Source organism: Rattus norvegicus, chromosome 10 (genome assembly GCF_021556685.1).
Source record: "Rattus norvegicus strain SHRSP/BbbUtx chromosome 10, alternate assembly SHRSP_T2T, whole genome shotgun sequence".
Lineage (NCBI taxonomy): Eukaryota > Metazoa > Chordata > Mammalia > Rodentia > Muridae > Rattus > Rattus norvegicus.
The window spans coordinates 99,365,001-100,310,000 of NC_141543.1; the positions used below are offsets into that span (position 1 = coordinate 99,365,001).

At 44.0% G+C, this 945,000-nt stretch overlaps 4 protein-coding genes, 5 long non-coding RNA genes and 1 pseudogene across 26 annotated transcripts in view; 6 read left to right on the forward strand and 4 right to left on the reverse strand.

Moving 5' to 3' along the window:
* Positions 1–234,640, reverse strand: part of Prkca (protein kinase C, alpha) — a 397,680-nt gene extending 163,040 nt beyond the window's left edge. For both annotated transcript variants that reach the window (NM_001399299.2, NM_001429972.1), the window contains 3 exon segments: positions 82,214–82,296; positions 231,444–231,475; positions 234,240–234,640. In NM_001399299.2, coding sequence (NP_001386228.1) covers positions 82,214–82,296; positions 231,444–231,475; positions 234,240–234,412 — 288 coding nt within the window. In that variant the 5' untranslated portion in view covers positions 234,413–234,640.
* On the forward strand, positions 4,700–13,827 carry LOC148003149 (uncharacterized). Its single transcript, XR_015632204.1, has 4 exons — positions 4,700–4,763; positions 8,687–10,994; positions 12,124–12,204; positions 13,429–13,827. It is a non-coding gene; the product is annotated as an uncharacterized LOC148003149 (long non-coding RNA).
* LOC148003150 (uncharacterized) lies at positions 125,783–140,061 on the forward strand. 5 transcript variants are annotated; one of them, XR_015632200.1, is made up of 4 exons: positions 125,783–125,948; positions 133,049–133,506; positions 134,687–134,875; positions 135,973–136,196. It is a non-coding gene; the product is annotated as an uncharacterized LOC148003150 (long non-coding RNA). The 5 variants fall into 5 exon arrangements; XR_015632201.1 differs by having other exon boundaries at positions 125,839–125,995; XR_015632203.1 differs by lacking the exon at positions 125,783–125,948 and adding an exon at positions 130,864–131,083.
* Positions 234,641–289,316: 54,676 nt separating the features above from the next.
* Apoh (apolipoprotein H) lies at positions 289,317–303,232 on the forward strand. The gene is made up of 8 exons (NM_001009626.1): positions 289,317–289,388; positions 289,777–289,953; positions 291,388–291,484; positions 293,577–293,653; positions 296,816–297,004; positions 298,691–298,870; positions 301,721–301,918; positions 303,078–303,232. Exons 1-8 carry the CDS (start codon positions 289,325–289,327, stop codon positions 303,131–303,133), a joined length of 1,038 nt encoding a protein of 345 aa, NP_001009626.1. The 5' UTR covers positions 289,317–289,324; the 3' UTR covers positions 303,134–303,232.
* Positions 303,233–306,705: 3,473 nt separating this feature from the next.
* LOC148003151 (large ribosomal subunit protein eL8 pseudogene) lies at positions 306,706–311,615 on the forward strand (annotated as a pseudogene).
* Positions 311,616–313,033: 1,418 nt separating this feature from the next.
* Cep112 (centrosomal protein 112) lies at positions 313,034–780,044 on the forward strand. Of its 5 annotated transcripts, NM_001105849.1 has the most exons (27): positions 313,034–313,194; positions 321,526–321,639; positions 324,977–325,167; positions 328,662–328,834; positions 369,985–370,075; positions 371,713–371,790; positions 401,955–402,002; positions 402,255–402,332; positions 422,281–422,367; positions 433,282–433,381; positions 435,478–435,596; positions 437,084–437,227; positions 454,305–454,459; positions 454,724–454,853; positions 455,487–455,579; positions 457,145–457,204; positions 463,922–464,001; positions 496,815–496,950; positions 514,825–514,932; positions 537,375–537,557; positions 586,580–586,810; positions 678,762–678,824; positions 685,488–685,637; positions 732,457–732,546; positions 775,377–775,478; positions 778,778–778,842; positions 779,623–780,042. In NM_001105849.1, the coding sequence occupies exons 1-27, from the start codon at positions 313,047–313,049 to the stop codon at positions 779,624–779,626; spliced, it is 3,021 nt and encodes a 1,006-aa protein (NP_001099319.1). In that variant the 5' UTR covers positions 313,034–313,046; the 3' UTR covers positions 779,627–780,042. The 5 variants fall into 5 exon arrangements, with proteins under 5 accessions (NP_001099319.1, XP_087426983.1, XP_087426984.1 ...); XM_087570857.1 differs by lacking the exon at positions 514,825–514,932 and having other exon boundaries at positions 313,109–313,194; positions 779,623–780,044; XM_087570858.1 differs by lacking the exon at positions 437,084–437,227 and having other exon boundaries at positions 313,109–313,194; positions 779,623–780,044.
* On the reverse strand, positions 772,248–777,111 carry LOC120095198 (uncharacterized). Its single transcript, XR_015632205.1, has 3 exons — positions 776,885–777,111; positions 776,593–776,741; positions 772,248–772,424 (listed from the first exon to the last, which is right to left on the reverse strand). It is a non-coding gene; the product is annotated as an uncharacterized LOC120095198 (long non-coding RNA).
* Positions 780,045–815,238: 35,194 nt separating the features above from the next.
* Positions 815,239–833,307, reverse strand: LOC120095199 (uncharacterized). 2 transcript variants are annotated; one of them, XR_015632206.1, is made up of 2 exons: positions 832,968–833,307; positions 815,239–815,528 (listed from the first exon to the last, which is right to left on the reverse strand). It is a non-coding gene; the product is annotated as an uncharacterized LOC120095199 (long non-coding RNA). The 2 variants fall into 2 exon arrangements; XR_015632207.1 differs by lacking the exon at positions 832,968–833,307 and adding an exon at positions 824,856–825,009.
* Positions 833,308–843,325: 10,018 nt separating this feature from the next.
* Positions 843,326–873,947, forward strand: Axin2 (axin 2). 6 transcript variants are annotated; one of them, XM_087571053.1, is made up of 11 exons: positions 843,326–843,508; positions 846,098–847,047; positions 854,365–854,505; positions 862,481–862,583; positions 865,054–865,194; positions 865,347–865,846; positions 866,096–866,290; positions 866,564–866,794; positions 867,291–867,386; positions 868,945–869,112; positions 872,408–873,947. In XM_087571053.1, exons 2-11 carry the CDS (start codon positions 846,233–846,235, stop codon positions 872,532–872,534), a joined length of 2,517 nt encoding a protein of 838 aa, XP_087427179.1. In that variant the 5' UTR covers positions 843,326–843,508; positions 846,098–846,232; the 3' UTR covers positions 872,535–873,947.
* An 8,644-nt stretch (positions 873,948–882,591) lies between these two features.
* On the reverse strand, positions 882,592–885,287 carry LOC108352227 (uncharacterized). Of its 3 annotated transcripts, XR_015632406.1 has the most exons (4): positions 885,115–885,287; positions 884,676–884,770; positions 883,403–883,532; positions 882,723–883,188 (listed from the first exon to the last, which is right to left on the reverse strand). It is a non-coding gene; the product is annotated as an uncharacterized LOC108352227 (long non-coding RNA). The 3 variants fall into 3 exon arrangements; XR_015632407.1 differs by lacking the exon at positions 884,676–884,770 and having other exon boundaries at positions 882,592–882,970; positions 885,115–885,278; XR_015632405.1 differs by lacking the exon at positions 884,676–884,770 and having other exon boundaries at positions 882,721–883,188; positions 885,115–885,265.
* Positions 885,288–945,000: the final 59,713 nt, after the last annotated feature.

The following is a 945,000-nucleotide window of genomic DNA, read 5'->3' on the forward strand; positions in this document are numbered from 1 at the left end:
GGGATGAGCTCATTTTGAATTTAGGGTAGGTCTTGTATCCAACGACTGATGATCTTATAGCAGAAAGTAGAGTGGGATCAAAGCCACAGAGAGAGGCAAAGGGTAGAATAATCCACAACAAAGACCATGAAAGACAGCTGCAGAAACTAGGAGAGAGCAGGGAATGGTAAGGGCCTACTTGGCTGACACCCTGGCTTTGAACTTCTAGCCGCCAGACCAATTTCTGTTGTTTCCTGCCACTAACTTGCAGCTTGCCATGGCAGCCTTAGGAAAGAAAGCCCTTATCTCTGCAGTGAGAATCTTTACATAGTTTCTATTTTGGACCTTAGTGGAGGAATGTGGATCTGTGAGTCACCTGTGTTTCCTGACTCCACCTGGTCTTTGCAGCTGTGTAAGTATAGCAACTGCTGCATGAGACGTCCCAGAAGAGCCCGGCACCACTTCCATTCATAACTGCTTAATTTTCCCCAGGGAAAGAGGATGGTCCCCAAACATCCTCTTGTCTAAGCATTCGTGTGCCAAGATGACAACGCAGGCCTTGCCCAGTCATAGAGCTTTTCTGTGACTTCCTTGGGCATGCCATGTGATAACATACTAAGCAGTGCGTCTTTCCTGGAGGGTCTGATGTCACCCGTGATCGGAGTCACTCAGACCATTGCTGGGAGGGAATAGAGAGATTCTAGGACTGTTTTACTGAGCTAAAAATAAAGGAGCCACCTGGAAGAGCCATCTACGTCTTTGTTCATTTGGCTGAGCCTCCACAGGGACCTCTGAGAGCAGGTTAATGCAAGTTCAACCCCTCTGAAGCCAGCAGAGCACTCCACTCAAAATCCACGTGCCAGGATGTGGCACCAAGTGTGTAATGTGGTGATATGACCAAGTTTGGTGACTTCAGCTCATCTTCAAACCTTGCCTATGTCCAAGGGGGATACACCACAGGTGAGAAGAGACTCAGTTTGCTGTTGTACCCAACCCTGGGAAGTCACAATCTGGGGGCAGAGTCCCTTCCACACCAGCTATGTCCACCCAGACATCTGTCCTCCAAAATATTGATGGTATCCAGTCAGGCGGACTGAAGGCTGACACCATTCAAGAAGTAGGCTTTACTCTCCCCAGTCTGAGAGTGAGGGAATACAATAAAGAGAATCTTCAGCATGGCATGCTGGCTTGTACCTGTAATGTCTCAGCATCTGAGAGGCCAAAGCAGAGGACTGCCATCAGTTCGAGGCTAGCTTGGGACACACAGTGAGTTATAAGAGAGTTATAAGCTATAAGGAGACCCTCAAAAAAAAAAAGACAAACAAAACTTCCCTTTCTGATAAGGGACTTGGTGTCTCTCAGGAGGCGCTCTTTCCTTACAGGGATAACAAGGTCTCCTCTTCACAGCAGCCCCAAGTTTCTGCTGCCTGTCTGCTAGCTACTGAGGGACATGTGCCAGCCTTCTATGCAGTTAGACTCAGCTGTATTACTGGGTTTGAGCAAATAGGCTGTGAATAGGCGTGGGTGCTGCTCTTCTGACTTCAAATACAGAGAAGTGCACGGTCCTTCCCCATCCCTAAGTAGACATGGAGAAATCCTGTTTCAACCAGGCAAGCAGAGACAGCACCCTTGAAAGTGATGGTGCACCTGTAAGATACAGTTTAGGTTCCCAAATGCGTGCATGACGACGCATGTGACACGGGCTCACTATGAAGTAGCAAACCTCCCTCTCACCTTCCACTGCAAACCAAGGTTTCTTCAGTGCAGTAGCTAAGCCTTTACCCATATGAAACCTCAGGGCTAGACACTAGAACGCTAGACGAATACATCTTTATTAAACGAACAGAACTGGTGTCCTTTGGCGGTGCATAGTTTAGAAACCAAACCACACAACGCAACCACATGGTAGCCCGGATTCACAGCACGCAGGGACCGGAACTGCCATCAATCACTCAGGACTGGCAGCCTGTCAGGCTACCTTGCTCTAGCCCTGCCTGCTATGATCCATGATATGACTCGAAGCATCTCATTACATCTCCTTCCTAGTACATGGGTGGTGGTGGTAGGGGTGGGTGCTTTAGAAACACAAGAAGTGAGGAGAGACAAAATCTGCAAGATGTCTGTTCATTTTTCTACAGCGAATTAGTCCTCTGTAAACTTTGCTTAGGAAAGTTGGTCACCAAGTATCCCCCACAGGGCATTTTTACCAGGAAGGGGCTATTTAGGAAGTACACAGAAAGATGGCCAAACAACCCAGTCTATCATAAAACTAAAATGTGGCTTTGCAGTAGACCAAAGGGCTGATGGAATGCATTTTCCCCCAAAGCTGCTCACAACAACAATGACGGGAACAATGGTGATAATGAACAAGGGCTTAAGTGTTGCCCCTGTTAGTGCCCAGTGGTGGTCTGAGCACTTGGATGGCTTCATTCCTTTGACTTCCCACAAGGATTCCACGATCACCAAACGCACAGTGGTAGAAACTGCACCGCACTCGGAATGGCGCTCGCTCACGGGGATTTGAACCTGGGTCATGCGAGAGATGAGGGTGTGCTCTCCCCCACCACTGGCCTCCACTGAGGATGAATGCAGGGCAAGGGGGTGGGATCTGTGGTTAGCCACATTCCTGACTAGCGGGGGAAGTTTCAGTTTAGGAACAGCATCCTCTAATGTCCTCGGAGAGCGGTTACTCATCAGATGCCCTTGTGTGTGCCCCAGGACGGCACTGTCAAGTCTCTTTATGCTGCGCCGATGGAACCCTCTAGAGTCTCCAAGCCACTTTTCCATCTATGAGGAGACTTGAATCTCACATCTGTCAGGCAGATAAGGCCAGCGCCATTATTATTCCCGACTGGGAACCGATGAACAGGCAGTAAAGTGACTCACAGCACATCCAGTCAATGCAAGCCAGCGCTGCCGCTCCTGTAGCAAGCTCATGTGTGGGGAGGGGACCCCCGGGACTCATAGCAAGATAGTTTCTGAATTTTGTTATATACTTCTGCATCCTGGGGAACAGCCAACACTTTCAAGTGACAGTTCCCCTTAGATGCAGATTCCATTGTCTTCCTAGCTCAACTGCTTCTTTGGACCTCCCAGATGATGAGCCCCCAAGATCACAAAAGTCTTTCTGTGTCAACAAGTCACAAAAAAATGGTTGCATTTAACAGATGTTCAGAAAATGTCTCCCAAATGAGAGAATCATGGGATTACCCTGCTCTGGTCATAAACAACCACACAGGATTGTCCTTATTTGACTGCTATTGCTGTGATAAACACCATGCATGACCAAGAGCAACTCGGGGAGGAAAGGGTTAATTTGACTTACACTTCCAGGGCACACTCAGTCCTTGAGGGAAGTCAGGGTAGGAACCTTGGAAAAAGGTTGCTTACAGGCTCAGTCTCAGGTACATACCCAGCTAGCTGTTTTAGAGTCCAGACCTACCAGCCTAGGGATGGTGCCGCCAACAGTGGGCTAGGGACTGCCCCCCCCCAACAACCAACATCATGAATCATAACTTAAGACAATCTCTCATAGGTATTGTCACAGGCTAATTTGATCAAGAAATTCTTCAAGTAAGTTTCCTTCTTCCAATGTGTCTCAAATTGAGGATAAAAAGAACCCCTCATAAGAGCAAACCTGAGCAATGAGCCAGCTTTGATCTAGCAAGTCTCGTTCCTGGATATTTTATGAGACGTTCAGGACAGTCACAAACATCCATGCATAGGAATGTTCTCTTCGAGACTGTTTCTCACAGCACAGCAAAGCATAGAGAACCCTAACATATCTGATGCTAAAGAATCTTTGGGACTCTTCAAGATACAAAGGATTACTATGCAGCCTTCAAAAAAAAAAAAAAAAAACACTGTAGGAATATAGTTACTACCAAAGAAGGTTTTCTAAGTCCTTTAGTATGTAAAGCATAAATAATCTGAAACATTTACTGTTATTTTATTACATGGCTGTCACAGATGTGTTAGAAAAATCACAGTGGGGTATAGACCAGATATCAACAGCAACTGTATTTGGTAGGTGGAGTCACATCTGCACTGTGAAAGTTTATCTAGATATTGAGGTAGGGGATTAGCCATCCGTGTACTGGTGTGTGTCGGTAAACTTCTTAAATCCTTTATGGTTTAGAAGATCAGTTATACAATAACCAGAAGTGGTAAACTGTGTCTTCCTGTGGCTTTGGATTGGACAACTCCTGACCCAAACTCACAAATGAGTAAGTGAGTAGAGAACTGAGAACACAGGCCTGTCCTTACAGGCTGTGGTTAAAAAGGAAAAGCAAGACAAAAGCTAAGACAGCAAACTTCATTCCCATTCTGATGACCTCAGGCAGGATGGGAATGAGGTGTGTGTGTGTGTGTGTGTGTGTGTGTGTGTGTGTGTGTGTGTGTGTTTGGCGGGGGTGGACTCAGACAGGTCCCACACCACAGACTAGTCCCAGAGGCAGAGAAAATGGACCTTTGCAGGTTGACCTTAAAGGTCTGCTCTGTGTGCTCCTCCCTGGACCTCACTTTTCTTTCGTTTAAAACAAAAACAAAAACAAAAACAAACAAAAAAACCTAGGAAAATGTCACAGCCCAGAAGGGTACGTAACACCTTTCAAGGAGGGCAGCAGAAAAGAGCAGTAATAAAGGTAACAGATTTCTACCAGTTAGTAAGAAAAGGCCACCTCTCCCTGGTGGAGCAGGAGGGCATGCCAATGACATAAACAGTCCCAGAAATAGCAGCACTGAACATGGGAGGGGCTGCCTTGTCTTCAGGGCTTCCCAGGGAGGTAAGTGCCTGGGATTTCACAGAGGTCAGGTTGAAACCTTCGATTTGGTCAATCCGACCAAAGCTTTGACTGTGGGGATGTGAGCAAGCAAACATTCTCACACACAGCTGGTGGAGGGCAAATTGGTCCCTCCTGTATTGGGGCAAACATAGTAGGTGTATTAGCATAGCCAGGGTTCTCTAGAGTAGCAGGACTCTCTCTCTCTCTCTCTCTCTCTCTCTCTCTCTCTCTCTCTCTCTCTCTCTCACACACACACACACACACACACACACACACACACACACACACACACAAAGGGGAAGTCCAAGGATCTAGTAGTTTTTCTGTCTACAAAGCTGGATGTCTCAACTGGTGTTTAGCAGAAATTGGATTCCTGAGAAGTAGGCTCTAATGCCATGGAGGAATGGACGTGCAAGGCAAGGGCAAATGGGCAAAGGGCAGAAGCTTCCTTCTTCCACATCCTTATCCAGGCTTCTAGCAGGAGGTGTGGATCAAATTAAAGGTGTGTCTTCTTACCTCAAGATCCAGATTAGAAGTGGACCTTCCTACTTCAAATTACACAAATCAACAACAGCAGCAGCAGTACAGAAAACAAAACAAAAACCTTCATCGACATGCTCTCCATTTTTGAATCTCAGCTATTTCAGATGTAGTCAAGTTGACAAGGAAGAACAGGAATCACAGAAGGAAAAGATCTGCCCACCTTACACCTTATTATGACAGGCAACTCCTCTCCTAAATCTGTTCTGGATTTTGGTAAATTCTATTATGTGTTCAAGGTGCACAAAAGTCCAGTATTCCCTGTCGCTTGTTTAAAGAAGCAGAAATGTGGATGCCACGTAGCTACCCACCAACAGGGAAATGGATAAATGATTGTCACAGACCCTGGAAGGTGAATGAATAGATGGGAGCCAAAGCTGGATACAGTTTATATTCAAAATGTTGAGAGAAAAAAAAGCTGCCAGAGATTTTGTAGAATGTGATACAAGTAACACAAAGTGTAATTCAACACAGCAAGATGGTAACAAAAGGCTGGAAATCCCCCACGTGCGGGGAAGGCATCTGAGGATGCAGCAGAGTTCAGAACAGCGGTTATGCCAGCAGGAAGGTGAAGAATACAGGATGGGAGTGGGTAAGAAAGTCACCTACACACACATGCATGGATTTGCGGGAATATGGGAAGAAAGCAAACTCAGCATTGACAGGGATCCTGTCTATGACATTCTCTGACTTCAGTCCAAGGAGCTTGCTTCCTTGCTATCCCAGGCTGGCCCAGATCTACAGTTGCCTCAGTAGATGTCCACTGCTGACCAGGGCCACAAAAGCCGTTCTTAATGGCAACAAGAACAACAGGACGGGCATCCCTCACCTGGATCCGTTCGTGGGCCCAGGTTCTCTTGAGTTTCAGGCCCATAACTGCCTGGTGGGGGCAGTGTTTCCCATCCGTGTGTTGGTAGAGCCTGGTCTGCTATGGATTTCTGACCACTCTTTATTATTATAATGAGCAACTGACGGTTGCCATAGAGAAGGATCAAAGCACAACACAGCACTTTACCCGAGGGAAACCCCTGGCTTCAGACAGGAGCAAACCACGAATCCTCTGGCAAGCAAGCTGCTGAAGAACTTCATGAAAGTCTTTACCGCTCAAAAAGACTGTTCTGCCACTCAGCATCATTGTGACCTCTGTATCTGCCACTAGGGCCAACCTCTCACCAGCCGAGACCAGTGTAGCTTCTTTTAAACTGTGGAAGAGAACAGAATCTGACCTAAGAAAGGAAGGAGGGATCCCCTTCTGCACAATGCGCTCTGCTTGCTGCAGTGTGGCTGGCTGACCTTTACTCTCTTTGTAGCATTTGAAAAGATTTTAGGGCTGCTGGGGAGATAGTTCGGTTGGGAAAATGCTTTTTCCCCCCATGTATGAGAATGTGACTTTAATTCCTAGGCATGAGTAAAGTCTGGGCATGGTAGCATGTTCTTGTGGTCCTGGTTCTGGGAAGGAGGGTAAAGACAGATCCCTGGGGTATGGCCAGCCAACCTGACCTTGGTAACAGGTCAAGGAGAGACCCTGTTTTATATAACAAGGTCAATAATATTTGAGGAATGATACTCATGCCTCCACATGCATGTATAGACACCACCTACATGAACACACACACACACACACACACACACACACACACACACACACACACACACACTTTTGGGGCTGGCAAATCATGCTTATCCTGCTCATTACTTGAATATCCAGAATCTTATTTTTTTAAGTAAATCATATTTGTTTGAGTTGGGCTAGGTGATAGAATATAAATGGAAGTGGGGTAGCTACTGTCACAGCTGACCCCAGGCTAGGTTTAGAAGTCCTCTTAAGGTCTGACCTCTACTGGTCAGACAAACAAGATATAGCAGCAGTGGCCCACAGTGTCCCTCTGCTGAGCCAGGCACTGAGAAACTCTTTAAATTAAGTCACATGCGTTCAGTCAGCAAATGTCATCCAGAAAGGCCGACTCACATTAGTCTGGAGTCACCAAACAGATTTGCCAGTTATCAAATGCCATAGCTTCTGGGTAAGAAGCTTCATGCTGGGGTGGGGAGTGACCAGAACTCAGGTTGAGCAACATGTGATGAGGTCCTGCTGTGAGCTGGGCATCCTGCTCTCAGACTGCCCCACATTCTGTCCGTGACCCAGAGGGACAGACATTTTAGAGGAGCCACAGTGCGAGACTATAAAAGCCTCAGCGTCCCAGGCATCAGAGTGAGGGAGCTGCCTGCAAACTGGAGAAGCTTCCACACTGCAGCTCTTCCCTACCCAGACTGCCAGGACTCCAAGTTCGGGGAGGGTCTGCCAGTGGATAGCTGCTTGTGTCAGCTAAAACATTTGTGAAGCTGACTAATGCTGGCAAAACGTAGTCTCTGAAATAAAAGGCCAAGCCCTGGTGCTTGGTAGCTGGGTATGTAACCTGAGTTGGACAAAGGCCTTTGTAGACCTAACTTAATATCAATGTGAGACTGGCTTCAGGATCTAAGGCCAATGGCTGGTCCCCTGGAGGGGAGGGGAAGCCATCAGACAGGGACGATGTAGGGGAAGATGAAATGATGTTGTCATGAGGCTACCAGAGACTGGAAGAGTCCAGAAAGATCTTCCTCCAGAGATGTTAGCCCACTGACAGGCGGGCTCTGTATGCTGGCCTCAAAATTCTGAGGAAAGTGATTTCAGTCACAGGGATGACTCTGGATAAAAGTCCCTCAAGATGAGGATCCAGAACCATCATAAAAGCCAGGTAGGCACAGTGGCACCCTACAGTCCCAGCACTGGGAGGAACGGGAGGGGGTTTCTAGGGCAAGCTGGATTAGCTGGAGTCATCAAGCTCTGGGTTCATTGAGAGACTGCCTCAGTGAATATGGTGGACGGTGACATTTGTCATTTTGCCCCCAACCCACAATACACATATACACATGCATGTGCACCTACACACATGTGCCTACACAAGCATGCCCCTGAATTTATCGATGCCACACACATGTACATGTGAAAACAAACAGATTTCTTGCAACTACTAGATTGTAGTAGTTTGTTCTACTAGCCCTGGGAAACTAAGTGATGCCCACCAGCTCAGATTCCACTCACATCTCTGCTGACAGTCAAGCCAGCAGGGAATGGATGGCGGGGAGGATGCAGAGGGGAGGAGAGGTCATGTGATATCTGTTCCCTTCTGCTCATCCAATGGATTTCTGATTAGAACTCAGACCCAAACCAATCAAGGCAACCGGTAACACAAATACCAGCTGCTCCCTGTGCACACTGCCACGTCTCGGTGCCTCTTGTGGTGACCCCCAACCGCACAATCATTTGTTGCTAATTCACTACTGTAATTTTGCTTGTTATGAATTGTAATGCAAGCATGTTTGTTTTCCCACGGTCTTAGGTGTCCCCTGTGGAAGGGTCGTCTTTCCCCCTCCAAAGAGGTTGCAGCCCACAGGTAGAGAACCACTGCTTTTGGGCTGCATCTTGGAACTTCATGGCACGTGATTCTGCAACCTCAGCTTCACAACGAAGAGAATCTAAGTTGGCAAAGACATCACAATAGCTTAAGGTGTTCCCTCTCCACATGACCCCACCATCCTCGCTGAATTATTACTCAACTTAAAACACCACTTCTCCAAATAAATTTTCTCTGATCCTGATCAAGAAAAATGACACTTCTCAAAACTTTGGCTCACCCAGCTAAACATTAAACTAGGAGTTATTTGATTTCTATCCAAGACCTGAAGCCAGGACAGCGCTCCTTCAACAACGCCACCCGAGAGACAGCTAAGTATTAACTGTGACTTTGTACTTCTGACTCAGCCATCTTTAACCCCTGCATTGTAGAACCTTTGTGAGTTTATAGACACCAACTAGTCCAGGGTGAGCCGCCTGGAGCTATGACAGACAAAATAGTGAGGAAACGCAGACTAGCATCACTTCCAAAGTGCACCAAGGATGCGTAACTTCTCAGAATAACAGTTCTCTCCACACCCTCGAACCTCAAGCATCTTTACCAAGCCCCAGACCCCAGCAGCAATATGTTTACTGAGTGAAGAGAAAAAATATTAGCAGCAGACAATTGCAAGCACCTTTTCTCTGCTTGGACTGGGTGCAAGAGCCTAATGGATTAGTTTAAAACTCTCGGCAACCCTGCAAGAATTTCTTTCACCCCATGTTCTCAACTGTCTTCATTTTGTAAGACTCACATTCTTAAGAGCCCAGCCAAGGAACTGACGTGGGCTTCCCCTGTGCATCGAGGCTTGTTTTTTTTTCTTTTACATTTTTAAAGTTTATTTCTAAAGTGTATGAGTGACTTGCCTGCATGGACATCTATATACCACGTGTGTACCTGTGGAAGTCAGAAGGGTCCATAAGACCCCTTGGAACTAGAGTTACAGAAGGTTGTGGATACCATGGACGTGTTGGGGATTGAACCCAGGACCTTCTCAAGAACAGCTGGTGCTCTTAACAATGGAGCTATCTTTCTAGTCCTTGTATGGATAATTAATCAGTCAATCAACTAATTTGTGTCAGCTCAGGAATGCTGGTGGTGGAGCTGAGAGCTGATGTTAAGGCAGGCTAGATAAAGTTATAGCTCCTGACCAGGAGTCCATGAAGGCAATGGGATATTATTTGAATTTAGACAAATATAAATGTCTTGGCACCCTGAGGGACTTAATGTCGGAACAGAATCCCCGCTTTGGTTCAGAAAGCCTGAAGTCATTTCTGTAAGCAGAGGAGAAAGAAGAACTAGAAAATTGCTGGCAGGTGTTGGGGGCATAATGCAGCTCTGTAGAGGGGATACCACGATAAAGGGTCATCTCCAAAACCATTAATAAGTGACACGGCCCAAGAGCTGACCCGTTGTGATTTGCTATGACAGGCCAGATTAGAGGTTCCCTAGGAGCGCCCCAGAGCAGCTGTCCTGCAGTGACCATCTGAAGGTCCTTATCCCTACTCCACAGGACATGAAACAGATGCCCAGCCAAGAGGCAACTGGCCTGAGAGCACACAGCAAGTGGCCAGGTCTGGGTTTCAATGTTTAGTGAGACTGTGAGGCCCATGTTTCCTAAGAAAATGTTACCCGATCTCCCCGAGAATGTCAAGTGTTTTAAAACTTTTGAAAGATGTCTTCTCCAACATGATTGAAATGTTAAAAGTTAGAATGGCGTTTTGTGACAAGTGGAAGCCCTGTGGACTTCATGTTTTAGGTCCATAAATCCGGTTTCTGGACTACAGCCATACTCCCTCAGAACATACCGTCTGGGATTGGCTTTGCACCCGAGAGGGAGCGAAGCTGCTGCGACAGAGACCATATGGCCCGAGAAGCCAAAAATGTTTACTATGAGGCCTTTGCAGGAAACGCTCACAGGCCACTGATCTAGAAAAGTTACTCGGGAGAAAAGGAGAAACGCTCTTTCTCTGTCGAGAGAAGAATAAGCAAGGCAACAGCATGCTAATGCAGCAAATTACAAATGCCACCGTGAGGGCGGAAGTCTGAAATGTGGCTTGGTGCAAGCACATGCAGTTCTCCATGGACTGCTCTCTTCTGGTGAAGAGGCTTTCCATCCATCTCATTTCTGCTCTGTCTGGCAACATGTCATCAAGGGACTATGGGGAGGGCGAGGCTGAGAAGATGGATTTCACCTTAAGTGTAAATCGCTTTTGTGCATTGATGGCTTCACCGGTAGAAAGGCCCGAGCCAGGTAACGCTAACCCAGGCTATCCGGAATGATGATAGATGCTAACTCCACGTGACCGGGGCTGTGGCTCAGTGCAAAATGTGTCCAGCATGTGGGTTCGATTCCTAGCCTTACGGTGAAATGTATAACCTTCATGAGGTAGAACGGTCAACAAAGTCATGCCAAGAGGCCAGGCTGGTGTTTTGGTTTGTGCGTTGGGGGATGGAGATAGGCATGATATGGTGTATGTTTGTCATGCATGTGGAGAGAAGAGAACCATGGTGCCAGTCCTGATCTTCCACATTGTTTGACACAGGGCCTCTTTGTTGTTCCCTACTGTCTAAACCAGGCTATCTGTCCCACAAGCTCTTGGGGAATTCTCCTATCTCTGCCTCCCATCTATCCATATGAACACCAGGATGATAGATGTGTGCTACCATGCTCACCTTTATGTGTCTTCTGGGGATTTGAAGTCAGGTCCCCATGGTTGTATAGCAAGCACTTTCTCATTGATCCACCCCACAAGCCCTGTTCTGCGTTTTGAACCAAGTGTGTCCCTTCAGTTGGTGAGAACCCATCTGACAGCCCGCTTATGACACATACATTCTATGAAGTGCGCGTGTTTCAGCAACTGTGCAGAGTGCTAAGAAACGGGCACCTCTCTGAGATCTGGCCGTGTGGAAGCAAAGAGGCTTGTTCTTGGATGCCTGGGATGCTAAGAATGCTTGGAACTCTGGGACCTGAGCCAAAAACGCTGCTCTGTGTTCTCATGTTGGTCCATGAGGGTACTATAGGCCACGAGCACAGCCAGGAGAGGCAGCCATCCTCCATCTCGGGCAGGGCTCCGGCTTTTAGCAGCTGCAGACTCCCAGGGTATCTCTGGTGGGGTGGGAATGCTGTTGCCCCAGCTAGTGACCTCTTGACTCCTTAAGAATGTCTGGTTGGGGAATAATTTTGGTCACTCAGGAAATGAAGCAAATGGGAAGTTTAACAATAGACCCCTAGTACCATTTGAGCATCACTCTGTTTGAGATATCAGCCATAGGTAGCCTTCTCTGTGACAGTCACCTGACTAACATACCCAGTAAAGTGTCTAACTTCTTATCTTTGTAAATATTCCTCTCACGTTCCTATCGTCTATTGACTGGTCTAGATGGCGTCTCCCTGGATCCTGAGGAAACTTGGTGAAGAAGAGAGAGCCACAAACAGAACGCAATATGGTGCCAGGTGTAAGGTACACAGGAAGGGCTGGAAAAGGAAGGGGTGCAGTGGGGACCCAATGGCTGATGTCATATCTACTGTGTGTAACTTCTCTCTTTGTAGCTGCCCTTAAACTTACTGTCCTCCCAAGCAAACAGATGGGTCCCTTAAATGCAAATTAGATCATGGCCTTCCCTAAACTGCCAAGGTGGTCACCCTGGCCTGCCTTCTACCTTCTAGTCTCACATAACTGGCTCCCGCCACAAAGGACTTCACTGAGTTAAGGACTCAGCAGTGCTCCTAATGTGGTCTAGGGATCCATGTGACCTGGGTTCAGATCCCACCACCAGTTGGTGAGAATCCATCTGATGGTTCTCCTGATCTTGTCCCATCACCTAGCCTCTCCATATTGTGAAACACACATGTCCAGTGTGAGGACAGGGAGGTGATTATCCTGCAGGTGTAGGCTGGACCCACCACCTGCAGCAGATGCAGACTGGGCCCACCACCACCTGCAGCAGGTGCAGGCTGGGCCCACCTGTTCCTGCTACCATTGCTGTTTTCTACCTTTCTGCCCTTTTCTGTTTTGCTACCTGGCCATGGAAAGGTCTGTCCCTGAGCTCTTTCTCAGATTTCCCACTTAGGTTTCAGCTTAAATGTAACCACATGCAGTGCATGCAGGAAGGCCATCCTACCCAGGTCTGTGTCTCTCCAGGCACCACCCAGCTCTTGTCACAGGGCTTAATTAGGTGATTGTGGCTGTGATGATGTGTCATGTGCCTTCTCTCCCAATCTGCACATGCCACAAGGACAGAGCTACCCTCCTATGAAGACAGCCTCCTGGCATCACTGCAGGACGGACCCAACCACTTCCTATGGGCTGTGAACACTGTAACGCTGCAGCTAAGAGGTAGCAGCCTATACAGAATGAGCCTTGCCAGAGGCCAGAGCCCACGCCAGAAGCCTGATGGAGATGAGGGCCAGGCGTGGGGCTGCTGAGGGTGCCTATGGCTACTTCACAGGGCAGTCATCTCAGAAGCTACCCAGCAGGTCTGAAACAGAAGTATCAGACCTGAACATGATCCACAGTGTAGAGGAATGGGTTGTACGGACAGGCTCCGAGACAGGTGGCCAGCGAGGACAACACTGTAACAATCACCAATATGGATGAGAGGGATACCTGTTCCCATCGCAGGAGGCAGATGTGGCACTTGCTTGCCTGTCCACAGACACCTCACCTATTTCTACTCTTTTCTAGAAGTCTGTTCTCTCATGCCAAACGAACCTGGAAGAAACAACCTTTCAATTGTGAGTTATATCATAAGCCCGTCTTCCAGAATTTAGGGGCAATACTGACCACACCCTGCAGAATGCTTCAAACCCGACGGCTTGTTCTATCAACCCTTAACCCTCTGAATGAAGAACGCTGAAATGGGAGGACATTGCCTTCTTCCAGGAAGAAAACAGTTTTTGCGAGCCTTTGCAAGCCTTGTGCGAGCCTTTCATAGATGATGTCACAGAGGCTTTTTTTTCTCGGGAAACACAAGGAGGGGCATGGCCAGCCCTGTGGGTGTTCCCTGCCAAGGTCTGAATCTGATCATTTATCTGACCAGCTGAGCAATCAAATAAAATGCAATTTCAAGCCTGGTCAAGCTGTACAAAGGTGTCGAATTTCTCTTGTTTGGGAACAGCAGAAATGATGTTTCAGCACGGAAAGAAACCAGTAGGAAGCAAATTCAATGCCAGAGTGAGGAACCCTGGGATCTGAACTTCAAAAGTCAGTTATTGCAAATTGTAGACGGATCCTGAATAATGCAGTCCTTTCTTGATCTTGACGTAGCTACACAGTACAAGCTTATGGGTCTTGTGCCTGGACTGGTTTTGTGAGATCAGAACAAAGCTTCTCTGTCACCATCTGCCATAGATGCCACTGCCACCGAGGTGTCAGCATCTTCTTAGTCTAGCTCTGTAGAGATCTGCCTCCATCTAGCACGAATGTGCACTCAGTATCTGGTTGCTTCTATTGAACACAGTTTGTGACCAGCTGGTCCACACGAAGGCTCACGAAGGCTCACAGTCACCACTGGAACCCGCTGTGGGTATTTTGCCTTTCTTTTGATTACTGGCTGGTCACTGTTTCTAAATGCTATGTGCTAATGTTAGTATGAGTAGAAACACAAACAGGCAGTTTGCTTACTCTATCCAGACACTGACTGTCTCAGTCAGGGTTTTACCGCTGTGAGCAGACACCGTGACCGAGGCAACTCTTACAAGGTCAACACTTAATTAGGGCTGGCTTACAGGTTCAGAGGTTCAGTCCAGTATCACCATGGTGGGAGCATGGCAGTGTCTAGGCAGGCACAGCACAGGAGGAGCTGAGAGTTCTACATCTTCATCTGAAGGCCACCAGAAGACTGTCTCTTGTGTAGTCAGGAGGAGGGTCTCTTTGCCCACTCTCACAGTGACACTTCATCCAACAAGGCCACACCTAATCCAACAAGGCTACATCTCCTAAAAGTGCCACTCCCTGGGTCAAGCCTATCCAAACCACCACGCTGTCCTTCCTCACAGCCATGCCTGAGGTAGCAACAGACATATAAAGAGTATTTTTCCATAAACCAGACACTGTGATAAGTACAACAGGTATTAGAGCTTCGTTTTAATCTCCACAGGAAACACCATGAAGCAGGAGTCATTGTCATCCCTAGTTAAAAATATGGACACAAAGGCTTAGGGGCTGAGTGGCTTGCTCTGGTCACAGTTGGTAAACGTTGGGACTCTAGTAAGTCAGCTACAGCTTGTGCTACCGCTGACTCCTTGTGCTGCTTAAGCTCACTGTCACTATGACTGGACTGAGGGACACCTAGAACATCAGGAAAGCACATCTCTGGGTGTGTCTGCCAGAGCCTTTCCAGAGATGACTGGATCACGTGGGCTCTGATTTCATCAAGCAGTGGATTCAAAATTGTAACCAACTACTGGGATCAGGTAGATTCTACGGAGGATTATCCCAGGTTGGAGGAAGAGGGTGGGTGGGGCTGTGACTTTGAAGGGTATTTATGAAACTATGGCCTCTGCCTGCAAGTTCTTTCTGCTTCTTGGCTACTATGGGGTCAGTGATCACCTTGGCCATATGCCCTTACCTTACCAAAGCCAGAAACCACAGAGCCAGACACTCTAAAACAGTGAGTCAGAATAAACCTTCCATACTTGAATCCCTTCCTCTGGTATTTCATCACAGCGATGAGAAACTGGCTAACAGGCTGCTTCCCTGACAGGAGCAGTTCAAAACTAGCAGCTCTTAAAGACACACTGTTTCTTTAGGCAAATAGAATTAGAAAAGAAAAGGTGAAGGTTACAAACAGTAATGTTTACTGATAAATGTAACCAAATTTGTTTCCAGAAGTCCCACAGCAAAAGCAAGGCATAAGCAGGGACTAAGATTGGCATTTCTGGCTTCTTTACCAGGCTGGGTACTGCGATCCCACTGTTTAATAACTAGGACCTTGTTTCACTTTGTTTTCTTCATTGCCTCTGAGGCCATTTTCTTCCCCTGTTTCTATTTGTATTTCATCTTTTGAAAAGGTAGAATATTTTCGTGAGCTTAGGGCATCTTCTGGTAAGTGGGTAAGTATTACCACAGAAGTAATATTTGGGTAACAAGAGGTAGTTCCCTAAGAGTAACGGAAACATCAGATCTAGGAAAAGCATCAGGTTTTATTACATTCTGCAAACCACAGCCATGCAGTATACTCATTATGTTTTAATAAGCATATTTCAAACTCAAGCAGGGTTTGGGGATGGGATGGCTGTAAATCCTGCTTTTCTGCTTTTATCCTAAAGGAAATTAATGAGGGTGGGCTTTGGCCTTGGCAGAACCAGAGCTGATCAAGAGTTCATGGGGCGTCTTTCAAACTCAGGGGTTTCTAAGCTGCCCTGTATCTCTTTGCTGCTTGTGACACAGCCACACCACATGAGGCCAAACCATCCAAGGAAACAGCCTTTACCATCCTGTCTGTATAAGCTGTTCCCAGAGCTTGAGTTTGGCTGTAGTTGGCAGAGCCTCCTGTAGACCAATGACCTACAAACCCAGCCACATGAGCTATCTGCTTTGGTTTGCTCAGTCCATTTTCTTCTTCTCCAGAGTTATCTCGTTGGCTTGATCCTTGAACAGAGTTTCTCTAAAAGAGGTCCTAAAATGATAACCTTAAAAGGCTTCCTCTGCAGACAGAATGTAGCTCTGTCAGTCCCAGAAGCCTGTGTGCACTCTCACCAGCTCCAGGGCCAGCAGCTATGGAAGTGTCTTCAGAAAGGTAAAGGTGGAACCCACTTCTGAGGCTTGGCAGCAAGGTCTGCTCTAGTATCCTATTACTTGCTTCTGTGTTTTTTTTTTTTTTAAATTGAAATTTACTGGAAGAGGATAAAATGATGATCTCATAATCTCTATTGGAGGAGGAGGAGAGAGGGGAGGAAAAGGAGGAGGGAGAAGGGGGAGAGGAGGGGAGAAGGACAAGGAGGAGGAGGAAGAGGAAGAGGAAAACAAAAAGGCAAACAAGTAGAAAATTCCATAACATTTAAGAATATTTGAGCAAAAAAAGAAAAGTTTCAGGAAGGTTTCCATGGGTGAGGTCTTAAAGGCGGGCTAGCTGGATCTTATAACTGAAATATTTTGAGGAAGATGGTTCACTTCGGGTATTTTTTTCAGTTATTGATATAATTTTTCACAGCCTCTCGAAACACAGTATTCACTCAGGAAATCATAAAATGAACTGACCATCAATTTCAGAATCTTGGGGTGCTGGAGATTCGCTTACCTAGGATCGCAGCCTACTGAGGCCGCAGCCAAACCACCCATCCCACCTCTGTCAGGTCACTGAACCCAGTCTCAGAACAGAACGGGGCACAACTACACACAGAGAACGCATGTCCCCAGAGTGGGCCAACAGTGACTCTACCCCTTTATGGTCAACAGTCATAAGGTACTCAACCCTTGTCTATTGACTCCACAACCCACGTCTCCACCCCAAACAGCACAACTGGCCATCCTCAGATCTGCCCTACACATTTATGTTCACTGAAAGGTTTCATTTGCAAAAATATGTGTCTGCTGCTAAGTGGAAGTTTTGGAACCACTGGCTTGGATCGATAGTCTATTTTCTGAGAAAAACAATGTCTAAAGTATTCATTTGGAAGGTTGTTCAATTAAATTGGAGTTGATTAAAACATGGATTCCCCCTCCCTGTTAGATAGATTTCTCCTGACAAATTAATTTGGCTAAAAGGTTCCAAATTAGCCGCCTCTTCCATCACAGAGAGTCTTCTAAATGTTCGTGATGGCTAGACTTGAACTCATTTAGCATGATCAAACATTCTGAATCTGGCAGGTTGCGCGGTGTGGACAGGCGAATCATTAGATCTAAACGTATCTCTACGGACAGCTGAAGTGTGGATAAAGGACTGCGCTTCTCTCCTGAGCTGGCTCCTGTGTGTTCAGTGAGGTCAGGCACCAATCTGGACCTGCAGAAATGAATGCATGCAATTCCCCAGAGAACAGAGATTAGGGTGGAGAAAACTCAGCGTGTCCAGGTTCTTCCCTAACTCTTCTAATATGGTCATCCTTTATACTGCCCTGCTTTTACCACTTATGACTACAGACAGTGAGTGAGAAAACTTAAGGAGAGAGAACTGGGATGTGGATCAGTGGCAAAATGCTTGCCTGGTATATCTCCAGCAGAAGATGTGGGAGGAGGAGTAAAGGACGGGAAGGGGGAAGAGGATGGTGATGATAAGGAAGGAGGAGGAGGAAAAGGAGGAAGAAAAAGGAGGAGGAGGAGGGCAGGAGGAATAGAGGAGGAGGGAAGAAGGAGAACGAAGAGGAGGAGGGGGAAGAGGAAGAGGAAGAGGGGGAAGAGGAGGGCAGGAGGAAGAGGGGGAGGAGGAGGAAGGGGAGGAAGAAGAAGGAGAAGAAGAAGAAACAAGAGGAGAAGGAGGGAAGGAGGAGGAAAAAGAGGAGGAAGAAGAGGAGGGGGAGGAGGAGGAAGAGGATAAGGAAGGAATAGAAGAGGAGAAGGAGGGAAGGAGGAGGAAGAAGAGGAAGAGGAAGAGGAGAAGGAAGAAGAAAAGCCAGGAAGAAGAAACTCAGGAAGCCCATGTAAATATGACTGGTATTGGAAGGTAGGGTTTGCGTATAGATTTATTGCTCCATAAGTGTGCTCACAGGTATGATCTTGCTTACTCTTTACAGCCATCTTAAAGATGGGAGTGTGGTTTCCATAGCTGCACTGCTACTGTGTTGTGGGTGGGAAAGACACTGCAGAGTATGGCTAAATAGCTTGCTTTAGGTCAGGACTGGGAGGTGAACCTGGATCCCAGGGCTCTTGACTTCCAGCTCAGAATACACCTCGTTGGATTATGCTGAAGTTCCACTAATGGAAATTTAATCCCTACAATTCGGGTTAAGACATTTACTTAATGCTGCAGCTCCAGATGAACAGAGTAATGGCAACAGTAGTAACATCGAGGTGCTACACACAATTTTAATAGGAAAACTGCCAAAGCTGGTAAGGATAGCAGGGGATGCCCCCGCCCCCTTAGAGAACCAAACAGTGTTTCATACCACAGGCAAGTGGTGAGAAGTCTCTGTCTCACCGTCTTCTCCTCAGCAGCATTCTGCTCCTCTCTAACACTTCATGGCACCCTACACACAGTGCACAGCAGCCTGGTACTGGAGGACGTTCTAAAACGAGCTGTTGTCCTTCGTACGTCATCTCTCTTCCTGTGCACAGAACCACAGCGCAGAACAAAGCATTCTCACTGCATGACCTCAGCTGTGTTCCCCTGTCTGCTCAGATTGGGGCAGGATCCCAGGAGCCCCCTCTGCCTCCTCCACAGAACCTCCTTGAGGAGGTGCATGTGCCCCATGCAGCACAAGTGCCTCCACTTCCCTGTGTGCTGCACATCTGTGGAATGGTACAGAACAGGCAGCTTTTGCCTGGGTCCCTCACTTCCGTGTCATATCTGAGAGACCTGGTCCAGGTTACAGGTTCCTCATTCAGTGCTGAGTGCACTTCATGGCACAGTTATACTGGATGGCTTCCAAGTAAAGGCACTCAAGGAAAACACTGCTGTGGGTGTTTTACACATGGCTTTTGGCGTGGATGTGAGCATAGGCATAAGACCAGAAGCCCGTGTGTTCCAGGGTGGGTATTCAGCTTTAGAACAAACTCAGCCATTTTCTGAAGTGGTTATACCAACCCATGCCCCTCCAGCATGTCCCTGCCTACCCTATAGTGAGTGATGGTTATTCGTTCTCTTATGTCACGTGGGTCTCACTCAGCTTACCCTGCTGACTGAGGCTGAGAATTTCCTAAACATAAATCCTTCTGCACAGAGTGCAAATGCACCGGACATTTAAAAGACACTTTTAAGCGTATGTGAATGTGTACGTGTAGGTCCCTGAGAAGGCTAGAGGGGGAGTCAGATTCCCCTGGAGCTAGAGTTATAAGCAGCTCTGAGCTGCTAGGCATGGAGGTTTGGATCTTCTACCACAGCAGCAAGTGCTTTAACCACTGAGCGGTCTCTCCTGCCCCGGCTATCTGCTCTTCGCTGGACTACCTGATGATCTGTAGATGTGGCCTTACATTCTGGATACAAGTCTTTTCACAGTTATAGGTGTGGCTGATTCTAATTCCCAGCCTACCTGCAACTCTCTTAACGTTTTAGTTAACACACATCTTAAAACTATATTGAAATCTGAAATACTAATCTTTTCCTTTATCACCAGTCCTATTTAAGCCATTCCAATTTCATAAACATACTCCACCCCCAGATATTTCTCAGACATTCATTATTTTATGACAGGTTCACCATCTAACTGTAATCAGTTTTTGTGTATGGTTTTAATTGGGACTGAGGATTTCGGTGGCGATATCCTTCTGGCCTTTCCTTGTGTGCTCTGCTCTGTAATTGAAAGTGCAGCTTTACCATGAAATAGAAGGTCTTCAATAGACCCAGACAAACAATGCCAGAGACCTCAGGTTTCCAACTTTCTATTCCCCTAAATACCTGGATGCAACTTGAGCCTGAACATAGAAACACAAGTCTAAAGACAAAAGGCTTTGTTCTGAATTTCATCACTTGATCAAGACACACAAAATCATTCTTTTCCCTGACTGGTGAGCTATAGACATCAGACTGAGGAAACGGCTGTCAAATCATCTCAAAATGAAATGATTAAAATGTCATTTTACAGCACCAGGCACTGATCATGCTCTTCTCGAAGCCCAATTTTAAAATTTCATTTTAGAAACATCCCAACTTCATTAATTCTACATCAGCCATTCCAGAGCTGTCAGGGGCAACATGGGTTGGCGAAGTGAGTTAAAGGCAATCAGATCTTGCAGGGTTGGCCTTCGGGTCCTGATGGACGGCAGATACTCCTGAGGGAATGCTGAGTCCCCTGACTTAGCCTTTCCTTCTGACCAGGGTCTCCTTCCTTCTGACACCCACAGCAGTTCCAGAAAAAGCTGCTAACCAGCCTGTGGGGGGGAATGCAATCCTTTGACTCAAATGCTGGCTCTGCCTATATATCATAGCCCAGCATGTAATACTTTGCACTACGTCTAATGCTGTTTAAGATTTGTTTCCCTTCCTGGGAAGCACACTAATGCCATATGCCATCTCTTCATTCCCCATCCAATTGCTCCCGAGAACTCGGTCCTATCAGTTTGCAGGCATGAACCCAGACTTCCGGGTTTCCCTGCCACTGATTCATATCCTTAAGACAGGAATTTTCCAATACCTCCCAAATGAATACCTCATCTGTCTTTCACCAAACACAAATGACCCAGATATCAGATTTCTCCAGTGTCTAACTAGCCCAGAGGTGGGCCTGGGGTCCCAGCCTCTGTAATGGTGTGAAGGGTCTATTCTCTTCCTTCCACAAAAACCTTGAGCAAAGAGAAGGGAGGAGAGACAGAGCAGTGGAGTCCTGATAAGCATTGATGGTCAAGACTGAGACCAAGAACTGAGAGATGTCAGGTCTGTTCCTCTTCCCTCTGGAGACCGTGACAACACCACCAGGGGTTATAGGCACAGATGGAGGGACAGACCCAGGCAGGCTCTTTGGCAAGTTTGGAGTCCAGTATCATTAACACACACACTTGAGCCATTACCCACCAGCAGGGGTCAGTCTCAATCATCCCAAAGAACCAAGAGGCACTCTACATGGTCACACTGTGGAATACAGTTGTTGACTAACCATGAACAACCTTGTCCTATTCAGTCACCTCAGTGCTGGGTTGATATTCCAGTAGGGACTTGTCTAAGCTAAATCAATGACCACAGTGAGCCCAGCTTTCTTCTCCCTTGGTACTTAGCTATCACAGCAAAATGGTTGTCTTTCCCACCTTTTGGAAATGAAGTACAGAATGCATTCTCACTTGCAATGGGAACTGTGTAAATGCTACCTGGTCATTTTATTTTCTACTGTTCCCATCCAACTTTCAATTATCTATGTGATAAACACTTTACTTTCCAAAATATATCACATCCTTTTATTAACAGCCCCTCCCAGATATCCCCCTTTCAGAGCCTCTAGAAAGCTTCAAGAGGCTCCTGACTGGTAGACTTTGAGTTCTAGGACTCATTGTGAATGGTGCCCCAATGCTGAACAAGATCAATTCTGATGATCAGGTGAGTAGACACTCAATCAAAATAGAATGTTTGTCTAACAAAGGGCATTTCACATTGGTAGGGCACAGTTTTATTTATCTTAGTCACCTTTTCCTTTAGGAAAAAAAAAATCTCATGCCAGGGTGATGGCTCAGTTGATAAGGTGTTTGCCTTGTAAGTTTGAGGACCAACATTCACAAGTTCAATCCCCAGCACCTATGTAAGAGAAGAAGAGTCTGTTGTGGTCTTGAGTGCCTTTAATCCCGGTGCTGAGGATGCAAAAGCAGGCTTGCTGGGGGCTCACTGCCAGCCAGGCTAGCCAACTGCTGAACTCCAGGCTCAGTGAGAGACACTGTCTCGAAATAGAAGGTAGAAAGTGATAGAAGCATCTGACTCCCATACACACTTTGACAGACAGACAGACAGACAGACAGACAGACAGACACAGACACAGACACAGACACACACACACGCACGCACACACACCCTCTTCCACTAATCAGGTTTCATCCAATATAACATTCAGGAGGCAAACAAGTTCTCATTACCCAAAACTGAGGAAACTCACTTCTACAAACAAGATCTTTCTTTCATAGACCTTCCTTGTAAGTGGTCTGTTTCACTAGAAAGTCACGACATGCTGATCTAAATAGAAATTATATTCTTTGTGTCCTTCTACCACACACACATAGACATTTCCAAAGGAAATGGTATCTGACCCCTTTCTCGCCCCTGCACCAAACAAACCTCAGTGGAGAATAAAGTGAGGGAGCCTGGTCCCATCCATCCCTTAAGAGGGACGAGATCACTGTGAGGAAGGGATCCAGTCTGCCAGTAAATGTAAATGGAGGAGATGGGTGTAGGGATGCACCCTGCCAGGGTAGTCAGAAGTGGTCCAGAAGCCATGGCGCCCAAGAACCAGGACAGTCTGTCCCACCTGTTTGTTCTTTCACCCTCAGCTGCAAAGATGCATCTTCAGCATCAGCCGAGAGTGGCAGGTCAGGTGGCTCAGCTGAGGGCTCTTCTTCCAGCTCCTGTAACTTATCGCTCACTAGTGTGTTCCGTAAGCTGCTTCAGGGTGGGGGCTGTGCTACTCAAGGTTTAGTTTCCAGGGCAGTTTCAGAAAACATTAAAAATGCATACGCTTGGAGGATAGAAGAGTGGGTGATCAGTAAACCTGACTAGGAACAGAAAACAGGTTCCTGGAGGGTCTAAGTTCTACTGTGCTGAGAACCAAAGGAGGGGAGCAGAGAGTGTGGGAACGGAGATTCTAAGAGCTTTAACTTGTGTGTTTTATCAGCATGATCTCAGCGCATCCTCTCTCCTCTTTAACACGTGCAGTCATTAGAGACGCACGCAAGTATCAACCCCATGCAGAGAGAGGCCTCGGAGCTCGAAGGAGGCCCTGCTCACTCGTATCTCCCCCTCTCAGCTACAGCACGCGCTTCTAGACAGGAATTCCCACAATAAAATTGAGAAGCCACAATTGATATTTTGGTTTATGACTTGTACTGGAGTTGGTCGGAACACTGCAAGAGGAGAGGTGGGTACCCCAAGAAAGCATGCCTCCTGGACATGGCTGGGAAGAGACAGGCAGAGGTCAAGACTTGGAAATGAGACCATACAAGGTAGAGTGAACCCCAGCCCAAGTCCCTGTGCCCAGAGCCTTGTGTCCACAGATGTGGCTTGGAGACAGGCCCCTTAAAATGATGAGCAGTTTTATGGGATCTACAAGGATCTCTTCCTCTGTGCCAAGAGTACAAGCAACAAACACCATGAGAAGGGAGTTATTAACCCCCAGTCTACAGTCAGGACACTGAAGATGAAAGGTTAAGGGTGTGTCCAAAGCAGCATATCTGAGCAGTGCTGGGGTCACCTCCATAGCCTCTTTCCTCTGTATGGGAATACCAGTCTTCTTAGAGGACTGCGGGGTTCATGGGAAAACAAACCCTATGCTATAAAGTCCACCAAGTATTAAATCCCACAAGGCTCTTTCAGCCAGTGATCGTCTCTGATGCTTAGACAGTGCTCACATACAGCAGGTGGCCAATAAACATCAGTGCCCATAGTTAAAGGAACACTTGCCTTTGTTCTCTGGCAGCCTTGCCCTAGAGAACAATATTGGAGGTAGTTTTACATTTCCTAGTAGCCTCGTTTTAAAAAGTAAGAAGAAATCAACATAACTCATTTTAACACCACGTTTTATTTCAGCTACTAAATCTGAAATACCATCCCTTCCATACATAATCAATGCGATGTGTCACGAACAGCATCTCATGCTCTTTCAGTTCTGGGAACTCTTTCGATGGATACACACTCAAAACTATGCAGTGTGTATGTTTCACAGCCAGTTTGAACATCTGCGTTTGGTCCAGGCACCTGTGTACTGCTCAGTAGACTCAGGGGGCCCGTGACTTCTGTAATGGATAGTACAGCCCAAGAGTTTGTTTATTTTGAGACAGTTTCACTGGATAATCATGGCTGGCCTGGGAGTTGCTATGTAGACCAGGGTAGCCTCCAAGTCACACGATATGTGTGTGTGTGTGTGTGTGTGTGTGTGTGTGTGTGTGTGTGTGTGTGTGGAGAGAGAGAGAGAGAGAGAGAGAGAGAGAGAGAGAGAGAGAGAGAGAGAGAGATTATGGCTTTGTAGACCTAAGGAGGGAATCCCCTTGTGCTGGAGTTATGACTACTTCATATGGGTACTGAGAACAGGACTGACACAGTCACCTAGAGCAACACGTGCTCTTAACTGCTGTGCTGTCTGTCCAGCCCTGAAAACAGACATCTTAAAGGTGACTGAGCCTGGAGACAGCCAAAGTACCCATCGGTGAAGGAGTAGACCATTAATCAGGAGACAAAGAAGTGATGGGAGATCAGGATATGGAAGAGGATGGGAGAACCCTAAAAGCATGCTCCTCCATGACAGCAGGCTGTCTGAAAAGGCTACACACAGTTTGACATTGTGCCATAAGACGTTCCGGAAAGGGCAAAATGAACCCGGTAGTGAAAGGATCACAGCTTGGACAGAGGAAATGTTTTCCCGAGCAGTAGCAACAACTTATAATGATGTGTAAAATGGCTCTATGTCTTCACATACGTTTCAAAACCCATTGCATGCACAGTAATGGGTGTGAGCACAAGCTATAGATGTTTACTGACCATTTCTTAGCTGTAACAAATGTTCCACACTTAGCAACACAAGGTGTTCATAACAGGGTAGATGGTACAAGTTTGCGGACGTAGGTCAGGTATATGAGAAAGCTATGTATTTTCCTGTGACCCTAAATTAGCACCTCCAGAGAATAATTGTTTAAAATTGTTCATTGGATGGACTGGTTGCTATAATCATGGGTGCTTCCAGCAATCATGGAGAAGGGCCACTATTCCAATTTGATTTTAAATCATAAACTTGGGGGCTGAGAGATAGATGGCTTGTGGTTAAGAATGTTTGCTGTTCTTTCAGAGGACCTGGGTTTGGTTCCCAGGACCCATATCAGGTGGCTCAAAACCACCTGTAATTCTAGCCCCAGGGCATCAAATGTTCGCTTCTAGACTGTGTGGGCACCTGCACACACATGTATCCCTACATACACACAAGCATGCATATACATCATCCAGTTAGCAGTTAAAAGCATAGCTTATTTTATATGCAAATTTACCAGTCTAACTCTTAGACACTCCCTCTGCCCATGGAGAACGTAATGTATAAGATGATCATGTGTCTGCCAGCCACTGTGATTCCCAGATAGGAGGTGCCCTGTCTGGTCTGGTCTGGTCTGACAGCCTTTGACAACTGTCTTCTTCATCCTCAGTTGGGTTCTCTTTACTGTGGGATCCAAAGAATTCTTAAATTCCACTTTATAAGGCATTTCTCATAGGACATGGTATATAATCATCCACATCACATACACTGGCACTGAGGAACACCAGCTGGTAGGACAGACAGACAGCACAGGAGACATGGAAGCCAGGGAGACTCAGGGACTGACTGGGAAAGGGAGTAAAGGGTAAAAGGGCCACTCAATTTCCTTCCACCTTGTTATACTTGATGCTCAAGTTCAGGTCTTCTTCTCCAGGTTGCCCAGGATAGACCTCAGCAATTGCTACTCTTCCTACCTCCACTGAGCAAGGAGGAAACACTTGGTGCCATCTTGTCCAAAGAACTGAAGACCGGGTTGACAGGTGTCTGTCTGTAAGCAGAAGTCTTCTGAAGTGGGGCAAGGAAGACCTATGGGTACCTATATCCCATTTTACTTAGAACTTGCTTTATTCCTGTAAAGCGCACGTGACAGGAAACTTGGTATTTTAGTTGCATCTAAGTGCATAGTTCTGGGCCCCAGGCACATTCGCATTGTTCTACAGACACCACCACCATCCATTTCTGTCCCATTCCGTCTCCCCAAACAAATTCTGTACCATTGAGACGCTAACTTACTTATAACCCTTCGTTCTCCAGGGCCCTAGCAACTACTCTTAAGAACCTCACGATGAGAAAAACCACACACCATGTGTCCTTCTGTGACTTGGTTTTCCAAGTCACAGAACTAGAACGCTAGAGTTTCTAGCGTTTTCCCTCAAGGCTCATTCATCTTCATTTTTTTTTCTTTTCTTTTTTCCGGAGCTGGGGACCGAACCCAGGGCCTTGCGCTTCCTAGGCAAGCGCTCTACCACTGAGCCAAATCCCCAGCCCCTCATCTTGATTTTTGTCATTAGACTTTTGTGTTGGGGGGCATGGGCCTGTGGTATATGTGTGTAGTGTATGTACACACGTGTGTGCACATATATATGTATATGTGTGCAGTATATGTACACACATGTGTGCAGGTGCTCATGCTTGCATGCTTGTGTAGAGGCCAGAAAGAAAAGGATGTCAGGTGTCCTGCTCCATCACTCTCTGGGTTGTAAGTGCTTTCAGGTGGGTGCAGCAAGCACTCTAATCTACTGAGTCAACTTCCTCACTCCATGTGCCAGAATTAGTGCCTGGGTAAGACTTCTCTGCATGAACGGACCTCATTTTGTTTGCCCATTTACTTGTCTGTGGACACCTGGCTTGCTCCTACCTTTTAAGTCTGTCATCAATAACACTGCTGTCAACATGGGTGTCTCTTGGGTTTCTGCTTTCCCCTCTTCCAGACTTTTACCTGAAGGTGGGGTTTCACATTCTCTTTCTCCTTTTGTGCTGGAGATTACACAGCCCAGAGCTTTCTGTAACCCTGGAAAGCCTCCGACCACTGAGCTATGCCCCTCCTCCTGCATCTTCCCCTTAAAAGGCACTGTCTTTGAATACGGATTTGATACACACAGAATCACAAGGCAAAGACTTCCTGCGTAGACTAGAGGACAGTCATTTCTGGTGGCACCATTGAAATGTGGGGCTAGCGGTGCATCGTGGCTTGTCCCTGAAATGCCAGCACTGGAAGGCTGAGGCAGGAGGATCACAAGTTTGAATCCAGAGCAAGCCCCTGTCTCAAATGCACGCACACATACGAGAAGTGGGCTAGCCCAGCTTCAAGGGTCAAAAGCGACTCTGCCTGTTCACTTGCAATCTTTATAACTCAAAGCAGGCCCACCCTGCTGTCAGTTCCACATGTGGACACAGAGGACGACAGTTTGCATGCATTACTACACCCTGTGTGTCTGCTGAGTCCTGGACTTCAGCTCCTGTTCGGTTGCTAACCACAAGGTCTTGACTGAATTAAAATGAACGTCAAGATGCACATCCCTGAGCATCTACCACTCCACCAGATTAATCACATCAGTTTAACGTAACAGACTTAAAGATCGCGTAAAATGGTATGTTCTGTGAACAATACTTCCTCCAGTTCTCAGACAATCATTTGTTGGTGCTTCAAACCCCAGCAGGCTGCAGCTGAGTTGGCATTAAAACCTGGGAGGTGGGGTGGGGGTGAGACAGAAGTAAACAGAGAGGAAGGACACACAGACCGGAGCATGGCAGCTGACCTGGACCACCAGGTGATTTCCTGAAGGCACACGCCAGCCAGGTCACGGTGTTCTGGCTCCACAGAGCGCCCCCTACTGGTGAGGACTGATGTTGCAGCAAGGTTTGCCTAGCAAAAGGACAAGTGCTTTGCAAAACTCAGAATAATGAATGGAAAGTGTCATAGGAGAGGCCGGACGCCAGGTGACTTGAATGTGTAGCGTGGCCTTCAGATCTGGGAAGAAACGCATCTCTGAATGATGTGTCCGGCTTACAAACTGCTTTCTTTGTGCCTCGTCTCCTTTGATCCTCATATCAAGTCAGTATGAGGAGACTGCTATTGTTTCCAGTTAACAGGTAAGGAAACTGAGGCTCTGGGAGACTAGATGGCTTGCAGCCAACTCCAGACCACAGAGTCCTGGTCCAGTGCCGCTCCTGTCTAACCACTCTGCCTCTCAACTCAGCAAAGCTCGGCTGTAAGGGAACATCCCTTCTACCTGACAAGCTGGTGGAGGGCTTGAAAGAAACTCCTTGTGTTCCTCTGTGGGTTAGGCTCTCGGATCCTTCAGGATTGGCCTCTGTTTCAATTGCTATTTTCCATTTTAAACCACATTCTTCCTTGCTTGTTTTCCTGATCTCTGAGCTCAGCTGAGTCCTCCTGGACAATGTTTTTGCAGCCTTGTCTGGATCGTTTAACTCTCCCTGGCACATACAATGTCAAAACTTCTGTGGGTCAGAGAGAGAGGGAGAGAGGGAGGGAGAGAGGGAGAGAGGAAGAGGGGGGAAGGGAGGGAGGGAAGGGGAGAGAGAGAGCCAGAGAGAGAGAGAGAGAGAGAGAGAGAGAGAGAGAGAGAGAGAGAGAGAACGAACATGCATTCAGTTCTGCCAAGTGCACCCACCAATTTCTAAGGCTTGATCCAATGTTGGTATGGAGAAAGCATTGTTTCCGCGGAGAAGCCAGCATCCCACACTAGGCCTTCAACTGCACCCCGAATTGTTGGCTCAGACACCCCAGCTTGCTCATCTGTATGCTCAAGGCCCTGTGGGTTGCACAACAGCTCAGTGCTTATTAAAGAAAAGGTGCAAGTGACACTGGAAGATGCTATAAATAGAGAACTCCGAAATCTATCTGCCCTAGCGGCCAGGACTCATTAGATCTGAAACCGTTTGGCTTTTCACTTGAGAGACAGGAGCCCAATTACCACAGCGCACACACAAAGGAAATTATCTGGGCAACATTGAGATTCCACTTGTAAGTTGTTTACTTGAAATGCTCCTGGGGTTTTGATGGGCTTAATCCTTAAATAAATTGATTGTGAAAGGATTTTTAAAAATTGGACCCTACAGGACTTAATGAAGACCTACGAGATCACTCAAAACTCTGTAAAGAGTGGCCAGCTTCTCCCAAGCCCAGGTGCTCAGGTGTGCTGTGTGTCTTTGTTTGAGCCTGCAACTCTCTGAGTTGATGTTATTGTTGTTGTTGTTTTTATTTCAAGATAAGATGCTAGAGGGCTTCTATGGCTCAGCCTTGCTCTGACCATCCCTGAGTCACAGATTCCTCTACTCAAATCCCCCATGTTCCCTGGCAGAAGCTGAGACAGACACAAGTGTGTGAATCAAAAGGAATGTGGCCCTCAAACCCTGGAGGGCAGGGACTGCCCCTGTTCAAATGTCAAATATAGGGCACTGTCGGGGAGAGTCTTCAGTACAGAGTTCTTGGGGCTTTCTCGTCTCACCATCTCTGCTGCACCCTGCCCGCAGTGGACCCATATCTCCTGCCTTCACTACCTCAGTCTCAGACACTAGCTACAGAGCAGGATCATACCAAGGGTTGCTGTGCTGAGCTACCCAGGAGCTGAGGTGACTACTTGGGAAGTGAGGCTGCCCCTACCTGCAGACCTTCCTATCCCGCCGTGTTTGATGTTTCACACCACGTGTGGGCTCTGTCATCCTTAGCTCAAGTGATAGCACCCAGCTATGGCTGATCTCAGATTCTCTTGCCCACTGGAGGTTTTGTCCCCTCTTCCGACAGTTGGCTCCCCTCTACCATTCAGTCAAAATTTTTCTCTCAGCACTCATCAAACCCTCTCACCCTTCCCTGCTACCCAGCTTACCCTCCTGAACCTGCACCATGCCCTCTGTGCCTGCAATGGTCCTTTTCTTTGCACTGTTCTCTGTTCCTGTGTAGACTGAGTCTATACGCATCCTGTGAGTCTTGGAGTAACGTCTCCATCCTAGCAAAGTCATCCCTCAAGATCTAAAAGATGAGGGACCCTTCTCCTCTCTCCATTACTCTACCTGGGTATTTGCTTGTTTTGTTGTTATTTTTCCAACCTAGCATCCAGACTGACTTTAGATAAAAATGTTTGTGTTGGGCTGGGGGTGTAACTCAACTAATAGAATGCTTACCTAGCACAAAAGTGAGAGTCCGAGTTTGATTCCCAGCACTGTATAAAGCTGCGTGTACTCCTGGGAGTGTGATCCCAGCACTTTAGAGGTGGAAGCGGGAAGACTGGAAATTCAAGGTAATACTTGTCTATACAGCAACTTTGAAGACAACCTTGGCTACATAAGACCCGGTCTGGAAAAAACTAAGGTCATCATTTGGATATGTGTTCATTATCTGTCCCTTTAGTTAGACCAACCTCCGAGGACAGAAAGACCTCTAGTGTCCTGGTGCCTTTACAGTGCTCTCTATATAGTTGCCTCAATATACCTAGTGTATGAATGAGTCCATTAGCCTAGTTCCCAAAATTCTGCGCGCTCTCTCTCTCTCTCTCTCTCTCTCTCTCTCTCTCTCTCTCTCTCCTCCTCCTCCTCCTCCTCCTCCTCCTCCTCCTCCTCCTCCTCCTCCTCCTCTTCCTCCTCTTCTTTCTCCTTTGGACTGTTTTTTATTGGCTATTTTATTTATTTACATTTCAAATGTTATCTCATTTCCTGGTTCCCCCTCCGGAAATCCCCTCTCCCAGCACCCCCACCCTGCTTCTAATGAGAGTGCTCCCCCACCCACCCACTCCCACCTTTCCACCCTGGCATTCCCCTATACTGAAGCATTGAGCCTTCACAGGACCAAGGGCCTCTCCTGCCACTGATGCCTGACAAGGCCAGCCTCTGCTACATATGAAGCTGGAGCCATGGGTCCCTCCATATGGACTCTTTTGATGGTGGTTTAGTCCCTGGGAGCTCTATGGTGAGTTGATATTGTTCTTCCTATGGGGTTGCAAACCCCTTCAGCTCCTTCAGTCTTGTCTCTAACTTCTCCATTGGGGACCCCATGCTCAGTCCAATGGTCGGCTGCAAGCATCTACCTCTGTGTTTGTCAGACTCTGGCAGAGCCTCTCAGGAGACAGCTAAATCAGACTTCTGTCAGCAAGTACTTTTAGGTATTCACAATAGTGTCTGGGTTTGGTGTCTGTATATGGGATGAATCCCCAGGTGGATGGCCTTTCCTTCAGTCTCTGTTCCACATTTTATCTCTGTATTTCCTTTAGACAGGGACAATTCTGGGTTAAAATTTTGAGAAGGGCGGGTGGCGCCATCCCCCAAGCGGGGGCTTTGCCTAACCTCTGGATATGGTTTCTATAGGTTCTCCCTCCCCTTTGTTGGGCGTTTCAGCTAATGTCATTCCCGTTGGGTCCTGGGAGCCTCTGGGTTTTATTTAGGGACAGCAGCTCCATCATGAGGCACCCCAGGTGCCAGCACATCTGGACTGCTCAGTTATGCTATCCCGGACCTGCATGGCAGGTGGATTTGGGGGATGGGACTTGATCTGATGCTGTGTCTAGTGGTACCTCTACTACACCTGAGCTCCAAGAACCCTCTCTGGCTGACACTTTCTCCCAGGCCTGCAGAAAAACTGTCAAGGGGGGAACTCATACTCACTAAAAGGGAAATCAAAATGGAACCAGAAAAGGATCTGTGTGTTATCAAAGGGTGGGCAGAAGAGCTGTTACATTTGCTAAACGAAAATGTCTACAGCTTCAACTACAAAAGAGGTATTTGTGCTAAAATTGTTCTGAAAAGGCTCCACCCGTGTAGAACACGAACCATATTTTGGTTCCTATTCCAAGAGAAAGCAGTTGCATCAATGGGGATACTGAATACATCATTCGTAACTCCTAACGAGTAACCTTTTCCCAGGAAAATTAAGATTCACCTCACCCATTAGATGTCAGCCTACCCAGCCCCCAACCGGATTTAGCACCCATTCAAAGAGCGACTGTGGGCTGCGGGATCATGAGTGATCTGTCTAAGAACTGTCAGCAGCAGAGTCTTCTATTGTAAGTAGAGTGCATGAATAAAACAGATTACTAACAATTTTAGAATCGTAATTTGTATCAAGATGTCTGTCTTTAGGCAACTTGACGTCTCTGAATAATTCATTATGTCCTTCCCCAAATCCCTTTTAAAAAAAAGATCAGACGCTGTAGACAATCTTCAACTCTTTAAGTGAGAAATAACCAGGGAAGCTATCAAGCTAGATGGAGCTACAAGGTCACACCTACTGAAGACACTCCTGCCACAGGACAGGACAAGAAGGCCACCATGGGTCTCCAGTCTTTGCATCCCAGAGAAATCAGAACTTCATGAAATCCCCCCAGTTCAAGGATATTTGAAGACTTGGGTCAATGGCTCTACAGTGTTGACAGTTTTGTTCCCAGACTGACCCAAACTAACTTGCCCTTTTTTTTTAAATTTATTTATTAAATTTTAACCATGCTCCCCTCTTTCAACAGTAGGGATTGAACCTTGAGCTTTTCCCATGCTAGGCAAGTGCTCGACCACAGAGCTGCATCCCTGACTCCTGGTATGTATGTATGTATGTATGTATGTATGTATGTATGTATATTTTAATACGGTATCTCGCCAATTGTCTAAGCTAGCCTTAAGCTCACTGTGTAATCCACACGGCCTTGAGTTTATAAGCCTGAGTTCCTAAGCTGGGATCACAGGCCTGAGGCTCCACGTCTAGCTCCAACCTGGTTTCCTTCCTCCTTTCCCTGGTCCTACATGAGTTCCATTGAGAATCATGAAGTAACTGGCCCTCCTGCACCCAACTGCCCTTCAAAGGTCCGAACACAGCTTGTGGTTTTCGAGTTCTCTCCCCCTTTCTGCTAATTATTTCCTTTTCTTTTGCTTCAGGAATCAAACATCTTAATAATCTTTTCAATATCCTATGAACTATAAAAACGCTATCAGATAGATTTTTGCCACCTAGTGCTCAGGAAGACTATCCTCTTGACCAGAGAGCAAAAAAGACAAAAGAAAAGGAGAGATTAGTCTCTGAGCCCCGGAGGGGAGGTTAACTCATCTGCATAAGGCTCACCGCTCAGGGTGCAGATGCATATTTTAATAGATGTTTTCTGGTGATACCAGCGAAAGTCTGAATTTTTAAAGTGCCTTTCAGTAAAATATCCAAATGTGCCCGAGGAGGGAAGCACCAGGTGGTAGACACACAATGCCCATGGCTCTCTCTCAAGCTGGAAACTTTGGAAACAGGGTCATGGGCACTGGGGGTAGGGCTTCCTGAATGCCTCACCCTTCACAGCCCAGCTGGACTGTCTACCACAGAACACCTTTCTTAGGAAATACTTGTCAGCAAATGTTCACTGGACAAAATAAATCCCAAGGCTCTGTATTTAGCATTGGGGCCAAAGACGACAACAGCAGCGTCCAGCTCCACGGTGTGGCAAGCGGGAGTCTTTATGATGCTTTGGATTCTACACTCTTTCCATCACACAGCATCTGGATGGGAAGCTCTTACGTACAGTTAAGATCACCATGGAAAATGCTTGTCAGCCGCGGTAGCTCACAGCACATGTGCCAGACATAGTTTTTAAAAAATACTCAAAAGACTTTTCATCCCTGGGTGGAGTAGTTTCCTGGTAAACTAAGTTGTTCATTTTTTGGTTTGCAGAGAGGGAGAGAGAGAGAGAGAGAGAGAGAGAGAGAGAGAGAGATTGATTTTGGGTGTTTTGATGTGCCTACATGTGTGACTGTGTACCAGGTATGTGCCTGGTGCCCATGGAGGCCAAAGAGGCATTCGGTCCCCTGGGGCTGGAGTTACAGACCATTGTGAGCCACCATGTGAGTGCTGGGGACTCAACCCAGGTCCTCTGCAAGAACAGTCAGTGCTCTTACTGGCTGAGCTATCTCTCAAGCCACCATTAAGTGGTCCTTAAAGCACGTAAGTCATCTATAAGTCATCACATTGCCAAGAAATAACCAGGGTGAAGTTAGAAGGTAAAAATTGAGGATTTTTATCAGGTACCTCTTCAAAGAGGTATTTTTATAAGACATCTGTGAAACCAATCCATTGGTATGGTGTGGAAAGCAGGGACTTTGTGTGTGTGTGTGTGTGTGTGTGTGTGTGTGTGTGTGTATACACAATCTGTGAGCATTCAACAGCACTGACCATACAGGAGGATACACAAACATTGTCTTGGCGATGAGGGACCTGCCTGTGGGAACAGTGCAGTCCTTGTGGGTGGGTGAATGTGTCATGTCCCTGAGTACCTACATTTGTACTTGGGGATGCCAAGGGACCATAATAGAGGTAGTGCTGCTCCTCTGTTCACACTGGAGAGATCTCTTGTGTTTTGGCTGTTCTGACCTTGCCTTGACTGCAATGGAATGTCCGCGCATCCAGAAACTGGACAATTAGTACTGGTTGTCTCCAAGGGCCTATAACCAGGGACATTTTAGAGAAAGCCCCTGTGGGAGAATGTTGCATTTGAGTCAGATGGAAGATGGATGCCACTGACCGTCTTAGTCCTGGGAGCTCCGTTCCCATCCTGGCCGCGACTATTTAAAAAAGGAAACGTAAGCAGCACTCAGAACCTGTCAGAAAGGCATGTCTGTGTGCCCGTGAGATGCCAAGAAACACGTGGGACTCTTTAGCACACAGAGACCCTAAAAGTCAGAGGCATACAGGGAGTTTCAGAGGGACTTTCCAAATGGAGGAGGCTAATACTGGCTTCTACTTCATAAAACAGATTACGATTCTGGAGTTCATAATCCCCTCTTCTTTTTGTTTAGGTTCAGAAAGGAATTTTACCTATACTTTCCCCCGGAAGAAAGCACCCCGCCCACCTGCCTCAAGTGAAAAGAACTGTGAACAGCAACACACACACACACACACACACACACACACACACACACACACACACAGCTATTGCCTTACATTCTTACCAAATACTGCAAATACTGTGCTACAATCCCTATCAGAAGAGGTCCAAGTGGAACCCACAGAAATGCTGGCTTCTCAAACTCTGGGCTATGAGATTCAACTGCCTTCATGGTGCAGATCAACAGTGAGCAGGCAGAACAGTCCTGTGGCCTGGAGAGGCCTCGCCCTTCTCTATCTGAGATGTCAGTCTTTTGAGAGGAACCTGGACCTCCTGTGATTTTTGTGACTCCAAGGCAGACAGGAGCAACCTGCCGGACCGATTGAGACCCTGGCTACATCCCACCCAGCTGTTACCAGCCATGAAAACAAGTTAGTGATCCTCTACTGGGCAGAAGATGATTTACTACACATGGGGTCAAAGACTGACCAAAAGTGGCAGCCCCATTTATCCTAAGTTGGCAGCTGTGAGTAGGTGAACCACATCACCAAGACTCAGTTCCTACTTCTGTAAATGTAAGATTAACCTCACGCATCTGAGTCTCCACTGCACAAATGTGATGGCTTGGACACCAGACATTTATTCTCTTACTGTTCTGAAGGCCCAAGGCCCAAATCAGCACGCACCACCATGCTGAAAGCATACACCAGTGGTAGAGCTGTGCTGGCACCAGAAGCTATGTGGAGAGCCTGCTTCCAGCCCTGGCTGCTAGACTTCTAGTCCTGGCCTCTTGTTCTTCTGTATCTGTTCTTTTTAGAGCATGGCACTTGTGATGGTGCATAGCACCCAGCTGGATGACCTAGGATAACCTACTTATTTCAAAATCTATAATGTAATGATCTCACAGGCTCCTTTTACAAACAAGGCAACATTTACAGCTTCTAGAGAGTGACATGGGTAACTTTAGAGAGGGGCTATTTTCCAGCAGACAACAGCACCTTTCTTGATGAGCTCTTGTGAAGACAAAGTTGCAAAGTATCTACATGGTGCACTTACCTTGAGTTTGGCGGCCAGAGTGTGTAACTTGATGGAGCTGCCTTTTTACTCTACTCTGCTAGTGGTAGATCCCACAGTCTTTGCACGAGGCTCCCAGGAGGCAGGAATGAGGCATAGCACATTGTTGCCAAGGGAAGCAGGTGCCAAGCAGGAGCATCTTTGCACCACAGACCCTAGAAGCCCCACAGAGTCCCCTCCCCCATCTCAACACATTGTTTCAATTTTATTTTCATGGACAATAAGAAATGTAAGGAATTACTGTTTTTATTTTAGGATGTTCTTCCACTACAGAATATGAGAACTAGCAAAATGTTCCCTTGCTCTGTTGATCCACCATTATAGCTGTGCTTGGTTTGATTTCTCTAATCAGAAAAAAAATTAAGCCATGTGTAAAGAATGACTTGGGAATTGTGAGATATTTTAAGAAAAGAGAATTGTAACAAGATTTCGTTCAAGTTCTAACAAGATACAAGATGTCTGTAACAGTCTAGTGTTTTTAGTCGAAATTACCCCCACAGTGTCTTCTTCCTTTTCTTGTTTGAAGTGCTTTAATGTAGCAGAACAAAATACCATAAACAGATTTCTTTAATCACAAAAATTATTGTCCAGTCAAACTTTTGGTATTAATGGTTCCTTATTTTTAATACTTGTGTGGAAACACATGGAGAATACAACCACATCCATATTTTACTACTTGAAATGACCCAAACTAGTCTAGTAAAGTGCCTTAGAAAGTTATCACTGAAAAGACAGAGAACTTCCATAGGCTAGACAAGATTTATGACTGCACCTACTAAGGGACCATGGAGCCAGCAGTGCGTGACTCGTAGTGAATAGTAAGGGCTGATGCAATTGCCTCTCATGTCACCAATAGTTTCATGCAGTGGACGCTGAATGGATAGGGCTATGTTCCAAGACAATTGCAATGCCTCTTTAAAGGCCCCTATATCCTCCAGGGAAGGAGAGAATACACAGATTATCCAATGAAAAGGAAGGGGGTAGGGGTGGGGCTTGGGCAAGAGTGGGGCACAGAGGCCATATACACTCTACTGGAGATGCAAGAAAAGCAAGATTCTGTGGGGTGTCAAAGGGGAAATAATGATAAAGCAAGCAGGAAAACCTTGGAGACTTCTGTGAGCAAGAAATACAGATGTGTTTGTCACACAGACATGGAAACTAGAAGCAAATGACAGTAGCCCCTGATGTCTCAGTAAACTGATCAAACTTAGGCTCTTAGAAACAGAAGACAAGAAACAATAGAGACTCAGGAGCAATTCAGAACAGGAGACAGATGCAGGAGATGTTATGGAAGCTTAACATATAGTACTTAATGCTTGGCCAGGTCTGAGGGAAAATGTACACTTGCTGAGATGCTGACACTATAGAGAATGTGGTAGAAGGTTATTGACAGTAAACTGGGATTGGTTAGAGGTTTATACTATAAACCTTAGAGTAGTCATGAATATATGTGTGTGTATGTATGTATGTATGAATGTATGTATGAGTGTACGAATGTATAAATGTATATATGCCTGCATGTATGTATATATGTATGTATGTATGAGTGTGTGTGTGTGTGTGTGTGTGTGTGTGTGTATGGCTGAAGAGTGTTCTCCACAAAGCTTTTTCTCATTGGAGGTCTAACTGAATGTGGCCTTATTTGAAAATAGAGTCCTTACAGATCAGCTAAGATAAGATTACACAGGACTTGGTGGCCCCTCAATCCAGAGACTGCCATTTTTTACAAGGGAAGGTGGATTTGAAAACAACACCACACACACACACACACACACACACACACACACACACACACACACGGGAGAGTGTCACTGGGACAGATGTTGAAAGTGGGGTGATGAGCTATAAACCAAGAGACCCCAAGGACTTCTGGTAGTAGACAGAGACTAAGAAGATGTGTGACAAGTCCTTTATCTGGCCTGACTCTGCTGACACCTTCATTTTGGATGTCTTGGCTGCAGAACTGTCTTTAAGTAAATGTCTGTTGTTTTCAAACACACTGTGATAATTTGTTATAGGTAACTCTGGAAAGCAATGTAGCTACTAAACCAATCATGAAGATAAAATGGAGTAAAATTAAAGGTATTTAATTATCCTCAAAGGAGGCCAGAAAGAAAAACTGGGTGTGGATGTAAGTGTGACAGTGTACATTAAATACGAACCCAATTGCATGTAAATTAGTAGCAATCCCATTACATGTAAACAGTGTAAGGTCTCCAATGAGATTGGCAAAGATGTCACAGCAGAGAGGCTCAAACTCCTGGGTGCCACAGGGAAGCCCGTTTTAAATTTAAGCTCATGGATGCACTAAGTAAAAGGTTGGGAGATGCCATATTGATGCTAACCCAAAAGACATGGCTCCAAAAGTATAAATCAGAGCAAAATTATTATTTTGTGATTCTCCCCCAGTACCAGGTAAAGGATGAATATTAATTATTTTCCAACCACATTAGATATCCGTCTCTTCATATTCTACCAGGATTGGTGGAGTATCTGTTGTCTTTAGGACACGCTCTACTGTGAACAGACTCTATAGTGATCAGAGTTTTGAAATGTTCTCCTCTCTTTGGACCTGAGCTTATAACGTTGATTGACATCGTTCCTTGGGGGAGAAAAGGTATACACAGCCAGCAAGGGAACGCAAGTTGAGAGAGACGGCAGCTCTTCTTCTTTTCCCCTCATTAGATTTTCCTATGTTTTAGCTCTGGTTACCCAGAAACAGACAAAAACACTGGTCACCTGCACGAAGACATGTACAGCAAGATGCTGGGATTTAAAGACAAAGTAATGCAAAGATGGAAATGTTCTTTTGTGAATTTGAAGGCACATGGCATGCGGATGAATTCTCCACAACCCTTGGAACACTCACACGTAGCAGTAACATCTCTGAAATCCCAGAGAGGAACCGTCTTCCAGCATTGGATTATCACTAGAGAAAAGCTTGGCCATTGATACATATCAGATTGTCTGAAATTACGTAACCTTGGAGAGATTAGTTACTGTTTCCTCATCCGAAAGCAGAGAGAATAGTAGCAACTCATCGTGGGCCTTGGTGGTAATTTTCTTTAAAATGTATTGGAAATTATTTCTTTGAATAAAGGAGACAGAAAGTGTTGCAACAAAGCTTCAGGTACGCCATGCTGTCAGGGAACAGTGACTTTTTTAGATAATTGGGCATTTCCTTTTTATGTACTAAGGCTTATTTTTAGTTCCTTAAAAAAAAAAAAAAAACAACAGCTTGTGCGCCAATACTTATAAATGTACTGTAAGTGCCCTGTGTTCGTAAACAGACTAAACCATAATACTTTACAGTTCCTCCATGGTTACAATGACCCTGACTCAGTGCTTACGCTATTCTATTTCTATCCAATGGGTTTGCATAGGGCTCCTGTTCTTCACCTTAAACAGCCTCATTCTGTACCATCAGTGAGCCTGCTGAAGTTTTCTCCCATTTTCTGCAGACTTTTAAGCTAACAAACTAGGCTGCCTCAGGTGAGGCTTGCTTTGTTCTGGGCAGAGGGTGCACGGGCTTCTGGGCAGCTCTGGTGCTTGCCCGGTGCTGGTGCTCAACGTTTCTCCAGCCTGACTGGCAGCCTTGTTACCTCACCTAACCAGCAGTAGCTAAGTGGAAACTCCTAGGAACTTTCTTTGGTCTGTTTAAGTAACAAAGAGGATTTGGTCACCTCAGAAAGCTCTCCTGGGAGCATATGCTCTGGTATCTTGCAGTCTCCCATTACATACATAAGTAAACAAGTGGAGCCTTATTGAAAGACAGGAAAAATGAGCCACGTGGCATTCGAAGTGTGCCAGGAAGCCAGGAAACGCTGGCATTCTACTGAAGATTCAATTAGTAATCTTCCACTATGCTATAAGGAAACTCTCCCCAAATTACATTTTATATAAATACGTTAAGCTCTGTTTGCTACGATGGCAGCTGTCATCCTATGAAGGGAACAAGCAGATGACCATGCATTGGGCAAAACTTATAGTGTGTGGGGCTGTGACCCAGGCACACTGTATTTGACATTCCCTTGGCTACAAACTAACATGGGAATCACAGAAGCACATAGCTTTGGCAATTATGTATAAATTAGCAGCACAATTCCATAGTAGAGGCTTATCGATGAGGTGATCATTGATTCATTGTGAATATAGCAAGTTATTTGACAACACCTTGTAGATTATTAACTTCTACCCTGAAGGGATGTAGTTTAGCTGCTGAGAGTGCTTGCTTGTTTAGCATGCACAGAGCTCTGGGTTTGATCCCTTGGTACCACATAAAAATTAGCTGTGGTGGCCAACCCCTGTAATCCAGCACACAGAGGTAGATACAGAGGAGTTCAAGTTCACCCTCCGCACATGGGAGTGCAAGGCCACACTGACTATATAAGACCTGTCTCAAAAAAAAAATCAATCTTTAAAACGCACCCTGCAAAAGATCACACACATACAGTAGCAATGGCCTGTCAAACTCAGTGTACACTCAACCTAGTAAAGCAAAGCCTGTGCACTAATAACGCCACTACTTAGTCCATTACTTAATGATGATCGTTTTTCAAGGGAAACAAACACATTTAACGCTACATGACTCCACCCTGCAATCCATTCACCTGTGCAGCCTTTGACCCATCTACCACACCTCACCAATGGAATTCTAGACAACTATTGCAGTCTCACACTCTCCAGCCTGGGACCTCTACCCAGCAGGCACTGTGTGCCTCTCTTGGCCGTTAGTATCTCTTGATCCAAGTGTCTTGTAGCTGGGTCTTCCTCATTGCTGTGTGTTTTCCAGGATATCTTTGGACGAAAGCAACTCACCTCCACAGTAACCATGTGTGCTCTGAGAGATGCACCTTGGATGATTTCCTCCTTACACAGATACCACGGGACATACTTATATAAACCCACCCACTACATACCTTGGCTCTATGGTACAGCCTATTCCTCCTAATCCAGAATGAACAAGGCAGCACAAGATCAAATTTATAACAAGAATGTCTGCCTAGCAAATGCCCTAAATGTGAGGTGCATTTACACATAAACACGCTCATATAAGTCATTTACAGATATGAAAGCCTTACACTCTAAAATGATAAGTAAGTATAGTGAGTACAGAATGCAGTCCCAAGTCTGTCAGGATGCAATTTTAGATACGTGCTATACTTTACTTAATAGGACTGACGAAACACAGGTTTACACAGTATCATCCCAAACCAGTGACTGATATCCTGGCTTTAACCTTACTAGGTGAGAATTTTTCAGTCCTATTACCATCTCCTGGGTTGCGTCCACAGACACTGTTTGTCTTGGGCCGAAGCATCAACATAAACATGCAAAGGAGGGGCTGCTTTTGCTGCCTTCATATGTGACCTCTAGGTTCTGGCTATGGTCTTCCATCTGGCCATCTTTCTCCATGCCTAGGAACCTCCTTAGGCCACACGCTCCCACCGCACGCCCACAGAAGCCCACCCTAAGCTTGCACAGGGTGATGCTGTTTAAATATAACCCGAGGAAGTGACCTACAAACCACACTACGAAAATCCTAGGCATACAGAAAAAAAAAAAAACCGCCAGAAAAAAAAATCCTATTTTTAACATTGTTTTACACACAATACTTCCTTATGGCTATCTGTAATAATTTTGAGGTTAGGAGAAAATGTTTGGGCTTAGCCTGCTCCTTAAATGTTAGCTAGTAAGTTTTAAGAGCATGAAATAACGCCACCCCCCACCCCGTGGTTTTATATAGAACCATAATAATTGTAACTTGAGCTCAGTGCCTCTGTGAATGCCTGTCACCACCCCCCTGCTGTGGGATTCCACCCTGTGGCTAATTATCAGCCGTACACAGAACAAATGTGGTCAAGCTACCTCTGAAAATCTGCCCTGGGGGCCTAGGAGAATTCTAGGGGCTTAGCTACTCTTAGGACTCTGGTCTTTTAAGTGATGATTGAGAGGCAGGGTTGATGGACGATCTTAGTGGATTGTTATATTCCCAACGATGTCACTGTATATTTTTTAGAGAGCCTGTGACATTCTGCGACTTCCAGGACACTGTTCTGTACATGGAACACTGAGAAGCTGTGTTTTTATTTATTGATTTTTTTGGCACACCCAGTCACTTTAGAAGAACTTCAGAGGCTTTTCCTAGTGATGGCCACATAGATTTGGTGTTCTTCCCCAGTGCTGTGAGAAGTGGCTTGGGAACCCAGCTCTATGCTAGTTTAGTAACTCCTTCTCTTACCTAGAACAGTCATCTGCCGTCTCTGGGGCTGCCTCGGTTTGGAAGGTGGAAACTATTTCTTTTTCTCCCACATCCAGATCTAGAAGGAAAAATTAGCTCTGGGTCCCAGCCAACTGTTCTTTGTTTCAAAAATCGATATAAGCCTCGGAGGAAACATATTCATTCGTGAAGGGGCTGCACCCCCTGAAGCTATCGGTGCGGTAGATACTTTAAGACGGCTGGGGACGAGCCTATGGAAAGGGGCTGGAGGAGTACATTCTACAAACCTCCCTGCCTGCAATCCGCAACTGACTTTACTTATCTCATCAGTGAGAAGAAAACGGCATGCGGCAGATTAAAATCTGGCTCGAAAAGCCTCTCTCTGCACTGCTCTTTATCAAACTTCCTTGCTTGAATCACTGCAAAGATGACAGTCATTGCACAGTCTCTGCTAAACTCCTGCCATTCCCTGTAACTAGCTTTGCAATGACCAGTGAACTCAAGTGGGAACTAAATAACACACACGTCTTATGTTGGTAGGAGTCCCATAGACACCGGCACACACCTTGCCAGTGTGGTTACTCAACATATGAGTTGGCCTTTTCTTAACCAGGAAAAGAAGTTCAGGAAGGACAGAGAAATGACAATGCCCAAGAAGTATCAAGTCTAGAGGTCCAACCAGATGGGCATTGATGGCCTTCGACCACACACCTTCGTGCAAAGCACAGTCAATCAGCATGCCAAGAGAGGTTTGGGATCTCTCCAGTAGAGGAGGATGCAGAGGAGTACGGGACCCAAAGCTAGAGCAGCTGAGGGGTCCACACACAGTCCAAGACTCTAACCCCTGATCCATCTCCGTGTCCACCATCTGCAAACTCCTGACTCCTGCCTTCCAGGCCCACTAGCCTTGCACTACAGTGCTGCAGACAGCAGAGCACTTTGTCATCTGCCGCTAGACACTGAAGAAGGCCCGCTAACTTCTGCTAGCTAGCCAATCCACTGCCCGGGGCTATTATAACATGGTCCACTCTTCTGGGAGGACCTCCATCTTTGGCTGACTCATTCCTCCTCCACTGAGTAAAACTAGCAGCACGGCTGTCTCGTTCTATCCTTCCTTCCTGCACCCGGTCTAACCCGAACCGGGTTTTGCAGAAAGCTGCCTCCCTGTCCGCCTCCTCACCACTGCCAGGGCTCCTGACTGGGCTGAACAGCTCCTGGTGAATGTTACCCTTTGTCTCTGGAGCCCAGGGCTGGCTCTGATGGCTGGAAAGCCTGAACAACAATGATGAATCAGAGTATTTATTTTTGAGGTTTTTCTCCAAGCTGCCTCTTCATCAGGCCTTAAATAGCAGCATTCAAGCTGCCAGATACTTCCAAAAGTTTGCTGGCCTGGAATTCCCAGGAGGGAAGAACTTCTTCTTCCTGGCAACAAACTGGAGCTCAGTGATGACGGGACTAAAAGAGAGGCACAAGCTGGGTTTCTCAAAGAGATGGCAGGCTTACCTGTTTAAATTGATTATGCCATCTTCTAGACTGGTCCTGAACACCCTCCCTGCCCCCTGGCAGGAGAAATGGTGCATTTCTATTTCTAAGTGTGGTGGCCTTTTCAAAAACTATTTTATGCATCTCACTCTTTCTTAATTGGTGCCACCTAGAGCTGGGTCTGGTCTGCTCCACCCGGGGCCAGAGAACTGCAGCTTTCATGGGAAGAACGATCCACATCAGTGTGGTTCTCTGATGTAAAAAATCTTCATTTGAGAGTTAACAGCTCTTGTTAAGATAGGGCGCTCCGATGAAATTACGGAATAAGCAGCCTTTAGAAAAGAACTGCAAGAATCACTTGCTTTTCTTGTTACATTGTTTGACCCCCTTAGTCAAAACAGAAAGGTTCGACCCACCTGAAGCATGCCTTCACTGTCACCCATGAGCCAGCCAGGTAGGTGCTTTCAAGGAGGGAAGGGAGACTGAACAAACAAAACAAATGGGGGAATGAGAGTGGAGGGCTGTAAAACAGAAGAACCCCAACCACAGTGCAAGGAGGAAGATACGATGCAGAATCGCAGCGGTGGATAACACAGCCCTGGAAACACCATTCTAGTTCACCTGCTCTTGAACAGATGCATGCGGAAGAGGTCAGAAGGGAGTGGACTGTGCTTTTCACCACAGTTTGGATGATAAAAGGGTTTAACTGCTGCCATGATTATGTGTCGAGGAGGGCCTTGGTGCAGGCCCTGCAGAGAGCTTGGTCTCTGCAGAGGGGGCATGCTGGGCTTCCCTGGAAATGCCCTGAAGTCCATTACGGATGCCACACTGTCAGGTAATTTGCTCAGTGGAATGCTTCCCGGCTAGAGGCAGACTTCTCTTTCACGCTGGCACCCATTCCATTTAGCGAAGCAGCTTTGAAATCCTGTGTGTTCATAACTGCACACAGAGTGCAGGCTAGCCGCCAGCACACAAACACGTGAAGATGAAAATGGCCACCCCTTCCTATCATCTGATGCTTTTGGTTCACTCTTGTCTATCCATGAGCCCACCCAGGGATTAGCAAGCCTCTCATCTTGAGGACTATGAAACTAAGGGTCGGAGAGATCAAGCACATCCGAGAGATCCACAACTCTGTGTGAGCAATGGAACTGGTTCTTTTCCCTGGTTACACACCGCCCGCAGGGTCGGCTCTGGAATTTCACTGTTTGGTTGCATCAAGAGGATGCAGAGGAGGCAAGCAGGACTCAATGTCAGTACACACTACGAGCTTCTGAAGTAGGAAAGAGGGGACACTTTAGCTAGGCTGAGAGAAATGACCACACTATACTGCAGGAGCAAGGAGAAGAGAGGGTTTAAGTCTCTCTCTCTCTCTCTCTCTCTCTCTCTCTCTCTCTCTCTCTCACACACACAGACAGACACACACACAGACAGACACACACAGAGACAGAGACATGCACAGAGAGACACAGAGATACAAACATAAACACACAGAGACAGATTACAGACAGACAGACAAACCCATACACATATGAACACACATACACATCCAGATACAGATAAAGACACAAAGACACAGACAGACAAGACAGACAGACAGACAGACAGACACACACACACAGACCCCCCCACACAGAGACACACACAGAGAGACACACAGAGACAGAGACATGCACAGAGAGACACAGAGATACAAACATAAACACACAGAGACAGATACAGACAGACAGTCAGACCCATACACATATGAACACACATACACATCCAGATACAGATAAAGACACAAAGACACAGACAGAAAAGACAGACAGACAGACAAACACACACATGCACACACACACAGATACACATATATACCCAGATGTGCAGATACAGATACAGGCACAAACACAGAGATAGATAAAATATATACACCAAGCCACTCAGAGACGGACAGAGACAGACACAAACAGACACACAGGTGCATAGTTCTCGCTCTCCCTCTCTCTCTCTCTTTCTCTCTCCCTCTCTCTCTCCTCTCTCTCTCTATCTCTCTCTTACACACACACACACACACACACACACACACACACACACACACACACACACACACACACACAAAAAAATCGGGTGCTCCAAAGCTGGAGAGAGCAGAGATTGGCAGATCCCTGAACTCCCTGGCCAGCCAGTCTAGCTGAAATGTGGACTCCAGGTTCAGTGAGAAACTGTCTTAGGAGGTAAGGTAGGAAGGAGTTGAGGAAGAAACCTGATACTTACTTCTTGCCCCACATGTACATGGACATTCTTGTATAGGCACTGTACACGTATGCACATACATGAACATGTATACACAGGGAAAGGGATGTATATGGGATAAATTGAGCACACTGCAGCCTTTTGGCTCATTTGATCTTGGGAAAGCCAAAGTCCTCCATGCCTGTCTGCCTATTAAATTGCTACATAAACATCTCAGATGCAGAGGGGCCTTGCTAGACTGAATTCTTGAAATCTGCCCCTCAGAAATTGCTCAGTGAACTGCAAGGAGACTGTCGAAGCTCCATGTATCCAGTACTCAGCCCAGGGCCTCCTCCCCTAAGGGGGAACCAGTCTAATATACACAGGAGGCTGGAAGATCTGACAGGAATTGGGCAATCATAGTCTCTCCCTGAATCTGTCCCAGGCATCCACAGGAATCCCCCACAGGACCCTCTGCAGGAAACGGATTCCCATGGGGGAAGAGCAGATGGAGTGTGTCTTGTTAGCCCCGGCTACTAATAACAATGACAATAATAGCAATAACCACAAGTATTTATAGCTGCTACTGCTGTCACTGGTGGTGATGGGTGACATCAACAGCAGAAGCAACCCCATTCACAGCCCCAAGGGAAGATGCAAGAGGGCCATAGATGGAAGCCGGAAGTGGAGAAGCCAGGTTTCAAACCAGGGCTTCTGACTCGGAGGTTAACTGTGTTTACAGTGGGCTAATCATGTTTCAGATATTTTAATTAGCATTACTCTTCTTTTCTCTGGGTGCATAACCCAATATGTGTTAAAACTGCATGAAGCCCTTCCTTGTGAATTCTGCTTTCTGATTGTGTAGATGTTTCTCTGTGGATCCATGTTGAATGAGCCCTGCTTGGTCAGCAGAGGATTCATGTGGATGTTATGCCTGGACGTAGTCAGACCTGGGCAGAGCCCTATACAAATAGTTTGTGTTTCTTATATACCCTTTAAAGGGGCCTCTAATGCTAGTGCAGTACAGCGTTACCACCCAGTGCTGTGATTGGCAGGGGTCTGAGAAGATTGCAAGCATCACTAGGGTGGGAGAAGGGGGAACATTCAAAAAAGAGAGGCCATTATTCAAACCCACATAAGAAATAGAAATTACCAGTATGCAAATATCAGAGGGTAGAAGCCAACAGCCACAGGAAGTCCAGGCAAGCGATTAATTCAATTAATAACCAGGGGCTTAGTAAGGAAGGAAGGAAAAGAAATACTGGTTACAATGTGTTTTAGGCAAGACTGTTTTGATACAACCTTTCACCTTTATTTCACATAAAGGCATTTATTGTAACAAAAAGCAAGTCTGGGAGCTGCAGGTATGGCTTAGGTGAACAACTCCACAGCTGTGTGCCTTTGTCTCCAGAAGGAATGGAATGTTCATAGAAAGAAAAAAAAATCTATGATTTCAGTCAGTTTTTCTTGCTATTGAGAGAACAGATAGGACCAGGAGGCCCTGAGAGCCCAGTGAACTTCTGAAAGGAGAAATGGCACAAACAGAAACTGTGTAACAGCCACAGAGAAGGGGTCTCTGCAGCTCAGGTGTCTGGGAAATTACCCCAAGGGCCATGGCATCTGCTGCCTGCCCTAATGAAAGATAGAGTCTCAAAGAAACCGACCTGGTGCAGATCTGACCAGATCATACTACAGCAGAGATGCTCACGTCTGACTACAAGATGGGGTAGGGCTTGAGACTTGAGAAGCTGTGTCAGGGGCTGGAGAGGTGGCTCAAAGTTAAAAGCATGTGCGCTCTTCCTTCAGAGGACCTGAGCTGAGTTCCCAGCCCCACAGCAGGTAGCTTACAAACTCCTGTAACTTCAGTTTCAGTCCGTCCCACTTTTCCCTCTAATCTCCACAGGCACCTGCACATGCGTGATGCTAAACTCACGTAGGCACACATGCCTAAATCCAAAAGAGTGCTGCCTGCTAGGGTGTGTTTCACAACCATCATTAAAGACACCAATGTTTCCCTCTTCCTGCCCTGTGCCAGCCTGAGTTAAGAGCTCTAATGTGATGGACCACACAGATTAACAGATGGGCTATATACACTCAAGGATATTTGAAGTAGGGGCCTCATCCTTGGTGAGCTTTCCCCATCTGGCGAAATACAAGATGTGCACGGTGCAGTCGGGATGGATAGCCCAGAGCTTCTGGTAAAGGGCAGACCCCAAATCACAGGGCAAACCCTCAGATTCTGTCTGTCCCTTAGCAAACCCACACTCATTAGTCCCTTACTAGGAAAGCAGATGCGGATGGCACTGCAACCTCAGAGTGCAGGGATAATTAGAGACACCAATTCACATAATGTTCTGGGAAAGGCACTGGGTGTTTATCGTGCATGTGTTATCTTCATTACTTAGGCTTTGGTGTGGATAAATAAGGTCCTAGTCTCACCGAAACTAAAGTCTGTTCGGATCACAATTTTTTGGGGACCAATTCAAACAACACGGGGACACTAGACGTCTCAAGGGATCTAGTGGTCGACTGCAGGTCGTCAGGTCTGTGTGCAAATGCCTCTAGCTATTGAGCTATCTTATCAGCACATATAATTTTCTTTTTAAAATGTGCCTTTTTTCCTGACTCTTGTGTGTGTGTGTGTGTGTGTGTGTGTGTGTGTGTGTGTGTGTGTGTGTTCTGCCCATACACATGCTGAGACCAGAGAACATTGAAACCAGAGAGCAACCTTAGAGTGTCATCCTCAGAATCACAGTCTTTTGAGACAGGGCCTCCCACTGGCCTGGAGCTTACAAATTCAGCTAAGCTGTCTGGCCAGTCAACCTTAGGGCTCCTCCTGCCTCCCTTAGCCAGTGCTGGTGTCGCACATATGCTTCATTTGACTACAGGAGTGTTAGTATAGAACTCAGGGCCTTTGGCTTACAAGTCAAGCTCTTTAGCAGCCAAGCCATCCCCACCCCTGACTTTTTCTCTAAGCTTATGGAAATACCTCTGAATTTTACTGAAACAAAGAGCAAGAAAAAATAAGAACAAAGGGCATTATCTGAAGGATCTGCCACAAGGACAGCTGGTACTTGAAATTTCTTATCTAAAATTCACTTCTATAGGACTGAGGAGCACTGACCGCCTACATTTGCATCCTGTTCAAGACTTTTCCACCCTTGCGTTTACATGAGCCCAGTGGTGAGGTTACACACACCTGCCAATCACAGCACTCAAGAGGTGGAGTCCAAAGATCACAAGTTCAAAGCTATCACTGGCTACATTGTAAGTTCAAGACCAGCCTGGGTTTCATGAGACTATCATCTTAAGAAAAAGTAAACAAAAACATAAAATGGTGAGTCAATGGTCTTACCTAAAAGCTGACAGAGTTGCCTTATGAAAAGCAGCCACTCCAAAGATACTAAGTTACTGTGTAACTTTTCAAAGGCCCAGTGGCTCCATTCATCTCTCCTAAGCAGAGTTGGTAGAGAGACCTAAGAGACCAGAGGCTTTTACAAGAAGTGAGTCACTCTGGGAGGAAAACACATTCCCAGAGGCAAAGCCAAGTGCAGTTTTCCCTTGGAAATTCACCCTGATATGCTCAGATGTAGAACACGGTGCTCCAATAGGAAGCAGCTAGCAATTGCAGGAGGGAGTCCACGGAAGGCTCTGGGTGCTGGCTGCACGCACCGTGGCTGGGTTCTTGGTCCTAGATCCACTTACAGATAATCTCCAGGGAAATCAAACTCCTCACTAGAAGCATGGGATCCAGACTTCGAGGTCTGGGATAAGGAGTATGAAGACACTTTTGGGGATAAATCTGATTTTCTGAGACATGTTTGCTCCAAGGACTTATAGATACTCTGTTGCCTGGAATCTATCAGTTCTATGGAGTGCACCACATTGATGACAATATGGAGGTAAAAAGGCATGGACAGGTGGGAAATTCAGGCTTGGTTTGCAGATGTTTCCACAGATGTACAGAGGCAGCTGAGAATGATAGGAGGTCACTGTAAATCTACAAAATTACTGAGGACAGGTCTGAATACCTCAAACACCATAAACTAGTGCTAGAACCAGCAGCCAGCATGTCCTCCTGTTTTCTGATACCCACCATGACAAGAGACTTTGGCTCTACAAAGGTAAATGAAGACAGGTAAGGTTAACATGGGGACCCTCCACCCTGGTCACCAAAAATCTCTGACCTAGCATAGATCAAATGATCCCGCCATAGGATATGGACACAATTGAGGGGGACCCAGGACTGAGGCTTGTTTAAAACACTCCTTAGTTGAACATAAGGCTCAGTCATGGCTGAGACCTATTGCTCTAAAGAGAACCTCAAAGAGATGTCTTCCTGGCTTAGAACCTGAACTGAACACAGCTCTCTGGGCCTCACACCCAGCCTCCTCCTGTGCATACAACACGCAGGCTTCCTGCCTGGCTTCTTCATCATGTGAGTTTCCTGTACTGTAGGCTTTCTTGGGACCCCTTGCTAGCTTGTTTCCTGCAGGAAGGGAAGGTAGAAAACTCTCACTAGAGGCAAGAATGCTCCTGCAAAGACCCTTATTGTGAAGGTCTATATCAATTAAGGAATTGTCATCTGAACGCAGGAGGGCATAGAGGTAACAGCTTTTTCCATAGCTAAGGAATGGTGGATCATGGAGATTTTTTTTTTTAGCTCATCACCATTTGCCTCTATATTATCGATTCTGATGGGATGGAACATCAGTATTTCAAGGTCCACGGTGGCATAGAAACTGTAACAAAAATGCAAGAAAGAAATCCCCGGATTGTCTGGCCTCGATTGAACTAAGAATGTCATCAAGTGCATCAGGAGTCTTTTTCCCCTGTGCTTGAAAAACATGCAACTGACCTTCCCAACAGCAAGTGCACAGGGATCTGGAGCCTGTGCCTCCTTCTGCCTTTTAGGAGAAGTTGACAGGGAGAGGATGCTACAAAAACATCCATTTTCACCCTGGTGGAACCTGAGAGTCAAACCAAGAGCTGTGAAAGAGGCGGCAAGTTGCAAAGTCCCTGTTCTGCTTTTTATACCCAGCCAGACATGCAATAGAAAAACAAACCCCAACCACAGAACAAAGCAAAACAAAGTAACCAAAACAAAAACAGATGCTAGTTGACATTTCCCCACTGTCCAAATATTTTCAGTCCTCCTGTTTGGAGGGAGCTTCAAAAACTGCTGTTGTACCAGAATGTGAATGTATTCTGCCCTTCACATCTGCAAGTGTTTGCAAGACTTGTCCTTCTGGAATCTCTCAACTTAATTAAAAAAAGATTGGGCATCTCTAGTCTGCAAATCTTAAATGCTCCAAGCCTTTCATATTTCCGAGGGGGCATTAGGAACGATCAGATAATAAAGTATAAGAAAACACTGCAAAATGTGAGGCACTTACGGCCCTAAGCATATCAGATACGGGATAGTTTCGGCCAGTATATTTTTTGTTTGATTTCTCCTTCCATTGTTCGAATCAAATAATGGCCACAATAGAATATGTATGACTACATGTAAAGATATGCATATATATGAGTTATATATTTATGTCATTATATAAATATGTTAATAAATAAATATAATATGGTTATCTATAAGTATAATGTTATTACCATATTAATATATTAATAGATGTATAAATATACAAAATATAAATATACTATATATACATACATGTGCATATTTTATATATAATATATTAATAATTATTATATATAATATATAATAATGTTATATATGTATATATGTATGTATATCCAGATACAGTTAGTATTGGCCATCCATTGGCAGTACTTAGGATCATGCAGAAAACAAGTATCTGAGTATGCATGTAAGGGAGTGTGTAGATTGGGTTAGCTGAGGTGAAAGGACCTATCCTAAATATGGGTGGTATTATCCCATGGGTTGGGACTCTCGACTACCAGGGTTAAAAAGGAAGAGAGAGTTGAGCACCAGGATTCATCTCCCCCTGCTCCTGACTGTGGAGATGGACATAATACGACTAGTTGGCTTCAAGCCTTCCCGCCATGACGGACTGTGCATCCTTGAACTGTGAGCCAAGGCAAAGTTTCCTTCCTTCCTCGGCTTTTATCAGGCACTTTTCACTACAATGGGAAAAGCAGCTGACACGCATCTCCATTCTGATGGTTCAGAATCTTTCCTTGATGAACCCCAAGACAGTAAGGATTCCAGCCAGGATACATTATTCAGAAAGCAACCAAAGGAAACTGAACTTGGGACTGGAGCCAAACCAAATCATTGACTTTCCAAGAACTGTCAAAGGTGCATTAGAGACAACCCAAAGCCGAGACCGTGTGATTCATTATTTGGTCCACGGTGACGGAAGGCGTTCATGTCCTCCCTGACTCAGGTCACCTCCCCGAGTACAGCAGATCTGCAAGGGCAGATACAGATGGAAGGAGATGGGGGTGGGGAAGCGGATGTGAGTGAGTCAGCTGCAATATCAAGAGCATTTGATTAGCCTGCACATCAGGGCAGTGCAATCAGTGGCTTATTCTGAAGCTTGGGAAGTGGGTTTCGACTATGATTTAGACAGCTAAGCCAGGAACTGCGGTACATAGAGACCTGGCATGAGGACCTCAGCAATGAGCAGCATCCCTAGGGTCCTGCGATAAGGGCTTTCCACCATCTTTGTATTGAAAAAACAAACCAAACAAAGGGAACAAACCCTCCACTTGGGATAAGTAAAAGGAAAATGAAGATTTTCAAAGGCTCCTCTTACTTGTGAAGGGGAATAGAAGGACTGACTGTGCACTCTGGATTCCCACTCATGGGTGCTCCCAGCTCCCCACCATGTGACCGGAAAGAGTTCACTAAGTCATGGTGATTCTGCCCACACATACACAGAGCCTGGAAGACCAGGAGCCTGAGGTCTAGAACTGCCACAGCCCAGACTGTATCTCCACAGAGCACAGGAGTGTCGTTACACCCTTTAGTCCAGGAGGGATGCTTTGCAAGGTCACAGGGTCTTGAGAGGTGGGGCAAGACCAGGAAATGACTCACTTTCAAAGCTATGTAGTTTTCAGTGCTGCCTGCTTTTGTTATCATGGAGAGACCTTTATTCCTTGGCTGTTAGAAGTACCATCTGCTTCATCTTCAAACCGCAACATCCGAAGCCCTCTGCAGTTTTACCCGCTCTGATTTCAACCTTCCTGCCTCATTCTCAAAAGGACCCTTAAGATAACACAAGGCCCACCCCCAAAAAATCCCCAACCATCTTTCCTCTCAAGACTCTTAGCTCTGTAACACCTACAAATTACTTTCTGCCACATGGACAATCCCCACAAGTTCTAGAACACAGTTCTGAATGTTGGGTCTCGACTCCTTTGCGGGTAGAATTACCTTTTCACAGGGGTCACCTGAGACCATCAGAAAACACAGATATTTATATTACAATTCATAAAAGTAGCAAAATTACACTTAGGAAGTAGCAAAGAAAATGATTTTATGATGGGGGGTCGTCATGGCATGAACAACTGTATTAAGGGGTTGCAGCGTTAGGAAGGTTGAGAATCATTACTCTAGAAGCTAGGATGTGGATGTCTTAAGGGGCCATTGTTCTACTCTTGTAAACAAACACAGCTGTTACGTGTTTGCAACAGTGTACCTGCAGAAACTCTATGTTACATTTTTAAAGGGACAGTGGTATTAAAACATTTTCTACAGAGTAAACTAAAGTGATTGTTTTTAATCCCATGATGGTCTCCCATTTAATAAAACCATTGTACTTGTCAGCATCATGATAAGCAACACAGACTGGATAGTTTTGGTCTTTTAAAACTTTTTTGTAATATATTACAAGAAAGTCACTTATTCATTAAAGAGAATGAATACCCGTGTAGCTGATGTGAGGCCCTGGGTTTAAAAAAAAACAGCACCACCAAAATATATGTAATACACACATACACATGCATATATCATACATGTATACATAATACATACATAAACATACATACATTATACATGCATACATAAACACATACATACATGAATACACACACAGAGCAAGAAAGGAAACTAGGAAGCAGTCTGAATGTATACTAACACATTAGTTCTCGACAATCAGCCCTCTGCTCAGCCCCAAAGCTGACAGAAGGTGTTTTAGGCAGACAAAGGTCTGTGGCATTTCTCATTGGGATCAGGGAGAGTGGGTCTGCACCGTGTTCTATAAAAACACAATCAGACTGTCTTTCAGCAGAACAGAAACAATGGCCCTATTGTCTAACATCGTGAATGACCCTCGCAGCCACAAAACATTAATAGCAAAGCAAAATTAGCAGCTCCCTCCCTGTGCTCTGCATTCTGCAATCTGCCAAGACTCGTGAACTTTGAAGGATGGTAGCTTGCAGGTGTGATCTGTGTTGGCTGCGTGGAACAAAAGCCAGGCATCGGGATTATATTATCTCTTTATTTCAACTGTTTTATAAAAACACACAAGAATCAGAACGCAAAGCATTTATCAGAAAAGCCCTAAAAGGAACTGGGGCAGCCAGAGAGATGGAGCTACAGCTGAAATCGCTTCTGTGAAACCATTTAGTTGCATCGTGTAAAAGAGGAACACCAAGTCCTATCTGCAGAGAGACACATGGTAGGCACCTGCATTTTGCAGCCATACAACATCTATCTGAGGTTCTCAGACACACTGCTATCAACAGATACCTACACACGGCACAGGCAATGTGGGGACAGATGGGAATGGCACGTGTTTCAACAAACGATTTACAAAGCTAGGCCTTAAAAGGGTAGAGCCCAGTGAACTATAGCTTGCAACCCATGGTACAAGGATATGCAGATAATAATATCCCCTTCCCCCAAAGTTCTCTGCCCATCTCTGGCAAGCTTTATCGTTTGTTCATCCTCACAGCATCACTCAGATTTGATGACCAGCTCCAGTTCCTCACTCCTCACTCCGGACATCTCCTCCTTTGACACGTGTACCTTCACATGTCTCTAGACTTTAGGATTACTTAGTCTTGTGACTGACTTGCACCAAGATGACAAGAGGTGACAGGGTCCCCATTATAAGCTTAGAAGGAAGTGGTACATCTAGCTGTTGAATGCAGCCAGGCCAGCTGCTGCCTCCTCTAGGAGGGTAGGAGGCCCACGGAATACAATAGATACACAGCTTCCCAATGAGGAGCCCACAACATGTGGATTATGGGAGAGGGGTATGGTTGTTTAAAAGCCACAGAACTCTGTGGTGGTTTGTTAGGTGACCACAGCAAACTGGTACAAATTTATCACGAAGCAAACTACCTGTTTATTTTATTTCAGAGCCATCCAATCTCTCCACAGAAAATCATCTCTGAAACACACACCCACACACACACACACACACACACACACACACACACACACACACACACACACACACATTTTGACCACATATTTACTTTGAGACCTGTTTTATTAATTCCATCCACTAGTAAGTTTTCTCTTAGGCTAGGGCTGTAGCTTAGTGGCAGTGAGGCCCTAGGTTTAACTCTGCACACTATGAAAGGAAGAATTCATTTCACCAAGGTATGATGGTTACATGCCTGTTAACCCCGCACAACAGAGGCAGGAGGATACGGAGTTTACAGTTGAGCTCCAATATAAGTGAAGGTTTGTGGCTACTTTGCAATATGCCTCACACACCCAAGGGTCACATCTTTCATTGTCTCTGTGTACTACAGGGGTGGCATCATCTTCACGGTATGATCTCTTAGCAGAAGAATCCAGAGTGGGAGGAGATGACGCTGGTGAAGGAAGACACATGCAGAACAATGAAGTATGTTGTCTACGCAGCCAAGCAGAACCCAAACGCTCTTTATAGAAACCTCAATGGTACGCATTACATTTGGAAAGCAGCCTTCCACTGGGGATGGCCTTTTAGACAGTAGAAAGGATTAGAGACTACGCACATATAACAAGCATCTTGTAGAGCATTTTGTCAAGCGTGGATTATGACTGTTAGACACAGGAGCTAGGAGTTATTTCTTTCCCCGGCACAGCCTCCACCCTGCATCCTGTGTTCAGTGAAGGATAGAGCCGCATAGCTGGTCTAAGGTCACCCAGCTAGTAAGGAGTGGAGATGGCTCACGGACTTTGCAAAGCAGGCTCTGAGCTCAGAGTGCTTTCCACGCCCTTCAGCTGACAATTCCTTTTCGGCCCCGCTTACGGCATAAACAGGCTTTTGAATACAAGCAGCTATAAATAGCAATTAGTCAGAGTCTAGTATTAGAGATGTCGGCATCGTCAGAAAGCACTTGGGCTCATTGTGAGTCCCTCTGACGCCTGCTCTGAAATGCCTCTCAAGCCTCTACCCTCTTCAATTTTCTCCAGCACCACCCAGAACCCCTCCCGAAGGCAGGTTACACACACTTCGTGTAATGTGAACAGAGGGGTCTCTGTCCCAGAGCTCACTGGCTGCCCCTGTGCACTGGCTTTTCCGGCCATTTCAGTCAGATAATCGACAGGGCTGGACGTATGACTTTCGATCTTTTGCATTATTTCCACAGCGCTGAGCCAGCACCTGATGTGCGGGTTTTGGTTAAGAATGGAAATTAGTTAATATTTTCTAAAAGATTACTAGGATGCGAGCAACAAGCTTTTCATGCTTGGCATTTCACTAAAGTCATCCTTAAACTCCATGTCTTCTGGCCGCAGATGAGGAAGCTGGGGTAGGCAGGCTAAGTGACCTATTGAAGGTCACAGAACTAGAAAGTGTGTTTGGTGCTGAGACGGAGGCCAAGATTTCTCCTAGTTTTTCATCCTGGTCTTTCTGGGTTGAATATTGACCTAGGTGGAGTGATAGCAGTGAAACTTATTCTGGAAAGTAAACCCCAGGATTCAACTGGGCAGCTGGGGTTGGGGGTGGTCACTGACCCATATTTTGGGAATGTATGTTGATTGAATGAACCTGCTTCTGTTTCCTTGAAGCCACAATGGCAGTGTGAGCGCACTCAAGGCCAATCTTTGCCGGTGACGTGGCCTAAACACAGAGTTCATCTCCTCTGTTCCCGCTTTTCCTCGCATCTCCTACAGCAACTTCTGGACACTGTTGGAAACTGGAGAGGACAGAACATCGGCTCCAGAAGCTGTACCAGAGCTGGGGAAGAAATGGCACTGGAGGTCTCATCAAGACACAGCCCAGGACAGGAGCAGAGTCCAAGGTGCTGTGCAGTGGACACACAGTGGATACTGCTCCAGCCACTCATCCTTTGGAGCCTGCCCCACCCTCTCCTTTCTTCCCTTGCTTTGTTCCCTCCTCCTCCTCTTCTTCTTCTTCCTCTTCCTCTTTCTCCTCCTCCTCCTCTTCCTCCTCCTCCTCTTCCTCTTCCTCCTCTTCCTCTCCCTCTTCCTCTTCCTCTTCCTTTTCCTCTTTCTCCTCCTCCTCTTTCTCCTCCTCCTCCTCCTACTCCTGGCATAGCCTCTTTATTCAGTGCTGGCTGTCCGGTGACTTGCAATGTAGATCAGGCTGGCCTTGGACTCACAAAGATCCACCTGCCTTTGCCTCTGACTCTAGAGTGCTCAGATAAAAGCCATGTGCTACCCCTACCTGACATCACTTCGATTTTTAAATGAGCCACATGTATATATTATACACCAGCAAATGACAGACTCAACTGGATGGTCTGATATTACCTGCTTCTTAAACTTTAGAATAGCCATGGTGCTTACACTGTTTTTACACATGATCTCTTGTCTTGCATTGTCATCCCTCACCGGGCTTTCAGTTTGTTTTGAGTAGCTGGTCCCTATTCCCCCAAAGTACTTCTCCACTTGTAAGGGAAGAACTTGGCTACTTTATGATATTAGGTAATCAAACCCTGGACTGAGACCCTCTGAGAGAAAAAATAGTACACAAGAAGCTTCCAGCCCTGTCCCTAAATTTCACCTTGCCCTGTTGTGGGCTCGTCTGCCTCAATCCCCATTCTTCCATCTGGGAAATCTCTCATGCCTTTGGCCATAGGCAAGAACTCTTTTATTGTGCACCATAACAGAGCTTACAATGTCATAAAGACATTACTAGAGAACCAGAATGTAGCTCAGTGCCTACCTGGCATGCACAGAGCTCTGGGTTCAATTCGCAGCACCACATAGAAATGGACATAGTGTTATCTTCTAGTACTTAGGAGGTGGAAACAGGAAGGTCAAAGTTCAAGGTCTCCCACAGCTAAAGAGCTTTAATAAAATAGCACCAGGCAACAGAAATAACAAGCTTAAAAGCAAACTGAGCAGGCTTTATGAAGCTTCAGTTGTCCTGTCCTGACACAGCTGGCTTTTCACCTTTGCCTTGGACACCATAGACTACCCACAGGTATGAGTCCAATCTACCTGCACTTTACCCAGGAGCTTCATGCTGGAGAGGTCTGTGATCCAGATGAGGAGGAAACACTCCTCTCCATCATACAGAACAGAAGCCAGATTGTGATTGTGAAGAAATGGTAGGCGACAACAGAGAAGTCCCTGGAAGCTTGTGGCCAGCTAGCCTGGCATACGCAGCAGTGAATAAGAGCCTCTTCTAACAAGCTAGACGGTGAGGACAAACACCCCAGATTATCCTCTGGCTTCATACATGTGCACCCCCACTCGTGCAAACATTCACACAAACACACACACACACACACACACACACACACACACTACATATCTTATAGACAGACATACATTAAAAAGGGAGAGAGAATGCACATTAGCTGAGGTCTGCTACAGAGCTAAATATGAGTCTGCTTCTAAATTCTTTCTTCACACAAATATCTTATTCCTAAAGAACATCCAGCATTTTGAGGACTTGTCTAAAGCTAGAAACTGGGTCTCTCATCTCCTGAGCCAGCATTCTTGTCTTCCAAAGAGTAGAGGGACAGAACAATCACAGACCTCATTTTCTCTTCCTACACACATGGTACAAAACCTTAAGCCCAAGAAGTTAACTTTTCCCACCAGGAGACTCAATCTGTTTGTAGACTGTGTTTCTTCTCATAGACATTTTTCCCAAATTGGGCCCAGTTAGACTAGATTAATCCCTTCCTAACTGGATGATAACTTTTAATCATTCTAATTATCTTAAGGAAAGGAGGTCTTTTAGTCAGAATTCTCAGAGTATCAGAACTTACAGAATGAATCTCTGTCTATATGCATTACGTATATTATATATTACATATATATGCAAATGTCTCTTTTATATCCTCTTATGAAGGGATAAGATAAGAACTTTACCCAAGCTGTGCCAATTCACAGCTTGGGATAAGCCCAGAGTATTTCTTTCTCTGTTCTAATTATCCTTAGGCTTAAGCCTGGAAGCTTCTAGCCTCCATACAATCTGATCTTCTAAGCTGACTGACTCAATCTAGCTTCTCTCAGCTTCTGACTAAATTGCTCTGCCTGGCGCCTCATATTAACTTTGGCAATATGTTTTAATCTTCTGGCTCCTTATCATCTCTGGCTTTTGTCTTCACTTTTATCTAGCTTGTTCTCTCTGTAATCTGTCTCTGTAAAACTTACACACACACACACACACACACACACACACACACACACACACACCACCCCCCTTTTCTCTGTTGCTGGTCTTAAGTAGCCTCTTTTTCCTGTGTTTTCTGATAAGAGTTGGTCATATCCTATCTCTGACTCATTTTGTCAGATCGTTCTCTGATTTGTCACTTTGTCTGACCTTCAAATAAGCATCATTGTTTGGGATTAAAGGTATGCCCTAAAGATGTGTCTGTATTCCAGCCAGAGGGATTAAAGATGTGATGTGATGTGATATATATATATATATATATATATATATATATATATATATATATCCATCTGAATCACAAAGACCTAGGTCTTTGGATATGATTCCCTTGCCAGAGTAGTCATTTTGCTGGATTAAAATTCCTCTGTACACATATGCATAGACAGACAGGCAGACATACACACACACACACACACACACACACACACACACACACAGGGGAGGGGGCAGGAGATATATTGGAATTAATTACAGGCTGTAATCCAGCTAATCCAACAATGGCTGGATCTGAACTGAAAGAAAGCCCAAGAATCCAGTAGTTTCTCTGTTCACGAGGTCTGAGCTGGTGTCCAGCTGGTCTGGGATGATTCAGCAGACACTGGATTCCTGAAGAAAGTAGGCTCTAATGCTAGTGAAGGAATAGATGTGCTAGCAAGGCAAGAGCAAATGGGCAAAGGGCAAAAGCTCCCTTCTTCCACGCATGAACTTGTATAGGCTTCTAGCAGAAGGTGTGGCCCAAATTAAAAGTGTGTCTTTCCACCTCAAAGTCCTGATTAAAGGCAAAGTCCTGATTAAAGGCATGTCTTTGGACGGATTGAAGGTGTGTCTTCCTAACTGAAAGTTCAGGATTAGAAATCAATCCTCCTATTTCAAATTGAGCAAAAAGTCCCTCACAGGTATTCCCTCCAACTTTAGGGTTTAGTCCCAGATATAGTCAAGGTGACAATCAGGAATAGCCATCACAGTGAGGGGTGGAGGGATTAAATTTCAATTGTTCTTAGAAAAGAATTCAACCGGATCCAGTCATTTATGCCATATTCTTGGAGCCCAGAGACTGTTTTAGAAAAGCCCGGCGCCAAAATTATTTGAAGCTACAGCTTCGATGTTGTCAAGTGAGCAGATCCCCCCGAGAGCCTTTCAAAGACCACATGTCACACACGGTATCTGAAATGTCACAGAAATGAGGTTCCTCATCCCCCAATGCCACAAGACTTTAAAATCATCACAAGACTTGTTTTTTTTTTTTCCCTCTTTAAACTGGGCTTTTAAAATCAGTAACTTCAGTAATGGCAGGTCTACGTGAATTTCGTTGTCTCTCAAATAGCTGTGTTTGGGATTGGATTCTCTCTCTCTCTCTCTCATGTGGCAAGGCTAAGATAAACTGTTTGGTTTGCAAGGCCCAGAAACCAAGTCCCATAGGAATCAGAATGAATAATGTGAGACGTAGAAAAGAGCACGACTAATTACTTCTTCAGCCTGACCCTGAAAGTGTGAGCTGACTGTAGGGAATGCGTCTGGACACCCGGAATGTAGGGGTAAGCAATGGCTAGTTTTGAGAACCGGAGTTTACCCTGCTCTTGGATAGTAAGATAAATACACGCAGAGGTTCTCATTCTGTTCCTCCAACAACCCAAGAGCCCAACCTCATCCCATGCCTTCCTTGACCCATGGAGTGGATGAGCTCAATGCAGGGCTGGAGCCTTGACTGTCAGTAAGAACTACACTCAGTCACATCCAAAATAAATCTGTGCTCATGAGGGTACGCAGTTCAGTCACAGAGCAAGCACTTAGCATGTGCGAGCTGTGGGTTTGATCCCAACCGGACACACAGATACACAGACACACACACACCACCATCACCAAACTATCCCAACCACCACCACCACAACCAACGGCAATGACAATAGCAGCAATAGTGACAAACATTGCCAGGAAAGTGTCCCAGGCTAAAGCTTCCCAAGTACCGTGCCTCACAGCAAGAGTCTGGTGACCAGCCCCTCTGTGGGATCCTGAGGTGCAGGTCTGAGATGTTTTTTTAGGGCCCTCTGGCCTAAGAACACCGAAGGGACTGGGACTGGAGGGATTAGCATCTATCGAACACCAGACACTGCTCGTCTTCTATTCCTCTATTACGTTCTCAGGGTAACTCTGAAGAGCCACCCAAGGCGGGAATAACTGAGGCTGAGGACAATCTCGGGGCAGTGAGAGCCCACAGCACCTTCCAGTGTTGAGCAGCCCATCTCACTCTGATGACCCAAACCACAATGTCACAGTGTCCTGCTTTTATATCTGACTGGGTTATCTTACAACACGCAAACATGGAGATAAACCTTTCTAACTTCAGAGCTTGGAACATACCCAACACGACACTGTGCACAGCCAGTTTTTAATCCCAGGAGCCAATTGTACCTACACAAGACTGGGCAGTTTAAACAGAAATCCCCTTCATGTGAGGCCTTGTTCCTTTCCCATGGCACTTAAGACAAACATATACGCAAGCCTTCCTTTCTCAGTGTGCTGCCCTTACCTGGACATGCGGGGATAAGATCTGCCTTGAACAGGGACGGAATTCACTTATAAAAGAAGCACTACATGCTCATTTCGGGAAGCCCAGGGCTGACACCCTGATGTGTGTGTGCTTCATGCACAGATGTCAAAAGTGATGTGACATCAAAAACACAGTGTTCTTAGTTTTGTACAAAATGCATCATACGCAACTGTGTGTGGATGACAGAAACCTGTGGTTAATCTCCATATCAGGGAGTCCCTTACGCTGTATAACAAAGTGACTCCAAGATCTGTTTCCATGACAACAGCAGCATCACACAGGAAAGAGAATGGAGAGAGTACAAAAAGCCTCTTTAGAAATTGCTACCAAAATGCACACACAGCTTAGGAGGCTAAAAACAAATCTACGGGCACTGGATTTAGGGTTAAAAAAATCTTCTCTATCTTGAATATATTCTCTAATGTGTAACTATTTTTAAGTTTCTAATAGGAACTGATTCAGAACACTATAAATACCATCCATCTGCCAAATTTCAGGAGGTCTAAAATTAGGTTATCAGGTTCATCAATTCCCCTTAGAAGATTCAGGGAGAGAGAGAGAGAGAGAGAGAGAGAGAGAGAGAGAGAGAGAGAGAGAGAGAGAGAGAGAGAGAGAGAACAAGTTTTCTGAGAGCAGTAATAGTATGGTACTGAAAGTTCAAATACTACAGTAAATAAATGACATTCATTTAGAAGCTAAAACTATCATGAAAACACCAAAAATGGTTTTTCAAATAAAATTACGATGAGCACTACAAATAGGAATTTTGTAGAAGGTCCTTCAGGTTCTCTATACATCTCTGAGCTACACATGTTCAGAGCAAACCATCTGTCATTCACAGCATCAGAGGAGGAGAGGAAGTTCCACTCCCATCCCTATCCATGGGTTCTGCTCAGTTTCTACCTTTCTCTCCTTAATGAAACAGAAATTAAAAAGCAACACCAAACTGCCTGGGGTCTCTTCTCTTTGTCTTTGTCTTTATTTTTCTACCAGGATTCTTTTTTCTTTATTGACTATCAAAAAAGGAGGAGAAGCAGGAGCAGGAGGAAGAGGAAGGGGGAGGAGGAGGGAAAAGGAAGAGGAAGGGGGAGGAGGAGGAGAAGGAGGAGGAGGAGAAGGAGGAGGAGGAGGAGAAGGAGGAGGAAGAGGAGGAGAAGGAGGAGAAGAAAGAAAGAAAGAGAGAAAGAAAGAAAGAAAGAAAGAAGGAAGGAAGGAAGGAAGGAAAGAAAGAAAGAAAGAAAGAAAGAAAGAAAGAAAGAAAGAAAGAAAGAAAGAAAGAAAAGGTCCTCTTTCTAAAAATATCCTGGAACAACAGCTAGCGAGACCCATTTATTCTTGGCTAATGGGAGGTAAGGCTATTTCACCTACATGTGTACCAAGTTATTTTCAAAGCTTGTCCTGTTCTTCCCCAGTTTTCCTGTTTCAATAACAAAGGGAACGTGGGGCCCTTCTGGGATCACATCCATTCTCAGAATCCCAGCTGTTCAACAGTCCATACGGCCATCATCAACACAACAGAGAAGGGGTCTTTCACTCACAAACTGAAATGTATGAAGTGCTTTGCAGAGTGATCTTGTGAGTAATTTTCTTACCTTCTCAGGGGCATACAAGTTAGATGTTAAAATTTTATGTCACTTGCACAAAGAAATGTGTGTTACTCTTTGTTCTAAAAAAGCCAGCTGCCATGCTGAGAGGCTACTCTTAGCATGATTGACTCAGGAAAAGCTGATGGCACGGGTGTCAAGAAAGTCAAGTCAGAAATTCTCAGTGCCAAGGTTAAGTCAAAAAGAATCTCACTGGAGTCTCTTCGTTAACTAGGTTTACTAACTTGGTTTGTTTCTTTGCAAACTTGGTAAGTAATGAAAGCCACCTACAAGTCTGATTCCCAGTTAGCACTGAGGACACCAAGATAAAAGGATGGCATTACTCTCAAGGGGCTATGTGCCATACATGAATAGAGATGAAGACAATGACAGCACTGAGGTTTGCAAGTCTCAAAAGACTGCACAGAGAGGAAGACGAGAGACAACAGGATGCAGGTGGAGAAGGGGCTGGGGAATAACATCGACATTGAAGGGGTGGGGGTGTACTGGGAAATCTCCTGGAAGGACAGATGCTAAACCTAAATCTTAAAGGAAGAATAATAATTGGGTGGTGCAAGGGGACTCTGAAGAGGAAACCTGGCAGTCTTCCTGGGCCCCTCTGGAGCAACACAGCTCAAGACTGGCACATCTTATCTTGCCTCTCGGGACTCCATGTTCTGAATTCCTTCTAGTGTTAGAAATATTTATCTGTTGGAGCTTCTTCTTGGGGACTATGCTAAGCTCTGAGTCAGGGCCACCCTCTGGTGCTCCAAAGGCCAACACACCATTCCCCTTAGGAAGGCAGCTCTCATCGTCACTTACAGATTCTCTTGACCTGATGAACATTCCAGGCTTGTTTTTCTGCATCCTTTGTCATGACCCACAGTTGCTTTGGTTATATCAACTCTTTACTACCTAGAAACAGCCTTCAGATGCTTCTCTGGCTGCCCTTGGCCTGATGGAAACTGCCCCCTTAGCTTTGGAATGCTCTATTTCTTCTGAATGCTGCTAAGTTGTCTCCTGAACCGTGGATTCACTGTTCGTTCCAACTGACTGTTAATACCTACTCTTAGGAGTAACTACACGATAAAAAATCATGACTAAATGCACACACTTATTAAAGCTCAAAATATTTCATTACTAAAACAAAATATTCTTCCCAAACCAATCAATATAGATATATAATCACCAGACAGAAACAACCAACAAAGTCTTGGGGGAAAAGCAATCAGATAAACTCATGGTGCTGGCAAGGTAGTTCAGTGGTGAAGAGCGCTGGTAGCTCACGTAGCAGTCCAGACATTGGTGCCAAGCAGCTTCATCCCACACTGTGGAGTGAAGAAGACCTCTCAGATGGTCATATTTCATACAGGTGACATCCGAGAAACTGGTAGCAACTTGCTGCAGTCTCAAAGACTTGCCGGACTAGCATCAGAGCAAGGCATGAATGGCTCAGTGGGAATTTTAGAACCTTTCAAAAATCATATTGTACTGACAAGATTAAATGTAAAAATATCGCTAAATCAAATCACTTGAAACATCCAAGTATTAGCAGTTTTGATTCCTTAAATTCCCTTCTTGTCTGTGCTCCCTGAAAATAACATCTGCCACCGTCCTAATCTTAGTAGTCACTTTACATTGAGTTTAGGGACCTGGCAACGTATGAACATTTTCTGTGTCCTGCCTTATTGTTATAAACTTTACCGCTCTGCTCAACCAAAGTGGACTTAACAACGCCTCATAGTAATAAGAGTCAGAGAAACCAAAGACTCCCAAGGGAAATCCACAAAAGAGGACACTACCTGCTGGCCAAAATAGACGTTAAGATCCTGTTAGACAGAAAAAAAAATTAGTTTCGAGGCTTTAAATTCAACATTTATCTCCTGTGTCCAGAATGGTTGGCATTTAGAATCTGATGGTTAATTGGATACTCTGATTAAGTAACATTGACAAGATACATTGTGTCTTAAAATAGTTTTTAAAGGACACATAGTCTAACATTAACATTGTGAACAATAGTCTTTTTTGTTTTAGAAATAGTTCCCAATCAAAGGGCAAATCCCTGGCTTTGTTGCCTGGCTAGTTTATGACTATATGGTACAGCATTACAGTCGGGATATATATATATATATATATATATATATATATATATATATATATATAAAGAAAAATCTCCATGAGTCCTACAATATTTCCATTTATTGTTACTAGGAAGCAAACAAAACCTGGTAACATTTTTTCATCTCCCATATATACATATGATGTTATGGTTTGTATATGCTCTCCCCAGGGAGTGAAATGTGATGGTTTGTATGTGCTTAGCCCAGGGAGTGGCACTATTAGAAGGTTGGCCTTGTTGGAGTAGGTGTGTCACTGTGGGCATGGGATTAAGACCCTCACCCTAGGGGCTGGGGATTTAGCTCAGTGGTAGAGCGCTTACCTAGGAAGCGCAAGGCCCTGGGTTCAGTCCCCAGCTCCGAAAAAAAAAAAAAAAGAATCAAAAAAAAAAAAAAAAGACCCTCACCCTAGCTGCCTAGGAAGTCAGTCTTTCACTAGCAGCCTTCAGATGGAGATGTAGAACTCTCAGCTCCTCCTGCACCATGCCTGCCTGGATGCTGCCATGTTCCCACCTTGATGATAATAGACTGAACCTCTGAACCTGTAAGCCAGCCCAATGAAATGTTGTTTTTTATAAGACGTGCTTTGGTAATGGTGTCTGCTCACAGCAGTAAAACCCTAAGACAATATATAACCAACCAACCTGTAGCAAGCACCTACTACGTACCCGGTATTGTTTTAGATTAAATGGAAGTGTAAAATAAGGCCCTGCTCTTATGTTGTGTTCATGATAATGAAAAGACAGACAACATTAATCATGGAGTGCCAAGGTTTCAGACAGCAATGGAGGGTTTGAAAATCATAAAGGAATAGAACACCCTTTATAATGGAAGGTGACCTCACGTCCCCAAGAGCTCATCATCTAAACAGGGTACTAGAAGATGTCAACATACATGGGGAAGATCTGAGCTTGGTTAGCAAGTGGGCAAGAGCTGGGTCACCACTGTCACAGGTTTTGCCCTGCATGGTAGGAGCCACGATGTACTCCAACCAATAGCTGGGAAGTGGAATAATTCAGAAGCGATTGATCTGCTACGGTTGCAGAGTCCCACTCTGGCTGCTGTGCAGAAGAGTCAGATTGGAGAGCAAGCCATGAAGGAGCAGGGAGGTCCTCCAGCAAGCCTTAGACTGCTCCAGAGGCTTCTTTGATGGACGCCCCATTATCCGGTTATCAGATTCACAGGCATTTACTGTCCGGAAACCGGCCCCTAAGAACACAACTCCAAACTGACAGGAGTGTGTGGATGTAAAAAGTCTGTTTCTCTTATATCCGTAGCTCACTTCATTTTTTTCAACACACCTGCCATGTTTCTCCCTCCACTTCTGGCTCTGTACATGAAACTATTCTGACTTCCCAGACTTTAGTGGGAGGAAAGGGTTAAAGTGGATTACCTTAATCCTGGCACATCATTCGAACACAGCAAATGCTAAGAGAGCAGCCTTGGCTTTCTAATTTTAAGGACTTCTGTGCCCACTCCTCTTCTTTTTCAAGCCTCCCTGGTCTTTTTCGTGGTTAATTTTAGTAACTGGGAGAATGACTTGTTTAAGAACAAATGAGTCAGTACAGTTTAATATCTAGAAACCTAAAATCACCCTCCTCCACAGACAATACCATTTCCAAGTATGAAACGCTCATGTTTTAAACATTTATATTTCATGCTAACACAAGGAAGCTTCTTGCTTTATAGCAGGGATGGGGGGAGGGACAAGCCAGGGCCTAGAGGCTGCAGAGGAGGAGCCAAGAGCCAGCTGCCTTCCGAAGGGTGTGTGCCCTAAGTTTGATTTATGACCTATTAACATCTCACCCAGATAAAACAGTGAAAGCAGGTGTTTCAAAATGTCTATCAGATGAATTTCTGCTGAACAGGGGCAGCAGCCCGGTGACTGACATAGACTGATCCAAGCAGTTGGGTCTGGGTGGGATTGCATGCTGGATGAAAGGAGTGCTGGGATGTAGAGGGGAACCAAAGACTGCCCATTCCTAACCTCCTCCATCCTGAAACATACGAACCCCTCCAGATGGGCAGCTGTATAACCAGCTATAACAGCAAGGAATACCAATCCAGAAGCAGTAGTAAGGCTGAGGGTGTGCCTCAGTGCTGGGTCATTCTTTACATGTTCGAGGAGGTCTTGAGTGTCTCCCCCAGCATCCTTGCACCCCACACAGTTGACAGAACCGGAATTGCCTTCAGTAGGTCATTTTCCAAATTGGCATTAGAAAAATAAGTGGTGGGGGAGAGGTATACTAAATAGAAAAATTCCAGTCACCTAGTTTAGTGGGCATCTGGCATTACTTCGTGAGGGTTTGCATGTAAGCACTCAGAAGTACCTAACGCAAAAAGAAAACCTGCTTCTTCGAAAAGATAAAAAGCAAAACAAAAAGAAAGAGAGACTCGGTTCCTGAAGACCAGGCCTTACGATCCAGGAAGCCAGGAGCGGTTCTGAGACACCACTAAAAACATTTTATATATTCTCACTAGAAACTCAGGCAATTTTCCCAATTTACTTTTGGGACCAGAAACCTTAATCCTTTCTCTCTTTTATTTGAATTTTAAAAGTTTAAGTATTATTCTAAACTGTTTAGGATGGGATTTTTGTTGTTGTTATTGTTGTTTAAATTTTATTTTAGTTATTGGTAGCAAGCTCTTGTGAGTTTTACAAATAAGAGACACAATCCACCCTCAACTGAACCCTCGTGTACTTTAGTTTCCTTGGAGTGTACATATAACTCTGGTTTTAAGAATAATCCATCTGTCAATCCATGCAGGCTCGATGCACTTTAGGCTTGTGTCATAAAATTTCAATGAAATATATAGGAGCTTTGCCTCCTTTGTATCTGAGTCAGCCTAGGTAAATGTATATATCCATAGAGGAATTCATATATAGGAATAAAGTATGTGAAAGTCTAATGATACATATAAATAGTTAATAATATAAATGTCATATCCAGTTTTGTGTAGAATATGCCTTTGTAGTCTTATTTTTTTTTCCTTTATTTCTGAGAATTCCATACATGGGGAGTAGACATTTATATCTCATTCTGCACATACATGGAATTCTCACTCTTTACAACAAACAGTGGTCATCTATACTGGGAGGTTTGGGATGAATACGATTTGGAGAAAGAAAGCACGGTCTACAGAAAAGGTAAAGTCGTCTGTGATATGGCTCAGTGGTCGGCCCCCATGGCTCACCCTTTCCAGGGTGCACAGCCTGTGTATCTGTGATGATTGGTTTTAGGTCACCTTGACTGGGCCATTGGGTGGCCAGACATTTTGGTTACATCTCATTCTGGATGTTTCTCTGAGGGTGTTTGGGGATGAGAGCAAGTTAGGCTAAGGAAGGTAGGTTGTTATGACAGCTAGCTTCAACTGTCAAAAGCACCTGGGAAGGGTGTTTCAAGGAGGGATTATCTAGACTAGGCAGGCTTGTGGGCATGTCTGGCAGGGGTATCTTGATTATGTTAGTTGGGGTGGGAGGATTCATCCACTGTAGGTAGCACCAATCCTTGCCCTGGTTGAGAGAGCAAGCTGAGCTCTAACATGCAGGGGTCTATCAACTGTGGATGCACTGTGACTAGTGGCTTCCAGATCCTACAGTAGCAGGCTGTAACCGGCCACTGTGGGCCAAAAAAAAAATGTTTTTCTCCTGTAACTAAACCCCTTTGCACTTAAGTTGTTTCGCAAGGAGTTTCTGTGGCAGCGGCAGGAACTGAAACTAAGAAACTCCATACCTGTGTGAGCCCAACCTAATCCCTTAAACTCTGAATAGAAGGAAAGACTGACTAAAGGCTTTCAAAGTGGGCTTCTTTTTTTCCTGCTCCCGGATGCTCCCAGGATCCAAGCTTACCCGTGCTCATACCGGGACTGGCTTGACATCAGCTCTCCTGGGTCTCAGGACACAGACATAGAGCTGGAACAGAATAGGCAGTCCTCTGCCTTGAACCTCCGCTTGCCAAATCAACTTCGAGAATCTTGGGACTAATCCCCTAAATCCATGCATCTAATCCTTATAGAAAACCTCTTTATACCCACATAGGTAGATGCCCCCTGTTGAATCTGTTTCTCTGGAAAGTCCTGACCTGGACCCTTTGTAAGGACTCAGGCTTTGGGGCTGTGTTAAACCAGGAAACGCCAGCCTTTGTGTCCTCTGAGGCCTAGACTCTTGTAAAACTGACTCCACTACGTCAGCCACTCGTGTTACCCTCCTGGAGCTTCTAGGATGGCAAAGAACAAGGGTCCCACCTAACAGTCACAGCCCAGCCATTGGGCTCACACTTCACTGATCTGTCCCAACATTGGGAGGGGTGATTCGGGAGAGGCAGGGCCGGGCCCACACGTCTTGTTTCCTTTGAGAATTCTCTTCATTATCGCTTGTTCCTTTTGCAGGTCGGAGAGAGCATGTCATGGTCTGTGTGTGGAGGTCAGCAGGCAGCTAACTCTCAGCACTTGGTTCTCTCTTTCCTCTAGGCGGGTTCTAGAGTTCAAACTCATATTTTGAAGCTTGGCTGCCATTGTTTTTAACCTGCTGAGCCCTCAGCCCTCTTTTATTTATTTATTTTTTTAATAACTAACATGCCACTGGGTAGAAACAAGCAAGAGGGGAAAGAGGTCAGGGACCATGAGACCAACCTTTAGGGCTCACGACAATGGAGGAGGGGAAAGAGCAGACACAGCGAGAAGGGGACGAGGGCACGCAGAACACCAAGACAACCCTGGGGTATCTGACTCTGGAGGCGCTGCAGAGACACTGATGTATGGATAAGACGAGAGGAGCAAGCTCTGGGACAAAGAGTGGAGGGGACACAAGAACGAATCAGTAAGGATAGGGATGCGCATGTCAACATGCCATCCTAGACTTGAGGGTGGCGGCCTCCGACACGCTCCACATCGATGACATGTGGAAACCCGTCAGTAGTGATGTCAGAACTGTCTCAGGGCTGGTGGCAAAGCTCACAGGGACCATGACGCTCTTTTGGCTGTTTTCTGTTGTTACATTGTTCCTTAAACTAATGTTTAGGAGCAAGTCTGCATACGAAGATAGACTGAATGAGTAACAGAGAAAGCAATAGACCCTCCCACTGCCTCTCTCTTGTAGTCCACATGGAGTTAACTTCCGGTTCCATATATTATGGATGGCAGTAGAAGTTATGCCTCCTGCTGGCTGAGTCTCCCTGAGCCACTACTGAAAGCTGAAACAAACCTTTTGCAAGTGAGTTTATTTGATGGTTTAAGGTCTTCGATCCCACTCTAAGTAAGCCGGAGGCACTGTGGAGATGCTCATAGGTCCTCAGTAAGCCCCTCCATTTCCTAGATCCCAGTTCTATGTGTGCCTCTGTCCACGGAGTCTTCCTGGCTCTACTCATGGAAAATACACTAAGCCGTGAAAAGCAGAGCCAAGGTGAGGAAGGTATCAGCTAATTGAATGGAGTTGAGATCAGTTTATTTAAAAAGTAACTCACGAGAATCCAGGAACGAATCTTTGGCGTGAGCCACAAGCTCTGGGCTAGCTTTCAGACAGGGGTGAGGCCACATGAAACATCTTTCCAGAAACTCGGTGCCCTGAAAAACCCTCCTCCTTACTGTCTGAAGAGCCAGAGCAAGCCACTGCAGGTCCTCAACCAGCCCTGGTCCCCTACATGCCTGGTCTCAGAAGGGCACATTTCTGGTCTCCCTAATGGTCGAGTTTCCTGATAATTTCATTTCCAATATCTCTCGCCATTTTAAGGTTTCTCATAGTCGCACTGACCCGAGGCTTGGCCCCCAAGCAGGGACTGAAAACTGCCTGCCTCTCTGGTTGCCTTTGCTGTGCAGTCTAATAGCACAGGAAGAGAGGGCAGATTCTGAAAGCAGACATATTCAGCTCAGAGCTCAGAGCTCCGTGCACCACCACTCAACTCCAGAAAGGACTTCCTCACCCCTAGCCTTGGTTTTCATACCCTTACAGTAGGCAGAGACAGAAGCCGCTTGCAGCTGGGCGCTCTCCACCGAGGGGTAATAAAGAATCCACGTGCACGTGAATGACTTCACTAGGGCGATGCTGTTTGGAGACAAAGGCTATGTTTTTCGAACATCTGCATCCCATAACACCTGCCACATTTATGAATGTTTGAGAAGCATGTGATGATTATGTAACGTGAGCAAATGCAAAAAAAAAAGCATAATTACTGGAGGTGTTACATGTCAAGTGGTTCTATGAACATGCCAGCTTGTGTGCAGTGTGTCATCCAGCCCTGGGTCTTCAGCGGCTGCCTCCTCAGACGTTACCTCCACACGCAGAGCTCAGGCTGAGGCAGCCTCAGTGCATCATAAACTCCCTGGCACACTGTTCAGGAAACACTAAAAGGGATCTAGCACACCGACTTTTGAATCAAACCAGGCTGCTAAGGGCCACTCTTCTTTTTTTAAAAAACTACTCTGCACTAATTAAGAAAATGGTTTTCCATGGCTCCCCGTGAAAAGCAGGGAAGCCCGTCAAGTATGTCACACACCCAGCCTATCGTGACAGAGATGGAGCAGGTGAAATACTCATTCCCCAGCTCTGAGGCTCAGCATGAGTTTCACCTGCACTAAAAACACTCAGGTCATCAAGACCTGGCAAGTAAAACTGATATAAATCAGGACATGGGGACTTCACCGGCCACTGCTCTCAATGCCAGGCTATAGAGTGCAAAAAACTCTACTTTGGGAAAGAAAAAAACACAGTCTTTCCCTCAAAGAATTTACTTGTAAATGTAACCACTAACCAATTCCACTCTTTTATTTACTTACTGTATTTATTATTTATTTGGAAATGTTACTCTATTAGCTGAGGTGATGCTTGCTGTGAGGTACTGTGAACAGGGTGACCTTGGACTTGGACAGTTCTCCTGCCTCTCTCTCCAAATTCCTGAGATGACAGTGACCTAAAAAACACTGGGTTAAGTGAGAGAGCCCTGGGACAACTCCCTAGAAAACATGGCTTTAGGTAACTGGTTAAAAATTGAATGATATATTTCTAGTTACACTACACACTTCTTTTAATTAATCAACTATAAACCAAGGGACAGGCACACCATTTTTCCCTCTTCTTGCCGGGTTAGGGAGATAGATGCCTCCCCAAGACCCAACAGCTGCACCCTGCAGCTCATTGAGCCTGGGATGAAGAAGGCCAGCTTTTGAAGCTGTTTTCAAGTTGCAGCTAAATTAACAGAGGTGCTTCCCCATGGACAGACTTCTGTTGCTGTGAATCTGGCACAGAAGGTAATCCACCCACTGAGGAGCAGAATTAGTACCGGGGCTCTGGTGTTGGGTTTGTTTCCCTGACATAACTGCTTTCTCGGGTTTCCCACGCAGGCATCACGGTGAGTGGGGAGGGACCCCAGTGGGTGGGCACAGAGGGGGCTTCCTGAGAAGCTCATTGGGGACACCCCACTGGGGCACGCAGAACACGGGTTTCTCTTCCTGTGTTAATGGTAGGCCCTCTTGTAATGCATGTCACCCGAATTCTGGTTTGGCAAGTCCTTTTCCATTGGGCAAGAGATGTGTCCCAGTGTACGGAATATTGGAATATGTGGTTTTTGTAAGCAACGTTAGGAAAAACAAACCAAACAGTGTGTCTTCACATGTTGCCATCTCCATGAAGCCTCTGAATTGTCCCGATGACTGCCCATCACCTCCCACCCCTAATGCCATCGCCCTGTATTTGAACCACGCCCCCTCTGAGTCTGTCCTTGCAGCTGGAGGACAGCCCCACTGTGAGAGGCAGGGACTCTCCAACTCTGTATGCTTCGTACCACATGATAACGGAATGGTATTCAGGGACAAAACCAACCTCGAAGAAGCTTGAGCCCCAAGTTTATAAACAAGAAAACCAAGGAGGAGGAAGGGTCTCAATAGCATGGCCAGGCAGCAGTGCACTCTGGGAGATTTCACCCAACTCCATTGTGCCTGGATCTTACACACATATCACTTGTCTTTATCAGCCTTTCCCTGCCCCCAAAAGAAAGTGTTGGAGTAAAACCTGCTTTGTTCAAAAAAAAAAAAAAATCTATTTGTGTTCGCACTAAATGTAAAAGCACACTTGAGAGAAAATTATAAAATCTACTAATTCAATTTGTCTTCAGATTTATTTTAAATGCCTTTGTTTTTATCGTGGATGAATCTTTGAAGTGTGAAATTTTAACAACGTCAGCAGTCTTGTGTTCTTGCAATGGTTTCCAAGACATACGAATGAACACTCACGGTCACAGTGAGGCAAAGACAACTCCGACTCCTACACACGGCCAGCGTCAGCTGCTGTGGGACCCTGCTTCTGCTCTGCCGCAGTTTGCACCCTGGCTTCTGTGCTGAGTCTTGGTGTTGACAAGTATCATTGCTCTTAGACATTTGAGTGAGACAAACTTTATAAATTCTCAGACTTGGAGGTCTGCTCATTCTGGGCAAGTCATATGCACAAGTTAGTTAACTCCTGCCTTGGGTTTGCCCTTCCAGACATACTGGCAAACACCAGGCTTCTGATGCTGCCTGGAAGCATTTTAGCTGACTCATGTGAGGTACAGACGTGACCAGGAATTCACCTGAACCCTGTTCAGTGGTACTGGTTCAGACACAAAGTGCATAAGCTACACCGTGGACAGTCTCCCAATCGGAATATGCCACGGGCAAAGGCCCTTCCAAATAGCACAGCTAAGCGCATCAGATACCTGGCAAGCCTACGGATACTGGGGAGGCCTCTGAATCGGCATCATCCTGGTCAAAGGCACCTACATCCAATGTACAGAATGAACAATGCCGAGTCTGTAGACGCAGTAAGTACGGTGGTATTTTTGCACTTGTATTTTTTATAAATGGCATAGAAGACTATGTTTTTTTCACCCAGATCTGCAGCTTTAAAAGAAGGCTGTGCATGCCAGTGTTTAGGGAGGCATTAATTCTGTTAGGACACTTTGAAAAGGTTCCACTTAAGATAGAGAGACAAGCAGAAAGCAGAAAATGATTGAAAGTGATAATATATTAGTATATTATACATACACCAGTGTGTATATATATGTATACATATGTACATACATACATACATACATACATATTTTTCACATACATGTGCATCTATACTGACCGGCTGGAATGCTCCACTTCCCTTCTGGCAGGGCGAGCTTTGCGAACAGGCCTGACTGAAGATTAATAGAGACATTCTAAGAATAGGAAGGCCTGTGAGGTACACTAGCGGATACGATCTTAAGAAGTGAGAGGATCGGTCTTGAGATCAGCCGGCTATTGGATCCGTTGTCACCCTTCCTACCCACCTGACCTCCTCGTGGCCAGAACAAGGAAAAGAACCCTGTCGGAGAATGGGGTTCATGGCACTGAAGACAGAGCAACTCGTGTGGTTCCTCCACAGAGCAAAGCCACATTTACTGTCCCTCTGCGGCCAGTCCGGATTCCTGACCATCTCTAAGTTCAGTGGGGAAAGACGAAAGACTATTTTTATACAAGGACCAGTTTTTAAAATGTGTTAGGCTGCTGTCCCATAAAACTTTGGATGTTAGGATGGTGGGCAGGGCCCTAGCTGCCATCTCAGGCTGCAAGCCTAGCGCTCCAGTGGCTTTCAGCACTACCCAATTTCTGAGCCATGCACCCCAATATTGTTACTTTCCAGCTGCAGACTCTTAGCTCTGAAAATCCACAGCCCCAGTAACTAAGCCTGAGGTCTTTAGATGCCTTCTATGTTCTTTTTACCCTTCATTTGGAGGGTGCGGGGTTGCTCCCGGACTCTAGGAAATGCTTGCCTCTTTCCCCCACTGCGCTTTGAACAAGGGCTGGGCAATGGACCATTTTCCTTCAGAGCAGATGAGAGGCTAAGAAGTTCACCCGAGAATCTTCAAGGGTCCTTTCAGTGAAACACAAAGCCCTTTCCTTCTTCAGATACCCAAAATGAATGCAGACTTCCAACTGTGGTGGTTTCTTGAGCCCAAGGAGCACCTCCATCCAGAACTCAGAACACACTTCCACAGGCTGCTGCCCCCTAGGCACAGCTGGCTTTTTCGTCAGTGCTTTTCTGACCCCTTGTTCTTGAAGATGGCAGGGCAGGCCCAATACTTGTGGATTTTACAAGCTCTATGACTTCTCTGACTCCCTGGGGTAGGGCTCACTGGAGGCATCTCAGGAAACAGCAAAATAAACAACTCATTGTAACCCTTCCCCAGGCAATGAAGAAAGTCTCCATTCAATACTTTAACATTTTCTAAGGGGAAAGATGCTTGGAACAGCTTTTTCCCAAAATTCTACCTCATTTTCCCACCCACCCATTCTTGCAATGAGAATTTCCCTTTGGAGCTTTTGTGAGTATCTGATCCGAATTGACAATACAAGCTACCAACTTCTCCACTGACAGCACACATCACCCGTCCATTGGCCCCTCTTTCATTCCCTTCAGGGCTCACTCTTTGAAGGAGCCAACAACAAACCCATTAGATGCCCAACAAACAGCACACAATGGTACCCAGGTCATTTTCGACTTTCTCTAATATGCCTCAGTATCCTTACTACAAAACAAGGTTAGCCTAGACCAATATTCAATGCCCTTCCAGCTCCATAGTTCTATGATTTTGAAATGTATTCAAAAAAGCATGTGAGATGGAGAGGTGGCTTAGTGGGTAAAGTGTCAGCCTCACAAACTTGAGGACCTGAGTTTGGGTCCCCAGCACCCGTGTAAGGGGCACAGTGGCATGCACTGTAATCCCAGTGCTGAGGTAAGCTAGGGTGCAGCTGGATGTTAGCTACTCTATGGGCTCTTCTTTCTTTCATGCTTATTTTCTTTCACTCTTCTCCACCCCTTCTATCCTTTCAATCCCCTAACACTAGATAGGAGAGAAAAAAGGATAGATGAGAAAGGGGGCGACTTCTGTTGTTAGATTAGGGGAATTGAGTTCCTTTGGGGTAAGTCTGATCTTCGCCACCGGGATATCTAATTTCTTCTTGTTTCTCCTTTTGCACATGACTAGTTAACAAACCATGACCACCAACAAGCAATAGCGACCAACCACCAACCAGTCACACCCTGCCTCTCACGGCCCTAGCATTTATATATCCTCTGAAATGTTGCCGGAATGCCAAACATCACACAATCACAGAAAGTATCTGCAGCTGGCAAAATCACGCCCGTGCTGGGGCATGAGGTAAGTCATCATCAGCTTTTGTGCACAATCTGAAGCAGTTCCATATTCCATATCTGGGATTAAAATGAAAACATATTACTACAATATTTCTCTGTGTGTATGTGTTATTTTAAAGAAACCGAAATTCGAAGGATGTCACTAAACTAGAGGGCAGAGACATGTAGGTCCCTGCAAGTCACTGCAAGCCAGTCTAGCCAAACCAGCCGACTACCCAGGGCAGTTCTCTATCCTGAATGCTTTTCTAATACCTTGCTTGTGTGGCTCGGTGTGACAATCTTGTGGCTTTCTAAAACTTCTAGAGATTTGTACAATGACCACCAAGGATACAGAGGGATCACACGTCATGTGTCCTGGCTGAGGAAAGTCAAAAATCATGGGTCTCTGAGCTCCAAAGGAGAGACAGATGTTCTTGAAGCATCATACACTATCCTTTGTGAGTCAGACAGGCAGGGCTAGCTGAGTCCTTATCTTCTTATATCTCGCGAGCCTCTTTTCTTTCTTATATTGAAACAAGCCATCCCCCAGCATCACCTTTAAGGATGTGAAGCCCCATGCCTGCAGTAAATTGACACACACACTGCAGGTGGCATAGGGGTAGAACTTAGCTGGACATCAGACCACCTGTTCCCATGGCATTCTATGCTAAGCAGCCCTTCACAGAAGGTTCTCTGCCTGGTTCTCTGCCTCCAGGAGCAGGAATGACCATATGACGATCATCTAAACAGGAAAACATCCTGAGTATGGAGAGAGTGCTGAAAACTAGCGTGCGCCAATTGACCTGTGATCTAAGCCAAGACTTTCCCATGCAGACTGTGGGACACCGTGCACTGCAAAGTGTGGGAAACTGTGCATTGTAAACTGTGAGACACTGTGCATTGACACTGTGCACTGCAAAGTGTGGGAAACTGTGCATTGTAAACTGTGAGACACCGTGCACTGCAAACTGTGGGACACTGTGTATTGTAATCTGTGAGACACTGTGCATTGACACTGTGCACTGCAAACTGTGGGACACTGTGCATTGCAAACTGTGGGACACTGTGCATTGTAAACTGTGGGACACTGTGCACTGCAAACTGTGTCCCTGCAGGAAGTGATTAACACATACAATGCCCCCCTTCCTCCTCCTATATCTCTAGCTATTCCTTCTCCTCTTTCCTCCCTGGTCTTCTCTCACCAATGTGATAGAGTTCCTTAGAGCTCTGACCCAGGATCTAAACCCTTTTAATCTCTCTCTCTACATCCTCTTTCTAGGCCACAGGATGGATCCCTCAGTCTTAACAAAATCATGAAATTGGTATCTTCTGGACCCACCCACTTCTGACCTCCATTCACACTTGGTCCCCATACAACTGTCTTCTCAAGTTCAATGGACCCAAAGTGAACCCATGATCTGTTCCCACTATGCTCTCTCAAATACATGTTCTCTCTGCAGTGTCTGCATGACCCTATTCTGCCTCCATCCATCCATGTATTTGGGTCAGAAACCCGAGACTCATTCTCAGTACCCCCATCTCCCTGACCTCATAAAGACCAAAGGCTACTTATGTGGTTCTCAAATAATCCTTGAGTGTGTTCCCTCTGTCTGTCTCCACCAATGCTCACTCCAACAAACCACTGTCTTAGTACTCTAGAGAGTGGGAGCCTTTCCAGCCTTTGGTATCTCTTCCCATGTTCCAGCAGTACAGGGACTTCTGACCCAGGGCACCTCCTAAAAGGAGGCCAGATTAACCTTCAACAGATGCTCTGTGGCCCTGGGTTTCCATCACTTCTGAGATTGCCTTCCAAATCCTTAGCCAGACACCTGACACACAGCTTTCTCCCACCTTCACAGATTAAGCTCCTACCTACAGCTTGGCCTCCCTACCTGCTTTCCCTGTATCTGAAACAGTTCTTTTGATAGCCCTTTAAATCCCAGCATGTGTGTGTATACACACACACACACACACACACACACACACACACACACACACACACTCTCCCACTTGCCTGTTTTCTGCCCACTGTTAAAACTCAGTTTAAATTCAGTTTCATCAAGGAATTCTTCCACAGCCACTTAGAGTAGGTTATTTAAGGATACTATTCAGTACGCAGATGTCCCGTTTTAATCAGTGACTTTTAAATGTCCACTTCTGAGGGTAGTGGAGGAAATCTTGAGTGAACATGTGCATTGTTGACGTGAACATGGCACGTTAAGGACCTTAATGCCTCAGGCCCAGGGAAAGGGCAACACCTTCTCCGGGTGAGGCCCAGGAGTTTGGCAAAACCTTTCTCTGATCCACTTGTGAGTATGGACAAAAGATTGAACGGTGTACATGCAAATCCTAGCTGCCACAACTTCCTCCTCCAGGGCAAGCACGGCCCACCCAACACCAGCTTTTCTGTATGTGCATGGTGTGTGTGTGTGTATGTGTTGGTTTCTTCATTTCCAAGTTGCCCCAGTCAGGTTTTCAGGACCAAACCAAACAAAATGAGGCACACTCCCCGCCCCCAACAATACCCACAGCGGATGAAGCAGACGGCTAGGTGTGTGTTAATTGTTGTACCTCAAGATGCAAGACACATTTTTGTTCATTATAAATTTTCAGTAATTGATACTTGACTGAAAATGTAGGAGAAGAAAAGTAGATGCCAAGGACTGTCTGTGCTCCCATAACCTACCTGGAGCTTCTCCTTCTTGATGCAGTGGGAATAAGAGAAGAGAGTGTAGACCCAGGCGCAGAAAGACAAACACCACATGCTCTCTCTCCCGCATGAGTCCTAGCTTCCAATTCTTAGATATGTGTGTTCACGTGGGAGTGAATGTGTCTGGAGGCCAGGACACTAGAAAGGAGCCACAAGAGGAAGGGGAACAGAGGTGTGGAAGTTGGGGAGTAGAACCCCTTGTTGGGAAAATGAGGTCAGTATTAGGGTTAGAAAGCTTTAAGGAGTGATGGGTCAGGGAGATGGAGTGTGGATGAAGTGTCATCCCAAAATAAGGATGTATAAAAAAAGCCACAAAGGAATCTGACAATTTTGCAAGTTAATTAAGAGTTAAGAATTAGACTGTGGGGGTTGGGGATTTAGCTCAGTGGTAGAGCGCTTGCCTAGGAAGCGCAAGGCCCTGGGTTCGGTCCCCAGCTCCAAAAAAAAAAAAAGAAAAAAAAAAAGAATTAGACTGTGACCCACCCCAGGAGACAGATTAGTAAGTGGGACACCCTTCCTGTGAGTGCTTTATCAGGGAGGCCCTGAGGCCCCCCAAAACAATGCAAGCTCCGCCACTGCTCCTGGTCGCTCACCAGAATTAGATGGTAAGACCTGTCATAGAAGACGCCAGAGCTTTGACTGGAACTGTGCTGGAAGCTTCCTCCCCGAGAGAGAAAAGCCATCAAAGCCCATAGCCAACCGTGAACCTTGCATGGGACACTACTGACTTGCCAGGCCAGACGCACCCATTGGAACAATAGCTTCCATGGAGGTAACCAAGCACTTTATGACTTTCCTGACTGGATTTGAGGGCATTTCTTGCCTCAGAGGGATCTGATGCCTGGTATTATAAATATGGCAAAAAGTCTGTGACTGGAGTAGTCATAGAACCTCATGAGGAAACTGATGCTGTTACTCTGCTAAGCTGACACATCAAGTTGTATTCAAAGTATTTATGTCCACAGATCAGGGCGGCCCAAATCTTTGGTCAGAAAACTTTCAGTCAGAGAAGCAGTGGGAGTTAATTACTGTGGAGACTTTTAACTGGCTAATGATGCTTAGTCCCATGTGGGACTTCTACCAGGGAACACTGTAGAAGCAGGGAGAGCAAGAGGAAGGAAGGAGTGTTATGGACCATGGTCCTCAGGCAAGAGGTGCCCATTGTACTCGCAAACACACACTAGCTGTGATTGCCTCCACAAGACCTAAACAAGATTTAGCCCATCAACATTCCATTCAGAGATGGAAGAGGGACTCATGGGGCCACACCTGTCTCTGGGAGCCACCGACAGTTAATGGTTGCCAGGAGAAGAGAGACATTTTCTTTGGTGGTATAGCCACCTGAAAGGCGTCTACACTTCTGTAACAACCCCTCACCTATGTTTGCGTAAGTAACCTGGGTTGAACTCACTGGGTCACCTAACAAAACAAAACAAGACAAAGACACAAAAATGGAAGGTAGACTGGGAAGAGAAGAGGGATCGGGGGAGTAGGGGGAGTAGGAGGGTACAAGAGTGCATGAAAATGTGAAAATGAAACCCATTATTGCATATAATTAATTTTTGCTTAATTAAAGGAGGGGGGAAGTTGGTATATAACTTTTGTTCTTGTTTTATTTCTAAAATATCCTATATGGAGATACAGTTTAGAAAAAAGGAAATATGGAAAAGTGGGTTAAAAGAGGAAAGGACACTAGTTTTGGTTGCACAGAGGCAACACAGTCAAACTTTTCGCGGACTGGAGCTGCCCCATACACCAGGCGATAAAGCAGGGAGACTTGAGGTACTCTCTGTTCCATCTCGCTAAGCTAAGGGGTTCACCAAGGCTGATTCTGCCAACCCCTTAATCAAATCATCAAAGGTATATTACTTTACTACATGGGTTATACATCCCAACAAGGCACATCCGAATTCTTCTCAGCCCACTGTAAAAATGTCACCTTCTGAGAAACATCCTGTTCACTGAGAAGCCTCTTTGAAATCAGTTCTCTCACGGGAGTAGGTGCCATAGGTGGGAATTGTGGGAAGCCAAAATGTAAGGATAAGTAATCAGGCTGATTGAGGGTGAGTAATTCAGATGAGGACTGTACCCCCTTTTCAGTTAAAATGTTATTTTTCACATGCCACCAAGTGTCTTTCCACCCAGTACAGCTTAAACACCAGTCCTTCATTTTCTCCCAGCTCTCGGTGTCCTCTGCTGGTCTTGTAGTTTGGTAAGAAGAGATAAAACTGACATGCTCAATAGAAACAGGGAGAATGAGGGCATAAATAAGTGAAATAAAATTACTGGACATCTCGGGGACCATGGTTAGTGAAACAGCTGCCCACAGGATCCCTTCAATGCAGGCATTTATGACAGGTGGTGAAAATGTAGCATCAATCTCAGGGTGGGAGCTCCGGGCAGTTTGTTACAATGCTCAGGACAGACTGCTGACTATTGTAGCAATTACAAACTTTCACAGATAAACCCAAGGGTGGTCCACGCCCAGTGTACAATGTATCCATAGAGTTGCTACTGTAAATTTGGTGAAGTAGTCATCCTCAGGGGGAAAATACTAGCTAATGATTTTTCTCTGAGGATATCTCTGTGAATTAGTGAACAACTCAGAAGGATGATGGACGTATTCATTATTACAAGACAAAGTGAGAAAACTGAGAGGTCTCTTTATTAATAGCATGTTCCAGAACAACGGATGTAAAGGCAATAAAAAAAATAAATAGCCTCAGACATTCACATTAACATCAAAGGACAGTTTTCAGATTACTTACATCAGTGTCAGGTCCCTTATCCGCACCCGGACAAGAGAAAGTAACAAACTCATGGCACCTCTTGTGAACCACAAAACAGCAAACTGAGGAGAGAAAGGAAAATGAAAATCAGAAGGGTTTATATTTAATGTACCATATGGTGAGAAGTCATTTTAGTTTCGATACAGACAGAATCTCTCAGCAACGCTTAGGCACTTCGTTCAAAAATCAGCAACATTTTATTTTGATTAAGCTTGTAAATAATACCACAAAATGCTCAGGAAAATTAACTCATGACTTCTCCACTCTAAAGCTGGGGGAGAGGAGAGCCAAAGCATATGAGATACTTCCTCAGTGTATAACCCAGGATTATAAATTCAACATGTGTTTCAATTTCCTATATCTCTGCACATTTGTACAGACACACATGCACACATATGTACACATGTGCATATGGATACAAACATTATATACTCACTGCAGGTAAAATAAAAATAACTAGAAAAGAAATAACTGATGATAGGTAATCCAGAATTATCCTGAGTATGAGTTAGAAGACCCAAGTTTGATCCCCAGCACCCCTGGGTAAGCTCACAAACTACGACTCCAATTCCAGAGGATCTGAAAATCATTTTTAGCCTCCATGGACACTTATATACATGTGGTAACATAGAACATATGTGGAGGCAAAACACTGATACACAAAAAATAAAAATAAATATTTTTTTAAAAAAACATGCTAACTCAATCTATAGGAAATACCCCTTTGAAAATCAGTTGGGTGTGGTCTAACACTTTCTTGTCAGTATCTGTGATGGATCCAAGAACCTTTGCAAATCTAGCAAAAGTATTAAGAGACTTTTCTAAGCCCAGTGCCAATTTGATAACTAACCCTGAAGATGGATCAATAGAATAACTTAATTATTAGAAATGAATTATGTAATCCCCCAAGCAGTCTTTGTGGGTGGTGTAATGCGGAGAATGCAAAAGTCATCTTAGTCCTTTCTTCAGAGCCTAGAGCGGAGCTCACTAAGACCCCCTACTGTTGCTCTGTGTGGAATACGGAGAATGTGTTAAAGAGGCGATATGCTGGCCACCTCAAGTATTCAGGAAGTTACAAAGTCTTACTACATTTTACGGTTTGCATATATGTTCCCACCAAACCAAACACTGATAAAATCTGGCTGCCATTCTAGCGGTACATGGAGAAGGATCCCCAGAAAAGGGACTGGACGATAAAAATTTGTCCCCTGTAAGTAAGACTCACACCATTATAAAAGGGCAACTTCAAGACAGTCCTCTTACTTCCAAATGTGTACCGTGGAGTGTGTATGCATGAACACACACACACACACACACACACACACACACACACACACACACACAAAGTAAGCACAGTAAGAAGGGCGTGGTCCTGCCCTTTTATCTCTTAGACTCTTCACCCCTCCTGTGGATCATTGCTTTCCTTCCCTCTGGAGCCAATGGCTAAAAGGTGCTTGCCAAGCCAGCACCATGACCTTGGGTTTGCAGCACCCAGAACAGGGAGTTATGTATATACTATCCAGCATGGGGGAATTCTGTTACAGCAGCAGAAGGGGACTAAGACACAGTGCAAAGAAGGTTCGAGCACCCTGATTTCTTCCTCCTGCATTGCATTAGTCTCTGAAGGAGACGAGGAGGGGGCGTCACTCCAGCCGGTGACCAAGGACCGTCACCTGACAGTTACCCTGAAGTTTTGCTGAAATCTCCAGAGAATTCACATACCAAGCCAAGGGCTAAGGATTCTTAGAGAGTCAGGGGTGGCTGGGAAGAAATTCAGACTCCTTTCCTGTCCCTTAAACCGTTGAAAGGTCTCAAATAGAGAGAAACATGTATGACAGCAACGTGCCAGAGGCACAAGCATGGGCGTTGGAAAGAATCCAGCGTGAGAGATTGAGGGCTAAAGCTAGGTAGGAGCCTCTTACCTAGTCTAGGTATGAAAGCAACTGCCAATCATTATTCAGACTGCTAAGATAAAGAAGAATTGCAGAAGAGTGAATGGACCTGCTGAGTGACCACAGGGTACCATTTAAAGGCAGTGGGGTTGCGAGCGGGTAGTCCTGCCATCCCTTCCTGTGTGCTGTCATAGAGAGCCTCATACCACACTGTGCAGTATGCCTCAGTATCCTCGGTTCTAGAAGGAAAAACACTGTGTGGATGTATAGTCCGCTTCAAGCACACAACGAATATTTATGAATGGGAGAGAAAGGGAGGTGGGGAAAACCCCCAGGGGGGGACAAATGGAAAGAATGACAGACAAGAAAGGGCCTTGTCTAAGGTCACCCACCTACCATGTAGTGCAGCCAGGTTTCATGCTAAGTTTTGCTTAATGCCACAGCCTGTTTTACCCTCACAGTGTCCTGTCCACTGTCGGCATCAAGAGAAGGGAACCCAGGTCCTTGCTGCTCCCTGTAGCAGCCTAGAGAGTTGCTTCAGAGCTCGCAGCTCAGGTAAGTCAGCATTCTTGACTTTGCTCGGAAGAGAATATTAGGACGAACCAGGGCAAAGTTGGTGTTTGCTGAGATTTTTACAAGGATTTGGCCTCAAAAGTCGATAAAGAGGCAACTCTTAAGAAGAATGAGACAGCGTGGGTGTGGGCTTCTCAGGAGAGAGCTGAGTGCAGAGCTAAATGGACAGGCAATGCTAAATGTGCAATCAGAGGGCAACGCTGAGCTCCTGTGGGTCTGGAGAGCATGTGGGTCCCTTCCACAAGCCTCTGCCAAAGGCAACTTGGTTGGAAATTCTCCAACGATAGCTAATAAAGCAGCAATAGGGAAAGCCACAAGAAGCTGCTCACTCCTCCACACCCATCACAAAGGTATGTTTTATTTATTGAGATTATCAGAAGAATCACTTACGACAGGAAAAGGGTTTCAGGGCACTATCGCCTCATCATCATTTGTGATGAAGGTGAAGTTTTAGGGGTAAACAAGCATTTTGATTTCTTTCTTAATCTGTTCCAACGTTTGAATCTTCCACTTTCTTTGCTAACCATCTCCACGTCCGGATGAGCACTATTCACATGTAAGTATCTAGTCCCTTTGGAAGACAGTGTTCCTTTGCCATCTGTCATCTCTACCTACCGGGGCACTGCTAAAGTATCTCTATTACACGCTTCAAGAAAACTCTTACTTCAGATATTTTCCTAAGAATCAAGCTCTCACTGCTCTCTAAATTCTTCAGGGGCAGCGAGATCCTTACCTACTCCCAAATGACTTCCTCCTCCCAAGATTTCTCACATGTAACGTTTCCATTTCAACGAATGCCTCCAAGAGGAGGCAGACAGAGGACCCTATGTTTCTAGGATTCTCATGGACGTATAAATTACCTGGGGCATAGAGCCCCTTAAGCCTGCTTGCACTTTGAACATTCCGTTGGAAGCATGTTTAACTTAGCAGGCACAATACCCTAAGTTCAGCCCCATCACTGTATATACTGGGTACAGTGGCACTCACTTATAATCCCAGAATACAGGGGAGGGGGTGTAGAGGCAGGGAAGTCAGAAGTTCAGTGCCATCCTTGACTACACAGTGAATTGGAGGACAACAAGGGGCTGCAGGAGGCTCTGTCTTAAAAAAGAACGAGCAATATAGGTTCTCCCAAAACAGAGCAAACAGTATGCCCAGGCCTTAGTAAAGAGAGAAGCTGTGCTGTCCCCTCCCCTCGCCATTACCATCCTCTCTGGAAAGGGAATGAAAAGGGGAAGAGCGGTTGGGCTGACTGGCTGGACGCAACACTTGTCTGGGAAAAGCTGCCCTAGAAAATGTGCGCAGTGGTCAGACATTCCAAAACTACAGATGGCTGCCCCGGACCTGGCTTCCAAGCTGCAGACTGAATTGGTGAGATGGGTTTTGCAGGGCGATGTGATCTAAGTGTCAGAGATGCCACAGGACTGTTGCAGGGAGAAGAGGAGGAGGAGCAGGCCTAATAAACGCTCTGCGCTTCCCTGGAGGTGGCCAGTGGAGATTTCCTCTGGTCCAAAATTGAGAGCTACTGTGTTACTTTAAAGTCTAGAGGAATTCTAATGCCCATGTACTATGGGGTAAGGAGAACTGAGAGAAGGTGGACTCTGGGGTACCCGTCACATTCACATGGCACAATCCCAACAGCGGCCTGACTGTGGTCTCTTCAAGTTTGCCACGTTCAGCTTGAGGGAAGTGAAGGTACAACCGTGCTCAGTTTCATGCTGCAGAGATCTGCTTTGAAGAAGCACTAGTCATCCTGGCAGACTCATACATGGGCTAGGGTGTGTGTGTGTGTGTGTGTGTGTGTGTGTGTGTGTGTGTGTATCAGAGGTGACAAGCATGTATTTGGGGGTTACACAGGTGTATGTATGTGGAGGTCAGAGGTCATTGTCACCCTCTTTCACTCTCTGTCTTAGGGATTATTCAGACAAAGTCTCTTACTTACCCTGAAATGCATCAATTTGGCAAGACTAGCTGTTCTGTGAGCTCCAGGGCTCCCGCGGTCTTCCCGGATTACAGGAGCATACCCCCATGGTGCCTGACTTTTTTATGGGTGGGCTTGGGACCCAAGCTCAGACCCTCATGCCTCTTGGGCAAGCACTTTCCCTAAGGAACCATCTTCCTGGTCTCCAGGAGTCAACCTGCAGCCCAGTGAAGGTGATTCAGAGTAGATCTTCATTCTGTCCTCTCAATGCACCTCTCTGTAGGTGCTTGTGCTTCCCCACAGACACCGATGGCCCCTGAACTGAGCCCACCACACTGTGCAAATGATGCATTAGCACAGAAAGGAATTCGGTCCACAGGCCTGAAGAAGCGAGTCTCCTCTACAGGACCTGACTTTGCCCAGATCCCTGTCAATGGCTAACGTCACACAGTGTGAATAAGCGGAAATGAAGGAGGACGCTCCCCATCTGCCAAAAGTACAGAAACAGAACAAATAACACTGGCCTAATTTTTGGGTCAGAGACTCATTTTAAATGCTGCAGGAGTGTTGTGCTGATATTAAGGTGATGCTCAGTCACGTGAGTTTAGTCTGAGGAGATCCAAAACCAACAAAGGGCATACAGAAAGCCAGACAGAGTGAGAGAAACAGTCCCTTCCGACATTGCTCCTCTTATGAATCTGGTAAAAATTAACTTGACCGAGGAGTTTCGGTCCATTAGACACACACCAGGGCATGTGAACGCTCTGTGTCAAAACCATCTTCATGTGGATGGATGTCTCAGGCCTCCTGGTTGGGGAGAGTGCTTGCCAGACTCTGAGCAGAGGGCAAGTCGGAGGCTTGCCCCCATGCTCCACTAATCCAGAGATGTTTGCCTTAGAAAGAATATGGCGGGTTGATAGGACTGACACAGGAATGGGATGCTGCAGAGCCCGGCCTGGTCAACCCTGCATCCTCCTGAGGAGCCTCACAAACAGCCACACACAGCCCGCCGCCTGCAGCAATGCCCCTTGTGCCTAAGGGAACCTCTCAAACGAAAGCAATTGTCACCATCACTAGATAATCACTTGGAGGGACTAAAGAAACAGAGAGGGAGGGGAGGAGGGAGGGGAGGAGGGAGGGGAGGAGGGAGGGGAGGAGGGAGGGAATGAAGGGTCAGAATGGGACAAGAAAGAGGAAGAGGAAGAAGAGGAAAACTGGCAGGTGCTGACAAGAGCGCAGAGAAATGGGACCCATGTCCACTGCGGATGGAAATATAAAGTAATATAACTGCTCAGGAAAAAGTTTGGAGGCGCCCCAAAATTAAATGTAGAATTACCATATGACCCAGATATTCCATTCCTAGATATAGCCTCAAAATAACTGAAAGCCAGAAGTCACCAGCGTCCATTATTCCCTGACAAACGGTGGAAATGACCCAGATGCGTACCAGCAGATGTGTAACTGAGATGGAGTGGGTGCGGCCTGGCGCTCTGCAGTCCTAGGGAGGAACATACTTCAGACACACGCAACAGAATGTGAGTCCCCTCGTCGGAGACAGATGGAAAACAGAAAAGAGGTTATTGGGGCAGGGAGGGTGGTTCAGGGGCAAAGTGAGAACCAGAGTTATTAAACCTGGCAGGGTACTGCATACGTCCAACACCGGTGCATCTCTGGTCTCCCTACCCAGCCAGACTAGTCAAAGTGGGAAGCCCCAGCTTCCTTCTCAATATTATTAATAATATATTATATATTAAGTAGTCAATATATAATAGTATTACACTATAGTGTAGACACCTGATGTCAGCAAACAGCATGCACATGAACTCTCCTGGATGTGTGCACCTGCAAAAACACACACACACTTACATACACATGTGCACACACGTGCACACAAAATGCACACACATGTCCACATACTCAAAATACACACTTGCACAAATACAAAATGAATATGCATACAAATTATACACATACACACAGATATACAAAACACAAACATAAAAATCTTTCTCCCCCCCCCCCCACACACAATGGAGGTTACTATGGATTAGAGATGAAACAAATTGGGAATTGATGTGTAGTGAATGCAGAGCTCCTGTATAAAACATTTTTTTTATGTTCTGTAAATAGTTGGTGATGATGGTTCCAGAACATTGTAGATATATTTAGTGCCACTGAAGCACACACTCAAGACAGTTTAAATGGAAAAACTCATATAACATGCTTTATACAATAAGAAAGTATTTAACCAAGCGCAACATTTACAAAATTACAAATAATAACTACTATAAAATAAATGCTGTAGGAAGTCATAGACAGGAAGAGGTTTAGACTCATAGTCCCATTTACATGGATTTTTTTGTGATATGCACATTCATAATTCTTAGAATCAAGAAAAAAATTTCTCTTATTCTTTAAAATTTCCAATGAAATCAATGTCAAAATCGAGTGGGGCCCTGGGGACAGTCCAGTTTGACACATGACTGTGAGCTACCACACGTGTTTCCCCAACGTTTCCAGGGCACTCGTGCTCAGTGACAATGACAGGAATAAGTGCCTCCTAATTGTGGCTTGTGCTCTTTTACCAAACAGTCAACAACGTTTACCACTAGATCTATATGCGCAATGGGATATGTCTTACTCACACTCACACTCGATACAGATCGTCATGGGTGCAGATACATAATGCCACGGACAGTTTTGCATTTCTTCAAAAAAAAAAATAACTTCCTTTCCTTTCGGTCTCAAGTCCAAATCACTTCAAACGCAGACAATTCCTTCATGTAAAATTCCTTTATGTAAATGTTATGTAAGCATAACAATTTCTTATTATCTAAAATTAACAGTGTGGAAACGTGATGTAACGGACACTGGATTCCAACAGGAACCTGCTACCAGGAACCTGCTAACCGGAATAGGCCTGCTTCAGTCAGGACAACGGGCTTATAGCCGGACCTCCCCGCTTCCTGACCTCACTGCAGTACAGGGCCTTGCGTGTGCTAGGCGTGCACTCCCGTGCACAGCTCTACCCTCAGCCCTCATTTGCAGTCTATTTTTACATAATATGGGTGTTTACACCGCCATTAATGTGTGTGCCACATGCACGCAGGGCCTGCAGAGGCCAGAAGAGGGAAGAGGGTGTCAGATGTTCTGGAGATGAAGTTGCGGCTGCTTGCGAGCCTTCACGTGGGTGCTGGGAATTGAACCCAGGAGGAACAGCCAGTGTTCGTAACCACTGAGCCATCTCTGTACTGCCCACCTCTTTTTACTTCCTTTGATCCTTCTTCATTTTTTTTTTTTTTTTTAAATTTGGGATCAGGTCTCACAAAGTTGACCAGACCAGTCTCAAACAACGTGTTTTCAGCTTCGTGGGAAAAGTAAGGGAAAGCTGAACTTGTATCTGCATTTTAAAAGAAAACTATTGGTTTCATATTTGTAAGGGTGAAAACGGTCTTCGCCTAGGATACACGGTCAAGTTGTATGGCAACAAGTTCAACAGATGTTCCGTGCCACACAGAGTAAAGAATACGGCTCATCCGATGGCACGTCGGCTCTGCCCCCAAGCAGTCATGCGCACATGCCCAGATGCTTCCAAAGCTCCCGTACTTCCATGTCTGACCATGCATCCACCTCTTCCTCTCCTACAATGTCACTGGGCGTTCCTGAGAGCCCTCTCTTTACGCTTCCCCCTGGCGTGGATCCTGCAAACAGCTTCTTCAAAGTTACTGGCTCCAGCAACGTGGCAGATGGTGCAACCGTCTCACAGCCAAAGGGGTACCTTGGGCCAAGGCTGGGGCAAGAAGGGCTGAGGAGATCTAAGAAGTCAGACGTCAGGGTCTGCGGCCTTCAGTTTCACTCAGACTCTTGGTCGTGTCTAGCATTCAGCCCCGTCATCAGCAGAACGCCATCTGTTTCATTCATTCTATTAATCCCCATAGTTTAGGATCTTGGAGAGCAGGGCCACGTCGTGCCTGTTTCTATGGTTGCTGCCACTTTGAATTAGATTCTCTGTACTCGGAATGCTTCGTGGTAAAGGGATTGATTTCTGGGAGGTTGCGGAGTGTGGATACAGGAGATCAAACAGATGCCGAGAGCAGACTTGGAATCTGAGACTCAGCTGAGTGGGATACAGGGCTGAAGAAGAAAAGTCCTCTGTGTAGCTTAGGCCTGGGTTCTGCCCTAGACAGGCTGGGTGGGTTAAGCTTCATGACCACCCAGACAGACAATCGGGCTAGTCAATCCAGCACTGAAGTCAGAGGCGACTTTCCTAACAAGGCTTCTACACAGCAAAGAAGAATCCTAAGGAACCAGAGGAGAGCCAGGGACACTCACATGTGGTTAGTGGTGGAAAGGGTGGGGCAATCCAGGAGCTGGGAGAAGAGGACGGAGAAAGCCAGAGAAGAGACCTCGCTGAAGGTTGGGTGGTGGAGGTCTGGGGTCCCAGTTGCTTAGAAGAATCACAAGTTTAAGGCCTGAACTGTGTAAAGATCAAAAGGGTCAAGCAGAGCGACTTAGCCAGGACCTGTCTTGAAGTTTAAAAAAAAGGGGTGGGGGGTGTGCAGGACTAGAAAAATGTATAGCATTCAGAAGATCATTGGTTCAATTCCTAGCAGTGTGTGTGTGTGTGTGTGTGTGTGTGTGTGTGAGAGAGAGAGAGAGAGAGAGAGAGAGAGAGAGAGAGAGAGAGAGAGAACTCCCTGCTCCCTTTTAATCCCTGACTCCTTTAATGAGGTGCAGTGTTAAAAGCCAGATACATGTTTAAGGCTAACAGAAGCAGTTTAACCTTTCTCCCCCTTCACTGCCACTGAGATGAGACAGGGTAGTCTGCTGCTCTTCTCTGTCTTTAAAAATTATACAAGTAAAATAATATGGTATCTGTGATTCTCTCTAACTCTCCCAGCAGAGGGGGAAACACAAGACGCAGGAAGGATGACACGTGACTTGTAGAAGCCGTTGATGATTCCTGAAGCTGCAAGACAGTTGCACGATCTTTATAACATTACTGTCTACTCTTGTGGCTATCTAAAAATATAAGTAATTGAGAGCTGAAAATATAAATTTGGGGACTTGCAAACATGGCCAACTTTTATTTCTCTACAAAAAGACAGCATATGTGGGGTACACAGGGAGAAGTCCACGTGAAGATGGAGACTGTCTAGGGTGATGTATCTATAAGCCAAAGTATGCCACAAGTTGCCACCAGCTACCAGAAGCTAGGGGTGAGTCAAAGAATAGATTCGAAGAGGTCAACCTTCCCAACAGCCAGCCTTTAGAACCAAAGGGCAATTTCTGTTCTCTAAGCTAATTAGTACATGGAATTTGTTGTGGCAGCCCTAGAAAACTCATATACATGCCAGGAAAGTTTCTAGAAAGCGAAGGGCTCAAGAAGAAGAAGTGAAATCATTGAAATGAGAACCAGGGGCTGGGGACTCAACACGCTCCTCCCTAAAAGCTTCATGAGACGGCACATCTGTGTCTATCAAATTTACCTAAATCACCATCAAGGGCATTAAGTCCAAAGCTACAGTGAGTGATTGCTAGACAAATGAATTAGGGTTGCGTTAATATATCCATGGGGAAAGTATCCCAGGACTGCAGCTGATCGTAAGCAAAACAGGGAGATTCAAACCCAAACTACAGATAGAAAATGGAAACTGAACTTAAGATCTGGGGTGTTTCCTTAGACTCCCTTGTTCACGATTATGAATGGGTTTAATAAAGCTGGAGTTTCTAAAGGGTTTAGTGCCAATGCGTAATCACAAGTCCACATTAAAATCATTAGCTTTCTTCTACACAGTACACCAGCTGGGCTCTGCGGCCCTAACCACGCAGTGACCACATCTGGGAGAACGCTTACACCCTCAGCAGGACACAAGAACGTGACTCCCACACAGGTTTCCAGCCCAAAAAACACACTTGCAAGGTACACAGGACCCAAGGCCTAAGAGAGGGACCTGCAGCTTTTACCTCTGAAAAGGATTTTGCTGATCTAAAAGACATTAAGTGCCTGCAGCTAAGCTGGGAGTTGAAGTCAGGAGACTTAGAGAAGAATCCGCTTTCATGCTGGAACTGAAGAGGCCTTTGGGGGCCTAAGGGAGGGAAACTAGCTAAGGTGATGGTTCCACCTCCTCCGCCTCTATTCTCATTTGGCCCCTGGCTAGTTTTACGTTTAAGTCAAAATAGACTGAACTCTTCTGAAATCATTTTATCCATGTGTGTCGCCATGCCACTGCTTGGCTGTGGAGGTCAAAGGGCAACTTTGTGGTTCACTCCTCCCACCTGGGCTCTGGGGACTGACCTCAGATCATTAGGCTTGTAGGACAATACTCTTACCCACTGAGCCATCTTGCTAGCCCTTTAAGTCGGTTGCGATGGGATAGCAGTCTCCATTCATACTGTGCAGTAAGCAGTCCACTTGGCAACAGACTGAAGGTCAGGATGAGGCCAACCCCTCTATCTGTAATTTCTTTCTGCTATGTGTAACTCCATAAGCTCGTACCCGTGTCTGTCTGTTACTTAGCCAACGCCGAAGGCGGGGAAGCATAGCATAACACTTGCACTGCTTAGAAGAGAGGACGGAAATCCTGAGTGTGTTCTCTAGAAGGTGTAGGTGGAAAAGAGAATTCCCCAGGTGCCATGCTTGGGGAGTGAGAAAAATAATCAGCCAAGAGCAGAGAGGGACCCAAGGGGAAGGTGGCAAAGAGCCAGGGTCTCTCATCCCCAAGTCAGGGGCCAAGAGGTGCTAAGGCTGAGCAAAGACTGAAGACCTAGAGACTTCTTCCTCCCAGCTGGGAAGCCCAGTTGACAGAGTTTTGTGGTAGCACTTATGCAAAATGATGAAAAGAGACTTAAGCTGCCTCCTGCAAACTGTGGAGACAGGTAGTCAAAGGCGAACCCGGGATGACACGGGAAGGAACGTGCCTCCCATTCAGAGAAGACATTACTTTTCATTCTGGATCACAGAAGCAAATGACAAGGCTATCCCAGGCATTTTAGAAAACACTATTTTTATGAAATGTATCTACTACTCATTCATTCTTCATTCATTCATTCATTCATTCATTCATTCATTCATTCATTCACCAATTCATTTACTCATTTGCTACATCAGTACAGAGCTCCTGTGAGTTAGTTAGGAAGAGAATATTCTATAGCGTTCCGTATTTAGCTTTCTGGTTGGGCTCTGACCACAGTCAGCATTTCAAGGAGGGAAGGGACCCTCTGAGAACAGAAGGATGTCAGGGTGTAGCTTGAAAACCAGGGCATACTGAGAGCAACCAGGACGGGACATGACTTCTGAAATTAGAGGCCACCGCCAGCCGGTGGTGATTTTTAATTCTTAGAGATAAGTACATGCAAGAACTTTCCATAAATAAGTACTTTCATTTTCCCGGAGATTACACTGAGCTTCTGCGGCAAAGGCTGCTCCCGTTGTTATGCAAATTTTTACCCATGTAGCATATTCCCCTCTGCTTATCTTGGTGAACAATTCAAAAGAGAAGCCATAATACGCTAATTACCTCTCTTTTATCAAGAATGTTGGAAACTAAGAAAACATCAGGGACGAGGAACAGCGCATAATTACAAAGGAGGGGGCCAGAAGCCTCCAGCAAGGAAATCTGAAGGTATCCAAAGGGGCTCCAAAGCCACAGGTGACCGTGTTGAATAACCTGGAGGGGAACATTTTCTTTCACACAAATAAGGACGTTAAGGCATCCAGGGTGGCAGAAAAGCAAAAAGTAAATTAGCAAATGAAAAGGAAAAAAATAATCAACTTTACCAGACAAATACATCAAATGTATTGCATCCCTCAAAACACACATTGCCAAGAAGCACGGGGCCAAGCAAACGTTAAAATAAATACAGCAAGCCGTTACTCAGAATTTTACACTCAAAATGTTTGCGGGGGTGGGGGTGGGGTGGGGCTGGAGAGATGGCTCAGTGGTTAAGAGCACTGATTGCTCTTCCAGAGGTTCTGAGTTCAAATCCCAGCAACCACATGGTGGCTCACAACCATCTGTAATATACATTAGATAAATAAAAATTAAAAAAAAAAGTTTTGGGGTTGGGGATTTAGCTCAGCGGTAGAGCGCTTGCCTAGCATGCGCAAGGCCCTGGGTTCGGACCCCAGCTCCGAAAAAAAAAATGTTTGGGGGGGGGGAAGGTTGGTTTGTTCTCTTTATTTTCACTTTTTCCTTTCTTTTTTCAATGGGTATGGGTGTTTTGCCTGCACGCATGTCTGTGCGCCATATGTCGTGTCATACGAGAAAGGGCATTGGATCCCCTGGGACTGGGAGTTACAGGTGGTTGTGAGCAGCCGTGTGTGTGCTGGGGATTGAACCTGTGTCCTTAGAAAGAGCAGCCAGTGCTCCTAACTGCTGAGCCATCTTCCTACCACTGAAAATGCTGTTTAACCTATACTGTCACGTGATGCTTCAAAGACACTTGCAACTGTTTTCTGATGTGAAAATATGTCCCGGTTGTTTCTTCATGAGGGCAAATCTCTCGAGCACCTAAAACACTTTTTATGGGGGTTATCTCTAGGCTGGTGTTTTCTGTTCGCTCTGTTCCCCCCCTCCGACATTCATGAATTATTTGCAAAAATATCATACTTTAAATGATGCTCCCAGCAACACCAGGCACTGCAAGATCCCATAGTGCTTTGCAAACCATCAGAGTAGAGTGTCGTATACAGAGATATACTTGCTTTGGTGTGCAGGTCTGCCAGATGCTTATCTAACATAGGTCTCCACTTGGCCACAGAGTCTGCAGAGCAATTAGAAAACGCAACTCAGGAACTTCAGGATAGCTGGCCGCAACATGAACAACAGCCCAGAGGATAGGAGAAGGAAAACCTGGGTTCCCTCTAACCGCTTGTCAGAGCAACACTGTTGGGAGACCATGCTCCTCATTGCTCACAGGGCAATGAACTCAAAGTAAATGAAGACAGATTTGCATGAAGATCGGTGGCATGCAGGAAATTTATGAAAAGTCAGGAACTGAGTTCGGAAATTTGAGTTAGTGCCTATCTATTAGAAGAACTAAATTGTAGGTAAACATGTAGGGTGCACCATTACAAAGAGAGAGAGAGAGAGAGAGAGAGAGAGAGAGAGAGAGAGAGAGAGAGAGAGAGACTGACTGACTAGAGTAGACTGGGGTAGATTTTAAAATGACATATTGGCAATGCAAGCAAAATGCTAGCAGTAATTAGCTTGACTTTGAAAGGTGATAGTGTTACTATATAATTTTCAAACAAGTTCCAAATGAAAGGTTTGGAAGTATTCAATTCCTGAAGGAGGAACCTGGCTAAGTTGATAACACTGATTCAAGCAAGAATTGAAGTCCAATAAGAGCTGCACACTGAAAGGGGTCCGCTGAATGACAGCATGGAGCAGCTATAGGGGCTCCTCCATGGGAGGAAGGAGAGACTACAGGGTCTGGTGAACGAGGAGGAGGAGGAGGAGGAGCGACAGTTGAAGCACTTCCTTTGCAGGTGATGGTTGTACAACACCAAGGGCCGCCGAGCCCATCTATTTCACACGAGTGAACTACCCATTACGTGAACGTATTTCAAAATTGCTATGGTCGATAAACTAAAACCAGTGCTGGAGATGTACATCAGCAGTAGGGTAAAGGGCTTCTCTGCCATAAGGCAGGGCCTGGGTTCAATTCTCAGAACTGCCCCAAAATAAAGTAAACAGAGAGAGAAAGAGAGAGAGAGAGAGACAGAGACAGAGAGAGACAGAGACAGAGAGAGACAGAGAGAGACAGAGACAGAGACAGAGAGACAGAGAGAGAGACAGAGACAGAGAGACAGACAGACAGAGACAGAGAGACAGAGAGACAGAGAGAGACAGAGAGACAGAGAGAGACAGAGAGACAGAGAGAGACAGAGAGACAGAGAGAGAGAGAGAGAACCCAAAACAAGAGACATCCCTAAACAACAAAGCAATTATGAACAGGGTTGCTAGGTGTACTCCCCGTGATTGGAATGACTGGAGTCATTTTGTTTTTATCTCCATATTTTAGATACCTTTCATTACTATTAAAATGGCTAACCTTCCTGTTGTAATATAGGTCTCTGACATGGCTGTATTTCTGAGTACCAGGAATGTGGTCCCAGACAGCTTTGGATGTGCTGCCTGCTGGGCCCGGAGGCTATGGGGCCCTTGTCCCTATCTAATGGCCTGGCTTTGTGTATGCCAAGCTCAGAAACTTAGTCCTCTCAGCTCAGCCATGGAAACGAGACCCACCAAGCCTGCTGTGTCCAGCAGACCCATGTGGAATGATTAAATGCCAGCTTCTCTTGGGACACAGCAGGCATGCAAACAGGCCGAGTATCCTTCATCCGAAACACTGGAGACCGAGTGGTTTGGAATTCTGACTATATTTTTAATTTTAGAATATTTGCATAGCTGTAAGTTTTCTTGGGGACGGAACCCTATCTACGAAATTCAATTTCCATGTACACCTGATGCACATGTCTAAAGACAAGTTTATTCGGAATTTTGATACTTCCACACATCAAACAAATTTCATGGTGTGTGGTGTCCCATTTGTGGGACAGATCAATGTTAAAAAAAAAAAGTTTCAGATTTGGGAATTTTTTCAGGATTTTAATTTTCAGGTTAGAAAAGCAGCCTAGACTTCCTTCCCTCTTTCTTTTGTACCAAAGCAAGAGGGTTTTTACTTTTAAGTACAGATCCCTGCATGGGGCTCCCAAATAATTGATAACTAGGGGCTAGACCAAGGGGAAAGATATCCAAGGGCAGACCAGGCAGCATTCAAAGAATGCTGGACGGAACAAGGCTATTGCATATAGCCCACGTAGGCGGATGGAGAGGGATACTTCTCCTTACTCTCTTTCCTACACAGAGAGAAAATATACAATGGAATCCTATTGACACCTCTCCTGGACAGAGAGGCAAAGGGAGTGAGAAGTCCATCACCCCTTACCATCTCCTCTCCAGGTTCCCATTTGCCCAAGGCCAGCCATTAGGACACATCTCAGCTCTGTGTCCCACAGATGAGGTCACAGACGGCCTCTCCTTCCGTTCCACTGCTTCCCTATGAGCCCAGGTTTGCCCATACAGCAGGCAGGACAAGAGTCCAGTTCAGTCAGGACATGGGGTGGTGAGGACAGGCACACCTGGAAGCGACACACCTGAGGAGATTCAGCTTCTCTCTCCTCAGTGCCAACAGCACGGAGGCTCCCAGTGTGATTCGGGATATCAGCTAAGAAAAGGACCAAAGAAAATCCTGGTGTCATCTTGTCCTGGGAGGGTGGGGCATAGGCAATATCAAACAGGACGGGCTGCCATGGGAAGGCGTTTCCCCTGCATCCTTTCCGTCTTCCTTACGTCACTGATTCTACCCTCAGCCCAGGAACGTGCCACACCGCCGGATGCCACCAATGTGAACCAGGCCTCTGAGGTTTAATTAACTACCAGACGGGGTGGTCTGAAAAGCAAAAATCACATCCTTTCCAAGGGCAGGAGCTGAAGTTTAGGAGAGATGAAGTCTTCGTGGTTCGGTTTCCAGATGTCACGTTTCCCAAAACAGTAAGGCTTGTGACCAGATAAGAAGACAAAAGCAAGACCCAGAGCCGGACCAAGGTGATCACTACCAAGACACTAACTAAGTAATAGAGGTGATCCGCATGCTAACAACTGGCTGAAGGCACAGAAACGAGGTGGGAAGGGATGGGTGGATAGTGCCCAGGAAGACGAGGCATGGCATGAGCAATGTAGCATGGCCGCCTGGAGATCCAAGAGAAGAGGCCGTGCTGACACACACAGGTAGTACCTAAAAAGGGGGAAGCAAGAAAGAGGTTTTGGTTGAACCCTGAATTGGCCTAGAATTCACTACATAGTCGAACCTGACTTTAAATTTATAGTAATTCCCCTGCCTCATCTGCTGCCCCCCAAACGCTGGGATGATAAACCTGCATCGACCACATCACCTGGTTCTCCTGACTAAGATTTCTAAGGACCGGAGTGTGAGTCTCAGGACCACGTTCTCAAATGACAAGAAGACTGTCAGGGAAAGGGAAAGGCTTGGCTTGCAACTCACCGGTCCTTACGATACTTGAATGTCCAATATTTAAAGGACTCAGCCTTTTCTGTTTGTCCTTAATAGAGGGAGACCTTATAGAAAAGAAAGTTGCTGGATGTCAGCTCCCTGTTATAGAGGGCGGTAGAAGGTTTCTGTCAAAATGAAACTGTCCACAGGAATGAATCCTGGGGAGAGTGCTCATGTAGTTGATGATATCCTGTCTATCCACTGTAATTCCAAAACAGCCAAATTCTGCCAAACCAAGGAACAGAGCAGTTCTACTTAGAAATTCTCTAGCCATTGCTCATGTTCCTTTGGGTTGAAGGCGTGGGCTACAAGGATAATACAATGTATCTACAGGACTCTCAGAGAAAGAAGAAAGGAGGGAGACTCTTCTGTTCATGGCTACACTGATGTCTTATGATCATCTCTCAAGAGTATGGCTAAAGAGTGTATGTACTCTTCTAACTTGAGTAACAACCATGGCCTTGCAACTGGACTGATGCCTCCCTTCAGCAATCTATGCAGAGACCTCGATCCCTAAGTACCAGGCAGGAGGGCACACTGCAAACAGTTTGGGGTCTCCAACGCTTTTTTAAAAAGCTTTCAGGCATGCAGGCACATACACACAAGGAAACAGAGACAATGTCACTAGGGGGTTCTGACTATGTCAATTGCACTGCTGGTGTAATTTCTCCCCGACTTGGGCATGTTGCTGCAAGAGGCTCTTGAAATGACATTGTTTACTGTTGGATTGCTAGAACTTGATTGGGCACATGAGAAAATAGGAATCAATAATACAGTTGAACCTTCATAACACTGACTGTATTCACACTACTCTTCAAAGATTTTTTTTTTCCTAGCATGTGTGGTGTTTACATTCATACAGGGAGCTCTAACCAAGGAAGGCAGCCCTCCCTACTCTCCCCATGGTGTGAAGCAGCAGGCAAGGTGATGGGGGAAAAGTCTGTCACAGTCAGAGTCCTGACCCAGGGAGAAGAGGCAGGAACAGGCAACAGGGAGGGGCACTAGGCTTCATGAGCTGTGGTGGGTATGGTCTTCCTGGATGATCGGACATAAACGAGGCCGCAGTGAGTAAGAGACAGACCAGGTAGGGAAGAGAGATAGGTGGCTCCCGCACATCCTGTCTGCAGCTTTAACCACAGCGCCCTGGAGGCAGGGGCAGGTGGATCTCTTGAGATTCGCCTGGTCTACACAGTGAGTTTCAGGCTAGCCAGGGCTATGCAATGAGTCCCTGCCAAAATAAACAAATTAACCAAGAAAGAAGGGCGGCCATGCCTCAGGGCTTTCAACCTGGAAGAAAGCAAAGTCTGCCTCCTTCACCATCCCAGTTAGGCAAGTATAGACACACAGCTTAGATAGCGGAGGCTGCTGGTTTGGGGGTGGAAGTCAGGTGGAGGCGGCTGTGGCCTGTTATGATCTCAAAGGCAGTTTCTCTGGGAACTGATAAGACTTTTGGTCATTCCCCATGCAACCTTGACTATTCAACAGCTTTATGGTTGGAAACCTACAGAGACCCTCAAGACATCTCTTTCCCAGAAACTTCATTTGCCAGATGAAGATGGGCCTCTGCAGGCCAATGGCTCTGCCTGACAATGTCTTATCAATTCAGGGCTTTTTGTTTCCTGTGACTTAACACAAACCCTGCTGGTTCTTCTTTCCAACAGCTGAACGAAAGCCCAGGAAAGGAAATGCAAGGTCATTTTGTGGAAGTACTTAATAATGGATTTCTGTTTCCTCGACAAAAAAGAGAAAATTGGAGAAGTGCTAATAGGATTCACGGGCTGGCTGTCAATAGTGACTCAGATCATCTCTACCTTGTTACCGTCATGGAGCAAACCTGGGATGATGGCACAGGACTGAGCAGGCCGCAACACGCTCTGACATCTAATAGGTACTTCCTCCAACTTTGGTTTCCAGGGAGGTTGCCGTGTTGACTGTGAATAGTTCCTTATTGATCAACGGAAGTGACAGACAAAATTCAAACTCTCCTGCTCCGACATCCTTCTTCACTAACACATGTAAGCGGTTCACTATGGCCCTGAAGGTATGTCACTCTGATGCCAGAAACCAAGTCCAACTTTATCAATATGGCTCTTCCTGGAACCTGACAGGATGTAATGGAGAGTGAACCAGTATAAAATGTGCTCCCTGTGTGGGTACCATTGAGGCTGGGGAGATGGTTATACGGGTAAAGCACCTACGGTAAGAACCTGAGTTCAGATCCTCAGCACTCACACAAAGCCAGGGGGGTCAGAAGGGACAGTGAGGGGACCAAAAAAATCCTGGGAGCTTGCTGACTGGCCAGCCTAGGCAATGAGCTCCAGGATTACTGAGAGACATTATTAATATCCAATCTGGCCATCTCCATAGACCCTCAGAGATGAACAAGCTGTGAGGTAGAGTTATAATCTGTGGTGCCACCTGAGGACAGAGGTCAAAGGCTATTTGACACACCAGAGTACCTGGTCTTAATTAGCGATGTATTGATTGCTGACAATAACCCTCCCTCTAGGGAAAGGTATTGATGGAAACGTGATTTTGAAGAAATGAAGTATTTGCTCAGTGTGACAGTCACCTGTGGTTGTCATCTTGAGGGGATCTAGAGTCACACAGGAGACAAGTGCTGGGCAGGTCTGTTGAGGGATGATCTAGATTTGGCTGACAGGATTTACATTAACTGTGGTGTCAGCATTGCATAGAACGGGGCTCCTGGACTTAATGCAGAGGAGGAAGGAAACATTTGACAACTGACGTACAGTGACCAGCCCAACTTGAGCTCCTGCCAAAATGGCTTCTCCACCACAGTGGACTGCCAGTCCAAATAAACACTTCCTTATGCTGGGTTTTCAGGTGTTTGACCCTGGCAATGAGAGAAGTAACTAGTGCATAGTCCGCAAATGGAAACAGAATTAATCCTGTTTCAGGAAGTAGAGAATCTGCCCCGGATAAGGCCAACGGTCTTTATCTTATATATCCTTACATTCTAGGATTCATGGGAAGCTTTTAGAAATGAAATTAAAAGGCACACATCAGTCTCACATACACCTCAAAGGCAAGGAACAATTTGGAACGGGATGCCTTGTCCCCTGCCTCAAACATCCTACAGGTCCGTCTACACACTCACTTGGCTAGAGGTGCGGGTTGCCCATCCGTCTGCAAGGAGAAAGCTGACTTGAGGATTCCCTTTGGGGATTGATCACACTTGCTTCCTCTTCTACTCGAGAGGCTAAACATTTGCCTCAGAGTGGCATCTCCTTGCCTTTGCCTGTCTCTCCAATAATTAAACCCTAGAATGTCAGGTCCTTCAAGGCTGCTTCAAAAGGGCAATCCTTCGTATTGAAATGAGGGGGCTTCTGGTGCCCTTTAAGTCTGAGTTGTCTGACACCTGGGGAATTAATTACCAGGTTTACACGGAGCAGGTCCCCAAGGCCAGGCGAGGCCAGGGAGCTCCAACTGCTGCTGTGATTCTGCTCTGTAAAAATGCAAACTGCTTCAGTCTCATTAAGCAGCGGCCCAGAGATAGGTCTGGGGAGTTTCTCTGGTACCATGTGGCTGTGACGCAAGTTCCTATAGCCTCTTCCTGGTACCAGCACCCAGATCAAGCCATTTTCCAATTCTGCTAAAGGAAAGAAACACATGAACATGTGGAGCAGGTGTACGGATGGATGGACGGCTGTCTCTACCCAGAGCAGAAACAACTTCCAGTTCTGCAAACCTCTGAGTGTGTGTGATTCCTATGACTCTTTTATCCACACCATGTGCCCCAGGTACCTTGGACCTATTCTCCAAGTTTCTTTTCTCTTCCCTACAAAGCTCCAAATACCTGTCTGAGAAGCTGTAGACTTTACCCCAATGGTTTGTGCATTCACATCTCAGAAATAAAGTCCAAGGGACCCCACATCAAATACTCATCCTCAGAGCTGAAGGAGCTGCAGACAGTTCCTTGTCCCACTTCCAAACAACTCCTCAGTAGCACAAATGACAGAATTAGGCAGCCTGGGAGGCAACTAAATGTGAAAAGCCTCGCGAAGATTTTTGCAGCTAAATTATGCTAATTTCCAAGATCATATCATTAATACCAACTCATAAAATTAGATCGGCAGATCAGTTGCTTAGCAGATAAGTTGGAGAGGAATTTATTTTTCTGCACTTGTTTTGAGGTGTCTATGGCTCTGTTTGCTTACGTGTGTTTCTGGGTACACGTCCCTACAGTGCCCGTGGAGGCCAGAAGAGGGTGTTAGATCGCCTGGGACTGGAGTTAAAGTCAGTTGTGAGCTGTCATGTGGGCGCTGGGAATCAAGTTCATGTCCTCTGGGAGAGCAGATGGTGCTCTCAACTACCGAGCCTTGCTTTTTCTTTCCTTTTAAGACTCCTGTGATAAGGGGCCACAGAGAAGCTGTTATCTGATAAATGGATTGTGTTTGTTTTCATTATATTTTATTTTCTCTACTGAACATTAATCTCTTAATACTTCTCTCTCTCTCTCTCTCTCTCTCTCTCTCTCTCTCTCTCTCTCTCTCTCTTTAAAATAAATTTGATGTCCATCACATCTATTCCTACACTGAACAAATCACCACCCTGGGTATGGAGCAGCAAGAAAAGGATGGGAAGATGCCTTCCTAGCAAGCCCTGGTACCATAACAAGCTTTGTCTTCAGCAAATACGTTGGTCACAAGTAGATCCCCAGAACGCCATGGGGAGACTGACATATGACCAGATACAGAGTGGGAGGAGCAGACTTGGAGGGGAAGGGCAGAGTGGGAGGGGTCTTGAAAGTGGTGGCCACAGAAAAAGGAGGGACATCGTAACCATGGAGACTCTGGCATTTTGTGGGGTGACATTTTCTGCCCTCACAAGGCACCCCACCATAGTCTGTGGCCTTCTTGCTTGGAATGAGCCCAAGTTGAAAACTACAGCCCATGAGGGACCTGAGCTGAGCTATATTCCCTTCATGCTTCCTGAGGAGAGAAAGCGAAGCCTTGGAGAGATTTGGAAAACAGAGAAATGACCCCCTGGGAGATAGGAGGGAGCAGTGAGTGGAATGGCTGCTGGTCCCCACTCTTCTGTCTTGACTCGGGTAAGGGTTAACTCCACTGCCAGCTTCCTACGGCCCATCAGAGAACCACCTTAGGGCTCTTGGTCGAATGACACTGTAGGTACTTTGTCCAGTCACAACCTGGATTTGGATGCTTATAGGACATTGCTGCATCCACTCCCGGTCAGCGTGCAACTGAGAAGGTCAGGATGATGTTGGGACCAAACCAAGTAGAGGAAAGTGCTCTCGTTAAAGCCAGACATCAGCTGCTGCTCACAAGTGTTGGGCCCTGAGAGAAATGTGCACTCTGACTCGCCAAGAAGAAAAGTGCATCTTCAGAAGCAACTTGGTCGGCCGAGTGCAAGCCACTGTTCTCAGGTGACAAATGTGTTTGTGGCAGCCAGAGATGTAGCCTGCCCTACCAAAATGAGAACCTGGAATTCCTCAGCTTCAGAAACAGCCATGGAGCTGCAAGAAGTTTTGCTTTGACTTAGAGACAACAAAAAGTAGCTTGCTTGCTTTCTAGCTTACTTTTTTTTCATGTATGTTACCTTTCCTTGTAGTTAAAACTATGAGGCACAAACCCAGATAAAGCAGAAGCCCATTCTGTATAGTCATTTCTTAAGGCCAAATTAAACAGAAAATATTCATTTATTTGATTAACTTTATCATTCAAGAGACATCAGTCTTCAGCTTGCATTTTAGCTGAGCAGAAATATAAAAAAAGAAGCTGAGAGGGAATGGGGGACAGCAAGCTAGCATTCTCAAGACCAAAGGTGTCACAGTAGGGAGGAGAATGAATGGTGAGAGGAGGAACTTGGCATGTGCACTCTGCAGAGCAAAGAAAGCAACCTTTAATGTACAAACAAAAATCACTCTGCCTTCATTTGATGAATTCGTATTTGATTATTTTTGAGGCGCAAAGGACGAAACTACAGTCTCCTCAATGTGGGGCAACGATCGACCACTGAGGCCCCATCTCAGCCCCCTTCCTAATTTAAAAGTACCAGGATGGGCACCATTTCTGGTATTTTCTTGAGCTCAAGAAAAAGATGTTCCCCTAAGCATTTCTGCTCACTATAAAGTAAGACATCACTGAGTCTCTTTTTACAAATGAGGAAACTGGGTTTGTTTACCTTAAGCCAACCAGGAACAACATGTTATATTTTAATAACCGTTCCGAGTAGAATCTGCTGTTGTAGCATGCAGTGGGGAGACAGCAAGGGATCAATGCCTCATTCAAACTCCTTGGTGTCCATGAGCCTCAACTGTTCATGGTAATCGTTATGTCCAATGCTAGGGTCTCAGTTTGTAAGGTACTATGTAGGCTAAAATCTCCCCACACCATCTCTCGCCAGCAGGTGAGACGTGTGGCTAAACTTCTGCAAGCGGCTGAAAGCCGGAGAATGAGAAGACTTGCTACACAGAAAGCTGCCATTAGAACCCATGCCTTCAGAGAAGCTGAGGTGACAGCGCATGGCAAACCTTCTCTTGCAGTTTCTGCTTGGGCGCTAGTGTGGTTTTACTTTCAGTTCAAGCATGCCTTGCTACAGTGAAAAATGAATCACTCTCCGGTATCAAATGCCAGCTTCAAACTTCAACCTGAGGACATGAGCAATTTCCAGCCTCTTTTAGGAAGGAAGAAGGGTCACAGTTTGGATTCCCACTGAGGCTTTCCCTCCTTGACCCCTGTGGGAGAGAATGCCACAGGCAAAGCTTTTTCTAGTAGCATTGATCCAAGTCCCACTCTTGTCCCCTGCCCTGGAGAGACGTGGAAATAAGGTTGACTTTTATTTTAAAATCTCAAACATCTAAGTCTTTGTGCTTTACAGCAAAATGAGTGATGTCTGAATTTTAGTGGGAGACGTATCAGTTCTTGGCAGCATGGAGTCTAACTTTGATTTATTTATTTTTGCAACATCCAATGTGGCAAACTTACGGTGAATGATCATTTGCCAAGAAGTTCGTTCTGTGTTGTGATGAGTACAAAAAGGACCTGGAAGGGAGAGGCAGCTGCTTGCTGTTCACTTGGAAACTTTCCAGAATAACTCAGAGCCCCCTTAACTCCACACCAAGTGCCTAGAAGCCCAGAGAGGGCTTCTGGAGTTAGAGAGCTTGCCAGAAGCGCATGACGCATACACAGGCCCTTTGGCTCAGTTTCAAGCTCTCAGCCACTCCGCGAGGGACCCGTCCCCACCTCTCTGCTCGGCTGCCAGATGTTTCCTCCACCCACACATAAATTCTTTCCACATGTGCAGCTCGATTGCCAAAAAACATCTATCCATTGACTATAGAAAAAGGTACAGGCTTGCCCGGGAATCTTTACAAATGCTAGGGACGGCGCTCTGCACACAGCAGTGAGCGGTAGATGCGCTGTGTTTCCTCAAGTGACAGAATTGACGATAGTTTCCTAGCACTCAGTGGGGAAAGTATTTGCTGCACAAGCATGGGGACCTGAGTTTGAATCCCCAGATCCCACGAAAGAGCCACCAGGGTGGCAGAGAAGACAGACAGACAGATCCCCAGGACTTTCTAGATAGACCTCAGGTTTACTGAGAGAACCTGTCTCAAATAGTATGGTGGAGAATTATAAAGGAGGGCATCCAAAGAAGACCTTTAGCCTCTGCACACACGTGCATGTTGCCTGAGCGCCCACACAGGCAAACACTGACAGGATGGCTTCCCACTGGAGAACTGGGCGCCAAAGGCAGAAAAGCTGCTGGCTTCTTACTGAGGTCATTGTGGTGCCTGGTGTGCTCTGTCTGTGTGTCTGTGTGCTCTGTCTGTGTGCCTGTGTGCTCTGTCTGTGTGCCTGTGTGCTCTGTGTCTGTGTGTCTGTGTGCTCTGCATGTGCATCTGTGTGCTTTGTATCCACATCTGTGTGCTCTGTATCCACATCTGTGTGCTCTATGTGTCTGCGTGTCTGTGTCCTCTGTGTGTCTGTGTGTCTGTATGCTCTGTCTGTGAGTCTGTGTGCTCTGTCTGTGTGTCTGTGTGTTCTGTCTATGTGCTCTACATAATGATACATGTATCATAGAGTCACACAGTACCCCAAATACTTATAACTTTTATACTTCCATGCATCAGTTTGATATTAAATTTAGAGGCTGGCAAAATGGCTGTGCAGTTAAAAGCAGCTGCCACCAAGCCTGAAAACCTGGGTTCAATCCCTAGGACTTACACGGTAGGAGAAGACTGACTCTTACAAGTTGTCCCTGACTTCCACATGCACTGTGGCAATATGCACCCAGCGAGCTGGAGGGTTATGGAAAAAGAGGCCTTGTCTCAAAAATCAAACAAACAAAATTATTATTATAGTCATCTAGCCGAGGTCATGACCATGACTTCAGGCACAAGGGTTGTGAGTGCATCTGCGCTTATCTATGACGTCACGGTCAAGTCTACAGTCAACGACACAACTCATCACCCTGCATGGTCACTGAAGCCAAGCAAGCCCACGCCTTTAAACTTGCTCGGAAACAAAACAATACAACTCTTGGTATAGGAAATAAGCCCAAAGCAAGTGTGAATTTTTAAACAAATCAACTTTGCAAGACAGGCCTGAGCTGGAAGACCTGTACTCCTGAATGATTCATCCCCAGGATGAATGCGGATGGATGACTCAGGGTCCCCGGGCAGGTTCTTCCTGCACATGTGCTGTGTAACACTCACAGACTTTGGGGGAGTTGCATGGTTCTAGATGAGAGAATAAAACAGGCACAGAGCAAGACCTGGGTACTGAAAGAAAACTAGCATGCCCAAATAATTATTTGCTTAAAAACTCTCCCCAGAGAGGCAGATCGATAACTGCGCTAAAGGCAAACAGAGTCCCCGGAATACAGCTGGGTGTCCCTCCTTGCCTCTCTATGTGAACAGGGAAGAAATGGTCAGAGAGGGGGTGCTTAAAACTGACAAACCCTCATGAACTGAACACTAGAATAAGCTAACCAAGAAAAAAATTTTAAGAGAAAAAGAAACCTATTCCAAACCCACCAGTACTTTAAAATAGCTTTATTATTTATTTACTTATTTGGTGTGTGTGTGTGTGTGTGTGTGTGTGTGTGTGTTGCTGTGTAGCTCTGGCTGCCTAGAACTCACTGCATAGCCCAGGCTAGCCTTCAACTCATGGGTCTATCTGCCTCTGCCTCCCTAGCATTGGGATTAAAGGTGTTTATTACCATGGCTACCATTTTTAATCACTTGGGTGCTGGGGATCAGAACTCAGGTTCTAATGTTTTTATGCTAGGTGCCTCATGAACTAAGCCATCTCTGCAGCCTCTTAGGATCCAACCATTCGTATTTCCCAAGAGTTTTGCATGGCATACTTCTTCACTTCATTGACATGGGTGGATAACACCGGGTGACCTCTTGGTGAATATATTATACATATGGTGCTATGGTTTTACTGTAAAATTCCCCCCAACCACCATGGTTGAACATTTGGTCTCCAGCTGGTGGCGCTGTTCTGGAGATTTTGATACCTTTTATACATAGGGCCTGGCTAGCCAATCCAGAGCTATACAGGCAGGGCCTCCATGAGCCTATTCTGTGCCTTCCTGCCAATGGATCTAGGAGCTAAAATTAATCCTCCTTCCCCTATAATGCTGCTTGTCAGATATTTGATATTTGATCACAGTAGAGAAAAAGTATATATATTTAACTTTACACCCACACACACACACACACACACACACACACACACACACACACACACACACTGTATGGCCAGGACAACTAATGTAAGTGCGGAAACTCAGGAGAAAAGCCTAGGTTTAAATCCCAACTCCTTTGCAATTCATCTCACATCTCCAAGCCCCTATCCCTCTGTAAGTTGGGGGTGATATGAACATGTCAAAGGCTGGGCTCATGGTGAGCATTTAAAAGGTATCCCTTCGTTCCATTCTTGTCCTGTTCTTTGTTTACCTTTATATGACACAGGTACATCAACGCACAAGCTTGTAAAGACACAAGGGGGGGGGGGTGTCCTGAGCACATAGACTATTCTGCTAGGGGTTTGATAACAAGTTTCCAGTATTTAGTCTTTTCTAACTACAAGGTTAGGAGGTTGACTTCATGTCTACAATGCTTCAGATAGAACCTTCTTCCAACATCTTAAACACAAAGTAGATCCATTGCACACAGGGTCCTCAAGACCCTGACAAAGTGGGTGATGCCACTGCAGGCTTCTAAGAAGCTTTCCTTCCCTTCCCTTCCCTTCCCTTCCCTTCCCTTCCCTTCCCTTCCCTTCCCTTCCCTTCCCTTCCCTTCCCTTCCCTTCCCTTCCTTCCTTTCCCTTCCCTTCCCTTCTCTTCCCCTCCCTCCCTCCCTCCCTCCCTCCCTCCCTCCCTCCCTCCCTCTCTTCCTTCCTTCCTTCCTTTTTCATTTCAATACTGTCTCTTAACCTTCAAGTTTTAAAATGGTGTGTTCTCACCCACCAGGTAGTTTTGAATCCCAGTGATGACTTGTCTTAGAAACCACAACTGTCACAGCATGGTTTTGTGGAAGTTGTAAAACTGGTGTCAGGCTGCTTGCTCCAAACCATCTTGACAAGTGAGAGAGGGCAGAGGAGCTTATGTATAAAATAGACCCATGAAGGTATGTGTTAGGCCTCATCCCATCATCTCAGAGAGACAACTGATGTCCACAGGAGTTCAGCATACCCCAGCAGCTGCCCTGACTAGTCAACGGTCCTGGTCAGTAGTTACTGAGATTTCCTGGAGCTGGGTGCTTCTAGCTTTGGTGCAATCTAACAGCAGCAGCAACCGCGAGATGGTACCATTGACATCCTCTTTCTAGGGAAAGGCTCTCTAGGACTCAACAGATTGGAAGCAGGATGGGGCCATTGAGGTCTCCTAGGGTTCATGACCCTCCTTGCACACTAAGAAACTCTATATAAAAAGTCCAGAATCTCTACAGCAAAAATCTGAAATCCCAAGCGCCACCGTAACATCCAAGAAGTTCTGCATTTTGGAGTATCTCGATTACAGGTGCTGAAACCATAGAACCTAAGCAAAAATTTCAAACCCTAAAAGCTCCAAAACCTGAACCACTTCTCTCAATTGTGATCACTTCATGCTGGTTACCTAGAGCAGCTGTCAGTCAAGGCATACTGGGGAAGTCTTAGCTAGCATAAACCACCAGAACAACTCCAAGCCAGCTATCACCTCTCCCTTTTACCACAGGGAGCATTCATCCAGTGCTATGGTGTGACCATCGGCAAAGCAACAAGATAGGGGGGTGGACATATAGTGTAGCCCAGCCGTGCCGTGCTCAAGCCAGCTCCCTGCAACGGACACTGCAAGCCAGTGAGGGGGATTCTCTAGTTTCTGTCTTCTTTGGCTTTTCTTTCATTTACTTATTTCAAAGTCAGCCCTCAAACCATCTCGAACAGCAGCAAAGGGAGCACACAGCTAGCTTGCATACTCCCATACAGACGGTAGATGACAGTACTTGAGGCTCATCGCCATCTAGGAAGGGAGCACGGGGACTTCTGAGTACTATCGACTCTGGATTTGAGGACTCATCATGGCCTCCCACAGAACCTCCTTCAAAATGTCAATTGAAAATTGCCCTTACAGCTCTACACATAGGTCGAACACAGACACGGGCACACTTAGAATGGGCAACAGTGTATGTCTTATGTTGATCAAAAAGTACAGAGGATGAGGAGGTGCAAAGCAATGCTTAATTAATTCCCAAGGCTGAGCACCGATGGCTTTAGCCAGCAGGACGCTGTTCTCCAGTTCTGCGAAGAGAGAGACCTGGACTCCAAGTGTTGACTCAGTTGATTCCTTCTTAAAGCTCTGGAGAGGATCTTTTCTGTGTCTCCCTCCCAGTCTCTGGTGCTTCCTGGCATTCTTTGGTTTGCACATGCATTGTACCAACCTCTGCCATCTCCTCTCCATTCTGTGTGTTCTCAGGGCCACTGAGTCGAGAGCCAATGCCCACCTAAGGAGACCTCGCTGGAACCAACCATAGTACCTGACTATGGTACGGTCACATAGTGAGGTGACACAGGGACATGAACTTTGGAAGGATACTGCTGGAGTGGCTACAAAGAGAAACCAGGAGGGGAGCACGGGGAAGGTAAAGAGATGAGGACAGCCAACACAAAGGTTTCTATGAACGCTGTGCTCTGCAAGCCCGATCCGTTCACAACGGCACGAAGAGAGTGCAGCGTGCACACAGGTTTCTTCCAACCCCGAGGTCTTGGATACCGAGTGGAAGGAAATCTCCCACCCACACAGTAAGAACCCAGTTCATCCAAATGCCAGAGCGGGCCGTTTGCTGTAAGCCGGTGAGGATGACTGAGCTTGGCACAGTGGATCAACGCTTACACAATCAGAGGTACTAGGACAATCTTTCTTGGTCTATAAACTCACAAACGCTTCTGCATTTAACCATCGTTCTGGCAGCTCCACTTCAAACCCTCTTGGGGGCCTCTCTTTTCTCAGAGCACCCACCCCCAGCCAGACACACAGAACCATCTTAGAACCTGGAAGTCCAGGCAAGGGATGCTGTCTGTATGGTTATGAGAGGCAGATTTTTTTTTTTCTCTCCAGGCACACTTGTGAAGGGTGTGGAGAGCCAACTAAAATTAATGAACTTTTCCTGCCAAAAAGAGCTAGGCTCCAAATTCGGTCATGTGTTGCCAAATAGACAGTGTGAATGAAGTCAGCCTGTGAAGAAAATAAGAACATTCCAGAGGAGCAGGAGTTGGAGACAGGCTGTCCCTGACTTCAGCACACTGATCTAAAGATATCCCCCACCCCAGCAGAAGAAGCCCAGACCTGTAGCTGATTCAACCATAGAGTGTTCCTCTCCATGCCACCCATTTGCATTTTGCAGCCCCTTGCTAATTCCCACCTCCCCTCTGAGTCTCTTTGTGACCTGGTCTCATGCTCTGGCTCCTCTGAGCTGGGAGGAGGCCCTCCATCTTCCCTGACCCCAGCCGTGGTCAGTGATAACAGGACCCACAGCAATGAAGGAGGAAGCTTCCACCTATGTAATTCTTAACCCCTTCACCCTTTATGTCAGAGTCTGGTTTCCCCCTCTACCATAAGAAAAGAATCCAAAGTCAACAGCCCCATGGCACTCCTGGGTCCTTACCACTCTCATGCACTTGGCAAAAGAAAAGACTGTCAGCCCTGAATGACTTTCCCCAGGAAGCTGGCACAATGATGGGAGAGCCACAGGGCCTTAGCACCTGCCAAGACAGCCATGTGCGAGTGCCTGCCCCAGGGAGGACAATAGCCTGGCTCAGCTAGCACAAACTGTAATTGAAGCTGAATGCGATTAATTGTATAATTCTGAGTCATTTCAGATTAATTCTGCTAAAATTCGAATCCTAAAAGTAGGGCGCGAGAAAGAATCGGTTTCACAAAGAAATCAGACATAAATAAAGTCTACACTAGCCCTGGGTTTGTGCCCAACGCTGATAGCTAAGCACAATAACATTGCAGTTATCAATCAAAAATAAATTTAACCCAAATACAATGACATCACAACCCACAATTTTAAATGCTAAAAGCCTAAGCCTTCTTGTTATTTGGTCTGAGGAAAATGTTATGGTATTCTGATGCCTATGTCTGTCTACTCCCAGAGACTCACTTTTATGCCATTCAGTCTGAAGTGGATAATGAGGACCACAAGACAAACAAACAGACCAATCAGACCAGCCTTAGAAACTTCAAGGAGGCAGATGAGGGTGGCCTGTGGAGGGCCAGATGGCAGCGCTTAAACCACAGTTCTAACTCTCTCCTTGGGACCTCCTCAAGTTCCAATTCCTGCTTACCACAGAGCCTCCTGACTTCATGCGAGCCTTCTCTGTGGTACTGGACATGAATATCTCACGACCTATGGCCATATAGCCAGTGGAAAGTAAGAGTAGACTTCTGCATCTGGACTAGAGGCCTCTGGGGTGTGGAGGGCTCTCAGCTTGGGCCACCCAAATACTTCTAAACTTACAAAGATAGTGAAAGCTATCAGGGCAACAGGGAGAGGCTCCTTGCACAGCATGGGGCTTGGGTGAGTCCCTGTGGCTTTGGGAAATGCCAAAGATTCCAATGGGGTTCAGAAAGCTGGGGTAGAGCTCAGTGGGAGAGTCATGTTCAGATGTAGGAGGTCTTGGTTCTGTGACTGACCTGGGAGTGGGGTTGAGGAGAGTTAGTTCTAGAATCATCTCTGGGCTTTTGGAACCTAATTTTGGCTTGAAGTGTGCAAGCCTCTGTCCTTAAAAGCATCTGTGTCATGGAAACAAGCAGAGCCCATCCACATCTTGTGACAGAAATACTCCAAGAAGTTCTTAGAGACTAAAAGGTCTCAAGAGGAACCGGAAACCTCAACACCCATCCGGGCAGTTCCTTATTCCTGTCCCACACAGCTGTGTTGCCTGCTTCTTATCAGCAGATAGTTCCTTGTAAACCACCTCGAGAACAGACGGTCCTTTCCGTAAGTGCCCACCAAGAGGACTCTGGAAACACCTGTGTTGAACCAGGACTCAGGTCCCACTCCAGTCAGCTCTGGGACCTGGACCACTGTCAGACACCAAGTCATCTGTTCGGGACAGACAGGGGTCCTCCTGAGGTCACTTAGTGTCGAGCTGCATGAAAGCTGTGAGGACACAGACATTTCTCTGGACCAAATGAAGCCATTGGCAGTGTTTTCTAATAAGCCCAATCCTCTGGGCCCTGTGAATGGGAGGGTCACCCACTGCCTGTACTCACTCAGTTGGTTTAGAATTGTCCCTATGACACAGGGGTGTCGTAAACGACTCCATATAAATGAGAGAAGTGCTCGGTAGAATGAGAGGCCTGCTGGAGGCAGCAAGGGAGGAAGCTCTAATCTGATTTACTCCCCAGCGATGTCCTGCTTCCAATCCAATTTTCTGGACACTGAGAGGGAGACGGGATCAAAATGGTATTTGCCAGGAGCAGGAAGAAAGATATTTCTGTCCCCTGGCCTTTGTCTTTATTAGAGAACAGCCTGGAATGAGCCAAACTCTATAGGAAGCCCAGGGTTCATAATAGACTTTGTGCCAGAGACTCTGATTCATGGCCTTGGTGGGCAGGCAGGACTGCGGGCAGAAGACAGGACCTGAGTTCCTTCCCTGCTGTGCCCCTGACATTGTGGGGCTCTGTTGCCTGGGCACTTACAGGAAGGGTTCTCCGATGGTGGAAGCATAGCCTACTCATCCGTAACAGCTGTCCAGCCCTGGGCACTAAGAGAATGTGAACATTTCAATCCTTCCTCCTTCATAGAAGTCATCTAATTAGGAAAAAAAAAAGTTACTAGCATTCTGTGAAATAACAAAGTTTCAATCATGTGCGGCTTACATGCTATCAAAACAAAAGTCAAGGGGCTGGACAGATGGCTCAGCTGTTAAAAGCACTTGCTGCTCTTGCAGAGGACTGGGGTTCAGTTCCAAGGACATCAGCTTCTATCAGAGTCTGTCATTAGAATCTCTGCTCACAGTCAGGGGAAACAGCTCCCAGCGGGCACGGTAGAAGCATTTAAATGTCAATGGACTAACACTCGAAAGACAGATCACGGTAAGTTGCCAAGTTTAATCTTTTCTCATCTGTGTACCATTTAGTTCCTGAACAGGAAAATCAGAGAAAGGACAGAGAGAGATTTGGGATACATTGGCCTCCTGGTTCATCGGGAACCCAGCACCCCTTTCCATCCTCCCCATACACGGAGGCAACACTGCACGAGGGAGCCAGGGAGTGAGTTTCTGCCATCACCAGAGTCCCAAAGCGTCAGTCAGCAGGGAAGACACAGAGCAGTTTGGGGGAGCGTCCTGTTCGTCTGGTGTTACAGCTTCAAGAACAGGGTGATCTGCTTCCATCAACTCAGCAGCTTTCTAAATAATCAAGAGAGATCTACTTAGGGTAAACATAGCAGGGGGCAGGAGCTGCTTACTGGGCAGGTTAGATGCCAGATAGCGGCAGCCTGGACCTGCTTCTGCACTTGTTGCTTTATGCACAGGCTGAAGCATACACCACGCACAGCTCTGAGGTTTAACTTCTGCCTGGGTGAAAGGGCTCAGCCCAGGGATGGTGGACAGCACAATGGGTGTGGAGTTCCATTGAAAATAGCTCTATTTCTTTACATACCTTCTGAGAGTTCATACACTTTATTTTTTAAGTTCAGAGGTTTTCAAACATGGTATAACCTTCTGCAAAATACAATGGAAAACACACTGTCTGCAGTCTAAGCACTTGGGAGACTGAACCAGGAGGATCAAGAGTTTGAGGCTAGCCTGGACTACATAGTCAATCCCAAGCCAGCCAGGACTACCTGAAGTGTTTTCACAAAACAAGCAAAAGGGTGCTGGGGAGACGGCTCGGCTGTCATCTGCAAGAAATGGGAGGATCTGAGTTCACCTTGGATTTCCAGTGTGGAATCGAGGCACAGTGATGCGTGCCTGGGGCGAAACAGAGACAGATGGACCCCTAGAACTCACTGGCCTGCCAGCCTAGCCTAACTGCTGTGCACCAAGCCAGGGACAGAACCTGTCTCCTAAACCAAGGTGGGCAGCTCCCGGAGAATGATACCTGAGACTGTCCTCTGACCTCTACCTGCACACAGACACTTGTGCGTATGCACCGTTCACACAAGAACATACAGGAATACACACGCTGAGAGGGAAAACACACTTCACACACATACATCTGACGGACAAAAATCTCGTCACATTATTTTTATTTATTTTGTGTATGAGCGCGGGGCTGGGAGCATACGTACGCCATGGCCTACTCATTTGAGGTCAGAGCACAGCTTGAAAGGTTAAGTTTTCTCCTCCTGCCCCATGGGTCCATGTAGTTCAGGTTTACATGCCTGACAACAGCTGAGCTATCTTACCAGCACACAAAATAATCTTTACAATCTGCATCTGCCCCCGAGCATTGTTGTCCACATGAACTTGGTGGTGATGTTACATCAGCCTCCCGTCTCTCTCCCGTCTTCCTCCCGATGCACATTTTGGGGGTGGGAAAAAAACAAAACAAAACGCATGAATATCTCCTTAGGTCTTGTAAAGGGATCTAGGATTTATTTAGCTTTTTGGTTTGTTTGATTTTTTTTTCCTTTGCTTGTTTAACTTGATTGTAAATAAGTCACATTATGTCAAGATGCAGGGAAAGCCACAGTGAATTCCTTTGAAGCCACAGACATTTGCTGTAACCAGAGTGATCAATCTTCCCCACTGGATCCCATCGCTACATTTGGATTTTTGCACAGGCTTATTTTCAGAATAAAGGGTAGGCGCACACACACACAGGGTATCTCTAAAGATGAGCAGCATTTAGAGGCTCTTTCCTCACAATTTTCCATCCCTGTTCCACAGAGCGGTTTCGTGGCTCAGTGCCTAACTGGGCCCAGGGAGCACGACGCAGCTGCACCAGTCCGCTAATCTCTGCCAGGCATCCTGATTTTCCAAACCAACTTCAGCTGTTTTCTGGCACCAAAGCTGCAAAATCCACCCCTCCCTTGACCTGGATCTTTCCTTCCCCATCCCAGTACCACGTTCATGAGGACGGACTGCAATGTGACATACATGTCTAATGATCCTTGTCAGCCTAAAGTTCAGAGGCACTAAATACACCCCGGGAGACCAGCAGAACTAAGCCAGAGCCCGACTTCGGTTGCTCAGAAAGAGACACAACAATGGAACAGAGGACGATTGTGCTCAGAAGACCCTAAGCTTCCCAGTCGCTTTTCCTGGTTGCCTTATTCTCTGAGCTTCAGGTAGCTTATCAAGCACTAAATGTCCACCATCCTGCCTATGTGGGACAGTAACAAAATCCCCGTGGGTCACGGGGGCAGACACAAAGTGCTTTGAGAGGTTTGCACAGGAACAGTTCGTTCTGCTGGACACTGGTGGAGACTTGAATTTGGTCGTCAGCAAACCCTGTAGTTAATATCAGAAGGGAACCTGAGAGTTGAAGAGGAGAGCGGAGGGTTCCAAGCAAGGCTGGGTGGAGAGGACCAGGTATCCAAGCACAGAGGGGAAAGGGCACAAAGTCTGTCAGAAGCTTACAGGATCCTGGAAGCTGCACCCTGATGGAGGTGAGTGGGCACCCTCATCTGTCTGAGGCAGTGTTTGTGTATTGATCAGCAGAGTCTACACTTGGTCTAGGTCTCCATGAGAGCGTTTTTGCAGATCACTAATGGGGTCAGCCAAAAGCCCGGGACTCAAACATTCTTCCTTCACTCTTGACTCCTAAGTTAGAAGACAAACTGAACCGCAATGTGGGATAATTAAAACGCTGTACCAGGAGGGCTGGGAAGATGGTTCAGTTAGTAAAGCACCTGCTGTACAAGCTCCATCCTCAGAGCTGATGTAAGGAGCCTGGCACGGCGGCTCCCGTCTGTAATCCCAGCACTGAGAAAGCAAAACTGGGAAATCAGTGGAGCTCCATGACCAGGAAGCATCGCCAAGCTGGTGAGCTCCCAGTTCAGTGACAGACGTTGTCATGAAGAACCCGGTCGAGAGGGAAACTGAAGAAGATACCCCGTGTTGACTGCTGGCGTGCATGCACACTTGTACATGCACACACAGCACCCCCCCCACATACACACACAAGCAAACATACACACACATGGTGTTTGCACATGCACACACAAGGTGCTTGCACAGGCACACACAGGTGCTTGCACAGGCACACACACACACACACACACACACACACGGTGTTTGCACATGCACACATAGTGCTTGCACAGGCCCACACACATGCAAACACACACACACACACACGCATGTGCATGAACATTTGCACATGCACATACGGTTCATTCAGAGCACACCCACTCTGCCTCTTTCTTTAGGGTCATGGGGACACATGGATGCTATTCACACCTAGCATTGCTTTTGAAGCTGTTAAGGAAGGAATGTTGGGACAAACCTATGTGAGCACGGTCTCATGCTCCTGGCTATGTCCAAGGCAGAGCGTTATCTCTGCCTCACACGGAGTGGTTCTAACCTTTTGAGAAGCCAGCCTTAATTAGATCTTCTCCCAGAATGCTTTCAATTATGCTTGTGCCTGAATAATCTAATAATTGGGATTCCTCCTTATCACTCACTCCGTCAGGAAGTCTTCCATTTGAGGCAATTGGTAATTGTTCTCGATGGCCTCTTACCTTCAATACTTCACCTTCCTGTGTGTCAACAATAGCCTGGACCCACTGAACCCATCTGACCGTGAAAGCAAATGACCCATGCTCTTCTGCTGGGAGTAGAGCTTGAGTCTCCTCCCACTTTCTTGCATTCCTTTCTCAAACATTCCTAAGAACCCAAAGGGCAAGAATGGACATCCCAGGAAGTTCTGCTCGTGCTCTCTCGCTCTCTCTCTCTCTCTCTCTCTCTCTCTCTCTCTCTCTCTCTCTGCAGTGGCAAACAGCTGGTGAAGTGGACTTTGTTGAGAAGCCCCACGCTGGGCCCCTGCTGCAGACATGATGCTCAAGTGAGCCCATCAGGTGCACGTTGCTATGAACCCCAGTACCTGTGCATGCAGACATTCGAAGGTCCAACTAGATCACCTAGGTCAGCTGTGTGGTGTGGAACTGCATGTATGTGTGATCCGTGTGCTGTGTATTCTGAGTAGTGGAGAAAGATGTTCGAGGGCTCCAGAAATAGAGTAGGGTTTTCTAAAATGCTAAGAAAAGACGCAAGTATGGGAAGAAAAGTGTATTTTTCTCTTAGAAGCTTTATTGTCTCTGCCAGGTGCAAACAAGGGCTGCCGAGGTGGGAGTACCTCTCCACAAATAATTCACAATCCCAACCGCTAAAATTAAACTCCCACGTAAACAGACGACAAGGGGAAAAGCCTCCCTTTGATCCACATGCATCACAGTCCTCCACAGAAAACCAGAGATGTACAGCCTTATGGTCCAGGAAGAGAGGTGCTTGGAGTCTGCAGGCAGGGGACTGCGACCCTGAGGCCCTTCACCACTGACCATGCCTTAAAAAGGAGCCTCTCTAACATGTGACCTGACAGTGGGTGTCACTAAATCCGAGACACCAATCCACCACAGAATAAGCTGGCAAGAAATCAACAATTTCTTGCCAGTGAAGTGAGACACACTATCCGGCGGGATCCCTCCAGGTCCTAGAACACATTCGCCTTGAGTTGATAAGAGGATTACAGACTAGCTTCTCTCGGAAGCTGCCTCACCAAACTGTGTGCTGACCCCCCCTGTGTCAGGGGCTTCATATTCATACAGCCTCTGAGTCTTGCAATTATCCTGCTAGGCTTTATCCTTGTCTCTGTCTGTCTGTCTGTCTGTCTGTCTGTCTGTCTGTGTCTCTCTCTGTGCCTTTCTGTCTCTGTCGCTCTGTCTCTGTGTCTCTGTCTTTCTCTGTTACTATGTCTCTCAGTCTGTCTGTCTGTCACTCTGTCTCTGTCTGTCTGTCTGTCTGTCTGTCTGTCTCTCTCTCTCTCTCTCTCACACACACACACACACACACACACACACACATACACACACACACACCTTATAGATTTGGAAACTGAGACTCAGAAAAAAGACAACACTTTGCTAAGTAAGTAGAAGGCGTGATCCCAACCCCAGTTCGTTTTGTTTAAACCTTGCATCTTCTCCAGCCTGGGCATTCGGAGGAGCCTTGTCTTCCAGTGCAATAGGGCTCTATCCCTCCTCTGATTCATCGCAGGCCCTATTTACTGCCTCCAGACAGAATGAGAAGGCATCCCTTCTCGTTGGGCCATGGGAAGTCAAGGATTTAATAAATACCTAAACCTTTCCTCCCAAACCTGCCAGTCATCTACCTCGACCTTTGACCCTCATGTTACATGGGCCACACAAGTCACGACCTTGGCCAATGTATAGGAGGAACTCAGTGACTGACAGAGGACTTGGCCTCTTATTTCAGGGAAGGCTGCCCAACAGGCTTTGCATCAGCTGTTTCACATACCCCAGCAAGCCATACTGTGTTGCGTGTCATAACGGAGACATTCTCTTGCAGCTGAGGGAAAGTGTTTAACCCATTTAGTGAGTTATGTATCCAGTCAAGTTCATTGTTCCAGACTCTCATGGGGACCCTCCACAGCCAGAGTGACCAGGCTTTCTGTTTACAATGCAGTGACATCTGAGAACCCTGACTGGGTTTCCCTGTCTCCTGTGCCAGAAGTCACAGTGGCAACCGTGTCAATGCACTTTGCTCTACCGTCATCTCAAGTCATCAAGCAGTCAGCGAGGGCCTGCCTGTTCCTCACCATGGAAGAGCCTCACCACAGAAGCAGTCTAGAAAGGGTCACCTCATCAAACCAGAACCACAGCCTTGCAAACTTGCCACTTCCGCTGTTTTTCTAGGAAGTGAAATTTGTACTACAGCAGGGATCCATGACCTCCTATGAGGTGCTATGTGTTTCGTGGCCCTGCAAAAGGAGACCATGCACGTGAGCTGAGGACCAAACAGGCAGGGACAGGGACATGATCATTTTCACGTGCATATCCACAAGGGCGGTGCAGCTTATCTTTGGCAAAAATCTAAGGTCTGTTACTGGCTCTTAGGCAAATAGAGAGATCCAGGAACCCCTTGTGGCCACACAACTATGGCGCAGTTATCTCAAAAGGGAGAAGAGAAAGCACCCATGTGTGAGAGACAAAGTAAAAGTAAATAGGAGGAACGGACGTTTGAAGAGCATTTACTAAGCACTTAAATGTGCTGAGCGCCGGGGCGCAAGGTCAGGTTTTAGCCTCAGTGAAGCTTCAGTCCAATGGAAGAAGGAAAATGAATTATGAGGGGAAACATCTCTCCTGATCTAGGAAGAACCAAGGAACAGTCGTGTCAGCATGGATAGAACACTCTGTCTTCACCTCAATAGCATGTGGGATGCTCAAAACGTGAAAACCAGCTTCGTGTTGAAACCCAGTCCCAGCACTATCTAGTGGCTGCCTTGGGAAGGTGGCTCACAGATACCAATCCCCGATTCCACATCCAGGTCCCAAGGTGACCTTGAAATCACCCACGCAAGAATGGCATCTTCTCTGAGAGAGGGGCCTAGGGAGCCATATAAAAACAAGACATTTTTTTTAAAACACAGCATCAAACAGATGGGGCTGCGGTGAAAGAGAAGCTGGTCCACCCTCATGGACCAGAACACAGATAGGTAGAAAGGCAAATCCTAGGGAGCTGGGAACTGAACCACCCTGGTCCTCCAGGAATAGTGTCTAATGATGCCACACTGTCTGTTACCTCACCCTCCTAAGTCCCTCGCAGGCTCTCAATGGCCCCCACATAGTCATGGTTTAAATGTTGAAACCTCAAAAATGGCAAATCAGGGCCAGGTGTGACCCAACTAGATGTCTCTCTACTGCTCTGGGAAGCGTCACGCCACTCATAAATGTTAGGGCTGGCAACACTGGGGTATTCTCTGGCTATCCACCTGCAAACCTGTATGTTTTTCGAGAGCAACAGATAACTTTCATTTGAGCTTCATCCATTCCCACAGGAGCTGAGAAACTCAGAGCTTGAAGAGTATTTGCAAGCTGCCTAAGTATAACAAACCCAATTAACCAAGTAACCAAGCTGATAAAACATGAAAAATCTTAGAACTGGTATGTTTTAGACCAAACCTTTAAGCTTTGCAAGACCAGAGGTCCTTTTATAGCAATGCCCATAGAGGGCAATTCATCAAGCTCAGAGCCTGGGATAATTTCCAGCTATGTAACTCATGTCAGTGATTTGAGTTTATCACTTTGATATAGTCATAACCACTTAGATGTTAAAGACTTCTCTTTGGAATTTCAAGACTCAGTGCTTCTGGTATGTCGTACAAAAATATATAAATCTTCTTGGTACATCCTGTATGCCGCGGGTGGGGGAGGGGGGATCCAAGATGTTTGTCTGGATGGAATACACGTGCATACCACCCAAGAGCTCTCCTAGAGGGATTTAAAGAAGGCAGCAGCAGCAGCAGGAGGCAGATGTACTTATTATAGGATTTCCAGGGGACCAAAATAAATCTCTTATTTCCTTTTTAGAAAAACGATGGTGCTGGTTTTCTTCATAGGTTTTTAAGGTCAACTGCAGGGAAGGTTTCCTGGTCCAATAAGAAACGGGGCAGAGCCACTCTCTAATAAAATGAGCAGCAGCCAGAGAGTGTGCACACCTTGGCCTCCCAGAGCCTCTGACAAGAAAGAGATAAGCAAAGGTCCTAGACCTTCCACTGGATTTCTGCAAACCTCTGACACAAGGGAACTCACGCTGGTTAACAAAGGCATGATAAGAGAATGTGAGGCCCTGTAAAAACCTCATAGCTCTTCGTGGGTGGGCTTAGGTAAGTCAAGCAAGCAGGTGCTTCCTTCCCAGGTTCCTCTGTGGGCCACACATGTTACGTACTTGAGCACAGGCCTTTGCACTCAACTACTTTCCATCCCCCCTTCCCTAGAAGACACTTGAAACTGAGAGGAATTCAAAACTGCCTAACTTACCTCTTTCCTCACGTTTAGACGCATTAGGAATGGTAAACATATTTACTCGTAGAAACGATAACAGAAAGGTTCAGAAACCAAATTTCACGTAAGTTGGCTTTTCTGTTCTCTGTTTCAGGAGTGGGAGGGATGGCTAAGGCACTTACTGTGCGAGAGTATGAGTCAAAGTTCAGGTCCCCAGAACCCACATAAGCACTGGGTGAGCCTTATACATCTGCAGTCCCAGTACTGGGAGGATGGGGAGAGGGTGGGTAAGCAGATAAATTCATTGACGAGCTCCAGCTTCAGTAAGGAACCAGTCTTAAAGTCAAGGTGAAGAGCAATCATGGATGACGGTGGCCTCAGTCTCTGGCCTCCACACACACGTGTGCACCCAAATGAACACATACCATCAGGGAATCTGTTTGCTAGCCAATGCTTGCCTTGGTTTCCTCTGTAAGTTCACTCTACCAATCCCTATCCCCTCACTCTGCCCAAGAGGAATGTGTTAGTCTTGCTCTGTATTCAATCCACCACCACTGCCCACCCCACCACCCCTGGCTATTTGCTTCACATCTCCTTGTCCTCTTTAGATGTTACATTCTTTGGGTATGCCTTTAGAACTCAACTCTCTCATGGGGATGTTTCATTTGCTCTGCTTACTGTTCCTTAAATGACACCTCATCTTTTTCTTATCATCCCCATACCCCAATTTCTCATGGTTCTCAAACATCCTACAACTGGATTGTTCTGGTCTTTTAAATAATACCCAGGCCCCATTAGTGGTACGGTTCTTACCCTCAGTCCCCACTCAACTCTCAATGTATCTGCCGACTCTTTCCCTGGTTTCCATGACAACATATGCTCTTGATTTACCCCTAATTCTCTGGTTATTCGTTGTCTGTATCTTTCTTGGGTTCATTATCCTCTCAGCATCCACAGAGGTATTCCTTGTGGTGCTCTATTGATCTCTTTCCTTGACCCTCTGCCTATCAGCCTCGGCATCCGCTTCCTTGGGTGAATCTTTTTAATCTCTGGCTTTCATCAGCCATAGCTCTGTGATTTATTCTCAGCTTCTTATCCCCTCCTCTCTCTCTCTCTGCTGCCACACCTACCTTTCTGACTCTTGGTAGGATGACAGTTGATGATAATAAAGGATCTTGCATTCACCATGCACTTACTACAGACTAGAAGCTGTTTCAAGTTTTCACATGTGTTAACCATCCGGCTTGTGTAACTGCCTCATGAGGCAGAGCCTGCATCATCGCCATTGTATAAAAGAGGAAATTGAAACATAGAGAGAGGTAGACTTGGCTAAGGTTACACGGCTAGTAGCTGGTAAAACCAAGGTCTGAAGCAGAAGTTGGGAGTCCCAGCAGTGTTCCTGCTAAACCATTCCTTATCGGCTTTCAGCTGATCTTCACTAAACATCCATCCATCCCGCTCACCACGGAAGGATCCCATCACAGGTATACTCAGGAGCTCCAGTGGTCTTCTCTTGCTGCAGTGATAAGTTTACACCTCTTACCTTGCAACCCAGCCTTTGTGATTCTGGTCTTGCTACCAGGCTCTGCAAAGCACGGGTCGTTCATGATGGACACCTCAAACATGTACCTTCTACAATGTTAGCATCTTCTACAGTGTCAGCACTACCCCTGCACTGACATCACTCAAGTCACTCTAAGACTAACTTGAAGTCACCAACTTTCAAGACATCTTCACAGTTGGTCATGCCAACCACACCACAGGTTTTAGGCCTAGTGTCTTGTTTTGAATATATCTTTTCACATTTTTTATTACATACTATTTCTCTCCCTGTTGAAGTTGTACATTGCCCTTCTATATCCCAGCTAGTGCCCTACCCCTCTATTCAAAGGCCAGTGCTATATAAACAGCCTCGTTGCTAGCTCATGGGACGGGGCGAGTTTCCTAGGTGGCTCCCGTCATTCTCTGCCCATGTGCACACTCCACAGTCATTAGGAACATAGTCCACAGGCACTGCCACATGTGGCAACACACTACTTGCGAGAAGCCTTTCAGTGTCGGCGCGTAATGCTTTCTCTATAACAACATAAGCTACAAACGAAAAAGAATTCAGAGTGAGAAATGAAAAGCCTCAGCTTTCCCTGAGAGGTTTGTCTGTGAAACACAGTGCTGAGGCCATAAGTGGGTCTGCGAAGGAAGGACAGTTCTGGGAATATAAACGCTAACGCGCCTGTGCCCTGCTGGTAGCCAGCACGTGGTTTCCAGGCTGGGGACTCTGGATATAGCACTAGCCCCTCTGGACTTCCATGTTTTTCTGTCTTGTTCCGAATTCTAAATTCTAGAGCACTGGGCCCCTTTGAGGAAGCCTGGCATTTGAGTTCTTGCATTGCATGCATATGTTAGTCACGCTTTTCACAAGGATGACAAAATAACCCAGGAACAACTGAAGGGGAGGGGCATTTGGGTTTTGACTCATGGTTTCGGAGGTGTCGATCCATTGAGGCAAGGAGGGTTTAGAGGAGCAGACTGCTAACATTATGACATCTGGGGAGGGAGTGTGGGGACAAAGGGGAGAGGTCAACGCTAATGACATTTCTCTTCCAGATCATTTAGTATTCCATCCAGGCCCACAGTACAGGGAATGGTGCTGTTCACACGCAGGGAGGCTCTTTTCCCAAGGTAGCTAGCTGTCTCTGGAAATGCCTACCACTCACCTCATAGACATCTTCAGTCCAATCAAAATGACCCATCACCATTGACAAAATAACTAAAGATTACCTAGAAGCATAGGGACCCTAAAATCCAAATACATTTAGACACTAGAATTGGGGAAAATAGAGATTAAGACCGAAGGGTGACTTTGAGGGCCGAGAATAACATCCTAACTCAAGGTGGGATTCCCTGGTGGTGGTAGATTTGCTAACATTAACTGGATGGCTGACTGCTCTGTTCTAGGAAGGCTCTTAGCGCCCAACTAGTATTCCTGCGTTAATACTCACAGGAACACCATGAGAGAGGACACGGTGCTAATATGAGGGGCCATTAGCATGAATTATAAAAGCAGAAGTGCTTATAATTTTAGCCGAAGCACCGAGAATTTCAGCCACACAGCTTACAGGTGGACTGTAGCCATGGGCATCTGACTAAGGCGATGAGGACTTCCTAGGACAAAAGCCGTGGCTAGGGCTCTGGCTTTGGGCTTCCTGCTCACCCAGGGAAAGTGGAGACTGTCAGAATGACAAGGATGGTGACAGAAATAAAGAGCCTTGCAGGAACAACAGGTTTAGCTGCTGCTAAGATGGGGAGCCTTCCCCTCCTCCCGCTCTGCCGGCTTCCAGTCACAGGGTCGAGCCAGTGCATTATCTACCCTCAACAAAGCGCCATTTAAGTCCATTGATTGCCTTCTCTTCCAGGGGGCATCTGAAAATGGGAGGCCCAGGATGCCTTTGCTAGGCTGGTGTAAACCGCATTTGATAACTCTCACGGTAGAGTCCAGTGGAGAAGGGCCTCCCTCCATTCACACTTCCATCTCAACCCTTAATAGGAGAAGGGAGAGCCTGCCCTGGTGACAGGAAGTGGTTGTGGAGGAGCAGCCTTTATCTGCCCTCCAAGGAGGATAAGCCATTGCCCAGTCACCCCATCCTCCACCCCTAGCTTATGAGGGCTCTGGTGATCCCCGGGTGGCTGCAGGGTCTCCACGAGAGTTGGGCAAGAAACAAAGCAAGCTCCTTCTACAACCGGCAGCCTCTCTCCCTCAGCAGCTCAGGGAAAGGAGGAGCTTAGAACCTCTAGGTGAGGAAAAGGGCTGCTTGGGCTGTGCTATAGGAACTTCGGAGAAGGTAATCTCACAGATGCTCCAGGGCCCAGAGGGCACTCTGGGCTGTTCTCCGGCACTCACACTACTGGGAATGCATACTGCTGTAGTGTGGCCTCCGGAGAAGACACAGCCCCTCCCGGGGACATTAATCTTCACAATTCTCCTTGATGGAAGAAAAGGGGTGGGGGGACAGACAGAGGGTGGACATACGGACACACGTGAGCGCACACCCCTGCACATGCCAGAGCCTTGCTCAGAACACTCGCCTTTCATTTCTTCACCTTACACCTGCTCGCCTCCTCAAGCATCCCTCCCATCTAACTGAAGGTCCCTCCTAGGCTGACTGGGAAGCTGTAGGTAGAAGACTCTCTCAGAGCTGAGACTAAAGAGCGGCAAGTGTCTAACCGTCTCAGAAATACAGTAAATCTTGCCTTGTTCAGCACTCCCAGCATCCACTGCACAAAACTTATTTGCTGTGCACCCAGGAGACCACATGCGTGAGGGCCAGTCCCTGGAGTCAATGTGCTGAATATCTAGAGGCACCGCAAGGATGAGATTCTCAGCTGACCAAATTCAGGAACCAAGAGAAACCACTTGGCTTCCCTAGCCACCCGAAGTTAGACAAACAGAAATCAGTCAGACCCCAATAGGTGAAATATTAGCAGGAAGGAGACTGGATAACTAACCGCCAAGAAGACTCTCCCTGAGGGCTCTCCTGAAGCTTTGCCTGAGAAAACATCAGAAAGTGTGGTGGATGTGGAACATGACTTCAGGGGAAGAAGCGCTCAACTGATCCGTCGTCATGGCAACAAGAAACTACCATTCTCTTGAGTGACAGCTGGAAAGCAGCACCCAGGCTTCTGCAGGTCTGTGTCACCTAGTGACCTGCTCGGGAAATCAGTCGGCAACAAGCTCGACTAGTAATCTCACCAGTGCCACTCACTCCCACTCCCAGAGCCGGACCAGGCCTTAACTCCCGCTTCCTGAAACTAGACGATACAAGATCAGCTCTCAGCTCTGCTGAGAGAAGCTGCCGGCCACACTGAACTCACTCCCTTGCTTACATAAATAATAAATTCGCCATGTTGTTTCAAACGCTGACCAGTGGCCTTGTTCTTGGACACGAATCATGAAAGTGCTCTCGCCTGCCTTCTAGGGCACCATTCTGCCTAAGGTGTGAAGAAGGTACTGCCTGCCCTGTGGCACTCAGGAAATGCTGAGCCCAAACAAACAAAAACAAAAATCCAGATGAGAAACGTAAGGGACAGTATTTGTGGTTTCTATGGGACCGGTCAGGCTTACTGGGTACCAGTTTCAGACAAATGCTAATGTCTTTGATTATTGGCTTCCTAAAGAGTGAAAGCTGCAAACAATGTGAGTAGAGGGATGGAGCACGGGAGACCTCTAAAAGCTGAGCTACAAACTAATCCAGCTCGAAGCTCAGCTCCGTTACTGCTGTACTCTCAGCTCTGAAGGAGGGCGAGAACACACGGGCCAGGAAAGCCAGGACAGAGATGCTTCGGACGGACAGACACAGCCTTCTCTGCAAGACCTCTGAGGAGCTGGGCCTAAACTTCTGCAATGCTTCACATGGAATGAACTTTATTCTTTCCAGCTCAGACGAAAGGAAGCAACAGTGTTTCCTTGTAGGCAAAGGGCAATGTCAGGGCAACTTTCCTCAGGAACAACAACGAAGTCTGTTCCATTAGGAAAAAGTATGAAGGGATCTGAAGTAGCAAATAAAAGAAATAAAAGGGACAGAACGAGCCCATCCCTCTTGTCCAGCACAGCTGCACTGGACTCATTTCCATTGCTATTAAATGGCCCTAATAAATATGAACGTTGCATCTCATAACGCATATTAAAAATCCGAGTCTGAAATGTCTAGAAGCATCTGGAACAATAAAGCCAGTAGCACAAGGAGCAGGGGTGACTTCAAATGCATTGTTCTGCCCCCTCCCATCAGAAGTACAGCAAATTAGCAGACACCCATAAAAGGATCGGAGTGTTCTCAGAAGTGCCTCTTAGTAACACGCAGACAGGAATATATTTTCCAGTGTGAACAAGAATGTGTGGCTGGGAGTTCATTTCGAACCTGAGGCCTGAGCCAGGCTTCAGCGAAGCAGCTTCCTCTTAGGAACCATTTCTCCTGGGTCCTGTGATTTCCTTGGATAGCCTCTTGCCCATTGGCAGGTCAGGCTTTTCCTCTCTGCACGGGAAGGTAAGAGGTTACCAACAGAACAGAAGCCACCAGAGGTCAGGAAGCTATGTTGCTACAGGCTTGGCTACTGCACTGAGAAAAAACAGCCACTAAATGGCTCTGCGCTCCAACCTTCAGCCATCCCTTGTGCTCCCATAAGGCCTCCTGACAGCTACCCTCAGAATCTGCAAGGACAAGTTAATAACATGGTGGGGAGGTGAACAATAATCTCGATCCTTGTATGTTGTCCACACGATAAGCAAGTATCCAGTTCTTACTTAGCACAGGGCTCAGGATGATCCCCATGGCATGAGCCTCTCTGCCCTAGACTCCGGTATTAATACCTCAGAGAGATGCTACTGCTCCATGAACAAGGTAGGACATGGCAGACACTTCCCGGATACCAGAAACATACGCACTCCTGAAGATGCTGGATCTTCTAAACCCATTTCCTGGAGCCTGAGGTGTGATTCCCCCCAGGTCCTGGAATTTGTAGAGAGGAGGAACAGCTGCAAGGGCTGACAGAGCTATGCTGTTACCACACTCAGCCCCTGTGTCTGGTGTCACCCCCGAAGCCAAGAAGCTCGATGGCCTGGAATGTAGAAAACAGAGCAGAGAGGGTATTCTTTTTCCAGGCCCAATAACCAGAGGATTTCATCAAGGATGAAAGAAATCCTGACGATCAATGGGATGAAGGCTCTCAGTTGCCATTGGCAGGAGCCCATCAGGGGGTGTATGGACATGATAAGGATCGCCCATATAGAATCATCCAAAACACTGATGCCAGCCTACAAAGAAAGATGCTTGCTGGGACCAGCAGCTCAGACCAGAGATACACTTACACTCACAGCCCAAGATTGATAGAGCAAAAGTTTCACCAGCTGATGATGTTGCTGGGGTGAGTCTTTTGTTAGTAACCTAGCAATGGCCCTGAATGAATAACTTTCCTGCCCAGCCTGACCCCCTAAATTATAAGTGAATAGCTATCATACCTAGAAAAAAAAATGAGTGAGGTTTCTTTTGGGGTGGGAGGCATGGTATGAAGTGTTAAATCTAGAACCTTGCAAAGTCCCAACACAAGGAGAACATCTTAAAGCAATCAGAAAGACAACCAGACGCACCACCCTGACCTCTCCGGACCAGCTCGTTCCTGCCCAGTTCACGTCTGTTATCCAATGTGCACTCGTGTAAAATGGACGCCGCTATGTATACGCCTAAAACTTCCAGGGAGGCACAGGGGGGAGCTAGTTACAGGCCTCCTCAGAGACAAAGAAGGAATGGGACAGGTGGCAGCCTTCCTTCATAGGTACAGCCATCAGATGGAGCTCGAGTGAGGACATCGAGCTCAGTTTCTTCATCTAGAAAGCTGATGGTTCCCAAACACATGGCAACCTCTATGTGTAAAGTAGAAAACGCTCATTTCCATCAGCTGCAAGACATAAACTTGAGTCCTCTCCTGGAGACCCATTTTTACGTTAGCGTGCTAAAAATTCATCATGATAAAGTAAAATCCTGCATTCTACTTTTATTAAACCGAACAACATCAAATCTGACTCACAGCTTTTCATCTTGGAGGGAGTGTCGGCCACATTGAACTAGACTGTCAGAGGCGACGTACGGACATCTGTCCTCTAAAATCTGTGGCAAGACACATTAATGCAACATATATTCACAGGGCACTGTACGCCTAGACGTATGTCAAAGATTGGCTGAACATAAACAGTCCCTACTCAGGGAGCGTGGATCTTGCAGAAGAACCAGACGGTCATCACCATTGGGACTCTGACAGGGCCTTATGGCTTTATCTCTCCATCTTGGTTACTAGTTCAACGTGTGTGAAAAGCTCTTAAAGTCCTGGGTTGGTCAGTGATACAATTTAAGATGGTTCCTTTGTTGATTCTCTAACTCCTCATCCCACCCAGATGACGTACATGTTGCTAGCAGCTGCCTCCCCTTCTGAAACTTTCAACTTCGCTCTTCTGGAATAAGTCTCAACCTCTTTGAAACGCCTTGTGCATTTCTCCCCTGAATCCTGATGTGATGTCGACCGCTTTTCCTCCATAGAGTGAGGCGATAAATCACCCTTGGCTCGCTCTGTCTTCCTCTGACACCTCATCTCACCTGGCCATTAGCATTCTGAAGGCAGGGCAATGCTTTAGCTGACATCGTTTCATGCTAAAGTCTATGGATCCAGACTGTGTTCATGTGCCCCTCTCCCGCAACCCAGCCCACCTCAGGTTTCTGCATCCCTGCTCTGGAGCTTGGCCACGGGGGCCACAGGCTCACGGCAGCAGCAAGCACAGTAGAAACTGCTGGGGCCGGTAATATGCATGGGCTTTGCATAGGGGGTGGGTTGTTCACGATAAGAAAGATCATAAAAATAAGGCGTGAATAGTCAAACAGGCATAAAGGGAGGGTCTCGGTCCCATAGCATCAGGGGTCAGAAGCAGGTCTCGCAAAGGCTGTAAAACCAGATTACAATGGCAAGCAATTTTACTTAACTTCATCCTTATCTGGATCAAATAGGATTGAACATTAACTTTTATATCTAGGACCATTACGACACATCTTACATTCACAGCTGGAGTGCCTGGGCCTTTCTTCTAACTTATGGCTGTAAACTGATCTGCCCACTGGCTTTTTTTAATTAGATCCTTCTTTTTCATCACCTATTTGGCTCCTGGCCTTCCACATCATTTTAATACAAACATTAATGTACACTTGACATCGAAGACTCCCTGGGTCGCGTAGCTGTTTCCTCCAGATTGGAAAATTATCTCCTAGCAGAGCTTTTGCATAGGAAACCATAAGACTCCCAGGCCCTTCCCCTGAGTTATTACGGTAGTTGCTGGAGAAGGGGGGACTCTTCAAGAGAGCTGTCTGCAAACCGTCAGACCCATTAGTAAGGGGGTAAGTAACTTCACTGGCTCACCACTATAAACGTGGGTGGAACCTTCTTTCATGGGTGCCCTGTCTGAGGTAAATTCACATTTGTTCGCGTATCCAAGGAAAAGTCACAGAATATGACGACCATTCTTAGAAGTTCCTTCTTACCTAACTTCTGAGATATGCACTTGAATCCCAAGTGCCTATTGTTAGTCCTGTCTGCACAGCTGGCCTCTTGAACCTATGTCTACCCAGCAAACTGCAGCTATTATGCACTAAACACGGCTGGCATGTGAGAGACTTCGTAAATAAATAGGAAACCAGAGATCAGCAGGTAGATCTGTTGGGCTTCTGCAAGCCAGGTAGTCTCCTTCAGGACAGAAATTATGTGCCCATCCCAGAAGCATTCCCAGGATTGCCCTGAATCAAGCAGGCTTTATTCAAGTAACATGGACAAAGTTGGCCCCTTGAAAGAAAATGTCTGACCTAAGTGATATGATCTGCAATATTTTTTTACCATGCATTAAGAGATTTGTTTTATTATCCTTTTTTTGATAATTTCATACACGGAGTACCCCATTTACATCATTTCTACTGCTCCTTTTCCCCAACTACCTCCTCCTATCTCCCTGTCACTCTCGAATTCATGACATTATTGTTTCCTCTACACACACACACACACACACACACACACACACACACACACACACACATGCACGCACACACTCTACTGAGGCTGTATGCATGTGTTTAGGGAGGACCACTTGGGATTGGATAACCTATTACAGACTTGGCCCTTAAGAAAACTCATTCTTGGGGTTGGGGATTTAGCCCAGTGGTAGAGCGCTTGCCTAGCAAGCGCAAGGCCCTGGGTTCGGTCCCCAGCTCTGAAAAAAAAGAAAAGAAAAAAAAAAGAAAACTCATTCTTCCTCTCTCAGAATCCACTGACTGCCTTTCACTGTGCAGTAGAGCTTGTGGAATTTCCACCATCGAGGTTAGCACGCCCAGTAGTATAGTTCTTATTCGATGACCTACGATCTTGCTCTTGTGTACAACAGACACTGAAAAACCCTTCAAGGTCACCTATGCCAGGTGTCCTCAGAAGTGTTTTCAAAAAATTTAAAGAACCCTCCCTCGTAGGGATGAAAGCAACTGTTCAGTCTCCACCTGGTCTGGCAGAGGCTCTGACCTTCTGCTCGCTCGCCTTTCCTCCCCAGCCTGACTCTAGCCTCTCCTCCAGCTGGACTTGTCTGCCCACTGCTCCCTGAACATCAAATGGCTCATGCACACGTAGCCTCTTCCACTCCAACATTTTGCTTCTTTTCTTCCCTAAAATGTCCTCCCTCCTTTCCTTCTGACAACTTCATCATTCTCTCCTCCCCTAATTCTGTAGACATATAACAAGTCATTCATTGTACAATGGGCTTGGAAGAGCCAGGCTAGACTCCTGGCCAGCTCAGCCACATGTAATGGCTTGGCCACACTGGGATTTATGGGGCTCATCCACAAAGCCAGGATCATAAAGCCTGTTTCACAGAGCCACGGCAAGGACAAAGGACCCACAGTGACATTGTGCTGGCCTACAGCCATTTTCTTGCTCTTCCTGAACCTCATCAGCCCCTCAACCCATTTCTAGACTAGAGTGCAGCTCAATGGTAGAACTTAGCGAGGCCCTAGGTTCAACTCCTAGTACCACAAAAGGGGGAAAGGGCAGAACATTCATATTCCAACAAATTAACATCCCTTACACTTCAGCCGATCTACTGCAAAGCTTTCCAAGGGATAACTTACTTGCAAACAAATAACATGCATGTTGAAATGACTGGGTTTAAAAGAGGACACATGCCTTCTTTTCTAAGTTTCTTAAAACTGCTTTCTTCAAAATGCTGTTTTGTTTCCAACTCGGGGAAATGGATGATAGAAAGGCAACTCTATTTTTCTGTTCCTAGAAAGTGTTATGAGTATACCTTTAACTGTGCTCTTTGGCAGAACTGCTGGGGAGCCATCGCTGACGCTGACGAAGCTGACAGAGAAAATAAAAGAACCTCAAAGCACAGGCTGACACGGGAGTTGATAAATGTCCCCCTCACAAGCAGCAGCAAACAGCAGTTTTCTTCGCAGCACAGTGTGAACGCCTTGCTAGATGAGCAAGACAGAGAGCATGAGTGTCACTCGGAGAAGGGGGAGGGGCAGGTAGCCGGAGAACAGAGGAGGGCAAGCAGGGCTTCTTGATGGATGGGACTGCCCACAGTAGAAGGAGTTTGAGCCTGGACGCAGGAGCTTGCAGTGGCTCTACAAGTCTTGGCCACAGTAATGCACAAGCCAGTCACACTGCACTATTCAGTGAGGGACGTTTTAAAACTATTTACACATACAATACATTTTCCACACAAAGGCAGCATGGAACACACTGCAGCGCTCCGGAGGCCATGTATGGAAATGATAAGGCAAGCTCGAGTTATTTACAGATTTGTTGTAAATTGATCTGCTAGATTTTAGAGTCGTTTTTTTTTTTACCACCACTTAGCTAAAGTTGTAAATGTCTAAAAGGGGGTCTATATGATAAAAACACTACAGAAAGCACCAAGCCTGACAGCTAGGATATCTGCTGTTTCTTCTCTCTGGGAAGATACTCTAAGCTGAATGTGGTGCACACATGCAATCCTAGCACAGAAGCTGCCAATGAGACAGGAGTTAGCTTCTCACGGGAAGTGACAACAGGGGCCTGCGATAGATTAGAAGCTAGTCGAACTATTTTAGAATAGAAAAAGGAAGTGACCTGGTCAGTGGTTATGACTTGAGAGAAAGCAGATAAGGATGGCCATGATGCATGATGGGAGGAGCAATGCATGATGGGTTCACCTCTTCATTTGGGCTAGGAGGATACAAAAGGTGAAAAGGTGTGTGGGCTCCTTACTGGTTAAGCCTTTGATGCCTTCAAAAAAATGATCAATTACTAATAAAGATTATGTCAGCCTCTATCCACTTCCAAAAAGGACCCTCTGAAAGCTATTGGGTAGGGCGGTATGTAGCTCCCCTCTTTTGGGACAACTCCTCCTATTCGAGAGATTTTCTTAATAATTCTACTTCCTCCTGTTCACTCCTTGTCCATGTTTCTTATCCTTCATGGGCATGAGACAGTGAACCTGGAAGCCACTGCTCAAAAGGCCGTGGGAACTGTGATCTTCGGGTGTATCGGCTCCCCGCCTGGTATCATGATGTGTTTGAGGCCACGCTGGGGGGCACAGTGAGTTTCAGGCCAGCCTGGACTTTCTGAGGAGACCCTATCTTCAACAACAGGAAGGAGGGGGAAGAGACAGAGACAGAGAGACAGAGACAGAGAAAAGGAGAGAAAGAGATTAAGAGAGAAAGAGAGGGGGGGGAAGGGAAGAATAGCAAGTAGAAAGACACTCCAAAGTGCCATGAATAAAACAAGCAAACAAAACAACAACAACAAACAGACAGACAGGACATCCTCAGACAGACAGGACACTGTGGGGAAAGAGCAATTCTCCTTCTGGTAAGAGTTCAGGAGACTCTCCACTTCTGCTAAGGCAGCATTATCCTAATGCTACAAAGTGCCAGAGAGAATTGTTTCAATAAACAGGGGTTTTGTGCTCTTAAAAGGCTGAAGCACAAGCACTTGATTCCATCCGCTAAAGTACATGGGGCCTGAGGAGGATTCGCAGTGGAGCAGCAGGCTGCTGTTTCAAAATCTGACATCAGCGGCACTTGAACGACTGAAATCTTGAAACACATTCAAACCAGACAAGGGCTCCTGTGTAATTAGAGCCATCCACAGAAGATTCTAGAGTGGTAAGTGTGCTTTAAATTTTTCTTTTCCTGCATAATATTATTGTGTGTCTCAACTGGGGACGGGATGCTCCAATGAGCCGTAATTATAACGGCAGATTCCTGGGAAGAAACCAAGGACACAGTAAAAAGACTCCATTATGGTCTCTGTTAAAGCCTTCATACTGACCCTGGACCAGCAGGTGGGCTCTTAGGAGACTCTCTTCTGAGTCAAGTGAACAATTACCATATGCAAATGATGCTTCTGAAGACATCGGGAAGAAATCCAAGTCTCTCCGGATCATTTCTTTCCATATTATTCATCATGTTTGATAAATCTCTGGTTTATGAAGACTGAATCCAATCTCTTTGAATTATAAAAATTTCCAATCTGGAAATTCCCAATAACCTAAGGTTTCCAAATATGGGATCACAGAAATGTTAGACACAGCTATTTACAAAAGGAATTATCTGAGCCCAAAAAGAAAGGGCCTACTTGAAAAGTCCAGAGACAAGAGCCCCATGCTCTCCTGTGAGACAGCATCACCTTGGTACCCTGAGTAAAAAAAGATTCCAGCACTGTTGTTCAGCAGATGTAGGGTTTTAACAGCCTCTGTGGCTATGCTTTAGGTGAATAAGACGCAGCACTGTCCGACTGTCTAGTAAATAAATGGACTTAACAAGGCTGTAATTAGTCCAACCACCATTTTAAAAGTACAGTGTCCGGGCTGGAGGGGAGGCTCAGTGGGTAACAAGTCTAGTTTGCTAGCGTGAGGACTGGAGTTAAGTTCCCTGGCACCTGTGTACAGGTTAGGCGTGATGATTTGCACCTGTGATTCCAGAACTGGGGAGGCAGAAGCAGCACCAACCCCCTGGGCTCGCACTGGCTAGTCGGCCTCTGGACATCTGCAACTTTGTGGGTGTTTTCTTCTTCCGCCCTTCTCCGCCCCTCACACTAGATAGGAGAGAAGGAAGGACAGCAGAGGAAGGGGGTGACCTTATCATTAGACTGTGTCCTGCTGATAAGGGGCGTCGAGTTCCTTGGGGCGAGTTTGGTCTTCACCATCACGGTGTCTATTTCTTTTTTCTTCCTTTTTCTTTTTTGCACATGACTACCTAAGAAACCGCAACCAACCAACAGCCCACACATCGCCTTTTGGGGCCCTAGCATTCATATATCTTCTGAAGGGTCCCCAGACTTCCAAATGTCACACTCGTGGAAACTATCTGCAGCTGGCAAGACCACGCCCCTGCTAGAGCCCGAGTCAAACCGGCTGCTGTGGACAATCTGAAGCAGCCCCATGCCCCGCCCCTGGGATTAAAATGAAAACATGTTCTTATAAAAGTATTTCTTTGTTTTTTTAAAGAAACCCAAATTCTCGCTACAAGCCAGTCTAGCCAAAATGGTGAGGTTTAGGTACAGTGAGAGACTCTGCCCTCAAGTGAATAAACGGGAATTTGATAGAGAACAAAACCAAGCATCCTCCACAGTCATATGCACGGGCGTGCGTACACATGCTCATATACAGCCCCACATACACAATACATGCATGCGCATGAAACATATAAATAACAGATAAAAATGCAGTGTCTTCCCAAAGGACTTGACCAGTCTTTATACCCTACTCTATCCCATGATGCTGTAACCGAGGGCTGGATATAGAGTTTGTCCTAATGGGCTGCCTTCAGTGTGAGACTTTCCCACTTAGGATTATTGCTCCAAGCCTTAAAACCACCACCAGCACCACCACCACCAACAACAACAACAAACAACAACAAAATCATTCCTGCTCTCTCACCACTTAGAGCATTTTGAAACATGTCCTTCTGTCATGCCTTGAACTTTCATGTGCCTATGACACCCACCCAGCCAACGACGTTCCACAAATGTGTGCTGAGCTTCTCGACTCTGCACCAGCCTTGCAAGGAGAGCTTCACGAGTCCGACAGAACAAAGCCCTCCTTACTCCAGCTCTTGACCCATGGGATAATTATAAGATGTGACGTTCTGGGTTCTTGAAGCCCAGGGGATCTAGAACTAGAGTTGTGGTGAAAAGGTACAGTGGGGCATCCATCTTGAGTTGAACTGAGTCCCCTGGGACATCTGTGCTTTGATGCCTAACCTCCTGTCCTTAAGAAGGTGACCTCATTTGGAGATAGAGCCTTTTCTATCAAGAGGTAATCGGGATAAATGCGGTTAAATGAGGTCACGGACATGGACCCTAATCTGATAGAAAGAGATTAGGAGAAGCATGGCCAGAGCACAGGCAGAAGAAGGCCTTGGCCTCTGTCTGTAAAGCGCTGTGAAGTCAATCTGCTGACAATTCTGATCTCGGACTTCCAGGCTCTAGGACGTGAGGAGATAAATTGCTATCCTTGAAGACCTCAGTCTGTTCTGCATTACGATGATCCAAGCAAATGAACCCAGTGAGCAGAGTGGGGACAGAGGAAAGGGCATTTCACGAATAGGTTTCCCTGTAATATTGGAAGTAGCCCAAGGTAGCAAAAAGAGAGTGGTGGGTGGGGAGGGAGGGGAGGAGGGAGGAGAGAGGGAGGGATGGAGGGGGGACGGAAGGAAGACTATCATGGCCAAGTTTGGTGTTTTTAATGAATATGGTGTGTGTGTGTGTGTGTGTGTGTGTGTGTGTGTGTGTGTGTGTGTTCCTCTCTTTAGCCTGAAGCTCACACAGTACACTAGGATGGCTAGCCTTTGAGCCCCAGGTATTCTCCTGCCTCCACCCTCCCAGGACTGACTTGACGATTGTACTCTACCATACTTGACATTTTCACATGGGCAGGGGAGATCACATTGAGGCTCTCCTGTTTGCTCCACACGCACTATCCTCGCTGAGCTGTCTCTCCAGCTCCCACGGCTGAGTTGTGACATCTCGACAGCTGTGGCAGACAGAAAATAACAAAGGGAAAGAGCAGCCCCTTCCTTCTTCCTTCCAGGGTAGGGAGACTTGGCTCCTCTGCAGTACAGTAAGGGCCTGTGAGTGCCTGAGACCAACTCCCCCCACCCCAGATTCTCCTCAGCACTTCCCTCCCTCCCGATGACTCCACCAGAAACTTTCACTTCCGCTTCTCTTATCTCATGAGTAAAAATAGGAGAGGGTCATCCAAGGGACTAGGGTGAGGCATTCAACATACCAATCCCTGGGTGGCTAAGCTGGGTCACTAGACAGCCACCCACCAGAATGCAAGACTTCCACTGTGAATGTTGGCTACAAAGGTGATGTGTCACCAGCTCCAGTCAAGGTCACGATCCGCCTCGAAGGGTCAGTTTCTCCCATTAAAGAATATTTAGAAACCCCAAGAGAGGAAAGAAAAGACCACAAAGATGTCGCTGAATTCTCAAGCTTCAGACTGAGAGAGACCATTTAATTATCTTCTTGGTCCCGAATGGGTCTTCAAATGATAAAGCTTTGGGCAGGTGGGCCGGTTAGTGAACAGGATGGCCAGGGTGGCGCACACCCATAATCATAGGAAGTTCAGGGCCAGCCTCTGCTACGGGAGAGCGTGCTACCAGGTATAGGAGTGTACATGTTTAACATCCATACTGAAGGCAGCAGCAGGTGGATCTCCGGGAGCTCCAGGCCAGCCTGTTCTACATAGGAAGCTAGGACATCTGTGGCCACATTGTGAAACTGTTTCCAAGAGAAGAAATCCCTCAGGTGCTCTCTCTTCTTTAAGACTAATTATTTCTCACTCCCCACACCCCTCCTCCCCCAGAGCTTAGGAAACCCAGTGTCTCTCTCTTTACTCCTTCAGTAGAGCTGTTTTGGGTGCATTGCTTTAAGTGTTAGAAACAGGAGGGTATCAGCAGGTGACTGGAGCAGTAAACTAGACAGGCCATCTCTCCTGAGAATCCTGCCTGTCTCTGGGGCTTTATTAACCCAGACCCACTTGTGAATGGGCATTTTGCTTTCTGCGTTTTCACAGCTCCTTGAGCACCTGGAAATCTACAAGCCACCCCCATTCCCAACCAGGCAAGTTCTTTCCTTTGTCATCCTCCATCTTCCTTCCAAATGAGAGGATACAGATTCGGGGGACGGTAAAACTTCAGGTTCACTGACAATTCTCAGAAGCATGTGCTGAACCATCTGTGCTGTCTTCAAAGAGGACCGCATTATGACGCAGCTGATTAAAGGAACAGAAAGTGTGTGTCGTTTGTAAGGTTGTTTTGAATTTCTGGGAGTTAATTAAGATGAGAGTTAAGTAGCTAAAAGAAGGAGGCCCTCTAAGTCTCGATTGAGATAGGGGAGTCTACATAAAGAGCATTCTGAGATATCAATGGAGGGGTGTGTGTGTGTGTGTGTGTGTGTGTGTGTGTGTGTGTGTGTGTTTGTGTGTGTGCATGTGTGTGTTTGTGTGTGTGTCTGTGCACACTTGCGTGTGCATGTGTGCATGTGTGTACCAGGACGCAGCTGCCCTCACAGTGACTCGGAGAGAGGGTGGAACTCCTCGTTCAGAGTGAGCAATGAAGGAAAACTGAAGTAACACGGCCAGCACACTGGCTGAGTGCTTTCTCCACGGTAAACCTGAGCCCAGAGCAATTCCAGAAAGGGTCTGCGGTCTCCTCCAGAGGGCACACCTGAAGCATCCCTTGCAGCCCAAAGAGTGGCCAGGCACACAGGCAATGCACAACTCAAGACCATGGGACAACACACATCTCTGCAATGCTGGCTACGGGTTCTGCCGGCTCTTCAGACATCAGCGTTTCCCCTCACTGCCGTGCTGAGATGGCTACTTATCTGCCTTCACACTTAAGCCAAATGATACAACAAATTCCGGCAAACCTCAGTATGAACTTCGTGATGTTTAATTAACCTTTTTGTTGTCTTTGTAAAGAAAAGGGAGAGGGCTTGAGTTCTGGGAGGGAATTCAGTTGATTTGTGATGTGTGGATGGAGGGAAATCTCAAACACTAATCCCACAAGGAAATTCCTGGCTCTCAGAACAGCAGTCCACAGACTGGACTGTCCCTCCAGGAATGGGAGAGACAAGAGGTCGTGTAGACTTGAGGGTCAGCTGCTGGAGTCACAGCCTGACGTCTCCCTTTGCAGCACTGTGGTTCATTTGCTTCTCACATCGGCCTTCACATCCTCAAACGAAGAGAACAGCAGCGTCCACTCAAGACGGCTGGACAGACTTGGTGAATTAATTCCCCCCCCCCCAAAAATGCCTTGCCCATGATAAACAAGTATTAACCATGGTTATGATTCTGGTCAGTCCTTGAAATGTCTCAGAAGAAACCAGGCAGACCGCACTGGACTGCCGTGTTGTGCGGACAACTCTCCACCTGTCAATCCACAGCTAATCATGGCTGTTTCCCACTCCAACTTGACTCAGCTTCCTGTCACTCAAGCCATCCATCCTTCCCTGCCCTTTCCAGCCACGGGCACATGTATGCCGGTTCTTAGGCTCGGCTTTCTAGGTAGCTCATGCCCATCTTTTCTTTGATGAGTTCTTCCACATGATTGGTACTCTGGCTAGCCATACTCTAGGGGTCTAGACCGTGTGGCTGGAGCTGCCATGACCTATAGAGCCCAGTCTATGATCTACCCCAATATAATGATATGGTCAGGATGAGAGGCTGCAGAATCCTTTACAGACACGTGGGACTCCCACAGCCTCAGGAAGGCCTTCAACTATCACCAAGGAACTAACACGCAAAAGAACGCCCTGTGTGCCGGGTGTGTGTTCCAGAATTGCAGGACCACCAAGCGGATGTGAAGGCACATCTGGTTTGTCACTGACAACGTATAGACAAAGCCTCTGTCACTCAACCTTCCCGGAGAAAGGGGTATCCTGTCCCCTGGGTACTTAGACCTGGGTAGGGCTGGAAAGCTTCAGAGTGTTTCTTTTCTGTGGAGGATAAACTTTCTCTACATCTGTAACATCAACTTCACAAAATCTTTGATCTTGGTCAGGAACTTTCAGAAGTTGGCAGTGTGGTTTGAAGCCTCTGGCCTCTGCTACGGTGCTGGAGAATGAACCGCTCCCAGCTCTCTTGGGGCCACAGCTGCACCAAAAGTTAATTATTTACACGTCAGGGGCAGTACGTGGGTAAACGGACTCTTCGTGGTGAATTTCTAATCTCTTCCAGATCACTGTGGCTAATTAAGAAAGACATTCTTCAGCGCAGAACCTGCCCCTCCCCAGCCTTGATAAGACTGGTTTCTGAAGAACGCCTAGAAGATCCTTTGCTACTTTGTAATTTCCTGAATGGTTGTCTTCTTACTATTTAAACTTAGCGACAGCATCTGCTGCCTCAGTCATGTTAAATGCACAATACTGATAAATTCGAAGTCAGCAGAGACCATGGAGACTACATAAATACAAAACTGTCTTCTTTAAAAGGTTTGTATAAATGATGACTATTAAGGTGGCCATTTCAGGAAGCTGGGAGAACCTGGAAGAAGAGGGAAGCCTGCTGTGGCTGAACCAGGGCACCTGTGTCCACGTTGGGGCGCTTTCAGGTTTTTGTTCCTCCAGAACTATTCAAGCATATTTCCATCGTGTTCTTCCTGCTGTAGCTATAGACTTTCATAAGTTGCCATTTCTCATCTCAGTGACTACGCCAGTAATAGATCTTTACATTGTTTCTGATGTCTTCCTAAGAATCCTTGCACCAGGAACCGGGAAGTGTTAATACATCCTCTGGACTTTTTCTGCTTCCTTCCCTATCCTGCCTGTTGTCTGTGGACTCTAACATCTTCCTGATTTGCACAGTCAAACAGAAACAGAAACTGGTTAGGGCAAGCGCTGTTGCCAAGCTGGTTGTGCTACTTAAGACATTCAAATTTTCGAAAAATCCTACCCTTGCTCCATACATGTGCACAGAGCAGGCTGTGATGCCCAGAAGAAGAGAGATATAAAATCCCACCTTCATGCCATGCATATGTAGAAACCTGTGATCCTGCAAACAGAGGTATAACGGATGTCCGCTCCGTTTCTTGCACCTTTAAAGCCCAAGATATGACAAGAGTCTTCTGCTCTTATATTTGACCTTTGACTCCAATTCCTGGCATGAGACTCCTAAATCCTTTGGATTTTGTGGATGACAGAAACATCTTTTGCTCTAAAGAGGTGACCTCTGCAGGCTTCCTCTTTAGAACTTTGGAACAAGGCTATCAGAACAGAGACTGCTGGCCAAAGAGCCAAGCATTTGACTTAAGCTGAAAGTTTCAGCACCAACCTCTGTCCTCAGGGAGTAAAGAGAGGGAGCCGCAGGTCAGCTGATCACTGTTGGTCAGTGATGTAACACAACCTATCTATAAGATGAAGACTCATAAATCCCCCCAAAAGGCAAGGTTCAGAGCTTCCTGGTTATGAGCACATGCTGGTGCCAGGTAGATGGTGAACTCTTAGAAGGCACGGACTTCTGCCCGGGCCCTGCTTGCCCTTGGGAGTTGGAGGTGAGGTGGTGTGGAGTCAGACACAGACACCTGACGCAGGTGAGCACTGCTGCAAGCTCCTTTAATACCCTCCACCCCACTGGTCCCAAGAAGGCCTCTCCTCCAAACAGCAGTTCCTGATTGGCTGGCATTGTGTACAACAGCAATCCTTGGTCTCTAAGGCAGTTCTCAGTTAGGTCCTCCAGTAGGAGATGCCCCTGAGGCTCTGTGAGCCCCCTGCGTCTATGCAGAGGCAGCCTCTGTTACTGGATGAGCCATACCTCTCTGCATTTCTTCTGTCTGGCTGCTCCCCTGGGACCCTGTCACAGCCTTTGTAATGAATTAGTAACGCTAAGCATAAGCCTGAGTTCTTGGCTGACGCTGGTCTTTTCAGGTGTCTAAAAAAGACAATAAACAGCTAGCAATCATAGGAAATATTAACTCTACACGAGGTTTGGCTCAGTGAAAGGTGGAAGCAACCGGAAGTCAAAGTACGCCCTGAGCCCGCGTCTGAGGAAGTCATTGGGAAGTTCAAGGGTTCAGCTACTTCACAATGTCAGTCAACTAGAATGTCATCTACACAGCTGTGCTCGGGAACCAGGAGTGACAATTTATCTTTCCTTTTCGTAAGCTAAGCAATGACTTTCTTATACAAGACTGTATAAGAAATCCCCCCCCCCCCGCAAAAAATGCCTTGCCCATGATAAACAAGTATTAACCATGGTTATGATTCAAGGATACAAGACTGTTTCCTTGGTAGTTTTAGCAGCTGCAAACTGTCCCTTAAGGTGGAGTAACTGACCATGTAGTGCAAATTTCAGTGAGAAACAAGGAAGACCCCGTGGCTGAGCCTCCACCATGAAACCACTCATGAGTCAGTCAGTCCTACTGGATGTGCACTTCCCTGGCTCACGGGCATGATATGCAAATAGTCTTCATTCAAAGAGAATGATAATGGATATGCAAACGATTGTCAGCCATTTAAAAAGAGCACGCTGGTCATCCCCTATAAAATAAGAGGGATGGGGTTTGGCTTGGTGCTAACATGTGCAAAGCGGAGCTCCAAGCACATCACCATAAAAATAAAAAAAAAATAGATGAAAATTAAAGGTACCCAAGGCAGGAATCCATGAATACATTTGCCGTATGTTTCAGTGAAAAGGGCCAGTGAGATGCCAGTCGGTCCTTTAGGACTCACTCCCGCCTGACGTTGTACCTGGCACGTGGGAAGGCACCACGTGACAGGGACTGGGAGAATGAATGAGCTCAGGAACAAAGTGTATTAGCTACAACAGGTCAGTAGGGTCTGTTTATAGAGTCCAACCTTTTCAAGGACTTGAGGTTTAATCTATTCAAAATGGAGTACATAGCATACATCGATCTAGGTGCAAATCTCTTTGCAAGTACTGGTCTTACAATAATATTTCCAATAGCCGTGAGAGAACTGTTGGATATGCTAACAGAATATTGCCCAGAAATGCTGGGTATGCAGAAGCAAGCAAGGGAGAATCACTCTCCTAAGTGTTCTTTCCCCAGAGGGTGAAAAACCTTTACCGTCAATTATAACCCATCAGTGGAGCAGACCCCATAAGCAGGATCACAAGACAATAAGGGTGTCCCCTATATGAATAGCACAAAGTTCACCCAGCACCCCAGGACCAGCTGTCAACACCCAAGACTTTTCACTGACCCTCATCATGTCACCCCATCCCACTTTAGAGTGTCCCACGGACTCTCGTGAGGTTTTGAAGGCTCTCCCCACTCCTCCACTCATCACTTCTCTGCATTCAGTAAAAATGCTCACCCCCAAAATTAAGATTTTTTTTTAAGATGCCCGACGAACACTATTTCAACTAAAAGTGGCACATTTCCCACACACTAACCAACTAGCAAGCAGCAAAATTAATGGCTTTGCTTTTGACCTTCTTGGTCTCTGTTCTCATTGCTTGTCAAGGTAAAACGAAATGAATACTTGAACTGAAAATGGGTACCATAAGATGAGAGCCATCCTTTGTAAGACTGCATAAACGAGCAAATGCATGCTCTGTGATGGGCGTGGGCCTTCCCACTTGGGCCATCACAGGCTAACACACAGAGAGCTGTAATGCCCAAGCCAGATTTGCTTCGTCGCTGACAAAACAAAGAATATAGAGATTCCCAAAATTTTAAGCTGGACACAGTGGTGCAATCCTATAGTCCCAGCACTTGGGATGTAAAGACAGGAAAATAGAAACTCAGGGTCATCTTCAGCTAGCTAGTGAGCGCAAGGCCAGCCTAGGTCAAACAAAAATAACAAAAGCAAAAGCAGCCTAGATTCCCTCACCTTTATGAACCAGTTTTCGAACCTGAAGTTACAATATTACAATGTTTGACAACTTTCAGATTGAAATCATTTCCTAAAAATGCGCCGATTTGAATAAATTATATAATTACAAAGGTAATAATTAACTCACAATTGATGAAATAGTCAACACATTCCCACAGCTAGGTCTTTTTCTCTACACCGGATAATCAGATTCAAATTTCTTTTTTCCTCCAAATATTTTTTTTCTTGCATTGAGTTTATCTGCAAACGGAATGCCGCTGACCTCGGCTTGCCTCCAACAGTCTCCTTTGATTACTGAATGTTTTCCAGTGACTCTTTCTTAAGTTGTGTGTCATCCATCTCCACAAAAGAGACACAACAAGTGAATTAGTGTTGTGAATTAGTGTCAATACCAATTCTTATAATGTGTAATTGACCATAACCTTCTTGAAGGCATGGATAGTCCTAACAACAAATTACATAAATGCGAAAATCCCCATCCAAAGCATTTCAAAAAGATAAGTTACGACTGCTAAATGATGAATTTAAATTACTCTTCCATTATCTGTTTATAAGAAACACATGTAAAAAAAAAGTGCATATTTACATTAAAGACAGACTTTAAATGGTTCCTGTAGTGTTCAGTATGAACGCCATAATCCTTGCCAAGTGAAAATGTTGCAAAATTCTGCTAATGCATCATAAGATGTTGATATGCTAATTTAACCATAAGGAAAAAGAAATCTACATTTTTTTCCTCCCAAGAAATGCAAAATACTCTTCAGAGTGGCAGAATTACATAAATGCCTGACATGAACATATAAGGGTTTTGTTCATAAAGCAAGTAGCGAGACATGAGTTTGGATGTCCTGTGGCCACATAAAAGCCATCTGTGACCGGGTTCACCTATAATCATCACATTGGGGTATGGAGTAGAAACATAAGGATATTGGGGACTGGCCGGCCAGCCAGCCTCACCCAAATGGACAGCTCCAAGTTCAGTGAGAAAATTGTCTCAAAACTAAAACTAAAAATGACTGATAAAGAAAACAAACTATGACACTATGTCAACCTCTGACATGCCCACACACGCATACACACAAACAGATTTTTTTTTTTGTATGTGAATCTGTGGACTACGCTATATTAGGCCAGTGGACTTCTTAAGCTGCATACGCTCAGGTCCCAGTAAAGAAGAGACAGATGGGGATATAAAACACACTAAGGCCTGAAAAGACAAGTAGGGGTCAATTCATGCATTTAACTCGTATCTCAATGGGATGTTCACAGAACACATGCAAAGTTAATTTCTCCAGATCTCTGAAATCATGTGAAAGCATTAAGACACAATTTTGGCTGTCAAAGCAACGACTGATTTGATGTTACGTGGCCAAGAATTTCACAAATGCAATCATTTCCTTGAAATGAGGTTTCCTGGAAGTGAAGTGTCCTCCACAGAAGAAGACGCTGCCAAGAATTTGCAGTCCGTTCTAAACAGACAGGCTCTCTTACTTGAAGGGACAAAGCCCCACCTGGCTTCACTGTCCTCTCCTCTGGCAGGTGGTTGAGGGTCCAGCCATGGACTTAAGAGGATGAAAAGGGATGGACCCTCACCTTGACCTGCATGGAGTTAGGCTCCAAGAACCTTAAGTAATCAGCCCAAATGATTGAATTCCTTTTATTTGAATTTTAGGACCCAACCACTAGGTAGCATTGGCACAGTGTATTCATACACTCCTATGACATCCAGCCCAGGACAGTGAAGACCCAAGTGTACCTATGGATATGTGGACTTGGCAACATGTTGTCCTGGAAAGCCTGTTTTCCAGATATCACACAGAAAGTGATTTTCTAGCCACCTGGGAGCTGACTTGACTTGGGATTCGATAGCACCCTTTTTGCTGGGACAAGCCTCTCAATCACTGAAGGTTGTCCTATGCTGTCTCCACTGTTAGAGATATTTTTGCAAATACTTCTGAGACCATTAAGTATATATATGGAGATAGATAGATAGAGATACAGCTGCCAGGTCTTGTCACTCAACCCACTAACTCGCTTATGACAGAGCAAACTGGGGCAGGCATTCAAATCTGACAGCCGCTGGAGAGGAGGGAAGGAAGCCACGTTCTTTTTTATTTTTTAGGGAGGTGAGAATAATATAGTCCATTCTTCCACCACACTAACTATAATCACAGCCACAGGAAGCCCCCAAAGCCCGCTAATGGGAACACAGCCACAGGAAGCCTGGTAGCTTCTGGCCAAGTACATTCTCTGACCAGAATGCTTGACTTTTTCATTCCTAATGAAGAGCACAGAGACCCATCTGCCAAATATTTTCAACCGTCTTCATGCAGGCGTTAGAACCAACTGGGAAGGATTAATTCTACATGTAAAAGAACAGGGCTTGAATTGTTAGATTACAAACCCTTGGAGAAACCAGCTTCACCTACCAAGAACTTCTAATTTTAGACTTTAAAGCCAAAAAGAAAAAAAAAACTTTAAATGTCTGCTGTAGCTGAAAGGAGACTCAAGTGCAAATACATACAGGGCTACATTGTTGCTGTTTCTCTCTCAATTACTAATGAATACGAAGTAACAGTAAACTGATGCTGGATGGCCCAGTGGGGACACTAAATATAGGTAGATGTTTTCCATGTGAAGCAACAGCTGGCCCTGATCCAGAGAGCATCACAGGAGGGAGTGGACAGCTGGCGGGTAAACCCAGGGAAGCAGGGAAACCTGCTGGCTTGGGTCCTGGCTCAACATGACCATGTCTACCCAGAGGAGAGTGGCAATGGAACTTAGGGAACAATATTATACCCGAGGGAGGTCAGCTAGGAGATGCTCCAGGCTCCTCCGCCCCACATCTACTTCACCTGCAGTCCCTGGGGCAGGGGTGGGGTGGAGATTCTATGCTGCCGTGGCAAAGTAAGTAGGGATCGTCCTGGGGCAACAGCTATTCTCTCTTCCCTCTCCTCACTGGGGAGATGCATGGATAGAGAGCAAGCATGTTTCAGCGCCTCTTAACTGTGACTACTGCCGAGGACTTGGGGCAAGCTTGCAACTTACTTCATGAAGAAGTGTCCCACCAGAGATAGGTAGAAGCAAACAAGCAGAAACAAGCACACACTGAGGGCATCACGCAATCGCCCTTGGCACATGGGTTGGCAGAATGTATTATCGAAGGGAACTTGCTTGAGCTTCTGTTTGATGTTTGCTTGTTTGTCTTGTTTCCTGCTGGAGTCAAGACCAGGATGAGTTCTTGCCAGGGTTACTTGGGAGCTGACTGACATCCAGAGGACCATAGGCATTTGGTGAAGACACTCAACCAACACTTCCTGGGTCTCTCCGAGCGCAAGGTCCTGCATGGGCTATGGCTACTGTCTTCCCCGTCCTGTCCACTGCTTTACAGATGGGGCACGGACTGTGGAGCTGAAGCAAATGACCAAGGTGGGTAACGAGTCAGGCACTTGTCTACAGCCTTGATTTCCTCGTCTACAAATGAATAGCCAGAAGTCTGGGAAGTCTTGGTAAGGAGAGCACTTACTGTGCAAGCATGAGGAGTGGGAAGGTGCACCCCTCCCCAAGCCAGTTGGCTTCCAAACTTCTCTACAAATCGCAAAGTGTGCAATGACCGTAGGAAAAGCTGCACCACGCCGGGCTATAAACCACGTCTTATAGGCGAAGCACTCTTCCCCGCCAATAGTCTCCTTGCCTATCTGAATAATTGAAACACAACAGGAGCACAGGATAAAGTAAAGAGGGAATCTACTGGATCCACCAAAAAGTAACACTCACTTATTCAAATTTATAATGGCCCATTTCTCCACGAGCTTCATCCGAACCTCTGATTTCTCTTAAATAACAGCATTACTGAATGCTAGCATTCTGCAGCAAAGCTCCATGAGTTTGATTGTTCGTAAGTGGATTTGCGGCTGCTGTTGAGCTCCCTGAAGGGCTGTATTGTGTGCCTCCTCCCTCCACCTCCCCCAGAGCAGTCATAAAGGTATTCCCACATCTACATTTGCTCTCCTGCGGAAAGCTGGGTATTTATACCTGGAAAAAAAAAAACCCTGCACTTAAATTGCTTTAATGGGTTCTAAGTAAAACACTACTCCCACTGATTCGCTTTTTCATTTGATTGGCCATAGATTTGAATTAGAGCTCACGGGGTAAAATCATAAATAAATAGTGTCCGTGCCTTACTTGAGAGCTATAGTGGACTGGGGGTTCTCAGGGTTTTTTGCTCTCATTCCTAAGTACATAGTACATTGCAGGGCTGTGCCCAAATCTGTAAGTGTAAATCTCCTCATACAAGCACGGGCTTTATCTCTTCCACTAATTCAGGGTCAGGAAAAGCGTCTCTTCTGAGGGCTCAACTGGAATGCTGGTCTCAGTGGATAGGTTACGTTCCTTGGCTGAATAAGAAGCCATGTCACTATGAGTTCAGTGTGTTCCTCATAGGTGATGCTCAGTACAGCCCATGATAAAAAACAAACCATTCCTCATTGTATTTTCTAAGTTACTAGACTCTGTGTGGTCACCACCCTCCCTTTGGGCGGTACAGCGGCATATACAAAAGCATATATAAAATCTCAAATCGCAAAGCTTTAACTGTGGAGAAAACTTTTGATGTGGTTAAGAAACTTAAAGCCCCCTTCAGAACCCCACTGTGATGGCTGCCGTGATGAGACTGGAGGGGCAGGGCAGCAGACGTTGGTGAGGATACAAAACAACAGAAGTGGGGGGAACAGGGGTGGGGAGGCAGTGCTGTAAAGTTAGGCAGTGAAATGGGAGTTTCAGTGGAAGACAATATGGGGGCTCCCACAGCTTTGAAACGCAGTGCTACTCTCTCCACCACTCGCCTCGGGGTGGGGATTCTATCCAAAATAATTGAGAGCACAGCCATGTTTGTGGCAGGGCTACCCATCATGGTGATGTGGAAGACGCCGAAATCCCCCCCCCCCCGGGGAATGAATAAATAAACTCAGTATAGGCGAACAGAGGGCAGCGGTCAGTCTGAAGCCGCACAGCTGCAGCGGGGAGTGAGGCAGGGGGATGTCGGGGAAGTGAGACAAGTGGACCAGTCACTAAAAGACGCCTACTGTGTGGCCCTACTTTCAGGGACTTGAAGTAATCGTGTGATAGAAACAGAAAGCAAGAGGGTGGAGGCCAGGGGCTGGGGGCGAGGGAAAATAGGAAGTGGTTTAAAAGAGTTTCAGTTTTGCAAGATGAGGTGGTCTCAGATGTTTGTCACATGGGTGCTGTCTTCTCTGAAGAGGAGCCCCACAGTTGGCTACCTAATACCAAGAAGTAAGGCCTGAGATTGGACAACACAGATAACAGTATGCAGACTGAGTAGGCTGCATTTATAGAGGTGTGTGTGTGTGTGTGTGTGTGTGTGTATGTGTGTATGTGTGTGTATGTGTGTATGTGTGTGTGTGGTGTGTGTGTATATGTGTGTAGTGTGTGTATGTGTGTGTATGTGTGTGTATGTGTGTGTGGTGTGTGTGTATATGTGTGTATGTGTGTGTGTATGTGTGTGTATGTGTGTGTATGTGTGTGTGTGTAGTGTGTGTGTGTATATGTGTTTATGTGTGTGTATGTGTGTGTATGTGTGTGTGGTGTGTGTATGTGTGTGTATGTGTGTGTATGTGTGTGTGTATATGTGTTTATGTGTGTGTATGTGTGTGTATGTGTGTGTGGTGTGTGTATGTGTGTGTATGTGTGTGTATGTGTGTGTATGTGTGTGTATGTGTGTATGTGTATGTGTATGTGTGTGTGGTGTGTGTGTGTGTGTAGGGTGTGTGTGTATGTGTATGTGTGTATGTATGTGTGGTGTGTGTGTATGTGTGTGCATGTGTGTGTATATGTGTGTATGTATGTGTGGTGTGTGTGTATGTGTGTGCATGTGTGTGTATATGTGTGTATGTGTGTGGTGTGTGTGTATATGTGTGTGTATGTGTGTGTATGTGTGTGTATGTGTGTGTATGTGTGTGTATGTGTGTGTATGTGTGTATGTGTATGTGTGTGGTGTGTGTGTGTGTGTGTGTGTCGTGTGTGTGTGTGTGTAGGGTGTGTGAACATGGATGTGTGTGCATGTGTCTATGTGTCTCCATGCTTGTGTGTCTGCATTAACAATTAAATAAATAGAGTTCATGAGCTTGACAGAAAGCAAGGTAGGGTACGCAGGAAGAGTTGAAGGAGGAAAAAGAGGGGGTGCTGTAATTATATTTTAATTTCAGAGATTTAAATAAAATAAATGTATTATTAAATGGTTAAGTCGAGCTGGGCTTGGGAGAAACACACCTTTGATCACAGTACTTTGCTGGCAAAGGCAGGTGGATCTCTGCCAAGTTTGAAGCCAGTCTGGTCTACATGGCAAGTTCTAGGTCAGCCAGGGCTACTCAGGGAGACTCCATCTCAAAAGAGTTAAGATAGTAAGGTCTGTTACATGTCTTTTACCAAAATTCTAAAACTGTATCAATAGAATATTTTGGATTGTTAAAAGGAGCATCTTGTATTTCATCTACTGCTTTAAAGAAAATATGATTTGGGTGAGGGCTGTAACAACACTCTCGTCCTTATAAAACTCTACAGGTTCCACACAAAGACAGGCCTGAAAGGCCACCATCCTGGGCTTCCTACAGCCAAACAAGCCGTATATTCCTACAATTGGATCCTTATCTATGCAGAGCCAGTAAACACAAAAATTGAACATTAAATACAATTAAGTCTCTGGGAAGAGAACGAGTTTGATTTTTAAAGTAAACACCATAATTCTTTCTGCCTGGTGCACTAAACTCTCTGGAAGCTTTTATCAGCAGCAGGACCCTAATTGCACAACCATTCAATGAATGGGTGAAATTATGCTATAATTTTACTTATTAAAAGGACAGACAAGTAGGGTACAGCCACCCACCTCCCCATCATCCATTTACTTCCCCATTGGCTAATTGCTTATGGTCCCTATTCTCTTCCTGGTTACCCTGAATGCTAATACAGAGCCTCCGAATGGGGAACACTCCCTCTGTCCTGCCCACCGTTTGCCTGAGTGACTTCCAGCTTTGGCACATTCTTAGGCAATTTTCCCTGTTTTATGGCTCTCCCCACCGAACTTCCTCCTCATTGCAGTTGGCTCTCCATCCATGTGAGCTTGTCTCACCCAGCCGGCCTTCCAACTTAGTCCAAGGACAACTCTGATTTCTCTCTTCCAGCTGCTTGGAGGCTCAAGACACCATTCACTAGAAGGTGTGGTCAGAGTTCCAATTCACTTCATTGCTTCAGCCTCTCTCTCTCTCTCTCTCTCTCTCTCTCTCTCTCGGAGCAGATAGACTCTCTGGGCTGGAACAATACACTGGGCAGCCATGTTCATAGGGATGTATATACATATTCATGTGTAGGCAGGCACATGTGCACATACATGCACTTACATGTAGAGGCCAGAGGTCAACATCTGGTGTCTGCACAACTGTTCTCCACTTTGTCTGAATGAAACAGGAGCTTGCAGATGCCTGACAAGCCAGTCCCCAGGGATCCCCTCCCGTCTCCACCCCACTGAGAGCGAGGATTATAGGTATATACCACTACGCTCGGATATTTTTTTCTTGTATGGATGCTGGGAGATTGAAATCAAGTCTCCATGTTTACATACCAAAAGCTTGATTTTTTTGAGGAAACTAATTTATCACATATATTAGATTAAACTTAGTAAATATATTTCTTCCATTATACTGATGAGGAAACTGAGTCGTCAAACAATTGCTAATGAGATGGGTGCCTTCAATGGAGGCATTCGAGATGGCTTCAGAGTCCACCTGTTGTTTGTAATTATAATGTGAGGGTAAAGTGGGTCTTTTAGTTTATTTTATTTTAATTTTTACTTAGTCACTTTACATCCTGCTCACTGCCTGGTCACCCCTTTCCCCCTGCCCCTTTCCCCTTCTCCTGTGAGTGAGTGGGACCCCCCAGGCAGCTATACCACTCCTGGGCATATATCCAAACAATGCTGCAACATCCCAGAAAGGCACTTGCTTATCTGTGTTCACAGCAGCCTTATTCGTAATGCCCAGAAACTGAAAACAGCCCAGATGTCCCTCAACTGGAGAGTGGATAAAGGAAAATGTGCTACATCTACACGACGAAATACTATTCAGCTATTAAAAACAAAGACAGCATGAATTTTGCGGGCAAATGGATGGAACTTGAGAATATCATCCTGAATGAAGTAACCCAGACCCAAAAGGACATGTGTGATGTGTACTCGCTTATAAGTGGACATTAGCCATAGAGTACAGGGTACACATGACACTCTCCACGGACACGAAGAAGCTAAACAAGAAGGAAGGCCCAAGCGAAGAAGCTTAAAAATAGCAAAAGTTCTACTGACTGAACCATCTCCCCAGCTACTGAAAATAGTTAGGTATTACTTTAATAATTCTCATTTGTTTCCTTCCAGCCCCTAAAGATATGAGACTTAGGACATCTGAACATGTGTCCTGGAATCAGTCCAGTTTCCAGCACTGTCCGTTCCTAGCTATATCATCCCAAGGAAGTTATCTGAACATTTTAAGGTTTAGTTGTATCACCCATAAAATACAAACACTGATAGCATCTGCCCTATATACTGACACAAATATTAATGATAGAAAGAAAGCCCTGGGGATAAAGTAATGTATGTCAATGGTAGAGCAGCTGCCTATCGTGCCTGGGTTCAGTCCCTGGTGCCAAAAGAAATAAAGAAAAGAAAAAAGAAAGTCCCGAGATCCAAATCCTGGTATAGAGTTCAAAGCTGTCAGTGATGAGAGGTACTAGCTCTCTTGTTAGAGGAAATAGAAACACAGTGACTCTAATCCTTGGCATTTAGACGATGTCACAGGGAACTCCTGCACTGTGAAGACTCCTTAGAAGATGCGTAGAACACACCACTCAGACTGTAGTGATGTTGCCAGGAGGCAGGCGTTGTTTCTGAGTCATGAACATGGGTACTAAGGAGGAGAGCCTTCTTGAATGGGCCATCCTCCCTCCGTGACAAAGTACAGACCTGGGGACTTGAAGTTACAGCAAAGCTCTGGGGTTCACTAAGAGATTCAAGTCTTTAGCATAAAGAGCTTTCAGTCATAAACCTAACACCTACAGTAGCTCCAGTGAGGGAGGGAAGGAGTGGGAGGAAAAGGAGACACAGACGATAGACAATCCACCTGTGAGCCACTAAACCGGGCATTTCTCAGGAAAATATTTACTCTTAGCTAAGCAAGGACTTCAAGAGACTAAAGCAAGTCAAACTTCCATGCGTCATCCTGGCTTCCTCATCTTAAAAAAAAAAAATCCCAACAAAATGGTGTGTCTATCATCTATCAGATTAATAAGTGCCACCGAAAGCATAAACCCCAGCACGAGTTGGGCTGTGAGGAGAAAGGCACTCAGCAGGCCATGAGCAAGAATGTAAAACTGTGCTGTTTGGGGACAGTAACTTGGCAGCGTGTACCTAACACCCTAAGAAATGCTCTACGGCCGGACCCAGTAAGCAATTTCACTTTTAACAATTTCTCCTGTGAAAATTAGATATTTCTGTAGACATTTATGCCAAGACGTGGTCATCTCAGCCTCACGTGGGAAGAAGCAATGGGAAGCCTGCAATGGAGAGCTTCGTAAAGGGTTAAATAAATGACAGAAGGACACCAGGCATAGTGGCTCCTGTGTCTGTACCCCAGCTACTTCGACACAGAGGTGGGAGGGTCACTGTTCCCACAATTTCCAGATACACCTGGGCAACATGGCAAGATACACACCCCCACTAAGGAAAACAAAGAAAGAAAAGAAATGACAACAGCACATTTATCAAGTAAAAATATTATATACCCAACCCCTAATTTCTAGGAAAATCTTTAAGAAATGGAGGAAGTACTCGTAAGTAGAAAAAAGAGGGGTAACACTGCATAAAGTTTCATTATGAAATAGATGTATGGTGGTGCCCTAAAGAGAGAGTGAGATGCAAGGTTTTAAATGGCTTCTCCCCCTTTTAAACCTGCTCCAGAGAATATGTATTCATAGCATACGTCTACACATGGGGGCAGGAAGGTTGGCTTTAAGACTTTTGCTTTGTATTTGCTCTTGTCTTCTATCACACACTCCTTCCTAAATTCATTCTCCCACCTCTCCCACAAACACACACATACATACATGTACACACACACATAGGGTCACATGCATATCAGATATGTACACATATGTGCACAGGCTTACATATGCATATACATACACACACATGCAGATGTATATACACATCTATAAGCAGACATATGTGTATGTACACACACATACATGTACACGCATATACACACAGGTACACATAGGTACACATATATGAACATACACATGTGCAGATGTGCATATGCATATACACATGTGCATACACATGCAGATGTATACATACATCTATCAGCCGACATGTATATGTATACACACATACATGTACATGAACATGCATGGGTACACATGTACATACACATGTGCAGATGTGCATATGCATATACACATGTACACACACATGCAGATGTATAAACACATCTACAAGCAGACACATGTACACACACACACACACACACACACACACACACACACACTAGTATTTTTCAATTGACTCCCTTCCAAGCCACCGCTAGATTTAGGCTGCACCTGAAACTTTCAGATAGAAGGAACTTCCACTCCATTCAACAAGTAGCATTCCACCCCGCCAAAAGACTCCAAATGAGTGGGAGGACTGCTACACTCTGTAACCGTATCTTCACATCTTAAATTAATAGCTACCATATTCTATGAACTAACAGTTTAAACCTGAATTGAAATAATGCTAAAAATAGCCCCGCTCCCGGGCCAATTATTTTTCCCAGTGGGAGACGTGTGGCTGGCAGGGTTCCTTCCTGTAGTGACGGAGAGGGGCTGGGAGGCAGCGATCTATAATGCCAAGGCTCCTGGGTGGGAAATGAGGCCCCGATAAAATGGGGCTCCGGAAACCCCAAAACACTTCTCCACAGTTTATGCAACTATCGAGGCCTTTCCATGGTTAGCTCTTATAGCAGGGTTGGTGAAAGGGAAAAATAGAGAGAATCTGGAGGGGGTTGTGCTGTCATTATTTTTGTTTCTGCATTTTGGGGGCTAGCACCCTGAGTCCTGGGCACGCTAAGGACGTACTTCTGTACGTCCGGGTCTGAAGATTGTCCGCTGTAAACTGCTAAGCAACAGTAAAAATAACAATAACCCTGATTTATGGGTATACCAGCAATAAATAAAAGGCAAAATTCGTTAGCAGTAAGAACTGTTCCTTGTTTTCTGATGTTCACTGGAGCCAAAAGCTAACCCTTACCCTTCTGCCAGCTCCCTCCTGAGGCTGCACCACACCTGGCTTAGCAAACTCTGGGCTTCCTGATACTAAACAAGCACATCCCCGATGCCAGGATTTGAAAATTGCATCATATCTTAGTTCAACAACACTACTCCGGGCCATCAGATGGCTTGTTTTCTTTAGAACACTGTCTAAATGGCCCTGTGCTCCTCTGGGGTTCACTGGCTTACCACGTGACTTACCTCCACCCACAGAACAGAAGTCTCATGAGAACGGCGCTCTCCTGCCCCGTCCACTGCTAAACACTGCACTTAGAACCCAGAGGTGCCTGCTGCCATCCACTGACTGTGAGTGATGATTCAAAGACCAGCCAACATTAGTCACTTTCACCCCCGTGGGGACAGACTCTCTTCCGACCTAATAGTTTAGACATAAATCCTTCCTTGCAAAGTCATTCTGACCTCCCTAACTGCCCCCGTGTCCCCTTCAGGTCCCAGGGTAGGATCCTGCTGGATGTGGGATAAGCCCAGCCTCCCTCCAAACTCACTGCAGAATGACTAAGAACTTCTTAAAATGCTAAGACTCGGGGTTGGGGATTTAGCTCAGTGGTAGAGCGCTTGCCTAGCAATCGCAAGGCCCTGGGTTTGGTCCTCAGCTCCAAAAAAGAAAAAAATGCTAAGATGCCTTGTGGATGAGCAAAGGCCTCTTCTCCATGCCTGCCTCCTCAGGTATCACTGGAACTGAAAGCCCCACAGTGACCTCCGTGTCTTCTGTGGCTCTTCACAATCCTCTCGGCCCCTCTGCCTGCAGATGGCCAGCTAGCCCTGGAGTCTCCTCCTCCCCATAGGAGTCTCTTCTCCGAACAGGGGCTCACCAGCCCCTACCAGTTCTCTGGAAAGCTCGTGTGTGCGCGCTTAACCACACGCTCTGCAGCACGCTGGGGGGCTTCCTGTGAGAAACCATGCTTGCCCACACTCTGCAAAAACCCAGGCTTAAGCACTACTTCCAACTCAAAGCAGTGATGGCCCACTCCTGAGTAGCAAAGGCCAGCACCAGAGAACGCAGATGCAGTTAGTAACTAGAAGCAGGGCTGCACCAAGCTGCAGTCTGCCATTCCCTGCACCTCCCCACTCCGCAGACCTGCCAGTGCCTTTCCCCAGTGACAGCACCACCTGTCAGCATGATGAACAGACACAGAGTGGTTTTACAGAGCATAGACAGGGAGGACTTTAGAAGCCAAACACGGTGCCTGGGTTTGTCAGGGGTCACCCATCACTTCCGTAGCACCCTGAATCTTACAACATCATTGGTTTGTGTTCTGGATTACCTCAGTCTGAAGTGAGCTATTGTTATTTCCCTCTCACACCAGTATGTAATGTTTGTCTTACACAACTCCCCCACTGTTTAGCCAACAAAGTGCCTAATGGGCCTCCCCAAAGTGCCTGTCTCCTGCTGGTCTAGGGTGTGTATTTTTCACTTGAGCCACATATGCATGTAGATAGATCAGAAAGCATGCTGTCCCCGAAGTGCCTCGGTGGGGCCTTCTGGCATCTTTAAATTGAACAAAACCCTCCATTATATACACAGTAGAAAGAGCTGAAGATTTGGCTGTTTGGTGTGGCCCGTATTTCCTCTTATATGTGGATGTACAGAATTCCTAAGTATAATTACATTAAGCTGCAGCTATTAATATGCAAAAGTGTGCCTGTTTGCCATCCCAGGTCACTGAGCTCTTGTGAGGAGGCCCTGCTGACTAAACATTTCCCAGGTCCGCACAATCCCCTGCCTCTCTGCACATTAATAAACCTGCTAGTGAGTGCATGCAAAATTAAAGGCACTTTTCCAGTGACAGCCCCTGAGAGGCTAAGGTAGTGATAAATGAGGTTAGTTCAGAACCACAGAGGACTCACACAGGCCAAAGCCCCAAATATGGTAAAGCCGAGTGAGCACTCCACAAGACAAGTGGCTCTGTCGCAAGACAATACCTTTCCTGGTTGCTACAGGCGCAGACACTGCTAGCCGCTGCCTGTACACACAGATGCACTCTGGTGTCCCCTTCCCACAGAAGCCAATGCTAATTGCCCGGTCTGTTGAAAAGCACATTTTCTTGTTGTTTCCCATGACAACACTTGGGTTGCCTTCTCCATTCAACATCGGAAGAGTACCTGCTTACAGGCCATTCCACCAAAGAGGAAGATCAGAATGTAATAGAGGGGTGTGTGTGTGTGTGTGTGTGTGTGTGTGTGTGTGTGTGTGTGTGTGTGTGTGTATGTGAGCGAGCACGCACATGTGTGAGATGCGTGTTGCATGTGTGTATAATGTAGTATATATTTATGTGAGTGAGCATAGTGTGTGTGGGGGGGATGGGTGAGGTGTGTGGTGATATGTGGTGTGTATGTATTGTGGTATGTGTGTATGTGTTTAGTGTGTAATATGTATATGTGAACATATTTGTGTGTATGTGTGTGGTGTGTATTTGTGTGATATATGTCTGTGTGGTGTGTGTATATTGTGTATAGTGTCTAACATGTATGCATGTGTGTTTGTATATGTGTTGTATGTGGTGTCTAGTGTGTGTATGTATATGTATGAGTAGGTATATTTGTATATGTGTTGTGTGCGTAATATGTGTGTGTGGTGTCTAGTGTGTATGTGTATGTATATGTATGAGTAGGTGTGTGTGTATGTGTGTATATGTGTGTGTAAGTGTGTGTATATGTGTGATGTACCTGTGTGATGTGTGTATATGTGTGTATGGTATATAGTGTGTGTGTATTTGTGTGTATATGTGTGGTGTGTGTAATATGTGTGTGGTGTCTAGTGTGTATGTGTGTATGAGTAGTGTGTATATGTGTGTGTATGTGTGTGTAGAGTCAGTGTGGTGTGTGTGTGTATGTGTATGGTGTCTAGCATGTGCACAGGTGTATATGTGTTGTGTATGTAATATGTGTGTGTGCAGCGTCTAATGTATGTATGTATATGTGTATATGTGTGTGATATGTCTGTGTATATGTGTGTATTGTATATGGTGTACAGTATATGTGAATGTGCATGCAATGTGTATGGTGTCTAATGTGTGTGTATGTGTGTATATGAGTAGATGTGTATGTATGCATGTGTATGAGTGTGTGTGTATATGTATAAGGGGCTGTGGGTCTGGCTTTTCCTTCCAGCTGCTGCCGGGCACTGTGGTAGGCAGAGCCAAAGATACCATGAGCCTGCCCCACAGGTAATAATATCTGGGCCATCTGAGAGGAGCAGATGGGATGTATAAGGAGGAAAAACGAAGCTTTCTTCTGCTCTTGGAGGAGGAGGAGGAGGTCACCAAGGACCATCCAAGACACATGCCACACTCAACTGTTTACAAGACGGAAGAATGGACCACAGAGCCCGTGGAAGTGGCAGGGAGACTTGCACCCTTTGATCTCCACATGTGCGGGCTGGGTGAGCACCTTGGCTGGGTAAAAGCACGCAAGCAACCCCAATGGGAGGGATCATGTGGTCCTCCCCTCTCTGCTCTCAAAGCTCCTCCCAGGATGCACAGCATGAAAGCGACTGAAGAGAGCCATAAGCAGCCCCAGCCAGAACCCCAAGATGGGGAGTAAAGGCACCTGGAGGTCCCCATAAGTATCTTCAGTTCCTGACTGAACACAGACCCACCTAACCTGTCCGGTGGGAAATTCCTTTCCACCATAGACACGGCTTCCACTAAAGTCCATGGCAGGGGCTGCTTTCATGTCTGAGGATTTTGGGGTTGCCAGGTTCCCCCGTCCTCATATCTGGATCCCCAGCTCCACAGATCTTTGGGCTCCAGAACTGGCTTCTGCTTTCATCCAGGAGAAAGGGCAGGCAGACCACCTCTGGCTTCCTCCTTCCATAAGGGCATGGGAGGGGACTGCCTACTCCCCTGGCTTGACCACTTATATGGCCAGAGGGCAGGGATTATGAAGAGAGAGGCAGGGTCAACAGATGACAGAATCTATTTTTGGGGGGAAAAAACTGGAGGAGAGAAGCCTGTGGAAATCACGATGAAGCCTTTCGGGGCTCTCATGAAAGGGTCATCTGAGCAATAAGGGTTCATACCGAGGGTAGAAGGCATCGCCGAAAAGATGAACTTGGTAATCACGGGGAAATTCTGGAATCAAAACTCACAGGGCTCATCTCAGCCTTCTCAAGAGCACTCCCAACCCTGCCGGCAATGCAGAGAGGAAAAAAACACTTGAAGAAACAGTTTCATATATGTCTGTGTGGTGTGTGTATATTGTGTATAGTGTCTAACATGTATGCATGTGTGTTTGTATATGTGTTGTATGTGGTGTCTAGTGTGTGTATGTATATGTATGAGTAGGTATATTTGTATATGTGTTGTGTGCGTAATATGTGTGTGTGGTGTCTAGTGTGTATGTGTATGTATATGTATGAGTAGGTGTGTGTGTATGTGTGTATATGTGTGTGTAAGTGTGTGTATATGTGTGATGTACCTGTGTGATGTGTGTATATGTGTGTATGGTATATAGTGTGTGTGTATTTGTGTGTATATGTGTGGTGTGTGTAATATGTGTGTGGTGTCTAGTGTGTATGTGTGTATGAGTAGTGTGTATATGTGTGTGTATGTGTGTGTAGAGTCAGTGTGGTGTGTGTGTGTATGTGTATGGTGTCTAGCATGTGCACAGGTGTATATGTGTTGTGTATGTAATATGTGTGTGTGCAGCGTCTAATGTATGTATGTATATGTGTATATGTGTGTGATATGTCTGTGTATATGTGTGTATTGTATATGGTGTACAGTATATGTGAATGTGCATGCAATGTGTATGGTGTCTAATGTGTGTGTATGTGTGTATATGAGTAGATGTGTATGTATGCATGTGTATGAGTGTGTGTGTATATGTATAAGGGGCTGTGGGTCTGGCTTTTCCTTCCAGCTGCTGCCGGGCACTGTGGTAGGCAGAGCCAAAGATACCATGAGCCTGCCCCACAGGTAATAATATCTGGGCCATCTGAGAGGAGCAGATGGGATGTATAAGGAGGAAAAACGAAGCTTTCTTCTGCTCTTGGAGGAGGAGGAGGAGGTCACCAAGGACCATCCAAGACACATGCCACACTCAACTGTTTACAAGACGGAAGAATGGACCACAGAGCCCGTGGAAGTGGCAGGGAGACTTGCACCCTTTGATCTCCACATGTGCGGGCTGGGTGAGCACCTTGGCTGGGTAAAAGCACGCAAGCAACCCCAATGGGAGGGATCATGTGGTCCTCCCCTCTCTGCTCTCAAAGCTCCTCCCAGGATGCACAGCATGAAAGCGACTGAAGAGAGCCATAAGCAGCCCCAGCCAGAACCCCAAGATGGGGAGTAAAGGCACCTGGAGGTCCCCATAAGTATCTTCAGTTCCTGACTGAACACAGACCCACCTAACCTGTCCGGTGGGAAATTCCTTTCCACCATAGACACGGCTTCCACTAAAGTCCATGGCAGGGGCTGCTTTCATGTCTGAGGATTTTGGGGTTGCCAGGTTCCCCCGTCCTCATATCTGGATCCCCAGCTCCACAGATCTTTGGGCTCCAGAACTGGCTTCTGCTTTCATCCAGGAGAAAGGGCAGGCAGACCACCTCTGGCTTCCTCCTTCCATAAGGGCATGGGAGGGGACTGCCTACTCCCCTGGCTTGACCACTTATATGGCCAGAGGGCAGGGATTATGAAGAGAGAGGCAGGGTCAACAGATGACAGAATCTATTTTTGGGGGGAAAAAACTGGAGGAGAGAAGCCTGTGGAAATCACGATGAAGCCTTTCGGGGCTCTCATGAAAGGGTCATCTGAGCAATAAGGGTTCATACCGAGGGTAGAAGGCATTGCCGAAAAGATGAACTTGGTAATCACGGGGAAATTCTGGAATCAAAACTCACAGGGCTCATCTCAGCCTTCTCAAGAGCACTCCCAACCCTGCCGGCAATGCAGAGAGGAAAAAAACACTTGAAGAAACAGTTTCATCCCCAGAACACCCAGGTTGAGAGAGAGAGAGAGAGAAAGAGAGAGAGAGAGAGAGAGAGAGAGAGAGAGAGAGAGAGAGGGAGAGAGAGAGAGAGAGAGATGATGGTGTGTGCTGGAGAGGCAGGGACTCCCTGGCCAGTCTGGCTTAATCAGTGGACCCCAGACCAGTGAGAGACCTTTTCTCAAAAATAGCTCCTAGGTCATGCTCCACTGGAAACCCACCATGCCTGTGACCCTATAGGAAGGTCAAAATTAAAGGCCTCTTTTACTGAGCTGTCAGGCGTCTCCACAAGTCCAGTGCTCTCAAAGCTATCTACCAAGAGTACCTCTCACTCACTCACTCACTCACTCACTCACTCACTCCTCTTTCTCCTAGTTTTGCTTCTCATTGTGTGGATAGCCTAGGCCTGACCCTGTGGTGGGTCCTGTTGCACCAGGTCCCGTGTGCACAGACCTCAGTGTTACCGCCCACACAGTGGCCGAGCCATCATTCATCAGACACTAGAAACTCATCTAAGCAGAACTTAGCATTTCACTTGTGCCCAACCCCTAACCCCACTCAGAGAGGGGGAAAATTAATCTCACAGTGTTTTCCCATTTTACTACATGCAGGTGTCAATCACCCTGCTGGTTTTTGACACTATTCATCAAACAGGATGTACGTGCCTATATGCAAATGTCAGGCAACATTAGACATGTAGGAGGTAACCTTTATTCTCAGCCTATACTGAAACAAAGGGGAGGATTGTAACTGCGGAGTGAAGACCATTTAGAACTCGAGTGCTGTCACCGATTCTTCCGTGGGAGAGCTGCTGGCAGAGCTGCCCCAGGCTTGTTTTCGCACCAGCGTTTCTTAAGCTGCATCATTCTGTACTGAGGTCAAACGCATGATAAGTAGAAGGAAGTAAAGACCACACTTGTTTTCAGGGCCCTTGTACTTCAAGAGTAAAACTGCTTCCACAAGAAGAGTCACTCCGGATGACATGTGTGAAGAACTGCCAACACACTTCAAAATTAGCATCGCCCATGTCTTCGAGCTGAAATTACAGAAGTTCTGCATTTAGGAGTCACTCTGACTGACATGCTGTCTGTGTGCAGCAGTGGCATAAGCAGCTTAGAGGCATCGACAGAGGCGGATGGGAGAGCAAACCCTGTTCCAGGCACATCCCTAGGCATGAACTATTTCACTGCTCACACGCAACCCAGTGGAGTGGGGAGAAACCTACAGACAGACAGAGCCATGCATAAATCTAGAAGCATAAGGGGCAGGATTCCAACCCAGGAGGGTGAGGATGCTATCACTAAAGACAAAAATGCAAGCGAGTGGCTTTGATGCCTATCAGTAAGGACAGGATGAAACTACAGAGCTATTGGGCTTCTCTGCACCAGAATGAAGAAAGGTCTACCTTGCGGGTATGACAGAACGACTTGCAGAACCACAGGAAAAGCAGACTTAGGAGGTAGGCAACCAACAAAGAATGGGGCCAGGTGGGGAGAGGGGACAAAATACGCTGTGACATTTGCAAAATGGGCCTTCAGTAAGGGAAAGGAAGTTTAAGACAAAGAAAAAAAAAGATTATGACTTTCTACCTGTTTGAATTTTCGAAGAGCATGCATATATCTATGCACCTAAGATATGAATATGGTATCTAAGAAAGAGGAACATAACTTCAGGCTCCGTATGAAAACTGTATGTATGACTGGTGGAGGCAACATCTTACTGAGCAGCAGAACCAGCCATCGGATGCCAGCTTTACTTTTCCCAGTAAGCGCTCCATTCCCAGGAAGACAGCACAGAGCGGGCTTATTGGCATCAGGCAATTTAATCGCCAGATTTGCTCCTCCTTTATACTCGGCTCAATGACAGGCTGAAACAGGAAGGGGTGAGAAGCTCCAAAGTGTCACCAAGGGAGGTCAGAAAAGGCCTGTCCTAGATTCAGTGCCTCCTGGGGACAGTGATGGCCCTGCCTTGCCTGCATGGCTGCCAGACCTAGGCAGGCTTACCTAACCCTAGACCTAGACACAGGGAAGAAGTCCTAATCCGGGACACCATTGTGCAAGGGATTAGCAAGCTTTAAAAGTTAAGGACTCACGTGGTGGATGCCTCGAAGACTAGACTAGGCATCAATCTGCATACACCATTGCTAAGATAAGGGTAATTCCTTATAATGAAGTACAGAGAGAAGAATTTTCAACCACGACAAGTGATTTATAAGTGTGCAGGGGTTTGTCCTGAGGGACAAAGACCCTTAGGAAGCATAATATGAAATTATGGTATTTTAATATCAAAGAACCCAACCTTCAAAAATCAGAAGGATGCTTTTAAATCAATACCCACTGCAGTTGGGCATTACATGGACAGGTGTATGAGAAAAATGAGACCCCTGCTTCTAACAATGCTGAGCGTGCAAAGTCCTGCTCCCAACCACTATCCACTACAGTGAGCGCGCTCACCATTGAGAAGGGGACGCAAGGCCGTGCTTCTTCCTGACCATGTCTCCAGTGCCAAGCAAACTGCGACCCGGGCCAGTCATACCTCAAAAGGTGATAGCCAGCTATACCTCACTGCCATTATCACAACGGAGAATTATACTCCATGCCCATCACGTGGGCACGCATTTGTTTATTCATGTTGAATACACAGCCACTGACCACTCTGCATGCCAAACATAGACACTGAGTATGCAATGGTGAAGAGAGCCAAGGGCTCCAGAAATAACCAAAATCGGGCAAGTAAATGGAGCCCTGACCTGTCCCCGAGGTTGTTTTTCCTCGGAACCTGAGTGGTTTCATATATATATTCTTTCTTAGAATTTGACCAGATTTCCCATGATGCTTCGGATGACTCTGGTTCTCTTAGAAGCTCTTCTACAAAAATTGAGGCTGTAATTTAGTTTTCTTAATAAATTTCTTTGTAGCAAGGAGAGGCACCATTCTACGGATACAGAATTATTCTCCTAATAACCCCTGCTGAGTAGAAAGACGGGGGTTTCATAATGACTTCTGATGGGCCTCGTGAAAATTAAAAGGACATTGGCTCTCCCAACAGAGAAGCACTACTGATCAAAGAGGCAGCACATTTATTTGCCTGTTGAGTTGCCAAAATAAATAAATAAAAATGAATAAACCGGGTGCTTTTTTTTTTCCTCCCCAAAACATTTGTATTGTGCTCTGGCAAGTGCACAGAGAAACAGGAAGCTACTCATTGCTATTGACACTGTGAAAACAATTACATGCCAGCTGGAAATGTTTACAAAAAAAAAAAATACAATAACTTCACCCCTTCCTCAGAAGAAAATGTGAACACTTGTAAATCCCATCCCCCAAAAGTCACAGATTTAAGAAAGGGGCAAATGCACAATCATCGTGGGTCAGTCACGAAACAGCCAGCTAGAGTGTTCATAGCACAGGGAAAAACAAAAATTGCAAAGTTCTGAATAATGTACAGCAGTCTCTTTAATTGGAATATAAGGCCTAATGAATAGATCAAGACTTGATAGCCATGCACATAATTATGTGTAATACACAGGAAATGATGAAAGGCACCAACATGCTAACACAATTAGAAGTGGGGTCACCTGATCCCTGTAGGATTTCTGCAGACTGTGTCAACCTCGGCCCTGCCAGAACTCAGACCGAATGAATCGCTCTTGTATGGGGTCTGTGTACACAGAATCTAGACTCTTCCCTCTAACTGCCCAGCACCATCAAAATGTCACTGGAGTGGAGAGTAAAAGCACTCTGGCTGACAACCACTAGGTTTAAGTGGTTTAATCTTTCTTTCTCTAGTCTGTAATATGTGCTTCTGTTTTATTACATATTAAAGCAATCCGTCTTGAAAGAACAGATATAAATGGTAATCACTGAGGCCGACATTTAGTCATCACTCAGAGCTGAAACCCTTTCTTTTCTTTCGTGTATGGGATGCCCCCCCCCCCCCAATCAAGAACAGAGACGTGGATTTCTCTCTCTCTCTCTCTCTCTCTCTCTCTCGCCCAGCATTAGGACAGTCCTCTGGCCACCCTGAGAACATGTCTTGGAGGAAAGTCAGCTTTCTTCGCCAGAGCGACTCTCCCAGCAAACACCTCCTCGTCTTTCCTCTGCGAAGAACTGGGGGTGAGAAACACAAAACAGTCTCTCTCCTAACACCGGAGACCCTGTTCCCTGCCATGAGTTCAGAAGACTTTCTTCTCAGCTGGGAAAACAACACACGTCTCCTCGTGTTACCCGATTCCACATCTGATGGAGCTTCAGGTCCCTCCCTAGTAACTGCTCAGCTGGACACTCAGTGGTGGGGGTGCATGTCTGTAATCCCAGCACTCGGGAGGCAGAAGCAGGCAGATCTCTGAGTTCAAGGTCAGCCTGTCTACAGAGTGACAGACACACACACACACACACACACACACACACACACCTGTCTAAAAACAGAGAAGGAGGAGGAGGAGGAGGAAGAGGAGGAGGAGGAGGAGGAAGAGGAAGAAGAGGAGGAGGAAGAGGAAGAAGAGGAGAAGGAGGAGGAGGAGGAGGAGGAGGAGGAGGAGGAGGAGGAGGAGGAGGAGGAGGAGGAGGAATGGAATACTATTTTGACTGGTCACATACTGTTGCTCTGACAACAGCAGGCCAGAGAGAAAACACATAACAACTAGAAAGTAAAGGGAAAATAAATTAAATTATTCCTAAGACTCCAATAAGCAAAGTAGTGAGATTAAAAAACTAAAAGCACAGCAATGTCCTCATTTGATTTCAGCAATGTATATCAGCAAATCTGTAATTCTGTGGCTGTGTGCTAAGTAAGGACGTCTCCTGGCAGTTCTTCGGAATGCTTGTAGAGTGGTCAAGATGAGAGTGGCTGGGATGATGAACAAACTGGCCTCCAACTCCCTGACGAACCTACGGGCTGTAACCCTCAGTCGTGAGCTCCAGGGTTCCCATCCTCTCTCCCTGCTTCCCTGCACCAAGGATAGAGACAGAAACCCAAGATATATATTTAAAAAAAAAAAAAAAAAAAAAAAAAGGACACTAAAATGCCCCAGAGCCATTTCCGACAATGCCTCAGGAGCTAGTCTCAAATTGTTTTGAAATGTCCTGTCACTTGGTGGTTCCTTTGCTTTCTAGAAAGCAGAGCGGCTGGGTTGGCAATCCTTTCCTCCCCACCCTGTAAGAGATAACCAGGAAGTTCACACAAGGCTGCACTTCAACCCAAGTGGGAACGTACCCCTCTCACTTCTGACTATCATGAACGCCGATACCCAAGACCCAGCAGCAGCTCAGCCCTGTTCTGCTCTGAGATCCTTCAAGCCCACTTGGCCACTAGAGATACAATGGAGACTTGGAATCTAAGCTTTTATAACTAAAGGAGGAATGTAGTGTTATCCGATAGCTAGACATGGTGATGCGTACTTGACGTCCCAATAGTCAGGGTGCGGAAGCCGGGGAATCAAGAACAGCCCGGACTACACAGGAAGGCCTTACTGGAAAACAAACAGAAGCAAGCAGTAAACATACATCACAATCATTAAACTAATCATAAAACCTGCTATGCTTATGGCTGAAATGCATACAAGAAATATTAGGATAAATGAAGGCAATACTTAGTAATGAGTACTAAATAGGTTTTTGCTAAGGGCTGGACTCTAAACTTCCAGTACACACAGCAGCTCTCTAACCCTCCCATGGACGCTGTGAGGGGCATATTACTATTTCACTTGGTTCACGAAGGGGAGCTCCTGGGGAAGCTGGAAGGCCGAATTAGCTAGTCTCTGATTCAGATTGTAGAAACTTATTTAAACACGGGAATCCACGTAAGTGCAAGCAGACATCTAAGTCGTGTGCTTTCAAATGCTTCGATGACAGACTTGTTAAACAGTTCCCCAGGGGCAGCCCCAGAATGTTTGTTTCCTGTGTTTCCTGAATCGCTCACTGGGGGCCATGTCAGACATCTCCTGAAATGGGATGTCTGAGCAGTTAGCTCAATTTCAAAATAAAATTAATTTGAGATTGAACCTTTTACTTATTCTCACAGAAAACTAAGCCTATAATTTTGGGATCCTGTGACTAGTAATTTTAGCGACAAGACAGAGCTGAATATTATAATCCAGTTTAGAAAATGTAAAGCTGTTTTTGTCAGTGTTTACGCTTCCATAGCCCTGACAAAGATGACGTTAACCCTATTCTTTTATTTTTATTGCATTTCGTGTGCACACACATGTGCGTGCACGTGTACGTGTGGTCCTGCCTATACCTCGGTGTATATATGGAGGTTAGAGAGTGGAACCCTACCGCAAGGGTTCCCGGAAGTCAGACTTAGATCATTACCTCTTCGGCTGCCCCTCAAGTCCAAGATGACATTTAAGGATAAAAATTAAACATACCTCAACAGTTGATTCAAAATGAATCACAGACACGAGTATGTATGACTGACAGCGCTTTAAAAGTCCTGGAGGGAAATAGTCAGGCAAATCTCTGTGACCTTGGATTTGGTGGTGGCTGTTAGATAGGAAACCCGAAACGTGACCAAGAAAGTAGATGATTTAGGGTTCATCAAAGCATCACTTGAGAGTACTGGTTAAGTCAGGCATGGTGAGATCCCAGGAATCAGGAAGATCTCCGTGAATTCAAGGCCAGCCTGGTCTACATGGTGAGACATATCGCAATTCAAATAACCCAATTTTAAAAATGAGCACAGGTTTTTGAAGAGACTATTCTTTAAACACACACACACACACACACACACACACACACACAGAATAAAAGCTGACCAAGGAAGCGCTCGCTCTCTCTCTCCCTGTCTGCCCTGTCCTCTCAGCACTTCTGAGACTGCAGATGAGGTTTACGGTCTCCCTCTTAGATCACAAGCGCCTCCCTTACACTGTTCGCACCTTGAGGTGCCACTCTGTGGAGGTGAGGAAGAGTTAATGGGAGAAAGGATGCGCATGGCGGGTACCAGGCCCTTAGCAGCCATTCAGGAGAGTGGCAGTTGTAATTATGTCATTAGACCCTTCCCAATAGCTCCCCACAGAGCGGGAATCCTGTTGCCCTTTAACAGGGTCAACCTAGACCTGTTTGCTCACTTGCCTAATTGCCTGGGGGTGGGGGAGACAGTGAGGTACAGAAGGACTGCAGGATGAGGGAGGAAATCAGATAGTGAGTCTCCTCCAGGCTGGACTGGTGCCATGGTAACCAGTAAGCAGCCATGTGAGCACCAGAGACAAGACACCGAAAAACCCACCCTGCCTGGCTGATGCCAGCCCAGAGGCTAGAGCTAGCCCTAGATAAATGATCTTTTGGGAGGAAACCACCCAATCGCAGCTCCAAAGAGAGCCCAGAGTCATGCTGGCACTCGGAATTGCTCAGTGCCAACAAGAGCTGATAACAGGGGGGGAAGGGGAGTGGGACCAGAGCTAAAGATGTGAGTTCCCTTTCAACCGGCTTCTCACCTACATCCAAGCCTTCAGCCCTGTCTGTGTGGCCCACATTAGAGATGAATTCACTCAGGGATGGAAGATTGTGAAAGAAAGCAGGAGAGAGGGCCCCGACAGCATCTCCACTGCAGTAACCCCTCATTAGGATTCTTTGCCAGGTAATGAAGTAACAACTGGGGCTTAGGAGAAACTTCAGAACAACGAAACTCATCAAACTCCTTCCATGTGCATAGGTGCAGGGGCTGTTTTGGTGTATATCCTTATGGGTCTCTGAGAAAGTCACCGTGGTATGTATTCCTTTACTGGTCTCTGACAAAGTCAACGCATAGCTGACAACCCTGGAGGGGCACAGCATAGCAGTGAGAACACCTGACTGGGACGCTCAGAGGGCTCAGCAGGTAGAGGCACTGTCACCCAGCTGACAGCCCGAGTTCCATTCCCAGGTCTCACATGGTGGGAGGAGAGAAAAACTCCACCAGCCAGCCATCCTCTGATCTCCACATATGCCCTGTATAACATACCACACACCCAGAGACACATACACAGCCATATACATACACATTCACACACATACTCTCACACACATACACAAACATGTATACACTCTTACACGGAGAGATGCACACACATACATTCACACACAGAGATACACACATACATTCTCTCTCTCTCTCACACACACACACACACACACACTCACACAAAGATACACACTCTCTCACACAGAGAGATACACACAAACAACTCACACACTGAGAGATACACGCACACATACACACTCTCTCACACACAATATACACAATGCATACAAAAAAAAGTGGAAAAAAAGATCCTAAACCCTTGATGGTTTTTAGTCGAATGTAAAGGAGGATAAACGACATCTTTTTATCGTGTGCTAAGCTGGGGTGGGAGGCTGCCTTGCATCTGAAGAACCACTCTGAGGGGCTGGAGAGATGGCTTGGATGCTAGAAGCACTGGTTGCTCTTCAAAAGACCTGTTTCCATCCCCAACACCCACAGGGCAGCTCACAGCTGTCTTTAACTCTAGTTTCAGGGGACCAGACCTCCTTCTGACCTCTGAAGGGACCAGGCACACTCATGGTACATAGACGCACTTGTAAACAAAACGCTGATACACATAACATATATCTAAAAATATTTTTAAAAGAACTTTTACATTTTTTTTCACTCTTCTCTCATGCATTACATCTCAACCCTCCCCTCCTCACAGCCTCGCCCCGCCCCCACCCTGACCCAGGGCACATCTCCTCTCTCCCAGATCCACCCCTGCCCCCACAGAAGAGCAGAACACCAACAAGCAGAGCATAACGAGCTACAAAAAGACCAGGCCTGTCCCGTCACATCAAAGCTGTACAAGTCAACCCAGGAGGAAGAAGAGGGCTCCACAAGTGTGCAAAAGAGTGGGACAGCCCCCAACACACACACACACACACACACACACACACACACACACACATACCTGCCTGTCAACACCTTTTTGTCTTTCTCCTTTCTAGTTTTGTAGCCTACACATCCAGTTACCCCAACTTATCCACTTTTAAGGTGAAAAGTCTAGCAGCCCATTCTTTCTTATTAGCCATTACCAGGAGCTGGGCCATTGGACTGTTCTCTTGCTCTAATATATCACCTAGCGGCCTTTCAAGGGCAGTGAGCATGAAGCAGGTAAGACAGCTCTAGGGCTGCTCCAGGCAGGACCTATTCTAGGGACTTTGCACATAGTACTGGGTTTCATTCCTAGGACAACCAGTCATCACATAGCTGGGGCCATTAACACTCATGTCTTTGCAGATAGGAACTGGAACAGGCAGGGGGCGAATGACATGCCAAGGTCACAAGTTAAACGTGGCAGAGCTGTTCCAGGCAGCTCTGAGACTGTAGATTAAGACCCTGTCTCAAAAACAAAAACAAAAACAAAACAGCAGCAAAGTGTCTTTGCCGATCTGAACTTCTGGCTAGCCTGTGCAAAAGTCTGGCTGGACCTCATCAGAGACTGTGGGGTGAGGCAGACAGATGAAGGTCTGGCTCTCTACCGATGCTAATCTGAACTTTTCCTGGGTGTGAAAATGCAATCTTTCTAACAAAGATAAGGAAGCCTTCAAAGAATAACTACACAAATGAGTGAATCCATCACACAGGCACACATGCATACACATATGCACACGTGCACACACACAAGTGCACATGCACGCGATAATTTTTAAAAAATAGAGTCGCTAACTATGATGGTACACATCTGTAATTCTGGCATCCTGAAGCCTATGGTTTGAAGGATTGGGATTCTAGGCCAATCTGGAGTAATATCGAAAATAATGGCACATGGTCAAGCTCCTGTGAGGGCCACAGAATCGCTGAAGTGCCAAATTTGGTAGCTAGGAAGCACCAACCTCTCTAATTGTTCACCAGCATGCCTCAGGAAAGCCTAGCCAACTAATTGTTTAATCTATTCTTCCCCCAGTGAACTAGTTATGTCTATATCATCACAGAGGCCAAAGAGCTATCCCAGGGCAATCCTTACCGTCAGAAAGGCTGTGGTCAAGGACAGGTGACAAGTCTGTGCCTATTGTCCAGCTTTAATGACTAATGTTCTTCCCCGCTTCACTTGTAACAGTGTCCTAGTTTGTATTATGAACTGCGTGTCCTCTAACTACAAGGTGCCTGAGAAAACAACTGTGGTCTCTGACAGGATCTAACTGGTCCCTTCTTAGTGATGCCTCCAGGCTGAGGGAGTCCGCTGGGGATGGGGGTGCCAGAGAGCATTCATTTCTAAGAGGCTGTCTGGAAGCTTGGCTGGTACAGGGGAGGATGTTCAGAGAAGGGACAGAGAACTCAGACATGAAGGGGTAGTGGCTGTCGCTCCACTCATCCCCCCATTCTCCTGGAGAAGAACAGACAGAAAGCAATTTTATAAAGCTGACAGACTGTTTATGGCTGAAAGATTGCATAAATGAGCCCATGGATATTATGGAGTGGCTTGGGTCAATGTTTATAGATGAAATGAGGTCCTCCAGGCTCCACGTTAAAATGTTCCTTGCTTATTAATCCTTTATCCCAGCATCCATTTCCTTAATCTGATCAGCATCCAGCTGGAGTCGGTTTCGGGGAGTCAATTTAAATCACAAGAGGAGGGGAGGAGAAGGAAACACCTGCAGGGCTATGGGCTCCTCTCAGATCTCCTGCTCTTTCCCATCTCTCTAGCTGCTCTCTGATCAACCCTCCTATAGAAACACTATGGTGTCCTGCTCCCGGCTGCCTTTAGGTGGAGGTGGTCACTGCAGCTCAGACCTTAGAACTTTGCAGCTGCATCAGACTGACAGACCCACAACCCCGCACCTAATGGGTCTCACCTCAGCCTTGCTCAGTGGGACTTCAGATTAACTCACAATTCACACACACACACATGTGAATTATGGGTAACACAGCTTTCTGAATGAGCAGTCTTTCCTCAGTCACTCGGGAAGAACATGCCAGTTGAGAGTAAAATGAACCAGCTAGAACAGGATGTCTGGGAGGAAAGGGCTCAAGAGTCATGGAGTCAAAAGCGCTCATCTATCACACTGAGAAACTGAGTCTAGAGGTTCTAGGTATCTTTTCCTGGGGCAGATGTTTTGGGACAGGATAGAGAGCAAGACTCAGTCAGACCTCCACCTGTCTACATATTCTAAGGCCAACTAAACCAAGAAACTCAAAATGAATCCTCAAATTTTGCATTTATGCAAAATGGACTTATGAAAAGCTTAGCGTTTTCCACTGTGTGTTTACTCGTAGGCATCTCTCCTCATTTGAAGACGAACCCTTCCTACCTTTATACTGTGAGCAGGAAACATGGCCCCGAGGTTATGAAAAGAGTCAGCAACTGAGCCTAGTAGTTTGAAACATCCAAACGGGCTCCCGTAATTTAACTCAGAATGCACAGACTTCTGCAGGAAGCAAGAGTGGACAGTACTGGGGAGTTTCATCACCCTCAGCCTGTTCTGACAGAAGCCACCGGCCCAGTGTTAATGGTTGGATTTCTGAGTTTATTTTACGAGCCAACTGCCCACCATGTTGAGTCTCTTTCAGGCAGTGCCATTCTGCGTTCCGAGTCCTAAAGTGCCCTGCAAACACAGATGCTCCTTGCTGATGACTCCTTTAAGTGCTTGTTTAAGATATGCAGGGACAGAGGTTACTGAATACCTACTATATATAAGCTGGCTAGTTTTATGTCAACTTGGCACAGGAGATGGTTACCTGAGGGGAGGGAACCTCACTGTGATAGAGCTGCAGGGAAGACTATAGGGCATTTTCTTAATTAGTGATGTGGGAGGGCCCAGCCCATCGTGGGTGCTACCACCTCTAGGCTGGTTGTCCTGGGTGCTATAAAAATGTAGACCTAGCAAGTCACAGGACCACAAGCAGAACTCTTCCAGGGCCTCTGCATCAGCTCATGGCTCCAGGTCTTGCCCTGTTTTGAGTTCCTTCCCTAACTGTCTTCAATGATGAACTGAGGAATAGACGTCTGAGTTTGCTTGTGGTCATGGTCTTTCACCACAGCAATAGAAACTCTAACTGAGACAGGGCCTGTGTTAGCACCATAGGCTTGTGAGTTCTGTCGTGTAGTTTGCTCTGTCCCATAGTTAGCAAATGAAGCATCTTCTGAAGCTGAATGATGAAAATGTATTTGTGCTGTGCAGGACATAATCCAGATTTAAACGTGGTCTGAGACCAGGTCCTCGCTGTGCTGCCTACAGCCTGGCTATTTCCACCTAATCTAATCAGTCCCTCTCTCAGAAGGATAAAAGGAGGCAGAGAAGAAGCAGACCTTATGGAACTACTTTATCCCATTTTCTTACGGTGATGTCTTTTAGAATCTTACAGTAAATTCAGAGAAGGGTCGGGAGAGATGGTTCAGTTGGTAAACTGCTTGTTATGTAAGAACGGGGACCTAAATAGTACCCTCTCGCCCAATCTTAACCATTGAGCCATCTCTCCAGTCTCCCAGCACCCATGAAAAAAGGCCAATGCTGCAACGCACACTTGGAACCCTAGTGCTGGGGAGGTGGAGGCAGGGGGATTCCTGAGTCTTGCTGATCAGCTCACATAAAACTGGGCTGGAGAGATGGCTCAGTGCCCAAGAACACACTGGTTGCTCTTGCAAAGGACTCAGGTTCAAAATCCAGTGCGCGCGCGCGTGCTCGCGCACACACACACACACACACACACACACACACACACACACACACAAATGAGAAACAGGTGAGCCTCAGACTCCACGTTTTATAGCTTGCTGTAGCTTTCACCGGGTACCTGTCTCTCCCTCCTTTCTGCAGTTAACAGCCTCTGGCTTCCAGACCCTAGTTTTTCACCTGCCCTGGGAGCTTTTATTAAGTCTTTTATCCACCCTGTGCCCAGGGGCTTAGCCCAGGTTCCCAGTCAGGGAACTGTTGGCCAGTAGCCCAGGCTCTTCTGCAGAGGGACTGAACAGCAGGTTTCTTTCTTTCTTGTTCTCTTTTTGTTTCCTTCAAAGAAATCAGATTCTCTGAACCCAACATGGTCCTGTTAAAAACTTATCAAACTCCCAAACTGTTTGCAAATTGCAACCATTTATGAGTGCCCTGCTTCTGGCACCTTGAAAGCAATGTTTTCAAAGGGTTTTACTTTGGTCCTGACAACATAATTACCTGAACACCGGAGAGGAAGGGGAGAGGGTATTCTGAGCAGATCCCTCTGACAAGGAAATGATGGCTCCATAAAGACCAACCCGGGATAAAAACCCCCAATATACTTCTCAAATTATTTAGTGATTTGGGGGAATAATTTAAAATTTTGTTCTCGACAAAGTTCTATTCTAAAGACTGACTTCGTAATTGCTAAGTATCTTCTGTTTTCATATTAAATTATTGGAGTCAGTGACAATTGCTGCTGTCTACAAAGGACACAGGGAAGAGTCCATCCTCTCTAGTTAAGATAATGACCAACAGGGCAGGTTAACTCTGGCTAGTTCACTGTCCCACCCAAAGTACACTGGACCTGGGCGTGAGGCCACTGATTCTTCTTTAACCCCCCAACCCCATTTCTATCTTTCAGACTTTTGGACATTACTCAACTTTAAGTTTTTTCTATAATTCATACGTGTGCTCAATTCAGTGAAAGGGTCAATCTGACCCTCTTCTGAGTTCAGCATTTATCGGATCTACAGGACAGAAAACTGGAGCTGGGGCCAGTGCTAGAAGGCTTGCCTCCTGCTCACTAGGACCTAAGCCTGAGCCTCAGTACTACACAGAGAAAGGAATGGGGGGCTGAGAGCCAGGTGTAGAGGTGCACATCTGTAATCCCAGCACTTGGGAGGCAGAGGCAGGACGATCCCTTTAAGTTATAGGCTAGGCTAGTCTTCACAGCTAGTTCCAGGCCGATCGGGGCTACAGACTGGGCTCATGTCTCAAAATAACAGAGATAAGGGGAAGGAGAGGAGAAGCCAAACGGGTTCCAACTTCCAGTACCAGGGCCCGAAATACAAATCCAGACGCAAGTGTTGAGTTTTGTCTTGGTTAGTTTGGGCACGCTCTAGACAAGTATTTTACCATGTACAGTACATGGATTTGCAACCCTGGCCATTGATTTTTAGTGAGCTAGTCAGCTGCATATCCCTGTGAAAAGGATCGCTGATATAGTTCTGGGGATGCAGTCTACTGTGAGCAAGGAGAGAGGGGAAGTAAGAAAAGGAAACAAAGAGGGGTGTCTTCGTTCCTTTTAGATCAATGTGATGGGACACCATGATCAAGGTAACTTACAGAAAGAGTTTATTTAGGGTTACGGTTTCAGAGGATTAGAGTCCATGACCAACATGGTAGCCGGCAGGTAGGCATGACACTGGAGCAGCAGCTGAAGGCTTACGTCTTGAGACACAACCGTGGATTTTTTAAATTGAAAAACCTGGTGCAGGTGACACACCTCACCCACAAGGCTACACTCCTAACCCTTCCTTCCCAAAGGCTTCTACCAACTAGGGACCAAGCACATGTGAGCCTATGGGAGACGTTCTCATTCAAACCATCATGGAGGAGGGAGGAAAGAAGGGTGGGAACAGAGGAGGAAAGAGAGGAGGAAAGGGAGGGGAAAAGGAAGGGAGACTGGAAGGGAAGGGAGGAGGGAGGAAGGGAGGGAGGGGTAATTAAGTTTTCCTTTAAATACGCAGTCCCACCTGTAGCAAACTATGTTTGTATCTATTGAGGTGCTGATAAAACCTTTTGGCATCAGACGGAACTTTTTCCATTAAAAAGCTACATGCTCCATTATGAAAAACACACGTGAAAAGGCTGTCCACACAGACATCTGGAGGGTCATGAATATGAAAGCGACCTCAGGCCACAGACAGACAGACACAGGATTTTTCCACTGAGAAGACACCTGAGAACGTGGGTTCCGTGGCAGACTTGCAGTCACTAAAATCCTAAGAATAAAGCAGACTTCAAAAGCACGGGAATCTTGGTCATGACATGGACATGAAATTAATTACATAAAGATTTCCATTCCTATTTGTCTGGCCACTCAGGAAAGATGACAGTAACATCTACTTGGCAAACAATGAGAAGAAACTCAATGCTGTATTTCTTTCAACACTCAGTTCTCAATGACAATAAGAGCCACAGTTCAGGTAGCATTAAATGCTGAATAAATCATGTATGGAAGGCTTCGGGGTGCATTTTATACCTCTGCTTAAACGAGAAGTTATGACGAGCAGAGAGCATTAAACATTTATAAGCCTGTTTGATTGGTTCACATACATTGAATAAAACCAGTCATGTTATCAGGAGGGTCTTCCTTTCAGCACTTACAGTAATACAGAATTTGTTCCAGAAACCACAGCATGAGCAAAGAGCTAGTCGAGAGGCTGGGAAGATGGCTCAGTGCACAGAGTCACGTTGCACAAGCATAAGGATGTGAGTTCAGATCAACAACATCTGTGTGAAAAGCCAGGTGTGGTGACATGCAACCACGGAGCCAGAAGAAGTCAAAGACCAGCAGATCCTGGGCACCTGCTGGCTGTCCAATCCAGCCAAAATGTCGAGACGAGAGGTCAATATGCAATGAGAGACTGTCAAAAATATAAGGTGTACAGTGATTGAAGAAGGTATCCTAAAACTCAGCCTCCATGGGCATCCTCACAGGAGAGAACACACACACACACACACACACACACACACACACACACACACACACACACACTCGTGAAAGCATGCATACACCACACACACATAAAGAAGTAGATATGACCATTTACAAATAACCAGACTCTAAGGGCAGAGTTAAATCATCAGGAAAGAGAAACCGTATGCTAAGGGCACAGCATGTGAGCACATGAGAGAAGTTGTTTAAGATGCACATTCCTTGAATCGAATGCTAAAGGAACTTCCAGGCCTTGAGTCAGCCATTCACACCCTCTCCCTTTCCTGCTTTTTCTAAAGGAGCCCCTAGGAAGCCAACAAAACGTGTGCTTTTTCCTTTTTCCACCTCTGATCTCCTCAAGGCATACATAATGCCAAGTATTCTAAACTTCTTGCTCAAAAAAATAAAAAAAAAAAATGCTAAAACCTTTCTGCAATAGGATCTCCTGAAAAATCTGTGCTCTTAATTCTGGTTCACCTCCTTCCGAACTCTACCAAAAAGAAAAAAAAAAGAAAGAAAAGAAAAGAAAAAGAAAAAAAAATGCTCAAAGAATTCTATGTATAAAGAAGAATGTATTCTAGGAAAATCAAGATGTAAAGACAAATGCTACCTCTCTTCTCTTCTAATATTTGGGTTATATTGGTTTTCTTAACACACGCAACTAACACTGTTCAGAAGCCTGGTGTGATTGGATGTAAACTTCTTCAAGTACAGAATAATCCAAAACCGAAAATGTTATCTGAGAGCTGTTTGGGTCAAATTATTAGAAGCTTTGCAGAAGACACATGGTGGGATGCAGAGATGAGAGAGGTATCAAAGGTTTGTGTGCGCATGAGAGAGGCCAGCAGCCAGGGAGAACTAGACACCTACAAGTCAGGGGAGGGCAACCCTCTTTAAGTCCCACAGCAGGTGTCCAATAAACTTGCTCTGGGGAGGGCAAAGAGGAGACAGGAGACTTAAAATGCTACCGCTAAAAGGCAATGTTGAGCAGCACAACAAGGAAGACTGTGTGGTGCACACGCCTCTGGGGAGGGAAGAAAAGACCATGGCACAGATCTCTGAGAAGCAGCACAGGAATGAGCCAGCCCAGTGACTGAGGAAGCAGGACCAGGCAAGGCTCGATGCCAAATGGCATGTAGATGTTCCGTTTTGTTCATGACTACTGCCAGCTAACACGAGGACAGGACCACTCAGGCTCGATGGCCTTTGGGAACATTCTTTCTCTCTACAGTCCAGAACCAGAGAGGCACCATTTACAAGGGAAACAATTCAGTGAAACAAACATGGTCACAGATCACTGGGAGTCTTAAGCTCAATTCTTCCCTTCTTCCATTTCTGCTTTTAATCCTCATCCCAAATGAAATGGAAAGCTAAACAAAGAAACAGACAGGGACTGCCTTGGCACATGTGGTAATTCCAGACAGAAGCAGGAGGACAGGGAGCTTGAGGCTAGGCTGGCTACCTGGCATACTCTGTTTCAGGGAAGATGATGATTGTATCTTTAATTCCTTCGGTTGAGGAGAGAGGGAAATAGTAATGATAAAACCACCACTCCTCTAAACTCCTTAAATCTTCCTCTTCATGGGCCCTGTCCCTCCTAAGCTCCTCTGGAGTTGACCGTTCTCCAGATCAACTAGTAGGACACCCGGGTTTGACCTGGTCCTACAGAAGCCAAGAAGCTGTGTTATCCAGTGCACATGTGAGCTTGTAGACCTTTCTACTTCCCACAATATATGTGCAGGAAAGATATTGCAAGTACAGCCCACTCTGACCTTCCTCCTGCCTGCCTGCCTGCAGCTCCTCTCCAGTTTAAGTGGAGCACTCCCAGTCTCTGTGCCCCAACTCCCAGCCATCCCAAACAACCCAGAACATCTCATTGTCTGAGGGAGGATTTCTTCCAAGCCAAGACCCCCAGAAACTTCTGGTCAGGGCAAAAAACAAGGAGAGCATCCCAAAAGAGGGTCATACCTGTCATGTATACATGAGAGCATGCTGGGGTGATCCCTGCACTAATGGGCTGAGCACATAGCTACTGAGACCTGCAGACAGAAATTCCGCTCAAAGGTCCTTCTGTAGTCAGCCCCGAGAACTGGAAGGGGTCAGCCATTAAGTGACTTGCTTCTTGACATCATTTCCAAACCCACACTGAGACCTCACTCAGCCTGATAGATTCTCACGGATAGCTAAATAGTTCATCCAAGGTGGCTTTCCTCTCTGATTCCCAGTACTGCAAAGTTCACACGCTTAGGGGGGTTCTTAGTGATCAGGTCCGGTTGTACTGCTACCACACTGAAATAACGGTTTTCCTGCTGTTTGAAAGTGATATGCAAATTCCCCAACTACATATCACTCCAAATAGCTCCTCGGGATCTTATTATATTCAAAGATGCTCTCCCCATCACTGCTACTATTTTTTAATCCAGAATTAAATGTAATGGGTTTTTAAAAAGCAACTGAGCTGTAAGACATCTATACCGTGCACATGTCTTGGTTAGAGTTAAATGATCAGAAGAACAAGAAACAAGTATTTATGTCAGTTGTTTGAAGAATAACAGTAACGAGCTTGCTCAGAGTTCTTTGATTTTATGTGCGAGTTTGTGCCTACTATAAATATTTCTATAATTGTTTTCCATTCCCAACTATTCAAGCAAAGCCTTAAAAAAAATCCGAACTATTTCTGATGCTGTCCTAGAGTGAGATGTTTGCATTTGAGGACACAACTTTCTGAGCCGTGTGTCAGTAGCCTCCAACTCGCCCACCGTAGGTGTTCAACCGAATAGGATCACTGTACTTGACCATGAGCTCCTGAGTGTCAGACCCATGCAGCCAGACTAGAATCTTCTATAAAGAGGAGGCCTCAATCTGGTCAATTCCCCATCTCCTGAAAGGTTAGGCCATTATATGATATGATGGTTCCTAAGGAGCCAGAGGATACTCAGAGCTTTCTGAGTATCAAAGCCAGTGCTGGAGAATTGGGAGCTGTAATAACTTTTGGGTTTGTTTAACTTTGGACTCAGTTTGGTTCGTCAGTTTGATTCAGACAGTCTCACTGCGCAGTCCTGGTGGGTAATTCGCCACATGGGCCAGGCTGTCCTCAAACTGCACCAGTCCTCTAGCTTCCAAGTGCTGGGATGACAGACATGCGCTACCACACCCAGCAGTGACAGCATCTTGAAAAGGAACTTGCAACAGGGAGGCTTTCGAGCTCATTTAAAACCTTATCATTCTGAGGAATTAGGTCCTCAGAGAATTAAAGTAAAGCAAGCCGTGGGCTGTTCATGATGGAAGTTGCTGCCACTCAAGAACTTTCTGGAAATTCATTGTTGAGAACAATCTTAACGTGCTTCTCCTCTAAACTGGGACTGGTGAAATGGCTCCTCTGGGGAAGGTGTTTTACTGGCAAACCCGATGACCTGAGTTCAGTTCCCAGAGTGGATGAGGTAAAGAAGAACACCAGAGCTCACAAATTGTCCTCTGGTGTCCGCCCAGGCCAGTGCCATGCACAAGTGTACCATGCACATGCAAACTATATAAATGTTAAAAAATTAATTCAAGTAACCAAATTCACATTTTTAAATGTTTTGGCTCTGAAGAGGTTCATCTGGGAATGGTGAACTTTTAAAAGAATAAAATGCCTACACTGGATTTCCATTTGGGTTTTAAGGTGATTTGAGTAGGTCTGCCCCCCACAGACTCATGTGTTTGAGTGACACTATTAGGAGGTGTGGCCTTGTTGGAGGGGGTGTGGTCTTGTTGGAGGGGTGTGGCCTTGTTGAAGGAGGTGTGGCCTTGGAGGAGGTATGGCCTTGTTGAAGGAGGTATGGCCTTGGAGGAGGTATGGCCTTGTTGAAGGAGGTGTGGCCTTGGAGGAGGTATGGCCTTGGAGGAGGTACGGCCTTGTTGAAGGAGGTGTGGCCTTGTTGGAAGAAGTGCGCACTATGGGGGTTAGCTTTGAGGTTTCCATGCTCAAGCTCCACCCACTGTGGAAAAAGCCTCCTCCTGACTGCCTGAGAAGATTTATTCACCTTTCACCTGGCTGCCTTCTGATCACGATGTAGAACTCTCGGCTCCTCCATCACCAAGTCTGCCTGTATGCTGCCATATTTCCCACCACGATAACAGACTGAATCTCTGAAACTGTAAGCCAGCTCCAACTGAATGTTGTCTTTTATAAGAGTTCCCGTGGTCATGGTGTCTGTTCACAGCAATGGAAACCCTAACAAAGACAGGTGAGTTCAGCTAAGACGCAAATAAAAACCAACAGCCAGAGGAAAACAAGGACTGTGTTTATAAGACGTCCTAATGAACTCACAATACATTTTAGACTTATTTCCTCATACCCCCAGGTGCAACACTCCCTTCTCAGAATGTTTGTGTGTGAAACACTCAGCAATCATCTCCCTTCGTAGCCTATCAGATTGCTTTACAATTCCAAGATTGACACAGTGCAGTGAGCGCCTATGGAAAGAAAGCGGGAGAGTGTGCTGTCGGTGTGACGTGTGAGATGCTTTCTTTGTGGGTGGGGCTGCTGGGATTGTAATCACTGAATGCATAAACCATGAAGAGGCCATACCGGAGCAGGTACAGGATGCCAGCATCCTTCTGGACATAGAAATATTAAGTTTAAAAGATAGATAAAAGGGGACTGTTAGTAGTTTTTATGTTGATGACTAAACAAACAAACAAAAGCCATAGTACAATGAACTGTGTGGCAAAGAGTAAGAGAGCTCTGTGCGTGCGTATGTGTGTGTGTATGTGTGTATGTGTGTATGTGTGTGTGTGTATGTATCTGTATGTGTGTGCCTGTGTCTGTGTGTGTGTCTGTGTGTCTGTGTATCTGTGTGTATGTGTGCATGTTTGTGTGTCTGTGTGTGTCTGTGTGTCTGTGTCTCTGTGTGTGTGTCTTATGTGTGTGTGTTTGTATGTGTCTGTGTGTCTGTGTGTGTCTATGTGTGTGTCTGTGTGTGTCTGTGTCTGTGTGTGTCTTATGTGTGCATGTGTGTGCATGTGTGTGTATCTGTGTGTGTGTGCATCTGTGTCTGTGTGTGTGTCTTATGTGTGTGTGTTTGTATGTGTCTTATGTGTGTCTCTGTGTGTGTGTCTTGTGTGTGTGTGTTTGTATGTGTCTTATGTGTGTCTGTGTGTGTGTCTCTGTGTGTGTGTCTGTGTGTGTGTGTTATGTGTGTGTTTGTGTGTCTTATGTGTGTCTCTGTGTGTCTTGTGTATGTGTATATGTGTGTATGTGTGTGTTCTTAATATGACATCACCTTTAGTCTAGAATCTTCGAGAAAGGAATTATATAATTTGTATCCATTAATACAAATCATCAGTGAAAAAGGTAATTAAATCCAGCTAATAGCTAAAAATGACCTGGTTACTTCCATATGTGGTGAAGAGTTCCTTAGCCTCATTCCTCAAACCGTATTTTAAATATTTACTTCCTTGTTCAGGGAAAACCCCAATGCAACCCCACACTAAGGAACTTTCTAGCCTTAAACTCTGTGTGCACATCCACGAAAACAGACCCACGCCTAATACCAACAAATATATTTTCCTCAATTTCTTTCTTTCAGAATGCTCAAGAGATCCATTTCAAATTGTAAAGTATTAAATGAAGGAGACCAAAACAAAAGATAATTAGTTTAGAGCTCTGCGATTCTAATTAATGTCATTAGGCTCTGTAATGCCTGTTACTATTTTCTCTGCTTTGGGGTTCAGCAGAAAGAATGGCTTCCCAGGCGACTGGGCTCCTAGCACTCTGCTGTCCTCTCACAGGCTTAAGACAGAATTTCTCTTCCAAACTAGGACATGATATACTGAGGTCCATGGCAACGAGCCCATAGAGCTTTACATAAAACTGCTTCCTTTAACAGTCCGTCATGATAACCATCATCCACCAAGTCCGCACCACAACATGAAACAATCGAGAAGTCTTCATAGTCATCGGCTCTCATCCAATAACCACAAGCCACTGGGAGAACTACTCTTAGTTCTAGCATTCCCCATTTAGGGATGACAAAAGTTTGACCGATTTGCTGTTTGTGAACAGTAGAGGCAGTAGTCACTTCTGCTCTAGCTCCACAACCCACAATGATTGCACACCTCACCCATCTTTGTGTTTATAAGCCTAGCCCTCAACGGCTGAGCCTTCGCTCCACCCCTCCTGTACTGTCCTTAAGAGGTAACCTTAGCATTTGGGAGGCAGAGGCAGGATGATCATGAATCCAAGGTTACCTAACAAGTTCAAGTCCAGTTGGGGATACATGACATCCTTTCTCAGAAACAAACAAACAACAACAACAAACACAAAACAAAAGCAAAACCAAACAAACAAATGTAAAACATGAGAAAGAATTCGGACTCTACTTGTCAAAATAACATCTTTGTAAGTCCTTCAAAAGGAAATATAGAATTGAGTCATCCGTTGTTATCTCTTACAGTGTTTACATGACTTATTGCCTTTACTGTGGGGGTGGATTTGTTAAATATTCCAGGTTAGCTTTGTATCTACAGATATCTAAAAGATGACATGAGTGACTAAGACAGCAAGGACTGTCCGAGACCCAGTAACTTAGATCACTGTTGTTCTGAGCCCTTCTCCAACTTGCCTGAGCCCCTCCCAGAACCCTTCAGACCCCACACCCTACCATCAGTTTCTGCACTTCCTGTTTAGGGCTGACTCTTGAAAGCTGAGAACAGGAAGGAGAAGTATTAGTTGGAAAATGTATCACCTTTTAGCAATCCTGTTCCAAGAAAATCTTCACGAAATCCAGTGATTCTAAACCCAAAAGGTTGTATTTTTAAGCATAACTTTTTTTACTGTCACAGCAACCACTTTTAGCTTTCCAAGTCTCTGTCACTTTTAAATGTTCAACTATACGGTGTTGCTTATAAATAAAAATCCGATTCCTCTAAAAAAAATAATAAAAATGCTCGGCGGTGCAAATCCATGGGGTCTTTGTGAGACTCCACCATGGTGTTCCCTGACACTGGTCCAGAGATACAGAAGGTGACCACACAGCCCACCAACCCCATCTTCGGACACTCGCGAAATCAACCTCAGATTGCAGTGTGGCAGGTGAATATGTGGACAGAGGGTTAGATTATCGGTTTTGATGAACATACGAACCACACCTTAGATGATGCTGAAAAGACTCATTCTAAAACAAAGCCAAAAATCAACCGGGTCAGATCATGCTGAAAGGAGATATCACCGTACGATGACCGTGTTCCTACGTGAAAATGGCCAGGAAGGAGCCAGGAAGGCAATACGGCTTGTTTCTTTAAGGCGTCTTCTGCTGAGAGTATAGTTCTGAAGCACTCGCTCATATTGCTCTGACGACCTTTATGTTATTGCCAGGCAACAATGAATGCTGGGAGATCATTTTGCTTAAAAGACACATATTGAACAGTTCAGAAAATTAGAGAAAACAACAGAAATAAAACCCTCTTCCATCATTCCACTGCTTTCAGGTTCTTCCAGTGCATGAGGTATTTTTTTTTTTTATAGCTGTAATCATACCAGGAATGTAATTTACTCTCCTGAACGACAGGGCGCATTTTCATGGGCGTGTTTCCATATTCATCTGTTTGCCTCATCAGTGCACAGGGCTGGTTGTGCCTGAATGTTTTCGTCTGCAACCAGACATACAGAAGGCTTCTAGCATTTGGGCCTTTGCTTTTGAAGGTGAGCAACAGGTAGGTTTAACAAGCAATAACTCCTCTTCAGTTTTTAAGATGTGTGGGAGCTGCGAGCAGGGACATGGTGCTTCAGACACACAGCAGGTTCCAAGAGTAACAGATGCGCCTGCACACTAAGACAGGGCACCTAACAGCAGAGATTCAAAGCCAGCCACAAGAGTGGGGGGTGAAGGGAAGCCCCCTATAGCTGGACAGGCAGCTCCTAGGAGCCTAGGAAGTTCTGGTTAAATCTTCCTGACTGAGGAGGAGTCCCCTCCTCCTTTCCTTAGCACTTCCTTCCTGGGCCTTCATTAGCCCATACAGCAGGACATAAAAGAATCAGGACTGGCTGCCTGTCTGCTTCTAAGTGGATTGTGATGGGCTCAGACTTGGTGCAGGCCTTTCTGTGCCTGTAAACTACAGAGAAAGAAAAATCAATAAGAAAGTTTGACCTGCAGGAATCCAGACAAGGCTGTGGTGAGCAAATACCATGAAACACGTCCATCTCTCACGTTAATCTGGTTGTGTGTTTGGAAACTAGCACATACCAAAGGTGGCTTCATTTTTACTCTTTTCTCCCCTCCTGGCAACTAGGATCCATCATGTGCTGGCAAGATGCCAGCAGGCATAGGGAAGCAAGCCGCCTGAGGTTATGATGCTCAAAATCAGTAGGATGTAATCAGCAACAGCTACAATTTAAAAAAAAAAAAAAAAAAAAGCCTGTTCCTCTCCTGACTACACTACAAGACATGAAGAAATATCACAGAAAGATAAAAAGGTATAAATGAAAATTAAATTTCTTCTTAGTCATCCTTTTGCAGGGAAAAAGATGAGCATTATTTTGTGTGCAAGGTGATAGCATCTTTCAGTGGCTGCGGGACAAGGTTACTAGCATCCTGTTGCCTCTCAGCTGGGGAAATAGGATTAGTGGTCTTAGAGGGAAGGGCTTAAACTGATTAGGCAAGTAGGCAGTCCTGAGGGCATCCATGCCAGAGGGGAAAAGCAGCCCAGCCTCCTGTGAGCCACTGTGCTGGGGAGGAAGAGACCTGAGCCATCCATTCCGAGACCTGAGTTTGCAATCTGTAAGACAGCTCTCCATCTTCTGTGTTCAAAATCGACTCCAAATAGCAGCTGCCAGCCTCAGTGTGGCTAAAAACACATTTTGCACCCTACAAAGCCAGTTCAGAATAGGTACCGCCCATCTATCCATCCATGGACAAAAGCAACAACACTTATGAGGTACCTGCCTTATTAGGCAGTGTATAGATAGCAAGGGAGGACCTGGAGGTCTGTAGGAAGTTTAGCTTACAGGATTCAGTATTCCGTCCATGAGGTAGGTTTGTAACTTATAAGGAAAGACAAGCAAATTTCTCAACCTTGAGTCCTGATATGGGGATGGATGGATTGAATTAACAGACCAGTGCCCAGAAGAAAAGGAACTCCAGAGACACACTGAGTAACTTAGGCACAGAGCCTGAGAACAAGTGCTCATGCCCATAACCCTGACCAAGAACTCTCTAGAAAAACAGACGCTACAATTTCTTCCATACTGAGATAGAAGAATTGCTCAAGGTGGATTTCGCATGTTCAACGGTGAGCCTTCCTAGCTGGGTCACGAGGAACCCATCAGTACCGAACATCGTAGCTTCCTGATTCAGCATTAAAAAAAGCTGGAAAGAACCCAGATGCCCTTCAACAGAGGAATGGATACAGAAAATGTGGTACATCTACACAATGGAATATTACTCAGCTATCAAAAACAATGACTTTATGAAATTCGTAGGCAAATGGTCGGAACTGGAAAATATCATCCTGAGTGAGGTAACCCAATCACAGAAAAACACACATGGTATGCACTCATTGATAAGTGGCTATTAGCCCAAATGCTTGAATTACCCTAGATGCCTAGAACAAATGAAACTCAAGATGGATGATCAAAATGTGAATGCTTCACTCCTTCTTTAAAAGGGGAACAAGAATACCCTTGGCAGGGAATAGAGAGGCAAAGATTAAAACAGAGACAGAAGGAACACCCATTCAGAGCCTGCCCCACATGTGGCCCATACATATACAACCATCCAATTAGACAAGATGGATGAAGCAAAGAAGGGCAGGCTGACAGGAACCGGATGTAGATCTCTCCTGAGAGACACAGCCAGAATACAGCAAATACAGAGGTGAATGCCAGCAGCAAACCACTGAACTGAGAACAGGACCCCCATTGAAGGAATCAGAGAAAGAACTGGAAGAGCTTGAAGGGGCTCGAGACCCCATATGAACAACAATGCCAAGCAACCAGAGCTTCCAGGGACTAAGCCACTACCCAAAGACTATACATGGACCGACCCTGGACTCTGACCTCATAGGTAGCAATGAATATCCTAGTAAGAGCACCAGTGGAAGGGGAAGCCCTGGGTCCTGCTAAGACTGAACCCCCAGTGAACTAGATTGTTGGGGGGAGGGCGGCAATGGGGGGAGGATGGGGAGGGGAACATCCATAAAGAAGGGGAGGAGGAGGGATTAGGGGGATGTTTGCCCGGAAACCGGGAAAGGGAATAACACTCGAAATGTAAATAAGAAATATTCAAGTTAATTAAAAAAAAAAAGCCAATCACAGAAGGTGTGAAGGCCACATCAGTTTAGATAGACAGACAATACACAGAGAGGTTGCAGCAACTGAGGACAGTTAGAAGGCTGAAATGAGATGCTACCGTTTGCTTCAAGACTACAGATGAGGTCCACCAGTGACGCAAAACTTGGTGAACTGCAGACTAGACACCGTCTTAACCCCTTCATTTCCAAATACTTTCCTTGTTCCTTTTATGTCAAGGCTTCGACTGTCAACTTGATACAATCCAGAGTCTCCTAGGGAAAGGAAAATTCAACTGAGGGGTTGTCTAGCTGAGAGTGGCCTCGTCTGGGAGACATTTTCTTGATTGCTAATTGATGTAGGAGGCCCACCCTCCTATGGGTGGTGCCATCCCAAGGCAGGAGGTCCTGGGCTGTGTGAGAAGACAGGCTGGGCAAGCCATGGGGAACAATCTAGTAATAAGCGGCACTCCTCTATGGTTTCTGCTTCAGTTCTTACCTTGAGTTTCTCCCCTGACTTCCCTCAATGACGAAATCTAACCTGTGAAGTGAAACAAACCCTTCCCTCGCCAAACTGCTTTTGGACATGATGTCTATTATCATAACAGTAGAAAACAAACCAGACTGCTTTCTATAAGAGAATTCCTCAGCGTTTGCAGGATAAGGGTCAGGAAGGAATCAAGTGACCCCCCTCTGTAGGATTATGCTGGTTGGGTAATGGGCAAGACCTGCCGCTGAAGTTGGCAGTGGGCCTAAACGGAAGATCACGGGAGCGATCGGAAAAATTAAAACAGAAAGCACGATCAACAGCGAATCACCAAATGCTTAAGCCACAGTAAAAGGCGCAGAGAGAACTGCTGTACCAGACGCCATGTAGGGCATCCGCCTTGAACCAGGGGACTTAGCTAGTTCATGCGGTTAAAGCTCCCAACTGCTCTCTGCACTGCAAACAGGCAGGGGGCAATGATGAACAGCCATCTTTCACGGGCTAAAATATCTGAGAAGATACTAAGGACCCATCCCTGAAGGGCTTGGCATACATGAAGTATGAAGGGCTTGATAAAACTCTCATCTGTAAGAATAGCCTAGAGCACCCCTCATTGGCTCACTCGCTCCCTTTCCCTTCACCACAAAACCCTGACAACACAGCTGGAGGGAGAACATGAGCTAGATGCTCCTAGTTCTCCGTTTTGCTTGCTCTGGCCCTGTCCGTGGAAGTCCCGCTACTTTGGCCGACTTACTGTCTAGACACCCCGCAGCAGAGACCTCTTGGGCCATCTGCAGAGCCCACGCCTCACTAAAGAGTTTAGTTCATGCAAGCAGATGAGTCCCTTGAGATGAGCTTCAGGAAGACGCCCGGAGCTTCCCAGAAAGAAGCAGGAAGATGACGAGAACGAAGGTAGGTAGTGGAAGGATGTTCTGTTTGGGGCCATGCAGTCCTGGTAGGCGATCTCCAGACTCCTGAAACGGTTTCCACACTTCGGAATCCTACAGCAGCCCCCTGGGCTTCATTCAGTCCTCTGGCTCCCTCTGTGTGGGTTGCATTCATTGGATCCGGGTAGGAGTCTCATCCTTGAAGTCTCTCTCAGGAACCTGAACCGAGACCTGTGTCTGTTAGTACTAGAACTTGGCATCCAGCTACTCGAGAGCCGGTATTGTTGCTTTAGACCTTAAATAGAGGGGAAAAGCCTAGGGATGCCATAGAGAAGAGGCTGACAGAGAGGCGGAAGCCGGCAGGCCCCAGGCCAGCCGAGTTCTGTCTTCTCTCTGTGCCATGAGACACCCCCACAGTCTGGCACCAGGCCCTGCCCTTGTTCCCATAAACCACCCTGGGTATCCTTAAATGAATCCTGATTGTGCCTGCTTAAGTAGGCATTTATTACTTGTAATTAACAAGACATGGCCATAAGTTTAATCATTTAAAAGCTAGCTTCCAACGGTCTAGAACCCCAGTAGAACAGCGTCTAATGCACGTCTCTCCAGCATCCTATATTAAAATAAAGTACACGTATTGACAGTTTCAAAGTATGTGCTCTGGTCCCCACGGCCCCTTCTAAACCCAACCACATGCATGGGGTATGGAGTGCAGGGTACGGGGTGCGGGGTTGGGGAGGGGGACTCAGGGAGTGTCCATACTGTCTCCCTGCTCAGCGTTATGGTCTATAAAATCTAGCCTTGAGCAAAGGCTTTCACTTCTAATCCTCCCACTAAAGGGGCACCTTACAGGCTGGAAGTGCAGACGCATGGAACCAGTGTGCGGTAAGACAGTGCACGTTGCAGCTCAGAAGCAGGGCCAGTTGAACTCAGCTGGCATTTAGGTAATACATAGCTTCTAGTGACTGCCACCTCTACCCCGTTAGCTGGCACAGTCCCATCGTCTGGGGGCAGGGGAGGCAATAAAAATTAGAACAGCGCTGACACGCTGCACTTTCCTGGCCAGGAAACCCGGCTGTACTCATTCAATCAGCCAGCGCCTACCATGGACCAGCTTTCTCCCCACGTCACCAGGGTGGGGGAGTGGGGTTCTAGATGCTATGAAAGTTACACTCTAGCAATCGAGAAGAAATGGATACACCCACAGTGTCTAGAGCCTACAACCGGCTGGTTGAAAGGCTAGAGGGAAAGGACAATGTTGGCTCCACATGCTTGATAGAGAGCAAGCAGGAGAAGTCACAGGTCTAGGAGCTGATGCAGACTCGTTCAACTCTAATGATTATCAAACAGCTGGCCAGGATCCCAAGTGTTCAACATCCCCAAGATGAAAACCCAGAGACGTTAATGCTTCGAATAGGTTTCTGTGCCTCTTAGGAAACAAAGAACCACCTGCTGTCCTACCTTTCCATCTCCCTCACAACCCTCTCTTGAGAGAACACAGATCCCTGGCCTCAGTGGGTCCTGGGGTGGGCTGAACCGACTGGGCATGTCAACATGTGGTGGTAACCCTTGGAGCCCTTCCTCTTAGATCAGAAAGGATGGCCCTCACTGAGCATCCAGACTCATTCCCAAGCCTCCTGAACCATGGGACCAGAAGTCCCCAAAGGACAGAGGAAAGAAAGTAAATAAGTGGAGCTGTCACAATGTATCATGGCTGAGCTGTAAGGAGACTCCTGCCAGCACCTGAAAGGCCATAGCCCTGGGACACTGGCCCGAGCTTTAGTTACAATATCTTCTTTCACAGCCTACAGTGCACACCCCAAGCTCTGATCCCCGAACCCCTCGACCTGCCCACAGACAGGCCCCTGGGGTGGAGGTTTTAGTTGTTTTTTTTTTTAAACCTCTGTAACTAAAGAAGCTGATGGACCCACATGATAAGAGCACAGTGGCCTCAAAACCCCAAGTTTCCAATTCCAGCAGCTACAGCTCTGTTTTCATGTTTCACGCGTAGCAGACATTAACGAAGGCCCTAAAAATAAGAGGCCGGGGAGGCAGCCAAAGAGACATGTAATACTCAATCAGAGCCTCTGTGAGAGCAGAGGGCGGACTGCAGCAGGCCGGGGGAACCAGCCACATACTTTCCTGCAGGAGGTATGAGTTCAGCAACCCTGGAAATCAATAACCTAAAGAAACTGGACAAGCAGGAGGCTCCAGAAAAGGACTCTATCCTATCAGAGCTACCCACAGGAACAAAGGATTTGCAGCCAGGGGTTGGGGAGGGTTGGGGGAGAAGCTCTGGAAGGATGGCTGGCTACTCTCTCTTTGAAGCTGGAAGGATAATAAAATCCAGGAGATGGAAGCCAGGCTCTTGGCAAAGTGTTGTAACAAAACAGCTCTGTATCCCCAAGATGAGTTCCCCTGACAGGATCTGGATGAAGGCCGGCTACTTCTTCAGTCCTGCCGGCCGCAGGAGTGAATTCAGCCACACTGGGACAGGCAGAAACCAGCTGGAACTTGAACTTGTCTCCTCTTTTAAAATGGAGGTCTTGGCTGGATGTGGTGTCTCATGCCAGCGCTCCTACTATTTGGGAAGCCCAGGCAGGCAGGCAGGTAGGCAGGCATTCAAGACCATTCTGAGCAGCAGAGTGAGACTGTATCTCAAAGACAGACATGGCTAGGGAGGTGGCTCAACAGGTAAGGGGGCATTTAGAGTTTACTGTATAGCCTGGAGTAATTACAGAAGCCAGTGACATAGAGACCACTGTGGGGAGCTTAGAGGGCAGAATAGTAGAATATAGGTGCTATGACAGGGAAAAGGGAGGAAATGGAGTCGAGGAGGGAAACACAGAGGGAGACAAGGAGGGAAGAAGAGATAAGTGAGACCCAGTGTATTTGAAAAGGCCATAAGGAGACACATTATTTTATAAGATGACTTAAATGCATATGTGTGTTAAATATATATTACATGCTATATATTACATTATATATAATAGATTACATGCAATATAGTAAATATAATTATGTCACAAAGGGAGCCTGCTCTCTCCTCTCACAATGTGCGTCCCAGGATTGAACTCAGGTCACCACTTTGGTTCTTAGCTTATCCAGTCTTCACGTGAAAGGCAGAAATGTTTACAATGTGTCCACTGCCATAGACATGAGATACTTGTTAGAAGGCCATCTGCGCCAAGTCGGGGTGACTCTCGAATTATAGGAAGAAGGCAGTACGTATACTGTTCCCTGTGCACCAGGTGCTTTCTAGGGTGGCAACCTCAACACATCACGGTCCACTCAGTGCCTGATGAGTCTGTAACATTTTGTCAGGGAAATGGCCAAGCTCTAACTCAGGAATTGGTAGTCAGAACAGGCAAGCAAACCCAGGACACACTCTCAGTTAAGCGCCATGTTAAAAGTTCTCACCCACTGTCTATTGGAGGGGGGCCTAGAATTTTCAACAGTATGGTTCCTTGGCTAATGTGCTGACTACAGCCTGGCCATTTTACTGCTCCATTATTCATAGGCAGATGATTCATTCATTAGATGACCCTAACCTTAAGCTGCCTTCCTCTCTGTGGTTTAACCCACTTCCAGATAACATCCCCATGACTTCCGTTCCAGGATGGAGGGATGCAAGCCAGTGTGACTGCACAGCAGTGATGGGCAGTCCTGGAAGAGCTGGCCATGGTGTACTCTTCTGGGCAATTGCTACCCAATGGCTATGGTGATACTCCTAGTGCCTCGCCTAAGTGTGCTTCAAGGACTGAGCTCTCATTCATAAATAAGGAGTTAGCCTAGCATGCACAAGGCCCTCAATTCCATATTTGACTTCAGGACCTCAAAATATGTAAAAGTTTAGAAGGAAAAAAGTGTGTTTCTAAATCTGACCCACGGACCATTACAATTCCTCTTGAGCTGATTCTTAAGTGGGTCCTAGGATCAAAGTTAGGTCATCAGCCTTGGTTGTAAAGATTTGGCCATGCACACACCTTAGCGCTGAGCCATCTCACCAGCCCCCAGTAGATTCTTCTGGAGAATCTGGCTTTTCCTATCTGCACGCTAGCAGATAGGCTGCTGCAGAGGGCAATGGGGCTGGGACAGTAGGATCTTTGGCGGGAACCCAGGCACCAGCACCCTATTAACTGGGAGGCTCTACCTTTCCTGCCACGGATGCCTCGCTTGGTTTTATTTGTAATGCTAATGTCATGAAAGGTCTTTTTTTTTTAAGGTTTATTAATTTTTATTTTATATGTATGAGTAGTTAGCATGTATGTGTATGCACCACATACATGCCTAGTACCTGTCCGAGTAGCAGTAGATTTCTGGTTGTGGGGGGATACGAAATGATACACCTAATAAGCTTGGCTTCTGAAAATGAATGCTGTGGGCTGGGAATGTGGTTCAGTGAGAGGAATGCTTTGCCCCCGGAGCGGAGAGTGTGGAGAAGTATTGGACGTGGAATACACGTAGGCCGGGGAGAGAGCTCAATAGGCCAAGTCCCTGCCCCATAAACAGGAGGGCTAAGTTGGAGTGCAGCACCTGTGGAGAAAGCTGGCCGTGGTGGTGCATCTCAATAAATCCCAATCTGGTGTTAAAGATGTGGATCCCTAGAGAGCTTGCTGGCCGACCTGCCTCATCCACTCCAGGAGCCTCAGATCCTAGCTAATGCCAGTAAGATCAGCCACCCACCATGCTTCACTTCCCTCTTGGGCTTAAAAGCCCTGACACTAGTCTACAACGTAATCTGGTGTGTGGATTTGATATCCATGTTTCCTCCATGCTTCGGTTTTCTTGAAGTTAAAAAGATCTCTTCATCCTCAGCCTAGAGGCTATCGACCAATTAGTTACAATTATTTAATAAAAAGAATGAAAAGAACCTATGGTAAGGACTTTGCCTCTAGGGGATGGGGAGTAACAGTGTATAAAGCACTTCCGTGGGAGTGTGAAGACCCAAGTTCAACCCCAAAAACCACATGCAAACAAAGACGGACAGAACACTGGGTGGCACCGTGGCACGAACTACTCTCAGTGGGGGGAGGCAGAGCAAGGCAAATCCCTTGAGCCAAACGATCCAACTTAATCAACAACCTTGGAGACCACTGAACCTCTGTCTCAGAAAACAAGATGGCTGACCATCCTAAAGAACAATACCAGAGACTGAGCCTTTGCCTACTCCCTCTCTCTTCTCCTCTCTGTTTCTCTGTCTCTCTGTCTCTCTGTGTCTCTGTCTCTGTCTGTCTCTCTCTGTTTTCTCTGTGTCTGTCTCTCTCTGTCTCTCTGTCTGTCTCTCTGTGTCTGTCTCTCTCTGTCTCTCTGTCTGTCTCTCTCTGTCTCTCTGTCTCTCTCTCCCTCTCTCTTTTCCTCTCTCTCTGTCTCTCTGTCTCTGTTTCTCTCTCTCTGTCTCTCTCTCTCTGTCTCTCTCTCTCTCTCTCTCTCTCACACACACACACACACACACACACACACAAACACGAACACATACAAAGAGAGAAATCTACCAATAAACGGACAGTAAGCTGTTTTATTTCTAGTTCTTCCATGATTTACAAACAAACAAACAAAATAAAAAACAGAAACAAACAAAAAACAAAACAGTACTTCCCCCAGAAGTTCTGAGAGGGCTGACCTGTAGCATCAGAAGGGGACCTGAGACCACCCTCAGGAGGCTCCCGCTGTCAGGAGAACCTGAGATTGCATGGGCTTCCTTACAAAGTTCCTTAGGTGAGAGACTGCACACATTAACACTGGTCTGAAAATCATTACAGCAGACTCAAGAGGAAACGGAGATGACCGCCCATCGGTCACACAGGCCAGGCATGAATGACCACTTTCAGACCCGGCTGCCTAACAAGGGGTTCTAATTCTATTGCACAATTTACACACACACACACACACACACACACACACACACACACACACACAGCACAGCACACAGCACACAGCACACACATGCACACAGAGGAGATGGGAAGGATAGCAACCTCAAATCTGTGAACTGGGTTTGTTTAATCATTCTGGAATTCTGTGTAACTTTGTTACTTTCAAAGCAGGACAGGGCATAAGGGCTCCTAGGGAAGTCCATCCACTCAGAGACAGAAAGTCATTTAATTTACAGCATGACCTGAGAGACAAGAGGGGGAAGACAGAGCAGGGTTCTTAGCCAGGCATATGAGAGGCCCTTTCATACCATACGACAGACTTGTGCACACTGTAGTATTCCGCTGTTCTTTGTTTCTTCCTCACTTTCTTGGGGCTGGGGTGGGGGGAGGGGCCTCAAACTTACTACACAGCAGAGGACCTTGGACTTCTGATCCTCCACCTAGTGTCTCCCAAGCGCTGTTAGGATCCCAAGGGTGTGCCACTGTGCCTGATAGATAGTAAGAGAGAGGTGTGACTTGGGAGTTGAAGTTCCTGGAAGGAAGCCAGGCCTTTCCAAGGATGACTGGCTGGTGAGAACTTCCATGAAGAGAGTGCAATGATGCAGATCCACAGCCTAACTGCAATTTATCTTGGGCACCCTCTTCAGCCCCACGAATAGCTGTTGCCCAACTCTGTGCCTGACCTAACATCCTGGTGATTATCAGGTGAAACCTTTGGAATCTATTACCTTAGCAGACCACTGAACCTCTACCAACCAAAGGTTAATGAGAGTGCATCAGTTAAGGGCTGAGGCATGAAGTAGAGCGTCCCCATGGGGATGCACCCTACCTGCCCAACGTCCCCACTAATGTGTTTGAAAGGTCTTGATTTATGACTTTCTTCATTCTGTTACTAATAAAATGTCGTAAAATTTTATCAGGCTAACAGGGCGCTGGGGGTTCACACCTTTAATCCAAGCACTCAGGAGGCAGAGACGGGCGGATCTCTGTGAGCTTGAAGCCAGTCTGGTCTACAGAGTGAGTTTCAGGACAGCCAGGGAAACACAGGAAAAAAAAGAAAAAAAGAAAAAAAGAAAACCTGTCTAGAAAGAAACACAAAGTCAACCAAGCAAACAAACAAAAGTTACCAGGTTGGAACATGGAATTTCAACTAACCTAAGTCTGTGCTCCACTCGGAGCTTATTTGGGCCATGGCCACTCATATTTGGCTCCTATAAAGGGACAGCTCCATTGTTTGTTTGTTGGTTTTGTTTGTCTGACTTCTAAAGAAGGAACTCAGTCCCCTCCCAACCAGTAGAGCTATTCAGTCAGAACACTGGCTGCAGGACCAACTTCTGACACTTTGTAACTAGTACTTACCGAGCCTTGGTTCCCTCATGTGAAGGGGACACTAACACTGAGCAGGGGGTAAGTTAAAGGGTATGGCGACATACTAATACCATAACCATCTCTATCAGAAAGATTAAGCTTTGGGCCAGTGAAATGGCTCAGAAACCTGAAGACATTTGCCAACAAGCCTGATAGTCAGAGTTTGACCCCTGGAACCCTCATAGTAGGAAAACTGACTTCCATAACTTGTCCTCTGACTTACACACACACATGCTCACTCGCTCGCGCTCTCTCTCTCTCTCTCTCTCTCTCTCTCTCTCTCTCTCTCTCTCACACACACACACACACACACACACACACACACACTCACACACACACACACATGCACACACACACGCACATGCACACACACACACTAGTCAAATGAATGTTAAAAAATATTAAAAGCTAGTGTGTGTCTGATAATTGCTAGAGCGGCAAAGCCCCACAGAGGCTGCTTTGGGGGACGGGGAGTGACAGCCCAGAGAAACAGCACAAGGGAGAGGATCAAACTCTCTTTCCTGAGGCTGACTAGGAAATTTCCATCCATCAGCGTCGTTCCTCGGCAGTGTGAGGCCAAGACAAGTATTTATTGAGCGGTTTCTGCGAGGGAACATAATTAGTCAGTGGTTCTTAACCTTCCCTGAGTCATAGCACTCCCTAAGAAATACCAAAGGCACCTCTTCCCAGAAAATGCTGTTGAGAAATTAACAGAAAAAATAAATAAATAAAATCAGGGCAGTGGTAAGGCCCCAAGAAGCCCGCCCTTAAGCACCTGCTAAAGGCACTCTGTGTCGGACGTTACAATGCTATTGATTTTGAAATGAAACCCAAGGTCACCTGGTCAGGCATGATTCAGATGTGCAAACAGCAAGCTCTTGTTGTCCATCCCTTATCTCAGTGGGCAGCAATTCCATCCATCCTGCTGCTCAAGGAAGAAGCTAGGAGTCACCGTGGACACGCCCTCCCTCTCAGTGTCCCCCATATACAGCTTTTCACTGAGTCAGGTCCAGTCTTCAGGTCCAGCCTCTCACATGCACCTCCTCTGCTTAAGCTGCCCTCGTGCAGGCAAGAGTGATTTGTTAGCACCTGACTAGTGGACTCAGACACAGCAAGAGCCTCTAATGGGCTCTTGCACAAGAAGTGGCATAAGCCAGAAACTCCTTCCCCTCGGGCACTGCTTCAAAAGCAATACCAACAAGCAACTTTTCCTGCTAGAAGGAAGTCACAGCATTCTACCGTTGATAGCGAGGAGAGATGTGGTCCTGGAAGGCTGAGGAGATGCTGAGGACAAGCCTGGCAGAGAAGTGGTGAGAACTCAGCAAAGCACCTGCAGCCCCCTCTGCATCCGTCAGTCACCTCAGAAGCCAGGGCGGGTGTGTAACCAGTATTTAGGATGGCAAACAGAACATTCTCTCCCTTCCCTCCTCGCCTCTAATTTTAAAAAATTATTAAAAGTATGAAAAAATGAGATAGGGAGATAGCTCAGTGGGTAAAGAGATTTCCATGCAAGCGTGAAGACCTGAGTTTAGATCCCCAGCATACAAGTAAAAGCCCGGTACTATGTTTCAACCTCACTGCTGAGAGTCAGATGAGTGGATACTGAGGACTTGCTGATCAGCCAGTCAAGGCCACAGGATGAGCTCCAGGTTCTATAATAGACCCTGTTTCAAAAAAAAAGTGGAGAGCAACAGAGAAAGATGCCTGGCATTGATTTCTGACCTCCATAGGCATACACACATGCACATATATGTGCACAGCACACACAGACACACACACACACACAAAAAAAAAGATAGTAAAAATATCTTTGCTATTCCCAATAATCAAAATTATCTTTTGACATCGTCACATGTTTACATCATTAAAAATTAAAATATTTACAAGGAGTTTCAGCACAGAGCTGAAAGACAAGTGCAAAGAAAGAGAAAAAAGTCCCCTCTAATGACAGCACACAGAAAAATATCAGCATTGGGCAGGAGCCACTCTAGACATCATCCTGCAGTGTGCAGAGGTGGCTGGTTGCACAGGTGAACAGGGACACTTTTATGAAAACAGTAGCTCCCACGGTTTCATTTGCTAACATTTAATCTATTTACTATATTAACATATTTGATATATCAATGTATTGGACATAAATATTCTTGACTCCAGTGAATCAAAACTAATGAAATTTAAGATTGAGAATGTTCGTGTTCAACAAACCTGACACACTGGGCAAAAAAACAAAAAAATGTCCATTAGGTCTCAGCCTTACACAAAGAACCACAGACAGCCAAGTAAAGCTGAGAGCGGGAGAGGTGCCCCCCCCCAGGGGAGGGCACACCACTAATTGTCCAGAACCAAACAACCCTGACAAGTTACATTATATGCACACACCAGAATATAGTTAAAGCTACAGATATCTACAAACACATGCACGAAATAATATTTAATGTCAAGAGAGCCATGAACTTGAAGAAGAGGAGAGGTATATGGCAGTTTTTGGAAGGAGAGAGAAGGGGAAAGATGTGATTAAACTACGGTATCAAAACTAAACTACAACAATAAAAAGATTAAGAGGTGTTGGGCTAGGCGTGTAGCTCAATGGTAAAGGGCATAGTTCAACACCAAAGAAAGAAAAGGACAGGGGAAAGGAGGAAGGGAGGGAGGGAGGGAGGGAGGGAGGGAGGGAGGGAGGGAGGAAGGGAGGCAGTCAGGCAGCTGGTGGATTGATAGATTGGTTGATTGACTGACTGATTGACTGAAGGAAAACAAAAAGGCAGGAAGGTAAGCAGCTGGTTGGTTGATTGATTGAAGGAAGGAAGGCAAGCAGGCAGACAGGCAGCTGGTTGGTTGGTTGACTGACGGACGGACGGACGGACGGATGGATGAATGGATGGATTGACTGAGTGAACAGCTTGGAACAACACTCTTTAGTTTTAGCAGAGTGGATAGACCACTTTAGGAGGTGTGTCATGGACAATGGCGTCCTAACCTGTGTTCTCTTCCTACTTCTACACTTTTCTACATGGACACTATTTCTACATCATCTCAGCTCCTAACATCTACACTCCACCCTTCCCTTTAACGTCCAATGCCTGGCACCTCCACATGAGGAAGCTGCAATGCCCCCTCAGCTCCAATATTCTTACCATCCACATTCCTTACTTTGATCCAGCTTTAAATTGGACTGAGCTTAACTCTCTCAAAATGGGGAGCATGGCCGATTTAGTCACTGATTGCACCCTTAGTTCACCTTAGGGTGAACAGCAGGTGCTCCCAAGAGCTCGGCTGAATGGCTGAGTTTATCACCGCAAAACAGTGTCAAAATAGCTCGCGACCTTTGAAGCCATGTACAGCACATCTGTGGCCTATGTAAAATGACCATGTACAAAAGCTCTAAGGAAATAATTCTCTTGAAATCTTTATCGCAATTTTACAAGCTGCCTTCCTGTGTGATTATTTTTTCCTTGGTAAATTGCAGAGATCTGCAAGGTGGGCTTTTAAGGACAAATGTCTAGGTCAACACGCAATAAAAATGGATGTAGATACATAAGAGACAGGGAAACTCAACAGAGGATAACAGGTTCAAGTTCATTTTAAACCATAGTGGCTATCACCACGGGCTGGAACCTCATGGGCACGGTCAAGTTCCGAGTTAATTATTCATGACTGATGACCATTTATAACTCATCTCCTGAAGACAGCTCCTTGTATGTGACTATTGCTCATAAAGCGTACACTTGAGGTGGCTTATACAGTGATGTTCACACTTTAGCAAGCTTCCTTCAAGTGGGATAGTCTGACCCGGTAAACACTCACAGTGAACGGCCCACCTCTTCAGACCTGTGCACACATTGCAGAACATGGCTCACTTAATCATGTAGGTGAGGAGTGCTTCATAGCGAAAACAAGACATTAGACGTATTTTAATATGTAAGACTTTGTGCCTCAGATATTAAATGCAAGGCGGAAAATGTCACCTACGGGTTGACATAATGAGACTGAATTTGAAGAACTTAGTGAACATTTACTGTCTGTGAAGTTTGCTGGATCCCAAAACTTCTACATTAAAGAGCAGGAAAGTATCAGCTTTCTAGACAAAGACCTGTCACCAGCCAAAGCTTCAGTTTAGCATGGCATCAATCAAAACACACACACACATGCACGCACCCACACACAGGCTTACACACACATGCAAACACACAGACATGTACACACAGAGACACACACATGTGCACACTTATACACACAGATACACAAACACATGCACCCCCCCACACACACACAGGTTAAAAAGGCTTATTTTCATATCTCTGGTATTTATCCTGTCTGCAGGCGTAAGAAACATCAGGATCTCACTGGTCTGCACACTTCTGATTATCACAAGACTCCTCTGAGGCTTTCCCTGATTCCACACTTCCAGATGCTGTGCCACTTTCGATAAGAGCTCACTACTATCCACACACAGGCTCACTCCACCTTCTTTTGTTGCTTAGTTCTTGTCTGAGATGCAGTGCCATGCAGCTCAGGCTGGTCTTGAACTGCCTGTGTAGCTAAGGATGACCTTGAACTTCTAATCCCCCAGGCTCCACTTCTCAAGGGCTGGTACTGCAGGTCTACACCACCATGCCTGGTTTATGTGTTACTGGGGACAGAACCTAGGACTTCACGGGTGCTAGCGAGGTGTTCTACCAACTGAACTATACTCCTACCTTCTTAATTGCCAAATAATTTCAGCAGGATCATTGTTTCTGAGGCAAGAGGTGACTATAGCCATGGGAATAACTTCTGGATAGAGGATTTCTGAGGGTCCATATTGAGATGGGCTTAGAGACTTGAGAACTCCTTTCTATCATTTTAAATGTCTCTCTCCCCCACCTCTCTCTCTCTCAATCTCTCTCTCTCTCTCTCTCTCTCTCTCTCTCTCTCTCTCTCTCTCACACACACACACACACACACACACACACAGCAGCCATGAGCCATGGTCATGCTTGCACAAAATTACTATCCTAAAACAATACCCCGTCTACATGGCAGAATCACTAAATTCCTGATGACCCTGTCTACTGTGAGGCCTTCCTGGGCATTCAAGACCTAAGCCAAATGGAGGCCATGTTCTTAAAGCAAGCCGACTGCCCAGATACCACCATGCCCAAGCTGCTCCACCCACCCTAAACCCATCCCCCAAGGCCTCCCAAACTGTCTGCCATTACTGAGATTGTCACCCACCAAAAGTCCCCTGGACTTGGCGAAGCAATGTCTACGACAAAGCACAAGGCCCTGCCTGTCATATGACCACAGAATGGGCCACCATTCCTTCCAGCAGCACCAGGGCTGCCAACGTCCATCCACTAAAAGCCAGTTTCCTTCCCCAACATATACCGACCCATATTACAATGTATGTCTGAGGAGAGTGGTGTCAAGAGAAGCTAAAACTTGAGTTGAGGCTTCAATAATGAACCTTTTAGATGGATGGAGCTTGTCTGTATGGCTTAACTCTCTTTTGTTATCTCTTCCCCCAAGAGGCTAATGCAATGCATATGAGATGAAGCCATTTAGGACAGAATTAATCCACAGTGTGTTTTCACTGGGGGCGGGGGAGAATACCCCCCCCAAAAAAAGATCCTTCTGCAAAGTGCACGGCAGATGGTAGGGCTTACACATCGTAGCCCATGCAACAGGACAATGTAATTAAACCTTTCACGTCCACCTCGATTGTATAATTTTAGAGACAGCATTTTCAAAATCTGACTAAGGTGCTCTTACTATTAGGTTATTTTGTTGCCATTTCCATGAAACATTGAAGTCTTTCCTGGTGGCCTTCAGGAGCAAGCTGCCACTCTGCTCCACAACTGAAGACATCAGATAGGGTTTGGGATCAATGTGGCAAAAGGAAACAGCTTCTATTTAAAGGTCTTTGGGGATAGGGGGAGTGGGAGGGGGAGATCAACAGATTCTGGAGTTTCAGCCTCTAAATGTACTCCGGAACAGCTGTTTTGCTTCTTCGTAAGTTCCCTTCAAGTAGTAAGGCCAAAACAATATTAAGGGCTGAAGCTGAATCATAGCCCAAACCTCGTCTCCTTCATGGGAACACTTATCCAGAAAACAGCCGGAGTTGGGCATGAAAAACGAATGCTGTGCATGCTACGATTAAATAATAATTCTTGCAGTGGGTGGGAGGTTTCTGATCCCGGGGAGGCTGAAGAAGTTTGGTATCATATAAAAGAATTCTGCCTTTCGAGTGGTTTTCTTTTCAGACCGCCTCGTTTTAAAGGAGATGGAGGAGACACTGGAAACTGCAGAGACTGTAAGGAAAGAGCTCTGGCTGGGCAGGGCTGCCATCAGCACACAGCTCTGCTGCTGTGTGAGGCAGTAAGGGCTGCCAGCATCCAAATGCCCATCCACTCTGCAACCCGTCTCCTTCCCCAACACTTACCAACCACTCTTTCAGTAACTGGGGAGTGGCCCAAGAGAAGCTAGAACTGGAGTCAAAGCTTCGACGATGAACATTTTATAAAGAAAAAGCAAAACTGAAAATCTTAGAGCAGGCGATGACTGCGATTCCGTCTGCCCTGAGCTCAGGAAGTACCCTTCCAAGGGGGGATGATCCGACTTTCTGTTGAATCTTGTTACAGTCCACAGAAATTGCTTACCATAAATAGTTGTCAGTGTCCCAGAGAAACAGCTGTATGAAACTTCTGCCAGGAAGAGCCAATTAAAATGACAAAAGCGCCTTGTTTGTTAGTTACAATCCTGCGGCACAAATGTAACCTTTTCTCTCTCTTCCCACTGCAGCCCCACCTAATCACATCTGTCAAAGTACATGGGGAACCGCAGAATCTTGATGGTGTAGAGTGAGTCTGAAAGGCTGGAGAGGCAGTTCCCACAGGAGTGTGTTTGGCTGCTATGCACAGCACCCGAGGTTCAATACCCAGCACCACATAAAAATCGGGTGCGGTGGCACACAGCTGTAATGCCAGAACCCGGAGGCGGGGCAAAGGTCAGAATTCAAGGTCACCCTGGCTACTTGCAGAATTGAAGAGTAGCCCTGTGCTAGAGAATAATAACTTCCACCTCACAATTTTTTTCTTTGATCTAAAAAACAACATTGAACAGCAACCCAAAAGCTGCCTATGTTTAAAACTGTTGGGAGGGAATGTTGTGTCCACTCCGGTTGTTAGACGGCTGCATAAGGAAAAGAATCGAGACGTCAGAAAGACTAACAGGAGGACAGTAAATATCCAGCCCTTGCTTATCCTCAGCCCTGGCCTGGCTCATCCGTCTACTTGACGATCACCATTAGTGAAGCGGCAGTGTGTGCTTAGCTTAGGCCGATGTTCAGCGTGTGGCTCCCGGCCAGGATGTGCTTTCTGCACAGCAAGGCAAAAGCAGACAATTCTGGAAACTGGACTGAATTCTTCCTTCCAGAGCCAGGCTGTGAGAAGCTTGGTCAGCGACCAAAGAAAACCAATGTGTTCCGGTGATTGCAAGAGGACATGGCTGCTTCAGGAATCCTTTCAAAACCACTCCAGAAGAGAGGAAATATAAAGGGTGAAAGCTATGTTGGAAAGGGTAGCCAAGAGAATCTTCAAAATGCCCTTAGGAGGGGCCAGTGAGATAAAGGTTCTTGTCACCAAGCCTGACGATCTCTGGTCAACTCTCTAGACCCACACAGCAGAAGGAGAAAACCAGTTCTGATCTCCACACATGTGCCACTGCACATGCACACGAACCACAGGAAATTAAAGAAGAAACTGTCATCCCCAAAGGCGTAAAAGGGTTAACTATCTAGGCTAGCCTACCTAGGAATCAACCTCTTTCAACACTCAAAGTCAAAAGGTCAGCACCAATTTCTGATACTTTCTACAATAATAATAGTAATAATAATATAATGATGATGATGATGATGATGATGATGATGATAATGATAATAATGACAATTCTGAGGTTCATCAGAAAAAGATGGGATTGGCTCAACCAAGCTTAAATGTCCCATCCAGAACAAACAATGGGTACCTTTTTGAGATCTGGTAAGGTGGAGGAAGATTTTCTTTTACTGTTAAGGAGAGAGAGAAGATGATAAGCCGTTTGGTTACAGGGGGCAGATGTCAGTTTCTGTTCCTTTCCTGAAGTCCCTCAGCTGTCATCCTTTCTCTCAGGACACCGCCAGACTCCCGTGTGGCCTCCATGTTCACTTTCTTGCTACCTTCAGGAGTCTGAGTGTGACTCTGTGGAGGAAATGGAAACAGAAGCCTCTCTCTCACAAAACAGGAGCCGCTAGTCTGAGGATGGAGGTGAATGGCTGCTCCCATCGCTGGTCCCACTGAGGAAGCCACGGTGACTCTGATTCCTAGAGCACACAGCTGCTATGCAGACACGAGTCTGGTGCACTTGGGAAGTGGGGGGGGGAGGGAACTACCTTTGCCACAGAGCGGGGGGACTTTGGGTCTTTGGCTCATGAGCCCTGGCAAAACAGTGAGAGGGAAGTCTGATACAGGAGTGGCCTGCCCTCCAGACTTGCTGTAGTCTACAGGCGATGAGAAAGCCAGTGGGGCCACTCCCTTCTCTGCGGCCTTTAGATGCAGCGCGCTTCCTACGGTGGTAAAATACACACAGACATGGAAGCTGAGTGTTTGGTGCTGGGCTTTGGGGAAGCTCAGGGGATAAAGAGTAAATCAACCAGAAAAAGGTAAATATGACAAACATTAATACTGAAGGTTAATGATATACTGCATACGGCCTGCTTTAGTATTTATGATGGTTATGTAGCTGAGTTTGGAGAGAAACACTCACACACACACACACACACACACACACACACACACACACACACACACCGGTTTCAACCCAAGTACTGCGTAAACTAGGTTTGGTGATATATGACCTCAACACTCAGGAGGATCAAAAGTGCAAGGTCATCCTTCGGCTACCTAGTGAGTTCAAGGCTAGCCTGGATAAAACCCTGCTAAAAGAAAAGGCCTAGAAATGAATACACTAATAGGAAAGATGATGATGATGAGGATGAGGATGATGGTGATGATGATGATGGTGGTGGTGGTGGTGATGGTGATGATGATGATGATGATGGTGATGATGATGATTTTAAAAGGTGGTCCTGGAAGGATGGGTAGGTGGTTTAGAGCACTTGCTACTCTTGCAAAGGACCAGGATCAGCTCCCAGCCTCTACACGGAGATTCACAACCACATGTGACTGCAGTTCCAGAGACTCTGATATGCTCTTCTGGCTTTGAGGACATGACACATACCCGCAGTGTGCGGACATCCGTGAAGGAAACCCAGTCATATGCGCAAAATAAATGTAAAAATAAATTAAGATAGCAAAAGGTAACAGGTGGCGAAATTCTAGAAGAAGAAATAGGAATGGTTGACATCACGGTCCCTTTAGTTCCCAGGAAGCTCCCTTGTTCCCTCTGCACCCTCTCACTACCTGGAGGATCCCTGCGAGATGCCTCCATACCGTAAGTCTCGGCTCACAGACTGTGTCCGTGCAGAAGGCTCTGTATCCACGTGTTGGCTTAGGTTAGGTATTCCCAATGTTTGTCTCCGTGGCAGCAGGCTCATTCCTCATCTGCTATCTCTCTGCCCTTTATCTGACGCTGCCCCTAGACCAGTGGTTCTCAACCTGTGGGTCGCCATCCCTTTAGGGATCAAACGACTCTACTCTCTCATGGGAGTCACATATCAGATGCTTACACCGTGATTCATGACAGAAGCAAAAATTACAATGAAGTAGTAACAAAGTAACTGTATGGTTGGGGTCACCACGACATGGGGAACTGTACTGAAGGGTCACAGCATTAAGGAGGTAGAGAAGCACTGCCCTAGACCAGGAGTGTAACCAGGAAATATAATGTGCATCCATTTTGCTGGGTATAATGGTCTGTGTATCTAAAGGAGAGTATAGTATCTAGCAGACTTTCAGAAAATTCGTTTAACACAGCGAAAGCCCTGGTTGTATTTCAGGCATTATTAATGAAAACGAGGAAATATTTACCACTACCAGTGGGTGTTAGCTCGGTGGCTGAGTACCTCCTGAGCATGCTCAAAGCCCTGGTTACAACGTAAACATGCCAAACGATGATGATGATGGGGATGCTTCTGATACTAACTGGAGAGGACATGTGTGACTATTTCCACATCCGCTGCTGGGGAAGTGCTTGGCTGAGATGGAATTTAATAATCTGAAAGTATTGTGATAAGAAGGATCAGGAGCGGGGTTGGGGATTTAGCTCAGTGTTAGAGCGCTTGCCTAGCAAGCACAAGGCCCTGGGTTCGGACCCCAGCTCCGGGAAAAAAAAAAACAAGAAAAGAAAAGAAAAGAAAAGAAAAGAAAAGAAAAGAAAAGAAAAGAAAAGAAAAGAAGGATCAGGAGCCTTAAAACCAATGTAGCCCAGGAGTCTCACACCAAGGTGTCTCTCCTGAAGTTCTGTATGCCTGCCTACTGTCCCCCGTCTCCAGGACGTTCATCTTCCTGCATTAAAGCTACCGTTAGAGCACCAGTTTCTCATTTCTTCTTCCTCTCCCAGCCCCAGCACCACCATTCTACTTTGTCTCTATGCATCTGACAGCCTCAGTACCTTGTATGAACAGAATCACAGGGAAACCTTTTCATGAATGTCACGAGTGTCGTGCCTTACGGGCTCATTCATGTTGTGTATGTCAGAGTATCTTTCCTTTAAAGGCTGAATAGCACTTTACACCTTATGCATTTAAAGCATATCTCTCTTTGCCCACCCACTGTGGACTCTTGATATGCTCTGCCTGCTGGGTCCTGTGGATATCACCACGGCTATGGGAATACAGATATTCACGAAAGGCATGACTGCTGCACCACAGAGTGCGTCTGTTTAACTCTGTGGAGAGCCAGCATACTGTTTTCTACAGCTGCCATAGCACTTTACATTCCTTACCAACAGGAACAGGAGAACTCCGACCTGAACAGAGTCCTCAGCATTTGCTAATGGGGAGAGTGAGGTCCTAACTCCTGACTTTGCTGCTGTTGTTCTGGGCTTTCCCTTTGCTCTGATTTCTTTGCAAATGGTCATCCCAGTGAGTGCAAAGTGCTCCCTCCTGAGGTCTCCATTTCCATCTCCCTTTCTGAGAACCATGTGGGCATCTGGTCTTGTGTCCACTGTCTGTCGGTTTGGATACCTTCTTTGCAGAGATGGCTATTTAAGTCTTTCATCCAGTTTTTAATCAAATTGCATTATCATAACATATTCTTAACTAGTTAAAAACAGAATCTAAAATACATTTTAGCAAATATAAATATAAAATATTAATATATAAATATATTATATATAAAATGTTTTATATATATAAAAATAATACACACACACACACACACACACACACACACACACACACACCAGAAAAGAAGTGCAAATGATTGACAGATTGACAGAGCTGGCTTCTGGCAGGGAGTGCAGGTGTGACTTTGTTTCCTTCTTATGCTTCATTTGCAGTTTTTCTAAACTGAGCACACATGACTGCTTTAATCAGAGGGATAGGGGACATAAACAAATTTTTAAAACCTCAGCCCAACCACAAAGTGAAGGTTGCAACAGACTGAAGCCTTTTTTTTTCAATTAAGAACACCAACAGGAAGAAACATTTGATTGACCTCTGCTTGTCCTGGGCCAGGGCCAGAACAGGTGCACTCTGGCCAGATGACAATCCCAGGAGACTCCTACAACAAGGGAGCTCCACCCACTTCACTCACTCGCTGTCCCTCTCCCCACCATTTACATAATCCAGGCTCCTTGTCTCAGGCCAAAAACAGGAACAAAGCGCCAGGAGCAAGAAGTCTCCCTTCTCCTTGCAAAGCCTGAAAACTACCCCATGGGGATCAACCTGCCAAGTGACAGAGAATTATGTGGCAGATAACTGAGCAGCTGAACAAGGATGTGCCCGGCAAGGATAGTGGGTCCAATACTGGTGAGGCAAGCATAAAAAAGAAACAATGTGTTTAAAAGATGCTCAAAGAAACATATTTAAAATGCTAATGATAAGGGGAGTGGAGCATGGATGGCTGAGGGGTTAGGAGCACTTGCTAATCTTACAAAGGGCCCAGTTTCAGATCTCAGTACCCATGTCAGGCTCCTGACAGTAATCTGCGACTGCAGCTACAGAGGATCCAAATCTCTCTTCTGCCCTCCATAGGCACAAGGCATACATGAGGTGCACATACATGCAGGCAAAACACTGACAGAAATAAGATAAAAATAAATAAATACATCTTTAAAACACAAAAGATAACGGGGCATCACCAGAATTACCAGTCTCTTCTGAGAGATACTCTATTTCTATACCTTGATATAGATGAGATTGAGGAAACTTCTTTTCCCCTGATATATTGTGAATAAAAAGATAATTGTTTTGCTATCACTGAATTCAAAAGGGAAACACTGATCAAACCTTCAACTATAAGAAGAAAAATAAGCAATAAAAATAAGTGCTTTAACAAAACAGAGGTGATTGTGTGTCGAGCACATTGTGTTTGAGACAGTTTCCATTACAGAGAAGCAACAACCAAGCAGCTATGCAGGGAACACAGTTGTCAAAACAACAGAAATGATGGTGACACGGAGGTAGCATGGAGGAGAGCAGTCTCCTCAAATACCCCAGTGCTTCCCCGGGATCCAACCCTTGCTACCACACTACCCCTCAGAAGGTCTCATGGCTTGCCCCGCCTGTGAGTGACAGATGCACTCGAGAGCCCCAGAGCCTAAGTGCGACCCTCCACTCTCTCCTTCTCAGGCTCCTGAAAGATTCTGCCTCAATCTCCAGCCGTAAGATTCTTACATTTGTGTGGAGAAGCTGCCACCACAAATTCACAAAAGCACATGGGCAGCAAGATGGAAGGAACCACCTGGTGTGTTGAACCTCCGAGAATCGGGAGTGTGTGTTATCACGGCACACAGGACCTTGTCAGCCCCGAGAAACGGGACAGAAGCAAAAGCACATCCGACTCATTAAGCAGCATCAGTCACGTGCAAGGACACAGCAAGTGCACATCAGAGTCCCGAGAGGACAGATCCAGAAGGGTCCTGTTTATGCCTGATCGTGGAAACCAGGCCGAGGGAGAAAGTGCAGGAGCCTTGGATGCACAGGCTATCCATCCGAAACACTGAGAGCAGGTCATCAGAAGGCATGGCTAAGACAGTCACAAACCCAAGTTCCCTTTCCTGATAACTGGAGTCTGAGAAACAGGGAGTTGAAATTCCAAATTCTTGCTGACCACAGTGGCCCTACCTGGAACCCCAGCACTGGAGAAGCCCAAGTGGGAGGATCATACATTTAGGGGTAGCCTGGGCTACACTGCAAAGCCCTATCTTACCTTGCCCCTACCAAACACATATACAACACACACACAGACACACAGACACACAGACACACACACACACACAGACACACACACACACACACACACGGCTTCCAAATTATCCTAACAGCCATATCTACACATCACCACAAAGCACTAAATAAAACTTTTGTCCAGGGCCATCTTTGTAGACACAGCCACTTGTTAATTTATGATGCTTCTCCAGGGATTTGAAATATGGAGCAATTACTAACACAGACAAAATTCTTGCTGAGCAAAACCCCAAATGAATGGTCTGTCTGAGAGCAGAAAGAGGGGAAGTACCTTCTGCTTTGTTCCTACCCTGACACCCGAGTGGAAACCCACTAGGCTACACTCTCACCATCTCTGTAGACAGGCTGAGTCCCAAACAGTTTCCTGTTACTATTTCATGTTCACCTCAATTTATAAAATTCTATAATCTAGTTAATATCCAAGGACATGACCCCTCCAAATACATTCTCCTACAATCACCCAGAGGCCTTCTTAACCAAATACTTGAAAATGGGGCTGAGTCTCTAATGCAATATTCTAGCTTAACGAAATCTCTCAAATGCCGGCAAATGCTTACATGCCTCGCATTTTATCCAGCTGATCTCTCCTGATGGGATGGATAGATATTACAAGCGCATAACTAAAAAAAAAAAAAAAAGAAAAATAGTAATTAAAAAAAATCCCTTTATGGAAAGACACAAATGTCATAGCTGAACGAATAAAGGAAGAAGCCAATAGCTGATGGGTCGCTTCCTCAGTTGCATACAAAGGCCTGAGAAAATGGCCTGCCATGCTAGCTACTTCCTTCTGTGTTGATAGCTAAGACATGCAGAGAGAATGGTTCAGTGAAACTGAACTCAGCCTGGGTATGGAATGCATGCAAAGACGAGATCTCAATCTGACCTCTTTCTTTCTAAAGAGTAAGGACCAGGGTCCCACTCATCCTTTCCAAGGGGCCTGACGTTCCCGGGAGTCAAAGAATTCTGGTGAACACTGTTTAGCTGAGCCTTCCTCAGAAACTGAGTAGGGAACTATCACCCAGACAGTTCTCATCTCCACTGCTTTTTCTGCATCTGACCACAGTAAAGCCCCAGCCTCCACGGACTATGGGAACAGCTCCTGTCCCCCAAACCCATGCTACTATAGCCCCTCCTCCTTCCCTGCCTTCCTAACTTCACAGCCCTGAGTTTTAGTCCCGCCTCAGGGACCAAGCCCACACACCGGTGGCCACGCCCATTCACCTCAGTGGTCACGCCCATTCTCTCTTTTGCAGAATCATCTCCATCCACATCTCCCCTTTCCCTCCAGGTCTCGCCTAAGCACTCCGTCCTGGTACAAACATAAGTGCCCTTCTCAGCTCCAGAACCTAAATCTAGCAGCCTTCGGAGACCTCTGAAGCCCTCTCCTCCCACAACATGAAGGCCACTTCCTCTGTCATTCCACACTGCAATCCTGACCTTGGGCTCTGACCTCTCCTTCCCATAACCAATCCATCCTCATCTCCAACTGGTTCTACCTCTTAATAGAGGTTGGATTCGTTTCTCCATCACTGTCGTTCCAGCTTCATGAATCCAATGTCTCAAAGGAGCAAAAAGGCGGCCCCACAGTAGGTCACAACATCCACTCTTACCCACTTTAGTTTAGCTCTTCATACAGAAATGGTGTGTAGTCCTTTCCAGGGTAATTCTGACCATGCCATCTCATTGCTGAAAGCCCATTGGAGAATTCCCACAGCTCATGAGCTGAGGGACTGGAGCGCCTGTATGCAAGCTCTCCCACCTGTAAGGCTGGTGCTGCCAAACCCAGAGCCTTCCCTTACTCAGAGCATCCCTGGTACACAGAATTGCTTCCCAGCCTTCATTGGGGGCCTTTGCTGCTCTCCCTACAAGGCTCCTCCTTTCTTCTGCAGTGGTCACTCCTTGCCAATTTTTGAGGTTCACTCAGAGACTGTTCCCCTAAGTAAGGTTTTCCGGACCTCAGACTCAGACCCGCTTCCTTTGCTGTACTCCACCAACCCCATGCAAAGCCTTCAGCTCTTTGTCAGAGTAATTATTAAATTTATGGTTAGGTTCATCCCTAAAAGGATAACAGCAGAGCTCAGCTTTATCTCCTCCGTTTCCAGCATCAAACCCAAGGCCTTACTGATATGGTAATTTTGAAAACAGTCTTCTGGGAGTTTTTAGACTTCATTCTGTGAAACGAGGCCCCTGCAAATGTGTCATGTTGAAACTAAAATACAAGCTCGCCTAGTCAACTTCAAATTTGAGAAGAGGTGCTAGTGGGGGCATGGTCAAAACCGAAAGAATATGTTCAGAGAAGGAGCCTAAAGTGGCACAGACCAGAGAGATGGACAGAGGTTTACAAATGTTTGCTGTCTGAAGGTTACTCGAGGAGATGGTGACAGAAACATCCAGAACATTCTCAAGCTTGGGAAAAGACTATGGCAGCCAGACTATAAGTTCCACAAGTGTGGAGGACAGACAGACAACCACAGCAGAGAGCAGCTGTCTCGAGAACACACAGAACCCTCCAAACTCAAGCAGAAACAATAGACTCTCCTGAGTTAGACTTCAACTCAATACAAACTCTCCCCCACTCTCCCCGTGTGCCACTGAAGCCATCGGTCTAAGATCTGCCGGGCATGACTACACTCGCTGTACACTACACCCTATACGCCAGGACAGGAAATTAAAAAGCACATTCCTACAGAAGATCTCACACATTTTATTATGTGTGCTGGGTATGGAAAGATAACGAATAGACTCAAGCTGTCAGGATGGGGAATTTGCTTTAAAAAAAAAAAAAGCACAAATCCATGAGGAATTTATCTTTAAGGTGGCTTTTTAAGGAAATGTAGCAAAATCCTTATGACGAGAAGAACAAAATAAAATTCATGATCAAGAACTGTTTCAGATCAGCTGGCATGGTGGTGCTCACCCCTAGTCCCTGCATCTGCGAGGCAGAGGCCAAAGGATCTCTGTGAGTTTGAGGACAGCCTGGTCTACAAAGAAGTTCGAGGACAGCCAGGGCTATTATGCAGAGAAATTCTGACTTGGGGGTGGGGGTGGGGGTGGAGGTGTCCATTTCAGACCAGCATGTGATGTAATCCTGGAGTGTGAGGCAGGAAGATCTCAAGCTTAAGGCCAACATAGGATGCCCATCTCAAAACAAAACAGGTGTGAGGCAGGGAGAGGGGCTGAACACTCATGCCATGGCCTCCCTGCAGAGGTCGGAGGACAACTTCCTGGAGCTGTTTCTCTCCTCCCACGGTAGGGTCCTCGTGTTTGAACTCAGGCTATCAGGCTTGCACAACTACATCCTCTGCTCATTTAGCCATCTACGGGCAAACTCGGGCACACATTCCATCTCTCTGAGATACATCCATGAAATGACCGACCACAGTCTGGTTGTAAAATTAAATTAGGAAGAAAACATGTTAAGTGTTTAACACTGAGCCATATACAAGGGGGCTCTCAATAAATGTTAGGTACTATAATTACTCCCCATAGCATGGGTGATCCCTGGTGACTAACGTGCTAAATAATTGATAGGTATGTGGAGGGAGGATGGATAGTAGCCAGCCCCAGATGGTCTCGGGACCCCAACGTCACACAGAAGACCAAATATGTTGCGCAAAGGACTGGCTTTAGGGTAGGAGAAAGGAGACGGATGGGGAAAGCGAATGGTAATCATTTTAAAGGTCAAATTTGCACAAATAGGATTTGTGCATGCAAAAGCATGCCGTCCTATAAACTCAGAGTAATCCTCGGGCTCTCTTAGCTAGCTCAAAGGATTGTAAGCAGGCTTTCAATAAATCACAACTACCCACCTTTTAGGCACTTCACCCCCTCCCTGCACTCAGTCTTAGGAACACTGGCATCCAATGTCACACACACACATGCACATACGCACACACACACACTCACACACGTACACATACACACGCACACACGCGAGTGCACACACACGGATGGATCCCAGAGCTTTACACATGTTGAATAAACACCTGCCATGAGCTACACCCCAGTCCTTCCACATATTTGTAGAAAAAGCAATCTATGCTCCCACCATCCACCATGACCGGGAGTCCCTGCTGTAAGGACGCTATTACTTTATCCTCTCTTGTGTCCCTCTTAAAATCAGTCAGAAAAGTCTATCTATTGCTGGCATTTATTTTTATTATTAGTGGCCCAGATGTTTCAGGGACATCTAGAACGACTTCAGAGACAAAGGTCTGTAAAAGACTGAAAACCAGTACACAGCCCCAACGCCACACTTCAGCTGCAAGGGACTCACACAAACCTGAGTGATCAACGCTGGCTTAGACCCAACATGCGTTAGAAAAGCCTAACGTTTCACACGGCACGTGCGAACAAAGGTAACGTGCAGAAGCAAGCGGGCACTTTGTTCGGATTTTTGTGGTGGTTGGTTGGTTAGTTGGTTAGGTTGTTTGTGTGTTTGTTAGGATTTTCATCTGAAACTAATTCGGTTCTGGCTGAAGGCCAATATCCAACAGCAGCAGTCTGTTAAAATGGGAATTTCAGAATTTCAGTGATAACATGTGTAGGTGTCTGTGTGTATGTGTGTGTGTGTGCATATGTCTGCATGTGTATATGTGTGTGTATATGTGTATGTGTGTGTCTGTGTGTGTGTATTCAGTGCAGGTTCAGATGCACAAATGTATAAGTTCACGTGGTGGCCAAAGGACAACCTTGAGTGTCATTTCTCAGAATCCACGCACTGTTTTTAAGACGGACTCTCTCACTGCCCTGTCACTTAGTGACATAGGCTAGACAGGTTGGCCCGGAGCCTGAGACATCTGCCTGTGTCTGCTTCCCTAGTGCTGGGATTATAAGAATGCACCAATAACAGTGAGTCTATTGTTTTCAAATGTGGATTCGGAGGATCTCACTCAAAACAGTGTCCTCACACTTGCAGAGAACGCGCTTTCCAGCTGCGATGCCTCCCTAGCCCGAGTGATAATATTTTTAGGAAGAAAACATTCAATACCATCTATTTGTGTGTGAGAGAAGTTCTGCATTCCTACAAAGAACTGAGAAAAAAAATAGAGGAGAAGCAGGTAAGCTAGCAGCATGCCTGGGGATCTCTCCTGCCTTCAGAGGTGGTCACAGCCAGAGGGAACTTGGGAAGAATATACCAGGGAGGACAAAGTGTCCTCTCCTGCCAGTGCCTAGAACATGGCATTGAGAGGGGATCTGAAGTTGTTGTTGGAGCAGGAATGACTAATGAGCAAGATCTGCCCCAGGTGCAGGCAAGAGCAGCCCATATCTGTGCCCTAACGGAGACCAGATTCTCCGTTTGCGAATAATGTGAGGGAAGAAGCTTGAAACGAAGCCAAGACTGTTTTGTTCCCAGCGTAGACTTCACCTCTCACATTAGAAAAATGTCCATCACTTAATGGGTTAACACACGTTGGCGTTTCTTTATATTAAACGACAACAACCATAAACTAAAACAAACTCTAGTGCTCTGTGAAGTTCAGTCAAACTTACCTAGCCACACAGTAAACTCCTCATGAGAGGGCACAGGCAGCCTCTTAGACACCCCACTCCAACAGCTAACAGAGGGTCTTACACAGCAGCTCTAAGCCGCTAAGCCGCCAACCCAGGAGCAATCCACACTTCACCCTCCCGTGTTTGTTCCCTTTGCCTCCAGATGTCTCCTCACACAAAAATAACTCTAAAGTCCAATTTTGATCTTGTGCTGGAAATGAAAAGACAAGAACATTAAAGAAGACAGTGCACACAGTCACGTGGGTGTTGTTTAGACAAATAAATGGCTAGATAACAGTTCGATTAGAATTTCCCCACCGCCCCAACAGACAGACACACCCACACAGAGACACACCTCTTACCCGCAGACACACTAAGTTGCAGAGAAGTCAAATGAATGTATGTGTATGTATTTGGAAAGAACCCTGATCGTGTGTGTTCCCTCACACAGCACACAGTAGGTACACCATGTGTCATGTTATGTATGTACGGGCAGGCTTACCATAAACCACTTTAACTTTATGAACTGCCCTCAATTGGGTATGCTTCATGGGATGGAAAATGTCCTATTGATGCTCTTTCCACATTAATAATACACATATAACAAACAGGCAAGGGCGTTATAAAGGCATCTTTAAAACTGTATGACCCAGCTTGACCCGAGCCTGATCAATGGAACGTCTGGATCAGGTTGCGACTTGCAGAAAATACAGAGGAGTCTCACAAACCGGGAGGCAGAGGAGCATCGCCAGCTCTACCTGAGTGTGCAAAGGTAAAATTTGGACTGGAGGAAACTCTACTGGTCCCCACATCTAGCCGCACATTACTTCCAGTATTGCAGCGGAGAGGAGGGCGTTGTTGATTACAAGAGACCTGAGGACATTTCCCGTTATTTTTAAATGCATGAGATTAAAACGGCAGTGCAGGGATATGCGCTCAGGTGATAAAAGGAAACATAAGAAAATAGTGATCCTCCAAGCCTCAAGCCTCCAAGCCCCTCGAGCAGGATGGGTCAGACGTGAGTCCTCTATTCAACCTAGGCAGGGGTCACCAGAATGTCAACCTTATGATCCTTCTTTAAACTGGGCATTTGTTTTGTATGACTTTCTCCATCTGTGTTTTATTGTACAGTGAAAGGTTTAAATTGTGATCCAACGCTGCTCCCCAAGGAAACACTAAAGCTGAAAACTCCAATACACATGTAGCCATTTAACTTTAAATTTTAATGAATTAAAATTAAATAATAAAAAATTCAGTTCCTCATTTCAAGGGTTTACTAGCCAGATGGTATCTGTGGCTACCGCATCGTAATAATACACAATGTGGGTTTCCTGGTGGCACAAATCCTCTGGGGCAGTCAGTGGTCATCTAGGCAAAGGGGGCTTTGCAGATGGCCAGAGATCCAGGGATCCCTAAGCCATCTCTGCCGGCAAGTACGGCAATTCCTAGTGGTTGGTGGCTTGCATCCCTATTAATTCTTGCTTACAGAAAGGACTCTTGTCGATGACAACCAGTATAAACTCACAGTGACATCCACCCAGCAACCACATGGACAACAAGCTGACCTCACCCAGAGTAACTTTACTCTATGCAGCTAACAGTGAGGTGGGGACAGGACAAGTCTGCATTAACACCAAGGAAAACATCTGGCTCCTGCCCAGATGTGCCTCACCCATACAACACTGATGACAAACTGTGGCCTCTAAGACTAGGGGAAAATTGGCTAAGAGAGAGTCTAAGAAAAAAAAAAATGTGGGATTCAAAATGGGACTCTGGAACAGAAAACAGATATTTGTGGAAAATTTGAGAAAAATTAAAGGAAGGTTTATAACTTAGTGACGGGGCTGTGCTACCATTAATTTCCTGGGTTTGATCATTATACAGTGGCTAAGTCAGTGTTGGCACTGGGAAAGTACCAGGAGATGTAGAAACTCCCTGCCTTCTTTATAAAAAAAAAAAAGTGTGTGTGTGTGTGTGTGTGTGTGTGTGTGGTGTCTCGGGGGGAGAAAATTAAACTAATTTAGGGAAAGAATCCTATTTCTTCTAAAGTAAACAAAGAATTGGGAATGGTGGCCCACACCTGAAATTACAGAACTTTGAAGTTTAGACTCAGGAGGAACATGTTTTCGAGGCCAGCCTAGACAACAATGTGAGACCCAGTTCCCAAAAATTAATTAATTAATAATCCATGTAATTAAAACAGAGGCTGGCAGGAAAGAACTCCAGTTAGAACTAGACACGGCTGGACCACTCTGAGACAAGATGTGCTTGACGCAACCAGAGCTCATAGAACAAATAAAGGTAAGCGCCCTCTCACCAAGAAACACCCAAGGATTTCCCCCGCCAGAAAAAAGAGCTGCATTACTAGAAAGGGAAGTGTGCTGGGGGAGGAGGCTTCCATCCCAGAGGGACTATGGAGAATTAATGACAGTGAAAGTATCAAGTTTTCACAATTATTCCTACACACCTGATCTACAGTGATAATTTCAAACTGTCTTTAGAATATCTTCAACACAATCTTCCTCAGTTTCATCAGGTCTTGAACATGTTTCAAAGACTGTTGGAGTGATACAGGATGCCTAAGAGAACTCACCAATGAAAAAGAAAGAACTATCTTTTGGGAGTCATTTTTTAAATCATTTATGTTTTACTTAATTTAATGTGTGTGTGTGTGTGCACGCGCGCACATGTGCACAGTGGCACACATGTGAAGGTCAGAGGACAATCAGTGAAAGTGAAAGTCACTCCTTTTCATTCTACCAGGTAGATACTGGGGATTGAACTCAGGTTCTAAGACTTTGCAGCAAGCACCTGTCTATCCACTGAGCCATCTTGCCAACCCTGGGGCTAATTTTTAATGCAACTTATAAATAAATCTAGCACATAGGAAACATCTTTTCCTGAGGAATATTTACAAGACTTTAGTGTTGTACTCAGCTTCGGCCAGAAAATAAATATTGGGAGATGCGTGAATAAACATTGTTGTTTCATTTATCATTGGATCTGCCACTTTTGTTTATTTTGTGTGGTTATTAGCTGCGTCCACAGTTCTGAGGTCAGAACCTCAAATCTACCACACAGAAACTGTAGGAAACAAAGGCTTAACTCTGCATCTGGCTTGGACTGTTGTCTAGAAATAACTTCCATTCTCAGAGGGAGGCAACGTGGAATACTGCAAGCAAAGCGACCAAACATAAATGCTGCAGTCTGTGTCAGCCTGTGAGTCTGGCTCAGAGGATGACTAAAAATACGTGCATCCAACGATTAAGAGAACAAAACCAATTAATTAATAATTAATTAATTAAAATGCAAAATCACTTCTGGTGGAAGGTCAAGCCATGCTAAGAAACAAAGGTATATAATTCCAAAGGGAGTCTTTCCTTTGCCCATGAACTCTCAATGTAGCACAAATTCAAAGGTCTCAGTAATTTTAATGAGCTATTTTAAATAGGGCTTTATATATAATTGCCAGACTGTTTATCTATAAACTATCAAAGTTAAACATAAAATCCTAATTTACTTGGAACTGCTAGAGTTAAATGAAAGCTGCGATTCTGTTCCTAGAAGGAACTGTTACTTTCCCAAGAAAGCTAGAGGAACCTGGGGCCTGCTCCACAAGCATCGCTTGGGCTGCTGGATGAGGTAGAGATGTTGCTGGGTGGACACCCCCATTCCTAGGCAGCGGCCTTCCTGACTCAAGTCCACATCCACTGAGCACAATACAGAGATACATGAGTTGCTGGGAGGTAGGAGGACAACACAGTGGGTACCAGGAAAGGCGTGGTACCGAGACTGGACACTAAAGTGTCCACCCTGTGTGCTTAGGCTCACAGAAAGCTACTTACCTCACAGAGCCAACATCACAGCTGCAAGCATCTGGGCTAGAATCTTTTTCTTCTTGTTGCGGCTTTGCTTTGTTTTGATACAAAGTCTCATGTATTCATATGGTCCATGACCGCCTCTAACTCACTATGTAGCGAAGCAGAGCCTCGAGCCTTCCAGGTGGTGGGGTTATATAGACCTGCACCACCATAACTGGGCCATGGGGGAGGGGAACCAGACTCAGGGTTTTCTGCATGCAGAACCCATGCAGTCAAGCCATATCTCTAGCCCTACACTCCTGTCTTGATCTAAATTCTGTAAACTTGGCTCTCCCTGACCTCATGACTACCAGAATGGCCAAGGAGGTGAGGCGTGAACTTCTACGATGCATATGAGTACAGATAGCCAACCTATCCCACACAAGCATGATTTCGTGCCTTTGACTCTATCCTACCTTAAGCAATATGAAAAAGCCCATGGTTCATAAAAGAACCATCCAATTATTTCATAGTGAACAAAAGTCTAATCAAGCTGATATGAATATATTTGGGGGGAGGGGAGCACGTGTCTTTAATCCTAGTACTCGGGAGGCAGAGACAAGTGGATTTATATGATATCAAGATCAGCCTGGTCCACACAGCAAGTACCGGGCCAGCCAGGACTACATAATGATAACCTACTGGGGATGGGGCAGAGTTGAAAATCTAAGATAAAGTCACCATATGGCTTCAGAACAGTTCAACAAAATGTAATATAATTTGCCAATAAAAAAGAGAGACAGGTGGAAAATGCATAAAAAGCCCAAGTTCATGATGCATTTCCTGACACTGAGATAAAACAGAGGCCATCAAACAACTGTCACCAATGGTCAAGTCTGCCAAAAACATCTTGTGCACAAGGGAGGCAATCAAAATTAGTCTCATAAATATGTTATTCTTCCAGAGTCTACTTATATGTATATGTGTCTGTATGTGGTACATGCACATGTGTGTGCATACCCACTCAGGCATGCACATGTGAGGACAGAGGTGGCCACCAGTCTTTCTCCATCGTGCTTCATCTTTGTTGTTTTGGCCGTGTCTTTGAAGCAGCATCTCTCCCTGAACTACGCTTGCTGCTTCAGCGAGATGGCGGGCAGGCCAACGAGGCCAATCTGCACGTCTTCACCACTCAGCACCAAGGTAACAGGCAGGGGCCACCACACCAGCTTTTACATGGGTACTAAGTATCTGAAGTCAGGACTTCACCCTGAACAATCTCCCCAGACCCAGGGTTTACTTTAAATGAAAAAAAGAAAAGAAAAAGAAAGAAAAGAATAGAAAAGACATCAAAGCATTCACAAAAGCATTAGCAATATGTCTCCTTATCATATTAAATGCAAACTTGAAGCGAATGCCTCAGGGCTTCTGAGCTATGCAGCCTTGCATTCCATTCATTTAGTTTACCAAGCTGAAGCCTCAGCACATCCACTGCCCCTGCCGCAGTCCAAGAATTAATCTTCCTAAGTGATGATTTTGCAAGGTAAACCGCATGGCCTGGCCATTGGACAGCTCTGTTCTTCATCCCCATACTAACTGGGAAGGGTCCCGGGCTATACACTTAAGTCGAGTAAGAGCAGAACACATGGCAGCTTTAGGCAGTAAACTTCACTTCGATTCTAAAAAGCAAGTAAATAAATCGAATAAGATATGCATGTTTCTAAACTCTTTATAACTACTAACCATTTGATTTTTTTTTAAAACCACATGTAGTATAGAGAAATAAAATATGAAAGCCACACTTTAAAACGGAAACCAAATGTCTGTCCACTGAGTTGTCAGATGGATGCCACCAGTGCAAAACTGGAAGGACAGAACACATGGAAAACTAGATTTGTTCCAAAACAAGTTTAGGATTATTACTGGACGATGGCTCCCAACATGATCACTGTAGTTTGCACTCTGCCTATGGAATGCCAACTATGCTTTGTGGAATGGTTATGGCATAACAACGGAATTGAGAGGTACTTGAATTTAAGACAGAACAGGAAGCACTTTAAGGTCTGCTATATAGTATAGTTAGGAATCAATATTTACATTGTTTTCAATAGTAAAGCCCCATTTCTATTTCTAGACATTCTGCCTATCGGTCAGGTTAGCTCTGGCAGTTATAGGGTTATGGGAATCCACCCACCGGAGCCTCAAGTATTAACATAACATATGAAAAAGAATTTAAGCTGAGTTCTGGTATTTAACTTCATGGTAAATGGTTGAGGGATGAGACCCAGGACCCATGTTTGCCAGGCAAGTACTCCACCTCTAAGCCAGATGCCTGGCAGCAGAGGTTAGGTCTGGATGTGAACTAAGTAAAGCCTCCATGAGTGCGAGCCAAGCTTTCTCCAGTCCCTGAGCCTTTTGTGTCTATCGTCATAAACAGCATCACAAATCATACTTTGCTTAAAAACCTGAAGGAAACACAAATGCAGTGAGATGAGGAAACGGGATAGGCTATAGTCTGTGTGACTTCAGCTGCGAAGAAAACACTGCCCTAGAAACCCACACTGTCACTCAATCTGCCTGGTCTCAGGTCCCAGCTCCACCACTCCCTGCTGGCACGATGGAGGGTAAGCTGTTTAACTTCTCTCTGCTCCAGTGTCCCTGCTGCTGGGCAAGGGTGGCACTGCCAGCTCTCCACAGGAAGAGCACAATAGGCACACATTGTAAGCACACATGAGCTCAGGAGTGGTGTTGTGCAAACTGCCATTTCTCCCTTGGGAGCTCGGATAAAAGTCCAGGTGAAAACCCAGCTTATATTTCAACCTGGAGCCCCAGAGCTCAGCGGTATCTCTTGCAAAGTTCTCTAGTATGCTGAAAATGCATCAGACACTAAATAATAAAGCAATAGCCAATGATATTGAATGAGGAAATAAATCTAAATGAACAGCTAGTTTCTAAAGTAATGCTGCCAGTTTTGAATATGTAAATGTTCTAATTATATTTTCCCTCCCATATCTAGTATAACTGAGTGTACCATATCCAGACCTAATTTCCATGGATCAAGAGCCCTAGACTTCTAAAGTGACTCTGTAATCAGTCTCCCAGGCTTCTTTAGAGCCAGCAACAGTGTGAAGGCAGCAGCAAGGGCCTTTCCTACTTTGATACAATGTATCTTTCATAAGAAGCTACAATGCCTAATCTCTCCCACTATAACATTTTTCCGGAAACATAAACTAGATACAGTAAGAAGAAAAAAAAAGACACAAGAGGAAACGATGTATCCTTGCAAAACAGCCACTGTCCACTGAGTCAACAGGCACCAACAGCCCCATAAAGAGCTCTCTAATCTGCTCTAGGACTTGGCGGTTGGGACTGGTAACATCTTAAATATACAGCTCTCATCCTGGTGTGTTTTGCTATTAGAACACAAAAGTTACACTCGCCTACCACGCATCCTGCTACTATTTCCTAACCTTAGAATGTCTGCCCCGTCATCCCAAAGAAAGAAAATTCCACACACCCTCTAAACCCAAATCTAAAGCCATCATCTAGTATGTACAAACAGTATATGCTGCCTTCCCACATGCTTCCACAATTAATCCATCCAGACCAGAATGTAATATTATGTACACATTAGATGTAGAGTCGTGATTCGATGCTCTCATGGAGGACTTCTTGGGCTCCATGCTGAGTTCCTAGTACAAGCTTATCCGCTGTGCGCTGAACCGCTAGCATGGTACAGGGGCAAATGAGAGTCCATGCATCTAAGGCACATGAATAAAGAGTACATTGGCTTTTGATTCTTCAACAGCTCCACAAGCAAGTGTAGTCAGTGAGTGACAGAAACATCAATAAATGGGGACTTATGAGAGGCAGCACAACCTTAGCTTAGTAACACGGCATATAGACCTGGGTTTGAGTCCCAGCTCCACCACAGTCAACTGTAAATGTATATCAAAACCTTCTCCTCTGGCATATCTGTAAAACAGAGGCAATATAGCTTATCTCTTTGCAATTGTTGAGGCTAATTAATGTTCCAAGTAATTTAAGAAAAGTACATGGAACCGTGCCTAATGTTAAAACACTACATAGGGGGAGGGAGAGGGGTGGTTGTCATTGTGCATCAAGCACAGGAAAATGCCCCTCTGTGGACCATGGGCAGCTCGTACTACACAGGAGTGATGAGATACATCAGAAGAGTCATGGTTGGGACTGGGGGTGCAACTCGGTGGTTGAACATTTGCATACGGACCACACTGGAAAAGAGCAGTTTGCACAAGTCAGACCTAAACGGACCTCTAAGAGCCTATGCCCCGTATTCGCATCATTAGTGATTTCTCAATTCCTTATTAAAGTTACCCAGACAAGACAGATGGACTCTGCATTTCTTACGATACTGAAAATAGAAATGTGTAGATACGGGGTGCAGGGAGACAGCAGGAGAAGGCGGCATGAAAGATGGACTGTCCTTCAGCTGTCTTCCTTTGTGAACTTGCTCCTAAATAATTCCAGCTTTGTGCTGACGATTAATCAAGTCATTCTCCCTCTTCTCCATTCTTCACAGAAACCTATTTCCACAAGTCATTTCCCCCTTATATAATTTAATAGGGAGGGTTTTTTTTTTTTTAATTTGGTTTTAGCAATTTCAACTCACCCTAACTGTTAAGATTGTATCCCCTCCCCTGTGTTTATGGCTTAACTTCCCGTCTCCTAACAGTTTCACGGTTTGGTGGAAAACAAGAGTTAAAATGAAGGGTTTGCTGTGGAAAGTCTGAGAAGGGTGAGGACCGCAAAGACCAAGCCAGTCTAGTCCCAGGGAGGTGGCTCGGTGTTTCCCTTCATGGCATCATTCTTTCCTTGCCTACAAATCCAGGCTTCACAAGCACCAAAAAGAAATGGTTTCCAGTTGGCTGGGAGGAGTATTTCCTCAAAATGATTACAATGTGAACCCAGGCCCCTGCCCCAGGCTGGAGATGCTCCCAACTCTCTCCTTCTTCACAGGAGATTCTAAGGTACTTTTAGATAAAATCACCTAAAATGGGAAAGCCGTGATAGTGACTAGCACCTAACGATGTTAGCTTTTTCTTCTATTTGAATAAACCCTTTAAAGCTGTCGCAACCCAATTACTGACATTTCATACCACCATTCTCATCCTCTCTTTCTCACCTTGAGGCTTAAAAAGCCTTTCAAATTTAAAAATAGCAGGATCAATGTGGTTGGGCATGACAATGTGGGGTCAGCTATTAGCGATCTCAAAGTAAAACAGAACATTGAAGTGACGGGGCCAAAAGTGCCCTGAAGAGTGGCTTCGATTTCTCACCCTGGATTCAACACATCTTGCCTTCCTAATACAGCCCATAAGATGTCCTTGATTGTATTTGTGGCGGTAAGATGTATTCCTGGTACCTGCATATTTCTCATGAGAGGGAAGGAATGTATGCTTCACTCCCACTGTGCTAATTTATTAGGGCTAGCAGTACACACAACTCTTTAGAGATACAAACTGGATTTTTCTTTTTCTTTTTCTGTTTTTTTCTTTTTTTTCTTTTTTTTCGGAGCTGGGGACCGAACCCAGGGCCTTGCGGTTGCTAGGCAAGCGCTCTACCACTGAGCTAAATCCCCAACCCCCAAACTGGATTTTTCTGCTCTCTGTTTTGCCTAGCTACCGAGTCCTCTGAAGGCTGGTATACCTTTAGATAAGAAGCTAGCTTTAAAAATAAATAAATAAATAAATAAATAAATAAATAAATAAATAAACTCAGCCAAAAGTCGCTATCTTTCTGGTTATAAGCCTTTGTGTCATAACTTCTCTAATATTTATATAATCACACACCCAACAAATATTTACATAGTGTCTATAAAGTACCAGGCACTGCACTAACCACTGGGGACACACACAGAAAGAAGTCCCAATCCTGCACTCTGTCAGCAGAGGAAGAGTGAGGCAGAGGGGTGTAGTGACAAGCTCCCACGATGGGCATAAATCTCCAGAAGGGCTGGCAGTTTGGGACAGGCCTAAGCTACACTGCGGCTAAGACTTAAAGTCACAGATGTCACCTGGTCAACTGCAGCTTATGATGGCCAGAAGGACCAGAGGACGAAGCGTCCGTAAGTGAAGGAGGGAGACATCCATTGGAAAGTCTGAAGAGGCAGGGAACAGCCGAGTACACTGAAGAGCTGCTGAGGTCTGAACCGCACCCGGCCAGGGCAGCCCAGAGATCAATGTTGCTCTGAAACTGGTCTGACTCTGTAAAGAGACACAACCCAATGGCTGCTGCATCTGAAAACTTCAGTTTGGGTGAGAGTATCTGGGAGGGTGGAATTGCCATCAGAGGGCATGATGGACTCAAGAAACCATAAAATGAAAGGAAGGGAGCCTGGTTGTCAAACTCCTCTGCGAAAGTAAACATCTGTTAGGTCCCCGCTGCCTGTGAAGGGGGGAAGCACTCCACACACTACAGCTCTGGCTTCTGGTCGGGGAGGAAGCCTGTTCATCAAACAACAGAGCACTCTCACTCCCCAAGTAAAAGAGGGCCGCTCAGCCATTAATCAGAAATCTTTTAAGAGGGGGGCAAACAGCGGGAATATCTGGCACCAGCTCCAGCCTGGCACCCCTACTTATAACAAACAATATACATCTTTACTGGAGGGGGGAGGTAGCTGAGAAGGGCCTGGGCTGCACTTGCCCTCCCCCTAAGCCCTCACTCCCCAGCCCTGAAACTTTCAAGTGCAAGCCGTGTAGCCTCTGACATTGACTCTGTGCGTTGTTACAAACTCTTCGGAGTTCCAAGTTAACACCAAGAACTCACCTACAGGGGACTAAGGAGATGCCTCGGTAGGCAAAATGTTTGCCACACAACCATGAAGACCTGAGTTCAAATCCCCTGAGCCCATGTTAGAAAGTCTGAAGCAGTACAATACATAAATGTAATCCTAACACTTCCACAGGGAGATAGGAGGTAGAGACAGGGGAATCTCCAGTAGTTTGTAAGCCAACTGTCCTGACACAGCACAGTGGAAAAACCAGACTCTGTCTCAACAAGGTGAGAGACAGGAGCACCTCTGAATTCATTCTCCTATCTCTACATGCATGCTACAGTATGGGCACAGCTCCGTTCACAATCAAATGTGCACACACAGATGCACATGCACCCAGAGTTACACTTCTCACCAGGGATCCAGGACTATCAGAAAGGAGATGTCAAAGGGCAGGTCTCTGCTTGATAGGCAGACGATTACAGAAACCTCCAACACAAGTGCGAAGCCCATGGGCCGCTGGAGCTCACTCTAAGTTTTAGGTGGCTGAGTTTTTGTGCTACCTATAAGATGTGCTTCCTTCAAACCTTGTGCTGGGATTACCACTTAGTGGTCCTAGGTTTAATGCCAAGTACCACAAAACAAACAAAAACAAACAAACAGGCAGAGATTGCAGAGCATGAGAACAAATATTCTATTCAAGGTGGCCAAGCTCACGACTGTGCTCAGTTTGGCCCTCAGCCCTTGTCTATCTCCTGGCACCTGGTACCCACACTACTTGGCAGAGGAGGACAACTGGACGTCCCTTTCCTACAAGGTTGCCAATATGATCCCCACTGCCCCATTTCTGTTTAAAGGTCAGTCTCAGTCTGGGCAAATAGCTAAGCTGGTAGAGAGCCTGCCTCGTATTTAATTCCCAGCACATAAACAAAGAACAGTGTACACGCCTGTGATGCCAGCACCCGACAGACACAGAGAGGCAAGAAGATGGGAAGTTTGTAGGTCAGCTACATTGCAAGTTCAAGGCCAGCCTAGTGTATATGAGACACTGTCTCAAAAAGGGTCAGCCTCCATTAAGTGTCAGCGTGTCTGTCTGTCTGTCTGTCTGTCTGTCTGTCTCTCTCTCTCTCTCTCTTCCTTCAGCTTGTATTGCAGATAAGTATTCTTCCCCCCACCACCACCTCACCCCACAACTTTCACTTTCTTGAGGAAATGCAAAACCCATCCTGGTCAGATATGTTATCGGGGCTTTAAAATAAAATGCCACCAGAGCAGCAGAAGAAAAGCTGACTTTTATTACTGAAAAGTCGGAGCTTCAGAGGAGTCCCAAGTAAAGTACAGGCTATGATATGCGCGTCCCTAGCAAGAGACCTTCAAGATTCCTAACTGCTTTGCAGTAGAGAGATGCAGATTCATCCCTACAGTGCCCTGAGAACCCAGGGTTGGCCCTGCAGGGTCGTGGACCCTATAGTTACAAGTCCAGCTGATTTCCAATGCTCCCTCAGGGATAAAGTTCATTTAAATGTGAGATACTAAACGAAAGAGAGAGAATGGGAAAAGGAGGAAATTTTCAGAGGCCATGAGCTGAAGCCTGGCGCTTCAAACAAGCGGGTCATGCTTCCCTCTCAGAGCTGCTTTCACCACTGTAATTAGAGACTGGCAGGGCTGTTGCTAACTCTGAGAAGGGGAAAAAAATGACTTGGCTCAGTCCCGTTTCCAGTAGTGAAAGTAGCAGATAGCCCCAGAGGACCAGGCTCTGTAAGAGCAGCACCAAGGACCACTGTGTCCTAAACACATGATTTTGGAAGCAGCTGATGCAAGAGAGAATCTGCCTGGAGACAGACCTCCTCGCCCAGCAGACTCAAACTCAGTGCCACCAATGCCTGGGCCACACAAGTCTACTTCCCTTTCTCTGAGAAAAAGAAAAGAAAGAAAATGTGAGTGAGGACTGACTATCTGCTGAGGTTAGGGAGATAAAAAGAGCCCTAGAGTCACCAAGTAAAAAATACAGGAAATAGTAAGCAAAAGTTCAAAAGGCAGCTATGAGCCTCACCGCCAACCTTTAAGAGCTACAAACAGACAAGGTTGCCTTGCTCTCTGAAGACGGTAAGGAAGCTGTTTCATGGTGTCAGGGCCCACTGTGAACTTTTTTTTTCTTTCCTCTAGTATTTAAGGCTCTTGGTTCCATCTCCAAGACATCATCCAGAGAGTAGACTCTCATATGGGATCCTCCTGGTTATCAGGCCTGCTGATATCACTGTGTACCCACAATGCAATAAAACTAAGAATGGCACAACATCCACTTTGGGAGAGTGCAAATAACTCAACAAACACTTCTCTGGAAGTTTCCCGAGTCCATTTATGTTGAATCTTGGGCCAAAGAAATAAACATAAGTGTTCCATGTGTCAACTGAACTCTTTCCTAGTGACATAGGTTCAGCTTTTAGGGCTGAAATTAATTTATTAGTTTAGTATCATAATTCTTATTATTCACCAAGCAAAATTATGACAAAGATATATTACCTGTGACAAGGATATTTGACCCTTATTTACAACCTATGCAAAGAAAGAAGAGGAAGAGAGAGAGAGTAGAAAGACAGAGAAGAGAGGAAGGGAGGGGGAGAGGGAGAGAGAGGGACAGGAGAGGAGGAGTAGGGTACACCTGCTCCAATTACTGAACCTATGGAGCAAATCAATAAACTGTTTCTGTAGCTAGAAAATATTATCATAAGAACAGGTAAGAAAAACCTAATGTACCAAGAATATAAAAAGCTTCAGGGCTAGGCATGGTGACATATGCCTTTAATCCCAGCACTCAGGAGGCAGAAGCAGAAAGATCTCTAAGAGTTCAAGGCCAACCTAGGTTTACATGGTGAGACCCTTTCTCTAAAAATTTCTTCCCAAACTCAGGCTGCTATTTGGAAGAGAGGGCTATCCAGCAGTGTGGATGAGAATGAGTTAGTCTCCTGAATAGGAATAACTTTCTAATAACCAGAACCAAAGGAGAGAAAGTCGGGACATCAAGATAAAATGTATTCCAAAGTGGTCAGGTGCTCAGAGAAACACTGAATTTAAGGAGGCATTAAAAGCAAGGCAGGCAGGATAAGTACTGCTTGGGGAGTAAAAGCGCTGCCCTAGGCAGAGCATCTTTCTTAATTAAGTTACCACAATAAGATACAATATGGCCACAAGAAGTCAAGCACAGATGACGCACACTAAACAAGATATAGCAGCAGATAGCACTTCTAAATACAGTCATCCTTGAAAAGGTTACTGTGAATTAAAACGTGTGCTTGCACTAGGGGGATTCATTACTTAAAGCAATCAAAGGGTAAATTCCTTAAAACCAAGAACTGGACATAAAGCACTCTTCTCTAATTAGTGTGGTTTGTAAAGCCATTTATCCATGTTTTATTGTAAATCTAGTAAAGAAATTCACACAAGAAATACAAACGTCTACGGCACGTGGGGAGGGGACTTTGACCTCACTAATAGCCTGGGAGACAGAAGTTAAAAGTAAGGTCCTCTTCCCCTCTGACATTAGCAAAAGATAAAGCCAATTTCTATAGCAACCTCTCTACCCAGAGAGTGCTAGGAAGGGCAAGCAGGCTTTACATTCATGGTAAACCACGCATTGGAGTCCTTTTGGACAGCAACTCTATAGTTCCCATTAAAAGTTAAAATGCACACCTCCACACATCTGGGTATCCATTCTAGAAACACCTACACTGGTTCCCAGGGATGCTGTCTATAATGTGTCTGGGTGAACTTAGTAACCAACATCCCTAGTGGAGGAGACGAGAGTGAATAGCCACTGTGTAGAGTCAGACAGAGCCGAGGCTGGCTCACACAGCTACTTAGCATACATGGGGGAAAGCTATGCACCCTGCACAGATAACAGGAGAGTTCAAGCTCTTACAACTAAGTATGTGCAAACAGAGACTAAATGGGTGTTTTTAAAAGATATTATCCCTGGAGGCAGGTAGAAAGAGAAAGAGGTATACTATTTCACTTTTTAAACATTTTATGAGTATTTTTTTTTAAAAAGAAATCATATAAAAGCGAGTTGTGAAGACAAGAGGCTGTTCATCTGAGAATCCACTGGAAGCTCAGCACATACTATGTAGGGAATCTCACAGAACCGGTGACCTTGAACCATGGATATCCTGTGATTTTACCAACAGTACCTGCTCTGACCAATGAGCTAGCAGAGACCCAGTGACTCTAAAGATACAATTTTAAAACAACATAACTACTTTCTCCTGGACAAGTTGAGGAAATTCGGTAACTATTTTTCTTGTAAGTTTCCATAGGCTCTGACTCAAACTGAAGCCAAAATCAAAATAGTAACAGACTTAGATCTCATTTGCATGTTTGAACTACCTAAAATCACATTCAAACCTAGACCCAAGCCTAATCTACAAAATTTAGGCCCAGAACTTGGAGAACCGAGGTCTTTCTTTCATCTAATATAAAGGCTGACACAACACGCTTTCCTCTTTGTTTAAAATCAATATCCATTCATTTCCAAATGGAGCTCTCTAAACGACTCATTCAATCAGAGGTTTAAGCACATCATGGAATTAAGGAAGGTACAGTATTAATGATCATTATGCTATAAAATGTCCCCTCTCTAATACGGTGTATTAGAAACAAGGTCACCAAATTGGAAGTTTACAAAAAGATAATCAACTTAATAATACACTATCACCTGTAAAAATAGAAAATAGAAAAGCACACGCACACAGTGTCTTTCTCTAATGCACTTAATAAGAGACAGTCTTAGGACGATATTTTCCAGGCTAGAATGTACTTTCCACTTGCCCTAATAATAAACCTATGCCCAGATGGGAAATATAGCTCAAACTAAATAAACATGTTATAGACTATGAGCAGACAAGCCAGCAGGCGAGCTAGGGAACTTGAAACGCCTTCGATAGCTATAAAGGGCTTATTTATCCAACCCAACAGATAAGACAGAGAATATAAAAAGTTAGATATTTGGTGGCCGCACAGTAGTGGCAGTGCACAACGCAATTGTAGGTGAGGGAGGAAAACCATTGGAGCCTGCGCACAGGAGAGCATGCATGAAGTGTGTACTCAGGCTGGAGGGAAGGCACACTGCACACTGACACTAGAGCTGTCAGTCACCCTCACATCACTGACGTAATGTCAAAGTGTGCATACTTTGTTCATGGTGACAATGGGTGACCTACACAAGTTTCCTGGAATTACATATAGCCTAAAACAAGTTGCCTCGAGTATCTGCTGTAGTGTGTGTGTAGGGGGCGGGGGGAGTTAGGGAAAGAAAGGGAAAGAAGTACCACATGAATACAAAGTGATTCCTTTTTATTTTCCTAAACACCCACACAAAGACAGCAGTTTCTGACAGCAATGTTCTCGGCAAAAATAAAAAATGAAGGCTTTTGCTTTTTTTTTCAATGGAAAAAAAAAAGGCAGTCCTGTGTCCAGATTACTAGGTGATATTATGTTTTCTTTTCTTCAAAGGAACAAACTAACATCACTTGTGTTTTGAAAATATTATCTAAGTACCATGTCTTTCGGATCAAAAAGAAATGTTGAGCAGAAGTACAGTTCCTGTGTGCGGTGCTCACGCCTGGATGTTTGGAAATGAAGCCCATCGAGGCAGCTTACCTTGGCACTGGAAGCCTTGTTTTCCAAACCCCCTGGAAAACAGAAAATAAGAACAAATATCTTAGCCTCCTTTCCACCGAGAACAAGTATTCTACAGCGTCTAAAAGTCTATGCTTGAAACCCGAGAGTTCCATAAGAAAAAACAGCCCTAAGTATCTAACGAGATAACCATGTAAATCTGTCTGTAAAGGATTGCTGAACTGTTATCAAGCTTTTGTCTATCTAGTCTTTTCTGCTCTAGAATTGGTATCTTAAATTTCAAAACAAGAACAAGACTTCAAACTCAAAATTGTTGGCTACAGTACTCGGATGACACAAAGAAGCTTAAATTTTATGCTTTAAAATTGGGGATTGGAGGGGGGGACTTCCTTTTTTTTTTCTTTTTTTCAGAGCTAGGGACAGAACCCAGGTCTACCACTGAGCTAAATCCCCAACCCCAGGGGGACTTCCTTTTTAGTCCTGAAAACAAAGTAATTTTTTCTTCCTAAAGACAATCAAAAAGTAGCTTGTTAGAATTTTGTTTCAAATAGTATGTGTCTAAAAACTGTCAAAGAGTACCACTGTTTACATCTTATCTTGGCTGAAGGAATCCGATTAGAGGAAACATCTCTGCTATAGCGCATACTTGAGATTATCTGTGGTCTAATTTTCATGGAGAACCAAAGTCTATACTGAGGCCATTCTGTTCTTGTAAATCATTTTAGAGAATTGACTCTGTAAGCACAGAGCCCTGACGTGGATATTTGACTACAAACACTGTTCCAACAGAACGAACTGCATCAAAATGTTCTCCGAGGTAGCTCACAATCTCTTGCTTTGCATAGCATTTTAACCTTACAAAGCACTCTGCATTCCTTTATAATTATCTTAATGTCATCGCCCTACCAAAAAAAAATCTAAGTTCAAATATTTTCCTTTAAAATACAATAAATACTGAAATTAAATTGTAAACCAAAGACTCATAGGAGTCATAATGAAGGAAAACAGAGAAATTAAATCCACTGCAAGATGATCTTGGTGGGGGATTCCCAAGCCATCTAACTGGATGCTTTCAGATTAAGTGAAGCACTTGTGCTCCTGTGGACTACATCACAGGGAACCTGGTACCCAGAGTACCTCATCAGTTGGCGGGGGACTGATCCTCTGGACAGTGATAGTGGAGACTGATTAGTTAGCGTGGTAAAAATGTAAGTCCTTTTTCTAACGTATCTACTTCCTGTAGAAGTAATTATCACTCTAGCCCCTTTGAATACACTCTCGTGGTTAACATGGGAGGCTGCAAATCGCCCAACGCAATATCCTCCCTTTACCCGGATGCTAAAGTCATCTTAAGTAGCCTTATCTATGGTCACCCACTCCTTGAGCTGGATTGCTTCAGATGCTAACTACACTACAGAAACTGTCAAGTGGTTGCCTTGTTCACCAAGGTGCACTTCTGAATGATTTCTTAAAAGGAAGGAAAAATCAGGCATCTTATTGGCACCCTGATGGTGGGACTCCCCCTTTTAATTCTCTTCTCTGGGTGGATTCAGCGCCACTAGAGCCACTAGGATACCCAGTGTGTATAATGCTAGCCCGCTGACTGCTTGGTATCTAAGTGCACTTCACCCCTTATGGCTTCCCACCCAGGAAGGAGCTAAGGAGCCCCAGCCATAGCTCTTGCTTATAAGGAACTTTTTACTCCAAATCCACGGAGAAGAGTCAGAAAAAGCTGACACTTGATGTTCAAAGTCGTGGGGGGGGGGGCTGGGAGTTCCCTTAGTTCCAGATCTCTAAGCATTGGGATGGGAGGGGCGATATTGACATTTTGAAAATCTGATGAAAGCTATAATTCTCTAAAAAAGTAAAAACGTAAATCTGCATAAATACAATCTTACCTAATTTTGCAGGCTCCAGAGAGATAGATCCCTGAGCCCCTCCTTCTATCAAGCCCCTCAGTTACCAAGGCTTGGCATTCAGTGGAAATCACCTGAGCGCTGACACCTTTAGCCATTACAGTATTTTTCTTAAATAAGCCCTCTGTCCTCATCAACTGGATTGCAGGTCTAATCTCCTGTTGACAGGGTCTATTTTAAATGACTCCCTCTGCCCTCTGCCATTTGCCTGCTAGGTTAGCCCTCCTCCCCCACTGCAAGCTTTCAACAGTTTGCTGCCTTCCATCTCTCTCCCTCCCCACCCTCCCCCCTCTGGGCTCACCCAGAAAAGTCAAAGTCTCCGTGCCCAGTAGAAACAGCCTACAGTAGGCAGGGACCCAAGGTTCCAGCGGAGTCCCAGCCCGACGCGAGGCACAAACACTCCCCGGAACGCGCCCAGCCTGGCTCGCCAGCAAGTTGGAGCGGCTCGCAGCGGCTCCCCGCTACTCCGGGGCGTGTTTCTTGCGCGTCCCGGGGCCACTCTGCCACCAGCATTCTCTTTTCCCGGTCCCTTCGCTCCCACCGGGCTGCATTGGCCGCTCCGCTTGGCGACGGGAAAGACCCGTGAGCCTACCAGAAGCGAGGGGACCTTCTCCCTCATCCGAGTCACCCCATGCCGAGCCATGAGTCCCTTCAGGGCAGGGCATGTGTGGCAGCGCCGGGCCACTTCCCAGGGAGTGTCCCGCGTGGGTGCGCGCCTGTCACTCCTGGCGAGAGTTCGGACTCCGGCCGGTCACTCTAAGTTCTCGGAGGAGTCCTGGCCATAAGAGTGAGGACGCGCCGGGGCTCAGAGACGTCCCCGAGCCCAAGTCCCCGGGACAAGGAGACCTGAGCCCCGAGCAAAGGTGGCTCCCGGGTCCCCCGGGCTGCCGCGCGCACCTACCAGATGAAGTCGGTGCAGTGGCTGCAGAAGGTGGGTTGCTTGAAGAAGCGGGCGATGAATTTGTGGTCTTTCACCTCATGCACGTTCTTCTGCCTCAGCGCCCCTTTGCGGGCGAAGCGGTTGGCCACGTCCTGAGACGCCGTGGAGTCGTTGGCCGGGTAAACGTCAGCCATGGTCCCCCCCAACCACCTCTTGCCTCCGCCGGGGAGCAGCAGCCGGGGAGGGCCGGGGTGGGCGGGGGCGGCGGCCGAGGTGGCGGTGCTGAGGTGCGGTGGTGGCGGCGGTGGCCGGGGAGAGCCGGGCGGGCGCTGCGCTGCTTGGAGCTGGGAGCTGAGCCGCTCTCTCTGGCTCTCTCTGGCTCTCTCCGGCTCTCTCGCTCTCTGGCTGGCCCCACGCTCACTGACAGCCCGGCGCCTGGCGCTCGCGCTTCCTACTCGCGGCAGCAAGAGGCGGCCCGGAGCGGCGCCGCCCACTGCGCATGCCCGGAGAGCTAGCGTGTGTATGTGTGCACGCGCGCGCGCGGACTGGAGTAGGAGCGCGCGGGGCGGGGACGCGCGCGGGGCGAGCCTAGGGCCTCTGAGCTGCGCTGCTCTGCACCGAGCTGGACACGCGTACTGGGTGGGGGGCCCTTGTGAGCCGGGCCAACAGCGGAGGGCGGCGGTCAGGGAGAGGCCCTGGAGATGCCCAGCCCAGGAAGAAGCCGAGAGGGGCGGGTCCTTCTCCTCCACCGCCCGCTTCTTTTCCTCCCTTTTCCTCTGCTTCCTCCTCCCTCTTTTTTCTCCTCCTCTCCTTCCGCTCGTCGTGCCCGGCCTCCTCCTCTTCCCCACCTTCCTCCACCCACTCACGCTTTCCTGCTCTTGCTTTCCTCTTTCTGGGATGGAAGTTGTGCCCCGGAGGAACCAAGCACAGGGCACCACCCTGATGCCACCCCCCCCCCCTTAGCAGGTACAGAGGTAGCTTCTTGTCTAGCTACCTGGACCCACCGGCATTTCGGGGTTTGTTGGCGTTTTATCAGCCTCTTACCCATTTAACCTTGTACCTGACCAAAATGCCATTCTAATCGTTTATGCCACTAAAATGGCCAAACCCTAACCCTCGCTCAGTTTAGAGTCGGTAAAAGGGAGCGGTTTTGAATAACTGATCGCGGGCCCTCTTACCTACCTTCGATCTTTGACCTGCAGTTCACCTGCTTATTTTATAGATTTGTACGGCAGCCGTAATCGCCCTGGAAGATGCCAGAGAGTGCTTGCCCTGGTTCGTGATGTTATTCATTGACTGTCAGAGCTGTAGTGCCGATGATGATCCAGCTCTCTTGATTTTCCATGTCCAGAACCTTAATTTAGAAATCATTTTGCATCCTAAGCTAATTGCTGAGATACTGGCAGGTGTAGAGTTCAGCCAGAACATTTGTAAATTACCAAGTAAAACTGCTCGTGAAGGAGTCGCTGGAATGGATCTGTATGCAAAGGGCGCGCTTGGGGCTGGGCCACCAGAGCGCCTGATGAATATTTATTAGGTCTGCCTGGAGGATTCTAAACCTGGTACCTAAGCGATCACTTCCCAGCAAGAAGTTCAGTGTCCCAATCTGCCTAGGGTGGTCTCGAACTCGAGGTAACACTCCTGTCGCAGCTCCTGGGTGCTGGAATTACAGGGATGAGCCATCTCATCAGCTTCGTTTATCGTTGAGTACAAATCCATCAAGACAATGTGCACTTTTAACTTGGACACCAGCGAGTGGCCCCCAGAGGATCAGGAACTTAAGAGCTCAAGTAAAGATCTTAAAAGAAGAAAAATCGTCTGAGATACTAGCTCCCAGCATATCCCGTAAACCATGAAGGACTATTCTTTTTCGAGAGGCCCTAATGGCGACTCTTGATGAAAAGATAGCTTCTACATTTAAACAAGTGTAGGCGGCTGATTGGCCATCAGTAGAGCGGGCTCTTCTCTGACCCATTTACAATCTGGTGAGCAAGTGTCTTAGGGTCACTATTGCTGTGACGAAACACCATGACCAAAGGCAACTTGGATAGGAAAGGGTTTGTTTGGCTTACGTATGTATCCTGAATCACAGCTCACTGAGAGAAGCTAAGCCAGGAGAGAGCCTGAGGGCAGGAGCTGATGCAGAGGCCATGCGAGACTGCTGCTTACTAGTTTGCTCAACCAGAATCACCGGCCCAGGGATGGCACTACTCACAACGGGCTGGGCCCTCCTCCATCAATCACCAATTAAGAAAATATCCTATGGGGTTGGGGATTTAGCTCAGTGGTAGAGCGCTTGCCTAGCAAGCACAAGGCCCTGGGTTCGGTCCCCAGCTCCGGAAAAAAAAAAAAAAAAGAAAAAAAAAAAAAAAAAGAAAGAAAAGAAAATGCCCTACAAGCTTGCCTACAGCCCGATCTTATGGAGGGAATTATTTTCTCGATTGGTACCAGCTTGTGTCAAGTGGGTAGGGCTAGCCAGCACAGCCAGTACTGTTGGTGCTTGGTGCTATTCTATCTGGAAAGTAAATTTCAGCACTTCCAGGCCAAGGAGGCAAGGCGGGAAGGGTTGGGAGAAGAATGAAGAACACTAGGAAAATGGATGGAATTCTCAAAAACACAGAAACCAAAACCATCATGAGGGTCTCAAACCCTCCATGTTTAGTTGCTAATTGTAGTTGAAATGGGGCATGGTGGAACGAAGCCACAACCCCTCACCCAGCCATGTTTCATAAAGGCAAGCTTCTTTCTATTTCCCTGAAGCAGGGAGGGGGAGGTGCAGAGGAATGGAGGGTGGGGTTGCTTGGGCATTCTTGAACACAAATCAAAATCAGACAGGCTGGGCAGCAGCCTGGCATCTTCTGTGCACGCATTGAACTGTGCATCAATAGGAGGGAAGCCATGTCTCTTCCCTTTCGAGTTGTGGCTTTGCTCTCCTTGCTTCTGCCCTGTGGGTGTGAGGAGAAATGGCTAACTGAAAGCCCATTGCTTGCTAGCTGGGCTGAGTGTGATTGCATCAACTCCCTTGGCCCAGAGAGCTGTGCACCTGGAGTGGAGGACCGTCAGCTACTGAGCAATACAGCTGCATCGCGAGCATGGACTGATGGGAAGGGTTGGGTCACCATTCACCCATGCTGGCCACCCGACAAGATTCCTTCCACCTCGGGGTGGCTAAAATGGAGATGATTAAGGAAGTGGCCTCCTGGGCTCGGTGCTGGTGATTGTTTTTAATCTGTTGTTTCATGGAGAAGGTACCAGAAAAGAACTGAAGATGATGGGTGGGATGTGGCATCCATGCCCACCCTGATGTCAGTCCTCCTTGGAGAGGTGACAGCTACATCGTGGTGACGTAGCAGCTTGGTGCTGGGGTCAAAGCCGGGGTCTTGAATTAACAGTTTCAAACAAGAATGGTTTACTTCACATGGGTAGTCTTGACTTGGAGGATACGACTTGCTCTGGGAAACCGCACCCACTCTGCTTTCAACAGGGGCCATTTTCAAACCGGGCAGTAGGAACGGCTTAAGCACTGAAATAGCCTGTCGTAAAGATGAGCTCGTCACTTGGGCTTTTTCGACGTACTGCGTAGAAAGCTTGGGGAAAGGTAAGATGGCAGATTAGGATATATAACCCAGCAGATAGATCTACAGCGATTAGGAGGTCTGGAAATAAATAGACTGGGGTCTAAATGAGAAGAAGACTGGAAGAGCCAGGGGCCGTTGTCAGACAAGCGTCGAGAGCCAGTGAGTTAGAGGTCCCCACTAGAGATGAGTGCCAAGCCTTCCAGACACAGCAGAATGGGAAGCAACTAAAATCCAGGTCATATACTCCTCAACAAGGCACAGACCTCTGTCTTCTCAGGAGGAGTTCCAATATTCTTTTCTAACTCACAGAAAGATACCGTGGAGGTTAGTCGGGATCCCATTAACACTCTACTTGATTCCAGCTTTTGGCATTTGACCTGAAAGGACCTTCGGGTCTGGCCTTTAAAAGCAAGCTTTCATCTGAGACCTCTCTCAGCACCCTCAGTCTCACAGTGTCACTATCACCCTGTGGCTCAAACTGAAGGCCAAAGCGCCTTCCCACTCACCCCTTCAGCCTCCCCCCTCATCCAGTCTAAGAGGTGTCCTGTGTGCCCCTCATCCCGGACAGATCTTCTTGGCCCATTGACTGCAATATGGTATATGTCCAACATCAACTCTTTCCTGGACCTCTGCAGAACCACCGACCTGATCTTGCTTCTGGCCCCTTTTAAAGTTTAAGCTTCACAGGCAATTGTCCTTTCTCAAATGCCTCTGCTAATTCGTTTGTGTGTTTATGTGATTGTGCGTGTGGTACGTGTGCACATGTGCAGGGCACATGGATGAAAGCCAAAGGGAAGGTTAGGCATCCTGCTCCATCATTCTCCACCTCTTCAAGAGACAGGGTCTCTCACTGAACCTGGAGAGAGGCTGCCAGCCAGGAAGCCCCAGCAATCCTCCTGCCTCCACCCCACACAGTGCTGTCGTTACAGACGTGCCTGGCTTATTCGTAGGTTCCGCTATTCAAACTCAGGTCCTCGTGCTTGCACGGCAAGCACTCTTAGCTACTGAGCCATCTCCTCACCTACAGAATGTACCTGTTGAAAACTACTTATTTGTTTTGAATAAGTGTAAAGATGTCCTTTATTTATGGAGGAAGAGATAGAGATGCCGATTTCCCTTAAATTAAGCCATAAATAAACGTGGTCAAATGAAATAGGATGTTTTCCGAGGAAGTTGGCTCTGGTTTAAAAGTGATTTGTCCCTGAAGACTTTGTGTGCTGGAAGCTTGTATCTGAGCGTGGCATTGTTGGAAGGCATTGGGACTTTTGAAAGGTGGGGCTTAATGGAAGGCAGATAGTAAGTCACGAGCCCCACCCTGGAAGAGGATTAACAGAGTTCTTCTTGGATGGCATTAGTACTTGTCTGAGCAGGTTATTATAAACTTCAGCCACCACACGTGTGTGGTCCCTTTTACACACAGCTGTTTCTTTTTGTGTTTTTCCACCACATATTCAGCAGGCTTCTCACCAGATGAAGCCATCCAACCTGAACTGTCAGCCTTGAAGACTAAACTAGAAAAACTATCTTTCTTTATAATGTATTTGGCCTTGGGTGTTTTGTTACAGCTACATAGGGTAGACTTGAAAATAATGTGTGAGCTAACTCAAAAGTCCAAATAAAGAAACAAGTGAGAAATCATACCCTAGAGGTAAGTGTCTTGGCCAGAGAGTTCTCTAGCAAGATTTCAAGTATCTGGGATGATAGCTCAGTTAGGAGAGTACTTGTCTGACAAGGATGAGGTCATGAGTTCAATCCCCAGAATCCACAGAAGAAATGCTGGGTGTGGTAGCCTGTGCTTTTGTGATCCGGGAACTACAGATAGTGGGATCCCTGGACTTCACTGTCCAAGCAGCCTAGGCAAATTAGTGAATCTCAGGCCCATGAGAAGCCCTGTCTCAAAAACACTTCGTGTTGGACAATGTCTGAAAACCAACACTGAACTTGACCTCTAACCTCCAAACACATACATCTCTGTTCACTTTCAAATAGGAGGATTGCACACACAAAGACGCAAAGACGTGTGTGCGAGAAAATTTCCATTTCATAGTAAGATAAATGTAAATTAAGGTCATACTAAAGTCACACTGTGACTTAAGATTTGGACATAGTTTTAAAATATGAGGAAATCATTGATTCAATAAAGGGATGAGGTGACCAATTATATCATCTATCATTGGTAAGCCCCAAAACTGTTACAGAACCAACAACCCTTAGTTTTTGTTTTCTGTTGCTGTGGTCAAATACTCTGGCCAAAGCAACTCCAGGGAGGAAAAAAAACTTTATTCTGGTTCACACTTCCAGGGCATGGTCTACTGTGGAGGGAAAGTCCAGGCAACAGAAGCTTGAAGCAGCTACACACACCCCACCCAAACCCAGGAAGCAGAGAATCCGTGCACACGGGTGTGCGTGCATCCTGCTCACTTTCTCCGCTTATACAATCCAGGATCCCAGCCAGGAAGGATGCCATGCACACGGATCAATCTTCCCACCTTAATTAAGGAAATCAAGATAATCCCCACCGGCATGCCCAGAGGCTCATCTCCCAGGAGACTCTAAATCCTGTCAATCGGGCAATTAACCATCCGAGATCTGATAGAGAGAAATGTGGCAAGGACTACTGGAACCTGAACAACTCCGAATTCTTTGACCCAGCAACTCCACTTCTAAATGTGTGTCTGCATGGGCGAACAGACAGGCACACGGGGAGGCAGCATAGACATCAATATCAAGTTAGGAGACTAGTCAGATTGGCTATGATGAATTCATAAGCTGGCCATGAATTACAGCTATTTAAAAAGGATACACACAGATGCAGAAATAACTTCCAGATACACGAGTGGAGAGGCAGAACCAGAAGTGTGTATGCTGGCACTTTTTAGAGGATCTATCTAGGACTGGGGGTGTATTTCAGAGATTTCAGAGGCAGGGTTATACTTAACATATGCAAGGTACACACACACACACCACACACACCACACACACACACACACACACACACACACACACACAGGAGAATGATATGGAAAGGGAAGTGCATAAGCACATACATATATAAATATAATTTCAAGAATTTTAATGAGGCATTTCGGATTTAGAGAAATCAGCCTAGAAGTGACTGAGGGTGTTCTACCGTGCTAGCTAGCTTTCAAAATGCCAGAAGCTGCCCCTAGAACAGCCAGGGAAGAAAAGTCACCAAAAATCTCACCTAGCTCTGAGCCCCGTGAGGTACAGTAGCAACCGGCCAGCAAGATGAACCCACCGTTGCCATGGTGGCATGCTTATAATGGGGTAACCAATCGCTTTCCGGTTGGATTTGAGGCTCACCATAGAAATACATGCCTGGTGCTATAAACCTCATTAGAGGTCCATGGATGAGAAGGTCATGGGCTCCAGGGAAGAGCCTACTACCATTGTTTTGCCAGATGGATATGGTGTCAAACCACCTGCGAAGTATGTGTGTTTAGTCCTGTAAATTTGTTAGTGTTGCTCTCTCTGCTGGTCCCAGAGGCTTCTTCGGTTGTAGCTGATGGTTAATGCGGGTTAATACCTGCTCAGAGTTCTGAGAATGAGTGGCTGTTGAGTACTGAGCCTCAGACAGGTCATGTAGATCACTTCCTACCCATAAAGGTTCGGGAAACATTGGGCTGGAGAGTGGAGAGGAGTGCTGTTCAGTGCTGTTCAGTGCTGACTTTTGGACACGGCATCTCCATTGCACGACGGTTAGCTCCTTGAGACCTGCTCAAGATGGGCATGTGACATGTGGCAGTCATAGGACAGCTTTGTGGAGTCGGTTCTCTTTGTCCATCCTTATGTGGGTTCTGGGGAATTGAACTTAGATCATCAAAGTTGTAGGGCAGGCCCTTTACCTGCTGAACCATCATGCTGGTCCCACTAGTTCCTACTGACAGAGTTACTTTCTCTCACACCATTTACTCATTTGGGTGCAGAACATTGAGAAGTCTAGTTTAAAACATTGTCCCTACTTATCAATGAGTGCATACCATGTGTGTTTTTCTGTGATTGGGTTACCTCACTCAGGATGATATTTTCCAGTTCCCTCCATTTGCCTATGAACAACAATGCCAACCAACCAGAGCTTCCAGGGACTAAGCCACTACCCAAAGAATATACATGGACTGACCCTGGGCTCCAACCTCATAGGTAGCAATGAATAGCCTAGTAAGAGCACCAGTGGAAGGGGAAGCCCTTGGTCCTGCCAAGACTGAACCCCCAGTGAATGTGATTGATGGGGAGAGGGCGGTAATGGGGGGAGGATGGGGAGGGGAACATCCTTATGGGAGGGGAGGGGGAGAGGTTAAGGAGATGTTGGCCCGGAAACCAAAATGTACATAAGAAATTACAATCGAAATGTAAATAAGAAATACTCAAGATAATAATAAAAAAAAAAAAAACATTGTCCCTTTCCCATCTCCAACCCTAGAGTTTCTTGGTGGCAGTGACCTTAACTCCTTTCTTATAGGTTGTGAGGTGTGAGTTTCCTATCTTTCTTCTTGATCCTCCACACAGCCAGGCCACAGAAGTCAGTCAGAGAACCTGGACTCAAGTACCATCATCCTGTGCAGTTACTGGGTTTGGTAATCAATATCAATAATTTTCCCAGGCCTCTATTTCCCCATCTAAAAGCAGAGATATATGGGGTTGGGGATTTAGCTCAGTGGTAGAGCGCTTGCCTAAGAAGCGCAAGGCCCTGGGTTCGGTCCCCAGCTCCGAAAAAAAGAACCAAAATAATAAATAAATAAATAAATAAATAAATAAATAAATAAATAAATAAATAAAAGCAGAGATATCTTCTAGCCAGCCCAGGATATTTCTGATAGAAAGATAGCCAGGTGAGATGTGTGTGTGTGTGTGTGTGTGTGTGTGTGTGTGTGTGTGTGTGTGTGTGTGTGTTTATTAAGCACTCAGAAAATGTCATAGAAATTCAAGGTCAATCATCCCTAACCTGTCTGTGTTTAGGATTTAAGAAAGTTCAGAGCCCCCTCCCCACCACCCTTCACCCATCCTGCCTCTCAAGCTTCTTTCCTTCCATGACACTCCCAGTGACAACCAATTAAGAACAAGGAGAGGTCACATGGGTGGGATATTAAAAAGAATATCAGTTCCCATTATAAAGAGACCCGGCTCATCATCCCTCCCAAAGGACCCCAGTGATTTCCTCCAGTTTCTGTCCACTCATTTAACAGAATGGAAGCAGGTACTTAAGTTATCTATGGCGTATACCCAGGCTTCCTGGGGAGAAGTACCTGCCCTCGCATGATGCTTCAATCCTCTAGCCTGAGCCAGTAGCCTCTGTCTTCAAAGAAATTTGCATAATCAACAAATTCACATTGTACTTTGCTTGTTGATTTGTTTTGAGACAGGGGCTCAGGATATAACCAGAGTGGCCTTAAACTTGCTAGGTAGACTGGCCTTGAACTCCTGGCACTTTGACTGCCTCTGGCTTTCTGAACGGTGGGATCACACATGTGATGCCAGCTAACCATTTTTAATGATTTTTAAAGTAGATAGATAGATAGATAGATAGATAGATAGATAGATAGATAGATAGATAGATAGATGATAGATAGATGATAGACAGATAGATGATAGATAGATAGATAGATAGATAGATAGGTAGATAGATAGATGATAGATAGATAGCAAGCACTTGAAAGCCACAAACACTATCTGCTTGTGCTCCACCATCAACAATGACCAACTCATTATGAATCCTCAGAGTAGTCGCCACCTCATCCCTTCATCTCTACCTAATAAAGCCTGACACAAACAAAACATGCCAGCCTGAAGTGCTGGCAAGCACCTGTGATCCTAGCCCTAGGGAGTTGTAGGGTCAGGAGTTCAAAGTCATCTATGACAAATTTGAGGCCAGCCTGGGTATATGAGACTCTATCTCAAACAACAACAATAATTAAACAAACAAACAAAACCACGTGTTTTGAAGCCTGGTTTAGTTCAGATGTGTTGTGTTGGTGTGGTGGCTAATTTTTTTCCCATGTCAATTAGCCACAACTTAGAATTACTCAAGAAATGAGTCTTAATTGAGGAATTATCTAGATCAGATTGACCTATCAGCATCCAGGTGGGGAATTGTCTTGATTGTTAACTGATGTTGGAAGACCCTGTCCCATGTGGGTGGTACCATTCCCTAGGCAGGGGGCCTGAACTGTATATGACAGGAGAAATCTAGATGAGAGAACGTAGGCAGCCTGGGTGCCTTCATTTCTCTCTGCTGTGGATGTGATGTCACTATCTGCTTGAGTTCCTGCCTTGACTTTGCTCAGGGATGGACTGTAATCTGTGAGTACAAGCCAAGTAAACCTACTTCCTCTCTTAAGTTGCTATTGGTCAGAATGTTTATCACAGCAACAGAGAAAAAACTAGATTGTCGAGTACCGAAAGAGCAAATACAGAACAACTTCTACCAAGGAACACAAGACAGACTCAAATGAAACTTGGTGAAGTGGCTCACCAGGTGTGTTTGTCCAACATGGCTGACAGATAACTCAACAACACACAAGAACAGTCTTCCCTTGGGGCCATTTCATAGCAGTCAATGGGATAATCGCAGGTTTGTTCCTCTGACGGATGCGTGATCTTACTTGGCATACTGTCTAACTCACAGTCCCGTCTCTGGTTGGTATGACCTTCGATCTAGAATGATAACACCTACCAAAGCCTTGGAGTCTGTTCAAATGTTGCATTAAGTGTATGATCCTAACAAGGAGGAAGAACATGAATCGTTTGCAGAGACGCATCTATAAAAAGCGGTAACTGAGCGCTCGCTCTGCCCTCTGAGGCAATGCTAGATGCTGGACATGAAGAGTGATCAGAACTCTTTCAGGGCAGGGCTGTCCCAGGTTGCCAGGAGGAACTTTAAGGCAAGCTGAGGAAGTGGCTCCCTAGGTGCAGTGCCTGCCAAGGAAGCATGAAGATCTGGGTTCAAATCCCTAGTCTGGTGGAAAGCCCGATGCAGCGATGCGTATCCACAGCACCAGCCTTGGAGGGGTGGAGGGTGATGGCAACAGGCAGATCCCAGATCCGTGGGAGACTTTGTCTCAAAAAATAAGGGGGAGCACAAGAGAAGAGAACACAGGGCCTTGACCTCTGGCTGCCATGGGCACACATATTCAAAACATACACCTACGCCACACACACATACACACACATGCCAAAAAAACCTGAAGCTGACTGGGATATAGACAATGAGACCAAAGTAAAACTCTGTGTGTGTATATCTTTGTCTGTCTGCCTGTCCGTCTGTCTGTATCTGTGTGTGTATGTGTAACTATGTATATGTGTGTATGTCTGTGTATCTGTATATATCTGTTTGTCTATGTGTGTAACTATGTGTATGTATGTGTATGAGTGTGTGTCTGTATGTGTGTCTGTATGTGTGGGGAGTGGATAACTATGTGTATGCATATCTATGTGTGTATCTGTATGTCTGTATCTCTGTGTGTGTTTGTCTATGTGTTTGTGCCTGTATGTGTGAATAACTATGCATATGTGTGTATGTGTGTATATCTGTATATGTCTGTCCATCTCTGTATGTCTAGGTGTATGTATCTGTATCTGTATGTGTCTGTATCTCTGAGTGTCTGTCTATGTGTGTGGGTAACTATGTGTATATGTGTGTATCTGTGTGTGTATGTTTGAGTGTGTGTGTGTGTGTGTGTGTGTGTGAGTGTGTGTAGAGTCCTAGGAGACTCTAGACTGTGACAATCTGACAGTAAAAACTAGCCAGCACACAAGTTTTTTAAGCCTAATTAAAAGTTGGAGAGTTTACTTCAGTTCTAACTCTTCTAAGTTGTGAGGATTGCTCAGTGGTAGAGCACTTGCAAACTATGTGCAGAATTCTGGGTTCCATCCCCAGTAGTATACCAAAAAGACTTTAATTCTTTTGTATCTGATATACAAATATGCAATATGTAAAGAACACATGGATATATTATTAATCATTATTATGTGGATATAAGTGATTAAGCGTCGTAGAACTGTTTATGTGCATATTGATTTCCACATAGCCCTTAGCAGCTGTGTCTCTGACTGTAAGTTGGAAAATGGCAAGAATAGTACTGTCCAACTGCAGTTCACCCTGTGACTATGGTCTACCACAAAGAATCCTTTCTGGGGTCAGCAAAATGGCTTAGTGGACAAGGAAGCTTGCTGCCAAGTGAGTAACTTGAGTTCAGTCTCCAAGATCCACATGATGGAAGGAGAGAACCAACTCCCACAGGTTGTCCTCTGACTTCCATATGCACACTAAGGCATGTGTGCATATGACCACTCATATCCCCCCATATAAATATATACATGTATGTATATGTATGTATGTATATATGTATGTATGTATATATGTGTATGTATGTGTGTATATATATACATATATATTAAAATAACTTTATCGGGTTGTGGATTTTGCTCAGTTGGTAGAAGAGATGCTGGGTTTTATTCCTAGAGCCAAACAAACCACAAACCTGGAATAACTGAGCACACCTGAAGTCCCAGCCCTTGGGAGGTAGAAGCAGGAATATCTTTTCCTTCACCAGCTTTGGATATATGAAATACTGTGTCCAAAGAATCATTTTTTGGGCTAAGGGTATATATAGTAGTAGGTAGACAGGTTGAACCATTTGCTTAGTATGTGTGAGGTCCTAAATACAATTCCAATCACTGAAGAAAAAAAAAAAGAATAAAAATTATTTTAATTCAAATGCCCTTATCACTTCCCCTAGAAGCTTTAAAAATTATTTTTTTGTGTGTGTATAGTGTGTGCACACGTTCATGTGTGAGGATACACATGCGCTGTGGCATGTGTGTAGAAGTCAGAAGATAGCCTTGGGTGTCAGTCTGCACTTCCCCACAGCCCCTTGTGAGGCAGAGCCTCTCTTGTTCTGCTGCTGTTCCTACTGAAGACTCACTGGCCCAGGAGCTTCTGGGAGAATTCTCCTGACTCTCCCACCATCCAACAGTATGTGGTGGTCACCATTCCCAGTGCAGCCTCTCTGTTTCCTACGTGTGGATGGAGATGTGAGCCCTCGGCAGTTCCTGCCTCCAAGCCTCAGGTCCACCGTCATGGACTCTAGCCCTCTGAAACTGGAAGCCCAGTGGGGTCCTTTCTGTTTATAAGTTGCTGGAACGACAGGTGAAATCTGTAGCATGTGGCTTTTGTATGGTTCTGGGGCTCTGAACTCACGTCACCCGGCTTGTGTGGCGAGCTCCTTTGATTGCTGAACCATCTTCCCGGGCCCTCCACCATCTTGTCTTAAATGACCGTGCATCGACTATGCCTATTAATGGGTCTGATGTGTTTCAGCACAAGCTTGCAGCATACATGGATCAAGGCTGACTTCTCAGGTCTGGCCTTCTGCATCAAGTCCTTCCCAAACTTTTGCAACCACTATTTGATACCCAAATCGCGTGTCCTTTTAGCTTCTGCAGATGAGAGGGAACACGGGGTTCTTGTGTTTTCACGTCTGGTTTATTCTGCTTGATATCATACGCTCCAGTTCCATCCACCTTGCTTCAGATGACAGGACTTTATTCTGAATGAGGAGAACTTCGTTAGATAAAGAACGATGTTTTTACTGCTTGCCGTTATTTTTGCTCAAACATCTCTAGTGTAATTCGTGAAGAATAACTTGCAAGCTGAGCTTTAAAACTTACAAAGTGAAGACTTTTAAATTGCTTGCCTGTGCGTTTTTTGTTTGTTTGTTAGTTTGTGGACAGAGTTCTGGGTGTATGGTACCCAGTCTGGTCTTGAACTCACTGTAGACCTCAGGATAGCTTTTACCTCTCTGTTCTCTACCTCTATTTCTCAAGTACTGGGTAGTTGTAGGTGTTCTTTTGCAACCCCTTTGTGGCAAACCTCTGTCTCCGAAACTACTTCTATTACGATACGTAATAGTAGCAAATTATAGTTATAAAATAGCAATGAAAATAATTTTATGGCTAGGGAACTGCATTAAAGGGTTGCAGTGTTAGGAAGGTTGAGAACCACTGGGTTACAGTATGAGAATATGGGACAAAAACCAAGTTTGAGTTCTGGAGACGGGACTCCGGGGGTAGAGGGCCTGCTTGGCATGCGGAAAGCCCTCTAGCCTCACAAAAAACAGGCATAGTAACCCCAGCACGTGGGAGGTAGAGGCAGAAGAATCAAAAGGTTCAAGGCCAGCCTGGGCTAGCTAGTAAGTTTGAGGCTAGCCTGTCTCAAAAGACCCTAAACAAAAGGTTTGATTTCACTTTTATTAAAAGATAAAGTAATGAAAATCTAATATTTAAAAAAGAAAACCTGTCTCACCAAATTGCTCCATAGCCTTGAACAAAGTTAAAAAATGTATAACCTAGCCGGATGCAGGGCAAGCATAATATCTAATATGAACTCTTCTTATCCAGAACCAGTGGCAACCAGGGAGGCTGGTGGAAGCCAAGTCTGACTAAATTATCTCTTTGCCCTCTGGACCAGTAAAGCATAGCTACCCAATTTATAAATGCTGCCTTTGACAAATACCTTTAGCTGATGTCAGCTGCTTTAGCTCTCTATAGCTCACTTGACTAAATTAGTTTTAAAGAATAGCAAGGGAGAAACTGTGTAAGACAAGTTAACATGTATCTGATGCTTAACTATGTCCTGGAAAGAACGTCCCAGGAACTGTTCCTCCTCCTCATAAGCCTATTGGATTCAATCTACCAATCCCTGTTATGTGGTAGGTGAGAATACCCTGTCCCTTTTGACTGGTGAGAAAATTGGGGTACCATCAGGTCGCAGAGAATAGGCCAGCAGAACTGAGATCCAACCCCCACAACCATGCCACAAAACCACCCACTAAACTGGCTTGCCATCTTTGGCTGACGCCGTCACCATCATCTATGCAGAACCTCCATAGCTTGACAAGAGTTCTTTACCCAAGCGGGTCCTGTCAGAGCAGAATAGATCATTTCCCCTCTCCAAGTTCAGCAGATCATTCGGTTACGCGTGAAAGCCACTGCTGACAGGATGTAAATATTGAGAGAGTCGGAGAGAGGCTGAGCTTTCCATCTCCGTGCGAGGACGGCTCGTGGTGATTGACTGAGCAGCTCCGAGAAGGAACAAACGACACTTCCATGTGCCTTCTGAGTCACCCCCTACTTGTCAGCTCCTTCTTTGTTTGATACAGTGTGTAATTTACTTCAGAACAATTGGGCGAGGCAAAGACGATAAAAGCGAACAGAGACGCGGTAAGTCATCATTTGTTTTTCCACAATGTTTTAAACCCGGGGCTTCTGGAAGCAAAGAATCCTTAGTGAAGAAGAATATAATTTCTTGGGTTAGTCTGTGGTCTAGTGGTAGAGCAGTAGCCTGGCATCTGTGAGGATGTGGGCTCCATCCCCAGCCCCAGAAAGAGGACAGAGGAAGAAAGGGAGAAGAAGAGGATACTGTGAGCCTTTAGCATTGGTGGCAATTCTTGTGAGTGACAAGTATCCCTCTGCGCTGTCCTCTGTTGTCCTGCTGCTACCAGAAGGATCCTGCTTTTCCTTTTCATGGTTGGATTTACAGACAGATCATGGCAAAGATAGATGTTATTATGAAGAGTGTCAAAGCCCAAAGAGTGGGCTGAAGTGATGGCTGGTAGGTTAAGTGGATATACTACACTTGCGGAGGCCCTGAGTTCAATTCCCAGTACTCGTGACAAGCGGTTCCCAAATACCTGTAACCCTAGCTCCAGAAGATGGTGTCCTCCTTCATCCAGAATCAACAAGTATCTGTGTTTGTGTGTGTGTATGTGTGCGCGCGCGCGCGCGCGCGCCTGCGTGCCTGTGTACGTGTCTGTGCCTGTATGTGTGTCTGTTGTGTCTGTGTGTGTGTCCTTCTGGTTATGGTGTGTATATGTATGTCTTTGTGATATGTGTATGTGTGTGTGTGGTTGTCTATGTCCTTATGGTGTGTGTGTGTGTGTGTGTGTGTGTGTGTGTGTGTGTGTGCATGTTTGTGGTGTGTGTATCCTTCTGATTGTGGTGTGTATGTATATGTCTTTGGGGTATGTGTGTGTGTGTGTGTGTGTGTGTGTGTTTGTGTATGTCCTTGTGGTATGAGTATAATGTGTGTGTGTGTGTGTGTGTGTGTGTTTAAATGGTCAAATAACAAAAACAATGGCAAATTTGCTTTGAGGTTATTACTTTTCCTCTATCATTCTTGAACACAGATTAGCAAATTCACTAAAATGACTTAAACTTGACAGTTCATCTCAGGTACAAAGTGAACCTGTAGAGCCTTGGGCAGACAGACACACCTAGTTTGGTAGGATAGGTGTGGATAAAGTGTTGCCATGTGATCAGCCATTGTTTCTCCTGAGGAGTTAGGTGACAGGCCATCAGGACGAAGATGCCTCAGCCAGATGTTGCCATGTGTGAAATCGAGATACAAACAGACAGGCCTTGCTCACTCTGTGCACTGACTTGTTGGACGAGTTGCTCCATGTACTTTCTTCCCAGGCCAGCAGTAGAATCCTCTCTCCTATGGCTGGGACCAGGGGGAGCATGGTTAAAGGGTCTCTGGAATGAGTAGAATCAATAGGATGGGAAGCCAGCAAAACACAAGACTCCACCAAGGCTGGAGAACTGAGGCCTAACTGAGCCCTGAGCTGACAGAAATGGAAGCTTGAGGAGGAAGGAGTTTGCAGAATGGAAAGGAGGAGCTAGAAGAGGGGATGCTCTTCTGGATTGTGACGGACTGGTCTCTCAGAACCTGCCTGGGAAAGAGTAGATGAAGTCTATCCAAGCAAGATGTCCCTGGGTGACCTCAAACATAGAGCCTTCCAGCCTCTTCCCTTTCTAGTAGTTAATCATACCTGGTTGGTAAGATTTAGTAAAAATTCCATCCCTTGTGGGGTGGAGCTAGGGGAAGCTCCTTCCCGACTATAGAAGAGATGAAGAGGTTGGCAGGGTAGATGCCATGGTGGCAGTCAGAGAAAGCCTGATACTGCTCTTTTAGTTGGAAACTTCCACACGTAGACATTCCAGATATTCTTTTCTGATCACCAACATTAAGCAGAAGTTTTCTCTTGCTGGATCTTTCTCTACATCCCAACAACATTCCAAGTTGTCTGTGACATAATCTGGAAACTATCTTTTTATATTGAGTCTCACTGATGCAAGCTATATTAAAACCTTTATCTTTCCTACTTTTGCATATTTATATATTTGTGTTTTTGATGGGTGTGCATGTGTACAAGCATGTTTACGTGTGTGTGTGTGTGTGTGTGTGTGTGTGTGTGTGTATAATGGCATCTGGCATAATCCAGACCCATTCAATCCATGGCCAACAAATTTGCCTCGAATGCCTACTACATACCAGGCACTGGGGACATAATATTTACTAAAACGAATGTCCTTTCTTAGGAAACTTCCATTCTACTTGAGCTGAGCTAAAGTAAGCCATCAAAACCCCAAATAGAATCTTGTCCCAACCCTTGCTCCCTCCTTTGTTTGACCAAATTCACACACTACTTCAGTTCCCAAAGCCGATCTTAGATTTCATTTGCATTATAAATTCATTTTGGGCAGCCCTTAAACTATCAGTCTTTCTGGCTATCTTTATTGATTTCTTTAAAATTTATTTTGAAACAAGATTTTACTAGCCTAAGTTATCTTCAAACTTGGTCTGTAGCCCAGGCTGCCCTAAAATTCCATACCTCTGCTTCTTGGTGCTGGCATTCCATGTACGTGCCGGCGTGTGCCAGACTTCTTCCAGCTTTTTGCAAACCTCCCTAGCACCCACAGGAAAGTGGGGGAGCCCTGGGAGGGCAAAGTTGCCTGTTTGCCCTCTCATCCTTCTGGATTTAATGAGGGTCTTGGGGGCAAATCCCATTTTTGGTTCGTGTGAAATTGGAGGTTGTCAGCCGGGCTATTAATCAGTCTCTGTTTCTTTCCCACCCACATGTAGAGTCTCTTAAAATAAGTGTACCTATATCCACTGATGTCTCCTCCAGTAGCTGGAAAATGTTAGGTTAGATTGAAGTGTCAAACACCATTTTAAAACAACCCTTTGATAATATAAAATTACCTAACAGCCACCAGCGTGCCTCGTGTTGCTTCCTATGAGGAAGGCATAAATGTGTAATTTTAAGAAGGATTTGTAGAGTGTGGGGAAACCATCTCACACTCTCTCTGAATACTGCAGCCCCGTTGTCTGCAAGAATATGCAAAAATAGACTCCTATTTATTAGAAGATACTGTACTAGGACCTCAGATGTATCTAGTTGGGGCTGGAGTCCTTGTCTACTAAACATGGGCCCTGGGTTTTAAGTCCCTATATTGGAAGCAGCTCTGCTTTACAAACAGGGATGCTGGGGCCCGAACCTCTCAGACAAGAGCGCAGAATTAAAGTCTATGTGGCTTTCGCCCTAAACATCCAGCTATTCATTGGGGGGAGAAAGGTTTCTGTAAGTTATTTTAGGGCCATCACCTTATCATTTCTCTTCATCTTTCATGCATGCCTGTGGCACAGAGAGGTAAGCAGAGTAACTCATAAGTCATAAGCAAAGCCTGGAACTCCCTGACACCCCTTCCTACTTCACAGGTCCTAACGACTGGGGTGCACATGCATGTGGGAGCTAGAGGTCATTTTTGAGCATTATTTCACACTGTGTCTGTGTGTGTGTGTGTGTGTGTGTGTGTGTGTGAGAGAGAGAGAGAGAGAGAGAGAGAGAGAGAGGGAGAGGGAGAGGGGGAGGGAGAGGGAGAGGGAGAGAGAAGAGGGAGGGAGGCGGAGAGGGAGGGGAGAGAGAGACAGAGAGAGACAGAGAGAGACAGAGAGAGACAGAGAGACAGAGAGACAGAGAGAGACAGAGATCTCACTATGTAGCTTTGCCTTGGCTGACCTGAAACTCACTATGTAGATTAGACTGCTCTCAAACTTGTAAAAATTCCCCTGCCTCGGTATCCTGAGTGCTGAGTGCTGAGTGCTGAGTGCTGAATGCTGAGTGCTGAGTGCTGAGTGCTGAGTGCTGAGTGCTGAGTGCTGAGTGCTGAGTTTAGTTGTGTTGCTGCTGCTGCTGTTTCGTTTGCTTGCTTTTGAGATACAATCTCTCCCTGGGATATGAGGCTAACTGGGTAGGATAGGCCCATCTCCCCTTCCCCAGCACTGGGATTTTAAGTGCCCACCTTGATGCTTGGCCTTATATGGAGTTGAGGGTTCACACTTGATCCTCATACCGGAATGGGGAACACTTTACCAGCTGAGCCATGTCCCCAGCCTGAGGTTCCCCTTCTTTAAAGTACCATGTCCTCAGCAATGTCACACTAGGTGTCAAGCCTCCAACATACCAAGGACATTAAACAAGCACCCTCACTTACCTGTCCCTCCCACCTCCAGAGGTAACCTCTACATCGTTTTTCCGTTTAAAGAAAGGTATTTGTCCTACAAGATGAGGCGTTGATTCAAGTTTCTTTTAGAAGTGAAAGACAAAAGACTGTTAAGGGGAACCCTCATACACTATTGGTAGGAAAATAAAACACTTCCGCCATCATATAAAATAGCGTGGGGCCCCCCTTAAAGGCACCAGAACTGCCATGTAGCCCAGGAATCACACTCCATCATGGACAGCCAAAGTAATGGAAATAACCATGTTTTGGGAATAGTTGGTCTCACAGGCTGTTTGCAACACCGTCCACAATGTATGAGATACTCATCAATCCAGTGTCCATTGATGGATGAAATAGAATATCGTTCAGCTGTAAAAATCACAATTCTGTTATTTGCAGCAATATGAATGGACTTGGAAGACATCATGTCATGTAAAACCAATACTGCACGAGCTCAGGGGTTGGGGATTTAGCTCAGTGGTAGAGCGCTTGCCTAGGAAGCACAAGGCCCTGGGTTCGGTCCCCAGCTCCGAAAAAAAGAACCCCCCCCCAAAAAAAATACTGCACGAGCTCCGTCCTGTGTGGATGCTGAAGTTGACCTCACAGTTCCGAGACCCTGGTGGGTGGGTGGAGAGATGGAGAGAAGACAGTGAATGGGTACAAGGGTGTGATGGGGAGAATAAATTCCCATATTCTGTAGCATTGTGGGATAACTCTGGTTAAAAAATGTGTGTGCACATAATGGGTACACACGTACTTAAAGGTACACATGCTTATATGTGCATGAGGAGGACAGAGGTCAACTTGGGCCATCCACCTTGGTTTTGTTTTAAGAGTGTCTCTCACTGAACCTGAAACTTGGGGACCAGCCTTCGTAGCTGGCCAGTAAATCTGGGTATCCACACATCAATTCCCTCCCAGTGCTGGGATTACAAGTGGGCACTATGGTGTCCTAATGATTGTCAGGAAAGTACTTTACCAACAGAGCCATGTCCCCAGCCTCTATTGGATGATAATTAGCTGAATATTTAGCATAGCCAATAGAGAAGATTTGAATGTCCTCAATCCAGACATGACACATATCTGAGGCAAAGATGGACGCCAGGTCTGTTACCGTGGCTTAGTCATTACACATTATACATGTGCATTGAAATGTCTACCGGCCAACGGCCCTGTGTTGTCCCCTCAGAAGTTTGCTCCACCAGAGATTTTAAACGAAAGGGTCAATCCCAGCTTACGAACACTACTAATCATATATAACAATTCATTTTTCACATTTCCTCGGCCTCAAAATGACTAATAAATATTTGTAAACAAAATGGGTTGCGGTAAAAGGAGGTACCAAGAGCATCGGATATTTAAGGCCATCCTCTGCTACATAGTGAGTTTGAGGCCAACCTGGGCTATGTAAGACCCTGTCTAGAAATATGAAAAAAAAAGCTGATTCATCTCAGTAAGGGGTATCTCATGAGAAGATAATAAATAAGCATGTCAATGTAATTTTTGGCCTCTTCTGCTACATAAAATATAGTTCGTTGGGTGCTTTGTTGTAAAGACAGAATCACGTTACGTAGCCCTGGCTGGCCTGGAATTCACAGAGATCTGCTTGGCCTCTGCTTCCCAACACTTCAATACCAAGAGCTGGGACTGAAGGTACCGTCATCGTGCAAGACATAAAGTATATCATGAGAGAGCTCCACCATCAGTGGGAGAGCCTCACCGGATGTTAGACATTTAATCTTCCTGGACACACAGAGAGTTAACGACTATCTCCAAGATATCCCTAGAACGTCTCCAAGTATTCGTTCCATGTGGTCCCCCCCCCTTTTATTCCCACTAGTGCAACTGAGGGCCAAACCCACCATCACTTTTTTACAAGAATGATACATTCGTGCAATAGAGTGGGCAGGGTGATTCATGCCTACAGTCGATCCCTAGACCTGGAAAGCCAAGGCAGGAGGATTGCTATGGATTTGGGCTCAGCCTGGGATATATTGGAAATGCCAGGTGGGCTTGGACTAATAACAAGACACGGTTCTAAAGCAAAACAAAACAAAGCAAAACAAACAAACAAACAAAAACAAAAACAAAAACAGAAAACAAAGCAAAACAAGGAAAAAAACCAACCAAACATAACAGATTGAAAAAGCAAGAACAGAAAATATCCAAGACTATTAAAAACTCTCCCGGGGCTAGCCCTCACTTGCTGTGAAAGTTGCTACTCTGTCGTCTGCTGTCTGAGAGAGCCCACAAACAGAAGCATGTGGCATGGCTCCTGCTCGCCTTATTTTTGAAAAGTCACTTGGGTGTCCCTGGAGGCTCTGCCTGAGAAGCTGGAGGTTTGCCCACCTACCTGGCTTAAGCCCCCTGACAGCCTTCAAGCCTCGAAGGCCCTCCAGCTTGTCCTTCCGAGGATGCCTGCAGCCTGTGAGTAACACGCAAAAGAAAGGCCTGGACTTGAGTGACTTAGATGAGAAGAGGAATTCCCTGTCCGAATTCAGACTCCAGAAGCAATTGGCCTTTCTCCTCCACCCATCCATCTGCTTAATTTGAGTGTGTGTGTGTGTGTGTGTGTGTGTGTGCCCATGATATATATGTAATGTATGTGGGGCAAGCATCTTGTTGAAGAGGTCAGAAGTCAATGCAAAGTTCCTTGCTGTATTGCTTCCTGTTTCATTCTTTTATTTCATGTGTATGGGTTTTTGCCTATCCATATGTCTGTGCACCACACTCATGCCTGGTACAATCAAAGAACAGAAGAGGAGGTCAGATCCCCTAGAACTGTACTTACAGATGCTTGTGGGCTACCATGTGGGACTGGGAATCTAATCAGAGTCCTCTAGATGAGAAGCCAGTGCTTTTAACCTCTGAACTGTCTCCAGCGCTCTTTCCGCCTGATGTTTGAGATAGGACCTCCCTCTGAGAAACTCATCAGTCAGCTGGGGGCTGCAGGGATCCGCCTGTGTGTGTACTGCATCACACTCTGGAAAACAGGGACCTGGGGTTTGGAGAGAGGGCTCAGCAAGATTACAGATGTGCACTACCACAGCTGGCTCCTGTCCTGCTGGACCCGGGGCTGAGTGCAAGCGCTTTACCAACTGAGCTGTGTGGCCAGCTATCTTTCTTTCTTTCTTTTTCTTTTCTTTTTTCTTTTTTTTTGTTTTTTTTTTTTTGTTTTTGTTTTTGTTTTTTTATTACTATTTAACTTGTTAACCAGCAGTCTTTCTTCTGAAACACTTGCCTGGTTCTTGCAGCTTCTCTTCCTCAGCCCCTGTCAGCTGTCCTCTGCTCCAAACCAGCACTCTAGTGACTCCATCTTCCCAAAGGTCACAGCTCCCCCGTGACCCATAGATCACATGAGTTCTCACTTCAGCAGCACACATACACAGATCATGTGAATTTCTCCCCCTCCCACCCCCGTCTCCATTTTCTTTTTTCTTTTTAAATGTTATCCCCCTTTTCAGTTTCCCCTCTGCAAACCCTCCCATACCATCCCCCCTTACCCTGCTTCTGTGAGGGTGCTTCTCCACCCAGCCACCCACTCCTACATCACCTCCCTAGCATTCCACTACCCTGGGGCATCTAGTCTTCACAGGACCAAGCTCCTTCAGTCCTTCCCCTAACTCCCCCATTGGGGTCCCTGTGATCAGTCTGATGATTGGCTTCGAGCATCCACATCTGTATTGGTCAGGATCTGGCAGAGCCTCTCAGGAGACAGCTGTATCAGGCTCCTGTCAGCAAGCGCTTCTCGGCATCCACAATAGTGTCTGGATTTGGTGTCTGCACGTGGGATGGATCCCCAGGTAGGGCAGTCTCTGGATGGCCTTTCCTTCAGTCCCTGCTCCACTCTTTGCCCCTGTATTTCCTTTAGACAGGAGCGATTCTGGGTTAAAATTTTGGAGATTGCTGGCTGGCCCCATCCCTCAACCACGTGCTGGGGGCCATGCCTAACCTCTGGATATGGACTTGACAGGTTCTCCTTCCCACTTTTGGGGTATTTCAGCTAATGCTCATCCCCGTGCGGTCCTGGGAGGCTATTGCCTCTCTGGTATCTAGGACTTTCTGGTTGCTACTCCCAGTTCCCCATCCCCCATTGCTACACACCTCTGTTCACTTTCCTGACCCTCTGTACATCTCCCCCATCCCCTCCCATACCTGATTCTGCCCCTTTCCCCCTCCCCTTCCTCTCTTCCGAGTGACTTTCTAATCGTCTATGTCATGTTCCCATCTCTCACATCACAGTTCACTATTCCAGTAGCTTTCTAAAATACCAGTGCCACTATCTGCCACCCAGTTTCATCTGTCCCCTCCTATTTTCTTTAGGGAGCTGTCTCATCCAGGCTGAAACACTGCACTTCCAACTGTTTTGGTAGCCTGGAAGTGGCGGGTAAGCTCTAAGCAGAAGAAAAGAGAGCAGCCTAGAAACAAACCTACCAGTCAGGCTCTTTGGTGGCTTAAATTGAGCTTCAATTTCTAAAGTTCCTTTACCCCACCCAGCCACGCCTTTAGAGACTGGGGATCAGTGAGGACATTCTCCAGTAGAACTTGGAATTCTCCCATTTTGCCAACACGGGGATAGTGTAAGTGTGGAATAGATTGCTGTCTCTGTACATTTTCGGATTCCCCAGAAAGTGAAATGCGAAGATGCATTTGGGGAGACGAGGTTTTCTGAATAAAACATTGAGAACGGCTTTTCGTCGCCTTTTCTGGCACACGGGATGATGTATTCAGAGACTCCGAAGCTGAGGCGGGTAGGCAGAGGAGAGTCTGATCCGTCTTAGGAAGAACCACATTACTGGGGCTCCTCTTAGCTGAAGCAGGGTGGGAAGGCACAGGTTTCCACGTGGGCAAGATTCGGGGGAGAGCTGAGAGGCCCGCATGCTCTGTGGAGGTCCCTGGAAAAGCAGTAAGCCTGAATTCCCAGGCAGGGTTGAGACCAGACTCTGGGGGTGCGGGTGGGGCTTGAGCAAGTTCAGGGCCATGGAGTTGTTTGTTTAACAAAGTGAAGAGCCAAGGAGGAAAAGATCTGCCCTTGAAAGTTTCTGGGGAACGCCGCCAGTGGCACCCCTCTCTCCTCCCCCATTTCCTCCCACTCCTCCCCCACTCCCCTCCCCGCACCACCACTCTCCCCCCGCCCCCCCCCCCCCGCAAAGCTCCTGCCTCACCCCACCCCAGGGCTGGAACTTTGGGCTTCAACTACCCATTGTAGCACAGTGTATCTCTCCGCGGGGACTGATTGTTTAGTGACACATCTTCCTGATACCTTGTGGTCATTCAACTGGCTAGGCTGGAAGTGTGTGCCAGCTTACTGAGTCAGCTGCTTGGAAGGACTGTTTTAGACACGTAATCCTTCTAGAAGGCAGTGGGCAGAGGGGTAAGGAAGCTTGCAGCAGTCAAACAAATTCCTGAGACTTTGAATAATGTCTACTTCTCTTCTGAGCCTCTTCTGTTTTCTGGACAATAATTCAGGGGCAGTAAAACCTACCACCTTTGTGCTAAGGACCAACTGAGGTTGCATACTATCTATTAATTAATTAATTAATTAATTAATTAATTAAATTTCTTTCCTATTTTGAAACAGGGTCTTTTTTATTCCCCGATGACCTTGAATTCTCTTTGTAGCCAAGGGTGACCTTGAACTTCCAGCCCTCCTGCCTCTGCCCACTGAGTGCTGGGATTACGGGCCTGTGCTACCGTGACCCGGCTGCAAGATACTAGAGACCAAACTCAGAGCTTCATGTGCGCTAAGCAAACACATTACCAGCTCAATGACACCTCCAGCCCCGAGGCTCGTGTATTAAAGCAGCTGTCACACCTCAGCTACCAAAATCTCACCTCAGCACCTGTTAAATACGGGTTACAAGGTGCAACCTTCAGAGTTCCAGACTCGATGGGTCCAGGTGGGACTTGAGACTTGGCGTTTTTGTCTAAGTCTCTAGCTGGACTTGCCACACTGTTCACTGTGGAACCAGCTCTTGAGATGTAGCCCTTTAAAGCATCCGGGCCCTTCCTGGGATTTGCATGTGGTTTTAGTGAGCTCCTAGAGTCGTTTTATTCATGCGACAGAGTCTGTAAGTCAATGCTTTGATTTTTGTTTTATTTCCTTTTTTGCAAAGAGACTATTCACAACTATTCTGTCTTTCAGATATTAGCCCGCTCTTCCAGGAAATAGAAACATGTATTTTTGTAGAAACAGTAACGACAGACCTAACCTTTCTTAAAATTTAGGGGGTGGGGCAGTCAGGGGCATGTGCCAAGATACTTATTTGGAGGTCAACGGACAACTGTGTAGAGTCAGTTCCCTCCTTTCACCATTATATGAGTTCCATAATTTGCCTCAGGTCCCCAGACTTTGACAGCAAGCACCTTTACCCACTGAGCCACCTAATTCTCCCCTAACATTTATCGAAAGCTTTCGTAAGTATAATCTGATTCTATCTTCATCGAAACCTCATTCTGTGGTTCAGAGAAATCAATTACTTTAGTCAGATTCAAACAGCTAGAGAAAAAGACAGAACCTGGACTCACACTGGGTTTCCCACTCCGATCAGCTATTCTTCCCACCAAATCCTGGTGTCTTCATTTTTCTCCGTTGCTGGTATAGACTACTTTTTTTTCCCTGTTATCATATATCTCATGGGTCTTGAATGAAGCAATTGATTTCCAGCAGTTTGAAAGTTTTGCGGTTTTACGGTCAGCACCCTTGGAGCAGTGGAAGCAGCAGCAGGTGGAAGCTTCTGGTGTTTTGTTTTAGAGCCTTTGCCACTGAGGCACGTATACTGAATTCCAACCAGGAGATGGTGCCTTACTCGCCCACAGGGATGATCCTTGCCCTAGAGGACTGTGTAAGAGGCAGCACGTCAGTGCTGGCAAAAACAAGAAACAGAGGCACGTGTTCAATCGACGATTGCTGAAAAGCAATTGGAGATTGCATTCTATCCAGGGAAAACAAGGAAAGCCAGCTGCTCGCCAGGAATGGGAAATTTACAGGAGTAGAAGCAAAAGAAGAAAAAAAAAAAACCAGCATTGGCTTTCTTTGCGGTAGGGTGGAGAGCCAAGAAGATACTCTTACTCCATGCCATTAGGGAATTGCTGCCTTGCCGGGAGGGGCACTGTAAGGCAGGCTTGTGGGGGGGGGCAGGGTGTTAAGAGCACAGTTGCTGGAACGCAACAGACTTGTCTCCAGACTGGCCTGTTTGTCCTTCCCTTACTGGACAGCCTCAAGCAAGTCACCAACCTCTCTGACATCAGCCACATCTCTGTGACTGTTGTGGGAATCCATAGGCTAAAACGGATTCCTGATAGCATCGCATGCCATCGACAAGATGCTTCTCTTCTCTGCTCGTCCCAAAGACCCCCATCTGCCTTTACTGAAACTGGAGACACCACTTCTCTCTCTCTGACGCCTGAGAACAGGTATGTGAACAGATTTGGAAACCCACGGTTTTCTAGTTAATTTTAACTGTCAAGTTGACACAACCCAGAGTTACCTGAGACATGATTCTTGATTGGCCATATCAAACCGGCCAGGGGGAATGTCTGTGGAGGATTGATTTGATTGTTAATCATAGGAGGGCCTAGACCACTGTGGGTGGTACCATCCCCTGTGTAGGTGCTTCTGTATGAGAAAGCTGGCCAAGGACGGGTCTGAAAGTGAGCCAGCGAGCAGTATTTCTCCACAGCTTATTTCTTTTTTTTATTAGTTGAGAGTTTCATACATGTTTTGATTATATTCACTTCCCCCCAATATTTCCCAGATTCACCCCACTTCACTACCCACCCAACTTTGTGTCAAACAAAATAAACAAACAAAACCCGTCAAGACCAATTCATGCCAACCAAAATATTCTTGGATGTGTGGTCCTCCACTAGAGTACAGTTGACTTACAGGGAGAGGGGAGCTACACTCTAGGAGAAAATGGATCCTCCCTCCCCCAACGGTTTACGGCTGTCAGTCATTCCACAGCTAAGGGTGCCCGCTCTGCTCTCCATGCTGGGATTTGGTCTGGCTGTGGTTTACAGAGGTTAGATTCGTCCTATCATAACCGCCATGCATTCGTATGTGTGGCTGCTCTGTGGCGTCCAGATGACACACTCTCTCCACCGTCACCTCCCCCATGATCTCAGCTCCAAGTTCCTGCTTGAGTTCCTGCCATCACCTCCCTCAGGCACAGACTATAACCTGCGAGCTGCAACAAACCCTGTCCCCCTCTAGGCTGCCTTTGGCCAGAGTTTTTATCACAGCAACGGAACGAAGCTGGAACACGCAGAGTTTCATATCCTAATCATCATCCTATCTTGGATGGTCCAAAGAAAGAACCAGAGGGATGCATAGTGGGAGTTCTGCTTGGGACTGTTTCCTCAAAATAAAAGTGTGGAAACTCAGACGGGCAACAAGAAGCACAGAGTCTCGGAGCCGCTCACAGCCAGGCGGGTGCTGGGCTTCGTCTTGTTGGGGAATCGCATAAGACTGGTGCATAACGACTGTCATGGTGTCCCTTAAAAACAGACAGGGCAGTTCCCAGGAAAATGAAAATATACAGCTACATAAAAGCTTGTACATGATATATATATATATATATATATACACACACACACATATATATGTATATATATGTGTGTACATATATATGTATATATGTGTGCATATATATGTATATATATGTGTGTACATATATATGTATATATGTGTGTACATATATATGTATATATGTGTGTATATATATACATATATATATATATATATATATATATATATATATAAAAGCTCAAGCCATAAAGTGCCAAGTAATGAAAACACCTCAAAAGTCTTTCATCGGGTGAATGAGTAAATAAACTGTGGTATATCTATACAGAAGGAATACTAGTCATAAAACAGAATTGAGTGCCAATGCATGCTACAAACATAGGCGAACTGTAAAGTTATTAAGTTATATATAATATATATTATATAATATATACTCTAGGTAAATGTTGATAGATATAATGACATAACCCTGTCACTTTATGCTTACACTTATACTAGGTACCCTTTCCATTTCTGCCCATCAGTGTAGCCAGGCGTGACATTATCAAGTCAGATACAACAGTGTTTTCAATGCAGAAGCAACTCCCATAAGTGAACTCCATACAGCAAAGCTGTTATAGTACACGGTCTTGAACAGAGACAGCTCCTCTCTTTGTTCCCACTTGGCTATATTTCTGGAGAACGTCAATATTTTGGTTCCTGGTTTCAGAGATTTCAGTCCGTGGCTGGCTCATTTCGTTGGTTTTGGTTCTGAGGCAGAACGTCACGGCTTGGAGCTCATGGTAGAGCAAAAGCTGTTCCCAATGTGGTGTCTAGGACGTAGAATGAGAGAGGACTGGACTGAGAGCTCTTTATCTCCTCCAAGAGCACGAGCCTAGTGATCCAGCTTCCGCTCATTAAACCCAGCCTATTATGGGTGCTACCACCTCCCAACAGTAGAAGCATTTAAGTCCTGAATCATAACCATCATAGATCGTGTGAGTCAGATAATCACTGTGCATTTCCAAGAGGCAGTGGTCACCCTCACCTGGGTTCGCAGGACTGGAAAAATCTTCCCAACATTCCAACTAGGTCCCTGGCTAGGGAGTGAGCTCTCTCTGTGTCACGGGAGGGATCAGGTACAGGCTGAACAACAAGGCGCCAATGCTAATTCTGATAGAAAGTTTATTGAAAGAGCTCCCCCAGCAAGGACGTATCTTAGGAGAGCCCTTGGGGACCCAGGAATAGCTCTCTGTGTTTAGGAACCCTGAGATAAGATGGTAGCTGACCCCTAGGATCCTCAACCAATACCAGAGTTCTTTGATTCTGCAGCTGAAGACTTATTCTCAGCCAGAGAGGTAAGTGCCATATCGTTTTTTGCTCAACGTGCCTGAGAAGCAGCGGCAGTGGCAGGCAGTTTTGATCACGATTGGAGCACTGAAGAAAAACATCGCAATGGCAAGCACTCAGACCCATTAACACCAGGAGAGTTTGTCAGCCTGGAGAAGGAGAGACACAAGTCATTTCCAAGTTTGCAGAAGTAATGGGCCCCACCCATCCCACTCCTCTGTCTGGGACTCCCTGGTTCCCATCCACCCCAGCACTTCACTGGCAGGGTGTGGTCATGGATGTGAGTCGATGGAGAACAAGGTAAAAGCAGTAAGAAACATGCGCAAGGTACACTGATCTTGCTCTTCGATTACTAAGCACAGGAATCAAATGCTCCTCCAGTGTCGGGCGGGGAAGAGGGACTGGAGATGTGGCATCCCTTAAGCTCATTTTTGCTTAGGGTACAGGCCAATCATTCATGTCTATGGGCACAGTTTGATTGATATCTTGATGTGTGCCCACAGGGTTCGGTGGGCAAAATACAAGTGTGAGGATATGAGTTTGGGTCCCCGGAACCCATGTAAAACCAGGCACAGTAGCATCTGTCTATCATCTCTGAGGTCCTAAGGGAAGACGATGGGTAGAGACAGGAGACTCCACAGAAGCTTGCAGGCCAGGTAGCCTAGCATAGTCAGCAACAACCAAGTGTCTCAAACAAAGGGGAAGGCAAGATCCAACACCTCAGATTGTCCTCTGGCCTCTGGCCTGCACACAGAGACAGGCAGACCGGCAGACACACAGACACACACACACACAGACACACACAGAGACACACACACAGACACACACACACACACACACACACACACACAGAGGAAAAGAACCATCAAGTATAGGTAGTATAGGTATTTTGCACACAGGTCACTTCATCTATTGCGGTCATTAATATTTTTTCTCTTCTACTAAGCTAAAATATTCAACATGGTCAAGTTAACTGTAGTAACCTTCCGTTCACTAGAACACCAATCCTCCTTTCCGACTGTAACCATACCCGCTGACCAGTCTCTTCCTATAAACTTTCTCCCTCCACCCCACCCCCAGCCTCCGCTAACCACTCTCTACCCTTTGAAATTCTGCATTTTCTGCAAATGCCAGATGATAGAGGTTAGCCATGCCCACTGCCTGCCCTGGGGACCCCACTGTGAACAGCAACGGTGAGGGGGATCCGGAGAGTAGATTCTGGAGTCCAGGTGCCAGAGACTGAATCCCAGACCAGCCACATCACCTTGGGCAAGACGCTTGGTTTCCGGGTTCTCGGTGCTTTAGTCAGAGAGAAGGGAAACGAAGAGTGCTCACACTGCACAGTCTTGATAGCTGCCTGACATGAGGCCCGGAGGCACTGAGCACGGTATCTGGAGTACAGGACCAACCCGGCTGACATTGATAAGGAGATTGAAGATAGGGCTCGATAGTGATCTAGCGTCGGAAGGACTAGTGCTGAGCCTGGAGCTGATCAATGCTCTAGGGAGGAGGGAGAAGCGAGCGGAATAATCTCAATCTTGGCATCGTCCGAAGGAGCAGAACAACAAAGTGAGCGTAGTTTGGCAAGGAGATTCCGTTTTGCTTCGTTTTGGTTTTGTATAAAGGGTGCACCGAGACCCCCGCTGGACTGGCGAGCACGCTTGGCCACCGTGGTTCCCGTCTCTCATCTCTGATATAGGTGGTTGACTGTGGTTCATTCTGTTGGTGGGAGCTCAACTTCACAGCCCTGACACAGTGGGCGAATAAACACACAGGGGGTGAAGAAGGTCCAGAAAACGTGAATCCTTGATGGGCTAACAACCTTTGGTAGAAAAACGTAGACATTAACTAAATAGAATTTAAAAATAAAAACCAAGTAACTATCTTTGAGGAAAAAGATAGATACCACTTTCAATAGGAAGAAACAAACGTCTTTTCTCACAATAGGCTAGATCTTCTTCTCTCTCCCCATCTCCCTTCAAGCCAATCCTTACAGAAACTTCTGCTGCTTTGTGGTCTGCATCTTGAGGGGGGCGCTTGTTTGGGTGGCACTGGAAGGTCTGGGACCCTCAGTGCTAGTAGGAGCCACTTAAAGGGCTCCCTTGGATTTGCTGCCACTGTACCTGCTCAGCCGCCAACCTTCCAAGTGCTACCCTCATGCTTCAGTCCGTGTGGAGAGGCCAGCCATAAGCCCATCCTGATTCCAGAAGGAATGCTCTTTGCTTCCCAAGGTGAACTCTCACTGATCACTCAAGCAAGACCCAACAGGAGTCTGAAGACGTGGGATCCTGTGGTTTAGGGGTGCATGTGGCACAGAACCCTATCCTGGGCCAGCTGGCTCGTCTCTGTTGCCAGCCTCTTGAAGTATCTATGAGTCTCTGAGATGTCCAAGACTCTGAGAGTTGTCTAGCTCATGTTTTGTTTGTAATTATGGAAGCCTGGTACAATCCAGAAACAAGCCAACAAACGAAAATCCTGGCTAGTCATTGGCCTGCAGAGGAACACAGATCCAAATGGCACCCAGAGTACATCTTCCTCGGATCAAAATGGCAGTCGTTAAGAAAACAAATAACCCCAAACGCTGATGAGGATATGAGGAAAGAACTTGTACACACTGCTGGTGGGAATGTAAACCAGTCAGCAAGCACTAGGGAAGCCAGTACGGAGGTTCCTCAAACAACAGACAGGAGATCTTTCCTATGCCCCAGAGGTACCTACCACTCCCGGGTATTTACCCAAAGGACTCCAAGTGAACACATTATGGCAATAAAAAAACAGCCAACAGAGGAAAGGCTTAAGAAAATGTGGGACAGGTACATCCACAAAGCAGGAAATGTGTTAGCCATGAGAAAAGAATAAAATCATGTCATTTTTGAGAAGACGGATGATGCTGAAGATGACCCAATTACACGAATTAAGTCAGTCCCAGAAAGACAAACGCCATATGTTTCCTCTCACTTACGCTTCTTAGATTTTATGCAGGTGCATAAAATCATGTTTGAATGTACAGCATGAAACAAAGTAGAGGTAAAGCTCTGTGAGGGGGGCAGAGAGTTCTAAAGGTTTCGAGAGGAGGAGGGATAAGGGGCTACGGGTATACGCTCAACATATAAACATTCATAAAAATAAGTAAATTATTTAATAAATTAATTTTTAAGAAGTTTAAATCGTAATTGAAGGGGTTGGTGATTCGACTCAGTAGTAGAATGCTTGCCTAGCATGGTGGTTTGAATATGCTTGGACCACGGGAAGTGGCAGTTTTAGGAGGCATGGCCTTGTTGGAGTAGGTGTGGCCTTGTTGGAGTAGGTGTGGCCTTGTTGGAGGAAGTGTGTATGAAGGAAATATTGGCAGGCTTTGAGGACTCCTAGTGCTCAAGTTCTGCCCAGTGCAGAAGAAAGAGCCTCCTCCTGGCTACCTGCAGAAAACAGTCAGTTTCCTCCTGGTTGCCCTCAATCAAGGAGTAAAGCTCTGGACTCCTTCTCGAGCACCAAGTCTATCTGGACGCTGCCATGTTCCCTGCTGTGATGATAATGGACTGAGCCTCTGAACCTGTAAGCCAGCCCCAGTTAAATGTTTGCCTTTATAAGAGTTGCCTTGGTCATGGTGTCTCGTCATAGTAATAAAACCCCAACTAAGACACCTAGCAAGCACAAGACCCTGGGTTCGGTCCCCGATTCTGGAATATTACAAAAACACCCAGAGCCTCTGCTAAGTAGTTGAATCAATTGAGAGTAGCAAGAGTGGCACAGATGGTGTTTGAACTTCTTCCGCAGCAGACTGCACCACATGAAAATGCATCCTGCTGAAGAAGGAGATTTGGCTACTTAAATCTAAACTCCAGGCCCTTTTCATGGCGCTGGAACTGAGTCTGTACCTCAGAACTTCTGACCAGGCCTACAGGTAGCAGGAGGTCCTCAAATAGTAAAACTGAACCAGAAGAAACAATGTGTCCTAAAAGGTCCCTGGTATAACAGAAAGTCCTAAAAGGTCTAGTGCTATAACAGAAGCACTAGAACCTGGTGATTATAAAGGTCAGAAATGTATTTCTCACAGTCTGGAAGGCTGAGGAGTTCAATGCTCACCAGAGTCTGTATCTGGTGAGGACTTCCTCTCCTTTTCAAGATGGCTGCATCGTCACTTGGTGGCCAGGGTAAGTGTTGCAGGAAGACAAAAAGGGACCAAACTTTCTCTTGATCTCTTCTGTAAGAGCACTGATCCTATACTGGAAGTAAGGCCCTCATGGTTTAATTACCCCTCTAGGACCCCAGCTCTCACTACTATTGCGCTGGATACGAGAGTCCAACATGCATTTTCAGCAAACATTGGAACTATACCAGGATGGATCTAGAGTCTGAAGAACCCAAGGCCAACTTGGTTTGAGGCAATGATACTCCTGAGGAATATAAAAGAATTATAACTATCCCCAAAAGCCAACCTATTGCTTATTTAGCAATTTCCTTCTTCTTAACCTGTGTGTGTGTGTGTGTGCGCGCGTGCACGCCATATTGTGCTCATAGAAGTAAGAGAACAGCCTGGAGGTTCTGTCCTTGCCTTCCACTGTGTTCAAGACAGGGTCTCTTGTTATTCTGCTCTGTATACACCAGACTCTAGTCCATGAGCCTCTTGGATTTCTCTTGTCTCTGCTCTGTAGCAGATATGTGATTACAGATGCATTCCTGCATCTAGCTTTATGTGGGTCTAGACTCAGGTCCTGACACTTACATGGCAAATGCCCTTTGAGCCATTTCCCATCTTTTTCTTGTTACCTTTACTTTTTCCCTCCCTGCTACTCCTCCCATTTTATTCATTCATTCATTCATTTCATTTAATGTATGCAGGTACACTGTAGCTGTCTTCAGATGCACCAGAAGAGGGCATGAACCCCATTACAGAAGATGGTTGTGAGCCACCATGTGGTTGCTGGGAATTGAACTCAGGACCTCTGGAAGAGCAGTCAGTCCTCTTAACCACTGAGCCATCTCTCTAGCCACCTCCCTTCTTTTTTTCTTCATCAAAACTATTTTTTCTACTTTATAAATCAACAGTCTTCCTTTTTAAAGTTTCCAGATACAGTAAAATCTCAAAGTAAACAAAGAACTAATCTTGACTTTATAACGCTGAATAATAACTGTTCTTCTTTATTTACTATAAGTAAATGAGATCATCTTTATAAGATAGAACGCAAGAACCCTTCCAATTATTTGTGGTTAATTTCCCCTGGATTTAGTTACCTATAATAACTAAAATTATTAGATGCAAACTGCTCAAAGCAAACAACTTCCAGTTGTAAACTGCTGGCATTCTAAAGTTGCATGGTGACGTCGAATGACAGTATATGTCTTGCCTTTTTCTGCCCAGGATCTGAGCGTCCCCTTGTCCAGTGTCTATATCAGCTGCTCTTTAGTCCCTGAGGACCTGTCTTGGTTGTCACACTAAGTGTCCCACTGTCACTGTTCTGTTCAAGTCACCTATTCACTTAACAGTGTGCAAGGAGAGTGACTTTCGCCAGTTTAGTTAACCGAGCATTGATTGGGGTGTGGTAGCTCACCCTACAGTCCCAGCATCGAGGACGGTGAAGCAGGTAGGTTGCTGTGAGTCTGAGGCCTGCCTGGGCTTGACTGAGATCCTGTTTCAAGAAAGGGAAAAAAAACTGTAATTCTATCTCTGTTCTAGCTGTTCCTTCTATAGATTTTCCTGGAAATACTGCACACACTGTGGAGCACTCTATATACAGTGACTTTCACAGTCACCATAATCTCATACCCATTAAAGCCATGACAGATCCAAGAGCCATTGATGTTTATCCTTACAGGACGTAGCAGGAGACCTTCGGTCTCTTTTAAGTTAACCTCTATTGTTTGCTTTAATCAAAAAGCGATACAATCTTAAAATGTTTAACAACGTTGTTACCTTTTTACTAGCGTTTGCTGTCTCTTTCCAGTCTGGTTGCTTTTGTTACTTCTGCCTCTTTTCACTGAGCTTCTAGATGCCCCTCTTTCTGTTTCTCATTGCCCTCATTCATCTAGACTTAGGCTTCAAACCTGCATAATCCAGCTTATTATGGCCAGAGAGAATCCTCGGGATAGACACATGCTTAGCCAGCTCAGCGCTGATAATTCAGAGCTTTCTAGGAGTTCATGGAAGTTGGCAGTGAGGAGTCAGATACACTAAAGTATAAACTGCTTCTTACCGGTACAGAGAGTATCAACAAATGGCCCGGTTATCCTGTGTCCCTCTGTTTGATGTGAAAATAATAATAACAAATTCTATCCTTCAAGGCTGGGGAAATGCCTCAGTCAGGACGGCATCTGCCTTGCAAGCATGATGATTTGAATTTAGTCCCCAGAACTCATATTTAAAAAAAATTATGGACATACTGTATGCTTCTAATTCCAGTGCTGGACCATGGGGACAGGTGGATACCAACATCTTATTGGCTACCCAGTTGCACTGGCTGGTTTCTGTGTGACAACTTGACACAAGCTAGAGTCATTAGAGAGAAAGGAGCCTCAGTTGAGGAAATGTCTCCCTGAGACCCAGCTGTAAAGCATTTTCTCAATCAGTGATGAATGGGGAGGGCCCAGCCCATTGTAGATGGTGCCGTCCCCGGGCTGGTTGTCCTGGGTTCTATAAGAAAGCAAACTGAGCAAGCCAGGGGAAGCGAGCCAGTAAGTACTACCTCACCACCACCCGGTTCTCACGGCCTCTGCATCAGCTTCTGGCTCCAGATCCCATCCTTGCTTTTTCTGCTCTGACTTTCTTCAGTCTGATCTGGAAGTGTATTCCAAATAAACCCTTTCCTCCCCGACTTGCTTTTTGGTCATGATGTTTTACCACAGCAATAGAAACCCTGACTAGAACACCAATCTAACCTAATGGGCACATCTAAGGCTAATGAGAGATCCTGTCTTAAAAAACTAGGATACGCTACATGCAGAATGACATCTGAAGTTGTTCTCTGGCTTCCAGAGGCACATACAAGTGCATGCATGCATAATATATGTGCAAGAACACACACGCACATACACATACACACACATGTATACATACACACACATACACATACACACATACACATACACACACATACACATACACACACATACACACACATACACATACCCACACATACACATACACACACATACACACACATACTCATACACACACATACACATATACATACACACACATGTATACATACACACACATACACATACACACATACACATATACACACACACATACACATACACACACATACACACACATACACACACATACACATACACACATACACATACACACACATACACACACATACACACACATACACATACACACATACACATACACACACACATACACACACATACACATACACACACATACACATATACACACACACACACATACACACACACACATACACACACACATACACACACATACACACACATACACACACATACACACACATACACACACATACACACACATACACACACACATACACACACACATACACACACATACACATACACACACATACACATATACATACACACACATACACACACATACACACATACACATACACACACACATACACACACATACACATACACACATATACACATATACATACACACACATACACACACACACACACACACACACACACACCACGTCAGATTGCTTGAGCTTACACCAAAGTCTCTGATACAGTAGGACTAGGTTGGTGCCTGTGAATTTGCATTTCTAGGCAACCCTGATTTTGTCCCCGATGCTCACTTTGGGGTGGTGGGACTTCTGAGAACAGGACACAGGATAAGTTACCACACAAATCTCTGCTCATCCACTCAGAATTGTGCTACTTTGTGGACAACCATAGCTTCCTTCTCGGAGACATGCATAAAACATTTTTTTTATTTTTCTTTCTTTCTTGAGACAGAGTCTCACTGTTATAGCCCTGACTGGTCTGGAATGCTCTAGACCAGGCTGGACTTGAACTCAAGAGATTTCCCTGCCTCTGCCTCCCCAGGGCTGGGACTGAAAGTGTGTGTCACCATACCCTGCTACTTTTGTTGTAATAAATATTATATGAGGTGACAAGCGAAGACAGCCTAGCACTTAGTAGGTCTTCATGAAGCTTAGTTTACTGCTTTGCGGAAGGGCCTGAGTGAAGCGCATCTCCTCTTTGAGGCTCTATAAGACATCTGTCACTTTCTCAGGAATAGTATAAATATACTCTGTAGCTAGTGACTATTGATCCAGGTACTTCATTAACTTCTTACCTGTATACCGTTTAAGAAAATGATATGTTGATTAAAAATTACCCTCCTCAACTGGCAACTAAAAGGAGGTCTTACAAGTGAAAATATATATTGAGTATATATAGTGAACTTGTGTGTGTGTATGTGTGTGTGTGTGTGTGTGTGTGTGTGTGTGTGTGTGTGTGTGGTGTCTGTCTGTCTGTCTGTTCGTCCCTGGGTCCTTTCTCCATTAGTGATAGGTAGGATGTGGGTATCTATCTGTACTCACACCTTAAAGTCCATTCATGAGTTGCAAAGCAGGGATAACTCTAATTGTATCTCTTCTTGTTCTAATGGCACACTCTCCAGGGAGGGGGAAATCAACCATCTTTCTGCTGTGAAATTGGTTTGCTGGTTTCCTGCCAAATGGAAGCCTTGCCACAGTAAATACATCGACTTTAATTATTCATTTCTATTTGCTTGAAGAAATATCCTTACGTGACACACATATGTTCATGCATTTCCTCGTTGCAGCAACATGAATTAAATAAGCCGCTTTCGCACGTAGACCAACTCCAAGGGGTTGTTCGCGCTAACTTGTGTTCTCTATACTTTTCCCGCTCAGCTGAGGAAAAGGTAGTGCCTGGTAACAGGGAAGACGTCTGGAGCAAGACAGGAGGTGGATCTTTTCAGTGCTCCTTCAAGTAAATGAGAGAAACAGCACCACCAGGCATTAGAGTTCAAGTCCTTAGCCAGCTTCACGGACTGACTCTCTCGTAACCCAGAGGTTGTCTCTTCCTTCATTAGTTAAGGCGCCACAGTATACATATCAGGGGCTGTTCTGCCATCTGGTGTTCACGGAGGGAAACACACCCAAGCCATCACACGATAACTGCCCTGTATTTTTCTTATGTTAGTGGTAAGTGTAAAGTGGTCAGAGGCTCAGCTAAGGACAATCCCAGAATCTCTGCCAAATTCCAAGAGAAGGCAACGTGAGGTTATACACCAAAGTGAAAAATGTACGCACTGTTGGCTGTGATTCTGATTACGTGAATCAGTCTCCTGTATGTTTTTATGCAGGCATGTGTAGTTGGGTGGGGCTCAGAGGACAACCTCAGGTGTCATTCCTCAGGCACCATCTACCTCATTCTTTTTTTTGAAGACATGTCTCTCTGTGTCTTAGAACTACTAGGCTAGAGTGATTGACCAGGAAGCCTCAGGAATCCTGTCTCTGCCTCCCAGTGGTGGGATCAACTGTGTACCACCAAGCCTACCTTTTTTTTTTCTTTTTAATGAATGTGAGTTATAAAGATGAATCTCAGTTCCTCACATCATATAGCACACATTTTACTGACAGGGCCAACTCTCCAGCCCAAAACGTTGCAGACCGTGACTGACTTTCTGTTCACTGGAACTCTTCCTCCAAGTATCCAGAGGCTGAGACAACGCACCGCCTCTGTCTTGCAAGAACACTTGGCTTCTAGGATCATCGCTTGTAATTCCTGCATGATGAGTTTTGTAAATTCCAAGCCCATTGTGACTTGAAAGCTAGCAACACAGCCGCCATTTTGAAACCTCAGAACACATCACGAAGACTGCTTGAATCTGTGTTTGCCCAAATCTCAAAACTGATCGGCCTCCTAATGATTTGATTTTCATTGTCCTTGATGTGGATGATGTTATCAGTAACCAGCACCATGTGGCCAACATTTAAAATATGGAGATTTCACAATTTTTCTTTTCTCCTTTTGATTATTGCTCCTGAGAGGGGCTGTTAGGAAGGGATACGGAGAATGAAAGGGGCCGGCCCAGCCAATTGCCTTGCCTGGCATCATCAGAGACACACGAACACCAGCCCATCGGCACTCTGACCCGATATAAATGGTTACGTGACCAATGGTTAATGATATCCTTTACGCATGGAAAGGTCTCATGTCAGCAGTATCTTTGCATACATGCCAGCAGGTGCCGTCCATATCTGGGCAGGGACCTCCCTCATGCTGAGACCCCTTCAGTCTTGAAAGGGAGTCCTATTTTCCAACCGTAAAGAGCTGCCTAGAATCAAAAGATGGAAAGAAACTTGACACGTCTGAGGGCACGATGAAGGGGTGGGAGGAACAACCACCCCCTTAATGAGACCACACTGTGCAGTCATCTGTGCTGACTTAAGACTCGGAAAGTCCAATTCTCTCCTCCTCCTATCCCCCACCGCAGGAGCCTCTCCGATTCCAGGCATGCCTGCCTGCTCTCGCCTTCCCTGATTCTAATATTGTTCCATTCCCTTCTATGTCTATCTTAGTTAGGGTTTTACTGCTAACAGGGTTTAACAGACACCATGACCAAGGCAACTCTTATCAAGGACAACATTTAAATGGGGCTGGCTACAGGTTCAGAGGTACAGTCCATGATCATGGAGGTAGGAACATGGCAGCATCCAGGCAGGCTTAGCAGGAGGAGCTGAGAGTCCTACATCTCATTCCAAAGGCAAACGGGAGAAGACTGGCTTCCAGGGAGCTAGGATGAGGGTCTTAAAGCCCACTCCCACAGTGACACACTTCCTTCAACAAGGCCATACCTACTCCAACAAGTCTACGTCTCCTAATAGTGCCACTCCCTGGGCCAAGCATATACAAACCATCACAGTGATTTAAAAAATCATTTATCCATGAGACCAAGAATCTGTAAAGGGGACTCTCTGCCCTCTAGTGACACTCTTGTCAGTCTTAAACATATTGTTAAGGTTCAAATAATATAAAACAAGGGTGTGAGATTTTTATGCTTGTCAAAAAAAAAAAAAGAGAGAGAGAGAAACGTTATAAAAGCATCTCATGTTATCATCTCCGTGTGGAAGAAAGGAGAGTGTGGGATAGAGGAATTTCACCTTCCCTCGCTCACCCAGTGTGTGGAGCTCTTCTCTCTGCCTGCCCAGCCGAAGATGAGTCCTAAATATTGAACTATTTTGACTTGCTTAAAAAAAATCTGAGTTTGAAGAGATTAGAGCAGTTTACTGTGTGGTAATCCTGATCTTTTAACTCAGGCTTAGAACACAGAGATAGCCGGGGCCTTGAGGGACACGACCATGGAATTAGCATTGGTCATGTAGGGAAGGAAAAAAGAATTTTCTCTCTACCCTTTATCCATCCTAATTGGAGCTTTCTGGGTAGATCGACAAGGAAATGCGGAAGTGGATTAACATGTACATCTCATGAAGGCATGAAGGAAACTCAAAGAGGTTCATCTCTCTCCAGTGAATGAATCTCAAAAGGAAAGGGTAAAGCTCCCGGCTTAAGCACCCTTCCTCTTCTGAGACAAAGAATGGAGAATGTGGGAGAGAGGTGTGGGAGAGACAGATGTGTAAGACGGCCCCTATGAATCAAATGTCAGGGTTGCAAGGAAGACTTAGACCATGCCCGCTTCAGTGTCCGGTGTCTCTAGTGATGTAGGCACCCCTTCCTGGTACAGAAGAGAAGACACTAGAAAACAGACAGACCTTTATATTGTATATAAAAATCTCCTTAGTAAAGGTGATGCTGTGTCATAGTTTCCTAAAGTAACTACTTTACAATAATCCACTCTGGCTTGAATTCTTCCCTATAGTACTATTTGGGGTCCACTGTGTCTTGAATGTCTTCTCTGGGCTCACATGTTTGAACAGCTGGCGGGCCCCTGATGGTGATCTTTGGGAAAGTTCCAGAACCTTTTAGAAGGTGGACTCTTACAGTGGAAGGTTACTAGGGACCGGGCTTGAGGTTATTTAGCCCCCTCCCACCTCCTGCTCACAGCTTCATGACTGCAGATATGTGACCAGCTGCATCCTGTTCCAACACATGATCAAAAAGTGGAAGAGTTAAGATATCCATATTCAAGGATGGCCCCAAAGATACAGGCTCTTGCTCTGTAAACCTAGTGACCTGAGTTTCATCCCCAGATCTCCTAAGATTCATCTCCTGACATCGACATGTAAGCAGTGTGGCCACATTTCTACGCGCACTGATCATAATATATATTTTTAATTTAACAAGTTTCCATATCCAACGGCTGAAGCTGATTCTCACCGTCTCTCAGTGACAGAGAACAAGGCAAAGCTCTTTCCTTTCATCTTTTGTTCCTTTGGGCTGTCTAGTGACAAGTACCAGTTCCCCAGGCCTCATTAGAGCTGTTTGAGTGTGTGATCCGGGTAGGCATTTCAGGTATTTTTGTGTAAGACATCTGAGGTGTTTATATTAATAAGACTGTTAATGGGGGATACATTTGAGCAAGCACTGACTATGAGCCAGTTCCCTGAGGACTCGATATGCTTTCTGGTGAAAGGGAGCTTCAGAAATTAATGGTGCCTTATGTGGCAGCACACACCTTTAACCCCAGCACTCAGGAGGCAGAGACAGATGGGTCTCTGAGTTCAAGGCAATCAGAGTCTGCATGGTGGGCTCCAGGCCAGCCAGGGTTAGAGTAGTGAGACCCTGCCCCAAATTTTTTCTTTATTCTTGAGCATTTCACACACATATACAACAAAACATGATTGTAGTTACCGTCCCCTCTCCCCAACATCCTCCACTGTCAATGACAATTCTCTGGTTGGCTGATCAGAACTACAGTAATGTGAAAAGGTTAGAATTTTGCCAATTATCTTATCTGGGGTGGCTTAACCACCTGAACAGCTTTGCCTACCTCTGTGCCTAACATCCTGTGTCTAATAGATTTAAAAAAAACCCTTTGAAATCTATTAACTTAACAGACCACTAGCTTCCACCAAACCCCAGACTAAGAATGTCATAAAAACAATCCAAAGGCTAGAAAACAGCTTCCCCCAACTTGTAAGCACCTCTCTGATGTACCCACAACCCACAACGTGTTTGAAGCATGCCTTTGCTTCTGGCTTCAAATTCTGTAAAACTGTAGAAAAAAATTATGAACATGAAGTTTGAGGCAACCTAAATCTATGTCCCCAGACCATGGTCACTTAAAATGGCTCCAGAATAAACTATTCTTATTCCTTTTAAGGTAAGAGCTATTTTTGTTTGTTTCTTTCGAGTTGAGTTGACACCATATTGCCCCAATGACATGTCCCATTTCCAAATTTATATCTTTGTTGCTGTTTTCTTCTTATAACTTACTAAGGGAAATTTCCTGTGGAAATTTCCACAGGAGCATGGGAAGCTCACCAGTGCCACACCCTTAAAGATTCTTCTTTTCCCAGTAAATAACTTTTGCCAATAAATAACTCTTCAGAAATGGGTGGGGCCTGAAAAGCACCCCTCCCTTTTTATGTTGGAATTGCAGGATTGGTTGGCTGCAAGTCTTATGCCAGTAACCGAAGGTGCTGTGAACTTGTGATTACACTAACCATGCTGTCCGACAAGACTTTTCCTGGGGAAAAGCAACACATGTGTTTACTTATCCGAGATAGGGATCCCATGAGAGGCCAAAGTATGGATGCCGCCAAACTCTAACTTAGTGAACCAGTGAGGGGGTCACACACAGGAATGTACGTGTAGGGTTATTTATAGTTACAGAAATATCTCGAAAAGAGCTTACAATGCTGGAAAACTGGTTAACACTGCACAGCCTGCAGGCAGCTCAAGGGGTTGGAGTGTCCCTTCCAGGTGGCTCAGCTCCTCTTTGTTTGGCCCGTCTCTGCTTCCTCCAGGCTGCTAGGCTTGTTTGAGAGTCTTTGCAGCTTCTCTTGCCTGAAAAGGTCTTTCCTCAATAGTGTTTTTATATATTCTTGTGGAAGGAGGGGCCTAGTGAATCTTGTCAGTTTCAGGGACTTCCTGCGCTACTTTGAGTAGTTTTCTTTCTATCTTAATGAGCCTCCCTAGAGGATGAAGAGCTTCCATATAGAAGAAAACTGCTATACAACACAACATCATGTCCAGAAGAAGTATCGCCTCCCATTCTCTGGAGAAGTTTCCTTCTGCCTCTCTTCCTAAAATCCCTAAGCTTTGGTATGGAGGGGAATTGATATAGATATCCTATTTCCAGCTGAGGGCTCAAGATCTCATTCTCAACATTGACAAATTATATATCTCTCCATCGACTTTCGTCCACTGTAGAAAGATGCTTCTCTGATCAAGGTTGAGGGCACCTCGGGTCTATGGATACAAAGATAAAATCTATAGGAAAGGAAGAAGCAAAACCAACCCTTTTTGCAGATGATCTTGTGGTGGAAATTCCCCAGCTGTCACACGCTAAGACCAAGAAAGTTCCCCAGTGCTGTGAGTACTTTGGAAAGCAGACTAACCGAAAATCATAAGCTTACTTGGAACTTAATAAGATTTTCTTGGATTTGTGTGTGTGTGTGTGTGTGTGTGTGTGTGTGTGTGTGTGTGTGTGTGTGTTTCCATTGTGAACTTTGCAGCTGACTGTGTCATGCCAGTATCAGGTTGGATGCTCTTGCTAAAGAGTGGAGTAGGGGTTGGCGATTTGGCTCAGTGGTAGAGCGCTTGCCTAGCAAGTGCAAGGCCCTGGGTTCGGTCCCCAGCTCCGAAAAAAAAGAAAAGAAAAAAAAGGAGTGGAGTAGAAGATGACTTTACTTAGCGATGAATTTACTTAGTGACACGCTACAGTCTGTCTTATGATTTCCTTCTCTCCCTGCATTATCGTGTTCCTCTAATGAGTCCAGAACTCTGCTGTTGATCTTTTTTTCCAAAATATTTTATTTTCAAAATACAAACTTCACCTTGTACCCACCGCTTACTGACGTCAAGATGAGTACAAATTCATTCCCAAGAGCCTTTGATCTAGTTCCCCCCCCCCCCAGTCACACTCTCTCCTGTTTGTCACCTGAACTCTTCTGCACTAGTGACACCCAGCTGTTTGCAGCTGTTGGGGTGCCCCATGCTGTTTTCTGCTCCTTTGCTTTGGCATGGCAGAGGTACCTCCATTTTTATCATTAGATCCTTTCTTGTGAGGAAACACAAGTACCTTGCCTCGCCTTTGTTACTTCATCTACAACCTTGGCTCTCAGACTTAATAAACCACATTTTTTATAGTCATCGTGTCTTTTTTATTTTTATTATTTTTTTTTTTAATTTCAACAAGTCCAGTAAAGTATCAACCATAAAGTACAGCTCAGTAGCAGCTTAGGTAAGTGAAATTCAGGAAGTAATTAACAGGGAATCAGGGACTGAATTCCACAGAAAGGAGGGGTAGAAAGGAGCCTCCCTTTGGCAACAGAGGGATGTATATGATGAACTTGAGGACTTGTACACAGCATAGGTAAACACTGGCATGCTGGGACTGTAGGTCTTGACCCTCACAGAAAATGGGTTCTGTTTTTTAAAATCAGAAGCTATCTCAACTGTCCTAGACTAAGACCCCAGGCCTTGATGCTTTTTAAAAGCACTGAGAGACTAATGTACAACACAGGTTAAGAATGGTTGCCCTAGATACACAGAGATGGTTTAACACAGATATATTATATTTTTCCAAGGAAATGTATTTATGAATAGAGGATCCCAGTAAACACATGAAGCTGTTTCTGTCACGTGTGTGTGTTCATATGTGTGCAGGTGCTTATGTGCATGTGTGTTTGGAGGCCACTAGTGTTGTTTCTTGAACTCCCCAACCTTGTTTTTGACAGAAAGTCTGTTACTGACCCAGATCATACTGATGAGGCCAGGCCCCAGAGATTCTCTTGTCTCCAAATCAGCACCGCCATGATTACAAACCCTATCATCGCATGGGGATTTTTCCATGTATTTATGCCCACGAAGCCCTAGAACATGCTGCCTTATCCCTCTGCAAATTGCCTGCATAGCCACTGGTAGCTTTATTATACTAGGAGCAAAGGTACTCAGGTTTTTCCATTGAGGCCAGACATCATCAATGTGAAGAGACAGCAGTGAGAATAGTTTTGTTTTAAACTCTAAACTATGGCTAACTATGTAGTGATATGGTCAAAGTCTCTGCTTGTGAAGTAAATAAAGTTTTGAACACGTTAAGCAATTGGTTCAATGAGACTTTGGACTCTTGAGTCCAGGGCTTTATCGCTTGATGTACAAACGAGGACAGGCAAAGATATAAAGTTTCAGAGTTCCAAACACAATGTTTCCTGTAAAAACTAATGCTGCTATGTGTTCTTCAACAGAAATATATCTGTATATCTATGTAGGCCTACTTATGACTGGTTAAATGTAACATGAAAGATATAACACTAAGTCCAAAGGTTCAGCAGGTACAGACATTTGTTGAACAGGACGGGGGACCCAAGTTTGACCCCCAGAGCTTCTGTAAAGAGAGAAAAAGAAACTGACTTGTCAAGTTCGCCTCTGGTCTCCACATATGCGCCATGACACATGCATGCCCTTCCCTCCATCTCACATATGCACATACGTGCATGTGTGCATGTGCACGTGTGTGTGTGTGCGCGCACACACACACACACACACACACACACACACACACAAGAATAATAAATAAAATTAAGAATTTCCAGGTCTGGTGGCTCGTGCCTTTAATTCCAGCACCCAGGAGGTAGAGACAGTTAGACCTCTATGAGTTTGAGGCCAGCCTGATCTACATACTGAAATCTAGGACAGCCCAGGCTACATATTGAGACCCTGCCTCAAGTAAAACAATAGCAATTCAACAATTCAACACAAACAATTGTAAATCCCAACAATTCAAAACAAACTCCCCATTTCCCAAAGTAACTCAAGGATTTTTTTTTCTTTGTTTGTTTGTTTGGTTTTTGTTTGTTTTTGCTTTTTTTTTCCTGAATGGTTTTTTCCATTTGCCTTGCCAAATTAGACTTTGATGTTAAATCCCAACATGCCTTTAAAATGTTATTTAACATTTATTACCAGCCAGTTGATCAGCTAGCCTGGGCTAATGTTTGGAGTGTAAGCTAAAGTATATGGAGAGGAAGATGAACAATAGATGAATAGTTGTGTGTGTGTGTGTGTGTGTGTGTGTGTGTGTGTGTGTGTGTGAGAGAGAGAGAGAGAGAGAGAGAGAGAGAGAGAACACTGAGGCCATGCCTGTGCCATGTTGTATACCACATATATGTATACCACATATATATACCACATATGGATGCCAGAGGAGAACTAGGCAAGTCAGTTTCTCTTCTGAAGTTACACAGAACAATGCATCCCAAACTGGATAATAGAAAGCACTGAATGGTACCACCCCATACCTCTCCCCTCAAAGGCTTTTTCATCAGCCCACTAGTGTTTTTGGAAGAGCTCTGGGAACAGTTTGTAGCTCTCAGTCATATATTCAAGCTGTAAAGCGCTCAGGACTAAGAATCTTCATCATTTATTAATCGCCCAGTCAATCTCAGTGTTTAATTGTAGAAAGAGAGGATTATTTTTACCAGCCAGGAAATAAAAATAACCACAAACACACATGACACCCTGCCAGTCTGAGATTGGTCTAATTGTTTCTTCATTTCTCGATTTCTGTTATTTCATGTTGATGAGAACTGGAGGTAGGAACTGCCTAGGAGGTTTAGGATCCTGAAGAAAAGTGACCAGTTTTTTGTTTGTTTGTTTGTTTGTTTAGTTGGTTTTGTTTTTTTCTTATCCAAAAGCTGGTAATGCCCTTGGGACTTTCAGGAGCTGGACGCCAGAGATGCCTAAAGTGTTTAAGCCCAAATGTCTCTGGTTCCACTCGAGACCAATGTAGGAGAGACACCAGAAGTTGGGTCTGGTTTTTGTGTATCTCTATTCCCTCTAACAAGAGCCTCTTTCCTGTGAGTGGGGCTGGAAGACTACTGGTGTGGGAACTGGGCCAACCAGTTCACCCTCTGTTTCCCTTCCTCCAGCCAGGAAAGTCTTACTAACGCCAAGGCCATGAGGCTCAGCGGCACCATATTTCTTGGGACCCCCTGTGCTATAGAAGTTCTCTGTTCTCTCTTCCCAGTCCTCCTTTTCTTCTTAAGCATCCACCTATGGATCTGCAATGAACTTCTCTCTAAAACTTGTCTTCTGGCGTCCATGAATTTCATTTTCCCAACTCATAGGGCAAGAACCTCAAAGCCACCAGTGTGGGAAGGTTTTAGTGGTTTGAGTTCTGGGATGTTGTTAGCTCCCTGAGAAAGACTCCACCACTCTGGAATACACCCCCAATCATATCAACATCATTCCCCTAAGTTCAGTAGCTGGCGACAGGAACTGGGAATCAGTTGAGAAAATAGGAAGGCAGGCCAAACACAATTGAGAAAATTTTATTCACTGCACCATTTTAGGGATGGTACAAATAAAATTTGAGGCCTCATATCACCATATGACTTAAGCATAGTACCTTGAGGGACTAGAGAGTTGGCACAGTGGTTAAGAGCACTTGTTGCTCTTGCTGAAGAACCAGTTCCTAGCACCAACATGGTGGCTCACCACCATCCACATCTCTAGTTCAACACCTCAAGCACTGGACATGTGTGTGATGCACATACACACAAGTAGGCAAGACATTCACAGGCATAGAATAAAATAAACAAACCTAAAAGAAAACAAATTGAACAAAATCATAGCATGTAGCTTAGTGGTAGATGGATGCTTAGCATGCACAGAGCCCTGAGTTCCATTCCAGCACTCAACAACAACTAACCAACTAACCAACAACCAACCAACCAAAGAACCAACCAACCAACCAACCAGCCAGCCAGTCAGCCAGCCAGGCAGCCAATCAACCAACTAACCAACCAACCAACCAACCAACCAACCAACCAACCAACCAACCAACCAAAGAACCAACCAACCAATTAACCAACCAACCAGCCAGCCAGCCAGCCAGCCAACCAACCAACCAACCAACCAACCAGGTAGCCAACCCAGAATCTCTCAAACAGAATTCACTGAAGAATGTTTTTAATTGATTAAATGTAATCTTTGACAATTTCATGAATGTATATAATGCATTCTGACTGTTAGTCCACAACCCCTCTTATCTCCCGCCTCCTAAAAGTATTTTTTCCATGTCCACATCTTTTGTTTTCTTCCTGATCCAATGAATTTCACCAAGGCCATGCGTGTGACTCTGGCTTTGGAACTATCCACTGGAGCCTGAGGGCTCAGTGCTGGGTGCACGACTAAAGACAGTGACTGAACCCTCTCTAGAATCCAAAGGGTATTCAAGCAAACCACAAAAGGGCCATAACCTTTTGGTTCTTTTTGAAGTCCTTAAAATAAAATAATAAAGTTAAAACTTTTTAAATGATCTCTTAAGTACTTTATAGTACCTTTTACTTCAACCGTATAGGAAAGTTGCAGGAATAGGGCAAGAGGCTTCTATAGGCTCCAAGCCCAGAGATCTCCATTCAAATACCTCAAACACCCACTAAAGGCTTTTCTAGGAGAAGAGTCACACTGCATATACCTTATATCGCCCTCACCTCCTAACTTTTCTCTGCCCTTCCTAGTTCTCACCTATTCGAAGGGTTTGCAGGAACAGTGCTCCCCAAACACGGCTATGCACAAGGCTTCCTTATGGGCACAGTGTACTTTAAATATGACTGGCTGTGCACAAGGCTTTCTTGTGAAACGATCCAGATTTTTCTGGCTTAGCAGGACTATTGCAGAGCAGATAGAGTTTTCTCATGCAAAACACAATGGAAGCACATCATGACAATCAGTGCCATCGATGGTCACTTTAACGTCGATCACTTGTTTATGGTGGTACCCCCAGAGGAATCCCCCTTTCACCCCTTTGCAGTAATGGTATTTTTTTGAGAAACACTTTTGGAACCTTGTGGATGTTTCCATTCTCATTCCACTCTGCATCCCTTAGTTTCACCACCTAGGGACATTTCTTGGCAGAGTTAAATATTTTTATGACTTCAAAATCCTACTTTTCACATTTCTACTATATTGCTAGTTGGCATCCTGCTTTTAGACAAAACTCCCTATACATTTTTAAATTTCTTTTTAAGGTTTAGGTTTATGCATACATGGGTTTCCCCCATATGTATGCCTGGGTACTTTGTGTTTGCAGTACCCATGGATACCAGAAGACGGCATTAGATCCTCTGGAACTGGAGTTAGCTAGTTGGCAAGTCACTGTGTGGGAGTTGGGAATCCAACTCCAGGTCCCTAGCACAGCCAGTGCTCTTAACCTCTGACCCCTCTCTCTAGGCCCTCTCTCTGTGTTTTCTAGGAAGGAAGCATGCACTGGTTCAAGTAAAGGCATGGGTCTCAAATGTTTAGTTGGATGAGTTTGAGGATTGCATGTACCCCAAGTATAGCTACCCAAGTACTTCTACTCTTCTGGAATATGCTCTCTGCATTGAAACTCATCCATTACCCAACCTCAGTAAGCCCAGTCTACCCTCGCAGCATCTCTTAAGGCCAGGTCCTTCCCTTTACAGCTTCTGCAGCAAGACGTGCATCACAGCCTCAACCTTGTGCTGTCAAATCAGAACCCTGGTGCTATGCAGGCAGCAAGAATCCTCTTTAGAATAACAAGAGGAGAGAGGCCATCATTATTTTATGGCCATCATTATTTTATGTCATAGAACACGGTGTCCCTCAGAAGTTTGGTTTGAGGATCATTGCCTGACAGGAGCATTTCTGAAGTAATCTATCTCCAGGAAGTTTACTCTGTGTGTGTGTGTGTGTGTGTGTGTGTGTGTGTGTGTGTGTGTGTGTGTGTAGGACAGAACAAGATCACCCAACCAAGAAGAGCTTGCTGAAGTAGAAGAATCAGCTCATAACATTTGAGTTTTCAGGAGTAAAACAAAGTAAGACAGGGGAATGGAAAAATGTACTATAAAAGAGGGAAGAAATTTTGATTGGATGTTGGCATAGCATGTATGGAGGCAGGCTAGATTGATGTGGGGCATTTTTCATGATTGCTTAGGGTAGTGGTTCTCAACTTGATGCTGTGACCCTTTGATATAATTCCTCATGTTGTGGTAACCCCAACCACATACTTATCTTAACTGCTACTTCATAACTATAATTTTGCTACTGTTGTGAATTACATTGTAAATATCTGTGTTTTCTGACGGTCTTGGGCGGCCCCTGTGAGAGGGGTTGAACAACCCACAGGTCGAGGGTTAGGAGAACTTGGGCTTTCTCTTGTAGAACCAATTGCTGCAAAGATGTGCATTGTCTGGCTTCTTAAAAGGCTGGTTGCTACAGAGACTGTGGGTCATGGTTCTGTTGAGTACAACCCAGCCATTGTCCATAAGTGTACCCATGTCTCTTGGAGTGAATGGTGTGTTAGGGTGTGTGTTACAGTAAAAATAAAAAAGCAGCAGAACAGTACCTTGGCATCGTTAGTTCCGGCTCCAATGGGCCATTGGAACTAGTGCTAATTTATCTCAGATTAGTCTCTCTCCCGGTGGCTCTCTGCTAGGAGCGAACTCTCTGCTTCCAGCAACCAATAAAATCAGGGTTCTAGACGTCCAGCAGCAGTTGGCCTATAGCAGCTTCCTGCCACGGACTCTGCCCACACTCCCAGCAACAGCCCCTTGGTAGTATAAACCCCAACTACCGGGTAAAATCAAGACTCAACAACCTGTAACCCAACAATCAGATTTATATGTTAAATTCTCAATCCACAATACATCCACACAACAAATTCACTGCCAATTAATAAAGATAGAAACAGCCCACCTAGACAAAATAAAATTGACCCAGTCCACCTGGATCTCGATCATCCTGTTCTGCCGTCTCCATCTCGATTTCCCTGTGTCTCCTTCTCCTCTTTCCTCCTTCTTAGTCTTTTCCCCGTCTACCCTTCCTTCTCATCCAATTATAGGCTTTGCCTTATCCTGGACCTGCCTTGCTGCATGATGACATCATCCTACAGGTGTGTTAGAGAGCTATGGATGCAAGAATGCTCAAAGCTCTCCCAAGTATCATCAGCATCAGTGGTCTGTTCCTCTTCTCCTACTTAAGGGAGTTCTGATGTGATTTCATATCAACTTCCAGCCCCTAAAAAAAGAAACCCACCTAGATAGATATATGATGCAATATGTATGAATGAATGCTTTGGCATGAATGAATGAATGAATGAATGGATGGATGAATGAATGAATGCTTCTTTGATGAGAAAGAAGTTTGAGGGGTCAAGAACAGCTCCAAGGTCACAATCTGAGCTGCTAAGAAGACCTTGTTATGAAGAGCAACTAAAAAAGATCAATTTGGAAAAAAAATTAGCTCTTTTAAGACAGATGTTGAGTTCAGTTTGGGGTCCATTAAAGTGGAGGGTAACTTGAAGATATTCTTTAGACTCCCCTGTGTACAGACTGGAACACCATTTTACATATTTTAATTTTTATTTGTGTGTGTGTGTGTGTGTGTGTGTGTGCCTGTATGGGTTTATGTGTACCATGTGTGTACACCTTTGAGGACCACAAGCAGATGTATGACCCCACAGAACTGGAGTTACATGTGTTTGTGAGTCACTCGATGCAAGTGCTGGGAACAGTACCTGGGTCCTCTGTGAGCACAGCGAGTGCTCTTAATAGAGAAGCCACTCCCCGTGGCCCAGGGAATACCATTTTAGAGACATGGAAATTGAGGACAGAAGATTGTCCTGACTTCACATGTTGAGGACACCTAGTGAAATAGGAGCTTCCAATTTTTGGTGTTCCATCTATAACATACTAAAACTCAGAGCAATCTAAGGAGAGAGAGAGAGAGAGAGAGAGAGAGAGAGAGAGAGAGAGAGAGAGAGAGAGAGAGAGAGAGAGAGCAGAGACAGAGCAGAGACAGAGACAGAGACAGAGACAGAGACATAGTAGAGCCTGAGACAGAGAGACAGAGAACAAGAGGTCCAGACAGTGCCAGTAATCATAAGGATTCTTTTCCTTTATTAGATATTTTTTATTTACATTTCAAATGTTATCCCCTTTCCCAGTTTCCCTTCCATAAACCCCCTATCCCATCCCTCCTTTTATGAGGGTGTTTCCCCATCCACCCATCCACCCCTTCCTGCCTCCCTTCCCTGACATTCCCCAACACTGGGGGGTGGGGGGGAGGTCCAGCCTTGGCAGGACCAAGGGCTTTTCCTCCATTGGTGCCCAACAAGGCCATCCTCCGCTACATATGCAGCTGGAGCCATGGGTTAGTCCATGTGTAGTCTTTGGATGGTGGTTTAGTCCCTGGGAGCTCTGGTTGGTTGGTATTGTTGTTCTTATGGGGTTGCAACCCCTTCAGCTCCTTCAATCCTTTCTCTAACTCCTCCAATAAAAACCTCATTCTTAGTTCAGTGTTTGGCTGTGAGCATCCACCTCTCTATTTGTCACGCTCTGGCTGAGCCTCTCAGTAGACAGCTATATCAGGCTCCTGTCAGCATCCACTTCTTGGCATCAGCAACATTGTCTAGGTTTGGTGGCTGTATGTATATGGTCTGGATATGGGTGGGGCAATCTCTGGATGACCTTTCCTTCAGTCTGTGCTCCAAACTTTGTCTCTATATGAATAGTTTTGTTCCCCCTTCTGAGTAGGACTGAAGCATTCGCACTGTGGTCATCCTTCTTCTTGAGCTTCATGTAATTTGTGGATTGTATCTTCGGTAATCTGAGCTTTTGGGCTAATATCCACTTATCAGTGAGTGCATACTGTGTGTGTGTGTGTGTGTGTGTGTGTGTGTGTGTGAGAGAGAGAGAGAGAGAGAGAGAGACAGAGAGAGACAGAGAGAGACAGAGAGAGACAGAGAGAGACAGAGAGAGACAGAGACAGAGACACACACACACACACACAGAGAGAGAGAGAGAGAGAGAGAGAGAGAGAGAGAGAGAGAGAGAGAGAGAGATATTAGGTTATCTCACTCAGGATGATATTTTCTAGTTCCATCCATTTGCCTAAGAATTTTATGAGGTAATTGTTTTTAATACCTGAATAGTACTCCATTGTGTAGATGTACCATATTTTCTGTATCCACTCCTCTGTTGAAGGACAGCTGGGTTCTTTCCAGCTTCTGGTTGTTACAAATAAAGCTGCTATGAACATAGTGGAGCATGTGTCCTTGTTATATGTTGGGGCATCTTTTGGGTATATGCCCAGGAGTGGTGTAGCTGGGTCCTCAGGTAGAACTATGTCCAATTTTCTGAGGAACCTCCAGACTGATTTCGAGAATGGTTGTACCAGTTTGCAATCCCACCAACAATGGAGGAGTGTTCCTCTTTCTCCACATCCTCACCAGCATCTGCTGCCACCTGAGTTTTTGATCTTAGCCATTCTGACTGGTGTGAGGTGGAATCTCAGGGTTGTTTTGATTTGCCTTTCCCTGATGACTAAGGATGTTGAACATTTCTTTAGGTACTTCTCAGCCATTTGATATTCCTCAGTTGAGAATTCTTTGTTTAACTCTGTACCCCATTTTTAATAGAGTTATTTGATTTTCTGGAGTCTAAGTTCTTGAGTTCTTTGTATATATTGGATATTGGTCCTCTTTCAGATATAGGATTGGTAAAAAATCTTTTCCCAATCTATTGGTTGCCATTTTGTCCTAATGACAATGTCCTTTGCCTTACAAAAGCTTTGCAATTTTATGAAGTCCCATTTGTCGATTCTTGATCTTAAAGCATAAGCCATTGGTGTTCTGTTCAGGAAATTTTCCCCAGTGCCCTTGTGTTCAAGGCCCTTCCCCACTTTTTCCTCTATTAGTTTGAGTGTATCTGGTTTTATGTACAGGTCCTTGATCCACTTGGACTTAAGCTTTGTACAGGGTGATAAGAATAGATCAGTTTGCATTCTTCTACATGCTGACTTCCAGTTGAACCAGCACCATTTGTTGAAAATGCTGTCTTTTTTCCATTGGATGGATGGTTCCTTTGTCAGAGATCAAGTGACCATAGGTGTGTGGGTTCATTTCTGGGTCTTCAATTCTATTCCACTGATCTCTCTGCCCGTCTCTGAACCATACAGTTTTCATCACTATTGCTCTGTAACACAGCTTGAAGTAAGGGATGGTGATTCCTCCAGAAGTTCTTTTATTGTTGAGGATAGTTTTCGCTATTCTGGGTTTTTTGTTACTCCAAATGAATTTGCAACTTGCTCTTTCTAACTCTATGAAGAATTGAGTTGAAATTTTAATGGGGATTGCATTGAATCTGTAGCTTGCTTTTGGCAAGAAGGCCATTTTTACAATGACAGACACTACCTCAGAGTAAAGGGCTGGAAAACAATTTTCCAAGCAAGTGGTCCCAAGAAACAAGCTGGAGTAGCCATTCTAATATCAAATAAAATCAACTTTCAACCAAAAGTTATCAAAAAAGATAAGGGAGGATACTTTATATTAATCAAAGGAAATATCCACCAGGATGAACTCTCAATCCTGAATATCTATGCTCCAAATGCAAGGGCACCTACATTCATAAAAGAAACCTTACTAAAGCTCAAAGCACACATTGCACCTCACACAATAAAAGTAGATTTCAATACCCCACTCTCATCAATGGACAGATCATGGAAACAGAAACTAAACAGAGACAGAGAGAAACTAACAGAAGTTATGAACCAAGTGGATTTCACAGATATCTATAGAACATTTCATCCTAAATCAAGAAAACATACCTTCTTCTCAGAACCTCACAGTACCTTCTCCAAAGTTAATCATATAATCTGTCACAAAACAGGCCTCAACAGATACATGGAGATTGAAACAACCCCCTGCATGCTATCAGATCACCGCGGACTAAGGCTGTTCTTCAATAACAACAGTAATGACAGGAAGCCCACATACACATGGAAGTTGGACAACGCTCTACTCAATGATGACTTGATCAGGGAAGAAATAAAGAAATTAAAGACTTTTTAGAATTTAATGAAAATGAAGGCACAACATTCCCAAACGTATGGGACACAATGACAGCAGGTTTCTTTCAGAGGCAATTATGACCTATTTGTGCTATCAAGAAAAAAAAAATGTGCTATTCCAAGAAGCGCCCACCAAAGATTTCACAATGGACCCAGAGAAGTGGAGTAAATGATTGAAGAACGGAGTTCTCTCTGTCCTTTCCGAAGCACAGCAAGGTAGCTTCTGTTTACAGAAGTGAAGGTACACCCCGAAAGTGGTTTAATATTTAAGCACCTCTGTGTTTGTGTGTCTCTCTTCAGCAGAAGACACTGCTTTGGAGGAGCTAGTGGGAGCCATCTACAATGATTTCTCCGGCGCTCATCTTCTTTTCTGCCTTCCTCTGCCATGTTGCTATTGCGGGACGGAGTGAGTACTTCTTGCCTTGGAGAAAAATGATATCTCTGACCAATGAGTTTATGTTGGGGATCAATTATGACGGTTCTCAAGTCACAGTGGATGCTGGAGGAATAGCACCAAACTTACTTTATTCTCCAATATTGCCATTCTTAAAACTTGTTGGTAGGATACTCAGCCAAATTTAACCCCAGCACACTGACCCGTAACATGTTGATGACAGTAAGGTCTCCTTCGAATGGTCACTAAGGTCAGATGAGATCTTGCATGGGAAGTATTTGGTACAGAATTGGGTAGACCTACAATTTGTAAATGTCTTTCTCTTACATGCTAGCTGACCTTAAAACTGTGGATTGAGATTTTCTTTTTAACTATCTGGTTTGTGTCCTGCTGTGTTCAGCCTGTCCGAAGCCGGATGAACTACCGTTTGCTGTGGTTGTTCCCTTAAAAACATTCTATGACCCAGGGGAGCAGATTGTCTATTCCTGCAAGCCAGGCTATGTGTCCAGGGGAGGGATGAGACGGTTTACCTGTCCTCTCACAGGGATGTGGCCCATCAACACCCTGAAATGTATACGTAAGTCTGAAATAAATGCCTCTCCAGTTCTCTTCCCTTGTTTGGCTTCTGGGTATCTGGAGGGAAAACCCTACTTCATTCTGCCCAGGGTGCCCAGGGTGCCCAGGGCTGGGTGTAAGGTATCATACACACACACACACACATACACACACAAAATTGCATTTAGAGAAGCAGACAGCTAAAGAAAGTTAGGGAGAGAGGGAGGGAGGAAGGGAGGAAGGGAGAGAGGGAGAGAGGGAGAGAGGGAGAGGGAGAGAGGGAGAGAGAGAGAGAGAGAGAGAGAGAGAGAGAGAGAGAGAGAGAGAGAGAGAGAGAACAGGATTGATTGATGGAGGACACATAACACAAGTTAAAAACAAGTGGGGAAGTGTTGCCAAAGAGACTCATGGGTAAACAGATGGGGAACGATCATGTCTTTGAACTTTGCCTCAGAATTGAAGCAGACTTAGTATTTCCTGAACTGAGTATAAATCTATTTAAATTATGTATATGTTTACGATGAAATATAGACATGTTACAATTTGACAATATAAATTTTATGACACGTTATTTCATGGTAAAGGGTTGTCTTCATTTATTCCTTGGAACATGGCTTATGATCCTGTTAGCCATTTTTCTTAACACAGTGCCTTGTGCTTTAGTCTTCCGGGAACTTCCTAGGTAGCTGAGAATGGACCTGAACTCCCTACCTCTGAGAGCTGGGATCACAGATGTGAACCACTGCAGCCAGCCCTCAGCTTAATTTCTATTGTCAAATATTAAGCAATCAGCCAGATTATTTTGGCAATTATATATGGTAGCAAAAATAGTGAGATGACACAATCAGAGCTCTGATGATTTTGATTATAGAGATATGACCTATATCATATTTATACGTGATCTTGCAAGTGATTCTAGTTTGTTCTTTATTTTTTTAAAATCTAAGTTAGTTTTCTGGAAGCACCAGGGGTTAAATCTAGGGACCTGTGTAGGCTAAACATGTGTTCCACCTCCAAGCTACACTCCTACTCCTTAAGCCTTTTCCATTTTTAATGGAAAAGTCACTTTGAATCGGTCATAACTCTTATCACTAATAATGTAATTTCCAAATTATTTTTTCATAGGCTTTCGCATCACTGCAAAGAGTATATATAATTTTGTGTTTTTCCATTTTTAAATTTTTAAATTGACTGTCTCTATAACCTTTATAATCTGTGTCTATTGGCTACATAATAGTTCAGTTGGTGGTTTATTTTGCCTAATTAAAATAGTCCCGTAACAATGACCATTTAGACTGTCCAAATTCTGTTCTAAAGGCTATCTCAATACATCTATCATTCCTCCCTTCCTATTGCTGTCTTAGAACAGTTATTAGTAGTTACTGGGTCAAGAGATTGCAAGTTTACAAATCTATACTTCAACAGAGATTTACCAGCCTTTCTCTTTCAATTGCAGCCAGAGTGTGTCCTTTTGCCGGAATCTTAGAAAATGGAGTTGTACGCTACACGACTTTTGAATATCCCAACACCATTGGCTTTGCTTGTAACCCTGGGTAAGGATCGCAGCAAGATGAAGCATCTGGCACACAGCGAGCACACATCCGGGTCCTTCAGCCACACAGCACAATTGCTCTGTATTTTCTCTCTAGTCTGTGGGTTGGGCTTACCGGATACAAAATACATTTAAGTTCTGCTTTTACCAAACATTGTGGTGATGTTGAAGGTGGGGCAAGAAGTAGAAAACATATCATCAAATGCTATAGGAGACCAGCACTCCGCCTTCAGTGCCCCCTTGCTAATCACTTGTAGGAGGAGACAGAAGGAAGGGAGTGAACCTGGACCATAATTCTTTCTCATCTCTGGGGCAGCTCTTAGCATATGACTAAAATACAGTGGGAATGTGGCTGGGATTTTAGTTATAAGACCGACTGGCCAGTGTGGTAGGTAGTCTTTTGAAGGGATTCTGTGGAGAATATTGGAATATGGTGATACAGAAACTACTTCTCCTTTAAAGAGTTTTTTTCTTAACTACTGTTCTGTTGCTGTGAAGAGACACCATGACCATGGCAACTCTTACCAAAGAAAGCATATAATGGGGCTTGCTTACAGTTTCAGAGGCTTCCTACAGTATCAGGGTGGCAGCACGTGATAGACAAGGTGTTAGAGAGGTAGCTAAGTTTCTACATCTGGATCCAAAGGCAGCAGAAAGAAAGAACCACTGGGCCTGGCTTGTGCTTTTGAAACCTCAAAGCCTACCCACTGTGACACACTTCCTGCAACAAGGCCACACCTCCCGATCCTTTCACATAGTGCCACCCCCTGGTGACCAAGCATTCAAATATATGAGCCCATTGGACCGTTCATATTTAAACCACCACAGATCTATTTTATCAGTTTTAATTATGTTTCTGTGTTGGTGTCTGTGTGTGAATAGGTACACATGAGTGGATCTCCACAGGGGCCACTGCCTTTAGATACCAGTGTTATCTGAAGAGGTTTGGAGTTACAGGTGAGCTGTCCAACAGAGGTGCTAGAATTCAAACTCTGGCCATCTGCGAGAGCAGCATACTCTTGACCAGGGAGCTGTCTCTCCAGCCTGAACCTGGTTCTGTTGGTGCTCATTGAATGCAGTGTGTCACAGTCTCACATGTCACTTGTCATGCACTCCACCTGTGACACCCAAGTGACACCGTGGAGACTTGGAAACCCGTCTGTGAGGGAGAAAGCACGGGTCACTCCACAGACATGCCAAGCTGCTGGTGGGGCTGATCCCAAAGGCCCCTGGACAGGAGTAGGGTGCCGGTGGGGGCGGGGCTTCAGTGAGAGTGCTGAAGGTTCTTTGGCAATGATGGAAATGCACTCTTCACACATATTCCTGTCAGTGGAACTAGCGAGTATCACAGCTTGCTGCAGTCTGACATCCTGTCAAAGAGCTGGTTCTCAGCTTCTCTAGGGAGCTGACAACTCGGCCAACTGGCTGGAAATAAAGAATTTAGGGGTATCAGCCTCTACATTCCCCAACCACGAAACCTCCAGAGATTTCTTTTCTCTTCTTCTCCTTTCTCTTTTCTTTTTCTTTTTCTTTTTCTTTTTCTCCTTCTTTTTCTTTTTCTTTTTCTTCTTCTTTTTCTTTTCTCTTCTCTTCTCTTCTCTTCCCTTCCCTTCCCTTCCCTTCCCTTCCCTTCCCTTCCCTTCCCTTCCCTTCCCTTCCCTTCCCTTCTTCTCTTCTCTTCTCTTCTCTTCTCTTCTCTTCTCTTCTCTTCTCTTCTCTTCTCTTCTCTTCTCTTCTCTTCTCTTCTTTCCTTACCTGAAATCTTGACTAGGCCACCCCATGAGTCCTAAGGACGAAGGCCACTAGAAAAACAGCACCGTGAGACAGAAAAGAGGTCACGGTATTGGGGGGTATAATAGCACGTGACTATAGTGGCAGCCGCTGGGGAAACTAAGGCAGGAGGATCCCTTGAGTTTTCCTATTTGGCAACATGGTGAGTCCCTGATTCAAAACAAATTAATAGGGTTAAGGGTGGGGGGTGGTCTCAGTGGTAGAATTTCTGTCTTCTCCATATCAGTTCAGTCCCTAGCACATTTCTAATGCCAGTGAGGGGGTCACTTCACTGGTTGATACATTACATTTTCCTTTTCCAGGTATTATCTGAACGGGACTAGCTCTTCTAAGTGCACGGAGGAAGGAAAATGGAGTCCAGAACTTCCTGTTTGTGCTCGTGAGTCTGTGGGTTCCACTTGAGAGTTAAGGGACAAGTTGGTCTGTCCAGAAATTTCCTGGTCTTAGTACTGTCAACTCCACAACCCAGAAACTATTTGTTCCCAGAGAGACCCTCCCCTGCCCCACCACACACACACACACGCACGCACACACACACACACACACACACACACAGAGTCCTGATTCAGTGAGATAGATGATTGGTCTCTCATGGGGATGCTCGCCTTGATATCTCTGTACTCTAGACAATGCAGCACCCCACCCTCGAATGGCAGGCTAGAAGCATTTTACTTATGAACTCGTATGTGTCTGTTGCCTAGTGAGCCAGTACCTGCTGTGTTTGCAAACTACAAAGCTCCCTCACTGTTTTGGCAAAAGCAAGGTATGGCATGAATCCATCAGGGCCTGCCATAGTTTGGATAGGACTTGGGTGAGTTGGTTCTTCTTCTTTCTTCTTCTTCTTCTTCTTCTTCTTCTTCTTCTTCTTCTTCTTCTTCTTCTTCTTCTTCTTCTTCTTCTTCTCCTTCTCCTTCTCCTTCTCCTTCTCCTTCTCCTTCTCCTTCTCCTCCTCCTCCTCCTCCTCCTCCTCCTCCTTCCTCCTTCCTCCTCCTCCCCCTCCCCCTCCTCCTCCTCCTCTTCCTCCTCCTCTTCTTCTTCTTCTTCTTCTTCTTCTCCTTCTCCTTCTCCTTCTCCTTCTCCTTCCTCCTCCTCCTCCTCCTCCTCCTCCTCCTCCTCCTCCTCTTCTTCTTCTTCTTCTTCTTCTTCTTCTTCTTCTTCTTCTTCTTCTTCTTCTTCTTCTTCTTCTTCTTCTTCTTCTTCTTCTTCCTTCTTCTTCTTCTTCTTCTTCTTCTTCTTCTTCTTCTTCTTCTTCTTCTTCTTCTTCTTCTTCTTCTTCTTCTTCTTCTTCTTCTTCTTCTTCTTCTTCTTCTTCTTCTTCTTCTTCTTCTTCTTGTCATGTTGGGGAGCCAAGCCAGAGTCTTGCAAATGCCAGGCGTGGTGTTTTCTCTCTACCTTCTCATCTACACCACGGGTCCTGTCACAGAGGACTTCTGCCAGCAGCGACTTCAGACATCTTTTCCTGTTAGTGCGTTCTTCCTCATTTATTAATGAGATAACCGGTTCCCATCTTTACCAAACATGAACTGAGGCTCTGCATGCTGCATTTTGAGCTTATAAGGCAGTGGTTCTCAACCTTCCTAATGCTGCAACCCTTTAATATAGTCCCTCGTGTTGTGGTGACCCCCCGGCCATAAACTTAGTTCATTGCTACTTCAGAAGTGTAATTTTGCGGCTGCTATCTTACACCATGAATCTTAATGTAAGTATCTGACATGCGGGATATCTGATATTCAGCCCTCAAAGGGGGTTATAACCCACAAGTTGGGAACCTCTGCTGTGAGGCTCAAGGAGAGGATATCCCTGCCCCAAGTGAACAAATTTACGGATAGAGATAAGGACAGTCCTTCATAGCAAACTACCAAGTACCTGTATCATAAGAGCAAGGCCTTCATGACTTACTCATGACTTAAGCAGTCAGTGGAAACTCTGGGTCCATCTCCATAGAGACAGTCTTTTTCAGGTATCCTAGCTTGAGGTGTATATAACTCCAGTCTTTGACTAAGAGGCCCAGACCAGTCATGGATGTGGTCCTTTAACCTTTCAGGGACACTCGTCCCAGCAAAGTAGAAAACTTAAGTAATTCTAGATAGATCCTAACCAAATTGAAAGCAAACCACGAAAAGCATTTAAAGATGAATTGAGTTCTTTATCTACAGTAAGGCTCACCATGGCTCATGTAAATCTCTCCCTTTTAAGCATCTTTATGCCAATTATGTAAATTAGCTGTGTCTTTCAATTAGGAATAGAAAATCTACTTTAAACTCGAGCTAATCTGAATGGGCTAGTCTCGCGCTTACAAGTGCATAGCAGTCACCAGGATTGACATCTCGTAGGTGTTAACGTGTAGATGCCGACTCAGGTACCTGGTGTGGTTTGAGCTTTCAATAGGCTGCCAGGCCAGTCAATGACCGCTCTCTGAGAAACAATGACTGTGTATAGATCTTGTTAATCATGTTTTCATCAGCAGTGTCTTTATGTTAGTATAATAATAGTCCCTGATCTGTGGAAACCCTATTTACTGTCAAGGTGTGCTGATAAGCCACTGCCTGTTCTCTGGGTCCCTGCATGTCTTCATGTGTAGCCTCCAAGTCTTCATTCCCGACTCAGGAGGTGTTTGTAGGAGCAAACAAACTGTACTAGGGGCAGAACTCGGAGCCATAAGCAATACAGTACCAAGGATCTCAGGGTAGTATCCCAGCAGTGTCTTCTATACATTCTAGAAACATCTTTCAAGGTAGCCTTTATGTCAAAGACGTGCAGGACACTGGCTATAAAAGACAAATTAACTATGACAAGAAATATATTGCTGTGATTGCCACCTCCTCCTCCTCTTCCTCCTCTTCCCCTTCCTCTCCCTCCTTATTCTTCCAGTTGGCATAGTTTCTGACTGGTTGGCAATTTGATTTGACTTTTTCTTACTTGTCATCAATAATGGCTTGCTTTTACCCTGTGATCAAAGTTTTCACTTCTTCAAGTTCATTCTCATATTCTCTTTCATTCTGAAATGAGCGTATTTTAATTTTTAAATTATTTCCTTGGGGGCTGGAGAGATGGCTCAGTGGTTAAGAGCACTGACTGCTCTTCCAGAGGTCCTGAGTTCAATTCCCAGCAATCACATGGTGGCTCCCAACCATCTGTAATGGGATCTGATGCCCTCTTCTGGTGTGTCTGAAGACAGATACAGTGTAGTCACATACATAAAATAAATAATTGTTTAAAAAAGATCATTTCTTGGGGTATGTGTAGAGGGCCAAGGATTATCTGTGAGAGATGGATCTCTCTGCTACGTGTGTCCCATGAATTGAACTCTGGTCTGAGTGAGGCAGCAAATTATTTTTATGTACAAAGGTATCCTGCCAACCAACAGAGCCTATCTATCTATCTATCTATCTATCTATCTATCTATCTATCTATCTATCTATCTATCTACTATTTGAGACTATGTCAGGCTGGCATTGAACTCATATATACACACCTGCCTCTGAAGAGTGCATTTCAAAATCCCAGTTTCCATAGAGATGACAGTGATCTCTCTTTGCAGGGATCACCTGCCCGCCACCACCAATTCCTAAGTTTGCAGCCCTTAAGGAATACAAGACTTCAGTTGGGAACAGCTCTTTTTATCAGGACACAGTGGTCTTTAAATGCTTGCCACACTTTGCCATGTTTGGAAATGACACAGTTACGTGCACAGCCCATGGAAACTGGACCCAATTGCCAGAATGCCGGGGTAAGTGGCTAAGACAAAAATAAGACAAAACAACTGGAGTAGCATAGAAACACATCTGTGAATGTGTCGAAAGTGCCGACTGCCAGGAACATTCCAAATTCCCTCCCTCAACAAACTGAAAAGTTATTTTGATTTTTGCTTTCTTTCTTTTTTGGAGGGAGCAGGTCTTTTGAGAGAGGATTTCTCTGTATAGCCTTAGTTGTCCTGGAAGTTTCTCTGTAGATCAGGATGGCCTTGAACTCACAGAGATCTGCCTGCCTTTGCTTGCCAAGTGCCAGGATTAAAGGTGTGCCTGACCACTGCCCAGATGCTTTGTTCTGAAAAAGGGTCACTGGTGTCCCTTGTGTCACTTTTCCTAGGGAGACATGAATAATCAAAGGCCAAAGAAAGATACCGCCTGAGTCTAGCCTAGGGAATTAGGGGTTTATTGGTGTTATTACAGGAGAGTAGGCGAGGGGTTACATGCATACTCCATGACTGACTCAAAGGCAACGCCATTACTGAAAGCCCACTTCAGCATGTGTGGGTGATGATATAAAAAGGCTGCACCCCTGCCGCTTTCTGCCCAGTGTGCGCAGGCTGCACCACCAGCAGGAGAGTCTTCGCCAGCAATTGCCACTAGTGACGCAACCCTGGGTCGGGGCCGTGTAGTTCCCTTTGCTTCTTGAGTTATGTGAGCGCCTTTCCTCCTTTAAGGAGGGGAAATTTCAATCCTGAAGGAAGTTCTATACAGTAGCCTGGGCTCATCTTAAACTCCCGACGTAGCCTGAGATGGGCCTCTAACTCTTACCCTCCTGACCCCCAGTGCTGAGATTATAGGTGTAAGCCACACCACGCTGTGTCTATCGAGTGTCTACCATGCGCCAAACAGTGTGTATTGCACCCGGGATATCAGGAGAATGAGGTCAGCTTCTGACGTGCGGGGAATTAGTTATTTTGCAATTAACGGTCTGAAGCGGCATTTCCAGAGGTCAAGACCCTCGACGTGTGGGCTTTGGGTCATGAGTGGAAGTTAAAGGAAAGGTGTCACTTGCACATCACTTGCAAAGCCAGAGAGGCATGAACGGACTTGTGTCTAGTGACAGCTGGGTCACCGGTGAGGTGTCCCTGGAATTAAGGGATGCAGGTTTTAAAAACTGGGTTATGGTCAGATTGGTGGCTATGACTTTATAATCTACCTACATTTAAGAATCACTGCAGTGTTTTTTGTTTTTGTTTTTTTTTTTTTAATCTGATTTATTGGCTAGAAAAAAAAAAGAGACTTCTCTCCCTCTTCTCTCCTATCTACTTTTTACACTTGATCTTAGCCAAAAAGCCGAGAAGCAATTCCTATCTGCTTTTTAGATAGAAGTTTGTGATGGATGACACTTCAGGATGAAAACTCAAAGCCCAAAAGCTAAATTATTTATTTTTAATGTGTTTTTCCCTAACTATTCAGAGTTCTCTGAGTGTAAGAGAACAGGGATAGAATCAAGCACTGGGTACCTAGGAACTGCTTTTCACTCACAGGAGCTCTCAGCGGCTCTGTGCAGTAAGGGAAAGATGAATGTGGCCTTCTCTGCAACTATTAGAAAATGCTAGAGTTACTAACATTTTTTAAAACTTCTTTCTTTCTTTCTTTCTTTCTTTCTTTCTTTCTTTCTTTCTTTCTTTCCTTCTTTCTTCTTTACTGATTACGTTTTTCAGAAGTAAAATGTCCCTTCCCTTCAAGGCCAGACAATGGGTTTGTGAATTACCCTGCAAAGCCGGTGCTTTCTTATAAAGATAAAGCCGTATTTGGTTGCCATGAAACATACAAACTGGATGGCCCGGAAGAAGTGGAGTGTACCAAGACAGGAAATTGGTCGGCCCTGCCGAGCTGTAAAGGTATGGAAATGTGGGTGAGGTCTGTAAAGTACTGGAGTCGCCCAGTGAGTGGACCACACTCATTCGCCAGTTTCTTGTTCTAGTTGATCTCCATTTGTTGCTCAGACTCGTTTCATAGAATTGACATATAAATGCCCTAAGGATTCAAAGCCCACGGGGGATTGTAACGCTTAGGAAGGTTGCTTAGCACTCGGCTATAGGAAACAAGCGGGTTGTCTGTAAGCCTTGGTAAAACCGTGGAAGACCACGGTTTTTGCTTGTATTTTTTTTGAATTATTTATTTATTTATTTTATGTATATGAGTACACCGTTGCTGTCTTCAGACACACCAGAAGAGGGCATCAGATCCCATTACAGATGGTTGTGACCCACCATGTGGTTGCTGGGAATTGAACTCAGGACCTCTTGAAGAGCAGTCAGTGCTCTTAATCACTGAGCCATCTCTCCAGCCCGCTTGTATTTAAGTCTGCCCATGAGTACCCTTTTAAAAATATTTATCTTGGGGTTGGGGGTTTAGCTCAGTGGTAGAGCGCTTGCCTAGGAAGCGCAGGCCCTGGGTTCGGTCCCCAGCTCTGAAAAAAAGAACCAAAAAAAATTTATCTTACTATTTTTAAATTTGTGTGTGGGCAGGTATGAGCGCAGGTGCCTGCAGGGATCAGAGGTGTTAGGTTCCTTGAACTGGAGTTAGCAGCAGTTGTGAGCCACCTGATGTGGGTACTGGGAACAGAACTCTGGTCCTCTAGAAGAGCATCTCGTGCTCTGAACCACTGAGCCATCCGTCTCTGCAGCCCAAGCATCCCACTCACCCCCACCCCCGTGCCCCGACTTTGGCTCTTTCTTGTTAAGGCTTTCTTATTGCAAAGATCAATCACACCTCTAAGCTAGTTCAAGGAAACAGGCTTGTTATAATAACAAGAAAAATGCAAACAAGGACCTGAGATACAGCACTTCACCATCCTCTCCCATCTCTGTGTCCTCTTCTTTGTCTGAACTCCTTGACTCTACGGTAGATAAGGCATCCATCACCAGCTGGCTTCCCTTCCTTGAGATGTCAGTTTCTCTGGAGTTGGGCCTCTGTTCTTGATCCTGTCAGTGCCATGATTTGCATAATGCAACAGTTATGCAAAGAGCAAGCGTGGAGCGCTCTATCTCTGCCCACGGTGAACTGTTTAAACAGAAGAGGAAAGCAGGCAGGGATCCTAAATGATGAATGGCTGGTGCTATGGGCTGGAATATCTTAGAAGCAGAGTCTGGGCGAAGTGTTAAAGTGCAGTTGATTTATGAAGCCAGTGTCTCAGAAGAGAGCAGGACAGGGAAAGTAGGGTAGGTGTTGGCTCTCAGGCCAACATCAGAGTCCTGGCATGTGCGTGTGTGTACGTGTGTGTGTGTGCATGTGTCCGTGTGTGTGTGTGTGCATGTGTGTGTGTGTTTGTGCATGTTTGCTTGTGTGTGTATGCATGCACGCATGCATGCATGGGTGTATGCATGTGTGTGTGTTTGTGCATGTTTGCTTGTGTGTGTATGCATGTGTGTGTGCATGTGTGTGAATGTGCATGTACATACATGCATGTGTGCTTGTGTGAGTATGAATGCATGCGTGTATGGGTGTATGCATGATTGTGTGTGCATGTGTGTGTGTGCATGTGTGCTTGTGTGTGTATACATGCATGTGTGCATGGGTATATGCATGTGTGCATGTGTGTGAATGTACATGTGTGTGCACGCATGTGTGCTTGTGTGTGTATACGTGCACATATATATGTGTGTGTGTGTGTGTGTGTGTGTGTGTGTGTGTGTGTGTGTGTGAATGACATGGTGTCACTAGACAAAGAACCTTGGGAACTAGGTAGCATTGAAAGTGGCAGTAAGTCTTCCCCAGGGAAGAACCTTTTGTCCCCACCAGCTGGTTATCCAATATCATGTGGTCAGCACTGAAATTATATACATACAAGTAACATTGTATGGGCTGAGCAGGTTGTATTTATATATTGAGGAGTACATATGCACACACTTATATGTAAAGAAATTAAGAATGCCTTATTTTTATAGTGTGTGTGTTTGTGTGTGTATGTGGTGTGTGTATATGTGTCTCTATGTGTATCTGCATGTCTGCACATGCACCATGACCTACATGTGGAGTTCACATTACAACACATTAGAGTTGATTCTTTCCTTCTGCCATGTGGCCTGGGGAAGGACATTGCACTCAGACCATCGGGTTTGGTGGCAAGTATCTTTATCCACTGAGCTCTCGCTGGCCCTGAAACAAGCTTTTGGTCAGGAGACATTGTGAGCAGTTAGCAGATTCACCTCAGTGGTTGGCTGATGGGTTGCTGATCTGATCCATCACTGGGGCCTGAGTGCAGCTCAGTTCTGGTTTGCATCAAGGTCTCTTTCATAGAACCCAAGAATCTGCTGCTGTTCTGATCTTACACCGTCCCAGAAGGGCAGAAATGACAGAGAACCTCTCCCACCAATCACATTGGTATCACATATAACTCGTTTCTTGGAAGCCTCTTGTCTTGGCCTGTTTAGCTCAGTTGTGTTCCCCTACTAACCCAAAAGTTTGCATGCTTTTTTGCTAATTGTATCATGTATTTATTTTGTGTGCATGTGCGCATGTGTATGTGGGTTCACATGCATCACGGTGCCTCTGTAGAGGTCAGAGGACAACTTGATACAGTTTTCTTCCTCTACCACATGGGTCCTGGGGATTGATCTTTCAGGTCACGAGGCTTGGTGGCAGGTGCCTCGGCCCACTGAGCCAGCTCACTGGCTGGAAGTAATTAGATTATCTTTATCAAAGAATCCATGGGCCGTTGTCCTGACTGCAGGTGCTCTCTCTTTCAGCATCTTGCAAACTCTCTGTTAAGAAGGCCACCGTGTTGTACCAAGGGCAGAGGGTGAAGATCCAGGACCAGTTTAAGAATGGGATGATGCATGGTGACAAGGTTCACTTCTATTGTAAAAATAAGGAGAAGAAGTGCAGCTACACCGAGGAGGCTCAGTGCATAGACGGCACCATCGAGATCCCCAAATGCTTCAAGGGTAAGGCTGCCCTGGGCAGTTTAGCTGCCACTTCACTTGGCCCCGGCTATGGCCAGCATTTAGGTTATGAGTGACTTTGAGAAGCTAAGGCTAACTGGCTACTGGGTTTTTAAAAAGATGAGTGATAGGGAAAACTCAGATGAAGCAGAGAGCTAGGATGGTGGTCAGCAAGGCCCAGCGATCCTCCTGTTTCCAGCCCTCACAAAAATGGTGTCGCCATGCCTAGCATTTTACATGGGTGCTAGGATCTGAACTCTTATGCAGCAAGTACTCTTAACCACCGAGCCGTCGCCTCAACCCTGATTGATGGATATTTTGTGCGTGGCATAGGATAAGTGCTCAACCCATGGCATTATCACAACTACAGATAGTTAGAACCCTAATGAGTAAGTTCTCACTGCCCAAAAGATAGAAGAGCTTTGGCTGCGAGGATGGACTGGTTGCACAAGTATAAGGGCCTGGGGTTTGCATTCCAGAACCTATTAAAAACTGGCTGGGTACTAAGCTTATAACTCCATGGTTGGGGTAGAAGAGTTGGCAGAGAGCCTAGCCAGTCAATCAGCGAGCTCCAGGTTCAGTGAGAAACCCTGTCTCAGAAAATAACGTGGATAGATAGTGATAGAGGTAAACACCCAACTGAGGTCTAGCCTCCACCCTCTGCACGCACGCAAGTGAGCACTCACGCACACGAGCGTGCACACACACGCTGGAAGAACACTACTGAGACATTAATTATAAAATTGACAAAGTGTAATAGGCTTTACACAAATCAGTAGAGAAACTCCTAGAAGAGGTTAATCTAAAAGTCAGAATTTCATTGCTGTATTTTCTTCAGGCTGATTTTGCTTGTGGCCTTCAGAGAGAGGCAGTGCTCTGGATTCCGCAGGGAGTAAATAAAAGGCGGATATGATTTCTCCCCCTTTTAATCTTGCCTGTCAGAGTTATATAAAACCTTTCATTTTCTCTTCTTGGAAATAAATGGCTTATCCTTGCCCATTTTTTTTTCTGCTCCCATCGCTGAGACCTCATACTAAACGATTTTATTCCTAGAATTAAATTTATTCAACACATGTGTAAGATTTATTTGATTTGGATGAGCTGTTTAGGTGATTTAAGAAATGACTGTCTCTCTTGTTTGTCTTTTCCCCTCCTTCCACAGAGCACAGTTCTCTGGCTTTCTGGAAAACGGATGCATCAGATGTGACACCGTGCTGAAGACATTTTCAGAATCAAAATTGAATGTCTCATTTGTATCTCTGCTTGTCTGAGGAATCAACTGAAATAGCAGAATAAACTACCGAGTTGCCTCAGTCATTACAGTGTGACCCACATGACATCACGGTTTTAGCTATGCTAAGGGATCCACATACCCCAAGGATCTGTGGTGTCTGTCAGTGAAGTAGCAAGGTACCCACTAGCAGGGTAGCCCTGTTCCATTATAATACTTTTTACAGACCGGTTCATAGACCTCCAAGCCAGTACTATCTATCTACTCATTACAACGGCAACAAAAATGGTATGTTCCACAATTCCTGAGGATGGCCTGAGGAAGACATGGTTCCTAGATAATTCTTTGAGTTTGAGAATCGTGGCAATAAAGGAAAAAGCACGGCTTCCAGGTCTACAGAACTGGCCTGGAATACTTGATGCTGTGTTTACCTGAGGCAAAAGCAAGCAAACAAACACCCTTCCCTTACTCATTATCGTTCTAACATCTGGCTTTGGCATCCTTCTTCTGCCCTTCCCTTGTTCTGCTTTATCTGTTGGCTGAACTCACTCAAGACTCTCGCTCTTCCCCATGCCCGCTCCTACCATCACGAGGCTAGATCCCAGTTGAAATTCATGGATGCAGCAGACGTAGGCTCTCAAATTCTGTCCGACACTTCCACAATCTGTCTCTGGTTTGCTCACACCTCTGCTCTCTTCAGTGGCTATTTCTCTCCTGGGTCCTCCTGCTGTAATGTGACCAAGCAGAGGCTTCATACTCCTGCAGCTGTACACTTGCATCCATGGCCCAAGGGGGCTCGGCTACTCCTCAAGCTGGCAGCAGAACTCAATATCACACACCCGGCACTGGTTTTTCCTGTGTGTAGATCGCAAGAACTACAAGGAAGTGGAGCTTACATCAGGGTTCCAGAGAAAAGGAAACTGGGCCAGGCAATGTTTAGTAGAGTCATACTCTCTGAATATTGACCCTGAGGAGTCGCCGTGTGAAACTGTGAAGGCGAAAGCTAGGCTTTAGTCTCCCGGGATGTTGGAGATGCCAGGAACATAGGATGTCTGCAGAGGAAAGTGGCAAGCACCAAGTTGAGCCTGCCCCAGAGAAAAGGTACAGGCATTGCAAATGCTATGCCTACAGGGGAGGGATGCGCAAGTCTTTTGGAGCTCAAATAGTATTACTGCAGACTAATACCTGGTTGCTGGACACTGGTTTCAGAATTTACCCTTTATCCTGCTGAATGATGGTATTCCTTTGGGCCAATCTTTTATTATTCTTCCATTCCTTCCTACTAGAAGGAGAATATTTAGTTTGTATTGCCTGTTATTGTGTGCTTAACTTTCTTCTTGGTTTTAGAGCTCACAGTTCACTGATTTAAGTCTAGGAAGAATTTGCACTTGGAGCTTTGGGACAGTGTTGGGGACTTCTGAAGTTTAGTTTCATGCACTCAGTATTAGGAGAGAGTTGGCTTGAGACTTTGTGGGGGCCAGGAGTTTCAGAATGTTACCACTGGAATGTGAAACGTCCCCGAGTCTGTGTGTTTGAAAGCCCAGATCCCACTTCCTGGCATCGATTTGAAGGTTTCCAAACTCTGGCAGATGGGGCCTAGTTAGCAGGAGGAGGTCGCAGAGGGCAAATTTTGGAAGTTATGTTGCTTTGGCTTCTCCTGTTGCCATGTGGACAAGCAGAGGCCTCACGTGCCTGCTGCTGTGCACAGAGCCTTTTGTCTTTCCCACCTTGATGGACAGAGATTCCTTCGAAACCGTGAGTATGAACAAGCCCCCCCCCCCACCAGCCCCCCACGCATTGATTTTCCTGGGTATTTTGCTGCAGTAAGAAGAAAAGTAGCTAATACAGTGTTCCAGGGTAATTAGTCAGAGCCGACAATATACACCTGGCACTTTGTCACCATTGTATTTTCTGCAAGGAACATCCGAGAAACACAAATGTCTGTTGGTCATCGGATAAATGATTCCCCTTGCTTTTGCCATTTTACGCTTAAAAAAAAACCCCACCTACCTTTGCATTGTCTTCCAAGCTCACCCAATCCCATCTGCTATTGTTTGGTCATCTAAAGCTGAAAGTTCAAAGGAGAAAAATGGGCTGAAAGACATCCACAGAGTTTAAATTCAGAGTTGAGATGAAAAAAATTCATTTATGGAGAGCTGGTCCTGCCTCTCACAGGCTGCAGCAGTCGGAAGAGTAGGCCCACACCTCACCTGGGCAGCACAGCAGAGCAGGCCCTGGTGTGGGTGGGGTTATGAGCTGAGAGCTGGCCCTGTCCCTTGCTGGGTATAGCATCAGGAGACTGGGCCTGGCACCTTGACTGGCAGCATAGCAGAACTGGTTCTGGAGGTGTGGGTGAGGGCAAGTTGGCCCCAAAAGTCTAAACCCTCCCCCTTGCTGGCTCAAGCATTGGGTGAGCTGGGGCAGTGCTGGAGGTCACCCTGGATGTGTGGGAGAGCTGGCATTGTGACCAGTTCAGTTGCCACGAATGTCCAGATCCAGGACTTTGACTTCGCCACCCCAATCTCTTCCTCATCTGTGAACTGCTGGATTTCATGAAAGTCCTGAAGATCCAAAGCTTTAGGGTCTCCATGACAGAGGGTAACAAGATATCCAAGAGGAGTCTTGGTAAGGACCTGGTATTGATGGTGTAGCAGAAACCTGAGGCCTCAACCCAGACCAAGGTCTCATTGCAATGGATATTTGCAAGTAAAGGTGTGTAGATAAAAGGGTACACTGTGGGGTTTGGGATTTAGCTCAGTGGTAGAGCACTTGCCTAGCAACCGCAAGGCCCTGGGTTCAGTCCCCAGCTCCGAAAAAAAGAAAAAGAAAAAAAAAGGGTACACTGTGTGACAAACAGTGACACACTCCAGCTTCCACGAGGAAATGCTTTTTAATGTCTTGTTTATTTTGTGTTTTGTTTTCTTTTGCGAGAGAGGTTGCAAGGGCAGAGGATAGATAGGAAGGGGAGGGGAGATGAGTGGGATTGGGGTGCGTGATATAAAACTCACAAAGAATCAATATAAAGTTTCAAAGTTATTCAGATTCAATCTAGAGAAAACATTTGCAGAAATTTCTGGATTTTTCAACCAAGCAACACCCAAGATATTCATTAACCTGCCCTTAACCAGGGGCAACTTGTTCGTACATTTTCTTATGTTATGCAACTAAATACATAGCTTCAACAGAATCCATTTAGAATTAAGACATTCTACGTGCCGAGTACATCTCTCCTTCCTAAAACAAAAATATTGTAGTGACATTTTTTGTTTCATTTTTGTTGTGTGTCCCAGTTTTGTTTCTGATGTGATAAAAATACTCTGACAAGAAGCAGCCTAGGAGAGAAGGGTTTGTGTTATATCACACTCATCGTGCAAGGAAGTCACAGTTTCGGGACCTTGGTCACCTAACACAGGAGCGCCACAGTCAAGAGCAGAGAGAAATGAACACAGGCGTCTTTGCTTGTGCTCAATTCTTCTACTCTTACCCAGTTCAGGGACCCCTGCCTGGAGAACAGTGCCAACAACGATGGGCTGTCCTCCTGCATCAGTTAAACAAGACGATGCCCACAGACATAACCACAGGCCACACCAATGCAGACAGTGTGCCATGGGGACTCTCCCCATGTACTCTGGGAACTACGGGGTTAACAGTAAAAGCTGACTGCCCTGTGAGTGATCGGCAGAGGCATGGGAAGGAACACGTCCCCCAGTGGTCAGTTTGGAGCAGGGCACTCCGTAGCTCTATGTTTTCAGGCAACTTCTTTTTAAAGGCAGGATTTTCAGGTAAGTTTGCAGTTCCACAATGCAAAGTGCAGTCTCTCTTGTTTCGAGCTATTTAAAAAGTTTTTAAATTTGAACTTGATTTTTATTAAATAAATTTACGTATGTGTATATATCACTTAGTACCAGGCCTGACAACTGGAACACACACACACACACACACACACACACACACACACACACACACACACACAGAGAGAGAGAGAGAGAGAGAGAGAGAGAGAGAGAGGGAGAGAGGAAATTATGAACAAGTTTTTCTCTGTATTATTGCTGCCTCCTAGTGGCATTTATTGTGTGTATTAGAGTTGTCTGAAGAAACAGAATTGATAGACTGAATACACATACACATCTATACAAACCTCTCCTCAGTAGTGAGAAGATGGTGATGTTGGCGAAAATGGGATTCATTAGACTGGCCTACAGGCTGTCCTCTGGGGAGTCCAACAATGGCTGCCTTGTGATGCAAAGGCTGAGAATTTGATTGTTCAGTCCAGGGGGCTGGAAGTCTCAGTAGTCCTAGAAGATCCCTGGAGAGCTGCTGGTCGTCAGTCTACATTGGACTCCTGAAGAAGTTGGTCCTAATCCAGGCAAAGGAATGCCTCAGCAACTGGATAGATGAATTTTCCATGGAGAACAAGGGCAGACAGAGAAAATCTAGCTTTCTTCCAGATTTAGGGTGAGTGTCCTGCTTCAAATACTCGGTTTAGGAAAATTCCCACAGGCACGCCCACCAGCCTGGGTTTTGTGCCTACAGATACAGTAAAGTTAGCAGACAATATGAGCAGTCGCATTGGGTCTCAGTGTTCACAAAGACGTGGGGAAGAAATTGAAATGTCCTCGTGTCAGGTGCTGAGCAAAATTTTCCATATGCGCCATCCTTGTCAGTTGCTCCGTAAGGAAGCTAGAGAAGTCGTCTAACTTCTGCCTCACGTCGCGAAGGAGCCTCAGAACACAGACTTCAGAGCTTTGGTCTTTGACTGGAGGCTGTACATCCGGTTGAGGTCTGATTCCCCCCCCCCCCCCCCCACGTAGCTTGCTGGACGTAGCTGTGTTGGAAAGCGGGGGATTTTGCAGCCTAGTGTCCCCGGAGGGCAGGTAAGATCACTGTGCAGAGCAGACTGGAGTGTGCCTTGCTAACTGGTTGCTCTTTGTTCCAACACTGGCCGAGGGTGACATGGAGACCTCTGGAGGCCGGAAGTGGAACCAGGATTTTCTGTTAAGAACTCTTAGCATGAGTTTCTCCAAGACGTTGGGTTAAAAGGAATAGAATCGGGAATAATGCTTAGCTCTGGTTTAAATTAAGGAGCCCAGAGTACTGTACTAAAGGTAGTGACCTTTTCAATTGTTATTAATGAGGAACAGAAAAAATGCCTTTTCCTTTCTGTTCTCTTTAAACTTCACCCATTTGTGGTGAAATTTATACTTTTGTGGTCTCTAAATAGAAAGTTCTGAGTCATTTCCCATCCAATTTAAGGACTTTACTGGTTATGGGGCTGTTCTGATATGACTAAAATTTCATTGTATAAACTACCAGCTTTACATAAAAGGTGTACAGAGCCACTGATAGTTAAATTTTAAAACCGTGGAAGATCTTTGTTAATCTGTCTTTGTTACTGTTCTGCTGCTGTGAAGAGACACTGTGACCAAGGCAACTCCTATGAAAGAAAACATTTAATTTGGGACTTGTTTGCACACCATCATCATGCTGGGGAATATAGAGGCACTCATGGTGCTGGAGTAGCTGAGAGCTTTATGTGCTGATCCACAGGGAACAGGCTGAGAGACTGGGCCTGGCAGCCTGGGCTTTTGAAAGCTCAAGCTCCCCTGGCTCAAGTGACACACAGCCTCCAGCAAGGCCACACCTCCTCCAACAAGGCCACACCTCCTAATTCTTCCTGATAATCCTCCAACTGGGAACCACATATTCATATATATGAGCCTATGGGACCATTCTCATTCCAACCACCACATTATATCATGTCAAATTCCTCAAAGTGAACCAGGAGCAGAAGACATTCTACCAGACTCTAGAAGACTAAAAAGGGCTAATAGGAAACATTAGCATTTTCAAAGAGTAGCAAATGCTAATTAAAAAGTGATATATTTTTTAAAGATAAAATTTGTACAGATCCAAAAAGCTGTTAATGTGACTCTGACACTCTCTCTCAGACTGCTGCATGTCTTACAGATTTGCAAAATAATATTAATGAGTAATTTGGGAGGAAGGCTAGATTGCTTTTTTATGTCCATTGAAAATCTCTTACATGGGCTGGAATGATGACTTAGTCAATAAAGCAAGTTCTTGAAAGCACAGGGACCTACGTTTGATCCCCAGTGACCATATAAAAGCCAGGCACAGTGACTTATAACCCCAGGATGGGGTCAGTGGGGGAAGGCAGGAAGTAGACACAGCATCTTGGGCCATACAAGCCGCACGTTCTAGATGCAGTGAGGGGCTCTCTCAAAAAGATGGAAAGCAATGGAGAAAGGCACCTGCCGTTGACTTCTGACTGCCACACGGACACACATGCCTGCACAAACACAACACATACAAGTGCCTACATATATATGAAATAAATCTTTTTTGTGTTTGTTTTGAAGACAGCATTTCTCTGTGTTACAGCCCTGGCTGTCCTGGAGTTCACTTTGTAGACCAGGCTGGCCTTAAACTCACAGTGATCCTCCTGTCTCTGCCTCCCAAGTGCTGGGACTAAAGGTGTGCACTACCACAACCGGAGAAACAAATCTCTTATACACTGACAACTAAGACTACAACAAAGATTTTCTTACTGAAATATTCTAAGAACCGGAATTAGTAACTATAGGAGAAAATTAAATTGTTATATCCATGTGATAGGGCAATAAGGTTATGTTTAGAAATGATTGTAGAGGATTTGAACATATGTATAAATGTGTACATGCTGACCTTGGCTACTTTTTAATGGTAAAATTATGTCAATTTCCTTTTTTAAACATCCCAGCATTTTCCAGTTTACCTACAATAGCATGGACAGAGATCTGAAAACAGATGCAATTGAAAATTCATAGCTTAGTAAGTTAAAACTCCATCTGTTGGTAGCTAATTCTTGATTATTCCAAGAGTGGAAGTGATTGATGGTCCATTACAGTGAGTCAAAGTCTGTAACATTTAGTTTTGAGTCTTGTCTTTTCAGGGTGTTTATCACTCACACTGGACAAACTCACGTTCAAGGTTTTGAAACCTTGGCCTCAAAATACTGAAGAAAAGAAAAATGAGCCATCATAACTCTGATTTCCATTAATATTTTCCAAGAGTTATTTTTGGAGAGATTTGAGGGTAGATATTGAGGGAGTAAAATTCCTTCCCTCATTTCCTCTGCTATGAACTTGACTTAATTACATTTTTCCTTTGTTCCTCCCCCTCTGTGGAAAATATGTGATGTGACTGCACGTGTATATACACATTTGTAGGTGTGTGTGTGTGTGTATGTGCGCGCGCGCACGCGCGCGCGCTTAAGGGCTGATATTGGGAGTCTTTCTTGATCACTCTCTCCTTTATTCACATGAGGCGGGCTGTCTCATTTGAACCCAGAGCTTATCTGTAGAACTTGCTTCACTATCCATTTTGCTATGGGGTACTATCCATACCTTCTGAGTGCGGGAATTATGGGCGGGAACTATACCCACCTGGTGGGAGAACTGAGCCATGATCCTCACACCCAAACAAGCACTCAGTTACCCACTGGGCTGTCTCTGTGGCTGAGTTTTGTACGTGCATTTACTGGTACCACACGGTGTTTGAGATATACATGCATCGTGGACTGAGAAAACTCACATACACATCGCTTTATGTACTTACCTATTTTACAAGGAGAGCACTATAGCAATATACCCTGAGTTGAATTTTCAAGAATACAATATACAACTCTCTCCTCCTCAAAAGAGGTCAAGGGGAAGAAGATGGCCCTGGTCCCACCATCGTGAAGTAGGAGGTTTAAAAAAAAAAAGTGGCAAATCCTCTGAGAAAAGACTTAAGAAGCTCAGCATTGGAAAGATATCCAACCCAAGAGAAATCTGATCCCCTTTATCAAATGGCCCGATACATCCAGCTGCAACAGCAAAACAACCCCCCCCAAAAAAACCTCTATAAGCAACTCAAAGTACCTCCTGCTATTAACCTGTTGTCTGAGGCCCTGGACTGTGAAACAGCTACCCAGCTGCTTAAGGTTACCCACAAGTGTAGGGCAGAGAGGAAGCAGGAGAAGCAGCAGAGGCTGCCAGCCATGCTGAGAAGAAAGCTGTTGGCAAAGGGAAGTTCCCATTCAGAGACCCCTGCCTTTCCAGGAGGAGCTTTTAAGGTCACTAATTTGGCAGAGAATAAGAAAGCTCTGCTCTTGGTGATTGCACACAATGTAGATGCCAGTGGGCTGGTGCTCTTCCTGCCTGCCCTGTGTCACAAGATGGGGGTCTCCTACAGCATCATCAGAGAGAAGTCCAGGCTGGGTTGGCTGATCCACAGGAAGACAAGCACTACTGTTGTCTGCACACAGATTAACTCATAAGACAAATCACACTGGCTGAGCTGGTGGAAGCAATCAGGACCAATTACAATGACACATAACAAGGAGATCTGCCTCCACTGGGGTGACAATGTTCTCAGTCCAAAACCTATGGTTTGTATTTTCAGGCTGGAAAAGGCAGGGGCCAAAGAACTTGCCACTGAACTCGGCTAATTGTACACTGCTAAGTTTTCTGTACATAAATATAAAATTAAAATGGCCTTTCAAAAGGTTCAATATAGAGCTACGGCCCATAGTCGCCACACTGAATGGTGACTATAGTCCTCTTGAATTTCTTTCTTCTACTTGGAAATCCGCATCCTTTGATCAGAAAATGCCACCTCTTACGAGTGGTCTCTGACTAGTCTCGTTTCTGCATATGCAGGTTTTGCAATCTGATTCTTGGTACATATGGTCTGGATTGTGGGACATTCCTCATCTGCCAGTGTGTTCAAATATCCTTTGGGAAACCAAATATTCTTGAAAGCATTCTGCATTCTTTCTTCTGTAACAATGAACTGCCTCTGAAACAATGAGCAATTGCTGTCTCTTCCAGGGAGGTGGATTCCAAAGTGCACCTTGAAAGAATATGGTCTCCCTCTGGAGGCTGAAAACAACTAATTGCAAACCAGCAACTCCTCCACTTTCCTTAGGTAAACTTGAGAATATGCTTCAAACCGTGCTTCTGTGAGGCTTGGCACCACACTGAGTCAATCGCCAAGATTCTGTTGCAGAAGGAATTCTGTTGTGAACTTAGGTGAAGAGCAGCGGCAGGCACGCTGAATTTCATTTAAGGGGGTGTTCTTTACGATTTAAATTTTGTTTCTGTTGGTATTTTAAATCACCCAGTTCAGAGCTTCCAGAAACATACAAGATCAAAGAACACCACTACACAGCAATGTAGACAGCCCCGAGGTCCTCGAGACTTCCTGGGAAGCGCGGAAAATACATTCTTTCCCCCACTTGATGGTACTATTCTGAACAGAGTGGTAAACAGAAAGCTCTTTAATTTCAGTTCAGGATCTTGCAGGGTTAGTGTTTTCAGACTTATAATGGTTCTAAATAGCAAATAAAAATATACTGCTTCATGTCCTGAATAATTCACTTCTGTGTGAGCTATCAAGGGTAAATTCTGCCTGCTTCGGACTTACTCAACGGTGAAATGTCTGTCTGTTCAAAAGACAGGCTTTTCTTCCAATTATTGTCCAGTAGTTCCATCACTTTTGAGTTTTTCTTGTTCTTTCTTCTCAATCTTTAAAGTGTTCACAAACTACTGAGTAAGAAGCCGGGAAACTGCAGCGTCCGCTGTGTAGTCCAGGGATCACAGAAGATTAAGCCTGGAAACCAACCGTTACCCGCAGGGTAGGCTAAATCACGCGCTGGGCGCCTGCGCACTGGGCTAGACAGTTACCATAGCAACGGAGCTGCTTGCCCGGGCCATTTCCCGGAGGGTGGGGAATAGCGAGGGGGGAAGTCTCCGACCCTGGCATGCCAACTGCCGGAAGGGCGGAAATTCCCGCCCCCTCGGACTTGCGGGGCCGTGATAGACGTACCCCGGGGCGTCGCCATGGCAACAGAGTTGAATGCCAGCCGCAGCTCGAGGGGGCGGGACAGGCAAGCTTGATAGTTCCGCCCCTGGTTTGCTGGACGGCCCGCAAGGATTTGAAACCGTTCGGCTGTGGCGGCGGGGCGTCGGCGGCCGAGTGGACCGCTTGCTTGTTGTGGCGCCAGGTTCTCTCTCTCTCTTGTTCCTTCCATCAGTAATTCCCTCTCCCCTCCTACCGCCAGGTTCTGAGTGGAATTTTGCGCGGGATGGAGCCCCCTCGCGTGCGGGTTGGCCCGGGGAGGGGTGTCACCCGCAGGCCCGGGACCCGCGCTTGCGGCCTGTGTGGCGCGCGCCCCGGCGGGGTCAGCAGCCGAACGATGGCCAGGCAAAGTTCTCAGAAAAGTTTGGGCGGGCGGCATGGCAGAGCCCAGAGCCCTGAGGTAGGGGCTTGCGGTTGTGAGAAGAGATCTGTGTCCTGGAGCAGGTAGGAGAGCGGCCGGGGCCTGGGTGGGCCACGCCGGCGCCGCTCCCAGTGCCCACACCGGCGGAGGAAGTGACCTCCGGGAACCGGACCCTGCAGTTCTTAAGTCCCCTCAGACCAGTCAGAGGAGGAGAATCAGACTGCAGGCCGGCTCCGAGAAAGTCCTGATGAACAGTGAGCTTGCAAGGACCCAGCCCTGAGTCCTGGCCCTTTGGGGAGACATACAGTGTTTGTAGTGATCCAGAGAACAAGTCACTAGGACAGCTGACCTTTCTTTTGTGTTCGAGACAGGGTCTTACTGTGTAGACCTGACTGGCCTGGAATTCACAGAGATTCCCCTGCCTCTGCCTCCTGAGCACCCTGCCCCCCACACCTCCATCAGTGTGCTGATGTTTTTATGACTTGTCTTTACTATTTAAAGATAAATGAAGGTAAGATCGAAAAGGCAAGCAAAATGCCAGCGAACCCCATTACACAGTGACCACCTCCCCAGTGCCGAGCAAAGCAGAGAGGAGGATAATTTTTTCTGTGTTCAGGTCCAGCTGATTGCCTACCGGATTTGGGTCAGGTCCTTCACGCGGTTAAGTCCCAGCTTCAAGCCTGTTAAGGACAACGAAAATTGTTCCTATCAAGTTAGGTGCATTGGAGGGCTCGCCGGGATACGGCTATGACACCCATAGCTGCACCCGGTGTCTTCTGGGAAGGCTCCTGTCAAAAAAAACCAAACAACAACAACAACAACAACAACAAAACCAAATGTGTAACCCGCAAAAATAGTGCCTGGGTAACCCTTGTCGATTTGTGGACATTTCAAGGCTTCTGTATTACTCTGCACAATATACTTAAAATGTAATTTGTTGGAACAAAAAGCATTTTACAAAACTTCCAGGAATATATTGTGCTTGGCAAGGCGCATGCTATGCGGATGAACTGTGTTCTTGGCTTAGTTGGGTCTCATTTTGAAGGCTGTTAATATTGGTGGTTTGCTGGTGTTTTGCTGACTTCTGTGGCAGCTGAGCACCCTAAGAAGGTCTTAGCCCATTTCAGAGCTGTCCACAAAGAAACAGAGTTTTTTAAAAAGGCGAGACTGATGAGTTAAATACAGTATAAATACAGAATATATATACAAGAAGAGCCACCCAACTCTTTTATTCCTTCTGAGGAATTCCTTTTTATTTCTTTTGTATATATAGGAGTCACATTGTAGTTGATGTCAGTGAAAGGCATACTGTGAGTAATTTAATCCTAAACCAGAAATAGAGCTTTGCTTATTTTTCAGTTTTGTATTTTTTTTTTTAAAACTTTTTGAGACATGGTCTTTCTCCATAGCTCTGGCTATGCTGGAATTCACATAATGTAGACCAGGCTGGCCTTGAATTCACAGATATGCCTGCTTCTGCCTCCCAAGCGCTGGAATCAAAGGTATATGCCACAATGCCTGGACCTTATTTTTCCATTTTAATACCTTAAATTTAAAGTTCTGATGGATAGCATAAAAACCTTTTCAATAGCAAGACATAATTTATGTGCACATAATTTATGTAGCAGGAATTCCTTCAAAATTGAAATGTTAATTTATATTTTTTTGTTGTTGGAGAATGATTAGGGGCAAGGGAAAGCAGGTTTTTTTCTTCACCAGGTATCACTTCGGCCTTATTTTTGCGTGGGTATGGGCATGCACACAGATTTGAAGACCAGGGGTCAAACTTGACCTTAGATATTCTCAGGAACTGTCCCACTTTGGACCTGGGCTCCCCATTAGGCTTAGCAGGCTGGCCAGTGAGCTCTAGGGAGCCACCTGTCTGCCTCTCTGGTGCCTCACTAGGCCAAGCTTCCTAGGTGGTTACTAAAGAAGTTCATTCCTCCTTTAGTAAGCACTTTCCTGACTGAACTGTCTCTCCTCAGCTTTTGTTTTTCGTGATGTTCTTTGAGTACTTGATTTAATTATTACATATCCTGATAGCAATGCCAGTAGTCTGTCTGCTATTCAAATTACTTTTTTTTATGTTGGAGATATTGCTGATTTTCATGTAAATGGCTAAGTGGTCAGATATAATGGCCGTAAGAGCTAGGGATTTCCGAAGTTTAATCTGGGATTTGCGCAATTACGGTTTTGGGAGTCACTTAACTGCTGAATTTTAGTCTCCTCTTATATCAAACACTAACATTTCCACAAAGGTCAAAGGATTTATTGAGAATTAGTGATTATGAGCAATCTTTTTGCTTTGGCCACAGCAAACAACAGGCTTAGGCAGGAATTTGAGTACATGGACGTGGTGTAGAAGCTGGAGGCACATCTAGGGCAGAGCTGTGCTTAAAGCTTTGGATCTAGCAGTTTCCATTGGTTTACTTATCCATTTGAATAGTTGTTTTCAACTTTACTTTCTAATACCTAGTATGCTGGCGTACTGTGTTTTATATAATATTATACTGTACTTTTACCAAGTACATAACCAAATATATTGTAGGAATTTAAAATGAGACAAACCAAACACAATGCCTCCAAACCAGTCAACTAGTCATAAAATCTAAATCAAGTTACTTGATTTATTTAGTTTAAAAAAATTAGTTCATTAATTAATTTCATTATTTATGCAGTACTGAGAATTGAGACCAGGGTCTCATTTATGCGTAAGTACTCTGCCACAGAGCTGCCTCCCCTGAATAAAGTTTAGTTTTACCATATCCTTTTTTAAAAAAAGATCTATCTTTTGTGTATGAGTACACTGTAGCTGTCTTCAGACACACCGGAAGAGGGCATCAGATCTCTTTACAGATGGTTGTGAGCCACCATGTGGTTGCTGGGATTTGAACTCAGGACCTCTGGAAGAGCAGTCAGTGCTCTTAACCTCTGAGTCTTCTCTCCAGCCCTCTAGCCATGTCTTAAAATTGAAAAACATTCCTTCTTCTGATACACAGAAAGTAGGATGGCCATTTTTGGCAAGTGGGATTGGGAACATGTAATATTCCTGTAAGAACTATTGGGTGTTCGGAATGGAAGCATTAAAACCCAATCATTTGGGGCTGGGGAAATGACATCCTCTGCAAAGTGCCTGCTGTTCAAGCATGAGGACTTGAGTTTGGATCCCCAGCACTGGAGTAAAAGCCAGATGTGGTGGTGTGGATCTGTAATGCTGGTCACAGGTAGATTTCTGGTTCTCAATGGCCAGACAGCTTAGCTGAATTAATGATCTCCAGGTTTAGTGAGAGGCCCTGTCTCAAAAATTAATGTGGATTGTGATCAAGGATCACATGCAAGATTCCACATCACTGTGTACACCCACATAAACTTGTATGACCCCCAAACAATTTGTCAAAAAGGCAATTAGTCATAGGCAAGTTGAACATTGATCTGTTTATGCAGCAATCAATTCTTTGGCCCTAATGTACTTGATAACATTTGAGGTGCTTACTAAGGTGAAGTTACGACCCCTGCTTTCCAAGAGTCTCCCCCAGATGTAGAAAATATGTAAATGATGGACAGATTTATAGTAAATGTAGTGACACAAATGTATGCCTTTTACAGTAGAAGAGAGCAACAGCGTGCTGAGGTAAGTAGGACTAGTACACTCAGCAATGACATGGGAGCTGCATTTATCTGACGCAGGTCTGTAAAGACCCTCGCATCAGGAGCAGAACCAGGTCAGTGTTTGAAGAATGGGTAGAAAACGGTGGTGACACTGGGGAGTTAAAGTGTCCATTGGTGGGTTTGTTTAGACAGGCAGAGTGGTAAGAGGTAGGCTTAAGTGGGAAGACATCTGCACAGCTAACATAGAGCTTGGAAAATATCTTGTAGTAGGCAGTAGAGAGATTTTGAAATAGTTATGATAAGCTTCACTTTTTTCTGAGGTAGAGACAAGGCTCGTTGGAAGGCAGGTCATGGGGTCATTGTAGTGTACTAGTTAGTGGTGTTCAGGGTTTTCTGAGTATAATGAGAATAGAGAAGCTGGATCTCTGGGTGTTTTGTCCCTAAACTTAGTTGTTTTATGGAGAGTTTAGATAGTGGAAACCTTGACATGGAAGGAAGGAAGGTGAAATAGATGATACCACCAGGCATATGGGAAAATTGTAGAGTTTTCTTTGGGATTTACGACTTCATAGCAAACAGGACATTGTGGAATAGGTCCAGGAAGCTGTTGTAAATATGAGTTGGAATTTCAAGGAGAGAGTAGAGTTAGCAATACAATTTAAGGGTGAATGACCCAAGGAAACAACGTGTAGTTCTAGGACTGATTGTGATTGCCCATCGAGAAGGGGGAAAGTCAGAATAAAAGGAGACTGAGGAAAGGCCAAGGCAGAATCTGGACTTAGTGTTGCCTGGAGAAAGGAGCCATTGAGAAACAGCCAAGAAATGCAGTGCAGGAGGGAGGGAGCCATTGAAGTCAAAGATGCATTTCTAGGAGTGGTGAGTTCTAAGGAGGGCGAGGTGCTGCAGAAGTGTCTGACAGACAGAAGACAGCTGTTTGAGTGTAAGAGTAGTGGATCATGGGGAACCCTGAGAGCCTTCAGTACATGATAGAGCTGAAGGGAGGACGGAGCTGGAGCAGCACCAGCCGACTGGAAAGGGAGGCTAGGCTGGGAGGGCACCGAGGGAAGGAGCCGGTGAGGAAGGATGGGAACTAGGGAGAGGAGATAACTGCTGATAAATGGGAGGAGGAGGAGGTGTTGCAGCCTGGGCTGTGGGAATGGAGGCAAGGCACTTCGGTAAGGATGTGTCCTTTCAGAGAGGGCTGAGCTGAGAGGAGAACCGGTTTACTAGGGCTCTTACCATCTATTTTTTATTAACTAAGTTTTTTCCCCTTCAACTGAGAGAAGAGTTGCATTTCATTAATATGTATATTAAGTTTTAAAAGTTGCTTTGTGGACTGAGGAAAAGCAAACTCTTCAAAGTTCCCATTAGCGTGGATGAGAGCTACCTAACTCCAAGGCACTGCCATCCTTCTTTGGTTGCTCCTTGGATAGGGAGATACAGCTGGGGAATCAAGGGCTTGCAGTATGGCCAAGTGGGAAGAAGCGCTCCAAGGTGGAGGTGGGAGACTGAGGAACAGAAAGGAGGGAGGCGCAAGTGAGCACTTGGGGTGCTGATAGCAGATGGAGTGTTTGTAATGGGACTGGAAAGCAAGAGATGTAGCCAGGAGATCGGAGGTCCCAAAGAGGGTGACTTTGGGGGCTGAAGTTGGAGGAACACTAGTTGGGAGGTGGAGGCAGGGATCTCAGCCAGTGTTTTCCCTTCTAGGTAGTATTGGGTGGAGAAAATAAAACACATATGTATGTGCAGTAGTGAGACCATAGTTCCCACTCATGGCTGTGAAGGAAATGAGGTGAATCTGAAAGGCAGGACAGATGGTCCTTTTGTAGGGAATAGTTAAGCTGTGGAACAAGATGGCTTTTAAGGCAGAATAGACCCCCCCCAGCCTATAGTTTATAAATTAAATATGTGACAAATTGGTTGTTATATATTATGTAAATATAGCCTTGTTATATATTATGTAAATATAGCCTTTAAGTGGACATATTGATTATGGATGCATTTTTCTTTTTTTCCTTTTTCTTCAGTTTTGTGGTTTGAACTGATGCACATGAACATGTACATGCATGCATACACGCCTGCATGCGCGCACACACACATATACACACTTTAATTTTTTTTAGATTTTGTAGATTGAACCTAGGTTTCAGATATGCTAGACAAGTACTGTGTTCTCTATACCTTTTACCTGTTATCTGGAGACAAAAGTCTGTATAAAATTTCCAAGCTTGCCTTGAGGCCACACTGTAACCCAGGCAGGCATTGAGTATTCTGAGTTATGGCATTACATGCTTGTGTGGCAGGTAAGGGTTGGATGTGTGTGTGTGTGTGAGTGTGTGTGTCTGAGTGTGTGTGTGTCTGAGTGTGTCTGAGTCTGAGTGTGTGTGAGTGTGTCTGAGTGTGGGTGTGTGTAGACCATTTCATCCTCTTTTTACCGTATCTTTTGAGACAGAGACTTCCCTGAACCTGGTGCTCATCTGTTGGGTAGGTATACTGGGTGACCTGTGAGTTCCAGGAACCCACCAGGCTCTGCCTCCATTGCAGGAGGATTACAGGCACCTGTGACTGTGCCTGGAAACTTTATGTGAGTGATCCAGACTCAGGTCCCCATACTTATAGAGCAATAAGCTCTTTAGTAACTGAGCCATCTCGACATCTTCTGGACATATTTTAATATAAGATATTTTGTTTCTGCTGTTGTCAGTTTTACCTCAATTATATATTTAATATATACAAAGAATATTTTTAGAAGTTTAAGGGGAATTACAGAATTTTAAGATTTTGGTATATACAGTTCACTGAATTTTCGTAGTTCAGATTTCTCAGTCTCTTCTGCAATTCATATACAGAACTGTTGGTTAAGCACCCCTAGTGGGTTTTTTTCTTTCTGACACTTGTTTCTCTCTATTCAGACTGTCCTTCACTAATGACCTCTATGAACCATTGACTCTTCTCACTATTGAAGTTTTTTCCTTTCTAGGACTCCATAGCAGCGGACTTAGCACACAGCCGTTTCCTTCCCCTGGAGTCGTTTATTTATGTTGGTTCATTCTTGGTTGCCATGTTAGTATCCATGATTACACTACAATTTGTTGGCTATTTCCATGGTTGATTTTTCTAAAAAGCTACTCTAAGTACCACATCTGCATTCTTTGTGTCAATATAGATTTTGCATTTTACTTGAGATTTCTTTGGTTGTATGGTAAGTGCAGGACTAGCTTTGAAGGATACTGGCAAGTTATTCCAGAATGTCCCTGTCATTTCACTCTCTGGCCAGCAATACACAAGCGTTCTGTGTTCTCCATCCTCACCAGCACTTTGCATCGCTCGCCTGCATTCTGGCTGTCCTCCTGTGGTGTTGGGGTATTGCAGTATGGTTTTGGTTGAACATATTTTCATGTGCATAATTGTCATTGTTTATATTTCTCTGGTGAAGGGATCAATGTTGAAGAAATAACGTGAACTGACACCTAGAAGTTGGACATGCTTGGAGGGTTCAGTACTGTATTTGAAGTCGTGTATACAATCTGCAGTGACCCAGTAGTTGGTATAACCATCACTTCAGATTTATTGATTTCTCCCTCTTTACTCTCTTTTGAAATATACAACCGATTGTTGTCAGAGAGATGACCCTTGCAGCATTTTTATTGCATATTCTCATTCTTATGGCTAAATGGTGAGAGTTACTCAGTTTCCTTATTAGTTGGAATTTCGTTCTGTGCTGGGTGTTGAGCCCAGGACCTCACAGCACACAGCACTCACAGCTCTGCACACTCCTGCAGCCGCACATGTCCTCTGATTGAAGTTGTTTATGATTTCAGGACTTGCAAGCATTTCCCCCTGGTCTCTAGTTTATTTTCGCAGTATCTTAATAGAGTCTTCACAGATCAAAGTCTGCAGGACTTTTTTTTTTCCTTTTTGGTGTGTGGTGTGTGTGGTACGACGTCCAATATTGTGTTACAGTTTTTTATTTTGTAGATAATTCTATTTTTGCCTTAGTAACGTCACGGGGATTTTTTTTATTTTCATTTTTTACAGTTTACACTTAGGTCCACTATTAATTTGGAGTTAATTTACATATATAGTATAGCATTATTGTTATAGCATTGTTATAAAAATTGTCATTTCTCTTTGAGTATGCCTTTGTTTAAAATCAGAGGTCCAGATTTGTATTGGTTCACTTTGTGCTCCCTGTCCTGTTTTCCTGGTCTGTTTGGTCTTGAGTCTGCAGCACATTCTACAATAGGTGATCTGAACCCTCCAACTTTTCGCCTCTTCAAAATTGTTGCTGCTATGCTGATTCTATCACGTTTTCGTACATTTTAGAATTAGCATGTCTGTATTTATAGCCAATGTGCCTGAGTTTTGATTGGAATTCCCTGAGTATAGCAGTCAATTTAAGGAGGACTGGTGTTTAACTGACACGTTTTCTTTAATGTATTTTAATCACAGTTTCATGGCTTACCTCCCACAGATGCTTAATGCTTAATTTTAATTCTTTCACAGATAGGAGTATGGAAATGGGAAGTGAAGAAGAAAAATGGGAGAAGCTAGATGCAGAATTTGATCACTTCGTGGTAGATATGAAACCCTTTGTTCTAAAATTACCCCACAGGTCAGGTAAGATTGTTTTGTTTGAAATTTATTTGAAACTAGACTTTGACTTCTTTTTGAGATATTCTTGCTATGTAGCTCTGGCTGGACTGGTGTTCACTATGTAGCCCAGGATATTCTCCAATATATGGCAATCTAACTACCTCAACTTTCCTAGTGCTTGGATTATATGCATGGGCCAGCTTATCTAGCTGAAGTTAGATTCAAATTAAAAATAATATTATTTAATCTGACCTGTTATATTAGCTAATAATTATTTTATCTTTGCTATGACAAAATATCTGTCAGATGCAACTTAAGAAACTCGTGGCTCACAGTCTGAGAGTAGGGCTTGTCAGGGTAGGAGGGCATGGTGGCAGAGGCTTGAGTCAACTGGTCACACTGACTCCACAGGCAGGTGGAAGAGAGCAGTGGCTACCCCTTCAGCCTGCCTTCCCTTTTATCCTGTTAGGGTCCTCCAGCCCTTGGAGTAGTGCTGCCCTCCCATAGCACGGGTCTTCCTCAGTTATATCTTTCTGGAAACACCCTCATAAACTCATCCAGGAATGTGTTTCCATGGTGAATCTCAGTATCTCCAATCGAGATTAACTGTTACACAAGTGAGCTGTCAAAATGGAACTAAACTTGCCTGAATTCTAGTTTTTACCACGGCTGTAGGATTGTTTACTTTGAGCTGTCCCAGCATAAAGAAAACTTGAGTGCAGTGTCCTCTAAACGTTGGCTTTACTCTGTTGTGATGCAGCGCCATGTCTCCTGAGGTAAAGCACGGGATCGTAAAGTTAGGGACTTCTGTCTCTTCACTGTCTTCCTTCTCCTCCTCCCTTGTAATGTCACGCATTTCATGACGACACTGTTGACCTCTGATTAACCTGTACGATCAACTACAAATGATTTTTGTTGTGGTCCTACTTCTCATTTCTGTCCTATTATCTCTAGTTTTGGATGAGAATCCTTGTTACATAATAGTGATTCACAGATATTTAAAGCATCAACGGGTAGTTTAATAGAATTTAGGGGTTTAAGGTCATCTCTAAGCTGTGGGGTCATACTGACTGTGAGGGAAATTCAGGTTTGGTAGACATTGAGTAGGGAGTGTGGAGTGGGGCTAAGAAGCTATGGCTTCCAAGTTCTCATTTCCACGAGATCTCTAAGTAGACTTATATCCAAAGTGAGGTGCTAACTTAATACTATAGACAGCACAAGGGGCTGCATTGAGAGACAGTGTGACATAGAAATGATACAGTCTGCTCAGTCAGTGTTCTGGAGCCTGCAGCCTTCTCTGGCCTTCCCTTTAACTGCCTTCTGCTTCTTTTCCTCCCTTGCTGGTCCTTAGCCTTCCCTTTTTTCTGTTGTTCTCTCATATCACAGCTTCAAGTCCCTTCACATGGGCTGACCAAGATGACTTCAGATAGTGTGTAATGACACATCTGTGTTATATCCTCTTCTGATAGTCACTACCTTTTAAAAATTATCACATATCAGTTGTACAAAATAATGGTTTCATGATGACATTTTCGTACCTGTTATGAACACTGTATTTGCTCGGGCTGTTCCCTTTATTATTCTTTCTTGCCTCCCTCCCTACTAATGCTTTTCCTTATCCCTTCTCAGTTCCATGGCCTCTTCTTTTAAGTCTAGATTTTGTGTATGAGATAAAATATGTGATATTTGTCTTTCTGAATCTGGTTTGTTTTGCTTAACATAATAATCTGTAGTTCATTTCATTTTCCTATAGATACCATGATTTTTTTTATATCTGAGTAAAATCATACTGTATAAACATAACATTTTTTATTCATTTCCTCACAGATGGACATCTACTTTGATTCCATAACTTTATAATTACTACATTTTACTTCTTTTTGGTCTTGCATCTGCCAGTTAAGAAATTTTATACTAGAATTTCCTATTATAAATGTATCTCAAATCAAACCATTCTCATATTTTGTCTTCTTTTAAAAATAGATTTTAGGTATGTAGAATTGCTTAAATATATCCTTAGGTTCAAACACATCGTCTCTATGTAACATTCATGACCCTCTTTTACTACTTCATAATGAACATGTAGGAGTTCATATCCTTTTTGAGAACTAGAAATTTGTCCCAGTGCATCTCATCTTATAGCTAGATCTGACAGTGGGCCTGTCTTCCATTTTAATAGAGAGTCAAGCTCTCCATGAGTCAAGTCGTGCCGTAGTGTGTGCACCAAATATAATGAAGACGTCAGTTTGGTGTAAGACATGAAGAAAACACAGTTTTCAACTACTCGCTCAAGCTTATCAGTTCCAGTTCTGTATTTTCTTTTTGTATAAAGTACACTGGGTATTCATAAAGTTTGTTTGGTGGTCATATAATTTTCAAAGCAAAAATATATACTTTTAATAAAAGACCTACCTCTTATACCTGTGGTGAGATTACAAAGTGGTAAATCCAGCCTTAGTGGTTTTTCTTTTTAGACAAAATAATAAATGAACGTGACCTTTATAAGCCAAAAGATTAGTGATTTGTATAATATATGTAATCCACAAGTTGAGTTAGACTGACAAAAATATCAGAGTAGTGTTCATGAGACTTAACAAATCCTGTGTTACAGCAAGATAATACACTCCGTGGGTCATTATATGTGGATTAAACTGCTACAGTTTTAGGTAGATTTTTTTAAAAGGATAATTATTTCATGAAATTACACATAAATAGTACTCAATTATTTTAGAGATAGTAAAAGAAAGCCTTAAATCAGCCTCAAATCCCTTGAAATTATTGGCTTTAATAGATAAAATGTTTGGATTTAATTTTGGAGATGATGTGTACTGCTTAGCAGTCAGAGACTGTGCTTTATTTCTCTGTGTTTATATAGTTAGGAGGTAGGAATGGCTTTTTCACTGTGTCAAAAGTAATTTTATTGATATAAAATTACAACAAATTTTTACCTAAAAGCATGTTTGATAGTATTCAAAGATTTTTCTTAACTTTCAAAGATAGATTATAGGAGTCTTATTTTTATTAAAATATGTATCCACATTTGCGTTGCCTAACTGCAATAATAATGAAGGTAAACTCTAGACTGGCAGTATAGTCTGTTTTCCAGCCCACACCCATTTGTTGTTGTAAAGTTTTATTAAAATGTAGCCATTTGCTTGTACATGGTTTATTAATGCTTTCTTGGTAAGACGGCTAGAGTAAGCTAAGCTAGAAATCACATGGCCTTGAAAGGTTAAAGTTGGGCCCTTTACTGAAGTTGGCTGATCCTGCTCTAGATTACAGTAGGCGCTTATATATGCCTTTGTAATTTATGCATTATGACTGAAACATTGGGTTTCACATAGTTCTTATGTACTTACAGAACGGCAGAGGTGTGCTCTTTGGATCAGAAAGCTGTGTGAGCCCTCAGGAACAGGAGCAGGACTCATGGGCAGGAAGAATCGAAACCTGTATGCAAAGCTGCTACTGCATATGCTTAGGCGAGGGGTCCTTGAAGGCCCTTTCACACACCGCCCTGAGCCAGGGACACTGAAAGTCTTACCATCATACATGGTAGGCACCGTCGACAGTCGTTTTCATGTCTTTAAAAGTGGGTGTGATTTATTATCTCTTTGGGAATGGAAGTGATAGTGAGTTATGTGTGCTGCATCGTTTGTAAGTTAAGGCTTTTCTTCTCATTCATTTTTTCCCATTTTACTAGAAACATTCTTCTGTTATATTTTATTCATTTATATTCCATTATATAAAAACAAATTTTAAAGCTGGTCTTAATTACTTACTAATTTTCAAATTTGACTCAATAATTTAAATACTTCAGTAAATTATAGCTTATTAATTCTTTAATATGTTATTTAACATATTATCAGTTTAATAACTATTGGAAGTTCCTTCTAGTTTGTTGAAACAGTAAGTTAGAATTTAAAAGTGGTTTTCTGTATTGCTTTAATTATTATCTCCTTTGTTACAAGGCACTTATTTTATAGCTGGTTGATGAATTGACCCTGTCTTGCTCCTTGTAAACATAAATTTGCCTCTTTGTTTGTGTGCGTTTTGAGTATGATATCTGCCTAACTATAGTTGAATATATATACATACACGTATATAAAGTTCATATATATATATGTACGTATATATATGAACTTCAAAGTTATTATATAGAATTTGCCTACATTTTAGCAGTTTCCTAAAGAAAGTCTGGTAACATGGCATGCTGCAATCAGAGGATCATTCCTTTTGTTGATGGCCGAATGCAAAAACTTTTAATGCTGTTATCTCTTGTAAAAGGAGTCACATACATTTTGCTTATGCCAAGACTATCAGTAGTGGGGAAAATAGTGACTCTATGTATTTGATTAGACATTAGAATGAATACATGAGTCTCCCTGATATCCGTGAAGCTTTTACCCACCCTCTCAAGGTTCCCAAAACAGCAGATAGAATGGAATTATTTGTTCTGTACTGACATCTAAGACAGCTACTAAATGGCTATGAGTAGGTATTGCCTTAGTCAGGGTTTCTATTGCTGTGATAAAACATTATGCCTGTATGTAACTTGGGGGGGGTATTTTGCTTACTTTTTCACATCACAGCCTGCCATTGAATAATATCAGGGCAGGAACCTGGAGGGAGAGCTGATACAGAAGCAATGGAGGTGTGCTGCTTACTGGTCTGCTCCTTGTGACTTGTTCAGTCTGCTTTATTTGGATTTATTTTTATTTTTTATTTTATTTAATCTTTTTTTTTTACACTCCAGATTTTATCCTCCTCCTGGTCCACCCTCTGACTGTTTCACATCCCATACACCCCCCCCCCCCCGCGCACTTACCCCCCACCCCCATCTGCACAAGAATGTCCCCTTTACTTCCCACCCCACCAGACCTGCCCACACTCCCTGGGACCTCCAGTCTCTTGAGGGTTAGGTGCATCTTCTCTGACTGAACCCAGACCTGGAAGTCCTCTGCTGTGTATGTGTTGGAGGCCTCATCTCAGCTGTGTGTGCTGCCTGGTTGGTGATCCAGTATCGGAGATCTCGGGCGTCCAGGCTAATGGAGACTGCTGGTCCTCCTACAGGGGCATTCTCCTCCATAGCTTCTTCCAGCTTTTCCCTGTTTCAACCACAGGGGTCAGCAGCTTCTGTCCATTGGTTGGGTGCAGATATCTGCATCTGACTCAACTGCTTGTTGGGTGTTTCGGAGGGCAGTCACGATAGGTCCCCTTTTCTGGGCATACTCCATAGCTTCAGTAATAGTGTCAGGCCTTGGGACCTTCCCTTGAGCTGGTTCCCACTTTGGGCCTGTCACTGGACCTCCTTTTCCTCAGGCTCTTCTCCAGTTTTGTCCCTGCAGTTCTTTCAGACAGGAACAATTATGGGTCAGAGTTTTTGACTGTGGGATGGTAGCCCCATCCCTCACTTGATGCCCTGTCTTTATTTTTTATTTTACACATATGAGTACACTGTAGCTGTCATCAGACACACACATTACAGATGGTTGTGAGCCACCCTGTGTTTGCTGGGAATTGAACTCAGGACCTCTGGAAGGGCAGCCAGTGCTCTTAACCGCTGAGCCATCTCTCCAGCCCCCAGTCTGCTTTATTATAGTACCCAGGACCATAGGGGTGTATTTCCTACAGAGGGCTTGCACCTTCCACATCAATCACCCATCAAGAAAGAGTCCTTCAGGATTGCCGTGGGCCAGTATCAAAGTGAGTTCTCTCTTCCCACTTAACTCTAACCTGAATCAAGTCAGCACAGAACTAGCCAGCATAATAGTGTGTTTGTGCAAGTAGATGTTGCTGGAGGTAGTGGAGCAGGGTTTGTGAGAGTTTATTACCACTCACACTAGCACTCAGTTGAAAACTTACTTGTGCAAGTTCCCACTTACAGTTTCAGACCATGGTTTACTGTAGATAACCAATGGAAAGAGAAGCAGTGTGTAAGCAAGAAAACCATATTTCACTAAAGAAGAAACCATCCTCCATTCTATGTACAATAAGGGCCTGTGTTACTATTTTCTGAAGAGTAGCCCCTTGAAAATTTCTGTGTAGTTGGTTGTTATTCAAGCAGAGTTTTCTTCAGGAGCATATTATGCAGCCTGGTTCATTCAAATTAATGGGCTGTTATCCCTGTATCTAAAAATGGAATATTTTCCAAAGTATATCACATGGCAAGGTATGAGTATGTTGTATCATATTTTTCCATTCACCATCAATCCCATAGAGTTGTAGGCAAGGACTTTATTTTACAGATGAAAATAAGAAGGCCTGGAGCTTTGCCTTGGCTGCTCAGGGAGGGAGCAGTGTGGTCGGAACCAACTCCCATGCCTCTGATCTTGTAGTTCTCACCTCACTGAGGGATAATTGATTTTAATTTTAATTTCTAGCACATCTTAGTTTTGGCCACTCCAAATACTGATATTTTGTGTGTGTGTGTGTGTGTGTGTGTGTGTGTGTGTGTGTGTGTGCATGTGTGTGTTTATGTTCACATATTCAGATTAATTGATTGTTACAGGAGTAAAAAGAGTAAGATATAATTGTAAAAGTTTTCCATTTAACCATAAAGCAGTGGTACTCAACCTGTGGGTCATGACCCTTTTGATAAACTTGTTTCCAAAAATATTTACATTATGATTTATAACAGTAGAAAAATTATAGTTGTGAAATGACAACACAATAATTTCATGGTTGGGGTCATCACAACTTGAGGAACTGTTTTAAGGGGTCATAGCATCAGGAAGGTTGAGAACCACTGCTATAAATCTATTAACACTTCCTTAAAGAAATAATTATCCCAGATTTACCTGATGGTAATTTTTCTGTTCATTAGGTTTCTTCTATAGTAGAACATAACTGAAATATAATTATATTAACCATCTTATTTTAGTATTTCATAATTTATTATGTATTGAATGATAAATTTTATATATTTGTCATTTAATTTAATTGAATATTTGAAGAGCTTTTGTCAAACTTAAAAATTGATGGAAATTTTAAGTGTTTTCTTTACAGTACATTTTGTAAGAATGATTTCTCTGATGTTTAAAAACCAGTCCATCTATTTTGATGAGCCAAATTCAGCACAATCAAAAGATTCAAGCCCGGAGAAGCTGCCTGACTGGGTGATGGGTGAGCTGGAGCCGGGCGAGCGGAGATTGAGTGACTCATGGCAGCTTTCTTGTGGAGAAGAGAACGCACTGCTGCTGTCGGCAAGTGACGCCCACAGGTATGCCGAAACATCATGATTGCAGTCTTTAGAAGTTAATCTTCTTCTGCAGCTGGCGCATATACTAGAGCTTTTTTCTTTTTAATAATAAGTATTTGGTTTACTTAATATTTTCACTAAGGTTGAGTACATGTTTGGTAGGTAAGAATGACAGGCTTTAGACTTTAGTACACAGTTGCATTTGAAGCCATTTAATGAATATATTCTGTGTGTGTGTGTGTGTGTGTGTGTGTGTGTGTGTGTGTGTGTGTGTGTGTGTGTTTGTGTGTGTGTTTGTGTGTTTTGTTGCTTGGAAAGTGTGGCAGAGAATCCTAAGTAACTTAACTATCTTAGGGTTTTACTGCTGTGAGCAGACACCATGACCAAGGCAAGTCTTATAAAGACAACATTTAATAGAGGCTGGCTTATAGGTTCAGGGCTTCAGTCCATTATCATCAAGGCAGGGAACATGGCAGCATCCAGGCAGGTATGGTGCAGGAGGAGCTCAGAGTTCTACATCTTCATCTGAAGGCAAACAGGAGAAGACTGGCTTCCAGGTGGCTAGAGGGAGGGCCTCAAAGCCCACCCCGACATTGACACACTTCCTCCAACAAGACCACACCTCCTAATAGTGCCCCTCCCTGGGCCAAGCATATTCTAACCTCCACACAACTACATGTTTTCTTTAGGACAGCATTATCAAAAAAATGTAACATTCCGCACACATCCATGTTGCATCTTCTGAGAAGCACCTCTCCTTCCACACACCCCTGAGTGGTGCCACTGTTTTCATTTAATGAAATAAGAATATAAATGTGACCCATTCAGTTGCCTTTGTAGTAGAGTATTAAACCTATGTAGACTTTTCATACAAATAAAAATACACTTCTGTGTTATAAAAATGGACCAAAAGATTGTTATTATTGCAGTGTAATTTTTGGCCTTTAAGAAAGAAAGATGTAAATTTTTTTATTAAATTTTGATTTTTCCTGTTGACATTTGATTTTCTTGAAATGTTAAAAATATTGGACAATGTCAGTTGACATGTACCACACTTTATATTTCACTTCTGGTCATTCTCTTGGTAATTTTAATTTTATAGATTTGTTTCTGTTAACAAAGCAGACTTTCTTGTCCACTATAATTTTTTGGTCTATTTCTTATTAAATGTGGAAATGTTATTCATAATTAGAAGTGCATCCACTGTAGATGCTGTCTGCTTGTGTGTCTTTCAGACTTAAGATATTATGAAGGGGAAGAAGAGTTGAACACAAAGAACCCTTGAAATAATTTATTAGAAAAAGGAAACAATGAAGGAAGAGTAATGTCTTCAAGTTTTCTTTTTTTTTCTTTTTTGGATTTGTCAAAATTAGCAATCAGTTTTTTTTTATGCTCCTTCTAAAAGTCTAAAAACCTGGTAATCTTTTTGTAAGCTAGCCATGGGGTCATACAGTATAGATAAGTAGTTATAATTGCTTACTCTGTTAATGTAGTGTGCTATTTTTGAGTTTTACACTTTTGTATGTAATAGTGAGCATGAACCTTTTTCTTTAAATATACTTTAAGATAGTGTTTTCCTATTGATTCCAAAGTGCAGAGAATATTAATAGAGGGACCAGACGACTCAAGAAGGCAAGGGCTTCTATGTGTTTGCACAAGTGCTAGGTTTGGCAGCAGTGTCACTGGCCTGTGGCCTGCTGCAGTCCTGCGGCTGTGGCTGATGAGTTGTTTCAGATGTACAGGAGAAGTGCACACAGAGTTCTGTTGTACTAGTCATGTACCACTGTGCAAATGCGTGTGAAGATGGATATGTGTATCAAAGAAGGATTCAGGATAGGAAGGACTTAACAGGAGTCTAGGGGAATGGACATTTTCTTCTTTGGACCACAAGATAAATTTTGAGAAAAATACAGTGAAAATATTTTTTTAATTATTTTTATTTATTTGTTTGGTGTGTGTGTGTGTGTGTGTGTGTGTGTGGTGTCTTTGTTGAATGTATGACGTCTGTGGGGTGCCCAAGGAGCTGCCTAGAAGAGGGAAATGGAGTCCCTGAGCTGTAGTCATAGTCAGTTGTGAGCTTCCCAACTTGGGTGCAGGGATCCAAGTAGCGTCCTCTGAAAGAGCAGCATGAGCTCTAAACTGCTGAACTCTCTCCAGCCCCAGTGTCAATACCTGTGTATCACCCAGTCACTTGTTTGCAAAATGAAAACATAACAAAATCTACACTTTAAGAAGTAATCTGTCCTTTGGTCCATTGTATTGGCTACCTTTTTTACTGCTGGGACAAAATATTTGTTAAAAGCTACGTAAGGAGGGGAGGGGCTTGTTCTAGTTAAGCGTGAGGGGGTAGAGCTCGTCATGTTGGGGCAGGTGACTTAGCAGGAACATGAGGTGTTTGGTCACACTGCCTGTGACCAGTTTTCTACTTTTCTCCTTGTTACCCAGCCCGGCCCATGGGATACACTGGTAAATCTCCTCAGTTCAGCCTCTTTGGAAATCTTTTTACAGATATGCAATATCTGAGTATCTCCTGTGTGATTCCAAATCTCATCCACCTAACCATGATTTAGCTATCACTGGTATCTGTAACTTAAATGAATTTTAAGGAAAAATAGTTACTTGATTACAGGCATGTTATTGATTAAACGTTAAGCAAATGAAAAGCTGTCTGATGCTCTCGATCCTATCTGTCCTCCAGCCTCACAGCCTCACAAAAGTCTGGCATCCAAGCCTGTTCCAGTGATACTGTTACTTCTTCCTGTAGGCCCCATGACTCGCTTTTGCACTCCTCACATTTGTAAATATCTAATGTTGGAGTCCAACTTTTTTATTGGATATTTTTTATTTACATTTCAAATGTTATTCCCTCTCCCGATTTTCCGGCCATAAGCTCCCTATCTCATCCCCTCCCCCTTCTTCTATAAGGGTGTTCCCCCTCTCTAACCACCCCACCTTCCTGCCTCACCGCCCTGACATTCCCCTACACTGCGGGGGCGTCCAACCTTGGCAGGACCAAGGGTTCCTCCTCCTATTGGTGCCTAACATGGCCATCCTCTGCTACATATGCAGCTGGAGCCTTGGATCAGTCCATGTGTACTCTTTGGGTAGTGGTTTAGCCCCTGAGAGTTCTGGTTGGTTGGTATTGTTGTTCTTATGGGGTTGTAAGCCCCTTCAGCTCCTTCAATCCTTTCTTTAAGTTCAGTGGTTTACTGCTAGCATTTGCCTCTGTATTTGTCGTGCTCTGGCTGAGCCTCTAAGCAGACAGCTATATCAGGCTCCTGTCAGCATGCACTTCCTGGTTTCATCAGTATTGTCTAGGTTTGGTGGCTATATGTATATATGGGCTGGATCCCAAGGTGAGGCAGGCTCTGAATGACCATGCCTTCAGTCACTGCTCCAAACTTTGTCTCTGTATTTCCTCGCATGTATTTTTGTTCCCCCTTTTAAGAAGAACTGAAGCATCTGCACTTTGGTCGTCCTTCTTCTTGAGCTTCATGTGGTCTGTAGATTGTATCTTGGGTATTTCAAGCTTTTGGGCTAATATCCACTTATCAGTGAGTGTTTGCCATGTTTTGTTTTGTGTTTGTGTGTGTGTGTGTGTGTGTGTGTGTGTGTGTGAGAGAGAGAGAGAGAGAGAGAGAGAGAGAGAGAGAGAGACAGACAGACAGACAGACAGAGAGCAGAGAGAGATTGGGTTACCCCACCTAGGATGATATTTTCTAGTTCCATCCATTTGCCTGCAAATTTCACAAAGTCATTGATTTTGATAACTGAATAGTACTCCATTGTTTAAATATACCACATTTTCTGTATCCATTCCTCTGTGGAAGGGCATCTGGATTCTTTCCAGATTCTGGCTATTATAAATAAGGCTGCTATGAACATAGTAGAGCATGTGCCTTGTTATATGTTGGGGCATCTTTTGGGTATATGCCCAGGAGTGGTATAGTTGGGTCCTCAGGAAGTTCAATGTTCAATTTTCTGAGGAACCTCCAGACTGAGATTTCCAGAGTGGTTGTACCAGTCTGCAATCCCACCAACAATGGAGGAGTGTTCCTCTTTCTCCACATCCTTGCCAGCATCTGTTGTTACCTGAGTTTTTGATATTAGCCATTTTGACTGGTGTCAGGTGAAATCTCAGGGTTGTTTTGATTTGCATTTCCCTGATGACTAGGGATGTTGAACAATTTTTTAGGTGCTTCTCAGCCATTCGATATTCCTCAGCTGAGAATTCTTTGTTTAGCTCTGTACCCCATTTTTTAAAATAAGGTTATTTGGCTCTCTGGGGTCTAACTTCTTGAATTCTTTGTATAATATTGGATATTAGCCCTCTGTTGGATGTAGGATTGGTAAAGATCTTTTCCCAATCTGTTGGTTGCTGTTTTGTCCTAATGACAGTGTTCTTTACCTTACAGGACCTTTCCTTTTTTTGAGGTCCCGTTTGTCTATTCTTGATCTTAGAGCATAAGCCATTGGTGTTTTGTTCAGAAAAATTTCCCCAGTGGCCATGCGTTCGAAGCTCTTCCCCACTTTTTCTTCTATTAGTTTGAGTGTATCTAGTTTTATGTGGAGGTCCTTGATCCACTTGGATTTAAGCTTTGTACATGGCAGTAAGAATGGGTCGATTTGCATTCTTCTACATGCTAACCTCCAGTTGAACCAGCACCATTTGTTGAAAATGCTATTTTTCATTGCATGGTTTTAGCTCCTTTGTCAAAGATCAAGTGACCATAGGTGTGTGGGTTCATTTCTGGGTCTTCAATTCTATTCCACTGATCTACCTGCCTGTCTCTGTACCAAGACCATATAGTTTTTATCATTATTGCTCTGAAATACAACTTGAGGTCAGGGATGATTGCCCCAGAAGTTCTTTTATTGTTGAGGATAATTTTCGATATCCTGGGTTTTTGTTATTCCAAATGAATTTGCAAATTGCTCTTTCTAACTTTATGAAGAATTGAATTGGAATTTTGATGGGGATTGCATTGAATGTATAGATTGCTTTAGGCAAAATGGTCATTTTTACTATATTAATCCTACCAATCCATGAGCACGGGAGAGCTTTCCATCTTCTGATATCTTCTTCAATTTCTTTCTTCAGAGACTTGAAGTTCTTGTCATACAGATCTTTCACTTGCTTGGTTAGAGTCACACCGAGGTATTTTATGTTATTTGTGACTATTGTGAAGGGTGTCATTTCTCAAATTTCTTTCTCAGCCTGTTCATCTTTTGGGTAAAGGAAGGCTACTGATTTGTTTGAGTTAATTTTATACCCAGCCACTTTGCTGAAGTTGTTTATCAGGCTTAGTAGTTCTCTGGTGGAACTTTTGAGGTCATTTAATTATACTATATCATCAGCAAATAGTGATACTTTGACTTTTTCTTTTCCAATTTGTATCCCTTTGATCTCCTTTTGTTGTGTGACTGCTCTGGCTAGGACTTCAAGAATTATATTGAATAAGTAGGGAGAGAGTGGGCAGACTTATCTAGTCCCTGATTTTAGTGGGATTGCTTCAAGTTTCTCTCCATTTAGATTAATGTTGGCTACTGGTTTGCCGTATATTGCTTTTACTATGTTTAGGTATGGGCCTTGAATTCCAGATCTTTCCAGAACTTTTAACATGAAGGGGTGTTGAATTTGTCAAATGCTTTCTCAGCATTTAATGAAATGATCCTGTGGTTGTTTCTTTGAGTTTGGTTACACAGTGGATTGTGTTGATGGATTTCCATATATTGAACCATTCCTGCATCCCTAGGATGAAGCCTACTTGATCATGATGGATGATCATTTCGATGTGTTCTTGGATTCGGTTCGTGATAATTTTATTGAGTATTTTTGTGTCGATATTCATAAGGGAAATTGATCTGAAATTCTCTTTCTTTGTTGGGTCTTTGTGTGATTTAGGTATAAGAGTAATGGTAGCTTCATAGAAGGAATTTGGTAGTGCTCTTTCTGTTTCTATTTTGTGGAATAGTTTGAACAGTATTGGTATGAGGTCTTCTATGAAGGTCTGATAGAATTCTGCACTAAACCCATCTAGATGGTCCTGGGATTTTTTTGAGGGGGGTTGGGAGACTTTTAATAACTGCTTCTATTTCTTTAGGAGTTATGGGACTGTTTACATGATTTATCTGATACTGATTTAACTTTGGCACCTGGTACCTGTCTAGAAAACTGTCCATCTCATCCAGATTTTCCAGTTTTGTTGAATATAGTCTTTTGTAGTAGGATCTGATGATTTTTTTAAATTTTCTCAGATTCTGTTGTTATCTCTCCCTTTTCATTTCTGATATTGTTAATTTGAACACAATCTCTGTGCCCTCTGGTTAGTCTGGATAAGGGTTTATCTATCTTGTTGATTTTCTCAAAGAACCAGATCCTGGTTTTGTTGATTCTTTGTATAGTTCTTTTTGTTTGTACTTGGTTGATTTCAGCCCTGGATTTGATTATTTCCTGCCGTCTACGTCTCTTGGGTGTATTTGTTTCTTTTTTTTCTAGAGCTTTTAGGTATGCTGTCAAGCTGGTAATGTATGCTTTCTCCAGTTTCTTTTGGGGGGCACTCAGAGCTATGCATTTTCCTCTTAGCACTGCTTTCATTGTGTCCCATAAGTTTGGGTATGTTGTGCCTTCATTTTCAGTAAATTCTAAAAAGTCTTTAATTTCTTTGTTTTGTTGTTTTTGTTGTTATTGACAACTAACCTTAGTCCATTGTGATCTGATAGGATGCATGGGATTATTTTTTATATCTGTTGAGGCCTGTTTTGTGACTGATTATATGGTCAATTTTGGCGGCGTTACCATGAGGTGCTGAGTAGAAGGTATAATCTTTTGTTTTAGGATGAAATGTTCTATAAATATCTGTTAAATCTATTTGGTTCATAATTTCTGTTTGTTTCTCCATGTCTCTGTTTTGTTTTGTTTTGTTTTGTTTTTTGTTTTTGGGTTCTTTTTTTCGGGGCTGGGGACTGAACCCAGGGCCTTCCTAGGCAAGCGCTCTACCACTGAGCTAAATCCCCAACCCCTCCATGTCTCTGTTTAATTTCTGTTTCCAGATCTGTCCATTGATGAGAGTGGGGTGTTGAAGTCTCCCATTATTATTGTGTGAGGTGCAATGTCTGCTTTGAGCTTTAGTAAGGTTTCTTTTATGAATGTAAGTGCCCTTGCGTTTGGAGCATGGATATTGAGGATTGATAGTTCATCTTGGTGGATTTTTCCTTTGATGTATATGAAGTGTCCTTCCTTATATTTTGATTTTTGGCTGAAAGTGGATTTTATTTGATATTAGAATGGATTCTCCAGCTCATTTCTTGGGACCATTTACTTGGAAAATTGTTTTCCAACCTTTTACTCTGAGGTAGTGACTGTGTTTGTCTCTGAGGTGTGTTTCCTCTGTGCAGCAAAATGCTGGGTCTTCTTTACATATCCAGTCTCTTAGTCTATGTCTTTTTATTGGGTAATTGAGTCCATTGATGTTAAGAGATATTAAGGAATAGAGATTGTTGTTTCCTGTTATTTTTGTTGTTAGAGGTGGAATTATGGTTTTGTGGCTTTCTTCTTTTGGTTTAGTTGCCAAGAGGTTACTTTCCTGCTTTTTGTAGGGCGTAGTTTCTCTCCCTGTGTTGGAGTTTTCTATCTATTATTCTGTGTAGGGCTTCACTGCGGAAAGATATTGTATAAATTTTGTTTCCTCATGGAATATCTTGGTTTCTCCATCTGTGTTAATTCAGAGTTTTGCTGGATATGGTAGTCTGGGCTGGCATTTGTGTTCTCTTAGGGTCTGTATGACATCTGTCCAGGATCTTCTGGCTTTCATAGTCTCTGGTGAGAAGTCTGGTGTGATTCTTATAGGTCTGCCTTCATATGTTCCTTCACTTTGCCCACTCACTGCTTTGAATAATCTTTCTTTGTTTTGTGTGTTTGGTGTTTTGGCTATTATGTGGCAGGAACAATTTCTTTTCTAGTCCAATCTATTTGGAGTTCTGTGGGCTTCTTGTATGATTGTGGGCATCTCTTTCTTTAGGTTAGGGAAGTTTTCTTCTATGATTTTGTTGAAGATATTCACTGGCCCTTTCAGTTGGTAGTCTTTGCTCTCCTTATACCTATTATCCTTAGGTTTGATCTTCTCATTGTGTCCTGGATTTCCTGAATGTTTTGGGTTAGGAGCTTTTTGCGTTTTACATTATCTTTGTTGGCTGTGTCAGTGTTTCCTATGGTATCTTCTGCCCCTGAGATTCTCTCTTCTATTTCTTGTATTCTGTTGGTGATGCTTATGTCTATGTGTCCTGATCTCTTTTCTAGGTTCTCTATCTCCAGGGTTGTCTCTCTTTGTGATTTCTTTATTGTTTCTGTTTCCATTTGTAGATCCTCGGTGGTTCTGTCCAGTTCCTTCACCTGTTTGCTTGTGTTTTCCTGCACTTCTTTATGGGATTTTTTGTGTTTTCCCTTTAATGCTTCTACTTGTTTACTTGTATTGTCCTCTGTTTCTTTAAGAGAGTTCTTTATGTCCTTCTTAAACCCTCCATCATCATCATAAAATGTGATTTTAAATCCAAATCTTGCTTTTCCGGTGTGTTTGAATATCCAGTATTTGCTTTGATGGGAAAACTAGGCTCTGATGATGCCATGTAGTCTTGGTTTCTGTTGCTTGGGTTCCTGGGCTTGCCTCTCGCCATCAGGTTGTCTCTGGTGTTAGCTTGTCTTGCTGTCTCTGACAGTGGCTTGACCCTCCTGTAAGCCTGTATGTCAGCACTCCTGTTTTCAGCAGGATCTGGGGACAGAGAGCTGTGGGACTGGTTCAGCACTAGGTGCAGGCAGCAAGTTCCTGCTGCTGACTGTTCTAGGTTCCTGTATCCTGAGGGCACTAGGCGGGTTCTTCTCGGGCCAGGAATATGAGCAGAAGTGGTGGTCTCCCCTGAGCTCTCAGGATTCTTCTGAGATTCCAGCTCTCTCTCCCATGGGATTTGGGCACAGAGAGCTGTGTGGAGTCCAATTTCTTAAGGTAGGAATTGTGTGTCTCATATTTGTGATTTATTTTCGGTTTCTCATATCAAATGGAGGCATGTTAGAAATTTCCCAAGCCCTTATATTCAGTTGGGTTACTCATGTGCTTGAATGAAGGTTATTAGTCACGGCTACATATTTAATTCACTGTGCAGAGCGACCTAAGGTGCATGTATTGTAGCAGATATAATAGTTCAAAAGAATTACAAAATTGAACTTTTAGAAGATTTAGAGGGGAGGATAGACTTTACAAAATGGCAGAGGACACATAGCCATGAACTATAAAGATGTCAGTACACAGTGTGAGACACAGCACTGAAGGAGCCAGAGAAGACGTGCCAAAGGCCAGTGCCATAAGGCTGATGCTCACTGAGGGTCATAAGACACTTCTCAGTATTCTGAACTCCTTCAATACTCATGGCTTGACTTATTTTAACATTAAAATTTTATTTAAGCTTTAATCTACACAAATATTACTTAACAGGTATTTGTCATTTTATGTACATGGAGACATTTAACAACTAAAGCTAATATTTGTTTTGTCTGAAGTTACAAAGATAGGTTTGAAGGCTGCCTCAATGTGTGCTTCAGTTCACCATAGAACCGAGGCACCCTCCAGGCCCAGTTTTCACTTTCGCTCCTCCAATCGGGCTCCTTTTCTCTGAGTGGTCATACTGTGCTAACGAAGAAGTTGGTATCTGTTAATGTTGACCTACTACATCTAATAACTTCTGTAAGAAATTGTTTTAAAAAGTTTAAGAGGCTTATAATATTTGACACATGTATGTTTTTATAGTGAATAATTTATTGTTACTTAGAACTGAAGTTTAATGCTGCCTCATAAATTTTACAGCCACTTCAACTTGTCCTTTGAAAAACCTCTTTAATCTTAAAAGATTTTCCCCCTTAGTGTTTCTTTTTTGATCACTTTATAAAACCCTGCTTTACTTAGACCTTTTTGTATGTGAAGCATTTCTAATGGCATTTTAGATTATGCTGTTTGTGCCCTAGCCTTTTTATATTATTAAAGATGCAGAGTCCTTTTGAAGCCTTTTTGTTAGGATCCCTATTCAGGAGAGATGACACCTTCCTTTACCTTTATTCTTTTGTAGGCTTGTAGCAGCCTCGCTTCATACTCCCTAGAAGGATTATGAGGCCACATTCTAGCTCTTATTATCATGCTTCCTTTTTGTCCCCCCAAAATGTAGCATGCATTAGTATATTTAGCATTTTACACCAAATAGTAACGGTCACTCCTCAGGTTCTCCTTTGCTTGCTCTTTTTCCCTCCATATTTCTTGGTTTACATTCACATTATTACCCATGTTTTCTTTTAAGACCCACTGATATAAAAGGTATTATTATCGAAATTCTGCTATTACATTTTTGTGTTTAGCATCTGGCTTTTTTCTTGACAAAGAAATAGTGTAGTTATATTTGACTTCAGCTGGTTATGACTAAGATGTTTCTAAGGAGCTCATCACCTTGTTTTTATGATGAGTTGTCTTTAAGGTAGCCCTCAAAACTTGATTCCTGATATTCTTTGTCTAAGTCCCTCCTCATGGACATGGGCAGAGCCTGTGACTTGTTTCTGACCAATAGAATGTGGCAGTGGTGATGTCATTCCTGTGATTGCCTTGTGGGTCAACATGGTTTTCCTTCTGCAGCCTTTGTTGACTTTGAAGAAGTAGCCACAGGGAACTGAATGCCAAGCATCATGGGAACTGCGGGTCTTTCTGAAGTTGAGCCTCCAAATGAAAATACAGCTCTCAGCAAATCATGATTGAAGGCTTGTGAGGTCACAGCAGAGGGCCTACCCAGCTTCCTAGGCTTCCACAGAAGTATGAGAAAATGTATACATAGAACTTAACCCTCAGTCATTAGCAGTGCTGCGTAACCATACATGACACATGCAGACTTTATCTTACTGGAGGCCGCTGTGAAGGCTTGTGGAAGCCTCCATGTAAAGGATGAAGAATGAACAGCCAAGGTTTTTATGTTCTTTCTTTCCCACTTTCCTCATGAAAGGTAATACAGGATAATTTGGCACATGCTATTCTCTAATGGATACCTCATGTCTATGCTCATGGGAGTAAGAAGTTATGAAGTGTTAGGGTTGCTTTGTAACTTTCTCTTTTTTTCCACTTAGGTCTCAAAACCACTGATGCATAGTTTTAAAAAAGTATACTGCATTTCATTCTTTATAAAGATGCTTTGGTCACACCTTAATGCCTAGCTCATTGTATATCTTGGTTACAATATACCTGGGATTTGTTTTAATCAAGTATAAGGTAATGTGGAGACAGCCACTTTTGAAGAAGAGCTTGCCATTCAGATTCTAAGAGGAAGTACCTTGTCCTTCAGGGCTGTGTGGAGAGGCCAAGGTTTTGCTCAGGAGGCAGAAGGAGCAAAGGGGAATGAACACATAGGTATGAATTAAAGCACAGATGTTAGGGTAGTTGGGGTTTTTAATGTGATTTCCATGAGATATTATGGAGGTAAACAACTTTGGCTGTTATTTTGGCCCAGCTCTTACAGATACCAGTTCATCAGTTATAGCATCAAGAATAGATATACACACTTTCCTGTGTCTTACACTATAATGGATTCCTAGAAGATGCATTGCTCTATTGGTGGGATTATTCATTGATTTAATATCTTGTAGGATGATATAAAATGGTGTACATGGGCTATCTTGGGAAGATATTTAAGATATATAAAGTTCTAAAAAGTGCCTAGAGGTATAAAACACTTGTGTAAAGAAGTGTTTTAAAGAAATTGTGTGTGTATATGTGTGTGTGTGTAGACTTACTGGATGTCACTTTTAGTGAGTGGGACATACCTGGAGTTTAGAGATAGAAGCATTTTTGTATACATGTTACAGACGTATATATTGCATATGTATGTTACATACATACATATATACATATATACAGTCAAATTGCCTTCTATAACACTAACTTTTTAAGGTGTTTGGGCATACAAAATTTTAATATTGGTGCTGAAATTAATACATTTAAGCAGATAACAAACGTGTCTGTAGATGTAGCAGACCTGTATGTGAATTTAAACATAGGAATAGAAATTTCCTAAAGAGCAAGCATTCCACAAATTGTGAATTCCACTTGTGTTCTCATTTGTTAAAGCAGGAAAGCCGAGCGAGGCCATTTGTGCCATTTTTGGAGTGCCCAATCTATTGTAGGTACTGTTCTGGAGATGTCTTTTAATTATCTGGTTTGTTCATCTCTGTATGCATGGGAGGTTGACAGCATCGCTCCTTTGTATCTGTGGCTGTAGTAGCATCCTTGGGAGCTCTCAGGGCTTTCCCAGCAGAGTGTTGTCTAGTATTGGAATGGGTTGAGTTTCTAGGACACGCTTATCTATAAGTAGCTTAGGCAAAAACATAGAAATTGCATTTTTAAAAAAATTAGTATTCATGTAATATGTGTCTGGGTGTTTTGCTTGCATGCATTATCTTATGTGCAGTGTGCATGCAATACCTGTAGAGGCCAGAAGAGGTCCCCAGTTAGGTCCCTAGGGACTATAGTTATATGTGGTTAAGAGCTGCCATGTAAGTTCTGTGAATTGAACCTGTGTCCTTTGGAAGAGCAGCCTGTGCTCTTAACTACTAAGCCACATCTCCAGCCCTTTTGTCTGCATTTTACTCTCTGCCACCCCAGAAATCTAAACAAATTCCTTTGTCCTTTGTTGTTCCTAGGTTTGCCTTGACTCAAATCCTACTTCTGATAACTTGGCAGCCATCTGTCCTCAGACGAGTTCTCTAAACCCAAGTGTCATCATGTTGTAAGATGTGGTTGTCTGGAACTCAGTGTTAGGACAAAGTGAAACAATAATGGAGCCTTCAGCACAGGACTTACTGAGTATCAGCTGGGGCTGCTACACTGGTGGCATGGTGATTGCTGTTGTCACAGTTCATTCAAGGACTCACTTGTCATAGTTCGACTGTCCTTCTAAAGGAGTCTCAGCTCTACTAGTCATTGACTCTTTTCGGCTTTTAGAAGTCCGCTTGTATTCTTCAAAATAAGTTAATTGGTATCTGGGTGGGAAGGTTCTATTGCAACTGCACACTCTACAGAGGTTGTTGTGATGCTTCTTACTGTTTGTTTCTGAGACAGGAGCTCACGTGCCAAGGACTGGCCTTGAACTTGCCAAGCTGCAAAGAATGAGCTTGAGCTTCTTTCTGATCTCACTTCTGCCTCCTGGAGTTTCAGGTGTGTGCTTATGGACTTACGTGGTCCTGGGGACCAAACCCATGGCCTCCTGCAGCTAGACAAGCACCCCAGCCTGTTCTGTCTCCTCAGCCCCCTGACTGGGGAATTTAAGAGCTGATTTGTAGGCATGTTTACTCAAGGGAACTAGTCCCACTCTTTAGGACACAGTGTGGTGCGCTGTGCTGTACATACATTTGGCTGCTGTGCAGGTAATGTGTAGATACTACTCATGGCATTCCAGTACTCATGTTCTATCTCAGAGACAAAATATAAAGCTGACATGTTGCATTCTTACGATTCTATGGAGAAGATTTTGAAGCTTTAAAAAAGAGTATTATTGGGGCTGGGGATTTAGCTCAGTGGTAGAGCGCTTACCTAGGAAGCGCAAGGCCCTGGGTTCGGTCCCCAGCTCCGAAAAAAAGAACCAAAAAAAAAAAGAGTATTATTATTTTTATTGTTGTTGTTGTTGTAATTTTCCAGTGAAATATGTTATCTGATAGTTTGTCTCCAAGGCCTATGAAATATGGGATAGAACAAGATGGCAAAGAATACCTATTTAATACCACTTAATTTTTATTGAAGGGTTTAATTAAAAGTTTGGTGTTACCATTGCTGGCTTTCTGTGTGTGTGTGTGTGTGTGTGTGTGTGTGTGTGTGTGTGTGTGTGCATGTATATGTTTGTGCATGTGGAGGTCAGAGATGGATGCTGTGTCTTTCTCAATCCTTTTCTACTTTATTTTTTGAAACAGGGTTTCTCACTAAACTAGGGTCTCTTGCTGAGCCTGGAGCTCACTGCTTGGCTAGGCTGACCGGCTCGTAAGATTCCAAGATCTGTCTGCTAATGCTTCCAGAACACTGGGATTTCAGTGCTACCTCTTCAGTTTTTAATGTGGTGGTAGGGATACACAGTCAAACCATCATATTTGTACAACATGAAATTTACCCACTAAACCATCCCCCAGCCTTATTCTTTCTGCTTTTTTAGAATAAAATACTTATACCTGTATGTCATTTAAAGTTTTTAAATTAAAAACTGGAACAAAGGGGTTGGGAATTTAGCTCAGTGGTAGAGCGCTTGCCTAGTAAGCTCAAGGCCCTGGGTTTGGTCCTCAGCTCCGGAAAAAACAAACAAACAAACAAACAGACAGACAAACAAACTGGAACAAAAAGAGTTAGAGGATGCACTGGATAGATAGTTTCATATCAACTTGACACACGCTAAAGTCATCTGAAAGGAGAGCATCTCAATTGAGAAAATGCCTTTAGATTAGGACATTTTCTTAATTAATGATTGATGGGGGAGGGCCCAGCCCATGTGGGTGGTACCTTCCTGGGCTGGTACTCTTGGATCCTGTAAGAAAGCAGTCTGAGCAAGCTTGAGGAGCAAGCCAGTAAGCAGCACCCTCCATGGCTTCTGCATCAGCTCCTGCCTCCAGGTTCCTGCCCTGTGTGAGTTCCTGTCCTGACTTCCTTAATGATGAACAGTGATGTGGAGTATGAGCTGAATAGAATAAACCCTTTCCTCTGCACGCTTCTTTGGTTATGGTGCTGTGTTCATTACAGCCGTCGTAACCCTAAAACAGAGACTGAAGGGATTAAAGTTAGATAATCTCTGGCCTCTGATCACTGCTTCACAATGGAGGAGGCACACCACTTCTGCCTATTGTAGATGAGTTCAATTAATTGGTGGGAAATGTATTTTTTATCATTTTATATTTCATTTTTATCATTTTTATTTTAAGTCTAGATTATTTAAAAATTCTAGGTTTGTTGAAACATGATATGCATACATTTCAACATATCAAATTTAGGCTAATTTTATATCAATTGGAACTTATCTTTTAACTTTTATTGGGTCAGCTAAATTACACACACACACACACACACACACACACACACACACACACACACACGCTTATAAGTATAAGAAAGGACTTGGAGAGTAATTACCCTGCTTTAAGTGATTACAAGGGACTATAGTTTTTGCGTGTTTGCTTTCATGGGGGTTTTCCATGGCCTATTTGATGGTAGCTTTTAGTTTGGAATGAGGAATATAGTCATAGTCTGTCTTTATGGAAAATGTGCTTTGCTTTACAATGATCCTCTTCACATGTGGTTTTCAGGAATGTATTGTGGTGGAAAGCTGATATTCTCTGTGCCCTTTAAAAAGGTCTCCCAGTGTAGCTAGAATTTCCTTCGCACATGCAGCTTACGAGTACAGCCAGCAGAGGGTGGTGGAGTACAACGAAAACCTGTTCTGTTGCCTGATCTATTTGAACATTTTTGTTTGGGTTTGCTTTATTTGAAGATTATTAATTTGATTTTTTAGACTGTGTTACCACAAAATAGCAGTGGAATGTTTTACTTTATCAAACTTCATTCTATGTGTAGATGACACACTATAAATACCTTGTTTCCTGATTTGGGAGTAGGGACTTGTCAGGGAACTAGTCAGTACCTTTCTCCTTAGAGAATCTGACTGTTGGCAGAAGTGTGACCAGGATTCACATAGCGAAGGCTCTTAAGTATTAATAAAGAAATATTCATTTAAGAGTCTCTTCAGTGTTTGGATAAAGATACATTTGATTGTAGTTGTGGCCAATAGATGTTTTGTTTTGGTAACAGTGGTTAACTTTCTGTAGCTGTGTTTCCAATGCAGTGTGTGTTTCTCACTATGGCTGTTACGTGCTTGAAATGAGGCTGAGGAACCAAACTTTGCATTCTGTGCTTGATTTTGGCCAAAAGGCTGCAAACTATTAAATTATACATTCTAGTAGATTTCAGTGGCTGTTTGCGACTAGTGATCACTGTGATGGACACTGTAGTTTTAGACCTGGGTCTTTTGCTGAGCCATTGCAGAACTTGACCTGTATGGAGAACCGCTGCCGTGTCCTTTGTGCAGGTAGAAAGTGGGTGGTGGCCTAGAAACAGTTCTAGGATTGGGTTCTGTGATAAGAGCTGGCCAGGTGAGGGAAGACCTTTGTCTGCTTCTGTGCTGTTTCTGGACATCCCCTTGGTTGATGATCACCCGAGAGCAGTACCGAGTTGCCCTTCCCTGGTCAGTCTCTGCCTTCCAAGAACCTGTCCCTAACAAAAAAGCCCAGCCTTTCAGTAATTTATTTGGGAAAAACAACTAGTATTGAATAAATCTGAATACTTTGATATCTGACTATACCTTTGATAGTATCTTGTTTAGCTCTTGCTATAAGTGTGCTATGATAACAAGTAGTGAAATCTGTCCCTTAATCATAAAATTACATACTTCTCATTATTTCTCACTGTGAATGAGTTAAATGTCATTCTTAGGATATAGCAGTGCAGGCCAAGTGGCGACACTTGGTCCCCGAGATGATGGAACAACTGTGAAGTGGTACTCATGCACTAGTTTCCCCAACTAAGTCAGATTTTGTCATATTTTTCTTTTATAATGAGCAAAGCTTTATAACACCGTTTTTTTATAAACAAGCTTCTTTTATTAAGATATTGGTTATTTTGATTTTTTCTGTAATAACAGAAAAACCAACTGTACTTAACACATGTATTATAAACTTTAATTTTAAGGCAACTAGAATTGTAAGCCAGAGATATAGTAAAACATGCTAATTTAAAGGTGTGTCAAATATACTTTGTATTTTAAGCTGTTTTAACATAGGGAACAGGAAATATATTATGGAGTCATGTTCTGACTGTGCTGAGCACTTTTTTTGACAGTTTTATATTTGTAAAACTGAGTTTTAGTTTATTTTAACCTTTATTTCCTACCCCTTTTGATGAAATATATTTTGCCAACAGGATCTTCCTACCTTGGATCTTTTTTCCTTTTTGCCACTGTGATAGTTTGTATATGTTTGACCCAGGGAGTGGCACTATTAGGAGGTAGCCTTGTTGAAGTAAGTGTGTCACTGTGGGCCTGGGCTTTAAGAGTCTCATCCTAACTTCTTGGGTGCCAGTACTCTCCTAGCAACTTTCAGATTAATATGTAGAACTCTCAGTTCCTCCTGCACCATGTCTGCCTGGATGCTGCCATACCCTGCCTTGATGATAATGGACAGAACCTCTGGACGTGTAAACTAGCCCCAATTAAATATCCTTATAAGAGTTGCATTGGTCATGGTGTCTATTCACAGTAGTAAAACCCCAACTAAGAGAAATTAGTACCAGGAGTGGGATATTGCTGTGATAGGCCTAACCATGCTTCTGTTTGGAAGAATGTGGATTTGGGGACTGCCTTTGGGAAGCAGTGGAATCCTTTAAGTGGGGCTTAATGGTCTATCCTAGAAAGAATATGGGAGGCTTTGTTGCTGAGAGTGATTTGATCTGCATATCTGGCCCAAGAGATTTCGATGGAGAATTTCAATCTGGCATAGAGACTGTTTTTGAGATATTTTGGTGAAGAATGTGGCTAATTTTTGCCCTTGTATACTTGAGGCTAACTATGTTGAAGAGATTTAGATTTAGTCTCAAGATAGCCTGGTATAAATTTTGTTATGTGGTTATCATAGTTCACTTTTATGAAGAGTGTTTTAATGAAAAGGAGCAATCTGAGAAAGGAAAAATACAAAATATGTGGTTCAAGTATTAAAGGGGCCCCAGGAAGTAAAATGGAGCTGCATTCTGTGTTCTATGAAATAACAGATTAAGGGAGTTATAATGGTGGTATATACCATTGATACCAGGAGACAAAGCCAAGAAGATCTCTGAGTTCAAGGCCAGTTCTGGGTGAAAAAAAGCTTAAGTCTAGGTATGGTGGTACACACCTTTAATCCTCAGAAACAGGCATGTAGATCTCTGAGTTCAAGGTCAATCTACAGAGCAAGTTCCGAGACAGCCAATCTTAGGCAGTGAGGGAGTTGGAAAACAGAAAGCTGGTAAAAGGATAAGGGGGGCCATGTTCAGCCCCAGCAAGCAGCAGAACTCAGCAGCTTTGGCCACATTGCTCTGGCTTTGGAGTCCAGAATAGAAGGGACTACTCGGACAGTTGATACTGGTTAGCTAGAGCTAAGAAATTAGTGGTGATTAAGAAGAGACCAGAATCACTGAGGTGAATTCTGGGAAGTGTTTTCTGAGAGCACAAAGAGGTCATATTCCAGAGATAGCCAAGGTTGTACCTCGTGGTACAGCTGGACTTGGTAATATGTAAGGCTCACCCAGGTAGAACGGACTTTGAAGGTATGAAGGGATCATGGAGAACAGCTGAAACATGGCACTGTGAAAGGTCAGGGGAGGTCATTGGTGAAGGTGCAGCCTCAGTTGCAGTTGATGGCCCAGGACTGAAGCGGTCATGCAAAGGAGTTGAGGGTTGGTGCTGTGAAGGGAGCCTATGAGAGACTATTAGTAAAGCCTAGTTGCAGTGGAAGACACATGAGTATTAGAGATGCCAGTACCATGGAATGAAGACCAAGAACAGCAGCAGCAGTAGAGTGGATCAACCTGAGCTTAGAGTGCTACAGAGAACAGAGCTGGAGAAATGACGTAAGCCCTTTGGCAGATCCCAGAAGATCATGTGTGGATCTCAGACATTGGAACAAGAAGCTGTGAAGCTAAAGTTGACTTGAAGACCCAAAGATGTCAAAGATGGGATACCTGCAGAGGAAAGCTGCTCTCAGGGAGTGCAGTCCAGGAGAAAGAAGTTTGTTGCAGTCAACAAAGATGAAAAAGGAGCTGGAGATGTGAAGATGCTTTAATTCCAGACATGAAGATGCAGAGTTTGGAGTTTGCCCAGTTGGTTTCTTGTCTTGCTTTGGGAATTACAGTTAAGTGATTGGATGAGTCTCAGAAGAGACTTTGAATTTTGAACTTTTAGCATTTTTAAGACTGCTGTAGAATTTGGGGACTTTGGAAGTTGGACTAATATACTTATTCATTAAACTATGGTTAGATATGGCCCTCATAGACTCATGTGTTTGAACAAGTCCATGGGGGCCAGGGAGTGGAATGTGCTGGTTTACATATGCTTGACCCAGGGAATAGCACTATTGGGAGGTGTGGCCTTCTTGGAGTAGGTGTGTCACTGTGGGCGTGGGCTTTAAGACCCTCACCCTAGCTGCTTGGAAGCCAGTCTTCTCTTCAGGTGAAGACACAGAACTCTCATTCCTGCCTGGATAGCCACTGTCATGCTCCTACTTTGGTGGTAATGGACTGAACCTGTGAACCTGTAAGCCAGCCCCAATTAAATATCCTTATAAGAGTTGCCTTGGTCATGGTGTTTACTGTCTGCTGTTTACAGCAGTCCAACCCTTACTAAGACAGCCACCGAGTTTAGTCCTGGTTGCTTACTGCTGTGAGTGGGCTGTCACCCACTGGAACACTAGTAAGCTTTCTGACTACTATAAGGATAGTGACATCCCTCTCCTAGGATCTGTCACAGGTCATAGTCCTTCAGTGAGGAGTGAAGCATCTAACTTTTTAACTAGCTTTTCCTTTTTATTTCTAGTAACATTTTCTTGGAAAGTTAAAAATAAGCATGTTATGGCCATTGGTTACTTTTTATAAAAATGTTATTTGATGCTTTACTGGTATGAAAGATTGTTGCTGTTTATTTTGTAGTGTTTTGTTATTTTGCAGTATATTCAAGACTATTCTGCAGGTCGTGTATGATATTAAACTGCTGCTCAGATGAGTGAAATGACATGTATCTAAAGTCAGGACTCATTATAGCCGTGTGATCACTTGTAATTCAGGTTATTCTATGGCTTACAGCTGTGCCACATACGCAAGTCACAGTGTGTGCAAACCATATGCCCTGGAAGTTTGGAGAAGAATGACAGAGCTAACACTGCGCTGCTCTAAGCCCAGTGACCGCATGTTCTGACTCTAACCTGGTGCCCTTCCCAGCTGCTGCTGCTTTTCTCTCTTCCTGAGAGGGAGCAAAGCACCGGTCTTGTGTTCATGCCAATCCTGCCTTTGCCTCTTTTTAACCCCGATTCCGTCTCCTCCAACCTCCTCCTCCTCTTCAGTTCTTCTTTTCATACACTGTATATTTGAGATTTGCTTCTTCCTGTTTTCAGATTAATCATTTAAAAGTTTAGGTGTAGTTAATTCTTTGTCTTGTGGTAAACCTTTAAAACCAAAGTGTACATACACAGCAGGGCACACAGAATATAATGCACATCACATTATAAAGCCTGATGGAGTTCTACACAATGAAAACCTTGATAGAACGACATCACAGACGAAGACAGAGAACACAGCCAGCTCTCCTGACCAGCCCCTCTACTGCTGTTCCCCCTAAGGTGGGCACTGCTCTCATCTCACCACAGTTTAGTTTGAAGTTTTTTTATTTTCTTATTTGTTTGTTTTGTTTTTTGAAACAGGGTTTCTCTGTGTAGTTTTGGCCCTCCTGGAACTCTCTGTAGACTAGACTGGCCTCGAACTCACAGAGATCTGACTGGTTCTGCCTCCTAAGTGCTGGGATCAAAGGTGTATACCACCACTGCCCAGCGTCTAAACTTAAAAAACAAAACAAAGCAAAACAAACAAACAAAAAATCCAAAGAAACAAAAAAATAAAAAACAATGCACATAGTATGTTTGTTTCAGATTCAAGCTCCCTTTGCTTTGTGTTGCTATACTTAGAATAGATTTATTAACTACTATGTGAACACATTACTATTTATATTTATTCTTCATTGTTAAGCTTTTGGAGTATTGCTAGTTTTTATTTACTACAGATAATTCTCTTGTGACCATTCCTTTACAGCCTTTGCAGTGTCTGTGTGTCCATATGCTTTGTATTGTGTGTTGACTTAGAAGGGTAATTACAGCAGATATTGCCAAAGAGCTTTCTAAGGTGTCATGATAATGGATAGATCCACTAGGCAGATTGGAAGCATTCTGTGGTCTCCATCCTTGCTCATACTTAGATTGTTAATTTGTATTTTAATTTTAGCTTGGGGTTGTTGTGGATGTGTACTTTTAGTTAACATTGTCCTTCATCCCTAAAGATTTTGAACATCTTTTATTCATGTTTACCGTGTGAATTTCCTCTTTGTGAAATTCTTGCTCCAGACTTTACTGTTTTCTATACATAAAAATGGTCTTTTCCTACTCTTTATTTGTCCTTATAAATTCGGAATATGAAGTTTTTGTTGGATAGGATAGTTAGAAACATCAGGGGCTGGGAGACGGCTCCGTGGTAAAGCACTTGCTGCAGGAGCACAGAGAACGGAGTTCTGATTCCCAGTACCTGTTCCGAGAAAGTCAGGTCAGTGGAGAGTGTTGGAAAGCACACACCGTGGGGTACTGTGGCAGGGGGAGAAGACAGTGGACCTAAATGGATCCCTGGGGGTTTCCTGCAGCCAGTCTAGTCAATGGTAAGCCCAAGGTCACTGAGAGAAAATGGAGTGGAGAGCAGCAGAGGAAGGCACTGATGCCAGTTCTCCACTGGCTCACGTGTGCACCTGCAGACACACACACCACACACCACACCTCCCACAAACACCTTTTCTCATCTTGACAGCTGCACTTCCATCTACAGAGGGGAGGGTCTTACTGCATTTGATGTTGCCTTAACACTGTGTTTGCTTAGATAGTGTAAGGAACAGAACTTATTGGCTTACAATTCTAGGAGGCTGATAGGTGTCATGTCAAGATGCTGGCACCCTGAAAGAGCTACTTTGCTGTAAATCCATGGTAGAATTAAGAAGGGGGAAGGAGAGAAAGAGAGGGGGGAGGACCTAAGCTTGCTGTTTTATAGCAAATCTATTCTTATTATAAGGACAAACCAACTCATGGCATAGATCCCCATAGCCTAATTACTCAGCTACATTAACTGTTAACTTTATTCTAGAGACAAAAATTTAGCATGCAATTAGGAGAGGGAAAGCATTAAACTATTCGTTGAACAATAATTGTGGAATGTAGTTTTGTTAGAGTTTTGTTGTGTCTGTTTTTGTTTTGTATTTGAGATTTTTCCCCCAAGATCATTGGAATGGTTATCTATGATATTTTCTAGAAGCTTTCTTGGTTTTCCTTTTTTTTTTTTAGATATGTGATCTGTTTGGATTTGATCTATATGTATGAGGTAGGGGTCATAGCTAATTCCCCGAATTGTCACCAGGATTTCCATTGATCTAGCATTGTTTTTTGCTTTTGTTTTTGTTTGTTTGTTTGTTTTTTAAAAGCCAATCTTTCCTCATTGCTATGTTTAATGCTGTTTTTTGGAAATCAAGGAATTTTACTTGTGTGGGTTGTTTCTTACCTGTAGATTTTTCTGTTTGTCTTTGTGTTAATGCTGTAGTGATTCAAGTGCCTGGAATTGAACCCAGGTCCTACTGCATGCTGGAAATGTGCTCCACTGTTGGTGAGCTAGAGCTCTACCTGCTGCTATGGACAAGACTTGTGTGTGTGTGTGCGTTTGCGTGTGTGTGGCATGTGCGTGTGCGTGCGTGTGTGTGGGTATGTGGAGGTCACAGGTCCATGTTGATTTTCTCCCTCAATTTTATAGGATCTAGAATCACCTTGGAGACACAGTAAAATTGCCATAGTGCTTCAAGTAGTTTAGCTTTAGAACAATTCCAGAGATTTTGTTACTGCCATTGTAGCTTTTCTTTTTCTTCAAGATTACCTGTATTCTTAGTCACTGTTCTTTTGTTGTGAAAAGACACTATGTCCAAGGCAGCTCTTATAAAAGAGAACAATTAACTGGAAACTTAGTCCATGATCATCATGGTTGGGAACATGGCGCACATAGTGCTAGAGCAGTAGCTGAGAGCTATGTCCTCTCTACAGATAGAGGGAGAGACAGGGGGTGGGTGAGGGAGAGGCTAGGCTTGGGCATGGCCTGGGCTTTTGAAACCTCAAAGCTCACCCCCCAGTGACATATTTCCTCCAACAAGTCCCTACCCCTAATCCTTCTAATCCTTTCAAATAGTGCCATCTCCTGGTGACTAAGCATTCAGATACATGGTTTATGGGGGCCATTCTCATTCAAAGTAGCACACTCAGGCAATTCTTGTTTGCATTTCTATATAAACTTTGTAATTAGTTTACATTCTATTTTCTATACATACCTCTGATGAGAATTTTAATTAGAAATGCTTTAAGTATACATAACAGTTTAAGAAAAGATTTGCTGTTTTTTTATAATACAGAATTTTGCCAGGAGTACTAGGTAAGTGTTGGTATTCGTTTTTATGGGTGTGTAGTAGTCTGTGTATGGTATATATCTTGTGATTGTAATTTATATTCACTAATAGGGAATCAGTAGCATCTTTTTTTTTTTTTTTTTTTTGGTTCTTTTTTTTCGGAGCTGGGGACCGAACCCAGGGCCTTGCGCTTCCTAGGTAAGCGCTCTACCACTGAGCTAAATCCCCAGCCCCGAATCAGTAGCATCTTTTTGTGTTTGTATTGAACATTGTGTCTTCCTGGAGACACCCAGGATATGATGATGAGGGACATGAAGGAAAACCTCAGCAGACATTTCCTACAAGCAACCTGTGGGAGCCACAAAGGAGTCACTGGAGTCTAACAGCTCCGGAATCTAGATGGGCAAATGCTAGATGTTCTCTCGTCACATTTCAAAGTTGTCTCACTGGGCTCTGTATTATCCTTCAGCTCCCCAAGTTATCCTTCTTTCCTAGTTGAATAATTTTCCTAGTCTGTCTTTCAGAAGCCTTTTTTTCCCTTCTGGAGCCCAGTGTCCATAGATATCTGTGCATTCCTTTAGGGTTCACACTATCGAAGCCACATCTAATCTCTCTTAGAGATATGTCATTTTCACCTTTTGAGTCTTGGCTGAGAACACTTGAGAGAAAACCTCAGCGAGCTTTAGAGAACTCGTGTGCGCGTGGACCCGTATGTGAAGCACACACTTATCTTAAAGGACTCTGCGTGTGAGGGCTTGCATCGCCTGACAGCCGCTTCCCACCTCCTCAGTCTCACCAAGGGTTTACCTTGACAAGTCTGCCTTTTCTATCTGGGTAGTGCTCAGACCTTGCTTGAATGTCAGGTCTTAATTTGAGCTCTTTTGTTGGTATGAGAAACTGAGAATGAAAAATGGTTTGTTTTAAAAGCTATAAGCCCCATGTTGGGAATGTCTTTAGCATGTGCTTGCTGGAAATTGAAACCTTTATTTTTCTTTCCACATTTTATGATTCAGCTAAAATAAGTTAGTTGCATTTTAGTATTTAGCTAGAATTATCTTTAGTCTACTGTCATAAAACTCATTAAAGATACCTTTTATTTTCCACATTAAGGTTATATTTGGCAAGCTTTCTGTCTCCAAACTGTGGATTGACCTTTTATTCTACACTAAATACCATTTTCTTCCATGTCCTTCCAGCCTTCTTCTTCTTCTTCTTCTTCTTCTTCTTCTTCTTCTTCTTCTTCTTCTTCTTCTTCTTCTTCTTCTTCTTCTTCTTCTTCTTCTTCTTCTTCTTCTTCTTTCTTCTTCTTCTTCTTCTTCTTCTTCTTCTTCTTCTTCTTCTTCTTCTTCTTCTTCTTCTTCTTCTTCTTCTTCTTCTTCTTCTTCTTCTTCTTCTTCTTCTTTCTTCTTCTTTCTTCCAGTACATAGACTCCTCCCACCTCTGCAAGGTGCCTGTCCTACCACTGGACTGGTTGCTTTAGGTCCAGTTATTTAACTGCTACTAGGAACTAGTTTCTGTCTTATTGGTCTGTAACTCTGTGATGACCCATCTTAAGGACTTAAAGGGCAATGACTTTATTGCTTTGTCTATGTGTTGACTGACTGGACTGAGTGGGACCACTCTCTCTTTTTGATTTGGCCTGCTCTGATCTAGGGACTAGACAGACAGAGCTGTAATGTTGAAAATAGCTCACTCCTTCACTTGGCACATTGGAGGTGGGACGGTTGGGTGGTTGGCAGACTGTCTTGGCTCTGAAGGCTGGGGTCATTTTGTCATGCAGCATCAGTGTTTTCTCTTTTCTTGTCACTTTTCCACATGGACTTTCCATGTGTCTCTTCTCTCTGCTAGGGCATTCGGACTTCTGACATGGATACGCAGCATTTCACTGGGTAGAAGTGAATGTTCCAGGGCCACCTTAAGGCTTTGACCCAGCACTACTGGAGTTTCAGTTTGGTGTGTTTTATTAAAGAAAATGAATCATAAACCCAACCCCAATACAGCGTGGAGAGGCATACGAGGACACAGAATTCAGCAAGTGTGAAGCACTCCATTTGGGAGATTACTCATCACAGATAAGAAGACGTAACAATGTAGTTACTAAAGCCAGCATAAACCTGGCTTAGAGTTATGGTGTTGAGGCTATGATATGTTTATGTGTGTACTGGTGTGTACACAGTGTACCTGTGAATGGAGTAGATTGATTGACTGATAATAATTGGGCGCGCGTGTGTGTGTGTGTGTGTGTGTGTGTGTGTCTGTCTGTCTGTCTGGAGCTCACCGGTTCGGCGAGACTGGCTGGCTGGTCAGAGAGCTAAGGGTAGCTGCTCATCTTCATCCCTTCCTCTCTAGCTCTGGAGTTACAAGTGGGCCCCGCGCTGGGGATCTGAATTCAGATCCACAGTCTGCACATTGGCTGCCTCTCCAGCTGCCTTTGCTGCAATCTTTTTTGCAAATTGTTTCACATGTGTTTATGACTTTCTTTTTAGAACGTCATGTATGTGTACTGAAAGTAAATCATTTCTGCCTCCCTCCTCCACAGCTCCTCCCATGTCGTCCTTCCAATTCATGACCTTTCAATTATTGTTTTATGCATATGCACACTTATGCACATGTGCACACATATGCATACACTGCTGAGTCATATATGTATATGTATGTATGTATGCATGTATATATGTTTGTTTAGGACTGATCACTTGGGATTGGATAACCTGGGAAAGGCTCTTCCCTGGAGAAGACTGATTCTCTTCTCCCAGAAGCCACTAACTGTCTGTAGCTCTTCATGTAGGGTTGGGGGCTGTGAGATTCCTCCTGTGGCTGGTAAGGTAGCGGGTCCAGAGGAGAACCTACTGCTGCATTTGAATACTTACCCTTATACTCACGGGTACGCAGTGTGAGGACATGAGGAAGGCATAGAAGGTTGGGTATAAACCTCACTCCCCAGCAAAGAAGTTCCTATGTTTCAGGACACGACACGTCCTCCAGAACCCACAGAGACCAGCTGACAGTGCAGGTCCTAACCCCCATGGGTCCATCTACAACACAGCTTCTGAGGATGCTGGGAGCATCGTGGAAGAGGGCGGGAAGACTGTAAGAGCTGGAGGCCCTGATGTCTGCTCTGAGCTTGTTTCTTCTGTAGACTGCAGAGAAGCTGCACGGCACCATGGCCGTGCCCACTGCAATCTTTTCTCAAGAGCAGGATCTCCAGCTGAGTTTTTGGTTGCTTGGTGAGATTGACTGTGATTTCCTCTTCTCAGCAGTCAGATTTTACTATTTTTGGTTATCTCTGGAATCAAAACCAGACAGGCCCTCAGTTTCCTCCTGTTCATCCCAGGCGAAAGTGGTGTCCAAAGGTCAAGTCTTCAGGCTTCCCTTCCCTACGCAGTCATTCTTCTTTTCTCCTCTCTCTCTCTGCCTCTGTCTGTCTGTCTGCTTCTCTGTCTGTGTCTCTCCCTCCCCTTCCTCCCCACCCTCCCTCCCCTCCCTCCCTCAGCAATGTTTCTCTCCTAGCTAACTTCGGCTGTCAACTTGTTACAGTGATACAGCCTGGGAATCATTGGAGGGAGCTTCAGTGGGGTTAGCAGCTTCATCAGATTGGCCTGTAGGCACATCTTTGACACATTTCTTGATTGTAAACGGAGCGCCCAGCTTTTTGGTTGGTACCATCAGCAGGCAGGATGTTTCAGACTATCTAAGAAAGCAAGGGTCAGAAGTAGGGAGAAAACCGGTAACTGGTGATTTCCATAGTTGATGCTTTAGTCCTTGTCTTCAAGTTTCTGCCTTGAGTTTCCCCTTGATTCCCTCAAAGCTGGACTGTGACCTGAAAGTGTGAGATAAAATAAAATAAAGATACTTTTGGTTAAGGTGTTCATCACAGCAACAGAAAACAAACTAGAATGACTTCACTCTAGCTAAGCCTGCAGCCTGTGCCCAGGCTGGCCTTGACTTCCAGGTGGTTTTCCTGCCCCGACCTTTGGAGCTCTGGAGGTACAGGCATGTCCCCACGCCCAGGTCTCTGTGTGATCTAGAAGGCTGTTTCATTGCTATGTTTTAAAAATTGTATCAGCTTCTATTTTGCTTTCTCCTTTCGGAATGCATATTATTCCAGTATTAGAACTGCACTATTTTGATCACTGTAGCTTTGTCCTATATTTTGAAACCAAAAGTTTTATGTCTTGAGCTTTGCTAGCTTTTCTCCAGATTGCTTTAATTATATATGATCTTTTTGGTTCTATGTAGATTTTAGTATTATTTTTTATTTTTCTGTGAAAAAAGCCATCAAAATTTTGATGTGTATTGCTTTGAGTATTATAAATCTTTTAATGACATCAATTTTTCAAACCCACGAACATGGAATGCCTTTTTATTTATTTGTGTTTATAGTTCTTTCATTAGTGTTACATAGTTCCGGCATATATCTATTTGGTCACATTAATTTCTAGGTATTCTATTCTATTTTGAGACCATTATAAACAAGTTCCTCTCCTCCTTCTCTCTGAGTTCTCTTTCTCAGACAGGGTCTGGCTGCTGCGCGCATAGTTTGCATTATTCCTTTGCTTGTGGCCTGGCCCAGGCTGGCCCAGGCTGGCCCAGGCTGGCCCAGGCTGGCCCAGGCTGGCCCAGGCTGGCCCAGGCTGGCCCAGGCTGGCCTTGAACTTGTATTGCTCCTGCCCTTCCTGCCTCATCATGATACAGATTCTGCAAGCTGTGTATCTTCAGGGGGTTCCATTTTACCTGCGTTGTCCAGTATGCCACATGACTGACAGCCGCACTCTCTGGAAACGTCCTCATTCCTGATAAACTGCTCCTGGCAGCTCTTCCTTGGCTCCTGGTTTAGTTGAGCCTCCCTTTGCCTCAGTGTCACTTTTTTGATCTTCTCAGAAGATTAACTCTTGTTGGTTTTTCTATAATCCTTATTTTTTTAATCTCTGCTCTAATCTTAATATTTTCTCCTATTTGTAGGATTTGGGTTTTTTGTTTTTTTAATATTTGAAGGTTTAAATTTAGGTTGTTGACTTGATTTTCCCTCATTTTTTAGATGTGTATAACTCTAAATTTTCTTTGTAGCATTGCTCTCACTTCACCGTGTACATTTTATTATATTGTAATTTTCAATTGTTTTAGTGTTTTCTAAATTTGTTTATTTTTTCTTTGATCCATTGGTTAAAGTATGCATTTTGTTTTCTTTTTTTCAGAGCTGGGGACCGAACCCAGGGCCTTGTGCTTGCTAGGCAAGCGCTCTACCACTGAGCTAAATCCCCAACCCCAAGTGTGCATGTGTGCATTGTTTTGTTACCCATTTTTGCACTTAGCATGACCATTCAATGAAGTGCTTTCTATGGTTTATAGTTCCTTTCTTTTTTTTTTTTTCTTTTCTTTTTTTCAGAGCTGGGGACCGAACCCAGGGCCTTGCGCTTGCTAGGCAAGCACTCTACCACTGAGCCAAATCCCCAACCCCTATAGTTCCTTTCTTAATTTCTTCTTTCATTGCCTTTCTTTGTAATTCAATTGTTTTTGGTTGTGCAGTATGCTTGGATTGTTTTTATTTATATTTGATATATTTACTACATTAAAAATTATATTACTATGCAACTTGCATAAATCATGTTTTAGTTATGATGGGCTACAGCAGTCCATTTGACCACAGTTTTACTTTCTGCAGATTCAGTCACAGTGGACTGTAGTATGAGAGTATTAGGTAGAGAATTCCAGAAATAAATCATCCAGATTTTTACATTGTAGGCAGAACGATGAAGTCGTGTGCATTTGTCCCATCTCTACATGGATGCTCCTTGTTGAGAATATGGTGTGTTTGGTATGCCCAGTACTTTAGTACTATGTGTCTTGGTAGGGCAGTACATACTGTCCACTGTTGAAGCATCCACTGGGAAGGTGTTGGAAGGAAGGTGTTTATTTTAAGCCTGTGATAACAACTTTGATTAATACAAGAACTCTTTATTCCTATTCCCTCCACATATCTTATTAATGTTCCCATTTTATATTAGATATTATTAACAAATAATTGTAGTTATTTTTAAAATTTATGTGTTTATACTGGGTTTGAAAATTACTTCTATATGAAAATTACATAAATGGACTAATCTTTATTTGCCTGTGTGATTGTCTTTACACTTACTTGCTTATTCATGTTGCTAATTAGTGTCCTCTCCTTTGACTTGGGGAGATCCCTGCAGCCTTTCTTTTGGATCAGGTCTAGTGACAATGCACTCCTTCAGCTGTGACTGTGGCTGCGAAATGCTTTCATTCTTTAGAGCAAAGTGTTGCAGGGCATAAAATCATGGTAGTCCATTCTTTCTCTTTCGGTCCTTTGAATATATCATCCAGTCTCTCCTAGTCTGTCAGGAGTCTGTGGTGAAGTCTCCTGGAAGTCTTGCGGAGGCTCCAGTGTATATTAGTTAGTTTACTCTTTTTATCTCAGATCCCCGCTTTGTCTTCTGACAGGATGATTCATGGTGTGCTGCAGCGCGACTCTCTTTCATTTGGCTTGTTTGCAATTCTTCAAGCTACATAAATCTGGATGTCCTTTTGTTAGCAGACTCTTGCACACAGTCCTGCTGCCTGTTTCTGTCTTGTCTTTTTCTTTCTTTGTTTAAATTTTTCTATGTGTTTTTATTGGATTTTTTATTTACGTTTCAAATGTTATCCCCTTTTCTGGTTTCCCATCCATAAATCCCCTATCCCATCCCCTTCTATGAGGGTGTTCCCTCAGCCATCCACCAACCCCTTCTAGCCTCCCCACCCTGACATTCCCCTACACTGAGGGTCCAGCCTTGGTAGGACCAAGGGCTTTTGGTCCCATTGGTGCCCAACAAAGCCATCCTCTGTTACATATGCAGCTGGAGCCATGGGGTCTGTCCATGTGTAGTCTTTCGATGGTGGGTGGTTTAGTCCCTAGGAGCTCTGGTTGGTTGGTTGATAGTGTTGTTCTTATGGGGTTGCAAACCCATTCAGTTCCTTCAATCCTTTCTCTAACTCCTCCAGTAGGGACCCCATTCTCAATTCAATGGTTTGCTGCTAGTATTCACCTCTGTATTTGTCATGCTCTGGCAGAGCTTCTCAGGAGACAGCTATATCAGGCTCCTGTCAGCATGCACTTCTTGGCATCAGCAATATTGTCTGGGTTTGGTGGCTGTATGTGTATAGGCTGGATCTCCAGGTGGGGTAGGCTCTGAATGGCCATTCTTTCAGTCTTTGCTCTAAGCTTTTTCTCCATATCTCCTCCTATGAATATTTTTATTCCCTTTTTAAGAAGGATCGAAGCATCTGCACTTTGGTCGTCCTTCTTGAGCTTCATGTGGTCTGTGGATTGTATCTTGGGTAATACAAGCTTTTGGTCTAATATCCACTTATCAATGAGTGCATACCATGTGTGTTTCTTTGTGATTGGGTTACCTTACTTAGGATGATATTTTCCAGTTCCATCCATTTGCCTATGAATTTCAGGTAGTTGTTGTTTTTAATAGCTGAGTAGCTGCCTTTTCTTTTTCAATAGAGTACTGCATGATGGTCAGATGGGCAATCCTTTCATTCCTTATGCTTCCTTTATTTTCCCTCCTCTCTGTTTTGCTTCTCAAACTGGATAATTTTAAATGTGATTTGAGGTACTAATTTTTTTGTGCTCTTTATAATAAATGCTCTTGAGCCCCCCTAGTTAATTAAAAATTACTTATTTATTTGTGTGTGTATGTGTTTGGCTGTTATATGTGTTTGTAGGCCATGTTTGTATGTGTGTGTTGATGTGTGTGTGTGAGTGTAGGTGTATATGTGTATGGATGGTAGTATATGTATATATGAAGTCCAGAAGAGGATGTTGGATCTCTTGGAACTGGAATTCAGTGTTGTATGTGGGACCTTTTGTGGGGATAATCTCTTCTGTTGTATGTGGGACCTTTTGTGGGGATAATCTCTTCTGCATTGTGTGGAAGTTGTCAATAAAAAGCTGATGGCCAATGAGCTAAGGCAAGATAAGAAGGTGGGACATCTGGGGGAGAAAGGAACTCTTGGATATAGTCAGGAATGAAAGTTTTACCCCAGACTTTGAGGAAGTCAGATGTATGAAACCAGGAGAGATATCTAACCAGCCGTGGTAGCAGGCATAGAATAGAATAAACAGGTTGTAGAAGTTATAAGCTAATGGGGAACAAGCCCAAGCTTATGGCCTAGGCATTTATTCATACATAAATAAGCCTACAAGTGCTATTTGGGAACTGGGGTGCAGGTGGATAAGCCTGCAGTTACAACCTTTGGCTCCTTAGATGAGTGATGGGATCAAACGCCAGTTCGCATGATAGACAGCAAGTACTTCTCACACTGAGCCCTCTCTCTAGACCTCCCTCTAGTTAATTTCTTAGTTCAGTTAGTCCCCATTTTTGTTTTTCTTTAAAAAAATTTCACATTCAATTATTTAAATTCTTAATGTTCAATGTTTTCAAGCCTATTGAGCATTTTGGTGATACTTCTATATTTTTGACAGACTTTCTTTCTTTGTATCATTTCCTTGGCTCAGGCTAAGCAGGCTGGCTTCAAACTCCTGACAGTCCTCTTGTGAGGCTGGGTTTATAGGCATGAGCCAGAACACTGGGTGCAGGTCACTCTTAGGCTCCTGTTTCTTAAGCATTAACTTGAGGAGATTCATTTCTTCCATTATTTGGACCATCGTACACAGTCTTTAACACTTTGTGTTTGTTTCTGTATATGTGGAAAACAATCCTCTCTCTAGTTCCTTGGACTGTTTCTTTGATCAATGGAAGACCTTTAAGAATTAGCTGGAGACTCCGGTCTCCATCTCCGGTCTCCCAGAGCTAAGGCTATCACACAGCCCTACAGACCCAAAGCCCAGAGAGAGCTGGTCTCCCAGGAGTGCTCTCACTCCTAAGTTTACAGGTGAGACTCCACTTTCACTCTACTAACTGTCCAAAGTGGGACCTGCCAGGAGTGCACAGGGCACAGGAACCACGGATCAGCCTGGGACAGGATCCTTCTGGTCTCTATCTGTGCTCAGAGCTAAGGTTGTCCCACAGCCCTCTGGACTCAAAGCCTGCCCAGAGAGAGCTGGTTTCCCAGGAGTACTCTCACTCCTAACATCACAGGCACACAGGCCTACAGGAGGAACACGTTCCAGCTAGAGACATCAAGACCAACTAACATCAGAGATAACCAGATGGCAGGAAGAAAGTGCAAGAACCACTTTGCATCATCAGAACCTGGTTCTCCCACTATAGTAAGTACTGAATACCCTAACACACTGGAAAGGCAAGATTTGGATTTAAAATGTCGTCTCATGATGAGGACTTTAAGAAGGACATAAATAACTCTTAAAGAAATACAGAAGAACACAAGTAAAGAAGTAGAAGCCCTTAAAGGGGAAAAACAAAAAATCCCTTAAAGAATTATAGGAAAATACAACCAAACAGGTGAAGAAATTGAACAAAACCATCCAGGATCTAAAAATGGAAATAGAAACAATAAAGAAATCAAAAAAGGTAGACAACCTGGTGATAGAAAACCTAGAAAAAAGATCAGGAATCATAGATGCAAGCATCACTAATAGAATACAAGGGATAGAAGAGAGAACCTCAGGGGCAGAAGATACCATAGAAAACATTGACACAATCATCAAAGAAAATGCAAAGTGCAAAAAGCTCCTAACCCAAAATATCCAGGAAATTCAGGACACAATGAGAAGATCAAACCTAAGAATAAAAGGTATAGAAGAGAGTGAAGATTCCCAACTTAAAGGGCCAGTAATTATCTTCAACAAAATTATAGAAGAAAACTTCCCTACCTAAAAAAAGAGATGCTCATGAACATACAAGAAGCCTACAGAACTCCAAATAGCTTAGACCAGAAAAGAATTCCTCCCATCACATAATAGTCAAAACACCAAATGCACAAAATGAATAATGAAAGAATATTAAAAGCAGTAAGAAATAATAGTCAAGTAACATATGAAGGCAGACCTATAGGAATTACACAAGATTTCTCACCAGAGACTATGAAAGCCAGAAGATCCTGGGCAGATGTCATACAGACCCTAAGAGAACACAAATGCCAACCTGGGTTACTATATCCAGTGAAACTCTCAATTACCATAGATGGAAAAACCAAGATATTCCATGAGAAAACCAAATTTGCACAATACTTTCCACAAATCCAGCCCTACAAAGGTTAATAGATGGAAAACTCCAACATAAGGAGGGAAACTACACCCTAGAAAAAGCAAGAAATTAATCTTTTTTCAAGAAACCCAAAAGAAGATAGCCACACAAACATAATTCCACCTCTAACAAAAATAACAGGAAACAACAATCACTATTCCTTAATATTGCTTAACATCAATGGACTCAAATCCCTAATACAAAGAAATAGACTAACAGACAGGATACAAAAACAGGACCCAGCATTTTGCTGCATACAGGAAATGAACCTCAGTGAAAAGGTCAGACACTACCTCAGAGTAAAAGGCTGGAAAAAATTTTTACCAAGCAAATGGTCTCAAGAAACAAGCTGGAGTATCCATTCTAATATTGAATGAAACCAACTTTCAACCAAAAATTATCAAAAATGATAAGGAAGGACACTTCATACTCATGAAAAGAAAAATTTACTAAGATGAACTCTCAATTCTGAACATCTAAGCTCCAAATGCAAGGGCACCCACATTCATAAAAGAAACTTTACTAAAGCTCAAAGCACACATTGCACCTCACAGAATAATAGTGGGAGACTTCAAAACCCAACTCTAAACAATGGACAAATCATGGAAACAGAAACTAAACAGAGACACAGTGAAACTAACTGAAGTTGTGAACCAAATGGATTTAACAGATATTTATAGACCATTTCATCCTAAAACAAAAGAATATACCTTCTCAGCATCGCAAGGTAACTTCTCCAAAATTGACCATATAATCGATCACAAAACAGGCCTCAACAGATACAAGAAGATTGAAATAATCCCATGCATCCTATCAGATCACCCTGGGCTAAGGTTGGTGTTCAATAACAACAAAAACAACAAAAACTCACATACACATGGAAGCTGAACAACGCTCTACACAATGATAACTTGGCCAGGGAAGAAATAAAGAAATTAAAGACTTTTTAGAATTTAATGAAAATGAAGGCTCAACATACCCAAACTTATGGGATACAATGAAAACAGTGCTAAGAGGAAAACTCATAGCTCTGAGTGCCTCAAAAACAAAACAACAAACAAAAAAACAAACAAAACTGGAGAGGTCTTACACTAGCAACTTGACAGCACACTTGAAAGCTCTAGAACAAAAAGAAGCAAATACACCAAAGAGGAGTAGAAGGCAGGAAAAAAAAATTCAAATTCAGGGCTGAAATCAATCAAGTAAAAACAAAAACAACTATGCAAAGAATCAACAAAACCAGGAACTCGTTCTTTGAAACAATCAACAAGATAGATAAGCCCTTAATCAGACCTATCAGAGGGCACAGAGGCAGTATCCAAATTAATAAAATCAGAAATGAAAAGGGAAACATAACAACAGAAACTGAGGGAAAAATTATCAGATCCTACTACAAAACCCTATATTCAGCAAAATTGGAAATTCTGGATTAAATGGAGAATTTTCTAGATGGATACAAGGTGCCAAAGTTAAATCAGGATCAGATAAACCATCTAAACAGTCCCATAACCCTAAAGAAATAGAAGCAGTTATTAAAAGTTCCCCCCAAAAAAGCGCAGGACCAGTACAGAATTCTATCAGACCTTCAAAGAAGACCTAATCCTAGTACGCTTCACACTGTTACACAAAATAGAAACAGAAGGCGCACTATTGAATTCGTTCTTTGAAGCCATAATTATGATTATACCTAGACCAGACAAAGACCGTATAAAGAAAGAACTTCAGACCAATGTCACTCATGAGTTTCGATGTAAAAATACTCAAAATTCTAGCAAATCAAATCCAAGAACACATCAAAAAGATCATCCATCATGATCAAGTAGGTTTCATTCCAGGGATGCAGGGATCGTTCAATATATGGAAATCCATTAACGTAATCCACTATAGAAACAAACTCAAAGGAAAAAAAAATACCCACATGATCATCTCATTAGATTCTGAGAAAGCTTTTAACAAAATTCAACACCCCATCATGGTAAAATTCTTGGAAAGATCTGGAATTCAAGACCCATACTTAAACATGGCTAAAGCAATATACAGCAAACCAGTAGCCAACATCAAACTAAATAGAGAGAAACTTGAAGCAATCCCACTAAAATCAGGGACTAAAACAAGGCTGCCCACTATCACTGTACCTATTTAATCTAGTACTTGAAGTCATCGCCAGAGCAATTAAACAACAAAAAGAGACCAAAAGGATACTAATTGGAAAGGAAAAAGGCAAAATATCCCTGTTTTCAGATGATATCATAGTATACTTAAGTGACTCCAAAATTCCACCAGAGAATGCCTACAGCTGAGAAATAACTTCAGCAAAGTGGCTGGATATAAAATTAACTCAAATAAATGAATAGTCTTCCTTTACTTAAAGGATAAACAGGATGAGAAAGAAGGTAGGGAAATGACACTTCACAATAGTCACAAATAATGTAAAATATCTTGGTGTGTCTCTAACCAAGCAAGTAAAAGATCTCTATGACAAAAACTTCAAGTCTCTGATGAAAGAAATTGAAGAAGATCTCAGAAAATTGAAAGATCTCTCATGCTTGTGAATTGACAGGATTGATATAGTAAAAATGGCCCTCTTGCCAGAAGCAATCTACAGATTCAATGCAACCTCCATCAGAATTTCAACTCAATTCTGAATAGAGTTAGAAAGAGCAATTTGCAAATTCATTTGGAATAACAAAAAACCCAGGATATGGAAAACTATCCTCAACAATAAAAGAACTTCTGAGGGAATCACCATCACTAACCTCAAGCTGTATTACAGAGCAATAGTGATAAAAACTATATGGTATTGGTACAGAGATAGGCAGGTAGATCAATGGAGTAAAATTGAAGACCCAGAAATGAACCCACACACCTATGGTCACTTGATCTTTGACAAAGGAGCTAAAACCATTCAAAAGATAGCATTTTCAACAAATGGTGCTGGTTTAACTGGAGGTCAGTATGTAGAAGAATGCAAATTGACCCATTCTTATCAATCAGTACAAAGCTTAAGTCCAAGTGGTTCAAGGACCTCCAACATAAAACCAGATACACTCAAACTAATAGATGAAAAAGTGGGGAAGGAACTTGAATACATGGGCACTTGTGAAACTTTTCAGAACAAAACACCAATGGCTTATGCTCTAAGATCAAGAATTGACAGATGGGACTTCGTAAAATTGCAAAATTTCTGTAAGGCAAAGGACATAGTCAATAGGACAAAATGGCAACCAACAGATTGGGAAAATATCTACTAATCCTACATTTTGCTTTGCTCCATCCATATCACACTGCCAATGTCTACTCTCTGAGCCTGGCACCAACCCAAGGCAGGTTGCCACCATGCCAGACATATACATCCCAATTCTGTGATGGCCCAGTGTCTCCAGCCACCACCCACTCTCTTGAATTCAATTAAATAGCCACATGAAATAACACAACACAATAACCTCTGATCCAACTGATAAGATATAATTGCCCACCTAAACTTACAAAGCCCTGTACATAGCCAACCCTTAAGAATAGTCATAACAACCTGTAATGTGCAGAGAGGAATCTTAATATCTGCCTCAATGTTCTCTCGGTATCTTTTTCCCTGTCTCCTCTTCCTCTCTCAAACTTTTCCTTCCTTCTTATCCAATGACAGGCCTCGTTCTATCTTGTACCTGCTTTCACCTGCATAATGACATCATCCTACAATCTTGTTTACACTGGTGTTGTCACTGTACTTTGGATCCTCTGGAGCAGTAGAGTCCTGGCCCAACTTTTTGTTGCTTTTCTATTTGTGTCTTTTCCTCTGCAAGTACGTTCTACTTGATTCCATTATAACATCAAAAACAGGTTAAACAAGTCCTTTGGGAAGCTCCTGAAAAAGTTTGATGATCATACTTATTCTTGTCTTTTCTTTCACTTCTTGTGAAACTGGAGCAGTAGAGTCCCCATGCATGGCCATACATTTGTGCTTACATTATCCAGTCCCTTAGGCTCTTTCCACAAGACCAGAGTGTTAGACAGGTGTCCCAGTTTTCTCCCTCCCTGGGAGAAACTGATGTTTGGATGATTTAGTTGTTAGTTCTGTGCTGAGCTGGTACTTTAACTACCTGCTGCACGAGTGGACAACGATGTGCTTTCTAGCAATTCATAACCTGACACCTTTTAAGAGCTCAGATTCTGAGCTGAGACTGAAATCCAACTTCTAAGTATCATCTGGAAAATCAATATGGTGGTGTGCAACCTTTCTCTTTCCTCCTCACCCTGGGTTGAAACTGGAGCTGGAGAGCCCAGGAATGTCCCTTCTACCTGTGTTAGTGCATGTGGTTGTATTGTTGACTGTGGTGCATGAGCCTCTGTTCTGGTTTCTCAGTGGCACACACTGGAAATTGCTTGATGAAGTAAGACAGGAAGTCCTGAACTTTCTCCCATTCTACCATCTTGGTTGCATCAGTTCTTGTAGAAAGTTTCTTTTGTGGAGAACATTTCATTGTTTTTTTTTTTTGAGGGGGGCTGGCTTAAATCCTAGTAACAAAACACTGCTTAGCTTCTTATGGGTACAGGGCAAACCTACATTTCACTGGTATTTGAAATAGTTTGATGGGGTTAAATATTTTAGCACTAGAAAAAGTAGAAGGGAGTATGTATTTTCTCTAGTGTTACTACTTAGCAGTAGTAAGAAGCATGCCAGGGAAGCTTCCTAAGATACTCAGATTTTCTTTGAGTCTTTGGCACCCAGAATTAATTCACCCCTTTAAGTTGGGCACACGTACAAGCATATCTTAGTTGTACAAGGATCAAGCCAGGCATTTTGTGTGCCTTGTTATTCACAGAGACTTGTAGTGTTGGCTTCCTCCTACTCATTGTCCCATTTGCGCTCTGGCTGATCGTTCCATCACTGCAAGTTTGACGTTGTCTTTGTACATACCTAAGAGTTCAAGTTAGTTGTGTTTCTAGCTGAAGACAGCTTCATGGCATGGAATTAAACTTCTGTGCCTAGTATCCTGTTTCTCGTGCCAGTCAGATTTTAGCAATAATATCAAGCTCCTCCTTTAGTTGGCGTAGTTGCCTTGACAAGAAGTTGGTTTCTGCCATGTCTCTGCTTTCCTTGGCCTTCATTCGGGCATGTTTTAGGAGCTTCCTATGAGCTCAGTTTTGGACATGTTCAATTGGAGGCAGTGCTGTTCAGTTTGCATTTGTCACGGAACTGGAGGCTAAGAGTGATTGGAATTAGGGTTGTAGATTAGGTAAACAAAGTTTTCCCTTGCTACTTGAAGTACCAACAGTCTATTGGTTAACCAGGAGAAGCAGGTAAAACTAAAACAACTGAGATTAAACACAGAACTCTAAGGTTGTAACATGTATGGGGAGGGGAGAGATAGATAGATAGATAGATAGATAGATAGATAGATAGATAGATAGATAGATAGATAGATGATAGATAGATAGATAGAGAGAGAGACAGAGAGACAGAGAGATAGACAGAGAGAGCCAAGTCTGAAGGATATCTCTGAAGCATAGGATGACTAAAAGTCATTTGGCAGTTGATTGAGAAATAAATGACAAGCTAGGGTAGGGATCTTTTCAGAAAACTTACTGTGAAGGGAAAATATTAACATGATTGCTTGGTACCTAGGAACAGCTACATATGAATTACTAGTCTGTCCTTTTATGCACATTCCTGTGCAATAAATAGATAAATGTTTCAGGCCTCTTTTTTATTAATATTTTCTATGAGAAGCAGTTTTAATATTTAACCATTTTTCAATTTTTAACTATAGCTCCTTTTATGACTGTTTAATCAATTCTCAAAAAAAAAAAAAAAGAAAAAGAAAAGAATAGGCCACTGCTTAGAGTATCAGGCTGTATCTGGCTATAAACCAAATTTTAAATGCTTGTATAAAGTCAGGCATGTTGACTAATGAAGTTATTCTCAACATCTCGCTTGTCCATTTTTATCATTTTCTTTTAACTATTTGCACAGCTGGAAGCTTACAAGCATATACAAAATAAGTAGCTTTCTTCAGAACAGCGTGGGCAGACATCCAGCATCGCTCAGTAGCCAACCCACAGGATGCTATGCTGTCAGTGTTCCCCATCCCAAACCCTACATTGCTTTAGCACTGTCTTTTTGATCATGTAGTTTGTTTGCCTTTTTGGGTATTCATTGTAAACTTCGCCTTATTTATTTATGTATGGTGTGTGTGTGTGTGTGTGTGTGTGTGTGTGTGTGTGTGTGTGTGCGCTACATGATAGAAGCTAGAGGAGAAACGTGTGGAACTGGGTCTCTTTCCATCTGTGTAGGTCAGGGGCTCAGACTCAGGCATGCGCTTGCAGTGAGTGTCTTTTCTGCTGAGCTGTCCCTTCTGTCCCTTTCAGGTGTTCTTATGACTTGAGGTTTGTGAAGGAAAGAAATTCTGATATAGTTTATGGTTGAATGTTAGTGATTTAAACTCAATATACAGAGGTCTCCCAACTCACCTTTGGGAAGTAAGTTTTGAGAAACTCTGAGTGTATTCAGCTGTGTGTATACTATTTTTCTGTAGGCCCAGACTGGTGATAATATTTAATGCATTGTTTATTTCTTGACTTTTCTATTTAATAGTTTCAGAATGTGTTTAGATGGGGTAATTGTAGCTGCAAAACCAAGACTGGTAGCGTGTTTAGCTTACTGGTCTATTTCCCTTAACTCTCATCACAGCCATTGCTTGGAGTGTAGGTGTCAAAGCAGGTGTGAGAGACTGGGCTAACTTGGAGTTTTAGAGAGTAGTCTTTTTTTTTTTTTTTTGGTTCCTTTTTTCGGAGCTGGGGACCGAACCCAGGGCCTTGCGCTTCCTAGGTAAGCGCTCTATGACTGAACTAAATCCCCAGCCCCGAGAGTAGTCTTTTATAGGATGTTTTATACTAGAGAGGAGCCTTTTTGCTAACATCTAGTCGAAGATTTTCTCTTTTTTAGACTTACATTTAAATTTTAAAATTTGATGTGTTTGCGTGTTTTGCCTGCATGCATGTCTGTGTAGCAAGTGTGTAGCCTGGTGTCCATGGAGGCCAGCGGAAAGCAGCAGATTCCTTGGAACTGGAATTATTCCTATGTGGGTTCTGGGAATTGAACTTGGAATAGAAGACAGATTTCTTAACTGCTGAGCCATCTCCCTAGTTCCTAGACTTAAGGCATTTTACCTGAATTAGCATGATTTATTTTTAAATCAACAACTTCTGTGTCCTGAGAATTCTTAGTTTCAAAATAATTGAAACTTTAAGCAGTTAGGAAATTTTGTTATTTTATATATTCTAAGGTTTCATCTTGAATGTAACAAAACTTGTTGACGACAAGACAGTGTTTCTTTAAGAATGTATACTTTATTTTCTCTTAACACTGGGAAAAAGGGAAAGGAAGAGAAAGTATTTAAATATATGTAGTTAAGTCCCACTTGAAAACAGCATTTGTTTGTAAGGAAGTATATAACCTTTATGTGGCATTTTACTTACGATTTAATGTAAATGAAATAAGGTGTGAAAGTACAAATGCTTATTTATTTATTTGTTTATTTACATGACTTTTTTTCTGTTGAGTGAATCATAATTGCTATGAACTCTCATGTCAAGGAAGAAAGTAGGTAATCCTAGATTTGGGTATTTTCTGTCCTTTGATTTTTCACAGTTTGACTGTTACTCTTTTGGTCTCTTTAATAGAGAACAGTACACTGGAAAGCTCCGAATGAGGTCCCATTCTGTGAGTCCAACTGATAGAGAAGACAGACAACACATTACTTCAAAGATCTGTGTAAGACTAGGTTTTACTTCTGTTTTTTCTTTGTTTTAAAAAGAATCCCACCATTTGTTAAAGTTCCAATTAGTATATAAAAGTCTGAAGTTAAAAAATGAAGTGCAAGGTTGTGTGGTGGCAGCGGCAAATGCCTTTAATCCCAACACTCGGGAGTCAGTGGCAGGTGGATCTCTGTGAGTTTGAGGTCTGCCTAGTCTACAGAGCAAGTTCTAGGATAGCCAGAGCTATACAGAGAAACCTTATCTCAACACAAACAAACAAACAAACAAACAAACAAACAAACAAGTGTGAAGGTTTTGGATGTCAAGTCTTATGGATGTCAAAAAGAATGGTGTGATTCTGCTTGCTCAATGATGCTGATCTATGCTGGTCAGCCCATCATTTCTCCTGGATGTCAAAGAGTAACTCGGAAACATTCTGTTGTTCCTTATTTAGTCTCTTCACTCAGTATATTAATTGAGAGATTAGAACCCCCAGTGATCATACAATTAAAAAGTGGATTAATTTATGCTGTTGGAGGAAATGCTGCTTTTAAAATAAAGATAACCAATGTATATATTCAGATAAAATGCCGTTTGTATCAGTGTGCTGTCTGTAGCCTGATTTGAAGAAGCTGTGTAAGGGAGAAGTGTCCTTATGTGCAGTCATTATTACCTAATGTTCGCTCCCTCAGGGTGTGTAACTTTGAGTTACAAGGGAGACCATGTGTTCAGAAAGAAGTCAACCATAAGGGATGACCACCAGTGAAGTCATCACAATTATTAAGGTTAGAAATAATAGAAACTTCTTACATTTTGTTGAAAAGAAACTAGAGAAAGTCAGTAGACTATGGAGAGCTGTGTTTCAGTGTAAATAATCATAGGTGGTTCCACCCCGTGTTTAGCACCAAGATTCTTCAAAAGCACAGGCCTGTTCTGTCAACAGAGCCCATCTCAGAAGAGACTGCAGGTCTGTAAAACAGTTGTTTTTGTGCAGCTTGACCTAGAACTTCAAGACTGTTAGTTATTTCTCTGCATAGCTCATAGGCTATCTTTAATTGATTAGCTTTAATTTGGTTGATAAATGTGTAACACTATGAATTATGCAGGAGGAAAGTAAAGAGTTACCATAATTGCATTTTTATGATGTGAGTCCTGAGTTTATTTCTCTTTTTATACAGTGTATGAATGAGAATGAATTTAAGAACAAAGAGCTTCTTGGACATCAACACAAAACTTTCCTGTTAACTAATTTTAAGGAAAGTAAATAATTCATCTTTTCACGTCCCCTCCCTGCACAGTTGCAGCTTCTTGTAGAAAAACTTAAAGAGAAAAGTCTGGATTAATTTTCAAAATATTCTTTTGTTTTGAAATCTAGTTACTTTGTGAACATATTGTTAAGGCGTCTCATTGCCGTAACCTCTATAACAAACGTCATTGGTTAGAGTCTCGACTATAGCTCAGTTGTAACTCGATGCTCTCCTCTGAGGGCGGTGCCGGTACCCAGCAAGTGCACACAGCTGTCGTGACTTCCAATGACTTACATCTTCTGTTGTTTTCTCTTCTTCCTCCTACTTCCCCCTTTTTCCTCTTTCTTTCCTCCTTTGTTTTTTCCATTGCTTCCTCATTTTCTCCATTTTTTATTTTGTATTTCAGGAAGTTCATCCAAAAAAGTCTCCTATTTCTTTGGATGACAGTGACATTGAAGTTCGCTTGAACAGTTGGAATCTTGGGGTAAAACCATTATTTATTTTATATGCATGTTGATGTTGTAGAATCGTATGTAGAAAATATATTAAGTAACAATTCTATTCAGTGAATATTGCATATTAAACATTTATTCTTGTTATGGCCCTGAAAGAACTTTAAGTATGAGAAAGAATTACTTTAAATAAGAAAACATTCCAACAAAATGTAAAACGGTCCCTGTCTGTGGTGAGCTAACATTCTTGTTGATAAAATCAGTCAGGCACATACAATAGCTAAATAATAATTGATGTGATATATCACAATCTACCAAAGTCAGCAATGTGGGAGCACAGTAGGCTCGAGTGTCAGTAACAAGGGCGCATCCTGTGTTCTGTGAGGGGCACATCCTGTGGGCTCATCCTGTGTTCTGTGAGGGGCGCATCCTGTGTTCTGTAAGGGGCACATCCTGTGGGCACATCCTGTGTTCTGTGAGGGGCGCATCCTGTGGGCAATCCTGTGTTCTGTGAGGGGCACATCCTGTGTTCTGTGAGGGGCGCATCCTGTGTTCTGTGAGGGGCGCATCCTGTGTTCTGTGAGGGGCGCATCCTGTGGGCACATCCTGTGTTCTGTGAGGGGCGCATCCTGTGGGCACATCCTGTGTTCTGTGAGGGGCACATCCTGTGTTCTGTGAGGGGCGCATCCTGTGTTCTGTGAGGGGCGCATCCTGTGGGCACATCCTGTGTTCTGTGAGGCGTTGTTAGGTGATTTCCTCATTGTGTGGACATCAAAAATGGACATACTTAACCAGCCCAGATAGCCTAGGCCAATCTCTGTGTGTCACCCTCATGACCTAACCAAGAGGTGCAATCAAACAAGAGAGTATTTTTGGCACAATAGCACAGCTTTATTTAAAATAAATAAATAAACTTCATTCTGTTTTTTCCTAAAGAGACGAATGAACAATTATGATGTCTATGATATTACTTCTATGGTAATTTTTCAGTGCTATAATAATATGGAATCATCATTTTACAAGTGTTTCACTTTTCATGATATTATATGGCTTGTGAATGTGCAGTAGTGGAGGGGGAAAAGGGGTAAGAACATGAAGAAAGTCATTCAGATTAAAACAAACAAACAAACCTCAAGGAAGCTTCATGAATGAGTAGCCATGATAGGCAGATATTTTCATGTACAAATGCCACTAAGGACATAGATTTCTTTTCCAGATTCTTGGTCTAGTAGATAAAAGAATTTAAAAATGGACACCGAAGGACTGTAAGGATGATCAGTCAGTTGGAGTCAGAGAGGGAAAAGGAGCTCAGCACAAACAGGTGAGGCAAGCTGGAGATCTTGGCAGCTCTATGGGTATGGAGTAGTGCAGCTTCAAGTCAGCGAAGAGGCAGGTCTGCGGTGAGAGGCCGTGCAGAGCTGTTCAAATGACATTTAGAAAAGCCCCCCTGTAAACCAGAGGCTCTGGACTACTGTGACTTATCGGAAATCCCGGGTGTACCTGGGAAACAGATGGTGTCAGAGCTTTTTCCCAAAGGGCCTTCTCACAGAGGAGTGTTTGGATAGGTGGGCAGGAGGAATGTAAGGCAACAGTAGCTATGACAGAAGGCTGCTAGTGTACGTGAACCCCACTGGTCATGTGAGCTTATGTTTCTAAGTAGTAGTTAGGGTTCGAGGGCTGGATTGTGTTTGCTGCTCAGCTGAGCATTTCGCTGTTTTCATTTGCTTTGTGAGACAGAGTCTCACGTAGCTTTGGTTGGTCTAGAACTCATTATGTGGATCAGGCTGGTCTCACATTCTACTTGTGGGAAGTCCTTCTGCCTGTAGTGTTGAGATGAAAGTGTGTTCTGCCCCACTGGCTTGGGTAACTTCATTCTCTGATAGTAGGCTATAGTGAGACCTGGAAGTTTTCTCTCTCTCCAAATTCTATTGTTCATATATGCAGTTCATTTGTTTTGTGGATATTAAAAGGTATTTCAAATGATTTTCATTATGCTTTTTGCCATTTAAGAATTTATATCTTAGGGGTTGGGGATTTAGCTCAGTGGTAGAGCGCTTGCCTAGCAAGTGCAAGGCCCTGGGTTCGGTCCCCAGCTCCGAAAAAAGAGAAAAAAAAAGAATTTATATCTTGGCACTGTAAGAATAAGAAAATTAATGTTACAATTATGGAAATCAGAGGAATAAAATCTCAAAATGTTAACACAAAGATTAACATTGTTACATGGGTGAGGCTCTGAAATCTATCTGAAAATATAAAGAATAAATGGTCTCTAAATAAAATCTTGAAGCATCGTTAGCACTTAGTGTTTCAGTGAACAGTTTGGAATTTTGATTGTAGGATTAGGTGTACTCTGTTGGTCAAGGTTTTGCATATATTCCAAATTTGTACACTTCTGAGTCTGTATCTATTACGTAAGAGATATTTGACCTGATGATATTTTCTTCTATATGATTTTATAACATTTAAAATTTAAATAAAATTGGAATATATTATGAATTCTATATGACTTATGACTTTTGATTTTATATAAATTTATTTTTTCTTTTGCATATGTAGTCCAAAATTGAAGTATTCTGCTTTTTCTGGACAGCTAAGTTCCTCTCAGTTTGTTGCCAATGTGAGTTCTGGACCAGAATTGTTGTATTCACATTCTGTTGCTTACATTAAAACTTGGTGTCATTCAGAAGGCTTGTGCCAGTTTCATTGTTGCTCATCCTACGCTTTATGAGATGCTGTAGGCGAATGTAGTTAATGGCATTATGGAGGACTTGCTAGAGCAGATCGCTTGTCCGTTAGGTGTGGATAGTGCAGCCTGTGTTAGTGTGGTTGCTATTAGAAAAGACAGCGAGGACAAATAATAACAAAAGAATAAAGGATGCCCAGTGACTGACTGGACAGCAGAACTAGTGAGTAACTGAAGGGCTGCTTCTGAGCAATGGAAACATTGGCTTGGTAGGTTAATTGACTGTCAGGTAGAGGGACTTATTTTAAAACTTAATTTTATTTTAGACTGGTGGAGTTCAAAGAGATGGTAGGATTAATTGCATTATTAGAGACTTGGAGCTCATGAAATTCAAGGGCTGCAGGCATGTTTTGGACTCACTGTATTGGAGGTGTGGCCAAAATGCAAGAACAGTTGTAGTTTCCCGAGAGGAGAGCAGAGGGTGTCTGGGTGATGGAGTGAACAGTTAGGAGGGGGAACTGGATAGGAAGTGGAAGGATTGCAGCTCTCCTGCTCACTTGAGGAGCAGGCTTGTCACAGAGAGAAGAGGAGTCGATTGGCGGGCAGGGCAGGCAAAGAGGAAGCCCAAGGAAAGCGTCTCCTCTGTGAAGGGGATGTTGCTGTTGGAGGAGTCCTGTTGCCTGCATGGGAGCAGAGCACAGGAAACCCGCCCCACAGAAGGACAGAGGCCTCTGCTAGGACCAACAGCAAAGAGGACAGTGAGCCCTGGCGCTTTTCCTTTAAACTTGCCTTGGCCCGGAGCTACTTGGAGCTTCAAATGTACATTACTGTGCATTTTCCTGGTTACTTCACTATTAAGAGGATTCAGTATTTCATAAAAGAAAAGTTTAAGATATCTAAAATATTTTTGATGTAATGCTTTAAAACTAGTCTTGCTTGAGAATGTATTTTACTGTTTTGTTATTTGACAGATTTATACATTATATAAAACGGAAAGACCATACTTTCTTATAGACTTATAATGCACATACATTAACCAGGCTGACCTGTATTTCTTGATCAGATGGCGTGAACTGTTGAGTTTAGTGGAAAGCTTGGATTTGTTTTGATTTCGGGTTCGTCTGTGAATGCCTGCTTGGTTTAGTTTTCTCTGTCCCCTAGAGTTGGTCAGTGTGTGAGTGAGGGTACATTCTCTATGGTGCTGCACCACTGCCAGGACTTCCTTCTGATGCAGTTGATATTCTAGAATTCGAATATTCTAGAATTTGTTAAGCACATTTTCTTTCCCTCAAAATATACTCTCTTTTACGAGGCATATGTTAATTTTTTTGTAGTATGCACTTCAAGTAGAGATTTTTAAAAGAAGTAGTAATGAGAGTTTTAACTTTTATTTTAAAAATATTTCACCTTTTAACCTTCAGTTTTGTTCAGTCTTGCTTGTGATTGCTTAGTTTTCCCCTTTTTTATTATTATGTGAATAAACTGTTTCAATAACCTTATCTTAACTTCTGGACATTCTTTCTTCTTCCTGGTCAGTATATTGGTGATGCTCTCTCTGGAGTTCTGTTTGATTTTATATTGACCCTTCTATGTCTACGTTTTCCTTTCAGGATTCATATCTCCTTTCTGATTTTTTGTTCTTGCTGTTAAATTTTTGCCCAGATCTTTAACTTATTTTTATACTTCATCATTTGTTTTATGAAAATCCTTGTTGAGGTTGATGCTGATTCTTTAAATTAGACTTGAATTCTTAAGTGTTTCATCGATTGCCACAGAGCAGCAGCATCCAAATAAACCAGATGTAGGAACAGAGTTAGAGTGAGGTAAAGCCAGCCGCTTCCTTGGTACAGACGCTTGAGAGCTGCCGTGCCAGTGCTGGGAACTCCACCCGGTCCTCTGCAAGAGCAGCCAGTGCTCTCAACTGCTGAACCATCTCCCAGGCACCAATAAACGCTGTCTTATGGGTTTCTGGAATGTTTCTGTGCATTTTCTTTTCTAAGTGGAGTAACCTTAACACCCAGTGGCAGTCAATGTCATAATGTGAAGGAGCAGGCACTCCTCACTCCTTCCCATAGAGCATTTGAGTTGCAGCAGGAAAATTGTGATTTACTGTTAATTTAAAAGAAAAATAATTCTTCATGGGAAGATCAGTTTCCATCTTAAAATTTTAGTTATGTTCACATTGGGATTGAGCTGATAATATTTGATTGAATGAATATTCAGAGTTCTGTTGTTCTTTTCCCTGTTTTCTCCCATTTCTTTCAGGCTCTGTTCTATAAGTCCCCTCCAGCAATCTCACAGAAGGGACTGAGAAAGGCAGTGCTGGCATTGGCTCCTAGAGTTCCGTGAGTTGGGCTGGTGTTCACCAAGGACCATGTCAGCTCACTTACCTCATACAGCTTTATTTGGGCAATCCGATTTTTTCCCAATTATGTTAGAAACCTGCTTCTGTCTTATGGATATGTAAGATTCAAACTTAAGGACAACGGCTGCCTTAGGCAAACACCAGGCAGAATTTAGGATTAACCCTGTTCCAGGAAATGAGCTAACCGCCTTAGCAGGGATCCTTCACCACACCCTCTGTGTGCCAAAGATATTAACCCAACCAAGGGCCTCCAATGGATTCAAAGGACAATAGGCGGCTACCAATGAATTCTAAAGGTAATAGGCCCCACCAATGAGAAATAACCAACTCATGCTGTAACCTAAAGCCTATACCCTGAAAAAATATAGAGGGTGTGGGCCTTTGTTCTTCTGGGTCACCTCTGTCCCAAGTACAGGGTCACCTCAGTGCACTGGATCATTAAACCTCTTGCTTATTGCATCGATCTCCATCTCTGTGTCTCCGTGAGTGGGACCTCCCAAACGTAGGGCTCAGAGGGCTTTTTTCGAGTCTTACAGATGAATCTTGGGGCGAGATCAAGATGAATATGTTAACATGTTAGAGTTCTCTTTTTCCTGAGATGTTCCCCGAATGAGTAAATCTATCAGATTTTGTGAGGAGGACAACTCATTCTAATGAGAGTTTTAGGGGCATTTATGCAAAATTTTAACATTTTAGTAAGATAAATTCTCTGAATGTTTAAAACTGTCAGGAAATATGTACTCAGAATATTAAGATAATTTCTGTGTGGAAAAATATGAATTATTGTTTTCTTAACATTTTAGGTTTTCTAATTTTTATATTAATTATTACTCATAAAAGCAAACACAGCCATGAAAGTATTTATAGTACTTTTCAAGCCTACATTTAGGATGTGAAACTGTCTTAAAAGTTTTATTTGAGAAATTAAAAGTGAATATAAGCTTCTGTTTCATTCCACAATGATATAAACCTCTAGAGCCTGGGTCCTGTAATTGAAAGCTCTGAACATACTGTGGAGAGCACCCAGCTAGGATGCTGAAAAGTCAACAAAGCTGGCTGCTGGGAGAGGGACCCAGGGAGGCTGGGGCAGCACTACAGGGGTGGCTGCTAGGGGGCCCAGGTGTCAGTCAGTAGAATTGTTTTTTTCTCTGACTCCAGGGTAGGCAAAATTGGGGGATTTTGTGGCAGACCTAGGTTGTAAAATTCCACAGAGGAACTTATCTTTTTTGGCTAGAGTTCTAGAAAAGAGACTGGGAGAGCCAGTAACAATGCTTGCTTACTTCCTTCCTTCCTCCTTGCTTCCTTTCTTTTCTTCTTCCTTCTCCTCCTTCCCTCCCTCCTTCCCTCTCTCCTTCCCTTCCTCCCTCCCTCCCTCCCTCCCTCCCTTCCTCCCTCTGTCTTTCCTTCCTTCCTTCCTTCCTTCCTTCCTTCCTTCCTTCCTTTCTCTTTCTTTCTTTCTTTCTTTCTTTCTTTCTTTCTTTCTTTCTTTCTTTCTTTCTTTCTTTTTCTTTCTTTCTTTCTTTCTTTTTCTTTCTTTCTTTCTCTCTATCTCTCTCTCTCATTCTCTTTCTTTCTTTCTTTCTTTCTTTCTTTCTTTCTTTCTTTCTTTCTTTCTTTCTTTCTTTCTTTCTTTCTTTCTTTCTTTCTTTCTTTCCCTGGCCCTATTCCTCGTCTAGCCCAGTGTTGTGTCACAGTGGCAGCAGATTGGGCCTGTGTGTCAGTGTAACCTGGGCAAGGCGCCTGTGTTACACAAAGAATTTTCTGATGCAGGTTATATCTATTTCCCTTGTATTTTCTCTTTGAGAGTGCTCAGTCAATGGAGCTATATGATACTCTAGATGACACGAAGTTTGAGGGATCTCAGCATTCTGTCCTGTGGGACTGAGAAAGAAATGCTCAGTGCTAATGTGTGGGGCATCTGGGAAAGAGGGGAGGAGAGAATTCTTCATATAAAACAAGACTTGGCCTTACTCTAAGGTATCTTTATTAAGAACACACTCAACACTCACAGCGAAATTTTAGAGACTTGAATTACAATGCAATCTATTTCTCTATCCCTGGATGATATCTCCATGATAGCTTTGTAGTGACATAGACAATAGAACTGATATCAGCACTGTCTTCCACAGAAGGGGCGATGGAATTTGTGAGTAGCTCTAACACCTGGCAGTTGTCCACTGAAAACCATACCACCTTCCTCAACATTTTGAGTCTTACAACCTAACTATGATGATCATAATTATAACCTCTCAGATAAAGAAATCAAACTAGAGACCTGTAAAAGTAATGAAATGGGCTAGGACCATGTAGTGGCCAGGGTTCTTGACAGCATCCACATAGCTTGATTGGAAATTGAGAGAACAGAGAGGACTATCATCTTCTTAGGCACAGCTGGGCATAATTATTAGCAAAGTATAACACTATGTGTGGTAGTGCATGCCAACAGTGCCAGCACTCCAGGACTAAGAGTTCAAGGTCACCCTCAGCTTGATTATGAGTTTGAAGCCGACCTGTGCTATATTGTATTGCCAGCAGCAAACCACTGAACTGAAAATAGGACCCCTGTTGAAGGAATCAGAGAAAGAACTGGAAGAGCTTGAAGGGGCTCGAGACCCCATATGTACAACAATGCCAAGCAATCAGAGCTTCCAGGGACTAAGCCACTACCTAAAGACTATACATGGACTGACCCTGGACTCTGACCTCATAGGTAGCAATGAATATCCTAGTAAGAGCACCAGTGGAAGGGGAAGCCCTGGGTCCTGCTAAGACTGAACCCCCAGTGAACTAGATTGTTGGGGGGAGGGCAGCAATGGGGGGAGGATGGGGAGGGGAACACCCATAATGAAGGGGAGGGGGAGGGATTAGGGGGATGTTTGCCCAGAAACCGGAAAAGGGAATAACACTCGAAATGTATATAAGAAATACTCAAGTTAATTTAAAAAAAAAAAGAGTAAGCTTCTGGTAAATGTAGCTGAGGGATGGGGTACAGGCTGCCTTTCTTTACTCAGCTCCCATTCAGAGGGCCGATTTCATACCAAGGGAGGCAAGCTGAGAACAACAGAGGTACCATATATTGGTACCAGTCTAATCCAACAGTGCTCATATAATGGTCCAAGTCTAGTTCAGGGGCCAAGCAGGCCAGAGCTTGAGATCAGTTCTCATCAAGGACACAGTGTACCAAAAACAGTATAGAGAAGATCAAGCCTAAGCAGGCTTAAGAAAACAATGGGGGTTTTGATGGTAAATTGAAGTAGATCTACAGTTAACAGAAACAAAGAATGGAAATACTCAAATAAAATCATTGTCATCCAAAGACAGTTATTTGCATGACCTATGTTGTACCTACTGAAGAGTGACACCAAGTCTTTACAATGTGAGGGAAATAAATTACACACATAGTCTGACTAAGCTACTAACTAATTAAGCAGGTAAATAACAGCAAGTACTTCTGGACAGAGGAATTGGCTTCTGTAGTTGTTATATTGTAAAATATATGCTTCTCAAGAAAACATACAAGACATAACATTCATAATATCTAGTGACTTTCTATTAAGTCCAAATGCAAAGATTATTCATGCATAGACACATTGCTGTAAAAATATTGAAAGAAAAAATCATAAAAGCAGAATGAGAACACAGAACAAAGTACTAAGTCATTAAACTGTCTAAAGGAACTAGAGCGAAGAGGGCAAGTTAACCCAGAGCCAGCAGATGAAGGAAATAGAATGGATTAAAATAGAAACATGTGAAGTTGAACACAAAAGCATTAGAAGAAATAAATGAAACTAACAGCTGGATCTTTAAATGATGAATAAACTCAACAAGCATTTAACGAAGCTAAGAATAACGATGACAAAATAATAAGCTTGCCAATATTAGTACTGAAAAGGAAGATAGACTACAGAACCTACAGATGTTCAAAGTCAAGTAAGGAATTACTGCAGATAACCCTGTGGGCATAAATTTGACCGTAGATAAAAGGGGCGAGTCCTTCAGCAACCCAAACTCACCAGAAAAATTTTGAATAGTTCTACAGCTATTAAAGGCAGTGAACTTGTAGCTAAAAATCTTCCACTAGTAAAACTCCAGTCCTAGATGGCTTATCTGATGCAAATAATGAAGCAGTTAAGGAAGAAATAACAATGTTCACAGTCTTTCAACAGACAAAAACATCACATTCCAAATTATGTTGTGTGGCCAGTGTTAGTATCAAAAATGATAGGAAATAATATGGAGAGCTCATATTTAATAAATACTTTGATACAAAATATGTGAAGAATGCTTGCTAAGAAAATCTAACAGACAGGCAAGGATGCTACAAAGAGATACAACGAGCGGCTGTCTGTTAGATGTTAGATTTAGCAAACAGTGGAAGGTGCTGAATGCTGAGGAGGAAGAGGAGCAACAGGAACACATGCTTTTCTGCTGAATGCAGAATAGTGCTTTCTAAAGCTGGACAGTTTTCACATCCAGGAACTTCACACCAAAGCTTAGATTAATGTGTATGCTCAAACCAAACCTGGATACATATATTTGTAAAGAATCCCCTCCTCTTTATTTTATAATTGACTAAAATGCAAATATCCCCAAATGCCTCAGAGTGGAGAATGGATGAACAGATGGCATACGCATACATACAATGGAATTTCCCTCAGTGGTCCAAAGAACTGATAGCAGGTCGTACAAAAAGGGATGAATTTGTATGGCAGACACAAAGAAACTGTTACTAGGCTACAGACTAAAACAGTACTTTTCAGATGTTAAAGGCTGAAGAAGAATTTGATTTCAGTATATACAAACTTTTAAGAAGTTCGAGCTCTTTGGGTTTAAAGATTATACCTGTGCTGATTGTTTTTGGTTTTGGTTTTGTCAATTTGACACAAGCAGTAGTCACTGAAGAAGAAGACATATCAACTGAGAGCATGCCTTCATCAGCTGACTGATTAGTGATTGAGTGGATGGGCCTAGCCCCCTGTAGACAATGCTGTCCCTGGGCAGATGGTTCTGGGTTGTTCAGAAAGCAGACTAAGCCAACCGTGGAGAGCAAGCGAGTAAGTAGAGGTTCTCCATGGTTTCTACATCAGTTCCTGAATCCATAGCCTGCCTTACACCTGCCCTGACTTTCTTCATTTTGGATTGCCACCGTGAAGGTGAGGAAACCTCTCTAGAAGTTGCTTTTGGTCACGGTGTTCATCACAGCAGTAGAAACAAAGTAAGACAGCACCATTGGATGGATTTGCTCAAACTCCCAGAATTGTGGAGTAAGTCGTAACTCACAAAACTTAGGTAAATGCTTTCTGAAGCTTATGATTAGTCAGCCATGAAGTATGCTCTTGCCTTTTTATTATGTATAGAAAAAAAAAACGACTTACACATGTACTTTCTGTTTTTTTTATTTATTTATTTATCATGTCCCAAAACCTGGAAACCTTTCAGAAAATGAATTTATGTTTACACATATAGACTTTTTCCTTTTAAAAAATCATTATTCAGTTTGCGTTATCTTTTGAAAGAAGTCAAGAAATAGCCAGGCAAGCATGTAATCCTAGCATTTGTGAAGCTGAGGCAGGAAGATTGCATACTAGTCTAAGCTATAGAGTAACGCTGCCTTAAACAAAACAAAACACGATAGAGCAAAACAAAACAGGGGCTGTGAAGATGACTTTGTGGGCAAAGGCACTTGTGAAGCTTCAAGCCCTGAGTTTGATTCCCAGAACCCTCATGATGGAAGGAGAGAACCAACTCTCAGAGATGTCCTCTGGATTTACATACACCCATGAGTGCACACACACACACACACACACACACACACACACACACACACACAAACACAAACACACACACACACAAACACACACACACACACACACACACACACACACACACACTGTGGGGTGTGCATACACACCCACACGTAAGTCAATAAAGTTTAAAACATCAAAAGGAAAACTAGTTTTGACGGCAACCAACAGATTGGGAAAAGGCCTTTACCAATCCTACATCTGATTGAAGACTAATATATCCAAAATATACAAAGAACTGAAGAAGTTAGACTCCAGAGAATCAAATAATCCTATTGAAAAAATGGGGTACAGAGCTAAACAAAGAATTCTCAACTGAGGAATACTCAATGGCTGAGAAGCACCTAAAGAAATGTTCAACATCTTTAGTCATCAGGGAAATGCAAATCAAAATAACCCTGAGATTTCACCTCACACCAGTGAGAATGGCTAAGATCAAAAACTCAGGTGACAGCAGATGCTGGTGTAGAACTAGAGTTTCATAAAGGTTACTCATTGTCAGAGCCCGAATGTGCAGAACTAGAGTTTCATAAAGGTTGCTGCTTGTCAGAGTCCGGATGTGCAGGGCCGGACGTGCCTGAGGGAGAGCCAGAGATAGGACTTGCCAAACCAGCTATCAGCCCCAAGGACACTGACCATCCGTAGCCACCCCCTCCCCTTCCTTCACCCCCCTGAGTGAGATGAGCCACCCTACCTGCCTGCCGAGCTGCTGGAGAGCACGTACTCCTTGCTGATGTAATTTCGCGCCGAAAGTAACTATGCACCATTTGAATTGACCAATCATGTGTAACCGTGCGAATGCCCCTTACCTCCCCTATATAAACCCCCGAGTTTGGAAGCTCGGGGTCGATTCCTCTGTCTCCTGTGTGAGATACGTGTCGACCCGGGATCCCGCTAAGACCCGGGATCTCGTTAATAAAAGCTACCTCTTGCTGTTACATCAAGAATGGCTACTTGTGATTCCTGGGGGCACCCCACCCCGTGATCGGAGCGAGAGATGTGGCTCCCTGTTTAGGAGGAATCAGTGTCCTTGGGGCTGATAGCTGGTTTGGCGAGTCCTATCTCTGGCTCTCCCTCAGGCACGTCCGGCCCTGCACATCCGGACTCTGACAATGAGTAACCTTTATGAAACTCTAGTTCTACATTCCCCACTTCTTTTTTTTTTGTTAATAGTTCTAATCTTAGAACTTCATGGAGAACTCAGCTTCATCTAGCATAACAGCTTGGTATTGTTGTCTTAACATGAGGATTCTAATCTGAACACTATCCAAGCCTATACACCAAGGTCATGACTAGCTTTTAGAACTTCTAAGCTTATACAGACTGTGATCCCTGAGGCACAGTCCCAAGAAGTGTTAAGAGTACTAACATATGCAATGTTACATCATTTGTAATGGAAATCAAGCCTATCCCACACCTATCTTGATAGAACCCAGGACAAACATGACTGAATTTCCCTCTAGGTCCCAGCTCTCAGCCCCAACAGCTAGTACGAGGCTGGTGAGGGCTGAGAATTGACAGCTGTCAGGGTGGTCAGCAGCACCAGGTATGGTCCTTTCCAGCGAGGCTCGAGTTGTCTGGGCTCAGTGTAGCTGCAGTCTCCTGGAACTCATGACTGATGAGATGTCTCAGGGGTCTCCGGAGCATAGGCTGCTGTCAGCTGTGAGCAGATTTCTTTCTGTATCACCTGTAGGTCTTTTAGCCTGGCACAAAAATCATTATTACTATGGCACTATGACATGTTGGTTCAGTAACATCATCTAATACATTCGGGGGTGGGGGGCTGAGGCCCCATATAAGATCTCAAAGCGGGTAAGGCTGAATCTGGAAGGGGTATTTCTTGCTCTGAAGAGAGCAAGAGGGAAGGAGTGTCACCCAGTCTGCGCCAGTCTCCATGGTTAATTTAATTTGGTCAGGGTCTCTTTTAAAATTTTATTTATTTACTCTACCTGTCCTGAACTTTGAGGTCTGTAGATACAATGTAATTTCCAATCGACCTCTAAATACTTGGCCACACCCTGGCTTACCTTGGCAACGAAAATAGGGCCTTTGTCTGACCAGATTACCTTGGGCATTCCAAATCGGGGGAAGATTTCTTCCAGTATCTTCTTGATGATTGCAGAGGCCGTCTCTCATTTGGTGAGAAAACCTTCTATCTATTCCTGAAAAAGTATCTACAAGCACTAGGAGATACTTGTGATTATATTTTTCTGGTTTTATCTCAGTGAAGTTCACTTCGACTTTTCACTAAACTCTCTAGGTCTCTTTGCCCTGTTTGCTTGCTAAGCATTCACTTATTGACATACCTTATACTTTCTACTGTCTCTCTGGCTAAAATCTTAAAGTCTGTTACATACACCTTAACTACTTGGACAAACTTCTTATCTCCTAAATGAGTCCATTTCTGTATTTGGCAAAGTGAGTCTTTTCTTTGTTCTCTGGGGAGTATAGCTTTCCCCTCAAGTGTGCCATTGTCCTTTATCTTTTAAGCAATTTGGGCCTTTTCTAAGTGAGGCCATCCCTTAGTCCGATCCTAGTTCTCAGTGGCTGTCTCTTGCAGGCCTGCAACCAGGATAGGCTCCTGCATAGCCATTTTTCGAGCCACTTGATCTGCTTCGTTATTGCCCCATGCCACTGAATCACTTCCCTCCTGATATCCTGAGCAATGAATAGTACTCACAGTTGTTGGCTTCACCAGGGCATCCAAGAGATGGTAAAGGCATCTGCGGCACTGATGTACTGGGGGGTTGAGGTTCAGCCATCCCAGATGACATTGTGTTGTCCACCATGGCAGCACCCACTTATCTCTGACCTTCATGAAGAGAACTGTTCCTGTCTGTAGACAAGGTAGCCTCTGCCTTCAGCAGGGGTCAATCAACCAGTCGCAGAGGTCTTTCCTTACCCATGGGCTTCTGCCAGTGCTTGACACTCGTGCTGTGGTGGCTCCAGGTCCGGATTGGGCAGCAAGGTGACCAGATTGTCCCCAGCCGGTGGAGAATCTAGTCCATGGCAGCTGACCAGTGGTCCCATCTTTTGGGACACTCTATTCAAAGGCAAAACATCAGCCACTCTATCACAGTTTAAGTCCTGGATTGGGTGATAATTGTTAGTGCCCGGCTGGCAGGAATGATATGTTCCAGGCAGAACAGGACTAAGTCACACATCTCCCAGCATCAGGTACTGGTGCACTGAGACAGGTCTTAAGCTCCACATACACAGTCTGTAGATATGCATACACATGGCCTCACCCAGCCATTTCAGCCCACGCAAGCCATTTTGGAGAGCAATTTTCTCATGAGCAAGGGATAGGGGCAGTCAGAGATGACCATGAACTAGTGGGTGGGTTACCCGGCCCACGCCAAGGTCCACTGTTCTTCGGGCAGTCCATAAGTATTGTTCGTTGCCAGTAGCCCCTTGCACTCAAGGTCTTTGGATATTGGCCCACTGGGGGGCATAGGAGCACAGAGCATTGGGTCCCTGTATCCACACTTCCCTTCTATCTCTGTACATAGCCAGCACTCTAGGACCAAGAAGCTCTCCAGTGGCCCCTCTTGTCCTTTCTTGGGCAGTCCCTGACCCAGTGTCCTTTTTCTTCATATTAGGCACACTGATCTTTAGCCAGGAATTCTCTTCTGTTGCCAGGTACTATCTTCCTAGGTTCCCTAACTACTGTGGCCAGTATATGTTCCTCTCTCGTCTTTTATCTCTCTTTAGCTCTCTAATTTCCTCTTCTTTTTGTCTCTTTTCTTCCCTAGCTTCCTGCTCTTTTTACCTCTTTATTTCTTTCTTTTTTTTCAGTCTCTCTGCATCTTCTTCTACAGCTATTAGGTGCTGTCCACTTTTCTTCACAGACCCTGAACCACGCATCAACTTATTTTCTCTGCAACTTACAATAATTCTCTCAGTGACTTAGCTTAACCCTTCAAATTTCTGTAACTTTCTCTTCATATCTTTTCCTTTTCTTAGCCAGATTGGTGGGGCATTTTCCAGCCCCTCAGAGACCCACCCTTGGAGCCTGGTGGCAGACCTGGCACTCCCTACCTTCAGGCGTTCTTCCTGTTGCATTTCTAACACAGCCTGTCCCTTTTTTTTTTTTTTTTATAGCCTGTTGACAGCATTTCTGATCTTTTAGGCAGCTACGCACTAATTGCCATACCGGCTGAAACTCTGCCTTTAAGATTCCTTGTTCCCACCCATTCAGAGCCTGCCCCACATGTGGCCCATACATATACAGCCACCCAATTAGACAAGATGGATGAAGCAAAGGGGTGCAGACCGACAGGAGCCGGATGTAGATCGCTCCTGAGAGACACAGCCAGAATACAGCAAATACAGAGGCGAATGCCAGCAGTAAACCACTGAACTGAGAATAGGACCCCCATTGAAGGAATCAGAGAAAGAACTGGAAGAGCTTGAAGGGGCTCGAGACCCCATATGTACAACAATGCTAAGCAATCAGAGCTTCCAGGGACTAAGCCACTACCTAAAGACTATACATGGACTGACCCTGGACTCTGACCTCATAGGTAGCAATGAATATCCTAGTAAGAGCACCAGTGGAAGGGGAAGCCCTGGGTCCTGCTAAGACTGAACCCCCAGTGAACTAGACTGTTGGGGGGAGGGCGGCAATGGGGGGAGGGTTGGGAGGGGAACACCCATAAGGAAGGGGAGGGGGGAGGGGGATGTTTGCCCGGATACCGGGAAAGGGAATAACACTCGAAGTGTATATAAGAAATACTCACGTTAAAAAAAAAAGATTCCTTGTTCCCAAGCAAAATTTAAATCTTCCTCAACTCATCACCGCTGGCTGCAAGCACAAGCACAGATAAAACACTGTTTTACAATACCACAGAAAACAATCCAGACAAACAAGACCAAGACAAAGCATCCTATAACCAATTTCCACAGATGCCTGGTACCTTCAGTACCTGGCCCAAACTGTAGCTTAACCTTAGCTGCTTCTGGGATACCAAATACAGAAACAGAATACAAACAACAGACACTAACACATCTAAGCACACTTGTTCGTGCCTATACTCAAATAGGCAGCCGAACTCGACCTCCGAAGTCAAGTCACAGTCAGATCTTTTTGACTGTCCGTTGGCGGGTCCTCCCGACAAAATTCGGCTCGTGGAACGTCTCTCACGCGTCCCAGAGCCAGGACCCGAGAAAGGCTGGCTTGCGGAACGTCTCTCACGCGTCCCAGAGCCTGCACGATTGGGGCGTCCCCCGGTGCGCTTTCTAAAAAGGAAAAAAGAAAGAAAAAGACTATTCGGAGTAGGAATCCTTCATCTACTCACAGGCGCCATTTCGGGGTGGGGAACCTTCTTCCACCCGTGCACAGGGCAGGAATCCTTCTTCTGCCCAGACAGTGCACCAAGACACTAAACCGGTACCAAAAAACACAGACTATAGGACTTAATTCACACACACACACACACACACACACACACACACACACACACACACACACACAGCGGCTGCTTTCCAGCACTCACACTTACGTACCTCCAAGTGGCATTCAGGGTTCCGGGGGGTCACGCTCCGATCCTGGACGAGCCCCCAAATGAAAGAGCGTACCGCTAAACGGGGAGCCGCGTCTCTCGCTCCGATCGCGGGGTGGGGTGCCCCCAGGAATCACGAGTAGCCATTCTTGATGTAACAGCAAGAGGTAGCTTTTTTTAACGAGATATCGGGTCTTAGCGGGATCCCGGATCGACACGTATCTCACACAGGAGACAGAGGAATCGACCCCGATCTTCCAAACTCGGGGGTTTATATAGGGGAGGTAAGGGGCATTCACACGGTTACACATGATTGGTCAATTCAAATGGTGCATAGTTACTTTCGGCGCGAAATTACATCAGCAAGGAGTATGTGTTATCTAGCAGCTCGGCAGGCAGGTAGGGTGGCTCATCTCATTCAGGGGGGTGAAGGAAGGGGAGGGGGTGGCTACGGATGGTCAGTGTCCTTGGGGCTGATAGCTGGTTTGGCAAGTCCTATCTCTGGCTCTCCCTCAGGCATGTCCGGCCCTGCACATCCGGACTCTGACAAGCAGCAATCTGTATGAAACTGTAGTTCTGCGCAATCGGGCTCTGACAATGAGTAACCTTTATGAAACTCTAGTTCTACAGCTCAAGAAGAAAGAAGACCAAAATGTAGATGGTTCATTCCTTTTTTTTTTTTTTTATTCACTTGAGTATTTCTTATATACATTTCGAGTGTTATTCCCTTTCCCGGTTTCCGGGCAAACATTCCCCTCCCCCCTCCCCTTCCTTATGGGTGTTCCCCTCCCAACCCTCCCCCCATTGCCACCCTCCACCCCACAGTCTAGTTCACTGGGGGGTTCAGTCTTAGCAGGACCCAGGGCTTCCCCTTCCACTGGTGCTCTTACTAAGATATTCATTGCTACCTATGAGGTCAGAGTCCAGGGTCAGTCCATGTATTGTCTTTAGGTAGTGGCTTAGTCCCTGGAAGCTCTGGTTGCTTGGCATTGTTGTACATATGGGGTCTCGAGCCCCTTCAAGCTCTTCCAGTTCTTTCTCTGATTCCTTCAACGGGGGTCCTATTCTCAGTTCAGTGGTTTACTGCTGGCATTCGCCTCTGTATTTGCTGTATTCTGGCTATGTCTCTCAGGAGCGATCTACATCCAGCTCCTGTCAGTCTGCACCCCTTTGCTTCATCCATCTTGTCTAATTGGGTGGCTGTATATGTATGGGCCACATGTGGGGCAGGCTCTGAATGGGTGTTCCTTCAGTCTCTGTTTTAATCTTTTCCTCTCCCTTCCCTGCCAAGGGTATTCTTTTTCCTCATTTAAAGAAGGAGTGAAGCATTCACATTTTGATCATCCGTCTTGAGATTCGTTTGTTCTAGGGATCTAGGGTAATTCAAGCATTTGGGCTAATAGCCACTTATCAATGAGTGCATACCATGTATGTCTTTCTGTGATTGGGTTAGCTCACTCAGGATGATATTTTCCAGTTCCGACCATTTGCCTACGAATTTCATAAACTCGTTGTTTTTGATAGCTGAGTAATATTCCATTGTGTAGATGTACCACATTTTCTGTATCCATTCCTCTGTTGAAGGGCATCTGGGTTCTTTCCAGTTTCTGGCTATTATAAGTAAGGCTGCGATGAACATAGTGGAGCACGTGTCTCTTTTATATGTTGAGGCGTCTTTTGGGTATATGCCCAAGAGAGGTATAGCTGGATCTTCAGGCAGTTCAATGTCCAATTTTCTGAAGAACCTCCAGACTGATTTCCAGAATGGTTTTACCAGTCTGCAATCCCACCAACAATGGAGGAGTGTTCCTCTTTCTCCACATCCTCGCCAGCATCTGTTGTCCCCTGAGTTTTTGATCTTAGCCATTCTCACCGGTGTGAGGTGAAATCTCAGGGTTGTTTTGATTTGCATTTCCCTTATGACTAAAGATGTTGAACATTTCTTTAGGTGTTTCTCAGCCATTCGGCATTCCTCAGGTGTGAATTCTTTGTTTAGCTCTGAACCCCATTTTTTAATAGGGTTATTTGTTTCCCTGCGGTCTAACTTCTTGAGTTCTTTGTATATTTTGGATATAAGGCCTCTATCTGTTGTAGGATTGGTAAAGATCTTTTCCCAATCTGTTGGTTGCCGTTTTGTCCTAACCACAGTGTCCTTTGCCTTACAGAAGCTTTGCAGTTTTATGAGATCCCATTTGTCGATTCTTGATCTTAGAGCGTAAGCCATTGGTGTTTTGTTCAGGAAATTTTTTCCAGTGCCCATGTGTTCCAGATGCTTCCCTAGTTTTTCTTCTATTAGTTTGAGTGTGTCTGGTTTGATGGGGAGGTCCTTGATCCACTTGGACTCAAGCTTTGTGCAGGGTGATAAGCAAGGATCGATCTGCATTCTTCTACATGTTGACCTCCAGTTGAACCAGCACCATCTGCTGAAAATGTTATCTTTTTTCCATTGGATGGTTTTGGCTCCTTTGTCAAAAATCAAGTGACCATAGGTGTGTGGGTTCATTTCTGGGTCTTCAATTCTATTCCATTGGTCTATCTGTGTGTCTCTGTACCAATACCATGCAGTTTTTATCACTATTGCTCTGTAATACTGCTTGAGTTCAGGGATAGTGATTCCCCCTGAAGTCCTTTTGTTGTTGAGGATAGCTTTAGCTATCCTGGGTTTTTTGTTATTCCAGATGAATTTGCAAATTGTTCTGTCTAACTCTTTGAAGAATTGGATTGGTATTTTGATGGGGATTGCATTGAATCTGTAGATTGCTTTTGGTAAAATGGCCATTTTTACTATATTAATCCTGCCAATCCATGAGCATGGGAGATCTTTCCATCTTCTGAGGTCTTCTTCAATTTCTTTCCTCAGTGTCTTGAAGTTCTTATTGTACAGATCTTTTACTTGCTTGGTTAAAGTCACACCGAGGTACTTTATATTATTTGGGTCTATTATGAAGGGTGTCGTTTCCCTAATTTCTTTCTCGGCTTGTTTCTCTTTTGTATAGAGGAAGGCAACTGATTTATTTGAGTTAATTTTATACCCAGCCACTTTGCTGAATTTGTTTATCAGCTTTAGTAGTTCTCTGGTGGAACTTTTGGAATCACTTAAATATACTATCATATCATCTGCAAATAGTGATATTTTGACCTCTTCTTTTCCGATCTGTATCCCCTTGATCTCCTTTTGTTGTCTGATTGCTCTGGCTAGAACTTCAAGAACTATATGGAATAAGTAGGGAGAGAGTGGGAAGCCTTGTCTAGTCCCTGATTTTAGTGGGATTGCTTCAAGTTTCTCTCCATTTAGTTTAATGTTAGCTACTGGTTTGCTGTATATGGCTTTTACTATGTTCAGGTATGGGCCTTGAATTCCTATTCTTTCCAGGACTTTTATCATGAAGTGGTGTTGAATTTTGTCAAATGCTTTCTCAGCGTCTAATGAAATGATCATGTGGTTTTGTTCTTTCAGTTTGTTTATATAATGGATCAAGTTGATGGTTTTCCGTATATTTTTTTTAAAGATTTATTTATTTATTATATATAAGTACACTGTAGCTGTCTTCAGATACACCAGAAGAGGGCATCAGAACTCTTTACAGATGGTTGTGAGCCACCATGTGGTTGCAGGAATTGAACTCATGACCTCTGGAAGAGCAGTCGGGTGCTCTTAACCGCTGAGCCATCTCTCCAGCCCAGGTTTTCCGTATATTAAACCATCCCTGCATGCCTGGGAAGAAGCCTACTTGGTCATGGTGGATGATTGTTTTGATATGCTCTTGGATTCGGTTTGCCAGAATTTTATTGAGTATTTTTGCGTCGATATTCATAAGGGAAATTGGTCTGAAGTTCTCTTTCTTTGTTGTGTCTTTGTGTGGTTTAGGTATAAGAGTAATTGTGGCTTCGTAAAAAGTATTCGGTAGTGATCCACCTGTTTCAATTTTGTGGAATAGTTTGGATAATATTGGTATGAGGTCTTCTATGAAGGTTTGATAGAATTCTGCACTAAACCCGTCTGGACCTGGGCTCTTTTTGGTTGGGAGACCTTTAATGACTGCTTCCATTTCCTTAGGAGTTATGGGGTTGTTTAACTGGTTTATCTGTTCCTGATTTAACTTCGGTACCTGGTATCTGTCTAGGAAATTGTCCATTTCCTGAAGATTTTCAAGTTTTGTTGAATATAGGTTTTTATAGTAAGATCTGAAGATTTTTTGAATTTCCTCTGAATCTGTAGTTATGTCTCCCTTTTCATTTCTGATTTTGTTAATTTGGACGCACTCTCTGTGCCCTCTCGTTAGTCTGGCTAAGGGTTTATCTATCTTGTTGATTTTCTCAAAGCACCAAATTTTGGTTCTGTTGATTCTTTCTATGGTCCTTTTTGTTTCTACTTGGTTGATTTCCGCTCTGAGTTTGATTATTTCCTGCCTTCTACTCCTCCTGGGTCTATTTGCTTCTTTTTGTTCTAGAGCTTTTAGGTGTGCTGTCAAGCTGCTGACATATGTTCTTTCCTGTTTCTTTCTGCAGGCACTCAGCGCTATGAGTTTTCCTCTTAGCACAGCTTTCATTGTGTCCCATAAGTTTGGGTATGTTGTACCTTCATTTTCATTAAATTCTAAAAAGTTTTTAATTTCTTTCTTTATTTCTTCCTTGACCAGGTTATCATTGAGTAGAGCATTGTTCAATTTCCACGTATATGTGGGCATTCTTCCTTGATTGTTATTGAAGACCAGTTTTAGGCCGTGGTGGTCCGATAGCACGCATGGGATTATTTCCATCTTTCTGTACCTGTTGAGGCCCGTTTTTTGACCAATTATGTGGTCAATTTTGGAGAAAGTACCATGAGGAGCAGATAAGAAGGTACATCCTTTTGCTTTAGGATAGAATGTTCTATAAATATCCGTTAAGTCCATTTGGCTCATGACTTCTCTTAGTCTGTCTACATCTCTGTTTAATTTCTGTTTCCATGATCTGTCCATTGATGAGAGTGGGGTGTTGAAATCTCCCACTACTACTGTGTGAGGTGCAATGTGTGTTTTGAGCTTTAGTAAGGTTTCTTTTACGTATGTAGGTGCCCTTGTATTTGGGGCATAGATATTTAGGATTGAGAGTTCATCTTGGTGGATTTTTCCTTTGATGAATATGAAGTGTCCTTCCTTATCTTTTTTGATGACTTTTAGTTGAAAATTGATTTTATTTCATATTAGAATGGCTACTCCAGCTTGCTTCTTCTGACCATTTGCTTGGAAAGTTGTTTTCCAGCCTTTCATTCTGAGGTAGTGTCTGCCTTTGTCTCTGAGGTGTGTTTCCTGTAGGCAGCAGAATGCAGGGTCCTCGTTGCGTATCCAGTTTGTTAATCTATTTCTTTTTATTGGGGAGTTGAGGCCATTGATGTTGAGAGATATTAAGGAATAGTGATTATTGCTTCCTGTTATATTCATATTTGGATGTGAGGTTATGTTTGTGTGCTTTCATTCTCTTTGTTTTGTTGCCAAGACGATTAGTTTCTTGCTTCTTCTAGGGTATAGCTTGCCTCCTTATGTTGGGCTTTACCATTTATTATCCTTTGTAGTGCTGGATTTGTAGAAAGATATTGTGTAAATTTGGTTTTGTCATGGAATATCTTGGTTTCTCCATCTATGTTAATTGAGAGTTTTGCAGGATGCAGTAACCTGGGCTGGCGTTTGTGTTCTCTTAGGGTCTGTATGACATCAGTCCAGGATCTTCTGGCCTTCATAGTTTCTGGCGAGAAGTCTGGTGTGATTCTGATAGGTCTGCCTTTATATGTTACTTGACCTTTTTCCCTTACTGCTTTTAATATTCTTTCTTTATTTTGTGCATTTGGTGTTTTGACAATTATGTGACGGGAGGTGTTTCTTTTCTGGTCCAATCTATTTGGAGTTCTGTAGGCTTCTTGTATGCCTATGGGTATCTCTTTTTTTAGGTTAGGGAAGTTTTCTTCTATGATTTTGTTGAAGATATTTACTGGTCCTTTGAGCTGGGAATCTTCACTCTCTTCTATACCTATTATCCTTAGGTTTGATCTTCTCATTGAGTCCTGGATTTCCTGTATGTTTTGGACCAGTAGCTTTTTCCACTTTACATTATCTTTGACAGTTGAGTCAATGATTTCTATGGAATCTTCTGCTCCTGAGATTCTGTCTTCCATCTCTTGTATTCTGTTGGTGAAGCTTGTATCTACAGCTCCTTGTCTCTTCTTTTGGTTTTCTATATCCAGGGTTGTTTCCATGTGTTCTTTCTTGATTGCTTCTATTTCCATTTTTAATTCCTTCAACTGTTTGATTGTGTTTTCCTGGAATTCTTTCAGGGATTTTTGCGATTCTTTCAGGGATTTTTGCGATTCCTCTCTGTAGGCTTCTACTTGTTTATTAATGTTTTCCTGTGTTTCCCTAAGGGAGTTCTTCACATCTTTCTTGAAGTCCTCCAGCATCATCATCAAATATGATTTTGAAACTAGATCTTGCTTTTCTGGTGTGTTTGGATATTCCATGTTTGTTTTCGTGGGAGAATTGGTCTCCGATGATGCCATGTAGTCTTGGTTTCTGTTGCTTGGGTTCCTGCGCTTGCCTCTCGCCATCAGATTATCTGTAGTGTTACTTTGTTCTGCTATTTCTGACAGTGGCTAGACTGTCCTATAAGCCTGTGTGTCAGGAGTGCTGTAGACCTGTTTTCCTCTTTTTCAGTCAGTTATGGGGACAGAGTGTTCTGCTTTCGGGCGTGTAGTTTTTCCTCTCTACAGGTCTTCAGCTGTTCCTGTGGGCCTGTGTCTTGAGTTCACCAGGCAGCTTTCTTGCAGCAGAAAAGTTGGCCTTACCTGTGGTCCCGAGGCTCAAGTTCGCTCGTGGGGTGCTGCCCATGGGGTCTCTGCAGCGGCAGCAACCAGGAAGATATGCGCCGCCCCTTCCAGGAGCTTCAGTGCACCAGGGTTCCTGATGGCCTTTGGTGTTTTCCTCTGGCGTCCGAGATGTGTGTGCAGAGAGCAGTCTCTACTGGTTTCCCAGGCTTGTCTGCCTCTCTGAAGGTTTAGCTCTCCCTCCCACGGGATTTGGGTGCAGAGAACTGTTTATCCGGCCTGTTTCCTTCAGGTTCCGGCGGTGTCTCAGGCAGGTGTCCTGCCGCTCTTGGGCCCTCCCCCACGGGAGCCCAGAGGCCTTATACAGTTTCCTCTTGGGCCAGGGATGTGGGCAGGGGTGGGCAGTGTTGGTGGTCTCTTCTGCTCTGCAGCCTCAGGAGTGCCCACCTGACCAGGCGGTGAGGTCTCTTTCCCACGGGGTCTGGGAGCAGAGAGTTGCTGCGGGCCGGGATCCGCTGGTGTTGGACTTCCGGTAAACACAGGACGTGCCCAGTCCTAGAGGAATTCTGCCTCTGTGTGTCCCGATTTCATCAGGCAGCTTTCTTGCAGCAGACAAGTTGGTCTTACCTGTGGTCCCGAGGCTCAAGTTTGCTCGCGGGGTGCTGCCCACGGGCTCTCTGCGGCGGCAGCAACCAGTTTTCCTGGAATTCTTTCAGGGATTTTTGTGACTCCTCTCTATGGGCTTCTACTTGTTTATTTATGATTTCCTGGAATTCTTTCAGGGATTTTTGCGATTCCTTTCTATAGGCTTCTACTTGTTCTCTAAGGGAGTTCTTCACGCCTTTCTTGAAGTCCTCCAGCATCATGATCAAATATGATTTTGAAACTAGATCTTGCTTTTCTGGTGTGTTTGGATATTCCATGTTTGTTTTCGTGGGAGAATTGGGCTCCGATGATGCCATGTAGTCTTGGTTTCTGTTGCTTGGGTTCGTTCGCTTGCCTCTCGCCATCAGATTATCTGTAGTGTTACTTTGTTCTGCTATTTCTGACAGTGGCTAGACTGTCCTATAAGCCTGTGTGTCAGGAGTGCTGTAGACCTGTTTTCCTCTCTTTCAGTCAGTTATGGGGACAGAGTGTTCTGCTTTCGGGCGTGTAGTTTTTCCTCTCTACAGGTCTTCAGCTGTGGGCCTGTGTCTTGAATTCACCAGGCAGCTTTCTTGCAGCAGAAAAGTTGGTCTTACCTGTGGTCCTGAGGCTCAACTTCGCTCGCGGGATGCTGCCCTTTGGCTCTCTGTGGTGGCAGCAACCAGGAAGATTTGCGCCGCCCCTTCCTGGAGCTTCAGTGCACCAGGGTTCCAGTTGGCCTTTGGTGTTTTCCTCTGGCGTCCGAGATGTGTGTGCAGAGAGCAGTCTCTACTGGTTTCCCAGGCTTGTCTGCCTCTCTGAAGGTTTAGCTCTCCCTCCCACGGGATTTGGGTGCAGAGAACTGTTTATCCGGCCTGTTTCCTTCAGGTTCCAGCGGTGTCTCAGGCAGGGTCCAGCCGCTCCTGGGCCCTCCCCCACGGGAGCCCAGAGGTCTTATACAGTTTCCTCTTGGGCCAGGGATGTGGGCAGGGGTGGGCAGTGTTGGTGGTCTCTTCTGCTCTGCAGCCTCAGGAGTGGCCACCTGACCAGGCGGTTGGGTCTCTCTCTCACGGGGTCTGGGAGCAGAGAGCTGCTGCAGGCCGGGATCCGCGGGTGTGGGACTTCCGGTAAACACAGGACGTGCCCGGTCCTAGAGGAATTCTGCCTCCGTGTGTCCCGAGCTCACCAGGCAGCTTTCTTGCAGCAGACAAGTTGGTCTTACCTGTGGTCCCGAGGCTCAAGTTCGCTCGCGGGGTGCTGCCCACGGGCTCTCTTCGGCGGCAGCAACCAGGAAGATCGCTTCATTCCTTTTTAGTGGGAAAACAACATACTCATGGGAGGAAATATAGGGACAAAGTGGACCAGGGACTGAAGAAAGGGTCATCCAGAGACTGCCTTAACCGGTGGCTATTGCTTGATAATAGGAAGTGCCTGCTGAGAGGAGCCAGATGTGGGTGTCCCCTGAGAGGCTCTGCCAGAGCCCTACTAATACAGATGAAGATGCTTGCAGCTAACCACTGGACTGAACAAGGGGACCCCAATGGAGGAGTTAGAGAAAAGAGTGAAGAAGCTGAAGGGGTTTGCAACCCCATAGGAAGAACAACAATACCAACCAACCAGACCCCACAGAGCTCCCAGGGACTAAACCACCAACCAATGAGTACCTATGGAAGGATCTATGACTCCAGCCACACATGTAGCAGAGGATGGCATTGTCCAGCATCAATAGGAGCAAAAGCCCTTGGTCCTGTGAAGGCTTGTTTCTCCAATGTAGGGGAATGCCAGGTGGGAGTGGGTGGGTGGGAATGGGAGCATCCTCATAGAAGGGGGAGGGTAGAAAATAAGGGAGAGGGGTAAAGCTGATAACATTTGAAATGTAAATACAAAAAAAATCCAAGAAAAATAAAATTGAACAAAAAAAGAACAGGAAAAGAAAACTAGTTTTGAGGTTAGAAAAATTATAATAGTTGATGCTTTGTTTTAAAAAGGAGATGACAATTTCTGAAAGTGTGAAGTATGGTCATACAACTTTTGGTTATGGAGTATTTATAAAGTTGATCTGATTGGAAGTAAATATATTGTCAGTAAATGACTATTTTAACAAAACGAGAAATTGCCACCAAAAGAATAGTTTCCTTTTATGTTTTTACCTGAGAATAAAAGTAAAAATACAATAAATATCAACATAAAATAGCCTTGTAAAAGTGGTAACTAAAGCCAAAGGTAAACATTAAAGAGGAATGGTGAACACGGATGAAAGTTCTACAGTGTGTCCTAAGTGGTACTGAGAATCAAAGATCCACCAGTGAGCCCTTATCTAACCCTAAGGAAAAAAGTCAAAGCAACAGCAACAGCAAGCCTAAACAGGCTAAAACAACGGGAAACTCTCAGCACATAGGAACCAACAGATGGAGCATGTTTTCCTCGTTGTGCTGAGGTCTAAGTTGTCTCACAGGCAGCAGACAACAACAGTTCCTGCTTGTGTTCTGTTCATTTGATTTTTTTCCCTTCTCCTTGTCACTGGATGGTGTGTTTGTATATGTATGTTATTTGAGCCTGTTAAGTGATTGTTGAAATATTTTCGGTAAACTAATAATTGAATCTTCACATGCAGTATTATTTCTGTAGAGAAATATTGTTCTTAAAAATTACTCTATTTGTGTGTGCGCTCGTGTGCATATCTGTGCATGTGCATGTTTATGAAGGTCAGAGGACAACTTATGGGAGTTGGTTCTCCTGCCATGTGGGTCCCAGGGCCTGAACTCAGGGTGCCAAATTTCGCTGCAGGTTACTTTACCACTGACCCATCTTTGCCCCAAACATTGAGTCCTAAAATATTAATAAGAGCGAACCTTGAAGCACAGCTGACTTGATGTCGAAAGCCGAATCCACAGCTGCTCCCTTCATTCCTGTAGAGAGTTTTCCTATATTGTAATTAAAAAATATTTTAGTGGCATTATTAGTAAATATTGTTTGATGATGTATTTCCTTCTAAAGTTCATATATCTGGTAAAGTGCTTTTTAACCTTTCTGGAAACAAACTCAAACTATTCGTCTATCGGAAGGCATCAACTTAGGACAATTTAGCCAAAACCTGAATAATTTGAAGATCTAAGCCAACAAAAACAATTTGTAATTCAGTGTGCCTGCTAAACAAAATAAAACATTAAAAGCCAGTTTTCAGTAGAGAACATTGAGATATCTGTATCACTGCCTAGTTAAATTATCATATATTTTATTATTGCTATTCTGTTTGCTTTTGAACAAATGTGCAGACGCCTGATGCTCACATACTGTTGGAATCCAGTTATTTGGGGCTTGCCTTTCATAGCCTTTCATCTACATCAGTGTTTTCACATGAGTATGCTGTTGCTTCCATGCTAGACATTCTTTTTGTGGCATTCATTCTTGATGTATTTTGAGAGAACAAGAGGTTTTCTGAAAGAGCATGAAAGAAGTCGGCCTTAAGACTGTTTACAGATTGCTCCATCCAAGTCCATGCTGCCTGCGGATTACAAAGTGGGAATCGTCAACTTCAAAGCACATCTGGCTGTTGTTACAAAATCAGAAAATAGATTGCTTATTTTCCCTAAATAGACTCAAGAACATGCTTTTCTTTGAATATTTCCCAAACTCAGTGTATTACAAATGAAGAACAACAGAATATTGTTACCAGTTTTCACAGTTGTTTGTTGCTTTTATGAATTAGAATAGACATTTTTCTTTATTCTCTAGTTTGCAAAAATAATTCATAATAACAGAAGGATTTATCTTCTTTATTTAATACTTTTAAAGATGAAGGGGTAGAATAAAACTTACTTCTGTAGAGTTGAAATGCTGCATTGTAATTAAGTAAACGAATATTTTGTGTCCTCTTGGAAATGTAGAGTTGGGAAAAAATAAGTCACAGCTGGTTTCCTTGGCTTTTGGTTTTAAATCTAAACTTAATTAGAGCTTGAGCATCTTTGAGAATTATTTTTTTCTTGTTTCCCCTTACTTAATTCTGCTTCATGAGTTAGAGTTGAGTGTATGTGTTGGTTTGTGTATGCCTTTGAAGGACTCACTTTGAGTGCCAACTCTGTTTTCACACGTGGACTTTCAGAGAATGGGTAGTGAGTGAGCCCTCTGCTTCCTACAAGTTCACTGGGCAAGTGCAGTCCGCACCTTCTCTGAGCAGTGCTTCAGTCACTGCCCTGGTGACAGGAAGTTCCTGCTGAGACTCCCCTGGCAGGCTTCTACACAGAAGACCCAAGCCCTGGGGTCTCTACTTTTTTGCTAATTCTGTTGAGGTTTAGGATCTTCCTTGGCTACTTTCATGTAGATCTTGGAGTTAGCATTCTCTTTTTCCTCATTGTGATGTAGGCACTTTTCTTTGCTTCCATTGTTGGTCTGTGTGGAGGATGGGAAACAAATTTCAATTCAGACTGGTTGTCAGTACTTTACAGCATCTAGTCTCTAGGTGAAGAAAATCACTGCCCATTTTCCTGTTCTAGGTACTAAAATGCATGTATTTCTCAGAGCCTGTCTCTTGTTATACTAGACTCTTTGTAATTTTAAATTTATTACCTCTATTTCTTTAATTGATTATTTTCATCTTTCCTTCTTATATCAAATTGAAGTTAGATACCTTTACAATTATATAAAATTCAGCCTTTTGAAAACAAGCTAAGATTTTTGAAGATTTAATTTAATAAGTTATATGTGAAAAAGCTTGTCACTCAATTGTAATTGAATATTTCAGGGTAAAAACACTTTCTTTGGTCAGTCATGATGTTCTTGTTCAATTTGTGATTATTGGTGTAGTAAATTGTGAGTATATGATGTGAAGAAATTAGACTTTTTTGACAATGATTTTTAATTCTTATTTTATTTGTAAATGAAACGGTTGGTATAGAAATCTTAAAGAATTTACCATTAAGCATTTCAAGCAATACTTCATTGAAAGGCATAAATATGTGCTAGGAGAGAGAGATCCAAAGCTGAGGAGACAATATCCTTGAACTCCACCTGCCCAGAGGTGTGTGTAGGAGCACACTGCTCAACAATTTGGGTGTTATGCCAGGACTGTTTATGTGAACCCAGGATATGTTAGAGCTGGGGAGAGGTGGGACCAAATGCATTGCCTTCTCTCTCTCTCCTTGCTTTGAGAAGATCACAGGGCACTGGAGTGGGTTTAGGAATAGACTTGGGAACAAAAGTTTTTGTTTTAGGACCCACTTTTTTTTTTTTTTGAGAAAATGGATTTGGGGCCATGAACAAGAGATGAGCATCAACAGTGGCACTGCCTGATGGGAGTTAATTTTCCTGGGGAGCCTCACTCTGAGCCAGTGAGTCTCGAAGAAGGTGGGAGAGTGAGTGCAGCTCACAGCAGCTAGTGCTGTACAAGTAGTTCGGTGCCACTGGAGTGTAGCCAAGGCTGGGCATAGGGAAGCTTAAAGATAGACTAGGGAGCCTCACACAGGGATTCTGTGTCCTCATCGATGCTGTTTGTTTCAGTGAAAGTGCCTTGTCCCTAGCATATCTAGGGTGTAGTGACTAAAGTGAGATTTAAACAGTGAATCTAAAAGGTAGAAGTTTTAAGGTTGTCCCCCACTAGACAAAGGTTCAGAGTAGAAGAAAAAAAACTGGTTAGGCCCTGGAATTGTATGTTCCAGGAAGCTTCTCCTAGGACCATAGAATGGGTAATTACATCGGCTGGTTCAGCAACTCTCTCCCAGGAACTAGCTGACCATAAAGTTAGATTAAAATCTTAGAGAACAATCTTGAGAAGCAGGAAGCTTCTCCCAGGAACTAGCAGACCATAAAGTTAAACAATCTTGAGAAACAGGAAGCTCCTCCTTGTGATTTTTCACTGGTATTCTCGACATTTTCCAATGACGCCCTCCCTACCCCCTTGGGTTATGGTTTCTTCCTTTAAATTCCCCTTCTCTTAGCTACTGGTGGTCGAACTCCACTGCCCCTGTGTGGGATACGAGTCTCGACCCCAGTGCACTGGTTCCTATCAATAAACCTCGTGTAAATTACAGCAAGGATGGTTTTACGTGAATTCTTGGGGGGTCACGTCATCCCGAGACTTGAGTGAGGGTCTCCCCGCTCTGGGGGTCTTTCAAATCCATGAGTGCTCAGAAGGCTTCGACTAAAACAGTCAGGCAGAGGGGCACAAGTTTGGCACTGTATATCATTGAAGCTTTGGGCAATGTGAGGTGTGTGGTGAGGAGGATTAGATGAGACTGAGTGTTTTGGGAGAGGGCGGCATGGTGTACTTAGGCAGGCACTGACTTCTTATGGAGGTTCTGAAATGTATATGTGGCACTTCAGAAAATAGACAAAACATTAAGATATACAGAAGAAATTTTCACATAGAAACATGTATTTTATTCAAATATTTCCATAATGAATGTCTTTATTGTAATTTTTCAGATTGAAAATCCCCGGTACCTGAGACAGAAGCCTCTTCCAGTTTCTCTGGTAGGTGATGATTCCACTAGATATTTTCTAGGGACAGCTAACTATAAATAAAATATGAAGTTTAAAATTTATAAAATAATGTTTTGTTTATAAATTCCCCATTAGGAAGCATAAGTCATTCTAATCTTGCTGCTTAGAAAGTGAGTCAATCCCCTTCTTCTCTGAAGCCAACATTCCTTTGAAATGAGTTTCTCTTTAAAGAATCCATAAACTAACCTGAGAAGTTTAAAATAGCTCTTGTTGTTTCTACAGATGACTCCAAAGGTCAGCCTGAGGAACTCTAGCAATCTACATGATGATCATTTTCTCTCTCGAATGCACGAGAAAGAGGTAGGACTGTGCTATTTCTCACATGCCTAGAGTTAACACGGTTGGTCTGTGTAATAGTTCTCAGACTCTGTGCAGATGTGATACACAGGATAAAGAGGGTAGTTATCTGGGCTCAAAACGAGGTCGTGGTGCAGACTGGGCTGGGTTTATAATTAAAGATTTCATTGTGCATCTCCCATCTTGCACACCCCAGCTCCACTCCACCACTAGGCAGAGGTGTGTTGCCGCATCCTCTCCTGACTTTCAGATTCTGATGGTCAAGAAATAGAGGCAATGGCGGTTTTTAGTAAATCCATGCACTGTCTCTAGCTGCTTACTTGTAAGTTATCTTTATTCTTAAATCCTTACTAGTTGCATCCGTCTGCCTAATTGATCTTTACTGTAGCTGATACATGGCACATGATAGTCTTTTTGTGATGAGTATTTGAGATTTGTCCTCAATGATACTGAGATGTATGGCATTCAGTTATTAGCTCTATTCCCATTCTGAGAATCCATGTAAAAATCAAGGCCAAAACTCCTACTTAAGTGAGCCTTCATGTCTTTTTATCTCAGTCATCCTGGGTCTTATGGCCACCAGTCTAGATTGTTTCTAGAATTCAGAGTTTTGTAGCTTTTAACACATTCTTCTGACAGCCATGTCACTGAATAGCGTGTTGGGGTGTATCACCCGCAGATTTATGTAGTTGGTTCTTTCTTGTAAGCTGAGAAACAAAAGTTTCTGATGTGGACCAAGACATTTGGAAACCTGCTGTCCCTGAAAACAAGAGACAGAGCAAACTGAAGATCACCTTTCACCTCAGCTGTCAGTTTTGAGAGAAAATAGGGTAGAAACTGCTGTTTTTTTAAACAACAAATTTATTTTACTTTATGTGTGCGGGTGCTTCTTCTGCATGTATGTCTGTGCATCATGTGTGTGCTTGGTGCCGGCAGATGTTCTAGTGGCACTAGATCTCCTAAGACTTGGATTTGGAGATGATTGTGAGCTGTCACGCTCTGTGGGAATCAAGCTGAGGGCCCCTGGAAGAACAGCAGTGTTGTTAACTGCTGACCATTCTCTCCAGCTCTGAAACTGCTGTCTGAAAGGTAAAATGAGAGCACATTCAACTTTACCTGTGCAAGGAACGCTGCATGCCTCTTACACCGAATGCTAGCTAGGCCTTCCCTCCTACGGGTTCACAAGTTAAACCTAATATTTAAATAGAGTAAAAAAAACGATTTATATAATAAATAAAAGAACTGGCTTTATAATAAAATATACCATCACAAAACTTAATAGATAATTGTACAAAGAAATTCCACAGTAAAAATTCGCCAGGCAGGAGCTGGCTCAGTGTCAGTGTCCTAGATGCTGGTGAGTGTTCTGATGGATTGTGTCTGAATAGATTCTAACTTCTGCTGAGTTGTTCACACAGAACACCCAAACAAACCAGGTATTGATGTTGGAAGAAATGAGGAAGAGACAGGAAGTCACTAAAGGAAATAAATGCCAAGACATGTAGAGAACTAAAAATAAAACAGTAGTTTCTAGTTATTTTATTGTTTCATATAATTTGTTTTATGTATGAACAAATTTTTAAATCAAAATATCAAAAATTAGAATAAATTATGCATGTAATACCTATCATTTTTAATATGTGATAGGTTCTAAAACAATTATTAAGTTTGGGAGAATTTTATGTATCTCTAATTCCTGGAAATAACATGCAAGTGAATTGTTCTGTTATAAATTGGTATAACAGATAACAACTTGCCCCATGAAATATTTCAAATTTGTATTTTTGAGAGAAAGCTGCACTTGATATACTATTAAAAGAGAGCTGGTTCCCAGTATGGTGACTCATCTGAGCAGTAGGGAGTCAAGTCCTCCGGAAGGAGGGTGGTCACAAGTTGCCTCCTAATGAGAATGATGGTTGTTTTATTAATCAGTACTAGAAATCGATTGGTGATGAGCCTTGGGATTTAGAAATAAAGTGTGACCGAACAAGTGTGTCATTCTGGTTTTGCTTATAGCGTTTTGAAAATTTCTGGCCTATAGAGAGGGCTGATAGTGCCATGCTTGAGGTTTTGTTAATGCTGTAGAATTTAAATTCCAAATAGGGCACATTCTAAATTTCATTCAAAATCTGTAGTTTGTAGTTATTCTATATATCAGACTAACTTTTGATTGCTTTTTGTATATTTGGTTTCTTTTGATCTGCTTTAAGCAGTTCATCAACATGCCGGGACGTTTCTTGGTATTTGATTTTACATACACACAGTCCCCCCTTGCAGGTGTGTGGCGGTATCTCATTATGTTATCCATGCTGCTCCTAAGCTCTGGGCTCAAGCAGCATTCCTGCCATCAGCTCTCCAGAGACTTGTTGGCTGCACCTCTGCCCCTGGCCTTGCTGGTTTAAACTTGTGAGAGATGTTTGCTTTCAGTATCAAATACTAAATTTTGTTTATTTCAAATAGGTAATAATAAAAAAGCAGCATTTTATCTAAGCGCACAGCTCCTGTATGAATTATGTGAATAACTGATTGAATAAAACATTTGAAAATTATTTTTCAAGGAGACATTGCTTAGCATAAAGTTTGTAAACATGAAGTGGAATAGAATGAACAAATGACACTTGTAGTTAATTCTTTATTCAGTCAGTTATACTATAAATAAAGCGTCTTTACAACCAAGGAGACTTTCATGTTAAATGAGTCAGCATATTGATTAGCTTTATTAATTTTGTAGGAATGTACGATCTCAGAGCAGTTGTTTGAAGTAAACACTTAAGAGCAAATAGGGCCCAATTTTAAATACAATTTCAGGAAAAAAAGTAAAGCTTGTGAGAAGGCTCTTTGAAAAGTGGAGTTACCCGACTTCTGCTTCTTTGTCTTAGCTGTGACTTCCACAGCATGGGTTGGCGTACACTATAGTACTCTGAAGTCAGCCCTCATCTTCCTATTTCTCATTACTCCTTCTAAATATGGGTTCTTAGTTGGGTGTTCAAGGAAATTGTCTTCCAGGCATACGTATAGAGCTTAGTCAGGAAGGGCGTTTTCCCTATTTATTTTAACTGGGTTTTCACTGTAAAATTTATGTTGGGATCAAGTGGCTTAGATGGATACTTCAGTCTCAAAATAAAGCTCTTTAAAGCTACAAGATTGGGAGATGAGAATGAGCCGAGCACTAGTTGGTTTGGAGTAATGGAAAAGGAACTTTAAAATGTACCATTTTAAGAAGGGCTTCTTTGTTCACATGCCCCACTGGCTCACTTAAAATTTCTTAAAATTTGGCTTCTTTGTTTATTTTCATAAGATGTAAAAACTTAATTTTAATATATAATATTTAATTATAATTATAATTATTATAATATATATTATATAATATATAATATTTTAATGTTTATTGATGCATGCATACACACATTTGCTCAACATAAAGGAGATATATGACTATAATCATTCTCAAAGTATGTTAATTTATCATTAAAAATATGGTTACAAAATATTTTTTCAATAAAGATGAGAAGTTCCTCAAACGTAACGCTTTCTTTCTGGGAAAGAAAGTGTGTAAAGCAACCGAAAGGCACTGTAGAGTAGGAAACATTGTAACATAATGGAGGAGACCTTTGCTTCTGTCAGCAGAGTTCATTGTTGATTTTATGGAGGAATTGATATTTGAGCCAAGATTTGAATCCTGTGTGTGATATTTTAATAGTCAGCTGAAGACAAGAGGATGAACAAGGCCTGTGCTTAGTAGAGCTCTTTTATCCATGGTGGGTGGGGACGAAGAGAACGGTGGTCAGAGATACACAATGCTGACAACAAAACAAGGCCCTCTGGAGGCTTCAGGAGAGAACAAGACTTTTACAAGTGTACTGGTGTCCTGCGCTATTGTCTCACCAGCAAGAACATGCGTGGATACACGAATCCTTCTGCAGCAAAACGTTTATTGTATCTTAAAGAGAGGGGCCGCGCGGCGCCAGCATGGCGCGGCTTATATACACCCTAGCGCAGTGCATCCACACCTGATTGGTCGCTTACCCATGATCTCATAGGCATGCCCCGGAGTGGGCAAAGACCTGGCACGAAGACACTCTTGCACATGTGCACACAGTTAACTTCCTGAAAGGAAGTCGGCTGGCGCGGCGGAGGCCAGCGCTATCTTGTAATGGCAAAAGCTATCCCGGCTTTCCATGTGGGGCGCAGTGGAAGGCAGCGCCATCTTGTGGTGGCGAATGTTATTGCGGCTCTCCACATCTCCCCCTTATTGTTTTACTAGATGAGGCTGGTCTAGGTCCCTGCTGTTACGTCCATCTGCTGTGGCTCCTGTCTTAGGTCGTTCCTCTATGTCACAGCCTTATCCGTCGTAGGGTAACCCTATCGCCACTGGGCCCTGTGTCTTAGATTGGTCTGTGCATGAGGAAAGTTGCCCGTCTCTGGATACCGCAGTGCTGTGTGACAGTAACTGTTAAATGACCTAGGGTGAACTCTAAAAAGAGGCCAGCCAGAAAATGAGTTAGTGGGGAAATCATGATCACCCTATCGCGTACAATGAGGAAACCTCAGTGATGTAGAAGAGCTGATCAAAGAATCATTGAGTCTCTCTCATCCCAGTGCAATGGATCCACAGATTCATGGGGTGCAAGAGCAGAGAACACAGATGTCGACTAATTCCTGAGCATAGATAACCAAATTCCAGGGGAGGCCCTTTGTTCAATGGCCACAAGTGCTTGAGTGATAACGACCTTGTCACGTTTCTGTTGAGATCTGAGTTGGCAAACCAACCATAGCATGAACACTAATCCACAGCATAGGGCTGCACCAAACAGAGCCACTCCCGATAAGTAGTGGGCACCTCATCTGGTTCTAGCAACTACTCCAGAAAGTTCACCCACTGTGCTTGCCTAACAATAGATTGGGGGGAGGGTAACTCCAGACACTGCAGACACAATGGCTGCAGCAGTAAATGGCTGCTATAATAGCAGCGAAAATAACAAGGTCTTTCCCAGGACAGTTCAGGATCAGCCATTCTTTTCTGGAACAACCAGCAGGCAATGGAACCATGTCTGAGATCTGCATAACCAGGGCAGAGTTCCCCAGTCCACAGCAGCTTCACACAGGTGGCATTCATGTGAAGCTATAGACTGCAAAATGACAACACGAGTTAAGGCAGCAAGAGTCACCAGGGGAATGAGGGGGGCAGCAACGGCTGGAGTCCAGTCTTCTCCAGAAAGCAGCAGTGTACAGAGGGTCAGAGAGCAGGCCACAGTGGGACGGGACACACGCAGCGGTAACACTGACTGCAGCAACACCAAAATCTCTGTGATGACAAAAGATGAGGGGGAATCTTCCATCTTCCTCTCAGGGCAGAGGAATGACTCCAGGGACCCGAACCACGAGAGCTGAATCTTCATGCAACCAGGATCAGCAAGTCTCACCAACCACTTCTGGCAGCTGGCATACTCTTGTAGCATCCTGTAGAAAAAACACAAACATTCCCTCTTCCCCATAAAAATACCTGGACAGGATCATGTCAATATGTGGATCTTTCTATTTCACCTAGGCAGAAGTATGCCTAGTTGTAGGGTGCCATAAACACTCAGAGTGTTCCTTGTCACCCAAATTTTAAAATTGAAATAAAAGAAGCATTATTTAGCATACAGGGATAACTCCCCCTTTTTAATTATTAAAATATTAGAAAGAATGAGATTTTTGACTAATTGTTCCTATGTAAGGCCTATAATCTGCCTGGTATCATTGCCCTCCCTTGTTAAGGAGTCCAGGCAATCCAGTTTGAGTTCTTAATGTCCTATAAAGTAACAGTATTTAGTGTTCTTAACCACTAAGCCATTTCTCTAGCACCTCACAAACTTTATTTACCTAAACATAAGCATTAATTAAAAATGTCAAATCCTGTAAATATTGTCTAGATTCAGTTGTACTAGAAATCCCTGAGCTGGCAGGGCGAGGCTGGGAATTTAAAGTAAGCAAATGGAGTCTTCCTCTTTTCATATCAACTCTATTACCATTTTCTATGGTTTTGTATAGTTGTCTGAGCCAGAGCACTGAAAGGACAGTGAGTTGTCAGACATTCACACTGAAATCATCACTCACTGATTTCATGTAGAAAACTTGTCTCTAGTAAAGCATTAAGTAATTGAAGTCAATTATAAACCACAAGCCACACATTGGCTATCAGTATGTGAATTGAAAGCTTGATTTTTTTAACATTTTAAATACAGTAAGCGCATTTCTTATGGGTTGTATGCACAAATATACAGGAAGTACAAAAGAATGCAAAGAGTAAAATTATCAATTTTGCCTAAAAAATTTGTATATGTAATAGGCCAAATATCAGTATTTTGTAATAACCAATTTAACTTTTGTTTGGAATAAGATGTTTTACCAGGTTTCTTTTTAAAATACTTCCATGACTCTAGCCTACAATTCTGTATTAACACAACTGAAGCTTTATCTCCAATGTGGATAACAAACAAAGACCTAAGTCCTCTAGTAAGGTGAGGTACTTAGCCAATTAACATATCCTTAGAAGCTTAAAATTAGTTTCAAATATTCTTTTTTGGAGTAGTGTAACAGCTACTCCCCAAATATTAAAGCTCATTTTGAGAGCAAAGGTTTGTAGTAAAAATTTCCATATACACTGAAAGATTCAAAGTTCTAACTTCTTACATTGAAGAAGCAACAAAATTACATAATATAAGGCTATTAGCCATTCTTTTGTAAAAATTTTTAATGATATCACTTCATGGACTCTCTAAAGTTATAAGCAAGTGCACAAAATGAAAACTCACAATCAATCCTCTAAATCTATCTTGAAATGGCAGTTGGAGTAAACAAACTGGCTGTAATGCTCTCACAAGTTCTAAAACCTCATCACTCCTTCATAAATCTTGTAACAATCTCTACCTGTTTGATTTTTTTTCTAAATTACAAATAAGTTTGAGTTAGTCAATGTAACACTGGCAATCTTTAATCAAATCCTTAAGTTCTCCTTGTAACACCAGAGCACAACCACAACTTTGGCAAGTCACCTGAGTTCTGAGTACTGTCTTTGGGATAGTAGAATTAGCATTAAAATACAGTAACTTTAGGGCAAACCACAACTTTGGAAAGCAAAACTCAACCTCCAACAAATGATCTCGTCTCCAAAATCCATTCTCTAAAACACCAAGTCTATCCTTCATGCTACAAAGTTTGACTGCCAATTCCTATATATAAACGCACGATGGTGTAGTCTCCAGTACCTCAACAAGGAGACATTGTCCTCAATTCTTTTAGAAGCCTGGTTTCTACGATAAGATTTCCATAAAAACATTATCTCAATTTAGACCTGTTTCCCTAGGTTGGCTCATGCCACATGTTGTCTAGAATGACTCAATCCAAATTACCAGCTTTATGTCAACTCTCTGTTACCAATATTATACCTTTTTAACCATATGCAATAATTTAAAAGCCAATAGTCCATTACCAAGGCATGTAGAGCATATTTATACATTTAAAACCAGTGAGAAACAAAATTGAAGTGGCTACACATATCTTTAATATTTAGACCAAGCACCATTTTTACCTTTTTAGCTATGATTTTAAGAGAAGCACCTTGTCACCTGTTGAGTCTAATAATCACAGTCAAAGATTTTCTAAGAGAAACAGCCATCAGTTTTATTACCATAGAAGCTGTGAAGCTGCTGGTGCCTTTAAGATCAGCTCGTGCAGACGCTCAGTCCCCGGGCAGCTTCTCCAGCTGACCTAGACACCTGGCTACAGGTACAGGGCTCTAAGGACTGATTGAAACCGCTTTTTATTCATTTGTTCCTTTTTTGAAACGAGTTAAAACCAAATCAAGGTGTGAACGACCAGCAGATAAAGTTTTTACCATTTTCTCTTTTGAACATGAAACATAAAACATTTAAGCAACAGAAACAAAAACCACAGACATAAACTGACATACATGGACAGCTTGGTGCACCAAGGACAGACAATAGACAAAGAGGGAAAAAACTAGATGGTGTTCCACAAAAGGATCCCAGGTTCCAATAGGAGTCAGCAGAGAGGTAGGATTTCCCCTTTCCCACCACTTCCACCGTGACCATCCACTCGAGTGGAGTTGATATGGACGATGGATTGTCTCAATTCCTGGACTAGTACATCAACGTGTTGAAACCAAATTCCTGTAAGATACTGAGATATATTACGGGATATCTGAGCAGCACAACTGACATTCACAAATGATATGGAAGTGAAACACAGTCCTGATTATTTCTACTCACAACCCAATTACATTAACTCCATCAAGCTGTGCATGGGCATTGAGATGTCCTTTTGTTTGATTCTCCTGAATAAATTTTTCAGGCGGTATACCTCTATCAAATCTGATCAGTATGACTCTGTGAAGTTTAAACAAAATTATCAGCCTTGCCCACAAAGGATCCATAACTTTTGGTTTCTTCACAGTGGCTCTCCACCTAGGCCCATATCTTTCTTCTTCATAGCGAGCTGCCTCATCTTCTACATCCTCTTCCTCAGAGGGGCTAAGCTCGTCTGTTCCTGAACTATCAAGCTCTAAAACCTCTAACCCCTTTACTGGATAAAGGCTTCTCCTTTTCAAAGCTTTCTTCTCCTTTCTCTGTTTCTCTCCCGGGGCGATCTTTCCCCAATCTCTCGCTCCCTCAGATCTGAAGTCTTTGGGAGGGTCTTTTTTCTTATTTGTACCTTTTTTCTTTGAGCTCTTTAATCTTTTACACCGCTCTGTTTCTGACATGCTGTCTTGTAACTCCCCTAGCACTCTCTGTCCTGCTATTACAGTTGGGCGGCTCCCATCTTGTAGGCACGACCTCTGATGGTGGTCTAGCAGCAGCCACAAAATCAAAAACCAAAAGAGAAAGCATGAAGGCTGCTAACACGATAACAAAAGCTTCCGTTGCATCTTCTAGTGGGGGAGAGAAGTGAAAAAGGTCAAGACCAAACATATCTCTCAGAGCTTACTCTAGACACTGCAGTTCTGGATTCTCTCCGCGGACGGAGGACCCCCTCTCGGCACCTGGCGATGGTGTGGCGTTTCTTCCGGGTTTTGACACCAGATGTCCCGCGCTATTGTCTCGCCAGCAAGAACACACGTGGATACACGAATCCTTCTGCAGCAAAACGTTTATTGTATCTTAAAGAGAGGGGCCGCGCGGCGCTAGCATGGTGCGGCTTATATACACCGTAGCGCGGCGCATCCACACCTGATTGGTCGCTTACCCATGATCTCATAGGCATGCCCTGGAGTGGGCAAAGACCTGGCACGAAGACACTCTTGCACATGTGCACACAGTTAACTTCCTGAAAGGAAGTCGGCTGGCGCGGCGGAGGCCAGCGCCATCTTGTAATGGCAAAAGCTATCCCGGCTTTCCACGTGGGGCGCAGTGGAAGCCAGCGGAATCTTGTGGTGGCGAATGTTATTGCGGCTCTCCACATACTGGAGGCACTTAAATTAGCATGCTTTCTCCGTTGGATTTGTATGGTGAAATTCGGAAAAGAGTGGAAAGGTTGTTGTAACAGTTAATGTGAGGGTCGAAGAACCGTCAGATGAGAAACTGTAAGGTTGCTAATGAAGTCAGGCTTTCTGGGATTGAACTTGGTAAGTCACTTAGACATTGAAGAGGAAGGAAAAGAGGAGTCTAAAATACAGTACGTAACTGTTGTACATAGTGAGTACTGATTTTATTGATTGTTGAATTTGATACTCTATAGTCACTCTATAGAAGGTGTTGAGGTGACAGTTGACACAGAGGAACTATGGCCTGAAGACAGAACTGTTATTCCTCTACAGCTACAGCTGAACAGTTAAGGCCCCAGAGGTGCACGTTTGTAGCCAGTGAAGATGAATACAGGACTCATTTAGAGAGAATGGCTAGCTTAGGTAGCAGAAGAATGGGAAAAATGCAGAGACAGTATAGACATTTTCTAAGCTTGAATAGCAGCTGTCACAGAAGTCAAGGCAAGCTAGTGAAAGAAGGGGTGAGAGTAGTGAGCTTCTGTGTGTCGCTCAACAGCGAATTTCTTAGATAAGGTTTCTATTGCTGTCAAGAGACATCATGACCGTGACTATTCTTCTAATGCAGCTGTTGCCGTTTCAGAGGCTTAGTCCACTATCATCATGGTAGGAAGCATGAGAGTGTCCAGGCAGACGTGGTGCTGGAGAAGGAGCTGAGAGTTCTGGGCATCACTTGAGCATATCAGACCTCAAAGCCCACCTCCACACTTCCTCCAACAAGCCACACCTCCTAATCGTGCCATTCCCTGAAGTCAAGCATTCAAACACATGAGTCCATCAGGGCCATTCCTATTCAAACACCACAGTTAAGGATGCAGCAGCTTTGAGATTTGGTTATCAAAAGCTCTTTGTATGAAAAATAGTAGATTTGTATGAAAATCATGGGCAATGCACAGAGAAGCTCACTATTTTCACTCCTAGCTAACCTTGGCTTCTGTGATAACAGCTACTCTAGCTGGTCTCTGGGACCTTGACAAATGTCTCTCTACTGTCGTGATCTTGAAAGTGCTATTTTAGTAGAGTTAAAAATACATTATGAAAGGAGTAAAGAATTAAAGCAGAAAATATAGAATACTCACAGAAAGTTTCATTAGTTAAAAATAAGGAATATTGTGAAAGCTCAAACATTTAAACAGCAGATTTTTCTATGAAACATTCAGTTGAGATTCCATAAAGTCAATTAAATGTCAGTTAAATAAAAGGCCTCTTCCAACAGCAGGCAGGGCAGGGCAGGCATGCTTGGACGATGAGTATGTATTTCGGCCCAGTCTCATTCTCTCTCCAGTTGGCCAGGTTTCCTCCCAGAGAAATTTTAGACCACAAGGTTATTTATTTGGAGAATGTATCTTCTTGTCCTCCTTTGAGTTCTGTTTATATGTTGAGTTATTTAGAATAGATGAACCATCTTCTAAGAGCCATTTCATACCAAGTAAACTTATCAGCTGTACACAAACCTGTGAGTGTGAGTGAATCTAGACTTTCTACCTTCCAGTCGTGAAACCCTGAGCTACTGCTCTTTGTGATCTAGTTGTGTTCTGTAGGGTTGAGATAATAAAGCACCTACTTTGGGAGATTGTTGTTGGGATTGAATGAAATTTTGCATGCAGATCTCTAGGACTATACTTTGCTTATAATGTGTAATGAACCAGTTATTTTTCTTCTACAATTTTTCTATTTTTTTTTGTGGCTGGTAGTGGTATTGTTGCTGCTCCAGTTGTTGCTACTGTTAATGTTAATGTTAATGTTAATGTTAATGTTAAGTCACAAAAACAAGTGTCTTAGTTAGGGTTTTACTTTTGTGAGCAGACACCATGACCAAGGCAGGTCTTATAAGGACAACATTTAATTGGGGCTGTCTTATAGGTTCAGAGATTCAGTTCATTATCATCAAGGCAGGAGCATGGCAGCATTAACCTTATCTAATTATTTGTTCCTCTAATTAATTATTGGAATATCATTTGTAATTTTTATTTACTTTTTAAAAATTTTTCCCCTTTCCCAGCTAAAAGAGAACCTATTTGTTCTCTTTTAAAAATATTTTTCCTGGGCTGGAGACATGGCTCAGTGGTTAGCAGCATTTGCTGCTGCTATGGGTCCATGCCATACCTGATTCTTCTCCCTTGTCCATGTCTATAATTCAAATATTTGGTATTTTGAAGGTGTTCTGAATGTTCCTTTCTTTAATTTTTTTCATATTTTTTGCTTATTTTGTTTAGATTTTCCACTTTATCTTTGTTTGGTTTCTTTTTTTTTTTTTTTGGATGCTCAATGTTCATTCTTTTTTCCCCATTTTTATTAAATTGGGTATTTCTTATTTACATTTCAAATGTTATTCCCTTTCCTGGTTTCCAGACCAACATCCCTCTAGCCCCTCCCCTTATATATGGGTGTTCCCCTCCCCAACCTCCCCCCATTACCACCCTCCCCCCAGCAATCCCATTCACTGGGGGTTCAGTCTTAGCAGGACCAAGGGCTTCCCCTTCCACTGGTGATCTTACTAGGCTATTCATTGCTAACTATGAAGTTGGAGCCCAGAGTCAGTCCATGTATAGTCTTTGGGTAGTGGCTTAGTTCCTGGAAGCTCTGGTTGGTTGGCATTGTTGTTCATATGGGGTCTCAAGGCCCTTCAGGTCTTTCAGTCCTTTCTCTGATTCCTTCAACGGAGGTCCTATTCTCAGTTCAGTGGTTTAATGACGGCATTCACCTATGTATTTGCCGTATTCTGGCTGTGTCTCTCAGGAGAGATCTACATCCGGTTCCTGTCAGCCTGCACTTCTTTGCTTCATCCATCTTATCTAGTTTGGTGGCTGTATGTGTATGGGCCACATATGAGGCAGGCTCTGAATGGGTGTTCCTTCAGCCTCTTCTAAACTTTGCTTCCCTATCCCCTCCCAAGGGTATTCTTGTGCCCCTTTTGAAGAAGGAGTGAAGCATTCACATTTTGGTCTTCCTTCTTGAGTTTCATGTGTTCTGTGCATCTAGGGTAATTTGAGCATTTGGGCTAATAGCCACTTATCAATGAGTGCATACCATGTGTGTTTTTCTGTGATTGGGTTACCTCACTCAGGATGATATTTTCCAGTTCCATCCATTTACCTATGAATTTCATAAAGTCATTGTTTTTGATAGCTGAGTAGTATTCCATTGTATAGATGTACCACATTTTCTGTATTCATTCCTCTGTTGAAGGACATCTGAGTTCTTTCTAGCTTCTGGCTATTATAAATAAGGCTGCTATGAACATAGTGGAGCATGTGTCTTTGTTATATGTTGGAGCATCTTTTGGGTATATGCCCAGGAGAGGTTTAGCTGGGTCCTCAGGTCCAGTTTTTCTGAGGAACCTCCAGACTGATTTCCAGAGTGTTTGTACGAGCTTGCAATCCCACCAACAATGGAGGAGTGTTCCTCTTTCTCCACATCCTCGCCAACATCTGCTGTCACTGGAGTTTTTGATCTCAGCCATTGTGGCTGGTGTGAGGTGGAATCTCAGGATTGTTTTGATTTGCATTTCCCTGATGACTAAAGATGTTGAACATTTCTTTAGGTGTTTCTCAGCCATTCAGGATTCCTCAGCTGTGAATTCTTTGTTTAGCTCTCAACCCCATTTTTTAATAGTGTTGTTTGTCTCCCTGCAGTTTAACTTCGTAAGTTCTTTGTATATTTTGGATATAAGCCCTCTATCAGTTGTACAATTGGTAAAGATCTTTTCCCAATCTGTTGGTTGCCGTTTTGTCCTAACCACAGTGTCCTTTGCCTTACAGAAGCTTTGCAGTTTTATGAGACTCCATTTGTCGATTCTTGATCTTAGAGCATAAGCCATTAGTGTTTTGTTCAGGAAATTTTCTCCAGTGCCCATGGGTTCGAGACTCTTCCCCCACTTTTTCTTCTATTAGTTTGAGTGTATTTGGTTTGATGTGGAGGTCCTTGATCCACTTGGACTTAAGCTTTGCACAGGGTGATAAGAATGGATCGGTCTGCATTCTTCTACATGCTGACCTTTAGTTGAACCAGCACCATTTGCTGAAAATGTTATATTTTTTCCATTGGATGGTTTTGGCTCCTTTGTCAAAGATCAAGTAACTACAGGTGTGTGGGTTCATTTCTGGGTCTTCAATTCTATTCTTCTGATCTATCTGCCTGTCTCTGTACCAATACCATGCAGATTTTATCACTATTGCTCTGTAATACTGCTTGAGTTCAGGGATAGTGATTCCTCCGGAAGTCCTTTTATTGTTGAGGATAGTTTTTCTATCCTGGGTTTTTTGTTATTCCAGATGAATTTGCAAATTGTTCTGTCTAACTCTTTGAAGAATTGGATTGGAATTTTGATGGGGATTGCATTGAATCTGTGTAAAATGGCCATTTTTACAATATTAATCCTGCCAATCCATGAGCATGGGAGATCTTTCCATCTTCTGAGGTCTTCTTCAATTTCTTTCTTCAGAGACTTGAAGTTCTTATCATACAGATCTTTCACTTGCTTGGTTAAAATCACACCGAGGTACTTTATATTGTTTGGGACTATTATGAAGGTGTCATTTCCCTAATTTTTTTCTCAGCTTGTTTCTCTTTTGTGTAGAGGAAGGCTACTGATTTATTTGAGTTAATTTTATACCCAGCCACTTTGCTGAAGGTGTTTATTAGGTTTAGTAGTTCTCTGGTGGAACTTTTGGGATTACTTAAATATACTATCATATCTTCTGTACGTAGGGACATTTTGACTTCTTCCTTTCCAATCTGCATCCCTCTTTATCTTTGAGTCCCAGGATTCTTCTTTCTGGTTTGATGCATTCTATTGTAAGGCTTCTCATAAGTTTGCTATTGGAATATTGAGTTTTTTCAATTCAACCTACATTTCAGCTTGCGTTATAGTCAGTGTTTCTATCTCTATTGAATTTATTTTTCAAATTCTGAATTATCTTTGTCATTTCATTCAGCAATCTATGTATTTGTATAATCTTGGAAATCACTCAAGTGTTTATTGTTATCCTCCTGGAGTTCAGTGAAATGTTTGCTTGTGTCTTCTTTACATTCCTTAATAATCCTTATGATTTTCTTTGAAATTTTGTGTCCTGGTGTTCATCTATGTGTTTCTCATTAGAGAACATTTCTATAGGACTAGTGGGTTTGATGAGGGATGTTTATCTTGGCCACTCACGTGGGCTTTATTTCAGTGATTTGACCTGAGCATGTGGACTTATTTCTTTGGTTGTGTCTTACGTGGTATCTGCTTTCCTTAGATTAGGCTAGTGCAGCTGATCCGTGACAGGAGTGAAACCTGGCAAAGCTGGCAGGGGAGCTGTTTAGTTGGTCTAGGGAAAGATGGCTCCAGGCCTTGGAGCCAGGGCTGTGGGTACAGAGACGGCAGTGGGCAGAGGGAAGGATGGTGGAGGAAGGAAGGTGTCACCAGTCAGAGGTGGCTGTCTAAAGGACAGTCTCAAAGGCCACCGACCTTGAGCTAGGCCAGTGGGCATAGAGGTTAGTACAGTCAGAGGGTGAGGGGGGGGTGGGCAAGGATAGAGGGAATGGGGAAGAAAAGATGTGGCTTACTATGCAAAGGAGTTTCAGGAATAGAGAGAGTTCCTGAGCTCCAGTGCATATGCAAGCTTTTACTACTAACTTTAATCATATTTCTTGGTATGGATTTATTTACATTTTTTGTTTTTTCTTTTTGTTAGTTTGTTTTAAGTTTGCTATGTTTATAATTTCATCCTTTTATATTTCCAATTTTGTTTTTTTTCTTTTATTAGGCTTTTTCAGTTTACATTTTAAATGTCATCCACTTTCCCGCTTCCCCTCCGGAATCCCCCTAAACCATCCCCACCCCTTGCTTCTATGAAGGTGCTCTCTCACCCACTCACCAATTCCCTCCCACCTTCCTGCCCAGACATTCCCCTACACTGGGGCATTGAGCCTTGACAGGACCAAGGGTCTCTCTTCCCACTGATGCCTGCCAAGGCCATCCTCTGCTACATATCCAGATGGAGCAATAGGTCCATCCCTGTGTTCTCTTGGGTTGGTGGTTTACTCCTTGGGAGCTCTGGAGGGTCTGGTTGGTTGATATTGTTGTTCTTATGGGGTTGCAAACCCCTTCAACTACTTTAGTCCTTTCTCTAACTCCTCCATTGGGAACCCTATTCTTTTTCAGTGGTTGGCTGCGAGCATCCACCCCTGATTTGTCATGCTCTGGCAGAACCTCTCAGGAGACAGCTATATCAGGCTCATGTCAGCATGCACCTGTGGCATCCACAATATTGTCTGGGTTTGGTGTCTATATATGGGATGGATCCCCAGGTGGGGCAGTCTCTGGATGGCTTTCAGACTCTGCTCCACATTTTATCTCCTTCCATATTTCTTCCTGTGAGTATTTTTATTCCCCCTTCTCAGAAGATCTCAAGCATTTACACTTTGGTCTTCCTCCTTTTTGAGCTTCATGTGGTTTCTGAATTGTATCTTGGGCATTCCAAGCTTTTGGGCTAATATCCACTTATCGGTGAGTGCTTACCATGTGTGTTTTTGTGTGACTGGGTTACCTCATACAAGATGATATTTTCAACTTTTGTTCATTTGCCTATGAATTTCATAAAGTCATTGTTTTTGATAGCTGAGTAGTATTCCATTGTGTAGAGGTACCACATTTTCTGTATCCATTCCTCTGTTAAAGGACATCTGGGTTCTTTCTAGCTTCTGGCTATTATAAGTAAGTCTGTTATGAACATAGTAGAGCATGTGTCCTTCTTATATGTTGGAGCATCTTTTGGGTATATGCCCAGGAGAGGTATAGCTGAGTCCTCAGGTCCAGTATTTCTGAGGAACCTCCAGACTGATTTCCAGAGTGTTTGTACGAGCTTGCAATCCCACCAACAATGGAGGAGTGTTCCTCTTTCTCCACATCCTCGTCAGCATCTGTTGTCACCTGAGTTTTTAACCTTAGCCATTCTGACTGGTGTGAGGTGGAATCTCAGGGTTGTTTTGATTTGCATTTCCTTGATGACTGAGGATGTTATACATTTCTTTAGTTGTTTCACAGCCATTCTGTATTCCTCAGTTGAGAATTCTTTGTTTAGCTCTATATCGCATTTTTTTAAAAAGGGTTATTTGATTCTCTGAAATCTCACTTCGTGAGTTTTTTGTATATATTGGATATTAGCCCTCTATTGGATATAGGACTGGTAAAGATCTCTTCCCAGTCTGTTGGTTGCCGTTTTGTCCTAATGACAGTGTTCTTTACCTTACAGAAGCTTTACATTTTTATGCGGTCCTATTTGTCTATTCTTGATCTTAGAGCATAAGCCATTGGTGTTCTGTTCAGGGAATTTCCCATGTGCCCATGTGTTTGAGGCTCTTCTCTACTTTCTCTTCTATTAGTTTGAGTGAATCTGGTTTTATGTGGAGGTCCAAGTTCTACTTGGCCTTGAGCTTTGTGCAAGGTGTTAAGAATGGGTCGATTTACATTTTTCTACATGCTGACCTCTAGTTCAACCAGCACCATTTTTTTTTGGAAATGCTGTCTTTTTTCTACTGGATGGTTTTGGGAGAGGAAATTCTCAGGATTTTCTGTATTCCATTGCTATCTATTGTAATCTGCCTTTTATCTCAAGTCTTAAGAGTTTTGAGTGTTTTCTCTCTAGCTTTTATTGATTTGGTGAAAGGTTTGTCAATTTTGCTTTTCAAAGCAGTAACTTCATTTTTTTGTTATTTGTTTCTATTTCTTTGATTTATGCTGTCATCTTAATTGTTTACTTGTTTTGGGTCTTATTTGATCTTGTTTTTCACATGCCTTGAGGTATGTCATTGTTGATGGTTTGAGGTCCTCCTGATTTTGTCTGTGAACATTTAGAGTTTGAAGAACCGCCTCCATTGTATCTCATAGGTTTTGGAATGCCGTATGTTCATCCTCATTCAGTTCTGGAAAAGTGTAAATTCCTTTGATTTCTTCAATGATACCATCATTATTCAGTATCATAAAGTTTACTTGAGTTTGTGTATTTTCTGTGCTTTCTTTTGCTGTTGATGTCTAGTTTTATTCTATGGTCAGATAGAATATAGAAAATTATTTCAATTTTCTTCTTTTGGGGTGGGTGATGGGGGAGTGGGACTAGCTTTGTGTCCTAGAACATGTGGACTGGCGGGAAGAATGCATGTTCTGTAGTGCTCAGGTGGAGTTGTCCGTAGAAGCCTCTTAGTTCCTTTTATCTTTGCTGACATTCATCTTTGATGTTTGTTTGTTTCCTGCCCAGATGGCTTGTGTGTTGGTGAGAATGGAGTATTAAGTCACTTACTATTACTTTGTTGATGTTAGTCAATCTCTTAGTATTTGCTGTATGGAATTGTGTCACCTGTGTCAAGTGTAGTATACTTAGAACTGTATTGTTCTCTTGGTGGATTGTTTTCTTAATCAGTATGAACAGACCATTGTCTCTCCTGAGTAGTGTTGCTTTGAAGTCTGTTTTCTCAGGTATCAGAGTACTTAACCCCACTTGTCTCCTGGTACTAGTGGCTTGAAATACCTTTGCCCATTCTCCCCCCCCCTTTTTATTAAATTGGGTATTTATTTACATTTCAAGTGCTATTCCCTTCCCCATTTCCTGTCCATCAGCCCCCTAACCCCTTCCCCTCCCCTTCTATAAGACCGTTCCCCTCCCCACCCACCCTTACTGCCCCCCCAACAATCTCCTACACTGGGGGTCCAACCTTGGCAGGACCAAGGGCTTCCCCTTCCACTGGTGCCCCAACAAGGCTATTCTCTGCTACGTATGCAGTTGGAACCCTGGGTCAGTCCATGTATAGTCTTTGGGTAGTGGTTTAGTCCTTGGAAACTCTGGTTGGTTGGCATTGTTGTTCTTATGGGGTTGCAAGCTCCTTCAACTCTTTCAGTCCTTTCTCTAACTCCTCCAACGGGGGCCCAGTTCTCAGTTCAATGGTTTGCTACTAGCATTTGCCTCTGTATTTGACATGCTCTGGATGTGTCTCTCGGGAGAGATCTGTATCCGGTTCCTGTCTGTCTTGGTAAGGCATGTCTCTCAAAAAACAAAAAGAGGGCCTGTGCTTTCTTTCTACCCCAGTCATTTGTTGTGTGTCTGTTGATTGGAGAGTCTAGTCAGTTGTTGTGTCTCTGTTGATTGGAGAGTCTAGTCACTGACATTCCGAATTGTTATTCTTGTCATTTTGTTGTTAATTTTGTAGTGTCTGATGGTTTTTAAGGCCTCATTTGGTAAATACTTATCTTGGAACCCCCCTTTGCCCTGTAGCTTCTGTAATGTGTTTGACATTCTTTTCTATTCAGAGTCTTCCTTCCAGTATCAACTGCAGCGTTGGCCATATATTGGTCAGATATTGATTTAGCCTACTTTTGTCTCAGAAAGATTTTCCTTCTCCTAATACTGTGACAGTTCTGTTGAGTAGGCAGTAAGTAGGCAGTGAGTAGGCAGTGGAGTGTTTTTCAGACCTTGAGTGTATGCTTTCATGTCCTTCTAGTGCCTAGAATTGGCATTGAAAATTCAGGCCTGCCTGTATGTGCGACTTGGTCTTTCTCTCTTGCCATTTTCAGTGCATTTTGTATTTTTCTGAATTGTAAGTGTTTTGGCCATTGCACAATATGAGGGATTTCCTTTCCTGGTTCTGCTTGCCTCTGTTTATCTGGATGCTTGTCTATTTTTCTAGTATTGGACAATTTCTTCCATTATTATACTAAATACATCTTCTATCTTTAACATGGAATTTTTCTTCTTTTTCGTCTATAACTTCTAAGTTTGATCTTTTCACAGTATATCAAAGAGCTTGTATATTTTTATAGATATTTAAATTTATTGTTGGCCTTAACAAATGATCCATATCCTCTGAGTTAATGCTTATATCTGACTACTCTGTTTTACATGTGACCCATTTTATAGGTAAGGCGTTTTACTGAGATTTTTATTTGACATATTAAAGTTTTTATTTGAGAAATCATTTGTTTGCTTTATTTTCATTCTTATTTGAAAGGAACAATCCTTTTTATTGGCTGACAACCTACCAAGTACACTCCTTATTTTGTCCAGCCAGTCTCTGGACCCTCCTGTTTCTGCTGTCCCAGAGTTGGGATGTGTCCTGCCATGCCTGGTTTGATTGTGGCTATAACATGGACTCAGGATCAAAGCCATTCTTGAATAGCAAACACTTTACTGAACCGACTGCTAGACAGTAATTTGCCATTTATATGAATATTCTTTCTTTTAAAATGTCATATTTCAACACATAGGCTAACAGTATTTTGAAATGAGCAAGCAGATGTGAGCAAAGAGAAAACGTTGGGAGAGACTTGTTGACATGGCAATACTAAAGCCTGAAGTCCTGTGTGGGTTTTCATGTGAGAGCAGGACACCACTATAAAATGACGCTCTGCTAATCTTGAAAATCTTTCCCTTCAAGTTGGACATGAAGACAAAAATGATGGAAGCGAAGTTCTCTGAAGAGAAACTTAAGCTGCAGAAGAAGCATGATGCCGAGGTGCAGAAGGTAGGGCTGTGTCATGTATGTTGTCTGCAGTGTCACTGCACTCTGGGGCTTGGGACAGGCCACACATCTCCTTCTACCCACGGATTAGGCATTTGAAAATAGTGTACGTCATTAATGAAATTTGCTGAAGTAAAATCATATAAAAATTATCTGTGAACTCTATTTGTGAACCGTGACTATTTTTGTCCAGTTCCCCCTTACCTATTACATTACCTGTATTTTAAGACTGAATGTCATAGTTTTTACTAGATCGTTACTAGTGACTTTTGTGAGTGTGTTTGTGTGGACTTGTGTAGCTGAAGAACTTCGGAGCTATTTTAAGACAGGACCTTACTGTCTTACTGTATTACTCAGCCTGGCCTTGGCCTCATCTCTCTCTTCTCTTGCCTTCTCAAGTAGCTGGGGTGACAGGTCTTTACCCACAGGTTTTGCGCCATCCTTGAAATGTGAAGTGAAATAACAGCTGTAAATACTATAGTTTGTTTTATCCTGATTGTTTCAGCTTTCTGATTCAGTTCCTGTTTTTAATTAATTAATTAATTAGATTCAGAATCACATTGTTTCCCACCTGGCCTCCAGCTTGTGCTCCTCCTACCTGGGCTCCTGAGTGCCAGCGCATCTTGCTCTCCTTAGATTCAGAAAGACCTCTTGCTCCCTCAGAGTGAAAACACAGATGCCTATAGAATAGAGATTTTCTTTTTTTTTTTTTTTTTTTTTGGTTCTTTTTTTCGGAGCTGGGGACCGAACCCAGGGCCTTGCGCTTCCTAGGCAAGCGCTCTACCACTGAGCTAAATCCCCAACCCTGAGCTTTTCTTTCAAATAAACTAAATTCTCCTGAGAGCCCATAATTCACAAAGGAACAGCAAAGCAAACAAGCAAACTCTTGGACTTAGTTCTGTTTGCTGTTGACAGCATGTAATGTGGTCCTGGCACTGACTGTCAGGCTTCTCTGAGTAGGCCTCTCAGATTTTGCTTTCCAACTTTTCAGTATTTGTCTATTTATTAGTTTATTTATTTATTCACTCACTATATGTGTTATGAGCCAAGGATTCATAAAAGCTAAGGAAGTACTATACCATTCTTAGGCTACCGTCCCACCCACTTAAAAAGTATGTTTATTTTGAGTCAGTATCTGGATCAGTGTCTAGCCTGGCCTTAAGCTTACTCTGTATTAGTCTCTCAAGTAGTTAAGTTGTAGCTCTGAACTACCAAGCTTGGCCCCAATTTTTTAATATTTTGAATTAAATTTGTATCTTTCCTGGTGTCTCAGCAAATTCAACTAACTTTGCTATGTAGAATTTTAGTTCATGATATTTTTATAATTAAACATTTTTGTGCTAATGATGTGTGTTTTAAATGCATGATGTTTGTACAAATAGAACATTTACACATGTTATTGAAAAACTAAGCCTATGTGTCTGCTTCCCCAAACTGAATAACAAAGACAGAATCAGCTGGGCATACTAACCCTAGCACTGGGTGCTCAGGCTGGCCTTACACACATCTGTAGTCCAGGCACAGCATGACCTCATCTTCCTCTTGCCTTGCTCTCTAGAGTAGCTGGTATGCACCGCCAGAGTAGTCTCCTTGGCTCAGAGAAAGGGATTCTGGCTCAAAAATTAAACAAAGGAAGACAGCAGGGGCAGAGGCAGAAGACCAAGACCACAGTATCATGGATGCAAGCATCTCTGAAATAGAAAATACTTTACTGTTAAGACAAGTATTATTTGATTTATCCTGTGTGTGGGGGGTGGTTATGAGAGTGGGCATGCACATGCATTTGTACATGTGGTATGTGTTGTATATGCAACATGTGTATAAGGGTGTATTTCTATTGCATGTGCCTATGAAGGCTAGAGTCCTATTTTGCATATGTCCCTCTATCATTTTCCAGCTCATTTTTCAGAGACACAGTCTTTTCTATTTTTTTGTCTAATTGAACATTTCTTTCTGTTTTCATTCTTTATAAATCCAACTAAAACAGTAAGTAGTAACAATGCCACACCCCTGGCTAATTGTGCTGTCTCATAATTTTCTTTGACAAATTTGTCTATAACAGGAGCTTGGTGCTTACCATTTTGCCCCCATCCCTAACCCCAGTTACCTTTTTTTTTAAATCATCCTGATCAATGCTTGACAAGAAACATAGGAGAAAGGCTTTTTCATTCTTTGTCTTGGCTTATCATTTTAGAGAATACTCTCTCCAGTAGTGGAGAAAGTTAGGGGGTGCATCTCTATTCCAGTGGCATTCAACAGCGACAGAGTGCTTCCTATTTGTAGATTAGAAAGTAGATAGGACAAGAAGTGGGGTTGGGTTATAAACCTCAATACCTGACACCAAAAGCTCTTCTTCCTCCAGTGAGGCCCCATCTTCCAAATGTTCCAGTCTCTCAAAATAGTACTATCAGCTGAGAGGTAGATGTTCATATACCTGAGTCTATGGAAGGAATTTTATATACAAACCAAACATTCCAAAACTTGGGACCTAGGAGATCATGGCCTTCTCAAAATTCAAGATGAATTCAGTAAAGTCTTAAACAATTCCATAGTCTCATAGTTCCAGTACTGTTCAAAAGAGCAAAGACCATGTCTCTTTTTAGACTCAAGGCAGTCTCTTAAATATAAGCCCTTTTCAAGGAAAAAGTTATATATTTTCAGCACATAATGTCATGGGATAAACTATTTTCATCCTAGAGTGAAGGAAGGGAGAATAGACCAGACCAAAGTAGTAGTGAAAGGCATCATGGGAAATACAAAGCCTTCAGCTCCATGTCAGGCATATGGGGAATGGGGTAGTTATGGGCTTCTTCCTTGGGTTTTGTTAGCTTTGCTTCTCCAGCTCAGTTGCCTGTAACATAGATGACCTCTCCCTTGGGCCATTGCCTGGTCTCGGTGACTTTCTAGAATTCTGCACAAGGCCTTGTTTGTTACCTCCTCACTCTTCATAGTTGCAAAACCAGCACCACGTGGAGAACATCATGTCTTCATATTGACTTGAGATGTATCCTGGATCCTTTGGTCCAGAGCTGAATTTCATCTGTATGTTTTTGAGCTTAAACCTGGTAAAAACACTTGGCTAGGTAACCCTGGTTTAGCTGGATTCCCTGCTAGCTCTCTGTGTTTAGTCACTGTCTTTTCAAGTGGGAAATTTTAGATAACTTTGCATTGTCCTAACTCTGCTGCTCTGGATGTGTGAAGTCTTGACCACTATGGCTCCTTTCCTGTTGGCCCAGCACTAAATCTATGCTTTCTCTCTACTGGCACTATTCTATTGAACAAATACACATTTTGTCCCCACCTGCTTTGTCCTCAATTTTAATTAGATTTACACTTTTTCTTTTTTCTTTTCTATTTTTTGTCTAATTGTACATTTCTTTCTGTTTTCACTCTTTATAAATCCAACTAAAATAGTAAGTAGTAACAATGCCACACCCCTAGCTAATTGTGCTGTCTCATAATTTTCTTTGACAAATTTGTCTATAACTTTTTAGTTACGCTTCATGTATTTTCAGGATATGAGCAGAATGCAGCCAAATTCTTTGCCAGAATAAAACATGAATGGCATCTAGCTCAGCTTCTGATGGAGGCCAGGATGCCTTTTGATACAGTATCTCCATTTTGTTGGTATTCTAGTTTGCAAACCTTGAGCTGGAAGAGCTTCCTAAGCTCTGTGTATGGTATTATAGGGTTTCTTTAGCCTGCAGCTCTAGAGTCTTCCTCTTCCTTCCTGTATACCAGTTCCAAAGACCTAAGAACTATACCATCAGGCTTATCACAACAGTGACCTCACTTCATGGTCACAACTTAGGCTAATTAATTTCATACCACTTATACCAAATACCTGAGAAAAAGCAGCTTAAGAAAGGAAAAATTAGGGGGGAGAGAGCTGGACCTAGTAGCGGCGGCTACTCCTGAGAACCCAAAGGAGACGAATACTTTCTGCCCAAATTCCTGACCCAAGAGGAAATCACCTAGTGCCATCTGTGCCCCCTGGGCACAGGAACCTAGGAGCAGTCAAAGCCCTTTGGTTTCTGCCTGAGCCAAGAGTTGAAAGCCAGTCGCCAGGAGTGCCTGTACACCTGATAGCAGAGCTCTCTGTTCCCAGATCCGGCTGAAAGAAACAGGTATACAGGAGTGCTGGCACACAGGCCTACAGGAGTGCTGGCACACAGGCCTACAGGAGTGCTGGCACACAGGCCTACAGGAGTGCTGGCACACAGGCCTACAGGAGTGCTGGCACACAGGCCTACAGGAGTGCTGGCACACAGGCCTACAGGAGTGCTGGCACACAGGCCTACCGGAGGGCCAAGCCACTTTCAGAGACAGTAAGACAAGCTAACACCAGAGACAACCTGATGGTGAGAGGCAAGCACAGGAACCTAAGCAACAGAAACCAAGACTACTTGGCATCATCAGAGACAAGTTCTCCCACCAAAGCAAATACTGTATATCCAAACACACCAAAAAAAGCAAGATTTGGATTTAAAATCACATTTTATGATGATGATGGAAGATTTAAGAAGGACATAAATGACTCCCTTGAAGAAATGCAGGACAGCACAAGTAAACAAGTAGAAGCCTTTAAAGAGGAAATACAAAAATCCCTGATAGAATTACAGGAAAACACTACCAAACAGGTAAAGGAAATAGACAAAACCATCCAGGATTTAAAAATGGAAACAGAAACAATAAAGCACAAAGGGAGATAACCCTGGAGATAATAAAAGGGAAGAGATCAGGAGTCATAGGTGCAAGCATCAGCAACAGAATACAAGCAATAGAAGAGAGAATCTCATGGGTAGAGGATACCATAGAAAACATCGACACAACCATCAAAGATAACGTAAAACGCCAAAAGCTCCTAGCCGAAAACATCCAGGAAATCCAGAACACAATGAGAAGATCAAACCTAAGGATAATAGGTATAGAAGAGAGTGAAGACTCCCAACTTAAATAAAGGCCAGTATATATCTTCAACAAAATTATAGAAGAAAACTTCCCTAACCTAAAGAAAGAGATGCCCATAAACATAAGAAGCCTATAGAACTCCAAATAGATTGGACCAGAAAAGAAATTCCTCCTGTCACATAATAGTCAAAACACCAAACGTACAAACCAAAAAAAAATAATTTTAAAAGCAGTAAGGGAAAAAGTTCAAGTAACATTTAAGGCATACCCATCAGAATTACACCAGACTTCTCACCAGAGACTATGAAAGCCAGAAGATCCTAGGCAGATGTCTTACGGACCCTAAGAGAACAAAAACGCCAGTTCAGGTTATTATGTCCAGCAAAACTCTCAATTAACACAGATAGAGAAACCAAGATATTCCATGAGAAAACCAAATTTACACAATATCTTTCTACAAATCCAGCCCTACAAAGGATAATAGATGAAAAACTCCAACACAAGGAGGGAAACAACACCTAGAAAAAACAAGAAAGTAATCTCCTTCCAATGAACCCAAAAGAAGAGAGACACACAAGACACCTCTAACAACAAAATTAACAGGAAGCAACAATGACTAACCTTAATATTTCTTAACATCAATGGACTCAATTTCCCAATAAAAAGACATAGACTAAGAAACTGGATACATAAAGAGGACCCAGCATTTTGTTGCATACAGGAAACACATCTCAGAGACAAAGACAGACACTACCTCAGAATAAAAGGCTGGAAAATGACTTTCCAAGTAAAGGGTTCCAAGAAACAAGCTGGAGTAGCCATTCTAATATCGAATAAAATCAACTTAACCAAAAGTTATCAAAAGAGATAAGGACACTTCATATTCATCAAAGGAAAAATCCACCAAGAGAAAGTCTCAATCCTAAATATCTAAATACTCCAAATACAAGGGCACCTACATTCATAAAAGAAACCTTACTAAAGCTCAGAGCACACATTGAACCTCATACAATAATAGTAGGAAAATTCAACACCCCACTCTTATGAATTCGCAGATCATGGAAACAGAAATTAAAATAGAGACATAGAGACTAACAGAACTTATGAACCAAATGGACTTAACAGATATTTATAGAACATTTCATCCTAAAACAAAAGAATATACCTTCTTCTCAGTACCTCATGGTACCTTCTCCAAAATTAACCATATAATCAGGCACAAAACAGGCCTCAACAGATACAGGAAGATTGAAATAATCCCATGCATCCTTAGACCAAGGACTAAGACTGGTCTTCAATAACAACAAAAACAACAGAAAGCCCACATATACATGGAAGTTGAACAACACCCTACTCAATGATAACTTGATCAAGGAAGAAATAAAGAAATTAAAGACTTTTTAGAATTTACTGAAAATGATGGCACAACATGCCCAAACTTATGGGACACAATGAAAGCAGTGCTAAGAGGAAAATATCATAGCTCTGAGTGCCTCCAAAATGAATCAGGAGAGGGCATATATTAGCAGCTTGACAGCACTCCTAAAAACTCGAGAACAAAAAGAAGCAAATACACTCAAAAGGATTAGAAGGCAGGAAATAATCAAACCCAGGGCTGAAATCAACCAAGTAGAAACAAAAAGGACCATACAAAGAATCAACAAAACCAGGATCTGGTTCTTTGAGAAAATCAACAAGATAGATAAACCCTTATCCAGACTAACCAGAGGGCACAGAGATTATGTTCAAATTAACAGTATCAGAAATGAAAAGGGAGAAACAACAACAGAATCTGAGAAAATTCAAAAAAATCATCAGATCCTACTACGAAAGACTATATTCAACAAAACTGGAAAATCTGGACGAAATGGACAGTTTTCTAGACAAATACCAGCTACCAAAGTTAAATCAGTATCAGATAAACCATCTAAACTACCCCATAACTCCTAAAGAAATAGAAGCAGTTATTAAAAGTCTTCCAACAAAAGAGCAGAGGATCAGATAGATGGGTTTAGTGCACAATTCTATCAGACCAATACTATCCAAACCATTCTACAAAATAGAAACGGACAGAGCACTAGCCAATTCCTTCTATAAAGCCACAATTATGCTTATACCTAAACCACACAAAGACCCAACAAAGAAAGAGAACTTCAGATCAATTTCTCTTATGAATATTCAACCCCAAAATACTCAATAAAATTCTTGCAAACTGATTCCAAGAACACACCAAAATGATCATCCATCATGATCAAGTAGGCTTAATCCCAGGGATGCAGCGATGGTTCAATATATGGAAATCCATCAACATAATCCACTATATAAACAAATTCAAAGAAAAAAAACCACATTATCATTTCATTAGATACAGAGAAAGCATTTGACAAAATTCAACAACCTTCATGATAAAAGTCCTAGAAAGATCAGCAATTCAACGCCCATATCTAAACATAGTAAAAGCAATATACAGCAAGCCAGTAGTCAACATCAAACCACATGGAGAGAAACTTGAAGCAATCCCACCAAAATCAGGGACTAGACAAGGCTGCCTACTGTCTTCCTACTTATTCAATATAGTACTGGAAGTCCTAGCCAGAGAAATCAGACAACAAAAGGATGTCGAAGGGATACAGATTGTAAAGGAAGAAGTCAAAGTATCAGTATTTGCAGATGATATGGTATAAATAATGACTGCAAAACTTCCACCAGAGAACTACTAAGCCTGATCTATAGATTACTTTTGGCAAAATGGCCATCTTTACTATATTACTCCTGCCGGCAAAGTTGCTGGATATAAAATTAAAACCAATCAATAGCCTTCCTCTCCTCAAAGGATAAACAGGCTGAGAAAGAAATTAGGGAAATGACACCCTTCACAATAGTCACAAATAATATAAAAACCTCCGTGTGACTCTAACCAAGCAAGTGACAAGAACTTCAAGTCTCTGAAGAAAGAAAATGAAGATCTCAGAAGATGCAAAGACCTCTCATGCTCATGGATTGGCAGGATTAATATAGTAAAAATGACCATTTTGCCAAAAGTAATCTGCAGATTCAATACAATCCCCATCAAAAATTTCCAACTCAATTCTTGATAGAGTTAGAAAGAGCCATTTGCAAATTCATTTGGAATAACAAAAAAACCAGGATAAAGAAAACTATCCTCAACAATAAAAGAACTTCTGGGGGAATCACCATCTCTCACCTCAAGCAGTATTAGAGAGCAATAGTGATAAACACTTCCTGTTATTGGTACAGAGACAGGCAGGTAGATAAGTGGAATAGAATTGAAGACCCAGAAATGAACCCATACACTTGTGGTCACTTGATCTTTGACAAAGAAACTAAAACCATGCAATGGAAAGAAGATAGCACTTTCAACAAATGGTGCTGGTTCAACTGGAGGTCAGCATGTAGAAGATTGCAAATCAATCCATTCTTATCACCTTGTACAAAGCTTAAATCCAAGTGGATCAAGGACCTCCACATCAAACCAATTAACACTCAAACTAATAGAAGAAAAAGTTGGGAAAGGTCTCGATCACATGGGCACTGGGGAAAATGTCCTGAACAAAACACCAATGGCTTATGCTCTAAGATCAAGAATAGACAAATGAGACCTCATAAAAATGCAAAAGCTTCTGTAAGGCAAAGGACATTGTCATTAGGACAAAATGGCAACCAACAGATTGGGAAAAGATCTTTACCAAACCTATATCTGATAGAGGACCAATACCCAAAATATACAAAGAACTTAAGAAGTTAGACTCCAGAGAACCAAAATACCCTATTACAAAATGGGTTACAGAGCTAAACAAAGAATTCTCAGCTGAGGAATATCGAATGGCTGAAAAGTACCTAAAGAAATGTACAACATCCTTAGTCATCAGGGAAATGCAAATCAAAACAATCCTGAGGTAGCACCTCATAACAGTCAGAATGGTTATGATCAAAAACTCAGGTGACAGCAGATGCTGGCGAGGATGTGGAGAAAGAGGAACACGCCTCCATTGTTTGTGGGGTTGCAAGCTCGTACAATCACTTTGGAAATCATTTTGAAGGTTCCTCAGAAAATTGGACATTGAACTACCTGAGGACCCAGCTATACATCTCCTGGGCATAGACCCAAAAGATGCCCCAACATATAACAAAGACACGTGCTCCACTATGTTCATCGCAGCCTTATTTATAATAGCCAGAAGCTGGAAAGAACCCCAGATGCCCTTCAACAGAGGAATGGATACAGAAAATGAGGTACATCTACAGAATGGAGAACTACTCAGCTATCAAAAACAATGACTTTATGAAATTCATAGGCAAATGGATTGAATTAGAAAATATCATCCTGACTGAGGTAACCCAATCACAGAAAAACACACACGGTATGCACTCACCAATAAGTGGATATTAGCCCAAAAACTTGAATTACCGAAGATACAATCCACAGACCACATGAAGTTCAAGAAGGACAACCAAAGTGCAGATGCTTTAATCCTTAAAAGGGGGAACAAAATTATTCATAGGAGGGTATAGAGGCAAAGTTTGGAGCAGAAACTGAAGGAATGGTCATTCAGAGCCTGCCTCACCTTGGAATCCAGCATATATATATATATCTCCACCAAAACTAGACAGTACTGATGAAGCCAGGAAGTGCATGCTGACAGGGGCTTGATATAGCCATCTCCTGAGAGGCTGAGCCAGAGCATGACAAATACAGAGGCAAATGCTAGCAGTATACCGTTGAAATGAGAACTAGGTCCCCATTGGAGGAATTAGAGAAAGGATTGAAATAGCTGAAGGGGCTTGCAACCACATAAGAAGAACAATGCCAACCAACCAGAGCTCCTTGGGACTAAACCACACCGAAAGACTATACATGGGCAGACCCATCACTCCAGCTGCATATGTAGCAGAGGATGGCCTTGTTGGGCACCAAAGGAAGGAGAAGCCCTTGGTCCTGCCAAGGTTGGATTCCCAGTTTAAGGGAATGTCAGGTGGTGATTGGACTGGGGGTTGAATGGGGAGGGGAACACCCTTATAAAAAGTAGGGTAGGAGGGGATAGTGGGTTTATGGATAGGAAACTGGGAAAGGGAGTAACATTTGAAATGTAAATAAAATATCCAATAAGAAAAGGAAAATTATTTTGGCTTATGTTTGTGGGTTATGATCTAGCAGCCATAGGGTTGAGGCTAAAACAAGAAAGATAAAGTAGAAGGCTACTAATAAAAACACTAAGAAAAACTACTTTGGAGTCTTTCTACGTTTTACTCAAAGTTGGTTTAGGGCGTATGGAAGTCTAGCTGCACTGTGAGACCATTAGCCTGGCCCACTCACTCCTCACTCTGGTTTTCTTTTGCACTCCTGGGTAACATTTTCTACTGTTTATTAACTTTCCTATTTTAGTTATTCCTCTTTTTAATTTGACTTCTTTTTATGCTAAAGTATAAAATAATGGCTATAGTTATTAAGTACTTAAATTTGAAACAACTGGTAAAATATAAATGGTGTAAAACTTGTTTTTACATTTTGAGTTCATTTTTTTTCCTGATTCATAAAACAGATAGATAGGAATGGAGCCTGTTGTAAATCATCATCTTGGAAAAGGTCTTGGCTTTAAGCAGCAAGACAGTAGGACACTTATGGCAGGGTTTCTCCATGTCTTCATGAAGGATGCTGCACCCCAGTGCAGAGGAGTGCATGAGCCAAGAGCTGATTTCTGATGACCTCGCTCCACTACTTTATGACAGTTTAATTTCCAATCCATGTTTTAGGGATTCATGTAATATATTATCCATATTCTTCTTAATATTATCTTGAAAATTCTAAACAAATATTTTAAAATTAGTTATTCTAGTGTATTAATATTTTATCTGTATATAAAGTAAGTTTTTTTTATTTAGGTGGAATCATTTATGAGACTGATAGAATTGCAAAATACTGTGCTCACTTATTATATATTCTATACTAATTTTATGTACTGAAGTACTATCCACTGTTTTTTTCAGATTTTAGAAAGAAAGAATAATGAATTAGAAGAGTTGAAAATCTTATACAAAAAGAAACAAACTGAAACCGAGGAGACTGTGCGAAAGCTTGAGAAGAAAGGTGATGGTGTCTGATGTGAATCTTCCAATACCTGTGTATATTTATTTTAATGATTTAAATGTAAAAATGTAAAATTTCATTTCTGAGCTTCCAACAATAGATGAAATTTGTATGGACTTTCATGTAACTAGGTAAAGTAAGTTTCCTGCATGTGTGTGTGCGTGTGTGTGTTAAAAAATCTTCAAATATTTCCCACTTATTCATTGTGAAGGAAGAAGAAAGCATGTAATTAAATTTTAAATTGGCTGCTATGAACCAAAATTAAAATTCTCAAGGATTCACAACAAGATATCATTTTTTTGTGAAATTAACCTTTGTTTGAATTTGATTAGTTGAAGAGAGGAATTTCTTGTGTTGGGGTAGGAAGGGTAAAATTGATGAAGTGTGTGTGTGTGTGTGTGTGTGTGTGTGTGTGTGTGTGTGTACGTGTATATGTGGCAATGTTTGACCACTGAGCACATCTCTAGTTCACAGGCTTGTGGCTGTCTGTCTGTCTGTGTCCACTTGTGTAATTTTGCAAATGCTTTGATAAAGGCCTAGAATATCTGAGTCACAACCTTGGGGTCAGTGAGTGTGGAACTGAAAGGATTAAGGTCTGGTTGATGGCAGACATGTAGGCAATGAGTAAGAATGAGGGACAAAGGGGATTTCGATCTCGGCTGCTGCCAAGTTTATTGGGTTTTCCCAGAGCAAACCTAATGTGGTAGAATGGATCGTAATATCCCTGACAGTCTAGTGGGCAGTTACATGTGAGAATTAACCAATAACTTATGGTTTTTTTAGTTTAATTTCCTGCTTTAAATGTTGGTTAAAGTGGGGCTGGAAAAATGACTCAGTGCTTAAGCGAGGACCTGGATTCAATTCCCCCCAGCACCACATGGCCACTCACCACTGTCTGTAACTCCAGTTCCAAGGAATCTGACGCCCTCACACAGACATAGATGTAGGCAAAACACCAATGCACATAAAGTAAAAATAAATTTTAAAAAAGAAAGGATGGAGACTCTTATTCACTTAAAAATGTTGGTGAAAGTGATTAGCTATCACTGGTAACAATTACAAAAAGTGAAGGAATATCTAAAGTATTTGATATTTCTAGATTTTCTTTCTCACTCTTTTTCATATTGGGAACCTCAAACATCCTTAAACTTAAAACTATTCAGTCTTTTTCCTTTTTAAAAAAGAAATAATGTTTTCTTTTTAATTTTTTAAGAAAAGAAATAATGTTTTTTCTTTCTTTTTTTTAAGGTTTATTTATGGGCAGGAGAGATGACTCAGTGGTTAAGAGCACTGGCTCTTCGTCCAGAGGTCCTGAGTTTGATTCCCATATGGGAATCTGGTAGTGTCTTTTCTACATGCAGCAGAGCACTCATATACATAAAATAAATAAAAAGTTTTAAAAACCCTCATTTTAAAAAAGTTTTGTTTATTTTGTATTCAGTATTCTGCCTACATATATGCCTAGAGACCTGATTTTGTGCAAATTAGAGGGATTTCTTTATTTTCAAAGGGAAGAATCTATTCGGTTAGTGTTTTTAAAAATTATACCCTGAGCTGACACTCCATGAGCACAAAATGTTCCACAAAAGAAGAAAGGTATGAAGGAGTGGGGGCTGGAAATGGTAGCAGACCATGAGCTCGTCCCCGGGGGCCCACAGAGACGGCGGTGTTCGCAGTGCCACTTTATGATGTGGAAGACACAAGAGATGGAGCCAAAGCAGTGGGATTGTGAGGAGCTATTTTCTCGGTTAGAGCCTTTGGCCCATAGCCTTTAGGGGAGTAGAACTTCAGTATGGTTCCCAGCTGGCACACCCATGGGACCTGCTCTGTTGAATGGACTCTTTAGAGTGACGGAGGCCATATTAGAGGAGAAATACTTGAGGGTAGCATGGTTTTTAAATATTCTAGAGAGAGAATAAAGACTAATCAATTTCATCTATGCTTATAGAAGTGGCCAAAAAGCAATGAAATGAGAGGAGTTTTTAGAAAAGTAAGTTAGTGAAAAACTATCTATTAAATGTATCATTACATTTAGATATCAAATTCTAATATGGTTCCTAGAACTGGTTTAACTATAGTCTCATTGTTTTTGACAGTTCAGATCCTTATACGTGACTGTCAAGTTATCAGAGAAACTAAAGAGAATCAGATAACCGAGCTGAAGAAGATATGTGAGCAGAGCACAGAATCTCTGAATAATGACTGGGAAAAAAAGGTAAGCTCCCCAAGTCAGCCACAGGCCTGTGCATGTGAGAGGGACATGCTAGCAAGTGCAGAAAACACTTCAAACTTCAAGAGAAACAAAGATTGCTAGTGCTGCTGTTTTTGTATATGTTTACTTCAAAGTCTGTATTCTAGAAATAGTTTTTGTTTTAAAGTCATATTTGTGACTTATTGAATTAATGTTTTGCATTTTTTGTCATAGCCAATAGGTTTTAACTAAAATGATTATGGAAATAATGGTTTCAATTTGGGATTTGAATCATTTCTCTATTAAAATGCCTGGCACCACTATATACCCCAGGCTGAAGCTGATAGTTCAAACTTTGTTGGATGTGAGTAAAATCCCTAGTGGACAGTTCCTGCTTGCATGCACTGGGGAGGCATTGGTACAGGGCTTAGTGACCATCTTGGATCACTTTTGGTACTAGGTGTATCCCTGGTGTGAAAACAGCCTTCAGAAAATTACAGATTCAGGGGTCAGGTTTGAAGGAATGCTTCCAGTAGTCAAAACTGCCTGTATTTGGCAAAGCTGAAAGGTCTCCTGGATGGCTATTTCTGAGTATCCTCACTCTTCTTGCTCAAGGTTCTTGAGACCCTTACCAGTGTGGTACTGCATCTTGCCTGCTTTCTGCTTTTGGTTCTCACCATGACCCGGCCTCCTATTCTTCCAGTATCTTCCTTGTCAGATGGGAATTCACATTGCCTTCATTAGCTTCTGCCTTTCTCTCTGTTCATGAATAGTGAGTCAAGGCACCTCTTAGACTCTTGAACTTCGTTCCCCATCCCATGAGTGGCACTAGATCCAGGGATGGTAAGTTAGAATTAGGTTTGCGTAGGATGAAGGAAGGGATGGCCTGGTCTCCACTTGCGGTTTTGCTTCCTTTACCTCATTTCACAGTGTGTTTTTAAAAGCTTCAGCCATTTAAGCAGCATAACATAAGAATATTGATTAAGACTCGCACACAGCACTTGTGATGTACAATCCTTCTTCATTATCAACCTTACTCTGTGTATTCCACTTGTAAACACCATCTTCGTGTTTGTTGTTTTATTGGTTATGGAAAGCCAAGCAAGTTTCTTGGGAATTTGCATAGGTGAGAAAGCGTGTCTACATTTGTATTGTACAGCGGAAACAGATGATACAGACGCTGAGTTCCAGTTCCCAGAAACAACAAGATCGTTAGTATGTGTTCTTCTGTTGGTATTTTGAAGACCACTGATAATATTGTTTAATTGAGAAATATATTATCAATCAGGCTTAGTTAGTTTCTACACAAGACAGGACATTTCTTTAATATTTGCCTTATCTATTGAAATTTTCTGTTCAAGAAAACAGGAAAAATTATATCCTTTTTGTATGGTATTTTTACTTGTGGGTTTTAGATTCTTTATAGATATAAATAGGATATTGAAAAACATTTATTAAATTCAAAGTGACATATTCCATGGTAGTGAAAGACTCTGGACTTCATTGTGCAGCTTCACAGTGCTGTAGCGGAAATGGAAAAGGAAAAATTTGAGCTTCAAAAGCACCACACGGAGACTATTCAGGAATTGCTGGAGGACACAAATGTGCGCCTGAGTAAAATGGAGGGGGACTACATGGTGCAGACGCAGTCCACAGTGAGTGTTGGCTTCTCCGTCCGACTTTGCACAGCGATCTTCCTCCCCATGCCTCATGCTTCCCGGATGTACTTTTATAAACTACTTATGGAATTTAAAGGAAGAGCGTTCCTTTCTTACAGGAGCCAGCAGCAGTGGGCAGGCCTAGGGGTTCACTAAGAGCTCAGACCCGACTCTTCAGTGTTACCTACATTTCTCAATCTCTTAGAAACGGTCGCAAATTTTTTTCATTAACTTTTAGTTTAGAATTAATTATGTTCTTTTTAAAATTCTTTTAAACTGAAGATACAAGTGGTTTTTTTTAAATATTTAAAGTTAGTGTGAAGGAAATTAGAAGTATTACTACTCTGACACATTTTCTTAGTAGAGCATTATCTGAAGCACCATATATATACATCACTTGGAGAAATCTCAAATCCTAAACTGTTTAGAAGTCTTCTTAATGCTTTGAATGTTAAGTTTTCTCATTTTCATAATAAAATAATAGGAAGTTTTTGAAAATATTAAATTGATATGCAAATGAAGTTATATAATAAGCTTTCAATATTAGTTGTTATTATCTTCAAAAATGCAACATATAAGAAGACTAGTGTTATATAAGTGGAAAAGGCAGACTCTAAGAAACTAATTAACACTGGCGTGAGGATAGGATTTTTGGCTTCCCTTCCTTGTAAAACTGACAGAAAAGAGATGAAGTCGGAAATGACGATGGAAAGAACACAAGAGGTTCGTATAATTTTTGGAGTTTGTATTAGTTACATTTATGTCATTGTGACAAAATAACTTATAAAAACTATGCAAGGAAAGTTTCATTTTGGCTGACTGTTGCTGAGAGTCTGATGACAGGGAAGGCCTATGGAATTCATGGTGACAGGAACATGTCACAGAGGCGCCTTATATAACATCAGGCTAAGAAGCAAATAAATTACTGACAGACCCAGGATACAGAAACTCACCTTCAAAGGCATGGCCCTAGTCAGTCAGGTCCCCCCTTAAAGGCTTGACAGGCTCCTGAAACAGCACAGCTACCTGGAGACAAAGCTTTCAAAACATGACCCTGTGGGAAACAGTTCAGATTCAAATCATAACAGCATTGGAAATGCAGTGGAGAAGTCGAAATTGATCTGACAGGTTCAAGAACGCACAGGACGCAGAGAGGCTCTGCACTCATCAGGCCTTTCAGCATTTCTGCAGCCTGCAATGCTGACATTCTTGGGTCTGTAAGCAGCAGCAAGGGTGAGGGCACAAGGACTGATCACAATGAGCCTACATTTGCATGTGGTTCAGATGTCTCTGATGCGACTTTTTTATTATTTTTATTGGATATTTTATGTATTTACATTTCAAATGTTATTCCCCCTCCCCCTCTCCCTGCTTCTATGAGGATGCTCCCATTCCCACCCACCCACTCCCACCTCACCACCTTGGTATTCCTCTACACTGGGGAAATGAGCCTTCACAGGACCAAGGGCTTACTGTTGATGCCAGACAATGCCATCCTCTGCTACATATGCGGCTGGAGACTTGGGTTCCTCCATGTATACTCTTTGGTTGGTGGTTCAGTCCCTGGGAGCTATGGGGGTTCTGGTTAGTTGATACTGTTGTTCTTATGGGGTTGCAAACCCTTCAGCTACTTCAGTTCTTTTTCTAACTTCTCCACTGGGGTCCCTGTGCTCAGTCCAATGGTTAGCTGCAAGCATCCTCATCTGTAAAAGTAAACCTCTGGCAAACCCTCTCAGGAGACATCCATATCAGGCTCCTGTCATCAAGCACTTTTTGGCATCAGCAATAGTGTCTGGGTTTGGTAGATGCATATGGATGGATCCCCAGGTGGGGCAGTCTCTAATTGGCCTTTCCTTCAGTCTCTGCTCCACTCTTTGTCCCTGTATTTCCTCCCATGAGTATTTTGTTCTCCCTTCTAAAAAGGATTGAAGCATCCATACTTTGGTCATTCTTCTTCTTGAGCTTCATGGGGTCTGTAAATTGTATCTTGGGTAGTCCAAAGTTTTGGTTTAATATCCGCTTATCATTGAGTACATACCATGTGTGATTTTTTGTGAATGGGTTACCTCACTCAGGATGATATTTTCTAGTTCCAGCCACTTGCCTAAGAATTTCATAAAGTCATTGTTTTTGATAGCTGAGTAGTACTCCACTGTGTAAATGTACCACATTTTCTGTATCCATTTTGAAGGGCATCTGGGTTCTTTCCAGCTACTGGCTATTATAAATAAGGCTGCTATGAACATAGTGGAGCACGTGTCCACTATGAGCATATGTTGGAGCATCTTTGGGGTGTATGCCCAGGAGTGGTATAGCTGGGTCCTCAAAACGGAGAGAATGAGCAGCAACAGGATGCTGTGTCTCTATGGTCTCTTCCACAGAGCCACATTGTCCAACTTCTAACTCCTCAGAAAAAAGCTGGATGATTTTCTGGAGAGAAGGAAGGCTCTGAGTTTAGTGTAGTTTGCTAAGTGTGGTGGACAGATTCTTTCCCCCAGAGTCTGTGAAGTTCTTTGAATTCCTTGAATGGCAGGCTGTAAAGCAAGACTGCCCCACACCCTAGAGACAATGAAAACCAAGTCACTCATAAGAGTGTCAGTGGCCTTAGACGCTTACTCGGTACATGACAGTGGGGCTTTGCTGTTAGGTGCACATTAGAAAAAGATGTGGCTCCTAGTGCTTTCCAAGTGAATAAGTAGTTTTAAACACTACCAGACTCCTAGGTTTTATATACACTGTCACTGTGGTATTCCTAAAAATGTCATTTGTCATCGTTTTGAGGCCTTTAAATATTTTTCATTTGTTAGGATAAATGAATTCCTAGAAATTCTTTTTTTTAACAAAAGATCTTCTATTAGGCCTTACTTTGTGTTCTCTATCTCCTTGCAATTTCTCACAGTTCTTTATTTCTGTGAAAGCTTCTTATCTTACTCTAGTGTCGTCTGTCCATTCTTCAATAGATGTTCTGCTGATTGCATGCTACCCTTTACTTTTTTTCATGCCCAGTATTTTTGCTTGACTCTAAAAAAGCCCTTCTAACCAGTTTCTTGTGCCAGTGTATTATGAATGACAGCATAATCCACATTGCTGTTCTGGCATGTTTCTACTTCATGTAACCTAGAGTCACCTGAGGAGGAGAAACCGAAACTGCAGAGTTGTCAAGATCAGACTGTCCTGTGGCCATGTCTGTGAGCGGTTGCTTTGATTTGTGATAGCTGCGAGAGAGTCCAGTACATTATGGGTGGCACTAACCCTAGATAGGTAGGTTTGAGGTATGTAAGTGGTTAAGCATGAGCTGGTGAATGAAACGCTAGCCAGCATCTCGTCATAGTTTCTGCTTCATCTCGTTTGTGCTCCTGCCTTGACTTTCCTCACTGGTGGACTGTGACCTGGAAGTGTGAGCTAAGTTAAACCTTTTCCTCCTGTCTTGCTTTTCTCTGTCACAGTAACAGAAAACAGTCTTGTACACTTACACTGTCTTTAAAAATAAGTTTTAGTGATATCCCTTCTACAAGTCCCAGTTGCTTTGGATTGTGGACTCATGTCCTTGGGGTTTGTCATTCTGACTTGTATTCAGGAAAGTAGGAGATCAGGTTCTTCCTTGGTTAGTGAGAGCTTGTACTGTCTAGTTTCATGTCAACGTGAGAAAATCTAGTATTATTTGGGGAGAAGCAACGTCCATTTAGAAAACTCTCCCCATTAGATTGGCCTATGAGCAGTCCTGAGGTGTGTTTTCTTAGTAATGTGGGAGGGCCCTGTTCACTGAGGACTCTGCTGCCCCTGGTCTGGTGATCCTTGGTGATATGAGAAAGCAGTCTGGGTGAGCGTGAACAGCGTTCCTCCATGACTTGTGCATCAGGTTCTTGTTCCTGCCTGGAGTTCCTGCTCTGACTTCCTTAGTGACTGACCATGATGTAGCAGTGGAAGCAGAGTAGAGCCCTTTCTCCACAAGCTGCTTTCGATCTTGCTGTTTTATCTCAGCAATGCACAGCGAACTAAGACAGAGTTTGTTGAGATGAGGAGATGGTGAGCCTCAGGATAGAGGCTTCTGAAAGGCCCATTGGCAGTTTCTCATATGTAAGATGCAGGCCTCACCAATCCTGAAAGGAATATAGCTTTGAGGAGAGATGGCGTCCCTAGATTATAACAATCAGCTAATGGGCTTTAGGGGGAGAGTGGTCTTTGAATGAAGGAAGCCTGTAACTTCATCAGATTTATGCATCCTTTAAACTTGCTAATTTTTTTCCTATTTTCCCTACTTGAAGCTTCGTTTTCTCTCTTCCTTCTTTATCTCCTTTCATGTTCTTTTCTTTCTTCTTAGTCTCCTCCCCTTCATTTCCCCCTTTCCTGTTTCTTGTGCCTTCCCCTTCTCTTCCTGTCTACCTTCCCCTACTCTCATCCTTCCCGCCCCTTCTCTTTCTATTTTCTACTATCCCAGTTCTTTCCCTTTCTTTTCCTTTGTTTGAAACAAGGTCTGGCTTTACCTCAGGCTGGCCTTACCTACTATGTTGATAAGGCTAGCCTTCAGCTCCAGCCTCCCCAAGCATTGTCAGAGTCCCGCCCTGTGTGTCGTTATACAAATCTCTCCCGCAAATGCAGGAGACCTCACCACGGCCTTGTTGGACGGTTTACAGGTTAGCTTGTGTGCAGTCTTTACCTCTGGCTTGTTGCTTTGTTTTGTCAGTGAAAGACTGGACTCTAACTTCACTGTTTTCACGTGGATGACTTGGTTTTCCAGTTTCACTTGGAGTCTTTCTTCCTCTCCGTCTATCTTGACTGTCGCACATGTAACTTCCCTTCGGTGCAAGTTTCCACTGCTTATGGCTGGCTCCTTTGTCTGCCTTTGCTGATGTCATTACTGTAGCTTATAGTTACTCTGGATGTTCAGTGTGGCAGTCTGTCTTCCGTGTTGCGTACAGGTGTCCTGCCTGAGCCCTTTTCTTTGATGGTTACCTTTATAATCTGCTCTCCACTCTCAGAAGAAATAGGACTTGGCGAACATCTTTTCTTTATAGTATCATTTATGATATTTTTTGATGTTTACTGTTAAAAGTCACATACTTTTGGGGGCTAGAGGGGTTCTTCAATGGTTAAGAGCCCTTGTTGCTTATACAGAGGACCTGTGTTCAACTCTCAGTACCCACATCGCAGCTCACAGCTCTCAGTACCCACATCGCAGCTCACAACTCTCAGTATCCACATCGCAGCTCACAGCTCTCAGTACCCACATCGCAGCTCACAACTCTCTGGTACTCCAGTTTCTGCATGGGCACTGCACACATGTGGTGCACAGACATAAATGCAGGCAAAATATCCAGACACATTAAAAAAATAAATAAAGCATAAAGAAATAAATAATTATATAATTAAAAGATATACTTTTGCTATAAATATTTATCACAGATTTAACCCCTTATGGATACATAACAAAATACTTTTACAGTCTGTACATTAACTAGAATTAATATCAAATGTTAAGTAATGGTGGGAAACATAGTTTCTAAAAACTTATTTCAAAAGATATGTAGACTCAGGATTTGAAGAAAGGCTGCTTCTCTATTGTCATTATTTTGTCCATTGTTTAAATTAGCATATGAGTAATTGCTGTCATTATGGTGTATCGTGCATGTTTTGTTTTTATTTACCTCCCTTCCTGTTGCCCTCCCTCCCTCCCTCATGCCTGTCCCTCTTGCTGTCCCCTTCCCTCTTCTCCCAAAGCTCTGCTGCCCTCATCTCTCTCTCTCTCTCTCTCTCTCTCTCTCTCTCTCTCTCTCTCTCTTTCTCTCTCTCTCTCACACACACACACACACACACTCACACACACACACACACTCACACTCACGCGCGCGTGAGCACACGCAATGCATGCACGCACACATGCTTACACATTCATAATGTGTATAATGCTTCCTACTTAGAATCACTTTCCCACAAATATTATTTCTTTTTCTTTACAGCTAAATAAAAATTAATATATAGTATACAAAAGTATAAGTCACATCTGTTACTAATGCTTCTATCAAGGAAGACACTGATTAATATTTTGTCAAAAGTACGTACTTACACATTCAGCTTAGAAAAACAAACATACATATAAAAATAAATAAAAGTGGTTTCCTTGGCTCTCATATCTGAAAATGAAAAAAACAAAACAAGAATACATCTATACATACTTGTTATTAAACATGTAGAAGAGACAAGACAAAAAGATAGAAGCAGTCATTAAAGGTCTCCCAACCAAAAAGAGCCCAGGTCCAGACGGGTTTAGTGCAGAATTCTATTAGACCTTCATAGAAGAACTCATACCAATACTATCCAAACTATTCCACAAAATTGAAACAGATGGAGCACTACTGAATTCCTTCTATGAAGCCACAATTACTCTTATACCTAAACCACACAAAGACCCAACAAAGAAAGAGAACTTCAGACCAATTTCCCTTATGAATATCGACGCAAAAATACTCAATAAAATTCTGGCAAACCGAATCCAAGAGCACATCACAACAATCATCCACCATGATCAAGTAGGCTTCATCCCAGGCATGCAGGGATGGTTTAATATACAGAAAACCATCAACGTGATCCATTATATAAACAAACTGAAAGAACAAAACCACATGATCATTTCATTAGATGCTGAGAAAGCATTTGACAAAATTCAACACCCCTTCATGATAAAAGTCCTGGAAAGAATAGGAATTCAAGGCCCATACCTAAACATAGTAAAAGCCATATACAGCAAACCAGTAGCTAACATTAAACTAAATGGAGAGAAACTTGAAGCAATCCCACTAAAATCAGGGACTAGACAAAGCTGCCCACTCTCTCCCTACTTATTAAATATAGTTCTTGAAGTCCTAGCCAGAGCAATCAGACAACAAAAGGAGATCAAGGGGATACAGATTGGAAAAGAAGAAGTCAAAATATCACTATTTGCAGATGATATGATAGTATATTTAAGTGATCCCAAAAGTGCCACCAGAGAACTACTAAAGCTGATAAACAACTTCAGCAAAGTGGCTGGGTATAAAATTAACTCAAATAAATCAGTAGCCTTCCTCTACACAAAAGAGAAACAAGCCGAGAAAGAAATTAGGGAAACGACACCCTTCATAATAGTCCCAAATAATCTAAAATACCTCGATGTGACTTTAACCAAGCAAGTAAAAGATCTGTACAAAAAGAACTTCAAGCCTCTGAAGAAAGAAATTGAAGAAGACCTCAGAAGATGGAAAGATCTCCCATGCTCATGGATTGGCAGGATTTATATTGTAAAAATGGCCATTTTACCAAAAGCAATCTACAGATTCAATGCAATCTCCATCAAAATACCAATCCAATTCTTCAAAGAGTTAGACAGAACAATTTGCAAACTCATCTGGAATAACAAAAAACCCAGGATAGCTAAAACTATCCTCAACAATATGGATATTAGCCCTCTATCAGATTTAGTGAAAACTATACTCACAATAAAAGAACTTCTGGGGGAGTCACTATCCCTGAACTCAAGCAGTATTACAGAGCAATAGTGATAAAAACTGCATGGTATTGGTACAGAGACAGACAGATAGACCAGTGGAATAGAACTGAAGACCCAGAAATGAACCCACACACCTATGGTCACTTGATTTTTGACAAAGGAGGCAAAACCATCAAATGGAAAAAAGATAGCATTTTCAGCAAATGGTGCTGGTTCAACTGGAGGTCAGCATGTAGAAGAATGCAGATCGATCAATGCTTATCACCCTGTACCAAGCTTAAGTCTAAGTGGATCAAGGACCTCCACATCAAACCAGATACACTCAAACTAATATTAGAAAAAGTGGGCAAGAGTCTCAAACTTAGAAACCTACTGCCTCAGCATCCTGGAGGTTGACATTACAGGAGTCTGCTGTCATAGTAGGGATTTTATCATTGTTTTACAAAATGCTAATTTCTGAATTCATTTAAAGTAAAACAATAAAAGCATTGCATATGAACACAAATATCAATATTTTAAGATCTCATTTTTAAGTACTAAATATAAACGTTTATGTTATATGTATGTAAATTTTATATACAAAAGAAATTGAGTGGCCTCTGCCATTGCTTTTCCGCTTTGTTATTCTTAAGCTCTGGCTTAACAGAAGGGGGCAGGATTCTGTACTCCTTTGTATTCATCATAATATCACTTATAGAAATTGCATAAAGATTAGTATCTTCATGTTACTTAAAAATAGATTTGATCTTGCTGACCTGCCAAGAATCACAGGCAGTCTCAGGAGTTTGTAAAATTTTGAGAATTGCTACTCTAAGATGCTGGCTTATGAATGTTTTTTATCACAACCTACCAAGGACTAAATTTATAGATTGTATAAAAAAAGAATACATATAACCAGATGATGTAATGTATGTGCTATAAAAGAACAGATAAATAGTACTGGGAACTAAAAGTTTATGCAAGAATAGGGATAGGGATAAAAGAAAATAGAGGTTATGGTGGGTTAAACAGAAGTAAGGATGTATGGAAAAGTCTTATGAAACTCAATTATTCTGTAAGAATTTCTTTTAAAATGAAGAGGAGGGGATCCATCCCATATACATACAGCCACCAAACCCAGCCAAGAAGTGCATGCTGACAGGAGCCTGATATAGCTGTCTCCTGAGAAGCTCTGCCAGAGCATGACAAATACAGAGGTGAATGCTCAGGGCCAACCATTGAGCTGAGAACAGGGCACCCCATTGGAGGAGTTAGAGAAAGGATTGAAGGAGCTGAAAGTGTTTGCAAGCTCTTAAGAACAACAATACCAACCCACCAGAGCTCCCAGGGACTAAACCACTATCCATACAGTACACATGGACAGACCATGGGTCCAGCTGCATATGTAGCATAGGAAGCCCTTGTTGGGCACCAGTGGGAGGAGAAGCCCTTGGTGCCAAGGCTGGAACCCTCCCAGTGTAGGGGTATGTCAGAGTGGGGAAGTGGGAAGGGGTGGGTGCAGGAATACCCTCAGAGGGAGGGAGGATGGGATAGGGGGTTTATGGATGCGAACCTGTGAAAGGGGATAACATTTGAAATGTAAATTTAAAAAATCCAATTAAAAAAAGAGGAACCTCAAATACAGTCAGAGGAAAGTTATCTCTAGAACACTCACGCTGTTATTGTACCTGTAAGCATATTTTGGAATGCAGTTCAGGATTGTAGCCCTTTTGCTTTATAGCTCAATACAATCACTGCTCTCCCCTATAGCCTGCATAGCTCCTTCTAGCCTTATGAGTCTATAAATGCCAGCCAGCAGGGAGAAGCTTCCAACCGAGTACCATCTTAGTTTTTCTGTATTCTGTATCCAAGTGCAATGTCTTCAGCAATAGTGTTTTATTCTAGTTGTCTTGATTGGTTTTGGAACCTCTGAAGATTGTCTAGCCAACAACTCATAGGTGAGTATTCTGTACTTGGTCTTGGGATTTTGGTTTGAAATCCTCTATCTTCTGGGATCACTTCACATATGCAGGGTACTTCATAAATGTTCTTTTTAAAGTTGTACTTTTATTTAGCATATAAAGTATCATGCTGTTATATTTGTCCTATCTCCTTAGTTTTGACTGACTCCCTCCGTCTGCCTTTCCCTGTCTTTCTCTGCTCCTACATAGTTTTGTCTTTTCCTTCTCTAGGCTTCCCTCTTCTGGGTTTTCTGTCCCACCCTCATCTCACTGACCTCCCATCCTCATGGCTCTTTGTTGCTAACTAGCTCCTACTGATACTCCAACTTAACTCTAGTTATCTAAAAGTTCCAGCTTAGTTCTGCATTTGAGGGGATATATGGAGTTTGTCTTTAGGGGCTTAGGTTATTTCCATTTGTATAATATTCTTGCCAGTACTATACAAGATTTTCAATTTCTCCATATCCTCAACAAATGTGTTATTTTCTTTTTTTTTTCTTTTCTTTTTTTCGGAGCTGGGGACCGAACCCAGGGCCTTGCACTTGCTAGGCAAGCACTCTACCACTGAGCTAAACCCCCAACCCTGTTATTTTCGTATTGTAGCATAGATAGATAGCTTTATTTAGCAGGCATAGCCAATGGCTTACAGTTTCCTCACAAGTATCTTGTTTAAGTCTCATAAAGTTTTTTTTTTTTTTTTTGGTTCTTTTTTTCGGAGCTGGGGACCGAACCCAGGGCCTTGTGCTTCCTAGGTAAGCGCTCTACCACTGAGCTAAATCCCCAGCCCCCTCATAAAGTTTTAAATGTTGATTAATATCCAAATTAAAATTTCATGTTCACATTATCACAGTTACCATCAGTGACACCTGACATTTGAGATTGAATGTATTGCTTCAGTGTCTGTCACTTTCTTCAAATACTGGATATCTGTCCCTCTCATTTCGTTTTCTTCTAAAAAAAAGTAGTTTGCACTTTCATGTGAGCATTTCCTCTTATCTTCACTATATTCAATTATTAATACTGTAGAAAAAGATTGTTTGCTTGCTGATACAGACCTTTTTTCCTTAAGCAAAGTCTCTAGGTTTATCTGTATCAATTCAGTCCCTAGGTCTTGATTTATTTCATTGTCAACCGTGTCAATTTCTAACAGTTTATAATGGCTACTCATTCCTTTCTTTGACTATGGGTAATCTTTGCCTTGACTTCGGAATTCTTGTCTCCTGTGTGTATACAGTGACCAAACCTCACTTTATTCAGTGTTTTTTTGAGAGCTTTTGCTACTTTAAGGCTCAGTGGCCTTGGCTACCTCCTGCTTTGAGTTTCTTGTCCAGTCTCATCCAAGATTAAAAAATACCTTTATCTTTTTGCAACAAAACCAAAAGAAGAGAAGCACACAAACATAATCTCACTTCCAAATATGAAAATAACAGGAAGAAACCATCATTATTCCTTAATATCTCTCAACACCAATGGACTCAATTCCCCAATAAAAAGACACAGATTAACAGACTGGTTACCTAATGAGGACCCAGCATTTTGCTGCCTACAGGAAACACACCTCAGAGACAAAGACAGACACTACCTCAGAGTAAAAGGCTGGAAAACCACTTTCTAAGCAGATGGCCTGAAGAAGCAAGCTGGAGTACCTATTCTAATATCGAATAAAATTGGCTTTCAACCAAAAGTCATCAAAAAAGATAAGGAAGGACACTTCACATTCATTAAAGGAAAAATCCGCCAAGATAAACTCTCAATCCTAAATATCTACGCTCCAAATACAAGGGCACCTACATAGATAATAGAAACCTTACTAAAGCTCAAAGCACACATTGGACCTCACACAATAATAGTAGGAGATTTCAACACCCCACTCTCATCAATGGACAGATCATGGAAACAGAAATTAAAGAGACATAGAGTAACAGAAGTTATGAATCAAATGGACTTAACAGATATTTATAGAACATTCTATCCTAAAACAAATGGATATACCTTCTTCTCACCACCTCATGGTACTTTCTCAAAATTGACCATATAATCGGTCACAAAACAGGCCTCAACAGATACAGAAAGATAGAAATAATCCCACGTGTCCTATCAGACCACCGCGGACTAAGACTGGTCTTCAGTAACAATAAGGAAAGAACACCCACATATACATGGAAGTTGAACAGTGCTCTACTCAATGATAACCTGGTCAAGGAAGAAATAAAGAAAGAAATTAAAAACTTCTTAGAATTTAATGAAAATGAAGGTACAACATACCTAAACTTATGGGACACAATGAAAGCTGTGCTAAGAGAAAAACTCATAGCTCTGAGTGCCTGCAGAAAGAAACTGGAGAGAGCATACATCAGTAGACTGACAGCACACCTAAAAGCTCTAGAACAAAAAGAAGCAAATACACTCAGGAGTAGAGTAGAAGGCAGGAAATAATCAAACTCAAGGCTGAAATCAACCAAGTAGAAAGAAAAAGGACTATAGAAAGAATCAACAGAACCAAAAGTTGGTTCTTTGAGAAAATCAACAAGATAGATAAACCCTTAGCCAGACTAACCAGAGAACACAGAGAGTGTGTCCAAATTAACAAAGTCAGAAATGAAAAGGAAGACATAACTACAGAATCAGAAGAAATTAAAAAAATCATCAGATCCTACTACAAAAGCCTTTATTCAACAAAATTTGAAAATCTGCAAGAAATGAACAATTTTCTAGACACATACCAGGTTGCAAAATTAAATCAGGAACAGATAAATCATTTAAACAACCCCATGACTCTTAAAGAAATAGAAGCAGTCATTAAAAGTCTCCCAATCAAAAAGAGTCCAGGACCAGATGGATTTAGAACAGAATTCTATCAGACCTTCTTAGAAGACCTCATACCAATACTCTCCAAACTATTCTACATAATTGAAACACAGAGCACTACCAAATACCTTCTATGAAGCCACAATTACTCTTATACCTAAACCACACAAAGACCCAACAAAGAAAGAGAACTTCAGACCAATTTCCCTTATGAATATTGACGCAAAAATACTCAAAATTCTTGCAAACTGAATCCAAGAACACATCAAAACAATAACCCATCATGATCAAGTAGGCTTCATCCCAGGTATTCAGTGATGGTTTAATATACAGAAAACCTTCTACATAATCCACTATATAAACAAACTCAAAGATAAAAACCACATGTTCATTTCATTAGATACTGAGAAAGCACTTGACAAAATTCAACACCCCTTCATGATAAAAGTCCTGGAAAGAACAGGAATTAAAGGCCCATACTTAAACATAGTAAAAGCCATATATAGCAAACCAGTAGTTAACATTAAACTAAATGGAGAGAAACTTGAAGCAATCCCACTAAAATCAGGGACTAGACAAGGTTGCCCACTCTCTCCCTACTTATTCAGTATAGTTCTTGAAGTCCTAGCTAGAGCAATCAGACAAGAAAAGGATGTCAAAGGGTACAAATTGGAAAGGAAAAAGTCAAAATATCACTATGTGCAGATGATATGATAGTATACTTAAGTGACCCCAAAAGTTCCACCAGAGAACTACTAGACATCATAAACATCTTCAGCAAATTGGCTGGGTATAAAATTAACTCAAATAAATCAGGGTTGGGGATTTGGCTCAGTGGCAGAGCGCTTGCCTAGGAAGCGCAAGGCCCTGGGTTCGGTCCCCAGCTCCGAAAAAAAGAACCAAAAAAAAAATTAACTCAAATAAATCAATAGCCTTTTTCTACACAAAAGAGAAACAAGCCGAGAAAGAAATTAGGGAAACTACACCATTCATAATAGTCCCAAATAATATAAAATACCTCGGTGTGAGTTTAACCAAGCAAGTGAAAGATCTGAATGATAAGAACTTCAAGCCTCCGAAGAAAGAAACTGAAGAAGATCTCAGAAGATAGAAAGTCTCCCATCCTCATGGATTGGCAGGATTAATATAGTAAAAATGGCCATTTTACCAAAAGCGATCTACAGATTCAATGCAATCCCCAACAAAGTTCCAATCCAATTCTTTGTAGAGTTAGACAGAACAATTTGAAAATTCAGCAGGAATAAGAAAAAACCCAGGATAGCTAAAACTATCCTCAACAATAAAAGGACTTCCAGGGGAATCACCATCCCTGACCTCAAGCAGTATTACAGAGCAATAAAAACTGTATTGTATTGGTACAGAGACAGGCAGATAAACTAGTGGAATAGAATTGAAGACCCAGATATGAACCCACACACCTATGGTCACTTGATTTTTGACAAAGGAGCCAAAACCATCAAATGGAAAAAAGATAGCATTTTCAACAAATGGTGCTGGTTCAACTGGAGGTCAGCATGTAGAAGAATGCAAATAGATCCATGCTTATCACCCTGTACAAAGCTTAAGTCTAAGTGGATCAAGGACCTCCACATCAAACCAGATACACTCAAACTAATAGAATAAAAAGTGGGCACTGGAGGAAAATTTCCTGAACAGAACACAAATGGCTTATGCTCTAAGATCAAGAATTGACAAATGGGATCTCATAAAGCTACAAAGCTTCTGTAAGGCAAAGGACACTGTTGTTAGGACAAAAGGGCAATCAACAGATTGGGAAAAGATCTTTACCAATCCTACAAGTGATAGAGGGCTAATATCCAAAATATACAAAGAACTGACAAAGTTAGACTGTAGAGAGACAAATAACCCTATTAAAAAGTGGGTACAGAGTTAAAGAAAGAATTCACAGCTGAGGAATGCCGAATGGCTGAGAAGCACCTAAAGAAATGTTCAACATCTTTAGTCATAAGGGAAATGCAAATCAAAACAATCCTGAGATTCCACCTCATACCAGTCAGGATGGCTAAGATCAAAAACTGAGGCGACAGCAGATGCTGACGAGGATGTGGAGAAAGAGGAACATTTTTCTACTGTTGGTGGGATTGCACACTGGTAGAACCATTCTGGAAATTAGTTTGGAGATTCCTCAGAAAATTGGACATTGAACTATCTGAGGAACCAGCTATACCTCTCTTGGACAAATACCCAAAAGATGCTCCTACATACAACAAAGACACATGCTCCAATGTGTTCATAGCAGCCTTATGTCTGGAAAGAACCCAGATGCCCTTCAACAGGGGAATGGATACAGAAAATGTGGTACATCTACACAATGGAGTACTACTCAGCTATCAAAAACAATGACTTCATGAAATTCATAGGCAAATGGATGGAACTAGAAAATATCATCCCGAGCGAGGTAACCCAATCACAGAAAAACACACATGGTATGCATAAGTGGATATTAGCCCAAATGATCGAATTACCCAAGATGTACAGACCACATGAAACTCAAGAAGGATTACCAAAATGTGGATGCTTCACTCTTTCTTTAAAAGAGGAACAAAAATATCCATAGGAGGGTGTAGGGAGGCAAAGTTTAGAACAGAGGCTGAAGGAACAGCCGTTCAGAGCCTGCCCCACATGTGGCCCATACGAAATAGGTAAGATGGATGAAGCTAAGAAGTTCAGGCTGACAGGAATCAGATATAGATCTCTCCTGATTGACACAGCCAGAATATGTCCAATACAGAGGTGAATGCCAGCAGAAAACCACTGAACTGAGAATGGGACCCCTATTGAAGGAATCAGAGAAAGGGCTGAAAGCTGAAGGGGCCTGAGACCCCCTAAGAACAACAATGCTAACGAACCAGAGTTTCCAGGGACCAAGCCACTACCCAAAGACTCTACATGGACTGACCCTGGGTTCCAGATTCATAGTTAGCAAAGAGTAGCCTAATAGGGGCACCAGTGGAAGGGGAAGCACTTGGTCCTGCCAAGGCTGGACCCCCAGTGTACGGGATTGTTGGGGGGAGGTAATGAGAGGGTGGATGGGGAGTTGAACACCCATATCGAAGGGAAGGTGGAAGGCTTAGGGGGATGATGGCCTGGAAACTGGGAAAGGGAATAACATTTGAAATGTAAATAAGAAATACCCAATTTAATAAAAATGGAAGACAAAAATAAAAATTTACAAAAAGACTGTAAAATAAATCTAAAACAGAATATAGAAAAAGAAGAAGAAAATACCCCTAGGATTAAAAAAGAAAGAAAAAGCAAAAGAAGGGTGGGGAGTACAACTTCAAGTGCTGGCCCAGCCTGATGCTTCTCCTCTTCCTCAGCCCAGTCTGCCCTGGCATCCATAACACCTTCCTTACCTGTTTCAGACTGATTTATGTGTCTTTTCCGTGTTCTTAATGGGAGAGTGATGGTCTACATGCCACCCCCTCCTAAGCAGTATTACCTCTACTAGGCTCCTAAGGTGAAGTAGCCATTCTGCTTTTCCTAGACATTGTCTCCTTTTCATCAATTCCATGCCAGGAGGGCTAGGAATCCCTTTGTTGCCACAACATAAAATTGGAGAGCAAAGGTTCTTGTTTGTGTCACACAGTCACTGTGCAGGGAGGAGGTTCTGAGTGCTCTCTGAGGGGAGCTAACTTCCTAAAGGAGCGCTCAGCTCAGCACAGGCCGAGGTGATACAGTGGGTCAGAATGGAGCTACACATGTTAATACATGCTAATACATGTATACACATGCTGTCATGTTAAAAAATTACCAATGTGTTGTTTTTATTTTCACATATTTGGAAGTTGTTGCGCCAAAATTTACCCCACCAATTTATTCAGTTTTATAATGAAGAAAAGGTGAAATGAAGAGAGAATGTTGGAGTTTAACAGTGATGTTTAAACTTAACTCTTTGTTGTGGAAAAACAGTAGGAAAGAAGAACCACACTAACCTTTTCCTATTTGCATTCATTAGAAGAGTGGTTGTTAAAATGAAAACCAGTTGTTTCTCAGCTAATGCTGGCTTAGTGCAGGTTTGAATAAAGCATTTAGAAGCTCATAAACACCTTTATTCAAGCCTTAAATGCAGTCCTGCCAAAGTGAAGAATTCAAAATAACTTAAATACCAAATAAAAAGAGGCAATTTATTTGAATGATGCTTTTGAATACTTTAGAAAAATACAAAACTCTTTTAAATGAAATAGAAAAATCTAACAGATGAAACAAATAAGAATTTATGTGATAAAATATTCTTACATAATTTCTAATGTTGACTATATCATGTGGTACTCCTGCCATTAAAATGTGGAGGTATGGATTTTTTAAAGTTTCCTGATTGGAACCTTAAGTGAAGAGGACAAACTGAACTGTAATGAGGAGGCACAGAGGCACTGCCATGGACCTGAGGGGAGCACCTCTCTTCTTTACTCTCACGGGAAGGTCAGACTCAGCAGACATTCCACAAATGAGTGAATGGTTGGATAGATGTAAGCATGCTGGTAATTTTATGGTAAAAAGGTGGTAGGTCAGGTGGTGCTGGTACGTGACTTTAATCCCAATACTTAGGAGGCAGAGATAGACGGACCTGAGTTCGAGGCCAGTCTTGTCTACAGTGAGTTCCAGGACAGATGAGGCTACACAGAGAAACCTTGTCTCAAACAAACCAACAACAAAAAAATTACTTTAGAGATTTGTTTTTACTAATATTGATTATGGCTTATTTGCTCTCATAATTCTAATATGTTTCTTCATAGTGCTCATGGGCACACATGGCTGAAAGGCTAGTGAGAGGTTTTCCTAACAGAGACTTGTTCTTTAGAACCACATGATCAAAGACCTGGAGGGCCGTGTGCAGCAGCTGATGGGAGAAGCCGAGAACAGCAATCTACAGAGGCAGAAACTGACCCAAGAAAAATTGGAGCTGGAAAGATGCTACCAGATAACATGTAGTGAATTACAGGAGTTAAAGACAAGGTAGTGCTGATGCTGTCTGTGGGCACCCTGACTGTAGGTGACCCGCCAGTCAAACTTTGTCATGACATTTCTATCTAAGCAGGATTCTTTACATATTTTTAAAAAAATACTTAAAAACATAGTGTTTGAAACGAGTTGATGAAAATATGGGTACTTCATATATAAAAATATATTTAAATTTAGTTGATTATTAGTTTAGTTGATGTCTATTTTAGAGATTGGTTCCAAAAATATAAAACATTGTTATTTATCTTACTGTTTTAGGCAAAACTTACTACATACAGAGAAAGAACATCTTGTAAATGACTATGAGCAAAATGTGAAGTTACTAAAAACCAAATACGATTCTGACATTAACATCCTGCGACAAGAGCATGCACTTTCCACTTCTAAGGTATTGTACAAGTCCGTAGCTGCATTTGCACACGTGGTCAGCCATGGGCTGCGATGTATCAGCCAGTCATTTCCATTTGAGATTAGCCCCTTCATTCTGTTCTTGAAACCACCAGACTTGAAAACACGTGATGCCGTTTAGGACCCTGAAAACACTAAATGGTTCATAGCCCACACAGCGCTTAGTAGCAGGTTCTGCTTGATGCTTGCCTAAAGCACTAATGTTTTAAAGAAGGAATTCTTAGAAATGCTTTCTGAAGTGTTTCTGCACACATATAGTAGTTTACTTTGAAAGGTTTGTTTTATTCTATTTTTATTTCTTAAATTTAAAAAATTTCCATAAAAATTAAACTCACTTTTACATTTTCATAGCATTAAATACTATGCAGATTTTAATTTACATTTTTACTTCAAAATACTAATTTTGGTTCAAATGTTGCTCTAGAGACTGCTTAGTTTGCTACCCCTCTTACAGTGTGATTTAAATAGACTTAAATTTTATATTGTCTTTCAAAATATCTTTTTACTTAAATCCTGACTAAACTTTCAGGGGTAAATGGGCTTTATTTCAAACAGAACTGTGCAGTGGTACAAAAAGTCAGTGCTCTGCCTTCTGTTCTTGCAATCCTCCTAGACATCTGTTGTGATTGAAGAGCTAGAACAGAACATCCGTCAATTAAAACAGCAGGTCCAGGAATCGGAGCTTCAGAGGAAACAGCAAGTAAAAGTGAGTCCTGTCCTTTTACCAAGGTCACTGGGTCCAGTTCCTTTACTGTCATGATCTTTTGTTTATAAATGAGAGTCAGTTAAAAAATTACTAGAAAATCCCTTCTGGACATCGCCATTTCTGAGTTTATTGCTGGCATTTACCTAACAAATGAAGATACTTACTTACATGTAGAGAGTAAAAGTCAGTTGATCTGAAAGATCTTTTTTGAGATTAGTTTAGAATTAAAATCCTTATTTTATCAATATTGCAAAAACCAAAATACAGAAAAGACAATTGAACAAATGTTTTTGTGTAAAGTGAGCATTCTTGTAATCACTGCCAAAGTCTAGGAATAGAATTTTTTAGCTACCCCAAAAATTCTTAATTGGTTCTGCCCGATCCTTCCCACTGTAAATAGTCATCTTTTAATTCGCACACTGGCATAGCTCACTGCCCTCGTCAGAGAAGTGTCTTTGAGCTACATGCAATGGCTAATACAGAGAATCACAACTGGTCAAAGAGTCAAAGTGTAGGATGTTCTTGAAATTTTCAGGAAAATAGAAGAATTTGACCCTTGTAATATAAAGTAGGGCCACCCAAATGCATAAAGATAAACCTTGAATGTGTTCCTGCATATGTATGGAGGTGATAGCTCATAATGTGTACATCTGTGTGTGTTGGGAGCATGGGTAAGAGCTAACAAACAAGAGAGGAGACCAATACATGGTAAAGATGGGGGATGGGAAGAGCAGGGTTGACACAAGGACACCTGGAGCATGAGAGGAAATAAGTTGGGAACTGAGAACAAGGGGACTGTGACGAACCGAGGAGAGGGGAAGTGGGGACGACGAAATTCTACTAATATACGGGATTCAGAAATGCCATAATGATATCTAATATGTTGTATGCTAATTTGAAGTGAAATTATTTAAATATGTTAAATATATAAATTAAATATTTAACATTTTTTAAGTAAGTCCTAATATTTATTATTCGGTATAATGTGCTTCAGGGCACTGGTGTGAATAGGAGCTACATTAAAGTATATAAGTATGAATATATTATTTCCTGTTTTTTCTACATATCTTATTAGTATAATGTGCCATCAGATTTTTGTTTGATGTGAAAAAAATCTCTTATGTAAGTGTATTATTTTAGAAAGACCTCCCATTGAGGTTCTCAAACTCCACTGTCTTTCTTCCCTTTCTCTTTCTCTCAGCACTTTCATTTCCTCTCAGTCACAGAGCAGCAGGAGGAGGGTATGCAGTGGGTTCGGGGTTAGCACTACCATCTTGGCTTAGTTGCTTATTCCTGCTTTCATAATCTTAAGTATCACAGTGGTCTCCAAGCTTGAGGACAGGGATACCCTCACACAGCTGAGGGCTTAGGTCTTGGTATAGAAAGCTGCTGGTGACGCTGGTGACTTTCACAGGGGCTTAGGGTTCTCTCAATGATAAGCAAATGACATGTATGACTCCAGTTTGACATCCAGGACATTCACTGCTTTCATCACTGGGACACTTATTTTATTGACTCTAAAGGTAATATAAAACATACTAAGAATAAACATTTGTCACTTACAGGATCAAGAAGATAAATTTCACATGGAGAAAAACCACTTAAAATACATCTACGAGGAAAAGGTAAATGGTTGGAAAACATAAACATTTAAAATAACTTATTCAGGTAAAGGAGGCTGATTTAATAAAGTACTGTATTTACCCCATCCCTTCATGGATTGTTTCTTACTAACTCAGTCTCAGCTAACCGGTATAATCAATGTTTTCATGTTTATCAACAGCGTCAAGCTCAGTTATTAATGACACCAATATTAAAGCTCTAGTTTTATATTCTGTTGGGTGAGTGAAGACTCTCATTGACTGAACCTCTCATGAACAACTTGATGTTTTTATTTCTACAATTTTGAAATAATTGGGACTTTTCATTGTATTCCTGTGTATAATCCATGTGATAAGAACCTCAAATCTGTAGTCAAAAACCCTAAAACAGTGAGGGCATTGACTGCCTGCAGCTTAGCAGCTTCTTAGCATTCAGAACCATGCAGTTTCTGAAATGCATTTTAATGTTCCTATTATCAGAAGTAACTAAAGGTTTTAATACTTCAGACAACAATGTATAGATGTGTGACTGATATCTCAGTTCTGAAAATGGTTTGCTGTAAGACATGGAAAGTAAAAATAGTCGAAATAACAAAGTTTTTATTGATATTTTGGTCATTATTTACTTTTAATATTTATCAAGTGAATCTGCTTGTAAAATATAATACAAAATGAGGTTTATCCTTCCATTAAAATATTTAAATTAAAGCTAACCCTGGTATGTATTGTGGTATTCTCATTTTACATTGTAACCATCGTTTTGTCCCTCTAGTCGCTTAGTTGATATTGTTTCAATGCTTCTACTGGACAAGGCACCGTGTTCAGTAATAGGGTGAAGCTGGGAGCTGTCAGTCACTCTGCCCTCCAAGAGCTTAACACACCAAGAGATATATAGGATGAATAGTGTGTTGTGACTTACAAAAAAAGGATTTCTCCTGATGTATATTGATCTTTTTTGTGCTTTTTATAATTGTAATTATTTTCTTACTCCTGCAGTTTTATTATAATTCATTGTAACATGTTTAGTATATTTATATCTACAAAATATTTAGGTGAAGCTTTTTAGTTTCTATTACTGAGAAATGCAGTTTCCTAAATATTTTGCTTGAGAAAGGGAAGAGAGGGGGAAAAAGAAGGGGAGAGAGAGAGAGAAAGAGAGAGAGAGAGAGAGAGATTGACTGACTGACTGACTGACTGACTGACTACTGGACGCCTTCTCCATTGTGTCAGGCACTGGGTTAGCCTGGCACACTGGGTGTACTATTCATCGTTGTTCTCTGGGTAGCCCTCTGGCTGCTCTTCCATTATGGACCCCTTTCTAGTCTTTTGTTCAGCTGTGGTCTGTGCCAGTTCTCTCCCCTGCTGGCTGTGGAACAGGATGTGCCATTGTCCAGGAGCAAGGCACACTGAGAACTGTTTTGTGGAGAGACAGATCCAGATAACCTTTGCTTTTACTGTATTCTTTACTGTATTTTAGCCACCAAGTAATCTAAGGCTGTCAGCCTTTCTCCCTGGCGAATAGACAAAAGGAAGGAAACTTGAGAATTTGCTTTGTAACTGGAGCTTAGGGGAAAAGCACACATTTTAGCAGCCGTGAAAGATAGGCTTTGCCACTTCACAACACATTACAGAGCCAAGGAGGAGTGAAAAGTAGAGCAAGAGAGATTCATGGAGCAGAAAATGTGGTCAGCGACCACACGTCCTATCTGCGGGAACGGATGTGAGCTTTAGGTTTAAATGGAGAAGAATTAGGGTGGAGGGCAAGTGGTATGCATAGTTAAGCCGTACTTGTTAAGCTGTGGTCTGCTTGATCAACATCTCGGCTTTTGTTCTGCATGGTAATCTGAAGAAGTCTTTACTGGAGGGGACAAGCTGATTCCTTGAAAAAGCCTGCTCTGCTCCAGTTATGATTTCACTATCGTGGATAACTCCCCTCTTTGGAGGTGCTTGGTCCTGCTAGGCGCTGTTCTCCTTGGAGTCCAAGGTTCAGAACAGTGACTGGAGACTGTTTTAGCTCTTTCGTGGGGTCTGGAGCAAAGACAGTGAAGAGCAGACAGTAAGATCCCTCAGTTCTCTTCTTGTGCTTTCAGCTTTGAAGGGACTGAGGTAAGTTAGGAGCACTGGATCCTGGGTAGATTTTCTTGAGTGGTGAACCCTGACTACTGCAGAGGTAAGCGAGTCACCCCTGAGGAAAAGGAGACAGATGCAGGCCAGGCTTTCATCTTGCCTTCAGTTACCCTGTGAGTTCAAGTGGGGGTCAATGCATTCCTGTAGAAAGGCAGTGTCTATGTGTCTGTTATAATTTCATTTTTAACAGTAACCTGCTGGCCGGCTCTGTTGTAGTCCACCTTGGAAAGGAGAGCTGAAATCTCTGTTAGGCATTGCAACAGCAGTTACTCATCTTCCATGAGCTGTCAGTTGGCCTCAGTTTTAAATAAATAACCAGAATACCCTTTGCTGTTTTCAGTTCAAACATGACTTGTTTAAACCACAGTCTATAGAAGGAAATATGTATTAGTTCATGTTGCACGTCACTGAGATTGTTTACGTTAAAGAAAAGCTCCTCAGTGTGTCACTTTTTGTTTCACAATTAATTCCATAATCTCCCCTTTAAATTCACATCTGTTCTTCTTTCTTTATTAAACCTGCTGTGATCTCAAGCCTTGAAGATTTGATGTCTCCTACCCCTGAGGGAGTATCCTTCTGACAGCTCAGAGGGCTAACATAAATCTCACCTATGCCGAGCGGGGTGACTGGATAGCTAATGGGTGGATAGCTTTTGTTCTGAATTACAGGTGTGCACATTCAGTGACTTTCCCTATAAAATGTGCTTCTGGATATCTGTCCAGAGGAGGAAATGCCGTCTGAATGACATTATTTCCTCATGCCAGCGCGAAAGCAGCAGGGTGGGAGCGTAGCATCCCACCAGTCTTTGAGGTGAAAGAAACAGCATCAGATGCTGGCCCTGATTTAAGCACACACATATTATCTCGTGGTCTTTATTGATCTCTGGTGGCTGTTGCCTGCTCTTCAGATCTTCGAACATCAAACAAATAACAGGCCATAAAGCTAACCGTCATTGTTTGATGAAGTGTGGTAATCTGCTAGATCAGGAAACTGCTGGAGTGAATGATTTTACTAGTAAGGAAGCACCTGCCTCCTCCAAATGACCTGGTGCTTGTTTTCCAAACAGGCACGGGAGTAAAGAGTGATGGTGCTGTTTACCCAACGGAGAACATGAGGCAGATGCTCACACGCACAGGCTTACCCATGCTACACTTGACTTCTCCCCAAATCACTGTCCTAACTGTTAACAAATGTGAGTTCTGAAACACTACAGTACAGTTTTTCCAGTGCTTAGCATTCATTGTACTTTATATAATTATATTGAAATAATTTAAACATGTTCACAGCAGTTTTATATGTAATATATTAGATTGTATTTTTAATTTCTACTGACATAATTTTCTTTTAAAAGGATAATTTTCCCAAAGTTAAAAGAGAAAAATAAATTTGTGTTGTTGTAGTATTTAATGAAGTCATGCATTGAGGCCATGCATAGTGTTAACAGTAGGCTGTGGAGATTAGAAGAGTTCAGAGGCAGTGTTTTCCAGCCTGCTGGCTTTGGGGCCAGCCCCAGCCCTTTGTCTCTTTGCTATGCCATGATCTATGGTCTTTTTCTCATTTATATGCTTCTTTTTTGTTCCCTAACTTTGGAGGACGGAAGGGAATATAAACCATATTTAGCATATGTTCAGTCAGTGTGGTTATACCTACTGAAATCAACTAATAGTAAATTCTCATGTTTAAGAGTAAACTAGGTGCCTTAAACACCTTCAATAGTATAGTTTAATATTAATTATATATTGAAAAAAGTTTAGAAATAAATCATATTAAATTTTACTTCACATTACCTTTGAGCAACATAGCTAGTCTCTGTGTAAAAAAAAATGAAATAAATAGAAATAAATAAGTAGTTCTTAGTCAGTAGCACTATCTTTTTGTTTTTTATTTTTCTTTTATGTAAAAATGATTTATATAACATTAAAACCCGAATATTAAGTTGTAGTCTTCCATCAAAATCAGTATGCATCGATTACTTGCATGGTATTTAATTATATATTACCAACAAATATATGAAATATAGATCAAACGAAGGCATAATTTAAAGGGAATCTCAATCATGAGACACTAAAATAGTCTGTCAAGAGGAAACAAACCCAGAACATCCACTAATGACTGCTGTAGTGTGGGTCAGGGATGCTGGGCACTTAGTAACATAAGTGAGAAACAGCTTACAATGGTCATCAGTGCATGCCTTCTTGACTAAAGGGGAGCCCTTCTCCCCCATCCTGAGAGTTCCCTCTACCTTCAGAAATGGAGCTGATAGTCTTAGACTAGTTAGTTTTATTAAGGTGCCATTCACTAACCATCGTTAAGTACACACATTTGAGATTTGAAAGAGTTAAGTGTGTGGTGAGCACTCAGGATGCTTGGCCTCCAGGGACTGTTTTCTGAAAGGGCAGTCAGTCTTGGGTACTGTGCACACCATGACTGTTACTCGTACTGACCTTACGTAACCGAGATACTTGTAGTCTCCTATCTGACTCTGTAGCTGTGATGTTTTACATCGACTGAGCATTTTAATGTTCTCATGTTCACTGCCTGAAGTAACTCACTTTACCAGAAATCTTCCTGTGGCTGTTGCCCATCCCATCTGTGGAGGGCACCGAGACACAGCATGCTAAGTAACTTGGGAAGTAGAGAGATGACCATTTAATCTTGTCCTGTCATTCTTGCCAAAGTTTCTTTCTGCCCTCCAAATACTTAATGAGCAAAGTTTGTTTCTATTCCAATTTAAGATTCTCACACTGTGCCAAGCAGAGTAATACATATCGAAGATCTATAAGAAGTGACACAGCAGTTGAAGTCTGAGCCTGGGAAATTGTGAAAAGACTTTTTTTTCCTATGCAGAATAAAATAAATTTAGTGGTAAAAAATTTCAAGGTGAAGTGATCCTTCTTATCATAAGAAAATAGTATTTATGAGATATTTTAAATTGATCATTACAGTACCAAGAAGTGGGGCTTGTGTCTGTTAATTCTCCTGGTCAGTCACTGCCTCAGAATGCAGTCTTCTCTGCCTCTCAGTCCTGCCTTGATTTAGAGGTTTGCCATCAGAGGAAGTAGTAGAGGCTTTTTGCTATTATCATGAAAAGTTGCCTGTCCAGCCTCACTGTTAGTTTAAAAGAATGTAGTTGATTTTACTAATTTTTGCCTTATACGAAGGGAAAAATTCAAGATAATTTTATATTAAAAAAAAGAAAGGGCAAAAGCATGGGGGATTTGAGTAAAATAGGTCCCAACTGAACTGATTTAAAAAAAAAACTCCTTTTGTCTAGTTCTGATGCAGTGTGTGACATGGTTTTAGAATGTGTGGGTGGTGATGGTGTGTGGGGTGTGTGTGAGTGTGAGTGTGTGTGTGAGTGTGTGTGTGAGTGAGTTTATGTGTGTGTGAGTGTATGTGTGTGTGTGAGTGTGTGTGAGTTTGTGTGTGTGTGTGTGTGAGTGTGAGTGTGAGTGTGTGAGTGTGAGTGTGTGAGTGTGTGAGTGTGTGTGAGTGTGAGTATGTGTGTGAGTGTGTGTGTGTGTGTGTGAGTGTGTGTGAGTTTGTGTGTGTGTGTGTGAGTGTGAGTGTGTGAGTGTGTGAGTGTGTGAGTGTGTGAGTGTGAGTATGTGTGTGAGTGTATGTGTGTGTGAGTGTGTGTGAGTTTGTGTGTGTGTGTGTGTGTGAGTGTGAGTGTGTGTGAGTATGTGTGTGAGTGTGTGTGAGTGTGAGTGTGTGTGAGTGTGAGTGTGTGAGTGTGTGTGAGTATGTGTGTGTGTGAGTGTGAGTGTGTGAGTGTGTGTGAGTATGTGTGTGAGTGTGTGTGAGTGTATGTGTGTGTGTGAGTGTGTGTGAGTTTGTGTGTGTGTGTGTGTGTGTGTGTGTGTGTGTGTGTGATGCGCGATTCTTGTCATTCTTTTTTGCCTCACTGTCCAGCGGATTCATGTTCAGTCCTATGGTGGTGGCTAGCAGGTCTGTTATTGGTATTTTCAGGTACCAAATTGAGAGCTTTCTTAGCACTCAGGGAGGCTCCGCAGCCTTACTAGTGTGCAGGTACAACCATAAGTCATTCACTTTTCCCTTTCTGTCCGACTGTTCACATTTTTTCCATATTTTAAGATCACCATCATGTCCACATGGAATAACCACACTGCAGTTTGAATGTGTGAAAAACATCTTTCACCTTCGTGGTTAGTGCCCTCATCCCACTCACTCAAGGGTTGCTACGTGCAGGTGGGAGGCAGCCATGATGGAGGAGTTTGTTCCAAACTTGGTCAATGGATGCACAAATCATGCTTAGTGAAGGAAGATTTTATAATAGCTTTTCTATATCTGCTTAATGCAGATACACTTCTTATCCTAGTCTTCTCAATCATGTAAGATTTCTTTGCTTGCCAAAGCGATTGTTGCTTTTTGAAGTTGATGTATACCAAGTCCTTTAGAAGAGAATCTAATTATTAGTGTTGAACTGAAAAGTAATATTAGAAGTAGAATATTAAAATTATTCTATGAATAATCAGGTTTCCATCATGAAATACATAAGTCTGAATTCATATCACAATGGATGTGAGATTGTTGGTTTTTTGTACTTGAGTTCCTTATCGTCCAGTAAATTTCACGAACTCTCTCATGCAGGTTCATGAATTGAAGAGTGAACTTGATAAAGAGAAAGAAGATGCTCAGAGGAAGATCCATAAATTTGAGGAAGCTTTGAAGTGAGTAAAAAAGGCAGTCACAAAATATTTAATGTTTAAAAAATTGCTCTTACTTGGGGCTGGAGAGCTGGCTCAGTGGTTAAGAGTATTAGCTTCTCTTCCCAAGAACCTGGGGTCTAGTCTCAGCCCCAGCTTGGTAGCTAACACTTATTGTATAGCTTGGTATCTGGAAGATCTCATGCCCTTCTGGACTCTGTGGGCATCGGATGCATGGGTGCACTGACAAGCCAGCAGGCAAGAATCCATACAGATAACAACAATCAAGTTGAAAGCAGAATCAAGAAGCACGAGTTGCTCGTAGCACACTGAGAGCCAAGTTGACTAGACTGTTATGTGCTCACCATGGCCACAGAGGGTATTGCCCCACACTGCTTTTCCAACCTGGGTCTGTTTTCAGACCTACTCTACTGGTTGATTTTTTTTTTTAGTTGAAAAAGCAGCTCAGCTGTTCTTAAGTGATAGGAATGAGAGAAAATAGAACTTAGTGGTTTCAGATGCCCTCTTCCTCTTAAGTGGAAACACATTTTCACAAAATGAGCTTTAGGCCTTTGGACCTTTAGAAATCCCTGTGCAGATTTTGTTGGGCACTAGAGTGTTTTAGTTATGTTCACAAATCGATTACTCTCTAAGCATTGTTTGGAAGGGTTGTATCCCCTGACCTGTCATGAGAAGGGCCTGTCATTGGAGCCTGTCCCTCCATCCGTTTACATAGGTTGAATGGACTCTTTGACTGTGTTTGGTTTTTCCTGTGTAAGTTTTAGCTGCGACACACCGATTTACTCGGTAAATACTCAGTTATTACCGTGTGTCAGGCAGTGTATGAAAACACATTCCCAGAGGACCATAAAGCCATTTGGTAGGTTACTTAGGAACTTTGGCAGCTGCTATACAGGCAGACAGGATTATTTCCCTGGAGGAAAGTCATCCTAGCACCTGATTCAAGGGATTCAGGAGAGGGGCTTCCTGGAGTTTGGTGTACCTACATGCTTTTTCTTTTCTGAACTTCCAACCCAGAGTCATTTACAGAACCACCCCAAAGGATCCCTCCTGTTAAATATGCTTCCCATCACAGTCTCCCTGAGAGCTGCTGCCCGGCTTGTCCCCTTGCTTTGCTGATTAATGAAAGCATTGGCTTACTTGCTAAATGAACATCTTAGGATGACTTATGTGCTGTGACATCACAAGAAGTAATGTTTCTATCCACACAAGGACTCATTGCTCATATGCTCACATCAGCTCTGAAGCACAGCCATGAAGGGGATCAAAAGCCAGCAGCTGCACTCCTGAGAGACACTGAACTGTCATCTTACTAAGCTGTGACAATACTAACACTCACCAAAGGCTTGAAAGGATCATACCAAAACAACACATTTTACCTGCAGTTAAAATAAACCATTTTAGACCTTTAAGTAAAATTTCCTGGTAGATTCATTCCTCTCATCCCCTTGGCAGTCGTTGTCCCCACGTTGAACATTGGCTGAGGGTCTTAACAGTTTAGCACCTAGTACAGCAGCAGTTATCAAGATGGGAAGTAACAGGGAGTTACCATGAAGTTGGAACTCGAGAAGAAATAGCAGAAGCTGGCTATTTTCCAAATGGAAAATATTCTAAGCAGGATGTTACCTGCTTTTGATCTAAGAATTGTGCTGTTGTGTTTGCCTAAGTATGATTTAATTTTGCAGCCTATGATGTAAAAACTTGCCTTGATTTCTTGCAAGCTTTTTTCTTCAATAAATATTCACAAAGGTAAAAATAATCTTGTGTTTAGACCATTGTGTCCTGATGTAATTGTTCTTTCTTCATTTCATTTAATAATGGCTATTCCGTATGTGCAGGTAAATGGATAATAGAAGATGCCAGAGGAGCTAGAAGCATGTGTATATAAGGACAGCATAGGCCATTAATTTAAAACGTGGAAGCGATCAGAAAAAGACAGATTGCTAATAGCAGGTCTGTCAGAGAGGAGCAGCTCTTTACCTGATTTCACGGAGGGTGGGGACATGGGAAGCTCTCCTGGGTTTTGGTCTTGTTCTGTTTGGAGATCCTGCCTGCCAGCCAGGGCTGGCCCGGTCACACGTCCTTTCCATTTGTGAGCTCTTTGTTTTAATTAGATATTTTATGTATTTACATTTCAAATGTTGTCCCCTTTCCCAGTTTCCCCCTCTCCTAGCCCCTCTCCCCCGCTACTCCCTCCCACCCATATACTCCCACCTTACCACCCTAGCATCTCCTGCACTGGGGAAACCAGCCTTCACAGAACCAAGGGCTTTTCTTCCTATTGATGCCAACAATGCCATCCTCTGCTACATATGCCTCTGGAGCCCTGGGTTCCTCCATGTGTACTCTTTGGTTGGTGGCTTAGTCCCTGGGAGCTCTGGGGCGGGGGGTCTGCTTAGTTGACATTGTGGCTCTTCCTAAGGGTTGCAAACCTCTTCAGCTCCTTCAGTCCTTTCTCTAACTCCTCCATTAGGGTCCCCGTGCTCAGTCCGATAGTTGGTTGTGAGCATCTGCATTTGTATTGGTCAGAATCTGGCAGAGCCACTCAAGAGACATCCATACCAGGCTCCTGTCAGCAAGCACTTCTTGGCATCAGCAGTAGTGACTGGGTTTGGTGGCTGCAGATGGGATGGATCCCCAGGTGGGGCAGTCCCTGGATGGCCTTTCCTTCAGTCTCTGCTTCATACTTTGTCTGTATATTTCCTTTAGACAAGAGCAATTCTGGGTTAAATTTTTGAGAAGGGTGTGTGGTCTGATCCCCCAACCAGGGGCCTTGCCTAACCTCTGGCTATGGTCTCTACAGGTTCTCCCTCCCCTTTGTTGGGCATTTCAGCTAATGTCACCCCATGGCGTCCTGGGAGCCTCTTGCTTTTCTGGCATCTGGGACTTGCTGGTGGCTACCCAAAGGCCCAGTTCCCTATTCCTCTTTGCTATACATCTCTGTTCAGACTCCTGACCCTCTGTACATCATCCTCATCTCCTCTCATACCTGATCCTGTACCCCTTTCCCCTCCCCCTCCTCTCTTCCTCCCAGGTCCCTCCCCCCTCTACCTCCAGTGAGGATTTCGTGAGCTCTTAGAGTGCTTTTCTCCCTCTCTGCCTCATGTTTTCAGATCTGCTCCTCCTGTATCTTAGTTCCCACACCTCAGGTCATTTGATTCTCTCACAGAGTTCATCCCAGAATTCCGTAACCACGTAGATGTGTGTTGATTATGATGCCATTATGGGGATTCTGTGACTTTACTGTGATGTAGTCGTGCCAGAGACTTGAAGGTCTGGAGAGGCTTTGAGAAGATGGTGCTGACCCTGTCGTTAAGCAGTTGAAATGGCCCGACTTAAAGTTTGCTTTGTATTTAGGCTTGCTATTTCAAAGCTATCGTTATTGAAAGGTTCACATCTTTGTGATCATGTATCAGTTACTTTTCCATCTCTGTGACAAGTATCTGACAGGTTCCTGGCTTTCAAGGTCCATTCTATCGTGTCACAGGAGAGCAGAGCAGGTCACTGGATGGCAGGAGAGGAGCAGAGACAGGAATGCCTGTGTCATGCTGGCTCCCGCCAGAGGCCCCAGCCCAGGGGTTGGCATTGCTCACATTCAGAATCTCTGTCTGTATTCTATTTGTCCTCTGGAGATGCCCTTCTAGACACACACACAAGAACTCTTCACCGGCCTTGTAGGTGCCTCTCCACTCTGGGATATTGATAAAGAGGATAAACCATCAGAGACCACAGTCAGTATTTCACGCTGAATGTTAACTGGAGAGCTCATTGACTGGTTTCAGGATCTAGAACTACTCTAATGTTGCTGACTACTGCCATTCTGTATTTTGTTCTGTATTGTGATCATTTTTCTTTCCTGTTTCATTTTTATTGTAGAAAGTAATTTTAATACCTTCATGAAACTAAACATTATCTGAAACTATACTGCTAATGTCATGAACTATATGTGATTTATATTTTTCAATGATAAGAATACAGGAAACTCATTGACTAACAACTAGAAAAATGCTTAGTATAACAGAACCATTTAGTGTTACTGTCTGGAGGACTAATACTGCAAGAACATTGCCTCCCTCTTTGGGGCAGTTAAACTTTGTCAGCATAAAAAGGAACCTGGGCTTGATCCCTGAACCAAAATGTGTGAATAAATACATGGGTAAATAAAAATCTCTCAGCAGATATAGATGGTATCTTTTACATCATCTGTATTTCAATATTCCCGTATTTATCAAATTTGAAGCTATGTTGTGGGTACTATAAAAGTAATAAGGTAGAGTTTGAAGTAGTGCAGAAGTTGTCTGACGTATTCAGTGAGGTGTTTAGAAATTTTTTTGATTCATAACTTTTTCAAGGTCTTTGCAGCAAAATCCTTTTAATTTCTTTGCATTTTTAAAAGCACACATGAAATATACTTTATACTAACACTGCATATATGAATTGTGACTTTCTGGTAGTACTAGAAATATAAAGTTGTAATTTATTTATCCCACAAACATAAATGTGAAGCAAAGAAGGCTCATAGAAAATAGCCCATTCTCTACTGTCCTATTTATACAAAACTTAAAAATAGATACAAGTTATAGTCTGAGGAAAAGGAGAATCAGAACATGGACAACATAAAATTGTGCACATGTGCTTTTCTGTTGGACACAGTCTTCTATCAAGCTTTCAGTATAGTCAGGACAGACACATGTATGAAGATAGTCCTCTGCATACACCCTGGATCTAACAGAGTTTGACTATTCAGAGCTGTTCGCAGAGGGTCTGAAGTGACTTAAGGAAGGCCTTTCATCTCTTTTGCTCACTTCAGACATTGAGAGCACACTTGTCATGATCAGCCTCATTGCCTGAGGAGAATCTATGACTTCAGCCCTCTAAGTCATGCATCTGCATGTTAACAAAGGATAGATAATTGAACAGCTGTTGAATGTAAAGAAACAATGTGAGATGTTCTAGTGGCTTATTTGACTAAATTCATAGACAAATATATGTAAGTATGTGTACACACACAAAAGGATTTTCTCAAAGCAAGGTTTCTGCATGTGTATCTTTCTTGAAAATGTCTATTTTCACATGTTAACTGCCATTTCAATTAAGATCTCAGTTACACATAGAGTTAATTTGACAAGGTCTAAATGGGGCTTTAAAGCAATTCATTTCAGAGTGCTCTTGAGTTTTGTTTCTATTTAAACCATTAAAAGCTTACTCTCAATGCTAGTAGCATTCAACCAATGCATTCAACCATGTCACCGAAAGCCCTGTATGCAGCTGTGTGTGTGAAATTAGCAGACGACCTTCTCTGCCTACTTTTTCTAGTTTTCTTTAAAGTTAGGAATTACATGAAATATCTTTTTATGTTACCTTTCCAACAAAATGAGCTATATATTGAAAACAAATAACACGTCTTCTCACTTAATGTGCACAGTATTTGTAATCTCTTAGTGAGTGGAAAAACAGTTTACCTCGAAAGTTATTTTCAAAATAAGTTATATTTTTGCACGTAATTGGAAAAAATTTTCTGTAAAGTTGTTTTAAATCTGGTTGCTTGTTCGGTGTTTTGAATCAACATTTATAGTATTAGTAGCAATGGAGATTAATCTTCAAATGGGAATGGTTTAAAAATATTGAAGCTGCAAAGTTATAATGTTTCTGTCCTTGTATTTATTAGGAATAAATATTAACAGAATGCTAAATAATCATGTGCCTACTCAAAAGGGGGCTTTAATTTCAGTGAACTTTTACAGAATTTTTTCTTCTCCCATACATTACATCCTGACTGCAGTTTTACCTCCCTCCTCGCCTCCCAGAACCACTCCTCCTTCATTTCCCAGGATAAAAGAGCAGACCTTCCTTGGATAGCAAACAAACGTGGCACAACAAGTTACAATCAGACTTCATAGATTTCATATCAGGGCTGGATGAGGCACCCATTAGGAGGAAAGTGGTCCAAGCACAGGCAAAAGAGTCAGATTCAACTCTTGCTCCTACTGTTAGCTTCTCCTCTCCTCTTTATCTAGTCCAGGGCCCAATCTGTGAAATGGTGCTACCTGCAGAGTGGGTACCCAACCCAGTTAACTCAATGAAGAAAACCCCTCAGAACCATGTGCACAGACCTGTCTCCTAGGTGATTCCAATCTTTGTCAAGTTGACGGTTAACCATCACACCTTTATAAGAAATTTTAAACTTACACTTCTTAAATATCTTCTAAGGGAAGTAGAATACTGCCACAATGTGAAAGTGGTTTATAATTTATAATAATTGATAAAGATGTCCTGCTGATTTTGATTGATTGAAATATATTTAATGACCAACTGGAAATATATAATAAAAACAATAAATCATCTTCTATTACTATTCTTCTTGTATATTTCTCTGTGTAGAGTATGCATGTGGGTGTGTCTGCATGTTCTATTGTGGGGACTCCTGTGTGTGTATGCTAGTTCATGTGCACATATGGAGGCTCATGTCGTGAATCTTCTTTGATCACTCTGTCTGTCTTATTTGTTGAGGCAGGACCTGGAGCGTGCCCTCATGTGCAGTCTAGCTAGCTAGTTGTTCTGGGAATCCCTTGTCTCTGCCATTGGTGGTTGGGATTACAGGCTGCTGTCACATCTGTCTGGCATTTCTACAGGTGCTGAAGATGCAAATCTCAAGTCTCACACTTATGTGGCAAGTGTTTTACCCATTGAGCCCACTCCCAGGCATTTTCTAGCACTATGATTACCAATGCTAATAACAGATATAAATCGTAAGGTATTATTCAATTAAGACATGACATATTTTTATGTCTAGCTATAATGTAACTTAACATAAGTGAGTTGCAGAGTAAGAAGAAAATATATGACAGGTCTAAAGTCATTTGGGACTCCATTTAATTACAATGAGAAGATTTCTCATTGATGGATTGTTTCATTGTGGAATTACTGCAAGAGCTTATTATGACTGCCATTCAAGTTCTAGACTAATCCAAAGGGGAATGTTTTTTTTTTTTTCTAACAGGAGGTTATGTTTAAGCAACCTGTCCTGGGTGTTTGAAGGAACTGTGCATATTGGCAGTGTCCACCGAGAAACTGTCAGTGCATTTATTAGTAGTAAAATTCAAGTGATGACTGCATTCAGTAGCCTGGCTCCTGCTGCATCATCATAGTTACCCTGAGCGTGTGCTAACCCCGGAGCCCTGCAGAATGAGAAGCTGCTCTTTACACCTGCCTCTTCATTTTGAATTTTACAATTAGGTTTTGCAGAAATTCTGTAGGATTTTTTGTTGGATTTTTAATACTTTTGCTTAAACTGGAATATAAATAAAAATGTTATTTCTTTTCTATAGTGAGTATAGTTCTCCATTAATTTGACTTATTAAACATTTGAAACTATATTTCATATTTGTTTTATTAAGTTATATGTAAGTCCCTCATAGGTCACATTATTATATTTTACATTTTAAAAACAATTATAGTTTTAAATTTTGTATCCATCTGAACAGAGAGGCAGTTAAATATTGAACTGCTATATTTAGAAATTTTGTTTAGTTATATCTTCAAAGTTTAAAAAAAATTAAAGTAATTTACCTTGGGCTTGCTTTGTACACAGTACTAACTACACAGGGAGCAAATAATTATAACTTTTTCTTTCTATTTCAGTTTTTATGGTATCTCTCTCTTAGCTTTTAGCTTTGTTATAATGTTCAATAAAATCTTTCATTTCATCATGGATGTAATGGGCAAAACTTATGGCAAGAGAGTCTGTTTGTCTAAAGGTTTTTGTTTGGCACATTGTGGCTGATAAAAGATTTGCTTGTTTCTAGTTTGTTTAGAGGTTGTTTTTGTTTGTTTTGTTGTTAATATTTTCCTTTGGTATCTTACTAAGAATGACATTCTGGGTTTCATGTGTGCTTGACAGACACTTTAGCCTTGCCCTGATAAGAGTTTTTATATTTTTAAAATTCATGAATCGATGTTACAGCTCTCAGAAACATTCTGCCCAGTGAAATAATCACAGAACACTGTGAACATTTTAACATAAAATAATGTAAATTATGAAATAAGTCATATAAATGCATATATATGGTTTCAAATGTTACATTTTAAATTTCTTGGATAAATCCTCATTGATCATGGTGAATGGTTTTAAAAATTTTGCTGGATCCAGCTTGCTAAACTTTACCCAGGATTTCTGTGACTGTGACAGGTTGGCTGGTGTATGGCTTCCCTTCTTCCCACAGAAAGAAGCATCTTCTGGTCTGTGGCAGCACTTTGCTTCAGTCTGTCTTGCACAGCTCTCTTTGAGAGGATACTGTAGTTTAGAGGTCTTTCATGAACGTACTGCCCGTTTCCGTGCATTGTTGTCTCTGGTAAGCTCATTAAGTCCCCAGTCTAAGTACCATAGCATGATATATCTACGTCTTTTTCCTTGGCCCAGACCCTTCTGCTGTACTCTAGAATCTTCATTGACCAACTTTATTTTTCTGAGTTACCTTGGTATTCATTAGTTTTGAGGGGTTCTCAAAAATATAGTCTAAATATAATTCCTTTATTAAATAGTTGAAAATATTTTCTCCCAATTTGGGACTTTTCATTTGATTTTTCCCAATTTGTAGCCATTAAAGCATATTTACGTTTATTTGCTGGGGAAGGAGACAATGTGCGTGTGGCAGGGCATGAGTATGGTCAGCCCTCTCCCACATGGCGGCTTCAGAAGATGGAGCGCGGGTTCTCAAGCGCCTTTACTCACTGCGCTTTAACAGTGCCTCTCAAGAGCATAGGTTCTTGAATTTCATGCAGTTTTCTAATTGAGTTTGTAGTTGTTGTTGTTGTTCTGTGGAGTATAGGTTCTGCTGTCATAGCTAGGAAACATTTTTTGTTATTAACTGATCACAAAAGTTTTCTCCTATGCTTTCCTCTGGAAGTCACACATTTTAGGTCTCCTACTTGTATCTAATTGCTATGCTGAGTTACCTTTGACATGATGTAAGGTGCCTTTGTGTATTCAATTGGAGCTACTTTGTTTCATGTGAGATCTTAAAGTCCATTGTCTTTCTCTTTGGGAATGATAAACTGCTTATCATTGTGGTACCCATGGTTACTACTACCCTACTTTCTTCATTCTGCGATACAGTCTGTTGAAATAGGAAGTTAATTTTCAGCCCTGACTTATTTCTTCAGACTGTCTTCTTCATTCAGATGCCCCTCACTTTTTCTGTTGGATGTTTTATCAAGCGATTTTTGATGGTAAATTTTTTTCCCATTCTAGGTATAATAGTGATCACGTGGGGAGATAATTTGAGAGATGCTAAGCAGATGTCATCGCGCGCGCGCGTGCGTGTGTGTGGGTGGGTGGGTGGGTGGGTGGGTGAGTGTATGCAGCTAGAACTTATCTTTGCCCAGAATTTTGGCTAGATTTCTGAATTTGATATGTGGTATGCTCCGTGCTCTTCATACATGCATAGGTAAGTCCCTCTTAAGTCAGTACCATCACTTTCGGAATCAATTATTGAGGTTCAATGTAGATTCAATTATAGATTAGTTTGTGGCACTGAAATCTAGTTGCATGCTGACCTCTTCTTGACTTTGAAACTTGATTTCTTAAAATAAAGAAGTCCTTGATCTCAGCTTGCTTTGTGGTCTTTTGCTTCTTTTTCAAGAGGATATAGGGAAGCGTGTGGAGCGCGGTGACCTCCTGAGAAGTACTGCTCGGTTAGCTTTCTGCAAAATTAATAAGAGAATCAAAGACTGACTCACCATCTCCCAAATGACTTTTTTTTTACTCCAGGAAAATCATCATATTCTCTGTTGCCACAAGGGCTCTTTGATTTTTCACACCATTGGATGTATGCTTTATTAATATAATAGACTGCAGACAACTCCTTCTGAGCTTTTATCTCCTAAAAAAATTGTTCTTGGCATCATTTGTTCACAAAGTGTATGGTGTAGCCATTGTCATTGCTGTTAGACAGTGGTTGGTCCTCCTTCGCTTCTCTGATCCTCTGACTCTAATTACACATCAAATTGGTTCCTGGTCCAGTCTCTCGGATCTGTGCCAAAATATTGTTTCTGATTTCATTAAGGTTCTTTTCTTAAACCCTTGGCTTCTGCATTTTCTTAATTGAAGTTTTTTATGTACCAGGCTGTCCATCTATTAATTGCTTCCTATTACAAAAAATACTGCATATTTCTTTATTTTTTAATTATGATGTGAAAATGTCCCCTAAGTCTTTCAACCATATTCATCTTAGCATTTATAGATGCGTAATTCTCCATTTTAGAACTCCTTTCTCAATACTACTTTAGGCCTCGTCTCCTTTACTTCTAAAGTCGATTTCCTTTCAAGTATTATTTTATTAATTCCCTCTGCCTCACCGCCCACCCATCAGCCTCATCTGGTCTGCCTTCTTTCTTCTGGTTACCAAGACTGTCCTGCCAGAGCTTCTGCAGACTTCGATGTGGATTTTGTTGTTATGGCCTTGATCTTCTTGTGTTTTATGATTCAAACCATTCTCCATTTTCTTCTTTGCACTCAGTGTCCTCTGCATGTTCGTCACCCCTCATCTGGCTCTACATTATTTCCTTAGACACCGCAGTAGGCAGTGGCTTAATGACCATCCTTCGATACCATCAGTGCACCTCGAATGCGTGTGTCAGACATGGACTGCTAGCTTCGTTTAGTTTATGTCACTTGCTAGGAGAATATTTGATTTATATTTTCCATTTATAAACCTCTGTTTTGAAATCCACCTTGTGAGAACTTGTAGACTCATGCCTTTCCATGTCACTTCTGTCTGCGCTGCTGTCCCTTGCTGCTTCTGTAGTTTACAGTCTGATTTTCTTCTGTTCAGTAGTTTCTCATCCATTCGAGCTTTTCAGCAGACATTACGCACTTCTGCACCTGAGGCTCCTTTCTTCGGAACACAGAGTTAGTTTGTACCACATTGAATTAGCTGTCAACATCATGATATTTGAGGACTACAAAAATGATTTCTGGATATTTTGAAACAAGATCTGTGAGTATTGAGCCGTCACCTCTCAGGGGCACACGTAGGCTGCATAGTTCAGAGACAAGGTCATAATGAAATCACATTTACTTTCAAAAATCACGATTGTTAAATAAACAATACACTAAACCAACAAATAGCTAGTAGGTTCATTTTTAACCCTTACATTTGTAAACTTAAAAATTACACTTTAGGGGGCTGGGGATTTAGCTCAGTGGTAGAGCGCTTACCTAGGAAGCGCAAGGCCCTGGGTTCGGTCCCCAGCTCCGAAAAAAAAAAAGAACCAAAAAAAAGTTACACTTTAGGGTCGGGGATTTAGCTCAGTGGTAGAGCACTTGCATAGCAAGCGCAAGGCCCTGGGTTCAGTCACCAGCTCCGAAAAAAAAAGAAAAAAAAATTACACTTTAAAGTAGGTTAAAAGGGGAAGCAATAATAATTGTCAAACATTTAAAATGAGAAATAATGAAATTGTCACTCATCCAGCGTTGTAGACTATCTCTAAATTTCTTTCTAGACAGATATTAGATACACTTTTCTTTCTAGCTAGAATATAAACCTAAACATGGAAAATTACAAAGTAATGCGAAGGGTGGTATCATGCTGAAGAGGCCACTTACTCAGTGGGCATCAGGCTTGCTGTGCGAGCATGAGGACCTGAGTTCAGATTTTAGCACCCAAGGAAAAGCCAGGAACAGCAGCAGGCATCAGAGGATGGACACAGGGCTCCCTGGATAGTCAGTCTAGCCAAACCCCCTGTCCCAGGGAGAACACCCTCTCCTCTCCCAGGCACCAGTGAAACCAAAAATACAGAGTAAAAAATCACCAGAAATAATGTGAGAAGATAATAATCAGTGAGTCAAGGCTCCATAAGAGTAGTAAAGGAACGACCGAAAGGCACAATTAATACATTAGAGGAATGAAAACAGTCAAGTACCATAGTCACATGTGAGGCATAATCTTTAGCTTATTCTTCTGGTTTCATCATTTGGCCCCTGTAGATAGTTTGTTTCTTTCTCTCTTATTTTGTTTTTGTTTTTCTGTTTTGTTTTGTTTTTGCTTTTTCGTTTTTCTGACAGGGTTTTCTTATGTAGCTCTGGCTGTCCTGGAACTGTCCTGAACACCAAGCTGACCGTGAACTCAAGAGATCCCCCGTCTCTGCCTCCTGAGTGCTGGGATTAAAGGCTTGCTCTTCCACCAGGGTCCCTGTAGGTATTTGAATTAGGAAGCTTGTTGTGCTTTTTTTGCAGCTAGAGTGTTTTAAATTGTTTTACATGGATGGATGTTTTGCCTGGTCCGTGCACCACATGTGTGTTTGTGTGCCTGGTGCTCTAGAGGCCAGAAGACCACATAGGATTCCCTGGGACTGGCCATGAATCTCCATGTGGATTTGGCTGTCAAGCTAAGGTCCTCTGGAAGAACATCCAGTGCTTTTGTCACTGAACCATCTCTCCAGCCACTTAGCTATAGTATTTTTTTTAACTGTGTACTAATTAAGGCCAAATTTGTGTATCATAAATTACTTTAAACTTAGCAATTTGGTATGTTCACAGGATTGTACATATACTACCTTTATATAATTCCAATTAACTTTTAGCAGCACAAATAAAGCTCTGAGTACACTACACAGTTACTATATATCATCCACCCTCCACTGTTCTACCGTGGCCTTGCTTTGCCTGCCTGTCTTCCTTCCTTCCTTCCTTCCTTCCTTCCTTCCTTCCTTCCTTCCTTCCTTCCTTCCTTCCTATCTTCTGTCTGTTTATCTGTCTTTTTGTGCCTTGATATTCATGAATGCGTATATGGCATAGTACATTCTGTAGTCTTTTGTGTCGGGTTTCTTTAACTTACATAGTTCACAAGTTTCATCATAACTGTTTGATGGATGGATAATATTACATGATGAACATAAGTCATAATCCCTTTATCCATTACTGTTGATAGACACTTAGATTATTTCTACCTTTTAGCCATTGTAAATAACACCACTGTACATTATCAAAGACAGTTGTTCTTTTCAGTTCTGTGAATGCTTAGATGCTTAGATGCAGAGTGATTGGGAAGACAGGCTGTTCTGGTACCTGGCTTCTGTTCCTGGTCTTGAATGATACTTGGGCAGCTGGCACAGCTGTGTCCTTTTACTCTAGATGGAGCTGCTGTAATAGCCTTCAAAGTAAAATGTCACTATAGTCATGTACAAGCTTTCCAGGCACTTGACAACAGCACTTTCCCTAATGTTCTTATGTTCAACAACATGACCACAGAGTGAAGCGTTGTTTCAAGCTCATAGCGTTATACCTAGGGAAGTGTGGCCGTGCACACAGAATTCCTGTCGGGTTGGGTTCTTGTCCTTTCTCTACTTTGGGTTGTACTGCCCTCACTTTTATGTCATGCCTGATGAGCAGAATTCTCTGATGAGTAGTGGTGAAACCATTCTTTTTCAGTCTACATTTATATCCTTCCATGTATAATCGTCATAATAAAAATAGTAAACTAAACCAAGTTATGACCATCTGTTCCTTTAAGGTTACAGTAGAATTGTTAGATGCCGGTCTCAGAATTAATCTGAATACATATTTATTATATATTAAACAGGTTTTACTTTAATAATATCTAATTAATTAGTTCAGAATGTTATTTTTTGCTTTTCTTGCAACCAGAATTAACTGAATTTCTTTCTCACAAGAATTACTTCCCTGTAGGCGGGTGCAGTCATTCAGTTCTGCATACCCATCGCAGTGTGTGCAATTTCGTGTACCGCATGCAGTAGGTAAACGTTGCCTGTTGTGGTTTTGAAAGTTAGAAGAGTAGTACTAATGATAATGAAAGGAAGCCAAATGTTTACACAAGCAACTGAGATGAGATGCTAGTCATCAGCCATGGTGAAAGCAATGTTTATCTGTAGTTTGTTTCACACTTAAGAGGCCAAATTATGTAACACATCTGAAATTATGAGAAAACATCCCTAGTGATGGTACCTTCTTGAATGTGGTGGCTGTTAGCTATCAGAAAGAAAATAGAAATCTAGAAAATACGTTTTGTTGCTAGCAAATTTTCATAAATTATCTTTTGGTCTGATTAATTTTAGTGTGGAGTTCTTCCCGATAAAGCCCACAAGTTCCATTCTGAACACACCAGCTTATGTGTCAAATAGTTTTTTTAATATAATTATCCCCAGTTTTGAGGATTGAACCTGGGGTCTCCTGTGTGCGGGGCAAGCAAGCACACTATCCCAAACAATGTGCCTGTCCCAGTTTATTTTATGCAGAGTTGATTCACACAGAAGCTGTAAGAACACCCCTGTATAGACATGGAGAGTGCATGGTGTGTGTGTAGAACTAAAGGATTACTAGGAGGAACCAAAGTGTGCAGAACTGATGATTCTGCTTCCCCGGAGGGCAATGATAAAGAATGTTAGCAGAGTGGTAGACAGACAAAGTGACAGTGCAGAAAGATGGACTTTGCTTAGTAGTAATTGGCGATAAGCTAAATGCAAAGGAGGGATTAGAAATGAGTTAGCGCAAAAGAGAGCTGTCTCATCAACAGGAATTAATATTTCAAGATCATGAATTGTATGACATGTTAATGTCCAAGCAAGAGGTCAGGAGTATAGCAAACAGACATGACTGCCTGGAAGAAGGCTTTTGTCAGATAATTATAAGGAATAGATTAAAAAAAGTTCAGTACATCTAGCATTCAAAAATATGCCTTTATTTCCCTACTCAATTTCCTTTATTTTTTTCCTAAATCATAGGTCTTGAAGTTTGGTGTCATGAAAGTTAATGAGGGTTCTTTACAATTGGTAACTGTTAAATTTTAATCCTCTAATTTTTATTACCTGATATAAAATTTATTCATTTTAATTGTAGAATACACAAATGTCAAGGAACTTTGAAGAAACTTCAGTAATTTAAACCATATATCTCTGTTCTTAGTGAAAAATGAAAACACCCCAAAGGAGGTTTTATGTGGAGTAAACGAGGTCTGGAAATGGTCTGTATTGAGACCTAATGGCCTTTTGATGTCTGATTCTTTGATTTTGCCTTTTCTTTTTAAAGGGGTGCTATGTGATTATAATTAGAAACATATCAAGTTCTTTACTTGGGAGCTAATTGTTCCTTAGCTCACGCCATTAGGACTAATCGTTTACTTCAAAATGGCAATAGTTTGAAATGATACTAAAGAGATTCACCATGTTTAGTCAAGAATGCTCCAGTTTGTCATGAAGGTTTATCGTGTATGATGTATACTCATTTATTTTGCATGTTGAGGCTCTCTTGTGTATGTGTATATTATATATTAAATAGGCTTTATTTTAATAATTTCTAGCTATTTTGTTGTGAATATTTGCTTTTCTTGCAACTAGAATTAAGTGTATTTTAAGTTTCACAGTAAACTTAAATTCGTCAAAGGCATAATGAGAATACACCTTAGTAGGTGGATAATGGTTATTCAATTTTGTATTCATATAATCATTTGTATTATCTTGAGAAAACATATCCATATAATTTAGTAAGTTCCCAAAATCTGAGCATGGTTTTCTTTTTACAAATAGCTTTCTTGAATACCAGTGTGGTGGTAAAGGGGGCCCAGCTGTTCTCTCTTCTCCACTCTGCCGGACCATCTGAAACCAGTTTAGATCCAGAGCAGTCAAAGCTTGCAGTTGATTGTAAACATTCCTTAGCTCCAGTGAGCATGCTGATTTAACCCTCCCTCTGCGAAGTTTGCAGAAGAGAGCAATATGTGACCACCTTGCTTCAAGCAGAGAAAGAAATGTATTTTCTGTTAAGTGGTACTTTGTAGAAATGTCATCGTAGAACACTACATTTCTTCTCATGAGGACACATGGAGTGTGGTGGTCAGGGAACTTCTTACTGACAGAGACATTTGTGACACTGTTTCACACTCTAAGTTTAATGTGTAACGTGAGACTCCTCTTAGGCTTATTGGACGCTTGCTTCAGAATTCAGCAAGCTCTTTTTAAAGCAGCCTATATGTTTGGCTTCTTGAGTTTTATTACAGTAACAGTTCCACTTTTACAGTGAAATGTGGTGAATAAGCATGACTGGGGGAGTGGAATCAGCTAATGGTGTAAAGCCGCACTTCACTTACTATTCACAGTAAACACAACAATACTGATGCCAAGTCTTCCGGAGTCTCCTGTGTGGTCATGTTATCTCCTGGGAGAGATGGAGTTTCAGAAATGAAGCAACTTGGCTAGCATGATCTGTTACTGAGCTGAGCTTCATACCTGGAGCTTCTGAGTCTAAATCAGTGCTCTTATCCAGAAAAAAAAATGTAAATTTTACCTTCTCTGTCGTCAAAGCGGGTTTTTTGTTTGTTTGTTTTGGTTTTGGTTTGGTTTTTTGCCTATTGTCATTGTTGTTGGAGACACCGTTTCTCTTTCTAGCCTGGTCTGGAAGTGTTATGTAGCCAGGCTAACTCATCTTGCAAATGATCTTACTTCCCTTGCCTTCCAAATACTAGGATTTACTCTAGGCTTGAGTTGCCACTCTAAACTTGACAAAAATAGCTTTCCTTCTGTGCTTTCTAAATGACTTGACTTGACTTCAAATTATTTATAAGTATGTCCATTAACCCCGTGTGAGTCCATCGTACCCCAGAAAGCTGCCCACTCCCTTCTCTCCTACAGCACATCTCCTTTTTTCTGCTCTAATTATTGGGCCTAGATTGGTTTTCAGATCCAAAGGGACCAGTTTGTTTTCCCCTGAGGTACAAAGACCTTATGTTCTACAGTTGATAAAGCTTTAGGACTAACAACTTTGAATGGGTTTGACTCCAAAGTCTCTCTTGTTAGCCACTGTGTCATACACAGTCCTCTCTGACTATGGAAATTTGAAATCTAAAAAAACTGAAATCCGAAGCTGAAAGCCTGAGAAGTTACTATATTAGCCATTATTTTTGTTTTTGTGGCAAAATAGAGAGGAACTTAGGGGAAAGAAGTTATTTTTGCTCATGGCTTGAGGGTGTAGCCCGTCACTATTGCCACAAACAAGAGGCTGCTTAGATAGAACAAGGGCCAGTGAAAGGGGAATTCCAGTGTTCTGTTCTCTCCTTTTTCCATTTTTATTTAGTCTGGATACGCAGCCAGATTAAAGTTGAGTCTTCTCTTCTTTGTTTTAGCATCTCTGAGAGACTCCTCACAGATGTTCCCAGTGGTTTCTTCTAGATTATAAGTCTTGTCATATCGACAAGGAAGACTAACTTTCCCAGTTATCATAATGAAGATTCGTTAGTCAACAGCCCATATGGACTAGAATCATACTGAATTTTTCAGCAGTTGCACTGATGTAAGGGAACTGGGCAAATGCAGCGTGAATCAGGAAGTCTATAAGAGATACAGCTGTAGATGAGGGGCCTAGCGTACGTGCCATGTCAAAAGAGAGCCTTCTCTGAGACCTTGCATCTTTATAATATACATTTTATTCAGTTACTATGAGTTTGGGGATTTATTTAGTTGAAAGAGAAATTAAAAGTAGACTAACTATGGTGAATATACTATAATTGCCACATACATTACTTTTTAAAGGGAGACTTTTTCTTGGAAAGAATAAAAATGAGTTTTATTTTCCTTCCTTATTGAAACTATCACAGTTTATGGCAGGATATCATATCAAAGTATGAATTAATATGTGAATAGTTTAATTCTGTAGACCCCTTAGGAAGTTTAAGTTAGATCATTTATAAATAAAATTAGCTTATTGCCACTTAATTTAGAACATGTTGGTATTTTGTTTTGTTTCTCCAGCATTTATAAACTTGTGTAAAATTTTAAATTTTTATAACATTTTTGATTTGGAAAAGATTAGAAGCTAATATGCAACACCCCTTTCCTGCTAAATTCAGAACTCAAATTGGAAAGCAGGAGGTCAGGAAACCTCTCCGCATGAGCTTACATGCACTCACCAGCCCATGTTCAAAGCCTTCCCCAAGAAATCATGCACTGATGACAGGCAAGTCTTGAGTAGGTAAGAAAGGAGCTGAAAACACAGTTCCTCTTATTTCTTCCAGAGTTAAGGGTTGTTAGGGTTGTGTGAAAAGAGAGGCAGGGAACTTTTCTTGCTGAAGGAGTCAAAGTGCTTATTGTGTAGGCAGTTTAATATAGAAAAATTGCAAAATCCAACACACATGTTCACATATATCTAATGTTAATGCTTTATAAGTATTCATACATTTAATATAAGAAAGAATGTCATTAGGATATATATTTCCTTTTTCTCCAGAAATAAACATCTTTCTTTGTCACATTTTATAAATCTGCCATGTTTCTACATAATACCCAGATTAGTCTTTACTTGAATCCTTTAAAATTTTTGATACTTGTTTTATCTCCTGGAATATGGTTTGTCTTGATTAATGTTCTGTGTGCTCTTGAGATGGTTGTTTATTCTCTTGTGTTGTGACATGATGTCTTATGAATGTCATTAAGGTCATGTTTACTGATAATTTATTCAATTTCTGTTTGTTTTCCTGTCTTATTTTTCTCTGAATTATTAATAATGAAGGATATTTAAATTGATAGTTCTGTTTAAGCATGTGTTTGTCTCTGTAGTTCTGTAAGTTTTGTGTTTTTAACTTTTGTTTCCTATTTATAAACTCAGTTGTTACTTAAGTATGATAAAATGACCTTGATAACACTCTTTGTTCTGAAATCTATTTTGTACAAAATTAATATAGCCATTCTATCTGTTTTCTTAATGTTGATAGTTTAAAAAATAGTTTTACTTTTAACTTATTGGAATCTTTCTGTCTAAACAACATAAAAAGTTGGTTAATGCCTTTTCAATCATTTGGACAGCCATTGCCTTTTATTTAGGATATTTAAACCATTTACATTTAGTGTTACTAATAATTTTAAATTTTAAATATGTATATACATTCACCTGCCTGGTTCTGGCTTTTTGTTTTTTCTTTAATAAAGTGACTGCATCTTATATTCACAAATTCAAACTTTGATAGTAAGATTTTGTGATAATTTTGACAGGGAAGGATATTAAAATAAACTTTCATTCCATGAAAAAAATCTTTTGAAAGGAGGTACTGCATGTGGCAATGATAAAGTATGGGCCATAGTTAATTTATTAAAGAAAAAGGAAAATATAGATTAACTTTCGGGTTGATTAGTTGTTGGTTCTTATTGTCTTTATCAGTTACTTGCTGTCTAGAGGTTAATTCATGATTTAGCTTATACATTTTAAAGTTATCACAGTATACCCTCAAGTACTATCAGTCTAGTTTATATATAAGAATCCTATGATATATTATTGCTTTTCTCTATTTCTGTACTATGCATTGTTTTTGTTATACATTTTACCATTATACATTATAAAAAGCCATCATTAGTTTGCCTTATTTTCATTTGAAGTGAATTGTTTTTAAAGACAATTATAGAATGAATTTCAAACTAGTCTGTGTAAGTACAAATCTTGATAATACTTTTATATTCCAATCTATATTGTTGCCTTTCAACTTGGAAGACTCCCTTTTCTGTTTCTAGGAATGCAGGATGTGTCAATTTCATTTAGAAGAGGGAAGGAAATAATCCCAGGAGGCAGAAGGAGGGAGAGACCTGGGTGGTGGAGGGGATGGGGGAACAGGATTAGGTTTGGGGGGTCAGGAGAGTAGCCCAGAAGGCCAAGAGAATTATTAGAGATAAGCAGCATAGAGGGTTTGGGGGGTAGGATGTTGGCGGGTGGGGGACCCTCTAGAAAGTACCAGAGACCAGGAGGTGAGAGACTCTAAGGACTCAGTGGGGTTGAACTTAGCCAAAATGCCTAACAGTGGGAGAGGAAACTCAGGATAAACTTTAGTTTTATTGGATATTTTTTTATTTACATTCCAAATGTTATTCCCTTTCCCAGTTTCCTGTCCATAAACCCTCTATCCCACTCCCTCTCTCCCTTCTATAAAGGTGTTCCACCCACCCATCCCTTTCCATCTCCCCGCCCTGACATTCCCCTACACTGGGACATCAAGCCTTGGCAGGACCAAGGGCTTTTTCTCTTATTGATGCCCAACAAGGGCATCCTCTGCTACATATGCAGTTGGAGCCATGGTCTGTCCATGTGTATTCTTTGGATTGGTTGGTATTGTTCCCATAAGGGTTGCAGACCCCTTCAGCTCCTTCAATCCTTTCTCTAACTCCTCCAGTGAGGGCTCTGTTCTCAGTCCAATGGTTGGCTGCGAGCATCCACTTCTGTATTTGTCATGCTCTGGCAGAACCTCTCAGGAGACAGCTATATCAGGCCTCTGTCAGCATGCACTTGTGGCATCTGCAATATTGTCTGGGTTTGGTGGCTGTATGTATATGGGCTGGACCCCCGGGGATGGGGCAGGCTCTAGATGGCCTTTCCTTCATCTCTGCTCTAAACTTTCTCTACATATTTCCTCCTGTGAATATTTTTGTTCCCCCTTCTAAGAAGGACTGAGGCATCTGCACTTTGGTCGTCCTTCTTCTTGAAGTTCATGTGGTCTGTGGATTGTATCTTGAGTAATCTAAGCTTTTGAGCTAAGCATTTGAAAGGTATTGCTTAAGTGTCTTCTCTTTTCATTGTTTGTCATGGAAAGTCTGAATCACCTTTTCCTAGCTATTCTTTAACATTTTTCTTTCTTTTAGAGAAATTTTATTATCATGTAACTTGTATTTTCCTGTATATTGCCTGTATTAGTAGCTCTTGACTCTGTAGGTTTGTAAATCTTGCTAAGTTAAATGTTTGCTATTATTTCTTAAAAATATGTATATCCTATGTCTTTCTTTCTTTTGCATACTCTAAATATAGTCATATGAAGTTGCTGACAGTGGTCATGGGCTCTCTGACTTTCCCTTCCTGTGCCCCAGCTCAAGTTCCACTGCTACACCCACAGCTCTGGTCTTTTTTTTAGTGGTGCGAACTGGTCTTTAATCCAGGCTCCATGCTTTTCACTGCATGTGCAATCCCCTTTCTAGAAGTGCAGATGGCACAGCCATTCCTAGCGTTAGCACAGACCGTTGTCTCCATTCCTCCCCCAGTCTGGCTGCTGTTGTCCCTCAACCTGACTGTCTTTTATCCACACTTGTTCAGCTCATGGTCCTGGGGTCCATGGGGAGAAATGCTGACCATCTTTTCTTTTCCTTGGTCTTGTTCCTCCTTTAGTTAACTTTATTGCCAGTTTCTTGTGTGCTAATTCTATGAGGTTCTGTCTTTATATTTGTATCCATTCATTTAAATCAACTTAAATAATTATAATTTCTCTATGCATTTACTAAGCCCATGGTAGTTTATGTTTATTTTTTGTATTAATGCAATGCCTTTCCCCTTGAAAGCTAGTTAGTGGATGGGATGGGATACAACTAGTTCAGAAATGCTTTCCCAATGTTTAGTATTGCACCTGGTATTAAATGAGTAATCAGCCTGTTAATGAGAGTAATTAACAAATACTAAATGGCTTCAGATAAACTACCAAGCTTGTCATTCTACCATGTACTTTGTCAAATTTGGAAAATAAAATTTCTAAGATTCCATTTATTTATATGTTAAAATAATAACTTTCATAGCTATTGAAATTAAATGAAATAACATGTGGACTGCCCTGACCCGTAATGAGCATAGTAGGCTGTCTCTAAATGTGACCATGTGGTTACCCTGTTAGTGTTGTAGGCTGTAGACACACCATTCATTAAAGTACTAGAAAATATCTGTTGTCACACTGAAACCATTTCTCCATCACTCAGAAATCATCCTTAATAAGCTGAAGATGTCCCTCACACAATAAATATTGCATTTGTATTTGATAAATAAGGAGAAAATATGCCTACTTAAAATTTGATCTATTTGTGCATAGTGATGAACATAAGTGAGAATATTTTCCAGCTACTTTGAAATATTCAAGTGCCCAGGGACAAGGCATGGATGATGTTTTTGAAGGGAATAAATATTTCAGCTCCACATTTCAGCCTTTTTTCTTCATTCCTTTGATCTGGCTTTGGATTGCTTGTCATTCTGCTTGAATGACTTCACACTGTCTTTCTTCTTTCCCTGGTAACAAGAAATGGCTCTGTGCCTATTCCATAAGATTCAGCCTTGACCACTTTGCAGGAAGGCATATATTTCCTTATTTACTGACATAATTCTCTAAAATTAATTGTACCAGTTGAAATGCCAGTGAGCTCTATATAGATGACATGTAATTTCAATGGAAGTTTTAATTAGCAGCTTCTTAAGTATAGGAAACAGAAAAAGGAATGGTTAGATTGGAATTTGTTTTGAAGTTTAAAGATTAAAATTTTAAAGAATTGTTTTTTTCATTGTAAGGGTTATTTTACTCTTAAAGATCATTTCTTGTGATTTTCAAGTTGTACCATGAAAATATTGATTTTTTTTTTACTCCCAGAGTGAGGGTTTTTGCTTTATTTATTTCTTTATACCCTTACTATAGGCATGTTTATTTTGCATAAACTATTATACAAAATGTTAAATGGCACAAGCCTTTTCTACTACACACACAAGTCAGGTCTCATGAAATTAGTTTTTTTTGTGGTTATGTGTGTGTGCGTGTGTGTGTGTGTGTGTGTGTGTGTGTGTGTGTGTGTGTGTGAACACATGTGGGTATATATACTTACGCATGTTGGAGGCTGGCTGCCATTGAGTTTTCCTCTATGACTTCACATCTTAGTTTTTGAGACAGACGCTCCTCCTGAGTATGAAGCTCACTGATTGGTTGGACTGGCTAATGAGCTCCACTGGGTCTCCTGTTTCTGTTCCTCCAGGCCACTTGCTCTGGGCTTAAAGATGTACACCACTGCACTGGCATAAAAGTGTAGGTGCTAGAACTCCAAACTCAGGAGCTAATGCTGTTGGGTGAGCACCTTACTGCGGGGGGGGGCAGGCCCTCCCCACCTGAGATTAGTTTCCATGGAGACTAGCTGCCTCTTTGTGTCACTCACACTGTCACAAGCACACTCCTGTGTACACTGTAGCCTGTGATACAGATAGTGCTCACACTGTAGCCTGTGATACAGATAGTGCTCACACTGTAGCCTGTGATACAGATAGTGCTCACACTGTAGCCTGTGATACAGATAGTGCTCATACTGTAGCCTGTGATACAGATAGTGCTCACACTGTAGCCTGTGATACAGATAGTGCTCACACTGTAGCCTGTGATACAGATAGTGCTCACACTGTAGCCTGTGATACAGATAGTGCTGTGTTGTTTGATTTTCTTCTTGGTTCTTTCAGTTTTCCTGAGTCTGGTTGATGTTTCTCCAAGATGAGAGTCATTTCTTCTACTTATTTTATGGGTTTTTTTTTTGGGGGGGGTATATTTAATGAATAGATCTCAGAATTTGTCACTAGGATTCTTATCTCAGCTTCTAGACAACAGCTGACGACCAGGAGATTTGTGACAGACCCACTTGTTTTGAATCTAAATTAAAATCCAGCTGACTTGAAAGGATTTATGAATATCTTAGTTGAAAATTCATATCCTATTTATAACTAGCATTTCTTTAATATTAAAATTTGACCTTGGGAACAGGGTTTCTGAGACTGTTAAATTCATGTCAGAAGAAAATTTTATAGAATTCCTTTATGTTTGTTGGCTGCTCTTTTTCCTTTTTTTTTTTTTTTTTTTTTTTTTTTTTTTTTTTTTTAGCATTTTGATCTCCTGAAGTCTGAGTTCATAACTAAAGTGACTTCACTGATAAACAGATGATTTGAGCGCATCTTAGTCTAGGGGTGCTTGGCCCTACTAATAGTCTGGAAATCCTGGGTTTTATTAACTCAGACTTGCTCATGTTTTATTTATGTAGTGCCTTTTAAAGAAAGAATTCTGTTAGGGAATTTTTTAACCTGATAATATTATTTAGATGTCAAGTCACTGAAAATCCACAAATTAAATATTCATAGAAATAATATTGAATATATTCCTATTTTCTTTGTCTGATTTAACTGTAAAAATTTTCTATACCTAACTCATATTTTGTTCTCCATAGTATTTTAAAGAAGTTTAAGAATATTATATTAAATACCTTGACCACACTGCGTCTGATAATTGCAAACATTGTACTATTTTTCTATTGTTCCTGTGACAAATCCCTACAAACACATCGTCTTAAAGTAGTTTCAAGTTATTCTCTGCTGTTCTGGAAGTCAGTAGTTCAGTATGAGACTTGAGGAGGTAAAGTCAAGGTATTGTGGATCCTTGATCTTGGAGAGAGCTCCAGGAGTAAGCCCCTTGCTCTGGACATCTTCTGGGAGGCTGGTGTGCTTGGCCTCTGACCTTGAACCCATGGATTGTGTTAACTCTGCAGGTCAGTTGCGACAGTATTGGTATATGGTCAATAGTAAAACCAATACTGATGTTCATTTTATTAGGCATTCCTTTCTGAACCTGAAGAATATCAAGTGTGGTATATGCATTCCGCATGTTTTAAAGGATTTAGTAGATCCCGTGTGGATTGAAGTCTCATGAAGAAAAGGATAAAGAGTAAATTTTAATTATGCTAAGTGAATGGTATGACATTTTGACTGACTCAGTCTAATTAATTTCAGTTCTGATTGGCAGCCAAGAAGGTAGGTGATATTATTGCCTCTTGAAAAGCTTATGCTCCAAGCCCAGATGGAAAGGAGTGGAGAACTCGAGCTGTTTTCTAGGCTTGTTTGAAGTTTTTTGTTTTGTTTTGTTTTTCTTGGAGTTTCCAGGGGGGATGCCAAGCTGGCAGCAAATGAAGTATAGTGTAATGTGAAGCCTTATGTGTTGGACCATGGCCATCATTATCAAAAGTGCAGCTACAGAAATGTGCCAAAGGATTGTCAAATTAGGGTTGGCCTGCACATACAAACGCTAGCTTGTAAAGCACAAGACAGACCAAATGGTAGTCCATTAGTCCCCTGCATTTTATTGCCCTTTCTGAAATAATCATTCACTTCAGAGCATCCTTTAATCTGAGCTGAGTTGTGGCTGGGTAAGAATGCAGCTTCTTTTTTCTTTGTCCCTTATGTACTTAGATGAGGAAAATTTCATAAATAAATCACAGCTAAAAAGCACATTTCCTTTCCACCTTTTTATCTTCATGGAAACCCAGCTTTAAGGCATTTGAGTGATGCATTAATCCTCAGCTGCACAAGTCCATGGAAAAAAATAATCTTCAAAGTCACATTTCTTTCTGTTTTGCCTCTTGTGTCCTGTACTATTTGGGGTCATGGTTGAAAGAGGCAGCGTTCTTCTGACCTCAAGGGACAGACCTCTGACCATGAAGGCTTCAAGTTTACCTCTGTCTCAGTAAGACAATCTACACTAAGACATAAAAATCTTTTTTTTTTTTGGTTCTTTTTTTTCGGAGCTGGGGACCGAACCCAGGGCCTTGCGCTTCCTAGGCAAGCGCTCTACCACTGAGCTAAATCCCCAACCCCAGACATAAAAATCTTAAGTGAGTGGAGATGAGTGTATGCACCACACTGAGCAGCCACACTGGTGTGCATGGGACAGACCTGGGGCAGCTAGCTCTAACCTGTGTGGCTAGAGTAGCCTGTGTGCTTAGAGTAGCCTGTGGAGGGTTGGGAACTACTCCAATGTCTAATAGCTCCCTACGATTACCATTTTTAAAACCTATTTAAAGATTTTAATTGTATACGTCTGTGTGTGTTTGGAGGGGAATGTGGACATGGATGCAGGTACTCACAGAAGCCAGATGTGTTGGATCCTTCTGGAACTGAAGTTTGGCAGTTATGAGCTACCTAACATTTTCAGGCAATTGAACCCAGGTCCTCATACCATTAACCATCTCTCTAGCCCCTTGTCCTCGCTATTTCATATTTTTAAAAAATTCTAGTTGTTAATCTAGATGAGGGCATGGTTTAGCACAGAGAGCTTATTTGAACATTTTAAAATGTCTATAGAATATATTGATGATGGCTGAAGTTCATGATTTTATATGTTGAACCGACCTTGCAAACTGACCTTGGTGGGCAAGAATGACAAAATGTGAAGAAAAGATTTATCTCATTAAATTTAAAGTGTTTAAACACCTCATATGAATTCTTACACACAAATTAAAGATAAATTTCCAAATGCACATTTCAGTTTTAGGTTGTATTTTTTGTTGATTGATTAATTTACTTTATATCCCAACTACATTTTCCCCTCTGTCCTTTCAGTCTTTCTCCCACACCTCCCTTCGATCTAACTCCTCTTTTTCTCTTTAGAAAAGGGGAGGGTTCCCAGGGGTATGAAACAGTTGATATCCAGTTAGAGTAAGACTAGGACCTTTTTCTCCTATTGAGGCTAGATGAGGCAGCCCAGTCCAGGGAAAGGGTCCCAAAGCAAGCATCAGGGTCAGAGAAGGCCCCTACTCCCACTGTTAGAAGTCCCACATGGAGACCATGCTATGCTGCACAACTGTTACATATGTGCAGAGGACCTAGATCAGTCTCATTCATGGTCCTTGGTTGGTGGTTCAGTCTCTGTTAGGTTTTCTTGTGTCTTTGACCCCTCTGACTCCTACAATCCTTCCTCCCAGTCTTCTGCAGGATTCCCCAGGCTCCCTCCACCTAATGTTCAGCAATGAGTCTCTCTGTCTGTTTCCATCAGTTGCTGGGTGAAGCCTCTCTGATGATGGTTATGCTAGGTTCCTGTCTGCAAATATAGCAGAAAATCATTAACAGTGTCAGGGGTGGGCTCCCTCTCATAGCATGGGTCTCAAGCAGGACCAGTCATTGGTTGGCCATTTTCTCAATTTCTGCCCCATCTTTACCCCTGCACACCTTGTAAGTAGGACAAATTGTAGGTTGAAGACTTTGTATCTGAACTGGTGTCCTGGTCCCTCCATTGAAAGTTTTGCTTCATATCTCTCATTACTAAGGGTTTAAGCAGGGTTCCTCTCATAGATCCCTGGGAGTTTCCATTGCCTTAGGTTTTCTAGCTCCCCGTAGAGATGTTCCCGCCCCATGACTCCTGATTCCAGTTGTCTTTCCCACTATTCTCTCCCTCCATCCTCCCCTCACCTGATTTTTCCTGCTCCTGTCCCCGTCTGCTCTCCCATCCAGTCCCCTTCTCCTCCACCCATATGGCTATTCTAGCCCTTCTTAGTGAGATTCATATGACCTCTTGAGTCTTCCTTGTTACTTAGCCTCTTTGGGTCTGTAGATTGTAGCATGGTTATCCTTTACAGCAAACCTCCTCATATAAGCGATACTATGTTTGTCTTTCTGGGTCTGAATTACCTCACTCAGGATGATCTTTTTTAATTCCAGCCATTTGCCTGCAAATTTCATGATGTCATTGTGTTTAATAGCTGAGTAATATGCTCTATCGTGTGAATGCACCACATGTTTCATTATCTGTTCTGCAGTTGGGGGTATATAGGTTGTTTCCGGTTCCTGGCTGTTAGGATAGAGCTGCTACAAACATAGGTGAGCATGTGTCCTTGTGGTGTGGGGAAGCAAGCCTTGGGTCTGTGCCAGGAGCAGTATAGCTTGGTCTTGACATAGATCTAGTTCCAACTTTCTGGGAAACTGCCAAATTGATTTCCAAAGAGGCTGTAAAAGTTCGCACTCCCACCAGCAGTGGAAGAGTTTTCTCCTTGCCCCACATCCTCGCTAACATGAGCTGTTGCTTGAATTAATCATTTTTGGCATTGACAGGTGTAAGATGGGCTCGCAGAGTCATTTGACTTCATCCCCTGATACCTAAGGACGATGCACATTTCATTAAGTCGGCCATTAGAGAGTCCACTGTTGAGACCTAAGGACGATGCACATTTCATTAAGTCAGCCAATAGAGATCCCACCGTTGAGACCTAAGGATGATGCACATTTCATTAAGTCAGCCACTAGAGAGTCCACTGTTGAGAATTCTGTTTAGAGCTGCACCCCTTTTACAATTGGGTTATTTGGTTTGTTGCTCTCTAGATTCTTGCGTTCTTTATATATTTTAGATACTAGCCCTCTGTCACATAAGGTACAGGTGAAGATCTTTTCCCGTTCTGTAGACTTTTGATGCTGTCCTTTGCCTCACAGGCGCTTTTCAGTTTTATGAGGTCCTATTTACAGTTGATTGTCGATCTTGATGCCTGAGCTGTGGCTGCTCTGTTCAGGAAGTTTGTCTTCTGTGCTGATGTGTTTAAAGCTATTCCCTTCTTTCTGCTCTGTCAGGCTTAGTGTATGTGGTTTTAGTTTGATGTCTTCGATCCACATGGACTTAAGATCTGTTTACATTGTTCTACATACAGACATCCAGTTAGACCAGCACCATTTGTTCAGGATGCTCTATTTTTTTTCCACTAAATGATTTTGGCTTCTTTATTAAAAACCAAGTTCCTTATGTATGTAGAATCTTTGGGATATAGAGAGTCTGCAGGATATCTGTTCAGGGCCTTCCAGTGTAATTCTAATAGGTTTACCTGTATATCTTACTTGCTCTTTTTCCCTTGTAGTTTTCAATATTCTTTCTTTGTTCTGTATGTTTAGTGTTTCTTTTCTGGTCTATATGATATTCTATATGCTTCTTCTATCTTTAGAGCCACCTCTCTCTTTAGGTGAGGAAAAATTTCTATGATTTTGTTGAATATATTTTCTGAGCCTTTGAGCTGGCTTTCGTCTCTTTCCTCTATTCCTATTATTTTTAGGTTTGGTCTTTTTATACTGTCCCAGATTTCTTGGATATTTTGTGTCAGGAAGTTTTTAGATTTAACATTTTCATGGACTGCTGTATCAATTTCTTTTATCTTATCACTATACTTTTCTTACACTCTCTCCCATCTCTTGTCTTCTGCTGGTGCTGCCTGCGTCTGTAGTTCTGCACATTTACCTCAGTTTTCCATCTCAGGACTCACTCACTTTGTTTTCTTCCTTGATTCTCTTTCCATATTCAGGTCTTAACCAGTTTATTCATTTCCTTTACCTGTTCGATTATATTTTCTTGTATGTCTTTAAGGGATTTATTCATTTCCTCTTTAAAGGCCTCTGTCATCTTCATAAGGTTGGACTTAAGGTCATTTTCTTGTGTGTCAGCTGTGTTGGAATATCCAAGACTTACTGTAGAATAGCTGGGCTCTGATGCTGTCATGTTTCCCTGGCTGTTGGTGATTGTGTTCTTTTGATGGCCTCTAGTCTTCTGGGTTTTGGTATTGTTACAGATTTATGTGCTCATATCTGTTTATCTTTGTTAGGTGGGTGGTTTTTGGATATTTTTACCCTTAATTTCTGTTTCCTCTCTGGTCTTCTGGCCTGCGTGCCCTGAGGTGCTAGTGACCAGCAAGTCTTTAGGTCTAGTAGTGTGTCTCTGCTGGGTTATTTGTGGCCTGTATGACCTGGGTTTTGGGTGCCAATGTTGCATTGCCTCTGGCATCCCTAGAACGGGTGTGGCTTCAGGGAAACAGAGATCTTCCAAAATTATAGGTTAGAGTATGGAGCTCAGGTGCTGGTGTGCACTTTACAGCTGTTGGCTGTGCTTTAAGGGAAGTTAGCAGGTATTCTGCATTGGGTGAGGGCTTACCTGGCGTCTCTGTTGCTGGCATGGCGTATAGGAGAGCAGGCAGAGTGTGGGATGGAAAATGGAGCACAGGGTCTGGAATGAAGTTCATGGCTGTTGGCTGTGCTTTAAGAGGAGTTGAGCCCAGGTCATAGAGTGGGGTCTTAGGTGTCAGCCTAGATTGTATATTTTTATAAAATTGTTAGTAGATTTTTCTTTGTGATGATTAAATGGTACATAATTTTGAACTATATGGTTTTAATATTTGATATTTTCAAATATTGCCTAATACTATTTTTCCATGTACAGACTGACCAAACATAGATAAGGCTTTGATGAATTTTCAAGAATTCATTTACATAAACTAGTCATTGTAATCTCTGAGCAATGGATAAGTAGCCTTTCCCTTGTCTAACACAACACTGTAATGGGGTCACCAGTTGCCAACCATAACTGCTTTTCTCTTTGAGCCTGCTCCCAACAACAAACAAACAAACAATGACAAAAAACTCAAATACCCTCTTGCTGTCCCTTAGGATCTTTTTAGCAGAGAACACCCATATTTCTGCTGAAGTTTAAATTGTAGTGGCTGACACAGTTTTATGACTTTACAGTCTTCCATGTAGTTTCAATATGCAAATATTTTAGTAGTCAATTTATTTGATATATATAACAAAGCTGTGCATATAGCTAAAGGCTCTCTGATTTTTAGGTATAGTACTATAGAAAGTATAGATACACCAGACTGAATTAAATTTCCCATAGCCATCACAGTGCTTGATCTTTTGTACAAAATGATGTCTTAGGCTTAGTCTTCTACATGTTATCAATCACTATTATCTAAGAGCTTATAATGTTAAGTGGAAAAAATCATTACTAATGTTAGGGTCTTGCGACTTAGAACTCCTACCTTGAAGATATTTGTTTTAAAACATGTTAGAAAAATAGTAAACAAAATATGAACACATTAGGGCTGACGAGATGGCTCAGTTGGTAAAGTGCTTGCCTGCTGTGTAGGCATGAGGACAGGAGGTTAGTCCATAGAAAGCTGAGGAAGGTTCTCACACTTGTAATCCCAGCCCTAGGAAGGCAGAGCCACAAGGCTCCTCTGGCTCTTGGGCGGGCAGCCCAACCTGCTTGATGAGTTTCAGAGCAGTGAAAGACACATGAGAAACGGACGGTGCCTGAGTGTATCAGAGTTGCCCTTGGTGTCCCATGGGCATATCCAACATAAGCATGTGCATCTGCAACACAGTCTACTGTGCATGTACACACACACACACACACACACACACACACACACACACACACACACACTACATAAAATGTCACCTAAAAGGAAAGTTTCAGTGTTCTAGAAGTCTGTATCCTGTTGTGAGCAGTGTCTTGTCTTCAGCCAGATTAGAATGACTTTGATCCCATGCATAGTATCACGTGCCTCCATGCCTTGGAGCAGTCTTAAACTCCATAGGGCATACTAAGGGTGGCCATCATTACAGAAGAGAGGAGAAGGGATTCCGGTGGGAGATAGTGGTTTGCCATGGATGTATAGTGCCGTGACTACTGTTGGTGTAATCACAGGTAGAGATTACTACTGATACAATCACAAGTATCGGTGTAATCACAGGTAGACAGATGCAGAGGAGGATCTGAGGAGATAATAGACACAAAGTGTCCTTACATGAAGCAGTATGTTCAGTCAGCCCATAGGCAGAGTAGCTTAGATACACACATGCCGTCGTGCCCCAATCCAGGATGGAGAGGTGGTGTCCACTGAATGCAGAGAGACTGGAGAGTCCAGCTTACATGGCAGCTGCAGGCCACTTTCCCCTGTTATCTGTTAGCCACTGAGGCTTCAGCAAAGATGTAGTTTGCAATTAGTAAGAAAACTTGATGTTTTGATATAAAATATGTTTATGGGAAGCTTATACATGCTATATCTTAGAGGGATGCTTCCAAACTCACATCTGAGTAACTCCAGGAAGTTCAAGGTTGCTTGATCGGTTGGATGTTTTTTTGTTTTTGTTTTTGTTTGTTCTGTCCTTTAAATCGACAGTGGCAAAAATGGTTTGGAAAGGTCTCTTCCGATTCTGACAAAGTTCATATATTGATTCACATGAGTTAAATTGCTCTATCTCCCAGCATGCATCATTGTTAGTTAGTGATAGTCAGTGTGTGTGTGTGTGTGTGTGTGTGTGTGTGTGTGTGTGTGTGTGTGTCTGTGAACTTACCAGTAGGGAAGATGAGCCTAGTCCATCAGGAAAGCAGCTTGGTGAGTCAGCCACCCCCAGGAGCTCTGGAACTGATTTCCATCTATGGAGTCCTGGCATGAGCTCCCACAAGGACGATGGTCTTGGAAGTGAGTGTAAGCCCAATTTCCTGTTCTAGAAAGGAAAGGATAGAATAACTCTCACACAGGCTTACTGTGGAGATAAATGAAAATTGATATATGAAAATATTTTGCTTAATGCACAGAACCTAGTCAGAACTTCAGAATTTGAACTCATTTATAAATTAATGACTTCATTTTTTTATGTCACCATGGGATGAGGTCTACTGCTTTATGGTTCCATTTTGCCTGCCTGGTTTCAGTGTGATGTGCGAACAGATGGGAAGCACCTTTAGTCACGGGATCGCTGTGTTGCCTTGACCATCTTTAGGGTACCTGATGAGAATGTATGTCTTCCGGTCCGATGTCATTCATTTCTAAAACTGTCCTAGAGTCCACACACCATTGCACTCACCTGCTTAGAGGAATCTGTACCTGTTACCACCATTCCAGTCCGTGTCACACTCACTGCTCTTGTCCATCAAGTAGCTAACCCCCTGCCCACATGCCTTGTCTCCAGCAACAACAAATTCTTTTCAGTCCTCAGTTCTTTTACATAAGTGGGATCACATGTGATTTATTTCATTACTGACTTACTTGCCTAAACAAACACTTTGAAGATTATATATATATATATATATATATATATATATATATAAAATCACTGTATAGGTATGCCATGTTTTATATATTCACCACAGACGGAGAAACATAGTTGTGTGGCTTGTTTTAAGGGTGTCTTAGAGTGTAGTTATGCCTTCATCAAGATGTTGTGTGGTTTGTTTTTTCTCCCAGACAGATTGCCCAGTTATCAGTTTCTGAAAGAGAACTTTAAGAAAACACAGTCTGAATTTTGTTCAAAAGAAAGCTAATTATTATTTTTATTGAAACTTAGTTCTTTTTTAATTTTACAAAAATAATTAAAAAATTTTAAATTAAATATAATTCCATCATTTTCCCTTTTCCTTTCCTCCCTCCACCACCTTCTTCATCCTTTTCTTATGTAACTTGGCGCTTTATGAACTTTGCAGGGAGAAGGAGGAGCAGCTCGGCCGAGTGACTGAGGTTCAGAGGTTGCAAGCCCAGCAGGCAGACGCTGCCCTGGAGGAGTTTAAGCGGCAGGTGGAGGTGACCTCCGAGAAGGTCTACAGTGACATGAAAGAGCAGGTGAGACCCACTCACCCCCAGGACACTGCACTGTGAGACCCACTCACCCCAGGACACTGCACTGTGAGACCCACTCACCCCCGGAACACTGCACTGTGAGACCCACTCACCCCAGGACACTGCACTGTGAGACCCACTCACCCCAGGACACTGCACTGTGAGACCCACTCACCCCAGGACACTGCACTGTGAGACCCACTCACCCCCAGGACACTGCACTGTGAGACCCACTCACCCCAGGACACTGCACTGTGAGACCCACTCACCCCCAGGACACTGCACTGTGAGACCCACTCACCCCAGGACACTGCACTGTGAGACCCACTCACCCCAGGACACTGCACTGTGAGACCCACTCACCCCAGGACACTGCACTGTGACACCCACTCACCCCCAGGACACTGCACTGTGAGACCCACTCACCCCAGGACACTGCACTGTGAGACCCACTCACCCCAGGACACTGCACTGTGAGACCCACTCACTCCCAGGACACTGCACTTTGAGACCCACTCACCCCCAGGACACTGCACTGTGAGACCCACTCACCCCCAGGACACTGCACTGTGAGACCCACTCACCCCAGGACACTGCACTGTGAGACCCACTCACCCCCAGGACACTGCACTGTGAGACCCACTCACCCCAGGAACACTGCACTGTGAGACCCACTCACCCCCAGGACACTGCACTGTGAGACCCACTCACCCCAGGACACTGCACTGTGAGACCCACTCACCCCAGGAACACTGCACTGTGAGACCCACTCACCCCAGGAACACTGCACTGTGAGACCCACTCACCCCAGGACACTGCACTGTGAGACCCACTCACCCCCAGGACACTGCACTGTGAGACCCACTCACCCCAGGACACTGCACTGTGAGACCCACTCACCCCCAGGACACTGCACTGTGAGACCCACTCACCCCCAGGACACTGCCCTGTGAGACCCACTCACCCCAGGACACTGCACTGTGAGACCCACTCACCCCCAGGACACTGCACTGCTCTAAAGCTGAGTTGGTGCTGGAGAGATGCTTAGCAGTGAAAGCACAGACCGGTGTCACAGAGGACCGGACTTCTTCCCACCACACGCTTTTCGCCTGTCTCCATGACAATTCCACTTATGTGTAGATACTGGCACACAGGCTCACATGAGTATGTGTGATTAAATATGCAAATAAGAGTTGGGCATAGTTATGAGTTCCAAAACTGCCTGTCTGCATAGCAGGTTCCAGGCCAACCAGCGCTATATGGTGAGACCCCTATCTGAAGAAAGAGAAAGCCCTGTCAGAAGTAACAATACAGCGGGGTCAGCGAGTAAGAATGCAAAGGGGTCTGAACCTGCGATTCACCTTTGAAGCCAGAATGGTCACCTAAGAGTACTAAAGTCCATCTCAAAGTGTGGTAATGGCAGCAATGTTAATACAACAATGTATAATTGTATACATGTAGGAAATGTCCAAAGATTAATTTTTTGTTTGTTTTTGTTTTTGTTTTCCAAGACAAGGTTTCTCTGTGTAGATTTGGCTGTCCTGGAATTCACTCTGTGGACCAGGCTGGCCTCAAAATTACAGAGAACTGTCTGCTTCTGCCTTCCAAGTGCAGATTAAAGGCATGTACCACCACGGCCCAGCAAAGAGTACATTTTTAAAAGAAAAGATTATGCTAGTACTAAAAGCTTTTATCTGTTATTCTCATTTTATTTGGTACATTTAATAATATATATGTTTTTATGTTTAACTAGTATATTTTAATGGTAAATATATTTTATCATTTGAAAATGATCACATTTTAATTATCAGCTCCTTGTAGTAAGTATATTTAGATTGTTTTCTGTCATAATTAGGGTTTCTGTTGCTGTGATGAAACACTATAACCAAAAGCAACTTGGGAAGAAAGGATTTATTTTGCTTACATATCTATATCATTTTTCACCATCAAAAGCAGTGAGGGCAGGAATTCAAACATGGCTGGTACCTGGTGAAGGACCTGATGAGAAGCTCTAGAGAGGAGCTGCTTACTTGGCTTGCTCCTCATGACTTGCTTAGTCTATGTTCTTACAGCACCAAGGACTACTTGTGCATGAGTGTGGTCACACACACATGGCTGGGCCCTCACCCAGCCATTACTAAATAAGAAAATGATCCCACAGACTCCATTCTTCTGGAGGCCTTTTCTCAACTGAAGTTACCTCTTATGGAATGACTCTGGCTCCTGTCAGGTTGACATAAACTATAGGCTGCACATTGCTGAAGCAGCATGGTGTAGTTATGCTGTTTCTCTTCAGCTGCAGGTGTCTCCCCTAGGAAAACCAAGCACACGTGAGTGTTAGAAATGGCCCTGAGCAAAACCTACAGGCTTCTGTTTGAAACTGCTTATTTTGATGTGACTTTCTCAGTTCTGATTTCCACTAATGCTGATTTGGGAGTGTGATTTGGAGGACTCCATTTTTCTGTTTTCAGCTTGTTCCCTAGGTAAAATCTTTGGGGACTTTGTGCTAGGCAGCAGAGACTATCCATCCTGATGCTTGGATGTGGATTTCACTTTCTGTTCCACCCGGACCTAGGATGTGTATGTGGTCCAGATATTTCACAGAACTGATCGGAAATTCTCTGTTAGGCTTAAAATTAAAGGAATAAAGAAATTACCAAAAAAGAAAGCTTGAGGCAAGAATATGTAAACATATTGCCAAGAATTATTGACTAGATATTAGGTGTTTGGCAATGCGTAGCCAATAGTAGAACACTTCAATAAAAGCTATTATGGTCAACTTTCGGGTCACCAAGTGCACTTAGAGTTGGTGGAACAATACAAACATCAGAATTTGTATTCAGTCCTCACAGTGTAAAGCCACAAATCTGAAAATGGCCTACGTTAGAATTCAGAAGAAGCTAAAAACCATATATCTCCCCTATAAATATATATGAAAAAGAATTGAACCTCTAAAATAAAATAAACATTCTATGACTTTCTATGCATTATGATACTAGTAAAGGAATGAGAACAATAATAGTGTTTTACAGTTTGGGAAGAAAAAAGTTACAATTCAGTTTAATCAATAACCAAGGGTTTTGTTCACTCACTAGATATCAGAAAAACTCCACATGCATGCACGCATGCACATGTACACACACACACACACACACACACACACACACACACACACACATACACACACACACACACCTTACTTCTTTTCTTCAAAAACATTACATGAAGACATTTTATCTAGAGATGAAGCACAAGCTTCCCACACATAGGGATGCCATCATCTAAACAGTGAGGCAAAGATCCATCAAAGTAGAAATGAATTTAAATGATGTTAAAAATCTTATTATAAAAGCGAATATGAAGTGAATGGAATTCTCAAAAGAAAGTATGTAGGGGTGTGTGTATAAAATTTGTATTTTATAATACACACACACACACACACACACACACACACACACACACACACAAATTTAAACTTGAAAAGGCCAGGAAATTACTCAGTGTGCGCAGTACTTATCACACAAGCATGAGGCCTGACGTCTGGACCCCTGATAACTGTGTAGAAGCCATGCTGGGTCACACATTTCTGTGCTTCCAGTCCAGGGGCCAGATATGGGGAGGAGACAGACATAGTAAATCTCTAGAGCTTGCTGGCCAGCGAAGCTAGTTGAATTGGGGAGCTCTAGGTGCAGTGAGAGACCCTGTCTCAAAAAGTGAAGTGGACGTGTGGCTTGAGAGCATTAAGGCTCTGTTCAATTCCCATCTCCCACATGGCGGCTCACAGTTAACTCTAACTCCAGTTCTAGAATATCCAGCGCCCTCTTTTGGCCTCAGAGGACACTGTACATATGTGGTGTATGTACATAAATATGTGGTGTGTTTATGTCTATAAATGCAGGTAAAACATCCACATACTTAACAACCTAAGGCAGGAAGTGAGAAAGATACCTGATCTCATTGTCTATTTTCTGCTTGCTTGTGCACACAAAACAGAGGGATGTGAACACATACATTCCTTCCATTAACAAATTAAAATGAAATCTCCACATTAAGCTAGCTAAGATTAATAAATGTATAGGACTAGGAGAAATAGCACACTGATCCAACACTGGGTAGCCTGGTTGAGACTGTGAGTCTGGGTATCCCTTAGCCATAGCAAAGGGATTGGTGGATATTGAGAAGAGCTTAGTATATAAGGTTCTTTGTCACTAATGTGAAACTCGTATGATCCCTAAACCAAGGAAACATAACATAGAGTAACCTGGACCCCTGAAGCCAGGTACATAGCTTTAGCCCAGCACTCTGGAGGCAGAGGCAGGTGAATCTCTGTGATGTTGAGACCAGCTTAGTTTACACAGTGAGTTCCAGAGCAGCCAGGGCTACATAGAGAGACTGACAGAAAAAAGAGAAAGAGGGGAGACAGGGAGGGATGGAGGGGGAGGGAAGGTGGGAGAGGAGGAAGAAGGGCCAGGGGAGGGGAAGGGGAAAGGGCCAGTGAGATAGCTGATTTTGATCCCTAGGACTTGAGTTTGATCCCTAGAATCTTGAAAGAACACCACCACGAAGCTACCCTCTGACCTCCATACATACCCACCCATGATGCACGCATGTGTGCACACGCGCACGTGCGTGCGCTCATTTTTTTTTAAATTAAAACTTGATTAAAGTTTACATTCTCTTTCTGTTACAATGTTTTTATTGGGTGTCAATCTTTTAAGATTTTAAGTAGAGGAAAACAAACAAGCAAAACAACGAAGACCAGTTCAGCTTTGTAAAGTTTACTTGACCATGGGTTTATTTTGTTTTGTTTTAAGGCTCTAGAACTGGGTACCATAGTAGAATAAAATTGGTTCAGAATCCACAGCACCCCATCCTCATAGTGTGGTGAGTGGCCTTTATAACCAAAGAGCTAGGCGTGACAACAGCTATTTCCTGACTGGTATACTTCTGCCACTTTGCCCGCTGCCCTTTCTGGTATTACATGGCAGCCTCCAACCTGGGATTGCCTAAGGCTCACTGTGTGGCTCCCTCTGCTCTGCTGCTTACCAATGGCAGGTAGTGTCAGGCTACTTGGAACCTGCCTGCAACAACTGACACTGTAGATGGAAGTTCCTTTATGCCGAATTTTGTTTAGATACGAATACTGGTTTAAACCAGTTTATGATTTCAGCAACGTATAGGCACTAAATCATTAATTATCTAGGTGCACATTTTCATAAGTATCTTGAGAAGGTAATTGCAGAACCTGAGAGGGAATATTGTCAAAGAATGGGAGCTGAGGACTACAGTAGAGTGCACTCATGCGGTTGTAAATATTAACAGGTTAACTTTTTCTGCTTAATAAATAGTATTAACAGACCTAAATCTACAATATGCTCTTACAAAAGACACCACTGGAATAAAAAAAACCAAAAACTTTTGTTAAAAGTATGATGAAATTGTTTCACTTATTTTCAGAGGAAATGAAGAACTGTGTTAAAGCATCATACAAATTAGAATTAATACAAGTTCGTAAACTAGAGCAAAGGGCTTGTGTTTGTGTGTCAAAGGCAGGACTGCTTGAGTCCCCTCTTTGGAAAGGTGTTAGGAACACACAGAGAGGTCACAGTCATCATGTACATTTTTCTCTGTCTTTTAGACTGCAGAGATGAACCAGATGAATTTTCTACTTTCTGCTGTCTAGAGACAGCACATTAAATTTTTACTCTTGTAAATCCGTTATGAAATTTAGTAGACCATACACAAAACTTCATTTTGTTTCTAAAACTTGACATATCAAAAAAGACGTTATTTACCACAATGTAATAAAACTGGAAATTCAATTTGAACTGAAACTCCCACGTTGACTTCACCAAAATGAAAGGGTTTTGCTCTCTGAAAGACTCCAATAAATTACAACAAAAGGAAAGGCTGGAGAATGGGGTAAGTATTTTAATTTCTACATTTCAAAGAATTCGAGTATAAAATATGAAAGGTATCAGTACAACTCAATAACAAGACAAGTAGCCCAATCAAAAATAGACAAAGACTCATAGAGCCCCCTCCCAGAAGATAGACTGAGGACAGGTAGGCACAGGAAAGGTGCTGAACACCTCACTTGAGATGCAAACTGAAACCCAGTGAGATGTCGCTTTCCGGATGGAATGGCTAAGATGATGAGGAGAGCAGAGGATCAGGAGTGCCATGCAGCTGGATGGAGCTCTTACACGTGGTTAGGAAACATAGAATGGCGCTGCCATTGTAGAAGATTGCCAGTAAACAGCTACATGTACTGTACGTCAGGGATTCTTGTATTTATTGAAGGGAAGTAAAAACAAGTGTAGACCAGAACTTGTGCACAATTACTGACAGAAACAGTAATTCATATGCTGCTCAACAAACGAAAAGATGACCAGGAACTAATAAATAATATGTAGAGCCATCAAAAGGATTGGGTTATTGATAATTCTCAACAAATGGATGTCTCCAAGCCTGTGGATGAAAGAATATAAAACCAGAAAAGTCTGTACTGAGTGCTTTCTAATCACTGGTTCTGTTAGAATGCTTTAGACCCTGCGGAGGCCTCTTTAAATCTCACATCAACTGAATACCTTTCAGAGCCAGGGGGCTTGTCTCATTCCTTGGGAACATTTATGTTATGTAAGGTGGAAAGTTTTCCAGCATGCTGAATTGTTTTTGATTGTGCCGCTTGTGTGACTTTGAGCGTTGGTGGTGATTTTAGTCACCCACACCCAGTGACTGCAGGGACTCATGAAACGCTCCAGAACAGATGATGTGCCTGGCCTCAGGAGCAGTCCCAATCAATGTAAAGGACTAAAATGATGCTCAGTGTACTCTGTTAGCCACATTATTGTAATTTAGAAATAAATGACAAAACAAATCAGGGAAACACTCAAATATTAGAAAGTTAAACAATAGACTTTTAAGAATAATTCATGGGTCAAGGTAAAACAAAGAGAATATTTTGACCTGATCTAAAGCAAAAATTAGGACATATCAATTTTTTTTTCAGTTCAGGTAAAGCAATAAATAAAAATTTATAGTTTGAAGCATCTATGTCTAAAGAGAAAATTCTCAAGCCACCACCCTCACCTTCATCCTAAGAACAGAGAAAAAAAGTAATGCAAGTGTGTGTCTAGAGAAGCAGGAAGAACAGAGTGGCGAGGAACCAGTGAGGGAGTAGATGTGGGGAAGTGGACAGCTGTCGGGACGGCCCAAACGACGGTTCAGAAACAGTATCAAAATTGGCTAAAGCTACACTAAGAACAAATAAAGGGCAATGGGTGCAGTTGGGCTGAGAGGAGAGAGGGCACCACTGTGGATTAATGAAACGTGGCATGCAGATAGAAAGGGAAAAAATTACTTGGTTTTACCATAAGTGGCAGAAGTTCCCACTTATGATTTTTCTGCAGATAACATATTTACTCTTGTTACTTTCTACTTAATAAAAATTTTAGGGGTTGGGGATTTAGCTCAGTGGTAGAGCGCTTGCCTAGGAAGCGCAAGGCCCTGGGTTCGGTCCCCAGCTCCGAAAAAAAAGAAGCAAAAAAAAAATTTTTTTAAGGACAGATATTTAATAGCTCACCCCACAAATTCTTTTACTTCACCCCTTCCTAATCTTCATCCCCTAGATTAAATTTCTTTAGACTTTCATATCAGTACGTACACACACACACACACACACACACACACACACACACACACACGCACACACACACACACACGATTTTATGACTGTATCTAAAATCAAAGATCCATAAGTGATTGATATATAAGTCTGGCTTATTTCACTTGTAAGACAATGGCCAATTGTATTTATTCTCCTGCAAACAGCGTTCAATCTTCTGCCTCATCCCCCTCCCCTTCCTCCTCCTCCTCCTTCTCTTCTTCCTCTTCTTCCTCCTCTTCTTTTTCGCTATTAATTTTATTTATTTATTTATTTCGCAATCCAGTCATTGTTCCCTGCCGGTCCCCTCTCCCACAGTTCTTCATCCTATCCCTTCTTCTCTCTGTCTGCAAGACGATGTTATCCCTTTCCTTACACCCCCAATCTGACTTCCTCACTCCCTGGGGCCTCAAGGCAGAGGCTTGCAGATTCTCCCACTGAGGCCAGTCAGGCAGTCCTCTGTGTATATGTGTCAGGGCCTCTGACAAGCTCCTGATGCTGCCTGGTTGGTGGCTCAGTGTTTGAGAGATCTTGGGAGTCCTGGATACTTGAGACTGCTGGTCTTCCTTTGGGGTCGCCTTCCTCCTCAGCTTCCTTCAGCTTTTCCCTAATTCAACCACAGGGGTCAGCAGCTTCTGTCCATTGGCTGGGTGTAAGTATTTGTATCTGCCTCAGTCAGATGCTCTTTGGGCTTCTCAGAGGACAGCTATGCTAGGCTCTTATCTATAAGAACATTATAGCATCAGTAATAGTATCAGGCCTTGGAGCCTCCCCTTGAGATGGATCCCAAGTTGGGTCAGTCAGTGGACCACGTTTCCCTCAGTCTCGTCTTCGTTTTTGTCCCTGCAGTTCTTTTAGACAGGAACAGTCCTGGGTCATAGTTTTTGACTGTGGGATGGCAACCCTATCCCTATACTTGATGTCCTGTCTTTCAACTGGAGGTGGACTCCTTCAGTTCCTTCTCCCAAATGTTGGATATTTTATTATATCTCACCTCCCAGGTCTCAGGTACATTCTAGAGGGTCCCCCTACTTCCCATCTCCCACCTCCAGGTCACATATTTCCTACTCATTCTGCTGGCCAGCAGGGCTTCTCTCCTGTTTCCACCTGGATACCTGATCATGTTCCTCTTTTCCCCTCTCCCACCCAAATCCCTCCCTCCCTCTGTTTTCTTCTTCCTCCCAAGTAGGATTGAAGCTTCCTCACTTGGGCCCTTTTGCTTGTTAACCTTCTTGAGTTCTGTGGATTGTATCCTTGGTATTCTGTACTTTTTTGCCAATATCCACTTATTAGTGAGAATATACCATGCATGTCCTTTTGGGTCTGAGTTACTTCACTCAGGATGACATTTTCTAGTCCCATCCATTTGCCTGCAAAACTCATGATGTCCTCATTATTAAGAGCTGAATAGTACTCCATTGTGTAAATCAACCACATTTTCTGTATCCATTCTTCCATTGTAGGCATCTGGGTTGTTTCCAGCTTCTGGCTGTCATAGGTAAGGCTGCTATGAACATAGTGGAGCACATGCCCCTGCGGTATGGTGGGACATCTTTGGGGTACATGCCCAGGAGTGGAATAGCCGATCTTTAGGTAGATCTATTTCCAATTTTGTGAGGAAGCTCCAGATTGATTTTCAGAGTGGTTGTACCAGTTTACAATCCCACCAGCAATGGAGGAGTGTTCCTCTTTCTCCACATCCTTGTCGACATGTGCTGTCACCCGAGAGTTTGATCTTAGCCTTTCTGATTTGTGTAAGGTGGAATCTCAGGGTCGGTTTGGTTTGCATTTCCCGTAAAGAAAAGTTCAGAGTCCTTAGTCATCGGGGAAATGTAAATGATGTCACTCTTTAGGGATGAACACGGCTCAAGTCTGTACACCACAGTTCTTTCTTCCTCTTTCTCTTGACATGCACTTGGCTTATTTTGTAAGTTAGCTATTGTGGCCAGTGCTGCACTACCCATGGAAATGCTGGGAGTTCTCGGGTGTGTGTGCCTTAGAGTGTTTGAGGTGCACACGTGGAGTAGGAGCTCCTGCACAGGACAGTTCTTGCTGTAGTCCGTTTGTCAGCCATAATCTAAGAAAGGGGCCATCCCATTCTGTCTTCCTTGTTGGCCTCCTCTTCTGTGCAGAAGCCTTTTAACTTCATGCAGTCCCGTTTGCCAACTTCTCCTTTTCCTTCCTGCCCTGTTGAAGTCTTCTTCATCTAGTTCTTGCCTGTGCCTCTATCCTGAAGTGTTTCCCCTGGTTTCCCTCCTAACACTCTCAGCTCTTACATTACAGTCTTCCATCCATTTAGTTGACTTTTGTGGGCTGAGAGCCTACGTTCTAGTTTTATTTTTCTTCTACTCGTGGACATCCATTTTCTGACATCATTTGTCGACAAGGTTGTTGTTTATATAATGTATTTTTTTGGCATATTTGTCAAAAACTAGGTTGCTGGACCTGTTTGTTTAGGGTCCTCTCTCCGGCTGCACTTGCGTGTGTTTCTGGTTTTGTTACTGTTGCTCAGTGGTGGTGTTTGAGAAAAGGCATTGTGGCTGCCCAGCATTGCCGTCTTTCCTCAGGATTGCTCTGGCAACCTCGGCTCTCTGTGCTACCATAAGGACTTTCAGGTTTCTTTTCCTATGTATGTGAGTAATCTCATTGGAATTTTGATGCCGTTTGTATTGAGTCTGTGGTTTGCTTGTGGAAATATAAGCATTTTCATGATATTCTGTCCATGAGCGTATGAGTTCTTCCTCATGTCTTCTTCATTTTCTTTCTTGTTGTTTTAAAATTTCCATTGTAGATATCTTCCACTCATTCATTAGATTTACTGTCCAGTGTTGTATTTATTTTTAGGCTTTTGTCTTCCTGATTCCTTTCTTGGTGAACTCAGTAGGTGGGGATAGAAAATTACTGGTTTTTATTTGTTGATATTGGATACAGCTGCTGTGCCAGGAGTGTTTATCAGTGCTGCAACACTTATGGTGCACCTTTGTTGTTCTGTGTTCTTCTGTGCTGTGTGCAGGTATGGATGAACCTTGTCCTCAGTGGTATTACTCCCAACATCCAGGGCTGTGCTGAGTAACAGTGGGGCAAGTGGACACCATCACTCCATGCCTGATCTCATCAGAAGTGCTTCGTGTTTACCTGTTAAATATTACCTATACGTTTGTTGTAGTTATTGTTCATCTTTATTATCATGAGACATGCGTCTCTTATTAATTTCTTTAGGACTCTCATTATGAAGATATCTATGATGATTTTTTAGAAATTATTGAAAAGATCATGACATTTTCTCTTTGATTCTAATGTGACGGGTACATTTACTAATTTACATATACTGAACCATCTTTATGATTAAATTCAAATCAACCAATTCTAAATGACCTTTTAGATTTAATTATTGAATTTGAAAATTTTTTCATTATTCACTAGAGATTGACTCCTTATTTTTAATGTATCTATGTGCATGTATGTATGTGTCCTTATTTTGTTTGAGTAACAAAGTAATACCAGCTTGGCAAAATATATAGAACTGAAAGCCCTGACAACAGTATAATGGTCTCAGGGACCATTTTTGTTATTATAATTTAATTATTTCATTTTTAAGATTATAATTACATCATTTCCCCTTCCTTTTCCTCTTTGCAAATCCCCTCACAAAACCCTGCCTGCTTACCCTCTTTTTTCATTAATTCATGGCCCCTTTTTTAATTAATTGTTGTTACATATGTGTATGTGCACATTCATATATATACCCCATTCCATCTATACAATGTTGCTTGTATGTATTTCCACATTATTATTTTGTTATATGACATTTTTATATTTTGAGAGAAAGTACATTTATAAATTTCATACACTCACACAATGCGTTCCCATCATACTCACCTTCCATTTCTGTCCCTCTATTCTTTCTGGATCATCCCCTTCATGTCACCCTCCCAGTTTCATCATTTCTTTGTCCCCATGTCTGTCTTCCCCTGTCCTTCATGATCCACTGCCTTCAGTTACTGCTGAATGCCCATAGAGGCAGGGGTCAGGCCATCCACTGAGGCATCGTCAGCTCACAGAGCCTGCACTCATGAAGGAGACGGGGTCTCCCTTCCCCAGCAGCATTGACTCTTTAGGTTCTTAGCTGGAAGTTGGGGCCTATGTCTACCATCCATGACAGAATGTTGTCTGGTTTCATCTTGTGCAGTCAACCACAGCTGTTATGATCTCATTTGTGCAGCAGGCCTGCCTGCCCTGTGCAGAAGACAGTGTTGCTACAGTCTTCCCTGACTTACAGCCTGTCCAGTCTTTCCACCCTCTTTCTGCAGTTACCTGAGCTCTGTGGACAGGTCATGTGACATAGATGCTCCATGTATAGGTGAGCCATCTTCCAACACTTGTTCTCTGAAGTTTGGCCAGTTGTGAGTGGCTTTATTTAACTGCAGGCCACTATACAAAGATATTTCTCTGATGAGGACTGAGAGCTGCCTTACTCTATGGCTATAGAGAAACATATTTAGAAGGTAATAGTGTTGGCCTCACCATGGGGGCCTCTGAACTATCCGGCTATAGGTTATTGGCCAGATTAACAGTAACAGCAATGAGTTTCCTTTTGTGGAGTGGACCAGAAAGCACTTGGCTGCCCCCATAACGTACATGCCACTGTTGAGCTCATGGACATATCTTACAGTGCCAGTGCAATCATAGAGTTCACAGCTGGGTCTGACTGTGGAACCATTATTTTAATAACCTCACCCATATGTAAAATGAGGTGGCCATCAGCTGTGGAGTGTTAGAGATGACAGGTAGCATTTGGAGATTTGCCTTTGGAAATACCATGTCTGTTGGATCAGTCCTCAGAGCATCTCTGTTCTGTGGTGCGCCAGCCTCCAGTTTCCAGTCACACCGCACCTGCCAGACCACCATAAGAGTCCATGTGCCCTACCTTCTTCTTCCCATGTCTCTGTGAGCTGATGAGCTCACACAGGGCCCTAAGTAGTGCATGCTGTGGTATCCTTTTACTTTTCCACATTTCCTGGCTCCATGGCCTGCTTTCGAGAGAAGCATTTGCAAGCCTGGGTTGCTGGGTGGGGCTAATTCACACTTTTGAATACTAGTAGTGATGACAAAGCAGGATGTTCGTTTGGTTGTCTCTTGTTGAAGGAATGGTTTCTATTACATAGAGTTTCCAAGTAGAATCGGATTCCCGAGATAAGAAAGGCCTGCCTGTATAAACACTAAGGGATTCCATGTGCGATGGGATCCTTACAGCTGCTTTTTCACACATCAGTCAAATGATTCTTACTGGGGAACTTGAATAAATGTTAAACAAAATGCTAAAATATATGGGAGTACATGCTAGATTAGAATCTCCCATTCAATTATTTTCAATTGTATAAATAGTATGTGACTGGTATAGAACAAAATCTGTATGAGAATAAAGCAGTAGATTCTTAACGTTAACTTAAAGCAGTAGGACTTAACGTTTTTAATCTCTATTTAGCCAAGCATATAAATACTTATTTATTGAGCTTTCTAGCACTTTCTTTTCTTTTTAATCTGTATAGGTTTGTGGTGTGCATGGATATGTATACAGCTTTTGCATATATGTGGACATGAGTGTTATGGGTGCAGAGGTTTGAGGTTGATGTCAGAGGTCACCCTTAATGGCCCTGCCACCTTATTCATTGAGGCAGGCTCTGTCAATCAAATGGGAGCTTGCTGATGTGGTTAGTTGTGTTAGCCAGCATCCTCTGGGGCTCCGTTTTCTTACTGTGAGGCTTTACTCATAGGCAAGCTGCTTCCTCCCCGACATTTCTGCTCTTCACACTTGTGGGCCAAGCACGCCAGCCACGGAGCTTTTCCCAAACCATCCTTTCCCGCATTTGTACCTAGCTATTGACCACTCTGTGTGTCTCAATGTTTTTGTATGTCTATGTATATGAGTCTTAAAATAGTTAGAAGACAATTTCTTAGCACTTTTCTAAATATTTGGTAGATAGGATAAAGTATATTTCTATTCTAAATTATATAACTTTGTAATTATACAACTTAGATTGTGCGTGTTATATTACTTACGATGTAATGGGGCACAGCACTTTATTGGAGAAAGATGAGTTACTTTTTATGACTGTAGTTGATGGAAAATGCTATATGCTTATCTGTTGTCCATTCTTCCTTTTTCCTAGAACCAGATCTCATTTAGGGAATGAGGAGTCATCCATTTAAAAACTCTTCTGTTACAGAAAGCAGTTAACATTTAATGCACTTCAAAGTAATAAGATGCAAATAGGGCAGTGAAGTTGCTACTGACAGGAATTTAGGCTTTCAGGAGTTCAGGGGGAAATGGGTTTGCTTTGGCTTGCATTTTGAGGTGCAGTCCATCACTGTGGGAAGGCGTGGCAGCAGGCAGGTAAATCATTGATCACGTTGTGTCCTCAGAGTGCAGAGAAAGATAAATGCTGGCACTCAGCTTGCACTCTCCCTTTCCTCCTATTTATCTAATCTGGGACCCCAGCCTGAGAGATGATTTTGCCCACATTGATGGTGGGTCTCCTTAGTCAGTTCCTGTGTAACATCACTACAGACATGCGCAGAAGGGTGTCTTTTAGGTGATTCCAACTATAATGTTGACAGCAAGGATAGATCATCATGCTCTGGCTTTAAAGAGGAATCTGAGCTAATCCATACCCTTTTTTCTTCTCTCCTTCCCTTCACCCTCTGCCCTCCCCTTCCCAGATGTCCAGAACTAAAGAGATCATTTTGCAACTGCCAGGGCAACGTTGAAACGCAGCAGCTGTGACCCTGACAGCTTTGGCCTCCTGTAGATGGTTACTCTTGACCTTTCTTACACTGGGAAACAATTAGGTCCCACAGTACAAGTGGAAGCCCCGGCCGGGTACCTGGGTTTTCTCTGAAGTATTCCTTCCTCTGGCAGGGAGTAAGTCTGTGGATCCCATCAGGAGGAGCCAGTGCCTTTACCACTTCTAGTCTTGCTTCTGGGCCACCAAACAAACAGAGGTGCATGCAGTCCTACTCCTGCTCCTGGGTGGGCTGCCAGACTGTATTCTTGGTTTTCTTGAAGCCAGAGATACACAATAAAGGAGCTCTTGCTTCCCTTTGGTTTTGTTTGAAGTGAATGGAATTTGGAATGATGATGTGTGAGGAAGCAGAATCCTTTGTAGTTATGGCAACTGAGAACTCTAGTTTTAGATAAGCTTTGCGAGGCTTGTTTTCTATTCTACTTAAATTGAGGAGGAAGAATGGAGTGGGGTTTGGCATTCTCGGTCAGTGTTAATTTAAAGTGAAATATATTTCATTTTTACTTACCAGCCATTGTTATTTACTTTGGTTTTTCTTAACATTTGTATTTTTAAAGTCTTTTTTGTATGTTTTAATTATTTTCTATTCTGATGACAGACAATATTGCTTACGGACATAAAGTGCTAATTTTTATTTTATATCTTTACATATTTTCAATTTTAAAATTTACTCACTTTTGATATTCTATCTGTACTGAAATAGTAAGGAGCAAGAATCTGTGTCATGTGAGCATTTGTACGGAACTACTAATCAGACCAGGTCCGCGCCCATCGGCCAGGTCCGCGCCTGTCAGCCTCTTGCTCTCCTTGGCCTTTTACTTTGTTTATCCTTTCACTCATCTGTAAGAAAGCTTTCAGTCTCAGAATATGAGGATTTCGTTACTTCTTCAGTTCACAAGTCCCAGGCATGTGCGTTTACGGTGCATTGGTTCACGTCTTTCTGTCATGCAGTTCGCTGCAGCAGGACAGCTAGTTTCTTCGTCACCTCCCTTCTCTGTGGTAGCCTGCTTGAGGATCCGAGTCTGTGCTGTGGACTGCAGCCCCTCCTAGTGCTGCAGATCACTGGGACACTCCTCTTTTGTCATTGAAGCTTGTCCTGGACAACACGTCCTAACGCTTTCCCCCTCCATGGCCTCAGTAGCTGCCATGGTCCTTTCTGTTCCATAAGCTTCACTTGGTCAGATTCTCCACATTGGCGAGGCCGTGCATTCTGTCTTCTGAGCTCGCTTGCCTCATTTAGAATGATATCTGATTGGTGTGGTTGCAAATGCCAGGTCCCCTATTTTTTCCAAAGGCTGAGCGAGATTCTGTTTTGCATGTGTTATACACTACCCTGTATGCATGCCCGTGAACATTTGGAAAGACTCAGACTTTGGCCACTGTGAATGGCTCTACGTAAACATGAGAGTGTGACTATCTCTTCAACATATCAATTTTATGTCCATGGATAATATGCACAGTATTCGGATTACTAAATCAAACGATAGTTTTTAGTTGTTCAGAGAGCTCCATGGTTTTCTACAGTTACTGTGCTGCTCCATCCCCACGAGTATCAGAAATTCCCCTTATTTTGCTTTCTCATCAGTGTCTGTGTCTGGTAAGTAACGATCATTCTGACAGGTAGAAGATGCTAATTGTGGTTTTAATTTGTATTTACCTATTCATTGGTGATATTGAACGTTCTTTTGATTAATCTGTTGGCCATTTGGATGTCTCCTTTGAGATGCACGTTCAAACCCTTCTCCTGGTTTTAAATCTCTGTATTCTCTTGCTGTTTTGATGTTAACCCTTTACGAAATGTACTCCATCCAGGGTCAGCTGAATTGTCATAGTAGCTGTAAAGAAACTTTTGCTTTCATGTCTCTGTTTTGTTGACAGTTCATTCTGCTGCTGCACCAAGAAATCTTTGCTAAAACTAATGCCGAGAAGCTTTGCCCATATGTCTACTCCTAATTGTGTTACAGTGTCAGGTGTAATGTTTAAATCCTTCATCCGTTTTGAATTTATTGTATATTGTGCAAAAGAATCCAGTTCCACCCTCTTCAGGTAGACAACCAGTTCTCCAGACGCCATCTTGGAGAAGGTTCATTTTCTGTGATCTTGGCATGCTCTGCTGACTACGGATGCGTGTCATTTCTAGACCCATGTCCTAGTGGTCAGTGTGTCTGGTTTTACGCCAGCGTCGTGCTGTCTGAGCTGTAGCTTCCACATCTGCGTTGGGTAGTGCGACGGCTTCAGCTCTGTTCCTTCGGCTCAGGTTTGCGCAGGCTCGCAGACATCTTCCTGTTCCTTCGGCTCAGGTTTGCGCAGGCTCGCAGACATCTTCTCTGGCTCTTTGGGACTCTCAGGGTTCTTATATCCAGTTCTGTGAGAATGGTACTGGGAACTGGTAGCAATGCCACTGAATCTGTGGATTGCTTTGGTCGATATGGACATTTCAAAAGTATTGATTATTCTAACCAGAGAGCACAGGATGTCTTTGTATTCAATTATTTTCATTGGTTTCTTTTATCGGCATTTTATAGTTCTGACACATATATTCTTCAGCTATTCATGAAAAGTTATAGCTAATCATTAGACTTTGTTACGAGTGGCATTTTGTCTTAAATTCTTTTGTTGGTGGCATATATCAGCGCTCCTGGTGTTAGACTGCTGCTCTGGATTGGGCAACTTTATTGAGTTAGTTACTCCTCACAGTTTTTTGTGACACTTTTAGGGATTTCTATTTGTAAGGTCAAAGATGATTTTATTTCTGTTGCTGGTGGACTCTCTTTTTCTCAGCATCTCCTTGCTGTGACCTGGACTTCCAGCTATGGACAAAAGGGTGGAAGTTGACACCGTTGTCCAGGGCCTTCACTTAGAGGAAGGACCATCAGCTTTCCACAGATGAGTGTGATGCTAATTTGGTGATTAACCTTATTATTGTGTTGAACTACATTCTCTCTATGTCGCATTTGTCAAGAATTTCTAATTATAAAAATGTGGACTTTCAGCTACTAGTGGGGGCACACTCCTGTAATCTCAGTAATGGAGACTGCAGCAGGGAGCCCTGCAGCTCTAGGCCAGCTTAGGCTCAATTTGAAAAAAGTCACATCTTTAAAGGAAAGAAAAAGACATTGAGTTTTGTTTAATGCTTTTCTTTAAACTCTTGTGGTGGTTACATAGACTTTTTCTTATTTCCTTAGTGTATGTTTTATTGTAGTTATAACATTAGACCATATTCAGATGTATATCAATTTTAATCCCTTCTTGAAATTATCAAAGTAAACTAAAATAGTCACCCAGTCCATTCTCTTCCCAGCCTTGCTTTTATCACAGATTATTGAGTTGTTTAAGTTTGGGGATTTTTAGAGATGATCAAAATTTAAGCCGTGAGATACACGTTTTTAAATCTTTTGACTCTCGCAGATGGAAAAGGTGGAAGCAGACCTAAGCAGGTCCAAGTCTCTGCGTGAGAAGCAGTCCAAGGAGTTTCTGTGGCAGCTGGAGGACGCCAGGCAGAGATACGAGCAGCAGGTTGGCCTTTCGCTTTCATGATACCAGTTAATTTTTAATATGACTATAACTCCTCTTTTAATCATCTCTCTATCACAGAAATCTCTGTAAAATATAAGCATGACCATTGATATATTTGAAAATTTTAAAATAATAATTGTATTAAAACCCAGACAGAAGAGTTTTTAATATTCTTCTGAAGGCTATCTTGATGGTTTGTTATTCTGAACATTTAATTGAAAACTAATAAAGTTAGTTTAAAAATCACAATAAGTGATTCCTGACTCCTTCTATCCCTCTGTCCTAGAATGATTTACTCAGACATTACAGGATAGAATAGGCACTTGCGGTCTGCAGGTCTCAGCCCGGGCTGGCAGCAGACAAGACTCCTTTGCCGAGGCATTCTAGATTTTGGCAGACAATCACCACATGAACAGAAGTTGAAATGACTCTGAAAAGTGAGTCAAGAGGAGGAGAGGAATATGGGGAATATGGGGAATATGGCAAGAGACTGCCACAGGAGGGCAGGGGTGTGGTCCTCAGCACTGATGGATGGGTCCTTCAGATCCCTGCCCAGAGTTCTCTGGAGCACTGTGAGGGGGCTGCCAAGAGGTCTCTGCATTCTCAGCAGAAAACTAGGAATTACAAGAACCCAGAAAGAGAGCGAGCTAGGTGACAAAGGTGACAGTAAGCCCAGGTTAGGCAAAACACAGAGAGAAGGTTCCTAGCTGTGGGAGCAGGGGAATTAGACCCAATCAATGGTGGAAGGATTTTAGATTTTAAAAATCAAATATTGTTTTCTTTTTTTAAAATCTTCCACAATACTTAACTACAATTAATTTTTTTTATTAACTTGAGTATTTCTTATATACATTTCGAGTGTTATTCCCTTTCCTGGTTTCCGGGCAAACATCCCCCTCCCCCCTCCCCTTCCTTATGGGTGTTCCCCTCCCAACCTTCCCCCCATTGCCGCCCTCCCCCCCACAGTCTAGTTCACTGGGGGTTCAGTCTTAGCAGGACCCAGGGCTTCCCCTTCCACTGGTGCTCTTACTAGGATATTCATTGCTACCTATGAGGTCAGAGTCCAGGGTCAGTCCATGTATAGTCTTTAGGTAGTGGCTTAGTCCCTGGAAGCTCTGGTTGCTTGGCATTGTTGTACATATGGGGTCTCGAGCCCCTTCAAGCTCTTCCAGTTCTTTCTCTGATTCCTTCAACGGGGGTCCTATTCTCAGTTCAGTGGTTTGCTGCTGGCATTCGCCTCTGTATTTGCTGTATTCTGGATGTGTCTCTCAGGAGCGATCTACATCCGGCTCCTGTCAGTCTGCACTTCTTTGCTTCATCCATCTTGTCTAATTGGGTGGCTGTATATGTATGGGCCACATGTGGGGCAGGCTCTGAATGGGTGTTCCTTCAGTCTCTGTTTTAATCTTTGCCTCTCCCTTCCCTGCCAAGGGTATTCTTTTTCCTCATTTAAAGAAGGAGTGAAGCATTCACATTTTGATCATCCGTCTTGAGTTTCGTTTGTTCTAGGGATCTAGGGTAATTCAAGCATTTGGGCTAATAGCCACTTATCAATGAGTGCATACCATGTATGTCTTTCTGTGATTGGGTTAGCTCACTCAGGATGATATTTTCCAGTTCCAAACATTTGCCCACGAATTTCATAAAGTCATTGTTTTTGATAGCTGAGTAATATTCCATTGTGTAGATGTACCACATTTTCTGTATCCATTCCTCTGTTGAAGGGCATCTGGGTTCTTTCCAGCTTCTGGCTATTATAAATAAGGCTGCGATGAACATAGTGGAGCACGGGTCTCTTTTATATGTTGAGGCATCTTTTGGGTATATGCCCAAGAGAGGTATAGCTGGATCCTCAGGCAGTTCAATGTCCAATTGTCTGAGGAACCTCCAGACTGATTTCCAGAATGGTTTTACCAGTCTGCAATCCCACCAACAATGGAGGAGTGTTCCTCTTTCTCCACATCCTCGCCAGCATCTGCTCTCACCTGAGTTTTTGATCTTAGCCATTCTGACTGGTGTGAGGTGAAATCTCATGGTTGTTTTGATTTGCATTTCCCTTATGACTAAAGATGTTGAACATTTCTTTAGGTGTTTCTCAGGCATTCGGCATTCCTCAGCTGTGAATTCTTTGTTTAGCTCTGAACCCCATTTTTTAATAGGGTTATTTGTTTCCCTGCGGTCTAACTTCTTGAGTCTTTGTATATTTTGGATATAAGGCCTCTATCTGTTGTAGGATTGGTAAAGATCTTTTCCCAATCTGTTGGTTGCCGTTTTGTCCTAACCACAGTGTCCTTTGCCTTACAGAAGCTTTGCAGTTTTATGAGATCCCATTTGTCGATTCTTGATCTTAGAGCGTAAGCCATTGGTGTTTTGTTCAGGAAATTTTTTCCACTGCCCATGTGTTCCAGATGCTTCCCTAGTTTTTCTTCTATTAGTTTGAGTGTGTCTGGTTTGATGTGGAGGTCCTTGATCCACTTGGACTTAAGCTTTGTACAGGGTGATAAGCATGGATCGATCTGCATTCTTCTACATGTTGACGTCCAGTTGAACCAGCACCATTTGCTGAAAATGCTATCTTTTGTCCTTTGGATGGTTTTGGCTCCTTTGTCAAAAATCAAGTGACCATAGGTGTGTGGGTTCATTTCTGGGTCTTCAATTCTATTCCATTGGTCTATCTGTCTGTCTCTGTACCAATACCATGCAGTTTTTATCACTATTGCTCTGTAATACTGCTTGAGTTCAGGGATAGTGATTCCCCCTGAAGTTCTTTTATTGTTGAGGATAGCTTTAGCTATCCTGGGTATTTTGTTATTCCAGATGAATTTGCAAATTGTTCTGTCTAACTCTTTGAAGAATTGGATTGGTATTTTGATGGGGATTGCATTGAATCTGTAGATTGCTTTTGGTAAAATGGCCATTTTTACTATATTAATCCTGCCAATCCATGAGCATGGGAGATCTTTCCATCTTCTGAGGTCTTCTTCAATTTCTTTCCTCAGTGTCTTGAAGTCCTTATTGTACAGATCTTTTACTTGCTTGGTTAAAGTCACACCGAGGTACTTTATATTATTTGGGTCTATTATGAAGGGTGTCGTTTCCCTAATTTCTTTCTCCGCTTGTTTCTCTTTTGTATAGAGGAAGGCAACTGATTTATTTGAGTTAATTTTATACCCAGCCACTTTGCTGAAGTTGTTTATCAGCTTTAGTAGTTCTCTGGTGGAACTTTTGGGATCACTTAAATATACTATCATATCATCTGCAAATAGTGATATTTTGACCTCTTCTTTTCCGATCTGTATCCCCTTGATCTCCTTTTGTTCTCTGATTGCTCTGGCTAGAACTTTAAGAACTATATTGAATAAGTAGGGAGAGAGTGGGCAGCCTTGTCTAGTCCCTGATTTTAGTGGGATTGCTTCAAATTTCTGTCCATTTAGTTTAATGTTAGCAACTGGTTTGCTGTATATGGCTTTTACTATGTTTAGGTATGGGCCTTGAATTCCTATTCTTTCCAGGACTTTTATCATGAAGGGGTGTTGAATTTTGTCAAATACTTTCTCAGCATCTAATGAAATGATCATGTGGTTTTGTTCTTTCAGTTTGTTTATATAATGGATCACGTTGATGGTTTTCCGTATATTAAACCATCCCTGCATGCCTGGGATGAAGCCTACTTGGTCATGGTGGATGATTGTTTTGATGTGCTCTTGGATTCGGTTTGCCAGAATTTTGTTGAGTATTTTTGCGTCGATATTCATAAGGGAAATTTGTCTGAAGTTCTCTTTCTTTGTTGTGTCTTTGTGTGGTTTAGGTATAAGAGTAATTGTGGCTTCATAGAAGGAATTCAGTAATGCTCCATCTGTTTCAATTTTGTGGAATAGTTTGGATAATATTGGTATGAGGTCTTCTATGAAGGTTTGATAGAATTCTGCACTAAACCCGTCTGGACCTGGGCTCTTTTTGGTTGGGAGACCTTTAATGACTGCTTCTATTTCCTTAGGAGTTATGGGGTTGTTTAACTGGTTTATCTGTTCCTGATTTAACTTCGGTACCTGGTATCTGTCTAGGAAATTGTCTATTTCCTGAAGATTTTCAAGTTTTGTTGAATATAGGCTTTTATAGTAAGATCTGATGATTTTTTGAATTTCCTCTGAATCTGTAGTTATGTCTCCCTTTTCATTTCTGATTTTGTTAATTTGGACGCACTCTCTGTGTCCTCTCGTCTAAGGGTTTATCTATCTTGTTGATTTTCTCAAAGAACCAACTTTTGGTTCTGTTGATTCTTTCTATGGTCCTTTTTGTTTCTACTTGGTTGATTTCAGCTCTGAGTTTGATTATTTCCTGCCTTCTACTCCTCCTGGGTGTATTTGCTTCTTTTTGTTCTAGAGCTTTTAGGTGTGCTATCAAGCTGCTCTTTCCTGTTTCTTTCTGCAGGCACTCAGCACTATGAGTTTTCCTCTTAGCACAGCTTTCATTGTGTCCCATAAGTTTGGGTATGTTGTACCTTCATTTTCATTAAATTCTAAAAAGTTTTTAATTTCTTTCTTTATTTCTTCCTTGACCAGGTTATCATTGAGTAGAGCATTGTTCAATTTCCACATATATGTGGGCATTCTTCCCGTATTGTTATTGAAGACCAGTTTTAGGCCGTGGTGGTCCGATAGCACGCATGGGATTATTTCTATCTTTCTGTACCTGTTGAGGCCCGTTTTTTGACCAATTATATGGTCAATTTTGGAGAAAGTACCATGAGGAGCTGAGAAGAAGGTATATCCTTTTGCTTTAGGATAGAATGTTCTATAAATATCCATTAAGTCCATTTGGCTCATGACTTCTCTTAGTCTGTCTACATCTCTGTTTAATTTCTGTTTCCATGATCTGTCCATTGATGAGAGTGGGGTGTTGAAATCTCCCACTATTATTGTGTGAGGTGCAATGTGTGTTTTGAGCTTTAGTAAGGTTTCTTTTACGTATGTAGGTGCCCTTGTATTTGGGGCATAGATATTTAGGATTGAGAGTTCATCTTGGTGGATTTTTCCTTTGATGAATATGAAGTGTCCTTCCTTATCTTTTTTGATGACTTTTAGTTGAAAATTGATTTTATTTGATATTAGAATGGCTACTCCAACTTGCTTCTTCTGACCATTTGCTTGGAAAGTTGTTTTCCAGCCTTTCACTCTGAGGTAGTGTCTGTCTTTGTCTCTGAGGTGTGTTTCCTGTAGGCAGCAGAATGCAGGGTCCTCGTTGCGTATCCAGTTTGTTAATCTATTTCTTTTTATTGGGGAGTTGAGGCCATTGATGTTGAGAGATATTAAGGAATAGTGATTATTGCTTCCCGTTATATTCATATTTGGATGTGAGGTTATGTTTGTGTGCTTTCATTCTCTTTCTTTTGTTGCCAAGACGATTAGTTTCTTGCTTCTTCTAGGGTATAGCTTGCCTCCTTATGTTGGACTTTACCATTTATTATCCTTTTTAGTGCTGGATTTGTAGAAAGATATTGTGTAAATTTCCTTTTGTCATGGAATATCTTGGTTTCTCCATCTATGTTAATTGAGAGTTTTGCAGGATACAGTAACCTGGGCTGGCATTTGTGTTCTCTTAGGGTCTGTATGACATCAGTCCAGGATCTTCTGGCCTTCATAGTTTCTGGCGAGAAGTCTGGTGTGATTCTGATAGGTCTGCCTTTATATGTTACTTGACCTTTTTCCCTTACTGCTTTTAATATTCTTTCTTTATTTTGTGCATTTGGTGTTTTGACAATTATGTGACGGGAGGTGTTTCTTTTCTGGTCCAACCTATTTGGAGTTCTGTAGGCTTCTTGTATGCCTATGGGTATCTCTTTTTTTAGGTTAGGGAAGTTTTCTTCTATGATTTTGTTGAAGATATTTACTGGTCCTTTGAGCTGGGAGTCTTCACTCTCTTCTATACCTATTATCCTTAGGTTTGATCTTCTCATTGAGTCCTGGATTTCCTGTATGTTTTGGACCAGTAGCTTTTTCCGCTTTACATTATCTTTGACAGTTGAGTCAATGATTTCTATGGAATCTTATGCTCCTGAGATTCTCTCTTCCATCTCTTGTATTCTGTTGGTGAAGCTTGTATCTACAGCTCCTTGTCTGTTCTTTTGGTTTTCTATATCCAGGGTTGTTTCCATGTGTTCTTTCTTGATTGCTTCTGTTTCCATTTTTAATTCCTTCAACTGTTTGATTGTGTTTTCCTGGAATTCTTTCAGGGATTTTTGTGTCTCCTGTCTATGGGCTTCTACTTGTTTATTTATGTTTTCCTGGAATTCTTTCAGGGATTTTTGCGATTCCTTTCTGTAGGCTTCTACTTGTTTATTAATGTTTTCTGTGTTTCTCTAAGGGAGTTCTTCACGTCTTTCTTGAAGTCCTCCAGCATCATGATCAAATATGATTTTGAAACTAGATCTTGCTTTTCTGGTGTGTTTGGATATTCCATGTTTGTTTTGGTGGGAGAATTGGGCTCCGATGATTCCATGTAGTCTTGGTTTCTGTTGCTTGGGTTCCTGCGCTTGCCTCTCGCCATCAGATTATCTGTAGTGTTACTTTGTTCTGCTATTTCTGACAGCTAGACTGTCCTATAAGCCTGTGTGTCAGGAGTGCTGTAGACCTGTTTTCCTCTCTTTTAGTTATTAAAATCTAATTTGCTTGTCCTTAACATCTGGAGAAGAATTAATTGGATTTGTAACTCAAATTAATAAATTTATTTCTAAAGATTTTTGAATCTTTAAAATTTTAAAATAAAAATAATTTTTCAAATCTACTTTAAGCTCCATTAAGCAGGTACTCTATCAAAACTAATTAATCCCTTATGATCATTGGATTTTATTTCCTCTACTAATTGATAGCAATTAGTGGTTTACTTGAATTCAGTTAAAACAAAAAACAAAAAACAAAAAACAAGCCTGATCTGGTATGTGTCCTGAGGGATGTTGTTTTAATCTTAATATATTAGTAAAAATAAATGCCTTGATTAACTTCCATAGGCATAGTATAAATTGCATATGCTTAAAAAAAAAGAGTGCATGTGAATGAATCTTCCTTGTTTAGAATCTGACAGTCCTGCTCTCTGTTCTAAGCAGGCATCTAATGTCCTCCTTGGGAGAGCTGAGCTGTGGTCAAGGCTTTTTATCAGACTTTGCATCTTTTTATGCTATGTCATTTGTTGTTGTTGCTGTTGGTATTTCTCTAGAACTATAAAATTTGGCAGATAAGTTTGTACCTTAAATTGTTCTTTATTGAAAAATTGTCTCATTATCTCTGTTATTAATATAAATTTATATTAGTACAATATTAATATTATATAATAATAATTAATACTAATATATCATTCATCCTAGTTGTGAAATGACCTGCTTAGAGTACCAGCCTAAATTTTGTACTAGAGTAGTAAGCAGTGAGATAAGTGGACTGGATTAAGTCAAAGAGAGGAGGAGAAGAGCCTCCCGTACAAAGTATTTACACATGTGTACAAAAAGGTATGTGTGTGTGCATGTGTGCATGTGCATTTGTTTGATTGCTTATGTGATCATGTGTGTATATATGTGTATGTGTGTGCATGTGTAAGATTATTTGGAGTAATAGAAAGTTGTAAATAAAATAAATATCACCAAATCTATCTGATGCAATACTATATCAAAATACACAGATTTATATGCTATGTTGATAAGAGGAAAAACTACTTTTTAGAACAACTTGTAGATTATCTTATTTGTGTAAAATTAAAGGATATGTATCCCTGTCATGTGATTATAAATTCTGCAAAAAAATTTTCATAAGACTACACATTTCTGTGGAGTGAGCACAGCCATGTAGGTTAAGAATATAATGACTTCAGATTGTCCCATCATGCCCTAGGTAGGCCACTGAACCTGAAATTAATAAATCAACCTGCCCATGACATGGATATTAAAGACAGCAATGCCAACAAACTGTAGAAACTATAAACATTTATATTATAGTACATCTTAAATGATGAATTCAACCTCCACCTATCCGAGAGAGAGAGAGAGAGAGAGAGAGAGAGACAGAGACAGAGACAGAGACAGAGACAGAGACAGAGAGAGACAGAGAGAGACAGAGAGAGACAGAGAGAGACAATGAGAAGCTCAAAAGAGAAGGTAAAGCATTAGGTTATTTTCAAGGTGTTAAATCTGGGTAACATGGTATTTTCTAACTGTATAAAATATTTCAATCAGATTTTTTAAAGTTGCATATTAGAAAAGTGATATAGCCAATTTCTGATAAATATGGAATGTCATCTAAAAGTTATTCTGAGACATGCCAACTTAATAATGCGCATTTCTTCTGGACGGCACTTGGCCTAATGAGCCATGAAGGTTATTTTCCATAATCCTAACAGTCTGAGAGAGGCTCCTTGGAAATAGCACTAAAAATGGAGTACAGAATATTACATTAAGCAATGGAGGCTGGGCTGGAGAGTGATGAAAAGAAGGGTGAGGTGTGTACAACACACACTTTAGGAGAATAGTTGTCAATGTGATGACATTAAAAACTTTTAAATCATTTTTAGCAGGAAGATTTATTGGCCAGAACAATATTCTCAGAAGTCAGCCCACAAGTTGCAGGTTTTTCCTATAAAATTTTATCCTGAGAAATGATAGTGCAGTCATGACTGCACTTGTCAGCATGAGCATGCCCAGAGCTAACCAGCCAAGCAAGCTCTTTTCCTTCTTTGGCCTGACAGGGGCTTAGGGAGAGCTTTTCAGGAGCTACCTGACAAGGGCCATCATGAAGGTGAGAAATATCTCAGTTAGGTGACAATTCACAGAGCCATCTTTAAATGATTTGTGTCAACCTCAACTGAGACAAGTAAGTGTCTAAATCACTAGTAGTGATTTAGAATCAAGCTTCCTAAAGTTGAGAATTCAGACAGGGAGTTGATATGTAGCAGAAAAATCCCTCAATTTTATGAAGCTTCAAATAGGCTGGAATTAAGTAGACTATTAACTGGGATTCAATATAAAACGTTGTACTTTGGTTTAGAATATTGGTTGCAGAATTTGAGAGTAAATAAGAGTAAAGATGATCAGAAGAATCAGAGACCAGGAGACTATGGCAACCAGGACCGCAGACAGTATACTAGGACCATGCAAACAGCTCTGAACCTAGTCTATCTTACGTCATATAAGGAGTCAAAATTTGGGTTCTATTTATGTAGGACACTGACAAATGTGAACATGTTCAATAAGAAATTTCTAGAATGTAGCAAGGTCTGGAATTATGTCAGAGGGAACATTTAAAGGAATAGATTATCTCACCAAGAAAAGGCAAGAGTAAATAGAATTGAGTTTCTTCCATTTTTACTGTAGGCCCACAGCTCTCGGGGCTAACCTCTGCCCTCTCTGTTCTGACTTCATTTTCACTGTGTGCTCGTTTTCACAGTGCTCTGGTAAGGCAGGCATCTTTATGTGTTTTCCCGTTTCTAGGAGTAGAATGCAAGGCAGGTCCAATTATAAATATCACCGGCGTAGTTCATGCTGTGAGTAGATGGCAGATCAGAACTGGAACCTGACCTGTTCTCATAACTCCCACTCTAAACACTGCTGTGGAGCTCCAGGAGCAGGAATAGAACCGCGAGTCTGATGGCACTATGGCAGTTGGTGGCTCTCACTGGAAAACTATCCAGACATGCACTGATAAGTCTGTGAGACAGTTTGTTTTCCAGTGTCAAGCATGTCAAATACCTGTTGTGAGGACTGTGAAGATAGGTGTGCGTTTGGGACCATCTCATTGTGAAGGTCCCTTCTGTGTTGAACATTGTGTGGCTTTCCACTTGTCTGGTCTCAGCCTCTCCTTGAGAGATGTAGACTTGCGGGTCCTCTGACGGACCCATCCTTACCAGGTTTACTCAGACAACACTTCCACCTACTTTCCCAGTTACCGTTCAAATCGAAGTGTGACAGGTTTTCTACTGCTTTGCCTTACTTTTCTCCAAAGATGAATACTTAGACCCTTAGCCACTGCATCCAAACCCTTTCTTCTCTCATTGGGGCAGGGCGAGCGCTGATGTGGTGAACACATATGTGAGCTCCTCACCTGCTTCCTGTAGTGTTGGATTCGCATGACTGCTTTAACAGAAAGCAGGCGGCTTTACTACTGAGGTAATATTCCCATTAAAACAAACAGACTTTCTGCTTTGTGAAAATGCAAAGTTCTCACTACTTTCTAACATGAAATTGAACATTTTAAAGAAGCTTTCACTGGCCGTCTGCTTCTGACTGTGGCCTCAGGTCCCTGGGGGACACTAGTCATCTTTGCTGCTGCGGGGATCCTGCAGTGGAAGGTTTGAGGAGCACGTCCCCAGCCAATCCTTACATTGCAATGAAGGAGCCAGCATTCAGGGGACGGGGTGACTTCTGCTATCTGGGCCTCAGTTTTCTTCTCTGGGCTTGGTTTTTGAGCTCCTCCCATAATAGAAGGCATCTTACTGGGAGCTATAATGATTTTAGAAAAGCAAAGGACACTATCCTGGGCCAAATGTAGTACAAAGTGTACAGATGTGGAAGGAGAAACATCAAACACATGGAATAAATACTCACAAATATCCTGTAAGCCCTGAAAGCTTTCCCTGGGATTTCCTGTCCCTTTCCTGTGTCTGCCACTGGGACAGAGAGACAATTCTGCCTCTTCACAGACTTCACTCATGCTGGAAACAAACAGTCAGCTAGGCATGCGAGGATTTCCTGAACCATGGAAATGTGTTTTTGACAATTTTATCTTACCACTCTTTAATCTTCTATTTTATATCTTCCCTTTATACTACAAAGCCTTTAAAGAGAAATGCTGTTCAGTAGATAAACAAGTGGCCACAGTTTTCAGAAAGAGTAAGTGTTTATTGTTAGCGACTGTGAGAAACAAGCATGGGGCCGTCCGCTAGCAAGGTCATGATTTGAATGATTTGAAACAAAGCCTCTTGGCACCAAGCACAGTGGCAGAGACAAGCTGGCCATTCTGCAGGACACGTAAATGGGAAGTTTTCAGTTAGGACCAGGTGGGACATTGAAGGGGCTGTTTAATCTACACAGAATAGGAGACGGAGTGGAAGATGGGGAGAGAGAAAGGAAGGCAGCGAGCAGACACGGGGAGAAAGAGAGCTTGCGATCCCCTCATTTAGTCAGCGGCCTTGGGTCCTTACCACAGGCTGACTTGTTTGCTGACTCAGAGGGACGGGGCCTTGCTGTACGCAGAGAGGAAAGGGTGGCATGATGTCGGCAGATTAACACAGTTATGGTGGTTTTGTCACTAGAAGTGTGTCTTTCTGAGAGAGGGCAATAATGTTTATAGAGACTAGAGAATTACAGGGGAGAAATGCTAAGTTAACTGGATTACTCTGGTGGTTGCAAGAATGATCTAAAATTAGGGAAAAATGTTTCTTCATTATTGAGGACCTAGATGTGTTTAGTGATGAAGAATTTGTGAGTCTCCCTGAAATATTATCAAAATGTACTTTCATGTGATTTTTAAATTTTAGATGTGTATAATTCACTGTGCGTCCTGTATAGCATGTTGCTAGTTTTCTCTTTGTATTCTATTCACTTTATGCTTTTTAGAAAAGCAAAAAAAATTCTTTTTGCTTAGCTTTTCTTTTACATTTGATTGTTTGTTTTTATTTCCAATGCCAGGATGGATCCCAGGGTTTCATGTATGCTAGGCAAGTTCTCCACCACTGAGCTGTATCCACAGATCTACAATCTACAGTGAATAGTTTTTCTTTTGGAACACATTGTTCCTACAGGATGAAGGATAAGAACTCTATTTCTACCCATTAAGCTGTCAAAGGCAGAGATCCAAGTAGTGAGGCTCCCGGGCTTGGGCATGTGCACAAGCCAAGTGCTTGGGTTTGGAGACACTGGCTTTGTAGAAGGCAAGCCTGCTGTCTGCCTTTTCTTGTATGTCATTGGAAGGTAGGGAGCAGCTGACATTTTCCCACCTAGATTAAAGAATGGTAAAAAGAATGTGACTTAGGAGGGCCAGGGTGAAGGCAGTGACCGAGTATGGACTGTATCTGTTTCATTTAACAATGTTTCTCCCTGGGTAGTAATGCACTGTCTGTTAGATTAAAGTATGAGCTGGAACAGTGGTTCCTCAATATAGTTTATGTCTATAGAGAAAACGCCCTCACTGACCATTGTTCCAGTGGTTGGCCATGGCAGTGAAGAGTGTCTTGTTGAAACTCTACTGTGTTAAGGGAAGGCGGTGCCATCATTTTCACCTCCACAGAGCTGTGATTGTGAGGGCAGGGTGCTTTACGGGAAGAGCTGTCTGTCCTTAGGTTGGCAGCAGAGGGCTGTGATGAACTGACACCTGACTTATATCTGAGGGAAGTGAAGGCAGGACCCATTGCCCAGCCTGAGCTGAGGGACCTGGGCTTTCCTAGTCTGGGGCAGTGAAGTCAGAAGGTCAGTCCTACCCAGTGCTATGACAGACTGCATGGAGTTTAGATTCCACTCCAAGTGCAGTGAGAAACTGGGAATGTTTGAGCAAGAGCTACTGTCTAGGTTTGTTTGTTTGTTTGTTTGTTTGTTTGTTTGTTTGTTTTTCAAGTATTTTGTGGACACTGTAGTGGAGGAAGGAAAGAAGCAGAGACATACAGTTGGGGATGGTGTTGGCAGTCTGCTAAGAGACCACTCTCTTAGTTAGGGATTCTACGGCTGTGATAAAACACCTGACCAAAACAGTTTGAGGAGGAAAGGGTTTATTTCAACTTAGAGTTCTACCCCATAGTCCATCACTAAGGGAAGTCAAGGCAAGAAGTCAAACAGAGCAGAAACCTGGAGCAGGAGCCTTAAGGGGGTCTGCTTTCTGGCTTGCCCCTCGCGACTTGTTCAGCCTGCTTTCTTATAGAACCCAGTACCTCCTGCTCAGGGCTAACTACAAGAGGTTGGGTCTTGCACATCAATCACTAACCAAGAAAATGTCCTACAGTCTAGCTTCGTCAGAACATTTTATCAACTGATGTTTTCTTCTTAAATGACTCCAGCTTGAATCAAGTTAACATAGTAACTGTCCAACATAACCACCATGGCTGGGACTATGGTGGAAGTGGGAGGCAATGACAAATGGTAATGGGGATCCAGGACAACAGGATTTGTCAACGCTTATGGAATGCAAATGGAGCAAGATGGTTCCCACTGAGCAGCTGGAGGGACAGTTGTACCAGATGCCACAATAGGAGTGTAGACAGGAAGCACCAAGACTGAACCCAAGGTCATCACACGGTTAGAGGTAGGAAAGAGGTTGACAGCAACAGAGGAGACTGAGAAGGAGCAGGGCTTGACTGTGTAAGGTTCACACAGGGTTTCCTCAAGGAAGGGGGACGTGAGTAGCCTTTTGTTTCAGGCCTTGCCAACATGGGACGTTAGATGGAAACTGAGATCTATTAAATTTGGCAAGTGGATCTTTAGCCAGCTAGTCCAGTTCTAGTTAAATGTGGGCACAAAGCCCGGCTAGTGCGGGTGGCGAGAGAACAGGGTCCGAGCAGTCCTTTTGAGGAACGGAAGGGGATCAGAGAAATGAGGTGATAGCCACAGGTCTTGTAGGGTCAAGGGAAAGACTTCAAAACTGAAATAGATTCCAAGCATACTATTAAGTGAGAATGATCCAAAAGAACGAACAATGATGTGCAGAAAGTGATGGCTGTCTTGTGAGAGTGACATTTTTATGTTGTAAGAGAATTGGTAGAAACAGTGACTGGTGAGGAGTCGGCCTAGGCAGCAGCAGATCTGCCTAGCCACTCAAACTGTGGATGGGCACAGATCCCATAAGGGACAGGTCAGTTTGGTGCTGAGAAAAGTGAAGTAGCATTGTTCCATCTACTTGTGTGCGTGTGCGTGCGTGTGCGTGTGTGTGAAGGTCAGAAGTCAATCTCAGGTGGTGTTCCTTCTCTTACTCCTCTGAAGCCCCCCTCTTAGGCCTGCCTGGCTGGCAGCGACCACTGTGGATCCACCTGTCTCTGTCCTCTGCCCCAGCACTAGGATTAGGAGTCTGCCACCCAGCACCTGGTTTTGGGTTCCATGTTCTAGGAATGGGACTCAGGTGCTCGTGCTTACACAAGCAAACCCTTTACCAACTGAACTATCTCTCCAGCCCGGATTTCATCTTTGTTTATTCCTGGATCCCACATTGTTCAATTTAAAATGATGAATGATTATGAAGTATTGTGGGTAAAGGAGGAGTTTCTAAAATTTGACGAGTTTGTTTTTTTTCCAATTCCATACTTAGTGTCAAACGTATTCACTGGTTAATACTCCTCCAATAGCGGTGATGTGTTTGATTAAGGAAGGGTACAGTTCATCTAGAACGGACGTAAAATTAACAGAAATGTAACATTAAGATGTGGTCCCATCCCAAAATTGAACTCTGCCTACAAAGGGAATTCTTAACTAAGTTTGCTTATCATTCTCACTTGAGTTGAGCATTATTGAAACAAGAAATGCTTCCTGAGTTTCTACTGATATCTGGCATAGAGAAGTAATAGCTATTTCTCAGCATGCTTTAATACATAGGATTATTTTTGCTAATCATCACCCCTAGGCCTGCAAGTATTATGAAGTGTTCAGTGAGAATCTAGGGTGGGGCCCAGTTGTAGGGCACTTGCTACTCAGATAGCATGCCTGGTGCTTCACTCATCAACAGTGGGAGGAAGCGCTGAGTGTTAACTGTGTGAGAGAAGCTCTGCCTAGTCATCTGCTTAGTCACAGTCAGACCTGCTGCCAGCCTCTGGCTCGCTCCCTTGCATCTTGAGCAGCAGGACCTTCAGGAGGTTTCTTTTCCTAGACACTGACAGTTGACTGAGTCGTGCTGCCCAGCCTTCCCCATCTCCATAACAGTTACCATGTCAACCACATTTTAACACAGAACTTTCCTAGCTAAAATGGACTGTGGTTCAACAGGTTTTATGGATGGCTCTTTTTTCTTGTAGGAAATATTGAACCCGGGAGCCTCGTGGCAATCCACAAATGATAGCTTGTGTTTCTACAGCCTTCCTTTTGCTCTTTTGCATAGGGGTGGCTAATGTGGTGCATGTTCGTATATATGGAGATTAACATACACTCATCCATGTGGAAAAGATCAGGCTCATATATAGCCCTCACGGTTTCTCATTGCCCTGAGACTTGGCTAGCCTGGCTTGCCAGTGAGCGGCAGTGATCACCTGACTCTCCACCCCAGAGTCGGGATTGTAAGCGTGTCTCCATGCTCAGCTCCAAGTATTGGGTGTTGAATGTAGGTGATCATGTTTGTAAGTTAAGCACTTTACCAGCTAAGCTATATGCCCAGCCTTATTTAGTAAGAAAAAATACTTTTGTGCCTATTTTTTTAATCAAGATTTAGATGTTGTGCATAAATATTCTCAGAACCAAATAAATGGCGTATTAGAGAATTTAGCCTGGCCCTCCATGCAAAAGGATTCTTTGAGCTGTGCTTGTAGACTGTTTATACATATACACCCCAGTAAAGGATGGAGAAGACCACAAGACCCTCATCTGACTACTCTCTCCTACCTGTTGCATGTAACTCTGGTGTGATTACTGTGGCCTCTTGGAGGGATAAGTTTATAGGTCAGAAAAGATTAGGAGAGGAGAGCTCCGTCTATACAGCTCTTGAGACCTTCATCCTTGTGTGTAAAACCTTTAGGGGACGAGTTCCCACACCCCTGTATCTACATTTATTAGGAAGCCCAACAAATTCCTTGGTTCTTCAGAGCGAACTTTCATGGAATTGTGCCCCAGTTTGCCACTGGGACCATAGGAGACAGGGTAGACATTACTTACTCTCCCCCGGAGGAATTTTTGTAGCAGTCACAAAATTATATCACACTGACAGATTTTTGTATCACAGTGTATTTTTACTCTGACTCCAAAGACACTGAGAGGGTTTATATGTTCTGAAGGAAAGTCACATTTAAGGAAGTCATTTTCTTAGGTAAAAAAGTAGCACTTTTTGTAGCATAAAATTATTTTTAAAGATGCCAACTCCTTTTGTAAGGACATAAAGCCAGTCTAGTGAAATCATGCCAAACTCACGGTGAATTTTACCCTACTTGAGCTGAATGTCTAGTGCCCCAGAGAATGTTGTAGCTCATTTTAACATTTTAGATGTGACCTTTTGCATATACAAGTTTCCCAGAGCTATAACCAGATGATGATGATAGGTCTGTGTCTCAGGAATGGAAAGTAAAAAGGTTCTACCTGCTTGGTGTGGACCTTATTCTATGTCTTCCAGAAATATAAACGTAATACTAAATTTTATGAGCAAGAAATGAAAGTTTTCTACAGAGAGCCCTCAAGTAGAATGTAGCATGGTATTGAAATGTCGCCTGGCAATCCCTATAGAAAAAAATCTGTCTTTTAATGACTAACGTCTTAAAGTAGACTATCCCTTGAACTATTAGTGTGGTGATCAGAACCCATTTAACTGCTTTTAATTTGTCATTTAAAAATGTAGATAGAGTTGGGAGATAGCTTAGCAGTAAAAGCTCTTGCCACCAAAGCTACTACCTGAGTCCAGTCCCTAGGACCCATATGGTGGAAGGAGACAACAGACCCCTTCTAGATAGATTTTAGTATGTGCTTCACCGCTCTTCAGCTGTGCTGACCTGTGATGGCAGTACTAGAACTCCCTGGCAAAATGTTGGGGGAGAGTCATAAAATTGAGGAAATGAAAATACCAGGGTAGTTTGCCATTTAGCCCAGGAAACCTATCCCAGGAGAGGCCTAGATGATGATATTACCTTCTCTAGAGGCCCTCGCTGTTGGTGGGAATGCTGATCCCATCAGGCAGCTCATGCTGCCTTGCCTTCCTGTGTTCCAGTGGGCAAATGCAGGAGGTTTCTTTGGAACTGGGCTGCCTACTGTTAGCAGCATGGTAGGGATAGAAAATGCCATTCAATACATGGGACACCCAGTGTCTGAAGTAAGGCAAAATGATCAGCCAAGCCTACAGATGAAGGGTCTCTCTCCCCACAGGTTCTCCAGTGATAATAGACAGAGCATGGTTTTCCAGGAGTAAGATAGACACAAAGCCAATGAGAGGAGTAACTGATCAACTTGCAGAACATTAGAGCAAAGTCCAGAGTTGGTGAACATGCTTTAGTTGTCTGGTTAATTGGAAAATCTCGGTTCTTCACCTAAACATCATATCTATGTGAGTTTGCAGACCCCAGAAGCCCTTGCTTTGGAGAGAGAGAGTGAATGCCTTGTTAAAATTCTCTTGCAGCACTCTATGGAAATATTCCTCCAATGGGAGCTGTTGCAGCCTGACATGGGAGCTTAACTTCATTCAGAAGCTCCAGAAATGACATTGTTAATGATGTCACTACATAAATTTCATGAGGTTGACAAATTTAAGAATAAGGAGGTTAGAGATAAAAACAGATTTGTAGAACAGGACCATACCATACTTGCCAGTTTTGTTTAAATGTAAAATTTAATTTTTTGTGAATTTTGATGGAAAATAAAAGAAATTGAAACATCATTGAAGTTTAGAAAGCTATTTCTTCATATAAAGGATGAGTTCTTAGGATGTTAAAAGAGTGCTGATTATGACACATCAAGTTTACGGTGCTTTAAATTTTTTTGAGGACATTAGATATTTCCTACTACAGAACCTCAAGTGAACTTGTGGAGAATTCTTTGCTGCGTCCGTCAGTCTGCCATCTATGGACTTACCTGTCCATTGTTGAGGTCTGTAATGTATACATATGATAATATATGTTCTGTGACCCTTCCTGCAGTTAGAGAGAGAGCAGTTTCATTGCAGTTTGGGTGTGATGAGATCTCGTCATTGAACATCTTTGCAAGAGCTCACAGTGTGCTCACTTTGTGGCTGGCCCAGCAATCACAGTATGTAAAGGGTGGCTTCTCTGGGCACCACGCTCTCCGACTGTCATCCCCCGCAAAGCTTTGTGTGCAGTTTCACATTGCCTTTACCTCTAAACATTACTTTGAGCTTGTCTACTCCTCTCACAGTTTCTCAAACCTTACCTGCCGCTCTTACTGTATGGTTTGGTCTGAGGTCGCCATGTTTGCGTTAGCGATAACCCAGAGCTGTTCTTCTCAGTTGTGATTCATTTTCCTTGCTGTGCAGTGTGCACTTCTGAGATCTGAGTTTATTTCAGGGAAGTCTTCAGTTTTCATACCTGCACACTGCATAGTTTCTCTCTTTCCACTTTCTCTCCTCCCACTCTTCCCTGCACCTTTGCCATGATTTTCTGTGGCCCTTCGTGTCCTGGTGGGATTTTTCATCGGTGCCGCTCACTGCTGCTTCTAATTTACATTAGTTTCCTGGTGGGTTTGTCTGACCTGTACTTAATTTTTTCCGTATCTTCTGGGTTTTGAGTTCTTCTTTCATTCTACTCATCCTCTTGTTAAACTTTCCCCATAGCTGTTCTTGACTTACAAGGTATATTTTCTCCTTAAGCATGAAGGGCCTTCTTTTCTCTTTTTGTTTTATTTGTTTGATCTTTGCTAAATTCTTTTATTTTTTCATTTATAAGTACTTAATTTTATTATTTTTACATAGGTGTCTGTGTTAATGTATGTCATGTGTGGATGGTGGTGTCCCATGGAAGCCAGGAGAGCATGTGAAATTCCCTGCACTGAAGACAGAAGAGCTTGTGAGCCACACTTATGCAGGCTGAGATGGAACCCAGGTCTTGTGGAGGAGCAGGGAGAGCTCTTAACCATGAATCATGCTTTAACTCTCATTTTATAGATGTCCAAACATGTTTTTAGCTGTCCCATGCCTCTTAGGAATTTGAAACTTTCTTAGCTCTTCATGGGGACTGCTTTGGCCAGTCTTTGTCACTGCGCATCCTATGCCCCTTTGCATATACAAAGGCCTGGACCTCCCCATCGCCCTTGACTCAGAGTCTCACTGACCTCTCAGAGTTTAGCCATGTGGATGTTATCTGATTTTACAACATGGGTATTTCCACAATCTAACTCCTCACTTACATTAATTCTTAGACTTTGTTGCTCCACCCAAAGTGTCCATGAGTCCAAGACAAGAAAGACGCTGCTTAATGCTTCTCTGAGCACTGTGCTCCTGAGTAAAGGACCACACTAAAACAGTGAAGGACCACTCTTTCCCATTCGATTGATACGAAAGGACCAGGGTTTAGCCAAGGTTCGGTTTCTAACACAGTTCCACCTCAGCGGTGTTCTTCGTGATTCTAAATATTATCTTCAAAATATCCCCAGAACATTTGGGCTTTTCCTGTGGACTCTGCATTTATCTGGAGAAGACAGGAAAATCTGACAGTGAAGAAACCTAGGCTGAATCCAGAAGAGGCTTAGAACATTTAGAAGTAAGCTGCATAGTCTGTAAGTGAGCGGACAGGCCTCGGCTCTTGCATTTACTAGGATTCACTAACCTAGATAGTTATTCCTTAAGAAGACTCACTGGGAAAAATATTATACTAACAATTCATTAGCATCTATTTTTACAGTTGAAATTCTAGTAATTCTTTTCTTGTTTGTTTTTTTAAGTGATGAAACACATTTGACCAATGCAGAATAATTGAACAGGCTATCAGAACCCTTCTGATCACTGAGGTTAGAAAGGCGTTGAGGTTATATGGGAGCAGACCGTCACTAGACTGTAGACGAATTCAGCAACGTCATCCTGAGACAGTAGTGTTTCATGGCAATCTTCTCCATCCTCTGCCTCCGGACTTTTTTTCAGCCTCTCTTCTGCCCCAGGCCTCAGGGGTGGGAATGTAGGGATGACACGGTTGTCTTATTCAAGACTAGGTATTGTTTAGTTACTCTTCTCGAACTCTAATGGCATGTAAGTTTTAACTGCCACCCTCTACAAAACGCTCCCTGTTTCAGACCAAAGTTGCATCAGTCTATGGTATAAACATTTAGATGGCTGTCTGACTGCACGTTCAATCAGGGAGACTATAGCAGTGTGTTGCTTCCTTGGGCTCATGCCCTCAACAACTGTAGCTTTTGGCTTGATCTGTAGTATAAAGTGTGTATATTCCTGCCCATGGAAAACACAGACAGACAGACAGACAGACAGACACACGCGCGCGCGCACACACACACACACACACACACACACACACACACACACAGCAGCCTGCATGTACAAAGCTAGCCCTCCAACTTTTCATCCTGAACAGAGAGGTACCTATGGAGTTGCCTAGCTCCTGGGGAGCAATCGACTACAAATGGTTGCTGAAGGAAGTGATATCATTTTCTCTAATGCAGCCACTGGGGAACTAGGTGGGAAGAAGACAATGTTCAGAAGGAAGGGAATGGAGCATACCTGAGTAATGGGGTGAACATAATCACAATATATTGTATATATGTATGAAGCTTATACAATAAAGGGACATAAACAGTTGGACGTCATTCATTACTAGTGGCCTTATGCTGTTTCTTGGCATGTCCTTTCAAGGGAATATTCTATAATTCTTCCAGTGTAGCCTCAGGTTATTTGGTTATTAATAAATATTTTGCTTTCTATCAATTTTAAGTCATACCCATTTTCCCAATTTTTAAGTTTTCAAAGACCCTAGTAGAATGTTCTATGCCTCCCTCTACTTCTCCTTAGTGTAAAACATGCTTAAATAATTTTGATTAATTTTTTTTTCTTTTCTTTCTTCAGAGCTGGGGACCGAACCCAGAGCCTTACTCTTGCTAGGCAAGCGCTCTACCACTGAGCTAAATCCCCAACCCCTTGATTAATGTTTTAAACTTTACTATAACGATACTTGATACTATAACACTGAGTAGAAGTAATGATGTGTCGAAGAACTAAAGACATTCTAGTTCAATAATTAATACAGTTAGCTGCCGAAAATCGGCTCTAATAATGCTCACTTTTTAATTTCCCTCTTCTGTTGGGATTAATATTATCGTTGTGTAAATCACAGAATAAAACATACATTTATTTTAAATAATAAAAGACTTTTCTTTACTACCTGGTGTACTGGTATATATTGTGAATAAATGCATACTATTTTTTCTCTTTACTGGTACATTGGAATAATATAGGGACAAACACCCAAATTTTAAGTAAATTGACTAGAATACATCTGATGCAAAATGTGTTTTCTATGTTATTTATGTAGTGTTGTAACATAGGCATAAGTGGGTATGTTCAAGAATTAGCATACATTTCTTCTAACTAGTATAACACAATTATGAAGAATTATAAATTTATTATTGGTTTCCCAACTCTAAAGTCACAATAAAAATATTTTAAAACATATGTTATAATCTAAAAGCAAACTTGATTTATTTTTTGATTCTTATTTGCAATTAGGGAATGAAAGTTTTAAAATTCATAGAGAGATTACTTCTGAGGTTTAGTGTCGTGTGCATTCCTGGAGAAATGGCTGCTATAGCTTTAAGATAAGGTAGTCTGGTGATTCATTGCAGGAAACAAGATCGATTTGGAGCAGACTCCTACTGTTAGCTTTTTTGAAGATGGATTCTCACGCTGAAAATAACACAACATATTCTAAATAACAGCCCCCCACCCTGAAATCCACCAAAACTGAAGAAAAATCCAAGTGACTGTTCTTAGCAGCTGTGTGGCCTGCAGTTCACTGGGGAAGCTGGCTTCCTGCAGTCCCTATTCATCACCTGCTTCAAAGACAGCCTGGCTGGCTATAGTTTGCAGGCCAGGTAGGGTGCCATTGTGCACAGTCTGGGAGGATTAGTATCAAAGCTGCGGCAACCAGGCCCTTGGTCTCAGGCTGCCATTCAGTCTAGCAGGGAGAGGCTAAGACTGGCCAAGGTCACAGTCTCCAGTGTGGAGTGGACTGGGAAAGGACCCTGAGAATAGAACGCTTTTTATGAAATGATGGCGCAGGCTCGCGGCACAGCAGGTGCCCTTCTGGAAGACATAACATCTGTTTATGTTGGTGTACCGTGGCTGACAACGAGATAATAGAGCTTTGAAGTTTATCATTTTATTTTTAAGAGACAACTGTATATACAATAATCCAGATGCGCATTTAGCTCAGATCTTTTATTGGGAAATCATAAAGGGAACTGATCGACTTAATTGTTGCTTTTTACATTGTATATATTCAAGCAGAAAGCAAGGCGTACTGACTATTAACCGTTTACAACCATTGCTGATCAGTAACACCCAGTTCTTGGGGAGGAAATACCTACTATTCAACAGAAATTGTTTTCAATGTTCAGACATCAGTGTCAACAGATTGCACAGGATTTCCTGAATATGCCACGTATCTTGGATATTAGTTGTTTTAGATAAAATGCTCCCCATCAATTGAATGTTTTAAGGGTGAGGTAATAATGACGCAAAAATAAAAATTTCAACTTGGACAAATTAGAGAAAAATTAAGCTGTACATGAGTTGTCATGACGACAAGGATGTTCTGTTGATGAACTGTCCTCCTCATTGTCCAATCAGATAGTAGAGCTGAAGCTGGAGCATGAACAGGAGAAGACGCACCTATTACAGCAGCATAACGCAGAGAAGGATAGCCTAGTCCGAGACCATGAACGGGAAGTTGAAAACCTGGAGAATCAGCTTCGCGCTGCCAATATGGAGCACGAAAATCAAATTCAAGAGTCCAAGAAACGAGACGCACAGGTAATTATCAATAATATTTATTAAAACGGGTGTCTATCTTAAAAAGTCATCAGCGTTTCATGTTTTCTTATTCTTCTTGATGCACGCTGTTTGATCATTTGCAAAACTGACATATAAATGTGATTTTTGTTCTCCCCGCCCCACCCCCGTTTGGAGGATGAATAAGGGCTTTAACTACAGAAACCACAGGTAGCCAGATTAAAAATCCCATGGCGCGCTATAACTTGGTCCCCTTATAATCTTGTCTCAGTTCCTTTCATGATTTTTTTTAAAGGTATGCCCCTTACCCCTCCCCTCAGCCTTAGAAAATCCCTAAGAAATATATTAGCCTCACCCTGGCGTTTTGTTTTAATCTCTGAAGGCAATCAAGTAGCTGCTTTAATATTCGCCTCTCCTTCCTATTGTTGTTTTTCTCCATGATTTCCTCCATGATTTCCTCTCTGTTCGATTACCTTATTTGGATGGTAATTGATAAAAATGACTCCAGAGAAGTGCTCTTTCCCATCAGGTCTGGCTTTTTCCTGCACACACACACACATGCCTCCTAGCCCCCATCTCTGTAGTCCCTGTTGGAAGCCATTTGGCAGAATAACCTCCAGCTGTGGTAGCATTTGACTCTTCAAACTTATGGATGAAATGTGCAGTGTCAGCATGGAGAATTATCTTTATAAATTTCAGATGAAAAAATCTTATTGGGTATGTATCTTTGTGGTACAATACATTCTTTAGGGTCTATATAATCAAGGGCCTTTAGTATATCCTCTTGAGCAGATTGCTGTGAAATTTTATTAAAGAAAAATTTAGGAGCAATTGACAACAATAGAAAGATAATTTTCTTTCCTAATAAAACCATATCATCTAGTAGGTCTAAAGACCTCTTTTGCCATTGAAATCCAAGCATGCTAACCACACTAGAGTTAAGCCCTGGTTATCCCTCCTTCTAAACTAATAGAATTTCCAAATGGCAAAATAAATCTTGTGTTTAAGCAATTCTGTAATTACCCAAACATCACAACATTTCTAATTAAAGAAGATGTTAAGTTTTGAGTGGAGAGCAGCTGGCGGTAAGGCAAAAATGGGAGTTGGTTCTTTTTCATTTGACCTTGGTTTGTCTTGTTTCAGAGAGTAATTGGTACAATAGGAGTATACATGATCAGATTTTCTGTCAATAATATACATTTTTCGGGAGCGTATGTTTCGATTGCTGTATGGTTATATGCCTACTAACAGGGGATTGTTATAATGCGCATGGTCCGAGACTAATCATGTGGTTTCTACAGCATTCGTTATATTTTTGCTATTAACCTCATTAGAACTTTTAGAAAATATATGCTGTTGTTTTTTTAATTTTTGGTCATTTGATTTTTTTAAAGACTATTTTCAAACTTACGTTCTCCTTCAGACATAATGTTAACCTTACCATTGTCCTCCCATGATAAGGGATATGAGGTCTGGGTCAGCATAAGATCTGTTTGCATAGAAAAATTGCATAATAGATACAATAAAATCCATTGGTTTGCTTAATTGCTGACTATTTTGATGCTGTGGTGGAAAGCCGACACACTAGAGACCAAATTTATAGGAAATCTTTCTGATTCTGCATATGCCGTATCTGCCATGTAGGGCGCGGTTCATCTGATCATAACAAAAGGGAAATTTCAGAACTATTATGTGTAATTCAACCATAGGAATGGTGCAATATGGCTGTTAACTGCGTTTATGCTCATCAGAGTGGTCACTGTGAAGACTCTGACCGTTGAGGCACTTTGCTTTAGGAGAAGTCACATACTTTGTGTTTTTCTTAAGCATTTTACTGATTGGGATTGCTGTCCTGGGAGAGCCAGTAAGCAGCGCAGACTTGGAGTCATTCATTCTTAAGCAAAGTGCAAAGACTTTGGTACACATTGTTACCTAGCTATGTTAGTATAGAATTTTAAAGAACTTTTACTAATAACCACATTTTTAAAAATCTTATCGTCTACCAAAATACTAAAAATGTGTCTGGATAGTGCTTTCCTGAGGATATTAACTCAGTATCCTTCAGGTAGCTCCTTAAGTTTTATATTATGTCTTTTTATGATTGTGGCCTAAAAATTTAATATATGATACCTTGGGGTTACTGAATTCCATTCACAAATTAAAAATACACAAAATGGCTTGATGTTTTTTAAAATAGAAAATAAAAAAACTCACCATGGTATTTAATGCAGAAAAAACCACATATATTTTAAATATTAGATTGTTTAATTTTTTTATTCCCAGAGAGACTTGGTTTTAAGCTAGCATTTGGGTCATCCAGTTTAGCATTGGAGGCCATTTTGTAGCAAGGACCCTTTGCAGTGTTTGGCTGGCAGAACACCACTGCAGTGTCTGTTTCGGACACCATGGCTTTGTTTGCCGCTCTCGTCCATCAGATCCCGAGACTGAAGGTGATGTTAAAGAATAAATCATTTCAGCTTTTTCCAAATAAGTAGTATATTATATACTGAAAGACAATCACGACTGCACAGTTATCCTTCTCTGCGTGAGCCTTGCCGGTTAGGGACATTCTTTTGGTGAATATGATTATAATTCTAACACATTACATTTTATCCTAGTAACTCCCCATTTCTGTATAAGGATATCAATTGTAATACATTGAAGGACAGTCAGTCACCACCCTCATCTTATTAGTTAATTATTCTGTGTGTAGGCATCATTTTTCATACTTTTTACAACAGATATATTATTATGTGATAATTATGCTTGCTAAAATGTACATCAAATTTTGTCACCCTTGTTTAACATGTTTAGTCTGAATTTGTCTAAGATCATGTTATAGAAAAACATCCAGATTGGTGGAAATCAACACCATGATTTATTCGAATATTTTTTGCTAACCAACACTCTTTTACTGAAATTAGAGAACAGTTTAATTGACTGAATCACATTTTAATATAAAGAAAATTTATAAGTATCATCTTACAAAGATTTTTCTAGTATGGTAGTTCTATATGCAATTATGACTTTGCTAAAGCAAAGTATTAGCACATAATGAATTCACAATGTTGACCTGGAAGAAAAATAAAACACACATTTCATTGACTTGTGGTTGTTGGTTGTCCATTTAGGGTGATGACCTTTTAGAGATGTCCTATCCTTGTCCCTGGTTGGCCTGAATGGGAAGTGTACGTGAATACCAAAAGGCAGTTTATGGAGCCTTAGCGACTCACCCCAGAGGTGGTGTTACCACCTTAGAAGGTCCATGTGACCTGTTTCAGGATAGACTGCTTGCTAAGTCAGGGGAACTGGCAACCTCTGTGAGCACCCTCAGGAGAAAGTTATTTAGCAATGCCTAAAAATACGTCAAACATGTCACTTACATGTGTACTATGGGTTTTGCATGACATTGGCATACTGAATGTTGTTAATTTCTTAAATGGACAATCGTGATTGTAATCATGATAAAACAACTTCTATGTAGTGAGTAGGTAAATCATCTTAATTTTGCTTTATTGATTACACAAAGAAGTTCTACCTATTATATTTTGACAGCATTACATTTTCTATTAATTTGCATGCATGGGCACAAGTATAAATTCCCGTTGATAATTTGGATATGTATACTGCAATGAATTAAGCATGAATATAACTCTTTGAACGTTTTTAAAGGGCTAATTGAACAATTTGTGTAACCTGGACCTTATTAGTTTGCCTACTTACTGACAGTCTTTGGACTTAGCCTTTTTCTATCAAAAAGTTTGACCTTTTAAAATATACATGCTACTTTCAAAAGTTGCTTATAGCAACATTTTAAAACAAATTCATACTTTATGATCAAAAATAATTGTTAAACCATAGATGATGTTAGTCACATTAGAAAATCTACACTTGTAAAAATTCTGTGGCTAAATGTAAGGTTCACCTGTGAGTGTGCTGGTAGCCACAGTAAAAAGGGAAAGAGGTTGAATACGTGATTCTATTCACAGTGAGAAAAGCCATCACTTTTCTCCCTAACTCTCATTTTGGTATAAATTTGTGATATGGGGCTGAGTATAAAACATGTTGGCATGTTTTTTGTAAATTTCATATTTTCCAATATCAGGTGCAGGAACATTGAATCTTTGAGCATTCACACAAAATGTAGTAGTATACTTCATATTAATGAGCACACAATTCATTGTGATTTTTTTTTTAGAATATAATTTTTTCAAATCAGAGAACAAAACTACTATGAGAGATCTAAGTTTAAGTCACTATAAATCATATGAAAGAACACTGAGTTACCAATCTACCATATTCTAATGATGTCATTTTATTGCTGCGCCTGAATTCTAATAAAATATCTTGAAGTAACAGTTTAAACCAGGCCGGGTTCAGAATTTAGCTAATTTCCAAATGCTTTTCTACCTTCCATTACATTCTGTTCTCTGAACTGACTGTGAAAAAATTATTATGTAGTAAAATCAAATGGTAGTCTATGCCAGGAATAAAAGATATTTTGTATCTATACTAAGTGATTGAAGTAGTGTTACATCACCAGTTTCTATTAATGTCATTTCCTGTATTCAAAAGCTTTTAATTCTTTGGGTCACACCAACCTCATTGGCTGGAAAACCCAAACTACGTGAGGCAGCTGCTGAACTGTCACCCTGCCTGCTCCCACCTCCTCCTCCTTGAGTGGCAGCCACTGCAGTGGCCGCCTGCTGCTCCAGCTATGTACACACCACACTCAGGTCTTCCGGACAGACCAGCTGCTTGTATAGGCAGGCAGAGTAGAGGAGAATTAAGTGGGTTTTAAGTGTTAAGAGGATTTTGCTGCAGTGCACAAAGTTTTTTCCAGGCAGTAGACGACTGGTTGGAAAGACTTTTTACATTTCATTTTCTTTGCAAAGGAAACATGACATTTAGGGAAGATAACTGATAAAAGCACACATTATAATGATCTGCTTTCTTTAGTTAAGCTCTGTCACTAACTGCTATATCCCTCTGTGCTTTCCTAACTACTACATTTTTTAAAAAGCCAGTGGGGAAAATTCCATATTATTCTAATACCATCCTGGATCATATAGATTTTTCCAAATGGAAGTGGTGAAAAAAAAATCCTCCTTATATTTTGCCATACATACACTGAGGGGAAAGTCTCATTTTATTTGTATCCAACAGTGGTTTCTTTTACAGTGATATCAATAATGTACTTACTATTTGTGTGTTCTATAAGTTAAAATGAATATCTATTAATATGATTTAATGTAGAAAAATATAAGTGAATGTCATTTCAATTAAAGACAAACCTTAATAATTTAAAAGATTTCTAGATTTCTTTTTCCATTATAATTCTAAAATTGTTCATGTTACAAAGTACAAATATACTGGTAACTAAACCATAGATAAGTCATCTTCATATTGATCATGGAAAAAGGAAGTTTAAAACACAATAATACAAGCTGAAACAAGGTGATTTATAGTGATTCATTCCTAGAAGAATTATACAGTGTATCTGTAGTTTTCTGCATATTTTTAAAATGGGTTAGTTACCATGGAAACCACATGCTATGATATGTGGTCCACTTTTAGATAAAGAATATTCATTTAAAGAGAAACCTTCTAAATAATAATGTATAAAGTATTCCTTTTGAATTAACAACCTGGTATCAACTAATAATGACTGCTTTTAAAATTATATTCTTTGTTCTCATTATATTTAATGGGTTTCTTTGGAAATATTAAAATTGCCCTTGAAAAAGAGTTAATTAAATGCTGGATACAGTTTAAATACAGATTAGAATGGGATCCCTCTGTAGTGACCAGAGGTCATTGAACCACATCGATTGTTCCACCACACACAAAGGCATTAGTCATAACTGATGTCTTAAGTATCCAATAAAAATATAATCAGGTTAGGTCAGCTAGAGATGACCAAATATCCATCATTTCATTTCATAAATAAGGTATGTGGAATTCAAGGACATCTTCTTGCCCAAGGGCACAGAACTAGCATATTAAGGCTTCTTACTCTTCACCCACTGTTTTGATCTTCTTTTATTGGTTATTTTACTTATTTACATTTCTAATTTTATCCCTCTTCGCAGTTTCCCCTCTTCAAACCCCTTCCCATCCCCCCACTCCCTGTTTCTATAAGGGTGCTCTCCCACCCACCTACTCCCACCTTACTGCCCTAGCATTCTCCTAAGCTTAGGCATCTAGTCTCCGCAGAACCAAGGGCCTCTCCTCCCACTGATTCCAGATAAGGTAATTCTCTGCTACATGAAGCTGGAGCCATGGGTCCCTTCATGTGTACTCTTTGGTTGGTAGTTTAGTCCCTGGGAACTCTGGGGTTGGGGGGGTCTTGTTGGTTGATATTGTTGTTCTTCCTATGAAGTTGCAAACCCCTTCAGCTCCTTCAGTCCTCCTAACTTCTTAATTGGTCCCCATGCTTAGTCAAATGGTTGGCTGTGAGCATCTGCATCTGTATTTGTCAGGCTCTAGCAGAGTCTCTCAGGGTTCAGCTGTACCAGGTTCCTGTCAGCAATCACTTCTTGGCATCAGCAATAGTGTCTGGGGTTGGTGGCTACATATGGGATGGATCCCTAGTTGGGGCAGTCTCTACATGGCCTTTCCTTCAGTCTCTGCTCCACACTTTTTTCCCTACATTTTTTTCTTCATTTGTCTTCCATTTTTTAATTTGGTATTTTCTTTATCTACATTTCATTTTTTTTCTAGTTCTTATTTTATTTTATTTTTTTCCATCTTTATGAACTTGGGTATTTCTTATTTACATTTCAAATGTTATTCCCTTTCCTGGTTTCTGGGCCAACATCCCCCTAACCCCTCCCCCTCCCCTTCTATATGGATGTTCCCCTCCCCATCCTCACCCCATTACCGCCCTCTCCCCAACAATCACATTCACTGGAGGTTCAGTCTTGGCAGGACCAAGGACTTTCCCTTCCACTGGTGCTCTTACTAGGATATTCATTGCTACCTATGAGGTCAGAGTCCAGGGTCAGTCCATGTATAGTCTTTGGGTAGTGGCTTAGTCCCTGGAAGCTCTGGTTGGTTGGCATTGTTGTTCATATGGGGTCTCGAGCCCCTTCAAGCTCTTCCAGTCCTTTCTCTGATTCCTTCAATGGGGATCCCGTTCTCAGTTCAGTGGTTTGCTGCTGGCATTCACCTCTGTATTTGCTGTATTCTGGGTGTGTCTCTCAGGAGAGATCTACATCCGGTTCCTGTCAGCCTGCACTTCTTTGCTTCATCCATCTTACCTAGTTTGGTGACTGTATATGTATGGGCCACATGTGGGGCAGGCTCTGAATGGGTGTTCCTTCTGCCTCTGTTCTACACTTTGCCTCCCTATTCCCTCCCAAGGGTATTCTTGTTCCCCTTTTAAAGAAGAAGTGAAGCATTTACATTTTGGTCATCCTTCTTGAGTTTCATGTGTTCTGTGCATCTAGGGTAATTCGAGCATTTGGGCTAATATCCACTTATCAATGAGTGCATACCATGTGTGTTTTTCTGTGATTGGGTTACCTCACACAGGATGATATTTTCCAGTTCCAACCATTTGCCTATGAATTTCATAAAGTCATTGTTTTTGATAGCTGAGTAGTCTTTCAATGTGTAGATGTACCACATTTTCTGTATCCATTCCTCTGTTGAAGGGCATCTGGGTTCTTTCCAGCTTCTGGCTATTATAAATAAGGCTGCTATGAACATAGTGGAGCACGTGTCTTTGTTATATGTTGGGGCATGTTTTGGGTATATGCCCAAAAGAGGTATAGCTGGGTCCTCAGGCAGTTCAATGTCCAATTTTCTGAGGAACCTCCAGATTGAGATTTCCAGAGTGGTTGTACCAGTCTGCAGTCCCACCAACAATGGAGGAGTGCTCCTCTTTCTCCACATCCTCGCCAGCATCTGCTGTTGCCTGAGTTTTTGATCTTAGCCATTCTCACTGGTGTGAGGTGAAATCTCAGGGTTGTTTTGATTTTCATTTCCCTTATGACTAAAGATGTTGAATATTTCTTTAGGTGTTTCTCAGCCATTAGGCATTCCTCAGCTGTGAATTCTTTGTTTAGCTCTGAACCCCATTTTTATAGCGTTATTTGTCTTTATTTACATTTCAGATGTTATCCTCTTTCCCTTTTTCCCCTCTAGAAACCCTCTATTCTATACCCCCACCCCCTGCCTCCATGATGGTGCTCCCCCACCCACCAACTCTTTCCCACCTCCCTGCCCTGACATTCCCCTACACTGGAGCATCGAGCCTTCGCAGGACCAAGTGCCTCTCCTCCCATTGATACCTGACAGGCCATCCTCTGCTACATATGTGGCTGGAGCCATAGATCGCTCCATGTGTACTCTTTGGTTGGTGGTTTAGTCCCTGGGAGCTCTGGGGGGGGGGGTCTTGTCGGTTGATATTGTTATTCTTCCTATGAGGTTGTAAACCTGAGCTACCTCAGTCCTTTCTCTAACTCCTCCATAGGGGTTCTCATTCTCAGGTTGGCTGAGAGTGTCCACCTCTGTATTGGTCAGGTTCTGGCACAGCCTCTCAGGAGACAGCTATATCAGGCTCCTGTCAGCATGCACCTCTTGTCATGCCCAATAGTGACTGGGTTTGGTGACTGCATGTGGGATGAATCCCCATGTGTGGCAGTCTCTGTATGGCCTTTCCTTCAGTCTCTGCTCCACACTTTGTCTCCATATTTCCTCCTGTATTTTGTTCCCCCATCTAAGAGGTATTGAAGCATCCACACTTTTGTTGTATTGTGGATATTTTGAGCTTTTTGCTTAATATCCAATTATCAGTGAGTGCATACCATGTGTATTCTTTTGTGACTGGGTTACCACACTCAGAATGATATTCTCTAGTTCCATCCATTTGCCTAAGAATTTCATGAAGTTATTGTTTTCATTGTTTTTAATAGCTGAGTAGTACTCCATGGTGTAAATGTACCACATTTTCTGTATCCATTCCTCTGTTGAAGGACATCTGGGTTGTTTCTAGATTCTGGCTATTATAAATAAGGCTGCTATGAACATGGTGGAGCATGAGTCTTTGTTATATGTTGGAGCATCTTTCAGGTATATGCCCAGGAGAGGCATAGCTGGGTCCTCAGGTAGTTCAATGTCCAATTTTCTGAGGAACCTCCAGACTGATTTCCAGAGTAGTTATACCAGCTTGTAATCCAGGCCCATATCTAAACATAATAAAAGCTATTTACACCAAAAGAATAGCTAACTCACTTTTTTATGTCAGATCCTCATCTAAGAAAGTTTTAGGTTTCTGAAAGGTTTGGACATGGCAAAAAATGTGCAAGCTTGTACATGGAGCCTTGCCCAGAGCGGGAGAGACTCCCTGGTCTTTGCTTCCCATGCTGGGATTCTCTGAGCACTTGCAGCTTGCATTTCTTTTGGTGACGGCCATCCTCAGTGTTGCAGTGAAGTTGTAGTGTGATAAGGCTGTCGGCTTCATGCAGTGAGGTGCAGTAGGTCTCTACATCTTAACAACACTAGCGTAGTGATTTCTAGTGCAGTCTGTGCACCTCACTTGGTCTCCGTGAATTCACCGAGTGTTGGCAGAAATTATCTTTGTGGAGAAGTTGGGTGAATATCTTCTTCCTTCGTGTCTTAGAAAGGCCAGTTTTGGATTTCTGACCCCATCAGTTCTGTAAGGGACATCCCTGAGGCCTTCATTTGTATAGTTGAGGTAATTTTTCATGACAGAAAGGTTGAAGCCAGAATGCAAGAAATGATTGTCGGAATGATGATGTCATCAAATGCTCAAAGAGCTGGCAAATGGAAGCTTCATAAGCTGTTTTGGGTTCCATGCCAGACGTACTGGAATCAGCTGGATCTGAATGATATCTGACAACTGAGCCATTTGATGACAAAAATGACAGGAGTTGATGGAAAGGAGAACTTATATCTCAAGAGGAAAGCAAGGAACTGCAGAAAGCATTTGAAAAATATCTTAAGTAGAAACTTTTTATATAAAATAGGCCTTATTGATCCTAAAAGTATTGAAATCAGTATTAATGAGTTGAAATTTGAAGATAATACTTCTCATTTGAAACAAATAGCAAAGTCTGTTTTTTAAAGTTCACTTGTTTTAATAATTATCTGATTTGCGGACCTTTCTAATAATTTTGGATATTTGTGTACTCAACTGTTGGGAAATAATACCAGAAGTTGTAAACTGTTAACAATTAGACTTCCAGGGTTTGGACATGCATCATTTTTCCAATTCTCTCGTGTTTTTTCCCTTAGATTTCAAACCACATCCTGAAAGTATATGTACTATTTGAATATAAAGTAGTGATATTTTAGAGAATCAAGTTGTAGACACTGTGACACTAGATCTCAGTCTTTTCCATTGCTTATGGGGACAGTTGTAGTGCAGCAGCGGTCTCTAGACATGTGTGCACATCTTCCCAGTACACAGAGACCCCAGTGTGGGGAGATTTCACCCAGCAGGGCGCCACCAGTGTGTTCAGGCCCAATCCCAGAACATGGGACTTTTCCAATGGGAAAATTACAGGCCTTTGAAAAGTTTGAAAGTGTTAGGCAATTTGTTTCTCTTTATCTTAATGCATGAGCAATTATTAATGATCCTCAATTGCTCAAAGATTACTACTGAAGCTGGCACTTGACAAAGACGCAGGTTCAAATGTGGAGTGTCTGAGGTTCACATTGCAGTCAGTAGGCCTGTGCAGATGCTTCACGCTTTGGTAAAACATGGAGCACCATTCTAGTGGCATGCAAGAAAAAGTCATCACCAGCACCGTAGATGCTTTTTTCTGAGAATCTTCATTCATGTGTATAATGAAATATGACCACATATATTCCTTATTTCTTCCCTTCAACTTCCACCATATACCCTCAACACATCCACTCCCAGCTTTGTGTGTGTGTGTGTGTGCATGTATATATGTGTATATATTATATATACATGTATAAATATGGTATCTGTATATTATATGTGCATATGTGTCTATACATAAACATACACTAAGTCCAATTAGTGCTGTCTACATGCGTGTGGGTGTAGGGCCAGCCACTGGAATATGGGAAACTATAAGTAGCCATGCTCTCAAAGAATGATTTCCCCACTCCCAGAAACAACTGCCAGTATCTCCTCAGGAAGAGTGACAACTAAAGATCCCCTCATCTATCTATGCTGGAATTTTTCTGTCCTGATCTCAGATAGGTCTTGTGCAGGTAACCACGGTTGTGTGTTCAGGATTGCATTAGCCATGTCCAGGAGACAGTGTTACACACCTCTCATCCCCAGCCTCAGCTCTGTCTTTCCCTGGCCTTGCTGGTGGGTGGGACTAATACAGCTCAGCAGCCTGGGTCTTACTCTTGCTGTTCACCACTCCATTGCTGCTGCCTCTGCACAAAGAAGCTGCTCTGAGCGAGGTTGTGAGAGTCACAGGCTCTGTGCTTAAAACGTGTGCATCAAGCACCTTGACAATGTGACTATGTAGTAAAGACCAGGCATGGACTTTGACCAGGAATATAGTACCAGACACAATGTGCCCTCCTGTATAGCAGGCCTCAGATCTGATCGGATGGTGGTTAATTTTCCCATTGCCGTGGTGCCACTGTAACACCAGTAGACAGTCTTGCCTGGGGTATTGGTATTACAGCATGAAGAGTCCAGTGCTGGGTAAGTCCAGGGATGTCTTCTCTCCCCTAACCTGCAAAGCACTGTGAAAGCTAAATTGTTCAGTTCAGAAATATGAAGTGTACATCTCTTAAAAACTTCAATCATTACCTATTCCAATTGCTCTTTGAAACCACATTACTGTGCATTAATATTGAAAATGGAGTACCAATAAAAGCTATAGAGTTATCACTCCTCAGAGGACCGATACATCAAATTTATTTCTATGTAAATTTTTATATAAACAGTAGCAAAGATTATAAATATAGAATTTTCCTATGGCAGCAACTTTCAGCTTGATTAATTATCCCATTAAGATTGTTTAGCCACCTGCTTTGCCAGGCCTTTGGGTTCTCGTGATAGTGAGATTGGAGGCTGGATGACTGAGTGGGGCAAAGCTACTGAGACACGATAAGATTCTTATCTAAAGCAGTGCCGTGGAGACAGTAGATCAGGTAGGGAGAGGAGAGACACCCAGAGCAATGGTTTGATGTGTCACTAGACATTATGGTATTGATGCCACTGAGTTATGTGGGCATACAGGACTAATGTTCAAAAGAAAGTTCTCCATCACCATTAGAAGTAGCTTGAGGTTACAGGCATGGACTGTAGTGGATACCAGTGTGGCAGAAGCAGACGAGAACTGGCAGATATGCCGTGCAAAAGGGAAGGTGGGAGAGATAGAAACAGAGGAATGCTTAAGAGAGGGAAGAAGAGAACTGTAAAATCAGACTTGCCACCTAGATTGCCCAGGGATTTGAAATGAGCACATAATTTAGAACAGCCCTAACCATACTAGGCATTTATTTTGAAACTCTGGGTGTACAACAGTACAGTATACTGGGTGTACAACAGTACAGTATACTGGGTGTACTGTACCAGATGAGGATGTTGCCTCCATAATCCTGCAGGTAGACATGGATTTAGAGATTAAAGAGTCCTATAAGGAGTCAAGGAACAAGCTTAGATGGATGAATGGAGCAACCTGGGGCATTAGTTCCTGAGGATGGCTTGGATGGTGAGTGGGCATGTTAGTAACGTAGAGAACATCACAAGCACCTCACCTAGTCCCACTGTTGATTTTGAGAGCATCAAGGTTTCCTGTCCACATGGAACTTTCCCCAAGTTGGTTGCAAGAAAGGTTTTGCATCTCCACCAGATGAACATGCTTGACTGCCAGCATTACCCACTAAAGTACAAATTCAGGTCTAGCAGGAAACAAAACAGGCTTTTTTGGGTGTCCCTACAAGCCAGAGTTTAAGGAGCCAAGAACAGAGGGAGAACAAGCAGGACTCGTTGACAAGAACTGGGTGGAAGCCCTTCTGTGAAGGGTCCTGTCAGGCAATTTAGTAAGTGAAAGAAGCGTTCCAAATGAAGCAAGTGCTATTACCTGACTGTCCACATCTCTAATCAGATGATACATAGAGCATGCCTTCCAGAGCTGGGGAAGTTCTTAAGAAGTGAAAACATGATATTGAACTGGAAAAGAGTTACTCTAGAGGCCATGTTGTAATAGTTTCTTGAATTAAATTTTTCTCATAAGCTGAAACCCATTATACTAGAAAATGAAAATGTTACTGTGTGAAAAGAGAATTGGAGGGGAAGGCAGAGGGTTTTACAGAAGGATGAATTTCTAATAACTTGCCAGCTAGAGGTTTGTCCAGAGGGCTGGGCATATGGAGATGGTGACAGGAGGCAGCATTAGGAAGATGCAGCCAAGCAGGGCGATGCTTTAAGGAAGCTTCAGTCTGTTTGAAGTTGTCACTAAAGCCATTCAGACCAAAACTATAGGCACCGAGAGACCTGGAAGAGAAAAATGGGCCCTTCCTTGGGAAAATAACCCTCATATTTCCCTATCACAGGAAACTTAGGAGCAGGTGGGAGGCTGCTGGACTAACTGTTTAAGCTCCACGTTTGCATCAACTTTCTGTTTCTCGAGCATTCTGTTTGGCAATGCTGTTCCCTCTACCTTGCCCCACATCCTACCCTGTCTGGAGAGCAGCTGCAGGGGGTGTTACAGAGTTGGCCCGTCAAGGCCGAAAGTTGTATCCTGTAGACTCTGAGTAGCTGTGGCCATGTCAGATTCCAGAAGCAGTGATAGATGGTGTTCACAAACTACTGCTTGTGAGGCAGTGGGAAATTTCAGCTTCTGCCTTAGAAAGATGAATATGTTCATTAAAATGTGATTTTGTTGTATACAAGAATATATAACCATTTTCAAATTCCAAATGGCCTCAGTTTTTCAATACATTATTTTTGCTTGAGAATGTCTTCACAGATGGGAAAGCAAACCCGAACAATTCTTCTTATTTGTAAAGACAGGATTTGAACCCGACCCGCCTGCATCCCCTCCCCATGAACTCTTTTCTCACCTGTATGGCATGTAAATTACAGGGATAGCGATTGGTGGGAGATGTTTCTGCTGCTGCTCACTGGAGATTTGTGGCTAGCACTCATAGATACTGTGAGGGCAGTTTCACAGAGCAAATCAAGTTGACATGTCAGAACTCAGGGATGCATGGATGCCCTGAACCCTTCTCCTGGATGTGAGCAGCGCGCTCACCAGCACATCCTCTCAGTACCACAAACCTTTCTTTTAAAGTAAGCTTAATGTCCAATTGTAGTTGAGGCTGCAGTGTTTCCTCTTCTGCACTTCTGTCTCCTCAGAACCCGATGGTGGCCTGTGGTTGTTTAGATTGAGCTCTGGAATGCTTTTAAACATTAATTTGCTTTGACATGACTTGTGCACAAATTAATTATTCAGGCACATATTGTTCAGAGTGCATGAAAAGAAGGAAGCCGTGGTGGAACACATCCTAACTAGCACATGTGAGCATGGTACAAGCAATCTGACTCTTAAAGAACAAAAGCTGGCAGCAGTAGCTTCTCTGCCTTGAGCCAGTCCCACAAAATTAGCATAAATATGTGAGGTAATCAGAAGAGTTTGGGACTTCCTAGCAAAGTGTCCTTATTCTTATCTAGTTCTGAAAGAATGTGAAATAAACTATTCATTCAGCCAAGTATAAAAATATGTCTGCTATGCAGTTATCATCATGTGTCATTAATCTGAAAATACTGCAGAAGCTCTGACAAATTAAAAACACAAGGATGTGTCTGCAAGGGTTTCTGCAGCCATTACAAAGCTGCTTCACCTCTTAGGCGAGCTCTTTTATGGCAACTTCTTGCTCAGTGTACTGACATCTTCAAAGGCTTTGACATCTGTCGGCCTTTGAACTACCATTAAAAAATATTATCCCATTTCCATTCTTTTATGCCCATTTTTTTAATTATAGCCCTTCTTTCAAGTTGGGAACATGGTTGGTTTAAATGATGCTGTCCTTTCGTTTTCAGCCACCCAGCTGCGGTTTGAATAAATTGATGTGGAATCAAAGGCGGGACTTTAAAGGGAAAGGTTTGATGGACTTGGACTCGGAGCCAGATGAGGCTTTATGATGAGAAGGGTTTGATCCCAGCACAGGCACCGCCTCTATCAGCTGAACACTACAAAGCAGTTCATATACATAGGCTCCTGCGGATGGTCTAGTTTTTAACAGCACAGATCTCTTCAGGACTTGCAAATGTGGCATTAGCTAATATTCAGAGAGCTGATTCCCTTTCATCCACCAGAAGCTTATGATTATGGTACAGTTCTCGAATTGGAAATGAGAGCTGCAACACAGATTTAAGCCGTGCTGTCTGATTTGTATTCAATATACATGTCACTGCGGGACAGGCTAGTCTGGGCCAAGCCGGTTCAATACAAGGAAAAACAGTTTCATCATCTGAGATTCCTGGTCGGAAATATCACCAGCTAATTAAAACAGCAGTCCCATGACTATTAGAGAGGTGTTTGGCTGATTGGAGTCTCTTACTATTTGACAAGAAGGATTTGGAGACCAAGCCTCTGCTATTTCATAGTCTTCTTGCAGTCTTAATGTGTGCAAGCCTGTTTCAGGCTAATGAAGTCAAATCGATAAACTCAAACTATTTTTAAAGGGAAAACAAATTTAAAACACTTACTTTGCATTAAATAGTTTTCCTTATCTGATTATCGATCTGGAAAAGAAGCCTTTGTGGCAGTGGATTCTAACTTTGTCCATATTCTACTGAATAATAAGCAGCTCCTTGAGTCATGCAACTAAGTAATCGAGTAAGTGATTTAGGAAAATTATAAATGTATAATGTAGATTCGAGTGCACTTTAAAGTCAAAACTGATCCTTTTAATGTTCTAGTGGTCACTTAGGATAAATAATAATCCATTAACACTTTTTCTCAAGATAATATGTTGTATTAGTAATTTATAATCTATTTCCCAGAATAATATGAAGATTTGGTACTGTTTGATGATACATAACTAATAATTCTGTAAAACTTTTCATGTTCTTAAACTAGAACTTCAACTTTTAACTATAAAGTAAACTATAAATCACAGAACAAATTGTTGACAAGTATGATGTTAATTGGCAAAACATAAACTCTTTGGAAAAACTTTTATTGGTGGAAGTCAATGGGATGCCACAGAGTCTAGAATTCTTCTTTTTCTTCTCTCCTTCAAAGAAACCATGGAATAAAACACTTGCAAGCAGACTTGTCAGTGAACACATTTCAGAACTCACATTCTGCAGACACTCGGTATTCACGGGGTCACTCAGAATCTAGAGTTCTCGTGGTGCAGTCCCCCTGCTTTGCCTTTAGACATCTTTAGCTCTGAGGATCACTGCACTGACTGCAGCCAGGCCACCTTGCACCACAGTTGTTCCAGTGCCTGGGTTGTCTTCCCTGGTCAACATCCTACCCAGTGACCTGGGTCTTCCGCTGAAGCCCTAGATTTCCTGCTGCTTCCTCCTTTTCATCTTTCTTTTTTTGCCACTAGCTCCATTATCATTCATTGCTGGAAGCCAAGCCCTTCACTTTTTCTCTCCTCATGCTTCTAGGAAGTGGTCACCAGCGTTTCATTGATTTTAAGAAACAGAAATATGCTAAAACCTCCAAGTGCCCATCTCTTTTTCAAATATCTATCGATCCGTGCCATTCTGTTTCGCCCTCTTCAGCAACTTCATAGCCTTCTTTGCATCCACCCTTAACTTGCTCATAGACATCTTCTAGTCCTGTCCAGAGGTGGATGGCGGTGAACTCAAACTGAAGCTGACCTTGGGGTCTTCCTTGTTTTTTTCCTTTCTTTTAACCTACTGGTAAGTGCTATAATCAGAACTCCATGTAGATCCATGGACAAGATCCATTTACTTATACATATTGCCCTAGTCTAAACCTTCACATTTATCTTCTGACTTTCTTATTCTTTTAACAGCAGCATAATGATCTTTGGTGATCACTTTGTATAGATACAAAGTATCATTATATAAGGATCTTTCAGATATAAATTGGATTAGAGAACTCTTTTGAGTAGCCCCCCTTGCTTTTGTTTAGAATAAACCCCCAGTTTCTCAGCATGCCCTGTACGAGCACCTCCTGGAGGCCCTGGCCTAAGTATTCCTTCTTAGTCACTAAATGTGAACCTAAAGCCATAAACTAAAGCAAGCATTCTAAAGGAATTAGTTTAGGTCTGAGCTTTGCTTCTTTCTATATTATAGTTCACAAACCCTTAGCTATCTAAAATATGCAGAACACATTAATTAAATCACCAAATAACAATGACTTCAGAGTACTGACTACCGTTTTGGTAGAAAGATAAAATGAAAGAATATCTATCTGACGTGTGCTGAGGGCATCTTTAGTTAGGTTTAGTCATTATTGGATAAAATGCAAAAGTGAGTAAGATTCACTTAATCGTGACAGATAAAAGACAAAGGAGCATGAATATAAAATAAGGTGTGGAGTATCGTTTTAAAAACAATGAAAGTCTCTGTGCCATAGAAAAGAAAGCTAAAACCGTTTTAAGAGGTAACAGTGGGCATGCGTGGTAATTCTGCCTTGCAGAGGAGACTACTCTGTGGGCTCCATTCTCCTCGTGGATTCTTACACTCAGTATACCTTTCTTCCTTTAATATTTCCAACATTATACATCCATATAATTTCTCCCAGCAGAAGTTGCAACGCCAATAAGAAATAGGGACAAAGGTCCCCCATGCTGAAGGTCACAAAGACTCTTGAAAGAAACCAATTCTGATATGATTCCTAGATGTTAAAATGGCACTCTGTATGGCTTTAAAGTTTTTTCAGTAGTTCGGATGGGGTCTGTTATGAAGAATGTCTTTCATTTTGTGGTGTCCTTGTGATCATGGGCATTGATGTGGTTTTGTCCTGGAGACGTTTTGGGTATAGCTCTGGTACATAAACTAAACTCTGCAGGAGTGCTGCTCACACGTGGAGGTGTTGCCATGTGAGGACAGCTGTGTCATGGCAAGAGCTGCACCACAGGACCCTCACGCGTCCTTTGTACCCATGTCCAATGGGTATGATGTTATAATTAGGGATGGTTATTTGGCAAGGGACATAGTCTGAGATCATCTTCAAGAACTCCTTTAACTCTTCTCCAGGCAATAAATTAACTTTCATGGGGGAAAATAATAAGTCGGTTGTTTGAAGCTACGTCTGATGGCCAGAGGGAAAACATGCACACATGCTTGCATGCATGCATGTGTGCACCGCCCCCTACACACACACACACACACACACACACACACACACACACACACACACACACACACACACACACACACACGGCCGTTTTGATGTTTTGCCTCTGGAGTTAGTGTGTGAACTTGGCTATGTCTATTCTTATAAAAATGACGTCAGCTAAAATAAAGTCCCGCCGCTCTGGCTTGCAGTGGCTTTTCCTCTTCCTATTTTTGTTTTCACAAAATGTTTGTAATTAATTGTGTTTGAGATTGTGTTCATTTGGCAGTTGCTAAACACTGCTCTTTTAGCCAGTGACTGTGGTCTGAGTAATCTGTAGATTTTAGTACTTGAGTAAGAAAAGTTACGATAATTAACCAGCTGCAAGCACTTGCTAGATAATGGCTCCACATCAAGGACAGGGGGACAGACTGCCCTGCCCTCAGAGCCGTTTGCCCCTTTACAGTGAATGACTCAAAACCAGAGCCTGAGGCAGACAGCCTAGCCTCTGTCAGAGCCCACGGGCTCCTGAGGGAGGTCTTCAAGTTACCACTGCCCAAGAATGGGAAGTCATGCCTGTGGGGCTGAACTGGAAAAGCTGTTTCAACACCTCATCTGCCTCTAGGAGGCAGCTCCCTCTTATCCAACTTAAGTTTTCTGTTTTTAAAAATTACTGACTTACTCTTAGTTTACATGTTTTATTTATTTTAAATGTATGGGTGTTTTGCCTGAATATATGTCTGTTCTTCCTGTGGGAGCCTGGTGCCCCTGGAGGTCAGAAGAGGTTATTGGAGCCCTGGAGCTGTGGATGGTTGTGAGCCACCACGAAGGTGATGTTATCAGAACCCAGGTCCCCTGCACGAGCAGCAAGTGCTGTTACTTGCTGAGCATCTGTCCACTCTCCACCCCAGTATTACTGCCTTCTCAAATGCTTTAATACCAAGTAGACTGTGATCAGACTCTTTCTACTGCCCGTCTAATCTAGCGAAGAGGCTTTGTTAAACTAGCTTTTATTTGTTTTATTGTTGAAAAATTTACTGATGTCTTTGAGTCTTGATTTGATCTCTTTGTACATTTGCTGGCACCTTCCCATGGTAGTAGTGGGTTAAGTGTCATGAGATGCCCACTGTCCAGCCTTCTTTCCCAATAGTAAATAATTAGATTTTCCACTTCTATTATTAACCCTACTATGCTAAATAATAGTCCTAAACTTGTGTATCTTGTTCTGGTAATGTTAGGCCTTTACCAGAGGTCCTTGTTTCTATCCAGGTTAAGGACAGGAAAGCTGTTCTTTGTTTCTTGAACCTCTTCTGCTCTCTGTGTAGTCACTTTTAGTGTGAAAGTTGATAACATTTACTTTGCACTCACAGTGAAAGCATGATTACTTATAGACAGTGAAAGCAGGTACACATACTAAATAGGCAGAAGCAGGCAAATATCTGTGGGTTCGAGGGCAGACTGCTTTACATAGCAAGTTCCATGCCAAGCAGGGCTATTAAAGGAGATCTTTCTTTAAAAGAAAAGAAAGTGAAAACAGGGTCTGGTAGTGGAACATGTGTTTCACATGCATGAGACCCCATGCTAGATCTCCAGCACCAATAAAACCAGAAAGCAATATGTAAGGGCTGTATTATTAGCTGGCAATTTTGAAATGGTTGTTGAACCATTACTTCCCTCTGTGGTATATTGTATTATGACCATTGGACCACTCACAGGAAGAAGTTTTTATACCAGAGACAGGAGATATGATGGCCTTGTCTGACTTCATCTGTGTTGATTTCTAATGGCCCAACTTGGCATACCTAACAGACAGGTTCATACTCTCATACCTTTCCTTAGTGGTATCTTTCTTTTTCTTAAATTAGTTGATATCTGTCCTAGTTTGCATTCCTTTTGCTGTGACTAAACACCACCAAAAGCAACTTGCAGATGAGAAGGGTTTATGACATCCAAAAAGCCGAGGTCCTCATTGCAGCAAGCCAAGGCAGGAGCTCAAGTCAAGACCCTGAAGCAGGAACTGAAGCAGAGACCATGAGTGATACTGCTTACTGGTTAATATCCCAGTATCCTAGCACTGTGTGTGTGTGTGTGTGTGTGTGTGTGTGTGTGTGTGTGTGTGTATCCCAGAACCGCCTTCCCAGGGGTGGCTCTATGCACAGTAGACTGAGCCCTCCCACACCAATTCAACATGAGAAGATGCCTCATAGACCTGAATATGGACCAAATTGATGGAGATGTTTTGTCAATTGAAGTTCTGTCCTTCTAAGTGACTTTAGTCTCTGTCAAGCTGACAAAAATTAACCAAAATTCCATCACACTTCAAATGGACAATGTTACTTTTTAAGAAGACATGGAAGTTTTACAAATAGCAGTTGAACTATTTTTGGTTTTACTGTAGTTTAATTCACAGTGAGGAGCAAATGTCTCAAATGTAGAGTTTTACTGGGACAGTTGTACAGAGACAGGTTGCAGAGAGAGAACATGCTAGACACAGGGGAAGACAGGACAAGCCAGAGAGTGGGAAGCCAGAAGATTAGAACATAATGCCAAAGTTAGTATAAGGCCAAGCAGAGCAATTCAGTTAGAGGTTGAGAGAGAAGCCAGCTAGGACCAGTCAGCTTGAAGATGAGTTTGAACCAGAACAGCAAAGGTGAACAAGCCAGCCAAAGCTCAGAAACAACTAGAGAGGGCTAGCATAGTCAGCAGTGAGTCTCAGAGGCTGAAAACATTCTAGGCCTAGGTTAGATTGTGTGGAGGCTTCCAGGACTAGGCCTAGGTTAGCAGACAGAGGCAGTAAGCCCTGGAGATAACAATTAATCAGGGAATAAAAGCTACTTTTACATGAAGCTGTTCAAAATTTTCAATCCAAATGTAAAAACAGAATTTTTCAAAATTAAAAGCAAATTGAAATATTTTCATTGGGAAGACTAAAACAAAACTTATGTACTAAAATAGAATTGTGAACTAGAAAGTTAATCTTGAGAAGCCAACTAGAATACAGCATGGAATCAATGGAAAGCGTGGGAAAGCAGGAGCCGTGACGTATGCGAGATGGAACATTTACCCTAACCTGGATTCCAAAAAGAAAACAAAGCCAGTGTGGTATTGCTGTGATTGGTTACTGAGAATTGAAAGAAATTGATAAAAAGAGACCAAGACACAAACCCTAGATGGACAAGGAGTAAACACTAAGCCCCACCTACAGACCTCACAAAGCACCAAATGCAGAAACCAAAGAAAGCACTTGAGAGCAGCACAGCTTCAAGAGAAGGGAATGAAACCCTCAGAACCAACTTGGAGCTCTGTGCTCAGAGCTACCCTGTTCTTGGTAGCAGGAGTGTCAGGAGGGCATTGGTGCTGAACAGAGGCTCAGCGTGTGACTCTACACAGTGTTCCTCACTGTGAATTAAACCACAGAAAAACAAAACTAGTCCAGTGGCTGTTTGTAATGTAGATAAAGGCTGCCATTTGGGCCTTTAGAGGCTGTAGACCAGCGCCTTGTTCAGATCCTCTGTTACCCGGTTCCCACTGTGTGAACAGTGTGCTTGTGGAGGTCAGTGGTTAATGTGGTTCCCACTGTGTGAACAATGTGCTTGTGGAGGTCAGTGGTTAATGTGGAAGCTGATTCTCTCCACCATTTGGGCTCTGGGGCTTACAGTCAGGTCATCAGGCTTGGCAGTAATAACTCTGCCCCTGAGCTATCTCACGGTCCCAGATGTTCTTGATAAAGATCTATGAGGGCTAACTCTTCTCATTGTATTTTAAATCTGGCTTCTTTACATCACGAGCATGGCTAATAAGGACATTTTAGAAGCAACACTTTAAAATCATGTTGATACTCACTGCCATTTTTCTTCTGGGATGCGGCTCCGGTGGGTTGCCTAAGCTTTAGTGGGTGGCTGCAACTTGCATTGACATGTAAATGCTGTTTATCCTGTAACAGAGAGATAGTTCCTTAAAATATTAGAGGAAAAATGACTTTCCCCCAGCAGCCATCAAATGTAGCATCTCCTCAGCTAGGGGCTCACCTCATGAGCCCTCCCTGTCCATAAGGAATGTTGCCGGCTTGATCTTGTCCAGGTCAGGCAACCAGAGCTGCAGTGAGCCTGTGACCATGAAGACAGCACGTCACAGCACCACTCCCCAGCCTCGCGCTCTTACTTGCTGCCCCTTTTCTAGGATGTTGCATAAGCGTTGGAGGTGTTGGCATAGATGCCTATGTAGAGCGGAATGCTCAACAGCCCCAGTTCCAGCATTTTTACCACTGTGGTTCTCTGCATTAATCACTGCCCCAGGCACAAAGCCGCTTCTCTGACCAAAGCTGAGCGCCGCACTGATTCATGGTAATAAAGGTGTTTAGAATCAACAGTCTCCCCAGCAGTGGGGTCTTTACCAGGTTTGTAGTATCAGGGATGGGTTCCCTCCTGTTGTGGAGGCTCCACCTCCATCAGAAGTGGTTGGCTAATGCCACAGCAGTGGACACTGTTCAGCAGGCTGGATTGTAGCTTTTAGGGTGCGAGTCTGTTTCCGACTTCTTTCCTGATGGCCTGCAGTGTGCTTCCGTCCACTAAGGAAGCTAGCCATTAGGAAGAAAGGTTTCAGTTCATTCTAGTTTCTTTTCTCCTATGTCCTTCAACCCAAGTGTGTTGTGTCTTCAACAATAGGGTATTGCCATTCAGTTATTGTGGGCCAACAAGAGCAATGGTAATGTTGTTTTGAGGGCTCTGGGAAACTCACTGACCAATAATTTGTGGGGAAGTATCTCGCACTGGTACTGAGATTTTTAGGTAAGGAACCATGCCATCTGAGGAGCGCTGTTCACCCATGTAGCACCTGGCCTGGATTTAAATATGAATTTAAATATAATAGAAAGCATGTATATAATATGTACACTTATATATTATATTTGTAATATATATCTTATATATTATATATAAGTATATTTTACATGTATATATTTAAAGAGAGTATATATACATATATAAGTATTTAAGTATATTATAGTCAGATTCCTTATTTAACTCTGTATACTTATATATATATATTTACTTATATACTCCCTACTTAAACATATACACTATTTATATATGTATATATATGCAAAGTAGCTAAGACTTCTCATGTATTCTTAGTTTTATTTAACCAGTTCACCAATACCTCCTCTTCTCAGTTTTTCTCCAAAATACCTTTCAACATTATACAAGCTAGCCAGCTTTCATCTCCATTGAAATTGTTATCCCCCTCCAAGTCCCTATTCCCCTCGACTTTCTTCTCCTCTCCCCTCATCCCCTTCGTGCCCCCTTTCTTGCTTGCTGACCGCTGCTGACCTTCCAACTTAAGTACACAGCTCTAAAATTTTAAAGCTAGGATCCAGAAGGAATAATAATCTGAAACTCTAAAGACATGTTTGTATTTTTCCAGTATTTTGTGTGTACTTTTGTGTATTGCATGTGCGTGTGCATATATATGCACATGTGTGAGGGTGTGCTTCCCTGTGTGTGCATGTATAGAAGCCAGAAGCCAATAGTCTTCTTTGGTTGGTCTCTCCCTGCGCCTGAAGCTCACTGTCTCAGCTGGATTGGTCTCAGCAAGTCCCAGGGATCTCCTGTCCTCACCCCTCTCTGGTGGGGAAGGGACTTACAAGGTACAGGGTAACAACCCTGCCTTTCATGTGGTGCTGGGACTCAAGCACCAGCCTTCATGCTTGCACAGAAAGCATGTATCTGCTGAGCCCTCTCCCCAACCTCATATTTTTTCTATAAAAACATGTTTTTATTTTAGAGATGTAATCAACTGTGTTATCTTTGCTAGTTTATGAATTAGAATGATTTTTAAGTTCTATTGCTTGAATTTGTTTTTTTCCCAAAGTTAGTTGTCTTGTCTTTATCTTGCACATCTATGTTGGCTTTTCTTATATGCCTACAATTGATGCTTTTGATTTATTTTTACAAAAGGCAAATAGTGTGTGTGTTTCCTGTTGGTGATGTAACAATTTAAAGCAAGCTCTGAATCACAGAACAGAAGCCCATTATTTCACAATTCTGAGGGTGAGAAGCCTGAATTAATCTTTCAGGACTCAAATTGTCGGGAGAGCTGACTCCTCCTGGTTCTTTCAGGGGAAAATATATTTCTTCCTGCTTTCTTGCTGCTAGTGACCCAGAATCTCCTGATGGCTTCACACCATATTTCCTACCTTCTGCATCTGTTGTGGAAACAACTTCACTTTCACTGGACCCTAGGCTGCCTCTGTTACAGAGCCTTGTGGTGACAGTGGGTCCCTGTGCAGAGTCCAAGAAAACTCCCCAACTCCAGATGAGTTATTTATTTAATTATTTTGAAACAGGATCACACTGTGAATCCCGGCTAGCCTGGAATTACCTATATACACCAAGCTAGCCTCAAACTCATAGGGATCTGCCTGCCTGGTGTGTGCTACCAGAGCCAGTCTACCTCAAAGGATGTTAAATTAACTTCCTAATGTCCCTTCAGTTAGACTACGGAGGTATCACAGTTATAGGTTCTGAGGGTTAGAACATCGTATTGACGTCCTTGGGAGGAGGAGGAGGTCCTTACTCAATTTTTCGCAGATGAGATACCAACAGCTTATTTGTTGTTTAAAGGGGCTTCTCTTTCTCTCCTAGCCCAGTGGTTCTCAACCTTCCTCATGCTGTGACCCTTTCATACAGTCCCTCATGTTGTGGTGACCCCAACCATAACATTATATCTATTGCTACTTCATAACTGTCATTTTGCTACTGTTGTGAATCATAGTGTAAATATCTGGTCTCAGTCCAACCCTGTGATAGGTTGTTCATTCCCCAGGGGAATCAAGACTCATAGGTTGAGAGCCCTTGTCCTAAACGGCCCCTTCCTGAGTGAGAACTCAGAATTCTGGAGTTGGGGTAGCTGTGTTAAGATTCTTTCCTTCTGGGCTCAAGACCCCATATGAACAACAATGCCAAGCAACCAGAGCTTCCAGGGACTAAGCCACTACCTAAAGACTATGCATGGACTGACCCTGGACTCTGACCTCATAGGTAGCAATGAATATCCTAGTAAGAGCACCAGTGGAAGGGGAAGCCCTGGGTCCTGCCAAGACTGAACACCTAGTGAATGTGATTGTTGGGGGGAGGGTGGTAATGGGGGGAGGATGGGGAGGGGAACACCCCTATAGAAGGTGATGGGGAGGGGTTAGGGGGATGTTGGCCCGGAAACCAGGAAGGGGAATAACAATCGAAATGTAAATAAGAAATACTCAAGTTGATAAAAAAAAAAAAGAAAGAAAGAAAAAGAAAAAAAGAAAAGGAATAGCTATACAGAACAACTCATAAATAAATAAATAAATAAATAAATAAATAAATAAATAAATAAATAAATAAATAAATGTACAATCTTTTAAAAAAAAAAAGATTCTTTCCTTTTGAGTCCAAGATTGAGGGAGGCTTGTTTTCAGACTGTGAAATCTACATCAGAACCCATGGCTTCCTCAGATTGTTTTCTAATTTTGTTTTAGGAAAGATCCTTCTGTTTTTGTTTTGTTTCTTGCTTTTCTTTGTCAGCTACCATGTATCAGTTGGGAAGGCTCCTTTGGTGATCTCACCTCTGCTTGGTTTCAGAGCCCAACCAATTGGGAGGCTGCGTAGTTGGCCGTAGGCCTGCCCACTGGAGCCCCTCCCTCCAGTTAGCTGGAGCTGTCAGTCTGGCTGCTCCTTTCAGGACCAGTCCTTCAGCTTCCTGCTCCCCAGAAAGCTGTGTAAGCTTCCCAGTTAGCTAATGTTTTCCCAAGGTTTTGTTTCTCTGGCTCACTTCGCTCATAGTTCTACAATTTTTTTCTAAAGATCTCCTGTTAGAAGTTTACAAAATTAATTAATGGTTACTAAAAGCAGACTTTAAAATCTGCTATGTTTATTCACTGTATCTTCTTTTTCCCATTCTGAGCTATAATTGACAAATAACTGTATATGTGTAAGTATAGCTTGAAGGTTTTGCTTTTCTCTTCTCCTCTCACTGTTCAATGACCAGTGCTGTCTTAATCCAGCAGCTACTTAGTGCTCCTAGCATCTCATCGGTCAGAATATTTCCCCCTGTTCCTGTTGTGGAAAGGACACATGAAATCTGCTGGACTCCAAGTACACAATTCAGTGTGGTTAGACACATCAAGTACATCAGGCTGACAGAATTGATCATCGTTTGTAACTGAAAACTCTAACCTATAATCAGCATTTCCCTATTTCCCTCCCCAACCCCAGCCTCAGAAAACTCTCATTTTATCCTCTGCTTTTGTTAGGCTGATTATTTTAAATTTCACACAAATAATATACTACTTTGTCTTTTTGAGTCTGGCTTCTGTCACTTAGCCTGATTCGAGTATCCTCCGGGTTCTTCAATGTTGGCATAAACTGAGGGTGTCATTTGAGTCATATAGACTCCTGTAGAGATAGACGTCTTATCTGAACTGTTCATTGTGGTTGTTTTCATGTTTTGCTGTTATGAATAGTAGGTAGCAAACATGGTTATGCAGCCATCTCTGAGGCCCAGACGTGGGATTCTGGAGTCTCTTTCTCTGGGTATCTCATAATAATTTTAAGGTTTTAATCATTGTGTGGGTGTGCATGCACAGTTGTGTGTGAAGGCTAGAAGACATCATCCACAAACAGTCCTCCCTTTCCACCGTTAGATCTGGGAATTGGCCTCAGGTTTTCAGGCTTGTGGCCCATGTGACTTTATGCAGTGAACTGCCTCCCCACCAAGCACGGGGAATTAAATTTTGAGGTATGTGATAATTAGTGATGCTGGCATCTACCGGCCATTTTTATGTATTCTCTTGAGAAATGTTAATTCACGTTCTTGTACTGTACTTGTTATTTGAGAGGTTTTTTAAATGAGTTGTCTGAATCCCCTGTACTATTTATTGTTTATTTCCCTTATCGAGTATAAGATTTACATATTTTATCCCATTTTGTAGCTCTTACCTCTGGCAGTTGTTTACTTACAGAACTTAAATTTTAGTTTGCACAATCCTACTTGTCTATTTTTGCTTTTGTTGCCTATCGCTTTGGGGCTCTATAATTTTGTACTATTTTAAATAATAATTATATCTATATGTTTAAATTTGCCTTTTGGAATCATAAGAAAATGCATTCATGATGATAGACACTATGTGTTGCCAACCTCAATATAAGTACAAATGACAAAAGTAAAAAATTACAAAGATCATGAAAATACATGTATGAATTTGCATGATAACACACTGAGTAAAGGCGTCTGCCACCAATGCTGACAGCCTGAGTTCAATTCCCAGAACCCACATGGTGAGGAATCCCATAACTTGTCTTCTGACCTCCACTCCCTCACCCATGTGCATGTGTACATGCATACATACATACACAAGCATGTGCATACACATGCACACAAGCTAGGTTTCTAATACACTGATGTACAAAGTGAGAAGTAAGTGACAGAAACAATACTTCCTTTATTGACATTATAATGATTGCCAATGAAGGAATTAGTATTTACTTTATCGATATTATAATGATAACCAATAAAGTAGCTGTAATGGTGATGCAGTTGTGTTTTGGAGATGGTGAAAAGAGAGCAGATCTTTACAAGCTATCTGTCTTTTGTTGCAGAAAATATCAAGTAATGAATAAATTAGTAATTCCTAAAGATTATAAAGACATCTTGATAGTTAATCAAAAGCATGAAACTTAGAGAGCAGCTTCTGAGAAGTGGAAAGGAGCTGGGAAATCATAAAAAGCACTGCATTTCTCTGCTTTGCTTTGCTTTTGTGTCAAAACTAAAAGTATTCGAGTGAAAAATCTCATAAAGAAAATGTTTATTCGATGACTGCATTTTTCTGCTCTCAGGTGGTCCTCACAATTGAACAGGTCTGGGCATTACTGGCTAGATAACTCATCGTGAGTGTTTAAATGGAAATTTGGAGATCATAATTCTTCTTGTTTGTCTCTCATGTTTTGAAATGCATCTTGTGTCTTGTGAAGCAACTTTGGGTTCCATCACTTACTATTATTTTATAAGAACAGTGAATAAATTTTTTTGTGATGTTGATGTAATAAAAATACATGTTTTAGGATAAAGAAGATGAAAAATTAGTAATAATCAGGATGAACAGTTAAGGCTCAAAGACAAACCTTGTATTCTCCAGAGTGTTGATCACGGGTGCTTGCTCAAGACTGATGCTTTTAATAATACCCAGTAGTGAAGAGTCTACAACATAGAAAGGACACTGGGATCGAGAGCACGTTCAGGATGGCCATGACACAGTTGTCTTCGTCAGGAGTGAGAATGCAGAGAGATGGGAAGCACATGGGAGACTGAGCTGTCAGAGTAAATCAGTACGAGATGGAGCCAGCAAACTTCATAGTAAATCTTCAACATCCTGTTAAAGTGCAGTTTGTGATGCAGTAAAATACGAGGAAAGAAGTAAAATCACGTTCAACAAAACTGCCTTCTTTCAGAGGTTTGCATGGGAAGCCATTCGTTCTGGAAGACTCGAGCGTGTGCTTTATCTAAGCAGTGTTGTTATTTTAGATTTCCTTACGATTTCTTCAGTGTTAGAATATTTAATTTATTGACTTTGCTGGCAACCATTTATTTAGAACAAAAGCACAAACAATAGTGGCTACTATGTTTCAACAAAAGGTTTTTACCTTTCCCAATCACTTGAGTTTGAACCTTTGTACTGGATCTCAGTAAGATTCAAGGCAAGATGCTACAGCTGGCTGAAGTGTGGCACTATCAAATAGAGTACGGGTGCAAACTCAGCCACTCCTGAACTGAAACACATAACTTATTCAAGACAGGGTTTCTGTGTGTAGCCCTAGCTGTTCTAGAACTCACTCTATAACTAGACTGGCCTCGAACTCAAAAGACCTACCAGTCTCTTCCTCTTGAGTGCTGGGAATAATGATGTATGCCACCACACCTGGCAACCCACCTTTTAAAGCCTCTTTTATGGTTTTGTTTTGTTTTTGAAATAGCAATCTACAGTTTGTTAGAAGGAATTCATCTAAATATGTGAAGCTGCTTGTGAAGTTTTAATCATATAGAATATATATATAATACTAAGTAATGTTTTTTTCTAAAAATAGAGCTAGAAAGAAAGGTATTTGTTTAGGTGATGTGGTTTGTATTATCTGTTGGGATGGAAATCTCAGCTCTTGTCCAAACGCCAGGCCACACAGTTCCACATGGAGAGGTTTATGGGATGGTGGAGACAAGGGGGGAAGAGAAGGATAAGAGAGAGAAAGGAAAGAGAAAGGGAACAGGAAAGGTCTGCCTTTTATTTGAAATGTGGTGTAACTGTTCCCAGGTGCAGGTGGGAACTGAACCTAAGGTATGCTGGGAATGTATGGCTGATACCATGGCAACAGATGTGCAGGTGATCAGGTGACCAAGATTATGGATACCATTGTAGTTAACATCAGCTACTTTGTAACATACATTCAATTGTGAACATACAGATCTAGGAAAATTATGTCTTTGTGATGTATAAAATTACTATCTACCTAAATTCATGCCATTTCTTACCTAACAAACAACAAAAACAGACCAGAAAGAATCCTTTATACAATTTCCTACTGTTAAACTAATATGTACTTTCTAATTTCTTTGATCACATTCTTACTTAAGTCTTTGCTTCCTTGCTGGCTACTACTTGGCTTTGGAACTGCATAGAATAAAACTTAGGTCACAAATAGAGCTCAGTTTCCATGGCAACGTACATTTCTGTTTCAATACCTTACAGGTAGTTATTCATTTGTTACTTAGTTTTGCTGGGGGTGGGTAAATGGTTCAATAAATGGCCTGAGAATAAACCCGATAATGCCAGTACTTTAGGAGTGGCAGAAGATAGGACTAAAGCCTGACTACCTAGCCTGGCTGTTGATCGTTGGGCCTCAGAGGATGAGTTGATGGGTCAGCAATCAAATTAGATGAGTTAGGGAAATTTTATCAGATCCTGAAATCAGGAAAAGCCTCAAGTCCAAGTAGCTAAAACAAAAAAACAAAAAGGATATATTTCTAGACAGTCGAGAATCTAATCCTAAAATTAATTGGGAACAGTAGTCTTAATTAAGAACATTCCTAATGGCATGAATCTAGATCCCAGATCATTAAGCAAGTATCAAATATGTAGGTTATATATAGAGAGTCAGGCAGGACAGTGACCACAGTTGGTCACAGTGAGATGGTTTAAAGGCAAGGCCCTTTCAGCATGGTTTTGAGGGGATAATCATAAGTACATGAAAGAGAACAAACTTGTTCTTGGTAGTAAAGGAGAGAGACTGGATGAAAGGGATTTTTGAGTCACTTGGTTAAAGAAATCACAAATGATGTCATAGATACTTTGGTCGGGTCACTGCTCTGCACACTGGTAAGTACAGCGTGTGCCATGTATAGTAGTTCTGATAGCATTAGAACCTTGGTAAAGAGTGAAGATAGTCACACACGGAGCTGTCTAAATGTGAAATACTTGAAATGAGCTCACACTGAATTGTATAGAACATGCTCATTGTAAATAGAGCTTATGCTTGTTAATAGTTAATCAAAATATCAGTATTAAAAAAATTTCATAGGCCACTGTTAGAATTTCTGTTAATCTCTAAATTCAGTGTTTCTGTGGATTTTAAAAAATCTATTGGATTTATGATTTATGGCTTTCCCACTCTGAACGTAACTTTCTCTTCTCAAAACCTTTTGGTTTCCATGGTACTGATCTAGGCAGCCTTTGTTCCTTAACTTTACATGTTGTACAGGTAGAACCAATGTGTTTTGCACTTACGTATTTAAATGTCTGAGATATACAAATAGACAAAACTGTCTAGTTTTATCAGAACTAAGAATATAATGTTGGAAAGATTTCAGTATTACCTCACAAGACATAGACTTAAATTGGCAATCGAAATCCTGTAGATTCACTTACAGTCTTTATACGATCTCATCATCTCAAGTGTGATCATGTCATGGGTATCACAGTTTTTTTTTTTAATATATTTTTTTTATTAACTTGAGTATTTCTTATATACATTTCAAGAGTTATTCCCTTTCCCGGTATCCGGGCAAACATCCCCCTTCCCCCTCCCCTTCCTTATGGGTGTTCCCCTCCCAACCCTCCCCCCATTGCCGCCCTCCCCCCACCAGTCTAGTTCACTGGGGGTTCAGTCTTAGCAGGACCCAGGGCTTCCCCTTCCACTGGTGCTCTTACTAGGATATGCATTGCTATCTATGAGGTCAGAGTCCAGGGTCAGTCCATGTATAGTCTTTGGGTAGGGGCTTAGTCCCTGGAAGCTCTGGTTGCTTGGCATTGTTGTACATATGGAGTCTCGAGCCCCTTCAAGCTCTTCCAGTTCTTTCTCTGATTCCTTCAACGGGGGTCCTATTCTCAGTTCAGTGGTTTGCTGCTGGCATTCGCCTCTGTATTTGCTGTATTCTGGCTGTGTCTCTTAGGAGCGATCTACATCCGGCTCCTGTCGGTCTGCACTTCTTTGCTTCATCCATCTTGTCTAATTGGGTGGCTATATATGTATGGGCCACATGTGGGGCAGACTCTGAATGGGTGTTCCTTCAGTCTCTGTTTTAATCTTTGCCTCTCTCTTCCCTGCCAAGGGTATTCTTGTTCCCCTTTTAAAGAAGGAGTGAAGCATTCACATTTTGATCATCGTCTTGAGTTTCATTTGCTCTAGGCATCTAGGGTAATTCAAGCATTTGGGCTAATAGCCACTTATCAATGAGTGCATACCATGTATGTCTTTCTGTGATTGGGTTAGCTCACTCAGGATGATGTTTTCCAGTTCCAACCATTTGCCTACGAATTTCATAAAGTCGTTGTTTTTGATAGCTGAGTAATATTCCATTGTGTAGATGTACCACATTTTCTGTATCCATTCCTCTGTTGAAGGGCATCTGGGTTCTTTCCAGCTTCTGGCTATTATAAATAAGGCTGCAATGAACATAGTGGAGCACGTGTCTTTTTTATATGTTGGGGCATCTTTTAGGTATATGCCCAAGAGAGGTATAGCTGGATCCTCAGGCAGTTCAATGTCCAATTTTCTGAGGATTCTCCAGACTGATTTCCAGAATGGTTGTACCAGTCTGCAATCCCACCAACAATGGAGGAGTGTTCCTCTTCCTCCACATCCTCACCAACATCTGTTGTCCCCTGAGTTTTTGATCTTAGCCATTCTCACTGGTGTGAGGTGAAATCTCAGGGTTGTTTTGATTTGCATTTCCCTTATGACTAAAGATGTTGAACATTTCTTTAGGTGTTTCTCAGCCATTCGGCATTCCTCAGCTGTGAATTCTTTGTTTAGCTCTGAACCCCATTTTTTAATAGGGTTATTTGTTTCCCTGCGGTCTAACTTCTTGAGTTCTTTGTATATTTTGGATATAAGGCCTCTATCTGTTGTAGGATTGGTAAAGATCTTTTCCCAATCTGTTGGTTGCCATTTTGTCCTAACCACCGTGTCCTTTGCCTTACAGAAGCTTTGTAGTTTTATGAGGGTATCACAGTTTTAATAGAGTATATGTGCCACTGTATATGTGATGTAGCAGTACTTTACCTCTTGACTGTATGCTCAGAAAACAGTAGGAAAGAGTGGCGCTAAGAATGAACCAGGAGAGGTATTAGAATTGCAAGTAGTTTCAAGGTCAGAAAGCCTAAGGAATTAAAACTTGTATGCTGCATACGTGTACTCAGTGACAGATGTTGTGGTGAATTTGCTACAGCCGTTTTCTAGTTATTTACATTGGCTTAGACCACTTAATTTCTTTCTGTATTAGGTGAATACATTCTAGGAGTATAGAAAGAAATTCAGCAAGTAACAAGATCACGTGTAAACGCTGAAGCTACTGTAGTAAATGTAGCTGTTGCCCACTGTCTCGGGGCAGGTGTGTTAATGATTCATGCACAGAGTGCAGAGTGACCACAGGGAGGTCAGCTGATTAGAATAGACTCTGATATGTATGTATGTATGTGTGTGTGTATGTGTGTGTATATATATATATATGTATGTATGTATGTATGTATGTATGTATGTATGTATATCCCCCCACCAGAATGGATTTCCTTCGGACTGGATGTTAGCTTAAGCCTTTTTCAGATTTCCTAGAAACAAATCTTCCAAGAAATACATTATTTTATACTAGAGAAAATGGAGGAATATAAATCTTTGTACTATCTAGTCTATCTCTGTCTAGCACTTAGAAAGACAAGCATTGAAGTAATATATTTATTTTCAGATTATTCCTTGAGATAAGATTAACCTATTTTTTCTGCTATCCACTTTAAAAAAACAGTTCTCAAAATGAAATTCTGAGTTTTGTATGTTACCAACTTAAAACTTCTGTGTATACGTCTGCCTATGTTCCAACAATTAATGCATGGAGTGCACAGTGTCAGCGGCACAGAGATGGGAGGGATTGCTGTGCTTCTGACTGAGATGGTTGGCAGGCCTGTTTTACCTTTGTAGCAGCAGGACTGCTGCACTTAATACATTTTCTTCTACTTAGTTAAGCACACACATCTTTTGAGGTCATTGTGTGGTTGACAATAGGTAACTAGTGCTTTCCAAATGATGTGGGTGTACCATGCAGGCTGCTGGGACCACATGCAGTGTTCAGAGAGGGACTGGTCCTGAAGTAACAGCATCCTACTGCACAGTTCAGTAGGACGCTGCTTCCCTGGGACAGGGTGGTGGTGTGACAAGCGTGTGGAAGATCTGGTTCCGTTACCTGAATGATGAATGACATTGTTTATAGAAGGAAGTTTGTAGCAAAGAAAAAAATCTACCTGGAATTTGTTTTCTGAAGGTTAAATAGGTTGCTTGATACTCCTGGAAACACTGTCAGGACAATACTGTTAAGTGTTTTTAGGTGCTGTAAACTTTACCCATCTTCTGAACATAAGCACCTTCTATTCATTAGATGATAGTGAACCAGTTATGGATGGCATGTCTGTAGGGCATATTTATTTATTTATTTATTTATTTATTTATTTATTTATTTGTACACTCCAGATTTTATTCCCCTCCTGGTTCACCCTCCAACTGTTCCACATCCCATACCTCCTCCCCTCTGTCTCCATGAGGATGTCCCCACCCCACCCACCCCACCAGACCTCTAAACTCCTGGGGCCTCCAGTCTCTTGAGGGTTAGGTGCATCTTCTCTGACTGAACCCAGACCTGGGAGTCCTCTGCTGTCTATGTGTTGGGGGCCTCATCTCAGCTGGTGTGTGCTGCCTGGTTGGTGATCCAGTGTCTGAGAGATCTCAAGGGTCCAAGTTGAATGAGACTGCTGGTCCTCTTACAGGGTCACTCTCCTCCTCAGCTTCCTCCAGCTTTTCCCTAACACAACCACAGGGGTCAGCAGCTTCTGTTCATTGGTTGGATGCAAATATCTGCATCTGACTCAGCTGCTTGCTGGGTCTTCCGGAGGGCAGTCATGATAGGTCTGTGAGCACTCCATAGCCTCAGTAATAGTGTCAGGGCTTCCCCTTGAGCTGGATCCGACTTTGGGCCTGTCACTGGACCTTCTTTTCCTCAGGCTCTTCTCCATTTCATCCCTGCATTTCTTTTAGACAGGAAGAATTATGGGTCAGAGTTTTTGACTCTGGGATAGCAACCCCGTCCCTCACTTGATGCCCTGTCTTTCTGCTGGAGGTGGGCTCATCATGTTTTCTCTCCCCACTGTAGGGCATTTCATCTAGATTTCTCCCCCATCCCAACTTTGAGTCCTGAGAGTCTCTCACCTCCCAGTCTCTGGTATATTCTGGAGGATCCTCCCAACCTCCTAACTCCCGAGGTCACCTGTTTCCATTCTTTCCTCAGGGCTTCAGTCCTTTTCCCCACCCAATACCAAATCATGTTCCCCTCGCCCCCCTCCAGCCTGTCCTCTTCCCCTCCCAGATCCCTCCCTCCCTCCCTCCCCCTAGTGGACGCTTTCTTCCTCCCTTCCAAATGGGACTGAGGCGTCTTCACTTGGGCCCTTCAGCTTGTTGACCTTTTTGAGTTCTGTGGACTGTATCTCAGGTATTCTGTACTTTTTTTTTTTTTTTGGCTAATATCCACTGATTAGTGAGTACATACCATACATGTCCTTTTGGGTCTGAGTTACCGCACTCAGGATGATATTTTCTAGTTCCACCCATTTGCCTTCAAAACTCAGGATGTCCTCGTTCTTAATAGTTGAGTAGTATTCCAGAATTCCATTGTGTAAATGAACGACGTTTTCTGTCTCCATGTCCTTGTCTCTATGCCCCTGTGACAGAGTGGGCATTTTGGGCTATATTCCAAGAGTGGTATTGCTGGGTCTTTAGATAGATCTATTTTCAATTTTCTGAGGAAGCTCCAGACTGATTTCCAGAGTGGTTGTACCAGTTTACAATCCACCAGCAATGGAGGAGTGTTCCTCTTTCTCCACATCCTCACCAACATGTGCTGTCAGCTGATGTTTTGATCTTTGCCATTCTTATTGGTGTGAGGTGGAATCTCAGGGTCGTTTTGATCTGCATTCCTCCAATCACTAAGGACTTTGAACATTTCTTTAGGTGCTTCTCAGTCATTTGAGATTCCTCTATTGTGAATTTTCAGTTTAGTTCTATACCCCATTTTTTGATTGGGTTATTTGGGTTTTTTGGTGGTTAGTTTCTTGAGTTCTTTATATATTTTGTATATTAGTCCTCTATTGGATATGCAGTTAGTGAAGTTTTTAATGTATACATTTTTTCTTTCAACATGAAATTATTGAAGGTAGATACATTTGAGACTCATCATTTTCAAGTAAAATATTTCCACTTATATAATCCTATCTAAGTACAAATATGTACAATAAGCATTTATTTCTTGGTCCTATTATTTGCTTCATCTTCTTGTAGACTTAAGTGCTCCTGTAAAATCAATGACTCTTACATTCCATTAACTTTGAGTTTACCTGAAATGACATTCTCAGAGTCGTGGAGATGGTTCTGAGGTTAAAGCTGTGCAAGCAGAAGGACCAGCACAGGTCCACAGAGCCTCTGTGCTTTCTGTAGGCTCTGGGGCGGTGTCACGCCTATCATTTACACCTCAAAGGGTTCTGGGAAGGGATTCCTGGACAAAGGGATTGCTAAACTCTGGGATTGATCATGACTTTTAACTGCTGTTCAAAGAGTGAGGGGAAGAACAATCGGGGAACATTCTAGACCTCAACATTGTACTTCCACATGCATATACACACATGTGCTCATACACAGGTGAACACGAATACACACACATACACATGAAATGATGGGGGAAAGCACATTGGTATGGTTTTTAACTCATTTTCCTCAAAATCTAGTTTCAATTACATACTTTGAAATTTTTTAAAATAAGACAAGAAGTTTAAACAACAGTTCTAGATTTTTATTATCATTACAGAGAACAAATGCAGCTGTTCTTGCTGGTCATGTGACGTGATCATATATTGTATTACTAATGAAGGTTGATCTTTCTCTAGAAGACATAGATTAATGAGGACCCTTTGTATTGCCCTTTTTCCATTGATTAAAACAAAAGCCCTCTGTAGAATACTTTTTCCTTTGCAAGTAAAAGCAACATTTCTTGGCCTTAGCATTGGGGAGTGTGTTCCAAAACTGCCTGTTTATTGTTCTAAAATTGTAGCCTATTAAAAGTTTCCCCTTCCCTCTGTGGTAAACTCTGTCTTCTCATTGATCATGTAATTTAATAGCATCTTCATGAGCAACAGAACAGCACTATAACCTCATGCATACAATTCTTTCCAGAACTTTGCTTTTTAAAAGTGGATTGAGGGGAAATTTAAGTTTCCTCTCATCTTTACAAGTTCAGAATACACTGATATTTAACTGAAACACAAAGTGGGATAATGGTTTTCTTCTTATTTTCTAGGACTAGAAACAATAAGATAGGAGACTAGAAAACTCCAAGGTACTTTAATGCCTCTAGCACGCATGTTGAAATCGGCTATTTTAAACTTATTTAAAGGTAAAGCTTCTGGTCCATTTCTAAGCACCTCTTGCTCCTTTACCAGCTTAAAACCATTTCCCACTCGATAGAGGCTCCGGTGTTATCAGTACAGAAGGTTTTCTTCGTCTCAGTTAAACTAGACCAGATGTGGCCCGAGGAATCTGAGCACCTGCTATCTGGCCCACGCTTTCTTGTATTCGTTCATGTTTCTCTTTTCTATTATTAGCCATTACGTCTACTTCCTGTGGCACCCAGGACAAACCTTTAATGTTTTACAGAGTTTCTGAAAAACAGTAGCATAAAAACAGGACTTTTATTCAGAAAGTCAAATAAAAAAATACCGCAGGTACGAATAATTTTTCAGGACTTAGTTTAAAATAATAAATTTTGAAAAATACTAAATCCACATGATCATCTTGTTAGATGCAGAATGAGCCTTTGACAAAATCCAACACTGTTTGGAGAACATCACAGAGGTCCTTGTACCCACAGATCTCCAGGAATACTAGGATGCCAAGTCTACAGGATTTTCTTTCGAATGGGAAAGATGTTTTTCTGTGGAGAAAGCTGAGAGTTGGAGGTGATTAATAGCCCAGTGATCTGCATTATCTCTTGGGCCAGGGGCTCCCCCAAGCTCCCACAGCCAGGACCAGAGTTGGCTCAATAGCACCGATGACCTCTGTGTTATCTGTATCATGGAGACCAGGCCATTCTCTTCTTTAGGCCCCTAATAGCCCATCTTCATGGCAGAAATGACATATATGCTGAGTCAGGTTTTGATGTAATTATACTTTCTCATGCACTGGGCTTTGTATTACACCAAGAAACCTTTTTTCAACAAATTGTGACTGTGTTTAAAAATGTTGGGAATAAACTGCCTGGGACCAGACTTCCCAAAGTCTTGAGCCTGGTTAGAAAAGTCAATATGAATGGAGTTGTCTGACCACTTCACAATTCATTTTCCTGCCTGCCTGACACCACAGTTAATAAAACAGTTAAATTAATGGAATTGAATTTAAAACCTGAACATAAGTCTACACACCCACTACCACCTTGACTTTGGAAATAATATACACTGGAAAAAAAGACGGTATCTTCAAAACATGATTCTGGTCAAACTGGATAACCACAGAAGAATGAAACTAGATCCCATATCTCACCCTGCACAAAACTTAACTCTAAAGTGATCAAGGACCTCAATATAAGACTTGATAGCTAGAACCTGACTGAATAGAAATAGATAGTGGAGAACGCACTGGAACTTAGACACAGGAAGTAACTTTCTGAACAGGTTCTAGATAGCACATATAGTAAGACCAATTGATAATGGGACCACATGAAACTAAAAATTTTCTGCGCAGCAAAATTCCCCAGCATCATTCAAGTAAGGAGATAGCCTATAGAATGGGAAAAATCCTTACCAATTACTAATATATCAACTAAAAAGACTAAATATCAAGAAAACAGATAACCCAATTGAAACTGAATCATGGAATTAAACATGAAATATGAAATATAAATGACCAAGAAACACTTTTCAGAATGGCCAAGATAAAAACAAGCAACAAACAGAAAACAAATCACAGGGTGATACAAGGAAGGGTAAGGAAAGGGGAGCCTTCACTTCTGGTAGGAGCGCAAAGTAGCCCGGCCACTGTGGAACACGTGTGGATGCTCCTCCAAGGCTGAAATTAGCTCTACACGAGGTCCAGCCGTTCTTGCACATATATCCAAAGGACTCTCTGTTAGTGCACAGATACCTATTTGTCCAAATTCATTGCTAGTGTGTTCACAATAGCCATGACGTGAAAGTGGGTGGCACTGAAACAGTCATTCTGAGTGGAGAATCTCAGACTCAGAAAGAAAACCTTTCCTGTTTGCTTATATACGGACATCGGCTTTTAAACTTTAGATATCTGTGTCTCATTTGGATTACCCTCAGAGGTTGACTACCTAGTAAGGGGTTATGGAGAAGAGGGAATCTTTCAAGGAAGGGGAAGTAGAAAACAGTACTTTCAAAGGGGAAAGGGGCAAAATGGAAAGGATTAAATGGGGTAGGGAATGGGAAAGGGGGATAGAGGGGGGAATATGTGAGAAGGATATTACTAACACCAGAGACTGTTTTTAAATCCATATAGAAGCCCACCACTCTAAGAACTTCCAACAAATCCAAGAACCTGTGGCTACGGAGGTCACATTTCCCAGGGGAACCTATTATTATTTATTATGTTACTAAATAGTTACAGCGACAGAAGGGCTCATTACTGCACCCATAGATGAATGCCTCACTCAGCCCTCACCACAGAAACTGCTTGGAGCAGACAGCAGCTAATAAAAATGCCCACAAGAGGCCAAGGTGCAGAGGACAAGCGACTGTGGAGTTCTCAGTCCACTTGGGATTTCGGCGTTGTTCTTCTCCCCTCAAAGCCAAGAACCATTTGAAAGATGGGGTCGAAAAATTGGAAGATCCAGAGCTGTACAAGAACGTCAAGGAAACGGTGTTGTACAGACTCAATGGGGCAGCTGAACATATGACCTCCCAACAATTGGGACAACATGCACATGACGACAATGACAAGGTGGAACCAGACACAGTCCCACCAAGGAGAGGAGATGTAGTCATGATATCCTACCATTAGCTGAAAGGCTATTGGCACTGGATAATTATTGGGAAAGACAGAGTCTAGTCAGGGGAGGAACACTTGCTATCAGCACAGGCCTGGGCAAGCCCCAGACCCAGGAATAATCAACCCAGACAGACGGACAGACAAAATATGAAGTTTGGTGGCTATTAAGGAAGGAATATCTAGAGAAAATTTAGGAAGAGGTTAAAGTGATCAAAATATATTTTATTAATTTCAAAGAATTAAAAACATTGTTTAGAAAATATATTTTAACGTGGTAGGTTATAACTAGAAAAACCTGCTTTTTATTTTGAATGTTAAGTTAAAATTGAGTTTTGAGTAATAATAAGCATATAATATATATATAGTTTTATGTATGACATAAATTTATTCTTTGTGATACAAGTTGATATAATAAATCTATCCAAAATATTTTTTGTTGCTATAGTTTTCAAACATATAGTATGACTGATTTTTTCATTTAGTATATGACTGTAATCTGAGATCTGAATCTCTACTTTCAAAAAATCAATATTGTATGTTTAATAGTTTAATAGAATTACAAAGTGCTTTTGTATTTAATGGAGTGAATGTTCTAGATGAATAAGAGTATGGAATTTTAGCTTATTAATCTCGATATAGAGTAATCATTAAGCAAATATATAATGGAAATATGTATTATTTATATTTTGATTTTAGAATTATTTAGTAATAATGATAAGTAGCATAAACTAATAACAAGTGTGGTGCATAGACAAGACACATATCTGTGTTTCTGATTCTGGTTATAGGGTTTTTTGTTCACGAGCCTGTCTGAGAAGCAGTCCTTCCTCCTCACCTGCCTGATCCAAAAATAAAGGCCATTTCCCAAAATTTTAATTGTAAATAATACTAACTAAAACATTAAGATGGAAAATATATTCTAGTCAAGGTATGGTGTTATATAATGAATTCTTATTGTTAGGGTCTAAAGTAAAATGAATGAAGTGGGGAATTTTTATGAATATACATAGCAATTAAAAATTAATAACAATGGCAAGCACGTTTCTCTCTAAAGGACTTACAGGGTATATGTCTGGTCACCAAAATTTAACCCAAAGCCCCTATACCTATACATGCATTCTTACCCTTAGTTATTTTATGAATTCTTTCCGTTAAAACTAAAAGTAAAATTGCACTGGGTGCACACACAGCAGCTCGCCCTCCTTGATACAGTGCTCACTGCCTGCAGTGTTGTATTGATGTTTGTCAACTGTCCCATTAATATGTCACTCATGTAGAATCACTACTCGAGTCTCCTCCGTATGAGGTAAAATGAAAGGGCCAAACACGTGAAAGGTAGCAATATCGAAATAAAAACACCAAACACAGGGTTGTTACAGTAAAACTGTCTGCTTTTTCAAGTCACAGTTCATCTGTAAGATTTCATCCCATGGCACTTAGGACCACCTCTGATCTGTACTCCATCATGTATGTAAGAAACAGGTTGCCTGAATTCTCTATATATGCTGTCAGACGACTGGAAGAAGCATTTGGTTTTTTATTTTGTTTTTGGATATTTTATGTATTTACATTTCAGATGTTATCCCCTTCCCCATCCCCCTTCCCCTGCTTCTGTGAGGATGCTCCCCCTGCCACCCACCCACTCTCACCTTACTGCCCTGGCAGTACCCTACTCTAGGGAAATGAGCCTTCACAGAACCAAGGGCTTCCCCTCCTATTGATGCCAGACAATGCCATCCTCTGCTACATATGCAGCTGAAGCCATGGGTCCCTCCATGTGTTGTACTCTTTCGTTGGTGGTTTAGTCCCTGGGAGCTCTGGGGTGTTTGGTTGGTTGATACTGTTGTTCTTCCTATGGGGTTGCAAACCCCTTCAGCTACTTTAGTCCTTTCTTTAACTCCTCCATTGGGGTCCCCGTGCTCAGTCCGATGTTTAGCTGCGAGCATCCTTATCTGTATCTAAGAGTCTCTGGCAGAGCCTCTCAGGAGACATCCATATCAGGCTCCTGTCAGCATGCACTTCTTGGCATCAGCAATAGTGACTAGGTTTGGTGGCTGCATATGGGCTGGATCCCCAGGTAGGGCTGTCCCTGGATGGCCTTTCCTTCAGTCTCTGCTCCACTCTTTTTCCCTGTATTTCCTTTAGACAGGAGCAATTCTGGGCTAAAATTTTGAGAAGGCTCCATCCCCCAACCAGGGACCTTGCCTAACCTCCGGATATGGTCTCTACAGGTTCTCCCTCCCCTTTGTTGGGCATTTCAGCTAATCTCATCCCTGTTGGGTCCTGGGAGCCTCTTGCTTTCCTAGCATCTGGGACTTGCTGGTGGCTACCCCCAGCCCCAGTTCTCTAGTCCCCTTTGCTACACACCTCTGTTCAAATTCCTGACCCTCTGTATATCATCCTCATCTCCTCTCATACCTGATCCTGTACCCCTTTTTCCCTCCTCCCTCCTCTCTTCCTCCCAAGCCCCTCCCACCCTCTACCTCCAGTGAGTATTTTGTTCTCCCTTCTAAGGACTGAAGCATCCACATTTTGGTCATTCTTCTTCTTGAGCTTCATGCGGTCTATGAATTATGAATTATATCTTGGGTAATCCAAGCTTTTGAGCTAATATCCACTATTATCTATATTCTGTGTGTGTGTGTGTGTGTGTGTGTGTGTTTGAGAGAGAGAGAGAGAGAGAGAGAGAGAGAGAGAGAGAGAGAGAGAGAGAGAGAGAGAGAGATTGGGTTATCTCACTCATTATATTTTCTAGTTCCATTCATTTGCCTATGAATTTCATAAAGTCACTGTTTTTTATAGCTGAGTAGTACTCCATTGTGTAGATGTACCACATTTCCTGTATCCATTCCTCTGTTGAAGGGCATCTGGGTTCTTTCCAGCTTCTGGCTATTATAAATAAGGCTTCTATGGACATAGTGGAGCATGTGTCCTTGTTATATGTTTGAGCATCTTTTGGGTATATGTCCAGGAGTGGTATAGCTTGGGTCCTCAGGTCAAATGTCAAATTTTCTGAGGAACTGCCAGACTGATTTCCAGAGTGATTGTACCAGCTTGCAATTCCACCAACAATGGAGGAGTGCTCCTCTTTCTCCACATCCCTGCCAGCATCTGCTGTCACCTGAGTTTTTGATCTTAACCATTCTGACTGGTGTGAGGTGGAATCTCAGGGTTGTTTTTATTTGCATTTCCCTGATGACTAAGGATGTTGAACATTTCTTAGGTGCTTCTCAGCCATTCGATAATCCTCAGCTGAGAATTCTTTGTTTAGCTCTATACCCCACTTTTTAAAAGAGCTGTTTGGCTCTCTGGGTTCTAATTTCTTGTGTTCTGTATATATATTGGATATTAGCCCTCTGTTGGATGTAGAATGGGTAAAGATCTTTCCCCAACCTGTTGGTTGCTGTTTTGTCCTAACAACAGTGTCTTTTGCATTACAGAGGCTTTGCAGGTTTTTTTTGTTGTTGTTGTTGTTGTTGTTCTTTTTTTCGGAGCTGGGGACCGAGCCCAGGGCCTTGCGCTTCCTAGGCAAGCGCTCTACCACGGCTTTGCAGTTTTATGAGGTCCTTATTGATTCTTGATCTTAGAGCATAAGCCATTGCTGTTCTGTTCAGAAAATTTTCCCCTGTGGCTATGTGTTGGAGGCTCTTCCCCACTTTTTCTTCTATTAGTTTGAGTGTATCTAGTTTGATGTGAAGGTTCTTGATCCACTTGGACTTGAGCTTTGTGCAAAGAGATAAGAAAGGATCAACTTGCATTCTTCTACATGCTGACCACCAATTGAATGAGCACCATTTGTTAAAAATGCTGTCTTTTTCCACTGGATGATTTTAGCTTTTTTGTCAAAGATCAAGTGATCATACGTGTGGTGTGTTCATTTCTGGGTCTTTGATTCTATTCCATTGATCTACCTGACTCTCTCTATACCAATACCTTGCAGTTTTGTTTTAGTTTTTGCTTTGTTTTGTTTTGTTTTTGATCACTATTGCTCTGTAATATTGCTTGAGGTCAGGGATGGTGATTCCCCCAGAAGTCCTTTATTGTTGGGACTAGTTTTCCCTATCCTGGGTTTTTTGTTTTTACAAATGTATTTGTAAATTGCTCTTTCCAACTCTATGAATAATTGACTTGGGATTTTAAGGTTAATGCATTGAACTTGTAGATTGCTTTAGGCAAGATGGTCATTTTTACAATGTTAATCCTGCCAATCCATGAGCATGAGAGATCTTTCCATATTCTGAGATCTTCAATTTCTATCTTCAGAGACTTGAAGTTCTTGTCATTCAGATTTTTCACTTGCTTGGTTAGTCACACAGAGGTATTTTATTTTATTTGCGACTATTGTGAAGGGTGTCATTTCCCTAATTTCTTTCTCAGCTTGCTTATCCTTTGAGTAGAGGAAGGCTACTGATTTCTCTGAGTTAATTTTATATCCAGCCACTTTGCTGAATTTGTTTATCAGCTGTAGGAGTTCTCTGACCTAATCATTTAGCATGATGACCTCTGGTTGCCTCCATTTTCTGGCGACCGACATGACTTTATTCGTTGTCTGTCTGTGTTGATAGACTGCATTGTATTTACCCGAGCTGCTGTTTGCCAACGCTGTGTAGATTCTGCAGCTCTGCTGTTGTGAAGAAGTCTGCAGTAGATGTTGATATTCAAACACCTCTGCAGTGTGTTGGCTTGGACTGCTCAGACGGTATAGCTGAGACGTTAGGTGGGTACAGTTCAGTATTCTGAGATGCTCCTGCTGACTTCCATAGTGTTGGGACAATCCATATGGCTGCCAGCGTATCTATAAGAATTGCCTTCTGTCCACATACTTATCAGCACACATTTGTGACATGGGCTCTCAGTGTGGTTTGGGTTTCATTTCTCTGATGTCTTGTGAGACCGAACTTTTCATCTTCTGTTGGCTAATTTTGCTTTATCTTTGGAGAACTGGCTGCCCTCTTCGTTTGTCCATTTATTGATTTTGGTTGTTCAGTTTTTCTTTGGGGGTGCAGGGAACTTTATTGATGGTATTCAAGAGAGTAGGGAGGGCTCCCTAGGCCCCTCCTAATATTATGGGGTCTGGGATGGATCCTGAGGGAGATGCTCAGTGTTGGGGGCTGAGCTGGGACAGGGACTCCTCAGCAACTGAGGACCTCTCTCTTGCTGTCAGTGTCCTTACTGGGGTGGGTGGTCCAGGGTTCCTTACTCCTTGGAGGCCATGTAGGCCACCACCCTGTTGCAGTAACCATATTCATTGTCATACCAGGAAATGAGCTTTACAAAGTTGTCATTGAGAGCAATGGCAGCCCCAGTATCAAAGGGGGAAGACTGGGAGTTGCTGTTGAAGTCACAGGAAAACCTGGCCCTCAGTGTAGCTCAGGATGCCCTTTGGTGAGCCCTTGGATGCCTGCTTTACCACCTTCTTGATGTCATCATAATTGGCAATTTTCTCCAGAGAGCATGTCAGATCCACAACAGATACATTGGGGGTAGAAACATGGAAGGCCAAGCCAGTGAGCTTCCTGTTCCGTCTAGGATGACCTTGCCCACAACCTTGGCATCATCAGTGGATGCAGGGATGATGTTCTGGGCAGCCCCATGCCATCATGCCACAGCTTTACAGTGAGGCCATCCACAGCCTTCTGAGTGGCAGGGTAATTTTATTCCTGTATTCGTAAGTGATTTTGCTAGGTAATTTTATTTCTTCTACTGCCCCGTCATCTTTTATTAATATTATACTCACATTTACATTACTTTGTGAATAGTTTTGCCTTTTTCTGTTTTATGAGTTTATAACAGGTAGAGTGATATATATGATCCTTCAAAAATTTTAAAACTCAACCTAAAATATATAAACCCAATATTTTCTTTGTGGAAGGATTTGTAGGTGCTAATTTATTTTTTAATCAAATTGAATTTGCTTAGCTTTCAGTTTCTTATTTTGATATTTTGTATGTTGCAAGAAATGTGTTCATTTCATCTAAATTCTCCAAGTATTGTCATAATGTTTTAAAATCTTTCAACTCTGATAAATCTATATACCTTGTCCTGATTTGTAGTCTCAGTTGTAAGTCCATGTTCTTGTAGGAGGCTTGGCCAGTGCTTTATTTTTGTCTCTAACGTTTCTTGTCCATGCCTTCTTTTAGCTTCCTTGGTTAATATTGCCAGGACTTGTTGTCCTTATCCAACTTGTTACTCTATTTTGCTCTATCATTGATAATTAGCATTTCAAATAAATAACACATCAAGACTCATTTTCCTGGTTTGAGTTTCATCCTCTAAGTCTTAATAGGGAACTTTATAATTATCAGTCATTTATAAACATCTTACTTAAATGTTATGGATTCATTTGGGCTAGGAAATAAGTAACATCAATCAGAATTTGTAAGCTACAAAAATAGATATAGTCAAATACTTTCCACTCACCCCCTGACCTGCTGTAACCCACCCTTTTCATTCCTATCTAAAATAGTCCCAGTGTAAAAAGGACCAATGCCCTTCACAGAGCAGGTCTAGCTCCTCTACATTCCCTTTTGGTTTTGCCTTAGTTAAAGCAAGCACTTTCAATTCTGAAGTGTATGGGAAGTGTCTTCTTTTGCTCCCATTTGGCCACTGATTGGCAGCTAATTCCGTTTCAGTGTCGTAGAGGATAGCCCTCTGCTGCTGTGTCTGTGATGCCAGTACTTTAACCTCATAAATACATCTAAGTTCTATTCCGGGATGACCTTTCCCTGAGGCTGTGGGGTGTGGCCTTTCTCCCAATAGTTCCATGCCATTTGCTGTGTCCTCTGCTGTGCACTGTGGGTTATCTTGTCATGCTTTTAACATATCTTAAATTTAAGAAGATTGTTCCTTGGATCCTTTTTATTTCATAGATTTTGCTAATGTATCTAATAACAAGTTATCAAGGCCCGATACACTTCCTCCTATTTTTCCTCCAGTACACGTGTGTTTGTGTGTGTGTGTGTGTGTGTGTGTGTGTGGTGTGTATGTGTGTGGTGTGTGTGGTGTGTAGGTGTGTGTGTCTGTGTGTATGGTGTGTGTATGTGTGTGGTGTGTATATGTGTGGTGTGTGTGTGTGTGTGTGGTTTGTATGTGTGTGTATGTATGTGTGTGTGTATGTGTGTGTGTGTGTGTGTGGTGTGTATGTGTGGTGTGTGTGTGTGTGTGTGTGGTGTGTGTGTGTATGGTGTGTATGTGTATAGCAGTGAAGATCATTGAGGCTTTGTGATACAAAGCAGTGATCATTGCTCTGTACACTAGCTCTTTGTTCTGAGGGTTTGCGTTTACCTTTATGTCCACAGTATATCTATATCTAATTAATTTTTATGAAAAATGTGATGATTGTAGCTTGGCTCTTTTTTTTCTTTTTTTTTTCTTTTTTCTTTTTTTCAGAGGGGGACCAAACCCAGGGCCTTGCGCTCACTAGGCAAGTGCTCTACCGCTGAGCTAAATCCCCAACCCCAGCTTGGCTCTTTTTTAATGTATATTTAATTGTTCCAGAACCATGAGTTTTGAATTTTTTCATTGAATGGCTTTCCAGGCTTTGTAATGGTCGCTGGTAGTTTCTCTGGGTAATGTGCCGTTCATCAGGCTATACGTGTGGTCCTCGCTCAGTCTGTGCAGTCTGTGCCACCCTTTATAGCAAGTCCTGAAATCAGGACTCCTTCAGCCCTGCTCACTCCTTCGTACTGAGTTGGTAACAGTTTCGTTCCTGTAGACTGCTAGCAGCCCGTTTTGAAAGTCTGGAATATTTTAAGGGCACCAATGAAAACAAATGTAGAAAGAGGGATCAGAATGAATTCCTAAAGTATGTCAGTGTGCCATGGTGCAGAATGAAATTGGAATTTAGGAAAATATGTCAGCAAAGTTCTACGGTGCTTATCATGCTTCTGTTCCCTTCTTCCTTCCCTCAGTCTCTCCTTGTTTTCCTTTTAAAAACCTTCCATTGAGTCTAGTTACAACAAACAAACTGATGTGAATGGGAAATGATGACGAGATGATACTATACTGAAGTAAATTCACACACACAGTTGCCCAACTTTGTGGCATTGCCCGTAAACCTGCGACAGTCAAATCTTCACGCTGTGTGTACAGAATGAAGCCTGTTCACTGTATTCCTCTGCAACTCTGCCTCTGACCCCTGACCTTCCAAGTCCCCATTCCCCTGCCAACCCCATCAACATCCCTAGTGACCACTGTGTTGTTCGCTCTATGTATTGGAGTCACTGACATTTTTATATCTTGCATGTGAGTAAGGCGGCCCCGTGCTTTCCTCTTGTGTGGCTGGTCAGTTAGCGCCCTACTCTACTGGAAGATGCAGCCCATCCTCCTCCCTGCTTCTCCTGCTGGCAGATGTGCTGCTCCCTACTTCCCACTTTGAGCAATTCTCCTGTCTTCCAGCTGGGCCCTGTTATCATCTTACTCCTCCAACTCTAATTAGCTGTATATTAGGTTCTCGTGTATCCCTTCCATGGCTGAACCAGCTCATTCATTAGTTGTTATTTTCTGGGTTACTGAGCTGCAATGTGGCTGCTTTATTAAGCTCCCTTCTACTTTTACCTGTTTGCTTCCTCTGTGTTTCAACTGCATTAAATCATCCATTCTGTCTGCCTGCACCCATTGTCTTGCTGGTTTTGTCCCTAGCTCTTTAGTGAGTATTTAGTGTGTGTGTGTGTGTGTGTGTGTGTGTGTGTGTGTGTGTGTGTGTGTGTGTTTTCTGGACATGACAGGACTGATATGTCCATGAGGTCACAGCAGTTGTGGTTGCCTGTGTGTGTCTTGTTTTCTTCTACTCTCATGAGGCATAGGAATGGAACATTCATGAGAGTCTGGGCCTTTTGGGCAGGGAATCACTTAGACATCAACGTACATAAACTTGGTACACCAAGGGCTATGCCCGTAGTTCATAGTTGAGTAAATTCTAAGAACTTGATGTTGAGTATTGAAAAAGCAGGCTTCAGAAGAAAACTCACAGTAGCACCGCATGTGTATTATGAGCAGGTAAAGTTGGGCAGTGTGATGGCGGTTATGGGAAAATGTTCCTTGGGAACAGGGTTGAAGGACACAGACAGCAATCAACAAGGGCCCTGGGCGGGGATATGAGGACAAGTGAACATCTGACATGTATACTCAGTGGCCTGTGGAGTTGTCCCTTTGTGACTTCCCTCTTTATATCTCTGCCATCTGTCCACTCTAGGTTATTGCTGACATGGAGGCCCAAGTTCACAAGTTGAGGGAAGAGTTGATCAATGTGAACTCCCACCGGAAACAGCAGTTGGTAGAACTTGGTCTTCTTCGGGAAGAAGAAAAGCAGAGGGCTGCAAGGGACCACGAGACTGCTGTCAAGAAGCTAAAGGCTGAGTCAGAGAGGGTGAAAATGGAGCTGAAAAAGACGCATGCCGCTGAGACTGAGATGACTCTGGAGAAGGTGAGGAATGTCTGGTAGGACTTGGGTGAGGCCACAAGTGCAGAGGGAAACCCCACTGTACCTGCTCTGGTGTTTCATCTCTGAAAGGTGGTGGGCATGGGTATACTCTTCAGACTTAGAGGAGCAGTTTGAATATTTACTGTCTTAAGCACTGCAAAAATGCTATAAGGAACTACCTAACTCTACCCTTGACCTTTATGGAGGGATTCTCTGGGTTGTCCCCTTTCTTAGGAATTCAGTACAGTGATAGATCGGTCTTGTACACTGTCACAGACCGTGTACTGTAGGGATATTTGGCTTTAGCTCTGAATTTTCTCAAGTTTAGAATGAGTTGTGCATTTTCCGTAAACTGTTGTATAATAGGTGTTTTTAGACTTCATAGTTTCCCTTTAATAACACTAACATAAGTGACAATGTAGTCTCTAGGTTATTATTTTAGTAGAAATAAGTTCATAAATAAATTTCAATATAATATTTACACATTTGACTCAGATTATATTCAAGTTACAGTCTTGAATGTTCTTTTTAAAAGTTTAGATATTTATCAGGTAAAAAGCGAGTGGCTGTTCATCATAGCAGCTGTAATTGTTCCCTGAGCTCTTTCATTAATGCCAGTCTGTATAAAACTTGTAACAGATAATTTAAGAATCATCTAATTCTGTTCATTTTCTACTTCTCTTTTCCCTTTCTTTTTCTTTTTCAAGTAATGTTGAGCCCCGAAAGACTGCACACAATCACGCTAGGCAGCACTGCTCAGATTTCACAGACTGTGAGCCTCGGCCCTTGCCTTAGTGCCCGAATTCACATGGGAGTCAGATCTTAACACACTTTGCCCTTAGCAGAGTAGCTCTGCACTCACAACTAAGTAGTAAGTGTATTCTAAAGAGCTAAAAGTGTGCCTGGCTTCTCAGAAAACCAGTGAGGGTGCTAGTGTGGCAGCACATGTGTCCAAGAAGAATCCAGAGAGGAGGCCTCAGGGCCCCAGCCCAGATCCTGAGGTTGCCATGGGCTTTGCTGTGACTATGAGAAGAAGTGGCTTGCATGCTTGAACAGAGCAGTGGTGAGTGGTGTGATCTGACTTACCACTGTGTGAAATGGCATCTCTCCATATACAGTGCGTGAAGTAGGGTCTCTATAGGGACACTGGGTGAAGTAGGTTCTCTCCATGAACACTGTGTGAAGTAGGTTCTCTCTAGGGAGATTGTGAAGTGGGATCTCTCCATGAACACTGTGTGAAGTGGGATCTCTCCATGAACACTGTGTGAAGTGGGATCTCTCCATGAACACTGTGTGAAGTGGGATCTCTCCATGAACACTGTGTGAAGTGGGATCTCTCCATGGACACTGTGTGAAGTGGGATCTCTCCATGGACACTGTGTGAAATGGCATCTCTCCATATACACTGCGTGAAGTAGGATCTCTATAGGGACACTGTGTGAAGTGGGATCTCTCCATGAACACTGTGTGAAGTGGGATCTCTCCATGGACACTGTGTGAAGTGGCATCTCTCCATATACACTGCGTGAAGTAGGATCTCTATAGGGACACTGTGTGAAGTGGGATCTCTCCATGAACACTGTGTGAAGTGGGATCTCTCTATGAACACTGTGTGAAGTGGGATCTCTCCATGGACACTGTGTGAAGTGGGATCTCTCCATGAACACTGTGTGAAGTGGGATCTCTCCATGAAGAAAACAGACTAAGAGTAGGGCAAAGGAAGAAGGGGAAGACCAGCAATAAAGAACTACAATGATCAAAACAAACCAGGAGAGGCTTGGGCCTAAGAATTAGAGCAGCAGCAGGCTTGGTTTTCTTTCTTTCCTTCTTCCTTTCTTTTTTTTTAAGTTGACCAGAGTATGTTTGAAAGGTAGTGCTGACAGGATTTACTGTTAGTTTATATGTGAGAGAACAAAAAACAGCAAGCCTGGGGCAGTCATGGTGAAGTCTGTGGACAGATGGAATCGCTCTTTGCTGAAAAGAAGAGCATGAGAGCAAGAGGCGAGGCCCTGCAGGGTCCAGTCAGGCTGAGGTGCCTGGCTGAGGAGCAGTGTGCGGGATGCGGTGAGCCTGCATCAGAACAGTTCAGGTACAAATGCTGGTGTCCTCACACAGTTAACCGAGCTCTTGACTGTCGAGAGGCTGCTGGAGAGTAACTTAGAGCATACTGACGAAAAGAGAGCTTTAGACATTATCCTCAAAATGATCATCTTAAAGATTATGAAATAATAGACCACAAGACAAAAATGCATGTAGATGTATGGATATAAGTAATATAAGGGGAAATGCAAAACCAGAGGAAATTATTATCCATTGAGATGAAGATGCCATCTATATTTAAAAATTAGATATAAGCAAATTGAGGAATTCCTGACAAATAGATATGGAGTGTGGCATTCCAAGACATAGGAAAAACAAATTCAGTAAAAAACAAAACCATGTCCATGATATACAGGCAGATCCCAAGAGGGGCAGGTTGATAATGCTAGACTCTGGCTCGTGGAGCTCAGGGTCTTTACTACGTGGAATAAGTGGCAAGAAGCCACCAGAGATGCTGAGGAACGAAGAGTCAGGATCTGGGGATCACTGGGAGAATCGCTCTGTCAACAACCCTTTGATGGCATAGCAGCAGATAGAGGGTTGAAGGGAACTGGTCTAGCCCAGGAGAGATTCTAGAGGGCTTGCTAGAGGTATGTATGAGGGAGCAGAATGTCGCAACAAAGCAGAAAGGACATGGCGGTGAGTCGCTGCAGAGAAGGCACTGTGAGTCTTATTACAGGCAAGTTAACCTTAATCATCTACGAACATGGAAGGAGTCTTGAGGCTGCGGGAAGCATGAGTTCAGTTAGCGTTGCGTTGGACTGAGAGGGCGCCCAACCATGAGCTGTGGTGCTCACCGGCGATTGGAGGATATTTCTGGGCTCCTGAAGAAAAGGCAGGCCTGGAAAAAACAGATGTAGGAGTTGACTACAGAGAATGCCTGCCTCACAGCCTTGGGAGTGAGACTGCTCATAAGAAGGTGAGGAAGAAGGAGAAGCAAACAGACCATGAGGTGGAGGGCACAGACATTTCAGAGGTTAGGAGGTAAGTGTCAAAGAAGGGTCATCAAGGTAGCAGAACTCTGTACAGAATAACTTTTCATGAAATGCCAAAAAAGAATCTTTGGAAAGCAGGCCTGTCAAGAATTTGACAGAAAGTCAAGAAGGTTGAGGGTTGAGGAGAGGTCACTGTGTTTGAAACTGAGAAGTCCCTGATGATCTTGGACAGCACACTGAAAATGACAGTGTAGAGGCAAACCACATTTGCCAAAGTTGAGTGGGGCCTTTCGGGTGAGGGAGCCCTCTGTTGACTGGGAAACTGTGACATTAAAATCAGGAAGTTAGATTTTCAAAGAGCAGCAGGAGTGAATGCAGAGTCTCACTTTACAATGAGCGCATCATGAGCATTCTGAGCAGGAGAGGGGACTATTGGAGATAATCCAAGCTGGAGACTGGCAAGTGATGACTGATGGCAGGCTCTCTGGCAGCAGCAGGGTATGCAGCTGAGGGCCAGCCCACCTCAGACCTCAGCCACAAGGGAAAGAAGCTTGAGATACCAACCTGTTTCTGGAGTATGCCACTCTCTCCTGCTTCTGGGCCCTGTATTACCACCTTCTGCTCATGATGTTATATAGTTATCTAACAGCTGGTCTCCCTCCTCCTGCCTGCCCGGGAGGGTCCTTCCCCACATTCTTTATCTACAGGCTAACTTACTTAACTACCTCTTTTCTAATGTCTTCCTAGCTCATCTCATGCTTGCATTTGTGCTTGCTTGTTTGTTCTCTATTTCCTCCAACCCACCAGAGTGTAAGTTCCAGGAGCAGAGAGCCTTGTTCAGTTCAGTCACGTACCATTGATGCTAGAGAAGCCTGGCACCTGGTGGACACTCAGCACTAGTGTATACCGTGTGAGGGGCGAGACATGCCCATCACTCACAGGAGAAGCAGAAGGAGCTTTGATAAAGATAAAACCTCCATGATGGAACTTGAAAGGAACTTATAGGTAAAAAATCATGCATGATGCAGAATCATGTCTACTTGTGTCAGGAGTTTCAAGAAGCATGGAAGTGAGATGCATGGGAATACTGGGGTGCAGGACTATGCTCCACCCACAGGAGGGGTGGAGCAGTGTGAATGTGGAAGGATGGAGTTCCTAAAATGGACTGAAAATGTGAGTCAGGCAGGACAGCTGAAGTGAGCGCAGCCATTTGACCCAACATGAAGCTTCTCCAGCATGCTGGGGTCACGGGCACAGAGAAGAGAGCATGCTGGGGTCACGGGCACAGAGAAGAGAGCATGCTGGGAATCACGGGCACAGAGAAGAGAGCATGCTGGGGTCACGGGCACAGAGAAGAGAGCATGCTGGGAATCACGGGCACAGAGAAGAGAGCATGCTGGGGTCACGGGCACAGAGAAGAGAGCATGCTGGGAATCACGGGCACAGAGAAGAGGGCATGCTGGGAATCACGGGCACAGAGAAGAGGGCATGCTGGGAATCACGGGCACAGAGAAGAGGGCATGCTGGGAATCACGGGCACAGAGAAGAGAGCATGCTGGGAATCACGGGCACAGAGAAGAGAGCATGCTGGGAATCACGGGCACAGAGAAGAGAGCATGCTGGGAATCACGGGCACAGAGAAGAGAGCATGCTGGGAATCACGGGCACAGAGAAGAGAGCATGCTGGGAATCACGGGCACAGAGAAGAGAGCGCTCTGGAGAAAGGGGAGAACTAGACCCTGTGCAGACAGCCACTGTACTGTTTCAAAGTCTGTGGTAAAATCCAAGTAGTAGACTCTTGATCCTGAATTATTTGTCTTTCATACTAAGAAATGTTTTACTTAATTAGTAAAAACAAAAATTTAGCAATTTCAACTGTAAAAACTTGCCTGAACTAAGTCAAAAGCATACCTTGTGGAATATTACTTTTTAAAGCTCTAGGATCAAATATAGGGCTCTTCACAAAATATATTCATTAAGTGTTATATGAGTGAATCAAAGAATTCAGAATAGCTTAGTGTATGACAGTGTGTATCAATAAATTATAACTCATCTAAATTTGATTTTAATCCATTATAGATACTTTGAATAAGGCAAAATTTATCTTTGTATTCAAATATTCATTTGTGTCTCAAAAAATTTCCTCCATATTTCCTAAATAACCTAATCATGAAGCATATTTAGACATAATTTTGATATTTCTCTATAATTAATAAACATTTGAATTTCTTCTATGAAAATTTAAATCAGTACTAATAAGCTTAAAGTTTAGTTGCTAATCATTCTGCAAAGTTGCCAAATTCTTCTAACTCAATTATAAAGGTGAATATAGTGTTGGAAGATGTTTCAGTGGTCAGGGCACTTACACAAATATGAGGACCTGAGTTCAAATCTTCAATCTCTCCCTAGAAATCCAGTACAGTCATTCAGAACCATAACTCCAGTGTTGCAGAGTAGAGAAAAGTGGATGAACTGGGGCTCACTGGCTAGACTGCCAAGCTGTAATGGCTGCCTTAGGTCAGTGAAAGGCACTGACTGAAAGGAATAATACCATGGTAAGGCAGGACACCAGTGCGGTCCTCTGCATTAAGCACATGCACATGGGCATGCCCCACACGTGTGTACATACACGTGAAAGCTCAAATATTTGCTAGCAACTCAAAATCTAGTCAGAATCAAGATCTTACTGTTTACTGTAAATTTAGGTTCAAGGAGACGCAGACAGTAACTAGAATAGTATGCAGTCTAAGGAGTCCTATGTGTAAGCCTGGATCCCTGCAGTAGCACAGTATGAGGGTTAGAGCAACCCGAGTCTCGGGTCCTACCTACCTGTCAGCAGTGATCTCTTCCCTGGCCTTGAGTTACGGAAAACATGAAGTACTTCCACAAGGTCAAGTCCTTGAAGCAGAGAATCCAGGAGAACACATGATTGACGTTTGCAGAGTGAAAGTTGCTGTTTTACACTCTTAAAATCCGTCCATGCTGTAGGGCCCTCTGGGTGTTGAAGAGCAACACTGTGCTGATGGTAAATAATTTTAATGTCCATTACGGAAAACTCTTAGCTACTTGAAATAAAGGATGTTTAGAAAATAGGAAGAACAAAGAATTGTGGGAAGCTCCTGTCACTGACCCCCTGGGTTATAACCAGTGAGAGCAGCTGAATGTGTATGGGAATTAAGAGTCCAAGTTAGCTGCCTGAGACTCTTCCTGTTCTTCAGATTATGCTGAAGATTTTTCATTTGCCTTCTTTAAAATGATAACTTGTTTTATGGTATTTTATTTGTGAACATGGCATAATTGATTGTGTTGCTTAACTTTGAGATATTTGGGCTTTTAATTTTTTAATATGGATATTAGCATGTCCACAGATTTTTATCAACACTTTCAATTTTTCTTTCTCCTTAGTTAAAATTCCTATAAAATCATGAGGTCCTGTTGCAGTCCAGTAAGCTTAGCTTACCCTTCATCTCCCCTGTCGGGCATTGGTGTAGCTTAGTATGCCCTTAGCATTATTTGTATTTCCTTTATTATTTTACATTTTTGTGAAAAGCAGTTATCATCCAGAGACCGAATATTTATTCTTAATCTGTAGTATGTATTTTTCATTTTCTGTAGAATTGTATGTTGGTGCTTGTCTTAGTCAGGGTTTCTATTCCTGCACAAACATCATGACCAAGAAGCAAGTTGGGGAGGAAAGGGTTTATTCAGCTCACACTTCCACATTGCTGTTCATCACCAAAGGAAGTCAGGACTGGAACTCAAGCAGGTCAGGAAGCAGGAGCTGATGCAGAGGCCATGGAGGGACGTTATTTACTGGCTTGCTTCCCCTGGCTTGCTCAGCTTGCTCTCTTATAGAAGCCAAAACCATCAGCCCAGGGATGGCACCACCCACCAGGAGCTGGGCCCTCCTACTCTTGATCACTGATTGAGAAAATGCCTTAGAGCTGGGTCTCATGGAAGCATTTCCTCAACTGAGGCTCCTTTCTTTGTGATAATTCCAGCTTGTGTCAAGTTGACACACAAAACCAGAGAGTACAGTTACTTCTTTGGCAGTTTCTCTCCCTTATTTTTTTCATAAACACATATAAACTCCTACTTTTAGTGATAGAAGTCTTACCATTCTGGCAAATACTCTTGGTACATGCCTTTTAGTTATATGGTGTAGAAATGCTCTTATGTGTGTTGAGTCTAGTATTCCTGTCTTGCCCTTTTTATAAATGCTCACCTATAAATAATTGTTTTAAACTTAACTTTTTGATATTCTAAAATATATGGACAAATGATTTTCTGCAGTATACAAAATGAAAACCTCTTATGGATTTGACATACATTTACCAGGTTAGGTCCCCAGTCTATAATTTTAAATGATACCTGAAGGATTATTCTGGAAATCTGCCAGCCTAAAGTCATTAAAAGATTCTGAGCAACAATTCAACATCTTTTTCAAATTTAAGAAATGTCTCACATGGCATAATTACCCAAAGCTAAGGTCATAGAAACTACTCAGACCTTTGAAATTTATAATTAAAGGATTAATATTGACTTATAAAGACACTGTCATTTTAGCTTTAAAGGGATTTCTAATTTCAGTTCTTTCTTTGATCTTTTCCCTGACTTTTTCCTTTGATTAAAATTTTTAAATTCAATATTGAGATTTGTATAAATTGATTGACAAATAACACCCAGGCTAATCTACATTATATCCTCCAGATAATGAACTTAGAGTTGTCCTTTTCCTGTGGGTCTATGAGTTGTAATGGACTACTATGGCACCTCAAGGATTTGTGGAAGAAAAAATTTCACAATGTAAACTTGGAAAATCTAGGAATGATACAGAACTCAGATACAATAGATTAGTATTCACTTATGGTATGGTGTGGATTGTGTGCATGTTTGTGTATGTTTGTGTGCTCACATGTAGGGCTAAATATGTGAGTGTAACTGCATTATTTGAATGTATGTAAGTACATTTAGAAGCTAGAGGTTGTGGTCTGGTATTTTCCTAGATTGCTCTTATATTTTGAGGTAGCATCTTTTGTCACACCCGGATCTAGTCTGAGTACTTAGTTTGTTCTAGAAATTCCCTATCTCCATTTCCTGCCTGCTTGGATTATAAACAAACACTATCCTTACCTAGTTTTTACTGAATTCCGGGTATCCAAACTCAGGTCTTCAAGCTTGAGTGGCAAATGCTTTACCCACTGAGCCATCCCTCCAGTCCCTAAGGGCTAGAATTTTAAGTGTATGGGTGACTTCCATGGTAAGCCTCCTCTGAGTGCTGAACAAGTTATTTTGTCTTACTAAAAGCTAAGGTTTTTATCGTTTTGACAGGATACCAAGTCAAATATTTTAACTAAATTAGTTTATTATCACCTCTGTAACATGAGGCAATGTGTTCTTCTTGTTTATTTCCTCTTCTTTTCTATCCCTTTTTGAACATCACTTCTCAGTTTCCTACTTTATCCTGTTCCTGTGAAGCACCTGTCCCATAGGAAGTCCCCTAAATCAACACCAGAGTCATTTCTGAGCATTCATTTATTAAACAAAAGAGAAGGGTTTCTTTCCATTATGCTTTGTATACAAATGGTAAACATACTGAGAAGACCTCAGGGGAACAGTGCTTTTCTCAATAGCTTCCAAAAAAGGAGAACCGCTAACCAAGCAAGTGAATGACCTATATAGTAAAAACTTTACAACAGTGGAGAAGCCATCTGAAAATAGGAGGATCTGCCATGTTCCTGGACCTGTAGGAGGAGTACTGTGAAGATGGCCATTCTACCAAAAGTAATCTACAGTTTGAGCGTGACCCCTATCAAATCCCTACAGAATTCCACACAGAAATTGAAAAAAAACCTGTAAATTTATCATAGAAACACACACACACACACACACACACACACACACACACAAAGTAAACAAAAAACAACAGGATAGATTGCTAGGTAAAAGAATCTTGATTAATAAAATAACATAACGGCTGGGGATATCACTATTCCAGATTTCAAGCTGTGCCACAGAGTTATAGTTAGAAAAACAGCAGGGCATTGGTGTAATAACGCCAGGTTGAAATAGAATTAAAGACCTGGACATAACTCCATATACCCACAGACACCTGACTGATTGATTGATTGATTGATTGATTTAACAAAGAAGCCAAAAAATGTTCATTGGAGTAAAGACAGCATCTTCAGCACTGGCATTGGACAAACCTGATAGCTGCATGTAAAAGAATGAAAATTGAGGGGTTGGGGAGATGGCTCAGTGGTTAAGAACACTGACTGCTCTTCTAGAGGTGCTGAGTTCAATTTCTAGCAACCACACAGTGGCTCACAACCATCTGTAATGGGATCCAATGCCCTCTTCTGGTGTGTCTGAAGACAGCTACAGTATACTCATATAAATAAGTCTTTTTTTTTTAATTTTGTATTAGATATTTCTTTACTTACATTTCAAACATCATTCCCCTTCCTGGTTTCCTGTCCATAAGCCCCCATCCCCTCCCCTCCCCCTCCCCCATACTGGTATTCCCCCTATATATCCCCCTTATTGCCCCCATATTCCCCTGCACTGGGGGTCCAACCTTGGCAGGACCAAGCACTTTCTCTTCCACTGGTGCTCAAACAAGGCTATTCTCTGCTACATATGTAGTTGGAGAACTGGGTCAGTCCATGTATAGTCTTTCAGTAGTGGTTTAGTCCCTGGAAGCTCTGGTTGGTTGGCATTGTTGTTCTTATGGGGTTGCAAGCTCCTTCAACTCTTTCAATACTTCCTCTAATTTCCCCCAAGGGGGTCATATTCTCAGTTCAGTGGTTTGCTGCTAGTATTGACCTCTGTATTGGACATGCTCTGGATGTGTCTCTCAGGAGAGATCTATATCCGATCTGTTTCAGCATGCATTTTCTAGCCTCATCAATCATATCTAGTTTTGGTAGCTGTATATATATGGCCACATGTGGGTCAGGCTCTGAATGGCCATTCCTTGAGTTTCTGTCCTAAATTTTGCTTCCATATCCCCTCCTATGGATATTTTTTCCCCTTTTAAGAAGGAATGGGAGCATCCGCATTTTGATCATCCTTCTTCTTGAGCTTCCTGTGGTCTGTGGATTGCATCTTGGGTAATTTGAGCTTTTTGGCAAATATCCACTTATTAATGAGTGCATACCAAGTTTGTTTTTCTGTGATTGAGTACCCTCACTCAGGATGATATTTTCCAGTTCCAACCATTTGCCTATGAATTTCATGAAGTCATTGTTTTTGATAGCTGAGTAGTACTCCATTGTGTAGATGTACCATATTTTCTGTATCCATTCCTCTGTTGAAGGGCATCTGGGTTCTTTCCAGCTTCTGGCTATTATAAATAAGGCTGCTATGAACATAGTGGAGCATGTGTCTTTGTTGTATGTTGGAGCATCTTTTGGGTATATGCCCAGGAGAGGTATAGCTGGGTCCTCAGGTAGTAAATGTCCAATTTTCTGAGGAACCTCCAGACTGATTTCCAGAGTGGTTGTACCAGTCTTCAATCCCACCAACAATGGAAGAGTGTTCCTCTTTCTCCACATCCTCGCCAGCATCTGCTGTCACCTGAGTTTTTGATCTTAACCATTCTGACTGGTGTGAGGTGGAATCTCAGGGTTGTTTTGATTTACATTTCCCTGATGACGAAGGATGTTGAACATTTCTTTAGGTGCTTTTTGGCCATTTGATAATCATCAGCTGAGAATGTTTTGTTTTACTCTGTACCCCATTTTTTAATAGGTTATTTAGCTCTCTAGAGTCTAACTTCTTGAGTTCTTTGTATATTTTGGATATTAGCCCTCTATCAGATTTAGTGAAAACTATACTCACAATAAAAGAACTTCTGGGGGAATCACCATCCCTGACTTCAAGCAGTATTACAGAGCAATAGTGATAAAAAAAAAAAAAAACTGTATGGTATTGGTACAGAGACGGGCAGATAGATCAGTGGAACAGAATTGAAGACCCAGAAATGAATCCACACACCTATGGTCACTTGATCCTTGACAAAGGAGCTAAAACCATCCAATGGAAGAAAGATAGCATTTTCAGCAAATGGTGCTGGTTCAAATGGAGGTCAACATGTAGAAGAATGCAGATCGATCCATGCTTATCACCCTGTACAAAGCTTAAGTCCAAGTGGATCAAGGACCTCCACATCAAACCAGATACACTCAAACTAATAGAAGAAAAAGTGGGCAAGAGTCTCAAACACATGGGCACTGGGGAAAATTTCCCGAACAAAACACCAATGGCTCATGCTCTAAGATCAAGAATCGACAAATGGGACCTCATAAAACTGCAAAGCTTTTGTAAAGCAAAAGACACTGTCATTAGGACAAAATGGCAACTAACAGATTGGAAAAAGATAAGTCTTTTTTAAAAAGAATGAAAATAGATGTATATATATCACCATGAAAAAATTCAACTCCTAATGAATCAAGGACCTTAACATAAGACCAGATATTCAAAATCAAATCTGATAGAGGAATAGGCTTGAACATTCATAGTACAGGAAGAGGCTTTCTAAATAGGACACAGTGCAGGCACTAAGACCAACAGTTAATAAATAGGATCTTGTGAAGTAGAAGTTTTATGCATAGTAAAGGATACCATCATCAAGGAAAGATGTAGGCTAGGGAATAGGAAAAGATCTTTACCAATTAATTAAACACTTGGCAGAGAGTTCATACCTAGAATATACAAATAACTCAGATTGCTTCCATATTCGTTGTGCAAAGGGTCCATCTTACCCAGTGGGACTGCCAAGTTCAGTGGTAGTGGGAAGTCTCAGACAGAGGTAAAGCAGGCTGCTGTCTTCCACAGGGTTGCACGTTCCCTGTCTGCTGCTCTCCCTCCCTCTGCCTCTGCAGGAAGTTAAAGAGCACTCTTCTTCTCTGCAGACCCTGGGGAACAAATCAGTAGCCCCTGTCCTTGGAAGGTATAGGCCAGAGGACCAGGAATCCCAAGTTCATGCTTAACTATGTAATGAGTTCAAGCCAGTCTGGGATACATGAAAGCTTACCTCAGTACAAAACAAAACAGAACAAAACCAAAAGGTCCTGAAGTATATGTGAGTGAGTGTTTAATTTTAAATTAAGCATTGAAGTTTATAAATCAGAGAATCCTCATTATTCTCCAGCCTACCTTTCTAAAGTTCTGGTAAAACCACTTAAAAAATGAGGATTCTGCCCTTCATTAGAAGTCTCTGTTTGGGTGCCCGTAAGTGAGAAATTAATAGCAGAATAAGTGGAAATCTTTTAGGTTAATGCAGTAAAACATTTTGTTTTGACTTGGGAACTTACTTGAATTCATTTTTTTATCTTCAGGTTTTAGTTCAGATTGAAAGAGCTGCCATCAAATAACAGAAATAAGCACTTGTGGGTCATGCACACAAAGTTTTTGATTCTTGGAATGTTTAAGATTAACACTAAACTGAGTGTCTCTTTTACTTCTGTGCAGTGGACCTGAGAAGTACCCATCTCCTTGACTGGGACCTAGTCCTTGGCTAACATGACATAGGTCCCATGACATAGTGGTATAGAACATATACCACTAGAAATGATCTTAATTGTGAACACTTTTTGAATTCAGTGAACAAAATTTATTTACATTTTTATAACCTCATATACCACAAATCACATGGCTTTCTTTTCAGGAATGCAAAGATGGTTTGATATCAGAAACAGTTAGTGTAAGTCACTATATTAATAAGTTCAAAGAAAAATTTTTCACTGTTCCCTCTGTAATAGAGTGAGACCAAGTAAGTTTTTGTAAGTAAGTAAGTAAGTAAATAAATAAATAAATAAATAAATACATAAAATCCAGTGATAAACTAGACAGCAGCTTTTATTTCTCTCTCGTATAACAGTCTGGATTTATTAGGTGACTGCTGTGGAGGAGCCAGAAGAGGCAGGGAATACTGCTGTGAAAGATCACCTAAGCACCTAGTTTCTTGGTGCATATCTCTCACCCCCATGTAGTGATCCATCCCTGCATCAAAGGCTGGCTCTGTTTTCCAGCTAGTGAGGAAAAGTAGTCAAAGACAGTGAGGAAACTAGTAATTTCCTTTTAAGGAATTGCCATAGAATTTTCCTGTGTAGTTCTAAGCCACTGACAAAAACTAGGTTTTAGGATTACAGCTAAGAAAGCATGAGTCCTGTTGCCTTGCACAGTGCTAAAAGGCAGAAAGATGCTATCATTGGAAGAGGGAGGAGGATATAGGATATCATAAAGGAATAAGGAGATGAAGAACAACATACCCTCCCCCCCCCCCCCCACACACACACACTTTCTGCATTTGATACCTGTGTCGTATACAGCCCTGGTTAGTTAGGGTATGTCACAGTTATCTAACAGGAACTCTTGGCTGTAGGCTGTGATTTATATAGGTGACTTACATAATTTTAAGTTGTCTAATGTAACGATACAGATTAATATCTCTGAAGTACCAGGAACAGAACCATTTAAACTGCATGCCTATACTTCAATTCATTGAGATGAAGTTGTTATGGGCCATGTCAGTGTCTGGATAAAGGGATCACTAAAACCTGAACGGCCATTTGAAGACCCCGAGGCAAAAGGCAGAACTTGAATGGCCAAGGAGCAGCTTGAAGCAAGAGTGGTGTGTGAGCAGAGAGGACTAATTCGGATGGGACACCACCGGAGTTCCAGAACACTGATCTGTTCTTCATGGGAGACGAGGATTTGGATTTGACTCTGAGTAAAGGGAGACATGAGAACATTTCTCCTTGAAGGGAAAATCTAGCTGTCTGAGAACAATGTAGGAAGCTAGCTAAGAAGCTCCTTTGGTCATGCAGGTGAGAAATGTCAGTGGATGAGACCAGAGTGTAGAAAAAGGTGGTCAGATTCTAGGTGTATTTTGAAAATAGAGACATCATGGTACACACTGCAGAGCAAGACATGGAGAAGTCACCCACAGAAAGGCTCACACATGTGAACATGTGGAATGGTATGGTTGGATGACACTTTGTGTGATTTTCTGTCTTTCTAAATGTATATTATAGGTATTTTGTAAGCTGAACAGGGATATTTAGGGGTCACTGTCTGTTCATATTGTTCCCTGTCCCAGCCCTGGGATAGCTTCACCTGTTTCTGACCTTTCCACTCTAGAAGATCAAAATCATGGAGAAAAGAATGTGCTGGCCCATAGGCACTATTATGTGAAAACAAGCAAGGTGATTGTGATGTCACTGAGATGAGGGATTTCTCGGTAGTGTGACCCATAGATGTAAGTCACTTGTCAGGGTAAAGGCACATTGAAGAAAGGCACCATAGCTTTGCCTGCTCCATAGCCTTATGGTGTTGTCAGGCCCTGGAACTAACAGGGATAAAAGAAAAGAAGTGGAATGCCCCAACAGCCAAGCAGGCAGACAGAATGAGACCCCTGAGGGACATAGGACCATCCATCCCCAAAGAAAACATGGTAAGAATGAGAAACAGATACCTCAATGTCTGAAGTGGGGATTTTTAAAATACCCTAATTCTCTTAATAACCTAAATTAGACACACGGGTGATATGAACACAGCCCTCCCCATTAAAAAGATTAATTTTAGTGGGAGGGAGGCTTAATATTAGAAACAACCATCCTTACATTTAACTGAAATTAAGGTCATCATGTAACTTTGTTGCATTGAATTGCCTTGGAAACATCTAGGATAGCGTCTCAAAGTCAAGAGTGAATGGAAGGAATTGAGCAGAATTTTCTAGAAATGATAGGTTGTAAGCTAATTGTATTTACCTATTACTTAAATTTTTACAAAGTGGCATTGCCCAAAACAAAGTTTTGCTACAGTTTCATGCCTTTTGGAAAAATATTTGCATAATACCATTTCTTTTTTCTACCCTTTCTAATTTTTTGCATTTACTTTCATTAAATGAATATTAAATTGTATTTAAATATATGACAAATATAGCATTTACAATTTTATTACATAGCATTTTATCACCATAGCATTGAGTACACTTAAGTTGTGTGCAGTGGTTGCCATTTTCATCTCCAGAACACTTAATTTCACAAAACTAAATAGTCTCTTTTGAACAATAATTCACCATTAATTCTCCCCAGCCCTTGCTAACCACGACTCGAATTGTTTCTGTATATTTGACTCCTCTAGGTGTCTGGTACAAAAGGAATCATTCAGCAGATACCATTTTGTGACTGATGTATTTCACTTGATACTGGGGTGCCATAGCTTGTGTCAAAATTCATTGTGTGGATAGACCACATTTTGTCTATCTTTATATCTATTTATGGACATTTGGCTTGCTTCCACCTTTAAGCAATTATTAATGATTTGATGATGAGCATGGTTCTATAAATAACTACTATGGGTTTTAGGTTTAGTTTGTTTTATAACAAGATCATCTACATGATACAACAAGCTGAAATATAAAGGAAGATATAAAAGTATAAATATATTTCTTGTGACATAGTCATTTTGCTGTATTATTGTAGCTAGTCTTTGCTACTTTGGGGTTCTTTTCTTTCCCACCATTCATCTTTCACCCCTATCACTAGATAAGAGAGAAAGGAGGCTAGAGAGACAACACTCACACACACACACACACACACACACAAACACAGAGGGAGGGAGGGAGAGATAGAGAGACATAGAGAGAGAGAGAGACAGAGAGAGATCACTGAATCTAATTTCTCTCCTATTGTTTCTTCTTTGACCGTGACTACTAACAAACCTCAGCCAACCCCGTGAATGCCTATTCACTAGCCATGCCTATTGTGGCTCTATATTGTATACTACACATGCCTGTTATATACTCTATAAAAAGTTCCCAGAATCCCCAGCTCCGAAAAAAAAAAAAGTTCCCAGAAGTCCAAACATCACACAGTCTAGCAACTATCTGCAGCTGGCAGAACCATGCTTCTGCTAGAGCACGAGGCCAATCATAGTCAGCTGCTGCAGACAGTCTGAAACAGCCCACCTCCTTACACCTTGGAATAAAACAAAAGCACATGCTTCCAATATTTCAGTGTGTTTTAAAGAAACCAAAATCCTAGGATTCTCAAATCTGTCATTTCATTCTCCCTACCTTCTGTTTTAAGCCATTAATTGTGTTGTGTGTAGCAGGAAATTAGAAAGAGACATTTAAAATGAAATAAGCGGTTTCTAAATTAGTGACCCAAGTTTTCAGGAAACTTCTGCTCAATTCTAATCGTTACCTGTTTCAATGGTTTCCATAGCTTTTTATCTCCTGCAGATATATAAACAAATACTTACCCCAATGGAAAATTCACACTGGCTTCCATTCTGATGTTAACACATCCTTATAATATATAGGTTGATTTAATTCCACGGGTTTTTTTCTATAACACAATGTCTCTCTGCTGCTGTTGTTCCTTTCTCAATTACCATTCAGAAAATTTAAAGTTTACAGAGCACTATTAATCTATCTCTGGGGTTTTTATTTTTTTCTCTTTCTCGCATGTTACTCCTTGACTGAATTGACTCATAATTTTTGCTGTGAGGCCCCGAGACAGGGCCCCAGTGCTGTTTCCTGATGGTAAGAAATTACTTTGAAAAGCTCTCCTGAAACCAGAGCAGCCTTTGCTGCATTGCATACGCTCCCCAGAAAGCCCAGGCATTCTTTCTGCTTGAGATTTAGGAAAACCATTGCCCCTACAAATGGCTTGTTTACTTTTCCTGCACAAAATACTATATTTCTCGTTGTTTATGTAGTCGGCATTTTGAGATGTGGGCCTTCTGATGTGGTCCCAGCCTCTCTGCAAGTGACTGTATTTCCTGTGACTGGAGCCCTGGGCATCTTGGTGTGGCAGGCTTCTAGCTGTAGCTTGACCTAGTATATTAGCATGGAACGCTGTGGAACCAGTTTTGCGCTCACCCTCACCCATCCGTACATAGGCATTGTTAGCACCTTAGTGCCCTTTACACTCAGTCTTCACTCTTTCCAATGCCCAGGATGCTCTTAACACTTGTCTGTCATCAGGGTCGAATATTGGCTTTCTTAGCTAAGACTAATCTTGGTTAAAAACAAACAAACAAACAAAAAGAAAAAAAACAGTGAAGGCCTTATACAAGCTTTATAAACAAGGTGGATGCTTTCCCAGGCTCAACTTTGCCCCAAGCTCTTAAAGCCACTAATCGACATTGTTCTACAGTAGTGTCATCAAGCTGAATCTGATCTTGTACTGTCCTTCACCCAGCAACAGATCTTTTACTGTATTCGTTCCCCTTGCTCTATTTTGCTGTTCAATATCTGTGGCTTCTTCCCTCCACCATGTAAACCATTGCAACTGCAAACTGGCCTCTAGTACAGCTGTCACTAATCCCTTCAAGTCTTGGGAAATAATTCTATTTTGAGTAGCCCAGTTATTTAGAATTTGTTTCACATAAGGCAAGTGCATCCCATATGAAATCATAACCTCTTAAAATACCTCATATCAATCATTTCTGTAGGATGCTGTTCTATCTCATCATAACCTTGTGCCACACTATTAACAGGCTTTTGGTGAACAACTACTGAAAACTCTGATTGTGATCGTATAACCCTGGGCTGCCAATCCTCCCACTCTGGTGGTGAGGTTGGTTTGATATTAACCCCTTCTCTCAAAACAGGCTATTTTATCAGATTGTCCTCTTACGTTTTCATGGCAAAACCCTACTTTTTCTCTGACTTGACTGCCCTCCAGCAGTTTCTTTCCGATTTTCCTCCTGCAGGAAACCCCTACTTTGTTACTCAGTCACCAGGAGAAAGCTTTTTTGCTCTCTGTTTTCTGGTGTTCCTTGCTTTTCAGGTGCTTCCACCCACAACCTCTCCAGTTGCACCAGAAACTACAGCCCTTTCAGAAAGAGTAGAGTGACCCCTTTTGTTTTCCCATTTCATTCATATATATATATATATATATATATATATATGTATATAATTATATATATGTATATATATATAATTTGTTTCTTAAGCCCCTGCATTTCACCCACAATTTTCTAACTGCTCAGCCATTCTTCCAAACTTTTGAAACAATATAGGAAAACAAAAACAACAACAACAACAAAAACCCAGAAAATCCCCTCTGGGAGGAAAAGATATCCTAGTGGTAGCAGCTGCAATAAATTTTTTATGGTGTCCTTAAAAAAACAATCCTGCATCCTCTGTCATTTTCTATGTGGCATTTGAAATCAAATTATTCGTCTTTTCTTTATTTAGCCCAACATTTAGGCACCGCTCATAGCTGGTCTTTGCAACTTTGTAGGTTCTTCCTTTCCCTAATCTTATCCCCACCCCAGATTCATCTGCTGGCACTAGACTGGAGAGAAGGAATAATGGAGGGGAAGACAGACATTCTTGACTCTAATTACTTTCCTTTTGTTTCTTCTTTGATCATGACTACCTCAATCAACCCCCCTGAATGACCACCAACCACACTTATTCCAATAGCATTTATATACCCTCTAAAAAGTTCCCAGAAATCCAAATGTTACACAGTTGCAGAAACTATCTGCAGCTGACAAAACCATGCTTCTGATAGAGCATGGGACTAATCATAGTCAGCTGCTGTGGTTATTCTGTGTAATATTTCTGTGGTTCTTAAAGAAACCAAAATTCAGAATTCTCAAAACTCACTGCACATTACTTTCAATCCATGAACATAGGATGACTTTTTTATTTAAAATTTTTCATACAATAAATTTTGATCGCATTCTTTTTCTTTCCCCAACCCCTCCTAGATCTTCCCTATACCCCAACCCATCCAATATCATGTTCTTGCTCTTTTTCTCTTTCTCAACAACAAAAAAGTGCACACACCACCACCACCACCACCACCACCACCACCACCACAACAACAACCACCATCACCAAAACTATAGACTCCATTTTGTGTTGGTCAACTACACCTGACCATGAGACTGGCCTGGACTGTGATACCCAGAAACATTGCATTGGAGAAAACCGAGTTTCCCTTCCCCAGCAGGGATGGATTACAAAGAACATCTTTGTTAAGAATGGGGACTTGTCTGCTTCTCTTCCTCTGAAGTGGTATTTTTCTGGTTTAAACTTGTTAAACTCTTATGTATCCTATAACAGTCTCTGTGAATTCATATGTGTATCAGTTTTGTTGTGTCTTGAAGACAATTTTTTTTGGAGTTATCCACTAATTCTGGTGCTTACAATCTATCTGCGTCTTTTCCATATAGATCCCTGTGCCTTGAGGGGAGGAATTTGATAAAGACATCCCACTTACGGCAGAGCACTTCAAAGTTTCTCACTCTTCGCCATTGTCTAGTTGTGGAAGTCTAGTTAATTACCATCTACTGTGAGAAGCTTCTCTGAGGAGGATGGAGTGATACTTTGATCTATGGATATAGAAGTATGTCATTAGGAGTCGTGTTATCACTTTGTTCCTTTAGCAGAATAATAGTAGTACATTTTCTCATAGGCCCATGAACTGTCTAGTCTCATGTTCTTAGTCATGTTAGCAGTTTCAGGTATGGGTTCGATCTCATATAGTGGGGCTTAAAAGCAGACAGGAAAGTGCCTGCTTATTCCCTAGCATTTTGCTACTATTGCATTAGTGTGTCTTGCAGGCCAGTCTCTGTCATACATCATAGGGTTTGTAACTGGGTGGTACTGATGATTACATTCTCCTTGGGTATTATGCAAACCATGAGTCCCACTCAGTGAAGGGATGAAGCTTCTATTTGGGCACCAGCTCAATTTTTCCATGTTTAATGACATAAGGAAGTGATGTTTCTGGCAATAGGGCCTTACAGTCAGGTTGTAGAGCTTTTACCATAGCTCGTTATGTTGTGGGTATGGCAGGGCGTCTATAATACCCAGTTGACCAAAGACTCAATAATATAGAACCCACCTGCTGTCCTCACTGTGTGTGACTGGGCAGAGGGTACCAGTCGGTGTGTGGGAAAGCATAGACAATTGCTGTAGACAGAAGACACATTTGTATGTTTTTAGACTCTCGAAGTTTGATAAACTCCTTTCCCTGTGGTCAGTCATGTGTTGATTGGCCAGGTCTCTCCCTTGTATTTTATACAAAAATAGAATTGATAAACATTTTTTACAAAAAAAAATAATAATATAGAACCCATTCCTGGCACTTGAGATTTTACTTAGTGGCTTAAGATATCTAGCTGGGGCATGTTCTCCCCACGGGAGGGCTTTTGAACTTCTAGTATATTCTTTAATTACTTTTTTCAGTGTTTTAAAATTTTTATTATAGATGTCTTTCATTTCTTAGTTATCTGTATTATGTATTTTAAGGTATTGTGAATGTCTTGTTTTCCTTATTATTTTCTCACCCACTAAATTTTGTATGTTGATGGTTTTTTAGTCCTACTTTACTGAAAGTGTTTATTAGTTCTAGGTATTTTAAAGGAATATTTAGGGTCACTTATATGTGGAACCATCTCATCTAGAAATTAATGATTTTCTGTTTTCTCTTTATGATTCATTTATTTTTCTCTTGTATTTCTCTAAGACTTCAGAGACTAAATTGAATAAAAATGGAGAAAATAACCATTTAAGTCTTAGTCTTGATTTGAAAAGAAATGCTTACAACTTTTGGCCATTTAGGATAATATTGGCTATTGTTTTGTCATTTACAATCTTTATTCTGTTGAGATTTTTTCTGTTCCTGTTTGTTCTGTGTGCAAAGGCATGTTACGACTCTCTTCAGATGACCGTGTGACTCAGGCTTCAGTTCACTCATGTGGTGCATTATAGTCACTGACTTGCTTATATTGAAACATCCTTGCATCCCAGGAATGGAAACCATTTGGTATGATAATTTACTTTTTTGATATGTAGTAGAGTTAGGTTTGCAAGTATTGTTCTGGATTTTTTAGAGATTTTTTAATGTATACATATGGATGTGGATATGCACATATGAGTGCAGGTACACAGAAGTTACAAGTGCTAGATTCCAAAAGCTGGAGTTTAAGTGGTTATGAGCCACCAGACACAGGCGATGGGACCTGAAGCTCTCAGGTTCTCTGTAAGACTTGTATGTGCTTTTAACCACTGAGCCATATCTTAGCCAATGTTGCAAGTATATTTTATTCAGAATTTCTGTTTCTATGCTCGTCTAGGAGATTGTTCTAATATTCTCTTCTTTGCCATCTTTTTATCCTTTTTGTGTATCAGAATAGTACAGACTTTAAAAAACAAATTTGATAACACTACTGACTTTCTTTTTTAATGGAATTTTTGATGATTTTCTGTGTGAGCATTTCTAAGGTTTGGTAGAATTCAGCAGTGAACCCATCTTGACCTGGCCTGGTTATAGTTGAAAAACTTCTATTACTGCTTTACTTGCTACAGATCTCCATATCCTTTAGGCTTAATTTTGGTAGGCCATATGTATCTAGAGAGAAATTGATCTGCTCCTTCTTTTTGTTTTTTGAGACACTATGTAGTTCTGGCTAAACTGGAACTCGTCCTGTAGACCAGGCTGACCTCAAACTCACAGAGATCTGTCTGCCTTGCCTCCCAAGTTCTGGGATTAAAGGGGCACACCACCATCAACCATCTGATCTATTCCTTCTTTAATTTCCAATTTATTGAAATTGTTTTCTAAATCATTGTATGTCACTTTGATGATAACAAATTGATGAGATTTAGGATCCCTTGGAGACAAATATCTGAGCATGTCTGAAAGATTTCTAGACTGTTATTTGAGGTGGCCAGACATCCTAAATAGGGGCAATATCATTTTGTAGGTTGGGATCCTGGACTGGATAAAAGAAAGAATAATGAACACAAGTGTGTATTTACTTCTCAGCTTCCACCTCATGCCCTACCCACTGCTTAACATGATTGCCTGCAGCTCTGATGTGAACCAACATAAACCCTCCTTCTTTACACTGTTTTGCACAGATATTTTGTGTGTGTGTGTGTGTGTGTGTGTGTGTGTGTGTGTGTATGTGTGTGTCCTCCCATTGATGCCTGACAAGACCATCCTCTGCTACATATGCAACTGCAGGCATAGATCACTCCATGAGTACTCTTTGGTTGGTGGTTTAGTCCCTAGGAGCTCGGTGTGTGTGTGTGTGTGTGTGTGTGTGTGTGTGTGTGTGTGTGTCTGTGTCTGTGTGTCTGTGTGTGTCTGTGTCTGGTTGATGTTGTTGTTCTTCCTATGGGGTTGCAAACCCCTTCAGTTACTTCAGTCCTTTCTCTAACTCCTCCATTGTGGACCCAGATCTCAGTCCAATGGTTGGCTGCAAGCATCCTCATCTGTATCAGTAGGACTCTGGCAGAGCCTCTCAAGAGACAGCTACATCAGACTCCTGTCATCATCCTGACTCCTGTCTTGGCATCCACAATAGTGTCTGGTTTTGGTGACTGTGTGTGGGCTGTATCCCCAGGTAGGGCAGTCTCTGGACTTCAGTCTCTACTCCACACTTTGTCCCTGTATTTCCTCCTGTGAGTATTTTGTTTCCCTTTCTAAAAAGGACTGAAGCATCCATACTTTGGTTGTCCTTCGTCTTGAGCTTCATGTATTCTGTGAATTGTATCTTGGGTATTCCAAGCTTTTGGGCTAATATCCACTTATTAGTGAATGCATATCATGTGTGTTCTATTGTGATTGGGTTACTTCACTCAGGATATTTCCTAGTTCCATCCATTTCATGAAGTCATTGCTTTTAATAGCTGAGTAGTACTCCATTGTATAACTATACCATATTTTCTGTATCTGTTCTTCTGTTGAAGTACTTCTGGGGTTTTTCCAGCTTCTGGCTATTATAAATAAGGCTGTTATGAACATAGTAGAGCATGTGTCCTTGTTACATGTTGGAGCATCTTTTGGGTATATGCCCAGGAATGATAATAGTCTTAAGGTAGTAAGTACCATGTCCACTTTTCTGAGGAACCGCCAGACTGACTTCAAGAGTGGTTGTACCAGTTTGCAATCCCACCAACAATGGAGAGTGTTCCTACTTCTCCACATCTTTGCCAGCATCTGCTGTCACCTGAGTTTTTGATCTTAGCCATTCTGACTGGTATGAGGTAGAATCTCAGGGTTGTTTTGATTTGCATTTCCCTGATGACTAAGGATGTTGAACATTTCTTTTTTTTTCTTTTTCTTTTTTTTTTTTTTTTTGGTTCTTTTTTTTTCCGGAGCTGGGGACCGAACCCAGGGCCTTGCGCTTCCTAGGCAAGTGCTCTACCACTGAGCTAAACCCCCAACCCCATGAACATTTCTTTAGGTACTTCTCAGCCATTCAATATTCCTCACATAAGAATTCTTTGTTTAGTTCTGCAGCCCACCTTTTAATGGGGTTATTTGGTTCTCTGGAGTCTAACTTCTTGAGTTCTTTGTATATATTGGAATTTAGCCCTCTATTGGATGTAAGATTGGTAAAGATCTTTTCCCAATCTGTTGGTTGCTGTTATGTCCTAATGACAGTGTCCTTTGCCTTACAGAAGCTTTGCAATACAATGAGGTGCCATTTGTTGATTCTTGATATTAAAGCATAAGCTACTGGTGTTCTCTTCAGGAAATTTCCCCCTATGCCTATGTATTCATTGGTTTTCCCCCACTTTCTCTTCATTTCAGTATATCTGGTTTTATGTGGAGATCCTTGATCCACTTGGACTTGAGCTTTGTACAAGGCAATAAGAATGGTGTGATTGCATTCTTCTACATGCTGACCGCCAGTTGAACCAGGACCATTTGTTGAAAATGCTGTCTTTTACCATTGGATGGTTTTAACTTCTTTGTCAAAGATCAAGTGACCATAGGTGTGTGCATTCGTATCTGGGTCCTCCATTCTATCCCACATATCTACCTGCCTGTCTCCATACCAATACCATACAGTTTTCATCACTATTGTTCTGTAATACTGCTTGAGGCTAGGGATGGTGATTCCCCTAGAACTTCTTTTATTGTTGAAAATAGTTTTCCTTATCCTGAGGTTTTGTCATGCCCAATGAATTTGCAAATTGCTCTTTCTACCCCTATGAAGAATTGAGTTGGAATTTTGATGGGGATTGCACTGAATCTGTAGATTGCTTTCAACAAGATGGCCATTTTTACTATATTAATTCTGACTATCTATGAGCATGGAAGATCTTTCCATATTCTAAGATTTTCTTTGATTTCTTTCTTCAGAGACTTGAAGTTCTTTATCATACAGATCTTTAACTTGCTTGGTTAGTGTCACTCCAAGGTACCTTTTATTATTTGTGACTATTGTGAAGGAGGTCATTTCCCTAATTTCTTTCTCAGCCTGCTTATCCTTTGAGTAGAGGAAGGCTACTGATTTGAATTAATTTTATATCCAGCCACTTTACTGAAGTTGTTTATTAGGTTAAGGAGTTCTCTGGTGGAATTTTTGGGGTCACTTAAGTATATGATCATATCATCTGCAAATAGTGATATTTTGACGACTTCATTTCCAGTGTGTATCCCTTTGACCTCTTTTTGTTGTCTAATTGCTCTCACTAGGACTTCGAGTACTTGTTGAATAGGTAGATTGGGCGTCCTTGTCTAGTCCCTGATTTTAGTGGGATTGCTTCAAGTTTCTCTCCATTTGGTTTGATGTTGGCTACTGATTTGCTGCATATTGCTTTTACTATGTTTAGGTATGAGCCTTGGATTCCTGATATTTCCAAGATTTTTAACATGAAGGGGTGTTGAATTTTGTGAAATGTTTTCTCAGCATCTAATGAGATAATCATATGGTTTTGTTTTCATTGAGATTGTTTATATAGTGGATTCGGTGATGGATTTCCATATATTGAACCATCCCTACATCCCTGGGATGAAGCCTACTTGATCATGATGGATGATCGTGTTGATGTGTTCTTGGATTCAGTTTGTGAGAATTTTACTGAGTATTTTTGCATCAATATTCATAAGGGAAATTGGTCTAAAGTTCTCTTTCTTTATAGGGTCTTTGTGTGGTTTAGGTATAAGTGTAATTGTGACTTCGCAGAATGAATTGGGTAGTGTTCCTTCTGTTTCTATTTTGTGGAAGAGTTTGGAGAGTATTGGTAATAGATCTTCTTTGAAGGTCTGATAGAATTCTGCACCAAACGCATCTAGTCCTAGGCTTTCTTTTGGGTGGGAGACTTTTAATGACTGCTTCTATTTCTTTAGGGGTTATGGGACTGTTTAGATTGTTTATCTGATTCTGATTTAACTTTGGTACCTGGTATCTGTCTAGAAAATTTTTCATTTCAACCAAATTTTCCAGTATTATTGAGTATAGGCTTTTATAATAGAATCTGATAATTTTTTTTAATTTCTTCAGTTTCTGTTCTTATGTCTCCCTTTCCATTTCTGATTTTGTAATTGGAATGCTGTCTCTGAGCCCTCTGGTCAGACTTGACCAAGGGTTTACCTATATTGTTGATTTTCTCAAAGAACCAGCTCCTGATTTTTGTATAGTTCTTTTTGTTTCTACTTGGTTGATTTCAGCTCTGGACTTGATTATTTCATACTGTCTACTTCTCTTGGTTATATTTGCTTCTTTTTGTTCTAGAGCTTTCAGGTCTGCTCTCAAGCTGCTAGTGTATGCTCTCTCCAGTTTCTTTGTGGACGCACTCAGAGCTCTGAGTTTTCCTCTTATCACTACTTTCATTGTGTCTCATAAGTTTGGGTATGTTGTGCCTCCATTTTCATTGAATTCTAAAAAGTCTTAATTTCTTTATTTCTCCCTTGACCAAGTTATTATTGAGTAGAGCATTGTTCAGCTTCCATGTATATGTGGGTTTTCTGTTGTTTTTGTAATTATTCAAGACCAGCCTTAGTCCATGGTGATCTAATAAGATGAATGGGATCATTTCAATCTTCTTGTAACTGTGTTGAGGCTTGTTTTGTGACCAATTATATGGTCAATTTTGGAGAAGGTACCATGGGGTGCTGAGAAGAAGGTATATTCTTTTGTTTTTAGGATGAAATGTTCTATAGATATCTGTTAAATCCGTTGGTTCATAACTTCTGTTAGTTTCACTTTGTCTCTGTTTAGTTTCTGTTTCCATAATCTGTCCATTGATGAGAGTGGGGTGTTGAAATCCCCCACTATTATTGTGTGAGGTGCAATGTGTGCTTTGAGCTTTAGTAAAGTTTCTTTTATGAATGTAGGTGCCCTTGCATTTGGAGCATGTTCAGAATTGAGAGTTCATTTTGGTAGATTTTTCTGTTGATGAGTTTGAAATGTCCTTTCCTATTTTTCTGATAACTTTTGGTTGAAAGTTGATTTAATTCAGTATTAAGATGGCTACTCCAGCTTTTTTCTTGGGACCATTTGCTTGGCAATTTTTTTCCAGCCTTTTACTCTGAAGTAGTGTCTGTCTTTGTCACTGAGGAGTGTTTCCTGTATGCAGCAAAATGCTGGGTCCTATTTATGTGTCCAATCTGTTACTCTGTCTTTTTACTGGGGAATTAGTCCACTGATGTTAAGAGGTATTAAGGAATAGTGATTGTTGTTTCCTGTTATTTTTGTTGTTAGAGGTAGAATTATGTTTCTGTAGCTAACTTCTTTGGGGTTTGTTGAAAAAAGATTTATTTCTTGCTTGCTTTTTCTAGGGTGTTGTTTCCCTCCTTGTCTTGGAGTTTTCCATTTATTATCCTTTGTAGGGCTGCATTTGTGGAAAGATATTGTATAAATTTGTTTCTTTCATGGAATATCTTGGTTTCTCCATCTATGTTAATTGAGATTTTTGCTGGATATAGCAGCCTGGGCTATACCTTAGAGTCTGTATGACATCTGCCCTGGATATTCTAGCTTTCTTAGTCTCTGGTGAGAAGTCTGATGTAATTCTGATAGGTCTGCCTTTATATGTTACTTGACCTTTTTCTCTTACTGTTTTTAATATATCTTTCTGTGTTTGTACATTTTGAGTTTTGACTATTATGTGACAGAAGGAGAATCTTTTCTGGTCCAGTCTATTTGGAGTTCCGTAGGCTTCTTGTATGTTCATGGGTATCTCTTTCTTTAGGTTAGGGAAATTTTCTTCTATAATTTTGTTGAAGATATTTACTGGCCCTTTAATTTGGGCTTCTTCATTTTCTTCTATACCTATTATCCTTAGATTTGGTCTCCTCATTGTTTCCTGAATTTCCTAGTTGTTTTGGGTTAGGAGCTTTTTGCATTTTGCATTTTCTTTGACTGTTGTGTCAATGTTTTCTATGGTAGATTCTCTCTTCTATCTCTTGTATTCTGTTGGTGATGCTTGTATCTGTAAATCCTGGTCTCTCTCCTAGGTTTTCTATCTCTAGGGTTGTGTACCTTTGTGATGTCTTTATTGCTTCTGTTTCCAGTTTTAGATCTTGGATGGTTTTGTTCAATATCTTCACCTGTATGGTTGTGTTTTCCTGTAATTCTTTAAAGGAATCTTGTGTTTTCTCTTTAAGGGCTTCTACTTCTTTACTTGTGTTCTCCTGTATTTTTTAAGGGAATTATTTATGTCCTTCCTAAATTCCTCTATCATCATCATGAAATGTTATTTTAAATCCAAATCTTGCTTTTCTGGTGTGTTGGGGTATCAGGACTCCCTGTAGTGGGAGAACTGGGTTCTGATGATGCCAGGTAGCCTTAGTTTCTGTTGCTTATGTTCTTGTGCTTGCCTCTCGCCATCTGGTTAGCTCTTAAGTTAGTTGATCTTGCTGTCTCTGACTGGAGCCTATCCCTCTTGTGATCCTGGTTTTGTCAGGATCCAGCTGTCTCTGTGATCCTGTTATTCTGTGATTCTCTGATCCTGAGATTCTGGGTGTTACAGAGGTCCTGGGGGTCAAGCTGCCTCTGGGATCCTGAAATCCTGGTGTGACCAAGCTCCTGAGATCCTGTTGTGTCAGAGCTCTTGGGAGTCAAGCTTTCTCAGAGTGTTGGAGGAGTGGGTGAAGAGCCATAGCCCTGGGTTTGCTCATGGCACAGGTGCAAGCTGGAAGGAACCCGTGCCTCTGGCTGGGCTGTGTTTGAGTTTCCCTGGTTCCTGTGGTGGTCCCAGTAAAGCTGGGTATTGGGAAAGATGTGGTGGCCTCAGCTGTGATCTTGAGTGTGTCAGAACTCCAATGCCCCTGGTTGTGTCCCATCTCCTAGGAGTTGAGTTTCCTCTGTTATCCTGTGATCCTGGAATTTCAGAGCACATGTGAGTCGGGCTCCCTCTGGGTGTTGTAAGAATGGATCCATCACCCCAGGTCTGTTCCAGGTCCAGGTTCAGACTGGAAGAAACCTATGCCACTGACTCTGAGGGGGTTCCTGTGTCCCTGGATCCTGGAGGACTTAGTTACTTTGGGTGTTGGGGTAGATGTTGTGTCCTCTCCTGTGATCCTTGGCATTTCAGAGCACCTGGAAGTCTGGCTTCCTCTGGATATTATGGGAATGGGTGCAGAGCCAGTGCCTAAGACCTGCTCAAGGCACTAGTTCAGTTGTTCAGATATTTTATTCCTGCAACTGTTAAAGTGACTAATACTCACGTGATTATTTAAAATGACAACATCATACATAAAAAGAAGATAGGAAAAGTTATACTTTTAAACCCCTGTATTTAAGTTACAGATTATACTTTAAGTATTGAAGTCATTGGTATTTTGAAAATGAAGATTTAAGAAATGAAAATGTTGGCAGATCGTCCTGGTTGCTGCCGCCGCAGAGAGCTCGTGGGCAGCACCCCGCGAGCAAATTTGAGCCTCGGGACCACAGGTAAGACCAACTTTTCTGCTGCAAGAGACCTGCCTGGTGAACTCGGGACACACAGAGGCAGAATTCCTCTAGGACCGGGCACTTCCTGTGTTTACCGGGAGTCCCACAACCACGGATCCCGGCCTGCAGCAGCTCCCTGCTCCCAGACCCCGTGGGAGAGAGACCTCACCGCCTGGTCAGGTGGGCACTCCTGAGGCTGCAGAGCGGAAGAGACCACCAACACTGCCCACCCCTGTCCACATCCCTGGCCCAAGAGGAAACTGTATAAGGCCTCTGGGTTCCCGTGGGGGAGGGCCCAGGAGCGGCAGGACCCCTGCGCCTGAGACACCGCCGGAACCTGAAGGAACAGACCAGATAAACAGTTCTCTGCACACAAATCCCATGGGAGGGAGAGCTAAACCTTCAGAGAGGCAGACACGCCTGGGAAACCAGAAGAGACTGCACTCTGCACACATCTCAGACGCCAGAGGAAAACACCAAACGCCATCTGGAACCCTGGTGCACTGAAGCTCCCGGAAACGGCTACGCAGATCTTCCTGGTTGCTGCCGCCACAGAGAGCTCGAGGGCAGCACCCCGCGAGCGAACTTGAGCCTTGGGACCACAGGTAAGACCAACTTTTCTGCTGCAAGTCACCTGCCTGGTGAACTCAAGACACAGGCCCACAGGAACAGCTGAAGACCTGTAGAGAGGAAAAACTACACGCCCGAAAGCAGAACACTCTGTCCCCATAACTGGCTGAAAGAAAACAGGAAAACAGGTCTACAGCACTCCTGACACACAGGCTTATAGGACAGTCTAGCCACTGTCAGAAATAGCAGAACAAAGTAACACTACAGATAACCTGATGGCGAGAGGCAAGCGCAGGAACCCAAGCAACAGAAACCAAGACTACATGGCATCATTGGAGCCCAATTCTCCCATCAAAACAAACACACCAGAAAAGCAAGATCTAGTTTCAAAATCATATTTGATCATGATGCTGGAGGACTTCAAGAAAGACGTGAAGAACTCCCTTAGAGAACAAGTAGAAGCCTACAGAGAGGAATCGCAAAAATCCCTGAAAGAATTCCAGGAAATCATAAATAAACAAGTAGAAGCCCATAGAGAGGAGTCACAAAAATCCCTGAAAGAATTCCAGGAAAACACAATCAAACAGTTGAAGGAATTAAAAATGGAAATAGAAGCAATCAAGAAAGAACACATGGAAACAACCCTGGATATAGAAAACCAAAAGAAGAGACAAGGAGCTGTAGATACAAGCTTCACCAACAGAATACAAGAGATGGAAGAGAGAATCTCAGGAGCAGAAGATTCCATAGAAATCATTGACTCAACTGTCAAAGATAATGTAAAGCGGAAAAAGCTACTGGTCCAAAACATACAGGAAATCCAGGACTCAATGAGAAGATCAAACCTAAGGATAATAGGTATAGAAGAGAGTGAAGACTCCCAGCTCAAAGGACCAGTAAATATCTTCAACAAAATCATAGAAGAAAACTTCCCTAACCTAAAAAAAGAGATACCCATAGGCATACAAGAAGCCTACAGAACTCCAAATAGATTGGACCAGAAAAGAAACACCTCCCGTCACATAATAGTCAAAACACCAAACGCACAAAATAAAAAAAGAATATTAAAAGCAGTAAGGGAAAAAGGTCAAGTAACATATAAAGGCAGACCTATCAGAATCACACCAGACTTCTCGCCAGAAACTATGAAGGCCAGAAGATCCTGGACTGATGTCATACAGACCCTAAGAGAATACAAATGCCAGCCCAGGTTACTGTATCCTGCAAAACTCTCAATTAACATAGATGGAGAAACCAAGATATTCCATGACAAAACCAAATTTACACAATATCTTTCTACAAATCCAGCACTACAAAGGATAATAAATGGTAAAGCCCAACATAAGGAGGCAAGCTATACCCTAGAAGAAGCAAGAAACTAATCGTCTTGGCAACAAAACAAAGAGAAGAAAAGCACACAAACATAACCTCACATCCAAATATGAATATAACAGGAAGCAATAATCACTATTCCTTAATATCTCTCAACATCAATGGCCTCAACTCCCCAATAAAAAGACATAGATTAACAAACTGGATACGCAACGAGGAACCTCGCATTCTGCTGCCTACAGGAAACACACCTCAGAGACAAAGACAGACACTACCTCAGAGTGAAAGGCTGGAAAACAACTTTCCAAGCAAATGATCAGAAGAAGCAAGCTGGAGTAGCCATTCTAATATCAAATAAAATCAAATTTCAACTAAAAGTCATCAAAAAAGATAAGGAAGGACACTTCATATTCATCAAAGGAAAAATCCACCAAGATGAGCTCTCAATCCTAAATATCTATGCCCCAAATACAAGGGCACCTACATACATAAAAGAAACCTTACTAAAGCTCAAAACACACATTGCACCTCACACAATAATAGTAGGAGATTTCAACACCCCACTCTCATCAGTGGACAGATCATGGAAACAAATTAAACAGAGACGTAGACAGACTAAGAGAAGTCATGAGCCAAATGGACTTAACGGATATTTATAGAACATTCTATCCTAAAGCAAAAGGATATACCTTCTTCTCAGCTCCTCATGGTACTTTCTCCAAAATTGACCATATAATTGGTCAAAAAAACGGGCCTCAACAGGTACAGAAAGATAGAAATAATCCCATGCATGCTATCAGACCACCACGGCCTAAAACTGGTCTTCAATAACAATAAGGGAAGAATGCCCACATATATGTGGAAATTGAACAGTGCTCTACTCAATGATAACCTGGTCAAGGAAGAAATAAAGAAAGAAATTAAACTTTTTAGAATTTAATGAAAATGAAGGTACAACATACCCAAACTTATGGGACACAATGAAAGCTGTGCTAAGAGGAAAACTCATAGCGCTGAGTGCCTGCAGAAAGAAACAGGAAAGAGCATATGTCAGCAGCTTGACAGCACACCTAAAAGCTCTAGAACAAAAAGAAGCAAATACACGCAGGAGGAGTAGAAGGCAGGAAATAATCAAACTCAGAGCTGAAATCAACCAAGTAGAAACAAAAAGGACCATAGAATCAACAGAACCAAAAGTTGGTTCTTTGAGAAAATCAACAAGATAGAAAACCCTTAGCCAGACTAACGAGAGGACACAGAGTGTGTCCAAATTAACAAAATCAGAAATGAAAAGGGAGACATAACTACAGATTCAGAGGAAATTCAAAAAATCATCAGATCTTACTATAAAAGCCTATATTCAACAAAACTTGAAAATCTACAGGAAATGGACAGTTTCCTAGACAGATACCAGGTACCAAAGTTAAATCAGGAACAGATAAACCAGTTAAACAACCCCATAACTCCTAAGGAAATAGAAGCAGTCATTAAAGGTCTCCCAACCAAAAAGAGCCCAGGTCCAGACGGGTTTAGTACAGAATTCTATCAGACCTTCATAGAAGACCTCATACCAATATTATCCAAACTATTCCACAAAATTGAAACAGATAGAGCACTACCGAATTCCTTCTATGAAGCCACAATTACTCTTATACCTAAACCACACAAAGACCCAACAAAGAAAGAGAACTTCAGACCAATTTCCCTTATGAATATCGACGCAAAAATACTCAATAAAATTCTGGCAAACCGAATCCAAGAGCACATCAAAACAATCATACACCATGATCAAGTAGGCTTCATCCCAGGTATGCAGGGATGGTTTAATATACGGAAAACCATCAACGTGATCCATTATATAAACACACTGAAAGAACAAAACCACATGATCATTTCATTAGATGCTGAGAAAGCATTTGACAAAATTCAACACCCCTTCATGATAAAAGTCCTGGAAAGAATCGGAGTTCAAGGCCCATACCTAAACATAGTAAAAGCCATATACAGCAAACCAGTTGCTAACATTAAACTAAATGGAGAGAAACTTGAAGCAATCCCACTAAAATCAGGGACTAGACAAGGCTGCCCACTCTCTCCCTACTTATTCAATATAGTTCTTGAAGTTCTAGCCAGAGCAATCAGAGAACAAAAGGAGATCAAGGGGATACAGATCGGAAAAGAAGAGGTCAAAATATCACTATTTGCAGATGATATGATAGTATATTTAAGTGATCCCAAAAGTTCCACCAGAGAACTACTAAAGCTGATAAACAACTTCAGCAAAGTGGCTGGGTATAAAATTAACTCAAATAAATCAGTTGCCTTCCTCTATACAAAAGAGAAACAAGCGGAGAAAGAAATTAGGGAAATGACACCCTTCATAATAGACCCAAATAATATAAAGTACCTCGGTGTGACTTTAACCAAGCAAGTAAAAGATCTGTACAATAAGGACTTCAAGACACTGAGGAAAGAAATTGAAGAAGACCTCAGAAGATGGAAAGATCTCCCATGCTCATGGATTGGCAGGATTAATATAGTAAAAATGGCCATTTTACCAAAAGCAATCTACAGATTCAATGCAATCCCCATCAAAATAACAATCCAATTCTTCAAAGAGTTAGACAGAACAATTTGCAAATTTATCTGGAATAACGAAAAACCCAGGATAGCTAAAACTATCCTCAACAATAAAAGGACTTCAGGGGGAATCACTATCCCTGAACTCAAGCAGTATTACAGAGCAATAGTGATAAAAACTGCATGGTATTGGTACAGAGACAGACAGATAGACCAATGGAATAGAATTGAAGACCCAGAAATGAACCCACACACCTATGGTCACTTGATTTTTGACAAAGGAGCCAAAACCATCCAAAGGACAAAAGATAGCATTTTCAGCAAATGGTGCTGGTTCAACTGGACGTCAACATGTAGAAGAATGCAGATCGATCCATGCTTATCACCCTGTACAAAGCTTAAGTCTAAGTGGATCAAGGACCTCCACATCAAACCAGACACACTCAAACTAATAGAAGAAAAACTAGGGAAGCATCTGGAATACATGGGCACTGGAAAAAATTTCCTGAACAAAACACCAATGGCTTATGCTCTAAGATCAAGAATCGACAAATGGGATCTCATAAAACTGCAAAGCTTCTGTAAGGCAAAGGACACTGTGGTTAGGACAAAATGGCAACCAACAGATTGGGAAAAGATCTTTACCAATCCTACAACAGATAGAGGCCTTATATACAAAGAACTCAAGAAGTTAGACCGCAGGGAGACAAATAACCCTATTAAAAAATGGGGCTCAGAGCTAAACAAAGAATTCACAGCTGAGGAATGCCGAATGGCTGAGAAACACCTAAAGAAATGTTCAACATCTTTAGTCATAAGGGAAATGCAAATCAAAACAACCCTGAGATTCCACCTCACACCAGTGAGAATGGCTAAGATCAAAAACTCAGGTGACAGCAGATGCTGGCGAGGATGCGGAGAAAGAGGAACACTCCTCCATTGTTGGTGGGATTGCAAACTGGTACAACCATTCTGGAAATCAGTCTGGAGGTTCCTCAGAAAATTGGACATTGAACTGCCTGAGGATCTAGCTATACCTCTCTTGGGCATATACCCAAAAGATGCCCCAACAAAAAAAAAAAGACACGTGCTCCACTATGTTCATCGCAGCCTTATTTATAATAGCCAGAAGCTGGAAAGAACCCAGATGCCCTTCAACAGAGAAATGGATACAGAAAATGTGGTACATCTACACAATGGAATATTACTCAGCTATCAAAAACAATGACTTTATGAAATTCGTGGGCAAATGGTTGGAACTGGAAAATATCATCCTGAGTGAGCTAACCCAATCACAGAAAGACATACATGGTATGCACTCATTCATAAGTGGCTATTAGCCCAAATGCTTGAATTACCCTAGATGCCTAGAGCAAGTGAAACTCAAGATGGATGATCAAAATGTGAATGCTTCACTCCTTCTTTAAAAGGGGAACAAGAATACCCTTGGCAGGGAAGGGAGAGGCAAAGATTAAAACAGAGACTGAAGGAACACCCATTCAGAGCCTGCCCCACATGTGGCCCATACATATACAGCCACCCAATTAGACAAGATGGATGAAGCAAAGAAGTGCAGACTGACAGGAGCCGGATGTAGATCACTCCTGAGAGACACAGCCAGAATACAGCAAATACAGAGGCGAATGCCAGCAGCAAACCACTGAACTGAGAATAGGACCCCCGTTGAAGGAATCAGAGAAAGAACTGGAAGAGCTTGAAGGGGCTCGAGACCCCATATGTACAACAATGCCAAGCAACCAGAGCTTCCAGGGACTAAGTCACTACCTAAAGACTATACATGGACTGACCCTGGACTCTGACCTCATAGGTAGCAATGAATATCCTAGTAAGAGCACCAGTGGAAGGGGAAGCCCTGGGTCCTGCTAAGACTGAACCCCCAGTGAACTAGTCTATGGGGGGAGGGCGGCAATGGGGGGAGGGTTGGGAGGGGAACACTGATAAGAAAGGGGAGGGGGGAGGGGGATGTTTGCCTGGAAACCGGGAAAGGGAATAACACTCGAAATGTATATAAGAATTACTCAAGTTAATAAAAAAAAGAAGAAATGAAAATGTTATAAAATTTTTAGATTATATTTACATCTGTTATATTGTATTCATTTTGGTTACTTGTGAAGGTTTATAGATCACACTTTAGAAATCAAACTCAGCATATTTTCTTTTCTACCATCCAGTCAAATGTACTAATTTCCCACATTTAAAATTAAGCATTTTTAAAAGTATTATTGTGATATTTGGCATTCTCAGTGAATTAATTCTTCTAAATATTTTTAAATATTTGTTTGTTCAATGAGAATTCTTCAAAGTTTTTGAGTCCCAAAATCGTAGGAAGTTCCCATCTGGCTCTTCTAAATTTATTGTTTTCTCAAGTGGTTGCTTAGAGCACTAGAGTGTGTTTGAACTTTATATTCTTCCTAAAAAATTTTATACAGTGTTGCAATTTATCGTCCCCAGACACACACACACACACACACACACACACACACACACACACACAAAATGCCAAAAAAGACTTACTAATATTTACACATATGATATACATACCCCACAGTTGAGGTTGAACTGACTGAGTCTTGTGACTGCATAGCCTGTAGCACTGTATTTATAATTAGTAGCTCACCCAGGTGTAGAATATCGTATTACATTTCTGTGTGTTTCAGAAGGTATTACAAATTACTATTGAAAAAAAGAAGACCTGGAGTTTAAGTGTGTACAGATGTGAATTTTGGCTAGCAGACGTATATTTAATATTCATCTATGGTATTTTTTGGCAAAGAAAATACATTTGTTTCTACTGCATAATTTTAACAGATCAATAGACATCCTCAGAACATTCTAAGGAAACAACCCAGGGTCATGGAAAATACCTCATAAAATATCAGTATCTTTGAATCTGATTTTTGAAAGTTGGATATGTTACTGGTTTTCAAATGGGAATTTTAGTAGATTTCTAAATGATACTTTAAGAATTTGTAGTTTAGGCCTATATTTCTCAAAATTATAGTTTTACATAATAAGGATTAAGGTGTTTTTCAACCCCAGCTACTTTATTAAAGTGAAGTGATGGAAATACATATTCCTAAATAGAAGAAGTGATCATAAGTTTCATGCATAAATGATAACTAATGGCCCATTCTGCACTGTATTTGAAGTTTAACAGCACGCACAGAGAGAGGTCATAATTGGCTGATGTTAACCCTCAGATACCTATTTTTTATAAGTTTATTAGTAGATGAGTCAACATATATTTTAGCAATATTTACTGTATACTTTCTTCAGCTCTGGAAAAGATCACAAAAGTTAAGTACCTTTGTCATCGATTAATCAGAGCTTTTCTTATTCTTGTGAAAGTAAGACATAGCAATTAGAAAACTATATAATGTGCAAGAAAATTCTACATCAAAGTAAGAGCTGTGGATCAGAGGAAAGCTATAGTGATAAACGTGTTTGAAGGGAGAACAGGCTTTAATGTGCAGCATTGAAAGACATTAGACTTTAGATGTTTCCTATGTCTGGAATCTGTGACCTTAAAGCTAATTGCAAGAAAGTCAAGTAGTAATTGTTTATGAAAACCTCACTTATTTTAAAGACTACTGTGACTTACCATTTTAAGAGAATTTGTTTTTACTTACTCCAGACAGTAGTACAAGTGCCTTTCTTATAAGCTTCTCTTATCTTAACATCTTATTTGTGCAAATACAGTTACTCAAACCAGGAGACTGACCTTCTACTGTGTAAAGTTATGAACTTTCCGTTGTAAGATGTGGTGTTGGGTACTTTCTCATTGATGTGACTAGCTACTGTACAGAGTAACCAAATGGAAGGATGATTTATTTCGTCTGTTTATAATCATGACAGAACATATGGTGGCACACGTCTGAGGCCGCCGATCATGTGGTATCTGATCCATGAGCTACAGCATCACTGCTCAGTTGTCTTCCTTCGTTTTCTCTTCATATTTAGTCCAGAACCTCAACCTAGGAGATGGCATCACCCTCATTCAAGGTGGGCTGTCTCTCCCCAGCTTATCCTCTCTGTAAATTCCCTCAAAGGTGCAGCAGGATTGTCTTCTTGGTAATTTTAAATCCAGTGATGCTGGCAATGATGACTGACCATCACGAGTCTACCCTACCCATCTCTGGTTGACTCCCGTCACATCACTTTTTTACCCTAAGCTTCCATTCCTTGTCATCAAAGACAAACTGTTCTCTCATAGTAAGACAAAATGCATCCATCTTACTTGTAAGATTCTCCAACAACATAACAGATCTAACAATGTTTAAAGCGTAAAATTGCGGGCCTGGAGAGATGGACCAGTGCTTAAAAGAATATGTTCTGCTCTGGCCAAGGACCCAAGTTTGGTTCCCAGCACCAAACTTTCAGGGGAATTTCAGCTGCTTGTAACTCCCATTCCAGAGAGGTCTGGCCTCTGCAGTTACTTCTGTTCATATGCACATACCATACACACATATACATGTGTATATTTTTAAAAAAACAGAAGCTTATATTTCAAAGCTTAATGCTCAAAGTGGTCTCTTAATGTGAGCCCCTATAAAAGAAAAACTTATATCATAGACTTCCAGTCTTCATTCCACAGAGTAAACTTTTCCATTCCAAAGAGATATGGAAAATAACAAAATCAAACAAAACAAAACAAAACAAGTATGATTGAGGCAAAACAGAAACCTATTAGGGCAAACCAAACCCTCCAGCTCCATGTCTGAAATCCATGGCTCATGATAGGATATTCTGGACACCATTAGCCAAGGATAGCCCTGGCAGCACACATGCTCTCTCTCGATCCAGCTCCGTGTCCTTAGTACAAGACCCATCTTACTGGCCTCTCTAACATTCTAGTATAGCCATTGCAACTGAGATTTCTCCTTTAGGAAGTCACACAGTGGGCTCAAGGCCTCTCTTCCCTGAATCAGAAGCTTTCACACATTGCCTGGCCTCAGGTTTTCAGGTTCTTTGGTGCAAGCCTCTACTCCTCCACTCTTGAAATTTGTGTGTGAAAGTCAGCATCAAGTTGATTGTTGTTGGACTTTTCTGCCAGCTTATGGTGTAGCCTGTGTCCCTAGTATTATAACTGCGGTGGCCTGTGAGCCAAACCTGGGCAAACACTTTCCTAGGGAGCTGGCTTTCTTGGTGGTATTCTCTGTTCAGTGTCTCCTTTCCAGTTACTATGTGTGTTTTAAATCAATTCTTTATAGTAGCATTTGTAAAGAGAAGATACACTTAACGCAAGAGTCAGAGCAATAGACTTTTAAAAGATATTAGTTCTACTTCTCGGACTTGAAAACACAGAAAACTATACAGTGAGGTTTCACAAAGAGGATGAGTTGTTTAGCTTTCTCAGAGTCCTCACTGAACACCATTTATCTGTCTGTCTATCAGTGTGAAAACAGGGTAGGTTTTGCTTAAACTTAACCGTTTAGAAACAGTGATCTTATAAGTTATATGGATTGTGAGATTTTGTTGAATTAAATTGTAATAAGCAGATAGTACTTTGCTCAATAAAAATACTCCTAGGTCAGTGAGATGGCTTACCAGGTAAGGGCTGCTACAAGTCTAACAGCCTGTATCTGACCCACAGACCCCGCTGTGGAAGGAGAGATTGAACTACCACAAGTTGTCTTCTGTTCCCCACGTGTGTACATTTATACTTTTCCAAATAATCAGGCAACCCATACACATCTGCACACACAGACACATGTATACATTCACACACACATACATGTGCATACACATGCACATAACACACATTATGCACACATCTGCACATGTATGCACACAGCACACACATATGAAGACAATGATATCAGGAAGAAAATTAAGAATTTTGAAAAAATTACATCTGTGCTATTTGAATGCTATTGTGCAAAAGAGCTAAGACCTTGTTATATAGCATTTTTCCTGATGTAGACACCTTCATCCTAGATCACTCTAAAGGAAAGTGCATAGAGATGCCCTCCAGGTAACCTTGTTTTAAGATAATCCCATATTAACCTTGAGGAGAAAGAGATAACAAAATAGAGGTTTGTTTTACAGATGTAACTCTTGTGGGTTTTTGCTGGTTGGTTGGTTGGTTGGTTGGTTGGTTGGGTTTGCCTCACACTTTGCTCTGACAGCTGTATCCGCTGAGAAGGGGGGGTTGGGGGAGAGGATGGAAGAAGGTACAGAAGTGCTCAGTGCCCCCCCCGGTTATCCTTTAAATTTGTCTTATTAAAAGCTAATGCTATCCTCTTTAAAAACACAGCTTTTGATCTTGTACAGTGAAAGCTTTGTTACACAACGAAAAAATCAAAATGTCAACAGTATTTGAATCAGTGTTTACATGACAAAGTTGTGCAGTGCCAGGATTGGTACCTGTAGGTTTAGCATCAACTGTTTGAGGACGAAGGAAATGCAGATACATCTTCACTGGGTCCTGATGGTGTCTGATCAGGTGATGGTCGCTGGGTTCTTTGCAAGTTGCTGAATTACAAATTTGACCAAGGTATTTCATATTCAAGTAAAGCTTTTATTAAGTACTAACTACATGAGCAGGGAATTCTGATAAAAACTGAAGAAGCAACAAAAGAAGTCATTGACCAACACCTAAAGGATTAAAGTAGATTTTTATACAACTTTTAAATTACAATAAGCTTATATCTTATAAATATAGCCAGTGAGATACTAGCTCATTCCATCATGTCTTAGGTCATATTGGATAGAAATCTTACTCAAAGTAATTGGGCTCCAATTGGGAACGACTATGGGATTCCCATGTTGTCCAACTTTATTAGCTTATAAACTGAAAATAAAACAGTGTAAAATTTCCGAGTACTGTTTGGACATGTTTTAGCTTCCCTGTAGTATCTAATAAGTGTGCTTAGGTGTCCAAGGAATCAAACAGCACTTTGGTCCAGAATCCAGACATTGAGACTGGTGTTTATTTTTAAATATCCTGTGAGACCTCAGAAATCAAAGTAGGAAATCAGATTGGTTGGGTGTTAGAAACCTAACTGATTGTCAGGCACGGTGGTGCAAACCTTTAGTCCCAACACTTAGAGGCAGAGGCAAAAGAAGGCATGGTTCTGTGAGTTCAAGGCCAACCTAAACAACATAGCAAGTTTCAGGACACCCAGGCCTACACAGAAAGACCTGGTCTCAAAACAAACACAAAAGAAAGAAAAAGCAGAAGAAACTTACTTAATCCCCACTATTCCAATGCAGGAAATAGCACCATTTTTGACAAGTTATTGGAGAGATTGCAGTTTTATAAAAGACATGCTTACAAGATTTACACAGGCATAAAAGGAAGCCAGGTTTTCCTTTCATTTGACAAAGAAAAGAATGAAGTAATTCAGGAGGCCATTTTGTAATCTTTCTCGGTAAAATAGCTCTTAGTTCTTTTAGCTTCACATTTTCACATCACCTTTCAGCCAGTGATTTGTAACAGTTTTACACCAGTCAGTGTATTCATTTTGCCGTAATGATTTTGTTCTTTTGTAACGCTTGACTTAACTGGCCATCAAATGAAATGAAGAATATGGATGTATATATGAAATGTCTCCATGCTTTAACTGATTAGAAAGCATCCCCTTGATTAGTTGTACTTTTAGACAATCTCTAAGTTTATACTGTATAAAAATTAATTAAATATATGCACATAATTTACCACTTATATCTTCACAACAGTATTCATAATTGACATAATAAAAGAGGAAGGAAATTTTAGTTATTTTCAGAAATCTGTCAATGTCTGTATTCAAGCAATTGGTAATATTCTCTGAAAGAATTATAAACTGCTTCCATGCCCTTTAGAGAATTACCCTAGGAATAATAAATGGTGGTATGAGCAAGTTCATTTTAAAGAAGATAACTATAATGGTATATTCTATAAATATACCATTTATAGGAAATCATACTAATTCAACACAGTCTGCTTCAGAGATTAGTGGAGAAACACTTCTTTTTTGGGGGGAAGGGGGTATTCAGCTTACACTTCCAGGTCATAGTCCATCATTGAAGGAGGTCAGGACAGGAACTCAAGCAGGGCTGGATCCTGGAGGCAGGAGCTGATACAGAGGCCATAGAGGGTGCTACTTACTGGCTCGCTCCTCCTGGCTTTCTTATAGAACCCAGCACCACCAGCCCAGGCATGGCGCCACCCACAATGGGCTGGCGCCTCCCCTATTGATCAGTAATTGAGAAAATGCCTTGCAGCTGGACCTCATGGCGGCATTTCCTCAACTGAGGCTCATTCCTCTGATGACTCTAGTTTTTGTCAAGTTGAAACACAAAACCAGCCAGTACACCAACCTTTCCAGCTTCTTTTTAAATGACCGAACACAGACTTCCTTACCACATCTTACTCTGCTCAGTGTCGCTGAGATCTAGGACTTTTTGAGTCTGTGCACTGTGGCCTCTGAAAAGGCTGTCTCAGGCCCCACGAGCCATGCTGTATTTGGGATTTCCACAGTGGCTGTCTTCTTGCATTGCTGTTTGAAAGGGACTTTTGCGGGGTGTGGCTGCACCAGGAGATGCTCACTTACATGTGTTAAAGTTATAGGAGAAGCACACTTGGAAAGCATTAAAATGGCACCGGACTTGGTGTGTTACTCTTCTTGTTGCTGCAAAAGCAGCTCCTGGTAAATGAAACTTAAAGAGGTAGGATTCATTTTGGTTCTTGGTGTGAGGGGCATAGACCATCAGGACAGGCAAAGAGGGGCGCTGGGGGTGGCTGCAGTTTCCGCAACAGAGCAGGAACACTGAGTCTGCAGCCAGGAAGCTTCTGGAGATGAACGCTGGGCTGAGCTCAACTTTCTTTTTCTTTTAATTTATTCCAAGGACTCCTACCCATGGGGTGGTGCCACGTGGCCACACTTCCTGACTTACATCATAAAGCTCAGCATTATACCCTGAGGAGAAAACTAGACTGATATAAGAAAAAAAAAAAAACTCTATGCATTACAGGCACAGAGGATCCTTAACAAAATAGCACCAGTCAAACCAACAGTATACAGAGTGCATGATGATTTGAATGAGGATGGCCCCTAAAGGCTCCTGTCTTTAAATGCTTGGTGCTCAATTGGCGAAGCTGTTTGGGAAGGATTAGGAAGTATGGCCTTATTGGAGGAGGTGTGTTGGTGGGTGGGATTTGAGGTTTAAAAAGTCCATCCCAGATTACAGATATGATGCTGCCCCAGTGCCATGTCTGCCTGCTGCCATGTTCCCCATCACTGTGGTCTTGGAATCATTAGCCCCAATAGGCATTTTTTCTATAAGTTACCTCAGCCACGCACAATAGAAAAGTAACTAAGACAGAAGATAAGACAGAAGGATAGCTGACCAGAATACAAAGTTGGTTCAACAATTAATACCATATTAATTGAAGATCAAATTATTTCAAAAGATGCAAAATAAGCCTTATATGAAATATAGCTCCCACCCAAAGAGAAAATAAGGAGAACTAGAAAAAGAAAATTCTACAATTAAATTTTTACTTAGTGGTAATGAAACTGTATTTCTTCCAAAATCAGCAGCAAGGCGAGGATGTTCACCTCCACTGCTTTGTCACAGTTCTACTAGCCAGCCTGAAAAAGCAAGGGGAAAAATACACATGACAAAGGAAGAAGAGAAATGTTTTTTATTGACAAGCAAAATAATCTAATATGAACTAGTCTAAAAAACCCATTTGAACTAATAGGTAAACTTACTTACAGGTCATATTGTTAACTTGTCAATACACAAAATCCCTTATACTCCTGTGCACTGGCAATGAATAATTTGTAAGTAGATTGTGAAGTCATTGTCATCATTTATAGTGGCATCACAAATTATAAATATTTTTACAAGAATGCTGGTACATTCGAAACTACAAAGCTTTCATGATATAAATTAAAGAACAAATGAAAAAAATCATGTTTATGGGTATGGAACTAAATTAGTTATATTATTTCTCCCATGTTGATCCTTACAGTCAACAGAGGTCCAATCTAAACCTCAGCAGGTACACATGCACACATGCACACATGCGCGTGCGCGCGCACACACACACTGGAAATGGCTCTAAATTTTATTTGAGCATTAATTGTTCAAAAGGTACAAATCTGAGAGATCATATTTGCTGACATTGTGACTGTAGAGCTGTAATCTTTGAGAATGTGTCACTAGGTGAAGGTAAATATACCAATGAAAGAAAACTAAACAGTCTTTCACACTTATAACTAACCTAGTTTTTCTCATTACTTTTGATATTAAAAATTTAAAAAAGGGAAGGAAAGGGCAAGAAAGAGATCTAAGATAATAGGTGTGAGAATAGTCTTTCTATAGATATATAATACTGGGAAAATGAGCCTTAACTTTTATCATAGGCTTATGCAGAATTCAATTTAAAATGAACCATGGTTCTAAACATAGTACAAAATTCTAGGAGAATACCCAGGAAAGCTTGCTAGTGGTCTTGAGTGAGCAGAGCACTTCTTTCAGTATATAACATGTGATACATGGAAGAAAAAGATGACAGAGACAGACTTCATAAAAATTAAATGTTTTTGTTCTTCACAGACATCCAGAAGGGCTGTAAAGATGTCTCAGCCATTAAGGCCTAGGCCTACTGTAAGAAAAGTATGGGAGCAGGAAGAGCCAGGTCCAGGCTAAGAGGAAACATACAGTGTGTGCCTGACAGTGGCTATGTATTCCATTTGTAGAAAGAACTGCTGGGACTCAGTGAGACATGTTTAAAGATGAGGAACTGTACCACAGAAACTATACCTTGGTGACAGAGGAGCTTTAAATAGCGTTTTTGTGAAATTCATCTTATTGGACTAAACTGAACACTGAAATTAGTGCAGGTTGGATTCTGCAAAGCCTGCCTTTAAAATGGAATCATAACTACATTCAAAGATGGTTGAGTAGATAGGTATCAGTTCAACTAAGTGTCTGAGAAGGAGCACAGGCCAGCCCATGTGGTTTAGGGAGTAGCATTCTATGGTTGTCATTGTATTTGATATTAGACTCTGCCCTAATTACCTTCAGTGACTCCTGGTGAAGATGTCCCACATTCGTGGGCCATGTTTATTGAATCATGTCTTGACGGTCCTGTAAAGGCTTATCTTTGTCCTCACATCAAGCCCATAAGGTCAAGGGCTTAGATGTGCTCAGCGTTTGGAGAGCTGGCGTTCAATCTGTTTGCCAGCGTTAGCTCATCTGTTAAGCACATGGCAACAATGTGCATGAGGACCAGACTGAGAAGGGAAATAGAGGACTCTGAGAACAGACCAAAGCACACAGATAGATTTTGAAGCCTCAGAGACTTCCCTGAGGAACTAATGCTTACACCACTTGTTAACATTAAACCCATGTGCAAGGAGACGTGTGTGCTGTAGCAAAGCCTGTCTGTTACCAGCCACAACTCTAGACAGGCAGCTTCCCTAGGATCCTGCCGGTCTCTTCTGTGGCTTCTGTCTTTGCAGACTTCAGTTTTTCATGCTTTCTCATTCTGTTCTGTTTCAAGGAAAGGCTTATTTGGTGGATAAAGGGATTTATGATCTGGGTATAAGTTTACAGATTCTTTTTTTTTTTTTTTTTTTTTTTTGGAGCTGGGGACCGAACCCAGGGCCTTGCGTTTGCTAGGCAAGCGCTCTACCACTGAGCTAAATCCCCAACCCCACAAGATTCTTTTTTTAATACCCCTTTCCCCTTGTCATTTCTACCACAACAATTTAGTGAAGAAATGCAAGGTGTTTTGTAGAAGTTTTATTAGAAGTTGACAGTGTCAACGAATGATTAACTGCATTTTTAAGGTCAGACACTCCAGGTGTTCAGGTTAGCTCTTCATTTGTTCAAAGAAACTCTCAGAAAATGACTGACATAAGTTGAAAGAGGTGGCCACCCATGCTCTGAATCTGCCGGCCTCCTGACCTTTCGCGTGCTTCCATGTGTCAGGCACCCTGGTGTGTTACCCCTTAAATTCCCACAACCCTTTGAAATGACTGCTGCTGAGGCTCTGGGGCATTAAAGAGCTTGCTCAGTACAGGCAACTATAAGGGGCTAGTTCTGCGTCTTTCCTTTAGAAAACCCTGTGAGGAATTGCTGGGGTCCCAGGCCATTGCCAGCTAATCCAGACATCTGTTAGCTCCAGGAGGTTGCCATTAGCAAAAGATAGAAGCTCCTCCTGAAGGACAAGTATTTTATGAGTACGTGAGAACTTGTTACACATTCTCCATTCTCCAAGCCAACTGTGATAAGGGCCCCACTCCCACAGTTGCTGTAGTGCCTTTTATACACCAGCTCACTACCCTTTTTCTTGGTTCCCCTTAGTTGATCTTTCAGCTCTTTTTTGATGACCCTAGACTTAATCTAAGATACTCTTGACTTATGAGATCAGTCGACTTTTCATGGGCTCTTGCCAAGATTCATCTGTAATGTGCTGTAGGCCACCTGGGTTCAGGGGAATGATCACCTGTGGACTATTTTAATCCTTTTGTTCTAGGTTTATGATTTATATTTTAGTTTATACTATGATTTTGACTTCTCTGTAAATAACCTTTCTATTTCATAGCTTTAGAAAAACAGTAATTGATTTGATTTTCAATCCTAGCAATTTTTGAAACAAGTTTCTATTCCTAATAAATTCTGTAGAAATGTGCTTGTTTTTAGTAATACTCTCTTTAAATATTCTGATATCTGTGGAAATCCATGTCAGCTTAAATAACAATGCATGCAGGTCACTGCCTTTAAAAGCTGTCAGAATATCTTATCATTGTCTTTGACAGATTAGCATGTTGGTTTGCAAAGTTGCTTTTTTTTTCTAAATAAAAATGGTTTTGTTGTTGTATTGTAATATTTTATTTTAATCTAGTTGTATTGTGGTAGAGATAATATGTATCAGGAACCAAAAATAGTTGAATGAATCTTCATTTAGAAATGGGTGACTGACTGCTTTAGCTGTCCTCGTCAGCCTCATTACACTGCTGCTTTCCATAGCTGAGGAAAGTGTGGCTCTTGGCTATTGGGTCCATTTTGATGGGTAGAAGTCATTCCTATTCTTTTTAAACTTTGAACCATCTATTAGGAAAAATGCCATTTTTAAACATTTACATGTTTGGGAGAGCAAAAGTCTAGAGATTAAGATAGTTTCAACAAGTAAAATTGCTTTTGATACATATGGTTATGATTTTAAGCAAAAATGACAGAAAGTTATGCATTCACAATGAAAAGAAAATAAAAATTACATGTGTTTTAGGAGTAAAGTACTTCAATTCAGAGCTGCAGTCCAAAACAGAAGCATTCTATTATTTTAGAAAAATCTACATCTATTAATTTGGTTTTCATTTTAAAATAGGATACTGGGAGATAAAAGCAACTAATTTGTTTCATTCAAATAAATGACACTACTGAAATGCCGGTGTTAATTCACACCCGTGTGTGTAAGGCTTCTGTATATAGCTTGTATGGGATGAGTGTGGTGTAAAAGCCATAACCACCATCATTCCTTAGCATCAGCCCTCTGTGTGTGGCTGTGCTCCAGAGTCCTTGAAAATCCCTGTAGCTGTGCCACCTTCCAGTCTTAGTTTTGGGCATTCCTCTGTCTACCCATCCTGCTTTCATCTTTAGAACTTGTACCTCCTCTCCCTGGCAGGTTTCTGCCCTGTGGGGCACACAGTCCATTAACTCTCCATTTTTCTCTTTGTCACTTGCCTCTTCTCTGCCTCACAGCTTGCATGCCATGACCTATCACTACAATCACTCAACTTCCTTGCCTCTCACCTCTTCGTTGCTAGCAAGATCCTAACCTTGATTAAATCAAATGCTCATGTTCTGTCCCACTGTATCTGAGCAGTTAAACACGATTCAAGGGGAGAGACATGTTAACTGTGCTCAGTCAAGCTCAGGGCCAAAAGGCTGAGAGAGACTACAGAGTTGGTTCATTCTGCTGCTATCTGAAGCAATTCTCTGCTTTCCTTCTCAAACCTAGTCCTCCTTTGAGACGATTACCTGGGTGTCATTGAAAAAATGGAAGCAAACACCAGAGACCATCTCATCAGTCAACCCAAATCTACTACCTCATTGTGTCTTCTCCATACAGTCTGCTCTCCTTCCTTTAGAGTGAAGGGGACTTGGCTTAGGAAGTGTGCTTCTTCCTGACCCCTGCATTAGTATGTTGTGCTTCTCTACCCTGTCCAGTAGCCATCCTTCCTCATCTGTATTTCTTCTTTCCAAAGTCATTAAACTATGGAATCATGTATTAAAGAATTGCTCCATGCTAAGTTAGGGCTGACAAGATGGCTCAGAGTGTAAAGGTGCTTTTTTTGCAAGCCTGACAATTTGATTTGGTTTCTAGAACTCAAGTAAAGGCAGAGGAAGATAGCGACTCCTCAAAGCATCCTCCCTCTGTATTTACACCATGGCATGCACACATCCCACACATGTCACACATGCACATACACATAATAATAAATAATAAAGTTAAAAATAAAGTATCAAATTTTGCTTAACTATATTGAGGTGATAAACTGACCCCCAAATTTTCAGTAGCATAACAGAACAAAGTTCTCTTGTTAGGTTAATATCATTTTATACATTAAACTGATTGTATATTGATCATTTGAATAGTTAATGCTTTCCAGATTATAGAGTGTTGATGGGCAGAAAAACTCCATTATCTTACCTAAGAGTCATTGGGTGGCTGGATAAGAGAGAGTGTGAAGAAACGATGCCAAGTTCTTTGTGCATTGACCTAAAGTGACACATTCCACTCAAAGCCCTAAGTTAGCAGGACTAGACAGAGACTGTGTCCTTGCAAGAGGGCCGGAAACTATTTGGGAGGCAGCTGCAGAGCCAGATAGTGCCTGCTCAGTTTGCAGCCATGCTCTGCTGTCATCCGCCCTGCCCTTCCTTCACTGCACTGTCTCTGTTTCTTCTCACAGCAGTCTTCTGAAAGACCACTGTCTCACTTCCTGTCCCACTGAGCTCCCTTCCTTCATCAGTGGCAATGAAGTCCTTAGTCAGTGCACAGAAACACTGGTCTGTCTGACCAATGCTCTGAACTAAACAGGACGATTAGTCTTCATCTTAACTGACCCCTCAGTCTTCTGGACCCACCTGGTCACCACCCTCTCTAAAGAACTCCACTCCCATCCCCTCAGCAGCAACCTCTTCATGAGCCTCTCTTTGTTCAGCTTCACCTACTCTTGAGCTTCACCTCAAGTGGCCCTGCCTTATCTTCACATATCTTTAAGGTTTCTTTCCTCACTTGTTGAGGTAGCATGTCCAGTCTCAGAGCTTTAATTGCCATCTACAGGCTGGCACTGTCCTGATGATGTTCAGTTTGTGTCTCTAGTCCTTTTCCCTGAGCTCCAAACTTGTGGACCCAACATTCTTCCTGAAGTGTTGCTATGAAATGTACTAGGCCTCACCCATTTAATCGCTCTAAAAGAAAGCCTTTGATTCTACAGAGCTCACGGAGGTCTGCTTGCCTCTGCCTCCCAAGTGCTGGGAGTGAAGCATGCCCTCCACCACTTGGCTGCTTGCAGTCCCTCATGCCACCTATCAGAAAGTCCTGCTGATTCTTCAGACTACACACACAACACCACACCGCTCCCTGTCCTTTGTGGCATTATCACCTTGGTATGACACATCATTAGCTCTGGACTGGACTGTTAAAGTGGCTCCTACCCAGTTCTCCTGCTTTCACCATTGCTACCTTTGACAGTTTATTTGCACGTCAACCATGTTTTGGAAATAGAAGTGATCATGTTATTTCCCTGCTCCAAATCTTCCTGTGGCCTCTCTTCATTTTAAGAGGAAAATAGAAACTCCTCTTTAACCTTTATCCTCCAAATACTCGGCTCTCCAACTTACCTCCTCCCTCTTTTCCTTCACTTACAAAGTCCAATCAAGTAGTTCCGTTGCCATGCATGACTGGGCCAAGCTGACCCAAGGCCTTTCTGCTTTGTCCCTGTCTGGAGTTCTACCTCATCGCTCAAAACTACGGACTCTGCATCATACTGCTGCCCGTGCCGTCACTGTGCTGTGATAGCCTGCCTTTTTAGTCCACATAGTTCTCAATCATTCGAATGTTTTTATTTGGGATGAGGGTCTTGTGTAGATCAGATTGGCCTATCACTACTTCATGAGTGCTGGGGTCAAAACCTGTCCTCCACCCCTCACCCCATGTCTGGCTACATTTCTCAAGTCTTAGGTTTTACTGTTGTAATTATTTTTACTTCTCATTGGTTGTAGATTGCTCTGTCTTTAGAATGCTGGCTGGGGTATGATAAAAGTTGTTGACTAGACAGCTGCCTAGATCTTTAATGTTCTCCCTAAAGTGATGCTGAAAACGTTTCAAAAAGAATGATCCTTCAGTTTTGATTTCACAGGAAAGTAATACTATATAGAATAAAAAAGTAAAATATTTATACGCTTTTACATAAAATATGTGGCCTAAATTTTTTAAAATAATGCATAGCTGCTAAAAACGTTTGGGAAAGGGATTTGCTGTGATGCAATGATAGAAGACGCTTCTCTGTGAGAGTTCAGTTTTGATTTGGGGCAAATCAAAGTCAGATTTTCTAACATCATGTCTTGATTAATTCTGATTATTTTTTCAACAAGATATTGTTTGGATGAATTTCAAAAGAATTTCACTCTAAGCCAGGTGAGAGGAAGTACAGAAATACTTTATATGTCAGCTGTTTTCCAGGAATAAAATTTCCCATGTGTCATTTTCCATGTTACCTCTATGTGCTTGTAAGAGTTCACCATTCTAAATGATATTTTTTCTGACATGCTTTACATGCTAGCCTTGTTCTTTCAAACAAAAAAATGCAAAAGTTATCAATCCATATCAATATTATAGTACAACATAAGAGATTCCCTGTAACAAATGTGGCTTTGGTGGCCCCTCCAGCTCTTGGTCCTTTCATAATTCACCAGCCCTTCACTTGCCCTACTTCATGCTGCTGACAACTGCTTTCTACTTGATTGACTTTTATAATCCATCCATGGGCAGGGCAACCCTTACTATCACCCGAGTCCTGACGACTCTAGACCACTGCTGAAAGACTTTTGTACTAGTGATAGAAATAGTGAAGTAATTAAAAACACATTAAAGTGATAATGTAGATGAGAATTTTATATCTTTAAGGCTAGCTCATAAAGGACTTGCCTTTTGATAAATGGACTGGGTCCTCACACTGCATAATCGTGTTTACTATAACTCAACAGAAGTTGAAGATATGGCTCCTATTTAGGATGGCTGTAGGTCCTAGTTTCAATAAAAATTTATTTTATATCACAACATCATCCCCCTTCCTCCCAGTACCCCCCACTGCAGGACTAGGCACACCCTCTCCCACTAAGGAAAGACAAGGCACCCAGCCCAGCTAGGGGAATGGGATCCACACAGGCAGGCAACAGACTCAGGGACAGCCTCCACCTAACTTGTTGGGGACCCACATGAAGACGAAGCTGCACTTGTGCTATGTATGTGCAGGGGCCTAGGTCTCGCCCATGCTCTCTCTTTGGTTAGTGGTTCAGTGTCTAAGAACCCCCAAGGGTCCAAGTTACTTGACTCTGTTGGTCTTCCTGTGAAGTCCCTGTCCTCTTCAGGTCCCTCAGTCCTTCCGCCAGCTCTTCCACAAGACTTCCTGAGCTTTATCTAATGTTTGACTGTGGGTCTCTGTATCTGTTTCCATTGGCTACTAGGTAGAGCCTCTCAGAGGACAGTTATGCTGGGCATCAATAACTATTTTTCAGAATGAGAGTGTGCGTGTGTGTGTGTGCGTGTGTGTACTTGTTTGTATACATACAGAAGCTAGACAATACCCACATGCTTTGCTTTAGGAGTCATTTGCCTTTTCTTCACCATGAAGACAGAGTTGCTCTTAGTCCTGGAGCTCAGTGAATAGTCCAGCCTCAGAGCCAGACCTGCCTGTCGCCGACCGCACCTGTTGGGATAATGAGCGCATGCTAACACCTGACATTTTTCAAGCTCAGATCCTCACACTTGTGAGACTGACTGCTGATGGACCCATCTCCCCAGAGGCAACTCTCTCCTCCATAACCTTTTTAGAGACATCTCATAGAGCCCAAACTGATCTAAACTCAAGACGATCTTGAGCTTTTGATCCTCTTTATTCTTCCTGTTGAATGCTAGCACTCCAAGTGTGCACCACCAACTCTAGTTTTCTGTTGTTCTGGGATGAACCCAGGATTTGTACATGTTAGGCACATTCTGCTAACTGAACTGCATCTCTAGCCCTTTTCACTCTAACATCAAGTGTTACCCAACTGTGAGTATAAATATATATACATATATATTACATTGCACATATATATTACATATAAGTATATTTTAAATAATTTGTAAGCCATCATAATTTTTTTCGCTTGTTTCCAAATATAGCTCTTTGTAATTTAAATTTAGATAAGGGATTTTTATATGATGTCATCAATTGTATACATAGTAGAAAAAATTAAATTGAGTATGTTAAGTAAAAACAAATATGAGTGAAGTATTTCCTCATGTCTCTTCTAGAGATTTTGTATGATACAGTGATCCAAACATATGTGCCGAGTGACTAGATTTATTTACCTATATTAACAAGGAAAACTATCTGAATACCATTTGGTTTAAGTTTTGGGGCCGAGGTGCCTCAGTGAATAGCACATGTGGTTAGCATGTGTCAGGCCCTGGGTTGGATTCCCAGCCACAAACAAAACAAGCTTCAGAGACAGAATACAAAAGTGTCGTGAATGTGGAGGCATTTTTTAATTTTGTGAAACATAATTCAAATCCCTCTTGTGTTTACTTAAGCTAACGTATATTTTGGCTTTGATAGACCCGATAAAACGTATTTTTAGAAATTTTAGGTAATTAATTCAGCTCTTTCTAAGCTACACTGAGAGGTTTGTAAAGGTGCAGATTGTTCCGTGGGAGCCCTGGTGTACGCCCCTTTCATCCCGGCCGAGTAGCCAGCGAGTCATTGCAGCTCAGCGCTGAACCCTGAAATCAAAGCACATCCCTTCTTGTGGATTAGCTTGCATCTAGGGTCTGTAATCCGCAATAGCATTTAACTTTATTAAATTTAATTCTGTGAAAATTCAAACTTAACAACACTTCTCAGTATTTCACAAAACTGCTGTTTCCATTTGGAAACTAAACAAAACCCTAAGACATTGAACTCAGCGAACATTGCCTAAGAAAAGTCAGTGAGTGTAGCTAAGAACTGGTCATAGGAATGACCTAGAAATTATCCTTGAGATAATATGAGAGATGATAGCATGAACAGGGGTTTACTTTTTGGGATATCATGTGGCACTTGACTAAACAGTGCAGTAAGCTGTGTTTCAAGCAAAGACTATAACTCAATGCATTGGGAACGAGGGCTGCCTTGGTAGATGTGAGGTCATTTCACACCTTGTTTGGCTTCACCTGGAAGCATGAATGCGAGACACTTTTAATTTCTTGACACATTTTTCTACTTTAAAGTGATAAGCAGGATATGATGGTATATACCTGGATTCCCAGCACTTAGGAGGCAGAGGCAGGAGGACTGCCATAAGTTTGAGGACATCCAGGGCCACACAGAAAGATCAAAGGATGAGTGGTAGGGAGAGAAATGGTACTATTATGCACATACCAAGATACACCTCTGCTAGAATCTTCTGTCTTTCATTTGTTGTTTCCCTGGTCAAATCCATAATAAAATTATTACAAAATAATACATCTTACCGGGGTTGGGGATTTAGCTCAGTGGTAGAGCGCTTGCCTAGCAAGCACAAGGCCCTGAGTTCAGTCCCCAGCTCTGAAAAAAAGAAAAGGAAAAAAAAAATAATACATCCTGACTTCAAACCATAATATTCACGCTTAACCATATTGTAGACTGAGAGTTTAGGAGTGGGTTTGAAGCTGGTTCAGGATAAATCTTGCCTAAGATGTGTTGTGACTGCACTCAGAAGTTAGTCGTTGCCAAGTTTATCTCAACATCCCACCTCTGCTCCTGGTCCTTGGGCAAGGAAGCTACAAATAGCTGAACTTCTCACACCTCCATTGTGATGTGGCCCCTCCTGATAGCTCTCAGGATAGGTCAGTGTCTCCCGTGTTGGTTCACTCTTCACAAGCTCCATGTCCTGGGACATAAACCAAATGGAATCTACATCATCTTTTGAATGAACCTTTGAAATAAATCTATATTATTTCTGACCCTCTTTTAATTATGGTTTTGTTCTACCAGAGTCAAGCAATGAGAATGCCTCATGGAGTATAGAAGGAAGAGTGTGCTCATCTCTTCAAAGTGCAGTCTGTTATACAGATGAAACTTAGAAGTGACTAGAAAGTCAGGCATTGCCCACTACCTAAGCATGTCTACCCATGAGAACCTAACCGTCCATCAGCCAAGCGTGGACTTCAGTTGCTACCTGTGACAAAGAAAGCAGACTTTACAATACTAGTTCAGAAATGGCTCAATAAACAGTGACACAGCATAACTCCCCAATAACAGCAAATAACTAGTGGAAGGGAGAAGAAATCACATTTTCAGAATTACTGTTATAATATTCCAAATGGCAAGTTTTCAGTCAAATAATTGTGAGGCATGTGAAGCATCTAGTGTAAACTTGGGGTGAGAAACACTGGAATCAATAGGGCTTGTCCCTGAGGAGCCTACTCTACATTTAAAGAAATAAAAGGAAATTTCTGAAGAAATAAAGGTCAGTTAGTCTGCTGGTATAGGACATTAACCCTAGCTTTTCAAGAGACCAAAGCAGGAGGACCACAGGGCTGTAATCCTAGCTACTCAGAAGGCTGAGGCAGGAGGTTCAAATTTTGAGGCCTGGTACCTACCTGAGCAACTTAGTAAGATTCTCTCGCAGTAAAAAGCATGGGGGCACAGCACTGTTCTAGAGAGAGCTCTGCCCGGCATGCACAGGGTCCTAGATCCAATTCAATACTCCAAAAACTAGAACAGAAAAAAAAAAGATTTCTCATCAGAAATTAACCAAGATCCTGCATCAGCAAAATCCACCCTTTAGAATAAGATACATAAAAATGTTGCCAGCTTAAAAAGTGAATTTGTCAGTCTCTTACCAGACTTGTCTATAAACTAAAATTATAAAGATTTTCAAAATAAACATATTATAAAATCTTCATTACCTTGAACAAAGCAACAGTTATTTATATATTTCAGTGATTACAAAAGCAATGAAAGAAAATAAAGTAGGTTCCACCAAAGTTTAAAACCTCTGGGATTCAGAGACTCCCAGTGCTGTAAACTGAAACATCGCACAAAATAGAGGAAATACTTAAAAGGTTTCTGTGTCGTAAAAGTCTGATATATACTGAAAACAACTTTACAAAGCAACATCATGGATAACATAAAAGTAAGCAGAGGGTCTGAGTAGACTTCTTTCCAGGAAAACCAACTGGAACAAGACGCACATCTAGAGATGCTTAGTGTCCTCAGTGTCCACGAAATGCAAATCCAAACAGGAAATAAGTGCTCACACCCACCAGGACACATGTGCTCTGTGGTAAGGTCAGACTCTGGGGAAAGTGTGTGGAGGACACACGGGCTCTATGGTAAGGTCAGACTCTGGGGAAAGAGTGTGGAGAAGTTACCCAGATACTTTGACCGCCAGAGTATCAAGTGGTATAGCTTCTTTGGAAATAGTTCAGCAGTACCTCAGACATTTTAAAGGCTTACCACAGGACTGGGCGCTTTGCTTCATATATGTATTCCAAGAGAACTGAAGACACAGGTACACAAAAATGGATATTCATGTTCACAGCAGCATGATTCCCAACAGTAAAAAGCAGAAACAACCCAGATATCCCTGTTCTGATGAGGTCACAAATTGTCATAAATCCATGCAATGAAATAGTATTGCTATAAGAAGGACGGAATACTGATGGGTGCTACAAAATGCTAAATCTTGAAATTGTTATGGAGAGGAAATAGCTAGTCAGGAAAAGTGACATATCAGACGCACCCTTTATATGAAGTTCTGTGAACAAACTCACAGCAGCAGGAAGTAGAGCAGGAACGTCGGGCAGCGGACTGTCCTGGGAGGCCTAGCTGTGGGCGGTTTCTTTTAGAATGAGGAAGAGGAGATTTGGGTACTGGTGAAGCCCTCGCAGCTCTGAAGTCAGAGCGACTGGGCTTTGTTGTCTTCGGGATATTTAGAGTTGAAAACATAAGGGAATTTGTGAGACTGCTCTTATGTCTAGACAAAGGCAATGTGCTATCATCACTTTCTGAGGGGCACAGATGACTGCTGTCCTCAGATCTGCCAGGACCTCCTCTTCTACCTGGTTCTCTGACAGGGAACCCAGAGCGGAAGCTCTGTCCTCAAGAATCATGGGGTGGGGTGGGGAGAGAGTACACTCATGAGTCTGTCTGGGTGTCAGGAAACTTCCAGAGTCAGAGCAGTAAGGGGGATAGTAGGGATTCACAAAGCAGTTTCTTTTTTGGTTTTCTACAATGTGGATTTCTAAATGTTAGACTAGCCTGACTTTACGTCGTGTTCTTCTCGAGACTGTGGTTTCCTTAGGCCGCGACACAGCATCCTGGCCACTGGCAGCTTTTAATGCTTGCCACTGTTCCCTGCTCTTCTCCTGTCCACTTCCCACAGTTCCGAGGTTTCATTTCCACATCAAAAGACTGTTTTACTCCTTGCTCACAGGCCTCTAACATACCCCACGATGTCATGATAAAAACCAAATTCCTTGGCTCAAGATTCCTTGAATTGGCTTAAACCTTGAATTGTTGACCTTTATGCCAGAGGTGGGTGGGAGGCTAGGTAGAGCAGTAATGAGGTGAGTCTGGGGTGAAGTCCAGGAACTGCTGCCAGCTTACATTCACAGCTTCCTATGCCAGATCGCAGCTGCTTGTCTGAACTGTCAGGGGAAGTGTGCTTTAGTAACAGGTACTTACATAGATCTTTGATGGCTGCCAGAGGCCGTGGGAGTTGAGCTTAGAAAACATTTTCTCTTAATTTCACATCAAGTTAGAAGTGACAGGAGAATGGATGAGTCAAAGAGACCTTCATTTTTAGGAAGAGACATTTGTATTATAGCTTTGGAGAGTCAATGGAACTTAGCGAGTTCTTGCCTCTGCAAGCAAGTAAACTATGAAAAAGAGAACAGATGTGCCTGTAGTCCAGGCTGCTGGCAAGTCTGGGAAATTATAAAAACTAGAGAACAGTATGTCTGTGCTCCAGACTGTGGGCAAGTCAGAGTCAGCTGAGCTCTCTCCACCTGTTGCCTTAAGGGCAGAAGAGTCAAAAGAGTGACACACGCGCACACACACACACACACACACACACACACACACACGGGGCGGGGGTGGTAAACATGCAGGTTCTTACAGGAATCTGAAACAAGTTTTTTAAAAGTACCTAGAGTGAGAAATTCCTTTGATAATGGTAAAAATTGTATTTTTCTGCCCTATTTTTTAAGCCATGTCAGTAAGATATAGATATGGCTTGTCGTCAGCAGCGCCAGATCACTCCAGAGTGCTTAGTACTGTACAGACTGTAAGTGCAGTCCAGTGCTATTCTAGAGCAGTTTCCAAACCTTGTCTGAGTATCAGAATCAAAGAAAAGCAAGTCGTTTTCCCCCAGACCTGTTCTCCAGGAGCCTCTGGAGATGGGAGGTGCCAGTGCACAGGCAAAGCCACTGATAACAAGTATGCAGTAAGAGCCAAATAAGTGCATGCTTACTAATTCACAGGAATTCTTTTCACTTGAAGTTCAGACCTCAGAATGAAGATGGACGATTGGCATCTCCACACACAGGCAGGTCAGATTTGTCTTAGAGACTTGCCTTAGAAAGCCCAGAGACTGGTCTAGCCTGGGTCGTGCAGCCTCCTCCACTGGACCCATTGAGTTTATATTCCTGTCCCTACTGTAAAGTTAGCTCTGTCTGTGGGCGTGACTTTAGGAACTTTCATTTATTTTGTACATTTGCACATGTAGCTATAGACATTAAATTTCTCTCTTTAGAAAGAAAACACAGGCAGAGAACTGACTCGGTAGGTAAGCGTACTTGGTGCTCTTACAGAGGACCACAGTCTAGCTGACAGCACCCAGAGGCTATCTGTCACCATCTATAAATTTAGTTCCAGGGAAAGTACCCTCTGCTGCTCTAACAGGCACAAAGAACACATATGGCACACATTAGATAGATGCAGGCAAACATCTTATACATAAAATAAACATAACTCAAATGTGTTAAAGAAAACTGACTTATATAATAAGAAAACTGCTAAAATCTTAAAGATCAGAGAAATTTCAAATTGAAAGATGTCTGGTCTGATGTTAATTGTCTGATTGCAGATTCCTGATAGAAAGCTTATGTCAGTGAGACTGTAGCTAGTGACTCCTCAGAGGAGGCCTCATCCCATTGCCTTCTCACAACTATATATAGAGTGCCGAGTTACCTCATTTCTTCCCATGGAGAACATGAATGTAATGTACTTTGTAAAGAATCTTCTGGATTCCCATGTTTCATGACCCTTTACTGAGTTGAAAATAAATGTAGGAAATTAGTATTTTTTGTTGAGAAATGGGCATCAGTCTATGACTGGTCCCACATTGTTTTAATGAGAACAAAAGCAAGATGTTCCAGAATGACTTGCTTGCAGCTACAAAGCATGTTTAAGGAATAAAAATCTCCTTCATTAAGAACATAAAAAAAAAGAATTGTTTTTGAAGTTCTTAGGATCGGCTTGTATAAGCATTATTGTAAACTGACACTAAAGAGCCCCCATTATGATCCGTATACTTTGGTGCCAGGAGGGTTTTTTTCTTATGGTAAATTAGTAAGTTCTGTCAGCTGCTGGGCTGTCATGCAGAGATACAGTAAATCACATTACATTTTGTCATGGATTACACAGAGCAATAAATTTGGGAATAAAGATCAAAGCACTTCTACAATCACATCTGAGTGTAGGAGGGATGTTTAACTTGTAGAAAACTGATTTAGGTGAAACTGTTGCAGTTTTGTGTAAATTGGAAATGAATTTGAATATTTGGTTGAAATTGAATGAGGATCAAACCCCAAAATGGCTTTCCATTTGAGTAGTTAGTCTGGAGAAGTCTGTTCTTAACAGAACTGCATGACGTAAATTAGATAAATAATTACATGCTGAGAGTGGTGGATTCAGTGAAAACTTTATTTTCTGGTTTTACTTGCTCTTATGATTAAACAATGTGTCCCATGCCTCTGTGTTCGTGTTCAGGAGGACAGGTAATTAGTTAAATAGTGCCATAGTTATTATGCTCTGTGAACTGACCCGGTTGCTTCTGACTGCATATAAAGCTGTTTAAAGTGGATCTGTTTAAGCTCAGAGCAGCAGTGAGTAGATCCTGGTTGTTAATGTGTCTGTACCCACTACAGAGACTCTTGTGGTAATCAGAATTGATGATCGTCTCTTGTTTAGGAAAATCAGTCTCAAGTGGTTGGGCTTTTTTCAAAGAAGAATCAATGTAGCAGGATTTATGTAGCAAAACCAACAGGCAGAAGTCACAGGTTTTATGAAAACTGTTGTTCCTATACTATTATTTAGAAAAGTGGTCTCAGTATATGTCCAGTTAGTAGAACAGTGGTTCCCCTGTTTGGAGGACCATCAGACAACATTGAGGAACACGTCATACTGTTTCCTTAACCAAGAAGCTTCATGATTCCAACTGAGGAGATTCAGAAACTCAACAGTTCTTTCCTTTCTCCCCAGCAATGTTTTCTTTCTTCCTCATTCTTACCCGTGAGAGTGTCTGTGAACAGATACGAGAAGTTTACACGTGATGTCCCAAGATTTTGTTCTGTGTGTAGCCTTCTGCTGTCATCCTCTTTTTGATCTTTCTTCTCTTCTGAAATCTAGGAGATTTGCACTAATGCTGTGATAAATCAGACCAAGGTTAGACTCACACAGATCCCTACCAGAAAACCATATGAAGGTTTAGACCACACCCCCTTTCCAAATGGACTCATAACAAAGTATACGTGGGGTATGGATCTGACAGCCAGAGGTGCTGCTTTTGTTCTGAAAGGAAATAAGGGGTCACGTTGTGTCTGTGTGTCAGCTACATCCCAAACGACAGTACTAAGACAGAAGAGGTATTGCCGCCAGGGCCTAAAGGAAGAGCCCCACAACTGGAGAACTCCGCAGACAAGCATGGGGATGGAGCCCTGAGTTCTCTAACATGCTCTTTTTTGGGGGGTATCTTTGAATAACACTGTGGTGCCTCCCAAATCCAATTGAGAACATCACTATAAAAACAAAAAGTAGGTTGCTCTTTGAGAGAGTAACCTAAACCCAGATGGGTGGAAATTATGGGTCTTAATTCACACTGCCTCTGACCAAGGAATAAAAGGAGCTGAAGACACTCTAGTTTAGAGCACTCTGGACCAGAACAGAGTAGGCTATCGTCGAAGTTAGGTGAGCTCTGGCTGCTTCATGTTGCGGGTAAGGAGATATAATCTATTTATTTAGTACCTACAAGGCCTAGGCCAGACGAGCCTCCAAGGAGCCCATGTAGTCACAGTCACATCTTCTGTAGTCTTACCATCTACTCTTGCCCTCATCCCCATCCCAGCATAAATACATGGTAGATCTTTGAAATGGGCCCTAATCTTTATCCTAGTTTATGTGAAACCCTGTTTCAAGTTCTTCCAAAACTGGAAATGGCGTTCTCCTTGAGGGCACACATGTCAAGAATTGTCCTTGTCTGGAATCTCCATTTCCCATGTCCTACATTCTCAAATCATGCTCTTTATGTAGCAAACTTTCTAATCTCTTTTCTGGGATTCAAATTGCAAGCTCCTCCTACAGACAGGGATGGGGAGGGAAGTGTCTTTATTTCCCTGAACCCCACTGTCACTTCAGCTTCTGCTCTCCACTGAGACTCCAGTGCCTCCTGTGGTGCTCAGGCCATGAAATGAGAAGAAATGTCACCATGACCTCCACAGGCACAAGATGTGCACCAGTGCACAGACGTCCGTACAGCAAAATACTAGTACACATGATATAAAAGAAAATTAAATCACTCCAGGATAGCCAGGGCTGCATAGACCCTGTCCTCAAAAGCAAACAAATCATTTTTATAAATAAGCTAAAACTTTTAATGAAATATATGTAAAATGGAGTCTCATATGAAGACCATGCAGGCCTCAAACTCATGATTCGATGATGTGTATACCTATGATGGTTAGAGTAGTCTTTCTCAGCAGATCAAGAATCACCTGAAAAGGGAGCCTCAAAAAGAGACTTGGGTTATCCCGTGTGCATCTCTGAGCATTTATCTTGAGTGTGTTCATTGAGGTGGGCAGAGCCACCAACTGTGAGTGACAGCCTTCCTCAGGCGAGGAATCCTGGATTGCATGAAAGGAAGCGAGCGGATAACTAGTGTGCTCTCTCCTGACTGTGGGCAGAATAGATGCTGCTCGAGCTCATAACACCCTGCCTTCCCCACCGTGGCGGACTGTAACTGAGTCTGAGAGTGAAAAGAAACCTTTGCACCCAAGTGCTCCTCTCAAAATATTTTATTATAATAGTGGAAAAAACCAAGACAATATTCATAAAAACTGAAAAATATGTGTGTGTGTGCATGCGTGTGTGTGTGTGTGTATTTCCTGAAAAAGTGTCCACAAGAATTTTACAGTAGCACTGTTACTGTTAAAAGTGGAAACAACTTAAGTGTTCGGTGTTAGTTTCTGATCACCTTGACAACACACAGCTAGAAAAGTAGCTTAAAGAAGGAAATATTTCACATGTGTCTCTATCTCTAAGGCGTCAGGCTATACTGGCTAGCTTCGTTATTACGGGTCCTGTGGGGAGACAGAACATGATGGAACATGGTGGAATGGAGCTGTGCACTGCACGGTGACCAAGAAGCAGAGAACTGTCTCCTGTTCCCGTTTGCTCTGTCCAAGCCACCTGTCCTTGGAAGGTACCGCCCACATTGAGGATATGTCTTCCTCCCTTGGTCATCTCTTTAGTAGCTCCTCAGTACTTAAGAATCCAATCAAGATGACAATGACAATGAACCCTCACATTCATTTCCTGTAATGTGGATAAAGGCGCTTACCCATACAGTGGACTTGGCAATGGAATGGCACAGTGATCAACGTGCTATCACAGATGGCTCTTGGACTTGGGCTAAGTGAAAGAACGCATAGTCCATTTACAAGTACAAAGTTGGAGAGCCCATTGAGACAAAAAGTACAATCATTGTCTCCGGTGTCAGAGGGAGAAAATGGAAGTGACTTTTTATGTATCCAGCTCAAAGAAATAGCTCTGTGAGTATACTAAAAACTTCAGAGTTGTACAGTTTAAAGTTCCCATTGTAAAGCTGTTAAGTAGAAAATCTGACTGCTATGTGTGGTTGAGGGTATGGAACAAAAAGCGCTTCTGTGGAGCGTGTCTACAGTGCTGCTCGGGAGATGACCAGGCTGGGAAAGTCAACCGTTTAATTTATGAAGCGTCATTTCAGCTACATAACACAGGCTCTTTAAACTCAACAACATGACTTGCCCTGGACTGTGGCTCACCAGGAGAAAATCTAAGAGCCCGAGTTACAGAGGGATAAGTGGTTTTCATCTGTTCGCATAATTGTTAAGCAGCGAAAACAAGAAAAATGCAGCTTCAGCTGTGACATGAATAAATCTTATAAACAATGTTAAAAGAACTGTTGTAGGCAACGACACAGAGTAGTTTGTTGAAACCAAGCTAAAAATAGTAAAACAAAACATGTTAGAGATGCTTACACACATGCTTACTTTTAAACAATAAATAAAACATGGGATAGTAATTAGCTCTCAGAATGGAGATGATGAGAAGGAAGTGCTCATAAATGCACTTAAACACTATGTACTCCAGCTGTCTTACTGTTTTCAGAGGGTTTGTGGTGGGGTTGTGTGCCTGTGTATATATATATGCATGTTCACATACTCTGTACATGCATGTGTGTGCCTGTGTATGTATAAGCATGTTAACATACTCTGTACATACATGTGTGTGCCTGTGTATGTATAAGCATGTTCACATACTCTGTACATACATGTGTGTGCATGCGTATAGAGATCCAAACTTGACGTTCTCTTCCTTGATGATTCTCCACATATTTCCTGGGCATAGTCTCTCACTCAACCTGAATTTTACCAATTCAACTAATCTGGCTACTGTGGATTACAAGCAGTCTTCGCACCTGCCTGACTTTTACATAGATTCTGAGGGTTTACTGCGTCTCCAGAACTAAGTACTAGGGTCTTCATAATGCATGACCATCTCCTCAGCCCTAGGATGCTTCTTTAACCTCAGATAGTATTATACTCCTTTGTGCATATGAACTATATAATTTTATATTTCTCAGGTTTAAAACAATTGATTAACATTGTTGGAAGCAGCAGAGTGCCCTAGCCCTAGGGACATGACAGGAAGAAAATTATTTCCCCAGTAAAGAAGCTGAGGCAGTGTTTTTCGTGGACTCGGAGTGGAAGAGTGAACTAGGAGGCATAACTGGAAGCCACCCTGACTGATGTCCGTGGGCAGCCTTCCTAGCAGGCCGTGCTGCCGTTCAGCTTATCTGAACTGAGTAAGTTCTGTCTTGCTTTGACTTTAAATATGGAAGTGCAGCCTTGGAGCTAACATTACTCAGCCATTCACCTCTAAATCTCAGTCTGTCAGATGCTCCTTTTGATCACTCTTGCCTGGCCTTTTATTTCTTCCATTTTCTCACGCATAAAGAACCTGGACCCTGTCCTCATTCCAGTGCCGACTCGCCGCTCTCAGATGCCTTGCCATCTAGAACTTCTACCGTTCCTACGGTGCTGCACCTCAACTACACTCAGTCATTATTGTCCACTTGATGTGCGCATTCTATGGAATAATGTCCAGGAAAGCTACATGATTTGCCATGGTCACACCACCCAAGTTGCTTGAACTTCAAAGTCAGTACAGTTAAGAACCAGGCTCGAGTGCTTACCACTTGGCAGTAGTTGTTGGTATAGTTAATCAAAGCGACTCGAATGTATGGAAAAGATGGTTGAGTAGCTTTTAGGGTCTGGGTGGGGTGTTGGGAAATCAACTACAGAGTGACATCATCAGCTGGACACACCGTCTACTTGCACACTGAGTGAAGAATAGGCATCAAATCCATTGTTGTCAGGCATCTCTCTAAAGGAATCAGCTCAAAGATTTGAATTATCCTATTATCTAAAGATGACTCCAAGTCAAAGTGACAAGTATATTATCTCACAGGGGGCCTGCTGTTGATTACCTCTTTTTTGAACAAGTAACCAAAATGGAGGATTTTTCAGTGTAAGTGAAATATTCTTGAAATTTCTGAGTATCCCAGGTTGGGATATTAAGACCCTAATTTAGCGTTAGCTTGGCACTGTGTATTATTATCTAATCTATAATTGAATTGCTGCCACTTGATCATGGAACCATTTTAGAGTTTGAAGGAAATATTCTACTACTGAAAACAATGTGCCACATACCGTAACTCGTGTGAAGTATTTTAAGTACATTTAAATGTATATTATGCTTGCAGATTGCCCATGTTAATATTTGTTGGCCTACATTTTCACACATAGGCATGTGAACATCAGAGGTGGAAGTCAGGTGTCTTCATACCTCTCTTCCTTCTCACTGTACCAACTGGATAGACTGGGGAGTTACTCATTTCTGGGGTCCCCTTGCCACTTCCGTCTCCACACTAGGGATACCGGCACAAACCACCACCCCTGGGCTTTGCCTGACTGCCAGAGGCCCTGACTCGGTTCCTGGAGCTTACACGTCAGGCACATTGCCAGCTGAGCCCTCTCCCCAGCTGTATGCCTGCTAGATTTAGCTAACTACAGTAGTCATTTTCTATTGACATTTGTCAAATCATTAGATTTTGGTGTAAAGTATAACAGTGTCAAAGACATGTAAAAACATTACAGGAGGTAGAGATTCTTAAAATTAATTGGCCCCATTTCCATTAGGTCTTTGATGATAAATTCTTTTTTGCACATCAGAGAATAGCTACCTCTTCCCTAGAGCAAACTAAAGCTTCCTCTCCCTTTCCCTTATTCTTAAAGTTTGTATTCCTGCCCAACTAATAAATGAGTTTCAGTTTCTGTGGCCTTTGCTTCAGTGAGCTTCTCTGAGGGTGAGCTTTGAAATATGATTAAATCTTAATTCTTTAACTGTTTCCATAAGCTTGTTTCACAGTTTGCCTTCTTTTTCAATCAGTGGGGAGAGAAAATACACATAAATCTTACGTGATCATGTAGGGTTATTAGCCACCTGAATGTGTGCTTCAGTGGTGAAAACATTAGTCCTCAGTTAGCAGTGTCCTGTGTTAGTTAGGTCATCTCCCATAAAATACACATTATTTTAGCCCACAGGATTGGACACAGTGACTAATTCTATGTAGTCAAAAAATACATCAAATGCTAGTTGGTATATTCAGAAGTAGGGCCAAATTCAGGAGTGGCTCTTCTAAGAATGAACAGTTAATATTTACTGAGTAAACACTCAGTTGACGGTAGCATTGAGAATACCATAGCCCTTTCCATAACCTAGTTTCCTCCTTCTCTGACAAAGGGCTTGCCCTCTCCGTTGTGACTCTACGAGCCCAGTCCCTAATTTCTGACCGTAGGCAAAGAAACTAGGACAACTGAGTGTGCTGGAAGTTAGTCAGCATTGAGGGCTCGTTGAGGAGGGGAAAATGGCATTTGCACTAGCTTACCATATAGGCATCTAAATCTAAGGACAGAAAAAGACAATAGTCTGTAATTCGGGAATATTTTCTTCTAATTGTATCAGAGTGCTTATCCTTGCCTCAGAATAATATTTTAAAAGTTTAAGATGTATCCACGGGAACTTTGCTCTGTTTTTACTGCTGTCTTTATCTGGCATATAAAAGTCAACAATTTTTACTTCTCTCTGTTGCCTCAATCGCCAGTTTCAAAAAGGGTCTTTAAAATGAGAGCTCTTGCCATCACAGTCCTGCTGGTCAGCTAAGGAACTGATCTTGAGGAAGGCCATATGCAAAGTAGGATGATAAAGTCAATGGTGGGTTAAGCCTGTTTTCAACATTCATTGAAAAGTAGTGTTTGATTAATGCAAAGCATTGTCTTATGAAGTAAATGACAAGCAGGACTTCATTACATTAACTTTTTCCCTATTCTCTCATTCACTGAACCCTGACCTTAGCCTTTCCTCACTCCCTCCTCTAAGGCCCCCACCTCCCTCTCCTGCAGATCCGCTGCTCTTCCATTTCCCTTCAGAAAAGAACAGGCCTCCCAGTGACATCAGCCGAACCTGGCTAACAAGATACAGTAAGACCAGGCACAAGCCCTCATGTCAGGGCTGGATGAGGCAACCCAGTGGGAGCGAAGGGGCCCCATGAGCAGACCAAAGAGTCAGAGATACCCCCACCGTTAGGAGTGTCACAAACCCCAGCTGAACAACCACAGCATGTATGTAGAGGGCCTAGCAGACACCCATGCAGGCTCCATGGTAGCCGCTTCAGTCTGTGTGCTCCTAGGAGTATTGCTCAGTTGACTCTGAGGCCTTGTTCTCCTGGTGGCCTCTGGCTCCTCCAGTCCTTTCTCCCCCCCTTGTGTGGGGTTCCCCTGACTCTGCCTCGTGTTTGTCGTATTAGGTTCTACCCTAGGTCCTGAGCCATCCAGCTTCTGGATCCTGGCCATCCACACTGTGTGGGGCTTGAGCTCAAGTTAGACCCTCCACTGGTTGGCCACTCCGACAAGCTCTGAGCCACCATCGCCCCAGTGTAGGCAGGACAGGTTGTGACAGATCATAGGTTTGTGACTTAGCTGGTGTCCCTAAGTTAGCCAAATGTTATTCATGTTTGTTTTTTTTAAAATAATCAACTGATGTTACAGGACTTTTCCAAGAGAGACATAAAAATTTATTACCCCTCATAGGGCACAGACAACAGATCAAAGAAGCAATCCCATCTGAGTCCACCTTAGTGAACCCATGGGTTTTTCGGATTGGGGTTACTGCAGGACTATCAGAGAAGTATCACCTTCATGGATGTCACTGAGAAGCACACCGAGCATGAATGACAACTTACAAAAGCTGCGTCTCTGAGCCATGTACCACTTGCAGGCAGTTCAGCAGGCTCAGGGGCTCCTGTTCCCCAGCAGGCGTCACTGCTTCCGAAGTCAGAAGGAAGAGCCTTTTGCATCTTTCAAGTTACAGAAACTTTCTGAGACTTGGGAAAAAGTGGTTTCCTGAGCCCTGAGTAAGTTTTGTTCACTTCCTGTATCTTAAAGAACCTTTCCCTAGGATCAGATGTTTAAATCTGGAGGAAAAGCCTACACAGTTTTCTTTAAATATTTGATAAATATTGATTAAATATTGATAAATGTCTTGCATTTATGCCATATGAAACCAATAATATTTACCAGGATCAAAAATAACAGACACCTTCCTCACATTTTTTGCCCAGTTCCCATTTACTTTAGGTTCTTTCTCATCCCTCCTTACACTGCTCAGCCACACAAGGTGGGTAGAAAGGAATAGCTGAAGTGGAAACTTAAGGGTTCTTTGGAAAGTCGGTTGGATAGTGTTTGCGGGGGCAAGCACGTGAAGGAATGTTTAGCTTAAACAGACTCAGGAGAGATGTTCTGCTAAGCAAGCAGATGAAAGGACATGTGATGAGGGATTCTTTGCTAACAACATTCATCGTGTAGTTAAGCTCCATTTGTCGGGACTCCATAGAAGTGCATCAAAAAATTTCTGTGCAAATCAAAACAACCCTGAGATTTCACCTCACACCAGTGAGAATGGCTAAGATCAAAAACTCAGGTGACAACAGATGCTGGCGAGGATGCGGAGAAAGAGGAACACTCCTCCATTGTTGGTGGGATTGCAGACTGGTACAACCATTCTGGAAATCAGTCTGGAGGTTCCTCAGAAAATTGGACATTGAACTGCCTGAGGATCCAGCTATACCTCTCTTGGGCATATACCCACAAGATGCCCCAACATATAAAAAAGACACGTGCTCCACTATGTTCATAGCAGCCTTATTTATAATAGCCAGAAGCTGGAAAGAACCCAGATGCCCTTCAACAGAGGAATGGATACAGAAAATGTGGTACATCTACACAATGGAATATTACTCAGCTATCAAAAACAACGACTTTATGAAATTCGTAGGCAAATGGTTGGAACTGGAAAATATCATCCTGAGTGAGCTAACCCAATCACAGAAAGACATACATGGTATGCACTCATTCATAAGTGGCTATTAGCCCAAATGCTTGAATTACCCTAGATGCCTAGAACAAATGAAACTCAAGACGGATGATCAAAATGTGAATGCTTCACTCCTTCTTTAAAAGGGGAACAAGAATACCCTTGGCAGGGAAGAGAGAGGCAAAGATTAAAACAGAGACTGAAGGAACACCCATTCAGAGCCTGCCCCACATGTGGCCCATACATATACAGCCACCCAATTAGACAAGATGGATGAAGCAAAGAAGTGCAGACCGACAGGAGCCGGATGTAGATCGCTCCTGAGAGACACAGCCAGAATACAGCAAATACAGAGGCGAATGCCAGCAGCAAACCACTGAACTGAGAACGGGACCCCTGTTGAAGGAATCAGAGAAAGAACTGGAAGAGCTTGAAGGGGCTCGAGACCCCATATGTACAACAATGCCAAGCAACCAGAGCTTCCAGGGACTAAGCCACTACCTAAAGACTATACATGGACTGACCCTGGACTCTGACCTCATAGATAGCAATGAATATCCTAGTAAGAGCACCAGTGGAAGGGGAAGCCCTGGGTCCTGCTAAGACTGAACCCCCAGTGAACTAGACTGTTGCGGGGAGGGCGGCAATGGGGGGAGGGTTGGGAGGGGAACACCCATAAGGAAGGGGAGGGGGGAGGGGGATGTTTGCCCGGAAACCGGGAAAGGGAATAACACTCGAAATGTATATAAGAAATACTCAAGTTAATAATATTAAAAAAAACCATCTTAATACTCAAAAAAATTTTTCTGATGGTGTTGGACTGATTGACAGAGTGACATCAACTGAGACAGGACACATGTGCTGAGACAAAACCTGTAGAGGACATGTGATGTTGGAGAGAGTATAAAAGGACTCAAGGGACAGTGATGGGGCCCGAGCTTGGCTTGCTGGTACAGCTAGCTATGTAACACTTGTGGGTCTCCCATCTTTGTTGATTTTCACTTTCCTGAGAAAGGCAAAGCCAAGAACTTCTCCTGATGTTCCTCCCTGTTTCCTCCTGTTGACTGGGATGGAGGCTGAGGCACGGCTGTGTCTGCTAGGTAGTACTACTGACTCCTGTTTGCCATCCGGACTCTACCAAACTGTACTGCGGGTGTATCCACGAAGCTTTGTGAGTGGATCGAGCTGCCACTGCTGATTTCTAGACAACAAAGATGGGAGTTACTCCAAAAGAAAACCTTTCTAAACAGGTCCACTTGCCCATATCCTTTCTTTCCACTACCTCTGGTGAGTAGTAGACTAAAAGGGAAATTAAAGTGTTTAAAAACCATCATTAAAAATAAGGTTTAAAAAATTAAAGTTATAAATAGCTCTTCTCCAAATTCTATTTTTTAAAGTTTTACCAATTTACTCCATCCACACCTCCTTTACCCATTAGTTCATCAATATTTTTCATTCAAAACCACTGACAGCAAAGGAATGAAGCCAAGATAAGCGTCTGGAACCTGTTAAGATATGAAAGATGTCCCTAAAGCCCACAGAAGAACCATTCATATTGTCAGGACTCTGAATATTAAAGTATTAAAAAGAACACCTTCTAGAGATGCAAACAAAAGTAATGTTGGTGTTTGAACTGCTCTTTATGGGTTGGTAAGATGAGGGGGAAATGGCAGAAAGGCAGACTCAAAGCACAAAATATGGTCTAGAAAACTCTATTAAGACATACTACAAAATGAATTTTTATTCATTGAGTAATTATTGGCTGCAGTTGGTCTTGAGCAGTATCAGTGGTCAGACTAGGCAATGGTTTCAGTCCTTGAAGAGTTAATGTTCTGGTAAAACAAAGGTAGAATTCAAGCCTGTTAACAGAACAATGGTGTGGACTCTGTATCATCAAAGACATTGCTGTAGGAATTGTCGCTGTGATCTAGAGTAGACTAGAGACAAACTAAATATGAATTTGAGATGAGGTTGAAAAATGAAATGGTGAGAGTGTTAGAGATCAGTTCTGGAGAAAAAGGATATGTCTTAATCCCAGAAGAGGCTCAGAAGAGGTTCTGTTGTAAATACACAATAGGAGTAGACCTTTCAAATTTGATGTTCTTTTCTTCTTTGGAACTATGTTAAAATACTTGAATCCTCTTCTACAAAAGAAATAAAAAAATTCTCCATGAAACATTAGGGAATGTCATGTAATCTTACACCGTGTGCATGGCCCAGAGGAGGAATGGCCATGAAGTGGGGCGGACGTCATCTCTGAATATGGACTTTGAAGATCACCTAGCCGTGGCCTGGGTGGGGAATAGGCTTGGAGGCTGATAAGTGCCTGTAGCACTTTCAACCTCACACAACTGTAGAGAGCTTTAATTTTGAGGTTACCAGGGTATGATTTAGATCGAAAGGTCTAGCAGGCAGGCCATCAAAGCAAAGTGGAGCCAAGTAGGAATGGGTGGGGATCCCTTCAAAGCTGTGACACCAGGAAGCATGTGACATCAAGCCTGATGGACTGGCCCTTAGACTAGCTGTTTTATAGAAGTAAGATCCTGGCAACTTTGGGATTATAGAGGAAGCATACTTCGCAAAGTGAGTTGTCATTAATTAATTGTGTTTCTAATGATTCTGATTGCTACTCAATTCCATGGCTATAGTGAAACTGGTGTTATCAATTTGTGGGGGCATTTACTTTTATTCTAAATCTATATGGTGAGTTAGTAAGCTTCTAAAGTAGATTTTGGAGTAATGTCTGTGCACAGAGTTGTGAGGTAATACGAAGTGGGGAAACTGATCAAAATCTGATGTTGTGCTGTGCATCACCTTTCTTCTGTCTATTTATTCCTTATACAGTGGCAGTGACTAACCCTATAAAGGTGCCACCCTGTCCCTGTTTGCCTGCATGTGACTCAAAAGTGTTTGCTTTCTATGCTCCCTTCCATGCTGCATAGGGTAAGATGGCTGGGCTGGGTGCATCTGTCTTCTGCCTCTCATCAAGCCTAAGGCAGCTTGCTCTTGCTTCATGTTTCTCCAGCCCTGTAGTTGACCAAAGGATGGTTAGATGTTAATTCAGGCTTGGGAGGAAGGAGTCTCAACCTCAGAGGCACAGCCTCTAGTTCCCACCCACTTACCACATCAAGGATACTGGGCATCCTCACAGCCTGTAATAAAGTAACTTTTGTCTCTCCATTGCTGCTGCTGCTTTCATTCATGTCTCCTAAAGAAGGGGAGACATGATTGATGGCAGGCTAGGATCTAAGCCAAGCATCAGTACTGTACCCTTAGTGAGAGCACTGTCACAGATCTGGGATCGCCCGTTCAGACGTTAAAAGCGTTCTGCCATTTAAGTTCTGTTTGAGTCACCCTTTGACTGTGTGGCACTAGAAGCTCAGTGCTTTCCCTCAGCTCCATTACCGCATGCTTCCCTATGACAGCAGGTCAGTCCCAGTGGCCGTCATGAATACGATGGATGAGCTGACAGCCACTGTGAAATTGAATGTGACTTTAGGCTGCCAGCTTGCATCCCTGTTAGCCTTTCTTCTTCTTTGAAAGACCATAGAGCCAGAATTCTCTTTGCTACAACCATGCTGCTCTCAGACAGTCAGGATTTGGATGTTCTTGCTGCTTGGGAGGAGAAGTGAGCCCCTGGAGAACTATGACCAGAGTTCTTAGTGGCTGCTGAGACAACTACCAAGCCTCTGTCGCCCATGAAGTTAGTACCCATGCCAGTGTCACTAAAAAGACCAGGCCCCTTCTTCCTCAGAGGAACCTTTCCTACATAGGCTTTCTGGTCTTTCCTCCTCTCCAAGGCTTCTCTCCAGGGTGAACACGTGAACTTCTTTCAATAATGAACCACAGAGAAGCATCTCAGTCTGTACGAGTTTTCTCAGCCTGGAGACTTTTTTGTTGTCTGAGGTTTGGGGAAGAAGTAGAAGCAGGATCTATAGACTGTCTAGTAGACTTTTGTACCAGGGCCCAGTGGGCCAAGGTCATGCTGAAAAGCAGCAGTTTGACTCCTTTGATTACACTATAGCTTACGGTGGAGGCACTTTGTTGTGGGTTGTGAAGGCCTTCAAAGTCAGGAGGTTTAAAACTTGAGAATGCCATGGAGCGTGCAGAAATCTCCAGCACAGGACACTAGAATGCCCATGTTGCTGCGCTGCGGAGGGAAGGGCAAGAGGCTTCTCCACCCTGTGCGGGCTTCTTCCGTAGTTTCATACAATAAACATGCATTTACATTTTTCAAAAATAGCTTGCATAGTAATTTATATACCCAAAATATTTGTCTAAAAAGATAGTTTCTTATTACATTTATTTTGTGTTTTCTGTTTTCATGCCTCACTGTATAACCTTGAACATATTTTCTAAGTCATCTCTTGGTTTCAGCGAAGTTAGCAAGAGCTCCTGTGTCAGAGCCTCCGTCTGTCGGTGTTTATAAAGTACTCAGGCTAGGTTTCCACGGTGTAAACAATGAGCGTTCTGTGGATGCTGTTGTAGTCACCACTGTCCTTTACTACCTAGCGCCGTACCACAGCCATCCCTATCAGGTGTCTCCTACTTCTCCCTCCTGACATACAGCGTCTTAGTGATTCACTCGTCTGTCTCCTCCCCAAATGCACTGAGGCTTGTACTTCCCGACCTAGCACAGAAGAGAAACTAAGGAGACATCTGTGAGACTAGTCATGTTCACAAATGTATGTTCAGACTTCAAAAAGACCGTGCCTCTGTATGTGTGTGCACACTGTAGCACGTATGTCTGGAGGAGGAAAGCCAGTCAGTTAGTGTAGAAGAAGATATTCCTGGTATGAACGGAAGAGAAGCTGGGCGTGGTGTTTGAACATGCTTTTAACCCTAACACTCTAGAGACAGAGACAAGTGGATATCTGTGAGTTTGAGGGTAGCCTGGCCTACACAGCGAGTCCCAGGCTAAGCAGGGTTACTTTGAGAGGGTGTGCGAATGAGAAACCCTGACGTTTGGATATTTTCAATACTGTGAATACGAGCAAATCAGCATTACTAAAACAGCATACCTCTTCATTTACACACACACACACACACACACACACACACACACACACACACACACACAGGTTATGATGTGATTTCTACTCATGGCTTTTATGCAAAATTCTGAATGTAATTCATATTTCTTTTTTGATGCATCACGAGTAAAATCACTTGGACTTGGATGTAATTGCTTTGTGTACCTGTGTCCTCTCATATGAATGTATGTAACAAATACAAGGATCTTGGGGGTTTTATTACTTTATGTGAGTCATTTTGAATTATTTGTAGTTCATGTTATTTAAGAGAATCAAGTACTTTGTCTAAATTATGAAAAATTTATAAATGTTTTTATAAATTGTCTTACAATACAGTAATTTCTATAGAATCTGATAGTGTTCTTTTCTCTCATCTGATATTGGCAATTTTTATCTTTTTCTAATCCATGTTTCAATGGATTTATCAACTCATTCTTAATTTATAAGTTTTTTATTTTATTGATTTTTTTAATCTTCTTCTTCTGTTTCTATTTCATTAGCTCCTACCCTTCTGTTTTATTGGCTTTGCTTGCTTTGTATCTAATTTGCTATTTTTTTTAAGCTTCTGCAGGAAAGGCTTATCTATTCTGTCTTAGATCTTCTTTCTTTACTAATAAATAAATTCAAATCGAACTTTATCTAAGTACTAACATAGCCGAAGTCCACAAATTAGTCTTTAACCCTAACATTGTCACTTATTTCAAAGCATTTTACAATTTCCTTTTAAAATTCTTTGACTTATAGATCACTTACCTGTATATAATGCCCTTCAAATACTTGGGGCACATCAGAAGCATTTCTGTGACAATGTGCTCAATTTCTTTGTATCAGAGAGCGTGCTCTTTATGAAATCAGTTCCCTTTAAACTTCTCAGTTGTCTTAGGCCAGGAACATGGTCTGTCTTGATTGTGATTCAGCTGGCTGGTAGTAATTTTCAGGTTATCTTTGTCCTCACTATTACTCAGCTATTGATATCAATTACTAAGAAAGAAATACTAAATTTTCTTTGGTTACAATTTATAAATTTGCCTATTATTCCTCTTGTTTCTACCCGCCTTTGCTTCGTATGTTTTGAGGCTCTTGAAGTTGGTATCTGCTTATTTAGGATTGCTCCATCACTGAATGGATTAAAGTTTTCAGTTCTTACCTCATGCAGCTCCTTGGTTCTTCAGTTGCCATGTAGGCTGTGTTAGTCACAGCCAGCATTTACCTGCTGTTAGGCCAGTTGTATGGGGCGGGCAGGCGGTCCTTCATAACTGCATGCTTCCACTTCTCCATTCGTTCTCCTGTTTCTACAAATGTTATAAACCTTGCAATGTGCTGCTTTTTATTAATGCAACTGACATTCAGTCTGCGTTTGAGGAGACTTTAAAATAAGGGCATTTTGTATTCGTGCATGTACTTTCTATAGCCAGTGCAATTTGTTTTAGTTCATGCAGGCTTCTGTTCGATGTCTTTGTGTTTCTAAAACGGAATGATTCTTTCAACCATTATGTTTGTGGAGGGGTACACATGAGTGTGCAGATAGGGGATGCACGCGCACATATGTCTTCCTCCATCATGCCCTACCCTGTTGCTATTTAGAGGCAGTGTCTCATCAATCAAGAAGCTCACCGCTTAGGGTAGGCTGGCCAGCAGCAAGCTTCTGTGAACCATCTGTCTGCAAACACCATACCTAATGTTTACATGGGTGCTGGAGTTTCCACCTCGGATCTTCCTGGGTGCAGAACATGTGTTCTTAACAGTGGGCCTTCAGCCCTCCAGCCTTCTGTGTGGCAGCCTTCTGTGTGGCATATACCGCTACTGATGAGACTCAGATTTGTTTTTGTGAATCTGTTCTTCAATTTCAGTTTGAAAGGTCATTTCCATTGTGTGCCACTTTAGATGAATGTGTCCCTCAGCTTTCATGGCTCTCTAACTTGTATGGTGAGTAAGAACTTGGTCATTATTATCTTTCCACTGTATCTGTTTTCTCTGGCTGCTTTGAAAGTAATAGCTTTATTTCTTGTCCTTTCAGAGTTATCGTGCTATGCCTTGATGTGGTTTTCTGTGTTTCTCTTGTATTTTGTTCAATGATCTTCTGACTTGTGGTTTGGGGTTTTCTTTTTCAGTTTGGAAATCTTCTAGCTATAGTATCTTCAAAAATTGTTAGCATTTTTTTCTCCATCTGTACTATAATAATTATGTGGATGTGATGCTGTCTCAGAGATTATTAAGACTATTCATTAAGTTTATCTTTTGTCTCTCTGGAAATAATTTAGCTATTATAAGTTCAACTTCTTGTCAATTTAAAGTTTCCTCAGGTATAGAAGGTAGTCAAAGGTGCCACTGAGTCTATTGAGTTCAGACCTAAACAAAGTAAAAAGTCAGCAGCCTTTGTTCTGTGTCAGAAGTGACCTCACAGGGAAAGTTCCTGGTCTAGATTTTGGAGAACAGACATGGGGAATCACAATCTACCAAAGCAAATCCTACTTAGAGAAACCTACCAGAGCCAGTGTTGGTAGGACAGCCTAAAATGGGATTGGTGGATGATAGGGACTTGGTCAGGGAAAGTCTGGAAGATAAACCTCTGGTGAATTTACCTCCAAAAGCTTCACCAGATTGAACACAAGAGGAATATCTATCTATGCTCCTTATAGAGGAGGGGAGGGTGACCCTTCTGATACAGCTGGGCATTCTGGTACCTTTAACCAGACCTTCCTTCCTTAAGGGGCAGTTTCACCAGAGCCCAACCTAATGGAGATCTCTCAGATCCTACGAAACCTAGAAGAAGGGAAGTGATCGACACTAGCCCATTCCAACCTTCTGCATGGGGAAAGAGAAGTGCACAACTCCAGTTCCCTCCAGCCACCCTGCCTGCCCTGAGACGAAGGGGCTGGGAGACACCAGTGGGATTCGTAGCTCAGAGACACAGTAGATTTTCTGTTGTCCTCTCCAAAATTGGAGTGATTATGCAGTGAAAGGAAAACAAACAAGGAGATCGTTATTGTCCACACGAGAACAATCTAGATAGGAGCTGGGAACTTGAATGAGAAGGCAGAAACAGGAGGCTGAGAGCTCTAAGTCCTCACAGGCTTCACGCCAAGTGCAGGCTCTGGGAGATTAGTCAACTAAGAACAGATCGCTGATGATGGAGTAGCCGGCAGCAGGATTGAAGGCAGAGCAAGCCCTGGAGCTGGAGCAGCAGGTCTGGGTGAATGGCTGGGTAGACTCTGTCTCCTTCGTCATTGAGGATCACTGCAGTCTTCTTCCTCCTTCTCTTCCTCAATCAGCTAGATGTCCAGCAAACCCAACTCTGACATCTTCAGTCTCTCTCTGAAGAGAGCAGGTGTGTCTGAGCCAAGATCCAAGCAGAATCAGCTGAAGACTGAACCGCAGCAGGGACCAGATGTTAAAGAGCAAACAAAACCCAAAAACCTGTAGTCCACACGTATGAAGAAGCATGCTGGGCCCTGATTGGTTGGGTGTGCGTGCATTCAAATAAAGCATAGACTAGAACAAATCAGGAACAAGCTGTCAGACCTAGATGGAGAAAGGTAAAACCAAAGCCTGCCAAATGAGTTCCCAGCCATATCTGGGGTGCAGTGGCCCTCCATACCTGTACAGTGTTAGGGAAGCCAAGCACTCAGCCTTCCCACTGTAGGGCCAGAAAAGACTGTGCCCTGGGTTTCAAAATAGCACTTGTGTGCTGCTCCCATTACCCTTGCACCCACAGTTACTACCCTGATCTATACCTGGAGCTTCCCAGCCGCTGCCACAGCGCAGCCCAGTAGGTGACTCCAGTCCTCAGTGTGAGCTGTGGAGTGCGGCTTCCTTCAGCTCTCACTGCACCCGGGATTCTCCTTCTTAGCTGTGGTCTCCATCCCTAGCTGCCATTTAAGTGACATCAGGGACCTTCCAACCCCTACACTAGAACCCCCAAACACTTTCTCCCCAAGCCAGACCCGTGCCATACTGTAAAGGACTTTTAAAGATTTATATTAGTTTTAGCTTTGTAGTCTCCCTGGAACTGGAGTGTTATATTCAGTTGTAAGATGCCCGGTGTTGGTGCTGGGAACTGAATTTAGAACAGTATATGCTCTTCCTTAAACCCTGAGCACCGCTCCTGCCCCTGTGAGGGGCTTTTATGGAAGAAATTTACACCCGAAATATAGTATCTGGTTATCAAGAGAACATCAGACAGTATATAACCAAAGGAAAAAAAAATCAAAAAACAAAAGACAGTTTGAAGAAACAGCAAATATTGAAGCCAGTTTCAGATATTGAAGCAAGATTTGTAATTAATTGTAATTAACCAGATCAATAATTTAAAACAATTATGTATTATCAAATCTAATAGACAATATATATATATATATATATATATATAAAGAAATGAGCATTATAAACAAAGTGGTTGCAATTCTAAGGAAGAAAAAAGACAAAGAAATGCTAAAGCTAGAAAACACAACCTGAACTGGGCACGACAGCATATACGTATAACCCCAACAGTCAGGAACTAGAGCAGGGATATTGAGTCAGGAACTAGAGCAGGGACATTGAGTTTGATACCAAGCTGGACTTACACAGTAACCCTGTTCAGAAAGGAAGTAAGAGGGGTTGGGGATTTAGCTCAGCAGTAGAGCGCTTGCCTAGTGAGCGCAAGGCCCTGGGTTCGGTCCCCAGCTCTGAAAAAAAAAAAGAAAGAAAAAAAAAGGAAGTAAGAATATCTTTAATGAGCTTACTGGTATATTGTAAAGAATTAGTAAAGACCCACTGAGCTTGGAAGATCTCAAAAGAAATGTCTAAAATTGTAAAGAAAAGAAAAACAATACCAACACCTTTGGGACATCACAAAATGCCTAAAATTTGCATAGTAGGGCTACAAAAGAACAGGGAGAAAGGATGAGGTATTAGAGGAAATAATGACTCTAAATTTCCAAAATTAGCGTCACCTACAAAGCCACAGTTCAGGATGTTTGTAGGACATTACTTGGAATAAATATAAGCAGTAACTACAGTGGACATATTGATGACAACATAAGAAATCAAAAGTAATTGCTAAGATGTGAGGGTGATCTGAATGCAAAACGTCATAATGTTATCAGGACTGATTGCCTCACCTGGCTGCCTGTGAGAGTAGCCTCTGCCTCTCTTATTGATCCGTTTGCCTCCTGAAGCACATGCTTGGTCAAAGAGCATGCCTTCTTGATAGGAGAGGACTGCTCTTTGGCCAGATGTATACTGTAGCTGAACTCCCCTGCTAGAATATTCTAAGAAGTTCTCAATGGAAGTTTTAAAGATGCCAGGGGATGAGAAACACCTTACCTATATAGATCAAAAACAGTAACCATATCCTCTTTCTAAGAAACCCTTCAAGCATAAAGAAACTATGATAAAATATTTAGAGCACAAAGTGTTGAAAAAAATTCCTGCGGAAATATGAAATTCTTCATTTTGAAAGTTAAGGAGAAATTGTTTCTCAGACAAGAATTAATGAAGTCTGCTGCTTTTTACAATGGAGCCTTTCCTTTAAGAAGTGCCAAGGCGCATTCTCTATAAGGAAGGAAAGCCTGTGGGTCAGAACGTGGATTGTGTATTAGTGGAAGAATACATGAAATAATTCATAAGATGTTTGTTTTGTTTTTCCTTGAGCCAGAGTGTCACTGTATAGCCTACCCAAGTTGGCCTTGAACTCATGATGTCCCACTTACCTCATCCTTCCAGGTATTGAAATCACAGGCCTGTGCCTATGCCACAAAGCTCATCTTAACAAAGGCTTTTAACAGATTCAAAATAGCAGTAGCCTCAGGTACTCAATCAATACTTATGTATCATATTTGCATGTGAAATAAATAATTATTTATAAAAAACGGGTAGGCAGAAAAAGTTGGAATTATTTTGTTATTGTACAGTACTAGCTACCTATAAAGTGATATTTGAAAGAATTTTTTATAAGCTCTAGGGTAAAAATTAAAAATTATGTTTTAATGTAATTGACATGCTAAAAAAGGAAAAAACATGGAACCATACAAGATGTTCAGTTGAAACCACAAAAGATAAAAAAGAATGAAAAAGAATATGAAAAAAGGAATCAAATAAAAAAATAACAAATAGTTTTGTATGGTAATGACCTAAATATACCAATTAAAAGGCAGAAATAAGGGTTGGGGATTTAGCTCAGTGGTAGAGCACTTGCCTAGGAAGCACAAGGCCCTGGGTTCGGTCCCCAGCGCCGGAAAAAAAAAAGGCAGAAATAGTCTGGGCCAAGATAAAATGCAGTTATATGCTTGCTCTCTACAAGAAGCCTGCCTTGTATATAATTCACATATAGAGTAAAAGCAAACCAACGGAGGACGATATGCCATCCTGATTTAATCAGAAGATCTGTTATGTTTTGAGTAGACTTCAGAGCAAGGAAGGTTGTCAGAGATAGGGGCATTATATAATTTCAAGAGAATAAGTCCTCCAAGAACACAGAGGAATCCTAAATGTGTATGCCCCTAAAGTAGGTCATTAAATATGTGAAGAAAAGTGATCAAACTCTGAGCAAGAATAGATGAGTCCATATATTATATTTGGAGGCTTCAACACCAGCTGTGGGTAACAGAAATATCCGGCAGACAGGAAAATCAGGATATAGTTGAACTTTATGAAACCATCAATCAACTGGCTATAATGAGCATCTCTGAACCACTTCTGTAGCATACACTAAACCATAGCTTCTCAGACTGAGTGGTGATTCTCTGTGGGGTTATCTAACTGAATGGGGGCATACTCTAACCATAGCTTCTCAGACTGAATGGTGATTCTCTGTGGGGTTATCTGACTGAGTGAGAGGGGCATACTCTAACCATAACTTCTCAGACTGAACCGTGATTCTCTGTGGGATCATATGACTAATGAGGGTCACAAGAAGGTTGGCAACAGTAAAGGTTTCTAAACATACCAAAATAATTTTTTTCTTTTTTCTGTTTTTCGGAGCTGGGGACCGAACCCAGGGCCTTGCGCTCGCTAGGCAAGCGCTCTACCACTGAGCTAAATCCCCAACCCCCTTTTTTTTTCTTTTTTCTTTTTTTTGGGGGGCTGGGGACCGAACCCAGGACCTTGCGCTTCCTAGGCAAGCGCTCTACCACTGAGCCAAATCCCCAACCCCCCAAAATAATTAATTCAAAATAAAGCACAGAATGGACTAGTGTGTTTCTGGTAGCATTTGTGTGTTGCTGCATTGCATGTGTTTGAATGTGTTTGCATCTGGTGCCATGTTACATGTGCTTGCATGTGTTTCTGTGTTTTATGTGTCTGCATGTGCTTACATGTGTTGCATGTGTTGTATGGAACAACTTCACTCAGCCTTGGTTCTGAACACTGAGCACACACACTTAGTATGTGTCTTAGCTGGGGTTTTACTGCTGAAAACAGACACCATGACCAAGGCAAGTCTTCTAAGGACAACATTTAATTGGGGACTGGCTTACAGGGTCAGAGGTTCAGTCCAGTGTCATCAAGGCAGGAACATGATGCATCCAGGCAGGCATGGTGCAGGAGGAGCTGAGAGTTCTACGTCTTCATCTAAAGGCTGCTAGCAGGATACTGACTTCCAGACAGTTAGAATAGGGTCTTAAAACCCACACCTACAGTAACACACTTACTCCAACAAGGCCACACCTCTAAATAGTGTGCTTCCTTGGCCAAGCATATACAAACCATGACAGGATGGTATCATACCACAGAACACCAGTGAAAAGAGCCTGACACAGCTCAGCTCAGCTTCCACAGTGTCGGACATTGTGAAGTTAATGGGTTTACTGCACATGCAAACTTTTCTGCTCTTCAACAAACAACAAGGTTAATTATGGAGAACAAAGTGTTTTCCTATTGTCATTCCTTATCATGTGTCAAATTAGTGCGTCTTTGAATGAAGTGTTGTAGAATGTTTGATTTTTAAAATTGCTATTTGGCAAACAAGTGAAGTGGGTTGCATCCTAGTAGTAGTCAGGGGATCAGGAACTCAAGACACACAGGCTCACATAGGGGACTCAAGGCCAGCGCTGCCTACACAAGACCCTTCCAGTGTGTGCGCGCGCGCGTGTGTGTGTGTGTGTGTGTGTGTGTGTGTGTGTGTGTGTGTGTGAAACATCATTTGAATAATTCTTTAGAGTTTTATAAGACTTAGTAGTACAATATTTGCTTAACACGTAGAAGAGATTCTGTTTTTCTCTCTCTACTGCAAAAGAGCAAAGGGAAAGAAAGAAATCCTCACGTAATAGTCTCAGTTGGTCTATATTTTTTAATGAATTTTTGAGATTATAGTATAATTACATTATTTCCACTTTTCTTTCCTCTCTTCAAACCTTCCCGCGCACCACCCCCTGTTCACTTTCAAATTTATGGCCTTTGTTCTTTAATCATTAATGGGTGCGTATGTGTATATGTGTACTTGTCATGTATGTGTGCAACCAAAATATAAAAATACAACCTGTTGGGGCTGGGGATTTAGCTCAGTGGTAGAGCGCTTACCTAGGAATCGCAAGGCCCTGGGTTCGGTCCCCAGCTCCGAAAAAAAGAACCAAAAAAAAAAAAAAATACAACCTGTTGAGTGTGTATAAAGTTACTCGTATGTAGGCCTTCAGGGCTGACCATTTGGTACTGGATAACCAATAGGTGTGCTTTACCCTGCAGAGTACCTCTGACCTCATCATCCCTTAGCCGCCTGGAGTGCTGTGTTTAGGGTTAAGGCATTCCTGAACGCTCCTCAGTCCACATCAGCAAGTCATTTGTGTCTTCTTGTTGAGTTGTGTTTACGCAGCCATGTTGGCGAGACGTCATTAATGCTTCTTCTCTGACATTTCCAGAGAAGCGATCTCACGACGAACTGATGTCCCTCTGTCTCTTACCAGCTCTCTGCTCCTTCTCCACAGAACCCTGAGCATATGTAGGATAGCTGTACCTTTTTGGACTGGGCTGCACAACTCTACATTGTGACCACGTGTGGATTTCTGTAGTAGTGTCTTTTGCAGAGAGAAGTTTGATTGATGGGGGTGAGAACTGGAGTCGTGTGTGGCTGTAAGTATAAATATTCAGAATGTAGTCAGGGATTGTGTTGATTTAGTAAAGTGGCAGTTGTGGGTTCTCCTCTAAGATCATGGCTTCCCTAGCTCTGGGTAGCTGGCTAAGTTCCCAGTACCAAGCATGATTTCTCTTACTGAATGGAGCACTATAGCTTTTAAAATGACTCAGCGGGTAATGGCCCTCCTCTTCAAAAAAGGAGGCATTAGACTGATATGACTTAATCATAAATTCTACCAACATGTGGGGAAGAGGCTATATTGATCCTCTTAGTGTTTTTGTAAAGTTAGAAAAGGACAGACTATCCCCTAATGCACCCTGCTAGGTCAGCTTGACCCAGATAACAAAACTGTACCAAGACTCTACAAGAAGATGACAGGACACTATCTCTCAGAAGCAGAGGTTCTAAAGTAAAAAAAAAAAAAAAAAAGACAAGTCAAAATCCAAAATCGACAAAAAACAAAACAAAAAAAGGAAACAAACAAAACCACACCTTGACCAAATGGAATTTATTCAAAGTTGTACATGACTGAGTCAATATTTAAAAATTAATTTTAAAAATCAAATATAAAAATATAAAGAAAAAATCATGTAAATCATATTGAGAGATGATAGAATTCAACATTCATTCTGGGGAAAAAAAAGTTCCACAAACTTGTGTGTGATGGTTCATCTCACTTATCAACTGGAGGGCTCAGAGGTCTGTCAGTGCTTTTTCAGAAAAGATGGCTAACAGAGGAGAGGATCCTCTCCCCAGGCTGGGCAGCTCCTTCAGCTGGGTGACCCAGTAGGAAGAGGTGCTGGAAGGCTGAGAGCCGCTTGTCTGCCTGCGAACATTTCCCCCTTGATGGTGAGACATCCATCTGGTGCTGCCATTCCTCACTTGAGTCAGAATTTGCTCCTCTCTGTCCTTCAAGTGTGAACTAAAGGTTAGTAAACTCACTGCTGGTACTGAAGCATCCAGCTTCATGGAGTGAGCGGCTCCTGAGCTCTGAGCATGTGCAGGATGCAGAAGGCCACTGTGGACTGCCTAGGACTGTCCTTCATAAGCTGTTATAGTAAATGTGCTTTGATAAAATGTCTGATTGTTTCTTTAATTCTCAAAATTTCTGGTTTTGTTTCAATTTCCATTCCTTGCTGAATTTGTCCTTTGTGGTTTCTCCTCCCATATGCTGTTTTCTTTAGGAACTACCTTCTCAAAGTCTCAAATAGAACCTCTTAATTCAAACACTAGATTATATGACTGTTCTTTGTGGTCAATCCTTTTCAAAAGCAAAATTCCAGAGCCCATAATATGGCTCAGTAAGTAAAGGCACTTGCTGCCCAGCCTGAGGACCCAAGTTCTTAACCCAGAACCCTCATGGTGGAAGGAGAGAACCAAATTACCTTCTTACCTTCACACGCCCACCATGGCTTCCATAAGCCCACAGAGACAGAGACAGATCATGTGTATACAAAATAAATAAAATGTAAATTTTTAAAATGTTGGTAGGGTTCTGAATTCGTTCACAGATCATTTCAGCTGAGTGGCTGTGGTGTCCATTCTAGGATAGGATAGGATAGAATACAATGACCTCACATTCTTTGTGTGCCTTGGTTGTGTGTAGTGTATCTGTTAGACTGGATATGTCTCCCAATTTTACATTGTTCCTTCATCATCCTCCATTGTGTGGCTGTTTGTTTCATTTTCTGTGAGTCCCCTTATGGGGCTCTTTGCCTCACTTTGTGTTTCCTGAAGCTGTTTGGGGAGGGGGCTACCGTGGTGCTTCCCCGGCTTACTGGCAGTGCTGGCTTCCTAGCTCTAAGAAACCTTTTAGTACACTTGTGTTTTTTTTTCTTTTTTTTTTTCTTTTTTTTTTTTCTTTTTTTTTTTTTTTTTTTTGGAGCTGGGGACCGAACCCAGGGCCTTGCGCTTGCTAGGCAAGCGCTCTACCACTGAGCTAAATCCCCAACCCTAGTACACTTGTTTTTAAGAGTAGATTGTATCAGTATTTAAGTAATGGAATAAAGAAGCAATGCAGAAGGAAAGAAGACAGGATACAGTATGAGATGGGTGGGGTATGGGTTGGAAGTTTGAGAAGTAACAGTGAGACTATATTAGATGTTCAAACGTCAGGTTTTATGTAGAACACTTGGGGGCTGTCATGAATGCGACATAGAGGTTTAAAATACAGTAGGTTAACATTGTACAGAATTATAAATGCTAGTCAAATAGAAATTAAACTACTACAATGTTAGAAAAACATTTCACAAGACACAAGTGCAACACTTATATATTATATGCATGTTATATCTATATATAATGAAAAGAAATATACATGCAAATAACCAACAAATACCTTTTCATCCAGTACACACTCTAGGGTTTTTGTTTTTGTGTTTGTGTTTTTAGTATGAAGGAGAGTTTCCCAAGGCCACAGCTAGGTGAAGTTCAGAATAGAGACAGTTGACGCTGCCTTTTGTTGAGGCTGGGGGATGGCTTCCCATGCTTCACGTGGAACTATTGCGGGCAGGACTGCAGTCTGGTTACGTGGCTTGTGAATGTACACATACCCCATCAGCCAACTTACCTGTGGAACCCCAAGTACTCCATAGTAATGGAGGTAAATGTCAGCTCTAGAAAGAACATCTACCAAAGCCCCGTGGGTAACATTTCACTCATGACTTGAAGTGTCCCTCTGTAACAACAACATGGCTAAGAGGTCTCCTTTGAGCACTCTTTCAGCATCGTGCTGCCCGCTGTTTTAGATGATGCAGTCATACAGGAAAAAGAAATAACTACTCAGATAAGGAAGGAAGAGATAGCACTGTTGGCTCAAAGAGGATATGATGGTCTTTGTAGAGAATCCAACAGAACTAGCAAAGCCCTGGGATTAGTAATCAAATATAGGAAGGTCTCAGGATGCAAGATTCACATATAAAAGTCAGCTGCTTTCCTGGATACAGCAATGAGAAAATGGACTTTTAAATTTACAACATAATAACATTTACATAGCCATTCTCCAACATTAAATACTTAAGTACAAATATAAGAATATAAGAAAATATGGAGCAGGTTTATATGTGGGAAACCACAAAGCCAATGACAAAAAGCAAAGAAACTAGTCAGCCAAGGGAGAGGACAGCTGACCTCATCTGCCTCTGTCCCTGGGCCACAGGCCTGTGCTTACTGATGGCCAGTCTCCTAAGACTATTTCTCCAAAATCCTGTTGGGTTTTATAACTTTACCATTTACCTCATCTTGGTCAGAGTAGAAACCATGACTCTTATCTGTGTTCCACAAATGTGAATCTTCTCCTATTTTTTGTTTTTGTTTTGTTTTGAGACATGATCTCTGTACATAGCTCTGGATGTCCTGGAACTCAGTATGTAGTCCAGGCTGGCCTCAAACTCAGAAATCCACTGCTTCTGAGATGAAAGGGACCTGTCACCATGCCTGACCAAATGTGTGCTTCTATTTGGAAGTAAAGTAAGTGATTTTTGAAGCTCAACTGGTCTGCATGTATTTTAAATTAAATATGGTTGTGAATTCTCTCAACACTTTATTGGTAGAGTGGGTACGGTTTTACCAGCATGCCTTCACAGTGCTTTAAGAGATTTCAGAGAGGGGACTGAGGAAGTAAATCACTTCCCGAACCTATGTGAGTCTGACACAGTCACATGTTGCCTATGAAGACATGAGATGTGGAGACAGCTGAGTGGAGCTTACAGGCCAACTTGCTTGGTGTGGGCAGTGGTGAGCAACATGAGACCCTGTCCCAAACAAGATAGAAGGTCAGGACTCTCTGACCACCACTTAAAAAGAACCCTGAACAAAAAGGTAGCACATTAACCCTGGGCCATTGACACTGATAAATTCTTTCTCTACCAGAGAAATGAGCAATTGAAGCAACATTTAAGTAAATAAAGGCAGGTTTATTGGGAAACTGTTTTCAGGCCTGGTTTGCTGGTCTCAAAGAAGGAGGCCAGGGAAGATGCTGTGGGGAAGGAGACAGTGAGGAAGGGAAAGAAAAAGAAAGTGCACCTCAGACAGTTTGAGAGGAAACTGGGGGATTCTGGGGATTCTGGGGGATTCTGGGAGATCCTGGAAGCCAGGTCCACTTTGGTAGGTCAAATATTCACCCCTGGACCTGAAACCCAATGGGCACCTTTGTGAGAGGTCTTGAGACAGGTGAGGGGCCTGCTAGTGTTTGTTTTTTGTTTTTCTTTGTAAATGAGTTTTGTTGTGTGGGTTTTCTGTGGGGGATACCTGGCTCCCACTGCCATATCACTGTTCATCATCTAAGGAAGTCAGGACAGGAATTACAACAGGGCAGAAACCCTGAGGCAGGAGCTGCTGCACAGGTTTTCTTAGAAACTGCATAGGGAGAGGGGACCAGCACATTGGGCTTTGTTCTAGGAGTGACCTAGAGAAGCAGCCTCTGAAGGCAGAGGACTAAGTATGAGGGGGAAGTGCATGGCCAGTCACTACTGTGGGCACTGACAAGGGGGCCAATGAGAGACAGGGCAGCAGGCTCTACAAAAAGGCTGTCTGTAACAATGGTGGGCTTTCTCTTCTGTGGGTTTGGGTTTGGTTTGGTTTGGTTTGGTTTTTATCTGTTCAGGCCATGCTGAGGTGGACTGAGGAAACAATGGTTTCACATAGAAAGTGCTGCCTATAAAAGTAAGGTTTGTTTTGTTGTTGTTGCTTGTTTGGCTTTTGTTGAAAGAAAATACTGCTTTGTAAACTAGGCTGGTCTCAAATTTAGGATTCTCATGGCTCAGCTTCCTAAATTCTGAGGTATAGTTGTGCTCTGCCATGGGCAACTTCTAAGACTTGGTTTGAAATACTTAAATCTTAATTTTATATATAGAAATGAAATTTACAGTCAGCACTACCTTGAGAATAGAAAACATTCAAAATGTTTTAAGGCCAGTTTGCATGGTAAATTAGCTTTTAATTTTCAACCATTCTTACCAAAAGCATTTTAGACTTATTTCAGGGGGTTAAAATTCACTGTGAATTAGATTCAGAAAAACAGTAAAATCCTCAAAGGGTGATAAATATTTTGTCTTTTCAGATATTCTGTCTCCAGTATACTGAGTCTTCTCCTCTATGCTATTGGCAAGTTCTAGAGGTGTTTGCATAGCACAGACCAACCTTGCTTTAAATTCAACATTGTAATTCCAGATGTTTCCTAGAACCCCGAGACCTGCCCTGCTCCCTGTCTTGTCTAGATGGCCGCTCTCCGTCTTTCCCCATGCCTCACACCTCCCAGTGCTCTCCCTCCTTCTCTTATCCAGCCGATGCATTTTTCCTCCTATTTCTTAGAGAAAGCATCAAGAACCTCTGTTCTGGGCATCACGTGCCTGGAACACCAGCAAAGGCATCTCCTCCCGAGGTCTGAGTTAGTCTATGGCAGCTCTGTCACAGACCCCACACGCTGAGGGGCACCATTCCCTCACACTTGCCCTAGAGTTTGGAGGCCAGGACTCTTCTGATGGAACCTGCCTGGCTGGTAGAGCTTTCTGCCCACTGCATGCTTACCCCCATTCCTCCCGGGGAGATGGGTGGGGAAGGGAGAGAGGGGAAGAACGGTTAGATGTATTATCTGTTCTCCCCTTCCTTGTGGCCTCCGCCTAGTGCCTTTTTAAAGGCTCTGTCTCCAAATTACCTCTGAGCTTCAGCCTGTGCTGTGCTGGGACACAGTTCAGATATGCCTTCCCTCATCCACTGGATCAGTACTCCACTTACCTCTCCCTCCGCAGTGCTCGTCCCTCGTGTCTTTCTTTTTAAAATTCTGACAATTATTTCTATCCCACTGCAGTGCCTACTTCTGCGTTCTCTCGAGCTCCTCCTGACCTGCTTCCATCCCTTGCGTTATACCGACATTTTCTTTTTCCACATCAGCAGTGAGCACTGGGTGCCTGGTGTAGGTGAGCGTCTCTCAGTCCTCACTGGACATGACCTCCTGCAGCACTTGACAGCTAGACCTAGAGCTGGCCTCCATCCTCCACATGGCTTCCTGACTCCATGTTCTTCTAGTTACCTCTCCCTGTCCATGTCTTCCGTTTGCTTTCCCCCTCGTTGTCTTGCCTCTGGAAGTCTGCAGTGCCAGGGCTGAATATACTTACACCTCCTCCTTTTTGGTGTCTACTCAGTGTCTTGCAAGCTCACTCGGCAGCATGACTTCATACACTGTACATCTCGGGACGTTCTTGCTTTGTAATTGTAGCCTACACATCTACCACAAACTCAAGACTCAAACACCCAGTCACCTCAACCATGATGTCTAACACACATCTCTGAGAGTAATAGTTCCAAAATACTCATTTGATCTTCCTCCCAAAATCTATTCCACTCATGACTTTTTTATATCACGAGTAGTAACTTCATTTTCTACTTATTTAGGACAAAAATCTTATTTTTTTAACGTTTGTATATGAATGTTGGTACATACGGTGAGCTTACACCATGGTATGCATGTGTATGGAAGTATGTTGGTACATATGGTAGGCTTAGACCATGATATGCATGTGGACACCTTGTTTGAATCTGTTGTTGTTGTTGTTGTTGTTTTTGTCGTCGTCGTCGTCGTCGTCGTCGTCGTCGTCGTCGGTGTTGGTGTTGGTCACCGTGTACAAGGAGCTGGTTGGCTTACAGGATTCCAGGGCTTCTCCTGTCTCCCTTTCCTATCCCGATGTAGGGGTGCCCAATGTTTAGCTGCCACACACACCAACTTTATGTGGGGTCTGGGGCCTGAACTCAGGTCCTCACACTTGTACATCCAGTGTCTTCCCCAGCCCCAGAAGTCACTCTTGCCTCATCTCTTTACTTCAGTCAGTGCATCGTCAGTCCATTCTTCTCTCAGGCCTTTTGCGAAGTCCACCTGCGTCTCACCACCCCCCCCCCTTAGCATTATTTGCTGCAGCAGATAAATGGCCTCTTTGTTTGATGCTTGCCCCCAACAAAATCTCGAGTGATCTTATTACTACCTAAAATAAATGATATGTTCTCCTATACAGAAAACACTTCAGGAACGTCCCCTGTTACTCATATTAAAAACGAAGTTCTTTGCAATCACATGCAATACCTTAGGGACTGGTCATTTTCTCTCTCAGAGCTCAGCTCCGTCAGTGCTTACTGTTAGCTTACTGGCCCTGCAGTGGGCATTTGTAGTCTGTGCTCCCCCGACTCAGGGCCCTTGTACCCATGACTTCCTGAGCCTATCAGGAAGTGTTCAAGAACTTGTGTTTTTTACATTACAAACTTCCCTCTACCTTTCACACATCCCCCTTTTCCTTCCTTTATCTTTCTCATGGACAGTCAAACCATCACTTTTTAAAGAAGCAGAGAGAGATTCGTCTGTGCCTTATGCACTGTTGTAGCCCTAGACTGGATGGGTGACTTGGAGATCTGTCAGTGGAGGAGCGTGTCTAGTTTGTTCGGGTCAGCTGGCCACAGGTCCTACAGAGAACTGCAGCTAAGACACAGCCTGAAAAGGAAATTGGTCTTCACAGCACTGCAGTTAATTTTTAGGTTCTCTAGTGGGCAAATATTTTTAAAGCACTTAGAACAGTGCTTGGCACATGGCACGAGCTCTGTGTTTATTTTAAAAGCAACAAATACTTCATCAAGCATTTTGTGATAAGTAACATTAGCAGAATATGAACCAAAACCAATAAACCTCAAGAGGTTCAAAGTGGCCCTGATTCTGCAATGGAAAGTTGCTGTGTTAGTCACAGAGTGAGGATGAAACAAATAGCAGTAGTCACATGTTCTCGACACACTTGAAAAAAGTTAGAGTGTAAACCGGATGGGACTACAGATGTGGGGATGTGTGGAGTAAGCTGCAAAGAGTTGTTTTTAACTTGAACCCAAGAAACATGGTTTTGAAAGGATTTCTTCAAAAGTAAGGGGTAGGAGATTGCACAGGAAAAGGCTGGGTGCTGTCTATGTCTCCACTGTTAAGCAAGCACTTCTTTTTTTTTTTATTAACTTGAGTATTTCTTATATACATTTCGAGTGTTATTCCCTTTCCCGGTTTCTGGGCAAACATCCCCCCTCTCCCTCCCCCTCCCCTTCCTTATGGGTGTTCCCCTCCCCACCCTCCCCCCATTGCCGCCCTCCCCCCAACAGTCTAGTTCACTGGGGGTTCAGTCTTAGCAGGACCCAGGGCTTCCCCTTCCACTGGTGCTCTTACTAGGATATTCATTGCTACCTATGGGGTCAGAGTCCAGGGTCAGTCCATGTATCGTCTTTAGGTAGTGGCTTAGTCCCTGGAAGCTCTGGTTGCTTGGCATTGTTGTACATATGGGGTCTCGAGCCCCTTCAAGCTCTTCCAGTTCTTTCTCTGATTCCTTCAACGGGGGTCCTATTCTCAGTTCAGTGGTTTGCTGCTGGCATTCGCCTCTGTATTTAAGCAAGCACTTCTTAGCAAGCACTTCGGGAGGGATGGGAGCCAGCCCTCTAGGATCTCACAGGGATTTTCACATCAGCCTCAGTGCTGCGATTAGAAGAACCTGCTCTGACTGCTCCCTCATTCCGTTACGATAGCCAAATAGAGAAACCATTTGCTGATTGTAAACACAGGAGACAGCACTTGCCTAGCTACCTCCACGTCTTGAGGAAGTACCATCAGAGCTGAAAACTGAACGGTTGGTGATACAGCTCAGTGGTACAATATGATGTGATGTAATGTTTGTAATGTAAAACATGAAGCCCTAGAGTCATTTTGTGGGTTTGCTTGTTTTTAATGTAACATGATTTTCATTGTTTGAGAATTTTATGCATGTATATAATGTGTCATGACCAAGTCTACTTCTCATTTCCAACCCTGTAATGCTTCCTGTGTCTCCTACCACTGTTCCCTCCCATTTTTTTCTATTCTAATAGTGCTGCCAACGTGTGCCTGGGTTTAGGGTCATCACTGGAGCATGGAACCCATTCTATGGTCTCACTCCCCAAAGAAAACCGATTCTTCTCTTTATCGCCATCAGTTGCCAACAGTTCCTCAGCTAAGGGCGCAACTGCCCGATACCTCCCTCCCCCTCTGCCTGCTAGGATTTGTCTAGATTGATCTGGTGCAGATCTCGGGCCTGCTGGCAAGACACTGTGAGTTCACGCTTAACTGCCAGTTGTGTCCAGAGAACAGTTTCACTCTGGTCATCCACCTCTTCTGCCTTTACAGTCTTTCTGCACCTTCCTCCTGAATGAGCCCTAGGCCTTGGGACAAGGCACGTGGCATAGTCCCATTTAGAATCCCTGGGTTTGAACAAAAGCGTGAAAAAAAAAAAGAAAAGGCCATGGACTTATAGTTTGGGCTGAATGTTAAAATAGCTACAGAGTTTGACGTGTGTGTGTGTGTGTGTGTGTGTGTGTGCGCACGCGTAACAGATGTTAAGTTTCAGCTCAGTCATTTTTTGTGCTAGGAAAATGGTGTTAGGCGGGTTACTAACACTCTTCGTGCCTCAGTTTCCTCACTCATAAAATGGAAGTTCACAATGATGCTGTTTCAAAAACAAGAAAGAACCCATAGAAATTCCAGCTACGTTGCCAGTTGTTGCTAATCCCATAGAACATTAAAGTGTAAGTTTAAGAAACTCTAAGAGAAATCAATTCAAAGATATGGAAAATAGAAACAGTGAAAAGAGATGACAAAACAGAGGCAGGCAGATGGATGAGCAGACAAGAGTACTAGCTAAAGCCCTTTCCGAAAACTGAGGGCCTATGTGCTTGACTGGGAAAGGGCCCTGGATAGGACAAGTCACTGTAGCCTTTCTGAGCACCAAGGAAAGCGTGAAGATCCCAAGCACTCCCAGAGAGCAGGAATAGGGTCACATCTAAAAGACCAAGGCTTGAGTGGCAGGAGTACAATCACGTTCTAAGCAATGTGGACTTAATCTGGGAAGGCTACCCTAGTTCCAGGATAGAAAACTCTTTGATTTAGATATATTTGTCACTTCAAAAGATTGCTCTTGTGTGTTCAGCCAAATAGGGGCTCAACTCTGCTTAGTGGTTTGAACTTTTCACACCTGCATTTGTCTGAGAGCTTCTATTTTCTGTTTCAGCTAAGGTGAAAAGTATTCAATTTACCCCCTTCCTTCCCTTCCTCCTCTGCCAGTTCCCTGTCCCATTTGTCTCCCTTTCCCTTCCTGTTCTTCATTCTCCCTTCCTTTACCTTTGAGCCGTCACACTTGCTGTGTCTATTTCTGTCTCTCCTTCTCCCTTTTTCTTTCTATCCACAGAAGTCTTATGTTTGTCTAATAATTGGCAGGAGAGATCTTTTTTTCTTGCTTGCTTCTTCAGTGATGAATAGTTGGCATCAGATCAAAGACGAGCCCTGTGGTTTTCTGGCTGCCCAGAAGGGCGGCGCAGCTGGCAGTCATCCCAGCTGCCTGGTGATAGGCATGTGGAAGAGATACCAAGCTCACAGGTCACTGTGTGTGTTCATGTATGTGTGTTTTGCAGGCCAACAGCAGGCTGAAGCAGATCGAGAAAGAATACACTCAGAAGCTTGCCAAATCTTCCCAGGTAAGCATGAGCCAAAGACACAAAAGAAAACAATAAATCCAAAACAAAAATGCAGAAATGAAACCAACAAACACAACAAAACCTTTATACTTCAGAATTAAATTGAATTCTTGTCAGTTTTTCATGGGTGAGTATGCTATTTTTATGGGTATATAAAATGTTTTTAATATTTTAATCTTATTAAATTAGGAACAATCATGGATATTGAACCATTTGAATCAACATACTACAGACACACACCTTCAGGTTCACACACACACACACACACAGACACACACACACACACACACACACACACACACACACACAGATGTTGTAAAACTAGCTAGCACACCTGAACAAGCCCAGGCCAAAAATATTTCACACGGGCAGGAGATACACACCTACATCTGTGACGTAAGCAGGTTGATAACATCTGTACTTTCCTTTCTTTTTTTTTCAATATTCTAACTCGTTGCACCCCTGAGCTAGCTTGTTGACTAGTTCAAAATGACATCCAACTCTAGGTTAAGTCATAAGCTCAGAGGCTGGCTTCTTCTGGTGGGTGGGAAAGACACTGGTTTGTTCCCTCCAGCAGTCTTCCTACAAGGGAGACCAGCAGTTCACATCAACCTCTGCTCGAGAGTGGATGCCTGCAGGTACTTTTGCTGCTCGAGTTGATCCATTTCCCATAGCTTTGGTTAGGGAATGTCAACCTCTGGAGTTCTGCGAGTTCTCCTAGAAGTAACCAGTGGTTACGTTCATTCGGTAAATGAGTAACTAAGCCATTTAGTTTTACAGTTTTCCTGTCTAATGAGTTTAAGATGGCTTTAGTGTCATTGCCTGTATGCAGTGGCTTCTAAAGTGAAACTCAGGAGACATTTTCTGAGTGCCTCACAATAGGAGCAACAAAACAAATGGTTGCAGGACCCAACAGTCCGGACACAAACCCTGTGACTTACTCACTCTTCCTTACTGGCTCCGTTTTTCCAGTTGAGAAAACAGAGTTAAGGGCAGAGGATGCAGCCAGCAGTAGAGAGTAGAAAACGGAGGTCAGAGAGATGAGCTCATCGGAGTTAGCAAGTGACTAAGCCAGGACTCAGCCTGGATCTGACTTCAAAGCGGCAGACTTGACCTTTGACACAGCAGTCTGCCCCAGTGCTTCACCTTCCTAATTCAGCAAAACTTTGGATGTAGTTATCAGGAAATGTCCATTCTGTAATTATTTCCAAAATGGGCATGTTATATAATTCTCATGCCACTAAGAAAACCAAAAGTCTTCAATTGAATAGTCATAGGTGTTTATATGAAAGATGATGATGGCATGGCTGCCATTATTCCACCTCTTCAGGATGAAATGCCCTTGTCAATCTGCTGAGATTGATGCTTACAACCAGCTGAGAGAAGTGTTAGCGCTCCCGAATTAAAGGTTAAACAGAAACATGAAAAATTGCGACTTACTTTGCTTTATTTGAAATGGGGGATACAGAGAGCGAAGTTGGAAGTTGGCTAATAAAATGCTTAACTTACAAGGGTGTAAACAGAAACTTTAAGCTGAGCTACCGGAATGTGTGCAGAAGTCTGATTAGGTGACATTAAAGCAAATTAAATGTTAGCATATAGGAAAGCCTGGGTGTGGAATCCACAGGCTGGATTGGAAGACTAGACAGTTATGACACTTGTGTGTGCTTGAGAGAGTTTACCGGCCACCTTTGGAATTCAGTTTCCTCATTAGTCAAGGGAAGATTATCACCTACCCCTTACGACAGTTTTAACTAGTAAGTAAAACTAATAGCCAAGCAGTGTCTTGTATGTACTAAAACATTCAATAACCATTAGTAACCTTAGTTGTGTGGATATTGCAGTAGGAAAAGGAAGAAGTCAAGGAGAAGGTCTAGAGGAAAGTGGAAATTTTTTCATCAGATACCATGCTCTGAGGTGTTTATAGACTGATGAAATTTCTCTGCAAAAGTTGGAAATGTACAAGTGTGCTACTTTTCTTCAAGACATTAAGGGAGAGGCCGTGGGAAACAACCTGTAACTATCATGCACTGTAATCATTTCATAAACTAAAGATCGATTGATGGCAGAAACACACACTGAAGGAACGTCAGCTGGAAGATAGCCTTATTCTGATAACTGTGCTCGTCTCTGCCCATCTCTGATACAGTGAGTATTTATAGCCTTGAACTGGCATTTGAAAGCATTAGGCTACAGTGCCAGTCACTGCTGAGAGACAGATTATGTTTAAATGAACATTTTTTAAAAACACAGAAGCATGGGCTGTTTGTGCCTTCAGATGCCAGTTTGTTGGAATCTGCTGCTTATCTCTTCAAGCTCCTGAGTGCCAGAAGCAAAGCTGCTTCAGTGTGTTTATTGGGATTTAAAATCTCTCTCTTGAGAGCAGTGCTAATGCGAATACATTACTGATGGGCCCATTGGCACTCAAGAGAACAGCAGTTTAAATTTAGAAAATATTTGAAATCTTTTCCTCCTGTAAAGGAAGTTACTTGATCATTGAGATTGTAGCAAGCTTTGGACCTAGTAGAAAACGTGCACTTAACCCCAGCACACTCAGAGGCTGTGCCCCTCAGGAACCACACAGCAGTCATCATAGGAACAAGGGGGCATCATCTCTGGCAGGGTATTTCTCTCCGTCACATATTAGACAGAGACCTTGCTTTCTCAGTCTTCTCAGTTCAGTTCCCTACTCTTCAATTTCCAAACCAAGGTCTTAGTTTCCAAAAGTATTCATAGCTGAAGAGGACCCGCTGCCAGTTGAAGCCGCCCACTGCCGATCAGCCCTCATCACTCCCCTGGCTTGCTTCCCTCCACAGTGCAGATTAATGCCCCAGCTGTGGCCAGGGGCCATGCCAGGAAGTCGAGGGTTGTCGAGGGTCTCTGCCTTCCTGCATTTTGTGAGGAGCCCCAGTTCCCTCTGTCTTTTTGGTTTATGTTGGCTATTGAACTTAGAGAAAGAGTTTCAAACTGTACCAAAATCTGGAAAAACGGTAGAATGATGTAGCCTTTAGATAAGATCCTAATATCTGTGTAAAGTTTCATTGCTTAACCATTATTAGCAACTATTATTGCTGTCATGGGTCAGGCTGCTTATAGCACCCTCCTGAAATAACCCTGTCGCTTGCCAGAGTGTTAATTTCCCATATCTACATGAAAAAGTCGTAATCCACTCCTTACTCTGAAGTGGATACAGGTTGAACATTTAGTGACATTTTGTGTTCTTTATGATTCTATCCAAAATGGACACTCCCAATTATGATTATTTATAATAAATTCTTTTTTTCAGAAATTTTTTACTATTATTTATGGACTGGCTAGACTGTGTCCATAGTTTTCCAGGCGATGATCGTTTCTTATTTACCGTTATAATCACTACTTAAATACTTAGTGTTAATGATCTAGCAATGAGCTAAGGTGAGGACACATGTTTTCATACACTCTTAAGTCTACAGTGAGTAGATGTGGCTGTTGTGTTCCTTGGCTACACTATGCTTGTTAACCCAGTGTTCTGATTACCTCTTACTCTGAAGTATTAAATCCTTTTGGTGCCAGTCATTCTACCCACGTGTCTGACCACAGTGTTTCACTCCAGTGTCCTGACATTTTCTTATGCTACCTTTATGAGCTTTGAAAATAGCTTTCCAAATATAATCCCATTTTCCCCACACAAGTCTTTATTTCCCTCCCCTCCCCACTAAAGAATGTAAAAGCAAGTGTGCCTTCCTTGGAACATTGCGTTCCATTGGAACATCCCAAACCTACACTCATTTCTTTTTGTATGCGTTGCCCAGAATCTTCTTTTTTTTTTTTTTCCGGAGCTGGGGACCGAACCCAGGGCCTTGCGCTTGCTAGGCAAGCGCTCTACCACTAAGCTAAATCCCCAACCCCCAGAATCTTTTAAAAATTAGGAATATCTTGGTCTTGACCCCTTAAAATCATCTGAAATATCCCAAATATTTTTGTTCTCATCCTCAGCTACTAATCTCAACCCAACTTTTTTTTTTTTTGAGGCAACATCTCGTGTCCACGTTAACTTCAAATTCAACCTGTAGCTGACACTGTCCCTGCACTCCTGATCCTCATGCCTCTGCTCGCACTACTGATTTGCTCAACGCTAGTATTTTAAATGTATTTTGTACTTTAAACGTAGACTACATGTTGTGGTAGATACACAAATCTATACATGTGATAAACTTGCATAGAACTAAACACACACTACAGAGTTAAACTCCCACTTCTATGAAAGTGTGACTTGCTCAACTCGAGACATTGGAATCTTAGGTTGTTCACTGTTTGGCTCCGTGTTCGCTCCGTGTTCCTATAAAATATCAATTTTCAATTTCATGGTAGGTTGAAGAACTCCGGCTTTCTCATCCCTAGGTCCCCACCTATAACGAGGAGCTGACCCTGTGCGCCTCCCTCAGTGTTAACGTTTGCTCTGTCAACGTCACCACTTCATGGAAGTGCTGTGAGGTCATCGAACAGACGCAACATTTAAGCAAATTTCTCAAAATAGATGAACACTATTGTGAAGTAAATCCCTCCACCCACCGCAGAGGAACATTAATATTCTCATACTGCTCCTAGGAATTTTATCCTTTCAAAGCAATCTTAATGTTTGATTACATTTTAAACTTTGTTACAGCAAATTTGTACATTAAGCATGAACAATGTTATTTACATCCATTGTAACAACTAATATTTCTTAAGAACCTAGATTTTATGGACTTTCATATAGTTGGGGGGTTTTTTGGGGGTTTTTTTTTGTTTTTTTGTTTGTTTGTTTATTTGTTTGTTTTGCCTTTTGATGCTGTGCTCCTGTTTTGTGGAAAACTGAAATCAAGAAAGATAACTCAGCCCAATATTTCTCCCCAAGTACATTCCCTCTCAGAGCAGTATTGTGAGCTCTGATACAGCTTCTCTTATTCCCTCACTCTCGAAATGGAAAGGAAGCATCCCAGAGTGTCCAGTGTCTCCTCATGAGGTGCTCATTTGAGAAGCTGGAGGGAACTAACACTTAGGAAAGTGTGGAGAAAGCTGCAGACTCTGGGAAAGGGCACTGTTTGAGCCAGAGTAAACTTCGTGCTTGTGCATAGTTAAGAAGGAGACAACCGATTTGGAAGTATGAACTTCTCTTTGATGCCAAAGTTTTGTTAAAACTGAAACTGGCTCACTGGAGGATGAAGCTGACCCTGGGCTTCAGCTCTTACCTAGCTCCATAGCTGGAAACCATCTTCAACAGGGTAAGGTATCTGACCTCACTTTGTACCTGCTTCATCATTTTAAAAAGAATAAACTATTCTTATCTCACAGTAGCAAATAATATAAAATCTTTAAATTTCAACACAATCCATAAACATTAGTTAATACCCAAAGCTTACTGAGTGGAATTAGGTGACCATGAAGAGTGAACTTAACTCAGCTTGCTAGGAGTTTGGTGGTGGTGGTGAGTAGGAGGTGGGGGGGTTAGGAGTTGGTGGTGGTGGGTAGGAGGTGGGGGTGGTGGGTAGGAGGTGGTGGTGGGGTGAGTAGGAGGTGGTGGGGGTGGGTAGGAGGGGGTAGGAGGTGGTGGTGGTGGGTAGGAGGTGGTGGGGGTGGGTAGGAGGTGGTGGGGGTAGGAGTTGGGGGGCTAGGAGGTGGTGGTGGTGGGTAGGAGGTGGGGTGGTGGGTAGGAGGTGGTGGTGGGGTGAGTAGGAGGTGGTGGTGGGTAGGAGGTGGTGGTGGGGTGAGTAGGAGGTGGTGGTGGGTAGGAGGTGGTGGGGTGGGTAGGAGGGGGTAGGAGGTGGTGGGGGTGGGTAGGAGGTGGTGGTGGGTAGGAGGTGGTGGTGGGTAGGAGGTGGTGGGGGTGGGTAGGAGGGGGTAGGAGGTGGTGGTGGTGGGTAGGAGGTGGTGGTGGGTAGGAGGTGGTGAGTAGGAGGTGGGAGGTGATGGGTAGGAGGTGGTGGTGGGGTGAGTAGGAGGTGGTGGTGGGTAGGAGGTGGTGGGGGTGGGTAGGAGGTAGGGGGGTAGGAGTTGGGGGGGTAGGAGGTGGTGGTGGGTAGGAGGTGGTGGGGTGAGTAGGAGGTGGTGGTGGGTAGGAGGTGGTGGGGGTGGGTAGGAGGTGGTGGTGGGTAGGAGGTGGTGGTGGGTAGGAGGTGGTGGGGGTGGGTAGGAGGGGGTAGGTGGTGGTGGTGGGTAGGAGGTGGTGGTGGGTAGGAGGTGGTGGGTAGGAGGTGGGAGGTGATGGGTAGGAGGTGGTGGGGGGTGGCGAGTGGTGGTGATGGGGGCTGAGGGAGTGATAGGTGGTAGTGGTACAAAGTCTTACAAAAGTCAGAGCAGCCTTTCTCACTCTTAAGTTTATTTCTTAGTAAAATACAATCTGATGCTTTTCATTTTTTTGAGATCACAGATGTTCTTTCTTCTGATGAGTAAATATTGTGGAATGTTAGAATGGAAATGTCTTCCAAATATATTTGGTTCAGCAGTTGCTCACCATTCACAGTTTTATTGGAGTCTCTTCTTGTGTGGAATTTGTGCATTATCCTGAGTGATATGTTAATTGAAAATGTTCAGTTTGTGGACTAGAGGTTTGCCAAATTCATTCTTTTGTTAAGCATAAATACATATAAAATAGACGCCCCTCGCTAAAGAATTTGAAGTTACAGCATGCTGTTTTCATTTTAGATCATAGCAGAACTTCAGACAACCATTTCCTCTCTGAAAGAGGAGAGCAGTCGGCAGCAGCTTGCTGCAGAAAGGCGGCTCCAGGATGTTATACAAAAGTTTGAAGATGAGAAGCAGCAGCTGATTAGAGATAATGACCAAGCAATCAAGGTAATCTGAAGACTGCAGCAACCGGGGTACCAGCTGCTTTAATGTAATTAAAAGGAGGCTGAAGTCCCAGCAGCGGGCAGATGGACGCAGGTATTTGGCTTGCTCACACAGCCTGCAGTAATTCCATTCACTGGACTCTCTACCTTTGATGTAGCCGGTGACTCAGGCTGACTTCCCTCCAAGAGATCACATGCCAGCATAAAAAGTCAGTTTTGGCAAGCCCTACCCATTCATATTGAACAAATATTTGAAAAATACCTCGTCTTTCTCTTGAGAACTACTTTGGAATTGTCTCTTGAAATTAGGATGAGTGTTTAGCCCAGTGCTGCTGCCTAGCACATCCAGAAATCAGGTCCCATTTACACTCCACTCTTTGCCCACATCCTTTCATCATGCATCAGACCATGAGCAATAGTATCTATCCAGAACTGGAATGCCAGCCATCTGATGTGCTCTGACATAGCGCAGTCTGACTGTTGCTGCTGAGAACTTTGGCTGTTTCTAAATGGCTTCAGAGAACCAGTCACACCTTAGTAGCAACAGAGAGCTCACTGGACCTGAGCTGCTGGGTTAGAGGCAGGTAAAGCTCAAAGTAGCTTTGTCCTTGGCTTCCTAGCAGCGGACGCTATTGTAAGTGTCTGCATCATGCTGCGCTTCATCTGTGAGGAGCAGCATCTGGAAACCTTTATAAATAAGGCTGAAAGGAGAACAAAATTGTTTTAAAGGATGCCCAGCAAAAGGTTATTTTTCACTGCCTTTGCTATAACAATACTTAAAGCATGTAGAGTAAGCATCGAGAGCAGGGAAAAATGTGCTGTGTGTGTGTATGTGTGTGTGTGTGTGTGTGTGTGTGTGTGTGTCTGTGTGTGTGTCTGTGTGTGTGTCTGTGTGTGTGTCTGTGTGTCTGTGTGTGGTGTGTGGTGTGTGTGGGTGGGGTGTGTGTGTGTGTGTGTGTGTGTGTGTGTGTGTGTGTATAACTTAAGCCTAGATGGTACTGAATTTATTTCTACTTGTAACCCTCCATGGGTTATGAGACAAAAAAAGAAAGAAAGAAAAGCCCATTTCCTTTCATGCTCTGGCTGGTGAGTGTCCACCTTCCTTTGGCCTCTGGCCTTTGAGAGCGTCCGTCTGCCAGCCCCTTCACTGGATACCCACTTCTCACCGCAGTCTGTGCACTAGCCTGGTTCTGTCTCCTGTCTCTGCAGCACGACCTAGCTGTAGAGTTTGTTTAAACTGTTTCAGTTACATAAAAGTTTCCTTTTAAGTGGGTTTCTCTTCCGCTTATATCCAAATAACCAAGTGGTTGGTAATTTTCAATTTTCAAATAAACAAGTGGATCCCATTTATAAGCAGGAGAAGGCATGAGTTAGGTTACCCCAGCAACCATCCTAGCATTGTTTTTAGAGAATTAAAGATACCTTGAAAGAATTGTAAATAGGACAATTACCCATTTTTAAATATTTATTCTTATAGTTTTAATCCACTTGCATGATAAAAGGGAAAAGCCTTTTAATCATAACTTCAGACCCATCCCAAATCACAGACTGAACTTAAAAATGGCAGTCAATATGTATATAATGTGCATAAAACATATGTAGCTTTTTCCCCTGACAATACCAAATTACAGTTACAATACAGTTAAAAAGCCAAGTGTGGTGGCACATTACTGTAATCTAAGCACTTTGCTAAGGCAGAGGGAATCATGAGTTCAAGGCCAGCCTGAGCTTTATAGCAAAATCTTGTCTGGGGAAAAAAAAGAAAATGGGGAATTAAAGAAAAATGAAAATGCAACAGTAGTGGAAATACAATTCAGTTTGGGATCTGTTACTTAGTATGTAAAGAAAACATTGTTAACCTACCTCCATCAGCATCGCTATAATTGATTTATTGGCAGTCGTTTCTTTGACCCTCCCCCCCACACACACACACGGAATAATAGGATATTAATTTAAGTGGCACTGTGTTCTGGCTTCTCTAACAAACATTTTCATTTATTTTTGTTCCATTACATCACTTAGCCCTTAAAATTTGTTTTGCCTAATTCATACTTTTTATCATCTGTAACTTTTGGAAACTAATCACATGAAACAACAAAATTAGCAAATGTCTTGACATCTATACATATAGCCCAAATTAACTCTTATTTGTCTATTCATGTCCTCCTTAATTCTCAAAAAATACAGAGGGGAAGGTACATCCAAAGACAGGCCTGCAGGCTATTGACAAGGAACAATCCCTTTGATTTTCCACCGACCTTACCCCAGTTCCATGTCCAGCACTTAGCTCGTGGTCATAGACATTTCCAGGAGACTTCTCTCTCCCTCACTGAGCTTCCAGCTCTCAGGCAGCCTGCCTGTGTCTCTGAGAGAGGAGGCAGCACCTGGGAGGCCAGGCTGAGGGCATTGCCGTGCTCTGCCTCACCCCAGCTTCTGGAGGCCTCTCCTCTGTCTCCCTCTTGTCCATCAAAGCTTCTGCTCCTGAATGGATTTTGGAGCAAGAGTAAGCACCATTCCTTTCAACTTAGTCTGAGCTTGCTGGATGTGCGGAGGAGTCTTGGTCACCTCAACACTTATGGCAGCCCCTGTGGGTTTCCCCAGTTCATCTCCCATCCATGCCCTCTGGTCCTCCAGTCCTCCAGCAGCTCCAGGGCCTTGTGCCTTTTCAGCTTCCTTCTCTGCCTCACCCCTTGCTCACACTTTAGTTTCCCCAACTGTTAAGGGAATCTTTTTAAGAAATGGATTTACTGGTCATAACTTTGGGGAGGCAAAGATGAGATTGGATAACCAGACCAACACCAAACTGGTTGACAACTGGTGTGCAAGGTTCAAGACGCGGTCTGATTTCCTAGAGAGCCTAAGCTGTTTTCCACTGTTCTGCCTTCCCTTGGTGTCCTTACGCCAAATCTCCGAAAAAGAATGACGTAACCAAATGCCAGGTGGGGATCCTTACTCCACTCTTCTGTCTGTCTGGATGACGGAACACATCTAAGCATTTTACATTCTAATTACACTTAGGGCTCTATACATCCAGTTGCAGATACAGGGACATCTGTAGATAATTACAGAGAGGTGGAGTCACCATGAGACTCAATTTTCTGGAAGCCAATACGTCTGTCTGAAGAAGCAGTTAGCAATGGTGTATAGGCAGCAGGATGCTAACTGTGAAACCTGCTCCAGCACTCAGTTTGATGAGCTGAGCTTTCTCAAACTGAGGACCAACACTAGAGATGATTAGTAAACCTGGTGCCTGCCCCTGAGCTAACTGGATTTCTGTGGGCACTTAAATCATGCTGTAGAGAACATGTGAGGGAGAAAGCGGTCTCAGGTCCACTGAGGACACCCATGCATGCACTGTAGCTTGGTAAAATACTTTTGATAATAATCTGACCGTGCTCATCACCATTAAATTGTTTGGAGGCCTGCTTAGCCTTTGACCCAATTCTAGAATTCACCCCAATATGGATGATTAGAGAAACATTCTTTGCTTTAGTCATGAAATGCTTGGCCACGGTATTGCGCTGTCCTGTCTCAGGCACTTGTGACGCCAAGCATTCTGTCTCCTCCTCGTATCTCTACTGTAGGAAGGAACTGAACTCCTGTCATAGAAGGCAGTTTAAGCACACTGAAGATGTTCACAGGTGCTTTACCAGAAGAACTCAGGTTACAAAGTTTGTACGTAAAGTTAAACATGTCTGTCAACAGTGTGATTACATATCAGAGCTGACTTCCTAGATAACTCTGAAAAGTAAATTTGCAGTGAAATTATTTTTATTGTATTTCACGTGTATGGATGCTTTGCCTGCACAGTCTCAGGCTCCACATTCCTGTCTGGTACCCACATAGGCAAGCAGAGAGCACTGAGTGCCCTAGGACTGGAGGTGCAGGAGAGAGTGTGTGTGTGTGGGAGCTGGGAATCAAACCGGGACCTCTGGAGGAGCAGCACGGACTCTTACCAGTGAGCCACCTCTCGGCCTGTGAATCATCCTGATGTATTTGAGTTATAGCATCACTAATACAATAAAGGCGATAAAATCTTTCCCACTTATTGCTTTATCTCAGTTATCTATTCTACATCTAAAATGATACCTGCAGGAAAGATTATCTCTGGGGCTGAGAAATGAATCAGTGGGTAAAGCCACTCACATGGGGCCTGGTGACCTGAGCTTTACCTCTAGAACCCACACCGTGGAAGTCTGCTGCCCACAGTGGATGCCCTTGCTTCCGTTCATGGTACATTCCCTCCAATGATGGATGAGTGAGGGTAATACTACTCGGAGAGATTATCCGATGCATTCCCAAAATCACATCAACTCGATGGCTTATAGCAATAACTTCATTCTATGCTTAGAGTTCTAGGGACCTAGAATCAGGCAGGGAGAGAGGTGGCTCTTTTCATGCAGTGCATCGGTGGGTTTCGTTTAGGAGAAAGCTTGACTGTGGCTAGGGTACCTGAGATTTAGCCTCCTCCCTGAGTGCACAGTGGTCAGACTTTCTCTCAGCAGCTGGTGTGGCAGACGGAGCCTCAGAGATGTGTGGCAGAACCTGCACTTGGCATGAAGCTGCACTAGGAAGATGCAAAATCACTCCCACCACATTCTGCTGGCCAAGACAGGGTGCCAGGCCAGTGCTGAATCAAGTGAAAAGAAGTAGACTCTTTTGCAGTGAGGATGGCAGGGATTATATGGTCACGGTAAAAGTCATAGCCATCTATGGGAAGCAAATGGAGTGTTAAGTGAGTGTGCACTGTTGACATGAGCACCACCATGTCCCAACTCCAGTGCCTCAACCATGGCAATGGCAAGGCCTTGTCCACAGCCAGTACAAATGTGGACAGCGTACGCACATGGTATTCACCACAGCTGTCGCCTCCCAGATGACGGTGGGACTGTGGGATTGCTGACACCGTTCCCCTGCAGAGACCCCTACCAAGATTAGCTCACCTGCCTCCTCCTGCAGCTTCGTAACAGACCCACCTCCTGGACCAGCTGTGTGTGTGTGTGTGTGTGTGTGTGTGTGTGTGTGTGTGTGTGTCCATCTGTCTGTCTGTCTGTCTGTCTGTCTGTCTGTCTCCTTTCTTCATTCCCCATCACAGGTCAGGTCAGTGCCAAAGACCTTCAGGTCACAGCAGTCATTCCATACCAAGGCTTTAGTTTCACCATTCATTCTTCAGTTGCGTAACAGCCCTGAAAATTAACTCTTAACTTCACCATAAAGTTACATCTTTTTCTTTTTTTAAGCAAATTTGTTTTGTAGTTTTATAAAAATATGAAGTAATTTACACTCATGACAAATCCTTCAGAATTTCTTTTAAAAGTTAAAAAGTTTTTCAAGTCATCCCAAATGTCACTAACCAAAAATAACCAGGATAGAACCAATGTGGACATCAGTTCAGATACGCTGTTACACATAAATGGGGGTTAGGAGTTGGGAGTCGGGGAGATACAAGTAGATTCATAGTGAATCCCATTTCAAATACTGCTTGTTTGTTTGTTTGCATGTTTGTTTGTGAAACACTTGCCTTTAATCACACAGGCTAAAGAGAAGGGAAAAGCAAATCGGAGTGTTGAACTATGGAACAGAGTTGATGACATAGGGCTGAGAAGTGGCTGCATTTGCACGTTCTCCTCTCCACGCCATCCCTTCCTGCCCACTCACTTCCTTGGGTGGTGTTGCCCTTCCCACTCTGTTCGGGTCAATGATGCTTGGTCGTGCTTAGCCACACACTTTAATTCTCATGCTGTACGGATGCAGTTGTGCACTGTGCCTTTCCCTCAGCACTGCAGTTCTAGAGCTCCTCCTTGACTTGGTGCTCAGTGACGGGTGGCTCTCAGCGGTCCTCTCCTCGGAGCTGTTTGTAATAAGAATGCTACTGGCCAGGCCTTGCATTTGAGACGTGTTACACAGACAATATATTTTTGTTCACCTCTTCTTCCAGTGTGTAACTCACCCATACAGTGTTTTGGGGTTTATTTGGTTTTGGTTTGGTTTTATTTGCCTTGGTTTTGGGTTCTAGTTTTTTAGACAGGGTTTCTTTGTATAGGCCTGGCTATCCTAGAACTCTGTAGACCAGGCTGGACTTGAACTCAGAGACCCAAAGAAGGCTTCCTCCAAAGTGCTGAGATTAAAGGCATGCACCTCCATGCCCAATTTTCTGTAACTTTAATATTGCTGGAAGGAAGGCAGGAAGGACCTAATGTTCCTCCAGGGAAGTTTGGGTAATCCAGGGTGTATACAGCTATTAAGGTGGTCAGACTTGATTGCAGATATGTTTGAAGTGTAGTGATCTCCTCTGTGGAGAGAATTGACCTCTGCTGTTTTCCTCCTGTCCTGTAGCTTGAGGGAAGGGAAAGGAAGAATGGAGATGGGATGGGAGGCGTGCGTGTTGTGGAGCTGGCTGCTCGCCCTTGGACACTTCGTTAAATCAGTCTTTCAGGGTTCACGTTGCCAAGCTGCAACAGGTTGCTTCTGTTTCTGTCCCTTGAGCTCAGACTTATTCCCTCCTGACACCCAGAGCTGCTGCTGTCCTCACCTGCACTTCCTCTTCGTCTCCTCCTCCCGTCCCACGAGGCACACAGTGAGGCCCCACAGTCCTCGTCTCTCCAGAGGTAGACTGTGGAATCCAGACTTAGAATCACAATCCAAAGATATTCTACAGACGGTGCAGGCCTGGACCACTGTGAATCTCTCCAGAGTGTTCCAGAGTCCTTTACCCGGGCACAGGCTTTTGATAGTGTTTTGTATTTTATCAACATTACTGCTCTTTATTTCTGTTAGTAGATCTTGGATAGTTTCTGCTTAGGTTTGTGTGGGTTTTGTTTTGTGTTGGGCCTTAAACTCATGGCCTTCCCCTTCTGCCTTCGTGCGATGCCATCGAGCTGGCCCCCAAGCATCTAGTCTTTGCTCCCGTTTACTGACTCTATTGGTACTAGAAGGAAACTACCAGTGATCTGAACTGAAAATCCTGACTGATTTTGTTATAACATTTAACAAGTAGCCTGTGTTGGTCAGCAGCTGCTACGATGATAACAGTCTCCCAGACTCAGAGGTTTTAAATAGTAGCTGGTTTTCATGCAGTGTGGCCGTGGGACACTGGCGGAGGGTTCAGGCACTGTTGGTGTTTGACTCAGGTCTTCAACTGGATATGGCTGACTCTACGTCTGTACCGTTGTTTTGGATTTGTGGCTGCCTGGGATGGTCGGTAGATCCCAGAAATACAAGATGAGTGCAACTGTCTCTGTAGCCTCCACTCACTCGTGTCTGCAACTCTGGGGCAGGGAAGTTCTATTCCCATTCTCAGGTGTCTGTCAACTGTGGCTTTATGATGTACTGAAGCTGGTCTCTGAGTGCTTCTGAATTTCCATAGCAACACCTTCCCACGTCCTCTAACTTACAAATCCCTCATTTCTGTCTCTAGTCTCTCCCTCTCCTCCTCCCTCCTTAACACTTAGTAATAGTTTTGTGTGTGCCGTATGCAGGCCTCTTGTCTGTGCTGTCCCTGATGATCTCAGCCCTTCATGGGAACTTCCACACAAATGAATTTTCAATTTTAAGTTTTTGTGCCCTGAACCTACAACCTTTGTTTACATGTTTATTTTTCTGATAATTTATTTGACCAGGGTCTTCTTAAGTAGCCCCTACCTCAGCCTTCTAAGTATTGGGATTGAAATACTGGGCTGCCACACCCTGCATTGGCCAGCATTTCTAGTCACCACTAACATCTCCATTCAGATGGTCCACAGGCAGCTCAAAGTAGACATCTTATGAGACCGAATTTTTCTTCTCTTGCTCTCCCCAAGCCTAAGCTACTCTCCTTGTGCCAGATATCTGAATCAAATCACCGTTGTCCACCTCATTACTCGGGTTAGAGCCCTGGAAACTTGACAGGATCCTCCTCTGCCCTTGTCTCTCATAAATTAGTCCTTAGGACAACTCCTCAGTATATGTGGGCACAGCTCATTCCACACTCACTAGCTCCTACCCTTCCTCAGAACGCATCCTCCCTGGAGTGACTGCCCACAGAGCTGTCCCTCACACCGATGATGCCACAGCCGTTCTAGAACACCAGTGAGCATGGCATTTCCAGCTTCAAGTCCATCAGTAGCTTTCCCTTTCCCTTTCCCACAGGCAACATCTTTTTTTTCCCCATCTTTATTAACTTGGGTATTTCTTATTTACATTTCGATTGTTATTCCCTTTCCCGGTTTCCAGGCCAACATCCCCCCAAGCCCTCCCCCTACCTTTCTCTATGGGTGTTCCCCTCCCCACCCTCACCCCATTATCGCCCTCCCCCAAACAATCCCAGTCACTGGGGATTCAGTCTTGGCAGGACCCAGGGCTTCCCCTTCCACTGGTGCTCTTACTAGGATATTCATTGCTACCTATGAGGTCAGAGTCCAGGGTCAGTCCATGTATAGTCTTTAGGTAGTGGCTTAGTCCCTGGAAGCTCTGGTTGGTTGGCATTGTTGTACATATGGGGTCTCAAGCCCCTTCAAGCTCTTCCAGTCCTTTCTCTGATTCCTTCAACGGGGGTCCTGTTCTCAGTTCAGTGGTTTGCTGCTGGCATTCGCCTCTGTATTTGCTGTATTCTAGCTGTGTCTCTCAGGAGAGATCTACATCCGGTTCCTGTTGGTCTGCACTTCTTTCCTTCATCCATCTTATCTAATTGGGTGGTTGTATATGTATGGGCCACATGTGGGGCAGGCTCTGAATGGGTGTTCCTTCTGCCTCTGTTCTAAACTTTGCCTCCCTATTCCCTCCCAAGGGTATTCTTGTTCCCCTTTTAAAGAAGGGGTGAAGCATTTGCATTTTGGTCATCCTTCTTGAGTTTCATGTGTTCTGTGCATCTAGGGTAATTAGAGCATTTGAGCTAATAGCCACTTATCAATGAGTGCATACCATGTGTGCCTTTCTGTGATTGGGTTAGCTCACTCAGGATGATATTTTCCAGTTCCATCCATTTGCCTATGAATTTCATAAAGACATTGTTTTTGATAGCTGAGTAGTCTTCCAACGTGTAGATGTACCACATTTTCTGTATCCATTCCTCTGTTGAAGCAACATCTTAAACTTGATCTCCTAGCAGAGGAGGCACAGTATCTAAAACTGCCATTCTGGGGTTGCTCCCTGTCCTTCGGTTCCTCAGGGTCCAACTGTTTTCATAAGAACACAGACACATCGCTGTGTGTGCATTTCACTCTTTGCACAGCAGCAAACTGCAGAGATGAAACTGCTGGTCCCAATCAGCCATCCTAGTACTGATTTCCACATGCACATGCTTGAAACAAAGAGGAAACAACCAAATATCCACCTTATTATCTAGATCTTGAGACACGTAATACTCTTTTTAATAATGGGAGAGCACATCAAACCCTTCTGCTACCTACTGAAGCAGGGCGGGTGTGTCAGGGAAAGGCAGGGCTGCACCCACTGTGGAATGCACTCTTGTTCTGAAAGGACTGACAGCCTGTGTTTGTGCACACTCTAGTATCTGACATTTTCTAGAAAATCAATGAAGTAAGCCTGACATGCCAAGGATAACAACTGACTATATTGTTGCTAATAATAACATTTGCCCTTTCAAACAGTAAGTTAGGATTTGGGAAAAATTGGTATCACTGTTGTGAGTTTGACAGCTTGGCAATGCCTAGTTTTCTGATGAGATCAGTGACTTTGCAAGTGGTAGGAAAGGGGTAGGGAGAGAATGGAGCATCTCTAGTTGAAAGAGTCATCTGACTCATGATTCATTATACCATGTATTTCAGATGATCAATCCCTGATGTTACAAATCCCTTCATGACTAAAAGACTCATCCAACGCATAAAAGAGACCAAAGGATTTTAATGGGCCTACATGCACAGTTCATGCATGAGAGTTGCAGATTTCACATTGCAGGTAGCTTCAGAAACCACCACTTGCTGCCGTTTGGTATTACATAATAGCAAAATGCTCTAGTCATTGGCAGGGCTGCTGAGAGACCCCTCTGCCCTTTTCTGACCAGCTTTCTGTGTGACTGAATTTCTTTTCATGTTTCATTGGGAGCAATGTTTTTGCAGGAGTTTTAAATACAGAAATAGATGAGTCCAGTTCCCTCTGTTAAAGAGATTTGTAGAAATATAAAACACCCACATATCTCATTGATTTTTTTAAGCTGAGAAATAAACAATTTAGGATTTGGAGAGATGACTTAGTAAAGTAGCTGCTAGGCAAGCTTGAGGACATGAGTTCAAGTGCTCACTCAGAAGACCAGGCACAGCAGGGGTGTCTGTAAACCTGGTGGGGAAGGAAAGGAGACAGACAGATTTCTAACGCTCACTGGCCAGGCAGTCTCATTGAGACAGTGAGCTCAAGATTCGGTGAGAGAGCCTGTCTGAAAAACTGAGGTGGAACGGCTGGAGAGAGGACTTGGCAGTTAAGAACACTAGCTGCTCTTCCAGAGGAGCCAGGCTTGGTTCTCAGTACCCACATGATGACTCACAACTATGTACAGTCCTGTCCCAGAAACGTGATGCATTTTTCTTGCCTTCTTGGGAACTGTATACATAAGGCATATAGACATACATGCAGACAAAATACCCATACGCATTAAATAAATTTATAAAATATTTAAACCTAAGGTATAAAAATGAATTACAGTGGAGAGCAGTCAAAGAAGACACCCTCCACATATGCACATGTATGCAAATGGTCATTTGATTTAAAAATAGTCTTTATATGTTCACTCTCAGTGAGTGTATTTCTACTATTTTAAAGCCAATTAAATGTTTTAATACCTTATTAGTCTTAACTTCTAATGTATCAATAGATATAGTCTACATAAACAAAACTTTTTTGAGGTTATTTTTATTTTCAAGTTAAATTTTAAATTTATTTAAGAAGAGTATGAATTATTCAATAATTTTGGTTGTGAAGCTTAAATGTATATTTTTTGGGCAATCACTGTCTTATAGTGCCTTTGAACCATATATAATATAGTTTAGAACTATTAAAGTTAATTTTTAAATACCTATTACATTCTTAAAAAGCTAAATAATCCATATATTTTCTAGTTCCTGGTTAAGCACAGGCTGTTTTTATTTGGACAGTGCAGCAGTGCAGTCCACACACAGTCACTGCAGGCTCACAAGGGTGCAGTGGGCCAGGCCATCGAGTCGGTTGCCCCTATTCTTATAATTACGCCCCGCATACCCTCACCATTCGCTCTTGCTTATTCTCTGGTTTATAATATACCAAGCAGTGTTTTAAGGGCTCAAAGTATTTTCCATGCAACTTGAAAGATTTTTGTCTACTGAATAGAGGATCTTTTTCTACAAATTTTAAAATGAAGTGAAAATTGGGCAGAGGCTAGAACTGGAGGGAAGCAGGGTGAGCCCCTGAGAGCTGCTCGTGTCCCCTGTGCTCACTCCCTCGCTGTCACCGCTTCTTCTTCCTCGGAAGCAAGGTCAGAACTGCCACACTGGGACTGAGCCTGTCTTCTAGGAAAGTGGCTCTTGGGCTTCTGTTCGCACAAGTGTCCCCCCCTTTTTGAGTTAGCAGGCAAGTCTTCCTGGGTGGGATAGATGGAAAGACTCCCTTCTAAGCATCATTAATTCTAATTCAGGGGGCACAAAGAAAATGCCACTTTTTTCTGTGTCTTTAGGACATGCACACAGGAAAAGCAAGAATTAAATAACGAACAGGTCCCCACGAAAGCCATCTGAGGCTAGGCCGAGATTTCTTTCTGTGTCTCAATGCTACTAAAACCCCTCAAAGAGGCTTGTAATTTTATTCTTTGGAAATTGATTCATATAAGCTCTTAGCACAGTGAGAACTGCCCAAGCTTATGAAATATTCCTTTTTCCCCTCAAGCCTTCTGGTAACACAGAGCAGATTTCTCGGTGTCCTACTGGCAGACGACCTTTTCTCGTGAACTCCAGTCAGTGGCCAAGAGAGAGAAGCATTGGTTCTTTAAAAGCTCTTTTCTATGCCTGCAAGCAACATTTTTTACAGTATTTCTCCTTGATATGAAATCTCTGCTTGGACATCTGGCCTCACAGTGAGAACTTTCAATACTCAGGCTTCAAAGAGAGGACTTCGCTCTGGTGGTGCAGAAGGGCCATAGAAATGTTCCATAGTAGCCTACAGAAGAGTCCCCAGCGTTTCCTCAGACGAACTTCTGTGAGCTAAGTGGGTAGTGCCAACCAGCATTCAGGAACTTGTCTCTGGCTCACAACCTTCTGTAGGAACTTCCCAGGAGAACATAAGGCTTGCTCTTCAAGGACATGTAAGGCAGAGAGTACTCTAATAGATTCTGCCTGGTAAAGCAAGATGTGTCACAAGGTTTCTCACATGTGACATGTTAAGTAAAAAGAGGACTTCTCAGGGTGTGGAAAGGTACTTGAGGAAGGGAGCCCATAAAGACCACTTGTTAAAATTCCACAATGACCCTATCACCTTGTTGAAGAACATTTAAAAGATCTAAGTTCCTTTATCATATCTGTTCTATTACCACAAACATTTACCAGCTCATCGCCATAAGTTAAGCCTGAGAATCCGGTGATATCACTGGGTACTAGGACATTGGTTTCCGGGAAGCTCATTTATCCAGCAGACTTTTAACACTTCCACCAGAGGATACACAGTAAATGCATGTTCTTGAGAAGCTCAGAGCCCACGTTATTAAAAAAAAAAAAGAACCGAATCAGATTTTACAGGCCCACATGTCCTATTCTGAATTACCAGAAGTCTAGAAAGGCATAAATTATTTTCTAAAGGCTGTGGTTAACATACTTAGCAACAGATCTGCCTGGTGCTGAGGGCATTTATTAGATATTAATGCATTAATGTTCATTTTTGTTTGTATCTAAGGATGGTGTGTTGTCCCAGTTGCCCCCTGGGGAAGGTATACTATAACCTCATGGATTCTGCAATATCTGGTTTCCACCCTGAAGATCTGTATAGAGGGCTGACTCAGTACCACAGCGCCCCCAAACACCCCAGAGAAAAGGAACACAGTCCGCATGGACTGCTCACTCTTTTTAGGGGTCACAGAAGAGGCAACACTGAAGTCTTCAATGGAGAGGGTATATGCACGGAGCCCATGGATGTATGCATCCAAGACCACCTGCCCAAGGGCAGCAAGCACCACCTATGGCAATACCATAGCAATTGCTAAACACGAAAGTGCCCTACAGATTTGCCCACACAGTCTAATGGAGGCATTTTCTCCCTTGACGGACCTCTTCCCAGAGGCTTGTGTCACGTTGACCCAGGATCTAACCAGGACACTACGTCTTCATAGTAACCATCATTCATCCTATCTCTTGCATCCCAGGATTTGTTCCTAGAACAGCACGGTGGCCTTCTTTTCTCATACCTCATGCCTCACGGCTAACAGCAGCATCCAGGGCTTGTCTTAACATCAGTGATATGCTGATGGCAGTCTGCATGGCTGAGCCAGCTGTGGCTCTGCTGTCAGAAGCCCTGCAGTAGTGCATGCTGAAGTTACTTCCTGAGACCCAGTTGTTAAGCCCAGGAATGCTGCTGCAGCAGTTCTCTGAGGCCCCCTCTTTCTTGATGAAACAGCAGGCAAATGGTTGTGCATCCGGATGGACCCACTCTACCAGGCCTCTGCAGCTCCGAAGAGCTACCATCTAACCTCTTGACCTTCTCTGATATAGGTTTCACTTTACTCTTGTTTTTCCCATTTTTAAAATCTCCTTTGTAATCCGTATAATACAGAAACTTTGCAGAGCAATGTGTTATATTTTCTCTAAGTGTTTTAGAGAAAGTGTTTCTGTGTATAACCATCTTTCTGGTTTCACGTGCCATTTGACTCTACCAAACTATTCTCTTTCCCAACCAGGTTATCAAACTTCCTGTAAAGGGATGGATGGTAAAAGTTACTGGCTCTGTACACCGCACACAGTGGCACACTGCTAACGGTGTCGTGGTGAAAGGCAGAGACCGCAGTCTACCAACAGTTGGCTGTGAGGGCGGGGTCACTGCTGTGTTTGGTGAGCTGGCTGTACTTGCAAACCCCTGATCTGTGAGCTCACTGCACTCTTGCTGTCCGTGTGTGCTCACAGGACACTCTGAGCTTCAGCTCTCCTCCTCACTCCCTCTGGGACATCGTCTCCCTTCTTCTGTGGAGATGACCTTCAGAAGCTGCGGCCTGGCTCATGGCTGGGTCCTGGATCTTGCAGAAGCTGTGAATAACCTTCTTGGGTGTGGGGGAAAGGTGCAGTACTATGTCAGTCAGAGACGCAGCACTGAACTCCCTTCCTCTCTACTGGGTCTCCCTCCATCCATACAGCTTCCTCTCAGACTTTCTGTTTCCCACTAGGAACGTGGAGATCACGGCTGTCCTTCTTTTCCTTTCACCGCGGTTTCTCTTGCTTATCACCAGAGTTCTTAATCTCTTATTGTCTGACGTGACCCTGTTCAGAGCATTCCTTGATTTGCGATAGTTTTAAAGCTGCCTCGTCTCCGCTGACAGCCAAACTCTCAGGGACATTTCAGGGTGAAAGAAATCTACCTGTAAATTCTTAAATGACTGTGGCATCCTACATTCCAAAGAGCACTCAGAAGTCAGTAGGAAAATACGAGCAGCCCATTCCCCCAAAGAGCAAAGGATATGAAGACCGATCACAGGCAGAACATCAGTATTTAGCAAACATGAAAACTGTGCTCATTCTCATTCATGAGTAAAAAGAAAATTAAAATCAAAATTGTACTTTCAAGGGTCCAACTACCATCAGATTTGCATAAATTTGAATTTGGAAAAAACTCAGAAAGTAAAGGTTGAGGAGTCACGTGGGCTCATGCATCATTAATGGGAGGAAACTCAGAATAGCCTAGAACCTTGGTCCAGCAGGTCCACAGACAAGAATTCATCTTCTAGATGTACTTGCAAGTATATTCGATGTCTTTTCAGTATTTCTAGAGTAGAGAAATGGAGAAACAACTGATAATGTGCCTGTACAGTGACACGCTTACAAAGTGGGTGCTGGTGGGGTGCGCCAGTCTGACATTAAAGCAGGAGGGCCAGTGTGTGGTGAGTATAAACCAAGAGAATGCAGAGGTCACGCTATACATTCAGATGAGTAACGAGAGGGGCCCAGGCTTGTTTCCTTGTGTTGTAACAATGTTTTAACCTCTCAATGGTGGCATCTTACCAAATGATCAGACCTCAAGATCAGAATGTCCCTTGGTTGTCAAACCGTGCAGCCTCCTCCAGTCACTTGATGCCCATGTTGTCTTATTCAGACTGTCTGACCACCCACAAGCATCTGCTCTGTGCCGACACTTGCTTCTGAAGTCATCCTCCTCCTGCCACAGCCGTCTTCCCTGGTAGAGTGCCGTATTAGCACAGTCGCTCCAAGGGCACACCACATTTGCCGTGAAGCAGTTCTTAGTGCCCAGTGCTTGGAGACCCTTCATCCTGAAATGCCGCTATACTAAATGGTCCTGTACCTTTCATGCCTCGTGATTCCAGTTTCTACACAGTAAAGGGCACTCAGAAGATAACTCTTAACTGACTTATAGAATAGTCCTTAGTAAACATTTTTTACCTATAGGGGATCAGTATTGGCCCAGGACACCCCAAGATCAAGTTCTTGGCATAGATTTATTTGCCCCCAGAAGATCAAAGAGTAGAGAATAAAACAAAGAAAGGAGATAGAAGATAAGGGAGGAGGGGAAGGGAACAAGGGAAAGGGGGAGGGAGTATTCAGGAGGAGGGACAAAAGATTGCCTCTGGAGAGAGAGGAGACAAACATGGCCCATAGGAAAATGGTGGTTTATAAAGGTACAAGGGGAAACCCGTGTTAGGATGAGGAGTTTAATTTTAATAGGGTATGTTAATCAAATGAACCAAAGGGGGTTTTGATTGCCGGACTTCAATACTTCGATAGCTGGCCTCGGTAGTGAGCCTCAAGAGGAGGAAGTGGCCACATAAGGGGTAGACCTTGGGGCTGGTTCACTTTAGGGATGTGACCTAATGGTTTTTCCACAAGGCTGAGGGGAGAAGGGTGAGGACTGCCAGCGCCATGATTGTTTTGCTTGAGCTGGCCAGAGTCTCTTCAGTACCTACGATGACTTTTGTAAAGGCAGCTGTAACTACATCAGTCCTCATCTGGGTTTTATGGAAGTGGAGGGGCTGGTAAGATGGCTCAGGGGTAAGGGCACTTGCCACTAAGGCTGACGACTTAAGTTCAGTTCCCTTAGGACCCACATGACTGGAGAGAACTGATTCCACACGTTGCGTTCCAAGCTGGACGCGCACTATGTCATGCGCCCATGCTAATATGTGTGTACCCTAGCACATGCTCTCATCCACACATGTGTGCCCACATAAATGAGATGTATGATTAATTTTGAAGAGAAGATAGTATTCACACTCCTTTACCCTACAAATTTGCAGTGAAATCATGAGCCCTTAGGTTAGCAAACTAAACTGCAGACATCCTTGATGTGTTAGCATTTTAACTGCTTGAAATAACTCCTATATGCTGTAGATATAAAACATCACAAATGGTTCATTCCTAACAATCTGGTGAGGATCTTCCCACCTGAAGGATTAGGAAGTAGAATTTGGAGGGAGATGGGAAGAAGATGGCTGGAAGAACTGTAATAACCTGAGGAATAAACGTGAAGGCGGCTCCAGGGATGGCATGGAGAGCCCTGAGGACAGCAGGATCACCTCTGCAGAACACAGGAGGAGTTAGGTTGACTTACAGAGGAACCAGGCTGGAGCCCACACCTGCTGGTGGACTTGAGTTCAGACAGAGCTTACACACCTGACTCAGCATGGAGATGCTGAGATACATGGCTACTGTCAAAAAGGAAGCACAGAGGGGCTGGGGATTTAGCTCAGTGGTAGAGCGCTTACCTAGGAAGCGCAAGGCCCTGGGTTCGATCCCCAGCTCCGAAAAAAAGAACCAAAAAAAAAAAAAAAAAAAAGGAAGCACAGAGCATGGGGACGTAGGTTGTGTTGCACACGTCCCCACCAACAAATGCAGAACTAATATCTAGAGACGTATTCCTTTGTGAGGTTGCACAATACTAGTGAGGAAAACTAGGGTGTTAATAAACAGTTCTAGTACCGTGCCTACTTCTGCACAAATGTGCTTTCTAACTCAGGAGAAATGGCTCAGTTCTAACTCATGCTTTTATACATTATACAACAGGAAATGATGCAGCTTTATATGAAATTTTCTAAGGAACTAAATCAGAAGCAATTAAACACACAAATTGTATAATAATTTACACGGATCATTTTTTTTTCAAAAATCATATCATTGGAAAATCAATTCAGTGAGTCCTGCCACCCAAAAAGAGGGAAATGGGGTTTCAGAGGGGCTGTCACAGTCGCCACCACAGCCGCCTGACAGAAACTAAAGCTTCGGAGCCGCCCAGACTGGGTGCAGGGCCGGGTGCAGGATGCTTTAGTGTTGGAAGCACAGAAGAAAGAGAGGTCTAAAAACAAAGAAACTGCCCCTGTTTTTTTTTTTTTTTTCAAGAGACTTAGAACCCTTTTCCTTTTATGTCTCTGTCACTTGCTCCAGGACTCTTCCTAAAGCCCTCTAACCACCTACATAAATATTCATATGGCTGTTCAACATCTCATTAATAAAACAAGATTTGGTGGTAAAATGTTTCAGAGTAACAGATGATTTGCATCTCACCCTTGTTTAACTTTAAATCTCAAGCAATTAATAAATTAGACTCGAGAGCTTTTTAAGAAGTTACTTGTACATGCACCACAAATTGCATTATTTTTATGTGTAAATAACGATGAAAGGGGAGATTGTTCCTTTGATGTCTATAAACTACACTGTAAAATATGCAGAAACATTCTTGAGTTTAGTTGGAGCCAAAACAAATAGGCTAGTTCATCAAACAAGGCAGCAGCGTTCTCAGAAGCCAGCGTGATCTTCCTCCTCTGCAATGGCTTTTTCCATCTTTTATTCTCTTGCCATTCCTAGCGGCAAATTCATTCCAAGTTCAAAAGTGATGTTAGTCGTCATTTCCTCATCCAGAACACTGGTCTCTTTGCGGATTCCTCCTGATAAAATTGGCTTCCTAGACAAGGCTCACCCGAGCTCAGCTGGCCCTTGGCTTTCCTGCAGTGAGTCATCCTTGTCCTGGAAATCCACCATTTCAGGTACTGAATACTCCAGACTTTAATGGACACTGATGTCCCTGCATGAAATGTTTACCTCCTCTTCTCCAAGCTGACTTATTTCATTTTAAAATTCATATCCTGTTTGTTTTATTCTGTGCACCCCGCACATTGGAGGCTAGGGGTTAATTGGGGGTGGTCAGTTCTCTCCTTTTGCCGTGTGAGTTTAAAGACTCGAACCCAGGTCCTCGTGCTTAGCAGCAAGCACGTTTACTGCTGAGCTGTCTCCCTGGCCATCATTTGTTTTTAAATTGTATCAGCAGACTTTTGTTTACAGACTCACTGAGTTGGGCCTCATCCTTTCTTTGGTGTGGTTAATAAATGGGCCCTCTGCTTGGCAGTGGTGGCACATGCCTTTAGTACCAGCACTTGGGAGGCAGAGGTAGGCAGATCTCTGTGAATGTGAGGTCTGTAGAGCAAGTTCCAGGACAGCCATCTACACTCTCTATGAGGCTTGACAGTGGCCATTCCTCCATATGTTGCACCTTGCCTGGTTTCAACCCTATTGCCAGTAAGTCTGCCTGTTCACTCCTTGGCCTGGTGCTTTTTTGAGAAACTCCGACCTCCATCTATGATCTCTTCAAATAGCATGCTTGTCGTCAGATTCTGTGTCCCACTCTGGTCAAGGTTTTATTCAGATTCTCTTCCTTCTTGATGGCAGCTTTCTAACCAAATCCCCCATCCCTCTATCCTTGGACCTCACTCTTCCCAGCTCTTCCATAATTCCTGTCTATGTTTTAGGAGCAGAGCATTAAGTAGATGAATTTCTCTGCGTCTGTTTCGTTCTCTTAATGAAAAGAATCTTAGGGAGTTGACCCTCTGACCTCCCTTTTCCTCTCTCCGGTCTCTCATTTCACAAGGGCACATCTTGAGCCTTGCACAAATCTGATCCTTTCAGCGTAGCTATTGGCAATGTCATGTCTCCAATCTGAACTCTGAAGCCTTTGCTCAGTCACTCATTCAAATATACATGAGAATTGAGATAGTGCTTTGACCAAAATATATGAGTTGTGTGACACTGTCTACTGTGCTTCCTGTGATTGGGCAGAACCTCCTCTTGTCTGAGCGTGGAATTTGGACGAGCCATTTCTTCTGTATACTAAGAAGTAAGTATCTCCTTCAATAATTGGCTGTGGCTTTTTTGTGATCCTTCCTCCTCAACATCCTCCCCTTCCTTCTCCTCCCCTCCTCCATTTTCTTATTCATAAACAGAATGTTGAAGACCAACTTAGGAAAGAGGCTATACTTTGAAAGGCAGCTTTCTGGATAGTTCATCGAATTTAAAGGCCATTCCCAAGGAAGGAAATGCTAATCAATAATGATCTCTTGCTGGCTCCCCAATGTGGACATTCCACAAAGACTTAATGCCAAGATTGACTTGCAAAAAGCCTGAGGAATTTGTTTTCTAAAACGAAACCAATTATTCCGAGAATTCAGTTCAAATGACATTTTTTATGATGTCAAAGGATCAATGTGTAAATAAACAAATCAATATAGCAGTGTTGTCTGTTTTCAGAAGAACCAAAAAATGGTGGCCTGAACAGCACTCTTTAAGCAGTTGACAGAGCTGATGTGTCTGGGAGACCCAATCTTCTCAGGACTTCTGCCTCTTCATGGTTCTTAAGCTTTAGAGGAAAGCTCTGGATTACCTTGGATGTGTTGCACTAAACAGAGACCTGGGGCCTTACTATCGTGGAATCTGGAGTTGTACTACCTGGTTCAAGTCTTGGCTCCCCTGCTTAGAGTCTATGTGCCTCAGGCTGCTTACTTAATCTCTCAGTGTTGCCATCTCCATAATGAGAATAATAACTAAGCTTGTCTTGTGGGAATTGTGAGAATTGGGTGAGTTAATGCTTAGAAGACATTTTAACAGTGCCCTCCAGTTAGTAGGTCCATAGTTCCCCCACACACACACAGGAAAACAGCCTGTGTGGTCAGAGCCCCATAATAACCCATATTGGATACATATTTCTTGATCCTATTTCCTTTCTACCTACTGTGTATCCGTAATCCCTGATGATTCCTTACTGCTTTTCTGTCCTCATTGCGCTATAGAAACTGTTGGTGATATGTCCTTGTCACTGAGTCTGCACAGCCATCTGCTTTTGCCAGCTTGACTCTGCTGCATTGTCTGACACAGTGGGCCCTCTGCTCTGCTGGCAGCTTGCTTTCTGTTTGTTTCCGGGCCTCTTGGTCTCTCCTGCTCCTCCATCTGCTGCTCAGGTAGACTGTGTCCACTCCCTTCTCGTTATTCCTTACAACCCACATACCCTATCTTGCCTTTCTTCTGAGACCTGCAGACATTCCTTCTTTCTGGCACTGTGTTCTGGACATTTCTGGAAACTTTCTAGATACCTACATAGATCTGATAGTGTCCTATAGAAGCCCGGACCCCAGTAGGCCCCAAACTCTATCAGACTCTTATAAATATAGAATATTACCCAAATGTCGGTCATAGCCACCCATAGAACCCTTCAGCCTCAACCTTCCTCTCTCCTCATCACCACATGCTGGCAGCTACCCAGTCCCCACTGCTCACGTTGGCTGGTCCTCCTCTCTGTCAGACCTTTAGGAAAGTTCCAGTGCACCTGTTTCTAGGCAAGCTCCCACTGCAGGCTGCCCTTACAAGTTCCCTTCACACACATGGAAAAGTACTTCATTGGGTCTCCAATGGCCTTGAGGATGCATCCTCAAGACTTTCCTGTCCCACACCGGACACAGTCAGCTTCCTGCTCCCCCTACTTCCACAAGACTGATCTTTTAGATGCTTTTCAAATCCATAAGCTTTCTCTCATTCCAAGCTGACAAATGCTATTTCTTATTGCTTTGCCTCCTTCCTCTCCTGTCTAACTCCTAGGTTGTCTGCAGTCTCTTCTTAGACATCTCTCTCCAGAAAGACTTCCTTAATCAGCTAGCCTCCCAGCACTGGCTCGGGGTCCACTGTGTGCTGCCTTTGCATCTTCTGACCTCACCATGCACAGACTGTCATGGTTACCATTGCTTCTTTGTGACTCAAACTGACTCCTGGGCTGCCAGAAACATAGATGTTACCTGGGTAAACTTGCAGCTCACCACCAAGTTTACCTAGGTTTGGTGTCCACTTTTGTGTGACATATAAAGAACAATGAGGGCCAGAGTTGACCTGAGACAGTACATTTTAAAGGGCATGTTTTGGCATGTCATCCTAGGCACTTGAGCTCTCTGGGCAGTGGCACTCACTATTTTGAGTGGTGTTGGAGCTTTAGTGGATGCATAGGTCAGAAGTAGATCACTGGGAGATGAGTCTTTAAACGGATAAGGCAGGCCCTGGTTCCACCCAGCCGTCTCTTTCCCTTCACCAGAATCATCACCCCATCATCCCTTCCTCGCTCTGATAGGCTGAAATCGCATGAAGTAGTAAGCCAAAATGGCGCATACACCCTTAGCTGGTTCTATTAGGTATTTCATCCCAGTGATACAAAAGTGCCTAGTGCAAAAAACTAGCACATGCACAAAAGGCCTGTCTTAACCAGGCCTACCCCTTACCACCAACCTGCCTGCCCCCTCCCCCTCCTCCCCACCTTTCCCCCTCACCCCTCTCCTGCTTACCCTCCTCACCCCTTCCTACCTGCCCCCTTCATCCTTCCCCACCTACCTCCTCCACCCCTCCCCTTCCCTTTCTTTTCCTTCTTACTTTCCTTCCCCTTCTCTCTCCAGTCTCACTGAGTTCTTCCTGTGGAAACATCTGAGGAAATTAGGACTAAGGGAATGGCCAGCCTTTGAGGCTTTACCTCAAGATAAGAACATTTTAGTTATTCCTTTCTTACCCTCAGTCCTTAAGCCTTCTAGAAGCTCTGTGGGATTGGAATGTCCTTTCCTTTCTTTTGATATTTATCCAAGGTTTTAAAAAGTATGTTGAAACTATACTATTTCAGGATGTAAAAATTCCTTTTGTTTTATCAAGTAACTCCCTTAAAGCCTTAAATGTAGAGACTTTGGGCTGAGCTCTATCCCCTCAGAGAAAATTAAACAATGGAGTTTAGTGTGCACTCATTAAAGGAACAGGGTGTCAACAGTATGATGTGAAAAGAGTTTCTTTGTCCAAACTCATCATTGAATATGTTCTACATAAATATAGTAAATATATTACTACAAATAAATGTATCACTATAAATGTAGTAAATACTTGACTGGATATAAAATAGTAAATGCTATGCATTTGATAGCAAAATACTACAGTTCGCTTGAGCTTAGGCAGAAGGCGTGGGGTTTATACCCATGTTATGCTTGGTTATGTATGGTTTGTTGTGGAGAACTAAATTTTAGATCAGTAGAGAAACAGCAGAAAAATGTGGCTAAAAAGATGAGTTTTTCTACTTTCTGTGTGTTTTACGGTGTGAGCCTGTCCCTTTAGGTGATTGTCAGTGGTCAGGACTATTCAGTTAGCTCTCCTGCTGTCATTTCACCCTGAGCCACCGGGTCTGCGTCTGCCAGCTTGACTCCCCTGCAGCACAGACCCTCTGGCTGCCAGCTCTCCTGTGGAATAGTTTATAAGGAAAACGGACACGGATGAGCCTAGAAATAAGAATTCAAGAAAAGAAAAGTGAAAATCAATACTTTGTATTTATTATATAGCATCTTTAATACATGTAATATAGTAGGAGATATTGAATTAAAATATATACTTTCAAATATCTGTTTTTAAGTTAAAGCCTGCAGCCAAGAGAAGGAACCAGGATTCAAAGCTCAGGGGGAGAAACTGCTCATCAAAGAGAAAGAGAGAAAGTAGGGACAGTGGTTAAAATATGGCATTTCTGGAAATAAGCAAATAAGTTTCGAAACCTGATTTTTGTTCTGTTTCCAGAACCTTTCTCTCTCCTGAGTCTCACTGGGCCTATGTCTGTGAGATCACGGCAGATTAAAGGGAGTACATGTGTGCTCTGTGCAGCCCACCCAGCTGCCTGCCTGAGGCGCAGAGCATCCAGTGAAAGGCTGCTTCGGGGGGCAAGGCCAGTTTTTAAATTCACAGCAAACACTTTTAAGTGTGATGTGGTTACAAATCCTAAAATATACACATTTTTTTAGCTGAGTAAATTATATTCCCCAATGAGAGCCCAGTCATAAAGGTTAGCATTTTCTAGGAATTAAAAAAAAATGGAACACATAAATACAAATTTACGGCAGCTGAGAATGTCTCTAGGCTTGGATCCTTGGCACTGTTATTTAGAGCCTCCTACCTTTTAAAGGCTAATATACAAAGTTTTATTTAAAGGTTACATCATAAAATAGATAATTTTCTAGAAGTCAGACACAATGAGTTTCATACTCAGTGCATTCCTAACCGGGTGTCAGAGCCTTACAGTTCACCCTTTATGCCATTGTGCCTTCATACTGGCTTTTTCCTTCACAGTTGACTTAGTCACTGTTCTGTGGCTGTGAAGAGACACCGTGACCAAGGCAACTCCTATACAAGAAACCATCTCATTGGGGCTTGCCTGCAGTTTCAGGGGTACCCTCATGTCAGGGGCATGGCAGACAGGACAGGGCGGTGCTGGAGAAGTAGCTGAGAGCTACACGGGGACCCCCAGGTTGAGGGGGTTGAGAAAGAGAAAACTAGACCTCAAATGGGCTTTTAAAACCTCAGAACCCACCCCCAGTGACTGGCTTCCTCCAACCAGGCCACTCCTACTCCAGTGAGGCCACACCTCCTAATCCTTGTAATGCTTTCTAACAGTTCCACCTATGGTGGCCAGGCATTCAAATAGAGGAGCCTCCTGGGACCATTGCTATACAAACCACCACAGTAGTCTCAGCTCCTTCTCATGTCTGCCATTGTCCTTGTACGTTGACTTGGTCCCTACCTACACTGCTGCAAGGAGAGAGGTGCACTTGGTTTCCCAAACTTTGGACACATTTTAACAGAAATGGCATTAGAAATGCTAGGTGGGTCCCATCCTACAGTTACTATATACAACATTTGAGGCATACAAAGGTTAAATACTTTTTTTCCAGGATCATTTCTTCTCTGAAAAGTAACTGTTGACTTGACTCTGAGGAGCCCGCTTTGGCTGCTTTCTCATTTCAGCCTCTTAAAAGACCAGGCCCATGCCTGTCGCCTGTCACCGGTGCTCTCGCCGTGCATTTGTTTCTTGTTCTGTGCTTTCTTCCCTTTCCCAGTTTGATATTTGGCAAACGCTACACACTCAGTAAATTTTTGCTGAATGATGAAATGGATTTGTATTTCGTCTGCCAACCATGAGACCACACTCTCAGACGTGAGCAACTCCCCACATACTTTGAGTATTACCAGCAGCAGGAATGACTAGGAGCGTCCACTGTTGTTGAAGTGGTGATAGTGCTGATGGTGACGGCAGAAGACAGCAGTTATGATCTTCCTTCCACTTGGATCCTCTCTCCTCCCTCCCTCCATCCACTACCTTAAAGTTCTCTCTCGGGATCTCTAAATGTATTTTCTGCTCTAGAATACCACAGTGTTGTTCCCTGTCTTTCTGTTAACAAATTCATCCATTCCCACTGCTCACAAGCTAACAACTGCAGAAGAATCACAACTTGACCTCCTGGCCCTCATATCCTTTCAGATACCAAAATATATGTAAATATACATGTATGTATATATGTATGTACAAGTATGTATTTATACATCTATGTGTATATATGTATATACATACATACTGTCAAGGAGTATACTGCCGAATAAATACATACCAGGAAGAAGTATGCCTGTTTATGTATTCATACCTATCTATGTATCTATGAAAGGAATTATGTTGGAGCTCAAGGGTCGCAATTCTTGGTGAATTTTGCAGCCGTGGAGAGTGAAAACAACTGGGCTTGGAGAAAGTCTACCAGTAAGGTGCACTGTGAGCAGAGGGTGGTTAGTGTTTTAAAGATAATATAGAGGGTATTTGCAGAATTTAGTCAAAGGGCATATTCAGAGGTTTCTTTAGAAAAGTGACCAAAAAACTGTTTTACACAAAGACAAAGAGGTCATTTGGTTATTCTTCAGCTCCTTGAAAATGGACTTATAGAAGTAAGAAAACAGTTTGTCAGCATTGAAGGAATGAGATGTTTACAGTTGGCTGCCTTCTGTCAGCTCCTGTACCTAGAGGCTGGCCTCTCACCCGACCCAACCATATTCTCCCCTCTCACTGACACTGGGGTCCCTGTTGTAAGGCAGCTACAATGGTAATGATGGAGGCTTGATTAGGAACCAAGCAGTGCACTGCTTCCTTCTCAGCACAGTCCCCTTGAGCTTCAGGACCCTGAACCATATTGCTCACATCTGGGATGGCCAAGGATCAGAGACACATGGAGACCAAACCAAATGTGAAAGACTACCTCTGACTCAAGCATTTACTTTGCTGCCAGACTTCTTGAAGGGTGGAGGTGTGGTAGCAATTCCAGCCCATGTCCCTAGGCATGACACTGGGTGACCAAAGGCATAGTTGTATGTCAGCATTGCTCCGAAGCCAATTCACCATTCTTACCGCAGTGGAAGTTTTCAAGATGTACAGCACGTGCAGTACCAATAAGACCTTCAGTGTGGTTTCCCTTGATATCATCAGAACAAACAGTTGTGGCAGATCTGGAGGGTTTAGATACAGTTTGAGTTAATGTTCTCATCACTGGCAGCCATTCCTGGAAAGACGTATCCACCACTGAGGCAGAGTTTCCCCCCAAACCATGCTCACTGCAGATCCAGGAAGAGGGGTGTTAGACCCATGGCTTAAACAGGACCAGTCACCTTGCCCAGAGCATACGCCATTTTGTCTTCTTCCCAGTGAATGAATGTGGAACAGGAAGGAAGGAAGGAAGGAAGGAAGGAAGGAAGGAAGGAAGGAAGGAAGGAAGGCAGGCAGGCAGGCAGGCAGGCAGGCAGGCAGGCAGGCAGTTTGCCATGTGTCATTCCACTCTTGAGGCCTTAGAAGCAGAGTACCTATCTTCACATCTCCTCAGCTGTGTCAGGTGCCTCAAGAAGAGACTGGCCATCAGGCCGGAAGAACTTTGTCAAGGGCGTAAAATGAAGTGGGGTTTGTGAGCGCAGCACTTCCTTAACTTATTCAGGCATCTCGTCATCCCGTCATCCCATCATCCTGTCATCCCGTCACCACAAACCATTTCTGAGCCTCATACTTAACAGGCTTTGATAAGGGCATTGTATGAGGGTTATTGTATCCTAAATCATGGCTGGCCTGTTAATACAACAAAAGCTTACTCTGAAGAGGAAAATGAGGGAAGGAAGGAAGGAAGGAAAGAGAGAGAGAGAGAGAGAGAGAGAGAGAGAGAGAGAGAGAGAGAAGGAAGGAAAGAGAAGAAAGAAGAAAAAGAAAGGAAAGACTGTATTTATGAAATATCTTAATTTGCTGTCACCTAAGTACATCTTTTTGGAGCCAGTCTGCAGCACAATTTGGTATAGCTCCTAGAATAACTTCTAAATTGTTCTTTAGACAGTATAGGTTTTCCTAAAATAGCTCTATTTAGATTTTCCTATGCTCTTGTTTCTAAAGTTAATATAATTTGTGTCCTTTGCAGACTTGGACTTGGAGTTGCCTAAAATGAAAACAACAATTTCAGCAGCTGTGTAACAACTCTAGCTGTATGAGCATGCTCTAGTTGTCTGCATACCTGGTCCCCCCTCAGCCATCACTAGCTGCTGGAAGGCCGGCCGCTTGAGTCTCTCTCTCTCCTAGCATGGATCTCTGTAAAGCTACCTAAGCACCCAGGTTCTGGACTCAGAGAAGAAACACACATAAGAAAAGTGAAAATAATTGGTGTGCAGAGATTATAGTGTGGTTCGTGTGGTCAGGACTTTGTGCCCATTTATTTTGTGCCTCATCTCTGCTCATTAAAAATAAGAAAGGTGTTTTTAATGATCAGGGCTTTTCCTGCCTGACCCAGCCTTAGCCAGTTGAGCCCGACACAGGTGACTTGGGGCACTGACTCAAGCTTCATTACTGTTATTGTACCACACTATGCACAGCTATGTACCCCACCGAACCCCTGCTCCAAAACATCTCCGGCAGAACCCACCTACACAGAGGACAAACTTGCTCACATCTTCTCGTCAAAAGCAAAAATTAGAGCAGGGCCCAGACAGTACCAGCCCAGCTTTCTTTCTAGTACTATTCTGGTCACTATTTACATTTGCTGGTGAGAAAGCAGAAGGCTTTTTTTGTTGCGCAAAACCCTTTTGAAGCCCACAGCACAGCAGAAATTACATGTTTGCGTGAGCTTTGCCGGTTGGATGGAAGAGGGCGGTCACAGATGGTGGTGGTGCTGAGGTCCTGGTCCTGTTTGATGTTACTCCTGCTAACAATTTTAATATGCCATATTTCAAAATTAATTGGGACTATTCGTGCCTGAGATATAAGCCATACTGGACAGCATTTCTCCAGGGTGCTTTCTACCTGACCCAGAAATACAGTGCTTCAGTTTCTTCCAGACCTAGAAGAAATGAATGTGGGGGTGCTTATTTTTACCGTATCCTTCAACTTCTGTATGTCATGTCCATGAATTATGAAAGAAAGAATTGTCATAATTGCCCTATGGAGGCAGGAACCATTTCTTTCTCTGTTTCCCTTATTTTCAGCATCTCCAGTGTTTCCTCTGTTGAGTTCTGTGGGCAGCTGGTAGCAGTTAAATGAGTTCAGAGTGGCAGTGAGGCTCTTTCTCAGTGCTCAGACTCTCAGATGTTGGTGAGAGAGTGTCGTTGTCCCTGCTGAAGGAAGGGATGTGAGAGGGCCATGGGCACCCAGCACTGAACACACCCTGGTGCAGATTAAATTAAGCAGCAGGGGCTCTGGGGTGTGGGTTTTCTCTTGTCTCGCTTCCACCTCTGCTTTACTGTGTTCAGGAGTCACAGTCTTCGGGTCATGGGGCAGAGCAAGGTGCAGGTAACGGCAGTGGAACATAGAACAGAGGAGAACCTGTTCTGGATGGAGAGGCTGGGGACAGCCTCTCTGCCCTCTTGCTATTTATTCCATGGCTGTAGCAGGGACATAAAGGAAAAATGTGTTTAAAATGTGTTTAAAATATGTTTAAAATGTTCCAACTCCAGTTTTGATGAGCACTGCGATGCATTTCCAAAAGGCTCGAGAGTCCTTCCGTGCCCATTACTGTACAGTTAGGCATACTTAACATCCAGTACTCATGAGAAACATAGTAACAAGTACTTAACAAAAGGGAAAGGTAGTGCACAGTTGCAGATGTGGCCAACCACTTCTGGTTGCCCTGTGGCGATCGAATAATGGTACCTGTTGAGCCCCTGTGTGTAACGCCATGGTTTTCTGTGATAACCCCCTTGACAAGAGTGAGACTGTTACTGCTGTTATTCCTTTACTGACACACCCACAAACTGGTATCCATGGAACTTTGAGTGTCCAAAGTTGTAAAAGTGACAGAGGTGAAGCAGCCATGAAAACTCAGCCAGGAAGACTAGAAAGTACACACACACAGTCACTGCAGTGACATCGTCACCTCCACACTGGCTCTGCAGTGACATCTCCACACTGGCTCTGCAGTGACATCCAGTCATCTCCACACTGGCTCACACACCTTTATAATAGGGAAGTAGAATTGTGTGACAGCTGAACTTAATGCTAACACATTGGCAGGTCATTTTCTCCAACATCTCACTGGCATGCATGCAGAAACAGGTTCTTGGAGCTAAACAGTCAGTGGTCATACTCATCGCAGGGGAGAAAACAGGGCACTAGGTGCCCAGATCACTCTTCCCAGCGAGCCACAGGCTCACCCAATGGTATCTTTCCAAGCAATTAACTACCATTGCATCACCATTACATCACAGACATCCAGTGAAGACTTTATTCTTTTGTCCTGTTTTATGGCTTGACTTGAATCAATTTTCAAATAGAAGACTTCTTTTTCCACTCTTTAGTGCAAGACTGACTCTTTGAAGCCCAGTTCATGATGGCTAAGACCAGCCAGACAGCATTCCTGGTTTAGAAAGGTAGAGAGACACAGAGGAAGGTGAGTCAGGATAGACAGCACAGCTTCCATTGCAAAGAAATCTACCTCACACTGCCGTGTGGCCCGCCACAAGCCTTTTCTCAAATGCTGGCATCCCTCAAAATCCCTAGTTTTTCCATAGAAGGTTCTATGAACTTACACTCAGGGTTTGTAGTTAAGTGTCTTATGCTGCAGTTCCACATGTACAGACAGCCTGCACCAGAAGCTAGGACTAGTGTTATACATGCTGTCTAGGACAAGCGAAGTCACAGAAATGCAACATATATTGGCCCCATTGCTTCCCTGATGCAGTGCCCAAATACAAATGCTACCAACTCTCCCTCACCTCATTCCAGTGAGCATTTCAGATAGAGAAGCATGTCATTCCACAGAGTTAAATGTAATTAGTGAGAAAATCAAGGTCAGACATATAGGGGAAATGCTACAGAGCCAAGAGTAGGTGTAATAACCACGCCAGTCATAAAGTCTAAAGTTGCCGAGAGTGGCCATGCCCATCACAGTTTAGCTTCATAGCAGCTGAAGACAAAGGACATAAGTTAGAAACTAAATCAAGGTCTTGGGAAACACAAATGCCTCTCTGTAGCTCCAGCTGCTCCTTTAATTCTGCTCAGTGGACACCGCTCTTCTTTGCCCCTGGTGAGGACTCAGAAAGGAGCCTTGGTTTCTCAGGTCACTCGGCCTACACTCACTTTAAACTGCGCAGTCTGAATCTGTTGGGTCATTCGCAGAAAACTGACTGGTTCCTGGTTAATCTGAGTGTCACTCTGCAGCTTGCGCCAGGTTACTACTGCCTAAGGCCAGCTCCAAGGCCTCCCAGCTGAGATCAGGGGCCTGGGCCACAGAAGGTTTTCTCCAGCAGTTTTGCTCTGAAAGCAAGAGTTGGGTTTTGCTTGCTGGGAGCATTCCCTAGATGACCAGGGCTTCTCACACTCCAGGATGCCAGCAGGTCGCCTGAGACCTTCCATTACGATAGTGGTTCTTAAAACACACATTGAGTAACAGGGATATCCTCTGTGCTTGGGATCTAGAAACCTCTGTAGGTAGAGAAGAGCTGTTACGGTCTCAGAGAAGCCAGGCTAGGAAAGGCCCTTAGCAACCATGTGTAAGAGAGCTTGGGAAGCAAAGGAAGATGCTTTAGGGTGGGAGGACCTTTATGGTACAGCAGATTCCCAGCAACATCCCTACATGAAATCAGCATCAAGCTGCTCAAGGCCGAGATGGACAGGGCTCGATGGAAGAGACGTTGACTAGCACCAGCAAGACTGGTTATAGTCAGTTGGACCAGGGCTAGAGGCTGTTGCTTAACCCGGGGTCTTCTTTTGAGGTACTTTGTATTGCATCTTGGTGTCTTTATCTCTAAAACAGAGCTGGGCATACCTAACAGGCCATGTGATAATATTCGCAGCAGCTCCAGCACACTACCAAATAACAGTGATGTAGTGAGCTTATATCTCCTTCATTCCTACCCCAAAGCTGGACTCACCAGTCTCTCAGCCAGTGATTTTTGCTTTTAGGGCTAAAGATTCTGTTACCTATTTTTCATATCCCCTTGAAAGAGCTTACGTTTTCAGTTCAGTACATTGAAACGTAATGATCTTCCGGTGCATTCTTCTTTGGCTTAGAAAAGCTCTTGTGGAACACAGCAAGAGCATCTTTGTTCTGTTCCAGCACTAGGAGTGGAGTGGGAGTAGGACTACCTCAAGGCTATTCCGAATAACCCTCTCCATGAGGACCAATGAGATGTACCCAAATGAGGACTGTGTCTCTGAATACAATTTTGAATATTTATGTACTGTGATATCTATCTTGCAAATATTTTTGACACTTTGCTCATTAATCACACTAGACTTTTACTGCAGAAAATGTGGTAGTTCACAGTCTTGCAAAATCCTGAAGTTCATATGTCACATCTCCCACTTACAGGGAGAGTGTCACTTTTTGAGCTTCACCTGCAGAAAGTAAGAAGAATGAAGAGGCCCTCATCCAGCAGGCAAAGAGCAGTTGACAGGGAGAATAGTGGCAATCTGCCGAAGTCTGGGAAGGCAGGTTGAAGATAAATATTGAGTAGTCCCAGGGAAGAATAAAATACATGTCACTGCCCCTAGCCCCCAAGGATCAGGGATCATCATAGAAGAGAGGGTAGAAAGATTGTACAAGTCAGAGGTCAAGAAAGACCAGAGAAAAAACAGTGCCTTCTGGACAGGACAGGAACACTGTACTCAAGAAATCTCAGCAGCTGTGTTGCCTGCATAAGGTCTGCACAAGACCAAGCCTATCAATGTTCCAACATGGAGCAGGGAGGGGCTCCTGACCGCCACCACCACTAGCTGAGAGCTATTAATTGATGGACCCTGGGGAGGGAAAGTCAGTTTCATTGAGGGAATGAACCCTGGGGACAACCATATTTCAGTGGACGACACCACACCCCATGACAATATGGGCAGCAAATTTAAACTCAATGGATTATTCTTTTTGAAAATTTTGGAGAGGTGGGAGTTGATCTGGCAGAAGTTAGAGAAGTAATAGAAGGTGAATATGAAAAAGCATTGCGTAAAATTCTTGAAGAATTCGAAATATATTAAAAAATACAACTAGGAGGATGAGGTCAGTGGACACCAAACATCCAGTCTAATCCCTAGTCAAAGACAAGGGGGACCCAAAGTCCCTCAATAAGAAGCCACAGAATGGCAGTCTGGGATACTTTAGGTATGTTATACTCTAGAATAAATTGCTTCTAGGAAGCATTCAAAATCTCTTGAGAACGACCCAACAGATTCAGACTGTGCAGTTTAAGGTGACTGTAGGCTGAGTGACCTGAGAAACCAAGGCTCCTTTCTCAGTCCTCACCAGCAGCCAGAGAAGAGCAGCCTCCACTGAGCAGGATGAAAGGAACAGTGGAGGCACAAAGGTTTTTATGGGTACACCTGAGTCCCCAGGTTCATTATGCCTGCTTTGTATGCTTAGGGGGAAAGACATGGAGAAGAAGACTTTGTATTAATTGCGTTATGTCTGAATACAGTGATTAGGCAACTTCAATTCTCTTAATGTGGTGTTGTTGTTGTTGTTGTTGCTGTTGTTGTTGTTGTTGTTTCTAGTTCCTGTGTATTTTATAATCCAAAGTGAAACACAATTTTAAAATTGATATTAGTCCAGAAACAGGGTTTATCTACCAGTGGTGTACCAAATGGCCTTAGCTGTTCAGAAGTTGGACTGACAAGCAATGCTAATAGTAAATTGATAAGGAAACATAACTATAACAAATTAACTAGGAGCAAGAGAGCTGGCTCACAGTATGTGAGGGTGCTTGCCACAAACCCTGATGACCTAACTTTAATCCTTAAAATCTGCAGGGCAGATAGAGAACCAAGTCCAAGGAGTTGTCCTCTGACCCCTGTACTGCACCATGGCATGTACACATACAATAAGTAAATGCAATTCAAAACTAGATTAGTTAAAATCAGATTTCCACATGAGGTCTCCTTTAAGGTGCCAAAAGAGTTTTGTCTGTCTGTAAGAGAAACAACACTGTATTTTAAGTCTGAGATGTTTGGTTTGGAACCATTTATTTAAACAAACAAACAACCCACTAGATTATATTTTTGTCAGAGTTTAGTGGTACAGGAAGCCTTTCAAAAGTTAAGGTTTAACAGATTTTGAACAACATTCTTAAAATTTGGGCAAAACTACTAAGAACCAGTTGTATTTTTGCTTAAAAATATGTTTGAGCTCAGTGTGGTGGACCACTAGAATCCCACCTGAGGCAGGAGGATCACGATTGCAGTCAGCCTAAGCAAATGCTCATTTCCAGAACACAAAAGGTAAAGACTGGTCTAAGAAACCATGTACCTTTCTACAGTGACTACCGCCTACATTAGATCTTGTGCTGTCCAGGGAATCTTAATTTACTTTACACATTACCAACTGTGATTAAAGTTACTTCAAAAAGTGTTAAAACATTAACTTTTTCTTTGTGAAAGACATGTTTATTATGCAATATCAGTGCTAAAGGAGAAAAAGGCTTACATGGCCAGGCCAGTAATTTTAAAAAAAAAAAATCTAGTTAGAAACTTCTGAAACTTTCATCTAAAGCAAGCAATACAAACCACATCAGAAGCCTCATAATTTCATCATGAGTGCAATGCTTACTCTGTGGTTAGGATCATAAGCATTCGTGATCATTGTTGTACATTCAGACTCGAAAGTACACGCATGTGTTCTTCTCTCACTCCGTGAATTTCATTTCCCAGAGTAGCTCTTGAAAAAGTTACCTTAAAAGCTGTTTGTTGCCAAGAACGTCACTACTCATGCAAATAACAGTGGGCAGAACAATAGATGGTGTGCTCTCCACTTGTCATAACCTAGGATCACAAGGGGAAAGGGTCTCAGTTGAGGGATTACTAGATCAGTTTGTCAGTTTGGTCTGTGAGTATGTCTTTGGGGAATTGTCTTGATTATTACTTGGCTAAGCCCACTTTGGGTAGCACCATTCTCTAGGCTGGGCCATAAACATGTGAAAGTGAGGAGATTTAGCTGAACGAGCAAGCAAGGATACCCACATGCACTTATTTCTCTCTGCTCTTAACTACGGACATGATGTTACTGGTTCCTTCAGTTCTTGCCTTGCCTTTCCCCTCAGTGATGGACTGTAATCTGAAATCACAAGCAGAACGACCCTTTCCTCCCCTGTGTTGCTCTTTGTCAGGATAACACAGCAACAGCAGTAAAATTAGGACATATACTGGTCAGCTGGGGCTATGGAAGGACCAGAGCAGACTTGACAGGAAAGATTGTTCTATGAGGGAGGTGTTGAAAGTTAGATGGAAAAGATGTGTCAAGAGAGAAACTAACTATAAAATGTGTAACTCATGCTATAGATAACAGAATGTACAAGTTGTTCTTACTGAATAAAAGGCTTCCTGAGCCTCTGCTCAGCCTTCCTTTGCAGGACTACTCAGCCCCTGCCACGTGGACTGTGCCATCCTTGCTCAGCTCACCCTGTTTTCTCTTTGTTGATCTCTACAAGGTTGTTTCCTGGGAAACAGTTCCTCCTCCTCCCTGCCTATTGCCTGTCAAAATTAGCTGTTCCTCAAAGCTCTTCCTAAGACACTGTTGCCATCATACCAAAACCCCATGCCTTTTTACTGTGTGTTGGACTTGAGCACCTATCTTTAACAGCTGTCAAGATTTGACCACATTGAAGCTGAGGCAGAAAGATCGCTGAGTCCAAGGCCAGCCTGGGCTAGCTACTTAGAGAGTTCTAGGACAGCTTGGTCAACAGAATAAGATCCTGAGTTAAAGCCCATATTTCCTTTCTTTTTCCTCTCATTTTATGCTAACCTACACTGAAGGAAGCTACAAACATCATTTTTCCTTGTGTACCCCCAGAATTCATCTGAGAAAACATGGTTCACACAGTCCTCAGTCTCATTGTCATACCCAGGAGAATTAAGCTGTCCTTTAGCCTTATTTATTACCTGTTTCATAGTTAAGGGTCCCCATTGACTTCAAATTGCCACTTTATGGGCAACTTGTCTGAATCAAAATCCAAACAAGATGCAAATGTTGCATTTGATCTTCATCATCTCTGTCTTTTTTAATCTAAAGCATGCCTTTCTTTGCTTTTGTGCCATGACATTGACTTCCTGCAGAAAGCAGGTCAGTTGTCCTGCAGAATGTTCCACATTCTGGATTTATCTGCTTCCTTCCTTGTGGTGTCTTTGAACCTCTTTCTCTGTTCTTCTCCTTCCTTTTGTTCTCAATTGGCAGCTTAAGACACTTACTGTGCCCTCCTGCCTTTTGTCTTTATCACGTAGCTTGTATGATAATGTCAGCTGCCTAAAAGATATGACCAAGGCTTACCCCACTTTGAGCCTCCCATATAATATCGAGCACATTCTGTATAGACTCAAAAAATTTTAAATGTAATATGAATTTAATCTATTCTTACTGTATTCTTAGAATATATTTCATTTATTCTTAATCTGAAGAAATTTACATTAGGGGTTAAGTTGCCAGAGAACTCACCACCTTAATGTAGGTCTCCATTTCTTGGTTTATAGTGAAAGAATTCCATTCACCCGGACTTAAAGTGCTACATTCTCATAGCTGAACATTCTGAAATTTTGGAGCATCATAAAACACTTAAAAAGAAATTTCCAAGACTCTTCTGGCATTCTTCCTGAGTCCATACAGAAGTGATTTTAGAAATCAGCTGGGTGGTGCTTCCAGCCTGAAAACTAGGTCACTAATCATCTTTCTGATCAGAAGAACTGAATTCTGCTTAGTAGTTCAGAAACCAAACGGCTGACTATAAAGACAATCACGTGTTTGCTCTGTTGTTGATAACTAAGTGCAAACTGAGCTTTAATAACTAGAAAGGAGTGGGAGAAACTTCAAAAGGTTGCGTGATAAATGTTTTTGACAATGTGTCAGCTGAACATTAAACAGGATCTTTGTAAATCCTCTCATTCTAAGTGCTTTAAATGGAAAGTTTTAAACTTCTTCCCTCATAAGTATGGGCTCCAGATATCCGAGAATCCTAAGGTTAAAAAAAGAACAACCCTTTCCTGACATAGATGATTTGCATCCCCTGTGTAAATGTGGGGGGATGGGAAGCAAGCACACCTCAGACTCTGCCTTGCCATGCTAGGCGTCTCTCTCCATCTAAGCATGCGTCATTGCTGTTCTGAAACTGCTTCATTTATGACATGAAATGGCCATGTATGCAAAACCATAGAAACACTAAAGAGGGAGTACGACATAATACATTCCCCTAGTGCTGTTCTCCAGATTGTCTGAGTACACTGCCGCTCCTCACAAGGACAAAATGACCTCTAGTAGAACTGGGTCCTATGAAAGCTTTTGGTTGTCGTGTTAGCCAAAGGAAGTGAATACACATGGGAGAAAAAAAAGACCTCCTATTTTTGTGTGTGTTCCCTCTCAAAACACCACACACACACACACACACACACACACACACACACACACACACACACTTTCATGTAACCCAGATGGGAGAGGCACAACTGAGTCAGGTTTTTTATTTCCTGCATCCATTTTCATTCTCCTAGAGATGCACTTCCGCCTTTTCTGCGGAGGGACACCTGTCTTCCGTTACCATTTCCTAACCTGGAGATGGAACTAATTTTATGGTTCATTATGGTACAAGCATGTGACTCAACCTGCCAGTCAGAACATCCCGTTCTTCTGTCCTCTGGGACAAGCAGGGGACCTTACGAGGGCCAACTGATCTCTGATTTATTTCCATGGAGGAGGGGTGTGTGTGTGTGTGTGTGTGTGTGTGTGTGTGTGTGCGCGCGTGCGCGAGTGTGTGTTCAGTATTTCAACAGAAAACAAAGTCAACAATGGAAGGGTCCCCCCCCGCAGCTAGCATGCTAACTAAAAGCTTAAAGAGCCTGAAACTAGAAAGGGTTGTCTCACAGCTCAGGGGCCAGGAGCCTTAGATCTGGGCAGACTCAGTCCCCTCTGAATGTTGTCAGAATGGACGCTTCCATGCTTCTTTAGCTTTACTATTGCCCAGAGCTCCTCAATGCTCTTGGCTCAGAGTCACCCCACGCTCTGGCCAACTCTTTCCTACATAGCTTGGTTGGTTAAGAGGCCCATGCTAAACCCAAACATGGCTGCACATAACTGGGATCCCAGAAGTCAGGAGTCTGAGGTGAAAGAGCATGAATTTGAGCCCAGGCTGGATTACCTAGCAAGGCTATTGGCTTTGTTTTAGTTTTTCCTTTAAAAGGGTATACCCCACTCTAGTATAACCTCAGCTAATTATGTCTGTAAGGCCCCACATGCACATAGAAAGAACCACCATCACACATCTGCAGTAGTTATCTTTTCTGGGAAGGATATCATTCAGCCAAACCATCAGGAGAGTTGAGAATGAAGCTGATTGAGGAGAAAATGTATGAACTTGGCCTTGAACTTGGTAAGTTTGAGGTAATGCGAGGTGACTGACCGTGTATCTACAGGGGAGACAGTTGTAGGCATCAAATTAGAGGACATGTGAGGAACTATGTGTGGAGATGAATGTTGGGAATCAGCAACAGGGAAACTTAGTTAACATTGCCCATCATACATGGAAACCCAGATGGTGTGGTGTGGGTTCCAACTGAAATTTATAAAAATCAATATATTGCCCATTGGAGATGCTCTATACAAAAAAAGTAGATTGAGAAGATCCTTTGGGAGAAATATGCATAGTTGAAAGGATAAAAAAAATGAGGAAAGCAACAGAAGCTTGAGGAAGACCATCCCAATTTTGTGATGTGAAAGGAAAGGATGTCTGGAAGGAGGAGGCCCAGCTATGTCCAGGCCAGTAGAGAAACCCTAGACAATAAAGATGTGGTGCGGGCACTGGATTGGCCATAGAAAGGTCACAGCTCACCTTGCAGAGAACAAGCTTCAGCAATCACTGGAAACAGAGTCAGGTTACAGAGGAGGAAGTTAGCTGGTGGTAGGAGTACATGAGGAGTGGGATGAAAGGTATCCAGAACAAAACAAAGGTCCATGAGCATCAGAGAATAAGAGGAACAAGGCTGAAGTCACCACTGTACTGGCTCATAGCCCATCTGTACAATATATGAAGGAACAGGGCAGCAAGGAAGACAGCCTGCCAATGAGAGCACGAAGGAACTCAGCCATGACTGACCCTTTGAATTTGAAAAGGAAGAACTGACACCTGTTGTCTTTTTTTTCTTTTCTATTTTTCGGAGCTGGGGACCCAACCCAGGGCCTTGCGCCTGCTAGGCATGGGCTCTACCACTGAGCTAAATCCCCAACCCCTCCTGTTGTCTTAAAACCAGAAGAGACCACACTGTTGACACTTGAAGAAGCAGGCTGGATGATCAGAACACAGCTGTTTTTATTACTTTTTAAAACACCTCTCCCCATCCCTTTCTCCTTCTCCCTCCTCTCTCTCTCTCTCTCTCTCTCTCTCTCTCTCTCTCTCTCTCTCTCGTGTGTGTGTGTGTGTGTGTGTGTGTGTGTGTGTGTGTGTGTATGTGTGTGTACACACTATGGCCTTTGACAGTTCTTGCATTGAGCCTCACTTGAAGCAAGATCCCTGTTCACTACCACATACATAGGTTAACGGGCCCATGAGCTTCCAGGGCTTCTCCTGTCTTAACTTCCCAGCTCCCCACAGGAGCATTGGAATTATAAAAATGCCACTACACCTGGCTGTATGGTTTGGGGAATTCAAAACCAGGTTCTAATCCTTGCACAATAAATAAGCCCTCTACCCATTGAGCCATTTCTTGAGCCCTACTCAAGTGTTTTAAATAAAAAGCCATTTGATCTTTACGTAGCTGGTTGGTATTACCAGCACAAACTGCTACTATAGTGTAAATAATAATTGTCCGGGGGTTGGGGATTTGGCTCAGTGGTAGAGCGCTTACCTAGGAAGCGCAAGGTCCTGGGTTCAGTCCCCAGCCCCGGAAAAAAAAAAAAAAAGAAAAAAAAAAGAACCAATAATTGTCCAAGCATCTCAGAGATCGCTTTAAAGATTGGGAGAGGAAGTTGTTCCCCTTATGAAGCAGTCTATACAACAAGGGGAAGCAGATGAAATTCCAAAAGCTGAAGCATGGGTGTGTTGTAAGCACACAGCCTTAACCAGTAGCCTGAATTTTCTTGAATCGAGATTTGAGACGTTTCCTGGGAAAACCCTTGAATATGGGGATTGTAGATCAAATGTGTGAATGGTTAACATTGTAAGAAAGTTGAAATTTAAATGAATGGCCGATGGGTCTACTCCCTTTCTTGGGCTTGTACAAAAGAGTGGTGGTCTCTAACGATCTGACATTTCTAGTGATGTGTACTCTGTTCTGCAAAGGGCGAACTCAAGTGTGTGCGCGGTGAAAGCACTGGCCAGAGGGGGAAATGCCCTGTGCTCCTAAAATTCCCAGCTGTGGTGCTTAAACTCGATCCTGGATTTTACACCCAAGATAAGAACTTGTTCACAAGTGAGGCTGCCTGAGAAGGAGAGGGGCGGATGTGCTTTGAATTTCCTGGGTAGAAATAGGCGTGAGGACTGTCTGTCGGTGGTCGGTGGCCGCCGTGTGACAGGAGCACTGATGATGTGTGTTGAGGGACTCCAGCCTCCTCAGATCATCAAAGTCCTGGAGTGACAGGAACTTCTCTGAAGACCAGGAAACACTTAGCTTTTCTTAAAGTGCATTTTTAGAGGAAATCCTATAGGGATTTTTAAAGGACTGAAAATAGATGTGAGAAAGAAAGGGGGAAAATTTGTCTTTTCTTTCCAGAAAACACCATTTTTGTTTTTCACATTGTCCATAATATTTTTGTTTAGTGTTGAATGGGAGATCTAGCAGGTTCACAGTCAAATGCTGTTCTTACACGTGTGGCTTAGAAACAGCACTAAAGTTTTTCCTGAGAGAAAATTTAATGTACGTGCAAAATAGCATATGTGTTGGATTAAAATCCCCCAGCATCCTCTTTTCCTCACACCAGTGTCACAAGGCAGACTGATTATGAAAGGTTTTTAGAAGTGGTTTCTTGGAATGCAGGAGTGTGGGACCGGAAACGTGAATGTCACCATGACAGGAAAAATGATACCAAGTGTTGGGGATGCTTCAGTGGTCCCCACAGGAGTTGGAGCTCACTGTAGATCTGTGGCTGAGTGCTGCCCCATCCCTCACTACTTCATGGTTCATCTCTTCAACTTTGAAGCTATGAATGAAGCGACACTACAGGAGACAGCTTGAGCGGCATTTCAGCCAGCAAAGTCTTGTTACTTTTGTTCCTAGACTTGGCCTATTTAAATATTTAGTAATACAGCAGGAGATGCAGTGGCCTCCCTCAATAGCCAATGAAACCAGCCCATTAAAATGTCACATTCTGCCATCATGGCACCTTTAGTAGCCCTAGCTGTGCGTCTCCCCACATGAGTGACAGGGCTTGGCCTTCTTCCTTTGTTTGTTTATATTATTTACTAAGATAAAAATAAAGAAGGAAATCAAGTCCAATCTTATGCCCCACTTGTATTTTATCTTAGCCTGAAGTTAGCAATATTAAAAAGAAAGATGTCTATCGGTTCTGTGTCAATTTGCATGTCAAAGAAAGCCTCCTCCAAGGAGCACCATTAGAGCTGGGTGTGAGTGTGTAGCATAGACAAACATGGGCATCATTACATAGGCAACTGAGTTGAAGGGAGAGTCACCCTCATTCCCCCTTTGTCACCATGGTTTCTACACTGGCCAAAGACTGTCATTTCTGCCTAAGATCAAAACTAAAGGATATATTAAAACTATATAATAGTTTACAGACTTTAACAATAAACTTTAAAAATCATCTTACATGTTTCAAATGGAAAATACACCACCACTAAAAACGAAACCCTGAACTTCACGTTTACCTAAATTGGAAAACAAGCAGACCTCTGGTCTCTAGTTGTCTTCTCACGAAGGAGCAAAGCATAGTCTAAGTCAACAGAGGGGGTGCCTCAGGTGTGGTGGCTCTCAATGCTTCCAGAAGCAGGTGTATTGGAGGCTAGTGCACACTGCTGATGGTTCTGTTTGCATTTGCAAGTAACTCCCAGTTTCACTTGAGGTTTTTATGTCAGGATGAGAAAAGGAGATGAAAACGGTATTGTCATATTGTTGTGATGACAGCTTGGAATACATTCTGAGACAGCCAGGAAGGGACAGTGGAGGCACGACACTCAGGCGTCCTAGGCAAGGTCAGGGTTCTCTAGAAAGACTCTGGACACAGTCAAATGCTGTGCTATCAGAAAGCTCTATCTATGCCATGCTCCTGGGGACATTTTCTTTTTGGAATCACTGTTCCGTGGTACTCTCTTCCAATGAGCTTTTTCTTTATTGAATGATTTTTAACTGCTCTGTGATTGAAATAAACTATTGTTCCATTTATTTATGATTAGAAGGTATGGATCTACCCACTTCCTCCTTGTTTAATTAATTCACCGCTATATGAGGAACTTTGGATTTACATACAATGGCACATATGTTCTTACTACATGGTTTACAATCTAGGGAGTGCCTCATGCTAAGTTATGGTGGCTAACGTCATAAAAACAGCATTGAGTATTATAATCCCGCCTCCTGTCCCTGGACAACCCACCCAATGGGAAGGCCTGGAACACCAGTCCTTCTCCTTATCCTGAAGAGCCCTACAGATCCATAAAATCCTTCACACTTGGCCTTGCTCTGATTGTTTCCATGTTTTAAACAAACAAAGCAACTTTTCTCCCAGGCCCCTCACTGCTAGGGGCACACCCTCATTGTGCGTATAGAAAGAATTATGTCATTTACATTTTTCTTCTATAACATGTTTTCCTTTGCTCCCTACCACAAAATACCAGAACAATTCTACTCTCTGCCAAACTGGCCTACAGAGTAGTTAAAAGCAGATATAATTAAAGAATCATCTCTTTAGTGACGATACCAATTGACAAAACAGAATTAACACAGAAGGAGTAGTCCTGCAGGATACAGACTTAAATGTTCGCAATGAGGATTGGTTTCCTATTTTTGACCTAAAGGGACATTCTGTTCTTCAACTTCTTGAACTTTTCTTTTTTTCAGGAATAAGCTAAAGGGGTGTGTGTGTGTGTGTGTGTGTGTGTGTGTGTGTGTGTGTGTGTATGCCACGTGTGTATGCAAGTGTATGTGACTTTGTGTTTACAAGTGTATTTGCTCAAGTGTAGACGGGAATGTGTATGTCTGAGTGTGTGCATATCATATGTGTGTACACGTGTATACATGTGTGTATGATGTCACAACTGGTGGTTTCTCAAAAAAAAAAAAACCACAACTTGAAAGAAACCCCACTGGTTGTACATTCTGAAAAGCTGTGGTCATTTCCCATGGTCTTCTATGTTATAATCAGAGGTTCAGATTCAAATAACAATTGTTTTAGAATATTCTTCTGGGAACAGTTGCCAACAGAAACCATCATTTTCCTTTCATGTGCTACACTTTAATTGAGAAAGAATATTTCTGGCTTACTTTTCAATTTTTACAATGATTTTTTAATAGATAATAAAAGTCATTTCAGATACAACTTTCTCTGATTAACCTCTGAAAAGATTTTTGTGCTTTACATTTTTTAACTATGAGCAAGTTCTAAGCACTACTGGTTTTGAAAAGCAGATGTAATTGGAATTCTATCTTGATAATAATGATAAAACCTGGTGGGCTGAATAGACTCACTGTGTGGGGTGTGAGGACAATTCCATTTGACTTCCCCCCCCCACTGTCTCACCACTGCCTCCCACCCCTCCTGATCTCGCAGCTCTCTGTGCTCCTTTTCCCTCCTCTGCCTACTCTGCTTCGTGGCCATCATGAAGCCCAGGTTCAGGACACTCTTTAATTTGCTCATTTTCCCAGACAAGGGTCCCCCTGCACATGGCGTCTAAGAGGCTCTCTATCCTGCTCAGACCTAACTGTCAGGTCAACTTTCAGCTCAGGGGGCTGTGACTACAGTTACTGAGCTACAGGGCTTTGAACGTCACACATTGGTTACTCTCTGTTAAAGAGGCTGGACCTTCCACCATCAAGACCTCAGCAGAGGGGATGTCTGTGAGACTGCAATTCGTCTCTCGGGCGGCTGTACTTGACTAGCCTCCTTTTGAGCATGATTCCAATCAGTATGGCACACAAGCACCCAGGACTGGACCACAGCCATTGTCCCAGGACCCTTGTATAACATCTGAGAAGCTCAAACTGGTACCATTGCCTTGGGTGTTAGGATTTCAATGTATGAACTTATTGGATATAAATATTAATATCACAGCAATGGGTCCTCCTTGAAGTCCCAGTAGCACTTTAAAATCAGCATGTTAAAACCATACTGCCCCAACATTTCTGAGTTGCTATTACCAAAATCCTTGACTCTCATGGTCAAAGCCCTGAGATAGCTAAGTTCCTCCTCCCAAGCTGCCATTCATGGTTCTACCACCTAAGTCTGCTTCTCCATAGCCACAGCTCCCACTCAAGGTCTTGTATTTGACTGTCCATCCTGAAACAGCCTTCTTCCTTCCCTTGCCTTCACTGGGACAATTAGTTCCTCAGAATTCAAAAGAAAAACACAAATAGCCGTGAAATGCTGCCACAAGGAGAGAAGCACATTAGCCTCAGGCTCTGGCATTTGGAGGTAACAAGTGATTGGTGAAGTGAGACCAGGAGAATGGTGAGGAGGAGAGGCGCGGGGACCAGCAGGAGGAGACACTGTGCAGAGTATGGGGCCTACTAGTGAAGGGGAGGCGGAACCAGGAGGAAGGAAACAGGCTTTCCTTTAAGACAGGGGAAATGCACAAGTTTATATTTTTCTGTGAGTAAAGCAAAAACTGGAAAATAACCCACTTTGTTATGACAGAAACCAGACAACATATGAGTATAATCACCACTATGTGTGTGTGTGTACAGAGATGGCTATGCATATTACAAAATATAATATGAACATAGATACAGTCTGTATTTCCAAACACAAGCCTACCACTGGTTAAATGTGCCCGATTAAGGACCGCCAGAAGCCCTGATGGTTGGAACGGACTTCCTTAGGGAGTGCAACTCCACCGTATACGACTCAGTTCCCTTTACATTGCAGTTTGGCAGTTGTCTGTGCCAGGCATTGGTCTGGCCAGGCACTAAGCCTGCAGAAGTGACAGGGATCCCACAGCTGTAATCATCTGCAGCCTCACACAGACAGGTATGATACTTCTCTTCAACAGCAGCTTGGGGAAAGCCCAGAGGAGTCCAGTGAGCTCCGCCCTGAGTTTCAGAACAGGGTGGGTGGGACAAAGAAAAGAGAGAGCAGGCAGAGAGAAAGAGGCGCAGGGCGCAGCCCAGACATTGAATTTGAAGTTAGAGAAACATTAGTGCCAGCCCAGTGCCTCCCTCCTGGCCATGGGGATTTGAGCACACTGAGCCCCCATGATTTCCTAAGACAGAATATGACTTGCTACAAAGATCTTCATGAGAGTTGTAAATACAGCCCCCACCCCACCTTAGCTTGTTATTGATGGTAACAGTGGCCCCAGCACAGCACACGAGCCCCCAGTCTTCTTCCATGCTGCTAGTCTAAGGCCCTGTTAGCTGTACTGAGGAAGTCAAGCTAGATCGCAGAGGTGGGGAGAGCAGCCCCAAATGTCAGTGGGCAGACATGGCCATTGGATTGGGGTTTCAGAAGGTCACTGGCAGTAGTGAAGTGACTTAGCAGCAAAGAGCTGGACAGGAAAGTGTGTGTGCATTTTCTCCACAGCAGAGGTTGTTACTCTCCACAGCCGTGCCATTTTATCACACCCTGTCTCCTGAGAGCCATCACAAGTAAAAGAATGCTACAGAACTGACAAGAATGGGAACAATGTCGTCTGTCTTTTTGGAATCAGACCACAATAGTATAAGACGAGATAAAAACTTGAGATTTCTAAGCTCATTCCCAGACCTAGTCAGATTGTAAATTCACAATGTTTAATATCAAAAAGACCCTAAAACCATATATGCTCATTTTAAAATCATCTTACCCTTTAAATTGAAAGTGTTTAATATAAGGTCTGCCCACGAGCATGCTTCATACAATCTCTACACTCTGAAACAACGTCATAACCATGCTTTTTCCTTTTTGGAGAGTGACCATGTATTTAGCTTTCATTAGATTCTCAGAGAGGGAACCCAACCCCCAAAATAAAAACAATGGTTTGTGTGTGTGTGTGTGTGTGTGTGTGTGTGTGTGTGTGTGTGTGTGTGTGTGTGTGTAAAAGCCTATGTGTGTGTGTTGTTGCTGGGTTTTGTTGTTGTTCTTTCTTTTTTTTTTTTTTCTTTTTTCTTTTTTTTTTTCTGGGGCTGGGGACCGATCCCAGGACCTTGCGCTTCCTAGGTAAGCGCTCTACCACTGAGCCAAATCCCCAACCCCGTTGTTGTTCTTTCTTAAGACAGCATATCACACTATATACCAAGACAACCATGAATTTATGATCCTCTTGCCCCAGCTTCCTGGGTGCTACAATTACAGGCAGATGCCACTGTTGCCTCATACATTGAGTTTTAGTGAACCCTAAATTAGACATTACACCTGTACCTGTGGCACTTAGATATATGATAGGCATTTTAGACATATATGCCAGGCTGAGCTCCAGGGCTTCTCCTGACACCTGCCCCATCTCTTAGAACTAACTGGTCAGACTCCTCAGGGGTCCTCACTTATTCTCATGCTCTGGACCTAGCTCTTCAGGACCACGACCTCTACCTTCAGAATCTACCTGGAATCCAGCATTTCATTCACCAGTTGATTCTACCCTGTTCCAGTTCTCCATCACTCTTTCCCAGGAAACCAACAGGTCCTGGTCAGCCTCTCCACACCTGCCTTGCCGTCGTCCAGTCTGCAGCCAAAGTGGTGCCTACTCAGAGTCCTCCAGCAGCTTCCTACCTCAGTGGAGCCTAAACGACTCCACTGACCTGAGACACTCACTCCATTTAGCCTGAGACCGCATTGTTCCGCCTCTTCTCCATCTCCACAGTGACCTCTGTGGCTTCCCCAGAGCTTTCCCATATGCAGTGGCCTCTGCCGTAATGTAAGAACGGCTTTCCTGGCGATCCGTGTGGCTCTGTTCTCCCTGCTGGTAAATATCTACTCAGATAACCTTTCTTGTGCCATCCATCTTAACATTGTAACTTTTCCCCAGAATGGCCCCTCCTCTGCTGTCATTCTCCTCTTCACTGACCAAGGATGTGTAGCTCGATAATTCTTCGCTACTTCCCCAGCACTGTAATGTCACTCTGGGGAATCAGGAGGGTGCCTCTGTTCTCCTGACTGTCACGATCTCAGCATCCTGCAGTAACAGAAACTGGATGAAGCTGGTTTTTACATTACCATCCTTGCTGTTACCATGCCATGCCTTCTCTTCACTATACCTTTCTGTGCATTGGCTCCATAAGAGGACAGCACGCCATACTGTGCTCTGTCCTTCCTAGTCTACTCTTCACTTACAGTGATGCCAACTGCGGACGGGAGTGGCTTCCAGCCTCCCCATATTAACCAGCATCTGCTTCTGACAGCTACTTGGCAACTGAAAGGTCCTCTCTCTCCACAACTTGCAAAGATTTCAAATTCCACACCATCCTCTCAGAGTTTCTATGGAGATTGGTTTAGGTTTGCTATAAATTAATCATTATAATCTTTAAATGTCATGTTGACTAGATGTCACAATACCTACAGATTTTGATGCTTTTCATTGTTACACTAGTAGGGCTGCTTTCATTAAAAATGGCTTCCTCCCTTATCACATGGTTGGAGCCCTATGCTGGATAGGAGACATTTTGGTAATAACTGAAACTTGCTAGTTCGTCTATTTTATACATTAGGACTTCTTTTTTTTTCTGTGGCTTTTTGGGAATTTTGAGACAGGATCTTGCTGTATAGCCTAGATTTGTCTCAGCCTTTTCAGATTGCAGTCATGTGCCACCACACTCAGCCACATTTGCAGGTTTTCATCCTCAGTACTCCTAGCTCAAATGCTGTGAGCGGAGCACCCAAAGCCTGGGCTTCTGTGCCTGCCGAAATCTTGGAAACAAAGTACTAAGCTGGGACCTGAGGCCTGGGTGATGCCAGTTCGTGAGGCAGGGCTCGTTTGTCAAGTGTGCTAATTTCTGATGTTGCTTTTATTTTACTGTTTCAGGCTTTACAAGATGAGCTAGAAACCCGCTCTAATCAGGTGCGAAGTGCAGAGAAAAAGTTACAGCACAAAGAACTGGAGGCACAGGAACAGGTAGGTCCTTTCCGCCTCGCTTGTTCCTTCCCCAGCTCAGGGGCTGCTTCCTGTGTCAGCTAGGGCCTCTGGCTTTGAGGACAGAGTGCCCACTGGATGGTCAAAACCAAGGACAAATATTACCAGTCAGAACAAGAGGTCCAGAGATGATAAAGACTGCATCTCTGACCTTCTGGTGGCTCTCCCTCCTTTAGTGTCTTAATTCTCAAAGCAATTCCAAGATGGCTGCAGCAACACCATATATCCTACCCATTCTGCACTCTCTGGATATACAGAGTCGTCAGTTTCTGGAATCTTGTGAGGGGTCAGAAATTCTTAGACTCACTTCTGCCTCTTTTTATTGGCAGCAGCAGATCACTTACTTGACCTAGCATGCCCAATCAAAGGCTAGAGGACTGAGATACGCCCAACTAGCCAATCAGGACTCATCAGCTGATGATGAACTTAGACAAGGAAGGGAAAGAAAAACACAGAAGTAGAGAAATAGATATGGAGTAGGCATCTCACAGTGTCTTCTATGCCATTGTTTAAAAATAAGTGGACATACAACTCCATAACATAAATGGACATTATTTAGTTAACAGACAAAAATCATGTTCTCTTTTCAATCTTGATGTTCTCTTTCTTTTCATTAGGTTAATAAAATAAGCCATGACAGTAGCCATTAACCTATTTTATTTTCAAATGGCAAGCTTATTTATACTCAACCCTTAGTTTTAGTGAATTATAGTACCTGGCCATGTTGACCCTTTAAAAGCTTTAGCAGTGGACCAACACAGAGCATGAGTGTTGGTGAGATCCAGGGGATACATTGTCCTCAGCCCCTGGGTACAGTCTTGCTACCCCTTCCTTGGCGTCACCAGACACTACCCACAAACCACCATGAGTGTTGCCACATGGCCATACCTCAGCTGTGCCAGGAAAGCTCAGTACAGGATCTCAGGATGGGTTGCTTTGATTTTTGGAAAATATAAGTGTTCCAGTCTGGTAATGGAGGCTCTGTTCATCTCTGGAGATATTGACAAAAAGGGGCTCAAGGCCAGGAATGTGGCCAAATGGTATGGGTTCTAACAGTCTCTGAGTTGTCAAAGGCTTCCCCATGTTCTATAGCTTATCTCTGCATTCTTTTAACAGACTCATCAACCAAAAGGTTTTAGTTAAGTTCAGTGTATCACCTTTTGTTCTTATGGATAATGTTCTTAGTATCAATCTAGAGAACTTGTTTCTAACATTAAATTTCAGATTTTCTCCTTTTTTGCCTTAAAGTTGTACAGTTTTTTTAAAAGTATATTCAAGGATGTGATCTATTCTGAGTTATTTTTTATTATTTTACTTATTTAATTTACATCCCACTCACTGCCTTTTCCCAGTCACCCCTCCCACAATTCTTCCTCCAACCCCCTCCCCTTCTCTAAGAGGGTGGGGCCACTGGATATCCCCCAACCCTGGCACATTAAGTCTCTATGAGGCTAGGTGCATCCTCTCCCAATGAGGCCAGACGAGGAAGCCCATCTAGAAAGACATATCCCACGTTCAGGCAACATCTTTTGGGATAGCCCCGTTCTAGTTGTTCAGGGCCCACATGAAGACCAAGCTGCACATCTGCTACCTATGAGCAGGGAGGCCTAGGTCCAGCCCGTGTATGTTCTTTGGTTGATGGTTCAGAGTCTGAGAGCCCCAAGGGTGCAGGATAGTTGACTCTGTTGGTCTTTTTATGGAGTTCCTATCCCCTTGGGGGCTGCAATCCTTCCTACTGTCCTTCCACAAGAGTCCCCAAGCTCCATCCATTGATTGGCTGTGGGCGTCTGCATTTGTCTGAGTCAGCTGCTGGGTGGAGCCTCCCAGAGGACAGCCATGCTAGACTCCTGTCGGTAAGCATAGCAGTATCATTAATAGTGTCAGGGACTGATGCTTGCCCATGGGATGGGTCTCAAGTGGGGCAGTTATTGGTTGGTCATTCCCTCAGTCTCTGCTACACCCCTATCCCTGCGGTTCTTGTAAACAGGATAAATTTTAGGTCGAAAGTTTTGTGGGTGGGTTGGTGTCCCTATCGCTTTATTGATGTTTCTGCCTGGCTATAGGAGGTGGCCTCTTTAGGTTCCATATCCCCAATGCTGTGAGTCACAGCAAAGGACACCCACGTTGACTCTTGGCTACCTCCTTTATCCCAGGTCTCTGTCTCTTTCTGGGGATGCAGGTTTCCATACATTCTCATTCCCATTCCCCTCCCAACCCCTCTCCCTGCCCCCCAGTTCCCTCCCTCCATCTGCTTCTTATAACTATTTTACTCCTCCTTCTAAGTGAGATTCAAGCATCCTTGTGTACTTAAAAGTATTAAGAATCCAGGCATAAGGTTTCTACCTGGTTTAGACCATTTATGTCCCTGGATGAAGGACACACACAGCCTCCATGTTTTTAACATGCCTTAAGCATGCCACAGCTGGACAGCTGCCTGCCCTCCATGCAGTTAGAACCCATTTCCCTGTCAATAACCCCAAATTACTATTTATTACGTTTCATCTGGACTGCTCTCTCTCTTTCTCCCTCTCCCTCTCTCCCTCTCTCTCCCTCTCTCCCTCCCTCCCTCTCTCCTTCTGTCCCTCTCTCCCTCTTTTCCTCCCTCTCACTCTCCTTCCCTCCCTCCCTCCCTCCCTCATGTTCTTCATCAGCTTCTTCTTTTTCTAGTAAAAAATATTTTAAAAGTCCAGTCCCAGGGTCTCATTTTGTCACATCCTTACTTGTACCTTCCTTCTTGTTTAGCTTCTTTGGGTAAATGGAATGTAGCATGGGTATCCTGTATTTTTTGGCTAATATCTACCGATAAGTGAATATATACCATACATGTCCTTTTGGGACCAAGTTACCTCATTCAGGATGATATTCTGAAATTCCATCCATTTGCCTGCAAATCCATGCTGTCTTGGCTTTAATAGCTGAATAGTATCCCATTGCATAGATGTACCACATTTTCTTTATCCATTCTTCAGCTGAAAGACATCTAGGTTGTTTCCGGTTTCTGGGCATTACGAATAAAGCTGCTGTGAACATGGCTGAGCAATGTCTTTGTGGGACGGAGGAGATCTTGTGGATATATTGCCCGGGAGTGGCATAGCTGGGTCTTGAGGCAGAACTATCCCTAGTTTTCTGAGAAACCACCATATTGATTTTTAAAGTGGTTATAAAGGTTTGTACTCCCACCAGCCAAGGCAGAGGATGCTCCACATCCTCGCCAGCATGAGCTCCCTCTTGAGTTTTTAATCTTAGCCGTTCTGAGGGGTGTACGATGGAGCCTCAGAGTTGTTTTGATCTGCATTTGACTCTGAACATTGCTTTAAGCACTTCTCCACTACGAGAGTCCTCTGTGGAGAACCTTCTCCACTACGAGAGTCCTCTGTGGAGAACCTTCTCCACTACGAGAGTCCTCTGTGGAGAACCTTCTCCACTACGAGAGTCCTCTGTGGAGAACCTTCTCCACTACGAGAGTCCTCTGTGGAGAACCTTCTCCACTACGAGAGTCCTCTGTGGAGAATCTTCTCCACTACGAGAGTCCTCTGTGGAGAACCTTCTCCACTACGAGAGTCCTCTGTGGAGAACCTTCTCCACTACGAGAGTCCTCTGTGGAGAACCTTCTCCACTACGAGAGTCCTCTGTGGAGAACCTTCTCCACTACGAGAGTCCTCTGTGGAGAATCTTCTCCACTACGAGAGTCCTCTGTGGAGAACCTTCTCCACTACGAGAGTCCTCTGTGGAGAATCTTCTCCACTACGAGAGTCCTCTGTGGAGAACCTTCTCCACTACGAGAGTCCTCTGTGGAGAATCTTCTCCACTACGAGAGTCCTCTGTGGAGACTCCTCTATGTAGCTCTGTGCCCCATTTTAATTGGTTGTTTGGGTTTGTTGCTGGTATCTAACTTCTTGAGTTCTTTATATATTTTGGATATTAGCCCACTGTCAGATGAAGGGTTGGTGAAGATCCTTTCCCAATCCATAGGCTGCCTTTTGTCCTGTTGACAGTGTCATTTGCCTTACAGAAGCTTTGCAATTTCACGAGGTCTCATTTATCAATTGTTGATCTTAGAGACTGAGCCACTGGTGTTCTGTTCAGGAAATTGTCTCCTGTACTAATCGTTCAAGGCTTTTCTCCACTTTTTCTTCCATGAGATTTACTGTTTCTGGTTCTAAGTTGAGGTCCTTCTTCCACTTGGACTTGAGTTTTATGCAGGATGATAAATATGAGTCTATTTTCATTCTTCTACATGTAGATATCCAGTTAGACCAGCACAGTTTGTTGAAGATGCTTTCTTTTTTTCCATTGTATGGTTTTTGGATTCTTAATCAAAAATCAAGTGACCATAGGTGTGTGGGTTTATTTCGGGGTCTTCGATTTGATTTCATTGATCAACATGCCTGTCTCTGTACCAATACCATGCAGTTTTTATCACTACAGCTTGAGGTCAGGGATGGTGATTCCTCTGGAAGTTCTTTTGTTCTACATTATTTTGGCTATCCTGGATTTTTTTATTTTTCTTTATACTGTTGAGAATTGCTCTTTCAATGTCTATAAAAAATTGTGTTGTGATTTTGATGGGAATTACATTGAATCTGTACATTGATTTTTAGTAAGATGGCAGTTTTCCCTACCTTAATCCTGCCTATCCATGAGCATGGGAGATCTTCCCATCTTCTGATACCTTCAATTTCTTTCTTCCGGAACTTGAAGTTCTTGTCATATAGATCTTTCACTTGCTTGGTTAGAATTATACCAAGATATTTTATATTATTCATGGCTATTGTAAAGAATGCTATTTCCCTAATTCTTGGCCAGTTTATCATTTGTATAAAGGAGGGCTACTGATTTCTTTGAGTTAATTTTTTATCCAGCCATATTGCTTGAAGGTGTTTATCAGCTGTAGGAGTTCTCTGGTAGAATTTTCGGGGTCACTTATGTATACTATCATATCATCCACAAATATCAGTACTTTGACTTCTTTTCCAGTTTATATCCCCTTGATCTCCTTTAGTTGTCTTATTGCTCTGGCTAGAACTTCAAGTACTATCCTGAATAGATAGAGGGAGAATGGGCAGCCTTGTCTTGGGCCTGATTTTAGTGGAATTGATTTAAGTTTCTTTCCATTTACCTTGATGTTGGCTATTAGCTTGCTGTATATTGCTTTGATTACGTTTAGGTATGTACCTTGTATCCCTGATCTCTCCAATAATGTTAACATGAATTAGTGTTGGATTCTGTCAAAGGTTTTTCGGCACCAAATGAGATGATCATGTGATTATTTCTTTGTTTGTTTATATGGTGGATTATGTTCATGGCTTTTCATATACTGACCATCCTGTATGTCTGGGATGAAACCTATGTGATCATGAGAAATAATGTTTTATCTGGTCCTAGATTCAGTGTGCGAGTATTTTGTTCAGTATTTCTGCATCAGTGTTCATAAGAGAAATCAGTCTGAAGTTCTTTTTTTGTTGAGTCTTTGTGTGGTTTAGATGTCAGTGTGACTGTGGCCTCATAGAATGAGTTTGGCAGTGTTTCTTCTGTTTCTTTTTTGTGGAATAGTGTGTGGAGTCTTGGTGTTGGCTCTTCTTTGAATGACTGGTAGAAAACCATCTGATCCTGAGCTTTTTTTGTTTGGGAGACTTTTAATTACTGCTTCTATTTCTTTAGGGGTTATTGGGCTGTTTAAATAGTTTACCCGGTCTTGATTTAACTTTGGTAAGTGGTATCTGTCTAGAAAATCTATTTTATTAAGATTTTCCAATTTTGTGGAGTACAGGCTTTTGAAATAAGACGTAATGATTCTTTGAATTTTTCAGCGCCTGTTATATCTCCCTTTTCATTCCTGATTTTGTCTATTTGGATACTTGTCTCTGTCTTTTGGTTAGTTTGGCTAAGGGTTTGTCTATCTTGTTGGTTTTATTGATTCTTTGTATTGTGTTCTCTGTTCCTAACTGATTTCAGCCCTGATTTTGATTTTTTTTTTCCCTGCATTCTACTCCTCTTTGGTGTGCTTGCTTCTCCCCCCCCCCCACCCTCCTCCAGGGCTTTCAGGTGTACTTTTAAATTGCAGTTATGAAAACTTTCAAATTTCTTTATGGAGGCACTTGGTGCTATGGACTTTGCTCATAGCCCTGCTTTCACTGTGTCCCACACATTTGGATATGCTGTGCCTTCGTTTTCATTGAATGCTAGAAAGTCTTTAATTTATTTCTTCCCTGACCCAGAGATCATCAAGTAGAGATTTCTGGTGTTTCTATTGTTGTTGAAGTCCAGCTTTAATCCATGGTGGTCTGTCTGATAAGATACAAGTTATTTCAGCTTTCTTGTATCTGTTGAGGCTTGCTTTGTGACAGACTATATGGTCAATGAAGTGCTGAGAAGAAATTATATTCTTTTGTGTTAGAGTGAAATATCCTATAGATGGTTGTTAGGTCTGTTTCATTCATAACGTCTGTTAGTTTTATTATTTCTATGTTTAATTTTTGTCTGGATGATCTGTTAATTGATGAGAGTGGGGTATTGAAGTCTCCCACGATTAATGTTTGGGTTCAATATACAATTTAAGTTTTAGCAATGTTTCTTTTCCAAATGTGGGTACCCTTGTGTTTGGGACATAGATGTTCAGAATTGAGGTATCATCTTGGTATATTTTTCCTTTGTTGAGTATGAGGCGTCCTTCCCTGTCTCTTTGGATTAATTTTGGTTGAAAGTCTATTTTATTACATATTAGAATGGCTACTCCAGCTTGCTTCTTGGGTGTTTTTGCTTAGAAAGCTTTTTTCAGCCCTTCACTATGAGATAATTATCTTTAGTGGCGAGGTGTATTTCTTGTATGCAGCAGAATGATAGATCTTGTTTTCACCTTCATTCTGTTAGCCTGTGTCTTTTTTATTGGGAAATTTGGTCCATTGATGGTGAGAGATGTCAGTGACCAGTGATTGTTTCCTGTTATTTTGATGTTGGTGGTATGAGTGTGTTTGTGTTTGTGTGTGTGTGTGTGTGTGTGTGTGTGTGTGTGTGTGTATGTCCCTTTTTTTTCTCATATGGAATTACTAATTTCCTGTGTTTTCTTGGATGTAGTTATCCTCCTTGGGTTGGAGTTTTCCTTCTAGTGTTTTTTGTAGGCTGAACTTAGAGATAGATATTGTTTGAATTGGGATTTGTCTTGAAATATCTTGTTTTCTCCATCTATGGTGATGAGAGTTTTGCTGGGTATAACTAGGTTGGCATCTCTGGGTTTGGTTTTGTTGTTGTTGTTGTTGTTGTTGTTGTTTTTGTTTTTTGGGTTTTTTTGTTGGTTTGTTTTTAGGAGTTCCCAGGTATCTGTCCAGACCCTTCTAGATTTTAGAGTCTCTGTTGAGAAGTTGGGTGTAATTCTGATAGGTCTGCCTTTGTATGTTACCTGAACTTTTTCCTTTGCCACTTTTAATTTTCTTTCTTTGTTCTGTAGATTTTCTGTTTTGATTATTATGTGATGGGAGGAGTTTCTTTTCTGGTCCAGTCTAATTGGTATTCTGTAAGCTTCTTACATGATTGTAGTTATCTCTGTCTTTAGGTTGAGAAAGTTCTATTCTATGATTTTGTTGAGAATATTGTCTGGGCTTTGGAGCTGGGAATCTTCGCCTTCTTCTATCCCTACTATTCTTAGGTTAGGTCTTCTCATGGTATGTCAGGTTTCCCGGATGTTTTGTGTCAAGAATTTTCTAGATTTAACACTTTCTTTGACTGATGTGTCAATGTCTTCTACTTTATCTGCTGTGCCTGAGGTTCTCTCTCCATCTCCTGGATTCTGCTGCTGATCCTTGCCTCTGCTCTTCCTGTTCTCTTCCCTAGGTTTTCCATCTCCAGGACTCCCTCAGTTTGTGCTTTCTTTATCGCTTCTATTTCCACTTTCAGGTCTTGCACAGTTTTACTTGTTTACTTCACCCGTTTATCGTGTTTGTCTGTACGTCTTACAGGCATTTATGTGTCTCCTCTCTAAAGAATTCTACCTGTTTAACTGTATTTTCCTGCATTGCTTTAAGGGATTTCATCATTTTCTCTTTAAAGGTCTCTATCTTGTTAAGATTAAACTTCAGACCATTTTCTATGATTCGGCTGTGTTGGGATAACCAGAGCTTGCTGTGGTAGGGCAGTCGTGCTCTGAGGATGTCAGACTGCTCTGGCGTTGGTTGATTGTGTTCTTTTGGGGTCCTTTAGCTTTTTCCCTGGATGTTGCTGTTGTAGTAGGTGTTGGGAGGAGGGTCAACTTCAATGGTCCTGGTGTGGCAGGCCTCTGATGGGTATCCTTGGGCTGTGTGGTTCAGGACCTGTAGACCTATATGGTTCAGGATCTGCAGGTCTCTTCTCTATGGTTCAGGAGCCTCAGATCTGATGAAGATGGGCAAAGTGGTGGGGGGAGAATGGAGGGCCACCTGGGCAGTCAGCCTGCTCAGGGCAGCTTGGTGTGCACAGAGGACTCAGCCAGCAGGGAAGATGGCTAGGAGAAGGGAAGCTCACTGGTATGGTTCAGGATCCACAGGTCTGATGAAGATGAGGTAGGGGAGAATGGGGCCTGGGTTAATTTTTATAATATTAATGTAATAAAGTTATTTTTTTAAGAATTAAAACTTACTGCATGACATGACTTCCTATAATTTCTTGCCATGCCATAGTGTCTTCCCTGTAGAAGCTATTTCACATAGATACTTCTGTTTTCATAAATTCGTGTGTGTGTGTGTGTGTGTGTGTGTGTGTGTGTGTGTGTGCGTGTAGTGTAGTGTATAGTGTATTATATGATTATATGGTGTCTTGGCATACAGTTGAAAACAGGTAAGATGCTCTGATTTAAAAAACACCCACAATTTCCAAATGTCTACAAGGGACAGACATTGTACTAGAAACATTTAATCTTCTCTGTGTCCAAAGAAAGTCAGCCCTGCCATCTTTATGCCACCAGTGGCCATATAAGCCCACACTTAGTGGCCGTGTCAAACACGTCACCTGACTTCTAGCCCTTTGTTCCTATCGTGATGACTTCGCAGTCCATGTCTATTCAGTATAAGAAAGGAAGAAACAAACAAGCTGGTGCTGGTTCCAAATCACAGGCTCCCTGAGGGTGACAGGAGAATAAACCCGGATGTCAAAATGCCCGTGACAGTAGCTACTGCCGTTGACCTTTTACAGGCAGAGCAGTGAGCCGGGCAAAGGAAGTGAGCTCAGGGCAGATTTGCTCTTTAGTGGGAGTGCAGTGACAGGCAGGCCCAAGCAGCGTGGGTCTACTTGTGCAGAAGGTCACCTGAGCACAGTTCTCTGTCCAAGACACTCGTGACAAAAATAATTTAAAAACAAGCTTGTCAAAAACACAAAACTTTCTGGAGCTCCCTAGAGGGCTTCGGCCTCTCCATTTTGTGGTAAAATGTGACTTCAGGTAAAACTTTGTTGACACCACTTAAATTCATGGCAAAACTTCACACAGAAAATTCCATAATATGTTGAGAGTTGGGAACTCCAGAAATCCCAAATGCACAATAGGGAAGGATTCAGGAACTACTCTCAGCCTTTTCTTCTTGACTTCTTTTTGATCATCAAAGTTGCTTTCATGTCTGCAGTGACAATGGCTTTAGAGTGTTTCTTACACTAACCCCCTGATATCTCCCATTAGGGTACAGTTTACCAAAGACACATCGGGAAATACCCACAGGTAATGCTCAGTGTTCCTTAGTCACTGCCACCTCAAGGTATTAGCTTCTTTCCACAAGTTTCTAGAATGTAGCTGGAACAGAAAGGCCAGGTGTTTCAAGAAAAATGAGTAACGAGGAATCTGTACTTAATAAATCTTAATAAATAAATAATATTCATCTGTAACTTAATTTAACCTTTTATCAAAATTTGACTCATGTTCCCCCTTTCAGTTGATGACCCCAAGAGAATCATTCAATAGGACTAGGGCTCCCTTGGTGATGGCTTCCTAGGGTCTGCGTCTGCGTGGACCTCTGGTATCTGAAATGTTGACAGCACCCTGATAGGCCTTGCCTTTTCATCACCCATCAAAGTGGCTACAGTAGCAGCAGCTGGCCCTACATCACCAACCAAACAACTGAGCTGAACGTAAAACAGCTACTTAGAGCTTTATTCTTTTTCTTGTCGACTAAATATTATTATCCTGATACTAGTTGCATAAAAAACCAAATTGAAACTGGCAGAATTACAAAAGACAATTTCCTAGGCTGCTTTTTATAACTTACTTGCTTTTTAAAAAAAAAAAAGTTTAAACTGTTTCTGGTTTTCATTTAAGAAAAATTCCTGTGTTTTGATTTTACAAAAACAAAAAATGAATGAGGCATTTTAAAAGCTCTGTTTTTAATTAAAAACAAAAGGCTGCTTCTCACCAGGTCTTGATGGGTGGTAGCCTTTATGCCCTGGTGCCATCGGCTCTGCTCTTCTCCCCACTGGCAGATCAGCGAGCCAGGCATAGCTGCAGAGAGCACACCGCCATCAGGGAGTCCAAAGGAAACCCTGGCCCACATGTGCAGTCAGAGAACTCGGATGAACATTTACTAGTTCCCTAAGTTAACCTTACAAAACTGTGATCCACCCTGTAGTCCTCAAATAGTGAGGTTGTGAAATAAATACACCATTATCTATCCGCACCAGGCATTAGCATTGTTTCCAATCCCAGGTAAGACCTGGGCAGTAGAGCCACAACTGCAGGAAGGGGTGAGGAATGGAGCTCCAGCAGACTTCCTCCTCGTGCAGAGACTGTGCTGCCTCCGATGAGTGCTTCTGAGGTTGATGACCCACGGAGGGCTGGGTGTGCTCCGCTCCTCTCTGGAGTTCTTCTACCGCTCCAGCTCAGGTATAGAGCAGAACATTGTGGCTAAACCCAAAACCCATCTTTGGGACCAAATGTTTTATAATTCACAAGGAGAATAGATTATTAAACTGACCAATTATGGAGAAAAGAAGGAAAAAAGAGATACTCTAACCTCTTACTTGGTATTTGTAACACTGTGCAGCATACTTTTCTAACAGTGTCATGAAACAGTGTCAGACTCTGCCCTATTACAGTGGGTTCTAAACACACGTAACAAGCCCCCTGTTTCAGACTGGTGATCTGAAAGTTGAAAACATAATTAGCTTTCATATTGATTTCATTGATTTTGCCAGTGGCTAAGGAAAGATTTTTATTAGCTCTCATGGTCTCTTGATACATTGTTGACTTTCTCCTTTTTCATATTGGATTTCATTGACCACTTTGTTTCTCAGAAAAAAATATTTTAAATAAGTTAGCATTTCAAAGCCAACACTTGAAAGACTTCCTTATTAGTCATCTTGTGTGCTCACCGTGTGAGGAAGAGGTACTCCTTTCCCACCTACTTACCGCTTCCTATGTTCTCCCTACCTGGTGGTGAGGACGGAGCCCAGAGCCACTAAGCCACTTCAGTCCTCACAGGCACTCCACCCAAGACAATGCCAGGTCTGAGAAGACTTCAAGACAGATGATGGTGGACCCTGCCAACAAGGGTCACAGTACTAAGAAGCTGATGTCTGTGTGGACTCCGGGCAGGGACTCAGAGTGGGGGTTTGCTTCCACAAAGCTGCGGAATAGGAAGAGCAGGAGCCTGTGTCACCTCACATCCCCATGGTCCCTGGGAGAGGAGGGTGAGGAGGATTCAGCCAGGAGAAGGTTGGACTCCCAGGCCCTGTTGACAAGGTGTGGTCTCAAGAGAGCCAGGAGCAAAGCAGCTCCTTCCATGGCTGTGGGGAGAGAGCTAGTGCTTCCTCTCCAGAAGCCTTCAGTGAAAAGCTCCTGGCTCCCATCTATCCTACTGCCAAACTAGCTTTGTGGCCAGCCTTTTTGATTGCCATTGCTCCTAATAGTATGTGATGTGTCCAGGTCTAGACTGTACAGGCACAGGTAGTCAATAAGCTATTTTCAATTATGTAATTTCTAAAAGTCACTCACCCCTTACTTTTCAGTCATAGTTTTGTAGGCCCAGCTTTATGGTTAAGACATAAACATACTGGTTAATTCAAGAGAGAATTTAATGACCAAAGCCAGTCTCAGTGGTGACTGTGTGCTTATGTCTGAGGGTGTCCCAGAGACCCCATCAAGACCCAAGGAGAGGAAGTGATGTGGCAGTAAAAGCATTGTGGTTCTCACCCACCCTTGTCTCTACAAGCCTTACGTTATTGGTCAGGTCCCTTCCTCGTCCATTAACTGTTCTTCCCACAGGGTTCTTGGTAACATCAAACAAGATGGCGATGATAAAACATGCACCACAGTGTGTGCAGTTAGCTGTTCATAGCAGGGAAGGGGGCCTCTGAGCTGGACACTAAATGAACCGAGAAAAGGCATTCCAGTCAGGGAACAGAGTGGGAGGAGTTGCGAGCAGAGCTACTCTGAAGTGGGCAGAGGATGCTAAATGATGTCTTGGTCAGTAAAGAGGAAAACAGGCCCAGAACACTGCTTTCATTCATTTGTCAACAGAGAGAGAGAGAGAGAGAGAGAGAGAGAGAGAGAGAGAGAGAGAGAGAGAGAGAAAGAGAGAGATCTGCATTGTCACTGACTGCTCTTCACTAAGCACAGGTGTGTGTCAGGGTAGTTGGTGACCACTCTTAGGTGGGGTGCTCGGGGGTTTCAGTCATTGTCAGCACTGGAGACTTCTTTCAAATGGAGAGTGCTACACAGTCTCGTTTAGCTCTTGCAAAGATTAATCAGTAACAGTAGATGGGAGATCCATTCAGACATTTTAGCATTGAAATTCACATTGCAAGTTTTAAGAGAAACATGAAAGACTTGATGTCACAAAGAATAGAAAGGGTAGATAGGAAGATTTACTCACAAGGAAAATTTCTCAAAACACAGATGTGGAAGCGGAAGTAAAAAATGTATCAAAACTATCTAAGGGGTTGTTGTTGTTGTTGTTGTTGTTGTTGTTGTTATTGTTTTTGTTTGTTTTTTTTAATGACAAGATGACACGATAGACTACTATGGTTATTTCTGAGACGTTAAGATCAACACTCAAGTGGAAACATGGAGTTTGAGAAGTACCAACTCCAGAAAGAACCCATGTGCTGTGAGCATGAGTGGGAGTGCAGCAGAAACCCACAGCAGGAGCATGGGTACCAAGAGGCCCTGAGCAGCCATGGTCAGGACCAACTCAAGGGTCTCAAGAGACAGGCAGGTACGAAGGAGTCAAGTGGGTGTAGAAAGATAGGAACTGCATTCTGTTGGATAAGGACTCCCACTTTATGACATCTGCAGACCATTTGGATCACTCTGTGGAAGCATTGTTGTTTCAACCCCATACTGAACCTTGCCTCCCCTCTGCCCCCCATCCCCTTCCCCTTTCCCTCTGTCTTCTGTGCTGTGTAGAACTTCTGTAGTCTCCATTGAAGGTTTTCCCATCCAGCTTCCTTGGATTCTGACTATGCGCTGAGGGTAGGACTATGTGCTGGAACCATGCTAGGTCTGTCAGCACTTAGCCCTTTGCCCACACCACGCAGTGCTCTTGAAGTATGATGGGAAAAGGAAAAAGGAAGGAAGGAAGGAAGGAAGGAAGGAAGGAAGGAAGGAAGGAAGGAAGGAAGGAAGGGAGGGAGGGAGGGAGGGAGGAAGGAAGGAAGGAAGGAGCAGCAGAGCAGGGGGAGAGGATTCAGAAGAGAAAGCAGGAAGGAAGGTTAACAGCATCACATGCTATAGGGAGTCTAAAGCAGAAGAGTTGTTCTAAAGCCACAGAACTTGGCTCATGGGCACCTTTAGTGCCCTCCTAAACATATCCTAAGTAACTCTCTAGGCTTCTGTTTGTCTAGACTTTTATGAAAATACTACTGCAGCTGTTCATCTGATGTGGTCATTTCATTTGCTAAGATCATTCATGGCTCTTCGAAACCTCTGTGGCCCTCAGTTTTTCCCCAAACATTAGAGCACAAAGGGTTGGGAACCAGGGAAAACTAAGATGGAGATGACAGGACCCGCTCCATGCAGCCCTCCTTTCTGCTCACCTCTAAAATACGGCAGATTTTCCTCCTGAATTTCTCTTAAAAGAGCCTCTCAGGAACCAGTGAGATAACTCAGCAGATAAAAGCACTTAGTTGTCAAGCCTGATGACCTGAGTTCTATCTCTCCAGCTCACAATGGAAGGAGAGAAGCGACCTCAAAATGTTGTCCTCTGATTTACACATAAACACACACACACGCACGCGCACACACACACACAAAGAGAGAGAAAGAGACAGAGACAGACAGAAAGAGAACACTATCTCACAGCAGACTTCTGCCCATGCACATAGCATACACACCCAATAATAAGAAAATATGTTTAATGTCCTGAGAAATGCAGAGTGAAAGGACATTCAGGAGTCCTTTGTCATCCTGCTTCTTCCTTCTTAGGTCCGGGAGATGGAGGAAGTCTGGGGCTTTTAGTGTTACGTGGCTTTCAGGTGGTGACAGCATGGCACCTGCAGTGTCTCATACCCTTCCACCTGTTGCACCCCTACAACTGCTAGGGCCTGTTTTTCCAAGAAGTCTGCATGCCTACCACAATGCTCAGTGATATGCCAGGGAAACATGGGTAGAGCAGACCTCAAGTCAGTGTGTTCAAAGCTCTCGGTTTACAGCATTCTTATCGTTAGCCCCCCCACCCCCGCATCATCAAAGGCAGCCAGCAAATCCATAGAGCCCAGTAAGGACGGCCCTAAAGAGCCGGAGTTGTGAAGACAGAAAGTCGATTAAGCAATAATCGTGACAATTGTTAAAAGGAAGAATTGGTCTTCTACAAATTTCCAAGCCTTTAATTTCCCCATTTTCCATAATGGATTTTAAAACTTCCCAGTCTTGGCTGCTGTGGGCTAATTCATCTGCAGTGAACTCTATTTGAAAGTACTAACAACGCTAAACTCTGCTTTCTCCCAGAGCATATTATGAAAACAGGAATAATAATTGCAACAGAAATATAATTCAAAGGCTTTTATTGACTTTTCACGTTTAATGGTTATTATTCTGGCTTGTTTCAAGTAATTTTAATAACCACAGTTTATTTACAAAATTGAGACTGCTTCTTTTGTTCCTGTGCCAGCAAAGTGCATTTGTTCCCAGACAGTGGGCTGAGGCTTCCTCCTAAGGCTGGGGTTGTTATGAAGGATAGAAACGCATTTAGTTTTGGCCACATCTTCTCAATGAGCTTGACTAACGTGTGTCTCAAACACTTGAACTCGGTGTCAGGACAATATATTTTTATGACAATACACATCTCAGAATGTTCCTTATAAAGCACTTTGTCCGGGAGACGTCAGTAGTGAGGCAAGTCAAGCACTTGTCCCTAAACCCCTCACTAAAAAAAAAAAAAATGTTCACAGTCATCACAGTGGTTTTGAGGCAAACTGAAAGCTCTCTCCTGATGTGAATATGCTCTGTGTTTCCTCCTTCCTTTCCAGAGTCTCTTTGTTTTGAGCCTCAGTGGACCTATTGTGCTGGGGACAAGAGAAGGGGCGGGACCCCTGCTGTGCCTGCTGCGTGGTTTTAATCCTGTGCTTTGCTGACATATCAGCTGCAAGTATCAGCCAGGCACCCACCACACCACTGCAGCTGTTTGTCCAGAGAGCATTTTCTGCATTGCTGAAGTGGCTCTGTCCTTGCAGCCCCAGCACTGCACGGGCTCCAACACGGCACTGCGCACTCTAGGCAAGGCTGTCTGTCTAGGATGGTGCTCATTTTATGCCCTTCTAATGAAGTAATTTGATGATGTTTTCTCACTTCTTTTATTAGATAGTTTGGGTCTAATTTTAGAACTTTTTAAGACATTTTTTAATCCTCAAATGATTTATTCCAAACCAATAAATATAGAGACTTTAAAAATTATACAGCAGAAACAAAAACCAAGTTGCTTCTTTACCATCTTTTAAATTCAATGGGTAAGAATTGTGAAACATTCACCTTGATATGGAATGGGGTCTCTCGGGACGATGGGAAGGAGCCTATGTCCCTGAGCCCCACCTTATCAAGGCTTAAGTTTCTGGCGGTCACATAGCACTGAATTTCTGGAGTGGAGTGAACAGTTGGAAAGAGGAAGTGAGCGAGAGGTAAGCAGAGATGGTGCAGAGGCTGGGGTGAAGCAGCCTGATGAAGACAGCAAGGGGTTTCACCTACCTGCCTGTGTGCTCAGAAGAGAGAGCACCCAGCACTCAAAACTGCCACCAACTCTAGTTCCCTTTTCACCTTAGTACAGCCAAAAAAAATCTCCTTTTCCTGTCGGAAAAAAAAGCCATCGGGAGTAGAGGCTATTGAGGTTGACCAGCTGTAAGCCAGTTAAAGTAGACGTAAGGAAGCAGTGAACCGTTTGCAGGCAGAGGCTGCGATGCATCACTCAGTCATCGAGGGTCAGGTACAGGGGCCCACGCCTTTAAAGCCAGCACTCGGGAGGTAGAAGCAGGCCGATCTCTAAGAATTTGAGGCCGGCCTTGTCTACATAGCAAGTTCCAGGCCAGACAATGAGATCCTGTCTCAAAATAATCAAAAAGGAAGGGAGGAAAGGATAGATGGATGGATGGAAGGAAGGGAGGAAGGAAGGATGAAAAAGAAAGGAAGGAAGGAAAGGAAAAGAAACACTAGAAAGGGAAAAGAAAACTCAATAAGTGGGAGCATATAATACTCTAACAAAGAACTTGCACCCATGTCTTGTGGCTTACAGCCACCTATAACTACAGTTCAAGGAAATCTGAACTCCTCTGGCTTCCATGGGCACGTATCCTTGCACATACACACACACACACACACACACACACACACACACGGGGGTGTGGGAGAGGAGAGAGAGAGAGAAGAGGGAGAGGGAGAGAGGGAAAAAGGGGCACAGAGAGACAGAGACAGAGACAGACAGAGAGGAGAGAAATAAAAGTAAAATCTTTTAAAAAAATCAGGATAATTACAAGTAGAAAAATAGTATAAATAGTCAAACACTGAGTTAGATGGGGAAAAAGAGCTAGTAAAGAATATAATATCACAGGCATGATTAAGACGTTAATAGTGGCCTGTTTTGAATGAAACTGCCTAGTACTTCTGTAGACATGGCAAGAAAGCTTGCTTATGCTGTAAGGGTTCCTACTACCAAGGAATTAGGTAGTTAAGATCTCCACAGGTTTGTGATGAAGGGGCTAGGAGGTGTCCTGATGATTGAGACAAAGAAGACATTTTTGGTACTGACCTGGCAAAGATGTCATGAGCTCTTTCTATACAGAGGAAAAGGCACAATGTGGCTCTCTGACCCTGTTCTCAGAGAAGCATCAGCAGCCCTGCACCCTGCAGGGACCAAAGCAGGAACTCAACTTCCTGCTCTGCCCTTCAGCTTCAGATTCTACGTGAATGGATGCAGTCACATGAAAGAAAAAACAGAAACTAGTGTGGCTGATCTCTAGTATTCCATCCAGTACCTATGATTTTGAGGTTCTGTATGACTTGGCAAAGACAGAAATCACAGGACAACTCAAGGACAACTGAGAAACCTACCACACTTTACCAGACATTCAGCAAGCACCTGCCGCGTCACTGGCACACGCACTGCCAAGCCTTTGTGTACGCGCTCCATAGTTTTCTGCATTCCTATATGAATCTTAGACAGGAGGGTTGGGGAGATCGCTAAGGCTGTTGAGTGTTTGCTGTATAAGCCCAAGTTCAGATCCCCAGCGTCCACATAAAACAGCCATGCACTGTGTATTGTGTACTCCAGTACTGGAGGCTGAGACCTGGTATTAATCCCCAGTACCAGGATATCCAATACCTTCTCCCCCCTTGCAAAGTCACAGACATAAATGCAACACAAAATATTCATACACAGAAAATAACAAAATAAAATATTTTTGGATGTACTTGCCAGAGAGCTGAGAAAGTTCAGAAATAAAATCCCTGCCTAGTGGCCTTGGGTTTATCCCTCAGTCTCATTCTGGGTCTGTAATCTTTCATGTTGAAATATTTTTAACAAGTTGTAAATATTCTATAACAAGTATAGTATTACTGTGTGTGCACATCCACATGTGTGTCTATGCGTGTGCCTGTGTTCATCTTTGCGTCTGAGGAACCCTTCAACCCTGTTTTCTGAATCTGTAGTTACTCTGATTACTTTTTCTTTATCTAGCTTCTAGCTCACTAATTTTCTTCTTAGCTGTATCTAATCTACTAGGCCCATCTTAAATATTGATTATATTTTTCAGTTAGAATTTCTACTTAGTTCTTTTTAATTTTTTAATCTTATACCAAAGTTCACAATCATTTTCCTAATTCTCTTGCATATATAGCTTGATTCTTTTAAAATATGTGTGTGATCACCATATTCTAAAGCAAAGTTGGGCAGGGTCATTTAATCACTTTTCTTTTGAACTGACTGAATTGAGTGTCGATGCTTCATAGGGAGCTTTGTAGAAATGATTTAAGATCTAGGATGATGTTAATTTCTTCCTGAGAGAATTGACATTTGTAGTCAGGTAGCCGCAGTCTCAATCTGGAATAACTCCACTTCATTTTCAGAGACAGAGATGATCTAAAACCAGACTTTGTCTGTTTCCAAGTCAGTCACTCCTACTCACAGAATGTAACCTTTTGGCGTATGCCCAAAGCATGGGGTTTTACCAGACCCTCCCCCTTAGAAAGCCCCAGACTGCAATTTCATGTGTGAGAGACTTAAACCACCTATTCAGTTTCCCATCCATGACTCTAGACATCGGCCAAGCCCACTACATGAACTGCTCCCAGTGCCAGTCCTGGCTCTACGTGATCTTGGCCTGATTCTTCTCTGCCCAGTCAGTTCTCTAGGGATCTGAAGCAAACTGGGAAAGGATGGTCTAGGGTTCCATTGCTCACAGTGCAAGCCCAGCATCTGCTCTTCTACCTAATGCTTTCCTCTCCTTTCCTCGTGTGACCTATTGGAGCTTTAAAGACATAGTCAGTATATCAAGGATCTGCTAGTTGTGTACATTGCACGTATTCCTAGTTGCTATTCTTTTAAGAGGTGTGTGTGTGTGTGTGTGTGTGTGTGTGTGTGTGTGTGTGTGTATTTGTATGTGTGCACTGAGAAAGAACTTAGTCTTTACCTATGCTCAACACTCGTCCACTGAGCTGTATTCCCATCTCCCTCCTTTTGCCTGAAGGTCTTGCTAAATTGCCCAGGCTAGCCTAAAACCCACTCTGTGACTTTGTGTTTGCCACCTCCTTGCTTCATCCTAGGAAGTCCACTGAGTAGCTGCGACTGTGACACAAGGCCCAGCTAACTGTCTTTCCCTAGGTGACTTTCTAGATGGTTATTTAGGAAGGCTCTCTGATCCAGGTAATGAAGTACAGAGTTCTGGTTGGTACGTTTACCATTTACTATATATCCTGTGACGTAAGGCTGTGAGAGACAGAATGGTTCTAGTAGAGATGATTTTCTTAATCCCTGAAATCTGTAGGTATGATTAAAGAAAAAAGACTTTACAAGTGTGAGCAAGGTAACCTTAGAAAGAGATTATCCCAAGTGCTGTGCCAATCCAAACAGAAGACTACTGTGGGCAGAGAACTTCCTCTGGCAGAAACAAAGAGCAGGGCAATGGGGTGTTCATGGCCAGGGGCAGAGGGGGCAATAGTACAGCCGGTCAGAGTGCTGAGAAAGGCCAAGCACAGCATTCCCTTTGAAGACCAAGGAGACATCAACGCATACTTATAATTATGAGGAGGAGCACAGGCCTCTGAGCTGACAGCCAGCAAGGAAATGTACCTGTGAGGAACTGAACTTGCCCATAACATGCATAGGCAAGGAAAGAGTGCTTTTCAGAGGCTCCAAATAGGACCTTGGACCAGATTTTTGCCCTTGTGATACCCATATCCCCAGCTGATCCCCTCAGACTTCTGACCTGTAGAACTATCAGATAGCAAATTCATGTCAGCAATAAATAGCAGATCATTTGTGATGATAGAAAATTAATATAGGAATGTTACTTTATTAGTATTATTTCCAAATAGATAGTTATTAATATCATTTTTGAGACATAATTCCTACATTTAAGAAAAAAGGCATCTTTATCAAACATTAAATTTGCTGTATAAATGTGAATCTATTTGGAACTCTTTTCCTCTTTCTCACTTGTTTATCTCGTGCAGATCCCAGTTATATGCTACAAGTGCTGAGGAACACTGCTCAGTTCCAATCCCAGCTCTGTCGCTCCCATTGTAGATCCTCCAGCAAGCAGCTCCACTTGTCCCTTCCATGTCCCTACCCTGAAAGGGTTAATCCCCACCTCACTGAGTTTATGTGCAAGGCAGCTCCGTTCTATGGTTGGAAGAGCACAGATGTGGAACTGACATCATCCTGGGCTGGCTCCTCCCTGCATTGTCTTGATTACTCCCAGGCCTTCCTCCTTGTGTGCTTCATGATCTAAGCCTCCGGAGTTTCTTTTCTAGAATCCCTCTGATGGGCCGACTGGTATAACACTGAGTTTATGAATTATTTTAGGATAATCGGTGTCTTTGCAATATTGACTCTTCTTGTCATGCCCTTCACAACTCTGCATTTCATGGGCTATTCTTCAGTACGCTTCGGGCCAGCTGACCCGTGTCTCCAGGTGGAGGTCTATTTATAGTAAATTGATTTCAGCTATTGTGGAATTTTCTTTTTTCTTCTGTGGATTTCCCTTATATTTTCTGCATGGCTACCACTTACAGTTGAGGGAAGTATTCAAAGTTTTTGCAAAGGAAGTTTTTGAGTATTACAAAGGAAGAGAAAGAGGGTGTCTTAGTTAGGGTTTGACTGCTGTGAACAGACACATGGCCAAGGCAAGTCTTATAAGGACAACATTTAATTGGGGCTGGCTCACAGGTTCAGAGGTTCAGTCCAGTGTCATCAAGGTGGAAACATGGCAGCATCCAGACAGGCATGGTGCAGGCAAAGCTAAGAGTTCTACATCTTCATCTGAAGGCTGCTAGCAGAGTACTGACTTCCAGGCAGCTAGGGTGAGGGTCTTAGAGCCCCACACCCACAGCAGCCACACTTAATAGTGCCATTCCCTGAGCCAAGCATCACAAACCACCACAGAGGAACAGACAGACAGATAGACCTGTGCTATATAAGCAGAATCAGTCTGGTATTCAGTTTTAGGAGTTTTCACTATGTCTGCTGAGTTTTCTAAGTAAACGTTTCTATTGTTCCTGAGCAGATGACACCTTCGTCCTGCCTTCCATCCCTTATCCCAACTAGCACTGTTTCCCAGCTCAGGCCTGCAGTGTGGCATCGAGCCTCTATTCCATTGGAATAATGTCCTTCCTAAGGGCTTCTTTTTTAAAAAACAAAAGATTTTACTTATTAGAGTGGAGAGTTGGCTCAGTGGTTAAGAGTATTTGCTGCTCTTCCTGAAGACCAGGGTTCAATTCCCAGCTCCTACATGTTGGCTCACAACCATCTGTAATTGTAATTGCAGTTCAACAGAATCCAATAACTTCTTGTGGCCTCCATGGTCCACATACACATAGTGCATAGATATACATGCAGGCAAAGTATCCATACATATAAAAATAAAATAATAAAAATTAAGACTTTATTTCTTTTTCATTTGTGTGTGTGTGTGTGTGTGTGTGTGTGTGTGTATCTGTTTTTTGCCTGAATATATGTCTATGCACTACATACTTGGGGGAGTGGGGATCAGAAGAAGGCATTGGATCCCCTGGAACCATGTGGGTGCTAGGAAATGAACCCACATCCTCAGGAAGAGCAGCCAATGCTCTCAACCACTGAGCCTCTTCCTGAGGGTTTCTTTTTTTTTTTTTTTTTTTTTTTTTTGGTTCTTTTTTTTCGGAGCTGGGGACCGAACCCAGGGCCTTGCGCTTCCTAGGCAAGCGCTCTACCACTGAGCTAAATCCCCAACCCCTTCCTGAGGGTTTCTAATAGCTACCATTTAGGGATTTTAAAACATCACCTTTGTTATAAATAGTTGTAAGAATATTTTCTCATTTCCATTAAACTAAGACTTCTTTGGAGCGGGGAATATATTGTAGTAAGAATAACACACACATGCATATATATATATAATAAATATTTATGTACATCATAAATATGTCTGCCTCACAGTCATCTTTAGCCATATAGGAGATGAACAGATCCTCTCGTGCTGGCACAGGAGCTCCTACTAACTAAAGACACAGAAAGCTATGGCAAGTGTAAGGCAGGAACCTCACTTCCTTCAGCTCCTCTTTCACAGAGGGACTTTTTGGCCCCTTCCTCTTGTGCCCATCATGGAGTCTCAGACACGGAGCAAAAGTCTATCTCCAAAGTACAAGATTCTCCCTACTTAGAAGCTAAAGAAGTGTCTTCCCTACTGCATAATCGCACGTGCCCCTGCCCAGCTCCCCTTCTGGAACTCTTGCACTGTAGCATTAAGGGTTTCCTGTCTGTCTCAAATAGGGTTTCTGTTGCTGTGAGAAGACACCATGACCAAATCCAACTTGGGGAGAAAAGGCTTGGTTTCATCTCATAGCTCGTAGCTGTTCAGCATTGAGGGAAATCAGGCCAGGAATTCAAGTTAAGTGAGCACACAGAGCTTCATTCCCCGAGTGGCCAGATTCATAATTCTGAAGTAGGTTCTACTGAACTTTCATTAACTTTAAAGTAGCTTATTTTTTAGGATCTTACTGAACTTTTCTTTTATTGAATATTTTTAAATTTACGTTTCAAATGTTATCCTGTTTCCCATTCATAAAGCCCCTATCCGATCCCCCTCCCCCTTCTTCTATGAGGGTGTTCCTTCCACCCACCCCTTCCCACTTCCCCGCCCTGACATTCCCCTACACTGGGGGCAGGAGATCCAGCCTTGGCAGGACCAAGGGCTTCACCTCCCATTGGTGCCCAACAAGGCCATCCTCTGCTACATATGCAGCTGGAGCCATGAGTCTGTCCATGTGTACTCTTTGGATGCTGGTTTAGTCCCTGGGAGCTCTGATTGGTTGGTATTGTTGTTCTTATGGGGTTGCAAACCCCTTTGGCTCCTTCAGTCCTTTCTCTTAACTCCTCCAGTGGGGACCCCATTCTCAGTTCAATGGTTGGCTGAGAGCGTCCGCCTCTGTATTTGTCATGTTCTGGCAGAGCCTCTCAGGAGACAGCTATAGCAGGCTCCTGCCAGCATGCACTTCTTGGCATCAGCAATATTGTCTGGGTTCGATGGCTGTATGTATATGGGCTTTTAATGAAGCCTGCTGAAAATTGACTGCGATCAATGTAAGAATTGTGTTGGTTAACCTCTTTTTCTCCCCTTTCTCTTTGGTACTAGAGAGCAAACCCATGTACTCTAGCATGCTTCAACCACTTAGCTACAACCCCAGCCCTGTGGTCAGTTACCACTCCTTCTTCACAACTGTGACATTTAGGAAAATCTGAACTGGGGAGAAGGTGAGGTCAAACTGAAGCCTGAAGAACACAGCAAGTGTTATGAACTTAGCACTTTTTTGGAGTTCAGCTTTTAGACAAGTGACACTTCATGATAAAACAGTTTACAGTTTATATAAGATACTGCCACAAATCAAAACCTCCTGGATATAGCAGTTTTGAGGAATTTTTAAAATTGCAACCATTACAAAACAAACAGAAAGTAGCAAGACAGTGGCACGTTGCTGTCCTGCCAATGAGAGAGCCCTGCTGTGATGGCCACACCTGCTAGAGTCTGATTAAGGTGCACTTTGAAATGGACAGAGTACAAACGGTTTTGAATCTTTTAAATATAAGTGTCTCTCAAAGGACATGCACCACACTAGAGGGAGAAATGAGTTCTTTTGAACACTTACAAACAGTTACTGAACACCTACTCTGGGCTAGGTTAACATTATTGACTGGTTCTAGAAGATGCACAGAAGAGTCTTCCTCTGAAGGGTGGTGACCTGGAAGAGGCTCTTCTAAGTGAGCTTGCAGTGTGCTCCTGCCGTGGGATATCCCGGTTTTCTTCCTCTCAGGAGCTCCCTCTACCCATCTCTCTATTGCTGTGGACTTTGCCTGCCCTGTGGTCTCTGTTCCCCACTGCTTCCAGCTGTTCATTCTCTCTGCCTGCTGATGTCATCTTTCCTCCTTGAGGGAGTTAATGTGGTCTCAGTCATGTTATCCCCTTAACCTTAGCTCTCACTCACGTCCCCATCCCAAGCCACACCTCTTTGCCCCTCCCACTGACTCCAGCATTACTAGTACTCAGTCTGGTACTTGAGATTTAACTTTGGGGTTGGGGATTTAGCTCAGTAGTAGAGCGCTTGCCTAGGAAGCGCAAGGCCCTGGGTTCGGTCCCCAGCTCTGAAAAAAAAAAAAAAAAAAAAAAAAAAAAAAAGAACCAATCATCAGGAGATTTAACCTTAATTTCTTGCTTCAAATCCCAGGTTTCCAGGGAGGCCTATGTGTGAAGGCTCGGTATCATAACAGTTTGTTTAAGGAAAAAACTAGTCAGTACAGCCACACAACAGCACTGGTCTTCCCCTCATCATGTGACTTTTAAGGAAGGCAGATGGAAGGGCCATCTGCCTTTCTCCCAAAATGACCCCTGCCCGACCCCTAATGGAAAGTAGAATTATAGGTCATAGTATGAATATCAGAGAACAGAACTTTCATTTTTCAATTGGATTTTCTATTGTAATTTACACCTTGAAATGGCTAAACATTAGACCTTCCCTGAAGAGTTTGCTAGGAGAACGTGGGTTGAAAAATAAAACAATCTTTCTAAACCCAAGGTGTATACATGGGCTGGTCCATGGCTCCAGCTGCATATGTAGCAGAGGTTGACCTTATCTGGCATCAGTGGCAGGGGAGGCCTTTGGTCCTGTGGAGGCCAGATGCTCCAGTGCAGGGGATGCTAGAGTGGTGAGGCGGGGTCTTCAGGTGGATAGAGGAGCACCCTCTTAGAGGCAAAGGGAGGCGAGATGGGAGGGGGGTTGCAGAGCGGAAACCAGGAGAGGGGACAACATCTGAGATGTAAATAAATAAAATAACCAATTAAAAATGAGTTAGATATAATCAATAATTATCTTAAAGAAGTATATGACAGTGATGAAGATCAAATTGTTACAAAAAACATAAATTGAATTATGTTTTTATTTTGTATATCATTTTTATTGCTGTTTTGGTTTTTTGAGACAAGAACTCACTATATAACCCTGGCTGACCTAAAACTTTCTAAGGATACCAGGCAGGCCTCATACTCAAAGGTCTGCCTGCCTGTCTCCCTAGTGCTTGGATTAAAGGCCTGTGCCACCATGCCCAGCTATATGCATGTGCCACCATGCCCAGCTATATGAATGTGCCACCATGCCCAGCTATATGCATGTGCCACCATGCCCAGCTATATGCATGTAACAACAATTAAAAAAGAGGTCATGGATTTGAAATAGAAAAAATTGGGGTATACGGAGGGCTTGGAGGGAGGAAATGGGAGGGGGAATGATACAACTATATTACTATAATCTCAAAAGAAATAAAAAGTTTTAAAATTAAAAAAAGAGGGCTGGAGAGATGGCTCAGTGGTTAAGAACACTGACTGCTCTTGCAGAGGTCCTGAGTTCAAATTCCAGCAACCACATGGTGGCTCACAACCATCTGTAATGGATCTAATGCCCTCTTCTGGTGTGTCTGAAGACAGCTACAATGTACTTTTATATAATAAATAAAAATCTTTTTAAAAAAAAGAATCTTGGGTGTCGGAACATGTTACAGAAGACAGAAAGACCAGCAATAGTAAGCCTTCGAGGCCAAGGAGAGCATCACTTGACAGTTTGGCACAGTGCTAGACTAGCAGTCAGACAGAGCCTGTCCAAACTTGTCTTTGGCTGAAAGGATGGGACAGACTTCAGGGACTGATGGGCTGTATCAGATTGTATCAGACACACAGAGGAAAGGGCATCCTCCAGTTCCACCCAGGACAGACAGGGATGGGCCTGTGCTGTCAGAGGGACTCCAGCTCTCAGTACAGGTAACCCCAGCAATGTCGACCCTAAACAGCTACATGGAGCCAGGTAGCATCAGGGTGCTTTTGTCGGGTTGCTTTCTGCTTTACCCTGTGCTCGTGTTATGAATTATATAAACGTTTAGTTCTGCAGAGGATTTCCCAGGTGAAGGATATCAAAGTCGTGGAAAGAAGAGCAGTGAAGTCCAAGTCACTGTGGCAATGAGGTCTCAGGGATGGGTAGAAGGTCCCCAGCTTAGCTTAGAAGGCCGGCTCAGCATGTGTATTGAATGGCTGCTCATAATTAAAAGTAGCCTGAGACAGTCAGAGCAGACAGCACGGTGTTTCCAAGGTGTGAGTTGTAGACAAAGTAAACACAAACTAAAGAGCAAAGAGCGGCATTTCCACTGCTGTTGGTTGGTTTGAACAGGGTGTATCCTTCCCAGTGCACACGGGAGGGCCACAGGCTGGCCCCGCTCTGGAGGGCAAGCAGCTTGCTACTGCACCACCAGGTGACTGCTAGGCTCCCGGGTGATACCACGTCTCTGTGTAGTTTGTTCTTCTAGGTTTTGGATGTTTACGTTTATACTGTGTATACAGACCTTATACTCTGATCTTAATCTGTCTCCATTTTAACCTAATTACATGTGAGAAATTAAAATATACTTGTACTTAAATCTGTTGACCACCCTAAAATGCCACTGCTCTTCTTTAGCCTCTCTGAGATTCCTCTCCAAACCGTATGTTTGTGTGCATTTGTAAGAGGGCTGTGTTTAAAGCTCATAGTCTTGATATGATAACTTGTAGATGTACCAGGGATGGGAATATAAAACTTTCCCTTCTTGGACACTACAAAGGATGCATAGCAGTGACCATCCCTGTGTCAGACACCAGCTCAGGAATTGTCATCTTATCCCCTCACCATTGCTCTCTCTGTAATTCACCAGGCTTCCTTTTGGTTCTCTGGACATTTTCCCAAGCTTGTTCAACCATTAGCCTTCTGGACTTCTGAGTTTAAGTACTGTCAGATCAGATTTAAATCACGTGTTAAGGCTTGGTGGGTCCATCATTGTCTTCAATTTAAGAAGCATTATAGAGGTCACGACATTGCTACAAAGAAGGTGGCATTAATCCTTCCCCTTATAAAAAGGAGCACCATGGTGTGTATTACACCAAAGGAACCAGCCCCACCAGCGTGGAGCCCAGGGCCAGCAGCTCATCCCCCAATCCCAGCTACAGCCTTCCAGGGACAGGGAGTGGAAAACCAGATGTAAACTGTTTTTCAAATCCTCCTCTGACTTAGCATTAAATTTCCCTTGGACCAGATGCCTGTGTTTAAATAATGTCCTGAAGGAGCCAAAGAGAAGAATTAGTCATCATGTTTCATTCATATAGAATCTGAAATAAAGGAGAGAAAAGTACAAAGACTCCAGAGTACCTTGAGCATGCCTTGCCAGACTATCATGATTTAAAAAGAATGTCGCCTCAATTACAAAAGCTGCAAGTACAGTGTGCCTCTCTCTAATTATAAATCGACGGTCCCATTTGTTATTAGTGCTTTTCAGGAAAAACAAAGCAAGCCATTCGAATTTCTTTTGCAAAGCAGTTGGTTTTGTTTTTGGTAGATTGAACACTTCTTTTTTTAAAGTGGCTCTGCCTTAAGCACTCCCATTTGCTACTTTTATTGATTTACATGTTACTCCCTACAGCTAATACTTTGATGGCCTGCATCAGGTAAGACACACAGCAAATAACTGACCCTCCTTTCTTTGCATCAACTTATTTTCTGTGGTGTCCCCTGGGTACTTCCAACAGCTTCCACCAAATGATTGTGATTGGGCCCTGAATGGTACCAGTCATTAAGATCAACAGCAGTACTGGCTTGCCAGACACACAGGCGTCCCACAAGATATGTGTGCACACACTTAAACTAGAGGCTGTGGAGCGTCCCGCAGTAGAGCGGGTCCACCGAGTTTTCTAGTAAAAGTGTGTGCTGCTGTTCTTTACTCACTCTCTGTAGCAAGCACATGACAGGAATGGGGATTGGACCGGAAGACCCCGCATCAGAAGGTTTTAGTGTTTGGAGCCTAGATAAAGGCAGGAGGGTCAACAGGAGGAAAACTAGCTCAGGAGTTCCAAACCGTGGGAGGCATTGAGTGGGAGAGACGAGCATGGAAATGGTGAGGCAGCTGAAAATGTGAACATGGGTTTGGAGATCCAGCATTAGGGTTTAGCTGCCTTACACTGAGAGGTTCTAGTTATCTCACTGAGGGGTTAGTTGGGTCAGCCCATAGGGGGCGAAACCTAGGCTCTTGGCAGGGAACCTTGGCCCCAGTCAATTTATTAGAAATAACTGCTTGAAATTCAAGCCAGTTTAAGCAATGAGACATTTTGACTCGTGTAACTGAGCACTGTTGGCTTCAAGGGAAGCCTAAGGCGATAGTTCAAATTCTATGACCAAGAGCCAGTTTTTCTTCATTTCTTTGCTTTACTGCCTTTTCTTTTCTCTTTCCTCAGCTTCCCTCTCTTCAAGCTATCTGTCTCAAAGCTGCAGGACTATTGCTCTCAGTTCTTGGACCTATTTTCCCAGATTCATATCAGCAGAAGAGAGAAAGTTCCCCTTCTCAAAAGCTCCTATAGATATCCTAGGCTCATAGTTGCCTGCCCTGTGCTCTGACCCTAGCAGGCCCTGAGCAGTGAGTCAGGAGACAGAAGTCCTGTCATAGAACTGATTGACGGCAGCAAGGTAGCATGTGAGTCACGAGACCACAGCATACCCAGTCTGCAATTGTGAGGAGTCCAGTGTTCTCCAGCAGCAGGAGAGAGGCTGCTAATGGCCCCCTTCTTACACAGCTCACTTCAGCAGCTTGGTATGGCTGGGCCTAAAAAAGACAGTGAGGAGCTCAAAGTATGTCTAACCTGTATTGAAGCATTAAGATTGAGAGATGGCGTGGACCAAACTTGTTTGTGTCCCTACTCCACAACACACACACATACACACATACACATACACACACACACACACACACACACACACACACACACACACACACACACACACGCTGCCGCCACCACCAGCAGCAGCAGCAGCAGCAACAGTATAGATTTGGGGCCTTCATGATGAAATTCGAGCCTTTCTAAGAAGATACAGGAGAGGAATCTTGTTGTCTCTGACTTGTGAGGACCCAGGAGGAAGACTTGCAGCCTCTAGAACTGTGAGAAGCAGGTTTATGGTTTGATCTGCTTCCATTTGTAGCATTTTACCACAGCACCCAAAGAAAGTAAAGGTGGAGGGTAGAGGGTTTGTTGCCTAATCCTTTGTCAACTTGACCCAAGCTGGTTATTGGGGAAGAGAAACCTTGGCTTAGAAAATGCCTTCATCAGATGGCCTGTAGGGAACCCTCTGGGACATTTTCTTGACTAATGATCACTAAGGGAGGGCCTGACCGACTGTAGGTGGTGTCACCCCAGGAAGGTTGTCTAAGAAAGCCGGCTGAGCTACAGTAAGTAGCATTCCTCTGTGGCTCCTGCGTTGGAGCCCCTGCCCTGACTTCCTTGTTCCCTGGCGGTTTTATCATCTATGTCACCATCTAGCTCTGTCACTTCATCAAAATATCACCTCAGTTCTGTTCACCAACCCCTTCTCCCCACTGACATCTCTGATCCCTAAACCCTTTGTGTCAGATGAAATGGCGTCTTCTCGGCCTCCTCCAGTACCCAGGAGACTTACTGAATCAGAGCTGTCATCCTCCCACTCCTCGCTCAAAACAGACGGCTCCAACCCATGCATCTGAGCCCTATGCCCACTCTTCAAAGTTCTTCTCATTCCTCACTCACCCTGGGCATCACTGGGCTAGCCTGCACTAGCCACACTCATGGCGCCTTAGTTCACATCTTTTCCTTCACCCAGAATTCACCATCCAAGTGCTACTCCCTTTTGGGGGCACACCTCAAGACTCACTTCTTCCTTTAGATTTTCCAACCAACTCGTGATCCAAAGACGATTTCCTTCACCCAAATTTCCAGTCTATTTACACTTTCCCCAGAACTGGATGTGTAATGTTTGTGGATCCCTTTTGTTTTCTATGCAGAGTCCAGCCTAATTCTCCTCACCCAGTTGTTCAGCATTGATCAAGGAAATGAAGAGGGGTATCCGGTCAAGTATCCAATTGCAGGGGTGTAATGGTGGGGTCTCCCCTGGCAACTCCACCATCCTACCCATTTCTCACCAGACCCAGATAACCATCTCTATCAGTAAACTAGAATGAAATCAATTAAGAAGAGGAATCTATCCCCAGAGTCCCAAGATGTACTCACAGGCCTCCATGTCTGAGAGCAGCCAGCCCACCCCACCTGCTGTATTGCCCACCGACCCTGATCCAACCGCCCTGGCCTTTTTCCTCCTGTGCCTCTTACAGCTCCACATGTGAGCCGCAAACTAGCTCAAGCTATACTCTGTGTAGACTGAATAAGAAACTTCAGAACGCCTAAGGAGTTACAGTTCCTTCAAACGTTTACTTTGCTTTAAGGGGCAGCTAAAGTACAGATTAAACTAAGTTTATAATACAGCAGTTCTTATTTCAAGATCACTGAACATAACAAACATTGCATAAGCCACTTTTGTACTGGGTCTTGGGCTCACTTGTCTTAGTCTTAAAACTCTTCCTATGGCAAAGAGGAAATATAATTTAACTCATCAAAAGAAAGGAGAGAAAAAAAAACAAAAGCAAAACAGGTTTTCTCAAAGCTAAGGTGAAAGAAAGTTAGTATACTATAATACAAAATAAAAAGCTATCCTTAACCACCATCCCTGCATCTTAGAGTTTCTGCTGCCAATGTTGGTTTGAAATGCATATGCAGGATAAAGAGAAAGAATTAATTCACTGTGGAGTCCAAAGTTACCAGTTCCCAAATGACAGCCACACAGGCCAAAAAACATGGAGAGTGACAATATTTAGAACTTTTTCTTCCCCTAGTTTTAAATAGTGAATCTTTCACCATTGAAGTCAAAGAAGAAGCTACCCAGTGAGGCTCCCATGGCCCTTCGCCTCCACTGATCCTCAAGTGCTTTTTGCTTTGTCGATTCTGTAGCCTGAATTCAGACATCATTAAAATTTGTTTCTAGATTTCAGTACAGTTTTTAATATTAAAGAAATGCCTTCAACTGAAAGAACAAAATATGCCTGCTCTTTATTTGACCTTTGTTGGTTTGATGTGTTTTTAAAAGATCTGGGCAACCGTTTTATAAAGAATGCAGAGACATTCCTGAAAGAGCACACAAGTAGACAGGATCATGAAATAAAGATCAGCCAATGAAGCCTCTTGCTCAGTCTAAAGCTGAGAATCTCTCTCCCTGTGCAGTCTCTTAAGGCTGCCCTGGCATTATCAAAGTCAAAAGCAACTGTCTGTTGATGGCTTTCACTTTCATTACTGGCTTCTTGAGGCAGTTTCCACCCTATAGCCCAGGATACCCTAGAACTGACTATGTAGCCTAGGATGGCCTCAAGCTCATGGTCACCCAGACCAAGCCTTCCAAATGCTGGAATTACAGGTACACCTATACTTACATCTTTAAAAGTAAGGTCCTAGTACCTATCATACTCTCATACTTCTGAGTAAATCTAAGTCTAGTAAGCCAAGTTAGTATTCATTACCAGTTGATCTAACTTGGAAAAATACAAACATCGTCCTCTCTTAAAAGAGACTCCCCCTCACCTGCAGCAGGTGATTCAAGAGGCCAGATGCAGGGGGATGTTCTGCTTCATGTGCACTCCAGCTTATAGAAAGTAAAAAATGCCCCTATGCTAGCAAAAACAATCCATATAATTCTTTCAAACTTCAAAGAAATAACGATTTAATCTTATTTACTTCTTAAATACCATTGATCTCCAGTTAAACACAGAACTTCCCCTTAGGGAACTCGCGTTGCTAGTAGAAGAAAGGGGTATGCAAATCAATCATTACAATAGTATGTGACAGTGAAGTAAAAGCAGGGGCTTCAGGGTAAAGAAGACCTAGTTCCAGTTCCCAGCACAGGTACTAAGTGTCTTTGGATGAAGCAGTGCCTTCTCAAGCCTACTGTCTTCACTACAGCTGTCAGTGTACCCTGGGGAGTTTTCAGGAAGGTTCCATGAAGTATAAAGTTTCCATGAGAATGCAACACGTTACCTAGGACTTAGAAAACACATTTCAGTCATCTTCACTGTGACAGTAATAGTTGTGAGATGATCCAAACACCAGGGCATCATAGTAGAGGGTACAGTCTGTGAGCATGGAGAGTTCTCTCGCTACTTGAGAGGTAGAAAGGCATAGAGGACCCAGAAGAATAGATGGAAAGTCTAGAAAAAGTCAAGACTGTGCTGGGAAACGTCATTGCTTGAGCATGAGGCTGGGAAGGTGGGCTCAGGTTATGATGACAGATTTGGATGATGTGGACAGAGGAGGTAGTCTTTAACCTGGAGCTAGAGGAAACCATCATAGTGTTTTTACTTGAGTGTGACAGATCAGATCAACATCTGATAGTGAAAGAAGGGAAAGCACAGTAAGGTTTCTGTTCCTGTCCTGAGGATCAGGACATCAGTCCCTAATCAGAAATCATGGGTTCTTCCACTTCCTCAGACCAAGGAGGCCTGGGTATGAGCGCAGTCCTAGCTATCATCCCCAGCCTGCTTACTCCTGACCCCATCCCCCAAGCAAAGGAAGCCATGGGCATGCCCTGTCCTGCTGCTCCTCACTTCCTCACTCCTCACCTCAGCAGCAGCCTCTCCTATGCCCATCCATCTGGAGGCTCCACTTAGTCTTCCGTGCCCAAAGCAAATGTCACCTCTTGGGAGTTTCCGTTATCCCTCTTACTTCATTATTCCTGATCAGGCCTGTTTCCAGAAGGATAGATAGAACATTTGGAAAACGCTGTGCTCCCAAACTTTTAACTGAAGGCAGATCCTCTTCCCTCTGTTGTACAAAAGTGACTGGCCCATGCCTTTATCAGTGACTGTTTACAATGGTATGTGGAAGTTAGCTGCTGTGAGGTGGTGCAGTTTCTGTTCCATTCAGTGAGGAGGTAAAGGGATTCCTGCACAAAATCCTCATTAATGTTAATTGGAGCTGCCTAAGTAAGTCCGGGTGCATGAGCGAGTCAATGGCTGCCTTTGTATCCTTGTTTTGTATTTTGTATAGGATACCATATGCCTTCTCAAACATAAGAAGATAATTGGTAATTTGAGGGAGAGGTTTAACTTCTTTATAACTGTCAAGAATTTAAATATGCAGAAAAGAAAGAGCAGTCATAGATTGCCTCTTGAAAAATGCCTTTAAATCGGGTCAAAAATCTCTGACTAAATCAGGTATTCTGAATGAAAGTTGACTAGCATTTAGACGGGGAGCTTTTATTTTAAGTTTTGCTTCAAAACAGGAAATACTTTATTTATCAAGATTGATCCCATCTTAAAACCCCTTTATTTCTAGCACCACTGCTCACCAAGGTCTCCTGTGAGTAATGTGCCCCCTAGGTCGCTGTTTCTCCTGTGGTAATGACATTTAAGGCACATGATAGACAATCACCAGGATGTTGTTTGGGTTTTGCTGTTGTGTGTATTTGTTGTTTGCTGTCTTTGGTTTTGTTTTATTTTTTGCCTCTTTGACCTCTCAGCTGCATCTGTGACCTGCCTGCCCCTGTTTATTATGAGACCCCAAGCCATGCACTTCACTGTCCAGACACATATGCCCTCCTTCCTCTGTAGCATTCCTGGCGCCTCTTGCTTCCCTCTCTCCTCCATTCTAAATGTGGATGTCTCCGTGGAGTCCTGTGCTGTCCTTCCTCAGTCAGAGAGCACTTCCATTCTCAACTTCAACTCCCTCTTCTAGCTTGTAGTTGTTAAGTCTCTACTTCTGGCTGTCCCCATGTCCTGCACTCATACTTCCTCATGACCATGTCTCCAGAGCATCACACAAAGGCAAGGCAGCCCCACATATGTCATTTTAACACCGCTCAGGCCAACTTCACCTACTGATCACTCTGTCCTATAGTAGGTGCCATGTGGACACTGGCTGAGGTGTAGACTCTCCTTTCACTGCCTCTTGCTGTTCTCAAAGCCACTGTCAGTTTCTACTCTGTGACCTCAGAGGTGATATCCCGGGCGAGTACCTTTCCTTTTTAGATCACAGTAGCAGCTACCCCTGGAATCCCAGGCTAACCCTCTTGTGAGATGCCTTCACTGTAATTCTAGCTTCATTCTTTCCTCTCCTCTCCTTCCCAGTTAACAGAGGACAGTGTGGGGTTAGGGATCCAGTTTCTCTCCTCTTCTAGCAGTCAGCTACCACTGTGAGCCATTTCCTTGTTGGCTGTAATGATATCTTATTTTTCAGATTTTATGCAAAGATTTAAAAGTATTTTTTACAATTTGTGTGTAAGAGTATATGTCCAGTGTTTCTATAGTATCTGGTATGTATCAAATATTTGTGAACGCAGTTTTCTTTCACTCTCTGAACTTCTTCCTGATTCATTAAATCTAGCCCTGTTGGCATGACCTTTATTGCCCATCACAACTCCAAGGTCCCACTACTTACTCAGCTGTCCGTTTAGCCTCTTGCACATTTACCGTATATCAAGTGTTCTGACCTACTTCAGCGCCCAAGAATCAACGGAATTCCAAGCTCCCCTCAGCCACACTGAACACAAGCTTCAGCCTGCAAGTCTTTCAGGGTCCTTTACTAAAAGTCATTTATGAACTTGAGGAGTCTTCCTCCATCTACTCTCCATTTGCTTTTAGATTTTAGATAATAGAAACTACCTTAACAGGAAGTCTAGTCTTGACCAGCTAGAACTAGCACTCTCTTAAGAAGATCAGACTCTGTAAATAGAAGTAAAAGTCACTATGTCCCTCCTCCAAACTTTATTGTTCTCAAACCTTTTCTGAGCTCTGCTTTATACAATTGAGAGATCATTGACCTCTAGCTCATGGAGACTTGACTCTCCAGGTATACAAGCCCTTCAGTGTCTACCTCCCAGCATGCCCTTCAGTGTCTACCTCCCAGCATGCCCTTCAGTGTCTACCTCCCAGCATGCCCTTCAGTGTCTACCTCCCAGCATGCCCTTCAGTGTCTACCTCCCAGCATGCCCTTCAGTGTCTACCTCCCACCCTCCATGCATCATCCTCATCTCCTCTGCAGATAGAACTCCTGTGCATAGCTGGGGTCTTTAAGACCCAAGTCAGCCTTTCATGGAGAGAGGGACGTGCTCACAGGACACGCCAACCTAGGCGAAGAAGAAACATTGGGAGTGATATTATTAGGAAAAGAAACATGAAAAAATGAGAACAGAAAGAGAAGTCTAGGCAGAAAAGATCTGGCATTTTGTCACAGAAGAAAGAGGCCTGGGTCATCTCCTGTCACCCCTCTGTAGAAAGTCTGATAGTTGTGAAGGCAAGGCTGGGTGGAAGGAAACTGTGGATGAAACCAACTCCGCCTTCCCCTCCTCGAATCTCCAAGATCCCTTTTGATCTCAGCAGCTCTGTAGGCCTGGGTGTTTGCCTCCAACTTTCTCAGCTTTGAAGCTGGCCTACTTATTAATAGCCACTGTGCTGATTAAGAACTGCAATTCCATGATGAAAGAAATACTCTTTGTATTTAGGGAGAGCTTTTGTGATTAATTTACCCTAGACTTTCTGAGGATCCTGTCATTTTCCGATAAAGACCGACTTAGCACCAGCAGTTGTGGGAACAGAGGATTGGTTTCATTCAACAGCAGCCACCATATGCCAGGCACCATGCTAAGCCTTGGGGCTTCAGCCATCAACAAAATTAACACAGCCTCTACCCTGTGCCACTGATAGTTTATATAGTTTAGGGAGTAGCCAGCCACCTTTGTATGAAGAGCCAAGTTGCAAATATTTTCAGGCTTAGGAGCCATAGGGGCCCTGCCGTGATTATTAAATTCTGCCCTGGTCACTCAGAAATAGCCTGTGTTCCAGAAACACTTTATTTACCAAACTGGCAGGTAGCCAACCTGGTCTGCAGAATGAAGTTTTGGTTTGGTTTCAGTTCGAATGGGTTTGTTTGAGTTTTTGATTTTTATGTATTTTTTTTTGTTCTTTTTTTCGGAGCTGGGGACCAAACCTAGGGCCTTGCGCTTGCTAGGCAAGTGCTCTACCACTGAGCTAAATCCCCAACCCTGATTTTTATGTATTTGTTAAGACAGCTCTCTCTCTATAGCCCAGGCTGACCTCGAAGTCTTAGCGATTCTGTCTTAGGATCTTGAGGCTGGAATGACAGGCCTGCACTACCACACTGGTAAACGTGCAACCTGAGATTCACAGACCTTTGGTCTAATGGATGCAACATGTCTGATGCGAGTTAATATTTGCTTGTCTGCATTGTTTTGTTCTAGACTATTCCAATCACAACTGACAAAACCTAGAGTAGCTCAGAAAAACTCCAACTTCGGGAACAGTCTGTTAAAGAGCCCAGGTTCTCGCTCTGGTTCCTGCTCATCTTCCTTGGAGTGCCTTTACTGCAGGTCTCTTTTTCACTCCACTATGGCAAGATAGCAGTGACATTACCAACATCCCCCGGGGGAAAGGCTAGTGGATGAGGTCAGAGAGCCCATGCCTTGTGCCGCTCATCAGTTTGGGTGCCAGGACTTGGATCATGTGCCCAAGCCTTAATCAGTCATTTGTGACATCATGATTGACTTAGGCCCTGTCACACTCTTCTCTCCAACCTTGGGTGGGACAGAGAAGAGAGAGGAAAGATGAATTCCAGTTGCTAGAGGACTGATAAGTGTACAGCAACGTAATGTGTCCCTGTTGCTCACCAGGTGAGACGCTGCCAGCAGCTTCTGGTGCCACATATAGCCATGTGCAAGCACTCAGTGAGGCCCAATTATACAGCTTATATGCAGCTGCCTCAAATTTTAGTATGCATGTATAATCTTTCACAGCCTCAATGTTTATTATGTATTTGAATCTTTGGCTCGTGAGCAGGCTTGGGCAGTTACTAGTCAATTTCTCTTTGAACATCATGCCGCTCTCACATTTTCCTAAGAGGGTTATCATTCTAAGCAGCCTCAACAGGCCTCCATTTTCTTTTTAATGTTAGCGAATCATTTGACTTAGAGCATTTAGAAGTAATCAAAGCACTAGATCCAAATGACTGTTACTTTGAAGCCACCATTCTTTCCATAGCACCAAAACACTGAAAAGGTCACCATTTCCCAAAACTATCCCATGCTACCTTTTAAATATTGAGGTTAGCAGCTGCTTAGCTCTCCAGCCACTGGCTTGCCTGCAGGGTTGGGTGGTGTCTGGCCTAACCAGGAACTACTTCCCTCCCTCCTGCTGGAAACTGGTCCCTCTGCACAGGCAAAGGACTTCCAGCAGCCTGCACACAGGGAGACATCCTTTAAAACAAAGAGCCGAGACTATACTGCAGAAAGAGCTGGGAATGAATATTTAAAGGTTAAGAAAATTATGGTTCTTTTACGTTTCACTTTATATTTGAGATTCGCCATATGCGCTGTGCTGCAAAGGGAGCAAGCACCCTTCCTAAAATGGATCTTCCTTGGCAGTTGCTGTGGCAACACAGCACACCTTAACCCCGATAATGATGACATTTCTTAGAAGGCATTGCATTTTCTCTGCACTGCAGATTTTTTTTTGCATCATCTTTTACACTGTTTCTTTCATTTTTATTCTTCAAACCAGAAAGTCAGACATATAAGTTCTAAATTCTCACTCCTCTAAAGTGCCAATGCAGAAACTTCTTTGCTATACAAAGACAAACCCTCTGTTTATATTATCTCCAATAGCAGGCAGCTAACCTCCCTTCCTGTGCCCTGCTCCTGCCTATTCCTCTGGCTGCCCACCACGGCGCTCACTGTGCCTCCGCCCACCATGGTGCTCACCCATGCCCCTCTCTTTAAAAGCACAGTATATATTGTGAGCCTGAGTCTCCTCCTCTTCTCTTCTCCTCCCACTGTGATCCACACACCAGTCACAGTCCATTTGCTTTACAGCCTTCTGATAAGCCAAGGACAGGTTCACGAGCAAATCAGTCCACAATGACCAAAATCATCAGTTCTTCTCCCTGAACCTCCCTGTGTTTCTAATTGGTGGAAATACAATCCAGAGGTGGAGTTTTAAGTTGACATCCTTCCCTTAAATCTAGTCACATGGCATCAAATAATGGTTTCCCACTTACAGACCCAAGTTGTAGGCAGAGACCTGAGACAATCTGTCCATATGGACTGAATGCCTGCTTACACACATGTGGTGAGCCCTCAGTCCTCAGTGAATTTGCAGATAGGACTTTAGGGAGCTAATTAAATCAGGATGAGGGCCTATGTTATAGAAGAGGAAGAGACCAGAGCTCACTGTCCGATTGTATGTACACAGCAAAGAAAGACATGCATGGACATCACCAAGGATACGCTCTTTATACAGTGGGCCATGCAGCCTCTGATCTCTAACTTCCAGCCCCCACAACTAGCTTTCTTACCATTAACCTAGAAGAGAACCCTCAGGATCCAGAGGGTGGGGGCAGACACAGCGGCAAACTTCCCTGAAGTAAGAAAGAGTCTAGCGCTACAGAAATATCTCAGAGGGTAAATGCACTACCCAAGTTCAATCCCCAGTACTCGCTAAGAAACAGAAGCCTGATGCAGTGGTCCACATCTGTAATCACAGCATGCCTGCTCTGAGATGGGAGACAGAGATAGAGTCACCCACATACAGACAAGGAAGCCTGGCATAGCACAATCTGTCCTCTCTGCCATATGGGGACATGGGGATCAATGCAGATCATCAGACTTGGTGGCAAACATCTTTACCCACTGAGCCATCCCACTAGACCATCTGTATGAGTTACATGTGCCAATTTTACCCTTTTGTCAAATGCTGTATGTCCATCAAGCCCTTTGATTAGGTCAGTTCTGCCTTCTCTTGCTTCTTAATCTATTGTAAGGGAGGTTTATGCCATAATCAACATTGGAAGAAATGTCAGGGGGTAGAAAGGAGAGAGTGGTGTAGCAGCACTCAATGTCTCATGGTTGGCCTAGAGGTTTATCTCATTATTTCACACCAAATCCACTGACATATTTAGCTTTCATTCTAAACCTGTCACAACTTGGAAATGTGTATTTAGGGAGATTTATAAATCTCTTATTTTAGATTAATAAGTACAGTGAGGTATAGATTTTTGTCATGATCAAATCTTTAGTGTGTTAAATTTTTAAAGCAATACGACAGTAAGGGGAGTGACTGAGAAAAGAGCTTTCTCAGTGGTTAGAGCACTGGCTGGTTTTCCAAAAGACCCGAGTTTAGTTCCTAGTACCCACAGGGCAACTCATAGCCATCTTTCCATTTTGGGGGTCTAATGCCTTGTTTGGCCTCCACAAGCCCCAGTCACACACATGATGCACAGATATACATGCAGGCAAAACAATCATGCACATAAAATAAAAATAACCCTTTCTTATATGGATACAGGAAGGGTATCAGTTGTCCATGCCTGTCCCTCCTATGCTAGGAAAGACAGAGGTGTGTAATAAAGGACGCTATTCTAATAGGCTGTGACTTCCTTTTCCTTTGCTGGTACAAGAAATATTTTAGCATTTGAAATGATGTATTAAACTATAGAACAGAGTATATAAAAATAGGTGCCAGGGCTGGGCTTGGTGATGCACGCCTTTAATTCCAGCACTCAGGAGGCAGAGGCAAGCTAGTCTCTGTGAATTAAAGGCCAGCATGGCCTACAGGATGAGCTCCAAGCCAAGAATAAAAGCACATTGTCTAAAGTTTTTCATGATTTTTATTAAAGCAACAAGATTCTGCTTGATATAATGATTTCTTGATTCAGGACTGGGACTTCCAAATGCAGAGTAATAATATTTTTCTGATAGGAAGTCTTGCTCTTAAGTGAGGTCATTTTACATTTTCCAGGGGCTCTTTTTAATTCACTCAAATTCCCTGAAATTATAAGACAAAGTATGAAGAAGTTGCAGTATGCAGAAATACATGGATAATCACTAAAAGTTGAAAAATGTCTGGGATATAAGCAAATAAATAAATATAAATTTATAAGGAAAATCTCACACTGAATTTTAAAAAAGAAAGACATGGGTGGGGAAAAGATTTCAGAAAGAAATAAAGTAGAAGTGAAGCATTTTTATACCCAGCCAAGTTGCCCTTTACATATCGTAGTAAGGAGGCAGACCATAATAGAGATGCACAAAATAAAGCATTTTAGTCCAGTTTTTAAACTAGAACACAAAATTTCAGGTGTTGACAAAAACTATTAGCCTAAGAAATCTCAGCAAATGCTGTCCGAAAGACATGGTTTATAAAGTGTATATTTTGTTTTTCCCCTGGACACACATGTTCATATACATATGCATATACACACACAAATACAAATAACATAATTCTTTAAAAGAAACTTATATTCTAAACTTTTTTCTTTTCCCTTACATCCCTTTTTACCTGAGAGATTTTATGTAACATTAGTTATATAGATATGTAAAATAGATATACAAACATTTACCAATATTAAATCAAAAATAAATTTACTTTAAAACAAGTCTTTGTGTATACATGTAATTTTACCACCTACTAAAGACAAAAGCAATTTTACATACTAATGAAATAGATGTGATTATTTACTTGCATATAAATAGTTCTATCTTTGCTAAATATTTGATACAGCATGATATAGAAAATCCTCTTATGTTTTTCAAAGTATCAATTTTTTTTACTTTATAATAGTCAGTAATGGGAATTCTCACCCTATCAGAAATTGCTGGAAATTCTATTTTAATCCTAAGACAAAATTTGTTAATGATTTTTCATGAAAGTCAACAACTGGACAGTTTTTAAGATCAGACATTCTAACCCAACACAGTTTAAAGTATAGTAAACTGACAGGCCACGTGGCTTAGCAGGTGAAGGCTAGTGGCGGGTACCATGGCAGTTGGCCACCTCAGTTCAGTCTCTAGAATCCAGATAAAGGTGAGAGGAGACAATCGACTCTGCAGAGCTGTCCTCCGACTCTACATATGGACCATGGCCTGCACCCACATTTACACACGAAGAAAGGGTCTGTAGGGTTAGGGAGATGTTTCAGACGTTCAAGATGCCCGGAGTTCAGTTTTCAGATCCCATGTTGTAAGCTCAAAACCATCTGCAACTCCAAGTCCAGGGCCGTCTTCTGGCCTTCATAGGAACCCACGCGCAAGGGTTATTTACTCACACAGACACACTGCACCTTGATAAAAATGCATCTGTAAAATATCTTTTAAAATAATGTTTTTAAAGATACTAATTTAATACATGCTGAGGAATGACAATAGTAAAATACTAAAAGTCTTTGTTTTCTGTAATCAAATCATTATATCTCTGTAAGAGCAGAAGACTATGTGCAGTGCAAACACTGCATATGAAACACTGCATATGACAGCCTTGACTCTGAGCCGTTGTTGTCTCCGACAGTGTTTAGGGATGCTGGTGTGATGTGCAAAGTGTATGTGTTATGTGTCCAGAACCAGGGCTGCAGGGGTCGAGAGATGCAGCACAGGCAAGGGCTGCCCAGAGCACCTTAGAGGGCTTGAGGTAATTTTACTGTTGCCAGATTTTGGTCTGTTTGTGTGTTTGTCTGTGTGTTTGTGTGTTTGTTTGTGTGTTTGTTCGTTTGTGTGTTTGTCTGTGTGTTTGTTTTCCATGATCTCCTCTGAGATCACAGGTTAAAAGCGTTGCTCTAGCACAGCTGCCAGGGGACTTAAGAAGGTGATGGAAATAGTCGCTGTAGCACCTGTCTTCCTTAACTCATTTAGTGGAAGAGGAATTGGACTTGCAGGACGGTCAGTGACTTTAAATTAATCCCAGCAAATCTGTAGGCCTGCCCTGCGCTGCCCACCTGAATTCAGGGGTTGAATGCATTTCCCTGGTGTAACTCCGTTTCCAGTTGTTTGATGGACTGCGGATAGGGTACCCTGCAATTCAGCTCTAGCATTGTTAACTCACACAGAATGCGTAAAGTCAGTGTTAAAGTAACGTTACATCTTAGGCTACAGGGAAAAGGGCTGCAGGAAGCCACTGCTGTTTGTACACGCACATTCGTGTGATACCCAGGCAAGTCCTCCAAAGCTGTCACTTCCACAACTTATCCTTTAGATCTTGAAGGTTAATAGAGCCACCAGTGCCCAGTGATGGGCACACCACCATTCTGTCATGTTGGAGGCTCGGGGACCCAGCTGTGCAGATCCCACAGCGTTGGCATCCTCAGCACCCCGTGAATCCTCCAGTAATCTCAGAGAATGTCAGTCAAACCAAAGGCATGCTATGAGTTGTCCCCAACTACAATTAAGTCCTGTCATCCTGGTGCAGAAAAGGCCTCAGGGTTGGCACAGGGTTGCCCCGTAAGCAGAGATAAAAGAATGGTGTTTTACTTAACAGAATACTGAAAACTGTGCTAACAGGGACTTGCCCTTTTTGAAGATTCATTTGTTTTTATTTTATGTGTGAGTGTTTTGCCTCCATGCTAGGTGTGTGCACCCTGTGTGTGCCTGGTGGAGGCCAGAAGAGGGTGTGAGATGCCCTGTAAGTGGAGCTGTAGAGGCAGTAGTAAGTCTCACATCCGCACTGGGAACTGAATCTTGGTTGGATACAAGAACTTCAAGTGAGCCACCTTAGTGACGAGGGATTTAAAGAGAAAAAGAGTGTCATTCCAGGGTCCATCTGTACCAGAATCACGTGCTCAAGCTGGCGACTTACCAATGTATAAAATCCTTTAGTTCCATGTCATGTTATTAGATACTTTCTGACAATAAATGTAGGAAACTGTTTGGGGTAAATAAATATTTTTCTAAAATGTCTCAAATTCAAAGCAGTCATGTGTGGTGTACAGATGATATTTTTCCATTTTAGATGATGTACATCCGACAAGAATATGAAACAAAGTTCAAAGGCTTGATGCCGGCATCTCTAAGGCAGGAGCTCGAGGACACCATATCCTCCCTGAAGTCGCAGGTAACTCCCAGAGCAGAAGACTGTTCTAAGCTGTAGGTGGGGCCCGCATTCTGGAAAGAGCTTGCCAACAGCCCGATTGTGCCTTGCTACCAGGAATCACTGTGATCCCGTTTCCCCATCCCCAGCATGAGCTGGCTTCTCTCCTGAAACTGGGTCAGGTGTGGCAACTTTGATTCATTCACAGCCCAGTGCCGTTTCACCTTTTCTTCTTGGTTCAGGGTCCAAAATGCCATTCTGTGGTGTACTGCTGGCTCCTTGCTATGCTAAGGTACAGTGGGACAGAAGTGTCACTAATTTAGAAGCATTTTCCTAATGTTTTATATGGTTTTCAAAGGTATATGCTTAAGGCCAAGGCAAAATAACACGAAAATATTCAAACAATTAAATTTAATGATCCTTACTGAAGTACGTGGTTCTTAAAATGTAAGTTGAGAAATGAACACTTGGGAACTGAAGCAAGAGGATTCCAAATTCAGGGCCAGCCTGGACTACATAAGGAAAATCCTTTCTCAAAACAAAAGAACAAAGAACCCAACATACTTCTGTACTGAGTGTTGTTTAAAAGACTGTTTGCTTTTGTTTTTGGTGATGGGGAGGGGCTTTGGGGGGTGGGTTTACCCTGTAGCACTGGCTGGCCTAGAACTCATCCTGTAGACCAGCCTGGCCTGGAACTTCAGCACTGAGATTAAAGGTGTGCCCCACCATGTAGTGAGTATTTTAGGTATTTTTGTATGTTGGCGGGTGTTTGTTGTTTTGGGAGTGATTTTTTTGTTTGTTCATTTGTTTATAAAATGTCTCTATATAGCTCTTATTATTCTGGGATTTGCTGTGTTGACCAGGCCAGCCTCAAACTCACAGAAATCTGTCTGCCTCTGCCTTCCTAGTGCTGGGATTAAAGGTGTGTACAACCACATCTGAATACCTATGAGTTTACAGTTCCTACGGGAGGAATCTTTCGTAGTCCCATTTCCAACACACTGGGAAACTCAAGATATACAAATTCATGTCACCACCTGGGAAGGGTTTCTGCACTCTGAATGCTAAGGACTGTACCTGGTACATAGCAACTGCTCATTAGATAATAAAACAACCAGTGTAGCTTGGTAATACTCACATTGAGTGTTTATAATATGTAAAACTGTATGGAGCCAAGCACCATGGGGCACACCTTGAATCCCAGCAGTAGGAAGACGGGCAGCTGGATCTCCGTGAGTTCAAGGCTAGATTGGTCTACATAGCAAGTATCTGGCCAGCCATGGCTACCTAATACGGGGAGGGCAGAGAGAGAAAAACAGTATGAAATTTGTTTGGGGGCAGACTGACCTAAAATTTACGAGGAAACATAGGCTGGTTCCAGCTCCTGTCAGCCCTGCTTCAGCCTCCCAGGCTTGCGCCATCATGCCAACCTGAAGCAAATTTGAGGTGATTCTTCTCTAGCTCCCTCAGTGAGCTGGCTGCAGTGAAAAGCCCTTTCCCCCAGTCCTTCAGAGGCTGTTCCTAGACTCTGCTGCTTGCCTCTGCATGTGAAAACAAAGGATGGGGCAGAACACAGTGTAAGGGCAGTACTGAATGTGGCTTCACTGGAGAGTGCCCATGGGGTCAGCTGGGAGAGCCTGACACCCTCAGAGGAGGGAGATTCTATTCTGTTGGTGTGGGGGAGGGGAGAAATCCAATACCCACCTGCATAGCTTCTGTTATCGTTCATATCATTTCACTGTAATAAAAGCTGCTTCAACCTCCTGAAACTGGATGTTGACCCAGAGAGAGAGAGTGCTGCCAGCTGCATGAGGGCCTCAGAGTTGGCAGCTGCACGGAGGAGTCGCAGGCCTTAGAGTGAGCAGATTTAGTTTGAAAGCACAGGTGCCTGTGTTTTTGAAAATTGTTGGAATTCCAATCGATTGCAATGCAGGGTGGGGGAAGGAAGTTAAAGCAGTATGATCCTTGCATCTGTCAAAATTATCAATTGTCCTATGGCTCGTGTGAGCACTCGGATGACATGAGGAGCCGGTCAGTCGCCATCCTAGGCGAGCAAACCCAGGGACCACTGTGATACACACCACTGAGCAGGCTGTGCCTTCTTCTCTTTCCAGCTCGCTTTTGGGTCTTCCAGCTGTACTCTTGCATAACTATGCCTCAAAACCAGCCGTTGCCATGGTTTCCACTCAGACCAAAGAACCAAGAGTAAACAGTTCTGAGCAGATCAAATGCCACTGACTCTTGATTACATTGAGCCATAGTTAAGCTGTCCCCAAACTGTTTTTATGTGGTTGGATAAGGTGTTTGGAATTGATGCCTGATATATAGGTGTCATTGATCCCATAGACATTTATACTGCAAAGTATCACATGTACTATAAAGACCTCATTGAAGAAATCATGCCAGGGCAATAGCTTCTGTCCTCCAGCCCTGCACTCCACGGTGATACCTACTGTGAAGCCTGTACTGGGCATTTGCTGAGAGGCACAGCTCATCACTCCTAACCCTGGGAAGCAACTGTCCTGAAGCCCACTTCACAGATGACACAGCAAGAGCTGAGTAACCTTCCTAGGGCCTTAGAGGCCAAGCCAGGGATGGAAGTGGAGTTGGCCTAACTCCAGAAAAAGCTCAGACTTTTTCCACTCCCAAACTCTGTCTAACCTCAGGGAATCCCCAGGATGGATTTGAGGTTTCCAGAAAGCAGTAATTTTCTTTTCACTCACTCATTCGCTCATTAAACAGCCAGTGCATACCAGCTACATGCCCAGCCCTGTAAAAGAAGCTGGGGACTGGAGATAGGCAGTCGTCCCTCTCCTGAAAAGATCACAGGGTTTGGGAACAGCCATGGAAGCATAACCACAAGGCAGTGTGAGAAAGTCTAGAACATCAGGTGCAGAGGATAGGCCTCTGGCTTGGGACTCAGCAGGGCCAATGTGAGCAGTTGGGAAGCAATGGGAGGGCTGACTTGTGAGGCAGCAGCGGGGGGCCAAGGGACTTTTAGTAGATGTTCCAAAGTGAGAAATGGCCCAGGCCAAAGGGTGACAGAAGGTGGCACTGGTAGGAAGGTCACGAGGAGGGAGGCAGGCACAGAGACAGAATGGCAGCCAATCAAGATGGCCGCTAGGACACAGCTTATAGTTGGTTCTGTAGCCTTGGGTGGATTTCCAGTGGGGACAGAAAGTAACCAGATACAGGAAAATGCATCCTTAATATTCACTTCCTCCGAGTGTTATCCAGGAGATTGTCTAAGTAAAATCCTAGCATAGTGTGTGTGTAGTGTTGACATCTGCACTTCCCTTCTCTCATATAAGATGTCTTTCTAGGTCAACTTTCTGCAAAAGAGGGCATCTATCCTTCAAGAAGAACTGACCACCTACCAGAGCAGAAGGTAGGGGCTGTGACGAAACGCCTTCTGGTTAATTTGTGCTATATACCCCTGGAGCCCTGTACCTTGACCTGCTAGACTTCACTGAAATGTCTAGACACAAGATAAGTCTTGAAAGGAAGACATTTTTAATGAACAGCTTGTCTTTCAGAAGTCACCCACCTCTTTAATCACAGGGCTTAGATTCATCAGACCAAGATTCGGGAATTTCAGGGTGTGGCAAGTAGGTAGGGACCTCACCTGGGCAGTCAGGCAAGGTGTAGTCTTGAAGCCCAAGTGTGGACTGAAGGAGACATCATCTTCCTTTAAGACTGGCATGACGCAATTCTCTGTGATGGCTCACATCTTCAAAGTCCCATATCCCCAGGGGGTTGGCACTGTTCTCCTGACCAGAATAAGGCAATGGCTTTGTGGTGTTAGACATTCACAGAGATGGAGTGTCCCAGAGTCCAGAGCTGTGAGATGCAGGAGACCTTCCTAAAGGTTCCCAGTGATATCACCGACCAAGGTGATGTCTGCTGATGGTCCAGTTCAGTCAGAACTTTGCTTTTAAGTGCAGTCACAGACGAAGCTGCTCACTTGGCATCACAATAAAAGGAATGAGCTTGTGAATCATTTACTTTTCAAAAGATTCTGTGTGCCCAATGATGATAAGATCAGTTGCTTATAGGCATAGGTGATGAAATTTTGAGAGCAAATACCCTTTTGAACCTCCAACTCCTTCAGAATTGTAACACGTTTTACAGTTGACTGAAAACCCTAACTCGGAGTTCTGATTTCCAGGTAACTGAGTGGTACAGGGTGATATATGAAAGTCATCGGGGCTGCACTGAGGACGTCATCCAGCAGGTTTGAAGATTTGGATATTGTAAACTGTGAGATCAGTGGCTTTTTTTTAATGCTTAAGTATAATTAAGATCATAAAAACATGCATCATCCAGACACTGGGTTGGCTTTATTTGTGTCTACCTAAGTTATGTCTGACCATCTCCTTCCTGACTCCCATGTTTGTACTGGAGTACATGCTGACAACTGCTTATGTTGGAGGAGTTGTCTGCTTGTGGTATGCCTTGGTGATGCTTTGCAAGGGTCTTACAAGTTGTGAATGATAAGAATCACGATTGTAGTATCATATCAAAATGCTTAACTTGTTCATGTTATCCCCATGTTCATTGTTCATATATTAAAATGTCATTTTTATACTACTCCGTTTTCTTTCTACATTTTATCTCACCTCATCTGCTAAGTATGGCATATACATGGTATTTTCCCCCTAACAAATACTGATTACCTCAATTTTTGCTTTGGAGGAAAATACCTCATACCATGTCAAACATCAGTTCATAATTTCAGCATGAAACGGTTGTCCAGCATCAGATGACTGTGTCATACTTGTGTGCGTCTCCAGTCTGGCCCTGGGGCTGCAGAAGTGTGGGGTGGGAACAAAATGCAGGCAGCTCTGGTTTCCTGTTACTTTCTTGATGTCTCCTTTGTGGCTGTTGCTTTGATTGTCACATCTGTCTATGATCCTTAAGCAGTTGGCCCACATTTTGAGGACACAAGCTGTGGGCAAGCCACCACGCCTGTCCTTTGCTCTTGTTTGTCTGCAGTGTGCTTGCTCTTATGAATGGCGTTTAAACCTGGGTTTCTTTTCCCACATCGAGTCCTGCCCTGATTTGCCAAGGAAATTCTGGTTGCAATTGCAGAGATTCTCTGGTTTCATTTGAGTGAGCCTGGGCCTTCTGGGACACTGAAACTGTGGGAAGTGGGAGGGGTGGGGCTGCAGTCACCTGGTTTACTGTACAAGGTCGGGGAGAGAATTTATATTTATTCAGCATTCTTGTCTCTTTCCCATGCCCAAATATGCCCATTGCTTGCTGTCCGGGATTAGGTGTCCTTTTTTGTTACCTTGTCTGAGACATGGGGAAGATAAGAAAACCAGGTTTTACAGCCACTTTCAAAGCCATCAGTAGGAGGCTGGCATCCTGCACTCAGTCGTCTTTGTGGAACCACCAACCTCCTGGTGCCTCTCAGCTACCCTCCTCCCCAATACCTTCTCTAGGGAGATAAATTTGTGTCCTGTGAATGACCACACAGGCTTTGAGAATATTCACATTAAGCAAAATCATAGCTGCTATTAAAGCCACCTAGCCAATGAGGACAGTTTTGATACTCAAGGAGTGACTTAGCACTTGGGACAAAGAAGGCTGTATGCTTCTGTGCTTCTGTGGGGACCATGAAAAGCAGGTTGAGGTCAGACGATTTCAAGGTTATTAGTGGCATGAAGTGGAAATACTTTCTGAGTTGTTTTGTTTGCTGGGATTGGAACTCCCACTCAAGAATATTTGTATTTCATGAGTAAATATCAGTAGGCGTTTTGGAAGCTTGCCTGCTGTTCTTTCTTTTCCTTATTTCAAGGGTTATGAAATTACAAACACTGGTGAGCCTCTGAAATTACCCAGATCCCATTTCCCATACAGTGTGCCCATTAGCATGTCTAGGGTAAAGTGGGCGAAACTTTGGGTCACTTTGATTGGATGTGATGGGAGTGGGGAGCTGACCCTAGTGGTTTTGCGACATTCTCTGATAAAGGAAAGAAAGAAAAATGGCGCTTGGCATGTGTGAGGAGCCTGACTGAGCACGGAGCACGTAGGTGACTGCTGAGACGGAAAGCGGATGCTCAGGAGATGAGTGATAAACGCTGCAGCTTATTATAAAATCCTCTAAGAGCGCGGCCTTCCAGTTGCTCATGAGTGCCTAGTTATGTCGCCAGGTATCATTGCTGGCCGCCATGCTTGAGTTCCTACTTGTGCGTTTCCTGTTCCAACTCCTAGCTGTCAACAGGACAGGTGCTGTGCTGTTCTGCAGGGGTCGGGGAAGCTGCAGGGCCGTGGGCAGTTGCATCACCTGGCATGGATCATAGCTCCTGTCAGTTCTAGTTCCCCAGCACTGAGACCTCTTGGGAGTCTGACCCTGATTCTGCAACCTCCCCACTCACCAAAGAACTACACAGAGGGCAGCCATCAAGGGAGACAGTGGAGAAAGAGGAAGTCTAAGACAGAGGGAACAGAGGACAGAGTTGCTTCATAGACTGCACAAAAGCATTGGTGGCGGCAAGGTGGCCAGAAGAGAGCGACTCATGAGCTGGGCTCATTCTGTAAATGCCGCATATTAACAGTGAGTCTTCCAAAACCACCATGTGCTTACAATGGCAAGCAGCCTCATTAAAGGAGTCTGTGAAGGAAAGTGCAGAAGGAGGAACTGGGAATCTGAATTAACAATTAACAGCATCCTCATTGAAGTGCATCACCAGCCAGGAAAGGCAGGGTGCCTGTGCTCTCTGTCTAAGGGTGAACAGAAAGGTAAAACATCAAAAATGCTGCGAGAAAAGTTTCAGAACACAAGGTCATTTGAATTCAGTTTCCTCAAAAGAACTCTGTCTTCTGAGCTTTCATATTTTGTTCAGAAAGGTCGCCTCTTTTAAGCCTTGTCATTAAAGACAGTTTGCTCTTTAAAGTGAATTATCAAAGGGTATAGAAATTGCAAGTTACTGAAACTAAAATGCATGATCAATTTTAAGTCTGCTAACTAAAGCCTGCTTAAATTTGGATGTGCTTTTGTGCTGGCAGCCGCTTTGATAAAACCAGGAGAAGATACGTGGTTGGCCAATTCAAAGTAGGGAAGGAGATAATTAGACAAAACTTTCTCAACTCTCAGAGTGGTCCGTCCCAGCTTTAGAGGCTTCCTCAGGAAGCTGTGGCAGAGACCCTAAATGATGTTTGAGGAGTGAAGCCGAGTGCTCCAGATTCTACAGGGTGAATGTTAACCTTCTTCACTGTATTGTTTTAAAAGCAGAATCAGACTTCAGGTCATTTGCCTCAGACAGAGGGAAAGAATTGAAATCAGTGTCATGAGACCAAGGAATTCGTAATACTGGTTCCTTCCCCAGGATCCATGGCAGCTGGAAACCTCGATCCTCAGACACCTCAGTTCTAAGTCGAGGTTTCCACTGGGCAAACATTTTTACATTAGAGACCTAAATAGTGCTGTAGATGTTGTCATTGATTGTCACTGAGAAAAGGCAGCTTAGTCTAGTCTTAAGGCTAACAGAGAACCAGATGAACTCTTTGGGAGTCTGAAATTTAAGACGAGGTCTGGTGGAGCGTGGCAGGGAGCACAAGGGCCTCATCATGAAACAGCAGGGCTACCCAGGGAGACCCTGGCTTCATCTGACTAGCCAAAGGTAGTAACCTGGATAAAGCCACTTTGCCCACAGTCTGTCCCTTAACCGAGGAAAAGAATTTAGCACAGGCGTGGGGTGATGTCTGCAGTCTGTGTCCTTGGTGATTCTCTTTACCTGCTGGGTCTCACTTCTGTATCTAAGACAAACCATCATATGTGGTGTGACTACCATTCCCAGCAACATCACTTCAACCCTTTCATTTGGTGTTTCTCAGACTGGCAAGGCATGACAGTGCACGCCTTTAGTCCTTTAGCACTTAGGAGACATAGGCAGGCAGATCTCCGTGAGATCTAGGCCAGCCTAGTCTACAGAGTGAGTTTCAGGGCAGCCAGGCCTCCACAGAGAGACCCTGTCTCAAACAAAAAACAGAAACAAAACACAAAATAGTGGTCCCCAAACCAGTGTCCATCAAGGTCTGTTTGGTGTGACCTATCTCAAAATGTTCTGCTGTCCCATTCTGACAACTCTGACATGCTATATTCCCCACCTGAAGATTCCCACGCTTTCCCTGATCAACTCGTCACTGATTGGTTCCTGATTATCAACTGGTAACTGATAACAACAGGTAAGCCCAAGCCTGGTGGCATTTGTTATAAAACTCTAGTGTGTGATCCCCCTTCAGGCTGGCTGCTCGCACGTGGGTTCCCAATAGTGCCATCAGATGCGGCTCGGAGGGCAGTCACTGGAAACATGAATATGAGCCCACAGTGCTCCCTCAGATTCAGGAAGCTAATGCTCCCCATTGACGAGGTGAGGCAGCTGCTTAGAGCCTTCTGATGGAGCAAGAGGCCAGACAGACATCAGAAGCCACATAAGCTCTGGGCCTGACACCAGCAGCACTTCCGCTGTATTCCACCAAGGACAGAGCCTGTCTGGAGTCCTGCCCGGCTCTAGGGTAAAGGACAGAGCTCCAGTGAAGGCAGAGCCCCTGTGACACCTTGACCCTGCCATAACCTTCGGTTAAAAACAACAAAAACAAATAAACAAAAACTGTTTAATTCTCTTTAACCTGAAATTCCCTAAAACGATTTAGCCCACATAACTATTCCTTTTTATTTAGATTTTGGCTTAAGCTTCTGCTGAGACCTTCTATTTTATTATAGATTTCTATGAGATATTGATATCTTTTATTATAGAGTTCTATGCGATATTGATGAGAGAAATCCCAAACAAATTGACTAGTTTTTTTTTGTTTTTTTTAAGTTCCTTGCTATTTAAACCTCCTGCTGATGTGTGTTAAATGTCTACAATCACAGGTTAAATTGAGGATTTAGAAGTGCATTCTGGGAAGCCCTGAGTTTGGAATATTCAGTCAGGTCATTTCTCTTCTGTGGGTCTTTTCAATGATGAAAGCAACTGTAGTTTAATCTCCACACCCTGTCTGTTATGTCCCATGTATTGTAGCCGTCTTAGCCTGTGTATTATTTTAAGGATCTGCCAAAGCCCACTCCCTCTACTTGGGAGGGCTTTCCCTTCTTCTGGGGGAGTCTCAGGCACAGGGAAGGGTGTACGTTTGATGAGACATGAGTGGGAAATTTCCTGAACCACAGATCTTAAAACTACTCAGCTAAATTGAACATAATCCTCTAGATAAACAAATGAATCCTCCTCCTAATGGCCCTGTTAGCTTTCACCCCACACCCCACAGCAAGGGAGCCCCCTACTTGTGCTGCTGGGCCCCTCTCCTGTATCTGACCTCTCAGCTGAGCCTGGGTGGGGAAATGTGTGTAAATATGTAAACAGAGCCAAGTACAAGGAGGTAGGCTGCCTCTGATGTCTAAGTCCTCATCTTCCCACATGCTGCAGACTCGGATGCTTCCTGGTTGCAGAGTCAACCCAGTGAAGCTTTAAGAACATCAAAGGGTTGACTTGACTACAGTGAGTAAGTGAAGCTAGAGAATTTGGGGGTGAAAGGAAAAATAGGGGGAAAAAACTCACCACTTCCTTTGGAAGAGGGAATATTTTCTTGGCAAGACAATGAAGAATTCTGAGACTCTTTTTAAATAAATGTGTTGAGATCCACCAAGATTTCTCTGGTTTTCCGAGTCTCCCAGTTTTGCTCCATGCCAGGTGACAGAGGTTGTCATTTGCCTGCCATCAACCCTGATGCAGCTTCTCAAGTTGCATGTAAACTGGTCCTTGCCTGGTTTCCCTCGAACACCTCGCTATTTCCCAATGTCACAGTGTCACAGATGTGTGAGAAACCCTCTCCAGAACTGGTCGTTTGGCCCATCAGTTACCATTGTGTCTGTAACAAAAATATTTATCCAAGACGGCCACCGTGGTGACTGTGTGAAGCCTGGCAGTGCTGCCCTGTCATGTCTCCACCTGCCCCTTCTGAGTTAAGGATCTCTGGTAGCAGTTGGCTGCCTAGAGTGACATTTCCTGCAGTGTCGGGGGAACCTTTCTCTGACAGAGTTCCCACTTGCATTATCTTACCATCTCCTGCATTTTTATTTATGCGTTTAAGCCTGTGAATTTGGAAGCTGCTAGCATGTAAATTGGGTGTACTTAGGATTTTCTTTAAAATTGCTTTCTGTGATCCCATTTGAATTCTCTCTCTCTCTCTCTCTCTCTCTCTCTCTCTCCACAAAATTTTAAATCTGTATACCTTCAAAGGCAAATTTTCTTTATAATGCCCCAAATCTTTCTTTAAATAGGCCAATTAAGATAACAAACCTAAGGAGCCCTCCCACTGCTGGCCCCTGCTGTTAGATACTTCGCCTAAAACTATATCATGTTCACACTCTGCCTTTTTATTGATAGAAAAAAAAGATTAATTGGCCTTATCTCCCTCTCGCAGTGTAATTGTAGCCTGTGATAGCACCTCTAACTGCAGCTTGAGCGCCACTCTTCAAAACTTGAATAATTTGCTCAAATGCTTAAACATTCTGCAGACCTTTGCTGACGGTCACATCTTTCCAGACTTGGTTATAGACGCCATGCAAGGATGAAGACCACCTTGCCAACCAGCTCCTTGTCCACACCGAATTTCTGACCCACTGGGGAAGATAAAGTAAATACATAAAGGAAAAAGAAAACCCATCTGCCACATGGCGGAAGACAAAGGGAATGGATTAACTGATAGTCACTCTCCAAGTCAGAGCTGGCACGGGGGTCCTTTAAGGACCCAGAACTAGGTAGGTTCCTTAGCTTCTCTGAGTCTCGGCTTCCTTATCCTAAGTCTGGAGGAGAGAATTCTGGGCAGAGGGTTTGCCGCCAAACCTGACAACCCTAATTCAATCTCTGGAACTCATATGGCAGGAGAGACCCAATTCCACAGCTTGTCTTCTGAGCTTCAGATAAGCATTGTGGCACAAGCTCACTAGAGTACCTACACACACACACACACACACACACACACACACACACACACACACAATAATAAATGTAAAAATAATTTACTGCAGAACATGCGGATGGAAGGAGCTAGTTGTAGCACGTCTGTAATCCCTAAGGCAAGAGGACTGAAAGTCAAGGCCAACACCATGGACTTCGTGCTAAGACCTGATCTCCAAAGAGATGGTGGAGCAGAGCCTAGGCAATTAGCTTATCTGGTAAAGCACTTCGAGGACCTGGGCTCCACCCAGAGGACTCATTGGAAATGCCAAATTCGGTGGCATGCCCATGTGATCCCATGGCTAGTGAGGCAGAGGCAGACAGAGGCCAGGACTCTCCGTCTAGCTACTCTGAGTTCCAAGCCAATCAGAGACTTTGTCTCAAAACAAACCAACCAATCAAGTGTAATAACACTAGAGGCTTTCCTCTGGGCTCCACATGCATTCACACGTGTGCCTAAACATACACACCCCCAAACACATGATCTTGCATACACACATATACAAAAAAAGATTAAACGAGATGACCCATTTTTAGAAGTCTAGCATGTAATAAACTAAGTAAATGAAGCCTATTTTTACTTTATGCTAATCTCTAATTTCATAATTATTATTTACATACGAGAAAGCTAGAGCAAAGAGAAATCTGGAAATTTGCCCAAGGCCACTTACCTAGTATGTGGTAAAAGCAGCAAGTGGAACCCCTGTGTCCTCAGTCCCTCGTGTCTGCTTTTTCCACTGTAATGCATTGCCCATGTGGCTGAGGGAAAATTCGGTTTTATAAGCGACAGGGGCAATTAAGGAAAGGACCCTTAAATGGGAAATGACTCCATGAGAAGCTGTTATGAGCCCAGTCTGGCAGCAATATGAGGAGGACAGGAGAAAGGAGACAAGAGGCTGGAGGCACACGAAAACTAGGGGAGTGCCTGAAGTAGTCCCTTAAATTGGCCCAGGTCTCCTGGGGGAGAATGAGTTCTCTGTGAATGGAAAGTGAGTGACTGACTCCACGGCTACTGTGGCACATGAATGAATGGGACGGTTGTGGAAGACAAAGAAACATGTGAGCCAAGGGTTTCACCTAAAAGATGTGTGCCAGGGACTTGAAAAGGGAAAAAAAATGACTTCGGAATAAGCTTTTTCAGGTGGCTGGAGGCCTGAGTCGGGCCCAGGAATGTGCCAAGTCCAACCATCTGAGTTAGATTGAATTAGGAAGCTATGGTTTCCTCTAGAAGGGAGAAAAATAGTTGAGAGAGAGAGAGAGAGAGAGAGAGAGAGAGAGAGAGAGAGAGCGCGCACAGCAGTGTGGTTCAGTAGGTGGAGTGTTTGCCTTGTTTGCAACAAGTACCTGGTTGTCCTCAGCACTACCTGAACCCGGTGTGGACCCATCCCTCCGGATAAATTGTGATGACTAAAATTGAACCTCTGTGAAGGAAGTTCTTCTACAAAGCCTAGTCAAATATTTTTGTTTCTGATCCTTACTGATAGGAAATTCTGGAATTTTCATTGGTTTGCAGATATTTTTATTCTTACCACCACTACCAACAACATGTCAACTTTAACTTAGTATTTAGATAGAACTCGACCTTGGCCTAGTACACTTAATCAAGAAATTATACACTTCCATGGCTAGCACAGGGAGCACATATTTGTGGTAAAAAAAAGATGGCATTAAAAACAGCAGTTTGGGGCCACAGCGTGGCTTCGCCAGTAAAGGTGCTTGTTGCCAACCCCGACAACTTGAATGGGATTCCCCAAGACCACATGGTGGAAGAAAAGAATCTACTTTCGTGAGTTGTTTTCTGACCACCATATACATGCCATTGCACACACACACACACACACACACACACACACACACACACAATTTTTTAAATTAAAGACTGTATAAAAATAAAGAATACAAGGGCAAGTATAGAATTTTACTATTGAACACCAAGAGATTAAACAACAATTTGAAAATGAAAATTGTCTGGTGCATAGGTCAGTGTTAGGAAAACTAACGGAAGTGTACAAGGCCCTAAGAAGAGAGAGGCAATGGGAAGGAGAAAGAGAGCCTTAAACTTAGGAAACCTTGGAGGTAGAGGTGAGACTGTAACTACACAGTAGCATTTGGATTCCATAAAGTTCCTGGGCAGATTCTGTAAATTCATATGGAATCTGGCTTATAATATCTGAAAGTCCAAAATGTCTTTTCCTTATTTTGTAAAAATGTGGCACCAGCATTTCTTTGATCCCAACCCTTAAAGTTAGCATTGCCGTAGAAGAAAATCAGGGAAGACGTGGCTCACCGTCAAGCAGCTCTGATTATGGGCTCTTTGTCGAAAAGAAAGGGACGGTGGCCTTTTACTGCCTAGAAAAACTGATCATTTGAGTTGTGTTGGGGAAAAAGAAAAAAAATCAGCAATCATTTTTGGTTTGCTGAGTGTACCTCCCACACAGAAGGAATCCTGCTTTTCCTGAGGCCGTGAGCTATAGGGAGGACCTGGTCAACCCAGACAGCCCCAGAACATGGATGCGGAAGCCTGCTGAGGCAAGGCTTCTGCTGGGATTGTCAACAGCAGTGACAGTGGCAAGTAGCTGGCAAAGACTGAGGGGACATGTCACCGCAGGGATAGTAGTTCTGTTTCAGTAATAAAACATGTACCTCCCTGGCCAGGAGATGGCAAGGCAGAAATAAGAACCTTAAAGTATGTCTTATGTGGGCATTCAGCTCAGCAATCCCTTTACAGAGACACCAGAAGAAAGGGTGTGATGGTTTGTGTGAGCTTGGCTCAGGAACTGGCACTGTTAGAAGGTGTGGCTCTGTTGGAGTAGGTGTGTCACTGTGGGTGTGGGTTTTAAGACCCTCATCCTAGCTGCCTGGAAGTCAGTATTCTGCTAGCAGCCTTCAGATGAAGATGTAGAACTCTCAGCTCCTCCTGCACCGTGCCTGCCTGGATGCTGCCATGCTCCCGCCTTGATGATACTTGACTGAAACTTTGAACCTGTAAGCCAGCCCCAATTAAATGTTGTCCTTTTAAGAGTTGCCTTGGTCGTGGTGTCTGTTCTCACAGCAGTAAAACCCTAACTAAGACAGAATTTGGTACCAGGAACTGGGGTATTGCTCTGATAGGCCTGACCATACTTTTGTTTGGAAGAATGTAGATTTGGGGAATTTGGATTTGGAAAGCAGTGGGATGCTTTAATTAGGGCTGAATAGACTATTCTAGTAGGAATATAGAAGACTTAGTTACTGAGAGTGATTTGAACTGTGTAGACCTCGCCAAAGAGGTTTCAGTGCAGAATTTCAATATGTGTCCTAAAGACTGGTTTGTGGTATTTTGGTAAAGAATGTGGCTACTTTTTGCCCTTGTCTGAAGAGTCTGCCTGAGGTGAAGGTGAAGAGACTCAGATTAATTGCATTGGCAAAGGAAGTCTCAGAAACACCCATCATAGACTTTGTTCTCTGGGTAAGTCTCATGAAGAACATTTTAAACAAGCATAACAAACTGAGAAAGGGCAAATATAAAATATATGGTTTGAGTATTAAAAGGGTACCAGGAAGTGAAGTGTAACTGAATCCTGTGTTCAAGGAGATAACAAATTATGGGAGTGGGGCTTTGGGACAAGATCCTACCTAGCTAAATTTAGATCCCAACACATACCTTTAATCCCAGGAGACAAAGCCATGCAGATCGCTGAGTTCAAGGCCAGCCTGAGACAGAGAAAGTTCTATGTGGAGAAAAGCTTAAGTCCAGATATGATGATACACACCTTTAATCCCAGGAGACAGGCATGCAGATCTCGGAGTTCAAGGTCAATCTACAGAGCAAGATCCAGGACAGCTGAGCTTAAGCAATGAAGGAGTTGGAAAAGAGGAAGCTAGAGATAATGTAATAAAACAAGGGGGCCATGTTCCAGCTCCTGCAAGCAACAGAACACAGCAACTTCAGCCATGTGGCTTTGGCTTTAGGGTCCACAATACAAGGGACTACTGGGACAATTGATGCTGGTTAGCTAGAGCTAAAAAAATTATTGGTGATTAATTAGAAACCAGCATCATTGAAGTGAAATCTTCTGGGAAGTGTTTTCTGAGAGCACAAAGAAGCTGTGTTCCAGAGAAAGCCAAGGTTGTACCTCGTGCTGCAGCTGTACTTGGTAATGAGTAAGAGTCATTCAGGTGGTACTGGTTTTGAAGACATGAAGGGGTCATAAAGAACAGCTGAGGCTTGACACTGTGAGAGGCCATGGAAGGCCATTAGTGAAGGTGCAGCCTCAGTTGCAGTTGACAGCCCAGGTCTAAAGGGGTCATGCAGAGGAGGTGAGGCTTGGCACCATGAAGAGAGCCTATGAGAGGATATTTGTAGAGCCTAGTTGCAGCAGAAGACCCCAGCATAGTGCAGATTCCAGTACCATAGGACGGTCACCAAGAACAGCAGCGGCAGTGGAGTGGATCAACCTGAGCTTAGAGAGCCATAGAGGGCAGAGCAGAAGTGACACCAGTCCTTGAGAGGAGCCCAGAAGATCATGTGTAGATCCCAGTCATTGAAACAAGAAGCTTGCCTTGGAGGACCCAAAATATTTGAGATGCCAGAGCCATAATCTATCTACTGAGGAAAGCTGCTAATGGGGTGTGGAACCAGCCCAGGAGAAAGAATGTTGTTGTAGTCGATAAAAATGAAAACGGAGTGGAGATCTGACATTGACATCAGACATGAAGATGCAGAGTTTGGAGTTTGCCCAGCTGGTTTCCTGTCTTGATTGGGAATTATAGTTAAGTGATTGGATGAATGTAGAAGAGACTTTGATCTTTGGACTTTAATATTGTTGAGACAGCTATGAGGGCAGTGGGGCTTTGGAAGTTGGACTAAATGTTCTTTTTTTGTTATGCTATGTTTACGTATGGCTCTCATAGACTCATGTGCTTGAACAAGCCTATGGAGGCCAAGGAGAGGAATGTGATGGTTTGCATATACTCAGCCCAAGGGAGTGGCACTGTTAGAAGGTGTGCCCCTGTTGGAGTAGGCGTGGCCTTGTTGGAGTAGGTGTGTCACTGTGTGTGTAGCCTTTAAGATCCTCATCCTAGCTGCCTGCAAGTCAGTATTCTCCTAGCAGCCTTCAGATGGAGATGTAGAACTCTCAGCTCCTCCCGCACCATGCCTGCCTGGATTCTGCCTTGACGATAATGGACTGAACCTCTGAACTTGCAAGCAAACTCAAGTAAATTTGTCCTTTACAAGACTTGCCTTGGGATTGGGGATTTAGCTCAGTGGTAGAGCGCTTGTCTAGCAAGCACAAAGCCCTGGGTTCGGTCCTCAGCTCTGGTCATGGTGTCTGTTCACAGCAGTAAAACCCTAAGAGAGTGGGATTAGGCATGGACTGGATCTTTCCAGCAACTGGTATCCACTCATCTGCCAGACGGCACCTGCCAGGAGCAAACTGAGAGATGCTATGAGTAATTGTGAACTTGGCTGGACTCTTCCCACTCAGCAGAGCAACCCATCCTTCAAAAACAAATGGAGAGGGTTTCAGCCCAGGAAAACTATCACAATGACATGTCCTGAGTTTGGCTCCTGGAAACGTGTGTAAAGCTGAGAGTGTATTTCTCATCCTCTGAAGAGGGTTTGGGCAAAAGAAATACAGTCTGGTTTTGCATTCACCTGACTGAAATACAATGTATTTCCATTTTATATACTTTCCCTATGATATAATTTTGACTTGATCATAATTGTTTTATCTGTACTAATAAAGTAACTATGCCCCTTAGGACAGTGGAATGTTATTTCCTGTCTTCTGACTACTGAGAAGAGGAAGGGTAATTCTACTGTGCCTTGGGACGCATCATTAAATCATTTATTAAAAAGAATAGCTCATGCAACTTGATTTAAGCAAGTGTGTATGTTGATAGCCAGGTTCATTCGCTAACACTTTGGTTAAAATAGCTCTGACAGTAGACACTCAAACTGTGCCATACGCTCACCATCCAGACGGGGAGGCAAGAAATAATGACTGGTATTGTCAAACTAGCAAACTGTATAGTGCAGAAGTTTCAACGCTCAGGGTAATGTCACCTGCAGCTGACACTGGTATACACAGTCCTTGCTGCTCCGCTATTGGAGTTGTTTCATTCCCCATTTTAGGATCATTTCTTAACTTCAGTAAAGCCCCACCCCCACCAGAGTGGGTATTTAGTGTGGCCTGCATCTCTCTCTGTCCACTCAAGCTTGAAGCAGTAGTCCTAAATCCCATGACTCCTGAAGGGGGAGAGATACATCTTCTTTTTAATAATTCCCTTTTTACTTTTAAGTACTAGAGGGGTTTTCTACCTCACCATATCTAAGCAAAATAAATATGATGTGTATGGATTCTCAAATCTATGAAAGGATGACGAAAAAGCTACGGTTTGGGAAATAAATCATTTAGCCAGAGGAAACTTCTCATTCAATTATGAGCACAGTTTTGAAGGATGGTAAAAAGTTATTTGAAGCCAGTAGAGGGCCAGTTGCTGGTGCTGAGAGAATGGGGTGGGCTGATTTGTGAGGGCGGGCAGAAGTGTCAGGACTTGGGTGTAATCCCCACGTGCCAGGCAGCAGTGGGAGCTGACGAGCCAGTTCTGTGCTAAACACATAGGAACATGAAGGCAGCTCGCAGCACCAAAGTTCTGTTTCATCTCCTCCAGAAATGAACCTGTTGTTTTGATGTCAAAAGGACAAAGGAAGGCTTAAGGACCTATTGAGAAGTTCAAAGAGCAAAAGTCAATGAAAGGGGAGCAAAGGAAGCCTTCCCGTGTGACAGAGACCACTGGGTGGGCCTCTGCAGTGCCTGGTACCTTAAACCCACAGAAACGGTTTTCTAGGGACGACTAATTTAGAGCACAGTTTCAAGGCCCTAGGAGCCATGAAGAGGAGCAGCACAAAGATGCTCTTCTCTGTCCCACATCTCCAGCCTCGTATTTTTAGAAAACTTGGTCAGCTCTGCTCATAAAGGAAAACCTTCAAAAAGGAGCATAAATAACCTGGTTTTTAATTCAGTTGTTGCTTCTGCCTACTTACTGTGCTTTTATATTTATTTTCGAGGCCACTTTTTCTTTTTTTAACATTACAAATTAAGTTCGCGCAAATGAAGTATTATTTGGTTCTAGGAAGGTACTTACGGGGGGTGAGGGTGTGGCTCCTTGGTAGAGAATACTTAGTATGTGTAACCACACCTTGGTTCAGTCCAAGGCCCACAAAGCACTTGGGGGAGGCTCGGTAACCAGTTACCTTACGTCATGAGTCACTTGGCTTTCTAGTAAATTCTAGACTAAGAATTATATATACTTCCTTCAGCTTACGACCCACCATGTAAATCTTTTGTACCAATAATCCAAAGTTACCAGACAGATAGAAAGAGCAAAGTTGCTGAATAGCCCAAGTAAATGTCTTTTCTGAATCAAGGACTTTCCAAGAACATGTCCAGAAGATTGATTTCCTAAAAGTAAATTATCAATTGGCCCGTGCACCTGTCCAGAATGGTTGGTTTGAGGAGACTGATTGGATGAGGACATGAGCTGTCTCAGGGCATAGCAGTTAACAACTTCACAAACAGTAACATAACTATGTCTCTCCTCCAAGACCACAGCCAATGCCCCGCCCCCACACCCTTGCTAGCACACACTGACTAAAAATCGAGTGACAAGCCTAGGCCTCCAACCCAGACAGAGGAGACAATCACCTTCCTCATCCCTTGTGGAAACAGAGCCTCCCACGTTGTGTGGCTTGCCTTACCACAGGTATGCCTGCCGTGTCCAATTCCCTAGCTCTTCCACTTAGAGGACCTGTTCATGCTCACACCCTGATTACCCTTCTTGACTCCATAAGAATATCAAACGGTGCTTACTTTCATCCAAGATTCAGCCTGCAGCCAGGTGGAGTGTGTGGCTATGCCTACAGTTGCCAAATTGTCGAGTCACAAATTTGAGCATGATCATAGTTATGTAATGGTCATGGTTTCTCCTCTCTCCATGGTGGAGTGAATGATTCTGCATGGAGGCCGTTCTTCCTTTGGGGTAGCTAACCTGGAAATCACTACACAGCAGACTTTAAGACTCAGTAATTCATACCATGTATATCTAAGACATCCTCTGTAGGTCGACCCTGGTTCCATGCCTGAGATGGTCACCATCTAGTAGAGAAGAATAAAATAGCATATAAATGCCTGCAATATATACTGGTTTGTTTGTTGTTGTTTTGGTTTTTTCATATAAAAGTCTCAACTAAAAACTAGGAGAAACGTTCTGAGCTGAGAGGCTCCAGGAGGTGGGTAGCAGTTCTCCAGGTTTCGGGACACAGGGCACTGTCCTGGAACAGTGCGTTCCACTGAAGACATCCTGGCATGGAAGGTCGGGCCCCTCCTCCTCAGCTCTGCCTGAGGGCAAGCCCACTGAAATCATTTCAGGCCACCTCTGGTCGCTCAAGTACCAGGACCTCAGTGGGGGTGCGGTGGGAGGGGAGGAAGGCGGGGCCGTCCCTGAGAGGGAAAGTAGAGAGGTTGTCTTTGATGTTACACCCCCAAGGAGGTGAGCACAGTGACTCTTCTGCCAAAGACAGACATATGACACCTCAAAAACTGTCCCCTTCACTATTAGCTGTGCAATAAACAGGACAAAGAAGTCCTCTTAACTTAGATAGACCTGTACCCATCCCATCAGTCTATAAAAAGCTCCCCTATGGTAGAAATTATTTAATCTCATCCTGGGGGGTTCCTACCCCACCTTAGACCATCTAGTTCCTGGATAACAGACACACACAACCTTTGAATTTATAATGTCTTAAATGGTACAAGAGCTGGGCAGATATTTACCCTCTGTGTTATTAAAATCTATTTTTAATTGATAACCTGAGTTATTACTTTGGGCTGCTCCTAACTCCAATTGGCCAGCCCTCATGGCCACATTTTTATGGCTCACCTAAACTTAAGGTGACTTCTCCTTCCCCCTCCACCTTCTCCTCCAACCCCCAAGCCCCCAAATCCTAAAACCCACCTATGTCTCTTCTGCCCACCTACCCCAACATCTTTATTTACCAATCAGAACACTTAGGGACAAGGTTACACAACGTCACTTGGTTCTACATGCAGATTATCTCGTCTCTAGGGCAACCAGGTCTTGGGGACCCAATATTAACATTAAAATACAAACAACATCCGGCCAACCCACTCCACCCTCCTCACCCTCCATATTCTTAGAGCAGGAGCAATCAGAAAGTCCATCTGGAAGGGGAAGGGGCTGTCAGGCCTCTCCAGCTATCTCCACTGCTCAGTTCTGAGAGTATGAGGCTATGCCCCTGCCTACTGTTGGCGTCTGTGAGCTCCAGCCTGGGCACCCATGACTGGGTATGCGCCATAGCTTCCGGCTTGAGCCTCCACTTGCTCTCTCTTCTCCCTGCAGATCAGGTCACTAAATAAATTTGTATACTAGATCTAAGATAAGCTATAGGCATTTCAACTAGACACCCAGCTCAGATGAGGGTCATTTTGCCATAGATAGGGTCAGCATTCTCTCTTGGGACTGTAGAGTAGAGAGCAGCAGATTTCTCCTTAAAGGCCCAGGCTTAAGTATTTTATGCTTCAGAACGTGGACTGTGATACAACCACTCAGATTTGTGGTCATAATGTAAAAGCATCATGGAGAATGTATGTCTTCAATCCAGTAAAACTTTATTGACAAACCATGTGTTTGACAGGCAACAGCTAGCAGAGGGTCTCTTGGCTTTTTTACATGCTTTAGTTAAGAACTTCTTATGTTCATGGAATCTGTCAGTTGCCAAGAGCCTTTAAGGACACTTCTGGCTCCCACCCTCTGTGGAGTGGAACCCTGGGTGGTTAGATGGAGGATGAGGAACATCCTCGTCCAGCGGCCTAATTTCCCCCTCTCACCACGTCCTGAGCTTGACTCACCTAAATGCTAGTAGAGAAGTCAACTTTTAGGGCCTGGGAAATGCCTTAGTGGATAAGAGAGCTTGCTGTGTGAGCATGAGGACCTCAACTTGACTGACATCTGAATTTAAAAAAAGGAAAAATATAAAATCCAGGCACAGCCTCTCTCTGCCTCCCATTTCACCATCCGTCTGAGGGGATTACAGGGGGCTCACCACTGTGCCTGGCTCTTATGTGGGTTCTGGGGATCCAAACTTTGGTCCTTACATCTTTAAAGGAAGCATTTTGCTGACTGAGTCATCTCTCCAGCCATGTTCTTCCTCCCTACTACCCTTTTGGTATCAAGGCAAGGTTTCTCTGTGTAGCCCTGGCTGTCCTGGAACTCACTCTGTAGACCAGGGTGGCATCAAACTTACAGAGAATCCACCCACCTCTGCCTCCTGAGTGATGGGATTAATGTACCACCAACACCACCCTGCTCTCTCCTTTTTTTTTTACCTGATAAGAAAACTGAGACTCTCTTCAGGTATTAAGATTTTTAAGAAATCAAAGACCAGATTATTTGCCCAATTCAGTCTAGAACACAAATTCTGGGTCCTTCACCCCACTGTTTATCCCACAGCATACCATAGTCACACTAAACTTACAATCAAAGGACCATGCCTCCCCAACCTTCATTATTATCATTATCATTATTATCTTTATTATTATTATTATTTTTTTATTATTATTTTTTATTATTATCATTATTGTCATTCTTGCCTCACTATCCGTTTACAAGTTAATTTCTTCAGCGTTTGATGTGTCTCGTGATATAGTAAGGTTCAAAGGCTTCACCCTTAGCTACCCTGGAAACAGTGTTTGTTTGGAATTATGCTATATGGCAACAAAGCCTAATTTCATAAACCATCTGATAAGACATTTATAGGGGAACAACACTTGGCCAGAATCCCAAAGAGCCTGATGTTGGGCAAGAGTTTGAAAAATGGGGTGGGAATCGCAAGTGGGGAGTCCTGGCCTCCCTTCCAAATGGTTTGTGTCTCGGGTCACAAAGTCCCCTTCTTTGCAAAGAATCTGGGTTTTCCTACATGTTCTCTGGCGGGAGGGTCCCCTAGACAGTGGGGAAAGAGTCCAGGAAACAGCCACCACATTCCAACATCAGCCACGGTCAGCCGATGAGGAAACGCTTTCTCTGGAATTTCATGTCTCTGCTATTATTTCAAAAGGTGAGCATAGCCAGCCACTTAGGAAGGCCCCCCCTTTCTCTTGAAGGTGTGGTCCCTCCTCCCTCCAGGCCTGCAGGTTGTGGTGTCTGGGAAATGAGAGGCAGCAGGCTGCATTGGGTAAGCCCTTCTTCTGTATCTCCCAGTTCTTTTGTAACTCTGTGATTCCAGGACAAAAGCTTAGGAAACTGATAAGTAGCTATTCTGAGGTGATTGGGGGATAAAATGTGGAGCAACCAACAGCTCCTTGATGTCTGACTGGTGAGACTGAGTGTCTCACGTGAGGCCCTATTGCTGCCATGCCGTGGGCACGGAGGATCCGGCCTCACATGGCTGATGCCTCTGCTTCTCCATTGCAGATGGTGGATGGGATGGGAGTGGTCCGGTAGCCTTCTGAGCTGGGGCTGCAGAGGGAGGCAGAGCTGCCTGCTCTCCCAGTGGGGTTGTCCCTGTCCCTGTCTCCTTTTTCATTTGCAAAATAAGATGCTCTCAGATAGCAGCATGGCCAAGTCATATTCTTGGCCAGTGGTTTTTGGATCCCATAGAGGTCTGCAGGTGGTAGGATGACTTCAGGATAAGCCTGGGGTCCCCCACACCCCCTTCACTTACATAGGTAAAAACATTGTTTTTTAAACCATCGTTGAGAAAACCTAACCTTAGTCATTGGCTGAGTTTACTCTTGAATAAGACAAAACCTGCGAACTTTGAAACAGAAAATGTTCACCTGTTGAACAATGATGTTGGTCCATTTTCAGAGGGCAAGTCCCCGTGACAAGCATGGTTCCTTGAATCCTCACTGTGGCCATTGAGGACAGAGCTCACTGTCTCCTCTTTACAGGTGAAGAGATGGGTCCTAAGGTAGTCTGGGTGGTACAGAGATCTGATGGAAGCTTCTGCTGACTAAGCAAGAGGGAACAGTAGATCCTCTGGGGAGCTCTTAGATCCATACCAGGCTCATTGAATCACAAGCTCAGGGCTATTTAAAGTTTCTTTACAGCACTCAAGAAGCAGAGGCAAGCAGATCTCTGAGAGTTTGAGGACAGCCAGAACTATACAGAGAAACCCTGTCTCAAAAAAGCAAGTAAACAGGGGCTGGAGAGATGGCTGAGTGGTTAAGAGCACTGGCTATTCTTCCAGAGGTCCTGAGTTCAAATCCCAGCAACCACATGGTGGCTCACAGCCATCTATAATGAGATCTGATGTCCCCTTCTGGTGTGTCTGAGGACAGCGGCACTGTACTCACATAAAGTAAATAAATAAATCTTAAAAAAAAAAAAACAAGCAAACAAACAAATGTGTGTATGTTTCTAGAGAGAAACACCCAGAGAACCTTCTAATCCCAGGCTTAATAGAGATTTATCTGACACTCCTCTAAAGAGTGGATCAGCAGACATCTGGGAGGGTGAAATTCCTGCCCGTGCCAAACATGGCCACTAGATGAAGCCTCCTTGGCACCCTGAAACATTTTCTGGTGGATGAGCAAACATTTCCTTTGCACCATAGGATGAGGTTTCCTATGAACTGTGGACTGGGACATGTCTTTCTCAACTGTTCCTACTGGAAAAATAGATTTGTAAATTTAAGTGGTGTCTTCTGGGCTGCAGAAATGGCTCCATGAAGGAAGTTCTTGCCACATGAGCATGAGAACCTGAATTCAAAGGCCCAGAACCTGCACAAAGCCAGGCATGGTGAGGAAGGAGGCAGAGACAGGAGAATTCCCGGAAACACGCACGCCGACCAGCCAGGAACACACCATGGCGAACAACAGATACCCTGTCTCAAAAGCCAGACGGAAGGTGGGGCCCACCACCCAAGATGGTTCTCTGACCTCCACGAATGTGCCATGGCAAGTGCGTGCGCGCACACACACACACACACACACCTGTACACTGTGGGTACATGGCTGCCTTAGCATGAGCAACAGGCACCTGACCTGCTCTAAGGCTCGATGCCAACCAGCATGAGCTTCACTACCAAGTGGTGGCATCTTCCTTACAGACATTAATTGCTCTCTTTGCCCCATGCTTTCGGAACAGATCAAACATGTCCTTAACCCTGCCTCTCCCAGCATCTCCACAAGAACCTTCTCCCCCACACTCCCTCCCCACCCCATCTCTCCTCGAAAGTTTACTTATTAGAACAGAAAATTTGCTTCATGTGGATATGAAAGGCTGAAGTCTAGATCTACATGTACTGTGCTGGGCTGGAGCCTGACACTGGCAAAGCCCACCATATATAATAACAGGGTAATTGACACAAGGGGATTTTTGTTGTTATGGATTTGGGATGTATAGAGTGCTTGATTAACATGTTCAAAGCCCTAGCGATCCCACCTCCCCAGAAAACTAAGGGTGGTGGTGGTGCACACCTGTAATCTGCTAGAAGCAAAAGGGCCAGAAGTACAAGGTTATCCCAGGTAACAGGGCAAGTCAGGTTGGCCTCGACTACATTAGACCCTGTCTATAGATAGATAGATAGATAGATAGATAGATAGATAGATAGATAGATAGATAGATAGATAGATAGATAGAGATAGATAGGAGCTTCAGAGACAGAGACAGAGAGACACAGAGACAGACATCAGGGGAAGAAAGAGTTTGCTTCAGTCACATCTTGAGTATACAGTCCTGTTATGGTATTGTGGCTAGAGTGTAAGGCATCTGGTCACAAGGCAATCACATAGTCAGGAAGCAGAGTTGGATGTTTATGCCTAGCTTGCTTCCCCCCCCTCCTCCTCCTGCTCCTCCTCCTCCTCCTTCAACACAAGGGGGAATGGCACCCAAATTCAGCATGGACACTCCCTCTTCAGGTCTTTCATCTTTCTGAAAACATCTCCATAAACACACCATGTTTCCATGGTGACCCATACTACATCCAATGAAGATGAACCTTCCCAGGGAAGCCATTTACTTCCCTGTTTTCTCTCTGCATTGGTGCTCCAGCCTTCCTCATGACCTTTGAGTCTTTCTGCCATTGTCTTACTCATAGACGGGCAAGTACTGAATCCAAAACCCTCCTGCCATCCACCCTTCCACTTGAGCTTTTCTGGTTACTTGGTCACTCCCAGCTCAACTTGGGACTGGCTCATTCCTGATCAAGGGGTAGTAGGTGCTGAGTGACCTGAGGCAACCACACTTTCTACTTAACCACCTGATTAGAGCCAGGGCAGCCTACGGATCCAGACACAGCTTCCACCAGCTCAGCAACCTCATGAGTTGAGACAGACTGAAGCTAGTCCCCTCCTGATATGGGCTTAGTAGTATATCAACCTGACATGGAATGGTACTGAGCCTAGCCCTACTCTGTACCCCTAGTATGACACCTCCTCAATTTAGGATATTACAGTCTCAGGATGAGGAAAGGCTAGGTTTACTAAGGAACTATGTCTTCCATCAAAAACCCCCAAGAGTCCCTTTGGCAGTCCCCTTCATAACTCCTATTCCAACCTCAGTCTGTCTCCAATTCCGTTCTAGAGCATCGCTTTTCTTTTTCCAAATGTAAGGCATCACTCCCTGGCCTCAGGAATGTTGCATAACAACGCATTGAAGTAAGAATCACATCATAGCAGCTAGGTGTGGCACTGCACACCTATGATCCCAGCATCCAGAATGCAGAGGCAGGAGGATAACCATAAGTTAGAGGCAACCTGGCAGGGCTAGATATTGAAACCTCTCTCTGGAGCAGCAACAGTCCATTCTATCATCCAGTTCATTCCATGTCAGGTTGATATACTACTAAGCCCATATCAGGAGGGGACTAGCTTCAGTCTGTCTCAACTCATGAGGTTGCTGAGCTGGTGGAAGCTGTGTCTGGATCCGTAGGCTGCCCTGGCTCTAATCAGGTGGTTAAGTAGAAAGTGTGGTTGCCTCAGGTCACTCAGCACCTACTACCCCTTGATCAGGAATGAGCCAGTCCCAAGTTGAGCTGGGAGTGACCAAGTAACCAGAAAAGCTCAAGTGGAAGGGTGGATGGCAGGAGGGTTTTGGATTCAGTACTTGCCCGTCTATGAGTAAGACAGTAAGTCTCTGAAATGACTAGAGAGAAATTGTGAAGTTTTTCTGATTAAAAATCAATGAGAGGGCTGGAGAGATGTCTCAGTGGTTAAGAGCACTCACTGCTCTTCCAGAGGTCCTGAGTTCAAATCCCAGCAACCACATGGTGGCTCACAACCATCTGTAATGAGATCTGATGCCCTCTTCTGGTGTGTCTGAAGACAGCTACATCATATTTATATATAATAAGTACATCTTTAAAGAAATCAATTGGAGTTTTCAATATTTTGTTTTGAAGAGTGGCAAATATTGCATTAGACCAATGCTGTATGTAGCTAATTGAAATGTCTCCCCTTCAGTGGAAACATTGTCATGGGTGACCCAAGAATTATGATCCCCCGCTTACAATAAGTGCCCTTTGGTCATGTGGAACTGTCCAGTGTGGGCATAAGAGTTTGCACCCCTCAGGCCTCTCTGTGAGTTAATCCCCACCATCTAATCCCTTGGTAAAGTGGAAGGGCTGCTCCCAAAGACCATGAAGCCAGAGGTGAGGAAGTCTAGCTAAAGGGACCACAAAATTACATCATATTTGTAGACAGAAGCAAAGCAGAGCTGGTGGCCTCTCATGATACCTTCATGCCTGAGCTAGTCAGGATGGCTAGTGGGAAGACAGTGTTTATCGCCTTTATGAAGGGAACATTGTCCCACATTCACAGAATGAGAAAATTGCAGATCTGAGCTCAGGCTGACCTGGAGCCATGGTCTGTGGATTGATCCATTGAATCAGTGGACAACTAAAATCCATTTTCCTAAAAGAAATGGCTGTACAACTATTGTTGAGTTACCTGAGAGGGCAGCGCAGCACCAGACCCCAGGGGTAAATCGACTGGAGTGTGAGCTCTTGATAGTACGGCTGCTGGACAGAATACAGAAAATCAGGGGCCGCTGCAGAGTGATTGGCAGAAGCACCTGGAGGCATACAGTTGCTGTTCATGAGATATGGAGACTTAGCTGGAAGATGACAAAGTAATCAGGAGCTTGGTGGAGCGTGATACTTAGATCCCCACTCCACGGTTCTTACCCTGTCATGTCTGTGACGTGCACAGCACAGCACAGGGGCACATGGTAAGTGATGGCTTATTATCTGCCCATTGTCACTGCCACCACTCTTCCCCTAATGATTGACACCCAGGAAGTCCAGGAGCCCCTTCCCTCAGAGGACACAGGCTGAGCTGCAGCTGACCAATTGATGATTCTTTATGCCGAGTGGCCTTTTGTGTGACCAGGACTCTGACCTATACAGGACTTAACTCAAACCAAGGTCGCCCTGTAGCTTCAGCTTCAATTCAGGACTCCACGTTTAGAGGAGTCACAGGGACCCTTCTGCTCTCTATAAACCACAAACAAGTTTGAGTCCTTCACAGTGATGGAGCTCAGAACCACAGGAATCCTGGGAACACAGACGGGGCCTCCTCAGCCATTTGGAGAAACTGATGCAAATTATGAAACTTCTACCATAATACCACATAGCTGGATTAGACGTGCTCCTTGTTTTGTATATGCAGTACTAAGGATGCCAGACATGAACTCTTATCCCTGGACGAAAGCTCCAGTCCTAGGTGCTGTTTTTAATGTGTAGGCCATCTCATAGGTGGTTGTGTTTCTGGGTGAAATGTTGCCATTTTGATGAGCATGTCACCTTGTGAGCTCTTTGAGCAGGGACATGAACTGGAATTCAGCCTTTCACTTGGCGAACCTTGTTTTCTTGGCCCTGAGAGCTGGGTACAAACGCTGTGATCTTTGCCATGAGCATCCCTTGGACTTAGCCCAGTTGCATCCCCCACAGATGCTCGGGAAGTTTCCAAATCGAGGCTGGGGAAATGGCTTATTTGGTCAAATGCTTAGCATGGGAGCATGAGGACATGAGTTGTCCTGGGGGGAGGAACAAAAACCAACGTGGTGATAGATGCTCTAACCACGCTCTGGGGTGGAAGTGGCCCTGGGGCTTGCAAACCAGCAAAAGCAAGCCTCATCTCAGCAATGAGTTCCAAAGTGAGGGACCCTGTCTCTAAAATAAGGTCTTCTTAGCCAAGGAGTGGCACCTGAGGTTGGCTTCAGACTCGTGTGTGTGAGCATGCATATACCCACCCCCCAAAGTACTCCAGGCATCTCCTTGAATGCCATTTTCCTTGCAGCCACCACCTCCACATACATTCACAGAGACAGCCACCAGGCCAGATGTTCCAAGGCATGAGAATCACCGTCATGCCACAGTCTGTGTTGTTAGTCTTTGAGGTAAAGAAAGATGTTCATTAGATAAAAGATCAAGAGGTAAAGACCAGGAAGACGGCTTCAAGTTCTACTTCAAACAATTGGTGTGCACTGAACTCCTGATCTAACATACGGTAGTAAACTTGACAAAAAATGATTTTAGAGACCCAGAGGCAAGAGGCTAAACTGGAAAGCACCCAACCTTTGAAAGAAGGGAACTTCACTGAGAGCCATGTTTATAGCATCTTTCATTTGAGGACAGTCAGTCTATCCTACATGGGGAGGAGAACTCAAGACATCACGGATAGCAAGCTCCCAATTCTGCATATGAACGTCCTTTAACTCCTTGGATGGCCCCCGAACTGTTGACCCCTGAACTGTGTCGCTGTGTGAGAGACCCCAGGAGCTGGAGCTGCAGAAAACAGTAGATGAAAATAGAAAATGGAAGTAACTATATTTAATTGTGCTGAACACACACATACACAACACACATATACACACCTTAATATCCACCCACATATACACACCACATACCGCACATACACACAGTGTGAAGTTTTGAATACACCAAGTGAGTTTCCTTCTTCCAAGTGAGCCTTAAGGATCTAAAATCCAGTCTGTTTCTATGGCGTTTAAAAAGCATGCATGTAGGCTGCAGGTGTGTAACTGTGCTCGACGATAGAGCACGTGCTTAACAGGTGTAAGGCCCGCGTTTGAACCTCAGCAGCACCAACAGAGCCAAAGTGTAGCAAACAAACAACACGGTACTCAGGCTGAGGCAGAAAAAAAAAAAAATGTAACTGTGAGGCCAGCCTGGGCTACAAAACAAGCTTCTCTCTTAAAAAAAAAAAAAAAGTTGAGAGAAAAGAGGAGATTTTCAAGCCATTTTCGTAAATGTGTTCAAAGACTTAAGGGAAAATATAGTCGTGATGAACTTTAAAATGATGAATCTCTGAGAAAATAAAAATAAAAATTAAGGATGAAGGCCCAAGGTCTAAGAGGAAGGTTTTCCTCAGTGGCTTGACAGCAGCAGGTCGGAGGGAGTGAAAAGTCACCCCATTTCAAGACAGACGGAATTTCCTGCAAGAAATGGACAACATTTTCCAAATGAAAACCATCAACTTACAAAGACAGTCAAAGAGTCATCAACAAAACAGTAAATACAACAAAGCAAGCCACGCTGAGAGGCATCAGAGGCTGGCAGAAACCACCAAACTGGAAAGACACGAGGAAGGGACCACGGCTACAGGCTACGAAGGATTGTGGACTTCCAACCAGAAACACTGGCGCCCAGAAGGCATCCGTGAGCCACAGGACAGAGCGTCCCTTTAGATCACCTCAGAAACAGCTTTCCCCTTCGTGTGTGCACGTGTGTGCATTCATGTGTGTATGTGTGTGCCTGTGCCTGTGTATGCATTTGTGTGTGCAATCATGTGTGTGTGTGTGTGCATGCATACATATATGCATGTGTGCATGTGTCTGTGTGCGTGTGTGTCCATCTCTGTGGTTCTATGAAATTGTTCACAGATGTGCCCAGTTTTCCTCAGGCTTTTCCTTTGTTTGATTGTTTTTTTGAGACAAGGTCTCATGTTAGACCCTATGCTGCCCTGGAACCCCAGGTACTCTTCCTCCTCCAGCCCCCCAAAACCGGCTGACAGGCGGTTTGTTTTTATTACAGCTGTTTGTCAGCGTCAGGCATTGTTTAGTTTTAGATCTGTTTTTGTCCCTATGTGGTTCCTATGTTTTGCCCGTGTGCCACGTGCAGACCTGGTGTCCACAGAGGTTGGAAGAGAGTGTCAGATCCCCTGAGACTGAGGTTACAGACTCTGTGGGTGCTGGGAATCGAACCTGGATCCTCTGGACGAACAGCCAGTGAGTGCTCTTAACTGTTTAGCCATCTCTCCAGCTGCAAGACATGGTTTCATAAAGAAAAATTTGTGATCTGGTTAAGAAGACCAAGGAAGTGCAAAAGAAAACAAAATACCTTAGCTAAGGGGGAATTTTCATGCACAACAAATCACAAATTTTATGTGCAGAGTTTAATCGATTTATATATGCCGGTCAATATGTGATCATCAGTCTAAGCTGTAAACCATTCTAATATTCCATTACCCTGGAAGGTCTTTAGCTGGTGCTGAGATCAGTGCTGTGACTTCCAAGGGTTAGTTTTGTCCAGTCTCACAGCCCATACAAACAGAACCATGCAGATATCCTTTTGAGCCTGGCTCTTTTGTTCAACATAACAGCCGTGAATTGTATCTGCGTTTGTTTGTATTAGTACTCATCCCATTTATTGCATGTAGTAGTAGTCTATTTATAAATTTTCATGATTTATATTATTTTTATTTCTACATAATTATTTATACACATTCATCCTTGTCTTTCTTAGGCTTTTACTGCTGTGAACAGACACCATGACCAAGGCAAGCCTTATAACAGACAATATTTAATTGGGGCTGGCTTACAGGTCAGAGGTTTAGTCCATTTTCATCAAAGCAGGAACATGGCAGTGTCCAGGTAGACATGGTGCAGAAGGAGCTGAGAGTTCTACATCTCCATCTGAAGGCTGCTACCAGAATACTGACTTCCAGGTAGCTAGGATGAGGGTATTAAAGGCCACACACACAGTGACACACCTACTCCAACAAGGCCACATCTACTCCAATAGGACCACACAGTACCACTCCCTGGGCCAACCATAAAAACCATAACATTTGACTCCCTAGACTTCATTCACTTGTTCAAACACATGAGTCTATGGGGGCCATACCTAAACATAGCATAATTCAAAATACATTTAGTCCATCTTCAAAAGTCCCATAGTCTATAGCCATCTCAACAATGTTAAAAGTCCAGAATTCAAAGTCTCTCCTGAGATTCATCCAGTCACTTAACTGTAATCCCCAAAGCAAGACAGGAAGCCAGCTGCACAAACTCCAAACTCTGCATTTCCGTGTCTGCTGTCAAAGTGGTCTTCAAATTCCCACTCCTTTTTCATCCTTGTTGACTACAACAAACTTCTTTTTCCTGGGCTGGTTCCACTCCCTGTTAACTGCTTTCCTCAGTAGACAGACCAGGGCTCTGGCATCTCAAACATCTTGAAGACTCTCCAAGGTTACGTCAGTGTTACAGCTTCTTGTTTCAATGTCTGGGATCCACACATGATCTTCTGGGCTCCTCTCAAGGACTGGTGTCACTTCTGCTCTGCCCTCTATGGCTCTCTAAGCTCAGGTTGATCTAATCCGCTGCCACTGCTGTTCTTGGTGACCATCCTATGGTACAGGAATCTGCAATTTGCTGGGGTCTTCTGCTGCAACTAGGCTTCACCAATATCCTCTCATAGGCTCTCTTCATGGTGCCAAGCTTTGACTCCTTTCTATGACCCCTTCAGTTCTGGACCATCTACTGCAACTGAGGCTGCACCTTCACTAATGGCCTTCCATGGCCTCTCACAGTGTCAAGCCTCAGCTGTTCTTCATGACCCCTTCATGTCTTCAAGACCTATACCACGTGGGTGACTCTTACACATTACCAAGTGCACCTGCAGCATGAGGTACAACCTTGGCTTTCTCTGGAACACAGCTTCTTTGTGCTCTCAGAAAACACTTCCCAGAAGATTTCACTTCAATGATGCTGGTTTCTAATTAATCACCACTAATGTTTTAGCTCTAGCTAACCAGCATCAATTATCCCAGTAGTCCCTTGTACTCTGGACTCTAAAGCCAGAGTCACATGGCCAAAGCTGCTGTTTTCAGTCAGTTGCAGGAGCTGGAACATGGCCCCCTTGTTCTATTACATTATCTCTAGCTTCCTCTTTTCCAGCTCCTTCATTGCTTAAGCTCAGCTGTCCTGGATCTTGCTCTGTAGATTGACCTTGAACTCAGAAATCTGCATGCCTGTCTCCTGGGATTAAAGGTGTGTACAACCGTACCTGGATTTAAGCTTTTCTTCACCTAGAACTTGCTCTGTCTCAGGCTGGCCTTGAACTCAGTGATCTGCTTGGCTTTGTCTCCTGGAATTAAAGGTGTAGATCACCATGCTTAGATCCAAATTTAGCTAGGTAGGATCTTGACCCAAAGTCCCACTCCCTTAATATGTTATCTCCTTGAACACAGGATTCAGTTACACTTTACTTCCTGGTACCCTTTTAATACTCAAACCATATATTTTATATTTGCCCTTTCTCAGTTTGTTATGCTTGTTTAAAATGTTCTTCATGAGACTTACCCAGAGAACAAAGTCTATGATGGGTGTTTCTGAGACTTCCTTTGCCAATGCAATTAATCTGAGTCTCTTCACCTTAGCCTCAGGCAGACTCTTCAGACAAGGGCAAAAAGTAGCCACATTCTTCACCTAAATACCACAAAACCAGTCTCTAGGTCACATGCTGAGGTTCTTCACTGAAACCTCTTGGGCCAGGTTCTCACAATGCAAATCACTCTAAGTAACAGTCTTCCATATTCCTACTAGGATAGCCCATTAAGCCCCACTTAAAACATTCCGTGGCTTTCCAAATCCACAGTCCCCAAATTCACAATCTTCCAAACAAAAACACGGTCAGGCCTATCAGAGCAATATCCCAGTTCCTGGTACCAACTTATGTCTTAGAGTATTATTGCTGTGAACAGGCATCATGACCAAGGCAACTCTTACAAAAGATAACATTTAAATGGCACTGGCTTACAGGTTCAGAGGTTCAGTCCAGTATCATCAAGGCAGGAGCATGGCGGCATCCGGGGAGGCATGGTACAGGAGGAGCTGAGAGTTCTACATCTTCATCTGAAGGCTGTTAGCAGGATACTGGCTTCCAGGCAGCTAGGATGAGGGTCTTTAAGTCCACACCCACAGTGACACACCTATTCCAATAGGGCCACACATTCTAATAGTGCCACTCCCTGGGTGAGCATATACAAACCATCACAATCCCCTGATAGATATTTGGGTTGTTTTCAGGTTAGAGCTTTTATGGTTTTTATTGTACATGTCTTTTAATGAACATGGGCAGCCATTTATCCTAAACACATTTAGAAAAAGAATTACTGAAACCTCGTACATGTGTTCATGTAGTTTTAGTAGGTATTACCAAACAAGTTTCCAAAGTGGTTGAATCAATTGCATTTCTACCAAAAATGGATCCTGAGTTCCTCTTGCCTTAAATCCTTTTCAACACATGCTATTGTTGTTTATAGTTTTTTTTTGTTTGTTGTTTTGTTTTGTTTTGTTTTTTCATGTTAGCTCTTCTGGTGGATGTCCAGGATTAGATCATGGTGGTGTTAACTTACATCGCCTTAGTGAAGAGCCGTTGGAAATGAAGAATTGGGCGTGTGTGTCAGCAGCCGGTATCCACTCAGTGTGTGACAGGAACTCGGTGTCTGTTGGATTGGAGGGAGTGCTCTCTTCCTGGAAGCTCAGCTTGTCAGGAACATTGGATAGACCAGGAGTGAGAATTGGCAACTGGGCAGATATGGAGCTATCCCCAAAACTACAAAGAAAGGAATAACTAATTAAAAACGAATGAATAAATACTTTCTTAAAGAAATGGAGCTGCCCTACCAGAAAGCGCTGCCTTTGAAACAGAGGTGTCCTGCCTACATCTTTAATCCAGGCGACAAAGGATTGAACATTGTCCAACTGCCCTGCACTTCCTAACTTGGCCACTGGCCTGGGGTTGCCCTCATACACTGGCTCTGCGAGGGGAAGTAGCTGTCCATGGTCATTAAACCAAGATGGTGGCAGGACTACCTCAGGTCACGGGGCAAGCACTCAGGCCCACCCTGTTGGATCACAGCAGCTTGTTGCCAGGTGGCAGATTTGTGGGAGGATTTGCCTGGGGAAGGACCGAATTTCTCCCCCACCTCAACATTAATCACTTCACAAGCCGCTAGCCTATTATGAGCTGCATTCCTCGACGGCCAGTGTTTTAATCAGGCCTGCGCTGTCCTGGAAGGCTGGAATACAATGTGCGGATTCACCAGACAGGATTACAGAAGCGGCTTTTCTTCCCTGCGCCCGGGCGAGGGGTTTGTGTGCATTTCTGCTCCAGTGCAGCATCTCCAAGGAGGTTTTCACTTTCTAAGAAGGATGCTACCCACTGAGCTATTCAGAGTGGGTAAATGAGAAAATGGGTTAATAAAATACATGCCAGAGAGAAAGAAAATAAGATTAGAGGGCTGATGTTTAGGGCGCGGGTGCTTTGCTGGGCCCAGAAAAAAAAAAAAAATAGAACAAGATGATTTTTTTTCTGAGCCAAAGGACACCATGCTCAGAACATCACCACTAATCCAATTTCTCTATTCTCTCAAGGATTCTACTCTATAAAGTTCAGCTCTCAGGCCAGTTCCCAGTCCCAGAGACAGAGCTGGACTACAGGACACCATCCGCCTGACACAAGTGTGCTGCGTTCAATGTTGTTTTCGGTCCTAACCATGGATTTAAGGTTTCTCACCTCAAATGGTTCCAGAACTATGAGCTCATGCCATAGAGTAGTGTTTCTCAACCTGTGGGTCGCGACCCCCCAGAGCCTGTCAAAGCCACAGATATCTACACTAAGATTCATAACAGTAACCAAATTACAGTTACAAAGTAGCAACACAAATAATTTTATGGTCAGGGATCACCACAGCATGAGGAGCTGTATTAAAGGGTCACAGCAGTAGGAAGGTTGAGAACCACTCACTGCCTTAGAGAAAACACTGGAAGCTGCCTACAGGAAAGTTGACCTGGAATCCCAGCACTCTTTGGAAGGCTATGGTAGAAAGATTGAGCTCTAGGGCCAACCTGTGCTAGGCTTTAAGCTGATGATATATCATCCAAGAAGTATGTATGTCCAAGTCGGCAGCCAGCACCACATGCCGGCTTCTTCGGTGAGCAGGCGATAATAATCTTTCTCCCTAACGCAAGGAGAGGAACGGAAGCTATGGGGAAGGAAGTTGAGAGCTAAGAGTTTCATCCACTAAGACTTTCCTGCAAACTTTCAAGCTGAAAGGTTTTTGAAGAGTTTCAAGCATGTTTTTTTTTTTTTTTTTTTTTTTTTTTTGCAAAGACGTTAAAAAAAGAAGAAAGGTTAAATATAAAAATTGAAGTTTGGCAGGCAGTATTCCCCGAACTCAATGCATTGCTTGTGGTATTTTGAAAAAAAAAAAAAAAAGAAAGAAAGAAAGAAATGAATTCTGCTTTGAAAATGTCATACACCAAAGAAGTTTGGGAAGTTTTTTTCTAGAGGAGCTGACTCCGACTTAGCTGAATGGATGGCTTGACTCTTCTTTAAAGCCACTGCCGACTGTTCCAAACGCTGCCTCTTTTTGAGAACAACAGAAGACCTACCCTACAGGATGTTCCAGGAAAACCGGGTAGGTGGGAAGACATTTCCATTTCAATGGAAAACTGAGATAATTACAAAAAAAATGCCAAGACACTGAGGCTCACACCCAAACAGCTCCTCCAAAGCCGAGGGGACAGATGCTCTTCAGCGGCTCCCAGAAACCTCCCCAGTGTGACATTCACGGGAGCCCCACAAAGGCAAGGGGCTTCTGGGTAGAGTTGCCAGTGTCCATCCAGTCAGTGTGGCTGCTTTAGGGAAAGCAACGGGGCCTATATTCTCCCATCCCTCATGGCCGTGCTGTCCCCTTCCTTCACAGTGCTCTCAGAGACCAGAGAAGGTGCTGGCTGTCACGTGGCCAACTTGTCTCCCTTGGTGTCACAGGACAGGCGTGGAATGGTACTAGTCGTGGTCAGGTGCTGGGGTTGTGGGAGTAGGGCTTTCCCAGGGAAGAGGACGACGTAGCAGAGCAGCTTTGTGACAGACAGTGCAGTCCGCTTCTGCACTTGGGCCGTTGCTCACACCAGAAACAGCACCTGCCCCTCCCACCCCGTGTGGATCTGGTCGCCTAGAGTATATCCGTCTGCAAGGGGCTTTGGAGATGATTCCGTCCACCTCCCTCACCATATGAGAGAAACTGATTGACAAAGAGTTTAAATGTCATGGGCGATGGTAGCCCACGACTCTAATCCCAGCACTCTGGAGGCAGAGGCAGGAGGATCTCTGTGAGTTCAAGGCCAGCCTGGCCTACAGAGTGAGTATGAGGACATCCAGGGCCACACAGAGAAACCCTGTCTCAAAAACAAATGAACAACAACAGAAGCACTTCAGAGGCCTGGCCAAGATCCAGCAGCTAACAGTGATGAAGCATCTTACTGAATTGCTTGGGTGGTCCCGACACAATTGTTCCCCCTGCATTTTAACAGTCTTCATCCGAGCACAACACTTCTCACACAAGAGGTGTTCCAGGACCAATAGCGGAAGCAAACAGGCAGTCAGAAAGCTATCTGCATGGCTCTCCCTCCAGACACCATGGCTAACACAGAAGCACATCATGTGCAGGGTCTAGCAGGAACAACAGAGAGTGAATCCTTGGGCAACTTAAATTGCCAGGCCAGAGCCACTGATGGTGCGAACCTCCCTGACTAGTTTACTCTACACAGTGCATCCGCTTCTGACCCGTTTTGATGCGTCAAAACCATCTTCTGGCCTGTCCTATCTCCCAGGTCCTACCATAAGAGAGTAAGCCCCACCTGTCGTTTCATGCATTTGAATCACAGAGTTCAGAACGTCTAGGAGGACAGAAGGTAGCCCATTCATACAATTGCCTGGTCATATCAGATCCCCCTCAGGCAGGTAGTCCAAGGCATGTTCTGTCAGAAGTTGACAGCCTGCTAGGGTTGGACGCCTCCCAAGTTAAAAATGTCTGGTTCACTTTCATTTCCTGGTCTGTTGATTGTAGGGTCAAGGATCCACCCATCTGAAACTGGTTTTCCCTCTTTGGGCTGTCTGCGATGCCTAATAGAATTGGGCTGCATTTCTGTGCTCAACCAGGAGGTGTCGCTATTCAGTTCAGTCCCCTTAAGTTTGGTACCTGTGTTCAATAAAACTCAATATTCCATTTAACAATCCTTTTTAAAAAAAAAAAAAAAAAAAAAAAAAACAATCCTATGCTCTGTAAAGCAAAGGACACTGTAATTCTGTTTCCTCCACCTTCTGGGCCCCAACAGCAATTCTTTAATGGTCCATAACCACAAGGTTGTATCTGTGCCTAGGGCTCCTAGCAGCATGCTAGAAACTGAAGCAGTCCCTGTTCTCAGAGAGGTCACAGGCTGCAGAAATCCATCCTAACCTGTTCTGTTCTCAGAGGAAAATTAGCAGGAAAATAATGACTATTCTCATTGCCTGCCACAGTGTGCCACCACCCCCTAACATCCACAGCATCTCTAAGCCATGACTCATCCTCTCTCCCCTTACAGCCCATTAGACTGAAGCGTAGAGAAACTGCTTGACTTGTCTAAGCAAAGTTACCTTCAGACTGTGGGGCAGAGTCAGGCGTAGGCTCAGATTACACCTGATAGATAAAACTGCCAGCCCCAGCCAGACAACACAGCGATTCTGTGAGCGCTGTCCAGGGCCCGTTCCTGCTTGAGGCCAAGTGCTGGTGAAAACTTATTAAGAAAATGTCCCTGGCCTTGGGCTGTTACAGCCCTGCAGCAAAGCCACCCTGAGTAGGAGCCTGTCCCTGACGAGTCCTCTCATCTCTCACAAAGCTTGCCTCTGAAAGCAACATGAAAGATAAGCCTTTTTCTAGGTTTCTAAGGTAAGATTTCGGGTTTGGCCTGCAACTCTTGCTGGAAAAATCTCTTGGTAAATTCAGGTTTAACTCCAACTACTGATTAAGACCCACTTTTCCCAACTGCAGAAATACATCATATAAACAAACTAACCCCTCTGAGATGCAAAGGATGCGTTCCCAAGAAAACTATGGTCAGTGACATTCAAGCCACCAAGTCCCTAACCCCTAAAGTGTTCAACCCCCCACCCACCCTGGGTCCCCAAACCCTGCTAGCCCACTGCACTGCTTGTTACCCAGTCGGGTCCAGCCTAAATTGCACATCAGAAGACAGACTTAGCTTTTCCTGAACCGATAATTAAAAATATTTTATGTGTCCTATCCTCCTGTTGGGAGGAGAGAACACCAATGCATTCTCAGAAGCATTTTAGAATAACCTGGGGCATTTGCAAACTCTTTTCAAAATCAGTCCCTCCATAATGGTTTCTCCCCCTCCTGTTGTAAACATCCCCAAGCATCTTACTTTGCAGTGTGCAAAGATTAGAAAGGTGCTCTCAAGTGGAGGAGCACGCGGTGAGGAGAGATTACGACGATGCCCGGCGTGGGCCGACTCAAGCTTAAGGTGCTTTTTAAATCTTTTCATTTTGACGCAGAATGTTGAGCATTCGGAGTCTTGGCAGGAAGGCAAATGAAACCCTCCGGTCCAACTCCAACTCCCTCCAGGGCCTACACAAATCACATTATGAAGCAGCCTTTTCAGATCTGCAATAATTATGCTTAATTCGAAGATGTTTGTTTTCTGTTAAGCTAACGTTAGCCTTCACGTTAATTGGGAGCAGACACATCCCAGACTCTTGAGCACCTTGGCCTAAGAGATTATTCGTGAGCATCTCTGTGAAGAGTGAGAAAGCTTCACAATTCGGGACAACCCCCCACCCTCCCATCCCCACCCCCCACCTCCTCAGCCCCTCATCCCCCTACCCCCATCCCCCCACCTCACCCCACCCCACCCCACCCGACCCCACCCCATCCCAGCTCCCCAACAGTTGTTTTAGCAGTTTACATTTCTAAGGCTTCTCATTGGCTGGGCCTGAGCATGTGGGTCTCTCAGCTGGCCAGCCCTTCTCAGTCTCTGTTCCAATCCTCCTATAGATGGGTGCACCCCATGGTTCACTTTGAGTGGCGTGCCCACGTCTGTGACCCTTCTGCCTCCTTTAAATCCAAGAAATGGAGGAGTGACCTAAAAGAAATGAGGGCCGAGGCTTTCAAGGATTACTCTCTCAGAGAAAAAGTTCAGTCCCTGGGAGAAAAGAGCCCTGGGCCTTTGGAGAAAGTATGAGAAACATTTTGATCTTTTCACATAAACCTCTTTACTTTTCCAAGCCTGCTGCCTTCACCCCTCCCCCTCGCCAGAGTGCTAGCCAGCTGAATGTGTGGATAAGAAATAAAAGCCCCAAGACTGGGGCCATTTGGAAGCAAAACCCCAACAGGCTCATTTCCAATCGGATATCCTAAGCCTCAGCCTTGAGGTCTCAAAGCAGTCTGTCCTACCCGGCGCGGACTAGGGGGCCTGCTTCAAGAGAGCCCTCGTCCACAGAGCACTGGAAATCCCAGGTTCCCGAACCCAGGGTGGGGGATTCTGGGTTCCCAGCTCCAACAACCAGCAGACCTCGCTAGTCCTGCTTGTCTGACCCCTCCCAAGTCTCCTGGACTGGACATCCAGCGCCCTCAGCTCTGTGACAACATTACAGAAGGAGCCTTTGGCTTTGTGGTCAAAAACTTTGTCAGGGCCCAGAGCAGATGGAGAAAGGAACTTTCCAGATGTTGAGCACAATAAAGGGAGTTTTTATTTTATTCTTTCTTTTTATTTTTTTAATGAGGATCGGGAGAGTCGTAACAGGGCAAAACGTGAGTTTGGCAGCCCTCCGCCGGCCGGGCGTGTACTGTGTGTGCGGCGTGGGGGTGCGGGGTGCGGGATCCTGGATTCGGGGTCCGGGGTGGGAGCGGTTCCTGCACCGGCAGCCGGGCGAGTTGTGCCTCGTTTCCGGGGTAGCTCTTTGCACCTTCCAATGCCACTGCAGAGAAAGGCTCTTCCTCTGGCGTTTTCATCTTCCCTGTGTAGACAAGCGTTCCAAATGGGATTAAATGAAAAGGAGAAGGGAAACATTTCCAACGTTAGTTAGCGCGCGCACACCGGTTTTCTCTCACATGCTCCCCCCCCCCCTTTTTTTTACAGAGAAGCGGGCAGCATAATGATCCTGAAACAGCCACTGCCTCCAGGAACCCAGATTTTTGGAGGCGGGGGAAGGGGTGATGTTTTTCCTGCTAGCTACGTTCCTTGTGAGCCTGACTTTTCCTTCTGGTAGGAGAGGCCAGGATGAAAGTTCCTCCTCCTTATGCAGCCTCTTGAGGGACAGATCGTTTTAACAAGCCATTTCCTGGTGCGTGAGCGCTGTAGTCCCTTGCCCCCTTGAAGTGTCGTGCACCATGTCAGACATCAAAGCCCTAATTAAATCCATTCTTTAATTGTGTCTTTTGCTTCATTAACTTTCTCTCCTCCTTTGATGAGGGCTGCACCTCTCTGATCGGGCCCCAAATTATCGCTCTCTCTTCGTTTTCCAAAAGATCTGAAAATTACTTGCCGGATTGTTGTTGTTTTACACACACACACACACACACACACACACACACACACACACACACACACTCCTTTCTTTTTGCCTTTTTATGTTGAGGACAGAGTCTTCTGCCCCGCCCCACCCCCCCCCCCCCCATCTGCCCTGAGTCAGCTCCCAGTTGAAGGGATATTCACACCTTTTCCCCCGCCTGGTTCTTCTGTTCTTATGAAGTTTCCATTGATTATTGTCCTGAAGTTCCTTGGTCCAGTCATAGATAAAAGGATAATGACTTCAAAGGGAAGACTTAAGAGTTTAACCCCAAGCTAAGAGAGTGGACAACTAGGTAATTGAGGGTAATAACCCATCACAGACTTGCTTTCAAAGGATCGCCAGGCTCAACTCTCAGGTGGCTTTAATTTTATTAACATTTGTAGCCACCGACTTGAGAAGCCGGTCTGGAGTCATTATGGGTTTCAGAGCTTCAGGTAACAAACACTCTGCCTGGCCCGAACCTGCCATCAATCTGGGTCCCAGCGAGCGCTTCCCGGATGCGCACAGCAGCCAGGGCGGCCGCAGCTCTTCCCTAACTCTTACGCGGCCCTTGGGGGGAGGGGAGGAGATCTAAGGTTCCGCTAAGGCCCACCCTTTGGCGACCGCAATCTAGAATTCAGATCAATGAAGAGGCATACAAAGAGCGAGGTCCGGGAGGGAAAAGCACTGTTTTCCTTTCTCTGTGGGTGCTGGAGGGGAGGGCCTCGGTCTTGAAAACTTCCACCCAAGTCTGGTGCCTATCTGGGGACAGAGGTGGGAAGCAGACTTCAACGCTCAGGGACTTCCCTTCTCACGCACATCTGAGATGTTCCTGGTTCCCTCCACAGAGCAGCAGACCGGGTGGCCAGGTCAAAATCTTTATCTTATGAGTTAGAAGATAGTGTTTCAAACAGGTGAGAGGACTTTGCCTGGAGCCCCAAAATCATCAGCAAATTGGTTGCATTGCTATTCCTTCTCCCACAAGCAGATAAGGCAGGGGTGGGGGTGGGTGTTGGACGGCCGCATTGAACTAGAGAATTGCCCCAGGGAGACCCAGCATTCGTGAACAAAGGCAGCAGCATCCTGGTCAGCCTGTCAGTCACTGCCCTGCCCTACACACCTGTATGTGGCCCTCAATAAAGGGTGGGGGGCTCCTCCTCTTGGTCATAGCGACTTTTTAGGACCCCGTCCTTGATTTACTGCGTTGGCTGCAGAGCTCTGAGCTCCCCATTCTTCTGAGCTGGAGGGAGATAGTCTTCCAGGTCACTGAAATTGCCAGGCCTTCCCAGTGAATGGCCTCGGGCAGTCCTTTTGGCTGTTAGAAGTTTAACAAAAGGCCTTTGAAATGGACTCCACACTTGAACAGCTGCCCTGGGCAGTTAAAGCCTCTTGCCTGCGCAGGCTGCAGGGCAGGACTCTCTGACCTCCTTCCTGGCTTTTCTATTGGGGGAGGGGCTGTTCCTAGAGTTCTTCACCCCTGCCAGCATACCTCTGGCCTCCCACCCTTTCTCCTAGGCTTGCACAGAGCACTTCCTGAGTCCTCCTGCATCACCCGGAGCTGGCACAGTGCAGGACAGCTAGCGAGACTTCATACATGTTTGCAGAGGGCAGGGGTCTGTGTTCAGGTCTCAGAGGCATTGGTCTGAGGTCTGGCAGGTCTGAGACTATTTCAGGGTCTGGTTCAAAGGCAGTCCTTCCTCCGGTTCCTCCCCAAACCTCCCACCCTTCATTAGAGAAGTATGAGAGCTGTCCTGGCAAAAGGTCTGTGCAGGACTTCAAACTACAATGGGAACTCCTGGAGTAGAATGTCATACTTGGCCCAAGGGGAGGCCATGAGTCCTGCAGAGACCCCTGTAGGCCCCCCTACCCCAGTCCTGCAAATGTCCCCTGCTCTGCATATCCAGTCCCTTGCAGAATAACTGTCTTGGGAAGCTAGTGACCCTGTGGTTTTAGCACTTCCCAACACCTGGGATCTAATCAGCTAGTCAAGCTTACTCCAGTCCTTTCTTCCTCCCTCTTCTTCCTCTCCCTCTTCCTCCTCCTCCCCCTCTTCTTCCTCCTCTTCCTCCTCCTCTTCCTCCTCCCCACCTCCTCTTCCTCCTCTTCTTCTGTTTTCTGTTGTAGTGCCGGGGATGGAATCTACAGTCTTGTGCAATTTTAGGCAATGCCACTAAGCTCCATCAGGTCTTCTTGAAGTTGTGGGGTGCCTGTCTCACAATCTTCCTGTCTTGACCTCCCCAAAGGCTGGGATTACAGTTCCATGTCACCAGACCCAGAGTTTTGTTGTTGCTCAGAAAAGGACACTCTGTTTGACCAGCTATTCCTGAACCATCAGAGATCACAGTATCCCCTGAAAAAGAACTGGGATCCTGTGGCTGTTGAAAGGACTCCCTGGGGCTGGAGACCTGCTCCATGGTGAAGGACACACACTGCTCTTTCAGAGGACCCAAGCTTGGCTCCCAGCACCCATGACAGGCAACTCACAAACACCTAGCACTCTAGCTCCAGGATCCAATGCCCAGATGCCCTCTGGCCTCAAACCTATACTCAAATGCACACATATTTACATAATTTAAAAATTAAAGTCTAAGAAAGAAAGAAATCGAGCCCGAAACCACTTGTACTGTGTGTGTATAATACAAAACACACCTCTTCTTGGTTGGTCATATGTCATTCATCTTCCAGGACTTTTGGAGGTGTTTTGTTTTGTTTTGTTGTTTTGGTTTGGTTTTGGTTTTTTGAGACAGAGTTTCTCTGTGTAGCCTTAGCTGTCCCAGAATTCACTCTATAAACCAGGCTGGCCTCAAACTCAGAAATCTACCTGCCTCTGCCTCCCGAGTGCTGGAATTAAAGGTATTGCCACCACCACACAAAGCTTCTAGGAATTGCATGTGTGTCGACACATATATGCTTATGTGTGTGTGCATGTATATATACACGTGTATGTGGCGGTCAGAGGCAGGGTACCATCTCCCCATGGGATCTGCTTGTGCCTGCCTCCCAAGCACACTGCCATGCCTAATTAGGTTTTAGCATGCCTGCAAAGCAAGCACTTTGCCCGCTTGCTATCTCTCCGTCATAGCAAATTATTCCTGTGATATTTGCTTGGTCAGTTCCCGGCATTCCGTTTGATTTTGAGAAATTATGGTGGATGGTGGTCAGCGTAGCCCACACAGGGGAATGTGGTGTGATGTGTTCCAGAATCAAATGAGACTTCTGAAATGCCCATCTGACAATCTGTATATGCACAGCAGTCTATGTACTCAGAGAAAGGACAGCATGGAAGTCACCAGAAATACTCTCAGGACACTGTGTGCACATAGCCTTCTGCGTGCTCTTACCAGACCTCCTCGTCAGCAATGATGCTGAGGTCAGGATTCTTGTCTCTGGGACAGAACTAGCCCATGTAGGAAACTGGAGGTTGGGAATGTAAGCATTACCTGCCTTTTATTTGTATGATGTCCTAACTCAGGATAGTTCAGAGCTGTGCAGTATATTAAAAGGAGCCTAGATATTGAAGTAAGCTACCCTTGCATTTAGCTTTAGCCTCTCTCTCTCTCTCTCTCTCTCTCTCTCTCTCTCTCTCTCTCTCACACACACACACACACACACACACACACACACACACACACAGAGAGAGCACCACGCAGGACATCTGCATGCATACACATATGGAATTCCACACACGCGTGTGGAAGTCAGCAGTTAACTTCCAGTATCTTCCCCATTCACTCTCTAACTCATTTCTTTTTTTTTTAAATAAGTTATTTTATGTATATGAGTACACTGTAGCTGTCTTCTGACACACCAGAAGATCCCATTAAGGATGGTTGTGAGCCACCATGTGGTTGCTGGGATTTGAACTCAGGACCTCTGGAAGAGCAGTCAGTGCTCTTAACCGCTGAGCCACCTCTCCAGCCCCTCTACCTCATTTCTTGAGGCTGCCTCTCTCACTGACTCTAGAGCTAGATCCAAGGGCCAGCAAGCTCCAGGGATCCTCCCTCTGCCTCCCAGTGCTTGGATGATACACAGGCTGCCTGCCTGACTCTCTGTGTGAGCACTAGGGATCTGAGCTCCAGTCTCCTTTGGGCAGCAAGCACTTTAGAGATTGAATCATCTCCCCAGCCGTCCCATTTCTCCCTTTGGAGATAAGATCTTGACTGGTCTAAAATTCATGACCCTCCTGCCTCAGCCTCCTGGGTTCTGAAGTTATAGGCATTCCGGGTCATACTTTGACATTTTGACTGACTGGCTCAGCTTGGCCACACTTCAGAGCCTTTAGGGCTCAGCTTGCTCAGGAGATGAGTACTGAAACACAGCCGGTCATCACTAATCTGACCCACTTGGCAGGTGTTCTGGGAGAGAGAGGAAGCTGGACCTTGCTCTTGGAAGGTTTTAGGGATCAGAGCTTTTGGCAAAGGCAGCTTTGTCATCCAGCCGGATAGGAACTTCAGCAGAAGCACCAGGGAAATCCCATACAATCTGGAGAAAGCCACAAGGTCTCAATCCCCTTACTCAGTTTTCCACAGGGAGGTGGGGCTCTGGATCTGACAACAGGGCAGATCTCACAGTTCTGACAAGTGACAGAGGGTTCCGTGAACAATTCAGGGGGTACAACCAGAATTCTGATTTTTGCCTCCCAATCTCGAGGGCCCAAGACAAACAAGACATGACTAAGACGTAGACTTGGGTGTTTATTTAGAAGGGTACATATCGGAGGGTCCGCCAGGGTGAGGTAAGGATATCAAGCAAAGTGCTTATCTCCCAGGAGCAAGATGGGGGCTTCCTACCTCCATGGTAACAGGAAAGAGATTAGCTGGGAAGCCAAATGATTCTGGCTGGCCTGGCCCTGGAGGGCGGGGTAGGACTCATGGTGAGTCTACTGTGTGTGACATGCTGAGCTGGGTGGACAGGGAGCTGGCTCTTTGAATAGCTGCCTTTGATCTCTCTGAATCCTCCAGTCTGAATCGTAACTCATATGCTTGTGATTAATTGCATCTTGGGTGGAGACCCCATGCCTTCCTGATATCTGTGGCTACAGAGAAGATTCAAGGTCTCTGTCAGCATCCGGCCTTCATGCTCAAAGTCCAGTCAGTGTCACTTCTCTTTCTTTGCATGAAGCCTGCCACCGCGTCTTTGGCCCCCAGAGAATGGGAAGCAAACATCGCCTTTCCTCGTTGCTTGCCCTCGCCTGACATTACTCACATAGGATGTGGGGTATGATGTGGGTTTATAACACGCCTCACACATTCTTGGAGAACTTGCCCAGACTGGAATCCCACTTTTCATCCTTGTAACTAACAGTCAGAAGGGTGTGTGGGATGGGCAGAGCCGTCCTGCTGGAGGAGATGAGGAACCCTGAGTCACTGTGGACTGGGCTCGGACCTTGCTTCCTGCTCCCTTAAACATCACTGGTAGCCTTTGCATGGGCTCAGTGCAAAGCCCTATGGTAGCTACTGATGTGGTTCCAAGTTCACTGGGGAGGTCAGTATGGGGGCTAGCACCCCCATCTGTGCGAAGGCCCTTGCCCCGTCCCACCAAGGAAGTCTCTAGAGCTACAAGCTCATTGCAGTCCTAGAAATGGAGCTGATATGCATGGCCTGTTTGGGGATTTCCTTGACGTGCCATGTTTGTGCGAGTACACTGTCACTGTCTTCAGACACACCAGAAGAGGGCATCTGATCTCATTACAGATGGTTGTGAGCCACCATGTGGTTGCTGGGTATTGAACTCAGGACCTCTGAAGGAGCAGTCAGTGCTCTTAACCTCTGAGCCATCTCTCCACCCCCAACGTGCCATGTTTGAAACCCATTGTTTCTTCCCAAGCACCCATTCCCGGTTGGATAAGCATGACTGAGGTTGATGTTCATGGGAAGCCCCTTAGGCAGCCTCGTAAGGGTGGCAGACTCCTGTGGGGCTCTGTTAAGGACTGCCTGCCCCCTTATCTCACTCTGTCGTCATGCTTCGGATCCTGCATGTATGGTGGAAGCTACTAGAATCTACTTAGCCTGCAACTAGAGAGAGCACTGAAGCACCTGTGCCCTATCACCTCCCCAGGGTGGTGACAGATGCTAGTGTGTGAGCCTCTAGCTCCCTTAGATGTCTGTCTTAGATGTGCTGGTGGGTGGACCAGAGGTGCCCTTGTGAGATTGTCACGTCCTATCGGCCTCCTGTGTTCCCTTCTTCTTCCTCATCCCTTGGCAGGTCCTTACTTTTTCCTTCTGAGACCATTTTCTAGAATTCACAAGGTATCAGACCCCCAAGGTCAGTTTCTGGGGAACCCAAGTTGCGGCAATCAAATAAAAATATCTGAATAGCATCTCAGACCACTGTAAAGGACTCCCACGATCCCCTATTCCGCGAACCCTATCTCATTTAACCCTGCCCTACACTCCCACAGTAGAGAGCTTCCAGAAGCTCACCTCTGATCATGTAGCACCCCACTGCCCACTGTAAGGAAATTTATCCGGAAAGCCAAGACGGTGCATAATCTTTACCAAGCTCCGGTCATGCCAAACTCCAGTCCTTGCCTCTTGTGGAGCCTGCAGTGTGGCCGTCTGCGACCCGCCTCCCGCCCCCACCCCCATTAGGGCTTTGCTCAGTCTGTTCCACTTTCCAGAGGTTCCCTCAGGCTGGCCAAGGGCTGTCCTTGACCCTCTGTCCCCTTATCCAGGGTGGACTCAGGACCTTTCACGCCCCAGAGCCCATTGCCACATTAGCCACTGCTACCAAGTTGTCTGGATTTCTGGGCCCATCTCTTGGACAAGGAGGACTCCTGTAGGCTGAACGAAGCCCACGATCACCACTGTCATCACCCGTGAGCCAAGGCCAGTGCACCACATGAGGCAGACACCTACTGAAGGGAGTCAGGTGAAACATGGGATTATGGGTTGAATGCACATGGCGGAACCCCAATCCTTGGGAATGAGGCCTTCGGAGAACAGTAGGCCAGTGCGATGGGGTCAGTGCACATACAAGGCACAGTGTTGGAAGTGGCTCTCTGTCCGCCATGTCCACAGAGAGCCAAATTGGCCATCACCTTCGTCTTAGACTTCCAGCTTCCAAACTATGAGAAATAAATTCCAACTGTGCAACCCAGCTAGACTACGACATTTTGTTATGGACTGCAGGCTAATGACACAGGAGTGCAGACAACCCAGATAGGTCTACTTCTGCATACCGACCCACGTACCTCTACTAAAACCCTTCCTCTAGGATGTACCCAAGGCACTGCTGCTGTCGTTTTGTGTGTTCTGAGAGAAGAAGCAGATATCTCTGCCCCTCAGTTTTATCTACATGTAATGACGATCCCACCATCCAACTGTTTCAAGATTCCTCAGTCCGGGCTCCTCTAAACCCCCTTGGGCTAAGCTGCAGACCTTTGGAACTGACCCGCAGAGTTTCAGCGCTCCAGATCATGGACTTACTGAGAACTGCCCAAGGCCCCCGGAACCAGATAGTAAGGGCTGCCCACACCAGATGCTCTCACCCCACCAAGCCACAAGATTCCTGTTTGGTGTCTAGATTTTATGCATCATTTGCATGTGGTCTATAGAGCCAGCAAGAAGGCAGGCATCCCCAAACAGTAGAGTGTGCTCAGCAGAGATGAAAGGAGAAAGACTTTCCAGGCTGGGGATGCTAGCTTTACTTTTCTATGCCAGGGCCACCATTCTCCCTGTGTTTCCTTGGGGTCAGCTACAGGGGCAGCAAACACACACACACACACACACACACACACACACACACACACAGAGTTACACACACACATCCACATGCGCACTCACACACATATGCACACACACATCCACATATGCACTCACACACATACATATGCACACATGCACACAAGTGCGCGCGCACACACACACACACACACACACACACACACACACACACACACACACATGCACGCACACACATACCCTTTCTGTCCTGGATAAGGAGCAGGAAAAGTGGGATGTCTTGGCCCCTAGCCTCCTCCATCTGCAGCTCCCAAAGCCAGCATCTCCCGGGGCCCACAGACTCCCTGGTGGCGCCACCCGCCCTCCCTAGCACCAGCACATTGGCCTTGCTTTTGCTGCCCCTGCCAGCAGCTGGCACTGTCTTTGCCAGGAACTCTTAGCTGTGGTCCACAGCCAAGGCTGTGTAACCTCTTCACAGAGGGAGAAGGCAGGGCTCTGCAAGCCCTGCAGAGAGAGAGGCCCAAGGGCTCCTCCATTTCCCAAGAGCATTCATTGTTCGGTAAGAGACATGCTCAGGGTCCTCACAGAGAGCTCCCAGAGGGCCGGTGAGGAAGGGCTGGGGAGGCAGAGGCCTTGGCGTGCAGAACGCTTCCGCGCAGACGAGCTGGGGGGATGAGCAGAAGAGTTAAGCTTTGGGCCGAGGCAGCGGTGTTCAATTGCCGCATTTCCTGTTGATGACATTGTTGCCTTCCTGCAACCACGGACACATGTTGCTTTCATATGTCTCACTTCAAGACATGAGAACACTCGCTGGAAACTATGCTTAATAGCTAAACTCAAAACACTTGCTTCCCTTCTGCGACTCTGGGCCGGTATGCTATATTCTCTTGTGAGGTGGTTGGGTGGTGATGCATGTTTTTCCCAGCCACCATTTTCAACCCAGTAGAGAGAAGCCACCCGCTCCCTGGCTAACAGCCCCAGGCCTATCTGCTACTATGGTACATGTCTCTTCCCTGGAGGAGGCTGATGGTTCACCCAATAATGGTGGCCGGCCAGTGCCTCCCAACTCCCCTCTGTCCAGCTCCTTCCCCACCTCGTGGGGAAAGGATACCTGATCAGAAGCTGGATATCCGGCTAGGTGGGGTCTCCTGGATGTTGTTGGTCCACTGACCCCACACCTGCCCCTCTACTCATGCCCAGTGCTGCCAGGCTCCTCCTCCATGGCTGGACCTTCTGAATGGAGCCTCTGGGAGAGGATGGGAGCCCTGGTTAGAACATGATAGAAAGCCAGTAGGTTAGAGCCAGGCCCATCCCTACCACTTCCCCGGGGCCAGAACAGCACTACCAGTTGCCATCGTGTGCAAAGCACACAGTAGGTCTGCTCATGGAGGAACCTGTAAGATGACTACCTGCCCCACAGGACCACAGACCATTTTCTCTGAGCAGAGAGCTGAAGAACTACCACAGCCTAGTTCTACAAGATGAACAGAAACACAGATTTACAAGATGCCTTCTAGGCACCTACTGTAGCCATTTTCTTATTTCACCCTTCTTTAATAAACAAAAAAAAAAAAACAAAAACAAAACAAAACAAAACAAAACAAAAAAAACAGGAGTAATTCATTCCCATTTAGCAGTTGGAAAAACTGAGGTTTGTGAAGGCTGAGAAAATCTGGCAAAGCTCATACAACATTTTTGGTGGCGACACTAGAACAAAAAGCAGAGACTCAGGCCTCCAATGCCAGTTTTCTCTGACTGCAGAAGAAAGCCAGCCCTCTTCCCAGAAGCCAGGGTGGAGACCTGGGAGGAAGGACAAGGTGCACTGGGTCTGACTGACCTGACACCCTCCCTTCCCTGCTTCAATTCCTTCCCTTATTTTGTCAGCCCTTGGCCTCTTCCACTCAGAGTGTGGACAGTTAAGAAGGAAGCTCCCCGGAGCTTTGGGCAGGGACTGACAAGATGGCGCAGCAGGTAAAGACGTTCGCCACCAGCCCTGACCACCCCCCCCCCCCCACTCCCGTCCCTGATACTCTCTTGGTGAAAGGAGGATGACTCCTGAGTGTTGTTGACCTTTGACCTCCACCTCCAAACACATACTGCACACAGACACCACAGCAAAAAATGAATGAATACACACCAAAAATGAATGGATAGTTTTGAAAATAGCTAACAGGCAGCCTGGCTCTACGTGCTCTGTCCGGAGGAAGAATATTCAAGGCCATCTTCTGCCTTTTTCAAGTCCCTCCATCTGGCCAAGAATCTGAATAGCAGGAAGTATGGAGATCACAGACTTCAAGAAGTGCCCAGGAGATAGCAATTCTGAGATTCAGGACACTTTTCACACTTTCTGTTCAGGTCGAGTACATGCATGTACTGTGTGTGTGTGTGTGTGTGTGTGTGTGTGTGTGTGTGTGTGTGTGTGTGTGTGTAGTGCTAGAAAATATATAGGAACCTCAAGTCCACCAACTACAGTCTAAGAATGCGGTCAACACGAGGCAAAGGACATCATACTGCTTTTCAAAGACAATTCCAAACTGGACATGGTGGTGCACTCCTTTGATCCCAGTACTCAGGAGGCAGAGGCAGGTGGATCTTTGTGAGTTCAAAGCCAGCCTGATCTACAAAAGAAGTTCCAGGACAGCCAGAGTTGTTATACAGAGAAACCCTGTCTTAAAAACACCTGAATAATTCCAAGTGGGACAGGACCCTGTTGTGGAGTGAGCATTGACTGGGGTGATGCCATTACCCTAAAGAGAGATCCTGGGCTGCACAGGTTCACGTGGGCCTTGAACTGTAGTTCCTCTGAAATCCAGGCTAAAAATAAATAAACAAATAAAACCAGGCCAGGTTAATTTTAAACGCAGACCATGCCAGCCTCACAAGAGAGGTTCTTCAGCTTCACCATGGTGTGAAGGCAAATCAGTGCAGCCAGCACTCTTCCCTGTGAAAACAGCATTCAGTGGACCATGTGAGCTATCCAGCGCCTCGCTACAGAGACGCTTTGTGCTCCATGGTGCTGAGCAGCTCTAGACAGACAGAAGTTGTGAGCACAGGGTAAGGGAGTTAAGACGTCAGCTACAACCTGACATGTTGACACATGCCTATAATTCTACTCCCAGGGATGCTGAGGCAGGAGGATCACAAGTTCGACCCCCGTCTGGGCGGTGGGAGTAATGCAGTAGGTCATGTGTATTTGATGCATTTTTGACTTGGGATTTTTCAATTTAGCACAAGCTTGTGCTAGAACTCCATTGAAGGTTAAGGAGCATTTGTATTAGGGTCTAAGAAAACATCCCAGAGACTGGAGAGGTAGCTCTGTAGGGAGAGTGCACATTGCTCCTCTGGAGGACTAAGTTCGATTCCCAGCATCCACATCAGGTAGCTCACAGTTGCCTATAACTCCAGCTCCAGGGAGGTCTGGCCTCTGGTCTCCATGGGTACCTTCAGTCACATATCTGACGTCTGCACAGACAAACATGCAATTCCAAAAATATAGAAAGAAACATTTAATTTCTTTTCATTCAAAAGAACGTCCCCAAATGGGAGGGCCACCCAAAGATTCTGTGGAGTCCCCTCTTTGGTGATCTCTTATTAAAAATAAGATGATGGCATAGACATTTTGGAAAGTGTAAGTGATATTTGTCACCTGCAAGAATGTCTGGGACTCACTCGAGGTACAGCATGGGAGACAGAAGTGCGTTGTAAGAATAAAGTCCCTTGATGAGAAGTTGGAGACCCAGAAAGGCTGAGCCAGGCAGTCGCCCAGGCCATGGCTGCCCCCCACCCCCTTTCTGTTGACCTGTCTCTTCTTAACTCCTGTCTCTTCCTAACCTCTTCAAGCTTGTTGTCCCCAGATGCATGCATCCATCCATCCCACCTCACTCTGGTCCCCTTCAGCAGCCTCCGCCCTTTGGAGTATAATATCTTTGTTTTTAAATATTCATATTTCTGAGCCCCCCAAAAAAGATCAACCCAGATCATCTCCATAGACTCATCTACTCAATGTTACGGTGCTGGCCAGAGTAGAGTAGAGTGCTTGTGAATGACGTGGCCAGAGGCAGTCCAGTCAGCTGAGTCTGAACAGGGGTGGGCCACAGTGACAGTGTAGCCATTATCTCTCCAAGAAGCGTGCCAAGACAAACATTAAAACCAAGAAAAAGCAAGGCGTCACTGGATCTTCATTTCTGTGTATTTCGCTTCGTTCGGTTATAGTTTGTATCCTGCCGTTTGGAGCACATCTCAGGGCATTTCCTCCACGGACAGCTCCACTATTTTTCTAATCACTGTAACATTCCTATCACTACCTGGGAAGTGCGTGTGACTTGCTTAGGCAATCCCTTACGGACAACCCTGCATTTCTTTTCTTTTTTTTTTAAGATCTATTTATTTATTATATATGAGTACACTGTAGCTGTCTTCAGACACCCCAGAAGAGGGCATCGGATCCCATTACAGATGGTTGTGAGCCACCATGTGGCTGCTGGGAACTGAACTCAGGACCTCTGGAAGAGCAGTCAGTGCTCTTAACCCCTGAGCCATCTCTCCAGCCCCAATCTTGCATTTCTATTTAACCTAAACACTTGGAAACTTTTCAGGAACATTTGAGATGATATCCTGGGCTCACTGGAAGCTGGGTCCTTTTCATAAGTGGGAATATGCTGGCTCCTTGGAATAGGTCACAGGGAGAGAGGGAATGGGTGGTAAGCCCCTGCCTCTTAATATTGGGGGAAAAAAATTTCATCGTCCTTGTTTGTTTGGTTGGGCTTTTTGAGAGAGACAAGGTCTTACTTTGTAGCCCAAGTTAGCCTGGATCTCATGGCAATCCTACCTCAGCCTTCCACGTGCTTGCACTGCAGGCACAAACCTCCACTTGGAAGTTCCAGAACTGAAAGCTAGTCCCGAGGCCACGCAGACTAGCATTCTCCCTTCCGGGGCCAGTCTCGGGCGACACCAAGACAGCACAGGCTACAGATATCATGCAGACATGGGCAGGTGGTAGCCTGCCTCCCTCAAAGCTGAGGCCTACAGAGGGAAAGGAGCACGAGGAGACAGGAGCTGGTGAAATGACTGGCAGAGCCGCTGATACCCAAACCCTTCCTCATCGCTGATGAGGTCCAGGGTGGCCCTAAACAGCCTGAGTCACAGAGACAGCAGGAGCCAGGGCTGGAATACAGGCCACTGGGCCCAACCTGGGTAGTCACCACGGTCCTGATTATACACGCTCACGGTAGGAACACGTAACCAACTGGAAAAAGTAATAAAACACTTCCTTATGTTTTTGGCCCCAGTCCTTAAAAACAGCAGCTCGGGGGCTGGATTTTGGAGCTCATTTGGTAGAATGCTTGTCTGGCATGCACAGAGACCTGGTTCTAGTCCTAGGATGATCAGGAGGAGTTCAAGGTCATCCTTGGCTAGTTTAAGGCCAACCTGAGGCCTCAAGGACACACTGCTTGTTTCACGGGTTTGCGTCTACGTCCTGCCAGTCAGAGAAGAATGTGTGCTAAGGCTGCAGCAGGGTCCTAATGAGTCTCTTGTCTATGAAGGAGGGCCCAGGATGGGCAGTCCTGAGCCCTAACCTTCAAGGCAGATGAGTTCTTAATAGCAGAGCCCATCCACCCAAGGAGGAAGGACATTTACGCAATAGTTCCTCCGGTTCCGAATGCTTGCCCTAATGCTTGCCCTACCCAGGGCGGCATCGGTTCTAATCCTCTGTCTTAGGGAGGCAGTTGGGGGACCTTGAACGGCTCACCTTTCCTCTCTGACCCTTTCACCTTTGGCCAGTGGCTGCTGTCCATCTTGTACAAGGACCGAGAGGAACTGAGGAACCAGCTCGGGTATAGGATGGACACGGGATCACTTAAGGACCCCTGTGTGCTCCGGGGGGCCCTAGGCTGGGTCGAGTATTATGCAGCCTCCATATTGGCATCCCTAGTGTTAAGTAAGGCAGTCCACACTGGACTCTCCGGACTGCATCATGGGCCGCATCGGGCTGCCTCTGTAGGATGGCCTAGGCTACAGCTCAGAAATGTTACTTGACAGCAGTAGTGTCTACCCCGGGGAGTGGCTGAGTGGGAAGGGAATGAGGTGATTTGTAAGGCCAGCCCACCGGAAGCATCTCTTCACCTTAGCTGTCCCTACTGGGCTATTACCTGGAACCTTCTGCGGCCTGTGTCTTGCCCTTGAACCGTGTGCACCCCTCTGTTGTCGCTCCCGCCACCACCCCTTGCTTCTTTTCCTTGATCCTCCTCCCCTGTGAGCTCGGAAGTAAGGATTCAAATATCGTGTAGGGAGGGGGAGAAGGGAGGGACCAGGCTGTCTGCTGGTAGCCCTTGAAGCTCTTATCAGAAGGGAACTGCTAATGACTGTGTCTCTGGTTTATGCCAGCTCGTCCCACTCCTTATGGTCCTTTTACTGCTCCCTCGGCCCTGCAGGTTCAGACAGGGCTGCCGTTTGTGAGAGAAGATGGCGCCAAGGACCGAGCAAAGTTGGCCTCAAGGACAGAGGGCTCTGCTGGTGGATGTGACTTATAAGCCTCAGGCACACCTTCCCTCTGGGCAGACTGCAGAGCGGTCAGCTTAGAAGACTCTGGCTATACTGGTTCCATCCGGGACCACACTTACTGGGCTGCATTTGCTCGCCCTGCCCAGGGCTCTAGGTTGCTCCTTAGGTCGGCTTAACACAGTCCATGCCTCTAGTCACTGTTTGCAGGGCCAGCAACTGAACGGTCCCTATTCCTACTGTATTATCTCCGTGCCCAGGTGTGCTTGGTGTGCAGGAAACGTAAGAAGGTTAAAGGTCGCTTTATATAGGTAACGTTTTCATGAATCGGTTATTGGTCCTTACTGCTACTTTATGGACCGAGAAACAGATGCTGAAGAGGCCACACAACTAGGCTTGGGTTTAACTCAGTTTTGTGTGGCTTGTTTAGCGCGAACAAAGCCCTCGGCTCCACACTTAGCACCAGATAAACCATATATGATTGGGATACATTTGTAGTCCCAAGGCACGCACGCCCAGAAGGTGGGAGCAGGAGAATTTCAAAGTTCAAGGTTATCCTCAGCTACATCATAAGTCAAGACCAAGACCAAGACCAGGAAACATGAGACCTACCTCAAAATGATAATAGTAATAATAGTTATAATAATAAATAAACGGACATACCACTTAACACAACACAAAAGCCATGCACATGGCTGTAATGCTGTGTTGTTTGCGGGGAAGGATAAACACAAAAAATAAAACCTTCACGTTGAACACAGACACAAATTCCTTTCCAACCTGGAATATTTCCCACCTGGGACTGGCTCCATCCTAAATACAGATCATAAGCACGCTGAAAGCAGAAAGGTCTCCTCCGTGATCATGGCTGCGAGCCGTGGGGGTGGGGATGGTGCAACTCCAAGCTGGAGGCAGGCAAAGCATAAGAAGGCTGGCAGTATGCCACAGAAAGATAAAATGAAAGCCAAGCGCTCCCCCCCCACCCCCCCGCCTTGGGAAGCCACTCAGTAGCAGGAAGGAAGCTGAGAACTGGCTGCTTTCAGGAAGTGAAGTTGCCAGCCAGCTATGGTGGCGCATATGCCTTTGGTCCCAGCACTCGGGTAGATCTGAGTTCGAGGGCAGCCTGGTCTACAAAGCAGGTTCTAGGACAGCCAGGGCTATGCAAAGAAACCCTGTTGGGGGGGAAGGGGGGGGAGAGAATGTTCCCTGGGAACATCGATGTCTGTTTGGACACCACCCCTTCATCACTTCAAGCTACCCTTTTAATTTCCACTTTAAAGTGAAGGGAAGGAGGGAGGATCCCCTCCCACCACCCACAAAACAAAACACCCTGGAGGAGTATCTCTAGTGGGGAAACAGAACCCTGCCAGGATGACACCCTCAGTTTTTGCTCTTTTTCTCTTTCTCGAAGATGGCTAATCCCAGCCTAGTGTCCCCAGAACATCGGCTGGGCCCTAAACACCTCACTTTAACAGTCAAGCTTCCCAGCATTTTACACCAGGGAAACCAAGGCATAGAGGAATGGTGGAGGCTCTGCACAGGGGCCAGGCTCCCCCTTCCAGAGCTCCCATGCATAACCCTGAGCCCCTCTGCTGGGCACAGAGTTACATTTTCACACAAAGAAAGTACCTCCTGCCAGGTGTGGGGTGCGGTGTTGGAGCAGAGGCAGAAAGATGGTGAATTCCTTAATCTCAACAATGAAAGGAAGGGAAGGAAGGAGGGCAAGCAGGAAGGGACCACCTCCTGGGCTCACATTCTCAAAACCGGGGCTTCTCGGCTTTCCTAGGCTGTGACCCTTTAGTACAGTTACCCACACTGTGGTGACCGCCTCCCCCGCAACCATGACACTGGTTGGTTGCTACTTCATAACTGTTAACTTTGCTAGTATTAGGACTCATGATGCAAATATCTGATATTCAGGAGGTGACCCCTCCGGGACCCACAGGTTTTAGAACCACTGCTCTAAGCCTTCTCAAAGTAGCCTTGCCCATTTCTAGAGCGTTCTAGAAAAGGCAGCACATCCGCTGGCCTGGGCTTTCTGGCCTCTCCTCAGCTTCTCAGGGCCATATCTAGTGCCCTTTTAGTCCACCCCACCCCTTACCCCTGGCACACACACACACACACACACCCCAAAATTGGCCACGGGGTGATTGATGGTCTCCTTCACACCCTCATCCAAATGGCAGGCTGCAGGGGGCAACCACAGCATCAGGCATTTACTTCCCTCCCAGCTCCAGACTCCTTAGGAAATGGCCAGGCCAATCTTTCGAAGAACTAGCAGCCTAAGAATGTTCAGGTCCCCCACCTTTTCACCTGCGCCTTCAGAGGAGGGGACTCCCTCCCCCCCTTCCAGAGAAGGTTTAGGGGAAGACAGGAAGTCTGCTTTTGTTAGGGTAGAGAAGGGCAAGACTCTAGGGTTAGGGAAGGTCTCGTCAGTGAAAGATGAGCCCAGTTTGGGTGAAGCAGGTGCATGACCTTCCCCAAGTGGGTGGCCGCCAGAGAAAGTGGAACTAGACCGGAGACCTCCAACGTCCTACCCAGCTCACACTCTCTCCCTGGGTGGTAGGGCTTTACTGTGGGGCATCTTCCTCAGTCTTGACCACGACAGGCGATCCAGCAGCTGGGGGTGTCCCCAGGGTGCCCTGCAAGTATACAGCACCTGGCCACCGACCCGTCCCTCCCCCACCCCCAGGGCAGGGAGCTGTCTGACACCGGGGCCTCTCACCTCTGTGCCTCGGGAACGTCCTGCAGACTCTGATCCCTCCCTGGACCGGGCACGCCCACAGGGAGGGAGCTTCCTCACCACACCTCCAGTGCCCGGGTGACCAAATTCTGGCACACAGACCCAGGATCTTTGTCTGAGCTGTGAACTAAACGGAGGATTCTTGGTTTTACCGAGGCAGGCAGAGTTAGAACACCGAACACATCGATTTCCAAGTCTGTAGAAAGGGGCCATCCACCCTGGCGAGAGGGAGCCAGTATCGCCGGCTAAGCTTCTCTCGCCACCTTGCCTTCCTCGCCAGTCCGGCCCCAGAATTCCTTTCCTGAAAAGCTGGGCACACTTGTTTATGTTTATGCCACTTAACCAACACCCCACACACCCCCACCGCCACACACACACAACATCCTTTTAATGCCGGGATGACTCGTTGAGCAAGGTTTTATAGTTTCAATAATTAGTCTATTTTTTTAATGCCCTAAAGTTATCTGTGAAATTATTTTTTGAGGAAGTACAGGAGGTCAGGCTCAGCGCACACATTTATGAAGCTAATGTTTTTGCTAAGAAAACCATGATGTTCACCCATAGGGACCTTGAGACAATTGTTTTTTCTCCATTCGGAGTATGCAGTTTGAAGGAACTTACTCTTCTAAAAAAAAAAAAAAAAAAACCATCAAATAACAAAGGCGTCCTCAAAGTCTTCCTGGGCCACGCCCCGCTCCGTCTCTGCCTCTGACTGGCACTCGGAAGTTGTTTTCCCTAAGATCATCAACCCAAGTATTAGCACTTCCACCTCTGTTTTTAACACTGCATTTAAATCAGAGATACCCTCCTTAGCATCTTTTGTTTCGGGTCCCGCATCCCTCCAGTGAGATCAGCTCAGGAGCAGCTGACTAACAATACCCACTTTCTAAAACTGTAAGTTCTACCGAGGTTTCACGAGGAATTTAGGCAGAGGTGGGGTTTGAATGGGCTCCCTCCCGCTCTCGTAATCAGTGCGATCTCCAAATGACTTGGTTTTCTTTTCATAATCTCTTTGGAGAGTTCTGATATACTTTATAAAGGTCCAGAAGAAGCCTTTGAAGAGCTTCAAACACACTTTAATTGTTGCCAGGTCACACTGCAACCCACCCCCACCCCTCCCCCCAGTGTTCGCTTATCTAATAAAAGTACAGGAAGGGTTCACGCCCCCAGTGTGCCTTGCAACCTGGCTCTTAGCTTTTGCAAGATGAGCTGACGGGGCAAAAGTCTTATCTGAGAGATCTGAGCGTGCCGCTCCCCTCCCTGAGGGATGGGTCTCAATCTGTGGCTTCAGAGTCTGGGCTTGGCTTGCCTGCTCAGGGTTTCCTGTGAGATTGTGAGTGGCTGGGCCTGCAGGGCCTTCTCAAGGCTTGGCTGGGGGCTGGCTTCCAGATCTCTCACACGGCCGGTGCTACGAAGGTTGTCTCCTAATCCCACTGAAAATATTACAGATAGATGTTACATTTTGGAGACACAGTGGGGGAGTGCTTTTCATGCCGGCACTGTGAGGTAAAAGTCAGACGAATCTCTGAGTTCGAGGCCCATTTTGTCTACACAGAGATCTAGGCCAGCCAGGGCTACACGGTGAGACTGTCCTTAAAAACAACAAACCCATCCACAACCATTTAAAACCTAATCTCGAGTAGGGACATCCCATTAGTCCTTCTACGTTCTATTTATTAGAAGACAGTGAGTAATTCCCACCTATGGTCCAGGGATGGGAATTCCACAGGACTCGGATGCTAAGAAGTGGAGATTGATCTTAGAAACAACCCAGGGTTGGTCCTAAGGAGCAGCCACTAAAGGCTCAGCTTTGGCAGCCTCCCCTCCCTTAAGATGAATTCAGCACAGAGGCCAGCATCAGCTCTCTCACAGCATTCACTAGCCATTAAATATTTCCCATAATGCTCTTGCCCACAACCGACTTCTCTCACTGCTTGAACCATATGCCAGGCACCTAACCTAGGTTGCAAGCTCATAAACCCAGGTCTGAGACTGGCCGCAACTGAGTCCATGGGACGGAAGAGTTCAGGGCCCGAGTGCTGCAGGAGTTATGGGGGTAAGCATCTCTCCCGGCCCAGGGGCACCTGTACAGGACAGGAGTGAAGAAGCCAGAGATTGGCTGGCCACTCAGGGGATCTTGAAAAAGAGGGGGAGGGGAAGATATGAGCCACCATGTGGTGAGAATGGAGAGGCAGGAATGGAGCTGTAGATCGCCCAGAAAGGCCCTCTTGGGGCGATGTTCAGGGGTTGGGGCCTTACACAAAGGTACAAGGTATAGGCAGACCGGGGAGGATTTGAAACCAAGGACGGACAAGGCCAGCTTTAAGTTGTGTAACGCACACTGAGATAGCAATATGGGGTGCAGGCATGGAAACCAGTTAGGCGCTGTCGGTGCGAGACGTCGAAAGCTATGGGAGTGGCCGTGCTTGTGGGAAGGAGAGTGACAGGAGATTTTTAGGGAGTGCATCCAACAGGATTTGGGGTAATGAATGGAGTGTTTGAAGGAGAAAGACCAGTCAAGGCCTGGACCGCCTTCCTCAAAGATGTCCGGCTCCGGTGAGAGGCAAGGTGGCACAGTGACAGGGGTCACATTCAGTTTTCGGGTGTCAAGTATGGAACCCAGGTCTCCTGCCTGCTGGGCAGACACTGAACTAACCAAACCACACCCGGAGCTTAGCTCTGTCTTAAGTTTGTTAAATTGGACAGAACTATGGCTGGCTTAGCAAGATATGACGGTGATGAACTAAGACCGTGAAAGATGTTAGAGTTGCAACTTCGGGAGACCCTGGGCTCTGTACAGTTCAAGGGACTCTCCCGAGAAGCCTAGGGACAGAGACCCCAGTGAGAGGAAGAAGAGGTGTCTTTAGTTAAGGGAGGGGGACAACGGAGAGAGCTTCTGTCCCAAAGGCTCATGGCTTCACAAGTAGGATTTTTCTTTTTCTTTTCTTTCCTTTTTTTTAAAAAGACACTCTTACTGTCTGGGACTGCTGTGTAGATCTGGCTGTCTTTGAACTCACAGAGATGCCCCTGCCTCTGTCTCCTGAGGCCTGGACCAACATGCTCAGCCAGATTTTTTTTTTTTTTTTTTTAACAGCTTGGAAATGGTTTGCTTGTGAGAGAGACTATAATGGGCTGACCAGACCAAGAGAGGAAAGGCAGTGTAGACCCATTGAAAGGAGCTTGGCAAAGCCATCTACTACCTCACTCAGTTACACCTAGTCGGATGAGAGGTGGGGGTTGGGGCACAGCTCCACCATTGGCAGGTTAGGTAAACAGGCAGAACACGGGGGATCCGATGTAGACACAATTCTGGGATGTGGAACAGCATCACATCTAGAAGGTTCTAGATTAGGTTGGGATTCTGTAGAGCAGTCTGCCCTTCCATGCCGAATCCTTCAGTGCCTCATGGAACACGGCCAGCCAGAGTACTACAGCATACACAGTGAATCAAGAACCAGCCAAGAGCCAGGAGGTGGTGGTGTGCGCCTTTAATCCCAGAGCTCCAGAGGCAGGTGGATCTCTGTGAGTTCAAGACTAACCCCGATTACAGAGTGAGTTCCAGGACAGCCAAGCCTACACACAGAAACCCTGTCCAGAAACAAAGAAACAAACAAAAACAGCAAAGTCAAGCTCATCTTATTTTTACTCTCCAGACGTTTGTTTAAAATTAGCAAATGGGGTCACTTTTAACCCCCAGCACTCGGGAGGCAGAGGCAGTCAGATCTCTGAGTTCAAGAACAGCCTGATCGGGGTTGGGGATTTAGCTCAGTGGTAGAGCGCTTGCCTAGGAAGCGCAAGGCCCTGGGTTCGGTCCCCAGCTCCGAAAAAAAGAAAAAAAAAACAAAACAAAAAAACAAAACCACAGCCTGATCTACAAAGAGTTCCAGGACAGCCAGGGATACACAGAGAAACCTTGTCTTAGGGGGAAAAAATAGCAAACAGGGACTACTGTGGGGGTTCAGGTCCCCTGGAGCTGAACTTAAAGCCTTTTGCAAGAGCAGTGTCGGGTCTAAATTCTGAGCCATCTCTCCAGCCCTCTTCCTCGTTGATTTTCAGATTGTTGACATCTCCCGTTTACAAGTTCAGGCCAACTTTAAAAAGCCAGACTCTTAAAACCATGAACAGGAAGCTGCTAAAAACACTCAGCGGTTGGTTCGTAGATTCATCATGTCTTATCTAAGCACAGCCCCTTCCGGACCAACGCAATTAGCATCTGGGAGTTTAAAAACGTTATCTTCTGAGGTTTCTCAATCTAACCTATCCATGATAAATTAGCTTCTCTAACTTTCTCAGAAAAACCACCCTTTCCCCCTTGTGGCTTCAAAGTCCTCAGCATCCATGTTGCTTCCTCTGCAGGAGAAGAGAGGTAGGGAGAGCGTCAGGAAGTTGGGTCCGTGTTTTACTCCTTCCTCTGGGGCTGGTGAGAGGCTCCCCTTCCTCAGGTGGGCCCTGCCCACTGAGATGCCCCTGGATATAACTGCTTCCATGAAAGACTTTGGAGTTACACAGGGGAGGCCGAAAGACCTGAGCTCTCAGGGTCAAGCAGCTGAAGGAATTGCACTTTGGAGACATTTTAGGCTGCACTTTTAGGAAAGCATCCCGACCTCTGTCTTGAGCCTGCTGTGGAAGCCCTGCTGTTAGTGGCTCTCCCCTAAGTCTCCCTCCCATGGTTTGGGAGGAACAGTGCTGCCAACAAGACTTCTGAGAAACTAACATACCTCTAGTATGGATGTGATGATTGACTTAGGGTTTCACTGCTGTGAGCAGACACCGTGACCAAGGCAAGTCTCATAAGGACAACATTTAATTGGGGCTGGCTTACAGGTTCAGAGGTTCAGTCCATGATCATCAAGGTGGGAACATGGCAGCATCCAGGCAGGCATGGTGTAGGAGGAGCTGAGAGTTCTACATCTTATCTGAAGACTGTTAGCAGAAGACTGGCTTCTAGGCAGCTAGGGCAAGGGTCTTAAAGCCCACACCTACAATGACATACCTACTCCAACATGGCCACATCTCCAAATAGTGTCACTCCCTGGGCCAAGCATATGCAAACCACCACAATCATCCTGGGCAAATCTCTTCACCGTCTGTTTGAATGATTGGCCTTGATTTTTTTAAGTGGAGGGTTAGATTAGATGATGTTTGAAGAGTCACCTGAGCTGGATGGAAAAGTGTTGTTTTATGGGGTGTAGGGGTGTGAGTGGATATTCAGGCACACATGACAGAGATCAGAGGTTAGCAGTAGGCACCTTCCTCAATTGCTCTTCACCTCTTTTGAGGCAGGGTCTCTCAGTGAAGTTGGAGATCACCTATTAGGCTAAAGTTGACTGGCCAGAAAGTTGTTAGTTTTACAGATTGCACTGCCATGCCCAACCCTTTTGTTCTTTTACATTTAGTGTGTGTGCGTGTGTGTGTGTGTGGGGGAGGTGTATGTGTATGTGTGTGTATATGTGTATGTCTCTATGTGTGTATGTGTGTATATGTGTGTATGTGTGTATGTGTATGTATGTGTGTATATATGTATGTGTGTATATGTGTGTATATGCATGTATATATGTGTGTATATATGTGTGTGTATGTATGTGTGTTTATGTGTATGTGTGTATGTGTATGTATGTATATGCATGTGTGTATATGTATATGTGTATGTGTATGTATGTGTGTATATGTGTATGTGTGTATATGTATGTGTGTATATACGTGTGTGTATGTATGTGTGTATGTGTATGTATATGTATGTGTGTATATGTATATGTGTGTAATGTGTATGTGTATGTATATGTATGTGTGTATATGTATATGTGTGTATATGTATGTGTGTGTATGTATGTGTATGTGTGTGTATATGTGTGTGTGTGTATGTGTGTGTATGTGTGTGTGTGTGTGTGTAAAGGATCTTGCCTAGGATTTCAATGGGTTTTGTCCATAGAAATCAGGTTGTCAGACTTGGGGACAGGTACCTTTATTCACTGAGCTCAGTTACCCATTCACACAGGCTTCTAGAGGATCCCCATTCTTGTGTGACAAGCATGTCACCAACCAAACCATCTCTTCAGCCCTGTTGTTGTTCTTCTTAGTACTGGGTAGGACAGTCTTTGAAAGATGGCGGAAAGGCAAAAGGTCCTATATTAGAGTTACTTTCCCATCTGTCTCTGTGGAATGCTGTCTGTCCCAGCAGGGAGGGTATGAGACACTAGGTGGCTTGTCACACTGCAGCTAGTCAGGAAGCAGAGCTGATGACTGTTCTCAAGGTAAAAAGGGGAACCCTCCTTTGGTCATCTTTATTCGCTCTGGGACGCCTGTACATAGAAAGGTACCACCCACATCCGGGATGGGTCTTTCTTTCTTAATGAATCCTTCTAGAAACAGCCTCCCAGACTCACCCAAAGCTGTGTCTACAAATCCGGTTAAGTCGGCCAGTAAGATCAACCACCACTGTCTCCTGTGGCTTGTCTTCTACAAGACCTCCTGTGACGGTCAGCTTCCGGGGTCATTACTGACTCCTGACTGGATAATATTTTTCTTCAGAGGTTGAGCGGTGTTAGAGTTTAAATAGGAAATGTCCCCAAGTGTTTTTGAACACTGGTGCCCCAGCTGGTTCCCCATTTGGGGTAGCTATGGAACCTTTAAGAGTGACGCATAGCAAGTGGAAATAGATCACAAGTAACAGCCCTTTGAAGGTAAAACTGGGTCTTGGATCTTAGCTCTCTCTACTTCCTGCCCGGCTGTGGTGTGAACAACTACTACACACTCCCACCGCATGAACTCAGCGACTTCCTAGCCATGATGACCTGAAGCCCTCCGAAACTGTGAGCAGAGATAAATCTTTTACCTCTCAAGTTGCTTTTGCCGTGTGCCGTGCTGCAGAGACACAAAGGACACCAATAGGAAAGTCTCTTTCCAAACCAGAAGCGCTCTGTCGAGGGAATAGGGTAACTGCGAAAATAACCATTATGGGGCTGGAGAGATGGCTCAGTGGTTAAGAGCACTGGCTGCTCTTCTAGAGGGCTGGAGTTCAATTCCCAGCAACCACATGGTGGCTAACAACTATCTGCCACTCCAGTTCCATAGGGATCTGATGCCTCCCTTCTTCCTTTCTTCAGTGGCATCAGAAATGCATGCTGGCACAGGACCCTTATTAGTAAAGCTAGGAGAAGATCTTGGAAATCGGGAGGTGAAAAGTATTGCATACATACAAACTGCCACATGTGTGTGTAGTATGTTCTCATTGCCTGCGTTCACTACAACCTTCCCGTGGAGCACCACCTGTCTCTAGATTCATAAATAAACGGCACCCAGAGTGATCAGCTAAGCAGCCATAGTTAGCCACGTCTCCCTCTTCTCCCCCTCAACAAAGGAACATTGTGTAAGGTGGCACTTTTCCCCCGAGGAGGAGGAAAAGTCAGAGTTCCTGGATCCCAGAGCAATATCCCGGGTCTCAGCCACTCTAGTCCCAGCTGGCCCGGCTTCCCCTGCACAATGGTTTCTGTGAAAGCTGCCACGGGTCAGGGATCTGGCCGGATGCCTCCCATGGAGCAAGCCTTCAGCCTTGTTTTCTGGTATTCTAGGATTTCAGCCCAGGACAGAATTCCAGAAAAGGACCCCTCTCTGCTCTATTAAACTTGTCTACACTTAAGCCAAGGGGACTGTCTATCCTCTGTGAGATTTTGCTTTAAAGGGGGGCTGAAGGGGGATGGCGCGTTGAGTGAGCATGTGCAGAAATCCATCACCTTGCTTCCCAGTTTCCAGGCAACCACGCAGGATGACAACAAGTCACATGATAACGCTCCTGCCAGGGCGAAGAGGAAAATGGCAAGCTGCTATCTTGAGGAAAGGGCTGGGGATAAGCGAAGGCCTTTGGATGCTCCTCTAATAATGTTAGCAACAAGTGAGTCAAAGACCCGGCATCAGAGAGGGCTTCCAGCCTCTCAGGGCTCTCCCAGCCTCTCTGGCTGGATACAAAGTGTTCCTGTGTACGTGAAGTTGGGTGAGATGTTAGAGGCCGTAGAGGAAGTTGTTGGCCTGAGGTGACCCTAACACCTGCTCTGGAAGCCCAGCTCCCAGAGGGGTTGTTATGGAGAAGATCCCAACCACAAGGGACTCCCCAGGCTGCACTTCCGCTGCCCAGCCCTGGGATAATGACGGAGCAGCAGAGCTCTCTGGTTTAAAGGCAGCCTGTGATGACTGTGGGTGGCTGAGGGGCAGTGAGGGGTCAGTGGGGACAACTTGGAGGAAAACCACCCATGAAGACCCAGGTTCCACTTCCTTTCTGAAAGCCTCCTCTTTTTCTGAACCTTGTTTATTTTGATTTGGGCTGGTTTGATGATTCTAATGTCCCCTCTCCCCTACCCCCAGAGGAGGGGGGCGGTGAGTCAAGAATCAGGAGGGTGGAGTGGCTCACATGTGTACACCTGGGTTTTTACATTGTAACTGTGTCTATGAAAGTTCATGCCTCTCTTACACTTGTTTCAGTAGCAATCCCTCTGTGGCCTGAGAACCTCCAGGTAACAGGTTTTGTTGAGGTCCACTGAGGAGGTCTGCCTTTGGTCCAGGATGCCATATACCATCTCAGAGCTGGAAGACAGAACTTAGAGCCACCCAGTGTCCTCACACCTGGTAGCTGTCTCCAGATACAGATGCATCATGGGAACACATTCCCTCTGGTCTTCCCAGGAAGGACCCCATTTCACAGCCAGGACTGCTGGCTTGATCTAGGTTGGCTCCTGGTTGCCAGGCAAGCCAGGTGCACTGACCATGGACACAGAGAAGGGTGACGTGACCGCTGGGCCTTCTTTTCTAGGCTATGGAGTTTGAGGCCTGAGCTGTGAGACTTCTCTGGCCTTTGACTATAGCCCGAGATTTTTCTCCAGTAGAACATGGTGACGACTTTCTCCCTTTGAACAGTCATGTTTCTCACCTGTTTCAAAGTCCCCAAAGCAGAATGATTGTCCTCCATTCAGTTTTAAGTTAAACAAGGAAGACAAGTAGGTTGAGAACCAAAACGCTACATGGCACTGTAAGGCCAGGGCCCTGCTTCTCACTTCTTTCCTTTCTTTGGTTTTACTTCTCTGTGGGCTTTGCTGTTGATATTTTATTGTTGCTGTTCTGTTATTGCTTTGTCTGAGAGAGAGAGAGAGAGAGAGAGAGAGAGAGAGAGAGAGAGAGAGAGAGAGAGAGAACATGTGTGCTTGCCTTAGGTAGCCCAGGCTGGCTTCAATTTTACTACGTTGGTCTTGGAATTCTCATTCTATTGGCTCTACCTCTGGGGTGGCAGCCATGTGTCACCAACTCTGGTTTATGTGGTGCAGGGGTGGGAGCAGACCTATCAGGCTGCATACTCACCTCCATCCTCCCCACCCCCCAAAAACGACAAGTTTATCAGCCCATCCATGGAGAAATTCTCTATGACAATAGATGGATGAATAAGTGTTCTGGGCTTATGGTGTATTTTTTTAAGGCCTTATAAACATTTTGGGGAGAAGGTGGGAAGGAATTCAAAGGTGACAGTGGGGTGAATTTTTATACTTTAACACTGCGTGTGTGTGGGAGACATTCCACGGCTGTTTAATAAGTAACATATGGGATGGTGGCAGCCTTTTGGAAGAGTGGGATGGGCATGAATTTATTGGGGAAAGAGGTCCATGTGTGTGCAAGGAAGGTTCTGAGTTTCTGCAAAATTGGGGAACTGAGGGGTCTGTGGAGACAAATTCACACCCCCATTTTCACCCAAACACAACTGCAGATCGTCCACAAACTATTTCTATATTAATGCAAACATATACTGGAGCACAAGTGCGCGCCCAGAGGAGCGCGCGCGCGCGCGCGCACACACACACACACACACACACACACACACACACACACACGCGCAAAGTCATGCCTTTTGAGTCTCAGAGTATGTCCTAAGAATTGGCCAGCAGATCCCAGGGCTATAGCTTCTACCAGAAGGCCCTCCGAGTCAAAATTCCCAGGGAAATTTGAAAAAAGGTAGGAACGTGTTTGATGGAGGGGGTTAGGCGGTGCTTTATTGCAGTTCTTGCAGTGGCCAGACAGCCACAAGAAACTGGCATTCTAGAGCTGGAGAGCGCTAGGTAGGCAGGGGGAGGAGGCATGAGCAAAGAGGCTGGAGAACTTGAAAGATGAAATCAGAACTCCGGCCGAGAACACCCCGGGGCCGCCCTTAGCCGGCGGGGGGCAGACGAGGGCTAAGGAAGGGTTAACCCGGGAGCTGAGTGTGCGACGGGGGCCGGGCCGGGGCGGGGCAGAGCGGGCGCGCGCTGTCCCTTTAAGGCGGGCGGCGCGGGCCGGCCGAGCGCCGCTGTGATTGGCGCGGCGGGATCACTGGCTCCCAGAGCCCGGCCCGGGGGAGTCGGCTGGAGCCGGCTGCGCTTTGATAAGGTCCTGGCAACTCAGTAACGGCCCGAGAACCGGGAAATAAAAATAAGCCGCCGATCGCGATGGATTTCGGGGCCACCCGGAGGCCGAGGCGTCCGCCTCCCCAAAGGAGAGCTCTGCTGTAAAAGGTGGGGTCGGAGGCTTAGTCCCGCCGCAGTCGCTTCCAAGAAACCTCGGTGCGGCCGGGGGCGGTTGGCAGCGGGGCGCGGGGCCGCGGGAGGGGGCGGCCGGGAGCAGGCCCGGGTAGTAGAGGGGTGCGGATTGCACAGCCCCCAAAAGGGGCGCTGGAGCGCGCTGGGCTGGCCCGGGTGCGGCTCGCATACCTCCCTTCCAGGACCGTGCGCTCGGCTCGCGCCTTTGAAGTGCACAGTTAAATCCACAGCGCAGTTTTTGTTGGAAGCGCCCGGAGGACATTTGGTGCGCCTAGTGACTGCTGGAAACTGGACCTGGGTTGAAAGCCGGCCGGGCGGGGGCCGGGGGCGGCCGCGGCGGGGGCGGAGGCCCACTCGGATCTTTTGCATAAAAGGGGCAGCGGGGCGCACGATCTCCCCCCCTCCCTCCCCAGCGCAGAGCTCGCTCTCGCCTCGGGATCGTTGTTTTCCGCGCACCCCCTCCTCCGCCTCTGCGAGACTCCTCATGTTCCCCACGCCCGGGAGGGCCCGGGGGGGGCCCGGGGTAGCCTCTGCGAGTCCAGCGGGGGACCCGGGCAGGGGCCCTGCCCGCGGCGCCTGCGAGGTCTCCGCAAGGAGTGCGCCAGCGGATCAATGGTGAGTGCCGAGGCCCCGGCGGTCGGGCGGCCGGCGCGCTTTGATGTGCGGGGCGGCGCTTTGAAGTTGGCAGGCCGGCTATTTCGGGGCGCGCTCCGGGCCCGCGCGGAGGGGAAGCGGCGGGCTCGGCGCCCAGCGCTCCGGGGGGTTTGGCCGGGCAGCCCTGCGCGCGGTGAGCTGGAGTCCCCTCCCCTGCTCGGGGTCCGGGGTGGCGGGGGGCCGGTCAGGGAGACTTCTTCAAGTGGCGTCGGGGGCGGAGGCGGAGACCGGCAGCTCGCCCTCGGGGGTCGAGTCGCCGTGGGTGTGGATGAGTTGGGGTGTGCGTGTGCACGCGAGTGCTTTTGGAAGGTGGGATAAAAGGGTGGCGGCGCCCCCCGCTTGCCCTCCCCGCCCCTCCCCCGCCCCCTCCTACTCCTCTCCCCACTAGTCTCCCCCTCCCATCCGCGGGTCCGTGCCTAGGTGCCTGGAGCTCTGGCAGAGGCTCAGTCTGAGGGTAGAACCGGCCGGAGCCCAGGGCGCTCGCGTCCCCTCGCCGCCCCTTTTGCGGAGAGGCTGAGACTCCGCGCGTCGCCATTTCTAGACTAGGCGGTTGCTTTCCGTGCCTTTTTCTGCGGGAACCTCTGCGAGGCTTGACACCAGGGAGTTACCCCGATCCGGGTTCCGGGGTCTCTGGCCTCGCTCCTGGTGGACGGCGTACCGGGACTCTGGAGGCGTTTGTTTGTAGTTGGGCCGGGGAGGGACGGGACAGAAGGGGCTCAGAGGAGATGAGAGCCTGGCGGCCTTCATCTTCCAGGTAACGGCGTCTCGCCACCTTCTCTGCGCCCGGGTGCTTGGCACTACCCTGCCCCACCACTTCGGGTTTGTGCCCAGCCTGGCGGCCTGAGCTCCGGGACTGGGGAGGGGTGCATCCACCCAGACCCGGGGTCTCGGGCAGCTGGCCCGGAGAGTTTCTCCCTGTCCCCCGGTCCGCCCCTTCTTAGTTTGATCCTTCCCTGGCTAGGGAGAGCAGCTTGTTTATTGGTTAGATAAGACTTCTTTTCTTTTGGAGAAAGACTGGCTTGGGATCAATGTAGTTTGGGATTCTTGGCACAGGCGGTAGTAGCGTGAGAAGCCTTCTGATCCGGTTTTGTTGGGTTCGTGGCTCTAGGAGGTGGATTGGGGAGCCGGGGGCGGCGGGTCTCGAGGTTTCTCTTCTCTCTTTAAAAGTTTGAAGATCAAAGCCTCTTACTTAGTGAACTGTTTTCTGCTTTGGGGAAGCGAAGAAGACACGAAGTGTAGACTGAGCCACGTTTTTGGAGAGTCTTGAGTATAGGCAACATCGTCTGGGATCCGGGGTAATGGGGGGGGTGCATGCGGAATCCGCGAGTTGCTGACCCCCTTCCCGCGGATGCTGGGCGGGCTTTTTTTCAGGCGGGGATCTTCTGTAAGAAGTGGGACGAGGGAGCGCAGAGGGAGGGGTGGGTGGGGGGAATGGGAACCAGATGCCGGGGAAGGGCACTTTGAGAACTCGAGTTATCTGTGCAGAGCAGTGTGGGGAAGTTTACCGAAATTGGTTTCACCTGCACGCAGCCGGGCGGCTGGCTTGCGTGCTCTGGTTGTCGTGGGAGGGGGTCCGGCTAGGTTGCCCCAAGTGTCCCTGGGCCTCGTGAATGTGGGGAAGATTGTGTCTTACACCTCCTGTGTCACTGTTTCAGCCTCACCTTCCCCCCTCCCGCCCCCCAGCACCCCCCCCCCCCCGCGGAAAAAGTGTGTGGGGAGCTCAGATTTCGCCTTTGAAAAAGCTGTGTCGGATACTTGAGATGAGCACCTCGCGGATAGCTGGGTTGCTTGATTTGAATTTGAGGAGTTGAAAAGCCTGTTTACTTTCTTGCTTTGATGTTGGGTAGATCTGGTTTTGATTAGATCAATACCCTTTTCTCTCTCCCACCTCCCCCCTCCTTTTCTTTCCAGAGAGGAGGCTCACATGAGCCCCTGCTGACTTAAGAGAGACCAAGCCGATTGCTGAGAGGAACTGGAAGAAGAAAAAGGAGGAGGAAAAAAAAAAGCAAAACAAAACCCAAACTCAGTGAGACGCTCTCCCTCACCATGAGTAGCGCTGTGTTAGTGACTCTCCTTCCAGATCCAAGCAGCAGCTTCCGCGAGGATGCTCCGCGGCCCCCGGTTCCCGGAGAAGAAGGGGAGACCCCACCGTGTCAGCCTAGCGTGGGCAAGGTCCAGTCCACCAAACCTATGCCTGTCTCCTCTAACGCTAGGCGGAATGAAGATGGGCTGGGGGAGCCCGAGGGGCGGGCCTCCCCAGATTCCCCTCTGACCAGGTGGACCAAGTCTTTGCACTCCTTGTTGGGGGACCAAGATGGTGCATACCTCTTCCGGACTTTCCTGGAGAGGGAGAAATGTGTGGATACCCTGGACTTCTGGTTTGCCTGCAATGGGTTCAGGCAGATGAACTTGAAGGATACCAAAACTTTGCGAGTGGCCAAAGCAATCTACAAGAGGTACATTGAGAACAACAGTGTTGTCTCCAAACAGCTGAAACCCGCCACCAAGACCTACATAAGAGATGGCATCAAGAAGCAGCAGATCGGCTCGGTCATGTTTGACCAGGCGCAGACGGAGATTCAGGCGGTGATGGAGGAAAATGCCTATCAGGTGTTCTTGACTTCTGACATATACCTCGAATATGTGAGGAGTGGGGGAGAAAACACAGCTTACATGAGCAATGGGGGACTGGGGAGCCTAAAGGTCTTATGTGGCTACCTCCCCACCCTGAATGAGGAAGAGGAGTGGACATGTGCCGACCTGAAGTGCAAACTTTCACCCACCGTGGTTGGCCTATCCAGCAAAACTCTCCGGGCCACAGCGAGCGTGAGATCCACAGAAACGGCTGAAAACGGATTCAGGTGAGGCTCTGACTGGGCTGGGTTGGGGGTGGGGTATCCCCCCCCCCCAGTGGGGACAGGGCTTGGAGGATGTCTTCTGTCGGGGCGGGTAGGTGGATGGCTAGGCTGGGGAAGCAGATAAAGGTTGATTGAGAGCCAGGACTTCTGGCTGGGGACCCTTTGATCTTATGTTTTGTTGTTGTTGTTGGTGGTGGTGGGGTGTGTGTGTGTGTGTGTGTGTGTGTGTGTGTGTAGGGGGCGTTGCAATGTACTCACAGCTGAGTACCTGCAGCCTTCCACTGCTAACTTCAAACAGTGGCAAGCAGCATTAATGTGGTGACTTATTATCCCAAGCTGTTGGGAGGGAGAGAGAGGGAAAAGAGGGAATGTGAATGCTGCAGCTTTTGATGCCTCTGAGTCACTAGACCCACTAAGTGCCAGTTTGGGAAAGGGTCATTTTCACCGATACTCATCAAAGTAGAATTACTCTGGCTTGGGGGGAGGGGCCGCTGGGCTGTGGCAGAGGAGGGGTGCGCGGGGGTGGGGGGACACAAGGACAGCCGTGCACCTTGGAGGGATGAGTGGTATCCATCTCACTTCATGTTCAGAGCCAGCGGGCAGATTAGCAAGCGAGTTTGTGGTCCCCTTTGTAGAATTAGGTATTTCCCAGGGAGGAAGACTTCTGACTAACTTGGGGGGGAAGGCCCCTCGACTTCCTCCCACGAAGGAGACTTCACTTTGGCGTCTGCTGGCTATTAATCCAGCTTTCAAATGCTGTTGAGCTCCAGGGTCAGACCTCAGTTGCTCAGTGCTGATAGAGAAGTGTGGGTGCGGGGAGAGGACTGCCCCCCCCCCCACTTTCTCTCTTTAAAGCTTCTAAGACAAACTGCCCATTATAGATTTAGCCAAGTCTCAAGGTTCTTGGCCTTTGCAAGCAACTTCAGACCTGTTAGAATGCGTTTCTCCGTTCTCCTTCCTCTCCAGAGATTCCCCCAAAGAGGAGTGCACCTATTATTAATTTTAGTCTGTTGCTTGTGACATGTGGGGCGGGAGGTGGGGGTGACACCAGATTGCTATCTGCATGGCTCTATTCTTCTTGTCCCTGTGCATTTCTCTGTCTCGGGGACCCAGGATATGTGTTCTGCACACAGGTTCTGGAGATCTCACCGGCTTCATGGGGCGTGGTCTCCCATGCCCCGAAGCATCCGGAGGGGGCAAGCCCCCTTTGCTGCTCTGTGGGCATGCATGGTCTTCAGTTTTGGCTGCTGTGGCAAGTAAGGGAAGGACTTGCTCTCTGGTCACCAGAGGGCGCTCTTGCAACTTTGGAAGCAAACTTAACCAATTTTCAGACATCTGGTCTACACCTAAACGGAACTGGCTTGGGTTTTTGAAGGCAAGCATAGGGTCGCAGGAGGGCGTGGTTAGTGGCACTGAGCTTGCAGAACCAGGCTGTTGGGGCTGGGTACAAACAGGTACCTGCCTCTGTTGTCCTGCTCCGTGGCAAGGACATAAAGTTTGCTATTGGTCTCCTCACCCTCCAGCCTGGCAGCCAGTGACGAAGAGTCCTTAAGGCCCTTGGTAAGGCTGCTTCTCCACAGTGGGTCTTCTGTGGCTTCAGTGTCAGGCTCAGAGTGTCACCTTTGTAAATAGCACAGGGCAGTTTCCGAGGCCAGCAGTAAGAAGGCACTCTCCAAGCCACACTGTGCTTGGACTCCTCCTTGTGGGTGGGCAGCCTAGGCGAAACGTTGAGTTGCCTCTTCCCAGAGGCTTCATTAGGATGTTTGCAGAGTACTGGGTCCCCAAGGAGCAGTGTCCTTTGGGCTGGGAACTGTGAATGTCACTGATGAGTGGATGACAGCTCTTGAGTGACCCCGTTAGTTAGCTTACACAGATCAGGTGTGTGTTCTCCCACTGTTAGGTTGGAAGGAAACGTTTACCTGGACACGCCCAGATGGCCCTTACTTCTTTTTAACACGTGCGAGCTCTCCTTCTAGTCTGGTACTGTGTCAAGTTCCAGGCCTTGTCATAGTAGCATCCCTTGTTTTGAATGTTCCTCAGCCTCACGTTCCCATCCGTCAGGTAGGTGGGCACTGTCTCTCCCGTCCATGTCCTAAGGTTGTTCTTAGGATCAAAATAATAAACATGAAAGGCTTTTTGTAAAGGGAAACATTTTGAAAAGATGCTAAGTGTTATAATTAGTATAATTAACGATAATAATTGGGTCTCCGAAAAGGGCAGCGAGGTTAGCACACAGCCGTTTTAAATAGTAACTCTGAGGGTTTAGCCCAATTCTTCATTATAATGTTTTAGAGGCACCCCCCCCCCCCCCTACTTTCTGAGCATTTAAGAGTCTGCCTTTCAGCATATTCTTGGAATGCAGGGACCAGCCCCCGCCCACCCCCCACCCCCCTTAGAGTTGAGGCCCCCTCTTCTCCCCATCTGCTCATCCAACCCCCCCAAGCCCCCAGGAGCCAGGCTGAGAAAGTTACCCAGTAAAGTGTACGAAGCAGCTTGAACCTGCTGAGGGGCCGTCTGCCTCAGCTGCACACAGTCATCTTGGCCACTGGGGTGCCCAAGGCACCGGCCAGCCTTCCAAGCCAGTGTTTATGTGGGCACTCAAAGGAGCCGAAGATTTTAATGACTTGTTTGTACCCTCACCGATTTGGTGTCGGGTTTAATATAAATAGTAGGGCGGAAGAACAAAATTTACCCTTGGAGGGATGGGCTCTGGTTTGTGCGTGGTCGAGTGGGATGCCCGGGCACTTGATGGTCTCTATAAATAATTAAGGGCACAAGTGACCTGGTGGTGGGAGCGTGTGACCTAACCCCTCATACAAACAACACCCCCACCCCCAACCCCCAGTGTTGAGGTGTGTCAGAGACGTGTGGAGCCAGGCTTCGAGCTAAGGCGCTAGGCCCACACTTATTTTAAGAGGGAGGACAGTGTCGAGCATACAGAGAGCTCCCTGTGTGCACCCCTTTCTGCCCTGGCCTTGGGCAGGGTTCATCTGCTTCCTCTTGGGCCTTCTGCTCTGGCCTGGCTTAAAATCCCAGGGGCCCAGCAGGACCGTCCTGTGCTGGCCGCAAGGGCTTTCTGTTCTCTGAAAGAACTCGCTGATGAGGCCCGTGTTTTCTATGAAAAGACACTGGACTCAAGCTTGCCTTCAATTATCACAGAAAATGATGCCACAGGGAAGCTGTGCTGAGAACAGTGGTCAGCAGTCAGAGGACGAAACGCCAAGGAACGCAGCTGGCCAAGAGTCACTTGCCAGGCTTGGTTACAGAAGACACTGACCCCTCACCATCCACCCATCCCTCCATCCTGCCTCCCAAAATGCCAGTTGAGCCCTAAGCTCAGCTTCAGAAGGTGGACCCTCTTGTTGCTCTCTTGGGAGAGGGTCCTCAGAAAGGGGGGTTCTGTTGACTCCCCCATAGCTATGGAGGAGCAGAGGCGGCCCCGGCATTTCCTCGAGAGATACGAACTGGCCAAGCACACGCACACTTCCTCCCCTCAGGAACCATGAAGCCCTGTCAGCTTGTCAGCTCAGTGGCAGAGTGGCCAGTCCACACAGTGCGTACCACCCTAAGCCTCGGAGCTCTGTAGGAACGCAGAGACATTGGGTGTCATCAAAGCATCCGGGACAATTAAGGTGGCACGGTCCAGTCCCCCACCCCTTTTTTAAGTAATCACTAGAAGACAGACAGCTCAAACCAATTTCCTTAAAATTGCGTGGCACTTTGGAGAAAGTTCGAAGCGCTTCAAACTGAGTTTCTGCTGTGTATCTCCCCACCACCCTGCCTCTTTCTCCGCCTGTCTTGTCATGGTCGTAGCAGTATCCAAGCGCTTCATTGCAGTCAACCAAGTTAAGAGCAGTGTATTCCGTTTTTAATGACCGATCACACAGTAGCCCTCTATTTTAAGTGGAGGGAGACAAGTTTATTTTGGGAGTCATGTGCGAAAGGCGCACTCGTGCACACACACACACACACACACACACACACACACAGGCCCTCAGGGTTTGACTTGGGCATCTTTTTTGTTTCGGTGGCGAGGAAGGAATTTCTATTGAGTCATTTTCTCCTCACAGAGCCTGGAGTATAAGTCTTAGATCTGAGACACTGCTGATGTGTTAATACCACCAAGATAGCAAAGACGGAGGGGAGGGAAGGTGTTTGAAGGCTATTTAAGGCCGATTTCACTGGTTTGATCTCACGCCATGCCTCCCGAAAACCTTTTCAGCAACCCATTTGATGGATGTAGGCCTTTGAAGGAGGCTCAGCCAAGATTGGAGCTCCTGCCACGGGGCCACCCCCCTGCTTTTGGTGTTGGGGATACATGTGTGAAGGCAGGTCGTACCCCCGCAGAGCACGCAGTCTGGGGCTCAAGACATGCTTTCCGCTGTGATACATGCTAAATACTACAGGACTGAAAGGGAGAGAGGTTTGGGGGACACAACATCTCGCCATTTTTGCTGGCACTTGGGAACTGGGAGTCCTACTCGGGCTCCCCCCATTCCAATGTCCTTGCCTTTAGAAGCTTCAAGGCAAGTGGCCACATTTGAACTGCCCCCCCCTCCTGCCCCTGGCATGTAGGGGAGCTGTTCCTGCCCCCCATTAGCTAAGTCAACACCAGCTGTAGGTCTCACCAGCTGTAGGTCTCTGACATCTGCACCCTATCATGAGTGTGCAGACTGTATGCACCACTGCATTCCCAAGGGGGGGATCCCTGTGACAGGCCCATCCCAGCAGGGGACTCTAGGCTGCTTTAAATAAAGGCCTGTCTCTGTCCCCTCTCACCCCACACAGTGCCTGTTGTTTCCGATTCAGCCTCTAGAGGCGATGGTGAGCAGGGACTCACTGTCTTCCCGTGCGTCCCTCCCTGGCCAGGAACCTGGTGCCACTGGTCGCCCCCTCAGTCTTCTCTGGCCCTGTGCTCTCCATCCCTGTTACCATGGGTGACTGGGAACCCCAGAGTGAGGAGGGCAAGCCGGTGAGGAACAGGCAGTCTTAAATTCTCATTAAAAAGTACTGGGAGGTGACAAGTCTTCCCTGCCCCGGTGATAGGGCAGGGCCAGCGGCCTAGGGACAGTTTAGAGCCACTCGTCAAAAGTGTACGGACAGTTCACACGAAGCACCCCTAGCTTGCACTTGCAGGCATTTATTTCTGTTTCTGAGTGACATGTCCAGACTCTTGCAGTGGGTCAGAAACATGGCCCCAGCTAATAACGTCCTGCAGCTCTCAGTGGGTCTCTGGTCAGTTGGTCCTGATGCTTGGCTTTGTTGGGCCCCTCGTAGGATGGCTGTTGAGATTCCGGATAACGGGCAGCAGCTGTCATGTGACTACGGTGTAGCCCTGTTCTGGGTGTCAGGGGAGCAAGGAGGTCCTCCACCTCAGGTCACTTGGTTCTTATCAGCATTTCAGAGGTAGAGGACACTAGGCGAGAGACTCAGGGATCCAGATAGAGCAGAAACTCTTTGAATAGGGCTTCATTTCCCCTTCGTTTTCTAGTTTCACTGCCACATTGAAAGCCTCACCAGAATGGACAGTGGTTCATTCCTGGGCTTCTGTTTACACTCCCCCCAACCCCGCCTCCCTCCAGTCCAACCCTGTGGCCCTCTTGGGCCCCCATGTGCTGCTAGTAACTACTGCCCGTGATACTGTCCCCCAGACTCCTGACCCCTCTCTGTCCTGTTAGGATAGACACTGGCCTTACCAAAAAGGCATGCATGGCCCTTGTACCAGTCTTAACTAGTATAACTAGTTTTAGCCTAGCTGGTTAGAGCCCACCCTCTTCTCAGTCTGGAGAGGACTCTGCAGTCTTCCCTGCCCACTGTATTATAAGTGTCCTGAGCCATCTCAAATTCCTGCTCATCTGACACGATGCACCTGGTTCCCTCTGTCACAGGGGCCATTTCCAGCTGGCCTTGCCTAGAAACCTCTCCGTCATACCCCTGCCTCGAACCCTACATTCTAGAACGTTCTAAAGCATCTTGTGACAGGCAGAGAGAGACAGAGTGAAAGCCCACCAGTCCCAGCTCTGCGGAGTGGTTACCGTATGCCTGACACCACTCAGGGTCTCATCCTGAACATGGACACTGCACCCCGTGCCTTCTGCCTGAGAGAACGCTGCGCGATCTGATAGGCTTTCGGCAGCACCCAAACACCCCCCCCCCCTTATGACCACCCCTTATATTATGGTGACATGTCCCAGCCAGAACCCGGGTGCCAGGAGACAGAAGCCCAGCATAGTGCAAGGACAGAAACTTGGTGAGCAAGAACAGATGGCTGCCCATGACCTTTCCTAGGTCCCTCTCCTCTGCCAGCCCCACAGTTATCTCTATGGAGCAGCTGCTGTGGGCTGGAGTATGTGTCTCCTTTTGGAGCTCTTCCCTCTCCGGTTCAGGTCTGCTGCCAGCTAAGCAGGACTGTGCCAGGGGCTGGGTAAACGAAGCCTCCTGCAAGTTCAGGCTGACCGAGCCCTGGAAGGGGTCCTTCCCGCAGCGGCCTGCTGACCTGTCTCTCCTCCCCCTAACAGAAGCTCCTAGCTGGCGACACAAGTGGAATGCAGCCCAGGAGGAGATGGGCACACTGGTGTTCTGAGAGGAGATCAAGAGAGGGGAAATGGGGACCCACAGGCCACTAAGACAAAGGGCCTGGAGACCCTCAGAGGAGGGGCCGGGCCTGCCTTGGACACAGCTGCTCATTTCAGTCCTGGCGCCTTAGCCAGCCCTGAGGAAAGGAAGGCCATGGTGGGGGGGAAGGGCACGGTACCATGGCCACCACTGGACACCTGAGCGTCTGTGCCATCTCTCTGGCTCACCGTAGGCTTGGGTCAAAGGGGGAAGGCTCACCCAGGCCTCAGGCTTTAGCGTCTGTGGACTAGGCTGGCAGGGAGTTAGGCCGCCTCAGGTATTCCTGAGCCCGAGAACTGGCTTGGGTGCAGTGACCAGGAGAAGACAGACAGCTGTCTGCTGTCTTCTTTCAGCCCCACCCCAGTCCCCAGTCGTAGAACACGGTCCTAGTCTCGAGGCCTACCACAGCCAGCCCCTGCCACTCTGTGTGTGAGCACTGAGGAGTTGGTAGCGTTCCCTGGCATCCTCTGTAACACAACTCCAGAGGACCCCTCATCTCTTGAGGGTTGGGGAACCCAGCCCGCCTCCTCTCCAAGGGGGGGGGGGGTCTATTGTGTCCATCTTCCCAGGCTTGCAGCAGGGCCAGGACAGCAGGTTGACACGGGCCAGATGTGGGATTGTGCACTGCACCATTCTGGGGTCACCTGATGGCCTGGGTTTCCAGTGGGGATCAGTGACCACGATCCTCTTGTACTTTCCCCATAGATCCTTCAAGAGAAGCGAACCGGTTAATCCTTATCACGTAGGTTCTGGCTATGTCTTTGCACCAGCCACCAGCGCCAACGACAGCGAGTTATCCAGCGACGCGCTGACCGACGATTCCATGTCCATGACAGACAGTAGCGTGTAAGTATCCGGCGTCCCTCTCACATGGCACCCCGGGGAGCAGCGGAGGTGGGGGGGCGGCTGTCAATCTATCCTCACCCAGCTTTGCAGAGCCCATCTCTGAGTGGCCATCAGTTTCCTGGGCGGGATGTGCTGGCCTTGATGCTGGTAAAGAGTAGCCTGGTGCATGGTGGTCCAGGCGGGTTCAGCGAGATCCTCAAAGAGACAGCTGGGGTGGTGTCCTCACTGGAACCCAAAGTATATAGCGGAAGGCTAGGATGAGCATCTGGATTTAAGTGTGAAAACCATCTTCTTTCTGGTCGTGCTTGTGGGAGAACAACCCCACCGGTCCTGGAGTGAAGTGTGCCCCCTGCAAAACCAGCAGGCAGAACACGGGACATTATCACGAGGCTTTCATTTTAGTTTGGACTTTTGAGACAAGGCTATTAAAGGCAGGGAGCAGAGAGCCAGACCCTCTCCAAAGGGCCCGCTGCCTACATGTGTGTGAGCTTCAGTGCGCACTCAGGCCTGTGTTGATGACGTCCCAAGTCTGTGCCAGATGCCGGGGACCCGAGGAAGGGACCCTTCACAGGACTGTCTGATCTCAGACCCTTGGCCAACAGATGGCTTTGATAGATATTTTTAAAGCAACCCAAGTCATTGAAGTGGTCCGACGAGGTCAGTAGACTGTCGGGCAAGGTCATGCTTTGAGTTGTGGGTCATTTGAAGTGAAGTCAGAGAGATCTGTGTGGATAGACAGCCTCAACTCTCCATTCGTCTCAGAGTGGAGTTTGGGGTGTAGTGGTGGCCGCAGTGCCCTCCTTCTGGCTACCCTTTGGTGTTTGATTCAGCAGAGTTGGGGTAGAATTTGGCCTGGCTAAAACACTCAAAGGCTTTTCTCACCCAGCACCCAATTGAGAATCAGTATTTTCAGAAAGCCCTTTGAAGCCTTTCTCCCAGCAAGCATTTTAGATGAGGATCCCCCCCCCCCCCCCCCCCCCCCCCCCGCCGAGCAAATGACCCTGAAAGACAGACCGCCCATTAAGCCAGCGCTGTTGAATTCTGGGACACTCTCTGAGACTTTACTCATTTCAGCTTCTTAAAACTGAACTGTCCATTCTCCGAATGTTTGAAACTATCTGGCTTCTGTTGGCTGGTGTCCTATAGCCTGACTGGCCGCACCTGACCAGTTGGAAAGTTGGGGAGGTTAGTTTGGGGCTTTCAACCTTAACACGCCCACCTGCCCGCCCCTGGTCAGCTTTTATTGTGTTACTTCAGCCTTTCCCTGTCAGTAAAAAGTTGAAGTTATTTATTTAAAATAACTTATCCTTTTAGGTGTGTGTGTTGGTGTTTTGCCTGCATGTGTGTCTGTGAGGGCATCAGGTTCCCTGGGACTAGAGTTACAGACAGTTGTGAGCTGCCATGTGGGTGCTGGGAACTGAACCCAGGTCCTCCGGTAGAGCAGCCAGTGCTCTTGACTGCTGAGCCATTCCTCCTGCCCCAGTTGAAGTTTAAAGAAAGGACGTCATTTCTGCATGAGTGAGAGTAGGGTACGCATCATTCATCCGCCAGGAATGAAAGGTTTCAGAGCACTGGTTCCTGCTTCATAATCGGCCGAGCTCCTTAACTGTCCACACAGGGTGTGGGGAATCCGTCGTCTTTATTTTATGTATCCGAGCGTTTTGCCTGATGCATGTCTGTGTGCGCGGTGCTCACGGATGTCAGGAGAGGGCACCAGATCCCCAGGAACTGGAGTTAGGGATGACTGTGGGTGCTGAGAACCTAACCTAAGCACTGAGCCCCACCTCGCCAGTATCCCCCACCTCCTACCCTCAAAGAACCCCCTAAGACCCACATTATTCTTTAACAGACCTAGTTGTGTTGTTCTGTTTTAACAGACCTAGTTGTGTTGTTCTGTTTTGTTTTGGAGACTGGCTCTCACTATGTAGACCAGGCTGGCCCCTGAACTCACAGCATCCTGCCTCCCAAGTGCCGCGATCAGAGGCATACGTATGCTACTCTATCTGGCCCTAGTGCGCGTCTTCGTAGCTCGAAAAGTTAATACCAAGGTGGGTTTCATGATGTTTTGTATTTTGTAGGTCTCGGGCTGCGAGGTTGTGTAGGACCAGTGTCCCTGTGCCTAGTGCTCCCATCTCTCTCTACTGTCCTGTTTGCTCTCAGGTCTGGGCTCGGCCTCTAGGAGCCATTACTCCTTCAGGACACAGGGAGCAAGCTGGGTCTGAATGAAGGCACTGAGGGACTCTCCAAAGTCCGGCGCCCTTCACGTAAGACCGCGGGGCTTCTGTTTGGATTTCTTAGAGACTATTTTTGGCTTGCTTCCTGGTCCTTGGCTGAGTTTCAGTCCTCATCACTGAGGTGTTATTCTGGGTCCGTGATGAGATAACTTGGGTGTGGTCCCATGCTTGTTTCTGTCTGACCTCACAGGACCCGATGATCGGGACGGTAGGCAGTGACCGAAAGCAGGCAGGAAGTAGCATCAGGCACTAGCCGTGGCAGAGGCAGAACCCAGACCCAGACTGGATATGGCGCCTGCCCTGCTGCGCCCTCCTCGTCCACCATGAGACGTTAGTGAAATCGGTTGTCTTTGAGGCCTTTAAACCTCCTTCCTTTCTTTCTGTTGGTCACTGATCATAACGCTTTGTTTTCTCAGTTGGGGGAAGGGCCCCTCCCAAATCATTTCTTCTTTTAATCCTTCTTTCCCAGGATGAAAAGGCCTCACGTAGCCCAGGCTGGTCTTGAACTCATTGTGTAGCCAGAGATGTCCATGGCTATCTGCCTCTATCTCCTAAGAGCTGGCATTATAGTTAGGTGAGGTGCGGGAGTTCACACCCGGGGACTTGACAGTGCTAGGCAGTAATCATAAACCTAGACCTCCATCTCATTTAAACATTCCCATTTCACCTAAAGCACTTGGGGACGGACTTAACTCCTCTGAGGCCCAGACAGACCCTAGGGAGCATGGGGCCAACAAGGACCATCTGAAGAAAAGGGACAACAACCTGTCACTTGGCAGCTTTTCTGTTCGGGCCCCTGGTGGCCTGTTCTTTGGCCTTGTAACAGGACTTCATGTCATGGTGGGTAGATGTCAAATAAACCAGAAAGTCAAGAAAAGGTATTGTGAGTCTTAGAGTTCGAGGGTCCAGGGTATCAGTCCAGAGCCTCCCAGCCAAGTGGGCGTTCCATCAGATCCCTCCTCACAGATGTATCCACTCGTGCATGGTCGGACTGACTAAAAGCACAGTGGGCATCAGGAGTTCCTCCAAGGGCTCCTGGGATTTATCTGGAGCAACCTTTGGGGGTGTGGCGAAGGGGTCCTCACGAACAAGAGCCCCCTTCAGGACTTGCTTGTGCCTAGAGGCTCCTATGGGTGTCCGGCTATATTCAGCTGCCAGGAATAGGGTGGTCCTTCTCCCCCATCCCCGCCCCTCAGGGTGATCCCCAGTCTCCTGCTCAACAGATTTGGCTTGCCCCAGAGTGTGTGTGATCTACCCCGTGTTGGGCAGTCACCCGGGATTCCCAGGGCTGAGATTAGACTACTCCACCCCCCTTCAGAGCTCTGCCAACTGAGGGCCTTGTGCAGATGAGAGAGCTAAGTGAGAAATAAAGTGTGTGTTGGGTGGGGGGGATGGAGAGCAAAGCTGAACCGTTTCAGCCCATTGTCCCCTGGGGAAGCTTAGAGGGGAGAGGGTAGCAGGCCTCTTTGAAATGTGCTTGCACGAGTGAATGGGAGCTCCCCATCAAGCATGAAAAAAGAGGCCTGGCTGCTTCTCCTCCTCACAATGGCCTTCGTGGGCTGCTGGGGGCTGAGGGGCTGGGGAGCAGGGCAGCCTGCCCTGCTGCGATCTTCGAGGGGACAGGGACGAGGGGTGTGTGTGTGTGTGTGTGTGTGTGTGTGTGTGTGTGTGTATGCGCGAGCGCGTGAGGGGAGGGGTCAGAGGCAGCTTTCAGTAGACTCCAGAAGGTTGGAGTTCATTAGACACAAGTCGGGGAAGCAATCGTCTCATTTGCGACAGAACCAATTAAGTCGCCTTGGGCCTCTGCAAGAGATCCCGGTAGAGGCCGGGCGGGGCTGGCCAGGCCCTGGTTCTTCCTGGGACCTGCACGGCTTGGCCTGGGTGTGTGGAGCCTCCGCCCAGAGCCCAGCGCTAGTGCAGACTTTTCTTGTGCCACTAAGTAAAAATCCCTCCTAAAGAAGGCTGCGGGGTTCAAGTCTCCACTTTAGGCCCCCCCACCCCCACCCCCAAAAGGCTGTTTTATGAGCTTGCTACTTTGAAACCTGCATTCCGGGAAGGAATGGCTCTAATTTCTAGCCCCCTCCTTTGAAAGTTACTGCCAGACTTCTAGCAAAACCTTAAACCCGAGGCCTGGGAGGGTTAGGAGCAGGAGGCCATGGAGCCAGGACAGAAGGAAAAGGACAGAGTACCTGGTTTAGGGAGGGGGAGCCTGGGAGTAGCTGTGCTTTACTCCCCAAGTTCAAGGACTCTCGACAAGGGTACCAGGCTTCTCCATCTCGCCTTTTTGTGGGGAACCATTCCCGTCATCAGGTTTGGCTGCATTCAACTGTAGCTTACTCCTGATCTGTGTGTCCCCCACACAAACACAAGACCACTTTTCTCTGTCCCCACTCCGGCAGTTGTTGGTTGATTTATTATTTTTATTTCCTCATATCTTAGGTGGTTGAGGGGGTGGGGGTTGGTCTGACACTGGGGAGTGCGTCCCAGTGAACTTCAAATATCACCTTATCTTACAAACCAGGCTTTTGATGTTGGCTGTGATCAGAGGCCGCTTCAGAGTGGCTGCCAAACGTGGGCACACGCGTGCGCTTACGCCTGCTGTTTCAAAGCCACCGGAAGAGGTGACATTCAGGTTAGGTCAGGCACAGTGGAGTCAAAGGGCTGAGCTAATTGGCTCGCCTTAAATGGCAGCTAAGTGGAGTCTACACTTCAAAATCCGTGCGCCCCAGAAACAGCTGGGCCCAGCAGCAGGCTCGTTAGCCAAAATGTTTGTAATTAAAGGAGACCGTAGAGGGACCAGAACTCTGGCGCTCTTCAGCCCAGGGTTATGAGCAGCCCGGACACTGGTCATAAACTTCTGGAGCCCAAACAGAAGAAAGGAGAGGCCCCTTGTGGAATGAGGGGCTGTTTTGGAAGAAGATCCCTGGCTGGGGGGAATTAAAGCCATCTTTCCAGGAAGGCGTCTCTAAGCCTCTGACTTCTCCAAGCTAAAATTCCCGCTTTGGGTTCTGGGCAGAGGTTGCCTTTCCTGTGGCTGGGTCCTTCACCTGCACTGGGTGTTGTGAGAGGGCACCTAGGAAATCACTTACTCCTCTTGTGGGTCGCTCTGGCTGTCACCTGCCTTCCACCCCTACTCCCTACACACACACACACACACACACACACACACACACACACACACACTCTCTCTCTCTCTTTCCTTCCCCCCTCCCCCTTACCTTATATGGAAAAAGCATACAAAATACAAAGGCCTCCCCACTGAGAGGAAAGAAAGATGGGTAAGATTGCCGGTGCAGATGAAGGGCAGAGTTGAGGGGGGCGGCTGGGAAGCCTCTCCTCAGACTCTATCATGTGTACATGTGTGTGGCTCAAACTCAAGTCTTCACTACTTACAGAACCACCTCACTGGACTCTTGAACCCTGTTACATCTTATTCCAAGGTAGGGGTGTATGGGTAGCAACCTCCCACCATGAAGACCCCAGAGGAAGAGCTGGTCATGAGAGATGTATGGTCACTCATGAAGATCTGGGACAGGAACAGAAAAGCCTTGTGGGTGACCCCGACCCGGCATTTCCTCAGCCGGCACATTGCTAATAGTGGAGGATGCCGTCTGTCCTCTCATAGTCTGTCTTCTTACAGCGACCTGTGGCTTCTTGAGACTTAGGAGCTGGGACCCATGTTCAGACCATCACGTGCTTGGGTACCAAAGGCAGGCTGCTGAGTTAAGGGTATCTGTTCTAGAGGTCAGTGGTGGCTTGCTTGGCTTGGGATGGCTTGCTTGGCTTGGGAGCCCAAGGTACTATTTCTGGTCACCTAGAAAATGTCGTTCCTTAGGGTCCCTGTCAGAACAAAATCTGATGGCATGTCAGGTGTTTACAGTAGCACCTGAACTTGATCCACAGGAGCTAGAAGCTCCAGGCTGTAGTCCCTGGTCTTGGGTGTGATTTATGTGCTGGTGAAGAACCCCAAATTACTGTGGAGCTTAGACAGTTGTTCCAAGGTGAGAGAGCAGAGTCTTTGTAAAATTAGCTTTAGATGCAATGTGTTGCTGGACTTAAAACCTGTATAGCCCTCTTCATCTTCAGGGGCCTTGTCAAGTGAAGCCCTTGGCAAGCCAGATACTTAGCAGTTTCTGTCAGCTTCTTTTACCTCCTGGAGCAGGACAGGCAACTTGAGCCATGCCACGCCCCCCTTCGGAACTTTCTTCTCCCCACCTCCCAGCATCCCCTGATGTAGTTACCCCCCTCCTCAGTGCTTTCAAGGTTGGAGTTAGTCAGACTGTTGACCTCGTAGGAACTTCACTCAGGGACCCTGTTCTGTGGCCCAGGCCATTCCTCCTGGCCACTGTTTAGACACTCAACTGGCACCTTCCGCTGAGAGAACGAGGGTTCTTTTCTTCTTGTGATGAACAAAACGCCAGAGGGAAGGGAAGGGAAGCCATCAGACCGTAGTATTTATTTAATATTTAGCCTAGTTTTAGTATCACAGCCACAGAGTGTGGACGCTTGTGACCCCTGGGGTCTCTGGAGGGGATATCAGTGGGAGAAGTCACACCTTGGCCATAGCGCTCCTAAGCCTGAAACACATTTTTTATTTTTAAAATGGTATTAGCTCTTCATTCTCCCTTCCGCTTGCTAAGAGTTTTGTTTTTGTTTTTGGTGAGTCAGGGCTCTCTAAAGAGTGGATCTGGAACTCGCAGAGATCCACCTAGGATTAAAAAAAGTGGATCTGGAACTCCAAGAGATCCGTCTAGGATCAAAGGCTTGTGTTGTGTCTCCACGCCTGGCCCATGTCTTTTTTTTTTTTTTTTCCGGGGCTGGGGACCGAACCCAGGGCCTTGCGCTTCCTAGGCAAGCGCTCTACCACTGAGCCAAATCCCCAACCCCCCCATGTCTTGTTTTTTAAACAGATTGAAAAACATGGGCCTCAGAAGCTCACCCAGAGTTCGTTGGCCACACCCCAATTTTAGATTGCATGCCCTCCATCCCTACAAGACCCTCCCCCCTTATTTGTACCTTGTCATGATGGCTGCCACTTTTGACCATTTGTTTTTGCACACTACCCTGAGGCACTCTACCAGGATACCAACCCCTTAAGAGGATTGGAATCTTCCGTCCCTCCTGCCCACTGACCTCTTGCCCAGAGGGAAGGTATCTAGGTAGTGTCTGAGGCGTTGCAGATACTTGGGTGTTTGGGTGAGTTTTTAGTACCTCACAGGATGAGCTTTGCCCTTACGTCCTTACATTCTGTCTCTTGGAGTCTCCATTGAGATGGCGATTTTTACAACCACTGATGAGGAGAAAGTTGGACCTGCTGACTTGACACTGTTGACATTGGACATGACTGAACTTTCGTGCACCTTCTCAAAGAGGTGGCTGAGCCCCTGGGCTCGGTTCCTAACCTCACCCTACAGCCTTTTACCCTGGCACTGTTCTCCCAATTTAGACCCATAACAGTCTAGAAGGACCAAAGGAGCCCATGGCTCTTTACTTGAGGACACATAAGCCGGCCAGCATTCCAGCATCTTGGGGAGAGCCATGTTTGCCACGGTGGCAGTGGGTGGCAGGGTCTTGGATGGGTCTTTCTCTATAAGATTGCACCCGGCGATGCATGGCTCTCTCCCAGGGAAGCATGCGCGTGGCCTTTCCCATTGGCAGAATCTCAGGGAGGGTCGTGCAAATGATGTCACCTGCCAAGATCACCTTGGTGAGCCTGTGTGGATTTTTGTCTTTCCCCTTAGAGATGGAATCCCTCCTTACCGCATGGGGAGTAAGAAACAACTCCAGAGAGAGATGCACCGCAGTGTGAAGGCCAATGGCCAAGTGTCTCTACCTCACTTCCCGGTGAGTATAGACGACAAACAGGACACGGGTTGTGAGGCCCTAAATCAGAACAGGAGCTGGGAGGTGGGGGCAGTGCCTGAGATCTGCTGGAGTGGAAGGGACCAAAAGGAATGGCCGGACTGAAGAAATTAAATGGCTCTTTTGGGTGTGTTAGGAATGGAGTGACATTCCTGAATCAAAGAACAGACTGCATTCCTGATAGACTAGAAGCCCCCTGAGGGCAGGGAGCTTCAAAGGAATCATTCATTCATTCATTAATTCATTCATTCATGCCTGGTGTATATGCATAAGTTCATTGACTCTGTGTATGTGTACCATGTGAATGCAATACTCATATATGCCAGAAGAGGGCGTCAGATCCCCTGGAACCGGAGTTACAGGTGGTTGTGAGCTGTTGTGTGGGTGCTGGGAATTGAGACCGGGTCCTCTGAAAGAGAAACCAGTGCTCTTAACTTCTGACGCCTCTCCACAGCCCCAGAGTTTTGTCTCTTAGCGTCTGTTAGCCACTGTTCCTGTCACAGACAGGTGTTCACTAAGCATGAAATGAATGACTTGAGGAGAATCTCAGTGTCTTACATCCTTCTGCCCTGCTCACCATGGAAAGAAACTAACCTCCCAGGACACTCTGTCCCTTGTACAGCTCAGTCACTCACTGTCCATCTGTCTCCTTGACCATTTTACTAATGGATGCCCCAAGAGGAGAACTGAACAGTCTTATTACTGTCTCACGTTCCAGATCTGGGCTCTCTTGAGCCTGTGTCTGATGAATGTGGATGGGCAGGGTGTCTAGAATGAGGCTCTCTGGAGAAACCTCCTCCCATGGCTGAGGGAGGGTGGCAGGTCCTCTGGGACCGTCCCTAGCTCAGTACACATCCCTGAGGGCAGTCAGCACAGTTCACTCAAGAGCTCTCGTGCTCTCCCAGGCCTGGCTTTCTTACAGCAGCCAGTGTCTCTGTAAGGCCGTCTTTCCTTACAGCAGCCAGTGTCTCTGTAAGGCCATCTTTCCTGGCAGCTTCAGACAATCCAGCTGGTTCACGTGGCTATGCTGTATTCAGAGAACTAACACATCAGACTTCCAGTCCCAGGTCACCCGAGTAGCATTACAGATTGTAGCTCTCCTTGGGAACTCCTGGCACAGACAACGGCAGACTTACCTTGTCTAAAACTAGCATATTAAGATGGCTTTGGGGAGTGACTTCTATGATTCCCCCACCCCAATATTATAGATGACAAGGATAGTTTATTGGAAGGGGAGGGGGTATGTGTTAATCAGAATTCTATTCCCCAAGTCTATGCATTGGCTGATTTTTGTCCTGGGTTGTGCAAATCAACGTGTGTGTGTGTGTGTGTGTGTGTGTGTGTGTGTGTGTGTGTGTGTGTCCCAGAGCCAGCCTTCCTAAGAACAGCCATCTACACGGGGACACGGGGGGCCTTTGCCCCCCACCCTCCCTCCCCGCTCACTTGGTGCAGCTAAATGGTTGCTGTGCTGACTGAGGCTGGCTCTTCAGCCAGGGAGAGAAAGTTGGCTTTCTGCTCTTCCCCACCCTGAAAGAAAAAAGGCAAAGCAAGAGAGGGGGGGAGGAGGAGGAGGAGGGAGGAGGAAGGAGGAGGAGGAACAAGTGGAGAGGTGGGGAGGGCAGAGTGGGGGGCGAGATGACAGAGAAAGGACAGAAAGCCGGGCGGTGGGGGTTCTCGCTGCTTGCTGCTCTTGGCAGGCTTTCCCGACGCCTTTTTATATTCCGTACTTGGTTTGGAGATGTTCCGTTTTCCCTTGATAGATCAGCTTCAGGCAGCCAAGCTCAGCAGTGCTCTGCTGCTAGCCGGCAGCAGCTTTCTTCATTTTCTGTACAAAGAGGAGGAGGAGGGGAGGAGGGGGAAAAAAAAAAAGAGGGAGATGGAGGACAGTGTTGAGACAACACTACCTCAAAGGTGCCCAGTGTGAGGCCAGGAAATAAATTACCACTTCTTCTCTGATCTGGGGCCGGTGACTCTCCCCTCCCCCCTGCCTCTTTTCCAATCTTTTTTTTTTTTTTTTAATTTTCAACTCCCTTTCTGTTTAGATTCTACTTTTTATTCCTTGAGTTGGTTTCTCTTCCCCTCCTCATCTCAGAGGGCTGCCTTTTTTTTTTTTTTTTTGATGTTTGACAACAGTCTTTGAAGATTTTCTACTTCAGAGTAGCTACTGATGGGCTGGTTGTACTACAGAGAGAACAAGCAGGGCCTCTCGGAGTGCGACCAACTGCTCCTGCCCAAGGCAAACGCTGGTGGGGACCATGGCTCTCCATGAGGCCACAGAGCCGGTGCATAAAAGTCCTGAACGGCGCAGGCCGTCTCGCCGTCCGCTTTCCACTCAAACACAGGGACTCGGCACACATCCACGGGCCCCACAAGGTCCACCCGAGCTGGTATGGCCGGTGCCTGCCCGGCCTGCTAATGGTGCCCATTTCCTTCCTCCTCCCCACACCCTCAGAGAACCCACCGCCTGCCCAAGGAGATGACGCCCGTGGAACCTGCTGCCTTCGCCGCAGAGCTCATCTCCAGGCTGGAGAAGCTGAAACTGGAGCTGGAGAGCCGCCACAGCCTGGAGGAACGGCTGCAGCAGATCCGGGAGGTAAGGACCAGCTTTGGATCCTCTCTACCCTGTGCATGTGCTCGCCCACACCTGCAAGTGCACACGCGTGTGCCAACCCAGGGGCGCATGAACCCAGGAAGCAGAGGGGCTGCTTTCTTGTTCACCTCCCCCTCGGGGTCCTCTGTTTCCAGGATGAAGAAAAGGAGGGGTCTGAGCAGGCCCTGAGCTCACGGGATGGAGCACCGGTCCAACACCCCCTGGCCCTCTTACCCTCTGGCAGCTATGAAGAGGACCCACAAACCATCTTGGACGACCACCTGTCCAGGGTCCTCAAGACCCCCGGCTGCCAGTCCCCTGGTGTGGGCCGCTACAGCCCACGCTCCCGCTCCCCCGACCACCACCACCACCACCATCAGCAGTGTCACGCCCTTCTTCCAACTGGGGGCAAGCTGCCCCCCGAGGCTGCTTGCCCGCTCCTTGGAGGCAAGAGCTTCCTGACCAAACAGACGACGAAGCACGTCCACCACCACTACATCCACCACCACGCCGTCCCTAAGACCAAGGAGGAGATCGAGGCAGAAGCCACACAGAGAGTACGCTGCCTCTGCCCTGGAGGCACAGATTATTACTGCTACTCCAAGTGCAAGAGCCACTCGAAGCCTCCAGAGCCCCTCCCTGGGGAGCAGTTTTGGTAAGTGACCAGGATCCCGCCCCAGAGGTGGGGCTTCCCTTCCAGCCTGAGTCCTGAGCAGGTGTGAAGAGGGTCCATGGGGGTCTGTTTTAGCCTCCCCGAGGGGCACGCACGGGTGGGAGTTGTGGTACGTACGGGGGCTGCTAGGTGCAGTGGAACGGCCCTCAGTCTACCCTCATGGGGTTGCCCAGTTCCAGGAGCCTTGGAGTTTTAACGAGGTGTCTGGATCGGGTGTTCTTGCTCCTGCAGTGGCAGCAGAGGTGGCACCTTGCCAAAACGGAATACGAAAGGCACAGAACCGGGTCTGGCACTGCCGGCCAGGGAAGGAGGGATGTCCAGTGCAGCAGGGGCCCCTCAGCTTCCTGGGGAAGAAGGAGACCGGTCACAGGATGTCTGGCAGTGGATGTTGGAGAGTGAGCGTCAGAGCAAGTCCAAGCCCCATAGGTAAATACCACTCCCCAGGGCTCTGACACAGAGGCCACGGTGTGGGGGCAGCCTGTGGAAAGCAAATGTGACTGCCCTGCCATCTCGGTGTTAGACACTGGGCCGAGGAGACCACAAAAATGTCATGTTTTGGCAGTGACCCCCCCTGTTCATGTTATGGTAGAGTTATTTTCTTCTCTCTCCCTCAGAGTAGAATAGACAAGTTTCTATCGAAGTCACATTTTCCAGTTTTCCTAACCCAGTTTTTCCTCCTACCCTTCCTGTCCTGTTCAGTACCCAAAGCATAAGAAAGAGCTACCCGTTGGAGTCTGCCCGCGCGCCCCCAGGCGAACGAGTCAGCCGGCACCATCTGCTGGGGGCCAGTGGACACCCCCGCTCAGCGGCCCGGGCTCACCCATTTACCCAGGACCCTGCCATGCCTCCCCTAACCCCACCCAACACCTTGGCGCAGCTAGAGGAAGCCTGCCGCAGGCTGGCCGAGGTGTCAAAGCCCCAGAAACAGAGGTGAGGTGAAGGGAAGGGCGGGAGGAGCTCAGAAGAGGGTGGGTTTGGAGATGGGGAAGGGAAGCTCTGGTCTCTCAGACTCTCCCAGGGAGGAATTGCTTCTGGTTGAGCCAATCTCCTTTTCAGCCCCCATAGGTTGTTCTCTTGGGTCCTGTTCAATTGTTAGAGTTCAAGCAGGGTCTTCCAGGCAAGGCAATCCTACAAGTAGGATGATTTCCTTGTAAATCCCATTCCTTACGTGTCCACACTACATGTGAGGCATGTTAGCGAGCACATGCGTAGCCGTGACGGGGAGAGTTCTGAGTCCTTTGTCGACACTGTTGTGGGCTGTTCCAGAATGTCCTTGAGCACAAGGTCTCATTGGGTCTCCGCAGGGAGGGAGTTGGTTTGGGTCTACATCTGTTTGGGAGGCCAGAGTGGTTTTTTCTCTGCTCCCCGGTTACCGTGAGGATGAGGGCCTACCTTCTAAGATTTCTCCACCCTCCTCCACCCTCAGGTGCTGCGTGGCCAGTCAGCAGAGGGACAGGAACCACCCAGCCACAGGTCAGGCAGGACCCACATCCTTCTCCAACCCGAGCCTGGCTTCAGAAGAGTGAGTGTCTGCCTCTCCGGCATACTGGGTCACTCGGAGTGGCCTTACATTCTGGGGATGTCACTATCCAGAGTGGTGTGTGTGTGTGTGTGTGTGTGTGTGTGTGTGTGTGTGTGTAATGCCGTGTGTGTGTGTGTGTAATGCCATGTGTGTGTGTGTAATGCCATGTGTGTGTAATGCCATGTGTGTGTGTGTAATGCCGTGTGTGTGTGTAATGCCGTGTGTGTGTGTGTGTAATGCCGTGTGTGTGTGTGTGTAATGCCGTGTGTGTGTGTGTGTAATGCCGTGTGTGTGTGTGTAATGCTGTGTGTGTGTGTGTGTGTGTGTGTGTGTAATGAGTGTGTGTAATGCCATATTTGAACCGACCTTTGCATCCACACTTAGCGATGAGCAACGTGAAAGGCAAACCTTGCCATTAGTGAGGCTCACAGGACATCACCTCCCAAGGATTCCAAGTCGCAACACAGGGTTTCCAGGAGGAGGGAGGGTCACGGTAGTCAAAAGTTAGACGTGAAGCCGCTGTCAGAAGGGTAGAGGGGCCGAATCTGGAGGCTCGAGTTACTTTGTAGGACTCGGGAGCTAGCAGAGTTGGACGAGTGTTCGTCGTATCCTCGAGAAGCAAAATATTCTCTGCTTCCAACATCCCAAATTCCCCAGAAGTCCACCTCCTTGTCCCAAAGTGGGTCATGAGCCTTGCTGAGAATTTGCACTTGGAGAGGGGACTCTGAACCCTGTCCTGTCTGCAGGATTTCAAATCTGCCAGTTACAGAATGATCCAGATAAAATTCTCTTAGCATCATCATCCCAAGCCGTGACTGACGTTTGAGATCCCGAATAAGGCACCTTCCCAGATCCTTTCCTTGTTTTAATTGGTTAACCTCAAGTCTACCAGCTGTCAACACTGGTGGCTTTTATAAAAGCCACTTCACAAACAGAATAAGTGGCACAGTTAAAATGACACTGGGGCCGGGGCTGTAACTGAGTTAGTTGGTAGGGTGCTTACCTACCATCCATCTACCATGCACCGAGCCTTGGGCTAGCTCCCTGGCACCACAGAAATGGAGGTGGAGGCGGGGTGTGTGACCATCTGTAATCCCTAGGTCTCTGAGGTGCAGGAAGGAGGTTGTTTCTGACTGCACAGCAAGTTTGGGGCCAGCCTGGGATCTGTGAGACAGGCTGTCCATCAGTAATGTGGTTCTGCGGGCATGACGGGTAGGCCTTCAAGGCATTTGAGCGCACACTGTCCATGAGGAAACCTGGCCTGGGATTGCCTCCACGGTATTCCCCAGTCTCAGCGAGCCTCATGGGGACGGCTTCCCAAGACTGTCTCTTCTCTGGTCTGTACTGGTGAGCACTTTGCTTGCTAGCCAGAAGGAGTCCTCCGGGCACCCTAGATTGAAGGCACTGAGGGATATATGGTATCAGTTTACAACCAGAAGACAACCGTCCGTCTGTCACGGGAGGCCCCAGGCCTCCTTGGCAGACCTCATGCTGTGTGGGTGTCAGCGTGTACCTGCTTTGTGAGGCCGGGTTTGTGACACCCCGATTCCTTTTTCAGTCACAAAGAGCCAAAGAGACTGGCTAGTGTCCACGCACTCCAAGCCAGCGAGCTGATTGTTACCTACTTTTTCTGTGGAGAAGAAATTCCATACAGGAGGATGCTGAAGGCGCAGAGCTTGACTCTGGGCCACTTCAAGGAGCAGCTCAGCAAAAAGGGAAATTACAGGTAAGGGTCCCGCCTGCAGCTCCCTTGTCTGTCTGCTCTGGAACGTGCTCGGAGCTCGAGGACCCAGCCCCCAGAGCGCCTCGGTCTCTGCAGGCCTCGGATGGGTTGGAGACATTGCTGCTGCGGGTCTAGGGTCCTCCTTTTGCCTCTCCCGCCTCGGCTCTAACGAGAACAGCTATGGGGAAAGCTGAAAGGGAATGGTTCTCTGGAGAGCCAGCCAGGCCTTCTCTTCCAGGTGAACAAGACTGAGGACCAAAGAAAGACACAGCCATTTGTTTATTTAACCATGAGAGCAGGACCAGGCTATGTGGTAGGGGCTCAGCCTGAAGTTGGAGACTCCCTTGTCTGTTTGGGTTGGGGACTGATAAGGGAGAGCCCAGTCAGAGGCCATGTTGGAAGCTCAGAAAAGCAGAGCCCAGGGCCAGACTCACCAGCCCCTCTCTTGCTCCGTCCGCCCAACCAGGGTGATGCCTGGGTTTGGCAAGTTACCTGTAGCAGCAGTGTTTGTCAGTAACTAAGAAGGGGCTGGGCTTGAGAGCGAGTAGGGCTGGCCAGGGCCCTCACTGGGCCTGGGCCTCACTGTCCTCTCCCTGATGCCTGGCCTCCACATTGGTCTTGTCAGGAGAGAATCCCAGAGCTAAGGATGAAGAAAGCCGTCTATCTCTGAAGCATTTGTTAGCCTTCTTACCAAGGCAGGGGATGGCTTTTGTCAGTTCACTTAGGACTCGGCCCTCCCTGGGATTGTAGCGTGTGTTCCGCTCACTTAGTCCCAGTCACAGAGCACCAGGCCTGGACAGTGAGGCGAACAAGACACCCAAGGCACACGAGGAGATGCCCACTGTTTAGCTTCCGACCCAAGAAGTATCCTCTCCCCAGTTGAATGTCCTGGGCTCTAGGTAAAGGGCGCAGTCCACGTGTGTCTGTCCCCAGGACCCAGACGTGAGAGGGGAGAGTCTGAACAATGTTCAACCTCCAGGGAGCCTACTTGAAAGATCACAGTGTGTTGACCTGTCTTCTCTCCTGGGCCCTGTGTGACTACACCAGCCATTCTGTCATGGAGTTCTCTTGGTGGCACCAACAGTGTCCTTTTGCAGGGAGAAAGACCAAGACCCCCGCAGGTGACAGCTTTCTGGGGTGGCAGGTGTGCAGCTGGGCATAAGTCATTCTCTGTTGAAGAGGCCATTCTGAAAGTTATCAAAGGGTCTGGGGAACAGGCCCGGCTGCTGCCTTTAATCTTGACAGAGACACAGGTGAAGCTAATTACAACGAGTTTGCCCCTCCAGGGATTCATTTTGATCTTGGCTTTGACTCGGCCCAACTTTGAGGAGAACCGCAGGTGACCTTCAGGGGGCGAAAGTGTCACAGTGCACCATGTAGGGGCCTACAGGGAACAGCCTCGTTCAGCCACTCTGACCACATCTGGCTCTGATTTTTTTTTCCCCCTAAGGCACATTTAATAAGCCTGTCTTTGAAGCTCTGGCCTCCCCTTTAATGCACAAAGACTTGCACAAATGATCCCCTCTCAAATTCTTTCCTGATTGGATCAGGCTGCCGGAAGGCCCTCCCACCCTCCTTATCTCTGCAGTTGGGCTTGGTGTCCTCCTAGAGGTGGGGGCTGGGGCATGAGAGTACTGTGTCGTCTCCCCGCTCTCAAACCAGGGCCGTGACCCCCAGACCCCATCCTAATAAAGGATACCCCAGTGAGGCTGGGCCTGTGGAGCCAGGACCTGGGCCCCATTGAGTAATCTCTCCATGGCAGGAGTTCAGAAAGCAAACAGTCTCCCCAGACATGCCAGACGCCACCGCCGCCTTCGGTGCCAGATGTCAGGAGGAGGCAGAGTTTGCCACATGAAGCCTGGTGCTGTGGAAAACCCAGTTCTCAGAGAAAATGCGGGCGGGCTAGGCAGCGTGTTTGAAGTCCTGGGGGGTTGGGGCTGGGGAATGTAGCCTCCGTCCCTGCTGGAAGAGGTTGCAGCTATGGAAAAGGTCACTGTGTTTGCCCAGAGGTGCTATGAAAGCCCCAGCCCAGCTTGGTAGCTGCCACTGGGATCGGAGCTGGGGACCTCAGTGTTGGTGCTCCCTTCTTTTTATTGGGAAAAAGGAGCCCCTGGCCTTCCTGGCTCTCCCTCCCTTCTACCCTCCCTCCCCACTTCCCCTCCCCTCAGGCTTCCCCTAAGCATCTTGACTTCTTTCATAGCAATGCCGTCCCCCTTAAATGGCTGTCCCTGGTTAGGCCCCCTTCCCCTCCCTCAGCCTCTCAGTTCAGTTCACCTGCTCTAAAAAGGAACGATGGACACAGCTCTCACCAGGGGAGAGCTAATTTTTCTTGTTTCCCAAGAGAAAGTACAGAAACGAACCCTCAGCTGTAAACACAGGACAGGATTTTTATGATTTAGCAGTTCCACGGTTCCATGGGGTGGTGACCTCCTCCCTGGGAGTGGCCTTTAAAGGCTGGAAGGTACAATCCCCAGCGAAAGCTTAATCTACTCAAGGGGGTCCTCGCCTGCTAGGGACAAGGAAGGGTGAGGCTTTGTTTTCAGTCCTCTGAAAGGCTTGGGTAGGCCCGGCATGGGACGCGTGTGCAGAGCATGAGGGTGTGAGGGGCTGTCATGTTTGTTTGTATAGTCAGGCAGTCCTTGAAGGAGAAGAATGTTGGAGAGGGAGAAGAGGAGCTTTTAATTAAAGGCAGGAGAAGACCTGAGTGTTAGACCCTGGCAAGGTAGGGGGAGAGGGGGCAGCCATGTAGGGACAGAAAGAGAGGGAGGGTTCCATGCCTGCTCCACACAGATGGGTCCTGAGCTGTCCCACCAGCCTCCTCTTGGGTTGGGCCAAAGACTATTGGCACTTGGGGTGAGTGGTCTCTGGCCTGAGCAGTCCAGAGCCAGTCAGCCCTCCACTTCTACAGGCTGAGCAGAGTCCCAGGTCTCTGAAGGGATCTCCCTGCCCTGCCTCTCCATCAGAAATGAAGCCTGGGCCCTTGCTCTTCCCATTCTCCTCCCTCAGAAAGGGGGGAAGGAGAGTGTTGGCAGGTGGCAACGATTCTGACTAGAGAGAGACAGAGATAGAGAGATAGACAGACAGACAGACAGAGACAGAGAGAGAGAGAGACAGAGAGAGCCTGGCCTTCCTGCCCACCAAGTGCATCTGCCTGGTCCATGTGGGCAGGCGGGCTGCCCTGGTTAGTCTGGGGTGAGCCATGGTTTGAGGGACACCTGTAAGCAAGGATGCCCAGTGTGGTTCTCCATTGGCAAGAAGAAGCTGTCTCAACAAGCTTTCTTTCCTGTCTTCTCTTAAGGTATTACTTCAAGAAGGCGAGTGACGAATTTGCCTGTGGAGCAGTCTTTGAGGAGATCTGGGATGATGAGACAGTGCTCCCCATGTACGAAGGCAGGATCCTGGGCAAAGTGGAGAGGATCGACTGAGCCTCGGCCTCCGCCGCGTGCACCTCCGCGTGCACCTCCGCGTGCACCTCCGCGTGCACCACGGAGCCGGAGCCCAGAGAGACCTGTCTCAGGCCTACACAACAGCCATGAAATATTTTGAAGGAAAATGAAACCAATTAAGAAGACAAAGCCTAGGGAGGGACTGGCCCCTGGGCCTTCAGGAGGGCGGGGGTGGTTGGTTTTCAATATCCACGAGCTGGGTACTGAGATCAGAAAAGCCCGAACTATTTATTCAAAACATGACCACTCTGGGCTATAGAAGATGCTGAGTGCTCGAGAGACTGCCATACATAATAGATGGCTTCCTAGGGATCTGAAATCCATAGACTAAGAGAAAACTGTGTATAGCTTGCCCGAACAGGAGTCCTTACTGATATTTATTGAACAGTCGATTCCCCTACCCCACTCCCACCCCCAACCCCCAACCCCCAGTTTATGCTGCTTTAAACCTGGAAATGAGAGAGAGAAGTTTGGTTTGCTGTCTATGCTTAAGAGCCAAGCCGGGAACGCATTAATCATTTCTTCGTTAACAGAGGAATCCGCTCTGCATGGCATCTCTCCAAGTGAAGACAGGCTTCTTTACAAAAGAAAAAAAAATATATATGTGGTGCCCACCCATCAACACATGCAGAAGTCGGTCACCCCCACCCCAACCCCACCCCAGCCATGCTGCTCTGCTTGTCACAGAAGTCCTGAGGGGTTGATTGTGACAGCATCCTCACCACTTTGGGAATGGGACCACCCAGAGTGGGGGCGTGGGGGAGCCTTCACCCCGGAGCCAGAGGCTACACCATCCCCGTAGCTTCCACTCACTGAGTCCTGGAGCCCATTACGGTGATTCGAGCTTCCGCCTCTTTAGGAAGCAAGGGTCCCTTGTTCTCTTTTAAAACCAGTCTCTAGACTACGGCCATCAGGAATCTGCCCTCGCCCACCTGACCCGGCGAGGACAGGGGCAGGCACCTAGCAGCACCTCTCCTCCGTTACCTTCCCCTTGGCGCTCGCTTGGGTTTGTGTTAATCTGTATGTCCTGTTTGCCAGCGTTCCCTGTACTATAGGCCCGTATATAGCGTAGGGCAGAGCGTTAAGAACCCACTGGCTAGTGCTTGACTTGGGAATCAGTACAGTACCTGTACGGCACGGGGACCGCTCCGTGTGCCGCCCTATATTAAGGGCTCAAGCTCTCCCTTGGTTTTTGAAAGGGGTTTATGTATAAATATATTTTATGCCTTTTTATTACAAGTCTTGTTACTCAATGACTTTTGTCATGGCATTTTGTTCTACTTAGACTGTAAATTATACATTATAAAGAGTTCATTTAAGGAAAATTACTTGGTACAATAATTATTGTAATTAAGAGATGTAGCCTTTATTAAAATTTTATATTTTTCAAAATGTCGGCCTCATCTTTGGATTCCCCCCACCCAGGGCGGGTATAGGACCAGAGAACCCATTTTGTACAGGAATGTGTCTGGGCATGGCTTTCCCTTGCTTAAGCTTGGCTCTGAGGGGCCTGGAGCCTGCACGGTTAAGTTGTACAGGACCTGACCGAGGTCGTCTTCTCGTGGGGCAACTGTGTTGGAGACTTTGCCTCACTCCCTGCATATCTCCCGCCTGGCAGAGTGGTCTTCTCAGTGTTGGGTGAAAAGCCTCTGGGAATGGGTTTGTAGTCAAGGGATGGCCATCCACCCTGTCTGTCCTGGGATCTGAGGACCTCAGATCATCCTCAGGCACCGTCTAGGTTCTGGGCAGGTCAAGTGTTGGCACCAAATCTGAGGTCCTCGGTAGGAGGGAGAGGACAAGCTGGCCATTTGGTGGACAGGTGTTACATGACCGTGCACATGAGCTAGCCTCTGCTCACCCCATCATGTGTTCCCCACCTGCGCAGCTCAGAAAGCCAGGCTGAGGCATTGGACAGAGTCCACTTGAAGTCCCACAAGGTGAACTGTTAGGGAGTCTAATGATGGGCTAGGGTGGTAAAGCTTGGTTAGGCGTGAATAGGTCCAGGGTTCTGTCCTCAGCACCAGATGGGGCGTGAGTCTGGTGGCGCTTGGTCTTTTCTTGGCTTCCTGTTGCTTTTTCGGGCCATTAGACTTACCAGTGGGTCGCATTGGACTTTGGTCCTTCTTGTCCATTAGTTATTGTTGGTTCAAATGGATGAAGATGGATCCATATGTGATGCTTCCCGTGGAGATTGGAGGAGTAAGGGATCCTTCTGGAACTTTCTAAGAAGGTGAGGGAGGCTCCGTATGCCCGAGCCAGGTAGGCATGGAGGTTTAGGGCTGGTCAATTGCTCTACATCTTCAAGCCATTGATTCTGCCATTGAAGAGAAGGAGGAGGCAAAAAGGGCTTAAGGCCTAGGGTTGAGTCCCAACACCACTGCCTTCTGGGTGAGGAGTATAGCTGGGTTGGTCAGTCAGGTAAGAACATTAATGTTACACAGCCTCAAATTGTCAAGTGCACAAGGTTACTAAGCGCATCAGTGGCAAGATTGTGCAATTAGAACTTCTCTCTGTGTGAGAGTTGTATCTGTACTTGTGTGCACACAGGTGCACCTTCCAGTGCAGGCGAGATGTCAGGTGTTCTGCTCCATTAGTCCACCTTCTCTTGAGACGATCCCTTACTGAACTTGGAGCTCTGTTGGCAACCAGCAAGTCCCAGCCATCCTCCTGCCTCCATTCCTCATGGTGTCAGGATTACTGATATTTGTGCACATACTTGGCTTTCGAACTGGTCACTGAGATGGGAACTCAAGTTTTCATGTTGCACAATGACCCACTCTGACCCACTGAGCCGTCCCTCACCCTGCATAATTAAGGCTGTGTGATTACCGGATGCCTTCCTCTGACCACGACAGCTACTGTGTTACTCTGACCGTTCTCTAGACTGTTTAATGTGTGTGAGGATGTGTGTGCACCACGTGTGTGCCTGGTGCCGAGAGGTCAGAAGAGGGCATCAGATCTCCCAGGACTGGAGTTGTGGACGGTTGTGAGCCACTATGTAGATGCTGGGCACCCATCCTGGGTCCTTTGTAAGAGCAGCCAATGCCCTTAGCCACCGAGCTGCCAGCTCTCCAGCTTATCTCTGACTATGATAAAAGCGTCTAAGTGGAGTCACGCAAACCATATTTATCCTGTGACTAAATGTGGCCCCTGGGACTTACCCATGTCACACTGACATCTCGTTTTTCATTGCTGAGTAGTATTCCACTGTATGCACATACCACATTTTCTCTTCCTTGTCACACAACAGTGAGCACTTAGGCTAATTCCACATCCTGGCTCTTGTAACCAGTGCAACTCATCGAGATCTTGGTTTTAATACCTTTTGATACAAATCTCCAAATGTGAATATTGCTTTTTTTTTTATTTAAAGAAATTCCCATGCTGTTTTCCAAAGTGGTTCCACCATTTGCTTACCAATACTTGCCTTTTTTATTTGCATGCACGCGTGTGTGTGTGTGCTCACACATGTGCATGCATGTGCTTGCATGCATGTGTGTATCTGTGTGTATGCATGTGTATGATATGCATGTGTGAGTGTGGCACGTATGTCATAAGTGAGAGAACTGTGTGCATGTGTGCATCTGTGTGTGTGCAGACGCATGTGTGTTCAAGCATGTGTGTGCATTCTGTACTTGTGTGTGTGTGTGTGTGTGTGTGTGTGTGTGTGGTAGGCATGTGTATGTGTGGCATATGTACCATAATGAGTGAGGGACAGTGTATGTATGTATATGTATTTGTGTTTGTATCTCTGTGTATGTATGTATGTGTATGTATGTGTGTGTGTATCTGTGTGCGTATGTGTATGTGTGGCATACATACCATAGTGAGGGACAGTGTGTGTATATATGTATATGTGTATGTGTGTGCGTGTGTATGTATGTGTGTATGTAATACGCATGTGTGTGTATGTCACATGTGCCATGATGAGAGAGAGAGAATAACTTGGAACTCAAGTCTCCTCTTCCAGCTGTTATGAGGCAGGGGTCTCCTTTGTCGTTTCCATGTGGCACACTCCAGGCTGACTGGCCTTCAAGCTTCCAGACAACTCCTTTGTGGCCACCTCCCATCTCTCCTTAGGAGAGCTGCCACTCCAGAAGCAGTGCACAGCACCCAGCCTTGTTTGTTGAGACAGGGCCTCACTGTGTAGCCTCACCTGTCCTGGAACTCACTGTGTAGACCAGGCTGGCCTCGAACTCACAGAGCTGCACCTGCACCTGTCTCCCCAGCGCTAAGATTAAGAGTGTGCCATTACATCTGGCTCACCCAGCTCTTTAGTTCTGGAGACTGAACTCAGGCCGCCATGCTTACCTGCTGAGCGTCTCTCTGGCCCTTTCTGGTTTCCTAGCAGCCACTCTAACAGGTATGAGAAAGCAACCTCATTTACATGTCCTGGAAGGTTGGTGGTATCAATCTATCCTATTCCTATTGACGATTTCTAAGTCTTTGGCGAAGTCTCTTTAAGTCTTTGGAACAATTTTATTTTAAAATTTATTGTTTTTGTATGCATGTGTGTTTTGCCTGCATGTATGCGTACCATGTGTGTACCTTTGCTGGTGGAAGAAGGCATTGGATGAACCAGCATGCTCTATGGGAGCCTCAGGGAGGGGCTTCCAGGTCAGTTCCAGCTCCATTCCTCATATTCACAGTGTGTGGTGTCTTTAACCACCATGAGGTTTCAGCTTCATGCTATGAGAGGCAGACAAGGGCGATGGTAAAAGTCTGTATTGGTTTTGGGGGCCCTTGAACCATCCCATCCCAACCAACAAGTCAAAGGGAGGCTTAACATGACAGCCACTGGGGAGTCTGTTAGTCTGTGGCTCTGGTGGGAAGTTTTATCACATTCTAGTGTAACTCTATTCAAACTGTGTATGTGTGTGTTTATGTACACATGCATTTCTAAGGGCAGGCTTATAAAAGGATGTTTCCTTATAGCTTTCTAACATCCATCATGTTATTGCTCTCCAAAATTCCACCGGAAAACTTCTAGAAATGACCACACTTTCAGCTATGCTGCAAGAGACAAAACTTTAAGACAAACAAATGAGCAAGCATTTCTGAGTACCAGTGACAAGCAGATTGAGGAAGAGGTCATGGGAGCACACCTACTCACAATAGCCTAATGTATATTATATATGATGCATATTATAGTATAAATATGTATTATATATTATACAATATTATATCGTATTATGTTGTTTATTACATAATAATTATATTATATTAGATATATTATAGAAGATAGATTATACAATATATTACAATATAAATTATATATATATGTATATATATATATATATATATATATATGTGAATAAGCCTAACTGAGGGGGCAAAAGAGCTCTACAGTGAAAAATTTAGATCTTTGAAGAAAGAGACAGAGGAGACATATAAGTGGAAAGACCTTCTATTAATTGGTAAAATTAATAATGTAAAGATGACCATTCTACCAAAAGCAATTTACAGAATTAATGCATTAGCCCCAAATCAAAATCCTATGACATTCTTCACAGAAGTAGGAAAAGCATCCTAAGGTTCATATGGAAGTAGAAAAGATCTCAGACATCCAAAACAATTCTGAGCAAAAAGCACAATCCTCTAGAGATTACCACACTGGATTTCCAGCTATATCCCCGAGCTACAGTAACTAAAACAGTATGGCACTGGTACAAAAACAGATATACGGGTTAATGGGGGAAAACAGAGGCATCATAAATGCATGATACCACAGCCCTCAGATCATTGACAGAGATGCCAAACTGCACAATGCAGGACAGACAGCACCCTCAACAGTCGGTGCTGGGAAACCTGGGTGTAGATGTGTACAAGAATGGAATTAGACCCAGATCTATCATCTTGCACAAAACCCTAACTCCAAAGGCCTCATTCTGAAACTGGAAACAAGGAGACTACTAGAAGAAACATACACAGTACGACTATGTGCCTCAGGCAGGAGGTGACTCTCTGAACAGGACGCCATTCGTTTAGGAATTCAAGCCAGCAGTTGACAGACGGGTTGCACAAAACTAAAAAGCTTTTGTACAGCCCAGGATGCAATCAGTCGAACGAAGAGGGAGCCCACAGAATGGGAGAGAATTTTTTCCAGCTATGTATCCAATACAGGATTAATATCCAGAATAAGCAAAGACCTAAAATAAATAAAAATAAATAAATAAATAAATAAATAAATAAATAAATAAGAAAGATTAAGAAAAGGGAGGGACTCAGTTTGAAGAATCTGAACTACAGATCTGAACAGAGAATTACCGGAAGTAGCAGCAAACATGGCTAAGAATCATAATGGCACCTGAGTCCTTAGCGATTAGGGAAAGGCAAATGGAGACAACTGCATTTTTGCAATGATAAAGATCAACAAAACAGCGGACCAGAACTGAAGGGGCTGGAGGAGCAGTGGGCACCTCGCTCTCTGGTGGGGTTGCAAGCCTGTGCAGCAAATCACTGTGGGGTATGCTTGAAAAACTAGAGCAGACCTGCCTGCCCTATGACCCAGCTGTACCTGTTCCTTGTTATATGTCCAAAGGACCTGATACCCTACTCAACAGACGCTGGCTCAGCCACGTTCACTGATGCTCCATTCACAATAGCTAGGAAATAGGAAGCAACCTAAATGTCCTTTAATGGATGAATGAATAGTATAGATGTGGTCTGTAGATGCTATGGGATACAGAGATAGAATATAGGAAACTTTACAGATGAACGGATGCAACTAGGAAGGCGTACACTGGATGAGCTAACACAGACACAGAAAGACAAACTCCACATGTCCTCTCCTGTTTGTAGGTCCTGGTTCTGAACCGTTACGTGTAATTATATGACCTGTAGTAACCATAAAAGCTAGGGAAAGAGAAAGGGACCATGAGGGCAGAGAGAAGGGGCTGGGCTGTGTGCGTGCGTGCGTGCGTACGTGCATGCATGGACATGGATGCTATGAAGTTAGAGGGAGGAGGAGCTTTCTTAATCTCCACCCTGCGTATTTTAATGTGTAATATTGTAATTACCTAATTGCTTACTAATGTACTCACACAGCAGGAAGTAAATTTCACTAGTGTACGGATAACACGTAGCCGGGCACTTACCACCTCACAGGCACTTGCTCAGTTAACGCTGATGAAATAGAAGCAAAAGAAAAAATTGTTTATGGGCATAGCACCTTGGCATCGTCCTTTTGGATTAAACACATACCATATGTTCGTATTGTTTTGTAACATGCTGTTTTCATTCAATAAAGTTGTTGGGCATGTTTCCATAGCAACAGGAACCTTTCTGGATCACTCACAGGAAAAATTAAATGTATTTATTTAGTCGTTTCTGACGGGATATTGATGTAGCTTCTAGTTTTTGTGACTCTGAGTATAACCGAATTGCTAAGGCTAGATCTTCCTGAATTTCACCACGACTCCCACCACACTCACGGCTAATGGTCTCTGGCATGAAGGTTTCCCATGTAGAATTGTCAAACTGAAGAAGGTCCTTTGAGGACTTTGCCCACATCCTGCCAGGCTGTCTGAGGTGGTGGCTTTTTGAATCTCCTCTCTTGCACACAGTTAACACCCGACCTGGCTTTTGCCGTTGGTTGGAGTCTCCAGCCTGATATTCAGGGCTTTGCACCCTAGGCCAGGCTCCTCTTTGTGGTCCTAGACTGGCATTGGCTTTCTGTCCAAGGACCCTCTCATACCCTTAAGTATTGCCAGTCAAGAATGCACTGAAGGCACCTCCTCTACTGGCCAGGTGCTCTGCGGGGATCTAGTGCTCCCTCTGCGCTTGCTGGCTGACCGGGAGCAACTTCTATTTGAGGATTGAGAGTCTATGGCGCTAGCCCAGAAAAACACAAGTCGGAAATATGAAGCAGTTTTTACTGATTGTGGACACACCCACACCCTTAAAACGTGAATTGCAAAAGAAAAAATAAATTGAAGGACGAGCTGGGAAGATGAATACACTCAAGGCCAGCTTGGGTTGTATAGCGAGACCTTGTCAGAAAAGGAAGGGTATGGGAGGGAAAGGGAGAAAGAGGGGAAGAGAGGAAGAAAGAGAGGGCGGGAAGGAGGAGGAGAAAGGGAGGGAGGGAAGGAGGAAGGGAGAGGGAAGAAGAGAGAGAGAGGGAGAGGGAGAGAGAGAGAGAAGAAAAACTAAGTTGATCCAAGGTCAAGGTATTATCAGGATCATGTTCTCAGAAAGAGGTGGAGGAAGAACCTTCTGCAAGGACCCTCTGCCCCTTCCAGCTTCTCCCAGCACCTTGTTCTGTGGGAATGCAGCTTACCCTCACATGACCCCTCCGTGTGACTTCACATCTTGTCAGCTTCCCTCTGCACATTCTGTCTCTGTGTCTGGCTTCCCAGGTTTTGAAATATTTGCTTTAGGTGTAAGTGTGTACACCTGAGTGTTATCCATGCACAAAATGTGTGCAGGAGCCCTCAGAAGTGAAAGACGGGGTTAGACGCTCTTAGAACTGAGGTTCCAGGGGTTTGTGAGCCTCTGTGTGGGCACTGGGGAACTGAACCCAGATTCTCTGTAAGAGCAGCCAGTGCCCTTAGCCTGTGCCGTCCGTCCATCCCAACAGATCCCCTTGTGTGAGGAACACAAGTCATCCAACTACTGCCTATCCATCCGGTTGGGCCGTCTAGAATCTATAAAGACTCTACTTCCAAATGAGGTGGATTTCTTAGGGGGAGGGAGTTAAATCTCATTGTATCTTTTTTGGTAGACAGTTCCACTGTGATAAAAAGCCACCACGTCATCTGTCTCCCTGCTGTTTTGACCTCAAATGGGGGGAAAACAGAAGAAAAAAAAAAAGTCCAGTGTGGATCCTGAATGCCAGTCTGTGAGTTCAGGGTCAGAATGGAATACTTAGTCAATTCTGGGGGTACCCCTGTATTACACACAACATCACTCCTAGGAGAAAGACTCCCCTCTTACCCATTGTTCCTGTCTGTCCATCCTCCACACTAACCAATACCCATCAGAGCCCATGAAGGTAGCTTTCTTGAGCATCTCCATTCTGAACAGTTTTCCTTTCCACCCAGGCAAGGTCAAATTGGAAAATGGTAGACTTGGACCTTTCCACTTGGTGTCCACAAAGGCTGAACATGGTGGAGGTAAGGGGACATGATTGCCCCTCCACAAACCATCCCCGTGACCAGGATAGAAAATTCTGGAACAGGTCCCTTGGAGCATCATGGAATCCTGAATTTCTGTCTCTGAAGACTTCTAGGGAGAGCATTCAAAACTGAGGGTCTCATTTGTCACCTGGAACTTTTCCAGCCTTGAGTTACATCTCCTTGGGCCGAGCTGTCTCTCCCTTAAGGGATTTTAAATGTGGCACAGGCCTGGAAGTATGAGGCCATTCTGTCTAACTAACCGAGGGAAAGGGATCCACTGCCTGGCACCCCCTGAGGTGACCTTGTGCCAGGTCGGAGGTGGGGGGATTTCTATTGGGATCTTTGTCACTAGAGTCTCAAGTCTCAGTTCCCTCCAGTCAGGCAATGGGTGTGTGGCACTGTTTCCACCAATGTCAAATGTTTTGTGGAAATCCCTCATGGAAATGTTTTGTGAATCCTTGCCGAGCACTTGGCCGACCGTAGACAGTGAGAAGCAATTAGTCTTCCTGTCAACTTGGTTTGTCAACATGAAAGGTTGGGGGGTGGGGGGGCGGACGGCGATGCTGGCACAGCCTCCAGATGACACCCATTTCTTGGCAAGGCTGAGATGGCCACAAGGCCTTTGTTGTTCATTCATCCAGCCTGAAAATGCCCCGGAGGTGAGGGAAGGGGAGGGGTCTGGGGTGGGGGAGGGCCACAGCTGCTATGCATCTGAGCCCTGCTTCTGAGCCCTGGCCAGGTCCAGTGGGATGCAGACCCAGCCTCCAGACCCAGCCTCTGCCTCACCCAACCCTTCTGTAGCAGCCGGGCTGCATCAGCCACCTGCTTCCAGCCAGCCCAGAGGCAATTGTCTGGACTGAGGGACAGCCGGTCATATGTGTCCACCCCCCAACACCCCTAAAAATGAGACAGCGAAATAAATGGAAAACTGCTTGTATTAGAAAGTTTGTTTTAGTGTGTTTTCACACGTGTCACTTGGGAATTTTGATCCGGTAGTTTTATTTTCCTTTGACTCTTCCCCCAAATAAATGGCCACGGTAGAGAACTTGAATAGCACACAGAATTTAATTTCTTTAAAGGCCAAAGAAGCACACCTGTGATCTTATAACTCAAAGACGCCAAATGGTGACACCGTTCACATTATCCTCCCGGCGTGTGGCTTACTGGATTGCTCAGAAAAATCAACTAAGTTGCTCACAAATTTCCAGGAGGACTCTGTCCCGTGCAGATTCTTCCTGGAATAGGTGGGCATCATGGTATTGCAGGATTCTTTGTGATGCCTTCACCGCTCCAGAGCTGGGACAAAGCACAGAGCCTCATGCAACTAGTTAAGCTCCCAACCGTCTTTGTGGCCATTTCTGAGCACAGTCTCTGTCATGGCCCAGACCTGCCTGGACTCTTCCCTCCTCTTCAAGTAAGAGACAGGACAAAGCCCCTCCTACTCAGAGGCAGAAAGCAGGCTTAGGCCACAGTGAGCTCCAGCTTGAGGATCTGTAGTAGCTGTGTGCCAACCCCTGGGAGAGGAGGGAATTGGCTTGGAGAGGGAATCAACTTGGTGTTCTGTCTGCCCTGCCCCACCCCCTGGTCACCTTTGGGCTCTTCCAGGACTCTCCTGCTGTTCTGGTTTCCTTTGTGTTGCTGTGACAAACACCATGGCCAGAAGCCACTTGGGGAGGAAAGGGCCCATCCTTGAGGGAAGACAGGGCAGGAGCTCAAGCAGGAACTTACGGTAGAATCCGAGGAGGAAGAGTGTTCGCTGGCTCAGTCGGTGGCTTATGCTCAGCCAGCTTTCTTGAGCATCCCAGGACCACTTGCCCAGAGAATTCTCTCTCTCCTCCACAACATCGATTGAGCTCTCCTGTAACAGGTCAACAGTCAAGACAACCCCACAGGGACATGCCCTCTGGCCAATCTGATGTGGGAAACCCCTCAGGTGAAACTCCTTCCCAGGTGACTCTAGGCTGTGTCGCACTGACACTTAACACTAACTAGTACTGTGCTAAGCCATGCCTCTGCTGAGTATAAGACTGGCCAAGGTCTTCTTCCTAGTTTATATCCACCCCGTCCACCAGCAGCAGAGCAGTCTTCTGAGTCCCCTTCTTCTGAGAGACTCTATACATGACACCACAGTCAGACGGGGTTTTAGAACTCCAACCTGCACATTCTCATTCTGGGGTAACAGCACCTCAGTTTTTGTTCAGGGAACACCTAACAGCTACAAAGATGAGCGCAGGACCAGTTAGTTAGTCTATCGTTTTTTGCTTATCGTGATTGGCTCATAGATGGACATGTGACTTAAGCTGGTCCAATGAGAGTCAGCCCTGGCACTTTTGTAGGAATTCTAAGAGTGAAGTCATAACGTTTTATTATATTTATTTATTTGTGCATGTGGAGGTGGGTGGGTGTGCCCTGTGGAGACCAGAGAACAATCTATAGAACTATTTTCTCTCATTCTGCTGTGAGAGTCTCAGCGATCAAATTTGAGTCCTCAGGCCTGGCAGCAAATTCCTTTACACAATGAGCCAGCTCCCCCTCTTTCTTGTTTGAGACAGATTCTTACTCTGTAGCCCTGGCTGGCCTCAAATTCGTTATGTAATCTCGGTCAACCGCAAAGTCACTGCAATCCTCCAGCCTCAGCCTCCTAAATGCTGGTTTACAGGGATATACTGCAGCACCCTGTTCCTGAAGTGGCCTCTTCTCCCGGGTTATTAACGAATAAAGTAGTCTGGAGTTTCCGGCGTGTGGTCTAAAGAGCAGCCCCTTGAGGTTGACAGGAACAGACCCACGAGAGGGGCGATTGGGGAAAAAAAGACCCTTTCCTGATACATTTGAATCCTTGGTTTCAACTGTCCTGAAAGACAGGTATTATTAAAGCTTATTAAGTTATTACTATTAAAGCTTATTATAAGTCAGCTTGGTGTGGGCTTTGTTGTTGTCTGTCTTGGTAACTGTTCTGTTGCTGTTCTATTGCTAAAGAAGCATTTAATTGGGGCTCACTTACAGTTTCATAAGTTTAGTCCATTTTCATCACGGCAGGGAGCATGGCAGCACACAGGCATGGTGTTAGACATGGTGCTAGAGGAGTAGCTGAGAGTTCTACATACAGATCCACAGGCAGCAGAAAGAGAGAGACACAGGGCCTGCCCTGGGCTTTTGAAACCTCGAAGCCCACTTCCCAGTGACACACTTCCTCCATAAGGCCACGCCCATCGCAACAAGGCCACACCCCCTAATCCTTCTCAAGTAGCGCCACCTCCTGATGACTAAGCATTCAAATATATAAGCCTGTAGGCGTCATTCCTGGTCAAACCACCACATTGCTTTATCATGTCTAACCTGAAGAATTCTATCAATATGGCTCCAGTCCTGAGGTGGGATCTGTTCTCAAGACTATTTTGGTTCTCACAGAATCCTTGTCCCTGGGGGATGAGTATACTTACTGGCTGGTCCAAAAGTGGAGAGGAGGCTTAAGAGGGAAAACTGAAAAACAAGATGGGAGTGATAAAGGGTTAGATAGCCCAAGTTTGAGCCACAGAGGGTACCATGCTCACTCAGAGGTGGATAACAAAACCCTAGGATGGATACAGGCTTTATTTAAAGAAACTTGGGAGTCATGGTAACCACACAATGGCAGCATCCTCTGAGAAATGCTGTGTGCCTGCATGCTAGAATGGAACACAGATGTTAAAGATACAGCCCCTCACTAGTGGGGGATCCTGGTTGAGAGGGCAAAGCTTTGACTGGAGCCTGTTGGAGACTCCAAGGCCTGTGCCTGACTGGGTCCCCAAGAAGGGACTTTAGAGACTTGAAGCAGTCTGGGAATGATCAAGAAAAGACACCCTAGACAAAGCCAAGAGAATATGAAAGACCAAAGCTGTAATTCCTGGGTTCTTCCGAGTTAGGGTCTCCACGATGGAAAGGTCCTTCACCTTTGTTCTTGAAATGCTGGGTCCTGGGGTCCTAGAAGGCTTGGCAGAGGGAGAGATGAGAAACCAGTGGCTGCCAGCTAGCTGCCCCTCCATACTCTTCCCCTCTACCCCACTCCTGGTTCTTTCTCTTCCTTCCCCGAATTTCTGCCCTCCCACTCCTCTTCTTCCTCATATTTTTCCTATTTTCTTTTCTCTTCATTTCTCCCCCACTCCCTTCCTCTCCCTTCCCCATCTCCATTACCTTCTTTTCTCCATTTCTCCTCCCTTCCCCACCCCTCCTCCAGCCAGTCTCCCTACCCTCCCTCCCACTCCTCCCCCATTCTTCCTCCATTTTAATTTCTGCCCCTGCCTTTGCTAGGGGTGGGCGCACAGAGAAAGGGCATAGCCCTGGCCTCTGCCCTCTAGTTTATTTTGGCCAAGAGGTGCCTGGGTTACACAAACCCATTCACCTCACAGCCCCAGAAGGGATCTCGCAGTGGAGAGGCCTCCACTGCAGCCCAAGGCGAGGACCCAGAGACCAAGGAGCTCAGAAAGAAGGGAAAGCCACACATCAGAACTTCAGTGCGGGTCCAGCTGATTTTCCTGTTATTATTTTTCTCCCTTGGGGGCCACAAGCAAAGACTTCTGGGCTTGGAGCCTTGATTCCCACTCCCCTGGCAACCCAGCGCTCCCGTCCAACCTGGAGTGATTAATTACCAAGGAAAAGAATGATTTTTTTTCCCTGAGAATCCATTTAATTATTTGATTGCACAGTAACCAGAGAGTGTGAGAGGCCTGTAGCCAGAAGGGACTTCAAAGCAATACCTTGATGTTGCTGAGTGGGGCATTAATGGGTTCTGAAGGCAGGAGGCTGCTAAAAAGCCGGGAAGTATTCAAAGCCTACGATCCTGCCAGCAATCGCGAAAAATGCATAAACACAGGAATGCTGTGCCGGAGAGGGAAGGAGAGTTCAAAGGGACTGCGAGAGTTTTCATGTAAAGTTTAGAGTTTAAGGCGTGACTGTTGGCTACGGAGACTCAGCGTTTGAACTCTTGTTTATTAAAAACAGTTTCCCAGCCATTCAGTGGCTTCCCAGAGACAGCCGAGCAAAGCAGAGCCTTTCAGCGGGGAAGGTTTAAAGGCAGCATTGATTTCTACCTGGGGTTGGCCCCTCCTGTTCTTTTGTGTCTTCTTTTTTTCTTTCCCTTTTTCTTTTTGGATCAAGTTTTTAGAAATCCCACTAGCAGAGGGAGCCAGCAGAAGGAGAGGGAGAGGGAGGGAGGGAGGGAGAGAGAGAGAAAGAGGAAGGGAGGGAAAGAGGTGAGGGAGGAGGGAGGGAGAGAGGGAGGGGAAGGGAGAGAGGGAGGGGAAGAGAGAGAGAGAGAGAGAGAGAGAGAGGTGGGGGAGGAGGGAGGGAGAGAGGGAGAGGGAGGGGAAGGGAGAGAGGGAGGGAGAGGGAGAGAGAGAGAGAAGGAGGTGAGGGAAGAGGGAGGGAGGGAGGGGAAGGGGAGAGAGAGAGAGAGAGGACAAGTCTCCCTCACTCTCTTTTTTGGGGGTGCTCAAGCTATGCTAATGGCGATCCTCCCTCCCTTGGGTCCCATAGGAGTTCTAGGGGCACCGGTGTTCTTTGAAGGGCCAGAGCCTGGAGTCTGGACTCCAGCCTTCCTCTGGCTGGCCCAGCAGGGTTGCTGGCTGTGGGCCTCTGTAGCTGTCTGTTCTTCCTTGCTTCCTAGGGTTCCAGGAGAAGGCCTGTCTTTTTTTGTTTTTTTTGTGGGCTCAAATTGTCTTGTTCACCTACCCAGGTGTACTTTCTAAGTTCAAGGTCACGAGGCAGGTTTTTTTTCTTTTTAATTTTTTTATTTTATTTTATTATTTTTAGGGCAGTTTCTCCCTGCTTCCCAGGCTAGCCTCTTGCTCTTTAGCCCAGGCTGGAATCCTCTTGTGCTAGGAACAAGTACTAGTTCCCAGGTACTAGAACTGTAGACATATACCATTACACTCAGCTCAACACTACCTTGATGAGGAAAAAAGAGAAAAAAAAAATCACATTTCAAAGATGAGTTAAATCATTCTGCAAGGTCCCTGTAAGCCCTAGAAAGCTCTACGGCTCCCACCTCTAAAGCCCCCGCTTTGCTGGTGTTGACTGAGCCACCCTTGGGATATCTGGTCTTAGTCTTATGGTAGGAACTACAGTTTGCCCAATGAGCTAAGCTGGCCCCCAGCAAACGGGAGATGGCCCAGAGTAGAGCCAGTACCCACAGTGAGCCCTGAGTCCTTGCCTTGGTCCCTTAAAAAACAAAGGTGGAGAATGTGCTGCTACAGGCCGCACAGGGAGTGGGGTTTGAACCTTGCTGGGGCTGCCAGAGACTGCCTGTTAAACAGAAGGCCTTCCCTCCTTCCTTCGAGAACATGACTGAGCTCAAATTCACTTCTCTCTTACTGGGTTTCACTGATGACCAAGAACAGTTCTGTGTGTCTGCGTGACGGACGGTGTTGAATTCCCTGGAGTTACAGAAGTTCAAGGTCAACCAGCAGAACGGACTACATCAGACCCAGTTGGGAAAATAAGTAAAAACAGGGTCGGAGAGAAGGGCCAGCAGTTAAGAGCACTCACTGCCCTTCCAAAGGACTCGGACTCAATTCCCAGCACACGCCTGGCAGCTCACAAGTCTAACTCCGGGGACTCCAACGCTCTTGCACAGACATACAAACCCGTTCTTTGTCTTGTGCAAGCACTTGACCAGCTGAACTACATCGCCAGCCAAAGAACATGTCATTAGATTAATTAGCTAATCGATTAAGTGCATTAGCAGCTCACAGGAACCTTCTCTCTTGTCTGGTGAAAGGACAGGTTTTGAGTGGCCTTCTGACTTGCTGGGTCTCAGTGCTTTAAACTGTGTATGTACTCCAGGGACTGCTGACCTCCAGGTTTCTGGGGGCTTGCCCAGTCCCTGCCTCCTGTCTCACATTAGGAGTGCCGAGATTACAAATGCACGTAACTTCCTCGGGCTTTTTACATGACTTCAGGGTGGGGGTGGGGGTGGGGGTGGAGGGCGGGGGGGGGGGGGAATCAAACTCAGATCTTCCAGCTTTCATGGTTCTCTTCCTCAACCACGTCTCCCTTGCTCCGAGAGCAGGTTTCTAAAGTAAACGATTTGTTTTATTCAAACGGAAGGCCCAGTATTACCAAACTACTATTTTCTTTTAAACTACTATCCATGGAGTCCCACCAGGCTACCTCCCCACCCCCACCCCATCCCGTTTCTTTTTTCAATAGGAAGATGGATCTTCGGGGGTAGTGGCAACTGTCTCTTATGACCTAAGAGGAAAACTCATAAATTCCAAACCACACTGTCTCTGTTCACACCCATGGCTCCTCTCTTTGGGGTGGGTATGAGTTTCATTTCCCTCTGAGTCAGAGAGGCTGTGCGCTGGCGACCTTGACCAAGCTGGTCTCCAGAGGAACTCTCCTGTCTTGGAGCATCTACTGATTTCCATGGTATAAACATTCCCACGGTCATCAATTTCAGGCTACCAACCTCAGACGGCTTAGAGGAGTTGTCCACCAAGACCTTCCCAAGGGGGTGGCTTGTTCTAGCGCACGCCAGAACAGGATTATAAAACTCCTGTTTCTAAGTCGTGTCTTCTCTTCGATTCCTCTCTCCCAAAAGTTTGCTGTGATCTTGGAAGAGCAAAGAGCCTTTGGGGTCTGCTGGAGGACCAGGGGATGTAAGCACACATGCAGAGGGCAAGCAGGGCTGGTCAATGGTTATTATGCTGCTGTTTTCTTGGCTCTACGTAAGTGGCGTCAAACCACTGTGTGTCCGCACATGCGCATTTGTAGGATAGCAGGATACGGAAGCGCTATTGCTTGACCAGAAGTGTTTGTTTCCCACCTCTAGTTCTGTCCTCCTCTGATTTTAATTAGGAAACACGAATTCAATTTTATGTGACGTGCGGGCTTTCCCCACCATAACTAAGTTCCCACCCTGTGAAAGGCTTAGCCTTACTACTTAGAAATCCACTTAAAGGGGCTCGGGGACAAGCCTCGGTTGGTAGAATGCTTGCCTTGAGCACAAAACCCTGTGTTCAATCGCCACCACGATGCAAAAACGGCTACAGTGGGAATCCTAGTATTCTCGTCATCATAGCATTTGAGAGGTAGAGGCAGGAGGGTCAGAGGTTCAAAGTTAACCTGGGATCCCTGAGACCCTGTTTAAAAAATGACTCTGCCTTAAGGTAATTTAATCATGACCTTTTCATTACGAGCTGAGTGGGGGTAGTGAAGAATGTAATTTAGAGAGGCTTCCAGAGCTATTTTCCTAAGCATTAGTTTTATTGAGATACAATTTACGTGAAATATGATGCTTCCTTTCAGGGGCGGGGAAATGGCTCAGCTGGTAAAAGTGCTAGTCCTGTGTAAACCTGGCAGCCCAGGTTCTGTCCTGGCAGTATGTCCAGGGTCGTGCTGACGAGGCTCAAGGGACACCAGCCGTAGAAACAAGAGAGACCCTGCCTCAACCACACAAGGACCAACCAAAGCCTGAAAGTTACCCTCCAACCTCCGCACCCACTGTGGCCGTGGCACGTGAGCACCTGTGAGCACACACACACTCAAAATGTTAAACCCATTTTAAAATGGCGTCTCCTTTGACCACAGTCCAGACGTAGAACCTGCCTTTCACTCAAGGCCTGTTGCAATCAACCCTCACTTTCCCACCGGAAGCCAGAAACAATCACCAAGCTGCTTCTGGTCACTGGAGTCACTTATCGCAGGGTTTCCAGCCTTATTGACTCCTTGCTGTGGAATCTGCCTTGTGTACTGGTGAATGGTTAGCATCCTCCCTGGCCTCTACACAGCCCAACCCCGATTGTGTTCACAGAAAACTGTTCCAGACATTCAGTCCATACCCTCTTTGTGGCCAGCTTGTCTTGTTCAGCATGCTCTGTGGGGCTCATCTAGGTCCTTCCATGTTCACGATTACTGCTTATTAGCCCACTGTATGGATATACTATGATTATTTACTTGTTCCTTTATTGATGGCTGGCTTGCCTCCAGTTTAGAGATGTTATGAACAGAGCCGTTATTTTTAGCCAGACGTCTTCATCCATTGAGTTACAAGCCTGGATGGCCACATGATTTCACTTAAGAGTGAAGTCATGGGGTTGTGTGTTTGTCTCCAATGCTACATGAACTTGCCAAACTGTTTCCCTAAGCTGTTACACCACTGCTCACTTACACTGGCAGGTGTGGAGACGTGTGCACTCTGGTTGTTCTAGCACCTCTCTATCATTCTCTGTGATTAATTGTAATTTTAAACACTGGGTTGTCTATGGTGAGCATTGAGTGGTACTGGCCAGCATTGAGTGAGTTCAGACAAGAAGCTATTATCTGCCCCCCCCCCCGCCAGCTCCATTCACTAAAAATCTTTTCTGTATGTGACCAGTTTTGGTCTGTTATATTTCTATACATATGCCATTTTGTTCATTTCTACCTCGATTTCCGTGGGTTGTTGATTGGAACTCACTTGAATATATAGATCAATTTGGACAAAACCACTCTGATTGGGGGGAGGGTTCTGGGACCCGAACTCCAGTTCTCATGCATTTCAGACGAGATCGGGCGCGTTCAGGGTGGTATGGCCGTAGACTTCTCATGCATTTCAAATAAGCATTCAACCACTGAGCTACACCCCCAGCCCCAAATCTATTTTTAAATCTTCTAACCCTGAACACAGCTTATTTTATAGTTCACGTATACCTTTAAATTCTTTCATTGGCATTTTCTCTTTAAACATGTTTATTTATGTACACGGTTGGGTGTTTTGTCTACATGTATGTCTGCATACCACATACATGCAGTGCCCAAGCAAACCAGAAGAGGGCATCAGATCTCCTGGGACTGGAGTTGCAGATGGTTTTGAGCTGCTACGTGGGTGCTGGGAACCCAACCTGGGTCTTCTGGAAGAGCAGCCAGCACTTTTAACTTCCAAGCTACCTTTACAGCCTCATTTTTAAAGAAAAAAAAAGATTTTTTCATTTGATGTATGTGAGTACACTGTCGCTGTCTTCAGACACACCAGAAGAGGGCATCGGATCCCATTACAGATGGTTGTGAGCCACCATGTGGTTACTGGGAATTGAACTCAGGACCTCTGGAAGAACAGTCAGTGCTCTTAACCGCTGAGCCATCTCTCCAGCCCCATTTTCTCATTTTTAATATGCATATGTTGGGTTTGATTTAATTTGTCCATAAGTACATTTTGAAAATAATACCAAGGATCACATTTCCCAATTATATGTTAGCATGTAGATGGAAGATTGATTTTATATATATATATATATATATATATATATATATATATATATATATATATATTTGGTTGTGAGCCTATCCTTTAATAGCTGAGCCATCTCTCCAGCCCAAAGACTGATTAAAAAAAAAAAAAACTAAACAACAACAACAAAAAAAACTATGCTGAATTCCTTTATTATTTCTGTACAAATAAAAACCTAGTCGGCCATAATGGAACCCACCTTTAATCCCAGCACTTGGAAGGCAGAGGCAAATGGATCTCTGTGAGAAGTGAGCTCCAGGTCATAACTATGGTACATGTGGTAAGATGCCACAATAGCTTCAAGTCATCAAGTTTGTTGCTAAAGGTAAGAAGATGGTGGACACCCTTCATCTGTTTAAAGATGCACCTGGCTTATTTCTGGCTTCCTGAGAAGTTTTACCATGAGTGAAAATTGCACTTCATCAAGTCCTTTTGATATAGCTATTAAGTTGAACACATATTTAAAATCTGTTTATGTTCGTAATATGATCGTATACATTGATTCTTATGATATATACATAATTGATTGCTACTTTATTATATTTAGTTTTCCTTTGTTTCTTTTTTATCCCTGGCTGGCCTGAAGCTATCTTCTTAGACCAAAATGGCCTTGAACTCAGAGATCAGTTTGCCCCGGCTCTACCTCCAAAGTGCTGCTATTGAAGGTCTACTACTCTGACTGGCCTTTGGTTGATTAAGGGTTAATTATCTTAGAGGTCCTTTCTGTCCTGATGTACTATCTATTTAAATCATCATGAGGTTTAATTGCTAAGATTTTTATGTGGAAATGTTTTTTTGTTTTTTTTTTTTTTGTTTTTTACCCATTTTGGCCTGTGAAGTAAATAGAGAAGTGTTTATTTGTTTGTTTTGTTTTGTTTTCTGAACAAAATCATGGCCTTATAGCTCCTTAAATGTTGCATAGAACTTGCTGTTGTACCAACAATGTAGCTTTCCAATTATATCTTGCTTCTATTGCATTTACTTATTTATTTGTGTGCACAGGCACGCACATGTTCCACAGTGGCCATTCACAGGTATGCACAGAGGTTTGTCTCCTAGGCGATTCTAGATTCTGTCAAGTTGACAGTATTTACCGTCAGAGCAATGTAGCCCAGGTTGGCCTTGAACTCACTATGTAGTCCAGGTTGGCTTCAAGACTCACCTCAGTGGCAATATACATCTGTTACTCCAGCTCTGAGCAAGTGAGGGCGGGCCAATCCCCAAGCTTATGCACCAGCCTGCATAGCAACACCATTAGCTCCAGGTTCCAGGAGAGACCCCGTCTAAGGGATCTGATGTCCCGTGCTGACTTCCAGCTTCATGCTGTGCATTGACTCAAGCGCGTCCACATCCACAGGAGATCAACGAACAGAACTGTTAGTAGCTGGCTGTGGTGCACTTCTACAGTTCCATCACTTGGGAAGTAAAAAGCAAGACATATCAGGAGTTCAAAGCCAGCCTCACCTACCTAGAAAATTCAGTTAGTATGGACTACCTAAGGCACTATGAAAACCCTGCCAAGCAATCAAAATTCCAATCAATCCAATGAACCAACCAATCAAAATCTCTCTCTCTCTCTCTCTCTCTCTCTCTCTCTCTCTCTCTCCTCTCTTTCTTCTTCTTCTTCTTCTTCTTCTTCTTCTTCTTCTTCTTCTTCTTCTTCTTCTTCTTCTTCTTCTTCTTCTTCTTCTCCTTCTCCTTCTCCTCCTCCTCCCCCTCCTCTCCCCCCCTCTCTCTGTCACACACACACACACACACACACACAGCTGGAGAGATGACTCAGTGATTAAGAGCACTGACTGCTCTTCTAGAGGTCCTGAGTTCAATTCCCAGCAACCACATGGTGGCTCACAACCATCTGCAAAGAGATCTGATGCCCTCTTCTGGTGTGTCTGAGGACAGCAACAGTGTACTCATATACATAAAACAAATAACTCTTTTTTTAAAAAGTGAATTCCAATGCATCAAAGAGTTGTGTTTTATTTTACTTCTCTCACTTAAAGTACAGGGTATTTCTTTATGTTATTATATATCCCTTGAAATAATCATTGCTGTTTGCTGCAGTGTATCCCTTCCGATATGCTCATGCAAAGCTATACTAGGTTGTTTTCCTATTTTCAAATGTTTGAGCTGTTCTTAATTTTAAGATTATTATTAAAAACTCTGTGATTCATGTATTTACATCTGAAGGTTAGTATATAGTTTCAATTATTTTCTTAACAGACACCCCTTAAACAGGATCTTCATACCCACTGAGCCTCCAACACTCAATATTTTTACAAGTTTCAAATCAGGGTTTGGTTTTCCCAAATCTTCACAACATTTAGCATTTTTTTTATTATTTACATTTTAGAAAAATATTTAAGTGGTCAAAGAGATAGCCCAGAGGTTAACAACACTGGCTGTTCTTGCAGAAGACCTGGGCTAGATTCCCAGCACCCATATGGCAGCTCACAACCATCCGTAACTCTAGCCCTAGGGGATCTAATGCCCTGTTTTAGTCTGTGAGGGCACTGTACTCAAATGCACAAAACTCCACCCCCACCTCCTACATTCTTTTTAAAAAGTCTTTAAATAACAGTTGGACACAAGCTTCTTTGCACATTAACCCAAAATCTTTAAAGGGAAGAGAAAAGAAGGGTTGTCTGCTGATCAGAACAAGAGAGTAGGGAAGCTGGGTGTCACAAATCATTTCCATCCTGGAGACACACACACATCCCCACTCCTGGTTGTATTTTTTGAAGAAAGCTAGAGAAGGGAGAAATCCCATCATCTCTTTCTACCTAAGAAATGATGCTCCAGGAAGAGGGAGGTTTAAGAATCTCAGGGATGGCCACCTCAGCCAGACCTCAAACCAAGCTCTTCGGCCCCACAGCCACTGCGGCTATTGTGAGACAGTGGCCAGCCATATCTAAGGCTGCTAAGATGATAGGTGAGAGGGTGGGAATCAGGACAGCAACAGACAAATTCATTTTCATAGGATGGCTATGCACAACTCCTAGATGCAGGGATCTGGAGAGCAAAGCGCATGCGCAGATCAAGCCCGAGCGAGGTCTTTCCTAAGCCGCTGAAAAAGTTAACCAAACAGCCTCCTACCTTACCATCTCTGCCTCCCTTCTCTCTTTCCTTCTTTTCTTTCTTGGTTTGCTCTTTTTGAAACCGGGTTTCTCTGTTTAGCCCTGGCTGTCCCGGAACTTTCTTTGTAGACCAGTTTGGTCTCGAACTTGCAGAGATCTGGCTGCCTCTGTCTCTTGAGTTCTGGGATTAAAAGTGTAAGCCACCACCAATTGGCTCTGTTTTGCTCTTTTTTGAGATAGGGTCTAACACTGTAGCCTGGAACTCACTATGTGGCCCAGGCTGACTTTGAACTCAGTCCTCTGAATATCGAGATTACCATGAACTACCGGCTTCCCTCCCCTCTCTTCCTTTTCCCTCCGACTCTCTTCCCTCCTCTCCCCTCCCTTCTGTTTCTCTTCCTTCTCTCTCCCATCTCCCCTCCCCCTCTCCTGTTCTACTTAGCTTTAACTGTCAACTTGACCCAGCCTAGAGTTCCCTGGTGGGGAAAAGATTCTCAGTGGAGTAAGTGATACAGGTTGGCCTATGGGCACCATAAGCTGAACCAGCAAGCCATGCTCCTGCCTTCACTTCCCTCAGTGACATACTGTGACCCACAAAGGTATGCCAAAGGCTGTTCTGGAACCACCTCTGGAGATCAGGCTGGCTTCGAACTAACAGATCTGCCGGTTTCTGCCTCCTAAATGCTGGGATAAAGGTGTGCACTGCTATGCCCATCCCTTTTAAAACTTCTTAAACATTCTTACACTGTTTGATTGATTGGCTTTTTGAGACAGAGTTTCTCGGTGTAACAGCCCTGGCTGTTCTGGAATTGGCTCTGCAGAGCAGGCTGGACTTGAACTCACAGAGATCTGCCTGTCTTTACCTCCTGAGTGCTGGGATTAAAGGTGTGTGTCACCATTGCTGCCTCTACTGCCACATGGTTTGATTCTTTGAGACTACGTTCTACTGAATTTACTAGGCCGGAATTGAACATACTCTGTAACCCCAGCTAGTCCTGAATTTATAGTTCTCCAGCCTCAGCCTCCCAAGTAATAAGACTACAGGCTGGACAAGCAGGCCTGGGATGTTTTCTTGACAGCCATTCCATCATCTACCTTTGAGACAGGAGAGAGCAAGGTCTCCCTCCACCTTCACTGTCTGCATCCCCCAGAATAGGGGCTGAGAGTTACTTCACACAGAGGTTCTGTCTCATTGGAGGAGTATTCCCCCAAGTAACCAGATTAGGGGACAGGAGACCTGTGTACCTAGGGGGTCCCACCTACCTGTCAAAGTCAAGCTGGTTCCCCTCCAGCAGAAGGGGCCACCAGCTATGTGGGTGAGCCTCTGGCTTTTGTCCTCTGTGGCTATCTCACTTTGCTGAGCTTCTAGGCCCAGAGCAAGGGTGGCAGGAGGTGCTGCCTTTGGGATGGACCAGCTGACAACCCAGCATACTCCAAGACTCCCTTTGTGCTGGGTGGGGTGGCTAGGCCTTCCCTGGAGATCTTAGCAGTCCAGGACCAGAGAGCCACACAGCTTCTCGTGAAGCCTCAAAGCGTTCTTTGTTCTGCAGCTGAGGACCCAACCTTTGGCTGGTTGCTTGGAGGCTGCTGGGAGATTCCCTTAGTGAAAGAAAACGGGGTTTGGATGGAGATCACAAAGAGAAGTCAGTTCTTTGCTGCTCTCCGCTGGAGAGAGGCTCTGGCCACTTCCATTTTGCCGCTGCCGCTGCCGCTGCCGCTGCTGCTGTTTTTGGAAGAGCAGAAGCTGAGGCAAGTCTGCTTTTGGTGTTAGCCAGCACAGTAGCCCCAGGGAGCCTTGGAATCCTTGACACCTAGGTCTGCCCCACAGGGATTTGGACTTACAGGACAGGTGGGACTTCCATGGGGTTCCAATGTGGCATCTGATTTGAGGACCCCTGGCTTATACCTGAACTTTACTTGGTAACTTCTTCCCATGGTGGCAGGTCATTGACGCCCCTCTTCCCCTGGCAGGGAGCTCAACAAGGACCTTTGTTTAGTTAATGTGAGGCTATACTGTTGCAGGACTGTAAGCCTGCATTTCCTCATCTGGAAGGTAGGCCCAGTGTCCTTTCCAAACAGTTGCTGTTCTGCTCTGAGCTGCTGTCCTAAGTGCTTTGTGTGAATTAAGCCACTGCGTCCTAGGAGACAGGTACTATCACTACCCCCGCATGTCAGGCAGGGAGTAAGAACACAGGAGGCAGTGGGAAACCAGCCCAGGATCCTGGAATTGCCTGGCCTGGGAGGCTGCCTGCCTGGTGTTCTTTGTGGGCTTCATCACGGACTGCAAGAGCGTCCTCTCACCAGCCGCTAACACCGGTTACTGTTAGCTCCCCACTCCACCCTTCTACCCCAGCCTCTCCCTCTTCCTTCCACCCCCTCCAAACAACAATACTGACTACTGACAAGGGTGGCAAATGGGCGGCAGGTGGAGGGGGGGACTCTGTAAGTTAAAGGTCAGATATGACTCCTTCAGATGTGGTTTCTCTCATAGGGTCGGGTGTTCTAGCCTGTCGAGGCCTCCTTCCCTCTCATTGATGCCCTTCTGGGTGAAGTCCCGCGTCCCTGCTTTCTTCTTCCCATGAGGCCCGTAGGCATCTCTAGATGGGCTTCTCGGCATTTCAGCTGCCACGAAAGTGTGCCCAGAGGTGAATGACAACCGGCACCGTTGGAAACCAGAGTGGGAAACCTTGGCTTTGGGAACACTGGCTAGCCGGACAGACTCACAGCCTAATCTCCACTGTTGTTCACAGCTAAGCTGTTCAGGGAATGTGGGTATTGGCCAGTGGTGGTAGGAACAGTCCAGGGATCCGGAGACTACATTAGAGGTAGTCACAGTTATGGGACATGGTTGGGAGCAGAGCAAGAGGCGTCCAGGCTGAGGGAGGAGTGTGGCGAAGGCCGGGATGTGGAGGAACTAAAATGTGCAGGAATTCAGGATGTGTGTTGGAGCATGGGACTTGCACAGAGAGCAGAGCCGTTGGGATGAGGGAGTCTGACCCAGGATCTCACATACTTGAGGACTTGGTACTTCTTTCTTTTCTTTTTCTTTTTTTTTTTCCGGAGCTGGGGACCGAACCCAGGGCCTTGCGCTTGCTAGGCAAGCGCTCTACCACTGAGCCAAATCCCCAACCCCATTGGTACTTCTATCTCACAGAATGGGGTTTCACATTGAAGCTGTAGCCTCCTTAGTGAATCTTGAAGCTAAACCTCTGGCATTTAGATAGAGTAGAAAAGGGGCCAGGGGGGTGGTTCAGTGGGTAAAGTGTATGTGCGAAAGTACAAGGTCCTGAGTTCAAGCCCCAGAATGGGCACAAAGAGAAGCAGGACACAGAGTTTGTAATCCCAGCATCAGGAGGTGAAGACAGGAAGACCCAGTACCCGGGTAGCTTCTCCTTAGCTCCAGTCCCTCGAGAGACCCTGTCTTGAAGAGGTGCATGACACCTAATAACCAACGCTAGGAAATTGTCCCCTGGTCTGTACATGCATGCATATATGTGTCTACACGCCTGCACACATGCACAGTAGGAAACGTAGACGCATTGGATATGATATTGGGAAGAACGGTTTTGTGAGACACGGTCCGAGTTCTCTGGTACTGATGCTTTCAGGACTAGGCTGGGTCCCTGCAGAGGATGCCTTTCCTTCATGAGGGTGGCTCTGCCAAGGGTCCCTGCATGAAAGAGGCCCAGGGCATGCTCTGGGGAACCCCCTGGGCAACTTGTGATGGACTGTCTGGGTACAGAGTGGGAGGGGCCGCAGTTTGCACCTGTGGCTGCTGGCATTTCCCTGAGGCTGCCTGTCCTTTGAAGGCTTAACTGCGGCAGCTCTTGCTGAGTTGCAAAGCATTTGACAGGGTTGGGGGGGAGCAGGAGGACTCTCTGCTTAATTAAAACAGGGAGAAGTTGACTTGAGGGACCTTTACTGGGTTTTGATCTGGGCTCCTGCTCTCTCTGCCGGTTCTCTAACTTGACGGGGGAAGAAAGCTTTTTCCTGCTCTTTCTTCTTCAACCCTTTCTGTGTTTCGGAGCCCTGGCAGGTGCTGCTGGGCATTCTGCCCTCCTCCTCCATCTTGAAGGGGCTGGACTCTGGGTCAGTTGATACACAGGTTACTACTTGTTGAAAGGGGAAGGTCGTCTGGTCATCCACTTCAGTGACCGTGATCTTGACCTCTTCAAGGGTTTTTCAAACCATACCTAGTGTCCCTACAGGATGACGTGGCAGACTCTCATGGCAATTCCGGAGAGTTTCTGTGTTGCTTGGCTAAAATGAACAATCGCAGTCCTTAATTAACAATGGCCTGTGAATAAGTTCCCCCAGAACCTCATTCCTCACCTGTGAAACAAGTAGTGGAGGGGTGGGGTGGGGGTGGGGTGGGGAGCTCCAACTGAGGGCTAGGCTCTCTTACCAGGGTAACTTGGCTGACCAGGTAGACTAGCTGGGTTTGTGGACATGGTTAGGTCTTTCAAATATAATATAGACACAGAAAGTCAGGGTCAAAATCATCCACTGACTGTCGTTTGGGGAAACACTGTCTTGCTCACATTACACGACACAATAGATCAGTGTCATAGCTGAGCAGAGCTGCCTGGCTGGATACTGCAAGTTCGGGGAACTAATAAGTAAACTACTAAACGATGTTGGTTCCATTCCAGTGCCCACCAGTGATGACTGCTAACATGCAGGTCTCCACTACAAAGGAGCCCGGAGCCATCTGTTAAACAAGGGGCAGCTATTGGTTAAACCTTGAAGAGGGAAGGGAGCAGTCAGAAGCTAAACACTTGAGTAACAACAGTAGGGGTTCAACCCAGGAAGCTACCGTCTGGTCTGGTGGTTTCCAATGAAAAACAAACACTTCCACAAACCTCAGCTTAAAACACCTAAACGAAGAGTTCCCCTGAGGCGCCAATGTGGATGTAGCAATACCAGCAGACTCATTTGACTTTTAACAACACCCTTGTCAATGAGGCAATGCATTAGGGTGAACTCCAAAGAGTTGAACAGGGAGTGTCTCTAACTCGGGATGCCATGCTGGTCTACTTGTTCCTCAGATGTTGGCCCTATTTTGGGAGGTTCCGGAACCTTAAGGAGGCGGGGCCCAATTAGAGAAAGTAGGTTCCTGGGGCAGCATCCTTGGGACTCTATCTTGTCTTGTCCCCTTCCTACCCCAACCTCCATTATGTGTTTCTTGTCCATTACTAAGTACTCTCTGCCACATACCCAGCTGCCATAATGATTCATCTTATTTCAGGCCTCGAATGACTAGAGCTGAGGACTGTGGACTGGAACCTTTCAACTGTGAGCCAAAATAATTTTTTTTCTCCTTCCAAGTTGTTTCTAATTGGCTGCTAGCAGTTAAGAGGCAATTGGGTTTGTGGGGTGGGTCTACAGGTACATTGGGAGTGACAGTTTACAGGATCTATTTGAGCTGGTGACCTCCTCAGAGATTAAGTCATCAAGTCCAGTGAAGGTGAAGAAGGCTTGGCTCCTGCCAGGTCGGGCATATGGGAAACTTATTAGTTATTTGGTTCATTTGGTATAACCAAATACTGAGAAGAAAACAATAATTTTGAGGGGGTCACGGTAGAAGGGCAGGGGATGGAGGAATACCTGGGAAGCTGAAGAATCTATGGAGAGACCCCTTCACATTACACTTGGGAAGACCCAAATTTCGGTCTCAGCACAGCCTCTGACTAGCTGTGTTTGCTTGAACAAATTCCTAAACATTTCTGAGTCTCAGGGCTTTGGGATGTGGGAGGAATGGAGACTACTTCATATGTAGAATATACTCCATAACTTGCTAATTCCTGTCTCCACCTGCTCCCAAAATGACTTCACATTTGATGAGTTGGGTGTGTGGAAGCTATACAGTCATTTGTGTGTGGCTCTACACATACACACACACACACACACACACACACACACACACACACACGCATACACATGCACATGTGCACATCTAGAGGCTAAAGGAAAATCACCACTGTGATGGCTAGTTCTAATTGTCAACTTGACAATAATCTAGAGTCACCTGGGAGGAGAGTCTCAGTGAAAGATTGTCTAGATCAGATTGTCCTGTAGGGGTGTCTTGATTATTAATTAATGTAGAAAGATTCAGCCCACTGTGGGCAGCACCATCCTCTAGGCAGAAGGTCTTGGACTTTATAAGTGTGGAGCAGTAGCAAGCACACATGAATTTATTTCCTCTCTACTCTTGACTGTGGATGTGACTAGCCTCTTCAAGTTCCTGCCTTGACTTTCCCAAAGTAAGAAGTGGTAACCTGGAATTATAAAGTTTCTTCTTAATGTTAATTCTGTCAGTGTATTTTTTTATCATAGTAACAGACAAAACTAAAACAATCCTTCATCTTAATTTCTTTAGGATGTATTTATTTATTTATTTATTTATTTATTTATTTATTTATTTATTTATTTTGCCTGCATGTGCACTATATGACTAGTGTCCATAGAGGTCAGAAGAAAGCATCAGATACTGTGGAACTGAAGTTATAGATGGTTGTGAGCCACTGCATGGGTACTGGGAACCTAACCATGACCTCTGACTAATGTACTGCCCGTGATATGATATATTAAGAGGTACAACATTTAGGTGTATGGCTGTGCTCATAAATGGAATGTTTACTGTGATGGCTATTCTTGGTTGGCAACTTGACTACATCTAGAATGAACTAAAACCCAAGTGACTGGATACACCTGTAAGAGCTTTTTTTTTTTTCAATTAAATCATTTGACATGAGAGGACCTTTAATCCAGAGTTTTGAAATGGAAAGAGCCACGTTTAATCTGGGTCACACCTTATACTATCAGCCTATACAAAGCACACAGAAGAAGGAAGCTTTTGCTCTTTACTTGCCTTTACTCTCCTGGTAAGTTCATTCCACACTGGTTTTTAGGGCATACAACTTTGGGACTTTAGGGCATATACTGAAGACCACATGAGACATCCAGCATTGTGACCTGAACAACTACTGGATTCTTGGTCTTTCCATTGGCAGACAGCCATTTTGGACTAGCTGGCCATAGCCCATAATTTATCCTAATAAATCTCATCTATCTATCTATCTATCTATCTATCTATCTATCTATCTATCTATCTATCATCTATCTACTGTCTATACATTCTGTTCTGTAGAGAGCCCTGACTAGTACAGTTACCTCTGTACCAGAAGCTATAAGGAGGTCTAGCCACTGGATAGAGAAAGTAACAGGCAGCCAACGTTAGAGAGACAACAAGCTTTCATCACACATGCTGAACATGCTGGCACCTGGATTTTGGAATCTCTGTCCCCTAGAACTATAAGTAAGAAATTCTTGTTTATAAACCACCTGGCCTAATTAGAGTAGACAGAATAGACCAAGGCAGTCACCAGAATGAATAAGGTAGGTTTCATGGTGTAGATGTCTTCTGACTACAACTTGAAGGGTGAGGGAGATGGCTCAGGGAGTGGGGTACTTGGTAGCGAGAATGAGGAACTGATGTGGGATCCGTAGCGCCCATGTTAAAAGCCATGTGTGGTGGCATGTGCTCTGTTCCTGTAATCCTGGCACTGGGAGGGAGAGACAGGAGGATTCTCTGGTAGTTGGTAGCCAGCCAGTATAGCCAAAGCAGTGAGCTCCAGTTTCAGGAAGAGACCATGTCTCAAAATGAGAGGGACCGAGGAAGACACCGGAGTAGACCTCTGGTCACATGTGCACACACACGCATATGCCCCTCCCCAAACATGAATATGTCATAAAAATAAATGAATGAATAAATAAATTTAAACAAGATGAGGGAGGGGGCCGGATGGCTGGAGGAGATTCTAGGTAGATGCAACAGCCAAGGGGAAAGCCCCAGGGACTTCTTCCGAAGAGATGGCAGGTTGCCTGAGAGCGGGGGAATTTGATTTTCTTCTAAGCCTAGTACTTGCCATGCTTGGTATAGGGTGGGAGAAGGCCCTTGAAGTGTTTGTTGCAAATTGGCCCCTTTAATCTCCTGGTGCTGAAGTCAAGGGTAGCCAGCATGGAGGGTTGTGTCGCAAACCTCTGGAAGTGGTCTCTAATCTAACCCTGAACCCCGTGGGAAATAGGTCCCGGACTCAGGCACTGCTTTTTCCCCTGTGTCCCATCTGCATCTTTCCCTGCATCCCTCCCAGGCAGCCCACATGCCACATGTGGCCGTCCTCCGACTTGGAGTCCTTATCATGGCTCCCTTTTATGTCGGTGCCAAGCTAAACATACTTGGGGACTGTTATGGTTTTTTTCATATTTCCTCATGAGTCACTCTCCCCGACTTTTTAATCATCTCTCCCCTTGTGAATGGCTGGCAAGAGGCAGGGGCCCAGTTCTCAGCTTGGAGACAGAAATACGCTTGGCACTCAGGCAAGGGCTGCGGCCAGATGGTCTCCCACCCACCTCTCCTAGAGCTTGGGCCCCGCCTGGGGACGTCAGGCTCAGGGCCACCTGCTGGGCCCGAGTGCCTCCTGCTCTGGTAAGAGCTTCCGCCCCTGGCTTGTGCAGCTTCTCTGGAGGGATCTCCAACCGACTTAAAAATAAACTATAACGTGTCCCATCTTTCAAAATAACTAGAAAAGTGGGCCTGGCATCGCTTTTTTTTTTCTCTTTGTGAAGAAGCATAAATATCTGAGGTGACATAAGGATTATTCAGGTTCAACCACTGTGTGCTGTGTGCATCTGTCAAAGGTTCGCACTGTACATCTATCTATGTGTTCATTAAAAATAATGTGTCTATGCCTGACAAATGATTCACACGGCAAATGTCCTCAAGCCCATCTTGGTGCCAGTCTGCTCACACCAAGGCTGCAGAAATGACCAAGTGACGTCCTTGTACTCAAGAACTTACATCATCTGTGGAAGCTGCCTCCCTGTGAGGTTCTTGTTGCCTGGATGCCAGGACTTTGTAACCACCACAGAAATACCGTGGTGCCAAAGCAGTGGATTGCTACTTTATGAGCAGACCTAGTTGGGCTTTCCCATACATTTTTTTATAAACTTTTCCCTTACTCTCCTGCTGGAAAGAGAACAATATAAACAGGGAGGGAAGGAAAGAAAACTCAATTTCAGACTGGCTTGAGAAAGGGGGGCCCAGCTTTGTGGGGCAGAAGAGAAATTCCACCACTCCAGCATTGGCTGGAAATCTACTGTGTTCCATCCAGGCATGGGGTTGAGAGCTGGGACTCGAGATGAAAAGGGAAAGAAAGAATTAAGATTGGGACAGTCAGGTACTTTTGGTTGTGAGCCTAGCCTTTAACGGCTGAGCCATCTCTCCAGCCCCAGTCAGGTACTTTTAAGGTCATTCTTGGTGTGGGCTGCCAAGAAGGGGACAGCATGGGGGGGGGTGACAGAGAGGGAAAGGTTTCCGGAACAAGAACATCAGGGACAGGGTAGGGGTGTAGCTCTGTAGGTAGAGTGTTTACCTAGCACTCTCACTAGCTGGGTTGGATCTTCAGCACTGCATAAAGCCAGCATGGTGGTATGGATCTGGGATCCTCTCACTCGGGAGGTGGAGGCAGGAGGATCAGAAGTTCAAAATCATCCTTGGCTACACAGTGAGGTCAAGGCCAGCCTGGGCTATTCGATCCTGCCTTAAAAAATGGCGAGTGGCAGACAGGTATGGCTTCAAACCTTGACTCGTCTTCTTACCCAAGATAAAGCCTTAGCTAATTAGACCGGTTGAACTTGAGGCTTTTTATGTATGAGACGGACTGACAATGTTGGCCTCACCTGTTGCTTGCCAGAAGGAGTTAATGATCACGCACCTTCTCTGCACCTCTGAGTGTGGTCAACAGGACCACAGCATCTGCTTCCCCATATCTGTGAGAAATGCAGAGTCCTAAGCCAGGACCAACCCCTCTGAAATACTTAAGATCCCTGGGGGGGGGGGGGCATAGGTCTGAGGAGTCTCTCTGTAGGGGATTGTGGTATCTTACTTCTATTATTCTGAGATTTGCTCCCCCCCCCCCCCGCCTCCCTGAGTGCTGGGATTAAAGGTATGTTTCCTGCTAGGTGTATGGTCACAGCAATAAGAAAAGTGACCACAGTCTTGGCCCTCCTGAGTGGCTACAACAAAATACCAGAAGCTGGTTGGACTTCAATTTCGTATAATTCTAGAGATGTTGTGATTTGAATACTGCCAGAACCCGGGTGTTGTACAGCTCTATTTTCTGAGTCAAACGGCTACTGTCTTTATCAGATCCGTGTACGTAGTACTTGTAAGAGTTTATCGTAATGGAGCCTGGGGACTGTCGACACCCCTTCAGAGGAGGGAGTGTGGAGGTTCATCAGCCCCTAATATTCTAGCCACTTCTTCAAGCCATTTGTATGTAATATATGCTCTGCCCTAATTACATGTGGCCTTGGGGTCTTGGGAAGGGCTCAGCTACTTGGGGACTTGGGAAGGACTCAACTACTGTTCTATTGCTGTGAAGAACCAGCAGGATGAAGGCAACTTACGAAAGAAAGCATTTGATTGGGAGCTGGTTTCCCGTTTCAGAGGGGGAGTCTATGATCATCGTGGCGTGGAATATGGCAGCCGGCAGGCATGGTGCGGAATGGCAGCTGCGAGCTTACATCTGATCCACAAGCATTTGGCAGAGAGCATTAAATAGCCCTGGCATGGGCTTTTGAAACCTCAAAGCCCCCTATGCCCTAGTGACACACCTCTTCCAACCATGCTATACCTCCTAATCCTTCCTAAACAGTCTACCAAGTGGGAACCAAGTTGATTTATATGAGCCCATGGTGGTGGGGTGTGGGGGTCATTCTCATTCAAACAGCTAAAGTGTATAGGATATGGCTTGGGAATAGTGCTGAAAATCAGGGAGTGGGGACCCACCAATGAAGAAGCTAAGGGGAAGACCTCAACCATTCTAGGTGAGGACTTTCTAGTGTGGCCACATTAGAGTCAATTAACCACATTACTATTGGTAACTCATCTATATATTCCACAAGCAAGCTGAGGAAATTCATTAGTTTTTCCAGGGTGAACTTGGGTGGAATTGAAGTTTGGCTTGTTGTTGGAACCTTAGGAAGAGGAGGGTAGATTTTGTTAACATCTATTCCAAGAAGGAACTGTCTCACATAGTGGATGAGTTTGTCTCTTACCTTGTTAGTGGATAGGAAACTGTTACAAGGTTTGTCTCAGCCAAGGTGGTATTCAGAGCCTCTGGGCTCTTCTTCTGTGTGGTGGGTCCCTTCAACAGTGACTCAGTTGCTCTGGCATTAGGAACTGTGCAGGCATTCATAATGTGCCCTTTGGGAACATCCCACGTGCATAGTGTTTGAGACCTTGACCTGCTGTGGATTACAGTCAACAATGTTTACTTGAGACACATGGATATCCAACTTCTAACCAGTAGGGAGTGATTAGCCTACCAAGCCAGTCTTTCTAGAAATGTGTCCTGAGACCACCGTGGTGATGTCCTAGGACATGCAGCTACAGTGAAAAATCTGTGGTTCCTTGTGTATTTTACACTGAATGGGTTCTGATCTGGGAGTCCATTTTCCAATCTGGAATCCTAGGAATCTTTCGAAGGAGAGAAAGACGATTTTTAATCATGCTATCCAAGAGCAAACATGATGACCAGAGACTCTAATGCCCAAGAAAGCCAACCTATAAGATGTGAGATTGGATGTCTAGATCCAGGCTACTTATCTAAATATTTTTGAGAGAGAGAGAGAGAGAGAGAGAGAGAGAGAGAGAGAGAGAGAGAGAGAAGGCTAGAGGCTGCTACTGAGTCTCATCTTCAACTTCTTTCCACATTATTTTCCAAGACTGTCTCTCTTTCTGCATCTTGAGGTCACCCATTCACCTACACTGGTTGTCCAGCAAGTTCAAGGTTCCTGCTGTCCCCACTGCCCCTTTCCTGGGCACATGACTGTGCCTGGCTTTTCAAGTGTGTTCTGGGCAATGAAGTAAGGTCTTCATGTTTCTCTGGCAAGCACTTTATTAACTGAGCCACGTCCCCATTATCTGGAAATCTTTGAACTCTAGAGCTTTTACCTGTCAAATAGGGTTCATGACTTTATTTCTTTACCTGGTCCCTGGGCCACTGAGAGAGCAGCTGAGAAGGGCAGGGGACACTCTGAAGAACGTAGCAGCAGCTGGCCCATGCAGATCGGACGTGACAAACAGCAGTTTGTTGATCGAATAGATTTATGAAGCCTGGGGGAGGGGATACCGTCAGCTCTGTGGGACCACACAAGGGCTGCCCTCAGGTGAGCTAAGAAAGCAGAGAGTGAGCAGCAGACCTTGTAGTCGTAAGAGGGCAAGGAAGCCCAGTTCCCATGAGAGAGCGTGATCCGTTTGCTTGTGTAATAGCAGAGCCAGAACTGAAACTCACTGCTCAGGGCTAAGCTGGGACTGCACCTGGTCTCCTCAACCCTTGAGGATGCATGGGGATGATATTGGGAAGGGAGACTCCTCAGCACCTTCCCAGTCTTTCTGGATGTCACTTGAGCCTTGCTTTTCAGTCCTGTTTTCACAGCAGGGACACTTTTTGGTTTGTTCTACACTCTGGAAACCACACAGGATCTCCTTACCATACACACACCCAAGATCCCTTGGTTGGTGTGGAATTCAATGTGCTGTCTCATTCCAGGGCCTGAGCATCCCCTCTCCCTCTCCCCTCACATGATACAGATTTTTGTAAGAGGAGGTATGTCATAAACATAAGTGACCAAAATTTCTTTATGAGCTATGACGAATTCAGTTTATTTCTCCTGATACAGAGCCCAAGATATGGTGGCTGAGTTCCCAATTCCTTAGCATGTCAGGCTTCCCAGATGTCCCTACAGTGGTTCAGGCTCTAGACTGGAGGGTACAGCTATTTGTTATCACCCAAATAGTTGGGTCATTATTTTTGTCTTCTGCACAGGTTGATGGCTGAAGCGTGGGGCTCAGGAGAGCAGTGGTAGCAAGAAGGGTTCTTGCTCTAAATTGAAGTGTCTGTTGGTCTTGTTAGTACTGGGCGGTTAATGCTTAACTTTGGACCTGCATATGTGCTATATGTAAAGTCTCAGCACTGGTCTGTTAAGTGATGGAAAGTGGAAAAGTCCTGTACAAATACACACATGCATGTGAAGACCCAGGACTCTTGTATGACTGCACAGAAAGAGGTGCAGCTCTGAACAGCAGCCTTAATTTCCTACCCGTTTCTGTTTAACATGAGGAAAAGAGGCCTTTAATAGCTCTCAGTCTTTAGTTGCAGGTCAAATAAACACATGTGCACTGGCTCATGCCTGGCGGAGGGCTGTTTTTGGAAATGAAGACAGGGTCAGCTTTGTTCTCCCAATCTCTCTCTGCAGAGCGAATCAATCCTAATGGTTTTAAATGACACTGATCGTGTATTGCTTCTGGACTTGTAATCTGCATGGGACTCAATGGGGAAGTCTGAGCTCTGCTCCATGGGATGTCTCCTGGATTGTTTGGGCAGAGACTGGAAGGGGCTGCTTTCAGGATGGCTGTCAGATAGGCATTGAATAACTTGGCCCCCTACCACCCCTACAGACTCCTCCATGAAGCCCATGTCTCCTCAGAGCATAATGGTTGTGAATGTCTTGAGGCAGAACTGTGTGGAAGTGGCATTGTACCTATGAGCAAGTCTTAGAAATTAGTGAGATATCTGCATGCAACATTCTAATCACATGGGTAGACACACAGGGCTGCAAGTTTTGAGGGGCAGTGATATCTCTGTGTCAAGGCTCTGGAAGAACACATGGAATGAGAAATAAGATATCTGCCCTGAGCAATCCCGAGTACCATGTTAAGCATGGCTTGGAGCCTGGGAGTGTTGGCAGCAAAGCTCATTCTCTCTCTGGTCCCTTGCTTCTGGTTTCCTTGAGTATTGTTTTCTTTCTTTTCTGTGTTTGCAGACTATCCTTTTCTACTCTTTGGTTCCCATGGTGGTTTTGGATGGGCGTTTATATTATAGGTCTGGTTTCTGCTGAGAGGGACTCTCTTCATCACAATTCCCAAGAGAGGGAGCTAGTACTGAGGAGATGGCTTGGTTGGCAAAGTGCTCATCTTGCAAGCATGAAGATCCAAGTTTGATCCTGGCCCTCCTGTAATAATCTGGGATGCACCTGTAATCCTATTGCTAAGGAGGTGAAAAGAGGTGGATTCTTGGGGCCCATTGGCCAGCTAGCCTGGCAAAATTGGTGAGCCCCAGGTTCAGTGAGAGACCCTGTCTCAAAAACTAAGGTGAAAAATAGGCCAAGGAAGACAGGCATTGTCAACCCTGGCCTCCACATGCAAGTGTGAATGTGTATGCACACACATGTTCACACACATATGCATATACCACCAAAAGTATGAAAAGGGCAGGGAGAGAAAGCATGCCTATTGGATTGGCTTAGATCTGATTAGAGTCTATTTCTAGACCAACCAGTTCTAATTGGTATCATTGTTATGAAGCAAAAAGCAGGCCTGTCAGGAGCATTTTCATGAAATGGTAGGCTTTTTGGTAGATGATATAACAGGGACCTAAGAGAAGGACAAATCACAGACTCCTAATGCTATTGACCTCTCTAGGATGGCTTTGATATGGGTGGAGCAGAAATGAGGGTGTGTGTGTGTGTGTGTGTGTGTGTGTGTGTGTGTGTGTGTGTGTTTATGAGGAGAGCATATGTTGTTCGTTGCCCTTATGAGATCAAACAGGAAGAAATGGCCTTAATTAAAATAGAAGAATCTTTGACTAGACTTTGATGGATCTGGGTGAGACCATCTGGTCTACTCCTTCTGTCTTCAGTCAGTAAAATAGTCATGTCCTCAGATGAGAAGATTGAGCTGTCATTAGCAACTGGCTGAGACCAGACAAGAACCAAGCTCTCTTGCTACTTGGTCTGATTTTCTCCCCTCCATGTCTAATCATCTTAGTATTTTGAACAGGATAACAGTATAATGCAAGAACTGTTGAGGATTTATGGGACAAAATCAACTCAGACAAACTTAAGAGACTTAAGGGGGGAAAAATCAAGGAAAAGAAAAATAAGTCTAGCTCAGGCATGGCCATTTTCTGGGTCAGGGGATAACTTTCTCTTATGCATTTACTAACCAGGATGGACGGTGCTTAGCATCTAAGAGGGAGAAGACCGGCATGTTTGGAGTGGCATGGTCATAGACTCAGTTCAACACTGGGAGAGTGTTCCCTACTGCGTCTGTGCCATGCAAGACAGGGGCCGCTAGCTCATATATGACTGGGGGATTAAGACCTCATGATTGTGTGACAGGTCCTTTTCCAGCTGAGCCCTAGCTCCTTCTTGGGAACTGTGGCGACGAGACTCACTCCAACAGAGGCCTTCGAGTTGTGGCTCAGTGAGTAAAGGCACTTGCTGCCACACCTGGCAACCGGAGTTCTCGATCCTCACACGGTGGAAGGAGACCAACTCCTACAAGTTGTTCTCTGGCCTCCGTATGTCCCCTTTCCCTACATTACAAACGTAGTGCAAGAGTCTCTTTCAATACAAAATGGAACTAAAGCTGAGATAAGGTCAAAGGCCAGAGGTGGAGCACTTACTCACCAAGTGTGTGCAGCACCTCGGGAACGGATCTAGCCATTTTAAAGAATTTTATAAACTTTATTGTCAAGTGGAGTGCGTGTGCTCTGCTCTATCCACAGAGGGAGGCAGTTGTATTATTACCTGTTTTCCGTGGATGAGTATAGGTAGCGGTTCACCGAGGCCACCGTCAAAGAGCAGACTGCAGATGGCCTGCATCTGGTCTCCTTTCTTGTACATTTACCCTTCCTACCATGAAATGACCATCTGTGGCTACGGCAGCTCTGGGCAGTCCCTCAGAGTCTCCTCTTTTGGAGTCTGAGCTGGCGATGTGAAGATGTGGGTGGAGCAGTTTGTTGGGGAACAGAATTACGTCCTACCCGGGTGCTAGAGAAGACGCAAAGACAACTTGGCTGCTTATGTGGTTCAGGGCCTGCTCTTTCCTTTTCGGCACTGAATTATATTTGACCTCAGAAATGGGACTGGGACTGTTCTAGAGTTCTTGTGGGGACCCTCTTTCTCACCCACTTAACGGTTCTTTGAGTAAATCCCTCTTATGTGTGACAGCTCAAGTAAGTTCTGGATACTTGCCAGTGTTACTAAAGGCATGGTGCAGTTAGGGTGTGGGCAAATAAGAAAGAGTTGACTGCTGGGCAGGGATAAAGACAAGGAAGGACATGCTTAAATTTAGCATTCCATGTGAGACACCTCTGCCTCTCTGTCTGTCTGTCTCTCTGTCTGTCTGTCTGCCCTCCCTCAAGAAGCTATCAATACCTGGAAGGAAACATATTTGCCTAGCTGAAGGTGGAGGATGGACTAGCCGATCCTATTACATGTGGTACTTACTCAATGGCCCATGTGCCAATAGGTGTTTGACTGGAAAGAAAATGGCCCTAGGTGTCTAAATGATGTCATTTGATGGACTTTAGCTTCCTTGGGTGTTTGCTGAAGTGTAACTAGTCTTGTGTTTGTTAAAATTCTTTTTGTTTCTATGTGACAGGAACTAAAGTGATCTCATGAAAACGACAATGAAATGCAAAAGAAATCTGCTGTGGTCTGGCTCAAGAAAGGCCACATCTGGGTCAGGGAGCTCAACAGTACCTTCTAAGGCAGTAATAATTCACTGTTGGATCTGTCTAGGACAGTAGCCATTAGCCATGTGTGGCTTTGAACGCCGAACTACGGCTAGTGTTACTGAAACAAATTTTGAATTATGTTTAGTTTTAATTTACATTTAGTTTAAATTTACACTTAAATAGCTACTTGTGGTGACTGTCACATCAGATGGTACAGACTTAGGTGCCCAAGTCATACTGTCTTAGCCGGATATGCTTTGATTGGCTCTCAGCTTCCATGATTGGGTCTGAAGCAATTATTTTAATTGTGTGTGTGTGTGTGTGTGTGTGTGTGTGTGTGTGTGTGTTTGTGTGTGTGTGTGTGTGTGTGTGTGTGTGTGTGTGTGTGTATTTGTATCTGTGAGTGCAGCTGCCTTCAGGGGCCAGAAAAGGGTATCAGATCCCCTGGAGCTAGAGTTACAGGCAGTTGTGAACTGCCAGACTTTGGTACTAGGAATTGAACTTAGGTCCTCTGGAAAAGCAGTACATGTTCTTAACTGCTGAGTCATTCTCCAGCAACTTGATTTTATTATTATCATTAATCATCATCATCATCATTGTCACCATCATCATCATCTTAATAAGAAAGCTAGCTATGACTAGACATGCTGAATAGTGACTTCTGTATTTCTTCTTTGTATTTCAGTTTGCAGATAGAGATAGATAGATAGATAGATAGATAGATAGATAGATAGATAGATAGACAGATAGACAGAGAGAGAGAGGGACAGAGAGAGACAGAGAAAGACAGAGAAAGACAGAGAGACACAGAGACAGGTAGAAACACAGAGAGAGAGACAGAGAGACACTGAGTAAATGAAATCAGAGAACTGAGTCCAGTTTTGGAGAGAGGCCCAAGCCTGTCAGATAGTTAGACATGAGCTATCTAAAAATAGAGTGGAGGCTGATTAATGACTGTCTTTAAAATAGAGATCAAACCCAGAGGATGTTCGGACAAGGCTGGCGTGTTCTTCTCAGGGACTTCGTGCTTCTTTAGAGACTTGCTCAAAACGGAGTTACCCAAGAGTTTGGCCCGAGTAACTGTCTCATGTAATGCCTGGCTGCAGACACTGGGGATTTAAGGGCTGGCTGGCTTCTGTCTGGTCAGCGTCTACAAGTAACTGTCCTCAACCTACTGAGACCCCTTGAAGGCCAGGACAGGGTGGACCAGCATTCCTCGCTTTGGGGAAGCCTGTCCATGCATGCTTAGCTTAGGGCTTGGCCAAGGTTGTGCCAGGCAGTTAAATGTCAGGGTACTGGAATTATTTATCGGCTTCTACACGTTATCATTTTGTGTAGTAGACCTTTGTTAACAGGTCGAAACAGGAGCATGGAGGCACCCGATTCTAACAGTTTACAAGAAATCACAGTTTATAAGTGGAGAATGGAGATTTGAACCCTGACACTTGATGGCTTGCCTACTACCCACGGTGCTCTCATTATGGCCACAGTCACCCCATCCAGAGACAATTCCCACCTCCATGTTTTATGTGCATGTGTGAGGTCAGGAATGTCTAACCACAAGGTATGTGGGAATAGGGAACCCCAGATCCTAGCCTGGTCTCTGGGGTTGTTATTCATCCTCTGTGAGAATGATAGTGTATTTGGCTTGCCTTATTCTAGCCTCTGCTATATTACATGCTGGGCCATACACTAACCACTTTATATGCATTTCCCTCCCACCCCCTTCTTTCCTCCCTTATTTTCTCCTTCCCTTCTTGCCCCTCTCCTTCCCTCCCTCTCTCTTTTCCTTCCCTCTTTCCTTTCTTTCTTGAGATAGGTTCTTATGTGTCAGAAACTAGCCTCAAACATGCCGAGGTTATTCTTGCATGCCAATCCTCCTGCCTCCACTTCCCAGATGCCAGGCCCACAGACCTTTTCTCACACTACACACATTTTCTCAATCTAAGGACATCAGGGACACACCTGGAATCACCTTAACAGTCTACGAAGCAGCGGGGTCTGAATTCAACGCCGAATCTTTGGTTACAAAACAAACAAACAAACAACAAAAACAAACAAACAAACAAACGCTCTCTCTGCCCAGGGTCCCTCTGATTGGCAGTATGATGTTCATATAAAGTAGTAAGTCTGAAATAGGTCAGGGCTATCTTTGGGGAAGTTGTGGGGTACACACAGTGTTGTCAGTATAACTTGTGGGCCTTCTCTATTAGAAGGTACTCAGAGACGTTCTTTATGGATGAAGTGGTACATGGGCCAGAGAAACTCACTGTGGTCAGTTAAACTGTTGAAGGGAAACCTGAGTGTTTCGATGGGCTCTGTATTCCATCTCCTCACCACCCCGCCCCCAGTGGAACTGGACAGATAAGGAGGAGTGTGTTGGTCTCCAGGCTGACTGCAGCTACTGTAGAAGTTTACAGTTGCTCTTTCCCTCCCCACTCATAGTAGGTTGCTTTCTGGTCATTTCCTGCCCTACCCATCAGTTTTCTATCTTGAGGCATTCTCTGCTGCAGAAAGAATTCATTTTGTCCCTTGAGGACACTAGTCCCGGTATAAACAGTCTCTGATAATAAATGCTCTTTTCCTTTTCATGGGATAAAAGTCTCCCTAGATGCTTTCAAAGTGAAAAGGATGTTGTGTGAACATTATGCAACTGAGAATTCTGAGCAGTCAGAAAGGCCTGATTCCCATGGGCTTCCAGGCCCTTCTGGAGGGATGCAGGACCTGGCTGAGCAGGTGGGAAGAGACTGGCAAGAGGGTTAAGTATAGACTCAGCATCCAGGGGTAGGAGAGGACATCTTGTTTTCTGTCAGCAGCTCTTGGAGGATACTCCTAGAAGCTGGGGTGGCTTTACCTGGAGCACGGGGGCAGCCTGAAGTGGGTAAGGCATATCCAAAGAGTCCCCACTGGTGCTCTGCTAAGTCCAAGCCTGGAAAGGAAGTTCTGAGTGCTAAGAACGGCCATGGCCACTGACCTGAGCTAGAGGCTTCCAAGCAGAATGGATGGTCCTTCCTCTGAAAACAAGAAGGCGGTATCCAGATGCTTGTTACTAATCAATAGAGCAATCCTCTGTTCTGAACTTCCTTCGCTCTGGCTTCAGCATCCAATATTGTGTCTTCCTAGAATGCAGTTCCCCAACCAGTTGGACACAGTGAGTGGAGCTGGTGGGAGGCAGTGGTACACTACTCAGAAAGCGCCATTCCTCGCCCATGTGCCTAGACAACACTCTTTAACCACGAGGTGGTCCTTATGAGCATGGGTCTCAGAACCAGGCATACCCCAGTTTACTTCTTGTTATTTTGGGATGAGTTCTTCATGGCTTCATTTGTTCATGTATGATATACAGCACTTGGAAATCTTAAGGGAGATTCATTTTCTCTCAGTTTCTGTGGGTTAGGAATTTGGGGTGAACCCTTTGGGTGTGGCTGGCTCAAGACTGTTATAAGAAGGTGAAGGATCTGCTGGTGGTTCATTAATGTTGGTAAATCAGAACTGGCCATTTGAACAAACAGCCTTTGGCTCTTTATCAGATCACCCTTCCCAAAGGGCAGTATGAGTGTCCTAAACACACAAGGAGTGAGTTTCCCAGATTTGGTCATCTCCAAAAGCAAGGTAGAAAGCTGCCATGCATTTTATGAGCTGTCTCTGAGTTCGTGCTCAGTTCCACACTACTTCACTGGTTATATAGGTCAGCCATATTTGATGTGGGCAGTGGCTAGTTGAAGAATATAAATGCAGGGAGTTGAGGAATCCCTGGGGTCATCTTGGAATCTGGCTGCCCCATCCTCTCTTGAGGTTCATTTCTTTTTCGTAGTATTATAGTTAGTGAAAACTTCACCTCAAGTTCCTGCCAAAGAATAGACACTGAACAAACTGTTACCATCTTTCATGATCTCCATGGAATTTCCCATCCATGATGGAAGGGGTTGTTACATTGTACTTGCCCTGGGTACTTTGCACTTACTAATCTGTGAACTTTTCATAACAATCCCAAGAGGTAGACATTATGGTTACATCTTCTTTATAAGAGGAAGCTGAGGCCCTGGAGATAGTGAGGATGGAAGAATGGTGTCAACCCATTGGCTTGACTTCCCATCCAAACTCAGCTTAGCTCGAATCTGAGATGCTCTACTCTGAAGTCATTGTGGAAATCTGGCCCTATCAACCCAGCATCCGTCACCCCCACCCTGTGTTATGTTCATCTAGATGGAGAAATGAATCACAATAGAAACCCATAGCTCGACTACCTCCTCAATTTGTGATCCCTTGTGATCAATTTGTGATCTCTCCCTCTTGATTTTCAGACTTCCATATGATTTGGAACTTAAATGTCCCCTGAAGGCTCTTGTGTTAATGAGGTGGGCATCAACCAGCAGGCTTTGGGGGAAGTGATTGGATTCTGAGAGCTCTGGTTTAGTCAATGAATGGATCCTATGATAGATTCATACTATGGCAGCATTATTGAGAGGTGAGGCTCATTGAAAGGAATTCATCACCACTGAAGGCATGTCCTGCAAAGATATACCTGTCCCTATCTCCTGTCTGCCATGAGGTGATCCCCCTCTCTCCACCATGTGGTCCCACCATGACACTGTAGCTCATCATACTCTGTCCTGAATCAACAAAGCCAAGTGACCAAGGACACAAACCCAGAGAATCATCACCCAGACATTTTGTCAAAGTGACCCAAGGTGACAGACACAAATTCCTTGTCTCTGAAGTAAAGATATGAGTCACATACAGTCTGCTGAGGGGAGGTGAAATAAGAACCCATGAAGCCACCAATCAAATGACGAAAGTCAAGGTAGTCAGCCCTCATTTGTTTGGAGTGGCTGACCCTTTCCACCATCTTGTCCCATTTCTTGGAATGGGAACCACCCTGATATCTTCGGGTCATTTAGAGATAAGGCTCCAAAGGAAACTCTCACTACCCATCACCAAGGATTGCAGAGCTTGACCTTGGACTTAGTGGTTAACCCGGACAAGCAGCTGGATGTAGGGAAGGGGGCAAGAGTTGGGAGAGACCCTGACCCAAGTTTCTAGAATTCTTTGTTGATTGGTAGATGATAGTCCCCTAGAAGAAAAGAATAAGGTGGGCTAGCTGTCAGCACAGGGGATAGGTGTATGTCCTCTGCACATTTCTCTTTCTCTTTAACCCTTGCTGCTCCCTGATCTATGACCGAGGAACCTCACTGGTGTAATTTCTGCCCCCACTCAGCTTACTCCATCACGCTCTGAGATGTCTGCACTTGCCCATGGAACAAAATTCACAGGCTTCTGCTGTGGAGTCAGCTGGGGTAATGTGTCTAAACTCAGTTGTCAGGTCATTCTGGAAACTATCCAATGAGACACTGTTTACTTAACACAGTATTCAAAGCTAACTCATCACAAAAAGACCCGATAGACATTATTGAGTCCTACTCAATGTCTAGTGTGTTAGAAAGTATGAGGGCAGGGTGGGATAGGCTGTGGAAGGGCTCAGGCAACCTCCCTCTCCCCTCTCTCTCTCCTCTTCTTTCTTTCCCCCATAGAATCTCAAAAACAAAGTGTCCTTTTCTTTGGTTAGACAGCCAGTTGCTCCAGGCCTCAGCAAGGGCAGCTAGTCTCCTGGCCTCCCAGTAGGAATTGCCCTGGAAGACAAGGCCCGACTATGACCTTTCACCTTTTGACCTCTGGGTGAAGGACCATTAACCAAACTGCTTTCCCCACTCCTTTGTGGAGGATAGTCCTTTGTCCAGCTGTCCTCTAAAAAGAAAACGTGTGGAGTGATGGCTTCTATCCCCAGGCTGTGTGTGAGCATGGGTTGCCATTTTTGTTTGCATAGTCGTTTATAATTTATAAAATCCTTTCATGTGTGGGATCTCATTAGGTCTCCAGAGAGGTTATGTCTCTGGCTCAAGGTCACCCAGCTGGCAAATGGCCAGACAGAACAGGCTCCCAGGTCTTTTGATTTCCCAACTTTGCCTCCATCTCCATCTGAGCTCTATGTCAGTGGCAGAAGGGGTTTGGGAACAATATACAAGGATGATTTTGATTTGTCCCATTTCTGTCCCACATTTTGTTTTAACTAGGCAGGCTTTCTATCTAAAACAAGAGGAAGAACATTGCTATTTATATTCAGTCTCTTCACTCGATGTGTTACATAAGTTATCAGATTGGTTTCAGTTTTGTTCCCATGGGAAACTCATGAAATGGGCATTCTTTGTTCTATGAAGAAATCAGTCTGACGGCCAGGAATGCACCTACAGTCACATGGCTGTTGTGTGGGAAGCAGGGACTGGCATCTCAATCTCCTTAGAGCCCTGAAACCTATTCTTTTCCTATCACTTTGTCTTTCTCTGGTTGTGGGGGTCTCGTATACACAACTCGCTCAGAACAGTTTGTGTGTGACTCTGGGTGTTCATAGTTTTCTACCTTAGCAAGATGGACATAGGGTTTGGAGGATTTAAATACAAGTTTAGGGTGGGCTCTGGCTATGAAACCCAGCCAACATCTTCTCAAAGCCAACCTCCATAGCTGAGAAGCACCAGTGAGAAGTGGGAGTGGGGGTCCCCTGGCCAGCAGGCGACTGAGCCTGTGCTGACTGATGTCATAGTAACTGTCTTCCTCTGGGGAGGCTGGTAGAGGGATTGGTCTGATTTGGGAATGGCTCTGCTTTTTTCTATTTCTCTCCATATTTCTCACTCACCTTCATCAATCTAGAGGGAAACAAACTACATCATAGGCTTTAGGAATATATTCTGCCATCCTCATAGGAGGGCATCAGGCTCTTCTTCTGAGTCACAGGCTGCTTGCTACTCACACAGGGACATGGGTCTGAAAGAACAGCGCTGGTCTCTCTGCTATTCTTCAGCAAGACATTCAATTCCAAAGGCAGTGAAAAGTCTAGAAATGGCTGCCAGTGAAGACAGGTCTCTTAGTCTCTCGGCAACACCAAATCTCATCTAGCAAATCTGTAGTGATTAATCACTTATGGTAAGATAGGGAAGGGACCCATTTGTATTAGTTCAGTAACAGACCCACAGTGATGGTGTCTCAACCAAGATACTACTTATTTCTCCTTCCCATGAATGTCCAGAGGAAGATGGTCTAGCATTAGTGTGGGGACTGTGAGCGAGAGAGCCCTGAGGATCAGGCCCTTTTTAGTTTCTTATGCATGCCTTTCAGCTTAAGATGGCAGCCGTAGCTCCAGCCATCGTGTCCACTGTCTCCAAGACGGCAGAAGAGCGATGGAAGAAAGGCAGAGATGGCACATCAGTGTCCCTCCTACCTGCTGCTTACTCACAGGTGCCACGGGTCAACCTTCATCATGACCACATTTAGGGAGGCTGTGGCTAAGTTGCAATTATGTCTTTACTTGGAAATAGACTAATCGCAGATGTAATTAAGTCAAGATCCTATTGGACGATGAGTTCAACATGGCTGGTTATGTGAGAATGACGGATATGCGGAGTATGTCATATTGCTGGGAAATCAGAGACCAGGGGAATGCTGACAAAATTAAGGAGTTATGTGGAAGATCCAGCAGCTAGGCATACAGTATGGAGATCTCTCTCTCTCTCTCTCTCTCTCTCTCTCTCTCTCTCTCTCTCTCTCTCTCAGCCTCTATAGAAACCAGACCAAACATATACCTTGAGATTGGCTGTCTCCCCTCTAGAACTGGTATAAAACATTTGTGCTGTTTGTATGGTATTTTGTTATGGTAGCACTAATAGGCTCGTGCAGAGGCAATGGTTTTATATGGTTTTTGTGATGGAAATGTCTTTCAGTGACTGGAAGCTCTGATTCTCAGGAAGATGTAAGCTTTGGTTTCCCTTACAAAGGGAGTGAACTAATGGCCCCGTGGTGGCTGTTCTTTGGTTTTATTAAAGTCATCAAGTTCAATGCAACTTTTATCAACCCCCATTCCAGTGTTCCAGGCACCAGGCCAGATGCATGACCCAAGGAAACCAGATAGGACTGAGAAGAAAATCAGAGTATGGGGGTGGGGTGGAGGTGGGAACTACCATCTTGGTTCTGGGCTCCACTACTTAAAGTTGAGATATTTCTGGTCACTGGCTACCTCGGTACCTTGGCACTGGGAACACTGAGCAGAGCGGCCCGGGATTCTCAGTTCTTCTGCCAGGCAAGAGTCCGGAGTTGAGGCTGATGTGAGGAGATCAAGTCTTCTCCCAGTGGGTGCTTAGCCAAGCTGTCTTGGTATTTGAGTTACTCCATCTGCGGCTGCTTATCTTACTGGGTCAGAGCATGCTACAGCTGCAAAAGCCAAGTCCCAGTGCACTCAGGGGCTGGCTGGAGCATCTTGTTCACAAACTCCTGACTCTAGTGGCAGATCACCAACAAGTCTGTACAGGGCTAAGAGTGTTTTGTTTCCATTTTCAGGCATTGGTTCTGTCACCCCAGCTTCATGGTTATCTCTGCCTACAGTGTGTGGGCACATATCTCCTGGGAGGACACAGATTATCTTCCCTCTCCCATCACCAGTTAGTTCTAGACTCATACAACAATAAGACCCAAACTGACCAACTGAGCAGTGAATAATGGCTTGAATGACTAGTGACCCATTTCTCCACCTTTTTTCTCCTATTATGGTGCTTCCTTTCTTCTATCCAGTGAATATCATTTAAGTTTGTATAGTTTCTGAGACCAGCCCGAGCTAAGAGATATATTTCCAATGCATCAATTTAAGATCATTACTGCACCAACATGGCATGCCAGCTTTTACACATGTGCACCATCAATATAACATGAGTTAAGATGAAACAAAGGGCCCATGTGGAGTCTTCATACCACCACTATCGTTGAGATATATTATCTGTATAAGGGGATATAGGGAGGCTCTTACTGTAATAAGGAGGACACATAAACAGGAAACAGGTCAATTTCACCTGAGTCAAGGTCCTCAAAGATAAAGGTATAAGGGTTGGGTGTCCACAGGGATAGGGTGATAAGGGGGCAGGAAGGAGTTCTCCTCTGGATCCAAGGGGGATAGTACTGCTGGCTTACGATTCTTTGGTGGCTCTGTCTCTTTGATCTGCAAAACCACTGGGGTAGGAGGTAGGAACAGTTTCAGCCAAAGGGGAGGGCTTTCTACCAGATACTGCTAGACAGTGATGTATGTGACCAGAATGTCCAGGATTTCCATACGCAATACCTTTAACCAAGTAGATAATAGGGAAGTAGAAAGTGCCTCCTTCTGGTCACCCCACATTGAAAGCTTTCCTGCAAAAAAAAAAAATCAGTCTCCCCTACTATACAGTTAAGCCCAAATTCCCCAATAGGCATTTGAAGTACTTGAAGTGTGACTGGACTTCAATGGTTGTTCTCAAGAAAAAAAGAATGAAACACAAACACAAAAACAAGCCTGCAGGGATGCAGAAAAGAAATCAAAAGGAAGCTGATGGCAGCCAATCAAAAAAGTGGGTTCTGCCAATCAGAAGGCTCCTGCCAGTCTCCAACAAAGCCTGTGTCAGACTGGTGTTCTCTGACTCCAACTGAAAGGAGTTCAGAAACAGCAGCCTATCTCTGGAGTGGGCGCCATGGCTGAGAAGAGCCTGTTAGCATCCATGAAGAACTGGGTTGGTTGGTTCCAACTGAAGGAGTTTGGTAAGTATCCTCTCAACTCCTCCCCCTCACCGGGAGGGAGTTAGTGGCCTTTCTCTCCCACCTCTATTGTCCTCCAGGTTGTGCAGACAAAAGAAAAGAAGTCACCCCACACTGAACAAGACAAAAGACTACTCAGAACATGACAAAGATAAGACACACACAGCACAACGAGGCATGTCCCCAACTCCTGATGGATCAGCGGAGAGTCAATTAATCTTTAAAAAATACTCTACTATCAAGTCAAGGGGAACCAAAGCATTTCTGGCCAATGCACCAAATGTAAGGGTTCAAAATTCACTGAAGGAAGAGCTCAGACTCAGATAGTATAGAAAAACAAAGCTTTAATTGTGAAGAAACAACTAGCATGGTAGGGTCACCATCACTTCAGAATGGTAACACAAAGGCATTTGAGCCCCTTTTATAACAGAACTGCTTAATTGCTTCTGAGATTAAAAACTAGAACATATTCCAAAGGGTTATACAAACCAATAGCTGAAAGTCATAAGAAGATATGCATCACAGGTACAAAGATAGGAGATTAAAATATTGACTGGGTTTATCTATACAAAATTTCAAGGACAGCTTAGTTATGGTTATTTTCCATGAACCTGTAAGCTAGGAACAAATGATGAATGTTTAGCCAGATAATTACTCCTGGTGGATTGCATATCGACATTATCTGTTATAAACGTCTTATTCAATTTATGACCTGAATTTATGTGCAAACTCGTAGTGAACTTTACCATGTGATCACACACTCTGAGATTCATACAAGTGCTGAGAACAGAGACAGGTCTCCCTCCCCTTTTCTTCCAGAAACTTAGAGCAGTTCAATTCCCTGTATATACAGAACAAAGACTGCTTTACCTAGCCTACTGCTGTTTTACTATGAGATGCTAAACTAGACACTGCAGCTTGTTGTCTCAGAGAACCCAGACAGGCAGATGAGCTGCGGAAGCAAAGTAACTTACACTTAAGATGGGTAGCAAATGGTCTACTTGCTACCCATTCTAGTTTCTGAATGGAAACAAAATGGGATACAAAGGACCCTTCAAAGGGAATTCCTTAGACTGTCAGTAACAACATAGACCTGTGTCTCTGTCCTTGACACAACTGACAGGGACACCAGATACTGATACTTGCCTGAGATTGAAGGAAACTGTCCCCAGCTACATGTCCCTTCCTTTTCATCCCTGGATTGTCTTGAGCAGGAGATATCAGGCATGGTCTTTTAATTTGGGACAATAATGAGAGTCCATTCAGGTTCCAGCGCTTTCCATAAGGTGAGCAGAAGCCTGTCAGCAGTTATACTTGAATCCTTCTCTCCCTTTATCCTTCCTTCCTCTCCTCTTTCCAGGAAAATCTTCTGATGGTGTTGGTGTTCTGTTTTGAGCTACTTTATTGGGTTCTTTTATTTACTACCCTTCCAACCCTTACCCCTTCCTACTCTATTCCAAACCCCCAACACTAGGTAGGAGAGAAAGAAGGTTAGAGAGGAAAGGGGCAAAGTCTTTCTGCTGATTAGGGCGTTGAGTTCTTTGGGGCAAGTACAATCTTCCTCAAGATACCCAATTTCTTCTTCTCATTTCTTTGCTGACTACCACATGACAACCACGGAAGCAGGAACCAGCAGCAGCTGGGGGAGCAGCAGCCCCTCTCAGGACTCTGATATTTATACCCTCTGAAAATTTCCCAGAATTCTAAACCTCACACACTGGTAGAAACTATGTGCAGCTGGCAAAATCACACCCTTGCTAGAGCATAAGACAAATCACAGTCGTCTGCTATGAAGCAGCCTCTTAGCCTACACCTGGGATTAAAGCAAAAACATACTTACATAACATAGCTGTGTTTTTAAAGAAACCAAAATTCTCACTGCATGCTGATACCTCAGGGACCCCTTTTTAGGCAATGCCTTGTCTCAGCATCTGTGCACAGAAGTCGCACTACACAGTGAGACTTAGTTAACTTAGGATTCCATTGAAAAGACATGAAGCCATTCTTTAACCACATTTTTGAATTGTTGGATTTAAAATGTGTGTGCACATGTGTATGTATGTCTGTGATCACATATGTGCAGGTGCATATCCATGTGTGGAGAGCTCTTGGTGCCGCTTCAAAGATATTGGCGAGCATTTGACACTGGGCTAAGACAAGAATGTAGGCTCAAGGTTTTGATCATCTTGGTAAGCCCCTGAATACCATGGGACCTTTGTTTATACCCTGTTTGTTCCTTGACTAACTCGTTTATTTCTTGGAGCTGACTCTGTTCTTTGCATATACCTTGAATGATGTAAAAACAGACTGGAAAAAAATTAAGCCCATTTCAGCATTTGTTGGGGTCATACATCCCTGATCCCTCCCTTGAGACCTGATTGACTGAGTGGGCTTGGTCATATATGCACGTAGGAGCCAGAGGCTAATCATGAGTTTCACCCCTCAGATGCTCTCCACCCTGTTTTTGTTGAACCACAATCTCACTAAGTAGGCTAAACAGGCAGGTCAGCATGTCCCTGGGACTCCTCAGTCTCCATGTTTCCATGCTTGGATTGCAGGTTCATGCTGCTGCACCTAGCTGTTTACATGGCTGCTGGGAATTGAAGCTGTGTCTTCCTGCTTATGTGTAGACACTTTAGTGACAGAGCCGTCTCCCAACCCTAGCTCCCCCTCAGGAATCTCAAGATGAGCTGCTTGCTTGGTACGAAAAGCATCCTATCTTCTCTTACAATTTGGTAGAAGAACTAGAATATCCCAAGATGCATAGACAGGAACCCATAAAGCAAATGCACAAGTGCATGTATGTATTTGTATGTATTTGCATGTGGAGATGAGTGTTTATGTGTAGATGCATATGCACATGTGTACACACATGTGAAGGCTATAGTCAACCTTGGTTGCCATTCCTCAGATGACATCCATTGTGTTTTTGAGACAAGGTCTCTCATTTGGCTTCAATTAGTTGATTAGGCCAGTCCGGCTGGCCTAGGGATCTCCTGGTCTCCACTTCTCAGTGCTGGGCTGAAAGATGTGCAATACCATACCTGGCTTTTAGAAATTGTGTGTGTGTGTGTGTGTGTGTGTGTGTGTGTTTCATTTGTTTTTTTTTTTTGAGAATTTCATGTGCTTTGATCAATTCATACTCTTCCCAATTCCCCTCAGATCTACCTGCCTTCCTTACCTACCAAACCTTCTGTCATATGTTTAAGAAAAAAATCAAACCAACAAAAACCAGCAAGTCCAATTTGTGCTGCCTAAATGATCTTGAGTGTGTGGCCTTCCATTGTAGGGTGGTTGATTTATCAGGGGCTACATTCTTAGAGAAAACCAATTCCTCCTCTCCCAGTAGCTGTTAATTGACAATAGTTCCTTTGTTAGGCAGGGGATTATGCACCTAACTCCCCTCTCAATGCTAGGATTTGTTCTGGTTTGGATGAGCACAGGTCTTGTGCATGTTGTTCTAATCACTGTAAGTTCATATGAGTATCTGCCCTGCAGTATCCAGAAGATACTGTTTTCTTGTAGCCATCCACTGTGTCTGGCTCTTACAATCTTTCCTCCCCTTCTTCAGCAGTAATCCCTGAGCTTTGAGAGGAGAGGGTGTTGTATAAACGCTCCATTTAGGTCTGAGCATTCCACAGTGTCTTATTCTCTATACCACAGCCAATTGTAAATCTATGTGTTCATTACTACTTACTGCAAATAGAAAACATCTCTTATGGGGTTCGAGAGATGCATTACTTTTTGGGTATAATGATAAGCTATTAGGAATCATTTTAAAACTACGTTCACTTAAGAATAATAGTAGTAGGTCCCCCTGGGCCTTAGGCCATGACCTTTATCGCCATGGTTCTTGGCTTGATAATGATGCCAGGTATGAGTTTCATTCTGTGGAATGGAACTTAAATCCAATCAGAAAGTGGTTGGTTACGTCCATGATGCTTATGCCACTGTTGTGCAATGAAACCATTTTCCAGACAAGTCATTAATGACCCTCACAGTTCCAGAGTTCATAGGAGGTTAGACCGATGACTATTTATTTCCTCCTATAGAGTGCATAGAACCTTCTAGTACTATGAAGGCCAGCCAATAGGAATGAAGCTTCCAGATCAGTACCATCCTATATCCCCTTTTCTACCCTCCACTCACTCCTTCATGCCAATTTAACCCATTCTGATCACTATTCCTGTTTAGTCCTTTATAGCGATGCATTCTACCTGCACCCTTCTGCCTCCCATTTTCAGTTAGGGATCCCGGATTCATTCTATCACCACCCACACCTGGCTTTTAAAAAGTGAGTTCTAGGGATAGAGTTCAGGTTCCCCTATGAGTACTTTACTGACTGGTATATTTTTACTCAACACAAACTGGTATATTTTTACTTAACAGAAACTGGAAACAAAGTTTGGGCTGGAAAAACTCAGTTAGATCGTTCCCATCACCTAGAGAAACAACTCTGAGTTTGCTGGCTGAGGCCAGAACTGGCCTCCAACTTCAATACAGGGGAACTCTAAGGGAAAAAGTTCACGACTCACTGAGGAGCAGTTGGTGCTAAAACGCTTGATCCTCAGCGTGGGATTAGGGAGCGAGGTGTTTCTAGTCCAGTCAAACAATCTTGATTGGCAAAGTGTTATGCAAAGCAAGTGTCCTCTCTGTTCAGCCCGTCCTGTTCCAGAAGAGCCAAGCTAGGCCCTTGGGGAATCAGAGGATGATCCATCTGCTCTTCCTTACAGTGAAAACATAAAAAAATAAGAATAATAAAAATAAAATTCTGGAAGGTATGATTCAAACAGACCTTTCATAAGGAGGCCCATTCCTGAGCACAAATGCCCCAGAAGAGGCGATTTGAAGGCGGTCCTGATCTGAATGCCACTTGAAGTGTTTGGCCATTGTGATATTTGAACGGGCCCAACAAAAGGTGCTTTTCAACTACAAGAGAGCAAGAAAGGGCCAGACAGTGTCTTCACTGGGAGGGAGGTGAGTTTCAATTATAAATACCGATCTAAGGCATTAACGTTTACAAATATTTCTTTCCTTCCTATCCTTTTGGGGGGAGGCATGCTTTTCAAATTTTAAGTATTGTTCTAAGGTATTTTTTTTTTTTTTTCGGAGCTGGGGACCGAACCCAGGGCCTTGAGCTTGCTAGGCAAGCGCTCTACCACTGAGCTAAATCTCCAACCCCGTTCTAAGGTATTTTTAAAAATTGTTTATTTTGTGTAATAAGTAGTGCGTGCGCCTGCAAGCAAACGCCCGGATACCACAGTGTGCACATGGAGGTCAGAGGACAACTCGTCTGAGTAGCTTCTCAAGATGAAACTCTGGATATCTGTCAGGGCAGGAAGTGCTCTGTCCGCAGAGCCACCTTGCAGGCCCTGATCCAGAGCGTTTCTGAAGAATATGCATGAGTATTCAGCAGCCTTAGCTTAGATTTTTTTTGATTGTTTGCTTTGTTTTGTTTTTAAAGCCTAGAGCTCTTCCAGAAAAATGCCGGAAAACCAGAAACTCCCGTGAGCTGGAAGTTAGCTTCCGGGAGACCCTTCCTGAGGCTGGTTCGCGATCGAGGACGGATGCCAGTGGGCTGTGTCTCTTTCGCATCCTTGTTGGAGATAGGGCCTGGGCAGTGATGGGTCTGCCTTTGGGAAGTAGTTCCAGTCTCGCCCTTCTGGAGGGAAGCCTTGCTTGCTATGGACTGTAGTAACGAACAGGCTGATCTAAGCAGGTAAGCGCAATCGCTTCCCAGCAGCCACCTGCTTTCTCTCCTTTGGGGTTTCTTTCTAGAACATTCTACCACCAGCAAAACTGGAATTGTGATAGACTTCTTGCCTCCTTTCCCTGGGGCTTGGTGTGACTCCTGAGAACTAGGATCACAGGTGGGCCACTATGCCTGCAGAGCACTTGCCCCCGAACAGTTCCTCACGCTCATGTAGCAAGAACTTCATCCTCAGAGCCACTTTCCCGAATTCTACTCACACCTGCCACCCAGGCTTAACCAATGCACTTCCTTAATGCCCTCCAGCCACAGGTGGGTGGTGATGGCAGTGACAATCGCTGACCCCTGTTACAGGTGCACAGACACATTTATTTTTCAGAACACCACCACGAGGTGAGTCCGGTAATAAACCCATTTCCGTCTTGATCTCGGAGAAGTTGAGACATGGCCAGGTGGCAGAGGTTTAAGCAGAGGTGAGCAAAAAAACAAAACAAAACAAAACAAAACAAAAACAAAAAACAAAAAACAAAACCTCCCTAAGGTACACAGAGCTGCAAATGGGGTGTTGACTGCCGTTTGCGGGGTAGGGCACTACTGCTGATGGAAAGGGCATGGGCTAAACTACCCCCAGATGAAGTGTTGGGTACATTATTCATCTATTTAACACACCCCCAGTTCCAACCTTGTGGGGTTCTGTTCCAAATCATGACCAACTCTGTTTATTTAATCCTCACCATTACTTCTGCCTTGCCCCCGAGGAAGGCTCTTCTGTAACCCAAAATACCCTTGAACTCCTTAAATAGCTAGGATGACCTTGAACTCCTAATCCCTGCCTCACCCTTCTGAGTGCTGGGGTAAACACCACCATGTAGGGCTTTACCTTTGCCCTCTAATAGTTTCTATAAATGAGTTTCTCAACTGGAGGCAATTTTGCATAACCCCAGGAGGAGAGCTGTTAGTAAGATTGAATGCTGGTTTTGTAACTGCTGCATAAGCTAAGGTTGGACCTCTGGCCCCAGGAGACAATACCCTTATGGATCTAAGTTTTCTGCCTCTAGAAAAAAAGGGGTACGTGGTAGAGACCTGGGACACTGCTAAATCTTAACTCTACAGTAGAGTCTCCCCTCTAACACGGGACTATCTGGTCACCAAGTCGTTGGCGCCAGGGCTGAGTTCTAATGTTGTTCCTCCATGCCGTGGGACGGTCAACCCAAAAATGCTGGTCTCGACTGCGCCATCCTTCTCCAAGATCAGACTGGTGCTATTTCCCTGCATGAGTACACTTTGTTCTCGAGGGTTCTTCCAGAGATTTAGATCTCCTTCCTATACACTGTTGCAGGCAGCTGCATGCCTCTGGCAACAGCACCCCACTTTGTTCTGGTTTGTTAAGACAGGGAACGGGATTTTACAGTTATTGCCCATGAAAGCCCTGTAAACGGCATTTGCAGGCATTAGCGGGCCCGGATTTGCCAGCTCGATAAGCTCAACTTTTCTGGATGACTAATACGCATGCCCTCTAGGGGGTAAGCATCCAGCTGCAGAGCAGGCCTGGCCTCAGGCAGACCAAGATCCTTTGAAAGACTCAACTAGTCAAACAGGCATGGCGTTGTTTCTGGGAACAACTCCTAGCTTTTGCTAGCTTGTTCTGGGCGAAGGCTGGCACCTGCTGTGGGGCCCCAGACCCATTCTTTTGCCTTAGTATTTGCTCCTATTTCTTTCTTTCTTCTTTTTTTTTTCTTTTCTTTTTTTCGGAGCTGGGGACTGAACCCAGGGCCTTGCGCTTGCTAGGCAAGTGCTCTACCACTGAGCTAAATCCCCAACCCCTTGCTCCTGTTTCTAACCCCAAGGGATTTGGATCAGCTGAGGCTAAACCCCAGGTGTTAGAAGTTTAGACCTGGAGGGAGATTTGGAGGTCAAACCTTACATGACAGGATTCTCTTTAAGCAGGACTACAACACTCACAGGGCCCGGGACAAAGTTACAATACGGAGGACTGGAGAGATGGCATGGTGGTTTAAGAGCACTGACTGCTCTTGCACAGGGCCTGGGTTTAATTCCCAGCACCTACATGACAGCTCACAGCCACCTGTATCTCCAGTTCTAGGGCATCTGGTGCCCTCTTCTGGCCTCCTTGGGCATCAAGCATTCGTGTGGTAGGCATCAGTCTTGCACAGATATACATGCGGATATACCATCCGTACACATAAAACAATAATATCGATACTATGGGGCTCCACGTTTAAACGTTATTAATGTCCACATGATTAGGCAAATGCAAATAAAGCTTGTTTTCGATCCCACCTCACTCAAGTCAGAACGCCTGACATTAAGGAGGTCAACGGCAACACCAAAGGCTGCAGAGGATATGGAGAAGAGAGCCCTAGTCACTGCTGGTGGGAGCATAAACTAGTACAGCCACTGAGGATATCAGCATAGGGTTTCTCCATCACGACCAGGAGCAAAATGATCATAGTATAAACCTGAAGGCCCAAGCCGGCACATTACAGAGATGTATGTGCATCTGTGTGTATCCTAGGAAACAGAAATGACCCAGATGGCGGTCAACAGATACGTTCTAAAGTATGCATACATAATAGAATTTCATTCAGTTGTGAAGAAAAGCAAAATCACGGCATTTGAGGGGAAATAGACGCAACTAGCATTTATCACGGTAAGGAACGTTACCTGGTCTCAGAGATAACCCAGACGCAGAGAGACAAACGCTGTACACCTCTGTCCCCGTGTACAGACCCTAGATCTTAATTTTTAGATGCGTGTTGGGGATGTCTATAGGTCATGAAACCAGAGAGGGAATCATGAGAGGGCACAGAAAGGTCTGAAGTAAAGAAAGAGAATGAGAACAAGGAGGATCATAGAGCACATGTGATGTGAAGTAGGTAGAAGGTTGTGTGTATGGGGGAGGGGGGAGGGGCAAAGGCACCCAGTATAGGGTGGGCAGAGGGATGGAGGAGGGAGCATGAGGATCAGAAAGAGCAAAGCAAGTGATGTAAATGCCACAGTGAACTCTGCTGCCCAGTGTGCCAATCAAAATAAATAAACAAAAGACCAGGCAGTGACGGCACACCTAATTCCAGCAATCAACAGGCACAGGCAGGCAGAGGTAGAGGCTAGCCTTGTCTACACAGTGAGTTCAAGGGCAGCCAGGGCTACACAGAGAAACCCTGCCTCAAAACCAAACCAGAACCAAACATACAACGGCACCAACCGACCAACCAAAACCAGAACTACTTCTCGTGGTACCACCTAGCCAGTCAGTCACAACAGGGTGATTCTAGTCACCTGCTGACAGAAATGCACTGATGTGGACAGGGAATGCAAGCTTCGTACTTTTCTCTGAGAAGGGTATGGCCCCAGAAGTAGCTGCTCATGCTCTGGGTTAAAAGTGGGAGGGTTGTGTGGTCTGACTCGGTGGGAATGACAGATGAGGTTTTCCCATGAACCGAGTTATCCTGACCCACAGCAGAGTGTACCTGACGTTGAGTAAAGGCGAATATTTTTTTAATGTTTTGTTAATTCTTTGTGAGTTTCACATCATTCACCCTAGTCCTGCTCATCTCCCTATCCCCCTGCTATCTGCCCTTTGATCTTGACACACACACACACACACACACACACACACACACACACACACACAGCATAGCAAGCATCTCATCATGGAAGCTGTACTATATCACAGCATGTCCCACATCCCTCTGTCCACACACCTTCACTTGCAAATGTTCATCGCAATGAGTCATTTGTCCGGTTCAAAGTCTCTGGTTTCTGTGAAATCATCAATATTGGATCCTCATCAGCTTTGGATCTGCAGGACTGGCCCTGAGTAAAGGTTATTCTTGTTATAGACCAAGCGTCTATTTGAGGATGCTGTGGAGGCCAATCTGAGTGTTCTTAACTTGGTTATTGTATAAAAGGAGACAAGCACATTCCTGGACTGACAGGTCCTACTGAGCCTTGGCAGTTGGGGGCTCCTAAAAGCTAAAAGAATCTGAAAGCGGTTCAGTCTCCCTAAGGAAGATGATGTCCCCCAGTAAACAGTCAGAATGTCCTTAAAGAAAGATGAGAAGCCCAGGACGAAAGTGCCCAAGGTTCAGTGTCCTGTCCGTCCACATGTCCTGCAGCACGCACACTGTATACTGCTCTGAAAAACAACACACTAAGGGAAACCAGGAAAAGGCTGTAGAGTAAGCGAAACCATTGGTCCAGAGAATGAAGAAAGACAAAGAAAAGCAGCAGGAGCAGATCGCCAAGAGACGTCCTCCTCGAGAGCTTCTACATCCAAGTCTGAATCCAGCAAAAACAACCCTTTAAGAGTCACAAATGAATGATCAGACATTGAGGGGGCAGGAGGGAGGAGGAAGGCATTTATTTACTTTTCTGTAACTTAAAGATTACAATTTTTTTCTTCTTTTATTTCGACCAAGTTGTTTATAATGCCCCAAAGTACTTCTGTGTGTTATCAACTACCTGATTGTTTTAGAAGTAGCACTGAAAGCCGACACTGATTGTTTTAGAAGTAGCACTGAAAGCCGACACAATGTAGCACAAATGTTTATCACCACCACCAGAAGAAATGACCGTGAGATACAATTACACTGGCTTCTGGAGTCAGAGCCAAGCAAATGCATGCTGCTTCAGAAATGAGAACAGAATGAATGAAACAGTTCCTGTAAATGGCATTACCATTCTCAGAACAGTGAGCAATAAATGATTAAGACATTTTGCAACTCGAGGGGTGAGGCTGGGGAGAAGGCTCAGTGGGTAAAAGCATGTGCTTCCTCCTGAAAGCACAAGGACCCAAGTTCAAATCTCCAGCACCCATGTAACAAGCTGGCATGACCACGCATGTGCAGGAACCCCAACACTGTGGGAAGAACAGAGGCAGGAGGATTACTGGGACTGGATGGCCATCAGCCTGGCTCCAGATTTGGTGAAAGACCTGTCTCGAGGGAATAAGGTAGAAAGTGATAGAGAAAGATCTGATGATCTCCAAGGGTGTGCATGTGTGTGAACCGCACAAATGCACATACACTGTACACACGTGCACACGTTCCTGTGAAACCGCCTTTGCTTTTGCATTGTTTTGTGGCCAGGGTCTATATGCTCAAGGTTTACTGTTAATATCTCAAAACAGCACACACACACACACACACACACACACACACACACACACACACACACACACATGCACGTCTTGGGGAGGGCATTCCTATAGTTTAGATTGGCTGTGAACTCCATATGGCCTAAAGCTTCTGCTCCTATCTCTACCTCCCAAGTGCTGGGGTTGCAGGCATACACAGTCATGCCCACTTTTATGTGGTGGTGGAAATTGAACTCGGGGCTTTCTGCCCGCTAGACAAGTAACTCTACCACCTGATCTATACCTCCAGTATCTCAGGGTAGTTACTAAAGAGTTGCTTTCCCATTATCAACTCTGTCCTGGCCCAGGCAAAGTTACTTCAAAACTTCTCAGTAACCTTCTAGGTGTCTATTCTGATATAATGGCATACAAGGTCTAGCTATTTATGTCATTTAATTTGGGGGAAATAAAGTATCAATAACCTTTCTTATTAACTATTTTAATTGAGCTTGGGTTCAGATCCTAATCTCAACCCTTGCTATGTACAGAAAGGGTTACATGTCTGCTATAGAGCCAAGAAGGGCTTAGAGGAAGTATGCTGTCTTTTTTTTTTTTTTTTTTTTTTTTTCGGAGCTGGGGACCGAACCCAGGGCCTTGCCTTCCTAGGCAAGCGCTCTACCGCTGAGCTAAGTCCCCAGCCCCGTATGCTGTCTTCTCAAGGGCACCCGCAGGTCAGTAAGCAGCAGAACTGGGAGATCCATGACGGAACAGTTGTGTTTCTACCTGGGGATCAGCTGCCCCAGCTTTTCTGGAGTAAGAACATTCTTTAGGTGCGAGATCTGTCATTTTAAAACTGGGAAGTCAACTGGACATGGCGACACATGCCTCTAATTCCAGCACAGGAGGTAGAAACAGGACGATCACTGCTGGTTCAAGGGCAGCCTGGTCTACATAGTGAATTTCGTCTATATTGTGAATTTTGGGCCAGTCAGGACTCCATGGAGAGACCCACCCCAAAACAAAACCAAACAAGGGCATAAACAAAAATCAAGTACCCAAATCAGGACGAAGTGGTATTCAAATTTGGTAAATCCAGTCTTCAAAACCATTCAGGATTCATGAATAATTTTGAAAAATTAACCCTATGACTTGTGGCCAATCCTTTGTAGGGTTGGACTGTCCTTAAGTACTAAAGGGTTTTTCATCATAGCTAGGGGTTAAGGCAATAGGCTCAGAGCAAGAACGATCCTTACATAATATCAAGTATCCCCCGGTGAGATGAAGCATTGTTCTACGGACTAAAAGCCATGTATAGATCCTGCCCATATGCCAGAGAGATCAGGAGCAGGGCCCACAGGACCTCTCAGTGTCATCCCCCTCAGCATCTGTCCTCTGCTGCCTCACTGCAGCCAAGTTGATGACTCTTCCTTTTGATTCACACCAGGACATCTGCAACCATGATGGCTTTGAACTGTGGTATGCAAACCCCCAAATCCTTCACCTCGAGAACTTCTGCCCTTCTCTGATTGTATCCCAGGCATTCCGGTTGCCTAGAAAAGAATCGAGGGTTCATTAGAGACTGGCTACTTGTCGTTGAGGGAAGATGCTGGTGACCTTAAACTTAGCAGCCTCCACCATGTCCCCTCCACAGCTGACTCTGGTCACATCATTTCACCCACTCCATGTCCTTCAGTCTTGCAGTTATCTGACACGGTGCATGGCACACAGAACAATTCGGCCACAGTGTTCACTCAGTGCTTCTGCTGCTGAGTCTCTTCCAATTCATTATGAAGCTGCTCTCTGGTTGGCTCAGCTCTAGCTGGAGACTGACAGCCAGAATGGCAGCAGAGACTTCTTGGAAACTGAGAACCATTATCACCATGGGTTCATGTCCCGGCTTTGCTCTGTGCTATCTGAGTAGCCTAGGACATGTTACTTACTCCCCTTCCTTGTCTCTGTCTCCTCATCTCCAACAGGAGGATGGGAACAGTCCTCAGGTCCTAGTTGTTCATCTATGCACAGCCTTTTATGCAACCTCAGTGTGAAGAATCCTCAGGCCGTGCTAAGTCCTGTTCATGTCCCTACCTGGATGACTGACCTCACCTGACTTATATCAGAAGATGTTCTCTTATGGCTGACATGGTCGCCCTTTGCCAGCCTTCATCTTTCCCCTGTGTGAGCCTGTATTGGGTGTAGAGGGACATGGACAGCAACATTGACTGTGGCCCCAAGCTGAAGGTTCAGACCCAGTGCACCATGCTGCCTGCACACGGAGTACGCTTGGCTTTCCCAACATGCTGCTACTTAAGTTCTTTACGTTAGTTTCCTTTTACCAAAAGATTTGTTTCACTTTCTATTTTTGTATATGTCTGTATGTATGTTTGTGTACATGTGTGGTGTCTGTGGAGTCCAGAAAAGGGTGATGGATCGCCTGAGGCAGGAGTCACAAGCTGTCGTGAGCCACTTCAGTTGGGTGCTAGGAACTGAAAGTAGGAAACCTTATCCGCTGAGCAGTCTCTCCAGTCTGAGCATTAATTTTCTTAATGAAAAATTCCATTGACCGTGACAGTACAAAGTCTTACTCCCTTTGCTTAGTTGGAATTATTGAATTTGGATCAATTTGAGAAGGTTTTTTTTACTTCCAAGGGCTTCTTGTGACTCAATCCAGGCTATCAAATGTTGTTAAGGAGAAATCCTGCAGATCCACCTCTGTGAATGGATCAGCGTCTTCTTATATAATGTCATCACGGGGACTGTCGACAGGCCCTGTAAAAGTGTTTGAAAATTCGTTCCCTAGGGCAGATTAAATATTGCTCTTTGTTCTTGTTTTTTATTTTCTCCACTGGCTTAGCTCATCCTTTCTCCCTGAACAAGGCATTTCAGCTCAGTCCCTGTTGGCTTCAGCACGAATTCTAGACCAGATTTGAAGCCCACACAACTTGGCTGCTAAGAGCCCCTTGGAGCCTCTAAGACCCACAACTCAGGGTTCCTAGCAACCTTGAAAGTCCCCTGCCACTGTTACCCAGAACCTCCCAGCCACGTCTGGCCCTCAGCCTTGTAGATCACAAATGGCCAAGGACAGCTATGAGAGTAGTCCAACACAAATCCACAGTCGGCAAACATTTATGACAACTTTTTAAAAAGAACTTGATCGACAGGTTCTTAAGCATTGCTTGGTAGACCCAGACTCAACCCCTCACTTCAGGCAGATGACACTCCGGACATTTAATTCTTTGAGGAAACCCAGGTTGCCTGACCTCGCTTGACCTCTTGCTTCACACTTACACACTTATTTAATGCTTGACTCCTCTCTCCTTTCCTCTTTAGCCCTCAGAACCCTAGGCCAGTCCTACTCACTGCTCAGAAGCCTCAAGGGTCCCACAAACAATTCCAAACTTTTTACTCTTTTAAAATAACAATAGTCTGAACTAAGCCCCAATTCATCCCTCCATCCTAACATCTCTCTCTCTCTCTCCCCCTATGTTCTTTCCTTGCCAAACTTCATAAAAGAGTCATCTCTGGTCACAGAGGCCATGTCGTCACCTCCCGTCCATCTGTCCAGTAATCGTCCGCTGGCTCCTGGTCTCACCATCTCACTCACATGCTTGCCAACCGGACTGAGGACATCTCTGTTGTGAAATCCAGTCAACACTGCTCTGCCCTTATCTCTCCAGTTTTCCCAAAGGCTCTGATAATTAGTCTCCTCTAAAAGCTTTCCTTCCCTGTCTCCTCGGACATCCTCTCTCCTGTTTCCTTTACACCCTCCCGTAGCTGGATCCGAGACTGTGCAGGTGATCTGTTTCTCGTTCTGTGAACTGCTCCCCAAGAGGTGCTCTCAATCCCACAGCTCCAATGACCACCGAGTTTGCTTTCATGGGATGCTCAGGGTGCGTCCTGGCTTACTTTCCAACCTGGGCTGCTCCTAAAGGCTGGCTCTCTTGAAAGCTTTAGGCTGCTGACTTCTGTTGAATCTCAACCAAGCTCAGAACACCTCAACATCCTTTTCTTCTGGTCCCCGTGCCCCTTCCCTGGACAAGGTGACCAGCCTCAGATGCAGTTGCCCCTGGTTGCCTCTGACTCTGTTCTCCACTGTGGGTCTCCCAGGTGCCCCCTTTTCTTTTGATGTCTACCCAAGTCACCCTCAAATCTGAGCATTTTCCTTTTCATGTCCACCCTCCCTCTCTGGTCACCATAATTTCGCGGGTGACTTGAACAGCATCCTAGTAAGGCAGCTGCCTTCAGATGGCTCACCTGTAGGCCTTGACTGTCGTACAACCTATAGACATTAATATCAAAGTCCATATCCACTTCTGGGGCCAATCACACTGCAGGGTGAGGTGGAATGAACTGCTCTGCTGCCATTTAAGCCTTCCTAGACTCGTAGGATTCACTTGCTAGAGCTCTCCACCCTGACTTCATGAAAACTCTTTCCATACCCAGCTGTATCCAGAAATGGAAGCCACTCCTGAGCTTCACCCCAGGACCTGCTCACTTGAGTCTCCCCTGAATGTGTAGCTCTGGAGGCAGGACCTGTGTCTTCTCTGTCAGCTTCTGAGACTGGCAAGTGCAGGGAGGCCCTGGCATCTGGGAAACGGGCCAGCAAACAAACATAAACTATTGATTGAATAAATTCAATGGCGGGAAGGTTTACAACTGTAAACATTGGCTTGAGTCATACAGAATATGAGATAGCCCTAACCTCAAATGGCTTCAAGATATTCCACCTTGGGACAATCTCTTTGTGGGATTCTGGCCTTCTCTGTACCCAGTAGACGTGAGACAAAGTTCAGTTTTATTTTGTTTTTGTTCTTTTCCAGATTTATTTTTTATTTTCTGTGTGTATTTTTTCTTGCATGTATGTACGTGCACTACATGTGTTCCTGCTGCCTGAGGAAGTTAGAAGAAGGCATCGGATTGTTTAGAACTGTGGTTATGAGTGGTTGTGAGTCACTCCATAGGTGCTGGGAACCAAACCTTGGTTCTCTGCAAGAGTGTCAAATGATCTTAATTTCTGAAGCCATCTCTCCAGCCCCTAGACAGAAAATTTTTTTAATTTAATTTTATATATCTATTTGATAATTCCATACATGTACATGATGTGTTTTTATATTTATTGGCTTTAAAATAAATATAAAATAAATATAAATATAAAATTCATATATGTTGATCATATTATTTCTGCTCCCATAACTTCTGTCAGATCCCTACATCTCTACTTACCCAACTGTCAATCTCTCTCTCTCTCTCTCTCTCTCTCTCTCTCTCTCTCTCTCACACACACACACACACACACACACACACACACACACACCTCAAAACAAACCTTGCTCTTGCTAGGCAAGCGCTCTACCACTGAGCTAAATCCCCAACCCCGTGTGGATTTTTTTTACATGTCATCCAAATCCCCGTGAGTTTATTTGTGTATCACCCATCCTCTGTCTGGAAGATGCTGTTTCCTTTGGCTCACCCTCCACCTCTGGGTCTCACAATCTTCCCACTTCCTCTTCCACATAGATCCCTGAGCCTCAAGGAGAGAGGTTTGATAAAGGCATTCCGTTTAGGGCTGAGTGCACCAAAGTCTCTCACTCTTGCAAGTTTTCCTGTCGTCAGTCTTTGTGCAAGTTACCATCTCATGCAAGAAGAAGTTTCTCTGGTAAAGGCTGAGTGAGGCACTGATCTATAGCTGCAGTAAAATATCACCCAGTAGGTTTTCCCCTAGGCCCCAGGCCTACAGTCTCAGGTGCTTGTCCATTTAGCAATGTTGGGTATGAGTTTCAACTCATAGAGTAGGCCCCAAAATAAAAGAGAAGAAAGGAGAAAAAAAAGAGTCATTGGTTGCTTCCATTCTTGTGCCACTGTTGCATGAATGTATTTTGCACGTAGGCCCCAGGGTCCCATCTTCTTTCTTATTTAATCCTTGTAGTTTCTTTACAACACAGTTTTCTATTTGCCTCTTATTGGAGGAATACCTCCTTCACCCTGGTCCTTGACTAGCTACCTAACTTTTGTGGTTATTCCAAATTAAACACACCTACCTAAAGCGTAAAACCTAACATCTACACATTAGAGTAAACATGCAATGTTTGGCTTTCGGGGTCAGGGTCACCTCATTCAGAATAATTGTTTCTAGCTCCGTCCGTTGACTTTCAAATGCCAATTTTCTTAACAGCCGAATAATATTCCATTGTGTAGCTGTACCACACTTTCATTATCCATTCATCAGTTGGTGAATATCTAGGCTGCTCCCAATTTCTGGTTATTATGAGTAAAACAGCGATGAATGTGGATAAGCAAGTATCTCTGTGGTTGAGTTTCTGGAAAAGACTCTGCAGGGTCCTTTGGGTTTGTTTCCAAGAGTGATATCACTGGATCTTATAGTAGATCAATTTTCAGCTTTCTGCCACACCTCCTATGAATGAAATCACTATGACATACTGATTTCCATAGTGGCTGTACCAAATTATATTCCCACCAGCAATGAGTAACTATCCCCCTCTCTTGCATCCTCACCAGCATCCGTGGTCACGTATTTAATTAATCCTGGCCGTTATGACTGGAGTGAGATTAAAAAAAAAATCTCAAGGTGGTTTTTATTTGCCTTTTTTCAATGCCTAAGGATGTTGAACGTTTTTAAGTTTTTCTCAGCCATTGAGAACTGTGTAGTTCTATATCTCGTTTTTAAATTGGGTTGTTTGTTTTGCTAATCGTTATTTGTTTGGTTATTTTCTTAAGTCTTCATATATTTTAGATACAAGCCCTCTGTCAGATATATAACTGATAAAGATTTTTTTCCCATTCTAGAGACAATTGCTTTGCTCAAATGATGGTGTCCTTGGCTGTGAAGAAGCTTTTTGACTTCATTAAATCTATTTTCTTCTATCAGATTCAGGGCATTTAGTTTTATTGTAGTGGTAATTTTATTAATCTGGTCTGAGCTCCCAGAGGGTCTCATGTGGGTCTTCATGTTCCTCTGGATTTCCGAATGAAAGACATACCACACATGCCAGTTAAGTTTGATATGCCTTTATTAACTTTATTAACTTTCTGCACTCTTAAACCTCCCTGAAGATAGCAAATACTCCCCTCCATTATACCTGAATTGACACCCTCCAAATCTACATTTTGTCTTTGTTGCCCTATTACCTTCTGGATACCCCCCCCCAACCCCTCATAGGGCTGCTTTCCATTTCTACTACATTTCGGCTGTTTCACCCTCCTCTCCATCACAGCGTGGCCCATCCTATGCCCCTCTCAGAGGGATTCTTCGTCTCCCTCCCCATCCCAAGTCCAGCAATCTAAAAGTCCCGCCTCTGTCTGCCCTGCCTGGCCATTGGCTGCCGGCATCTTTATTTACCAATTAGAACCAACTGGGGAACAGTGTCCCTCAATGTCTTACCTGCAGCCACCTGTGTAAGCAGTTTTGGGGACCAAAATTAACAGTATAATGCAAGCAGCATTAGGCCAAACCCACTTCACTTCCCCCTTTCTGTCCAATTAAAAAGGCTCTTTTCTCTCAGACATAAATTGAATACAACCATAACAATTATGTAAATTACAAAGTGTGATATACAATTAACATCCAGCCCATAATATATGTCAATTAGATAAAGTACTCTACCATCTATCTTAATTTACGTTCTGACTTTAGCTTGTATTACTACCTGAAAGTCATCCTTTCAAATCCACATCATCTTTCTCAACACTAAAGACCTTGAGCTTGACTATGAGACTATAACTGGACTTCAACCCTAAGAACAAATTATTACCTGAATATATAGGAAAGACAAAAACATAACTTCTAAAACTTAAACAAATTGTAGAGACAGCTGACTACCTGGACAGCCCCTAATTTCTTATAACATTGGAGCATCTGTCTTTAGCTTTTTGGCCCAGAACAGACCTTGAAATGAACCAGGAATTATGAAGGACTACTTTGCTCTGTCTTGGCAGAACTAAAATGTCAACTATCCCACTTTGCGGATCCTTTCCTGGATAGGGCAATTTTTGTCCAGTGGCTACCTTGCCATAACTGGAGCAACTCTATATGGAAGTTTGGTTGCTCAAATCCTTCTCTGAAGGGGAGTGGGGAAGCTGTCAGGAGCAGACATGGCTCATTGTCAAGTGATCCTTAATAATGAAATTACATTAAATGTCACATTCTGTGGATTTCTGATATTCTGAAGGCTATCTAGGTTAAGTATATCTGAACTATTAAACCTTAACTACTCTTAGCCATTTCTATTTGAATAAATTGAAAACACTTAAATCAGAATCTAATGTGAGTTCACTACCTGGCCCTTAACTTGTGTTCTCTAGTCATCTTAAACAGTTTGTAAGAGCAGCTATTAGAAGGATTGGGTCAAAACCTTGTATTTATAAATGAGTTGCATAGACACAGTCGCCTCTGAGTTTTTTGTTTGACTTCCTGACTCACTATTTCATTTTGGCCTTTTAAGTGCTTCTATTTCTTTGTTAAGTCCTACTTTCATATGTTGAACTGTTCTCATTAATTACTTCAATTTCTTTGTGCTTTTCAGTCTTCACTGAGGCATTTCATACCCTCTGTAAAGTCCTCGTACATATTAATACTTGATATTTTGAAGTCCTCATCTTGGGTTTCAGAGTGGCTTTTCTCGGGTTTTATTGAGGTAGGGTTGCCGGTTTCTGGATGACACACGCTGTCTTGTGTTTTTGTGCTGGGATCTAGGCATCTGGAATTATTGTAGTGAGAATTTTGACTTCCTTAAAAACCCGATTCTGTTTTGTGGCTATGCTTTTGTTTTAATCCCAGGTGTGGGATGCGGGGCTGCTTCAGTCTGTCCACAGCCGCTCACTATGATTGTCTCACGCTCTAGAGGGGTGTGATTTTTGCCAGCTGCAGATAGTTTAATTCTGGGGACACTGGAGAAGGTGCGAATGTGAGAGTCCTGAGAGAGCCTGTGGTGGTGGTTGCTCCCCTTGCTGCTGCTGGTTCCTCCTGCTGTTGCATTTGCTGTTTGCTGGATTGCTGGACCGCTAGATATTCTGAAGACTGGGCTTGCCCCCAAGGAACCCAACAACTCTAGCAGGAGGTAGCCTATAGAGGTCTATGTCCCCTTTCTCCTCTAACCGTCTTTCTCTCCTACCTACTGGGGTGGGCATTTGGAAGGAATTAGGGTGGAATAAGGGTTGGAAGCGAGTAGAGATATAAGAACCAAATAAAATAATAAAACAAATATGCCAACGGCGCTGCTTGGTGTAGATATCTGATTTCACCTTCACCAGGTGGATGTCTGGTTATTTGGTTAATTTGCCTTGGTCCGACAGATTGTAAACCAGAAGAATGATGCTTTGTTTTTAGTCTTGGGTTTGTTCTGGGTATTAGGGTTCAGACGGTCTGATCTGAAGTTCTGGTTGGAGCTCTGGTTCTGGTTCCAAACAGTCCAAGATGGATGCAGTGGTTGGCTGGGTGGTAGGCTAGTAGGTAGGGGAAGGAAACTAATTCTGAAGTTCTTCTAAGCAAGACTTGGGGTCTGGTTCCACGAAGAGTGGCAGAGACAGGCTTAGAGGCTCCCCGCCTCTGGTCACAGGTAGCAACAAATCTGAAAGGAATTGAGATGAGCTAGGGGGAGGGGCTAAGGTGGGCAGACAGCTGTGTGACTCTTGGTAGAAAACAGTTTTGTGGGTTATCAGAGGATTTAAAAGAATGCAGATGGGCTAGCCGGACTGAGTGCCTTGGAACGGTGAAGAATACAGTATAGTTTGACCATATCCATTCCCCAATCCTCCTTGCAACGTCTCCCAGACTCCCAGGTCTCCCCCTGTTTCACACACTCTCTCTCTTTCATAATAACCCATCAAGTTCAACTAGAACTACTCAAATATGCATGGGTTCAGGGCCACTCACTGAGGCACGAACAACAGCAAAAGAAGCCACACACCTGAAGAAAACAGGCTCTTTCTTCCTCAGGAGCCATCGGCCACCAATCTCTTTCAGCTCCCAGCCCCCACCCATCCTTGCTAGAAATTTGACTGGCTTGGTTTTGTGCAGGCAGCCATACAGATTTTGCAAGTTCAAGAGTGCAACAGCCTTGACATCTCTAGAAGACACAGGCTGCCCTGTCCTTTCTGACTTCTAGCCCTTCCCTCTTTTGTCATCCTCTGGCTCCTTTTGGGATGCTTTTGGTTCCTTGGGGGAAAATAACCAATGTTCCCCAAGCCTGAGTGGCAACGTTTTAGGCTTCCGGTAGGTGCATGTGGCTTGGCGTGAGGACGGGGAGCCAGAGTCCAAGTTTGGGCACAACGATAACCAGACTGGACCCGATGCAAATCAGTCAACCTCCTTGACCTTTGTTTCTGCCTGCATGAAATGCCAATTAAAAACAGAAGCAGAGGCAGAAAATAAAACTTGAATACAGAAATAAGTGCAAAACAGTAAAGCCTCTGGTCAACATTTGCAGAACGGCATGGCGGCAAGTTTCTTTCTGGGAGAATTAAGGACTAATCGATCTCATGAGACATTTTGAGCTAATCTTTTCCCCTTAAGGCTAAGTCTCTTCCTAAACCTTAATGAAGTGTGTATTCCTCAGAGATAACAACCAAGCCTTGTAAACTCTTATATCCCTCCTTTCCCCAGACACTAAATGGTCAAAAAGAGATGTCAATGGGTGCCCCCTGCTCAGCTGGCATGGGCTACTTATTTTAAAATACTTTTGTAAATAAAAGATAGAAAAATTTGAATTTAATTAAATTTTAGTGCCTCTCTTCTTCTTCTTCTTCTTCTTCTTCCTCTCTCTCTCTCTCTCTCTCTCTCTCTCTCTCTCTCTCTCTCTCTCTCTCTCTCTCTTTCTCTCTCTTTCCGTTTTCTGAGACAAGGGTCTCACGATATAGCCCTGGCTAACCTGAACTTACTGTGTAGCCCAACCTGGCCACATCCCCCAGATATCCACCCATCTCTGCTTTCTGAGTGCTGGGATTAAAGATGTGCACCACCATGCCCAGCTATTTAAAAAAAATTATAATTATAATTTACTTGTGTGTTTTTGGAAGGGATGGCATGTGGTGGGTGTATAGAGGTCAAAGGTCAGTTTGTGGGCGATGGTTCTCTCCTTTTACCACATAAATTCCGGAGGTCACACTTGAACCACCAATCTTTGCCATTTTTATTGGCCCCCCTGGACTACTTTATACCTGGCGTGTGTGTGTGTGTGTGTGTGTGTGTGTGTGTGTGTGTGTGTGTGTGTGTGTGTGGTGTGGTCTATGACACTGAGCTGGGATAGAAGAGTTAAGCAAACTCAGGTATGGAGAGCTGGGCTGGATCCATTTTCATTTTAAAGTTGCACCTCTGCTTCTTCTCTGGAGGAACACCCGTCTTCTACTCTCAGTTCCTAATCTGGAGATGGACTTGGTTTTATGATTCATTCTGGTATAGGCATTTAAGTCAACCTGCCAATCTTGTTATTCTGCATTCTAGAATGGGCAGATGACCCTATGAGGGCCAATGGCCAGTATTTGAGATCTAGTGTGTTTGTGTATGTGCATGTGTGTGTGTGTGTGTTTGTGTATGTGCATGTGTGTGTGCGTGCGGAGTTATGAAGTGCCTGCAGAGACCAGAAGAGGGCACCAGATCCCTCTAGAGCTGGATTTACACCCAGTTGTAAGCCGCTTTACTTGGGTAATGGGAAACGAAGTCAGGTCCTCTGTAAGAGAATCAAGTGCTCTGAACTGCTCAGCTGTCTCCTCAAATCTCCGCAAGCCAATAAATCTTGAGGAGCCTAGGAACTGAAACTGTGGAGACAGACATATCTTTCTGTTAGACTCACACATGGGAAAATCGGCTTAAATTTGGCCACAAAGTCACCACATGCAGCCGGAGAGAAAAATAAATGTGATGTCAGACAGAGAGAGGGGGGTCCTGGTGACATCTTCATTGCTCTTGGAGGGCATCATACCTGAAGTTAGATGTATCTTGGCTTCTCAACGAGTGGCGTCAATAGGCACCCTCTTTTGCCTGTCATTGTAAATTAGGCTCTTTTCTTTTCAACTTTTAAAGTGACATTTTTGCATGTGTGTGTGTGTGTATCTGTCTGTCTGTCTGTCTGTCTGTGCGTGTACAAATGGGCTTGTGTGTCATGAGTGGGCATGCATCAGAAGACAACTTTCAGGGCTCTGTCTTCCCCTCCACCATGTTCTGGGGATCAAACTGAGGCAACCAGATTGCTGACGGGCACCCCACAAGCTGAGCCACCCTGCCAGCTTTGGATTAAGCTCGGTATGATCTGTACCCAGTGATGGAGAGATCTCTGCTTGCAAGGCAGAGATCTGAGGTCCCAGAAATGTACAAACACACTCAAGGACTGTAACCCCACACCTTCAGTAATGCTGAAAAAAAAACACCCCTCATCTGGATGTGGGTCAACCGCCAGCCAGCCCTCCACCTCCAGCCAGCCCTCCACCGCTGGCTCTGCTTTGGTGTCAGATTTTAACCTTCCTCTTTCATCTTCCCCAGCGATTCCTTCTGTTTTTCATTTCTCTTGATTTCTTTCTGTGGGCTTTTGATCTGTTTTCTATTGTTATCATCCAGGCATTTCATGCCTGAACTTTCCAAGTTCCTGTAATCCAACCATAACAACATCTGGGATCTGTGGTTGTGGGTTAACATAAGCTCCTCTTCATGCATCGGGACCGGGCTGATTGTTTTCTATCTTGTTCCACGAAGCTGATTTCCCTCCAACCCCGAGCCTCGGGATTTTCCAAGGAACTTTCCAAGGTGGGCAGGACACCATGGGAGCTCTCGGAGGAACTGGCTGTGGTGTTTCACCTTGCTTGTTTGACACCTCTGGGTAGGCTTCACATGCTGTGACAACAGACTCCTCGGAAGGATGCGTCCAGGTTTCAGAGATCCCTTCCGGGGACCCAGACATGGGTTAGGTCCTCTAGATGTAGCTTAAATGACAGCTCTGCCCTTCTTATGTTGTAATTTAATTAATTGATTAATGGTTTGTTTGGGTTATGTGCGTGTGTG

Coding starts and splice junctions, on each gene's coding strand:
- Apoh (NM_001009626.1), top strand. CDS start 289,325: ATGATTTCTCCGGCGCTCATCTTCTTTTCTGCCTTCCTCTGCCATGTT. Junction 291,485..293,576: donor GGCTTTGCTTGTAACCCTGG/GTAAGGATCGCA, acceptor TTCCTTTTCCAG/GTATTATCTGAACGGGACTA. Junction 293,654..296,815: donor AGAACTTCCTGTTTGTGCTC/GTGAGTCTGTGG, acceptor CTCTCTTTGCAG/GGATCACCTGCCCGCCACCA.
- Cep112 (NM_001105849.1), top strand. CDS start 313,047: ATGCCAGCCGCAGCTCGAGGGGGCGGGACAGGCAAGCTTGATAGTTCC. Junction 325,168..328,661: donor AAGTCTTACCATCATACATG/GTAGGCACCGTC, acceptor TTTAAAAACCAG/TCCATCTATTTTGATGAGCC. Junction 371,791..401,954: donor TGAACAGTTGGAATCTTGGG/GTAAAACCATTA, acceptor GTAATTTTTCAG/ATTGAAAATCCCCGGTACCT.
- Axin2 (XM_087571053.1), top strand. CDS start 846,233: ATGAGTAGCGCTGTGTTAGTGACTCTCCTTCCAGATCCAAGCAGCAGC. Junction 865,195..865,346: donor GGCTGCAGCAGATCCGGGAG/GTAAGGACCAGC, acceptor CTCTGTTTCCAG/GATGAAGAAAAGGAGGGGTC. Junction 865,847..866,095: donor CTCCCTGGGGAGCAGTTTTG/GTAAGTGACCAG, acceptor TTGCTCCTGCAG/TGGCAGCAGAGGTGGCACCT.